General features: G+C 36.1%; 2 protein-coding genes across 3 annotated transcripts in view; both read left to right on the forward strand.

Annotated features, from left to right (window-relative positions):
* The first annotated feature begins 21377 nt into the window (after nucleotides 1-21377).
* Rrp5 (Ribosomal RNA Processing 5) lies at nucleotides 21378-703179 on the forward strand. Of its 2 annotated transcripts, XM_090392300.1 has the most exons (37): nucleotides 21378-21500; nucleotides 25022-25139; nucleotides 53413-53529; nucleotides 74440-74610; nucleotides 77936-78100; nucleotides 97774-98010; nucleotides 124023-124094; nucleotides 166568-166678; nucleotides 167870-168070; nucleotides 200224-200288; nucleotides 216986-217042; nucleotides 236944-237004; nucleotides 252335-252481; nucleotides 262485-262670; nucleotides 302171-302305; nucleotides 319637-319699; nucleotides 337783-337974; nucleotides 338226-338300; nucleotides 367460-367555; nucleotides 390331-390556; nucleotides 407998-408132; nucleotides 426140-426273; nucleotides 431593-431706; nucleotides 459509-459579; nucleotides 483674-484042; nucleotides 504406-504499; nucleotides 532589-532801; nucleotides 545793-545876; nucleotides 555670-555766; nucleotides 571913-572159; nucleotides 592681-593131; nucleotides 607345-607608; nucleotides 616075-616259; nucleotides 632439-632607; nucleotides 642336-642489; nucleotides 676343-676508; nucleotides 702869-703179. In XM_090392300.1, exons 2-37 carry the CDS (start codon nucleotides 25041-25043, stop codon nucleotides 703023-703025), a joined length of 5580 nt encoding a protein of 1859 aa, XP_090248426.1. In that variant the 5' UTR covers nucleotides 21378-21500; nucleotides 25022-25040; the 3' UTR covers nucleotides 703026-703179. The 2 variants fall into 2 exon arrangements, with proteins under 2 accessions (XP_090248426.1, XP_090248427.1); XM_090392301.1 differs by lacking the exon at nucleotides 607345-607608.
* A 40233-nt stretch (nucleotides 703180-743412) lies between these two features.
* The window catches only part of LOC150106277 (cGMP-specific 3',5'-cyclic phosphodiesterase-like), a 474780-nt gene continuing 64759 nt past the window's right edge, over nucleotides 743413-1153433 (forward strand). The window contains exons 1-17 of the mRNA XM_090392969.1: nucleotides 743413-743520; nucleotides 754059-754749; nucleotides 819963-820121; nucleotides 823832-823921; nucleotides 824806-824946; nucleotides 836083-836144; nucleotides 862070-862139; nucleotides 879778-879840; nucleotides 906585-906719; nucleotides 911345-911488; nucleotides 948283-948429; nucleotides 996635-996742; nucleotides 1017274-1017383; nucleotides 1071377-1071464; nucleotides 1114618-1114718; nucleotides 1136917-1136994; nucleotides 1145868-1146006. Coding sequence (XP_090249095.1) covers nucleotides 754060-754749; nucleotides 819963-820121; nucleotides 823832-823921; nucleotides 824806-824946; nucleotides 836083-836144; nucleotides 862070-862139; nucleotides 879778-879840; nucleotides 906585-906719; nucleotides 911345-911488; nucleotides 948283-948429; nucleotides 996635-996742; nucleotides 1017274-1017383; nucleotides 1071377-1071464; nucleotides 1114618-1114718; nucleotides 1136917-1136994; nucleotides 1145868-1146006 — 2325 coding nt within the window. The 5' untranslated portion in view covers nucleotides 743413-743520; nucleotide 754059. The remainder of the gene's footprint in view (nucleotides 743521-754058; nucleotides 754750-819962; nucleotides 820122-823831; nucleotides 823922-824805; nucleotides 824947-836082; nucleotides 836145-862069; nucleotides 862140-879777; nucleotides 879841-906584; nucleotides 906720-911344; nucleotides 911489-948282; nucleotides 948430-996634; nucleotides 996743-1017273; nucleotides 1017384-1071376; nucleotides 1071465-1114617; nucleotides 1114719-1136916; nucleotides 1136995-1145867; nucleotides 1146007-1153433) is intronic.

Genomic DNA, 1153433 nt, shown 5'->3' on the forward strand with positions numbered 1-1153433 from the left:
AATAAACTCGAGTTAATAAGGTTTTAAATAATGAAAGATTTTTGCGACTAAACACGGTTGTTTTTTATCAGCTGAGTCATGTCATTATGCCACTGGCTAGAAGTTCTTAATATCAGCTGTAGTTTTGAGTGGATGGGTCTTGTTTCTACAGTAGGCTTTGTGCTTGGTTAGTTTCTTTCGGGTAAAACAAAATTTAACTTGTCGTATTGTAACAATTAAAAAAGAAACGTTGGATAATTTATAAGCGTGTAAAAGGATATCACGTGCAAATTGTTGACGTGCCAGAGGTGGCACGTTCACCATCTAGGCCATGCGGCATATTTTCCTCAAGCGTACGCTAGCGATCGATCAGAATTTTAGACCATTGTTTCTGTAGATAGACATATAGTGAGATCATCTACCATTGTGGAGTGGATATTCCTTGACCTCGTCCAATACTCCATTTAATCCCACAGATGTTCAGTATGGTTGAGATCAGGAGATCATTCTGGAGGCTAGTTGAGTAAGGATAGATGTATGAATTGAGTAAAGTTGGAAGATATATGAATAACTAACTATATATATATATGCTTCCCCAGGACCAACAATGACTGTCTTAAGTTCAGTTCCAATCCCCAAGTATAAAAATTCTTTGATGCCGTTTCTTAGATCGGTTCATTAGTAAAATTGATTTCTTTGATGCTGATTTTTCCTCCAGCAAACTACTTTTGTTCCTTGAACACAAAATATATTGCATAGACGCCACACTGTTTCAGACAATAATATATTGTGGTAGTATATATAGGACAAAAATGGTCTACTGTTACTGTTAGATACGAGATGCTTTTCTTCCTCTTTTCATTGCATGCAGTACAAAAGAAAGGATAGTCTTTAGCTAGCTTGTCTGGCAGGAAAAAAATTATCTTTATGAGTTCAATTTTATTATTATTACTACATTGTACCTCCAGGGAGTCCAAAGACTAATTGAGGGAGGGAACCTACTCCATAACTCTCCATTTCCACCACTCAATATACCAACTAAAACTACGTTCATTACCTACAACAACGCCATCTACTCCCGACTAACAACATTAGTGTTTTCACAGACAATCATAAACATCCATGCCCATGACCTCGTCCAATACATTCGAAGCTGCAGCATTTTAGCTGGAGAGCGATTATGCTAACCAGTAGGCCAACCAGGCTGGCTGTTAGTTGACTACTGTGGTGAATTTCTTTAGGCCATTTTTCTCTGCCTAAATGTCCTTCCCAGATTACCAGATCCCATGTTAGTTGATTGTTGTCACAGGCTAATAGAGTCTTCCATCCAGAAACATCAGACAATTTTTACCAAGCAATTTACGAGGGTGGTCTGCAAAGATCTCGGCCTAGCAATGAAAAACAAATTGATAATTTCAAAATTATTTTTAGTTTTCAACATAATCTCCCTTAAGACTGATACATTTATTCCAGCGATGCAACAGCACCATTAGCCTGTCTCTATAGTGGTTCTCAGTAAGATCTGTAAAATACCCCTCTACAGCTGCAATCACATCTTCATTCGAAGGGAAACGCTGACCAGCTAGGAAGAGTTGCCGTTTTCGAAGAGATAGAAGTCAGAAGGAACGAAATCTGAGGAATAGGGTGGATGTTCCAGCAATTCATAGTGCAGATCCCTAAATATTACCATTGCCAAAACACTTTTGGGTAGGTGCATTGTCCTGATGAAAGATGATTTTTTTATTCTGCAAACCGGGTGTTTTCTCACGAATTTGTTCGTCTAGTTTGGTTGTCTGGTTAAAAGATCGGAATAACATTCCCTGGTAATTGATACAAAATTAATAACGGAAAAAACTCATATACAAAGATTATTTAATAGTATAATTTTCGCCTGTGTGTCACAGGCATCTTCAGTACATTATTATTATTATTATTATTATTCCTGATACCTCCAAGGAGTCCGAAGACTCATCGCGGGAGGACATCTTCAACTGTCTCTACACCTTACCTCTACTACGAATCAACGCCATCTACCGCCCACCTCCAACACCACCACAACTATTAATTTTGTCTGTAAATTGCGTGTGTTCTGAAGGGCCGATTTGTATGTATGCGGGATGAAAAACCCGAGTTTCCGGGAGAAAAAACCCTGCTACCTCCGTATGAGATCGGCTAACTCACCATCGATTGAAATCGACCAGATAAAGATTCCTCCCGTCGCGACGAGAATCGAACTTAGGCCTATTCCAATCGAAGGGCGTAATGTACCGTCGTTCTTCCAATTGCGCTACGGAGGCGCTTAAATTAAACATTGAGCTCAAATTAAACAATAACTGACAATTCCAAAAGCGTCACCTAAGTAGCTGATGTAAGATAACTGAAGAGGTCAATAACTTTCCTAAAAAAAAATAAAATAAAATAAATAAAAAAATTAATACAATAAAAAGTTAGGAAAGATTAGATGATATGTAAAGTACTATCTCCCATAAAGGGGATAGACATAAGCCGTCGGATCTGTTTAAGTTAGGAGAATGAAGCAGAGTTTCACATGTTTCTTTATAAAGGCGTTCCATGAGAAACTGACTTTTGTGAAGAACTCTTGTCTTTCTCCAATGAACTCTGTGTCTAGTGATGATGGCATGTTCTGCAAGTCCAGACTTTTCGGGTTTAAAGTATTCAGTATAAGATTGGTGTTCTTCTAGCCGAATAGAGGCAGATCTTCCCGTTCACTGATGCCTTGTATGTAATGCACGTTATTTCTTCTGTTTTGAAGAGGAAGACAAAAACTACTCAAAGTTCTTTTAATGAAGCAATTCTTATAACCATTAGATAGAAAGGAAGAAGTTATATATTCTCCTAACTTAAACAGATCCGACGGCTTACGTCTGTCCCCTTTATGGGAGATAGTACGTTATTAATCAGCTAATCTTTCCTAACGTTTTATTATACTGATTTTTTTTAAGGAAAGTTATTGACCTTTTTAGTTATCTTACACCAGCTACTTAGGTGGTGCTTTTTGGAATTGTCAGTTATTGTGTAATTTGATCTTAATGTAATGAAGATGCCCGTGACACACAGGCGAAAATTATACTATTAAATAATCTTTGTACGTGAGTTTTTTCCGTTATTAATTTTGTATCGATATGTCTACTCGCAGTATACCTATTTTAAACCTTTTCCCTGGTTATTGTTTTACCCTTTTCAAGATAATTAATAAACAAAATGCCTTTAGCATCCCAAAACATTGATGCCATGACCATTCCTGGAACCGACTTTGTCTTTGGTGCTGAACAACCGACTTCTATCCACTATTTTGACTGCTGTTTGAATTCTGGTGTGTAATGGTGTATCCAAGTCTCGTCCACAGTAATAAATCGAGGCACAAAGTCAGTTTTATTCTTGTTAAAACGCTCCAAGCACTGTTCAGAAATTTTCATGGGAGTGTGTTTTTGATCTGCTGTGAGCAAGCACTGCACCCATCTTGAGCAAAGCCTTTTCATTTGCAATTCTTCATGAAAATATATCCTGCACGTTCTTTTGAAATGCCAATAGTCTCAGCAATTTCATGCACTTTGACTCGCTAGTCATCCAATGCCATATCGTGCACTTCTTCAAGGTTTCTGGTGTTTTTACACTTTTTGGACGTCCTTCACGTGGATCATCTTCAAGGTTGGTACGGCCACATTTAAACTCGGCAGACCATTTCTTAATTGTCGAAAACGAAGTAGATGACTGCCAATAAACTTTTATGAACAGTTTGGATCAATTTCTTTTGGCGTTAAACCTTTTACGAAGAATTTTATAACCGCACGATACTCAATTTTATCCATTTCAAGGGATACAGACGACACTTTTGCTTCAGACAACTGTATAAAACAAACTACTTGAGAGAATACTTACAATTTCACATGGATGCTCATGACAGATGTACCAACTTAGAAAAAAAAATGTTGCCGATAGTGTTTGATATGTATGGTCGAAGCCGAGAACTTTTCAGAACACCCTGGTAGTGAAATATTCTTCGGAAATCACGATTTCATACAGAAATATACAGGGTATTTCAAAAAGAATGACCCGATTTCAAATAATTATATTTAATAATGAAAATGTGGTACGTTTTCATGACAGCGGTCGTCATCTCAAACTCTGGGCCAAGGCCGTTCACATGGTACAAGTCGCATTCATTTGTGGTACGTGGTTGCAGAGATATACAATATTCAAATCGGGATATTCCTTTTGAAACACCCTGTATATTCATAGCATCATATTCCAGCAGTTCATTGCTTAACTTGTCCTCCCCTGAAATCTATAAAAATTATCTTAGACTTTTGCGAGACGTCATTCAAGGCCACTGGTGATGCCTACATGTCTATTAATATTCATGAAGTTAAGTTTAAATTGTCTTGGCCGCTTACCTTCAGAACTAAACAAGCTGAATTTCTTTTTCAAGTCCTCGTTCAGTGGACTCGTCAGCAATCATGGGCGTATATTCAGGATGTGTTATGTGTGTAGTTCATACCCACGGAATAGTAATGTCGCTGATATAGTTTTGCATTTATTCATGTTAGACTCCCCTAATTGTTTTCTGGCTACGTGTAATTCCTAAAACTAAACACAGCATACTAATGCTTTAGAAGTACAAATTTGAACTTGTATACATTGTGTTACTTTCGCGTCAATAGTCCAGGTGTGCGGTTACTAATACTGATACCTTTTGATCACTGTGAACAGGCGTTTAAATGGCGCAGCACCTCAAATTCTTCCATTGGTTTTATAACATTCCGAAGCTGAGGCAAGGTGAGCTCTGAGCCAGTAGTACCTAGAAATCATTGGCTGTGATTGGTCATTGTGTCATGCTTTGTCATGAATTGCTGTTTTGTTTTTTGAGATTCATCTGTTTTTCGTGAGTAACTGTGAATTGATTAAGACATCTGTATAGGACAAGCAATATAAACAGGTTTTTAATATATAGTTATCGATAAATAATTTATCTTTTTTTGTCCATATAATGAGAAACTGTTGACGATCTATTGAATGTTTTTTTTTCTCCCAGAGCTTTTTTCGCGGATTCTATGAGTTGGAATTTGGAACTTGTGCATAAATAACTGAAACGAGTTATTTCAGCCTTTATATGATTCAATACGGAAAAATAATAATTTCCCAAGTGATTATCCGATTTCTGTGTGATTATTATATGGATATATTGAAAAATCATATCAAAATTCAAATTATCCGGGTCTCACTTTAGTATTTGCCAATTACAATCTAACCTGACCGCGAAGCATATATATACTAGTAACTAGTAACCTTTCTGGCTTAACGGGTGAAGCAAAAGCTTTTCGTATTCCCGGCTATCTTAATAGAGACTGTGAGTAGAAAGAGTTTATGAGCTATATTGCTCGCCCTGAGTGGGCTAGGAGATTAATCCTCAGTGAGGGGGTTGAGGATGGCTTTAGGTCTTTTGTGCTTAGAATAGTCCATTGCATCGTAGTCAGCGGCCAGTTGGATCAGTCTGTTAGGATGCACAGTTGCTTTTGAAAAGAATTTGGTTGCTATAGTTTGCATGAAGGTGTAGATATAGGGGACCTCCGTGTCGCGGTGCAGTTGGACAGTTCGGATGAACCATGGAGCGCCCAGGATCATTGTAAGACACTTGTTCTGAATGCGTTGTAATTTAATGATATTTCAGTTTGAAGTACGGCTCCAGGCCGGTGAGGCATAGGTGAGTATTGGACGAACCATCAGTTTGTATATGAGAAGTTTGATTCTGGTGCTCAGTTTACTGTTTCTGTTTATTAGCGGATAGAGCTGGGCTATGGTTTTTGATGTGTTTGCACAGAGAGTCTTGATATGGGAGTTGAAAGTCAGTTTACTGTCCATTACTACACCGAGATACTTGATCTCTGTTTTCCACTGAATTTTTGTGTTAAGGAGGAGAATATCTTCTTTGGGAAGCACTGATCTTCTAGAGAATAAGACGGCTACGCTCTTCTGAGGATTCACCTGGAATCGCCATTTGGCAAAATATTGTTCTATTTGCAGTAGATTTTCTTGCAGTTTCTTGATGGCTAAGTGAGGCTTTAATGATCTGGCCAATATCGTTGTGTCATCAGCGTAAAGAGCTTTAATTGAAGATAATGGGTTGTGTGGTATATATCATGCAGGTATAAGGAGAATAGGATTGGTGCTAGTAAGGACCCTTGTGGAACTCCAGCCAAGATGTGTTTCTGTGAGGACACTACTCCACTTAATCTCACTTGCATGCGTCTATCGCAGAGGTACGTCTTGATGAGTTGAATGATTCCGATTGGAACACCGGATGATATAAGCTTGTATAGCAAGCCATAATGCCAAACCTTGTCAAATGCACTGGCTAATTCTAGGAAAACAGCCCCAGTGCATTGACGCCAGTTAAAACCTGTAATGATATGTTCCACCAATCTGTGTATTTGTTGTGTGGTACTATGCAACCGTCTGAAGCCAAACTGCTCCTCAGGCAGGATGTTTAACCAGAGTACAGAATCTTGAAGCTTAGTAAGAATTACCTTCTCAGCAATTTTTCCGAGATTAGAGATGAGACTGATTGGTCTGTAATTCTGTGGCAAAGTGGGATCCTTTCCAGGTTTATGAATTGGAACAATGTATGCCAATTTCCAGTAGGAAGGGAAATACTTGTAGTGAAGTATGGAGTTGATTATGTTTGCCAAATGAACAATAGCTTTGCGAGGTAGAAGTTTTATAACTTTGTTGGAGATACCGTCGGGTCCAGGAGCCTTTTTATTTTTGAATTTCTGAATAATAGCATATATTTCAGCAGGTGAGGTGGGTGTAATTTGAGTAGAATGTGTGGGAGCAGACTTGAGCGAATATCTGACATTACGGTGTATCTTGTAGATATGACTTATGTCAAGGTGATCGTATGCGGGTTTGCATTGATTTTCAAGGTGATTATCTATTGCCTCAGCTTTATCAGCATCAGTGTGGATGAGACCTGAATCTGTTTGCAAAGGGGAAGAGGTTTATTTTTGTTCTTGATCTTTCGGATAAGATTCCATACAGAGTGGCTGTCAGTGGAGATGGAGGTCAGTTTTTCTTCCCAGAGTTGAGTTCTATGAGCTGCGAGTGCATCTCTCACTGCAGAGTTTAACCTATTTAAGATCCGTTTATCTTGTGGCGCCCTAGTGTTATGGTATCTTTTTCTAGCCCTATTTTTTTCCCTAATCAGATTCATAGTATCTTCAGGCAGGTGGTTGGATTTGTGGGTGGTTGCAGGGGTAGTAACTGCTGCACAGGCTGCTGTAATCTGTTCTGTTAGATTTTTGACAGCTATATCAATTTCCTCTTTTGACTTAATGATGGGAACAGGACCAATATATTTTGGAAGCACCTTGGAGAGCATTTCCCAAGGAATAAATGAGTGAGAGGGTGGGGATAATTTTTCAAGATTTCCTAATTTTAACCGTATTGGATTATGATCTGATGATAAATCATTGATTGTCATTAAATTGTATTGGAGTCTGATGTGCTGCAGTATGGCTATGTCCAATACATCAGCCCTACCTTAAGTGTTGTGATGGGTGGGATCAGCAGGACCTATTACAAGGTTGTTGAAATCAACATAGTTCTGTAGTATCTGTCCATTTTTGTTAGTGGAGTGGCTATTCCAGGTAGAATGCTTGGCATTTAAATCACCTGCCACAATGGTAGGCTCTCTAGTATCAAATATAGTGTTCAAATCAGAAGGTAGTAATGATTTTTGAGGTGGATGGTATGCTGCAAAAATTTTTAATTTGCCAACTGAGCTCGTGAGAATCTCGATGCCAATGACCTCGAGATTGGAGGTAGAAGGAATGTTTATGGAGTGATGAGAGATAAAATTCTTGATGAAAATTGCCATGCCTCCACCTCTGTGGGTTGATCTGTCAGTTCTATACGACTGATATCCATAAATATTGGGATTGTCCGCTGGTCTTAGATGCGTTTCATTTATTAATAGAACATATGGCCGATGTCTGTGGGCAAAATTTTGGAGTTCTAGGATCTTATTCCTTAAGCCGTTTGCATTCCAGGCTATTATCTCTAGGGCTTCTGGTTTTAATTTTTTACCGTTCATTAGTGAGCGCTGAAATGATGACTTGAGTATCTTTTAGAAATCTGTTAGTAGAACTTTGTGAAGGATTAGATCTGCTGAAATCTAATAGCATATTTGCCAGGGACGCGGTAATGATAGCTGTCAAATTTGGACGTGAATGTGACTGTTCTAGAGATGTCTGTTTAGGACGGGTTACATCCGCATATGTCCTGGACTGCCAATTTAGAGTCGTTTTTGAAGGGACCTCAGTTTTCAGCAGATGGGCTTCTGAGTCTTTATTCTGAACTTTAGGAGGCTGTGAAGTAGCCGCAGATGTAGATGAACTGATGGAAGGAGAGAATGTTCCCTCTTCAGATTTCCTGTTACGTGGATTGTACAAGCGTCCTCTGTAGTTGTATGTGTGAGGACCGCCACAATTGGCAGGGGTAGATTTTGGTTTAGAACAGGTGTTCGTTGGGTGACCAACCCCACACTTCAAACATTTAAATTCGGCCCTACACATTTTCTGGGCATGCCCAAACTTTTGACATCTATGGCATTGCCCAGTAGAAGCCCTCTTCCTTAACGGTTCTACCGAGATTTTCAATCCACAGATGGTTGTCAAGTCATATATGTGTTTATAGGTTTGACTGATCTCGATCAGCACTAATGGCATTGGAGTCTTGTCCCTCCTGGTCATCCTGCTGACCTTGATTGGTGGTAAATCACTCGAGTGCAGGTCTGTGATGATTTCGTCGGTGGAGACATCCTCAGGTACGCCTCTAATCACGACCTTGAGATTTTTTTCCGAACCGAGTGAAAAAGTATGGTACTGAATTCCTCTGGAATTTAGTTCTGTTGCTAACCTACGATAGTCTGTGACAGTTTTAGGGTGAATTTTTACACCATCTGTGATATTCTTTGCATTGTTATATGAGATCTTTAGGTTGTTCATTATGTTATTTAGAGTCATCCATTTGTTCTTCTCACGCAGGATAATCGGGGGGATCTTTTCCCTTGCGGAGGTAGGTGAGTCTGGGGCAGAGCCATCTTCTTCCATGACATCTATAATTGGTGATTCGGAGGTCGCAGTTTTGCGCTTTTTGCTTGCGCGAACCTCCTGAAAATCAGTGTGGTCAGTACGGGAATGATCTTCAGCCGTTGTTTTTTCAGTAGCGTTGTCTTGGAGTAGTTCAAGAAGTTGAACGTCGTCTGTATCAACTTCTTGGATTTCATGAACTACTACCTTACCTGGCCATTTTGTGTGTAGCGATTTCCAATATGCTTAAAAATAGCCAGGAGCTGTTTGAAGGTGAGTTCCTCGTACGACAGGTCTGTGGTTGGACCCACGTTTTGTTCTGGATAACAGGACATGCTTTCCATTTCTAGCGTATTGTGATAATAGATAGTTTCTAAAATAATAACTGATGCAATGAAACAATGGCGATGCTGATGGCAGTAAGCCTAGCGGATCGCCGTTGTTTCGAAAAAGGTTAACTTACCTACTGAAATAGTTTTTATGAGCCTATTCAAGAACCAAACCGGTTGACTATACCAGTAGGACTATTCACTGCCAGTAAAAATATTTGTTGAGTTCATTAAATCACATTTTATATCAAATATCAGAATCGCGAATCATATGTGTGAGCACTAGGCAAAACGCCATTTTTTCCTCTCCAAGCATATATATATATATATATATATATATATATATATATATATATATATATATATATATATATATATATATATATATAATATATATATATATATATATAAATATATATATATATATATATATATATATATATATATATGAATATCAGGGGCAAATATTCCAGGTGTGCAGTGCACATGCACAGAATAGCAACATCACCGATATTATATTTTTTCATTTATTCCTGTTAACGACTCGTCTATTTGTTTCCTGGCTTCGCGTATATTAATGCTTCACGAAGAGGTCACATCATAGCTTTAACAGTTCGGGTGTGCAGTTAAAAAGGGACACCTCTCAGCAGACGTACAGATGGTGCAGCGGATCAAATTCTTAATGGTCCAGTGGTTTTAAAAGTCCCAGAAGTCGATAATGGCTGGGATTGGTTATTGTTTGCGGCAATCCAATTCAACATTGTCATTTACTATATTATAAGTTGTTGTTTTTGTTTTCCGAGTTTCATCTGTTTTGCGTGCATGAAGTGTGTTTGATACAGACATAGACAAGTATTTAAAATATATATATATATATATCATAAATAATTTATAACTTTTTCCTCATATTTAAGATATTAAACAGTGTTGAACGATGTATTGATTGTCCCGTTTTCTGCCAAAATAATAATTTCCGAAGTGATTACTCTTTCCGATTTCTGTGTGCGTATTATATGGCTGTATTTAAAAATTGTATGAAAATTCAAATTATCTGTGTCTCGCTGTAGTATTTGCCAACTTTATACTTTCCATATGAAAATTATATTAATTAATATCTTAATTAATTGCATTGAACCAGTGGCGTAGCTAGATCTGTTGCCGTTCGTGGTGGTCCCTGAGTTTGCCGCCCCTCTCAATACACACCAAAAATACTACAAAAAGTCCACGCGATGTATAGGAAAATAAATTAAAACGCTATGTTTATTTTTGAAGTAAAATTTTAATTTCAACATTCTGAAATGTTATTTTTCTAGCTTTTCTGTTAGCAAAATCGTCAATGACATTGGCGAAGTCTATTTCATAGTAATGTAGGTAATTCTTAATCAAATTTTATTTAGAAAACTCCTCTCACAACTAGCAACACTTAGAGCAATTGTGAGGAAAATTAGCAGTAGTATTACAATATTTGGAACTGAGTTCTTGAGATTGTATTTTAGAATTAACTACAAAAGTTCAAAAAGGTTCAAAGTGCCGCCCAGGGCGGACCTTCGCCTCCGCGCCCCCTTAGCTACGCGACTGACTGCATTAGACCATTCAAGATGAGAGCTGATGCGTTATGCACTCTTAAAACTTTCATACGTCAATAAAAATTCAAATGATACGGTCAAATTGAGGTGAATTTTGTAGTGCGGGTTACATAAGCCACAAGACAGCACACCAAACTAAATAGACACACGACGCCACTGATTTATACATACATACATACATTATATATATATATATATATATATATATATATATATATATATATATATATATATATATATATATATATATATATATATATATATATATATATATATATATATATATATCCTTCTCATATAACCGGCGCGTGAGAAATAGCTATTGTTCATTTGACCTTCATGCTTTCCATATTTAAAATTATGTTATATAAATCAAGTGAATATTAAAGCCAGTTAATTAAATATAAAGAGCTAATAAGCTTCATTTCGGCAATGAAAACATTACTTAAATTAATCTTTGAGTAAATTAATCTTAAACTAATCTTTGAGTTTCTTATTCGGTTTTAAAACTATGTGGGATTTAATATCCCCTTAATTTAAGTTAATTTGAGTTAAAGCCAGTATTATTTCAAAGTCGAATGTAGAAACTATGAAAGTTTCGTAAAAAAAGTTGACCAGAGAGCTTAGGGGATTAACTCGCTGGCATTTACCTGTTGCCCTAGAGTGGACCTTATAGAATACATGATCGCTTGCCCAAGCGTCCATATATTCCCCTTCTCTTGGTTCATTTTGATTAGGTTTCACTGGCCTCACAGCTATTTCGAACTGGTTGATTCTCCTCTGACACCACGCAGAAACCTTAAGAGAGCAAAAACTCTCATTCAGTACTAAGGAACTCGAAGTGTCAGAGAGGTGTATTTTCTATAAAATTGTAGTAAAATTATATTAATTTATAAATTAAACAATTTAAATTTATTCATTTTTTTATGGTGAGCACACACGAGTTTGGTTGATCAACCTATAGTACATTAGTACCGTATATGTATAGTGGGTTGGAAAAGCAGAAACTTGTTTACATGTGATTTAAAAGGTGAGAAGAAAATAAAAAACAGATAACGTCTTTTTTTTTCCTATATACGGAGCAGGCGGGGCCGTTTTAGCTAATTACAGATAGTTGGACCAAGGCTATCACTAATTAAGCCGCACGCAGTGAAGAGATGGCTATCTAGTGCCACCATCTCGTGTTGCCTAACGCAATATTTTTAATGGATGAAAATAATATGAGTTCGTCGGTCGATTTTCTTGAGTTTATGAAAAATTCGAGTTTCCCGGAGAAAAAAACTCGCTTTTCTTTGCCAGAGATCGACAAACCAGGGAACCAGTAAAAAAAAAAAAGGTTTAGAAAAAGGTAGTCGGCGACTAGATTTGAATCCAAGTCTTTCTTTGAGCAGTCAAGTGTCGTAGAGTGCAAATGCTGCTTCTACTGAGCTACGCAACCTCTAACAATTAATGCCAGCAGCACCCAGGATCACTAGGTAGTCATCCTCCCAAGTCTTAACCTCAACCCAGTTAGTAGAACTGGGCTGACGTTTGCTTAACTTTAGTGATCAGATGAGAACTGTTACTAATCCTGGCCGTTTTTGTTTATTTTTTATGTTGAGCTTATATACGAGTGGATGGTTGATCAACCTGTAGTACATTCGCACTGCATATAGGTAGGAGGTTGACAAAGAAGGAACCTGTTTACATTTGATTTAAAAGATTGCATATTGTATTTTTGGGAGAAACACATCAAGGGGAAAGACTGTTCTACAATACATCAGTAGCAGGGATGAACGAGGAAAAGAAATTTGTTCTGTGGGTTTCATGGTGCACTGTGAAGGGATCTTGAGCAACAGCTGTACATGATCCAATGGGCTTAGAATTAAGTGGGGGAATTATTGATGTTATTCAGATGAATATTTGCCATGGAAATATTTATAGAATACACATATTGCAGAAACCACACGTTTGTACGAAAGTTGGAGGAGTGAGTTGGATTCTTAATAAGCCTAATTGCTCTCCTCCGTATGGAGTCATTTATTTGAAGGAGCTCTTAGGTGACCTCACTTCAAATGTGAGAGCAGTATTCAATTGCTGGGCAGAGTTATGATTTTTATAAGGTTACCAGCAGTTTAGAGCTGAACTAGTCTTGAGTGAAAGAGTAATCCTAGTATTTTACAAGCTCAGGATGCATTGATTGTGATGTGAATATGCCAGGAGAAGCTTAACACCAGGGCAATTCCAAGAAGAGAAGTCTCATCTTGTCTGGAAATTTGAATGTTGATAAAAATAATAATAGGAGAAAGTGGTTATTTTTTGTGAGAAATAAAAAAGTATTACTGGAATTGAAATTGACAAGGTTATCTGAGCCCAATTGGATGATAACTTGGAGATCAGAAATGAGGACAGTGGTGGTTGACATTCTCCAGGTTAAGCTGAGTTGTGTAGGGTAAGGTTTATCAAATGAGAGGAGGAGTGCAATGTGCTATCACCTGCAAAGCTGAATATTGGGTTGAATGGAGTTCAACTGAATTAGGTCATTTATATATAGAAGGAAGAGGGTTGTTGAGAGAACAGAACTTTATAGAACCATGGCATTAGTTGAATAATGAGAGAATATGAAACCATCACGCAATGTGCAACCAGACAAAAAGCTGGCAATCTAATTACAGAAGTCTTGAGAGACAGGCCAAACAGTGGAGGGCTGCTTAGTAAGCCTTTGTGCCAGACCCGGTCAAAACTTTGGAGATATGAAGTGCAACCATTTGAGATTCGCAACACTTCTCTATGGCATTTGTCCAGAGATGGCTGACATATGTGAGCAGATCTCCTGTTGATCGGCAGAATCGAAATTCATACTGGTGGTCATTTATTAGATGGGTGTATTCAAGTTAGTGCAACTTTGTGGGAGTTAGGAATTAATGATTTTTCCATTACTTTAGACAGTACCGTGGTGGGTGTGTAGAGTGGGAGTTAGATAACAGTGATATGTCGCCCATCTTGGGAAGAATGGGTTGAAGATATGTGAATTCCCAGACTATGGGATAGATACCAGAGGAGTAAGGGAGTATACACATGTGATATAGGATAGGATTCAGTTTTGTTGCACAAATCTTCAGGACAATTGGAGGAATGCCATCAGAATCATGAGACCTTTTTGCGTCTAATTTGGACAGTATTTTTCTGGTCTCTTTTAGAAAAAGGTTATTATTATTACATGACACCTCCAGGGAATCCAAAGAGTCATCGAGGAAGGGCATCTACTCCACCATTCAATCCACCAACTACAACGAACCGCGAATGTCATCATCTTCATCGACATCAACGCCATCTACAGCCCACCACCACTACTATTACTATTTTTGCAGACAATCACACATTTATGCCCACGGCGGGAATTGAACCCGAAGCCTTTTTGCTGAAGAGCGTATATGCTTACCACTCAGCCAAACAGACCAAATGATATAAATGATCTATATAAATAATATAGAAAATGATTGGAAGGGAAATATTCAGTTGTTTGCTGATGATGCAAAATAACAATTGATCAAGATGATGTTAGAGAGTTTGTAGAATGATTTAATATGCTAACAGTATGGGCAAAAGATAATGGGTGTCAGTTTAATGCAGGAAAATCTAGTGGTACATTTTTGAGATAAAAAATGATTACAGCTTCGTATCACATTGTTGACACTGTTCCCTGGAAAATTGGTGAGGCTAGAAATTTGGAGGTGGTAGATAGATTGAAGTTCAGAATTGCTAAGGTAACCAAGATTGCTAATAGGATTACAGTGGTACCTTGGTTTGCGAGCATAATTCGTTCCGGAAACATGCTCGTAATCCAAAGCACTCGTATATCAAAGCGAATTTCCCCAAGTAATAATAGAAACTCAGATGATTCGTTCCAAAACTCATATATTCATATAAAAATTCATATAAAAATATCCAAAATATTCATATAAAATGATTAATACAAAATACATAAAGTAATCGAATTTATTACTTACATTACAATTACATATTACAGTAATTGTATTGGGTAGGCGACTTTCATTGTCACTAACGAAATCACTGCTATCTGTTGACTCTTTTTCTTTTTGTGCGACTTTAACAGGGAACCTATCCAATGACACTTGCTTTTGCCTCCTTTTGATGATTCCACGGAAATATGACATTGCATTGTCGTTAAACAGATTCATCGCTCGCACTGCCACAGACTTACTCAGGTGGTGCTTTTCTACAAAATTTTGCACTTTTTTCCACATTTTACACACCTCCTTAGACTACTGAGACGTAGGCTTTTTATAAAAATCTTGCGATGGCGGCCACTTGCATACCTTGTTCGTGCTTCCCGATGATTTCTTTCTTAACTTCCACCGTAATCATCTCCTTCTTCGTACTGTCTTCCTTTTCAACCCTTTTCTTCATTGGGGCCATTGTCGTAGTACAGTTAATAAAGAACAGTCGCTACATTTGGACACAAAATAAAAAATGCTTCACGCACACACACGTGGTCACAACGCTAGCACGAATGTTGACTGTACGAATGAAGTATGACGACTGAGACCACGCATGCGAGACGATTACCCACAATCCCTAGCGGCTTGTGATCAGGTGACGCTCGGCAGACAAAGCGTATAGGTAATACAGTACTCGTATTGCAAGACGTCGCTTCTTTATCAAGTTAAATTTATTAAAATTTTTTGCTCTTCTTGCGAAACACTCGCAGACCAAGTTATTCGCAATCCAAGGTACCAGTGTAATTAGTTATTATTGAAGAATGGAATAACAAGCAGATATAAGAAAGTTATCTCACTTTATGAGGCCTTGATTCGTCCACGTCTAGATTATTGTGATCATGAATAAATTATTCCTGCGTTGGAATTCGACAAAATATAATTTTTGGTCATTATCTTACACATCTCTTCCTCTTTATGCCTCTCTCCTTCCCTCATTTTTCGCAAACCCACAGTGGTCTGTTCCTATATACTTTTCAACAACCATATCGATTTAGTTCTTAATGATTGTTCCTTATATTTTGGAAGCAATTGGCATAAGAATGATAGTCCTGAAATAACTGCTATTGGATTTTTTTGGAAGGGGGTGTGAACTGGAAACAATAGAAATACGAGCTGGTCTCATGACCAAATTTATCGCATAATTTCTGTTCAGATGTAACTGTTGTTTGCTAAGAAAATGCATTTTCTAATTCATAGTACCCCACTTGGATTTAATCTATTCCCGTGCCTTTGTTGTGTGTATAAGGGGTTTCAATGAAAAACGAAATTTTCTTTTGGCAATTTGTAATAAGGCTTCAATTCGATTGTCTGTACTGAGTCACATCTAAATGTTCCCTTCTTGTAATCCTTATCAGTCTCATTAATTTAAGTTCCAAGAAGAATTGACCAATGACAGATTCCTGCGATGCCTCACTGGTCACCTTATATCTTGCGTACTAATATTCCCATACACCACTTTTTGATATCTGTCATCAGCCATCCTCATTTCCAATCCCATTTGACGTATAGCATATGCAACTGCCCTTCTATGGGAATATTAGTACGCAAGATATAAGGTGACCAGTGAGGCATCGCAGGAATCTGTCATTGGTCAATTCTTCTTGGATCTTAAATTAATGAGACTGATAAGGATTACAAGAAGAAAACAGGAACATTTAGATGTGACTCAGTACAGACATTCGAAATGAAGCCTTATTACAAATTGCCAAAAGAGAATTTCATTTTTCATTGAAACCCCTTATACACACAACAAAGGCACTGAAATAGATTGAATCCAAGTGGGGTATTATGAACTGGAAAATCATTAAAATGGCTAGGGAATATGAAGTATTCATTGTGTAATCCGCCGATAATATTAGAATATGTGAGCAAGTTGCTCAAAGATGACCTTTCCTGAGTAAATCCATATTTTTCATTGCAAAGTTTAGATTAACTGTGAATCTATTTAATTCTGCAAAATATGACCGACCTTTCCAAATTCTTCACCATGATTCCTAACATACCTATAACTTAAAATTGACACATCATTCTTTGCATAACATTCCTGCAATAGGATTATCAAACATTCTTTACACTCCAATGGAATCTTCCCAGTTCGGAGACTAAATTTATATAACCTGGTTAATGGCTTACCACGTTCAGCTGAATTATCGATGAAATATCTGCCCTCTTTTATTCCTTCAACATAAGCTTTTTTTTATTGAATATCTTGCTTACTTAGACTCCACATACATTTAACTCGTACTTTATTTATTCTTCGAAGGGCGGAGATACATTTCGATATTTCATGATTTCAGTAGTTTTATAACTGTTTCTGCACTACCAATATCCTTCCGATCTTACAACCGATATTATGGGACCTAACCTAATATTCTCCTCAGTTGGATATAATTTTCTGCGTTGTAGCTCAGAATATAACTTTCCAAGTCAGTACAGCATGATCACAGCCATTATCTTGAAGCAGAATAGTCTCAACATTTAACTGAATCTCCCTTTTACACAAAAATCAGATATAATCCTCTTTGACTTCGAGGTCTTTCTGTAACATGTTGCTTCAGGAAGTTCTCTCGCAACAGTTCATGAAATTCATTTGATTTTTTCTCATGAGATTTTACCACTACTCAATCAATGTTGATATAATCAAATCCTCCCCTCTCAATGATTATTTTTTTAGTAACCATCGAGTTGATCAACCAGTGTATTTTATGATTCCTAGCAAATTATAATCTAGTTCTATGACAGCGGATTTAGACTCTACCTGTGATCATATTGTTACAAACTCTGCATCATGGGACACTGTTATTAATATTGCAGTCATAGCTTTCTATCCTAACTGGACCCAACTCTTCCAGTATTATTATTAGCACCATACCCCTCCTCTCCTATCTTGTCTATCCTGACTAAAATTACTGTCTCGTTTACGCTCGCCACCAGTTAATATATCTGCCTGTGATATCTATAATCTGAAGCGGAATGTATTCCCAAGGCAACGATCTATACCCCCCACACTTTGTTCCTGGTACCACAGGCATCCGTGTAGAGACATCAGCTACTTGATTTATTTCTTGTATACTCACTTCTATAGTCCGCAAGACCAATTTCGACAACTTGCAGTTCTGTATTCTTATCGAATGCCTTACTTATTTGCAGACATCATTTCATGTTTAATATGCCCGAACCGGAAGAACACAGTCATTCTTTCTTCATAATCATTTCCCAGATAATCAGCATCGCTATTCTGATAAACACCTAGAACAAAAATGTTTTTCCTATAGAAAATGTTTAATAATTTTTTTATATAAAAATGATTTCTTTTAAGATATATATATGTGAGAATTAAATTTTTTTTCTATGTGTTTTTCACGACTTTCCAGACCCCCCCCCCCTCGTAACAGTTACATGGCATCGTCGCTCTTATGCCCAGCTTTTCACCATTTCTCCCATTGCAAACAATCTTACTGAATATCTGTATTAGGTCGCATATCCATTAATAATTTCTCCATAATAATAATACCAAACGCACTTCAAATGAAGGTCGTCCCTCTGATACAAATCCATTCTTCCCTCACACAGCCTGTGCATTGAATCGTTTATCACCATAGCCAGGTACGTTATTAGGGTATATGCGCCTTTATGCAGCCACTGTTTTTCTGACGCTAAATTCAATAACATATGTAAGATGTAAAATTAAAAAAAAAAAAAAAAAACTACGGTGTTTATGGTTGACATACATTATTGCCATTTTCTAGCCGCTCCTAGTCATTGCTTATTATTTAATGGGTTACAACTGTCCTGACCATAGCACTGCTTAATTGCTTTCTATCATATCTAGTTAACACTTTTCTTTCCCCTTCTTCACTCTGTCTTCTTTTATCAATCCTTTTACATCCCCTCGCATATTGATCTTATCGATAGTTAAATCATCCGTATCTGCTAACAATGCCATACTGGCTTTCATAAATTGATAAACAAAGAGAAAATCGGATATCTCGGGGTTAAAAAGAAAACGAAACAAGAACGTCAGGTATATTATGTAAAATGTGACCCTAAGTCTGGTTATAATATACAAATGAGTTATGAAATAGAAACGGGCGTTTTGGAGTCTGTTCCATTGTTTATGGTGTGAGAACAAAACAATCTATAATACCAAAATTATTATTATTATTATTATTGTTATTATTATTTTGTGAAACCTCCAGGGAGTTCAAAGACTCATCGAGGGAGAGTGTGCCAACAGCATTGAATGATTGATTCCCTTTCAACTACTAACTGTGCTCAAACTTGCTTAACTTTTTGCGAGCCATCAGTAGCAGAGGCTCTACCAATTATTATTATTAGTAGTAGTAGTAGTATTTGACACCTCCAGGGAGTCAAAAGACTTATCGAGGGAGGGCACCTATTCTACAACTCTCCATCTCCACCATTCAACCTCATCCACAAACCGTCTCATCTACACCAATGCCACCTGCAGTCCACCATCACCACTACTATTTCCAGAGACAATCAGAATCGACCAATCTTTCCTAGATATGCAGGGCATCGTTCAACAGATGAATTCAGGTGGCGAATGATCGTTAGACTAGAGGCCGGTCAAAGTTAGTTGGAGGTAGCTAAATGGTTGCATGTTAGCCGATCCATGATTCACTGACTGTGGAACCGATTACTACAGTCGGAAACGCCATCCCGGAGATACAGTGTAGGAAGGCCATATAAGGTTGCCATGTGAGGAATGCTCACCTTCCCTTCTTGTGGTACTTTGACAATCTCATTTTGACCTTTTATTTATTTATTATGACCATTGTCTTTACGTATGTGCCTACTACCCCCGCAGTTTGTTACCGATATCCCAGATTGTCTAGTCACGGATACAGGAGTGCTATCTTACCCCGAATCAGCTAAAATCTAATCTTGGGTCAAACAGGAAAAGTGGTATCTACTTCTGCTATACACAGTAGGCTTTCCGAAAGTGTATGCTAGGTAACCGAACCGTAGGCTTCGTGCTTCTATCCCCACAACACAGGAAAGAACGTTTAGAATGGCCCCAGCTGTACGTCAACCGGACCCAAGACCAACCTGGGTCGGTATTATTAACAGTCACAATTTGATCTACAGAGTGATACCAGGTGTGCTCTGATCTGTAGAGAATGAGGAAACTCGTTTTCAACTCTCTAGTTTGTGTGAAAGAGACACTTACGCGTCCCTTAAGGAATCTCTAATTCCTTGCTTGCGCGGCTTGTGGATTTTCTTGAACTGCGTACGAATGCGTCAAATTCTTTCGCCATTAACTTCAGAAACACGTGGTTAAACCGAATTTTTTCCTTTATAGATGCATCCTCTTCTTGAAATTTTTTGTAATATTAGTAAATCTGCATATGACGCGGAGTATCTTTCTGAAAGAGAATGTGGAATTTACGTTGAACCGTAATTACGGAATAACAGTTTGCAAATTTGATAACACAAAACGCTTTCTCCTGCCGAGGTGCTATTTTTGTTAACTCTTTGAGCAAGCACTTGAAGAATATTCCACGAGTTATTACTACGAGTTGTCTAAGACTTGTATTACGTGCGGAGTCGCCCAGACTTGCAGCCGTTAACTTGACTTTTTGTTTGCTTACTTGGGAAATGGATTAAAACCAAGTTTATATATTTAAAAAAAAATCAGCTAACGCCTTTTTATTCCTGTATACGGGGAGTAGGCGAGGCCATTTAGCCCTATCTAACTTTTGGAGACTGAGTGGGCAGTTCAATCTCCACTGGTTCCAATCAGAGATAGATGGCCCAAGGCTATCACTAATTAAGCGGTACACAGTGAAGAGAGACGGCTCAAATGTGCCGCCATCTCGTGGTCCCTAACCCTAACATAATATATTTAACGTCTGAAATAATGTGGGTTCTACGGTCGAGTTTCTTGAGTTTACGGGACGAAAAACCCGCTTGCCCGTGCCAGAGATCGACTAAATCGGGAACCGGTCGAAAAAAGGCTTAGAAAAATTTCCTCTAGTCGCCGACTAGTCTCGAAACCAAGTCCTCCTTCGTGCGACCAAGCGCCGTGGTGTGCAAACCAAGTTTATATTTATATACATATAAAATATCTTGGTATCTTTAACGTATATTATATCCAAGGTAAAAAAACTTTCTACACCTGAAGAATTTTTTTGTTTCAAGCATTTACAGCGCACTCTAGTAGTAAGAGTCTGCTACTAGAATGGGGGGGAAAAGTAAAATCTCCTTGGTTTCCTATGAGGTGATGTATAACGCGTGTTTGTATCATGGGAAATAAAAATTTCTCAAACACGTACAATCTGACCCTTCATTTTGAATAACCCTTTATAATTAACTACATTCGATCCATTTGTGCTAAAAATGTTAATATTTTAGTATGCATTTTTTTATACAGCGACCTCTATTATGAACTTGATATTTGTCGGTGAATGTTGATACACGTGTTCCTGATTTGGCATACACTAGTATTAAACGTTATATACTTTTCAAAGGGTAGGTATTTACATCATCTAACTTTAATATAAGTTTGTATTAAAATCGTATGTTGATTATGCAGTCTATTAGAAATCTGTTTTTTTTATTTTTATATAGACTTTGCTGTAATTCAGTATATGTTGGAGTAGTCGTGCATTTCCTGCTGAGAAGCTTTAGTTATAATTTGTTTAATTAGAAATCATTTTCTTCTGTTTGCTCAACTAATTTTTTCCCGCACGGGACTCAAGTTAAGGTATTTGACGTGTTTTAAAGTTTCGAAGATAACTAGCATTTCATTAAATTCTCTCTTTGTCCCCACTAGTATCCTCCTTCCATTAATTATACCTGCCCTTTTAAGGTGGTTCTAACACATCACTTCATGTGTGTGTTGAAGTCATATGTTGATTATGCATTCTATTAGAAATCTGTTTTTTTTTATTTTTATTTAGACTCATTTATAATGATGATTGGTGGCATTCATTTGTGTTGGGTTAATATCTTATGTGGTTGAGGATGCACGCTCTAACCTTTAGTGATTTCTTGGTGGAAGAACACTTTACATTTGTGCTTCATGATGTAACCCGACAGAAAATTTCATATATGCTAAGATATGGGCTTCTTGATGGCCATTGCATTGGTAGTATTTCCATTGGCATTCTCAACTAATTCATCATTTAAGAAGTGCAGCATTGTTTACTATCAACGAAATGAAAGACCAATAATGCTGCATTTCTGAAGTGCTGAATTAGTTGAGAATTTTGAGAACAATAATAATTATTATTGTTAAATGGGTATATCTATGAAGTTCAAATCCTCATTATGGGAGGTGCACAAACATAGTTCACAATATCTGTCATATCTCCCACAGGGCATTCAAATTTCACCATGGAAGGCAGAGGATAGCAGGTATTCACACACTACATATACTTCTCATTAAACCAATTCACCAGTGAAGAACTGACAATCATTCCACTCTTTCTTCATCCTTGTAGCAAAAAACTAAGCCTCACATCCTTGCTAACGGCAGCTTTACTCAACTTCTAATGATGACCTCTTGTTCTATCCTCACCTGCCATATACTTCAAAATTTTCCCCTACCCCCATTCTATAAACCCTTTTAGTGCCTTGAATGTTTCTATCATGTCTGCTCTCTTCCTTCTATCTGCCAGTTTTTGTAACCCACAGAATAAATTGAAGATCTGTGGGTTACAAAAATTGGCACATAGAGATACCCATTTAACAATAATAATAATAACAGGTCTAAAGCAATCTTGGTTACCACTTCACATCCCTATCAAACCATGATGACCAAATTTGAGCACAGTAGTCCAGATATGGATGAATCAGAGACTTATTTTATTTTATTTTTATTTTATTTTTTTGTCTGTACTAGTCAGCATATTATTCAGCATCCAAATGATCAGAGTTGTTTTGCCATATGACTTCTGAATCTCAGTTCCTTATCAACCATAACTCCTAGATCCCTGGCCACATTATTTTCCAGCAATGAACTATCAATGGAATACACATTGAAACTTTTTCAATTCGAATTGAATGCCTTTACATTTTGCTACATTAAAAGAAAAACCATTATCCTTTGACTTCAATAACAACTTACTGAAATTACCTTGCAGGATTGCTACATCACTTTTATTTATTAGTTGTTCCGAATTTAGCATAAATTGGGAAGAAACCACCCACTTATCCATCTCTCCAATCCAGTATCAGTACCCATTTGCTTTAGCTTGCTTACTTAACAGAATTTTGTGTGATATTCTGTCAAATGCTTATGCAAATTCTAATAATATCATAGTATAAGCATTACCTTTATCCAACTTAATTGTAGATCTTGTAGCTTGGGATGTTCGACTACATGGTTTGTCAAATGAGTAGGATAAGCAGAGAGTACTATCATCTGCAAAGCTGTGGATAGGATTAGTGGTTATTTGAATAGGTCATTTAGGTACATAATGAAGATAGGCAATAGAATAGAGCATTTTACAGTAGAGAATTTTATTAAAAGAGGATCAGAAAGAGAAAAATTTGATGATGAACTCTGGCATCACATTATTATAGAAACTGTTACAAGCACAAGGCAAGAACATACTGGAGTTAGTTGAGGGAGTTTGCGCATAAGTAAATTGTCATGCAGTTGAATATGTTAGCAAACTGGCTTGTCTCTCAACTTGATAAGTTAAGTTGTGTGTGTTTCCAGATGAACTGTGCACACCAGCAATGCATTTTTAAATCAGTCTTTTGGCATGGTGATAGATGCATAGTGGTTTGGGGAATGTATAGTTCTGTTGAAACTTTGATAGAGGATTAGGTGTGCACAGTATCATTTCCTTTAACATCACATTACACATCATGATGTACTTGCCTGCAGATTATGCATATTCCCAAAGATGCTATGCAACTGTCAGGTCACCTGGCTCTGCATTCATTTGTTTCCTGGGGTAAGGGCTTAACGGTCTAATCAGCTTAAATTTTTTTCTTTGGATTACTTTTTGCACGTACTTGTTGGATAACTGTAGCTTGGAAGTTTTGGGTGTAATTTGGGATGAAGGCCTTCATTCGTTATAAGAGAAATGATCTTTAATTTAAATGTATGCAAGTACTGTGTGACCACAGATCCATTCTGATAATAGAGTAATCAGTGCGTTTCATGAGATGAGTGTATATTATTATACATTGGAAAATTAGCTTTTCCTTTATGAAAATTCTAGTTTTTAAAGTGGTAACGTTATATTTTGCTTGTACAACAGTTGGAAAATTTACGTATAAAGCATGTCATTTCGCATGTTGGTAATGAATTCATACATTACCTTATTCCTTTTCCCCCTTCAACATGAATTGATTATTTTGTGCACATTGCCAGCCGAGGGTCTTGCATCTGTGGTTGTACAGTAGTGCATATTGTTAAGGTCATAGATGTTGATGAGGAAGGTTTTTAAATTTCTTTGTTAGTTTGGCCCCCCCCCCCCCACCCCCTCCGCCCAACTGGTACTCATTGATATCTACATGTGTAATCTTCAGTTGCTATTGCAGAACCTCCATTGCTCATTTGGTTTGATGCCTCTTAGTTGCTAAGTCCCAGGTTTTCAAATCCTGTATTCTTACACAACTGTGCATGCATTCGCCCACGCGCGTGCACACAGAGAAAAAAGTGATTATATGTATGCCATCATAATAGCACAGATGATTTCTCATTATTCTATTAAAATCTCTTCACATATTATTCTGAAAGTTTAAAATCTTAAAGGAAATGGAAGAGCTGTTGAAACTTCTGCCAGTTTAATATAAAATTAAGTGCATTTAGACAAATATCCTTAATATTTTCTGTGACTTTTTAAGTCAGGCAGGTATAAATGAAATTTCAGCATCATCAAGTCACACTTTTTGCTTTTAGGAGAGTATTTTGGTATTCTATATTTAAACTACATGACACATCTTATTGAGAGAAATGTGTTATAAGATTTATGTCTGTTTTTTCTTGCAGGATAACTATTTTAATAAAACATAAATAATTAACATTTCAGAAATTTCCTAGCAAGTTAAATGCCAGAATCTGACAAGATTAGTTTTCCTAGAGGAGGATTGAAAAGAACATATTCTCATTTGTTTGAGAAGCATGATGATAAGGAAGATCTGTTTAAGGTAATATGCTTAAGAAGAATATTATAAATTAGATTTTTATAAAAAATTTTTTTAGGGGTGCTTAAAGGTCAAAGCTGTATAACTGAGAGGAGACCTCCACATAGCCTTTAAAGGAATGCGGAGAACCGACCAGGGCTTCTGACTTAATCTCCAATCGTCACCTTCTCGTGGTGCACCCTGTTGGGTATCTACTTGGATACTGAACGAACGAGGATGGGCTGGCAATTTGGGATTTAGCCGAACAAATTGTATTCTTATTGGTTAAACCAAAATAAAAAAATGATGGTACAACATGAAAGAATTTCATGCCGACTGGGGCTTCGCCCGGTTAAACAAGACCCCCATTGTTTTTGCCAGGGACCCAGGGCGAACAGCAAAAAGTCAACTACTGGAACAAATCTGAAAAAACACCCCAACTCAACATCACCAGAGTTAAAGATTGGTACTATCAATGTAAGAAGCCTGAATGGCAAAGAAATGGAGCTAGCTGAGGAATTGGATAAGTACCAGATCGACATAATAGGGGTGACTGAAACAAAAAAAGACAAAAACTGGTGAGATCTTTCTGAGCAATAAATACAAAATGTTATATTCAGGCAATGACAATCAAGGAAAAGAAGGAGTAGCCATAGTATTCAACACAAAATATGAGGCTAATCTTCTTGAATGGCAGTCAGTCTCAAGTACAGTAATGTGGGCAAATATGAGAATGGGGAACTGGACAATGAGACTTATTTGTGCCTATGGTCCCACAGAAGGTTCTACTAAGGTAGAAGTGAGGAATTTTTTGATGCTTTAGAAAAAGCAACTGACACAGTGAAAAAGGAAAAGTTGGCCCTTGTTGGGGATCTAAATAGCAGAGTAGGAAATGATTGTGAGACATACAAAAATATTTTGGGAAAATTTGGAGAAAAGAGCAAAGCTAATAATAATGGCAAATATCTGTTGGATTTTTGCTCAGAACATGGACTGGTTATTACTAACACCATGTTCCAACATAAAAATGTGCACAAATTCACATGGAGAGAAGAGGCAAGGAATAAGAAAAGTCTCATTGACTATGTTATTGTTGATAGTGATGTTTTCTCCCTGGTGCAGGACACCAGTGTACAGAGGATTTGAAATTGGAAGCGATTACTATTTAGTCTTGAGCAGGATAAAATTGAATTTCATATTGAAAAGAATAGCATGTAAGAAAGTTTTAAAGCGAATGAAAGTTGAGCAGCTCTCAGATGTGAACTGTAGATAGACTAAAATACACAAAGATTATTGAAGAAAAAATGAAAGAGTTTGAGAACAGGAATCAAACCTTGGAGATTCAGTGGCAAACTCTGAAGAAAACATTGATTGATTCTGCCAGAGAGGCATGTGGTGAGGTTGTCTGCAAGGATAAAAAAAATCAGAACTCCCTGGTGGACACAGGAAGCTAAAGAGGCAGAGTGAAGGAAAAGAAGAAAGCATATCAAAAGTTCCTGTCAAATAAGTCAGCTTGTGCTCTTAGAGAATACAGAGACAAATGCAAGAATGCTAAACACTGTGTAAAACTAGCTAAACAAAAGTCATGGGAGCACTTTGGCAAGAATGTAAAAAATGAATATCAAGAAGGTGGCAAAATATTCTGGAGGTTGTTGAAGAAGCTTAGAAATGGAGGAAAGAGTGCTGTAAAAGGAGTTAAAGGTGACAGAAAACGGGAGAAAAGGATATCCTTGAAGTATGTAGTAATTACTTTGAAAAACTGCTAAATGAAACAAGCAGTGATGATAGCACAGTGGTAAAAAACACTGACCAGGCATGCAGTCAGGAATACATATCCATACTTGAAGTAGAAAAAGCCATCAAAGGCTTGTAATGTGGAAAGGCAGCAGGAGTAGATGATATTCGACCAGAAATGCTGAAGTATGGTGGTATAAGAGTCTTACAGTGGCTGCCTGCATAGTTCAGTAAGCCTGGACACAGGGACGAATTCCCGATGATTGGAGTAGAGCTCTCATAATACCCATATATAAAAAGGGAAATAAAACTAAATGTGAGAATTACAGAGGTATTTCCCTACTGAGTGTTCCTGGTAAGATCTAATCAAGTATACTTGAGAAACGGTTGAGAAGAATTGTGGAAGAAAAGCTTGGTGAAGAACATGCTGGATTCAGGCCAAATAGAGGCTCTCAGGATCAGATCTTCACTTTACGACAAATAGTCGAGAAAGTATGGGAATATAACAGAAATCTGTATTTAAGTTTTGTCGATTTGGAAAAGGCATATGACAAGGTGCCAAGAGAGAAGCTATTCAATACGCTACAGTTATATGGTGTCAATGGGGCATTATATCAAGCAATACTTAGTCTTTATTTGAGTTGTAAGTCAGCAGTTAGAATTACAGAAAGGAAGTACAGGAAGATGGTTTAATGTTAAATCTGGTGTGAGACAAGGATGTACATTATCCCCTCTGTTATTCATTATTTATATGGATCACATTATGAAGGAAAGTGGTATTAAACCTGATATCAAAATTGGAGATGTTAATGTCAGCTCTTTGCTTTATGCGGATAATGCTATACTTCTAAATAAATCCGCTACAAGTCTGCAAAATTCTCTGACTAAATTGAATAGCTGTTGTAATAGATATGGTATGAAGGTCAGCAATAAAAAGACAAAGACAATGAAAATAGGCAGAATCATTGAAAATGTCAACTGTGTTGGGAATAGAGAACCTGTGGAACAAGTAAAACATTTCAGCTACTTAGGCACGATTTTTACTGAGGATGGTAAATTAAATATAGAAATAGACAACAGAATCAGCAAAGCTGTTATGGTGGGAAGTCGATTGAATAAATTCATATGGAGTAAGAGAGAAATTAGTCAGAACACTAAATTAGCTGTATACAAGACAGTGTTCAAACCAGTTTTAACTTATGGATCTGAGAGCTGGGTCAGAAGTAAAACACTTGACCAACAACATCTTTCTCTAAATCCAGAGTAATTTATTAAAAAAGGGTGGCACACCAATTGGCAATTCCTATAGGTGGAGATGACCTGCAAATGCTTCTGCCTGATATCTCGACTTGGGCCTGGCTCCCACTGAAGAGACCTCAATAAAGGTCGAAACCGGTCTGGGTAGTGGCCCTTCCCTTAATGCATAACAATAGACATATCCGCAAGGAGATGTGTTTTGCATTATAGGAGATACTAGGATAGGAGTGTTGGTAGCTTGCTCCACCTTTGCAACGAGTTGCCCTGGTGTGTACCACCTTAACCCAGTCCTGAAGATACTTTCAGGCGCAAACTTTGTTTGCTCACACTTGGATAAAGGATTAAACTAAATTTATTATACTGTAACCAAGTGGAAAATAAACTTTCAACATCTTTCTCTAAATCCAGAGTAATTTATTAAAAAAGGGTGGCACACCAATTGGCAATTCCTATAGGTGGAGATGACCTGCAAATGCTTCTGCCTGATATCTCGACTTGGGCCTGGCTCCCACTGAAGAGACCTCAATAAAGGTCGAAACCGGTCTGGGTAGTGGCCCTTCCCTTAATGCATAACAATAGACATATCCGCAAGGAGATGTGTTTTGCATTATAGGAGATACTAGGATAGGAGTGTTGGTAGCTTGCTCCACCTTTGCAACGAGTTGCCCTGGTGTGTACCACCTTAACCCAGTCCTGAAGATACTTTCAGGCGCAAACTTTGTTTGCTCACACTTGGATAAAGGATTAAACTAAATTTATTATACTCTAACCAAGTGGAAAATAAACTTTCAACTAATCTCAGGTGGTTTGGTCACTTAAACAAAATGGGCAAAGAAAGATTAGCAAAACATGTGTTCTCTGCCAGGTTGGCAGCAAAACGACCCAGAGGAAGACCAAGATATAGGTGGATTGATACGGTACAAAGTGCCTTAGATGATAGAAATATAAGATCTGATAATGTTGGAGTTTTGACAAGTAACAGACTGATTTGGAGCAAAATTGTAGATAGGAAGTTAGTAATGATGTAATTTTTTTCATGTAGTACTATCATATCCTGTACACCCCTTGAGGGTACATGGCAGGAATTTGATGATGATGATGATAAAAAAATTTTTTTCTGGTTTTCAAGTAAATTATAATTGACAAGAAATTGTATTCTTGCTTTAATCCTATGTCCAAGTGTATGTAAACAAAGTTTTTGCATGAAGTATCTTCACAACTAGGCTACTGGTATAAAGAAGGTGACGATTTCACATCAGTTTCCTTAATTTCCCATGATGCAGAGTAACTTCCTTTTGAATGTGTATACACTCAATGCACAAAACATTAGAGATAGGGGTGATGGGAAGTTGACACTGAAATCCCCCCCCCCTCCAACACACAGAGTGAAATGTACCCAAACTGAATGCAGACAGTAAATAGACAGACATTGGACTTCCCAACACTGTATTGCAATTGATGAATGAACATGAGTAAATATGGTGGTCTTAACAACTTTGATTGTTGGCATATTATCAGTGCAAGACAGATTGGTCATTCTATTGCCCAAGTGGTGTTCTCTAGGGCAAATGTAAAAGGTCTACCCCAGTTATCAACAGATGTACCAGTGCCCAGAGAGCAAGTGGTGGCCAACTACATGCCATTGATGACTGGGGTCAACATAGACTGGTCAGGCTCCTACAGACCAACGACAGGGCAGTAACAGTACAAATCACATCTAGTTTCAATGTTAGAGGTCCAAGCAGCATCAGTGAACAAATGGTACAGTGTACCCTGCATACCATGGGTAATGGGAGCTGATGCCATAATCGTGTACCACTGTTGACTTTCATCATCAGGCATTGTGCCTCGCCTGCTGTCAGGACCATCAAAACTGGATCTTTGTAGAGTGGATCAGAGTTGTGTGGTCTGATGAATCCTGTTATTAGTTGAACTGATCTGATGGGAGGGTGCAGGTGTGGCAATGACAGCATGAGGCCACAATCCCATTATTCCAGGTCAGCTCTGTTCAAGGAGGTGGTGGCTTAGTGAAGAATTGGGCAGCTTTCTCATGTGGCACATTAGGTATCTAGAAAAGTCCTTTAATGCTGCGAGCTACCAGAATGTGCTGGCTTATCACTTATACACTTTCATGGACTTTGTGCATCCTTCAACTGATGATTTATTTCAGCAGGACAGTGTGCTGCTCCACCAGGCTGCAACCACCTAGGCATGGTGGTTGCAGCCTGGTGGAGCAGGAACACTTAAGGAACACTCATCTGAGTTTGGGACTATCCAGTGCCCCTTCTCCCAAAGGTCTCCAGTTTTAAATCCGATTGAATCTCTCTGGGATGCCATAGACCAAGACATCAGATCCATCATGTATCCGAGACCAACATTTAATCAGTTGTGGGTAACTGGCATGGTTGGAATTACATTCAGCAATCCTACAGCATCTGGTGGAGTCGATGCTTTGGAATGTACCGTTATTTGTGCTAGAGGAGGATCAACATGCTATTAGATATCTCTAATGTTTTGTCCATCGAGTGTATTACTATGCATTATGGTTATCATTATGCATTCTACACCTAATGCATAGATTAAACACATCCAAAAGGAAGTATGCTTTGCAGTAGGGATACTAAAACAATTGTTGTGAAGTCGTCAGATTCTGTGTACAAGTAGCCTAGTTGTGAAGATACCATGCACAAGCACACAAAGTTTGCATGCAAACTTTGTGTGCTTGTGCATGGGTATAACATTAAAAAAAAGAATATAACATCTTGTCTGTAATAATTGAAATTCGAATTTTATTAAATAACTGTGATAAATTTAGTTTAATCCTTTATCCAAGTGTAAGGAAACAAATGTTGCGCCTTAAAATATCTTCAGGACTGAGGTAAGGTGGTACATCCCTTGGCAACTCGTAGCAAAGGTGGACCAAGCGCTCATCAATCTTTGTCTCAGTATCTCCCATAATGCAAAGCACATCTCCTTGCAGATGTACCACCTTACCTCAGTCCTGAAGAGATTTTCAGGAGCAAACGTTGTTTGCTTATACTTGGATAAGGGATTAAACTAAATTTATTATAGTCTAACCAAGTGCAAAATAAACTTCCAACATTAAATAACTATGATGATTCCTTCCTGCCATGTGGCTTGATATAGTGTTCATTTGATTGCACTACAATCATTTTGTGATCTGCATTGAAAAAAAAGACCAAAAACTTTTTTACCACTGTTTTGGTATTGCTTGGTTATTTTATGTCACTAGTACTACTGTTCATGATATTTCTGAAACATTGGGAAATAAGATCTTCAGATGTATTATTCATTTATTTATTTGATTACTGGAAGGTGCTTGTTCATGGTATATAGGTGCTTCACTATTACATGTCAAATCCAGATCATGACCAAAAACTTATATATGTATATATATATATATATATATTCATTTTTATTATAAACTGACTATAAACCCGAGAATTATAACAAATTGAGATTTATTTGCAAATACAACATGTTTCGTCGAGATTGACTTCATCAGGCGTTAAGAACATAGAAAGATATTAAAGGACACAAACATTGAGACACTCTAAAGCTATACAATTATAAAGTTATGATATTCGACTGTAAATTACAGTTATTATGAACTTGTGCTATAGTCTGTGTTAAAGTTCTATTGTTGTACACTTGTGCGTGTGTGGAACCACGCGATCTCCAGTATCTGGCAGTAGAGCTGAAAGAGTCAGGCAAATTATAGCTGAGATTATTGTTCATATGAAGAGGATCCAAGGTGATTTCTTTTGACTCTATGTAGGTTTAGGGTAGGTTTGAAGTTTTTGTCCAATTTACTTCATGTTGGCGGCTTTTGTTGTTCATGTTTATTGAAAACAGGACATGGCCTGATAGGGAAGTAGCTCTGGTTCTCTTGTAAGCAGTGTCTCTCTGGTTCCTCGAGACGTAGGAGGATAGATTTCTCCGTTTGGCCTTAGTAAGGTTTTCCGCACTCACATGTGACTTTGTATACACCTGGGAATTGTAGAAGGTTGTGAGATTGTTTGTAGTTGCTGAAACTTGATCTTATTTTTGGAAGAGTCGAGAAGCACGTTTGTATGTTGAAGTTCTTTAAGATTCTACTCAGTTTTTTGGATAGTGTGCTGATATATGGCAAAGAGATATAACATTTGGAGTCGTCCTTCTATGATTCCCAGGTGTATACAAAGTCACATGTGGGTGCAGAAAACCTTACTATGGCCAAACGGAGAAATCTATCCTCCTATGTCTCGAGGAACACCAGAGAGACATTGCTTACAAGAGAACCAGAGCTACTGCCCTATCAGGCCATGTCCTGTTTTCAATAAACACGAACAACGAAAGCCACCAACATGAAGTAAATTGGACAACAACTTCAAACCTACACTAAACCTACATAGAGTCAAAAGAAATCACCTTGGACCCTCTTCATATGAACAATAATCTCAGCTATAATTTGCCTGACTCTTTCAGCTCTACTATCAGATACTGGAGATCGTGGTTCCACACATGCACAAGTGTACAACAATAGAACTTTAACACGGACTATAGCACAAGTTCATAATAACTGTAATTTACAGTCGAATATCATAACTTTATAATTGTATAGCTTTAGAGTGTCTCAATGTTTGTTTCAGTGTCTTTAATATCATTCTATGTTCTTAACGCCTGATGAAGTCAATCTCGACGAAACATGTTGCATTTACAAATCTCAATTTGTTATAATTCTCAGGTTTATAGTCAGTTTATAATAAAAATGAACATATCCCAACCCCGAGTTAATAATAGTAGTCATCATATATATATATATATATATATATACAGGGTGTTCGGGATAAATTTGACATATTTATAATTAATTATATTTTTCCGTAAGTTACATGTATTAACACACACTTCTCTTCATTTAAAAGTTTGGACCCTTCTTCATTCATATACAAGATGTCAGAAAGGATGGATAGCTGGAACCCACCTGAATCATGGAAGAGAATAACTTGTATCATGATGATTCGTGCCCGCCATCAAAATAAGGATATTACGACTGCTGCCCAATGCTCCCTGAATACAGTAAAAACAATCAGGCATGAACTAGAGACTTGCAATGGTGACTACGAGGATGTAGCAAGAAGAAAGATCCCTAGCAGACGATCTGATTGCATTCGTACAGCAGAATTCCTCGCAAATCTGCAGGAACAGGTGTTGAAGAACCCTGGCATTGGAATTCGGGCTTTGTTCGTGGAGTTGCTAACTGTAGTCAAGCCCTGGATAACAAGGGTAGCCAATGGTAGGCCGTATGTATGGCAGCAGGATTCGGCCCCTTGCCACACCTCTGGGAAAAGTCAAAAGTGGTTGTCTGAAAATTTCTACGACTTCACCAGTCCAAATGTTTGGCCTCCAAACTCCCCAGACCTTAACCCCATGGATTATTTTGTATGGGGCGCAGTTGAAAAAGACACCAATCGCACTTCCAGTAATACAAAAGCCCAGTTAATGGATAAAATTAAAACAGTTTTTGCGGCCCTTCCCAAGGAGACTGTAGCATCAGCTTGTTCGAGGTTCCGAAGCAGAATTGAAGCTGTGATCGATGCTAATGGTGGTTATTTTGAGTAAATCTTGTTGATAGTATTGTAATTAACTCTGCCTGTAATGTTTTTTTGTCAATTCATTAAATTTAATAGATACAAAGAAGATTTTCTTTTTCCTTACGAAACTGTCAAATTTATCCCGAACACCCTGTATATATATAACATGGATAATAAATGTTGATTATTTTTATAGCCAAGTTAGCAAAGGTTGCAGTCCTCCTCAGGGCTTCTGGGCAGAGTTTGAGCCATAAAACATTTTTTTTTGTTTTTATGTAACTCTCGCCCATGAAAAGTTATAGTCCTGTAGCAGGGGTGTTCAACCCGTCGATCACGGAGCGATTTTTGGTCGATCTCTTGTGTATTCCTCCTTACTTACAAATTTAATTAAAACTGGAAACATAATATTTTATTTATCATTATTTTGTATTATTTTTAATTTGCTTTAAGTGTATTGCTATTGTTTATTTATTTTTCGTTAAAATTGTCAAATCAGTAATTTTCTTATAAGTCTGGGTAAATGAATTAATTTGGATCATTCACATGGGACATTTAAGTTCCATGTTTTTATGTTTTTTATTATATGTTTTTGTAAATAACTTTTGAAGCTAACTGTATATACTGCTTTAATAAGAATATGTTAGTGTGTTAAAAACAAAGGCAATGTTTTTGTCGCTGAAGCTGTACATGGCGGCATTAGAAAGATTGTTATTGAAACTTGTATGTATGAGAAAGGCTTGCAGGTTCTAAGTGTAAACATCTCCGAAGTCAGTCAGAAAGAGTTCAAACAACTTTTCGATGGCCGGCAACTTACAATCAAAAGAAAGCGGAGGAGAACCAAAGGCGTGCCGAACTTGAAACTTAAGATGAAAGACTCATACCGATTCTTTGGGGGTTGCCAAACTTAATGCGAGGTCTCAGAGGAGGCCTAATAAAAAGGGACTAAAGCAAGCAGAAGGGGTCCCAGTTCCATAATAGCTGTCAGAGAGGAGGCTGCCCGGTCCAGAGTCACCATCAGAGAGACTGCCCGGATCCACGTTGCTTGAGAGAGGAGTTTCCCGCTTCCAGAAAGGAGCTTCTCGGTTCGAGATGTCGCTAGATGTCACTACTTCTAGGTCACAGACAAGGTTTCAAATTGTCGAAAGGAAGAGTTCCAATTGCCGGAGAAAAGTTTCCAGGCCAGGTTAATGTCAGACATTCACCAGTGTGTTGCGTTTTCATTACAATTTGATGAATCAAACGACTTCACTGATATTGCTCAGTTAATGGTATTTATTCGCATGGTATTTCAAGATTATTCAAGTAAAGAAGAACTTTTGAAAATTATATCATTATTGGAAAAGACTAGGGGAGAAGACATTTTTTCGGCATTTGATGAATTTGTGAAACAACACAAACTTCCGCTTTTTAAACTTTTGTCTATTACTACTGATGGTGCTCTTGCAATGATAGGTAATAAATCAGGCTTCATTTCATTAAGCGAAAACGATGACAAATATTCAGATTTTTTAACGTGCCACTGTATTATTCACCAACTAGTACTGTGTAGTAAAAGATTAAACACAAAAGATATTTTGGTTGTTACATTTAAAATTGTAAATTCTGTTCGAGGAAAAGCCCTGCAATGGCTGTTATTTAAATTACAGGCAGACGATGATAGGGAACTTCTGTTGTATAATAATGCTCGCTGGCTCAGCAGAAGTCAATTTTTAGAAAGATTTCTTGTATTAATAAACGATATGAAAAATTTTCTTGATGAAAAAGGAGATATTTATCCACAATTGAGTGATTAGAGATGTTTGTTACACTTATCATTTTTAGCAGATTTCTGTACAAAATTAAGCAGTTTAAATTTAGAGTTACAAGGTAGAGAAAAAAATGTAATTGGCATGTTAAGTTCAATAAAAACTTTCCAACAATACTTACTTTTATTAAAGAAAAATATAAATGACTGCTAATTTAGAGTCTATATTTTATGAAAATTTTTTGAACAAAATCAAGAAATGCTTCGCTATGATTTAAAAGAATTTATTCGTGAAATAGAATTAGTTGAGGAAGAAATAAATTCACGATTTAAAGATTTTAATACAATTGAAATGATTGTATATTTTATCAATAATACATTTCAAGAAAACTTGAACATCACAGAAATTTCAAATAAAATTAGTGGGCTGTTTGATATAAAGCAGGCTGAAGTAGAACTTGAGATAATAAACATTCAGAATAGTTTGCATTTAAAATCAATAAACAACGAAGTCATTATCACATGAAAAGCGTCTCCGTAGCGCAATTGGAAGAACGACGGTACGTTGCACCCTTTGATTAGAAAAGGCCTAAGTTCGATTCTCGTCATGACGGGAGGAATCTTTATATGGACCTTTTTCAATCGAAGGTGAGCCGATCTCATACGGAGGTAGCAGGGTTTTTTCTCCTGGAAACTCGGGTTTTTCATCCCGCATACAGACAAATCGGCCCTTCAGAACACATGCAATTTACAGGCAAAAATACTAGCTGTGGTGGTTGTGGGCAGTAGATGGCGTTGATGTAGGTGATTGGTAGTAGAGGGTCGGTGCAGTAGTGGAGACGGAATGTTGTATAGAAGTGTCCTCCCGCGATGAGTCTTTGGACTCCTTGGAGGTGTCATGAATAATAATAATAAAAATATCCCAATATTAACTGATATTGCGTGAAAAATTCTGTCATGTTTCGGATCAACATACTTGTTGAATCCGATTTTTCAAATCTGACCGTCATAAAAAATCAATTAAGAAACCAAATTACAAATGATCATTTGGATGATTGTCTGCGATTGGCCACTTCTTCATATCAACTTGACTATGAAAATATTGCGAGGTCCAAACAATGCCAAATTTCATATTAACTTTTTTTTTTTTTTTTTTTCTTAATCAACCAGCATTTCCTGTAACTTGTGAGTTTGTAATCAATCTGTTGTTTTTTCTAACTTTGGTTTTCCAAAATAGAGAAATAAATATTTTATTCCAATATATATATGTATATATTTTTGTTGTATTAAAATAATTAAAAGTGATAAATAAATTTTTAAATACACAAATAAAGTTTTTAGTTGTGTATTTTTTTTTAGTTGGTTATTTGTGCGTAATCAGATATCAGGTTGGGGAGACGTGATCTATATAAGAGAGTAGATCGCTGAATAACTTATATATAAGAGAGTAGATTGCCGAATAACTTTTTATAGAAAAGTAGCTCTCTTAGTAAAAAAGGTTGAACACCACTGTCCTATAGCATGCCAGTAATGTGGGCAATTGGACTAAAGATATATATATTTTTTAATATTAATGTTTATATTTAGTATACAAGACAGTGTTGAAACCATTTTTAACTTATGGATTGAAGAGCTGGGTTAGAAATGAAACACTTGATCAAAAACTTGAGATGTCTGATATGAGAGTAGTGAGAAAGATCAGTGGCAGTATCACATTAAAAATAACGATATTAGGAAAGAACTTGCCATTGTTAGCATTCAGGAATGTGTTAGTAGAGCAAATCTTAAATAGAATGGGAGAAGAAAGATTAGCAAAACAAGGTGTTCTTTTTGCAGATCGGCAAGAAAAAGACTCAAGAGGAAGATGTAGATTGATAGATACAGTAAAAAGTGACTTAAAAGACAGAAATATAAGATCTGATACGTTTGGAGTCTTGACAGATAACAGATTAATTTGGAGGAAAATTGTTGATCAGAAGTTAGTAACGGTGTAACTTTTTCATGTTATGCTATCATAATTATCCTGTACATTCCAGAGAGTACACATCAGGAATTTGATGACGATATTTTTTAATGCGTTTTTTACGTAGTCTGGAAACCCTATTCTACATCTTAGACATGAATTCTTTCAAGCACTTCATACCTTTAATAAATGGGGGAAATGATCTCACACCAGATGATGAAATTCATCTCCTTTCTGAAGATAAACACAAACATCTATGCCCACAGCGAAATTTATACTTGTAGCTTTTGGTTGGAGGGCAGGTACATTAATCACTCGACTAGCCAGGCAGAGATTTTATTATTATGGAATATGTTTTATTCTGTTTAATTGTTTTTTTGCCAGCCTGGTTGGCCAAGTGGTTAATGTATTCACTCTAACCAACAAACTACAGGTTCAAATCCTGCCCCAGGCATGGATATTTGTGATTGTCTTTAGGTGGGAGATGAATTTCATCCCCTGGTGTGAAAATACTACCCTGCTTATTTGGAGGTCAGAAGTGGCTTGAAAAAGTACCATGTTTGGTCTCTAGAGTAGGGTTTCCAGACTTGGATAAATTTATTATTATTAGCATATGGCAAGGACTTAGATGAAAGTAATGAATGAAACTACAAAAAATATATGAAATCAAATCAGAATAGAAGAAGAAAAAAATCTTTAGCCCACTCACAGTACAAATGTACTATAAGTTTACAAATAAGCCTTTTGTGGGTGGGTGCCACATAAAAATATATGTTGTGTGTGTTTTCATGGTGAATTAATGAAAATTTGGTTTTATTTATTCATCATTATATTTCCCATTTTGGAAAAATAAGTCAAATTAACATAAAATTTAAGAAGTTCAATATCACTAGCAGACAACATCTTGACTATTAAATTTAAGTCATTTCTGGGTATTAAAATTTAGGTATAGAAATTCAAGAATGGTTTAATGTTTACAGAAATTTCCTGCTAAGAAAATTTTAAATAATCATGAAATAGTGCATTAAGTTACTAAGAGAGTTTTGTATGTAGATATAATTTAAGGGAAAGGTGGAAATTATGTATCAAAATTTACGTAGCACTAAATAAATAAACAAAGTAATTTACTGAAATAAGAGACAACAGGTTTCACTTCGACGAAATACTCGGCTTGGACTCGCCGAACTTTATATAGTTTTCTATATTCGGCATGAAACTCTTAGATTAGATTTCCTATCTTTGAGTTTCTTATTCGGCTAAGAAATAATGTGGTATTCAATATCCACTTAATTTTGAATAAATAAAGTAACATTAGTTTTTTTTAAAATATAATAAAAAATTAGTTTAAATCCTTATTATATATTTTTGGAGTATTGCTCATCATACTAGTTGATTTTTTTCTTAGATGTGAACAGGATACTAGTTACATTACATGATTAAGTTTGCATTATTACTAATTTCTACAAACAGTTTTCTTTCATATTAGTGTTGTTTGTCAGAACTCCTATTTTATTTTATATTTTGATCATTGCATTTCTCACTGCATCTGTTGACCTAGATATTGGTCTTACTGTAAATCTTTTTTCTGCCATCCTAGCTTCAATCAGACATTTGTTTTGGTAATTTCCTCTTGCATTCTTTTTTGAGTTTTTCATCCCACAAAAGCATGCAAACCGGCCATTAGAACATAGTAGACAATTAGCAATTAGTAGACCTAATATGATGGCTTCATAGCCTGAGTTGCTTTGATCATAAATCTAAATAAACAAACCAATCATTCTTTTTAAAGTAATAATACCTTATATTAGCTCTTAATAATACTTTATATTAGCTCTGTTCACACAAACTTGAATACTTACTATGTCAGGATCCTTTGTAATATTTTCATTTTTAATATGATGCTGAAATCGATGACATCCCCAATTTATCTCAGAACTTTCAGCTCTATAATTTATATTTCTTTGATCAGTTGTTTTATTTCTAATTCTGTCTATTGCACCATTATTAATATTCATGGCATGTCATGTCATTTCAATCTTTAATGAATTCATTCTCATTAGGTATTTTGGGAAATGGAGTCATCTGTTTTCAAGATGGTCTAGTATATTCAAAGTACCTAGATAGCCATTTTAAAATCCTGTGGAATGTTTTAAAGAGATTAGATATCTTTAAAGTGCTCTAAATGCCAATTTTTCTTAAAGGAAGTTGAATATTTAGGCCATAAAATCAATAAAAAAAGGAATTATGCCAACTTAGTCAAATGTAGAAGGTATTATCAGCCAACCCTCTAAAAACAGTTAAGCAGGAAGCAGGTTTGCAGATTTATTGTCATGTTAAATTTGTATAGAAAATATATTCCTAATTATTCACAGCTGTTTAGACATATAGTATATTTTACAAAGAAAGGTGTTTGATTCATTTGGAGTAAAGCTTAACAAGAAGCATTTGACCACTTAAGCTCCAGTTCTCATTTACCCTAAATTCAGTCAAATTTTTTTATCTTTCTGCTGATGCTTCAATGAGTGCATTGCTGCTATATTAGAACAGAAGGAAGGAGAAGATTTTAAGCCAGTAGCTTTTGTAAGTAGGAAACTATCAGGTCTAGAACTAAACTGTTCGACTTTAGAGAGGGAAGCACTAGCAGTAATCTTTCCTTTGAGAAAATTTAGATACTTGTTAGGTCAACCTATTTTAATAGGTTGTCCTAACAGATCAACAGCCTTTGTCATTCCTTAGTACTATGAAAGATGAAAATCAGCAGATAATTAGGTAGACACTGAAACTATAGGAATATAACATTGATATGGCTTATATTCCAGGAAAAAGAAACATGGTAGCAGATTACTTATCTAGATCTTTAGGGTTTGATGAAGATCAGTTATCTAGAGATAACCATTTGAATCAAGATGAAGAGAAGCTTCAAATTCATGTTAATGGTAAGATGAACAAAGAACCTAATTTACAAATCTGGGAAAAGGATTTGATTATTCAGGCTCAAAAGGATAATCCTTTACTAAAAACTATTTATGAAGAAGTATTGAGAGGTTAGAATTATCAGATACATTTTTGAACCTGAAAAAAACTTAGATAAGGATGGGCTATTACAATCCAGAGAAATGAAAGAAGGAAGGTTGAAAATGAAAATATTGGCACCAACTCAAATGATTTCTTGGAATATGTGCATTTTCCATGATTCTGACTTGGCAGAACACCATGGATTTTCTAGAACCTTGCAAAGAATAAAGGATCATTACATCCGGAAAGGTATGAAGAGTGATATACTCGCATACGTGAAGTCATGGTGGAAGTGTCAATTAAGATGCCATTTCAGAGGAAAAGCTCCACTACAACCATTTCCAATTCCAACAAAACCTTTTCAGACTGTTGCTATTGATGTAGTGGATCTGTTGTCAATTACTAAAAAGGGCAATAGGTATATTCTAGTAGCCATAGATATACAAACTAGATTTCCTGAAGCAGTCCTAATGAAAGATCATACTGCAAAGACTATTGCAAGAAAGTTCTTGAATATGATTATTTGTAGATATGGAACTCCTCAGACTTTATTTTCAGACCAAGGGGCAAATTTTACATCTGAACTGTTATTGCAATTGCGTAAATTGCTAAATGTGAAGAAGATATTTACTGCACCTTGCCACCCACAGTGTAATGGTATGTCTGAAAGGCTGAATAAAAATATAAAGCAAATATTTTCCAATCTGGCAAACACTAAAATGAATGATTGGGACATATCTTTCATACACTTTATTTGCATACTGGTCTGCCATCAAAGAAAAACCATGTTTTGCTTTATGTGGTTTTGATCCAATCTTTTCTAATGAACTTGTTTCAGTCATCCCTAATACAGGCTACAATAACATAAATGAATACCTAGAAACAGTGGTAGATAAATTTTTTACTACTTATAGGTTAGTAGGCGAGATAAGTAAATTAAGCTCACAGAAAACCAAACAATACATTAATTGTTTCAGAAAGTATAAGTCATTTGCACTAGAAGATTTAGTATTGTTGGATGATAAATCTGGTATAAAAAGTTAGGAAAATTAAGAAAGAAAGTTTTGGGTCCATATAGAATTTCAGACCAATTTTCTCCTGTAAATTTTAGGATTCAAGATGTAAGGAATCCTAGTTAAGAATGTTAATTATGTTAAGAGAAAATATGAATAAGCTATTGAAAGATGGTTTTCCTGATACTAATTATGCACCACGTTCATAATTGGATATAGGAAAGGGAATGTTAGGAAAATTAAGAAAGAAAAATTTAAAACTTCATAATTCAGATACACAGCAAAGGAGAAATTTAAGAAATTTTGGTAAAACAAAACTTAATATAAGAAATTACAGAATCCCCAAAGTACATAATTCAGATAATCTACAACATAAGAGTGATGAGAATCATAAAGAATCTAATATGGATGAAATAGTGGCAGAGTATCATAGATTGGTTAACTTAGAATTAAATAAGCCTGAGGAAAGTGAAAATACCTTAGATTTATTTAGAGAAGATAAAGCATCTCAGTCTGTGGAATTTGATTCTAATAGTGATGATTCTGTAAATTAGAAAATATTTCTAGTAATTTAAATGAAATATTTGAAAAGTGCAAAAATGAAATTTGTAAATATAATGAATTGGGAGATAAATTCCCAATTATCTCTAGCATTAGATTGTTCTGAAACTAGTACCAATCAGAAGTTATAAATAATGAATCATAACATAATGATCAGCAAGAACCTCGTTATTATTTCAGATCTAGACATAGGCATTACAAAGAATTGTAAGTTGTGTTAAATATAAGATAAATATTTAGAATTCTTTTAAAAGAAAAATTTGAGAGAAAGATGAACTGTAAAAATAGTAATAATTTACAGTTATGAATCTTTTTACAGTAGTTTCTCTATGTTAGCATTTTGTTAGTTTTGGTTTCGTAACCACATATAATTGTCATTTGTGATCTGCCTGATATTGATATTTATGTTAAAATGAATTGTAAAGTATTTCAGATGAATTGTACTTACCAGATCCGATAGTGTAATAATCTCAATGTTCATTATTGTAATTCACAATTGTTAAGTGTTATGATATCTGTCATTCATTGTAAAGGCATTTTCTTTTCGCCAGTGATGACAGTGTATCAGCTGTTACTATCTGACTTCTTATTTGCCATTTAGATGAAGAAATGCACAAATCTCACCAAGGAGAATGATGGCTGATTGACAGCAGACAGAGAGAGCATTTGGTATCTGGATAACAGAGAAAAACATGGAGAGAGAGAATGGAAGTTTGATGATGCAAACCAGAGAAGTTTGTTTTTAGGAAGTTTAGGAAAACTTGACATTCAGAATGTATTAATAGAAGATTCAGAAAGAGAATCATAGCAAGTTGAATCCTTTAACTCAGACTGAGTTGTGACTGTTAACAAGTAAATAAAAGAAGATATTAAGTAGATGTTCTATTTCAACTTTCAAAGAAAAGCACAAGATGGAAAGTGGTCATCTACTGTCTCAAGGATGGCAGTGATATTAATTACTTTATTGGAACAAGTGATGTAATTAGAGAAATCTGAAACTGTAAAGTAGTTTTAACAAAAAACTCCACTTAGATACATTTTGGTTATAAAGTAGTAAAATAAACTATTTTTTCCTCTGGTAATGAATTTGTTATTTGTGTGACTTGTAATTATATTGTCTCAAGAATTTTTATACTCTGTGAAACAGTGAAAATGAATGGAACAATATATTCTAAATAAGAAAACAGCATACTCCCAAGGAAGGTAAGAAGTTTTATTATTTTGAGAAAAGGACTGAAAAGGAACTGACTTTAATTAACATTTATTGTTTGTAGAAGTTCATTCTGGTAGACTGATTAAGTACATTTGAAGCAAACCATTAATAGGAGTAAGAGAGAGAATAAATTTATTCGATAAAGATGAGATATCTCTAATGTATAATATTAATTTATAAGGTCTTGGATCCAGATAGTTTTCATAGTTCTTAAATTAATTTTATTTATGACGTATATCATTTTATTTAGTTTAATTAAATATAAATATATATATTTTATTTAGTCTCAATTCAATCATTTCTTAGATTCTACAGTCTCTTTACAGAGAGATATTAATGTAATTGGCACGGCTGACAGGAATTAGATCATAACTGGAGCAGTTGACATGATTATTAACAATATTCCCAATTTATTTCAGAACTGTCATGTCTGTAGTTTATAATCCTTTGATCAGTTGTTTTATTTCTAACACATAACACTCAAATCCCCGAATAAAATTGCTTTGAATACTTGTTTTATATACTGCACAGTGATTTGTTACTTTCTCTCTCTCTCTCTCTCTCTCTCTCTCTCTATCATATAAATTAATTCAACTAGGCTACTCGTAATACCAGTATTTTCTATGGTATGTTTCCATATTTAATTTTCATTTTTGAGGAAAATTATGCTTAAACAGCTGAAATATTTTACTTTATCATAGATTCATAACTGAGAATACAATTTATCTCTTCTCTGTTCCTGTCTATTTTTTTTTTTTTTTAAGTTTGGTCTTTTTATACAGATTGCCATATCAAAGTTTATTACAGCAGTTAGTGTAGTTAAGGAATCCTGAAGACATACTGAATTTATTTAAGGGGGCTGAGATTAACATCTCCAGTGTTGATTGCCACATTCCTTCATTATTTGATTTATATAGCATGATGAATAAGATATGACAAGTAAGATGAATAAGTAGAGATAGTGTGTGCTCTTGATTTACACCCGATTTCATGTTAAACTAGCTTCTTATATCTCCCTCATTTCTAACCGCTTACAACTGAAATAAAGTATCCCATTTACACCATATATAAATGCAGCATTTTGAACTGCCTTTTTCTAGGCTCCTTGTCATATACCTTTTCCAGATTTACAAAATGTAAAATACAAATCCTTGTTATATTCTCATGATTTCTGGACTATATGTCTTAAGTGAAAATATGATTTTGACAATCCCTATTTGTTCTGAACCCAGTTTGCTTGTTCTTCCTTTGTTTAATCTTTGATATTTTTCTTAGCCTCTCCTCAAGTACATCTCTCCTTAAATCCTACCCAGAATACTTAGTAGGGAAATTCCTCTGTCATCTCACATTCAGTTTTATTTCCCTTTTTATTGAGGAGTGCTATGCAATGGAGAGCTTTTGTTCACAAGATCACCAAAATTCTTACCTGACTAGATGGCACGTAATAACAACTATGGGAACTCCAGTCATTCAGAATTCAGCTGTCTGATGTATTCAGTGTACCCACTTCAAAACCTTTACACCAGTTTTTAGAATTACTAGTTATATACCATATTTTCCAGCTGCTTCTCCACGGTTCAGGTTTCTAATTTTCTAATTTCTTTGACTTTTTCAACTTAAAGTTTGATATGTACTCCTGATTGCATTCTTAAATATTTTAAAACTACTTTTCTGTTGAAAATTTGAACACTACCTTCCTTTTGAATATTTTCATCTACTTTTCTCTTGAATATTTTATTTATAATAAGAATTATAAAGTTAAAATCTGGAAGCACTTTTAGAGTCAAAAGGAGACTGAATGTAAAAAAACTACAAGACAACAATATTCTAAGAAAATATCAACTAGAACTAGATAAAAACCTGAAGGAACTACCAAAACAGAATATAAACATCGAAGAACATTGGTGCAAATTAAAGGAAATAATATTAAATTCGGCAGAAAAAACAATAGGTTACACAGAAAGAGAAAGTAAAAAGGATTGGATCTTGAATGAAGTAAAAAGGTTAAGCGATCAAAGAGAAAGCATGAAACTAAAATAGAACTGTAACAGAAATGAATATAATAGATTAACCAGAGAAATTAGAAAACTAGTTAAAAGAGACAAGAATAACTGGTTAGAAGAGAAATGCAAAATGGCCGAAAAGCTATCAAAAGAAAATAACCTTCATGGATTATATAAACAAGTAGACCAAATTAGTAAGACATGGGCAACAAAAATTATAATGATTAGAAACAAAGAGGGACAACTAATTGAAAGTAAAACAAAAAGAATTGCCAGATGGGAAGAATACTTCAAAGATTTATATAATAAAAACAGCTCCCAGGATATTACAATTCCAGCCACTGAAATGGAAGAGGAAACAAATATCTTTACCAAAGAAATAATAGCACACAGCATAGAAAAACTCAAAACTAGGAAAACACCTGGCATTGATCAAATACATGCAGAATTCTTAAAAGTAGGAAAGGAACAACTTTTGGAACCATTAAAAACATTATTTGAAAGGATCTACAAAAATGAAGCATTGCCTACTGATTGGACCAAATCAGTCATAACTCCTATATACAAAAAAGGAGATAAAACGGAATGCAATAATTACAGAGGCATTAGCCTCCTCAGTATTCCAAGTAAGGTTTTTATGAAAGCACTCCAAAAACAAATTAAGCCATATATAGAACTGGCACTAGGAGAAGAACAAGCCGGTTTCAGACCAGGGCGAAGCACAATTGATCAACTATTCACCTTAAGACAGCTAATAGAAAAGACACTAGAGTACAACCAAATTTGCTACATAAATTTCATAGACTTTCGTCAGGCATTTGATTCAATCCGTAGAAAAGAACTATGGAAGAATTTGGAATTCCCAACAAAACCATAAGAATAATAAAGAATCTGTGTGAGAAATCTGAAAGTGCAGTACGAATGGAGGACACCTTAACCAACTGGTTCCACACACAGAGCAAAGTAAGACAGGGATGCAATCTCTCACCAGACCTGTTCAATCTTACACTGGAAGAAGCAACCAGTAAGGCTTTCGCACTAGCTGTCTACATCGCACTAAAACATGGTATGAACGGAAATTTAAGGAAGCATGTGAGATTATTATCAACCACCCCAATCTGAACAATAATGATGGTCTAAAAATCCCAAACATATGGAAGGTATATATATTCGACCCACGGAACGTTCCTCACTAAGAACAACTATAAACAGGACTGTAGAAAATCCAGTATCTTAAAAGCAAAAATAAGGTGTCCTATTTTTGTAATACTAAAAATAGGACATCATCGTTTCTGAAAGAATGTTTATTCCTGTCATCGTAAATAGATTTAGCTTGATGTAATTTTTTTTTTTTTCACTAGAGGTCATGCCAGTAGAATAACATGTGATCAAATCATTGTTTCTTTAGCTTACAGTTAATAATGTAACTCAGCTTTTCATGTATATTGATGTATGCTCAGATGATGATCTTGTTGTGAAGATCTAAACGTCAAGATAATAAAAAAGTTTTTTTAACACGGTTGAAAATTCCATAAATTTTTAAAATGAATGCTGATCACTGTGTAACTGAAAGAAAGGACAACCAATAAGGCCTTAAACAATGAAGAATCTGGAATCAAAATATATGGGAAAAATGTGACAAATTTAAAATTTGCAGACGACATTGCATTACTTGCAAGCATAGAAGAAAATCTACAGCGAATTTCTGATAAAATAAAGGAGTGTTTAAAATCTGGATTAAACATAAATATAGACAAAACAAACATCAAACAAGTAACAAAAGTAAGAATCTATGAAACAATGGTCCTCCCAATACTCCTCTATGGAAGTGAATGCTGGAATCTCAAAAGGCTGAAGAGAAAAAATTATTAGTTACTGAAATGGGTTGGCTAGGAAGATTACTTGGAGTATCTCTGCTGGATCGACTAAGAAACGAAGACATGAGGAAACGAATAAAACAAGAAATAACAATAATAGACAAAATCCAAGAAAGAAGACTGTGATGGTTTGGCCATAGGAACAGAAAGACTACCATCTAAAGCCCTGAATACAACGATGGAAGGTAAAAGATCCAAAGGACAGCCCAGAATTAGATGGATAGACAAAATAAAAGAGGACCTGAAAACCAAATCACAACAAGCGACACCAAACTGGACAGAATTGTTCGGACTCTCCTGGGACAGACAGAAGTGGAAAGAGTTCATTCGGCCTCATCATCATCCACATAGATGATGGAAGAGAGAAGAAGAAGAAGACCCTCCTGTCACTGTTTCTCTCATTTTCATTTAACATTCTTTCAAAATAATTACCCAAAACATTCAGAATATCTATTTTCAGTTTTTATGTCATTTTTATTGTCTGTGATTCTTTTTACAGGACTTGACTCCATTGCTGAGCTTATTAAAAATTATATTAAGCTTATTAAAATGAGCTTATTAAACGTACTTATAAAATGTAGAACAATCTTTTGCCTTCATGATATTATCATCAATTCTGAATTCATCAATATATTGTGTAAAGATGGTTGGGGCTTAAGACGATGATACTGTTTACACATGCTGATATTAGAAGTATCAGGAATAAGAGGGAATAGTTTTGGTCATTGGTTAGTGAACCTTGTAAAAGTTATAAATATTAGTGAAACTTGGCTGAAAGCAGATGATGTAGTTATAGGGATACAATGTGAGAGGGTATAGAATTATCAAGGAGGATATAGAGAATAGGAGATTGTGGTAGAATGCTGCTGATGATAGCAGATGAAACTGAATTGCACCCAAAAGAACAAGTAATCATTAAGAATACACATGGAAGACAGTTCATTTGAGGCAATCTGGTATGAGATAGAGGCCAGGGGACATAATGGTTAATGTGAAACATGCATTAGAAGCCTAAGATCAGTTCATAATCAATTGTTCACATTTCCTCTAATTGGGAGATTTTGATCATGCATTCTTAACTTGGGAGTTTGAGAAATGTGGAATTTTCAGTTAAGAAAGAAATGTGGAACTATAGGGCGTGTTATGATGACAAGCATAGAATGCACCTTAAACCAGTGTGATGGCATAATAATCTGCAAGGGAATGCAGGAACTGAAAAAAAAAAAAAAAAAACATTTTGGGGGTATATAAGGAGAAAGATGATCAAAAAGCTTACAAGTAGTATAAGGCACAGGCAAGAAAGGTGACTAGTGTGGTAAGGAAGGCAAAATCAGATTATGCAAAGTTGAGCAGGCCAAAGGAAATTTCAAAGAGATCATTTTCTACGTAGCAAGTAAAAAAAATGGAAGAATGACTATGATCGTTAATGAGTGATGATGGTAGTGAGGTGACAGAATGAGATGCAAATAGTTGAGTTACTAAGTGATCACTTTGCCACGGTCTTATCCAAGTGAAGATATTGCTGTGACAGGAACTGATGTGAGAACAGAAAGAAGTTGAAAAATTGCAAGCATTAGAATATTGCAGAATCCCAATGCAAATATGGTCATGGGATTAGATAGGATATCAAGTCATGTATTACAACAATGTGCATAGAAAATAGTATTGCCTTTAACTAGGCTATTTAACTCAAGTCTCAGCTTTGATAAAGTCCCAAGGGAGTGAGAAAAGGGCAAAATATAGGAGGCTCCAAGACTGCAATAGCAAATTGCAGACCATTGAGTATTTCTGGAGCAGTGACAAAGGGCTTGGAAAATTTGGTCAAAGACATAATTCAGAAATGGATGGAAAAGAATATGACACTCTTTGTCAACATTTTATAATAGAAAGATATAGCTGAGTTGGACAGAGAGAAAGGCCACACAATGATACTCCTGAATTTTTAGCAGTGTTTGACAGGATACCTACATGGAACTCTGTTATGCAAATTTAAAAAAATGATACATGGTGATATGGATATGTGGTCATTTAATGGACCATAAAGTAGTATATGGTAGAGCATAATTCAGGAAAAAGCAAGTGATGTACTTCAAGGCTTTGTGTTTGGGCCATTACTGTTTATTTTGTATATATTATTATTATTTGACACCTTCAGGGAGTCTAAGACTCATCGAGGGGAGGCACCTACTCTACAACTCTCCGTCTCCACCAATGGCATCTTCTGTCCACCACAGACAATCACAAACATCCATGCCCACGGCAGGATTCGAACCCGCAGCCTTTTGTCTGGAGAGCGGACATGCTATCCACTCAGCCAACCAGGCCGGTTGGCTGAGTGGTTAGTATTTATAAATAATATAAATAATCTATATAAATAATATAGAAGATGATTGGAAGGGAAATATTCAGTTGTTTGCTGATGATGCAAAATTAGGTAACATAACAGTTCATCAAGATGATGTTAGAGAGTTTGTAGAATGATTTAAATATGCTAACAGTATATGGGCAAAAGATAATGGGTGTCAGTTTAATGCAGGAAAATCTAGTCGTGCATTTTTGAGATAAAAAATGATTACAGCTTCATATCACATTGTTGAAACTGTATCCTGGAAAATTGATGAGGCTAGGGATTTGGAGGTGGTAGATAGATTTGAATTCGGAATTGCTAAGGTAACCAAGGTTGCTAATAGGATTACTTAGTTATTATTGAAGAATGCACTAACAAGCAGATATAGGAATGTTATCTTCCACTTTATGAGGCCTTGATTTGTCCCCATCTGGATTATTGTGATCAGGTCTGGTCACCTGAGGTTCTTGAGATGAAGAAGTGGTGGAGAGGATAGAGTTGAGTGACCAAGATGGTGATTGGTCTGTGGAATGATCTCTGTGATGATAGATTGATGGTATGTGTGTGTGGGTTGCAAAAGTTGGTTGATAGCAGAAAAGAGGTGATATGATAGAAACATTTAAGTTACTAAAAGGGTTTTATAAGGTTGATGGAGAGGAGATATTTCAGCCTTGGTTTGAGAAGACACGCCAAGAGGTCATCTCTAGAAGTGGAGTAAGCGTGTCAGCAAGTGTGAAAGGACTACATTTTTGCTTGGAAAGTGGTGAATCAGCCTAATGGGTTGTCAGAGTCAGTTATGAATGCTTTGTCTGTCATTGAATTCAAGGAAAGATATTGTGCAGATAGTTTGGATCTCCTTCGATGAGTTTTCAGACTCCATCGAGGTGTCTGAGTAATAAGAATTTTTTACCGAATATTTTCCATAACTTATTTAGCTACATATGCATGTGGCATTTGTGCATTTTTATCTATTTTCTCTTGGGGTATCTGCTAATTTACTTCATAGATGCTTTTGATATGTTTTTTTTTTTTTTTTCTTTCTTTCTGGACTGTGATTCTTGATTCAGCCATGAAGCACAGTCCATGATTTTTTTTTTTTTTTAAATCCTTACACACAACTTCATGCTTTCTTCAGAGTTTGCTACTAGTTTCCAAAGTTTGATTTTTGTTTTCACACTTTCATTTCTTTATTCAATAATATTTGTACATTAGAAATCACTATTGATAATAATATCCAAAACAATTTTTCTTATTTCCTATATGTTTTCTTCCATGTGAATTTATGCATATTACGTTGCATCATTATATTAGAAATTACTAGTCCATGTCCAGAACAAAAATCCAGCAGAGAGCTATTATTTCTTTTATTGTTATTTATATATATGTATATTTATTATTATTACATAATTATTTAGCAGGTTATTAGCTTTTTCTTTTTTGCCATTTCCAAAACATATTCATATATTCAGTGCTCATTTCTCACTGTTTAGATCTCAGCCACTTGAGATCTAAAAAAGAGCATGTCACCCACCTTCTCTCATGACTTGGACTAATCCATTTCTTCTTTGCAAGAGCCTTCTGTGGGATGGTAGGCACAAATAAGTCATTTTTCCAATTCCTTATTTTCCAATTTGTCTATATCATTCTAATTGAAATTATCACCAAATATATCTTTTTAATTAGTGTTGATTGTTATAGCTACTCCATCCTTTAACTAATCATTGTTGCCTGAATAGAGCAACTTATAGTTATTATTTAGCAGATTATTTGAAATTATCTTGACAGATAAAGTTGATTATGTATACAGGAAGGCCTCATTTTTAAGGTAAAGAATTAAGGTAAAATTATAATGTGTTTAAATGAACTTGGTTCCTTCACTGTGCAAACTGAGCTTTACTAGTTAACAGTTTTGCAATATTTTTAAAGAATTATGGCTATTTTATAATTATTTTACATAAATAATGTTTGTAAATAACGTAAGACAATAAGTTATAAATTAAAGTAAAAATACCATATAATGGCATAATGGAGAAGCCTTAATGAGAAAACGAATTCTGCTTTGTCCATGATTGCTGCTTAAGTTACAGGAATGTTACTTTGTTTCATATCGCCAATACACAGCACCACTAATAATTTTTCCATTTTTTTCCATTACTTCACTCCTTGAACATGATGTTCTTCTTGACACTTTTGCATTAACAGTTCCTACATGTGAACGCTTTATTTGCATTGGTTACTATTGTTGAAACTGTAGATGTCACTAATTTTAATGCTTTACATCAGAATGATGCTAACCTGATTCAATGCATCAAATCTGCAATATTTTTCCCAGTGGTAAGTGATTTTTCTGCTTTTTTTTTTTTAAGCTGATGAAGATGCTGAATCAGGCTCTACTTTTAGATTGCATTTTTAATTTACTGTTTAAATACTAATATTATTTAAACTACTTTCACTTTTTTTAGCATTCCTTACAACATGGTTTGCTGTGTACCAAAACATAAACTTTTACTTTCTCACCACACTGGCATAGAATATAACCCAAAAGACAAGAGTTAATGCTGCCAATATGTTGCATTTATGCTTTTGTTTTTTGCTTTTTGTTGTTTTTGTTTTTGATTTTCTTTTATTGATTTTGAAATGTTCCTTAATTTTGAATTTTTGTAAATAGAGGAAATGTAAAATGAGGTCTTTCTTTACGTATATTTTGAAGACTAAAAATACTGCAATTAATAAGCCTCTTAGTGTACAGTATTATTGTTTTTACTTATTAGTCGTTTGCTTGTTTATTTACTTATCAGTAAAAAGCATTTTATTTAAAAATATGTAAACATTTCAGAGAAATAATTTTGATATGAAATATAATCTACGACTAGCACTTATAAAGTAGTATATGGTTGACATTCCAGAATTTGGTAAACTGAGTATTCTTTCAGAGTTGTTTGCATCAAGTTGTGAAGGACAAGAAAGAAATGGATGTGGTGGAGGTGAGCCCTCAGCCCAATGTTGTAAAGTAAAATATTTTATGCACACGTAATCATGTTGGAGGCTTAATGGATTTTTTACAACACTCAAAAAGAATTAAAATAGAATTTAATACTTCCTATATTTCGTCCTAGTCACTAGGACATCTACGGGGATTACAAAAACAATTAATGTAACATATACACAAATAACAAACAATACTAAGCCAACCACGTGGGTGACACTAAAGTCCTATCGAGGTAGAGCGCCCTCTAAAGGCAGTAGTAGGTGGCCTGGAATGTAAGGTGGGACCTCTGGTGATGAGTGTTTCCCAAATCTTCGGAAGTTTGGGAAACACTCATCACCAGAGGTCCCACCTTACATTCCAGACCACCTACTACTGCCCTTAGAGGGCACTCTACCTAGATAGGACTTTAGTGTCACCCACGTGGTTGGGCTTAGTATTGTTTGTTATTTGTGTATATGTTACATTAATTGTTTTTGTAATCCCCGTAGATGTCCTAGTGACTAGGACGAAATATAGGAAGTATTAAATTCTATTTTAATTCTTTTTGAGTGTTGTAAAAAATCCATTAAGCCTCCAACATGATGTCCTCACAGCACTTAAGCCTCTACACATGTAACCAAACAGAAATCTTGTTTATATTTCTGTAAATTGCTATTTTTTTATAATATCATTGAAATATTCTCTCTGAAATTTTAATATAATTCTATCATTGATGCCATCTGTTCCTTCCCCAGAATTTTCTCGGACACTCCTATCTGTGGTCTCTGATTGTTGATCGACTTGTTTTATTTATAACCCAGCTCTCATATCGATAATATAAAATTGGTTTAAAAACCATCTTATATACTTCTATTCAATTAATAGAAATTAATTGAGCCAAAGGAGCACTTAAATTTTTTTTTTTTCTTTTTCATTTTTTGTGTATTTTCTTTTTATCATGCATTTATACCAGAAATTTGTTTTATTTTGTATTTTGATCTTTAGACTTCATTAAACAAAATTGGTGCTAAGAAAAAGAGAGCAAAGAAGAAGAAAAATGCAGACCATGAAATTAATGATCATGAAGCATGGACAACAGTCATAGAACCTCTTAGTTTTAAGGTATTTTAATAAACTTGAATAATATGAATTAAATACATTATTTTAGGAATGTTGTTCTTGATTTTGCTGTATAATATTTATATATATATATATGTGTGTGTGTGTTAAAGATACCAAGCTAGACATCATTATAACAAACTAGATCACTATAATCAAGTGCTGAAAAATCCCACCAAAGCTACATAGGTATAATAGTATGCTAAAAGGAATTCACTGTAGTAAACTGTTCATTATAACAAACTTCCTATTGTCCCTATGAGTTTGCTATAGCTGTAGTTTTATTTTTCTTTGTTAGCATTATATATTGAACATGACACTCTCACAGATATTAAATCATCATATACTGATATATACTCTAAAAAGGGGTATATAAGTTAACCTGATAAAGTAAATTTACATCATTGAGCAATCCTCTTCCAGATCCTATCTTATCAACTCTTATCAACTATCCCATATTGTCGGATATTATGTTTTCGTTTTCTAAGGCTTTGCTGACTGCATCGATCTGCCTAGATCTTGGTCTTCCTTCCAAAGTCAGACATCTATTTTCCTAGATTTTCCTCTCTCCCATTCTGTTTAAGTGATCAATGCTACCTTGGATGATATGTTCTTGAATGCTAACATTGCTATGTTCCTTTATAATATCTTCATTTTTGAAATAATTCTGTTGATTCCATCTGTTCACTCTCTTGATTTTCTGCAGAACCTATCATGTCTAGAGCATCCATAACCCAGTCAGTTTCTATTTGGTTGGAAAGACATGGATTTGAATCCCATCTAGTACAGAGAATGTTTATCTGGTCTTTTCAACTGAAGGTGGGTTAGCCAGTCTCAAACAGAGATGGAAGAATTTTTCCACCTAGAAACTTGCCATCAAAAATAAATAAATAATAATAAAACCGTCAAGAAGAACACATGCAGTTGACAGCCATAATACACTATGGAGATAAGATAAACCACTCTGTCATCATCATGAAATTCCTAACATATCCTCAGGAGGGTGTATAGGATATCATAATAGTACTACACGAAAAAGTTCCATCATAATTCCTCTGAATTAATCTTTTATCTTTCAAGACTCCAGTATACAAGGGTGGTCTGAAAAGTTCTCGGCCTTGACTATAGATGGCAACACTATCGACAAGATTTTTTTTTTTCTAAGTTGGTCCATCTATCATAAGCATCCATGTGAAATTGCAAGTATGTTTTATACAGCTGTCTGAAGCAAAAGTGTCGTCTGTATCCCTTGAAATGGATAAAATTGAGTATCGTGCAGTTATAAAATTCTTCGTAAAAGAAGGTTTAACACCAAACGAAATTCATTCAAAGTGTTCATAAACGTTTATAGGCACTCATCTCCTTTGTTTTCGACAATTAAGAAATGGGCTGCCGAGTTTAAACGTGGCCGTTTAAACCAGCCTTGAAGATGAACCACATGAAGGACATCCAAAAAGTGTAACAACACCAGAAATCATTGAACAAGTGCGCGATATGGTATTGGATGACCGGCGAGTCAAAGTGTGTGAAATTGCTGAGACTATAGGCATTTCAGAAGAACGTGCAGGATACATTTTTCATAAAGAATTGCAAATGAAAAGGCTTTGCTCAAGATGGGTGCAGTGCTTGCTCATAACAGATAAAAAACACACTCCCATGAAAATTTTTGAACAGTGCTTGGAGCGTTTTAACAAGAATAAAACTGACTTCGTGCCTTGATTTATTACTGTGGACGAGACTTGGATTCACCATTACACACCAGAATTCAAACAGCAGTCAAAACAGTGGACAGAAGCCGGTTGTTCAGCGCTAAAGAAGACAAAGTTGGTTCGATCAGCAGGAGAGGTCATGGCATCAGTGTTTTGGGATGCTAAAGGCATTTTGTTTATTAATTATCTTGAAAAGGGTAAAACAATAACCAGGGAATATTATTCTGATCTTTTAACCAGACAACCAAACTAGACTAAAAAAAATTCGTGAGAAAAGACCCAGTTTGCAGAAGAATAAAATCATCTTTCATCAGGAAAATGCACCTCTGCCTGCAAAGGTGTTTTGGAAATGGGATAATTAAGGGATTTGCACTATGAATTGTTGGAACATCCACCCTATTCCCCCAGATTTGGCTCCCTCTGACTTTTATCTCTTCCCAAAACTAAAAATGTTCCTTGTCAGCGTTTTTCTTTGGATCAAGAGGTGATTGCAGCTGTAGAGGAGTATTTTGCAGATCTTACTGAGAGCCACTGCACGGATGGGATAATAGCGCTGTAATAAATGTATTAGTCTTAAGGGAGATTATGTTGAAAAATAAAAGTAATTTTGAAATTTTAAATTCGTTTTTTCATTGTTAGGCCGAGAACTTTTCAGACCACCCTCATATATTTACCACCAAGCTCTGAATTAAATGAAACGGAACTCGATAATCTCATATTAGAACTGCCTCAGCCCATACTTTTAATGAGTGACTTTAATGGACATAACACTCTGTGGAATAACACCAATATGAATAGATGAGGTTGTATCATTGAGTGAATGCTCGACAACTGTGACCTCACCCTTATTAATAATGGAGCAAATATCTTCTTCCAAATGCCTACCTGCTCTTATTTAGTAGTCGCTCTTACAATCTGTTCCACAGCCTTTTTTCCATTACTTACATGGAATGTTGATGAAAACATGTGGAAGTGATCATTTTCCTCTTTTCATTACTATCTTCACAGAACCATGTTCTCCCACATGAATGCACATGTAGAAAATGGACCAGGCTGACACATTTTCAGCCACTGCAGCAATTCCAAAAACAACATCCTGATTTCCACTCATTCCAAAGCCTTGGTGGAACCAAGTAGTGCGAAGCAGATCAAGATAGAGCATGGGATATATTTTGCAGATATCGTACCGCAACAAACTTAATAGCATTTAAACGTGCTCAGACCAAAGCACATTTGCAAGACATCGGAGTCAAAAACAACCCTTGATTAAATTTAATTAAATCGTTTTTTCATTGTTAGGCCGAGAACTTTTCAGACTACCCTCGTAATTAGGTCTTATATTTCTGTTTTCTAAGACATTTCTTATTGTGTCAGTCTGCTTAGATGTGTCTTCTTCTTTAAGAGTTTTTCTGCCATCCTGGCAAAAATATATTTATTATGCTAACTTTCCCTTCCCCATTTTGTTTAAATGATCTGAGATTAGTTCCACTAAAACATTCCAGAATGTTAACAGTGTCAGGTTCTTTCTAATATCCTCATTTTTAATATGATACTGCCATTCATGCCATCTGTTCACTCCCCTAATTTTTCTCAGAACTCTCATATCTGTTATATCTCTGGCCTCCAATCTTTGATCAAGTGTTCAGTTTCTAACCCCTCTCAGATCCATTAGTTAAAATTAGTTTGAACACTATCTTGTAAAAACCCAGTTTAGTGCTTTAACTAATTTCTCTTGTCTTCTATATACATTTATTCATGCCATATACATATTTATTTATATCATATACATATTCATACTATCTTTGCTGTTTCTGTTTATTTCCATATTTATTTTACCATCTGCATTAAAAATGATGACTAAATAGCTGAAATGTTTTACTTTTTTCTATAGTTTCTCCATATAGGATGCAGTTGATGTTTTCAATCTTTCAGCCTATTTTCAGTTGCCCTCATATTTTTATTGCTGATTTTCATACCAAGTTTATTACAGCAGTTATTCACCAGAGAATCCTACAGACTTGTACTACTAGATTTATTCAGCAGCCTAAGATTATCTATATAAAGTAAAGAGTGAGATTAATATCTCCAATTTTGATATCTGATTTTTCACTGTTTTTGCCAGGGAACCCGGGCAAACAGCAAAAAGTCAGCTACTGGAACAAATCTGAAAACACATCCAAATCAGCATCACCAGAGTTAAAGATCAGTACTATCAACATAAGAAACCTGAATGGCAAAGAAATGGAGCTAGCTGAGGAATTGGATAAATACCAGATCGACATAATAGGGGTAGAAACAAAAATGACAAAACTGGTGAGATCTTTATGAGCAATAAATACAAAATGTTATACTCAGGCAATGACAATCAAGGAAAAGGAATAGCCATAGTATTCTTCACTAAATACGAGACTAATCTTCTTGAATGGCAGGCAGTCTCAAGTAGAGTGATGTGGGCAAATATCAGAATGGGGAACTGGACAATGAGACTTATTTGTGCCTATGATCCCACAGAAGGTTCTACTAAGGTAGAAGTGGAGGAGTTTTTTGAGGCTCTAGAGAAAACTACTGACACAATGAAAAAGTAAAAGTTGGTCATCGTCGCGTATCTAAATAGCAGAGTAGGAAATAATTGTCAGACATACAAAAATGTTTCGGGGAAAATTTGGAGAAAAGAGCAAAGCTAATAATAATGGCAAATACCTGTTGGATTTCTGCTCACAACATGGACTGGTTATTACTAACACATTGTTTCAACATAAAAATGTGCACAAATTCACATGGAGAGAAGAGGCAAGGAATAAGAAAAGTCTCATTGACTATGTTATTGTCAATAGTCATGTTTTCTCCCTGGTGCAGGACACCAGAGTGTACAGAGGATTTGAAATTGGAAGAGATCACTATTTAGTCTTGAGTAAGACAAAATTGAATATCATATGAAAATACGAACATGTAAGAAAGTTTTAAAGCGAGTAAATGTTGAGCAGCTCTCAGATGTGAACTGTAGACTAACATTCACAAAGATTATTGAAGAAAAAATAAAACAGTTTGAGAACAGGAACCAAACTTTGGAGATTCAGTGGCAAGCCTTGAAGAAAACCCTGATTGATTCAGCCAGAGAAGCAAGTGAGGTTGTCTGCAAGGATAGAAAAATCAGAACTCCATGGTGGACACAGGAAGTTAAAGAGGCAGTGAAGGAAAAGAAGGAAGCATATCAAAAGTTCCTGGCAAATAAGTTAGCTTGTGCTCTTAGAGAATACAGAGACAAATGTAAGAAAGCTAAACACTATGCAAAACCAGCTAAATAAAAGTCATGGGAAGACTTTGGCAAGAACTTAGAAAATAAATATCAAGAAGGTGGCAAGATATTCTGGCGAAATGGAGGAAAGAATGTTGTAAAAGGAATTAGAGATAATAAAGTGACATGAAAACTGGAGAAAAAGATATCCTTGAAGTATGCAATAATTACTTCGAAAAATTGCTAAATGAAACAAGCAGTGATAGCACAGTGATAAAAAAAACACTCAACAGGCATACAGTCAGAAATACTTATCTATACTTGAATTAGGAAAAAGCCATCAAAGTCTTGAAATGTGGAAAGGCAGCAGGAGTAGATGATATTCGACCAGAAATGCTGAAGTATGGTGGTATAAGAGTCTTACAGCGGCTGCACTCCATAGTTCAAATGGCCTGGACAGAGGGACAAATTCACAGTGATTGGAGTAGAGCTCTCATAGTACCCATATATAAAAAGAGAAATAAAAGTGAATGTGAAAATTAGAGATATTTCCCTACTGAGTGTTCCTGGTAAGATTTATGCGAGTATACTTGAGAAACGGTTGAGAAGAATTGTGAAAGAACAAGCTGAATTCAGGCCAAATAGGCTGTCAGGATGAGATCTTCACTTTATGACAAATAGTTGAGAAATCATGGGAATATAAAAAAGATCTGTAATAAATTTAGTTTAATCCTTTATCCAAGTGTGAGCAAACAAAGTTTGCGCCTGAAAGTATCTTCAGGACTGGGGTAAGGTGGTGTTGTACCACCTTATCCCAGTCCTGAAGATACTTTCAGGCACAAACTTTGTTTGCTCACACTTGGATAAAGGATTAAACTAAATTTATTATACTCTAACCATGTGAAAAATAAACTTTCAACATCTTTCTCTAAATCCAGAGTAAGCGATTAAAAAAGGGTGGCACACCAATTGGCAACTCCTATAGGTAGAGATAACCTGCTAATGCTTCTGCCTGGTATCTCAACTTGGGCCTGGCTCCCACTGAAGAGACCTCAATAAAGGTCGAAACTAGTCTGGGTAGTGGCCCTTCCTTTAATGCATAACATTAGACATATCCGCAAGGAGATGTGTTTTGCATTATAGGAGATACTGAGACAGGAGTGTTGGTAGCTTGCTCCACCTTTGCAACGAGTTGCCCTGGTGTTGTACCACCTTACCCCAGTCCTGAAGATACTTTCAGGCGCAAACTTTGTTTGCTCACACTTGGATAAAGGATTAAACTAAATTTATTATACTCTAACCAAGTGAAAAATAAACTTTCAAAAACGATCTGTATTTAAGTTTTGTAGATCTGGAAATGGCATATGAAAAGGTACCAAGAGAGAAGCTATTCAAAACTCTATAGTTATATGGTGTCAGTGGGACATTATATCAAGCAATACTTAGTCTTTATTTGAGTTGTAAGTCAGCAGTTAGAATTGAAGGAAGTACAGGAAGATGGTTTGATGCTAAATCTGTTGTCAGACAAGGATGTACATTATCCCCTCTGTTATTTATTATCTATATGGATCACATTATGAAGGAAAGTGGTATTAAACCTGATATCCAAATTGGAGATGTTAATATCAGCTCTTTGTTTTATGCAGACAATATTATACTTCTCAATAAATCTACTACACGTCTGCAAGATTCCCTGACTATATTGAATAACAGTTGTAATAGATGTTGTATGAAGGTCAGTAATAACAAGACAAAGACAATGAAAATAGGCAGAAGCATTGAAAATTTCAACTGCATTGTGAATGGAGAACCTGTGGAACAAGTAAAACATTTCAGCTACTTAGGCACGATTTTTAATAAAGATGGTAAATTAAATATGGAAATAGATAACTGAATCAACAAAACCGGCATGGTAGGAAGTCAACTGAATAAATTCATATGGAATAAGATAGAAATTAGTCGGAACACTAAATTAGCTGTATACAAGACAGTGTTCAGACCAGTTTTAACTTATGATTCTGAGAGCTGGGTCAGAAGTAAAACACTTGACCAAAGACTAGAGACAGCAGATATGAGAGTCCTGAGAAAAATTAGGAGCAAGAACAGATGGCATCAATGGCAATATCATATTAAAAACAAGGATATTAGGAAAAAACTTGGCCTTGTCAGCATCCAGGAATGCATTAGCAGAGCTAATCTCAGGTGGTATGGTCACTTAAACAGAATGGGCGAGGAAAGATTATCAAAACAAGTGTTCTCTGCCAGTTCAGGATAAAGACCCAGAGGAAGATCAAGATATAGGTGGATTGATACCGTAAAACATGCCTTAGAAGATAGAAATATAAGATCTGATAATGTCAGAGTCTTGACAAGTAACAGACTGATTTGGAGGAAAATTATAGATAGGAAGTTAGTAATGATGTAAATTTTTCATGTAGTACTATCGTATCCTGTACACCCCTTGAGGGTACATTGCAGGAATTGTGTGATGATGAATTTCGATATCAGGTTTAATACTACTTTCCTTCATAACATGATCCTTATAGATGATTATGATTAACATGGAAATTATGTGCATTCTTGTCTCACAAAATTCTAATTACTGACTTACAACTCTAATATAGACATTGCTGGATATTATGTCCCATTTACACCATATAACTATAATGTTTTGAACAACTTTTTCTTTGGCAGCTTGTCATGTCCTTCTAGATCTATGAAACTTAAATACAGATCTTTGTTATGTTTGCATGATTTCTTAACTATTTATATTAAAGTGAAAATCTGATCCTGACAACCCTATTTTGCCTGAACCCAGTTTGTTCTTCTCCCATTTTCCATTCCACAATATTTCTTAGCCTTTTCTCAAGTATCTTTCAATTATGCAAGTATTTGCATAATTCTTACCAAGAGCACTCAGTAGGGAAATTCAAAATTCCTCTTGTAATCTATATTTGAATCTACAGTTCATCTCTGAAAGCTGCTCAACTTTGATTAATTTTAACACTTATACACTCTTCTTTTCAATATAATATTCAATTTTATTCTGCTCAAAACTTGTGTAGTGATCACTTTCGATTTCACACATCATCTATATACTCTTGTGTCTTGATTCAGCAAAGATATCGCTCTAAACAGTAACACAGTCAGCGAGACTTTTCTTATATTTTACATCTTCTCTCCATGTGAATTTGTGCATGTCTTTATGTTAGAACATGGTGTAATAACTAGCCCATGTACTAAACAGAAATTCAGTTGTTACTTAACCATTATTTTAGCTTTTCTCTTTACTTCAAATTTCCCCAAAACATTTCTATACGTCTGGTAATTAATAATTTCCTGCTCTGCTCTTTAGATATCCAACAAGGACTAGCTTTTCCATTTTGTTGATATCGGTTATCTTCTCTCTAATAACTTGAAAAATTCCTGTACTTCTTTCTTAGCAGAACCTTCTGTGGGACTATAGGCAAAAATAAATCTTATTGTCATGTTCTTCTCCATTCTGATATTTCTCCATATCACACTACTTGATATTGCCTACCATTTAATCGAATGGTAGAATATTGATTATAGTTATATAGAAAGATTTCACCAGTTTGTCTTCTTAGTTTCAGTAAACACCTGTTATAATGATCTGGTTCTTCTGATAGTTTCATTTCTTTTCCATTGATGCTTTTTATGTGGATGGTTCAAATCTTGAACTCTGCTGATGTTGAATTGGAATTTGTTTCATCTCATACAGAAGTGGCAAGGTTTTTTCTCTCAGAAACTTGGATTTTTCATCCCTCAAAACAGGCAAACCGACTGATAGGACACATACAATTGATAGCCAAAATGCTCTATGCAAGTAAGGTAAAAAGTAACCTAATTAATGTATTAATTAGGTTACTATCAATTAGGTTACAATTGATGCATTAATTGTAACAGAAGAATACAGTTGGGTTTGGAAATAAAACAGATCACAGATATTAGGTTCAATCCCCATCACACATAAATTAGGTTACAATTAATACATTAATTAGGTTACCAAAGAAAAGCTAAGTTACTTGGCATGATGGAGATTGAACCTAATATCTGTGATCTGTTTTATTTCCAAACCCAACTGTATTCTTCTGTTTTAGTGTTGTGGCTAATTTCTCTTCTAGCATATACATTTATTTAACTGCCTTCCCACCCTACCAGTTTTTCAGTGGGATAGTCATTTTTATTCCATGGTACATAGTAGAACTTTTCTGTTATCCGTGTATGTTTAATTTGTCATTGTCATTAAAAAAGTATGTCTAAACAGCCAAAGGTTTTTACTTATTCTATAGGTTCTCTACGAAGAATGCAATTGATGTGTTTCATGTTTTGCCTATTTTAATAGTTTTTTTTTTTTCTTTACTGATTTTCAAGCTATAGTTGTTAAAACAGTTACTCAATTTAATTAGTCCCAGGAAAGTTTGCACTTGCTATATTTCCTACAGCACTTATTGTACTTCTAAATGTCATTTAGAAGTACAATAGATCCAGAAGAATTATTTCAAAATATAAATAAATGTTTTTTGCTTAAATGTAAAGAGCCGACAGGCCTCATTTCGGCGATATAAACACTATTTCAATTAAGGGGATATTAAATCCCACATTGTTTTAAAATCGAATAAGAAACTCAGAGATTGGAATCAGAGAGCTTCATGCCGAATATAGTAAACTATAAAAATATCGGTGAATACTAGCGTAAGCTAATGCAAGTAGTCCTAGTACGTAGTACAATACCGGGCAACTCATTGCAAAGGTGAGTAAAGTTCTGATTGCTATTCTTTGGTATTTTCCATAATGTAAAAACACACTTCCTAGGAAATGTATGCTGTTATTACATTATGGTAGGAGGTCACCACCCAGACTGGTTTCAGCCTTTTTTGAGGCTTCATCAGTGAATAGCTAGACCAAATTAATACCAAAGGGTATAGCGAAAAGAACTTATATACTCTGCTATACTAGTAGTCCAAAAGGTGCACCCATTAAGTTGCTTAAATATAAAGAGCCAACAGGCTTCATTTCGGCAATATAAACACTATTTCAATTAAGGGCAATATAAACACTATTTCAATTAAGGGGATATTAAATCCCGCATTGTTTTAAAGCCGAATAAGAAACTCAGAGATTGGAATCAGAGAGTTTCATGCTGAATATAGTAAACTATAAAAATATCGACGAAATGAAGCCTGTTGGTAAAATGAAAATGTTGGTAGAATTGTAGGATTTTTCATATATGTAAAGGTAGATTTGTTGCTTGGAAAATCAGGAAAGGTTAACTTTCTCTCACTGCAAAATTTTTATTTTTCCTCACCAGTTTTTCGTTCACTTTATTTATTTCTTGCAATCGTAAGCAATAACATTTCTTCTTTTTTTTTTTTTTTAACTTTTCTGATCAATAGTACCATGTGGGTAAGTGATTAGGGAGAAGGATTGTTAGTATGCATGGTACTGGAAAGGTGTTCCAAAAAACAGAATTGGAGAGAATGAAAGAGAAGAGATAAGAAGTAGGTTTGATGAGATTGAAGATGATTTCTCTAAAGATGTCAACCAGCAGGTGTGTATGTTTTTTTATGTTTAGAGGAAATTGGAGGACAATTCAGCAAATCAGCATCCTTGAAAATATCTCTATAAAGAAAAGTCATAATGCAGGAGTAGCGTTGATGAAAAAGTGATCGGACAGAGTCCATGAGAGAATGGTCATCGATTAAGGAGGGTTTGCTCCACTCCTGTTGGATACCATCAAGAGAGGTTTTGATTGCCATTCCAAATTTGAGAACATCGGGGTGAATTTGGGATTTTTTCATAATGCCTTGAATGGAGAAGGACACCAAATTTTAGAAACTGAAGAGGTCATAAATATAATATATTTGAGCCAAGAAAGGCTAGATGTGCATTCTAGCCTGAGAAGAGAAATATGACTTTGGTTAGAGATTTGAATATTATTAAAAGTAGGAATAAGAGAAGAGTGAAATGAGATCTTTTTTTTATTACAGGTGTTCAGAAAGAAGAAATTGAATGGATAGTGAATACTTAACAGCAACAATTTTGAAAAATGGATGCGACAACCTGGAATGAGAATTAAGACGACCGTGTTTTGGTAGCACTAAAGTTCACTAGATTGAATTTCACTAATGCTTCAAGTTTATGTGATAGTTAATTGGAAGATTTAGTCTTGAATCATTTGAGCACTGTAAGAATTTCTAAATTAATGAGGATTGGTGTATAATCAGATAAGAAGTCATCATTTTTCCTTTTTTCTTGTTGAGAGGCTTATACGCTGGTTAGACATGATAACTAATATTTAAGGAATTGACAGCGTATACTAGAAATATAGATTAAATAAACTTTAATATATACTTTCCGATATTTCGGTGAACGTCACGTTGCCATCTTCTTGGGAACTTACTAAAAGACACGTGCACACAAGTACTAATAACAGCAAATGAGACTGAAGCTAGGAAGCTAGCGTTTCCTAAAGTCCTGATGGTGCCCCCTGGCGGGTTATATTGGTAGTTCTTGGCCTTTGGGCTGAAGTTCTTCTGATAAAAGTTTCCCAAATTTGGGGCAGTTTCATGCATCCAAATTTGTTGAGGTTTGGCATGTTCCTAAGGGCCGAGGCTGATTCCATGAATAGTCTTTCATACTTGAACTTGCTGCGGTGTATTACTGTGGCTTTCTTCCATCTTATTCTGTGGCGAGTATCCAGAGCGTGGTCTGCAAGCCCAGAGTGGCTGTACTGGTAAAATCGGATGTAATCCTTGTGTTCTGAGATTCTGATATTTGCTGTCCTGCCTGTTTGGCCAAATAGGACAGTTTACAGCTGCAAGGGACCTGGTATACACCAGGTAGGTCTAGGGGAAGTGGTTGGTCTTTGGTGGAGCGGATAAGGGATGCCAGTTTTCTATGTGGTCTGTAACAAGTGGTCAAGTCATGTTTTTTTAGGATTTTATTGATTTTTTCCGAGGTGCCTCTGATGTAGGGAATCGTGATAGATTTAGAGTAATCTTTTTTGTGAAGGGGAGGGGGTGGTGGGTTGTGGATAACTGGGTTAAGTATTTTTTGGATTTTTTGGAGGGGGTAGCCGTTGGCTGAGAAAGTGTCACGGATGTGATTTAGTTCAGTGGTTAGGGCTTGATCATTAGAACAGATTAATTTTGCCCTGTTGAATAATGTTTTAATAACTCCATATTGTTGTGAGGGGGGGGGGATTGTTGGTGAATGTATCTGCCAGTATGGGTGGGTTTTCTATAAACTGAGAAAACCAAGGTTCCATCAGGTTGGCTGGTGACTAGTGTGTCTAAGAAGGGGAGGTTATTGTTTTCCTCTTTTTCCAGGGTGAATTTGATTCTAGGGTGTTGGTTGTTCAAGTGTGTTAGGAAGGAGAGGAGTGAATCCGGGCCATGTGGCCAAATAGCGAAAACATCATCAACGTAGCGAAGCCATATGGTAGGTTTTTGTGGGGCTGAGTTTAAGGCTTTCTCTTCAAACATCTCCATGAAGAAGTTGGCCAAGGGTGGGGAAAGTGGTGAACCCATGGCTATCCCCTCTATCTGTTTGTAGAATTTTTCCTGCCAAACGAAATAGCCTGAGTTCATTGTAAACTGAAATAGGGCTGAGATATCGGGAGGAAATTTAGCTTGGATTAGCTCTAAGGTTTCTTTGAGGGGGACATTCGTGAATAGGGAGGAGACATCAAAACTGACCATTATGTCATTATGTTGGAGTGTAAGGTTTTCTATACTGGCTTTGAAGTGGGCTGAGTTTTTTATGTGTGATGGTGTATTGCCAGTATAGTGTGAGAGCGCTTTGGCTAAATGCTTGGCTAGTTTGTAAGTGGGGGAATCAATGCCATCCACTATGGGACGTAATGGCACATTTTCTTTGTGTATTTTTGGGAGCCCATATATGCGGGGAGGTCTAGAGTTATAGGGTTTTAGTCTGTTGGTAATCTCCACAGGCCAAGAAGTGACCTTCTTAAGGAGCCTATGGAGTTTTCTAATTTGTGAGTTGGTGGGATTGTAATCAATAGGGAGGTAAGTGGAACGATCTAATAATAAAGCCTTGAGCTTGTTACAGACCACATAGAAAACTGGCATCCCTTATCCGCTCCACCAAAGAGACCAACCACTTCCCCTAGACCTACCTGGTGTATACCAGGTCCCTTGCAGCTGTAAACTGTCCTACTTTGGCCAAACAGGCAGGACAGCAAATATCAGAATCTCAGAACACAAGGATTACATCCGATTTTACCAGTACAGCCACTCTGGGCTTGCAGACCACTCTCTGGATACTCACCACAGAATAAGATGGAAGAAAGCCACAGTAATACACTGCAGCAAGTTCAAGTATGAAAGACTATTCATGGAATCAGCCTCGGCCCTTAGGAACATGCCAAACCTCAACAAATTTGGATGCATGAAACTGCCCCAAATTTGGGAAACTTTTATCAGAAGAACTTCAGCCCAAAGGCCAAGAACTACCAATATAGCCCGCCAGGGGGCACCATCAGGACTTTAGGAAACGCTAGCTTCCTAGCTTCAGTCTCATTTGCTGTTATTAGTACTTGTGTGCACGTGCCTTTTAGTAAGTTCCCAAGAAGATGGCAACGTGACGTTCGCCGAAATATCGGAAAGTATATATTAAAGTTTATTTAATCTATATTTCTAGTATATGCTGTCAATTCCTTAAATATTAGTTATCATTTTTCCTTTTCTTATTAAGATGTTTTGCTGATTTGTGTAATAATACAAATTAAAATCTTAATGTAAGTTCTACCATCAGAAACTTCCACTGTTATAGTAGAAACTGTTGAATCTAGGCTAAGATACAGTTGACTCACTAGAGACTTTGTAGTGACCATGGAAAAGTTTATTATAGTGGATAATTTGATACAGGGAATTTTCTTTCGAATAGTATTGTCGCTATGGCACTTCAGTCATCACTTTTCAGCAGTTTTTGTTATAGTGACTGAATTTGTAATAGGTCTACTGATTGCTCACTAAAGAGAGGCAGTCATAGAAAAGAAGAAACCATATTGAAAGTTCTGGCAAGTAAATCAGCATGTGCCCTTAGAGAATACAAGAAAAAAAAAATTAAGAAAGCAATGTAATGTGTAAAAGTAGCTAACCAAAAGTCATGTTAAGATATAGAGGTTAAATATCAGGAAAGGTGGCAAAATGTTTTAGTCTATTGAAAAAACTTATAAATGAAAGAATGAGTACTGTAAATGGAATCAGACCTGATAAAGGGGACATGAAAACTGATGATAAAGATAGATGTTTGAAGTTATTTTATTTTATTTATATATTTTATTTATTATTATTATTATTATTATTTTTTTTTTGTGACTCTCACCTACAACAAAGTGGTAAACATGTAGTATATTAGTACCATAAGTGAGCTAAGGATATTTTTATATATTTTATTCATTTTTATATTTTTAATGTACTTTTATTCATCTTTACCTGCTCTTGAAACTACTCTGGAGACCAAACAAGATGTATTTTCAAGCCACTTCAGGTCTCTAGTAAATGGGGTGGTTGTTTTACACCAGGTGATGAAATTCATTTCTCATCTTAAGATATTCACATGCATATTGCAGGATTCGAACCTGCAGGCTGACAGTTGTAGAATAGGCTCATTAATCACTCAGCCAACCAGGCCTCAAATGTGGAAAGGTAGCTGGAGCCCTGGAGTAGAAGATATTTGGCTATAAACGCCTAAATATGGAGGTGTAAAATTATTTTACAATTGTTGCATTTCATAATCCAAAAGTCAAGGTCAAAAGGTGGAATTCCAGATGACTGGAGTGGGACTCTCATAGTTCTCATCTGTAAAAAGGGAAATAAAACTGAATACGAGTTTTAAGAGAAATTTCTCTGTGAAGCATTCCAGATAAGATTTATGTAAGCATATTTGAGAAGAGGCTAAGAAAAATTGTTGTAGAGAAACTTGAGAATAGTAAGCTTGGTTCAGGGCAAAAAGAGGTTGTCAGCATCAGATTTTCTTTAAGATAAGCAGTTGAGAAATCATGGGAATAATGGGAAGAATCTGTTTTCAAATGTTGTAGTCTGGAAAAGGATGTCAAAAGAAAAGCTGTTCACAATGCTACATCTGTATCGAGCAGTACATAGTCTATATTTGAGTTGCAAGTCAGCAATTAAAATTGAAGGAGGTTCAGGAAAATGAGTCACACCTGATTTAACATTAAACGAATGTTAACATTGTCTCTTCAGTTATTCATCATCTATGTGATCGCATGAAGGAAAGTGACATTAGGCTTTATCAAAATTGGAAACACTACACGTCTGTAGATTCCTTAACTAAATTGAATAACTTGTAACAAATTTGGTCTTATAATCAGCAATAAAAAGACAAAGACTATGAAAATAAGCAGAAACATTGAAAACATAGATTGTATCATGAATGTGGACAAGTAAAACATTTCAGCTATTTAGGCACAATTTTCATTGAAGTTAGCAAATTAAATGTGAAAACAGACAACAGAACTAGGAAAGCTGGTATGGTGGCATTATCTGATAAATTATATGCAATAAGAGAGAAGTTAGCTAAAATGCTTAACTAGAAACTAGAAGTATACAAGACAGTGTTCAAACCAGTTTTTAGGTTATGGATCTGAAAGTTGAATTGCACTTGATCAAAGACTAGTAATTCCCAGCTTAATAATCTTTGATCAACAAAGATCAACAACTGAGATCAACAAAGCTTAAATTCTTTATCCCATCATCTTCGTCAGATTCTTTATTCAATCAGTGTACAGAATACTATGGTAGTACCAAATTGTTTCTTCCTATTGACTTTTCTCCACATTAGTTTCTTATCTATCAGTGCTACAATATTGTCAGATATTTTGGTTTTACTGTATCAGTCTGTCTTTTCCCTAGTACCTTGGCATCAGGCACTTGTTTTACTAACTCTTCCTCTCTCATTTTGTTTAAGTGACCATAACATCTCAGATGGTATCATAATCAACCTCCCTAATGAAGATATTAGGAAGGAACTTGACATTTTTCCCATTCAAGAATGTGTGTGGGAGAGCTAATCTGAAATAGTATGGTCACTTAAACAAAATTGGTGTTGAGGCTAGCTGGTGAAAGGACGTACTGTCGGAGAGCTCCTGGAAGATTTGTGATTTTTGTTGATTTATTAATATTTTGTTAGATTTAATTGTGTAATTTTAGTATATTATGGTAGTTTTATTAGTGTAGTTAGTGCCAAAGTGTTTTATAACATAATCTATGTCGGGAAGTCGCCGCTAGAGGGATTCGTAGTGTAGTGTTCGTGAAAGCTCCTGATAAGATAAGCGTTATTTTTAGTTATTGTTGATAAATTTACTTTAATATTGCATAGTTTTGTTTGCCTTGCTTTGTTAGTGCATCTGTTTGTGTGTTTTTGGTGTTTATAATTTGATAAAATACATTACTAGTATGGCTCCAGTACGAAGGAAAATGGCAGCCAGTAATGATGGTTCACCATCTTCTTTCAAGAACGGTAATGTAAAGAAGATGATTTAGTGTACTATCTGCAAAATGTATGCTTTGTGGAGTGCGGTCAGAGTGTGGTTAGATGATAATAAAGGAGTGAATGTGTGTAGAAAATGTAGGAAGAATGAGGAATTGAAGTGTATTTCGGATCGTGAGTGTGATATTTTTGTCAAACTTCAGAATGAAGAAAATAGGGATATGACAAGAAACGGCGAGGTTGTACCAGAGAATTGTGAGAGTGTGAATGATAGTATTAATGGTTTTACAGAGAATAAAAAAGATGAGATAGATGCAATGAGTGAGATTGCGTTGTTGAATGGTGCGATTGAAAGGGGAAAACAGCAGCTAGAGCGTATGAGCAAACGTCGACTGAATGAACCAGCCAATAATAAAAAGTATGACAGGAAAAATGAGAATAAAAAAGATGAGATAGATGCAATGAGTGAGATCGCGTTGTTGAATGGTGCGATACAAAGGGCAAAACAGCAGCTAGAGCGTATGAGCAAACGTCGACTGAATGAACCAGCCAATAATAAAAAGTATGACAGGAAAAATAGGCGTATGAGTGTGAACATGAACAAAATGAAGGATAGGGTGCTGTATGGAGACTCGTTAGTACGAGGTGTGTTAGTAGAGGATTTGACAAAATCGTACCAACCTGGTGCGACCATAAAGGATGTAACTGAGTCTATTAGAGAGCAAAAGGAAAGGGTGAAAGAAATGATTGTTGTGGTAGGTACGAATGATTTGAAAGGAGATAAAATGGAAATGATAGAAGACCTGAATGAATTGTTTGAGGTAGCAAAAGAAAAGAGTGAGAGAGTTAGAATGATTAGTCTTTTGCCACAGTATGACAGTGAAATGTTTAAAAGGAGGGCCATAATTGCGAATGACTTTATGCATGGGTTATGTATGACGAGTGGTGTGGGATGTGTGGAGTGAGTTCGATGGGCGAAAGGATCTATATAAGATGGATGGCTTGCATTTGAATGGTTACGGTGTAAGGTGACTTGAGAAAGTGTTGCTGAATGTAGTGGATGTGCAAATTCAGGGAAACTAGATTTATTAAGGGGGGGGGGGTAGATATACAGTCCTTAGGGAGGCAGTTGAATGTATGAATGAATGAATATAATATGCCTGAGCGAATAAGGACAACAAATCAGAGTGGGATAGTTAATATAAGTATTAGGAACTAGAAGGAAGAGTTTTTGGCCATGGTTGGCACTTCCAGACAACAGGTTATTGGTATTAGTGAATCATGGCTGACTGTAGATGATATAACTAGTGGGATTGAATGTGATGGGTATAGTGTGTTCAGGAATGACAGGGAGAATAAAATGGGGGAAGGAGTATTGTTGATGATAGCTGATGAGCTACAGCCAAGGAGAATAGAAGTTGAATTGCAAGATAGAGAAAAGAACACAATTGAGGCCATTTGGTGTGAGATTGTGGCTAGCAGAACTAAATATACAATTGGGTGCTGCTATAGACCAGGTGATGGAAAAGATGGTGGTGACAGTATGCACAAGCAAATAGAAGAAATGAGTGGAAGGAGGGTAATTATTATGGGAGATTTCAACTATGGTCGCATTGATTGCTGTGAGGAGAGGACACACGGGAGGAAGGAATTGGATTTTATGCGGTTATTAAGGGATAACTATCTGCGACAGCATGTAATGGAAAATACTAGGGGTCAGAGAGTGCTTGACCTAGTAATTACATCTGAGGATTTGGCTGTAACAAATATGACCACATTGCCACCAATTGGTGAGAGTGATCATAGGATCTTGACTTGGGAGGTGGCTAAAGGTGTGGAATTTTCAATTAAGACAGGGTACATGTGGAATTATCAGACTGGAAAGTATGACAAGCTTAGGAGTTTGATTGGTTCAGTGCCATGGCATGTACAACTGCAAGGACTAGAAGTTGATAGTGCATGGGAGGCAGTTAGAAATGTTTGCATGAAGCAATGGCTGACTGTATACCTAGAGTCCGAATAATAAATCAAGTAGGGGTTAAATGGATGAATAACACAATTAAGCTTGAGCTGCAAAAAAAGAAACAACTATGGAGGGAATTTAAGGAGAAAGGTGACCGGCAGGCACATGAACGGTATAAAGCGCAGGCCAGAAGGGTAACGAGAGTGGTAAGAAAAGCAAAAGCGGATTACGAAAGAACATTGGCCATGCAGGCTAAAGAGAATCCTAAAGTTTTTTAGATATGTAGTAAGTAAAAGGAAAAATGTACATGCCAGAATGATTTTAAAGAATGCCGATGGTAGGGAGGTAACTGAATCAATTGATATAGTTGAGTTACTGAGTGAGCACTTTGCAAGTATATATCAACCAGGTGGTGACATTGCAGAAACGAATAAACCAGTGGATTATACGGGAAATTTGGTGAATGAAGTGGAGGTGAGTAGTCTATTGCATAACCTCAATGTCAATACATCCATGGGATTGGATGGTATACCAGCTCGTGTCGTACGAGAAGCAGCTAAAGAATTGTCAGTACCCTTGACCATTTTGTTTAATTTGAGTCTTGGGTCTGGGTTAGTCCCGAGGGGGTGGAAAGAGGGGGAAAATAGTTCCACTGCATAAAGGTGGTTCCAAGACTGCTGTTGTAAATTACTGACCGATTAGCATATCAGGAATCATTGTCAAGGTCTTAGAGAAATTAGTCAAGAAAAGAATACAGGATTGGATAGATGAAAATGGGATATCGTATGGGGGACAACATGGTTTTGTGAAGGGTAGATCATGCCCCAGTAACTTGCTCATGTTTTATAACACAGTGACGGCTGAACTGGATAGGAGTAATGGGTTTACAGTGAATTTGAATGTCTCAATCATATCACCCCTCCTTTGCCTATCGTCCAATCTCTGCAACCCACAAATCTTCAAGCTATTCTCATACGGTTCATTCCACAGACCTGTTATCATCTTGGTCACTCGTCTCTGGATCCTCTCCACTTCCTCCCCATCAAGAAGAAACCCTGGTGCCCATAACTGGGCACATTAGTCCAGATGGACTACTGGACCTTGCAAGGCCTTTGACAGGATACCACATGGAACCCTAATCAGTAAACTGGAGCAGATGGGGATAGATATAGGGTTGGTGAGATGGATAGGAGGGTGGTTGAAGGAGAGATACCAGAGAGTGGTTTATTCAGGAATGGAGTCTAAAAGACAGCTTGTGACTAGTGGTGTGCCACAGGGCTCTGTTCTTGGACCACTGCTTTTCAATTTGTTCATCAATGATATAGGAAAGGATTTGAGAAGAAGTGTTTTCACTTGTTTGCTGATGATGCGAAGTTGGGTAGAGCAATTGTGAGTGCACAGGATGTCAAAATTTTACAGGATGATTTGGATAGTTTGGAGGACTGGGCTAGGAAAAATGGATGTCAATTTAATGTGGCAAAGTGTAAGGTTATGCACTTTGGGGTGAAAAGAATAGCAGCAGTATATCGCATTGGTCATTGGTGGAACCATACTCCAGGAGATTGATGAGGCCAGGGATTTGGGAGTGTTGGTGGATAGGGAATTGAAGTTTAGGGGGCACATTGCAAAAGTGGCTAAATCAGCTCATCAAATCACTTGGCTTCTGAAAAATACTTTAACATGCAGAGACAAACAAGTTGTTATTCCTCTGTATCGAGCCTTAAGACCCCATCTGGACTACTGTGCCCAGTTATGGGCACCAGGGTTTCTTCTTGATGGGGAGGAAGTGGAGAGGATCCAGAGACGAGTGACCAAGATGATAACAGGTCTGTGGAATGAACCGTATGAGAATAGCTTGAAGATTTGTGGGTTGCAGAGATTGGACGATAGGCGAAGGAGGGGTGATATGATTGAGACATTCAAATTACTGAAGGGTTTCTATAAGATTGATCCAGAAGATATTTTTGAAAATATGACTGGTGGTGGGGGGATTAGGGGCCATGCATGGAAGCTAGGCAAGAGCGTGGTTGACAAAGGTGTTAGAGCTAGGTGTTTTACTTGGAGAGTGGTGAATGAGTGGAATAAGCTTCCAGAGTCTGTTTTGGTACTACGACCGTGAATGAGTTCAAGGCAACGTATGATAGATACTTTGTCAATGTTGAATAGTTTTTGACATGATGTTAGGGCCTCCCTCAATGAGTCTGTCGACTCCTTGGAGTTGCCCGGAACAACAACAACAACAACAATAATAATAATAATAATAATATGTAGTATAATCATAGTATTCCATACACCTCTTGAGGGTACTTTCTGGTGATTGGAAGCAAATTGTTAATATGAAACTCATAAGTAGGACACCTGTTTTTTTTATTCTTCTCAAGGGTATGTACCAAGTAATGTAGAGGATATCTACATTTCTTTTATTTAATCTTTTCTTTTGTTGATTGGATTGATATGTCTTTTATTTTTGAAGAGTTCATTATATAGAAAGTTATTTATTTTTGCAGACAGTAGTCACTGGGATGGTAGTGTTGGGCTGTGTTGTAGATGTTTTTGAATATGAAATTAAAATTGTCTTGCCTGGAGGAGTGGTTGGAATAGTCCCGATTACTAATATTTCATATCCCTATAGTAAGTTATTAAAAAGTTATGCTGAGGATCCAGACAGTACAGATGAGGTAAGGAATTCTTTTTAAATAAAGAAGTGTAAATTATTCTCTGAAAATAATTAAACTCTTAGAGATATGCGTTCTAATTTTCTTGTGTGCAAGTGGATTTTGTATTTAGTTTAAATTAGTTCTTGTTTCATAAATAAAAGATCGATAATCATGATGATGAGCAAAGAAATAGTCATATACAATTAAGTAAAATTCTGCAGTTAACTTTTGTGTGTGACAGATGTGTAATGGTTTCTTTTATGTTGTTGAAGAAGAATTTTAATGTTGGAGATTGCTGTAATGTTAAAAATTTTCTACCACCATTCTGTCACTTCGTGTTTCATTTAATCTTTTAAAGTAATTATTCTAAATATCTACAGTATCCCTTATTTTCTGTTTTCATGCCACCTTTATGTCTTGCACTAAAAGGGAATCAGTAATGATAGTGATTCCCTTTTAGTGCCCTTTCCTCAATTTTTAAGTTTTTACTAGTCTTCAGACATTTTCTCACATTCCTGATATTTATCTTCTATATTCTTAGCAATGTCTTCCCATTACTTTTCTTTATCTACTTTTACACATTGATTTGCTTTTTTAATTTTTTTCTCTGTAATCTCTCAAAGCACATGCCAACTTACTTGATAGGCACATTTAATATGCTTTTTATTTTGTTGTGCCATTCTCTTTAACTTACTGAGCACCATGAAGTTCTAATTTTTTATATTTTTTTTATCCCCCCCCCCACCACCATTGTTGCAGGATGGGAGGAGGGAATTAGAACTCCATCAGGCAAAAATAAAAAAAAAAAAGAATAAAAAATAAATAAATAAACAATAATAATAAAATAGAACTCTACTTCACTGGCTGAATTATACACATTTTTTTTTGCAGTCTGGTACTGAGTTTTCAATTTTTGGTTCTTGTTTTCAAATCAATATTTCTAGTTTGAGTCTATAGTTCATTTCTGAAAGCTGCTCCAGTTTGATTCTTTTAAAACTTTCACACACACACACACATTATGTTGCTTCCACCCATGAAAGGTTATTTGCAAACCTATAGTACATTTTGTACAGTAGGTGGGCTAAGGATTTTTTTTTCTAATTTTATCAATTTTGTATATTTTTTACATAGTCTGAAAACTACTTTAGAGACCAAACTTTTTCAAGCCACTTCAGGCTTCCAGTAAGTGGATTTTTTCTCCTGCTGAGAAAACTAAATGGTGATTTGAAATCCACCTCTGTACTCCTCTCTCTCTCCTGAACCAGTATGAAGCTAATCATTACCAACATTACCATAGTCATTGAGACTTATTTATCCCCTCTCCATGTGAGTTTGTAAATCTTTATTTTGGAATATTGTCTTAGTAATGCCTGGTCCATGTCTTTACCAAAAATCCATCAGGCACTTACTATTTAATATTATTAGCTTGCTCTTTTCTCAGACGTTTCTAAACCATTTAGGTATTCTTGTATTTATTTCCTGCTTTCTGTTTAGATAATCAACAAGGACTAACTTTTCCTTTTCTTTGTCAGCTACGAAAAATTTTCTCCACTTACTTTCTAGAACCTTCTGTGGGATATAGGCTCCAATAAATTTCATTTTTGATGGTTGCCTCCATCACTAGTTGGTGCTACCTGCCATTTAAGAAGATTGGAGACCTCTGATATGAGAGTTCTGAGAAAGATTAGTGGAGTGAACAGATGAGATGGCATCAATGGCAGTATCACATTAAAAATTAGGATATTAGGAAAGAATTTGCCATTGTTAGCATTAGGGAATGTGTTAGTAGAGCTAATCTCAGGTGGTATGGTTACTTAAACAGAATTGGAAAGGAAAAATTAGCAAAACAAGTGTTCTTTGCTAGGTTAGCAGGAAAACAACCTAGAGGAAGACCTAGATGGATTGATACAGTAAAAAAGCACCTTAAAAGATAGAAATATAAGATCTGATAATATTGGGATCTTGACATATAACAGATTGATTTGGAAGAAAATTCTTGATTAGAAGTTAGTGATGGTGTAACTTTTTCATATTGTACTCCTGTACATCCCCTGAGGGTACATAACAGATATTTGATGTTGTGCATCCTCTTCTTACACTTGATTTTACATCAAACTATCTTCCTATATTTCCTTCAATTCTAACTGCCAACTTGCAACTTAAATATAGACTATGTTTAATGTTCCATTTATCCCATAAAACTGTACTGTTTTGAAAAGCTTTTCCTGGACATCTTGTCGTATACCTTTCCCAGATACAAAACTTTTAAGTGTAGATCCTTGTCATACCCTCATGATTTCTCAGCTATTTGACTTAAAGTTAAAATTTCATCTTGACAACCTTTATTTTTTGCTTGAATCCAGGTTGTTCTTCTCCCAGTTTTCTTCCACCATTCTTCTCACCCTCTTTTCAAACATTCTTGCATAAATCTTACCTGGAACACTTAGTAGAGAAATTCCTTTGTAATTCTCACATTCAGTTTTATTCCCTTTTTTATAGATGGGTACTCTGAAGTCTCTGCTCCAATCATCTGGAATTCAACCTTCTGACCAGGCTCTCTGAATTATTCAGTGTAGTTACTGCAAAATTTTTATATTACTATATTTGAACATTTCTGGTCGAATATCATCTTCTCAAACTGCCTTTCCACATTTCAAGCTTTTTACTGCTTTTTCTACATCAAATATTGATATATACTCCAGTTTGCATTTCTCTTGAAAATCTACTACTACAGCTCTGTCACTGCTTGTTTCATTTAACAGTCTTCCAAAGTAATTACTCCAGAAATCTAGGATAGCCTTATCTTTGATTAATAAGGAATCAAAGATGAAATATCATCTTTGATTCCTTTTATAGTACTCTTTCTTTTATTTGTAAGCTTTTTCAATAGCATCCTGAACATTTTGCCACCTTCCTGATATTTATCTTCTATATTCTTACTGAAGTCTTACCATGACTTTTGTTTAGCTTTTACACATAGCTTATCTCACATTTTTCTCTGTATTCTTTTAGCTGATCTTCTCTATTATTTTCTACGTATTTGTTTGTGGAAACAGAGTACTATTTCTTTTGGTTTTGCAGATACCTCAGTTAAAAGCTTAAGTATCTGGAAAAGAATGCCATGGAAGAAATTTGCTAACTCGTCTTAATCCAAGCTTAATTAGAACATTCAGTTGTCTGAATTTTTTAAGTTGTTTATATTACCTTTACCACTTTTTGAGATTTAATTGGTAAAAGTGAGGATTGTTTTTAATTTCTTGCTTAGAATTAGATTATGCTTTCAGAATGGTAGTTGTTTAAGATGCTTCTAATTTTGTTTATTTTTGCTTTCACCTTTTTATCAAAGTTGGTGGTCACCCTTCAAGCAATGTTTACTGTTGGACAGATGCTATGTTGCAAAGTAATAACAACCCATCAAGATCCTGCAAAATTAAAGAAAAGAGTTATATTGTCTTTGAATCCACAGGATGTCAATGAGTCAATTCATCCCTCAAGTTTATTTCATGGAATGGTATGTAGAGCAAAGGGCATTGATTGTCCTTTATTAGAGAAAAGGAAAAAAAATTGAATAAAATTTAAATAGTTGAATTTTTTTTCTCTGTTCAGTAACTGTTAATATTGTGTTTAATATGTGATTTAATTCATGTATGAAAGGCAAAATTTTGAATTTGAGAAAATAATATTTTATCCTTGTCTCCATAACACCATCAAAGTGGAACTATTTAAACAAATGAATACTGCTTTACAAATAGCAGTTGCTGCTGCTGCTTGCATAAAAGAACGTTTGCTATTAGTTTTGATCAGACCAGTAATAGTAATGCCCACAATCATGTTTTATATTATTATGTTTAATTAATTAAACATAATTAAGTTAATATAATTCCAAAATTATAATATCTGGTATGTTAATATAATTCCAAAATCATAATTACTAGTATGTTAATATAATTACAAGATTATTATTTTTTTCAGTTGATTTTTTTCTGTATTTTTGAAATAAACATACATCACTATGGTTCAGATTCGTTTAGATGCAGACAGCTTTGCACAGTTTCTGAGAACAAATGGCCATATTAATCAATGGAGAAACATGGACTTTATATTTAGTCAGGTGGCATGATTCACAAGACTTTTCTGATCAAGGCAAGCTGATGCAAACTTGGTCCATTCTGATTTCTGCTGATTGAGTTGCTTGTTAAGAGTAGGAGAATTGGCAGAATCAAGGGATTTGATAGATATTAGCATATGAAAGATGGCTGCTCTCCTTAAGTGATAGCAGAGCTGAAACTAATTTCTTCATTTTTATATGTAATAGACTATTTATTAAAGATAATATGACTAGCACAACATATCTCTTTAAAATCTAGATTATCTACGGCTATCACATTTATGACTCTCACTACAGCAAGCACTATTATAGTTTCAATAAAAATATTAAAAAAATTTGGAATTCCAGATAAAGATTACTTAATGCCAAAATGTAAATCTTTACTGAATATTCAACTATCTTTTCTTTTAATGATAAATAGCCAAGTAGCAAACTGGTATTTGTCCTTGGAACTTAAAAAGATAAGTGACAGAGAGCATGCAAGAATACAGCCTTCAGCACAAGAGTTATGTACTACTTGAAAATGATGAACTCCACCTGGGAATTAGTATATCTGCCTTTTTATTAGTACTTCTGCTTATCATATTTATCTGATTCGGTAGCTGTTTTGAGTTGGTGGATCTTGGAATTCCATTCAGAATTTCTCTGAGGGCAGACATTCTCTAAATATCATAGAATCATTTAAAAATTATTATTTCTAAATAAATGAACTCAGGATTAGTGCATAAATCATAGTTATTAAAGTTCAAAGCTGTATAACTGAGAGGAGACCTCCACATAGCCTTTAAAGGAATGCAGAGAACCGACCAGCACTTCTGACCTAATGTCCAATCCTCACCTTCTTGTGGTTCACCCTGTTGGGTATCTACCTGGATACTGAACAAACGAGGATGGGCTGGCAATTTGGGATTTAGCCAACCAAATTGTATTCTTATTGGTTAAACCAAAATAAAAAATGATGGTACAACATGACAAAATTTCATGCGGGCTGGGACGTCGCCTGGTTAAACAAGGCCCCATTGTTTTCGCCAGGAAAACCAGGGAGAACAGCGAAAAGTCAGCTACTGGAACAAATCTGAAAACAAACCTCAACTCAACATCACCAGAGTTAAAGATCGGTACTATCAACATAAGAAGCGGCAAAGAAATGGAGCTAGCTGAGGAATTAGATAAGTACCAGATCGACATAATAGGGGTGACTGAAACAAAAAAGACCAAAACTGGTGAGATCTTTCTGAGCAATAAATGCAAAACGTTATATTCAGGAAATGACAATCAAGGAAAAGAAGGAGTAGCCATAGTATTCAACACAAAATACGAGGCTAATCTTCTTGAGTGGCAGTCAGTCTCGAGTAGAGTAATGTGGCCAAATATGAGAATGGGGAACTGGACAATGAGACTTATTTGTGCCTATGGTCCCACAGAAGGTTCTGCTAAGGTAGAAGTGGAGGAATTTTTTGATGCTCTAGAGAAAGCAACTGACACAATGAAAAATGAAAAGTTGATCCTTGTTGGGGATCTAAATAGCAGAGTAGGAAATGATTGTGAGACATACAAAAATATTTTGGGAAAATTTGGAGAAAAGAGCAAAGCTAATAATAATGGCAAATATCTGTTGGATTTCTGCTCAGGACATGGACAGGTTATTACTAACATCATGTTCCAACATAAAAATGTGCACAAATTCACATGGAGAGAAGAGGCTAGGAATAAGAAAAGTCTCATTGACTATGTTATTGTTGATAGTGATGTTTTCTCCCTGGTGTAGGACACCAGAGTGTACAGAGGATTTGAAATTGGAAGTGATCACTATTTAGTCTTGAGCAGGATAAAATTGAATTTCATATTGAAAAGAATAACATGTAAGAAAGTTTTAAAGCGAATAACAGTTGAGCAGCTCTCAGATGTGAATTGTAGACTAAAATATACAAAGATTATTGGGGAAAAAATGAGAGTTTGAAAACAAGAACCAACCCTTGGAGATTCAGTGGCAAACCTTGATGAAAACCCTGATTGATTCTGCCAGAGAGGCATGTGGTGAGGTTGTCTGCAAAGATAGAAATATCAGAACTGCATGGTGGACACAGGAAGTTAAAGAGGCAGTGAAGGATAAGAAGAAAGCATATCAAAAGTTCCTGTCAAATAAGTCAGCTTGTGCTCTTAGAGAATAAAGAGACAAATGTAAGAAAGCTAATCACTGTGTAAAACTTGCTATATAAAAGTCATGGGAAAACTTTGGTAAGAACATAGAAAATAAATATCAAGAAGGTAGCAAGATATTCTGGAGGTTGTTGAAGAAGTTCAGAAATGGAAAAAGATTGTTGTAAAAGGAATTAGAGATAATAAAGGTGACATGAAAACTGGAGTAAAAGATATCCTTCATGTATAGAATAATTACTTCGAAAAATTGCTAAATGAAACAAGCAGTGATATCACAGTGGTAAAAAACACTGACCAGGCATACAGTTAGGAATACATATCCATACTTGAAGTAGAAAAAGCCATCAAAGGCTTGAAATGTGGAAAGGCAGCAGGAGTAGATGATATTCGACCAGAAATGCTGAAGTATGGTGTTATAAGAGTCTTACAGTGGCTGCACTGCATAGTTCAGAAAGCCTGGACAGTCAGACGAATTCCTGATGATTGGAGTACAGCTCTAATAGAACCCATATATAAAAAGGGAAATAAAACTGAATGTGAGAATTACAGAGATATTGACCTACTGGGTGTTCCTGGCAAGATCTATGCAAGTATACTTGACGGTTGAGAAGAATTGTGGAAGAAAATCTTGGCGAAGAACAAGCTGGATTCAGGCTAAATAGAAGCTGTCAGGGTCAGATCTTCTTATTAAAATTAGTTGAGAAAGCATGGGAATATAACAAAGACCTGTATTTAAGTTTTGTCGATCTGGAAAAGGCATACGACAAGGTGCCAAGAGAGAAGCTATTCAATACGCTGCAGTTATATGGTGTCAATGGTGGATTATATCAAGCAATACTTAGTCTTTATTTGAGTTGGAAGTCAGTAGTTAGAATTGAAGGAAGTACAGGAAGATGGTTTAATGTTAAATCTGGTGTGAGACAAGGATGTACATTATCCCCTCTGTTACTCATTATCTATATGGATCACATTATGAAGCAAAGTGGAATTAAACATGATATCAGAATTGGGGATGTTAATGTCAGCTCTTTGCTTTATGTGGATGATGTTATACTTCTAAATAAATCCACTACAAGTTTGCAGGATTCCCTGACTAAATTGAATAACTGTTGTAATAGATATGGTATGAAGGTCAGCAAGAAAAAGACAAAAACAATGAAAATAGATAGAATTGTTGAAAATATCAATTGTGTTTTGAATTGGGAACCTCTGGAACAAGTAAACCATTTCAGCTACTTAGGTACTATTTTTAGTGAAGATGGTGAATTAAATATGGAAATAGACAACAGAATCAACAAAGCTGGTATAGTAGGAAGTCAATTGAATAAATTCATATGGAATAAGAGAGAAATTAGTCGGAACACTAAATTAGCTGTATTCAAGACAGTATTCAAACCAGTTTTAATTTATGGATCTGAGAACTGGGTCAGAAGTAAAACACTTGACCAAAGACTAGAAACTGCATATGTGAGAGTCCTGGGAAAGATTAGAGGTGTGAATAGATGGCATCAATGGCAATATCATATTAAAAACAAGGATATTAGGAAAGAACTTGACATTGTCAGCATCCAGGAATGCGTTAGCAGAGCTAATCTCAGGTGGTATGGTCACTCTTGAACAGAATGGACGAGGAAAGATTAGCAAAACAAGTGTTCTCTCCCAATTTGGCAGGAAAACGACCCAGAGGAAGACCACGATATGGGTGGATTGATATGGTACAAAGTGCCTTAGACGATAGAAATATAAGATCTGATAATGTTGGAGTCTTGACAAGTAACATACTGATTTGGAGGAAAATTGTAGATAGGAAGTTAGTAAAGATGTAAATTTTTCATGTAGTACTATCATATCCTGTACACCCCTTGAGAGTACATGCAGGAATTTGATGATGATCATTGTTATAAAAGCATAGAGATGAAAAAGAATTAATTTTACATTGAAAATGATTGGAAAAAAAAAAGAAGAAAAAATAGAGATATAATTTTAAGACTCAAATCTAGATAAGGGTTTATTTGCAAATCTAGATTGGAATAGGCTTAATGAGGATTAACAATGTTCAGCCCTCACCTTCGTGTGGTGCACCCTGTTTGTAGCCACTAGATACCAAATGGATGGACTGGTCATTTGGGATTAAGTCAGCTAAATTATATTCTGTATTGGCTCATTAAGCCAAAAGAAAATGATGGCACAACATGCTAAATCATGCTGGTTGGTATTATGTCCCAGTTAAACAAATTTCCTGCTATATTTAATCAGGGAACTAGAGTGAACAATAAAAAGTTAACTACATTAACTCAAATTCAGCTTCAGCAAAATTAAAGTTAGGCACCATCCATTTAAGATATATCAATGGAAAGAGAGAAGATACTCACAGAAGAATTAGAGATGTACATTACAATATACAGGGTCTTGCCATAAATACTATTACAACTTCTGCACACCATTGCACTGCCCACAGAATTGCATGAGCTCATTTCCAATAGTGGTGCTGCATGCAGCCAACATTCGCATGTTTATCAGTAGAGAGAGAGAGAGAGTTGTCTAGCTATATGGGTTAACATGCATTGGGAAGATTAGGAGAAACATTTAGCTGTAATAGCATTTCACCTGTTATTTTCAACATGCTAAAAACATTTCGGATCAATAGGATGTTTGTGTATCGGGCTATTAACCATTATAATGATACAAAAGACGTATCTGACGACCAAAGAACAAGTCGACTATTCTGTATTAGGATGGAACAGCTTGTGTGTGAGGGCTGCGAAGGTGCACCACTGCCATAATGCTGTGAGAATTGAAAAAGCGGTGTTGTGAGATATGAACATTTCGCAGAGAACAATATCACGTGTACTAACTAATGATATAAGGGTGAAAGCCTATCATCGTTCTACTGAATGCTTCCTAACACCACAACTTATGCGGCAGAGTGTGATAAAATCAAAGGCACTTCTCTGGTGGTACTTGAACAACATACACAGAAATATCCTCTTCACAGATTTCACAGATGAGAAGATTATCACTATTGAAGAGTTGTTTGAGGGGGTGCTTAAGGGTCAAAGCTGTATAACTGAGAGGAGACCTCCACATAGCCTTTAAAGGAATGCGGAGAACCGACCAGGGCTTCTGACCTAATGTCCAATCCTCACCTTCTCGTGGTGCACCCTGTTGGGTATCTACTTTGATACTGAACGAACGAGGATGGGCTGGCAATTTGGGATTTAGCCGACCAAATTGTATTCTTATTGGTTAAACCAAAATAAAAAATGATGGTACAACGTGACAAAATTTCATTCCGGCTGGGGCGTCGCCCGGTTAAACAAGGCCCCCGTTGTTTTCGCCAGGGAACCAGGGCGAACAGCGAAAAGTCAGCTACTGGAACAAATCTGAAAACAAACCCCAACTCAACATCACCAGAGTTAAAGATCGGTACTATCAACGTAAGAAGCCTGAATGGCAAAGAAATGGAGCTAGCTGAGGAATTAGATAAGTACCAGATCGACATAATAGGGGTGACCGAAACAAAAAAGACCAAAACTGGTGAGATCTTTCTGAGCAATAAATACAAAATGTTATATTCAGACAATGACAATCAAGGAAAAGAAGGAGTAGCCATAGTATTCAACACAAAATACGAGGCTAATCTTCTTGAATGGCAGTCAGTCTCAAGTAGAGTAATGTGGCCAAATATGAGAATGGGGAACTGGACAATGAGACTTATTTGTGCCTATGGTCCCACAGAAGGTTCTGCTAAGGTAGAAGTGGAGGAATTTTTTGATGCTCTAGAGAAAGCAACTGACACAATGAAAAATGAAAAGTTGATCCTTGTTGGGGATCTAAATAGCAGAGTAGGAAATGATTGTGAGACATTATTTTGGGAAAATTTGAAGAAAAGAGCAAAGCTAATAATAATGGCAAATATCTGTTGGATTTCTGCTCAGGACATGGACAGGTTATTACTAACATCATGTTCCAACATAAAAATGTGCACAAATTCACATGGAGAGAAGAGGCTAGGAATAAGAAAAGTCTCATTGACTATGTTATTGTTGATAGTGATGTTTTCTCCCTGGTGTAGGACACCAGAGTGTACAGAGGATTTGAAATTGGAAGTGATCACTATTTAGTCTTGAGCAGGATAAAATTGAATTTCATATTGAAAAGAATAACATGTAAGAAAGTTTTAAAGCGAATAAAAGTTGAGCAGCTCTCAGATGTGAACTGTAGACTAAAATACAGAAAGATTATTGAAAAGAAAATGAAATAGTTTGAGAACAGGAATCAAACCTTGGAGATTCAGTGGCAAACTCTGAAGAAAACATTGATTGATTCTGCCAGAGAGGCATGTGGTGAGGTTGTGTGCAAGGATAAAAAAATCAGAACTCCCTGGTGGACACAGGAAGTCAAAGAGGCAGTGAAGGAAAAGAAGAAAGCATATCAAAAGTTCCTAGCAAATAAGTCAGCTTTTACTCTTACAGAATACAGAGACAAATGTAAGAAAGCTAAACAGTGTGTAAAACTAGCTAAACAAAAGTCATGGGAGGACTTTGGCAAGAATATAGAAAATAAATATCAGGAAGGTGGCAAAATATTCTGGAGGTTGTTGAAGAAGCTTAGGAATGGAGGAAAGAGTGCTGTAAAAGGAGTTAGAGATGATAAAGGTGACATGAAAACAGGAGAAAAAGATATCCTTGAAGTATGGAGTAATTACTTTGAAAAACTGCTAAATGAAACAATCAGTGATGACAGCACAGTGATAAAAAACACTGACCAGGCATGCAGTCAGAAATAAATATCCATACTTGAAGTAGAAAAAGCCATCAAAAGCTTGAAATGTGGAAAGGCAGCAGGAGTAGATGATATTCGACCAGAAATGCTGAAGTATGGTGGTATAAAAGTCTTACAGTGGCTGCACTGCATAGTTCAGAAAACCTGGACAGAGGGATAAATTCCCGATGATTGGAGTAGAGCTCTCATAGTACCCATATATAAAAAGGGAAATAAAACTGAATGTGAGAATTACAGAGGTATTTCCCTACTGAGTGTTCCAGGCAAGATCTATGCAAGTATACTTGAGAAACGGTTGAGAAGAATTGTGGAAGAAAAGCTTGGTGAAGAACAAGCTGGATTCCGGCCAAATAGAGGCTGTCAGGATCAGATCTTCACTTTACGACAAATAGTCGAGAAAGCATGGGAATATAACAAAGATCTGTATTTAAGTTTTGTCGATTTGGAAAAGACATATGACAAGGTGCCAAGAGAGAAGATATTCAATACGCTGCAGTTATATGGTGTCAATGGGGCATTATATCAAGCAATACTTAGTCTTTATTTGAGTTGTAAGTCAGCAGTTAGAATTGAAGGAAGTACAGGAAGATGGTTTAATGTTAAATCTGGTGTGAGACAAGGATGTACATTATCCCCTCTGTTATTCATTATCTATATGGATCACATTATGAAGGAAAGTGGTATTAAACACGATATCAAAATTGGAGATGTTAATGTCAGCTCTTTGCTTTATGCAGACGATGTTATACTTCTAAATAAATCTGCTACAAGTCTGCAAGATTCTCTGACTAAATTGAATAGCTGTTGTAATAGATATGGTATGAAGGTCAGCAATAAAAAGACAAAGACAATGAAAATAGGCGAAATCATTGGAAATGTAAACTGTGTTGTGAATGGAGAACCTGTGGAACAAGTAAAACATTTCAGTTACTTAGGCATGATTTTTACTGAAGATGGTAAATTAAATATAGAAATAGACAACAGAATCAGCAAAGCTGGTATGGTGGGAAGTCAATTGAATAAATTCATATGGATTAAGAGAGAAATTAGTCGGTACACTAAATTAGCTGTATACAAGACAGTGTTCAAACCAGTTTTAACTTATGGATCTGAGAGCTGGGTCAGAAGTAAAACACTTGACCAGAAACTAGAGACTGCAGATATGAGAGTCCTGAGAAAGATTAGAGGCGTGAACAGATGGCATCAATGGCAATATCATATTAAAAATGAGGATATTAGGAAAGAACTTGACATTGTCAGCATCCAGGATTGCGTTAGCAGAGCTAATCTCAGGTGGTATGGTCACCTAAACAGAATGGGAGAGGAATGATTAGCAAAACAAGTGTTCTGCCAGGTTGGCAGGAAAACGACCCAGAGGAAGACCAAGATATAGGTTGATTGATATGGTACAAAGTGCCTTAGACGATAGAAATATAAGATCTGATAATGTTGGAGTCTTGACAAGTAACAGACTGATTTGGAGGAAAATTGTAGATAGGAAGTTAGTAATTATGTAATTTTTTCATGTAGTACTGTCATATCCTGTACACCCCTTGAGGGTACATGGCAGGAATTTGATGATGATGATGAAGAGTTGTTTGACTACCAAAACCATAGATATATGTCCCAAATGGTTGCACAGCACATGCCATAGCACCAAGAATTAATAGAGGTCATCACTCTCATTTGAGAACGCAACTGACAAAGAGAAAGGAAAAGCTAATCCTTGTTGGAGATCCAAACAGCAGAATATGAAGTGAATACTAGACATATGGAAATGTTTTGAGAAAATTTTTGGAGAAAGGAGTAAATCTAATAATAAAGTAAATCATGCTGATTTTCTGTTCAGGATATGGACTAGTCATTACTACTACCATGTTCTGACAGAAAGATGTACATAAATTCACTTGGAGAGAAAACACAAGAAAAATCTCATTTATGTGGTTATTGATAGTATTATCTGAGATCATAAGGAAATTTGAAATAGCAAGAGATCACCGATTAGTTTTGAGCAGGATAGAAATGAACATCAAGAATGAAAAATATGTAAGAACTTGAAGAGGTGAATGTTTAGACTCAGATATACAAATATGATTCAGTTAGAAATGAAAAGTGGCAAACTGAAACATTTATTTGGTGCCGGAGGTATGTTGTGAGGTTGTTTGCAAGAAGAGAGAACAATCTGCATTTCATAGTGGTTGGATACAAGAAGTTAAAGAGGATAATCTTAAAAAATAAGAAAATATATTTGAAAGTTCATTGCAAATAAGTGAACTTGTGCCCTGAGAAAAATTTAAGAAAAAGCTGAGATGTATATAAGAATAGCTGAACAAAAGTCATGGAATTACTTGGTAAGAATACAGAAGATTAGTAATATCAAAAAGGTGAAATGTTCTAGAGGCTATTGAAGAAGCTCAGAAAGTTAGGAAAGTGTACCATACAAAATATTAGATGATAACACCAACATAGAAAGTTGTCTCCAGCAATATTTCTATGGTGCTAGAAAATATTGAAGAGGAAAATATCAAGAATATCTATCAATATTTTACATTAAAAAAAAAAATCCATCAGAAATTTGGAATGTGAAAAGGCAATTATAGTTTTCTCCATACCTTAAGAAGTTTTACAGAACCATATTTACTGAGATTTGTTGTTGATGAAATAATTAGGAAAAAATTATTAATATTATTATTACACACTCCATGGAATCAGCAGACTAGAGGTTCATTCAACTGACAACATATTTATCATATAGAATCTTAAAATCCTTAACACTCCTTCATCATCATCAAATTCCTGATATGTACCCTCAAGGGGTGTAAAGGATATTATGATAGTACTACCTGAAGAACTTACATCATTACTAACTTCTTATCTGCAATTTTCCTCCAAATCAGTCTGTTACCTGTCAAAACTCCAACCTTATCAGATCTTATATTTTTGTCTTCTAAGGCACTTTTAACCATATCAATCCACCTACATCTTCGTCTTCTTCTTGGTCTTTTTTCTGCAAACCTGGCAGAGAACACATGTTTTGCTAATCTTCCCATTCTGTTCAAGTGATCATACCAATTGAGATCAGCTCTGCTAACACATTCCTGGATGCTAACAATGTTAAGATCTTTCCTAATATCTTCGTTTTCAATATGATATTACCATTGATACCATCTGTTCATGCCCCTAATCTTTCTCAGTACTCTCATATCTGCAGTCTTTAGTCTTTGGTCAAGTGTACTTCTAACCCAGCTCTCAGATCCATAAGTTAAATTTGGTTTGAACACCATCTTGTATACAGCCAATTTAGTGTTTTGACTAATTTCTGTCTTATTCCATATATTTTTATTCTGTTGACTTCATACTATACCAGCTGTGTTGATTCTGTTGTCTGTTTCCATATCTAATTTGCTATCATCATCACTAAAAATCTTCACTAAGTAGCTGAAATGTTTTACTTTTTCTGTAGGTTCTCCATTCACAATGCAGTTGGTATTTTCAGTGCTTCTGCCTATTTTCATTGTCTTTGCCTTGTTATTGCTAACCTTCATACCATATCTATTACAACAGTTATTCAATTTAGTCAGGGAATTTTGCAGACTTGTAGTGGATTTATTTAGAAGTATAACATCTGCATAATGGAAAGAGCTGAGATTATCATCATCATCATCATCATCATCATCAAATTCCTGCCATGTACCCTCAAGGGGTGTACAGGATATGACAGTACTACATGAAAAAATTACATCATTACTAACTTCCTATCTACAATTTTCCTCCAAATCAGTCTGTTACTTGTCAAGACTCCAACATTATCAGATCTTATATTTCTATCGTCTAAGGCACTTTGTACCGTATCAATCCACCTATATCTTGGTCTTCCTCTGGGTCGTTTTCCTGCCAACCTGGCAGAGAACACTTGTTTTGCTAATCTTTCCTCTCCCATTCTATTTAAGTGACCATACCATCTGAGATTAGCTCTGCTAACGCATTCCTGGATGCTGACAATGTCAAGTTCTTTCCTAATATCCTCATTTTTAATATGATATTGCCATTGATGCCATCTGTTCACGCCTCTAATCTTTCTCAGGACTCTCATATCTGCGGTCTCTAGTCTTTGGTCAAGTGTTTTACTTCTGACCCAGCTCTCAGATCCATAAGTTAAAATTGGTTTGAACACAGTCTTGTATACAGCTAATTTAGTGTTCCGACTAATTTCTTTCTTATTCCATATGAATTTATTCAATTGACTTCCCACGATACCAGCTTTGCTGATTCTGTTGTCTATTTCTATATTTAGTTTACCATCTTCAGTAAAAATTGTGCCTAAGTAGCTGAAATGTTTTACTTGTTCCACAGGTTCTCCATTCACAACACAGTTGACATTTTCAATGATTCTGCCTATTTTCATTGTCTTTGTCTTTTTATTGCTGACCTTCATACCATATCTATTACAACAGTTATTCAATTTAGTCAGAGAATCTTGCAGACTTGTAGCGGATTTATTTACAAGTATAACATCATCCGCATAAAGCAAAGAGCTGACATTAACATCTCCAATTTTGATATCATGTTTAATACCACTTTCCTTCATAATGTGATCCATATAGATAATGAATAACAGAGGGGATAATGTACATCCTTGTCTCACACCAGATTTAACATTAAACCATCTTCCTGTACTTCCTTCAATTCTAACTGCTGACTCACAACTCAAATAAAGACTAAGTATTGCTTGATATAATGCCCCATTGACACCATATAACTGCAGCGTATTGAATAGCTTCTCTCTTGGCACCTTGTCATATGCCTTTTCCAAATCGACAAAACTTAAATACAGATCTTTGTTATATTCCCATGCTTTCTCGACTATTTGTCGTAAAGTGAAGATCTGATCCTGACAGCCTCTATTTGGCCTGAATCCAGCTTGTTCTTCACCAAGCTTTTCTTCCACAATTCTTCTCAACCGTTTCTCAAGTATACTTGCATAGATCTTGCCAGGAACACTCAGTAGGGAAATACCTCTGTAATTCTCACATTCAGTTTTATTTCCCTTTTTATATATGGGTACTATGAGCTGAGATTAACATCTCCAATTTTGATATCAGGTTTAATGCCACTTTCGTTCATAATGTAATCCATATAGATAATGAATAACAAAGGAGATAATGTACATCCTTGTCTGACACCACATTTAACATTAAGCCATCTTCCTGTACTTCCTTCAATTCTAACTGCTGACTTACAACTCAAATAAAGACTAAGTATTGCTTGATATAATGCCCCACTGACACCATACAACTGTAGCATTTTGAATAGCTTCTCTCTTGGTACATTATCATATGCTTTTTCTAGATCTACAAAACTTAAATACAGATCTTTGTTATATTCCCATGATTTCTCAACTATTTGTTGTCAAGTGAAAATCTGATCCTGACAGCCTCTATTTGGGCTGAATCCAACTCTTCACCAAGCTTCTCTTCCACAATCCTTCTCAACCGTTTCTCAAGTATACTTGCATAGATCTTACCAGGAACACTCAGTAGGGAAATACCTCTGTAATTCTCACATTCAGTGTTATTTCCCTTTTTATATATGGGTACTATGAGAGTTCTACTCCAATCATCTGGAATTCGTCTTTCTGCCCAGGCCTTCTGAACTATGCATTGCAGCCACTGTAAGACTTTTATACCTCCATACTTGACCATTTCTGGTCGAATATCATCTACTCCTGCTGCCTTTCCACATTTGAGGCTTTTGATGGCTTTTTTTACTTCAAGTATGGATAATATTCTGACTGCATGCCTGGTCAGTGTTTTTTACCATTGATTGTTTCCTTTAGCAATTTTTCGAAGTAATCACTCCATACTTCAAGGATATCTCCAGTTTTCATGTCACCTTTATCATCTCTAATTCCTTTTATAGCACTCTTTCCTCTGTTTCTGAGCTTCTTCAGCAACCTCCAGAATATTTTAACCAGTCTTCCCATGACTTTTGTTTAGCTAGTTTTACGCACTGTTCAGTTTTCTTACATTTGTATCTGTATTCTCTAAGAGCACAAGATGACTTATTTGCCATTAACTTTTGATATGCTTTCTTCTTTTCCTTCACTGCCTCTTTAACTTTCTGTGTCCACCACGGAGTTCAGATTTTTCTCTCCTTGCAGAGAACTTCACCACATGCCTCTCTGGCTGAATCGTCTATGTTTTCTTCAGAGCGTGCCACTGAATCTCCAAGATTTGGTTCCTGTTCTCAAACTCTTTCATTTTTTTCTTCAATAATCTTTGTGTATTTTAGTCTGCAGTTCACATCTGAGAGCTGCTCATATTTTATTTGCTTTAAAACTTTCTTACATGTCCTTCTCAATATGAAATTCAATTTTATCCTGCTCAAGACAAAATGGTGATCACTTCCAATTTCAAATCCTTTGTACACTCTAGTGTCCTGCAGCAGAGAGAACACATCATTATCAACAGTAACATAGTCAGCAAGACTTTTCGTATTCCTTGCCTCTTCTATCCATGTGAATTTGTGCACATTTTTATGTTGGAACATGGTGTTAGTAATAACCAGTCTATGTCCTGAGCAGTAATCCAACAGGTATTTGCAATTATAATTAGCTTTGCTCTTTTCTCCAAATTTTCAGAAAAGATTTTTGTATGTCTGACAGTCATTTCCTACTCTGCTATTTAGATTCCCAACAAGGACTAAGTTTTCATTTTTCATTTTGTCAGTTGCTTTCTCTAAATCCTCAAAAAATTCCCCCACTTCTACCTTAGCAGAACCTTCTGTGGAACCATAGGCACAAATGAGTCTCATTGTCCAGTTCCTTCTCCATTCTTATATTTGCTCACATCACTCTACTTTAGACTGCCTGCTATTCAAGAAGATTAGCCTACTATTTAGTGTTGAATACTATGTCTACTCCTTCTTTTCCTTGGTTGTCATTGCCTGAATATAACATTTTGCATTTATGGCTCAGAAAGATCTCACCAGTTTTTGTCTTTTTTGTTTCAGTCACCCCTATTATGCCAATCTGGTACTTATCCAATTCCTGTACTAGCTCCATTTCTTTGCCATTCAGGCTTCTTATGTTGATAGTGCCGATCTTGAACTCTCATGATGTTAAGTTGTGGTGTGTTTTACGATTTGTTCCGGTATCTGACTTTTCGCTGTTCGCCCTGGTGAAAACAACGGGGGCCTTGTTTAACCAGGCGATACCCCAGCCGACATAAAGTTCTGTCATGTTGTACCATCATTTTGTATTGTGGTTTAAGCCAATAAGAATACAATTTGGTTGGCTAAATCCCAAATTGCCAGCCCATCCTCATTCGTTCAGTGTCCAGTAGATACCTAACAGGGTGCAACATGAGAAGGTGAGGATTGGACATTATTTCAGAAGCCCTTGTTGGTTCTCTTCATTCCTTTAAAGACTATGTGGAGGTCTCCTCTCAGTTATACAGCTTAGTAGATAATTTTGAACCAGAAATGTTGAAATATGTGAGAATATTTTAGTGTGTTTGCAGTTCTTGCACTACATAATTCAGAGCAATTGATCAGATGGTGGAACTAGATGACTGGCATAGGCCAGGTTGTCAGGATCAGATTTTCATTTTGACAAATGGTTGAGAATTATTGGAAATATACCAATAGGAATATATTAAGTATCTATAAAAGTTAAATACCAATATATTTAAGTTTTATTGATATATGTCCATCATACTTCATGCTCTATATAGCTTCCATTCCTTTTTTTTTTTTTTCAATCCTTCCGCATGCTGATTTCAAAATTAATTAATCTTTTGATTTAATCTATGTATTAAGTGATAGAATAGTACAACATAGAGAAAATCCAATTAGTTATTGCTTTGTCTATTCTGCAATCAAAAATTGAAACTCTTCTTTATTTGTAAGTACTTAATTCATTGAGGAATCCATATAAAACTTAGTTTCATACCCTAGGGATAACAGAATAGAATTCAATTTACAGATGTAATACACTTCCTTCCATTCAATTACTGATATACTCTCATTTCCTCCATCAACATATTCCACTTTCTTATCATTTCGCCAGATTAAAATTTACTTTTAATCTATTATTACTATTCCACTTCCTTTCTGGCTATTTTTTTTCTAGCACTTTCTAGTAATGATCCCATTTTCTTTCTCTTGATATTGAAAAATTTCTACTGTATCCAAAAATCTCCTCTCTACTTATGTCTCAGTAATATCCTGTTTTCTGTCTGTTTACTAGTCCACAACTCTTTGATTGCAACTTCTTTTCTTCAACATCTGTAGTTTTATTCATTTATTCCATATTACTGTCCCACCACAGATGTGAGACCCATGGCTGAAGAAGGCAAATCCATTCTGATAATAAAGGGTAATCAATAGTGAGTGTTTATTATTATACATTGGAAAATTAGCTTTTCTTTTATGAAAATTCTAGTCTTTAAAGTGGTAACTATTTTGCTTTTAAAACAGTTGGAAAATTTTAAGTATAAAGTATGCAATTTTGCATGTTAGCAATGAATTCGTACATCACCTTATTACTTTCTCCCTTTCAAAATGAATTAACTCTTCTTGGCACCATGACAGCCATGGTTCTTGCATCTGAAGTTGGACAGTATTTTAGCCACTATCTCTATGCATTTTTCCCCTCCATACCTTCCAGGTGATTAGTTATAACAGGAACAGCAACTTCCTTTTCCTTACTCATTAGTTATTTGTCAACATAGCAGTTATACTCTGCCTTGTCTAAATTTATGACCTCACAATATGTGTTGTGCACTACTCTATAATTTCTGATTCTGACCAACTTTTTCACCTAATATCTAACCTACAGAATTGCTTTACAATATATAGGGTTAGCCTAAAAGAAATAGACAATTTAAATGCTTTATAAATTGAAATTTGTTTGTTACATCAGAAAACATTTAGTACTGTTTTATAGAAAAAGTCCTCAAGTTTACTACCTCCACTTTCTGTTTGTCTTCGTGACGTCAGCATCACGTGAACGCCCTTGACATAAGTCGAGCAGTATCGCCGCTAGCCAGGTGGAGAAGGCTTTCTGCATGATTGAATTTGCAAAAACAAATTCTGTTACTGTTGTGCAGCATCGTTTTACAACACGGTATGGTAAACAACCACCCACAAGGCAGTCAATCTACGATTGGAGCAAGAAATTTAAGGAAACTGGTTCTCTGTGCAAGGGAAAAAGTCCTGGGAGACCACCTGTATCCGAGGAAACAGTGACTCGTGTTTGTGAGACTTACATGCGCAGCCCGAAGAAGTCAACAACACGTGCAAGTTTGGAACTTCAAGTTCCACAAAAGACTGTGTGGAATATCTTGCGTAAATGTTTATGAATGTTCTCTTACTGGTTGCAATTATTGCAGAACCTCAGTGAAAATGACAAAATCCTCTGTCACTCATTCTGTATGGACATGCAGCAATGGAGTGAAGAAAGTGATGATTTCTTTGACCGGCTAATTTTCAGTGACGAATCAACTTTCCACATTAGTGGTGCAATGAACAAACACACGTTCGTATTTGGGGAACTGAAAACCTGTGAAAACAAAGTGAACGTTTTTTGCGCTGTATCCCGTAAAAAGGCATATAGACCATTCTTTTTCCAGGAAAAAACAGTGCGTGGAATAACTTACCTAGACGTGTTACGTGAGTGGCTGATGCCTCAACTACACGAAGGCAATGATAATTTGATATTTGTCCAAGATGGCATTCCGCCGCAAGGCGGAATGCCATCTTAAATTTCTTGCTCCAATCTATGATTGGAGCAAGAAATTTAAGGAAACTGGTTGGCTGTGCAAGGGAAAAAGTCCTAGGAGACCACCTGTATCCGAGGAAACAGTGACTCGTGTTCGTGAGACTTACAAGCGCAGCACGAAGAAGTCAACAACACGTGCAAGTTTGGAACTTCAAGTTCCACACTTCAAATTCCACTGTGTGGAATATCTTGCGTAAATGTTTACGAATGTTCTCTTACTGGTTGCAATTATTGCAGAACCTCTGAAAATGACAAAATCCTCTGTCACTCATTCTGTATGGATGCAGCAATGGCGTGAAGAAAGTGATGATTTCTTTGACTGGCTAATTTTCGGTGACGAATCAACTTTCCACGTTAGTGGTACAATGAACAAACACAACGTTTGTATATGGGGTGAAAACAAAATGAATGTTTTTTGCACTGTATCCCTTTTGGAAAAAGAATGTATGGACCATTCTTTTTCCAGGAAAAAACAGTGCATGGAATAACTTACCTAGACATGTTACATGAGTGGCTGATGCCTCAACTACAAGAAGGCAATGATAATTTCATATTTGTCCAAGATGGCATTCCGCTGCACTGGCATCTTGAAGTTAGAAATTACCTGGATGAAAATTTGCCTCGACTTTGGATTGGACATTCCTCCCAGAACATGGCTCTTACATAATAACTAAAACATTTTTTTTGAATGTTAGTCAAGTGGGTTTTAATTTATTGTCCTACATGTTTCGTGGATTTTTGCTATCGGCATCTTTAGGAAATACAATTGGTAAGCTATATGAAGGTAACAGACTAGGTTTTAACTGACAGTGTTCTAATTCATACAAAATTAGTATTGTCTATAGTCTTATATGGCTCTTACATGTTGGCCACCAAGAAGTCCAGATTTAACACTGTGACTACTACTTATGGGGGTACATAAAGGACAGAGTTTTTGTTCTCCCCCCCCCCCCCACAAGTGTGGACGATCTTAAACAACGCATCACAGTAGCTGCTGCGACTGTTGACATGGACATGCTGAGAAGTGTTTGGGAAGAACTGGACTATCGCATTGATATTTGTTGTGTTACAAAAGGGTCACACATAGAACACTTGTAACTTACCCATGTAAACTTCAGGACGTACTCTTCAAACCACCATGTAAGTATTTCAGCCATGCTATTAAAATCCTTCTTTCTGTAAAACTTTGGAAGTGTCTTTCTTTTAGGCTAACCCTGTATCTCTTGCTGTACAGTGTGTGTGTGTGTGTGTGTGTGTGTGTGTGTGTGTGTGTGTGTGTGTGTGTGTGTGTGTGTGTGTGTGTGTGTGTATATCCTGTCTCTTGCAATAGAGCAGCATTCTTTTACAAATTATCCTGGACATTGCTTTGCATTAGGGCACCACTACTTTACAGTATACTATTGAATTTCATTATTGTATTCATGATCACACCTTTTTCCTTCTCAATCTCTTTGAGCATAGTACTAATGATATGATATGTGACCCATAGTCCTGTCAATCTAAAATGAAGAAATATCCATTCTGAGCTGGTCATATCATCTTTCAGGCTCTCTCTTTCTGCATTAAATAGCAGTGACCCAAGGACAAAGCCCTGTGGTCTTTGTCATCTTCATCCCCTTTAGTTTTTTGTCCATACACTTTTCCTCTTTTTGATATATGTCAGAAAGCCACTTACTTAACCATGTTCTCCCCCCCCCCAAAAAAAAACACTTGTATTACTATTCGTGCACTTTTGACACTGACCTATGAATATTAACTGCTTTGTAGTTTTGGCACCATTCTTTTGTGTATTATAGGGGGGGGGATGGCAGGGTTTTCTATGTATAATGCTTATGGATAGAAAACCCTGTTTAGTTTTTTATTAAAACAGTCAGATCAGCCAGAAAATATAACAGTGAGCAGGCTCTTGATGCACTTGTCTTATAGTCTTAGATGCTGTAGCTATAATTCTACCAGCCCAACTGACCCCCACTCTTTTGCTGTCATTTTGCTCTTTCATATACTGCAGTGTGCACTGCTCTTTGTATTATGTCTGTGCCAGCTTGAAACCATATTATAGGTATGCTTTGCTGTACTGCCCCATTGTATCTGAAATATATTGAATTAGGATATTTCAGATGCAATATGAAAGTAGTGATTATATCTAATTATAGACTTTATCTGAAATTCTCACTTTCAAGTGTGAATTTCTGATAATATATAATGAGGCTTTTTGTATAGTGAGAGGAAACTAGATCTGTAACTGATACTTTAACTCAGTATTTGTATGAGTTTACTGAATTCTAAATATATACTTGAATCAGAATTTTCAAGAGATTCTAGCATATCCTTTCTCTTTTTACTTATATAGTTCCTGAATGCTGCTGTATCTAGTGTTGAGGATCATGGATATGTAATGGATATTGGAATAAAGGGTCTAAAGGCATTTTTAAGTAATACTGCAGTGACAGGAATACTGAATAGAAATAATCGACTTGCATGTGGCCAGTTAGTTCCTTGTATGGTTAATATGCCAAATTTGAAAGAGCATGCATCATTGGATGGACGATCTGTTATTCTAACAGCAAAGTCCAATATAAATGTCAAGGTAATTTATTCTCTTTCCTTAATATTTGTTGAAATGCTTTTTGTACTTTTGTACTTTTTGAGTCATATTCAAGAAAATATATTTAGATTTTTGGTATCCATATCTTTTTCATTTAAAAATAATTGTATGTAGCACTACTGAAAGGTCTTTCCAACTGACTACCAGTTGGAAAGACCTGCATTTGAATACCATCTGGGATGCAAGGAACATTTTTAAGGGTATATCACCTGACTGTGAGTAAGCTTGTGTCATAAAATTACCATCCTGTATGGCATTTTTCATCCAGTATAACAGATGGCCAGAGAACACACATTGACAGATAAAGCATACTAAGAGATAGAATGAACTGTATTATCAAAGTCATTTGGGTGTAGCAGACCATTGAGCATAGCATAAAAGATTAACATAACATAAAAGCATAGCATTAAAGATTGTGTTAAGTAAAATTTATTTTAATATCATTCCATTAGAACAAGTCATTATCAGCTAAAGCAATGGTGACATTGCACGGAATTTAGTTTCATTTAATTATGGTATCTTTTATGGACTAGAAGCAGTGGCTCTTCTGTACATAAGTCACTTTATGCTAAACTGTTGTAATATAAGAAGTGATTCCTTATTGGATCCTACATGTTTTATATTTTAGAGTTTTTCACTTTTTGAATGGCTAATTTGATATTTGTGATGATTTCTTTGGCCAGCTAATTTTCAGTGATGAATCAACTTTCCACATTAGTGGTACAGTGAACAAACACAACGTTCGTATATGGGGAACTGAAAACCCGAGAGCTGTAGTGGAGCATGTGAGGGAGTCAGCCGATGCCTTTGGCCCAACCTGTGCTGAGGTGTTTATGAGGATGTGCTGTGAACTTGTGATAATGACCATGTAAAAAGGATTGAGGTGGAACCATGTAACTTACACATTAGTGTATAACATGGGGAATATGTAGAATAACGTGTAAGTTACGTGGTTCCACCACAGTTCTTTCATGGTGATTATCACAAGTTTTCAGCACTACTCATGAAACCAAAGAGACAATACACAACTTGGATTTTCAATGTCTGCCTCACCTATCCCATTTGCCAGACCTGGTCCCATCTGACTATTTCCTATTCCCAAATTTAAAGAAAGACTTGACAGGAACAAAATTTACCACAGGTGATGAAGTCATATCTGCAGCTGAGGAAAATATGTGCAACAAGGAAAAGACTTTTTCATTGCTGCATCATTTGCAATCCTCTGAGAGAAAAAGTCTTTTCCTTGTTGCACAAACCAGTACTCAGTTGCAGATATGACTTCATCACCTGTGGTAAATTTTGTTCCTTTCAAGTCTTTCTTTAAATCTGGGAATTAGAAATAGTCAGATGGGACCAGGTCTGGGACCCAACTATACAAATTGTGGAACCAAGAGAGCCCACATTCTTTGTTCCAGTGGAACCGCCCTTGCAACTGAGCTCGACCACATACACAACACCTTCCTCTCCAATGGCTACAGCGATCATAATATTAAAAAAAAATGAGTTCTTCTCCCATTCCCTGGCCATCTCTTCAGAAAGAGTTTAGAAATGCCATCACCATACCCTACATCCATGACACATCAGGGAAAAAATAGCCAAGATTTTAAAAAGTACAACCTACACGCATAGCATTTAAGCCCCACCGCAAACTTGCTACCCTTATCTGTTCTACAGAAGATCAGCTCCCTCCTCTCTCAGTGCCTGGAGTTTATAAAGTACCCTGTTCCTGTAAGCTGGTGTACTTTGGACAGACAGACAGATCAGCAACCATCCGTCTAGAGGAGCACAAGTCATACATCTGCAACCACGACTATGTTCAGTCAGGTCTGTCGGACCATGTCTTGGATACAACCCACAGGATCTCTTGGGAAAAAACCACCATGCTCCACCACAGTAAATTCAAAAAAAGAAACTATTTTTAGAATCTGCAGCAGCTCTCAGAAATCAACCAAATCTAAATAAATACGGTTGCATCAAACTTAATAAGATTTGGGAAACATTAATCATCAGAGATCCAACCTTACATTCCAGGCCACCTACAACCACCCATAGAGGGCGCTCCACCTAGATAGGACCTTAGAGTAACCCACATGATTGGCTTAGTATTGTGTGGTATTTGTGTATATGTTACATTAGTTTTTTTGTAATTCCTGAAGATGTCTCAGTGAACTATTCAAGGTATACATTTTTGGTCGTTTTTATAGATAGAAATACACTTTTATTAATAAAGATAAAGATAAACAAAAGATAAAGTTCCGTTCTACAAATATCCAGGAGTATATTACATTCCCTGCTCCTGTGGTCTTGCCTACATTGGACAAACTTCACGAAGTTTAGAAATTAGACAAAAAGAACATGTTGGTGATGTAAACCACAACAGAAGCATTTCTTCCGGCTTAGCACATCATTTCTGCACGTCTAACCACACGATAGAGTGGCAAAACAGCTCCATGCCATATCTCGATGACGACTACAGGCATCGTGTATTTAAGGAAGCCACAATAGTACTAATAACCGGCGGAAACCTCAACAGAAATCAGGGTATAATTCTCAACAGTTCGTGGAAAAACTTGATCCTCTCTCTCAATCAATCTGAACTGCAGCTAGCCAGTAATCACATTACAAGTCTACAACAAACATGCATGCGTGATAATGAATAAGAACAATAAGCCATCTTTGTCACGCGAAACGTGTAACCATAGATACTAGTTTGGTTTACAACGTTTTTTATGTTCCTTTTAATTTGCATTTACTTTCATATCTCCGTAATACCTTGAAAAAGCCAGACAGTTTGCTGGCAAAACTGGTAGGTTTTAATAAATGTTTATTTGTAAAATACTGGTCTGTATTAATAAAAGTGTATTTCTATCGATGTCTCAGTGACTGAGACGAAATATAGGAAGTATTAAATTCTGTTTTAATCCTTTCTGAGTGCTGTATACAATCCATTAAGCCTCCAACATGATTAACATAAGATGTTGATTATACATATGTGGCCTGAAAAGTTCTCGGCCTCAACCATAAATGCCAAAACTATCAGCAAGATATATCCCTTGAAATGTATAAGATTGAGTATCGTGCACTTATAAAATTCTTTGTAAAAGAAGGTTTAACAGCAAAAGAAATTCATTCGAAGTTCATGAAAATTTATGGGCACTCTTCTCCTTTGTTTTTGACAATTAAGAAATGGGCTGCCTAGTTTAAACACGGCTGTACCAGCCTTGAAGATGATCCATGTGAAGAACATCCAAAAAGTGTCACAACACCAGAAATCATTGAACAAGTGCACAATATGGTATTGGATGACTGGCGAGTCAAAGTGCTTGAAATTGCTGAGACTATAGGCATTTCAAAAGAATGTGTAGGATACATTTTGTATGAAGAATGGCAAATGAAAAAGCTTTGCGCAAGATGGGTGCTGTGCTGATGAAGAATGTATTTGCATGAAAATCTGTGAACAGTGCTTGGAGCGTTTTAACAAGAATAAACTGATTTTGTGCATCGATTTATTACTGTGGATGAGACTTGGATTCACCAGTACACACCAGAATCCACAACGGTCAAAACAGTGGATAGAAGTTGGTTGTTCAACGCCAAAGAAGACAATGTCATGGCATCAGTGTTTTGGGATGCTAAAGGCATTTTGTTTATTAATTATCTTGAAAAGGGTAAAACAATAACCAGGGAATATCATTCAAATCTTTTAATTAGACTAGACGAGAAACTTTGTGAGAAAAGACCAGTTTGCAGAAGAAAAAAATCATCTTTTATCGGGACAATCCACCTGCCCACAAAGGTGTTTTGGCAGTGGGAAAATTAGGGGATCTGCACTCTGAATTGTTGGAACATCCACCCTATTCCCCCAGATTTGACTCAATCTGACTTTTATCTCTTCCCAAAACTAAAAATGTTCCTTGCTGGTCAGCGTTTTTCTTCGAATCAAGAGGTGATTGCAGCTGTAGAGGGGTATTTTGCAGATCTTATGGAGAACCACTACAGGTACGGGATAAAGGCGCTGGAGCATCACTGGAATAAATATATTAGTCTTAAGGGAGATTATGTTGAAAAAAAAAAAAAAAATTGAAATTATAAATGTTTTTTTCATTGTTAGGCCGAGAACTTTTCAGACCACTTTTTCAGACTCGAATTTACTTGAAAAGTAAATTCGAGTTTTTTTCTAATGTAATAGCAATTTTATACAAGAAATATCATCAGATGTAACAAGGTGTTATTCTAGGTGGTCCACACTCTTTCTGAGATTTCGAAACTGTTTATCATAGGGGAGGCACAGGGGAAAAAAGGATGGCTGGCTGAGATAGGTCAAAAGTTTTATCACCAATTCTTCAATATTTGTGCAATTAGTGTACATTGTTGGCAGACAAAATTGCATTGAAGGCTCTTTTTCTTGTCCATAATAATCTCCAGTTTGAAGCTATGACACTTCTGAACTTCAGCTGGCCTGTCAGAGTTAGTGAGTTAGTGAGACTCATAGCACTTTGTTGCTGCCATCTTTGCTTCGTGCTGCAAGCATATCTGTATGGAGTGCACTGGTGCTTACTTCGTCTGATATTCAAGTAGAGAAAATCTTTTTTGTTGAAAAGCCCAGCGTACTTACAGTTGGTCTTGAGTTCTTCAATTCCTTTAGATCTATTGCTGCTGTCATTAAGGATGGGTAAAAATTGCTTTAAAAAAAGCAGTAAAATTGGAGAGAGCACAAAATTGAAGCAACACAATCCAGAGTCCCACACAGTGGTATGTGGCACACATAATCAATATTACATATATTAAACTGCCATATGCCCCTTTGGTGTATGTGTAAAAGCTTATGCAGTATTTGCATAAATATTGACAATGTTACCAGCACCAAAAGTTACAGCATTCCTCCATTCCTAGTTTGCACTTCATCCGGCAACCTCTCACTCTGTCAACTACAGAAGACTCATACTCCATCTGTCTACCTGCAATTGCTTAATGCACATAGAGAAGCTTAATCTGATTTCTTGCCAGTCTATACTGACAGCTCAAGGTCTGAATCTTCTGTTGGTCATGCTGCTATATTTCCTGAATTTATTATATCCAATCAGATTCCACTTGAGTACAGTAATTATACAGCAGATTGGCATGCCATTCACCTTATGCTTGTGCACATTAAAGAAAATTGTTGCCAGAAATGTATGATTTATGCAGATTCATTGAGTTCTTACAGGCTATTTCCTCTCCCTTGTACAGTCCACATCCATTGCTTTGTGAGTTTTTACAATTCTTGTACAAAGTGAAGGTCCTTAATTTTCATGTACAGTCTATTCTGGATTCCCAGACACATTGGAATTAAGGAAATGAGACTGGTAATGCAGCTGCTAGATCAGCTCATGAAATTTCCACTTGTCCTACATACAGATTACAGACAGTTTATAAGATCAAAGCCAATTAACCAATGGCAATCATGGCAGAAGCATTGACCAAAAAATTATATGAGATTAAGTCTTGCACGTATTTCCTGAAATTAAGCATTGGCAGTTTAGTCATTTGAAGAGAGTTAAGTTCTTACTAGGCTCCACATAAGTCAAGTCATCTTACATTCTTATATACTGAGAGCTGATGACCCACCTATGCATCTCACCATTTGTCGTATTTTAATGGAGTGCCAACACTCCACTAAAATATTCACGATATTTTAGTGGAGTTTCAATTTCATGAGTGAAATTTTTACTTAGATGGCTGAGCTGTATATACTCACGTAGATCTTAATCAGACTTTGACAAATTGCATGATGTTTTTAATATTTTTACAAATAATTAATTTATACAAACATATTTGATTATAAGTTCTGTTTGTGTGTAGACACTGCATTGCTTAACTTAACTTTTTAAAATTTGCTTTTTGTACAGTATATTATTTACTAATTTATTTCTTTATTATTATTTCCTTGTGTACTGTAACCTTTGATATGGTGTAGTATGACCTTTGCTTTCCTTGTACCAGTAATCCATCAATCAACCAGCCAGTCTAATTCTTTAGCCAGTCTAATTCTTTAACCAGTTCTACTTCTTTTTCCATTGATACGTTGGTGGTAATTGTGAATCCTAAAGATGTTGAGTTGGGGTTTCTATCCACGGTTCTAACTATTATTATTGTACATTCCTTTTCATTCATCTTTATTTTTAATGTGTGTGTGTGTGAGAGGAATTTTTTTCCCTCCATTAAGCTGCATACAGTTGATTTTGGTTAATTGGAACATATCGGGACTAGAACATTTTGGTCAAATTAAGCAGCTACTCCAGTTATGAGAAGTTTCATGTTAATAGTTAAAATATATATAAAAAGAGAACAAACTAACATTTCACTGAGCAACAAATCGTTTATGAAATGAATTACAATAGATAAATATGTATTTCTTCTTCTTCTTCGGCACTACAGCCCCATGTAGGGCCTTGGCCTCCCATTTTTGTGTTCATAACTCACTATGACATGGGGTAACGACCCCACATCATAGTGAGTTATGAACACAAAACATGTGTAATTGTCTGTGAAGTTAAGACTGGTTTGCCTGCTTTGCAGGAGGAAAAACCCCAGATAAACTGGGGAGAAAAACCCTGCAGTCCACGCCCAAGACTGGCTAACTTAGCTATGTCTGAGAAAGATATTTAGCTCCTCACATCAGCGATGAGAATTTAATGCAGGACACTCCTTTCCCAGGCATATGGTTGCAGAGCAGCACGTAACCACTCGGCTAGCCACGCGGACCAAATATGTATTCAATTTCCTAAAACAGCTAAAACATCTTTAAATTTACTAAAGCGTCATCTAAAACAGCTAGAGGGAATAAAGCTGATGAGTCACTTAGAAGCTGTGGTTTGGCATAATATGACCTTTGCTCTCTTTGTGCCAGTAAACCTTAAACCAACCAACCATTTACAAGCGATTACCTCAGTAGCATAATCTCCAGTGCTGCAATCTCCTGTCCCAATCAAATGGCATGCTGTCTTAAATAAGTGAAAAAAAATGCTGGCAATTTTCTTGATTTAGTTTTGTTAGAAAGGTTAGCAAAACAGGTGTGTTGATGGCAGGAAAGAATGCTAGAGGATGACCAAGATTTATGTGGGTTGATTCAGTTAGAAGTACCTTAGAAGCACGAAATGTTATTGGAGTGCTAATTTGGAGGAAAAGATAGGAGATTAATAATAATGTAATGGTAATCGTGTAGTGCTGTCATAGTATTCCAAACACTCCTTTAGGGTACATATCAGGAAATTGATAATTTATAATATATAATTTTATATATGTAACATTATCATCATCAGCCATTGCCAATTCATTGCTGGATGAAGGCCTTTCCAAGATTTATCTAAAACTGTCTGTCAGTGGCTTTCCTTTCCCATGTCATTCCTGCAAATCTGATGATATCATCCCTCTACCATGATTTGGGTTTGCGCCGTGGTCATTTTTCCTCTCATGGAATCCAATACAATACTTCTTTTGTCCATAGTTTTATATTTGGCCCATGTATGAGAGGTTGACTGGTCAACCTATAGTACGTTAGTACCATATATAGGTAGTGGGTTGGGAAAGGAGAAACTTGTTTACATTTGATTTGAAAGCCTGTGTGTTGTATTCCTTGGGAAATACATCAGGGGGGAAGACTGTTCCATATTACAGCAGTAGCAGGGATGAAGAAGTAGGAAAAGAAACTTGTTCTGTTGGTTTCAAGGTATGCTGTTTCAGATGAACATTTCCTATGGAAATATTTATAGAATATGCAAATTGCAGAGACCAAACGTCTGTGTGAGAGTGAGGGGGGAGCGAGTTGGTAAGAGATGGGTCATTTATCAGTCTAATTGCTCTCCTCTGTATTGAGTTAAGCATTTTGAGGGAGCTTTTATGAGCTCCACTCCAAATGTGAGAGCAGTTTTCGACAGCTGGGGGGATTTGTATAAGGTTAACAGCTGTTTAGAAGTAACATCTTGAGCAAAAGAGATAACCTAGTTTTTTGGAAGCTGAGGTGGCAATGATTGTGATGTGTTTATGCCAGGAGAGGCTTGATGGCAGAGTAATTCTAAGAAGGGACATCTCATCTTGTTTATGAATTTGAGTGTTATCAAAAATAATACTGAGGGAAAATGGTTATTTTTTGTGGGAAATAAGACAGAACTGAATTTTACTAGCATTGAAGTTGACAAGGTTATCTGAGCCCCATTGGAGGATGGTTTGGAGGTCAGAATTAAATGAAGTTTTGCTTGATGTTCTGTGAATTGAAGTCAATTGTGTAAGGCTTATCAAAAGAAAGGCGGGGGGAGGGAGGAGTGCAATGCGCTGTCGTCTGCAAAACTGTGTATTGGGTCGGATGTCAACTGAAGTAGGCCATTGATATATAGTAGGAAGAAGGTCGGTGAGAGAACTGAACCTTGTGGGACCCCAGCATTAGTTGGATGGTGAGAGGACAGGGAGCTGTCTATCATCACACATAGTGTGAGTCCAGACATTTCTGTCTGGATGCTGGCAATCCATCTGCAGAATTCCTGAGGCAGTCCAAATGATGGGAGTTTGCTTAGTAAGCCTTTGTGTCAGATCCGGTCAAAGACTTTAGAGATATCAAGTGCCAAATTTCTCCATGGCATTTGTCCAGTGATGGATGATGTATGAGAGTAGATCTCCTGTTAATTGGCATCGATGGAATCCATACTGGTCGTTGCTTAATAGCTCGATACCGTCAAGGTAGAATAGGAGTTGAGAGTTGACTGTTTTCTCCAGCACTTTGGATAGGACTGAAGTGAGTGAGATAGGGCAGTAGTTAGATGGCAGTGATTTGTCACCCTTTTTTAGGAATGGATTGAATATAGGCCAGTTTCCAGACTTTGGGATATATACCAGTGGAGTAAGAGAGTAAGTACAGACGGCATAGGATAGGAGTCAGTTCTGGTGCACAGACCTTCAGTCTGTGCACCAGAACTGACTCCTATCCTATCCCTGATGGCATTTCTCCATTTGACAATTGGAGAAATGCCATCAGGGCCAGGAGTCTATTTTTTGTGTCTAATTTGGACAACAGGTTTATGATCTCTTTTTGGCAAAAGGATACAGGAGGTATTGTATATGTTGGGCAGTTGGAATGACTGGAGGGCATTGTCATTGTTTGCCATTATGTGTGCATTAGATGCAAAGTGTGAAGCCAGGAGGTTAGCTTTTTCTGTGAGTGATGTTGCAATTGAGCTATCTGGGTATGATAGGGCAGGGGATAGTAATGCAAAAGTTACGACAATTGCCTTGGCGAGAGACCAAAAGGCATGGCTGCCATTTGGAGGCTGCAAGCTTCCTGCTTTTTGCCCGTTAGAATTCTGTTTTAGAAGCATTGATAATTTTCTTGCATCTGTTTCGGGTTTCAGTATAGGCATTGAAGGAGGATGGGGTTCTTGATTTGAGCCAGTTGTAGTATGCCTGATTTTTCCTTTGTACAGCCTTGGCACATCTTTTGGAGAACCAGGGTTTAGATAGGGGACGGCAGTTAAGAGTAGTGTGAGGAATGTATGTTTTCATGCCAGTGAGGATTACTTTGATGATATGTTCGGTGCATATGTTTGGATTGGAAGACTGGAAACAATAATCCAACCATGGGAATGAAGCATAATTTGACTGTCCCAATTGGCACTGTTATAGTGCCAAACTACTCTTGTGTGGGAGTGACGGTGTAAGTGCTGTTGCATGGGGAGGAGGTGAACACTAAGTTGGTCAGAATTACCCAGGGGGCTCACTACAGTCACTGCATATTTGGAGGGGTCATCAGTAAGGAAGAGATCTAGGGTATTTGGGGAGTTGTTTTGGTTATCTGGTATTCTGGTTGGCTTTTGAACAATTTGTGTAAGGTCGTTGGTGATGGCAAATGTTTCAGCATCTCTGCCTGCAGGATATGTATAACTGAAAGACGAATGCCATTCGGTGTTATGGGCATTAAAATCACCCAGGAGGATTGTTTCACTGTTAGGAGAGTGGGACTGGAGAAAATCAACTTTTAAGGAGAGGAAATGAAAGAGCTCAAAGTGGTTGGTGATATTAGGAGAGCAATAGAGACTGCAGATGAATTTGACTGAGTGGGGGGGGGGATATTTTCAACCAAAGAAGATCGAAGTATTTGGAGGGGTCATTGGTAAGGAAGAGATCTAGGGTATTTGGGGAGTTGTTTTGGTTATCTGGTATTCTGGTTGGCTTTGGAACAATTTGTGTAAGGTCGTTGGTGATGGCAGATGTTTCAGCATCTCTGCCTGCAGGATATGTATAACTGAAAGACGAATGCCATTCGGTGTTTTGGGCATTAAAATCACCCAGGAGGATTGTTTCACTGTTAGGAGAGTGGGACTGGAGAAAATCAACTTTTAAGAGAGGAAATGAAAGAGCTCAAAGTGGTTGGTGATATTAGGAGAGCGATAGAGACAGCAGATGAATTTGACTGAGTGGGAGAGGGATATTTTCAACCAAAGAAGGTCGAAGTTGGGCAATTCTAGGTTAGGTGCTCTCTGGCAGGGTATGTCAGAGTGGATATATGTACAGACCCAGAGCGGATATATGTACATGACCAAAGTCTAGAGACCACAGATATGAGAATTCGGAGAAAGATTAGAGGCATGAACAGATGGCATCAATGACAATATCATATTAAAAACGAGGATATTAAGAAAGAACTTGACATTGTCAGCATCCAGGAATGCGTTAGCAGAGCTAATCTCAGGTGGTATGGTCATTTAAACAGAATGGGCGAGGAAAGATTAGCAAAACAATTGTTCTCTGCCGGGTTGGCAGGAAAACGACCCAGAGGAAGACCAAGATATAGGTGAATTGATATGGTACAAAGTGCCTTAGACGACAGAAATATAAGATCTGATAATATTGGAGTCTCAACAAGTAACAGACTGATCTGGAGAAAAATTGTAGATAGGAAGTTAGTAATGATGTAAATTTTCATGTTGTACTATCATATCCTGTACACCCTTGAGGGTACATGGCAGGAATTTGATGAAGTTTTTCAGAAAAAAAACTAAATTGGCATTTATAATTAAATCCTCATTATTCATTGTAATTTATAGTTGCTCATATTATTTATAAAATGAATGCGTTTAAATTTTAATTATCAATGTTATTTACATGATCTGCCGTTCGCCTTCATGCAATGATAAATGACATGTTTTAATTTTTAGCAACAAATTATTGCTTGTCCTTTTATCATTTCAGAATCATAAGATCACCATGATTTAAAAAAACAACTGAAAATGGGTATGACTTACCAAGAATCTCCTATTCGCTATCGCTACTTCAGGTCTCGATCGGTTTCCTCATGTGTATTGTCAAGGTCTTCTACCCAAATAGCATCATCTTCAATCCCATCCAGGACATTATAAGTCTGTTTTGTTTTGTTTTTTTAAAAAAATTGGCAATTATTTCTGGTGAAATCATGTCCCATGCTCTTAAAATCCAGTTACACAACAGTTCTAATGTTGGTCTCTTGATCTTCCCTTCCAGAGTTAGGTCGTAGCCATCTATTCCGTGAAGAATTATCATACGTAGTCCTTGACCAATACATCCAAGGGGTATTGACAAGGTGTAAGACGAAAACAATGGCCACATCGGTCTTCATATCCAAAAGTTATACTACTATTTCAGATCATAAGTGTTTGTGGATACTATCCCACATGAGGAAAGGCAGGTGTGTGTTGAAATAAGGCCCTTGTGCGTTTGTCCCAAACTATTCTCATTCAATCTTGAACCATTGTAGTGACCATCAACTTTTTTCTTGAATTCTTATATGATTTCCAGGGGAAAATTTACCCTTTGACATTGTTTTCCTTTTGAATATTACATAAGGAGACAACTTTCTTCCATTTGTGGTAATTGCGAGCATGATTGGGCATTGCTGTTTAAACTTTTTTTTGTGTGTGGATTATATGCAAAGCTTCTTATTTCTTTTTTTTTTTTTGTGAAGTAAAATCTGTGGTGAGTTATATTTGAGTAAATATGGTACTTGTTGAATTTCATCATTATTAAATTTTATTATTTCTGCTTAACTTATGTCTTCTCTAGGTTTATCTTTATGCTAGCTGTTTTGCTAGCAATTTGGAGTCCATGGATGTGAGTCTGTAATTCTTGCACAGTTGAAGTAAAGATAACCATGTCATCTGCAAAGCCTAAATGACATAAATATCTTCCATTTATCTTCAGACCTTTTTTTTTTTCTTTCTTTCCAATCAAGACGTTTTGGAGATATTGTATCACCTTGTCTTATAACTCTCTGTATTTCCACAATACAGATGTTTCTGTAGAAATGAATTGCTGCTGTTGTATTGATGTATGCTGATATGATGGTTCTAACATATCGATCTTTCACTTGCTTGTTTCGTAATGCTTTAAGTATTGCATAAGTTTTTACTGAATCATAATCAATTATACCAAGACATAATGGTAATTGATATTCATTACACCGTTCGATAATCTGTTGTGCAACTTGAATATGGTCCATTGTGCTAAAGCCACTTTAAAAGCCTGCCTGTTCTTTTGGTTGTGCTAGGTCCAGAGTCAAACAAAGCCTATGAGCCATGACCCTTTGTAAACCACCGAAGGTAGACTGATGGGTCAGTAGTTCGTCACATCATATACTTCACCTTTTTTGTGTATCAGAATAAGGGTTTCCCCTTATCCATGTTCTTGGTACATCATTTTTCTTCAGACATAGGGTAAATAGTTTTGCCAAGATTTTGTAGATTATTTCCTCACCTGCTTTTAGAAGTTCAGCTATAATTCTTAACTGCAGCTTTTCCATTTGCAAGCTTTGGATGCTCCATGTAACTTCCTTTGGTAGAATCTGTGGCACTTCAGTTATTTCATAGTTATCTTTTTCTTTATTTGATTTATTATCCTGATATAATATTGAGTAAAATTCTTCAGTTCATTTTACTATAGCATATCTATCTCTGGTTATGGTCCCATCTCATAGTTTGACTGCAACCATCTGTTTATTGCTGCTCATCAATTTGTTGTTTGTATTTTGTATGTTTGTTGTTGTATGAATTTGCAATTGCATTTTCTGATTGTTTTGCACAATTCACTGTATTCAGTTTTCTGCTTGTTTTATTTTTCTTTGTTTCTTCAGAAATTTTATCTTGTTTCTGTTTGTGGTATCAGCTATTTCAAGTGAGCATTGCAAAAGGTTTTGGGTAATAATGTCATTACTTTCTGATGGGTCACCATTGTCATCTATATTGAAATTTTTAAATCTGTTGTTTAGTTCATGTTGGAATATATCTGTTTTTAATGTTGAGTTTGTGTACATATATGTTTTGATCTTTGAAACATTTTCTTCTTTCTTTTTGGAATTATTTGACTCTTATTGTCTACTAGGGTTTCTTTCCGGGCAGGAAGGAATTCCTGCCCGTTCTCAGGAATTTTTTTTCCCCCGTTCTCGAATCCCGAGAAAATTTCGTTGGGAAATCGGGAAAATTTTCAATAAATTATTTTTTATTAAATCATAAATCATATTTTAATTTTTTTTATGCATTGCCGTCACAATGAGTAAAGAGTATAAAGAATGTTGGGAATATTTTAGAAAAGATAAAGATAATGAATCAGCTCATTGCCAGATATGCTCCAAAACTTTGCAATGCAAAGCATCATCAATGAGCGGTCTACATAGGCACCTAGTATACATTCATAGAATGAAAAGAAAAAAACAATCTGAATTGAATAATGATGAGCCAATGCCTTCATCTTCTAAGAGACAAACGACAATTTTACATTATGTCAAGGGACTGGATTTAGAAGAAACCGTAAGCAAATTAGCAGCCTTGGATGGGATATCAGTCAACACCATCACAAAAAAGTGAGTTTATTACGGAAAGTTTCACAAGCAAAGGAATGCAGTTGCCAAGAACTCCATCTTCAGTTATGACACTAATACATAATTATTATAGTAAAGTGAAACAACTGTACATCCAGAAATTGGAAGTATTCAAATATGATAATAAAAAGCTGAGTATTTCAATAGACGAGTGGACCAGTTGCAAGAATCGCAGATACATGGATGTTCACGTATACTGCAATGAGACCTCTATGAACCTTGGTTTAATAAGAATACATGGAAACTGTCCTGTGGAAAAAGTGTTATCCTTGCTTCAGGAAAGATTAGAAAACTTTCAGTTAAAACTTGAAAGTGATGCGGTTGCAATTACAAGTGATGATGCAGCTGTTATGGAAAAATTCGGAAAATTATCACCGACTATTCAACAGTACTGCTACAACCATGCGCTACATCTACCTGTAACAAAAGTATTTTATGTTAAAAAGTTGAAAGGTGAAGCATCAGTGACGTAGCAGTGATAGTGAATTCAATACAGATTCTGAATACAATAATGATAATAACGGTGATTCTGAGCTAGATGGTGTGGCCTGAGCTGATCAGTATGATTTGCGAGATGATCTATCTTCGGCAACTAGCAGATTACAAAGAATTATGAAAATATTTAAATATTCTCCAGTAAAAAATTCTCTTTTGCAGCAAGAAATAACCAAGAGTGAAAAGAGGGAACTAGAAGGCATTTTGGACTGTAAAACATGCTGGAACGCACTGGAGAGAATGATAGAGAGATTTTAAAAGATCGTAAATCCGATTAAGACTGTTTTACGAGAGCTGAAACTCGATCACTTATGGAAAGAAGAGTATTATGAAATATTGAGAGGTATGTTGAATTGCTTACAACCTGTAAGATTAGCAGTTGAAGCCTTAAGCAATAGTCTAATATTCTCACAAGTGAAGGAATTTTTAAGTTCCTGTTCAGTAATTTAGAAAAACAGAATTCTTCAACGAGCCAAATGCTTTTAAAGGAAATAAAATTTGAATTGGTTAAACGTAGAAATAGAGGTCTTGTGTCTCTCACAAAGTACTTGAGCAATGTTAGTTGTTTATGTGAGATAGAAGCGGATGAATTTTTTGTCTTGTCAAGTAAGAATGAAATTGCATGATTGGTGAAGTCATTAATGGAAAGACTTTTTAAAGGAACATTTACAGCAGAAGAAGTTCCAATAAAAGAAATAAAGGATGTCCTTACAGAGAGTTCTGACATTAAATCAGAATCTGATCTGAAGAGTGAATTAACTAAAGCAATATCAATTTCGACATCAAAGCCTAGCCCTATGCATGTAGACAAAATATTTGCTTCTCTAAGGAAGAAAATGAGCTTATATGAAGCAACGCATTCTCTCACTCCCAAGTTGAAGATGCTTTTAGAAGCACTCTTAACAATTCGACCTTCTACAGAAAATGAAAGAAATTTTTCCACATCAAGAATATTTGTTACAAAGCGAAGATCACGATTGTCTGATCAGACAATTAATGCTCTGTGTTAAAGTTTCATTTTCATCATCATGCGTATCAAGGATTAGGCCTAGCATGGCCTGTTCCGGCCTTAGAATTCATTCGAATCGTTTAAGAGGACATCCTGGTTTTCTTTTTCTTAATGGCTTGTACTTTAAGGCTTGTTTTGGTAATCTTTCTTTCATTCTTTGAACGTGTTCCATCCATTTATGTTTATATTTTTTTATTTTTTCTATTACTGGTTCTTGGTTTAATTTTTTCATTATTTCTTCGTTTCTTTTGTGATCATATAGGGTATACTTTGCAGTTTTTCTCATAAACTTCATTTCTGCTGTTATTAATCTTTGTCTTTTTGTTTTATTGTCCAGATTTTGCTTCCATACATTAAGACTGGTAGGGCTAATGTATTGTATACTTTTAGCCTGGCTCGTTTTTGAACTAGGTTTGGTTGTTAATATAGAGTTAATTACACCTGTTATTTTTAAATATTTTGCAATTTTTACGTTTATATATATATTCAAAGTTTCATTTTAAAAATGACAAATAAAAACTATTTGAAGTATTTTTTAATTTTCAAACAAATAATATTTGCATTTGTTTTCTATTAATGTTTAATTTAATAAATAAAATATTTAAATGAGATTGGTTTTAATTAAAATGAGTTAATGCATTGTGTGATATATGTAAAAACTCACTGTATATACTATAAGGTTTGGTTAAATAAAGTTTGCATTAATTACATTGTTTATATTTTGAGAAAACCTGAAATATAACAGAAACCTAGCCAAAATGTTACCGTAGTAATCCCTGTTTAGCGCTCAGGGCAAGAGATGCACCAGTCATGAAATTCCGGTTGACCTCCATTTAGGAAATTTCATTTACTCATTTTTTGCTTCGACCTTTTACATATAGGAGTGTCTCGAAACCTCTGAAAGACTGCGCCGGGGCCACGAACCCCGGTTGCCCCACCTTCTCTATGGCTTTTCTGTTTATTAATATTTACTGTTATAGCCATTATTACAGATAATCAACAAAAATTAAATAAAAAAGATTATTTCGGGAATTCTCGGGAAGTACGATTTCCCGTTCTCGATTCCTGAAGGTTCCAAAATGTCAGGAATTTGGAAACACTACTGCCTACCATACAATGGTCACCTCCAATATTAAAAGTGTTGATAACAGAACACTCCTAAAAGGTGTTTTCTTGTTTTGCTGAGGATAAAATCATTTTCACTAGTTTTTCCTGTTGGACTTTTTCATGTCCACTTCCTATGATTTTTTTTATTTTTCTTGAAAAAAAAAACATAGGAAGTGGACATGAAAAAGTTCTTGCTTGATTAGCCTTGTTCCTCTATCACCTCTCATGCCATATCCAAAATTTCCCATTGAGCTTTCATCTGATTGTTGTATACCAATTCTGGCATTAAAGCCTTCCATTACAATTTTGAAATGATGTTTTTCTTTGTTGTAAAGTTGGGATATATCATGATAAAAGTCTTCATTTTTGTTATCAGTATGACTTATTGTTGGTGCATAGATAGACTTGGATTGATCTGGAGAGTATCTTTTTGAGATATGGACAGCAATACTTGCTATTTGATCCAATATATTTGCGATTTCTATTATGTTGCAATTTTTTGTTAATCATGAATCCAACTCCAGTGATTCTTTCCTTATTTTGGAAAATAAGGCCAAAATAAGGAAAGAATCAATGTATGTCTTCTTTTTTTAATTGAAAAATTTCTTCACAATTATGTTTAACTTCACACAATCCAAGAATGTCCCATTTTAGTCACTTTAGCTCTTCAGTTTAGTTTAAAGTTCCAAGGTCTAGTTCCCAATGGCAGTGGGATATGGTTACCTGAGAATTCTTAGCACCATCTGCTTTCATGTTTAACTGCCTGCCGCCATAGGTAGTAACAATCTGGCCTCCTGGGAATGAGGGTCATTTTATTCCTGCTTGATTCATCTTGAAAGATTGGGCCATAATGCACCCACTGCAGATTGGTGAATGGCAATATTTTTTCATGGGATTGCCTGTCCAGAAACCACTGATTATCCAATTGATGGTAGTCAGGATCCCCACCCCCCACCTGTGGATGCACTTGGTAGCCAGTGTAAGCGAGAATCTATGTATACATAAGCTGTATATATATAATTTTTTATGTGAATATCTGGTGAAGTTTAAAGCTTATCATATGTTAGAACCATTGATGCTAAACATTAAAATATTCAGATACCTGGCTTGACCAAACATTTAACTTTTTCAAGCCAATTTGGACCTCCAGTAAGCAGGATGGTTGTCTTATACTCTGTGATAAAATTCAGGTACCACCTAAAGACATTCACAGACATCTATATCCACACTTGAATTTGAATGCACAGCTTGATATGCTCTCCACTTGGGTATGGTGGACAGGCTAGCAATGAGGGTATAGATTATCTGGATGTTGTGGCTGGGATGTTTCAACATGAATCCTTATAACATGTTGAATAGTGAGGACATCAGTATGTTCCTCTGGAAAACTCATCACTTCTGGCTTAGATGTGGGATAGTTATGAAATTGAGAACCTGCATAAATCTTTAGACTCAGTCTTTAAGTGCAGTTTTTTCAGATCAGAAGAGGTCGATTTACAAGCAGATCTCTTCTCAGCTGTTTTAAAGAGCTTGTATCTTTATCAGCACCACACAGCATGATATATACAGTACATTCTTAACTGCATAAGAGAACAGCTAATCATAGCTAGTTAGTTACTTCTATTCTCCTACAATTCTTACCATATTATCATAAGATATATCATGATAAAAGTGAAATTCTGTCTTTGTTTTAATTAATTAATTTTTTTTTTTGTGTGTGTGTGTGTGTGTATATTTATTTATTTTTGCTTTTTTTATTATACAAATTCATATTTTTATTTTATATTATATTCAGTTTTCATCAGCAGTTTTAAACTATCAAGTAGCTTGGATTTTATATCAATTCCAGGACGATTTAGTAGTGGCAGTATTTAATGGTGTGAATGTTAAAAAGAAACTTTAGCTAAGAAGATATTTTGTGATGTAATATTTATTTTAAACTAAATTTTAGTTTTAGGATTATGTTAAAAATCACTAGATTCACCATTAATTCAGTATGTAACCTCAGGTGATATACTCTTATAGTTACATTTCATAATTAATTAATAATTTTAGTTAATAATTTTCTTCAAAATACTTTTCTGTTTGCTATGTTTCCTATGTAATCAGTTCTTGCATTTGAATCTTTTAAGGCACTGTTAACTGAATTTAATGTATCTGGATATTTTTCCTGTCATTCTTTAGTCATTTGCCTATTTTACTAATCTTACCCCTTCCATACAAACAACTCAAACTCAACAGAATTGACAATAGGTACACAGTTGATATTAGTCGAATTCCAGATGATTGGAGTAGAGCTCTCATAGTACCCATCTGTAAAAAAGAAAAATAAAACAATGTGAGAATTACAAAGGAAGTTCCCTATTGACAAATGTTCCTGGTAAGATTTATACAAGTATACTTGAGAAAATTCCAAGAAAAATTGCAGAAGGGAAGTTTGGAGAAGAACAAGCTGGGTTCAGTCCAAATAGAGGTTGTCAGAATCAGATTTTCACCTTAAGATAAATACTTGAGGTATACTTGAGAAAATTCCAAGAAAAATTGCAGAAGGGAAGTTTGGAGAAGAACAAGCTGGGTTCAGTCCAAATAGAGGTTGTCAGAATCAGATTTTCACCTTAAGATAAATACTTGAGAAATCTTGGGAATAAAACAAGGATCTGTATTTAAGTTTTGTATATCTGGAAAGGCATGTTACAAGGTGAGAAGAGAAAAACTGTTCAAAACACTACAGTTATATGTTGTAAATGGGACATTGTATTGACCAATACATAGTCTATATTTGAGTGTAAGTCAGCAGGAAGATGATTTGATGTTAAGTCAAGTGTGAGACAAGGATGCACATTATCTGTGTCATTGTTATTCATCATCTGTATGGATCATATTAGAAAGAAAAGTGGCATTTAACCTGATATCAAAATTGGAGGTGTTAATGTCATCTCTTTATGTAATTCTTCTAAATAAATCCAGTACAAGTCTGCAAGATTCCTTGACTAAACTGTATAACTGCTGTAATAAATTTTATATGAAAATTGGCAATAAAAAGAGAAAGACAATAGGCAAAAACATTGAAGACATCAACTGCATTCTGAATGGAAAAACCTATAGAACAAGTAAAATGTGTCAGCTGTTTAGTCACAAATTTTAGTGAAGATATCAAATTAAATATGGAAATAGACAAGATAATTACAAAGCTGGTGTGGTAGGAGAATAATTTTATGTGGAATATGAGAGAAAATAGTCATATCACTAAACCAGCTGTATACAAGATAGTGTTCAAAAACATTTTAACTTATGGATCTGAGATTTGTCTTAGAAATAAAACTCTTAATTGACTGGAGACTAAAGATATGAGATCTGAAAAAGATTAGGGGAGTGAACAGATAGCCTCAATGGCAGTATAGTATTAAAAATGAGGATATTAGGAAAGAACTTGCCATTGTTAGCATTCAGGAATGTGTTAACAGGGCTAATATCAAGTGCTATGGTAACTTAAACAGAAGATGCAAGGTCAGCAAAATCAAAATCTTGGTGAAGTGATAGAGTAAGAAGTGCTTTAGAAGACAGTAATGTAAGATCTCATAATATTGCAGTCTTCACTGATAATAGATTAATTTGGAGGAGCATTGTTGATAGAAAGTTCGTAATGTTGTAACTTTATTATGTAGTACTGCCATAGTATTCTGCCACCCCCTCTGGGGGGATGGCATAATACTGTGATAATATTGGGGGGGGGGTATTCAATTTAGTCGGATTCCCTGACTAAATTGAATTACTGTTGTGATAGATATGGTATGAAGGTCAGCATTAAAAAGACAAAGACAATGAAAATAGGTGGAATTGTTGAAAATTTCAACTGTGTTGTGAACAGGGACCCTGTGGAACAAGTAAAACATTTCAGCTACTTAGGTACGATTGTTAGTGAAGATGGTAAATTAAATATGGAAATAGACAACAGAATCAACAAAGTTGGTATGGTTGGAACTCAGTTAAATAAATTTATATGGAATAAGAGAGAAATTAGTCAGAACACTAAATTAACTATATACAAGACACTGTTCAAACCAATTTTAACTTATGGATCTGAGAGCTGTGTCAGAAGTAAAACACTTGACTAAAGACTAGAGACTGCAGATATGAGAGTCCTGAGAAAGATTAGGGGCATGAACAGATGGCATCAATGGCAATATCATATTAAAAACGAAGATATTAGGAAAGATCTTAACATTGTTAGCATCCAGGAATGTGTTAGCAGGACTAATCTCAGGTGGTATGATCACTTGAACAGAATGAGAAAGGAAAGATTAGCAAAACAAGTGTTCTCTGCCAGGTTTTCAGCAGAAAGACCCAGAGGAAGACCAAGATATAATATAGGTGGATTGATACAGTAAAAAGTGCCTTAGAAGACATAAATATAAGATCTAATAATGTTGGAGTCTTGATAGGTAACAGACTGATTTGGAAAAAAATTGTAGATAGGAAGTTAGTAATGATGTAAATTTTTCATGTAGTACTATCATATCCTGTACAACTCTTGAGGGTATGTGGCAGGAATTTGATGATGACTTTTCGCATGTCTTCCTTCAAACAGTCTTTCCATCACTGTTTACCATAAGCCTACATATGCTGGCCAATATATACACACACAAACTTTTACCAGCAACTAACACAAAGATTAGGTGTCATTAACACACTTAAAAGCAGGCTTTATAGATTTGTTCCAATGGGCAATCCCTTAAACATGAATTAAAAATTATCAGCAATACCTTCCTGAAAAATGGCTACAGCAAAAATACCATCAACAAAATTCTTCACAAGACTCCACTTAAAAAAATAAAATAAAATAAACTAGATTACAATAAAACTGTAGCCATTCCATACATTAAAGGGATATCAGATAAAATAAACAGAAATACTGCAGAAATACAACCTTAATGCCACCTTTAAACCTTCTGCAAAATTAAATTCAACTCATCCAAGACCCACTTCCTCCATTGGCCCTGGAGTATACCGTATACTGTGAAACAGGACAAGCAATTCCTATCCAAAAAAAAAAAGGGGACATAAATATCACATTAAATTTAATAACTATGGTAAAACTGGCCTCTCTGATCATGCCCTAAATACTCTGCATAGAATTGACTGGAAAGGCATCTGTTCTTTACATCATACCAAAATGCGGTATGAGCCTAAATTTATAGAGACCTGTGAAATTCTTATCAACCACCCTAATCTTAACAATAATGGTAATCTAAACATCACAAGAATATGAATGGCATATATTCTACCACATAACCTTTTGGTCTAAGAGTTGATTATGATTAGGACTGTAGTCATCTAGTATCTTAGTTCCTAGCATCTAGTAATATAATAACTGGAATGTTATTATATTAAAACTTAATGTTAATAAGTGTTTGTTATTATATTATAACAAACACTTATTGATTAGGCCACCAATTTTGCTGTGTTAAAAGTATTAATATGAATTTGTTCTTTGATGATATAAATAGGATATAGCTTTAGATGTAGTGTTTTTTTCAGATGGCAGGCCAGTAGAATAACAGTTGATCAAATCATTGTCACTTTGGCATACTGTTTGAAATGTTATATAGCTTGTCTTTGTATATGTGTGTATACTCCAGATAATGACCTTAATATGAAGGTCAAAACATCGAGAAATAAAAGTAATTATTCCTAACACAGTTGTCGCCATAATTTACCGAAATGAATGCTGATCACCATGTAACACTAAAAGAAAAGGTAAACGTTCTTTATAAGTAAATCCATCTGTTCTGACATGATGGATTTTAAAATGGGGAATTTGATGTGAATTTGTTTGTTGAAGGGGTGAATAACAAAGTATTATCGTATTAAATATCTTTTAACTCAATAATATATTATACATTTTTATTAATAACTTCAGAATAGTGTGGTATACTGTAAGTAGATTAGTTTCTATGGTGTAGTTACTTAATCATGCAGTTGAATACTTTGTTTACATTCTCTTACCTTCTGAAGGCTAATTACGTTGAACTGTAACGAATTATAAAATTCAGTTTTCTTTATAGTCTCTAAGTTTTAAGATTTGATGTATGCATAAAGTGCAGTCTTGAACTATGAATGCTTGACCAATTTATCATCATCATCAAATTCCTGCCATGTACCCTCAAGAGATGTACAGGATATGATAGTACTACATGAAAAAAAGTTACATCATTACTAACTTCCTATCTACAATTTTCCTCCAAATCAGTCTGTTACGTGTCAAGACTCCAACATTATCAGATCTTATATTTCTATCATGTAAGGCACTTTGTACCGTATCAATCCACCTATATCTTGGTGTTTCTCTGGGTCGTTTTGCTGCCAACCTGGCAGAGAACACTTGTTTTGCTAATCTTTCTTCGCCCATTAAGTGACCATACCACCTGAGATTAGCTCTGCTAACGCATTCCTGGATGCTGACAATGTCAAGTTCTTTCCTAATATCCTCGTTTTTAATATGATATTGCCATTGATGCCATCTGTTCACACCTATAATCTTTCTCAGGACTCTCATATCTGCATTCTCTAGTCTTTGGTGAAGTGTTTTATTTCTGACCCAGCTCTCAGATCCATAAGTAAAACTGGTTTGAACACTGTCTTGTATACAGCTAATTTAGTGTTCCGACTAATTTCTCTCTTATTCCATATGAGTTTATTCAGTTGACTTCCCACCATACCAGCTTTGCTGATTCTGTTGTCTATTTCTATATTTAATACGGATAAAGTATAACATCATCCGCATAAAGCAAAGAGCTGACATTAACATCTCCAATTTTGATATCATGTTTAATACCACTTTCCTTCATAATGTGATCCATATAGATAATGAATAACAGAGGGGATAATGTACATCCTTGTCTCACACCAGATTTAACATTAAACCATCTTCCTGTACTTCCATCAATTCTAACTGCTGACTTACAACTCAAATAAAGACTAAGTATTGCTTGATATAATGCCCCATTGACACCATATAACTGCAGCGTATTGAATAGTTTCTCTCTTGGCACCTTGTCATATGCCTTTTCCAAATCGACAAAACTTAAATACAGATCATTGTTATATTCCCATGCTTTCTCGACTATTTGTCGTAAAGTGACGATCTGATCCTGACAGCCTTTATTTGGCCTGAATCCAGCTTGTTCTTCACCAAGCTTTTCTTCCACAATTCTTCTCGACCGTTTCTCAAGTATACTTGCATAGATCTTGCCAGGAAAACTCAGTAGGAAAATAACTCTGTAATTCTCATATTCAGTTTTATTTCCCTTTTTATATATGGGTGCTATTGAGAGCTCTACTCCGATCATCGGGAATTCGTCCATCTGTCCAGACTTTCTGAACTATGCAGTGCAGCCACTGTAAGACTCTTATACCACCATACTTCAGCATTTCTGGTCGAATATCATCTACTCCTGCTGCCCTTCCACATTTCAAGCCTTTGATGGCTTTTTCTGTTTCAAGTAAGGATATGTATTCCTGAATGCATGTCTGGTCAGTGTTTTTTACCACTGTGCTGTCATCACTGCTTGTTTCATTTAGCAGTTTTTTCAAAGTAATTACTCCATTCTTCAAGGATATCTTTTTCTCCCATTTCCATGTCACCTTTATCATCTCTAACTCCTTTTACAGCACTCTTTCCTCCATTCCTAAGCTTCTTAACAACCTCCAGAATATTTTGCCACCTTCTTGATATTTATTTTCTATATTCTTGCCAAATTCCTCCCATGACTTTTGTTTAGCTAGTTTTACACAGTGTTTAGCATTCTTGCATTTGTGTCTATATTCTCTAAGAGCACAAGCTGACTTATTTGACAGGAACTTTTCATATGCTTTCTTCTTTTCCTTCACTGCCTCTTTAACTTCCTGTGTCCACCAGGGAGTTCTGATTTTTTTATCCTTCACTACATGCCTCTCTGGCAGAATCAATCAATGTTTTCATCAGAGTTTGCCACTGAATCTCCAAGGTTTGATTCCTGTTCTCAAACTCTTTCATTTTTTCTCAATAATCTTTGTGTATTTTAGTCTACAGTTCACATCTGAGAGCTGCTCAACTTTTATTCACTTTAAAACTTTCTTACATGTTATTCTTTTCAATATGAAATTCAGTTTTATCCTGCTCAAGACTAAATAGTGATCACTTCCAATTTCAAATCCTCTGTACACTCTGGTGTCCTGCACCAGGGAGAAAACATCACTATCAACAATAACATAGTCAATGAGACTTTTCTTATTCCTAGCCTCTTCTCTCCATGTGATTTGTGCACATTTTTATGTTGGAACATGGTGTTAGTAATAACCAGTCCATGTCCTGAGGAGAAATCCAACAGGTATTTGCCATTATTATTAGCTTTGCTCTTTTCTCCAAATTTTCCCGAAACATTTTTGTTTGTCTGACAATCACTTCCTACTCTGCTATTTAGATCCCCAACAAGGACCAACTTTTCCTTTTTCATTGTGTCAGTAGCTTTCTCTAGAGCCTCAAAAAATTCCTCCACTTCTACCTTAGTAGAACCTTCTGTGGGACCATAGGCACAAATAAGTCCAGTTCCCCATTCTGATATTTGCCCACATTACTCTACTTGAGACTGACTGCCATTCAAGAAGATTAGCCTCGTATTTTGTGTTGAATACCATGGTTACTCCTTCTTTTCCTTGATTGTCATTGCCTGAATATAAAGTTTTGTATTTATTGCTCAGAAAGATCTCACCAGTTTTTCACTTTTTTGTTTCAGTCACCCCTATTATGCCAATCTGGTACTTATCCAATTTCTGAACTAGCTCCATTTCTTTGCCATTCAGGCTTCTTATGTCGATAGTACCGATCTTTAACTCTTGTGATGTTTAGTTGGGGTTTGTTTTCAGATTTGTTCCAGTAGCTGACTTTTCGCTGTTCGCCCTGGTTCCCTGGCGAAAACAATGGGGGCCTTGTTTAACTGGGCGACGCCCCAGCCCGCATGAAATTTTGTCATGTTGTACCATCATTTTTTATTTTGGTTTAACCAATAAGAATACAATTTGGTCGGCTAAATCCCAAATTGCCAGCCCATCCTCGTTCGTTCAGTATCCAGGTAGATACCCAACAGGGTGCACCACGAGAAGGTGAGGATTGGACATTAGGTCAGAAGCCCTGGTCGGTTCTCCGCATTCCTTTAAAGGCTATGTGGAGGTCTCCTCTCAGTTATATACAGCTTTGACCCTTAAGCACCCCTTACCAATTTATATATACATATTTAAAAAAAAAATTCTTATTAATTTGTATGTTAAATTAAGTTTTTGCTGTTTTGACTTCATTTAAGATTCTCAAAATCCTCACCTGAAGATATGTACTAAAATGAAATTTTTAAATTGATAGATAGCATGTTTTCATTCTCTCTTAGTTTATTATATTCTGCATCAACACTTACATGAATTGCTTGTTTTCTAAATATCTTTCTTTCAAATAAAAATGATTCGTTATTTTTCTTTCAGCCACTACAAATGGTCACACTTAGTCTAAATAGCATCCATTCTGGTATGATTGTGAAAGGTATAGTGCAGGAGGTAATATTTATCACACAGTGTCTTACAGTTTTACTGTATTGTTTTCGCAAGATAATATAATCTACTTGACTTCTTCTTGTAAAAATTTGAAAGAAGATTTTTTTGAATGAAAATGTTTATAATTTTACAATCTTAGTGGTTTTATTAGTTTTGGAAAGTTGTGTTCTTTTCAGCATGTCTTTAGAAGTTTTTTCAGTTAAAATAATATTTTATTCACCTATGAAACACCAATTGCTTCATGTGTTCAGATAAGTGTAGTTCAATGTACTCTTTCAGGAGCTTGCTGAACAAATCTGGAAATAGATGGAGATCTCTAGTAATATCTAAGGAAATGGAATCAGGAAATCAAGACATGTTGAAATGTTTTGGAAAAAATTGAAAGACAATGACTGCACTAATAATAATGCAAATATATTCTATATTTTTGCTTGGGACATTTTTATGTTGTTGAAAGTTTTTTGGAAAAAAATTTTGAAAACAAAAAAAGTAGTATCATACAGCAAATACCAATCTTCACCTTTGGCATTGCTGTTGGATCACACAACAAGTACAATTTCACTATAAAGCAAGGATACCATGTAACTTTCCATCCGAATATTTTATCATATTCTGGAGTCCAAAATAATCACCATCAAAATTTTGAATTTGAAATGATAACTTCACACATGATCTCAAAACCAGATATTTGGTTTCAAGAGCATGGTGGCGAGAAATATGCGAAACTAGTATTTCTGCCAGTCATTCACACTTTTACACATTTACACTACAGTCAGTGTTTACAGTCTGAATCACTCACTTGTATGACTACTTTTATTGTCATTGTTCCTAAGACAGGTGTGTATGTAGAAAATGGTTGTTTGAGTAAAGATAAAGCATGAAAAATGATAAATTAGAAGCAGTATCATGGAAATTGTAATTAAATCAAGGAAAGGAGAAAAATTTCCAATAGACCAAAAAGCATTACAATTGAATAAATATTATTCATAATGGAATGTCAGAAATATCACAGAGGAGAACAAACAGTAAATTTCTTAACATCAGTGTAAGAAGTATCAATAGAAAAGAAGTGTACAACTGTAGTTAAATTAGAGAGTCACTATGTCAACATAATTAATGTTACTGAGACAAAGATAACAAACAGATGAGATATATAACCCATATAGTTATTGCTAAATAACTATATGAGTTATATTTAGGTAATACTGATAAGAGAAAGGAAGATGTAAATATAATATTCAATGCCAAACACAAATCTATGGTTGAATGGTAAGCAGTTTCATGTAATGATGTGGGCAAATTTCAAAATAGGAAACTGGACTGAGATTTATTTGTACATGTGATTTCACAGAAGGTTCTAAGTAGAACAGGACTTAAATAATAAAGAAAAGCTAATGTATTGTAGCATAGGAAATTAATACTAGCATGTTGAAATATATCAGAAACATCCAAAGGGTAAAAATGCTGATAATAATGGCAACATAAAGATCTTGTTGCTGAAACAGGAATACATGATATTCATTTTAATCCTGCTCAAATTAATATTGTGATCATATTATTTTGAGCAGGATTAAAATGAATATCATGTTGAAATGAAAAATGTATGAAAATTTTTAAAAAGAAAAGTTGAGCAGCTTTCAGCAATGAACTGTAGACTCAAATATAGTTCTTCTTCTCTTCCTCTCATGGCAGGTTGAATTCCTCAAAGATGAATTTTTGCCATTTCTTTCTGTCTGCTGTCTTTTTATAAAGTTCTATTATGGAGTTTAAGTGGATTCTTCCTTTAATGTTGCCAATCCATTTCTTTCTTGGTCTTCCTCTGCTGGGCTGTCCTTCAATTTTGCCATTTAATAATATGTTTGGTAGTCTTTCTGGGTTCATTCTTGAAACATGTCCAAACCAGCTTAATTGGCTCTTTTTTAGTGCTGTAATTATTATTTCTTTAAAGTTAAGTTCTTTTCTGACTTTTTCATTTGTTTTTCTTTTTGCCCAGTTTGTTCTATTGATTTTTCTTAAGATCCAGCATTCTGAGCCATAGAGTACTGTGGGAATTATAATTGTTCTTTATATCTTTTATTTGAGTTCTATGCTTAATCTTTTATTGTTCCATATTTTTTGTAGTCTGCCCATTGTTTTCCATCCATTATTGATTCTGTATTTTCTGGTTTCGAAATAGTCTAGATCTTCAGCAATCATTGATCCTATGTAATTGAATTGCTTTACTTGTTCTATATTATTGTTCCTGTTTTCATGTGTTTGCTTTCCTTTTTCTTCATATTACCATTTTTGTTTTACTAAATTTGATTTTCATATCATATTTGTTACTTGTTTGATGCAGCTTGGTCAGGATATTTTTTAATTTTTCTTGGCTGTCTGTAGTGTTAACTATGTTGTCAGCATATTTTAAATGTGTTATTTTCTTCCATTTACAGATATTTACAGCCTTCACACATTTGTAGTCCTTTTATTATCTTCTATTAATCTATTAATATACTATTTCTTTTAGGTACAGGTTGAATAAATAGGATGACAATGGGCAGCCTTGCATAACTCCTTTTTTTTTAATTGCTATTTGATCTGTTTCTATGTTTTTGTTTTCACTATTGCTTGTTTGTCTGAATAGTAATTCTTGATACAGTTTAATAGGTACTTGTTGAACCCTCTGTTTTCTAGAATTTTAATGTGTTTGCTTCTGTTTGTTGAGTCAAAAGCTTGTTTGAAGTCAATAAAACAGTACAGTTTTTTTTATTTTTGTCTCTCATAAGATCTGTTTAATATGAAAATTGCATCTATTTTACTTCTGCTATTTCTAAATTCTATTTGCTCTTCTATCTGTTCTTCATAGGAATGTTTAACTCTGGTTTGAAGAATCTGATGAACATTTTATAGCAGTGGCTTAGAAAGGTGATAGGTCTATAGTTAGTGCAGAATCTGACATCTTTTTAGTGGTTGGGTATGAAATGGCCTTTTCTCCATTCTGTTGGTAAATTTCCTTTCTTTTAGTATTTTGTCGAACAGTTTCCTTAGGTAATTTATTATGCTTTCTCCCCCTTTTTTAAGAAGCTCTTTTGAATGTTGTCTATGCCTGGTTCTTTATCATTTTTCATTTCTTAAATTGCTCTTGTAAATTGCTTGTGTAATTTCTTCACTTAGGATGTAATTTCTGTGTAATTTTTTAATTTCTGTGTAATTTTAATTTCTGTGTAATTACACAAAAAAATGTAATTTTTTTGTGTAATTTCTTCACTTCTTTTGTGTCAGAAGTTTCTTCTGCGTTGAAGGAGTCTTGATCTATATTTCTTTAAAATGATTAGTCCATATTTCTTTTATTGTTTCACTGCTACTTGTTGTGGTACCATCTTTTTGCAATATTGAAACTGAGTTGGGTGAGTATGTCTAATTACCTCTTTAACTATATTTCATAAATGGTCTTGGAGTTATGTTTTTTGTATGCTTCTTCACACACGCCTGCTTTTTCTTCTAAATGTGTGATTTTTGTAATCTGCATTACAAAATTTTTATGTTGGAACAATGTTCCAGCATAAAAATGTGCACAAATTCACATGGAGAGAAGAGGCATGGAATAAGAAAAGTCTCATTGACTATGCTATTATTGATAGTATAAATTAAATATACCAAGAAATTATATACTTGGTTTAATTCTTTATCCAAGTGTAAGCAAACAAAGTTTACACCTGAAGTATTTTCAGAACTGGGGCAATTTGGGTAAAGGTGGTATGTCTTCACATCACTTACCTTAGTATCCCATAATGAAAAGCACATAATGCTATGCATTATGGGAAAGGTCACTACCCAGACCGGTTTTGACCTTTATTGAGATTTCATCAGTGAGAGCCAGACCCAGAGGTGATACCAAGGTTAAAGTAATGCAGAAGTCATGTTTTCATATGCGAGTTGCCAAAAGGTGTCACACCTTATTATTAAAATACTCTGGATTAGAGATAGATAGTTGTGGAATGTTTTTCCACTTGGTTATACTATTAAAGATACCAAGAAATTATATACTTGGTTTCCTTATCCAAGTGTAAACAAAGTTTGCACCTGAAGTCTTTTCAGGACTAGGACAACTCGTGGTAAAGGTGGTATGACTTCACATCACTTGCCTTAGTATCCCATAATGCTATGCATTATGGAAAAGGTCATTACCCAGAGGTCGAGACTGGTTTCGACCTTTATTGAGGTCTCCCACTGATGAGACTACTTCTTTTCAGCCATTTTCTGTCCACTGCTGGGTAAAGGCCTCCTCCAGTTCTTTCCACCTTTCTCTGTTCTTGGCAATGGTTGACCAGTTTTCCCCAACAAAATTTGACAATTCATCACTCCACCTTTTTTTAGGACGTCCTCAACCTCGTTTCCGTTCGTTAGTATGGTGGTCCATCACTCATCTTCTCTTCTGGATAGATGTCAGCCCATTTCCATTTTAGTCGCTTGTGGTGAAGAATGATGTCAGTAATGTGAGCCTGGCTTCTTATCCATGTGTTTCACTTCTTATCTTTTAATGTGATGCCTAGCATCAACCTCTCCATTTTTCTTTGAGTTGTTAATTTATTTGCCAGTGCTTTTGTTAGCGACCAAGTTTCACAACCACATGAGATGACTGGAAGTATACACTGGTTAAATGTCTTCCTTTTTAAACAGAGTGGGACATCATTGTTTTGAAAAATGCTTTTCAATTTTCTGAATGCACTACAGGCAAGTTGAACTCTCCTATTTATTTCATTTTGGAGTCTACAGTTTAGATCAATGAGATGACCTAAATATGTATATGAAGAGACTCTTTCCAAGAAATTGTTTTCTATTATTATGTTTTTTGATGTTACAAAATGATCAAACGTGATTTTAGTTTTTTCTCTGTTTATCTTTAGACCGACTTTTCTGCTTTCATGTCTTCTATCATTATATTAAGATCTTCTGGAGTGTTTGCAAAAATTATGATATCATCTGCATATCTTAGGTATGTTAAGTTTCTGTTATTAATTTTTATAGCAAGGTTTGTCCAGTTTTGTCCAGTCTCTATCACCCAAAATCTTGGGTAATAGAGAGAGTCTCCTTGTCAGACACCTTTTTCAATTGATATTTTATTGCTACTCGTGTGAAGTTGGATTGTTGCTGTTGCAGTGAGGTATATTGCCTGGAGGAGGTCGATATATTCTCCAGAATACCCTGAATCTGGAGTGCTTTGATTATTGCATTAGTTTTGATGGAATCAAACGAAAAAAAGACTAGAGACCGCAGATATGAGAGTCCTGAGAAAGATTAGGGGTGCGAACAGATGGCATCAGTGGTATTATCATACTACAAACGAGGATATTAGGAAAGAACTTAACATTGTTAGCATCCAGGAATGTGTTGGCAGAACTAATCTCAGGTGGTTTGATCACTTGAACAGAATGGGAAAGGAAAGATTAGTAAAACAAGTGTTCTTTGCCAGGTTGGCAGGAAAAAGACCCAGAGGAACACCAAGATATAGGTGGATTGATACAGTAAAATAAGTGCCTTAGAAGATAGAAATATAAGATCTGATAATGTTGGAGTCTTGACAGGTAATCGATTGATTTGGAGGAAAATTGTAGATAGGAAATTAATAATAATGTAACTTTTTCATGTAGTACTATCATATCCTTTACACCCCTTGAGGGTACTCATCAGGAATTTGATGACGATGAACACCTGACAATGTCTTCTACTCCACTCATCTCTGATTCTAGTATTTCTTATTCTATCCTTTTTTTTTTAATGAAGTATTTTTCTCTCTAAGGCTGTTTGGGCCACATATCTTCCTACTTTTTAGACATACAGATAATCTTGAGACTGTTGAAATGCTTTGTTTCCTTGTGCGATTCTTCTCCTTATTTCTTTATCAGGTTTTTCCTTAAAACTAACTAATTATCTGAGGTAAATATAGTCCTCCACAATTTCATTTTGATTAATTGTTAATTTCAGTTCGATTTGATCTCAGTTTGTCATCGGTTTGGTTTTAGTCATATTAATCTTTAAAGCTTTTTTTCTGCATTGTCTCTCAAGATCATTTAGCATTTCTTAAGCCTCTTATTTATTTATTTTTTTTTTTGATAAAAGAACATCATCTGCAAAATGTAAGTGATTGAGATTTTTTCCATTGATAATAATTCCATAGTTTTCTCATGAGATGTTCTTAAAGACTTCTGATGTACAGAAAACATTTGGGGTGATATTGATTCTTCCTACTTACTCCTCTCCCAATACCAAACTCCTTTCCTAACGTCCTAGCTTTATACTGGATGTTGAGTTTTCATATACAGTTTTTCATAATCTGATATAGTTTACTGGGATTGCTTATAGTTTTATGCTGTTTACTATTTCTGACTGATTTATAGAATCAAAAGGTTTTTTCAAATCTACAAACACTAAATGTTCATTAAGATTATGTTCATTTATTATTATTATTATTTTTTTATTACTTGGTTAATAGTGTGGACATGATCTATTGTAGAGAATCTTGCTCTGTATGGCTGTTCATAATCCAAAAATCTCATGATCTTATTTATTATAATGGATATAAATATTTTGTAGAAATTGTGATAGCAAACTGATTGGCCTGTAGTTATTGATATCATCTCTACTGCACTTTTTATGTAAAAAGATAATCAATGATTTATGCTATGGTAGTGAAATTTTTTATGTAATTAAAATATCATTGAACATATCCATTATGACCTGTGAGACTGAACTTCCTGATTTCGTGTTCTGCTAATATGCCATCTTTTTCAGTACTTTTATTATTCTTTGCTAACTTGAGGGATTTCCATAATTCTTCCATCACAATGGGTCGTTCTACATCACCCTCATCTAAATATAGTAGAGGATTTGTATCTGTTTCCTTGCCTGTGTATAGGTCACTATATAACTCACTACATATTTGTATTATTTCTTCTCTCTTGTATTGTACACTCAGTAGACAAAACATTACAGATAGGAGTGATGGGAAGTTGACACTGGCATTTCCTGTAAAAGTGAAACATACCCAAATCGAACATGGGTAAATGTGGCAATCTTAGTGACTTTGATCGTAGATGTATTATCAGCAGAAGATAGTCATTCTATCACCCGAGTGGTCTAAGGTGCAGTTGTGGACAATGCTGCAATTGCCTCCGTCATCTGGTGGAGTCCATGGTTCGCAGAGTACAGACTGTTATTCATGCTAGAGGAGGACCAGCACACTATTAAATAGGTATCTCTAATTTTTTGTCCATTGAGTGTACTATTCCTTGCTTATTTTCCAATTTTGGAATCCATTTTTTCCTTCCATGTAACCCTTATTTGATCATTTTCAGAGATTTTTTTTTGTTTTCTATTATGCTCTTAACTGTTCTTAAACAATATTTTCTGATGTTGTTTTTGACTTCTTTTTTTGACAAACTTTAGCATTTCCACAAATTCTATATTGTCTTTGCTACTTCTGTGTCTCCTTTTCCTTAATTCTTCCCCTTATTGTATTTATTAGAGTAGAAGTTTTATCTGCTTGTATTAATTTTCTTTTAGTAACTAACAACTAAAAACTACTAACCTTTAATAACTTTCATTATTGTCTAAGCTATTTCCTCCATTCTGCCTGATTCATTCATATATTTTCCTTCAACTTTCCTTCCACGATTTCCTCAAATCTTTCTTTATGGATTAATATATCTTTATCTTCATCTTGTGTGGTCCAGAACTATATTTATTCCCAAGGACACATCCACTAGAGCAGCAGCAGACTACAGACCAATTACAGTTTTCCCAGTGATTCTCCATTTGTTCCATAAAGTTTTGGTTAAGAGACTGCAACAACATATTAAGAATGATTTCCGTCAAAGAGCCTTTATCCCTTCAGATAAAGGCCAAAAATATATATGTCCTTTTCTCCCTTCTTTTTGATTCCCGACACCACCTTAAGCCTCTCTACATGACGTCCCTGAACCTCCAAAAGGCCTGTGTCTCCCTTCCTGCTATTCTTAGAGTGCTATCTGTTGCCGGATGCCCAGACCCCTTTCTTTCATATGTATTGGAGCTTTAGTCTGGTAACTCCCTTTCTATCACTACAGGATCCCATGTGACCTGTATTCCCACTGTTCGGGGAGTTTGCCAGGGTGATCCTCTATCTCTGCTTTTCTTTCACTGCATCATTGATGAGTTTCTTCGCTCTCTTCCTAACCATATTGGTTACTCCTTGGTGCACACTCTTTTAATGCAATGGCCTTTGCTGACAACCTCATTCTCATGGTCTCTACTAAAGTAGGAACTCCTTGACCAGACATTTGACTTCTTTCATGTCAGAAGTCTTAATATTAATGTAGACAAGTCCTGCTCTTTAGCCCTTGTCCCTTCAGGCCGTGACAAGAAGCTTAAGGTCGAGAGCATTGAGTTTTCCCTGCACGATAGGTCATTACATTTTTTGACCATTCTGGAAGAATGGAGATACTTGGGTATCTTCTTCACTCCAAAAGGAAGGTCTTCTGTCTCTTCAGCCTTGGTTTCTGGGCATACTCTTTTGAGGAAAGTTCCTCTTAAGCCACAGCAGAGGCTCTTTATTCTGTCTAACTATTTACTTTAAGGTATTACCACAATTTGTGCTTAGAAGAACGTATGTTTCGGTATGTACTATCCCAAATGGATAAGGCTGTTCGTTCTGCGGTGAGATCTTGGCTCCACCTACCTCCTGACACCCCCAGTGGCATATTTTCATGCTAGAGTGAAGAATGGAGGGCTCGGAATTCCATCTCTCTCTGCTGGTTGATTCCGCGACTGCGTTTCATCCTGTTAGCAAAACGTGAAGCTTCCTCCTTGCCCATCTACAAAAAGGCTTTCCATAGTTCTATTATTCAAGATGAATAATAGAACTATGGCTCCCAGACAGTGACAGCATCAGCAGAGCATAAGAGATGGGCATCTCTACTTCATGGCTCTGTCGATGGTGCTTCTTTCTGAATCTTACAAGGTGCCTACTCAACATCAGTGGATTAGGAATGGATGGTACCAGATTACTACCAGGATATGAGTATGTAGACCTTAAAAGGACTAGAATCAATGCCCTGCCCACGAGGGCCTGTACAGCTCACTGGGGTAGAGATGACGTTAACTGTAGGGCTGGCTGCCACTACAGTGAAACTATCTCGCATCTCTCAGTGTTGTTTTAGAACACATGGAATCTGTGTATGGAGGCATGATGCTGTGGTCTCCATATTAAATAACCATTTAAGAAATAAAAGTTGGGAGACCATGGTAGAACCTCACTTTTGCACAGAGGTAGGAATAAGGAAACCAGATTTGATAATAAAGAAAGAAAGAAATAGAAGTATGGGTTATTGATGTCCAGGTAGTGGGTACTGGGTGCACACTCACCTCTAGCCACCTTAACAAGGTGGAATATTACAAGCAAAACCAACACCTTGTAATGCTAATACAAGAGGGGGTCTGGGGCAACTCCTCACTTTACCAGTGCTATTCTATTTCTTTTTGTGGGGTTTGGTGCTCCGCTAGTCATAAAGACCTATCTTTATTAGGACTGTCATATGGAGACTTTAAAATTCCATCTCTGCATGCTCTTCAGGACACACTGGTGGCTTGGCACTGCTATCAGCTTAAGACTGTTAGGATGCCTCATGCCAGAATTGGGTGATCTCTTGTAAAGGTTTTGGCCCAGTAATATTGTACATGTAATACTGCACTCTCAGTATGAAGTTTAATAAATAAAAGCAACCAGTGGTGTACCACAAGGATCAGTGCTTGGTCCACTTATTCATTCTGTATTGTAATAGTATTGGGAAGGATTTGACAAGCGACATACAGCTATTTGCTGATGATGCAAAGATAGGTAGGGTAATCAGAAATGCTGCTCATATGCAGTACTTGCAGAATGATTTGAATAGTCTGGAATTGTAGACATGGGAATTTTCCCCGTCACTAAATGTAAAGTTATTCACTTTGGCACGATTAAATATCCAATGTTGTATTATATTAGTAGGATTATGCTAGAAGAAATTGAGGCTAGGGATCTTGGAGTGTTAGTAGATAGGAAGATGAAGTTCAGGGGCCATGTAGCAAAGATTGCAAATACAACTCAAAAAGATGATTGTAATGCTGAAACGAACATTCACATGTAAAGATAAGGATGTTATTTTGCCTCTTTAGAAGGCCTTAATAAGATTCCAAGACTCCACTTGGACTATTGTGCACAGGTTTGGTCTACTAGTTTCCATTGTGATTTTGATATATTGGAGAGAGTACAAAGGAGAGTGTTAAAAATGATATCAGGATTGTGGAATACTGGTTATGAAGACAAATTGAGAATTTGTAGACTGCAGACATTAGCAAAAAGGAGAAAGAGGGGTGATGTGATTGATGCTTACAAACTTCTGAAAGGGTCATGCAGTATTTCAATTGATGGAATTTTTCAATTTATTGAAGGTGGGGAAAGGACAAGAAGGCATCCTTTGAAGCTGATAATGAATGCTGCTAAGAAGTGGACGAAGGCCAGATTTTTCTCTGATAAGGTGGTGTGTTGGAATGGATTGCCATTGGATGTTGTGAAAGGGTCATGAAAAGGTCTTCTGAAAGGGTCATGCAGTATTTCAATTGATGGAATTTTTCAATTTATCGAAGGTGGGGAAAGGACAAGAAGGCATCCTTTGAAGCTGATAATGAATGCTGCTAAGAAGTGGACAAAGGCCAGATTTTTCTCTGATAAGGTGGTGTGTTGGAATGGATTGCCATTGGATGTTGTGAGTGCAAGCAATGTGAATGAATTCAAGAATAAGTATGATAACTGGTGCCTGTAGTATGTGGCCTCCCTCGATGAGTCCCTGACTCCCTGGAAGTCTCTCTTAATAATAATAATAAAATTATCATGCAGTTCTCACAATCTGAAAACGCTCTAACAACTGAAAATGATAATTTGAACCAGAATATTTAAATGAACACAAACAAGATTTTGTAGAACATCTGTATGCATATACTGATCGTTTACAGTGGCCCATCCGAGAATAAAATAACATAAAACTTATTTATTTATTACAGAACCTGCAAGTTATGATTGGAACATGGTCTCAAATCATAATGACTCATTGTGGATCTACATCGATGTTCAAAATGAATATTTTCATAATTTATATCCTCAGGATTAAATTCTTCAGTTAAAATTTGATTTAAGTTTACACAAGAATTAAATAGTGATATGTCTGAAATAGAAAGTGCATTAACATCATTTCCAAAATTTTGATCAAGGATATCCACAACAGTGTGTGAGCTCGAGTTATCTTCGGTAAGCCGAGGTGCTATCTGATCAAATGATATTTTTTTGTTATTTCCTGATGAAAAGTATCAAATTCAAAATCTTCTGATGAAATAAATTTTCATTACATTGTTTAATCAAATGAGAAATTTTCTCTTTTATTTAAACTTTCATTAGAAATAAGTTTTCTCAAGCTAATTCCTGGTATTATAGTAGTATTCTTATTAAAACAGGCAAAATAGCCATAAAAATAATATTATTTCTTTAATCACTAGGTGCTACAATAAATCTAGTAAGATGTTGAATGTCTCCTATTTTTATATGTCACAGAAGAAAGTTTCTTCAGTATTCTGTATAGAACTGAAGCTCCTACACCCAGCTTACTGTTTTTCCTTAAATTACTTTTGTCTTTAAGTCCGATTTGTAACTCTCTACTTCTAAATTGATTTATCCTGTCTATTCTTTTCTGAGGAAGATTCACTAGCACACTTAACCAAGGACCAAGTATCTGCCCTTTGATCTTTAACAGCAAAACTTTTGGTATCTAGTTAGCATATTGACCACCAAAAATATATACTTATTTTCTCTTTCTGATTGAGATAGGGGGTCCTAGTATATCAGCTGAAACATGCTGAATATGTCTGACCTGCATTTGTACTATTTGCAAAGGAGCCTTACCTTTAAAAGGATTTCTCAATTGACAAGGATGACAACACTGAAATGATATCTCTTTGAAGTCCTAGCCAAAAATAACATTCTTTAATACATCCTAAGGATTTACCAAATCCTACATGACCTGCTAAACTGAATGAATGATATTCTTTGATTATCCATGTGATCAATTTAGGACTACTCTATAATTAGCTTATACATTTTTATCTTTTATGCAGATTATTCCTTCTGAACTGAAAAATAACCTGCCTGGATTAAAAGGTACCAAATCGTCAGTCATCAAACCTTCCTTGGTTTGATGACTGACGATTTATTTATATATATTTGATGACTGATATATATATATATATATATATATATATATATATGTCCCCAAAATGGATCTTTCTGCTTAACAATCATTTTGGAATTAGTATCCCAAATTTCATCCTTGACTTCCTAGCCATTTCTTTTTATGAACTTAACAGTGCCACATTAACATTTTTGTGAAAAAAATCCTTATTCAAAGCATCAGGAGGAGTTTTCATCTCATCTGAAATGCTTCTTGACAGGCAATATATAACAACATTTTGATTATCTAGTAAATAAGATAACTTTAAACTATATCCCATTACTTTAAGTGCCCATCTAATGATTCTCTAGTTCTTATGTTTGATGTTACTTAAAAAAGAACTCTATATTTTGTCCATATAAGAAATATCAGTGGAAAAATAAGAGCTAATCACTCCTTTTCAATCATCAAATAATTTCTCTAAGCTGTATACTAAGCTTTCTACTAACAAATTCTGGTTTCAATTTATCTTTCTCATATTGCTCCACTACTGCAGCTATGTAATTGTGGAAAGCATCTTTTGAAACAAAAAATGTTTTATCCAGCTTTGAAGGAATCAGAACTAGTGGATTTGTCAATGCAGACTTTATATCATCAAAAGCCTTTTGCTGTAAATTTTCCCTTTCTTTGTAAAGATCAATAAGGGGATTGAGATACTAAGAGCAATTTGGTATGAATCTTCTATCATCTTTCACCATACCAACCAGTTTTCTAACGTGTCTCACATTTTTTTTTTTTTTTTTGACCATCTGGAGAAAGTATTGGCCCAGATGTTTTTTTGGCTTGGCCTAATTCCACGTTCATCAGTGATATGTCCCAGATAATTTACTCTTGTTAGAAATAATTCACACATAGAAATCTTCAATTTTAACTTCATGTGACTTCTGAATAACTGCTGTTAATAATTCAGAGTGTGAGCCTGTATCAGAGGAGTACAGTAATAAGTCATCCTGAAATACAAGTACTGCATTACCCAAGAAGTCAGAAAGAACCATGTTCATTAATGCTTGAAACGATTGTGCAAAATTCTTTGCACCTTGAGGCATATGAGTCAGTTCATATTTTGACCAAGGAGTGAAGAATGCGAAGTAATGCCTATGTTGTTTTCTAAGTGGAATTTGAAAATAACCATTATTAAGATCTAGTGTAGAAAAAATCTTAGTTCCATTAAGGGTAGCTAACAACTCAATATTATATAGTGGATAGTTTATTGATTCAGTCATCTTGTTTATAGCACATAAATCAAGAACAAAACTCAATTATCCCTGCCTCTAAATACTGTTGAAGTAAGTTTTTAAGTCTCTCATTGTACTTAAGAAGTATCTGATATTGTCTCACAAAAGTTTATCTGATTTAATTATAACATAATGCTCTAATGTATTTGCAGCAATCAGATCCAATATGTTTTCAAAGAAGGAATTCTGAAATTGTTGTTTTAATTCTCTTATCTTCATATGAATAATCTCTATTGAAGGTTCTATTAACAAGGGAGTCAAAAGTCACAGGCTCTTGTTCTGTATACAACCATTCATTCATCAGGTGACAAACATCAGAGGACTGTATGCGGATGTTTAGACGAATGCTTAGAGAACTCTTTAAAAAATTCATTTCCATGTAATGAAATTATTCCTGAAGAATAATCACAGGAATACTTATGCAAAAATGAAAATTCCTCTCCTAAACAACATTGAATACATTACTTGATAGCCTTTGGAACGAGTAATTCATGTTTCACAGGAAGAGAAAAATCAGGAAACAATATATCCACAGAGATACTCTAGTAACAAGCAACTCCTGATTAAAAAATGTCCCACAGATTGATTCCTTATGTTTAACTGCTGTAAGTATTTTTGTAACTTATCCTTAAAAAGAAAAAAGAATTGCCAAGTGACCACTGAAACATCAGCACTAATACCTTATGTGAAATTCTTGCAATTTCTGCTTTAATTAAATTTAACGATTCTCTATCAGTTACATCTAGTGTACTTATGGATCCTGTATTTTTATAAAAATAGGCTTTCTTATCAAATTATTTAGTGATTCTAGATAAATTTTTAGGGCAATTTTTAGCAATATGTATGTCCTTTTTCTGAACACCTATAACACTTCAGTTGTTTTCTTTCAACTCAATTCTGTTTCTGAGAATGATCCTTAAGTTTAAACTTTCATTAGATTCATCATTGTGTATAGTCAAGTGAGATCGAATATTCAGAATAAACTAAAATTTCATCTTATGTTTTAGTAACAGCTAAAATTTTATCTTTTATTTTTTTTTTCTAAAGTATTTCTAAGCTCTTCAATCTCTTTGTTAAAATTCAATTTTTGTAAAACATTAAAATTAGTCTGAGAAAACATTTCTGATTTATGCAATTTTCTTTCATTAGTTTCAGAATTATTGATGAAATCTATGACTTGAATAGACTTTAGTATATTAGCATTCGGACTCGGAATTAATGATTGCTCCATTGGACCAACCTCTAGATCTTCTTCAGTAGTTGTCACACGAGGTTTATAAACTGCTCTTTTTAATTCAGATTTTAAATCATTCCTAAATTGAAAGAAAAGTGTTATTTCAACATGTTCAGAATTAGATTCATAAGTCCTAAAATTATACAACAAATTTTTCAATTTATCATAAAACTGACGAACAGATTCTTTATTGATTTGAACACAGGAATGGATTTTCCACGGATTAGGACCGAATTCTTCCTTATTAGAAAATTCATTGATCCTCCGTAGCTCAGTTGGTACAGATGAAGCCCTTTGGTCGCAAAGACCTTGGTTCGATTCCCATCCTTGACATGAGGAACCTTTATCTGGTCTCTTTCGACTAAAGGTGAGTTAGCCGGTCTCATACAGAGGTAGAGGGTTTTTTCACCTGGAAACTCAGGTTTTTCGTCCCTCAGAACAGGCAAACCGGCCCATGAACACACACACGAATCTACAGTCATAAAATACTTATTCCCACATTAGGAAGACTCAACCTGTCCTAAGGGACAGTGGAGGAATAGGAGGGAACCCCATACGAATAAATAAATAAAAAGAAAATTTATTAATCAAAATCGTTTTAAATTCTGAATGAGTAGTTCCTTTTCTGAGTCTCCTGGAGTTGTGAGCAAAATTGTTTATCTTTTTCTTCAAGTTTTGACTTCAAAACCAAGAGAAACTGTCTTTCAGACCACCTACCGATCACCTTAACATTTTCAGCTGCCTCAAGAAATGCTTCTGCATTCTTACTTGGCTGATCAGCTGTAAAATTAGGTATGACATGACTTAAATTTACATGCTGAGATAATTCTTCATGTTCCAGATTTGAGACAGAGTCTTCAATAGCATCAGAAGCATTCTGATTCATTATGTTATTCTATAAACTAAATCTACGTCTGATGACACAATTTTCTTAATTATTTCTTAGAATTATCTTAGTAATTTTACTTTAATTTACATGCTGAGATAATTCTTCATGTTCCAGATTTGAGACAGAGTCTTCAATAGCATCAGACAGAGTCTTCAATAGCATCAGAAGCATTCTGATTCATTATGTTATTCTATAAACTAAATCTACGTCTGATGACACAATTTTCTTAATTATTTCTTAGAATTATCTTAGTAATTTTACTCTGTTTATCCTGTCCTAGACTGCACCAAATAATAAAACTTACTTTTATTATTTGTAAAATAATTTATTTATTAAATCCTGTTGTGGATTTCACCATTGTGAATAAGTTTTAAATTATTAAATCTTGTTTAATGTGCCTCTTGTAAAAATAGTTTGCGAGTGGTAATGTAAAATTTCTTGATTCTTTTCATTTTATTTGTTATTTTCATATATATGGTTTTCCTTTTGTTATTTGTTACTGATCTGCTTTCTAGTCTGGCTGTGCCATATGTATGACTTGTGCTATTTACTAAGTTTGGCCCAATCTTGTTAATCTCTAACTCTCCCTACTTGCCTTGTTCTCTAAGCCCTTCTGTCTTAAAGAAAGTTTTGTCCCTCCCCCTTTCTTTTTTGTCCTTTGCTCCTAACGCACACAAAGCTGACTCTATATCTAACTATAGCCGGCTATACGATTGCAGTATACTTATTTTCTCAGACTCTTCTGCCAGACAAATTTATTTTTATTTACGACTGCACCAGTCTGGAAGAAATAATAGAGTTTAAGAATTATAAGAACAGGAACAAACGTAAGGTCTCAGCTAAAATCTTCCTAACCATACAGCAAGTCACATGCACACAGGTCTGAAATTTATTTGAGATAGTGTATTGGCAAATGATCAAATCAAATTGTTCTTCAAACAAAACATTTTATTCTAACTAAATAGTTGAGATTACAACATAGTGGGCAGTAACGTATTCTCTCAACATATCAGACGCCAGCAAAAATATTCATCATCATCATCATGCATATCAAGGATTTAGGCCTAGCATGGCCTGTTCCGGCCTTAGAAGTCATTGTTGAATCGTTTAAGAGGACGTCCTGGTTTTCTTTTTCCTAATGGCTTGTACTTTAAGGCTTGTTTTGGTAATCTTTCTGTTTTCATTCTTTGAACGTGTGTTCCATCCATTTATGTTTATATTTTCTTGGATTAAAGAATTAAATTTTCTTGGTTTAAAGAATTAAACCAAGAACTATTACTGGTTCTTGGTTTAATTCTTTCATAATATCTTTGTTTCTTTTGTGATCAAATAGGGTATACTTTGCAGTTTTTCTCATAAACTTCATTTCTGCTGTTGTTAATCTTTGTTTGTCTTTTTGTTTTATTGTCCAGATTTCGCTTCCATACATTAAGACTGGTAGGGCTAATGTATTGTATACTTTCAGCCTGGTTTGTTTTTGAACTAGGTTTGGTTTAAATATAGAGTTAATTACATCTGTTATTTTTAAATATTTTGCAATTTTTACGTTTATATCATTTTCATTTTCATATGTGATCATACATCCTTGGTAGTTAAATGAATTCACCTGTTCTTAGATCTTCTTATCTATTACTATTTTAGTTCTTGCTGGATCTTGTCCTTTAAAGGCCATAGTTTTTGATTTTTCTGTTGATATTATCATACCATAATCTTTGGATATCTCATTTAGATCTAAAATAGCTTTCTGTATATTATCTTCAGAATTTGTAATTATTATTTGGTCATCGGCAAAGAGGAGAGTGTTTAACTTAACTATAGAAGAAAGTTTAATCCCTTGATGTAAATTTTTATTTCATTTTATTATTATTTCATTTAAGTAGATATTAAAAAGAGTTGCTGAGAGGGGACATCCCTGTCGGACCCCTTGGTTTATCTCTCTTGTATATGATAGCTCGTGATTTAATCTTATTTGTATTTAATTATTTTCATATATACTTGTAATAGCTTTTAGGATATTATTTGGTATTTGTCTTTCTTTTAATATGTTAAATAATATGTTTCTTTTAACTTTGTCAAATGCTTTTTCAAAGTCAATAAATGCAATATGAGTTTCTAAATTGTATTCTCTTCTTTTCTCTATTATTAATTTTAGGCAAAAGGCCGGGTCTATACATGATCGTCCTTTTCTAAATCCATTCTGTACTTCTAGAATAAAGTTTTCAGAATATTTCATTAGTTTGTTATTTAAGATTCTGCTATATATTTTGTAACAGGAATTTAGTATACTGATACCTCTATAGTTTTTAGGGTCATCTCTATTACCTTTTTTAAAGATAGGAATCACAGTTACTTTTTTCCATTCTATTGGGGGGATACCAGTTGAGTAAATTTTATTTAAAAATAATAAGAGTCTTTCTTTGAATCTTGTTCCTGAGTATTTATATAGTTCTGAATCTAGCTTATCTTCTCCAGGTGATTTTCCGTTTCTTGTTTCTTTCAGGCTGATTTCTAATTCTTCTTTAGTTATTTCCTTTTCATTTTCGTTAATTATTTGCCAGTTGTCTTTTTTAAAATATTTGTCTGTCCATAATTCTGTGTAGTAATTTAGAAATTCTTCTAATTTCAATTCAGTGTTTAATTTTATGTTTTCTTTGGTATCTGCATTTAAGTGTTTCAAAATCTTATATACATTGGGTCTTATTTTATATAGATCGTGTTCTAAATTAGAAACAAATTTGTTCCATGATTCTCTGTCTTTTTCTGACTTCTCTTTTAGCTATGGCTCTTATTCTTTTATATTCTATTTCATCTTCTAATCTTTTACTGCTTAACCATTTGTGATAGGCTTCGTTTTTCTTTTTGATTATTTCTTTGATTGTATCATCCCAGATCTTCAGTTTTTTCTTTTATTGAATTTTTTGGCCTTTCCTAAGCTTTCATTTGCTGCTGCATTTAGTATCGTTTTTATATTAAGCCATTCTGTTTCTATTTCTTCATTTTGTTTTATTTTATCTAGTTATTGGTTAATTCTTTGTTCATATAGCCATTGTACATTTGTGTCATTCATTAGTCTAGTTTTATAAACAACTGTTTCAATTTTTCTTTCTGTTCTTATTACTTGTAGCCATTTAGGTGGTAATCTTAATTTTATTTTAACAAGGAAGTGGTCACTGCTTATTTCATATCCTCTGTGAACTCTAACATCTAGTGAAAATTTTGATGTCTTTTCATTTAATATGAAGTAATCTAATATTGATTTCCATCCTCTTGCTGCCCAAGTGTATTTATGTCTTTATGTTCATAGAAGGAATTCATTATTTTTAGGTTATTATAAACTACAAAGTCAATCAATTTTTTACCATTCCTGTTTAGAGTATGTTCTCCATGTATTCCTATATTGTTATTAATTTTCATGTTTCCAATTCTTGCATTTAAGTCTCCTGCTAAAATTATGTAATCATTTTTATTTATTTTATTATATATGTTTTGTAGCTGATTATAAAAATCAATATTATCCTGTTCTCTTCCTTCTTCTGGAGCATATAAACCAGTTATTGTTAAATAGCCTCTATCTATTTTTATTCTAGCTTCTATTATTCTTTCATTCCATAATTTATAATGTTTTAACTGTTTTGAAAGGGAGTTATGAATCCAAATCACGACTCCTGCTTGTGATCTTTGGTCTCTGTCGACTCCACTGTATATCACATTAAAATTTTCGGTTCTCATAGTTCCTTTTAATTTCTTTTTTGTTTCAGTGATTACTGCTATTTTAAAGTTTCTTTCATTTAATAACTGGTCTAATTCTATTTCTTTATATGCTATTCCTCTTACATTCCAGTTTGCTATGTGTATTATATTTTGTCGTTTCCATTTTTGTTTTACCTTTTCCATTTTAGGGTCGTTTCCCATAGATTCAATCCGATTATCTTTTTCTGTCAGCTTACAAGTAGGATTATGTTCTCCATGTCAGGGGACTAGCCTGATGATGGAATAGTTCAGTGGTAGGGCTGCTACCTTAAGGTTTCTGAACTAGCCTTCTTCCCGAATTTAAACCCATAGGAGAATAGGGTATATTGTAAAAAACTTTACAAAAATATTATACCATTAAATTATATACATTTTGCATTCACTCAACATTCACACTCTACTTAGCATTATAAAATACATACTTTACAAAAAGTATAGAATAACCGTTCCCTCTTATGTTATGTAAGAGGGAACGGTTATATCTTCGGGATTTTTCCATATACCAATATAACGTATACTTGCTCTACCCTGTTACTATACAACACTTGACAAAACTTTACTACCAACCTTTTATAACACTTATATACAATTCTTACTTACCTATGTTCCAAAGAAAATAACAATATCACGTGTTTACTCACAATTCTTTCTGTAAATGCACAGTCCTCTTTCATGAACAAAGCCTCTGTTGGGATGTCTTGAATCTTTGCCATTATACAGGACACTTTCTTGTCTCAGACATTTCCTCTTACTCCACTGGTAGCTATTTGTTGACCTGACATCAACCTTTTGCGGGAATCATGGTCAGCTACAATGTGGCACACATGTTGCCGGATGCTTCTTGGAATTCAATCTGGAGCATTCTAAGAGGAATCGTTGACGACATAGCTCCGACGATGGATGTCAAGCCTCCAGTTTTATGCCCAGTCATCGCCTCTTCTCCTCTCTTTGTTCCCAACTTTGTTTGGAATATCTGTGATTACCCATCGTCGCAGTAACGTCACTCAGGTCTTCTTGCTGAAAGTCTTTGCTTCAAGCTCTCAATTTGTTCTCAAGTAGTTGCAAACTTTTCTGATACACTATTCTTTTTGTTGACTTAAAATGTTAATATCATGCAATCCATTTTCTCTAATTTTAAGTACAATATTCAAACATGAAATATTTAACACATTTTTCAAGACAGTTAATTTACATTCAGACAAAAGGAATCTTATATCTTTTTTCTACACTATATAAGTTTGAAACTCCTGTAAAATCGAGCTCGACAAGTTAATTATATTTAGTTATCACGAGAGATTTTACAGTATCAGATTTCTATACTGAAATCTAAGCAAACAAATAAAATCCTAGATATGTAATTTTCTATGATAGTTCAATATCTGTTCTCAAAAATCAGCCCTAATTCAATAATAATGGAATAAATTGAGTCTTCACACAGGAGTAGCTATAGTATTCAACACTAATTATGAGGATAATCTTGAATGGCAGACAATATCAAGTAGAGTGATGTGGACAAATATCAGACTAGGGGAATTGGACAATGAGACTTATTTGTGCTTATGGTCCCACAGAAGGTTCTACTATGGAAAAATAGAGGAATTTTTTGAGTCATTACAGAATGCATTTGGCACAATGAAAAGGAAGAGTTGGTCCTTTTTGGAGATCTAAACAGCAGAGTAGGAAATGATTACCAGACATACAGAAATGTTTTGGGAAAATTTGGAGAAAAAGACGAAAGCTAATAATAATGGTAAGTGTCTGCTGGATTACTGTTCAGGACATGGAATATTATGTTAGTTATGACTAACATTATGTTTCAACATAAAAATTTGCACAAATTCACATGGAGAGAAAATACAAGAAATAAGAAAAGTCCCATTGACTATGTTATAGTTGATAGCGATGTTTCCCACTGGTTTTCAAGGCACATGAGTACAGAGGATTTGAAATAAGGAATGATAACTATTTAGTTTTGAGCAGGAAAAAAATTGAATTTCATATTGAAAAGAAGAGTGTGTAAGAAAGTTTTAAAACGAATCAAAGTTGAGCAGCTTTCAGAGGTGAACTGTAGACTCAAATACACAAACATCATTCAATGAAAAAATGAAAGATATTGAAAACCAGAACCAGACCCTGAACAAAACATTGATTCAACCTGAGAGGCATGTGGTGAGATGTCTGTAAGATAGAAAAATCAGAACTCCATGGTGGACTCAGGAAGTTAGAGATAGCGAGGGAAAACAAGAAAGCAGATTGAAACTTCCTGGCAAGTAAGTCAGCTTGTGCACTTAGATAATACAGAGAAAAATGTAAGAAGCAAAGCACTAATTTTACACAGTGCTTTGCTTCTTACATTCTTCTTACTTCTTAACAAAGTCAAGGGAAGACTTTGTTAAGAATATAGAAAATAAGTATCAGGAAGGTTGCAAAATATTCTTGAGGCTATTGAAAAAGCTTAGAAATGGAGTAAAAACTACCATAAAAGGAATCAGACCTGATAGAAGTGACAAGAAAACTGAAGATAAATATATTCTTGATGTCTGGAATCATTTCTTTGAAAGACTGCTAAATGAAAGAAGCAATGTCAGCATGATGTTAAAAACTCCCAACAGGAATTCAATCATATCCATACTTGAAGTGGAAAAAAAGTCATCAAAAACCTAATACGACCAAAAAATGGTCAAATGTGGAAGTAATAAAAGTTTTGCATTGGCTACATTGCATAATTCAGAAGGCCTGGTCAGAGGGTTGAATTCTGCATGATTGGAGCAGTTCTCATAGTACCCATCTATGAAAAGGGTAATAAAACTGAATGTGAGAATTACAGAGGTATTTTCCTACTCAGTGTTCCTAGTAAAATTTATGCAAGTATACTTGAGACAGCTAAGAAAAATTGTGGCAACCATTTCAGGCAAAATAGAGGTTGTCAGGATCAGATTTTCAGTTTAGGACAAATTCTTGAGAAATCTTGGGAATATAACAAGGATTTGTATTTAAATTTTGTAAATTTGGAATAGACATATGACAAAGTGCCAAGAGAAAAGCACTTTGAAACTCTCCAGTTATATGGTGTAAATGGAACATTATATCGAGCAATACATAGTCTCTATTTAAGCTGTAAGTCAGCAGTTAGAATTGAAGGAAGTATAGGAAGATGTTTGATGTTAAATTAGGTGTGCGACAAGGATGCACATTATCTCTGTTGTTATTCATTATCTATATGGATCATATTATGAAGGAAAGTGATATTAAAATCTAATGTCAAAATCGGCGATATTAATCCTAGCTCTTTATTTCATACAGATAATGTTATATTAGGTAACCAAAGAAGTTCTTGCTGTTTTTCATAATAAAAAATTAAACAACTACAGAAATTTTCATAAAATGTTTTATTCATTAAAATAAACACCTTCACAATTGACAAGTCTTTCCCAACAATTACAAGATACAATTTGTAAATTCTACTTTTATGAAACATTTTGTCTTTAGAAGTAATAAACCTCTCAACCTCCACTTCAATTAGATAGATTCTTCAATCTCTGTTTTATTGCAAAACTGTATTTCGCATGTGATTGTCTAGCACCAAAAAAAGGTGATAATCACTTGGAGAAGTGTCAGGAGAATATGGAGGATGAGAAATTATCTCCCATCCTAAAGCACAGATCTTTTCATGGGTAAGTTTTGCAGTGTGAGGTTTTGCATTGTCCTGTATGAATAGCACTTTCTTCTGATTAACAAGTCCTGTCAGTTTCTGAAGTAATGCATCCTGCATATGCTTGAGTTGCATCAAGTAGATCTTGGTTGTAATTGTGTGGCTTGCAGCAAGAAACTCATAGTGGATAATACTAGCTCTTGTCCACCACACTCAAAGCGTAGTCTTCTGGGAATGAAGCAGTGCCTTTGAGGTGTACGGTACTGGATTGTTTGGTGATAGCCAATGACAAATTTGCTTCCTGTTAGAGTACAAGATCCATTTTTCATCACAAGTGGGTAAGTAATCCAAAAATGGCTCGTTTTTATGACATGAAAGAAGTGAATAACAAATTGCTAGCCTTTGAAGTTTATTGTCATTTGATAATACATGCGGGATCCATTTGCTTAGCTTCCATGATTTTTCCAGTTGATGCAAGTATAAACTAATTGTTTCACCACCCACATTAAACATTTGTGAAAGTTTTTGACATGTTAATCTTGAATTATTTTCAACCTCAGCACTTAATTCTTCATTGACAAAAAATGGGTGGTCTTCCTAAATGACGTGCATCTTCAAGTGATTCATCACCAGAAACAAATTTTTTAAACCATTTCTGTGCAGTATGTTCTGATACTGCACAGAAATGGTTTAAAATACTGCTTCTTTTCCAAATGCAACACATATCTTATGGGATGCTTCTGAAGCCTTCGAACCGAATGTAAATTCATAAAGCAAACAAGACAGAATTACACCAGGTTCAACTGATATTTTAAAAGGGTTCACAGTCAGAGAAAAAGAGTACACCGATTGACTGATGTGAGTCTGTGCTTTATGTCACACATAAAAATTCTGCAAACCACTACAAAATAAAACAAGTCATTGCAGCAAACTCTACTGAAAACCACACAAACTTTTTTTTGTTACCTGCTACTACTTAATAAATCCAGTACAGGTCTACAAAATTTCCTGACTAAATCAAATAATTATTGTAATAAATTTGATATGAAAATCAGCAATCAAAAGACAAAGATAGTGAAAGTAGGCAGAAACATTCGAAACCTCAACTGTATCCTGAATGGTGAACCTATAGAACAAGTAAAACAATTTCAGCTGTTTAGGCACCATTTTTAGTTCATCATCATCATCAAATTCCTGCCATGTACCCACAAGGGATGTACAGGATATGATAGTACTACATGAAATTATATCATTACTAACTTCCTATCTACAATTTTCCTCCAAATCAGTCTGTTACTTGTCAAGACACCAACATTATCAGATCTTATATTTCTATCGTCTAAGGCACTTTGTACTGTATCAATCCACCTATATCTTGGTCTTCCTCTGGGTCGTTTTCCTGCCAACCTGGCAGAGAACACTTGTTTTGCTAATCTTTCCTCGCCCATTCTGTTTAGGTGACCATACCACCTGAGATTAGCTCTGCTAACGCATTCCTGGATGCTGACAATGTCAAGTTCTTTCCTAATATCCTCATTTTTAATATGATATTGCCATTGTTGCCATCTGTTCACACCTCTAATCTTTCTCAGGACTCGCATATCTGCATTCTCTAGTCGTTGGTCAAGCGTTTTACTTCTGACCCAGCTCTCAGATCCATACGTTTAAACTGGTTTGAACACTGTCTTATATACAGCTAATTTGGTGTTCCGACTAATTTCTCTCTTATTCCATATGAATTTATTCAATTGACTTCCCACCATACCAGCTTTGCTGATTCTGTTGTCTTTAGTAAAGCTAGTATATTAGGAATTCAGCTGAATAAATTTATATGGAATAAAAATGAAACTAAATTAGCTGTATACAGGACAGTATTCAATCCAATTTTAACTTTGGATCTAAGAGCTGGATCAGAAATAAAACACTTGATCAAAGACTGGGTACCTGAAATATGAGAGTTCTGAGAAAGGTTAGTGGAGTGATTAGATAGCATCAATGGCAGTATCACATTAAAAATGAGGATATTAGGAAAGAACTTATTGTCAGCATTCCAGAATGTATTAGTAGAGCTAGTCTCAGGTGGCATGGTCACTTAAACAGAATGGGAGAGGAAAGTTTAGCAAAAAGTGTTCTTTGCCATAAATACAAAATTAATAACAGAAAAACTCACTTAAAAGGATCATATAAAAGGATTAAAGGAGTATAATTTTTGCCTGTGTGTCACAGGCACCTTCAGTACATTTTAAGCTCAAATTAAACAATAACTGACAATTCCAAGGTGCCTGTGTAGCTCAGTGGATGTGGCGTTTGCACACCATGGCACTTAACTGCACGAAGGAAGACTTCTTGGTTTTGAATCTAGTCGTCGACTAGAGGAAATTTTTCTAAGCTTTTTTTCGACTGGTTCCTGAGTTAGTCGGTATCTGGTACGGGCAAGCGGGTTTTTTCTCCCGGAAACTCTGGTTTTTCGTCACATAGACTCAAGAAAATCGACTGTAGAACCCACATTATTTCAGACATTAATATGAGTGTTAGGGACCACGAGATGGCAGCACTTGTTGAGCCGTCTCTCTTTACTGCGTGCTGCTTAATTAGTGATAGCCTTGGGCCAGCTATCTCTGATTGGGTACCAGTGGAGATTGAACTGCCCACTCAGTCTCCAAAAGTTAGATAGGGCAAAAAACGGCCTTGCCTAATCCCTGTATACGGGAATAAAAAGGCATTAGCTGATTTTTTTTTTTTTTCTCCCTGACAATTCCAGAAAGCACCACCTAAATAGCTAGTGTAAGATCATTAAAAAGGTCAATAAATTTCCTAATAAAAAAAAATAAAAATTATATATACAATAAAAAGTTAGGAAAGATTAGCTGAATTATAAAGTATTATCTCCCATAAAGGGGATAGATGTAAACTATCAGATCTGTTTAAGTTAGGTGAGTGAAGTAAAGTTTCACATGTTTCTTTATAAAGCCGTTCCATGAGGAACCGACTTTTGTGAAGGACTCTTGTCTTTTTCCAATGAACTCTATGTCTAGTGATGATGGCATGTTCTGCAAGTCCAGACTGTTCAGGTTCAAGGTATTGAATATAAGACTGGTGTTTTTCTATCCGAATAGAGGCAGATCTTCCTGTTTGTCCGAAATAAGATAATCCACAAGAGCAAGGAATTTGGTAAACACCTGGATAATTAAGATGTGGAAGCTTGTTCTTAGGAGAAGTGAGAAAGGTGGAGGTTTTTCTGAATGGTTGAAAGGCAACAAAAATATTCAGTGGTTTTAAAACTTTTGCTATACATTCACTAATGCCTTGTACATAAGGGATAGGTATGCACGTTATTTCTTCTGTATTTGAAGAGGAAGACATACTACTCATAGCTCTTTTGATGAAGGGATTCTTATATCCATTAGATAGAAAGGAAGAAGTAATATATTGCAGTTCTTTCTGTAATAGATCATCTGAAGAACAAAAGGAGTGGGCACGATGAACCAGTGTTTCAATAGTTCCTGCCTTTTGACTGGGATGGTGATGAGATTCCGCATGGATATAATGGCCTGTATGAGTCGTCTTTCTATAGACTGAGAAATGTAGGTTACCATCTGGTTGGCAGAGAATTAGAAGATCTAAAAAGGCAAACTGCTTATTTGATTCTAGTTCTAGGGAAAATTGGATCCGTGGATGAAGTGCATTTAACTTATTGAGAAACTGTTGAAGTTCATCAGAAGAGCCTTTCCATATAGCAAAAATGTCATCAACATATCTGAACCAATGAGTAGGTCTGGGAGAAATGTTGTCAAAGGTACATTGTTCAAAATGTTCCATAAAGAAGTTGGAGATAGTAGGAGAAAGAAGATTGCCCATTGCTATTCCTTCAATTTGTTGATACAACTTATTTTTAAAGGAAAAATAACCAGAATGTATTACAAAATCAAATACGTTTACAATGTCTGAAGGAAATTCCTGTTGTAGTAATTCAGTACTTTCCGAAAGAAGCACATTTGTAAATAAAGAAACATCTAAACTGATCGTGATATCAGAAACGTCCTAGTGAAGATCTGAAATTTTATTTTTGAAATCCAAAGTATTTTTTATATAAGTATCAGTTCTTCTAGTTGAAGAAGTGAGAAGATTTGATAAAAATTTTGAAATTTTGTAAGTGGGACAACCTATGCAATCTACAACTGGCCTCAATGGAATGCCTGGTTTATGAGCTTTCGGAAGACCACACAATCTAGGTTGACGACCGAATAAGGTTTTAAGTTTTTTCTTTTGATCTTCATTCCATGTAGATACATTATCTATAAGAGAATTAAGTTTCTTCAATTGACTCCCGGTAGGATCCGATGTAAGAGGCCTATAAGTTGAATAGTCGCGGAGTAATAGAGGCATTTTTCTCTCATATTCCTTCCTATCTTGAATAACTATACCCTTCCCCTTGTCAGCTTTTGTAATAATTAAATTATTGTTATTTTTAAGTGATTTCAATGCTTTAAATTCAGAGTAAGAAACGTAACCTGATGGCTGTTTTTTGGGATAAGGATCGAATACTTTTGTCTATGGTATGAAAAAATCCATCAGGGGTACCTTATTCGGCGCAACGGCGAAATGTTTCCGGATGTCCACTAACAGATAGTGAATGTTTTATTTTATCAAATGGACACGATTTTGCCGTTGCGCCGAATAAGGTGCCCCTGATGGATTTTTCAACATTTGATATCTTTGACAACATTTCTCCCAGACCTAGTCATTGGTTCAGATATGTCGATGACATTTTTGCTATATGGAAAGGCTCTTCTGATGAACTTCAGCAGTTTCTCACTAAGTTAAATGCACTTCATCCACGGATCCAATTTTCCCTAGAACTAGAATCAAATAAGCAGTTTGCCTTTTTAGATCTTCTAATTCTCTGCCAACCAGATGGTAACCTACATTTCTCAGTCTATAGAAAGACGACTCATACAGGCCATTATATCCATGCGGAATCTCATCACCATCCCAGTCAAAAGGCAGGAACTATTGAAACACTGGTTCATCGTGCCCACTCCTTTTGTTCTTCAGATGATCTATTACAGAAAGAACTGCAATATATTACTTCTTCCTTTCTATCTAATGGATATAAGAATCCCTTCATCAAAAGAGCTATGAGTAGTATGTCTTCCTCTTCAAATACAGAAGAAATAACGTGCATTCCTATCCCTTATGTACAATGCATTAGTGAATGTATAGCAAAAGTTTTAAAACCACTGAATATTTTTGTTGCCTTTCGACCATTCAAGAAAAATCTCCATCTTTCTCACTTCTCCTAAGGACATATTTCCACATCTTAATTATCCAGGCGTTTACCAGATTCCTTGCTCTGGTGGATCATCTTATTTCGGACAAACAGGAAGATCTGCCTCTATTCAGCTAAAAGAACACCAGTCTTATATTCAATACCTTGAACCTGAACAGTCTGGACTTGCAGAACATGCCATCATCACTAGACATAAGAGTTCATTGGTAAAAGACAAGAGTCCTTCACAAAAGTTGGTTCCTCGTGGAACGGCTTTATAAAGAAACATATGAAACTTTACTTCACTCAACTTAAACAGATCTGATAGTTTACAGACGTCTAACCCTTTATGGGAGATAGAACTTTATAATTCAGCTAATCTTTCCTAACTTTTTAATGCATATATAATTTTTATTTTTATATTTATTTATTTTATTTGTTAGGAAATTTATTGATCTTTTTAATTATCTTACACTAGCTACTTAGGTGGCGCTTTTTTGGAAATGTCAGTTATTGTTTAATTTGAGCTTTAAATGTACTGAAGATGCCTGTGACACAGAGGCGAAAATTATACTATTAAATAATCTTTTTATGTGAGTTTTTCCATTATTCATTTTGTATTTATGTATGTCTGCTCACAGTTTGCCATTATTAAAACTTGTTCTTTACCATGTTTGCAGGAAAAAGAACCAGAACCCAGATATAGATGGATTGATACAGTAACAACTGCCTTAAAAGACATAAATATAATACCTGATAATGTTGGAGTCTTGACAAATAACAGATTAATTTTTAGGAAAATTGTTGATTGGAAGTTAGTAATGGTGTAACATTTTCATGTAGTACTGTCAAAGTATCCTATACACCCTTTGATTTTATATATATATATATATATATATATATATATATATATAAACACTTCTATATATAAAAAACAAAAAACAGTTTAATAATATTAAGATACAATTTTAAAAAAAATTGCAATATTCTGACCTTTGCTGCAACAACAGAAACTTGTGTCTTAAAATCTAAAAAAAAAACAAATAGCAAATCTCATCTTATCTGGTTTTTGAGTCTAAAAATATACCAGCTGAAAAAGAACATTATTTGATCTTAACTGCACCTGGACTTCTCTTGAAAATAAAATAACAGTTTGTTATTCTTCAGTGGAAAAAGTTCTCTTAAAAATCACTTTTTGTTGGAAATAACTGTGGATTTCCTATTCTTAAAGATTCAGAAAGTTCAGACTTGACAATAAAAGCTTCAAATTCGAACACTGTTCTAACATTCCTCATAGAAACAAAAAATCCCACTGAAATCTTTCTTCAAGATTTACATTCTCCCCCCCCCCCTGCTCTTCCTGTACAAAGGATTCCCAAGGAAAAATTGATCAAACACTTAAAAATCAGCTGGCTGTATCCAGGACAGCTGTTAAATCATTACTGCACTGATGGAACTTTTTAATATCTGATAAATGTTTCTCTTCCGATTTGAGAAACTTCATTTATCAAGTTCCAATGTTCCCATATTCTTCCGCAACTGTTATTCCAGTTACTTTTAACATAACAGCTAAATAACTTTTAAACATCTTTCTTACTGAAAAATTGCTACTAATGGAACTTTTTCTCACTAGTTCCAAAAACTGTTCCATATCACTACATATCTGTATCACTCTCACTCACTTACAGAACTCTATCCAGTTGTTTTCTAGTTTTGTTCTTTTCACCTTTGCAATCTCCAGTGCACATGATACTTACATGATGTTTAAGTATTGTAGTCTTTAATAAGACATGGCAAGGTTCAAAGTGAAAAGTTGTTCTGAATGTTGGTACAAATGGAACATTATACAGAGCAGTATATAACCTATACTTAAGTTCTAAATCTGTGCTTATAATTAAAGAAGGTACAGGAATGTGGTTTGATATAAAATCATGTTTACGACAAGGATGCCATATAGCTATACTGTTATTCATCATCTATATAGATGATGAATAACCTCATATCAGAACTGGAGATATACACATCAGCTTGTTACTTTATGCAAATTATTTATCCTTTAAAGAAATTAAGTACAGAAGTTTGCATGAGTCAGTCATCAAACTCCTAATATGTTTTGTTCAAGTGGTATACCAGATATTCTGATAGTCCTAAATGAGAAGTTTACATTATTACAAACTTCCTATAAAAAAAAATTTTTTTTTTTTGCTTGGTTATTAACTAAATTATAGTAGACAAGAAATTACATTACTGTTTTAATCCTTTACTCTAGTATAAGCAAACGGTGTGCACATGAAGTATCTTCATTTGTTATGCTACTTCTTTGTAGAGGTTCATGACTTAGCATTAATTACTGTAGTATTCCATAATGCACAGCACACTTCCTTTTGGATGTGTGTATATTGCTATGCATTATGGAAATGGTCATTATCTGAATTCATAGGATGCTATATTCAGGCATTAGTGATCATGGAAATGAAGATGTAGTAGTTAACATTCAAACCAAACACAAAGATGATGATCTTGAATGTCACACAATTTTAAGCGATAGATTTAAAAGTGGGGATTGAACTGTGAAACTTATTTGTGCACATGGTTCCACACAAAATTCTAAGAAAAAAGTGGAAATCTTTCATTAGCAAAGGCATCTCACATAAAGAAAGGTAAATAAATAAAGAAAAACTGGTCACTGATGTTTTAGTAAAATTGATAGAAAAGAGCAGTGCTAATAATAATGGTTAGTGCTTTCTAGATATCTGTTTAGGATATGAACATCTTGACTAATACATCTTTCAAAATAAAGATGTGAATATACACTGGTGTCCATAACCTAAGGACGAACACTGTTTCTGAAAATTACAACTGCAAATTCAGACCAATCAACTTGTGGTAATTTGTGTAACTGATGATTTCGAGTAGAAAGTGGCTACATGTTTAAAATTTCGAATTACGTGCAAAGGGGTCACCTGATAGCACTCAACAGGATAAAAGGCATAAGGTTGTGCTAAGTGAATTGTGTTTGAAGGAAGCTCTTTTCATGAAGGAATAAAGTTACAAACTTGGATGTCATGTAATGTCTTAAAGACATTACTAGATGATTTCACATGGGGAAGAATTATTGGAAAGCTTAAAGAAGGCTGCAGAATTACTGATATTGCCAGAGAGTTTGGAATCTCACATAGTATTGTATCTAGGCTCTGAGCAGCATTTTTGAAACCAGTGGAATGTGTTCCAAATATTTGCTAAGAGGTCGACCTAACTCTACCGTGAAGCATGAAGACAGATTTTTGATTATACAGTGATACCTCGGCTAACAAAGATAATTTGTTCCGGAATCACATTCGTTAGCCGAAACGTGATTTCCCGTGGGTTTCTATAGAAAATCGTTTAATTCGTTCTGGATGTTGCCTATTATTTAAAGATAAGTTTTGTAAAATAGTAAAAAGCACACTATAAAAGGACAAAAAACTCACCAAAGGCTGAGATGAACAGCTACCCAATTAGATGAAGGAGAATGGAAAGTAGAATGAATAACGATCTTTACACTATTATATACACTTTATTAAACTGAAAATATGTACACAATGTTTTTACTATTCGTCTTCCAAATTTTCGAAGTTTATTCAAGGTAAGTCTCCTCTTCTTCAGTAGCTGACCTCTGTCTCTTTGCTAAAGGAGAAGTCAAAAATCTGTCCAAAGTTGATTGAACTTCTCTTTTTTTCAGAATGTTTTTAAAGTGATTCAGACACTTGTCTTCAATCAAGGCACAAAGTCTGTTCATTTCAGCTTTGTCTTCACACCAGCTGCAACTAAAGCTGCCTTAATCTCCTCCTCCTCCTTCAAAATTGTAGCTATTGATGATGATGCTATGCCATGCTTGACTGCTAAATCCACAATTCTGACTACTCTTTCATATGCTGAAATTATTTCATTCTTTTACTCAATTGTGAACGATTTTCTGCTTCCCTTGGGTTTGTCGCTTGCTTTTTTTCTTTTTTTTTTTTTTGGACCCATTGTTAAGAAAAATTTTTTCTGAAAAATATAAAAGAAATATGACATATAGCATATTATTTATTTAATTAGATAAGAATAGAATTTACTAATTATAAATTAATCCCCCATAGTAGAATTTAGTAAAGTAAAGAATAAATTACATCACACTTACCTCTCGCATTCACAGCCACACGGATCGTGCACCGTACTGACACTGGTATGAGGTATCTCGCTTCTCGCTGTCTCGAACGTAAACAACCCAGTCAGGTTGGTGGGTCTCCCCCTATGTGATGTGGTCAGCTCATTTCTTTGTCACACTGATACAGATGGAAAAGATAAGCTCCTGGAATGGCTTGACCGTTCATGCTTGCTGCTTTATGTTAGTGCATGCATCCACTAAAACATTCTTTAGCTGAGTCCGAAAAACAGTGAAAAAAATCTTTGTTAGCTGAAAAATTCGTTAGCAGGGTTCACTCGTTAGCCGAGGTATCACTGTAATAGCAAAACATAATTGATGCACCAAGGGCTTCATTCAAGCACAGGTGCATGGATATCTCTACGAACTGTGGCAAGACGTCTGGCACGAGTAGGCCTGTAGTTTGCATCCATTTATCCACAGCTCTTGGTAGAGCACATTTTCAGTGATGTTGTATCCATGAATATTGGACAAGACACCAGTGGGCTAATGTACTCTTTACAGATAAGTCAATTTAGTCTCTCCTTCAATTCTAGACAACACTTAATCTGGAGTGAAAGTGGTACTTCTTATCATCACAAGAATGTTCTTGAAAGGGATAGATATGGCAGTGCTTGGGTCATGCGACAATTTATGGATGCCATAAATTGTCGCATAAATTATCCATAAATTGCATAAATTGTCCATAAATTGGGGCACAACAGGGCTTCAGGTTTATTGACCTTAGGTATGGCGTATAGTCTTGGTGTATGCAGATAAAACTTTTTTTAGTGTAGACAGTTTCAGTTGGCCAACTTGTAACGCTTTCTTGCAGGCTTAAAGTTTTGTTTTTAATTGATTCTGTAGGGTTTTTTACTATAGGCAAGTAAGTTGCTGTATCAGATTTTCAGTTTATTATTATTGTAGTCAGTTTATTATTATTGCGTCTGTGTTCATGATCACTGCAGCATTGCCCTTGTCTGCTTTCACTATTACTGTTTTGATTTAGTTTTAACATTTTCATAGCTGCTTTTTCTCCTTAATGGAAGGCCTGCATTTTCAAGTAAAGCAGTGGCCTCTAATCTAATGCTATCTACTTCAACCGGGGAAAGTTTTTGATGGCAAATTCAGTGTTTGTCATTAACTGTGCATAGATGATTTTTACTGGAGTAATTTCAAAATTAAACCCTACACTTAAAATTTTGATTTCAATGTTCAAAAGTCTATAATCTGAGAAGTTGTGGATCACCTTATCTGCTGGAAGTTGCTGAAGATTTTTCTTCCTTGCAAGATTGTTGAGCTTCCTTATTAAACTTTTCGTATTGTCTTTGTAAGTATTCTGTTCGTTATCGGCTAATAAGCACTCTACGAATGGCCAAATATCAGGCCTTGAACAGCTTAGAAAGCTTAACGTGAAGGTCATAACAGTTCTCATTAGCCACACTAAGATCCTGTACGCATTTTGTATTTGCTCCTTAAGTAGGGATAGACTAACCTTTGTATATATTCTGAGTGCTCAAGGGGAAGTGAAAGTTTTGTTTTATCCTTACACATTCTACTATAGAAGTATAAAAATTGTTTATGGTGGCTACATTGCATAATTTACAATGCTTGGTCAGAAGGTCAAATTCTGGATGATCAAGGTAGAGCACTCATTGTTCTCATCTATAAAAAGATGAGAATTTCAGAGCAATTTCTTAAGTGCTTCAGATTTATGCAAGCATACTTGTGAAGAGGTTAAGAAACTTGAACAGCTTGCATTCAGGTCTAAGATAGAGGTGGTTAGGATCATATTTCACTTTACAATAACTAGTATGGAAATCATAGGAATATTACATCTCTACTTATGTTTGCAGATGCATAAAAAGTATACAACAAGGTGCCAAGAATAAAGCTGTATGGAGTAAATGGAACACTATGCAGAGCAGTATATAGTTTTTATGAATTATGCAAAATCAGGTTTAATGTAAGGATGCACACTATCTGCACTCTTATTCATGTAATGTTCTGCTCATATACAAATCCAGTGCATGTCTTTAGGATTCTTTAACTAAAACAAATAAAAGGTGCAAGAAATTTGGCATGGCACTTAGCAGTAAAAAGACTAAAATTATGAATATAGGCAGGAACATGGAAAACGTCAACCACAATGGAGAACCTATAGAACAAATAAAATATTTCATTATTTAAATTATGGGGATATTAAATCCCACATTGTTTCAAAACCGAATAAGAAACTATAAGATCGGAATCAAAGAGTTTCATACCGAATATAGTAGACTATAAAAGTATTGGCAGATACTAGCGTAAGCTAAAGCACGTAGTACATAGTACATACTAGGGCAACTCGTAGCAGTGGTGGGTAAAGCTCTGATTACTATTCTTAGTATTTCCCATAATGTAAAACACATCTCCTAGGAGATGTATGATGTTATACATGAGGAAGGTCACTACCCAGACCGGTTTCAACCTTTATTGAGGTCTCATCAGTGAGTAGGTAGACCAAATTAATACTGAGGGTATAGCGTAAAGAACTTATATACTTAAATAAAGAGCCTATTGGCTCTTTATTTAAGTAATAAAATATTTCAGCTATTTAGACATAATTTTTAGTGAATGTGGCAAATTTAACATGGAAATAGACAGTAAGATAAGCATAGTTGGTATGGTGTGGAGCCAGCTGAATAAATTTACTCAGTTGGCTTAAGAAATTTGCTAAAACACTGAACTATGAGTATACAAGATACTGTTCAAACCAATTTTAATTTGTGGATCTGAGAGGCTATACATCAGATATAAGAGTTGAGAAAAATTCAGAGTGAACAGATGTAATCAATGCCAGAATCATATTAAAATTGAATATTAGGAAGAAACTTGACATTGTTAGCATTCAGTGCTGTGTGAAAATAGAGCTAATCTAAAGGTGTAAGGGAATGGGAATGGTGAGGTTAGTAAAACAGGTGTTTGATGCCCAGATGGCAGGAAAAAGACTTATAGGAAGACTAGGTGGATTTATACAATCAGAAGCATCCTAAGATAAATATGTAAGATGTGACAGGATTGGTGTGCTGAGAAGTGATAGACTAATTTGAAGATTGTTGGCAGGAAATTAGTAATAATGTAAACTTATTCATGTACTATTGTTATAGTATCCTGTACACCCCTTCAGGCTACTTGACAGGAAATTTATGATTATGATGACATTTTATATTCTCCTAATGAATATTGCATAACATGGGTGGTCTGGACAACCTGGCAAAAATTTTGATATTTCCTACAATGCTTCTTCCTAAATATAAAATTGTCTGACGCAACAATAGAATTTCCATAATATATTGCTATAATGCATTTATGTATATGTCATATTCCTGGTTTTCAAAATGGTTTTTGTAACTTTCCATAAACAATATTTTAATTCATAAAATATGACTATTAAAATTCTTTTCCCATTGCTAAATGGCATGGATATTGAAGAAAACTTGTTCTGCTTTGAGCAGTGGAATGTCCAGCACATGACATAGTTTCAAGTATGCAGTTGAAGCAAGTAGCTGTAGAATGTGTTTGACTGTTTCCAGTTTGTAGCAAATGTCACAGATTGGATCTCTAATGTTAAAGTACCTCCATATGATGGCATTTACTAGTTAGCAACCATACACAATTTTTAAAGCAGGATTCTTTCTGTATAATATCCCTGGAATTTATTAAGGTATTAAATAATATCATTATTAGCACCCAACTGTGGAAGTTTGTGGTGAAAGAAGTTAAATATTTTCTTATACCAGGTTTTACTGTTACTAATGAATAGAATGTCGGAGCCAAGTGAAGGAGCAGCTTCAAGGTTGAGTATTCAGGAACACACTCAGATCTTGGACCATTGTTATCATTTGTTCCAGATAGTGCAAGATAAAAACTTAGGTAGTACTGGAGAATGGACTGTACATGTGTGATTTGCCTGAAATATTTTTGAACTGGAAGCCTGAAGCTTCTCTTTTGATAGTTGAAGAAATTCCTTTATAATCTTAGTGCTGGCTATGCCAAAAAATTGTATAGGTTTGTTATATAATTGTTTTTCTTTCAGCTTCTGTGATAACAATGTACAACTGAGCAGGGAAAATTGTGGTTTTAAATAAAGCCCCACAGAACTTTAGAAGAAGAGGCAGTGGCCAAATTTTTCAACCTTCTTAAGTTTTGCTGCTTATGGTATGGTAAGCTTCCCCTTTAGGGATTAGTTCACAGAGAATGTTGCTGAGGTCCCATGTTCCAAAAATTTTTAATTTTGTCTTGTTGACATTGGCTGCTAATCCACTGAATTTGCTGATATATATATATATATATATATATTTTTTTTTTTTTTTCAAAATACCATTAAAATATGTGTACTCAGTCATTATCCTTCAGAGTGCATGTTACATCTCCCTCTCACAGCTTATGAATTGTTGACTTGCCGCCAAATAGTTACAGAACCAATGCAAATAGCAAGGAACTAAGAGGAACTGGCAACCTTGCTTGGCTCCTTTTTGAATTTTGATTGGATTTAATAGAATCTGAATATTAGAGGCATGTACCTATTATCACAGGCTCCTTTAATTATAGATAGCAGCCTTTATGCCCATTCTAGTGTACTGGAGGATGCAGACCAGAAAGTATTGCTGAACATTGTCAAATGCTTAATTCGGATCTATTGAGGATACAGTAGGATTTTTTTCCTCCCTTCTCATATTAACTAGATGAAACAGATCAAAATTAATAGCAGATTAACTAGATGGAATAGATTGCAACTTGCCAGCTTGGTTAACTGAGTGGTTTGTATACTAACTTTCCAACAGCTTGAGTCCCTTTCCACTATGGGCATTGATGTCTGTTGTAGACGAATTTCATCTCCTGGTATGAGACCACCATCTCTTTTATTGGAGGATTAGAATGGCTTGAGAAGTTCAATGTTTGGTCTCTAGAGCTGGGTTTCCAAATGATTAAAAAAATAAAAATAAATAAAATAAAAAACTATATACAAAAATTATAAAATTTAATTTTATAATAAAAAAAAAAAAGAAAGAAATCCTTAGACTTCCCACAATATGTACTATAAGTTTACAACCTTTCATGGGTGGAAGTGACATTATAAATAAAAAAATAAAATAAAATAGCAACCTTAGATGCTGTTGTTCGGAAAATTTTTCATGTTGCTCCTCAAAAATGCAAATTTGCCTGTATTCTTAATTGGCACCCTTGGTGTGGAAATACTGGTTATTCCTGTGATTAATATTTTCATGTTTTAATATTTAATCACAGGAATAACCAGTGTTTCCAAAACAAGGGTTCTCCTTAAGAATATAGGCAAATTTGCTGTATTGTATTGATTTAACAAAAACTTGTAGTGCTTGGCTTGAAGTTCTATATGTGTATGCTTTTGAATATGTGTTACATTCCTGCTTTTAGAACTTGTTATTGATAATATGGAAAATGATCTTGTAGTTAGTTTTAGAGAAATAATTCTACAGTTGTAGATTAAGGGATGATCACTATTAGGTTTTGGAATGTGAACAGTATGGTTGTCTACAAATTCACTTGGTATGTGACCTGTAGAGAGAAAGGAATTAAATAGTATAACTAGAAAATCCCAGTTTGCTTGTTTTCAGGGGGTACAAAAAAGAGGTTTCCAGCAGGGGAAGCTCTGCACCCCCCCCCACTTTACACACACACACACACACACACACACACACACATTAAATAGCTTTTCAACTGAAATGAATTAGTAGCTGCTCAATTGAAGGTGGCAGAGTTTTTTTCTTCTTAGAAATCTCTGTGTTTTTTCATCTCCCAAAACAAGCAAACTGGCCAGCAGAAGAATGCACACAAGTTGCAGACATAATTGTATGCCCACAGATACTAGACCTTTCGTCACTTCTGCACATGTCAGAAGAAGGTGAGTCCATTCCGATAATAGGGTAATCAGTCCGTCTTGTGGGATGAATTGTTTATTATTACACTTCGGAAATTAACTTTTCTTTTAACCACTTTAAAACATTGTAGTTTTAAAGAGGTAACTATTTTGCTTGTATAACAGTTGGAAAATGTCACGTATAAAGCACGGGATTTTGTGTGCTGGTGACCAATTTGCACATCGCCTTATTTCTTTTTCCCCTTCAGCATGAATTGACTCTTCTTGGCAAGTTGCCAGACTAGGGTCTTGGATCTGTGGTCAGACAGTAAAACATTAACTGCAATGTGAGTTGTATTTAACTCGTGCTAGTTTTGAGCCCGGGGCCTCTTGAAGCATATATAACCCACACATCTCTTTACCTTCAGAGCCATTTGGTGTGCAGGCAACTCACGCTGCCATGCTGTAACATACATGTTACGTGATGGGTGGCTCCCTGCAGCTGGTCGTGACAATCGTACTTGTTGATGTTCTTATTATTGCAATTAATATTGACAGTTTAATTCTAAAAACGTGGATCAAATGAATAGAAGTCGATACATTTCGTTTTTCTATTTATTTTTACCTTAATTTTACACTTAAATCTGACAAGTCAGGAAAAACACCCCTTATGAACTATTTTTCAAGTTTTCACATTATTTTTTACATTACTAATTTTCAAGTTTTTATATTTTTTATTGATGTATGTTTTAGGAAAAAGCATTCTACACTAAAGTAGACATTACATTTGCTGCATTTCCATGCTGTCTGTTTAAATTGGCATATTCACATAATTTCTCAGCTTGTTTTTTCGTAGCACACAGTACATCTTCTTTATTAGAAAGGATCATTTTCCCAGTAAGAAACATGTTCCAAAGCTAATCATATATGCTATTCCCAGCAAAATTGATATGAACAATGTAATTGACTCAATCTGCATGCAGAACAAAGAACTCTTCAGTGGCGATACAAAGATGACACAGAAATGACACATGACAAATGAAAAAACGAACAAGACAAACTTGATTATACCGGATAAACCGGAAGGAACTTTTGGTTGTTCTTTCATTACATACAACAGGCAGTCCATTATACAAGAACACACTGCTCTAGACTGGACTGCATCCTCTCTGTTCCAACAACCAAGCAGAACGACTTGCTATAGTTCATTCACTTAAATATCTCTGGGAATTAGAACTCAACACCTTTCATCAAAAGACAGCAACAATTTACAGTGATAATAGAAGCACTCTAGACAACATAAAAAACCAGAACAACCATACAGCGTTAATAGAACAGACAAGAAATATAGTTTGGAATCTCACTCTATCTGGATGGAAAGTCAAGTTCTGTTTGATGAACATGCATACTGGGGTTAGCAGCAAATGAGAGAGTGCATCAGCTGGCTAAAGAAGCAGCTAGAAACTTATGGCTAGAATCAAGTTACCAAAAGTACTCAAAATCTGCTATAAAAACACTTGTAGAAGAAAGAAGCCTAGACTTGTGGGAAGAAGAATGAAAAAACATTAAAAAAATGGATCGACAACGAAAGAATTCTTGCCAAGCATCAGAATCAGACACCAGCTGAAAAAACATACCATTTCTCCAGGCTTAACCATGTTATTAATGGGACATGGGAAAACTAAGACACTACTTACACAGATTCCATATCCTGGAATCACCATCATGCATTTGTATTGTTCTCTCCCCACCTTCCATATAATGAAAAATTGCATCATTTGAAATGTTATAACACCCATTCAAAAGTTTATAGACCTCTATCATATCACCCCCTCTTTCTCCTGTTAACTAGAGTCTGTAATCCACATATTCGCAATCTGTCCTCATAATCTAAATCCCATAATCCAGATATAATCTTTGTAACTCTTCTTTGCACCCTTTCCACAGCTTCTTTATCCCCTTGGAAATCAGGAGACCAAATCTGTGCACAGTAATCTGGGTGTGGTCTTATCAAAGCCTTATAAAGAGGCAAAATGACTTCCTCATCCTTACATGTCAATGTAATTTGCAACTTTTGCTATGTGACCTTTGAACTTTAAATTCTTATCCACCAATACACCAAGATCCCTTGCCTCATTAAACTGACAGATAGATGTAAAGATTGGACTATGTACATCTAGATGTAAAAATATAAATGTATATATGAATATTGATACAAAGCTTGGAAGCTACATGTAATGTATGCAATGGATCGTGTAAGAATAAATTACCTCCTGGTGAGGTTACTATTGGAAGGAAAATGCAAAAACACACACACGCAATACAACCATCATTTACAGCTTTATCTGTCAGCATAGAAGTAGTAGTAGGAATAATGCTTATATTGGTGGTTGTTAATGATCATGTTTGTGTGACTCATAAATGATTTCAGAGATGTCAACCCCCACTTCCCCACAAAAAATTATCCTCACCCTCTTGACCTAACCAAATAAAAAAAAAAAAAAAGAAAGAAATTGATAACACTGACTCTCTCACTATAGCAGACCTGTAGTGAAAGTATGAGGAGATTGTTATAGTGAATAGTTTCTTATAGCAAATTCCTCTTAACACAGCATTGTCCCTGTGGGATTTGGATAGGACTTCTTGGTAGTAGTATTGAAATTATAATATTTACAGTTTCTGATAATGGTGTTTGCTGTAGTGAGAGCAAACGATATAATTATTACTGCAGAAATGTACACTACACATGTTCATATCGACAAAGGTCATATTATTAATTATGCTTCAAAATAGCCAATATCATCCTGTTGTGCGTGGGTGGAAACACTTTCTTTGTGATGATTTCTGACTATTTGTATCTCTATCACGTTTTCTGATTTTTATGCAGGAAGTTGAGATGAATCTATCCATCAGGAGTCATTTAATGTTGAGATTTGACATCTCTTTTAACGAACCCTGCGGATTGACTCTGCTAAACTGGAGTTTTTTTTTTTTTTTTTTTTTTTTAAACATAGGAAAATGCAGATGAAGCTGTAAGAACTGGGAGTCTACAGATTACTGCCAACGGGAACTTGACCAGAACTAGAATAAAATTTTTCAATCTGATACAGAAACTGATACAAAAACCAATTTTATCAAATGCATAGGATAAGAAACAAAAAAACAACTGTCACATTTTAAAAACTGTGGGATAGAGCTTGGATTTTTTAATGTTGTCTTAAAAATGTGTAAGAAAAAAAATGACATTAGTTTGTCTAAACTTTTAAAATCTGTTGGATGAAAATCCAGAAGATTGTAGTGAATGGAAAATAAATTTTAGCTAAATGAAAGGATTATGGACAATATTCCAGTAAAAATTTATACTCATTGAAAAGTTTGTTTCTGATTTGTGTATTTTGCCTATGGGTAGGCATTTTTTAATGAATGCATACCCACTCCATCTAATCACTAACAGTGCCCAGGTTTATTGGAAAAAAAGTCAAGCTATGAAAGAAGAAATGAGTTTTCAGCTTTCATTTTCACTGAAATTTCATTTTTAATGATTTTAATGTATTTTCCATTCCTTGATTTTTATAAACATTAAGGAGTTTTTCTAATGACATACTTTTTTTTTCTCTCCCAAGTATCTAAGAACATTTGTAGATACTATTATATATGTTCTCCCAAAGGCTCCTTCACCTTCATTTAGTTTATCTTATATGTTATTTCTCATTTTCTGAATTTGTAGGCCCACAGATAATCTCTGCTGTGATTTAACTTTGCCACTCTTTCAAAATTTCTCTTTCAAGTAGAGAAACACATAATAATTTTGATTCATACATAAATTTTTCATAAATCTTTCACAAAGTTCTTTATTAAACCAACATTTAATATGCAGATAAATAAACCAAGTTAACATGAAGTGAATTGTAAAAAAAAAAAAAAAAAAAAAAAAAAAAAACTTATTGTGGGATATTTAGATATATTTCTTTTGCATTTTCTTAATTACCTCCATTATTTTACTAAGTGTAATAAATTGCCTGTTAACAATTTGCCAATGACAGTTGTATTTATTTTATTATTTATATTTTTCTTCTTTTCCAAAGTGGAATTATTTGGGTATGCTTAGATTTGATATACCTGTTATTTTCAGATACACGAGGAAGGACTTGTTGTTCATTGTCTTGGTCACATTGGTTGTATTGTAAAAGATCATTTGAAAGATATGTGGGATGTTCCTAATCAGTATAATATTGGGCAGGAGGTGAGTACTTCATGGTATTGTGTGTGGGTAGTTTTAAAATATACTCATGAAATTTCACGATATCCTGATTTTAAGAAATTGCAAAGTTACTTTGTAGATACCAACCCAAGTTGGAGTTTAGCAAACACTTTGGAATTACATAGATAATTGTATGAATAAATTTTATTTCATTTTACATTAATTTTACTTAATGGGAAAATTTTTTAATGGCAATGTTATAGGTATACTGTCAAAGCTAACCATCAAATTTCCTTCATATTTTCTTTTCTTTTATTTTTGAAGTATGTGCAATTTTTAGAAAAATTTTTTTCCTTGAGTATTTTTGCTATTTCAGTTAGATTTTGTGCTACTTTTGCAAGGAGATCAGTGTCATCAGCTATTTGATGTAATCAATGATTTTTACCCACTCTCAGAAGTATGACAGATGGTTATGTTGGAAAGGTAATTGAGTTATAACAATTCTGTTTCGCAGTAATATCAGATGTCCAAAAAGTGAAATCCATCAGTCTGTTCATCTGGGCTTTGTAATGAAGAACTCATAAGGAACTAATGCTCATGCATTATACTTGTGGGATGCTTGATATTACATTTAGAATCACCATCATTCCAATTATGTACCATTTCCCTTATTAAGAAAAACATTTCCACATGATATGACTGACTTATTCATTCATATGTTATTGAGTTATCTATTATGGCAAGGGTATTTTGTATGCAAGATGAAAGCAGCATTAATAGTTTCTTTCCTTTTTTGCACTTGTTGCTAACAACTTTGGGAATGATTTTTGTATAAGCCTTAAATTATGAATTAGAGTTTGTAATTATCTTATCTCAACAGCATCTTAGATGGAATTTAATTGAGAACAAAAAATTTACAATACAGAACCTGAGCTCTCTCAATGGTTGAATTTTTGTTTGCTGCATGTCACTTATAGAAAAAGGATTTATAAGTTTATTCTTATCTTTGGAGACTTTATTATGCTTTTTTTTAAGGCACAACTAAGTTAGTCAGGCTTAGTCAGTAAGGCCATGCAGTGTCATCTATATATTTGAAAGTATTTATCAACAATTAATGTGTAAAAGGATGCTCCGTTTTGAACTTATTTTGCTTGCATATTATGTTAATTAAACTGTTATTTGTAACTTGGTGCAACAGTGAATTTTAACATTTTTTAAAATCAATTTTCATAGGTTTCTGGAACTGTACTATATGTACATCCTATCACAAAGCATGTTTATTTGACTTTGCATTCTCAACTAGCACCACAGAATATTCAAAAAAGATTTGGAGCACTTAAAGTTGGAGGTATTATAGAAGAAGCAAAAATTGTTGGTGCTGATAAACGAGGAATCTATCTCAAACTGGATCATGATATTAAAGCATTTGCAATGGTAAAGTGAATCTCTCTCTCTCTGTATATGTGTTTGTGTATATATATATATGTACACACACTTGTTTTTTTTTTTTTTTAATCTTAATTTCATATTTAAGATTCATTTTTAAAATAGATATTTGCATCCTTTGGGGAATGTTCTAATTATTTAATAATCATAATTTATGTATCTTGGATGTTATTATTCATTTTTAGACATGATGGAAATAAAACAGATCTAAAAATGTAAACTGATTTAATTATCTTCCAATATTTTGCATTATCAGGGAACACAGTTAACAGTGTGCATTCATATCTTATATCAGGAGAATGAGCAAATATTGATTGCAAAAACCTTGTTTCCATGTGGTATCCTCTGAGAGAATTACATAAGTGACCTTGGCCATTAAGTTTTGTGAAATCACTGGAATGTGATTTCATAAAATTGAAGTCTATGATTATTTTCACATAGGAAATTAATCACATACTTCATTAATAATACAGATATTATTGGAGAAAAGCAGGAGTTTGTTAACAGACATCAAACCCAAGAAACCTGATGGTAAAATCTAAAGAAAATGTTAGTTGATTTAGACAGGGATGCATGCTGTGAAACTGTATGCTAAGATAGATAAACCAGAACTTCATGGTGATCTCAGAAATTTAGAAGCAGTCCTGTAAATGATGAAATCATATTGAAAGCTCCTGACAGGTAAATCACTTACCCAGAGGGAATACAGAGAAAAGCGTAATAAGCTAAGCTAAATGTAAAAGTAGCTAAAGAAAAAACCATGGTATGATTTTGAAAAGAATGGAATGATATCATAGAGGCGGTAAAATGTTCTGGAAGTGTTGACAGAGCTTAACTGTGTTATTTACACAGTTAAGTATTAACTGTGTAACTAAATATTTTTAAGATATGAGATTTGAAATAGGAAATGATCACATTTAGTTTTATTTAGGATAAAAAGGAATGTCATATTAAAAAGAAAACTTTAAAATCCATCAAAGTTTGATCAGCTTTCAGATACGCATATCCACACTCAGATAGAGACATATAGCATGAAATGCATAAATTTAATTGGATTAAAAATTCAAGAGTTTGAAAACAGGAACTAAATTCTGGGAGACATCTTTGCCAGAAAGGATATGACTAAGTTGTCTGTAGGGATAAAAGAAATTATTCAGAACTTCATTGTGGACTCAAGAAGTTAAAGGCAATCCAGAAAGGAAGAAATCTTATTTGATGCCAACACCAGAAATCATTGATCAAGTGCATGATATGGTATTGGATGGCCAGCGAGTCAAAGTGCATGAAATTGCTGAGACTATAGGCATTTCAAAAGAACGCAAAGGATATATTTTGCATGAAGAATTGCAAAATGAAAAAGTTTTGCACAGTATGGGTACCGCGCTTACTCACAGCAGATCAAATCGCACTTGCATGAAAATCTCTGAACAGTGTTTGGAGTGTTTTAACAAGTATAAAGCTGATTTTGTGCATCGCTTTATTACTATGGATGAGACTTGGAGTCACCGTTACACACCAGAGTCCAAACAGCAGTGAAAACAGTGGACAGAAGCCGGTTGTTCAGTGCCAAAGAAGACAAAGTCGGTTCCATCAGCAGGAAAAAGTCATGCTGTTGGTGCTTGGGATGCTAAAGGCATTTTGTTTATTAATTATCTTGAAAAGGGTAAACCAGTAACTGGGGAATATTATTTCGATCTTTTAACCAGACTAGACGAAAAAATTTCTGAGGAAAGACCCGGTTTGCAGAAGAAAAAAAATCATCTTTCATCAGGACAGATGCACCTGCTCACAAAGGTGTTTTGGCAATATGAAAATTAAGAGATCTGCATTATGAATTGTTGGAATATCCACCTTATTCCCCAGATTGGTTCTCTCTGACTTCTGTCTCTTCCCAAAACTAAAACTCTTCCTCGCTGGTCAGTATTTTTCTTCGAATCAAGAGATGATTTTAGTAGAGGGGTATTTTGCAGATGTTACTGAGAACCACTACAGGGACGGGATAATGGCGCTGCAGTCGCTGGAATAAATGTATTAGTCTTAAGGCAAATGATGTTGAAAAATAAAAATAATTTTGAAATTATAAATTCATTTTTTCATTGTTAGGCCGAGAACTTTTCAGACCACCCTCGTAAGTTTACAGTGGCTACACTGCTTAAGTCAAAAGGCCTATTCAGAAGATTGAATTCCAGATGATTGGAATATAGCATCAATATCATTCCAGAAGAGTAAATAAACCCAGCTGTTAAAACAGTGGAATAGTTGAAAACAGAATAATTGCACTACAGGAACATTAGTTTATTTCACTACTAAACGTGATTAATGCAAGCATTTTCAAGAAGAGATTAAGAAAAAACGTAGAAGGAACTTTGGAGAAGAACAAACAAATAGGGGTTGTCAAGATCATATTTTTACTTTATTACTAATAGTTTGAAAATCGCAGAAATATAACAAGGATCTCTTTTGTAACTGGTTAAGGTGTATATATGGTAAGGTGCCAAGAGAAAAGTTGTTCAAAAACCCTACAGTCACAATGCATAAATGGGAAATTATTTAGAGTACTTGATAAAAAATGGCCTGGTCTTAAGTTTTAAGTCAGACAGAATTGAAGGATGTATAAAAAGATGGATTAATGTAAAATCAAATGTAAGAACTAGTGTAAGATTAAACCTGATATCAAAATTGGAGATATTCATCACAGCTCTGTACATTATGCAGGCAATGTTATACTCCTAAATGAATCTAGTACAAGTCTTTATTCTTTAAATACACTGATTTCCATAAATTAAGTAACAAAGAGAAAAATTGTAATAACTTGGGGGAGGAGGTGAGCATATGAATGTCGGGTATATTATTTAAAAAGTGATGCTGCATCTGGTTATTGTGTACAAATGAGTGCTGCTGTCAGTGATATTTGCAAATGAGCCACAGCATAAATGTGTTTCTTTTGGAGTGGAGTCTTTTTCCATTTTGTATCTGGAAGGAGAACAAGATAGCAGAATTCTTGGATATGGCTGCAAGATATCATTTAACTGATAAATTCAGTTGGCAAGCCACTGTATGACTAGAGAGTAGCCAAAGTCAGGTGGAGGTATCCAGAGTCATTCCATAGTTCTACAATTGGTTCACAGACTGTGGAACCAATTCCAACAGTCACGAATAGCATCCTGAAGATACTGTGAAAGAAGGTCATGGGCTATGCCTGCAGTGGGTGACTGATATCTCTGATCATCTTCTGGCTAAAACAAGAATGATACCCCAAATCATCTACAATCTAACCTCACGTCAGCTACAGGAGCATTGGTATCTGCTTCCACCATGCACAGAAGGCTTCACAAATGGTGGTCTGTATGCTCGGCGACTGGTAGTCTGCATATCCCTTTCCACCCACCACCGGAGAGAACGTTTGAAATCTGCCAGGCTCCATGTCAACAGGATTCGAGATCAATGGGGGGTCAGTATTAATGAGTCCTCATTTGCTCTATGAAGCAGATACTAGGTGTGCTCTGATCCAGAGAGGACCAGGGATACAATATCACCCCTCTAGTATCTGTGAAAGGGACACAGATACTGAGGGCTGATAACGTGTCAATAGTGGAGGTAGTGTGATGTTTTGGAGAGACATCTCGTTGGGTGGTTGCACTAACCTGTATGTGCTTCCTATCAGAACAATGAATGCTGCTGTTTATAGAGACAAGGTCCTGGACTCCTATGTTTGTATGCAGATGTGAGAGGAGATATTCTACAAGATTATAATGTTTGTTCTCATGGGGATGAAGCTTGTGGACCAGTATCATCAATAAGAGACTATCGTACACATAGACTGACCCGCCAGGCCTCCTGACTTTAATCCTGTTGAGCATATCTGGGTAGAGTTGCTGTTCTCAATCCCACTTCCCTAAACCATGAGGGACTTAGAAGTACTTTGTAGGAGCAATGATTGTTATTACACTGAGCTCTTCGACCCCATTATAAACAGTATGAAATATCATTATGAGTGCTGTATTGCTGTTAGGGTGATCATATGCCATATTGAGGCACTTTGACAATCTTATTTTGACCTTTTGTTCTTGACTGTTGTTTTTAAGTACCCATTTATTATTGAATTAAACGATTTATATACACTTTTTGTGGCTGTTTGTTTCACATCCCATATCTTGTTTTTCACTAAATTGCATAAAAATCCTTCATACAGGTTTTAAGTTACCATAATTTTTCTCTTTGTTCCTTAATTTATGGAAATCGGTGTCATTTCAATAACTGTAACAAATTTGATATGAAAAAATCCGCATTTAAAATAAAACTAAAATAGGTAGGATCAAACATGAGCTGCATTTATAGTGGATAACCTGTAGAACAAGTGAAATGTTTCAGCTGTTTAGGCACAGTTTTTTAATGAAGATGGCAGATGAAATATGGAAGTAGATAAAATAATAAGCATATCTAGTATCTGGAAAGCCAATTGAAATTTATGTGGATAAGAGAAAGATTACTAAAAATACTCAATATGCTGCAAAACAAACTGAAACCAATTTTTACATTTCCTCTTCTGTTTTTGAGCTTTGGTTAGAATTATGAATTAATGAAGAATTGAGAGATGTAGGTATAAGAAAAATTAGAGCAGCAAACGTATGACCAATTGTAGAAGTATATGAAACGTGTAAATGTTTCATTTTATTGTTTATTTCTTGCGCTTGTTGTAATATTAAGTTGTTCTCTATATATTAATATTATTATACTGTCTGCCTTTGTAACCTCTACTATATCTACTTATATACTCTGATTTATTATTATTATTACACCTTTCTTCTATATCTCTGTTCTTCACTATTCTTATTTTATCCTGACTTTATCTTTATCTAATCCTTTCATATACTCTATTTAACTTTATTATCTTTTGCTCTACCTTCATTATTCCTTCCTTATACCGTGGATCTCTAGAAATTTGTTTATATTAAAGACTGCACCACTACAGGTCTCCTTGGGGCATAAGAAATATCAATACTTCCAGTAAAGTTCGCTTTTTATATTAAGGCCGTTCTCGATAATCATTAACAGTCATGGCTAACTCTTAACTTTAAATTGTACCTGATTTTAAACTCCCTGCTCACAGGATCATGTTTATTTAGAACAGTGCATTGCATAAAAGATCAAGCGGCACACTTTGCAAATAAAACAAACATGTTTATTTATACGGAAACATCATACAAACTATACACTAATTAAATGCTATTTGTTACTCCTCTCTAAGTTAAACACTTTAGAGGAAGCTTTCTTTAGGACATTTTCTTAAACATGCAACAAAATACCAGTGACACAAAAATTAAGCAATTAAATTAAATAACTATCAGCCCATTCACAATTTAGGAATTATCATGCCTTGATTAACTATACCCATAAATTCCAGTCTTCACTCAATATATATATATATATATATATATATATATATATATATATATATATATATATATATATATATATATATATTATTCTCTTTATGCAAACTACTTCTCATAACACTATCTATAGTAATTTTATAATCTTATAATTTCTTCTAAACCAGTCTCTTACAATAGACAAAGTTACTTTAAAACAACTTCTATCTATGCAAACAAATTTTCATTCTTCTCATCACCATCATCATCAAATTCCTGCCAAGTACCCTCAAGGGGTGTACAGGATATGATAGTACTATATGAAAAATTTACATCATTACTAACTTCCTATCTATAATTTTCCTCCAAATCAGTCTGTTACTTGTCAAGACTCCAACATTATCAGATCTTATATTTCTATCATCTAAGACACTTTGTACCATATCAATCCACCTATATCTTGGTCTTCCTCTTGGTCGTTTTTCCTGTCAACTTGGCAGAGAACACTTGTTTTACTAATCTTTCCTCGTCCATTCTGTTTAAGTGACCATACTACCTGAGATTAGCTCTGCTAATGCATTCCTGAATGCTGACAATTTCAAGTTCTTTCCTAATATAATCGTTTTTAATATAATATTGCCATTGATGCCATCTGTTCACGCCTCTAATCTTTCTCAGGCCCCTCATATCTGCAGTCTCTAGTCTTTGGTCAAGTGTTTTACTACTGACCCAGCTCTCAGATCCATACGTTAAAACTGGTTTGAACACCATCTTGTATACAGCTAATTTAGTGTTTCGACTAATTTCTCTCTTATTCCATATGAATTTATTCAGTTGACTTCCTACCATACCAGCTTTGTTGATTCTGTTGTCTATTTCCATATTTAATTTACCATCTTCAGTAAAAATTGTGCCTAAGTAGCTGAAATGTTTCACTTGTCCCACAGGTTCTCCATTCACAACACAGTTGACATTTTCAGCGATTCTGCCTATTTTCATTGTCTTTGTCTTTTTATTGCTGACCTTCATACCATATCTATTACAACAGTTATTCAATTTAGTCAGAGAATCTTGCAGACTTGTAGCGGATTTATTTAGAAGTATAACATCATCCGCATAAAGCAAAGAGCTGACAATAACATCTCCAATTTTGATATCATGTTTAATACCACTTTCCTTCATAATGTGATCCATATAGATAATGAATAACAGTGGGGATTATGTACATCCTTGTCACACACCAGATTTAATATTAAACCATCTTCCTGTACTTCCTTCAATTCTAACTGCTGACTTACAACTCAAATAAAGACTAAGTATTGCTTGATATAATGCCCCATTGATGCTATATAACTGCAGCGTATTGAATAGCTTCTATCTTGACACTTTGTCATATGCCTTTTCCAATTCGACAAAACTTAAATACAGATCTTTGTTATATTCCCATGATTTCTCCACTATTTGTCATAAAGTGAAGATCTGATCCTGACAGCCTCTATTTGACCTGAATCCACCTTGTTCTTCACCAAGCTTTTCTTCCACAATCCTTCTCAACCGTTTCTAAAGTATACTTGCATATATCTTACCAGGAACACTCAGTAGGGATATACCTCTGTAATTCTCACATTCAGTTTTATTTCCCTATTTATATATGGGTACTATGAGAGCTCTATTCCAATCGTCTGGAATTCGTCCCTCTGTCCAGGCTTACTGAACTATGCAGTGCAGCCACTGTAAGACTTTTATACCACCATATTTCAACATTTCTGGTCGAATATCATCTACTCTTGCTGCCTTTCCACATTTCAAGCCTTTGATGGCTTTTTCTGCTTCAAGTATGGATATGTGTTCCTGACTGCATGCCTGGTCAGTATTTTTTATCACTGTGCTGTCATCACTGCTTGTTTCATTTAGCAAATTTTCAAAGTAATTACTCCATACTTCAAGGATATCTTTTTCTCCGGTTTTCATGTCACCTTTATCATCTCTAACTCCTTTTACAGCACTCTTTCCTCCATTCCTAAGCTTCTTCAACAACCACCAGAATATTTTGCCACCTTCTTGATATTTATTTTTTACATTCTTTCCAAAGTTCTCCAGTCACTTTTGTTTAGCTAGTTTTACACACTGTTTAGCTTTCTTACATTTGTCTCTGTATTCTCTAAGAGCACAAGCTGACTTATTTGCCAGGAACATTTGATATGCTTTCTTCTTTTCCTTCACTGCCTCTTTAACTTCCTATATCCACCATGCAGTTCTAATTTTTCTATCCTTGCAGGCAACTTTACCACATGCCTCTCTGGCTGAATCAATCAAGTTTTTCTTCAAGGCTTGCCACTGAATCTCCAAGGTTTGGTTGCTGTTCTCAAACTCTTTTATTTTTTCTTCAATAATCTTTGTGTATTTTAGTCTACAGTTCACATCTGAGAGCTGCTCAACTTTTATTCACTTTAAAACTTTCTTAGATGCTATTCTTTTCAATATGAAATTCAATTTTATCCTGCTCAAGACTAAATAGTGATCAATTTCAAATCCTCTGTACACTCTGGTATCCTGCACCAGGGAGAAAACATCACTATCAACAATAACATAGTCAATGAGACTTTTCTTATTCCTTGCCTCTTCTCTCCATGTGAATTTGTGCACATATTTATGTTGGAACATGGTGTTAGTAATAACCAGTTCTTGTCCTGAGCAGAAATCTAACAGGTATTTGCCATTATTATTAGCTTTGCTCTTTTCTCCAAATTTTCACAAAACATTTTTATATATCTGACAATCACTTCCTACTCTGCTATTTAGATCCCCAACAAGGACCAACTTTTCTGTTTTCATTGTGTCAGTAGCATTTTCTAAAGCCTCAAAAAATTCTTCCACTTCTACCTTAGTAGAACCTTCTGTGGGACCATAGGCACAAATAAGTCTAACTGTCCAGTTCCCCATTCTCATATTTGCCCAAATCACTCTACTTGACACTGCATGCCATTCAAGAAGATGAGCCTCGTATTTTGTGTTTAATACTATGGCTACTCCTTCTTTTCCTTGATTGTCATTGCCTGAATATAACATTTGTATTTATTGCTCAGAAAGATCTCACCAGTTTTTGTCTTTTTTGTTTCATCACCCCTATTATGTCGATCTGGTACTTATCTAATTCCTCCGCTAGCTCCATTTCTCTGCCATTCAGGCTTCTTGTGTTGATAGTACTGATCTTTAACTCTGGACAGAGGGACGAAGTCCAGACGATTGGAGTAGAGCTCTCATAGTACCAGTGATGTTGAGTTGGGGTGTATTTTCAGATTTGTTCCAGAAGCTAACTTTTTTGCTGTTTGCCCTGGTTCCGTGGCGAAAACAACGGAGGGCCTTGTTTAAACAGGCGACACCCCAGCCGGCATGAAATTTTGTCATGTTGTACCATCATTTTTTATTTTGGTTTAACCAATAGGAATACAATTTGGTTGGCTAAATCCCAAATTGCCAGCCCATCCTCGTTTGTTCTTTATCCAGGTAGATACCCAACAGGGTGCACCACGAGAAGGTGAGGATTGGACATTAGGTCAGGAGCCTAGGTCGGTTCTCCACATTCCTTTAAAGGCTATGTGGAGGTCTCCTCTCAGTTATACAGCTTTGACCCATTAAGCACCCCATTCTTCTGTGTATAGTAATTCTATAAAATTATCAGTCCCTCTGAACAGTCCTTCACAACATAAGAAAATTTACAACAAAAATAAACTCACATGACTCCTTCATCAGTATAGTGCATTTGTTAGTACTTCCTTCAAAGATTCCCTGGTTTCCTATGTATGTCAGGTCTTGGGCTTTCACTTTAGAGGTTTAATGGATACCGTGTTCTCCTCTGGAGTGGCACACAGAGGCTGAAGTGCGATTTTTCGGCATTATAGATACTCGGACGTATGGTCTGACAATGAAGGTTTGGTCATCCTGGTCGTGGGCTGCTATTCGCTCTGTAGGTGTTTGCCTCCGGTTTTCCCTCCACGAGCTCATTTGGATTCCATGTAGTCCATTGATCAACTCCTTCCTCTTTTTCTCCTAGCTTCAACTCTGCCGATGCTCGAATGTCGATCTCAATCTCTTTTCTATGATCCTTATATTTCGTTCTCCACGGGACCCTGGGCAAAGGTTTGGGACCTCCAAATATTCCCGTGCAAACTTTGAATTAAGGTCTGTGATCCCCATAATTTCATGCACAAACTCTTAACCTTCTTGAAGGTGCACACTTCTAGCTCTGCGTGAAGAGTACGTTTAATTCTTTTACAGCATAGTGGAGACGCTTCTGATGTATGCTACTCTCTTTTGCTCTTGACCTTGAAGGCAGTATCAGACTGGCTTTGAATGCAATACGTTTCCTCTGTATAAAATACTAACATCAAATACATTTCCAAATTCTAAAGTATTGCCCTTGAACTTCTATTTTAAGACATCTTCTGTTTACTCTATTTAGCGTGTTAGTTCCTCTGGGTTTTTATACATGAGCTTTTGGTATTACTTACAATACCTTTAACATATTCATACATCTTCTATTTATACAATTTTGCATGTTAATTTCTCTGAGTTTCAATATATGGGGGGCTGTTAGTAATATTTACATAAAAATTTTTACTTTTTGTGAATTCTTTTGGATGTGACTCCTTGTAAAAGTCGATGCAATAAAAAAGGAAATTTACAATGCATCGAATTTTTGCAAAGGCCCACTCCTTAACGAAAAATTTCTCAGCCATGAATGTGGATGATACATTTTTTTTTTTACATTATCTGTATGCTGTGTGTTACTTACTCTCTGGAGTGGATAATGCTCAGTTTTATTGGCCTTTTGTGAGTTAAGAGAGCACTCAGTCTGATATGTGGGCTCTTTCTGTTGCAATATGTGTTGGGACACACATTTGTCAGAGTTAGTGCTTAACTTACTCCTTGGACATTTATTTTTCACTTTATACCATTCTTTCTTTCTGTTTCCTTCAAAATTATTGCACTCATTTCTATTACCTTCTTTTGCCTTTTGAATTCTCCACAGTTTAGCTAGGGTACGTAACTGCACGTGATCTGGACATGTAGGACGTCTGTCATTGCTCCCCTTTCTCTTCTATGTGAAGTTTATTTCCATTGTGCCTTTACTTCTTGTAGTCCAGGGATGCACAAACTTGCTAATGCCAAGGGCCGCATAGTTCCACTGTTACTTATGGGAGGGCTGCCCCAAAAAAAACTTGAAAGTTATCTACCATATATTGTTTATTTTATTTATACCTATCATAATTTTTACAAAAAAAGGTATTAAAATTAAGTGAATTTAATTTGATGCGTAACATTGCATTGATTTCACAATTGTTTTGATATTTGGTTCGAGTTTTGTAGTAGCTAACTGCAGAATCGATTCTAAATTTTCAGTCAAGTGGTTCCTATTTTTTGATTTGTTAATATTCATGACTGAAAAAGTTTGTTCACAAATATATGTTAAGCCAAAGAGGCGTGCACATTTTAATGCATTATCTAGCAACCATTTATAATTGTTTTTATCGACACAATGATAGAAGTTTAATAAATTGCCTTCGTTAAATTTATTTCGCAGGCTCTTGTTGTTTTGAATGTCGATGAGTTTAAGCTGTGCTGATTCGGGTGCATTTTCGGGCAAAATGGCAAAAGGATTGCTAAATAAATCTAGCAACGATTTCACTTTTTTAAAATCAGAAAGCCGATCCTTGAAGGCTGATATCAAGTTATCAATCTTTTCCACATACACAGTTTTGAAGTTGACATTGAACTTTTCAGAAACTTTCTTATAATTAGGAAAATGGATGTAATTCCCTGACTTCAGTAGGATTTGAAATAGATTTAACTTGCACTGAAAAGACAAAATATGGCCGTAAAGTTCAGTAACCAATTGATCTTTTCCCTGAAGTCGTGTATTTAATGTATTTAAATGATTAGTAATGTCAGCCAGAAAGGCTAAGTCACATAACCAATCTGAATTTTTTATGTCAGGGACGTTTTTGTTATTTTCAGTCATGAAGATTTCAATTTCATCAATTAAATTTAGGAACCGCTCCAATGTTTGTCCAGGACTTAGCCACCTCACTTCTGTGTAAAAAATTAAGTCACCATATTCACTTTCAATGTCTTCAAGAGACTTTTTAAATTGTCAGTGATTAAGGCCACGGGATTTTATAAAATCAATCATTGAAACCACAACTTTTATGAGATGTTCAAATCCAAGTTTCCTAGGGCACAAGCTCTCCTGGTGGATTATACAGTGGAATTGTATCAACTCATCGTCGTCCCAAATACTGTTTCAATAATGTTACCAATCGAGAATTAGCTTCTATCATGGAAGGAGCTCCGTCAATCATGATACCTGATAATTTTGTCAGATCTAAATCAATTTTGGAACACTGTTCCAAATGCCCAGTGAACATGTCATTACCTTTCATTTGATCTGACAATGAACTCATTCCAATCAGTTCCTCACTTACCTCAAACTCTTGCGTTATTCCACGTGCAAATATTAACAACTGAGTTGTTGGAAGTAATGTCAGTTGATTCATCAATAGCTAATGAAAAATAGGCAAATTTCTTTGAATAAGATGTTAATTGGTCCTTTACATTTTCCGACATTGCAGTAATTCTTCTTTGCACAGTCATCCTGTTTAACTGAATTTTCTCAACATTTTTGGCTGATTCAGGACAAATATTTTAGCAGCTATCTCAAGGCAATCAACGAAATCTCCGTCTGGAAAGGGTCGGCACCTTTTTGCTATAAGGCGAGATATTTCAAAACTTATTTCTGTTGCGATTTCCGAATCTTGAATAGGTTTTGTAAACATCACGTGCTGACCTGTCAGTTCTCTTTTCAAAAGTGAAATCTTTTGTTTACGTAGTTCTTCGGGTAGATTTGAAAATGTAGAATGCAGACTTTCATAGTGTCTCCTTATATTGCATTCTTTTGGTATGGCTGCAGCACTTTTGCAAATCAAGCACACCATAATATTAAACGACTGCACAAAACCATATTTTTCGGTCCAGCTATCCTGAAACTGCCATTTTTCATCCTGTAGTTTGCATTTTCTACTTGGCCCTGCTTTATCCATTGTAGAATTTATTTTTTTACCGTTTCCTAGGGGTGATAATTAATTATAGCAACTGCACTTACAAAAACAAAATACTTATTTGACAAATAGACCAATTATAAAATTTGTTAACATTATTACTAACCGATTATCGTAAGTAGACAGGCAATCATGATGTCACAGCTATTTGCTTTGTGCATGTACCATTTTTAAAAATTACTTATCGTGTAACTTGTTAAAATTAAAATAATACACGGTGAGGAGGGCTGCCAGCAAATCAACGGAGGGCCATGGTCTGTGCATCCCTACTGTAGACTCTGTCTTCCTCTTGACTTACTGCCACCTTCACACTTGAGATGTGAAAGATTTTTCCTACATCATCTTGTGAGTGATAATTTTCTTCCTTTCTGTTTACATTTTCACTCACCTCAGCTTGTTTATTTCCTCTATAGTTGTGGTTGTTTATCATTCTACCTGCACTGGCTCTGTCAGTTTTAAATCTCTGAGTACCCTCCCTTCGAGTAGCCTGCTTCACCCCCATCAGAGAGACTTCCTGGGTGGTGAAATTACATGTGAACTCATGACTTTTTAAGAAGTCGGTTCCCAGTATTATTTGAGTCCCATGTCAAGAGGTCTCTGGGAGAATGAGTAGCTCAGGTACGACATCTAAACTGAAGCCAGGCAACCACATGTTTACCTTTAATATTCTTGGAGCATAAATAGTGGGGTTTGCAACTCCACTTAGCTTAAGAGGTTTCTTCAGCCTTGTAACACAGTTAGATACTCTGGATCTTAATCTTTTGAATAGCGATCCGGTTATTACCCAAAACTTGGGATCTAACAAAACATCACATTGTATCCCCCTTATTCTTCCTTGAATCAAAGTCATGGGTTTAGTGTGTTGTTTTTTAAAGTATCTTATTTTCCTAGATCTGCTTGTGGGATGGTGGCAAGTAACTAGCATATTTGATTCAAAATGTTTATTTCTATAAAAATTTCTTTTATTCTGGAAACAATACCTGGCAGTGTGCCCAAACTTGTTGCAGTTATAGCATTGGGGTGCTTCTCCTTCTGCTTGCCCCCTCGTTACTCATTCGATCATGACTCGAGGTTTCCGTAGATGGTTTTGCTCTGGTTACTTGCAGTTGTTTGAAAACAGAGTCAAGTTTATCCATCAGGGATTGGTATAACCTCTCTACCTCTTTTCTGATTATAGAGTGTATCTCTTCCTTGTTGAAGGAGCCTGCAATACTTGATGTGGTCTCTCTTCATTTTCAATCTTGTTCACTGTGATTACTTTACTGTTGTCTTCATTTCTCCCTATCTGTTGCTCTTTCGCCCTCCCCTTTGAATCTTCTGGATTCTTTTCTCATTTTGCATCTTTCTTTGAATCAGATTCTCTTGTGATGGTGTGTATCTGGCTGGTGCTAGATGCAGGATGAAGGTCGCCTAGCCTTTCCTCTTTTTCTTTCACTACTAGGTAGCACTTGTCTAAATTACTAATTTTCTTTTTATATGCCGTTTCCCAGAATTCTTCCATTATTCCTAATCTGAATTGGCGAAAAATCGCCCAGTCCAGATGGCTCCTGTCATCATTCGAGATACTTAGGCTATTTGCTAAAGTTAACAGTCTGTTGTAAAAATCGATTATAGATTCCTTTCTTTCCTGACTGCATTTCTGTAAACTCCACAGGCTCGGACCTGCACTTCTAACTTTGGAAAATTGGGATATCAGGATATCCTTGAATTTACTGTATTCCAAAGTGTCTTGCAATATAGGAGAGGAATACAAGAAATTCTTTGCTCTTCCAACCAATTTATTCCGCAGTATAATCAGAAGTTGGAAGTCCGACCAATTGCCAATGTTTCTTAATTCTTCAGCAAACTTGAAGAAGGACAACACATCATCGTGGGCCTCTCCAGAAAATTGTGGGATGATGAGGTGAGGATTAATTGTCCTGAAAAACTCTCTATCACCCATCATGTTGCTACTTGTGGCTTTTGAATTCATGCTATCCACATTCATGCTTTACAAACTTTTTTTAAATATCTATACACTTATTATACACTTTTGTTAGCCTGATCTTTTTGCAAAACTGTTCCAATCCACTCTTATTTGTCTCAATTATTGTGAATTTTATCCTGTCGATGCTGCGGCGTTGTAAACTGTATGCTACGAATTTTTACCCATGAACATATTAGAAGGAATAACCTAAGACTACCTTTCACACATTCAAGAATGTATGAGTAAAGGCAGTTGATATGCTTAGGTGATATGACCTAAGCAGAAGAGTCCTGTTATCCTGATTTGATAACAGGATGTTAGAAAAGGCTCAGTCAAAATTTTTAATGATGATGAAGTAGTTAGAGGCACCTTATAAGAACAAAATGTAAGATTTGATACTTCTGGAAACTTGATAAATAAATTACTTTGAAGACTGTTGATAGGAATCTAGTGATAATGTTGAACTTAATTCCTCACCATCTGCCTTATTTAGACAGGTTGAGGCTACAACAATCAACATCTCTTATCACTCTGGTCTGTATACATCCAAGTTTAAGTTCTTGTAGGAGTGCATTCCTGTTGTTCCCTTGATGTTTTCTATCCATTTGCTTCTCTCTTTTTTTTTTTTTTCCAAATTTCAGTAGACATTCTGTACACATATCCATACTAATTTGGCTGCTTTTCTTTGATTCTTGATGTTGAAGAGAGAGGGAAGTAAAAAGTTATATATTTTTTAACATTGAAAGATTATCAATTAATGACTTTACATTTTTCAGGAAATGACATCATAAAATATTAATTAAAAAACTTGAATCAATACTTTCCAATATTTCAGCAATGTTACATTGCCATCTTCTGGGATCATAAAACTATGATATGTGCATGCAGGCATTGACAACGAGCAAATGAGGCTAAAGAAGACAACTGGCGTTGGTCCTAGAGTCCTAAAGGTGCCCCCTAGTGGGCTATATTGGGTTGTCTGTTGGGCTGATGTTCTAAGGATGCAAGCTTCCCAAATTTGTTGAGATTTGGGAAGTTTTTTTAGAGCTGAGGCTGATTCCAGCAACAATCTTTCATATTTATATTTGCTATGGTGTAGTAAAGTGACTTTCTTCCAGCGTATTCTGTCGTGGATATCTAGTGCATGGTCCACAAGTCCTGAGTGGCTGTATTGGTGAAACCGGATGTAGTCTTTGTGTTTGGGTATCCTGATATTAGCCATCCTGCCTGTTTGGCCATAGTAGGACAGTTTACAGCACAAGGGACCTGATATACTCCAGGTAGATCTAGGGGAAGTGGCTGGTCTTTGGTGGAGCGGATAAGGGATGCCAATTTCTTGTGGTTTGTAACAAGTAGTCAGGTCATAGTTTTTTAAGATTTTTGTGAGCTTTTTCGATTAATCTGTTCAGACAACATTGCCCCAACTACTAAACTTAACCATATCCTTACCTTCTTATCCAATGGCTACAACCCCCCCAAAAATCCAGAAAATAGTAAAACCAGTTACCCCCCCCCCCCTCCCAACAGAGATTACACTAAATCTATCACCATTCTGTACATCTTAAAAGCACACAAAAATCTTAAAAAAATATGACCTGACTACTTTTTATAAACCACATAAGAAATTGGCATCCCTTATCTGCTCCACCAAAGACCAGCCACTTCCCCTAGACCTACATGGAGTATACCAGGTCCCTTGCAGCTGTGAACTGTCCTACTACAGCCAAACAGGCAGGACAGCTAATATCAGGATATCCAAACACAGACCACATCTGGTTTGTGTTTGTCTTGTGGACCATGCACTAGATACCAACCACAGAATACGCTGGAAGAAAGCCACTTTACTACACTGTAGCAAATATAAATATGAAAGATTGTTCCTGGAATCAGCCTTAGCTCTAAAAAAACTTCCCAAATCTCAACAAATTTGGGGGCATGAGACTGCCCCAAATTTAGGAAGCTTGCATCCTTAGAACATCAGCCCAACAGACAACACAATTAAGCCTGGGGGGGGGGGGCATCTTTAGGACTCTAGGAGCAATGCCAGTTGCCTGCGTGCACATAACATAGATTTATGTTCCCAGAAGATGGCAGTGTAACATTGCTGAAGTATTGAAAGATATTGATTAAATTTTTTTAATTAATATTTTAGTATATGTTGTCATTACCTGAAAACTTCCTGAAAGTCATGTGTAACCAATGTATAACTTTATCTACAAGGATTATCAATTAAGATATGGCCACTCTATTAAATGACAAGAAATTGGATATTTGTCATGGTCGTTTATATTTCTGGATACTTATTATACCACTCTATACCTGAACAAAAATCATTCTATGTGGAAGATAGTTATTTCTATGATGAATGTTTAACTGATATTCATCATCATCATCATCATCAAATTCCTGCCATGTACCCTCAAGGGGTGTACAGGATATGACAGTACTACATGAAAAAATTACATCATTACTAACTTCCTATCTACAATTTTCCTCCAAATCAGTCTGTTACTTGTCAAGACTCCAACATTATCAGATCTTATATTTCTATCGTCTAAGACACTTTGTACCGTATCAATCCACCTATATCTTGGTCTTCCTCTGGTTCGTTTTCCTGCCAACCTGGCAGAGAACACTTGTTTTGCTAATCTTTCCACTCCCATTCTATTTAAGTGACCATACCACCTGAGATTAGCTCTGCTAATGCATTCCTGGATGCTGACAATGTCAAGTTCTTTCCTAATATTATAATTTTTAATATGATATTGCCATTGATGCCATCTGTTCACGCTTCTAATCATTCTCAGGACTCTCATATCTGCAGTCTCTAGTCTTTGGTCAAGTGTTTTACTTCTGACCCAGCTCTCAGATCCATAAGTTAAAACTGGTTTGAACACAGTCTTGTATACAGCTAATTTAGTGTTCCGACTAATTTTTTTCTTATTCCATATGAATTTATTCAATTGACTTCCCACGATACCAGCTTTGCTGATTCTGTTGTCTATTGCTATATTTAGTTTACCATCTTCAGTAAAAATTGTGCCTAAGTAGCTGAAATGTTTTACTTGTTCCACAGGTTCTCCATTCACAACACAGTTGATATTTTCAATGATTCTGCCTATTTTCATTGTCTTTGTCTTTTTATTGCTGACCTTCATACCATATCTATTACAACAGCTATTCAATTTAGTCAGAGAATCTTGCAGACTTGTAGCGGATTTATTTAGAAGTATGACATCATCCCCATAAAGCAAAGAGCTGACATTAACATCTCCAATTTTGATATCAGGTTTAATACTACATTCCTTCATAATGTGATCCATATAGATAATGAATAACAGAGGGGATAATGTACATCCTTGTCTCACGCCAGATTTAACATTAAACCATCTTTGTATACTTCCTTCAATTCTAACTGCTGACTCACAATTCAAATAAAGACTAAGTATTGCTTGATATAATGCCCCATTGACACCATATAACTGCAGCGTATTGAATAGCTTCTCTCTTGGCACCTTGTCATATGCCTTTTCCAAATCGACAAAACTTAAATACAGATCTTTGTTATATTCCCATGCTTTCTCGACTATTTGTCGTAAAGTGAAGATTTGATCCTGACAGCCTCTTTTTTTCCTGAATCCAGCTTGTTCTTCACCAAGCTTTTCTTCCACAATTCTTCTCAACCGTTTCTCAAGTATACTTGCATAGATCTTGCCAGGAACACTCAGTAGGGAAATACCTCTGTAATTCTCACATGCAGTTTTATTTCCCTTTTTATATATATATGGGTACTATGAGAGCTCTACTCCAATCATCGGGAATTCGTCCCTTTGTCCAGGCTTTCTGAACTATGTAGTGCAGCCACTGTAAGACTCTTATACCACCATACTTCAGCATTTCTGGTCGAATATCATCTACTCCTGCTGCCTTTCCACATTTCAAGCCTTTGATGGCTTTTTCTACTTCAAGTATGGATATGTATTCCTGACTGCATGCCTGGTCAGTGTTTTTTATCACTGTGCTGTCATCACTGCTTGTTTCATTTAGCAGTTTTTCAAAGTAATTACTCCATACTTCAAGGATATCTTTTTCTCCTGTTTTCATTTCACCTTTATCATCTCTAACTCCTTTTACAGCACTCTTTCCTCCATTCCTAAGCTTCTTCAACAACCTCCAGAATATTTTGCCACCTTCTTGATATTTATTTTCTATATTCTTGCCAAAGTCCTCCCATGACTTTTGTTTAGCTAGTTTTACACACTGTTTAGCTTTCTTACATTTGTCTCTGTATTCTGTAAGAGTAAAAGCTGACTTATTTGCCAGGAACTTTTGATATGCTTTCTTCTTTTCCTTAACTGCCTCCTTAACTTCCTGTGTCCACCAGGGAGTTCTGATTTTTTTATCCTTGCACACAACCTCACCACATGCCTCTCTGGCAGAATCAATCAATGTTTCCTTCAGAGTTGGCCACTGAATCTCCAAGGTTTGATTCCTGTTCTCAAACTCTTTCATTTTCTTTTCAATAATATTTCTGTATTTTAGTCTACAGTTCACATCTGAGAGCTGCTCAACTTTTATTCGCTTTAAAACTTTCTTACGTGTTATTCATTTCAATATGAAATTCAATTTTATCCTGCTCAAGACTAAATAGTGATCACTTCCAATTTCAAATCCTCTGTACACTCTGGTGTCCTGCACCAGGGAGAAAGCATCACTATCAACAATAACATAGTCAATGAGACTTTTCTTATTCCTAGCCTCTTCTCTCCATGTGAATTTGTGCACATTTTTATGTTGGAACATGGTGTTAGTAATAACCAGTCCATGTCCTGAGCAGAAATCCAACAGATATTTGCCATTATTATTAGCTTTGCTCTTTTCTCCAAATTTTCCCAAAATATTTTTGTATGTCTCACAATCATTTCCTACTCTACTATTTAGATCCCCAACAAGGACCAACTTTTCCTTTTCAATTGTGTCAGTTGCTTTTTCTAAAGCCTCAAAAAATTCCTCCACTTCTACCTTAGTAGAACCTTCTGTGGGACCATAGGCACAAATAAGTCTCATTGTCCAGTTCCCCATTCTCATATTTGGCCACATTACTCTACTTGAGACTGACTGCCATTCAAGAAGATTAGCCTCGTATTTTGTGTTGAATACTATGGCTACTCCTTCTTTTCCTTGATTGTCATTGCCTGAATATAACATATTGTATTTATTGCTCAGAAAGATCTCCCCAGTTTTGGTCTTTTTGTTTCAGTCACCCCAGTTATGTCGATCTGGTACATATCTAATTCCTCCTCTAGCTCCATTTCTTTGCCATTCAGGCTTCTTACGTTGATAGTACCGATCTTTAACTCTGGTGATATTGAGTTGGGGTTTGTTTTCAGATTTGTTCCAGTAGCTGACTTTTCGCTGTTCGCCCTAGTTCCCTGGCGAAAACAACGGGGCCTTGTTTAACCGGGCGACGCCCCAGCCGGCATGAAATTTTGTCATGTTGTACCATCATTTTTTATTTTGGTTTAACCAATAAGAATAAAATTTGGTCGGCTAAATCCCAAATTGCCAGCCCATCCTCGTTCGTTCAGTATCAAAGTAGATACCCAACAGGGTGCACCACGAGAAGGTGAAGATTGGACATTAGGTCAGAAGCCCTGGTCGGTTCTCCACATTCCTTTAAAGGCTATGTGGAGGTCTCCTCTCCCCTAAGTTATACAGCTTTGACCCTTAAGCACCCCTAACTGATATTCATTATTATTAAATTGAAATTTTATAATATAAATTATTTTATACATATTGTTATAAGTTTGCTGAGAGCCAGAAACTATGTGTTTGAGAAAGAAAATATCATCATCATCATCAAATTCCTGCCATGTACCCTCAATGGGTGTACAGGATATGATAGTACTACATGAAAAATTTACATCATTACTAACTTCCTATCTACAATTTTCCTCCAAATCACTCTGTTATTTATCAAGACTCCAACATTATCAGATCTTATATTTCTATCGTCTAAGGCACTTTGTACTGTATCAATCCACCTATATTTGGTCTTCCTCTGGGTTGTTTTCCTGCCAACATAGCAGAGAATACTTGTTTTGATATCTTTCCTCGTGCATTCTATTTAAGTGACCATACCACCTGAGATTAGCTCTGCTAACGCATTCCTGGATGCTGACAATGTCAAGTTCTTTCCTAATATCCTCGTTTTTAATATGATATTGCCATTGATGCCATCTCTTCATGCCTCTAATCTTTCTCAGGAATCTCATATCTGCGGTCTTTAGTCTTTGGTCAAGTGTTTTACTTCTGACCCAGCTCTCAGATCCATAAGTTAAACTTGTTTGAACACTGTCTTGTATACAGCTAATTTAGTGTTCTGACTAATTTCTCTCTTATTCCATGTGAATTTATTCAATTGACTTCCTACCATACCAGCTTTGTTGATTCTGTTGTCTATTTCCATATTTAATTTACCATATTCAGTAAAAATCACGTCTAAGTAGCTGAAATGTTTTACTTGTTCCACAGATTCCTCATTCACAACACAGTTGACATTTTCAACAATTCTACCGATTTTCATTGCCTTTGTCTTTTTAATGCTGACCTTCATACCATATCTATTACAACAGCTATTCGATTTAGTCAGGGAATCTTTCAAACTTGTAGCGGATTTATTTAGAAGTATAACATCGCCCGCATAAAGCAAAGAGCTGACATTAATATCTCCAATTCTGATGACATGTTTAGTACCACTTTCCTTCATAATATGATCCATATAGATAATGAATAACAGAGGGGATAATGTACATCCTTGTCTCACACCAGCTTTAACATTAAACCATCTTCCTGTACTTCCTTCAATTCTAACTGCTGACTTACAACTCAAATAAAGACTAAGTGTTGCTTGATATAATATCCCATTGACACCATTGACGCCAAGAGAGAAGCTATTCAATAACTGTAGTGTATTGAATAGCTTCTCTCTTGGCACTTTGTCATATGCCTTTTCCAGATCAACAAAACTTAAATACAGATCTTTGTTATATTCCCATGCTTTCTCAACTATTTGTCGTAAAGTGAAGATCTGATACTCACAGCCTCTATTTGGCCTGAATCCAGCTTGTTCTTCACCAAGCTTTTCTTCCACAATTCTTCTCAACCGTTTCTCAAGTATACTTGCATAGATCTTGCCAGGAACACTCAGTAGGGAAATACCTCTGTAATTCTCACATTCAGTTTTATTTCCCTTTTTATATATGGGTACTATTAGAGCTCTACCCCAATCATCGGGAATTTGTCCCTCTGTCCAGGCTTTCTGAACTATGCAGTGGAGCCACTGTAAGATTCTTATACCACCATACTTCAGCATTTCTGGTCGAATATCATCTGCACCTGCTGCCTTTCCACATTTCAAGCCTTTGATGGCTTTTTCTACTTCAAGTATTGATATGTATTCCTGATTGTATGCATGGTGAGTGTTTTTTACCACTGTGCTATCACTGCTTGTTTCATTTAGCAATTTTTCAAAGTAATTACTCCACACTTCAACGATATCTTTTTCTCCCATTTTCATGTCACCTTTATCATTTCTAACCTCCTTTTACAGCACTCTTTCCTCTATTTCTAAGCTTCTTCAACAACCTTCAGAATATCTTTGTTTCGCTTTCTTACATTTGTCTCTGTATTCTTTAAGAGCACACGCTGACTTATTTGCCAGGATCTTTTGATATGCTTTCTTCTTTTCCTTCACTACTCTTTAACTTCCTGTGTCCACCATTTAGTTCTGATTTTTCTATCCTTGCAGACAACCTCACCACATGCCTCTCTGGCTGAATCAATCAGGGTTTTCTTCAAGGCTTGCCACTGAATCTCCAAGGTTTGGTTCCTGTTCTCAAACTCTTTCATTTTTTCTTCAATAATCTTTGTGTATTTTAGTCTACAGTTCATATCTGAGAGCTGCTCAACTTTTATTTGCTTTGAAATTTTGTCTCTGTTTTATTTCATGTTATTATTTTCAATATAAAATTCCATTTTATCCTGCTCAATACTAAATAGTGATCGCTTCCAATTTCAAATCCTTTGTAAACTCTGGTGTCCTGCACCAGGGAGAATGCCCCCAATTAGTGTGTTTTTGATTAGTGCGTCATTTTTTTTCGATATCCAGATTCGATTAGTGTGACTATATACATCTTGAAAATAAATGTTACAGATTTTAAAAATTTTCTATCTATACATTTTTATTGGTATCTATTTTAAAAAATCACTCACCAGAATGAAATAATTTAGTTACTGATTAAAAACACTTTACATAGTTATTTTAAATGTATACTACAATACTTCCATGTACACTATGTATACTATGTTCGAAATTTTTAGTGCCAAAATTTATGTCGTCTGCTATAGTACGCTCATAGATTCGAGACCGTTCGACACTTCTGCACATGTCACAAAAAGGAGAATCGTTTCCGATAATAGGGTAATCAGTCTATCTTTTGGGATAAGTTGTTTATTATTACATGTCAGAAAATTAACTTCTCTTTTATGATCATTGTAGTTTTTAACATGGTAACTATTTTGCTTGTATAACAGGTTGGAAATTTTTTCTATAAAGCATATGATTTCGCATGTTGGCGACCAATTCGTACGTCCTTCATTTCTTTCTCCCCTTCAGTGATAACGTCCAAGAGTTAATTAAATCTCATTCTGAAGAATTGAGTGATTCTGATCTCCTAAATTTAGATGCACTGCGGGAAGATTCCGAAGAATATGAAGAAAATTTAACCACTGATAGTCAGCGAAAAGAAATTTCACAGAAACAATTTGAAAATATTTTTCGTGCAGTCGAAGTTTTTAAGTAGCAATGCTTAGAAGCTGACCCTGATGAAGAGAGAAGCAGTAAAATTTGCAGAAGAGTAGAAGATGCAATAGGGCCATACCATCAGTTGTATGAAAAAAATAAACAAAATGCCCACCAAACTACATTAGCTCAATTCTTTGTTAAGAAGTAGAATAATAAAATTTATATTCTGAATATGTTTTATTGTCTTTCAGCTTCATGGTTTTCCTTGAACTAGGCCCTGAGACATACCCTAATTTTTTTATAAAAAAAATTAAGGTTCAAAAAAGAAATTTGAGGAATGAATTATACTTTTCCCCCTAGGTTATTATATTCGATTAGTGCGTTTTCGATTAATGCGCCTGTTTTAAAGAACGCATTAGGTGCACTAATCGAGGGATTGCTGTATATAAAAAGATAAGCCGAAATTTGAAAAGTTTTTTGTCTTACCAGCTTACCGGCTCTTACAGGCTTACCAGCACTGAACTCAGCGGGTTGTGTGCCATAGGCGCTATGGGGGATGAGCCTCCCCCCCAGTATATGTATATACTGGGGGGGAGGCTTTATACATAATTTCATGCTAATTATGTATAAAGACTGTCTATGTTGTTCATAGTCTTTTAACCCTCAATGTTTAGTGTTTTTTCTTTTATAATGTCACCTGAAGAAGGCTGTTACAGGCCGAAACTAGTAGTGTGTTTATATTAAAATCTTTTTAATTAAATCTCGGTTCTAGTCATTCAATTTTTTCATAAAACTATGTATGTTAACCGAGTCAATGATCATTCTGTCATATATATATATATATATTACTAGAATTGCTCATGTTTTAACGGTATCTATGGTCAATTTTGGTATTTGACAGTGCTAATATTAGCTTTCACAAAATTAATTTTTTAATAAATTCATTTTCATGTAGTCAGCTTATTGCAACAATCATAGTCTAGTATGTAATATAGTTTAGTAAATTTTGAAATATTCAAGTTGTGTTGAGGCATGAAAAAGTCTCCATAGCTCCAAAGACAACATTGCTCTTTGGTTCGAAAGACCTGGGTTTGAATCCCATATGGGATGCAAAGAGCCTTTATTAGAACTTTTCAGTCGAAAGTGAGTTAGCTGGCCTTAGAAGAAGGTTGCAGAATTTTTACCTCTGAAAACTTGGATGTTACATTTCACAAAACAGGCTGGCCAGACGATCACATGCAGTTGACTGCCAGAATACCAGGGGCATATATTCAGTGTGTGCTAGGGGTGTGGTGCCCACCCATGGAATAGCAATTATCACTATATTATATTTTGACATTTATTCCTGTTAAAGACTCCTAATTGTTTCCTGGCATGATTCTTAATATTAAACACATTATTATTATTATTATTATTATTATTATTACATGACACCTCCAGGGTGTCCAAAGACTCATCAAGGGAGGGCACTTCTACTCTATAACTCTCCGTCTCCACCACTCCACCAACCACAACTGCCTTTATCATCTACTTCAACGCCATCTACCACCGACCACCACTAGTATTTTCACAGACAATTACAAACATCCATGCCCACGGTGGCATTTGAACCCGCAGCCTTTTGGCTGGAGAGCATATATGCTAACCACTCGGCCAATATACTAATGCTTTGATGCATAAACAGTGCATTACATTCTTGTTAACAGCCTGGATCTGTCCAGTCGCAATTATGGATGCCTTTTGAGCCCTTTGAACATGCACATGCTGCATCAGATCAAATTCTTAATGCTTCAGTGGTTTTAAACTACCCAGAAGGTGAGGCAGGGTGTGCATTGAGACAGTAGCACCCAGAAATCAGTGATTGGTTTTTGTGTCAACCAATCCAATTGAATGTTGTAATTTGTCATGAATTGCTGTTTTTGTTTTCTGAGTTTCATCTGTTTTGCATGTGTGAAGTGTGTGTTTAGGACACTGATATAGACAATTAATTTACTATAAATAATTTATAACTTTTTTTTTGCCCATATTTACAATGGGAAATAGTGTTGATGAGCTAATGAATGTCCCATTTTCTGCCAGAGCTTTCGCAAATTGTATGATTATAGTCGAAGGAGGTTTGGAACTTGTGTATAAATAAAGTAAATAAAATGAGTTATTTCTGGCTTTCTTTGGTTCATTCTGGCAAAATCATAATTTTTGAGGTGAACAACAAACAAGTGAGACAAGGAGCTACCAACCATCTGCAAGCAATAGTCGTGATCAACTTATCAAGCCACACCTTAAATAACGGTCAACTAGTACTACTTGATAAAGGCCTTAACTTCGCTGTAGCACCTAGAACTGTTAATAAACTGGATTTTATATACCACATAGAAAGAGGCATTAAGTCTCTTCCTATTAATATAGCTGATAAAATTCGATTAGAAACTAGCAGTGTTCTGAATAAAAAGAAAACCTTATATAGCAATCTTACAAAAACAGAACTAGCAGCAATCAAGTCATTGAAAGCTAATCAAGATATAATTATAACAAAATCAGACAAAGGTAATGCCACTGTCGTTCTTGACAGGTCAACTTACATCCATCAGATGAATCAACTAGTCTCCGATAACAGCACATATCAGCTCGTAAACTATAATCCAACTAACAGAATAAAGAAAAAACAGGGAAATTACTTAAGTCCATCACTTCTTGGTTGTCAGACACTGTTAAAACAAGTATACCCATTATGCCCGTTCTCCCAGAATATATGGTGTAAAGCACACAAATTCCTAAAGTACACAAACAAAATGTTCCGCTTTGGCTGATAGTTGAAAGAATAGACAGCCCTAATTACCACCTAGCCAAGAAATTAGTGTCAACACTCAAGAAGTTGGTAGGTCATTCCCCCTCCTATATAAAGAACACACAACACTTTATAAACAAAATTAAAAACATAACACTCAGAAGATGAATTATTAGTCAGTTTGATGTTTCTGCCCTTTTCACAAATGTCTCAATCATGACACAATTCTCCTACCGAACAAATTTCAGCCCGACATTACGGCCCTCTTTGTCCACTTACTATTCCGGTTACTTCGTGTGGCAACAAATTTTACCTACAAAAAGAAGGTATGACCATGGGCTCACCACTATCTCCGCCTAACTTTTCTATTGAAGCTTTTGAGAAAGTGCTCTTGATTCCTTTACTCTAAAACCTACAGTGTGGCTTAGATATGTTGACAATGTTTTCGTTATCTGGTCATTTTTTCGTTACATGGTCGACAAACATTAAACACATTCCCTAGCCACCTGAACAAACAACATACGCATACAATTTACTATCGAAATTGAAAATCAGAACTTGCTCCTGTTCCTGGATACACTGGTCACACGTCTTCCCTCAGGCAGTCTATCCTTCACAGTTTACTGCAAACTGACACATACTGGCCAATATGTACATGCTAACTCATATCACCACCCATCGCAAAAATTTGGAGTCATTAACACCCTTAAAAACAGAGCTATAACAATTTGTTCTAATCAACAAGCTCTTAAACAAGAATTAAAAATTATTAGCAACACATTTATAAATAATGGATATAACAAAAATACTATTAATAAAGTTCTTCATAAAACTTCATCAAAGAAGAATATAGATTACAGTAAAACCATAGCCATCCCATACATTAAAGGGTTATGAGAAAAAATCAATAGAATCCTACACCATTATAATCTCAATGCCACTTTTAAACCATCTATAAAATTAAAAAACATATTCAACTCTTCTAAGGATCATGTCCTCCCATTGGCACATCCTAGAGTTTAATGCATCTACTGCACCTGTAACTTACCTTATATTGGTGAAACTGGATGCACAATCCCTATACGTAAAAGAAAAAAAAAAAGAACACAAAAGACATATTAAATATAACAATTTTGGTAAAGCAGGCCTCTCAGATCACGCTCTGAATACCCTACACCAAATTGATTGGAAAAGTATCTGCTCTTTACATCATACAAAAACCTGGTTGAAAGAAAATTTAAAGAAGCCTGTGAAATTCTGATTAACCACCCTAATCTCAACAATAATGATGGCATAAAAATTCCAAGAATTTGGATGGCACATATTCAGCCTACTTGGTATCTAGCATACTTTAGTAAACTATTTCATAACCAATTGGTTGGAATTTATATGTATAATCACATTATTATTTTTTTAATATATATATACACACACACACGCATGGTTAGTCTAGTGGCTGTGCGCTTCGCAACCATATGCCCGGGGAAGGAATGTCCTAGGTTCGATTCCTGTTGGTGACGTGAGGAGCTGAAGGATCTTCCTCAGCCATAACCAAGTTAGCCTGTCTTGGGCATTGACAGCAGGGTTTTTCATCCCACAAAGCAGGCAAACAGGCCTTGAGAACTCAACACTACAGGTCATAGAATACACCGGGGTGTAGGGCTGACACCTTATCCTGTGAACGGTTTGAGGTTCGATGATTAACAACCCCTCGACACTGCAAGGTAAAAGAGGGTTAAAAAAAAAAGGATGATGATATATATATATATATATGAACATGTTGTTCTCCAGCCCAATTTAGTTTTGTAACCTAATAGATAATAATAATAATAGGACTCTAGCTTTCATGTAGTAACGGTTTTTTTTTTTTTTTCACCAGAGGTCAGGCTTTAATTGTAGTAACGGTTGGTCAGTAACTTTAGCAAACCATATAGATTATAGTGCAGCTTGTTTCTCTGTATATATTGTGTATACTCCAGATGATGACCTTGATATGAAGATCGAAACATCAAGTGTTGATTTTGGTTTATATTAAACTAAAGTTTTTTACTCTAACATGGTAGTTGTCTCCATAATTTTTCAAAATGCAAGATGAGTGTTGATGCACTATGAACTTTCAGGCTATGATTGCATTTCTAAATAATAAGTAATGCAATCATATGGTCAAATTGGTGAAATTTGTAGCGCAGGTTATATAAGCTACACAACAACAACACACCCAACTGGCATGCTTTTATTGAAGAGATGCCATGAAAAACAAGAAGTATGGTTTCAATTTGTGTGTGTCAGGAGTGTGCGAGCTGTTGTTAAAGGAATACTAATGGCAGTTTTGCCATTAGTATTCTTAATTGTATATTTTGTTCTGCTAGTCTCAATCTCACACCAAATAGCTCAAATGTGCTCTTTTCTCTATCATGCAGTTCAATTTCTATTCTCCTTGGCTGCAGTTCATCAGCTATCATCAATAACACTCCTCCCCCATTTTATTTTCTCTGTCCCTCCTGAACACACTATACCCTTCACATTCTTTCCCACTAGCTTTATCATCTTCTGTCAGCCATGTTTCACTAATGTCAATAACCTGTGGCCAGGAAGAGCCAACCAAGGCCAAAAATTCTTCCTTTTTGTTCCTAATACTCCTGGCATTAGCATACATGAAATGCAGAAGCCCATTAGTTCTACCCCTATCTTGATGCCTTATACTAAATATCCCATTCTGATCATTTGGCCTTCGTACCAACTCGAACATATTATACGCATTCTTACACTCAACTGCCTTCCTGATGTCTGAATACCCCCCCCCCCCACCAATAACTCTAGTTTCCCTGATTCTACACATCCACTTTCACTTCATTCAACAGCACTTTTTCCAGTCTCTGCACACCAAATCCATTCAGATGCAAACCATCCATCTTGTATAAATCCTTTAGCCCATCAAACTCACTCCACATGTCCACAAACTCCACACCACTCCTCCTGCCTAACCTGTGCATAGAGTCATTTGCAATTATGGCCTTCCTTCTCAACTCTTCTCTGTCATACTGCGGCAACAGACTCACTATCTTAACTCTCTCACTCTTTTCTTTTGCTGCTTCTAGTAATTCCTTCAAGTCCTCTCTCATAGCAATTTTTTCTCCTTTTAAATCATTCGTTCCTGCCACTACTATCATTTCTTTCACCCTCTGCTTTTGCGCTCTAAGACTCACTTACATCCTTAGTTTTCACACCCGGTAAGTATGATTTTGTCAAGCTCTCTCTATTACACCTCTTACTAATGAATCACTGTACAACACTTGCTCCTTCATTTTTCTTACACTAACGATCATACTCTTATTTTTCTTATCACACATTTGCTTCTGTCCATTAGCTGATGAGCTCTGTAAACAATTTTGCAATTGCCCCAGCTGCCGCTTCGCCCTATGTATCACTCCGCGCAACTGTGCAATCTTCCTGATTACAACTAACTCTTCATTTTTTTTTTTTATCCATTAAACCATTCTCTCGGTCTGTATTTTTACTTTCACTCTCACTTTCAACACTGCTCTCAATGCTGTCTGGTACTACATCGCAAATTCCTATCACATCACTAATTTCTATCACATTCTGGCTTTGCATTAACAACGTCAATCTCGCGACCTGAGACACACTTAAAATCCTCACTTTCGGCACACTTTCCAACCACTATCATTATTGAACCAAACTCCAGCCATTCTTGCCAAAGCATACATCCTGTAGACGTTACACTGAACAAACTCCCTTAAGTTAAAATTTTTAAACAAAGACGGCAATGATTTGGACACCATTGTCTTTCTTCTCATTGGAGCCATGTACTACATTATCTATTGTATCTTATCAAAATACCAATTTAAATAATGCAGAAATTACGCCAAAAATCACACAGACACACTGTTACCAAAAGTAAACAATACTACGTTAAGATTCAAGCAATATTGCCAATTATTACTCAAAATAACACTTATCTTTTCGGGAGCTCTCTACAAACACTACACACCGTGCAGCCCTCTAGTCAATATGGATCACATTATGAAGGAAAGTGGTATTAACCACGATATCAAAATTGGAGATGTTAATGTCAACTCTTTGCTTTATGCAGATGATGTTATACTTCTAAATAAATACAAGTCTGAAACATTCCCTGACTAAATCAAATAACTGTTGTAATAGATATGGTATGAAGGTCAGCAATAAAAAGACAAAGACAATGAAAATAGGCAGAATCGTTGAAAATGTCAACCTCATTGTGAACGGAGAACCGGTGGAACAAGTAAAACATTTCAGCTACTTAGGCACATATTTTAGTGAAGATGGTAAATTAAATATGGATATAGACAACAGAATCAACAAAACTGGTATGGTAGGAAGTCAATTGAATAAATTCATATGGAATAAGAGAGAAATTAGTTGGGACACTAAATTAGCTGTATACAAGACAGTGTTCAAACCAGTTTTAACCTATGGATCTGAGAGCTGGGTCAGAAGTAAAACACTTGACCAAAGACTAGAGACTGCGGATATGAGAGTCTTGAGAAAAATTAGGAGCATGAACAGATTGCATCAATGGCAATATCATATTAAAAACAAGGATATTAGGAAAGAACTTGAGATTGTCAGCATCCAGGAGTGCATTAGCAGAGCTGATCTCAGGTGGTATGGTCACTTAAACAGAATGAGCTAAGAAAGATTAGCAAAAACAACTGTTCTCTGCCAGGTTGGCTGGAAAACGACCCAGAGGAAGACCAAGATAGAGGTGGATTGATACGGTACAAAGTGCCTTAGACGATAGAAATATAAGATCTGATAATGTTGGAGTCTTGACAAGTAACAGACTGATCTGGAGGAAAATTGTAGATAGGAAGTTAGTAATGATGTAAATTTTCATGTTGTACTATCATATCCTGTACACCCTTGAGGGTACATGGCAGTAATTTGATGATGAATTTAGCTGGCAACTGAATTTCACTGCCTGGAGGGAGACTCCTCCACCTTGTTGAGTAGAGGAATGAAATAACACTTCCCAATACAATCTAGCCTTTTCTATTTTATAGGGAAAATCTTTTTCCCAATAAATGTAAAGTTACAAGAAGTTTGTGAAGTCGTTTTCATCATCCCATCAAATTCTTGATATGTACCCTCAGGAGATGTACAGGATAATTATGATAGTACTACAAAAGAGTTATACCATTACTAACTTTTGATCAAGAATTTTCTTTCAAATCAATCTGTTATATATCAAAACTCCAACATTATCAGATCTCATATTTTTGTCTTTTAAGGTCATCTACCTCTTGGTTTTCCTCTGGGGGTCTTTTATCTTGCCAACCTGGCAAAGAATACTTACTTTGCTAATCTTTCCTCTCCCATCCTGTTTAAGTGACCTTACTGATACATTCTTGAATGCTAACAATGGTAAGTTCTTTCCAAATATCCTCATTTTTAATGTGATACTGCCATTGTTGCCACCTGTTCACCCCCCCCCCCCCCAACGTCAATCTTTCTTAGCACTCTTATATTTGTGGTGTACAGTCTTTAATGAAGTGTTTTATTTCTAACCCAGTTCTGAGATCCATAAGTTAAAATCGGTTTTACTGTCTTGTATACATCTAATTTAGTGTTTTGACTAATTTCTTTCTTATTCCATATAAATTTATTCAGCTGACTTCCTACCATACAGCTTTACTAATTCTATTGTCTATTTCCTTATTTAATTTGCCATCTTCATTAAAAATTGTGCCTAAATAGCTAAAACGTTTTACTTGTTATTTTGAAGTCGAGTTTATTATACCCAGCTGTTTTGCGCATGTGTGTGTGATAGAGAGTGAATCAGCAAGAATATGTTCCTACATAATTGTGCAGGAATATTGACATTTATTATATCTATGGCTTAATTTGATTCTTAATATTTTCATTGTAAGCTTACAAAAATATTAGTTAAAATAAAAGTTTATATTTAATTTGACTTTTTTGTTACTTGTTGAAGTTGATATTTCAACAATGCTTAAACCTAAAAATATAAAAAAAGGGATATTTTATTTTATTTATTTATTTATTTTTTAATGTTTCAATTCTCTAATAGAAATCACAACTATCTGATGAAGATGTGGACATAGCAGATACTTTCTCAGTTGGAAATATTTTCAGGTAAGCCATTGTCACTTTACCATCTCCATCTTTCATATTTCAGTCTTAATGGATTGTTATGAGAGCTTCCTATTTATTTGGTATATTTAACTTTCTGAGTCAGCTATAATGAATTTCTTTTAGGGTAGCATTATGCATAATAGGGGTATGGTGAGGACTTTTCAGTAGTTTGTTATACTGAGCAAATTTTCTATAGTGATGTTTCTTATAGTGAGAATTGACTGTCATGCTTTGATTTGCTGATTACTTGTTAAAAAAAAAAAAAGAATTCTTTATTTGCAAAATCTTAATTCCAAAAGAATCCTCCCTCCTCATCACATGACCAAACCATCTCAACCTTGCCTCCTGTATTTTTGCTCCTAAGTTCGTAACTTTCACTGTTCCCCTGACATAGTTATTTCTCAGATGATCCTTTCTGGTCACACCGCACATCCACCTAAGCATTCTCATCTCTGCTACTCCCATCCTGCTGATGTTATTTTTCCTCAGGGCCACAGTTTCTATAGCATATGTCATAGCTGGCCTCACTACTGTCCTATAGATTTTGCCTTTCAGATTGATCGGCACCCTCTTATCGCATAACACTCCAGCCATCTCCCTCCAGTTCCTCCAACCCGCTTGTATCCTGCATCCCACTTCCTTCTCAGCTCCTCCATCTTCTTCCACTGTTGAACCTAAGTATCTAAAGTCTCTCACCTTCCTGATGACATTTCCTTCTAGCTCCAGATCTGTCTCCTGTCTGCCGCCCACTCTGCAACACATATACTCTGTCTTACTTCTGCTCAGTTTCATGCCTCTCTCTTCTAGTACTTTTTTCCATCTTTCCAGTTTAGTTCCCGCTTCTTCTCTTGAATCTGCACACAGCAAGATGTCATCTGCATACAACATTGTCCAAGGCGCATCTTCTCTCACCTCCTCTGTTACCACCTCCATCACAATATTAAACAGAAATGGACTTAATGCTGACCCTTGATGCAAGCCAATTGTTACTTGAAAACTTTCTGTCTGTCCCAGACAGGTCCAAACACTTGTCTTCACATTTCTGTACATTTTCTGCACCAACCTGACATATTTCTCCGGAACCTTCTTCTCCCTCAGAAACCTCCAGACTTCTTGCCTTTTCACTCTATTGTATGCTTTCTCCAGATCAATAAATGCCAGGTGTAGCTCCCTTTGTTTCTCTCGATTCTTTTCCATCATCTGCCGTAACCCAAAGATAGCATCTGTTGTTTATCTACCAGACATGAAGCCAAATTGTTCCTTTGCAATCTCCACCTCCTTCCTCAATCTTCCATCAAGAACCCTTTCTAGGATTTTCATTGTGTGGGACATCAACTTTATTCCTCTGTAATTTTTACAGTCTTGTGCATCCCCTTTACCCTTGTAGATGGGGACAAGAGTACTCTCCCTCCATTCCTCGGGTATATTTTCCTGTTGGCAAACTTTCATGAACAGGTCCCACAGCAGGTCAATTCCCTTTTCCCCCAGTGCCTTCTTGAGACCTTATAGCTTCATAAAATACCATTAATGGTTTTTATAGGAAGTTTAAAAAAAAATAATTACTAAATGATTCGTTACTCTAATCAGACCTCATATTTTTGATAAAGATAGGCAGTCATTCCTGTTCAAGTTCGGATGGTTCCAAGACTTCAGCACTCTCCTTAAATAAATGACTTTTTCCTTGTGACTGCCATCTATCCTGCTTTGGACAAACCGGATTCTCAATAGAAAAGAAAATGCAAGAACATCAGTCATATATTTACCACAGGAAATCTGATAAATCTGGATTGGGTCAACATGGAATACACACAGACCACAATATTCTTTGGACTGAAATACACTTACTACATCACTGTTGATAAAATATGAATGTTTATTTAAGGAGGCTTCTAAAGCCTTGCTTCACCTGAACTTGAATTGGAATGACATCATACCTTTATCAAAAATATGGGAAAGTCTGATTAGAATAATGCATCATTAAGTTTTTATAACTTGCTATTAAAAGCATGAATCATATTTTTTGAAGTTATAAGGTCTCAAATAACTAACAAGATGCTGTATCTGTCAGGTGATCTAGAGATCACCTGGTAGATACAGCAGTCATCATCATTGTTTATTTATAATTTTACAATTATAAATAGAGAAACCTATCAAATCAAATAAGTAGTCTGTGCATACTTAGATAGAACTTGGCGGTCCTTATGGCATGAAGGAAAACCAGGCTTCTCTGCCATATACTAATTGACAGGTTTCTGATGTGGAGATTTGGGGAGAATATTGTTGATGTATTTCCAATATTGAGTTCGGGATCTGCCTCTTTTCTTTTTCCATCTGTAGGGGCATAGAGGACCAGAGCATCAAAAGGTACAGAGGGTGGATATTGGTTGGTGGCCGAGCCATTTTATTTGGTTTCTTTGAACGGTGCTGACTAGAGAATCTTGCTGGGTTTCATCTAATATAATAAAGTTGGGAATGTGGTCTTGCCAGGAGTAATCCAGGACATTTCTTAGACAAGTAGTTCCAAAGCTATTTATAATATTGGTTGCTGCTTTTGTTGTTCAACAACAGAGATGTTCCTGGTCTGGGAGCCATACAGAAAGATAGACTGGCTGGTGCATTTGTAAAGACGATTCTTCATCTCCTTTGAGATGAGGCTCGACTTCCATACTTTATTAAGACTTCTGTGGAACTGCAGTGCTTTCTGTTTTCTTAATGTTAATTAAGGAATCTGAGATGTGTGATCCTAGGTATACAAAGTCCTCTACTTCGTCAAGGTGATAATTTTGATTTATGTAGATGTGCCCATCTATCTGATTTTTTAATATCTTTGTTTTTGGGAGTTTATTTTTAGTTCAAATATTTCTGCGGTTCTCCTAAGGCTATGTAAGTGGTTTTGGGCATCTGTAATGTTGGAGTCAATGAGGATTATATCGTCTGCAAAGCTCAGGTCTTCAAGGTGCATCTGTGTATATATGGGTCTTTGTTGAGGTTTCCAGATTTAACTTGAATCAATTTAAAAATATAGTCAATCACTATGATGAATAGATATGGGGCCAGAGTATCTCCCTGTAGGACTCCTGTGGTGATGGGAAAACTGTCTGTTTTGTCTTAACTAGTACTGTGGCTTGATATCCCTGGTGGGGTGCCTTGATTGCCCTGATAATTTTAGGTGGAATGCCATAAAGTTTGAGTGTTTCCCATAGTTGTTCCCTGTCAACAGAATCAAATGCTTTAGTAAAGTCAATAAAGTTCAAAAGCGATGGTAAGTTCTTGTCCTTTGAACCCTCTATTAGTCTTCTGATGTAGTGAATGTGTTCCAGAGTGCCATTTTGAGGAATCCAGCCTGGTTTGTACGAAGTAATGGAGTTATATGTGGTTCAATTCTATTTAATATCATTCTATTGTAGATTTTTAGTGGAGTAGAAAGGAGTGTGATTCCTCTGCAGTTTTCAGGTTTGTTCAGGTTACCCTTTTTTGGAATTGGTATTATTAGACTTTCTTTCCACTGTTTAGGAACTTTCCTGAAGGAAAGTGCAATGTTATATATGTGTAAGAGTTGTTCTTCGATGTCTGTAGAGCAGTGTTTTAAAGCCTCAACTGTGATACCTTCTGCTCCTGGTGATTTTCCTGCTTTTTGTTGTTGAAGGGCCATTGTGAACTCCTGCATAGTGAAATCATTGCAGTCGATGCTAAGAGTTTTCGCTACTATGGTTTTTGAGATGAAATCAATGTTTGGGGTTGGTGTGTTTAGAAGAGTTTTGAAGTGTGCCTTCCATTCATCAAGTTCTTCGGTCTTATTTTCAAATGAGGTCCATCTTTTTTCTTGATTCTCAGTACTCTGGGTTTTCTTTCTGCCATGCTCAGGGACTTGGCTATTTTGTAAGTTTCTCTTGTCTTGTGCAATTTTTGACAGTTTTCTAGCTCTTGGTTGGATGTAGACTTCTTTATCTTTTGGGAGAGCTTCATGTACCTCTGTGTTTAATTGCTTTAGTTCATTTTTATATAGAAGGGAATCTTGGGTTTTTACTTTGCATTTTATTTTATTGCACTTGTCAATCAGTGAGTTTGTTTCTTTGGTTATTCAGTCTTTATCTACACTTTTTGTGTTTGATTGAAGAAATATTTGATAGGCTGCTTGATGAATGACACTAGCTATTGCTTTAAATATATTGTCTGTGTTATCATTTGATACTGCTTGTGGGTGAATGTTCTTTGTGAGTTGCTGAAATTGACTAGCCTTGTTAGTCATTTAATTCTTCCCTATTGTATCTGAGATGTTTTTCCTGTGATTTGGATGCTCTTAGCCATAACTTTAATCATGCACTTTATCGGAACTTAATTCTGTGCTATTGTATGCTCTACAGTTTTGGGCTGACCTTGTCTATTGCCATTTATTAAGATATGATCAGTTTGAGTCTTAGTTACATTGGGGTGTATCTCTAGAGTATGACACTGTAAATTATTATTATTATTAATTTTTTTTTTTTATAACAGTTATGATTAACCTTTTCCTCAGTTATAACATAACGTTGCTGGAAATATAACATCATATGACTCATTCTATTTCAAATAAATCTGTTGTTTTTTGCATTCTACCTTGTAATCAACTGTCATTGCTACATAGGATGGTCTGTAAGTTTCAGACTGAAATATATGGCCTTCTAATCAAACAAATATTACCTATGCCTTGTGTTTTCATGTAAATAATTCACATAGAGTCTGATACTGCTTTCTTCAAACTCCCCATATCTATCCCCCCCATCCCCATGCATCACCAACAATATCTTAGTCTTCCTCTGTTTTTATGTCTAACATTGATTTTAATAATCTTTCATCTTCTGTTCTCTTTCCTAAATATTGTGAATTTGTTTTTGTGGTTTGGAATTGAATTGCTGGCATTCTTATAGGTATTATATTAGCTGCATTTCTTGGAATTCTCTGAATACCTTTTTCCGTTATCACCATGATGTCTACCTTGGGTGTCTTCTTTGAGTTCATAGCAAATTTGTAGCTGAACTTACATAATTTGGCAAAATCTTTTGCATAGAATAAACAACCAGGCTTAATATCTCATATGTGAAGTTTAAGTATGATTTCCTTTCAACAATTTGTTGTTGTCTTTATCCAAGTATATTTTATTCTGATCACCGTGTAAGCATAAAAGAGATTTTCCAAGTATACTTGGTAATTCATTCTTTAAACACCTCTTAAGGAAAATCCTATATAATTTTCACATTCACTTTTATTAAAAAAAGAAATAAAATTGAATATGAGAATTATAGAGTAATTTCCTTATGGAATATCCTGGAAAAGGCTAAGAAAAATTGTTGAAGGAACCTTTAACCTGAACTTCACATAAGAGGTATTAAGCTTAGTTGTTTATTCTGTACAGATTTTGCCAAATTATGTAAGTACTGCAACAAATTTGCTATGAAAATTTTCGCTAGATAGGACAAGACTGTGAGAATAAACAGGAAAATAGCCTATTTAAGCACACATTTTTAGTGATAATGGCAAATAAAAAATAGACTGTAGTTACTAATTAAGGGTGATATGTTGGGAAGCCAATTAAATAAATATACTTGTAATAAGGGAAATCAGTCAAAAAAAACCGAGGCAGTTTTTTTTATCCTTTTTCTGGAAATGTGTTTTTTTAATATCGCAAAAAAGACAAACTAGCTAGCTAAAACACTGGCATGTAATGTAGGAATGACAGAAAAGGTAGGAGAGAAGGGGGAGTACAATGTATCGCCAATTTTTAGCGATGCATTTTATGATAAGAATGAATACAAATTTATTGAATTGTTGCAACACAACTTTCTCAAGCAACATGTGAAAGAAGGAACTGACGGTCAAAGAGTGTTCATATCGTAAGAAGGGGTTTCTGTTAAGAATGTGACTGTTTTACAACCAGATGGTGACAGTGATCATGCTGGGCATTCTTGGGAAGTATCTAATTATATTGATGTTCCCATTAGAACAGGTTACATGCTGAATTAAAACTGGAAATTATGATCAACTTTGGAGAATACTATCTTTGGTATCATGGTATCAATTACTGAATGGGAAAAATGTTAACAACGCATGGGAATCTTTGAAAAAGTGTTTAAATGAGGTGATATCTGAATGTATCCCTAGTGCTCAAAGAATAAATTGAAAGTGAAATGGATCTGCAACCTTATTAAGCAAGAGATCCACAAGAAGATGATGTGGAAAGAATATCGTGAGAGTAGTTGTGAAATATATATATATATATATATATATATATATATACGGCTCAGGCCATAAAAGTAATGAGCATTGTGCTGAAGCTAAATCAGAGTATGAAAAAAATTGGCTATGCAAGCTAAAGGCAATCCAAAAGAATTTTATTGTTATGCTGGAAGCAAAAGAAAGAATGAATGTGGAACAATAACTTGATTGAATGAAGATGGTACTCTAGTATCAGAAGCTAATGACATTGTTCAGTTAAGGAGAGCACACTTTGCTAAGATATATCAACCAGGTGTATGTAACATGGTGCACAGTACTACTGGTACATTGGATGAAGAGTTAGAGGTGCTTGAAAATGAAGTTGAAGAGTTGTTGCATAATCTGGATAAGAATTTGTCAATAGGAACAGATGGAATATCAGCCCATTTGCTAAAGGAACGTTCAGCAGTATTGGCTAGGCCATTAACGTGTATGTATAACAACTCAGGAATGATACTACAGGAATGGAAGGAATGTATGATAGTTCCATTATAGAAGGGTGGTGCAAAAACTGATATGTCTAATTACCGAACTATCAGTATCTCTGGTGTGGTAGTGAAGATTTTAGAGAAGTTGGTAAGAATTTGCATACAGAAATGGGTAGACAAACAAGCTATACTCTGCAAGGAACAGCATGGGTTTACTAAATGTTTTAGCAATTTGCTCATATTTTATAACAATCTTATAGCTGAGTTGGGTAAAGGGAATTTATATACTATGATGATGTTGGGTTTTGCTAAAACATTTGATAGGATACCACACGAAAGGCTGTCTGTTGCATAAACTGGAGAATATGGTATTGGAATATAAACTCTTCACTTGGATTGGTGGATGGGTGACAGACAGATATCAGAAAGTTGTATATAGTGGGTGTGAATCTGCCAGATTTAAGGTGACCAGTGGTGTTACTCAGGGTTCAGTCCTTGAGCCATTGTTGTTCAATCTATACATTACTAACAGGAGATGTGCAGTTGTTTGCCAATGATGCAAAAATTGGCAGGGCAATCAGGAAATACTGCTGATATCTGGCACTTACAAAATGATTTGAATAGGCTGGAAATTTGGGCTAACCAAACGGCTGTCAAAATGTTAATGTTAGCAAAGTTGTGCACTTTGGTGTGATGAGATTTCCAGTGGCATATTATATTATTGGAGTTATGTTACAAGAAACTGATGAGGCTAGGTATCTTGGCATAATGGTGGATAGGAATTTGAATTTCAAAGATCACATATCAAAAGTTGCAAATACAACTCAGAGGATATTTGCAATGTTGAAATGAACCTTGACATGGAAGGATAAGGAAGTCATTTTACCTCTTGATAAGATCACACTTTGATTATTGTGTGCAGATTTTGTCTCCCAGGGTCCAAGGAGCTAAAGAAGCTGTAGAAAGGGTGCAAAAATATCTGGATTATGGGATTTAGATTATGAGGACAGATTGTGAGCATGTGGATTTCAGACTCCAGTTAATAGGAGAACAAGGGGTGATATGATATGATGTAGGTCTATAAACTTTTGAATTGATGTTATAGGATATCATCTGGTGAAATTTTTCATTATATGGAAATGTGGGGAGAGAACTATGGAAGTTAAATTTGTTTGCAGTCAAGAAAGGGGTAAAGTGCTAGGTTTTTCTCTCACAGAGCAGTGAATGAGTAGAATAGTTTACCTTTAGTGCTGGTGAGTGCATCTAATGTGAATGAATTTAAGGGAAGGTAGGACAGCTGATTTGGGTGATTTATAGCCTCTCTCGATGAGTCCTAGACTGCCTGGAGGTCTCAGATACTACTACTATTAATAATAATAATGGTAAATTGGTCTCATTGCTTCAATTGTAATCTCAAGTAGCCAAATTCCAACCAAGTCTGTCACAGTCAATAATTATTTGGTATTATAGAAATGTAATTATTATACTACAGTTATTTCCTACTGTAACAAACTATGTAAGTCCTGACCAAAATCCTATATGTATAATGATGTGCTAAAAAAAATTCATATCGAAGTATCCATATTAACAATTCCTACAGTCTCTATGAATTTGCAATAGTGAATATTCACAGTATTATAGGGGATTAATCCTGTCAGCTTAGCTTGCAGATTCTGTGAATTTTACATATTTTAGGCCAGTTTGCCTGAAAGAAAAACTTATGTTTACAAGGGTGGAGAAAAGAAGGCTTGGCACTTTTGTATGAGATCACTTAATTTAGCTCATCATCATCAAATTCCTGATATGTACCCTCAAAGGGTATAAAGGATATTATGATAGTACTACCTGAAGAACTTACATCACTACTAACTTCCTATCAACAATTTTCCTCCAAATCAATCTGTTATCTGTTAATTCTCCAACATTATCAGATCTTATATTTCTGTCTTTTGTGTGGATTAAAACAGTAAAAAGCACTTTTTACTGTTTTAATCCACTGATACAAGGGTGGTCTGAAAAGTTCTCAGCCTAACAATGAAAAAACGAATTTATAATTTCAAGATTATTTTTATTTTTCAACATAATCTCCCTTAAGACTAATACATTTATTCCAGCGATGCTCCAGCACCATTATCCCGTCCCTGTAGTGCTTCTCAGTAAGATCTGCAAAATACCCCTCTACAACTGCAATCACCTCTTGATTCAAAGAAAAACGCTGACCAGCGAGGAAGAGTTTTAGTTTTGGGAAGAGATAGAAGTCGCAGCTAAATCCGGGGAATAGGGTGGATGTTCCAACAATTCAAAGTACAGATTCCTTAATTTTCCTTTGCCAAAACACCTTTGTGGGCAGGTGCATTATCCTGATGCAAGATGATTTTTTTCTTCTGCAAACTGGGTCTTTCCTCACGAATTTTTTCGTCTAGTCTGGTTAAAAGATAGGAATAATATTCCCCAGTTATTGTTTTACCCTTTTCAAGATAATTAATAAACAAAAAGCTTTTAGCATCCCAAAACACCGATGCCATGACCTTGTCTTCTTTGGCGCCGAACAACTGGCTTCTGTCCACTATTTTGACTGCTGTTTGGATTCTGGTGTGTAATGGTGAATCCAAGTCTCATCCATAGTAATAATTTGATGCACAAATTCAGTTTTATTCTTGTTAAAACGCACCAAGCACTGTTCAGAGATTTTCATGTGAGTGCATTTTTGATCTGTTGTGAGCAAGTGCAACACCCATCTTGCACAAAGCTTTTTCATTTGCAATTCGTCATGCAAAATATATCCTACACGTTCTTTTGAAATGCCTATAGTCTCCGCAATTTCACGCACTTTGATTCGCCAGTCATCCAGTACCATATTGTACACTTAATCAATGATTTCTGGTGTTGTTACACTTTTTGAACGTCCTTCACAAGGCTGGTACGGCCATGTTTAAACTCGGCAGCCCATTTTTTAATCGTTGAAAATGAAGGAGATAAGTGCCCAAAACTTTTATGAACTTCGAATGAATTTTTTTGCCGTTAAACTTTCTTTTACAAAGAATTTTATAACTGTACGATACTCAATTTTATCCATTTCAAGGGATACAGACAACACTTTTGCTTCAGACAGCTGTATAGAACAAACTACTTGTGGCTTGCAATTTCACATGGATGCTTATTACAAATGTACCAACTTAAAAAAGAATCTTGCCAATAGTGTTGCCATCTATTGTCGAGGTCGAGAACTTTTCAGATGAACCTCGTATTATAGTCTCTTCTTTCTGTTGCTTTTTTTGGGTTATTAGGCTTTGTTCTTCATTTTTTTTGTGGTGTTTTGTTTCTTGTCTCACTGCTGTAGTCATTGCTGGTAGAATCTTCTTCAGCTTCATTCCCACTCCAGTGGGGATCACTGCAGCAGATCAACCCCCTCCATTTGGTTCTAAGGCCATGTTCTCTTCTAATCTGCAGTCTTGGAAGTCCTCTTTCAACCTGTCCAGCCATTGTTGCTTAGGTATCCCCCTTCTTTTTCCTAGTGGCTTCATTTCCAGCACTCTCCTTCCCACATAGCTTTTGTCTTGCCACATAACATTACTAAACCACTTCAGCCTTGATTCCTTCATCTTCCCAGAAACTTGGGTTACCTTCATTGTTCCCACAATCTGTGAGTTTTTGATAGTGTACAATCTTGTTATATTATTATTATTACATAACCTTCAGGGAGTCCAAAGACTCATCGAGGGAGGGCACCTGCTCTACAACTCTCCATCTCCACCACTCCACTAACCGCAACTACCTTCATCCACACCAGCACCATCTACTGCCGACCACCACCACCACCACTATTTTCACAGACAATCAACAACATCCATGCCCACAGCGAGATTCGAGCCCACTGTCTTTTGGCTGGAAAGTGGATACGCTAACCACTCGCCCATTATATACTTATGTCATTTGCAAGTGTCAGCATTCTCATTTCAGCTACATGCATTCTCTTCTCCCACCTCTTGGTCATCTACCAGTTCTAACTGCTATACATCAGTGCTGGTCTTACTGCCCTTTTGTAGATCTTTCCTTTTAAAATGCTGACAGCTTTATATCACCCAAGATGCCTGAAACTTTTTTTTTTTTTTCCAGTCTATCAACCTGGTTGCATTCTCCTATTGCATTCTAAGTTGGGTATGTATTCGAACTTGGGTATGTACTTAGGCACTTGTTGCATGTCTGTGCTCTTTAATAGTCGAATTGCTGATAGAATAATAATGTTGATCTTATTGTAATATATATATATATTTTTTTTCTTATAGTGTTTCTGATAGTGTCTTTTATCTGGTTAGCAGCTTTCCCTGCAGTGTTTTGGTCTATTTCTTCTGATATATCATTGCCAATTTTGATTGCTTATTATTATTATTATTTTGATACCTCCAGGGAGTCCAAAGACTCATCGAGGGAGAATGTGCCGACAGCATTGAACGATTGGTCCCCTTCCAACTACTAACCTCACTCAAACTTACTTAACTGAGCCATTAGTAGCAGAGGCTCTACCAATCGACCAACCTTTGCCGGCTCCTAAATAAATGTAGCTCTCCCCTCTATTACTGTATTTTGTAGTTTGATTTGGTGGTCACGACAGTATTCGGTTTTTTATCTACTTTGTTTTGCCATGGTGTATTTCTAATCCTGCCATTATACAGTGCAAATTTATTTCATTCAACATTATTTCTAGTTCAGATGGTTGATGAGATCAGAACCACATCATCTGCAAACAGGAGTATTTTAAGATTCTCCCCATCTATATTTAAACCTCCATCTAAGATTGTGTTTTTCATAGTGTTTTCTACAGTTGTTGTAAAGAGATTGGGGCAGATCACATCTCATTGTTTTACTCCCTAAAGATATTTCTAGGGTTGTTTAAGAAGCATTATCTGGGTTTTCCCTGCCTGTATGTGTGTTTTGTATTAACCTGATCTATGGTTGTTCAGCTCCTTGATCTTTTAGTGCCTGAAAAACTGCATTATGTTGTAATATGTCAAATGCTTCTTTGAAATAGATAAATAGCAAAGTGGAAGATAATATGTTGTGGAGAATTCTCTTACTCTTTGCTGCTATTTTCATACAGACTATTTTATATAGGTGGAACTGGAAACAGGTGTATATAGTTGGGACTAGCTATAGTTATCAATATTTTTTTTCCTCTTTTTTTATGAATGGTTTTAGATTATTTCGATCCCGTAGAAAGTAGAAAGATATTTTACTTTCATTTATGTATCAAGTGAACCTTGATTCTAGAGTTTTATAAAGAATATTTCCTCCTGTCTTGACATTTTCTATTCTTATTTCATCTGTCCCTGGCTTCATCTGATTGACTGTATATTAGGTCTGACACATAAAAAATGAGACTGTGCCTATATCTCTTTTTATTTAACAAATTGAGAAACTCAACTATGATGTCCTTCAAAATAGTTCCCTTCTGAGTTGACACACAGTTGCATACGATGCTGCCAATGTTCAAAGCAATCCTGCAGATCATTTTTCTGAAAGGATGTTTGAGGATCTTCGTTGTTTTTGCTTTCACATCTTCTATCAACAAAAAATGGGTTCCTTTGAGAATTGACTTGATCTTTGGGAAGAGTTAGAAGTTGCAAGGAGCCAGGTCTGCAAATAGGGTGAGTACTCAAGCACAGTGATGTTGTGATTAGCTAAAAACTGCTTCACAGACAAAGTGTTATGGGCCGGCTCTTTGTCCTGGTGCAAAATCCAACTGTTTCTCCACAATTCTGCTCGTTTCCATCTCATGTATTAGTGCAATTTCATCAAGACTTCAAGGTAATACTACTGATTTACTGCTGTGAACCCACTCTGTCATTAAAATACCCTCGATATCGAAGAAAACAATCAACATGGCCTCAAACTTTGAACGACACATGCATGCTTTTTTTGGTCTTGGAGATGTTGCTGACTTCCACTACATTGATTGTCGCTTGCTTCCAGATCATACATAAATATCCAAGTTTCATCACAGGTAATTACCGAATTCAATAAATCTGGTTCATCCTTAATGTGTTGCAAAAACGTCTGTAGTTCCTTGCAATGTTCTTTTTGTTCATCTGACAACATTTTTGGACCCATTTTTGCACAAACTTTTTAATGTTCAATTCTTTGTTAAAATGCGTCTAACACTTTCCCTCTTCAAATGAACTTTCTAAGCTACAGCTCAAAACACCCAACCTTCTGTCTTTTCAAATCACATTTTGTGCTTTTTTTAATGTTGCAATTGGTAACTTCTGTGAGTGGGCGACCTGGGTGAACATCATCTTTCACACTTTCTCTGTCTTCTGAAAAAAATGCCATTCTCTTTTAATTAAAAGAAAATAACATTTTCTTCTGAAAAAAAATGTTACAGATGAGCTAGCCAAATTAATGAACAAACACAACATAAAAGTAGCCTTCCTTCCTATGGAAAAAATCTCAAGATTCCTACATCCACCAAAACCACCTCATCATCCTCTTAAACAACCAGCAGTCTACAAAATCCATTGCTCTTGTGAGATTTGCTACGTAGGACAGACAGGAAGATCTGGAGAAATACGCATGGCTGAACACCAAAAAGACGTACACTACAAAAGAGAACAAAAAACGGGTCTTGCTTTCCATACCACTTCCACTGGACACGATGTACTCTGGCAAAAAACGACGATGTCATACATAGAAAACAACAGTTATATAAGAAAATTTAAAGAAGCTGTTAATATGCTAAAAAACCCAACCCAATGCAATAAAAATCAAGGTTTAATTCTCCATCAAGTGTGGTCAGCTCTGATATAAATCTACCTCAATCTGAGCTTGGACTGTATGAACGAGAACAAGAACACGTGACATCGTCCAGTATTGTTCAACATCAATAACTATTTATATCTGCATTCTGTTATTTGAGTTTATGAATAGCCAGACGGTTATGATTTGTATTTATTAATTCTCTTGTTTAAACTTTAAGTTATACTATTTACCCCCTGAAGATGTAAATCCTACGATTTACGAAACTTGTCGGGAATTATTTCAGTATTTTGTATAATTGAATAATAAAAAATGTGGTGTAATCACCGAAATATATCTTTTGAACCAATTTAGCCACAGAAGTCTAGGCCTGCAATTACAAACTTATAGTGAGTGCTTTTGGCATAAAGTTATACAACTGGAGAAACTACGCATTAAACATCTCAACTTCATTAACCATCTAATTTTCCTCATCCGATGCAGAGATGACGAAGTCATCCCAAAATTCTGCAAAATCAAATGCATATTCCATACAAGGCCTCCAGAATTTATCATAAAATGGAACTAGCTTTTCTAAGAGAAAGAATTAGTCACTAGAGCTGAATTAGCATTAATTAGTAATAACACTTTTTCCTCTTCATAATGAACTGGCCACATCTCTTCCATCCTACCTATAGAACAACATCGATAGTGTTACATTCAACAAAGCAATAGCGATCTCAGAGCAGAAGAAATATACATTAATTCATAAGTTCAACTTACTCCTTCAGAAGAAGGAAATACATAAAAACAACTAGATCATTCAAAAGTAGTTATTAACCTTTCTTCCAGAGTCCTAACAAAAGAAGAGAATAACCTTTTACTTAAGGGTTCGCCTTTTACTTCGTTCTCCTTCGTTTACTTAGGTAACTTCGCCTTAACCCTACGTTTCCTACCAAAAATTGATATCAAAGCACAAATAGAAAAAGGAATTAGAAATCTACTGGACAACATGGCAGATCTTATCAGTATAGAAAGTAAGCTTTACTATTAAAAAGCAGATTACCTTGTAGGAATCTACCTTACAATGAATACGCTTGCCTTAAAAAGTTAAAGGATGACAATAATATTGCCATAATCAAAGCAGATAAAGGCAACGCAACTGTCATTTTAAATGCTACAGCATATGATAACAAAATGAAAAGTCTCCTGGATGATACAAACACCCACAAACCCCTAGACAGAGGCCCGACTTGGCATACACACAAAAAAACAAATGATCTAATAAAAAAAAGTGCCTCTCCGGACAGAAGAACTTAAAAAATACTTACAATCAAAACATCCTTTGATACCAAGAATATATGGTGTTCCAAAGATCCATAAGACAGATATACCTTTAACACCAATAGTAGATGGAAGAGATTCACCAACTTCCAACTTGGCATACCTCACCAACATGATCTCACATATAGGAAAAACATCTTCCTTCATAAAAAATAGTAAACATTTCATAGAAAAAGTGAAAGATATACGTATTGGTCCAACAGACATTTTAGCAAGTCTAGACATTATCAGCTTGTTTACAAACATCCCGAGACAAGAAATTTTGAATCTCCTAGAAGACCTCTTCCCCCCGGACATCTTAAATCTTTTTAAACATTGTATAAACAATACTTTTTTCACCTATCAAGACAGAATCTGGGAACAAAAAGAAGGGTTGGCCATGGGTTCATCATTGTCACCAGTATTAGCAAACCTATTTATGGAAAAATTTGAAAACAATGCTCTTAAGAATTACCATAAAAAACCAAAAATATGGCTACGCTATGTGGACGATATTTTCATCATATTCAATGGAACAACAGATGAACTTATCAATTTCAAAGATTATCTCAACAATTTGCATAACACCATAAAAAATTCACTTCGTTGTTGAGGGTGGGGGCTGTGGAATAATGAAAACAAATTTAAAATGTTTTAAGACTCAGTGTGTGCCATGTCAAATGTGTATGTAAGATGCTAAAAATGTAATATTTGCATTTGATTTTTGCAATATTCGCTGTGTATGTTTTGTATTGAATATAAATACAATGAATATTATAATAATATGTCTGTATTACGATTTTTTTTTCTCGATGGGGCCGTGAAATATTTAAATTTTTTCAAGGAGACCTTGTATCCATAAGTTTGGGAAGCACTGCTTTAGATGCTATCCTGTACAAATAGCATATTGCTAGGAATGCCCTCTTCCATCATAGCACTAGAGTACTATCCTTATCTAGCCCTCCACACTTGTCTACTCACCTACCTAACTTCCAAATGGGGTTTGACCCAACCTTCCATTAGGTTATTGGGCGTAACAGGGTCCAATTTTTTGTGAGTCTGGAATTGGGATAGATGGCTAAGAGGTTCTCTTGCAAGAACCTTTTATTGCACTGTTACATTTCCATGTGGAACCAAATATAAATTATTAAAATAGAAAAGAAGTACTAGGCCACTAGGAACACGTTTTAACATTAACAGTTTATGATACTAAATATGAGAATTCAGAGGAAAATTTAGCATAGAAAACATTAAAAATGAACGTATTTGCACAGTACACTGAATATCCAGAAACTTATAAACAGGGTAAGCCTAAGGCAGTGCTCATTTAAATAGAATGGTAAATGAAAGATCAGTAAAGCATATGCTTGCAGAAAAATGGCAAAGTCAGCAAAGACCAACAGGAAGAACCATGATAAGGTTGAATTTTTTTCTGGTTTAGGCTAATTTAGAAGGAATGAAATTATACCAGATTTGTAACTTAAGAAATAATATACAGTTTTTTATAATGGTTGTTTGGAAGTAACTTATCTCTCTCTTACTGTAGCATGCTTCTAATAAGTGAGATTAAAATTTGTTTATTGCTAATATCTTTATTACTTTGTGTGTACTTATATTCAAGTACATGCATTAAAACTCAGTTCAAGTCCCACAGCATACATTGATGATATGGGACTTGAGCTGAGACTTTCCGATAGTTTATAAGTGAGTTTGCCAAATTATTGTTTGCTGTTGCTGAGTGAATGAACTTCATTCCTGCATGACAGTAATATTTTGACAGTAATATTTTATAGTATTGGATGACATAGTATATGTGTGTATCCCTTTCAGATACATACCAGACAATGATTAACTTTGATTTTAACATTAGTTTTCTTTTCTGAAATTGATTTAACCCTTTCTTCTTGATTAAATATACTTTTTATATTAAATGATGTTACAGACTTAAATTTTCTGTTGTAGGTGTTGTGTATTAGCTTTAGATTACATGGACAGTATTGTAAGAGTGTCCTTGAAGCAGTAAGTAAATTTTGCTAACAGGATAGTAATTCAGTTAGAACTAAATTAATAAAACTTATGTAAAAGATTATTTAATACCATTAAATTTTCTTCAGTGTTTCATAGGCATTGGCATGAAATGATTGGAACGAAAGCACGTGAATGTACACGTATGCTTGTATTTAGTTATATTTAATGACTCTTGCCCACTGAGTCACTGATGTTGCATTCTGGATAATATTGTTCCAACATTTCATGTTGAGGATACCTGTGTATTAAATATGCTTATTATATAGTATTAAATAATTTTTCAAGAGATTTATTTTGGGGGAAAGATCACACGAGAAGACTTGATGCATTAACATGTCATTCTAATGTTGAAGTCTTATGAACCTTTCATTCAGTGGAATTAAACAATAAACAGTACTCATGATATTACATATATAGAATCAGCTACCATTTAGATTAAAAAAAAATTAAATAATAATAAAATCTACATTTAGACCTTCACATTAATATATACCTCTGGGTTCATACCACTATATTATCAACATATCATGGAAAGTTACATCATGTCTAAAACTTCTTAACCCAATTAAGTTGACTTTTTCTGGTAAAAATAAATAAATAAATAAAAATATTTTGAAAAAAAAAAAAATGTAAATCTGACCATACACTCAGAGATCTTCCATAGAAATGATTGGAAAAGCATGCAAGTCTTACACCATACAAGAACCAGATATGAAAGAAAATTTATAGAAGCATGTGAAACATTCATTTAAACATAAATGATAAAGTAAAAATTTTCCAAGTTTTTTTGACAGCATATATAAAATGACAATGATGCACATCCTCAGATTGCCTCACTTCAAGTGACACTGATCTCAAAAAAAAAAAAAAAAAAAAAAATTACCATCAGATAATGGCAATTGGAACAATAAAGATAACATCAAAAAGAAAAAGCTAACAGGAGATCCTATTGTGTATATCACCATCATCAAATTCCTACCATGTACCCTCAAGGGGTGTACAGGATATGATAGTACTACATGGAAAAAAAATTACATCATTACTAACTTCCTATCTACAATTTTCCTCCAAATCGGTCTGTTCCTTGTAAAGACTCCAACATCATCAGATCTTATCTTTCTATCGTCTAAGGCACTTTGTACCGTATCCATCCACCTATATCTTGGTCTTCCTCTGGATCGTTTTGCTGCCAACCTGGCAGAGAACACTTCTTTTGCTAATCTTTCTTCGCCCATTCTGTTTAAGTGACCATACCACCTGAGATTAGCTCTGCTAACGCATTCCTGGATGATGACAATGTCAAGTTCTTTCCTTATATCCTCGTTTTTAATATGATATTGCCATTGATGCCATCTGTTCACGCCCATATAAACTTTCTCAGGACTCTCATATCTGCGGTCTCTAGTCTTTGGTCAAATGTTTTACTTCTGACCCAGCTCTCAGATCCATAAGTTAAAACTGGTTTGAACACTGTCTTGTATACAGCTAATTTAGTGTTCCGACTAATTTCTCTCTTATTCCATATGAATTTATTCAATTGACTTCCCACCATACCAGCTTTGCTGATTCTGTTGTCTATTTCTATATTTAATTTACCATCTTCAGTAAAAATCGTGCCTAAGTAGCTGAAATGTATTACTTGTTCCACAGGTTCTCCATTCACAACACAGTTGACATTTTCAATGATTCTGCCTATTTTCATTGTCTTTGTCTTTTTATTGCTGACCTTCATACCATATCTATTACAACAGCTATTCAATTTAGTCAGAGAATCTTGCAGACTTGTAGCGGATTTATTTAGAAGTATGACATCATCCCCATAAAGCAAAGAGCTGACATTAACATCTCCAATTTTGATATCAGGTTTAATACTACATTCCTTCATAATGTGATCCATATAGATAATGAATAACAGAGGGGATAATTTACATCCTTGTCTCACACCAGATTTAACATTAAACCATCTTCCTGTACTTCCTTCAATTCTGACTGCTGACTTACAACTCAAATAAAGACTAAGTATTTGCTTGATATAATGCCCTATTGACACCATATAACTGTAGCATATTGAATATCTTCTCTCTTGGCACCTTGTCTTATGCCTTTTCCAAATCAACAAAACTTAAATACAGATCTTTGTTATATTCCCATGCTTTCTCGACTATTTGTCGTAAAGTGAAGATCTGATCCTGACAGCCTCTATTTGGCCTGAATCCAGCTTGTTCTTCACCAAGCTTTTCTTCCACAATTCTTCTCAACCGTCAAGTATACTTGCATAGATCTTGCCAGGAACACCCAGTAGGTCAATATCTCTGTAATTCTCACATTCAGTTTTATTTCCCTTTTTATATATGGGTACTATGAGAGCTCTGCTCCAATCATCGGGAATTCGTCCCTCTGTCCAGGCTTCCTGAACTATGCAGTGCAGCCACTGTAAGACTTTTATACCACCATACTTCATCATTTCTGGTCGAATATCATCTACTCCTGCTGCCTTTCCACATTTCAAGTCTTTGATGGCTTTTTCTACTTCAAGTATGGATATGTATTCCTGAATGTATGCCTAGTCAGTGTTTTTTACCACTGTGCTATCACTGCTTGTTTCATTTAGCAATTTTTCGAGGTAATTACTCCATACTTCAAGGATATCTTTTTCTCCTGTTTTCATGTCACCTTTATCATTTCTAACTCCTTTTAAAGCACCTTTCCTCCGTTTTTAAGCTTCTTCAACAACCTCCAGAACATTTTGCCACCTTCTTCCCAAAATATTTTTGTATGTCTCACAATTCCTACTCTGTTATTTAGATCCCCAACAAGGACCAACTTTTCCTTTTTCATTGTGTCAGTTGCTTTTTCTAAAGCATCAAAAAATTCCTCCGCTTCTACCTTTGTAGAACCTTCTGTGGGACGATAGGCACAAATAAGTCTCATTGTCCAGTTCCCCATTCTCATATTTGTCCACATTACTCTACTTGCGGCTGACTGCCATTCAAGAAGATTAGCCTCATATTTTGTGTTGAATACCATGGCTACTCCTTCTTTTCCTTGATTGTCATTGCCTGAATATAACATTTTTTATTTATTGCTCAGAAAGATCTCACCAGTTTTTATCTTTTTTGTTTCAGTCACCCCTATAATGTCGATCTGGTACTTATCTAATTCCTCAGCTAGCTCCGTTTCTTTGCCATTCAGGCTTCTTATGTCGATAGTGCTGATCTTTAACTCTGGTGATGTTGAGTTGGGGTGTGTTTTCAGATTTGTTGTGTGTGTGTGTATATATATATATTATATAAAGGACCCTAGTCTGAATACCATAGGTAACTAGTCTAGGAGTATACTGTCAAGGTGTAAGAACCAGATAGCTTAAAAAAGAATAGTTAAATTGGCTGATGTAATTAATTATTAATCTTATTTGGAATTTTATTTTTACTTTTATTTATTTTTTTAATCACAAGAGGTCAAGTTGCATGGGTTAAGTAGTGTTAGATGTGATGTAGATTCCTATGGCATATATTTCCTAAGGTGACCTAAGTTGAAATGGAGAATTTTTTTTTATTAAACTTTTATCTCAAACTCTAGTTGACTTCATAAATCTAATGTAATGGTTGAAATCTGATTGGCCATGTTTATCTGCATTATGACAAATAGTTCTCCTTGCATCTCTGATTATAATATTTATATATACACACACACACACACACATATACTTGGACTTCAGTATTAATGACCGTTTGTCCTTTTGAATCATTGATGCCACATTGTAGAATTTTTTTGTTATGTATATGTGTCAATCATTTCATAGTGAGAATGTCTGTAAAATATGGGGTGAAAATTATATAAATAAATAATTTTTCAGCAGATTTCCTGTGAAAAACCCTGATCTTAATTGATCTGATGCATAGCCCCACCCTTATGGGAAATGTTTCTCCTTGATGTTGCTCACCATTGTTATATGTGAGTGAAATAGATTGTGTGTGTGTGTTTATATACATACCCTGGTGCCTACGGCAGCCCCCCCCCCCCCCCCCCCCCCGAGTTCTGGCCTGATAAGCTGGTAAGAAGGGGGGGGGGTATGCGTCAGGGGGCAGAGCCCCCCCTAGTATATATATATATATGACAGAATATAATTTCCTTGCTTAGTAAACACAAGAAGTAGTTGTGAAAAAGAGGAAAGCATACCAAAAGCTCCTAGAAAATAAGTCAGCAGTTGACCTAAAAGAATACAGAGAAAAATGCAAGTGAACTAAGCTATATGTAAAAGTAACAAATAGAAAGTCATGGGAAAACTGGTAAGAATATAGAAGATTAATATCAGGAAGGTGGCAAAAGGTTGTACTGGCTATTAAAAAAAAAGTTTAGAAATGGAGGAGTACTGTAAAAGGAATCAAAGATGATAAAGGTAACATGAAAACTGACAATAAGGATATTCTAAGTATCTGCAGTTTGAAAAAATGGTTAATGAAATAAAACAGTAATGGAACAGTATTAGAATATAGGCACCAAATACATAATACATACTGTTCCCATTCCTTCAGACACCACTGCCTCATGACCCACACATGACAACTCCATCAAAAATCTGTAGCACCACATTCTCACACCCGGCGAAATCACCATCCTAAACGAAGGACTTAACTTCGCTATATATCCCCTAAATATGTACCGAAAAAGACATCGTTATTGAAGTCCATGCGAAACGTGAAAATGACCCAAACATAGATACAATATTCCAAAAAATAAACAACATTATAAATAGCAAAATAATAGTGAAACCAACATTACTTCCAGTTTACTAAGCGCCCTATTATCTTTAAGAAAGAACCCAGATATCATGATCACAAAAGCTGACAAAGGAGATACTGTAGTCATCATCAACAAAACCGATTACCACAACAAAATAATGGCCGTCTTAAACGACCAACACACCTACCAAAAAATCCACTATGATCCTACCCCCCGACCTCATAAAACAAATCAGCAGCACCCTATACACCTTAAAAAAGTCAAAACAAAACAGATAAAACCACAATGAGACACACAACCACACACACACTACACGCACCCCCTATATATGTTCGGGAACATCAAACCCACAAAGACAGTTATCTGATACGACCCATAGTCTCCTACAAGAACACCACATAGCTCCTTTATCAAAATTTGTTGCCAAACTCATCAAACCATTACTGACAACGTCTATCTGTATGATCAAAAATACAGACGACCTATTCCTGAAAATAATAACACTACCCCATCCCAAGATGACATCCTCACCTCACTAGATGCAACTTCATTATACACCAACATTGATGTCCCCAGAACATTAGACATTGTACACACACACTACTCACAGAGGACCACACACACATGCACAAAATTAACACCAAATGACATTATTAACTTGATCAAACTCACAATATCCGCCAACTTCTTTAAGTTCAACAACTCCTTATATATTCAAATTTTCTATCTCCCAACAATGGGCCAAAACATCAGTGGACAACTAGCAGAATTATTCCTGGCACACATAGAATCACTTCTACCCCCCCCCCCCCCCCCCCCCGCATCACCTTTTGTGGCAGATACGTAGATGATATTCTATGCATTGGTAAACCCTCACACATCACCACCTTACAAACATCCCTCAACAATTATAGCAACAGACTACAATTCACCATGGAAACAGAACAAATCCATCAATTTCTTAAACCTGACATTAATCAGAAGCAATAACAAAATAGCTACAAAGATATTCCACAAACCCACACATATCGGAAACTACCTCCATTTCAATTCATACCACCCATATTCCGTTAAAAAATCAATCATCCTATCACAATTTATGAATGCTTACAAATTCTCAACCAACAGTAATTATCTTAACACGGAATTAAAGTATTTAACACAGGTTTTCAAAAATTGCAACTATCCCACACATTAATAAGTTACATGAACAGTATAGCAAAATCCCATCGTAACAATAATCCAACCAAAACAGACTTCCCTACACGTATGGTCATCAAATTGCCATACATCCAAACACATATAAAGCCTACAAATTCATTTTCAAAACACACGAACTATAAGCTAGTATTCACCACGAACCAAAAATTAGCAACTCTCCTAAAACTCACTAAATTTCTCACACACAAAGAAATATTCGAACACCACAATGTAGTCTACAAATTTCCTTGTCAAAAAGACTGTGACATCGCCTACACTGGCTGTACAATTAGATCTTTATGGACCAGACTACATGAGCACTTCAAGGATTGCAATATTCCCATTCCAGAATATCTGAACATAAAAAAAACATCACAACATCAAAAAGAAAAATAAAACACAGAGTACAGGGAAGACAGAAATTGCAGCTCACGCCCTTGAACTGAAACATATCCCCCAAATCGACAAGGCCATAATCATTGACAAACAAGACAATGAAACAATGCTTAGAATATCCGAAACTATTGCCATAAAATGCGATGAAAATTCAATCAACGTCCACCGCCCCTAATTTCCAAATGTTGGACGATCCAGAACTTACAAATTAAGCCACACTTCCGGCCATTTAGCGACAACAAATGCCCTTATTTGGCAGATTCAACTTGCAGTCTTGACATAGCCCTATACTCATTCCGAAAATGTTCCGATGATGGTCAGTCGACCGAAACGGTCCGCACCCCGTTAATGCTCTCCCCTGTCCCAGTTTCCCCATAAGTAACCCTCCCAAAGTGTCCTTAAACACAATAATATATATATATATATATATATTATTATTAATAATAATATAAAACCGTGGTTTCCAAATTTATTTTTCCTGCGGCAAACCCCCCCCCCCCCACGCTCCCTTCCTCCCCACCTCGTTATAAACAACCTTCAGCAGGATCATGAAATTGGAAGACATCCTAATATCAAAACAAGGTATGTACAAATTTTTTCCACCTCTTTTATTCTGCTATAATTTCCTTCTATACTCACCCATAATGACCTAAAATATATATATACCCTTTTTTGAGTAATAATAGCCAATGTATTTAAAAATAAGGGGACACTCCTAAACAAAAACAGGCTATAATAGCCATAATTATAATAATAGTATTAGAATATATTCTAATAGTCAAACAGGACTATATATCAATACTTGAGGTATCAAAAGCTTGAAATATGGAAAGACAGCTGGAGTAAATGATATTTGACCATAAAGGATCAAACATGTAAGTATAAAAGTTTTGCAGTGTCAGTCAGTGCATAATTCTGGGGCCCTAGTCAGAACATCAAATTACATGATTAGAAGATTCCAGAGGAGTAGATCTCTCATCGTACTCGCCTATGAAAAAAGGGGAATAAAGCTGAATGTGAGAATTGCAGAGGAATTTTGCTCATAAATATTCCAGGCAAGCATGCTAGAAAAGAGGCTAAGAAAAATTTTATTAGAGAAATTTTACGTTTTATTCGTGTGGAGTTCCCCCAGTTCCTCGACCATCCTTTAGGACTGGTTAAGCCCTCCTAGTGAGGGATTAAGTATGTTTTTTATGACTAGATCCATTTGTGTGTGTGTGTTGACGGGCTGGTTTGCCTGCTCTGAGGGACTAAAAACCCAAGTTTCAGGTGAAAAAAACCCTCTACTTCCATTTGAGACTGGCTGACTCACCTTTAGTTGAAAGAGGCCAGATAAAGGTTCCTCATGTCATGGACAGGAATCGAACCCAGCTCTTTCTGACTAAAGGCTTCGTTTTTACCGAATGAGCTATGGAGGATCATAGAAGAGAAACGTAAAGAGGAACAAGTTGGGTTCAGGCCAAATAGAGGTTGTCAAGATCAGATTTTCATTTTATGACAAATAGTTGAAAAAGCATGGGAATATGACAAGGATTGCAGATTAACTTTGTAGATCTGGAAAAGGCATACAAGGTGTTTGGAGAAAAGCTTTTCAAACACTACAATTATATGGAGTTAATGGAACGAGCAGTACATAGTCTATATTTAGGCTGTCAGTCAACAGCTAGAATTGAAGGAAATGCATGATGTAATATCAAGTGTGAAGACAAGTTTGGAAGTGTAAGGAAGCACAAAGGATGCTGAAATAAGTGTGCCATGGAGTGAATGGTTGAAGTCCGATTGGCCATGCTTATCTGTATTATGGGAAATGGTTCTCCTTGCATCTCTAATTATAATATTTATATACACACATGTACTTGGACTTCAGTATTAATGACTTTGTTTATCCTTTTGTCCTGAAATAAGTGTGCCTTGCCAAGATTTTTCTTGTCACCATGCTGCCCAAATGTGGCTAGTCATCGATTTAAGTGTATGCCACTGTGTAGTCATTGTCAGCTGAACAACTGGCTCACAGAGTTATTTAAAATGTAACATTTGGCTTGTGTAAGCTGGTTTCAGCATACTTCTCAATATATCTGAACTCCTACACTGTTGCCACAAGACTGAGAGAACAATGTGGAAATTTGCTGAAATCATGCTAGACAGTGTGCACTGAAATGTGAATTAGCATTAATCTTTGTGAATGCTTTCTAGGTGATGTAATCAGAAATGTGCAGGCATGCACAGTAGGCACATACATGCAGCTATGTTCAGTAACCAGAATGAAGTCCTACATAATATGACATTTATTGATTGATTCTGCCAGAGAGGCATGTGGTGAGGTTGTCTGCAAGGATAAAAAAAATCAGAACTCCCTGGTGGACACAGGAAGTTAAAGAGGCAGTGAAGGAAAAGAAGCAAGCATATCAAAAGTTCCTGTCAAATAAGTCAGCTTGTGCTCTTAGAGAATACAGAGACAAATGCAAGAATGCTAAACAGTGTGTAAAACTAGCAAAACAAAAGTCATGGGAGGACTTTGGCAAGAATATAGAAAATAAATATCAAAAAGGTGGCAAAATATTCTGGAGGTTGTTGAAGAAGCTTAGGAATGGAGGAAAGAGTGCTGTAAAAGGAGTTAGAGATGATAAAGGTGACATGAAAACAGGAGAAAAAGATATCCTTGAAGTATGGAGTAATTACTTTGAAAAACTGCTAAATGAAGCAAGCAGTGATGACAGCACAGTGGTAAAAAACACTAACTAGGCATGCAGTCAGAAATACATATCCATACTTAAAGCAGAAAATGCCATCAAAGGCTTGAAATGTGGAAAGGCAGCAGGAGTAGATGATATTTGACCAGAAATGCTGAAGTATAGTGGTATAAGAGTCTTACAGTGGCTGCACTGCATAGTTCAGAAAGCCTGGACAGAGGGACGAATTCCTGATGATTGGAGTAGAGCTCTCATAGTACCCATATATAAAAAGGGAAATAAAACTGAATGTGAGAATTACAGAGGCATTTCATTACTGAGTGTTCCTAGCAAGATCTATGCATGTATACTTGAGAAATGGTTGAGAATAATTGTGGAAGAAAGCTTGGTGAAGAACAAGCTGGATTCAGGCCAAATAGAGGCTGTCAGGATCAGATCTTCAGAGATCTATATTTGAGTTTTGTCGATTTGGAAAAGGCATATCACAAGGTGCCAAGAGAGAAGCTATTCAATACGCTACAGTTATATGGTGTCAATGGGGCATTATATCAAGCAATACTTAGTCTTTATTTGAGTTGTAAGTCAGCAGTTAGAATTGAATGAAGTACAGGAAGATGGTTTAATGTTAAATCTGGTGTGAGACAAGGATGTACATTATCCCCTCTGCTATTCATTATCTATATGGATCACATTATGAAGGAAAGTGGTATTAAACATGATATCAAATTTGGAGATGTTAATGTCAGTTCTTTGCTTTATGCGGATGATGTTATACTTCTAAATAAATCCGCTACAAGTCTGCAAGATTCTCTGACTAAATTGAATAGCTGTTGTAATAGATATGGTATGAAGTTCAGCAATAAAAAGACAAAGACAATGAAAATAGGCAGAATCATTGAAAATGTCAACTGTGTTGTGGATGGAGAACCTGTGGAACAAGTGAAACATTTCAGCTACTTAGGCACGAATTTTACTGAAGATGGTAAATTAAATATAGAAATAGACAACAGAATCAGCAAAGCTTCGATGGTAGGAAGTCAATTGAATAAATTCATATGGAATAAGAGAGAAATTAGTTGGAACACTAAATTAGCTGTATACAAGACAGTGTTCAAACCAGTTTTAACTTATGGATCTGAGAGCTGGGTCAGAAGTAAAACACTGTACCAAAGACTAGAGACCACAGATATGAGAGTCCTGAGAAAGATTATAGGCGTGAACAGATGGCATCAATGGCAATGTTATATTAAAAACAAGGATAATAGGAAAGAACTTGACATTGTCAACATCCAGGAATGCGTTAGCAGAGCTAATCTCAGATGGTATGGTTGTTTAAACAGAATGGGGGAAGAAAGATTAGCAAAACAAGTGTTCTATGCCAGGTTGGCAGCAAAACGACCCAAAGGAAGACCAAGATATAGGTTGATTGATATGGTACAAAGTGCCTTAGACGATAGAAATATAAGATCTGATAATGTTGGAGTCTTGACAAGTAACAGACTGATTTGGAGGAAAATTGTAGATAGGAAGTTAGTAATTATGTAATTTTTTCATGTAGTACTGTCATATCCTGTACACCCCTTGAGGGTACATGGCAGGAATTTGATGATGATGATGTTATTATTCTTTTCCCATTTGCTAATACACATGAAGAAGAGCCTTGTAATAAGATTGAAGCTAGTTGTGTTTCATTATTAAAAAAAAAAAAAAAAAAAAACTAGAATTACATTTTAGTCTTCTAATGGACCTCTTTTTTTCTTACCTTTATTTTATCAACACCACATGCAAAAGGTCACAAGATCTATAATGCGAGATTTCTGTAGGTGAGGGAGCTCAGCAGGCTGTGTGACAGTAAAGGCTCATTTTTTTTTCTCAGAAAATATAATTTATTTAACATTGGCCTTTACATGCATTAATTCCTGATCTTTCATGAGCATTCTGTTATTTTACAACAAAGTCGCTATTTTATATACACCCATTGCTGAGTGAGAGATGCCAGCTCCATGAGTCTTTGCTCTGATATCGGAGCTCTTCCTGAATAGCTTATTTCAGCTTGTCCTCAGTTGCAGAAATTGGGAGTGGGGTAGGGTATACCATCTGTAGAGTGTGCCTTGCCAAGATTTTCCTTGTCACCAGTCCATTAGAAACAAAAATAAGACTCTCCTTTTCTATAACCATTCCCAACCTCAAATCAGTTTGCAAATACAGGATGCAAGTGCAACTTATTGCTGGACTGATTTTCCTCATCAGCCCATAGCCTTGATCTGGCACTCTCACTGCCACCTGTTCAGTACTTTGAAGGATGCAGTTTGCAGATAATGAGCTAAAACAAGCTATTCATGTAGAACCTTTGTCGAAGTAAATACTAAGTCAGCATCTCTCTCTCTCTTTGTGTGATGGCAAAAGTGCATAGAAGATGATAAACTGTTGAAAAATGACAACGTTTGTGAAAAATGGAGGATTAATCCATGTAAAAGCCATTGTTTAAATATATTTTCTGAGGGAAAAAAAAACAAACAAACTAGGAGACCACTTCCGTATCACTCCTTGTAGCGTCAGAAAAAAGGAATCTTAAATACATCAAACAGCTGTTTGTTAAACATCGTTCAATTTATCTAACAAAAGGGGATTACAATAGCAAATTGTACGAGCTCCAAGTACAAGCCTCTTGATAATACCCATTTTCGGTGATGAATGATGGTTAGAGGAGTGAATGTATCTGCCTGTAAAGGTTGGCTTCTGATAAACTGAAAATTCAACATGACCTGTGGGATTATGAATTATTAATGTATTCAAAAAGGGTAGTTGGTTATTAGATTCATGTTCAGTAGTGAACTTGGTTTGGAAGTATAAGAAGTTCATTTTCTCTAGGAACTGAAATAATTCTGACTCACTATGGGACTAGCCTGCAAATATATTAACAAAACATAAGCATATGCGATGCTGTGGAAATGGAAATATAGTGTCAAATAGTTTTTAACAGATGCTATATAAAATAATCAGCTAACGCTCGTGAGATAGGACTGCCCATTGCTGTTCCTTCTATTTGTTTGAACAACTTATTAAGCCATGTAAAATAGCTTACATTGATGATGCATTTAAATAGGTTAACAATGTCCTCTGGGAAATCAGATTGTAAAAACTAAATAGCTTTTTGTATTGGCATGTTTATGAATTGGGAAACTACATAAAAAGAAACTGTAATCTCATTATTAGGCAGATCTAGATCTTTTATTTTCTCTTTAAAATCAAGACTGTTTTTGATATAAGAACTGGTGTGGTCAGTGAGATTCCAAAGATGACAAGACATGTTTTGCAAGTAAATGGGCAAGCCAATACAGTCTGCTACCGGACATAGTGGATTGCCATCTTTATGTATTTTAGGAAGACCATAGAGATGAGATGAATGGGCATGACTGAATTCGTAACCTCTCAACAGTAGTGTGATATCTCACAGTTGTTCATTGTACTAACAATGAACAACTGTGGGATATCACACTACTGTTTTGATTTGACTTTTTGACTGATTTGACTTTTTGCTCGATCCCTGCTAATAACACTGTAGGTTGACTTATAAGATATTGATTTTACAATTATACTTCGTGGTATTCATGACATGACAACGTATTCATTCATGGTATTCGTGATCGTCCTCTTTCGGCATACTGCACCCTCATATACAACTTTCTGACACCTATCTGATAGCCAGTCACTAATCCAACTCAAAAGTCTGTTATCCAATCCCACCTCTTTCGATTTATTTAACAGTTTGTTGTGTGGCTTTTGCAATTGAATAAATTCGTATGGAATAAGAGAGAAATTAGTTGGAACTTCATTAGCAAAACAAGTGTTCTCTGCCAGGTTGGCAGGAAAACGACCCAGAGGAAGACCAAATATAGGTGGATTGGTACAAAGTGCCTTAGACGATAGAAATATAAGATCTGATAATGTTGGAGTCTTGACAAGTAACAGACTGATTTGGAGGAAAATTGTAGATAGGAAGTTAGTAATGATGTAAATTTTTCATGTAGTACTATCATATCCTGTACACCCCATGAAAATACATTGCAGGAATTTGATGATGATCATATTCATGACAACAGTGGTATTATATTTATTAGCCTTCGTGATGACAATATTGATGTTCTGGCATAGGGAGCGAAGAGCTTGTGCTTCTAAGAAGGGTGGTTTTTGCTTTGTATAAAATTTGGACGGTCTCGAAATGTAATTTATTTGATTCATCTATGTGTAATTAAAGTAGTTAAACCCATCCCAATATCATTAATATTAAAATTGAACAACAACAGTCCCAAAACTGACCCTTGCAGCACACCACCAGTGACCGTCCTCTTTTGGGATACTGCACCCCCATATACAACTTTCTGACACCTATCTGATAGCCAGTCACTGATCCAACTCAGAAGTCTGTTATCCAATCCCACCTGTTAAGATTTATTTAACAGCTTGATGTGTGGCTTTTGCAAAATCTAAGTATACTGTATATTCATTTCCCTTGTCCAAGACATTTGTCACCATGTTATAGTACATAAGTAAGTTAATAAAACACCTTCCTTTAACAAACCCTTGCTAACAACCACAGAGAATACTGTTATCATCCCATTTCTGTATCCTAGTTCTCATCAATCTCTCTCTCTAAGGTTAAATCATTTGGCAGAATGAAACCTGCTCATCATCCAAACTGTGTGATAGATTTTGAGATCACTTTGTGAAGACCATTTATGTATATAAGGAAGAGAGTAAATGATAGTCCTGAGGAACACATGCATTGGTAGAGGAATCTAAGAGAGAGATAGGATACCACACACATTCTGCTCAGTTAATGCCCAGGATGTTGCCTTTGTCTTGGGGTTTTCATTATTATAATTTAATCTGGGTGAGAAAGGTGGTAGCATAAATGGATAGAAATGGCCTTTGCAAGGAATCAGAAGTCATTAGTCATTTTTACAAGAGGCAGGTTTTTTGGATTTAGCAGTTAGAGCAGTTATTGGTGTTTTGCAATTGTATCTTCACTGCATGCTGCTCAAATGCAGCTGCAAATTTTGTCTTGAACCTATTATTATATTTTTCTTATTGATTTTATTTTTATTTTTAATCTTTGCTTTGTTACATTCGTTAGTAAACGAAGAGTTGTTTTTTTTGGGGGTGGGTCGAAAATGAATGTCTTTATTCTAGTAAGGATAGTTTCTGTAACTAAATTGATTCAAATATTTGGATGAGGAAAGTGTAAACAACTTAAACATGTGTCAGGTTTAAGTTGTTGTAAGCACTGGAGGTCATTTCTCTTGTCACTGTTGCAATGCCAGAGGGTATCTGAAGAGATGGCATTCCATTAGAGAACAAACATGTATACAATTATGGTTTTAGTTACTGAAAAAGGGGTGCTTAAGGGTCAAAGCTGTATAACTGAGAGGAGACCTCCACATAGCCTTTAAAGGAATGCGGAGAACCGACCAGGGCTTCTGACCTAATGTCCAGTCCTCACCTTCTCGTGGTGCACCCTGTTGGGTATCTACTTTGATACTGAACGAACGAGGATGGGCTGGCAATTTGGTATTTAGCCGACCAAATTGTATTCTTATTGGTTAAACCAAAATAAAAAATGATGGTACAACATGACAAAATTTCATTCCGGCTGGGGCGTCGCCCGGTTAAACAAGGCCGCTGTTGTTTTCGCCAGGGAACCAGGGCGAACAGCGAAAAGTCAGCTACTGGAACAAATCTGAAAACACACCCCAACTCAACATCACCAGAGTTAAAGATCGGTACTATCAACGTAAGAAGCCTGAATGGCAAAGAAATGGAGCTAGCGGAGGAATTAGATAAGTAAATATCGACATAATAGGGGAGACTGAAACAAAAAAGACCAAAACTGGTGAGATCTTTCTGAGCAATAAATACAAAACGTTATATTCAGGCAATGACAATCAAGGAAAAGAAGGAGTAGCCATAGTATTCAACACAAAATACGAGGCTAATCTTCTTGAATGGCAGTCAGTCTCAAGTAGAGTAATGTGGGCAAATATGAGAATGGGGAACTGGAGAATGAGACTTATTTGTGCCTATGGTCCCACAGAAGGTTCTACTAAGGTAGAAGTGGAGGAATTTTTTGAGGCTTTAGAAAAAGCAACTGACACAATGAAAAGGAAAAGTTGGTTCTTCTTGGGGATCTAAATAGCAGAGTAGGAAATGATTGTGAGACATACAAAAATATTTTAGGAAAATTTGTCGAAAAGAGCAAAGCAAATAATAATGGCAAATATCTGTTAGATATTTGATTAAACAAGGCCGCTGTTGTTTTCGCCAGGGAACCAGGGCGAACAGCAAAAAGTCAGCTACTGGAACAAATCTGAAAACACACCCCAACTCAACATCACCAGAGTTAAAGATCGGTATTATCAATGTAAGAAGCCTGAATGGCAAAGAAATGGAGCTAGCAGAGGAATTAGATAAGTAAAGATCGACATAATAGGGGAGACTGAAACAAAAAAGACCAAAACTGGTGAGATCTTTCTGAGCAATAAATACAAAATGTTATATTCAGGCAATGACAATCAAGGAAAAGAAGGAGTAGCCATAGTATTCAACACAAAATACGAGGCTAATCTTCTTGAATGGCAGTCAGTCTCAAGTAGAGTAATGTGGGCAAATATGAGAATGGGGAACTGGAGAATGAGAGTTATTTGTGCCTATGGTCCCACAGAAGGTTCTACTAAGGTAGAAGTGGAGGAATTTTTTGAGGCTTTAGAAAAAGCAACTGACACAATGAAAAGGAAAAGTTGGTTCTTCTTGGGGATCTAAATAGCAGAGTAGGAAATGATTGTGAGACATACAAAAATATTTTAGGAAAATTTGTCGAAAAGAGCAAAGCAAATAATAATGGCAAATATCTGTTAGATATTTGATTAAACAAGGCCGCTGTTGTTTTCGCCAGGGAACCAGGGCGAACAGCAAAAAGTCAGCTACTGGAACAAATCTGAAAACACACCCCAACTCAACATCACCAGAGTTAAAGATCGGTACTATCAACGTAAGAAGCCTGAATGGCAAAGAAATGGAGCTAGCAGAGGAATTAGATAAGTAAAGATCGACATAATAGGGGAGACTGAAACAAAAAAGACCAAAACTGGTGAGATCTTTCTGAGCAATAAATACAAAATGTTATATTCAGGCAATGACAATCAAGGAAAAGAAGGAGTAGCCATAGTATTCAACACAAAATACGAGGCTAATCTTCTTGAATGGCAGTCAGTCTCAAGTAGAGTAATGTGGGCAAATATGAGAATGGGGAACTGGAGAATGAGACTTATTTGTGCCTATGGTCCCACAGAAGGTTCTACTAAGGTAGAAGTGGAGGAATTTTTTGAGGCTTTAGAAAAAGCAACTGACACAATGAAAAGGAAAAGTTGGTTCTTGTTGGGGATCTAAATAGCAGAGTAGGAAATGATTGTGAGACATACAAAAATATTTTAGGAAAATTTGTCGAAAAGAGCAAAGCAAATAATAATGGCAAATATCTGTTGGATTTCTGCTCAGGACATGGACTGGTTATTACTAACACCATGTTCCAACATAAAAATGTGCACAAATTCACATGGAGAGAAGAGGCTAGGAATAAGAAAAGTCTCATTGATTATGTTATTGTTGATAGTGATGTTTTCTCCCTGGTGCAGGACACCAGAGTGTACAGAGGATTTGAAATTGGAAGTGATCACTATTTAGTCTTGAGCAGGATAAAATTAAATTTCATATTGAAAAGAATAACATGTAAGAAAGTTTTAAAGTGAATAAAAGTTGAGCAGCTCTCAGATGTGAACTGTAGACTAAAATACAGAAAGATTAATGAAAAGAAAATGAAAGAGTTTGAGAACAGGAATCAAACCTTGGAGATTCAGTGGCAAACTCTGAAGAAAACATTGACTGATTCTGCCAGAGAGGCATGTGGTGAGGTTGTGTGCAAGGATAAAAAAATCAGAACTCCCTGGTGGACACAGGAAGTTAAGGAGGCAGTTAAGGAAAAGAAGAAAGCATATCAAAAGTTCCTGTCAAATAAGTCAGCTTTTACTCTTACAGAATACAGAGACAAATATAAGAAAGCTAAACAGTGTGTAAAACTAGCTAAACAAAAGTCCTGGGAGGACTTTGGCAAGAATATAGAAAATAAATATCAAGAAGGCGGCAAAGTATTCTGGAGGTTGTTGAAGAAGCTTAGGAATGGAGGAAAGAGTGCTGTAAAAGGAGTTAGAGATGATAAAGGTGACATGAAAACAGAAGAAAAAGATATCCTTGAAGTATGGAGTAATTATTTTGAAAAACTGCTAAATGAAACAAGCAGTAATGACAGCACAGTTATAAAAAACACTGACCAGGCATGCAGTCAGAAATATATATCCATACTTGAAGTAGAAAAAGCCATCAAAGGTTTGAAATGTGGAAAGGCAGCAGGAGTAGATGATATTCGACCAGAAATGCTGAAGTATGGTGGTATAAAAGTCTTACAGTGGCTGCACTGCATAGTTCAGAAAGCCTGGACAGAGGGACGAATTCCCGATGATTGGAGTAGAGCTCTCATGGTACACATATATTAAATGGGAAATAAAACTGAATGTGAGAATTACAGAGGTATTTCCCTACTGAGTTTTCCTGGCAAGATCTATGCAAGTATACTTGAGAAACGGTTGAGAAGAATTGTGGAAGAAAAGGTTGGTGAAGAACAAGCTGGATTCAGGCCGAATAGAGGCTGTCAGGATCAGATCTTCACTTTACGACAAATAGTTGAGAAAGCATGGGAATATAACAAAGATCTGTATTTAATTTTGTCGATTTGGTAAAGGCATATGACAAGGTGCCAAGAGAGAAGCTATTCAATTTGCTGCGGTTATATGTTGTCAATGGGGCATTATATCAAGCAATACTTAGTCTTTATTTGAGTTGTAAGTCAGCAGTTAGAATTGAAGGAAGTACAGGAAGATGGTTTAATGTTAAATCTGGTGTGAGACAAGGATGTACATTATCCCATCTGTTATTCATTATCTATGTGGATCACATTATGAAGGAAAGTGGTATTAAACCTAATATCAAAATTGGAGATGTTAATGTCAGCTCTTTGCTTTATGCGGATGATGTTATACCTTTAAATAAATCCGCTACAAGTCTGCAAGATTCTCTGACTAAATTGAATAGCTGTTGTAATAGATATGGTATGAAGTTCAGCAATAAAAAGACAAAGACAATGAAAATAGGCAGAATCATTGAAAATGTCAACTGTGTTGTGAATGGAGAACCTGTGGAACAAGTGAAACATTTCAGCTACTTAGGCACGATTTTTAGTGAAGATGGTAAATTAAATAGAGAAATAGACAACAGAATCAGCAAAGCTGGTATAGTGGGAAGTCAATTGAATAAATTCATATGGAATAAGAGAGAAATTAGTCGGAACACTAAATTAGCTGTATACAAGACAGTGTTCAAACCAGTTTTAACTTATGGATCTGAGAGCTGGGTCAGAAGTAAAACACTTGACCAAACACTAGAGACTGCAGATATGAGAGTCCTGAGAAAGATTAGAGGCGTGAACAGATGTCATCAATGGCAATATGATATTAAAAATGAGGATATTAGGAAAGAACTTGACATTGTCAGCATCCAGGAATGCGTTAGCAGAGCTAATATCAGGTGGTATGGTCACTTAAACAGAATGGGCGAAGAAAGATTAGCAAAAGAAGTGTTCTCTGCCAGGTTGGCAGGAAAACGACCCAGCTGAAGACCAAGATATAGGTGGATTGATACGGTACAAAGTGCCTTAGACGACAGAAATATAAGATCTTATAATGTTGGAGTCTTGACAAGTAACAGACTGATTTGGAGGAAAATTGTAGATAGGAAGTTAGTAATGATGTAAATTTTTCATGTAGTAATGTCATATCCTGTACACCCCTAGAGGGTACATGGCAGGAATTTGATGATGTTACTGAAAAGATACCTAATGTGCTGAAAAGAAAAAGAAATCCAGCAGGTTACTTAACATTATTATTAGTCCAGCCTGAATATTGCTGTTTCTTACTCTGGTGTTTAGATCCCTAATACAAATGTAATTTATTTGATTCATCTATGTGCTATTAAAGTAGTTAAACCCATCCCAATACATTAATATAGAAAAAGAACAACAGTCCCAAAACTGACCCTTGCAGCACCCCATTAGTGACTGTCCTCTTTCGGGATACTGAACCCCCATGTACATCTTTCTGACACCTATCTGACAGCCAATCACTGATCCAGCTCAGAAGCCTATTATCCAATCCCACCTGTTTTGATTTATTTGACAGCTTGTTGTGTGGCAGCCAGTTTTTTCTTATTATCAGATACCATTTATAATAAACTCAAATAATTCCTTTACTTCTTGTCTGCTATGCTTTATAGAAAACAATAAGTATAAATAAGTCTCATCATCTAATTTTCCATTTTGAAATTTGTTCATATCATTCTGGATGAAATTGCCTACCATTGAAAAAGTTTTAACATGTTCAATATTGAATACTGTCACTATTCTTTTCATTCCCTGGTGAGTGAATATATCATTTGATAGTTAATACTTATTATGTTCACATTGTTTATCTATACCATCTCAAATTGGTGAAGCAGCTAATATGATAGAAATAAGCAAGAATTGAACATTGGATCAGAAGCCTAGTCAGTTCTGGGCATAGTCAATATATCAAGGTGTCCCAATTATTTAGTGTTAATTTTAATGAAATAGTACCACACAAAGAACTGCAATCTTATTATTATTATTATTATTATTATTTTTTTTTAATTTCGTAACGTAATATTTGGCTCTACTTTCAGGAGTGCTTTAAGAGAAAGACACATATCATATGGTGATCTTGAAGTTGGTGCTGTATATGAAGTAAGCGTTTCTGACTACAATTTTGTCTGCTAAAATGTATTAACATATAATGTTTGTATCATGTAGAAAATTTTTATTTTATCTTTCTTGAGATCTCTAAACTTCCTCATTTTTGTAAAATTTAAATTTGTAAATAATGATACCAAAAATCCATATAATACGTTATATAAGGCCATACACAAGAGTTGCAACTCTAATACAAAAATATACCATATTGGGAAAATGATATACTGAAGGCTGTTCCAGTGAAAAAGGCTAAGAATTGGGTGTGATGTATGAAGCTAATCTTTGTATAGATGTTGCTGACCAGTAGCTGCTAATTTTTTACATATTTTGCGGATAGCGAAAAAATGGTGGTGACTAGTTCAGTGGAGCAGTCCCCACAAAATTATCTACCGAAAAGACATAATAGAAACAGAGCATTTAGGAAGAAGGTGACTGGAGAGTTTTTGTGTGGGTAGAGGGATCTGTTAAGTGGATTACCCTCTTCTGGATAGTATCAAGCACCATTAGGAAGAATTTAAGTACTTCATTCCATATGGAAGAAAAATATTTTTCCAGTTTTGGTGAGAAGAAATGTCTTCTCACCAACGCTGGAAACAGAAGTGGATATGAAATGTTTTGGAGGGTGAAGAGGCTATAGTGATGTGTTTGTTCCAGAAAAGGCTAAACGTATAAGTCATCCCAAAAAGAAAACTTTGGTCTTGATTGGAAACATTAATGTTATCAATACAAAATTAATAACTGAAAAAACTCACGTACAAAGATTATTTAATAGTATAATTTTCGCGTCACAGGCATCTTCAGTACATTAAGCTCAAATTAAACAATAACTGACAATTGCAAAAAGCGCCACCTAAGTAGCTGGTGTAAGATAACTAAAAAGGTCAATAACTTTCCTAAAAAAAAAAAAAAAAAATTAAAAAAAAAATCAATACAATAAAAAGTTAGGAAAGATTAGCTGATTTGTAAAGTACTATCCTCCCATAAAGGGGATAGATGTAAGCCGTCGGATCTGTTTAAGTTAGGAGAATAAAGTAGAGTTTCACATGTTTCTTTATAAAGGCGTTCCATGAGAAACTGACTTTTGTGAAGAACTCTTGTCTTTCTCCAATGAACTCTGTGTCTAGTGATGATGGCATGTTCTGCAAGTCCAGACTTTTCAGGTTTAAAGTATTCAACTTATTGGCCTCTTACATCGGATCCTACCCGGAGTCAATTGAAGAGACTTAATTCTCTTATTGATAATGTATCTACGTGGAATGAAGATCAAAAGAAAAAACTTAAAACTTCTTCGGTCATCCACCTAGATTGTGTGGTCTTCCAAAAGTTCATAAACTAGGCATTCCGTGAAGACCAGTTGTAGATTGTATAGGTTGCCCCACTTAAAAAATCTCAAAATTTTTATCAAATTTACTCTCCTCTTCAACTAGAAGAACTGATACTTATATAAAAAGTACTCGGATTTCAAAAATAAAATTTCAGATCTTCACTAGGACGTTTCTGATATCTTGATCAGTTTAGATGTTGTTTCTTTATTTACAGATGTGCCTCTTTCGGAAAGCATTGAATTACTACAACAGGAATTTCCTTCAGACATTGTAAATGTATTTGATTTTGTAATAAATTCTGGTTATTTTTCCTTTAAAAATAAGTTGTATCAACAAATTGAAGGAACAGCAATAGGTAATCCTCTTTCTCCTGCTATCTCCAATTTCTTTATGGAACATTTTGAACAACGTATCTTTGACAACATATCTCCCAGACCTACTCATTGGTTCAGATATGTCGATGACATTTTTGCTGTATGGAATGGCTCTTCGGATGAACTTCAACAATTTCTCACTCAGTTAAATGCATTTCATCCTAGGATCAAGTTTACTCTAGAAGTAGAATCAAATAAGCAGTTAGCCTTTTTTAGATCTTCTAATTCTTTGCCAACCAGATGGTAGCCTACATTTCTCAGTTTATAGAAAGAAGATTCATACAGGCCATTATATCCATGCGGAATCTCATCACCATCCCAGTCAAAAGGCAGGAACTATTAAAACACTGGTTCATCGGGCCCACGCCTTTTGTTCTTCGGACGATCTTTTACAGAAAGAACTACAATATATAACTTCTTCCTTTCTATCTAATGGTTATAAGAATTGCTTCGTTAAAAGAACTTTGAGTAGTTTTAATATGTCTTCCTCTTCAAACACAGAAGAAATAACGCACATTACTCCCCCTTATGTACAAGGCATCAGTGAACGTATAGCAAAAGTTTTAAAACCACTGAATATTTTTGTTGCCTTTCGACCATTCAGAAAAATCTCCACCTTTCTCACTTCTCCTAAGGACAAGCTTCCACATCTTAATCATCCAGGTGTCTACCAGATTCTGTGCTCTTGTGGATTATCTTATTTCGGGCAAACAGGAAGATCTGCCTCTATTTGGCTAGAAGAACACCAATCTTATATTGAATACTTTAAACCTGAAAAGTCTGGACTTGCAGAACATGCCATCTTCACTAGACACAGAGTTCATTGGAGAAAGACAAGAGTTCTTCACAAAAGTCAGTTTCTCATGGAACGCCTTTATAAAGAAACATGTGAAACTCTACTTCATCCTCCTAACTTAAACAGATCCGACGGCTTACGTCTGTACCCTTTGTGGGAGATAATACTTTACAAATCAGCTAATCTTTCCTAACTTTTTATTGCATTGTTTTTTTTTTTTTTTTTTTTTTTTTTTTTTTTTTTTTTTTTTTTTTTTTTTAAGGAAAGTTATTGACCTTTTTAGTTATCTTACACCAGCTACTTAGGTGGCGCTTTTTGGAATTGTCAGTTATTGTTTAATTTGAGCTTAATGTACTGAAGATGCCTGTGACACACAATTGAAAATTATACTATTAAATAATCTTTGTACGTGAGTTTTTTCTGTTATTAATTTTGTATCGATATGTCTACTTACGGTATACCACTTTTAAAAATTAATGTTATCAAAAGTGAGGGAGAGCAATGTGCAATCCTTTTTACAAGAAATAAGATAGGACTCTGCTTTGGTAAAATTGAAGTTAATCTTCATCCCTACGAAAATGATAAGGAGATTAGCGTTCAGTACATTAATTATGGAAGATCTTGATGCTTTTATTTCTGTACTGCCACAATTTGTAGGAAGAAGAGGGATGTGTGTACAATCATCAAAGCTGTGAATAGGATTTTAGTTAGTAAGAGAATGGTCAGTAATGTGTAGGAAGAAGTGTGTGGGCAAAATATAGTTCAATGAGGTCTCTGGCATTGATAGAGAAATGTGAAGAGATGAAACCCCATGCCGCGACATGAAGTGAATGATCATAAAGGAAACCCAATAGTAAAAGAGTGAAGGCAGATCATAAAACACTAGGCTGTAAGGAGGCCTCTTAACCATACACCTGATGGAATGCCTTGGAAAAGTCAAGAGCAGTCACATGAATTTCTCCACATCTTTCTGTTGCTTGTGTCCAAAGGTGGCTGAGTTTGTTAAGATCTCTTGTGGAACAAGAATTGCAAAATCTATATAGGTGATCACAGATTAAAGAGGGAGCTTATTAGTATCTAGACTAACGAGGAGTTTTCTGTTTTTCTTGTACATAATCAGAAGACCGATTCTAAGGAATCACTGCTATGTTTACATTATGATAGCATGTTATAACTAAGATGTCAAAGTTGTGCAACATTGAAGAACAAAACTTGTACCTAGCAATTTTACTAAGTGTTGACTTTGTTTCGGTATATGTTGTGGGCTGTAGGCTAAATGCAAAGCTGGAATTTTTGGTTTTAAGCCATTTGAGATAGTGTGTAATGAATTTTTAACTTGACTACTTCTGAACACTTGTTGCAGAACTAAGACTCGGGTAGTGGCTAGGGGTTTTATGTAGAGTAAGAGATGAAAGCTCTTCCTTATTTCAGTTATATATTTAAACAATAATCATCATTAATTTCCTAATATGTACCTTAAAGCGGGTGTTTAGGCTACTATGCTGGCACTACATGATTAAATGTACATTATTATTCATCTCCTGTCAACAATTTTCCTCCATATTAGTCTATTACTTGTCAGGATTCTAACATTGTTGTACATAATATTTTATTCTTCTAAAGCACTTCTGACTGAATCAATCCACCTTGGTCTTTTGTCTTCCTCTGGGTATCTTTCCTGCAATCTTGATATCACACACCTGTTTTACTAACATTTTTCTCTCCCATTTTGTTTAAGTGGCCATACCACCTTAGATGAGCTTTGCTCACACATTCTTGAATGCTAATGATATCTTCATTTTTAATATGATTCTACCATTGTTGCCATCTGTTGTTCACTGTTTAAATTTTTCTCTTAACTCTCTTTATCTTTATCTCTAGGCTTTGATCAAGTGCTTTATTGCTAACACACTCATTGCCAAGCACGCGATATCGCGTGATGCGAGTTCTCACCGGTCGACCGATCACGCGTTATCGCATGGTCGTCGCTATCAAGTTAAAAAAAAAGGTTGGCCACCACATGAAATTCCAATTTTCAGCTTGGCAATGAACGTGTTAACCTACCTCTCAGATCCATAAATTAAATTTGAAAATGGTTTGAACATTCCCTTGTACTGCTAGTTTGGTTTTTTGGTAGTAGTTAAAGTAGTAGTTTGGTTGTAGTTAAATGTTTTACTTATTTTATAGGTTCTCCCATTGACAATGCACCTGAAGTTTTCTGTGGTCCTGTCTGTTTTCGTAGTTTGGTCTTTTTATTTTTTTCATTTTCTTTGTCTTTTTATTGCTGACCTTCATACTATATCTATTACAACAGTTATTCAATTTAGTCAGGGAATCTTGCAGACTCGTAGCAGATTTATTGATAAGTATAACATCGTCCACATAAAGCAAAGAGCTGACACTGACATCTCCAATTTTGATATAATGTTTAATACCACTTTCCTTCATAATGTGATCCATATAGATAATGAATAACAGAAGGAATAATGTACATCCTTGTCTCACACCAGATTTAACATTCAACCACCTTCCTGTACTTCCTTCAGTTCTAAGTGCTGACTTACAACTCAAATAAAGACTAAGTATTGCTTGATATAATGCCCCATTGACACCGTATAACTGTAGCGTATTGAATAGCTTCTCTCCTGGCACCTTGTCATGTGCCTTTTCCAGATCGACAAAACTTAAATACATATCTTTGTTATATTCCCATGCTTACTCAACTAAAAGTGGGTGTTCTATTTGTCTTAAAGTGAAGATCTGATCCTGACAGCCTCTATTTGGCCAGAATCCAGCTTGTTCTTCATCAAGCTTTTCTTCCACAATTCTTCTCAACCATTTCTCAAGTATACTTGCATAGATCTTACCAGGAACACTCAGTAGGGAAACACCTCTGTAATTCTCACATTCAGTTTTATTTCCCTTTTAATATATGTGTACCATGAGAGCTCTACTCCAATCATCGGGAATTCGTCCCTCTGTCCAGGCTTTCTGAACTATGCAGTGCAGCCACTGTAAGACTTTTATACCACCATACTTCAGCATTTCTGGTCGAATATCATCTACTCCTGCTGCCTTTCCACATTTCAAGCCTTTGATGGCTTTTTCTACTTCAAGTATGGATGTGTAATCCTGACTGTATGCCTGTTGAGTGTTTTCTACCACTATGCTATCACTGCTTGTTTCATTTAGCAATTTTTCAAAGTAATTACTCCATACTTCAAGGATATCTTTTTCTCCCGTTTTCACGTCACCTTTATTATCTCTAACTCCTTTTACAGCACTCTTTCCTCCATTCCTAAGCTTCTTCAACAACCACCAGAATATTTTCCCACCTTCTTGATATTTATTTTTTACATTCTTTCCAAAGTTCTCCCATGACTTTTGTTTAGCTAGTTTTACACACTGTTTAGCTTTCTTACATTTGTCTCTGTATTCTCTAAGAGCACAAGCTGACTTTTTTGCCAGGAACTTTTGATATGCTTTCTTCTTTTCCTTCACTGCCTCTTTAACTTCCTGTGTCTACCATGGAGTTCTGAATTTTCTATCCTTGCAGACAACCTCACCACATGCCTCTCTGGCTGAATCAGTTAGTGTTTTCTTCAAAGCTTGCCACTGAATCTCCAAGGTTTGGTTGCTGTTCTCAAACTCTTATATTTTTTCTTCAATAATCTTTGTGTATTTTAGTCTACAGTTCACATCTGAGAGGTGCTCAACTTTTATTCGCTTTAAAACTTTCTTACATGTTATTCTTTTCAATATGAAATTTAATTTTATCCTGCTTAAGATTAAATAGTGATCACTTCCAATTTCAAATCCTCTGTACACTGTGGTGTTCTGCACCCGAGAGAAAACATCACTTTCGACAATAACATAGTCAATGAGATTTTTCTTATTCCTTGCCTGTTCTCTCCATGTGAATTTGTGCACATTTTTATATTGGAACATTGGGTTAGTAATAACCAGTCCATGTCCTGGGCAGAAATCCAACAGATATTTGCCATTATTATTAGCTTTGCTCTTTTCTCCAAATTTTCCCAAAATATTTTTGTATGTCTCACAATCATTTCCTACTCTGCTATTTAGATCCCCAACAAGGACCAACTTTTCCTTTTTCATTGTGTCAGTTGCCTTCTCTAATGCCTCAAAAAATTCCTCCACTTCGACCTTAGTAGAACCTTTTGTGGGACCATAGGTACAAATAAGTCTCATTGTCCAGTTCCCCATTCTGATATTTGCCCACATCACTCTACTTGAGGCTGCATGCCATTTAAGAAAATTAGTCTCGTATTTAGTAAAGAATACTATGGTTTTCCTTGATTGTCATTGCCTCAGTATAACATTTTGTATTTATTGCTCATAAAGATCTCACCAGTTTTTGTCATTTTTGTTTTCACCACTATTACCTCGATCTGGTACTTATCTAATTCCTCCGCTAGCTCCATTTCTTTGCCATTCAGGCTTCTTATGTCGATAGTACCGATCTTTAACTCTGGCGATGTTGAGTTGGAGTGTGTTTTCAGATTTGTTCCGGTAGCTGACTTTTCGCTGTTCGCCCTGGTTCCCTGATGAAAACAATGGGGGGGGGGGGCTTGTTTAACTGGGCAACGCCCTAGCCAGCATGAAATTTTGTCATGTTGTACCATCATTTTGTATTTTAAGCCTATAAGAATACAATTTTGTCGACTAAATTCCAAATTGCCAGCCCATCCTCGTTCGTTCTGTATCCAGATTGATACCCAACGAGATGCAACACGAGAAGGTGAGGATTGGACATTAGGTCAGAAACCCTGGTCAGTTCTCTGCATTCCTTTAAAGGCTATGTGGAGGTCTCCTCTCAGTTATATATCTTTGAACCTTAAGCACCCCTTATCGTTGAAAGAATCGTTGAAAATGTCAACTCCGTTGTGAATGGAGAACCTGTGGAACAAAAAAACATTTCAGCTATTTAAGCACGATTTTTAGCGAAGATGGTAAATTAAATATGGAAATAGATAACAGAATCAACAAAGCTGGTATGGTAGGAAGTCAATTGAATAAATTCGTATGGAATAAGAGAGAAATTAGTTGGAACACTGAATTAGCTGTATACAAGACAGTGTTCAAACCAGTTTTAACTTATGGATCTGAGATCTGGGTCAGAAGTAAAACACTTGACCAAAGACTAGAGACCGCAGATATGAGAGTCCTGAGAAAGATTAGAGGAATGAACAGATGGCATCAATGGCAATATCATATTAAAAACGAGAATATTAGGAAAGAACTTGACATTGTCAACATCCAGGAATGTGTTAGCAGAGCTAATCTCAGGTGGTACGGTCACTTAAATAGAATGGACGAGGAAAGATTAGCAAAACAATTGTTCTCTGCCATGTTGGCAGGAAAACGACCCAGAGGAAGACCAAATATAGGTGGATTGATACGATACAAAGTGCCTTAGACGATAGAAATATAAGATAGAAAATAAGGGGATAAACATCCTTTGTTGTTTTGTAGCCAGTAAGCAAAACTAAAGATCGATAACTATGATCTATAATTTCATGCCGAAAAACTATCGGCGAAGGCAATTCGAAGTAAAGGTGAAGCAAGCTCCCTCACTATTCTTGATATTTTCTCATAATGTAAAACACAGCTCCTAGAAGATATAATACTGTCATTACATTATGAGGAGAGGTCACTACCCAGACCGGTTTCAACCTTTTTTGTGGTCTCATCAGTGAGTAGGTAGACCTGGAAGATATCAAAGCTTAGTGAAAAGAACTTACATATCTTCACTATACGAATGCCATAAAGGTGTAAATATAGTTTAGTTAAGATAAAAAGCCAAATGGCTAGTTTTCTGGCACCTTAATATAGAAAAATAGATCATAGTTATCAATCTTTAGTTTCGCTTACTGGCTATAAAATAACAAAGGATGTTTATTACAGACTAATTTGGAGGAAATCAGTCTGAAAAAATTGTAGATAGGAGGTTAGTAATGATGTAAATTTTTCATGTAGTGCTATCATATCCTGTACATCCCTTGAGGGTACATGGCAGGAATTTGATGATGTTCTTTTTATTGCTGATTTTCATGCCACATTTGTTACAGCTGCAATTCGGTTTAGTTGTGGAATCTACTGATGACTTGCACTGGATATATTTAGGAGTACATCATCTGCATAAAACAAAGAGCTAAGTTTGATATCTCCAATTCTAATATCAGTCCTATTGCCACTTTTTTTCATAATGTGATCCATATTCGATCAGTTGTTCTTAACCTGGGCAGTAGCACACCCCTGGGGGCATTATGAAGACTGAGGATATGTGGTAAGCATTATGGGGCACTGAGAGGAGTGGTAAGCATTATAATACTGCTAATATAGTACAAGCAAAAAATTCCATATTTAATCTAATATCCTATTTCTATTGTATGTTTGGCAGCACTGTTCAAATTTATTCGCTACTTATTTTTTAGAATTTTTACATTGAAAGTTACATTGTAACTTCAGCAGGGAGGACAACAAACACCAAGAGGGAGTAGCACTTATACTAAAATCAAAGGATCAAAACTCTCTATTGTTGTACAGTCCTATCTCACCTAGAATAATTAAAGCAAGATTTAAAACATCAATTGGATCACTGACTGTTATTCAAATCTACTCACCAACTTCAACATCAGAAGAAGACATTGAGGAGTTCTATACAGATATGCAAAAAGCAGTACAGCAGACATCAAGTCATGGTCTCCTAATTGTAATGGGGACTTAAACGCAAAGACTGGGATACCTGGCCAAGAGTAATCAGACAGTTTGGGTATGGAGAAAGCAATGAATGTGGCGAAAGACTGCTAAACTTCTGCTCAAATAATAGACTAACAATAACCAGTACTCTCTTTAAACCAGCAAAACCCCAAAGAAAATGGACATGGATATCACCAGACAGACAAACCAAGAATATGATAGACTGTATTATTGTGAACCAAAGATGGAAATCAAGTATCCTAAATTGCAGATCCTTTGCTGCAGACTATGGATCAGACCATAAGCTAGTATTAGCAAACCTAAGAATAAAGTTAAAATATGAAAGCACTTTTAAAGTCAAAAGGAGACAATGTAAAAAAACTACAAGACAACAATATTCTAAGAAAATATCAACTAGAACTAGATAAAAACCTGAAGGAACTACAGAAACAGAATATAAACATCGAAGAACATTGGTGCAAAGTAAAGGAAATAATATTAAAATTGGCAGAAAATACAATAGGTTACACAGAAAGAGAATGTAAAAAGGATTGGATCTCGAATGAAGTAAAAAAGTTAAGCGATCAAAGTTAAAGCATGAAATTAAAACAGAACTATAACAGAAATGAATATATAATAAACACAAAACTTATTGTTATATAAGACCATCTGTTTAATACAACTATATACAAGAATGCCTACTAGTTTCACTAGCCTACTGTCTAGCTTTGTCAAGACTAGAAAAGATAGACTAAAAAAACCTTTTTTAGTCTTGACAAAGCTAGACAGTAGGCTAGCGAAACTAGTAGACATTCTTGTACATAGTTGTATTAAACAGATGGTCTTATATAAGAATAAGTTTTGTGTTTATTAAATACATAAACACCAAATATGAATATTCTTAATGGAGAAATGAATAAAATAGATTAACAAGTCTCTTAACTAGAAACTATTTAAGAGACAAGAATAACTGGTTAGAAGAAAAATGCGGAATGGCAGAGAAGCTATCAAAAAAAAAAAAAAAATAGCCTCCACAGATTATATAAACAAATAGACAAAATTAGTAAGACACAGACATTGATCAAAAACAAAGAGGGACAACTAATTGAAAGTAAAACAAAAAGAATGGCCAGATATCGGAAGAATACTTTAGAGACTTATATAATAAAAACTGCTCTCAGGATATTACTATCCCAGCCACTGAAATGGAAGAGGAAACAAATATCTTTACCAAAGGAATAATAGCACACATTATAGATAAATTTAAAACTAGAAAAGCACCTGGTGCTTTTGGGAAAGAAAGAAAAAAAAACTTCCAAATGCACCTGGTATTGATAAGATACATGCAGAATTCTTAAAAGCAGGAAAGGAACGAACAACTTTTGGAACCATTAAAAACATTATTTGAAAGGATCTACAAAAATGAAGCATTGCCTACTGATCAGACCAAATCCAGTTATAACTCATATATATACGAGAAAGGAGATAAAACGGAATGCAATAATTACAGAGGTATTAGCCTCCTCAGTATTCCAAGTAAGGTTTTTACGAAAATACTCCAAAAACAAATGAAACCATATATAGAACTAGCATTAGGAGAAGAACAAGCAGGTTTCAGACCAGGATGAAGCACAATTGATCAATTTTGCACCTTAACACAGCTAATAGAAAAGACACTACAGCACAACCAAAGTTGCTATATAAATTTCATAGACTTTTATCAGGCCTTTGATTCAGTCCGTAGAAGAGAACTAGGGAAAACTATGAAAGAATTTGGAATTCCCAACAAAACTATAAGAATAATAAAGAATCTGTAGGAGAAATCTGAAAGTGCAGTACGAGTGGAGGACACCTTAACCAACTGGTTCCACACAGAGAGAGTGGAGTAAGACAGGGATGCAATCTGTCACCAGACCTGTTCAATCTTACACTGGAAGAATCAACCAGTAAGGCCTTAAACAAAGAAGACTCCTGAATCAACATATATGGGAAAAATATAACAAATTTAAAATTTGCAGATGACATTGCATTACTTGCAAACATGGAAGAAGATCTACAATGAAAAAAAACAAACAAACACCAATATGAAAATTGAAATTGATAGTAAGAATGTAGAGCAGGTAGAAAACTTCATCTCCCTTGGAGGAGTAATTGAGTACAATGGTGAAATTACAAAAGATATAAACAGACGAATCAGTTAAGCATCACACACGTTTGGACGACTTAATAAAAATATGGAAGTCAAGAGACATCAAACAAGCAACAAAAGTAAGAATCTATGAAACAGTGATCCCAATACTCCTCTATGGAAGTGAATGCTGGAATCTCAAAAAGGCTGAAGAGAAAAAATTATTAACTACTGAAACGGTTGGCTAAGAAGATTACTTGGAGTATCTCTGCTAGATAGACTAAGAAACAAAGACATAAGGAAACGACTAAAACAAGAAATAACAATAATAGACAAAATCCAAGAAAGAAGACTGCGATGCTTTGGTCATGTGACCAGAATGGGAACAGAAAGATTACCATCTAAAGCCCTGAATACAATCTCTTCTTCTTCTTCTTCTTCTTCTACGCGTTATTCCCGCTTCCTATGCAGGGTCCGCGTGTTACTTAGATGCGACTTCTTGTTAGTACTACTCCCAACCGACCCGTCGCCTGGTCTGCCGCTGGGGATATATTTTTGACTGTAGAGGCGTATGTTCACGGGGCCGGTTTGCCTGTTTGCGGGATGAAAAACGCCAGATAAACTGGCGGAAAAAACCCTACTGACCGCGCCCAAGACCGGCTAACTTGGCTATGCCTGAGGAAGATCCTCAAATTCCTCACGTCTGCAACGGGAATCGAACCTGGGACACTCCTTCCCCAGGCATATTGTTGCGAAGCGCAAAAGCCCTGAATACAATGATGGAAGGTAAAAGATCAAAAGGGCAGCCCAGCATTAGATGGATAGACAGAATAAAAGAGGACCTGAAAACCAAATCACAACAAGCGACACCAATCTTGACAGAATTGTTCACACTCTCCAGGGACAGACAGAAGTGGAAAGAGTTCATTCGCCGTTGTCATCATCATCATCATCATCCACATAGATGATGGAAAAGAGAAGACGACATTGAAAGTTGAGTAATTGGGCAACTTTTTGGTCTGAATTTTCTACATTGAAAATCATTAATTTGGGCTATTACAATGAGTGAAAAATGAAAGTGTTGTCAATATTCAAGTGAATATTTAAAATATGGAGTTATTCCGTCTATAAATAGTGAGCAGTTGCCAATGTGCTTAATATGTAAAAAAACTTTCTCAAACAAAGGCCTTCAAGAATGATTGAGCATTTAAGAACAAAACATCCAAATAAAGAAAAAAATGATGTGGAGTACTTTTGCAAATTAAAGACTAAATTTTAAAATCATCCTGGACTTAAAAGGTTGGTTGCAAAACAAAGTAACCAACAAGAGATGGGACTTGTTGTGTCTTACAAACTTTCAAGATTAATTACCAAATGTTGAAAGCCACTTACTATTGGCGAAACTCTAATCTTACCAGGTTTGAAGTTTTGGATACAATGAATGGCCTAGGTAAAAGTAATATGACATCATTTCCTCTCAGCAATAGTTCAGTATGAACAAGAATTGACAAAATGGTAAAGGACATTGAAAAAAAAATTTGTGATGGTTTAAAAACCATAAAATTTTCTTTGCAACTTGATGAGATAACTTTACCTGACAGCAAAGCTTTGTTAATGGCCTATGTGCATTATATAAATACTAATGAAGAAATTATTGAAGAGGTTCTGTTTCATAAATACATAAACCATAGAAGGTTTACGTATTTTACATAATCCGTAGAAGGTTTATGTATTTTACATAATCCGTAGAAGGTTTATGTATTTATTCATAGAAGGACAGGAAGTATGCACTGGTCGAAATTACCTCCATGCCCCATCATGGAGGTAATTTTTCTGATCCATCAGCATTTACCATGAGCAAAACAGTTTACCCTCTGCTTGCTGAGTTTTCCACCGTGACACTTCTCTCCTTTAAAACACAATGTTTTACTTGGCAGAATGTTATAAAAGAGCCTGGTTTCATCAACATTGAAAATATTTTTCAGTTCATAGTCCTGAATAATAGTCTTTAGTTCATGTTTCCAATGGTTTACAGTTCCCCCCTGCAACACTATTACTTTCTCCACACACTTGATTATAAACAATATTGTGACGAGTCTTGAAACAATCAATCCATCCATTTGACGCAGTAAAACCATTAATCCCCAACCTTTCAGCAAATTCAAGGGTTTTCGCTCTGAGTATAGTACCATCGACTGGAATACCCGACTACTCGTAGAAACAAACCACTCTGCCACAAGTTTATCCAATTCATCGTATGTCGATGTCCGGATATATTTTCATTTTTTTTTTTTACATAGTGCCAGATTGCTTTGCATTGAGTTCAATACTTGACCTGAATCGTGTTCAAAGTGGCATGGAGAGTCCAAGATCTTTTGCTAATTTCACACGTGTTCCGGCATGCCAATCTACACATCGCAGAATTGCCATCTTTTCTTCTACTGAAATACATTTTCTGTCTTTTTTTTCCTCCATGTTACTAACATGATCATCCACCTTCCGCTACTTGAAAGCAACTATCACACGCTGAATTACGTACTGGATTACACGCTGAATTCTGCAACATACCACGTGCTTCTGAATTGTGACTATGAACACCAACACTGCAAGCTAGCGAAGCGATATTTTACGAACTGCGATTTATTCACTGATATCTAATATTCATAAGTAACAACTGTTACTTGGTAGAAGTGTGAATGTAATTTCACAATTTGTGTATGATCCTTATTCATGATTTCAATATAGCACTGTGAATGTGAAATCACATCACAACACATTACTGGTGCCATAAGCTACTGACAGTTTAAAATTACTGATATGAAAACTTCATGGTATCAGTTCGTATTGTGATTGAAAAATCGCAGTATATCGTTCATCACTACATCACTGCTGCAAGTATGCAAGTCACTGTGATGGGGAAAACGAAACTACAGCCAAAAGCAACGGCATCTGGGAAGTGAAATGCACAGATTTCTGCAGAAATCGATTTGAAAATCAGTGTTGCCACCCGAGAAAAAACTGCATATCATGAGAAATAACATCCGCATGAAGTTGTTAATGATGGGGAAAACCATATATCGAAGAATAGGGCTTAAGACGGGACCAACAGAAAATGACGTAAATGGCAGGAAAACGTAAATTGTGGGAACTTAAAAACAGGGTTTTACTCTATATATTATTTATTTTTTTTTTTTTAATCATGTTTCCAGATAAGGCATTTCTCATTTCAAGTTTCTGTTAAACTTTTTCAAGATTTCTTATAATGTTTTTTTTTTTCTCCATTTATTAGATAGTTTTTATGCAATGAATGTTAATTAGGAAACATTTGAAAATATTCATAATTACATTACCTGCAGAAAATTGGGTCAGGCCATCATATTAGATATATCAATTGGTTACCTGTAGCAGTGTTCTTTTAATTTAAACTGGACTGTAAACAATCAAAATAACATTAGAGAACTGATTAACATTATGAGACGTTGACATTCTTCTGTTGCATTTTTGGTGTATATTAATGTAATATCATCAGATTCACCATGGATTGTTAAGACTTTCAGAGCTAGTGTGTATTTGAGAACTACGATTTGGAGACTGAGCTAGATATAATTCTGATATTGCTATTATGGTATTGATTTTAATCTTAATTTGAATTAAGTGTATAGTTAAAAAGATTTACCATTATGCGTTAGTGAAATTTCATTAAGTTACACATCAGCTAAAGATGTGTGTATTGTAATGTCAGTTTATGATTGATACAGCAGTGTACATATGATCCTAAATTAGTAGAGTACATTTGACCTGTTTAGTTAGTTGAATGCATGTAATAATAAATGCATTTGGTCAATTGACATGCAGTATTTCTTCTGTGTTTCTCCTTTTCACTTTGAGAATAAAGAGAAAACATGCTTTTAAATGAAAATTTTATATAATATTATTGCAGGTTATGGCCTTAATTTAAGATTTCTTTCTTTCTTTCAGGGAAAAGTGAAGAAGTTTGTATCATCAGGAATAGTTATTAAGTTGGGTGTAGGCATTCAGGGTTTTGTTAGGGACGTTCATTTGGCAGATGTACCACTTAAACAGCCGAAGAAGATTTTTCTTCCTGACAAAATGGTGAAATGTCGTGTATGTTGATTTCTTATTGAATTTTTTTTTAATAATTTGTTATTTTGCTTGATTTCTTCTAAAAACAGCTGAAACTCAGCATCACTTGTATTCCATGGAGGCTTCTCTGCAGAAGAGAAATTACAGTTCTCTAATAATGGGTGATACATTGCTTTCTTTGTTAAGTAATGTTTAAAATGATTAAAATTGATTATTTATTTCAGGTGAGTCATAGGAATGCAATAAAAATAAATATTTTTGTAGCTAGAATGTTGAAAGAAAACTTGAAGAGTAAGTAAAAAAAAAAGCTTTAATGTGTTCAAATACCTTTAATACAAATTCAAATAATGTTCTAAGCCCATTGAAAATGTTTTCTGAATGTTCCATTAGTTTATAAAATTTTTTATACAGAACGTCATAAATAGTGCTGCCTTTCCTAAATTTTCTGTGTGCAAGGCAGCTAGTTTCAAAAATCGAATGTAGTCAAATGCATTTATTAGATTGATAAATCCACAAACTTCCAGTTTGTTAATAAGCCAGTAAGTAAAGCTAAGAACAATGACTTTTCAATTCCCCCCCTCCCCCCACCAGCACCTGGTTGTGTTTGAAGAGACTTCCAAATGCTGGTACTTGCCCTTTTGGTATACTTTTCTTCCCATATTCTTTGATCTATTTCTCCAGATTTTTTTTTTTTTTTTTTTTTTCCCCCATTGTCACTGGGATTCAGTCTCCTGCCTTTGTATTTACCTTTGGTGTAATCTGTGGACATCCAGAAAAGGGTTTCTGGTAAACTTGCATTATTCTCACCCAGTGCTTTGGCAAAATGGGTAACCTGGATGGTCTAGCTATGATCAGTCAGTTGCTTGCAAAGATCAACAATGTTGCAGCAAGTCTTCTATCCCTGAGGTCCAGGGATAGGGCCCAAGGCTTCCTACATTGCTTGTATAGCATCTAGATAATCCTGGCATTCTATTTCCAAGCACCATTATTGCTTGTTGGATAGTAGGGGGATGTGTGTGTGTGTATGAGAGAGAGAGAGAGGATCTGGTGCTGAATCAAAAAATCCCTTTTAGCATGAATACTTTATTCTCAAATTTTCCAGGGACTCTCACAAAGTCCTGCCCAAATACAGAAACAATAAATACATCATTTAATAACAGAAATAAGAAATAAAAGACACCTGACTGACACACACGTACTTACTGGTGTTCATCATCCAGGCAACAGGTGAAGAGCAAATAGGGAAAATGTCACCACCCTTTATTCAAAAGAGTTTAGAAAGATTGGCAGAATCTCTCTCAAAACAGTTTAAAATTAATAGTAATAAAAAAACAAAAATACTTTTATTTTTAATTTCAGCAAATATTACTTAAAAACTTTTTTTTACAAATATTTAAATTATTTTCATCACAAGTATTTGAAAATAGCAGATAATTTCTGTAATATTTTCATAAGAACCAAAAAAAATTAATAAAATAACATTCCTCTGGACTGATAAAAATAAAAGATAGCAGATAATTACAGTAATAAATTTATTGCCAAGATTAATTTCACACTATATTTCAAAATAGATGCAATTTATTCATTTTATTCCAAATAAAACAGTCCATGTTATGTCTCAACTACTGCTACAGCGCTTTTAGCAATAAGGGATGAATTGCCATGTAGTGTAATTACGCAATGAAAGAAATTGAAAGGAACTCGTGTTTTCATCCTTGAAAAATCATTCAGAAATTAACTGAATTAAAATAAGTACGGTTGCACAAAACTTTGGGAAACATTAATTATCAGAGATCCCACGTTACCCCCTAAGCCACCTACAAATACCCATAGAGGGCACACCACCTAGATTGCACTTTAAAGTCATCCACATGTTTTGCTTAGTATTATATTGTATTTGAGTGTGTTGTTACAAAAACTATTTGTAATCCCTGAAGATGTCTCATTGACTGAGACGAAATATTGGAATCATTAACAGTAGTTTTAATCCTTTCTCAGTGCTGAAAATATTCAATTAAACCTTCAACATGATATCATCACAGCACTTAAGCCTCAAAACACGGATTCTAATCATTCATGGTGAAGAAATAGCATGCAAATCAAGACAATACTGTAAGTCGAAACTGCGCTTATCTAGGCATTTAAATCGGCTGGCCTTTTAAAAAAAGATGTTGGGACACGAGTGATACCTAACTACGTCAAACTAAAACTTAAATTTCAGTCAAAAAAATCCCTCCATATATATAAACGTGCTAGCCTTGCACTATTACTGCAATGCGCACCATCCTCTGCAGCGAACGCCACTATCAGCTCATTACATTCAGAACTCTGCAATATTCAACCCTTAACTTTAGTCCATTCTCTCAGACATCTCAGAAACTTCTGCGCAAAAAAGAATTCCAAAAAATAAAAAATAAGCACATAAAAAGTTTAACAACCTCTGTGTAAATAGAAACCACTACTGCAAGTTCAACCATCCAGACAGCAGCAATCTATCATTAAAAAAAAAAGAAGGAAAAAAAAAAAAACAACTAAACGAAGATGCCATCAATGCCCTAAGCCACAATTTTGCTGCTGCACCGAAAGAAGTGCAGGTGCTAGATATAATGTACAACATCAAACATGGAATTTGTCATTTAGTGGCGGAAACAGCAAATAACATTAGACTTGATGTCGCCATCATCCTTGCCCAGTTGTCACCACCAAAAAGTAATTTATCTTCCAGGCAACTCGCTGCACTCAGAAAATTATGGAAAGAAAAAAGTATCATCACTACCAGAGTGGATAAGGGTAATGCCATAGTCGTCCTTAATATCACACAATCTAAACAAAAAATGGAGATTATTCTCCGAGATCTCGCTACCTATCCCATTAGAACATGATCCCACAAAAACTCAAATTTAAAAAAATTAAATAACTTATTTAAAAAAGTATCCTCCTGGCCACTGGACATTACAAAAAAAACTCAACTCTTTCAATTCTCATCCCCACCGGATATACAGTTTACCAATCTACAAACCTAATTCCCCCCCCCTGAGACCCATATGCATATGCCATGATGCACCTTGTTATAAACTGTCAAAGAAGCTGATTAATTCTCTGACCACCCCACTTGTCTTACCACATCCTATGTAAAAAAAACTCCCCATTTTAATACCTTAATTGAAAATCCAACTTTAAATAATACATACATAAGTTTTAAAAGAGGTAAACCGTGAGTAGACATATCGGTACACAATAAATAACGGAAAAAACTCATGTAGAAAGATTATTTATTAGTATAATTTTCGCCTGTGTGTCACAGGTGAAAATTATACTAATAAATAATCTTTCTACGTGAGGTTTTTCCGTTATTTATTGTGTACCGATAATACATACATATTGGTAAGCTTTGACATCACCCCATCATTTGCCAATATTCCCTTAAATGACACCTTATCACTCTTAACAAACGTTTTTCCTCCCGATATCTTAGAGCTCCTTTCCTTTGCCATTATTTCTCTTAGAAGAACAAAATCTACAAACAGATAGAGGGAACATGAATTCGCCCCCTCACACCCCTCTCTCTTGCCAATTTTTACATGAAAAATTTTGAAAAATGAGCCATAGACTCAGCCCCCTCCTAAACCTTCTATCTGGCTAATATATGTAGATGATGTGTTCTCTATTTGGCCTCATGGCCCAAGATACATTAGACTCCTTCCTCTTTCACCTCAATAGCCTACATCCCAAGAATCCAGTTTACGATGGAAAAGGAAAATAACAATACTTGACCCTTCCTTGACACTTCAGTAACATGCCTTCCTAATGGTAACCTTTCCTTCTCTGTATATAGAAAATATACTCACAGGCAGATACATTCACAAACTCTTCCACCACCCCTCTCAACAATATGGCATTATTAAAACTCTAACCAATAGAGCCCACAAAGTTTGTTCCAGTGGAACCTCACTTTTAACCAAACTTAATCACATACACACCTTCCTTTCCAATGGCTACAGTGATTACAGAATTAAAAAAGTAATCAGTTCCTCCCCCCATTCCCCAACCATCTCTTCAGAAGGACTTCAGAAATGATGCTATCACCATAATTTCTGAAGCACATATCTGTGGCTCTGAAGCTCATACATCTGTAGCACATCAGAAAAAATAGCCAGGTCCTTAAAAAAGTACAACCTCCACACAGTATTTAAGTTCCAACATAAACTTACTACCCTTCTCCGCTCCCCCAGAGATCAGAACCCCCCCCCCCTCTCTCTCTCTCTCTCTCTCACTCAATGCCTGGAGCATATAGAGTATCCTGTAAGCTGGCTTACTTCGAACAGACAGGTAGATCAGTAACTATTCGCTTAGAAGAAGAGCAAAAATCCTACATCTGCAACCACGACTATGGTCAGTCTGGCCTTGCAGACCTTGTTTTGAATACAGCTCACAGGACCTCCTGGGAAAAAACCATTGTGCTCTACTATAGTAAATTCAAAAAAGTAAGACTGTTTTTAGAATCTGCAGCAGCACTCAGAGATCAACCGAATTTCAATAAATACATTTGCATAAATCTTCTGAAAATTCGAGAAACATTAATTACCAGAGATCCCCTATTGTTATTCCTGAAGATGTCTCAGTGACTGAGACGAAATATTGGAAGCATTTAAAGTAGTTTTATTCCTTTCTCAGTGCTGAAAATATACCATTAAACCTCCAACATGATGTCATCACAGCACTTAAGTCTAATCTATCCCTCTTATGGAAAATTGTAATTTGTACAGCTCACTTAATTATTATTATTTTTTTAATTTTATTTTATTATTTAAAAAAAAAGAAAAATGACATAAGGACTTGAGCTCTTTAGGTTGTTATAAATGTTGTGTATATCCATTACCTGCTCTGTCTTTATTTCTTTACTTAAGTGAAATGTTGTAAATAGTCAACTGCCGTCATTTATTTATATCTGCTAGATTTTATTTCTCATGTTCTATAATCTAACAAATTTATTTGTTTTACAACTGCACCAGTTAGACTATGTATTGAGCGTGAGATTAAAGATTATTAATCTTTAAAGATTAATAATCTTTTTAAAGATTAGCATATCCAGCTTATATTAATCTTTACCTTTAATTAGTAGTGGTTTGGCTTTATCTTATACAGGTTCGAAATTTTTAGGATAGTGCATTGACAGAATCAGTCCATTGTGTTGTTCACAAACCATTTAATTAAATCAAAAGGGAATATTTACAGTTTGATTCACATTAACACACACACACACACACACACACACACACACACACACACACACACACACACACACACACACACACACACACACAATTCCATTACAAGTCTTTGTCAATTTCAATTCTTCCCGATTCAGACATAGTTCTATGTTTCTTCCCTTAAAGCAGTATTTCTCAATGTGGGGTATATGCCCCACAGGGGGGGGGGGGGATTAGAAAATGATGTTGCATTCCTCACCTCATCACTGATATACTCAAAACACTCACCATTGTCGGTGGGGGGGGACATCAATATCTTTGAGACGTTGAGGTGGGACATGATCCAGAAAACTTTGGGAAATACTGCCTTAAAGTTAAATCACAATCTAGAATATCCTACTATTTCAAATATATCTATCTATCTATATGTTCACTGGACATCCACAGATGCCGTATGGTCACTTCGATGCTCAGTGCTGTGCCACATCAGGCCTCGCCATGTAGTCCTGTTGTTTACTTTTCTGGTGTTAGATCCTGAATGAAGGAATCATGCAAAGAAATCATTCATTCAGAATCCAACATACTAAACTTACTAACTAAGAGAAATACCTGCACATCAGCTGAAATTAAAAGTGAAACTTCTTCACTTTATGTATAAAATTTGCATTCTTTATTTCATGTACCATATATTTAAGCTATTGTGATCATATTAAGATTTTTTTAGAGTATGTCTTAAAAGAGGGATAATCTGATTTAATTTAAGTCTCATTTAAGCTGTGTAAAAATAACTGTGAGTCATCAAATAGTTACTAAATAATAATTCTTGGAAGGTATAAAACTACATGTGTACAGCGTAACGCTGGCAGCAGTAGCATACACGGAACGTACTTTGATGCTAATTCTGGGAATGCAAGACCATAACAGCGTCAGGAGAGCAAGGGATGAACCCAAGGGAAGAAAAGAGACGGGGCGTGTGCAAAGGGTACTCCGAAAAAGAGGGCGCTCTATCGAAGAATATAAGGGGATGAGCGCCGTATCGGGGATCTCTTTTGTCGTATCGTTTTCCTGTTTGGTGGCTCAATAGCGGGAGTTCGCGTTGGGGGGGGGGAGGACAGCAGGCTTTCTTGAAAATGGAGAAGGATTCTATGCAGAGCTGAAGGTAAAAAATTTCCAGTCCTAGCAGAATCAAGCTGTCGCTGAGAAGTCCCATAGAGTTGTTCTTGAAACGCGAATATTTAAGTCCGTTTTCGGTAGAAATAATGGAGATAGCGTAACTCCTACGTTGGCATATGGACAGCCAATAGACAAAGTAACCAGACGTACACGTGGTGCTGAAAGATGCAGAAAAGGTTCGGTAAGGTGAAATTACTCTATTTTTTGTATAAAATTCATTAGAAGAGAGAAGATTGTTTGCAAATGTGAAATTAAGAACAGTATTCTAAAGAACTCTGTGGACAGTCTCTAATTAGAAAGTTAACCTCCTTTGAGAGAATAAGAAGAATTGTTTGGAAAAGATCTTTAGTAATTGTATGTGATAGGATTAACTTAATGAGATCAGAATTGTGGATTTTAATAACTGAGTAACATTAGAATGTTTGCTTATATTATCTTATGAATAGCATTACAGAAAGGAATTTTAGTTTAACTTCATATCATTTGCTATCTATCCCAATATGCAGTTATTGTGTTTCGCATGCTTTATGACCTTTAATTAATTTAGAATATGTTAACCTCTTAACTCGAGTTTAATTTAGTATTGAGTCATAATTGAGTGTATGAATTTTGTATTCTGTTTAGATATTCCAATAAACTTGTCATATTTACCTGAACCTGAGTCATGCCTGATTACGATTCCAAACTACCACTTATAAAAATAGAACCTATTTTGGCGGGAAGGATTTAGAAAGTAAATAGAATTATAGATTTTGGTCACAACTGCAATAATCTGAATCTATACGGCAGTGTTAATGTAAGATATTGTGTAAGAAAGCCTCAGAACCTAGTATTGTCTCCTGAGCAAGGATCCTTTTCTGCTATAGGATACTGGCTGGCGCAACAAAATATAAATTTGCCAGTATCCGAAGAGGAAACAATCCTAGATATAAGTATATTAGGCCTGATATCTGAAGAAGTAAAATAGCGATAGAATAGGAAGATGTAAAGCAGTAAAATATAGAGAAAGCAACGCATTAGCAATAGAGCAGCTGGTAGGATTTTAATTGAATAAGGTTTTAAATAAGAAAGGATTTAATCAAGTAACAAACTAAGTAAGTATAAATCAATAAGTCATTTAAATATAAATATATAACACTGGAGACTTCAGCTCTCAAGACTATTTGCTCCACACACACCATCCATCCATCCATCTCATTGATGGTGTGCCCTTCCTCTTTTTTCCAGGAACTTTACCTTCTATTACTGTTCTGAGAGCTCTTCCTTCCATCTTTTCAATGTGTCCAAAATATTTTAACTTTCTTTTGTCAGTATCCTTAAGGAGCCTTAAAGTTCTACTGATATTTTCTAACACCCATTCATTTGTGCGCTTTTCAGTATATGATATCCTCAACAGCCTTCTGTAGCACTACATCTCAAAAGAGATACCCTTTTCTTATCTGACTTCTTTAGGTTCCAAGTCTCACATCCATAAGTTGTTGTTGTTGTTTCTGCTACCTTTGAAAATGTCTTTTTAAGAAAATAGGCTTTGAAAGTTGTAATGACTTCCATGGGTTGTAGCAATGATGTTGTATTTGGTGGAGAAAATAAAACTTTCACATTCTCACACAAATCATTAAAAAAGAATTTGGATGACTAGGTGCATTACCATCAATGTCATCATGCTGACGACTTTCTTTCTTTTGGCCAGGAAACACTCCTCAAGGCTTGCATGTTTTTGCTTGGCAAATTTAAAGCTGTGTTAATTAAAACTCTTGCCACATATATAAAGGGATTGTCGCAATTAATTTCGCTGTGTTAATCAAATCCTGCATTAAGCAAGAGATATCTATACTTCTGTATTACTGTAATGTTGGTATCTCTTCTGGGTTTGGCTGATGAGACTGCAATAAAGGTTGAAACCAGTCTGGGTAGTGGCCCTTCCAATAATGCATAGCAGTATACACATCCAAACAGATGTCATTAATGAGAAGTCATTAGCTTCTATATACAAATAGCCTAGTTGTGAAGATGCTTCATGTGCAAATTTGGTTTGCTTACACTTGGATAATGAATTAAACAAGAATATAATTTCTTGGCATTATGAATTTAATTTATAATAAAGTGAAAAGACTTTCAGCAGAAATAAAGTTCGGTTTAAGGTGCTGCTACATGTCCTAAACATTGCGATGGTATAGCAGTATTCTGACCAAATTTCATTCTGTTATTTCTCTAAACATTCTTAGTTTCTAGTTTCTCTGAAGGATAATCTTTCCTATTTGGCATTACCTGGTGTTTATAGGATCCTCTGCACCTCACTGCAGCTATTGAGTTATATAAAAAAAATACATCAAGTACCGTGAGCCAGAACTTTTCAAACATATCACCTCTACACATAGGGTTTGCTGGTAAAGCTTCCATAAAGTTCTTTTATAGAAAGAAAATTAAAGCTGTAAAGTATTATGCATTATCCTAATCTGAACATTTTGATGGATTGCATTTATCTGTGTTATGGAAAACAGTGGTACTTAACACTACTCATTTGTGTTAATTTTTATATTTATATTTGTTTTACTGCATCTAGACCTTTACTGATAATTACACCATGGATCTCTGTTACTCGAGTTCATTCTTGCACAGTCACAGTTAAGCCTTTTTTTCATATATGCTAATATTCCATCTTTTATACTGATATGTTGAGCAAAAATTCAGTAAACAAAGAAGTTATTTTTACATAACTAATCCATATTTATTGCTTCTTTATAATATATGTGATTTGACATCTCAGCTAAAGCCGAGCTAGCATTATCTTATCATTACACTTGGTGCACACGTTGAATCCTTTCCAAGGATGCTAAAAATTAGATTGGATGGTTGGTTGTAAAGAAAGATTCTTAGGGTTTAAATTCACTCCAAGCTCAATTTACTTCATCATTTATTAAACATCTTTTAAACAATAATGAAACTGAATCTATGCTCTTAAACTATTACTCCAAGCTATCATCTTTATTCAGTATTGCTAGCTAGTTGAATTTTAGTCACACTTGTGAATTGATTTAGCAATTCAATTTGACATAAAATGTTAATGTAGGATACTTTATTTCAAAAATAGTCAGTTTTTCTTTTAATTTGCAGTGCTATTGTTTGGTTATATAATCTTAGTTTTTGCTAAAATTTCTATTAATATGGTTGCTTATTTTATTTAAATAGCCCTGGAAAATTCCATTTAGTTTCATTCCATTTAGTTTTTCAAATACAGATTTTTTTAAATCATGGCATTTTCAGTAAGGCTAACATTAGTTTTTTATTGTAATTTAAGGGGTGATACTATATTATATGTGGTTCTCGTTTAAAATGCATCTAAATTGTCTAAGTTATTCAGCTAAACATATGTCGTAATAATGTGTGTGCGTGATTTTTTTTCAATAACTGTTGAGCTGTTTATTTTGTATTATGCTACTGAGTCAAGCTCAGAATGTAAAGGCTTCCAAAATTGTTTGCATGCGAGTTTAAAATTTAAAGAATGATCATTGCATATAGATTTTCTTATAAAAAACTAGATTAAAGAGAAATTGAAAGTTCTATTCATTTTTTAGAAAGAAAGAAAAAATTAGAATAAATCAAATATTAAGTGTATCATTTTTTTCTTTATTTTTGTGAAGTTGCTAAGCATAGATAAAAGCAGTCATCCACCATCACTTCTCTTAACTTGCAAGAAATCCCTTATCAGATCTAAATTACCAATTTTGACTAGCTATGATGAAGCTCAACCAGGTGCAATTGTTGAAGGAGTAGTAGTCCTGGTTCATCACAAAGGATTATTGGTTTCATTTTATAATGATGTCCAGGTTTGTATATTTTAATATATATTAATTTTCATGCTCCTGTAGTTGCCTATATATATTCACATTGCATGCCTCATTGAAATTATTGTAATTTTAGAAGAAAAAAAAAGCTTTCCATTTTTATTACATTTTAGTTTAAGTGAAATGCTTCTTCAGTTGTTCATGTAACATTACAATAATATAATATATGTGATGCTAACATTTATAGTGTTCCTTCATTTAAAAAAGAAAGAAAAAAAAATCTTTAATGGGATAATTTTTTAAGTTCAGAATTAGAAGGAATATTCATAGGCCAAAAGGAGAAAACTTGTTTGACTAAACAGTATTTTTCTTTTTTGTTCCTTCCTGAGGACCATTGCTGACATGCTTAATATTACTTCTAGCTTAATTAGCTTCAAATTAAACTGGAGATAATATTAAGCAAACTTATTTCAACCTTTATTAAAGATAAACTTTTTACTTTCATGCTTCACCAATTCCAAACTCTAAAATTAATATATTTTCCAGTTTCAGTAGATAAAATCAGTGGTTTCAGATTATTCCTGGACAAATTTTACTCAAATTTGATATTAGAAATCCTTAAATAAAATTGCTGAACCATTTCAATTTTTGTTTCAATCTACCCATTTAGAGGACACCAAATGTCAGTATGTGTTGCACTAACTCTGCTCTGGCCGAGCAGAATTTAATAAAATTTGGGATTTAGGATAAACTCAAGTTGGTACAATTTTGCACACTGACAGAATGATTCAAACTAATATTACAATACTTGCTGGATGGAATGTAAAATATTTCAATCTCATGCTCAAACATGCATAGTTGCAAAGCAATACAACAGAGCTATGTGTTGACAGATGGTTAAGGTGAAAGAAAAAAAAACGTATTGATCTGTTTCTTGAAGAGAAAGGAAAAAAAAACGTATTGATCTGTTTCTTGAAGTTTGTAGTAAATGAGTTTGAGATAAATGGAATAAAAGAGAAGAAAGCCAAATTGTGCATAGAGGTTGATCAGCACACGTTTTTTTGTTTGTTTGTTTTGAAAAAAAAAAAAAAAACTGGAAGAATTATGGCAGCCAGAGAGGTGTCCATGAAAATACATAGAGAGAGAGAGAGATGGTTAGTTAGAAACAGAATGTCTGTGAGAAGGTGATTAGAAAGAGTGTGAATGAGAGAGAGATCACTTGTTAAATGTACTGACCTATTCTAGATAACAGGAATTGCATTAAGCATGTTACAAAAACTTATGATGCACCACTTCAAATATAAGAACAGTATTCTAAAATTGGGCAGATTTGGGATTTATATAGCGTTAGGAGTTGTACAAGTGATAAGTAGTATTGAATAGAGACTACAAGTTTTTTTGGATGCTTGAAAAAGCTATAGATGTGATATGCTTGTGTTTCGAAAGGCTTGAGGTGTTTCACCCAAAGCAAAGAAATATGTTGTTGACTAATGATTTAAATCTTATCAAAGGTAAGGGGAAAGTAAATTGGAGCTTTCCTGTGAGAACTATGACAAGACTGTGTTTTGGTATCATCTTGATGCTGTGAATAATTGTGCACTTCAAGGTATCTAAAATTAAAAAAGAATAGAGTATACTAGATGAATAGGATTAATAGTCAGCGAGAGAAGATTATACACAGGAGGTTGGTTGGTTGGTTGATTTGGATTTACTGCTGAAGCAACTCAGCCTATGAGGCTATGTATTATGTCTCTTAATTTGTCTGTTCTAATGACTAGTCTGCCTGCTTTTTGGGAGGAGAAACCCCCAAATGAGACTTCCACCTCCACATGAGACCATAACTCGCCTTCAGTTGAAAAGCCCTGATACAGGTTCTTCATGTCCTAATTGGGATGTGAACTGAGGTCTTTCCAACCAAAGGGCATTGTTAAAACTGACTGAACTATATGCATAGGAGGAAGAGAAGAGGTGAAAATGCAGAGACCTGTGGTACTGCAACATGGAGAACTGAAGAGATGAAACCACCTTTATATAGTGAACAGCCAGAGAGGAAACTGATAACCCAACCTCAAAGAATAGAATGTTGATCATAATATGGTAGCATGATAGATAGGCATATATTCCAGACCCACTAAAATGCTCTGGGATACTTAAAAGCTATCAAGTTCATTTAACCTTTCTGTAAGCTTGTGCCTAAAGTAGGTCATGTTAGGTAAGAGATCTGCTGCAGAAGTGAGATTAGTGAAATCCAGATTGACGATCACTAATTAATCGATGAGCTCCAAAGTAGTAAAGAAGTTTACTATGATGTATTTCTCCATTGTTTTTGAGAACAGGTTGAGTTGATGGTAGCAGGATGACAGTTTGATTGCTGAGCTTTATATATGTGTATGTTTGTAAAAATAGTCTTGTATCCATGCTGATGGTTAGATGATAGGTGAGTATGGCACCATGTTTGAATGTTATGGGATGGGGGTTAATTTTTGAGTGCAAACTTTGACTTAATTTCATGATATCTCTTGAAATTATGAACCACCTGAACCAGAAACTTGATGATATCCAAGCCGTTAAGAAATCTTTTGATGTTGTTCTGGTGAAAGTTAGACAACATGGTGATATACTTAATTTACTTGGTATAGTGGGGAGGTGATTTGCCATGATTGTCTAAACAGGATTTAGAGGAGAAGGTTAATTCTGGGAGTTCAGCTTTATTTTTGGATGATGTTACAGTGATACCATCAAAATATGAGAGAGAGCAGAACATGGAAGACCAGAAGTTGAGTCTAATAGTCTTCTTGACCTGAAGATGCTACTTGTATAATACTACTTGTAGGCATTATACATGTCTGCAAGGAGATGTGCTTTGCATTATGGGAGATACTAAGGCAAGTGTAGAGAACTTATACCACCTTTACCACAAGTTGCCCAAGCCATGAAGATACTTCAGGTGCAAACTTTGCTTGCTTACACTTGGATAAAGGATTAAACTAAATATATAATTCATAGTCTAACCAAGTGAAAAAAACTTCCAGCATCTTTCTCTAATCCAGAGTAATTTAATAATAAGGTATGACACCTTTTGGCAACTCGTATAGGTAAATATGCCGTCTCCATTCCTTCCACCTTGGTATCACCTCCACTGGGTCTAGTTCCCACTGATGAGACCTCAATAAAGGTTGAAACCGGTCTGGGTAGTGGCCCTTCCCTTAATGAATAGCATTATACATATCCGCAAGGAGATGTGCTTTGCATTATGGGAGATAATAAGGCAAGTGATGAGAACTTATACTACCTTTACCACGAGTTGCCCTAGTCCTGAAGATACTTCAGGTGCAAACTTTGTTTGCTTACACTTGGATACAGGATTAAACTAAATATATATAATTTAAGGGGATAAAGAAACTGTGTAGAAAGGGTGCAAAGAAGAGTTACAAAGATTATATCTGGATTATGGTATTTAGATTATGAGGACAAATTGCAAGTATGTGGATTACAGACTGGTTAGCAGGAGAAAGAGGGGTGATATGATATTACAGAGGTCTGTAAACATTTGAATGGGTATTATAGGATATCAGCTGATGAAATTTTTTGTTAAATGGAAGGTGGAGAGAGGACTTGGGGCATCCATCATCATCATCATCATATTCCTGCCCTGTACCTTCAAGGGGTGTACAGGATATGATAGTACTACATGAAAAAAATTACAACATTACTAACTTCCTATCTACAATTTTCCTCCAAATCAGTCTGCTACTTATCAAGACTCCAACATTATCAGATCTTATATTTCTATTGTCTAATGCACTTTGTACCATATCAATCCACCTATATCTTGGTCTTCCTCTGGGTCATTTTGCTGCCAACCTGGCAGAGAACACTTGTTTTGCTAATCTTTCTTCGCCCATTCTGTTTAAGTGACCATACCACCTGAGATTAGCTCTACTAACGCATTCCTGGATGCTGACAATGTCAAGTTCTTTCCTAATATCCTTGTTTTTAATACGATCTTGCCATTGATGCCATCTGTTCACGCCTATAACTCTCTCAGGACTCTCATATCTGCGGTCTCTAGTCTTTGGTCAAGTGTTTTACTTTTGACCCAGCTGTCAGATCCATAAGTTAAAACTGGTTTGAACACTGTCTTGTATACAGCTAATTTAGTGTTCCGACTAATTTCTCTCTTATTCCATATGAATTTATTCAGTTGACTTCCTACCATACCAGCTTCGTTGATTCTGTTGTCTATTTCCATATTTAATTTACCATCTTCACTAAAAACCGTGCCTAAGTAGCTGAAATGTTTTACTTGTTCTACAGGTTCTCCATTCACAACACAGTTGACATTTTTAACGATTCTGCCTATTTTCATTGTCATTGTCTTGTTATTGCTGATCTTCATACCATGTTTATTAGAACAGTTATTCAATTTAGTCAGGGAATCTTGCAGACTTGTAGCGGATTTATTTAGAAGTATTACATTGTCTGCATAAAGCAAAGAGCTGACATTAACATCTCCAATTTTGATATCATGTTTAATAGAACTTTCCTTCATAATGTGATCCATATAGATAATGAATAACAGAGGGGATAATGTACATCCTTGTCTCACACCAGATTTAACATTAAACCATCTTCCTGTACTTCCTTCAATTCTAACTGCTGACTTCCAACTCAAATAAAGACTAAGTATTGCTTGATATAATGCCCCACTCTACTCCAATCATCAGGAATTCGTCCCTCTGTCCAGGCTTTCTGAACTATGCAGTGCAGCCACTGTAAGACTCTTATACCACCATACTTCAGCATTTCTGGAAGAATATCATCTACTCCTGCTGCCTTTCCACAATTGAAGCCTTTGATGGCTTTTTCTACTTCAAGTATGAATATGTATTACTGACTGCATGCCTGGTCAGTGTTTTTTTATCACTGTGCTGTCATCACTGCTTGTTTTATTTAGCAGTTTTTCAAAGTAATTACTCCTTACTCCATACTCAAGGATATCTTTTTCTCCCGTTTTCATGTCACCTTTATCATCTCTATCTCCTTTTATAGCACTCTTTCCTCCATTCCTAATCTTCTTCAACAACCTCCAGAACATTTTGCCACCTTCTTGATATTTATTTTCTATATTCTTGTCAAAGTCCTCACATGACTTTTGTTTAGCTAGTTTTAAACGGTGTTTAGCATTCTTGCATTTGTCTCTGTATTCTCTAAGAGCGCAAGCTGACTTATTTGCCAGGAACTTTTGATATGCTTTCTTCTTTTCATTCAATGCCTCTTTAACTTCCTGTGTCCACTAGGGAGTTCTAATTTTTCTATCTTTGCAGACAACTTCACCACATGCCTCTCTAGCTGAATCAATCAGGGCTTTCTTCAAGGCCTACTACTGAATCTCCAAGGTTTGATTCCTGTTCTCAATCTGTCATTTTTTCTTCAATAATCTTTTTTGTATTTTAGTATTCAGTTCACATCTGAGAGCTGCTCAACTTTTATTCGCTTTAAGACTTTCTTACATGTTATTCTTTTCAATATGAAATTCAATTTTATCCTGCTCAAGACTAAATAGTGATCACTTCCAATTTCAAATCCTCTGTACACTCTGGTGTCCTGCACAAGGGAGAAAAATCACTATCAACATACTCAATGAGACTTTTCTTATTCCTTGCCTCTTCTGTCCATGTGAATTTGTGCACATTTTTATGTTGGAACATGGTGTTAGTAATAACCAGTCCATGTCCTGAGCAGAAATCCAACAGATATTTGCCATTATTATTAGCTTTGTTCTTTTCTCCAAATTTTCCCAAAATATTTTTGTATGTCTCACAATCATTTCCTACTCTACTATTTAGATCCCCAACAAGGACCAACTTTTCCTTTTTCATTGTGTCAGTTGCTTTTTCTAAAGCATCAAAAAATTCCTCCACTTCTACCTTAGTAGAAACTTCTGTGGTACCATAGGCACAAATAAGTCTCATTGTCTAGTTCCCCATTCTCATATTTGTCCTCATTACTCTACTTGAGGCTGACTGCCATTCAAGAAGATTAGCGTCATATTTTGTGTTGAATACTATGGCTACTCCTTCTATTCCTTGATTGTCATTGTATGAATATAACAGTTTGTATTTATTGCTCAGAAAGATCTCACCAGTTTTGGTCTTTTTTGTTTCAGTCACCCCCTATAATGTCGATCTGGTACTTATCTAATTCCTCAGGTAGCTCCATTTCTTTGCCATTCAGGCTTCTTATGTCGATAGCGGATCTTTAACTCTGGTGATGTTGAGTTGGGGTGTGGTTTCAGATTTGTTCCAGTAGCTTACTTTTCGATGTTCGCCCTGGTTCTCTGGCGAAAACAATGGGGGGGGGGGGCTTGTTTAACTGGGCGATGCCCCAGCCTGCATGAAATTTTGTCATGTTGTACCATCATTTTTAAACTGAACTCTGAGATTTATTCTTTCTCTTGGATTCTGATAGGGATAAAGAAGCTATGAAAAGGGTACAAAGAAGTGTTACAAAAATGATATTGAGATTAGAATGTAGATTGCAAGGACAAATTGAGATCTGCAGACACTAGTAAACAGTTGAACGAGGGGTGATATGATATTGATAAATTTCTGAAAGGGTGTTATAAGTTATCAGCTGATGAAATGTTGTTGTTGTATAGAAGATGGGGGAGAGTAAAAATAGGCATTTCTGAACATTTAGTGTTTGTGTGCAGTTATGAAAGGGAGAGAGAGAGAGAGCTAGATTTTTCACTCATAGAACACTGCATGAGTAGAGCAGTTTGCATGTTGAACCAGTGAGCGTGAATAAGTTTAAGAAAAAGTATTACAGCTGGTATTGGTAATCTTTGACCTCCTCGATCAACCCTGGACTCCCTGAACGTCTCAGGTGAGCATTTACAATTGATTGATAATAGGGAACACTAACTTTGAAACTCAGTTAAGCATAATTATGTCCGTAAAAAAAAAGTAATGTATTTCTTGCTAATTTCTCAAAAACCTGTTTGTACACATTTATATTCTGTATTAGAAAACAGAATTTTATTTTTTTATATTACATCATCATCATCATCATCAAATTCCTGCCATGTACCCTCAAGGGGTGTACAGGATATGACAGTACTACATGAAAAAATTACATCATTACTAACTTCCTATCTACAATTTTCCTCCAAATTAGTCTGTTACTTGTCAAGACTCCAACATTATCAGATCTTATATTTCTATCGTCTAAGGCACTTTGTACTGTATCAATCCACCTATATCTTGGTCTTCCTCTGGGTCGTTTTCCTGCCAACCTGGCAGAGAACACTTGTTTTGCTAATCTTTCCTCTCCCATTCTATTTAAGTGACCATACCATCTGAGATTAGCTCTGCTAACGCATTCCTGGATGCTGACAATGTCAAGTTCTTTCCTAATATCCTCATTTTTAATATGATATTGCCATTGATGCCATCTGTTCACGCCTCTAATCTTTCTCAGGACTCTCATATCTGCGGTCTCTAGTCTTTGGTCAAGTGTTTTGCTTCTGACCCAGCTCTCAGATCCATAAGTTAAAATTGGTTTGAACACAGTCTTGTATACAGCTAATTTAGTGTTCCGACTAATTTCTTTCTTATTCCATATGAATTTATTCAATTGACTTCCCACGATACCAGCTTTGCTGATTCTGTTGTCTATTTCTATATTTAATTTACCATCTTCACTAAAAATCATGCCTAAGTAGCTGAAATGTTTTACTTGTTCCACAGGTTCTCCATTCACAACATAGTTGACATTTTCAATGATTCTGCCTATTTTCATTGTCTTTGTCTTTTTATTGCTGACCTTCATACCATATCTAATACAACAGCTATTCAATTTAGTCAATGAATCTTGCAGACTTGTAGCGGATTTATTTAGAAGTATAACATCATCTGCATAAAGCAAAGAGCTTACATTAACATCTCCAATTTTGATATCATGTTTAATACCACTTTCCTTCATAATGTGATCAATATAGATAATGAATATCAGAGGGGATAATGTACATCCTTGTCTCACACCAGATTTAACATTAAACCATCTTCCTGTACTTCCTTTCTGTAATTCTAACTGCTGACTTACAACTCAAATAAAGACTAAGTATTGCTTGATATAATGCCCCATTGACACCATATAACTGCAGCGTATTGAATAGCTTCTCTCTTGGCACCTTGTCATATGCCTTTTCCAAATCGACAAAACTTAAATACAGATCTTTGTTATATTCCCATGCTTTCTCGACTATTTGTCGTAAAGTGAAGATCTGATCCTGACAGCCTCTATTTGGCCTGAATCCAGCTTGTTCTTCACCAAGCTTTTCTTCCACAATTCTTCTCAACCGTTTTTCAAGTATACTTGCATAGATCTTGCCAGGAACACTCAATAGGGAAATACCTCTGTAATTCTCACATTCAGTTTTATTTCCCTTTTTATATATGGGTACTATGAGAGCTCTACTCCAATCATCGGGAATTCGTCCCTCTGTCCAGGCTTTCTGAACTATGCATTGCAGCCACTGTAAGACTCTTATACCACCATACTTCAGCATTTCTGGTCGAATATCATCTACTCCTGCTGCCTTTCCACATTTCAAGCCTTTGATGGCTTTTTCTACTTCAAGTATGGATATGTATTCCTGACTGCATGCCTGGTCAGTGTTTTTTATCACTGTGCTGTCATCACTGCTTGTTTCATTTAGCAGTTTTTCAAAGTAATTACTCCATACTTCAAGGATATCTTTTTCTCCTGTTTTCATTTCACCTTTATCATCTCTAATTCCTTTTACAGCACTCTTTCCTCCATTCCTAAGCTTCTTCAACAACCTCCAGAATATTTTGCCACCTTCTTGATATTTATTTTCTATATTCTTGCCAAAGTCCTCCCATGACTTTTGTTTAGATAGTTTTACACACTGTTTAGCTTTCTTACATTTGTCTTTGTATTCTGTAAGAGTAAAAGCTGACTTATTTGCCAGGAACTTTTGATATGCTTTCTTCTTTTCCTTCACTGCCTCTTTAACTTCCTGTGTCCACCAGGGAGTTCTGATTTTTTTATCCTTGCACACAACCTCACCACATGCCTCTCTGGCATAATCAATCAATGTTTCCTTCAGAGTTTGCCACTGAATCTCCAAGGTTTGATTCCTGTTCTCAAACTCTTTCATTTTCTTTTCAATAATATTTCTGTATTTTAGTCTACAGTTCACATCTGAGAGCTGCTCAACTTTTATTCGCTTTAAAACTTTCTTACGTGAAAATTTTATTTCAATTTTATCCTGCTCAAGACTAAATAGTGATCACTTCCAGTTTCAAATCCTCAGTACACTCTGGTGTCCTGCACCAGGGAGAAAACATCACTATCAACAATAACATGGTCAATGAGACTTTTCTTATTCCTAGCCTCTTCTCTCCATGTGAATTTGTGCACATTTTTATATTGGAACATGGTGTTAGTAATAACCAGTCCATGTCCTGAGCAGAAATCCAACAGATATTTGCCATTATTATTAGCTTTGCTCTCTTCTCCAAATTTTCCCAAAATATTTTTGTATGTCTCACAATCATTTCCTACTCTACTATTTAGATCCCCAACAAGGACCAACTTTTCCTTTTTCATTGTGTCAGTTGCTTTTTCTAAAGCCTCAAAAAATTCCTCCACTTCTACCTTAGTAGAACCTTCTGTGGGACCATAGGCACAAATAAGTCTCATTGTCCAGTTCCCCATTCTCATATTTGCCAACATTACTCTACTTGAGACTGACTGCCAATCAAGAAGATTAGCCTCGTATTTTGTGTTGAATACTATGGCTACTCCTTCTTTTCCTTGATTGTCATTGCCTGAATATAACGTTTTGTATTTATTGCTCAGAAAGATCTCACCAGTTTTGGTCTTTTTTGTTTCAGTCACCCCTATTATGTCGATCTGGTACTTATCTAATTCCTCAGCTAGCTCCATTTTTATATTACATAAGGATGATATCCTTGAAGAGTAAACACTTGTTTAACCTGCCTTTCTCAGAAAATGCCCCCCCACCCCTCCCCCATTCCAAGCTTAAACCAGAAGAAAATGATTTGTCAACATGGCAAAATATCGTATATTTCTATCAGATCGTATATTTCTATCTACTAAGGTACTTTTTACAGTATCAATCCACCTATATCTTGGTCTTCCTCTGGGTCTTTTTCCTGCCATCCAGGCAGAGAACTCATATTTTGCTAATCTTTCCTCTCCCATTCTATTTAAGTGACCATACCACCTGAGATTAGCTCTGCTAACACATTCCTGGATGCTAATAATGTCAGGTTCTTTCCTAAAATCCTTGTTTTTAATATGATATTGCCATTGATACCATCGGTTCACACCCCTAATCTTTCTCAGAACTCTCATATCTGTGGTCTCTATTCGTTGGTCAAGTGTTTTATTTCTAACCTAGCTGTCAGATCCATAAGTTAAAATTGGTTTGAACACTGTCTTGTATATAGCTAATTTAGTGTTTTGACTAATTTCTCTCTTATTCCATATAAATTTATTCAGTTGACTTTCTACCATACCAACTTTATTGATTCTGTTGTCTATTTCCATATTTAATGTACACTAGTGGCCAAAATTCTGGAAACCTTTCGGAAAAAGTGTATTTTTGAGGATTGATGGCTCATAACACCACTTTTTTTTTTGGTATAATGCCAAAAATGGCATTATACTTTCCATAATCTTTCCATTGATATACATAAAATTATGTATATCAATGGAAAGATAATTAATCAAGAATGTAGTGCAATAACTTCTATGAAGGATTTTTTTATTAAAATAGCAGTTATAAAGAAGAAAAGTGAAACACATAGAAAAAAAATGAGATATACAAAAATTCTCACAATATGAGTTAATACTTAGTTGGGTAACCTTTAGCGTTAATTACTACCTTACAACGCCTTCCCATGGAGTTTTTTAGTTCTGCAGCTGGTATAATGTGAAACCAAGATTGAATTATTGCTTCTATTAATTGGTTATTGGTGGGTTGCTTCTGACTAACAAGTTTCTTAGTCAGCTCCATAGATTTTCGATTGGGATAAGGTCAGGGTTCCCAGGCCATTCCAGCAATGGAATATGATTATCTTGTAACCACTTTTTGCGCACAGCAGCAACATGACATGGAGCTGAATCCTGTTGAAATATAAATGCTTCATTATCTTGGAAAAGATCATGTACAGAAGGCTTCAGTTTGGGCTCAAGTATTTCATTTATGTATTTTTGGGCATTTGTATTCCTGTTAATCATGCAAATTCTACCCACACCTTTTGATGTCATACCATCCCAGATCATAACATTAAGTGGGTGTTTCACGGTAGGTGTAATGCAATCAGGATGGAAATGTTCTCCGATTCTTCTCCTTACGTATTTTATGCTATCACTACGAAACAGGAAGATTTTGGTCTCATCACTCCAAATAACATTGTCTCATTGTTATGCTGTCCAGATAACATGGCTTTTAGCCCAATTTAATCTTTTCAACCTTTGTTTGAGAGATAAAAATGGCTTTTTTCGTGGAATTCTAGCATTTGGACCAAATTCCTGCAGTCTGCACCGAACAGTCCTTGCACTCAACCACATTGTATTGCGGCATTTCATCTTGTATACACCCAGATGATTTTCTTCTGTCGTGTAGACACAGTCTCTCAATTCTTCTATCATCACTTGCTGTTGTGCACCTTTTCCTAGCTTTACCAGTCTGGTTTTGTATTGACTGAGTCTCTTTATACCTCTTCAAAAATTTAGAAATGCCACCTTTGGTTAAGTTTCCACCAATTTTTCTTCAAATTTCTTCCTAACTGTAGCCTTGTTCACTTAATAGTACTATTTTACATCACTTTCTGGGTGACCAGTCAACTCTTTGTGCCATTTCTTTAATTTTATTATGATTTACAAGCTCGCTAAATGAAAGAACACAAAAAAACCCAACAAACTTGATAGCAATCACATAGCACACTGACAAATGTCCTCCTCTCAGCTCGAATACATGACATCAATAGCTGAATCCTACTGTGACCTTATTGGCTCATTGCCAAAACAAGATGACACCTGATTGGCTCTCTAAACATTCATGCTCATTTGCTACATTCAAATCAAGGAAAGTTACTTCATATCAACCTAAGCAGGTTGTGCTTCTATTTTCTGGTTATTTGGCTATAACGTTTCATAGAATACATTGAACAAACTTTGTTGCATTACATTCGTGATTAAATTATCTTTCCATTGATATATACTTTTATGGTGTTATGAGCCATCAAACCTCAAAAATACACTTTTTCCAAAAGGTTTCCAAAATTTTGGCCACTAGTGTACTATTTCCATATTTAATATATCATCTTCACTAAAAATTGTGTGCCTAAGTAGCGGAAATGTTTTTTTGATTTACTTGTTCAATAGGTTCTCTATTCATGAAGCAGTTAATATTTTCAATGCTTCTGCCTATTTTGATTGCCTTTGTTTTGTTAGATCTGATCTTCTTTTCATATCTTTTACAGCACTCTTTCATTCATTTCTCTTCTTCGACAACCTCTAGAGTTTCTTGCCACTTTCTTGATATTTATTTTCTATATTTTTACCAAAGTCTTCCCTTGACTTTTGTTTAGCTTGTTTTACACAGCGTAGGAAGGCAACTTCACTGCCTCTTTAAATTCCTGTGTCCACCATGGAGTTCTGATTTTTCTATCCTTGCAGATAAACTCATTACATGCCTCTTTGGCTGAATCAATCAATGTTTTCTTCAGAGCTTGCCACTGAATCTCCAAGGTTTGGTTCCTGTTCTCAAACTCTTTCATTTTTTTTTTTTTAATAGTGTTTGTGTATTTTAGCGTACAGTTCACATCTAAGAGCTGCTCAGTGCTTGAAAACTTTCTTATATGTTCTTCTTTTCAATGTGAACAATTTTATCCTGTTCAAGACTAAATGATGATCACTTACAATTTCCCATCCTCTGTACACTCTAATGTCCTGCACCAGAGAGAAAACATCACTTTCAACACTAACGTAGTCAAGGAGACTTTTATTATTCCTTGCCTCTTCTCTCCATGTGAATTTGTGCACATTTTTATGTCAGAACATGGTGTTAGTAATAACCAGTTCATGTCCTGAGCAGAAATCCAACAGGTATTTGCCACTAAAAATTCAGCTATTGAAAAAATATAAAGACATTAGCAGAATTTAAGATATGCACCAATTGCATGAGTTTATTGTTAGAAAAGAAACAGAATTAGCTGAAGAATTAGAGGAGTACTGTGTTGAAATAATTGGTGAATAAAGAAAACAATACGTAGCAAGACATTTTGAAATACTGACTGCAATATTCAGGTAATAATGATTAGCTATAGTAGCTGTAACTACTTAAGTGGCTGGAGCAATAGTATTCACCACTGAACATGAAAATAAACAGGTTAAATTGAGCACAGATTTGAGTAGAGTTATATGGTAACATCAAACTAGAGAAACTGAGCAATGAGACATGTGGCTGTGATCCTACCAGGAGGTGAGAATGTAGATAAATGGAATGGAAAATGTAGATAAATTTTGAGTTATTAAAGAAGATAGCCAGTATAAATTGATCCTTGTTGTTGATCTGAACCTGCAGTTTAGAAAATGAATAACAAAAAATTCAAATATTTTCGGACCATTTGAAGTTAAGGGCAAAATTCTTTTCATGAAAATTTTAGATAATAACTGCATTGGATATTTCATGGTGTAATGAGATATATAATGGTATAATATATTGGTGGTATTATGTTATAAGAAACTGACCAGGCTAGGGATCCTGGAGTTTTAGTAAATAGAAAGTTGAAGCCTATGGTGAATACAACTCAGAGGATAATTGCAGTGCTGAAATGAGTACTGACATCTAAGAATAAAGGAGGTAATTTTGCCTCTTTACAATTTGATACAACCTGATCTAGATATTAATGCCTAGATCTTGTCATCTGGTTTCTGAGGTGATGGAGATACAGTGGAGAGGTTGCAGAGGAGACTGAGACTTTTAGATAAGATTGTATATTATGAAGAGAGATTGAGAATTTGTGGACTGCAGATGCTAGAAGACAGGGGAAAGAGGGATAATATGAAAGAAGGTAGTAAATGGTAGTGGATTTCTCATAGCATTCAATCTATAAAGGAAAATAAAATTGAGTATGAGAATTACAGAGGAATTTTCCTCCGTAGTGTTCCAGGTAAGATTCATGGAAGCATACTTGAAAAAGAGGCTAAGAAAAATTTTGGAAGAGGAACATGAGGAAGAACAAGCTGGATACAGACTAATAGAAGTTTCTTAATCAGATTTCACTCTAAGTCAAAGCGTTCAGAATGGGAATATAATCTATTTCAGTTTTGTAGATTTGGAGAAGACATATCACAAGGTATCCAAGAGAAAAGATGTTCATAATTCTGCAATTATATAATATAAACAGGACATATAGAGCAGTATATTCTTTATTTAAGTTTTAAGTCAACGTTAGAACTGAAAGAAGCATACAGGAAAATCAGATGGACAGGTGTATGCTATCTCCACACTGTTCTTCATCATGTAAGTGGCTGTTAGGCCTGATATTAAAATTGGAGATATTCAGCCCAGTTCTTTACTTTATGCAGATGATGCTATACACTTAAATAAATCTAGTACAAGTCTGAAATGAAACTTATGCAAAACATAGAAAATATCAGCTGCATCCTGAAAAGAGAACCTACAGAACAAGTAAATTATTTCAGCTATTCAAACACATTTATTAGTTACGATGGTAAATTAAACATGGAAATAGACAATAAAAAGCACAAAGCTACATGGGGAGAGGTAGGGATTCAGTTGAATAAAGTTATATGGAATAAGAGAGAAATTAGTCTAAACTAGCTGCACAACAAGACAGTGTTTAAATTGATTTCAACTTATGGGTTTCAGGTAGAAATAAAACAGTCAGTCAAAGACTGGATATTAGAATTCTGAGAAAAAAACTGGTGAAAGAACAGATGGCATCAGTGGTAAAATAATATTGAAACTGAATATATTAGGATGAGAGTAGGCATTTCAACATTCAGAAATGTAAGCAGAGCTAATATAAGCTAATATGGTCACTTAAATGGAATTGGAAAAGTTAGCAAAACAGTGTTTGACGTCATAATGGCAAGAAAAAAAACAGAGGACGACTATGCAAATTGATATATAGAAGCACTTTAGAAGACTGAAATATCACCTCTGACAATACTGGAGCCCTGATAAATAAGTGATTTGTAGTAAGAAGTCACTAATAATGTAAACTTATGTTCCTGTATCATAACATCCCAGACGCCCATTTAAGGTACTTATATATTCACACACACTACGCAGAAACTGTTTTGCTAGTGCAGTATAGTGTCTGCAGGAAGGGATCTGTTTTTTATTATCTAGGAATATTTTCATTTAAGTTGTCTCTAATTACACTACTTGTTGCTAATTGTACCTATCTTTGTACTGTTTATTTTTTATTATTTTTATTTATTTATAATACATGCATATTCACCAAAAAGACTGGTAAACTCGGCAAACTTTCTGTTCAACAATGTTAGCTATAAGTGAGAATTTCCTTTTTAAAACAATGCTGTGACTCAAAGATATTCCTAAATTTTCTAAATTCAAAGAAACTATCAAATCATTGGGTGCTCATCTCATTTATGTCAACGTATTATAATCCATGCACTCATACATAAGCAACTATGAACTGCCAAATATGATCTTGCCTTGAATAGGCACAACATCTCTCTTCAAGGGACAATATCTTCTATCTTAAACACCAATATTTTTCCCTTGGTTTTTAGACTTATCTAGGCAGTTTCTCCAACATTCTTCCAATAAAAACAGACTTATTCTCGACTGCAAGTTTGACTCACATGCTCAAAAACAAAAACCAACCAAGGTAAACATGCCAATAAACAGATGGGTTATCAACATATCCTGACATTCCCTGAATCCTGCAGAAACTTGAATTCTTGTGAAAGGGCATGATTTTGCTATAGTGTCTAAAAGAATTCCATATCTGGATTTCGTACATAATACTGAGAGGCATTTCAACATTCAGAAATGTGTAAGCAGAGCTAATATAAGCTAATATGGTCACTTAAATGGAATTGGAAAAGTTAGCAAAACAGGTGTTTGACGTCATAATGGCAAGAAAAAAACAGAGGACGAGTATTACTATAAATAATATTACTATAAATAATAAACTCTCAGTATTACTATAAATAATAAACTCTCCTGAAATATTTCTGCTAATCTCTAGCTCAGAGCTAAACTTCCTTCCCCAAACTTGAGATAAGTTTGGGAGGGGAAGTTTAGCTCTGAGCTAGAGATTAGCAGAAATCAAGACCCTAAAATCATTGAGACATAATAACCATCTCACCATAACAAAAGCAGAAAAGGGTAAAGCTGTAGTTATAACCATGGACCACCACCGAATAAAAAAAAAAATAATAAAAAAAAAAACCTTCTGTTACAAGATCCCTCCACAGGAGATTCTTCATAACCCTACCAACAGCCAAATTAACAAACTTAATTCCTTACTCAACAAATTGATTAGTTGAGATGAAGACACTATAAATAAATTGAAGACCCATTTTGGTAGGAGTCTACATTTTTATGACCATCCAAAAATACATAAGGAAGGCGTTTTACCTAGACTTATAGTGGACTGCATAGACTCCCACACCTATTTCTTAGCCAAATCCCTAGCTTGTCTTTTTAAGCTCTTCCAATGGCCCAGACACAAACCTCTTTGAAGAGATGTCAAATTTAGTTTTTTGCATTATGCAGATGATGTTATACTCCTAAACACATGTAGTACAAGGCTCCAGGATTCACTAACTAAATTGAATAACAGCCATAACAAATTTGGCACAAAAATCAGCAATAAAAAGAGAAAAAAGTATGAAAATAGACAGGAACATAGATAACTTCAGCTGCATTCTGAATGGAGATCCTATAGAACAAGCTATTCAGGCACAGTTTTTAGTGAACTATCTATAAATATTTCAGCTATTCAGGCACAGTTTTTAGTGATGATGATGACAGTTTTTAGATGGCAGGTTAAATCTAAAAATAGACAAAAGAATAAGCAAAGCTGGTATGGTGGGTGGCCAGCTGAATAAATTTATATGGAATAAAAGAGAAATTAGCCAAAACACCAAACTAGCACTGCATGAGAGTGTTCAAATCAGTTTTAAGTTTTTTTTATGCATCTGTGCATTTAGAAGTAAATCAGTTGATCAAAGACTAGAGACCACAGATATGAGAGTTCTGAGAAAAATCACGGGAGTGAACTGATGGCATCAACGGCAGAATCGCATTAAAAAAATGAAGATATTAGAAAGGAACTTGACATTATTAGCATTCAAGAATATGTAAGCAGAGCTAATCTAAAGTAGTATGGCCATTTAAATAGATTTCACATGTCTGTGGAACTACTAGTGGTGGTGGTTGGCAGTAGATGGCGTTGGTGTGGTTGCGGTCAGTTGGTGGATTGAGTGGTTGAGACAGAGTTGTAGAGCAGGTGCCCTCCCTCGATGAGTCTTTGAACTCCCTGGAGGTGTTAAATAATAATAATAAAAACAGGTTTGATGCAAAGATGGCAGGAAAGAGACCCGAGGAACACCAAGATCTCTGTGGATCGATTCAGTCAGAAGTGCATTAGAAGCATGAAATGTTAGATATGACAATATTGGAGTGCTCACATGTAATACATTTATTTGGAGAAAAATTGTTGATAGGGGATTAATAGTAATGTAAACTTAATCATGTAGTGCTGTCATAGAACCTCTAATGCCCCTGTGGGGGGGGGGGGGGTACATATCAGGTTATTGATGATGATGATGATGATAGATGACCTGTTCAGGATGAAACCAGTTTTACAAACATGTTGAAGGAACTGCCATGGGAAGTCCCTTCTCACCCGCACTTGCTAATTTTCACTTAGAGCATCTTGAAGAATTCCTATTCTCTTCAGTACAACCACAACCTTCCCTTTTTGGTTTGATATGTAGATGGTGTGTTTGCCATCTGACCAGATTCAGAAGAATCTCTACTTACTTTTTTTTAACCAAAATTAACTGCCTGCATCCATGCATCAGCTTCACTAGGGGGGGGGGGGGGGCAGTTAGTCTTCCTTGACATTTTCCTTTCCCATACCTCTTCTGAAATATTTGCTACTTCTATTCATTGCAAACCTATCTTCACAGGCTCCTACAGCAAGATTCAACAGATCATCCATCTCAAAAAAATAGGCATCTTCAAATCTTTGCTCAACAAAGCATGTGTTATCTGCTCCAATTCCCAATCTCTCCAACAAGAATCGAGCACCATCCAACACATCTTACTACAGAATGGTTTCACCTCAAGGAAGTTTAAATGCATCTTGGACTCTTATAAGTCCATCACTGAACACTGTGAACCTGTATGGTGAGTTCCTATCCCATATATTGCAAGCATCTCTGAGAGAATTGCTGGTACGGAAGTTCAACGGCAAAAAAAGACAATTTGACTACAAGCATCATGACAAAACGCCACAATTGCCAGAAAATAAATTTAGAGTGAATGTGTTTTATACACTTCTAGATTGCAATGTGTTCGTTAATAGAACGTTTTTGAACAACTAAAAACATATTATGATAATTTCGATTTCTTGTATAGATTACTACAAATTAATAACGAAGATTTACGAAAAAATTGTGACGATTTAGAGAATCTCTTGAAGGACAGCAACAATAAAGACGTAAATGCAATAGAACTATATGACAATTTATGTGCTTTCCGGGATATTTTTCGGAAGGATAATTTAAATATTCAAAACCCTTGCGATATTCTTAATTTTATTGTGTCCAATAATTTATCTTTCCCTAACTTTTCAATTGCTTTAAGAATACTATTAACCTTACTTGTTAGTGTAACGAGCGGTGAACCTTCCTTTTCCAAGTTGAAATTGATTAAAACCTACTTGAGAACAAGTATGTCGCAAAAAAGGCTTGTTATATTGGCATTAATAGCTATTGAAAATGATATATGTGCTGAATTAGACGTTAAGACCATTATTTCTAATTTTGTGAACATGAAATCAAAAACCCTAAAATTTTAATTAAAAAAATTTCAAGTATATTTATGTAATTTAATTTATTTTCTGTTATTCTGTAAAGATGTTATTTTTTGAATACTTATATTAAATGTTCTAATTTTTTCTGAATTCTTTTCTTATTTTCTCATCTATCTTGAGTTTCTTTTATTTTCCTAAAAGATAGTAACTTGTAAAAAATTTTTATAAGTGGAACTAAGAATTTAGTAACTCGTAAAATGCAAGAATTTTTTAAACTTTAGTTCAAATAAATTTTAACTTTAATTAAAATTAATTTTAATTTTGTTAGCGATTCGGGTCAATGAGAAGGCTATAATCCCTGTATCATTATATTCAACGATTAAAGTGAAGTGGCTTTATATAAATTTGCTTTAACTTTTGAGAAATTTTTGACTATTCGGGTTTTTAACGATTATCCTGCCTAGTCAACACCCCCGGTTCATTATATTTAGCAAACCAACGTGTGGCTGTTCTGTCAAAATTTATTTAAGAAATTTCAAATAATTTAAATTTTTATTATCGTAAAAGAACCACACAAGCCCGGATCATTATAGAGGCGCTTAGATAGAAATTGCATGCAGACGGCAAAGATCCTAGCGCCAGTTCTGCTTATATATATAGTTCGCCCACCGATTTGAGGTCCCTCGACACTTCTGCGCATGTCAGAAAAAGGAGAATCCATTCTGATAATAGGGTAATCAGTAATAAGGATGTAATAATAAACAAACTGAGTTTGTTTATTATTACAGGTCGGAAAATTTAGTTTTTCTTTTACGAACATTGCTGTTTTTAAAGTGTAACTATTTTGCTTGTATAACAGTTGGAAAAATCTACGTAGAGTGTTAATACGTGCAAATACTGCGTTCTACATAAAACAATGTCACTTTGCTCCATGATAAGTTTCCTTTTATTCTGGGACTTTTTAAAACAAAATCCGATTTCATGAAGTATTTTACTTAAAGTTTCTCTTTTCCAAGGAAAATTAATTTTTTCTTTAAGCACAGGAATCAATTTCGGAACAGTTGGCACTCTTTTCTCGACCACGTAAAATTCGTGAATAGCTCTTCTTATAACGTCTACATCAAAATCATTGAAAGCTATGGTTTCGATGGTTTTCTTTCTCTGGTGATTTTTTTTAGGAGATTTAAATTTTGGCTTACCTTCACCTTTTGTTTCCCTACGAATTCTTTTAACAGTCGACTCCGATACGCCAGCAATTGCACTTGCACGTTTTATGACTTGAGAAAGGGGAACAAGAAGACAACCTTCTGACGATTCTTTTTTGCAGAATGTCAGCACATTATTCAATATTCTTTTGCAAGAGCTACTGAAACGTGTAACAATATAACTTGTTGACCGTACTGGATCCATCATACAAATTAATTATAAAAAAATAATGCAAAAAGAGAACAACAAAAATCAAGCTAGTACTAGTATAGCGACAGACAAGAAAGAACGTGATTTCGCATGTTGGTGACCAATTCGTACATCCTTCATTTCCTTCTCCCCTTCAGCATGAATCGACTATTCTTGGCACCAAGCCAAGAAGGGATCTAGAAACGGTGGGCGAACTATACCTCTATATTTGAGCATTTCTAGTCAAATATCACCTACTCCAGCTGCCTTTCCACATTTCAGATTGTCAATGACCTTTTCTACTTTAAGTATTGATATATGTTCCTGAATGTATTACTGCTGAGTGTTTTCTACCACCATGCTGTCATTGCTTCTTCTGCCTAGCAATCTTTTACAATAATTACCCCAGACATCTAGAATATTTTGGAATATCTGCGGGTTCGAATCCTGCTGTAGGCATGGATGTTTGTGATTGTCTGTGAAAATACTAGTGGTGGTGGTGGGCAGTAGATGGCGTTAGTATAGATGATGTGGTTCGCTGTAGATGGTGGATTGAGTGGTGAAGACTGAGAGTTGTAGAGAGGTGTAGAGCAGGTGCCCTCCCTTGATGAGTCTTTGGACTCTCTGGAGGTGTCATATAATAATAATAATATTTTCTATCACCATTCGGTCACTGTTTATATATGATTTAATACTCTTTCAAAGAAATTACTCTAATCATCTAGAATATCTTTACTTTTCGGTTCTCTTTCCTCAATTTCTAGGATTTTCATGGTATTTATCTTCTACATACTTAACATATTCATGCTATGGTGAGCAGGAAACTGTCAGCACTATCTTGACCATGAGGTGGAGCAAGAGAACATCTTATCCTTCCTGTCTGTGTATCAGCTAATGTGGCATATATCATGATGTGTTCTTCAATTGTAACTAAACCTGTGTAGATGGGGAGAAAGGAATGTGTTTGTTTCAGGATATATTAGAAAACAATAACTGAGGGGAATGCTGTAATTGGTTGGTATATTTTAATTACTAAAAGGTGCAAATATGTGAACGAACATGATTGAGCCACATGTAAATGGGAAATATATAAGGACAAGAAAGAACAGATGTGAACAGAAAAAATTTAATCACTGGATTGTGTTGTTATACTTGTGTATCCAGTTAGTTGGCCTCAGTAGCTCAGTCGGTATAGACAAAGTCATTTGGCTGGAAAGACCTGGGTTCAATTCCCATCCATGACATGAGGAACCTTTATCTGGTCTCTTTTGTTTAAAGGTGAGTCAGCCGGTCTCATATGGAGGCAAGGGTTTTTTTGTCCACCAGAACAGGCAAACTGGTCCGGTAAATACACCCAGATTTAAAGGTGACTACTTACGATGATATGTGAAGAGATAGGGTCCTCACCCCATTTCATAACACCTGTAGTTAACCATGAGTCAAATCATGGTAATCAACCTCCTAGATAGAAGATGACACTTGAAAAGAAAGAAAGATCTAATAAGTTGCTGGGGTTAATACCCCAGCAACTTATTGGATACACAAATATAATCACACACACATGGGATTCCATAAATCTGACATGCATGTTTGCATTTATGGTGTTGTTTACATTGGAAGCTCAATTAGATAACTACAGGGATGGACCATGAACTAATAATGTTGATCAGGTGATTCATCTAAGCATGGCAGGAATACATGTAAGTTGATGAAGCAGCAAATCATCTTGTACAATTTGTTGTGCTTGTTGTTTTCCTGTTTGATTTATGTTTCACTTTGTTTTCTAAGAATTTTATTTTACTCATTAATGATAGTATACACTTTTTACATAGTAATATATACAAAATAATTTCCAATCATCATTAAAGTTATCCACCTGTTTGCCAATTCAACCAAAAATAAAAAGCTAACACGGTTTTTTTTTTTGTCAGCTGCTCTTCTATTTTATCAATAAGATATACTGTATAGGCTAGTATTTTGATGAAGATCAACAAACATTGTCTTCTTAGAAGAATTCATTTTTTTTTAATGAACAGATTAATTTTTAGTCACAGGGTATATTCTTTCCAAAGATTGGAATGAAAATGTCCCTATAAACGGAAAAACATCCTATCTCCAACAGACATCATACTGCAGATGCAGAAAAAACAAGTAGTTTCAGGGTATCACTAAATACATTACAAAGATGAATTTTTAATGGAACTTGTGCCATTATAGCATTTATTTTGTAAAATAAATTCACAAGAATATAATCATTTTATTACTGCAAGTATTTCAATCAGACACGAACTGTTCATCATCAATATATCAGCATAATAACAAAGTGAAGCTACAACAAAGAATATTAATCCTATTTAGAGCTGAGCCATGTGCTGGATGCCACCGAGTGGGTGGTTTAAGATAAAATAAAATTACAATTAAGGTCCAAATTTAAAATTAAGTGATTTGAAATAAAATTAATTTTAATTACATAATGAAATGACACAGCATTATATTAAATTTAAAAAAAATTAATATGAGAGGTGTAGAAGTGCTTTAACAGTCTCTTTAAATAACTGCTTAAACATAACCTGCACTGATGTAAAAGGCGAGTATTGGACCACAGGATATTGTGATCAATATTCACTTCATACTGAGCAAGGAAAGATTTTTCAAGTTTATTGTTGTTAATATAAGATTGTGATCTTGTAGTTTTTCAACAGAATGTCCTGTTTGTCCAAAGTATGAAAGGAGGCACTCATATTTAACTTGGTAAATGCCATACGGGAGGGATGTTTATTTTATATGAATGGTAACCAAGAGGAGATTTTGTTGATATGGAAAAAAGTAGAAACTAAATTATATCTTTTCAGGATCTTATAAGAATATTTTTAAATTTTTGATAGATTCTAAAGCAAGTGTAATGTTCATTTTTTGTCTTGAAGCATTTTACTCACAGGGTTTATTCTGTTAAGTAAATCATGCCAAGTTATAAGAAAACAAATAAATTTCTAGTCCTTTATTTTAGCACATAATGTTTGTGCATCATGCTGATTTTCTTTATTAAAATTTTCATTATTTATAACACGTATGGGCAACCCGCGGGGCGGATCCAGCCCTCTACTTCTTTTGATCTGGCCCTAATCTATTTCAGCGAAGTTTTTCTGATTCATGATGGGAGAAAACATGGTGTGTTCTACTGACTCATATTAAGCTGACATCATATGACTTGCGCAAAACACACTAGGTTTTCTCCAACCAAGGTCTCTTTCTCACTTTGACTAGCGACGTCTGCGAACGTGTTACAACGTGTCAGTTCGGTACTTGCGTTGGTGTTGTGCTTTGTTCGGTGCCTTGTTGATGTTGTGTTCTGTTCAGTGCCTGCGGTGTAGAAGACAGTTTTGTTTGACAGTTCTGAATATCGCTTATAAATTTGGGACAATGGCGGGGTTATTGCAAAAAAAAGAAAAGTAGATGCAGAGAATCGTCAATTTCAAGACAACTGGACGGAGGATTATTATTTTATTCTGAATAAAGGTTTGCCTGTATGTTTGCTGTGCAACGAATCCGTATCCGTGAACAAAGAATACAACTTGAAGAGACACTTTACTTCGAGACATGCGGATCACCCAAAAATTGATGGACAACTACGAAAAGATGAAATACAGAAGTTGAAGAAGAACTTGGATACCCAGCAGCAAATGTTCAACAAGCAAAGAACGCAGCACCACAGCATTGTCAAAGCCAGCTTTGTGGTAAGCGAAAAAATCGCTAAGCATTCTAAGTCATTTGGTGAAGGAGAATTTATCAAAGAATGTCTGCTGGATGTTGCAAGTATAATATGTTGTGAAAAGAAAAAAGACTTCAAGAATATTCGTTTGTCGAGATGTACTCTTGTCCGATGGATAGAAATTATGGCTGATGATATCAAAAAAAGTTTAAAAGAGAAGATTGCTAGATTGGAAGCATTTTCAATTGCTTTGGATGACAACACCGATGCCTCCGATACAGCACAACTAGCAATATTTATTCGAGGAGTTGATGCGGATTTCAACATCACAGAAGAATTATTGGCTCTTCGGCCGTTAAAAGGAACAACTACCGGTGAAGATATATTTGAAACAGTAAACACAGTCTTCGAGAGATTTGGGCTTAAATGGAGGTCACTATCTGGCATATGCACTGATGGAGCCCCTGCAATGGTTGGTGCACAGAAGGGATTTATTGGAATAGTTCATGAAAGAGTAATAGAACTACAGATCCATCCGGAAAATTTAACAAATTTTCACTGCATTATCCACCAACAAAATCTATGTGCAAAATCGATTAAATTCACAAATGTTATGGAAGTTGTAGTAGCCAGTATTAACTTTATTAAGTCACATGAACTTAATCACTGCCAATTTAAGGAGTATTTGGCAGACCTATTTTTGGATTATGAAGATGTGTCTTATTGTTATGAAGTGAGGTGGTTGAGTAAAGGTAAAATGTTAAACCGATTTTATGATCTCAGATAAGACATTGCAGATTTTATGGACATAAAAGGAAACACAATTAACCAAGTAAAAGATGAAGAGTGGGTTTAGCATTTCTTGTACATGTCACCGGATACCTAAATGAATTGATTGAATGAACTTAAATTGCAAAAACAAGGACAATTGGTTCATGAACTGCATGGACATGTCAAAGCTTTTTGTAATAAACTAAGATTGTTGGAAAGTCAGATAAGAGCTAAAAATTGTTATCATTTTCCTAATTTAGCAACTCATAAAAATATCCCTCATAATTGTTATGGAGATGAACTGAAGGCACTAATAGAGCAATTTGATACAAGGTTTGCCAACTTCAAAAACAAAGACTCCACATTCGCTATATTTGCTCGTCCGATGGATGCTGATGTAAATAATGTGCCAGAAAACTTTTGACTTCCTACCATACCAGCTTTCTTGATTCTGTTGTCTATTTCCATATTTAATTTACCATCTTCAGTAAAAATCGTGCCTAAGTAGCTGAAATGTTTTACTTGTTCCACAGGTTTTTCATTCACAACACAGTTGACATTTTCAATGATTCTGCCTATTACAGATGGAACTTATTGAGCTTCAGCGGATTTAGTGCTAAAATCACAATTTAACAACATTGCTTTGACGGATTTTTATCAATTTTATTTGGTGGAAGAAAAATATACAAATTTATGCGCCTTTTCAAGAAAAATCATTTTTCTTTTCGGCAGCACATATATGTGTGAACAGTTTTTTTTTTCGAGGATGAAATACAATAAATCAAAAATTCAGACAAGAATAATGGACGAAAACCTCAAAAATTCTATGCGATTATCCTTAAGTAATATTAACATCAATATTGATAGTCTCGTAGTTGAAGTACAAGGCCAATCTTCACATTAAATTGTGTCTTTCATTATATTATAAAATTTATGTAGAGCTTTATACCAAAGCATTATATTATAAATAAATGAAATATGAAGTAGCAACTTGTTTTAATTCAATTAATATTAATTTGTTTTATTTAATAATTTGGTCCGGCCATTGACTTGGAGACAGAATGATAATTTGGCCCCCGAACTAGGAAAGGTTGCCCATGTCTGATTTAAAATTTCAAAAAGTGCATCGTAAATTTCTCGTAACTGATATCCTAGAGGGCGGATTGCATTAATTTTACTTTCCCATCGCGTTTCTGATGGCTGTTTCAATGTTAAATTTTTTACGAACTTTAAAAGGATTGCACAACGTTTGTGAAAGAATGAAAAGAAATTGTATATTTCTTGAATAATTGCAAAGAAACTAATTGTATCTGCATTCACTTTGGCTGCATCGTTAATGATTAAATTTAGAGTATGAGCATCATATAGCACATAAAAAGCTCAAGGATTTTTGTTCAAAAGCAAATTTTGGAGCCCATACCCCCCCCCCCTTTCGTATTTGCCCCATTGTCCTCGCATGTCTTCAATGGGAATGTTCCATTTTTCCAGTTGTTCCGTTATTGTTGCACATAAACACGTCCTGTGGAATCTGATATATCTGCAAAACCTGAAAGGTTTTTCCCTGATCTTGACAATTCCATTGTCACAGGAAACGAATAATAATGGTCATTTGTTCTGTTTTACTTGCATCAGGTGTACAGTCTAAAATTCTGGAATAATATTTAGATTTTTGAATTGATAATAAAAATATATCCCTGATTGCATTAATTACAGTTTCCAATATTTAATTTTGACTGTCTTTACTCAAATAGTGTACTCTATTGTTTCGTTGTAGGGCCCTTTCAACATGATTTTCCATAGCGGGATCAAACTTCGCAAACAGTTCGACTAATTTTAAAAAATTGCCGTTATTCCTTTCATATAATTTATCAGATGATCCGCTAAAAGCTAAATTTTGGCTACCAAGGAATTTTATAATTTCAATCAAGCGTTCTAAAACACTTGTCCAATGTTTCTTTTCCATTTCATACATGCTTTGAGTCTGGCAATCAATAGTAGTTTTGTTTTTTAAATTTTTATCAAGTTCCTTCCATTTTAAGAAATTTTTCATGTGAGTTAAACTAGTCTCATGTCTATGCAAAGTTGTACTTACATTTCTTCAGTCGTTATAACCTTCTACAAGACTACTTGATTCAGTAGGTGCGAAAAGTTTGCAACAAAAGCAAAAAAACAGAATTTAAAATTTCGGAATAAATGAGCCATGTTCTTGGCACGAGTTTTCCATTCCATGTGAGTTAAACTAGTCTCATGTCTATGCAAAGTTGTACTTATATTTCTTCAGTCGTTATAACCTTCTACAAGACTACTTGATTCAGTAGGTGTGAAAAGTTTGCAACAAAAGCAAAAAAACAGAATTTAAAATTTCGGAATAAATGAGCCATGTTCTTGGCACGAGTTTTCCATTTTTCTATTATAATACGTGTCACCAATTTACGACCGTGTGTATCTCTGGGATATATTATATTTTTCTTTTGAACAGGCCCCATTTCAATGAAAACAATTCGTAATTTTTCATCAATATTTCCCCATTCACCTGGATCGTCTAAATTTACAGAGACTAACAATGTGTTAGTTTCATGGTCAACTACAACTAAATCTTCTCCTAACTGTTTTTCACTTAAATCATGCACCTTGTTATCTTGTTCAATAGTTGCAATAGTACGTTCGTGCAAACTGGAACGTACTATTGCAACTTGTGCATGGTTCGTCAACTCTGATTTCTGATGTATCTAGTTGGTTACAATCTGCATCAGAATATTTTAATATTTTAACAAATTTATTAAAAGCCCAAGTCTGTTTCTTAATATCTGCTTCTTTCGCAGCATGACGCTTACGATTTTGTGCACCGACTCAATTTTTGAAATGGAATCAATTTTTGATTCCATTTCTATTTTATACCCACAATAAATTATTACACAACACAGAGATGAAATTATAGTCTGCACTGCGCTACTGTCAGTAGCCTACTGAGATGCGTACCGTATGACTGGTTAACTAACATCAAATGTTTTGTACGAAAATTCATTTCTGCGCATAAAAACCGTTCGCCGTTTCACTTTAGATAGATTGCAGCAGACACAACATTCTGCATTCAAGCATTTAGCCTGCTCTCGCTGCAAAATTGTAAACAGCCGGCTGATCAAAGAGGCGGCAATATACAATTTTTTTGAATTTTTATTCGGTGTATCCGGCCTTATTTATTTTAATATTGATCATTCTAAGAATTTTTTGTTTTTATGATAAAAATTTTGTTTCTTAAAAATGAACTTACGAACCACGCCCCCTTCGAACAGCGCCCGCATGCCTGCTTCCACCGGCCCTGTATATTAGTTTTATAGTGGCTAAACTGCATAATGTGGAAAGTTTAATTTCAGATGATTCGAGTAGAATTCTCATAGTATCACTCATACAAAATGAAAATAAAATCGATTGTGAGAATTACAGGAGAATTTCCCTGCTGAATATTCTTGGTAAAATTTATGCAAGTATACTTGAGAAAAGGCCAAAAAATTGTTGAAGGAAATGTTGGAGAAGAACAATTCAGGCCAAACAGAGGTTTTCAGGATCAGGTTTTCACATTAAAAAAAAAAAAGTAGGTTGAGAAATCATGGGAATGTAACAAGGATCTATTTAAGTTTTTTAGATCTCGAAGAGGTATATGGTAGCCAATAGAAAACCTGTTCAAAAGGCTATGGTTATGTGGTGTAAATGGGATGTTATATCAACCAATATATATATATATATATATATATATAGTGTATATTTAAGTAAGTCAGCAATTAAAACTGAAGGAGGTACAGGAAGATAGTTTAATGTTAAATCAAGTATGAAACAAAGGTGCACGTTATCTCCATTGTCAACATTTATATGGATCCCATTATGAAGAAAATTGACATTGACCCTGATATCAAAATTGGAGATATTAGTCTTAGCTCTTTACTAAATATGTAGATGATATACATCACTTGCATCATCTAGACATGTAGATGATGTAAACATAAATAAATTCAACAGAAGCCTGAAGGATTCTTAGACGAAATTTAATAATTGCTATAATAAATTTAGTATGAAAGTTGGCAATAAAAAGACAGGTGATGACGAAAATAGGCAGAAACACTGAAAACATAAAAAGAGCTTGATATTGGTAATAATCAGGAATGTGTGAGCAGAGTTGATCCTTGGTGGTATGGTCACTTAAACAGATTGGAAGTGGAAAAAGTTAGTAAAAAACACAAATGTTTTTTGCCATGATGGTAAGTAAAAGACCCAGAGAAAGACCAAGATCCAGATTGATTGATTGATACACAAGATGTGCTGTAGAAAACAAATATAATGTCGAAGTCTTGATAGATAGCAGATTTACTGGGAGGGAAATCATTGGTAGGAAATTAGTAATGTTGTAACTTTAGTACTATCATTTCATACCATCATAATATCCTAGACCGCCCTCCGAGTGACACATTCAGAATGTGTCATGCAGTAGCATGATACATTCTGAATTTGTATTTTCGAAAAACAGTATAAAGTTTTCTTCATAAATTCTTGATTTCATCAAGAATTTATGAAGTCTGAGCTACAAAATTTTAAAATGTTTGTCCAGCCTAATCCATCCATTAAAATTAGCCAGAGTGTGAGGGAACTTGCCTAATTTTTTGCTTCAACCATTATGGATCAAGGCAGCCACTTTTATATCTTTAGTCTGGCTGCAGTATATTGATTTATAATGTGGCTTGGTGAATGAGATACTTGAGATTCTTTTATAATTTATCTAAACAGCCAGTATCCTGAAATACTTTTCATATTAGAAAAGAATCATAACTGTCTGTCCTATCCTGGCATATTAGCATTAATTTTTTTTTTTTTATTAGGATTTTATTGAAAGTTTCTTTTTCATTTGGTTAGACTATAATAAATTTAGTTTAATCCTTTATCCAAGTATTATTAGGCAAACGAAGTTTGCGCCTGAAAGTATCTTCAGGACTGGGATAAGGTAGTACAACACCGGGCAACTCGTTGCAAAGGTGGAGCAAGCTAACATCACTCCTATCTCAGTATCTCCCATAATGCAAAACACATCTCCTTGCGTAAATAATGTAAAACACATTATACATATCCGCAAGGAGATGTGGTTTGCATTATGGGAGATACAGAGATAGGAGTGATGTTAGCTTGCTCCACCTTTGCAACGAGTTGCCCGGTGTTGTATCACCTTACCCCAGTCCTGAAGATACTTTCAGGTGCAAACTTTGTTTGCTCACACTTGGATAAAGGATTAAACTAAATTTATTAGGTTTTTATCTCTTTTTTTTAAATGTGAACTCCACTCATGAAAGCTATCACAGCATTAGTACTATTTGAAGGCCTAAAGTAGCTGAAAAACATTCAATGTGTGGACTCCAGAGTAGGGTTTCCTAACCCATCTTGGCTTTCCTAGTAGTACTAATGCTGGGCTAGCTTTCACAACTGGGGTTCACATTTAGAAAAATGGAAAAAAAAAACAGTGATAAAATCCTATAAAAAAAAAGTAATGCTAATATGTCAATTTGTTCCATTAACTGAGTTGAGATTGAAATGCATACCAAGGCAGCAGTTTTTGTGTTTCATTTAATTTTGCTGATATTATGTCATTTAAGGAGGTATTATTCATTACATTTTCTAAATATCTTTTAAAAAACAAGTAGAAAATATAACTATTTGTTCATTTCCTTGCCATACTTTATACTATTGATAATTATCCACTGTTGATTCCTCTTTTTCTCTTAATATTTCTTTATCTTTTAATTTTCCTGAGGAAGGCCATGTACAGGGTGATCACAATTAAAATATCCCTGTTAACGAGATGTGTTAATTTCCCATGATCCAAATGCTGTGAAACTTTGCAGGTGCCAAGAGGGTTTAAAAAGATGGACACAGGAAACCCCCCCCCCCTTCATTATGGTTGCTAATGACATCCAGAGTGATGGCACTAACCCCTTGACCCAGTGTGCTTTGCTCGTGAAGCTGTACTACCTAAAATATTGCAATGCTGTTTCTGCACTCCGCTAATTTTGTCACCTTAACAAATGTTGATGAAGTCTACTATCTCCATGTTCTCTGCAACGAATAATAGTCATTGAGGAACTGGGATCGTTGGGAGTTAGACCTGGCAGAGGTCACAAACCGTTCATAGCATGAATGAAGTTGCTACTGCCATTGTGAAATAAGACATGAATAACAGCATTGTTTCCTGTAGTGCACATGCTTCATCAAGGCACATGGATGTGCCTTCCACAACTGTCTGGAAAATTCTATTCTATGGAAGATTCAGCATTTATACTCATTCAAGATAACCCTTACATAGGAGTTGCACCTGCAGGATTTTGAAAGTCTACTGATATTCACTTTAATATTCCTTGCTTGAGTGGAGTTGGATGCTGCATGGCCATGTATGATTTTTTGGGGAGATGAGGCTCACTTTCACCTGAACCTGTGAATACCCACAATTGCCAGGTATGGACTGTGCAAAACCTGTGTGCAATCCAACAAATTCGTTTGTATTCACTCAGGGTTACTGTCTAGCGTGCATTTACAGCTTCATTTATCATTGGACAATTCTTCTTTGAGGACATTTGCCAGTTCGATCCTGTGACCTGCTCAGTTACTGCTGAGAAGTATTGAGATATGATAAACAATTTTTTCTGCTACAGCTACAGCAGTGCCTGTGCATGAATTCAGTCATTTTCATTCAGGATGGGGCTCCTCCACACATCGGTTGATCCACACAGAAGATTTTTCAAGAACGTTTCATGGAACTCAGAGTGATCAGTCATGCATTTCCCACTGCATGGCCACTTTGTTCATCTGATCTAATCCCCTGTGCTTCTGGCTTTGTGGATTTCTCAAAAACAGAGTTTATTGGGATTATCACGATAATTTGCCAGTGCTGAAACACACATAACACAGCATGTGCGCAGCATCAGTCTCAAACAGCTATGTTCTGACGTTGAACACACACTGTGCAACAGATGCAGTTTGTGGCATACCAGGCAGCATATTGAACAGTACAACATGAATGCATAATAAAAGTGAGTAAAAATGTATTATTTATGTTTGTGTCACTTTTCTCCTTCCACACACAGAAAAATTACTACATCTACATTCAGTAAACCATACAGCACCCCATTGGTGAATTTTGGAACTACTTTTTTCTTCTTCTTTTTTTTTCTTTCCCTCAGATATCACTTCTGCATGACACAGTGTATTTCTGCAAAGTTTTGCAGGATTTGGATCACTGGATTGTGCTTCACAAGGACTGAAACACATAGATACTTTCATTTTGATCACCTTATATAATAGGTCCCTTTCAAAAATCTTTTAGATCTTTCCATTCTTATGTATCTTCTTAATTTTTTGAACCCAATTCAGCATTTCCTCAATACTTCCTATTATTAAATAATGACAGGTGCATGTGTAGCCCTAGAGAAATAAGCAATTGCTACGAGGATAGTCTGAAAAATTCTTGGCCTAACGATGTAAAACCAATTTATAATTTCAAAATTATTTTAATTTTTCACCATAATCTCCCTTAAGACTAATACATTTATTCCAGCGATGCTCCACTGCTGTTATCCTGTCCCTGTAGTGGTTCTCAGTAAGATCTGCAAAATACTCCTCTACAGCTGGAACCGGCTTCTTGATTCGAAGATAAACGTTGACCAGTGAGGAATAGTTTTAGTTTTGGGAAGAGATAGAAGTCAGAGGGAGCCGAATCTGGGGAATAGGGTGGATGTTCCAAGAATTCATAGTGCAGATCACTTAATTTTCCCATTGCCAAACACCTTTTTTGAGCAGGTGCATTGTCCTGATGAAAGATGATTTTTTCCTTCTGCAAACTGTTTTTTTCCGAATTTTTTTTGTCTAGTCTGGTTAAAAGATCGGAATAATATTCTCCGGTTATTGTTTTACCCTTTTCAAGATAATTAATAAACAAAATGCCTTTAGTATCCCAAAACAACGATGCCCTGACCCTTCCTACTGATGGAACCAACTTTCTTCTTTGGTGCTGAATAACCGGCTTCTGTCTGCTGTTTTGACTGCTGTTTGGATTCTGGTGTGTAATGGTGAATCCAAGTCTCATCCATAGTAATAAATTAATGCACAAAATCAGTTTTATTCTTGTTAAAATGCTCCAAGCACTGTTCAGAGATTTTAATGCGAGCGCATTTTTGATCTGCTGTGAGCAAGCACGGCACCCATCTTGCACAAAGCTTTTTCATTTACAATTCTTCATGCAAAATATATCCTACACATTCTTTTGAAATGCCTGGTCTCAGCAATTTCCACACTTTGACTCGCCGGTCATCCAGTACCATATTGTGCACTTGATCAATGATTTCTGATGTTGTTACACTTTTGACGTCCTTTGCATGGATCATCTTCAAGGCTGGTACGGCCACTTTTAAACTCGGCAACCCATTTCTTACATTGAAAACGAAGGAGAAGAGTGTCCATAAACTTTCCTGAACTTCGAATGAATTTCTTTTGGCGTTAAACCTTCTTTTACAAAGAATTTTATAACCACACGATACTCAATTTTATCCATTTTAAATGATTCAGACAACACTTTTGCTTCAGAGACAGCTGTATAAAACAAACTACTTGATAGAATGACTTGCAATTTCACATGGATGCTTATGACAGATGTACTAGCTTAGAAAAAAAAAATCTTGCCGATGTGTTGCTATCTGTGGTTGAGGCTGAGAACTTTTCAGACCACCTTTTTAAGCAGCCTAGCACATCGATAGTGCTAGGCTGCCTAAAAAAAGCTGAGTTTCTAAGTTTGATTCCAGTTGCCAATCAGAGGAACTCTTTCTAAGCTTTTTCTCTAACTGGTTCTCAGTTAGTTCATTTCTTGCAATGGCAAGTAAGGTTTATCCACCCTGAAACCAGCATTTTTAATTCCTAGTATCAAGAAAGTCATCTATATAACTTGCACTGCTACAGGCAATAAAAAGAGCATTGGGATTCAGAAGCATGAGATGTCAACTGTTATTTGTCATGCTCTCTCTCTCTGTGTCTCTCTCCTGAAAAGCTTTGATTTATTGATAGTTTAGGCTCAATATCAGTAGAAGCGTCAAGGATGGAGAACTGACTGTCCAGTAATCTTTAAAAAGTCAGGGCTAAAGTAGCTTTGTCTATTCCTTTTGATAAGGTATCTTGGTTGGTTCTCCACATTCCTAAAAAGACTGTGTTGTGGTCTCTCTCTCTTGTCTTGCTTTGATGCTTTAAACATTAATTCATTTTTATGCTGATTATTTAATTTTTATATTGATATATTATTTTTAAATGCACAGTAAAAATGTGTGTACTTTGACATTGGCACATTCTCAAATATGACTCCAACAAAAATTGTTCAAGCAGTGGCTCCCATGAACACTTTCAAAAGCACAAAGTAAAGAGTATCTTATTTGTTACTTTACCCATTAAATGGGTACCCTACTCTGACTACCAGTTGTCAGATTGAGAGAGTAATAATCTCCAAGCTAAACATAAGCAAGCATTACATCCTTCATGTTACAGTAAATGAAATATATCTAACTGTATTGACAATTCATCATATATAACATGTTATTCTAAAGTAGGCAGTACAAGATGAGTTGCTGCATTTTTATCATCTGTGATTAAATAAAGTTAAATTTAGGTTGCAACAGGACTTGTGAGTTGAAATACTTCATGTTAAAATCTTCTTCTAGATACTCTGAAATTACAGCAGAGAAAATAAATGGATGGACTTCACAAATATATCCTTTGATTATAAGGAGAGGATATGGCAACAGCTTTCTGGAAAATGGCTAATTAAATTAATCCATTGGTTTATTATAACAAGATAAGGAAAACTTTGTAGTGCTCAGCTAATATTTTTATAATAGAATATCATTATATAAAATACCTTATATAATTAACTAGTTATAACATTGAATTATTTCATATATTGCCTAGAGAAGAAACATCCAAAGAGAGATTATGAAGTAACTTCATGGCTTACATATGTAGCAAAAATTATATAGAATTTTATTTAAAAACTTCAGTATATTTCATCCAATGTTATGTGGACTTTTTCAGGGAGACAGACTGTTAACTATATTCAAATAATGAATCACAATAAAGAGTCGTAATTTATGCGCATATTAGCTCTTCTCCTAGTCACAGCTGAAGTGCATAATATTACACACTGTTAGATGACTATTAAATTATTTAAGGAATTTACGACGTATACTGGAATATTAATTAAAAGAAATTTAATAAATACTTCCTATATTTCGGCAATGTCATATCGCCATCTTCATGGGAACATACAACTATGACACATGCATGCATTCAGGCACTACAAAGAGCAAATGAGGCAGAAGAGAGAAAACTCACTAGAGTCTTAAAGGTGTCCCCTAGCAGTTATTATTGGGTTGTCTTGGCTGTTGGGCTGAAGTTCTCAAGATGCAAGTTTCCCAAATTTGGGGCAGTCTCATGCACCCAAATTTGTTGAGGCTGAATTCCATGAACAATCTTTCATATTTAAATTTGCTGCGGTGTAATAACATGGCTTTCTTCCAGTGTATTCTCTGGCGGGTATCCAGAGCATGGTCTGCAAGCCCAGAGTGGCTGTAGTCTTTGTTTCGATATCCTGACATTTGCTGTCCTGCTTGTTTGGCCAAAGTAGGACAGTTTACAGCTTCAAGGGACCTGGTATACTCCAGGTAGATGAATGGGAAGTGGTTGGTCTTTGGTGGAGCAGATAAGGGATGCCAATTTCTTATATGGTTTGTAACAAGAAGTCAGGTCATATTTTTTTAAGATTTTGGTTAACTTTTCAGAGGTGTCTTGGATATAGGGAATGGTGATGATGGATTTAGTGTAATCTTTGTTATTGGGGGGGGGGGGTAAATATTTTATGGGGGTTGTAGCCATTGGCTAAGAAAGTGTTAAGGATGTGGTTCAGTTCAGTGGTTAGGGCATTGTCATCTGAACAGATTAATTTTGTCCTGTAATATACTGTTTTTATAGCCCCATATTGTTGTGAGGTGGGTGGATTGCTGGTGAATGTATCTGCCTGTATGGGTAGGTTTTCTGTAAACAGAGAAGGCTAAGGATCCATCAGGCTGGCAAGTGATTAGAGTGTCTAGGAAAGGGAGACTGTTGTTTTCTTCTTTTTCCAAGGTGAACTGGATTCTGGGGGTGTTGGTTGTTTAAGTGCTTTAAGAAGGAGTGGAGTGTATCTGAGCCATGTGGCCAAATAGTGAACACCATCAGCGTGTTGTAGCCAAACAGTGAGTTTTTGTGGGGCTGAGTTTAAGGCTTTCTCTTCAAAAGTCTCCATAAAGAAGTTGGCCAGGGGTGGGGAGAGTGGTTTTACTCATGGCTGTCCCCTCTGTCTGTTTGTAGAATTGACAAACAAAATAGCCTGAGTTCATTGTGAACTGAAATAGGGCTGAGATATTGGGAGGAAATTTGGCTTGGATGAGCTCTAAGGTTTCCTTGAGTGGGACATTTGTGAATAGGGAGGAGACGTCAAACCTGACCATTACGTCAGTGTGTTGGAGTGAGAGGTTTTCTATACTGGCTTTGAAGTGGGCTGAGTTTTTTTTATGTGTGATGGTGAAAGAAGAGTATAGTGTGTGAGCACTTTGGCTAAATGTTTGGCTAATTTATATGTGGGGGAATCAATGCCATCCACTATGGGACATACTGGCACATTTTGTTTATGTGTTTTTGTAAGTCCATATATTCGAGGGGGTTTAGGGTTAAAAGGTTTTAGTTTGTTAGTAACTTCCACAGTCCTCTCACAGCAATATGGAGTTATAAAAACACTATATAACAGGGCAAAATTAATCTGTTCAGATGACAATGCCCTAACCACTGAACTGAATCACATCGTTAACACTTTCTTAGCAAATGGCTAAAACCCCAAAAATATTCAAAAATTATTAAACCAGTTAACCACAACCCCCGCAACAATGAGCGAGTGAAACAATACAGTTGCAATGGACAGAAGATATGATACTATGGCAGAACCATATTAAAAATTATACATCAGAAAAGAACTTGGCATTATTAATATTCAAAGATGTGCATGTATACAGCTAATAATAGTCTGAGATTATATAGGTTTTTGATAAAAATTACTAATATGAAACTGGCAATGATATCTTAATTATTACACCTCTTGAGGATATTAAAAAAAAAACAGATGGCAGTAATGATAAAATAATGGGACTTCCCTTCATAACAAAGATTACACTAACTCCATCACCATTCCTTATATCCACGGCACCTCTGAAAAGTTTACCAAAATCTTAAAAAAATATGCCCTGACTTTGTTACAAACCATATAAGAAATTGGCATTCCTTATTCACTCCACCAAAGACCAACCACTTCCCATTGACCTACCTGGAGTATACAATGTACCTTGCAGCTGTAAATTCTCCTACTTTGGCCAAACAGGCAGGGCAGTAAATGTCAGGATATCGAAACACAAAGACTACATCCGGTTTCACCATTACAGCCACTCTAGGCTTCTAGACCATGCTCTGGATACCCGCCACAGAATATGCTGGAAGAAAGCCATGTTATTACACCACAGCAAATTTAAATACGAAAGATTGTTCATGGAATCAGCCTCAGCTCTAAAAAACTTTCCAAACCTCAAATTTGGGAAGCTTGCATCTTGAGAACTTCAGCCCAACAGTCAAGACAACCCAATAATACCCGCTAGGGGTCACCTTTAGGACTCTAGTGAATTTTCTCTCTTCTGCCTCATTTGCTCTTTGTAGTGCCTGCATGCACGTGTCATAGTTATGTGTTCCCATGAAGATGGCGATGTGACATTGCCGAAATATAGGAAGTATTTATTCAAGTTTCTTTTAATTAATATTCCAGTATATGTTGTAAGTTCCTTAAGTAATTTAGTAGTCATGTGTTACCAACATATAAGCCTATCTACAGTATTACACACTATTATAATTCAAAGGAACAATTGTATAAAGTTGCGTAGATAAAAAGAAAGAAATTATGAACAGAGTAGTTATTACTTCCTGAAACTTGTATATTGGCATGCAGTCTAATCGATTCAGGATTGGACTATTTTGTATAGTTTCACATGTTTCTAGGAAAAGATGATTGAATTTGAACTTGCTGGAATGAAGATTTTATTTTTAAATATAATTCTGTATAATTTTTGCTACATGTGTAAGCCATAATGTCCCATTAAAAGTATTAATTCAAAGAAAGAGAGAAGAAAAATATGTATTGTCAAAGAATTTCTGAGGTAGTTTTGACAAGAACTCATTGAATGTTTTGATGTTAAATGAAAACTTGTTTGTTGTATGCATGATAATGACTTATTTGATATTTTTAGTCATCTACTAACAGTTTGTATTTCAACTAATAGTAATAATCTAGGTCTAATAGCAAATCCTTTGTTTTTAGTTTATTCTTGTGCCACTGTGTGGAGGGTACTGGGAGATTGGATGTTGAAAGAGAAATTTATAAATATTTTGGATAAACATAAAAATCTTACTTAGATGGTCCATACTTTGATGATATTTAACTAATGTTTAAATTATTATTTTATTATTATCATCATCATAATCTTAATCATACAGGCACCTCCACGGAGTCCAAAGACTCATTGCGCGAGACCCAAACTATCCACACAAACTATCGTACCTCTCCTTGAACCCATTAACAGTAAAAGCACTCACACCTGACTCTGGCAACCCATTCCACTCATTCACCTCTCTAAAAGCAAAAATCTAGTTCTTACATCTCTACTGACCACACCTTTATTCAACTTCCAGAGATGACCCCTTGTTCTGGTCCCTCTAGTCAAATGCTAAAACATTTCTCCTGCATCTATCCTATAAAATCCTTTAAGCAACTTAAATGTTTCTTTCATGTCACCTCTTTTTCTGCTGTCAACCAACTTTTGCAATGCACACACCTTCATCCTCATAGGGTACATTCCACAGGCCACTCACAAGCTTGGTCATTCACCTCTGAATCCTCTCCACCGCTTCCACATCCCAAAAAAATCTAGAGGACCAGATGTGAGTGCAGTAATCCAGATGTGGGCACATCAAGGCCGTATAAAGAGGAATTACAACTTCCTTATCTCTACTTGTTAATGTGTTCTTCACTAGCCAAGTAATCTTATGTGCTACCTTAGCAACCTTAGTAGCAATATGTCCTCTAAACTTTAACTCTTTGTCTACCACCCCTAAATCTCTAGCTTCATTTATTTCCTAGAATTCAGTGCCATCTACCCTCATAGGCACATTCCTCAGGCTACTCACCAGCTTGGTCACTTGCCTCTGAATTCTCTCCACCTCTCATCCTCTCCACATCCCCAATAAAAGAAATACAATTAAAATTGTATTTCTTTTAAATTATACTAAATGGTGTAATGGAATTATTCGCTGCTTAATTTGCTTATTTCATTTCAGTTGCTTTGTTGTAATAACAGATTTATGAGTTTTTGTTTATAGGCAGATTTTATATAATGGACTTCTTTTCATCTCTCAAGGGTTGGGTTCCTTGGAAAGAATTGGGTGTATCCAGATTAAGATATCATGAAAAGATATTTTACAAAGGACAGGCTGTGAAATGTCAGATAACTGGCTGCAATCCAAGTGATCAAAAATTATCTTTATCTTTGAGGGTATGTATCCAGTTGTGTATCTCTATATTATAATTGTATATTCTTCCAACTGAATGAAGTCCAGAAAAATACACAAAAAGTGTATTTTTCTGGACATTAAAAGCAATGCAGTATATATTCACTGTAGCAAACCCATCAGTACTAGAGAAATGGTGTTATAGTGCAGAGTTCAAGTGAATTTAGAAAGAAAAGACTGTCCCCCTCCTCTATTCTGAGGATATAAATATCCAAAAAGCCAACACACAACATACTTGAACTATTGGCATCTTGCAGTTATGAACTTTTTTTAAAATTAAATAACTGAGGATTAAACTAGATTTTTTTTTTCACCTTATAATTTCATATTTATTAGTATATTAAAAATATTTCATAGTGTTAAAAAAAAAATTTGCCTGTCAGGATATTATTGGGGTAAAACTAAACTTTAGCAGTTAGCAAAGCATTTGCACCGGACTGTTGCATTATATCTAACAGTCCAGCACAATTAGTAAGAAATGCAGTTATAAAGCATGAAATTAGTTCCCATATTTGTTACCACATATCCCTATAAGTATATAATTGCAATATATATCATATTTAATTTCATTTTATGTTTAAAAAAAACAAAAACTTATGTAAAGGATAATAATGAACACAAAAGGATAACATAAAAATGGTGCAAGAAACAATATTGAATTCTGACTTGGTAGTATGTTAGATTTGTTCACCTTTGTAACTGGTAGCCTGATTACACAAGAAAGGGAAAAGTGATTGCCATTATTATTCAGCGCATTCATGAGTCTTATGAAGTGAGTACCTCATAAGACTCATAAGTTACTCATACTCATAACTTACTCATACTCACTTCATTAGTATGATAGACTTTGCAAAGGCTATCAACCACTTCCATGAATGGCCGTTTGTCCTACCATACAAAAGAACTCCTCAGTGTCAACCCTGTAACTACCTCCCAACATTTTCAGTGTCTCAGTATATCGCCTCTCCTATCTACTAAACTCTGCAGTTTTTCATACACTCAGTCTGTCTTTGTAGCTAACATTTTACAATCCTGATATCATTTTATCTGCCTTTGTGCCCTCTGCAGTGTTAATTTATTCCCTTCAAATACCCACAACAAAATCTGAGCACAGTACTTAAGATGTAGTTTCTGATCATAGCTTTCTACAATGGAATCAACACTCGTCTATCGAAATAGTCAAGTTATTAGAGGGTGACAACATTACTATATTACTAAAGCTATTTGATAAGATCTACGATACAAGCATAATCCCTCAAGACTTCTTAAAGTCGAACTTCATCATGCTACCTAAAAAAGGCAAATGCGAAAACTTGTAATGACTATAGAATGATCAGCCTAATGAGTCATTTTCTCAAAATGTTTCTGAAAATAATTCAAAAAAGAATATACAGAAAATGTGAAGACACCATCAGTGATACTCAGTTCAGCTTTAGAAACAGTTTGGGAACGAGAGAGGCTCTTTTCTTTTCTCAAATATTATTCCAAAAATGTAGTGACAAGGAAGTATTCATTTGCTTCATCGACTTTGAGAAAGCATTTGACAAAGTCCAACATACTAAAATGATTGCACTATTAAAAAGAATTGGATTAGATGGTAAAGACATCAGGATCATTGAAAACTTATATTGGAACCAAAAGGCATCTGTTCAAGTTGATGACATTATTACAGACTCCATTAACATCAAACGAGGAGTAAGGCAAGGATGTGTGCTGTCACCTCTTCTTTTTAACATATACTCAGGAGCCATATTTCAAAAAATTTTAATAAGATCTACGATAAGCGAGAGAGGAATGGATTAATATAAATGGTGAAATGATTAATAACATCCAATATGCTGATAACATAGCACTCCTGGCTGACAGTATTCAGGATCTTCAACATCTTCTAGAACTAGTGAAGATGATTTTGAACATCCTGAAAAATCTTCTGGAACTAGTGAATGAAGAAAGTGAAAAAATGGGATTAAAAATAAATATCACCAAAACTAAATTCATGGTCATAAGCAAGAAACAATTCTTAATTCAGCATTTTCTTTAAATGGGAAACAAACAGAAAGCATGACAAAGTTTAAATATGAAGGTGGTCTGAAAATTCTCGACCTTGACCACAGATGGCAGCGCTACCGGCAAGATTTTTTTTTCTAAGTTGGTACATCTGTCATAAGCATCCATGTGAAATTGCAAGTCATTCTATCCAATAGTTTGTTTTATACAGCTGTCTGAAGCAAAAGTGTTGTCTTCTTTATAAAAGAAGGTTTAACGGCAAAAGAAATTCATTCAAAGTTCATAAAAGTTTATGGGCACTCTTCTCCTTCGTTTTCAACAATTAAGAAATGGGCTATCGAGTTTAAACATGGCCGTACCAGCCTTGAAGATGATCAATGTGAAGGATGTCCAAAAAGTGTAACAACATCAGAAATCATTGATTAAGTGCACAATATGGTATTGGATGACCGGCTAGTCAAAATGCGTGAAATTGCTGAGACTATAGGCATTTCAAAAGAATGTGTAGGATATATTTTGCATGAAGAATTGCAAACGAAAAAGCTTTGCACAAGATAGTTGCTGCGCTTGCTCACAGCAGATCAAAAACGCACTCGCATGAAAAGCTCTGGATAGTGCTTGGAGCGTTTTAACAAGAATAAAACTGATTTTGTGTGTCGATTTATTACTATGGATGAGACTTGAATTCATCATTACACAACAGAATCCAAACAGCAGTCAAAACAGTGGACAGAAGCCGGTTGTTCAGCATCAAAGAAGACAAAGTCGGTTCTATCAGCAGGAATGATCATGCCATCGGTATTTTGGAATGCTAAAGGCATTTTCTGTATTAATTTTCTAGAAAAGGGTAAAACAATAACCGGGAAATATTATTCCAATCTTTTAACCAGACTGGATGAAAAAATTCATAAGAAAAGACCTGGTTTGCAGAAGAAAAAAAATCCTTTTCCATCAGGACAATGCACCTGCCCACAAAAGTGTTTTGGCAATGGGAAAATTAAGGGATCTGCACTATGAATTGTTGGAAAATCCACCCTATTCCCCAGATATGGCATCCTCTGACTTCTCTCTCTTCTCAAAACTAAAACTCTTACTTGCTGGTCAGCGTTTTTCTTCGAATCAAGAGGTGATTACAGCTGTAGAGGGGTATTTTGCTGATCTTACTGACAACTACTATAGGGACGGGATAACAGCGCTGGAGCATTGCTGGAATAAATGTATTAGTCTTAAGGGAGACTGTTGAAAAATAAAAATAATTTTGAAATTATAAATTTGTTTTTTCATTGTTAGGCCGAGACCTTTTCAGACTACCCTCTTATCTCGGATGCTATTTAAATGAAGAATGCAATCCAGAAGTGGAAATAAAAGTTAGAATTGAAATGCAAGAAAAACTTTTCTTGCACGAAGCTATGTTTTTAAACATGGAAGTAATTCAGGAAAGGGAATACCGCTGTTTATAACTGGTCATAAAAATTGCCTGCAAGCTGATTATAACAATGGGCGACATATCATATGTTCTCAAAACTGAACGAAATAACATTGTGTTGCAAATGTTAGTGACCAATCAGCAAGGAAGTATAAAGAAAATTTTTCTGCTGAAATTGAAGATCAAGGTAGTCTGAATACGGTTCTCAAATCTAGTTCCTATTGTAGGGTGAAAGTGCTTGTTTTGAAAGTGTGGTGCTGTGATTTTTTATAAGTAATATGCCTACTGCATTCACTCGTAAGTACTTATAATAATATTATAAATTTTTGGTGATCAGAATGGGATATGTCAATGAAAATCAGCACAAATTAATTTAATCATGTTGGCCCGAGGAAACTATAATATGCTACAAGATTTCATTAGTCCAGTGATTGATAACTGATTTTAATTTTTATATTTGTCAGCATGTCACACTGTATACATAAGTGTACTAATATTCTTTATGATTACAAAATAACCAAGGTGTTCCGTGAAAATTTCAGGATTTGTGAAGTGTTTCATCGTGGAAAAATCTGAGAAACACTGGCTTAGAGTATGCATAAATGCTGTGTATGGTCTGTACTGCTGTATGGTGCAGAAATCTTGAAGACAACATCAATAAAAAAAAAACTTGAAGCCTTTGAGATGTGGTTATACAGACGAATGTTAAAAGTCCCATGGACAGCAAAAACGTTCAATCAGGAAGTACTGGAACAAATGGGAAAAAACATATGATCTTTTAGATACCATAAAAAGAAGGAAAACTGCATATCTTGGTCATCTTCTTCATAATGAAAAATATAAGATATTTTAGTTGATTATAAAAGTGAAAATAAATGGAAGAAGAGGACAAGGAAGATGAAGAAAATCTTGGCTGGCAGACATCAGACAGTGGACTGGCATTGAGGATCGCTCAAAATTTGCCAAGGTGGTCGCCGATCTTCGATAGGAGATGGCACTCAAAGAAGAAGAAGAAGAACTTGTTCATTTTTGTTTTGTATTTGGTCACTTAAACATTAAAACTTGAGATTTTTCTTGGTTTTATTCGTTGACCAGATATTTGTAAACGATATGCATGAATTGTCAACAAGTTTCACCAGCTATTCTGTCTGGCTTCTTCAGGACAAGTATAACAGTACACACTAACGTTTACTAGTAAAAAAGAAGATGAAGTAACACAGTCAAATAAATTAAAACTGACGCATAACATCATAAGCATGGAACGTGGTGTATCAGTCATTGTTTATTGAGCACATTATATAGTGTTTAGCAAAATGAAATTCTGGTAAGCTGAGTGAACATATTAGGCTTCTCCCGATGTCTTTCAGAATCATTCCTTGAATGATTCTGAAAGAAATCCTGAAAATGATTCAGGATTAGCCCATCACTTCTCGATCTCTAACCACATTATTGATTGGGATAACAGCTCCATGCCTTATATAGAAGAAGATTTTTGATGTAGAAACTTCAAAGAAGCCGCGGTTGTACTCCGCTCTGGAAAAAATGTAAACATAAATCAAGGAATGATTCTGAAAGACATCTGGAAAAGCCTAATAAGTTCACTCAGCTTACCAGAATTTCATTTTGCTAAAAACTATATAACGAGCTCAATAAACAATGAGTGATACACCATGTTCTATGCTTATGATGTTACGCGTCAGTTTTAATTTATTTGACTGTGTTACTCCACTCTTCTTTTTTTTACTAGTAAACGTTAGTGTGTACCGTTATACTTGTCCTGAAGAAGCCAGACAGAATAGCTGGTGAAACTTGTTGACAATTCGTGCATATCATTTACAAATATCTGGTCAACAAATAAAACCAAGAAAAAGCTCAAATTTTATCTTGCTTGTACATCTGTTGGAAAATTTTATGTATAAATCACATGATTTTGCATGTTGGTAACTCATACATCACCTTATTCCTTTCTCCCCTTCAACATGAATTGACTCTTCTTGGCAAATTTCCGGCTATGGGTCTCGCATCTGTAGTCAGGCAGTAAGCTGTATTGCTGCATAAAATTGCTCAAGCCTTAATATAATGCAGCAGAGGTGCAATGTAAAGTAGTTTTAAGGTAGTAAAGTGATTTTAGTTAACAATCTAGAATGAAAGTATTCTGCAGGTGTGGGGATCAGTTTCTTATATAGAAACATTTATAGATCATAAATCAATTTAAACAGCATTTAAATGCATCTGACTTAGGAACATGCATTCCTGATAAGTGACCTTCAAATTTGTTCACTGAAAGTGTTGATGCATGCTGGCTTTGTGAAAATGAATATGAATTGATATCTCATTTCAAATTCATTACTAGTAATAAATTTGAATAAGTAATGGAAAAATTGATATTTCTTCTCGGCAACTAAATGACAAGCATCTTAAAGAAAACTTGATCTTTTGAAAGTAAAGTTACTCTTATTAAAAACCAAGAGCCTCAAATGCTTCATTTCAGTTAAGTAAATTAATAGAAATAAGGGATATAGAAATAAAGGATATTATAAATCCATCCTTGTTTCATAACTTAAAAGTATAGAAATTTCAAAGGTAGAGTAGTGAGCTTATGAGAATACAATTTCAGAATTGCCTTGGACTTGCACAAGCCTGTATATAGCAGCCTGTATGTTTCCTTTTTAAGAAGGCAATATACAGGCTGCTAGGCAGAACTATTTTCTTTATGATGCCTAGCGTTGCATTCTCATAAGCTCTCTAGTCTGTCATCCTTAGAAACTGTCTAAGTTTCTATACTTTTGGCTATAAAATAATGATGGGTTTATAATTTTCGCTATTGTTGAATTATGTTGTTTTTACTTAAATATAAAGAGGCAATAGGCTTCATTTCGGCGATATAAACATTATTTAAATTAAGGGGATATTAAATCCCACATTGTTTTAAAACCGAATAAGAAACTCAAAGATTGGAATCAGAGAGTTTCAAGCCGAATGTAGTAAACTATAAAAGTATCGGCGGTTACTAGCGTGAGCTAATGCATGTAGTCCTAGTACGTAGTACAGTCTCGGGCAAATCACTAGTAATTGCCGATACTTTTATAGTTTACTATATTTGGCATGAAACTCTCTGATTCCAATCTTTGAGTTTCTTATTTGGTTTTAAAACAATGTGGGATTTAATATCTCCTTAATTTAAATTATGTTGTTTTTGTTATTTTTATATTTTTCTTATATTTAATTTTATCAGATCTTACTAAATCTCCAATTAAATCTTCAATTATTCTACTGGCTGCGCCAATGTAAAATTATGTTAATTTGATACATACTGTTACCTATCGACCTTACTTACTCATTTGTCTCTCTTAAGTCTCATTAATTCCTCACTGTATCTATTTATATCTATTAATATCTCTATCTGCTGGCCACTATAAAAGTATAGATTGATGGTGCACCTCACTGTTAACAAAGACACCTTCAGGCTAGAGCCAGTCCCTTTGTTATAATTGTGGTATTAACCTCGTTTCTAATTTTGGAAGAATTTATTTGTTAACTGTGCACCATCCAAAATTATTAGAGTAGAGAAGCTTCGTCTGTGAGAAAATACTCAGAATAGCACAATATTCAATCATACAATTACTATTCCAAAATTCACCAAAACTTATGTGTCTCAGTTTTACTGCAGTCCTGGCTGTCCCCAAAATTTTGATTCGCTCAGGTTCTGTTTTATGAGTGGTGCATTGAGAACATAGATCAGGCAAGTTATTAGGTTGTCAAGAAAGGATTTATTCATTAAAAAATATGGTACAATTACTGATAATTACTTAACTAAACTAATTCAATCATGCAGGTGTAACCTGGGCATTCTTAATCTTTCTCAACATGAATCAATATCTAAACACATTATGAATTCCTTCTAATTACTTAACATTCTTAGGTAATCATTTACGAAATCTTGGTCTCAGGAACTAACTGACTATAACAGAACTATATATTCAATCACAACACTTTGCAAGTCCTCATACACAGAGCTATAACATTCTATATGTGGACCAGATGCTAAAGTCCTATTACACTTTGAAAGTCCAATAATTTATTAGTTCCTATCTTCGTTACAATCTAACATTCCTGTATATACAAAAGATTAAAAAAAGTTCTTACATTACTGGGGCATTAGGATCATCTGCTCTATTCTTATGGCTCGTTGTTTCTTCCTCCGGTTTACTGCTTTCAGAAAGAAGTGGCTAGCGAATACTTTCACGATTCACTTTCTTCCATGTAGGCAAAGCTGGTCTGCGGGGATCGGTCCACGTGGTTCCGCATATCATCTTGGTCTATGCTGATTATACCACTGTGCTGAAGCCTATGCTCGCGCTAGATTTCTATCTGACCGCATAGCTGCCTATGGACATTGTCCTTCTCGACCGCACTCGAACTTCCTTTTCTAGGAACGAGAGGAACAAGATGGAAAAAAGCCTCGAGTTGGCGTTGCCAAGCTCTGTATATTCACTGCTGTGATATTCTTCCTACCACGTCGTTGTTTTTACCCAGCACCTAATTCTTCTGCACTCCGTGCCGTCGCTCCTCCTTGCGTGTCCACGGGAAACCCCTGTGCGCCTTTTGGCCCTTGCGTACATGACTGCCTCTGGACATGTTTTTAATCTGCTTATCTCTTCTGTAACTTTGATCTAAACTTTGGCATACTAATGTTTTTTTTTCACCTATTTTCAACCTCTGTAGTATTTACAAAGACATTCATTATTCACAAAGACACTTAATAATATATTACATAAGGAAATTTTTGAATCATGGATTTTATCGTTCTTTTACAATCAATTTCATCTTTACCAATATAGAAGTATTTCTCCGAGAGTTTTGATACTTGTTAAATCTGAATGAAATGTAGTACAATAAATTTCTCCTTCATTCAAGATTTAACACTGTCTCTATTAATTCACTTTGCCAAAATGAAGATTTAAGCTCCTGTTTTCAATAATTTAAATGATGCACTGACTAAGACTTCATTTATGAAAAATACAACTCTCATATCATATTATTACTGTGGTATTAAATAGAGGGATTTTGCCCTCTTAAGATTTCTGCCTGGTATCTGATACCAGTGGGAGTTCTTGCTCTCTCAAGCTACCTACCTAGTCTCTGAAAAGAATGTAAGGCCTGTGCATTCTGGTGGTTTATTTGTCAGTTTGCCGAGTGAAGACTTGATGTGGTGGCAGTACTTGTCTCATGTTATGCCAGGCTGAAGTTCAGATCGGTGATTGGACAGAGTGCAAAGATTCATATGAGATCCAGTTTTTGAGATGCTTAAAAATGTGACCTTTTAGGTTGTTCAAGAGTTTTTGGAAGTTGGCAATTTGAACAAATGGTATTGCTGGCATCTGATAGAAACCAACAGTTCGCAACTGCTGTCAGCAAGTGACCTAAAAGCGCCAATTTGGCAATATATGGGTCCTCAACAGATCTTATGTCTCTTAGGTAATGTGCCAAGACAACTTTGATAACAAGAGTTGTATTCTCATAAGTTTTTGGTCTGTCTTTTGAGACTTTCTAAATTTTTATACTTTTGGCTATGAAATAAGGATGGATTTATAATCTGTGTGGATCACGTTATGAAAGAAGTGGCATTCAAACTGATTGCATAATCAGCAATATCAGTCACTGCAGCTTTCTTTATGTAAGTGATGTACTTCCAGTGCAAGTCTCCATGATTCTTCATTTAAATTGAATAACTGCTGTAACAAGCTTGGTATGAAAATCATCAATTAAAAAGCCAGAACAAGAGCCTTAAACTTCCTAAATTCTCATTCGAGAAACTATAGAACAAGTAGATTTCAGCCAGTTAGGAATAATTTTTAGTGAAATGATGGATTAAATATGGAAATCGAATACAGAATAAAGCAAACCTAGTTTGGAAGTCACCTAAGTGAATTTATATTGAATAATAAGAATTGAATGGCAGTTTGATTCCACAACCAAAATATTGAACTAGCAGCATGCAGGACAATGTTCAAACCAATTTTAACTTATGGATCTGAGAGTTGGGATAGAAATAAAGCAGTGGTCAAAGACTAGAGATTACACATATGAGAGTTCTTAGAAAACTTGGGGAAGTGAACAGATGGAATCATTGGCAGAATCATATTAAAAATCAAGATTTTAGGAAGGAGCTTAGCATTGTTAGCATTCAAGAATGAGTCATCGTCATCATTATCAAATTCCTGACGTGTATCCTCAAGGGGTATACAGGATATTATGATAGTACTACATGAAAAACTTACATCATTACTAACTTCCTATCAACAATTTTCTTCCAAATCAATCTTATCTGTTAGGTCTCCAAGATTATCAGTTTCTGTCTTCTAAGCGAGTTTTTATTGTTTCAATCCACCTATATTTTGGTTTTCTTCTGTCTTTTTCCTGCCAACCTGGCAGAGAACACATATTTTGTTAATCTTTCTTCTCCCATTCTGTTTAAGTGACCATACCACTTGAGATTAGCTCTGCTAACACATTCCTGGATACTAACAAGTTCTTTCCTAATAACCTCGTTTTTAATATGATATTGCCATTGATGCCATCTGTTCATACCCCTAATCTTTCCAGAACTCCCATATATGTGTTCACTAGTCTTTGTCAAATGTTTTGTTTCTAACCTAGCTCTCAGATCCATAAGTTAAAATTGGTTTGAACACTGTCTTTTATATAGTTAATTTAGTGTTTTGACTTCTCTCTTATTCCATACAAATTTATTCAATTGATTTCCTACCACACTAGATTTGTTGATTCTGTTGTCTATTTCCATATTTAATTAACCATCTTCACTAAAAATCGTGGCTAAGTAGATGAAATGTGTTTTACTTGTACTATAGGTTCTCCATTCACAATATAGTTGATATTTTCAGTGTTTCTACCTATTTTCATTGTCTTTGTCGTCTTATTATTGCTGATTTTCATACCAAATTTTTTACCACGGTTATTCAGTTTAGTCAGGGAATCTTCCGTTCTTTTACTGGATTTATTTAGAAGTATAACATCATCTGCATAAAGTAAAGAACTGAGATTAACATCTCCAATTTTGATATCAGGTTTAATACCACTTTTCTTCTTAATGTGATCCATATAGATAATGAATAACAGACAGGATAATGTACATTCTTGAATGACACCAGGTTTAATATCAAACATCTTCTTGTTCTTCCTTCAATTCTAACTGCTGCTATACAACTCAAATAAAGACTTAGTATTGCTTGATATAATGCCCCATTGACACCATACAACTGTAGCGTTTTGAATAGCTTTTCTCTTGGCACCTTGTCATATGCATTTTCCAGATCTGCAAAACTTAAATACAGATCTTTTGTTATATTCCCATGATTTCTCAAATATTTCTCATAAAGCGAATACCTGATTCTGACAGCCTCTATTTGGCCTGAATCTAGCTTGTTCTTTACCAAGCTTCCCTTCCACAACCCTTCTCAACTGTTTCTCATGTACACTTGAATAAATCTTACCAGGAACACTCAGTAGAAAAATACCTCTGTAATTCTCATATTCAGTTTTATTTCCCATTTTTTATATAGGTACTATGAGAGCACTACTTCAATCATCTGGAATTTGTCCCCTTGAGTATTTCCAGTTGAATATCATCCACTCCTGCTGCCTTTCCACATTTCAAGTTTTCGGTGACTTTTTCTACTTCAAGCATCGATATGTATTCCTGATTTCATGCCTGTTGAGTTTCAGAGCAAATTTCAGATGGTATGGTCATCTGAACAGAATTGGAGGGAAGAGGTTATCAAAACAGTTGTTTGAAACTAAGATTGCAAGAAAATAGGTCTAGTAAATTAAGATCTAGGTGAATTGATGTTGTCATGGGTGCCCTAGAACAGTGCTTCCCAAACTTCTGTGTGTCAGGGCCCATTTGCAAAAATTAAAATATTTCATCCCCCCCCCCCCCCCAGTTGAAAAAAAATCATAATAGAGAGATATAGTATTATAATATTTATTGTATTTATATTCAATACAAAACATACACAGCGAATATTCCAAAAATCAAATGCATATATTATATTTTTTGCCTCTTACCGTTTGGTTCCGAAGACGATGCGAGCTGTTCTGGTAAAATATGAAATACTGTCCTTTTTTTTTGGGTCTGTTTCTGCTTCTTCCGATTGTTCGTGGGATTTTTTTAACATAGAATAGATCAAATAATATCACCACTTGCCGATACTGGCACACCACAGACTGATAACATGAAATTAGTGAATATTACTTGAATAAGGGAATCCCCGGACCAGGAACATTTTTCTCTTTTGTGACTTTTCTCCCTTTAAGGTAATTAAGCCTAACGCGAAACAGACAGCAAAGGCAGGTTATTAAAACATACATATGATTGGTGTGGTATTGACAAAAGATCGCGCAACCGAAAGATAAAAGCATAGCTGACAATTGAGTTGAAATGTAACTCTCTTCAACCAAATTCTATATGTGAAACTGCCATAGCATTCATTATATATATATATATATATATATATATATATATATATATATATTACTTAGTTTTAACACTTTTACGAATTTTAACACATTTGGTTGAATTTTATTGCTGCCTTGGGAAATCGAACTCACACACATCTAATTAATAACAATAGTTTTTAGTTAGATACTGTGTTTGCCCATGCAACACATGGTTTTGTTTCAGTCTATACAGCATAGTTTCTGTATGAGGGGACATGTGATTCATTAATTAGTGTGTTTTTATCCCAGTTATCTCTAATTGCACTATTTGTTGAGAAATATATTACACAGAATCCTCATACCTTATTCACTGGCATAATAAAAGTACTTGTTTTTATTGCCTCTGCAGTATAGTGGCTGTTAGGGAGGGCATGTTGTTTACCACTGCAAGCGAGTTACTATCTCCCCACATGAACTTGTTTAAGCTTTTCTTCATGTGTGAAGTATATGCGAAACTTTTATTGGTAACAGAAAACTAGCTTGGATGACAGTGTTAATATAAAACGAGATTTGATATGTATATAAAGTCAATATCAACAGTCCCTGATTACGAACGCATGATGAAAGGGACAGGAAGATTTGGAGCTTTCCTGGAGAGCATTCGAAGTAGATACAATTAACCACTGCTTTGAAATGAAACATATGAATAAACTATTTACTAATATTCATTAAGCACTGAAATACGCAGGAAGCAAAGTTTGTGAACCAACACCAATGTGTGAATTTTTCCATTAAAATATAAAAAATAATAAATAATAAAAGTTAAATACGTTTCTTTTAAAATAAAAAAAATCTACTTAGTCTTAAAACATTTTAAATTTGTTTTCATTATTTCACGGACCCCAAAGGGGCCGCGGCCCGCAGTTTGGGAAGTGCTGCCCTAGAAGACAGAAATATATCAATATTAAAGTACAGTAAACTCAATTTAACAGACTAATAGGGGCTAAGGGACGTCCATTAAATCGCGAATTTTTTTAAATACAAATATGTGTAACATTATACTACAATTTTATTAATATTAGCACTGTAATAACAAAGAAATTGTTTAAACACACTTTTAGATAAGTTAATCTGAAGTTAATGTTTGATGTTGAGACGCTTGGTTTAGGTAATCCTGCTTTGAAAAAACTATCAAGTTTTTTTTTTTTTGAACTTTTGAATTCTGCTGTTTTTTATGATTAACTCTCTAAAATGAGAAAATATGTGTAATAAAACTGCCGCAAAAAGTCACACCACACAACAAACGAACCAATTACAGTGTGATTAGTGTGATCACGCCCTAATCATTCACCGAACATGTTTTATAAGTGGTGACTCATTTATGTCGGCTAAATTACTACAGTGTTTTTTCAACATATGATGGCCTATTCACCAAAATTTGTTTAAAATAACAGGAAATTAATAACAAAAATTAATCTGTTAATTTAATTATAAGCAAATCTTGGTTAAAAGCATTTTAAAATGAGCAGGATGTTAATTTTCACATGTGACACATAGGCTGGAAATTTTGTCCGTTAAATCCGAAGTCCATTAAATTGAGGCCTGTTAAATCGGCGGTTTGCTGTACCAAGAAATGATAAACTAAATTGGAGCAAGATTGTTTTAACAGGAGATTAGCAAGCATGCATGTCCCCCCCCCCCCCTTTTTTTTTTTTTTTTCGACATGGGTCACATGTTTATGGTGGATGGGACCTCTGAAAAGGTATTGGCTCATTTCATTCTTCCTCGTTTTCTCTACTTTTCTTTCTGTATTCTTCACTCTACTTTTAAATTCACTCTACTTTCCACATGGGTCACATGTTTATGGTGGATGGGACCTCTGAAAAGGTATTGGCTCATTTCATTCTTCCTCGTTTTCTCTACTTTTCTTTCTGTATTCTTCACTCTAATTTTAAATCTTTTATTATTATTATTATTTTTTTTTTATATTACTATCCTGTCTTCCAGATCACCATCACTGGGATCCAATGTTCTGCTTCTATGTTTTTCATGCAATGTGGCCTCTGGCCATCTGAAAAGAGGGGACCCTGCTGATTTCACAATCATTATTGCTCAGCTTCAGCAAGATGGATAGTCCTGGATGGCCATGCCAGAATAAGTTGGCTAGTGGATTTACCCACAAGTGTTAAAAATGTTGCAGTAAGTCTCTGATCAAGTAATGGAGTCCAAGGCTTGCTGTGGTGCTGGTATAATGTTCAGGATAACATAGGCATTACCCTTCTGAGCACATTTACTGCTTGTCTGATAGTGACTCTGCGATGTGTGGAGAGTGTTGGTGCCGAACAAAAAATCCCTTGAGCTCAAATCTGTCACTCACCCTCAAATTTTCTACATTGCTCACAAGCAACCAATTACAGATACCATAGATATATCATTTCATAATAAAAATAATGTTCCAGATGAGGAGATAATTACGGAGTTGAAAGATCAAGAAGTGACAGGTACGAGGTGAATCTTGATATGTAAGGATGGTCACCTGGTTCCCTCCTTATTTTTGATACCCCAAACCCCCAAACATAAAAGCAAGATCTCATTTTTCAGGTTACACTTAAGCAACTATTATGCTTTAAATGTTAGAAATATGGGCATTCCCAAACTGCTTGTTGTGACTCCACCACCTGTACCCATGGTAGTAAACGTAATAATAAATCTAGCTCGACAAAGTAGCCTAAATATGTCAAATGTTAGGGAGAACATTCAGCCTACTCCTATGCATGCCATTGGTGGAGAGATGAAAAAGAAATATAAAAGACAGAAACAGAACAAAATACACTGCTTGGAAGAGTCAATGGACATCATAATCTGAGGAACAAATAGCCATGATGGCCATCTTAATATGATGTAGAACATCCTTTTTCTGTGATGACTGCATCACTTCACTCCTACAGGGCATACTTTTCACAATAGCAATCAATAAGAATTTTGGACCATCTTCCTGTAGGCATGTAATAAGTTCCTGTACTGTTGTGGGACAGACATCCCTTGACCTCACCATATGCTCCAGTTCATCTCGCAGATGTTCAATAGGATTGAGATCAGGTCTCTGTGGAGACCAGTCAAGTGTGATGATGTTCTTGTCCACAAATCACACAGTTATTTGTGCATCGAACAGTGCATTGAAAGAAAGATACTCAAGATAATTTGTAAATTTTTTCAGTGGAACTGTTCTAGATTACGCTAAAATATCATATCAAGGTTCTTCTGCAGAAATATAAACCATTCTGTTAGCAGTACATGGAAACGTTTCATATAATATCATTCTTATCTTGTACACTCCTTGATTGTATATTTTCTCTTCTAGTCTGTCTTTATGATCAAATTCTTTGCAAATCTTCAGAAAATCCTGCTCCACTCTTGTATAATTTCGTGATTATTATTTTTCTGAGGGAAGAAAGTTATTGAAATAACTGATAATTATATCAAAGACATGTAAGCTATAAATACATGAAAATACAACAAAATAGCCTATGTTATTGCTAGTTTTGCCAACCTTCTAGATTGATCAAATAATGTAAGATACAAGGTAGGTTCTCAAAGTTTCCAGCCTGACATACAAAATTTGTGCCAATTTTAACATGCCATGCATGATAGATAGCACCACCTATGGGGAGGTTAGTGTACCAGTTTCAACTCTCTACCTGCATCATTCAGTTGGAGGCGCTCGTTTGACTAACACATGGCATGCTAAGAGGCTGTAATGTTAAAAATTGAGTACTGCAGTGTGATGAAGTTTCTCACCAAAGAAAGGCTTTCTCCAAGTGCTGTTAAAGTAAAGGGAGATTATGATGGTGTTTATGCAGAAGCTTCTCCTTCATATTCCACCATGAAGGAATGATCTAAACAGTTTTGCCTAGGAAAAGAGAGAGAGCATCGAACATGATCCTCATGATGGTCAGCCTGTGGAAGTGATGACTAAGGAAAATGTCTCTTTTGGTGAAGAGGAACTACTCAATGACAGATGGCTGAAGCTCAAAGAAATCTCAGCAAGGTTGGGGATTTCTATAACAACTGTCTTTCACATTATTCACAAGAAGCTTTACATGATGAAGGTCAGTGCAAGGTGGGTGCCCCAACTTCTATCTTCAGTTCAGAAGGAACATCGTATGATCTGTTCCCACAAGTTTTTAGAGCTTTGCCAAGGGAATCAGAGAGAAGTGCTGGAATACATTGTCACCAGGGATGAAACCATGGTCCTTTATTATGATCCTCTTTCCAAAAGGGAATCCATTGAGTGGTGCAAACCAGGTGAAGCATCGCTGAGAAAAGCCAAGGTCACTCATTCCACTAAGAAGATCATGGCAACAATCTTTTGGAATTGCCAGGTAAATCTCTTGATTGACTTCAAGGAAAGGAATACTATCACCATGAATGCAAAATATTATGTTTTATTCCTACACAGACTGTGCGATGCCATAAAGAAGAAGAGACAAGGAATGCTGAGTCATGGTATTCGCCTTCTTCACAACAATGCTCCAGTCCATATGGCTACTGGGAGATTGAAAACTTACCCTACAGCCAAGATCTAGCACTCAGTGACTACTACTACTACCTGTTCTCGAAACTGAAGAAAGACCTTCGAGGAAAAAATTTGCTCATGACAGTGAGGTGAAAGATGTAGTTTTAGGCCATTTTGCAGACAAAAGTACAGGCTATTTTTTTAAGGACATAGAAATGTTAATTCAAAGATATGAAAAGTGGGTTAAAGTAAAGGGAGATTATGTTGAAAAGTGATGCAGTTGTTTTTCTTTCTATTTCCTCTAAAAGTTAGTCAGGCTGGAAACTTATGGAACCACCCTCGTATGTTGATCGTATGACATAAATATATTTTTTCCCCAATGTGCTCCCTACCCACAAAAGTTTATAAGCCTATAGTATAGTGAATTGCTATGAATTTTATTTTGATTTATTTTTTAAATGTTTGTGTGTTATTTTATTTTTAATTCATTTTTTACCTGGTTTGGATACCCTACTCCAGAGACACATCATGGGTCTTTTTTAAGCCACACTCCAATAAGTGGATTGATGGTCTTATACCAGGCAGTGAAACTCATCCATCACCTAAAGATAGTCATATATATTCATCCCTACTGCGAGATTTAAACCTGCTGTCTGTTGGTTGGAGAGCAGTTATACTATCACTCAACCAACCATGTTCTTATTAATCTTTTAAAATGCTTTTCTGATACTTATTTAAGAAACATGCCAAGTAAATTTTCGGTATTAAAATAGATCAGTGTGAACAACAGAAAGAAGTTCAACTATTATGTTTATTTGTTGTATTGTTATGTATTGGTATGATATAAATATTAGTAATGCAGTTATAATTTTTTTATTACTTTTTTTTTTTTTTTTTTTTAAATAGCTACAAGGTAGAAGGCCATTTGGGATGAAGGATATGACAGATAAAAATTTTAAAATATGTCAGGTAAATGTAACTATCAAAAAGAAAAATTGAACTATTTATTTTCAACATGAAATTAATGTATTGTCAAAGCATACATAGAGTATGTATGCTTTGACATTTTACTATATTATATATATTAAATCTAAATTAAGCTTAATTCAAGCTTATTAATTTTAAATAATTTAAAAATGAGTTTAAATGAATTAAATTTCTTGGCAGTTTATGAAGTCATGCTCACATATAGCACTTTTTGGTTTTGTTCTCACACAGTTGCTTGTTAGAGAAGTAGAGCATACTATAATTTTCAAAACAAATTATAGTATGTTGTATATCCTTGTAGTTTTGGTGTGATATAGATACTATTGATCTTCCATTTTGTTTCTAAACTGCTGACTCTTCATATTTACAGTTCTCAATTCTCTACAGTGCAAAAAATTTGAATTGGTGTGAGCAAAAAGAAAATTCATAGTGTTGTGGTGGATCATATTGAAATTATTCATGTTTGCTTTACTCAGCTTTAAGAACTTTTCAACATATAATAAATCCTGAAAGCTCTTAGTGGTTTTTCCAATAAAACTTCTCATTTTGCCTCATGGATCCATTGATAATGTTGCATTCTTTGGATGGCAAGACCTGTATTCATCATGTATAAATGTAGTATAATGCTTTTCAGCTGAAGATGAGTTAGCAAGTTTTATACAAGGTTGAAAGATTTGTTCCTTCTACATAAAAAATTCTCCAGAGACCTCATGTAGTTGGGACATAAAATTTTACACTGTTGTTCTAGAAGTGTTTTATGTTAATATATCAAATACATTTGACTAGCTATAGAAAACTCATGGGACAGAAATAGTACATTTGACTCTCACTACAGCAAATTGTAAAGGATAACAGGATTAATTAGTTATAGTAGAAAGCTTGCTGTAATAAAATTTCTTTCTAATAGTATTGTGCCTATAAATTTTCTGCTAGGACTTTTTTTTTTTTTTTTTTTTTGTTAGCTTGTTGTACTGAGGAGTAAGTTATAATGTTTGTTATAGTGGGAGTTCAGTGTATGTTGTAGTGGAATAGTTTGCTTTCAATGCATTGTGTCTATGGGACTTTGGTTGGGATTTTTTTGGTTATTTATTATTTATGGTTATTTATGAGTGAGATTGTTTTAATATTGTTTGTTGATGATTTCCTTGAGCATCTGTTAATGAAAATTAAGTAGAATATGTTATGATTTGTATGAATGGCATATGCTTCCAAGTGCTGTCCCTCCCCCTTTTTTTTTTAATTAAAATTTTTTTTTTATGGCTGATTTATGTCCATATTATGGGAATGTACAATTCTATGAGTATTCCTGGAAAGTTGAGCCAAATAGTCCTTGAAACCTAGACCAGTCTTCTTAAATTACTCCTGAAAAAGTTCTTTCAGTTCCTGCTCAAGACATTTTCATTACAGATGTTGTTGTCACTGGCAGTTAAAGCATTGTGGTGGACATATTTCTGGTCAGAATGTTGTCATCATCTAAGTAAACTTGTTGGTGGATTTTCAGAGTGTGTACATGTGTGTGTCTGTGAGAAAGAAAGACAGGTGATTTATTACATATTCAAAGTTGAATTTAGTAAGGCCATTCTGAATATTTCCATGATTGAGAAAATAATCACATGAATCTGAACTTGAAGTATATCTGAAGAATCAAGTGTATCTTTTACACTTAAAATTTTAGCATTTGTGCAGTTGAATCTTCTAGTTATGGGCTGACAAACCGCTGGCCCTCTTTCAGCTGTTTGAATCATTCTAGAAGTTAAATTGTTGGTTCTTCACTGTAGTCTGCATATAGCCACTCTGGATCTGGATGAGAGTGTAGATTTGTGAAATCCCATCAAATAATAAAGTGCTATACTTTGGCACAGACAGGCAAAAAGTTTCTGGATTAACGCAGTCTGGAAATATTAGGTTCTTGAAGTCAAGATTTAACTGTACTAAAAAAATAAAATAAAATCATCATTATTTCCTGATATGAAGCCGTAAGGAATGTCATCATCATCAAATGCCTGACATGTACCCTCAGCGGGTGTACAAGATATGATAGTACTACAAGAAAAATTTACATCATTACTAATTTCCTATCTACAATTTTCCTCCAAATCAGTCTGTTACTTGTCAAGACTCCAACATTATCAGATCTTATATTACTATCGTCTAAGGCACATTGTACTGTATCAATTCACCTATATGTTGGACTTCCTCTGGGTCGTTTTCCTTCCAGCCTGGCAGAGAACACTTGTTTTGCTAATGTTTCCTCGCCCATTCTGTTTAAGTGACCATACCACCTGAGATTAGCTCTGCTAATGCATTCCTGGATGCTGACAATGTCAAGTTCTTTCCTAATATCCTCATTTTTAATATGATGTTGCCATTGATGCCAACTGATCACACCTTTAATCTTTCTCAGGACTCTCATATCTGCAGTTTCTAGTCTTTGGTCAAGTATTTTACTTCTGACCTAGCTGTCAGATCCGTAAATTAAAACTGGTTTGAACACTGTCTTGTATATAGCTAATTTAGTGTTTCGACTAATTTCTCTCTTATTCCATATGAATTTATTCAGTTGACTTCCTACCATACCAGCTTTATTGGTTCTGTTGTCTATTTCCATATTTAATTTACCATCTTCACTAAAAATTGTGGCTAAGTAGCTGAAATGTTTTACTTGTTCCATAGGTTCTCCGTTCACAACACAGTTGACATTTTTAACGATTCTGCCTATTTTCATTGTCTTTGTCTTTTTATTGCTGATCTTCATACCTTATCAATTACAACAGTTATTCAATTTAGATAGGGAATCTTGCAAACTTGTAGCGGATTTATTTAGAAGTATAACATTGTCCATGTAAAGCAAAGAGCTGACATTAACATCTCCAATTTTGATATCATTTTTAATACCACTTTCCTTCATAATGTGATCCATATAGATAATGAATAACAGAGGGGGTAATGTACATCCTTGTCTCACACCAGATTTAACATTAAACCATCTTCCTGTACTTCCTTCAATTCTAACTGCTGACTTACAACTCAAATAAAGACTAAGTATTGCTTGATATAATGCCCCATTGACACCATATAACTGTAGCGTATTGAATAGATTCTCTCTTGGCACCTTGTCATATGCCTTTTCCAGATCGACAAAACTGAAATACAGATCTTTGTTACATTCCATGATTTCTCAACTATTTGTCGTAAAGCGAAGATCTGATCCTGACAGCTCTATTTGGCCTGAATCCAGCTAGTTCTTCACCAAGCTTTTCTTCCACAATTCTTTTCAACAGTTTCAAGTATACTTGCATAAATCTTGCCAGGAACACTCACTAAGGAAATACCTCTTTAATTCTCACATTCAGTTTTATTTCCCTTTTTATATAAGGGTACTATAAGAGCTCTACTCCAATCATTGGAAATTTTTCCCTGTGTTCAGGCCTTTTGAACTATGCAAAACAGCCACTGTAAGACTTTTATACCACCATACTTCATCATTTCTGGTCGAATATCATCTACTCCTGCTGCCTTTCCACATTTCAAGCCTTTGGTGGCTTTTTCTACTTCAAGTATGGATATGTATTCCTGCTGACTGTATGCCTGTTGAGCGTTTTTTTACCACTGTGATATCACTGCTTGTTTAATTTAGCAATTTTTCGAAGAAATTACTCCATACTTCCAGGATATCTTTTTGTCCCGTTTTCATGTCACCTTTATCATCTCTACCTCCTTTTACAGCACTCTTTCCTCCATTTCTAAGTTTCTTCAACAACCTCCAGAATATTTTGCCACCTTCTTGATATTTATTTTCTATATTCTTGCCAAAGTCCTCCCATGACTTTTGTTTAGCTACTTTTGCACAGTGTTTAGCTTTCTTACATTTGTCTCTATATTCTCTATGAGCACAAGCTGACTTATTTGCCAGGAACTTTTGATATGCTTCCTTCTTTTCCTTCATTGCCTCTTTAACTTCCTGTGTCCACCATGGAGTGCTAATTTTTCTATCCTTGCAGACAACCTCATACCTCTCTGGCTGAATCAATCAGGGTTTTCTTCAAGGCTTGCCACTGAATCTCCAAGGTTTGATTCCTGTTCTCAATCTGTTTCATTTCTTGTTCAATAATCTTTGTGTATTTTAGTCTACAGTTCACATCTGAGAGCTGCTCAACTTTTATTTGCTTTGAAACTTTCTTGCATGTTATTCTTTTCAATATGAAATTCAATGTTATCCTGCTCAACACTAAACAGTCATCACTTCCAATTTCAAATTCTCTATACATTCTGGTGTCCTGCACCAAGGAGAAAACATCATTATCAACAATAACATAGTCAATGAGACTCTTCTTATTCCTTGCCTCTTCCCTCCATGTGAATTTGTGCAGATTTTTATGGAATTTAGGAATGTACAGGATATTATAACAGTACAGCATGATTAAGTTTACATTATTTCCAAATTTTTGTGAACAACCTTCCTCCAAATGAATATCTCACTTGTCAGCACTTTAATATTGTTAGATCATATATTTTTTGTCTTCTACAACATGTGACAGCATCAGTTCACCTGTCTCTCTGCGTTTTTCCCAACAACCCTATATCAAACACCTGTTTTGCAAACCTTTCCTATCTCAATTTGTTTAAGTGATGATGATAATACTACTTTAAATTAGCTCTCCTCACACATTCTTGAATGCTTACAATGTCATGTTCATTGTTAATTTGAATCTGCCATTAATGCTATTTGTTCACTCTTCTAATTTTTCTCATGATTTGAAGTAATCACTCTGTGATTAAGTGCAAATTTAATGAACAAATCACTGTACCATAGAATTTCTTTTTTTTTTATATTTTGATTGACTTACTGTTATTCATTGTTTCTTAACATTTTGCACTTTCCTGCATCTTATTATTCTACTTATTTTTCTTATTCTACCTGACCTGAGTTTGCAAATGCTTCTTGGCTTTTTCTAATTCACTGGTCGATTGTCTAATAATTTGTTTTAATCTAGTAATTTTGTATGTCAAGTTACCCTCATTTATATTATCAGTATCAGTGTTGTAATTCCTTTTTCTCAGAGAGATTAAGATTCTCATATTCAGCATCTACATTGCCGTGTGCTTTTAACACTGCTTTGTTCTGATTAGCAGCACATTTTGTTCTGATAAAATTTACAGAAAATTCTACAAACAGATAGAGGGGGGACAGCCATGGGTTCTCCACCCCTGGCCAACTTTATGGAAACCTTTGAAGAAAAAGCCTTAAACTCGGCTCCACTTAAACCTACTGTTTGGCTATGCTATGTAGATGTGTGTTCACTATTGGGCTGCATGGGTTGGATACACTCCACAACTTCTTAACACACACTTAAACAATCAACACCCCAGGATCCATTTTATCTTGGAAAAGGAAAACAATAACAATGTCCCTTTCCTAGACACTCTGATTACATGCCAGCCTAATCGATCCCTGGCTTTCTCTGTTTACAGAAAACCTATACATACAGGTAGATACATTCACAAGCAATCCCCCCCCCCCCCCAATAACAGAGATTACTCTAAATCAGGGGTCTGAAACTTAAATGCAGCAAAGGGCCAGTCAATTAGATATATATCAGACACAGGCCGTATTCATTATTATTCTGTGAACCAAAACATAAAATAAAAAAAGAAAGGCTCTAACAAAGGCCCTTTTGTTGCCAGGCCTTTATGACTTATGTAAACAGTTACACTGCCATTTCTTTTTCTTCTTCATGTAGCTTCTCTAGTGAGAGGGTGCAACACCATGTCCTTCCAGTTCTCTCTGTTGGTGGCTTTCCTTTTTGCTTCTGCATAGCCAAGTGATCGTCCATGACCTTATATCTCCAAGCCATGTCCTTTGTTTTTTACCTCTTAAACGTTTTCCCATAATTTTTCCTTCTAAAACTGTTAGTATCCTCTGTCCTGCTGAACCTCTCAGTACATGTCCTGCCAATCTCATCTTTCTCTGGATCATTTCCTGTAATAAAGATCTCTGTGTTCTCATTCTCTGTAGGGCATCTGTATTTGTCACATGTTCTGTCCATGGGATTTTCAGAGCTATCCTATAGCAACACATTTCAAAGGCCATTATCTGTTACATTTAAATTTTCAATTTATAACAATTTTTATTTTTAAATTTTAAAAATATAACAAGTTTAGAAAATATAAGTTCAATTATATTTTATTCATACTTTAAGAGAATTATTTCATCATCATCATCAAATTCCTGCCATGAAATTTATCATATCCTGTACACCCTCAAGGGGGTGTACAGGATATGATAGTACTATATGAAAAATTTACATCATTACTAACTTCCTATCTACAATTTTCCTCCAAATCAGTCTGTTACTTGTCAAGACTCCAACATTATCAGATCTTATATTACTATCGTCTGAGGCACATTGTACCGTATCCATCCACCTATATCTTGGTCTTCCTCTGGGAAGTTTTCCTGCCAACCTGGAAGAGAACACTTGTTTTGCTAATGTTTCCTCGCCCATTCTGTTTAAGTGACCATACCACCTGAGATTAGCTCTGCTAATGCATTCCTGGATGCTGACAATGTCAAGTTCTTTCCTAATATCCTCGTTTTTAATATGATGTTGCCATTGATGCCATCTGTTCACACCTCTAATCTTTCTTGGGACTCTCATATCTGCAGTCTCTAGTCTTTGGTCAAGTGTTTTACTTCTGACCCAGCTGTCAGATCCGTAAATTAAAACTGGTTTGAACACTGTCTTGTATATAGCTAATTTAGTGTTCCGACTAATTTCTCTCTTATTCCATATGAATTTATTCATTTGACTTCCTACCATACCAGCTTTGTTGATTCTGTTGTCTATTTCCATATTTAATTTACCATCTTCACTAAAAATTGTGCCTAAGTAGCTGAAATGTTTTACTTGTTCCATAGGTTCTCCATTCACAACACAGTTGACATATTTAACGATTCTGCCTATTTTCATTGTCTTTGTCTTTTTATTGCTGATCTTCATACCATATCTATTACCACAGTTATTCAATTTAGTCAGAGAATCTTGCAGACTTGCAGCGGATTTATTCAGAAGTATAACATCGTCTGCATAAAGCAGACGATGTTATTATGACATTAACATCTCCAATTTTGATGATATGTTTAATACCACTTTCCTTCATAATGTGATCCATATAGATAATGAATAACAGAGGGGTAATGTACATCCTTGTCTCACACCAGATTTAACATTAAACCATCTTCCTGTACTTCCTTCAATTCTAAGTGCTGACTTACAACTCAAATAAAAACTAAGTATTGCTTGATATAATGCCCCATTGACACCATATAACTGTAGCGTATTGAATAGATTCTCTCTTGGCACCTTGTCATATGCCTTTTCCAGATCGACAAAACTGAAATACAGATCTTTGTTACATTCCGTGATTTCTCAACTATTTGTCGTAAAGCGAAGATCTGATCCTGACAGCTTCTATTTGGCTCGAATCCAGCTTGTTCTTCACCAAGCTTTTCTTCCACAATTCTTCTGAACCGTTTCTCAAGTATACTTGTATAGATCTTGCCAGGAACACTCAGTAGGGAAATACCTCTGTAATTCTCACATTCAGTTTTATTTCCCTTTTTATATATGGGTACTATGAGAGCTCTACTCCAATCATCAGGAATTCGTCCCTCTGTCCAGGCCTTCTGAACTATGCAGTTCAGCCACTGTAAGACTTTTATATCATCATACTTCTGCATTTCTGGTCGAATATCATCTACTCCTGCTGCCTTTCGACATTTCAAGCCTTTGATGGCTTTTTCTACTTCAAGTATGGAGATATATTGCTGACTGTATGCCTGTTGAGTGTTATTTACCACTACTATCACTGCTTGTTTCATTTAGCAGTTTTTCGAAGAAATTACTCCATACTTCAAGGATATCTTTTTCTCGCATTTTCATATCACCTTTATCATCTCTAACTCCTTTTACAGCACCGTTTCCTCGATTTCTAAGCTTCTTCAACAGCCTCCAGAGAATTATTTAAATACATAATTTTGACTTACAAAAATAAAATTGTTTAACTACAAGTCCTGTTTTTAATTTGATTTTGGACATCTTTTTTCTGTACTAACATGTCAGTATCTGCTTTTTTGTTTCGTGTAGATATATGAAGTATTGCATTTAATCTAGAATCTTTTATCCACGAGCTTGGACTTATTAAGTTTCATAATTGAAAATAATTGCTCACATACATAGGTGCTTCCAAAGATTGACAACATTTTTGCACAATAAATTTTACATTTGGGATATTTACTGCTGAGATATTTATAAAAATTTGGTATGCCAATTTCGTTATATTTATTTTTTAGTTCAGTATTGCAATGGAGTTCAATTACTTCCATATGTAATTCTTCATCAACATTTTCAATATTACTAATTATATATTGGGTTTTATCCTTTATCCAAGTGTAAGCAAACAAAGTATGCGCCTAAAGTACTTTCAGGACTGGGGGAAACTCGTGGTTCTCATCCTATAATGCAAAGCACATCTCCTTGCTGACATGTAGACTGCTATGCATTAAGGGAAGGGCTACTACCCAGACTGGTTTCGACCTTTATTCAGGTCTCATCAGTGGGAGCCAAACCCAGAAGTGATGATACTAAGGTGGAAGTAATGGAGAAGTCATATTTACCTATACGAGTTGTGGAAAAACTTCCGTAAAATTTTCAATATTAATTAAAAAAGGTGAACTGAATAATAATAATTCTTTCAAACTGGTTGAAATCAGAAAATCTTTTTTCAAATTCAATTTTCAATTCTTCAGTTTGAGGAATGTACTTTTCACCATCATTATTATTTTGAGAAATCGACTTAAGTGTAGGAAAGTGGGCTAAATTATTCTTTGCCAACTAGGTTTGCCAAAGATAGTGTGTTGCAGAAATGACTTAATTGAATCATACATATGACATATTAAATGTTCACGTCCTTGCAGAGCAGTATTCAAAGTGTTTAAGTGGCTTGTTATGTGAACTAAAAAGGCCAAGTCTTTGCACCAATCTTGATTGGTGAGCTGAAGAATCAGTTTTCCTGTGGATGAAGTAAACATGTCAATTTCTTTTAAGAGTTCAAAAAAGCTTTTTAAAACGATGGCACGACTAAGCCACCTAACCAACGTATAATATAGCAAATTGCTGTATTGTGAATTCAATTCATCCAACAGAGCATTGAATTGTTAATGATTCAGGGAGTGAGAGTGTATCCAGTTTACTGTTTTAATAACTACACTCATGACGTGTTCCATCTGTAGTTTTTTAGCACAAAGTGACTCCTGGTGTATTATGCAATTAAACGATTTAAGTTTGTCCTTGCATAACATTTCCTTTTTCATTTGAAATTTTGTAACAAGTCCGACATGAACACCAACCATAGCAGGAGCCCCATCTGTAGTCACACTTATTAATTTTGACCAGTCCACGTGAGCATTTTCAAGACTTTTCTCAATACACAAATATAAGTCATTTTCTGTCGTTGTTCCTGACATAGGCACTATATCCAGTAGTTCTTCAGTCACATTCATATTGTCATCAACACCACAAATAAATATTGCTAACTGGGAAGTATTAATAATGTCCGTGCATCGTCAACTGCAATGGAAAACGCTACAGAACTTTCTTTTTTCACGCAATATATCTTGGAAAGTCTCTACTATATCTTCAACACGCTCCGCAACTATATTTCCTGATAGGCTTATACTTTGAAATGCTTGCTTTTTTCCAGACATATCATTTCAATTGCACTTAAAATACAATTTTTAATGAATTCTCCATCAGTAAAAGGTTTTGAAGCACAAACAATTTTTTTCGCTTATGACATAACTACATTTAACAGCAGCATCACTGGTGATAATATTCGAAAATATTCTCTATTGAAACTTCAGTTGGTTTTTAAATCTTTAAGTTTGTCATCACGCATCTTTTTTGTATATTTATCACAGTTCTTATGGTTTGTTTCATAATGGCATTTTAGGTTATATTCTTTCACCACGGTCTACATATCAAACAAGTTGGAATATTTTTTACTTCCACAAAGAAATTTGCCTTCTCCTATTTTTCTTGAACAGTTCTGCTTTTTGATCTATTTTTCTTTTTTTAACTTTAAATCCATACATTGTTATGGGCAAAAAAAATATAAGTTATTGAGGTAACTTTTTATTAACAGACTATCATATTGCAATACCTGTAACTTATTGACATTGTATCATGTAGCTTAAAATGGCTGCATGACAAGTAACTTCCATTCAGTGTTGCCAACATTTGATAATAGAAACATGGTACAAAGAATTATAGTAATAAGTTTTACTTTTGTTTAAAGCTGTCATAAAACATTGAGACATTTGAAATTTTTCTATGTTAATCGCCGCAGGATGTTAGAAACATTGATTTTTAGAAAAGAAATCATTAAGGTCGTGGGCTAGATATGAAGCCTTTGTGGGTTGTATCCGGCCCGTGGGCCCCCAGTTTGCGACCCTTGCTTTAAATCTATCACCATTCCTTATATCCAGAGTACTTCTGAAAAGCTAACAAAAATCCTAAAAAAATATGACCTGACAACTTGTTACAAACCATAGAAAAAATTGGCATCTCTTATCTGCTCCACTAAATACCAGCCACTTCCCCTAGACTTACCTGGGGTATACTTGGTCCCTTGTAGTTGCAAACTGTCCTGCTATGGCCAAACAGGCAGGACAGCTAATATCAGGATATCTGAACATAAGGACTATATCTAGTTCCACCAATACAGCCACTCAGGACTTGCTGACCATGCGTTGGACACCTGCCACAAAATATGCTGGAAGAAAGCCCTTTACTACACCACATCAAGTATATAAATATGAGAGATTATTCCTCCAATCAGCCTAAGCTCTAAAAACACTCTCCAAACCTCAATAAATTTGCATGAGGCTGCCCCAAATATGGTAAGCTTGCATTCTAAGAACATAAGCACTGCAGCCACAATTTAGCCCACTAGGGGGTGGGGGGGCGTACCTTTAGGACTGTAGGACCGACTTCAGTTGTTTTCTTCAGCCATATTTGTTTAGTGTTAGTGCCTGCACGAACATATAATTTTTTTTATGTTCCCTGAAGATTGTAATGTAACATTACCAAAATATAGGAAGTATTAATTAAAGTTTTATATTAATTAAATATTATTTAAAATATTAATTAAATATTAATTAAATATTCTAGTATACGTTGTCTTTCCCTAAAATCTGATAGTTATGTATTAGCAATGTATAAGTTTATCTACAAGAATCTCTCTAATTCTCACATTCAGTTTTATTTTCCTTTTTATATATGGGTACTATGAGAGCTCTACTCCAATCATCTGGAATTTGTCCCTCTGTCCAGGCCCTCTGAACTCTGCAGTGCAGCCACTGTAAGACTTTTATATCTCCATACTTGAGCATTTCTGGTCGAATATCATATACTCCTGCTGCCTTTCCACATTTCAGGCTTTTGATGGCTTTTTCAAGTATGGATATGTATTCCTGATTGCATGTCTGTTGAGTGTTTTTTACTACTGTGCTGTCATCACTGCTTGTTTCATTTAGCAATTTTTCGAAAGAATTACTCTATACATATCTTTTCCACCAGTTTTCGTGTCACGTTTATCATTTCTAATTTCCTTTTACAGCATTCTTTCGTTCATTTCTGAGCTTCTTCAACAATCTCTAGAATATCTTGCCACTTTCTTGATATTTATTTTCTATGTTCTTACCAAAGTCTTCTCATGACTTTTGTTTAGCTAGTTTTACACAGTGTTTTGCTTTCTTACATTTGTCTCTGTATTCTCTAAGAGCACAAGCTGACTTATTTGCCAGGAACTTTTGATATGCTTTCTTATTTTCCTTCATTGCCTCTTCAACTTCCTGTGTCCACCAAGGGGTTCTGATTTTTCTATCCTTGCAGACAACTTGCAAAGGCAAGTTGTCTGCAAGGATAGAATGCAAGATTTGCCACTGACTCTCCAAGGATTGGTTCCTGTTCTCAAATTCTTTCATTTTTTCTTGAATAATGTTCGTGTATTTTTGTCTACAGTTCACATCTGAGAGGTGCTCCACTTTTATTCACTTTTATACTTTCTTACGTATTATTCTTTTCAATATGAAATTCAGCTTTATCCTGCTCAAGACTAAATAGTGATCACTTCCAATTTCAAATCCTCTGTACATGCTAGTGTCCTGCACCAATGAGAAAACCTCACTATCAATAACATAGTCAATGTGACTCTTCTTATTTCTTGTCTCATCTCTCCATGTGAATTTATGCACATTTTTGTATTGGAACGTTATGTTTGTAAGAACCAGTTCATGTCCTGAGCAGAAATCCAACAAATGTTTGCAATTATTATTAGCTTTCCTCTTTTCTCCAAACTTTCCCTAAATATTTTTGTATGTCTGGCAATCATTTCCTTTCCAGTCAATTCTATGTAGAGTATTCAGAGCATGATCAGAAAGGCCAGATTTACCATAATTCTACCATTTATGTTCCTTTTTTCTGATAGGAATTATACTTTCTGTTTCACCTATATAAGACAAATTACAGATGCAATGAATACGATAAACTCCAGGGTGGGACCAAGCCGGGGCGGCAAAATTCCTAGGGGCGTCCCTGGGTGGGACAGTAGAGGAAGTGGACTCTTGGATGAGTTGAATAAGTTCTTTATTTTGCAGGAGGTTTAAAGGTGGCATTAAGGTTGTATTTCTGTAGTATTCTGTTTATTTTGTCAGATATCCCTTTAATGTATGGAATGGCTACATTTTTATTGTAATTGAGTTTATTTTTAAGTGGAGTCTAGTGAAGAATTTTGTTGATAGCCATTTTTCAGGAATGTATTACGAATAACTTTTAACATGTTTAAGTGCTTGTTCACTAAAACAAATCTTCCAAGCCCTGTTTTTTAGTGTGTTAATGATACCTAAATTTTTGTTTTGGGTAGTGGTAAGAGTTTATGTGTATATATTGGCCAGTATGTATAGGTTACGGTAAATAGTGAGGGGAAAGACTGCTTGAAGGAAGACGTGAGACAAGTGTGTCTGGAAAAGGAAGTGTGTTCTGCCTTTCAATTTCAATTGTGAATTCTCTGCATTTTGTGGTGTTTGTTTAGGTGGCTGAGAAAAGTGTCTAGTGTCTGGTGGCCATGGGACCATGTATAGTGAAATGAATGCTGATCACTGTGTAAAGGAAAGGTTTATTATGGAAAGTAATATACAAGATAGTGTTTCTGTTCTACATTGGAGACTTGTTAATTTCATTCCATGGATCTTTCCTGAGCTTAAATTTACTATAACGATACAATTCTTTTTTGGGATTTTATCCTGCATAGCACTGACTTTGCTTTTTCTGTAACATCTGTAAGTTTTTTGGTTTGCACTTTATATATTTCATAACACCTCTCATTCTTATTCTCACAGTGTTTCTTCCACGACATCTTATGGATCTCTTGCTTAATATGATGCATTTCCATTTCAAAGAATAAATAGAGTTATTTATTCTTTGAAATCTAGGAACACGTTAGATACTGCATCATTTAGGCATCTTTACAAATCTTTCCATGTCTTGCTATATTCTTCCCATTTAGTAGGTTTACCATGATACCACACACACATAGTATTCTCTTGAGTTTCCTTATTTCCAGTTTTGGTTCAGTATGTAACTGAAAGGCAAAATTTATAGGACAGTAGTGAGGCCAGCTATGACATATGCTATAGAAACTGTGGCCCTGAGGAAAAATAACATCAGCAGGATGGAAGTAGCAGAGATGAGAATGCTTAGGTGGATGTGCAGTGTGACCAGAAAGGATCATCTGAGAAATGACTATGTCAGGGGAACAGTGAAAGTTACGAACTTAGGAGCGAAAATACAGGAGGCAAGGTTGAGATGGTTTGGTCATGTGATGAGGAGGGAGGACGAATATGTGGGAAGAAGGGTCATGCAGATGGATGTGCAAGGAAGGCGGAAGCGTGGGCGGCCAAAGAAGAGATGGAGGGAGCTGGTAGAAGAGGACTTGAAGATGAAGAACTTGGATGTGGTGACAGCCCAAGACAGGAAGGTGTGGAGGAGACTCATAACAAACAGTGACCCCACTTAAGTGGGAGAAGCTGCAGAAGAAGAAGAGTTCAGCATGTAACTTTCCTGCTTCGAACATACATCTATGTGCTTCCATGGTTAGTAGAACATGATCACTGTCACCAACTGGTGGCAAAATGGTCACATCCCTCATTATATCCCCCCCCCCCCCCCACACACACATACACCTTTTCATGCTATGATCAATCTAACATCTTTTGATCTCAAGTTCCTTCTCACACACTGCTTGAGAAAGTTGTATCGCAACTGCTCAATCAATTCTGCTTTGTTCCTGTCCTGAGGTTTTTCTGCTATCCAATCAGTGTCAGATAATACATATTAATTACTTCTCATGAGGGTAATTAACAATGCATTTGTCCAATACATATTTGCTGTATAGTAGAAAAGTAAACCATGTACTGGTGTTTATTCTTTTGAAGTATGTTCTTCAGGTGTAGCTGTGGACAAGTACACCCTTGGTGCTACAATTTTTTCTTTCCTTCAGAAGACTTCTATTAAAATTGATTGCCCAATATCACTACTCCTGCAAAAGGCAAAAATGATATTTTTATTTTATTTTATTTTATTATTATTATTATTAATAATAATATTATTTTAGTTTGACTGACTTGTATAACCTGAAAGCTGAGCATTTTGAAGTCTAAAAAAATAAAAATGTTGGTTCTCTAATGATATTTTATATATTTGATTCATGGAGTAGGATATATATGCCTCGTCTGTACCTTTTATACATATCAGAAAAGGCTTATATATATGTATATATATACAGGGTGTTCGGGATAAATTTGACAGTTTTGTAAGGAAAAAGAAAATCTTCTTTGTATCTATTAAATTTAATGAATTGACAAAAAAACATTACAGGCAGAGTTAATTACAATACTATCAACAAGATTTACTCAAAATAACCACCATTAGCATCGATCACAGCTTCAATTCTGCTTCGGAACCTCGAACAAGCTGATGCTACAGTCTCCCTGGGAAGGGCCGCAAAAACTGTTTTAATTTTATCCATTAACTGGGCTTTTGTATTACTGGAAGTGCGATTGGTGTCTTTTTCAACTGCGCCCCATACAAAATAATCCATGGGGTTAAGGTCTGGGGAGTTTGGAGGCCAAACATTTGGACTGGTGAAGTCGTAGAAATTTTCAGACAACCATTTTTGACTTTTCCCAGAGGTGTGGCAAGGGGCCGAATCCTGCTGCCATACATACGGCCTACCATTGGCTACCCTTGTTATCCAGGGCTTGACTACAGTTAGCAACTCCACGAACAAAGCCCGAATTCCAATGCCAGGGTTCTTCAACACCTGTTCCTGCAGATTTGCGAGGAATTCTGCTGTACGAACGCAATCAGATCGTCTGCTAGGGATCTTTCTTCTTGCTACATCCTCGTAGTCACCATTGCAAGTCTCTAGTTCATGCCTGATTGTTTTTACTGTATTCAGGGAGCATTGGGCAGCAGTCGTAATATCCTTATTTTGATGGCGGGCACGAATCATCATGATACAAGTTATTCTCTTCCATGATTCAGGTGGGTTCCAGCTATCCATCCTTTCTGACATAAAAGCTAAAATAATTTTTACTTACAAAAAGAAGGTACGGCCATGGGCTCACCCCTTCTTCCCTGCAATAGCTAACTTTTACATGGAAGACTTCGAGCAACAAGTTCTAGATTTGGCCAGCCTAAAGCCCAAAGTCTGGCTTAGATATGTTGATATTTTTGCCATTTGGCACACGGCCGCAAAACTTTAAATACATTCCTAAGCCACCTGAATAAACTACACGAATGTATCCAATTCACCATTGAAATCAAAAACAACCCTCTTCCTTTTTTTTAGACATTTGTCACACGTCTTCCCCAGGCTGTCTCTCCTTCACAGTCTCACGTGAAACCTCAAATCTACACACACCCAGGCCAATATATACACAAAAATTCATACCACCATCCAACACAAAAACTAGGAGTCATAAGCACCATAACACAGAGTCTTAACAATTTGCTTTAATGAACAAGCTCTGAACCAAGAATTTGAAATCATTAACAAAACATTTCTAAAAAATGGCAACAATATAAAACAGTTCACAAAATCCTCCATAAAAATGCAACTAAAAACAAAAAAAATTACAAGAATGCCATAGCCATACCTTATATCAGAGGCATTTCAGAAAAAATAGAATACTACTTAAATACAACATTAAGGCTACCTTCAAGCCCCCAACAATATTAAGAAATTTACTTAGCTCTTCCAAAGATCCTCTTCCATACCTGGCCCACCCAGGGTTTTACAAAATCCAATGTACCTGTACCTACCTTACATAGGGGAAACAGGACACACTATCCACATCAGAAAAGACGAACAGAAACGACACATTAAATACCTCTACTACTGTAAAACAGGCCTATCAGACCACTCACTCCAAACATGCCACAGAATTGACTGGAAAGGCACCAAGTCCCTACACTACACCAAAACCTGGTTCGAGAGAAAATTCAAAGAAGCTTGTGAAATGTTAAAACATTATCCAAACCTGAATAAAAATGGTTTAATCATTCCAAGAATGTGGAGGACCCTTATAGCAACCAAAACAATCCCAGAAGAAAATCTCAATATGAGTGGACTATGAAATTTTTAATTTTAATCGTTTTTAATTTATTTGTATTTTAATTTTTTAATTTTAATTTAATTTTTTTTCCATCAAGAGGTCAGACTAGGTTAAAAGATTAACAAGCATTTATATTCATTTTACTTTTGTATAGTGCAGTGTCATGTAGCTTGTATCTTATACATATGTATTTTCCTGATGATGACCTCAATACAGAGGTCGAAACGTTTAATGTTACTTTCCCTAATGTTAAGTAAAGTAATTATTGTAACTTGCATTGAGTCTCCATAAATTCTTCACTATGAATGCTGACCACCGTGTAAAAGAAAGAGTCCTGAGAAAGATTAGGGGCGTGAGCAGATGGCATCAATGGCAATTTTATATTAAAAACAAGGATATTAGGAAAGAACTTGACATTGTTAGCATCCAGTCACTTAATATTCAATATGACTAATACAGGATGGAAGAGGAAAGATTAGCAAAACAAGTGTTCTCCGCTAGGTTGGCAGGAAAAAGACCCAGAGGAAGACCAAGATATAGGTGGATTGAAGCAGTAAGAAGTGCCTTAGAAGCCAGAAATATAAGATCTGATGATGTTGGAGTCTTGTCAGTTACAGATTGATTAGGAGGAAAATTGTTGATAGGAAGTTGGTGATGATGTAAGTTTTTCATGTAGTACTATCATATCCTGTTCACTCCTTGAGTGTACATGTCAGGAATTTGATGATGATGAAAGTTGATGCTACCTTTCAAGTGTGTATCAAGTGAAATACCTAATACACACATGTAATAATCGTGTAATGGAATTAAGAATTTAAAAAATACCATAGTGAAATAACTTCTCTCACTGTAGAATTAAACCATTGATAAAAAAAAATATAAAATATAAGATTAAATACCAAATCTCTTAGTAACTCATTGAATTTGAATATTTATATTTTGAAGTCTGTGGACACATTAGATGCTGCATCATAATTAAGCTTCTTTTCAAAGCTTCCCATGCACTGTCAGTATCCTTCCCTTTCAGTACCTTATACCGTGGGACAACGCACATAGTATTCACTTGAGTTTTTGCCAATTTCACACATAATTAGCCTAAATACAGCATGCCATGATGAATCTCATGGTATGCCGCATTTGTCCAATGAAGTTGATCATTTTGTGTTTCAAGGTTTTATGTTTATTTTATCACATTTCACTTTATCTTTCATGATGACCATGTTATCTTTCTATAATGAAATTTCATCACAGAAAAATGTTTATTCACCACTAGTTATGATATATTCTATTGTTTGTGCAAGAAAAAAATATAGTAATTTCTTTTCAGCTTGTTGCTGTAAAAGTTGTAGGAAAATCTACAGATGGAATAGATGTAGAGCTTTTATCATCTGGCTTCAAAGCTTTCATTCCAGTAATGCACCTTTCTGATCATCCTCTTGTGTGCCCCAAGTTGTTGGAAACATATGCTGTTGGTGAGGTGATAAATGAAGTATTATGCTACAGTGCAAAAGGAGTGCCTGTATCCTTTTTGGATTTGTATTTGTTACACCGAATGAAATTTTTCTGATATCAGTGGGTAATCTAATGATTCATCTCAATTACATTTTGAGAATAGAATGTATCATTGTTCTATATGATTTGCAATGTCTTGAATTAAATTTTAGAGATATTTTAGACAAGGCATGCTGATTTTTAGGTTAAGGAAATATTATGATATAAATCATTATTTTTTGTCTCAATATTTGGTTAGTTTTCATTAATTTTCTGCAGTTAATTACAAGAAAGCATTCTTTAATTGCATATGCTAAAGAGGGTAAGCTGATATCCAAGTTATCTGATATTCAGGTAAGTAGGTGACATTTTCACAAATTTCTCTCCAATTTCTTTATGATTTCTTAATTCAATAACTATTCAAAAAGCAAACCATTTTGAAATCATATAATTTTAATATCGCTGAGCATTTGCTGTCTGCACAGTTAGCCTAGTGGCTTTGCACTTCACAACCATATGCCTGGGGGAGGAGCGTCCTAGGTTTGATTCCTGTCGACGTGAGGAGCTTAAGGATCTTCCTCAGCCATAGCCAAGTTAGCTGGTCTTGGGCGTGGACAGTAGGATTTTTTTTCGCCAATTTATCTGGGGTTTTTCATCCTGCAAAGCAGACAAACCAGCCCCGTGAACACATGCTTTGACAACAAGGAATACTACTGGGAATAAGGAGCAACCAACCTATTCCGCAGGCCTACACATTCATATGTGGAATGTGTAGACCTGTGCGAAAGCTTAACATACGACATACAATGAGCATTTGCTGAATTGACTCAGAGTTCACCAAATGCACCTTTCCTTAGTTTAGCATCTGGAAATCTTGCTGTTAGCTACTGAAATGTAGGTTTCTTTTTGTTCATTGTTCTGACAGTTTCTCATCAGACCCAGTTTAATATGCACTGCTAGCAAGAGTATCATGCTCAGATCAGTGAGATTTTATGTTCTTTCTTTCTGCTGTAAATTCTTTTTTAGAAAGACCATATTATTCTTAATACGGAGTGTGGAAAAACTTCTTGTTATTGTTATACAACAAAACCAACAGTCTGTGGGTTCTAATTCCATAATGGGCTGTGGTGAGCTATAAGGGGCTCGACTGAGCCCAATGTTAAATTTTTCTCAAATTTGTGAGTCCCTTGTAGTTTTTCAAAAAAAAAAAAAAAACATAATTTTTTGAAATATATTAACCCTCCAACCGGCCAGGACGTATATATACGTCGAGCTAAATCTGGATACAATTCAATACACCCTTGAAAGAACTTGGATAAGAAGTCCAATATGGCTGCTTCTCTCCTTTAGAAGGTGTGATAATCCTTCATGCTGTGGAGCAGTGCTTTCTGGATGTCAGGGCCCCCCTTTGGAAAAATTAAATATTTCACGGCCCCCCTCGAAAAAAAATCATAATATATACACATATTATTATAATATTTATTATATTTCTATTCAATACAAAACATACACGGCGAATATTGCAAAAATCAAATGCAAATATTACATTTTTAGCATCTTGCATACACAGTTGCCATGGCATATCATCTCATATTGTTATACAGACAGATATATTGTTATCATACATTTGTAGTACAAGCACATGAAACGTAAAATGATTAGTTATAAAGAAAGAATTAAAAACATAAAAGAAGTTTAATAACAATTTAATGTGATGGATGTGTTTCAATACTGCTACACAAAAAGTCAATATCAGGAGAAATATTTGAAATGCAATTCTTAGATTTCTGCTTTGAAATGAAACTTATATGAATAATCATATATTTACTAATATTCATTAAGCGCCGAAATACACAGGAAGCAAAATTTGTGAACCCGCACTAATGTGTGTGATTTTTTTTTCCATTAAAATATAAGAAATAATAAAAATTAAATACGTTTCTTTTAAGTTTAAAAAAATCTACTTGGTCTTAAAACATTTTCAATTTGTTTTCGTTATTTCACGGCCCCCCCTCAACAAAACCTAAAGCCCCCAAGGGGGCTGCGGCCCAAGTTTGGAAAGCGCTGCTGTAGAGAACACTTAAACAGATTGTCTCGTGAAGCTGAGTCTCAGTTCTCTATAACAAGAAACACAGTTCCTTGTTTTATGGTGGTCAACTGGACTCTTAGTTATATTATAGAGACTAAAAATATAGAAATTATTTTTATTTTCTCTTTTTATTGTTCAGTTTTAAATTCCAGGACAAAATCCTGGCATGCTTTCTTCACTTAAATATTGCATTACCTTGGAGAACTATGTTTAATATTTTTGTGCTAATTTTGTCTAATCGCTTACTCGACAGAACATTTTCTTTGCTTTCAAAGAAATTAATTCATGACAATTATTTGAAATATTATTTAAAAAAAAAAAACGATGTTCTAGATTATGTTATCTTGGTTCAAAATCATATTTCAAAGAATAATTCGGAAATTTCCTGAAGGAAATCTGCGAATTATTCCTCAATGATTTTGCTTTATAGAGAATAATATGCAATTATTTAATAATATCACTATTTTTTTTTTTTCTTCAAAATATCGTAATCTACTGTTCTTTGAACTTTCACCTTGTTGGTTTCCCTGTATAATTGATCTTTACAATACGAAATAAACGGTTATTATTTTAAATAAACGGATAGGCAGATGAAGGGGGCACATTGCGAAAGTAGCTAAATCAGCTCATCAACTCACTTGGTTGTTGAAAAATACCTTAACGAGCAGAGACAAGCAAGTTATTGTACCTCTGTACCGAGCTTTAATAAGACCTCATCTTGACTACTGTGCCCAGATTTGGTCACCTCGGTTCCTTCTTGATGGGAAGGAGGTGGAGAGGATCCAGAGGCGAGTGACTAAGATGATAGCAGGTCTATGGAATGAACCATATGAGAACAGATTGAAGATTTGTGGGTTGCAGAAACTGGTTGATAGGCAGAAAAGGGGAGATATTATTGAGACATTCAAATTGCTAAAAGGATTCTATAAGATTAATTCAGAGGATATTTTTGAGATCAGGACTGGTGGTGGGAGAACTAGGGGACACCTATGGAAGCTGGACAAGAGTGTGGTTAGCAGTGGTGTTAGAGCTGGGTTCTTTACTTTTAGAGTGGTAAATGAGTGGAATAAGCTGCCTGAGTCTGTTGTGGGTGCTATGACAGTGAGCGAGTTCAAGGCAAGGTATGATAGATACTGTGAGAATGTCATATAGTTGTGTGGACATGATGTTTAGGGCCTCCCTCAATGAGTCTAAGGACTCCCTGGAGTAGCCCGAAATAATCATAATAATAAATAATAATAATAATAATAATAATAATATTTAAATTGATATGTATATATTTTCTGCTAGTTTATATATTTTGCTCCAATTTTAAAGTAAGCGATACTTTTATGTAAATATGTATATGTGCATGCATCAAATGTGAAATTTCATATTTTCACAATAGAAATGAACTTTATTTCGACTTTGATAGTTTTACACACACACACACACACACACACACACACACCCCTCCCGCTGCTACACTACCACACATCCGAAAACAGTTATGAAACACATAGGTACAGTTTTTATTTAATTCCTTATTTTTCCATAGTAATTGTTCCATATAGCATTTAATTTTTCGACACAGAAACTAGGTTTTGTTTATTATAAATTAGCAAATTATAAATCAGAAAATATACATATTATTTCCTGATTATTATAAATCAGGAAGTTATGTGATATTGGCTAATAGGGGAAATTAATATTTAAAAACACTGTCATCCTACAAATGCAATATCAGAATAATATAATTAAGGGGATACAAATCCCTTGTTCAACTGCCAGTAAGCAAAACTCTAAGATCGAGAACTATGAATCTATGAGTTTCATATATACCGAAAAACTATTGGCGAATCCAAGTGTAAATGACCACTTGGTAGTACAACACCAAGGTAACTCGAAGCAAAGGTGGAGCAAGTCACTATCCTTGATATTTTCTCATAATGTAAAAACACAGCCCCCTAGGGGATGTAATACTGTAATTACATTATGAGGAGATAACAAGGTTTAAGTGAAAAGAACTTACATACCTTTACTATACGAATGCCATAAAGGTGTGTTTGTATATTATAACATAAATTGAAAGCCAAACAGCTATTTTTCTATAGTAAAGTAAAGGTATGTAAGTTCTTTTCACTTAAACTTTGTTATCTTCCAGGTCTACCTACTCACTGATGAGACCTCAAAAAAGGTTGAAACCGGTCTGGGTAGTGACCTCTCCTCATAATGTAATTACAGTATTGCGTCCCCTAGGAGCTGTGTTTTTTAAGTGAAAAGGTTGAAACCGGTCTGGGTAGTGACCTCTCCTCATAATGTAATTACAGTATTACATCCCCTAGGGACTGTGTTTTTACATTATGAGAAAATATCAAGGATAGTGAGGGATCTTGCTCCACCTTTGCTTCGTGTTGCCTTGGTGTTGTACTACCAAGTGGTCATTTACACTTGGATTCGCCGATAGTTTTTCGGTATATGTGAAACTCATAGATTCGTAGTTCTCGATCTTAGAGTTTTGCTTACTGGCAGTTGAACAACAAATGATTTGTATCCCTTTAATTATTATTAAGGATGCCAGAAAAATAGCCGTTTGGCTTTCAAATGAGAATAATATGTTTAAAATGTCTGCTAATCAATCAGAAGGATTGAAAAACACCTTTGCTCCACCTTTGCTTCGTGTTGCCTTGGTGTTGTACTACCAAGTGGTCATTTACACTTGGATTCGCCGATAGTTTTTCGGTATATGTGAAACTCATAGATTCGTAGTTCTCGATCTTAGAGTTTTGCTTACTGGCAGTTGAACAACAAATGATTTGTATCCCTTTAATTATTATTAAGGATGCCAGAAAAATAGCCGTTTGGCTTTCAAATGAGAATAATATGTTTAAAATGTCTGCTAATCAATCAGAAGGATTGAAAAACAAAACAAGGAATTTCTGCCTGTAAAATATTTAGTTATTGCAGGAGGCACTTTAGTGTGCTGCCTGCTGGGCATGTTCTTTTGATCTGGTTCCCAGTGGGGGGGAGTTGGTAATTTCCGTTATCTTACAGCTTATTACTGGGCAGAAAGGAATATTAGAATATATATATTCTGCTTCTTTTTATTAAGCTGGAAAGTCCATGTTCTTTAACTTGTTATTTTTATAAGTCTTATGTTATTTCTTACTCACCTGAAGAAGTCGGGACACCGATGAAACTAGTCATGATTTATTAAAGTTTTTTGTTATACTTTCTCGGGTTCTAGTCAGTTAAATTTTAATTTTATAAATGTATACATCCCGAGTCAATCCTAATTACAACAATATATATATATATATATATATATATATATAATACCTTAATTATATTCTAAACAATTCTGAATAGTAGGGTAAAAATCATTCTCTGAGATGTTTCATTTCTTAATTTTTGAAACATTCTGTGTACCACAGTCTCGCCTAATGCAAATAAGAATACATTTGCCGAAACTTTGTCTATTAAATTTTCATATCAGTGGGTGCCACAGATTAGAAATTTTCAAAGTAGCACGAATAATATTTTTTTATTACAAAACAGCAAAGTTTGATAATAAAAATTTCTCCTACAATAATAAAGTTTGACAGATTGAACAATATTATTGTATTTCTTTTCTCCTGTGGGAGAAAAACGATAAAATGTCACTCGTATAATTATTGCAGATTTGCTATTGGAAAAAATGGTAAGAAAATAATCATTTGCACTTTCATTTCAAAACACAAAGAAAGAACATTGTAAATTCACCCAATGAAAAAGAAAATATTACATATTTTTCTTCTATTATTATCTGTTTTTTTCTTATACTGCACATATTTTGTTTGTCAATATAAGAGTGCAAAAATCTGTAAATTAATTACATTATAGCTGATAGAGAATTCATGCCAGAAAAAATATTTATGCAAGAATTCTAACATCAGCAGATATAATGACATTTTCTTCTAGTTTAGATAAGTGACCTTATAGAAGTAGTTAAACTTTTGCTACTATTTTACACTAAACTGCATGCACATGTTCCCGAAGTGATTTACGTTTTTAACAATTGCCTGCAGATTGAATAGGTCCCTCTCCCTCAATCCTTAAAATAAATGATTATGTAACACATGCGCCTTTTCTCTTAAAAAATTGAAATCCTTTTTTCAAGATAATTGTATCAAATAATTTAGAATTTTTCAATAATAAAAGTGAAACTGATCACTATAAATAAAGAAATCAATTTTGGCATAAATACTGCATCAGCCTGTAAAAAAAAATGCCAGTTTTTCTGTGTTAGGATGTCTGAACAACTGAAAATCAAACAAGACATTCTTGCTTGAAGCAATTTAGTGTGAATCTCGGAAACTTTTTCTCTTGTGTTTCTCAAAAGAAGTAAGAATAATCTAAGACTTTAGCTTTTCCTCCAGCTAACAGGATTATTGTCGAGCATTTCTAAGACATTTAAGAAATAGCAACCAGCAGTAGTAGAAGTAGTAATATTTAGAATTTAAAAAAAAAAAAAAAAAAGAAAAAGAAACAAAAATAACACAACTGAACTTTCTTTTGTGTAGTTTGCATAAAGCGTTTTACATATTTAAAATATAACATAGTATTTATAAATCTTAGAATAATTTCAGCAGACCGCTGAACAGCTGATTTCAGATGCAAAGAAAGAGTACAGAATTAGAAGCTTCGAATATACAACAATATTATTGTTTTACTTCTTTTGTCAAAACGGTAAACTGAAATAAGAGATTTTGAATACCGTCTGAAAGCTTTCAAACCAGTAGAAATTTAAAGTAGTTATGTAACTGAGTTCCAGTAGAGGAGAGTTGCAGTAAAATATCTTAAAAATGAGCATAAATTTTGAATCATTCCATACAGGATATCTTTCTTATTATATTTTCAACATATCTACAGTGGTTAAGCACTGTATATTATAGTAATATGCATCCTACAAAAAAAAAAAAAAAAAAAAAAAAAATCTGTTGCAATTTTAAGCAAAAAAAGATGCCGAAGAGTCTGATTTGATATAGATTTTTGATACTAAAAAAGACACAATCGGAAACCGAGTAATGCAGTTTATAATCATTTGTTGTTCATAAAAAAAAATTATTTCCTAAAATTGAAATGAATCCATATAAAGGTATTTTGCAAAGAAAGCAAGCAAAATGTCATATTTATTTCACTGAATGTTATTTAAAAATATAAATATTTCACAAAATATTTTAAATGCAAACAAACATTTGAAAATTTGCAAAAAAAAATCTATATTGTCAGTAAAGTGAAGAAAATTTGCTATTACTAAAATATATTCATTGCAAAGGCTGATCTGGTCATTTCAGGATTGATTATTTATTTTGGCAGATGTGAAACTCATTTTTATTTTTGGAAAAAGACACAATAAATAAAGTGTGCACAAAAAAAAAAAAAAAACCATCCTAGTACAGTAAAATGAAATTCCAAGTAATACTGCACATGGAAAGGCAAGTGACACAAAAGTCCTCCACCACAATTAATCCGCTAATGGCTCTAAAATCTCTGTTAAGGGATTAATTAACGGCGGAAGAGGGTAAATACTTGATAAAAGATAGAAAGCCGGTGAAGTTTTGATCCACGAAAAATACAGTGGTGGTCTGTCTATTTCATCCACCTTGGCCAGTAGGAGGGTTAAGCAACAAACTCATACGAGTTTGTTGCTTAACCCTCCACTTAACCTAACAAAGTGATTTTATTAAATAAAATATTATAGTTACTGTTATTACCATTTTACAAATAAGAATTCACTTTTGGTAATCACATATAAATAAATAGGACTATAAAATAATGTCCCTTGATTGGTACCATTGACCCTGTCAACAATTTTCACTTGAAGTATAAAAACAAAAGAGAAATATAACATATTTCAATATTATTGTTCATATTTATTAAATTAGGGAAACAAAACACACATGTTAAAAAGATTCTTTTACTGATTAATAATAAAATAATAAGTTTACGTTTCGACCCCTGTATTGAGGTCATCTTCAGAAGGATACATTCAGAAGTATAAGAACAAGCTACATGCTGTTGCACTCTATACAAGTAAATTACATCTACGTTGTTAACTAATCTTTTTTCTTAGCCTGCCCTCTAGTGAAAAAATAAATAAATAAATAAATAAACAAAAATAAAATAAAAACTACAATAAGAGTGCAACAGCATGTAGCTTGTTCTTATACTTCTGAATGTATCCTTCTGAAGATGACCTCAGTACAGGGGTCGAAACGTAAAGTTATTATTTTATTATTAATCAGTAAAATAATCTTTTTAACATGTGTGTTTTGTTTCCCTAATTTAATAAATATGAATGCTGATCACCATGTAACCTTAAAAGAAAGAGTCAATGTTATTGTGTTTAGATAATATTTATTTATTATTTATAGATTGTTTGTCATAAAAACTTCTAGCGCAAACAAAACAAATTTATTTTGTTTATAAAAAATGTTTATAATCGCATATGTGCCATTATAAAAGATTTTATTCTTATTATATTTTGATAGTTAAAAAATGTTTTTTTTATGTAAGATAAATTAACACAGATGATTGTGTGCAAATATTTCATGTTTAGATCATGAAATATTTGTTTAAAAATTTACAGGTTGATTGTCCCCTCATACTTTTTAATTATCATTTGTACACAAGCTGTATTAATAAGTTTTTGTGTGAAATACGGCTTTTTTTTTGCTCGACGATGCAAGCCCTTTGTTAAAATTTCCATAGCTCACCACTGATGATGGGCTAAGGTGTTTGTGATTGTCTTTAGATGATGTTCATCACCCAATGTGAGATGACCACTACCCTGCTTATTGGAGGCATGAAGCTTGAAAATTTTCCCTGTCTGGTCTCTGGGACAGGATTTCTGGATTATATAAAACAAAATAAAAAAAGAATGAAATCCTTAGTCCATTTACAGTGCTAACTTACTATAGGTTGACAAACCTTTTTTGGATTTCAAAACACGGTTTTTCATGTGGGAGTCTCACATAAAATGGTTTTGGAAGAAGCCACAAACAAGTGATTTTTTTGCCTTATTAACTTCATTGCTTTAAAAATTTGCTTTTCTTGAACTTCATTGCTTTGCACTAAGTTTTTAGTTCTGTTTCCAAAAACATAATAAATGATTATTCCTTGAGCTAATGAGTTCAAGTTTATAAGAAAAGACTTGAAGCATTTAAATTTTCTCTTCAGATGAGTTCAAATCTTTAGTAGCATGATTAATTCTCTTGTTCAAAGGAGAATGTTAGTGATTTGAATTCTTCTAGATAACCATCTGAACTGCCTGGATATTTTTCTTCAACGCTTATTAGCTCTGTGAAAAAACAATCCTGTTCTTGGCAATAGAAATAAAAACATTGTTTCATATTTCAAGACAGGGAATGGGATTTGTTACTGCCATATGATGTTTTTTATTTTTTTTATTATTTTTTTTTTTATTAGGTGCTTAAGGGTCAAAGCTGTATGACTGAGAGGAAACCTCCACATAGCCTTTAAAGGAATGCAGAGAACCGACCAGCGCATCTGACCTAATGTCCAATCATCACCTTCTTGTGGTGCACCCTGTTGGGTATCTACTTTGATACTGAACGAACGAGGATGGGCTGGCAATTTGGGATTTAGCCGACCAAATTGTATTCTTATTGGTTAAACCAAAATAAAAAAAATATGGTACAACATGACAAAATTTCATGCTGGCTAGGGCATCGCCCGGTTAAACAAGAATCCCGCTGTTTTCGCCAGGGAACCAGGACGAACAGCGAAAAGTCAGCTACTGGAACAAATCTGAAAACACACCCCAACTCAACATCACCAGAGTTAAAGATTGGTACTATCAACATAAGAAGCCTGAATGGCAAAGAAATGGAGCTAGCTGAGGAATTAGATAAGTACCAGATCGACATAATAGGGTGACTGAAACAAAAAAGACAAAAACTGGTGAGATCTTTCTGAGCAATAAATGCAAAATGTTATATTCGGGCAATGACAATCAAGGAAAAGAAGGAGTAGCCATAGTATTCAACACAAAATATGAGGCTCATCTTCTTGAATGGCATGCAGTGTCGAGTAGAGTGATTTGGTCAAATATCAGAATGGGGAACTGGACAATCAGACTTATTTGTGCCTGTGGTTCCACAGAAGGTTCTACTAAGGTAGAAGTGGAAGAATTTTTTGAGACTTTAGAAAAAGCAACTGACACAGTGAAAAAGGAAAAAGTTAGTCCTTGTTGGGGATCTAAATAGTAGAGTAGGAAATGACTGTGAGACATACAAAAATATTTTGGGAAAATTTGGAGAAAAGAGCAAAGCTAATAATAATGGCAATATCTGTTGGATTTCTGCCCAGGACATGGACTGGTTATTACTAACACCATGTTCCAACATAAAAATGTGCACAAATTCACATGGACAGAAGTGGCAAGGAATAAGAAAAGTCTCATTGACTATGTTATTGATGATAGTGATGTTTTCTCCCTGGTGCAGGACACCAGCATGTACAAGAGGCAGTGAAGGAAAAGAAGAAAGCATATCATAAGTTCCTGGCAAATAAGTCAGCTTGTGCTCTTAGAGAATACAGAGACAAATGTAAGAAAGCTAAACAGTGTGTAAAACTAGCTAAATGGGAGGACTTTGGCAAGAACATAGAAAATAAATATCAATAAGGTGGTAAAATATTCTGGAGGTTGTTGAAGATGCTTAGGAATGGAGGAAAGAGTGCTGTAAAAGCAGTTAGAGATGATAAAGGTGACATGAAAACAGGAGAAAAAGATATCCTTGAAGTATGGAGTAATTTCTTCGAAAAACTGCTAAATGAAACAAGGAATGATGACAGCACAGTGGCAAAAAACACTGACCAGGCATGCAGTCAGTAATACATATCCATACTTGAAGTAGAAAAAGCCATCAAAGGCTTGAAATGTGGCAAGGCAGCAGGAGTAGATGATATTCGACCAGAAATGCTGAAGTATGGTGGTATAAAAGTCTTACAGTGGCTGCACTGCATTGCATAGTTCAGAATGCCTGTACAGAGGGACAAATTCCCGATGATTGGAGTAGAGCTCTCATAGTGCCAATATATAAAAAGGGAAAAAAAACTGAATCTGAGAATTACAGAGGTATATCCCTACTGAGTGTTCCTAGTAAGAGATATGCAAGTATACTTGAAAAATGGTTGAGAAGAATTGTGGAAGAAAAGCTTGGTGAAGAACAAGCTGGATTCAGGTCAAATATAGGATGTCATGATCAGATCTTCACATTACGACAAATAATGGAGAAAGCATGGGAATATAACAAAGATCTGTATTTAAGTTTTGTTGATTTGGAAAAGGCATATGACAAGGTGCCAAGAGAGAAGCTATTCAATATGCTACAGTTATATGGTGTCAATGGGGCATTATATCAAGCAATACCTTAGTCTTTATTTGATTTGTAAGCAGTTAAAATTGAAGGAAGTTCAAGAAGATGGTTTAATGTTAAATCTGGTGTGAGACAAGGATGTACATTATCCCCTCTGTTATTCATTATCTATATGGATCAGAGATAATATAAAAATAAGATGTGGAGGAAAGATTTTAGAAGAAGTGGAAAGATTTCAATATTTAGGTAGCTGGATCTCAGAGAAAGGAACTTCAGAGATGGACATTAGAAATAGAATAGGCGATGCTAAATCAGCATTTATGGAAATGAAGAGAATTTTAATAAACAGAAACACTAAAATAGGCGTTAGAATTGCAATAGTTAAAGCAACAATATTTTGGAGTATTGCAAGTTATGGAACTGAGTCATGGATACTAAGAAAGAGAGATATGGAAAAAATTAATGCATTGGAAATGTGGTGTTATAGAAAGATGGAAAAGATTAGCTATACAGAAAGAATATCAAATGAAGAAGTTTTAAGACAAGTTGGGATGGAAAGAACACTGTTAAAGAATATTATGCAAAGAAAAACTAGATTTGCAGGACATCTTTTGAGAGGTTCTTCGGGACACCTGACAAGAACTATATTGCAAGGGAAAGTTGAGGGGAAGAGAAGACGTGGAAGACCAACTAGAGAGTGGTTTAATGACATCTTGGAATGGACTGGTTTAAGAATGATGGAAGCAACAGACAGAGAGAAATGGAGAAGAGCTGCTCATCTGCTGCAACCCTCTTGCTAGAGGATGCTACCGGACGACGACGATATGGATCACATTATGAAGGAAAGTTGTATTAAACATGATATCAAAATTGGAGATGTTAGTGTCAGCTCTTTGCTTTATGCGGACGATGTTGTACTTTTAAATAAACGTGCTACAAGTCTGCAAGATTCCTTGACTAAATTGAATAACTTTTGTAATATATATGGTATGAAAGTCAGCATTAAAAAGACAAAGACAATGAAAATAGGCAGAATCATTGAAGATGTCAACTGTTGTGAATGGAGAACCTATGGAACAAGTAAAACATTTCAGCTACTTAGGCACAATTTTTAGTGAAGATGGTAAATTAAATATGGAAATAGACAACAGAATCAACAAAGATGGTATGGTAGGAAGTCAATTGAATAAATTCATATGGAATAAGAAAGAAATTAGTCGGAACACTAAATTAGCTGTATACAAGACAATGTTTAAAACCAGTTTTAACTTATGGATCTGAGAGCTGGGTCAGAAGTAAAACACTTGACCAAAGACTAGAGACCGCAGATGTGAGAGTCCTGAGAAAGATTAGAGGCACGAACAGATCGCATCAATGGCAATATCATATTAAAAACAAGGATATTAGGAAAGAACTTGACATTGTCAGCATCCAGGAATGCGTTGGCAGAGCTAATCTCAGGTATGGTCACTTTCAACAAGAATTGGCAAGAAAAGATTAGCAAAACAAGTGTTCTCTGCCAAGTTGGCAGGAAAACGACCCAGAGGAAGACCAAGATATAGGTGGATTGATACGGTACAAAGTGCCTTAGACGATAGAAATATAAGATCTGGTAATGTTGGAGTCTTGACAAGTAACAGACTGATTTGGAGGAAAATTGTAGATAGGAAGTTAGTAATGATGTAAATTTTTCATGTGGTACTATCATACCCTTGAGGGTACATGGCAGGAATTTGATGATGTTGATTTTTTTAAATTTGGAAGGTCATCATCTATTAGTACCACAGTGTCTTGTGATGGTGACACAGGTGTAGCAAGATGTAGAGTTTTTCACTAATCATATGGCAGTTAGTTCATACGTTTTGACCATATCAAATATAGAAAATCATTAAACAAGCAAAAAAAGAACTAAAGTTTTTTGGACATATTTGCAGAAATGATAACAATAGAAAGATCAAAACCTTGATGCTCGGTACAATGGGTGGTATAAATAGAAGGGGCTGGGCAAGGTGAGAGGATGTAGATAATGTAGATGAGTGTTGTGAAAAGTCTTTGCATGAGTCAACTGGCAAAGGACAGAGAGAAATTGCAAAGAATGGTGAAACAAGCATCGAAAAGCATCACTCCAAAATTTCTACACTGATTTTTCCATGACTCAATTGAGTGAAATTAACTTTATACAGCATTCAATATTAATAATGAACTCTTTTTCTTGAACCATACTTCAGGCCCGTAGTGATGAAAATGCATTCATTCTTGTGCAAGTAATGTGTCAGTTTAATCATCGTAAACTGTTATCCTCACACACACACACACACACACACACAGCATGACATTTTCTCACTCATGGCACTGATATGCTATACGTCTTGTGACCTTTTGTGCATGGATTTGATATAAAAAAAGAAAATAACAATAATAATAAATTTAACAAATAAGAGATTCAACAGATACCTTAGCACAAGTAAAAACTAACAAGCTGTTTTATTTGCATCATTCCTTAATGTGTTCTCTGTGCATTTTCAAACCGCTAAATGCCTCGAGAGTTCCAGCAGCTAAACAGGACAATTTATTGAGAATAATGTACAATTTTAGTATTACCATGATCACTTTCTATTAAGTACTCTCATGTGGCATTCAGAATATTATTAGTGTACTACATAATTAGATTTACATGAAGCTATCAACAATTTTCTTCAAAATGTATTTAGCATTTGTTTAATCTCCAATATTGTCAAATCTTGCATTTCAGTCTTCTTAAGTAGTACTATACTTCGACTACAGATAAGAGAACCGTCTATACTTCTGTGCATGGCAGAAGAAGTCTAATCCATTCTGATAATAGGGTAATCAGTTTTTTTTCATGGGATGAGTATTTATTATTACACCAGAAAATTAGCTTTTCTTTTATGAACATTCTCATTTTTAAAGTGATAACTATTTTGCTTGTATAACAGTCAGAAAATTTTACATGCACATGATTTCTCCTGTTGGTGATGAATTCATACATCTCTTATTCTTTTCTCCTCTTCAACACGAATTGACTCTTCTTGGTACTCTGCCAGCTATGGTTCTCTCCACTATGGGCAGACTATACCTACATAATTCACCATATCATCCAATCTTCCTCTTGGTCTTTTTCCTTATATCAAACACTTGTTTTTCTACCTTTACTTTTCCAATCTGCTTGGATATTGATGATGTCAGGTTCTCTTTCCAATATCTTCTTCATTTTTTGTATGCTTCTGCATTGATGCCATCTGTTTACTCCACTCATTTTTCTCACAGTTTTTTTTTCAAATATCTTTTCATAATATTCAATTCCTGTTTTATTTCCAGTCCATCTTTTGGACTGGAAAATAAAATATAAATATAGAGCATACACTCAGGTCATAGAAACCACATCACCTTACATAAATATAGTTTTTAGTAATTAAATGGTAATTTTCATTGGTTTATTGTTAGATATATCATTGTATTGCATCATTTATCATTCCCATGGATTTCTGTAAAATGTAATAGTTGTTGCTATTGTTTTCAGAATTTTTTATGCTATAAATAGACATCAAGAGCTAGTTTTAACATTTTACTGCTTAGATCGCTATCGCTAGTTGCATGCAGTTAACAATGTGCAGAAAACTGTGATTTAAGCTTTGAATAGAGAAGGCTATTCCTCTTGTGAAATATCTAATGGGGTGTCCTGTAGTTAATCTACTGTGATACAGCTGCTGTCGAAAGTGAAGGAAACTGGATCTGATCACTGTCTACATCATGGCAAGATCAGGTTATAAAGCGACTCTGCCTCAAAAATTGCCAGGTGTTGTCAGAGAACTGAAACAGGACTGGAAAGAACAAACGGGAGTGTGGCAAGCTTTGTAACTGTCAAGAGAAGACTCATTTGACAGGGACTGATAACCAGATTCTTGGACTCTGCAAAAGCTTTGCAGAGTCCAAGAATCTGGTTATCAGTTATCAGTTTTAAATGTTAAGCACACTTAAAAAATACTCTGAACAGAAAAAATACAGAGGAAAATAAGCAACAGCATAAAAGACTGGGGAAAAAAAAAGATAGAATGTGCAGATCTACTAAAAATGCTTAGAAGAAAAAGCAAAAATGTGTGAGGAAGCTAATAAAATGAATGGTAGCAAGACTGTATATGAAATTATAAAAGAATTAACAAACACACCTCAGAACAGACCACTGAAAATGAAAGGTAAAAACAATATCGAAACTGGAACAATTCAGTAAATTAAAAAAAATTATAAAGAATATTATCAGATACTTTTTTCTGGAGGAATGAAGACTGAAAAAACACAAAGAGACAAAACATCATTCATAATAAAAGAAATCTGAATGCAATAAACCAAATGAACTTATCTAAGTCACCTGGTTATGATGAACTTCCTACTGAACTGTGGAAATATGGTGGCATAGCAGCCATCACTTCCTGTTTGAACTTTTTTTTAACCAAATACTATATACTGGTGAAATTCCAGATGACTGGAAGACAGGCATCATAACACCAATTCTCAGAAAGGCAAATTAACGAAGGTGTGAAAATTATAGACCTATAACATTGCCAAGTCATGGATATAAAATCTTCACAGGCATTATTCAAAATAGAATCCACAATTTAATGAATGAGACAATAGGAGAAGAGCAGGATTTTGACTTGGAAGGACTGCTATAGACCATATTTTTAGTTAATATCCTGGCCAAAAAGTACTGGGCATATAACTGTACAGTTGTATGCCCAGTTCTATTCAGAACAGTCATAAAAATGTCAATAAAATTTGATATATATTATCATCACTCCCTCCATAGGGTCAGCTGACTCACCATAGGAAGTTCATTTAACTGACAACATATTTATGAAAGTGAATCTTAAAATCCTTAATGCTCTCCGCTTTAACAACATATTCCAGTAATGCGTTCCATTCACTGGATGCAGTGTGTAATTAGTGATAATTTTGGGCCAGATATCGGTGGTTACTGGTGAAGATTGAACTCTTCCTTCCCCTTTCAGTCTCCAAAAGATAGATAGGTCTTAATGGCCTCTCATAGTTCCTATAGGAAATAAAAGACATTAGAGGATTTTTATTTTTTTTAAATATTCAAAATAACTACGTGATCCCTTTGGAGAAAAATCAAAATCATGCATAGAAACAAATACTACCTTGAGAATTTTGCAAGATTTAGGCAGAAACTAATGCTACAATGCAGTCTGAAATTGAACAGTATTAGCAAGTATTTTACTATTTATAAATTTTGAACCTCATTTTTATGGTTCAAAATTAGTCCCCCCCCCCCCCCCCCCCCAAAGTGTTTTGAAAATGCAACTCTAGCTGCATTTTTGAAGGACGAGTTAGAACTCAGAAGAAACTAGTATAATTGGACAGCGATCATCATTTATTAAGTGCAACACCTTTTGATAATTTCCTTGTAACATGAGTATTTATGTAAAATTCTATATATTATTATCATCATCATCATCACACTCCATGGCTCAGCAGATTCATTGTGGGAGGTACGTTCAACTGATAACATGTTTATCATATCAAATTTTTATATCTTTAACGCTCCCCACATTAACAATATATTCCAGTAATGCATTATATTCACCTACAACTCTTCATGTAAAAAATCTACTCCTCACACATCCCTCTTTATCACACTCTTAGACAACTTCCAAGAATGGTCTCTTCCCCTCTTGATTTCTACTCTATTTATAATCCCTGTCAGGATTAATCCAATAAAATCTCCTCATTAACTTAAATGTCTCTATCATATTACCTCTTTTCCTCCGACCCACCAAGCTCTGCAATCCACATTTCTTCAACCTCTGTCCATAGCCAGCATTCCGGAGTCCTGATTGTCTTGGTCACTCTTCTCTAGATCCTCTCCAATGTTTCGACATCTCATTAAAAACAGCCGACCAAATCTGAGAACAATAGTCCAAGTGTGGTCACACCATTGCTTTATATAGTGGCACAACCACCTCCTTATCTGTACATGTTAGAGTACTTTATATCATAGCAGCATTACAATGTGCAGCCTTTGCAACACTTGCAATATGCCCTCTAAACTTCAGTCTGCTGTCAACCATCATTCCCAAATCTCAAATTTCATCCACTTCCTACTATACAACACCTTCAGTATAGTAGACTGCCTTATATTTCTGCACTCTAAAATACAACACCTTGCGCTTATTTATATTAAAACTACAACCCCACCCTTGTCCAAGTCAAAAGTCTGTTCAAATCTTCTTGAAAGGAATTAATATCTCAGCGACTGCTTAGGTGCTACTTGTAATTCTCTCCAACTTTGCATCATCAGCAAACAGCTGAAGATCCCCAGTCAGTCCACATGATATATCATTTACAAATAAGTTAAACAGCAGGGTACCAAGAACAGAATTCTTGAACATATCATTGTTTACCCTCCTTTTTTGAGACACTGCTCCATCATACACAACTTGCTGGTATCTGGTATACACCAACTTATCACGTGGTAATCTATCAAAAGCTTTTGCAGAGTCCAAGAATATGACTGTATTGCAGAGTCCAAGAATATAATTCTCCCTTATCTAACACACTCGTCACCTTGTCTTAAAATGCAAATAAATTGCTAAAAGAAGATCTACCTTTATAAATCCATGCTCACTATCATAAAACGTACTATGTCCATTAACCCAATCTTCTATTCTATCCTAACCAATCTCTCAAAACACCTTTACTACAACTGCAGTTATACAGACTGGTCTGTAACTGGTAACTTCCGTTCTAGAACCATGCTTTTGGAGTGGTACTATTTTGCTTTCTTCTCACTCCTTAGGAACCCTACCTGCTGCGAGACTCATTAAATAACCAGACATAGCTAACTGTTGTGCATATTCCTTAAAAATATGCTGTGAGAACAGATGGCAATATGCCATCTGTTCTCACAGCAGTGTTAACATCTTACCCAATTAACACCCGATACACCTCTGAGTAAACACTTACAGTTCTCCTAATAATCTGCCTCCTATCTGCATATTGCATAGCATCATTTACCCCAGTATGATATACACTGAGGGAGTGCTCATTCAATAATTCCACTGTACCCTACAATGACTATGCACCAGTGTCAACCTGCTATAATTATTCTTTCTCTTGCTTGCCATATGGCAGATGAATTCACTTGAATTCATGAAAGAAGAAAAAAGCATATTGAAAGTTCCTTTCAGGTAAATCATTATGTACTCTAAGAGAATACAGAGAAAATTATAAGAAAGTGAGGAAATTTGTAAAGCTAGATATGCAGAAGTCACAGTATGACTTTAGTTGTTATCAGATACTTTCAGACACATGGGAGAAGTAATACTGTTTATTTAAGGCCATGTGTTTTAGCCTGATATTTGTTGCCACTGATGATAGCCTGAAATAAATAGTATTACTTGTCCCTTGTGTTTTTTCATTTTAATTGAAGAAACCTCTCATGGCATACAAGTAACTCTTAAACAACAATGCCTTTGGTAAGAACATAGAAATAAATATCAGGAAGATGGCAAAATATTCTAGAGGCTTCTGAAAAAGCTTAGAAATCCAGAAGAGTAATGTAAAAGGAATCACAGATGGTAAAGATGACATGAAAAATGGAGTAATTACTTTGAAAGAGTACAGGTTAGTTGTAGAACACATTAAGAGGAATACAATCAGGAGTGGATGTCAATACTTGAAGTATGTAAACCTTCAAAAACCTGAAAAGTGGAAATGCAGCTGAGTATGTGATATTCAACCAGAAATGTAGTGGGAAAAAGTTTTACATTGGCAACTGTATAATTATTTCAAAACTCTGGTCATATGGTTTAATTTCAGGTCATTGGAGTAGAACTTTCATAGTACACATCAATAAAAAGGGAAATAAAACTGAATGTAAAAATTACAGAGGAATTTCTCCGCTGATTATTCCAGATAAGATTTATGTAAGCTTACTTGAGAAAAGTGTTAAGAAAAACTATAGAAACTAAATTTGGAGAGAACATTGCTGGGTTCAGTCCAAACATTATTTTAGGATCATATCTTACCATTTTACACCTGGCTTATTTGATCTCCTGACATTTGGAATATATTCAGACATTGCCTCAGCCCAATTCCTCAGTTGTGCCCAAGCATCGTTGATCTTCCCATCCAGTTCCTTATTCATGATATAGCTAGAAACCGTCTCCTGAATTTGTTATAATCACCAACCTTATAGTTCTATGTATATTCTTTTCTAACAGAAGTCCTCCTATGGCTGACAACCATCCAGGTGATCACTTCTTGTTCACTTTCACCAACTGAAGGAAGATTTGACACATTTATAATTCCTTCTGATGAGATTATTAAATCCAAGATTCTTGATCCTTATATTCCTTCATGCTGTTAAAGGTAGCTATCTCTCAAAAAGTCCAGAAATTCAATCTTTTTTCCCCCAGATACCATCTCTTCACTCCAGTCTATATTATTATAATTAAAGTCATCAATAATGATGATTTTAATTATATTTTTTTCTTCTTTGCCATACTAATTTGCCTATACATTTCCTTCTCATTGCTATCTACATTACCAAGTCTATAGCAACACCCAACTGACTATTTCATTCTAACTCATACAATAGTCTCAAAACCACTACTGCTGTTTGCCCTTTGTATCTCCACTTTAAATGCGCATAACACTTCTGCTACTGACTTCTGTATCAGCAGCGTTCCTCTTCCTTTTCTGTCCTGTTTGTTCATGAAAAGCTCCAATCTCTATTATTTTCAGGATATCTTCCTCCTCCAGTGCACTCCTTTCCCCTCACACAGCCCTGCTAATATCTCATTCATGATCTTTGCCATCTCAACTAATCACTATCATACCTGGGCAAAACACTGACTACCTTTTCTTATACCGTTATTCATTTCAGTAAAATGATGGAGACTACAGCTGTGACAGGAATAGTTGAATTAATTGAAAAAGGTCATCATCTAGAATATACACACATACAGGTATCTCTTGCTTAACGTGGGATTTGATTAACAGATTAGCGGAATTAATTGCAACAATCCCTTTATATATGCGGCAAAAGTTTTAATTAACGTAGCTTTAAATTTGCCACGCAAAAATATGCAAGCCTTGAGGAGTTTCCTGGCCGAGAGAAATGGTTGAAGCTTATTGCAAGAGAAATAACTTAGCTTTCAAAGCTCTTTTGCTTTTAGATAACACACCTGGTCATCCAAATTCTCTTAATGATCTGTTTGAGAATGTGAGAATTTTATTTTTTCCACCAAATACTACATAATTGCTACAACCCATGGACATAGGGTGGCATTGCAAATTTCAAAGCCTATTTTCTTAAAAAAGACATTCTCCAAGGCAGTAGAAACAACAATGGGAGGAAATCGATTACATGCTCCAAGAATTTTGGAAAAATTTTGGGTGCAAGTGTCTCCTAGCTGCATGACAGCTGTTTGGAAAAACCTTTTGCCAGAATGCGCTAATGACTTAGGTGTTTTCAAAATCCTGTGAACAACTTGGTTCAAGAAATCGTTGCAATTGGTGAAGACCTTGGTGTTGATGCAGAAGATGTTAAAGAATTATTGGATTCAAATTCAAAAGATTTCAGTGATAACGATCTTCTTGAAATTGAACAACAATGAGATAAACTGGACAACAACTTCAAACCTTCACATATGCCACGACGAGGTAGAACGCTGCAGAGTCGAGTCTAAGGAAATTGTCATGGACCCTCCTCATATAAACAGTAACCTTAGCTACAATTTACCGGACTCATTCAGCTCTGCTGTCAGATATTGGTGCACTTGTGAAGCCACACATGCACAGGTGTCTAACAATAGAACTTTAACACGGACTGTAGCTCCAGTTCAAAGTTAACTGTGGTTTATAGTCGAATTTATAGTTTTATAGCGACTCAATGTTTCTTTATAGTGTTTTTTATTGGCTTTCTATGTTCTCTCACGACTGAAGAAGTCAGCCACTCCGATGAAACATGTTGCGTATTTTAATAAATTTAATTGTTTGTTCTAATTCTCGGATCTCAGTCAGTATATAAAAGTATGAACATATCCCAATTCCAAGTTAATACAACAAATCATCATATCCCTTCTGACGAGGGTAATTTCCAACTTACGAAGGCTTATCAGAAGTACTGGACTCGCTATCAACAGACTTATCTTCCTGAAACGTTGCAAGTTTTCTTCCATTGTTCTGAAATTCCTATAATTAAGGGAAGTCATTACTACAGAAAGAGCACACCGAATCTATACAAAAGCAAAACTAGATCTTTTAACGGAGAGGATTTACGATACCAAATGCAATTTAGCTTTTCTCTTTACAGAAAAATCATATTTGGAAAACCAATTAACGGCTTCCTTAGACCACGTGTCATAGAATTACATTAAAGAAATAAGTACATGCCACGCATTAGGATCTCAAAACTTAAATAAATATAAACTCATCAGCAAGTTCAATTCGCTCAAGTCAACACAAGAACAGCCAACTCTTAATAATCTTCAAGAAAGACTTAAAAAATTAGTGATAAAGAAATCTTCGTACGTTCTAAATCATGACGAAGAACAAATTCTCGGAAAAGGTCTCAATTTTGTCCTTGCATCTAAAAGCATTCCCAAAGAACTATTTCTAACTAAGATGGAGAAAGCCTTTTCACTAATTCCTACCATTAATGCGAGTTTATTTTGCATGGAAGCAATATTTGCGATCAATAATGCAAAATGTTGTGTCCCTATCTCTAATATAATTACTCATTTTGCCTTTTACTCAGATCCCTGTTAAACTCTCATTCGGATATCACATGGTACATCTGGTTCACAAAGTAATTGCCTCGAGATCGAGCCAATACCAGAGTATCAGATTGTCTGAGATCAACCCCTCGTAAAACACTAAGAAATTTATATTTTGCTGCGCCACTTAGCGTTTTTAGATTAAACAATATTGTCATCAAGAGGTGATCTCAAGACAGTACTTAAGTGATACCATGTAATTATGCAGACGTGGCCAAAATCTAATCTTATTCTAGTCTCCTGCCTAGGTTCGCAGTACTCTTTTATAAGCGGTGCATCGGATTCCAGAAATCACAGATAGTCTTAGTTGGGTACAAAAGCAAGGTTTATTAGATATCATAAATGTGTACATACAATACAATAAGCTTAATTCCCACCTTAAGGGAGTTCCTGACAGTCAGGATAGAATTAGAACAATGCAATAATATAAGTATACTCAAACTGATTAAACTGTAAATCTCTGAAGTTAGATTTCTTATATTTTCCCTTAAATGCCTTAATCATGCATGATTATCACAATAACTCTCTATTTTTTTAGTAGTTCAATCAAATAAAAATAGCATTTATATCTTTTACAATCCCTTCATTAATAGCAATTTCTTACCCTAGGAGGTTTAAACCTTAACCTCCTAGAACATATGTAACTCTATCACAATAGGAGACAGTAAGATTTTAAGGTAACCCTCTCTCCATCACCGCAGTTCAGTCCTAATTATTATCACTAATGTTTCTTCCTCTGGTTTAACAACGTGCCACAAATCATTCACAGTCAACAAAATGCAAATAAAGTCTACTTATCAATACTTGGTTCTGCATCGTTAAAGGCCTACCTGAATCTGCTTCTCCTTAGACGAAATGTCCATGTGTTCCAATCTGGCTTTCTATGGACGGCCGGGCTTATTTCTTCCGCGGAAATACTATGTCTAGTTCTGCCGTTGCCTCTATCAAAACCCTCCGGAATGTAGGCACTGCCATCCTTCACCTGCTCATGACACCGCGAGCCGAATACCAGGAGGTCCAGGAACAAAAAGCCTCTTTTCAGAGGTGCTAGACCCTTATATTTTCACCTTTCTTTCTCGGCGATTCTCGCATTCCGCGATGTCCACCCAACGCACTCACATGGGCTCACGTCACTGCAATCAGCTTTCTCCGCTATATCCCACGTGCGCTGACGGCATGCGATTGCTTGGGGCGAACAGCTCCTTCGCATTGCTGCTCCGTGACCTTTGGACTTCATCTTCCCCCCCTCCCCCCATCTTGAACTTGTGCTAATTTTCTATATCTCTTAGTACTAAACTTTGCTAAAGGTCTACACTTCGATCATTATTTAACTAATTTGTGAGTGGTACAAAATGCATACTTATTTGTTTTCTCATAGTATAAAATATTTGATATATTTACAATGCATTATTTTTATACTCAGAGGAAAGCATGGTATAATGTTTCTTATTATATGTTTGCTCTGTTATACAATGATAAGATGAAATATTTTATGTTCCAATTTATCAGGGTATAACAAAAACCTCCGTCTGATAATATCTTCCATGGTGAAAGGCTTGCAATCAAAAATCTAAAGAAAAATAAATACATCGTTATCCTACAAGCTGATAAGGGAAATGCAACTGTAGTTCTAAATAAAACAGACCACCGGGAAAAAATCTTAACGTTGTTAGAATCGGATACATATTCGGAAAATGAGAGGGACCCAATGAGGGAGATACATAACAAAACTAATAACCTTCTACAAAAGGTCATAGAACTTCCACGGAACATATGCCTTTCCATTCGTTCTTTACATCCACTCATTGCAAGGTTATACGGTCTCCCGAAGGTACACAAAGAAAACTACCCATTGAGACATATAGTAGATAGTATTGACTCACCCACCTACCGGTTATCAAAATATCTGGCATCATCCTTAAAAGGTTTTGCAGGAAAATCTCCTTCTTATATAAAAAACTCAACAGACTTTGTCTCTAAAATTAAGAATATAAAACTCAAGTTTTTTGACATCGTGGTGAACTTTGACGTGGTAGCTCTCTTCACATACATTCCATTGCAAGAAGTTCTCCATATTTTAAGCAACAAGATTTTGAAGAAGATGTTTTCTCTATTATCTCATTGTGTTAACTCTGGCTACTTTGAATTTGAAGGAAAAATTTACAAACAGAATAAAGAATTAGCAATGGGCAGTCTCCTCTCTCCAATACTAGCCACAACTTTTTCGAGGACTTCAACAAAAGGCAATCTCGTCATCTACATTTAAGCCAAAAATTTGGCTTAGATATGTTGATGACATATTCCTTATCTGGGAACATGGTATTGATAATCTTCACACTTTTTTAAATCACTTAAACAACTTCCACCAAGACATCAAATTAACCATGGAGATTGAAGAAAATGGATCTCTACCTTTTCTGGACGTAAAACTTACTAAGACATCTGACTCCATAAAAATCTACATCTTTAGAAAACCTATGCACACAGACAGATATTTGCATGCGTCCTCACATCACTATCCAGCACAGAAGATGGGTATCATCTCAACTCTAGCACATCGTGCCAGATCTGTACTGTCAGATGAAGAGGAACTAAAAAATGAACAACATCTTAAAGAGACCTTCAAAAACTATCAATAAACAACTATACTGTTGTCAATGAAACAACGTAGAAACACAGGATGACCCCAAAGGTTATATCTCCTTGCCATACATCAGCATGCTCTCCAAGAAACTAAGAAAAATTTTGGGAAAGTTTAACATAAAAACGTGCTTCTCTACTCGTCCCAAACTAAGATCAAGTGTAAGAAAATACAAACAAGCTCACAACCATCTGCAATTCCCAGGTGTGTACAAAATTACATGTGACTGCAGAAAACCATACTATGGTCAAATGGAAAAATCCATCCTCCTATGTCTCGAAGAACACCGAAGAGACATTGCTTACAAAAGAGCCAGAGCTAGTGCCCTCTCAAGCCATGTCCTGTTTTCAGTAAACACAAATAATGAAGGCCGCCAACATGAGATAAACTGGACAACAACTTCAAACCTTCACATATGCCATGACGAGGTAGAACGCCGCATAATTGAGTCTAAGGAAATTGTCATGGACCCTCTCCATATAAACAGCAACCTCAGCTACAATTTACCGAACTCATTCAGCTCTGCTGTCAGATATTGGTGCACTCGTGAAGCCACACATGCACAGGTGTCTAACAATAGAACTTTAACACGGACTGTAGCTCCAGATCAAAGTTAACTGTGGCTTATAGTCAAATTTATAGTTTTATAGTGACTCAATGTTTTTTTATAGTGTTTTTTATTGGCTTTCTATGTTCTCTCACGCCTGAAGAAGTCTGCTACTCCGATGAAACGTTGCGTATTTAATAAATTTAATTGTTTGTTCTAATTCTCGGATCTCAGTCAGTATATAAAAGTATGAACATATCCCAATTCCAAGTTAATACAACAAATCATCATATATATAGTTTGAATGACTATATACCGAGAATGAAAAAGAATAAGGTTTAATGCTCAGATACTACTACTACTAGTTTCGTTGAATAAATCAACTTCTTCAGGTATCACATGCAAAGAATTATAAAATAACAGAGACATGATAAAATTACATCAACAGATCTAGTATAAAAGACAACAGTACATTTTAAAACAGGAATGCGCACTGGACTTCCAGTTGAAGTTGACTACGTGCATGAGCTGTCATGAGTGTGCCAATACTGGACAGTTGCAATGTGTGCATCAGAAAGATTGTAGCTAAGGCTGTTGTTAATATGGGATGAATCGAGGGTTATTTCTCTAGATTCGATAATTTTTCTTTAGAGTTCACCATAACACACATGGATATTAGAAGTTTGCGGCCACTCTACGAGGTGTTGGCGGCCTTCATCTGAGTTAATAGAGAAGAGAAAGTGCTAGAGAGAGAGAGAGAGAGCGCTGGCCCTATTGTAGGATATGTCTCTTTGGTATTCTTCCATATATAAAAGGATGGATTTAGCCATGAGGCCGTAATATGTTTTGCCACATTCACACAAAATCTTGTAGACTCCTGGATACTGAATAGGGGAGATGTTTCACTTTAGGTCTATTTAGTATGGAGCGAAGTTTTGGAAACGTAGTGAAGCAAGTTCTAATGTTGAATTTCTTAAGAATTTTTGCCAGTTTTGGGGAGAGAGAGCACACTCGTGACAGCTCACGCCCGCACACGTAGTCAACTTCATTTGGAACTCCAGCACGCATTCTTGTTTTAAAATGTATTATTGTCTTTTATACTAGATCTGTTGATGTAATTTTATCATGTCTCTGTTATTTTATATAATTCTTTGCCTGTGATACCTGAAGAAGTTGATTTATTAAATGAAACTAGTAGTATCTTAACATTAAACCTTATTCTTTTTCATTCTTGGTATATAGTCATTCAAACTAATTTTTTATAACATTATCTACCAAGTAAATATGAACGATAATATATATATATATATATACTTCAGATTATGACCTTAATATGAAGGTCGACATGCCAGGATATTAAAGTAATTATTTCTAAATTGGTTGTAGTCTCCATAATTTTACTGAAATGAATGCTAATCAAGAATTCTTGTACCGTTATGTTTTACTCTCCATGACGACATCGTGATACGCAACCTCACATTTTCCTTGTTCTCAATCAAATTATTCATACTTACTACCAGCATGAATTCTTTTGTTTGCTTTCTCCTCATATCCAGTTCCTCTGTCACTATGCTCATTCTTCTACTTCCAGGAAAACAAATCTTTGTTCCTTTTCACTGAAATATACACGTCTAATATGGAGTTATTCTTGAATAATTTGAATACTTCTTTCTGCTTGCCATCTTTTATTCCAGGCTTCTTCACAATTCCATGCAAATCTATTCCTCTAATTTCACTCCTCATATGCTTCATCTTCTGCCTTATCTTCAGTAACTCTGCTTTCATCTCTTCAGTCACTTTGCCATTGCCATTCACTACTATGCCAGCCACGCTTTTGCTGCCATACACGTCTGTTGTTAACCACATAGTTGTAGTCCTTTGGAAATGCTTCCTAGGGAAGGTTGTTTCACAGAATTGATGTGAATAGAATGAAAGATCACTGAGAGCAGCAGGGTTGTTGAGTATGCCTTTCAGCTGTAAAGAGATGAGTAGCTGTTGCCTGAGTTTCTGTAGATCTAGCAGAAATGAAAGGCATAATGGATGTGTTCTGCTGAACAGTTAATGGAAATGTCTGTAGAAGAGACACATTGCACAAACTGATCTTCTCTTAGAAAGTGGATGAAGAGATGTCATTAATTAGCCAAGCTGCCCTTTTCTGAACAGCATTAAGAATTTTTAGGGTAGTTTTAGATGCATCACTCCTAACATGAAAGTAGTATTCCAGATTTGCCTGGATTTAGGATATATACATGCATGTAATTGGTCAGAAGAGAAGTGCCATCTTGAGTGGAAAGGAATGTCAAGCTTTTTGGAAGCTGATGATGCTTTAGAATGATCAGCTTCTTTTTGCTTAAGCCAAGAAAGGATTCAAGTAAGAGCCAGCTTGCTTTTGTAGCTACATTCATGATCTCCCACTCTGCCTTTTGACTGCTACTGCTCACATTCCAAGGCACCTCATAGTTTACGAGCATGTTAGACCTCTTATGTATCCACTCTCATTTCCTATTAATCCTCAACATCTCCCCAAGTATACATATTGCATTCACAGCATCTTATCATTTCTGATAAGGTGCTGTGAATTAATACGTAATCTGAGCTCTGCCTACCTGTCACTATTTTGACATAACAAAATTTAATTGACAAACTATCAATATTGCCACACAACATATATAAAATTTTGGTTTATCTTTCAGAGTGCTCATTAAATCTTCACCACCTAATAGATTAATTTGGACGAAAATTATTATTACTAATACAACCCCTGAGGGTACACGTCAGAATTTAAGAGAAATTGAAGATTATTAAAAAGTTTATTAAATATATTACATTTATATAATTTATATAAAATTTATGTTATTAATATTCATGATAAAAGTTTAATGGAGTGAATCAGCACTAAGAATAGTATTTATTTCGCTTCAGTTGCAGAGACATTGTCAGAGAGTTCAAAATGAGACTTTGTAACACACACACAAAGGCAGCACAAAATTAACTGAAACACATGGAAGAAAGACTAGAGTCCTAACTTGATGGGGCATCCTCTATGGACCGATATCGACACCCTAGGATGTCAACTTGGGATCTCCAAGTATTAGTGTTTTCCATATTTTGGGAACTTTTATGCAACCATATTTAAATTAGGCTGATTTTTAAGAGCAGCAGCAGATTCCATAAACAATCTTTCTCTTCTGAATTTACTGTCATGGAGCATGATGGTCTTTTCCCAATTGATTCTGCAAGTTGTATTCAAAGCATGGTCTGCGAGGCCAAATTGACTATAGTCATGTGTGCAGATGTATTTTTTATGTTTTTTCCTGGAACTGAGACAGGAGGGAATTTGACAAATTCCAAACTAAAGACAAATTTCCTCCCCTCTCAGCTCCATGTCAGTAAATTTAGAAGAGAAAGACTGTTTTTAGAATCTGCTGCTGCTCTTAAAAATCAGCCTAATATAAATAAATATGGTTGCATAAAACTACCCAGAATATGAGAAACACTAATATTTTGAGATACCAGTTTACATCCTAGACCGCTGATAAGTGCCCTCTATGGACACTTGTCAGCAGTCTAGGATGTAAACTGACTCAATTAGGACTTTGCACCCAATTAGGACTGTAGTCTTTCTTCCACATGTTTCAGTTAGTTTTGTGCTGCCTTTGTGTATGTGTTACAAGTCTCATTTTGTACTCCCTGATGATATCTGTAACTGAGATGAAATATTGGAAGCATTAAATACAATTTTAATCATTTCCTAGCACTTAAGCTTTAATGCACAGATATTAATATATTGTGACATTGCCACTACAAAAATATATTATAATGAGAAATAATTAGTTTTTATTGCATTAATTTCTACTTAAGATTCTCTGGAATGTAAAATAAATGGTTTAAGGAAGATACACCCAGAATATCATAGACTGAGCATTTATCTTTATAATTTTTTTAAAAATAAATGTCGAATATTATTTAATTAAAATATGTAATATTTTCTAAATATTATAAGCTTCATTTTTAATCTTTTTATTTATTTTATTTTTTTCTAAAATGTTTTTAGTGTGGCATGGTCATTCCATCTATAGTAACTGGATTTGCTTCATATGGTATGTTTATTGAAACTGTAAATAATATCTGTGGACTTGTACCAAAAAGGGTATGTAAATTAAGTATGTTTTAATTCATTTTATGTGCTCAAAGGAGCTAAACAGTAACTTTTTTTTTTTTCTGTATAATTGTTGCAATAACCATATAGATTTTGTTTTATATGTCCTACCTATGTAAAGTTATAAACCTCCAATAAGGTGCTGGATGGGGGTGTCACACCTCGACATGAAATTCATCTTTCACTTAAATAGCTTCATAAACATCCATGTTCTATAGTGGTGTTTATTGGATTGTGGAGAGACTCCACTCAGCTAACGAGAAATCTTAACAATGATGTTAAACCTCCAGATGTAAGGAAAAGCTACATAAATAAATTATGTAGCTCATAGGTAATTAATCCTCTAATGCCTTTATATTTTTAAAGTGGAGATGAAAGTGGTAATTTCATCTAATTTCTTTGTGAAACTGAAGTTAATCAAGAGTAATACTTATTTGTATGCTACTTGTATACATGTACATGTGAACTCTTGTCATATTTATTGAGTTGGGACTCCCTTTGCCTGTGCTGAAGAATAACTTTGGAATTGGAGGGGTTAGTAAAAATTCCTCTAGTTTATTACTGGAATTCTATAACTTTTTTTTTCCTGCAAATCCAGTATCATGGAAGTTTTCATAAAACTATGCATGTCTAAAGGAGTGACATTTGTTTGTGCTATATCTATTCATACATTTACTAAAATCATTGATTTTAATGATTTATTTAAAACATTTAATTGAATTTTTACTGTTTATTATTGTTATAAATTTAACTTATTATGATTAATAAATTGTTTTGTTTTGTTTCTAAAGTATCTTCAAAAGATCTATGTGTACTGATCAAAAGTTTTAGTGTACTTCCTCTTAGTCATCTTTTCTCTTATTTTGTAGATATGCATTACATTAATGTTAAGCAGTTTCTAACAAAATGCTTTATCTTCTTCAGATGCCAGAGATAGCAATTAATGTATTTTGGGGTTCAACTCTTGAGTGAAGTCATCATTACTTACCGGATTGGCCTCCATGTGTAGCCCCATTGTGGGTGGGGGAGCTCTGGAACTGAACCAACTTTTTCCTGAGAAATTTTCATTCTCTTGTTTATCAGGGACCATTAACAGTCCCAAACCCAGTGCAGAAACCATTGAAACATTAACAAAAAAACAAAGCAGAAGACATCGGAGACAGCAGTAACTACACTTTCTTATTCTTACATTCAGCAAGGGAATGTCCACTTGGGAAATTGTCACTCTTCTTCATCCGGAAAGATTTGGCAGGATATCCTCAATCAATGAAGAAACACTGTTCAGGAGATATTCTCATTGAAACAGCATTAGCAGCAACACAATCTGAAAAACTGCTGTGAACAGCATCTGCTGGGAGAATATCAGTCATGGTAGTACCTACCCACAAAACTTTTCTGGAGGCATAATACCAAAGTGGGATCCCCCCCTTGTTCTTGACAATGAGATCTACTCTGAAATGACAGACTAAGAAGTGACACATGAGGAGAATATTGATATATAGGGATGGTCACCGTTTCCCTGTGGAATATCATCCTTACTTTTAGTACATCTCTACGCCACCAACATCTCCGAAAGCAGGATACCTAAACTACCCAGTTAACTCTACATCCTGAACTCTTTGTGTTGCTTTAAATGTTAGAAGTATGGTCATTCTCCATCATTCTCCAACTACCTGTCATGGCTTTGCCATATGTATCTGATGTGGCAGTAAATGTCACGAGAACAAAGCATGTAAGAGCAAAACACCGAAATGCCCTAATTGTGAGTGAGATCACCCAGTGCATTCCAGATGTGGAAGGTTGAAAAAGAGATCTAAAAAATTAAAGCCAAGCAGAGCATACCTTACCACTATATATTGCTAAAGGAAGAAATGTCCCACACTTCTTCCTTTTACAACATAAAGTGGTAAACCCTTCTACTCTGAGACGGTAACTGTAAAGAAAGTGCCAGTAGGAACCTTAATGCCTATGTTGGTCTCACCTTCTCAAAATCCTTGAATGATATGATGTGCTTGTTGTCTCTTTATAGTGTATCATTGAGAAAAATTGATTCAGAGTAATTCCTGAGGACAAGCCCGAAATGGTCCCACTATGTGAGAATCCAATAATTTAGAAAAAAAAAAAAAAATGGAACATGCACTGTAGAGGATCAAAAATGTACCTCCAGACCCATTAATAGATGTGATGGATATCTCTGTTCTCCCACAAGAAGTTAAAACAATCAGTATACGTAGTGCCCTAGAGAGAATGTTCAGTTTGATGTTATCTTAGATATTTTTCCTAATCTAGAAGAAATGATGGACACTGGCCATCCACAATTCTCCAAAAAACATCCAAGGTCAATGAAAACAAAACCTCACAATATCGAAAGCAAGATGCTATCATCAAAAATAAATAATAAAAACATTCTATGGTTTAATTTGGATTTAGTCAAAACATCGATGTTTTGATACATTGATTGTAGAAGTATAAACCAATTTGCTTTTCCCTTCAAGTTTGAAAACATACTTGAAGCCCCATGATGATCTGGCATGACAAAATGGAGCCATCGTTGGTAATGACAGAATGGGGGATGGACCTGCCCATAGAGGAGCAAGCATCCTTATGGAAAACTCTTCTAGAAAGGCCCACTTATCACAAACATAGAGGCAGTTGCCATCAGACTCTCAGTCAGATCTCTTAAAACAGTATGCTGCATATACCTACCTCCTGCAGCAGATATCTCTCAGGATGACCTTGATGGCATCATAATGCAGCTATCATCCCCTTAATTTTAATGGAGGATTTAAATGGATGCAACATCCTATGGTGTAGTGCCTGAACTAATATCAGAGGAAGAGTTGCGGAGCATATGCTTGACAACTATAATCTCTCCCTTGAATATAGGAACCAACACCTTTTTCCATACGGCTACTTGAACATTCCCTGCTATTGATTTAACCATCTGCCCCCTGATGATAGCTTATTTGGGAGCAATCACTTCATCCTGTAATATCCTCTTTTTTGCATGAGCAACCATATACTACATCATGGATATCATGATGAAAAATTGAACAAACTTGATTGGCTGAACTTCTCTTCCTTAGCAGAATTCAGTTCTGTGACAGTGCTCCTCTTCTATCAATAGTGCATTGAATCATCAAATGTGTAACTCCTCTATAAGATGACCTTGGCAAATTTCCTCCTTTGCCTAGAACGTTGTATATCATGCCTCCTTTGACCTTCTGCCAGAGAGACATCATAAGAATCTTGAATTACTTGGATACCACAAAGGCAGCCAATTCTAATTGAATACCACCTTCTGCTCAAATGATATACCCCTGAAATAACACCTGTTCTTTATTATTTATTCACTAAACTGCACTCAGTTGGTATCCACCCTACAGTATGAAAGAAAGCCAATATGCAACCATTTCCCAAAAAGGGAGATAAATATTTACCATCAAGCTGTCAACCAATTGCTCTTACATAATTTTGTCTAAAGTAATGGAGAAGTAAAGTAAAGTAATGGTTATTAATAGTCAACTTCTTCAACACTTTGAGATCTGCTATCTATTACCACTGGTATGGATTTTGCTCTCTAGATCCACAGGAGATCTCCTGGCTTATGGCATGCATCTCTGGACCCATTCCTTGGAAAGGCTTAGAGAAACCTGTGCCATTTCTCTTGACATCTCCAAGGCTTTTAATAGGGTCTGGCATCGAGTGCTTCTCAACTAGTTTCCATAATTTAACTGCTTTCATCCTTGTGTAATTTGATGAAATGAAGTGTTCTCTCAGATTGATCCCTACAGTGGTGATGGTGTTCTCTCTTTAGACGTTCCTGTCAATGCCAGTGTCCCTCTGTCATTTCACCCACCCTCTTCTAGGTTTATATAAACAACTTGCTTTCATTGACTGTAAATCCTATTTATAGTTTTGCTGATGATAGCACATGCCACTCATCCTATTCATATGACAGTCTTTGTGGTGCGCAAACATCTGAAATCATCTGTAATAAGTGCTCTGAACACTGATCTCCACAGTATACGTGATTTGGATGAAAGCAACATAATCAACATTAGTTCTTCCAATACACAGTTTTGCTTGTTTTCTTCCCAAAAAAAAGACCTCAGATCTTCTCCACTTACTTTAATAATGCTCAGTTCAACAGTCAATACCACTCTCTTCTCAGACTGACTCCTACTTCAAACATTTCCTGGCACAATCATGTCACTTCTGTAGCATCATCAGCTTCCAAAAAAAACTTGGCATCCTTTCCACTTAAGATGATGTTTCTCTGATGAACAATTACTTAATTTGTATAAATCTCAAATCTGACCAGTCTTGGAATACTGCTGTCATGTTTGGAGTAGTTCACATAAGACCTCTCTAAAAATTGTTGACACCTTTCAGAAAAGGGCAGTTCAGTTGATTAATGAGCAATATCCTCTGTGGGAGATTCAACATATATTTCTATGGACTGTTCAGCAGAACTAGCATCCATTATGATTCCATTTCTATGAGATGTTCTGGAACTCGAGCAACAGCTGTACAATATTCCTTTAAAGTTGAACTGCATATTCTTAGTAATCTTTCATTCTTCCTACCTCAGTGCTGTGGAATAGCCTCCCCCATGAAGCATTTCCAAAGAATTACAACCTCCATACACAAGCTGCCACAGCTGCAATTTTTAAAACATCCAGTCGGTTTCTATTTTTCCCTAACAATAACAAACCTCATTGCTTTGAAACATGCCTGAGCAAATCAGACCATAAAGGAATCTTAGATTTAATATGCATCTTCCATAACAATTGCAAACAGCAGCAGATGTTCTGGATAAAAATTGGGTAAATGAAATGCATATATACCACCTCACACTCTTCATCCTTGAACATAATTGTTGACACTCTCAGGGAGATTTTTGCTAAAACACCAGTAGTATCTTCTATCTCCCCACCTGAGTTCCTTTCCCAAAAATGTAAATCAGAAAAACAACAAATTCTGTTCACTTTGAGTGGTATAGAAGAATACAACAGTCCATTCATGAAACAAGAAGTGAAATCTGCTTTGCTTAAATGCCACTCTGCTGTTGTTGGACCAGATAAAACATCCATTAGGACAGTGGTGGCGAACCTTTTTATGTCTGCGTGCCAAAAGTTTACAAATCGAGTTGCTGACGTGCCGGGCATGTCAGCAACTAATTAATTAATTAACATTAATTAATACAAAACTAATTGCAGTATTTTATTGAGACAAGTTTAAAAATTAATATAGAATTTCATAATAATGAACACATAATTTGATATACACATTGTCGTATACAAATCAATATTAACCTATTATCAATTTATTAATTTATCAATATCAATTTATTAATGAGATTTTCGCTGTTGTACATTAGATGCCAAATGCTTTATATGAGGTTCATATTTTGTCACTTTTAGTAATACACATGCGGAAATAGATTCATCAGTCATTCTATTTCTTAAACTGTCTTTTATAAAAGTCATTTAAAAAAATAATGACTCACAAGCATATGTAGAGGAGAAAATTGATAATATAGCCATCACTAGTTTTTTTAAACAACAAAAGGTTTCAGGAATGTCATTTCTCAAATCGACAAACTTTTGTCGATTTGAGAAATGACAGAAAAAATGACTAGATTGAAAATCGATTAGTTACATTTCTATATCTTCCAAATTCAGCCACTCGAAAATCTTCGAATTGAGTTTATCTGTTTCTGTTGTGTCCGGATGCAAAATAAATTTTGATGTCTCTGCAAATTGCCTGAACTGCGTAAATCTTGAAGAAAATTCGATGATTATCGACTGAATAACTGTAGAAAACTCTTTTGTCAATTTAACTTGATCTTTTTTTTCATGGGATTCTAGATCTGCAAAGACTTTTTTTGTATTTGGAAAATATCGGAAGGTGTTGGAAATGACATCACGATTAAAAATTGATAATTTAGCTTTGAATGCTTTGATTAAATCAAACATGACAATAATTGTCTTGTTAACACCTTGCAGTTTAACATTTAATTTGTTTAAATGTAAACACAAATCACTAAAAAACGTTAATTTTGAAAGCCATTTGACGTTCATTAATTGATTGCATTTTCCAATGATTTTCTCATTATGTAAAAAAAGTCTGACTTCATCTAAACACCCAACAAATCTTTGAAGAACTTTCCCACGACTTAACCATCGGACGTTGTTCTACATAAGTAAACCATTGTACATACACCAAGTTTACCTCACTTAATAATTCTATAAATTTTCGTTTATTTAAAGCGCATGCCGATATAAAATTGACCAATTTTGTTACAATGCTCATAATATCTTCCAGTGGCTTGAAACTAGCCTTTGCGCATAAAACCTGCTGATGTATAATACAATGAAAATCCAGAACTGAATGTCCAATATATTTGGTAAATAAATTGACGAACCCATTTTCCTCTCCAGTCATACTGCGAGCACCATCAATAGTTACTGATATAATTTTGGAGGGATCTATATATCTTTCAGCAAGTGCATTTACAACTGCATTGCAAATATCTATTCCTTTTGTTGTTGTTGCTAATGATGTTAAACTTATTAATTCTTCTTTGATGTTATTCCCAACACAATAAAGAATAAAAATTGCTAAACGATCTGATCCAGTTATGTCAGTACTCTCATCAAGACGAAGAGAAATTAAACCAGAAAATTTTATACCTGTTTTTTGCTGATGAGTTATATTTTTAGCCATTTCTATGATTCTATCTTTCACCATGTTTCTAGCCAAAGGCATATCTTTTATTCTTTGAATAATTTTTTCCTTGTTTTCAAAATCTTCAAAGAGAACTGGTGCGCATTTTAACCATGCATCTTTTGTATATTCCCCATCACTAAAAGGTTTCTCGTGTTTAGCAATTGCATTTGAGGCAAAAAAACTAGCAGTAGTTATATTTGAACGACTACTGATAAATTTCGTTAGGGTTGTTGACTGGATATTCCTATTTTTAATTGCCTGAGCAATAAATTCTTTCTGTTCGTCCTTGCTTTTCTCAAGGAGCGATTTATGGTTTGCCTCATAATGCCGTTTTACTAACAACGTTTGGCACACAACTGTCCCGGAATATAAAACCCATATTGCTTTATTGTCTTTATTAATCATCCATACTCTTCAGTCCACCAGCTTTGGAACTCTCTGCTGCTTGACTGTGATAATTTTCGTTTTTTTATTTTCGTGAGCCATGTTCGGTAGAACTGTAACAAAATAATTCACACTTAAATCAAATGCATTTTTTATACTTTAAAAAAAAATCAACATTTTATTATATGCCTAAATTAAATTATCTTTGTAATTCCCATTTACAGTAGCAAAAACAAAACAGTGCACATACGCAACAATAATGCACTTGCCACTGCTTATTTCTGCCTACTGGCGGATCCGCGGTGCGAAATGCATAATGAACGCACGTGCGATTAGAAAAGGGAGAAGTCAGGGAATCCTAGGATCAGTCGTTCTCAAACTGTATTTTGATTTATTCTTACTGTATTATAGGGCTCAGTCCCAACAAACTTACTCGTGAATACCGTTCCCATTTTTTTAAAGTTCATACATTAAACTAACAGTATTAATATTATATAAATTAAGTGGATATTCAATCCAACAATATTTCAAAGCCGACTACAGTAACTATAGAATTTTTGTGAGAAATTTGGCGAGTGTATTCCCATACGATCTCTGGTCAAATTTTGTGCTGATGTGAAACCTTTTGGCTATTTATTTTAATAAATAAGTATTAATAATTAATTATGGCATAATCATAAAGAGTACTAATAGACAATGTATACAGTGTAGCATATTGACAAATATAAAAGTATGCACTTAAATTAGTTATCAATCACAGGACTAATGCTACAATATTGTATTTTTTTCTCAGGCCAACATCATTAAATTAACTTGTGGTAAGTTTCATTGACATATCCCATTCTGATCACCAAAAATTTATAATATTATCATCATCATCAAATTCCTGCCATGTATCCTCAAGGTGTGTACAGGATATGACAGTACTACATGAAAAAATTACATCATTACTAACTTCCCATCTACAATTTTCCTCCAAATCAGTCTGTTACTTGTCAAAACTCCAACCTTATCAGATCTTATATTTCTATCGTCTAAGGCACTTTTTACAGTATCAATCCACCTATACCTTGGTCTTCCTTTGGGTCATTTTCCTGCCAACCTGGCAGAGAACACTTGTTTTGCTAATCTTTCCTCTCCCATTCTATTTACGTGACCATACCACCTGAGATTAGCTCTGCTGACGCATTCCTGGATGCTGACAATGTCAAGTTCTTTCCTAATATCCTCGTTTTTAATATGATATTGCCATTGATGCCATCTGTTCACGCCTATAATCTTTCTCAGGACTCTCATATCTGTGGTCTCTAGTCTTTGGTCAAGTGTTTTATTTCTGACCCAGCTCTCAGATCCATAAATTAAAACTGGTTTGAACACTGTCTTGTATACAGCTAATTTAGTGTTCTGACTAATTTCTTTCTATATGAATTTATTCAATTGATTTCCCACCATACCAACTTTGCTGATTCTGTTGTCTATTTCTATATTTAATTTACCATCTTCCGTAAAAATCCATATGAATTATTCAATTGATTTTACCAGCTTTGCTGATTCTGTTGTCTATTTCTATATTTAATTTACCATCTTCAGTAAAAATCATGCCTAAGTAGCTGAAATGTTTTACTTGTTCCACAGGTTCTCCATTCACAACACAGTTGACATTTTCAATGATTCTGCCTATTTTCATTGTCTTTGTCTTTTTATTGCTGACCTTCATACCATATCTATTACAACAGCTATTCAGTTTAGTCAGAGAATCTTGCAGGCTTGTAGCGGATTTATTTAGAAGTATAACATCATCCGCATAAAGCAAAGAGCTGACATTAACATCTCCAATTTTGATATCAAGTTTAATACCACTTTCCTTCATAATGTGATCCATATAGATAATGAATAACAGAGGGGATAATGTACATCCTTGTCTCACACCAGATTTAACATTAAACCATCTTCCTGTACTTCCTTCAATTCTAACTGCTGACTTACAACTCAAATAAAGACTAAGTATTGCTTGATGTAATGCCCCATTGACACCATATAACCGCAGTGTATTGAATAGCTTCTCTCTTGGCACCTTGTCATATGCCTTTTCCAAATCGACAAAACTTAAATACAGATCTTTGTTATATTCTCATGCTTTCTCGACTATTTGTCGTAAAGTGAAGTGAAGATCTGATCCTGAGCGCCTCAATTTGGCCTGAATCCAGCTTGTTCTTCACCAAGCTTTTCTTCCACAATTCTTCTCAACCATTTCTCAGGTATACTTGCATAGATCTTGCCAGGAACACTCAGTAGGAAAATACCTCTGTAATTCTCACATTCAGTTTTATTTCCATTTTTATATATGGGTACTATGAGAGCTCTACTCCAATCATCGGGAATTCGTCCCTCTCTCCAGGCTTTCTGAACTATGCAGTACAGCCACTGTAAGACTTTTATACCACCATACTTCAGCATTTCTGGTGGAATATCATCTACGCCTGCTGCCTTTCCACATTTCAAGCCTTTGATGGCTTTTTCTACTTCAAGTATGTATATGTAATCCTGACTGCATGCCTGGTCAGTGTTTTTTATCACTGTGCTGTCATCACTGCTTGTTTCATTTAGCAGTTTTTCGATTCATGTCACCTTTATCATCTCTAACTCCTTTTACAGCACTCTTTCCTCATTCCTAAGCTTCTTCAACAACCTCCGGAATATTTTGCCACCTTCTTGATATTTATTTTCTATATTCTTGCCAAAGTCCTCCCATGACTTTTGTTTAGCTAGTTTTACACACTGTTTAGCTTTCTTACATTTGTCTCTGTATTCTGTAAGAGTAAAAGCTAACTTATTTGCCAGGAACTTTTGATATGCTTTCTTCTTTTCCTTCACTGGCACTTTAACTTCCTGTGTCCACCAGGGAGTTCTGATTTTTTTATCCTTGCACACAACCTCACCACATGCCTCTCTGGCAGAATCAATCAATGTTTTCTTCAGAGTTTGCCACTGAATCTCCAAGGTTTGATTCCTGTTCTCAAACTCTTTCATTTTCTTTTCAATAATCTTTCTGTATTTTGTTGTTGTTATGACAGTTGCATATGTTATGGAATTCGGTTGAAGAGAATTAGCATTTCAACTCAAAAATTGTCGGTTCCATTTGTCTTTGGGTCATGTAATCTTTTGTTAATACTGCACCAATCAAGTTCATGTCTTCATAGCTGCCCTCTCCTGTAAAACAAAATTTAACTTGTACGTATTGTAACAATTAAAAAAAAGGCTGAATAATTTATACGCATATAAAAGGATATCACATGTAAATCGTTGACGTGCCAGCAAAATTCTCTGGCATGCCCCCTCTGGCACGCATGCCATAGGTTCGCCACCACTGCATTAGGAGATCATCAAACATCTATTTCTATTTGTCAGTGATCAACTGCTGTACGTGTTCTACAGAATTTTCCGTGAAAATGTTTTTCCAGATACCTGGCAAAAAGGCTATCTATTGGTATTCCCTTTCCTAAGCAAGGGAAGGATCTAAAATTCACAATCAATTATTGTGAATTTATTTACTAATTGCTTTGACCAGCTGCTTGTGCAAAATTCTAGGGGGGAAAAAAAGTTAATTTTTTATGGTACTGTACACCCACAGATGTGAGACCCTTCGACACTTCTGTGCATGTCAGAAAAAGGAGAATCCATTCCGATTATAGGGTAATCAGTCCTTCTTGTGGGATGAATTGTTTATTATTACACATCGGAAAATTAACTTTTCTTTTCTGAACTTTGAAGTTTTGAAAGTGGCAACTATTTTGCTTGTGTAACAGTTGGAAAATTTTATGTTTATGCACATGATTTCGCATGTTGGTAACGAATTCGTACATCGCCTAATTCATTTCTCCCCTTCAACATGAATTGACTCTTCTTGGCACCGAGCCAACAGAGGGTCTCGGATCTGTGGTCGGACAGTATCTGGAGAGAAACAACCTTTATCTCCCAGAACATTGTCTGGCTTCTGCAAATATCACTCAATAGTTGATCATCTAATATGACTGAAAGCATCCATTCAAGATGCCCTCTTCAAACGTTAGCACTCAGTATTGGTTTTCTTTATTTTGTGGAAGCATACAATACTGCTTCAAGATTTGGAATATTGAGATTTCAGAGGGAATCTCCCTTTCATTATCAAGAACTTTTTATCCAACTTAAGCTTGAAGTTCTGAATGGGAACCACTCTCTCTTGACTATAATCAAGAGGCGGGAGTTCTACATGGTTCAATTTCAAGTGGCATCATGCCTTTTGCAATCAAGTTTAGCTGAATACCAAACAATTTCCTCCAACTGTAAGTAATTCCCTGTATGTGGATGACTGTACCATTTTTTCTCATTCATATAATATGAAGATCATAGAAAGCTGGCTGCAGCATGTCATTGGCCATTTTTCAAAATGGGCACTAGCAAATGGGTTCAGATTTTCACAGCACAACATAGTTTCTGTACATTTTTGCTGCAGATATTGTCTTCATTCCAACCAAGAACTTAGACTAGGACAAAAACATAATCCCAATTGCACAAAATCTCAGTTTTCTCCCTCACATACTCCAGTTTCGAGAATGCTGTAAAGGAATGAACATTCTTCACACCTATCTTCCACCTCCTGAGGGTGCTAGCAGATGTTCTTTGCTCAGATTATACCATGCATTGATTAGATCAAGACCTTGATTATGGGTTCCAAATCTATGCTGCTGCCAGAGAGAGAGAGAGAGAGCACCCTGCATTGGTTAGGCGCTATCCACCATCAAGCCATTAGAATTTCTACTAGAGTATTATGAACATCAGTGATCCCTAATTTTTGTGTTGAGGCAAATGAGCCATTCATGTTGCTTCAGTGCAACAGCTGTCTCTATTATACACTACCAATATAAAATCCCTCTCAATCCATCCAATGTCACTAGCCAGATGTGATATGTTCCTTTGGTTTGCAAATAAAAGCACTCTTATAAGCTCTAGTTATTATGTTAGACAATGTTTCTTGTATAGCAAGACCTGTTGAGTTTCTATAATTAAACATTAACACATGTGCCACAGTAAAAAATAATATTTAGTTTATAAATATTTCATCTTATATATTCTAAGGTATCATCAGATAAGAACAACAGTAAAGAATTTGAACAATAAAACAGTACAGCACGTGTACCAAATTTGAATCCCTCTGTACCAGTAGTTGGGCATTTGTTAAGTGAAAACTATTTGAGTTAAATGATAATTAAATTAATTATTATGATACAATCTATTTAACACAGTTGAATATATTGAATATTACAATTTCCCTAACTTTTGTGATAGTAAGGCAGTTGTTATGATTAAGGTTTGGTATTCCCAGATATGAATAGCTTTTCATATCTGTGTAAAAGCTTTATGTTTTCCCATTGAATTCTATGGTTTGTATTTTCAATTCCATGCTATGCCAGGCTTGATTTGTGCAGTTTGATCAGTTGGATATTATCATGATGTTCAGATATACATTTATGGACTGATCTTTCTGTTTGCTCGTAGTATGACAAATTGCACAAACACGGAACTTGGTATACTTCAAGTAGCATTGAAGAGAGTAACAGATTATGAATTTGATTAATGGGTTTGAAGGTAGCGATAAGTTGGTATTTATTCATAATCTTTACTACTCTTTCAGAGATAACTGAATATAGGAGCCCAGTGTAATTTTACTTCTTCTCTTGGATGTTGTCACGGAGTGTTAACTATTTTTTGTGTTATTCTTGGGTTGAATCCATTTAGTAGAGCTGTTTAATGGTTTCCAATTCCTGTTTGAATAGTCCTTTTGAGAACAAATCCTGTGTGCTCTAGTCACTAAGGATTTGATATTTCTGAGATGGGTGGTGTGCTAATGTATTGTGAATATAGTGTCCTGTAAAGGTCAGTTTTCAGTAGGCAGAAGTAGAATGTGATCCATCAGAGTTATGAAGAGGATTCTTACACTTCTACACCCAAGGATTACTACAATAGAGGCAGTTCCCATACATTTTGGACATTTGTGGATCTATCATTAGAATCTTGATTTGCCTTATACAGTAGTATGAGGCAAATCAAGAGATACAACTACTGTGTTCGAGTAAAACTTTTTAGTTTAATGTAAACCAAAATATACACTCAACGTTTCAACCTTCATATTAAAGTAATCTTCTGGAGTATATATATATATATATATATATATATATATATATATATATATATATATATATATATATATATATATGTATGTATGTATATATATATATATGTATGTATATATATACACATAGCAGTAGATGGCATTGGTGTAGATGATGAATGTAGTTGAGTGGTGGTGACGGAGAGTTGTGGAGTAGGTGCCCTCCCTTGTCTAGTCCTTGGACTCCCTGGAGGTGCTATGTAATAATAATAGATAAACTTTTGCCTTTATCTCTACTAGCTGGTGTTGACCAGATTCCTCAAGTGTGTAAACCGTTTGAGTAATCTGGTAAATCTATGGAAAAAAAATTAGTGAACATAGTGCTATATTGTGTACCTTAAATCTCAAATGTTAAATCAAACAATACTGTATTATAACAAAAATGACAAGCCAAATGGCTATTTTTTTCTGGCGAGATTGATAAGTTAAGGGGGATAAAAATCCCTTATTGTTTTTCAGCCAGTAAGCGAAACTACGATCTGAACTTTCAAGCCGACGAACTGTCGGCAGATCCAAGCGTAAGTGACCACTTGGTAGTGCCACACCACTTACGCTTGGATCCGCCGACAGTTCATTGGCTTGAAACGTTCAGATTGTAGTTTTCGATCTTAGTTTCGCTTACTGGCTGAACAACAATAAGGGATTTTTATCCCCCTTAACTTAACCAACCAAACAATACTGTGTTGTGTGAGATTTAACACAAGTTCAGAGGCCTTGTTACACTGTCCAAAATTAAAATTGGAATGTTGTCTTTTTCTCTCCATTCAAAAAAAAAGCTTTGAATATTCATTCTCATCCTATGTAAATATCAAAAAATATTATTTGACAAAACATTATAACACCTTGCTGTTATGGCTTAACTGATTTTTGTATTTGTTTTGTTCTGTCTCTCTATAAATTGCTTCTACACTGGTGATCTAATGTTAGTTTTGTACAAAATATTTGTTTCTAATTTTCAATAAAGTTAAATATTGTGTCTAGCATGTTTGACTCTCAACATTTATTGCCCTGTATTATGTACCATTTCAAGTGTAGCATTTTGAACAGCTTTTCTCTGGTCATTTTGTCATAAGCCTGTTCTAGATATGCACTTCTTAAATACAGATTGCAATTATTCCCATAAACGTAATGCATATTCTTAAAGTGAAGTCTGATCTTGACAACCTCTATTTATTTTGAACCTATCTTGATCTTCTCTAAGTTTCTCATGAACAATTTTTCTTGATCAGATATGCTTGCATAATTCTTACCTGAAAAACTAAGGAGAGAAAGTTCATAATTTTCATGTTGTTTTATTTACCTTTTTATAGATGGATGCACTGCAGCCACAGTAAAACGTTTTTTATATCTCCATGTTTGAACATTCCAGATGAATATCATCTACTCCAGCTACTTTTCTTCACTTCATATTTTGCTAGCTTTTTTTTTTCTCAATATTGACAGCATTTCTCTTCAACATTTTCTACCACTGTTTTACTTTTTGTTTCAAAGTAATTAGTGCATGCATCTAGAAGAATATATGTATTTTCAGTTTTTAATATCACATCTGATTCCTTTTATGGTATTCTCTCTGTTTCAGAGGTTTTTGAAAAGTATCACAACCATTTTTCCACTTTTGCAATATTTATTTTTCTTACTCTTAATGTCTTCCCATGGCTTTTGTTCTTCTGAGGTTTATGATATACAGGGTGTTCGGGATAAATTTGACAGTTTCGTAAGGAAAAAGAAAATCTTCTTTGTATCTATTAAATTTAATGAATTGACAAAAAAACATTACAGGCAGAGTTAATTACAATACTATCAACAAGATTTACTCAAAATAACCACCATTAGCATCGATCACAGCTTCAATTCTGCTTCGGAACCTCGAACAAGCTGATGCTACAGTCTCCCTGGGAAGGGCCGCAAAAACTGTTTTAATTTTATCCATTAACTGGGCTTTTGTATTACTGGAAGTGCGATTGGTGTCTTTTTCAACTGCGCCCCATACAAAATAATCCATGGGGTTAAGGTCTGGGGAGTTTGGAGGCCAAACATTTGGACTGGTGAAGTCGTAGAAATTTTCAGACAACCATTTTTGACTTTTCCCAGAGGTGTGGCAAGGGGCCGAATCCTGCTGCCATACATACGGCCTACCATTGGCTACCCTTGTTATCCAGGGCTTGACTACAGTTAGCAACTCCACGAACAAAGCCCGAATTCCAATGCCAGGGTTCTTCAACACCTGTTCCTGCAGATTTGCGAGGAATTCTGCTGTACGAACGCAATCAGATCGTCTGCTAGGGATCTTTCTTCTTGCTACATCCTCGTAGTCACCATTGCAAGTCTCTAGTTCATGCCTGATTGTTTTTACTGTATTCAGGGAGCATTGGGCAGCAGTCGTAATATCCTTATTTTGATGGCGGGCACGAATCATCATGATACAAGTTATTCTCTTCCATGATTCAGGTGGGTTCCAGCTATCCATCCTTTCTGACATCTTGTATGTGAATGAAGAAGGGTCCAAACTTTTAAATAAAGAGAAGTGTGTGTTAATACATGTAACTTACGGAAAAATATAATTAATTATAAATATGTCAAATTTATCCCGAACACCCTGTATATATATACAGGGTGTTCGGGATAAATTTGACATATTTATAATTAATTATATTTTTCCGTAAGTTACATGTATTAACACACACTACAGGGTGTTCGGGATAAATTTGACATATTTATAATTAATTATATTTTTCCGTAAGTTACATGTATTAACACACACTTCTCTTTATTTAAAAGTTTGGACCCTTCTTCATTCACATACAAGATGTCAGAAAGGATGGATAGCTGGAACCCACCTGAATCATGGAAGAGAATAACTTGTATCATGATGATTCGTGCCCGCCATCAAAATAAGGATATTACGACTGCTGCCCAATGCTCCCTGAATACAGTAAAAACAATCAGGCATGAACTAGAGACTTGCAATGGTGACTACGAGGATGTAGCAAGAAGAAAGATCCCTAGCAGACGATCTGATTGCGTTCGTACAGCAGAATTCCTCGCAAATCTGCAGGAACAGGTGTTGAAGAACCCTGGCATTGGAATTCGGGCTTTGTTCGTGGAGTTGCTAACTGTAGTCAAGCCCTGGATAACAAGGGTAGCCAATGGTAGGCCGTATGTATGGCAGCAGGATTCGGCTCCTTGCCACACCTCTGGGAAAAGTCAAAAATGGTTGTCTGAAAATTTCTACGACTTCACCAGTCCAAATGTTTGGTCTCCAAACTCCCCAGACCTTAACCCCATGGATTATTTTGTATGGGGCGCAGTTGAAAAAGACACCAATCGCACTTCCAGTAATACAAAAGCCCAGTTAATGGATAAAATTAAAACAGTTTTTGCGGCCCTTCCCAGGGAGACTGTAGCATCAGCTTGTTCGAGGTTCCGAAGCAGAATTGAAGCTGTGATCGATGCTAATGGTGGTTATTTTGAGTAAATCTTGTTGATAGTATTGTAATTAATTCTGCCTGTAATGTTTTTTTGTCAATTCATTAAATTTAATAGATACAAAGAAGATTTTCTTTTTCCTTACGAAACTGTCAATTTTATCCCGAACACCCTGTATATATATTTTTTTCTGAATCCATTGTGACGTTCTTGCTAGAAAGTGTTGATGCGATGTTCTGAATTCCAGCAGGCATTTTCCATATTTATTACCATTGATGTTTTCTCCATTTTCCAAAACATTTTCATAGGTTAGGATTTATTTCCTCCATCACTGCTAAAATATTTGTTCTTCATGAAGAACCATCTTCTTGTTTTTCAGTTTCCCTTTCTGTTGATTGTAAAAATTCTTCTTTCCCGCTAAAACTCTGTTCAGAATTATAAACATGTCTCATTTACTTTTTCATTAAAAAATGTTTTGTTTTATTAAACTTTGCCTGCCATTAAATTTCTTCTTCCTTTTCCCCTCTTTTACCTTGCAGTGTTGAGGGTTTTCTATTCATTTAACTCCAACCGTACACAAGGATATTAGCCCTATGCCTCCCAGTGTATCCTATCCTATACCTGTAGAAGTGTTGAATTCTCAAGGTCATTTAGCCTGTTTGTGGGATGAAAAACACAAGGTAAACTGGGGAGAAAAACCCTGCAGTCCATGCCCAAGATTGGCTAACTTAGCTATGTCTGAGACATCAGCAACGGGAATCGAACCCAGGACCCTTCTTTCCTAGGCATGTGGTTGCGAGACGCATAGCCACTTGACTAGCCATGTGGATGCCATTAAATTTAAAAAAAAAAAACAGAAAGAAATTAAGTTTTATGTTTAATATATCATAGTTACTCCTTTCTCTTATCATTATGTTGTCTGCTTAGGTTAATTATTTCTATTTGCTTTTCATAGTGTTTGTCCTCAATTCTGCTGAGTTTGTGGGTGTTCCAGTATAACAGCCAACACTTATGCTGGTATTACATCCATTCATGTTTGTTTCTGTTGTTTAAGCCAATACAAAAGCAAGAAACTACAAAACTAAATATAAAATGTGGGTTTCATATTGTATAGATGTTATTGGTTTTTGTTTTAGGTATATATTTCTCTGTTCACTCAATAAATGCAATCAATAAAGCATTATTTGAAAATGTAGGTATTATTTATTTATTAAGTAATTATATGCAATTTCATGTATAAAATTTTATGCAAAAAAAAAAAAAAAAAACTGCTGTTTTTATTTCTGTTTGTCACATATGTATTCATGATTGTAGCTTGGTTTCTCTCATTCATCATCATCTTGATATGTACCCTAAAAGTGTGTTCAGGTGTTCAGGCTGCCACTATGATAGCATGACATGATTAAATTTACATTGTTATTAATCTCCTATCAACAAATTTCTTCTAAATTGGTATATTACTTGTCAGCACTTCAATACTGTCGAATCTAACATTTTGATCTTCTCAGTCACTTCTGACTGAATCAATATCCACCTCAATCTTGGCCTTCCTCTGGATCTCTTTCCTGCCATCTTGGCATCAGACATATGTTTTGCTAACCTTTCCTCTCCCATTCTGTTTAAGCAGCCAATACCACCTTTGATTAGCTTTGCTTGCACATTCTTGAATGCTAACAATGTCAAGATCCTTTCTAACATCTTCATTTGTAATATGATTCTGCCATTGATGCAATCTGTAGTCTCTAGTCTTTGATCAAGACCTTTATTTCTAACCAAACTCTCAGATCTATAACTTAAAACTGGTTTGAACACTGTCTTGTATACTGCTAGTTTGGTGTTTTGACTAATTTCTCTCTTATTTCATATAAATTTATTCAGCTGGCTACCCACTTACTGGTTTTGCTTACTCTGTTGTCTATTTCCAGATTTAACCTGCCATCTTTACTAAATCTGTACCTAAATACCTGAAATATTTTACTTGTTCTATAGGATCTCCATTCAGAATTCAGCTAAAGTTTTCTATGCTCCTGCCTATTTTCATAGTTTTTGGCCTTTTTTGCTGATTTTTGTGCGAAATTTGTTACAGCTGTTCCAATTATCTGGAATTTGACCCTTGATCAGGCCATTAGCTGCTGTAAAACTTTTATACCTCCATATTTGACTGATTTAAAAGAAAATTTTCAGTATTCAGCAGTCAGCTGAATTTTCATTTTCAGCAGTCATTAATAAGGTGAACTTTGGATACAGCACTATCATAATATACTACTATCCCTTGAGGATATCACATATTTGACGATGATATTTGAGCATTTCTGGTTGAATATCATCTACCTCCAGCTGTGTTTTCACATTTCAATCATTTCATTGCTCTTTCTGCCTCAAGTATTGCTATGTACTAATACTTACATTCTTCTTTAATATTTTTTACCCCACCATTCTGTCTCTTGTTTTATTCAATCATGCAGTGTAATTGATTTCCCAGCATAGGACTTATGCAGTTACATGTTGCATTTGTAGGAGCAGAAAGATAGAAAATAATTAGTCATAATCGATTTATTTATTTATTTTTTTTTCAGGATTGTTATTTTTATGAGTGTTTTCTTGTAAGTTGTTTGCTTCTTTGATTACGTTTAAAAGCTGTTATTTATTTTTCTTGTTTTTTCTTATAAGTGTACTCTATCGTACATTATGGTATTGATCTGTAGAACAGTACAATGATGAGCCTATGATTGCAACTGAGTGTACAGGTGGAATGGTGTTGTGTGGAGTAAGTTTGATGGACAGAAGGATTATATAAGGCATGTGGTTTGCATTTGAATGGATTTGGAGTTAGGAGTATTATTGAATGAGAGTTTTGAATACAGAGTCAGGGAGACTAGAATATTATGGGGATGGGTGTACAGGTGAGTGTCGGTCAGCCTTAGATGTAAGTGTGAGAGAGATCACATGATGATGAATGCCACTCCATAGATTCATAATGTTAGTGACACAATCAACACAATAAACAAGGGAGGTTATGGGATGAAGAAGATATTGCACTTTATGCATACTAATACCAGAAGTATTGAGAAGAAAGAGAGGAGTTTTTGGCATTGGAAGATTCAACTTGACCAAAAGTAACAGGCATTAATGAGACATGGTTGATGGAGAATGATATTGGGATAAAATGCAAGGGATATTATTTTCAAAGAGAACAGAATGGGAAGAGGAGTTCTGATATTGATAGCAGAATTAAGCTCATGTATTGAGACTTATGTGCTGGGAGGACGTCATGTTGGAGGTTTAATGGAATATTTACAGCACTAGGAAAGGATTAAAAACTAATTTTAATGCCTCCAAAATTTCAGCTCTGTCACCGAGATGTCTTCAGGGATTACAAATAACTCTTATAACACACACTCAAATACGACACAATACTAATTGAAACACTTGGGTGACTTTAAAGTCCTATCTATGGATGTTTGTATATTGCCTTGGATGTAAAGTGGGACCTCTGATAATTAATGTTTCCCAAACTTTGGGAAGTTTTGTGCAACCATATTTATTTAAATTTGGTTGATTTCTGAGTGCTGCTGCAGATTCTAAAAACAGTCTTTCTTTTTTGAATTTACTATGGTGGAGCATGTTTTTTTTTCAAGAGATCCTGTGTGTTGTATCCAAAACATGGTCTGCAAGGCCAGATTCACCATAGTTGTGATTGCAAATGTATGATTTGTGCTCTCCTAAACAGATGGTTGCTGATTTACCAGTCTGTCTGAAGTAAGCCAGCTTGCAGGAACAGGGTACTTTATATACTCGAGGCACTGAGAGAGGAGAGAGCTGATCTTTAGTGGAATGGATAAGGGTAGTAAGCTTTATGATGGGGCTTAAAATTGTGTAGAGGTTGTGCTTTTTTTAAGGACTTAGTTATTTTTTCTGATATGTTAAAGATGTAGGGAATGGTGATGGCATTTCTGAAATCATTCTAAAGAGATGGCTGGGAAATGGGGGAGAAACTGATTATTATTTTAATTCTATAATCGCTGTAGCTATTGGAAAGGAAGGTGTTGTGTATGTGGTTGAATTCAGTTGAAAGGAAGTTTCTACTGTAACAAAGATTGTGGGCTCTATTGGTTAGAGTTTTAATAATGCCATATTGTTGAGAGGGATGGTGGTGGTGGGAGAGTTTGTGAATGTATCTGCCTGTGTGAGTGGGTTTTCTATATACAATGAAGGAAAGGTTACCATTAGGAAGGCATGTTATTAAGGTGTTTAGGAAGGGTAAACTGTTATTTTCCTTTTCCATCGGAAACTGGATTGTTAGATGTAGGCTATTAATGTGACTGAGGAAGGAGTCTAATGTGTCTGGGCCATGAGACCAAATAGAGGTCACGTCATCTACATATCTTGGGCAGATAGAAGGTTTGAGAGGGGCTGGGTGTATGTGGGAGTGGGTTTTCTATATACAATGAAGGAAAGGTTACCATTAGGAAGGCATGTTACTAAGGTGTTTAGGAAGGGTAAACTGTTATTTTCCTTTTCCATCGGAAACTGGATTGTTAGATGTAGGCTATTAATGTGACTGAGGAAGGAGTCTAATGTGTCTGGGCCATGAGACCAAATAGAGGTCACGTCATCTACATATCTTGGGCAGATAGAAGGTTTGAGAGGGGCTGGGTGTATGGCTCGTTTTTCACAATTTTCCATGTAAAAATTGGTAGGGGGGGGGACCATAGCAGTCCCCTCTATCTGCTTGTAAATTTTGTTCTTCCAAGAAAAATAACTTGAAAAGGAAAAGAGATCTAAGATATTAGACGGAAAAACGTTTTTTAAGAGTGTTAAGGTGTCATTTAGATGCCAATGTTACTATTGATGTTCTGCTTTTTAATAACTAATTGCAAATTAGAACTGATGTAAACACTGATAGTTACAGAAATAATACTGGCTGCCACTCAGTTTGATTTCATATAATATCACAGAATATCCACAGAATTTAGAGTTAGACATGGTGATTTTTAAAATGTTTGTTATCCCACAATTCTTGAATGAGTCTTCGATAGTGCAGTTTTTTTCTCTCTATGTAAGGCTATGTTTCTTTGTTTCTTTTTCAATCATATGGTCACCACTAAATCCATTAGGAATCCACTTCCATTGTAATAGCTAAAGATGGACATATTATTATTACTACTACATAACACCTCCAGGGAGGAGGTGTTATGTAGTAGTAACTACCTTTATAATCTACCGCCGACCACGGCCACTATTTTCACAGACAATCACAAACATCCATGCCCACGGCGGGATTCAACCTGCAGCCTTTTAGCTGGAGAGCACATATGCTAACCACTCGGCCAATCAGGCCGGCATATATCAATATGTATCATATATCAATATATCAGATTACAGTAGCCGAATTGTTCTCTTATGTAAGGATTTTCAAAACAAGTAGCAAGAACTCTATACTGATAATTTACTTTCTAATTTAAGAAATAGTTTCTTTTGGCATTCAACAATGACAGGTGACAGCTTGAATACATGAATGCATTTCATGATTACCAAGTAAAATGTACAGAAGCAGATTTTATAAAGAAAGACTGTACAATCCATTGAAGATCTTATCATATCTATTCCTAATTAAAATAACTTAACTTTATAAGAACCTTCCACAAAATTACATGAAATTAATAACAAGATGTGGCATATTCCTTTTCCTTTATTCTCTAATATTGCAATACTAACTGAATATTAAAAAAAAAACTGGCATAACACGCAGATTTCTCTTTCTCTTAGTGCCTAGCAATATTTTTAAACGAATTTTAGTAATAGTCCGCTACTGTATTTGCTGCTAGTGTGAAGTCTATGATTAGAATATTTGCATGAGTAAAAATAATTTTCAGAACTTCATATTAGGCTTTTGTTGTTGTTGAACAGTTTTAATAAGAAGTAAATGCTCCAATTTTTACCTAATTTTAAATGTTCACATTGTTCTATATATATATATATATATATATATATATATATATATATATTTTAGGTGATGAGCGATACGCTGGTTAATGTTGTCCCTCCAGAAGTTGGATTTCCTTTGCATCAATCAGTTATGGCAAAAGTGATCAAGATAGAAAATGACAAAAAAAAGTTAGAATTCTCTGTTAAATTATCAGATGTATATTTTGGCGAGATAGAACCAAGTCTGGATCTCCTGCAAAATTATATGACAGATTGGATGAGGATTACATATCACTATAGTAAACAGGAAGGTGAAGCATATTTTATTATTATTTTTTTTCCATTATAGGTTGTAAATTAATTCCCTTCCCATTCTCAGATATAATGTTGTAATATACAGTAATCTTTCAGGTTGACATGCATAATGTATTCAAGGATCAGTTAACTGAGCATTTTGTTATTTCAAAATCAGATAATTGAGAAAGTACTGTATTTTTTTCTGTGTTATTATTTAATAACTAGATGGATATTAAATGTTATTTAACTTAATAATTTTATATTTGCAAGATCTCTGCTATTATTTGAAATCTCTATAAGAGACCAACTGTTATGATTTACATTAAAACTTATCATTGGTTTTGAACGAAAGACTGATAAGGATGCTAGTTCCATTTACTGGATGTAATGAATTATTCTTTAGACACAATTAAAATCACCAGTACCTATAGGTGAAGTCGGTTGGGCAAGCCACTTAGCTGACAAGCAATGTTATAAATAGATCACAAATAAAAAATAATCATCTATAACAATGAGATTGGCATTGTTATGTACAGATTACTAATGTTCAAAATGTTTATGAGGATTTTTGAACATTGGTAATTTATATACAACAGAAATTGTTAATGCTGAAGGAAACTATAATAGGACTTTAAAAGGACTTTATTGGATGCAGATAAGTAGAATGGAAAAGATTCAGACAAATGCAGATAACAGTATATTTATAATTATTTGAATATAGATATAAGTATATTGAGGCAGCGTACGAGTGGCAGATGATTATTTGAACTGAGTAAAAAGGTAAGCAATTTTTTGGAATATAGCTAATAATATGATATGCAATTAGGTGGCATATTGTGTGTATACCATGGTTAATAGTGCTCCTGAAGGATAAGTGCTTTTTTCATATATTAGTTAATAATATTACGTTACCATATTTCAGTTTTTGTTTTAAACAGGTCTGTGATTGACTGAGTTATTTAGTTTGTAAATACATATTGTATTTTTTTGTTTAAATACTATATTGTCAGTATGGCACCAATCCATTGTATAACAATAGTGGCAAAGATCACGTTGTCAGGTGTGAATATGCAGTATATATGTTGCAAAAATTAAAGGTGACAAGAGCTGAGCAAATGTTAATAGAGTGGACAGTATCAACAGTAGAATGGAAAATGTTGGAATTAATGTCAAATGTGCAGCCATGGAAATAAAGGAGAAAGAAATGGATGTAAATAAAAAAATAGTATGCTTGAATCTTATCCTTCACAGGGCAAAGCACAAAATTGAAAAATTGAAGAAGTGGCAAGAGATTAGGAGGGCTGAGAAGAGGAAGAAGCAGGTTGTCCAAAGTAATAATAAAGACCAAGTGAACAAATGAGAAAAACAGGTTATATGGAAACTCAGTGATCAAGGGGGTGCTTAATGAAAGTATAACAAAATCGTGTTTCCCTGGTGCAAAAATTCATGATATTAGTCACGCCATCTGGATGCAAAAGGGTAAGGCGAAAGAACTGATTCTCTTGGTTGGCACAAATGATTGTAAATCTTCTTCTACTATGTTAGAGGCGAACCGAGGAGGGTGTTGTTAGCAAATGAATCAATATATAGGTTGTGCAGAAGGAATGATGTAAGATCCATGGTCCATGTTTGATGGAAAGAAGGATTTGTATAATGCTGATGGACTGCATCTAAATGGTTTTGGTGTTAGGTGTCTAGAGAGAGCTTTGTTCACTGAGCATTCTGAAGTGCATATTCAGGAAAACCTATGTAATTAGGGTGGAATTAGGAGAGCTTGTGTGAAGGCACCCATGAGGCGAATAAGTGTAAGAATGACCAAGTATGGAATCTAGTTTCTCAAGCAAAAATATTGAATAGGGTAGTAAATTCGGGAAGTAACGGTGGGTGAGGGCCAAAAAAGATTTATGGTATTGGTTAGTGCAACCTTGTCAAAAGTTATAGGCATTAGTGAGACTTTGCTAACAGCAGATGATGTGATTACAGGGATAGAATGTGAAGGGTTTAGTATTTTCAGGGAAGATACGATGGGGGGAGAGGTACTGCTTCTGATTGCAGATGAATTGCAGCCAAAAAGAATAGGAGATAGGTGTGTGTGTGTGTGTGTGGGATGGGGGTGAGGGGTGCTCATTAGCAGTCTGGTGTGAGATCAAGGCCAGTAAGACAAAATATACAGTTGGTTGTTGCTTTAGGCTTGTGGGGTTCTCACTCATGATATGGAAGACATGCACCTGAAAATTAGTACAATGAGTACATGCCAAGCGATTATTATGAGGGACTTCAACTATGGAGATAAAGCCTGGAAGGAAGTAGGAAATGGAATTTATACACCTACCGAGAGATCATACTTGAGGCAGCATGTGATTGAGGGGACTAAGAGGTGTGAGAGTATTGAATCAGGTCATAGGATCAGAAGAGCTATCCATAACCAAGGTGGCAACATTGCCTCCAATTGGCAAAAGTGACCATGTGGTCTTGAATTGGGATTTGGTTAAACATGAAGAATATTCTGTCAAGAAAGTGTATATGTGGAACTACAAGGCAGGTGATTATGACAAGCTTAGGAGGAAGCTTAAATTTGTGTAATGGCATAAATCACTGCAAGGGAAAGATGTTAGTAGTACAAGGGAGATAGTTAAGGGTCATCTCGTCTAGAGGAAGCAATGTTATATTGTATACCTAAGGTAAGGAGGGCTAATCAGTTAGGATTTAGGTGGACGAGTAATATCATTAAGCATGATCTGCAGAAGAAAAATGCTGTGGAGGATATATAAGGAGAAAGGTGACCAGCAAACTCATTAACAATAGGAGGCTCATGCAAGAAAGGTGACCAGAATGGCAAGGAAGGAAAAAATCAGATTATGAGAAAAAAACTCGCCAAGCAGGCCAAAGGAATTCTCAAAGAGTTCTTTCATTACGTGACAAGTGAGAGGAAAAATGACTATGGAAGATTAACTGTAATGAGTGATATTGGTCACAAGGTGACAGAAGCAGATAAAATAGTTGAGTTACTGAGTGACCTCTTAGCAACAGTATATCATCCAAGTGAGGTTAATGCTGTAATATGTGTGAGAGACACCACAAATGTGGCAACAGGGGTGGATGAATTGGAGATTCTTAGGATATTGCAGAAATCTCAATGTAAATACTGCTTGTGGGATTAGATAAGACATCAGTGTGGATTTTGTGAGAATGTGCAAGAGAAGGGCAATGCCCCTGAATAGGCTCTTTACTTTAAGTCAGCTCTGGTAGAGTTCCAAGGGAGTGAAAAGAGGACACAATAATTTTCTTGCATAAGGGAGTTTCTAAGATTGCACAACATATTATAGACCTATCAGCATCTCAGGTGTGGTGATAAAAGTACTGGAAAAATGAATCAAAAAGAGAATTCAAGAATGAGTGGATAAGAATGTGATACTTTATGAGGGGTAACATGGCTTTGTGAAGATTCAGTCATGCCTTAGTAATTTACTGACTTTTTTATAATAGAGTAACAACTGAGTTTGATAAAGGAAATGGCTACATGATTCGGCTGGATTTTGCAAAGGCATTTGACAGAATACTACATGGAACTCTGTTACGCAAATTAGAACAAATTGGGATGGATATGACACTGGTTATGTGGATAAGAGGGTGGCTGCTGGACAGATATCAAAACGTGGTATATGGAGATGTAGAATCAAGGCAAAAACAGGTGAATAGTGGTGTGCCTGCAAGGTTCAGTGCTGGGACCACTACTGTTTAATTTGTACATCAATGATATAGGAATTAACCTGAAAGGAAATATTCGATTGTTTGCTGGTGATGCAAAATTAGGTAGAGTAATAGTTAATGAGGGCAATATGTAGAGCTTGCAGGGTGATTTAAATTGGCTGTCAAGTTATGCATTTTCGGATAAATAGATTACAAGCTATGTACCACATTGATGGATCTGTACTCGAGGAAGTAGATGAAGTTAGAGATTTATCGTTGATTCTAGACAGACAGTTAAAGTTTAGAGGACACATTACTAAGGTAGCCCATAAGATTACTTGGCTATTAAAGAACACACTAACAAGTAGAAATAAGCAAGCTGTTATTCCTCTTTATAAGGCCTTGATACATCCTCATCTAAATTACTGTGCTCAGGTCTGGTCTCCTGGTTTCTTGGGAATGGGGAAAGGAGTGGAGAGGATTCAGAGGTTAAATACCAAGATGGTGACTGGTCTGTGGAATGTGTTCCCTATGAGGATAGATTGAGGGTGTGTGGATTGCAGACATTGGTTGATAGGAGAAAAAAAGAGAATATGATAGAAACATTTAAGTTGCTTAAAGGGTTTTATAGGATTGATACAGGGGAAAATGTTTCAGCACTCAGCTAGAAGGGCCAGAACAAGAGGTCATCCCTGGAAGTTGAATAAGGATGTGGCCAGTAGGAGAGTGAGGACTAGATTTTTTGTTTGAAGAGTTGTGAATGAGTGGAATGGGTTGCCTGAGTCAGTTTTGAGTGTATTGTCTGTTAGTGGGTTCAAGGTAAGGTTTGATAGATGAAAGAAATGGATCATGAAAGAAATAGTGCATTTATATATAGTATTTCATAGGATAAAGCATTTATGTATAGTATTTCATAGGACAAAATCAACCGAAAATGGACTTGGAGAAGTCCAAATGGACAAACTTACAATGAAATAGACTTTCATCCTCTCCAACAGAAGATATATAATAAATAATACCGAAGTGCTTAATAGATTTAATACAGGAAGTGACCACAGACTAGTAAGGGCAAAAGTATGGATCAACAAAAAATGGGAATGGAATATGCTCATAAGAAAAAAGTCCAATTTAGTGAATCTGCAAAACCTCTACCACAATAAAAGCTGTTATAGAGAATCACTCAAAAATGAACTAAAAAAGTTAAACACAGCTACTATTATCGATGATACTAATGAAATATTAACAAAATCTATCTTGAATTGTGCACTAGAAATAGGAGGTGTAAAAAGGCACCAAAGAGTGGAATAACTAAGACAGGAATCTTAGATCTGATGAAGAAAAGAAGAGATATGAAAAGAGATTTGAATGACACCAATAAAATAGAGTATGTGGAAATTTGTAAAACTATATGTAAAAGGATGAAATATGAACTTAGATCGTATAATACTAGGAAAATTAAAGAAACAATAGAAAGCAATAGTAATATGAAGGTCCTAAGACGAACATTATCAGTTGAAAAAAAGGAAATAGCTGCTGTAAGAGGAAAAAATGGTGAACTTATAAAAAAAAATAGAGATGCAATAATCAAAAGAATTCAGGAATTTTATACCGAACTCTATGAAGACAAAGACTGGGACATCCAAGAATCATCTGTGGATAACTTGAGTGAGGAAGAACATGATGCCCTGAGATCTTACAAGGTGAAGTGGAAATGGCACTGCGGGAAATGAAGAATCCCAATACAAAAAGGCATCCGACAAGGTGACACCATATTTCCCAAATTATTTACAGCTGCACTAGAGGAAGTCTTTAGAAGTCTTGATTGGGAAACAAAAGGAATAAACATAAATGGAGAAATGCTGCATCATCTGAAATTTGCAGATGATATTGTGCTAATAGCAGATAATCTTGAAGATCTGGAAGAAAGGTTAAATCAGCTAAATGAAGCTCCAGAGTAATTGGATTAAAAATAAATAGAGAAAAAATAAAAATAATGATGAATAAATATATTAACCATAGAACTGTCAAAGTTGAAAACCATGAAATAGAACAAGTTACTTCATATGTACATTTGGTCCAATTGTTATCCTTTGAGGAGTGACAAAGAAAAGAGATTGAATGAAGAATTCACCTTGGATGGATGGCTTATAGGAAAATGAGAGACATATTCAGAAATGACATCCCTATGCGTCTAAAAAGGAAAGCTTTCGACTAGTGCATACTTCCTGTCCTAACATATGGAGTAGAAACATGGACTTTAACAGAAGCCCTAAACAAAAAGCTGAGAACAACACAATATTGCATGGAAAGAAGTATCCTAAAAAGAACATTAAGAGATAGGAAGACAAATACCTGGATTAGATCTCAAACAGGTGTCATGGATATTGTAAAATACATTAAACAGGCTAAGTGGAGATGGGCTGGCCATATTGCCAGATGCAGTGATGGGAGATGGACTAGAAAAACAACAGAGTGGAGACCAATGGATGGAGCAAGACAAAGAGGAAGACTGAGAAGAAGGTGGAGGGAGGCAGGAGTGAGATGGATGGAAGAGGCAGAAAACTGAGTGATCTGTAAAATCAAGGGGGAGACCTTTGTCCAGCAGTGGACAGAACCAAAAGGTTGAAGAAGAAGAGGAGGAGGACAAAGCATGAGCTTAAATGATTGCAGAAGGCTCTAGTAAGTGATAGAGCTGAGAAGAGAAAAAAAGAGGTGAGAAATGACAAAAAGAATATATGACAAAGAAATAGAAGAAGAATAAGAAGAAAGTTTTTTTTTCCCCCTTCTTTTAAAAAAGAAGTTGTTCTGTCTGTGAAGTAGTCATGATCTGTTTCTCCTAACAATGTACTCTATCCTCATTCAGATCATGGTCTATATAAATGTACCATGTGTCTGTAAATGCTTAATTCAGACAAAATTGAACACTTGTTAACTTCTATGTTTAAGAACATAAGAAATTCATACATTACAACCATTATGATAACCCATCATGTACCTTTTTAATGAGGTCAGATACAAGAAAACTACAATCCTGTGTAGAAAATATGAAAGGCTGTATTAAGTTACCCAAAATTTGGCAGACTAATATTAAGATATTTACCATAATGGTCTGGGCTGCTTCTATCTCTAATCAAAAAGCTTGCATGAAATAAGCTTACTTATACCATTACTGTATGAATTTCTCTAATATGTACCTTGTGGTATTACCTGAGTGGTCTTTCAGACAATCATTGAAGCTCAACTAGTTAATATTAGTACTTTTCCACTCCTTCATTAACATCATTAGTTAATACAAAACCCTGTATAACATATATATATTTTTTAATTGCTATGTATTTACGAGGGTGATCTGAAAAGTTCTCAGCACAACAATGAAAAAATGAATTTATATTTTCAAAATTATTTTTATTTTTCAACATAATCTCCCTTAAGACTTTAATCATTTATTCCAGTGATGCTCCAGCACCATTATCCAGTCCCTGTAGTGATTCTCAGTAAGATCTGCAAAATACCCCTCTACAGCTGCAATCACCTTTTGATTTGAATAAAAATACTGAGGGGGTGCTTAAGGGTCAAAGCTGTATAATTGAGAGGAGATTTCCACATAGCCTTTAAAGGAATGCGGAAAACCGACCAGGGCTTCTAACCTAATGTCCAATCCTCATCTTCTCGTGGTGCACCCTGTTGGGTATCTACTTTGATACTGAACGAACGAGGATGGGCTGGCAATTTGGGATTTAGCCGACTAAATTGTATTCTTATTGGTTAAACCAAAATTAAAAATGATGGTACAACATGACAAAATTTCATGCCGGCTGGGACGTCGCCTGGTTAAACAAGGCCCCCGTTGTTTTCGCCAGGGAACCAGGGCGAACAGCAAAAAGTCAGCTACTAGAACAAATCTGAAAACAAACCTCAACTCAACATCACCAGAGTTAAAGATCGGTACTATCAACGTAAGAAGCCTGAATGGCAAAGAAATGGAGCTAGCTGAGGAATTAGATAAGTACCAGATCGACATAATAGGGGTGACTGAAACAAAAAAGACCAAAACTGGTGAGATCTTTCTGAGCAATAAATACAAAATGTTATATTCATAACATAAGATCTGTATTTAAGTTTTGTCGATTTGGAAAAGGCATATGACAAGGTGCCAAGAGAGAAGCTATTCAATATGCTGCGGTTATATGGTGTCAATGGGGCATTATATCAAGCAATACTTAGTCTTTATTTGAGTTGTGAGTCAGCAGTTAGAATTGAAGGAAGTACAGGAAGATGGTTTAATGTTAAATCTGGTGTGAGACAAGGATGTACATTATCCCATCTGTTATTCATTATCTATGTGGATCACATTATGAAGGAAAGTGGTATTAAACCTAATATCAAAATTGGAGATGTTAATGTCAGCTCTTTGCTTTATGCGGATGATGTTATACCTTTAAATAAATCCGCTACAAGTCTGCAAGATTCTCTGACTAAATTGAATAGCTGTTGTAATAGATATGGTATGAAGTTCAGCAATAAAAAGACAAAGACAATGAAAATAGGCAGAATCATTGAAAATGTCAACTGTGTTGTGAATGGAGAACCTGTGGAACAAGTAAAACATTTCAGCTACTTAGGCACAATTTTTACTGAAGATGGTAAACTAAATATAGAAATAGACAACAGAATCAGCAAAGCTGGTATGTCTGGAAGTCAATTGAATAAATTCATATGGAATAAGAAAGAAATTAGTCGGAACACTAAATTAGCTGTATACAAGACATTGTTCAAACCAATTTTAACTTATGGATCTGAGAGCTGGGTCAGAAGTAAAACACTTGACCAAAGACTAGAGACCGCAGATATGAGAGTCCTGAGAAAGATTAGAGGCGTGAACAGATGGCATCAATGGCAATATCATATTAAAAATGAGGATATTAGGAAAGAACTTGACATTATCAGCATCCAGGAATGCGTTAGCAGAGCTAATCTCAGATGGTATGGTCACTTAAATAGAATGGGAGAGGAAAGATTAGCAAAACAAGTGTTCTCTGCCAGGTTGGCAGGAAAACGACCCAGAGGAAGACCAAGATATAGGTGGATTGATACGGTACAAAGTGCCTTAGACGATAGAAATATAAGATCTGATAATGTTGGAGTTTTGACAAGTAAGAGACTGATTTGGAGGAAAATTGTAGATAGGAAGTTAGTAATGATGTAATTTTTCATGTAGTACTGTCATATCCTGTACACCCCTTGAGGGTACATGGCAGGAATTTGATGATGATTATGATGTTATATTCAGGAAATGACAATCAAGGAAAAGAAGGAGTAGCCATAGTATTCAACACAAAATACGAGGCTAATCTTCTTGAATGGCAGTCAGTCTCAAGTAGAGTAGCGTGGGCAAATATGAGAATGGGGAACTGGACAATGAGACTTATTTGTGCCTATGTTCCCACCGAAGGTTCTACTAAGGTACAAGTGGAGGAATTTTTTGAGGCTTTAGAAAAAGCAACTGACACAATGAAAAAGGAAAAGTTGGTTCTTGTTGGGGATCTAAATAGCAGAGTAGGAAATGATTGTGAGACATACAAAAATATTTTGGGAAAATTTGGAGAAAAGAGCAAAGCTAATAATAATGGCAAATATCTGTTGGATTTCTGCTCAGGACATGGACTGGTTATTACTAACACCATGTTCCAACATAAAAATGTGCACAAATTCACATGGAGAGAAGAGGCTAGGAATAAGAAAAGTCTCATTGACTATGTTATTGTTGATACTGATGTTTTCTCCCTGGTGCAGGACACCAGAGTGTACAGAGGATTTGAAATTGGAAGTGATCACTATTTAGTCTTGAGCAGGATAAAATTGAATTTCATATTCAAAAGAATAACATGTAAGAAAGTTTTAAAGCGAATAAAAGTTGAGCAGCTCTCAGATGTGAACTGTAGACTAAAATACAGAAAGGTTATTGAAAAGAAAATGAAAGAGTTTGAGAACAGGAATCAAACCTTGGAGAATCAGTGGCAAACTCTGAAGAAAACATTGATTGATTCTGCCAGAGAGGCATGTGGTGAGGTTGTGTGCAAGGATAAAAAAATCAGAACTCCCTGGTGGACACAGGAAGTTAAAGTGGCAGTGAAGGAAAAGAAGAAAGCATATCAAAAGTTCCTCGCAAATAAGTCAGCTTTTACTCTTACAGAATACAGAGACAAATGTAAGAAAGCTAAACAGTGTGTAAAACTAGCTAAACAAAAGTCATGGGAGGAATTTTGCAATAATATAGAAAATAAATATCAAGAAGGTGGGAAAATATTCTGGAGGTTGTTGAAGAAGCTTAAGAATGGAGGAAAGAGTGCTGTAAACGGAGTTAGAGATGATAAAGGTGACATGAAAACAGGAGAAAAAGATATCCTTGAAGTATGGAGTAATTACTTTGAAAAACTGCTAAATGAAACAAGCAGTGATGACAGCACAGTGATAAAAAACACTGAACAGGCATGCAGTCAGGAATAGATATCCATACTTGAAGTAGAAAAAGCAATCAAAGGCTTGAAATGTGGAAAGGCAGCAGGAGTAGATGATATTCGACCAGAAATGCTGAAGTATGGTGGTATAAAAGTCTTACAGTGGCTGCACTGCATAGTTCAGGAAGCCTGGAGAGAGGGACGAATTCCCGATGATTGGAGTAGAGCTCTCATAGTACCCATATATAAAAAGGGAAATAAAACTGAATGTGAGAATTACAGAGGTATTTCCCTACTGAGTGTTCCTGGCAAGATCTATGCCAGTATACTTGAAAAAGGTTGAGAATTGTGGAAGAAAAGCTTGGTGAAGAACAAGCTGGATTCAGGCCAAATAGAGGCTGAGGATCAGATCTTCACTTTACGACAGTTAGTCAAGAAAGCATGGGAATATAACAAAGATCTGTATTTAAGTTTTGTCGATTTGGAAAAGGCATATGACAAGGTGCCAATAGAGAAACTATTCAATACGCTGCGGTTATATGGTGTCAATGGGGCATTATATCAAGCAATACTTAGTCTTTATTTGAGTTGTAAGTCAGCAGTTAGAATTGAAGGAAGTACAGGAAGATGGTTTAATGTTAAATCTGGTGTGAGACAAGGATGTACATTATCCCCTCTGTCATTCATTATCTATATGGATCACATTATGAAGGAATGTAGTATTAAACCTGATATCAAAATTGGAGATGTTAATGTCAGCTCTTTGCTTTATGAGGATGATGTTATACTTCTAAATAAATCCGCTACAAGTCTGCAAGATTCTCTGACTAAATTGAATAGCTGTTGTAATAGATATGGTATGAAGGTCAGCAATAAAAAGACAAAGACAATAAAAATACTGAGAATCATTGAAAATGTCAACTGTGTTGTGAATGGAGAACCTGTGGAACAAGTAAAACATTTCAGCTACTTAGGCACAATTTTTACTGAAGATGGTAAATTAAATATAGAAATAGACAACAGAATCAGCAAAGCTGGTATGGTGGGAAGTCAATTGAATAAATTCATATGGAATAAGAGAGAAATTAGTCGGAACACTAAATTAGCTGTATACAAGACGGTGTTCAAACCAGTTTTAACTTATGGATCTGAGAGCTGGGTCAGAAGTAAAACACTTGACCAAAGACTAGAGACTGCAGATATGAGAGTCCTGAGAATGATTAGAAGCGTGAACAGATGGCATCAATGGCAATATCATATTAAAAATTATAATATTAGGAAAGAACTTGACATTGTCAGCATCCAGGAATGCATTAGCAGAGCTAATCTCAGGTGGTATGGTCACTTAAATAGAATGGGAGTGGAAAGATTAGCAAAACAAGTGTTCTCTGCCAGGTTGGCAGGAAAACGAACCAGAGGAAGACCAAGATATAGGTGGATTGATACGGTACAAAGTGTCTTAGACGATAGAAATATAAGATCTGATAATGTTGGAGTCTTGACAAGTAACAGACTGATTTGGAGGAAAATTGTAGATAGGAAGTTAGTAATGATGTAATTTTTTCATGTAGTACTGTCATATCCTGTACACCCCTTGAGGGTACATAGCAGGAATTTGGTGATGATAAAAGTACTGACTGTAGAGGAAGAGTTTTAGTTTTGGGATGAGAGAGAAGTCAGAGGGAGCCAAATCTGGGGAATTGAGTGGATGTTCCAACAATTCATAGTGCAGATCCCTTAATTTTCCCATTGCCAAAACACCTTTGTGGGCAAGTGAATTGTCCTAATGAAAGATCATTTTTTTCTTCTGCAAACCGGGTCTTTTCTCATGAATTTTTTCATCTAGTCCGGTTAAAAGATCGGAATGATATTCTCCAGTTATTGTTTTACCCTTTTCAAGATAATTAATGAACAAAATGCCTTTATTATCCCAAACACCAATGCCATGATCTTTTCCTGCTGATGGAACTGACTTTGTCTTCTTTGGCACTGAACAACCGGCTTCTGTCCACTGTTTTGACTGCTGTTTGGATTCTGGTGTGTAATGTTGAATCCAAGTCTCATCCATAGCAATAAATCGATGCACAAAATCAGTTTTATTCTTGTTAAAATGCTCCAAGCACTGTTCAGAGATTTTCATGCGAGTTCGTTTTTGATCTGATGAGGAAGCGCGACACCCATCTTGCACAAAGCTTTTTCATTTGCAATTCTTGATGCAAAGTATATGCTACACATTCTTTTGATATGCCTATAGTCTTGGCATTTTCATGCACTTTGTCTCACTGGTCAGCGAATATTATATCATGCACTTGATCAATGATTTCTGGTGTTGTTACATTTTTTGGGCGTCCTTCACATTGATCATCTTCAAGGCTGGTACAGCCATGTTTAAATTCGGCAGCCCATTTCTTAATTGTAAAAAACAAAGGAGAAGAGTGCCTATTAACTTTTATGAACTTCGAATGAATTTCTTTTGGCGTTAAACCTTCTTTTATGAAGAATTTTATAACCGCATGATATTCAATTTTATCCACTTTAAGGGATACAGACAATTGTATAAAACAAACTACTTGATAGAATGACTTGCAATTTCACATGAATGCTTATGACAGATGTATCAACTTAGAAAAAAAAAAAAACCTTGCCGATAGTGTTGCCATCTATGGTCGTGGCCGAGAACTTTTCAGACCACTCTTGTATATACAACACTAGGGACAGGTTTTTCAATTTGGTGTTATTTCCCAGCTTCACAGCTTTGAAATGGTGACCAGTCTCCACTAGAAGTTAATGTTTACCATTGCTACTGCTTACTACTACTTCATTCATTAAAATTTAAGTTTTGATCTCTATAAATGACTTTACCTATAACCAAAAGACTTTCAACAAGATTTGCTCATTATTAAGAAGTTGATCTGATTTTCTCTTTAATTGTAATAGATGATGTTATTCCATCAGTTTTCTAAAATATGGGATAACATAATTGCAAGCACTGTACCCCTTTGGATGTGATAAATGAGTTATGAGACTATTTTACAACTGTACATATGATATTTTGCAGCTGCATGTTTTTCTAGATAGTGGGCATATAATCTTCAGGTTATACATTGTTGATTATTCTTAATTTTTTCAGAGGAAAATTTCTGCTACAATCAGTAGTCATGTATTGATTGGAGCAGAATGAGGCAGAACAATTAGGAAAATGATTTTTGCTAATTCTATATCTAGTTGGCAAAAGAAATTATGATTAGATTGGAAAATGTGTGCAAAGAAATTGATAATATTTGCTGAAAATCAAATGAGGAAAATTTCTTTTTTTTTCGTATGTGAATGCCAACCACAAATATTGAAAAACCTACAATACATTGGTGCTGTCAATTGAAGGTTCAGATAATTGGAAACCATACCCTAAAAACCAAACTTGATTGTTTTAAAGCAGCCAGTTCAGGACTCTAGTAAATAGGTGATGTTGGTTGCATGCTGTGCAATAATTTATCTAAAACATTGTTTACAGGCATCAATTTCATCAACATCCTCTCCTTTACAATCTTTCATATTTCTGTAGCTTACTTTTAATGTCGAAGAGATTCTTGGTGAAGGGAAGAGTTTTATTATTTTGTTCTCAGTTATTTAGTGTAGCAAGATATGTGACTATAAGTTATATCATAATCACATTGTAGCCTTGTTATAGCTTTAATATTTGGCCCCTGTTGACAATCTGACTGAAAACTAATTTATGTTGCTAAGTTTTGGACAGGTCTTTGTATATCACACTATTGGATGGTAGTCATAAAAACAGAGAACTGAAAATTTTATAGTTCTGATTAACATTTGTGAAAATCATGTTAATCTTCATCTGATATAGACATTTGATTGACTTTAGAAGCATCATATTTATTTTGCTGGAGTATATTCATGTATTGAATTTTTATGTAATAATGTGTTCTGAATTAATTATTTTAATTATTTTAATTTGTGTGTGTAACTGGTTAATCTGCCCATTTATCTGTGTACTACTTTAAGCATGGTGCAGTATGGCCTCAGAACTTAAAGTGCCAAAGAAACCCAAAACAGCCAACCTTTTGTTGATATTGAAGTTATTGCAAGTGGTTTTTGAAATAACATCTCAGTAGTATGCATGTCAATTCATTTATGCAACCTGAGCATTGATGTTGTCTCTTAATATACAAAAATTAATGCAGGATTGACACAATTTTAATTATTTAAATACTTTGCCAGAAAGAAACACATGATTTTTAATATTTCTTATAAAGAGCTTAAATATAAAATCATACCATCATGATTGTAGGACAAATTGTATAACATACTATCATATCCTTATTATCGGTCATTTTTGGGATGTTTGAGGTCAGTATGTTTCATTTATTACCGTATTTTTCTGTGTATAAAACAAATCCTACATTTTCGAAGCCAAAATTAAGAAATCAATATTTTAAACATAAAACAGAACATATTTGATAATTTTTTAAAATATTCCAAGTATATTTAGTAATTAGGTAATATTTTTAAGATAGTTTTCAAAAGTGTTAAGTTCTGAATGAAACTAAAATTAAATTAATTCACGTTTCCTACAGACTTAACATGGGTTTGCATTTTAGAATCACATATTGATATATTGGGCTTACTAATTTCTTGTAATTTACCAAAGTATTACTAAATTGAGGATATTTTCACTACTTTATGTTATAATGTAAAATATTGTAAATTGCTTAAATGCTTAAACCTTGCTGCTTTTGTGTAATACTTACAAATTGCTGGGAGAAAAGATCCGGCCACTTTTACTCCGATTAAGTAAAAGTGGCCGGAATCTAAACACGTGCACCCTTTAGGTAAGCATGTATTCTCCCCCTCCCCCCCCCCCCCACCACCACCACCACACACACACACACACACTTGAAAGAGTATGCTAGAATTCTGTATGTGGTGCCAAGTACTGGGTGACGTAGGGTGACATGGAAAAAGGGGAGGAGGAAAACGATGACGTAAGAGAAATCGGTAGCGTGCGATTTAAAAAGTCGTTGCAGCGCCTAAAAAATACTCTTACTCTTATGCTCTTGGACTCGTGCTCTGGTGTGTTGGAACCTCCTCGTGGCTCCTTCTCGTCCCCCGCTTTTTGACGCGGATTCGAGGTAAAGACTGAGGAACTATGCCGTGAAATTCCTGAAAGTTTACCGGTCAGCGATCAGCCCAGCTGAAGGAAATCTCCAATATTTCCGGAGATATCATTCCGATGTTGTGCCAATTAGCCAGAGAACAACGTATGCCTACTTTTGGCGGCGGAGATAACTTCAGCTCGGACCCGTGAAGAATGCCTCAGAAAAAGTAGAATGAACCAGGAGCCAAGAACAAATGTCCAATCGTGATGTGTGTGATGGCCTAATTGTTCCCCAGCAGTTGGTAATGTACAGTCTATGTTTTTATAAGTATCTGTGTTTAAGAAGAATAATTGTAACTATAGGAAGGACTCTAGAGATTTGTTTCTGTTAAAGCAGAGTGATTATATAATTTTAGTGAAAGAATTATTGTAAGAGCACGTGGAACTAAATTAGAAATTCAATTAGCAAATGTCCTTTAGTATTGAAGAGTATGTTTGATCTATCATGTAGAAGTTGTAAACTATATATGAAGTTCTTTGTTTTGCGTGTTATGATAAAGATAGAGAGGTTAAATAATTAATGCTCATTCCTTAGAAATTGTAGACTGCTTTATTAGTGTATATTCATAAAGTGTAAGATGCTTCATTTGTAATTAAATGTTTTGCTTTTTAAGTTTAACTGGTGCCTTGCCTGATTTTCTTCTCTATTGCACTTTGACCTTAAACCACTATCTACCTTTAAGAATGATGCTAGTGGTTTAAGGTCAAAGGGATTGCTAATGGTCAATACCAATTCCTTTGTTCAATACTGGATCTGATTCCTTTTTCAGATTCATGGAAAATTTATATTTATCATGCGCCACTCTGAATCCTAGATTAACAAAGAGTGCAGAATCAAGGAACCAGAACACAGTTTTGCATACAATCTTATTTCACTATAAAGTACTTTTGCAGTCGTAGCCTCTCTAATAATTAATCTCCCTCGGTGGTCCAAATTTTATGAGAAAGTGCAATAGAGAAGAAAATCAGGCAAGGCACCAGTTAAACTTAAAAAGCAAAACATTTAATTACAAATGAAGCATCTTACACTTTATGAATATACACTAATAAAGCATTCTACAATTTCTAAGGAATGAGCATTAATTATTTAACCTCTCTATCTTTATCATAACACGCAAAACAAAGAACTTCATATATAGTTTACACCTTCTACATGATAGATCAAACATACTCTTCTATACTCTTCAATACTAAAGGACATTTGCTAATTGAATTTCTAATTTAGCTCCACGTGCTCTTACAATAATTCTTTCACTAAAATTACATAATCACTCTACTTTAACAGAAACCAATCTCAATAAGCACATGTGTATTAAGACCAAAATTTTAGAGAACAAAGAAGAAGAATAAGTAAGACTTTACAATGGCACAGCAAATTTTACAAAAGTTTTATGACATAGGAGTAAAACTGTCAAAAAGGCAAAATGCCATTTTGCCTTTCCTGTGAAATCAACAATGTTCATTTCTCTTGCAAACCTTTTTGCCTCATATTGAATAAACTTGGTTGAACACACACATCCCACTCTGGCACTGCTCCACAATCCAAGTCTTAAGCCTCTGCTCCAAGTTTGGTCATTTTGCTGGTTTACCTCTTAAGGCCCTTTTCTTTTTTGGCATCTTGAGTAGTTGTTTTTCCTGTTTTCCCCACTGTCTAATCATACACTCAGTGGGAGGATGTCCAAACTGTCTCTCTGAAGCTTTATTTCCATGTTCTTTTGCATAATTGATGACTTTTCACTTGAATTTTTGAAGAATATGACAATCGTTTTTTATTTTCAGACATTTTTATGGGCTAGTGCTCAGAATATTGTTAATGCATTAATTTACCCCACCAATGAGTTGCAGATGTATGAATGCTTTCAGAGTTCTGATTGGTTTATTCAGAATCAACCATTAATGACATCAATCGACAGAGTTAACAAAGGCTAGTTATTGGCAGAAGCCTGTTCGCAGATACAAGGTACTGGCAGTTTCGCAATGACAACCGTGGGTCTCCCAATCAGTTACCCCCTCCCTGTATAAGACGACCCCCAATTTTTGGTCTAAAAATTTTAGAAAAAAGTATCATCTTATACACTGAAAAATGCGGTATAGATTTATTTGTTGGTCATTTTGTTGTTGTTGTTTTTTCTAGATGCAAGAGGAAAGTTGGCCAGATTAACCATTGGAAGTGTTATATTAGTGAAAATAACTGATATAGATGAAGTTGGTGTTATTTGTGAACTGAAAAGCAGTATTAAAGGATTTGCCACAAACTTTCATTTAGGAGGTAGTATAATGTTTTTCTTCTAGATTTTTCTTTATGATAATGTGCAGATTTTTATTCACTACTATAAAATATAAAAGTAAATTAACAAATAATGTGCAGAATTATATATTTGTAATTTAAATATCTACTCCTTCAGCATCTTCTGTCCACTGCAGGATATAGCCATCCCTACTTCTCCCAAATTTCTTCCTGTTTCTCTCCTTACTAATGTCCTCTATCTCATGTCAAATCTTTATTGATCACCCTTCCATGTTATCCTGATCATTGTTGACTTTTATTTCTCTTTTCTTCTCTTTGTATCCACTCTGCATAATTTTGTTAATTTTCATCTGTTATTATACTAATATGCACAGCCTGCCACCATTTACATGCTAATATAGGAAGATAGACCAATCTGTCTTCCTATTTTTTAGTTGTTACCCATATCTCACTTCCATAGGTAAACACTGGAATTAAATCATATATTAAATAGATTTCTTTTTAAATATACAGGTAAATCTCAGATAATCTTTATGCAGCCAAAATGCTTTCTTTCATAGTGTGAGTCTTCTGTTTCTTTATTTTGTTTTTTTCCTTACAGCTAACTGACTGTCTGAGGTAAATATAGTCATCTGCAATTTTGTGATAAATTTTGTTTTATGTTAAATTTTAACCCTCTCTTCTTATTCTCTATAAAGGTCATTTAGCATTTTCTGATCTGCTTCTTTCTTTATTTATTTATAAGCCTTAGATTTTTACCATGGGTGGGTTAAGGATTTTTTCCTCCTAATTTTACTGATTTCATACATGTTTGTGTTTTTATTTATTTTTTACTAGATCCAGAAACTCTGCTCTAGATACCAGACATGGAACATTTTCAAGCCACTTCAGGCCTCCAATAAATGGGGCAGTGATCTCATTACAACATCCATGCTCACAACTGGATTTGAACCTTTATCCTGTTGGTTGGAGATCAGATATTCTAACCACTCAGCCAACCAGTCCAGTATGGCTAGGAAGTATATATATATACACACACAGTCTTGCTATAAACACTGCTACAACTTCCACATACCCCCACACTACCCAAAGAATTGCGCAAGCCTAGTTCTGTTAGTGGCGCTATGTGCAGCCAATATTCACATATTTATAGAGAGAGAGATGTTTCCAGCGTAGAGAGAGAGAGTTGTCTAGCTGTATGAGTTAACATGCAGTGGGGAGATTATGAGAACTGAGTAGCTGCAATGCCACTTCACAAGGTTGGAATGCAGCCACTTGTTATTGTTTTTCAACACACTAAAACACTCAGGATCAGTAGGATGTTTGTGTATTGGACTATTAACCATTTTAATGATACAAAGAACAGGTCAGGCACGCTGCATTAGGATGCAACAGCTGGTGAGGTCTGTGAAGGCACACCTTTGCCATAATCCTGTGAGAATGCAGAAAGTGATGTCACGACAGATTTTTTACTAGTTAATATAAACAATCAAAGCTTTTCTCAAAATCTAGAAACACTAAGTAAGCAGAATGAGGATATTCATATACTTTTTTCTGTTACGAAGGTAATCGTGTGGATGTTATCTATTGTAGAGAATCTTGTTCTGAAGCCAGCACATTCATATGGCTGGCTTCAGAAATTTTGAAATCGAGAAAAAAAGCATCCTTCAAAAATCTTGTGATTTTATTTAAAATATGGATACAAAAATGTACACTTGTGATGGCAAACTGATTAGCCTATAGTTTTTGATATCACTTCTGCTGCTCTTTTTATATAATAACATAATCATCGATTTATGCTATTGCTGTGGATTTCTTTCTGTAATTCAAATATTGAACATTCAGTATGACCTTAACAAACTGTGGCTCTTCTGATTTTATGTATTGTACTAATACACCATATTTTCCAGGATTTCTGTTAAGAATAATAATTTGTTACTGATTTAGAGACTTTCCATTATTCTTCTATTATGGTTGGTAGTTCTGTATCTACTTCATCTAAATTCAGTGAAGGATCTGTATTTGTTTCTCGGCCTTTGTACAGACCCTATAAAAATCTCTGTTGTAGAGCCTGTGTGGCTCAGTGGAAGTGCTGTTTGCTCTCCACAACGCTTGACCACCCAAAGGAAACCTTAGATTCAAATCTAGTTGCTGACTGGAAGAACTTTTTCTAAGCCTTTCTTTGACTAGTTCCCAACTTAGTCAAATTCTAGCATGGGCAAGTGAGTTTTTCTCCAGGAAACTTGGGTTTTTCATCCTATAAACTCAAGAAAATCGACTGTAGAACCCACATTATCTCAGACAATATATATGTAATGTTAGGATTAGAGACCACGAGATGATGGCACTTGTCAGCTGCCTCTCTTCAACAGATGGCGGATATTGTTAGTGATAGTCTTGGGCCAGCTATCTCTAATTGGCCTCCGATGGAGATTGAATGTGAATTGAATTGAACTTGCACACTCCCCCCCCCCCCCCCTCATTCTCTAAAAAGTTAGATAAGGCTAAAACAGCCTCGCCTACTCCTTGTAATGGAATCACTTTTTTTTTTTTTTTTTTTTTTAAAGCAGATCTCTATTGTATCATACTATTCCTTTCTTATTTCTCAGTTTTGGAATCCATATTTTCATTTTATATAGCACTTGTGTGATCATTTTCAGTGATTTTTTTGTGTTCTGTTATTTTGAATTGTTCTTATATGATATTTTCTGATGTTTTTAATTTCTTTTCTGTCTATTGCATTTCTATGAATTCTGTATTGCCTGTGTTACTCCTGTGTCTCCTTTTCCTTAATTATTCTCCTTTTTTTTATTGCAACAAGGGTCTGTAAAGTAAGTTTTTCTGTAGTTTTGTTCTGATAACGATTTTCTTAAACCCTTAGTAACTTATATTATTGTGTAACTATTTTCTCCATATCAGATAAATTTGATTCATTCATACTTCTTTCTTTCAACTTCCTTTTCATTATTTCCTCAAATTTTTATTTAAAGTTTATTATACCTTTACCTTCTGTTATGGGTTTTTCATTCCTAATTTCAGTTTTTCTCTATCAATGTTTATTTTTATTCTTTCTCTCACTAGTCTGTGATCACCATCATAATTAAACTGGTTGTCAACAGTTACATCTTTTAATATCCATGTTCACCATAACGTGATCAGTTTTAAAATCTTCTATGTTTGGTGATCTCCAGTTCCACTTTTATTTATTTCATTTTTTAAAGAAAGTTACCTTTATATAAAACCCCAGCTCTCTGCAAATTCAGTAAATCTTTGTACTCTTTTATTTCTTTGGACCACACCTTGCACACTTTCTCCCTGTTGTTTCTTCCCTATTTTACAGTGAAGTCTCCCATTGCAATTTTTCAGTAATGTATTTTCTCTGAGAATGTTGGAGAGATCCTCATATCTGAATGACCAAAGGTAGGTGCATATTGTATTGCATTCAAATCAGATTGCTCATTGATTTTCAATTTACAAGATATAATTCTCTGGAATTGTGATTTAAATTCAAGGATGTTATTTTTTTCCATTTTTTATGGACCATAATTCCAGCTCCTTCTTGACCATAATCTTTCCCAGCAGATAAGTAAAATATACTTGCTTGTTTTAATTTTTGTTTCTCGTATTCTAGTTTCAGAAAGTACAAATGTATGTTACTTTATTTTTTCCAGTGCCTTACATCATTCTTCTTCATTTAATTGTATTTTCAAAGTTATATATGATGTGGTATCCAAAAATAACCGGAATTATTTAAAAAATTTTTTTTATTAAAGTTTATATCATATTCTGGTGTCCTTCAAAGTACTCTCCATGTGAGGCAGTGCACATGTCCTAGCGTTTTTTTCACTGCTGGAGACAGTTCTATAACTTTTCAACAGGAATACTGCTTATGGCCTCCAGCGACTTTTCTTTCACTTCGTCCACATGAAAAATTTGCCCTTTTGTGGTTTTCTCTATCCTTGGGTATTAAAAAAAAAAAAAAAGTCACATGGAGAGATGCAAACATTCACACTTTTTTGATCCTCTGTGAGAAAATGAGACACACATTTTATTATTATTATTATTATTGCATAACGCCTCAAGGGAGTGCAATGACTCATCGAGGGAGGGTACCAACTCTACAGCTCTCCATCTCCACCAATCGCAACTGCCTTCATCATCTACACCAGGGTTTTTCAAATTGTGTTCTGCAGAAAGTGAGCAAGTGTTCCGTGATGTAAGTTACCAAGCCGTGTATTTTTAAACATGGAAGTAATTCGGGAAAGGGAATACCTCTGTTTATAATCGGTCATAAAAATTGCCTGCAAGCTGATTACAACAATGGGCGGCATATCCTCTGTTCTCAAAACTGAATAAAATAACATCTGTTTTGCAAATATCAGTGCCCAAGCAGCATATTTTTAAACATGAAAATATTCATGAATTATCATTAATTTTCACACATCGAAATCTTTCAACATTCGGGTAAGGGAATGCCGCTGTTTATGACCAGTCATAAAAATTGCCTGCAAGCCTATTACAACAATGGGCGGCATATCCTCTGTTCTCAAAACTGAGCAAAATAACATTGTGTTGCATATGTTAGTGAGCAATCAGCAAGGAAGTATAAACAAAATATTTCCACTGAAATTGAACATCGAGGCAGTCTGTATCCGGTTCTCAAATCTAGTAATACTGAATACTTTCTTCGCAAGTTCATATTTAGAAGAAACACACTTATAAACCACAGTGAAAATTATTTAATTGTAAATGTTTCATCCTAAGTATCTTAGGACATCATCAGTACAGTATTTAAACAAAATTAGGAATAACATACAGTTAGGGCGCATGATTACAATAGAATCTCATGAAAACGTGCATAACGTGCTAAAGTAGTACAAAAAAAAAGTTAATTATTTAACACAATTTTGTATGATAATTTCCCATACTTTAGGAATAGTAAGAACGTCGTTGCGGTTTAGGTTTGGTCTGTGTAGTAGGGCTTCAGAACTTTCTTTGTATAAACATTCATGTTTAAATAAAGATCTATGTAAAAGTTTAGCCTTTTCCCAATGGATCCTATGGTTTGGATTTTCAATTCCGTGTTGAGAGAGGCCAGATTTCTGTGGTTTAAGAAGACGAATGTGGTCTTGATGTTCCGAGATGCGTTTCTGAACAGAGCTACCTGTCTGTCCAAAGTAAGATAATTTGCATGAGCATGGAATCTCATAAACACCAGGTAACATCAAGGGTGAGAATTTGGCTTACCTAAGCTACACAAAACTAATGTTCCACTTAGACCTGTCGTAGACTGTATCGGCTGTCCAACGTACAAGTTATCAAGATTCTTATCTAACCTTCTCCACCCTCACATAGGCCACTCAGTCTCTTCAATCAAAAATTCTACTGAGTTTCACACAAAAATTAAAGACATTCAACTATCAGAAACTGACTTGTTAATCAGCTTCGACATTGTCTCCCTCTTCACAAACATTCCCCATAAAGAAACAATAGAATTACTAACTCAAAAATTTCCGTCTGATATAGTTGAATTGTTCAAGTTTGTTATTGCATCAGGTTACTTCACCTGGAAAAGTCAAATTTACAAGCAAGAGGAAGGAACAGCAATGGGATCTCCTTTATCACCAAACCTAGCAAATTTGTTTCTAGAACACCTTGAGGAAAAAATATTCACTTTTGAACCCAAACCAAAAATTTGGCTAAGATACGTCGATGACGTATTTGCAGTCTGGAATCATCCCGAACCTGAATTACAACTGTTTCTAGATAAAATTAACCTTCTTCCTCATCGCATCAACTTTACGATAGAAAAAGAATCTCCACAGGGTATCTCTTTTTTGGATTTACACATCCAAAGAAAAGAAGACGGTTCCATCGCCACGTCCGTCTTTCGCAAGCCTACATTCTCAGGTCGCTACATTCACAATTCTTCTGCTCATCATCCATCTCAGAAATCTGGCATTATTAAATCACTAGTTTCCAGAGCACACAAATTCTGCTCCTCTGAAGAGTCTTTAAACCAGGAATTAGAAGTTATCAAAAATACAGCCATCCTAAATGGATATAATCCCAAAACAACTCAAAAAATCATCAGTCACTTCTGCATACATCAAACCAGACAGGAAGAAGTGCATAGGATTCCCATACCTTACGTTAAAGGCATCTCAGAACGTCTTTCTAAAATTATGAAGAAATACAATTTTGCCACTACTTACAAACATATCAACCAAATTTACAACTTATTACCTTCTCCTAAGGACAAATTCTCACCCTTGATGTTACCTGGTGTTTATGAGATTCCATGCTCATGCAAATTATCTTACTTTGGACAGATAGATAGGTCTGTTCAGAAACGCAATCTCGGAACATCAAGACCACATCCGTCTTCTTAACTGCAGAAATCTGGCCTCTCTCAACACGGAATTGAAAATCCAAACCATAGGATCCATTGGGGAAAGGCTAAACTTTTACATAGATCTTTATTTAAACATGAACGTTTATACAAAGAAAGTTCTGAAGCCCTACTACACAGACCAAACCTAAACCGCAACGACGTTCTTACTATTCCTAAGGTATGGGAAATTATCAAAAAAAATTGTGTTAAATAATTAACTTTTTTTTTTGTACTACTTTAGCACGTTATGCACGTTTTCATGAGATTCTATTGTAATCATGCGCCCTAACTGTATGTTATTCCTAATTTTGTTTAAATACTGTACTGATGATGTCCTAAGATACTTAGGATGAAATATTGACAATTAAATAATTTTCACTGTGGTTTATACGTGTATTTCTTCTAATTATGAACGCACCACAGGTTTCGTTATTTAAAAAAGCAAGTTGATATTGTAGGGTGAAAGTGCTTGTTTCAAAACCATAGTGCAATGATTTTTTAAAATTAATAGGCCTACAGATTTAAATTTTAATATGAATAAGAGACAAGAGACTTTGTTTAATTTTGGTGTTAACACGTTCGCTGCCACGCTACTTTGGCATGGTCTGTTCCCCTACGCCGAGCAGTTTTACTTCTTAAAGGTCAGTACGATAATCTCGTTACCGGAGGTAAACGTCCTACGAGTATACTCGTAGTTGGCTTGTACAGAGCATATACGTTCTATGGGAATACACAGTTTTGAAGCTAGCCCCACAAGCCAAGCATTTTCAGTTCTTCAAGGTCACTACAATAATCTCGTTCCCGCCGGTAAGTGTCCTACGAGTATACTCGTAGCTGGCTTGTGAAGCAGGTTTACCCACTACGAGTATACTCGTAGTTGGCAGCGAACGTGTTAAGAAATCTCTTGTTGAAGGTTTTTGGACACATGTTTCATTTTGCAAATCTTCTGTTAAAATTCACTGGCACAAACTCCACAAGATATTCGTCTCTCCAGAAACTTGCTCAATGGTCTTTCAGTGATCTTCATTGATTGCCTGGTAAACCTTTTCAATGTTTCATCATTTCTGCTTGTCGAGGGTATGCCAGATCATGGTTGGTCTTCATCTGACATGTCCCCATTTTTGAAATGGGGAAACCACTTATAGATCTGTGTTTTATCTAATGCATCATCCTTAAATGCTTGCTGAAGCATAACAATAGTTTCAGCTGCAGTTTTATCCAAAAGAAAACAAAATTTCATGCACACTCTCTGTTCCTTGTGAAAAAAAATTGCCAAACTTGCTTGTAAGCACTAACAAAAAAAAAAAAGCAGCCAGAACACCGAAGCATTTCATAGAGGATGATGCCACTTGCCACACTGGTGCAAAAAGCTGCATGTTCATGATGCCTTGCAGCATCATCCATAACTAGAAAATACACGTGCACGAAATTCAGAGTCCGGTTATTTTGGGGTAACTCCCCCCCCCTCATATGTAAGTACAAATGTTCATTTCATCATGGTGTTCTTCACAGATGTTATCCAGAAAAGACTCATCTATTTTGGTTGAGTCTCAATTGTGGCGCTATATTGGTCTTGGCTGTACAGCTTTCAATTTTTATCAGCTCCATTTCTGTCCAAAAAAAAAAAAAAAATGGTTGAAGGAAGAGGATTATTTGGTCAATCTTCCCAGTTATCTTGGGATTCAGCCTACTAAATGAGGCAAATTCCTGGGGGAGAAGGTAGTCTCTGGCTGCATGAGATGACAGTATAGTAAAAATAGAAAAGACTCATTCCTAGCCTTGAATAAAATCTGATCTAATAGAATTTTGGGTGATGGAGTGAGAAGAAATGAAAGAAAGAAGAGTAGGGAGACCTCTGTCGATATAACAGATGTATATTACATTAAGTAAGGCATGGTCCAGCATCAGGGTACTTCAGGTTCACTAAAGTGAACCACTGAAGGTAACTCACTCACGTGCGCGCACACTTTTACCTGTTCTCTCATGCATGAATGTGTACAGTTGTAGTGGTGTGTAGGTTACTATAATAGTACTGTAGAATTAAGTTTACATTATTGGCTACCTTCCTATTGGCATTCTTCCAAATTTATCTGTTATTTGTCAGGTTTCCACTCTTAGGTTTTACTCTTCTAAGGCACTACTTACTGTATCAATCCACTTATGCATGAATCATCATCTGGGTTTTTTCCCTTACAATTGTAGCAAGAAATATCTTTTTTTTTTTTTTTTTTTGTTAACTTTTCCTCTCCTCTTCTGTTGAATTAATCATTCCAACTTAGATCTGTTCACATATCGTGAATGCCAATATCACATTACTTGCTAATATCTTCATATTTAATATAATTCTGTCATTTTTTCATGAACTCTTATATTTGTGGTCTCTCATCTTTGATCAGCTGTTTTATTTCTATCCCAACTTTGAGATCCATAAATTCAAATGACTTGAATATCACTAGTTTTGAGTAATTTATCTCTCATTATATGTAAATTTATTCATATGGCTCCCATACCAGTTTTGCTTATTCTGTTATGTTATTTGCATATTTAAGTGAACATCCATTTTAATAAACATTGTTCTTAATATTCTGCTTCTTTATATTCACTGTGAAACATACTATGTTCACTAGGAACTGTTAAATATTGTTGTCTGTGCCATTGTTATGTCGTTACTTTTCCTGTAATAATTTACTTCCCTCATGAATTTACCTCTCTACAATAACTGCAAGACTTACAAAATTTCCCTGACTCTAACATCTGTATCACTTCTTACATGTTCATTCTATAAGGAAAGTAAATTCTATATCTAGCCGATTCCTAATTTTTCACACGTGCTTACCCTGACTGATAAAGGTTATTCCTTGCTAAAAGAAATGAATCCTCTAATTTCTTTCTGGGGCCGTCTCCTTTTTAGATATTGACAAATTTATTTTTTAAAGCTGTGCCAGCCGATATCTTAGAGGGAACTCTTATTCAAGGAGACTTTTCCAGACTTTTGGTGCACATAGGTGAATAAATTTAGTGCTTAAACTCATAAATTAAGCGCTTTACTGTGGCTAAGTAAATTCTGGTTTGCAGTCGTAACCTCTGTAACAACATGTTATACCTTTCTTTCAATCCCCCCCCCCCCCCCCCCCTTATGGTTCAGATTAATGAGTGGTAGTTTTTATTCATATCACAGGCAACACTCAGGTATAGAAGAAAAAACATATTTATTGGAATCTAAAGACATATACACTTAGCCCAATCTCACTTCCAATTAGTTCATTGACATGCTAAATCAAACTGATTAATACTCTAATGCATGAACAATAAATCCTTCTTTTAAGTTAGAGATTAAACACACATAATTTACACATTATACACTCCAAATCAATATTCTACCTACTATGTTAGTCTTGCACATTAAACTAGTCACAATCATCTATAATCATTCCAGACAATTTGTCTTATGGACATGAGCCACTGCTAAGTAATCACTTAAAGTTCTTAAATACTGTCCATACTCGATTATTACACTACAATGATATTTCCCTTTTACCGACTGGGTAATTATACAACAAAATCTGTACTTTACCATTTCTTGGGGCAGGATCTCCAGGTCCTTCTTTGTTTGGAAGTATTCTCTCGATACTTCCATAAGCCTTCGTCCACATGGTGGGTCACTATGGTCATCAGATTAAGCTATGCTCTTCACCTGGCGTTTTTCCCTTGTCCATTCTCGATCTGTTTCGGGCCATTGTCATTTCTACTGGTGGTTCTGGTACACATCCGCAATATTATTCTGTCGGAACTTTCAGCGAAGGAGCGAAGACAGCATATGCCGACATCTCACGCTTTGGTACCGGCAGAAATTCAGACATCGAAGGGAAAGGTACACCGTCCGATATCGTACTATCGCCAGAAACACCATCAGGCACTTCCGGTCCACGGGAGAAGTCGAATCATCATCCAGCAAAATATGCAGGAAAAAAAAAAAAAAAGGCTTGAGAAAGGGCTGCAAACCCTTTTTATTTCCCCTCCCCCCCTACTAGCTGCGATAGCGCCCTCTTACTTTTTGCGATCTTTTCCTGCCTGCTACTTTCTTCGTCCACGGGAATTTTGGCACATTACGAGATCTCTAGCACCCCTTCTGGGAAACGAATGTGGTGCGTCGCTTTCCAAGATTGCCAATGCCTCAGGCCGCCTTTGGACTATTGTTTACATCTAATTTACCCATTCATTGTATACATGATGCATTCATTTAATACTAATTTATACACAAGGTTCTTTACATGGTATTACAATTCTATTAAAAGGAGGTAATTCTATTTCTATTTACAGTTAGTACTTTATTTCTTCTGCTCGATTAGTTTTTTCTCTCAGCTGATTTTTCTGACTTGTTAAATCCTGAATGAATTGTTTCTTTTTTTTAAAAGTTCTTCATTCAGGATGTAACAGAACATTCTTACCTGTTCCCAACTGTGTTACATAGTTTCAGATTTGTTATAGGAGTTATACATTTTAGTTTATTCAAGACGTGCAATGGATTTATTTAAGAGCATAGCATCAAAGACAAGTTTATTATCTCCAATATTTGATACAAAATATAACCCCCCCCCATAATCTGATTCATATACATCAGTAAACAGTGGAGATATTTCATGCTCATACCTGACACCCCAAATTTAATCAAACCGTTATCTTGTATGTATGTTATTTGTTTCTAGCTGCTCACTTTCCTAGATTATGTATTGTATCTATCATATGTCCAGTTTACATTATATTACATTAGCATTTTTAGAACTTATCTTCTTTTCAACTTCTTATATGCCTTTTCAGTCCACAAAGTTAAAATCTGATCTTGACAGCCTGTATTTTACCTGAACACAACTTGTTACTTTTGAAATTTCTCTCTAGTGATTGTTCTTTTCTCTGATATTCAAGGAAGATGAAAGTTACTTAAAAAGAAATATGCATGCACAAATCTTGTCTGAAACATTTAAATAAAATTATTATTATTATTATTATTATTATTATTATTATTATGTGACACTTCCAGGGAGTCCAAAGACTCATCGGAGGATTTTTCTATAATTCTTAATTGTCATATTCTTTTTTTATTTCACCTTTTATAGTAAGTAATATTGTAAAAATAATCATAGTTTAAAATTCTGAATATTTGTACAAATGGTTTATGTTAGTATGTTTATTAGTTTTGATTTCATAACACGCATTGTCGGCTCTTGCGATGTGCACGTTATTGAAATTATTTTGTTAAAATGAAATGTAAAGAAGTTAAAAAAATTGATCTACTTACCGGATTTGAATAGTTGTGTTACTTTAAACAACTTTATTGTAGTTTAAAATATTAAGTTGTGTTTTTTGAAGACATTCTCCTGTCACTAATGGAGACAACTTGTTAACCATTATACCTAACTTCTTGCTTGCCAGTTTCATGGAGTGCACATGCTCGCCGAGAAGTTTGATGTGTTATTGACAGCTGACAAGGAGAGCATTCGGTATCAGAGTAACGGGTGTAAACAAGACAGCGTTCGGAAGGAAATAAAAACACAGGCCGGCAGATATTTAGATTCGGAGGAAGTGGAGTTTTTTTATGTGACAGTGGGAGGAAAATTAATAGTATATTCCGAAAAAGGAATCGTGGAACTATGTAGTTTCAAAGTGGAATAAGTATTGATAAATAAAAGAAAATATTGCTATAGATGTTTTAAAAGGAATATTCGAGGAAATGCTAATTGGAAGATTAGTAGTAGATTCCGAAAAGGGAATCATAGAACTGTGAGTTTTTAAAGTGGAAGAGTTAATATTGTCAATAAGCATTAGTGAATAAAGGAAGAAGTTGCTATTTACGTTCTAAAGGAATGTTCAAGAAAAATCTGATTAGGAAGTTTCATTTGTCTTAAGGACGCTGGATCTAACTATTATTGCTACTAAAAAGGAGACAGAATTGAGTCAGGAAGAACTAATATGTGCTACATGAGTGATGAGAAAGGATCCTATGAAAATGAAGAATAAAGTCATATATCTTTGGAAAAGGGCCTGGACAGAGAGAGAAACTGACTATGAACATTTTGTCATTGTGAAAACAAAGTGTTTAGTCTAGTCTTAAGTGTAAGTTTATTTTAAAAGGCCTTGGATCCAATTAAATTTGTAGTTATGTAATATTGTTAGAAGTGTGTATATATATATATATATATATATATATATATATTCTTGCATGGAACTTTACCACTCCCTGGCTGAATGAATCAATCAGTGATTTGTTCAGATTTTGCACCTTGTTCTCTAAAGTTTTGATTATTTTTGAACTCTTTTCTTGCAGTAACATTCATGTGAATGTTACTGCAAGAAAAGAGTTTAAAACCTCTAATGAAGGCAGCTATTTTTTTGTCATTTCTCTTTCTACCTCTGATTTCATGTACGGTCATCTCTAACTTTACCATAACAATTTTACCACAACAAACTCCTTGTGAACACTTGTGCAATAAATTAATATAATAAAGGCATTCGGAAATTAAAAATAATTGTTAGAAATAAAGAGATCAAATAATAAAAAAAAATCTTTTCATATTAACAATATGAATATTCTATTTCAGTCATCTGAAATTTGACTAGCTGACCATGGTTCCTGAATGATGCAGTGTCATTAAAATTTTTACATCTCTATATTTGAACATTTCTAGCCAAGTATCATGTTAATAATTATTTCAAAATAATCACTTATATATAGAATCAGAATATCCTTATCTTTTGTTTTAATTTTAATGTCTTCTTTATTCCTGACTCCTTTAGTAATATTTTTTCCTCTATTTCTAACATTTTTCTGTATCCTCTACAACAGGGGTTCTCAACCTTTTCCAGTGGCGTACCACCGGTGGTACGCGTGGTACGCATACCATAGGTTGAGAATCCCTGCTCTACAACATATTGCCATTCTCATCATATTTATCTTCTGTATTTCCTTAATCTTCTTATGGCTGTTGTCTAGCTACTTTATGTTAGAGCTGTTCTTCAAAGGACACCTGCTGACTAAATTATTTTCTTCTAGAAAGTAATTTAGTCAGCATTGTGATTCTCTTTTTCATTATTGTTTTTCAACTTACTGAATCTGCTACATTATTTCTGATTTTATATATATATATATATATATATATATATATTCTTGCATGGAACTTTACCACTCCCTTGCTGAATGAATCAATCAGTGATTTGTTCAGATTTTGCATCTTGTTCTCTAAAGTTTTGATTATTTTTGAACTCTTTTCTTGCAGTAACATTCATGTGAATGTTACTGCAAGAAAAGAGTTTAAAACCTCTAATGAAGGCAGCTATTTTTTTGTCATTTCTCTTTCTACCTCTGATTTCATGTACGGTCATCTCTAACTTTACCATAACAATTTTACCACAACAAACTCACTTAACAATAACAAATTGCTCAAAATATTCTGTTGAAAGCTCTGTTTATACATACATGCTCTTCTTAAAGAAATTCATTATAACTATAGAGCACAGTCAAGTCATACGGTATGAAACCTGTAGAGCTCACAGGGATAGTTTGATATTGTGAATTTCTTTAAGCAAATCATTGCCCCCATGGAGCTTTCAAGATTTTTCAGTAGTTGAAGTGAATAAGTTCGATATAGGTGTGTATGTATTTATTATAGTAAGGGATAACTGCTTAATAAACTACTCCTGTGCTTCCTAAGAGTTTGTCATTTGTAGGGAGCATAGGAACAGTTTGTTACCCTTAATGTGGGATTAAAACAATTGATAATTTTCAAATGAATGAGATAATAAAGTTTGTGTATACTTTTCTCAATGTTCAATTTTCTATGTTGACCTTTCAGTGAAGATTGTAAGAAAGATATACACATACAGACACACACACACTGAGTTGCCACTTTTAGGTAGACTTCCCAATTTAGAAAAATAGACCATTCCTGAAGATGTTCAGTCACGTGGCTGCAATTTGCCATATAAATCAGGCAAACATATCTGACAGTTCTGTTTTTTGATACGTAACAATGGATAAAAGATGTGACTTATGCAACTTTTAGCATGGTATGATTGTTGGTGCCAGAATCTCACAAACATCTAATCTTCTGGACTTTTTTTATTCACAACAGTATTTGGATCCGGCAGGGAATCTGGTATCTACCAGATTCCCTGCTCTTGTGGGTTATCATATTTCGGACAAACAGGAAGATCTGCTCTGATCCGGTTAGAAGAACACAAATCGTACATCCAGTATCTTGAACATGAACAGTGTGGACTTGCAGAGCATGCCATCAACACCAGACATAGAGTTCAGTGGAACAAGACAAAAGTCGGTTCCTAACGGAATGGCTTTACAAACAAACATGAAACGTTACTTCACTCCCCTAACCTGAACAGATCCGATAGTCTACATCTTTCCCCCTTGTGGGAGATAATACTCTATAAATCAGCAAATCTTTCCTTGTATATACACATATATATATATCGAAAAAAAAAGAAAAAAGGGGGAAAATTTTTTTTTTGTTAAATAAATTTAGGAAAGTTAACCTTAGCTACTTAGGTGGTGCTTTATGAATATAACAGTTATTGTTTAATTAGCCTTTGTACCTGTACTGATGATGCCTGTGATACTCAGGAGAAAATTCTACGAATAAAGAATAATTTATGTGAGTTAATTCAATTATTATAATAGTAAGTAATTGGCTATGTATATTGTTCTGCATAATGTCCTGTTTACACCATAGAATCAAAGATCTTTTTGAAGAACTTTTCTCTTAGCAACCTATCATAAACACACAAACTAAAGTTGGTAGGGCTGGAAAAGGCTTATGATATCATACTTCTGGCAAATCTGTAGAATTTAAATTCAGATCATTTTTTATCTCTGGTAATCTGACAGTTAAGAAATCTCGTGATTTCTTAACTGTCATCATCGTCAAATTCCTGACATGTACACTCAAGTGGTGTACAGGATACGATAGTACTACACTTTCTTAACTGCATGTTGAAGTAAACACCTGGTCCTGACAACCCCTCATTTTCCCCCAAATTTTTTGTCCATAATTTTTCTTTTTCTCTTCTCAAGTATAGTTCTGTAAATAATCTTTCTAGTATGAGTTATAGAAGAATTTTCCTATAGACAAATTCCTGTATAATGAACACAGCCACTGAAGGAAAAAAAGAAAAAAGAAAAACGGAGGGGGAAAAAGTGTGTGTGTCATTCAGTCTTACATTCCAATACCTTTGTTTTTTGGAACAGCTTCTTCCCCATACTGTTTACCTCAGTGACAGTAACCTCTTGCAGCTATTCAAAAAACACATTGACAGATTCCTTTCTCTCTGATAACTCATGTGCGATGTTGATTTTATACACACACACACGCACACACAGTTAACGACGGTAATCCGTTCCAGGATTACCGTCATTATCCAAGGCGCAGTTCCTCATAAGATTTAATTGAAAATCAATTAATTTGTTCCAGCTCCTCCCCGTAACCATAGTACATATTAAAAATGCAGATAAAACTCATTTAAAATGTCATAAAAATATGGTAAATATTTATTTATTATACAGTATATGTATTTGCTACAAAAAAAATTAACATTAATAAAATGAATTGCTCATGAAAATAGTTTTTAATTATCAATCTTCACCAGAAAGACAATTGGGCTCACTTCGGAGGTTTTTGACAAATGGACTTGTAAAAAACATGTCTAGGGTTGTTTCCTTCTGTCTCTTTTTTAAAATGTTTCTGAAAAACTGCATGGACTTTTCATTAAATAGATCTGCATTTCTGATAACCTCAAATTTGTTTGGATTCCATTTCATAGCAACATTTTGAACTTCTTCCCGCTTTGTCAAAACAATTTTGATTTCAGCAGTTGTAATTTGTTCTTTCTCTCCATCCTCATCTTCAGATGAAATTTTCATTTCCTTTTCTTCACATTGCTGCTTGAAAAGTTCTTTTAGCTCCTCAGTAGTCAGTTCTCAGTCATGCATCTCCAATAATTCTTCAACATCTTCTTCCTCGACTTCTGGTTTTACCTTGCAGTCTCCACTTGCATTTGCTGCTAAAAGCAATGTTAACTTATCATTCATTGGTTTATATCCAGGAAGTGCTTTTTCTTCTTTTGTGATAAATGTCCTGTTGGGCATTTTCTTCCCAACAGGACATTTATCACAAAATAATCCAGTCTCATCACAATTGAAGACTTGCTGAGATAGGTATTCTCCTTCTTCTATAATTCTTGTAAAGCTATTGACAAATTTATCTGTTGTTGCTTTGTCAGCACTAGCTGCCTCTCCATGTCTGACCACTCTATGAATTCCTGTTCTTTTTTTAAAGTTGTCAAAACCAACCTTTGCTACCTTTGAAATCATCATCATCTACTGAAGTCTTCTTTTTCAAATCTTGATAAATCTGTTTAGCTTTCTGACAGATTGCATTTTGAGATGTAGTATCACCTGCCATTTCTCTTTCTTTGATTCAGATTAGTAATAGATTCTCTGTTTGCCCAAAAAGAAGCCCTCTGACATTCAACCTTGAAGTTCCCTTAGCTACCATAAGTTCTTCTTTCTTAGCCAAAATGGTTGATGTTGTAGAATGACTGGTTTCATATATTTGAGCTAGCTGCATCACTTTCACACCTTCATGATGTTTTGCTATTATTTCTTTCTTCTGTTCAATAGAGAAAATTTTTCTGTTTTTTCCTCCTCACTAGCTTTCTTTTTGGGACCTATTTTGTCACACGGTAAAAAAATTCACTCTATTAAAAAAAAGATACACAAAATACAGTATTATTACAAATTGTACAACACTAAGACAAGGGATATAAAGAACATATCGTCACCTGAAAATAAAAGTAAAAGTTCAAAAAAAAAAAAAACTTTTTGAAATAAAAGTTAGCAGGTAAATTCGAAACCTGCAATTTTTGACTTAGTGCATTTTGTTTGTAAGGTGACTATATTAGATACAGCACTTACCGTAACATACACTGATTAGCAGCTTATAGATACAACGATTATTATACAGATGAGATTTGATTTTGCCTTTTGATGGTGAACGAACAGTGACACACACCCGCCGATTTATTGTCTATATGAACCAACACATAAAAAATAAATGCTTAAATACTCATTTTCATCATAAAACGCATTTATAAGCACAGTACACTACAAGAAAAGAAACAATAAACGGAAAATGTAAACAGCTGGCTATGATGGGTCAAACATATCTGAGCTTCACAGCTATGCAGCGTGGCTGTTCTCTATTCGACAGTATCTTCCCTTGCATGGCTGAGTGCGATTGGAAAATTCCGGTTTTTTAGATCGGATAGAGGTTCACATAATCGAGAGTTGTTAACCAAGAGATTTTTTTCTTACAGCCACTCGTCGTTAACCAAGTACGTCATTATCTGAGGGCGTTGTTAACCAAGGCGCCACTGTATATGATATTTGACAAAACTATATTCATTCTTTTAGACAAAATTGTCAGTTTGAAACTATGGTGTAATTTAACTTTTTTTTTTGATTTTGTTTGCAAGAATGGTACATTTATTACACTGTTGGTTTAATTATATTTAGATCTACAACATTTGTCAAAATTAATTCGTATGATTTGTATATTACTTCTATAGGATATAAACCCAAGACTGGAGATAACTGCAAGGCTACTGTACTCTTTGTGGATTATGAAAACGAATGTGTTGAAGTCTCGCTGAATACTCGTTTGATAAAACTAATTTCAAAGGAAAAGAATATTAGTTCAGAAGTATGTTACATTTAAGTTTTCTGTATAGGATTATGAATCGATAACTTGTTGTGATGTATTGTAGAATTAATATTATAATAAGCTTGTTATCTTCTTTAAAAGGAAGTGTGTGCATATGTATAAAAGGTTAAGTGAGTGTTCTGTGATTGAATTATAAAGTGTATCATTTTAATGTCTGGATCATAAAGTGTATGATCCAGACATTAAAAGAAAAAAAAAACATGTATTACAGTAAAAAAAAAAAAAAAAAAAGTTAAATGAACGTAAAAATTGGATACAAATATTTTGAATATTTTGATTTTAGTTTTTTAAGCCGTTAATGTGAAAAAAGAGATAATTGAAAAATACAAAAACACTAAAAAAAAAAGAAGTTAAGTAAAACAGTTTTTAATAACATAAAAATTATTTATTAAAAATCATTTTTAATTTTGTTTGTCTGAATCCTATTTCAGACAAAATAGAATTTCGTCTGAAATAGGATTAGCTGCAGATTGACTCTAGATAACAAACTGATGCATTATCTTTTTTTGGAGAAGGTAAAAGGAACCTGATTTGGTTGATGTATATGTATATCTGTAATGGACGGATAGATTTTTTTTATATTTTTTTATACAGGATACACATTCAGTGGTACCATGAATATATGGAATTGATATCCCATCTCTTATAGAATTTGGAGAACAAAATATTGCTGACTTCATCTCAAAAATTGACATCAGCATTGCACTTTTATCTTATGCTTCTATTCTTGAACTTTTATCTTCAAAATTCCCATGAGATATTGTAGATGCCTTTAAATTTGTTATTGTGATAAGTTCTGGATATTTTAGCTAGAAAGGCAAACTTTATAGACAAATAAAAAGAATTGCAGTGGTTCTCTACTATCCCCAGTTCTGGACAACTTTTATTAAGAACATTTAGAAGAAAAAAAATCTATCCCAAGACACAAAGCTTCTAGGCATATTTTCACCATCTGTAAGATCTCGTATCAAGAATGGCATGTATTTACTGCTTTCATTGTAAAGCAGTATACATGCCATTGTGATTCTGTGTCCCAAACAGTGTCAATGTATATATATGTTCATCAGATTTTAACTGCTGTAATGAAGCCATAAATTTACATTGGCTTTTGAGGTTTTGCAAGTTGTTGCAATATCTTAACAACCTTATCATCATCTTCAAATTCCTGATATGTACCCTCAAGGGGTGTACAGGATATGATAGTACTGCATGAAAAACTTACACCATTACTAACTTCCTATCTACAATTTTCCTCCAAATCAATCTGTTACCTGTCAAGACTTCAATATTATTATATCTTATATTCTGTCTTCTAAGGCACTTTTTACTATATCAATCCACCTATATCTTGGTCTTCCTCTGGGTCTTTTTTTTCCTGCCAACCTGGAAGAGAACACTTGTTTTGCTAATATTTCCTCTCCCATTCTGTTTAAGTGACCATACCACCTGAGATTAGCTCTGCTAACACATTCCCGGATGCTAACAAAGTTAACTTCTTTCCTAATATCCTTATTTTTAATATGATATTGCTATTGATACCATCTGTTCATGCCCCTAATCTTTTTTCAGGACTCTAATATCTGTGGTCTCTAGTCTTTGGTCAAGTGTTTTATTTCTAACCCAGCTCTCAGATCCATATGTTAAAACTGGTTTGAACACTGTCTTGTATACAGTTATTTAGTGTTTTGACTAATTTCTCTTTTCCATATAAATTTATTCAGTTGACTTCCTACCATACCTGCTTTGTTGATTCTGTTTTCTATTTCCATATCTAATTTACCATCTTCACTAAAAATCGTGAACAAGTAGCTGGAATGTTTTACTTGTTCTATAGTTTCCCCATTCACAATGCAGTTGATATTTACAATGCTTCTGCCTATTTTCATTGTCTTTGTTTTGTTATTGCTGACCTTCATACCAAATCCATTACAAGAGTTATTCAATTTAGTCAGGGAATCTTGCAGAATTGCAGCGGATTTATTTAGAAGTATAACATTGTCCATATAAAACAAAGAGCTGACATTAACATCTCCAATTTTGATATCAGGTTTGATACCACTATCCTTCATGATTTGATCCATATAGATAATAAATAACAGAGGGGATAATGTACATCCATGTCTGACACCAGATTTAACATAAAACCATCTTCCTGTACTTCCTTCTATTCTAACTGCTGACTTACAACTCAAAGAAAGACTAAGTATTTCTTGACATAATGCTTCATTGACACCTTACAACTGTAGCACTTTGAACAGCTTCTCTCTTGGCACCTTGTCATATGCTTTTTCCAGATCTAAAAAAACTTAAATACAGATCTTTGTTATATTCCTGTGACTACTCAACTGTTTGTTGTAAAGTGAAAATATGATCCTGACAGCTTCTCTTTGGCCTGAATCCAGCTTGATCTTCACCAACTTTTCTTCCACAATTCTTCTCAACTGTTTCTCAAGTATATTTGCATAGATCTTCCCAGGAACACTCAGTGGGGAAATACCTCTGTAATTCTCACATTCAGTTTTATTTCCCTTTTTATATATGGGTACTATGAGAGCTCTACTCCAATCATCGGGAATTCGTCCCTCTGTCCAGGCATTCTGAACTATGCAGTGCAGCCACTGTGAGACTTTTATACTACCATACTTCAGCATTTCTGGTCGAATATCATCTACTCCAGCTGCCTTTCCGCATTTCAGGCTTTTAATGGCTTTCTACTTCAAGTATGGATATCAGGTATGTGTTAACAGAGCTAATCTCAGGTGGTATGGTCACTTAAACAGAATGGGTGAGGAAGGATTAGCAAAACAAGTGTTCTCCCTCAGGTTGGAAAAAGACCCAGAGGATGATCAAGATATAGGTGGATTGATACAGTAAAAAGTGCTTTGGCAAATAGAAATATAAGATCTGATAATGTTGGAGTCCTGAGAGGTAACAGATTGATTTGGAGGAAAATTGTAGATAGGAAGTTAGTAATGATGTTAATTTTTCATGTAGTAGTATCATATCCTGTACACCCCTTGAGGGAATTTGATTCATACATCATCATCAAATTCCTTGGCAGGAATTTGATGATGATGTATGAATATGTATTCTTGATTGCATGCTTAGTCAGTGTTTTTTATCACTGTGCTGTCACTTGTTTCATTTAGCAGTTTTTCGAAGTAATTACTCTACTCTTCAATGATATCTTTTTCTCTAGTTTTTATGTAACCGTTGTTAAATTGTGATCGATTGAGAATATAGAAATTCCAGTCTCTTCATAATTTAGCAATCAAAACTAGAGAGATTGAATAAATGCATGTGTACCATTGGAGTATAATGTAATGTACTGTAGTGTAACTTTGTAAATATATCCAAATTGCTGACTGTACAGTTTTCCTTGTCTAAGTATGTTAGAATACAACTGAGTAAGTGTACCAAATATTCTATAATTTATTATAGAATATTTGGTACACTATTCATAGGTATAAAAAATTCATTAAATTGAGATAAGGGAATATAACATGATGTTGCAGCTCGCAAACAATCATCAAAATGTTCATCCTTTAGTCGTGATATGTATTTAGATTTTATGATGTTCATGGTGGATAAATGTATGAATATGTAGAAACGTATAGAAACAAAGAGGTTTCTGCAGTTAAACACTATTGAGCCAATGGTATAATTTTTTTTTTTAAAAAAAACCCTTGTACAGTCTTAAGTGTAATCGAAATTGCTGAACTCATTACAAACTTTAACAATGCAGCAACAGAAGAAGTAGAACTGGAAATTTTAGATCTCAGGAATGATATCACATTAAAGTCATGTAAATATGATGAAAAGTTTTGGAGGTTGGTGGATAGAGAAAGATTTCCTGTTTCAAAAAGTTGTGCATACAAGATAATGTCTTTTTTTTTTTTTTGGATCAGCATACTTGTGCAAGTCATTTTTATCCACCATGAACATCATAAAATCTAAATACAGATCACGACTAAAGGATGAACATTTTGATGATTGTTTGCGAGCTGCAACATCATGTTATATTCCCTTACTAAGGACTTGTCGATGATATGGAACTCCAAGGATCCCATTAAAATCCATTTTTCTTCATAGTTTATTTAATTTGTTTAAAACATTTTTGTTCCTTTTCAATAAAAACAACATTGCAATTTTGTTTATTTATCCACAACATAAATTTATTTTGATTGTTTGATATCTTTAAGAAAGATGTTGGGGGGTGCAGTACAGTTTCCTCAGCTTAAAAGTGCTCTGGAGCTCAAAAAGGTTGGTAATCCCTACTTTATGCTATAAGAAATTTCTTCTCCATATTATATCACATTCAAGGTGTCCAAACCTTGAATGTGACATAATTTCACCAATGTCTGTAGAAGAACCAATCTACTATGCCTTGGAAACGTTTTTTCAAAACAGCTTCAGTAATGGTTCCTCCTGTCACCTGGCTTTTACATATGACATGCAGCCATGAGTATCTGTTATTAGTAAAACATTATACCTCATAGTTTCCCATCAATCTCCCTCAGTAGATTTGGTCACGGGCAGTTTTGCACTCTTTCCCCAGGCCGAAATAATCCTAAACAAATAATTACTTTAAGAAATTGTGGATATTCAGTGAACTGAATTCAACATGCAATCCGCTGGCCATCACTTATGAAATGGCCAGCATTTCACTCACCAGTGATTATTAAGAAATTCTTTGAATACTGGCAGGATTACTATAATTTCAGTTATATAGTTAAGATTATATTTTAAAGAATTAAATTGGGATTGTACTTTATAGTTTTCACTGTAATTTCTCCAAAATATTTTGATCATCTCATAAACTAACTTCTTCTCATCTCATCTTCCTTTTCCGCTTTTACCTTACGGTGTCGAGGGCTTATTAATCATCAGACCTCAAACCATTCACAGGATAAGGTGGTCAGTCCTATGCCCCGATGTATCCTATGTCCGTAGCATTGAGTTCTCAAGGCCGGTTTGACTGCTTTGCGGGATGAAAAACCTCAGGATACACTGGGGGGAAAACCCTACTGTCCACGCCCAAGACTGGCTGACTGGGCTATGGCTGAGGAAGATCTTTCAGCTCCCCACGTCACAGACGGGATTTGAACCTTCTTCCCAATCATAATTTTTTTGGGGGGGGGGGACGAATTATGATGCATCTGAAGAAAAGTTGATTGTTTCAAGTCAAACTGACTTTACTGAAGCAAAATATTTTTTCAGGTGTGTATTTTTAGTAATAGCTGTTACTTTGCTCTTTATTTACTTGTATTTAGTGATTTTCATTTCTGTGTTTTAAAGGCTAAAATTGGACAAGTTATCAAATGCGAAGCCATAATGATAAAAGAATATTTTGTTCTTGTGGCTCTTGGTGGTCATGCAGTAGGTAGATTTGCATATCTCCCCACCAAAAGGGTAAGTACCTGAAAGAGTATTTTAAAATGTAGTCTAAATATATATGGAAACAATAATAAAATGAAATATAGTCTTCATGTCAATTTTTCATAATAATCTTAATTAAAGTTCTATTTCATCTTTTTAATAAGGTTTATCTCTTTATTGTTCTTTAAGAATTCTAATTTAGTCATTGTGCAGACTTTCAGTGTGCCTTCTTTGTACAGTATTACATATAGGTTTTGCCATTTGACTTTTGCTGCTCAATAATTTTGTTACTTTCATTATGTGACAGTAACAAAATTTTGTCGTTATGTGAAAGTACAGTTAGCTCTTTATAACTATCCTATAAGAACTGAAATTTTAGTTTCTTATACTGGAAGGTGCATGCTATAGTGAATATTTTTTAGTGTAACATCTCTTTGGTTGGTTGTTATTGTAAGGTTGTCAGAACAGCATGTGCTGTAGTAAGGATCATTCATTTAATTAAGTGTCCATACCTGGTAACACCTGACCATATAAACATTTACTGTATAACATGCCAGAATTAAAAGTTCTATTCTGTGAGGCATGATAATTAGACTAAAAAAAGTTAGGGAGGGGCATTCCAATCTTATCTTGTTAGGCTTACACCAAATCAACTAAGACAATCAAATGTTTTTAGTCTGTAAATTGTGATCTTTTTTTCTATCCCGATGAGCATGTTTAATAGGACAATCATTACATTTCTTTCTAACAAGAAACAATTTCATCACTATTTCTTGTGATATTATCTGAAGTCTACTAACAGATAAAAAGTTTATCCCAACTTCATCATCATAACCACATCTAATATTTTACTATTATTTCAACATTTACATGGTATTATTATTATGTCTTCTGTGGAGTCAGCAGACTGATTGTAGGAGATTATTCAAATGACAACATATCCATCATACCGAAAACATACATCTTAAAATCCTTAACACTCCCTGTATTAACAACATATTCCAGTAATGCATTCCATTCACTGACAGTTCTCCATGTAGAAAATCTACACTTGACACCCCTCTTCACCACCCTCTTACACAACTTCCAGGGATTGCCTCTGGTTCCTCCCTTCTTTTCTCACCTTCTACTCTTTTTATAATCCATTCTGCTTAATCCAACAAAATCTCCTCACTAATTTAAATGTCTTTATCATAAAGGGAGCAATTCAAAAACAGAAAAGAAAAGTAAATGGAATCGTAATTGTAGTAGGTACTAACAACTTAATTAGTGATAAGTTCAGTATGATCGTGGACATGAAAAAGTTGTTGGAAGAGGTGAGAATGAAGAGTGAGAAAGTGAAAATCATCAGTATTTTACCTCAATATGATAAAAATGAATTAAGAAGAAGGCCTGTGATGTCAAACAATTCGATGCGTAAGCTGTGTAGAAGGAATCGATGCAAGTTTTTGGATGTGTGGAATGAGTTTTAGGGAAGATTTGATCTGTATAAGAGGAAACGGCCTGCACCTGAATGTGTTTGGTGTCAGGAGTCTAGAAAAACTAATAACTGGTATGACACCTAACACAGACAGTCAGGGAAGCTAAATTATAAACGGAGGCATGGTGAGAATGTAAGAGCGAAATGTTATATAACTGTGTTAATGACGGGAATGGGCTTCGTCATGAAAATGTTGATGAGGAGAGAACAATTTTGACTTTGTGTTCGTCTGATTTGGATCCATCAAAAGTGTGCAAAGATGTCTACATGTATAAGGCACTAGAGAAGAATAGACACCTGCAAGTTGTCCAACTGTGTTATGCAGATAAGAGTATACAAAAGAACATGCAGGTAGATTATTATGTCTGTACTTGGATGCTAGGAGAATCAAAAACAAATGGGTAGAGTTTGTTGCCTTAGTCAATATTTTGAGACCTCTGATTGTAAGCATTAGTGAAACCTGGCAATCAGAATCAGACATACTAACTGGTATCGAGTGTAAAGGGTACACTATTTTTAGTTAGGATAGAGAGGAGGGGACACATAGCACATGTCCAGTCAGAAAGCTGGCAGTCCAATTGCAGAAGTCATGGGACAGACCAAATGATGGGAGTTTGCTTAGTAGGCCTTTGTGCCATATCCTGTCAAAAGCTTTGGAGGTATCAAGCACTTGAGATTCACCAAACTTCTCCATGGCATTTGTCCAGAGATGAGTGACATATCTAATTAGATCTCCTGTTGAATGGCAGCAACGAAATTCATAATGGTAGTAATTTTATTAGCTGGGTGCCATCAAGGTAGTGTAGGAGTTGGGAATTGATGGTTCTCTGTGCATTACTTTAGATAGGACTGAGGTAAGTGAGATAGAGCAGTAGTTTGATGACAATGATTTGTCACCCTTCTTGGAATGGGTTGAACATAGACCAGGCTGTAGGGTTGAAATCAGTGGATGGGAGTAGTATTGGGCAAAAGTAACAACCAATTGCTTTGGTGAGACCAAATGGTTCGGCTGCTGTTTGATGTAAGTTTCCTCCTTTTTGCTCTTTCAAACTGTAATCCAGTCGCAGTGTGCTTGATTTTTTGTTTGTACAGTTCTTGCACATCTTTTGGAGAACCAAGGCTTAGCTACAGGGACAACAATTCAGAGTAGTATGGAGAATATGTGTTTCCATGCCAGTCAAGATTACTTCGGTGATGTTTGGTGCATAGAAGTCATGTAGGCTGTCCCTCTTTGCACTATTATAATGCCAGACTGTTCTTGTATGACAGTGGCTAAGTGAGCATTGTTTCATTGTGCTGGAGACAGGTACTAGATTGTGGTTGGAATTGCCTAGTGGGTCAACTACATTCACTGTGTATTTGGAAGGGTCACTGGCGATGAAGACATCTAGGGTGTTTGGGGAGTGATTAGGATTATCTGGTATTCTGATTGGTATATGAACAATTTATGTAAGGTCATTAGTGATGGCAAATGTTTCAACATCCCTACTTACTTGATCCGTGCAACTAGAGGAGGAAAGCCAGTTGGTGTTGTGGACATTAAAATCTCTTGGAGTATGATTTCACTGTTAGGAAAGTGGAACTTGAGAAGATCAGTGTTTAAAGAGAAGTTAACACGTTCACTGCCAACTATACTCATAGTTGGTATATGAGCCTCACAAACCAACTACAATACTCGTATTCCGATTACCGACCTCCTATGCCAAGCACGAGTTACCCTGTAGTATAAGCACGTTAATTTGGACCCTTGGGTTGTGAATAAAGCAGAGAGCACTCTCGGGGCTTGGTAGAAGGAAAATAATTTCAGCAAAAGTATAGTATATTATAAGAGGTATTGTTGCGTAAACTGTGTATTTATTAATGCAAATAAAACAATTTTTTGAAGTTTTTTCAACAAATACATATATTTATATACAATATATCATCATCTGAGTCATCGCTAGAGTCGTCTGTAGGATTATAATCATCTTCGGAATCGGAACCATATAATTCATTCCATTCATCTTCGTTCATATTAGCGTAAGCTTCTAATTTTTCATCAGTAAGCTTTCTATTACTGGCCATGGCGTAATTGAAGGTTTTTATTTAGATAATTTTAAATAATTGTAAGACTAGACACAATAAACTTGACTGCACAGAATGCTGAACGTCACTGACTCTGAACTCAAGTTACACAGTCATCAGCGCATGTAAGACATATGGGGGTTGATACGAGATTACTCGTAGTTGGCATATGAAACAAAATTCTGTCTGATAAGCCAGCTACAAGATAACTCGTGCTGACCTTGTAGAAGTGAAAGTGATTGGCGCGTGGTAACAAACTATGCTTGAGGAGCGTGACAGCGAACGTGTTAAAGATCTCAAAGTGGTTGGTAGTTGGAGGAGCAAATGAATTTGACTGAGTGAGGCCTGTTGATTTACAATAAAAGAAGGTCAAAGTTAGACAATTCTAAGTTGGACGCTCTCTGGCATGGTATGTCAGAGCAGATATATGTATAGATGCCACCTTTGGGTTGTGCTGGGAGGGGTAAGATTTGTGTTTCTGCCAAATCTCAGTCAGACTTGGTGTGGTTTAGTAGACCGGAGATGATAATGGACACTATTAAAGTTGGAATTGAGGCTACATATGTTGGTGAAATAGATATGTAAGGCTCTGTGAGGCATATATTTGACTGCAAGGGTCTTGCACCTTTCCTATGCATTCCATCTACATACTGATCTCCATGGTGGCTCATAGTGGTTTCACTTGATTTCTGCACCAACTTTCCTAGTTTGTAGTTGATGACCCAACTGTTGTCTCCATTTTGGCATTTTTCTCCAGATTGTTTTCGAAGTTGAGATCCCTGTTTTCTCTGTGCAAAAACTAGGTCAGGCCAAGCTTATGTGCTATTGGATGAAAATGCCCTGGAACATGTTAATCACTGCTATTAGTTTAGATGTGCTTGCAGATGTGTCACAAATCAATTTCATGAGGTGCGGGAAGTTCATTCCATCCTTTCTTTTATTTGTAGGTCTGAAACGATGGACCTGATGATATTTCTGTGATCAAAGTTGCATTCTCCTGCTAACTTACTGATATTGTCTTTTAATGATTTGCTAGTTTTAAAATGACAGCTTTGAATTTCTTGTTTTCAGCCTCAATCAGCTCTTTTTATCTCCTGATTTTCCTCAGCACTTGTGTTTTTCATCCTCTTCCTTCCACTGGCTTGTCAAGACTCTAATATTTGTGGTCTCTTATCATGTACCATTGATGCGATTAGGTTGCAGAGTTTGTTAGTGTTGTTGGTGATCATATCAATGCAAGCGACGTGGATTCATGTGTGAATTGAATCAACAGCTGTTGTTGCATTGTGGTGCTGATTCTCTCTTATGAGTTTTGATGAAAATTAGCGAAGTGAACTGATGACATCAGTTACAGAATCATGTATAATTGTCAAGTTAGGAAGATATTAAGAATATAACAATGTTATTATCCAAAAATGTGTGAACAGAGCTAATCCCATTTGTTATGCTGTGATCACTTTCTGGTGCCAGTAACCCCTCATTAGGAGGGGACTCAACCCGTCCTAGGATGGACGAGAAGGATAGGATGATCACTTATGCAGAATGGAAGAAGAAAGCTAGCAAAACAGGTGTTTTGTGCAAGAATGGCAGAAAAAAATAAAAGTGGAGGGGATTAAAGGAGTTAGAAGCACCACATGATGAAATAGACGATCTGACAGTATTGACGTTTTGACAAATTAGAATAATTTGTAAGAAAATTGTTGACATATTTTAGTATTAATCTAAAGTTAATCATTTAGTACTATCATAGTATCATATCATAGTAAACTACATATCAGGAATTTGATAATGATATTTTTTGTTGATTTGCTCTTTCGTCTCCTGATTTTCCTCAGCACTCATGTTTTTCATCCTCTTCCTTACTTGTCAGGACACTAATATTTGTGGTCTCTCATCTTTGATTAACTGTTTTATTTCTGTTAACTCTCGAGGATCCATTTATGTTTTTCAAATCTAGAAAAGGCTTATTTCAAAATACTAATCATATGTACTAAATTGGACATTATTAAGTTATTATACTTAGTCTACCTTTGAGTGTTATGTCCCATTTTTCCCTTGCATGTTAGTCCCAGTGGCCTGTTAAGGCCAAGTAACTTGGTTGCTTTGAAACCTGTTTAATGCTCTGATAGAGGATTGGGTAGGTTAATCCTATCTACATAGTGTATTTTGATTGTAATTGTGTGTATTTTGGTTGATTCCTGTTTTGCCAGATGAAAAACCAAAGTTTCCAGAAGGAAACTTTGGTTCAAAGTTTCCTGTGAACTCCGTATGAAACTTTGCAACTCACTTCATTTACAAAACCCTTATGAAGGTACTTGATGTCCTAGATGGCATTCAAACCAGGGGACATCGGTTCAAATTGACTGAAGGTACATGAAGATGGTTTGTAAAATCAGGTGTGAGACAAGTGTAGATCATATGGATCATATTATGAAGTATATTGGTAATGTTAATAATGCCTGATATTAAAGTTGGAAATATTAATCTCAGCTTCTTTCTTTATACAGAAGATGTTATATTCTTAAATTATTCAGTACAAGTCTCTGGGATTCTTTAACTAAATTGAATAACTGCTTTAAAAATTTTTGTATGAAAATCAGCAAGTTAATGACAAAGACTATGAAAATAATCAGAAACATCGATAGCATATTTTGAATCCCGGGGATGCCTATAGAACAAGTAAAACATTTCAGCTATATAGGCAAAATTTTTAGTGAAGATAGCAAACTAAATATGGAAATAGACAACAGAATAAGCATATGGTGGGGAGGCAAATGAATAAATTTATATGAAATTAGTCAAAACACTAAACTGGTTGTATACAAGACAATGTTCAAATCAGTATTAACTTATGGATTAGAAAACTGGGTTGGAAGTAAAATAAATGGTCAAACTATAATCCACAGGTGAGCATTGAGAAAAATTAGGGGTGAACCAATGGCATTAATGATTAAAAATGAAGACATTAAGAAGGACTTGGCATTGTTTGCATTCTTGAATGTGTGAGCAGAGCTAATCTCAAGTGGTATGACTACTTAAATTGGGAAAGGAAAGGTAAGGTTAGCAAAACAGGTGTTTGATGGTAGGAAAAAGACTCAAAAGAAAACCAAGAGCTAAGCAAATTGATGCATTAAGAAGTGCCTTGAAGACTGAAATATAAGATCTGACAATGTCAGGTCTTATATTATCCGACAAAGTATCATTTCTTGGGTCATCTCCCGACTGCTGGAGACGACCTGACAAATGATTCTTATAAAAAGTATGAGTATTTTTTAGTGAAACTGGTAGGCAATATTGTACGAACATACGTACGAATTAAAAATCTATGGTCAGTTTAACAATAAGTCTTATATTTTTTAACATTTTACGACCCAAAATATGTCTAATTTAAATTATACTTATTTTGAGGGAAATTATCAACAGGAAGATAGTAATGATGTAAAATTTCATGTGGTACTATTATAGTATCTGTTTGTCCCTTGAGACATATATATATATATATCAGGAATAGATATGATGATGCAGCTTCCAAGTTCGTATGTTTAAAATTGGTTTGAAGAGTTTTTTTTGTTTATATATTGCTAGTTTTGGCAGATTGGCTGATTTACTGACTTCCTGCCACATCACATTTGCCTTTCGATTATCTGTTACCATATTTAATTTTTGACATCTTCACTAAAATGTGCCTAAACTACTAATATTTTGCTCTTGTAGATTCCCATTCGGAATGCAGTTAAGATTTTCCAAGTTCCTATATATTTTAAATAGTTTCTGTTTTTTATTGAAGATTTTTGTAGAAAGTTTTTTAAATAGTTTCTGTTTTTTATTGAAGATTTTTGTAGAAAGTTTGTTAGTGGTTAGTTCATTTTTTTTACAGTGTAAACATCTCTATAAAGAGTGGAGTTCAATGTCTCCAATTGTGATATAATGCATTATGTTATTTTCTTTCATATTGTGATCCATGTGAATGATGAATAACATTTGTAGCAGCATGCAGTTGTCTTGCACCTCAATTACTGGCTTGCAACTTAATTATAGGCTGGATTTACCCTGTGTAATAATATTCCAGTAATATTTTATAAGGGAAGAGTTTTTGAACATCATATGTTGATACCTTATGATATGCTTTTTCCAGATGTACAATTCAGATCCTTATTACTTTCCTAGTCTCTCAATTAAAGTAAAAAATCTTGTTTAAACCCCACCACCTCTTTGGCTTGTTTCCAACTCAGCTTCTTCCTTTTTGAGTTTCTTTTCAACATTTTTTTTTGTAGTCCATCCCATTTCAAGTTTATACGTAATTTATGACATAAATCATGCATGAACCGAAATCATGCATATCAGTTGAGAAATTCCCCTATAATTGTAATATTCAGTATCGTTTCTTTTTTGCAGACTGGAATGGACCAGAAATCCATTGCGGTTTCCTCCACCCTGCTTCCATTCATCATATCAGATTTGATTTTTAATAACCATTCCCCACCTCCAATACTGAATTGTACTCATTACTGTGTTTCTGCTTGATACTTCATATTGTGTTACTGTTCTGTCACTGTTCAAACATTGTCATACTTTTTTTCAAAAATTAATTCCTCCAAATAAATATAAATTTAAGATCCTAAGAAATAATATTTTGGTTTAATCCTTTATCCAAGCATAAGCAAAGTTTGTGTGAAGTATCTTCACGACTGGTCTACTTGCATGTAGAAGTTAATGACTTCACATCAGTTGGCTTAGTATCTTACACCCTTTCAGACTTGTATATGATATGCGTTATGAGAAGGGCCACTACTCATTGGTTTCAACCTTATTGAGGTCTCGTCAGCAGGAGCCACACCCAAAAGAGATAACAAGGTTGAAGTAATGCAGAAGCCATATATTTCCCATATACAAGTGCTAAAAAGGTTTATCTCTCTATTATTAATTTACTCTGGATTAGAGATGGTGTTGCAAGTTTTTTCACTTGTTTAAACTATATCATAAATATGCCAAGAAATTATATTTTGGGGTTTAATCCTTTATCCAAGTAACCAAGAATATATTTTTTTGATATCTTTAATCATCATGATCATCATCATCATCAAATTCCTGCCATGTACCCTGAAGGGATGTACAGGATATGATAGTACTACATGAAAAAAATTACATCATTATTAATTTCCTATCTACAATTTTCCTCCAAATCAGTCTGTTACTTGTCAAGACTCCAACCTTATCAGATCTTATATTTCTATCGTCTAAGGCACTTTGTACCGTATCAATCCACCTATATCTTGGTCTTCCTCTAGGTCGTTTTGCTGCCAACCTGGCAGAGAACACTTGTTTTGCTAATCTTTCCTCGCCCATTCTGTTTAAGTGACCATACCACCTGAGATTAGCTCTGCTAACGCATTCCTGGATGCTGACAATGTCAAGTTCTTTCCTAATATCCTCGTTTTTAATATGATATTGCCATTGATGCCATCTGTTCACGCCTATAATCTTTCTCAGGACTCTCATATCTGTGGTCTTTAGTCTTTGGTCAAGTGTTTTACTTCTGACCCAGCTCTCAGATCCATAAGTTAAAACTGGTTTGAACACTGTCTTGTATACAGCTAATTTAATGTTCCGACTAATTTCTCTCTTATTCCATATGAATTTATTCAGTTGACTTCCCACCATACCAGCGTTGCTGATTCTGTTGTCTATTTCTATATTTAATTTACCATCTTCAGTAAAAATCGTGCCTAAGTAGCTGAAATGTTTTACTTGTTCCACAGGTTCTCCATTCACAACACAGTTCACATTTTCAATGATTCTGCCTATTTTCATTGTCTTTGTCTTTTTATTGCTGACCTTCATACCATATCTATTACAACAGCTATTCAATTTAGTCAGAGAATCTTGCAGACTTGTAGCACATTTATTTAGAAGTATAACATCATCCACATAAAGCAAAGAGCTGACATTAACATCTCCAATTTTGATATCATGTTTATCTTTAATTTATAGTTTAATTAAGTGAAAAAAAAAACTTTCAACATTAATCTCTGATCCAGACCTTTTCACTACTTGTATATGGAAAATATATGAGTTCTGCATTACTTTAACCTTAGTATCCCTTCTGGGTATGGCTCACACTGATGGCATTTAATAATGTTTGTCTTAGATTTTGCTTGCTTCCTGTTAAATAGAGGCTCTGTGTAGTGTTTGGCTTTTGCCTGTCAGTGAGTGGAGCCACTGCTGAGTTTCCTAACCTTGAGCAATTCAGAGCAAGCATGATCCTTAGGATCACTCCACGAGATTTAGAGTGATCTTGTAGATCACTCAGAGTTTTTGGAAAGGTATCCCCGCACTTTAACATACCTCAATAAAGGTTGAAACCAGTCTGGGTATTTACCTGCCGATAATGTATAGCAGGGGCGGCTAAGACATCGACCGCAAGGCACCTGAATGTAGCAAATTATTCGTTTCTTAACGAATGTAGCAAATTAAACGAATAAATAGATTGAAAATGAATAGATAAATGATAATCAAAATTATTAATTGATAAAAAAATTGTCAAACATGTCAAACTAATTTATTTCTAATCTGATGTAAAGTTTATAATTTAGCGGTTAACAGCGAAGCCATCACTTTACAGCAGTCCCGTGATTCGCTTCATCTAGAAACGTTCGATTGATGGTTCTGAATGCGCCCAATGGTAACATGTTTGATGACGTGTACACTGCAGTTGACAATCCATCTGTGTATTGTTCTTGATGAAGACTCTTGCAGCCAAAGTGTCCCAATTATCCAGTATTTTAGTACCGAGTAATCCCATGAAATCGTTTATCGATCTTTATTGTGTATTATTTTAAATTAAGTTACAATTATTTTAACTTAATTATTATTTATTACTTTAAATTAAATTAAGCAAGTGAATGCAATTAGTATTGTTAAATAATAAAAAAAAAATAATAAAAATAATAATTAAGGATAACAGTGAGTGAGCCAAGAACAAGTGTGAAAAAAATAAAAACTTATCACTATCATAAAGAATGGGAAGAAGATTTTTTCTTTATTATGATGAAAGGCAAATGCGTCTGTATAATTTGCAACGCGAATGTGGCTTTACCGAAAAAAAGCAAACGTTGAAAGACACTATCGAACTGTTCATAAAAACTACGAAGAAGATTATCCACACGGCACTGCCCTGCCTTAAGAAAAGCAAAGGTGCATTAAATGAAGACACTACTGACAGCACAACAAAATATTTTCGTCAAGTACAATACAGGCACAAAGGCTGCTACAATTACGTCATTCAAAGTTGCTGAAACTTTAATTAAATATAATAAGACGCTTCAAGATGGAGAATTATGGAAGGAAGCTTTCATCAAAGCTGGTGAAATATTATTTTAAAATTTTAAGAATAAATCAGAAATAATAACTGCTATTAACAATATGTCATTATTACAAAACACAATCATGTGTAGAGCAGAAGAAACCAGCCAGAACCTTCAAGAGATTCTGCATGAAAACATAAACAATTGCAATTTTTTGTCACTACAGTTTGACGAATCTACTGATTACGCTGGTACTGTACAATTATGTATTTTTATTTGAATGGTTTTTGAGGATATGTCGGCCACAGAAGAATTATTAACCATTATTCCAATTCAGGGATGAACAAGAGGTCAAGATATCTATGATTTATTTAAGAATTACATTGTACGTACAAGTTTTCGAATTCATAAGTTAGTGTCAATAACTACGGACGGAGCACCTGAATCGGTTTCTTCACTCTTTGTAAAAACGATGAAGATATTCCAAGTTTTGTGGACTATCATTGCGTCATCCATCAGCAGGCTTTGTGTTCAAAAGTACTGAAATTCAATCATGTTATGAATGTTGCTTTCAAAATTGTTAATTCGCCAATTTTGGGTTTTGCTAAAAGAATGCGAGAGTGAGCATAGTGAATTATTGTTACATACTGACGTAAGATGGTTAAGCCACGCCACATTTTTAGCAAGATTCAGAGAACTTCTTCCACAAATAAATTCGTTTTTGATAAACAGAGATGATTTACATCCAGAATTAAATGATAAAGAATGGCTACTTGACCTCTCCTTTTTGTGTGACATTACAGAAAAACTAAATAACCTAAACTTAGAATTACAAGGAAAAAATGAAACAATCATTGATATGATAAGCTCCTTAAAATCATTCAAGGAAAAATTAAACATGCTTGAAATACAATTAAAGCGGTGCGAATTGAAACATTTTAAAAATTTGGCTGACCAGTCAAGGGATATACAAAACGTCACCTTTAATAAACACGCTGAAAGCATAAGACTTTTAATGAACGAAATTGAGGTAAGATTTGTAGGAATCAGTAAGCTTGATGATATTGTTACTTTTTTTATCCTATCCCTTCAATGAAAATGTTAATGTTGAGAATACAGCTTCAAAATTGAATGAATTTCTCGACACAAATAGAGTAGATTTGGAAGAAGAAATTATAAATATGAAATGCGATATCCACCTCAAATCAATTGCTTCAAATAATAGTTTTTGGAAGTTGATCCACAAAAGTAAAAATCCAAATATTTGAAAAATCATCACTTATTTTAATGCTTTTTTTTTTTTTTTTGATCAACTTATTTGTGCAAATCGACATTCTCATGTATGAATGCTATTAAGACAAAGCATAGATCATAGCTAAGTGATCAACATCTGGAATCGTGTTTATGAATTTCTTTAAGTTCGTACAATCCAGATTATGACTGCTTAGCTGCATCTATGCAATGTCAGGTATCGTCCAATTAAATTAAAATATTCAAATTTGTTTGTATAATTTTATTTAGTTTTTTGTATTTTTCTATTATTGTTATTTTTTTAATAAAATTATGAACAATAAATTTTCTTTTTTTTTTTGTTATATTTATTGCCTTATAAACTTCTAAAAATCTCGAAAATATTCTAAATTTTCGATCACGTCTATAGTCGCCCGCAGAGATATTTTCACTAGGTAAGTAGCCCCCAAACGTCTAAAAGTTTGGCCACCTGTGATGTATAGCATATACATGTCAAAAAGGGCATGTACTTTGTATTATGAGATAATAAAGCAATTGATGTGAAGTCATTAGCCTCTATATACAAGTAGCCCAGTTGTGAAGATACTTCGCACACAGACTTTGCTTACATTTGAATAAAGGATTAAACCAAGAATATAACATCATTAGTTTATAGTTTAACCAAGTGAAAAACTTTCAGCATCTTTCAACATGAACTCCTCCAGGCATCCAGAACAACCTTATCTCCAGTATCATGTTACCTTTATCATTGATGATTCCTCTAATGGTACACTTACCTTCTTTGTTTTAACCTGACTTTTGTTTATTTACTCATATAGCGGTTTCTTATTTGTCTGTATTCTCTGAGAGCACATGCTGATCTATTTTCACGAATTTTCGGTATGATTTCTTATCTTGGAAAGTTTCTCGAGTCGTGAAATCCTGATTTTTCTGTCCTTGCATTGAATTTCATCCCTGGTTGAGCCATGCCGTGTTTTCTCAACATTTACCACTTGGTCTCTTGGAGTTTGTTCTATTTTCAATCTTGTAACTTTTTTTGTTATTTAAAAATTGTGTATTTGCGGAAATGAAAGGTGCTTAATTTTTTTTTTTTAATTTCCTTTTTGAAAGAAAGTCAACTTCATCATTATCACCCTCTTTATTTATTTTTTTAAAGTTTCATCTTCATGCATATTTTACTTCTCACTGTTCAATACTTGTGCAATTATTTACTCATATAGTAGTTTCTTATTTGTCTGTATTCTCTAAGAGCACATGCTGATCTATTTTCACGAATTTTCGGCATGATTTCTTATCTTGGAAAGTTTCTTGAGTCGTGAAATCTTGATTTTTCTGTCCTTGCATTGAATTTCATCCCTGGTTGAGCCATTCCGTGTTTTCTCAACATTTGCCACTTGGTCTCTAGGAGTCGGTTCTTATTTTCAATCTTGTAATCAAAAGTTGATAATGATCATTCTTTACTTGGAATCCTTATTATTGCTTCTTTAAAAAATCTGAAGATATGTTTATTGTCGTAACATAAATGACAATGAGTTTTCTTTTTTCCTTATTGTTTTTTCTATTTGAATTCATAAATATTTTCATAATGGAATATGGTGTTAGTAATGATTAGTTCATATCCTTAGCAGCAAAACTCTAGATGTTTAACATTATTATTAATAGGCTTGATCTTTCATCTGCATTTTCTTACAGATTCTGCTATTTATTCTCCAACAAGATCATTTTTTCAAACTTTCCCTCTCCAATTATATAAAGAATTTTCCCTTTGGGTCATTCAAACTGGATGAATAATTTAATATTTATTATTTATAAGTATCTCACTATTTCATTTCCCTCTTTCTCAGTAACATTTATTTTCACATGATATTTCTGCATTTCTTCTAGTTCTTCATGGATCATTTTGATTTGCTATTGGTGTCGAGTGTCTTTTAGTTCAGTTTGAAGTTGTTCCAGTAGCTGACTTATCATTCTTTACCCCTGAGTTCTCTATTCAATATGGAAGGGATTCTTTTTAACTAGGCAGTCTTGTGACATTTAATCCTCATTTGTTCTTTATCATGTGGATATGTTAATAAGGAGTGCCATAAGAAGATGATGATTCTTCAATAATGGTCAGAAGATATGGTTGGTTTCTCTTCTTTTATCACTGGCTATGCAGCAGTCTCCTCACATTATCTAATAAGGAAGCATAACAGCATTCTAATCCACTTAAGCCACTACTGTTTGTGACTCCCACATTCTGCGTCCTTTTCAATGTCTGCATATCTTACTGGAAGCTCTCTCTGCCTAAATATAACTGATGTGTGGGGGAATTAATGACAAGTCTCCCAAAACCTTCCAGATCTGGTTTATGTTAATTCCAACCTCAATGAAGTAATTTTCTTTTTGAAAGAAACTCAACTTTATCATTATCATCATCAATTTCCTGATTTGTACCCTCAAGTGGTGTTAAGGTGTATATGACATAACTACATAGTTAAGTTTACTGTGAGTACCCCAATATTATCATATCTAACATTTTGTGCTTCTAAGGCACTTCTGACTGAATCAATCCACCTAGAACTTGATCTTCCTCTGGGTCTCTTTCATGCCAACTTGGCATAAAACACCTGTTTTGCTAGCCTTTCCTCACCCATTTTATTTAAGTGGCCATGCCACCTTAGATTAGCTCTGCATACACATTCTTGAATGCTAATAATGTCAGATGTCTTTCTAATATATCTTCATTTTTAATATGATTCTGCCATTGATGTCATTGGTTCGCTTCCCTGATTTTTCTCATAACCCTTATATATCTGTGGTCTCTATTCTTTGATCAAGTGCTTTATTTCTAAACTCTCAGATCCATAAATTAAAACTTAAAACTGGTTTGAACACTCTTGTACTGCTAGTTTGGTGTTCTGGCTAATTTCTCTTATTCCATATAAATTTATTCATCTAGCAAATCACTATACCAGCTTTGCTTATTCTGTTGTCTATTTCCAGATTTAACCTGCCATCTTCACTAAAAACTGTGCCTAAATAGCTGTAATATTTTATTGTTCAATTCAGAATCAACTGAAGTTTTCTGGGCTCCTGCCTATATTCATACTTTTGGTCTTTGTATTGTTGATTTTCATGCCAAATTTGTTACAGCTGTTATTCAATTTAGTTAGAGAATCCTGGAGACTTGCACTAGATGTGTTTAGGAGTACAGCATCATCTGCATAAAGCGAGGAGCTAAGTTTGACATCTCTAATTCTAATATCAGACTTAATGCCACTTTTTTTCATAACTTTATCCATATAGATGATGAAAAAGAGTGAAGATAATGTGCATCCTTGTCTTATTTCTGATTTTATATCCAACCATCTTCCTGTATTTCCTTCAATTATAACTGCTGACTCACAACTTAAATGTAGACTATGTATTGCTCTGTATAATGTTCCATTCATCCCATATAATTATAGCATTTTGAAAAGCTTTTCTCTGGCACCTTGTTGTATGCCTTTTCCAGATCTACAAAACTGAAGTACAGATCCTTGTCATATCCCCAAGATTTCTCAACTAGTTGTTTTAAAGTGAAAATCTAATCTTGACAACCTCTATTTGGTCTTAGCTCAGCTTGTTTTCCAAATTTCTCTTCCACAATCTTTCTCAACCTCTTTTCAAGTATGCTTGTATAAACTTTACTTGGAACATTCAGTGGAGAAATTCCTTTGCAATTCTCACATTTTTTCGTCAAAAAATCTTTAAACAGTTATGGTATCTCTACCTGTTTCAAGAGAGAAGAAAAATCTCTTGAAATAAAGTACAGATCCTTCTCATATTCCCACGATTTCTCAAATATTTGTCTTAAAGTGAAAATCTGATCTTGACAACCTCTATTTGGCCTGAACCCAGCTTGTAATTATTGCAGTTCTCTTCCCACAATCTTTCTCTATCTCTTTTCAAGTATGCTTGCATAAATCTCATCTGGACCACTTAGTAGAGAAATTCCTCTGTGATTCTCACATTCAGTTTAATTCCCTTTTTTATAGATGGGTACTGTGATTGCTCTACTCCAATCATTAGGAATTTGACCTTCTGACCAGGCCCTTTAAATTATGCAATGTAGACACCTCGAACTTTTATGCCTCCACACTTAAGCCATGTACGGTACTATAGGTTGAACCAACTTCTCATATATGGGCCCAACATTAAAAAATAAATAAAATAAAATTTAAAAAAAAAAAAAAAACATTTCTTGTCAAATACCATGTACTCCAGCTGCCTTTCCACATTTCAATCTGGAAAGGCAGCTGGATGGCTTTTTATACCTCAAGCATTGATATGTACTCCCTTTCGCATTCCTCTTGAAACTTTTCTTGTATGGTTCTGTCACACTGCTTGGTTCATTTAGCAGTCTTTCAAAGTAATTACTCCAGACATATGGGATATCGTTATCGGGATATCGACCCCCCCCCCCCGAGTTCCGGGCTGGTAAGACAGAAAACATGACATGAAAACGTTTCAAATTTCGGCTTATCTTTTTATATATATATATAGTGCGTAGATATCACAGCAGATATAATTGTCATGTGATATTTCAGTTGTGTCTTTGCTTGAATTTACTCCTTGAACTGTTTGTTTGGTATTTGTAGCTCTTTAGATGATAATTGCATAACCTTCTCCCACCTCTGTAGAAGTAGCTCAGTAAGTATAGATGAAGCCCTCTAGGTGGAAAGACCTAGGTTCAAATCCCATCTAGGACATAAAGAACTTCAAGACTTTTTTTCACCTGAAGGTGAGGTGGCTGATATGGAGGTGGAGGGATTTTTCCTCCCAGAAACTCAATTTTTTTTACCTGCAAAATAGGCAAACCAATCAGAATTAGACACACAACTTAGTCATATCAAACAATGCCGATAGGATTAATCTTCCTCTCATAAGTAGTATTAAGTTTCCATCAAGCCAAGTTACTTGTCAATAAAACATAGTAATGCTTATTTTCTCAAGGAGCACCCCTGTGTTTTGAATGCTCTTGCTAATGTATATTCAGACACACACACACACCTTAGGTTAGACCTGGAGTACTTCGTTCTTGCTTTGCTAACTGGCAAGTTTACTTGTAACATAAAGTGAGATAATACATTGTTGATAAGTATAGAGTCATAACACTGAACAACCATAAAAGAATAAATTACATGAGAATTAAAACTGAACTGTAAAATAAAAATTAAAAGATGCAGAATAAACATACATGGCAAATTTCTCCCCAGTTCATCTGGGGTTTTTCATCCCGCAAAGTGGCCTTGAGAACTCAACACCACAATGGATATAGGATGCACCGGGGCATAGGGCTGACCACCTTGTCCTGTGAATATTTTAGGTCCTTTGATTAATAATCCCTCAACACCGCAAGGTAAAAGAGGGGAAATTAGAATGAGAATGGCAAATTTAAAACAAGAAAGGAATAAATGTTGTGGTGAAATAATGAAACCTATAAGAAAGAATGAATAAATAAATTAAAAATGAAGCTACATTACAGTGTATGAGCCATTTTGAGTGAAAATAGATGAAAAGTGCTAAATACAAATCAATACAAACATAGCAGTGCTTATTTTCTTAAAGAGCACACCTGTGTTTTGAACTTTTTAGCTTTTCATCTGTTTTCACTTCCCTCAGTGGAGTGCTCTTTACACTTCTGAAGATACCAAAGTCGACACACTTCATACATCATAATGTAACATCATTTTTATTTTATTCATTCATTCTATCTTGGAGGTTTCATCATGTCACCACATAATTTATAGCTGGTTTTAAATTTGTCATGTATTTTTAATCGACACTTTTAGTTTTTATTTTTCAGCTTGGTTTTAATTCCCTTGTAATTTATTCTTTTATGGTTGTTTGGTTTTATGACTCCATACTTATCAACAGTGTCTTATCTTAGTTTATGTTCCAAGTAAACTTTCATCTGCTGTGCGCAGATGACTTCCAAGATGACCTTTGGAAGTCATGGGATGAAGACAATAAAGGGGTTTCACTTAAAAGAAGAGAGTGTGAGGAATCTTTTTAATGAGACGGTGTTAGAGAGTATTTCAGATGGACTAGAAAGTTTACAAGATTGGTGGAGACATAATTCAAAAGCAATTCTGAGCTGTACAATCGAGGTACTTGACGAAACATCTGGAATCATTAGAGAGCAGAAGGAGGGTTGGTGGTAGAATAATAATGTACAAGAAGCAGTGACGGCTAAGAGAGAGAGAGACAAAGCAGAAGTGGGCCAAGTCAAGAGTGGAAGACGACAGAGAGGAGTAGAGAGAGAGAAGGTGAGAAGCCAAGAGAGTTGTTGTGCAGGCAAAAGACATGGTGTATCAAGATCATTATGATCAATTAGAAACAAAGGAAGGACAGAGAAAAATTTATCGATTGGTAAATTGTAGAAATAAGGCATCAAAGGACATCTTACATGTGAGCAGATCAAAGACTCTGAAGGAAGAGTGTTGAGGAGGGATGTGAATATAAGAAATAGATGGAGAATATATTTTGAAGGGCTCTTGAACGAGGAAATGCGAGGACTCACAGAGAAGATGGGCAGCCTTATGAGCGGATGGTGCAGAACATCAGTAGAGTGGAAGTGAATGAGGCCATAAAGAGGATGAAGAATGGAAAATCTTTGGGTCCTGACAGGATCCCAGTGGAGGCATGGAAGGCACTGGGGGAAGAGGGAATTGACCTGCTGTGGGACCTGTTCATAAAAGTTTCCCAACAGGAAAATATGCCTGAGGAGTGGAGGGAAAGTACTCTTGTCCCTATCTACAATGGTAAAAGGGGTGCACAAGACTGTAAGAATTACAGAGGAATAAAGTTGATGTCCCACACAATAAAAATCCTAGAAAGGGTTCTTGATGGAAGACTGGGGCAGGAGGTGGATTGCAAAGGAGCAATTTGGCTTCATGCCTGGTCAATTGATGACAGATGCTATATTTGGGTTACGGCAGGTGATGGAAAAGTTTCGAGAGAAACAATGGGAGCTACATCTGGTGTTTATTGATCTGGAGAAAGTGTACGATAGAGTGCCAAGGCATGACATTTGGAGGTGTCCGAGGGAGAAGAAGGCACCGGAGAAATATGTCAGGTTGGTGCAGATGTACAGAAATGTGAAGACAAGAGTTTGCACCTGCCTGGGAGAGACAGAAAGTTTTCAAGTGACGGTTTGCATTATGGGTCCTCATTAAGTCTGTTTCTGTTAATATTGTGATGTAGGTGGTAATGGAGAAAGTGAGAGAACTTTGGACAATCAAAAGAAGTGGCAGCTAATCTGGAAAGATGGAGGAAAATACTGGAAGAGAGAGAGAGAGAGAGGGGTATGAGTCTGAGCTGAAGTAAGATGGAGGATATGTGTTGCAAAGTGGATGGCAGCCAAGAAACAGATTTGGAGTGGAAGTAAATGTCATCAGGAAGTTTAGGGACTTTAGATACATATGTTCAACAGTGAAAGAGGATGGAGAGGCTGAGAAGGAAGTGGGATGCAGGATATAAGCTGAATGGAGGAACTGGAGAGGGATTTGTGCGCTATGCGATAAGAGGGTGCCAATCAATCAGTGGTATGGAATCTGTGGCTCTGAGGAAAAATAACATCAGCAGGATACAGGTAGCAGAGATGAGAATGCTTAGGTGGATGTGTGTTGTGACAAGAAAGGATCGCCTGAGAAATGACTATGTAAGGGGAAGGGAAGGTTACAAACTTCGGAGTGAAGATACAGGGGACAAGGTTGAGATGGTTTGGTAATGTGATGAGGAGGGAGGACAAGTATGTAGGAAAAAAGTTTAGCAGATGGATGGATGTACAGGGGAGGAGGAAGCAGTGATGGCCAAAAAAGAGATGGAGGGAGCTGGTGGAGGAGGACTTCAAGAGGAAGAACTTGGATGTGGTTACAGCCCAAGACAGGAGGATGTGGAGAAGACTCATTAAAAATAGTGACCCTACTTAAGTGTGATAAGCAGCAGAAGAAGATGTTCCAAGTAAATTTTCAAGTTAGCAAAACAAGAACACGAGGTATTCTGGGTCAACCCCAAGGTATGTGTCTGAATATACATTATTTATGTCATAATATTTTTATTCATTAAAATCACAGTAAAAAGCTAGTACATTCAAAACACATAGATGTCCCTTAGGAAAATAAACATTGCTATATTGTATTGATTTGTATTTATAGGAGCCACATGAAAACATTTCAGACAATTAGCAGCCAGGTTATTTAGTTATGACAGGCAGTTGAGCCTAACATGATGGGGTGGAATGGGGAAAGTTTGTGAAATTTTTAATTCGTTTAGCATAACGATTTAATGTGATAAGTCTTGTATAAAGAATTTGTCATTTGCTACATACACAGCGCGTGTATTATTAAAAATTATTGTTACTTTTACCACCTACAGCCACACAAATAAAAATACAGCGATACCCCGAAGTTACGCAGTAGATGGGACCAACAAAAACGCGTAAGTCGAATTCGCGTAACTCGGGGAATAATTTTGCATGTAATTTATATATACAAACATACAAAATATTAGTTGATTGGGACCAAAGGTTTACAAAAACACCTAGATTTTTTAAGAAATATAAACATAATTGTAGTTTTTCATCATCATCATCATCATCAAATTCCTGCCATGTACCCTCAAGGGGTGTACAGGATATGATAGTACTACATGACAAAAATTACATCATTATTAATTTCCTATCTACAATTTTCCTCCAAATCAGTCTGTTACTTGTCAAGACTCCAACATTATCAGATCTTATATTTCTATCGTCTAAAGCACTTTGTATCGTATCAATCCACCTATATCTTGGCCTTCCTCTGGGTCGTTTTGCTGCCACCCTGGCAGAGAACACTTGTTTTGCTAATCTTTCCTCGCCCATTCTATTTAAGTGACCATACCACCTGAGATTAGCTCTGCCAACGCATTCCTGGATGCTGACAATGTCAAGTTCTTTCCTAATATCCTCGTTTTTAATATGATATTGCCATTGTTGCCATCTGTTCACGCCTATAATCTTTCTCAGGACTCTCATATCTGTGGTCTCTAGTCTTTGGTCAAGTGTTTTACTTCTGACCCAGCTCTCAGATCCATAAGTTAAAACTGGTTTGAACACTGTCTTGTATACAGCTAATTTAGTGTTCCGACTAATTTCTCTCTTATTCCATATGAATTTATTCAATTGACTTCCCACCATACCACCTTTGCTGATTCTGTTGTCTATTTCTATATTTAATTTACCATCTTCAGTAAAAATTGTGCCTAAGTAGCTGAAATGTTTTACTTGTTCCACAGGTTCTCCATTCACAACACAGTTGACATTTTCAATGATTCTGCCTATTTTCATTGTCTTTTTTGTCTTTTTATTGCTGACCTTCATACCATATCTATTACAACAGCTATTCAATTTAGTCAGAGAATCTTGCAGACTTGTAGTAGATTTATTTAGGAGTATAACATCATCTGCATAAAGCAAAGAGCTGACATTAACATCTCCAATTTTGATATCATGTTTAATACCACTTTCCTTCATAATGTGATCCATATAGATAATGAATAACAGAGGGGATAATGTACATCCTTGTCTCACACCAGATTTAACATTAAACCATCTTCCTGAACCTCCTTCAATTCTAACTGCTGACTCACAACTCAAATAAAGACTAAGTATTGCTTGATATAATGCCCCATTGACACCATATAACTGCAGCGTATTGAATAGCTTCTCTCTTGGCACCTTGTCATATGCCTTTTCCAGATCGACAAAACTTAAATACAGATCTTTGTTATATTCCCATGCTTTCTCGACTATTTGTCATAAAGTGAAGATCTGATCCTGACAGCCTCTATTTGACCTGTATCCAGCTTGTTCTTCACCAAGCTTTTCTTCCACAATTCTTCTCAACCGTTTCTCAGGTATACTTGCATAGATCTTGCCAGGAACACTCAGTAGAGAAATACCTCTGTAATTCTCACATTCAGTTTTATTTCCCTTTTTATATATGGGTACTATGAGAGCTCTACTCCAATCATCGGGAATTCGTAGTTTTTCATACATAATAAAAAAAGAAAGTTATTTCTTTTAAGGATGTAAGTGAGAGTATTAGAGTGCAAAAGCAGAGAGTGAAAGAATTAATAGTTGTGGTGGGTACGAATGAATTGAAAGGTGATAAATTTTTTGAGAGAGGACTTGAAAGTATTGTTAAAGGTAGCGAAAAAAAAAGAGTGACAGAGTTAGAATGGTAAGTCTGTTGCCGTGGTATGACAGAGAGGAGTTTAGAAGGAGGGCCATAATCGCAAATAACATTATGCGCAGGTTATGCAGACGGTGTGGTGTGGAATGAGTTTGATGGGCGAAAGGACTTATACAAGATGGATGGCCTGCATTTGAATGGACTTGGTGTGCGAAGATTGGAAAAAGTGTCTGAATGAAGTGAAAATGGATGTGCAGAACCAGGGAAACTAGAACTACCAAGGAGGGGGAGAGTGGATATGTGGATATCAGTGACACAGTTGAGTGTAAGAATGTATATAATGTACCCAAGCCAGCACTAAGGACAAAAAATGGGAATGGGACATTTGAATAACACATCAAGATAGGGGTGGGACAAAGGGATCACTGCATTTCATGTATACTAATGCCAGGAGTATTAGGAACAAGAAGGAAGAATTTTTGGCCTTGATTGGCTCTTCCTGGCCACAGGTTATTGGCATTAGTGAAACATGGCTGACGAAAGATGATATAGTTAGTGGGATAAAATGTGTAGGTTATAGTGTGTTTAGGAGGGACAGAGAGAATAAAATGGGGGAAGGGGTGTTATTGATGATAGCTGATGAACTGCAACCAAGGAGAATTGAAGTTGTATTGCAGGATAGTGAAAGGAGCTCATTTGAGGCTATTTGGTGTGAGATTGAGACTGGCAGAATAAAATATACAGCTGGGTGCTGCTATAGACCAGGTGATAGAATAGATGGTGGAGATAGTATGCATAAACAAATAGATGAAATGAGTGGAAGGAGGGTAATTATTATGGGGGATTTCAACTATGGTAACATTGATTGGAAGGAGGAGAGGACACACGTGAGGAAGGAAACGGATTTTATTCACTTATTAAGGGATAACTATCTGAGACAGCATGTAATTGAAAATACTAGGGGTGTGAGAGTGCTTGACCTGGTAATAGCATCTCAGAATTTGACTGTAATGAATATGACCATGTTACCACCTATTGGTGAGAGTGATCATAAGGTCCATAAGTTCCACACCTTTAGCCACCTGAGAAGTGGCTAAAGGTGTGGAATTTTCAATTAAGACAGGGTATATGTGGAATTACCATGCTGGCAAGTATGACAAGCTTAGGAGATTGCTTGGATCCGTGCCATGGCATGTACAACTGCAAGGGCTGGACGTCGGTAGAGCATGGGAAGTGGTCAAGGAGCATTTACAGGAGGTTTTGGCTGATTGTATACCTAGGGTCCGATTAGTAAAACAAGTAGGGGTTAAATGGATGAATAATACCATTAAGCTTGAGCTGCAAAAAAAGAAACAACTGTGGAGGGAATTTAAAGAAAGGGGTGACCTGCAGGCACACAAACGCTATAAAGTGCAGGCCAGAAGGGTAACGAGTGTGGTAAAAAAAGCAAAAGCCGATTATGAAAGGAAACTAGCAGTGCAAGCAAAAGAGAATCCCAAACAGTTCTTTCAATATGCTGCAAGCAAGAAAAAAACTATACACGGCAAAATGATTTTAAGGAATGACAATGGTAAGGAGGTCACTGAATCAGTCAATATAGTGGAGTTACTGAGCGCGCACTTTGCAAAAGTATATCATCCAGGTGGTGACATTGAAGAAATGAAGGAACCATTAGTTTATACGGGACTTGTGATGAATGAAGTGGAGGTGAATAGTCTATTACAGAACCTTAATGTGAATACATCTGTGGCATTGGATGGTATACCGGCACGGGTCTTGCGTGAAGTGGCTAAGGAATTATCAGTGCCCTTGACCATGTTATTTAATCTGAGTCTTGGGTCTGGTTTAGTCCCAAAGGTGTGGAAAGAGGGGAAAATAGTTTCACTGCATAAAGGAGGATCCAAGACTACGGTTGCAAATTACCGACCGATCAGCATATCAGGAGTCGTTGTCAAGGTCTTGGAGAAAGTAGTCAAGGGAAAAATACAGGAATGGATTGATGAAAATGAGATACTGTACAGGGGACAGCATGGCTTTGTGAAGGGTAAATCATGCTTCAGTAACTTGCTCAAGTTTTATAACACAGTGACGGCTGAATTGGATACGGGTAATGGGTTTACTGTGATACTGCTGGACCTGGCAAAGGCGTTTGACAGGATACCACATGGAATTCTAATCCGTAAACTACAACATATGGGAATGGATATAGGGTTGGTGAGATGGATTGTTGGGTGGTTGATGGAGAGATATCAAAGAGCAGTTTATTCAGGAGTAGAGTCCAAAAGATGGCCTATGACTAGTGGTGTGCCGCAGGGTTCTGTTCTTGGACCACTGCTGTTTAATCTGTTCATTAACGATATATGGAAGGATCTAAGTGGAACAGTTCATTTGTTCACTGATGATGCAAAGTTGGGTAGGGCGATAGTGAATGCAGAAGATGTCAAAATCTTGCAGGAGGACTTGGATAGATTGGAGTTCTGGGCTAAGGAGAATGGATGTCAATTTAATGTGACAAAATGTAAGGTTATGCATTTTGGGGTGAAAAGATTAGCAGCAGTATACCACATTGGTGGAACTGTACTCCGGGAGATTGATGAGGCCAGGGACTTGGGAGTGTTGGTGGATAGGGAGATGAAGTTTAGGGGGCACATTGCAAAAGTAGCTAAATCAGCCCATCAACTCACTTGGTTGTTGAAAAATATCTTGACAAGCAGAGACAAGCAAGTTATTGTACCTCTGTACTGAGCCTTGATAAGACCTCATCTTGACTACTGCGCCCAGATTTGGTTACCTCGGTTCCTTCTTGACGGGGAGGAGGTGGAGAGGATCCAGAGGCGAGTGACTAAGATGATAGCACGTCTATAGAATGAACCATATCAGAACAGGTTGAAGATTTGTGGGTTGGCGAAACTAGTTGATAGGCAGAAAAGGGGAGATATGATTGAGACATTCAAAAATTGCTAAAGGGATTCTATAGGATTAATTCAGAGGATATTTTTGAGATCAGGACTGGTGGTGGGAGAATTAGGGGACATCTATGGAAGCTGGGCAAGAGTGTGGTTAGCAGGGGTGTTAGAGCTGGGTTCTTTACTTTTAGAGTGGTAAATGAGTGGAATAAGCTGCCAGAGTCTGTTGTGGGTGCTATGACAGTGAGCGAGTTCAAGGCAAGGTATGATAGATACCGTGAGAATATCGTATAGTTGTGCGGACATGAATATTAGGGCCTCCCTCGATGAGTCTAAGGACTCCCTGGAGTCGCCCGAAACAATAATAATAATAATAATTTTGATGTCGATGGTTTCATAAAATGTAATAGATTCGTCTGACGGCATAATGTCTTTTTCTTGTCATGCAAAATTTCTTCATAGCAAGCCAATGATTTTTTTATTCCTTGCATTGTGGCTACAAATTGTTTCTCTTTAGAATCTATGTCCTCCAAAATCTGTAACCTTTCTTAATTAAGCTGAGACCTTCTGTTAATTTTATATGACAATTGCATTGTAATTTTGCTATTGTCATGTGCTTTTCTGGTAGAACCGGAGCTGAGGTTTCGGTCTCTTTAGTAGTGCTTTGCTCATCCATTTCTATGAGCTCATCGATTGTAAGCTCCTTGTTATGTGAGTCTAACAGCTCGCTGACATATTCACTGTTGACTTCTAAATCTAATTGCCTGGCAAGGTTGATAACTTCTTCTATTGGCTCAGCAACTTGATCAGTTTCTGGCAACATTTCCGTTTCGCATTTAAAAAAGGATGGACAAAGTTTTTTCCAGGTTGTTTCATCACCATTCAAGGTTTTTTGGGAAATTTCACCCCAAGAATCTCTGATAATCCTTACAGCATCTAAAACATTAAACTGTTTCCAAAACTCTTTAACAGACAGGTGCTCGTTTTGCCTCATAGCTTCATTCAGACTTGCAAACAAACACCGTGTGTAGTATGCTTTGAATGTTTTGATAACTCCTTGATCCATCGGTTGAAGTAAGCTGGTTGTATTTGGAGGCAAGAAAACAACTTTTACACATGGATCAAAATCAATTAAAGTTGCAGGAGGGTGACCAGGTGCATTATCAATAATGAGCATAACTTTAAACGGAATTTTTTTAAACTGGCAATACCGTTCAACTTCAGGTATGAAGTGGACCAAACCAGTCTTCAAAAATAGAAGCTGTCACCCAAGCTTTAGAATTTGACTTCCAAATCACTGGCAAACCAGCTTTAGATTTTTTTTTCAGAGCTCTTGGATATTCGGAGCGATAAATTAAGAGAGGTTTTAACTTGCAATCACCAGCTGCATTTCCACCGAGCATTGCTGTCAACCGGTCTTTGGAAACCTTAAAGCTAGGAAACGTTTTTTCTTCACGTGCAATGAAAGTTCTCTTAAGCATCTTTTTCCAAAACAAGCCAGTCTCGTCTACATTAAATATGGTTTGACTGCTATAGCTACCTTCCTTGATGATAGCCTTAAGTGTCTCAGGAAAAACAGACGAAGCCTCTTTATCAGCGCTTGCCGCCTCTCCACTCTCTGCGATGCTGTGCCAGTTATAGCGATTTTTAAATCGGTTGAACCAACCATTACTGGCCACGAAATTTTCTTCTTTGGCCGCTTCTCCAGCTTCTACTTGTAGCCTCTCAAAAATCAGCTTGGCTTGGCTACATATTGTCGTTTGATCAACTGGACAATTTCTTACTCTCACTTGATTATCACACCATAATTTAAGCATCGTTTACATCTCACCAATAATCCCATGACGTTTACGAATTATGCTTGAATTCAATGATTGGGCATTTTTCACAGCAGTGAGAATTCTTTCTTTATCTTTCATGATTGTTCTTACTGTGGATTCCTGTAGATCGAACTTCTTTGATAGCTCACAAATTTTCATTCAGCCTTCAAAATCCTTAATAATGTCGAGATTTGTTTCCAAAGTCAATGTTTTTCTTTTCTTGCTAGCTGTAGAAGAATCGGACTTGCTTCTTTTGGACGACATTATTATTTTTTATGCGATAAAATTTTTATCAAGAACATAACATTAAACATTCGCAAGGTGTAGACTAAAAGTCGTGTATGAATGGAGACCGCGCGAAACACGTCAGTGCTTGTTCAAAGCATGTGCTACAATGGCGAATGCGGTCGGCACCAGAAAGATACGACTAGTGGTGAAGCGGGATGGGAATACGTACATATAAGAAACCGCGTGAGTCAGGGTATGACGGTATATGAAAAATATAAGCTTTGTATCCACATTATTTCTATAATTTTCAAAGGTTATGTTGACTTCAGTGGACACTTTACATCCATATATATTTATGGGTGTAAAGGCTGGTACAGTGTGGTTAATTGAAATTTTAAATTTCCTGTTTTTTTTATTTTCACATTGGATAAACATTGCATAGCCAAAACAGTTAGCTCCTTAATATATTTCAATGAGATTTTCGATATTTAAATTAAGATCATCATTCTAGCTTAAGTTAATGATATGTATATATATATATATATATAAATTTTTTTTTTTTTTTTTTTTTGTGATGTAGCATATTAATGATGTAAATGGAAGAAAAGATCTCTATACACTTGGAGATTATTATCACATATCAATAAAAAGGTTGGTCATATTATAATTTATATATATATATATATATATATTATTTTTTTTTAAAATAAATATGAGAACAAATTGTACAGAACTATAACTGAGTGTACTCAGAATGAGACAAGATGCTATTTCAGAAGCATTAACACTGGTTTGTAAAACTGAGATATAACTTTGGGATATAACTGTAATGCGTATAAATAACATCTGTGCAGTCTCTGAAAAGAAAATAGTACACCTTCATTCAGTATTGCATGTAAGATTAGCATCAAATTCTTCATAATATACATTCAAGGTGTGAAAATAGTTCAGGTAATAGTGAACCAAGCTCAAGGAGATTAATAAATCAGCAGCTGTATGTGTTCCTATGACAGTGAAAAATTACAGCCGTTGGGAGGAAAACTAATTCTCTCTGAAAAATTCATCCAAGTTTCACTATCAGATATGAGATTTGAAACCTTACTCAAACAATAAATGTTGCTGATGAAACTGATTGTCTGCGGAGATGTATGATGAAAAATATTAGAAAATATTTGAAACCACTTCTGTAAGGAGGGTAGTGGACTTCATGTTATAATATATCTCATGGATTCTCAGGAAGATGGCATCATATATCTCAATCACAGATAGATGAATGAGAATAACAGTTAACACGTCAGAAAGATTTATTGTCTCTAATATGTCATCTCTTTTTACAAGGATCATCAGAGAGGGGGGGGTGGCAGAGAGTATAAAAAAGGAATGTCATAACATAATGTTTTTACTACTTAAGCCTCATTGTTACTGATATACGAGAAAGCGAATGTGCTATTATAGTTCAAAGGAAAATGAACATTTAAGTTAATCCAATGTAAAGGCTATATACATCTTTAAAAAAATAAATAAATAAATAACTGATTGACTGTTAATAGTGAGTACTTCACTTGGATATAGCATATCCAAGTGAAGTACTCACTATTAACAGTGAAGCATATCCATATTCCGAGCAATTAAGATGAGATGAGATGAGTGAATTTTAATCAACTTTGAGTATCTTAGTCTAATTTCAGTAAATTCCGTGACATCAGTGGCATGGCAAGCTACATCAGATTTATCAGATAATGCCAGAAGAATGTCAAGTCTATCCAAGATAAGAAAGATATCTGGGAAGAACATTGTACTTGATAAACACCAGGTAAGAGTAAAGAAATTTATATATCCTTGGTGTGGAGTAGAAAAGAATGCAACTTATGAAGCAGTTTGAAGTTAGTGCATAGATTAAATTTGTGAAGATGATGTGCTATTTCTCCTCCATCAAGGACATATTACCTTCTCTATACTTATACACCAGTATCTCTATATTGGTGTTTATCAAGTATCTTGCCAATACGTTGGATAGATTTGTTATTCTGCTGAGATTAGAATCCATAACACCAAGATACAGCAAATACCTGGGACCTAATAAATATGACCTGTGTCTTATATGACTCTGAGCAGTATCTGGTGCTATTATTTATCGTTCTCTGCTTTGGACTCCCTTTCTTATTGATGTTTCTGATCATCTTATATACGTCTCTTTCCCTGTATTCACCTTAGCATTTATTGATATTCTGGCATTGTTACTCTAGCCATTTTGATTTGTTTCTCCTGTCTTCTTCACTTCATTGCATTTTGCTCTATGCTGTTCTTACATTTCCACAGAGATCTCTCTCCTAATCATTAATGCTCCATTTTCTGGAATTATCTATAATTTCTCCTGTGAGATCCACCTCTTCTTTGGCTTTTCTCTCTCTGGGACTGTTAGCTCTCTTGTTTAGTTAATTGCAGACATGCTTTGTTTCTGTTTTTCTGTTAATGTTTTCCCCATGCCAAAGCATGTGAAAAACATTAGCCAGGCGAGTTCAGTAAACTTTGCTAATGAAAATACTTATGAGAAAAGGCTTTGAGTAGAAGTAAAATTCCAGAGAAAAGTAATTAGAAAGAATCTGCAGGAGAAAGAGAGAGAGGAATTATCTGTTTACTGGGTTGTCATCCTCTGGATGTCATATGATATGACATCCATTGTCGGTAGATCAGATGTATATAAGTTGAATAAAATTGGTGCTAATACTGAACCCTGTGGGAGCCCATTGTTCAGCTTTCTCAGTTTGCTCATTTTGTTTTCCACTACCACATGGAAGAACCTGTCAGAAAGCATGTTACCAATAAGTCTTATGATGGATTGGCATGGTATGACTTGTATCAGCTTGTATAGCATTTCCTCTTTCCATACCTATGACATTAGTAAGTAGCAGTAAGGTCAACAAACACAACAGAGGTTTTCAAACATCTCTGGAAACCTGCTTCGATATAGGTAGTAAAGCTTAGTACTTGGTCCGTACAACTACATTTAGTCCTAAAGCCTGCTTGCTCAACAGGAATAACTTCAGATATTTTTGGCCCAATTCTGTTAAGGAGGAGTCTCTCGAGGAGCTTATAACAGTAACTGAGGAGCGCATTTGGCGATAGCTCTCTACTTGATTTTGAGGCTTGTTGGGTTTTAATATGGCTATTATTTTGGTTCTCTTAAAGGCTGTTGGAAGTTTCTGGTCCTTAAAATGTGAGAAAAGAATCTTTATAGCTATTGACGAGCATTTTTTCCACAGTTTACCAAGAATTCAGGGTGAACACTATCAAAGCCTGGTGCTTTGCCAGTTTTCACCTCCTTCAAGGCCTCAGTTATTTCGTCTGTGGTAAATTCTCTTGAAAATTGGGAACTGCCATCTGCACTTTGTCGTAAGTTTTTGAGTGTTCGTTTAACTTCCCATGTGTGTTGATGATCTCGAGGGGCTCTAGACAGCGAGGTTATTCGACAGGAAATTTGATCTGCAGTCACCAAAGGATCTTTATGAGTGATTGGGTTACTACCACCTAACTTCTTTAATATGCTCCATGCTTTTCTACTTGATTTTTTAAAGTCTAAGTCCTCTTTAGTTTTGATCCATTTTTCTCTGCGCTCATTATCAATCTTCTGGAGTAATTCATCAGCTATGTCACAGTTCACCAGATTCTAAGTAGATTTGATATAGCTCTTCGCAGTCTTTATTCCAGCCAGGTATGTATTCCTTTCGGAAACCCCTTGGAATATACTTCTTCGCTGTTGATATGACTGCTCCAATAAATCTGTTGTAGTTTTCACTCACAGGAGGTATCCATCTTACTATTTTAGCCCGTTCTTGTGAAAAACCCTGCCAGTTCGCTTTTCTAAAATTCCATCGTGGTCGTGGGCTGTGTGGAAAATCTTCAAGGACTTGTCTTGTTGTGTTTATCGGTTGATTTTGCAAATTTTGGGTAACAAAGCAGAGATCTGGGTTGTATTCCCTCTTTCATGCTGCAGCCTTAAAGGTTCCTTTGTCCTTTTCATCAAATATTAAGCTAAGATTGTTTTGCTCAGCCCGGTTTGTTAATGCTTCACCACTTTCATCATTATTATCGCAATTCCACATGGTGTGATGACTGTTAAAATCTCCTATGTAAATAGTAGGATGTGGAAATATGGGAATTACTTCAGGTTGCCATTCTACCAGGGGAGGTTTATAGATGTTAGTCACTGTGAAATCTTCAATTTTGGCTATGATAGTGTGTATATTCTGATTAATATTTGCTGATATTAAATGGGCATTCTTTATATTATTGCATACATAAGTTACTTTTACTCTGTAAAAGCTGTCTTCATAAAGACTGGCAGAATCAAGTTCACTTCATAATAAGAGATATTTTGAGGGGAAAAAAAAATAAATGAACAGTGATGTGGGTATGTGCATGCATTTCCCTAATCACCACCAATTCCTGATATGTGTACAAATAGGATATACAAGATAGTGTGTTAGTAATGCATTATGAACCTTATATTATGAATGTCTTCCTATGAAAAATTTCTTTCAGGTCTCCAGTTTTCTCAAATCTAACATTTTAGTCTTCCAAGGCACTTCATGCATCAGTTTACGTAGGGTCTTTTAAACCGCTTGGTATTTTTGTTTCCATCCTGGCATCAAACCCCTATTTTTCTAACCTTTAGTGACCATACTTTCAGAATAGTTCTGCATTGAATGCTATTGCAGTTGCTTGTTTTTCTCTTTTTTGATAATTTAGATCCATGATGACTAACTTAAACTCCAGACACTTTTTCTTTCATTCAAGTGATATTTGCTGAACGAAGTTTCAAAATAATTTGAAATTGTTTTGATATAGTGCATTTTTCATTTTATACAGAAAATTTAGATTTTATTTTTGTTACACCTTTTTCTTCCTACAACATACACATGCAGCTCAATCACTAAAAAGGACAATAAGTTTATCTGAAAACAGCAGTTACAATGAATGGATTTGCATGCAGTTCAGATGGCATTGCACAGTATATTCAACTTGTAGACTCAAAAAAAAAATTTTTTTTGAGACAATTTTGTTGCATAATTTTTCTTCATACAACACATACATGCAACTCAGTCACTAATAAGGAACCATAAATTTTAAATCTGAAAATAGTGGTTTATGCAAATCGAGTTGATCTATGTATACTCCAGATGGAATTGCATCCGCTATATCTAACTTGCACTCTCAGTTGTCATCACTGATTTATCTGAATTAAATTTGAAACAACAAAGTGGGTGCTTAAGGGTCAAAGCTGTATAACTGAGAGGAGACCTCCACATGGCCTTTAAAGGAATGCGGAAAACTGACCAGGGCTTCTAACCTAATGTCCAATCCTCACCTTCTCGTGGTGCACCCTGTTGGGTATCTACTTGGATACTGAACGGACGAGGATGGGCTGGCAATTTGGGATTTAGCCGACCAAATTGTATTCTTATTGGTTAAACCAAAATTAAAAATGATGGTACAACATGACAAAATTTCATGCCGGCTGGGGCGTCACCCGGTTAAACAAGGCCCCCGTTGTTTTTGCCAGGGAACCAGGGCGAACAGCGAAAAGTCAGCTACTGGAACAAATCTGAAAACACACCCCAACTCAACATCACCAGAGTTAAAGATCGGTACTATCAACGTAAGAAGCCTGAATGGCAAAGAAATGGATCTAGCTGAGGAATTAGATAAGTACCAGATCGACATAATAGGGGTGACTGAAATAAAAAAGACCAAAACTGGTGAGATCTTTCTGAGCAATAAATACAAAACGTTATATTCAGGCAATGAAAATCAAGGAAAAGAAGGAGTAGCCAAAGTATTCAACACAAAATATGAGGCTCATCTTCTTGAATGGCACTCAGTCTGAAGTAGAGTAATGTGGGCAAATATGAGAATGGGGAACTAGACAATGAGACTTATTTGTGCCTATGGTCCCATAGAAGGTTCTTCTAAGGTAGAAGTGGAGGAATTTTTTGAGGCTTTAGAAAAAGCAACTGACACAATGAATAAGGAAAAGTTGGTCCTTGTTGAGGATCTAAATAGCAGAGTAGGAAATGATTGTGAGACATACAAAAATATTTTGGGAAAATTTGGAGAAAAGAGCAAAGCTAATAATAATGGCAAATATCTGTTGGATTTCTGCTCAGGATATGGACTGGTTATTACTAACACCATGTTCCAACATAAAAATGTGCACAAATTCACATGGAGAGAAGAGGCTAGGAATAAGAAAAGTCTCATTGTCTATGTTATTGTTGATAGTGATGTTTTCTCCCTGGTGCAGGACACCAGCGTGTACAGAGGATTTGAAATTGGAAGTGATCACTATTTAGTCTTGAGCAGGATAAAATTGAATTTCATATTGAAAAGAATAACATGTAAGAAAGTTTTAAAGTGAATAAAAGTTGAGCAGCTCTCAGATGTGAACTGTAGACTAAAATACGCAAAGATTATTGAAGAAAAAATGAAAGAGTTTGAGAACAGGAACCAAACCTTGGAGATTCGGTGGCAAGGTTTGAAGAAAGCCCTGATTGGTTCAGCCAGAGAGGCATGTGGTGAGGTTGTCTGCAAGGATAGAAAAATCAGACCTCGGTGGACACAGGCAGTTAAAGAGGCAGTGAAGGAAAAGAAGAAAACATATCAAAAGTTCCTGGCAAATAAATCAGCTTTTACTCTTACAGAATACAGAGACAAATGTAAGAAAGCTAAACAGTGTGTAAAACTAGCTAAACAAAAGTCATGGGAGGACTTTGGCAAGAATATAGAAAATAAATATCAAGAAGGTGGCAAAATATTCTGGAGGTTGTTGAAGAAGCTTAGGAATGGAGGAAAGAGTGCTGTAAAAGGAATTAGAGATGATAAAGGTGACATGAAAACAGGAGAAAAAGATATCCTTGAAGTATGGAGTAATTACTTTGAAAAACTGCTAAATGACACAAGCAGTGATGACAGCACAGTGATAAAAAAAACACTGACCATGCATGCAGTCAGGATTACATATCCATACTTGAAGTAGAAAAAGCCATCAAAGGCTTGAAATGTGGAAAGGCAGCAGGAGTAGATGATATTCGACCAGAAATGCTGAAGTATGGTGGTATAAGAGTCTTACAGTGGCTGCACTGCATAGTTCAGAAAGCCTGGACAGAGGGACGAATTCCCGATGACTGGAGTAGAGCTCTCATAGTACCCATATATAAAAAGGGGAATAAAACTGAATGTGAGAATTACAGAGGTATTTCCCTACTCAGTGTTCCTGGCAAGATCTATGCAAGTATACTTGAGAAACGGTTGAGAAGAATTGTGGAAGAAAAGCTTGGTGAAGAACAAGCTGGATTCAGGCCAAATAGAGGCTGTCAGGATCAGATCTTCACTTTAAGACAAATAGTCGAGAAAGCATGGGAATATAACAAAGATCTGTATTTAAGTTTTGTCGATTTTGAAAATGGATATGACAAGGTGCCAAGAGAGAAGCTATTCAATACGCTGCAGTTATATGGTGTCAATGGGGCATTATATCAAGCAAATACTTAGTCTTTATTTGAGTTGTAAGTCAGCAGTCAGAATTGAAGGAAGTACAGGAAGATGGTTTAATGTTAAATCTGGTGTGAGACAAGGATGTAAATTATCCCCTCTGTTATTCATTATCTATATGGATCACATTATGAAGGAAAGTGGTATTAATCAATCAAAATTGGAGATGTTAATGTCAGTTCTTTGCTTTATGCAGATGATGTTATACTTCTTAATAAATCCACTACAAGTCTGCAAGATTCTCTGACTAAATTGAATAGCTGTTGTAATAGATATGGTATGAAGGTCAGCAATAAAAAGACAAAGACAATGAAAATAGGCAGAATCATTGAAAATGTCAACTGTGTTGTGAATGGAGAACCTGTGGAACAAGTAAAACATTTCAGCTACTTAGGCATGATTTTTACTGAAGATGGTCAATGAGTTCAAGGAGTGGTATGATAGACTTTGTGTTTCCTAGGAAGGACCTCCATGACGAGTCTCTTGACTCCATGGAGGTCTGAATAATAATAATAACAACAATAAACATTTGCGTAAGGCTGGTTACCTTACCAAGTAAAAAAAAAATTCTACAACTCAGATGCTTTTACTTGAAAATTCATCCGACAGAAACAGTGGGAAATGACCAAGAAAGAATAAAGGTAAACAACTAGGAATCTCAAACATTTTAAATATAATGATCTATAATTGGTTTTATCAAAGGAATTAGAATTAGCAAAACAACTAAAAATATTAATATAGCCGTGATAACAGAAACAAAAATTAAAGGAACAAAATTATAGATGGCTTTATTATGTTATATAGTGGACTGGACCAACATTTCAGAGCTTCTAGTGGAGAGGACATTTTAATAAATGGAAAATAGAATAGGAAAGTACAATTTTGTAAATGATTGAATTATAACATTTGCATTAAAAAGAAATAGAAGCTACTTAAATATCATAGGATTATATGCTCATGAAGAAGATAGAAAAGAGGACTCTGAACAATTTTATGAGGAACTACAAAAACAGTTAAATGAATGTAGTAAAAATATGAGATTTTAATGCTAGGAGTTGGAAATAATCCAATCCTAAATGTCTTAGGAAAATTTGAAGAACATTGCATGAATAACAGTGGTCATGATCTATTAGTCTTCTGTATTTTGAAGAATGAAATAAGGTAGGAGTGAGATTGATGTACAGTCTTATTAAACAACAGATTCTCAAGAAAAGGGTGAAGTGGAAAGAGTACTGTATGCATAATTTTATTTAATTCACACAAAAAAGCACAAGGAAATAAGTAATAATATTTATATTAATTAACATTTTCTCGAGAAAAAGATGAAGTGGAAAGAGTACTGTATGCATAATTCACACCAAAAAAACACAAGGAAATAAGTAATAATATTTATTTAAAGCAATATGTATATATATTTGCCTGGATATTACAGGTTATATTACCATTATCAGTGACAATGATAGTTAATTACATGGTAGAATGTGAACAATGGATTGATTTGAAACAGTAAGAGTCATGTGATGTTATACATGAAAACAACACAATGGCATGACTGAGGAAACATTACATTATTAATTACTCATTAACTTTATCTTTAAAAAAAAAACTTAAACTGATATGTGATTAGAATATGACTTTCCTATATCTTAGATAGCAAGAGGCAGTCATTCCGATTTAAGTTTGGATGGTGAAGTAAGACCTCATTGCTCTTTTTAAATGTTCATATTTATAGTGACACAGATAAAATTGTGTTTCAGACCATAGGATATTGTTCTCTGTATATATTCCATGTGTGCCAAGATATTTCTTTGATTTCCTGTTGTTAATGTTGCTAATCTTATATTAGTTTGTTGTTCTTGTATGCTCTTTTCTACTATGCATCCAGTCTGTCTGAAGTAAGAATGATGATGGTTACAAAGAAGTTGTGACTCTCATTGTTCAACATGTATCAACAAATTATCATCATGGTTTCCAAAGATAAATCTTCTCTCCTGGCTCTTCCTGGTGTCTACTAAGTTCCTTGTAACTGTCATTGTTCTTACTGAGGACAAAGTGGACACTCATCAGGAAAGAGAATACAAGAACAGCAGTCTTATATTAGCAACAGAAAATTTGATAAATCTATTCTATGCTGTGCCCAGCATAGAATAACAGACCACAATATCCTATGATCTGAAACACGCTTACTTCATCCATATCACTATAAATTTGAACGTTTGTTTAAAGAAAGTGCTGAGGACTTACTTTAATTGGAATGACAGCCTTTTGCTAACTAAGATATGGGAAAGTCTTATTCTAATCATGTCTCTAAAGTTTTTTTTTAATAGAGTTAATGAATAATTAAGAATGTAATGTTTCCTCAGTTAGGCCATTGTGTTGTTTTATGTATATCATCACACAAATCTTACTATTTCAAATCAATCCGTTGTTTGCATTCTACTTTGTAATTAACTATCGTTGCCACTGATAATGGTCTGTAATATTCAGGTTGAAATATATTGCTTTAAATAAATATTATTACTTATTTCGTTTTTTTTTTTATTTTGTGTGTGTGAATTTGACCAAAAAAAAAAAAAATCCAAAGCAGCTCCTTACTGCAATAACTAATATGTTGCAGAACAACCAAATAGTTGTAAGAATCAATGAAAAAAGCTATAGAATGGAAACCAATAAACACGGGAGTCTGTCAAGAATGCCCAATGTCACCACTCTTATTTAATATACATATGGATGAAATAGTAAAGAAATTGAAGAAAAGTATAAAACCAGCATTTAAACTTAATCGTGGAACTATACTTAATACTCTTGTTTGCAGATGACCAGATAATCATAGCAAAGATGAACTACAAAGATTGATATACTCCTTAAACATAATTGCTAAAAATTTGGAATGCAAATATCAGCAGGCAAAACAAAATTCATGGTTTTTAAAGACCATCTCCAGTCAGAAGTAAAATAAAATTTTAGAATAGATTAACTGCTTCAGTTACTTTTGCTGTGCTGTATCATATACAAAAGACGCTAATAATAATAATAATAATATTATTATTATTATTATTATTATTATTACTACATAGCACCTCCAGGGAGTCCAAGGACTCATCGAGGGAGGGCACCTACTCCACAACTCTCCGTCACCACTACTCAACTACATTCATCATCTACACCAACTCCATCTACTGCAGACCACCACTACTACTAGTATTGTTTGCAAACATCCATACCCCACAGCAGGATTTGAACCCACAGCCTTTTGGCAGGAGAGCGGATACGCTAGCCACTCAGCCAGCCATGCTGGCTATATTGATATCAAAGTTTTAAACTTTCTAAAGATAACAGGAATTTTCAAACCTAACCAATTTAAAAGCATATAAGAATAAGAGTTCAAGTTTTGGCAAAACCTTCTCTACTGTACGGAAGTGAATTATGGATCATAAAAACTGCAGAAAAAAAAAAAAATAGAAACTGGAGACATGAAAAGGACAGCAGGCTATACTCTCTCAGACAAAAAAAAAAAAAAAAAAAAAAAAAAAAAAAAAAAAAAAAAAAACATCACAGAAATATGTAACAAACTAAAAATACTCAGTATTGGACAAAGCATATGAATACCAAAAGAAGTGGATGAACATATCGAAAAAATGGACAGTTCAATACCCCCCCCAATACTCTGTTACCACCCAGGTGGAGGATATAGAAGTGAGGGATGACTAAAGAAAAGATGGAATGAAACCAGAACATGCCACTGGGCCTAAATCTCTGAAAGGATGATGAATCTCTTAAAGAATAATTACTATATGCATAAGGATTACATCAGTTAGGAAAATGATAAGGCACAAGCCAGAATACTTCAGAAGTAATGCACGAAAAGCCATGATTGAGAGCTAAAGATAAGCCAAAAGAATACTATCGTTATGCAGCAAGTAAAAGAAAGAATGAATATGGGAGAATAACACCCACGTGTGTCAGAAAGAGGTACCAGCTTTTGTTAGTATTTCTTTCTCTTTGGGTTGGGTGAAAAGCTCTGATAAACACCTTAATTGAGGTTCTTTCTCAGTTCTTTCATGGTGATTATCACTTTTCAGCAGACTTTTGTAGTACCTGCTAGGTAGTTGTTGCATAAACTGAATAAAAATTCAGCAAAAGTGTCTGATGAGATATCAGCAATAATGCCAGAAGAGTGTTCAACTGAACTGGCTGTGTCTGTGTGGTACAAAGACAAACGTGTTTAACTGCAGATCTCTATATCAGTATCTCTTGAGTGGTGGCAAAGATTTTAGAAAGTTAGTGAGAACTCAAATGTTCAAACAGGTTGAGATAAAATCTGTACTTTGCAACGAACAACATGGGTTTAAGGAATGGTCATGTTCGAGTAACTTGCTTACATTTTATAATGTTAGAGTGTTGCACAATAGAAATACCATTATACCTTTGATCTTGACTAAGACTTTTGACAGGATACAGCATGGAAGCATGTGCCATAAGTTGTAGGATATGGAACTGGATAATAAACTATTAGCTTGAATAGGAGGATGGCTGACTGATACCGAAAGTGGTGTATGCTAGGAACCATTTCATTTATTATTCACTTTTGACAATATGGAGCTCTTTTCTGGTGATGCAAAGATAAATGGAATAACCATAAATGTGACTGACATTCAGCACTTGCAGAATGATTTGAATTAGCTAGAATTGTGAATATATAAATACTGCTATCGATTCAGTGTTAGTAAATGTAAAGTTATTCACTTTGGTGTGTGCTGAAGTATATTGGTGGAATTATGGTAGAAGAAACCGACTAAGATGAGGATCTTGGATTTTTAGTATACACGAAGTTGAAGTTTAGGAGCCATATTGCTGAGATTGCAAATGCAACTTAATGGATAATTGCAATACTGAAACAAATATTGACATATAAAGATAACAAAGTCGTTTTACCACTTTACAAGACCTTGATACAATTTGATGGTGCTCAACCTCAATTTGATGACTATTTTGTGAAGATCTAGTCTTCTCATTTCTGAGGTGATGTAGCTATGGTGAGTGTTAATATGACTTCAGGACTAGAATATAGATTAGGAGGACAAATTGAGAATTTATGGACTGCAGATTCTAGCAAGCAGATGAAAGAGAGATCTTATGATAGAGACCTTCAAACTTCTGAAAGGATCATATATAGGATAACAGGAAATGGAATTTTTAATTTTATGACTAGTGTGGGCAAGACATTCATCGAAGTTGAGAATGAATAATGCAGTCTAGAAATGGATGAGAGTTAGGCTTTTAGTCTCATCACAACTGATTTGCGAGACTTAAAATTTGCCTTGCACACTCACCAGGCATTCACACTTCCTGCCTGGTGAGTGCAAGGCAGTGTGAATCAATTTATGAAATGTTCTGACAGCTGCTGTGGGTGATATGTGGCCTTCCATGATGCGTCCCTGACTCCTTAGAGGTATCTAGTAGTAATAATACTAATACAACCAAAACTAGTATCAGATTAAAAATAATGTAGAAATCAGTGGCACACTCAGGATTTAATCTGGGGGGGGGGGGGCAAGTTGAGTAGACAATTTACGAATACACTCTACGCATTGCATACAACATATGACTAAGCATCTGCAGTGATCGCCAATACATGATAAGGAGTATAGAAATAGAAGACACAACCTAAATTTAAAAAAAAAAAAAATTTTAATTAGGGAAAGGTTTTTGGAAAATTTTCTAGTATTTTTCTTTTGGGGTGGCCACGATCCCTTGGCCCCCCTCCCTGGGTGTGCCACTGGTATAAATAATGTAAAAATAATAAAGAATCAAGAAATGTAATACAATAAAACATTAATGATTGAAATAAATATTAGCATTATCAATGTTTCCATACACTATGTTGAAAAAAGTATTTAGACACCTAGTTGTGGTAAAAAAAATGCATTTTAATTACATTTCTAGTACCATGTGGGACCACTTTTGGCCTGAATGATACAACTACCCTTCAGAACATGCTTTCAACCAATTTCTGATATGTTGCAACAGGAATATTCTTTCATTCCTTGTGCAAAACTATCCCCATTGCTGATGCTGATGGTGGCCACTGTGGTCTGCAGCGAATTCAGTATTCTAATTCATCCCAAAGATGTTTCATGGGGTTGAGGTCTGGACTCTGAGCTAGCCATTCCAATACTTCAACATTGTTTTGTGGAAACTAGTCTCTGACACACAGTACAATATGGCATGGAGCATTGTCATGCTCAAACATGCACAGATCAGTGCTGAAGTATTCCTCAGCTTCGGAAACATGCAATTATACAGGATATCCAGTTAGCCATCAGATGTCATGGTTTTGGGCAAGTCTGCCAATTGACCAAGCCCCATCCAACTGAAACACCCCATACTATTACCAAGTCTCCAGAAAATTGGAATGATGCAGTCCTCCCAGAACCATTCCCCAGGGTAATATCCAGATCCAAACACAACCACATTTGGAAGTGCAATTTGTCACTTCACAGAACCCTTTTCCAATCATTTATAGTCCAGGAACAATGGGGATAGACACCAGCCAAAATGGTGTTTGATGTTGATTGGAGAGGAGGTGATGTGTGGCATGTTTGCAGCAGCTCTGCCATGGTAACTTGAGGCATACAACTCTCTGCGGACAGTTCTAGCACTGACAGATGTCCCTGCAGCATTTTCCAGGTTGACTGCAAGGTCCGCTTCTGATGACATATGGGATGCTTAAATATTCCGAAACAGAGCTCATCGATCTCGATTAGTAAGTGTTGGTAGCCTCTCAGAGCATTTTTCTGCTGTGGTTGCACCATCAACTTTCAATCTATGAAGGACATAAGCAACGATGGATTTTACTATACAGAGATGGGTAGCAATATCATGGACAGAAAGACCACTGATGTGACACCCAATTACCATCCCATCAGTTCAGCCAAACGTGGTATCTTAACATTGAGTACAGTGCAAAACATACATCACATCCCACCTTTTATTACTAGTTCTAAGCAGACACTCCTTGAATATTTGCATTCAGTAGAATCTGAAATATGCATGGCAGGGAAAGTGTCCAAATACTTTTGTCAACATAGTATATGTACCCTCAATGAATGATTTCAGGCTACTATATTAGTATCACATGATTAAGTTCACATTATTACTAATCTCCCATAAACAGTTTTCCTCTTTATTTTAAATTAGTCTGCTATTTGTCAGCAGTCCAGTATTGTCATATTTGATATTTCTGTCTTCTAGAGCACTTCTGATTGAATCAATTCACCTAGATCAAGGTCTTAAATCTGGGGAGTTTTTCTGCCATTTTAGCATCTAGCACCTGTTTTGCTAGCCTTTCCTCTCCTGTTCTGTTTAAGTGACACCACCTTTACCACCTTAGATTAGCACTGCTCACACATTCTGACACGATGCTAACAGTGTCAGAATGTGTGACACTCAAGTTCCTTCTTAATATCTTCATTTTTAATATGATTATGCCATTGATACCATCTGTTACTCCCCTGATTTTTCTCAGAATTCTCATATGTATAACCTGACTATCAGATGAATAAATTAAAAATGGTATGAACACCAGCTTGTATATTGCTAGTTTAGTGTTTTGACTACTCTCTGTTATTCCATATAAATTTATTCAATTAGCTCTGCATCACACTAGCTTTCTATATTTTGTAGTCTATTTCCATATTTTATTTGCCATATTTACTATAAACTATGCTGCCTAAACAGCTGAAATATTTGTTCTATATATTCTCCATTGAGAATGATGCAGTTGAAGTTTTCTGTTTTTTCTGCCTACTTTCATATTGTTGGGCTTTTTATTCCTGATTTCATTGCTAAATTTCTTATAGCCGTTATTCAGTGTACATAGTCCTAGAGATTTGCAGTGGGTATGTGTTTAGGAGTACAACATCATCTGCATAAAACAAAGAGCTAAATTTGATATATCTGATTCTGATATCATGGTTAATGCCACTTCCTTTTATAATGCAATCAATATAGATGATGAATATGAGTGGAGATATTGTGCACCCTTGTCTTACTCCTGCTTTTACATAAAACTATCTTTCTATATTTCCTTCAGTTCTAACTGCTGACTTACAACTTAAATATAGATTATGTAGATTATATAATGTCTCATTTACAATATTATTATTATTATTTTGTGACACCTCCAAAGAGTCCAAAGATGACTCATTCAAGGGAGGGCACGTACTCTACATCTCTCTGTCTCCACCATTTCCATCCATCACCATAATCTACACCAACGGCATTTGCTGTTGGTGTAGATTATGGTGATGGATGAAAATACGTACAATATCTCCAGCACACAAGAAAGATGTAATGAAGAACTAAAATACATTGCACAAATCCTCCAACAGAATGCATGTGAAACAAAAGCCATCAAGAGAATCCTTAAAATGCCTCCAACTAACAACACAATAAAACAGGATTACAAAAACGCAATCTCACTTCCTTATATCAAAAATGTTACAGGTAAGCTAGCCAAATTAATGAACAAACACAACGTAAAAGTAGCCTTCCTATGGAAAAAATCTCAAGATTCCTACATCCACCAAATCACTTCATCATCCTCTTAAAAAACCAGGGGTCTACAAAATCCATTGCTCTTGTGGGATTTGCTACGTAGGACAGACAGGAAGATCTGAGAAATATGCATGGCTGAACACCAAAAAGGCGTACAACACAAAAGAGAACAAAAAAAAAAAACGGGTCTAGCTTTCAATACCACTTCCACTGGACACGGTGTACTCTGGCAAAAAACGACAATGTCATACATAGAAAACAACAGCTACATAAGAAAATTTAAAGAAGCTGCTGATATGCTGAAAAACCCAACCCAATGCAATAAAAATCAAGGTTTAATTCTCCATCAAGTGTGGTCAGCTCTAATAAAAAAAAAAAATCTACCTCAATCTGAGCTCGGACTGTATTAACGAGAACAAGAACACGTGACATCGTCCAGTATTGTTCAACGTCAATAATGTTTTATATCTGCATTCTGTTATTTGAGTTTATGAATAGCCAGATGGTTATGATTTGTATTTATTAATTTCTCTTATTTAAACTTTAAGTTATACTATTTACCCCTGAAGACGTAAATCCTGCGATTTATAAATCTTTTCAGGAACTATTATTTCAGTATATTGTATAACTGAATAATAAAAAATGAAAAGTCTCCTAGAGGATACAAACATCTACAAACCCTTAGACAGAGACCCGACTTGGCATACACACAAAAAAACAAATGATCTCATAAAAAAAGTGCCTCTCTGGACGGGGGAACTTAAAAAATACCTACAATGAAAACATCCTTTGATACCAAGAGTCTATGGTGTTCCAAAGATCCAGAAGACAGATAGACCTTTATGACCAATAGTAAACGGAAGAGATTCACCGACTTCCAACTTGGCAAAATACCTCACCAACATGATCTCACATCATACGAAAAACACCTTCCTTCATAAAAAATAGTACACATTTCATAGAAAAAGTGAAAGATATACATATTGGTCCAACAGACATCTTAGCAAGTCTAGACATTATCAGCTTGTTTACAAACGTCCCAAGACAAGAAATTTTGAATCTCCTAGAAGACCTCTTCCCTCCAGACATCTTGAATCTTTTTTAGACATTGTATAAACAATACTTTTTTCACCTATAAAGACAGAATCTGGGAACAAAAAGAAGAACTGGCCATGGGTTCATCATTATCATGGGTATTAGCAAACCTATGTATGGAAAAATTTGAAAACAGTGCTCTAAGAATTACCATAAAAAACGAAAAATATGGCTACGCTATGTAGACGGTATTTTCATCATATGGAATGGAACAATAGATGAACTTATCAATTTTAAAGATTATCTCAACAATTTGCACAAAACCATAAAATTCACTTTAGAACAAGGAGAAAATAGAAAACTTCCTTTTCTTGATATTCTATTAGAAGTTAATGAAGAAAATAAACTCTCCTTCTCAGTATATAGGAAGCCGACAAACACAGGAAGATTTCTAAATTCCTCACACCACCATCCTTCACAAAAAATAAGCTTAATTAAAACTCTTCGAGACAGAGCATACAATATCTCCAGCACACAAGAAAGATGTAATGAAGAACTAAAATACTTAATACAAATCCTCCAACAGAATGGGTATGAAACAAAAACCATCAAGAGAATCCTTAAAATACCTCCAACTAACAACACAATAAAACAGGATTACAAAAACGCAATCTGGCTTCCTTATATATCAAAAATGTTACAGATAAGCGAGCCAAATTAATGAACAAACACAGCGTAAAAGTAGCCTTCCTTCCTATGGAAAAAATCTCAAGATTCCTACATCCACCAAAACCACTTAATCATCCTCTTAAAAAACCAGGAGTCTACAAAATCCATTGCTCTTGCGGGGTTTGCTACGTAGGACAGAAAGGAAGATCTGGAGAAATAAGAATGGCTGAACACCAAAAAGACGTACAATACAATACTTGCTTTCCATACCACTTCCATTGGACATGATGTACTGTGGCAAAAAACGACAATGTCATACATAGAAAACAACACCTACATAAGAAGATTTAAAGAAGCTGCTAATATGCTGAAAAACCCAACCCAATGCAACAAAAATCAAGGTTTAATTCTCCATCAAGTTTGGTCAGCTCTAATAAAAAATCCACCTCATCTGAGCTCAGACTGCATTAACGAGAACAAGAACACGTGACATCGTCCAGTATTGTTCAACATCGATAACGTTTAATATCTGCATTCTGTTATTAGAGTTTATGAATAGCCAGACGGTTATGATTTGTATTTATTAATTTCTCTTGTTTAAACTTTAAGTTATACTATTTACCCCTGAAGATGTAAATCCTACGATTTACAAAACTTGTCGGGAACTATTATTTCAGTATATTGTATAACTGAATAATAAAAAATGTGGTGTAATCACCGAAATATGTCTTTTGAACCAATTAGCCATAGAAGCCTACGCCTGCAATTGTATATCTAATCATGCCGAAGTGAATGACTTTACTTTACTGACATTGAACTGACACTCATTTTCCCATACCCACAATTCCAGCCTATTCAAATCATCTGCAAAGACTGCATATCAGCATCATTCCTGATTACCCTACCTATCTTTACATCATCAGCAAATAACTGTATGTCACTTGTCAAATCCTTCCCAATATCATTAATGTACAGATTGAATAATAATGGACCAAGCACTGATCCTTGTGGTACACTGCTTGTTACATTAAACTTTGCAGACTCAGATCCCCTATGTACTACTTTTTGAGATCTGTCAGTCAGCCATTCTCTTATCCATGCTAATATTGTATAACTCAAACCCATTTTCTCCAATTTATGCAGCAGTCTCTGCTGTATTCTGTCAAAAGCCTTAGCAAAATCCAAAAGTATCACAGTGTATCCATTGCCCTTGTCTGGTTCAGTGGTAGCATTGTTATAGAATGCGAGCAAGTTGCTAAAACATGACCTTCCTTTGCAATGAACCTTCCATGTTGTTCATTGCAAAGTAGATATACACTGTCAACACATTTCTGAATGCGGGCCCTAACCAATTTTTCCAGAATCTTCACCACCACTCCTGAGATACTAATTGGTCGATAGTTCGATACATCAGTTTTTGCACCACCCTTGTTTATTGGAATTACCATACATTCCTGCGGAATCTTCCCTGTTCTGAGACTCATGTTTACATCCTGGTCAAAGGAATGGCCAGTTCAGCTGAACACTCTTTTTGCACATGCACTGAATATCCCATCAGACCCTATTGCTGAATTCTTATTCAGTTTGTGCAACAGTTCTAATACCTCGACCTCATGTACTTGCATTTCTTCATCTAGTGAAGAGGTAACACTGAGCTCAATGTTGCGTTCACCTGGTTGATAGCTTTTAACAAAATGAGCACTCATGAACTGAACAACCTCTTCTGCATCTGTAACCCTCAAGCCATCTGGATTTAGAAAAGTTATTCTTTCATATTCATTCTTTCTTTTACTTGCAGAATATCGATAGAATTCTTTTGGATTGTCTTTAGAACGCAGAGCCAGTTTCTTTTCATAATCAGACTTTGCTTTTTGTACAACAGTTGTGACTATTCTAGCCTGCTGCTTATAATGTTCATAACGGGTGTCATCTTTATGCAAATGGTATTCCTTCCACAACGTCCTTTTCATATGAATCTCTTGCTTAATAAGATTTCACATCCATTTGACTCCTGCTCTATTTATTCTTCGAACTCTCGGTACACATTCTGATATCGCATCATGTATTGTTTAAATGCTTCCCATGCACTCTCAATATTCTTTCCATCCAGCAACCAATCCCATTCCACTGAACTAAGTATACTCCTCAGTTGGTCATAATTTCCTGCTTTGTAATTCAGCATGTAACCTTTTCTAAATGGAACATTCATAAAATTAGTCACTTCCCAAGTGAGTACCTCATGGTCACTCTCGCCAACTGGAGGCAGAATAGTTATGTCTTTAACTGAAATGCCCTCTGACACTATAATCAAATCTAACACTCTTTGACCTCGAGTTCCTTCTGTCACATGCTGCTTGATGAAGTTGTCCGGCAATAGATCAATAAATGCATTTTCATTCTTCTCATGAGGTTCTACTGCTACCCAATCTATATTTGGATAATTAAAGTCTCCCAATATGATTACTCTTTTTGTGCTCACCTTTTCTATTTGGTGACGCATTTCATCATCACCAGCAACCGAACCACCAGGTCTATAACAACACCCCACTATGTAATTTGTCTTGTTACATTCCACCTCACACCAGATGACTTCAAACTCATTGCAACATGGAATATTGTTAGTAGTATTACTACATTCATAGCTCTCAACTCTAACTGGATTTAAGTCATCCAATATCATTAGCAACCCCCCCCCTCCTCTCCTATCCACTCTATCCTTTCTAAAAATGCTGTACCCATGACACTCGATACCAGTTAGTAGGTCTGATTCTGATAGCCAGGTCTCTCTAATTCCTACAATCTCTACCCCTTTGTTTCTGATACTCCTAGCATTCGTGTACAGACATAATAATCTATCTGTTTCTTCTTTTATATTGTCTTATTTGCTGTCTGCCTGACACAGTTGGACATCTTGCAGATCTCTATTCTTCTCTAACGGCTTACACATGTAGTCATCTTTGCACACATATGATGGGTCGGAACCGGATGAACACAAACCAAAATTGTTCTGGTTGAATATCATCTACTCCTGCTGCCTTTCCACATTTCAAGCCTTTGATGGCTTTTTCTACTTCAAGTATGGATATGTATTCCTGACTGTATGCCTAATGAGTGTTTTTTACCACTGTGCTATCACTGCATGTCACCTTTATCATCTCTAACTCCTTTCACAGCACCCTTTCCTCCATTTCTAAGCTTATTCAAGAACTCCAGAATATTTTGCCACCTTCTTGTTATTTATTTTTTATGTTCTTGCCAAAGTCCTCCCATGACTTTTGTTTAGCTAGTTTTACATAGTGTTTAGCTTTCTTACATTTATCTCTGTATTCTCTAAGAGTACAAGCTAAACTTTTTTGCCAGGAACTTTTGATATGCTTTCTTCTTTTCCTTCACTGCCTCTTTAACCACCATGCAGTTCTGATTTTTCTATCCTTGCAGACAACCTCACCACATGCCTCTCTGGTTGAATCAATCAGGGGTTGCTTCAAAGTTTGCCACTGAATCTCCAAGGTTTGGTTCTTGTTCTCAAACTCTTTCATTTTTTTTTTTATAATAATCTTTGTGTATTTTAGTCTACAGTTCACATCTGAGAGTTGCTCAACTTTTATTCGCTTTAAAACTTTCTTACATGTTATTCTTTTCAATATGATATTCAATTTTATCCTGCTCAAGACTAAATAGTGATCATTTCCAATTTCAAATCCTCTGTACACTCTGGTGTCCTGCACCAGGGAGAAAACATCACTATGAACAATAACATAGTCAATGAGACTTTTCTTATTCCTTGCCTCTTCTCTCCATGTGAATTTGTGCACATTTTTATGTTGGAACATGGTGTTAGTAATAACCAGTCCATATCCTGAGTAGAAATCCAAAAGGTATTTACCATTATTATTAGCTTTGCTCTTTTCTCCAAATTTTGTATGTCAGACATACAAAATATTTTTGTATGTCTGACAGTCATTTCCTACTTGCTATTTAGATCCCCAACAAGGACCAACTTTTGCTTTTTCATTGTGTCAGTTGCTTTTTCTAAAGCATCAAAGAATTCTTCCACTTCTGCCTTAGTAGAACCTTCTGTGGATCTTAGGCACAAATAAGTCTCATTGTCCAATTCCCCATTCTGATATTTGCCTACATCACTCTACTTGAGACTGCCTGCCATTCAAGCAGATTAGCCACGTATTTTGTGTTGAATACAATGGCCACTCCTTCTTTTCCTTGATTGTCATTTCTTGAATATAACGTTTTGTATTTATTGCTCAGAAAGATCTCACCAGTTTTTGTCTTTTTTTGTTTCAGTTACCCCTATTATGTCGATCTGGTACTTATCTAATTCCTCAGCTAACTCCATTTCTTTGCCATTCAGGTTTCTTATGTTGATAGTACCGATCTTTAACTCTGGTGATGTTCAATTGGGTGTGTTTTCAGATTTGTTCCAGTAGCTGGCTTTTCGCTGTTCGCCCAGGTTCCCTAGCGAAAACAACGGGGGCCTTGTTTACCCGGGCGACGCCCCAGCCGGCATGAAATTTTGTCATGTTGTACCATCATTTTGTATATTGGTTTAAGCCAATAAGAATACAATTTGATCGGCTAAATCCCAAATTGCCAGCCCATCCTCGTTCATTCAGTGTCCAGGTAGATACCCAACAGGGTGCACCACGAGAAGGTGAGGATTGGACATTAGGCCAGAAGCCTTGGTCGGTTCTCTGCATTCCTTTAAAGGAATGCAGAGAACTGAGAGGAGACCTCCACATAAAGCTATGTGGAGGTCTCCTCTCAGTTATACAGCTTTTACCCTTAAGCACCCCTAGTTTATATTATGGTGTCTTAAAATATTGAAAAATAGTATAATTTTAGCCATGAATAATAAAAAAGTAATAGTTGGAAATTTTATTATTTATGTGAAGATTCAAAATTTATAAGATTAAAACATGTAAAAAAATACCTGGAAGATACAGAAAAAAGGAAGTACACATCTATAATTAATCATGTAAAAATGCAAGCATTATGGTGAATTTTTAAAACAAAATGAAAGTGAAGTATCAAATCACATTGAAAGGACAAGTAAGCAATCTGAATCGAATGTACATCTATCAAAACAAACATTATTTGACATTAACGAATAATAAAAAAATAATAATAATAATAATTAATAAAATAGTATTCAGGCAATAAACAGAAATATATGAACTTTGTTTTTTTTTTGCATACATGTAAATTGTTTTTATATGGTGAAAATATAGAATAGAATTTCTAAAACATAGAATGTCAACAGACAGCAGAATTGATTGTAGATTACAAATAGTCCAGAATTAGAAGTGTCTACTTCGGCGGATACAACATTTTTATCTTACTACTTTTATCAAACGGTAAAATGAAGTAATAGATATTGAATACTATTTGTGAAAACTTTCAAACCAGTAAAAAACTAGATAGAGTAGTTATTTATAAATCAGTTCCAGGATTTCCATTCTGAACTAATAAATATGAACAAAAAATTTGGTATGACATAAAAAAAAAATAAATAAATACTTAAAAGAAATGCATAATTTTTTCTTTGATTTGTAAAACCTTAGGTTAAATTTTGAATTTACTTACCTCAGTGTGAATTAACTACATATTCACCATGTTTAGCAGTCAAAAATTTATGATTTACAGACATTGCCCAAATGTCACTTACTAATAGTTTAAGCCAGACATGCGCACCTTGTGTCCTAACTGGCGAATGTGTGTTACACGTGTACCCCCCCCCCCCTTCCCCTTTAAATTGTGTATTTAAAGCAATATTTTTCAAATTTCAAACTGCATGTAATAGTGGGTCATTAGATCATTTTAGCAGGTCATAACCAACATTTTTTAAAAATAAATGGAGTCATAAATATCAGAATGTGTCACAACATAATTGTGTCGTTTTAGCACATTCATGCCAGATGATGTCATATTTCATGCTTTGCTTCAAGCGGGAACTCACTTGTTGGTATGTGTTTCTTTTGCTTCGAGCAGCCACTATTTTACATTTTAAATATATATGGCATGCTAGTTTGAATGTTTTTGATTAAATTTTAGTCATGAAATTAGTATTGATGAAATTGGATGAACAAAAGTCCAAAAGAATAACAGATTTTTGTCCATTATTCTTTTATAGCCAAAGTTTAAAACTTTTGAAGTCGATGCATTCTCTGTTATTTGGGATTCGTCAATATCACACTACTTAATTGACACGAACCCTTAAGTAGCTCATCTGTTTGCCTTTTATTAGCACTCCTGATTCTTTTTATTAAAATCAGAGTATTTGTACTTTGTTTGCAAAGTAGCCACTCTTGCTACTTTGTTTGTCCTAACCAACATATATATCTCTAACATATTGACTAGTATACAATATTATGTATAACTGCATGACACCATACATTAGGACAAATCCACTTATCCATTGAAGACAGTCATATGACTTGAAGGACACTGAGTGCAAAAGGATTATCCATAACTCTCTCCAGACATCTTTTAATATAGTTTAGAAAATTAACACACTATCATGAATGAAGATAGAACTCCTGTTCCAGATGGAGAATGTTTTGGGAAGCTAAGGAGATGCTAAAAACAACAAACTCTAAACATTAGGCCAAATGCTTTACACTCTCACAAATATAATCAGGAAATAATTATGTTTATCATATGCTTTAAGACATACACAATGATACATAACAACTGTGAATTGAAATATAAATGCAAACCAGACAATCAAAGTTGTTATTTTGTCATGTCAATTTAGTGTGTTTCTCATTGTATTTTATCTATGAATTTAAAAGCAAACCATTATGTTTTGAAATATATTGTGGTAAAAGCAGTTAAACATTTTCATATTTTTAAATTTATTATTTACACAATGAAAATCCTTATATGAACAATATATATTTTTTCTCCTTCACAGAATATATAATGATAATATATTAGGTGTCTTAAAACAGCATGATAATGAAGGAGGAACAAAGCAAGATTTAAAAAGAAAAAGTGAAGTGGTAAAAGAATTATCAAAGAAAAAACAGAAAACTGAGATAAAAAATATATCAAGGAATTCAGAAAACAATCATTTTGATAACCAGTTTTGTGAGTCTAATATGGACACAAATAAAAGTGAGGAAAAGGAAACAGAAGTAAAAGAAATGTATGAAGAAAGAAAGTCAGAACCAGAGGGAATATACAGTCAGAAAAAAAAATCAAAGTTTATACAGAGTAATAACGAAAATGAAGATATCAGTGAAATGAAAAAACTTGTCATTGGACAGAAATATATTGCTGTGTGAGTAAAATGTTAATTTCTGTTATATAATAATAATTTTAGTAGTATTTTCATATCTTTACAATAGTTTTCAAAACAATTACATCATCCTTTATATTTTTATTATATGATTGATTCATTTTATTCCAAAGTTTTTATGGCAAGTTCTTGTTTACTTGTCTTATTATTTCACTCGCTAGATTGAACAGGATGTCGGTGAATTTTTTAGTGTTAAGTCATTATGTGTGTTTGTTCTCAGAATCAGTTCATGAAAGTTGCTGTGGCAACTTCATTCTGAAATTAAGGCCATCATAGCTTTAATTTCAGAATGCCTTAATAATAGCATTCTGAAATAGCCTTAATAATAGCATTGTGTCTGTGGCACTTTATTTGGATTTTTATATTAATTTGCTATAACGCCATGAGAGCTGACTGTACAAGTAATCTTAATTTTAATTAAAATTAAATGATAGATTAATCTGTTATTTTTCACACTCCAACATTCTTAGATTTTACACTTCATGTTTTGATGCAGAGTTAACAGCATCAGTACATGGGTGTTCTTCTTTGTTTTTTTTTTCTGTAAATATGGCATTACCTACCAGTATGACTAATATTTTCTATATCATTCTGTTTAAGTGATCATATCACAGATTAGTACTTGGTCACACACACTTTTCTTGATACCATCTCTTCACTATTTCAGTTTTCTTCAGTATTTTCACATCTGTGGTTCAACGACTTTAATTACATGTTATTTTTAACTTAACAGTTGAGATCCATAATTTGTTATGTTTCATTATTATTATATTTTTTAAAAATTTTCATTATGTTTGCCAAGCAATCCAATCCTTATAGCCATAGTAATGTTCCAATAAAGTCAAACATGTACAGCTAGCTAAGTTTATGTTTAATTTTTTTTCCTTATTCCATATAAATTGATTCAACTGGCTCCTAATCATACCAAGTCTTAATATTCTATTATCTATAGCAACTTATTTATCTGGTACCTATAAGTGGGGTGTACTGAGAATCACCTGTATTTTCATTTGCTTAATCCCTTCTTTAAAAAATTATGCCCAAATAGCAAATATTTTTTGCTTGTTTGTTAGTTTCTCCAGTAAGAATGCAGTTCATGTTTTCCATGTGTCTATCTACAATATTTTCATTGTTTTTGTTTTATATTGCTGATTTTCATGCCACACTTGTAACAGAAGTTATTTGGTTTAAGTAGAGGATCCTGAAGAGTTGTACTGAATTTATTTTAATTTAAATAAATCCACTTGCATAAAATTGAATTCAATTGAGTTGGAAAGCTGAGTTGAATTTCTGCAGAGTTTTTATCATCACATTATTCGCATATGTGGGAAAGATCCAAATAATGTCAAGAATCTATGACCTATCTCCTTGCTTTGTTCCACCTTTAAGCCCTTTGAAAAAAATTCTCCTTAAAAGAATTTCACCACTCATCGAAACAGCAATCCTGATTGAACAAGCTGGCATCAGGCTGTGAAGAAATTGCTGTGACCAGGTCCTGGCCCTGACCGCGCAGATTGAAACTGGCTTTCAGAAGAAACTTAAATCTGGATCACTTTCATTGACTTAACATCAGCTTATGACACAGTCTGGATCAGGGGCATCCTCCTAAAGCTAGGCAATATTATAAGGTGCAAAAAAACTTTCCAGCTTTTTGAATCCATTCTCTCCACCAGAAAGATCTGGGTTCATATTGGTGGAAAAAGAGCAGGCCCAGATTCTTCCACAGTGGTCTCCCACAGGGCTCTGTGTTAGCCCCTGTACTCTTCCAGATCTACATGTCCAACATACCAGTTCAAGGAAATACATGTACGCTGATGACCTAGTGATCCTACACCAGTCTATCTCCTTTGCCAACCTGGAAACAACCTTGAACACAGACCTAAACATCCTGGAAGAGTACTTCAAGCAGTGGTACCTGAAACCAAATCCAACAAAAACTGTCCACAGCATTCCACCTAAAAATGCAGAGTCAAATGGACACATTTGGCTCTGCATTTTTACTCAACCTCTCTTTCTGCAGCAAGATGGTAGAATATGAGCCTCACCAGAAATATCTTGGAGTGAGCCTGGACAGAAGCTTAACCTATGCACATTACCAACCTGTCCAGCAAAATTAGAGAAATTATATCATTTCAAGGCTTGCTGGAACAACCTGGGGTTGTGGGGGGCAGAAATCATAAGGTCACATTCTCTGCAGCAGAATACTGTGCCCCAATCTGGAAAAGAAGTGCTTATACTGAGAAGCACCCCACCGATGAGACTAGGGATTTTGGTGCAAGGATGGATAGGAATTTGAAGTTCAGAGGTCATAGTAAAAATTGCAAATACAAGTCAGAGGATAATTGCGATGTCGATGTAAACCTTGACATGTAAAGATAAGGAAGTCATTTTGCTTCTTTACAAAGGCCTTGATAAGACTACATCTGGACTACTATATGCAGATTTGGTCTCCTGGGTTCCAATAGGATATAGAAACTGTGGAAAGGGTGCAAAGAAGAATTAAAAAGATTATGTCAGGACTGTGGAATTTATTTATGAGGACAGATTGCGAGGGTGTTGACTATGAACTTGTTAACAGGAGAAAGTATGATAGAAATATGCAAACTTCTGAATAGGTGTTATAAGATATCATCTAATGAAATTTTTCATTATATGGAAGGTGGAGAGAGAGAGAGAGAACACAAGGACATCCATGGAAGTGAAGTTTGTTCGCAGTTAAGAATGGAATAGTTTGTCTCTTGAAGTAGTGAGCCTATATAATGTCCAAACCAGCTGTCATAGCCTCCCTTAATGCATCCTGTACTCCCTAAAAGTCTCATGTAATATTATATGGTACAGAGATTCATTTATAAAACACACAATTGGTGACTGTGTTACCATTTCAAATTTTCCAGGAAGATCTACTAACTGGTATTGAGAGTAAAAGGGTACAGTATTCAAGATACCAAGTAATTTTATATAAACTTGTTTTTTAATCCTATGTCCCAAGTAAGCAAACAGACAAGTGAGTCAAGTTTGTGCCTGCACGTAGTGCCAGTCTGAGGAAAGTGCTGAGACTGCATTTTCCTGAAAAAGGAAAACTAAGGAAAGTGATCAGAGCTTAATCCACCTTTACCACGAGTTGCCTCAGACTTGCACTACGTGCAGGCCCAAACTTGACTCACTTGTCTGTTTGCTTACCTGGGAAATAGGATTAAAAACCAAGTTTATATAAAATTACTTGATATCTTGAATACATAATATACCCAAGTTAAAAAACTTTCTACAGGTTACAGTATTTTTAGGAAGGATAGACAAGAGGAACAAGAAGAACTGGAGAGGAGTGGGATCTAAAATGATAAATTTAATAAATGCAATTGAAATGCAGAAAAGGAGCTTTGGAGCTCGTGGGCAACCATGAGCTCTAAAGACAACACTCAGTCGAATAATTCACATATCTTGATTTTCTGCATCCCCCCCCCATTCAGGCATATTTTTCAGTTCAGTTATATAAATTTTTTATTGTTTTCTGCCTGATGCTGCTCCAAAAGAAGACAACCTTGAGCATCCTACAAAGATACATCCAAATTATTCCTTCCATATTTTTCATTTACCTATGTCTTTAAAATATCATTAATGCCTTAAATAAATTGAGTGAGTAATTCCTTAATGCCTTATCAAACCCTTGACAAAATATCCATAAATATTAATAACTTCTATCTTTCTAAGATATATTGATGTCGTGTTCTCCATTTGGCTGCATAGCTTAGACACATTAGACTCCCTCCTCCTCCACCTCACTAGCCAGTACCATCGAATCCAGTTCACCATAGAAAAAGAAAATAGTCTGCCTTTTCTACATACTCTAATCATGTTTCTTCCCAATGACATCCTTTCTTTCTCAGTGTATAGAAAACCCACCCACACAGATAGATGTATACACAAACTCTCCCCCATCCCAACAATATGGTGTTATGAAACCCTTGACAACAGAGCTGCCAACCTCTCTTCTACATAGGCTTCCCTTGGCTGAACTCTGCTTCATTTTCCAGATCTTCCTATCCTGGTTGCAATGTCAGAAAAGATTAAGAAATTGGTTGTTCCTCCCATCTTCCCACATCCCCTCTCAACGTGCCAACTACAGTAATGTTATTACATTCTCTATATCCAGAGTATCCTAGAAAATATAGTCAGAACTGTAAAGAAATATAATCTCTCTGCTTTCAAATCTCATCTGAAGCTGGCTGCCTTTATCTGCTCTCCTAAGGATCAACTTTCTCCCCTCTCTGTTCCAGATGTTTTAAACATTCTTGTTCTTGCAAATTATTTTATGTTCAAACTGTGACAAATATTGAAGGACTTTTCTTAGAATCAGCAGCAGATTTGGAAAAGCTGCCCAATCTTAATAAATATGGTTGTGCTAAACTTCCCAAGATTTGGGAAACTTTTGTTTCTTTGATTATCTATCTCTGAGAGTGTTGTTCTCATACTGTCTTAAATTACCCAACCAATCACCCAATCTTAGAGATATCAATATCCATAATTCACACTGACATCCTTCTCTGATTGCATGGACCCATTTAGAAGAGAAGCTAAATTGTTTGTGGGAGAAAGGAAAGTTAACATAAATTGTTAATCTTCTCACCAGAAGTCCAGATAATGATCTCATCATTCTCCCCTCCCCCTCTCAGATCTTTTCTTAACCAGCTCTCCCTTCCAAATACACCATTGACGTTAACTTTCCCCATTGCCAGCTCTGACCATAACCTTCTCCACTTTTCTTTTTTTATTGTTTGTCCTTCTCCCAGCCAACCTCAACCTTGTATCCTATGGTATAATTATGGTGCCATTTGGGATTACCTTTGGGATTTCTCTTTTTCGTATATCGCACATATCGAATTCCTGTTAAGCGAGATTTTCATGTACTTTTAAAAAAATATTAGGTGTTTTTATCTATTCTGGTGGTCATTCACCATTTGAAAGAAAAGTAAGCTAAAATCCAATGAAAGAAAACATCCACCATGATCTAGAAAGAACGACTGGAAAGGTAGCAGCTAGTAATCCATTCACAAAGGGAAAAGAGGAATACCATAAGATGGTTGTTTGGTTTGGTATTTAGAAATACCAGGAGCGGCCACTTGAGTTCCTCCGAAATTTTCCATGACCTGCTCCACTCTCCTAATTCAAGCACTTGCTCTAATCTGTTAACTGGAATTATTTTTGCTGTAATGAATGTCTTTATTTCCCATTACACTCAAAATATCTGATTTTATCTAAGCCTTGGTTTTCCAACAAATCTGCCGAAGATGAGACAAAAATTCAGTGGAACATACCAGATTACACAACAGCTAGTAAGAAGTGGCAGGGGAGGAGGGGATCAAAAAATGTAACATGGGCTTTGTAAAGGCCAGACAAACAAACTTGCCTCTTGCTGAAATGGCAATCAGGTCTCCTAGTCCCTTGCCAAGGCTGTTGGACAAAACATCTGTCCTACCATGTTTCCAACTTTTTCATCCTGATGAAGCATTCTCATAAAGACAAGGCATACTTCTTGGCATCAATCTTCTCTTTCAACTCTTGTTTAGGCAATCATGGCAAATCTCTGCTTGCTATTCCACAACATGCTATCAGCGTGCCTCCTGTGATCTTTTGACAGAAGGACATTAGAAAAGTACTCAGTAGCTGTGATACTAATGTCTTCAGTCCAGATGATATCCCTCCAGTTTCTGCTTCAGAATTAACATCCATTCTGTATCTTCTTTACAAACTGTCCTACTCATCTTGGATTTATACAAAAGCATGGACACAAGCTTCTGTTGTCCTGTTTTTAAAACAGGAGATAAAAGTCAGTTATAAAACTATTATCCCATTGCTTCACCTCATTATTCTGAAATGTGATGGAGTTATCAACAGCCATCATCCTACCTAGATATGTGATCACTAATTAATATTAGTGATCAGATACTAGTGATCACTAATTAATATTAGTGATCAGATACTAGTGATCACTAGTATGCCATTCTCATCCTCACTAACCTTACCCACCCTTGGATACAGCCCATTGAAAAGTTTGAAATATCGCATGTGGTTGGTTTTGATATTTTTCGAGGTATTGTAGTCTGTCATCATAGCCTTTCCATGTTGCCAGCTTCCCCTTTGGTCATTCATTGTATACCACTGGATGGTTCCCTCTCATCTTATTTTTCCATTAAACCAGAGTTCCCCATTGTTCTGTGCTTTTTTACCTGCACTCTTTCTCCTATATATATATATATATATATATATATATATATATATATATATATATCAACAATCTTCACTCACTAACATTCAGTCCTACTTGTAGCTTTGCTGATGACAGTACACTCCATTCCTCTTTATCATTCGCAAAACCTTGTACTCAGATGACTCAAGCTTCAAGATCTTTTATGGCCAGTGCCTTAAACATCAATCTTCTAGAAATTCCCAAGTGAGTTGAAGATAATTTAGTGAATTTTAATGCTACCAAAACATAATCCAATCTTCTTTTTTGGATGAAAAACCTTACCTCACTCTGATCTTGGTTAGTTAGTGAATGCTATCAAAAGTGAGAGAGAGAGAGATCTCTCACTTTTGATCTCCTGCCTAGATACCCATAAGTTAATTAGTGATCACTAGTATGCCATTCTCATCCTCACTAACCTTACCCACCTTTGGATACAGCCCATTGAAAAGTTTGAAATATCTCATGTGGTTGGTTTTGATATTTTTCAAGGTATTTTAGTCTTTTATCATAGCTTTCCATTCTGCCAGCTTCCTCTTTGGCAGCTGATCTCAAATCTTCCCAACCTTATAATATTGCTGTCACCAAAAACTTCAGAATACTTGAATGCATTTAAAAGAAGGCTATTCACTTAATAGATGCCCCCACACACACTCTCTCACTGATATCCTCCAATTTCTTTCCCATATTTTCTATAAATATTTCCATGGGCACTGCTCCACTCTTTCTTTATTTCATATATCTTGTCCTTTGGAAGTCTTTACTGATTTTCTGAACACTTACAACCTCCAGCTCTTCAAGAAACACATAAATACATTTCCTTTCTCTCTCTCTCTCTCTCGTGTGCAGGGTTGACATACATACGTATATACATATATTTTTTTAAAAAAAATCATAGAACCAAGGCTATACACATTGTGTCTAATTGCCATGCTGCTAAACAAATATCATTTAATTTCTTCTAAGGTTACACGGTTACACAGTCATCAGTGTTCATTGTGAAGAATTTATGGAGACAAAAACACACATGTTGGAGTAATTATTTATAATTATGAAAATAAAACTCAACATTTCAACCTCTGTATATGCACAGGACACAAGCTACATGACATTACACAAAAGTAAAATAAATATAAATATTTTGGTAATCGTGTTTACCCTAGCCTTACTCTGGATGAAAAAAAAGTTATCACAATAAAGAGCCAAGAGGCTATTTTTTTTTTTGGCCACGTAAATTAAGTTAAGGGGATAATAAATCCCTCATTATTTTAAAGCCGAATAAGAAACTCGAAGATCGAAATCTAAGAGTTTCATGCCGAAGAACGTTCAGCGAGTCCATGCGTAAGTCAATACCTGGTAGTACAACACTAGGGCAACTCGGAGCAAAGGTGGAGCAAGTTTCGATCACTGTCCTTAATATTTTCTCATACTCACTGATGAGACCTCAATAAAGGTCGAAACCGGTCTGGGTAGTGACCTTCCCTCATAATGTAAAATAGTAATACATCTCCTAGGAGCTGCATTTTACATTTTGAGAAAATATTAAGGACAGTGATCAAAACTTGCTCCACCTTTGCTCCAAGTTGCCCTAGTGTTGTACTACCAGGTGTTGATTTACGCTGGACTCGCCGAACGTTCTTTGGTATGAAACTCTTAGATTTCGATCTTCGAGTTTCTTATTTGGCTTTAAAATAATGAGGGATTTATTATCCCCTTAACTTAAAAAAAATTGTCATTATTATTAAGAGAGAAGACCTCCAGGGAGTCAGAGACTCATGGAGTGTGAGGGAGGCCACACTCACACTGCTTGCACTCACAACATCCAATGGCAATCCATTCTAATTATGCACCCTATCAGAGAAAAATCTAGCCTTCACCCACTTCTTAGCAGCATTCATTCTCAGCTTCCAATGATGCCCTCTTGTCCTTTCCCCACCCTCCATAAATTGAACAATTTATTCAATTGAAATCATGTATGACCCTTTCAGAAGTTTGTAAGTCTCAATCATATCTCCCCTCTTTCTCCTGTCTGCTAGTGTCTGCAGTCTACAAATTCTCAATCTGTCTTCATACTCAGTATTCCACAATCCTGATATCATTTTTAACACTCTCCTTTGTACTCTCTCCAGTATATCAGAATCATGACAGACACCAGGAGACCAAACCTGTGCACAATAGTCCAACCGAGGTCTTATCAAGGCCTTGTAAAGAGGCAAAATAACATCCTTATCTTTACATATGAACGTTCGTTTCAGCATTGCAATTATCTTTTGAGTTGTATTTGCAATCTTTGCCATATGACCCTTGAACTTCAACTTCCTATCTATTAACACCCCAAGATCACTAGCCTCATCAGTTTCTTCTAGTCTAATCCCACCAATATAATACGACATTGGATATCTAATCACACCGAAGTGAATGACTTTACATTTACTGACATTGAACTGACACCCATTTTCCCATGTCCACAATTCCAGTCTATTCAAATCTTTCTGCAAGTATTGCATATCAGCAGCATTCCTGATTACCCTACCTATCTTTGCATCAATTAACTGTATGTCACTCGTCAAATCCTTCCCAATATCATTAATGTACAAATCGAATAACAGTCGACCCAGGACTGATCATTATGGTACACCACTAGTTACCTTAAATCTTGCAGACCCACATCCCCTCTTATACCACTTTTTGATATCTGTCAGTCAGCCATCCTCTTATCCTGCTAATATTCTATAACCTAGTCCGATTTTCTCCAATTTATGCAACAGTCTATCATGCTGTATTCTGTCAAAAGCCTTAGTAAAGTCCAAAAGTGTCAAGGTGTATCCATTTCCCTTGTCTAGTTCAATGGTAACATTGTTATAGAATATGAGCAAGTTACTAAAACATGACCTTCCTTTAGTAAACTCATGTTGTTCATTGCAAAGTAGAGCTTCACTATCAACCCATTTCTGAATGTGAGTCCTAACCAATTTTTCCACAATTTTCACCACCACTCCTGAGATAATAATCGGTCGATAGTTGGATACGTCGGTCTTTGCACCACCCCCGTGCAATGGAATTACCATACATTCCTTCCAATATGCTTCCATTCCTGCAGAATCTTCACTGTTCTGAGACTCATATTAAACAGCATGGTCAAAGGAATGGCCAGTTCAGCTGAACACATTTTTAGCACACATGCTGATAACCCATCAGTCCCTATTGCTGAATTCAGTTTGTGCAACAGTTCTAATACCTTGTCCTCATACACCTGCATTTCTTCATCTAGTGAAAAGGTAACAGTGAGCTCAATGTTGCCTACACCAGGTTGATAGCTTTTAACAAAAATGGGCATCATTAACTGAACAGTCTCTTCTGTATCTGTAACCCTCACGCCATCAGTATTTAGAAGCGTTATTCTTTCATATTCATTCCTTCTTTGACTTGCAGCATATTGATAGAATTCTTGTGGGTTGTCTTAGCATGCAGAGCCAGTTTCTTTTCTTACTCAGACGTTGCTTTCCATACAACAGTTGTGACTATTGTAGCTTGCTAATTATAACGCTCATAACAGACGTCATCTTTATGCGCATGGTATTCCTTCCACTTCATCCTTTTCTTATGAATCTCTTGGTTAATAAGATTACACATCCATTTGATTCCTATTCTATTTATTCTTCGAACTCTTGGGACACATTCTGATATTGCATCTTTCAAGTGCTGTTTATATGCTTCCCATGCAATCTCGATATTCTTTCCATCCAGCAACCGATTCCATTCCACTGAACTCAGCATACTCCTCAGTTGGTCATAATTTCCTGCTTTGTTGTTCAGCATGTACCCTTTTCTGAATGAAACATTCATAAACTTACTCACTTCCCAAGTGAGTACTGCATGGTCACTGTCGCCAACTGGAGGCAGAATAGTTACGTTTTTAACTGAAACGCCCTCTGACACTATAATCAAATCTAACAGTCTTTGCCCTCGAGTTCCTTCTGTCACATGCTGCATGAGGAAGTTGTCTCGCAACAGCTCAATAAATTCGTGTTCATTCTTCTCATGAGATTCTACTGCTATCCAATCAATATTTGGATAATTACTCTTTTCGTGCTCATCTTTTCTATTTGGCGATGCATTTCGTCATCACTACCAACCGATCCACCAGGTCTGTAACAATACGCCATTATGTAATTAGTTTTGTTAGATTCCACCTCACTGCCACATGAAATATTGTAAGTGGTTATTTATTTAAAATAAAGAGCTAATAGGCTTCATTTCGGCAATGTAAAACATCATTTAAATTAAGGGGATATTAAATCCCACATTGTTTTAAAACCGAATAAGAAACTCAAAGATCGGAATCAAAGAGTTTCATGTCGAATATAGTATAACTATAAACGTATCGGTGACTACTAGCGTAAGCTAAAGCATGTAGTTCAAGTACGTAGTACAAGTTTCAGTAAGGAAATACCGTGAGTAGACATATTGCTAACTATTATAATAACAGAATTAACTCACGTAAATTATTCTTTATTCGTAGAATTTTCACCTGAGTATCACAGGCATCATCAGTACAGGTACAAGGCTAATTAAACAATAACTGTTATATTCACAAAGCGCCACCTAAGTAGCTAAGGTTAAATTTCCTAAATTTATTTAATTATTATTATTATTTATTTTATTTTTTTTAATTTTAAATTTAATTATTTAGTTATTTAATTATTAAATAATTATTTAATTATTCAATTATTATTTGGATCTGTTAGGTTAGGGGAGTGAAGTAATGTTTCACGTGTTTCTTTGTATAGCCGTTCCATTAGGAACCGACTTTGTGATTGACTTTTGTCTTGTTCCACTTAACTTTATGTCTGGTGTTGATGGCATGTTCTGCAATTCCAGACTGTTCGGGTTCAAGGTACTGGTTGTACGACTGGTGTTCTTCTAACCGGACCTGAGCAGATCTTCCTGTTTGTCCGAATATGATAATCCACATGAGCAGGGAATCTGGTAGACATCTGGATAGCTGAGATGTAGGAGCTTGTCCTTTGGAGACATTAGGACTAAAACCACTAAATATCTGTGTGGCTTTTCGACCCATCAGAAAAATCTCCACATTCCTAATGTCTCCAAAGGACAAGCTCCCACATTTCAGCTATCGAGGTGTATACCAGATTCCCTGCTCATGTGGATTATCATATTTCGGAAAAACAATATGCTTAGGTCTGGTTAAAAGAACACCAGTCGTACATCCAGTACCTTCAGTACATCCAGTACCCGAACAGTCTGGAATTGCAGAACATGCCGTCAACACTAGACATAAAGTTAAGTGGAACAAGACAAAAGTCATTCACAAAGTCGGTTCCTAATGGAACGGCTATACAAAGAAACATGTGAAACATTATTTCACTCCCCTAACCTAAACAGATCCGATGGTCTACGTCTTTCCCCCTTGTGGGAGATAGTACTTTATAAAGCAGCAAATCTTTCCTAACATATAATTGTATACATATATACATATTTATAATTGAATAATTAAATAAATTAAATTTAACCTTAGCTACTTAGGTGGCGCTTTGTGAATATAACAGTTATTGTTTAATTTGCCCTGTACTGATGATGCCTGTGATACTCAGTTGAAAATTCTACGAATAAAGAATAATTTATGTCAGTTAATTCCGTTATTATAATAGTTAGTAATACGTGGTACAAACTAGGACAACTCGTTGCAAAGGTGGGGAAAGTTCTGATTGCTATTCTTAGTATTTTCCATAATGTAAAACCCATCGCCTAGGAGATGTATGATGTTATACATTATAGTGGGAGGTCACTTCCGAGACCGGTTTTGATCTTTATTGAGATCTCATCAGTGAGTAGCTAGACCAAAGTATAATACCAAATACCAAGGGTATAGCGAAAATAACTTATATACTTTGTTATTCTCCACCTTTGCAACGAGTTGCCCTAGTTTGTACTACGTGCTTTAGCTTACGCTAGTAGTCGCCGATACGTTTATAGTTATACTATATTTGGCATGAAACTCTTTGATTCTGATCTTTGAGTTTCTTCTTCGGTTTTAAAACAATGTGGGATTTAATATCCCCTTAATTTAAATACATATTGTAAGTGGTATTACTACAATCATAGGTCTCAACTCTAACTGGATTCAAGTCATCCGATATCATTAGGAGCATGCCCCCTAATCTCCTCTCCTCTCTATCCTTCCTAAAAATACTGTTCCCTTGACATTCGATACCAGTTAGTAGGTCTGATTCTGATAGCCAGGCCTCACTAATACCTACAATCTGAGGGCACAACATATTGACTAAGACAACAAACTCTATCCCTTTGTTTCTGATACTCCTAGCATTCGTGTACAGACATAATAATCTACCTGTTTGTTCTTTTATATTGTCTTGTTTGCAGTCTGCCTGACACAGACAACTTGCAGATCTCTATTATTCTCTAATGCCTTACACATGTAGACATTTTTGCACACACATGATGGGTTCGAACCAGATGAAACAAAACCGAAATCGTTCTCTCCTCGTCAACATTTCCATGACAAAACTCATTCCCCTCATGAACACAGTTATATAACATTGTTGCTCTTACACTCACATTCACACCATTCTTTCCTTTATAATTTATACATAAATATAAATTAATTAACAAAATAAAATACTTTTTTATACATATAAGTATAGTAATACGCAGATGATAAAAAAATCTAAATAAATAAACTTTTATAGTGGAACTGCATTAAACATGTCTCTACAGTCCTCTTATATTAAGGATGCTATATTGGTTGCAGATGGATCCTCCAGATTCTTGGAATTTGGAGGATCCATCATTCTTGTTTAGAGTCAGATGATGTTTCAGCATATCACAAACTTCCTTGAACTTTCTTTCAAACCAATTTTGGTGCAGTATAAGGACTTGGTACTTTCCTGATGATTCTGTGACATGTTTGAAGTGCATGGTTTGACAGTCCTGTTTTACCATAGTGAAGGAATTTAATGTGGTGTTTATGTTCGTCTTTTCTTATTGGGATGATGTGCCATGTTTCCCCTATGTTGGGTAGGTTGTCGGTGCACTGAATTTTGTAAATCCCTGGGCGGGCAAGGTATGGAAGGGGATCTTTGATACAGCTGAGTATATTTTTTAATTTTTGCAGGAGGCTTGAAGGTTACCTTCATCATCATCACGAACCATGGGCTCACTGCCCGTTGATGTCTGATGCCTGTTTCACTATCTTCTTCCACCTTTCTTTGTCCAGTGCACAGTGTCGCAGTTTTTGTACACCCATTCCACACCAGTCTTTTATATTGTCTATCCATTCTCTGTATGGTCTACCTCTTCTGTTTAAACCATCCAAAATACCAAACATAAATGTCTTTATCTTCCGGTCCTCACTCATTCTACAGATGTGTCCAAATAATTGCAGCTTCTGTTTTATAATCTTCTGCATTAGATTCTGTTTTGGTTGTATCTTCTGATAGAGCTCTTCATTGGTGATTTTCTGTACCCATTGTATTCTTAGAATGTTCCTGTAACAAGTTCTTTCAAATGCCAAAATTCTTTTTCTTGATTCCTTATTTATTACCCACGTTTCAGATCCATACAGTACACCACTGAAGATGCATGTTTTCAATACTCTTAGTTTTGTTTGCAGACTGATCACTTTTACTTTTCCAGATGTTATCCATGGCCTTCAGATTTGTTCTTCCCTTTGCAATCCTGATCTTTATTTCTTTTTTACAGTCCAAGTCATATGTCAGTTTACTTCCCAAATATGTGAATTGTTCTACATTTTCTATATCAGTTCCATCCACTTGTATCTTTTGTTTCATGTTCTTCTCACCAAATACCATTGTCTTTGTTTTTTTTTTCAAAGTTCATAACAAGTCCAAATCTCTTCCCTATCTCATTTAACAGTTTCAGTGTTTTTTGTAGTTCTCTTTCGTCTTCTTCAATAATAACAATGTCATCTGCAAATCTCAGATTGTTAATTCTCATTCCGTGTACAGATATTCCTTTGGCATCTTCTTTCATTTTATCCATTGCTCTTTCTAAATGTGCGATGAAAATGCTTGGTGATATTGGGTCTCCCTGTCTAGTACCTCTGCTTGTTTTAAACCATTTCCCCAAATCATCATCTATTCTAACTGCTGCAACTGCATTCTGATAAACATCTTTTAATATAGCTATTAGTTTTTTATCAATTCCATAGAATTCCAGAACTGCTAATGTCACTTTCTGGTCAATACTGTCAAATGCTTTCTGAAAATCAACAAAGCAAGTATATATGTTTTTGTTTTTTCTCCTAGCTTTCTCTTCTATTAACCTCATTGTCAAAATCTGTTCAATTGTAGTTCTATCCTTCCTAAATTCTGCTTGCTCGTCTGCAAGGTATGCTTCCAATTGTGTTCTCAATCTTTCTGTCAATATGATCATCATCACTTTACCAAGGTGACTTATCAAGACAATTGTTCTATAATTTTTACATTCTAGCTTATTTCCTTTCTTGTATAATGTTACTAATATTGATTTCACCCACTCCTCTGGCATTTTCCCTTCTTTCCATAACATATTACATAGTTGGTGCATTTCTCTAACCATACTTTCACCACCTTATTTAATCATTTCTCCAGTAATGTTATCGTTACCAGGACTCTTGTTGTGTTTTAGCTGTCTTATTGCTTTTTCTACCTCTCCTCTTAAAATGTCCATATCATGCTCATTACCTGGTGGTGATATCTGCTTCAATTCTTCAGTCAGTTTCCCAATGCTATCTGAATCTAGTTTTTCTTCATATAACTCACTACAGTATCTTGTCCACCGCTGTGCAATCTTTTCTTTATTCATCAATACTTTGCCTTTTTCATGTTTAATTGTGGTCTGTTTTGGTTGCCACTTTCTATTAATGGTTCTGATCGTTTTGTATACCTCCCTTGTTTTATGCTCTCCATGGTACTGTTCTATATTGTTGCATTGGGCTTCTAACCATTTCATCTTATCCATTCTGACTGCTTTTTTCACCTCATTACACTTTCTTCTATTTGTTCTGATGTAATCCATTTCTTTTTGATCTTTTCTTCTTCTTCTGGTACTGTTTCTTCAACTGCATCTTCTGTCGCCTTCACTACTCTTTTCACTCTTAAATTCGAGTTTTTTTCTTTCTCCACACTTTTAAGTTTCTCTTCTAACACTGTTCTGTACCTTCTTCCTATTTCTGCTTCACTTATTCATGCTGTATCTCTTCTATTCTGATGTTGGGGTTTATATTTCTTTTTTAATTTCATCTTGATGTTTGCAATCACTAAACTATGGTCCGAGTCTATATCCGCTCCTTGAAAAGTTCGACATTGCTGTACTGATGTTATCCATCTTCTTTTAATCATAATCATATCAATCATGTTTTAGGTTTTCCCATCATTTGATCGCCACGTCCATTTTCTACACTCCTTTTGTTGGAATCTTGTGTTACAGATCATCATCTTGTGGTCCACAGCAAATTCTAACAATTTTTTACCTCGTTCATTTCTTTCTCCAAAACCATATTTTCCCATGACTCTTTCCCAACCATCATTATCTATTCCAACTTTGGCATTCCAATCTCCTTCAATAATTAGCACATCTTTCTTTGGTATTGTTTCTATTGTCTCTGTCAGAACTTTGTAGAATTAGTCAATATCCTCATCTGTGCTGTCAGATGTGGGTGAATATATCTGGACTATTGATATGTTGAATGGCTTTGCCTGAAATCTTGCTACTATGATTCGTTCATTAACTGGTTTGTAGCCTAACAGTGCCTCTCGAGCTCTTTTGCTAAGAAGGAAGCCAACTCCTGCTTCGTGCATGGTGTCATGTCCTGACCATATTACTTCGCATCCATTGATCTCTCCAGATGATGCCTGTCACATCTCTACCAATCCTAGTATATCCCACCGATATCTCTTCATTTCCCTCATGAAGTAGTTCTAATTTTCCTGACATCCAGCGTGTCCGCACATTCCACGTTCCTACTGATAACAGTTCTGTTAGTTTCAGTTTCTGTTTCCTTTCGGTATCCCACTTTTCGATCCAACCCTGATCTCTCGATTGATATCGCAGGCCTTGTTTATCCGGGCGACACCCGAGCCGGCATGTTGTAGCTGTTGATTGAATAGGCAACAGATAACAATCGAGTTTTTTCTTTATGGTCAGAGCATCGACACTCACTTGACCTATCCTCCTCCTTTATCCAGGCTTGGGACTGGCATGAGACACCTAAGGATCGATCCCATGGCGGAGTTGAGGTTACCTTAATGTTGTATATATGTAGTATTCTATCTTTTTTTTTTTCTGATACTCCCCTGATGTATGGTATGGTTATGGCATTCTTGTAATCTTTTTGCTTTTAGTTGTATTATTGTGAAGGATCTTGAACATTTTTGTTGTAGCTTTTTTTTTTATAAATGTTAATTTCTGATAATAATTTCACATTCTTTCTTTAGTGTCTACTCATTGGAGCAAATTTTTAGGTCTCTGTGTTTGAGGGTGCTGATTACCCCTAGTTTTTGTGTTGGATGGTGGTATGAATTTTTATGTATGTATTGGCATGTGTGTGTGTGTAGATTTATGGTAGCCTGAAGGATAGGCAGCCTGACGGAAGATGTGTGACAAGTCTATCTAGAAAAGGAAGAGAGTTATTGTTTTCAATGTCAGTGGTGAATTGGATGTGTTTGTGTTGTTTGTTCAGGTGGCTTAGGAATGTTTAATGTTTCATGGCCATGGTACTAAATGGCAAAAAATATCATCAACATATCTGAGGATGGTGGTATTATTTTTATGTATGTATGACCTATATTAGTCAGCTTTGACATAACTGCCCTTTATCACTAATGTCCTGATCAGTGATACTATTCTTCTCATACAGAACATATTTCCACCTGACATCACAGCTTTCTTTGTCCATGTACTTTGTTCCAGGTATTTTATGTGGCAAAATAATTTCAACCTGTAAAAAGAAGATATGGCAATGGACTCACCACTACCCCCCCCCCCCCCATATCTAACTTTTACATGGGAGACTTCAAACTACGAGCTCTAGATTCAGCACACTTAAAGCTCAAAGGCTTGCTCAGATATGCATAATATATATAGTTTTACTACATGGCCCCCATATCTGCAAAACATTCCTAAGCTATCTGAACAAACAATGCTAATGTATCCAATTTACCATCGAGAATAACTCTTCCTTTTCTAGACACACACTTGTCTCACCTCTTTCCACAGGCTGCTTTTCATTCATGGTCTACTGCAAATCTACGCACACATGCCAATACATACACAAAAATTCATACCACTATCCAACAAAAACTAGGGGTCATCAGCACTCTCAAATATACATCCCTAACAATTTGCTCCTGTAAGAATGAAATAATTAGCCAAACATTTGTAAACAATGGCTACAACAAAAAAATAGTTCACAAGATCCTCCACAATAACACTACTAAAAGAAAAAAAGATTACAAGAAAGCCCTACCATACATTAGAGGAATATCAGAAAAAATAAACAGAACACTACATAAATGTAACATTAAGTCAATCTTTAAACTTCTGTCAAGATTAAAAAAGTATACTCAGCTCATTCAAAGATCACCTTCCCTACCTTGCCCACCCAATGATTTACAAAATTCAGTGCACCTGTAACCTACCCTACATAGGGAAAACAGGGTGCACCATCCCGAAGAGAAAAGATGAACATAAACGTCGCATTAAATTCCTTCACTATGGTAAAATAGGCCTGTCAGACCATGTACTTCAAACATGTCACAGTATCATCCGGAAAGGTACCAAGCCCCACTGCACCAAAACTTGGTTTGAAAAGAAGTTCAAGGAAGCTTGTGATATGCTGAAACATCATCTGAATCTAAACAAGAATGGTGGATTAGTAATTCCAAGAATCTGGAGGACCCATCCACAACTTATATAGCACCCAGAACACGATGGCAGAACCCAGCACAAGAAAATCTTAATATGAGAGGACTGTAAAGATGTGTTTAATGTATTTCCACTATAAAACTTTATTTTTATTTATTTAGATTTTTTTTATCATCTGTGTATTATTATACTTATATGTATAAAAAAATATTTTATTTTGTTAATTAATTTTTATTTATGATTATTATTATTTTATTTATTTTTTTATCAGAAGTCAAGCTTGGGTAAACGATTACAAAACATTTAGGTTTATCTTACTTTTGTGTAGTGTCATGTAGCTTGTGTCCTGTGCATATGTTTTCCTGCTGATTTTTAATTCATATGGGGTTCCTCCACCATACCATAGGACTGGTTGAGCTCTCCTAATGAGGGATTAAGTATGCATTTATGACTGTAAATTGATGTGTGTTTATGGACCAGTTTATTCTGAGGGACAAAAAACCCGAGTTTTCAAGTAGAAAAAACCTTCTACCTCCATATGAAACTGGCTAACTCACCTTTAGTCGAAAGATCAGATGAAGGTTCCTCATGTCATGGACAGGAAATGAAACCCAGGTCTTTTCAACCAAAAGGCTTCATGTAGTGACTGAGCTACAGAGGCATTGATACAGAAGTCGAAAGTTAAATGTTATTTTCATAATGGCTCCATAAATTCTTCACAATGAAACTTTCATTTCCATTGTAAAGCTGATAATGCACTTTACACACTTTATTTTTTCAGTTAACAGAAAATGTAAAAGTGAAGAGAACTAAGCATCTTTCATACCTCTGTTTGGTTTTTCCTAATTGTGTGAATGTTAATGATTGAAAGGACTAAATTAATCTTACATTTAGTCGAAGGTATTTAGTATATGGTGTCCTTTAGTGTCTTATTGTCTAATTTTAGATATGTTATGTAACCACTACGGATAGAAACAAAATTCATTTATTAGTGAAAAACATAATTGATATTGAGAAACAATGAACTCAAGATCAAATGTAAAATCAGTATTCTACTCTGCATATGAAGGGCCAGTTTTTGTGCTAGGTTTTGCATCAGTCACTCTAGTCATACTGAAAGCTGATGAGCTGCCACTGTGGGATATTGCTGGAATGTGTGTTTTAACACATTTCCATTTATGTTTAACTAGACTGCCTGAGGTTCAGATTTTATCTGACATGGGTAAAAATCCATGAATTCTTAATTCTTACATGAAATGATCCAGTATAATTTATATTTAGCTAGCAATAATGTTCACATGTTGAAATGTTCAGTTATTTACATATTTGCTTGTTAAGTAATTTGCCAGCCTGGTTGGCTGAGTGGCTTGCGTATCCACTCTCTAGCCAAAAGGCTGCAGGTTTGAATCCCACCATGGGCATGGATATTTGTGATGGTCTGTGAAAATACTACTATTGTTGATGGACGGTAGATGCCATTGGTGGAGTTGCGGTTTATTGTCGTTAATGGATTGAGTGGTGGAGACAGAGTCATAGATGAAATTCCCTCCCTTGATGAGTCTATGGATATAATAATAATAATTTTATTTATTGTTATTTTTTTTTTAACCCCTTTATTTGATGTTATGTATTGCTTTAATCCAGTAACCCCCTGATGATATATATCAGGAAGGAATTTGATGATGAAAATGATATTGCTTTAATATTTAATATTGGACATGGTGCAGTACAGTCTCGTCATCCTATGTGCCAGTTCACATCATTCCTCCAGCTATCCAACTTAGTATTCAAAGATACTGTAGTCACTCTTTGTTTGCTCACCCCATTTTGGAGTGCCTCCATTGTATATTCTTTTTTTTTTTAAATAGTCTCCCCTGAAGATGCCTTTGTAACAAGTATTGGAAGATATATATCTAAAATTGGGATTAGTGTGACTGCCATCCTGCTTGTTCAAGATATCAGTATCAGTACAGGTACTGATATAGTATTATTTATGATTGTATGATTATCTAATCCTCAGTTTGCCACATTACTAAAATAGGTTTCTTTACCAATGCAAGTTTCTTTTCTTTTGTGGGGATGGGTTGAGATTAAAATATATATAATTATATTTCATATTTCTATAGATACCAGTTTTGTTTCCATTAACCCTCAATATGGATGTCCAGTATTGCTTCATATAAGGTTATATTTCTAGGGTGAACTCTATAAAGAAATTTCAGATAAACATCCACATTAATAATTTTCCAGGGCGTGTTCACATTACAGAAGTTTCTGCAAATGTTGTTGAGGTAAGTGATTAAATGACTTAAATTTAACAGATCTGAAATAATACTTGTTACATAGTATTTACTAATTGGAAATTATTATTTGATTTCACATGAGAGTTTAGTTTACATTACACTACTATTAATAAATCTTTCTGGCTTCACATCCTCTATAAGCAGCTGAATACCCCCCCCCATAATCCATTGACAAAGATTAAATAGTAGAGGCTCTGTACTGAACATTACTGTGGAACGCTACCACCTGTGACCTGTTTGCTTTCTCGACTCTGCTCCCTCCTGCATAACTATCTAATATTTATCAGACAGCCAATCTCTAGTCTAGCTCACTAACCTAATATCTAAACCCATCTGCTGCAACTTTGCTATCAGCTCATCATGATGTGGTACCCTATCATATGCCTTTGTAAAATTAAAAATAATAAACTGCATTCAGATTACTGAACCGTGAGTGTCCTTAACAAATCTATGCTGACCCTCGCAGATAATGTTACACTCGACTGTCAAATGCTGTATACATCTATCACTAATTTTTCCAAAATCTTAGCAGCTGATGAAATACAATCTGGTCTTTAGTTTGACACCTTCATTCTTCCACTACTCTTGTGCAATGGCATCCTCCTTCCACTCTTTGGGTGCCTTTACTCATAGTGAGATTTCATTGAACAGCTCATCATTTCTCATAAGTAATATTCTTACCATCCCCATTTATCCTTTCTGTCCTGCCAACATATGCTATACCTTTCTACTTCTATTTCTGTTAGGACATCTGCTTCTGTCAACTTTTTTTTTTACTGATTCCAATAATCTTTGGAAAGGCTGAGGATATTAATCCCTGAAACATTGGCATTTATATAGAGAAGCATCAGTGCATGATTGTTATTCTTATAGCTACTGTTATTCCTTTTAAGGGTCTCTTGGGCTATACAATATACAATACATTCTCCCTGGTGACTATCCCTACAAGTGGCCATCCTACCACTATCCTCCTGATAACTCTAGTTTCCTTGTCTTAATGCTCTCACTAGTCCAGAGACTAGTAATCTCTTGAGATGCCCGCATCCTTTCCATATTCAAATGCAATCCATCTCTTGCACACAGTTTTCTTCTTTCATCAAATGCACCTCCAAGCATCTGTCAAATTTGTGGTTGTATCTGTTCACCCTGCTTTGCCTTTGGCTCTCTGTGTCTTTAATGGTTGGCTGTCTTAACTTCCTACTGCTGCCATATATTTGCTTATATCTTTATCTTATCTCCCACTCTCTATAGTCTAGCAAATTTATTTCTTTACCGACTGTGCCAGCTAGACTATGTATTGAATATGAGAGTATAAGACATTAATTCAAAGAGAGTGCAGATATCTTAATTATTCCTGCTTTAATCTATTCTAACCTTGGCAACATAAATAAAATTTGTATATACTTCACTTATGCAGATTCGAATTTTTTAAGGATAGTGCATTGACAACTTACAGTTCTGTATGTTGTTTACAAACCATTTAATCAAAAGAATATTTACAGTATACACATAAAGTTGTTACAATTTCCTTACTGCTCTAAACTTTAGTTCTGAGCTAGTTTAAGATCTAAACGTAACATTGCTCGATTATGAGAAGTTGGTTAAGCCTAAATTATCATCACTTATACAGTGTCTCACAAACAATTTATATACAATCTTTGCATACATTCACTTTGCATGCTTTCAGTAATATAATTACTTACAAATTCCATTTAGGAGTACAGTTCTTCACATTAATCTAATGTTCCATAAGAATCTTCTTATCTTTCTCTTCACTTACTGTGTTGCTCCTTTCTTCGCATTAATTTCTTTCCTTGTTCATGAAGTCGACTGTCCCTTTCTGTATTAGATCCTTATTATAGTGGCAATGTACAGCTCCTTTCTTTTCTGGTGACTCGATGCAATGTTTCCTTCGCATTTCATGGCTGCCATTCATGGTCAGGATGTGAAAGCTTCTCTTTCACTTCCTGACCATGAATGGCAGCCATGAAATGCGAAGAAAGGGGCAACACAGTAAGTGAAGAGAAAGATAAGAAGATTCGTGTGGAACATTAGATAATGTAAAGAACTGTACTCTTAAATGGAATTTGTAAGTAATTGTATTACTGAAAGTATGTATGCAAAGATTGTATATAAATTGTTTGTGAGACACTGTATAAGTGATGATAATTTAGGCTTAACCAACTTCTCATAATCGAGCAATGTTACGTTTAGATCTTAAACTAGCTCAGAACTAAAGTTTAGAGCAGTGGATAAAATTTCTTTCTGATGAGCTGCCTTATATAGGCCTAGATTTCGGTTTCTGCACATGCATGCATTTCTCACTGGTTACATGCTCACCTTCGCTCATGTGGACGCCACTTTTTGCACACTTTTCGAATTCCTTATCTTTGGTACTTGTTGACCTTTGGATATGATGACGTCATTCTTCGCAAGTCTCTGTAACTTTCCACTTATGGTAATCCTCTTAACTCTTCACTAATCTTAGCGTTAGACTTACTGACCCATTAGTTCCACAAGATGATGTCATGTGCCACATTACTGTAACAAAGACTGACTACAATAACTTACAAAAAATACTATTTCAATGAATATTTAACAAATCTTTTTAGTACATTTTCCTGAATTAAAAACCATATAAAACTGAACATGATAAGTTATGAAATTACTTATCATGAGAGATTTTACACATCTACATAATCCAAGACTCTCTTTTGATATATTCCTGCTTTCATGTTATTCATTACTGATGCTCTTGTCCTCACCTACATTAAACCAGAAAAATTTGCAGATATGGAAGTATAAAACTTTTACCATTGCTGCACTGCATATTCCATAAGTCATGGTCAGATAGTTGAATTTCAGATGATTTGAGTAGAGCTCACATAGCACCTGTTTATAAATAAGAGAAATAAAACCCATGAGAATTACAGAGTAATTTCCTTACTGAGTGTTCCAGTTAAGATATCTGCAAGCATGTTTGTGAAAAGGTTTAGAAAAATTTGGAGAAGAACAGCTGGGTTCATGCCAAACAGCTTTTAGGTAGGAGATGAATTTCATTGCTTGAAGTGACTTGAAAATGTTCCATGTTCAGTGTCTAGAACAGAAAAATAAAAATTCAAAAAAATATATAAAATTGATAAAAACAACAAAATTCTTACCCCACCCATGGTACAAAATGTACTATTCATTTGCAAATAAACTTTTGTGAGTGGGAGCAACATAAAATAAATAAATAAAATACATTTTGTATGCCTGGATCAGATTTTCATTTCAAGACATATAGTCAAGAAATAGGAATATAATAAGGATCTGTCAGCTGTTTTGTTAATCCTGAAAAAGCCATATATGACAAGGTGCTAAGATAAAACCTGTTCAAAGTACTATAGTCTTATGGTGTAAATAAGATATTATACCAAGTGATGCATAGTCTATATTTAGTTGTAAGTCAGCAGTTAAAATTGAAAGAGGTACAGGAAAGCGGTTTGATGTTAAATTACTGGTTGTCCATTATCTCCACTGTTAGACATACATCTGTATGGTTCACATTATGAAGAAAAGTGGCATTAGCCTGGTATCAGAAGTGGAGATATTCAACCGTAGCTCATGAATTTATGCAGATGTTATACTCCTAAACAAATCCAGTGCGTTCTCCAGGATTCTTTAAATCAATTGTATGAATAATAGATATAACAATTTTGGCATAAAAGAGGAACAATAAAAAGACCAAAATCATGAAAATAAGCAGGAACATGGAAAGCTTCGCCTACATTCTTCTTAGTGGCGAACCTATGGAACAAGTAAAATATTTCAGCTATTTAGGCACAGTTTTTGTGAAGATGACAAATTAAATATGGAAATAACAGAATTAAGCAAAACTTTATGGGAGGGAGTCAGCTGCTAATATATATATATATGGAATTAAAGAGAATTTAGTCAAAATCCTAAACTTTCTATACACAAGACTGTGTTGAAACCAGTTCTTACTTATGGATCTGAGAGGATTATCCACCAATGCTCATTGGTGGATACCACAGATATGTGAGTTATTAGAAAAATCAGTGGAATGAACATATGGCATCAATGGCTCAATCATATTTACAAAAAAAAAAAAAAAAAAAAAAAAAAAAAAAAAAAAAAAAAACATGTTAGGAAGGAACTTGACATTGTTAGCATTCCGGAATGTCTGAATGGATCTAATCTCAGGTGGTATGGTCACTTAAATAGATTGATTGCAGGAAAATGATCCTGAGGAAAATCAAGATCTGGATGGAATGTACATAAGAAGTGCCTTTAAGACTGAAATGTAAGAACAGAGAATTGGAGTCCTGATATATAACATCATTTAGAGGACAGCTGTTGATAGGAAGTCAGCAATGATGTAAACTATTTGTGTGCTACTATCATAATATTCTGAGATGTACGCTATGTGCATACCAGGAATTCGATGCTATTTGACAATTAAATCTGGTCTTTTTAATTTTGTCTCATTAAATATCACTGTTTATGCTTTTTAAATTAAATAAAAGTGAAAATCAACGATAAATTAACCCATATGTTTTAAGTTGTGTTACATTTAACTCACAGTGAAAAAGTTAAGTATTTATATAGAAAAATCTGATTTCTGTCAAATGCTAGTCATGAATGCATTCATGAGCAAGCATAAAACCAGATATTGTAATGGCTGAGTAATTTTCATATCTGAAAAAATGACATACTGTAACAAATGTACATAACTGTAACATGATGACGCATTGAAACTGGGTAAAAAAAAAATAAAACTAACTGACTTGCTTACTTTCTAAACCATCCTGTGTTGCCCAATCCATTACCTCCTGGTTACACTGGTAATTATTATATGAATTCAAATTTTTCATCAAATCATTGTTAGAATAGAGTATTTGAGCTTGAACAGGTTTTGAAAAGAATGGAGTAGTCCGTTTTATTTTTGAAAAGAGAAGTCTATTTTTATCTTGAACTATAAACTGAGTGGTCTACAAATGTAGACATTATTGAAATTGTGTTAGAGTAGACTGACTCTTTTGCCTTTATTTTTTGCTTATCCAGAACATAATAGTCAAAATCTCAGTATGTGTGGAAATAACTTGAAGTAAATATAAATCAGACTCCTTTTTTATCATTCTTCTCAGATGGAAATGTCTTCATTGGTGTGTGATTTATATTTTAAGAAACTTATAAAGTACTCTTAAGAGATGAAAAAACTTCCATATATTTCATATATGGAGGTTTTTCTATATATGAAGTATATGAATATATATATATTATATCCATTAGTATTTAAATTTTTCCCATTTTTCTCTTAAAATGCAGTCTATTGCAGCCATTGACTGCAGTAGCAGAAAAATCACTACCAACCATATTCCTTCTTCCTCCACAGAATTAATTAAATTCCTTTATTATTTTTATGACTATTTTTGTTTAGGATTATCCCTTTTTTTTATAATGTCATTGGCTTTTTCTTCAAATTTTAGGGCATTACTGATGTTTTATATTGACAGATGTATGAAGAATATATAGGAAGGGAGAGAAAAAAAAAATATATATATATATATATATATATGGGGTGCTTAAGGGTCAAAGCTGTATAACTGAGAGGAGACCTCCCCATAGCCTTTAAAGGAATGCGAAGAACCGACCAGGGCTTCTGACCTAATGTCCAGTCCTCACCTTCTCGTGGTGCACCCTATTGGGTATCTACCTGGATACTGAACGAACGAGGATGGGCTGGCAATTTGGGATTTAGCTGACCAAATTGTATTCTTATTGGCTTAAACCAATATACAAAATGATGGTACAACATGACAAAATTTCATGCCGGCTGTGGCATCGCCCGGTTAAACAAGGCCCCTGCTGTTTTCGCCAGGGAACCAGGGCGCACAGCGAAAAGCTAGCTACTGCAACAAATCTGAAAACACACCCAATTCAACATCACCAGAGTTAAAGATCAGTACTATCAACATAAGAAGCCGGAATGGCAAAGAAATGGAGCTAGCTGAGGAATTAGATAAGTACCAGATCGACATAATAGGGGTGACTGAAACAAAAAAAGACAAAAACTGGTGAGATCTTTCTGAGCAATAAATACAAAACGTTATATTCAGGCAATAACAATCGAGGAAAAGAAGGTGTAGCCATAGTATTCAACACTAAATACGAGGCTAATCTTCTTGAATGGCAGGCAGTCTTAAATAGAGTGATGTGGGCAAATATGAGAATGGGGAACTGGACAATGAGACTTATTTGTGTCTTTGGTTCCCACAGAAGGTTCTACTATGGTAGAAGTGGAGGAATTTTTTGACGCTCTAGAAAAAGCAACTGACACAATGAAAAAGGAAAAGTTGGTCCTTGTTGGGGATCTAAATAGCAGAGTAGGAAATGATTGTGAGACATACAAAAATATTTTGGGAAAATTTGGAGAAAAGAGCAAAGCTAATAATAATGGCAAATATCTGTTGGATTTCTGCTCAGGACATGGACTGGTTATTACTAACACCATGTTCCAACATAAAAATGTGCACAAATTCACATGGAGAGAAGAGGCAAGGAATAAGAAAAGTCTCATTGACTATGTTATTGTTGATAGTGATGTCTTCTCCCTGGTGCAGGACACGAGAGTGTACAGAGGATTCCAAATTGGAAGTGATCACTATTTAGTCTTGAGCAGGATAAAATTGAATTTCATATTGAAAAGAATAACATGTAAGAAAGTTTTAAAGCGAATAAAAGTTGAGCAGCTCTCAGATGTGAACTGTAGACTAAAATACACAAAGATTATTGAAGAAAAAATGAAAGAGTTTGAGAACAGGAACCAAACCTTGGAGATTCGGTGGCAAGGTTTGAAGAAAGCCCTGATTGGTTCAGCCAGAGAGGCATGTGGTGAGGTTGTCTGCAAGGATAGAAAAATCAGACCTCGGTGGACTCAGGCAGTTAAAGAGGCAGTGAAGGAAAAGAAGAAAGCATATCAAAAGTTCCTGGCAAATAAGTCAGCTTGTGCTCTTATAGAATTCAGAGACAAATGTAAGAAAGCAAAACACTGTGTAAAACTAGCTAAACAAAAGTCATGGGAGGACTTTGGCAAGAACATAGAAAATAAATATCATGATGGTGATAAGATATTCTGGAGGTTGTTGAAGAAGCTTAGAAATGGAGGAAAGAGTGCTGTAAAAGGTGTTAGAGATGATAAAGGTGACATGAAAACAGGAGAAAAAGATATCCTTGAAGTATGGAGTAATTACTTCGCAAAAATTGCTAAATGAAACAAGCAGTGATAGCACAGTGGTAAAAAACACTCAACAGGCATACAGTCAGGAATACATATCCATACTTGAAGTAGAAAAAGCCATCAAAGGCTTTTAATAATGAAAGGCTGATAATGATAATATTGGAGTCTTGACAAGTAACAGACTGATTTGGAGGAAAATTGTAGATAGGAAGTTAGTAATGATGTAAATTTTTCATGTAGTACTATCATATCCTGTACACCCCTTGATGGTACATGTCAGGAATTTGATGAAGATGATGAGTTTCTTCTTTCCTTCTTATCTCTGAAAGGCCCACAACATCCCATTTTATATGGTCCAATTTCTTCATCAGTTCTTCCAATCTGTCATCATTCCATAGAGATCTGCAGTTATATGTTCCTACTAATATCCTTCCATCATTGCACTGTAGGTGGACTCATTGTAGCTAATGGAGACTCTAGCATATTTTTCGATAGATCCTCTGCCTAAGTCCATTATGCGTCCCTTTTTATGCTAGGCAACAGATGAGCCAGTATGTAATTTTCCTACTTTATTCATCATTTGCATTGTCCTCATCGGGAGGTATTTGGCCTTATAGCACCACGCTGGCCACACTCCAATTTAGTGAATCTATAAAACCTCTACCACAATAAAAGCTGTTATAGAGAATCACTCAAAAATGAACTAAAAAAGTTAAGAACAGCTACAACCATCGATGATGCTAATGAAATCTTAACAAAATCTATCTTGAATTGTGCACTAGAAATTGGAGGTGTAAAAAGGCACCAAACAAAGGAAAAACTAAGATGATTATGATGTTATACTTTTAAATAAATCCAGTAGAAGTCTGCAAGATTCCCTGAGTAAATTGAATAACTGTTGTAGTAGATATTATATGAAGGTGAATAATAACAAGACAAAGACGATAAAAATTGGCAGAAGCATTGAAAATATCAACCACATTGTGAATGGAGACCTATTGAACAAGTAAAACATTTCAGCTACTTAGGCACGATTTTTAGTGATGATGGTAAATTAAATATGGAAATAGACAACAGAATCAACAAAGCTGGTATGGTAGGAAGTCAACTGAATAAATTTATATGAAATAAGAGAGAAATTAGTCAAAATATTAAATGAGCTGTGTACAAGACAGTGTTCAAACCAAGTTTAACTTATGGATCTGAGAGCTGGGTTAGAAGTAAAACACTTGATCAAATACTTGAGACCACAGATATGAGAGTCCTGAGAATAGGGGCATGAATAGATGTCATCAATGGCAATATCATATAAAAACAAGGATATTAGGAAAGAACTTGACATTATTAGCATCCAGGAATGTGTTAGCAGAGCTAATCTCAGGTGGTATGGTCATTTAAACAGACTGGGAGAGGAAAGATTAGCAAACGAAATGTTCTCTGCCAGGTTGGCAGGAAAACAACCCAGAGGAAGACCAAGATATATGTGGATTGATATGGTAAAAAGTGCCTTAGAAGATAGAAATATAAAATCTGATAATATTGGCATCTTGACAGGTAACAGATTGGAGGAAAACTGTAGATGGGGAGTTAATAATGGTGTAAATTTTTCATGTAGTACTATCATATCATGTACACCCCTTGAGGGTACATGGCAGGAATTTGATGATTATGATGATGATGAGATCAAGGATAAACCTAAGATCACCATTTGGCTTCTTTAGCACTAAATATGGAGAACACCACAAATATGTTGAGGGTTTTATAATCCCTACTTACAGATATTGTTGTAAAAGCTTTTTGAATCTACCCTCATATTTAAAAGGTGTTTGATATTGCTTAACTCAGACTGCTTTTTCAGATTTACATGTGACTGAATGCTCTGCAAAACTGGGCTCAGACAGTCTCAATATTCTATTTTGAAAAACAGTCACCAAACTTCTTTTTCAAAGTATTCATGCATTTTGTCACCTTCATCTTATCATCCTCTGATGCTATTCCTTTAAGAATTTTGTTTAGCAAGCCTTCAAATGGAATATTCTTCACTTAAATTCTGAAGAAGATTCTTTATTCTCTACTTTAAAAAAACTAACTTCGGTAATCAAGGAATCAGTGGAAAATGGATCCATAAGTCTAGAAAGTGTAGCAGAATATGAGGGATTTTGATATTCTACCACTAATAGAATCACAGAAACTGATTTATAGCAGCAACTGTAATGGAACAATGATAAGAATTCTCTTCAAAGCAAAATATCAAAACCATTATTGGATATGGAAGGGGAAACGAACACTTTATGAGAGATAACTTTATACCAAAATAATTAAATCTATAGTTAGTGGCAATTTCTGAATAGCTTTAATTTTATGATTAAAAATAGAAGTGGGAGAGAACACGGTGGAGCATCCATGGAAGTTAAGGTTGTTCTCAGTCAAGAAATGGGTAAGAGTTAGGCTTTTCTCCCAGAGAGAAGTGAGTGAGTGAATAATTTGCCCTTAGGGATAGTGAGTGCACCTAGTGTAAATGAATTTAAGGGAAGGTATGATAGCTGGGTTGGGTAATTTATAGCCTCCCTCGATGAGTCCTTGACTCCCCGGAGGTCTCAGATAATAATAATAATAATATTGAATTCATGCTGGTAATTATTCTTAAGTAAGGGGGAAAAATCCCATGTCACTACCGAAGTAAAAGCACCTGTATCAAACAGTATTTTAATAGAAATACCTGCATTTACCATATTTAAAAGGTATTGTTTCTCAGACACTAAGGTAGTTAAAATTTTTGAAGTCAGACAGCTTTGAGTAGTACATAAAGCTTTTGAAGAACAAGCCTTAGCCTAGCCTGTTTTTGTACTATATTTAAAGAGAGATGAAAAGAATTATGAGGAAGGGATTTTTAATTTTCCTTGGGCAACTCACACAGATCCATACGACAAATTCCTGATGTATGTCCCAACTCTTTGTATCTATAACATTTGATCTACCTTTTCCAGAAAATCTTTTACTTCCTCTAGCCTGTGATGGTTTTGACTTCTCAGAGCTTTTTTGACTCCTGTGAAAGAACAGCTTTTAATTCAGTAACTATCATCAAAATCTTTTCCTGTGCTACGGCAAAAGATTTTAACTTTAAATCCATCTCTCTGATTAATTCAGTCATCAGGCTATCTACTTCTTTTCTGACAGAGTTCAAATTGACAGAATCAGTACTAAAAGATGTAGAAGGCCTCTTTTGTTTAGAGGGACTAACAGGTAATTTAGAACTCGACGGCTCTACTATATAATATTCTTTGGGTGCATTTAAACTTTCCTTCTTTAAGGAAGGCTCCAAAGCTTCCGTAACAGTAGTAATATCTGTCATGTGAACAACCCTTCGCAACTCAGGTTCATGACTTTTACAAAATCAAAAAAACTACAATTTCTTCTATAAAGTCAGCAGCACCTTTTTCAGCTTTAAAAGTATGCACTAAATTTATCAGCTTATCATAAAATTCTGATAATGTTTCCTTCTGACTGTGCACATAATACACTTTCCAGAGATTTGGTCCTAGCTCAAGCATTTTTTTTTTTTTTTTTTTTTAAGAATATTATCCAACTAAAATTTTCTTGAATTGTTCATAAGTCTGAGCTTTTCCGAGCCTTCTGGAAATGTGAAGAAAAGTCTTTGTCTTTCAATGAAATTTAGATTTTATAACAATCAACTGATCATCTGACCATGTCTTTCTTATCTTTTCTGCAGTCTGAAAAAAAATATTCAACACTCTCCTTATATTCTCCGCTGAAATGCTGTAGAGTAAATACCAAATTATTATGTTTACAGAAATCACCATTTTCTAATATGCACATACTAAGTGCCTGATCAGTGACCATAACTAAGCAATACCAGAAAATAGATAAGATAAAACAAAAACAACAAAAAAAGGTTTATTAAGAGATGGAGTGAGAGACAAAGAAATACAAAAATATATCTATATTTAGAAGCACATGGAAAGGCTTGTATTTACAGTACATGTTATTTATTTTCACAGTATTGATGACAACACAGAATGATAAGAAAAGACTTTAGTTACTTGTGTTGTCCATTACAGTTTTTAAACTAGTCCCACTGTTATACCAAATTGCTATTGTTTCGTGTACTGTGACAAACTGTTTTGGAGCTCTGAAGGTACTGAATATAATACCAGAAAAATATCAGCAAATAAGTTAATAAATATTATTTTCTCATCATTCTGTGTTGTCATCAATAATGTGAAAATAAACATGTTTACAAACAATTAATATTAGCATAAATTTATGGTATTACTTTAACAGCATGTGTAAAATGATGACAACATGAACATCTCCCATGGAAATAATTATAGAATATACAAATTGCAGTGATCAAACATCTATGTGAGGGTGAGGGGAGCGAGTTGGTAAGAGATGGGTCATTTATCAGTCTAATTGCTCTCCTCTGTGTTGAGTCAAGCATTTTGAGGGAGCTTTTAGGAGCTCTACTCCAAATTGAGAGCAGTATTCAATAGCTGGACAGATTTGCGATTTGTATAAGGTTAACAGCTGTTTAGAGGTGAAGTAACGTCTTGAGTGAAAGAGAAAACCTAGTTTTTTGGAAGCAGAGGATGCAGTGGTTGTGATGTGAGGAGGGGGCTTGATGTCAGGGTAATTCTGAGAAGGGAATCTCATCTTGCCTGGGAATTTAAGTGTTATCAAAAATAATGCTGGGGGAAAATGGTACTTTTTTGTGAGAAATAAGACAGAACTGGGTTTTACTAGTGTTGAAGTTGATGAGGTTATCTGAGCCCCCATTGGAGGATGGCTTGGAGGTCAGAATTAAAGGGCAGTGGTGGTTGATGCTCTGTGGGTTGAAGTGAGTTGTGTAGAGTAGGGTTTGGCAAATGAAAGGGAGGAGTGCAATGTGCTGTCATCTGCAAAAACGTGTATTGGGTTGGACGTCAACTTAAGTAGGTCACTGATATATAGAAGGAAGAGGGTTGATGAGAGAACTGAACCTTGTGGGACCCCAACATTAGTTGGATGGGGAAAGGATAGGGAGCCGTCTGCCATCACACATAGTGTGCATCCAGACAGGAAGCTGGCAATTCATCTGCATAAGTGCAACTACTTGGGATTCAGCAAATTTCTCCATGGCATTTGTCCAGCAATGGGTGATGTATGAGAGTAGATCTCCTGATGATCAGCATCCACAGAATCCGTACAAGTGGTCGCTTAATATCTGGGTACCTTCAAGGTAGAACAGGAACTGAGAGTGAAATAGGACGGTAGTTAGATGGCAGTGATTTGTCACCCTTTTTAGGAATGAGTTGAAATAGGCCAGTTTCCAGGTTTTAGAATATATACCAGTGGAGTAAGAGAGTATATATAGATGGCATAGGATAGGAGTCAGTTCTCGTGCACAGACCTTCAGGACAATTGGAGTAATGCCATCAGGGCCAGGACACTTTTTTGTGTAAAATTTAAACATGTTTATGATCTCTTTTTGGCAAAGGAATGTACGGGGCATTGTATGGTGGGAGTTGGTTTGACTGTAGGGCATTTGCCATTGTCAGTTATGTGTGCATTAGAGGCAGAGTGTGAAGCCAGGAGGTTAGTTTTTTCTGTGGGTGATGTTGTAACTGAGCCATCTGGGTATGATAGGGATGGGAATAGTGTAGGGCAAAAGCTATGACCAATTGCCTTAGAGAGAGACCAAAAGGCATGGCTGCCATTTGGACAGCTTGCAAGCTTCTTGTTTGTTTCAAATTCTGTTTTAGAAGCATTGATAATTTTCTTGCATCTGTTTCGGGCTTCAGTATAGGCATTGAAGGAGTATGGGGTTCTTAATTTGAGCCCGTTGTGGCATGCCTGATTTTTCGTTCGTACAGCCTTGAAACATCAGATTTTGGATAGGGGACGGCAGTTCAGAGTAGTGTGGGGAATGTATGTTTTCATGCCAGTGAGGATTACTTTGGTGATACGTTCAGTGCATATGTTTGGACTGGAAGACCAGAAACAATAATGCAATCATGGGAATGAAGCATAGTGGTCTAGGAGACTGTCCCAATTGGCACTGTTATAATGCCAGACTACTCTTGTGTGGGAATGACTGTGTAAGCATTGTTGCATGGGAGAGGAGATGAGCACTAGGTTGTGGTCAGAATTACCCAGGAGACTCACTACATTCACTGTATATTTGGAGGGGTCATTGGTAAGGAAGAGATCTAGGGTATTTCGGGAGTGGTTCGGGTTATCTGGTATTCTGGTCGGCTTTTGAACAATTTGTGTAAGGTCGTTAATGATGGCAAATGCTTCAGCATCTCTGTCTGCAGGATCTGTACAACTGGAAAAGGAAAGCCAGTTGGTATTATGGACATTAAAATCACCCAGGAGGATGATTTCACTCTTAGGAGAGTGGGACTGGAGAAAAAACTCTCCTTAAACAACTTTTAAGGAGAGGAAATGAAAGAGCTCAGAGTGGTTGGTGGTATTAGGAGAGCGATAGAGACAACAGATGAATTTGAATGAGTAGGGGAGGGATATTTTCAGCCAATACATGGCAACTGATTTTGCTCTCAAATCTGATGTTACTTTTCTGTAATATTCTAGAACAGTATCTAGAATAGATACTGTTGTGTCCTGAATAAGCATTAAAAAGGTTTATATTAAAATATTCAGGTCACAACATTAATTCTACTCAGGCAGAGAACATGGAACGTTGGCAATAGAAAAAATAAATTGTTTGTGAATACAAGTCAAGATAAAGTTTAAGAAATTGTATAAAGTGTTTAAAAATAATCTGTATTAAGTGTGGGCCTGATAATAGAAATCCACATAAGCTAGCAAAATCCGTTTGAAAAACCAGTCTCTTGCACTGAAATAGTAAAGCCTGTGAGTCAGGGTTCAAAGGTCACTTTTACCATCCTGCATTATGAAAATATTGGAAAGGGAAACCTGAGCGTCTTCCAGGAATAGGAGGCAGACACACGTGCGAAGAAATAATAGAGGGAGCTAATGAGATTGAAGAGGACACACGTGACCAAGTTGGCGCGTATCGCAAATATCGAGATTTAACGAGAGGAGAAAATTGAACAAAAAGGCCTTGCGTGAAGATTCGAGCTCTCTTATCTTTTTTTTCCTGGATTTCTGATCTCTCGAGTGGTCCTGCTCGTCGTAGAAGGGAAGTCTCTGGCCAGTCGCGGAAGGCACTTAGTTTGTCCGTCGTAGCATTCATATTGGGCCAAGCTATGTCCGTGTTCTAGGATAGCTGCGATGTTGTCGTACGACGGAGGGACTAAATTGAGCCGTCCATTCAAGGCTACGTTACCGTGCCACCTCCCATGTTTCCCTCGGAGATTCTACTCGCACAGATCTACGGAAGATATCCTCCAAAGCGATTACATTTGAAGGCCTTGATGATTAGACAAGGCGGGAACAAGTTTTAAGAGTTCAAGGACAGAAATGGTAATGTAGATTTTTGAAATACTAATTCCAGTTGTAAGAAGAGAGTGAATTTCCTGTGTGAAACATTTAAATTGGACTGAACTTAAAGAACTGTAAGAGTAGCCTACAACTAGATACGTGTCCGAGACAGTGTTAAGAATTGTTTGCCCAAGAGGCCGAATCGATACAAGATCATGTTAAACTAAAAGTGTAATTGTCCTGATGTGTTCACTGATAGCCACGTGTATCCGAATGGCTTAATGATAATCTATGAATTGTATTTTATGATTGTATTTAAGGTTATTAAGATTTAGTATTTGTAATAAGTACAAGTTAATTAGAGCTTTTGATCTGAGTTGAGTGCAACCATATTATCCTGTTTTGAAATGTATTATAGTGTATCACCTTAAAGCTAATTAAATTGTTTCATTCATGTACTTGCCTGATCTGCCTATATTATATGAATTCAGAACTACCGCTCATAAAAATAACAACGAACCAAGCGGGATAAACCCATGAATACTAATGCAATAAGTAAGCCGCGACAGTAAGAAAGAAAAGGACAAGCGAGGAGGGATATAAATTTATGCTTGATCAGATAATCATTAACTCTCTAAAGGAATCACTCTGAACAAGAATCCTTTCTACCTAGGTATTAGCTGGTGCAGCATAAATATAAATGTGTTAATACTTATAGGGTGAACTTCTTCAGATTGTTTGTTTAGGACATAGAGAGGCCAATAGGATTGCAAAGCACTGAAGGAGAGAATATTTGATCATAGAGTTTAAATTATAAGGGATAAATGTGTATAAGTAAGGTACAGTGTTGGACAAGTTTTTAATTTAAGAAAGATAGGATGTTGGATTAGTTAAGAATGGGTAGATAAAGGGTAAATAACTAATTAAGTAAAGAAAAAGTCTCAACATAAATGCTGTAGCTGGTAGGATAAAGGAAAGATATAAAACAATAGAAGTTAATCTAAACGATTAGAGTACAAACGTATTATAACAAATAAGTAGAGAGATAAATATTATAAGAAACGTTGCAACAATACCATTTCACGAAAGATTTGAGCAATTTAGAAAACTCTCTGTCAACTACTCCATTCATTCAGAATGCCAATGATTTCTGAATTATTTGTGAATTTTCCCAGAAATTTGAATTATTTTTGGGAAAATTCCCACATTACTCCTCTAAGTAAATATTATTTTTAACATACAAAATACAGGAAAAACAGAAATAGCTGTCCATGCCCTTGAACAGAAACATACCCCACAAATCGACAAGGCCATAATAGTAGACATAGGAAAACGAAACAATGCTTAGAATATAGGAAACGATAGCCATAAAATGTGACAAAAACTCAATAAATATCCACTGGCCCTACATAATTTCTTAGAGTTGGAAGCTCCATAACATAAAAATTAAGTCATGACTCCGACAAATAGAATGCAACTCAGATACACCAAAGACAGAAACACCAAACCAGCATGACATAGACTCGACTTCCTCCCACGAGCTCTGAAGACGACGCACTGTCGAAATGGCTCACACCTTGTTCTCCCACCCTGATCTTATAAAAAAAGGTTTTTTTTATATTTTATAAAAAAAACTTTTTTATAAAATATAAAAAAGAAGTTCACATACCTCTTGCCTCACCAATAATTCTCCCACACCTCTCAAACCTCACTTTTCCAAACCCCACCCATTCAATCATACTTCCTTCCTTCAACAGTGAATGTATATTGATATATGCTGGAATGCCACTGAAAAAGAAGACAGCCAGCAACATCCTACAAAAGGTATGTCCATATATATATATATATATATATTATATATCATCATCAAATTCCTGACATGTACCCTCAAGGGGTGTACATGTCACGAATGTAGTACTATATTTCATGTAGTACTACATGAAAATTTTACATCATTACTAACTTCCTATCTACAATTTCCCTCAAAATCAGTCTGTTACTTCAAGATTCCAACAGTATCAGATCTTATATTTCTATCGTCTAAGACACTTTGTACCATATCAATCCACCTATATCTTGGTCTTCCTCTGGGTCGTTAGAGAACACTTGTTTTGCTAATCTTTCCTCGCCCATCCTGTTTAAGTGACCAGTGACCATACCACCTCAGATTAGCTCTGCTAACCCATTCCTGGATGCTGCAAGGTCAAGTTCTTTCCTAATATCCTTGTTTTTAATATGATATTGCCATTGATGCCATCTGTTCATGCCTCTAATCTTTCTAAGGACTCTCATATCTGCGGTCTCTAGTCTTTCGTCAAGTGTTTTACTTCTAACCCACCTCTCAGATCCATAAGTTAAAACTGGTTTGAACACTGTCTTGTATACAGCTGATTTAGTGTTCCAACTAATTTCTCTCTTATTCCATATGTATTTATTCAATTGACTGCCTACCATACCAGCTTTGTTGATTCTGTTGTCTATTTCCATATTTAATTTACCATCTTCACTAAAAATCGTGCCTAAGTAGCTGAAATGTTTTACTTGTTCCACAGATTCCCCGTTCACAACACAGTTGACATTTTCAACAATTCTGCCTATTTTCATTATCTTTGTCTTTTTAATGCTGACCTTCATACCTTTTTAATGCTGACCTGACCATATCTATTACAACAGTTATTCAATTTAGTCATGGAATCTTGCAAACTTGAAGCAGATTTATTTAGAAGTATAACATCGTCTGAATAAAGCAAAGAGCTGACATTAACATCTCCAATTTTTATATCATGTTTAATACCACTTTCCTTCATAATGCGATCCATATAGATAATGAATAACAGAGGGGATAATGTACATCCTTTTCTCACACCAGATTTAACATTAAACCATCTTCCTGTACTTCATTCAATTCTAACTGCTGACTTGCAACTCAAATAAAGACATAAGTATTGCTTGATATAATGCCCCATTGACACCATATAACTGCAGCGTATTGAATAGCTTCTCTCTTGGCACCTTGTCATATGCCTTTTCCAGATCAACAAAACTTAAATACAGATCTTTGTTATATTCCCATGCTTTCTCAACTATTTGTCGTAAAGTTAAGATCTCATCCTGACAGCCTCTATTTGGCCTGAATCCAGCTTGTTCTTCACCAAGCTTTTCTTCCACAATTCTTCTCAACCATTTCTCAAGTATGCTTGCATAGATTTTGCCAGGAACACTCAATAGGGAAATACCTCTGTAATTCTCACATTCAGTTTTATTTCCCTTTTTATATATGGGTACTATTAGAGTTCTATGGAAATTCGTCCCTCTGTCCAGGCTTTCTGAACTATGCAGCGGCCACTGTAAGACTTTTATACCACCATATTTCGCCATTTCTGGTTGAATATCATCTACTCCTGCTGTCTTTCCACATTTCAAGCCTTTGATGGCTTTTTCTACTTCAAGTATGGATATGTATTCCTGACTGTATGCCTGTTGAATGTTTTTTACCACTGTACTATCACTGCTTGTTTGATTTAACAATTTTTCAAAGTAATTACTCCATACTTCAAGGATATCTTTTTCTCCTTTTTTCATGTAACCTTTATCATCTCTAACTCATTTTACAGCAGTATTTCTTCCATTTCTGAACTTCTTCAACGACCTCCAGAATATCTTGCCACCGTCTTGATATTTCTTTTCTAAGTTCTTACCAAAGTCTTCCCATTTCTTTTGTTTAGCTAGTTTTACAAAGTGTTTAGCTTTCTTACATTTGTGTCTGTATCTGTAAGAGCACAAGCTGACTTTTTTTGCCAGGTACTTTTGATATACTTTCTTCGTTTAATTCACTTCCTCTTTAACTTCCTGTGTCCACCATGGAGCTCTGATTTTTTTATCCTTGCAGACAACCCTACCACATGTCTCTCTGGCTGAAACAATCAATGTTTTCTTTCAGGGCTTGCTACTGAAACTCCAAGCTTTGGTTCCTGTTTTCAAACTCTTTCATTTTTTTTGAATAATGTTTGTGTGTTTTAGTCTACAGTTTACATCTGAGAGCTGCTCAACTTTTATTTGCTTTAAAACTTTCTTACATGTTCATCTTTGCAATGTGAAAATCAGTTTTATCCTGTTCAAGACTAAACGATGTTCACTTCCAAATTCAAATCCTCTGTACACTCTAATGTCCTGCACTAGAGAGTAAACATCACTATATAGTCTATGAGGATTTTCTTATTCCTTGCCTCTTCTTTCCATGTGAATTTTTTTACACACTTTTATGTTGGAACATGGTGTTAGTAATAACCAATTCATGTCCTGAGAAGAAATCCAACAGGTATTTACCATTATTATTAGCTTTGCTGTTTTCTCCAAATTTCCCACAACATTTTTGTATTTCTGACAATCATTTCCTACTGTGCTATTTAGATCCCCAACAAGGACCAACTTTTCCTTTTTGATTGTATCATTTGCTTTCTCTATAGCCTCATAAAATTTCTCCACTTCTACCTTAGTAGAGCCTTCTGTGGTACCATAGGCACAAATAAGTCTCATTGTCCAGTTACTCATTCTGAAATTTGCCCACATCACTCTACTTGATATTGTTTGCCATTAAAGAAGATTAGCCTTGTATTTTGTGTTCAATACTATAGCTACACCTTCATTTCCTTGATTATCATTGCCTGAATATAACATTTTTTATTTGTTGCTCTGAAAATTCTCACTAGATTTTGTCTTTTTTCAGTCATCCCTGTTATGTCAATCTGGTACTTATCCAATTCCTGAACTAGTTCCATTTCTTTGCCATTCAAGCTTCTTATGTTGATAGTACCGATCATGAACTCTGTCGATGAATTAAGGTGTGTTTCAGGATTTGTTCCAGTAGCTGACTTTTTGCTATTCGCCCTGGTTCCCTGGCGAAGACAACGGGGGCCTTGTTTAAACCGGGCAATGCCCCAGCCAACTTGAAATTCTCTCATGTTATACCATCATTTTTTTACTTTGCTTTATTTTAAACATCACTTATATATCATATATACAATATACTTGGTCACATGCATCACCGCATGTTCACCACAATTCAAAACACAAATGTTAATTCTACTGTATTTTTAGCCTTATTTATTCCCACACATGAAAAAGCAGAAGGCACCTATAGCAAATAAGTGCTACGTCTGGGAAGGGGTCGGGTAGGAGTAATCTGTTGATATTCTTCTTGAACTACTTGAGTTTGCAGTCCTTTGCAAATGCTTAACAGCGGAGACTCTTCCAAATGAGGTAGATGGAATGAAAGATGACTTGAAGTAGCATATTTGATGAGTATGCAGTTCGACTGTGAAGGGATGTTGAGCAGCTGTTGCTGGAGTTCATGTAGATCTTACAGAAAATAGAGGCGTAATGGATGCTAGTTTTGCTGAACGGTAAACGTGGAAATAGCTGTAGAAGAATCTGTCTAAAAATGTGTGAATTAATGAACTGAACTGTCCTTTTCTGAATAGCATCAATAGGGAGGTGTTAGGTGCACCACCTCAAACATGAGAGATGTATTCAAGTTTGGCAGAATTGGGGATTTATACAGAGTAAGCAGAAAAGGTTGCCAAATTTTTTTGGAAGCTGATGATGCTATAGAAGTGATATGATTATGCAGGGTTTGGAGTAAAAGTTAGTCATATGTAAGGTTATAAAATGTCCAAGGAATCTAGTTCAGTCATTCATATTTAAAGCTTAAAACACTTCTTCCATAACTGCCAACAGTTATTCAGTGCATGGGATGAGAATTAAAAATCTTAGATTTGCAGATGACATTGTTATTATTGAAGAAGATGAAAGAGAACTACAAAAAACATTGAAACTGTTAAATGAGGAAGGGAAAAGATTTGGACTTGTTATGAACTTGGAAAAATCAAAGGCACCAAATGCCATGTATTTGGTGAGAAGAACATGAACCAGAAGATATAAGTGGATGGAATTGATATAGAAAATGTAGAACAATTCACATATTATTACTATTATTACGGGCAACTCCAGGGAGTCACTAGACTCATCGAGGGAGGCCCCAAATCATATTCATAACAACTGTTTGACATTCATACAGTATCTATCATACCTCGCCTTAAACTCATTCACTGTCACAGCATCCACCACAGACTCAGGGAGCGCATTCCACTCATTCACTACTCTAAAAGTAAAGAACCCAGCTCTAACACCTTTACTAACCACACTTTTGCCCAGTTTCCATGGATGTCCCCTAGTCCTCCCACAACCAGCCCTGTTCTCAAAAATATCTTCTGAATTAATTTTATAGAAACCCTTCAGTAATTTGAATGTCTCAATCATATCTCCCCTCCTCCGCCTATCAACCAATTTTTGCAACCCACAAATCCTCAACCTGTTCTCATACGGTTCATTCCACAGACCTGCTATCATCTTGGTCACTCGCCTCTGGATCCTCTCCACCTCCTCCCCATCAAGAAGAAACCTAGGTGACCAAATCTGAGCACAGTAGTCTAGATGGGGTCTTATCAAGGCTCGATAGAGAGGAACAATAACCTGCTTGTCTCTGCTGGTCAACGTATTCTTCAGCAACCAAGTGATTTGATGAGCTGTTTTGGTCACTTTTGCAATGTGTCCCCTAAATTTCAATTCCTTATCTACCAACACTCCTAAATCTCATGCCTCATCAATTTCCTGGAGCAGGGTTCCACCAATGCAGTAAACTGCCGCCAATCTTTTCACCCCAAAATGCATAACCTTACATTTTCCCACATTAAACTGACATCCATTCTCCTTAGCCCAGACCTCCAATCTATCCAAAGCATCCTGCAAAATTTTGACGTCATCTTCATTCACTATTGCCCTACCCAACTTCGCATCATCCGCAAACAAATGAACTGTTCCTCTCAGATCATTTCCTATATCATTTATGAACAAATTAAACAGCAGTGGTCCAAGAACAGATCCTTGTGGCACACCACTAGTCACAGGCCGTCTTGTGGACTCTACTCCCGAGTAAACCACTCTCTGATATCTCTCCGTCAACCACCCTCCTATCCATCTCACCAACCCTATGTCCATTCCCATATGCTGCAATTTACTGATTAGAATTCCATGTGGAATCCTGTCAAAGGCCTTGGCAAGGTCCAGTAGAATCACCGTAAACCCATTACCCTTATCCAGTTCAGCCGTCACTGTGTTATAATACGTGAGCAAGTTTCTGAGGCATGACCTACCCTTCACAAAACCATGCTGTCCCCGATACAGTATCCCATTTTCTTCTATCCAATCTTGTATTTTTCTCTTGACTATTTTCTCTAAGACCTTGACAATGATTCCTGATATGCTAATCGGTCGGTAATTTACAACAGCAGTCTTGGAACCACCTTTATGCAGTGGAACTATTTTCCCCTCTTTCCACCCGCTCGGGACTAACCCAGACCCGAGACTCAAATTAAACAAAATGGTCAAGGGTACTGACAATTCTTTAGCTGCTTCTCGTACAACACGAGCTGGTATACCATCCAATCCCACAGATGTATTGACATTGAGGTTATGCAATAGACTACTCACCTCCACTTCATTAACCACAATTCCCGTATAATCTACTGGTTTATTCGTTTCTGCAATGTCACCACCTGGATGATATACTTTTGCAAAGTGCTCACTCAGTAACTCCACTATCTCAACTGATTCAGTTACCTCCCTACCATCGGCATTCTTTAAAATCAATCTGTCATGTACATTTTTCCTTTTACTTGCTACATATCTAAAAAACTGTTTAGGATTCTCTTTAGCCTGCATGGCCAATGTTCTTTCGTAATCCTTTTTTGCTTTTCTTACCACACTCGTCACCCTTCTGGCCTGCGCTTTATACCGTTCATGTGCCTGCCGGTCACCCTTCTCCTTAAATTCCCTCCATAGTTGTTTCTTTTTTTGCAACTCAAGCTTAATGGTGTTATTCATCCATTTAACCCCTACTTGATTTATTATTCGGACTCTAGGTATACAGTCAGCCATTGCTTCATGCAAGCACTTCTTAACTACCTCCCATGCACTACCAACTTCTAGTCCTTGCAGTTGTACATGCCATGGCACTGAACCAATCAAACTCCTAAGCTTGTCATACTTTCCTGCCCGATAATTCCACATGTACCCTGTCTTAATTGAAAATTCTACACCTTTAGCCACCTCCCAAGTTAAGACCCTATGATCACTCTCACCGATTGGTGGCAATGTGGTCATATTTGTTACAGCCAAATCCTCAGATGTAATTACTAGGTCAAGCACTCTCTGACCCCTAGTATTTTCCATTACATGCTGTCGCAGATAGTTATCCCTTAATAACCGCATAAAATCCAGTTCCTTCCTCCCGTGTGTCCTCTCCTCACTCCAATCAATGCGACCATAGTTGAAATCTCCCATAATAATCACCCTCCTTCCACCCATTTCTTCTATTTGCTTGTGCATACTGTCACCACCATCTTTTCCATCACCTGGTCTATAGCAGCACCCAATTGTATATTTAGTTCTGCTAGCCACAATCTCACACCAAATGGCCTCAAATGTGCTCTTTTCTGTATCCTGCAATTCAACTTCTATTCTCCTTGGCTGGAGCTCATCAGCTATCATCAACAATACTCCTCCCCCCATTTTATTCTCTCTGTCATTCCTGAACACACTATACCCATCACATTCAATCCCACTAGTTATATCATCTACAGTCAGCCATGTTTCACTAATACCTATAACCTGTGGTCTGGTAGTGCCAACCATGGCCAAAAACTCTTCCTTCTTGTTCCTAATACTCCTGGTATTAGTGTACATGAATTTAAGACCCCTATTAGCCCCAACCCTACCTTGATGCCTTATATTAACTATCCCACTCTGATTTGTTGTCCTTATTTGCTCTGGCATATTATATTCATTCTTACATTCAACTGCCTCCATAAGGACTGTATCTCTACCCCCCCCCCCCCTAACAAATCTAGTTTCCCTGAATTTGCACATCCACTACATTCAGCAACACTTTCTCAAGTCTTCTTACACCGTAACCATTCAAATGCAAGCCATCCATCTTATATAGATCCTTTCGCCCATCAAACTCACTCCACACATCCACAAATTCCACACCACTCATCATACATAACCCATGCATAAAGTCATTTGCAATTATAGCCCTCCTTTTAAACATTTCACTGTCATACCGTGGCAAAAGACTAATCATTCTAACTCTCTCACTCTTTTCTTTTGCTACCTCAAACAATTCATTCAGGTCTTCTATCATTTCCATTTTATCTCCTTTCAAATCATTCGTACCTGCCACAACAATCATTTCTTTCACCTTTTCCTTTTGCTCTCTAATAGACGCAGTTATGTCCTTTATGGTAGCACCAGGTTGGTACGATTTTGTCAAATCCTCTACTAACACACCTCGTACTAACGAGTCTCCATACAGCACTCTATCCTTCATTTTGTTCATGTTCACATTCATACGTCTATTTTTCCTGTCATACTTTTTATTATTGGTTGGTTCATTCAGTCTACTTTTGTTCATGCACTCTAGCTGCTGTTTTGCTCTTTCTATCGCACTATTCAACAACGCGATCTCACTCAATGCATCTATCTCATCTTTTTTGTTCTCTGAGAAACCATTTATACTATCATTCACACTTTCTACATTCACACTCTCACAATTTTCATGTACAACCTTGCCGTTTCTTGTCATATCCCTATTTCCTTCATTCTGAAGGTTGACAAAAATATCACACTCACGATCCGAATTACACTTCAATTCCGCATTCTCCCTACATTTTCTACACATATTCAATCCTTTATCATCATCTAACCACACTCCGACCGCACTCCGCAAACCTTACATTTCACAGCTAGTACACTGACTCATTTCTTTTATGCTACCGTTCTTTGATAACGATGGCAAACCTTCATTACTGGCCGCCATTTTCCTACGCACAGGTGCCATATTTATCTGTAACGTGTTTTGTCAAATTAAACGTTATAACACACCAAAAATAGACGCACTAAAATACGCAAGGCAAACAAAACAAAACTACACAATATTAAGTAATTTGTATCGATAACTGAAAATGATACTTATCTTATCTGGAGCTTGCACGTACACTACTCATTACGAATTCATCTAGCGGCGACTTCCCGACATAGATTATGTTATAAAACACTTTAGTACACTAACCACGTTAATAAAGCTCTAATAATATACCAAAATTAAACACTTAAGTCCATTAAATTGAATCCAAAACTCCAATAATTCAACAAAAAACACAAATCTCTCAGGAGCTTTCTGATAGCACGTCCATTCACCAGCTAGCCTCCACACCACCCTCTATTTAGGAAGTAAAATGACATATTATTTGGACTGTAAAAAAGAAATAAAGATTAGGATTGCGTAGGGAAGAACAAATCTGAAGGCCATGGATAACATCTGGAAAAGTAAAGTGATCAGCCTGCAAATGAAACCAAGAGTACTGGAAACATGCATCTTTAGCGGTGAATCTGTATGAATTCAGTATGAATCTGAAACGTGGGTAATAAATAAGGAATCAAGAAAAAGAATTTTGGCATTTGAAAGAACTTCTTATAGGAAGATACATTCAAGGAATAGGATGGGTACAGAAAGTCACAAATGAAGAGCTCTATCGGAAGATACAACCAAAGGAGAATCTAATGCAGAAGATTATTATCCATTTAGGAAGTTGCAAGTATTTGGACACATCTGCAGAATGAGTAAGGACTGTAAGATAAAGACATTCATGTTTGGTATTATGGACGGTGTAAACAGAAGAGGTAGACCATACAGAGAATGGATAGATGACATAAAGGACTGCTGTGGAATAGGTGTACAGAAACTACGATGCTGTGCACTGGACAAAGAAAGGTGGAAGAAGATAGTGAAGGAGGCATTGGACACCAATGGGCAGTGAGCCCATAGTTTGTGATGATGAAGATAGTGTTGTGTTAAAATCCAAACAAGATAATCAACAGACATTCTGACCTTCAAAACAATGATCCTTCAATTAACTGACACTTGCATGTCAGCCGCCTTCTGATAGAACAACATGTAATTTTACTTCTTTTATCTAACCATCAATTGTCAGAACTTGCTGTTCTGAATAATTGAAAGAATAAATGGTAGATTACTATGGAAAATTGCTAAATGAAATAGGAAGTGATAGAAAATATTCAACAGGAATGCATCAGGAGTATATGTCGTGCTTCTGAAAAATGTTGAAAGGGAGCTGAAATAGATTATATATTCAACCAGAAATGCTCAAGTATAGCATTAAAGTTTGATAGTGGCTACAGTGCATACTTCAGAAGTTCTAGTCAGAAATTTAAATTCTAGATGATTGGAGTAGAGCTTTCATAGTTCAGTTCCCATATGTCAAAAGGGAAATGAAAATAATAAAATGAATGTGAGGAGTACAGATGAATTTCCCTATTGAGCATTCGATATGAGACTTATGCAAGCATACTTTAGAAGCAAAGGAAATTGTGGGCATAAAACTTGCAAGCTGAGCTCAGTTCAAATATCTGTTGTCAGAAACAGATATCATTTAAATAGTTGAGGAACATAACAAAGGTTTGTACTTAAATTCTGCAGATCTAGAAAAGGCATATGAGAAGTGCAAGAAAAAGAAAATCTGTTCAAAATGTTATATATATGGAGTATGAAGGACATTATATCAAGCAGTATATAGTGTAATATATATACTTAAGCTTATATTTAAGCTGCAAGTCATCAGTTAGAATTGAAGGAGGTACAGAAAGATGGTTGGATGTAAAATCAGGTGTGAGAGAAGATTGCTCATTATATCTGCTGTTATTCATCATCATCTGTAAAGAGATCATATTATGAAAGAAAGTGGTATAAAACCCAATATCAGAATTGGAGATATTCAATGAACAACCCTTTTGCTGTATGCAGATGATAGATGCTATACTCTTAAATTATCTGGTACAAGTCTTTGACTAAATTGAATATGCCATCACAAATCTCTCATGAATTTCAGTGTAAAAGACAAAAACTGTTAAAATTAGGCAGGAGATGTAAAATATCAATTACACAGAACAAGGGGGTAGTTTTGGCTGTTTAGGCATAATTGTTTGTTAAAATGCAAATTAATATGGAAATAGACAATATAGTGATCAGAACTGATGTGCTTTAAAGCAGTTGTATAAATGTATAAGAAATTGACTAATTTCTGTCTTATTAGACAGAAATTAGCCAATGTGCTATACTAGCAGTATACAAGATATGTTCTGTTTTAACTTGTAAATCTAAAAGTTGGGTGAGAAATAAAATAGTTGGTCAAAGGCCACATATAAAAATGTTTTGAGAAAAATTAGAGCAGTGAACATGCGAATAATATTTAAAAAATTGTGACAGGAATAACCATGATATCATTAGCATTCAAGAATGAGCAAAGATAATCTAAAAGTATGGTCGCTTAAACAGAATGGGAATAACTACCCAGACCGGTTTCGACCTTTATTGAATGTTCAAGTACAGGTCAAACTCCAAAAACTCAGCATTGTTACTCTCAGTAACATGCTCACCCTGCCACTGAGAAGAACTCTCAGAGTTGGCTCTACCCTGTGGCAAGCTCACCCCACCACCGAGCAGAGCCGCTCATATGTCATCTGAGGAGTAACAGCAACAGCCATGCCTCAGTTAACTTCATGGGCTACAGCATTGCCATTCATTATCCTCCCACCCCACCCACCCAGGAATGATGAATGGCAATGCTGTAGCCCATGAAGTTTTAACTGAGGCTCGGGCTGTTGCTGTCACCCAGGTCCTGGGCGGGGAGGGGGTAATGAATGGCAATGCTGTAGCCCATGAAGTTAACTGAGGCACGGCCGGTGGCATGAGTCTGCCACTGGGTAGAGCCAACTCTGAGAGTTCTTCTCAGTGGCAGGATGAGCCTGTTACTGAGGTGAACAACACTGAGTTTTTGGAGTTTGACCTGTACTTGAACATTCAATAAAGGTTGAAACCGGCTGGGTAGTGGTCCTTCCCTTAATGCATAGCATTATACATGTCTGCAAGGAGATGTGCTTTGCATTATGGGAGATACTAAGACAAGGAGTGATGAGAGCTTGGTCCACCTTTACCACAAGTTGCCTCAGTCCTGAAGATACTTGAGGCACACACTTTGTTTGCTTACACTTGGATTAAACTAAATTTATTATAGTCTAACCAAGCAAAAAAAAAAAAAAAACTTCCAACATGTTTAGTATTATCATAATACAACATATACACCCCCCCCCTTTTTTTTTTTTTTTAAATAATGGTAGTTATCAGAAATTTGATATTGGTGATACTGAGAGAGAGACTTTTCTAAATTTACTCTTTAAATTAAGTTTTGGTAATCAAGTTTATTAATTTAGTACTTATATTTTGTTTTCAGGGAACAAATCCACTTAAGCAATATTTTCCAGGACAGCATATAGAAGTTTTGCTTATTGGACTGCGATATGCTAAAACAAAGCATTTTCTTCACTTTAGTCATCGCCGTTTTCATGTTTATGCAGAATGCAGTCTTTGTGAATGTCATTCTAAGTCATTTGACAATCCAAGAACATTTTCTGTTGGTGAAGAATTAACTGGATTTGTGAAATCAGTATGTATTTTTATTTTATCAATTGCAAAAATTATTATGCTGGTATGAGTGTGATAAGTATGTACACATGTTGAACAAAAGAAAGACAAAATAATAAAAAAATAGCTGCATTATAATACCTAGATTCTCTAAAATTCACATAGCTGATACTGCTCTGAAGCTATCATATATATATATATATATACAGGGTGTTCGGGATAAATTTGACAGTTTCGTAAGGAAAAAGAAAATCTTCTTTGTATCTATTAAATTTAATGAATTGACAAAAAAACATTACAGGCAGAGTTAATTACAATACTATCAACAAGATTTACTCAAAATAACCACCATTAGCATCGATCACAGCTTCAATTCTGCTTCGGAACCTCGAACAAGCTGATGCTACAGTCTCCCTGGGAAGGGCCGCAAAAACTGTTTTAATTTTATCCATTAACTGGGCTTTTGTATTACTGGAAGTGCGATTGGTGTCTTTTTCAACTGCGCCCCATACAAAATAATCCATGGGGTTAAGGTCTGGGGAGTTTGGAGGCCAAACATTTGGACTGGTGAAGTCGTAGAAATTTTCAGACAACCATTTTTGACTTTTCCCAGAGGTGTGGCAAGGGGCCGAATCCTGCTGCCATACATACGGCCTACCATTGGCTACCCTTGTTATCCAGGGCTTGACTACAGTTAGCAACTCCACGAACAAAGCCCGAATTCCAATGCCAGGGTTCTTCAACACCTGTTCCTGCAGATTTGCGAGGAATTCTGCTGTACGAATGCAATCAGATCGTCTGCTAGGGATCTTTCTTCTTGCTACATCCTCGTAGTCACCATTGCAAGTCTCTAGTTCATGCCTGATTGTTTTTACTGTATTCAGGGAGCATTGGGCAGCAGTCGTAATATCCTTATTTTGATGGCGGGCACAAATCATCATGATACAAGTTATTCTCTTCCATGATTCAGGTGGGTTCCAGCTATCCATCCTTTCTGACATCTTGTATATGAATGAAGAAGGGTCCAAACTTTTAAATGAAGAGAAGTGTGTGTTAATACATGTAACTTATGGAAAAATATAATTAATTATAAATATGTCAAATTTATCCCGAACACCCTGTATATATAGGTAACCCTCGTAAACATGGATGTTAGGTTCCATAGAAATGCCACGTTATATAAATCGCGTTATGCGAAACTCGGATCATATAAAAAACGTAGGGTTATGTTCCAAAATCGTTTTTTTTTTAATTATATAAACAACATATAAGTTAAGAAAACGTATAAACTATGAAACAAATACATAATATAAACTTATAAAAATTACAAATTGTACATAAACTTCATTGCACATAATGCACAAATGTTTTAGGAAAAATAAAATAAAGTGCATATTTTATTCGTCATCACTGTCTTCAAAAATAACATTTCGTACATTTTCATTATTTATGAATGGCCGGACATCATCATCACTTGAAATCTCTTGGACACCATTTGTATAATTCTCATTGCATACTTCAGCTGGTTTAGTTATCAAGAAGTTAGCAATAAGACCTTGCATACCACTATGCTGCAATTTTTTTTATTAAGTTCATAACATGAAGCTAAACAAATATGTAATTGTCTCACAAATTTTCCGGAGTGCTCCATTCAGGGATTATCATCTGTAAAATAACTTCTCAACTTTCTTGCCAAGTCCAATCCTTCTATCAAGAAGTCCAGTCCTGCTAATTTCTTTAAACTGATGTCTTTAACAGATTCATCACAATCAGAATCTTTGGCAGACCTTTCCCCGCCATTTGGTTAGATGTCACCTATTAATTGCACCAGTTCCTCCTCATTTAAATCTATTTCCCATCAATTATTATCGAGTCCAAAGACTCATCGAGAGAGAGTGTGCCAAGAGCATCGAATGATTGGTTCCCTTCCAACTACTAACTGCACTCAAACTTACTTAACTGAGCCATTAGTAGCAGAGGCTCTACCAATCGACCAACCTTTGAATTCACTAATTTCGTTTTCAGCTATATCGCAAAAGCCTACTAAGTGGCCATTACTATAAAAATAAATATTTTACATAAAAAAACCATTACGTATTGTATATAACTCGCCAGAAAATAAAGTGTTCAGCTTGAGATTAACATATGATTTTTCCGAGGATGGTCTGAAAAGTTCTCGGCCTAACAATGAAAAAGAAAATTTATAATTTTAAAATTATTATTTTTCAACATAATCTCCCTTAAGACTAATACACTTATTCCAGCGGTTCTCCAGTGCCATCATCCTGTCCCTGTAATAGTTCTCAGTAAGATCTGCAAAATACCCCTCTACAGCTGCAATCACCTCTTGATTCAAAGAAAAACGCTGACCAGCGAGGAAGCAGTTTTGGTTCTGGGAAGAGATAGAAGTCAGAGGTAGCCAAATCTGGGGAATAGGGTGGATGTTCCAACAATTCATAGTGCAGATCCCTTAATTTTCCCATTGACAAAACACCTTTGTGGGCAGGTGCATTGTTCTGATAAAAGATGATTTTTTTCTTTTTGCAAATCGGGTCTTTTCTCACGAATTTTTTTGTCTAGTCCGGTTAGAAGATCGGAATAGTATTTCCCGGTTATTGTTTTACCCTTTTCAAGATAATTAATCAACAAAATGCCTTTAGCATCCCAAAACACCTATGCCATGACCTTTCCTGCTGATGGAACTGACTTTGTCTTCTTTGGCACTAAACAACCAGCTTCTGCCCACTGTTTTGACTGCTGTTTGGATTCTGGTGTGTAATGGTGAATCCAAGTCTCAACCATAGTAATAAATCGATGCACAAAATCAGTTTTATTCTTGTTAAAATGCTCCAAGTACTGTTCAGAGATTTTCTTGCGAGTGCGTTTTTGATCTGCTGTGAGCAAGCATGGCACCCATCTTACACAAAGCTTTTTCATTTGTAATTCTTCATGCAAAATATATCCTACACGTTCTTTTGAAATGCCTATTGTCTCAACAATTTTACGCACCTTGACTTGCCGGTCATCCAATACCATATCATGCACTTGATATGATTCCTGGTGTTGTTACACTTTTTGGACGTCCTTTACGTGGATCATCTTCAAGGCTGGTACGGCCGCTATACTCAATTTTATCCATTTCAAAGGATACGGACAATACTTTTGCTTCAGACAGCTGTATAAAACAATCTACTTGATAGAATGACTTGCAATTTCACATGGATGCTTATGACAGATGTACCAACTTAGAAACTGACTTTCTTGCCAGAAACGAAGACAATTATCAACAATAAACATTTATAAAACAATAAACAACTGACATATATGCTGCAAAAGAATATTTCTGCTAATATAAATTCGCTACTTATACTACATGCACGATAAGGGCAAACACAAATTTAACGAAGATAAATTTGATTTTTAAGTCGCAAGGTGAAAAATATATGAAAAGATAATGGGTTACTACAATTTGTAGACTGCGTTTTATAAGTACTGCGTTATACAAAGGTTACCTGTATATGATAGATTCAGATGGATAACATTAATGCATAATTGTTACCACTCCAAAAATTACTTTCAATCAATGCAATATAAAAGAAGCATGGGGATCAAAATTTCCTTACCATTCTTTCATTTGTTAAAGGCATAAAAAAAAAAAAATTTCTATTTGAGGGTCATTTTTTTTTTTTTTTTATTATAAAACAGAAATCATATGTTGATTTGATGCTGTGTATGGTTGTTAGTTTCCTAAGAGATTCTGGATGATATGAGCGTTGTAATGACTGGCACACATAATACCTCTGATTGATAAATATATAAAAATTAAATTTAAAGATATTATATACCATATATGAAAAAAAAATTATTCTTAGTTATTCTTACATTGGAGAGCCCTTTTTTATATTTTCATTATGTAGCAATCCCTCGATTAATGCGCTCCCAATTAGTGCGTCATTTTTTTTTTCAATACCCAAGTTCGATTAGTGCACCTATATACATCTTAAAATTAAATGTTAAAGATTTTAAAATTTTTTGATCTATACATTTTTCATGGCTAACCATTTTAAAAAATTGCTCACAAGATGAAATAATTTAGTTATCGATTTGAAACATTTTACAAAGTTATTTTTTAATGGCACACTATAAATTTTTCCAAAAATTTTAGTATGCTCCAAAAAATATGTTCCAAATTTACTGCCAATGCTATGTAAAGCAGACTTATGTCGTCTGCTTTACATATCATTTTGCTGATCATATATATCGTGCATTTGTTTTCCTTACTTTTTTATTTTAAATTATTTTCCTAACCTTTAATCATGAGTAAAAGAATTAGTGAGCAAAAAGAAGTGTGAAAATGATTCAGAAAGTAATCTGATTGGAAGAAAACTGAAATAATAAAGAAAAATGAACAAGGCTAGTCAGAGCAAAGATAGGACAAGAACACAAAAATGGGTGAATCAATTGCTGAATACAAAGAGAAAGGTAAGGCTGCTTAAGTTCATCCTAATCACAGGTGAAGCTGCAATTGCAGATAAGGAGATATCCAGAGATTTTGAAGAAAATTGCGTAAGAAGGGGACTATTGTGATCAACAAATATTTAATCTCGATGAAACCAGCCTTTTTTTGGAAGCGAATGTCTTCCAAGACTTTTCTAACCAAATCAGAGAAATCTCAACCTGGTTATAAAGCTGCAAAATCGAATGAAATTACTGCTAGCAATATGTGAGCCGTTTGGAAGCACATTCTTCCACATTGTGCAAATGATTTTAGAGGCTTTTCAAATGAATCTAAGTTAATTAAATCTCATTCTGAGAAGTTGAGTGATTCTGACCTGCTAAATTTAGATGCTCAGCGGAAAGATCCTGAAGAATATGAAGAAAATTTAATCACTGACAAGCCCAAAGAGGTTTCACAGAAACAATTTGAAAATATTTTTTGTACAATCGAAGTTTTTAAGCAGCAATTCTTAGATACTGACCCTGGTGAAGAGAGAACCAGTAAAATTTGCAGAGGAGGCAATAGGGCAATACCGTCAGTTGTATGAAAAAAAAACAATGCCCTCCAAACTACGTTAGCTCAATTCTTTGTTAAGAAGCAGAATAATAAATTTATATTCTGAATATGTTTTATTGTCTTTCAGCTTCATGGTTTTCCTTTAAGAGTCATGCCCTAATTCTTTTATAAAAAAAACTTAAGGGTCAAATAAAGAAATCCGAGCAGCAAATTATACATTTTCCCATAGGTTACTATATTCGATTAGTGCGTTTTCGATTAATGCACCTGTTTTAAAGAGCACATTAATCGAGGGATTGCTGTATACATTTTTTTTTTTTTATTATTATTATTATTTAGTTTATTTTATTTTTTTTTTGATTGAAGATTAGATTAGATAACAAAACACGCAGTTAATATATCATATTATCTTCAGCAAATTGCACACAACCTACATTTTGAATGCGAAAAAATGAAAAATATGCAAAAGTTGTCACAGTCCTGCAAAGAAACTACTGCACTGGTGGTAGTGGTCATCGGTCTGTGAGGATTTATGTATGAGACCAAGTTGACAACACGAAGGATAACCACTTATGATCATCGAAATGTAAGTTGCTCTGACAACAAAAATGAAAGAAGAAAGAAGTGATAAGATATACTTAGTTTAGCCATAAATACTGTTTCAACTTGAACAGCGCATTAACCTTTAATCTATCAGTAAATCATTTACAGCTTTAAGCACACACAAACCACATGTATTATATATAACGTGCATATAGCAGTACTCAATGTTCAATATGTTCCCCTTTTTGCCCTCACATATCCTCGAAGTCTGGGAGGCCACATATTGATGGCAGCATGCACACCATGCAACAGAAACGCTACCACTTCTTGCTCCAAATCCACCTTCAGGCTGGCGATGCTTGGGGTCGTTTCTTGTAGGCTACTCTCTCAAGCTCCAATTACAATTTGAAGTCCATCAGATTCAGATCAGAACTTCCAGACAGCCAATCAGATTGTGATATGTGGTTGGGTACATTCGCCTCTAATCACTTTTGTGATCCTTGCCTTATGACGAAGGGGCTGAGTCCTAATAGGAAGTCCACTGCATACCATGAAATAAGGTGTTGTTCAGGGGGCCATACCATAGGTTCCAGCACGACTCTTCAATGAAGATCTCCGCATCTGTTAAGAGGATATCTCTGTGTCTGTTGTTCACATACCATTAGTGAAGTGCCTTTGATTTTATCACCATCTGCCATATAAGCTGTGATGTTAGGAAGTGTCCAGTAGAGCAACGATAGGCTCTCATCCCCAAGTCATCAGTTAGTACACGTGGCATCATTCTCCGCAAAACGTTCATCTCTTGCAACATCACTTTCTGCATTCTCACAGGTTCACGATGGAGTTGTGCCTTCACAAGCTATTACATCCTAACGCAGCATGGTCAACCTGTTCTATGGTGGTCAGATACATTTTCTTTATTATTGTAATGGTTGATAGTCTGATACACAAACATCCTACTGCTCCCAAGTGTTTTTATTTGTTGAAAATAACAGGTAGCTGCATTCCAACCTTGTGAAGTGGTATTATACCTACATTGGTCTCATAATATCTCCACTGCATGCTAACCCCTATAGCCAGGCAACTCTCTCTCTACTGATGTGAATGTTGGCTGTGCACTCCAAAACTAACGGAATTGGACTCGTGCGGTTTTGTGGGCAGCACATGGATGTGCAGAAGTTGTAACAGTATTTATGACAAGACTGTGTAGTGTTCCATATTATTGATCTTGTATAATTTATGCTTTGTTGGAAGAAATGTAAGACATTATATGACCATTTATATCCAAATTGAGCTTTCATACTGGAAGAAAGAAGATTATCATAAGGCACACTGTAGCAAAATTATATTATAACAAACTTAGCAAAATTATATTATAACAAACTATAGAAAAGTCCCATAGAATCAATCTGTTTTAATCTTTCTGTCACCAAAAAAAAAAAAAAAAAAAAAAAAAAAAGCTCAAAACCTTCAGTATAGCAAACTGGATTTCCTAGCAGTTAACATCACAAGGCATTGTTTAAAGGTAAAAGCTAGATAAATGGGAGACCTCCACCATAGCTTTGTAAGGAATACAGGGAACTAACATTGTGTCTGATCTAATGTATAATTCTAACTTTCTTGTGATGCACCTTGTTAGGTATTTATCTAGATACTAGATAAATACCTAACAAGAATGAAGATGGCTGGAAATTTGGGATTTAGCTGCCCAAATTGTATTCTTATTGGCCGAAACCAAAATAATATGGAAACAACATGATGCAATTTCATGCCAGGTCGATCATTGTCTGGTTAAACAACGTTCCACTGTTTGCTTCAGAGAACCAGTGGAACACAGTGAAAAATCATCTATTGAAGCAAATGGAAACCCAACTTCAGCGGAATTCAAGATAGGCACCATAAACGTAGAAGCATCGATGGAACTAGCAGAAGTATTGAAGTACCACATTGACATAATAGGTCCTACTGCAAGAAAGAAAACAAAAACTGGTGAGATATTTCTAAATAACAAATAGAAGATGTCATATTCAGGCAGTAATGATCAGGGAAAAGGAGTAGATATACTATTCAACACTAAATGTGAGGATAATCTTGAATGGCTGACATTATGAAATAGAATGATGTGGGCAAAACATCAGAATGGGGGAATAGGACAGTAGGGCCTATTTGTTCCTTTGGTCTCAAAGAAAGTTCTACTAAGGAAGTGGGAACATTTTTCAGGGTATTATATGTCAGCTGATACAAAGAAAAAGTTGGTTTATGTTACAGATCTAAACAGCAGAGTGGGAAATGATTACCAGACATACAGATATGTTTCAGGAAAATTTGGAGAAAGAACAAACTTAATAATAATTTTAAGTATCTCCTGGATTTCTGTTCAGGACATGACAGAGGAAAGTGACATCAAGTGGTTTTGGCACTTCCCAAACCAGGGCTTTTGCATGACTGTCAAAGAAAGACCAAACAGAGCTGTAGCAAAATCCTATAATATGTAGTATAATGAAAGCTGTAATAAAAGAGTTCCATATCAGATTTCTAGAGTAGGGTTTCTAGATAACATAATCCTTAGCCAACCTACAGTATTAAAATGCACAAGAGGTTTATAATATTTTGTGAGTGAAATTCATATAAAAAATACACACATACAAAACAAGCTTGCGTCAAAATTTTCTTCTTAAGTCAATACTGTACTATTTCATACTTTTTTTATAAAAGAACAAAAAACGGTAGGAGGCAGTCTTTTGGTTGCTTAACCTTGTTAAAATATATGAAGCTAAAAAATATAAGACTTATTGTTAAATTGACCATATGTTTAATACGTACGTATGTTCGTACAAATTGCCTACCGGTTTCACTAGTAACTGACTAGCTTTCTCAAGCCTTGCACAGTACAAAAAATGGTAAATGCAAAAAAGGTTTAAGAATACAAAAAAACGTTAGTACCTGTTATGTAGCTAAAGTAACACGTTCGCGTGACATTTCTACTCAGCATCATGAACACGTTACATGCAAACGCGTAATATGATTTTTTGCGTACTGTAGTTCTGTTGAACTGAGGGAATTAATTAGATTTTTCCAAGTATCGTTCAGTATGGCCCCTTGATTTCTGTTTAAGTTGCTGCCTGTACGTAGCACAACTGCTGCTTCTTTAAATAATCGATGCCTGTAATCTTCGTCTACGTAGGGCATAGAGCTGTTATTCCAGTCTATAGTGTGGTTCGAAGTTGAAAAGTGATGTGCTAACCCGGAGGTGATTGTTCTGTTGTGATTAACATTGCCAACATGTTCTTTCTGTCTTATTTCCGGGCTTCTCGAAGTTTGTCCAATGTAGGAAAGACTGCATGTGCATGGAATATTATACACGCCTGGATATTTATAAAATGGAACACTGTCTTTAGGAGATCTTAGAACCTGTCTGATGCTATTAGTTGGTTTAAATACAACCCTGATGTTATGGGTCTTTAACAATCTCGCAATTGTTGTGGAAATTGAACCTATAAAGGGGATGACTGCTGTTGAAATTTGCTGGGAGACTGTTCTTTCTTGTTGGTTATCTTTGTATAGAAATTTGTTGATGTTTCGAGGATAACCATTTTGTGATAGTGTTGTAGCTATTAGAGACAGTTCTGTTTGAACTTCTTCCTCGTCAGAGATAAATTTTCTAGCTCGATTTCTCAACATGTGGTTGATGCTATGTTTATGTGACTTATGATGGTTTGAAGAGTAATGTAGATATCGTCCAGTGTCCGTAGGTTTTTTGTAAATTGACAGTTTGATACTGTTACCTTGTCTTTTAACTAGTAAGTCCAAGAAGTGTAGCTGTTCGTTATTTTCTACTTCTGGAGTAAATTTGATTTTACTGTGGAGTGCATTGATTCTATTAACAAATATATGTAGGCTTTCTATGTTGTCTTCCCATATGATGAAGATATCGTCTACATATCTCCACCATATTGAAGATTTAGGAGTAATGCTGGTGAAGATTTCATTTTCAAATTTCTCCATGAAAAGGTCTGCACATAGTGGTGACAGAGTGGTGACCCATGGCTAGGCCTTCTAATTGTTTGTATACCTTGTTAACTTTGAAGAAATTTGATTGTAGGCAATGCTTGAACATCTTTGTAATATCTGCAGGAAAGAGATCTTTGATAATGTTCATTACTTCTTCTACTGGTACATTCGTGAACAATGATACTACGTCTAGACTGGCCATTATGTCTGTTTGTGTTATTTTAACATTTTTGAGTTTGTCAACAAAGTGTTGAGAATTTTTTAAGTAGGATTCTGTTTGTCTAATTTTTCCCTTAAGTAAGTTCGCTAGGTGCTTAGCCAATAGGTACTTTGTGGAGGACCTGCCATCCACAATCGGACGAAGTGGCACTTCTTCCTTATGCACTTTTGGTGCCCCATACAGTCTAGGAGTAATGGGATGTGAGGATTTAAGTTTTCGTTTTAGTTCTTCAGGCCAAGTATTCATGTTACGGATCAGGAAGTTTGTCTCATTATGGTTCTTGGCCTGAAGAACTAAAACGAAAACTTAAATCCTCACATCCCATTACTCCTAGACTGTATGGGGTGCCCAAAGTGCATAAGGAAGAAGTGCCACTTCGTCCGATTGTGGATGGCAGGTCCTCCCCCACGTACCTATTAGCTAAGCACCTAGCGAATTTACTTAAGGGAAAAATTAGATAAACAGAATCCTACTTAAAAAATTCTCAACAAAGTGTTGAGAATTTTTTAAGTAGCTTGCACAGTACAATTTCATAAATTGTACTGTGCAAGCCTTGAGAAAACTAGTCATTTACTAGCGAAACCGGTAGGATCTCTGTTGAGGATTTTGTACGTGGAACTGTCAGATAGTAAGTCGTTTATCTTCTTGAAATAGTCTTTTGAGTTAAGGATAACAGTGGCATTCCCCTTGACTGCTTTCGTTATTATTATTTCTTTGTTCTTCCTCGAGTTCCGAATAGCTTTCCTGTCATATGGAGTGGTATTCAGTTTTGTTTGTTTTGCTGTTGCTAGGATGATCGTGCTTTGGAATCTAATATCGTTGGCTACACCTTGTGGTAGTGGGTAGAGACTTTTTTCAATTCCACACATAAAGTCCATTTTTGGAATGTAATTAGGAGTGATTGAAAAGTTAAAACCTTTCTTTAGAATATCTGATTCATGTTTTGAAAGGCAGTGATTCGACATGTTGAAAATCACTTTGTTATCTGGGAGGCCTTTGTGTGTCTGGTATTTTTTCTTGTAAAGTTCTTCAAATTTTCTAATTTGTTTGGCTTTATTTAACTGGAAAGTTTTCTTGTAGCTCTGTTCTATCATGTGGTCTATATTATTCCAGGTCGTATAATCTAGACTATTGGAAATGTCATCAAAATAGTTGCGGCAATTAATATCACTTATATTTAATTCGGACCTGATGTGTTGGATTCTTTCTCTGAGTAGTGCCAATGAAGTCCTTTGGTAAATTCTTTTGGCTTGTATGGATTGAATATGTCCTTTGATGATAAGGAATTTAGGGATGATAGAGAAATCCCTACACCTTTTTAGGAAAGTTAAGTGGTTCAATAGCTTGGCCTTTCTGCATTTTTCCTTTTCCAGGCACCGTACTTTGTGTTTCATTAGACTATTTAAATTATACATGTTTTTGGTCATAAAATGTTACAAAATATAAGACTTATTGTTAAATTGACCATATATTTAATACGTACGTATGTTCGTACAAATTGCCTACCAGTTTCGCTAGTAACTGACTAGCTTTCTCAGGGCTTGCACACTACAAAAAATGGTAAATGCAAAAAAGGTTTAAGAATACAATCAAATTTCTTCCAAGTTAACAACAAGGTATACAAACAATTAGAAGGCCTAGCCATGGGCAGCCCCCTGTCACCACCATGTGCAGACCTTTTCATGGAGAAATTTGAAAATGAAATCTTCACCAGCATTACTCCTAAACCTTAAATATGGTGGAGATATGTAGACAATATCTTCATCATATGGAAAGACAACATAGAAAACCTACATATATTTGTTAATAGAATCAATGCACTCCACAATAAAATCAAATTTACTCCAGAAGTAGAAAATAACGAACAGCTACACTTCTTGGACTTACTAGTTAAAAGACAAGGTAACAGTATCAAACTGTCAATTTACAAAAAACCTACGGACACTGGACGATATCTACATTACTCTTCAAACCATCATAGGTCACATAAACATAGCATCAACCACATGTTGAGAAATCGAGCTAGAAAATTTATCTCTGACGAGGAAGAAGTTCAAACAGAACTGTCTCAAATAGCTACAGCACTATCACAAAATGGTTATCCTCGAAACATCATCAACAAATTTCTATACAAAGATAACCAACAAGAAAGAACAGTCTCCCAGCAAATTTCAACAGCAGTCATCCCCTTTATAGGTTCAATTTCCACAAAAATTGCGAGATTGTTAAAGACCCATAACATCAAGGTTGTATTTAAACCAACTAATAGCATCAGACAGGTTCTAAGATCTCCTAAAGACAGTGTTCCATTTTATAAATATCCAGGCGTGTATAATATTCCATGCACATGCAGTCTTTCCTACATTGGACAAACTTCGAGAAGCCTGGAAATAAGACAAAGAACATGTTGGCAATGTTAATCACAACAGAACAACTCTGGGTTAGCACATCACTTTTCAACTTCGAACCACACTATAGACTGGAATAACAGCTCTATGCCCTACGTAGACAAAGATTACAGGCATCGATTATTTAAAGAAGCAGCAGTTGTGCTACGTACAGGCAGCAACCTAAACAGAAATCAAGGGGCCATACTGAACGATACTTGGAAAAATCTAATTAATTCCCTCAGTTCAACAGTACTACAGTACGCAGAAAATCATATTACACGTTTGCATGTAACACGTGTTCATGATGCTGAGTAGAAATGTCACATGAACGTGTTACCTTAGCTACCTAACAGGTACTAACGTTTTTTTGTACTGTGCAAACCTTGAGAAAGCTAGTCAGTTACTAGCGAAACTGGTAGGCAATTTGTACGAACATACATACATATTAAATATATGGTCAATTTAACAATAAGTCTTATATTTTGTAACATTTTATGACCAAAAACATCTATAATTTAAATATATGAAGCTATTGCTGCATTTCCTTTAAATGCTTTGTGAATTCTCTTAGCAAGTGATCTTAATATGTGGAAATTATTTTATAATAATATGCTTATTTGCTCTTGAACACTGCTTTTCTGAAATGTATTTTTTTCATCTTCTTTTAGTACTGATAGCATTGCCAGGCTTCGTCTTAGGAAGTAGTTGTGCTTATATTCAGAAATGATTCAGATGCTTAAACAATTTTTTTAAACATAAAAATTAGCTGAAAATTCTATAATCCTAGTATTTACATAAAATAATTATTTTTATATTCAAGTCATATATTTTCTAGCTTTCTGAACCTTGTCTGTGGTTGTGGCTGAGTCCTGATGTTAATGGACGACTCGATTTTCGTAACCTTACTAATGACCTGAAGGTAAGAATTTATTTCATTAGTATATCTCAGATTTAGTTTTTATGTTAATAAGTTCTGGATTAGGCTATGTTTATCGAGAATGGTGAAATTTTAAATATATTTTTACATGACAGTTAACAGTAACAAGTCTCTGAAAAGAGGTTTTATATACTTATTTTCATCCATATGAGGTGTCTTCATGAATTTCCACTTAAAGGTTTATTCACCTTAACTTGGTTTTGTGAAATTGCTTAATTATCTCGTAGTCACATGATATCACATCACATTACTAACTTAAAGATGCTCATTTGCATCCCAGACCAGTTCATCATCGTCAAATTCTGGATATGTATCCTCAGGGGGTTTACTGGATATTATGATAGTATTATGTGAAAAAGTTACACCATTGCTAATTTCCAATCGATAATTTTCTTCCATAGCCTGTTATCTGTCAACATTCCAATATTATTACATCTTATATTTCTGTCTTCTAAAGGCACTTTTTACTGTATAAATCCACCTTCATCTTACTATTCCTCAGGGTGTTTTTCTTGCCAACCGGGCAGAGAACACTTGTTTTGCTAATGTTTCATTTCCCATTCTATTTAAGTGACCATACCATCTGAGAATAGTTCTGGTAACTCATTCCTGAATGCTAACAATGTCAAGTTATTTCTTAATATCCTCACTTTTAATACAATACTGTCATTGATTTCATCTGTTTACTCTAGTAGCCTTTCTCAGAACTCATATCTTTGGTCTACAGTCTTTGATCAAGTGTTTTATTTCTAACCCAGATCTCAGATCCACAAGTTAAAATTGGTTTGAACACTGGTCTTGTATATGGCTAATTTAGTATTTTGATTAATTTCTTTCTTATTCCATATAAATTTATTCACTTGACTTTATGCCATGCCAGCTTTACTAATTCTGTTATCTGTTTCCATATTTAATTTGCCATCTTCACTAAAAATTGTGCCTAAATAGCTGAAATGTATTACTTGTTCTATAGGCTCACCATTCAGGATACAGTTGATGTTTTTAATGTTTCTCCATATTTTCATTGTCTTTGTCTTTTTATTGCTGATTTTCATACCACTTTTTGATATCTCTCCATCAGCCACCCACCTATCCATCTCACCAACCCTATATTCATTCCCATATGTTGTAGTTTACGGATTAGAATTCCATGTGGTATCCTGTCAAACGCCTTTGCCAGGTCCAGCAGTATCACTGTAAACCCATTTCCCTTATCCAGTTCAGCCGTCACCTTGTTATAAAACTTGAGCAAGTTACTCAGGCATGATCTACCCTTTACAAAGCCATGCTGTCCCCTGTACAGTATCTCATTTTCATCAATCCATTCCTGTATTTTTCTCTTGACTACTTTCTCCAAGACCTTGACAACAACTGATATGCTGATCGGTTGGTAATTTGCTGATATGCTGATCGGTCTCCTGATATGCTGATCGGTTGGTAATTTGCAACCATAGTCTTGGATCCTCCTTTATGCAGTGAAACTATTTTCCCCTCTTTCCACACCTTCGGGACTAAACCAGACCTGAGACTCAGATTAAACAACATGGTCAAGGGCACTGATAATTCCTTAGCCGCTTCACGCAAGACCCATGCCGGTATACCATCGAATCCCACAGATGTATTCACATTAAGGTTCTGTAATAGACTATTCACCTCCACTTCATTCATCACAATTCCCGTATAAACTAATGGCTCCTTCATTTTTTCACTGTCTCCACCCTGGATGATATACTTTTGCAAAGTGCGCGTTCAGTAACTCCACTATATTGACTGTTTCAGTGACCTCCTTACCATCGTCATTCCTTAAAATCATTTTGCCATGTACAGTTTTTTCCTTGCTTGCAGCATATTGAAAGAACTGTTTGGGATTCTCTTTTGCTTGCATAGCTAGTTTCCTTTCATAATCGGCTTTTGCTGTTTTTACCACACTCGTTACCCTTCTGGCCTGCAGTTTATACCGTTCATGTGCCTGCAGGTCATCCCTTTCTTTAAATTCCCTCCACAGTTGTTTCTTTTTTTGCAGCTCAAGCTTAATGGTGTTATTCATCCATTTAACCCCTACTTGTTTTACTAATCGGACCCTAGGTATACAATCAGCCATAACCTCCTGTAAATGCTCCTTGACCACTTCCCATGCTCTATTGATGTCCAGCTTTTGCAGTTGTACATGCCATGGCACTGATCCAAGCAATCTCCTAAGCTTGTCATACTTGCCAGCACGTTAATTCCACATATACCCTGTCTTAATGAAAAATTCCACACCTTTAGCCACCTCCCAGGTCAAGACCTTATGATCACTCTCACCAATAGGTAGCAACGTGGTCATATTCATTACGGTCAAATTGTGCGATGCTATTACCAGGTCAAGCACTCTCACACCCCTAGTATTTTCAATTACATGCTGTCTCAGATAGTTATCCCTTAATAATTGAATAAAATCCATTTCCTTCCTCACGTGTGTCCTCTCCTCCTTCCAATCAATGTTACCATAGTTGAAATCCACCATAATAATTACCCTCCTTCCACTCATTTCATCTATTTGTTTATGCATACTATCTCCACCATCTATTCTATCACCTGGTCTATAGCAGCACCCAACTGTATATTTTATTCTGCCAGTCTCAATCTCACACCAAATAGCCTCAAATGAGCTCCTTTCACTATCCTGCAATACAACTTCAATTCTCCTTGGTTGCAGTTCATCAGCTATCATCAATAACACCCCTTCCCCCGTTTTATTCTCTCTGTCCCTCCTAAACACACTATAACCTACACATTCTATCCCACTAACTATATCATCTTTCGTCAGCCATGTTTCACAAATGCCAATAACCTGTGGCCAGGAAGAGCCAATCAAGGCCAAAAATTCTTCCTTCTTGTTCCTAATACTCCTGGCATTAGTATACATGAAATGCAGTGATCCCTTTGTCCCACCCCTATCTTGATGTGTTATTCTAAATGTCCCATTCCCATGTTTTCCTTAGTGCTGGCTCAGGTACATTATATACATTTTTACACTCAACTGTCTCACTGATGTCTGCATATCCGCTCCCCCCCATCCTTGGTAGTTCTAGTTTCCCTGGTTCTGCACATCCATTTTCACTTCATTCAGCAACACTTTTTCCAGTCTCCGCACACCAAGTCCATTCAAATGCTGGCCATCCATCTTGTATAAGTCCTTTCGCCCATCAAACTCATTCCATACGTCCATGAATTCCACACCACACCGTCTGCATAACCTGCGCATAATGTCATTTGCTATTATGGTCCTCCTTCTAAACTCCTCTCTGTCATACCGTGGCAACAGACTCACCATTTTAACTCTGTCACTCTTTTCTTTCGCTACCTTTAACAATACTTTCAAGTCCTCTCTCATAAAAAATTTATCACCTTTCAATTCATTCGTACCTGCCACAATTATTAATTCTTTCACCCTCTGTTTTTGCACTCTAATACTCTCACTTACATCCTTAAATTTCGCACCCGGTAAGTAAGATTTAGTTACACTCCCATATATCACTCCTCTTAATAACGAGTCACCATATAACACTCTTTCCTTCATTTCAGAAACTCGCCCACTCTTATGCTGGTTATTTACTTTAGCCGAATCACCCTGGAAAGAGTTTTGCAGAAGCTCTAATTGCCGCTGCGCATTTTGTATCATTGCGTGCAACCTAGCGATCTCACTTCCTACAAATAATTCCTCATTTTTTTTATCATTTAAACCATTTTCTCTCTCTGTATAGTTGCTCTCACTCTTTCTTAGATCACCGCTCTCATTGCCATCTAGTACATCGCAATTCCCTATCAAACCACTATTTTCACTCACATTCTGGCTTTCTTCAACCATAGCTGTCTCACAGCCTGACACATGATTCAACTTCTCACTTTGCTTACACTTTCTGCACATTCTCCCACCACTATCACTTTCAATCCAAACTCCAGCCTCATTCGGGAATGCATACATTCCACACACATCACATTGAACAAATTCTCTCACATTGTAGTTTTTGAACAATGGCGTCATATTTTTGGACGCCATTATCTTACGTCGCATTGGCGGCATATTCAAATCTATGAAACGTATCGTTAAATACTAAATTAAATAAGGGAATTTACACCAAAATCACACAGACACCACAAGCCACCAAAATTAGACAATATTACGTTATGATTTTAACCTATATTCTAATTTTCATTCAAAATTATACTTAGCTTTCGGGAGCTCCCTGAAAACATAACCAACCGTCTGGCCTTCTAGCGACCTTCTGATTTATAGTTTGTGATATAGTTTATAATGACAGTAATGTATACTCGCACAGTATTTTTAAGTGTAATTTTAGTTATATTAGTTTATTGCATTTTATTTGTAAACTGGACTGATTACATGCAGGAGATACTAGTACTCATAGGATGTTATACCACTTTAAAATAAGCACAAGATGTGTACAAAGGGAAGCATATCTTTGCATGCAAGTATTAAACACAGTGGATGAAGTGTTTGTAGATCCCATCGTGCTCATTTTTATGGAGTGTAAGATGTGAACAATTTTTAGTCTACAGACTTCACAAAATGTGAAGTGGAGCACATCCATAAAGAAATCTTTATTACTGGTGTAAAATGTAATTACTCATCTAAGCAAATTTTTCCTAAAAATCTTACTCACTCTAGGAATGAGAGGAAAATGTAAAGTATACTTTCAGAAAACCAGCAGGCTTTCCATAAAAAAAAAAAACGAGTGCAATAGATCACTTATTTACAATACATCTCATTGGAGAAAAATATATTGAACATAATAAAATAATATGTCACAATTTTATAGATATACAGAAGGCATTTGATTCAGTATGACATGAGGCATTGCGGAATACTGAACTAGTATGGAATAGATAAAAAACAGTATGCCTAATTAAAACTCTTTTCTGTTCCTCAGAAATGTTAACAGATATTAATGGCAACTACAGCAAATCTTTCAAAATGGAAAGAGGTGTGCTTTAAGGATGCATACTTTCACTGATGCTTTTTAACCTATATTTGGAATATATAATAAACTTGGCCTTGGAAAACAGTGGTATTGGAATTACAGCTGGTGGCAAAAAAAAAAAAAAAAAAAAAAAAAAAAAAAAAAAAATCAGTAACTTCAGATTTGCCGATGACATATTAATGTCATCGACAAATTAACATGATGACAAGAATTAACAGACAGAGTTTCTAAGGCACTTAGTGATTGTGGATTAAATATCTGCATTCACAAATCAAACAGGATGTCTTCAAGCAATATGCTTATGAAAATTTCAGTTAATGGTGAAAAATTGGAAGAAGTAGAAAGATTCACCTACTTGGGAAGCATACAACACAGAAATGGCAGGTCAAAACATGATATTAAATCTCACATTGCTAAAGCAATTATTGCCCTTCAGAGGTTACAGCCACTTTGGAAGGATAAAAAATACAGCTAGCTGCAAGACTATCTAATTGATGTTGTTCCAACAGGCTTGGTACTGAGTGGGGGAATCATTGATGCTATTTCAGATGAACAATTGCCATGGAAATATTTATAGAATACATATAATGCAGAAACCAAATGTCTGTGCAAAAGTGGGAGGAGTGAGTTGGTAAGCGAAAGTGTCAAAAATAATACTGGTAGAAAATGATTATTTTTTGTGAGAAATAAGACAAAACTGGGTTTTACTAGTATTGAAACTGGCGAGGTTATCTGAACCCCATAGGAGGGTTGAACATCGGAATTGAGGGCAGTGGTGGTTGATGTGAGTTGTGTAGAGTAAGGTTTATCGAATGAAAGGGAGGAGTGCAATGTACTGTCACCTGCAAAATGTGTATTCGGTTGGAGGTCTACTGACGTAGATCATTGATATATATAGCAGGAAGTGGACTGGTGAGAGGATGAGGAAGCATCTACCATCATACACAGTGTGCATTCACACAGAAAACTGGCAATCCAACGCAGAAGTCCTGAGACAGTCCAAATTATGGGAGGTTTCTTAGCAAGCCTTTGTGCTGCACCCGATCAAACATTTTGGATGATATCAAGTGCAACCACTTGAGATTTGCCAAATTTCTCCATGGCATTTGTCCAGAGATGGGTGATATATGAGAATAGATCTCCTGTTGATCAGCAGTGACCAAATTCATACTAGTGATTATTTTATTAGCTGTGTGCCATTAAGGTAGTGTAGGAGTTGGGAATTGATGGTTCCCTGCATGACTTTAGATAGGACTGAGGTAAGTGAGATATGGTGGTAGTTTGACAACGGTGATTTTTCACCTTTCTTGGGAATGGGTAGAACATAGGTCAATTTCTAGGCTGTGGGAGAAATACCAGTGGAATAAGAGAGTATATATATGGGAAATAGGATAGGAGTCAATTCCGGTGCACAAACCTTCAGGACAGTTGGAGAAATGACTTCAGGGCCAGTAGAGTTTTTTGTGTCTCATTTGGACAACATTTTTCTGATCTCTTTCTGGTCAGAGGATATTGGAGGCGTTGTATATTCAGCATCTAGAATGGTTGTTTGAGGGGGAGGGGTAACATTGTCAGTTATGCATGCATTGAAGGCAAAGTGTGAATCCAGGAGATTGGCTTTTTCTGTGGGTGATAATACAATAGAGCCATCTGGGTATGATAGGTGCAGGAATAGTGTTGGGCAAAAGTTATGACCAATTGCTTTGGCAAGAGACCAAAAGGTTTGGCTGCCATTTGCACTGCTTTTTCAAACTCTATTTTGTTTGAAAGCATTGATGGTTTTCTTGCAGCTATTTCAGGCTTAGATCTAAGCACTAAGGAAGGATTGGAGTTCTTGATGTGAGCCAGCTGCACTATGCTTGATTTTTTATTTGTACAGACTTGACACATCTTTTGGAAAGCCAGTTAGGTACAGTTCATAGTAGTGTGGGGAATGCATGTTTCCATGAAAGTAAGGATTACTTTGGTTAAACATTCTCACACATATTTGGGTTGCAAGGCCAGAAGCAATAGTCCAACCATGGGTATGAAGCATAGAAGTCATGGAGGCTATTCTACTTGGCACTGGTATGATGCTAAAACTACTCTTGTATGGGAGCGGCTGTGTGTAAGCATTGTTGGATAGGGGAGGAGATGAGCACCAGATTGTGGTCAGAATTTCCCAGGGTACCTACTACATTCACTGTGTATTTGGAAGAATAATTTTTGAGAAGAGATTTAAGATGCTTGGGGAGTGGTTCAATTTATCTGGTATTCTGGTTGGCATGTGAGCTATTTTTGTAAAGTCATTGGTGATGGTAAATGTTTCAACATCTCTGCCTGCTAGATCTGTATAACTGGAAGTGGAAATCCAGTTGGCGTTGTGGACATTACAATCTCTCAGGAGGGTAATTTCACTGTTAAGAAACGGACTGAAGAAATTTAAATTTTAAGGACAGGAAATTAAAGAGCTCAGAGTGGTTGGTGGCATTAGGAGAGCAATATAGACAAATAATGAATTTGACTGAGTGGGGAAGGAATATTTTCAACCAAAGAAGGTCAGAGTTGGGCGATTCTAGGTTAGGTGCTCTCTGGCAAGGTATGTCAGTGCAGATATATACGCAGACGCCAACCCTTCGGTCAAAAGGAGTTAAAGATTATGTGGTTTGGAAGGTTTAGATGGATAGTGTTGGGGAAAGGTAAGATTTGAATTTCTGCTAAAGAGAAATAGGTGGAGTTTGGTAGACTGGAGATGATAGTTAACACTATTAAGGTTGGAGTTGAGGCCACGGATGTTAGTGAAGTGGATATGCAAAGCTCTGTGGGGCATATATTTGACTGCAAGGATCTTGCACGTTTCCTATGCAGTGCCTGTATACTGGTCTCCATGGTGGCTATTTTGGTGGATTTCTTCAAAAGTTAGATCAGGTTGAGTATGTATGCATGATTGCAGACAAATTTCCTTGAACTTGTTATTAATTGCTGTTATTAGTTTAGTTGTGCTTGTCGGTGTGTCACAACTCCCTTTCACATAGCATGGAAAGTTTGTTCCATCCTTTCTTTTATTTATGGGTCTGAAACAATGGCACCTGGTGATATTTCTAGAATCAAAGTTGCATTTTCCTGCTAATTTGCTTATATCTTCTTTTAGGGATTTGCCACTTTCCGTTTTAAATTTCAAAATAACGCCATTGAAGTTATTGTTTTCAGCCTCGATAAAATTGTGTACCATTGACATTATTAGGTTACAGAGTTTATTAGCAGGCAAGGGTGCGCTTGCAATGCAGTGCTGATCATAGAGTAGCTCTTGCTTACTTTCCAGCATTTGGATTTTGGAAGAAAAGGTTTCATTCATGGTATTAAGGCGTTGTTCAAGGTTTTCGACTTGTCTGCCTAAGTTAGAAGCTGTTTTACAAATGGGAGATAGTGAACAGAAGGGCTGTTTGAGGTTGATAAATAGTTTGTGTGCTGATTCATCTATTTTTGCCAGGAAGCATGTAGCCAGTGGCAACAGAAATTGCTCAGTATTTTTTGCATTTTGCATTTTTTAACAGTAACATCAATTTTACAACTGAAGCACTCTATATTATCAGTGGGTTTGTCGGTGATCGATGCTGCTACACTGATGAGACTCGACGTGCTCTTCCATAGTTGGTGCTTACACTTGGTTGATTTTTAATTGAAAAAATAACTGATGTACTATAAGTGCTTACATTGTGTTCAGAAGTAATTGGCTCCTTAGTACCTGCTGTTATGATTTCCATTTATAGATTAATGTGAGCACTTATAATAACTTATAATAACAAACACTTATAATAACTATAAAATGTAGGAACACAAGTTTAGAGTAGCTTATTTACAGGCACCACCAGCGTGGACCATTTCATATGTACAGCACCATAATTTGTATACGTCTTTGTATAGTGATCATACTCAGCATCATGTTATTCATAACATACCTGACTTTCATACGTTTTTTTTGCCTTTTCTCCCTGATTTTTTCTCTGTTCCGTAATTTATCGAAACTAGTATATGTCAATTTTTCAATATTCCTGTGCAGGAATGTTGCAGTGACTGGAAGTGTGTGTATGTACAAGAGGACCTATCTTGTGTGCACTTGCATGGACACAGGTATTCATTAATAGTTTAAAGCATCAAGACTTTTTACTAAGATTAATGGGACCTTGTGATTAAAGTTAGCCATTCATTATGCAACACTGAACAGTGCTTATGTTTCAGTGTCAGGTTTTACAGTTGCATTGTATTTATTGCTAGTTTGTGCATCATATTTGTATCATTTAGATCTTTAGAAATTTATATTTCATTTATCTTGCTCGTGAGTTATTCATTGTACAATGTTAGAGGATATCACTAGAAAGTAATGCTCTTTACTTTATTTTCCATTGTTGTGGGAAAATTTTCAGTTGTGTATCTTCTTTACTTAACATGGGCAGTTTGTTGTGAAGTTGTCTTCATTTTCAGTAAGTAGTGAGTAATGAAAATAGTTGAAAATGTATTGGACACATATCTCTTGCTAGCTTAGAAGCATGGTTAAAAAATATAGTTTTTTTTTTTTTAAATTTGATGTTCCTCTGTTAGCCATTGTATGAAGAATATAGGAATATCAAAGATCTGTGATAACTACTTATCTTTGCTGTCATCTTCTCTTAATGCATGATTAATTAAAAATAAGATTTGTTAATAATATTACAAAGAAATGACTTCATGTGATCTTGAATTATTTTTGTTTTATTCCATTCAAACTAAACTATTTTTGTTTTACATTTAAAAAAAAATATATATATTCTCAGGTTTTGAAGAAACCACAGAGATATTTCCACTGTTCTGAAGCAGTAAAAGTCACCGTGTTGAGTACTGCAGAAGAAACCATAGAACTAATAAAATCTGGTTAGTGATAATAGTTTGTAGATTTTAACTTATTTTTATTTGTTCTTTTGTAGTTAACATTTTTGAAACACTTATCTCCAAGGTAGAGTGAATTTTGTAGTCAAAATTAGCACCACACTTGGAATATGCTCTTGTTGTTAGATTTAATAACAATGGGTATTGTAGAAAAACAATCACAGTAAATGTGCATTATAACTAAAGAATCCATAAAGACTGCTGAATATTTCCATACAAAATCCATATCATTAATTTATAAATAACAAGAAATTTTGTACTAATTTCAATTCATGATTTATTTTCCTAGCATAATCAAACAGAAGTTAGTGAGTGAATTATGTTCACAACTAAACTACTTGATATCAGATTATGTTGCTTTGTATCTCTCATAACACACAGTACATGTCCATCACAGGCTTGGTGGATATAATACCGTGCATTATGGTGTGACTCATCAGATTGTCTTTGACCTTTATTGAGCTTTCTTCAGTAAATGCTACATCCATTGAAATATTGAGACCTATCTCAATGGCTGAATATATTTTGCTCTTATACAGATATACCAAAATGGTATCTTGAAGCCACTTGTATATAGAAAGCACTTGACTTCATATCATGTTGCTCTTTGCTAAGATAAACTGATATATGGATGACTATAACAGTATCTCAGTATATTCATCAGTGTTTCTTGTAAGGTTGAAGTAATGCAGAAGTCATAGGAAAAACTTCCAACAACTATCTCTAATCCAGAGTAATTTAATAATAAGGTGTGACATCTTTTGGCTACTCGTATATGGAAATATGACTTCTGCATTACTTCAGCCTTGGTATTACCTCTGGGTCTGGCTCTCAATAAACTCGAAACTGGTCTGGGTAGTGGCCCTTCCCATAATGCATAGCATTATACATGTCTGTAAGGATATGTGCTTTGCATTATGGGATACTAAGGCAAGTGATGTGAAGTCATTAGCCTCTATATATATGAGTTGCTCTGTCCTGAAAATACTTCAGGTGCAAACTTTGTTTGCTTACACTTGGATAAAGGATTAAACCAATAACATAATTTCTTGGCATCTTTAACTTATAGTTGCTTATTATTTGCCAAATGCATTTATTTTTAGCTAAATCTGAACAGAAGATGATCCATATCAAAGATGCTTATTGTTGTGGATGTGAAAGCAGTTCACCTTGCATAGGATGAAGTGGTGCTTGCAGTAGCTGCCTGAGTACTAACTGCTCAGAATACAGTTAAATCATGATAATTCTATGCGATATGCTGTCAAAGCCCAAAACTAAAATTTATTTCCAATATCATACAAAATATAGCAGTCATAACTGGAATCAAGAACCATGGCTCTAATCATTTAATTAAATTCATTAAGACTTTGATTAAGGATCAAATTAATGTTTAAGTCATTTAATTAAATTATGATTTTGGTAAGTGATGTTGTTAATTATGATTTAAAGTAACAAATGTTTTAGTGACCAATATCCCAAGTGTTGGGGTGCTTAAGGGTCAAAGCTGTATAACTGAGAGGAGACCTCCACATAGCCTTTAAAGGAATGCGGAGAACCGACCAGGGCTTCTGACCTAATGTCCAATCCTCACCTTCTCGTGGTGCACCCTGTTGGGTATCTACTTTGATACTGAACGAATGAGGATGGGTTGGCAATTTGGGATTTAGCCGACCAAATTGTATTCTTATTGGTTAAACCAAAATAAAAAATGATGGTACAACATGACAAAATTTCATGCCAGCTGGGGCGTCGCCCGGTTAAACAAGGCCCTCGTTGTTTTCGCCAGGGAACCAGGGCGAACAGCGAAAAGTCAGCTACTGGAACAAATCTGAAAACAAACCCCAACTCAACATCACCAGAGTTAAAGATCGGTACTATCAACGTAAGAAGCCTGAATGGCAAAGAAATGGAGCTAGCTGAGGAATTAGATAAGTACCAGATCGACATAATAGGGGTGACTGAAACAAAAAAGACCAAAACTGGTGAGATCTTTCTGAGCAATAAATACAAAATGTTATATTCAGGCAATAACAATCAAGGAAAAGAAGGAGTAGCCATAGTATTCAACACAAAATACGAGGCTAATCTTCTTGAATGGCAGTCAGTCTCAAGTAGAGTAATGTGGGCAAATATGAGAATGGGGAACTGGACAATGAGACTTATTTGTGCCTATGGTCCCACAGAAGGTTCTACTAAGGTAGAAGTGGAGGAATTTTTTGAGGCTTTAGAACAAGCAACTGACACAATGAAAAAGGAAAGTTGGTCCTTGTTGGGGATCTAAATAGTAGAGTAGGAAATGATTGTGAGACATACAAAAATATTTTGGGCAAATTTGGAGAAAAGAGCAAAGCTAATAATAATGGCAAATATCTGTTGGATTTCTGCTCAGGACATGGACTGGTTATTACTAACACCATGTTCCAACATAAAAATGTGCACAAATTCACATGGAGAGAAGAGGCTAGGAATAAGAAAAGTCTCATTGACTATGTTATTGTTGATAGTGATGTTTTCTCCCTGGTGCAGGACACCAGAGTGTACAGAGGATTTGAAATTGGAAGTGATGACTATTTAGTCTTGAGCAGGATAAAATTGAATTTCATATTGAAAAGAATAACATGTAAGAAAGTTTTAAAGCGAATAAAAGTTGAGCAGCTCTCAGATGTAAACTGTAGACTAAAATACAGAAATATTATTGAAAAGAAAATGAAAGAGTTTGAGAACAGGAATCAAACCTTGGAGATTCAGTGGCAAACTCTGAAGGAAACATTGATTGATTCTGCCAGAGAGGCACGTGGTCAGGTTGTGTGCAAAGATAAAAAAATCAGAACTCCCTGGTGGACACAGGAAGTTAAAGATGCAGTGAAGGAAAAGAAGAAAACATATCAAAAGTTCCTGGCAAATAAGTCAGCTTTTACTCTTACAGAATACAGAGACAAATGTAAGAAAGCTAAACAGTGTGTAAAACTAGCTAAACAAAAGTCATGGGAGGACTTTGGCAAGAATATAGAAAATAAATATCAAGAAGGTGGCAAAATATTCTGGAGGTTGTTGAAGAAGCTTAGGAATGGAGGAAAGAGTGCTGTAAAAGGAATTAGAGATGATAAAGGTGAAATGAAAACAGGAGAAAAAGATATCTTTGAAGTATGGAGTAATTACTTTGAAAAACTGCTAAATGAAACAAGCAGTGATGACAGCAACAGTGATAAAAAACACTGACCAGGCATGCAGTCAGGAATACATATCCATACTTGAAGTAGAAAAAGCCATCAAAGGCTTGAAATGTGGAAAGGCAGCAGGAGTAGATGATATTCGACCAGAAATGCTGAAGTATGGTGGTATAAGAGTCTTACAGTGGCTGCACTGCATAGTTCAGAAAGCCTGGACAGAGGGACGAATTCCCGATGATTGGAGTAGAGCTCTCATAGTACCCATATATAAAAAGGGAAATAAAACTGAATGTGAGAATTACAGAGGTATTTCCCTACTGAGTGTTCCTGGCAAGATCTATGCAAGTATACTTGAGAAACGGTTGAGAAGAATTGTGGAAGAAAAGCTTGGTGAAGAACAAGCTGGATTCAGGCCAAATAGAGGCTGTCAGGATCAGATCTTCACTTTACGACAAATAGTCGAGAAAGCATGGGAATATAACAAAGATCTGTACTTAAGTTTTGTCGATTTGGAAAAGGCATATGACAAGGTGCCAAGAGAGAAGCTATTCAATACGCTGCAGTTATATGGTGTCAATGGGGCATTATATCAAGCAACACTTAGTCTTTATTTGAGTTGTGAGTCAGCAGTTAGAATTGAAGGAAGTACAGGAAGATGGTTTAATGTTAAATCTGGTGTGAGACAAGGATGTACATTGTCCCCTCTGTTATTCATTATCTATATGGATCACATTATGAAGGAATGTGGTATTAAACCTGATATCAAAATTGGAGATGTTAATGTCAGCTCTTTGCTTTATGCGGATGATGTTATACTTCTAAAGAAATCCGCTACAAGTCTGCAAGATTCTCTGACTAAATTGAATAGCTGTTGTAATAGATATGGTATGAAGGTCAGCAATAAAAAGACAAAGACAATGAAAATAGGCAGAATCATTGAAAATGTCAACTGTGCTGTGAATGGAGAACCTGTGGAACAAGTAAAACATTTCAGCTACTTAGGCACGATTTTTACTGAAGATGGTAAACTAAATATAGAAATAGACAACAGAATCAGCAAAGCTGGTTTCGTGGGAAGTCAATTGAATAAATTCATATGGAATAAGAAAGAAATTAGTCGGAACACTAAATTAGCTGTATACAAGACTGTGTTCAAACCAATTTTAACTTATGGATCTGAGAGCTGGGTCAGAAGTAAAACACTTGACCAAAGACTAGAGACCGCAGATATGAGAGTCCTGAGAAAGATTAGAGGCGTGAACAGATGGCATCAATGGCAATATCATATTAAAAATGAGGATATTAGGAAAGAACTTGACATTGTCAGCATCCAGGAATGCATTAGCAGAGCTAATCTCAGATGGTATGGTCACTTAAATAGAATGGGAGAGGAAAGATTAGCAAAACAAGTGTTCTCTGCCAGGTTGGCAGGAAAATGACCCAGAGGAAGACCAAGATATAGGTGGATTGATACGGTACAAAGTGCCTTAGACGATAGAAATATAAGATCTGATAATGTTGGAGTCTTGACAAGTAACAGACTGATTTGGAGGAAAATTGTAGCTAGGAAGTTAGTAATGATGTAATTTTTTCATGTAGTACTGTCATATCCTGTACACCCCTTGAGGGTACATGGCAGGAATTTGATGATGATGATGATATCCCAAGTGACATTTTTCTTTGTTCCTTGCTTTCAGACTTGCATTCTTTTAAGATATATATTAAGATTTCACCAAATTTGGCAATTCTAGTTTTCAACATTTAAGTAAGATCCTGATAGAATCTTCAAAAGGAGAGCTTATCAATACTTAATGTTGCTTTAATGATAAACCACCTTTATTACATTCTGTCACTTCTCACTATAGCACTCTAACTATAGCAAATTCTGAAACAAAGTACCAAAAAAGTCCCAACCAAATCCTCACATGATTTTTTTGATTTTTTTTGTACCTAACGAACACTAGAAGATTTGCAAAATTTGTAATGTCGGTGGATTCATCTACCTGCAACGCATAATAACGACTCTTACGTATATCAGATAACAATGTTTGTTTTATATTTTCAGCCATTTCAGTGATTCTTCGATGAACGGTACTATTTGAAAGACAAATCCTATCAAAAGATCTTTTTGCATTATCTCCGATCATAAATTCCGCTATTATTTTTGCTGCAGGCTTGACCAAAGTTTCACCAATTGTTTCCACCGCACCACTTTTTGCTATTAATAGCGACACATGATATGAAGCTTCTAAAGCCTTCATGTTTTCACCTCCTGACACGATCAACATCACTTTTTGAGATTCTTTTAAATTTTTTAGTTTATTTTGAAATATTTCGACAGGTTTGTCCTTGCATTCATTATGTTTCGATTCAAAATGCGATTTAAATTTACATGGTTTCATGCTTTCATTTTTTAAAGTTTCACCGCTAATTACACATAATGGAATAGGTTCCTCTTCGTTTCCCGTCCATGAAAATCCACATTTCAAGTAATTTATATCGTACTTACGAAGTTTTCTCATCTTCTTCCTAGTTGGTTCTTTAGAGATGTCAGAAGACACACACTTATCAATTTCACTTGATCCAGATACAATATCAACATTTCTTGTTGCTGACAGCAACTTGTATCTACTATGTTCCTCTCTTTTGTGCATATTAAAAATCCAGTCTTTAACCAGTGATCCATACTTAAGAATTTGAAAGCTAAAAAAAATTACCATATTTAACGAACAGTCCTTCAACAAATGGCTAGTGAAAGCAGAACTCGAAACAGACAGCAAGGGTAGGCCAGTAGAGATAAAGCAGCTATGAAGACGTCCATATGATTGGTGCGGCATTAACAAAAGATCGTGCTACTAATTGACAAAAGGAAGCCGACAGTTCAGTTGAAATGCTAATTCTCTTCAACCGAATTCCTTATATAATATACGAAACACATTCACTATATATTTCTTAGTTTTAACACGTTCACTCAAACAAAACCATATGTTGCCAGTACACCATATGGTTTTGATTGTCTACTATACAGCATTTTATGTGGGAGGGGTCATGCGATTCATTAGTTCCGTTTTTACCCAGTTGTCTCTAATTGCGCTATTTGTTGAGAAACATATTACACAGACTGCAGATGTCTCTGTACCTTATTCAATGATACAATAGGAATGTATTATGATCACAAACTTAAATTTTATTCCATGCGTTAATGATGCATAGCAGAAAATTGCCACGGACCCCCCTGAAGACCTCTCGCGGACCCCCGGGGGTCCACGTACCACACTTTGAGAAACACTGCTCTAATAGTTACTCTATCCATCAGATAATTCATAAATCGTCTAACTTATTTGGTATGTATTGTTCTATATCAATATTCTCTATCATTTATTTTGCTTTTGCATACCTGATTTTTGTCTCTTGATTATTGATTCACATGTAATTTTTTCATACTTTATTAATTTGATATACCACTCAAATATGGAAATTATTTTTTTGTTAAACCTGGTGTCAGACAAGGATGTAAATTATCCCCTCTGTTTTTCATTATCTATATGGATCATTATGAAGGAAAGTGGTATTAAACCTAATATCAAAATTGGAGATGTTAATGTCAGCTCTTTGCTTTTGCTTTATGCAGACAATGTAATACTTCTAAATAAATCTGCTACAAGTCTGCAAAATTCCCTGACTAAATTGAATAACTGTTGTAATAGATATGTTATGAAGGTCAGCAATAACAAGACAAAGACAATGAAAATAAGCAGAATCACTGAAAATGTCAACTACATTGTGAATGGAGAACCTGTGGAACAAGTAAAACATTTCAGCTACTTAGGCACAGTTTTTAGTGAAGATGGTAAATTAAATATGGAAATAGACAATAGAATCAACAAAACTGGTATGGTAGGAAGTCAATTAAATAAATTCATATGGAATAAGAGAGAAATTAGTCATCATCATCATCATCATCAAATTCCTGCCATGTACCCTCAAGGGGTGTACAGGATATGATAGTACTACATGAAAAAAATTACATCATTACTAACTTCCGATCTACAATTTTCCTCCAAATCAGTTTGTTACTTGTCAAGACTCCAACCTTATCATATTTTATATTTCTATCGTCTAAGGCACTTTGTACCGTATTAATCCACCTATATCTTGGTCTTCCTCTGGGTCATTTTGTTGCCAACCTCGCAAAGAACACCTGTTTTGCTAATCTTCCTTCGCCCATTCTGTTCAAGTGACCATACCACCTGAGATTAGCTCTGCTAACGCATTCCTGGATGCTGACAATGTCAAGTTCTTTACTAATATCCTCGTTTTTAATATGATATTGCCATTGATGCCACCTGTTCACGCCTATAATCTTTCTCAGGACTCTCATATCTGCGGTCTCTAGTCTTTGGTCAAGTGTTTTACTTCTGACCCAGCTCTCAGATCCATAAGTTAAAACTGGTTTGAACACTGTCTTGTATACAGCTAATTTAGTGTTTCAACTAATTTCTCTCTTATTCCATATGAATTTATTCAATTGACTTCCCATCATACCAGCGTTGCTGATTCTGTTGTCTATTTCTATATTTAATTTACCATCTTCAGTAAAAATCATGCCTAAGTAGCTGAAATGTTTTACATGTTCCACAGGTTCTCCATTCACAATACAGTTGACATTTTCAATGATTCTGCCTATTTTCATTGTCTTTGTCTTTTTATTGCTGACCTTCATACCATATCTACAGCTATTCAATTTAGTCAGAGAATCTTGCAGACTTGTAGCGGATTTATTTAGAAGTATAACATCATCCGCATAAAGTAAAGAGCTGACATTAACATCTCCAACTCTGATATCATGTTTAATACCACTTTCCTTCATAATGTGATCCATATTGTTAATGAATAACAGAGGGGATAATATACATCCTTGTGTCACTCCAGATTTAACATTAAACCATCTTCCTGTACTTCCTTCAATTCTAACTGCTGACTTACAACTCAAATAAAGACTAAGTATTGCTTGATATAATGCCACATTGACACCATATAAATGCAGCGTATTGAATAGCTTCTCTCTTGACACCTTATCATATGCCTTTTCCAAATCAACAAAACTTAAATACAGATCTTTGTTATAATCCCATGCTTTCTCAACTATTTGTGGTAAAGTGAAAATCTGATCCTGACAGCCTCTATTTGTCCTGAATCCAGCTTGTTCTTCACAAGCTTTTCTTCCACAATTCTTCTCAACCATTTCTCAAGTATACTTGCAATAGATCTTGCCAGAAACACTCAGTAGGGAAATACCTCTGAAATTCTCACGTTGTTTTATTTCCCTTTTAATATATGTGTACTATGAGAGCTCTACTCCAATCATCGGGAATTCGTCCCTCTGTCCAGGCTTTCTGAACTATGCAGTGCAGCCACTGTAAGAATTTTATACCACCATACTTCAGCATTTCTGGTCGAATATCATCTACTCCTGCTGCCTTTCCACATTTCAAGCCTTTGATGGCTTTTTCTACTTCAAGTATAAATATGTATTCCTGACTGCATGCCTGGTCATCGTTTTTTACCACTGTGCTATCATCACTGCTTGTTTCATTTAGCAGTTTTTCAAAGTAATTACTCAATACTTCAAGGATATCTTTTTCTCCCATTTTCATGTCACCTTTATAAATCTCTAACTCCTTTTACAGCCTCCTTCAACAACCTCCAGAATATTTTGCCACCTTCTTGATATTTATTTTCTATATTCTTGTCAAAGTCCTCCCATGACTTGTTTAGCTAGTTTTACACAGTGGTTAGCATTCTTGCATTTGTCTCTATATTCTCTAAGAGCACAAGCTGACTTATTTGACAGAAACGTTTCATATGCTTTCTTCTTTTCCTTCACTGCCTCTTTAACTTCCTGTGTCCACCAGGGGGTTCTGATTTTATTATCCTTGCAGACAACCTGATCACATGCCTCTCTGGCTGAATCAATCAATGTTTTCTTCAGAGTTTGCCACTGTATATCCAAGGTTTGATTCCTGTTCCCAAACTCTTTCATTTTTTTTTCAATAATCTTTGTGTATTTTAATCTACAGTTCACATCGGAGAGCTGCTCAACTTTTATTCGCTTTAAAACTTTCTTACATGTTATTCTTTTCAATATGAAATTCAATTTTATCCTGCTCAAGTCTAAATAGTGATCACTTCCAATTTCAAATCCTCTGTACACTCTGGTGTCCTGCACCATGGAGAAAACATCACTATCAACAATAACATAGTCAGTGAGACTTTTCTTATTCCTTGCCTCTTCTCTCCATGTGAATTTGTGCACACTTTTATGTTGGAACATGGTGTTAGTAATAACCAGTCCATATCCTGAGCAGAAATCCAACAGATATTGCCATTATTATTAGCTTTGCTTTTTTCTCCAAATTTTCCCAAAATATTTTTGTATGTCTCACAGTCATTTCCTACTCTGCTATTTAGATCCCCAACAAGGACCAACTTTTCCTTTTTCATTGTGTCAGTTGCTTTTTCTAAAGCCTCAAAAAATTCCTCCACTTCTACCTTAGTAGAACCTTCTGTGAGAACATAGGCACAAATAAGTCTCATTGTCCAGTTCCCCATTCTCATATTTGCCCACATTACTCTACTCGAGACTGAGTGCCATTCAAGAAGATGAGCCTCATATTTTGTGTTGAATACTTTGGCTACTCCTTCTTTTCATTGATTGTCATTGTCTGAATATAACGTTTTGTATTTATTGCTCAGAAAGATCTCACCAGTTTTTGTCTTTTTTGTTTTAGTCACCTCTATTATGTCGATCTGGTACTTATCTAATAGCTCAATTTCTTTGCCATTCTGGCTTCTTATATTGATAGTACCGATCTTTAACTTTGGTGATGTTGAGTTGGGGTGTGTTTTCAGATTTCTTCCAGTAGCTGACTTTTCGCTGTTCACCCTGGTTCCCTGACGAAAATAATTGGGCCTTGTTTAACCGCACGACGCCCCAGCTGGCATGAAGTTTTGTCATGATGTACCATCATTTTTTATTTTGGTTTAACCAATAAGAATACAATTTGGTCGGCTAAATTCCAAATTGCCAGCCCATCCTCGTTCGTTCAGTATCCAAGTAGATACCTAGCTTATAAAATTGCTTGGTATCTTTAACATAATATATTCCCAAGGTAAAAAAACTTGCTACATATTACTCTCATCCTGAGATTTTTGTTTACTGAGATCAAAGCACCTTATGGCAATTTGTATTTATAAGCTCTGTATTACTTCACCCTTGGCATTTTTTAGATCTGGCTCCCACTGACGAGACGTCAGTAAAGGTCGAAACCTGTATGAGTAGTGACCATTACCTTAATGCATAGCATCATACATTTCCACAAGGAAATGTGCTTTGCATTAGGGGAAAATTCTAAGGAAAGTGATCAGAGCTTGCTCCACCTTCATCACGAGTTGCCTAGTATTGCACTACGTGCAGCCACAAACCTGACTTACTTGTATGTTTGCTTACTTGGGAAAAAGGATTAAAAAACCTAGCTTATAAAATTGCTTGATATCTTTAACATAATATATACCAAAGGTAAAAAACTTTCTACATTTTTACTCAATGAGATCAAAGCACCTTGTGGCAACTTGTTTAGGTAAAATATTTATAAGCTCTGTATTACTTCACCCTTGGCATTTTTTAGATCTGGCTCCCACTGACGAGACGTCAGTAAAGGTCGAAACCTGTATGAGTAGTGACCATTACCTTAATGCATAGCATCATACATTTCCACAAGGAAATGTGCTTTGCATTAGGGGAAAATTCTAAGGAAAGTGATCAGAGCTTGCTCCACCTTCATCACGAGTTGCCTAGTATTGCACTACGTGCAGCCACAAACCTGACTTACTTGTATGTTTGCTTACTTGGGAAAAAGGATTAAAAAACCTAGCTTATAAAATTGCTTGATATCTTTAACATAATATGTACCAAAGGTAAAAAACTTTCTACATTTTTACTCAATGAGATCAAAGCACCTTGTGGCAACTTGTTTAGGTAAAATATTTATAAGCTCTGTATTACTTCACCCTTGGCATTTTTTAGGTCTGGCTGCCACTGACGATACCTCAACAAAGGTCGAAACCGGTATGGGTAATGACCATTACCTTAGTCCTTAGCATCACATACATTTCCGCAAGGAAATGTGCTTTGCATTAATGGAAAATTCTTAGCTAAGTGATCAGAACTTGCTCTACCTTTACCACGAGTTGCCTAGTGTTGCACTACGTGCGGCTGGAAACTTGACTTGTCTGTTTGCTTACTTGGGAAAAAGGATTAAAAAAACCTAGCTTATAGGTTTTTTATTTGCTTGGTATCTTTAACATAATATATACCCAAGGTAAAAAACTTTGCACATATTACTCTCAACCTGAGATTTATATAATGAGATCAAAGCACCTTATGGCAACTTGTTTAGGTATAATATTTATAAGCTCTGTATTACTTCACCGTTGGCATTTTTTAGGTCTCTCTTCCACTGACGAGACCTCAATAAAGGTCGAAATCTGTATGGGTAATGACCATTACCTTAATGCATAGCATCGTACATTTCCACAAGGAAATGAGCTTTGCATTAGGGGAAAATTTTAAGGAAAGTGATCAGACCTTGCTCCACCTTCATCACGAGTTGCCTAGTATTGCACTACGTGCAGCCGCAAACTTGACTTACTTGTCTGTTTGCTTACTTGGGAAAAAGGATTAAAAAACCTAGCTTATAAAATTGCTTGGTATCTTTAACATAATATATATCCAAGGTAAAAAACTTTCTACATTTTTACGTAATGAGATCAAAGCATCTTGTGGCAACTTGCTTAGGTAAAATATTTATAAGCTCTGTATTACTTCACCCTTGGCATTTTTTAGTTCTGGGTCCCACTGACGAGACCTCAATAAAGGTCGAAACCGGTATGGGTAATGACTATTACCTCAGTGCATAGCATCATGCATTTCCTTGCGGAAATGTGCTTGGCATTAGGGGAAAATTCTTAGGAAAGTGATCAGAGCTTGCTCCACCTTTACCACGAGTTGCACTACGTGCGGCTGAAAACTTGACTTTTCTGTTTACTTACTTGGGAAAAAGGATTAAAAAAAAACCTAGCTTATAGGTTTTTTTTATTTGCTTGCTATCTTTAACATAATATATACCCACGGTAAAAAACTTTCTACATATTACTCTCATCCTGAGATTTTTATTTAATGAGATCAAAGCACCTTATGGCAACTTGTTTAGGTAAAATATTTATAAGCTCTGTATTACTTCACCGTTGGCATTTTTTAGGTCTGTCTTCCACTGACGAGACCTCAGTAAAGGTCGAAACCTGTATGGGTAATGACCATTACCTTAATAGCATCATCCATTTCCGCAAGGAAATGTGCTTTGCATTAGGGGAAAATTCTAAGGAAAGTGATCAGAGCCTGCTACACCTTTACCACGAGTTGCCTAGCGTTGCACTATGTGCAGCTGCAAACTTGACTGACTTGTCTGTTTGCTTACTTGGGAAAAAGGATTAAAATAACCTAGCTTATAAAATTACTTGGTATCTTTAACATAATATATACCCAAGGTAAAAAACTTTCTACATATTATTCTCATCCTGAGATTTTTATTTATAATATATTCATATTCTGCTAGAGTGAGTCATGGTATGTAGTGTTTGTTGAGAGCTCCTGATAAGATAAGCATTATTTTAAGTTATCATTGACAATTTTGCTTGAATATTAAATAGTTTTGTCTGCTTTTCGTATCTTAGTGTGTCAGTTTGTGTATTTTTGGTGTTGTTTCAATTAATAATTTGATAAGATATGATAGAAGCATGCACCTGGCTCCGGTAAGAAGGAAAATGGTGGCTAGTAATAATGGTTTGACATTTTCAATAACAGTAACATAAAGGAGATTATTCAATGTGCTATCTGCAAAATGTATGCGTTGCAGGGAGCGGTTGGAGTATGGTTAGATGATGGTAGAGTAGTGAACATGTGCAGAGAATGTAAGGAAAATGAGGAATTAAAGTGTGTTTCAGGTCGTGAGTGTGATATTTTTGTCAAATTTCAGAATGTAGAAAATAGTGATATGATAAGAAATTGTGAGGTTGTACCAGAGAGCTGTGAGGGTGGCGTAGAAAGTGAGAATGAAGGTATTAATACAGAGCAAAGTAATGGTTTAACAGATAATAAAAAAGATGAGATAGATGCAATGAGTGAGATCGCGCAGTTGAGTGGAGCGATACATAGGGCAAAGCATCAGCTGGAGCGTATGCACAAAAGTCTATCGTGTGTACCAGCCAATAAAAAAAAGTATGTTAGGAAAAATAAGGGTATGATTGTGAACGTAAACAAAACGAAGGAGCGAGTTCTGTATGGAGATTCGTTAGTACTAGGTGTGATAGTAGAGAATTTGGCAAAATCGTACCAACCTGATGCAATCATTAAGGATGTAAGTGAGTCTGTTTGGGAACGAAAGCAAAGGGTGAAAGAAATGATAGTGGTGGCAGATACGTATGATTTGAAAGGAGATAAAATGGAAATGATAGAGGACCTGAAGGAATTGTTTGAGGCAGCAAAAGAGAAGAGTGAGAGAGTTAGGATGATTAGTCTTTTGCCACAGTATGACAGTGAATAGTTTGAGGGCCATAATTGCAAATGACTTTATGCATGGGTTATGCAAGATAAGTGGTGTGGAATTTGTGGATGTGTGGAGTGAGTTCGATAGGCGAAAGGATCTATAGAAGATGGATGGTTTGCATTTGAATGGATTCTGAGTAAGGAGACTTGAATGAAGTAAGTGTTTGAATGAATTTGCTTTTCATGAAGGTTTGTTCTTGAGAAATGAAAATGCTTTTCATTTCTCAAGAACAAACCATATCATAGAGTGGGATAGAAGCACAATTCCTTACATAGAGGAGGACTTCCGCTCCTGAATTTTTAAAGAAGCCACAGCAGTTGCCTGCTGTGATATCAAAACCTTAACAGGAATCAAGGACTAATCTTACCCGTGATCTGGAAGACCCTTATTAGATCTCTTATCTCACCAGATCTGAATTACAGTCCCAACTATAGAACTTTCCTAAATAACAACAAGTGAGATAATGCACGCTCTATGCATGTATTCTACGTGCTCTGTTCTTTGTCTAATATAATTGGAATCGGTTGATTATAGTTTGTAACAGTTTTTTCATTTTTAGTTCCTTACATCAGTTATGTACGCTGAAGATGCCAACACCTTAGTTGGTGAAACTAGTTGGTATAACATAGTTGTTTATTATATGTACTTGATCAATATAGTCCCATTAGAAGTCACTTCCACATTATTTTTATTTTTCAACATAATCTCACTTAAGACTAATATATTTATTCCAGCACCATTATCCCGTAGTGGTTCTTTGTAAGATCTGCATAATACCCCTTTACAGCTGCAATCACCTCTTAATTCGAAGAAAAACGCTGACCAGCTAGGAAGAGTTTTAGTTTGGGGCAGCGATAGAAGTCAGAGGGAGCCAAATCTGGGGAATAGGGGTGGATGTTCAGTAATTCATAGTGCAGATCCCTTAATTTTCCGATTGCCAAAACACCTTTGTGTGCAGGTGCATTGTCCTGATGAAGGATGATTTTTTTCTTCTGCAAACCGGGTCTTTTCTCAAAAATATTTTTGTTTAATCTGGTTAAAAGATCGGAGTAATATTCCCTGGTTATTATTTTACCCTTTTCAAGATAATAAATAAAATGCCTTTAGCATCCCCAAACACCTATTCCATGACCTTTCCTGCTGATGGAATCGACTTTGGCGCTGAACAACCAGCTTCTGTCCACTGTTTTGACTGCTGTTTGGATTCTGGTGTGTATTGGTGAATCCAAGTCTCATCCATAACAATAAATCGATGCACAAAATCAGTTTTATTCTTGTTAAAATGCTCCAAGCACTGTTCATAGACTTTCATGCACATGCATTTTTGATCTGCTGTGAGGAAGCTCAGCACACATCTTGTGCAAAGCTTTTTTCATTTACAATTCTTCATGCAAAATATATCCTACATGTTCTTTTGAAATGCCTATAGTCTCAGCAATTTCATGCACTTTGACTTGCCAGTCATCCAATACCATATTGTGCACTTGATCAATGATTTCTGGTGTTGTTACACTTTGAGAACGTCCTTCACGTGAATCTTCTTCAAGGCTAGTACAGCCACGTTTAAACTCAGCAGCCCATTTCCTTATTGTTGAAAACGAAGGACAAGAGTGCCCATAAACTTTTGTGAACTTCGAATGAATTTCTTTTGGCATTAAACATTCTTTTACAAAGAATTTTATAAACACATGATACTCAATTTTATTTGTTTCGAGGGATATAGACAACACTTTTGCTTCAGACAGTTGTATAAACAAACAATGTGATAGAATGACTTGCAATTTCACGTGGATACTTATGACAGATGTACCAACTTGGGGGGTGGGGGATTTGCTATCCTGAAACCAAAAATGTTTGTCCCTTTACTCCACTTTGGATTCACAAAGTATGTATTGTGAAAGGGGACACAATATTCCCACCTGAAATCAAACATTAATTATGAAACAATTCATCTCTGCTATTCATGAAAAAGAAAATTGAATTCATTTCTAGTTATTATTTTTGTATCACAAATTAATCATATATTAGTGTGTATTGGCATCTCTGTTCTTTTGCTCACTGTTGAAGGCAATCTTCTTCAAAGTTTCAAATTAGGGCAATTTTTTCTCTTTCTTTCTTCTATCCTTGTCCTGTTTACACATATATATATACACACACACACAAAGAAAGTTAAATACTTGCATAAATGCCACCTTTATTTACAGCAAATATTTACACAATTATGGTTGTAATAGTAATAGATAACTTAACCACACATATACACATGTATATCTACTAGTTTGCATTTCTTTTAACAGATATCAAGAAACTAGATATAGGGGAGGTTGTAGTTGGTCGAATTCATTCATCCAGTGTGGAAAAGGGTATCACTGTACAACTTCCATTTGGCTACCAGGGAACTATTGGTTTGACTGACATCAGGGACGATTATGATATTGCAAGTAAAATGATGGAAGATATTGTTGAACAAAAGTATATTCATTGTTTTATTTTAGCAGTTGACCATTGTTTGAAGCAGTGTCATTTATCAATGAGGCATTCCAGGTAATATCAGTGTCCATCATTTATTAAGTTTCTCAGAATATATATCATTTGGCTAACATGCATATCTCTTTTGAAGTGATTTATTTTATCCATAAAATGAGAGTGCAAAATGAAATTGCATGTACACGTTGTAGTCTCCCCCCCCCCCTTTTTTTTTTTTTTTAACTGTCATGTCCATAAGAAAAGAAAAATTTAAAGCTGTATTGTAGTGTTTTCATAATTAGTGATCAACAAATTAAAACTTTTTTTTTTTTTTTTACAAAATTAATTTAGATAATTCCAGTGGATTTCAAGATCTGGCTCTAGATATATACTTCTCATAAATTTTTGGAAGCTTTCATCATGAATAACATTAAGATTTTAAATTATTGCCACTTTGTTGCTGTTCTTACACAAGCCTTATGGCAAGAGTTTGAAAATGAATATAGGCGCCTTACTTGAATATGTTTAAGAACTTCTGAATCTCTCATTTAGTATTCTTTGATCTATCAAAGAATACTAACAAGTTCAATTCGACACATTTTTCACATGCACTCAGAGAGTTTGAATCTCTTGTTTCTTTATTATGTTGATATTCATATGATTACAATTCTTGTGTTAAACAATTTAACAACATCTATTGCATGGTAAATGACCCACATAATTTCATTGATTTAGATGTGATGTAAGGAACCGAGTTAAAGTACAGTTCTCGTTATTTATGCTTGTCTATAAAGTTAATTTGAATAAAAAAATGTAGGGAAAAGTGCAGCTGTGACTTTTATGGTGGCTGTGGGTAACAGATCAAAAGATCATGTAACAGATTGTTTATATTATTATTATTATTATTAACTAATATCTGAGAATTTTGTATGAAAAGCATACATTTGATATTCCAGCCAAATTTAGAATCTATCATAAGATTAATGCTTCGCTCTATAGCTCCTCCAGCATCTGCTCCATCACCACTGCAAGATATTGACTGATAGATTACTTTTTTGCATCAAGTATGGATAGGAAAATGGACAAAATGATGTATGAAATTGTCAACAAACTTCATCTGATTTGGGAGGAAAAGAAGAAATGAGTGATCTTCTTTAGAGGTTTGACTTTATCTAAACAACCATGTAAACTGCTAAGATTTAATCTAAAACAGTAGATCACTTGGTATCTTTAAACATAGAAGCTTCATATTTTGAGATCAAGTATGGAATTTATCCCCCCAAACACCAATCTTTCAGCTCAGCCTACTTTTATTTCTCTAAAGTGGTCATCTGTCATCATTCACATCACTTGCCTTAGTATCCCATGATGCAAAGCACATCTCCTTGTAGACATGCATTAAGGGAAAGGCCACTACTCAGGCACTGTTCAGACTTTTGACCTTTATTGAAGTCTCATGAGTGGGAGCCAGACTCAGAGGTGATACCAAAGTTGAAGTAATGCAGAAGTCATATTTTTATATACGAGTTGCCAAAAGGTGTCACATGTCGCATTCCATGGTTCAACCACCCGCCATGCAAAGAAAGCACTCCTCACCCGACTCCTTCCTGCTGTTCAACCAAGTGAAAGAACTCCCCAGTGTCAACCCTGTAACCACCTCTCAACAGTTTAAAAGTCTCAATCATATCACCTCTCCTTCTTCTATCCACCTAACTCTGCAGTCCACACTCCCTCAGCCGATCCTAATAACTAACATTGTATAGTCCTGACACCATCTTTGTTATCCACCCTTGTACCCTTTCCACAGTTAATTTATCCCCTTCAAATATGGGGACCAGATCTGAGAACAATTGCCTAAGTGTGGTCTGATCAGAGTGTGATCTGATCATACAACGGAATGATAACCCTTTTATCTCTGCAGGTCAGTGTCCTTCTCATTATTGCAGCAATCCTCTGTGTTACCTTCACCACCTTTGCAATATGTCCCCTAAACTTCAGGTTTCTATCAATCATCAACCCCAGATCTCTTGTGTCCTCTACTTCCTCCAGTTTAACTCCTCCCATAGAGTATGCGGCATACCGTCGATGTGTCCCAAACCTCAAGACCTTACATTTTGCTGCATTAAACTGACACCCTCATTCATTTGCCCATCTATCTAGCTTATTCAAATCCTCTTGCAGGGTTACTACATGTGCACTGTTACTAATAACCCTTCCCAGCTTTGCATCATCTGCAAACAACTGAATATCCCCTTGCAATCCACGGACAATGTCATTGATATAAAGATTAAACAATATAGGTCCCAGTACTGAGCTCTGTGGAACCCCACTTGTAACCTTCTGCCTCTTTGATATTGCTCCACCATACACAACTCTCTGATACCTATCGGACAATCCTGAATCCAGTTGACCAATCTGACATCCAGACACATGTGCTTCAACTTGAATATCAGCTTATCATGTGGCACCCTGTCAAATGCCTTTGCTAAGTCTAGAAAGTGGCAGTATATGCCTTTCTTTCATCTAATGCTCTTGTAACTTTATTATGAAAGGCTAGCATATTGCTAAAACAAGAGCACCCCTTCACAAATCTATGTTGACTCTCACAGATAACATTACCCTCATCTACCCAATACTGTATACGGTCCCTCACTACTTTCTCCAAGATCTTACTAACTATTGATGACACGCAAACTGGCCTATAATTAGACACTTCCAGTCTGCTACTGCCCTTATGCAATGACACTATCTTACCTTCCTTCCATTCCCTGGGCACCTTTCCCGCAACCAGACTTTCATTGAAAAGCCAGGTCAAAGGCACTGTCAGTTTCCTAGCACATTCTCTCAAACCTCGTGGTGAAATACCATCCAATCCCACAGCTTTACTGACATCTAGAGTACGCAGTATTTGGAACACACTCTCCTCCTGTACCTCTAAACCTCGAACCTGCCCTATCCCTCTAGTATTCAAATTGACTCCACCAGGATGAAATACTCCAATAAAGTGTTCATTGAACAATTCCACTATGTCCTCTGCGTCAGTCACTCTCTTCCCATTTTTATCCCACAATGTCATTCTTCCACAGTTATTTCTCCTCCTACTGGCCACATAGCTAAAAAAATTCCCTTGGATTTTCCTTGGATCTAAGGGCCCCGTCTTATATTCCAGTTTCACCTTCCTTACCATATTAGTCACTCTCTTGGCCTGTGTCTTATATTCTTCATGCATTTTCTCTTCACCTGTCTCCTTATATCTGTTCCATAGCCTCTTTTTCGCATTCAGTTCATGTTTAATATTGTTATAAAGTTATATTGTTACAATAGTAAAGAGACCAAATTGTGTCCTCTTCTTCACTTGTGGATAATGTTGGATTTTTCTAAGGCATTTGATAGTATACCACATGAAAGGCTGTTGCATTAATTAGAGAATATAGGATTGGAATATAATCTCTTGACTTGGATCGGACAGATATCAAAAAGTGATATACAGTGGGTGTGAATCTGCTAGATTTAAGGTAACCAGTGGTGTTACCTCAGGGTTCAGTCCTTGGAGCATTATTGTTCAATCTATACATTGACGACATCAAGCAGGGTCTATAATCAGATGAGCAATTGTTTGCCGATGATGTGAAGATATGTAGGGAAATCAGGGATACTACTGATATTCAGCAATTACAAAATGATTTGAATAGACTGGAAATTTTGGCAAATGAAAATGACTGTCAGTTTAATGTTAGTAAGTGTAAAGTTATACACTTTGGCATGATTAGAGTTCCAGTGGCATGTTACATTAGCTGGGTTATGCTACAAGAAACTGAAGAGGCAAGAGATCTTGACATATTGATGGATTTGAATTTAAAGTTCAAAGACCACATAACAAAAGTTGCAAATACAACTCAGAAGATAATTGCAATGTTAAAGCGAACCTTGACATGTAAGGATAAGGAAGTTATTTTGCCTCTTTATAAGGCTTTGATAAGATCACACCTGGATTATTGTGTACAGATTTGGTCCCTGGGTTCCAAGGGGATAAAGAAGCTGGGAAAATGGTGCAAAGAAGAGTTACAAAGATTATATCCAGATTATGGGATTTAGATTATGAGGACAGATTTTGAGTATGTGGATTACAGACTCTAGTTAACAGGAGAAAGAGGGGTGATATGATAGAGATCTATAAACTTTTGAATGAGTGTTATAGGATACCATCTGATGAAATTTTTTGTTATATGGAAGATGGGGAGAGAACATGGGGCATCTATGGAAGTTAAATTTATTTGCAGTCAAGAAAGGGGTAAGAGTTAGGTTTTTCTCCCAGAGAGCAGTGAGTGAGTGGAATAATTTGCCCTTAGGGGTAGCGAGTGCATCTATTGTGAATGAATTTAAGGGAAGGTACGATAACTGGTTTAAGTGATTTATAGCCTCTCTCAATGAGTCCTTGACTCACTTGGAGTTCTCATATAAAAATAATAAAAATATTTTTGCTGCCATTACATATTGTACTGTCTTGGGGAAAGCTTTGCTAAAACATCATATAGAAATATACCAGCATTTCCATTCACCTATCTAACCACAATATTTCCAAAATTTTCTGAAGCCAGACTTTAGGTATTTGGATTTATTTAGCCCTAGTAGGTAGACCTAGATAATACTAAGGTATTATCTAGGTCTACCTACTCACTGATGAGACCTCAATAAAGGTTGAAACCGGTCTGGGTAGTGACCTTCTCCCATAATGTATAACATCATACATCTCCTAGGAGATGTGTTTTACATTATGGGAAATACTAAGGATAGTGATCAGAAATTTACCCACCTTTGCTACGAGTTGCCCTAGTATTGAACCATGTGTTTAGCTTACGCTAGGATTCGGCGAAACTTTTATAGTTTGCTATATATATATTCGGCATGAAACTCTTTGATTTCTATCTTCAAGTTTCTTATTCAGCTTTGAAATAATATGGGATTTAATATCCCCTTAATTTAAATAATTTTACATCGCCAAAGTGAAGCCTTTTGACTCTTTATTTCAGTAGACCTAACTTATGTTGAAATATTAGGGGTATGTTCCATAAGTTTCTAAAACTGCATAAAACCGAAGCAATGAATTAAAATAAACCTAAAATTGCATAAAAAAGTTTATAAAAATTCAGGAAAATAAGAATGCATAAGTTTGATTAAAGCTTTATTCATTTAATTTTATTGAAAAGTAACACTTTTTTTACATTTTTTCATCAGAATTAATGTTTTTATTAGACAATATTCGTCAACATTTGCAAACTGGTGTGAAATCACTTTCATCACCAGAAGAGATAGTCAGCACATTAGGTTCTTCAGTGGTTCTTTAAAGGCAATGGTTCGTCACAAACAGAATTAGCTTCACCCTCGTTCTGTGCTGATTTTTTTCTTCTGATAATGTAATCAATGATTAAACTTTGTGATGATAATTTTACTAATTTTTTATACAGCGCTCGCGATATCCAACATACAGTTCTTCAGGCTCATGTTGGAATTTAAAGGCTCGTTCATAATTTGTGTCATTAACATGAAAATGATTTTCCAATTTATTGCACAGTTCCAGACCTTCTCGAATTATATTTGCAGTGAGGGGGACAGGTTTTTCTTCCGCTTCACTATCGTTTTCTGGATCCTCGATGATATCTAAAGTTAATCAATATCCAATAATATCATCGTCACTTATGGCATTATCCGCAAGCAATTCTTCTACATTATTCTTGCTAAATGTATCAGAACCTTCTCCGCCAGTTTCATGTGCCAAAGTAATGATTTCAACTGATAATGTAGATGTTTGAATGTTTGCACTGTTTGCAACAAATCCAGGCCAAGCTGCTTTCCAGCAGGCATTTAAAGTTTGTGGTCTTATTTCAGAGATAGCAGATGCAATATGATTTAAGCAGTCCAAAATAGAAAAATTTTTCCAAGCATCAGTTACTGTTAATGATTCATTTCCTAGTTTATCCAATATAAATTGAAAAGTGTACATAATGTAATATTTTTTAAAAGTAGTAATTATGCCTTGATCTAATGGCTAAATAATGCTTGTTGTATTGGGTGAAAAAAACACTACCTGCACATTTGGATGTTCTAAATATGGATGCCTTGGCGCATTGTCAACAATTAATAAAATTTACAAAATCGAGAGCTTTTTGCTTCATATATGTTTCCACTTCTGATACAAAGCAATTATTGAACCATTCTGTAAATACAGCTGCTGTTACCCAGGCCTTTGTATTAGCCATCCATTGTACCAGCAGCGGTTTTAGATCTTTGCCTTTTAGAGCACGTGGTCTTAGAGATCGATTAATAGGAGCGGTTTCAACATTCGATTCCCTGATGCATTGAAAAGTAACAATGTTAATCGATCTTTGCTTGCTTTAAACCCACTTTCCTTTTTCTCAGACTTTGAGATGTAAGTTTGTCTAGACATTTTCTTCCAAAACAAACCTGTTTTGTCAGCGTTAAACACTTGATTGGGACAATATCCACCATCTTCAATGATTTTGGCTAACTTCTTGAAAAATTTTGGCGGCTGCTGCTGCAACCTCGCGTGTAATCTTCGTGTTATGAAGTACATTCCTTTTTAAAAACCCGGTTAGCCATCCTTTGCTAGCAAAAAATTCTTTGTCATTCTGGGAAGTGGAAGTAGACGGCTCCAATTGCTTCATCTGTTCATAAAACCGAAGAGCTTTTTTTTTTTAATTAAATAACTACTTATAGGAATTCTTCTTTGAGTTAATTCTTCAATTCAAATTATGAGTGCTCGTTCCATGTTTTCTAATAAAGCATCTCTTGAGTACAATGATAATTTGGCATTTAGTTTTGTGTGTTAGAAATGACAGATTTTCTTATTATGACTTCATTCTTTTTAATTGCTCTTATAGTAGATTCACCTAAATTAAAATGTTTACCAATCGCCGTAGATCCTCTCCATTTGCTAAGCTATCTAAAATTGCAGTTTTCATTTCCAAAGAAATTGCTTTTCTTTGGTGCTTTTTTTTTTTCTCCATTGAGCCAAACTAAATCTTTAAAATAAAATAAAAATTAGCAAAATTTACACTTACAATAGTGAAAAGACAAACACTTACTCACATGCAAAATTAAGCTTCACGGACATTCACTGCTTACACATTACTCATGTTATACCAGAATGTGCTGCACCATGCTGTTCATTATGTACAACGGTACATAACTTTTGAAGTTATGTGCTGCATAACTTCAAAACCGCATAAAAAGAGACCCGAGTGTATTTGACATAACGTACACAACCTTAATGTTTTTCAGTGGAAAATGAAGTTAGAGTAAAATTAGGATAGGTATGAAATTGTGAATTCTACCAAAAAGTTAGAAACATTTCTAGCATTTAATTGTTTATTCAAATGTAAGCATTCAGGAAATTAAGTTTATATGGAAATAAGGCAGAACTATGTTTTTCAGCATGCAGTGGCTGATTTTATGCACTACTATATATTTATGTGTTCACATGCAAAATTATAGCATGGGGGAAAATATTATGCATATTATTATTTTATTGAAATGAGGTGCTTAATGATCAGAGCTGTTCAAGTAATGGATAACTGGGAGGAGACCTCCACGTAGCCATTTTGGTAATGTGAAAAACCGACCAGCATTTCTGATCTAATGTCCATTGCTCACCTTCTCATGGTGCATTCTGTTGGGTATCTACTTGGATATTAAATGAACAAGGATGAGCTGGCAATTTGGTATTTAGCACACCAAACTGTATTGTAATTAGCTTAAATCAAAATCCAAAATCATGGTACAAACATAATAGAATTTCATGCCGGCTGGGATGTCGCTGAGTTAAACAAAGTCTCTGTTGTTATCATCAGGGAGTCAAGGCAAAAGTCTGTTACTGAAACAAATCTCAGAATAAATTCAAGTCATCATCAACAGAATTCAAGATTTGCATCGTCAGCTCAAGAACCATGATTGGAAAAGAAATAGAGCTAGCAGAATAATTGGATAAGTACTGCATCGACATAATAGGTGTTACTGAAACAAAAAAGACAAGAAGTGATGAGATGTTTCTAAGAAACAAAGACAAGATGTTATATATTAGCAATAACAATCATAGGCAATATCAAGTAGTGTGATGTAGGCAAATATCAGAATGGGGAACCTGACAATGATATTTATTTGTGACTATGGTTTCATAGAAGATTCTACTAAAGAAGAAGTGGAGGAATTTTTGAGGCAATAGAAAAGACAATTGACACGACAAAAAAATACAATTTGGTTCTTGTTGGAGATCTAAACAGCAGAGTAGGAAATGACCAGACAGAAATGTTTTGGAAAAATTTGGTGAAAAGAGCAATGCTAATAATAATGGTATCAGCTGGATTTATGTTCAGGGCATGGACTAGTTATTACTAACTTACCAACACCATGCTCCAACACAAAAATGTGCATAAATTCACATGGAAGGAAGATGCAAGAAATAAGACAGCTCTCACTGGCTCTGTTATTCTTAACACCAATGTTTTCTACTGGTTCAGAACACAAGAGTGCATAGATGATTTGAAATTGGAAATGATCACTATTTAGTGCTGAGCTGGATAAAATTGAATTTCATATTGAAAAGAAGAAAAAAAGTTTTAAAATAAATCAAACTCAAACAGTTTTCTGAGGTGAACTGTAAACTCAAATACACAAACATTATTCAAGAAAAAAATGAGAGTTTGAAAACAAGAACCAAACCTTAGCCATTCATTGGCAAACTATGAAGAAGACATTGATTGATTCCAACAGAGAGGAATGTGAAGTAATCTGAGCAATCTGCAAGGATAGAAAAATCAGAACTCCATGGTGCAATTTCTTTATGGAATATTCCTGGTAAGATTTATGCAACTAGACTTGAAAAATGGCTAAAAAAAAATAGTGAAAGGAAGCTTGGAGAAGAATAGGCTGGATTTAGGCCAGAGGTTATCAGAATCAGATTTTGACAAATAGTGGAGAATTCATGGAATATAATCTTCCACTTCTCTCTTCCATCATCTATGCGGATGATGATGAGGCCAAATGAACTCTTTCCACTTCTGTCCAGTTTGGTGTCGCTTGTTGTGATTTGGTTTTCAGGTCCTCTTTTATTTTGTCTATCCATCTAATTCTGGACCATTCTTTGGATCTTTTACCTTCCATCGTTGTATTCAGGGCTTTCTGTTCCCATTCTGGTCACATGGCCAAACCATCGCAGTCTTCTTTCTTGGATTTTGTTTATTATTGTTATTTCTTGTTTTAGTCGTTTCCTTATGTCTTCGTTTCTTAGTCGATCTAGCAGAGATACTCCAAGTAATCTTTTAGCCAACCCATTTCAGTAACTAATAATTTTTTCTCTTCAGCCTTTTTGAGATTCCAGCATTCACTTCCATAGAGGAGTATTGGGAGGACCATTGTTTCATAGATTCCTACTTTTGTTACTTGTTTGATGTCTCTTGACTTCCATATTTTTTTAAGTTGTCCAAAAGTATGGGATGCTTGACTGATTTCTGTTTACATCTTTTATAATTTCACCATTGTACTCAATAACTCCTCCAAGGTAGGTGAAGTTTTCTACCTGCTCTAGATTCTTACTATCAGTTTCAATTTTCAGATTGGTGTTTCTTTTTCCTATTTGCATAATTTTTGTTTTGTCTATATTTATGTTTAATCCAGATTTTATACACTCCTCCTTTATTTTATCAGAAATTTGCTGTAGATTTTCTTCTGTGCTTGCAAGTAATGCAATGTCATCTGCAAATTTTAAATTTGTCACATTTTCCCCATATATTTTGATTCCGGAGTCTTCATTGTTTAAGGCCTTACTGGTTGCTTCTTCCAGTGTAAGATTGAACAGGTCTGGTGACAGATTGGATCCCTGTCTTACTCTGCTCTCTGTGTGGAACCAGTTGGTTAAAGTGTCCTCCATTCATACTGCACTTTCAGATTTCTCATATAGATTCTTTATTATTCTTATGGTTTTGTTGGGAATTCCAAATTCTTCCATAGTTCTCCATAGTTCTCTTCTACAGATTGAATCAAATGCCTGACGAAAGTCTATGAAATTTATGTAGCAACTTTGGTTTTACTCTAGTGTCTTTTCTATTAGCTTTCTTAAGGTGAATAGTTGAATTGTGCTTTGCCCTGGTCTGAAACTGGCTTGTTCTTCTCCTAGTGCCAGTTCTATATATGGCTTAATTTGTTTTTGGAGTACGTTCATAAAAACCTTACTAAATACTGAGAAGGCTAATGCCTCTGTAATTCTTGCATTCTGTTTTATCTCCTTTTTTGTATATAGGAGTTATGACTAATTTGGTCCAATCAGTAAGCACTGCTTCGTTTTTGTAGATCCTTTCAAATAATGTTTTTAATGGTTCCAAAAGTTGTTCCTTTCCTTTTAAGAATCCTGCATGTATTTGATCAATGCCAGGTGCTTTCCTAGTTTTGAGTTTTTCTATGCTGTGTGCTATTATTTCTTTGGTAATGATATTTGTTTCCTTCTTCCATTTCAGCGGCTGGAATCGTAATATCCTTTGAGCTGTTTTTATTATATAAATCTTTGAAGTATTCTTCCCATCTGGCCATTCTTTTTGTTTTACTTTCAATTAGTTGTCCCTCTTTGTTTTTGATCATTATAATTTTTGTTGTCTGTGAAGGTTATTTTCTTTTGATAGCTTTTCTGCCATTTTGCATTTTTCTTCTAAGCAGTTATTCTTGTCTCTTTTATAGTTCGCCCACCGATTAGAGATCCTTCGACACTTCTGCGCATCTCAGGAAAAGGAGAATCCATTCCGATAATAGGGTAATCAGTCCGTATTGTGGGATGAGTTTGTTTATTATTACCAGTCGGAAAATTAACTTCTCTTTTATGATCATTGTAGTTAACTATGTTGCTTGTATAACAGTTGGGAAATTTTACCTATAAAGCACACAATTTCACGTGTTGGCGACCAATTTGGACGTCCTTCATTTCTTTCTCCCCTTCAGCATGAATCGACTATTCTTGGAAAGACGCGAAGCAGGGACCTGCAAACGGTGGGCGAACTATAACTAGTTTTCTCATTTTTCTGGTTAATCTATTATATTCATTTCTGTTTTAGTTTCATGCTTTTCCTTTGATCGCTTAACCTTTTTACTTTCTCTTTCTGTGTAACCTATTTTTTTTTCTGCCGAATTTAATATTATTTCCTTTAATTTGCACCAATGTTCTTCGATGTTTATATTCCGTTTTGGTAGTTCCTTCAGGTTTTTATCTAGTTCCAGTTGATATTTTCTTAAAATATTGTTGTCTTGTAGTTTTTTTGCATTCAGTCTCCTTTTGACTCTAAAAGTGCTTCCAGATTTTAACTTTATTCTTAGGTTTGCTAATTCTAGCTTATGGTCTGATCCACAATCTGCAGAGAACGATCTGCAGTTTAGGATACTTGATTTCCATCTTTGGTTTACAATAATATAGTCTATCGTATTCTTGGTTTGTCTGTCTGGTGATATCCATGTCCATTTTCTTTTGGGGTTTTGGATGTTTAAAGAGAGTGTTGGTTATTGTTAGTCTATTATTTGAGCAGAAGTTTAGCACTCTTTTGCCACGTTCATTGCTTTCTCCATACCTGAACTTTCCAATTACTCTTGGCCAGGTATCCCAGTCTTTGCCTACTTTTGCGTTTAAGTCCCCCATTACAATTAGGATATCTTGACTTGATGTCTGCTGTACTACTTTTTGCAAATTTATATAGAACTCCTCAATGTCTTCTTCTTCTGATGTTGAAGTTGGTGAGTATACTTGAATAATAGTTAGTGATCTGATTGATGTTTTAAATCTTGCTTTAATTATCCTAGGTGAGATAGTATTGTAGGACAATAGAGAGTTTTGAGTCTTTTGTTTTAATATAAGTGCTACTCCTTCTTGGTGTTTGTTGTCCTTTCTGCCTGAAGTTAAGATTTTGTACTGTCCATGGTGGAATTCTCCTTTTCCAGTCCATCTGGTTTCGCAGAGTCCAATCACTTCCCATTGGTAGTTGTCTAATTCATGCAGTAGTATTTCCAATCCTCCTTCCTGGTGAAAAGTTCTTACATTCCATGTTCCTATGCTTGTTATGTTTTTCCTGTCTATTAGGTGATGTTTTGTTCCAATAGCATATTTTTTGCTTTCACTATCTTGGTTCCCTAATAGTGGGCACGACCCTTGTTTGACCAGGCAATGGTCGAGCCGGCACGTATCTTTAGGTTGGTTAGAGTTCATTTGGTTTCAATGGTTAAGTTTTCGTCTAGTGTCAACCACCACTCCTTGACCTGAATTCAGCTGCTTTTTTTAGTAGATAGTGGAAACTACAGTTTGAGAGGAAAGCGTCACCCCCTCGCCCTTGAGTTGCTCTAATAGCACTGGGGGGGGGGGGTAAAAAGTAGGAGAGAGTAGAGGGAAAGAAGAGTAGAAGACCAGTCTCCAAATATGATATACCAAGTGTATATTGTATGAAGTAAGATCAGGTCTAGCTTGGGTATCTCGAGTTTGCCATGCCCGTACTCACCAATGTGAGAACCAGAACCAGACACATGACAAGGTGCCAAGAGTAAAGCTGTTCAAAATGCTACAGTTATGGTATAAATGGGACATTATCAAGCGATATTTGGTCTGTGTTTGAGTTGTATGTCAGCAGTTAGAATTGAAGGAGGTAAAGGATGATGGTTTGATGTATAATCATGTGTGAGACAGGGATGTACATTGTCTCCACTGTTATTCATCATATATAAGGATCACATTATGAAGGAAAGTGACTTAAACCTGATATCAAAATTGAAGATGTTAATCTTAGCTCTTTACTTTATGCAGATACATTATGCTTCTAAATAAATCCATTGCAAGTCTGCAGGATTCTCTGACTAAATTGAATAACTGTTGTAATAAATTTGGTATGAAAATCGGCAATAAAAGGACAATGATTATAGGCAGAAACATTGAAAATATCAATTGCATTCTGAATGAAGAACTGATAGAATATGTAAAACATTTCAGCTATTTAGGCACAATTTATTTAATATGGCAAATTAAATTTGCCCTATTCACTGAAAATTCAACAGAATTTGAAACTGTGGTAACAAATCAACTGAATAAATTTATGTAGTAAGAGAGAAAGTCAAAACAGTAAACTAGCTGTATACAACACCGTGTTCAAACCTTTTAACTTATGGATATGAGAGCTTGGTTAGAAATAAAACACTTGATCAGAGACTAGAACCACAGGTCTCAGTTCTGATAAAGATCAGAGGAGTTAACAAATAACATCAGTGTCAGTATCATATTAAAAATGAGAATATTAGGAAAGATCTTCACATTGTTAGCATTAAGAAGTGTGTTAGCAGAACTAATCTCAAGTAGTATGGTTATTTAAACAGAATTGGGCGTTAAAGGTTAGCAAACCAAGTGTTCTTTGCCTAGATGGCAAGAAAAAGTCCCAGAGGAAGATCAAGATCTAGGTGGATTGATAAAGTAAAAAGTGCCTTAGAAGAGAGAAATATAAGATGTGATAATATTGGAGTCTTGACAGATAGCAGATTAATTTGGAGGAAAAGCTTTGATAGGAAGTTAGTAATGATGTGACTTATTCATTTAATACTGTCATAATATCCTGTGCATCCCCTGTGGGTATAAATCAGGAATTCGATGATAATTATATTGAAATTAAATGAATTACATAGAACTTCTTTAATTAATGGGATTTTTTATATATCATATTCTAAACAGTATCTGAAAATTTACAAACTCAGATAATTTTTTTAAAAAATTCATTTTATTTTTATTTTTAAATTTTAAATTTTTAATAATTTCATTTAGTAATTAAATTTTTTTTTAAATTTTGATTTAAAAAAATTATATATTTATTAATAAAATTCTCTCGTGGCCCACCCAGGTAAACCATGCTGTCCACACCTTGAGAAAGGTTATTCCAAGGCACTTCTTACTATATTAATCTACCTGGGTCCTGATCTTCCTTGGAACTTTTTCCTGCCAACTGTTCACTCCACCAATTTTCTTGCAACTTTCATGTTTGGTCTCTAGTTTAAATATTGTTTTATATATAAACCCAGCTCTCAGATACATAAGTTAAAATTGGTTTAACACTGTCTTGTATATAGCTAGTTTGATGTTTTGACTTATTTCCCTGTTATTCCATATAAATTTATTCACTTCCCCACCATACCAACTTTTCTTATTCTATTGTCTGTTTCCATATTTTATTTGCCATCCTCACTAAAATTGTGCCTAAATAGATGAAATGTTTTACTTGTTTTAAAGATTTCCCATTCAGAATGCAGGTGATGTTTTCAGAGTTCTTGATTATTTTCATAATCGTTGTCTTTTCATCGCCAATTTTCATACTGAACTTGTTACATCAGTTATTGAAAGAGTTATGGAATCATGCAGCCTTGTACTGGTTTATTTATGCATGTTACATCACCTGCATAAAGAAAAGAAAAGAGCTGATTTCGGTATCACTTAATTTGATATCATAATGTGATATCAAATTAAGTGATGATGGAGACAACATAATGATGAAAATAACAGTGGAAATAATATTTCACCCTTGTGCTAACACCTGATTTATCATCATTCATTTTTGAAATTATGGATTCTACAACCATGTTAAAATAACTCTTTTTATTATCCCGACTTTTCAATCTTCATATCAAGATCATCATCTGGAGCATTCATAAATATTCAAGACAAGCTGCGTTACATTTCAAACCGTAAGCTAGAGAAACAATGATTTGATCACATGCTACTCACTGGCATGACCTCTAGTGAGGAGAAAAAAAAAATTACATCAGGCTAGATTTAATTTATGATTACATGAATAAACATTCTTGCTTACAGATTGTTTTCCTTCCAGTAACAGTGGTGTCCTATTTCTATTATTACAATTGTTATTTTTGATTTTAAAAAAAAAAAAAGTATTTATAAATTACAACATGAATAAATATTCTTTCTTATAGATTTTTTCTTTAACAGTGATGTCCTATTTTTTAGTATTAAAGTTGTTATTTTAGATTTAGGATCCTGGGTTTTCTACAGTCCTGTTTATAGTTGTTCTTAGAGAGGAAGGATTCATGGGACGAATATATGCCTTTCATATGTATGGGATTTTTAGACCATCATTATTGTTTAGATTGGGGTGGTTGATAATGATCTCACAAGCTCCCTTAAATTTGCGTTCATAGCATGTTTTGGTGTGATGTAGACAACTAGTGCTTTTCCAGTCAATTCTATGTAAGGTGTTCAGGGCATGATCGGAAAGGCCAGCTTCACCATAATTATTATATTTGATGTGTCGTTTGTGTTCTTTTTGTCTGATCGGAATTGTGCGTCCTGTTTCTCCTATGTATGGTATGTTGCAGGTGCAGTAAACACTGTATACTCCAGGGTGAGCCAGTGGAGGGAGTGGGTCTTTGGATGAGTTGAGTAAGCTTTTTAATTTTGCAGGAGGTGTAAAGGTGACTTTGAGGTTGTGTTTTTTGTAGTACTCTGTTTATTTTGTCTGATGTCCCTTTAATGTAGGGAATGGTTATAGTTTTACTGTAATCTTTGTCTTTGTTTTTTATTGAGGTCTTGTAGAGAATTTTGTTAATAGTGTTTTGGCTGTATCCATTTTTTTGAAAAGTATTACTGATCACTTTAAATTCATTTTTCAGTGTCCGTTCACTGGAGCAGATCTTCAGAGCCCTGTTTTTTAGGGTATCGATGACACCTAGTTTTTGTGTTGGGTGGTGGTAGGAGTTTATGTGTATATATTGGCCAGTATGTGTCGGTTTCTGGTAAACAGTGAAGGAAAGATTGCCCGAGGGAAGACGTGTGACAAGTGTATCTAGAAACAGCAGTGTGTTATGTTTTTCAATCTCAATTGTGAACTGTATACGTTTGTGTTGCTTGTTAAGGTGTCTGGCGGCCATGAGACCAGATCGTGAAAACATCATCAACGTATCTAAGCCAGACTTTGGGTTTTAAAGGGGAGGAACCATATAAAAGTTAGCAATTGGGGGGAATAATGGCGAGCCCATGGCTGTGCCTTCTTTTTGTAGGTAGAAAGTATTTTGCCCTACAAAAGAACCAGAACGTAATACATGCACAAAGAATGCCGTGATATCTGGAGGAAATTTGTTCTGTAAAAGAAGAATTGTGTCATTGATTGGGACATTCGTAAAGAGGGCAGAGACGTCAAAACTGACTAATAGATCATCTTTTTCTAATGTAATGTCTTTGGTGATCTTTATGAAGTGTTGTGTGTTTTTGATATAGGAAGGGGAATGACCTACCAGCTCCTTGAGTGTTGCTGCAAATTTTTTGGCTAAGTGATAAGTCGGGCTATCAATCCCTTTGACTACGCCTTAATGGTGTGTTTTCTTTGTGAATTTTCGGTAGCCCATAAATTCTCGGGGGACGAGCGTAGTGTGGAAATAGTTTTTTGACAGTATCTTCGGGCCATGTGGTAATTGACTTGAGTAGATTCTCTGTTTTCTTTTTTATTCTATTATTCTACATTCTATCATTCTACCGTATTTAATAGAATAAAAAAGAAAACAGAGAATCTACTGTAATGCAGCTTGTCTTGTATATTTATGTATGCTCCAGATGATGATCTTGATATGAAGATCGAAACGTCTGGATAATAAAAGTTATTTTAACATGGTTGTAGAATCCATAATTTCAAAAATGAATGCTGATCACTGTCTAACACTAAAAGAAAGGTTTTAAAAGAGGTAAACCGTGAGTAGACATAACTATATATAATAAATAACGGAAAAACTCACGTAGAAATATTATTTAATGGTATAATATACCATTAAAATTATACCATTAAATAATATTTCTACGTGAGTTTTTCCGTTATTTATTATATATAACTAAAAGAAAGGATTTATCATCATCTTCCTGTATCAATTCTGCTGATTTACAACTCAAATATAGACTATATTGCTTGATATAATGTTCCATTTTTACCATATAATTGTACTGTTTTGAACTGCCTTTCTCTTGACACCTGTTCACATGCCTTTTGCAGATCTACATAACAAAAATATGGATCCTTGTTATAGTCCCGTGATTTTTGATGTGATCTGATCTTGACATCCTCTGTTTGGCATGAACTCTTCTTGCTCTTCTCAGAGTTTCTCTTTGACATTTTTTCTTAGCATCTTCTCAAGTATGCTTACGGAAATCTTACATGGAATATTTATTACAGAAATTTCTCTGTAATTCCCACATTCGGTTTATTTCCCTTTTTATAGATGGAAATTATGAGAGGTCTATTCCTTTCATCTAGAATTCATTCTGATCAGGTCTTCTGAATTGTGCAGTGCAGCTACTGCAAAACTTGTACCTCCATTGTTTGAACATTCCTGGTTGAATATCATTTAGTTCAGCTGCTGTTCCACATTTGAGCCTTTTGATGGCTTTTCTTTCCTCAAGTATTGATATATGTACTCCTGTTTGCATTCCTCTTGAATATTCTCTCACTGTTCTGTAACTTCTTGTTCTTCAAAACATCTACTCCATGCATCAAGGATATATCTTTATCTGCAGTTAAAGGATATATCTTTATCTGCACTTTTATCATCTCTGACTCATTTTGCAGTACTCTTTCCTCCATTTCTAAGCACTTTCAATGAACTCCAGAATGTTTCACACCCTTCCTGCTTTTATCTTCTATAGTCTTACAAAAGTCTTCTATTGAATTTTATTATACTACTTTTACACATTGCTTCATTTTCTTACATTTTCTCTGTATACTCCCAGAGCAAATGATTACTTGGTCAAAACTTATAGTATTCTTTCTTCTTTTCCATGACCGTCTCTTACTTTTTGAGTCCCACATGGAGTTTGGATTTTTCTCTTCTTACAGAAAACTTTACCACATGCTTCCTTGCCTGAATCAAGTGGTGTTTTCTTCAGTGTTTACCATTAAAGGTTTTTGATTCTGAAACATATTGAATAATATGTTTCAGTCTACAGGTAATCCCCATTAGCTCATTTATACAATGCTGCATTCTCTCATATCACAGTTTTAACATGACATCCCCTTGAATCAACCAATGTTCAGATTTTGTGAATTGTTAACAAGGTTGTTGCTTGCTATTTCTCTCTTCATTTTTTGGTATTTCGCTGTGAATCATAAACTGTTCATAACTGTTTTATTTTATTGTTGTTAATCATGGCAGATAAAATTCAAAGTTAAGGTGCTGTTGCTTCCCGACATGTTAACTTGTTACATTTGTTTAAAACAATGATAACTTCTTAGTGAAGTGAAAAGAGCTCAACTGGTTAATACTACAGTTATCTGTAAACATGACAATATTATTGCAGAAATAGAAAAACTTTTAATGGTGCAGATAGATGACCAAATTGGTTGGTCAATAAGCCAGGCTATTCAGAATAACTTTGTTTGCAAAAATTATTCTAAATTTTTCTTTTTCATATCTGACATAAGTAAATACAGGAAACCTTGTATAACGTGTCCATAGAAATGGAACCTAACATCCACGTTATATAAATCGCGTTATGCGAGACTGCGATCACATAGAAAAAGTCGGGTTATGTTCCGAAATCTTTTTTTTTTTTAAATTATATAAACAACAATGACATATCCAACAAAAAAATTTTTTTATTTAATTCACGTAATTCATGTGAGTTATGAAACAAATACATAGTATAAACTTATAAAAATTACAAATTGTACGTAAACTTCATTGCTCATAATGCATAAATGTTTTAGGCAAAATTAAATAAAGTGCTTATTTTAATCGTCATCACTGTCTTCAAAACTAACATTTTGTAGATGTTCTTTATTTACGAGTGGTCGGACGTCATCATCACTTGAAATCTCTTGGGCATCATTTGTGTAATTCTCATTGCATACTTCGGGTATTTTAGTTATCAAGAAGTTAGTATTAAGATCTTGCTTACCACTATGCTGCAGTTTTTTATTAAGTTCATAATATGGAACTAACCAAATATCCAATTGTCTCGTGAATTTTCTGGAGTGCTCCATTGAGGAATTATTATGCATAAAATAATAATTCCTTCCTAACTTTCTTGTCAAGTCCAGTCCTTCTGCTAATTTCTTTAAACTGAATTCTAAATCGCAATCAGAATCTTCGGCAAAACTTTCCCCACCATTTGGTTCGACGTCATCTATTAATTGTACCAGTTCTTCCTCATTTAAATCTATTTCCCCATCAATTAATTCACTAATTTCATTTTCAACAATATCGCAATAGCCCTCTAAGTGGCCATTACAATAAAAATAAAATTTTTACATAAAAAAAAAACGCATTGCATATTGTATGTAACTCACCAGAAAATAAAGTGCTCGGTTTGAGATTAACACACTTATGATTTTTAATGTGCTTTCCTTGCAGAAAACAAAGACAATTTTCAACAATAAACACTTTATATGGTAAACATTTGAAGTACATGCATGCTAAAGGGTATTTCCCCTAATATAAATTCGCTACTTATAACTACATGCACGATACGGGGGTTTTAAATCTAGTTTTGATATTTATGCATTATGTGCAATGAAGTTTACGTACAATTTGTAATTTTATAAGTTTATACTATGTATTTGTTTCATAACTCGCATGAATTACCTGAATTAAATAAAAATATTTTTTTGTTGAATATGTCATTGTTGTTTATGTAATTAAAAAAAAAAAACGATTACGGAACATAACCCTACTTTTTCTATGTGACTGTTGCAGATGCAAATTTAGCGAAGATAAAATTTGATTTATAAGTCGCACGGTGAAAACAATATGAAAAGATAAAGGGTTGCTACAATTTGTAGACCGTGTTATATTGAAACCACGTTGTATAAGTACCGCATTATACGAGGGTTACCTGTACTTGATTTACATCAGTTATGCACATATGTGACTGCTTAAAGACATTATTAAACCATTACATGTATATACAATTAAAAAAAAAAAAAAGCATTGATTTGCTATATGATGCAATTCACTATATGACAGTGGCCCGGAACCTAACATATTGTATAACTGGGATATGCTTGTAAAACTCCTTCTTAGTATCTTCTTTGTGCTTTCTTTTTTTATCTTGTAATTATATCTGTTTGTGTATTAGTATTTTTATTGGTAAATTAACATAAATGTTAATTTAATTTTTACAAAGAAATTTACAGAAAATTGATTTCATCTCTGTGGGCAAGAGCTAGGATTATTGAATTTGGTATCCTGCTTCTTTTTAACTTCAAACACTATAATGTTTTGATCCTCTGGTGTATGCTGTGGTTTCCTCTAAGCTTTTATTTTATTTTTCCTCTCACTCACAATAATATTCTCTTAAAGTCACTGTTGTGTTTATTTTGTTATATGATCTTTTTCATCCAGACACATAAATCTATAATAATTGAATATCTTGCATAGATTCCAAAGTCATAGACGACTTCTATATCATTATTAATAAATTTATTATATGGAAGTGGTTTTATTAATAAAACCATATATGCACTCTCAATGAGTGTGTGTTATGAATCATATGGATTAGATCTACTTAATTTATTACTTTTATTTCTAGATTAAAGAAGAACTTTAAAGACCACATCAAAAATAAAGAAATATTGAGTACTGCTGATATCAAGAAGAATGATATAATGATGGGTTTTGTTACAACAGTATCTAATGAAGATGTTACTGTTACTTTAGGTTTGAATGTAAAAGGCTTCATTTCATTAGTAGATATCCCCTCAGACGAGTTACCATTATTACTTGGATCTGTTACTACAGTAAAAATTGCTGACATTAAAGCTTCTAAAATTAATTTGGTATTATTTCAAGAATTCATAAAAGACTCATGTAGAAATACCAGCATGAATTTCACTAAGATCACTCTTAATCATGTAACTAAATCAGTGACAGAAAGCAAATATTCAAAGAAAATATCAGCAAAATTCACCTCATTCCAGAAAGAAGAGGAAACAGAGCTAGAAAAAGAAATTAAGGAGACAGATAAGATAATTGCATCCAAGGTAGGATTCATATATCCAGAATTTTGTGGTGTTTCACATCTTGAAATATTAAATTGTTGATCAGTAATATACTTAATTTTTTGTGTTGAATTGAAATTCAGAATTATTAAGAGGTTACTGAACCTATTATACACTAGTACTGTGGATGGGTAAATGATATGTTAATGACGTCATCAAAATCGAAAATAAATTGATATATTTTGACAAATTATGGCAGTATAAACAAATTAATAAAACAGTATAGGATATAAATATAAGTTTTTTGAAGTCTCACATATGTTATTGTTGCTGATAGTCACAATTGCATTTAAAAATCTATAAAATCTACAGAATTTATACACATTGAAATGCTTTTGATAAATTTCCATGGCCTTTTCTTGTTCTGAGTTCACTAAAAATTCAATTATCTATTGCTGCATATAAGTGTAATTCGAACCAACCATTGTTGAAAACTTGCAAAATGGGGGGGGGGAGTAATAAAAATTATACTTGTGCAAGAAACTGCAGTGGGTTATATGGCATCATCTGTTATCTGATCTCTTCAGTTCTGTTGAAGGTTAGTTGTTTAGAATAACCATTTTAGATTTTCAGACTTTCCTGGTGTTGACTTGGAGTACAATCGATATTTAGACAATTGACAAAACTACAGATATGAACATTGTGGTGTAGGAATTTTGTACTTTTAATGCTCATTGGCTAATACTTTTTACCTTGAACTAACTGACAGTCAACCGATATCTAGTAGCAAGGCTTATACGTTGGTCAGACATAACTGGTAATTAGTTTACGGAATTAACAACGCATATAAACTATATTAATTAAAGGTAACTTTAATGAATAACTTCTATATTTCGGCAACGTCACATTGCCATCTTCAGGAACATAAAGATATGGTATGTGCACGCAGGCACTAACACAAAGCAAATGAGGAAGAAAGCAAGAAACTAATATTGTTCCTAAAGTCCTAATGGTGCCCTCTGCCGGGCTAATTTGGTAGTCTTGGCAGTTGGGCTGAAGTTCTCATAATGTAAGTCTCCCAAATTTGGGGTAGTTTCATGCACCCAAATTTGTTGAGGTTAGGAACGTTTTTTAGAGCTGCTGAAGATTCTTTGAATAATCTTTCGTGTTTAAACTTGCTGCAATTAATTATTTTTGTTTTCTTCCAACGAATTTTATGGTGGGTATCTAAGGCATGGTCTGCCAGCCCAGAGCGGCTGTACTGGTGTTCAGTACCGGATGTAGTCTTGGTGTTCTGAAATCCTGATATTTGTTGTTCTGCTTGTTTGGCCAAAGTAGGACAATTTGCAGCTGCAAGGGACCTGGTATACACCAGGTAGGTCTAGGGGAAGTGGTTGGTCTTTGGTAGTTTCCTGAAGATGGCAATGTGACGTTGCCGAAATATAGAAGTTATTCATTAAAGTTACTTTTAATTAATATACTTTATATGCGTTGTTAATTCCGTAAACTAATTACCAGTTAAGTCAACCGATATCCTAGGACTATCAGTTAATTAGGTGATTACTATATAAAATGCTGCTTGAATAATCAAATAAAGAATTTGTATATTTGTTAGTATTATCATACCACTTCTTTCCATTCTAGTATAGCGAACTGAAGCTTGTATTTACATATATTGCATAATTGCACATTACCTGATTATCTCTTGTGGGTGGTTTTTTCTGTGGCTACGGTGACAGTCTATTACCATTATCACTAAAAACACACGTATAACCACAGTGATTAGTTTTAATATGCAAATATTTCATCCTAAGTATCTTGGGACATCATCTCATAAACGCCAGGTAACATCGGAGGTGAGAGTTTGTCCTTAGGAGAAGGTAACAAGTTAACTATAGATCTGTTTGATGGGTTTGTAAGTAGTGGCAAAATGGTATTTCTTCATAATTTACATCATTGCTCATCATCGATCTCAGAAATTTGGCATCACTAAATCACTAGTTACCAGAGCATACAATGTATATAAAGTATATAATTAATATACTTTATATGCGTTGTTAATTCCGTAAACTAATTACCAGTTAAGTCAACCGATATCCTAGGACTATCAGTTAATTAGGTGATTACTATATAATATGCTGCTTGAATAATCAAATAAAGAATTTGTATATTTGTTAGTATTATCATACCACTTCTTTCCATTCTAGTATAGCGAACTGAAGCTTGTATTTGCATATATTGCATAATTGCACATTACCTGATTATCTCTTGTGGGTGGTTTTTTCTGTGGCTACGGTGACAGTCTATTACCATTATCACTAAAAACACACGTATAACCACAGTGATTAGTTTTAATATGCAAATATTTCATCCTAAGTATCTTGGGACATCATCTCATAAACGCCAGGTAACATCGGAGGTGAGAGTTTGTCCTTAGGAGAAGGTAACAAGTTAACTATAGATCTGTTTGATGGGTTTGTAAGTAGTGGCAAAATGGTATTTCTTCATAATTTACGTCATTGCTCATCATCGATCTCAGAAATTTGGCAACACTAAATCACTAGTTACCAGAGCACACAATTTCTGCTCCTCCGAAGAATCTCTGAACCAAGAACTAGAAATAATCAAAAATACAGCCATACTAAATGGATATAATCATAAAACAAAAATCATCAGTCACTTCCCCACACATCAACCTAGACAAGAAGAAGCCCATAGGATTCCCATTTTTTATGTCAACGGCATCTCCGAACGTCTTTCAAAATTATGAAGAAATACAATTTTGCCACTACTTACAAACTCATCAACCAGACTATAACTTGTTACCTTCTCCTAAGGACAAACTCTCACCTTTGATGTTGCCTGGTGTTTATGAGATCCCATGCTCCTGAAAATTGTCTTACTTTGGACAAGCAGGTAGATCTGTTCAGAAACGCATCTCGGAACATCAAGACCACATTCGTCTTATCAAACTGCAAAAACTGGTCTCTCTAAACACGGAGTTGAAAACCCAAACCATAGGATCCACTGGGAAAAGTCGAAACTTTTACATAGATCTTTATTTAAACATGAATGTCTATATAAAGAAAGTGCTGAAGTCCTGCTACATAGACCAAATTTAAACGGCAACGACGTTCTTACTATTCTTAAAGTATAGGAAATTGTCATACAAAATTGTGTAAAATAGTCTCTTTATATATGTTTTAATTTACTTCTATAACACATTACTGCATGCATATTGAGATTACATTGTAATCATGCTTCCTAACTGTATGTTATTCCTAGTATTTTTGAATTACTGTACTTCTGATGTCCCAAGATACTCGGGATGAAATATTTACGTATTAAAACTAATCACTGTGGTTATACATGTGTTTTAGTGATGAATTCACCACAGTGTTCATTATATAAAAATATTACCATTATGCAAGCTGGGGTTATAACTATTTTTAGTCAAATTTTAGTTGTTCCTGAGTGAAGTTTAACACTATGTAAATAATTGTAATTTCTCTCTCTCTCTCTTGCAAAACAGAAAATTTTAATCTTTTTCATTAATTTGGTAGCAGTATCACCTGCAGCACAATGTTAAGATTACAGGCATTAAACCAGGGATTGCTAAACTATTTCTGAACAGGGCTGGATAGTAAATATTTTATGCTTCGTGGGCCAAAAAGTGAAATAGAGGATATCAGTTACTTATACAGACAGATCCTGAGATATGTAAATCTGTGCTTGCATAAGAATTTTGCTCATCCCCACATGCTACATCACCCTGGTTCTTGTGTGTCTCTTACTGTGAATGCACCTATATGGTGTTGTACTCACTTTCTCGTTTTTTGGTGTGTGTTTTTTCTAAATATATATTCACAACAGCGGATGATAAATGTGCCATTGAATCAAAACATGAACCATCTCTCAAACATACTGCAATTAATCTAGAGATGAAATTACAGATAATAAAGGAACGTGAAGGTGGAGAAAGCTTATCGGGTATAGTGCATGAACTTGGTCTTTTATTATTATTATTATAATTATTATGATGATTTGACACCTCCAGGGAGTCCAAAGACTCATCGAGGGAGAGTGTGCCAACAGCATCCAGCGATTGGTCCCCTTGCAACTACTAAACTTGCTCAAACTTACTTAACTGAGCCATTAGTAGCAGAGGCCCTACCAATTGACCAATCTTTGCAGCAAAAAAAATTTTTTTTTGTCTTGTGGTATCGACACTGAATACCAAATAAAGGATACCTCAGTATAAAAGGACATGTTACAGGAACAACCAGCGTGAAAACAACCATAATAACAAAAATAAAAAAAATTGAAGGTGCACTAATAGAGATGGAAAAATTGCTTACAATATGGATGGGAGACCAGATCCAGAAACATGTATCTTTGAGCCTTAGGACAATACATACTAAGGAAAGAAGTTATTTCAGGACCTAAAGGGAATATATTCTGAAGGAACACAGTTGTTTGCTGCGAGCAGTGGTTGGTTTTGCACGTCTTAAAAATTTGCTGGCCTTCAAATGGTCAAATTGTAAAATATATTTGGTGTGTTAAGTGTTTAAAAATTGTCTGACGGATATGGTGTAAAATGTATGTCTTTTATGTATTTAATACAAGATGCTTATAATTTTTTTTTTACTGTTTAATATTTCTGCATTGCATTACATGTTTATTTTTTGCATATGTGTTTGACATGACAGTCTATTATGAAAGGTCATTCTAGAGTGGTCAGGGGAAGATGTGGGGAGAGGGTCCGGCTTATGTAAATTTCAAATTGCATATGTCGAGGAGTGTCTGTATTTGCGATAGATAATACATTATTTATTAACAAAATACAGAAATAAGCCCATGTAGCTCAGTGGAAGTGATGTTTGCACTCCTCAGTACTAAACTAAACCATCTGAAGAAAGAATGCCCTGAGTTTGATTCTAGAGTAACTTTTTCTAAGCCTTTTTTTGACTGGTTCCCATAATGAGTAAGCGATTTTTTTTTTCTTAGAAACTCTTTGAGTTTTCATCTTGTAAACTGAAGGAAATTGGCCATAAAACCTACACTATTTCAGACATTAAATGAGATGGGGCCACAAGATGGCAGCACCTGTTAGCCATCTCTTCACTGCATGCTTTTTAAATTAGTTATAGCCTTGGGCCATCTATCTATGATTGGCTATCAGTGGAGATTGAACTACTCACCCAGTCTACAAAAGTTAGGACTAAAATGGCCTCACCTACTTCCTATAATGGCAAAATAAAAGTGTTAGCTGACAGCTGAGAATATAATTGTATGCAAGCAGATTTTTAGGAAATTAATGAGAAGTACGGAATTCTTTTTATGGAATATAATTACGCATAACTGAGAATCAGAGAGTTAGTGTTCTGAATTATCAAAATCATTTGCAAATGCTCATCAGATAAAGCTGATCTGTAATGAGATTTTACATATTTCATTTTAGAAAATGTCCTTCCAAGTTACTGTGTAAATTTTAACTGTAATAGCTCTGTGGCTGTAATATACTTTTGTAATATATACATTTACTACTCTGCCTTTGTCTTTGATTCTCTTTATATATTTGATATAGTCGGCCATCCTAACTTCCAACTGCCGCTATATATATGCTTATACTATATCTTATCCCCCACGCTCTATAGTCTAGCTAATTTATTTGTTTATCGACTGTGCCAGCTAGACTATTTATTGAGTGAGTATAATGAGAGTATAAGACGTTAATCCAAAAAAGACAATGCAGATATCATATTTGTACTTCCTGCTTTAATCTATTCTAACCTTAACTTAGTGATGGCAACATAAATAAAATCATATATACTTCTCTTACGCAGGTTCAGATTTTTTTAAGGATAGTTCACGAATTGACGAATTACTGTTCAGTATGTTGTTTAAAAACCATTTAATCAAGCCAAAAGAATATTTACAGTATACACACAAAGTAGTTACAATTGCCTTACTGCTCTAACCTTAGTTCTGAGCTAGTTTAAACATAACATTACTCGATTATGAGACATACACTAGTCAAGCCTAATTTTACTTTTACTTATAATTGCTCGCAATTAATTTTACATACGTTCACTTTACATGCTTTCAGTAAATACACCTACTTGCAAGTCCCCTTTAGCAAACAGTCTTTCACATTATCTTAATGTTCCATGAGGATTTTCTTATCTTTCTCTATTTCTTTCTTTGCTCAAGAAGTTGGCCATCCTTTTCTTTATTAGGTCCTCATTTTAGCAACAATATGTAGCTCCTTTCCTTCCTGACAACTCAACACAATGTTTCCTCATGGCGGCAATCTTAGTAGACGAACAAAGCTTCTCTTCACTCCCCAACCACGAATAGTGGTGATCTCAGGTAAGAGAAAGCATTGAAAATCCTAGGATAATATTCCTTTCTGACGAGATGCTTTATATAGGCCTAGATTTTCATTTTGCACATGTGCGTGTTTCTCGAAACTGGTTATGTTGCTCACCTTTGGGCACGTTTAAGTCACTTTTTGGATTCCTTATCCTTGGCACTGGTTGTCATATCCTTTGGACACGATGATATCATTCTTCAGAAGTCTCCGTAACTTTCCACGTATGGTAATCCTCTTAATTCTTTACTAATCTTACCATTAGACTTGCTGACTCTTGTGCCAGATTATTGTAACAAAGGCCGAATGCAATAACTCACAAAAAAATATTATTTCAATGAATATTTAACAAGACTTTTTAGTACATTTTCCTGAATTAAAAACAACGTAAAACCGAACATGATTAGTTATGAAATTACTTATCATGAAAGATTTTACAACTGAATTTGGATATAAACCACTGTGCACCAATATTCAATTCACTTATGTAAACTCATGATACTTCAGACTAAGAAACACAGCACTCAAAATACTGTCAATTAGCACTACAAACGCAAGTGGCATTAGTGGCAGCTCAGAGTGACAAGACACACCATACTCTGTTGAAACTACTCATGGTGTAAAAATGGCCATAGATAATATACTGAAATGAATGCCATGTTTTCTGTCTCACGTGAACACTACTCTGTAAATACTAAAACAGCAGGTTCATTATTCTTAGCTCACATGCCATACAACAATAGGCGACAGGCCAGATCAGGCTCATGATGCATACTTGGCTGACCCCTGCATTAGATCAGTGACTGGAATGTTGTATGACCTGAGCATAATTCATGTTATCCCTTAATGGCTGTAGTCTGGAACATAGAGATCAAGACAGTAAATCTTACATCTCACATAGTTGCATTCATACTTCAAGTAAGTAGCAAATTAATCACTGTGGTACTTCTGGTAGATGGGTTAATTTCTTGGGTATTTAGATTTAGGTGCTAGTTTACACTCATAATTAAGTTTAATTATTCCAATATTTCATTTCTATCCCAGAAACGTCTTCAGGAATACAGTATTAAAATTGTAATAACACACATACAGAAACAATAAGTGAAAAATAAGACTGTTTTAAACCTAAAGCCAGTTACATACAATCTCCCATTTTTGGCAGTTTAATGCAACTATATTTATTTAGATAATTAGGTTAGGTTAGGCTGGTTAAAAAAAAACTAGCTGCTGCCGATTCTGAAAAAATTTTTTGAAGTTTATATTTGCTGTGATGAAGCATAGTAGTTTTTTCATTAATCCTCTGCAAGGTATCAAAGGAATGGTCAGCTAGACCACACCAACCATAGTTGTGGCAGCAGATTGTGTATTTGCATTCACCTAGGTAGATGTTAGCAGATATTCCAGGTTGACTATAATATAAGTTTGCAAGAACAAGGAAGTTTTTTTTTTTAGAATTAGCAGCAAACTTAAAAAAAAACTTAATCTAAATAAATATGATGGTATCCAACTTCCTAAGATTTGGGAAACTTTAATTCTTAAATCTCCTGCCCAACAGCACCCATAGAGGGCATCCTCGTAGGTTCGAAACATTTATTTTTCCACTCTTGTGTGTACAATTTTAATATTGTATTCCTGATGTCTCTGTGACAGATAAAATATCTGAATGATTACACTTGCATTTAATTATTTTTCTGTGCTGATACATTTCGCTTTAACTCATAACTTTAATTATGAAGGTTAATTTTTCCTCTCATGGATTTGGTGACGCTATCACTTGAAGTAATATAAGTGCAGATGTTAAATAAGTAATTAATGTTTAGAGGATTATATGGCCTGATTAGTCATGATTTACGTAATCCTGTAGTAGTTGTAAGGTGTAGAACTTGGAAACAGTGATGTGAAAGCTTTGATCATATATGCATTAATACCATTGTTAAGTAAATACAGAATTAAGAATTCTCAGGTCTGGAAGATATCACAGCATATCATGATATCGTACCACTTCTTCGAAGGATTCCAAACATGTTGAGTATTATCCCTTATAGGTATCTCCATGGAGTCAGAATCATCACAGGAGACCCATTATTCACACATTACCTATCATATCCATTTGCCATCCTCCCAGCAAAATATCAACTCTTAACACCCTTGCTAATCACACTCCTACATAATTTCCACTGGTGACTGGGAAAAAAAGGTTTCTGTGTCGCTCTATAAAACCCTTTCATAACTTATATGCCTTTATCACATCTCTTCTTTGCTTATCAGCTAGTTTTTGAAGTCCACAGATCTTCAATCTATTCTCATAGAGAGCATTCCATAGACCTGCTATAGTCTTTCTCAGTTGTCTCTGGATCCTCCTCACCACTTCATTCCCAAGGAATCCAGGTAACCAGATCTGCATGCAATGGTCCTTATGTGGTCTTATTAAAGCCTTAGAAAAAAAAAAAAAGGGGGGGGGGAACAATAACCTTCCTATCTCGGCTTGTCAGTGTGCTTTTCAACAGCCATCAGTTTCCTACAGTTCAGTTCCATCAAATGTAGTACACTGCTTGTGATTTCTTTTATCTAAAGGATCAACTTTAGGGAAAAGTGCTTCCACTTTGGGCCACATCAAACAGGCAGCCATTTTGCTCTACCATTACTGCTAGTCTATTTAAGTCTGTCTGCAGGATCTCTGCATCACCTTCATTTATCATCACTCTTTCCAGTTTAGCAACAGTAAACAACTGAATATTTCCTATCAGATCATTTCCTATTTCATTAATGTACAAATTGAACAACAGAGGACCAAGTACTGAGCCCTACGGTACATCACTTATAACCCAATCACCAGATTCATATCCATCCCCGTTTGCTCCAATTTATGCAACACAGCTATATGTGGAATGCCTTTGCAATGTCCAGCAGTTTCCTTTATCCAACTCCATTGTCAATTTATTATAAAAAGTAAGTAAATTACTAAAGCAAGACCTGCCCTTCACAAAACCATGTTGCCCCTTATAAAGTATCACATTCTCATCCTCCCATTTCTGAATTCTTTCTTGTACTAATTTCTCCTATACCTTAGCTACCACTCCTGTAATATTGGTCTATAATTTGCATCTTCTGTCTTGGAGTCTCTTTTATGCAGTTGGACTATTTTGCTCTCTTTCCACTCCATTAGTACCCTTTCCAGTACTGAGGCTTAAAATAAATAGCTTCGTCAGAGGAACTGATAATTTCTTTTCACATTCTTGTAACACACAGGCTGATATGCCATCTAATCCCATAGCTGTGTTCACATTAAGATTCTGTAATATCCCAAGCACCTCCAGTTCTTCAACTTCTGTTCTCCCATCAGTCAGTGTCACATCCATTATTGCAATGCCACCACCTAGATTAGTGATGGCAAACCTCTGATACGCGTGTCAGCACTGACACACTTGAGATTTCAGGTGACACACTTTGGATGTTGAAAAATATTGGTATTCTGATGAAAAAACTGCGATAAATCGTGTGAGGTCGCTCTCAGTTAAGGCGAAGGTAGGCTTGGGTTCTTCGAAAGAATTATATTTTATAGTTAGCCTATTTCTATTTTATTTTGTACTTAGCTTATTTCTATTTTATTTTATAACTAGCCTATAAACAACGAGCGTTTTAAGTTTACATTTTCTTTCTTAATCATTATAATTTCTGCATAGTCATATGATATTATAAAAACTTATAAAAATTATTATCAATATTATACGATATAAACTTATAAATACATGCTTTATATATTATAAACTTAAAGTTTTCCTTTGACGTCTGTGTGAAATTCGTTCATGCATGCATTCCAAGTCTCGACTGAGTAATACAAGTTTCAAACATATTTAAAACCACTTTAACAGAAAATATAATTCGCAGCATTAAATATTGAATTTATCTGAGTAAATAATGCAAATAGTAACAACTTACAATGACATCGCAACAAAACCAACTAAATAGCTGCTATTTAGTAGCATCATAGAGAGTAAAACGTAACAAGGTTTCTACGAACATGCTGGTAATAAATCTGGCAACCCTGCTGAAAGAAGTAGTGGTAGTCTTGCATGGTCTGCCACTTAAGTAATTTGAGTTGCTGGTGTATAATTCATTTCCAGTAATTGTTAGTTCTTATTAACTATTACTGCTTAAATACCGCTGTATATAATTGTGCTCTTTTTTAATTTGTGAACCATTTTACAATGGCAGCTAGCACTAATAAAAAAACTAATATTATCACAGAAAGGAAGTGGAAGAAATTTCCAAGATGCCTGGACTGAACAATATGGTGTTATTGATAGAGGCAATAAAGTTCTCTGTAAATTGTGTGGTGAATCTGTGAGTAGAATTTGGAATGTAAGAAGGCATTTTGAAACTAAGCACAAATGGCTCCTAGATAAAACTTTTGAAGAAAGAATACATATCGCAACATCTAAAACTGGCAGAATCACAATCTTGTCATCCCTCAAAACAGGCAAACTGGCCAAGTAAAGTGAACACTGCTACCCCACCAACCATTTTAATTAAATTTGTTTCAGGACCTTCAAATTTAGTAGCCGCAAGTTACAGTATTTCACATACTATTGTTGAACATGGGAAACCACTTAGTGTTGGTGATTATATTAAAGAAGCTTTCGTAAAGTGTGCACCATTTTTATTTGAGGAGCTTCATAATAAGGAAGCTATTGTAAAGCGCACGAAAGAGTTACCATTAAGTAGGAATACTATTAAAGACAGAGTTATATCAATGAATGCTAGTATAGAAAATCAAATACAACAAGACTTGAACTCATGCCATTGTTTTTCTATTTGTCTTGATGAAACTACAGATATTACATCATCAGTTCGATTGGCTATTATTGCAAGGTATGTTCACGGTGATTCTATGCACGAGGAATTGATAAAGTTAGAAAATGCACCTCAAAACACAACAGGTAAAGACATATGCGACTGTGTTGTTAAAGTGTTCTGTGAGAAACAGATTGATTTATCGAAAATATTTTCGATTACAACTGATGGCGCGCCTAATATGGTTGCCCGTAAAGTCGGTTTTATCAAAGAATTTACAGAATATGTTGGTCATCCCCTGGTTTGTTTCCATTATATTATACATCAGAAGACACTGTATGCAAAATCAGGCTTAAAGGATTTGGATGATGTGATGAGAATTGTGACAAAGGTAACTAATTTTATTGATGCCAGGGCTTTAAACAAACGAGAATTTAATTCACTTTTAAGCGAAGTTGAATCAGTGTACAATGGTCTATTAATATTAATGTACAATAATATTCGATGGTCGAGTCGTGGCCAAGTACATGAACAGTTCGTTGAATGTTTAAATGAAATTAAATTATATTTAAATACGAAGGGCATGGAGCATGAATTTTCTCAGTTGAACGATTCTGCTTGGCTCAGTAAGCTGATGTTTTTCACAGATTTTTCATTGCACCTGAATAAACTTAATATACAATTGCAAGGTTTCGGAAAATCTGTCGATGTTATTTGGCACAATCAAGAGCTTTGAGAATGAACTCAAAATATTTCAACGTGATTTAAAAAGTAACAATTTTAAGTATTTCCCAAAAGTAAAAATTTTTTTAACAAAACCATCCCCAAAAATCGTGAACAACATATCAACCAATTTATCGAAGTTCTGAAGTCAGTAACTGAGCAGTTTTCTTCTAGATTTAAGCAATTTCAAATGTTGGAACAAACAATACAATTCATAAAGCATCTTGATGAAACAGAATTCATGTATCTTAAATTAGATGGCTTTGAGCGGTTGGATTTAAAAGATCTAGAAATGCTAGCCGACTTCCAGTGTAATCCTATCTGGAAAAGAAAGTTTATTGCTCTTAGAAATGAATTAGAAGAACTTGAGTGGGAACGTCTGCATGATACTGTGTGTAAAAATTCAGACTGTGAAATTCTAAGCGTGTGGAATAGCCTTCCCGAAAACTTTCATGCTCTTAAAATCTTTGCTAAAGCTCTTCTAACAATTTTCTCTTCTACATACTCTTGTGAAACTCTGTTTTCTGCCTTAAATAATATCAAATCGAAAGGGAGAAATAGATTGAGCAAGGTTTTGTAGCATTAAATGCTATGCTGCCTGTGTAGCATTAAAATGTACACTATAGCCCTTCTATAAAGCAACTTTCTACCACTACTCAGCAACAATTTGATATTGATATAAAATCTATGAATTCATATTATTTCAGTTTATTAAATTAATTGTATAATATGAATTCATAGATTTTATATCAATGTCCTATTAAATAAATAGCCTAATATGATATGTATAAGTCACCATCTATGATTATGTAGTTTAATTTATATTGCATGTATGCAAGTGGCACATCAACAACGTCAATATTTAAAAAAAAATGATGTTTGACACACCTGGGTAAAAAGGTTCGCCATCACTGAGATGCTGCACCCTTGCAAAATGATCACTCTGTAACTCAACTATTTGGTTTGCTTCCATTACTTTCTTACCATCGCCACTTTTTAAATTCATCCTTCCATAGTTATTCCTCCCTTTATTTTCCTGCATAGCAAAATAACTGTTTAGGCTTTCTTTTGTCTCATCAGCTATCTTTGACATTCTTTACTATACAGACCTTACTATACAGACCACCCTTTTTGCCTGGGCCTTACACTGCTCATGGTCATACTGATCACCTTTACTTTACACTCCCTCCACAACATTTTCTTTGTCTGCACCTCCTGCTTAATGATGCTATTCATCTATCTAAATCCTACTTGGTTTACCCTTCTGATTCTGGGTATCAAGTTTGTATTGGCTGTGATGAAGCATAGCAGTTTTTTCCTCATGTGATCCTGTGCAAGGTATCCAATTTATTCTCTTTTTAGAATCAGCAGCAAATAAAAAAAAATAGCCTAATCTAAATAAATATGATTGTGTAAACTTCCCAAGATTTGTGAAACTTTAATTCTTTGGCCTCCCACCTAGCATCCATAAAGAGTGCCCATCATAGAACTCATATCTTGCACTTTATTTTTGTGTGTGTTATTACAATTTTAATGTTGTGTTCTTGAAGATGTTTCTGTGACAGAGACATCTTCAGAAACAACTGATCGGAACAATTAAATCTGGCATTTAGTTATTTCTCTGTGCTGTATTTATTACATTAAATTTAATTATGCAATTTATGCATTTCTGGCCTCCTAATATATTTCTACATTTTTTTTTTTTTTTGCTTTAATTAATCTGTGACATATTATTCTCAGTCAACAAAGTCTCATTATTGTCTGTAAACCTTTGGCCAAGTTGAGCTAACCTGTGCCATAAACTTCTCATGCTTATTCTGAATGTAATTCCCAGGTTTTTAATTTCTCTGAAATTAAAAACCTGGGAATTACATTCAGCATCATATGACCACTCTTCCACTTACTAATCTCTAGATTGCCACTACTTACACTTACCTTCATTCCTCCCTAAACATTATACTACTCACCACAAATCCATTCAAATGCAAGCCACCTTCCATCCATCAAACTCACTCCACATACTCCATGCCATTCCTTCTACACAATCTGTGCAGAAGGAATGGCATGCTCATTTGTGATCATAGCTCTACAACTGTTGTTTGTCTGCATTTATTCCATTACAATTACAGCTTATTCCGCAATTCATGGTGCAATTTAGGATGAAAATGCAAAATCTATCATTTTCAGAAAGCTTTTAAATGGCCTGAGGAGGAGGACAGCTGTGTGCTTTTCATAATTTTTACAATCTGTTGATCTTAATCATGTATATAAATGTATTCATTTTACATTCCCAAAATATTGATTTATTGTCTCTCACTTTAAGAGTGAAATTCTAATGAAATTATGCTTATTTTTGTTTATTTAGAACTGGAATAATGAAAGAGAAGATGCCAAATTAAAATCTGTTTGTAAGAATAAAATAATATGGATGTCTGATGGTTTTAAAGACAATGGTCCTTTACTTATGCCAGCTGATGCTTCTGATACATTTGTCTGGGATAAAAGTGATAAATCACAGTCTAGTCAAATCCCAGAAAACAATCAGGAATTGAATGCAGTTGTCAACAGGAAGTTATCTAGAAAGGAACAACAAGAAAAAGAAGATGAGGATGAAAAATATTTATTTAAGGTCTTATTTTATAATTTTAACTGATTACTTATTAACTTATTTTATAATTTAAACATTTTAGTGCCAGCAAAGGTTGGTTGATTGGTAGAGCCTCTGCTACTAATGGCTCTCAAAAAGTTAAGCAGGTTTGAGCACGGTTATTAGAAGGGGTTTTCGTTTGATGGTGTTGGCACATTCTCCCTCGATTAGTCTTTGGACTCCCTGGAGGTGTCACATAATAATATTGATAACCTTAAATAAAATGCTTATACTTAAGTGATTATATATGAATGCATTCATTTCACAAACAATTTACTCTATTGACATTCAGGATAGCTAGCAAAAACAAGAAGTGTCAGACTCTTCATCTGATAGAATACACATATGTTTTCATATACCATTTGTTTCATGACATAAGCTGATTGTTTTTAAACCCAAGCCATGTACGGTATCCAAGGTCTGCAACATTGCATTTTGTGATTGAGGATTTTATGTATTATTGCATCTTGTTGGTTCCTTTCAAGTGTTCACCATGGAAGCAACTCATCACATATTGACTCTTCAGAAATTCTTTCATAGCAGTAATATGTTTATGAGGCATTGTGTGTGTGTGTGTTTCCCGGTCTATGTGGCATATGCACTTTCATTTCTGCCTTTTTTATACATCACATATACAAATCATTCAATATAACCAATGTTTGCTTTACTATACAAACACGACACAAGGTTATTTTTCTAATGGATGCTTCCTTATCTTTCAGCAAGCATAAGAGAGAGAGAGAGATTGCATTTCTATTTCTATTCATGTTGCTACTCTTATTATATAGGATTACAGACAGCCTTTCTATGTTTCTCCTAGTTTAAAGAAAAAAAAGTAGTGTTATGTATTACTTAAATATTTTTTGCCATATCCCTGAAGGTAGGAGCAATCCAGAAATGATGAATGAAACATAACACTTCTTTTTTTCTTATAAAAATATACCTTTTTTTCTCTCTTGTAAAAGGTATATACTCTGCATTTTAGTGCTTTGTTCATATTGCTTTCTGATATGGAAATTTGCAATATATTGCATGTTTATAATTAAAAGTAACTGTTTGTGTTTGGGGGTGAAAAGCTTTCTGTTTCATAGACGACTGTTCCCCCCCCCCCCCCCCCATTCTGTATTATTGTAAATGTTATGCTGTTTTATCATTGTTTTGGAAGATTGTATTTATTCATTTGTAATATGTGGACAAGCTATCTGTCTAGTACCACTGCATGGTTTTTAAATTAGGCCAAAATGGGATTGCACACATTGATCATCTTACATAGCATCCTCTAAAAAACTTGATGCTCTTTTATTTAATATGTAACTTTTCACCCATTCATCTACTATGCAAATTTCAGAGCTGCTTGACCTTAAAATACTGTTCATGTTAGTCTGCTCAGCATTACATAAAAGTGCTTAAAGTCAAAGGCACAAAAGATAAAAGGCAGCAGTTTAGTTTTTTCAGGGTTCAAAATGAATTGGAGAGCATCAGAATGGTGTTCTGATGTTCTCCAGAACATAAGATTGTCAATATCCGTCTGATTCTTCAAAAAATTATAAACATCATTTCAGTTCCCTGCAAACTATATATTTATCAATTTCATTTATGAAGTGAAATTTGTTAGAAGTTACGTAGAAATTCATAAATGGAATCATAAATTTCATTTTATTATTCATCACTCGTATTATATGCAGGATGAAATAGAGGAAAGGCTATCATTCAGTTATGGTATCTTCTTTACTATATTTCTTTCAGCTTTATACCTTTTTTCAATAATTTATGCCTTTTGGCTGTCAGATATTTGTGCCATTACTTTTCCTTATTCACTGCTTCTTTTATCCTTTCAACTACCCTACTAGCTATGATATGTTTATACATAATTCAAAACATGGATCCAAAGTGCGCATTGAAATTAAAATTACATTCAGATACCATTGAATGTTCTGTGATGGATGAAATATATCAGCCATTTGATTTTTCATATCCATGATATAACATGGATATGAAAAATCAAATGGCTGATATATTTCACCCATATGGACAGATATGTGGTTGATCATCATCATCAAATTCCTGCTATGTACCCTAAAGGAGTGTACAGAATATGATAGTACTACATGAAAAATTTACATCATTACCAACTTCCTATCTACAATTTTCCTCCAAATCAGTGTGTTACTTGTCAAGACTCCAACATTATCAGATCTTATATTTCTGTCGTCTAAGGCACTTTGTACCATATCAATCCACCTATATCTTGGTCTTCCTCTGGGTTGTTTTCCTGCCAACCTAGCAGAGAATGCTTGTTTTGCTAATCTTTCCTCACCCATTCTGTTTAAGCGACCATACCACCTGAGATTAGCTTTGCTAACGCATTCCTGGATGCTGACAGTGTCAAGTTCTTTCCTAATATCCTCGTTTTTAATATGATATTGCCATTGATGCCATCTGTTCACGCCTCTAATCTTTCTCAGGACTCTCATATCTGCAGTCTCTAGTCTTTGTTTTACTTCTGACCGACCTCTCAGATCCATAAGTTAAAATTAGTTTGAACAATGTCTTGTATACAGCTTTAGTGTTCTGACTAATTTCTCTCTTATTTCATATAAATTTATTCAGTTGACTTACTACCATACCAGCTTTGTTGATTCTGTTGTCTATTTCCATATTTAATTTACTATCGTCACTAAAAATCGCGCCTAAATAGCTGAAATGTTTTACTTGTTCTATAGATTCTCTGTTCACAAAGCAGTTCACATTTTCAATGATTCTGACTATTTTCACTGTTTTTGTCTTTTTATTGCTGACCTTTGTACCATACCTATTACAACAGTTATTCATTTTAGTCAAGGAATCTTGCAGACTTGTAGCGGATTTATTTAGAAATATAACATCGTCCGCATAAAGCAAGGAGCTGACATTAAAATCCTCAATTTTGATATCATGTTTAATACCACTGTCCTTCATAATGTGATCCATATAGACAATGAATAACAGAGGAGATAACGTACATCCTTGTCTCACACCAGATTTAACATTAAACCATCTTCCTGTACTTCCTTCAATTCTAACTGCAGACTTATAACTTAAATACAGACTAAGTATATTGCTTGATATGATGCCCCATTGACACCATATAACTGTAGCATATTGAATAGCTTCTCTCTTGCCCCCTTGTCATATGCCTTTTCCAGATCGACAAAACTTAAATAGAGATCTATGTTATATTCCCATGATTTCTCAACTATTTGTTATAAAGTGAAGATCTGATCCTGACAGCCTCTATTTGGCCTGAATCCAACTTGTTTTTTGCCAAGCTTTTCTTCCACAATTCTTCTCAACCGTTTCTCAAGTATACTGGCATTAATCTTACTAAGAATACTCAGTAGGGAAATACGTCTGTAATTCTCACATTCAGTTTTATTTCCCTTGTTATATATGGGTACTGTGAGAGCTCTACTCCAATCATCGGGAATTCGTCCCTCTGTCCAGGCATTCTGAACTATGCATTGCAGCCACTGTAAGACTTTTGTACCACCATACTTCAGCATTTCTGGTTGAATATCATCTACTCCTGCTACCTTTCCACATTTCATGCCTTTGATGGCTTTTTCTACTTCAAGTATGGATATGTATTGCTGACTGTGTGTCTGTTAAGTGCTTTTTACCACTGTGCTATCACTGCTTGTTTCATTTAGCAATTTTTCGAAGTAATTACTCCATACTTCAAGGATATCTTTTTCTCCCGTTTTCATGTCACCTTTATCATCTCTAACTCCTTTTACAGCACACTTTCCTCCATTTCCAAGCTTCTTCAACAACCTCCAGAATATTTTGCCACCTCCTTGATATTTATTTTCTGTATTCTTTCCAGAGTCCTCTCATGACTTGTGTTTAGTTAGTTTTACACAGTGTTTGGCTTTCTTACATTTGTCTCTGTATTCTTTAAGAGCACATGCTGACTTATTTGCCAGGAACTTTTGATTTGCTTTCTTCTTTTCTTTCACTGCCTCTCTAACTTCCTGTGTCCACCATGGAGTTCTGATTTTTCTATCTCTGTCTATCAAATCCTCTGCACATTCTGGTGTCCCTGCACCAGGGAGAAAACATCACTATCAACAATAACATAGTCAATGAGACTTTTCTTATGCCTTGCTGCATTTCTGGATTAATTTTGTTATTTTTTCTTGCATTGCTCTGTCCACAAACCCCTGTGAGGCCTGTTTAAATCTCTGCCAGTTTTCAAGATCTTTTATATGATCTTATTTGACATATTCAATTTCCTTGTGTGTTTTTGAAATATTCCTTTGTTCTTTCCTTTTTTTTCATTTTCAATCTGTTCTTTTCATTCCCTGTTATCACTTTGTTATAATATAACATTAAAAGATATGTTCACTACCAATTTTGTGCGAACATTATTCAGAGTTTCTTCATCATCAAGTTTCCCAGTTGCATCTGTTCTATCCTAGAGTTATTACCCACTCTTCTGAAGTTTCTAAGAATTATATTTTTGGCTCATTCCCTCAAGTAGGTTAACTAACATCTTTTCATTTCTAAAGGTTCCTATCTTAATTTTATTATTTTGCCCATTGATAAGTCACCCGACTCCTGCTCTCTTTCTTCTCTCTCTCTGTCTGTCATATGTGGATGCCATTAAAAAAAAACATGCAGATTATCCTCTCTGATTTTGCAACCCCTAATCATGTTTTAGTTATTTCGCTGTCTATGGAAACTTCTTTTGTATTCTCTGTCTCATTTACAAGTTTCATTTCCTTCTCTGTCAGACATCTCGTGTAATAAATATAGCTCATAATATGGATAAGGAATATTCTTTTCTCCTCTTGAATTTTGTTATGAATCTATTTGATTCATAAAAAAATTATGTCAATTAGATCCCCATGATATTAACCAAGTTTTGTATATTCTTCATGTAGCAAGTATACACATCTGCTGCTTGAATGTGTGTACTTTCATTTTTTTTGATCCCTGCATTAGAGGTTGAAGAATCTATAAACTCATCATTGCCATATGTGGGGGATTGAGAAACAAGTTCGTTGACATTTTTCTTGAAGAGTTGCTCATTCCAGTTGTTTGGGAATATTTCATGAGGAAGAAGAGAATCAGGTTTGGTGTATTCGCAGTTGCACTGAAATGAGGATACTAATCAGCAGCTGCTGTTGTTTTAATAGTCCTGGCAGAAAGTAGAGGAATGATGATTACCAGTTCAGTGGAGCAGCAAACATTGAACAAATACAGTACTGAATCTGTAGAACAGACGTATTACGGAAACATTGCATTGGTGAGACAGGTTAAAGTGAGTCTGTAAGAGAGTAGGATCATATATGAGCCAAATTACTTCTGGGCAGCATTGCGAATTTTTAGTGAGATTTTAGGTGCACCATCTCAAACATATGAACATTATTCTAAGAATGGGCATATTTGGGATAGATAGGAGATGGTTGGGTGAAAAATAGCATCTTGAGCAGAAAAGAATGCTTAGTTTTTTAGATACTGAGGAACAGTTTAACAGTTTATTATCATTCCCATCACACACATACAAGATATTTATATTATACAGTTCAATGTACAGTATTATACAATACAAATCAAATTATACAATTCAGTGTACACTATTATACAATACAATTCAAGTTGCACAATTCAATGTACATTATTGTACAATACAGTTCAAGTATTACTATAATTTTCTGTTGGTAATTACACTTATTTTTGGCTATTATTTTGTTACAGTTAATAAATGTTTCCTTACACACACACATACACACACACACAAATAGAGTAAAATGCATTTCAGATAGTTTTTCGTAGTTATAATAAGTTACTGGTTTTAGTGATAAAGTAAGTTAGTTTGTGTATTTATGTCTAACCAAGGGCCGTAGCCATACTGGTTACTAGAGAATTAAATTAGTTCCAAACAGTCACTGTGAGTCCAGTGACCATATCTATGAAGGCTCACCTTACACAGTTTGATTTGATGTACATGTTAATATATTAGTCTCCTAAGTGAATGAACTAGTTAGTATATTGGTACCTTAATTGCATATGATATGTGAGTTATAATGATCCCTTATACCATACGTTTAAAGTAATTGTCAACATTGTTTAGTCCCATGAGGTAGTCTCTCAATCTTTTCCTAAATGCATAAGCTGAGGTTAGATTTGATTTGAGGTTATAGAAAGCAGTTGATGTGTTTATGCAAGGAGAGGTTAGAGGTAAATGTTAGTCCAAGCAGAGAGACCTGATTCTGTCTGGTGATTTGTGTATTAGTGAGGATAAGAGTAGGTGAACTGATCCATTTTGTGAGAGAAAATGTTAGCCTGAAGGTGACAAGATTGTTTCCCCACCACCACCACACACACCCCATTGAATGGTATGGAGATCACTGTTTAAGGCACTGGGTGAAGATGATCTTGAAGCTTGGAATGTCTGATGAGCCTTGCATGGTTTGTCAAATGAGTAGGAGGAATGGAGAGTACCATCATCTGCAGAGCTGTGAATAAGATTGGTGGTAACGGAGAGCTTCATTTATATATAATAGAAGAAGGAGGATAAGTGTTAGAACAGAGCCCTTGGGCACTCCTGCATAGGCAGTGAAGCTCAAAGAGAGAGAGAGAGCCATCCATCATGACATGCAGTTGACATCCAGAGAGAAAGTTGACTGAATTACAGAGTGTGGCAGGTAGACCAGAGGATGAAAATTTGTTTAGTAGCTCTCAATGCCAAATGTGATCAAAAGCTCTGGAAATGTCAAGAACATCAGTATGTTTCTCCAGACCTCGAATGGCAGAAACTGTACTGGTGGTCACTGATTAGCTTGTGGGCCTCTAAGTAGTGGAGAGGCCCACTGACCATTGATGATTTTGGAGATGATTGAGATTAGTTGGTAGTTTGTAGTTCAAATAGGCTGGATATATGATTACTTCTACACATTGGAATAAGTGCCAGCTAAGTGTAGATGATTGTAGAGATGATTCTAGAGCACAGTGTTTGTGCTCTAGAGTCATCTATCTCTACAATACAACTAGGGAGATGTAATCAGGACCAAAAGACTGTTTGGTGTGCCCAAGTTATTTAGTATTCTTCTGATATCTTTTGCTGATAAATAAAACCACAAGGTATGGTAAGAGGTGATTTGCCTTAGTCATCTGTGCAGGAATTGTAGGTAAAGGTTGATAAACTGTAGATAAAGCTAACCTGGGAGGTTAGCTTTATCTTTTGGCTCTACAACATGCCCAACTTACTAGTGGTGTGTAGATTATGATGGTAGTTGTGGTTCTGTGCAGTTGATGGATTAAATGGTGGAAATTGAGAGTTGTAGAGTGCCCTCCCTCTATGAGTCCTTGGACACCTTTAAAGTGTCATGTATTAATAATACTAATAATAACAGTCATGTCATCTGGATGAGAAAGAGGGGTGAAAATGCAGATGAGCAGAAGTTGTGTGTGTGATGACCTTGTCAAGGGACAGTAGGTACAGCTTTCAAGGAGGCAACTTTTCTGCTGTTGGCCTTGACGAGGTCAGATTTACTGATGACTGGTTTGCATTTATTGCATGCTTAATCATTGACTGAGCTTCATGCTCAGTCAATGGTAGGCATCTTAATGAGCCACTTGCAGTAAGCTGAGTTTTATTTCTTGGGTACACTTTCTGTTGAACTAGGCTTGGAAAGTGGATAATGATTTTGTGTGAAATGGAGAATGAAGGCTTTCATGCAGTGAAGATAATTTCAGTGACTTGCTCAGAGTAGGTGTTTGAGTCAGAAGAGCAGAAGCAGTAGTCAGACTATGAAAAGGAAGAGTAGAAATGCTGGAGGTCATCATGCTTGTACCTTTTTTCACCAAAGGATATGAGGTTGAGAGTGGTTGGAGGAAGGATGTTGTGTGTGTGTGTGTGTGAGAGAGAGAGAGAGAGGAAAGGTTTTTGAAGAGTGTCATTAAAATAAACTAAATACCTGGAAATCATTCAGAGATGTTGTCGAAGGGCATTTGCAACAATAAAGTTGAATATTGTAAAGAGCTAGTTGATTTACTCATGACAGAGTACTACATGATGTGGATCAGGATGTTACTGAAGATTCACTTATCCTCTCCTGGACTTCTTACCTTGAGAACCTTGGCACAGTGAATGATAAGTCAGATGAATGGGTCCACCAGATCATCATTATAATGGAGTAATCGTACCAAGGAAATGGAATGTGAGGCTAGGATTATGGGCGGTTACTATGGATTTTTTCAAAGAAATACTGCAAAGTTGTTTAGAAGAAGAAATGAAGTATTCATAAGCACTTTTTTAATTTGCACTTTATTTTAAAAAAAATTTGAGGCATTGTAAATACAGGAAAATATGCAAGTACTTGAATTTTGGTTGTATGTATTCATTTTTACAAATTAAGTTGTTTTTTCCCCCCTAATTGACAATTATGTCACACCCTCTAGGTTGAACACAGGCATCTCAATACAGATTTCAAATTGGCAAGTGTCGATGACTATGAACGATTAGTACTGGCATCCCCTAATAGTTCTATAGTATGGTTGCATTATATGGCATTTTTAACTGAGCGCTGTAAATATGGTGAGGCACGAGAAGTGGCTTACAGAGCTTTGAAAATTGTTGCTTTTAGGTAAAGTATTTGATATATGACAATAATTTTTATTTATAGTTACTTAAAGAGAAATGCATAGAATATTTTTGTTGCAATTTATGGATGGCAAGCAGTTTGTCCTTTCCCCAAGCCTTTTTAATGAAGAACCAGTCAGTGTTAGATGAAGATAGGATGATACCAGTTTATGCTCTATTAAGTAGAATATATTATGTAGTTTCCTATATGATATATTTTACTTAATACAACTATGTATATGTTTTATTATATATGACATTATTTTAGGGAATTTCTTTTACATCCAGATAGAAAATTTTAGTTATAAATTAATATTTCAATTTTTTTTTTGACAATTTTGTAATTGCAACAAAATTTTGATTAGTGAAACAGTCGCTTCCACTGAAAAGACTTAAAATAATGTATTACAGAGGGATTGCACAATGGTCAAATCTAGATGACTTTCCAGTCATCTAGATTTGACCATTGTGCATTCCCTCTATATATAATCTTTAAGGAATGTAGAGAACTGATTAGGGCTTCTGAACTAATATCCAATCCTCACCTTCACATAGTGAGCCCTGTTAGTAAATATCCACTGGTGATTTAGGCCTTAGCTAACTAAATTGTTTTCTATATTGGCTTAAACCAGAAATAAACATGAACACTTGTTTGTTTCTAGTTTAAGACACAATTTGCTTATAAACGAGGTACCTGCTGTTTTTCTCATTGAACCAGGTCAAATAATGAAAAGTCAGCTATTGGAAAAAATTCACCATTAGCAGAATTCAAGAAGATAGGTGCCATCATTATAAAAACAAGAACTTGGTGTTACTGAGATGAAGAAGAATAAAACATGAGCTCCTGCTATATTACTTAACAGGCGCTCATGTTTTATTCTTCTTCGATATATGATTAGGGAAAGAAAGGAGTAGCAATAACATTCAACACAATGAAGTACAGGAAGATAGTTTAATGTTAAATCTGGTGTGAGACAAGGATGTACCTTCACGAATGGGCTACTTGTACCCTAGTCTAGTCATAAATATTGTTACAACTTGAAAAGCGCATAAACCTTTAATTTATCAGTAAACCCTCTGTTATTCATTATCTACATGGATCACATTATGAAGGAAAGTGGTATTAAACATGATATCAAAATTGGAGATGTTAATGTCAGCTCTTTGCTTTATGCGAATGATGTTATACTTCTAAATAAATCTGCTACAAGTCTGCAAGATTCTCTGACTAAATTGAATAGCTGTTGTAATAGATATGGTATGAAGGTCAGCAATAAAAAGACAAAGACAATGAAAATAGGCAGAATCATTGAAAATGTCAACTGTGTTGTGAACGGAGAACCTGTGGAACAAATAAAACATTTCAGCTACTTAGGCACGATTTTTAGTGAAGATGGTAAATTAAATATAGAAATAGACAACAGAATCAGCAAAGCTGGTATGGTGAGAAGTCAATTGAATAAATTCATATGGAATAAGAGAGAAATTAGTCGGAACACTAAATTAGCTGTATACAAGACAGTGTTCAAACCAGTTTTAACTTATGGATCTGAGAGCTGGGTCAGAAGTAAAACACTTGACCACAGATATGAGATTCCTGAGAAAGATTAGAGGCGTGAACAGATGGCATCAATGGCATTATCATATTAAAAATGAGGATATTAGGAAAGAACTTGACATTGTCAGCATCCAGGAATGCGTTATCAGAGCTAATCCCAGGTGGTATGGTCACTTAAACAGAATGGGCGAAGAAAGATTAACAAAACAAGTGTTCTCTGCCAGGTTGGCAGCAGAACGACCCAGAGGAAGACCAAGATATAGTGGATTGATACGGTACAAAGTGCCTTAGACGATAGAAATATAAGATCTGATAATGTTGGAGTCTTGACAGGTAGCAGACTGATTTGGAGGAAAATTGTAGATAGGAAGTTAGTAATGATGTAATTTTTTTCATGTAGTACTATCATATCCTGTACACCCCTTGAGGGTACATGGCAGGAATTTGATGATGACATTCAGGAAGGTAGTCTGCAAAACCAGATCTGAAACTTGCGCAGTCTATCTCCAATGTTATCATTATTATCTATATGGATTACAGTAGGGTTTCTTAAACTTCTTGTTAAAGTCCTAAAACAAGCAGAATTTTTTTGTGGAGCCCTCACAACTCAGTCTTTAATATAAACATGAAAAAAATGAAGAAATCGATAAATACTCACCATTTTATAATTTAGTGCTCCGTAAATTTAAAAAAAAGTAAGTTCATTTTAAGGACTACAGTGCAGTTGTTTTGAACTGCAGAGTTTTTGAAAGTCTGGTATGATGGATGTAACTTGTAGTATCATATCATCGATTCATTAATTAAAAAATAAAATAAATAAGTGAATGTTTGTAAAAAGGATTTGCAGAACCCTAGAATTTCAGTTCTGGAGCCTTGGACTCTGCAGAGCTCCCTCTTTGGGAAACCCTGGATTACAGTATGAGAGAACATGGCATTAGACCTGATATCAAGCCATCTCGTCTCCTGTATACAATCCACAACTAGTGAGGTTCAACAGGTGTTGTACAAATTGGAGGTCCTTGATTTTGATATTCAGTTGTACTGGATTCCCAACCACATTGGAATTTTAAAAAAATGAGACTGCAAGTGATAGATCAGCTCACGTGTTTTTGTCAGTCCCATATACAGACTACAGGCAGTTTATAACATCAAGGCTAATAACCCAATGGCATTCATTGTGGCAGGAAACACAGTAAAATAAATTGCATGAGATAAGCATTAGCAGACAAGTCAGTGGAGAAGCAGAAGAGAGGAAGTTCTTGCTAGGCCATAGGTCAGAGTCATCTTACACCTTATTTACTGAGGTCTGAACATGTATCTCATTTGTCATGTTCTGGTGGAGTGCCAGCACTTCACTCAAGAAAGGAATGAATTTTTTACTACTCTGGCTGTGCCAGAGGGGAAAAGAAGAAGAGGCAGACCAAGGAAAAGCTTTCTTGACCAAATCAAAGACAGCACAGGTTTGAGGAGTTACCAGGAGGTTAATTAGAAAGCCAGTGACAGAGTGGAATGGAGGAAATTGCTGCTGAGCTACCAGTCCCAAGACTGATGCAACTGATGATGATGACACAAGAAGTACAAGAACCTATAGCACATCAGTGCCATGTATGAGACAGATAAAGGTTGAGAAAGAAGAAACCTATTGATATTCTTCTTAAAGAGCTGTAGGTTGCAGTTGTTGGGAAACCTAACCTAACCATAGGAAAGGCTCTTCTAGAGGACAGAGGTGGATGGAATAAATGAGGAAGAGGAGAAGCAGGTTGGATGAGCTTGCAGTTGTACAGTAAAGGGATGTTGGATGCCTGCTGCTCTTGTTTTAACAGGCCTAACAGAAAATGGAGGAGTGATGTTGGCCAATTCACTGGGGCAGTGGCCATGGAAGTACCTATGGAAGAGAGACAGAGGTAAAATAGAGGTCAAAGTCAGCCTGTGAGGGAAGGGTCATCTATGAACCGAATTGCTCTCCTAAGCGAAGGAACTAAGGAAGCTATTGATGTGATGTGTTTGCTACAAGAGACATACACATCTTTCCATGGAGAGATTTGTGTGATGTGTGTATTACTGAGGATGAGGGGATGGTGAGCTTGGGATCTCTTTTGCAAGAGAAAAGGCAGGACTGTGTTTTGGTGGAATTGAAGGTGACTAGGTTATTCTTACCCACACTGAAGGATGGTATAGAGATCAGTGTTTAAAGCACTGATTGCAAACAATCTTGATGTAAGGGATGTCTGGGAACTACATGGTTTGTCAAAGGAGTGGGTTGAAAGGAGAGTGCTGTTGTCAGCAAAGCTGACAGCGCTGACAAAACTTTGAGTGCTTTCATACATCCTCTCTTGAACCAGGACTTGAAGTGTGGATGGAATAAGAGATAAATGCCTTCATACCATTGTGGATAATTTTTGTGATTCACTCAGTTCAGGTGTCAATCAGAAGAGCAGAAGCAATAGCCATGCCATGGGAAAGAATAGTAGCTCTAGAGATCATCCCACTTTTCAGTGCCAGAAGACACGAGGTTGGGTGTGGTCTCATGAGGGAACATTCTGTGAAACTAGAAATATGAGAAAGAGGGCAGGTGAGAGAACAGAGCTTTGTGGCAAAGCTTGAAGAGAGAGTTCCATCCACCGTGGCACCAGAGAGAAAGTTGGCTATCCAGTTACAGTGTGGGTTGACTGAAAGAAGGCAAATTTCAAAGCTGGCCTTAATGCTAAACAGGACTTTTAAAGCCTTTGAAGTGTCAAGGGCGACAGCACACATTTCTCCAAACCTTTCCATGGCACATGTCCGCTGGTGAGTGATGTAGGCTAAGATATCAGCTGTGGATCAGGATTGGCAAATCCATACAGGTGGTCACTGATTAACTGATGAGCTTCTAGGTAGTGAAGAAGTTGACCATTGATAACTTCTCCATTATTTGGAGAAGATTGAGGTTGATGATAGTCAATCGGTAAGCTTTTTTTGGAATGCGTTGCATATATGTTAGTTTCCATGAGGTGGGATAAGTACCAGCTGAGTATAGAAGATTGAAGAGATGACAGGCATTAGCTCCCAAGCACAGTGGTTGAGTACAATAGGAGAGATGCCATTGGGACCAGGCGACTTTGTAGTGTTCAGGTTGTTGAATATTCTTCTTATGTCTTTCTGCTGAAAGGCCACAAGAAGCATATGGTACTCAATTGCTTGTATGGAAGGAGGTGGTTTGTCTCCTTCAATACCAGCATCTATACAGGAGATAGAGAAAAAGAGTAATAGCAGGAGGTTGGCTTTATCTTTGGTTACTGTAACAGTGGTGTCATCTGGTGTGGGAAAGAGGTGGGAGTGCAGGTGAGCATAAGTTTTATCCAGTGGCTTTTGCAAGAGACCAGAAGGCATCGCTACCATTTAGGAAAGAGACAAGTTTCTGCTATAGGCCTTCATGAAGTTGGATTTTGATTTGCTGATAGTTGATTTAAATTTATTACTTGCTTCCACCTGCAGTTTTTCTTTCATACATCTTCTTTTGAACCAGGACTTGGAAAGTGGGCAGAAATTTTGGATTGATTAAGAGATGAATGCTTTCATACCATTGTGGATAATTTCTGTGACTCAGTGCAGGTGTCAGTCAGAAGAACACAAGCAATAGCCATGCCATGGGAAAGAAGAGTAGTTCTAGAGATCATCCCACTTTTTAGTGCTAGAAGACACAAGGATGGGTGTGATCACATGAGGGAACATTCTGTGAGACTGGAAATTTACAAGATAATTGTCTGAGTTTCTGAGAAGAGAGGTAACCTCTACAGTGTGTCTGGAAGGAGAACTAGTTTAAAAAAAAAAAAAAAAAGGTTCAATAGTGTTGGAGAAGGGGAGTCAGTTGAAGTTGTGGACATTCAGGTCACCTAGGTATGAAAACTGTACTGTTTAATCTTTACCTGTGACATAACTATAAACAACAAATTACATGTTAACCACAGTAATTTGAAAAACTACTAAATGAAACAAGCAGCGATGACAGCACAGTGGTAAAAAAACACTGACCAGGCATGCAGTCAGGAACACATATCCATACTTGAAGTAGAAAAAGCCATCAAAGGTTTGAAATGTCGAAAGGTAGCAGGAGTAGATGATATTCGACCAGAAATGTTGAAGTATGGTGGTATAAAAGTCTCACAGTACCTGCACTGCATAGTTCAGAATGCCTGGACAGAGGGACGAATTCCCGATGATTGGAGTAGAGCTCTCATAGTACCCATATATAAAAAGGGAAATAAAACTGAATGTGAGAATTACAGACGTATTTCCCTACTGAGTATTCCTGGTAAGATCTATGCAAATATACTTGACGGTTGAGAAGAATTGTGGAAGAAAAGTTGGTGAAGAACAAGCTGGATTCAGGCCAAATAGAGGCTGTCAGGATCAGATCTGTATTTAAGTTTTGTCGATTTGGAAAAGGCATATGACAAGGTGCCAAGAGAGAAGCTATTCAATACGCTGCAGTTATATGGTGTCAATGGGGCATTATATCAAGCAATACTTAGTCTTTATTTGAGTTGTGAGTCAGCAGTTAGAATTGAAGGAGGTACAGGAAGATGGTTTAATGTTAAATCTGGTGTGAGACAAGGATGTACATTATCCCCTCTGTTATTCATTATCTATATGGATCACATTATGAAGGAATGTGGTATTAAACCTGATATCAAAATTGGAGATGTTAATGTCAGCTCTTTGCTTTATGCGGATGATATTATACTTCTAAATAAATCCGCTACAAGTTTGCAAGATTCTCTGACTAAATTGAATAGCTGTTGTAATAGATATGGTATGAAGGTCAGCAATAAAAAGACAAAGACAATGAAAATAGGCAGAATCATTGAAAATGTCAACTGTGCTGTGAATGGAGAACCTGTGGAACAAGTAAAACATTTCAGCTACTTAGGCACAATTTTTTGTGAAGATGGTAAATTAAATATAGAAATAGACAACAGAATCAACAAAGCTGGTATAGTAGGAAGTCAATTGAATAACTTCATATGGAATAAGAGAGAAATTAGCTGTATACAAGACAGTGTTCAAACCAGTTTTAACTTATGGATCTGAGAGCTGGGTCAGAAGTAAAACACTTGACCAAAGACTAGAGACCACAGAGATAAGAGTCCTGAGAAAGATTAGAGGCTTGAACAGATGGCATCAATGGCAATATCATATTAAAAAAACGAGGATATTAGGAAAGAACTTGACCTTGTCAGCATCCAGGAATGGGTTAGCAGAGCTAATCTCAGGTGGTATGGTCACTTTGCCGGGTTGGCAAAGTGACCATACCACCTGAGATTAGCATTATTCTTTGCCGGGTTGGCAGGAAAACGACCCAGAGGAAGACCAAGATATAGGTGGATTGATACGGTACAAAGTGCCTTAGATGATAGAAATATAAGATCTGATAATGTTGGAGTCTTGACAAGTAACAGACTGATTTGGAGGAAAATTGTAGATAGGAAGTTAGTAAGAGTGTAAATTTTTCATCTAATACTATCATTTCCTTTACATCCCTTGAGGGCAAAACAAGTGTTCTCTGCTGGGTTGGCAGGAAAATGACCCAGAGGAAGACCAAGATATAGGTGGATTGATATGGTACAAAGTGCCTTAGATGATAGAAATATAAGATCTGATAATGTTGGGGTCTTGACAAGTAACACATGGATTTGGAGGAAAATTATAGATCGGAAGTTAGTAAGAATGTAAATTTTTCATGTAATACTATCATTTCCTTTACATCCCTTGAGGGTATATGGCAGGAATTTGATGATGATGATGAACCACAATAATTAACCATAATATATTTCAAAAGCAGATAAAGAAATAGCTGTAGTGGTAATAGATAAGATCAACTATGAGAGGAAGATAGACTGCCTTTTACAGAATACTTCCACCTATCAAGAAATTAGTTATAAATAACCCTCATCACAAAAAATTTGTGTTATCAAGTCTTTAATTAATAGAACGCATAATGTATGCTTCTCTCCCTCAAGCTTACAAGAAGAATTTCTCACTATCAAAACTTTAATGGAATTAAATGGTTACAACCCTCATCAAATTCAGCAGATAATTGACTCGTGTTCCAACAACTAAGGATTCTTCAACAGACCGCATTGTTCCAATCCCTTATATTTCTGGTATCTCTAAACTTATTAGTAGGATTTTGAAGTTTTACCTTATTCCCACATATTTTCCTATCAACAAAATTTCTCATCTGTTACTATACAAAAGACAAACTGTCATCTCTATCATTAGCTGGTGTTTACTAGATACCTTGGGAATGTAATTTGAAATACATTGGACAGACAGGCTGTTCTGTGGATAAAAGAATTAATTGAACGTATTATATTGAATACGTGAGACCTCAAAAGGTATGGCACAGCATAGTATTGAGACTAAACAGTGTCTGCTGGGATGAAGCTTGTCTTCTCCATAGAAGCAGTTTTAAATATGAATGCCTTTTCAAAGAAAGTTGTGAAGCCCTTTTACATCGGCCAAACCTGAATTATAATGATTGTCTCTCTCTCCCAAAAGTTTGGGAGATTCTCATTCTATGTAAACAACAAAAATACTTTTAATATTATTTATTAATGTATTAATTTCTAGCTCGTGGCAACCGTTTTTAATTGGTAAATCTATTGTTGTATGTAATATTCAGTGGCGGCTGGTGACAATAGAAACAGGCGGGGCCAAAAACAACTTAATTTTTTTATATTTATATAGTAGGTTCTATTATTGATTTATAGTTATTATTTCTATTACAATAATGTTTAGTCAGATTCCACTGATGCATTGAGCTATTAATTTTTTAAAATTGTTAGAACAATGGAAGATAAGATGTTCATTTTACTGAACATTTGAAATTGTACCGCATTGTTTATATGAATTTTACTGGATTCGTGTTTTTGTATTAACTCAGAAAGATGTTTTAGGTCTTTACAGCCACTGAGTATCCACAAGCTCTCGCCTCCAAACAAAACACAATAAAAACAGAAAACAAAGATTTTTTTCATCTCTCACACTAAGCCATGATTTCTTGTCAAACCAGATTACATAAAATGTTCTTGTTTTTTTACCATCCTGTTGAGTAATACGCACATCTCTGGGTTGGTATGCACCAAGTCTTTTGATTTCCAATTTTTCTTCTAGACTTAATAACGAGAAATGTTTTTCCAATAAACTATCGATTTTGTTCATAGTTAAAATGTATTGTTTATGGACATAATAAAAATTTAGACTTTAAAATAAATTATAACAAAAACGACAACAATAATTAAACACACTAAAAACAATAAAACAGATCAACAATGAGAATAAATAATAAGACAATAAAAGAATCATGTGCTATTTACGTACAAACACAGTGATTGGGCCAGACTAAACGGGTCCCAAAATAAGCGTTGTGCCCGGTAAACAAACACGCTTGCTAGTGCACGTGCTTCACAATCAAAAAATCATGCGCTATGTATGTACATGCCAACACACAGTGACTGGGCCAGACTAAACTGGCTCCAAGATAAGTGTTGCGCCCGGTAGCAAACACGATTGCTAGTGCATGCACTTAACAATCAAAGAATCGTGCGCTATGTATGCACATGCCAACATAGTGACTGGGCCAGACTAAACTGGCCCTAAGTAAGCGTTGCGCCCGGTAAACAAACACGATCGCTAGTGCACGTGCCTCATACATGCCCTGTTTTCTACACGTATAAAATAGAGCCAGCTGTGGCTGGCCCCAGAGACCGTACTAAGTCGCATTATACAATATTGCCACAAAACACTACAGTAAACATGTTGGAAATAGATCAAAAAATAATAATTACAAGAAACATATTTTTTAAAAGTACAATTATTGGGCTAGTTATACAAATATAGGTGGGGCCTGGCCCCTATAGATGAGCTGCCCCTGCTTGTATTCCTGTTCTTTGATTCGCTTGTTTCTACACACTGATGATGTACTGTTATTTTCAGTACAAAATATCTGTACTTTCATTAAAGTTAATTACTGTGGTTATTGTGTAATTTGCTGTTTGGATAGCTGGATTGTAGATGGTCAACTTCATGGAGAGGAAGGTGAGGAGGTCTTTGTGGTTTTAAGAGTTTGTAGACTGGTAAATAGCAGACGAATCTTACTAAGTGGTGGCAAGGAAACCTTCAGCTAGAAAAAGTCAAAAGAAGGAGATTCTAAATTTGGCATTTTCTTGCAGGCAATATCAGAACTTACAGAGGCATAGGTTATACCACCTTTGTGGTGAAAGAATTAATGAAGAATATAATTTGAAAGTGAACTGTAGTTGATATAACTGCAATTTGAGTGTCTTAATTTCTCTTAACAGTTAAGAGAAGGAGGTCTGGTTTGGATGTTGTTTATGTCGGAATTTATGCCACAGATGTCTGTAAAGTTGATGTGGAAGTGTTTTTTTTGTGGGGTGGGGGGGATCCTGGTAAGTTAGGAATATTGTGTTTTTGATTTGTTTGGATGAAATGGTTGTTGAGGGAGATTTATTTTGTTTGCAGTGTTGCCATCATTGTTTCATTTTTCATTTTTGGTTTGTTATTAGATGAAAGGAAAGAGTGGAGACATGCAGTGGACGAAGATAGACCCGTGAACATATCACCCATACAGAGAGAACCAGTTTTCTTGACAGTGCCTCCCACATGGTCTGATGGGAGTCAATAAATTTATATGGAATAAGAAAGAAATAGTCAAAACACTGATCTAGCAGACTTAGTATACAAGACTGTATTCGAGCCAGTTTTAATTTACAGATCTCAGAGCAGGGTTAGAAGCAATGAGAGTTCTGATTAAAATTGTAGAGTGAACAGAATTAATGGCAGGAATCACGTTAAAAATCAAGACAGTAAGAAAGAACTTGGTGTTGTTAGCATTCAGGAACGTGTGAGCAGAGATAATTTAAGGTGATATGGTCACTTAAACAGAATTGGAGAATGAAGATTAACAAAGCAAGTGTTCACTGTCCCAATGGCTGGGAATGACCTAGAAGTGCCTTAGACTAAGATATAAGTGCAGATGACAGACTAATTTGGAGAAAATTGTTGGTAGGAAATTAGTAATAATGTGAACTTTTCATGTAGTATCATCATAATGTCCTTTACAACTCTTGAGGATACATATCAGTAATGTGGTGGTGGTGATGATGATATAGGGGTTTTCACTATAGTTCTTATCCACTATGTAATATCATTTGCTTAAATTACAGAGCCAAATATCTCCAATACTGATACCAGCTTTATTGACTTTTGATAATGTGATCCATATAGATGATAAATAATGGTAAAGATAATATGTGCTCTCTTCCTAAACCTGATTTAACATCAAACCATTTTCTAGTACCTCCTTCAATTCTAAACTGCTGGCTTAGCTGTAGACCATGTGTTGATCTGCATCATGTCCCATTTTCCTCATATAACTTTGTTTTGAAGGACTTTTATTTTGGTAGTATCATATGTCTTCTTCAGATCTACAAATCTTAAATACACATTTTTGTTAGTTTTTTTTCTCATGATTTCTCAAGTATTAATGTGAAAATCTAATCCTTATTTGGCCTGAATCACTTGTTCTTCATTGAGATTCTCTTTCATAATGTTTCTTAGCCCCGTTCTCAGATATGCTTATATTAATCTTGCCTGAAATACTTACTCATCAGGGAAATTCCTCTGTAATTCTCACATTCAGTTCTTTTTTTGTTGTTGTTGTTGTTGATAGGTGCTATAAGAGCATCACTCCAATCAACTGAAATTTGAACTTCTGATTAAGCCTTCAGAATCATGCAATGTATAGCCACCTGTAAAGCTATTATACTACCATATTTGAGAGTTTTTGTTTAAATACCATCTACTCCAGCTGCCTTTCCACATTATTTGTTTATGTAATGGAATTCTTTTGCCCTCTTTCCTCTCCTCAGAACTAAGACGAAATTAGACAACCTGGTATGAGGCACTGTCATTTCTCTTACACATGTTCATAATACCTCCCATCTAATTCCATGGCTATATTTCATGTTGAGATTACATAAAATCCTGAGTACCTCCAGTTCATCCACTTATTTTCTGTCATTGATCTCTCTGCCACAACACATTATCCTCACCTGGAAAACACACAAAGTGACTGCTCAGTACTTATTACTGTTATTTCTTCTGCTTCTGTCACCTACCATCTACATTCATTAAAGTTATTTTCCATAATTTTGCTTAACCAGATATTCTCAGGGGTGTACTACCCACACAACCCTGGTCCTGCCTTACTCCTAAACTTCTGCTCCTTGTTAGTTACATTTCTTTTGCTATCTTCAGTAATGCCTTCTTCTATCTTATTCTCAGTCCTTACTAATATCCATAAGGACAGGATAGGAGGAATGGACTTGTCTTTGGAAGTGTCACCATTCTTTTGGAAAACCACATTCCCTTTCAGCAAATCCCACACAACACAATTGCCATCTGCCTCTCAGTCAGATGTGTTATCACAATATGATGCATCAGTTTACCTCCCTTCCACCAGTGTACTTTGAATGGATGATTTAAACAGGCACAACACTGTGAGATAATATCCTTAATAACATCAGAAGAAGGTTTGTACAGGATATGCTTGACAACAACAAACTCTGCCTCTTAAACACAGAAAGGAGCACCTTCTTGCATATGCCTAACCAAACACATTTGCTCCCACTGACTTAATAGTCTGCTCATCCCTTCCCCTTTCCCCTATTTGAGTGGAAAATTGATGCCAACTTATAGAGTGTAACCATTTCCCCTGATATCCACTTTTCTGCATAGTCAACCATGTAATAATATATCACAGATATACAATGGAAAATGGCACAAGCTTACTAGTTTACCTTCTCTTCAAATTCCTTAGCTGAATTTGATTCTGCAACATTAAGTTGATCTTCTATCAGTAGTACAGTGAATTGTGACAAAATGTATTTTATAGGCTGTCACAATTAAAGTATCTTAAACATCTAGTCTGTTTCCACTTTTCCCTGAACCATGGTGAAATGTTGAATGCACAGCAGGTAAGGAACCAAAGAAGAAAGAGATGAGCTACATTGGTATGCTAAAGTAACACTAATTTTGGCAACCATTAGCATAGCCTGACCACTAATGAAAAAATAATAATAATAATAACCTACTACATCAAAGCTAGAGTCCTGTTATCTGTTTGGATAAAGATTACTAACAGATAAATTAAGACAAAAACAGCATTGATGGTGGCCAATATATGAAATAAGAGCTGAAATTATTGCTTTGAGTCATGAAGTGAGAGTTTACTGGAGAACTTGAAACAGAAGTTACTTTGGCTGAATGTGTGCCATCCATATTCTAGGGATTTTTAGGCCCCCATTATTGTTTAGAGTAGGACAGTTGATCAGAATTTCACAAGCTTCTTTAAATTTGCATATTCCTCCCACATTTTTGTATAATGTAAGGAACAAGTTCCTTTCCAATCAATTTGATATAGATTGTTAAGAGTGTAATCAGAGAGGCCCGATTTATTAAAATTGTTAAATTAGATGTGTTATTTTTTTTATGAATTGGAATCATGCATTTGGTTTTGCCAGTATGAGGTAAGTTACAGGTGCACTGGAGTATATTATTCTGAGTATATCCATAGATAATTTAATAAATCAAATATTGTTTATGGTAATTATATACATAACTCTTCTTGTAACATATATGTGCTTATGACATATAAGGACAAATCATTATATTGTGAATAAAAAAAATATTAAGGCAGAACTCCTCCTTCTCCATAAACTATCCAGTATGCCACCTCTGAAATTTCACCCGAAGGACGTCAGAAAAATCCTCAGGAGCCTTTGATGCTAGTTAGTCTCCTGGCCCTGATAGTATTCCTCCAGTTGTACTAAAAGCTTGTGCTCCAGAACTTGTACCTGTCCTGCATCATCTCTTCAAGCTGTCATACTCATCTGTCATCTAGCCCACAGCCTGGAAATAAACTTTTGTCCATCCTATTCCCAAAAGGGAAAATAAAAGTTAGCCATCAAACCATCGCTCCACTGCTCTGACCTCGATACTCTCAACAGTAATGGAAAAGGTCATCAGTAGTCAACCACTTCACTGCTTGGAGACCCATCGCTTACTTAATGATCATCACTATGGATTCCGTGATTCTTGTTCCACAGCAGATCTCCTTGCTGATCTCACCCGCCTTTAGACACAAGCCGTGAAAAGTTCAGAGAAACCGAAGTGGTCACTCTTGATATTTCCAAGATGTTTGATTGAGTCTAGCATTGTGGCTTCTTTACCTAGCTACTATCCTATGGCATTCCTCCCTCCCTTTGTGAATGTATTGCCAGCTTCCACTGGTCATTCACTGCTGATCATGGTAGATAATTTCCTTTCATCAAATTTCTCAGTTAATGCTGGTGTATCCCAGGGCTTAGCACTGTCACCTATGCCCTTCCTCTTATATGTTAATGATCTTCTCTCCCTGACATCCAGTCCTATTCATAGTTTTGCTGACGACAATACTCTCCATTCCTCTTTTTCATTTTCAAAGCCTTGTAGTGCTCAGGTAACTTTTGCTTTGTGATTTTCTTTAATCAGTCTCCTAAACACTATCTCCTTTCCATTATCAGATGGAAAGGGGATAACCTGGTGAATTTTAATGCCACTAATTCAGTCCTGACTTATTTCTAAGTCCCAAAATTTAGTCATGTCTTATTTCTAGAAAGAAAGCCCATTCTGCTCTCTCTCTGTCACATTTTACAATAATCCTCATGTCAGCCAGGACCAATTTCCTCTCCTTTGGTTAACTCTTACATTCAGTCTATTCCGGCATGAACATGTCAAGTCCATAGCTTCTTCAGCCTCCAAAAAACTTTTTTCGTTTCCAAGCAGTACTTCTCTCTTGCTCAACTTCGGACACTTTATAAAACTCAAATTCACCCAATCTTAGAATCCTATTCCCACATTTGAGGTGATGCACCTAAGACTTTACTCAGAATGCGTGATTGTATATAGGAGTGAGCAGTTCACTTAATTGATGACTCCTCCCTCATTGCCTCTTTCTCAAATCATTTTCCAATGATGTTCTGTTGCTACATTGTGTCTCTTCTATAGATATTTTCATGGGCACTGATCTTCTGAACTCGCCACTATAGTCCCTCCACTTTCCTATACTCATATATGAATATGAGCAGCTGCCAGTCAACACACATTTATGGTTCAACTCCAAACTCATCAAGCCAACTTCTTATCTTCTGCCTTCATTTTCCATTTCCTACACTTGTGCTCTTTGGAGTAGTCTTTCCCAATAACAACAACCTTCAGGTTTTCAGAAACCACACCAACACATTCCTCTCTTCCATCTCTCACTTACCTACACATGATACTGTCATGTCATAGATCTTGGGACCTCTTGTGTGTGGGGCTGATATACGTACACACATACAAAAAAAAAGACTGGTATACAGTAATATCAATATTTTGACTTAAAGCTAACTACATAGACATTGAGGCAATGATTGTCTGCCACTAAATTTGCTAGATTGATCTTGTCATCTGTATGCCACATATCTGCTTCCCAAAACAGATCTTCTAGGGAAACAAACTAAATAAATATGAATAAGAAAAAGTTAATTATTATGTGTTGCTTTCCGAGCTTCTCTGTTTTGAGTTATTTCTCTTGGAAAAAGAGTGTCTGTGCTGATAAGGTGGTTAATAGACTACCAGAATTGTTTAGTTGCTCTTCCTCTCCGTCTTTGTCTATTTGAGGGGCCGTATAAAACTAAATGTCTAAGTATGGAAAAGGAGGATATCTCAGTTGATGTCCAAGCCAATCAAGTCGACGTCTCCATTTGGGTTTCAATCAAGGATTTTTGGTTTGCTTCTTCTAAAATAGTGGAATTACGAATATGATCATTCCAGGAGTAACCAAGTAACAGTCTTAAGCAGGTTGTATTGAAGCTGCTAATGGTTTTTGTCATTTTTTGGGTGGAAGTATTCTATGTTTCTCCACCATATAAGGTTCAGTATGATTAAGAATCATTTTATTGTAAAATTTCAGAGCTACAGGTAATAGAGTAATTCCACAGTAGTTTTCCTATTCCCACATTCATGCTTTTTTTTTTTTTTTTTTTTTTTGTATCGGTATAATTATACTTTCTTTCCACTTCGGAGGTATTTTCTCTGTCCTGAGAGCATTATTGCATTAGTGATGGCATGAGCACTCTAATTCTAGAATCATATGTAATCTTGATGCTCTTCGATTCTGATCTTAACTGCGACTGAGACACATAGAAGTATGACTCATGCTGTTTGACTCATTCTTGTGCTGATGTTTTAACCATTTCTTGCCCCCCCCCCTCCCTGAATGATGGTCATGCTACAGTGAGCAAAATATATAGGAGTTGCTAATAAATTTTAATTTCCCTTACATGTATTAAACTTTTTTTTAAGTATCATTAGTCCTTTCTATTTATGTTATTTTAACAGGGACCTTGTAACCTTTTTGGATAACTTGTATGTTTTCTAATCTAGTTCACAATTGGTGTATGGTTGGCTAGTTACTATTTGCATTTGATAATATAATTTCTAAATTATTATGTTTGTAATAATGATAAATTTCCAATTTAGGGAACAGCAAGAAAAATTAAACATTTGGAAGGCATTGATGAATTTGGAAAATGCATATGGGACAGAGAAATCATTAACAGATGTATTTAACAAAGCAGTCATTGAAAATGATTCATTAAAAGTATATAACCATTTAGCAAATCTTTACATCAAATCAGATAAAACAAAGGTATGTTTGTGATGTTAATATCTTTAAACAAAAAATATTTTTTAATGTTACATATTGTTGATTTGGTTCATTTTTATGTACGTATGGTATATATGATATTGGATTAGATGAAATATCAGCCTGCATCAAAAGTATAAAAACGGATGATATATAAAGTATATATTTTATATATAAAGTATAAAAACGGTAGAATTTTAACCTAAGTATCATAAGTACAGGATCACAGAATGGCAATTAAACAATAAAAATAACAGATGATTCTAAAAAGTGCCACCTGAGTAGCCAATGTAAGATAACCACATAAGGTCAATAATTTTCTAAAGCTAAGTTATTAAAAAAGTGTATATACATACATACACATATACAAATAAAGGTAGTACATTTTTAAATCTAATCTTTCCTATCTCTCACAAAGGGGATAACATAGACCATTAAGTTAGAACAGTGAAGTAACGTTTCACGTTTCTTTATAAAGACATTCTGTGAAGAAGCTACTTTTATAAAGGACTCTTGTCTTGTTCCAATTAACTCTATGTGTAGTGTTAATAGCATGCTCCACATATCCAGACTGTATTTGCTTTTATTCATCTAGAAGAACACAAATCTTATATTAAATACATTTTAGAAATTATGGACTTTACAACCTTGTTATAAAGTCCATAATTTCTAAAATGGATACTGATCACCGAGCAACACTAAAAGAAAGGACTTATATTAAATACCATGATCGGTCTGAACTTGGAGAGCATGCTATCAGGGACTCACGTGTAGTGTGTGTGTGTCCTGTCAGAAAGCTAGAAACTCAGTTTCAGAAGTTGGGGAACAGACCAAATTAGTAGGTCTTTATGCCAGATGGTATTCGTTCAAAGACGTGTGACATAAAAATTAATCTCTTGTTTATCAGCAGCTGCAGAATCCATACTGGCAGACATTTAATAGTTGGGTGCTTTCAGGGTAGCATAGGAGTTAGGTAATTGGAAACAGTTTTATGGTGGTGATTTGTCATCCTTCCCAGTTGGGAATGGATTGAACATAGGCAAGTTGCCAGGCTTTAGGGTGGATGCCAGTAGAGTAAGAGAGCATAAACAGGTGGCATATGACAGAAGTCAGTTTCGGTACACACACCTTTAGAAAAATTGGAGGAGTTGAGTTAGGAGTTGATTTGATTTTTATGGCACAAAGACATCAAAAGTACCACAGCTTTAGGACACAGGTTTATAGCAGTACATATGGTTGACAGTTAGTAGGATATGCCCTTTGCCGGATTCGAATCTGGAACCTCTTGGCTGGAGAGTGGATGTGCTAACCACTCGGCAAACAAAGTGGCAAAAAATTAAAGGAGTGAAACCAGGACCAGGAGTCTTTTAGTGCATAATTTGGGCATATGACTTCTGTGCTATTTTGAAAGTACTCAACTAATAGATGACCGCCAGTGTGGATTCTCCCAATACCATTCAACAGGGGACTGCTCACCTATGTCGCACACCTCTGGATAAGCACCATGGAAAAGTTTTTTGGCGAATCCCAAATGGTTGCACTAGATATCTCCAAGATTTTTGATTGGGTCTGGCAAAAGGGCCTATTAAGTAAACTTCCATCATTCGGTCTGTACCATAACTTATGCAACTGGGTTACCAGTTTTCTCACTGTACACACGTTGGATGTGATGGTTGATGGTTTCCTATCTTCTAATTATGCAACTAATGCTGTGGTCCCACAAGATTCGGTCCTCTAACCTACCCTGTTTCTTCTATACATCAATGACCTGTTCCAGTTGACCACCAATCCAATACACTGTTTTGCTGATCACAGTACACTACATTTCTTCTTCTCGCTTCACAAACCTTGCACTAAACAAACCACCACAACTCGCAGAGCAACAAGCTCTGCATATCTAAATTCGGATCTCGAAACCATTCTTCGGTGTGATAACCTTGTCGATTTCAATTCCTGCAAAACAAAATTCTGCCTTATTTCCCACAAAAAAGAAACATGTTATCCTAGCTTTACCTTTGACAACAACACCCAAATCTCTAGGCAAGATGAGATCTCTCTCTCTCTCTCTCTTTGGGATTACCTTGATATCAAGACTCTCTTGGCATAAACATGTTACTGCCGTACCTCCTCAGCATCCAAAAAATTAGGATCTCTCTTTCATTCAAGGCATTACTTTACTCACTTTACTCTTGAACAGCTGTTAACCCTGTACAAATCGAAATCCATCCATCCATTCGTTTAGTATTGCTCGCACATCTGGGGAAGTTCCACTAAGAGCTCTCTAAAAATAGCCGATGTAATATAGAAGAGAGCATTCAGACTAATTAATGACTCATCTCTTACCAACTTACTCCAACAACTCTCACATAGTCATCTAGTATCTACTGCATGCATCTTCTATATATATTTCCATGGTAAATGTTCATCAGAACTATACTCAATAATTCCCCCCCCCCTCTCTCTCTATCAAATCCATTGAAACATGTGCATTTACTACCTAACATCCCTTCACAGTCAAACTCCATATTCATATAGGAATGAAGGAGAAAGAAGAGCGCAAGTTTTGTCTTTTTATTGCTGACCTTCATACCATATCTATTACAACAGCTATAATTTACCATCTTCACTAAAAACCATGTTTTCATTGTCTTTGTCTTTTTATTGCTGACCTTCATACCATATCTATTACAACAGTTATTCAATTTAGTCAGGGAATCTTGCAGACTTGTAGCAGATTTATTGATAAGTATAACATCGTCCGCATAAAGCAAAGAGCTGACATTAACATCTCCAATTTTGATATCATGTTTAATACCACTTTCCTTCATAATGTGATCCATATAGATAATGAATAACAGAGGGGATAATGTACATCCTTGTCTCACACCAGATTTAACATTAAACTATCTTCCTGTACTTCCTTCAATTCTAACTGCTGACTTAAAACTCAAATAAAGACTAAGTATTGCTTGATATAATGCCCCATTGACACCATATAACTGTTGTGTATTGAATAGCTTCTCTCTTGGCACCTTGTCACATGCCTTTTCCAGATCGACAAAACTTAAATAGAGATCTTTGTTATATTCCCATGATTTTTCAACTATTTGTCATAAAGTGAAGATCTGATCCTGACAACCTCTATTTGGCCTGAATCCAGCTTGTTCTTCACCAAGCTTTTCTTCCACAATTCTTCTCAACCGTTTCTCAAGTATACTTGCATATATCTTGCCAGGAACACTCAGTAGGGAAATACCTCTGTAATTCTCACATTCAGTTTTATTTTCCTTTTTATATATGGCTACTATGAGAGCTCTACTCCAATCATCGGGAATTCATCCCTCTGCCCAGACCTTCAGAACTATGCAGTGCAGCCGCTGCAAGACTTATACCACCATACTTCAGCATTTCTGGTTGAATATCATCTATTCCTGCTGCATTTCCACATTTCAAACCTTTGATGGCTTTTTCTACTTCAAGTATGGACATATATTCCTGGCTGTATGCCTGTTGAGTGTTTTTTACCACTTTGCTATCACTGCTTGTTTCATTCAGTAATTTTTCGAAGTAATTACTCCATACTTCAAGGATATCTTTTTCTCCCGTTTTCATGTCACCTTTATCATCTCTAACTCCTTTTACAGCACTCTTTCCTCCATTTCTAAGCTTCTTTGACAACCTCCAGAATATTTTGCCGCCTTCTTGATATTTATTTTCTATATTCTTTCCAAAGTCCTCCCATTACTTTTGTTTAGCTAGTTTTACACAGTGTTTAGCATTCTTGCATTTGTCTCTATATTCTCTAAGAGCACAAGCTGACTTATTTGCCAGGAACTTTTGATATGCTTTCTTCTTTTCCTTCACTGCCTCTTTAACATCCTGTGTCCACCATGAAGTTCTGATTTTTCTATCCTTGCAGACAACCTCACCACATGCCTCTGTGGCTGAATCAATCAAGGTTTTCTTCAAGGATTGCCACTGAATCTCTAAAGTGGTTCCTGTTCTCAAACTCTTTCATTTTTTCTTCAATAATCTTTGTGTATTTTAGTCTACAGTTCACATCGGAGAGCTGCTCAACTTTTATTCGCTTTAAAACTTTCTTACATGTTATTCTTTTCAGTATGAAATTGAATTTTATCCTGCTCAAGTCTAAATAGTGATCACTTCCAATTTCAAATCCTCTGTACACTCTGGTGTCCTGCACCAAGGAGAAAACATCACTATCAACAATAACATAGTCAATGAGACTTTTCTTATTTCTTGCCTCCTCTCTCCATGTGAATTTGTGCATATTTTTATGTTGGAACATGGCATTAGTAATAACAGTCCATGTCCTGAGCACAAATCCAACAGGTATGTGCCATTATTATTAGCTTTACTCTTTTCTCCAAATTTTCCCAATATATTTTTGTATGTCTGACTATCATTTTCTACTCTGCTATTTAGATCCCCAACAAGGACCAACTTTTACTCTTTCATTGTGTCAGTGCTTTCTCTAAATCCTCAAAAAATTACTCCACTTCTACCTTAGTAGAACCTTCTATGGGACCATAGGCACAAATCAGTCTCATTGTCCAGTTCCCCATTCTGATATTTACCCTCATCACTCTACTTGAGACTACCTGCCATTCAAGAAGATTAGCCTCGTATTTAGTGTTGAGGACTATGGCTATTCCTTCTTTTCCTTGATTGTCATTGCCTGAATATAACATTTTGTATTTATTGCTCAGAAAGATCTCGCCAGTTTTTGTCTTTTTTGTTTCAGTCACCCCTATTATTTCGATCTGGTACTTATCTAATTCCTCAGCTAGCTCCATATCTTTGCCATTCAGGCTTCTTATGTTGATAGTACCGATCTTTAACTCAGGTGATGTTGAGTTGGGGTGTTTTTTCAGATTTCTTCCAGTAGTTGACTTTTCGCTGTTCACCCTGGCGTAAACAAGGGGGGCCTTGTTTAACTGGGCGACATCCCGGCTGGATTGAAATTTTGTCATATTGTACCATCATTTTGTATTTTGATTTAAGCCAATAAGTATACAATTTGGTCGACTGAATCCCAAATTGCCAGCCCATCCTTGTTCATTCAGTATCCAAGTAGATACCCAACAGGGTGCACCACGAGAAGATGAGGATTGGACATTAGGTCAGAACCCCTGGTTGGTTCTCCGCATTCCTCTAAAGGCTATGTGGAGGTCTCCTCTCATTTATACAGCTTTGACCCTTAAGCACCCCGATGATATATTCTAGGATTGAAAATTTCCAACTAACTTAATGATATCATCCTTTAGCAGTATTGTTAGTGATATGGATAAGAGAGTGGCTGATGGATAGACATCAGAAAGTAGTATTTGGGGGAATTGAATCCAAGAGAAGGTGGGTCACTAATGGTGTGTATTGTACACGGATCACCACTGTTTAATTCGTATATCAGTGATATAGGAAATTAATTAAAGGAAATATCCAGTTGTTTGCTGATGATGCAAATTTGGACAGAAGTGATAGTTAAAAAAGATAATATAGGAAACCCCCAATTCAGGATGACTTAAATGGATTGACAGTATGGGCTAAGAATAATATCTGCTAGTTTAACTTGGCCAAATGTAACTTCATGCACTTTGGGATAAAAAGATTCAGTTCCATCAGTGTGTACTACACTGATGGAACTGAACTGAAATATAGAAAATTGATAAGGCCAAAGATTTGGAAGTGAATGCAAACATAGAGTTGAAGTTTACAGGACCTCTTTGTAAGGTGTTAATAAGTCCATAACTGGACTACTCTGCACAGATTTGGCTACTTGGATTCCTTGAGGATGAAGAAGTGGTGCAGAGGATCCAGATGAGAGTGACCAAGATTGTGGTCCATTGAGTTCTCCCATGAGGATAGGTTGATGGCTTTTTTGGTTACAAAAACTATTTGATTGATGGAAAAAAAATTTAAATTATAAACTAGACAGGCTTAGTTGGAACTTACCTAGTTAGATCACAAATGGACTGTCACACAATGATGCACATCATGTCAACTCTTCTAGCCAAGTCACCTAAACAGTATGATCCTTTTTAAATGACTGGAGCTCTAGTGAACCCAGTGAGTATTGCTGCTGAAAATGCATACCTTCCCTAGTTAGCAGGATCTCTAGTTAAATAACTTTTATCTAGTGGTAGATAACTATTATCACCTGGTAAAATACCACTACCTTATCTCTGGTTCTTGTCTTCCTCTTCATCCTTGTTTATATGCAATGCACATGAATCCTTTTAAAATTGTGCCAAACACTATAATGATCCATAACTTTCCTATTCGTGGAGAATTGCAGTAAAGTAGTTCTGCAAATTTACAACCAAATAGTACATGCATGTAATCAAACCTGATGATAACAAATCAGGAGAGAGAGAAAGCCTTTCTAATCAGCTGCTGAATAATATTTTTTGCTACTTATTCTTGGAATCCCCTCTAGAACTTATTATGCCTGGAGGGAGTCCAGTATGGTAGTGTGCATAGTAGACTGCTACTAACAGTATTATACATGACAGTGAGTTTGAAGCCATCTGGTGTGAAATGGAATCTAACAAGATCAATTACATAGTGGGGCATTTACCGACCTGGTGGATTGATTACTAGTAATGAAGAAATGCATCACCAAATAGAAAAGATGAGTGCAAAAAAGAGTAATCATAATGGGAGACTTTAATCATCCAAATACTGATTGGGTAGCAGTTCGATCTCATGAGAAGAATGAAAATGCATTTATTGAGCTGTTTCGAGACAACTTCCTCAAACAGCATGTGGAATAAGAAACTCGAGGTCAAAGAGTGTTAGATTTGATATTGTGTCAGAGGGCGTTAAATTAAAGACATAACTATTCTTCCTTCAGTTGGTAACAGTGATCATGCAGTACTCACTTGGGAAGTGACTAAGTTTATGAATGTTCCATTCAGAAAAGGTTACATGCTGAACTACAAAGCAAGAAATTGTGACCAACTGAGATGTATACTGAGTTCAGTGGAATGGGATCAGTTGATGGATGGAAAGAATATTGATGGTGCATGGGAAACGTTTAAACAATACTTAAAAGATGCGATATCAGCGTGTGTCCTGAGAGGTTGAAGAATAAATAGGGTAGGAGTCAAATGAATGTGTAATTTTATTAAGCAACGGATTCATAAGAAAAGGATGATATCCATTATGAAAATTATAAACAGCAGGCTAGAATAGTCACAACTGTTGTACGGATAGCAAAGTCTGAGTATGAAAAGAAACTGGCTCTGCATGCTAAAGATAACCCACAAGAATTTTATCGATGTGTTGCAAGTAAAAGAAATAATGAATATGGAAGAGTAACAGATACAGAAGAGGTTGTTCAACTAATCAGTGCCCATTTTGTTAAAAGCAATCAGCCTGGTGTACACAACATTGAACTCACTGTACCTCTTCACTGAATGAAGAAACTCAGGTGTGTGAGGACAAAGTGTTAGAGCTGTTGCACAAACTGAATAAGAATTCAACAATAGGGACTGATGGGATATCAGCATGTGTGCTAAAAGAGTGTTCAGCTGAACTGGCTATTCCTTTGACAAGGCTGTTTAATATGAGTCTCAGAACAGGGAAGATTATGCAGGAATGGAAAGAATGTATGACAATCCCATTGTGTGGGGGGGGGGTGCAAAGACCGATATATCCAACTATCAACTAATTAGTATCTCAGGCCTCGCATTCAGAAATAGGTTGACAGTGAATCTCTACTTTGCAATGAGCAGCATAGGTTTACTAAGGGAAGGTCATGTTTTAGCAACTTGCTCACATTCTATAACAATGTTACCAATGAATTAGACCAAGGGGAATGGATATAGCATGATGCTTTGGGATTTTGTTAAGGCTTTTGACAGAATACACCATGGTAGACTGTTGCATAAATTGGAGAATATAGGTTTGGATTATAGAATATTAGTATTGATAAGAGGATGGCTGACTGACAAATATCAAAATGTGGTATACGGGGGATGTGCATCTGCATGATTTAAGGTAACCAGTGGTGTACCATGAGGATCAGTGCTTGGTCCACTGTTATTCAGTCTATACATTAGTGATATTGGGAAGGATTTGACAAGCAGCATACAGCTATTTTCTGATGATGCAAAGATAGGTAGGGTAATCAAGAATGCTGCTGATATGCACTACTTCCAGAATGATTTGAATAGGCTGGAATTGTGGGAATGGGAAAATGGATGTCAGTAAATGTAATGTCATTCGCTTTGGCGTGATTAGATATCGAATGTCGTATTATATTGGTGAGATTATGCTAGAAGAAACTGATGAGGCTAGGGATCTTGGAGTTTAGTAGATAAGAAGTTGAAAGTTCAGGGGCCATGTAGCAAAGATTGCAAATACAACTCAAAAGATAATTGCAATGCTGAAATGAACTTTCACATGTAAAGATAAGGATGTCACTTTGCTTCTTTACAAGGCCTTGATAAGACCTCACTTGGATTATTGTGCACAGGTCTGGTCTCCTGGTTTCCGTTGTGATTCTGACATATTGGAGAGAGTGCAAAGGAGAGTGTTAAAATTATATCAGGATTATAGAATACTGTTTATGAAAACTGATTGAGAATTTGTAGACAGCAGACACTAGCAAACAAAAGAAAGAGGGATAATATGATAGACTTACAAACTTCTGAAAGGGTCATACAGGATTTCAATTGATGGAAGTTTTCAATTTATAGGACAAGAGGCCATCCTTGGAAGCTGTGAATGCTGCTAAGAAGGGAATGAGGGCTAGATTTTTCTCTCTGAAGGTGGTGCATGAATGGAATGGATTGCCATTGGATGTTGTGAGTGCAAGCAGTGTGAATGAATTCAAGAATCAGTATGATAGCTGGTGCGTGTAATATGTGGCCTTCCTCGATGAGTACCTGACTCCCTGGAGGTCTCTCTTATTAATAATAATAATAAAAACAGTCTCTCATCATAGACAAGGGATTTGTGTTCTGTCTGTATAGGTGATATGTCTGTGACTCTCTCATTCCTTTAACCATAACAGATAACGTTAAAAAATGCAGCTTTCAATGGATCAGAAAAAGAAAATCTATAAAAATAAATATCTTCCACAAACCCCCCCCCCCCCAAAAAAAAAAAAGCTTTTAATATTACACAAGAAACTGTCCATCGTCTTCACCAACGTTTATGATTCTAAAAGAATGATAAATATGTGCACTTTCATTTAGTGAGCCAAACCTGTTATAATTTATTTATTTTTACAAAGTAAATTGTTTTTATATCTTCAGTAAACAAACAAAATAAATAAAAATGTAAAGCAATAAAAAAAGTTTAAAATAATGAAAAATAACTTTTGATACAGAAATTCTAGGTACAACAGTTTGCTTTATGTCAAGTGGTGTCAAAGGTCACTATTCCATTACAATTAATACATTAATGGCCAGGGATTAAAAATCAAGTAGGGAGCTGGGTGATTCACTTTAAGGCTGGTAGAGAGATTAAGAAGATTGTTCATTAATATTTTCACATTTTACTTGTATAGTGAAGTCATTATTGCTTTACAATGGGAAGACCTAGTGATATTTATTTTTTTACTTTATATAGTGAAGTCATTACTGCTTTACTATGGGAAGACATAGTGATATTTGTTTTCATATGTAGAAACTAATTATCAGTTATTTTTATTATTATTTTATTTTATTAGTTTTTAAAAAAATTTTTTCTGTAATTTACAGGAGGCTGAAGCATTATACAAAACTATGATAAAAAAATTCAAGAAAAATAAAGAAGTGTGGATTAATTTTGGTCTCTTTTATATGAAGTGTAGGAGGCAAGAATATGCCAGAAAATTGATGCACAGAAGCCTCAGCAGTTTGGACAAAAGAGAGCGTATGTTTTTGCTGTCTCATTATTAATATCTTATGAAATGTCAGGTGCAGTTTTAAACAATTAACATATTATTTCAGAGTGTAATACAGTATATAATGGTTCTCAATTATGTGCCTTCATATTTCACAGACTTTGTTTTTTCCACTAGTTAGCAAATAACTATTTTCCCTGATTATCTGAACATTTCACAATAGCTTAATGTTACAATTAGTTATTTTATATATATATATAAAAGTAAATACAAGCTTTATGGCTGAGAATTTCAAATAGAAAGTGGCCCCACAACTGTTGAGCCAGATAAAAATGAATATAAGTTAAAAAAATGTGTTTTATAAAATTTGAAAAGTAAGTCAAACAACTCTGAGATGTAAATTCCAGACTCAGATATACAAATATTGTTAGTGAGAAATGAAGAGAGAAAATGGTTAAAAAAAAAACTTCCAAATTAGTGACAAAATCTGAAGTAAATATGGATTGGCTCCTCCAGGAAAGCATGATTATATCAAAAGTTCCTGACAAGTAAATCAGCATATCTCTCTAAATTGAGAATTTAGAGAAAAATACAAGAAGCTAACTATAACAAACTTGGAAACCACAAGATAAGTTTGTTATAGAGAATTTCATTTAGCATAGAATTGTCTCTCTAAGACTTTGATTGCGATTTTTCAATAGTTTGTCATAGTAAGTAAATTTTTTACATACCGTTTGTTGCAGTTGCCTTCCACTGCTATATGTAAAATATAGAAGGCAGCAAATGTAAAGAAAAAGGGGAAATTGGTTCTTATTGCAGCAAAAGTTGTGGAAAGATCTGGGGAAGAATATAGAAGATACCTTGGTGATATTTATCGAAATATTTTTGAGGCTTCAATGGAAGGTTAGAAGTGGACATAAGAATACCAAAATCTAATATACAGACATAATCCAAGAGCATAAAAATTGAAGAAAAAAATGTTTTGGAGTAATTTCTTTGAAATTACTCCGAAATGACGTAATAAGCAATAGAACAGCCATAGGATGCCACCAGAAACATGAAATGCTGAAATATGGTAGATAGGTATAAGTTTTCAGATTCAGGATGATGATGATGAGGTATAAGTTTTATATTGTCCACACTGCATAATCCAATAAGACTCTCAGAAAATCAAATACCCCCCCCCCCCCACACACACACACAGCTGACTGAAGTAGATCCCTAATTGAATTTTTTTTAAAAAAAAAGTGGGGGTGGGAATGAAACTAAAAATTATTATAGTAGAATTTTCTTACTCATTCTATAGTAGAATTTTCTTACTCATTTAAAGAAATATTTGTGGAAACATTTAAAAAAACAGTTAAGAAATTGTCATAGACAAGTTTGGTGAAGAACAAACTGGATTTAGGTTATATATGAGTTTTCCAAGGACTGATGTTTTTTTTTTTTTTACTTTATTTTACTTTACTACAAATAGTAAAGAAATTATAGGGATACAATAAGGATGTACAGGGTGTTCGGGATAAATTTGACAGTTTCGTAAGGAAAAAGAAAATCTTCTTTGTATCTATTAAATTTAATGAATTGACAAAAAAACATTACAGGCAGAGTTAATTACAATACTATCAACAAGATTTACTCAAAATAACCACCATTAGCATCGATCACAGCTTCAATTCTGCTTCGGAACCTCGAACAAGCTGATGCTACAGTCTCCCTGGGAAGGGCCGCAAAAACTGTTTTAATTTTATCCATTAACTGGGCTTTTGTATTACTGGAAGTGCGATTGGTGTCTTTTTCAACTGCGCCCCATACAAAATAATCCATGGGGTTAAGGTCTGGGGAGTTTGGAGGCCAAACATTTGGACTGGTGAAGTCGTAGAAATTTTCAGACAACCATTTTTGACTTTTCCCAGAGGTGTGGCAAGGGGCCGAATCCTGCTGCCATACATACGGCCTACCATTGGCTACCCTTGTTATCCAGGGCTTGACTACAGTTAGCAACTCCACGAACAAAGCCCGAATTCCAATGCCAGGGTTCTTCAACACCTGTTCCTGCAGATTTGCGAGGAATTCTGCTGTACGAACGCAATCAGATCGTCTGCTAGGGATCTTTCTTCTTGCTACATCCTCGTAGTCACCATTGCAAGTCTCTAGTTCATGCCTGATTGTTTTTACTGTATTCAGGGAGCATTGGGCAGCAGTCGTAATATCCTTATTTTGATGGCGGGCACGAATCATCATGATACAAGTTATTCTCTTCCATGATTCAGGTGGGTTCCAGCTATCCATCCTTTCTGACATCTTGTATATGAATGAAGAAGGGTCCAAACTTTTAAATGAAGAGAAGTGTGTGTTAATACATGTAACTTACGGAAAAATATAATTAATTATAAATATGTCAAATTTATCCCGAACACCCTGTATATTTAAACTCTGTTGGTCTCTAAACCTACATATGATAAGCTACTAAAGGTAAAATCATCCAGAACAGATTTAATGTATTCTGTGAAGACAACCTTCTCATCATCATCAAATTCCTGACATGTACCCTCAAGGAGCGCACAGGATATTTTATAATAATACATGAAGAACTTACACCATTACTAACTTCCTATCAACAATTTTCTTCCAAATCAACCTGTTATCGGTTAAGACTCCAATGTTATCGAATCTTATATTTCTCTCTTCTAAGACACTTTTTACTGTATCAATCCACTTATATCTTGGTCTTTGTCTGGGTCTTTTTCCTACCAACCTCGCATAGAACACTTGTTTTGCTAATCTTTCCTCTCCTATTCTATTCAAGTGGCCATTCCACCTAAGATTAGCTTGCTAACAATCTTAACTTCTTTCGTAATATTTTCGTTTTTAATATGATATTGCCGTTGATGCTATTTGTGAACACCCCTATTCTCAGGACTCTATATACAACACTGTCTTGTATACAGCTAATTCAGCATTTTGACTAATTTCTCTCTTATTCCATATAAATTTATTCGACTTCTTACCATAACAGTGTAGTTGATTCTGTTGTCTATTTTCATATTTAATTTACCATCTTCATTAAAAATTGTGCCTAAGCATCTGAAATGTTTTACATGTTCTATAGATTCTCCATTCACAACGTAGTTATTATTTTCAATGCTTCTGCCTATTTTCATTGTCTTTGTCTTGTTATTGCTGATTTTCATACCAAATTTATTACAACAGTTATTCAATTTAGTCAGGGAATCTTGCAGACTTGTACTGGATTGATTTAAAAGTATAACATCATCTGCATAAAGTAAAGAGCTGACATTAACATCTCCAATTTTGATATCAGGTTTAATACCTCTTTCCTTCATAATATGATCCATATAGATAATGAATAACAGAGGGGATAAAGTACATCCTTGTCTCACACCAAATTTAATTAAACCATCTTCCTGTACTTACAACTCAAATAAAGACTAAGTGTTGCTTGATATAATGCCCCATCAACACAATATAACTGTAGTGTTTTGAATAGCTTCTCTCTTGGCACCTTGTCATATGCCTTTTCCAGATCTACAAACTTAAATACGGGTCTTTGTTATATTCCCATGATTTCTCCACTATTTGTAATAAAGTGAAGATCTGATCCTGACAGTCTCTATTTGGCCTGAATCCAGCTTGTTCTTCACCAAGCTTCTCTTTCATAGGCCTTCTCAAACGTTTCTCAGGTATACTTGCATAAATCTTGCCGGGAATAGGAAATACCTCTGTAATTCTCACATTCAGTTTTATTTTTCTTTTTACATATGGGTACTATAAGAGCTCTACTCGAATTGTCTGGAATTTGTCCCCCTGTCCAGGCCTTCTGAACTATGCAGTGCAGCCACTGCAAGACTTTTATACCACCATACTTCAGCATTTCTGGTCGAATATCATCTACTAATGCTGCCTTTCCATATTTCAGATTTTTGGTGGCTACTTCAAGCATGGATATGTTTCCTGATGTTGAGTGTTTTTTTTTTTGTTTTGTTTTTTTACCACTGAACTGTCATTGCTTGTTTCATTTAGTTATTTTTCAAAGTAATTACTCCATGCATCAAGGATATCTTTTTCTCCAATTTTCATGTCATCTTTATCATCTCTAATTCCTTTTACAGCACTTTTTCCTTCATTTCTGAGCTTTTTCAACAGCCTCCAGAATATTATCTTCCTTCTTGATATTTATTTGTTTTGCATATTCATATGAACATATTCTAATGTTCTTACCAAAGTCTTCCCATGACTTTTGTTTAGCTAGATTTACATTGTTTAACTTTCTTACATTTGTCTCTGTATTCTCGAAGTGCACAAGCTGACTTATTTGCCAGGAACTTTTGATATGCTTTCTTCTTTTCCTTCACTGCCTCTTTAACATCCTGTGTCCACCATGAAGTTCTGATTTTTCTATCCTTGCAGACAACCTCACCACATGCCTCTCTGGCTGAATCAATCAAGGTTTTCTTCAAGGCTTGCCACTGAATCTCTAAAGTTTGGTTCCTGTTCTCAAACTCTTTCATTTTTTCTTCAATAATGTTTGTGTATTTTAGTCTACAGTTCACATCTGAGAGCTGCTCAACTTTTATTCGCTTTAAAACTTTCTTACATGTTCTTCTTTTCAATTTTATCATGCTCAAGACTAAATGGCAATCACTTCCAATTTCAAATCCTCTGTACACACTAGTGTCCTACACCAATGAGAAAACATCGCTATCAATAATATAGTCAATGAGACTCTTCTTATTTCTTGCCTCTTCTCTCCATGTGAATTTATGCACATTTTTATGTTGAAACATTGTGCTAGTAATAACCAGTTCATGTCCTGAGCAGAAATCCAACAGGTATTTGACATTATTATTAGCTTTGCTCATTTCTCCAAATTTTCCCAAAATATTTTTGTATATCTGACAATCATTTCCTACTCTGCTGTTTAGATCCCCAACAAGGACCAAGTTTTCCTTTTTCATTGTGTCAGTTGCTCTCTATAAAACCTTGAAAATTCCTCCACTTCTACCTTAGAACCTTCTGTGGGACCATAGACACAAATAAGTCTTATTTTCCAGTTCCCCATTCTGATATTTGCCCACATCACTACTTGATATTGCCTGCTATTCAAGAAAATTATCCTTGTATTTAGAGTGTTGAATGATATAGCTGCTCCTTCTTTTCTCTAATTGTTATTGCCTGAATATAACGTTTTGTATATATTGCTTAGAATAATCTCACCACTTTTTGTCTGGTACTTATCCAATTCCTCAGCCAGTTCCATTTCTTTGATGATAGTACCAATCATGAACTCTTGTGATGTTGATTTGGGGTGTGTTTCATTTGTTCCTGTAGCTGACTTTTCACTGTTCGCCTTGGTTCACTGGTGAAAACTACAGAGCCTTGTTTAACCGGGCAATGCCCCAGCCGGCATGAAATTCTGTCATGTTGTATCTTCATTGTATTTGTGGTTTAAGTCAACGAGAATACAATTTGGTTGGCTAAATCCCAAATTGCCAGCCCATCCTCATTCATTCAGTATCCTGGTAGATGCCTAACAGGGTGCACCACAAGAAGGTGAGAATTGGATATTAGGTCAGAAGCTCTGGTCGGTTCTCCACATTCCTTTTAAAGGCTATGTGAAGGTCTCCTCTCAGTTATACAACCTTTAAAGCAATGTGTGGCTTATGCCATAAGTTGCAATTTGGCAGTTAGACTTGAAAGATATATAAGAATACTCTTGAAGGTAGAATTAGGTATAGAACCAGAGTTGTTTTTGCCTAGGCTGTTATTTAGAATGTATAAAATAATAGACTAGTTGAAGAAATGCTGTTATCTTAAAATGGGCCAAAAATTTTAGTTGTGTGAGATCTGGCTTTAAACACTAGAAGCATACACACACTTTGTATAGATGCATTCACTTGTTTCCACATTAAGCCTTACCGTAAAAGTTTTCTGTTCCTTTAAGCTATGGTCTCTTATGTATACTGTTTACTGTAAACTATAAAAATTTTTGTTCATTATTGTCAATGCCTGTTGGTTTCTTTTGTGGTTCTCATTCTTTACATCTGATCACTCTCTTCTATTTTACAGTTCTTTATTGAGTACCTTTTGTATCTCCAATTTGTAGACCCTTTTCTATATCATGTTATTTAAATGTTGATATTCACTTAATAATCTTTAATCATGTCTCATGCCTGTAGGCTTATTTTTGCTTTTCTTTCCCAACTTCTTATCACCCTAAATGATGTGTCATGTTGCTCCCCAGCTAAGTGAAGGAATGCGGTATTCTGTGTTATTCAATACCTCTTTCCATCTTCTCTTAGTGTCAGCAGTTCTTTCTACACATATTGGCCACTGTAGACAAACTTTTCAGTTCTTCTCAGAAATCATTGGTCTCCATATAGGCATACGACTGCCAATACCAATCCTCTTCAATTCCCTGCACATAGTTCGGTGAGATATGGGTGAGAAGAAGCCTTCATTAAATGCTTCGGTCATTTCTGCACCCAGGAAGTTCTGTTTGTCCATACAAGCCATTCTTGGATGAAGGCGATCTCATTCCTGACAGACTACTGTCTTAGGACCACAGTTATGCCTTTTAAACAAGTGATGAAGGTTATTTTTCCACTGATTAAACACTTGAGTTTATATCACCTTTTAAGAAACTATTAAGCTTTGTTGTTTTTAAAATCATGGCTCCAGGCAGACAGACACCCACAATAAGCCCTTTATTGAATTCCAAAAGACCTTTGTTTTTTCCATTGTGATCGACACTATTGATGATTACTAACCAAGTATTTTGTGTTTATCCTGCATAAGTGACATTTATGTAAACCTGCATGAAGGTTTGTAATTCAGTGGCTGGTATGTATAATTCTTCTTCTTCAGTAATGACCTTTATTTTGTACTATGAAATATAATTCCTGTTATATTTTTTCTTTACAATTGTCCAAAAAAAATATAAAAGGAATTATATTTCATAGTACAAAATGAAGGTCGTATTGGAATTTCCTTGTCTTGTGCCTCTCATTGTCCAGAACCAACTTCCTATTTTACCACAATTTCTCACAACAGCCTCTGCATTATCGTTGATATATCATAATAAATATAAATATGTCAGATGATTTTTGAAAGTCAAAAATCTAGATGTGATCTATTTTTGTGTAGAGCTGCTCCTGTCTCTTCTGAATCCTCTGTATTGATTTTCTTCCATTTATTTCCTTATTCTTCCTTTTAATATTATCATTATTATTATTATTATTAAGGGAGTCATGATGTTGGTCTTGATGAGTTTCTGACTCCAGGGAGTCAGAAACTCATCGAGACCAACTGTCATACCTGTTCTTGAATTCATTCATGCCACTTACACACCATCCAACAGCAATCCATTCCAATAAAGCATTACTCTGGAGAAAAAAATCTAGCCCTGACCGCCCCCCCCCCTTCTTGACAGCATTTATTTTCAACTTCCATGGAATGCCTCGAGTCCTTTCCCTGCCCTCCATAAAATGAAAAATTACATCTACTGAAATTCTGTATAACAGAAGTTTGTAAGTCTCAATCATATCACCCCTCTTTCTCCAGTTTGCTAGTGTCTGCAGGCTACAAATTCTCAATCTTCATAATCTGTATTCAACAATCCTGATATCATTTTTGACACACTCCTTTGCATGCTCTCCACTGTATCAGAATCACCACGGAAACCAGGAGAGCAGACCCACACACCGTAGTCCAAATGAGGTCTTATCAAAGCTTTGAAAAGAGGCAAAATGATGTCCTTAACTTTACATGCCAAGGTTCCTTTCAGCATTGCCATTATTCTCTCAGCTGTATTGACAATTTTTTGGTATATGACCCATGAACTTCAACTTCCTGTCTACTAAAACTCCAAGATCTCTAGCCTCATCAGTTTCTTCAAGCATAATTCCACCAATATAATATGACATTGGATATCTAATCATGCCAAACTGCATGACTTTAAATTTATTAACATTTATTAACCAAGCTTTTAGCAAAATGACTGCTCATAAGTTGAATAATCACTTCTGCATCAGTCACTCCCATACCATCTGCATTCAGTAGAGTTATTCTTTCAAGTTCATTCTTCTTTTTTTACTTGCAGCATAACGATAGAATTCTTTTGGGTTGTCTTTAACTTGTGGGGCCAGTTTCTTTTCATAATCGGACTTAGCTTTACGTACAACACTTGTGCCTTTTCTGATTTGCTATTTATAATTATCATAACTGACGTTATCCTTACACATGCAGTTTTCCTTCCACATTATTTTTTTCTTATGAATCTTTTGCTTAATTAGATTACATCCATTTCACTCCTACTTTATTTATTCTTCAGACTCTAGGGTCACATTCTGATATCACATCATTTAAGTATTTTTTAAACACTTCCCACTCACTGTCGATATCCTTCCCATCCAGTAACTGAAAACCATGACACAGAACCTAGCATACTGTGTAGTTCAGCATGTAACCTTTTCTGAATGGAACATTCATAAACTTAGCCACTTCTCAAGTGAATACCACATGATCACTGTCACCAACTGGAGGCAGAATAGTTACGTCTTTAACTTAAACTCCTCCAACACTATAATCAGATCTAAACGCTCTTTGATCTTGATTTTCCTTCTATCATATCTTGCGTGAGGAATTTATCTCACAACAGTTTTGTTGTTCGAAGGCAACAAACTTTACTTCGATAAATTCAGTTTCATTCTTCTCATGCGATTTCATAGCTACCCAATTAATGTTCGGATAATTAAAGTCCCCCATTATGATTACTCTTTTTGCATCCATCGTATTTATTTGTTGGTGCATTTCTTTCTCACTAGCAACCAATCCACCAAGTCTATAATAACCCCCCCTACTGTGTGTTTAATCTTATTAGACTCCACATCACAGCAGATGGCTTCAAAGTCACTGCCACATGAAAAATTGTTACTAGTATTGCAGTCATAGGGCTCAACTCTGGATTCAAGACATTTGATATCATTAGCAGCATACCCCCTATGTCTATCCTTCCTAAAAATACTGTACTCAGTACCAGTTAGTGCATATGCTTCTGATAACCAAGGCAACAAACTCTACTCCTCTGCTTATGATACTCCTAGCATTCAACTGTGTCATGTGGTTTTGCATGACACAGTTCAACAACTTGCAGATTGCAGTTCTTATTTAGTTCCTTACTTATGCAGACATCAGCACACATGCTTGAAAGGTCCGAACCAGATGAAACGTTCTCTCTTCGTAATCATTTCCATAATCATTAACACAGTTACCTAACATTGTCACTCTTACACACAGATTCTCTCAATTTCTCCCATCAGAATTCAGTTTCTCTGACTCTCTGTTTTAGGTCTTATATCAATTAATAATTTTTGAAGACTCCTGATATCAAATGCATTCAAGTGTAGCTGTCCTTATATAAATCCAATCTTCCCTCAAATTCACTCCACACTTCAAAAAACTCGCATCCATTCCTTCTACACAAACTACGCATCAAATCAGTTGCCATCATAGCCCTTCTTAATTCATTTTTATCATATCGAGGTAATATACTTATTTTTACTTCCTCACTCTTGCCTCTTCCAACAACCCTTTCATGTCCTCTCTCATACTAAACTTATTGCTAGTTAAGTCATTATTGCCTTCTAGGATTACGATCTTGTTTACTTTTCTTTAGTGTTTTTGAATTGCTTTCGTTATATTTTTAAGTTTTGCACTGGGAAAACTTGACATTATAACACACTCATCAATACCATGTTTCATGATAGTCACCATACCAAATAACATTCTTCTTTTCATATTCAACTTTACTTACCAGATTTTTGCTATTATTCACTAACTTACCTGATTCTGTGCTTTGTTTTCCATTTTGCTGCAGAACTTTTTTATTCTCCTTGAGTTTCTCTAAATAGTGCTTGACTTTCTGTAGTTCCCTTGATATCTGTCTAATAATCTGCTTTAGCCTAGTGATCTCAGAGGTTAAATTTTTTCAATATCATCTTTAGTGGAGAAAACCTTCTTCCTTGTTCTTGTTAGCGTTTCTTTTCCTCTGAGTTTTTGTCACCATTTTACACCTTTATTTAATATTAAAATATTACAATAAAAATGTTATCAAGGCACAATACTCTAAAAACATGAAAATCTACTCTAATACACTATAAAACTCTTAATTTTCTAAGTAAAAAATTGTTTTGTTTTGTTTTTAGATAAAAATCACCAATTTTACATGAGCACTAAATTACACTGACCATTCATAATATAACCTCGAACCCAAGGGCACTTCCGCATAAATACTTGACTCATCTGACTCAGATCAATTGTTCTCTCACTTTTGCAATATATTCTTCTTCTTCTTTTTTAAATAGGGTATTAAAATTATTTCTTGTCCATTCATTTTGGATCTTTACCAGCATTAACTTAAAGCATCATCATCAAATTCCTGACATGTACCCTCAAGGGGTGTACAGGATATGATAGTGTTAATTTAAGGATTTTATATAGAAAGGATATCATCATAATATTAATCCTACCATAGAGATGATCTCTGTTTCTAACAATTATTTTTTTAATTTCGAGTGTACCTATATATGCACAAGGGTTCACTCCGATTGGTGCAATGACCTCCTTTTTACTATTTCTTTCAGAATCTGAATAAATCACTGACTCAAGACCAAGATACAAAATAAACACATTTAATATAACAAAAACAATATATATACACTTCAAACAAATATTATATAACTAACTACAAATTAATTGGATCCAAGGCCTTTTAAAAATAAACTTACACTTAAGAAGACTAGACTAAACACTTTGTTTTCACAATGACAAAATGTTCATAGTCAGTTTCTCTCTCTGTCAAGGCCCTTTTCCGAAGATATATGACTTTATTCTTCATTTTTACAGGATCCTTTCACATCACTTATGTAGCACACATTAATTCTTCCTAACTTAATTCTGTCTCTTTTCTTCAGTAGAAATAATAGGCAGATCCGGCATCCATAATACAGATGAATCTTCCTAATCAGAGTTTTCTTGAACATTCCTTTAGAACGTAAATAGCAGATTCTTCTTTTATTCACTAAATGCTTATTGACAGTCTTAACTTTTCCAATTAAAAAAAAAACTTCCAGTTCTACGATTCCCTTTTCGGAATCTACTATAAATCTTTCAATTAGTGTTTCCTCCAATATTCCGTTTAAAACGCATACAGCAATATTTTCTTTTATTTATCCACATACTTATTCGGCATTAAAACTTCATAGTTCCACGATTCCTTTTTCAGAATATATTATTAATTTTCTTCCGATTGTCACATAAAAAAAAAACTCAAGTTTCTCCAAACCTAAATATCTGCCGGCCTGTGTTCTAATTTCCTCCCGAACGCTATCTTCTTTACAGCCGTTATGATACCGAACGTGTTCTTGTCAGCTGTCAATCACACATCAAACTTCTTGGCAAGCATGCGCACTCTATGAAACTGGCAAGCGAGAAACTAGGTATAATGGCACACGTTGTCTCCGTTAGCGACAAGAAAATGTCTTCATAAAACACAAAACTTGATATTTTAAATTAGAATAAATTTGTTTAAAGTAACACAACTATTCAAATCTGGTAACTACATAAATTTTTAACTGCTTTACATATCATTTTTACAAAATAATTTCAATAACGGGCACATTGCAAGCGCCAACAATGCGTGTTATGAAACTAAAACTAATAAACATTCTAACATAAACAATTCGTAAAAATATTCAAAATTTTAAATTATGATTACAGGATATTATAGTACTACATGAAAAATTTACATCATTACTAACTTCCTATCTACAATTTTCTTCGAAATCAGTCTGTTACTTGTTAAGACTCCAACATTATCAGATCTTATATTTCTATCGTCTAAGACACTTTGTACCATATCAATCCACCTATATTTTGGTCTTCCTCTGGGTTGTTTTCCTGCCAACCTGGCAGAGAACACTTGTTTTGCTATTCTTTCCTTACCCATTCTGTTTAAGCGACCATACCACCTGAGATTAGCTTTGCTAACGCATTCCTGGATGCTGACAATGTCAAGTTCTTTTCTAATATCCTCATTTTTAATATGATATTGCCATTGATGCCATCTTCTCATGCCTCTAATCTTTCTTAGGACTATCATATCTGCAGTCTCTAGTTTTTGGTCAAGAGTTTTACTTCTGAAACAGCTCTCAGATCCATAAATTAAAACTGATTTGAACACTGTCTTCTATACAGCTAATTTAGTTCCGACTAATTTCTCTCTTATTCCATATGAATTGACTTCCTACCATGCCAGCTTTGTTGATTCTGTTGTCTATTTCTACATCCAATTTACCATCTTCACTAAAAACATGCATAAGTAGCTGAAATGTTTTACTTGTTCCACAGGTTCTCCGTTAACAACACAGTTGACATTTTCAATGATTCTACCTATTTTCATTGTCTTTGTCTTTTTATTGCTGACCTTCATACCATATCTATTACAACAGTTATTCAATTTAGTCAGGGAATCTTGCAGACTTGTAGCAGATTTATTGATAAGTATAACATAGTCCTCATAAAGCAAAAAGCTGATATTAACATTTCCAATTCTGATATCATGTTTAATATCACTTTCCTTCGTAATGTGATCCATATAAATAATGAATAACAGAGGGGTTAATGTACATCCTTGTCATCTTCCTGTACGTCCTTCAATTCTAATTGCAGACTTACAACTCAAACAAAGACTAAGTATTGCTTGATATAATGCCCCATTGACACCAATATAACTGTAGCATATTGAATATCTTCTCTTTTGGTACCTTGTCATATACCTTTTCTTGATCGTCAAAACTTAAATAGAGATTTTTGTTATATTCCCAAGCTTTCTCAACTATTTGTCGTAAGGTGAAGATCTGATCCTGACAGCTTCTATTTTGCCTGAATCCAGCTTGTTCTTCACCAAGCTTTTCTTCCACAATTCTTCTCAACAGTTTCTCAAGTATACTTGCATATATCTTAGCAGGAATACTCAGTAGGGAAATACCTCTGTAATTCTCACATTGTTTTATTTCCCATTTTGTATATGGATACTATTAGAGCTCTACTCCAATCATCAGGAATTCGTCCTTCTGTCTAGGCCTTCTGAACTATGCAGTACAGCCACTGTAGGACTTTTATACCACCATGCTTCACCATTTCTGCTTGAATATCATTTACTCCTGCTACCTTTCCACATTTCAAGCCTTTGATGGCTTTTTCTACTTCAAGTATGGATATGTATTCCTGACTGTATGCGTGTTGAGTGTTTTTACCACTGTGCTATCACTGCTTGTTTCATTTAGCAATTTTTCGAAGTAATTACTCCATACTTCAACGATATCTTTTTCTCCCCTTTTCATGTCACCTTTATCATCTGTAACTCCTTTTACAGCACTCTTTCCTCCATTTCTAAGCTTCTTCAACAACCCCCAGAATATCTTACCATTTTCTTGGTATTTATTTTCTATGTTCTTGCCAAAGTCCTCCCATGACTTTTGTTTTGCTAGTTTTACACAGTGTTTAGCTTTCTTACATTTGTCTCTGTATTCTCTAAGAGCACAAGCTGACTTATTTGACAGGAACTTTTGATATGCTTTCTTCTTTTCCTTCACTGCATCTTTAACTTCCTGTGTCCACCAGGGAGTTCTGATTTTTGCTATCCTTGCAGACAACCTCACCACATGCGTCTCTGGCTGAATCAATCAGTGTTTTCCCCAAGATTTGATTCCTGTTCTCAAACTCTTTCATATTTTCATCAATAATCTTTTTGTATTTCAGTCTACAGTTCACATCTGAAAGCTGCTCAACTTTTATTCGCTTTAAAACTTTCTTACATGTTATTCTTTTCAATATGAAATTCAATTTTATCCTGCTCAAGACTAAATAGTGATCACTTCAAATTTCAAATCCTGTCTACACTCTGGTGTCCTGCACGATGGAGAAAACATCACTATCAACAATAACATAGTGTATGAGAATTTTCTTATTCCTTGCCTCTTCTCTCCATGTGAATTCGTGCACATTTTTATCTTGGAACATGGTGTTAGTAATAACCAGTCTATGTCCTGAGCAGAAATTCAACAAGTATTTGCCATTATTATTAGCTTTGCTCTCTTCTCCAAATTTTCCCAAACTATTTTTGTATGTCTGACAATCATTTCCTACTTTGCTATTTAGATCCCCAACAAGGACCAACTTTTCCTTTTTCATTGTATCAGCTGCTTTCTCTAAAGCATTAAAAATTTCCTCTACTTCTACCGTAGTAGAACCTTCTGTGGGACCATAAGCACTAATAAGTCTCATTGTTCCATTCCCCATTCTGATATTTGCCCACATCACTCTACTTGAGACTGCCTGCCATTCAAGAAGATTAGCCTCATATTTTGTTTTGAATACTATGGCTACTCCATCTTTTCCTTGATTGTCACTGCCTGAATATAGCATTTTGTATTTATTGCTCAGAAAGATCTCGCCATTTTTTGTTTCAGTCACCCATATTATTTCGATATGGTACTTATCTAATTCCTCAGCTAGCTCCATTTCTTTGCCATTCATGCTTCTTATGTTGATAGTACTGATCTTTAACTCTGGTGATGTTGAGTTGGGGTGTGTTTTCAGATTTGTTCCAGTAGCTGACTTGTTGCTGTTCGTCCTGGTTCTCTGGCGAAAACAACGGGGGTCTTGTTTAACTGGGCGACATCCCAGCAGGCATGAAATCTTGTCATATTGTACCATCATTTTGTATTTTGGTTTAACCAATAGGGGTACAATTTGGTCGGCTAAATCCCAAATTGCCAGCCCATTCCTCGTTCGTTCAGCATCCAGATACCCAACAGGGTGCACCATGAGAAAGTGAGGATTGGACATTAGGTCAGAAGCCCTGGTCGGTTCTCTGCATTCCTTTAAAGGTATGTGGAGGTCTCCTCTCAGTTATACAGCTTTCACCCTTAAGCACCCCTAACTTAAAGCAATAAATACAAAGCGTTATTTTCAGGCAATAACAATCAAAGAAAAGAACGAGTAGCTATAGTATGCAACACTAAATAAGAGAATAATCTTGTTGAATGACAGGCAATATCAAGTAGAGTGATATGGTCAAATATCAAAATAGGGAACTGGACAATGAGACTTAATTGTGCCTATGGTCCCACAGAAGGTTCTACTAAGGTAGAAGTGGAGGAATTTTTTGAGGCTTTAGGGAAAGCAACTGACACAATGAAAAAAGAAACGTTGGTCCTCGTTGGGGATCTAAATAGCAGAGTAGGAAATGATTGTCAGACATACAAAAATATTTTGGGAAAATTTGGAGAAAAGAGCAAATCTAATAATAATGGCAAATACCTGTGGGATTTCTGCTCAGGACATGGATTGGTTATTACTGACAAAATGTTCCGACATGAAAATGTGCACAAATTCACATGGAGAGAAATGCGAGGAATAAGAAATGCTCATTGACTGTGTTATTGTTGATAGTGATGTTTTTTCATTGTGCAGGACACTTGAGCATACAGAGGATTTAAATTTGGAAGTGATCACCATTTAGTCTTGAGCAGGATAAAATTGAATTTCATATTGAAAAGAACGTATAAGAAAGTTTCAAAGCAAATAAAAGTTGAGCAGCTCTCAGATGTGAACTGTAAACTGAAATACACAATCATTATTCAAGGAAAAAATGAAAGAGTTTGAGAACAGAGATTCAGTGCCAAGCCCTGAAGAAAACATTGATTGATTCAGCCAGATAGGCATGTGGTGAGTTTTTCTGCAATGATATAAAAATCAGAACTCCATGGTGGACACAAGAAGTTAAAGAAGCAGTGATGGAAAATAGGAAAGCATATCGAAAGTTCCATATTGAAATGTCAAAAGGCAGCAGGTATAGATGATATTCGACCAGAGATGCTCAAGTATGGAAGTATAAAAGTCTTGCAGTGGCTGCACTGCATAGTTCAGAAGGCCTGGAGAGGGATGAATTCTAGATGATTGGAGTAGAGCTCTCATAGTACTCATATACAGAAAGGGAAATAAACTGAATGTGAGAATTACAGTGGTATTTCCCTACCGAGTGTTCCTGGTAAGATTTATGCACGTATACTTGAGAAACGGTTGAGAATAATTGTAGAATTGAAGCTTGGTAAAGAACAAGCTGGATTCAGGCCAAATAGAGGCTCTCAGGATCAGATTTTCACTTTACGACAGATAATTGAGAAATCGTGGGAATATAACAAAGATGTGTCTTTAAGTTTTGTAGAACTGCAAAAGGCATATGACAAGGTGCCAAGAGAAAAGCTATTCAGAACACTACAGTTATATGGTGTCATTAGGGCATTTTATCAAGCAATACTTAGTCTTTATTTGAGTTGTAAGTCAGCAGTTAGAATTGAAGGAAGTTCATGAAAATGGTTTGATATTCAATCTGATTTCAGACAAGGAAGTACATTATCCCCTCTGTTATTCATTATCTATATGGATCATATTATGAAGGAAAGCGGTATTAAACCTGATATCAAAATTGGTGAAGTTAATGTCAGCTCTTTACTTTATGCAGATGATGTTATACTTTTAAATCAATCCAGTACAAGTCTGCAAGATTCCCTGACTAAATTGAACTGTTGAAAAATAATTGTATTAAAATCAACAATAACAAGACAAAGACAATGAAAATAAGCAGGTGCCTTGAAAATATCAAGTGCATCGTGAATGGAGATTCTATAGAACATGTAAAACATTTCAGCTACTTAGGCACAATTTTTAGTGAAGATGGTAAATTAAATATGGGAAATAGACAACAGAATCAATAAAGCTGGTATGGTAGGAAGTCAATTGAATAAATTTATATGGAAAAGAGAGAAATTAGTCAAAACACTAAATAACTGTATACAAGACAGTGTTCAAACCAGTTTTAACACATGGATCTGAGAGCTGGGTTATAAATAAAATACTTGACTAGAGACCACAAAAATGAAAGTCCTGAAAAAAGATTAGGGCATGAACAGATGGTATCAATGGCAATATCATATTAAAAATGAGGATATTAGGAAAGAAGTTAGCATCCAGGAATGTGTTAACGGAGCTAATTTCAGGTGATATTGTCACTTGAACAAAATGGGAGAGGAGAGATTAAGAAAACGAGTGTTTCTGCCATGTTGGCAGGAAAAAGACCCAGAGGAAGACCAAGATATAGGTGGATTGATACAGTAAAACATGCCTTTGAAGACAGAAATATAAGATCTGATAACATGACAGATAACAGATTGATTTGGAGGAAAATTGTTGATATTAAGCTAGTAATAATATAAGTTTTTCATGTAGCACTATCATACCATCCTGTTCACCCCCTGAGGGTACATGTCAGGAATTTGATGATGATAAATCCAATTCTGGCTTGCTGGGCTTATCACATCATCAGCAATCAAGGTAAGGCAAACACCTGGGAAAAAGGAGACTCCCTTTATATGTCGGGGGGGGGGGGGGGTTCACTCCAAATCCTCAAAATACTCGGATAGCATTGGTGGAAGTAGCAGGAGGAAGAGAAAGAAAAAAAGTAGGAACCAGTCTACAAATAATATAACAGGTGTATATTGCATTTTTTTCATCATGCACCTTGAATTCGCCACTCTCATACTCACCAAATTGTACCCTTGAGGTTATCACAATAACTAAATCTTTTAAATAATGTCATGTTTTCTAGCTTTTACAGTTGTTTTGTAGTTTAAATTTTTTTTAATTATGTCATCAAATTTTCTTTCTTTCAATAAGTTCCTTTCTATTGTCATTAAACAAGTGCTTCCATAGCACAATTGGAAGTACAACAGAACATGCACCCTTCAATTGTAAAGGACCTGTGTTAGATTCTTGTCCTGATTAGAGGAATCTTTATATGGACTTGAAGCTGAGTTTATCAATTATACTGAGGTAGCAGCATTTTTACTGCTAGAAGCTCTTGTTTTTCTAGGAGAAAAAATGCTGCTACCTCAGTATAATTGATTAACTCAGTTTCAAGTCCATATAAAGATTCCTCTAATCAGGACAAGAATCTAACACAATGATAGGCATTGGTGGCATTCAATAGTAGTGTTGTTGTTGTATGTAGGTGGAGAATTAAGTAGTAGGAGAGATGATGTGTATAGTGAAGTAGAGTGGAGTGCTCTCCTGCTCTACTTTGAGGTGTCAATGATAACAATCACATTAAGCAGTAAAGCAAAGGTAAAACATTGATAAATGAAGGTCATTTGTTTATTTCAGCATAATTTTAATTTAATTTAAAAGCTTTAATTTTATTTGTTAGTTGCCTGATTTTGGGGACCTCAGGGATCCTTGTTGAATTGCACCACCACACAAGGATTAATATAATATTGGTCATCATATTCCTGATGTGTATCTTCAAAGGATATTTACAGGGTATATATCCTTTGAAGAAGCTATTTGACTTCACATCAATTGCCTTAGTATCCCGTAATGCAACACACTTATTCTTATAGACCGTGCTTTTTTCTAGAAAAAAAGGTGCCGGAACTCACATCTTGTTAAGCTTTTTTATTAAAGAAAATGATATTCAAATCTTAATTTAAATGAAATATAAAGCAGCTGTTGCTGTCATGGAGTCGCATAAATGAATTAAATATAATTTATCTTCAGTATTTGTTATTTTAGACATGATCAAATGTAATATTAAACAAACAAATTAAAATATACAACCAAAGACCAAATATAAAAGCAAAAGTAAATTTTGCTTTTATATTTGGGATTCTGCACATTCATTTAGTTGCAGTCTGATTGTAAAAACATTATATAATTTAAGAGAAGTTCATAGTGTTTTCCAAACTTTTGTCCAATCTCGTCGAACAAATTGTCTTGACTCCTTTCTTTGCTCTTAGTATCTAAGGCCGAATGTCGTCCTCTAAGTAACCACAGATCAACATACTTTGAAGGATCGAAAAGTCTTAAAGGTGGTCCAACGAGTTTGATGAATAAAAGTGCCGAAACTGTTTTAGTCTTCAATGAAGCTCTTCTTGGGGTGATAATTAAATTCATCTGCGAAAATCCTTGTTCGCATTCACTTGATGAAATGGGAATGGTTCAGAGCATGTACCAAATGCAACAGTTTTTCTGGGTATGTCTTACTGAGAATGTATTCATGGAATCCACGAATCATTTCTCTTTCATTTAGTTGCAGTCTGATTGACAAATTTCTAATTTCCGCCTTTCCAAATGCTAGCTGAGCATCAATATCTTCAGGCCAGTGTTTTTGGTCAAGCACGCGAGCCCAAAGTGCGCTAGCTCAACATCTTCGCTATCAAGCAACCTTTTTTCAGTTGACTCTTTCAATTTGGTATAAAATGTTTTTGGGTCAATAGGAGGGGGTTTTTTTTGGAGCTTTTTCGTGACGCATACAGCACATCTATAATAGGGTCCAAAATTCTTTTCTTCAAAAACTTGTACAAGTGCATTTATTTTTTGATTTGCCTTGTGAAGGTTCATGTCACTGTCTTGCAGGTCCAAACTTAATTCAGACAATTCTTGAAGAGCGTCACACATCAATCCTAGATCCAATAAAAAGTCTGTAGATGTTATTTTTCTTCTTAAGCCATCATAAGTACATTTATCATTTTTATCTCTCCTAAGATCATGCATCGCATCTTCAAAATGATGCACTAGAGATTCAAAATTATCCCACCCAGCCAAAACTGAATGGAAACTAGATGACACCCATCGAGTACTTAAAATTCTTCCAATTTTCAGCAGCTCAACCTCTAGTGATTCTGCACATAAATGCAACTCTACTGTTTTTTTGGCAAAGCATGGTATAGGACATAAAGTTTATCAATAAATGATTTGAATCTATTGATTATTGAAATTTCCTTTACAGCATCACTTACTGAAAATTCTAGTCTGTGATTAGCACAATGCCAAACTAATAGAAGGAAATTTTCTGACAGCAATTTTTTCACTCCACTTTTATACCCTAACATTACAGCAGTGCCATTGCATGCTAGTGAAACTAAATATTTTTTAAATAATCTTCTGTCATCCCATATTAGTTAAGACATTGGAGTAAGGAATCGAATACAATTTTTGCCGTTACATTTTCAAGTTTGATCAAGTCCAAAAATAAATTTATCGGTGAATTAATTCCAACACCTTCGATACAGCATCGAATATACACTGTGAGAGTGGTTTTATTGCTTATTGTTGTTGATTCATCAATTATCAATGAAATTATATTTGTGGATTAAACGATTTCTTTCAACACATTTTTACTCATTTCTTCACTTACATGATTCACAATATTAATACATGCATTTGTTGAATGAAGAATACGACTCATTTCAATTCTGTTCAGTTCTTGCAGATCAATTTCACTTTCAAAATTATGGAATGATGGGTTTTCCTTTGCTACTTTATATGCAGTTTGAAAAAATTTTGCGGTTATTTCTTTTTCACGAGGTCTTTTTTTTTCTGCTTCAGAAACAATTTTTAACGCTGCTTTGTGTGCAGCAGATTCTCTGTGATCGAACATTTTTTTTCGAAGTGAGCTCATCTGTAGCTTCCTATCTTTGCCAGAATATGTAATCTCATTGTTGGCCCATTCTTTGGAAATTTTCATTCCCATCTTTGTTTCAATTCCAAGAGTTCTAACTTTTCTGCAAGGTGTACAGCCAAGTTTCTTTTTTGCAAATATACATCCATTCATTTTTCGAGCAAAAACCATTTTTTTGATCTAATGTCCAGCAATTCGGCCAGTCATTTTCAGTTTGGCCTTGCTCCTCAAGATTAGCTTGAGATGATTCGAAAACATCAACTGACACCATTATTTCCATATTTTTTGATGTCATGTCTGTTATTATTCTGGGCATTTTTATTAATGGGACCAGTGGTTGAGAAGTAATTTGAAATTTTTTTCATTTTCAATCTTGGGGTCAGACTTTTACACTAAAAAGTAAAAAAAAAATGCTGAAAGGATATGAAAATAATGACGTTATATTTATGTCAATTCAATAAAGATATTTTTTAGATAAATATTTGTTTTACTGAAAATCTTTCACATGTTGTCAATCACACTTTCATACAGCCACAAACATAGATGCTAATGGCGTGTGCATATGTTATGTATGCATGAACATTATTTCAAAAATTACTTTTGAAAAAACTGTAAAAAAAAAATAGGTGCGGGAACACCTATTTTCTGGCGTAACGCACCGGAACACCGTTCCGGTGCGTTACGCCAGAAAAATAGCATAGACATGTATAATGCTAGGCATTATGGGAAGGGCCACTACCCAGACCAGTTTCTGTGCGAGCAAGACCCTGAAATAATACCAAAGTTGAAGTAATTATTTCCATATACAAGTAGCCAAAAGGTGTCACACCTTATTACTAAAATATTCTGGATTAGAGATAGATGTTGAAAGTTTTTTCACTTGATTATACTATAAATTAAAGATATCAAGAAATTATATTCTTGATTTCATCTTTTATCCAAGTGTAATCAAACAAAGCTTGTGTGTGAAGTCACTAGCAGTCTCTTCAACACCTTAACTCACTTTAAAAAAAATAAAAATAAATAAAAAATGTTTCTATCATATCTCCTCTTTTCTGCGTATCAACTAACTTTCTGACATTACAACAATAATTCAATCTATCCTCATAGGAAGTACTCCACGGATCAATCATCGTTTTTTGTTACTTGCCTCTGGATCCTCTCCAATGTTTAACATCCCCCAAGAAAACCAAACAATCAAATCTGTGTACAGTAATCCAGATATGACCATCAATGCCTTTATGAAAAGGAATAATAATCTGCTTCTCTGTTTTTGTATCAACAGTTTTAGAGAATGTCCTCAGAATTCAACTGCACATCCTCTAATAACCTCACATTCCTAGCTTCAGAATTTCTAACACTGCATAACTTCAGTTTGTCACATTATAGTGACAACCATTACCCATGCTGAGTCTATTTAAATTAGCTTGCAAGATCTTTAAATCACCATTACAGACTTGCTCTCGTCATGTTTACATTATATAGCAGAGGACTGGATATTTCTCTGCAATCCATTTCCTGTATCATTTATGTTCAAATTAAATAACATCCTCTTATCCATGTCACCAGTTTCATATTCTTCCCCATTTTTCTCCTATGCACTTAGCACATATTCATACAGTATCATGATGAAGCAAATTCCTTTTCGAATTTGCCTGTCACTTTAAATATCTGGCCTATGTGCATATCAGGACAGGTTAAGGGAGTACGGTTTCAGAAATAGATGGCGGAGAGGAGTTATGATAGGATCATACATGTTGGTGAGTGATCTCTTGGGTTGGTGGAAATGAAACTTTGGATCATCCTTGGTATCTGAGTAAGTGCATGAATGTGTAAGAATGAGCTACTATTGGATATTGTGTCTTTACTGAATGTGTTCAAGGGAGAGATTTGATAGATATTTAGGCAATCTCTAACACACAAAAATTAGTCCTTGGACTTTATGGATGGAGCAAATCACTTGTTACGTCGCCACTTTGCGGAATATTTGTTCTGAACCTTGTATATGGCCTGTTAGCGTGCTTTCCTATGACTTGGGATCTAAAGCTCGCTCAGATCACGAACTCTAACAAATTTCTTTGTTCTGCGCCAGTTAGAGTCAACCCTTGAATGTCGCAGGCCCTTCCTGAATCCAACATTTATCTTATTTCACCCAAGTCAGGTAGAACGGTGTACGGATTCAGGGATTTTGCAGTCGTGCCCTCTCCAAGCCTTATCAAATTTTATTTAGATACTCTTCCCCTTTTATCGCAGTTTGTGTGTTGGTGAGTGGCAATGTCGTTCTCAAACACAATTCAGTGACCGATTTAACAAGAAACACAAAGTTTAATTTTTACAAGATTAGGACACATAGAACATAAATCATTCAATCAGTTAATTGTTATTTCAAACTTTAAATGCTCTACATGGTAATACATGACAATTTCAAACAGGACAAGATTGCTATTTTCTAAGAATGTTATAGATATAAGCATATACTATTAATTATCTGAACATGGGTCTCTGGGGAGATCGCTAAAGTGACACATATATGTATGATGTGAATATCATATGACATGGGGCTTCGGACTACCAGTCCAAGGTCTCTTTAAGTTCCAATGCCAACAAATAGTCTCAACTTCCTTTGCTAAAAAAAGGTCCTAGCTGCTTCCCCCTTACATTTAACATATTTTAGATATAGCAAAGTTTTACATTACCATTTGATGCAGCATATAGTCACACTTCGTCACCACATGTGAATCACGTGCAAACCCTGGTTGGATTTTACTCACTTTGTGGAGCACTCTCCCTTTTGGATCAATGCACACTGGAACTTTGCTGTCAGTCGGAATTTTTCACCATGCATCTCCAAGACTTATGAACCCTTCTAGAAGGACATTGCGGTTGAGGTTCCACTTAGTCCCGAGCTTCTTCATTGGTCTGCACTTAGAGGTTTTCGTCGAACTTCATCCTACTGTCTGCACTGGCACCCCTTTGTTCTACGGCCGATGCTTGCTGTCCTCTGTGCTTCGATCACATCCCCCCCCCCTTTTTTTTTTTTTTTTTTTCTCCTTCCTGCTTCATGTTCCCTCTACTCTCCTCTTTTTTTCCGACCACCAACTCCTATTGTACTGCAACTTTCAGTCACGGTCGTTTCGATGACGTTCTCTTGAATGCGTGAAAGAGCTCCTCCCAGAGAATTGTCCACAATTGTCTCTTTTCGCGAATCTTGCTTGTAAGGTTCGCGAAATGAGTTTGCCAAGGTCATGACATCAGGGCCCTTAGTCACCACTGAAGTATGCACTGTTTCACACGGCCTATTCTTGGGTTGGTCATCAAATATGTCGCCTCACTACAAATTCATATATCCCTTTTCCTTGACATATCACATACCTACAGTGTTTTTCCGTCTTTGGGTAAACAGATATTCACTCATTTAATATTTACATGATACACTTTACTCGCCCCCCCCCCTTCCTCCTTTTTATTTATAGTACAATTTGCACCAGCAGTACAGGTATCTTTTGATTTCGGCTCTGTTCTTGTTAGATCCTGAATGAAAGTCTGTCTAGTGACAACAGATCTCATTCATGATCCAACACACTAATACTAATAATGATAATTCCTTGACTATGTAAATTCATATAATATCTTCTTCTCTCACGTAGTCCTAAATGGACCGTTGGGTCATTCATGGCTGGTAGGTGATATTCTTTGTTAGCCTCCTCCAATCATCTCGGTCTCTTGTTCTTGATGTCAGTTGAGAAAGGGAGAAATTTGTCCATTTTTTGATGTTATCAGTCCATTTTAATCAAGGTCGGCCGGATTGGTCGTGGAACGATTCCTTCTTGTGCTTGTTTTGGAATGCCATTAGCCCTCTGCACGTTTCAGAACCATTTCATCTGTGATGACTGTTTTTTTTTTGTAGGTTTGTGTATAATCCATATTTTATGTTCCGAAAACGCAGCTGGTTATCTCTTGTAATTCTTCTTCACTTTCTGCCAGGAGATCGATATAATCTGCAAAACGTAAGTTATTTATTCTTAGTCCGCCAACTACTATTCCAGTGTCATATTCATGAAGAGCTTCATCTATGACATATTCCAGAAAACAATTAAAAAGAAGAGGGGGACAAGATGCATCCCTGCTCTGCCTGGAACGGTTCACTGCTGTAATTTTTAATTTCAATTCTCATATCAGATGAGGAATAAAGAGATTTAATAATCCTAATGATTTTGTTGTCGATACCATAATGTTCTAAAATTTTCCATAATGCCTCATGCTATATTGAGTCAAAAGCTTTTTGAGTGTCAAAAAAGTTGTGATGACAGATTATTTTGTTATGTTCTATGTATTTTTCGCCTAGTATGTGTATTGTAAAAATATGGTCGATTGTACTTCTGGACTTCCGGAAACCTGCTTGTTCATCTGATAGTCTGCTTTCTATTTTCTTTTCAATTCTTGACAATAGCATTTTTAACAAAATTTTGCTTGGATGACTAATAAGGCTTATTGTTCTATGGTTGCTACATTTATTGCTGTTTCCCTTTTTAGGAATAGGTACTAGGACAGAAGTCCGCCAATCAGAAGGCCAAGTCTCTGTGTTCCATACGTCCTGAAATAAATTTAGCAAGGTGTCTATGATGATATCACCTCCTTCGCATATCAATTCCATTGTAACACCATCAATTCCTGGTGATTTTCCTATTTTTGAGGAGCTAACTGCTGCAATGACTTCTTCTTTTAATATTGGGTAATCTCCTTCCTCCAAACCTCCTGGCAACATTCCATCCTAAATATCGTCAATCAGTTGAGGGTCCTTTTGAAAAAGCTTGGTTGCATAATATTTCCATCTATCAACTATTTTCTGATAGGAGTTCCATCTTCATCTTCTATGCTCCAATTAATTGCAGTAAAAAGTTTGGTTAATGTATTGATAATTTGGAAAGCACTTTTAGAATTATTTTTATTTAAGTCCCCTTCTATATTTTTGCATTCATTTGATATCCATAAGTTTCTAGCATGTTTGATTTCTTTTTTAATAATCTTAGTAATATTTTTATACTGTTCTCTGTTATTACTGCTATTAATATGAGATTTCAAATATCTTCTTTCGTCGCATAGGTCCAAAATATTTTTAGTTATCCATGGTTTATTTATTTTCCTTTTGTGCCCAAGGATTTTTTCAGCTGTCTTAATTATCTTTTGTGAGAAGTATTTGGTTTTAGATTCGATATTATTATTATATATCTTGAAGCTTGTATCAAAAATTTGTTTTAATTTGTATTTATATAGTATATTTATTTGGGGATCTTTTAATTTTTCTGTATTATATCTTTTATGAGTTGATTTTGTAGATAATATTTCTCTCACTTTCATATTCACAGCTGTGATGACCATGTTGTGGTCGCTGTCAATGTTGGCTCCAGGAAATGATCTGGTTCTTGTGAGGTTAATGGAGTTTTTAAATCTTGTGCTTACAAGGATAAAGTCAATTTGGTTGTGTTTACCATCAGGGGAAGTCCATGTCCATCTTCTGGAATGCTTATGGGGAATTAGAGTGTGGTGAGATCATTTTGTGAGGCAAAATTGATCAGTTCAAAACCTCTTTCGTTTGTCTCTGCATAGATATATGGTCTGACAAATGGGAGATAATCCTTGCTGATGTCTGTTCCAATTTTGGCATTCCAATCGCCCTGTACAATCAAAAGGTCTTTTCTGTTTGCTCCCATGATTGTTGCATTAAGTTGACTATAAAACTCCTCTACTTCAGCGTCCTCACGGCCTGTGGTTGGGGCACAGACCTGTATGATGGTGATATTGAGTGGTTTCCCTCTTAGGCAGACTAGAGCATTCTGCTATTGATAGAATTGAATTCCATGACAGAATTTTGTAATTATTTGTGTATCAAAAACTCGACACCTTCTTTACCACTGGAGTCACATCCAGAGTAATGAAGCAAATGTCCTTCATCTGTTGTTAGCTCTCCTGTTTTGGGCCATCAAATTTCACAATGTCCCATAACAGTCCATTCATATCTTTTTAGTTCGTGCTGTAGTAATTTGAGTTGACCTGATTGTAGTAAAGTTCTAATATTCCAAGTTCCGGTCATTAAATGATTGCGGAGTCTGAATCTGGATCCAGTTTTCTCATTTTTTTTTGTCAGTGATAGTGGTGATGGTAGTGCCAGTCGCTAACTTCTCATTGCCACCCCTGGAACTGCTACCAAATGGCAAAGAGGACCTTGTTGAACTGGGCGACGTCCGAGCCGGCATGGTGTACTGTGTTAAGTCCTTCTCCATGAATGTCTAATGGGCAGTAATTTAAGACAGATGGTGCCAATCTCCTCTTCTGTTCTTTGCCTGCTAGCATTTAGCTGAGCATGGTGGGATGGCCTTTACTCCTTGGGAGGCCCTACAAGGAGTAATGATACTCCTGATGTGCTTCACCCATTCTGCCCAGGGCCATCCCCTGCCACGGTGAGGCAGCATAGCAGGACTTGGGGGGGGGGGGGAATCAGAGGAAGTTGCATAACATTAATTAAGAACAAAGTAGTTAAATAGTCTTTACTTTAAATTTTTTGCATTTTACACCTGAAACAGGATCTTTTTAATACCAATATGCAAAAACAATTATTTATGTTATTATTTTGAGCAGAGTTTCCTCATTTCTGTGTAAAAATAAATATTATTTCATTCGAGTTTTGTATTTGTTTGGGTTAGTTTCATTTCTTATTGTTAAAGGTAGTGGGTTGTATATTTTTGGCTCTAAATAAGTATAATGTTTGTGTATTGCCTCTTCATTTGCTTTAGGAACTATATTTTAGGCCCTTATGTCTACTAAGGAAAGCATCTTGTTTGATATTTATGTATTGTTGTTTTTTATGAATAACAGTATAAAGGCATAGGAATTATTCCCTGGCATTTCCTTTAGTTTGCTTGGTTAATTTCCTTTTAATTTATTTTGCCTCCTTAACACTAGTTACCTTTCTTGCCATTGATCTGAGCTGTTTACATTTCTCCTTGTATTCCTTCTATAACATCCCCATCCAAAATTTTTTTTAATGTTGTGACTCATCTATTTAACTCTAACCTAATTTATCTCTTGATTCTGGGTATCTGACAACTGCTTTCTTCAAACATTCCATTTTCCGTGCACTGCTAATATTTTTTCATTTTAGTTTCTGATGTCATGGCACTTTAAGATTCTTATAATTGTCCATTCTACTTGCTACATAGTTTTTGTATATGAATATTGTTGACAATTTTTGTATGGCTGTTTATGTATAGCTGTAACCTTTACTATAGTGCAGTATGACCTTTGTTGTTTTTGTGCCAATAAACTATAAAACCATCCAACCAACTGCTCTTTTTTTTGCAACACTTCTCAGGTATTACACATACTCTTTCACTTATTTATTAATCCCTCAGTTATCTGGCCACAGTGGAAGAACAGTTTGTTGGCAAGATAACTGAAGGTTCAGTTACATGGTGCCATACCCTAAGTTATTTGACATACTAACCCTTTCAAGGATTGTTAATTGAAGGTTGGATAATTGCAGGATCCTGTTTTACACTTGTAATTCTTATAAGGAGCAGATGATGATAGTACTAATTATTCTGACCTGGGAAGTGATTAGCTACCTCTCAGATCTGAATTTGTTTGTTAGAAAACCAGTAAAATATTAATGAATTTAATAAATATATTTTTCTCTCTTGGTGTTTATACCATAAAACATTATTGTGAATTATCGACGCCACCTAAGCCTTTCTATACATAGATCTTACCAGAATGTATCAGTTATATCACTGAGCTGTATGCATTAAATTATATAAGGTTAAAATACTACCAAGGGTGCTTATACATCACCTATTCATAGTCTTTACGTCAAATCAAATGAACCACCTTTGCCACTTTAATATCAGTAGATCAAGAAACTCTCTTAAGGCACTGAGAGATTTAGTATACCAACAACATCCAATGCTGCTCTCCTGTGACAGTCCAGTCATAGGGATCGCAGTGAGGAGTTTTTACTCAGTTCTATTTAGGCTATAGTCATCTAATACACACTTTCCTATTCAGGAGTGTTAACATTCCTGTTCGAGTACTGTGTGGCTCTGCATTAACTGTCATCCATATTTTAATCAGTCAGTCTAAAAGAGAGGAAGTTATTCTTTAAGTCACATTTTTAATGTTTCATAATAAAAAAAAGCATTTATATGCAAAAGTTATAACTGAATATTGCCTTCATCTAGATTCCCAAAATTCATGTTATCATTAATTAGCATGTATTACAATGCAAGTATTTCAGGATTCCCTTTTCATGTATATGTTTTCAGTGAATCACATTGAGTCTAGAAATATTAAACACAGAACCAAGAATAATCATCATCCTTCCTTTCTGCCTAAGACAGATTGAGGATACCATGAACTTTCCAGTCCAATATATCTGCAGCCATGTTATTTAAATTTCTCTAAGAGTTTTCTGTTGAGTTCTCTCTGGGTCTTTTCGGTGTTATATTTCTTTCTACTCTTCCATTTTGGAGAATTTGATGAGTCCCTTTAGTAGGCATTCTGTGCACATATCCATACCACTGTAACTGTTTCTTCATTGATTCTTGTTAATATTGATGGTAGTGTAATTGTTTTATGATCTCCTGATTGGTTTTCATTTCAGTCCATGCTGTTTTATTTATTTTTCTCAATTTTCGTGCAGAGACTTGAGAAAGAGTACCATTGAGCTATATACTTTTTTGATGGTTTCTTCCTAATATAACCAGTTCCATTTTATTTCCTTCCACTTCTAAGTTAAGTTCTTTGTTATTGTTTTGCTTTTACTTAAATTTATCTGCATTGCACAGTTTTTATGTAGATTTTCAGTCATATATACTCTTTAGTTTTCTTAATATTTTATATAATTTTGTTCATTTGCAGTTATTCTCTTGTTTTCTGGGATAGGCTCTTGACCATTTCTTCCAGTTGAAGGTTAAACAAATATGATATTCATTGTTACATTTATATTTAAAACAAAAAAGCAAATGAACAGAATTTCTGAAATTTTATGTATTCATTTAGGTTGAGGTTTATGATCTTTGGGCTCTTTGGCTTTAAAGTTACAGGGATTGATTTTTCTGTAATCATTGATATACAGTGTACTCTTGATTATCTGGGTGCAAATTATTCAGTTTATACATTATCTTCTGATTTTTTTAATTTACTATTTGAATCATTAAAGTATTCAGTATAAATATATACACAGAATATGGTTCATAAACGAGAATGCATCCTGGTGCAAGTCAGCTATCTCCTAGATATCTAAGTCCAAATCAAGATTCAGATATAGTCCTACTTCAATGATTCAATTAAAAAAGAGCAGAAGGAATCTCTGGTTCAGAAGTCAAGTTATTTCGTATTAACATTATTAAACATCTCAGGAATCTCAAAAACAAGCAAAAAATACAGATTATCTGATTAAATAATGTTATGAATATATAGCAAGAGCCAGTATAGTTAAAATGAGTTGATATATTTCTAAAACCCACAATATTGCATTCAGATGATTCATATTTTCTGTAATCCATGCATTTCCTCCCCTCTGTTAGTCTGGATAATTGAAGGTATATTGTAATGACTCCTGGAGCTTCAGAACAAATTTGGAGTTATGATTTTAAGAGCCAGTTTAAGGCAGTCAATTTTTACAATGTCCTTTGGGTCGAAAGACCTGAATTCAGATCCCACCTAAGATCTGAAGAACCTTTGTCAGGCTTCTGTATTTAATCTCACAGAACAGGCAAACTGGCCAGAAAAGCTCTTACAATTGACAGCCATACTACACTGTTTATTAAATAACGAAACCTGTGGTGCGTTCATAATTAGAAGAAACACACGTATAAACCACAGTGAAAATTATTTAATTGTAAATACTTCATCCTAAGTATCTTAGGACATCATCAGTACAGTATTTAAACAAAAATTAAGAATAACATACAGTTAGGGCACATGATTACAATAGAATCTCATGAAAACGTGCTAAAGTAGTACAAAAAAAAAAAAAAAAAAACCTTAATTATTTAACACACTTTTGTATGATAATTTCCCATACTTTAGGAATAGCAAGAACGTCGTTGCGGTTTAGGTTTGGTCTGTGTAGTAGGGCTTCAGAACTTTCTTTGTATAAACGTTCATGTTTAAATAAAGATCTATGTAAAAGTTTAGCCTTTCCCCAATGGATCCTATGGTTTGGATTTTCAATTCCGTGTTGAGAGAGGCCAGATTTCTGCGGTTAAGAAGACGGATGTGGTCTTGATGTTCCGAGATGCGTTTCTGAACAGACCTACCTGTCTGTCCAAAGTAAGATAATCTGCATGAGCATGGAATCTCATAAACACCAGGTAACATCAAGGGTGAGAATTTGTCCTTAGGAGAAGGTAATAAGTTGTAAATTTGGTTGATAGGTTTGTAAGTAGTGGCAAAATTGTATTTCTTCATAATTTTAGAAAGATGTTCTGAGATGCCTTTAACGTAAGGTATGGGAATCCTATGCACTTCTTCCTGTCTGGATTGATGTATGCAGAAGTGACTGATGATTTTTTGAGTTGTTTTGGGATTATATCCATTTAGGATGGCTGTATTTTTGATAACTTCTAATTCCTGGTTTAAAGACTCTTCAGAGGAGCAGAATTTGTGTGCTCTGGAAACTAGTGATTTAATAATGCCAGATTTCTGAGATGGATGATGAGCAGAAGAATTGTGAATGTAGCGACCTGAGAATGTAGGCTTGCGAAAGACGGACGTGTCGATGGAACCGTCTTCTTTTCTTTGGATGTGTAAATCCAAAAAAGAGATACCCTGTGGAGATTCTTTTTCTAACGTAAAGTTGATGAGATGATGAAGAAGGTTAATTTTATCTAGAAACAGTTGTAATTCAGGTTCGGGATGATTCCAGACTGCAAATATGTCATCGACGTATCTTAGCCAAATTTTTGGTTTGGGTTCAAAAGTGAATATTTTTTCCTTTAAGGTGTTCTAGAAACAAATTTGCTAGGTTTGGTGATAAAGGAGATCCCATTGCTGTTCCTTCCTCTTATGTATAAAAATATGAATTAAATGTTCTAGCAAGAGGCCATAAATTTGCGATTTCACCAAAGTGTTTCCCATATTTAGACTTTATACATAATATAGAAAGAAACATCAAGCATCTCTCCAGTATTGAAGCCAACGAACTTCGTTTCGAAGTAGCTAAAGTGATCTACAATGCCAAACCTTCAGAATTAAATATCCCACCGTCGGAATTGAAAGCCATTATTTCCTTAAAACGTAACAAAAATTTAATCATTACTAGAGCTGATAAAGGAAATACCACTGTGGTTCTTGATACCAATTCATATGACTGAAAAATTAATTTACTTCTTCGAGATCGTAATACTTACTCCAAATTGGATTTTGATCCTACGAATCGTCAACTCAGAAAATTAAATAAGCTACTTAATGAAACTTCCTCCTTAGATGAAGAAACAATCAAAAAACTTAAGACATACCATGCAAGACCTCCTAGAATTTATGGCTTACCTAAGCTACACAAAACTAATGTTCCACTTAGACCTGTCGTAGACTGTATCGGCTGTCCAACGTACAAGTTATCAAGATTCTTATCTAACCTTCTCCGCCCTCACATAGGCCACTCAGTCTATTGTTCAAGTTTGTTATTGCATCAGGTTACTTCACCTGGAAAGGTCAAATTTACAAGCAAGAGGAAGGAACAGCAATGGGATCTCCTTTATCACCAAACCTAGCAAATTTGTTTCTAGAACACCTTGAGGAAAAAATATTCACTTTTGAACCCAAACCAAAAATTTGGCTAAGATACGTCGATGATGTATTTGCAGTCTGGAATCATCCCGAACCTGACTTACAACTGTTTCTAGATAAAATTAACCTTCTTCATCATCTCATCAACTTTACGTTAGAAAAAGAATCTCCACAGGGTATCTCTTTTTTGGATTTACACATCCAAAGAAAAGAAGACAGTTCCATCGCCACGTCTGTCTTTCGCAAGCCTACATTCTCAGGTCGCTACATTCACAATTCTTCTGCTCATCATCCATCTCAGAAATCTGGCATTATTAAATCACTAGTTTCCAGAGCACACAAATTCTGCTCCTCTGAAGAATCTTTAAACCAGGAATTAGAAGTTATCAAAAATACAGCCATCCTAAATGGATATAATCCCAAAACAACTCAAAAAATCATCAGTCACTTCTGCATACATCAAACCAGACAGGAAGAAGTGCATAGGATTCCCATACCTTACGTTAAAGGCATCTCAGAACGTCTTTCTAAAATTATGAAGAAATACAATTTTGCCACTACTTACAAACCTACCAACCAAATTTACAACTTATTACCTTCTCCTAAGGACAAATTCTCACCCTTGATGTTACCTGGTGTTTATGAGATTCCATGCTCATGCAAATTATCTTACTTTGGACAGACAGGTAGGTCTGTTCAGAAACGCATCTCGGAACATCAAGACCACATTCGTCTTCTTAAACCGCAGAAATCTGGCCTCTCTCAACACGGAATTGAAAATCCAAACCATAGGATCCATTGGGGAAAGGCTAAGCTTTTACATAGATCTATATTTAAACATGAACGTTTATACAAAGAAAGTTCTGAAGCCCTACTACACAGACCAAACCTAAACCGCAATGACGTTCTTACTATTCCTAAAGTATGGGGAATTATCATATAAAACTGTGTTAAATAATTAAGGGGGGGGGTATTATTTTTTATTTTTTATTTTTTATTTTTTTTTTTGTACTACTTTAGCACGTTATGCACATTTTCATGAGATTCTATTGTAATCATGCGCCCTAACTGTATGTTATTCCTAATTTTTGTTTAAATACTGTACTGATGATGTCCTAAGATACTTAGGATGAAATATTTACAATTAAATAATTTTCACTGTGGTTTATATGTGTGTTTCTTCTAATTAATACTACACTGTGTAGATAGGATTAATCCCCTCAGATCATTAATTAGGTTTTAGAGAAGCCAAGTTACTTGGCCTTGACAAGCTATTGAACATAACAAGAGCGGAAAAATGGGAATTTACATTTGTTTTTTGTAGTTTCTTACCTGAACTTTCAAGCGATGTGGTTCATTCTGTTAGAAAATACATACCGAATACATCATTTTTTAAAAAATTTATTATTTGATTATTACAGATGCTTTGAATAGTCATTTTCTCCTCAAATCTATTAACTGTACCCAATATGATTATGCTTTTGTTTTAACAGATGTGGAAATCATATCAAGATTTGCTCACATGGAATATAAACATGGTGATCCTGAATGTGGTCGAACTATGTTTGAGAGCATTTTAAGCAATTATCCTAAGCGGACAGATCTATGGATGATGCATATTGATTTAATGCTGAAAGAGGGTGATATTGAGTCATTAAGGTATATAATTTACAATATTCTTCACAACTGGATACATTGCTTTTCAGTGAAACTGTTTAAATTGATGGAATTAATTTTAAAATTATATTATTTGTTTTCCATATAATAAAATTTGATTTTCCTTTGTTGCTTGCCACTAGAAATTGCTACAAATATTTATGTATAACACATTATTTCTAAATAAGTCTTGGATATTGTAGTCTTTATTAAAATTAAAATTCAGATAATTCCAAAAATTGATAGGGAAAAAAAAATTTGATTTTAAAGTTAAGAAGTTAATGATAAGTATTATTTTTTTAGTTAAATATTCTTTTTTTTTTGTATTCAGCAAGCATGATGTTTGATGTAATTTATGCCTTTGGCTACTAAAGTCTTGCTTAGATATAAAATTTATTTAGATTAGACTGTAGCATAATTATAATTTTAGACAGGCTATCAAGTTTTGAAGTATTTGTATCTAGGCAAACATTATTTGAAAAATGTGTTATATTGTTGCTTACGCGAAAAGCCAAAATCACTGTAGTAATTCATGATACAGGAATGATTAAATGAACTCACCTAAGTGTATAAAACATCATGAAATTAGGAAATACAGGTAACCCTCGTATAACGCAGATGTTAGGTTCCCCAAAAATGCCGCATTATATAAATCGCGTTATGCGAAACTCAGATCACATAGAAAAAGTAGGCTCAGGTTCCGAAATCGTTTTTTTTTTTTTAAGATTATATAAACTATGACATATCCAACAAAAATATATTTTTATTTAATTCAGGTAATTCATGTAAGTTAAGAAAACATAAACTAAGAAACAAATACATAGTATTTAATTATGAAAAAATTATAAATTGTACATAAACTTCATTGCACATAATACATGAATGTTTTAGGCAAAATAAAATAAAGTGCATATTTTAATCGTCATCACTCTCTTCGAAACTAACATTTCATAGATGCTCTTTATTTATGAGTGGCCAGACGTCGTCATCACTTGAAATCTCTTGGACATCATTTGTATAATTCTCATTGCATACTTAAGCTGATTTAGTTATCAAGAAATCAGTAATAAGACTTTGCTTACCACTATGCTGCAATTTTTTAAGTTCATAATACGGAGCTAAACAAATATCCAATTGTCTCGTGAATTTTCCAGAGTGCTCCATTAAGAGATCATTATCCATAAAATAACTTTCTTGCCAAGTTCAATCCTTCTGCTAATTTCTTTAAACTGAATTATTTAACGGATTCGTCACAGCCAGAATCTTCGGCAGAACTTTCCCCGCCATTTGGTTCGACGTCTTCTATTAATTGTAGCAGTTCCTCCTAATTTAAATCTATTTCCCAGTCAATTAATTCACTAATTTCGTTTTCAAACATATCACAAAAGCACTCTAAGTGGCCATTACTATAAAAATAAATTTTTTACATAAAAAAAAAAGCATTACATATTGTATGTAACTCAGGACTGGTTCGAGAGTATCTGATGCCCCTAGGCAAAGAAAATTTAGTCACCCCTATATATTGTCTCTCTATATATATTTTGTCACACAAGCACACGTACACCTACACATGTGGATATTTATAAAAATAAATAAACGCCCCTAAGCAATTGCCTAGGTTCGCTTAATGATGAAACAGGCCCTGATGTAACTCACCAAAAAATAAAGTGCTCATCTTGAGATTAACACACGGGATTTTTAATACGCTTTCCTGACAGAAAACGAAGACAATTTTCAACAATAACCACTTTATACGGTTAACAATTGACGTACATGTGTGCTAAAGGGTATTTCCCTTAATATAAATTTGCTACTTATAACTACATGTGCAATACGGGCAGACGCAAATTTAACGAAGATAAAATTTGATTTTTAACTCGCGCGTTGAAAAATATATGAAAAGATAAAGGGTTACTACAGTTTGTAGACTGTCTTATATCGAAACAGTGTTGTATAAGTACCACGTTCAACAAGGGATACTACAATTTGTAGACCGTTTTGTATAAGTACCCGCGTTATACGAGGGTTACCTGTATTATAAATTCTGCTTGTTTCATAAAAAGTAGACTTTATAACAATTTATAATGAAATAACTTATTTAATTAAATCATCATTTATTCATGTATGAATAGGGAATTATATACAGAAATATTCCTATAGCAAAAAAAAAACTCATGGAGTTAAAGTCTATTAGATGAAAGTGAGCCATATTTCTCTCTTTTGTGCCAATTAGTAAATGTCAGATGATTCATGAGCCTCATCTTCAAAAAGAAGATTGATTATATACTGCCCAAACTGTTTCCTTGGTCTTCCTCTCCCTCTGTGTCCATTAATTGGCCTGTAGAGAGCACGAACACTAAATGTATGTGAAGGTGGATTTCTAAGCTGGTGTCCCAACCATCTCAGTTGATTTTGTGTGTGTCTGTTAGAGGTCTTTGCTGGCTTTCTTCAAGAATGACAGTATTGGGAATGTGATCTTGCCATGTATATCATAGTAATGTTCGAAATTATGTTGTCCCAAAGCTATTGATGACATTAACTGCTCATTGAGTAGTGATGTCCTATGTCTGGGAACTATATGTAAACATGGCTTGACTGGTGGTTTTGTACAGACAAATTTTGGTATTTGTGGTAATGAGATTGGATTTCCAGATATTAGTTAAACTTTGATGAAAATGAAGAGCTTTATGTTTTATTTTCACTGTGTCAGTTTGAGTATCAATGTAGGAACTAACTGAAAATCATTTACTTCTTCAAGATGTGGTCCTTTAGCCTAATACTTCCTTCTATTCTGTTCTTTAGGACTTTAATTTTACTGCTATTGCTGCCTTGAATCAGTGCTGCATTTTTACATAAATTATGTAAGTAGGTTTGGGCAGTCTGAATGTGTCAGTCAATCCAACATCATCTTCAAAACAGACTGCTCATGTGGGTTTGTTCTGCCAAATCTTCAAGAATTATTCCATACTCGTTTCTAGTGAGTCTGAATACATATTCAAGGGTAGTAATTTATTTATTCTTATGGCAAAAGGAATACAGAACAACTACAGGTCAATATCCAGTCTGGAAAGCCAAACCAAGGCCTCATCCATCACCTTGTGGATGTCCTGTAGGTCACCACCGTGAAATTGGTGCCTTGGGCAGTCGTTCAAAATATTAGAAATCATCTGAGCCACGGGAGAACAATCACAATAAGAGTGGTCTAACAGCCCCCATTTATGTAGTAGGTAGCCACATCTGCCCTGGTTAGTTCTGATCCTGTTGATTGATGACCAAATCTTCCTAGGAAGAGCAAAACCAGGCTGTAGAGCACAGGGATCTTCTACCAGGAAGCCATTTGTTGGGAGATTGTTGGACCAGTATTCTTGCCACATGTCAGGCGTTGATGGCAGGGCAGCTGAAGAGAGTTCGTCCATGGACCAGAAATGCTTTCTAGATTTTAGGTGAAGAATAGGTGGATTTATGAGAGTCTGGTGCAGGGGCAGGAGTGGGTTGCTCATTGTCTTTGTCTAAAGCATCAGCAATGTGGTACATTGCTGGTGCTTCAGACAAAAGAAGCTCCAGAGATGAATCACAGTTAACATGAAGCTAATGTCTCAAACAAGGCGTCCAAAGGTACCAAGCCTCCTGGACAACTTACAGCAACTATGATGAAAGGGTAGTAATGAAAAGATATGTGCCAAAGAGTCTTCCTGAAGAACTCCAGAGGAAAGCTCTCAGTCATCCCTCCTTGAACCATTACCCTTGCATGATAGTTTTTGTGTAATTCTGCTGTTGCTTTGATTATTTTCAAGAGTATGCCATAATAACTGAAAATTTCGAACATCCTTTATGTATTGATTGAATCGAAAGCTTTTGAGAAATCTGTGAAGTTTCAGATCAAGGGAAGGATTTTATCTCTTGCCCCTTCTAGCAAACTTCTAAGACAGTGGATGTGTTCAGCACTGCTTCTGTTTTCAGGAAGCCTGCTTGATTTTTGAGTAGGAAAGGTGATACATATGATTCAATTCAGTTTAGAAACATCCTGTTATAGATTTTCAGTGTGATATGAAGTAGAGTGAATTACACTACTTGAAATGAAATAAAACTTTATCACTATTTCAAGCACAGCACTGTATCCAGTAATAGCAGTGCACAATAACTGACTACAGTGGAAGTTGCTCTATGGTATATTTCTGAGCATGTGCAGAATGAAAAGAACATTAATAGATGTTGCTAAGTGTTTGGGAAGGAGGAGGCCACTAACTTCAGTGGCCTTGCCATTATAAGTGATAAGGCTTCCTGGACTGTTCAGAGGAGGAAAAAGAACACAGCATGAGGAGAATTGGGGAGTTTCTATGTTTTTAGTGTGTAAGGATTGAGTAGAGATTAGAAGAAATGTCAGAAATGGGAGACCCGGGGAGAGAGAGAGAGAGAATAGAAGAGATAAACTAATCTCTCTTCATTTTGAACAGAGATAAGTGTGAAGCATATTGTAGTCATTAATCTGTTAATTTATAATATTATTGGTTTATAATTTAATTGTTAATTGACACCGACTGCATCATTCTAATATTCTACATCTATTATTTTTTTTTTTTTTTCTATCAACCGCACCTTTGTTATTCTTTTTCATGTGCACCTTAGGTTTAACTTACTTCTTCTACTTTACTCAGTCATAACTATAATCTGCTTAAGATAGGCCTCTCTATTAATCCCTTATAATCTTCTTTATGTTCCCACTGCTAGTGAATGATCTTTTTTATTAGTCTATCTATGATAAACAGGTTACCAACTCTCAAATTCAATTAGAGAAATGTATTTGCTTAATGACTGCGGCATTCTAATTTGTATACGTAGCTTGAGAATTAAAGTATGGAACATAGGTAAGGTCAAATTTAACACACAATCTCTTATAGCTAGTTGTGGCGATTTTTAAACAAACAAGCTTGCAGGTTTGCTACTTTTTTGGGAGATAGTGTATTGGCAATAGATCAAACAAGATAGTTATACAAACAAAACATTTTATTTTGATCTTAGTATGAAACTACAAATTACAATGTAAGAGGGAGAAAATCTCTTTCTCAACCTAGTCATATATACATTAAGTGCAACATACAATTAACTTACTCTTACATAACACTTGCTTAACCCTTTATATTGTTAACTCATCTAAATTTAGCATACAGTTATTCCTTATGTGCTAACTTAGATAATCTCCATTCATTCTATATACAAAATTTACATTCGTCCTTTCATGACCATAACTGTTTACTTAACTAATTATTAACATTTGTATGTAATGAAAGGGTGTTTACAGGAAATAGTTCATGTAAACACACTTTCATTACATACATAAATTCCAACAGTAAGCTTTTATAACATGAACAATTCTTCAGCTAGGTTTGCTTAACCTTGCAACCTTTTCCTGGAATATGACTGTTGACTGGATGATATGGCAGTTATTCACTCTTGCAATTGCTGGGAATTTTAAGTAGATTTCTCCATTGGAAACAGGAAATGAACTGCCGATGTCTTCCACTATGCCCATGGATAGCTGTACACTCCCAGCACATAATTGCAATCTGGCTGGAGTTCCATCAAATTATTCCTTTGTCTTCACCACCAGAACTCTGTCCACTGAAAGGGACCACTGCCAGAAGCCTCCAAAACTAAGGAAGGAGAGTGATAGAGTGACCAGTGAGAGTCTTCTAAATCCTCTATTCTCTATATTTTTGAGAGCCCTTTTATATCTTGTCTCATTCTATGTAACCACATAATTGTTGCCAGGATCACTGCCGGCACAGTGACTTCACATCAGCAGACTCCATGCGAGACATTACATTGTGGGTGCATATTTTTATGTTCGCAAGAACTTGCAAACATTTGTTTATGCACAGTCATCGTTATAATCTCTGCTAATAAATATTTTTGTGCACTTTTACAATAAAATTTAAAATTCATAAAATTACTACATATTACTACATAACAGGAGTGCTTAAGGGTCAAAGCTGTATAACTGAGAGGAGACCTCCACATAGCCTTTAAAGGAATGCGGAGAACCAACCAGGGCTTCTGACCTAATGTCCAATCCTCACCTTCTCGTGGTGCACCCTGTTGGGTATCTACTTTGATACTGAACGAACGAGGATGGGCTGGCAATTTGGGATTTAGCCGACCAAATTGTATTCTTATTGGTTAAACCAAAATAAAAAATGATGGTACAACATGACAAAATTTCATGCCGGCTGGGGCGTCGCCCGGTTAAACAAGGCCCCCCGTTGTTTTCGCCAGGGAACCAGGGCGAACAGCGAAAAGTCAGCTACTGGAACAAATCTGAAAACAAACCCCAACTCAACATCACCAGAGTTAAAGATCGGTACTATCAACGTAAGAAGCCTGAATGGCAAAGAAATGGAGCTAGCTGAGGAATTAGATAAGTACCAGATCGACATAATAGGGGTGACTGAAACAAAAAAGACCAAAACTGGCGAGATCTTTCTGAGCAATAACTACAAAATGTTATATTCAGGCAATAACAATCAAGGAAAAGAAGGAGTAGCCATAGTATTCAACACAAAATACGAGGCTAATCTTCTTGAATGGCAGTCAGTCTCAAGTAGAGTAATGTGGGCAAATATGAGAATGGGGAACTGGACAATGAGACTTATTTGTGCCTATGGTCCCACAGAAGGTTCTACTAAGGTAGAAGTGGAGGAATTTTTTGAGGCTTTAGAAAAAGCAACTGACACAATGAAAAAGGAAAAGTTGGTCCTTGTTGGGGATCTAAATAGTAGAGTAGGAAATGATTGTGAGACATACAAAAATATTTTGGGCAAATTCGGAGAAAAGAGCAAAGCTAATAATAATGGCAAATATCTGTTGGATTTCTGCTCAGGACATGGACTGGTTATTACTAACACCATGTTCCAACATAAAAATGTGCACAAATTCACATGGAGAGAAGAGGCTAGGAATAAGAAAAGTCTCATTGACTATGTTATTGTTGATAGTGATGTTTTCTCCCTGGTGCAGGACACCAGAGTGTACAGAGGATTTGAAATTGGAAGTGATCACTATTTAGTCTTGAGCAGGATAAAATTGAATTTCATATTGAAAAGAAGAACATGTAAGAAAGTTTTAAAGCGAATAAAAGTTGAGCAGCTCTCAGATGTAAACTGTGGACTAAAATACAGAAATATTATTGAAAAGAAAATGAAAGAGTTTGAGAACAGGAATCAAACCTTGGAGATTCAGTGGCAAACTCTGAAGGAAACATTGATTGATTCTGCCAGAGAGGCATGTGGTGAGGTTGTGTGCAAAGATAAAAAAATCAGAACTCCCTGGTGGACACAGGATGTTAAAGAGGCAGTGAAGGAAAAGAAGAAAGCATATCAAAAGTTCCTGGCAAATAAGTCAGCTTTTACTCTTACAGAATACAGAGACAAATGTAAGAAAGCTAAACAGTGTGTAAAACTAGCTAAACAAAAGTCATGGGAGGACTTTGGCAAGAATATAGAAAATAAATATCAAGAAGGTGGCAAAATATTCTGGAGGTTGTTGAAGAAGCTTAGGAATGGAGGAAAGATTGCTGTAAAAGGAATTAGAGATGATAAAGGTGAAATGAAAACAGGAGAAAAAGATATCCTTGAAGTATGGAGTAATTACTTTGAAAAACTGCTAAATGAAACAAGCAGTGATGACAGCACAGTGATAAAAAACACTGACCAGGCATGCAGTCAGGAATACATATCCATACTTGAAGTAGAAAAAGCCATCAAAGGCTTGAAATGTGGAAAGGCAGCAGGAGTAGATGATATTCGACCAGAAATGCTGAAGTATGGTGGTATAAGAGTCTTACAGTGGCTGCAATGCATAGTTCAGAAAGCCTGGACAGAGGGACGAATTCCCAATGATTGGAGTAGAGCTCTCATAGTACCCATATATAAAAAGGGAAATAAAACTGAATGTAAGAATTACAGAGGTATTTCCCTACTGAGTGTTCCTGGCAAGATCTATGCAAGTATATTTGAGAAATGGTTGAGAAGAATTGTGGAAGAAAAGCTGGGTGAAGAACAAGCTGGATTCAGGCCAAATAGAGGCTGTCAGGATCAGATCTTCACTTTACGACAAATAGTCGAGAAAGCATGGGAATATAACAAAGATCTGTATTTAAGTTTTGTCGATTTGGAAAAGGCATATGACAAGGTGCCAAGAGAGAAGCTATTCAATACGCTGCAGTTATATGGTGTCAATGGGGCATTATATCAAGCAATACTTAGTCTTTATTTGAGTTGTGAGTCAGCAGTTAGAATTGAAGGAGGTACAGGAAGATGGTTTAATGTTAAATCTGGTGTGAGACAAGGATGTACATTATCCCCTCTGTTATTCATTATCTATATGGATCACATTATGAAGGAATGTGGTATTAAACCTGATATCAAAATTGGAGATGTTAATGTCAGCTCTTTGCTTTATGCGGATGATGTTATACTTCTAAATAAATCCGCTACAAGTCTGCAAGATTCTCTGACTAAATTGAATAGCTGTTGTAATAGATATGGTATGAAGGTCAGCAATAAAAAGACAAAGACAATTAAAATAGGCAGAATCATTGAAAATGTCAACTGTGTTGTGAATGGAGAACCTGTGGAACAAGTAAAACATTTCAGCTACTTAGGCACGATTTTTACTGAAGATGGTAAACTAAATATAGAAATAGACAACAGAATCAGCAAAGCTGGTATCGTGGGAAGTCAATTGAATAAATTCATATGGAATAAGAAAGAAATTAGTCGGAACACTAAATTAGCTGTATATAAGACTGTGTTCAAACCAATTTTAACTTATGGATCTGAGAGCTGGGTCAGAAGTAAAACACTTGACCAAAGACTAGAGACCGCAGATATGAGAGTCCTGAGAAAGATTAGAGGCATGAACAGATGGCATCAATGGCAATATCATATTAAAAATGAGGATATTAGGAAAGAACTTGACATTGTCAGCATCCAGGAATGCGTTAGCAGAGCTAATCTCAGATGGTATGGTCACTTAAATAGAATGGGAGAGGAAAGATTAGCAAAACAAGTGTTCTCTGCCAGGTTGGCAGGAAAACGACCCAGAGGAAGACCAAGATATAGGTGGATTGATACAGTACAAAGTGCCTTAGACGATAGAAATATAAGATCTGATAATGTTGGAGTCTTGACAAGTAACAGACTGATTTGGAGGAAAATTGTAGATAGGAAGTTAGTAATGATGTAATTTTTTCATGTAGTACTGTCATATCCTGTACACCCCTTGAGGGTACATGGCAGGAAATTGATGATGATGATGATGATGATACTACATAACTACATATTTTTATATGTGTGGAAAGCTCTTTAAAATCAAACTCTAAAAATTTTAATTAATTCGATTTTTTGTGAAAAATTTTATAAATTTTGTGAGACATTTTTGCCAGGGAACCAGGGTAAACAGCGAAAAATCAGCTACAGGAACAAATCCTAAAACACAACCCAACTCAATATCAGCAGAGTTCAAGATCGGTACTGTCAAAATAAGAAGCCTGAATGGCAAAGAAATGGAGCTAGCTGAGGAATTGGATAAGTATCAGATCTACATAATAGGGATGACTGAAACAGAAAAGACAAAAACTGATGAGATTTTTCTGAGCAATAAATACAAAATGTTATATTCAGGCAATAACAATCAAGGAAAAGACGCAATAGTCATAATATTCAACACTAAATACGAATTCATTCTTCTTGAATGGAAGGCAGTCTCAAGTAGAGTGATGTGGGCAAATATGAGAATGGGGAACTAGACAATGAGATTTATTTGTGCCTGTGGTCCCACAGAAGATTCTACTAAGGTAGAAGTGGAGGATTTTTTTTGAGGCTTTAGAGAAAGCAACTGACACAATGAAAAAGTAAAAGTTGGTTCTTGTTGGGTATCTAAATAGCAAAGTAGGAAATGATTGTCAGACATACAAAAATATTTTGGGAAAATTTGAAGAAAAGAGCAAAGCTAATAATAATGGCAAGCACCTGTTGGATTTCTGCACAGGACATGGACTGGTTATTACTGACACAATGTTCTGACATAAAAATGTGCACAAATTCACATGGAGAGAAGAGGCAAGGAATAAGAAAAGTCACATTGACTATGTTTTGGTCGATAGTGATGTTTTCTCCCTGGTGCAGGACACCAGAGTGTACACAGGATTTGAAATTTGAAGTGATCACTATTTAGTTTGAGCAGAATAAAATTGAATTTCATATTGAAAAGAAGAACATGTAAGAAAGTTTTAAAACGAATAAAAGTTGAGCAGCTCTCAGATGTGAACTGTAGACTAAAATACACAAAGATTATTGAAGAAAAAGTGAAAGAGTTTGAGAACAGGAACCAAGTATTGAAGAAAACCCTGATTGATTCAGCCAGAGAGGCATGTGGTGAGGTTGTCTACAAGGATAGAAAAATCAGAACTCCCTGGTGGACGCAGGAAGTTAAAGAGGCATTGAAGGAAAAGAAGTAAGCATATCAAAAGTTCCTGCAAATAAGTCAGCTTGTGCTCTTAGAAAATATAGAGACAAATGTGAGAAAGCTAAACACTGTTTAAAATTAGCTAAACAAAAGTCATGGAAAGAACATAGAAAATAAATATCAAGAAGGTGGCAAGATATTCTGGAGGTTGTTGATTATGCTCAGAAATGGAAGAAAGAGTGTTGTAAAAGGAATTAGAGATGATAATTATTATTATTATTATTATTATTTGACACCTCCAGGGAGTCCAAAGACTCATTGAGGGAGAGTGTGCCAACAGCATCGAACGATTGGTTCCCTTCCAACTACTAACCGCGCTCAAACTTACTTTGAAAAAATTGCAAAATGAAACAAGCAGTGACAGCACAGGGGTAAAAAACGCTCAACAGGTATACAGTCAGGTACACATATCCATACTTGAAGTAGAAAAAGCCATCAATGGCTAAAATGTGGAAAGGCAGCGGGAATAGATGATATTCAACCAAAAATCTGAAGTATGGAGGTATAAAAGTCTTACAGTGGCTCCACCGCATAGTTCAGAAGGCCTGGACAAAGGGCGAATTCCTGATGATTGGAGTAGAGCTGTCATAGTACCTATATATAAAAAGGGAAATAAAAATGTGAGAATTACAGAGGTAATTCTCACATTTCATCCAGCTTGTTCTTCTTGGTGAAGAAGAACAAGCTGGATTCAGGCCAAATAGAGGCAGGATCAGATCTTCACTTTACAACAAATAGTGGAGAAATCATGGGAATATAACAAAGATCTGTATTTAAGTTTTATAGATCTGGAAAAAGCATATGACAAGGTGCCAAGAGAAAAGCTATTCAAAACACTACAGTTATATGGTTTCAATGGGGCATTATATCAAGCAATACTTAGTCTTTATTTGAGTTTTAAGTCAGCAGTTAGAATTGAAGGAAGTACAGGAAGATGGTTTAATTTTAAATTTGGTGTCATACAAGGATGTACATTATCCCCCCTGTTATTCATTATCTATATGGATCACATTATGAAGGAAAGTGGTATTAAACCTGATATCAAAAATGGAGATGTTAATGTCAGCTCTTTGCTTTATGCGGACGATGTTATACTTCTAAATAAATCCGCTACAAGTCTGCAAGATTCCCTGACTAAATTGAATAACTGTAATAGATATGGTATGAAGGTTAGCAGTAACAAGACAATACAATGAAAATAAGCATAATCACTGGAAATGTGAACTGCATTGTAAATGGAGAACCTGTGGAACTAGTAAAACATTTCAGCTGCTTAGGCAAGGTTTTTAGTGAAGATGGTAAATTAAATATGTAAATAGACTACAGAATCAACAAAGCCAGCATAGTATGAAGTCAATTGAATAAATTCATATGTAATAAGAGAGCAATTAGTCAGAACACTAAATTAGCTGTACACAAGACAGTGTTCAAACCAGTTTTAACTTATGGATCTGAAAGCTGGGTCAGAAGTAAAACACTTCACCAAAGACTAGAGACTGTAGATACCAGATTCCTGAGAAAGATTAGTGGCACGAACAGATGGCATCAATGGCAATATCATATTAAAAACGAGGATATTAGGAAAGAACTTGACATTGTCATCATCCAGGAATGCATTAGCAGAGCTAATCTCAGGTGGTATGGTCACTTAAATAGAACGGTGAGGAAAGATTAGCAAAACAAGTATTCTCTGCCAGGTTGGCAGTAAAAAGACCCAGAGAAAGACCAAAATATAGGTGGATTGATACAGTAAAAAGTGCCTTACACCAGTTGTCTCAAACTGGTGGGCCGCATACAGCCCCTGAAGCAATTTTACATGGTCTGCAAATACATTTCAATTATGTATTTGTTGTAAATACGGTGCTTATAGTTTTAGAGACATAGAGATATGGACTGAGCCTATGTGCGCATAAGCTCAGTCCATATCTACAATTTACAATCAGTAAATTTAATTCGCCAGCCGGCAGTTCGTGGCGCTTCAGTATTCTGGTGTTTCCGATGCACAGTTCATTTTGCAATATAGATGGGGACAAACTAACGTACGGCTTACAAAACCTGTTTATTTGTGCTTGTTGTTAGATCTACATTATATCAATACCCATCGTTTAGAATTGTGCATAACTTTTGAGTGTTGCTTTCATACGAAAATTCATCTTGTTGAATTAAAATTGTAAATAAAATTATAATAGTGATTTTAATTAAGAGATTAAACTGCAAGCCATGTCTTTAACAAAGAGTAAAAGAAAAGTGGACGAAGAAGGACGTGTTTTTCAAGATAAATGGAAAATTATGTACTTTTGTGGTGTTGTACACAATAAAATTGTAGGTTTTATTTGTAATAAGGGAATATCAGTTCCAAAAGAATACATTTACGTCTCAATTACGAAACTAATCAAGAAGAAAAATTTGAAAAGTTGGAAGGCAAATTGAGGGAAGAAAAATTAGTTTCTGAAATCTGGCTTATAACTACAACAAAATTTTTTTTTTACTGAAGCAAATAAATCCAGTGAAGCAACAGTTCACGCAAGTTTTGCTCTTGCATACGTCATCGCAAAACGATCGAAACCGTTTACTGATGGCGAATTCCTTAAAGATTGTTTGAATAATTCTGCTGAACTTCTTTTTCCTAACAAACAACAATTATTTAAAAATATTGTTTGTCAGCCAACACGGTAGCATAATGTATTAACGAAATCGGCAGTGATTTATGATGTCAGTTAAAAGAAAAAAGTATAGATTTTGCAGCATTATCAATAGAAGTTGATGAGAGTACGGACATCACAGATATAGCACATCTTTCTGTTTTAGTACGAAGTGTTACTGATGAATTTGAAGTAATTTAGGTTTTCATAGGAATTATTTCCAATAATTCCTATGAAAGGAAAAACTGGTGCACAGGATATTTTTTCTGAAATAAAAACTGTAATAGATAAATATAAATTAAGTTGGGATAAATTGGTTGGATTTGCAAATGATGGTGCAGCTGCTATGTTTGTAAAATTAAGAAATATAGTGAAAGAAGAAAAATTTCAGAATAAATTTTGCACTATACATTGCATTACTTATCAAGAAGCACTTGGTGCCAAAAGTTTGCAGATGGATAATGTTATGGAAACAGTAACTAAAACAGTAAACTTTATCCGTGGACGCGCTCCGAATCATCGAGAATTTGTTGCATTGCTTGAAGAAATTGAAAGTGATATGGAGAAATGATTTATTATAACGTGGTGAGGTGGTTAAGTCGAGGAGCTGTATTAAAACGGTTTTTTGATTTAATAAATGAAATCAAAATTTTCATAACACCAAAAAATTAAAACCATTGATGAGCTACGTAATGATACATGGATAACAGATTTAGTATTTCTTGTTGACTTAGCCAGCCATTTAAATATTCAAAGCTGCAAGGAAAGAATAAACTTATCACTGATAAGTTTATTCTTTGCTTGTATTAAAGCTTTTAAAGTTAAATTGCAATTATGGGAAACACAACTGGAATCAAAAAATTTTGTAGTTTTTCTACATCTTAAATCCTGCCCTATTATTTCAAATGAAAAATCTCAAGAATATGCAAGAAAAATAGCATTATTACGACAAGAATTTGAAGAAACATTTTAATGATTTGGAGTGTGATTTTACATTATTTTCATTACCGTTAAAAACGAACATGAATAATGCACCAGAAAATCTACAAATAGAGTTAAATAATTTACAGTGTGATATAAATCTTATTCAAATTTGAAGATACAGATTTGATTAACTTTTATTCGTACTTGTCAAAAGATAAATACCCTCAGTTACGAATTTTTGCAATAAGAATAATCGCTTTGTTGGGAGTGCATTTATATGTTAACAGTTTTTTTTCGCAGTTGAAAATTAATAAGTCTAAGAAAAGAACCCGATTGACTGATGAGCATCTACAATCCGTGATGAAGATAGTTTCTAGTAATTTTTCTCCAAGGCTACAAACTATCAGAATTGAAATGCCGTCAAGTTGCAATAAAAAATAAAGAATTAAGTAAATTTTTTGGGAAATTCCCGTGCTACTCCTCTTAAACACTATTAATATAATTAACGGCTATTTTAGCCTGTTTTTGTTTAGGAGTGTCCCTTATATTTAATACATTGGCTAACATAACTCAAAAAGGTGTATATATATATTTTAGGGCATTACGGGCGAGTATAGAAGGCAATTATGGCAGAATAAAAAATGTGGAAAGATTTTGTACATACCTTGTTTTCGGTTTTAAAGATGCCTTCTAAATCCAAGCTCTTGCTGAAAGGTTGTATGTAAACGGGGGGGGGGGGGGGGGGGGGGGAACATGGGGATGTGCTTGAGGCACAGAGAAATAAGTTTGGAAACCCGGGTTACTATTAATAATATATATATAAATATATATATATATATTATTTTGTTGTGGGGAGAGGGGGGAAAAAACGTGGAAACTGGGGCAAGGGTTTACGGGGTGTGGACCGTTTCGGTCATCATCTGACCATCGTTGGAACTTTCTGGGAATGACTCCAGGGCTATGTCAAGGCTGCAAGTTGCATCTGCCAAATTTGGGCATTTGTTGTCGCTAAATGGCCAGAGGCATGGCATAATTTGTAAGTTTTGGAACGTCCAACATTCAGAAATTAGGTAACGGCGGTGGACGTTGATAGAATTTCCATTGCATTTTATGGCAATAGTTTCGGATATTCTAAGCATTGTTTCGTTTTCTTGTTTGTCAATGATTATGGCTTTGTCAATTTGGGGGATGTGTTTTAGTTCAAGGGCGTGAGCTGCAATTTCTGTCTTCCCTGTATTCTGTGTTTTGTTTTTCTTTTTGATGTTGCAATGTTTTTTTTGTGTTCAGATATTCCGGAATGGGAATATTGCAATCCCTGAAGTGCTCTTGTAGTCTACTCCATAAGGACCTAATTGTAGAGCCCGTGTAGGTGACGTCACAGTCTTTTTGACAAGGAAATTTGTAGACTACGTTGTGGTGTTCGAATATTTCTTTGTGAGTGAGAGATTTAGTAGGTTTCAGGAGAGTTGCTGATTTTTGGTTTGTGGTGAATACTAGCTTATAGTCCGTGATTTTGAAAATGTATATGTAAGCCTTGTATGTGTTTTGGATGTATGACAATTTGATGACCATACGTGTCGGGAAGTCTGCTTTTGTTATATTATTGTTAAGACGGGATTTTGCCGTATGGTTCGCGTAATTTATTAGATGTGTGGGGTAGTTGCGATTTTTGAAAACCTGTGTTAAATACTTGAGTTCTGTGTTAAGAAAATTGCTGTTTGTTGAGAATTTGTAAGCATTGATAAATTGTGATAGAATGACTGATTTTTTAACGGAATATGGGTGGTATGAATTGAAATGGAGGTAGTTTCCGACATGTGTGGGTTTGTGGAATATCTTCATGGCTATTCTGTTATGGCTTCTGATTAATGTAAAATTTAAGAAATTGATGGATTTGTTCTGTTCTGTTTCCATGGTGAATTGTAGTCTGTTGCTAAAATCATTGAGGGATGTTTGTAAAGCAGAGATGTGTGAGGGTTTGCCAATGTATAGAATATCGTCTACGTATCTGCCATAGAAGGTGATGCCGGGGGGGGAGTAGAAGTGATTCAATGTGTGCCAGGAATAATTCCGCTAGTTGTCCACTGATGTTTTGGCCCATTGGGAGACCGAAAAATTTGAACATAAAAGGAGTTGTTGAATTTAAAGAAGTTGGCGGATATTGTGAGTTTAATCAAACTAATGATGGCATTTGGTGTTAATTTTATGCGTGTGTGTAGGGTGTGGTCCTCAGAGAGTAGTGTGTGTACGATGTCTAAAGTTTTGGGAACATCCACGTTGGTGTATAATGAAGTTGCATCTAGTGAGGAGAGGATGTCATCCTGGGATGGAGTAGTGTTACTTAATTTCCAGAATAGGTCATCTGTATTTTTGATCACACTGGGCCAAAACATCAGTGGACAACTAGCAGAATTATTCCTGGCACACATTGATCAAACCACTACTAACAACGTCTATCTGTATGATCAAAAATACAGATGACCTATTCTGGAAATTAAGCAACACTACTCCATCCCAGGATGACATCCTCACCTCACTAGATGCAACTTCATTATACACCAACGTGGATGTTCCCAAAACTTTAGACATCGTACACACACACACGCACAAAATTAACACCAAATGACATCATTAGTTTGATTAAACTCACAATATCCGCCAACTTCTTTAAATTCAACAACTCCTTTTATGTTCAAATTTTCGGTCTCCCAATGGGCCAAAACATCAGTGGACAACTAGCGGAATTATTCCTGGCACACATTGAATCACTTCTACTTTCCTACCCCCAGCATCACCTTCTATGCCAGACACGTAGACGATATTCTATGCATTGGCAAACCCTCACACATCTCTGCCTTACAAACATCCCTCAACAATTTTAGCAACAGACTACAATTCACCATGGAAACAGAACAAATCCATCAATTTCTTAAATCTTACATTAATCAGAAGCCATAACAGAATAGCCACAAAGATATTCCACAAACCAACACATGTCGGAAACTACCTCCATTTCAATTCATACCACCCATGTTCCGTTAAAAAATCAGTCATTCTATCACAATTTATCAATGCTTACAAATTCTCAACCAACAGCAATTTTCTTAACACAGAACTCAAGTATTTAACACAGGTTTTCAAAAATCGCAACTACCGCACACATCTAATAAATTACGCGAACCATACATCCAAAACACATATAAGGCTTACAAATACATTTTCAAAAACAAGGACTATAAGCTAGTATTCACCACAAACCAAAATTTAGCAACTCTCCTGAAACCTACTAAATCTCTCACTCACAAAGAAATATTCGAACACCACAACGTAGTCTACAAATTTCCTTGTCAAAAAGACTGTGATGTCACCTACACGGGCTCTACAATTAGGGCCTTATGGACTAGACTACAAGAGCACTTCAGGGATTGCAATATTCCCATTCCAGAATATCTGAACACAAAAAAACATTGCAACATCAAAAAAAAAAAAAAAACACAGAATACGGGGAAGACAGAAATTGCAGCTCACGCCCTTGAACTAAAACACATCCCCCAAATTGACAAAGCCATAATCATTGACAAACAAGAAAACGAAACAATGCTTAGAATATCCGAAACTATTGCCATAAAATGCGATGGAAATTCTATCAACGTCCACCGCCTAATTTTACCTAATTTCCGAATGTTGGACGTTCCAAAACTTACAAATTAAGCCACGCCTCCAGCCATTTAGCGACAACAAATGCCCAAATTTGGCAGATGCAACTTGCAGCCTTGACATAGCCCTACAGTCATTCCCACAAAGTTCCGACGATGGTCAGACGATGACCGAAACGGTCCACACCCTGTAAATCCTTGCCCCAGTTTCCACATAAGGATACCCTTCCCCTTCGTTTTTCCCCCCTCTCCCCACAACAAAATAATATATGTATATATATATATATTTATATATATATTATTAATAGTAACCTGGGTTTCCAAACTTATTTCCCCGTGCCTCAAGCACATCCCCATGTTCTTTCCCTCTTCCCCCCCTGTTTACATACAACCTTTCAGCAAGAGCTTGGATTTAGAAGGCATCTTTAAAACCGAAAACAAGGTATGTACAAAATCTTTCCACGTTTTTTATTCTGCCATAATTGCCTTCTATACTCGCCCATAATGCCCTAAAATATATATATATACCCTTTCTCAGTTATGGTAGCCAATGTATTAAATATAAGGGACACTCCTAAACAAAAACAGGCTAAAATAGCCGTTAATTATATTAAAGAAATAAAGAAGTTTATAATTATTTACATACAAACATATGTATTTTTTCTGTATGTGTCGAAGAAAAATTTAATAAATAAAAGAAAGAGAATAGGTGGTCATTATTTATTCTCAAGTTATAATTGTTATAAAAGGGTTTCATAATTATAGAGGTTATAAAAGGGTTTCATAATTATAGAGGTTATAAAGGGGTGGTATCCATACATTAGGGGCAAGTATGGTTTAATATATATATATATATATTCACTCTCATTTTGTTAAAAAAAAAATTCCGGCCCATCAGCTGCTTTCACATCATGCATTCGGCCCACATGCAATTTGAGTTTGTGACCACTGCCTTAGACAATAGAAATATAAGATCTGATAATGTTGGAGTCTTGACAAGTAACAGACTAATTTGTAGGAAAATTGTAGATAGGAAATTAGTAATGATGTAAATTTTCATGTAGTACTGTATACCCTTAAGATACGTTACAAGAATTCTATGATGATGAAAGAAGAATGCGTAAAAAAGTTAATGTTGAACAGCTTTCATGTGTGAACTGTAAACTCAAATACACAAACATTATTCAAGAAAAAATGAGAATTTCAAAACAAGAGCCAAACCCAAGACAGCCATTAGTAAACTTTTAAGAAGGCAGTGATTCATTCAAACAGAGGGGCATGTGGTGAAGTAATCTGCAAGGATTGAAAAATCAGGACCCCATGGTGGACTCAGGAAATTAAAGAGGCTTTCAAGGAAAAGAATACTCCTTTGCACTCATTCCATTGTATCAGAATCATCATGGAAACCAGGAGACCAGACCTGCACATAATAATCCAAGTGAGGTCTTATCAAAGATTTATAAAGAGGCAAAATGACTTCCTTTTCTTTACATGTCAAAGTTCGTTTCAGCATTGCAGTTACCTTTTGAGTTGTATTTGCAATAATTACTATATGGTCCTTAAACTTCAACATCCTATGTACTAAAACTCCAAGATCCCTAGCCTGATCAGTTTCTTTTAGCATAATCCCACCAATATAGTATCACATTGGATATCTAATCACTTACGGACTTTATGGATGGGGATCAGACATGGGGACCATTGATGTCCATAATGTGAGCAACATTGTCTAGTCTCTTTTGACTAAAGGTGAGTTAGCCAGTCTAACTCACCTGGTATGGAGGTAGAGGGTTCTTTCACACCTGGAAACTCAAGTTTTTTAGTCCCTCAAAACAGGCAAACCAGCCCTGTGAACACCGTGGAGATTACAATCATAAATACTTGCCCTTAGAGGATACAGCAAAGGAGTAACAAGCCGGCTGCATTAATTCATTGTAAACCCATCCTAAGGAACGGATCAGAAAGGAAGGAAGGATATCTAATCACACTGAAGTGTGTGACTTTACATTTACTAACATTAAACTGCTAGCTATTTTCACATGCCCACAGTTCCAGCCTATTCAAATCATTTGGCAAGTGTTGCATATCAACCGCATTCCAGTTTACCCTGACTATCTTTGCATTATTAGCAAATAGCTGTATGTTATCTGTCAAATCCTTCCCAACGTCATTAATGTACAGATTGAATAACAGTGGACCAAGGACTAATCCTTGTGGTTCACCATTGGTTACCTTATATCCCTCATATGCCACTTTATAATATCTGAGAGTCAGCCATCTCCTCTTAGCCACATTAATATTTTATAATCCAATACCATGTTTTCCAATTTATGCAACAGTTCCATGGTATAGCCATTCTCTTTGTATAACTCAGTGGTAACATTTTTATAGAATGTGAACAAGTTGTTCAAACATATGACCCCCCCCCTTTAGTAAACCCATGCTTTCCATCGAAAAGTCCAGATTCTCTGTCTCAATCCATTTCTGAATACAAGCCCTAACTAACTTTTCCAAAATCACAACTCCAGAGATACTGATATGTCAGTCTTTGCACCACTCTTGTGTATTAGGATTACTATATATTCTTTCCACTCCTGTGGAATCTTCCCTGTCCTGAGACTCAAATTATATAACCTGGTTAAAAGTATAGCCAATTTGGTTGAACAGTCTTTCAGCACCTGTGCTGATACCCCATCAGTCCCTATTGCGGAATTCTTATTCAGTTTGTACAACAGCTGTAATACCTCCTCCTCATACACCTGGGTTTCTTCATCCAGTGAAGTGGTAGCAGTGAGTGCAATGTTGCATACATCAGGTTGATAGCTTTTAGCAAAATGGGCACTCATTAGTTGAACAACCTCTTCTACATATATTATCCTCACTAAATCTGCATTCAGTCAAGTTCTTCTTTCTTTTACTTGCAGCATAATGATAGAATTCTTTTGGGTTGTCTTTAGCTTGTAGAGGAAGTTTCTTTTCATACTCAGACTCTTCTGGCCTGCTCCTTATAATTTTTCATAGCTGATATCATCCCATTCTTACAAATCTCTTGCTTAATAAGATTACACATCCATTTCACTCCTATCCTATTTATTCTTTGAATTCTATGAATGCTTCCCCATTTTGTATCAGTATCTTCCCATCCAACATACTCCTCAGTCAGCTATAATTATTCATAATCTTACTCACTTCCCAAGTGAGTACCGTGTGATCACTGTCATTAACCGGAGGCAGAATAGTTACATCTTTAACTGAACCCCCCCCCCCGACATTATAATCAAATCTAACACTCTTTGACCTCGAGTTTTTGCATCACAGGCTGCTTGAGAAACATATCCCATGACAGCTCAACTTCCAAGTTTCATTCTTCTCATGAGATTTTACTGCTACCCAATCAGTATTTGGATAATTAAAGTCTCCTGCTATGATTACTCTTTCTGCACCCAACATCTTTATTTCGTGATGCATTTCTTCATCAGTAACAACCAATTCATTAAGTCTGTAACAGCAGCTCATCATGTATTTGATCTTGTTAGATTCCACCTCACACCAGATGGCTTCAGATTAATGCCACATAAAAAAACTGTTACTAGTATTACAGTCCCAGGTCTCATTGCTAACTGGATTCAAGTCATCCAATGTCATTAGCAGCATACCCTCTCCACTCTTATCCTGTCTATCTTTTCTAAAAATACTGATCCTTTACATTTAATACCAGTTAGTATATCTTCTAATAACTATATTTCTCTAATGCCTACAGTCTGAGGTCTCAGTGTTGACCAGGGCAACAAACTCTATCCCTTTTTTGATACTCTTAGCATTTGTGTACAGAAATAATAAGCTATCTGCATGACACAGTTAGCAACTTGTTGGTGTAGTATAAAATTTTATTCAAAAACTCCAGCATTATGTGGACGTTATCAGAGAGAAGACTGTTAACTATGTTCAAAATATGAATCACAATAATTAGTCATAAATCATGCGTATACTAGCTTATGTCTCAGTCACACAGCTCAAGAACATGATTACAATATTAGAGTAGAAAGAAAAAATTGTACAAAGTTGCATATATAAAAAATAATTTTTAAATAATTATTATTAAAAAATGTCCGCGCGGTTAGCCTAGTGGCTTTGCGCTTCGCAACCATATGCCTGGGGAAGGAGTGTCCTAGGTTCGATTCCCGTCCACGACGTGAGGAGCTTAAGGATCTTCCTCAGCCATAGCCAAGTTAGCCGGTCTTGGGCGTGGGCAGCAGGGTTTTTTCCACCAGTTTATCTGAGGTTTTTCATCCCGCAAGCAGGCAAACTGGCCCCGTGAACACACGGGTTACAGTCATAAATACTTACGGCAAGGAAGGCAACGGGAAACCACCTTGCTTATAATCATCTCTCCCTAGAATGGTAGCATATAGCTACCCTCCCACGGCCGTATGGCAGATGGGAACCAGAAGATTATTAAAAAAATTTTGAACAATTAATAGTGATCAATTCCCAAAACTGAGTTTGGCATGCAGTCTGATCGGTTTAGGTTTGGATGATTCATAGTGTTCCACATGTTGTGAGGAAAAGACGGTCAAATTTGAACTTGCTGGAATGAAGAAGTTTTGTTTGGTTCCAAAGAACTCTGTGCCTAGTGTCAATAGCATGTGAAGCAAGGCCAGACATGTTGGATTCCAAAAATGTAATACAGTCTCAAAGTTCTTCAATTCTAATTGAGGCAGAATGGCCTCTCTGTCCAAAAAGCAAAGATAACATGAGCTGGGTACTTGATAAGACACCTGGTTAAGGAAAGAAGTGGTAATATTATCCTTTGTAGATGGGAAGAAGGAAGATAGCTTTTGAGTTGGTTTGAAGGAAGTGTATAGGTTGAATTTATGAAGAATCTGTGCAGTTTGTTCTGAAGTTCCTTTATGGTTGGGTATTGAAATTCTTCTCACAGTGGATTGTAGTCTGGTAGAAGAATGATAAGTATCAATAATTTTTTGAATGTTAGTTTTGTTGTGTCCATTACACATCAGATTGCTTTTAATTTTATTCAGTTCATCCAACAAAAGGGAACCAGAAAAACAGATTGTGTGAGTTCTATGCACAAGCCTCTTGGTAATGCCCATCTTCTGTGATGAATGATGGTGGGAGGATGAGTGAATGTATCTGCCAGTAAAATGTTGCCTTCCGATAAACTGAAATTAAGATATCCAAAAAAAGGATAGTTGGGTATTCACATTCAATAGTGAATTTGATATAGGAGTACAAGGAGGTTTTTCTCTAGGAAATGAAGAACATAATTCTCAGAGTGGACCAGACTGCAAATACATCATCAATAAAATGTATTCATATGCTAGGTTGATGAAATAGTACTGCCCATTGCTATTCCTTCAATTTGTTTGAACAACTTGTTATGCCATGTAAAATAGCTTGCAATTGATGCTGAATTTAAATAGGTTAACAGTATCTTCTGGGAAATCAGATTGTAAAAAATGAAGTCTCTTGTAGCGGTGTGTTGATGAATAGGAAGACTACATCAAAAGAAACCATAATCTCGTTATTAGACAGATGTAGATCTTTTATTTTCTCTCTAAAGTCGATACTGTTTTGATATAAGAGCTGATGTGGCCAGAGAGATTTCAAAGATGACAAGAGAGATGTTTTACAAGGTGGTAAGTGGGGGAGCCAATAGAGCTGTCTATTGAGTGTAGTTGGTTGCCATCTTTATTTGTTTTAATAAAACCATAGAGACGAGGTGTACAGGTATGATGAATTCGTAACCTCTGAACAATAGTGGTGTTGGATCCTACTTCTTAATTTATACTTTGGATCCGACATTTTAGTCACTATGATGTTCTTAAATAAAATTATAAGTTGCTAGTTGATTTCTAATTCAATATAGAGAAAATTTATATTTATAGACTGCACCACTCTATATCTGAATTAGTTCAAGAATTGAAGAAAAACCAACTCACAACTATCCTCTTTTATATGATGTTATTATATATACTGGCCGAGTATATTTAGCTTACTTAATTTTCCCGCTTTGGTTCGAATATTTTATGAATGGGTGCAGTAAAAGAGATTCAGGCAAAACACAACTTTAGATTAACAAAAACAAATATTTAATTTTATAATCAAAAATTATACACTCGAGATTAAATCACTAAGTAAGTTATTGGAAACACTTCAGCCTTTCCTATAATACTGTCATACAAACTCTGACAATGGTAAATTTGTCATCTCTGATACAGTCTTCTCACAGTTCCTTAAGTTCCAAAATACAATAAAATCGCAGTAACACCGCTTTACAAGCAAACACTTTTAAATTTTCACTTCAGTTAATCTTCGCGATAGTTACTGTTAACATAAGGAAATTCTAGGATGAAACTCACACACTTCTCTGTACAGAGATATTAAGGTTGGAATAATCTTACTGATAATCTTTTCTTCTTCATTTACTTATACGTAAACACTTTTTATAACTGTAAACACTTTGAACAGTAAACGGCACTCATTAAAATAATTCTTCTAAGTAATAACTGAATTAATCATCGGTCACAATACACATAAACAAACGTTGTTGTATAAAGTACTACCAATCACTCATGAAATAAAGCAATACAATAATTCCTTAACTTTAGGTTTTATATGCACAGTTGTTCATTCCTCCGGCATTCAATTAATTGTTTAGGCAATATATTTCTAAGCACAGCTAACGGTAAACCTCAATTTTACAGCCTCTACTATAATTTAGTAACTTCGTGCTTTGCTTCAAGGTTCTGTATGTCTTTGAAAGGTCGGCCCTGAAATTGAATCTCAATACAAATATCGCTAGTCTATTTAGTAGACACTCAGCTGTCTTCCGTAGCTATAATTGTTATTCTACAACTTATTAGCTAACCGCCTCTCAACTAGTAGACTTTATTTAGCTACTTGAGTGACTTGCCGACTCGCTATTATCGCACTGTGATTCCCGAATGCCCGATTCCAACCTAATGCCAGTCTCTCTCTAATAAATCTCTAATCTCCTAACTAATTAATAATTCCGGCGTTCGTCGCTTATATATCGTTTTTCCCCCTAAATTGCTTACGTCATTTCTTTCTAAAACTCTTATCAATAAACCTCACGTGGTGTTCCAAAATGTGCTCGCTCAGTTACATACATTTCCATGACAACCAAACAAAATATAATAAAATTGAGGTATTGCATAACGTTAAACTTTCACAAACAGGAATAAATAAGGAATATTTACATTTCAAATAATACGCAGTTAATTTATCAAATACAAATTCTTATAATATTAACATAGTAATAAATAAAATAGCTTAATAATATTTAATACAGTCTTTTCATTATTAATACATATCTTGATTAAATAATTAAATATTAAATAAAGTTAAAGGTAGTTATGTGAATATTAATTTGTAAAATAAGTTGTTTACATTAAATAATATTTACAAGTCTAGCCTTTGTGATAGAAGATCATGTTGGATTCTGAAGCAAATAATAATTACTCTAATCTCTACATAATCAGAATCCAACAGTGGCACTCACAATTATACATTGTCTAATAATTGAATTTATTAAATTCTATGTATTTTTTGTTACATGTGTACATGTGTAAGTCGTGAAAGCTATAAGTAGTAGAAATATGTATGATTTGTTGTAAATATTCATAGCTGGTTAAAATAAATTTATAATTTCTTTTTGGTTAAGAGTAGATTCTACTTTTTTATCGTCTTACAGTAATTGTCAACGTATAAATCCATTTATTATCCTGATAATATACTCTTGATAATAAAGAATTACATCCATACATAGTACAAAAATTTTCAACTGATTATTTTTTTATTTTTTATCAGACTCGCATGCAAAAAGATTTTAAGACCTATAGCAAATCATGCCTTGTGTGGATAAGAAGAAAGAAGGAATCTGTTGTTGTGCTTCATGAACCATTGAAAATTGCAGTCTAGAGAAGAGAGAGTTTCAAAGAACAGAAGTATATGGAATGAAATTAGAGAAAGAAATTGGTTCAGTAAATGTAGAGCTGGATGATAAGTGGATTTTGAGTGGTGATGGCTCTTGTTATTATAGTCTTGGAAGAAAGAGCAGGGATGATGATGCCCAGTTCTGCAGAACATCGTCTGAGAAAGTGATTGGATGAATCAATCTATAAGAGGGCTCACCAGTTCATTTGGACTGCCCTCTTCTGTAAACTATCATAGAGTGGTTCCATGTGCACCACTCCAAATATGTGAGTAGTATTCATATTCCATAGTCCTGATAGATTTATACAGTATTAGAAGTTGTACAGGTAAGAAGTAGGTGGCATCTTGAGTGGAAAAGTGCCCTAAATGAAATGTGTTTGTGCCAGGAAAAGCTGGAAGTATGATTTAACCCATGAAGAGAAATTTGATTGTTTGAAGATCTGGGTGTTAGCAGAAGCAAGGGGAAGTGATGCAAGATATTTATTGCAAGAAATCAGAAATGGGGAGCAGTTATTTGAGGGATTAAGGTTAAATGTCAGAATTAGATAGTGTAATTGATTTGTATTATCATTGAATAGTAATTTCAGAGTTAATTTTTTTTTTCTCTTTTTCATGCTAAAAACCTTATTTTATTCAACAGGCACATCTTTGAAAGAGTTATCACCTTGAAATTGCCAGTAAAAAAGATGAAATTAATTTTTCAGAGGTACTTGAAAATTGAGCAGGAGCATGGTACAGAAGAAACTGTAAATAATGTAAAAAGAAAAGCTTTGGAATATGTTGAATCTAAAACGTAGCAGAGATCTCATTGTAAATATCTAAACACTGTATTTTTATAGGAATATTTTCATTGCTTTCTATTGTATATGTAATCCTTTTTTTTGTCATTAGCTGAATCTAAAGCCTACCTATGTAATACATCCCATTGTAATTATTTAAATTAAATACTTTATTTTTATAGGAATAACATGATTTCTTTATTATTGTATACATAATATTCTTTATTAACAAAGTAAAAATTCAAACCTCCAGTATCAAAAAACTTGATAAAATTGTTGACTCAATTGTGTGCCTGTTGCAGAGAACAGACAGAAAGGTCTGTTTCTGAAAAATCTAAAATTTGCACTTAACATTTTCTGCCACAATGCCTGTCATTCTTATGCTTGATCAAATAATCAGGACCTATAACACCAAAATGCCAACTTGAGCTCTAACATATCAGTTTACTGTTGGTGTTTCCTATATTGTGCATTTTTAATGGAATCCAAAAATTGTGATTTCAGTTTTTTACTTTAATGTAAGCAAATGATTCTTTAACAAGTGTACCAAAGCTTTCCAAGATAAAAATTCAGCATATCTTAAATGTCTGAAGTCAAAAACAACTCCACTTCAGACACTCAGTTCTCCAGAGCTATTTGTTAGGGAAGTCTTAAAATTGATACAGTGTGCTGATTTACTTTTTCCATGTTGAATACATAAAACTGATTAAGTGCACAATATAAATAATTTTTCAATGGATATAACACTATGATGCATAAACAAATCCAAATCGGACTTTAAAAGGAGCCAAATTGTAGGAAGCATGTTCTGTTTCAAACAGAAGTTGACCCTTCTGGTCTTTTGCCAAAGCTTTTGAGTGACTTATGTCTTTCATTGCTTCCATCTCTTACAGATATGCACACATTCAAATGGCACCATTCTAAAATCACCTAAAGATAAGACTGACTTTTTTAGCATTGGGCTTTTCTTCCAACTATTGCAATAAATGATGATTCTCCTGACGTATTTATGATGACTGTCAGATTTTTAGGGAAAGACAACATATACTATAATATTAATTAAAAAATCTTTAATTAATACTTCCTATATTTAGGTAATGTTACATTACCATCTTCAGGGAACATAAAAATAATGATATGTGCATGCAGGTGCTAACACTAAACAAATATGGCTGAAGTTGACCCTTTTTGTTCTTATTCTTTTTCTATGCTTTTCTTCCTGAGTCTTTTTTACTATCCTTTCTTGCAGGCCCCCACCAAATGGATCCACTGCCTCACCATGTTATTTGCAATGCAGTGTTACCCATGGACATAAGAGATCCAGGCAAGATGGATGGTCCTTCATTTCCTTTAAATACGTAAGAACATGGGCATTTGCTAGCACTTGCCTTCTTCTCCATGGTCTGGGAATAGGGCCCATGACTTGCTGTAGTGCCAGTATGGCATCCAGGGTAGCCCTGACTTTTCATTCCCAAGCAAAGTCATGCCTGCCAAGCAAGTGGGTGTCCACGTGTAGTTCCATGGTAAATGAGAAGCTCCGGTGCTGAATCAGATTTCCTTTGATGTAGACTAATTTTTCATCCTCTTGTTTATCAGAGGCTTTCACCAAGCCCAACCATGTTCAGAAACATTAACAGACTATAGCAACATTAACAGAAAACTAAAATAAAGAGAAACATTAGAAGCTCCAACAAATACACCACTTTTCTTAATCCCATTGAACAGGAGAACATCCACTTGAGAACATCCTGCTAACCCTTCTTCATCCAGAAGGGTTGGCAGAATCTCCAAAATCTCTCCAGGAGATATTCTTATTGAAGCAGCAGCTGTGACCCAATCCAAAAAATTGCTTTGTGCAATATACATTAGGGAGTACCAATTACATTTACTTCCTACAAAACTTTAAATTTTTCTAGAGGCATAATAACAGAGTGGCTCCTCGGTGTTCCCACTGAAATCTGCTCTGAATTGAAGGGCCAAGAAATGACAGCCATAATCCTCATACGTAGGAGATAAATGGGTACCTAGAACATTATGCTTACCTTCAACGCACCAAAACTGTCATCTTCCAATGGGTTATCTCAGCTATCCAGTAGGGCTCTATCCTGAATCCTTTGCATTGCTTTAAATGTCAGGAATATGGTTATTTTCAAACTGCCGGTCTTAAAATCATAAAAATAAAGACTGTAAGAGCAACACACTGAAATGCTCTAACTGTGATGGGACTACTCAGCATACCTCCAAGGTACCTAAGATGGAATGATGAAAAGCAAGTCCAAAAAATATCTAGTAAAACTCTCTTACTCCAAGAAGGCAACTGTAAAGAAAGTCTGTAGGGACACTGACATGTGTGTCAATTCCACTTTGTCACAACTACATCTCAGAATGGTATGACTTGTTCACTGTCTCCTTAGAGTGATTCAAAGAGAAAACCAATATGCCTTCAATTTAGAAGACATGCCAGAAATGGTTCTACAACATAAAAATCCACTTATTAAAAAAATAATGGAAATGTGTGCCACAGAGGATCAAAGACATGCCTTCAAATTCTCTAGTAAATGATCTGTTAACAGATGGAATGGACACATCTGTTCCCCACAAGAAGATAAAGCAATTGGTGAACCTAGCACACTAGATGGAGTCCAGTTTGGAAATGCCTTGGATATTTTTCCTGAAGAATGACACTACCAAAAAAAAAAATAATGAAAATATTTCTACAGTAGAATTGACATGAAAGCTCCCTTACAGAAAGTATAAACCAATATGCTTCTGCCTGCAGTAAACATACCCGAATCCCAGTGATAACCAGCATTACGAAATGTAGCTATCATTTGTAAGGATAGGACAGTCTCCAGGTTTCAGGAATGCTTCAGATGGCAACTGCCTCTACGTTTTCAGAGGCAGTTGCCATCTGAATTGGACTCTCAGTGTATACTGCAGCTATCTCTCGGGATGACCTTGATAATGCCATATTGCAGTTACCATCCCTCTTAATATGGGGGGGGGTTAAAGGGACATATCACTGTGGGGTAGTGCATCAAAAAATATCAGTGGAGTTGTGGAGTGTGCTCGACGACAGCAACAATTTCTCCTTCTTGAACACAGAAGCATCACCTACTTCCACATCCTACCTGAACATTCACATCCATTGACATAACTGTGCACTCTTTCTCATCCCACTGTTGAAGTGAAAAACTGAAGACCTGTATGGGAGTAACTATTTTCCTGTTATATCTACCTTTTTACATGGGCGACCATGTGTTATATCATGGACGTCAACATGGAAAGTTGAGCAAGCTGACTGGTCCTCCTTCTCTACTCTTCAGCTCATCTCTTATCATTGACACAGCGAATCATGTGACAGAGCGTATTACACAAGCTGCAGCAAATGCAATTCCTAAAACATCTAGTTTTTTTACATTTCCCTAAGCCAGTGTGTTTCTCAAACTTTTCCTATGATGGAACACTTCACAAATCCTGAACAAAACACCTTGGTTAGAGTTGAGTATCATCAGTCTCATATTCAATGTAAAGCTAAGTGCACATTATTGCTGCAGAAGGCTGTATTGCATCGCAAAAATGCGACAGCACACACTACAGGCATGCTGGGCTGCAGTGTATCGCATTGACTTTGATTGTGACCAAACGTTTCCTAGAATAGATACCTCCATACTTCACTTGCGCTCAGAGGTGTCAACAACCACAGGCGGCTGAGTCAAGGCCAGCGTGCACTGGCCTTAATAGCACAATCCACATGCAAAGTGAGATGCACCTGATTTTCAAATATGTTTGAACTTGTCGCAGCATTTAAAACCATTCCAGGCTCGTATTCATTTTGATAATTTTTCACGGAACACTTATTCACTTTCTGCAGAATGCTGGTGTTCCACGAAACAGTTTGGGAAATGCTGCCCTAAGCCATAGTGAAATGATAATGGCACAGAGACATCCACTTTTTTTGCCAAGAAAGATCAGAAAAAAAGCATGAAATGTCTTCTGTAGATACCCCAATGCAACAAACTTCATTGCTTTAAAAACATACTTGTTGTTTGGCGACATGTGTCTGAGGCACATGTCGCCAAACAACAGAGCCAAAAGTAATCCTGGATCCAATATACATCTTCTGTAACAAGAGCAAAGTAGTATAGGATAAAATACAGAAAATGAAAAGCAGATATGGCACCCACTAGTTCTCCATCCTCGAACATAATGGTTGCTCAGTTGTTAACACTCTCTGAGAGATCTTTGTTAAAAGATCAGTATCCTCTTATTCCCAAACCCAAATTCCTTGCCCAAAAATTCAAAGCAGAAAGCCAATAAATTCTGTTTTCTTTGAGGTAGTGAAGAATGCATGTGGCCATTCTCAAAAGAAGAAATGAAAGCTGCCTTGTTGGAATGTCACCCAGTTACTGTTTGACTAGATAATACATCCATCATGAGATGGTCAAATATCTGTTCCCGTCAGCCATGAATTAATTGGTGCACCATATTCTGTGAGAATGGATTTCCAGATACTTGGCAAAAGGTTATTATTATTGTCTTTTCCAAGCTAGAAGAGGATCCAAAATCCCCAATAAACTTATCCAATTGCTCTGACCAACTGCTTGTTTAAGATTCTGGGGATTGGAGGGGGGGGGGTAACTCTTTTTTTGGTTTCTGGAGAGAAGCAATCTTTTTTTTCCAGAACACAGTCTGATTGAAAGTTCCATTAGAGATGTCTTCCTAAAACATAAGCACCTAATATCGGTTTTCTTTGGTATGAAAAAAACATGACATTGCTTGGAGATTTGGAATATTGAAAAAACACTTTTGATCTCAAGGGAATCTCCCTGTTTTTATCTAACTAAATCTTCCAAATGGGAACTGCTCTCTCTCTCTCTCCCAACTAAAAAAGAGGGAGTCCCACAAGGTTCAGTTTTAAGTATCACACATTTTGCAAAGTGAGTTCAATGTTCAATAACTTCTTCCAATTATAAGCAGTTCCCTTCCTCACATATCATCTTCTGTCGTTCATATATGAGAATCATAGAAAGACAACTGCAACAAGCCACTGACCATCTTTCCAAATGGGATGAATTTGGATGAAGACCAAGGCTGCAGCAAAAGTTTCACTTTTGCTGCAGCCTTGGTTTTCATCCTGATCCAAAATGCACACTAGGAAACTTTAATCCCGGTTGCACCAGGAGCGAACTTTGGGATCGTTGGACCGTATCCACCATCAAGTTATAAGAACTGCAACTTGAGCATTTCAGACTTCACTGATCCCTAGTCTGTATATCAAATCAAATGGACCACCTTTATCACTTCAATGTCAACAGCTGTTTCTATTATACACCACAAAAATAAAATCCCTATCTGTCCATCTCCTGTGACCAACTTTTTTTGTTTGGTTTTTTTTTTTTTCAGTCTGTGGTGGGAAAATCTGTACAACACCCATCAGACCATCATAAAACTCTTTGGTTTGTGTGTGAACAGAAGCTCTCTTACAAATCTGGATATTGGGATAGACAACATAGCAGAGATGTAACTAAATACACTACCACTGTGGCATTCATATATACTGCTGTGCAGCTTTTCTTTCTTCAGGCTACCCAGACATTCCATTTCTTTTGTTGCCTACCCTTCTTTAAGCACATAGATGAGAATATTCTAATTTTGTGCCTGTCTACACAGATGTTTCAAAATCAGAGGACCTGATGGGAGCTGCTATCCTCCCAGACAGCATAATATCTACTCAGATCCCAAAAGAAATGTAACACCTTCACTCCTGAATTGTATGTAATAGAGCTTGCTTTCAATGACATAAGATTGCAATGATACCAAAAGTGCAATATGAAGTTCTCTGCAGGCAATAAAATATATTGCATTGTGTAAAAATCCAGAGCTCTCAAATCCAACACATCCTCTGTCAGTTACAGAGGCTACACTTGGATGTACACTTCTGTTGGATTCTGAGCCAAGTTGGGATTAAGGGAAATGAGGCTGCAGTATCTGCAGCTGCATCAGCTCATTTCTCAAGCTTCCACCATATGCTGCCTATACACTACACCAATTACAAGCAGATCATACGAAAGACTTGTATCTCAAGGCAGTAATCATAGAATAGAGAAACCAATAATAAGCTCTATTGAATTTACAATTTAATTGCAAGCCTGCAATTAAATTGTAAAAGTCTAGTCCACTCAAGGTCCATAAAGTTGCTCTTCCTCAGATGCACATAGGTCATAGTAATCTGACACACTCATTCCTGTTGAGGGGTGATGACATGCCTGTGTGTATGTTCAGTTGTACTGAACTAACCATCAGTCATATTTTGACTGCCCTCATTTCATCAGTGAGCACAGGCACGATTTTAACTGTGTTCATAATCTGTCTGAGTCCTATATGGTCAAGCAGATTTTACTACACTGTCCCTTTTGTTTTTTAAATTTTAATATACATTTTTTTTGAGAATACTGTATAGCTCATTGGAAATGATGTGTGTTTCCACAGCACTAGGCTGCCTGAAGAAAGTGTCCTAAGTTCGATTGTAGTCTTCAACTAGAGGAACTTTTTCTGAGCCTTTTTTTTTTTTTTTTGATCATTTCCCGAGTTAGGCAATCTCTGGCACAGGCAAGCAGGTTTTCTCCCATAAACTCAAGAAAATTGACCATAAAACCTACACTATTTCAGACAATAAACATAGCATTAGGATTAGGGACGACAAGATTGGCAGCACTTGTTATCCACCTCTCTTCACTAAATGCCTTGTGTGCTTAGTGACAGTCTTGGGCTAGCCATCTCTGACTACCAGGGGAGATTGAACTGCTCCCTCAGTCTCAAAAGTTAGGACTGAAACATCTACTCCCTATGAAGGTGGGGAGGGATAGCAGATTTTTTTTTTTTTTTTTGGTTTTATTTTGTTATTTTTCTCAAGTTTATATGGTTTATATTTACCTTGTATACTGCATTAACATTACTGGCACAGTATAACCGTAGTTGTCCTTGTGCCATAAAACCTTAGACAAACAATCATTTGTTATGGCAGTGGACCCAGTTTTTATCTCTTCATATTGAGTACCTGCTTGGGTGGAACAGACCTTCCAGTGATGGTACTGGCCCTTTTAATCTTTCCCTTTTTAGCATCCTTTTCTCCCTTGTATTCTTTTGCTCTTTTTTTCTCCTGTTTTGGGAGATGTTCCAGATTTTCATGGGTTCTGGTGTGTGTGTGTGTGTGTCGGGGGGGGGGGGGGGGGGGGGCTTCCTGCTAGTCTCACACTAATTTGACCCTGTTTTGACAATTTGGCATTCCTGGGCATATTCAGGATCAGTTGACTACTAGATTTGCTTGCTGGGATCAGTGGTAATGTAAATCTCCTTCCCAATATTCTGGGGACAGAGATACATTCCATGTCCAAGGACATGTATTGCTTGCCAGACAGTGATTGTCCATGTATGTCATGTTGGGTGGCGATTTGTGGTTCTGAACCAAAAAACCTTTGAATTATGAATCCTTCATCAAATTTTTCACATGCCTTTGCAGCCTCAACCAAGTTCAGATATCATGGTTACATCAACTGATAAGAGAAATAAGAAACAAAAGCATCTGACACACACATACATATACCATTGTTTCTTATCATCTCACTGAATGAGAACCACTTGTCAAGAAAATTATTGCAAAAATATCAGTAAAAAAAAAAAATGCCGGATACCTCCACAGGGGGGAGGGAGAGAGAGAGAGAGAGAAAAAGAGGGATACTTTTGGAACCACACCATATGTAAATTAAACACATGAACTGACCTAACCCAAACCCTGCTTATCATACATGATAGGGAAAATAGGGAAGTGTGAGAAATCCCTGTTATAGTAGCACTCAGAAAATGCTCAGCTATTCTAGAGGGATGATACCATCTGGAAAACATCAGAGATCTCGTTTTCCAGATGAGGTATGTTCAGAGCTTAAAGATCAAGGAATGACAGGTATGAGATTCATCCTTACCTTTCAACACTCAAACCTTCAGCATCAGTAAAAGCAGGATATCTCCTCAACTGGTGTCTTGTTGTACTCTCCATCCCCAATCTGTTAAGATTATTTAAAAGTCGGATATATGGGTTGAGTAAACTGCCTGTCTGTCATCTCTGTCCAATGTGGTAGTGAAGTAAATAGTAATAAATCTTGCTCTGCAAAGAAACTGAAGTGTGTCAACAGGGAGGGAGACCATCCATCCTGCTCCTGAATGAATAGAAGGATGAAAAAGCAAAAACAAATTACAAAAGATAAATGCAAAAACATCTCATATCAGGATACAGAGAATAAGCAACGATAACACCTGCCCTGGAATCCTCTTATGTTGAGAAAGTTTAAGAAAATATCAAAAGGAACACCACAAAACCATATGTGTCTCACCATCTGACAATTTCAGTATACCTAAATTTTATATAAGTTCTTTTCTCTGGAATGCATTAGTCACAAGTTGTCAAAAAAATTATGGCAAAAACATCAGTAAAAAAAAAAAAAACTGACAGATACCTCCACAAGGGGAGAGAGAGAAAAGAGGGATATTTCTGGAACCACACCAAATGTAAATTAAACACCTGACCTTCACTTATCAGATGATACATTAAACATTTTTCCAGAGGAAGAGATGAACACCATTCATCCATGCTTTTCAAAATCATTTGATAGGCACGGGCTAGACAGCAGTAAGCCATCAGCTTCAAGAGAATCTCATTAGATTTCTGAGTGGTTGAGGGCTTTGTAGACATCAATCTACAATGACAAAAGAATAGAGCAATTCTTTCAGTAGAAAGAATTGCTCTATTGTGGATTCTACCAGAATATTGAGGATATCGAAGTTCTTCTGCAGAAACATAAACCTCTGTTTTTTTTGTCTGTAGGACATATACAAAACCCACTGAGGACTTCATCTGTAAGGCATTTGATGTCATAATGACAACTGGAAATGGACTTGCTTGTGGATGAGTCATTATTCTTTTAGGCAACCATACTCCTTTTCAGCGCATCCTGCTTAACACACTTCTCTGGAATTGGTAGCCATTGACCTGTCAGTGGGATTTCTTTTGTAGTATGTTCCATTTATTTACCATCAGGTTCTGAGTTAAATCAGAACAACTTTATATTGTAACTGCCTCAATCCATATTTCTTATAATGGACACAGCACTGAGATAGTGCCAAAATGAATGGATGAGGCTATATTGTTGAGTATATGCTTATAAATAATGGGCTCTCTTTTCTTAATAATGGATGCAATACCTTCTTTTATATGTCTGCCCACTTGTATTCTGCAAGATTTTATGTGGACATCAAAGAGAACACATATGGGAGCAATCATTTCCTTGTAATTTGCACTATATCCTCACATGAACCATGTTCTTCTACATGGATGCCCATTTGGAAAATTGACTCAGGCTGACTTATGCATTTTCTTATCTTGTAAAATTTAATGCTGAGACAGTTAGCTGAACACCTATTAATGAAGCACTAATATAATAAATTGTATTTTCGAGGCAGCAACAACTGCAATTTCTACATCATCATCTCAGTTTCCACTGTATCCAAAACCATAGCTGAGATCTGAGTGCCAAGCAGCTGGGGAAAAAAAAAAAAAAAAAGATAGAGCATGCGATATATTTTGGAGACAACTGATCTGATTTTCCTTTTTCAGTCATTTCCAAAGGTAACTTTGTAGGCATTATCCACAAAGTATTCCTGGTGAGATTTTTACAGGGTAGTTCACCATTGCTTTCCCCAACCCCCCCAAGTTTATCTGTGCTTGGGACCAGCATATGGCTGGTGTATTCATTACTGTAATCCATGTGTGTTCACGAGACTGGTTTGCCTGTCTGGGGGGGGGGGGGGGGGGGGCAAAAAAACCTCCATATGAGACGGCTAACTCACCTGAGACCAGATAAAGGTTCCTTATATCTTGGATGGGAATCAAACCCAGAGCTTTCCGACCAAAGGTCTTCGTCTATACTGACTGAGCTAAGGAGGCTCTTTGGAGACAACTTACTACGTCAAATCTCATAACTTTTAACATGATCGAGCCAAAGCATGTTAAATGTCAAAGTTAAGAACAGTCTTTGATTTCCATAATCTAGTTTACATAATCAATCAATCATACAACCATTGCAGAAGTTGTATGAGATACAGTATGAAAAATGAAGGGTAAATATAGAACACATCATTCATCTATCCTAAAACATAATGGATGTTGTAGTTGCTGAACCCAAAGAAATTGCAGACATCTTAGGAGAATGCATTACTAGAAGCTCAGCAACAATTTCATATTTTCATGAATTTGTGATATTTAAAGAACAAGAGAAAGTAGTTCAGTTTGTGCTACAAATGGGCTGGAGCTGTAAAATCAGCCATTTGTGAAGGAGTAACTGAAAAGATCATTTTTATTCTCTATTATTCCACTGTCTTGGTGTCTGATGATATCCATTAGGAGATGATAAACCATCTCCCACCATCTTCAGGAGCCCTCCTCAACAAAATACATCCCAAAGAGGAGGTTTCAAATTCATGTCATAAGTCAATTGTTAATCCATTCCCAAAAACTGAAAGAGATCAGATGTAAGATATCATCATCAAATTCCTGCCATGTACCCTCAAGAGGGGGGGGGGGATACAGGATATGATAGTACTACATGAAAAATTTACATCATTACTAACTTCCTATTTACAATTTTCCTCCAAATCAGTCTGTTACTTGTCAAAACTCCAATATTATCATTATCAGATCTTATATTTCTATCGTCTAAGGCACATTGTACCGTATCAATCCACCTATATCTTGGTCTTCCTCTGGGTCGTTTTCCAAGAAAACCTGGCAGAGAACACTTGTTTTGCTAATCTTTCCTCGCCCAGTCTGTTTAAGTGACTATACCACCTGAGATTAGCTCTGCTAACGCATTTCTGGATGCTGACAATATCAAGTTCTTTCCTAATATCTTCATTTTTAATATGATATTGGCATTGATGCCATCTGTTCATACCTCTAATCTTTCTCAGGACACTAATATCTGCGGTTTCTAGTCTTTGGTCAAGTGTTTTACTTCTGACACAGCTCTCAGATCCAAAAGTTAAAACTGGTTTGAACACTGTCTTGTATACAGCTAATTTAGTGTTCCGACTAATTTCTCTCTTATTCCATATAAATTTATTCAATTAACTTCCTACCATACCAGCTTTGTTGATTCTGTTGTCTATTTCCATATTTAATTTACCATCTTCACTAAAAATCGTGCCTAAGTAGCTGAAATGTTTTACTTGTTCCACAGGTTCTCCGTTCACAACGCAGTTGACATTTTCAACGATTCTCTCTATTTTCATTGTCTTTATCTTTTTATTGCTGACCTTCATACCATATCTATTACAACAGTTATTCAACTTAGTCAGGGAATCTTGCAGACTTGTAGCGGATTTATTTAGAAGTATAACATCGTCTGCATAAAGCAAAGAGCTGATATTAACATCTCCAATTTTGATATCATGTTTAATACCACTTTCCTTCATAATGTGATCCGTATAGATAATGAATAACAGAGGAGATAATATACATCCTTGTCTCACTCCAGATTTAACATTAACCATCTTCCTGTACTTCCTTCAATTCTAACTGCTGACTTACAACTCAAATAAAGACTAAGTATTGCTTGATACAATGCTCCATTGACACCATATAACTGTTTCATATTGAATAGCTTCTCTCTTGGCACCTTGTGATATGACTTTTCCAGATTGACAAAATTAAAATACAGATCTTTGTTATATTCCCATGAATTCTCCACTATTTGTCGTAAAGTGAAGATCTGATCCTACCAGCCTCTATTTGGCCTGAATCCAGCTTGTTCTTCACCAAGCTTTCCTTACACAATTCTTCTCAAGTATACTGGAATAAATCTTACCAGGAACACTCAGTAGGGAAATATCTCTGTAATTCTCACATTCAGTTTTATTTCCCTTTTTATATATTGGTACTATCAGAGCTCTACTCCAATCATCAGAAATTTGCCCCTCTGTCCAGGCCTTCTGAACTATGCAGTGCAGCCACTGTAAGACTTTTATACCGCCATACTTCAGCAGTTCTGGTCGAATATCATCTACTCCTGCTGCCTTTCCACATTTCAAGCCCTTGATGGCTTTTTCTACTTCAAGTATGGATATGTATTCCTGCCTGTATGCCTGTTGATTTTTTTTTACCACTGTACTATCACTGCTTGTTTCATTTAGCAATTTTTCAAAGTAATTACTCCATATTTCAAGGATATCTTTTTCTCTGGTTTTCATGTCACCTTTATCATCTCTAACTCCTTTTACAGCACTCTTTCCTTTCCTTTCTAAGCTTCTTCAACAAGCTCCAGAATATTTTGGATATGTTCTTGCCAAAGTCCTTCCATGACTTTTGTTTAGCTAGTTTTACACAGTGTTTAGCTTTCTTACATTTGTCTCTGTATTCTCTAAGAGCAAAAGCTGACTTATTTGCCTGGAACTTTTGATATGCTTTTTTCTTTTCCTTCACTGCCTCTTTAACTTCCTGTGTCCACCATGGAGTTCTGATTTTTCTATCCTTGCACACAACCTTACCACATGCCTCTCTAGCTAAATCAATCAGTATTTTCTTCAGGGTTTGCCACTGAATCTCCAAGGTTTGGTTCCTATTCTCAAACTCTTTCATTTTTTAATTCAATAATCTTTGTGTATTTTAGTCTACAGTTCACATCTGAGAATTGCTCAACTTTTATTCTCTTTAAAACTTTCTTACATGTCATTCTTTTCAATATGAAATTCAATTTCATCCTGCTCAAGACTAAATAGTGATCACTTCCAATTTCAAATCCTGTCTACACTCTGGTGTCCTGCCAGAGGGAGAAAACATCACTATCAACAATAACATAGTCAATGAGACTTTTCTTATTCCTTGCCTCTTCTCTCCATGTGAATTTGTGCACATTTTTATGTTGGAACATGGTGTTAGTAATAACCCGTCCATGTCTTGAGCAGAAATCCAAGAGGTATTTGCCATTATTATTAGCTTTGCTCTTTTCTCCATATTTTTCCAAAATATTTTTGTATGTCTGACAATAATGTCCTACTCTGCTATTTAGATCCCCAACAAGGACCAACTTTTCCTTTTTCATTGTGTCAGTTGCTTTCTCTAAAGACTCAAAAAATTCCTCCACTTCTACCTTAGTAGAACCTTCTGTGGGACCATAGGCACAAACAAGTCTCATTGTCCATTTCCCTTTCTGATATTTTCCCACATCACTCTACTTGAGACTGCCTGCCATTCAAGAAGATTAGCCTCGTATTTAGTGTTGAGGACTGTGGCTATTCCTTCTTTTCCTTGATTGCCATTGCCTGAATATAAGATTTTGTATTTATTGCTCAGAAAGATCTCACCAGTTTTTGTCTTTTTTGTTTCAGTCACCCCTATTATTTCGATCTGGTACTTATCTAATTCCTCAGCTAACTCTACTAGTTCTACGAAAGATCAGCTCCCTCCTCTCTCTCTCTGCCTGGAGTTTACAAAGTACCCTGTTCCTGTAAGCTGACGTACTTTGGACAGACAGGCAGAGCAGCATCCATCCATCTAGAGGAACACAAGTCTTACATCTTCAAACACAACTATGGCCATTCAGGCTTGGCTGACCATGTTTTGGACACCACTCACAGGGTATCATGGAAGAAAACCACCATGCTCCACCACAGCAAATTCAAAAAAGAGAGACTTTTCTTAGAAGCAGCAGCAGCTCTCAAAAACCAACCAAATCTCAATAAATATGGTTGCATTAAGCTTCCGAAGATTTGGGAAACACTCATCACCAGAGTTCCCACCTTACATTCCAGGCCACCTACTACTGCCCTTAGAGGGCGCTCTACCTAGATAGGACTTTAGTGTCACCCACGTGGTTGGGATTAGTATTGTTTGTTATTTGTGTATATGTTACATTAATTGTTTTTGTAATCCCCGTAGATGTCCTAGTGACTAGGATGAAATATAGGAAGTATTAAATTCTATTTTAATTCTTTTTGAGTGTTGTAAAAAATCCATTAAGCCTCCAACATGATGTCCTCACAGCACTTAAGCCTCTACACACGTATTCTTTGCCATTCGTGCCTCTTATGTTGATAGTACCGATCTTTAACTCTGGTGATGTTGAGTTGGGGTGTGATTTCAGATTTGTTCCAGTAGCTGACTTTTTGCTGTTCACCCTGGTTCCCTGGTAAAAACAACGGGGACCTTATTTAACCGGGCGACGTCCCAGCCGGCATGAAATTTTGACATGTTGTACCAACATTTTGCATATTGGTTTAAGCCAATAAGAATACAATTTGGTCGGCTAAATCCCAAATTGCCTGCCCATCCTCGTTCGTTCAGTATCCAGGTAGATATCCAACAGGGTGCACCACGAGAAGGTGCGGATTGGATGTTAGATCAGAAGCGCTGGTCAGTTCTCCGCATTCCTTTAAAGGCTATGTTGAGGTCTCCTCTCAGTTATACAGCTTTGACCCTTAAGCACCCCGATGTACGATATTGAAGTGGTAAACACCAGACTTATGTGGTCTAGGGTATTAAGAAAGCAACAGTCTTTTCAAACACAGGTGGCTTTCATAAGACATCATAAGTGATCAACAACTGGAACATCTGGTTTCAGTTTTCTTTGATGAGGAAAAAAAGCTTTGACAGATATGGAGATATAGTATATTAAATGATCTCTATAATATATTATATGTATAAGAACATCCTGTTATACCTAATAACATGCCACACCATGTTAGTAGGTATCCATTGCACACTACATAAAGGTGAAGATTAGCCATTAGGTCAGAAACCCAAGTCAGTTCTCTGCATTTCTTGAAGGTAATGTGGAAGTCTCCTCACAGTTAGCTGGCTTTGATCCTTAAGTGACCCTTGTAATTTTTATTTTTATTTAAATAAATAAAAATAAATTTTTAAATAATTCATTTTCATAATGAATTCATAAAATCTCATTCATTTTTATCCTACTTTTTATTTTATTTTTTATGTTGCTCCCATCTATGAAAGATTATTTTGCAAACCTGTTATTCATTTTTTTATACTGTGTTTTATACTTATACTTTGATACTGCTAAGGAGACATTTCTTTCTTGTTTCTGCTCTCCATGTGAACTTGTGCATATCTTTATGTTGGAACATTGTGTTAGTAATAACTAGTCTGCATCCTGAGCAGAAATCCAGCAGATAGTTATCTTTTTTATTATTAGCCTTGCTCTTTTCTTCAAAGTTTCTTAAAACAATTTATATACCTGGTGGTATTCATTTCCTACTCTGCTGTTTATATCTCAAACAGGGACCACCTTTTCCATGTTCTTTATGTCAGCTACCTGCTCTAATGACTCAAAAAAATTCCTCCACTTCTTCCTTAGGAGAACCTTCTGTGGGACCACAGGCACAAATAACTTTCATTAACCATTGCCCCATTTTGAGTTTTCCCACATAACTCGAATTTAAATTGTCTTCCAATCAAGGAGTTTATCTTAATTTTTGGTTTTAAATGTTATTGGTACTTCTTCTTCGATCATTATTGCATGAATATCTCACCCATTTTATTCTTCTTTGTCTCAGTAATAATTATTTCCAGGTCTGCAAGTGTGACCTAAAGAAACCATCCAGATAGAACCTATCTGGATAGTTCTCATCTTCAGTTCTGATGTTATGTTTGTTGTTCTTGATTTGAGATGGAGTTTATTCCAGTAGCTTACTTTTCACTGTTTGCCTTGTTTCCCTGACAAAAACAGGGGCCTTGTTTAACTGGGTGACATCCCAGCCTTCGTGAAATCTGATCATGTTATGCTGTCATGTTTATTTCTGATTTAAGTGAATAGAGAGTACTATTTGTCAGCTAAGTTCCAAATTTCTGGCCCATTCTTGTTCATTCATTACCCAGTGGATACCTACTAACATGGAACACCACATGAAGATGAGGATTGGCCATTAGGTCAGAAGCCCTAGTCGGTTCTCAGCATTTCTTGAAGGTAATGTGGGGGCAAAATCCAGCAAATTGTGCCAAGTGGATATTCCAAATTTTGGCAAGTTCACTCTCAACCTCACAGATTTAGTAGCTTGGGTAATACTGGAGGATATTCCCAGAAGCTTGATGGGTCTTCTTAGGTGTTTTACCCTACCCTTCATATATGGCTCAATCTCCCTGAAGTAGTTATCGGGGATAATAGAAGCCTGTGAACCTGTGTCTACTAGTGCCTATCCCACATATCCTTCCTTCAACTGCTAACTCCGTGTTTCCCTTTTGATTTCGTCCCCCTTTCCTTCCCTCCTGTTTGTTACACACATGTGACTTTGCCTCAAAACGATAGTTCTTTGAATTCCCTTGTTTGCTGAAGCAGTTACGGGCTAGATGTCCCAACTTATTGTAGCTATAGCATCTTGGGGGGGGGGGGGGGGCTCCTGGGAGTAACCTCTAGAATTAGAGGTTACTCCCAGGATCTATGTCCTCCATCTGAGGACATAGGAGAATTCCCGTTGCATTTAGCTGACAGCTCTGATAACTTACTCATCATGTCCATTTTATCAAGAAATGGGGCCTGCATCTTCTCAACTTCCTGGTAGATCATGTTATTAATTCTTTCCCCTGAAAATGAGGAGTTCTCATGGTTTACCCTTGAAGCTGTTGTCAGTTGACCTAGTACAGCATCAAGACGCTCCATGATGGGCTGTTGTAATCTCTCTACTTCTTGTTGGATCAATGAGCGTACTTCACTAAAACTTGGGCTGCTGTTTGCAGCCTGGTAGACTGTCTCAGGTCTACTAACTTCACATCCTTTCTGTGCCCCTCTGCGTTTCTTTCCTCTCTGTATGATCTACCTTAGTGTCCTGATCCCTAATGTTGCTTCTCTCTTCTCTAATGACATTGACGGACCCAACTGAGGCTGCAAGACAAATGTCTCCAAGAAGTTGCTCTCTTTGTCTTACTGCTGTCAGGCATTCCTCTAAATTTGTTATGTCCTTCCCAAATGCTGTTTCCTTCAGTTCTTGTCTCAACCCCCCCCTCTAAAATGTTGGAAGACTGCCCAGTTGAGATGGTGCCAGTCTTCGTCAGAGGACGCTTAACGTATTGGCAAGAGCTATGATTCGGTTGTGGTAGTCTGACACACTTTCTTTGTCTTTTTGTACCATCTTCTGGAGCTTCCATAAATTTGGTCCCACATTCCTTACTTTAGAGAACTGGTATATTAGGACCTCCTTAAATTTGTTGTAATCTCTAGTTTCTTTTAAGACAGGCGAGGAATAAAAGTATGTCATTGCTTTCCCAATAAGCTTACTTCGGAGAAGAATTAGCAGTTGGAGCTCACTCCATCTACCAATTCTTCTTAGTTTTTCTATGTACTCAAAAAACACTAGAACGTCATCAGATTCCTCCCCTGAACTGAGGAAAGACCTGTTGAGGATTTATCATCCTAAAGAATTCAGAGTCATCTAAATCTGAGCTCGATGGTTGAGACATACCTGCATTCATCTTACAAACTTAATTATTACCTCTTTTCACACTCTTTGTTATTCCAACAAATGCCTGATTGTCTGTTACGAATCCAAGACCAACTTATAGTGATTATTCCCTATTAACCTTAAATTTTAGGGGCCCTGATCACATCCTGTCGACTGCGCCATTGTTATATCGATGTTTCTATATATGTTTTATATTCTCTTTTTGACAAACTACCAGTACTTTTACCACTACTCCTGTAATATTGACTGGTCTATAATTTGCTACCACTGACTTCAATTTTCCTTGATGCAAAGGAATGATTTTACCCTCCTTCCACTGTCTTGGGACCTTGCCAGAGCTGAGACTTAAATTAAACAGCCTAGACAAAGGCATCGCCAGATCCCCTGCACATTCTCTTAAAAGGCGAGCCAATATTCCATCCAATTCCACGGCTGTATTTGCATTCAGATTCTGCAATAACTGAAATACCTCCAATTCATCAACCTCTGTTCTTATATCATCCCTGTAACTGCTTCCATAACAATATCTACACTTGGATATATACGCTTACAAAATGGTGACTTAGTAGCTCAACAATTTTGTCTGCTTTTGTTACCTCTCTACCATCTGCACTCATTAAAGTTATCTTTCCATAGTCATTTTCCCTCCTACTTGTCACATAACAACTCTGATTTCCTTTTGCCTGTTCGGCTAACTTCTCATAATCTGATTTTACCTTTCTTATCATGCTGATTGCCTTTCTTGCTTGACCCTTATACTGTTCATGAGTTACCTTTCTCCTTATATATCCATAATTTTTTTTTTTTTTTATACTAAATGATACTACTCATCCATCTAACTCCTGCTTGATATACCCTCCTGACCTTGGCTATATAGAGTGATATTGCATGCTCCAGATATCCCTTGGCTATCTCCCATGCACTTTGAATATCCTTTCCTTGCAAAACTTTATGCCATGGTACTATATCAAGCTGCCTCCTAAGTGTATCATAATCACCTGCCTTATAGTTCCATATATACCCTTTCTTAACTAGAATTTCCACATATTTTGGTACTTCCCAAGTCCAAGACCACATGATCACTTTCCCTAATTGGAAGTAATGTAGCCTCCTTAGTTATGAACAAATCCTCTGACCCTCTAACAAGTTTCAACACTCTCATAACTCGAGTCCCTCTCTGCCGCATTCTTCTTCAAGTAATTATCTCTCAATAAGTGGTATAAATTCCATTTTCCTTCCTTCCATTGATCTTTCCTTCTTCCAATCTATGTCTCTGAAGTTGAAGTCCAAATAATAATTACTCAACTTGAATACCAAATAGATGTTCATAGATTTGTCTTAAAATATTCCATTCAAAGAATAAGTTAATTAAATAGTGTTATATGTACCTGTTTCATCATTTTTATTCTTAAACATAAAATCAAAAGGTCGTAGTACTCTTTTTTTTTCTTTTCTTTGTTTTGTGAATGTAACAGCATACAGCAAATCTATAGAGAGTTTTATTATTAAATAAAACTTTTGCTTTTATACTAAAAATAGAGTGAAAGGTTTGTTATAATTTCAATATAAAATTATAAGAAATTATTTTTCTAGGTTGAGAAATCCAAGTGAACTGGAATTAGTAATATACGATTGTTTACCAGCACTGGAATGATTACTTACATTCTTTTTATATAAGTTGTTCCGTTTCATGTTTTTCTTTGTTCATCACCTCAATCTGCTGAAGGCTTGAGGTACTCAAAATTGATGTTTGGCAGCAGAGCATTCTGCAGATTATGATTGTAATGAATATTTTACAGCGCAACACATTCATTTTGTGACTAATGCCGTTAAGCAGCAATGTGGATATTTTTTCATCGTCATTTACCTGTGTTCCTTCAAGTAGTGTAAAGAAGTGATGTTGTGATAGTAATATACACTGCTTGGAAAGAAGTCAACAGACCTCCCCCGAGGAATATGATGCTCTCAAGTCAATATGTCCAGGTGAAATGAATGCAAAAAAAACTGATGGAGTTTGAAGAAGGTGTGATAGGATGCCATGTTGCAGGCCTATCTGTTCAGCAAATTGCACCATCCCAGTGATGTCATACTGACATAGAAGCACATGGAGTCAACTGCAAGTGGTACTTGCATTGGATGACCCACTGAATGTGACCATAGGGTGCTACAAAGGATAATATGTAAGAACCGCCAATCATTGACTGACACAATGAATGCAGAGTTCCAAGCTTTGACTGGAACACAAATCTGCACAAAAACATTCAGAACCAAGGCTCACAACATGGGTTTCCATGGTAGGACCACAATATGCAAGCCCAACATTACCTGAAACGATATGCAGCATCATTTTCAGTAGTGTAAAGAGCGTGTGCAGTGGGACACAGAAGCTTGGAAAATTGTGTTATGGAGCAATGAATCACGCTACACCCTCTACTGAGCAGATGGGCAGGTGTGGGCGTGGTGGATAGCTAGTGAACTACTCTTGCCAGCGAGCATAACCCTAGCTATAAATTCGGAGGTGGCTGTGTGATGGTATAGTCCTGTTTTTCCTGGTTTAGCCTTGGACCTCTGTTTATAGTGCCATGAACATGAACTCCGAGAGGTATCTGAACATTCTGAACAATGCAATGCTTCCTACTTTGTAGCATTTCTACGACACTGACCAGCTCTTTCAGCAAGACAATGCACTGTGTCATAAGGCTGCTGCTGTAACTCTGTGGTTTATGGACTTAAATGTCACCACACTTGACTGACCTCCACAGAGCTCTGATCTTAATCCTGTCAGGCATCTGTGGGATTAACTGAAAATCTCGTGAGGTCAAGGGACCATCTCCTCCACAATGGTCTAGGACCTCATTACATACCTACAGGAAGAATGGTCCAAAATTCCTATTGATTGCTATCATACACTTGTGGAAAGTATGCCCCATAGGATTGCTGCAGTCATCACAGTGAAAGGAAGTCCAACATCTTATTATGGTGTGCACCATGGCTGTTTGTCCCTCACACCATGGTGTCCGTTGACATCTTTCCAAGCAGTGTATAATTACTAGATTTGTGTTATTTCAAATTCTTATTTGTCAGGTTTCTAGTATGGCAAGAACTTACATTTTGGTCTTCTTGGTTGTCTTCTGAAGTCTTCCTTGCATGAAAAATCTCTTCCCCTTCCATTCTGTTTAAATGCTAATTCTGTTCAGACATTTGTGAATAGTAATGATGTTATAATTCTTCGTAAAACTGGTATGCAGATTGCCAGACAAAATATGAATGAATATGAAAAAAGGAAAATTTGAAGAGATAATCATATGTTGTGGGTTTTCTGTTTGGAATAACACACCATTCATCTAAGGCTATAGAAGCCATTACATTAACAGCTAGAAATTACATTATCTAATTCACATGTCCTCTGACCTGATTTTTTGATAAAAAAAAAAAAAAAACCTGAGTTTCCAGGAAGAAACACCCTGCACCCCCTTTTGAGACTGGTTGACTTCTTCAGCTGAAAAGCCTAAAAAACCCAGAATGGTTCTCTGCATCCTAAGCTGGATTTGAACAACCCAGTTCTTTCACCCGAAGGATTATTCCAAATGAAATGTGTTTTATGAGATGAAATACCTGGTTTTCCAGGAAAGAAAAACATGGCTACCTCCGTTTGTAATTGTTTAACTTATGTTCACTTGAAAAGCCTAAAATGTTTCTAAGGGTTGTGCTTTACATCCTAAACCAGACTTGAACTTGGAGTTTCCAACCAATGGTTATCATCAATTCCAACTAAACTGCTGGAGTTCTATATAATACAGTACATTCGGAATATATTTTGAAAATGAAATGAATTATCATTGGGCTGGGGAGTATAATATGTTATATTATGGCATAACACTCTTAATGCCCTTTTTTATTCCTCAGAAGAGTTCTTTGAGTGCAGGCTTATGAAAATTGGTAGCTAACTATACTCTACCCTTTACTATTGCACCAGTTGAATTTTTGTCTGATGGCACCTGGGGCAAATTAAAAAGCAAATACTGAAACACATCAACACAAGAAGTTAATAAAGTTTTATCAAATCAGATATTTTAATCTAAATCTAACAGATTATCTTCGGTGAAATGACAAGTCCAAAATTAGAGCCACAATAATAGATTTTTAAATTATAGGAACAGCATGCATGTGATAATACAGTAGACAGCAACTTCTAATTATAAAAAAATAGATTACTGCAGACTTATAAGCAATAAGACTCTCAGATTTTAGGTAAATAAAGAAATACAACCATTACCACAAATTGGAGTGATGTGTTAGCTCTTTAATATTTTTAAAGAACAAATACTCAAATTTGAAGGGGCACTGGAGAAGCAGAAGAATTTCAGACCAGCAGATTCTGTTAAGTGCCAAATCTGTGCTGCACGAAATGCATTTTTCTCAACAGAACATCCTATGTTCCCATAGTAAAACAGATAATGATCACAAGGAACTTGAGAGACACCTGCAAAGGATATAGAAGATAGTTTTATCCTTGGTGGAAGGTAACTAACCAAGACAAGAGTTTGTTAACAGGAAAAAAACATGGTTACTAGACTACATTTCTTGAGGAACTTTGAAATTGGTTCAGAGATTCCACCAACATAATAACATACAGATGGATTACTGAGAGTAGGCTTGTATGAGCTGAAAATGCACTCTTCCATGGGGAGAAGCCTTTCTATTGCATTATTGAGATTCCTGCTGTGAAGAATGAAAAGATTTGATACAAAAACTGCAGTTTATTTTGAATGGGCACAACTTGTTAAGCTAACCAGTACTGAAGAGCACCCATCCAGTGCATCATCTTTAGTCCACAAACCATACAGTTGGGTTGGTGAGAGAACAACTTAAACTTACATGTCATTATACATATTTTATTAAGATGGGCATCATGACTGTTCCTCATATTATGATATCCATTGATATCTTTCCAAGCAGTGTAGCTGAATTACTGAGTGTGCAAGTTGCAGGGATGTACCATCTAGATGATAACATTGCAATACCAGATGTGACTGACTGATAGGAGAGTAGAGGTTGAAGAAATGAAGGTGCTTAAAATTTTGTAGAACTGCAATTCAAACACAACCATGGAATTATATAGCATATCAGCCAGTGTATTAAGAGAATGTGCAAAGGAATTATCAGCTTCTTTGAACAAGCTGTTTAATTTAAGCCTCAATACTGGAGAGAGGGCAAAATAGGCCCACTGCAAAAAGGAGTCTCCAAGACAGTAGTAGTAAATTATAGGCCAGTCACCATCTCTAGGAAGTGGTAGTTGAGGTATTCAAGAAATTAGTTAAAGACAGACTTCAGGATTGGGTTGATATGAATATGTGGGACAACATGGTTTTGTGAAGGATAGATCTTGCCTTAGTAATTTCCTTACTTTTTATAATCAAGTGACAATAGAGTTGTATAAGAGAAATGGCTACTCAGTAATATTGTTAGATAAATTGGAGCAAATGAGGATGAATATGAATCTGGTGATTTGTATTAGAGGATGGCTGATAGACAGATATCTAAGAGTGGTTTATGGAAGAGTTGAGTCCAGGTGAAGACAAGTGACCAGTGGTGTACTACGGTTCAGTATTTGGCTCTCTGTTGTTTAATATATCATATATTAGTGATATAGGAAATGACAGGAAATATTCTGTGAAATGTTCCCTGGTGATGCTAAACTGGGAAGAGCAATAGTAAATGATGGTGATGCAGAGATCCTGCTGGAAGATTTAAACAGACTAGCATATGGGGAAAGGTAAATGACTGCAACATAGAGTAGTGACTTAAAAACGTCAGAGTGACTGACATGCGTAAATTGTCACTTATAAAACCACATATAGGTATCAGCATGTGGTTTATGTGATATGGTACTAATTGCAATGGTTGTTATGAAGAGAAAGAAAGCAGGAAGAGAAATTATGCAATTTGTAATAAATGAAAACCATACACGCAAGAGAGATGATCATACTGTTGGACTTCCTAATGTTTATGCAATGTCCAAAATTTATGAATCCGAAAATTACAAAGAAAAAATAATCAAACTAGAAAATTAAGGCAAATGTTATAAGAGTTATGAGGCCCTACCCACAGTTGAGTCTCAGCCTATAAGTAAATTCGGCGCTGCTCATAATGTATAGCAATATACACTTCCTTTTGGATGTACCGTATATTGTTATTCACAGTGGCAGCTCATGGCTTGACATCGGGGTGCTGCAACTTTTGAAATATACATACACACTAAATACAGTGTATACGTGTTTGAATAAAATATCAAAATTATGGTAAAAATTAAACATGAAAAAGTATTGTTTATTATCTATAAAAGTATAGTTTGGTATAATTCAAAATTACTTTAAAATAAAATATATTCTGATTTTGTTTCATGAAAAAATATTGTTTATTATCAATAAAATTATACAGTTTAGTGTAATTCAAAATTACTTAAAAATAAAATCCACTCCTTTAATTGTAATTAAAGGAATGGATTTACAATTTTTGGACATTACAATTAAATTCTTTAATTGTAATGTCCAAATATTTAAAGAGATGGATTAAAATGATAAGCACTATGAACACTACTACTGGCTGCAAACTGCATATGAACAACAGTGCAACTGCGCAACGGACAGTGCCGCATTATGCTAATTGCTCATATCTCACTATGACGTGCATATGCTTGCATGCGTAGCAATATGACACTGGTAAACACAGTGCTGCTAGCGTCCTTCACCCTCCTAAGTGCTACAAGATGGATTTTTATTTTTTATACAAAATAAGAGAAATGTATAGGATTGTTGATGATAAAATTAAATATTACAAGCAAATATAAATAAATTAATAAATATATTTATATATCGAGAAAAATTGGGAATGCCTATTCACGAGCCGCCCCTGGTTATTCATTATGGGATGTTCATTACCCAGACCAGTATCGACATTCAATTAGGTACTCTTAAAGTGCAGGTGACAGCCCTCCCCAAAAATTCCTAGTTACCTTCAAGATCACTAATAAATTCGTCACTCCCGGCCTGAAACCCTCCATGACAGGAAACTCAGCAGGGACTCCACTCCGTGACTAGCAAAAGCCTGCCACTAAGCATAACTGTCCTACTCCACCATCAGTGGGACCTAGAAGTCAGGCTTCATCAGTTGGGGTTAGACTAAGGATGATACGAAGGTTAGATCAATGTAGAAATGATATATTTTCCATATACATGTAGAAAATGGTGTATCCTGAAATTTTTAAATCAGTTTTTTTCAATAATATCGTGTTATAATAGCTCATAAATGGCAAACCTCTGGCATGTCAATGATTTACAAGTGATATCCTTTTATACGCTTATAAATTAACCTTTTCTTTTAGTTGTTACAATACATATAAATTAAATTTTGTTTTACACCAGAGAGCAGCTATGAAGATGTGCATATGATTGGTGCGGTATTAACAAAAGGTCGTGCAACCCAAAAACAACCTACAATTGTTGAGTTGAAATGCTAATTTTCTTCAACCAAGTTCCATAACATGTGAAACTGTCATAACAATATTCACTATATATCTTAGTTTTAACACATTCATGACGGGGTGTTGTTTATTGTTCTGACGGAACTTCTTTTTCGGTGGGCTAAACTTGCACTAAGTTTCAACCGTTGGTTGAATTTTATTGCTGCTTCTTTGCGTTTCAGTTGGCACAGAAACTCACACATGCATTATTTGGCATATTTCAATTCGTGGTAGAATTTTATTTGAAGTTATCCTTTGTGATCTGTCATAATGACATCGAGAATTTCAAATGAAATAAAACAAACACTTATTTCATGTAATTGAAATATTGGACAAGAGTTTTTAGTTAGCTATTCTGTTTCCAGTGCAACATATGGTTTTGCTCGAGTCTATACAGCATAGTTTCTGTGAGAGGGGACGTGATTATTAGTTAGCGTAGTTTTTATTCCAGCTGTCTCTAATTGCACTATTTGTTGAGAAATATATTACACAGACTGCAAAAGCCTTCGTGCCGTAATCAGGGATACAATAAAACTACTTGTTTTTCTTGTATCTGCAGTATAATAGCTATTGGGGAGGGCGTGTTAACTGCAGGGAGCGAGTTATCGCCTCGACGTGAACATGTTTAAACATTTTTCGTGTGTGAGGCATATGCAACACTTTAATGTCTTTTTTTCGTAAAGTAAAATCAGGAGTGCCAGTTATACGCGAGAGCGAATTATTTCCGAGTAAATATCGTAAGCGTTTCGCTGACAAGTTGACATCCTGCTGCTTCCCTTGCTCAGCTAACTTCGATGGTGTGTTATAATGCATAAATATTTTTCTCACTACTGTTTTTTTTATTGTATTATTGAGATGTCTCATCCATAATGAGACATCTCAATTACTTTAGATAGCAGATGCACACGCAAATGGTATACGTGCTTGTACATATAGAATTAAGCCACTAATGCACTTCCTTTTTTTAGGAAGAATCTGGCTTTTTTCCTTCAGTCCCTCCTTCTCTTTTTACGTATTTATGCCTAGTGACCCGTTACATTCGTATTAGGCATGGCCTATTACGATTTGAAGCTTCGAGGATGAGGTGGTTAGCCCTATGCCTCCTGGTGTGTCCTATGTCTGCAGACGCATGTGTTCACGAGGCAGGTTTGCCTGTTCTGAGGGTTGAAAAACCTAAGTTTCCAGGGGAAAAGAACTCCTACCTCCGTATGGGACCAGCTAACTCACCTATAGTCGAAAGAGAGCAGATAAAGGTTCCTTACGTCTTGGACAGGAATCGATCCCGGTTCTCTCTGACCAAAGGGCTTCGTCTATACCGACTGAGTTACAGAGGCTTCCCTCCAGTGTGCAAAATGTCTATGGTGACCGAAGCAAACGAAAACAGAAAGAGAAACAAACCTGCGTTTATTTAAGAGACTAATGTAATATATACTTTTGCAGAAATATAATGTTCTGTAATTGACAGGTATATTGTGTGAATACATGTAGTCACATGATCATGTATGGTTTGTTTCACTACTGTTACTTTATTTTCTGCTAGGAATTTGAGTTTAACACTTTCACTATAAGTAATGAATATATATATATATATATATATATTTTTTTTTTTTTTTTTTTTTTTTTCTCAATTCTTGATACTCTTCGAACATAATAAAAACTTGCCGGCCTGGTTGGCCGAGTGGTTAGCGTATCCGCTCTCCAACCAAAAGGCTGCGGGTTTGAATCCCGCCGTGGGCATGGATGTTTATGATTGTCTGTGAAAATACCAGTGGTGGTGGTTGGCGTTAGATGAAGTCGGTGTAGATGCGGTCCGTTGTATTTGGTAGATTGAGTGGTTGAGACAGAGAATTGTAGAGTAGGTGCCCTCCCTCGATTAGTCTGCACTCTCTGGAGGTGTCATGATAATAAAATGCATTCATCTTTGTCGACTCTTCAAGTTCCACAATATGTGATATATTCCTTTTTGAATGTCAGACAAAATTTAATATGTAATGATTGTTACTCAAGTTAGTGAAAAAAAAATTCATTATTCCTTTATCCACCGCATGCAGAATTTGTGACCATCAGATCAAAGAATCCCACGATTTAGATAAGCAGGAACCAATGTAGTTATTGGAACGTTGAATGTAGTCCTAAAAAAACCAAACATAAATTGTTTTATTATTTAACGACTGCAGGCAATTTGGAGCATGAAAGGAAGCATTTTGTTAGTAGTTTCACTATTCCGTCTCCATTCATCGTTTAATTAATACAGATAAACTCCCTATTCGAAGCACTCATAATAGAAAGTTCATCCATGTGCTTCGTTGTGATAAGGTGGAGAACTGAGTTCTGAAAGGGTAATAGGGCAGCATTAATAGAAACCCTAGTATCATCAGGAAGCTCACTTCCGGGGTTTTGAGAATACTTTCTTGGTCTAATAATGGTGAAACCGCCAACAGACAAAGAAAAAATTTCAATAAAGTATTTAATTAAAAAATAAATAAAAATTAATCTTCTCTGCATGTTCCAAAAGAGAGTATGGGTCAAAACGTGTTTCATGGAAAAATCCTGTTTGCTTGTCCAAATCAACTAACTTGAGAGTTGACCAGAGAAAAGCCTGGAATGAATATATATTTTAATTTTTGCAATTTATTTATAAATGCATATACTGAGATAAATTAAGAAAAAAAATTGACGTCAGTTAGGATTATTATTTTATTTTATTTTTATTTATTTGAATTGATATGCACATATCACTTGCAATCAATCAGTGTCACCTTGTTATATAATCGTGTCTGCTTTTTTCATGCACAAACATTGACAAAATGGGTATGTATAATTTTCCAGCTGGCTCGTCGAACAGATGAGGTCTCTGCTCTCCAACTCACTGTGGCGAGTGTGGGGTTTATCATTTATGTGGTTACTTTATGCGGTTTCCTCGGTCCAATTTTAGAAGCAAAGGCTAATTAGCCGGTCTCATATGACGGAGCATGGTTCACTTGACAAAGTTGCTAGAAGAGCATTTGCAATTAACAGACATAAATTATTGCCCTTATAGCTTCTACATTCCAAGCAACCCAAATCAAAGTATTTTTAGTTCACCATTACGCTTCTTCCTGGCAGTCTGAGTGATTCCTCTTTTGAAAGTAAACACAAACATTTTATTACATATACATATAATTATTCAAATGAGAAGTCAACCAAGTGCATTAGACCTTCTCTCTGGTGTCTCTGACACACTGAGATAGCGTTAACAGAAATTCTTTAACAAATAATAACAAAAAAAGAAAATAACACCTTATTAGACTCTTCTCATAACAGTGGCCAGTCAGATTGATGATGTATATCTCTTAAAGGGTAATACTGCCTTCCTCTAGAAGGCAGTGCCGCCCTTGAAAAGACGTATAAAAGCTTACCACTGTCTCCTCTTTTAACCTGCAAAAATGTTTCCTTTCTACTTGCCAAATAGTGCTTCTTGACTCCTGTCGCTTCCTCTCGACAGTTGTTTCGCACACGGATATCTAGTATTCTGCGCCTGAACTAGTGCTTCGTTAGAAGGGGGACTCCCTCTTTCTCTCTAAATGAACAGGTCTAAGCACTTAGTTCATTGAGTTCAGTTGAATTATAAAGATACCGCTTGAATTTTAAGAGATTTTCGAAAAAGTGATGGAATTATGGATGAAGTGCGTTGGCAGATTGTGTGTTTGAATCGCAAGAAATTTTTGTTTCTCGTCTAGTGAAATACCTACCTCCCCCCAGACATGACACAAGTTTTGCACTGCCTAGGTTTGTAGAGATCCTCTCTATATGATTTTTCAGTAAGAAACAACTTCTAGAAAGGAAGAGAAAACCTAGTGTTTGAAAATTGAGGAGGTTACAGATATCATACATTTATCCCAAGTGAAGTTAATCAAATTTGCTTATAACTAGTGATATAGCCATAGCGTTTTAAGTCATAAAGTCCTTAAATAACGCAGGACATAGGACATATATGGCGCAGAGGGTGAAGCTTGATGCTTTTTATATTCTCTAATTGTCTGTTTCGGAAACACCACCCAACGGCGACATATAACAACTTCTGTCCACTCAGGGCTAACTAAAATAGCTCGTCTGAGTGGACAGAAGTTGTTATATGTCGTCGTTGGGTGTTAGGGTGGCTTTTGGTCTTTTGTGTTTCCAGTGGTCATTACCGTCATAGTTTCCATTTGCTGTATTAGTTGGTTTGGATACGTAGATGTCTTTATAAAGAAATTTTCTGTTAGGGAGCGTAGTAGTAGAGAGATGTAGGGGATATTCATGTCCTGGTGGATCTGGGCGTCCAGAATCATTCGTAGGCATTTATTCTGTAGTCTTTCCAGCTTGAGGATGTTTGTCTTGGAGGTATGGCTCCATGCTGGGGAGGCGCATATAATTGTGGGACGGATCACTGTCTGGTAGAGTAGAATTTTGTTTCTTGTGTTTAGTTTGCTGTGTCTGTTAATCAAGTGGTACAGCTGAGCAATAACTTTGGAAGCTTTGGTGCATGTGCTCTTGATGTAGCTGTTGAAGCATAATCGTTTGTCGAGGAGTATTCTGAGGTATTTAGTTTCAGTTTTCCAGGGAAGTTTTGAATTGAACAGGTGATATCTCCTTTGGGGGATGCTCGTCTTCTTGTGAAGAGTATCGTTGTGCTTTTCTGGGGGTTTAATTGTAGTCGCCAGTCTGCAAACCATTTTTCTAGATTCAGGATGATGTCTTGTAGTTTTTTGGTTACGAGATGTGGTTGGCGGGATCTGGCTAGTATAGCCGTGTCATCTGCATAGAGAGCGATGGTGGATGTGACGGGATTTTGAGGGATGTCTGCCATGTAGATGTTGAACAGGATCAGGGCCAGAAATGATCCTTGAGGAACTCCGGCCAGGATTTTTCTTTGGGTTGAGACTGCATCATTTATTTTCACTTGCATCTTTCTGTTTGTGAGGTACGACTTAATCAGATGTATCATGTTTAGTGGAAGGTTTGTGATCATAAGTTTGTAAAGGAGGCCTTGGTGCCAGATCTTATCGAAGGCCTTTGAGATGTCTAGGAAGACAGCTCTGGTGTGCTGATTCCAGTTGAATCCTGTGGTGATGTGTTCTACTGGCCTATGGATCTGATGGGTGGTGCTGTTGTTTTGTCGGAAGCCAAATTGTTCTTGTGGAATGATGTTTAGTTGGTTGACATGATCTTGGAGTCTGATGAGGATGATTTTCTCTGCTATTTTTTCTAAGTTGGATATCAGGCTAATGGGATGGGGCGGTAATTTTCTGGTAGGTGTGGATCTTTGCCTGATTTGTGAATTGGGATGATGTCAGCTGTTTTCCATGACTCAGGGAAGTGCTGCCATTTGAGGATGGAGTTTATAATGCTTCCCAGATGTACTATGGCTTTGTGGTAGTGCCTTGATGACTTTGTTAGTGATGCCGTCGGACCTGGCGCTTTTTTTTTTTTTTGTTCTTGAGGTGGTTGATTATGACTATTTCGGTAGGTAAGGTAGGCTTAATAGGGTTTGGATTTTCGTCGGGACGATTTAGTGTGAGCCTGACTTTACGATGGATCTTGTATACGTGGCTGATGTTTAGGTTCTCGTATGCAGGACCATTGTTTTTCTAGGTTTCTTGCTATGGCTTCAGCTTTGTCAGCATCTGTGTATGCTAGGTGTTGTTCTGCTTGGAGGGGGAGGGATTTGTGGTTGTTCCTGAGGTTGTTTAGGAATTTCCATATGGAATGATCTGCTATGGAGATGGAAGGTGAGCTTGTTTTCCCATTGTTGATTCCTGTGGTTCTGGAGAGCTCGGACAGATTTGTTTAGTCTGTTGAGAACTCTTTTGTCCTGGGGAGTACGTGTGTTGTGCTATCTTTTCCTTTGTCTGTTTTTTTTTTTCTCTTATTAAGTCCATGATTTCTTCCAGGAGACGATTTTGTTTGTGGGTAATCATGGTTACTGTGGCTGCTATTATGGCTTTATTGATTTGATTAGTGAGGTTCTTTATTGCCATGTCTATTTCTTCCTTGGCTTTTATGTAGTGTGGGGAACAGGACCGATATGTTCTGGTAGCACTTTCCTAAGTTTCTCCCAGGCTATGGAGGATTGGGGGGAGGTGACTGGTCTTTGTTCCCTAAGTAAAGTAGGATTGCATTGTGATCTGATGATAATTCGTTCAGTGCTTGAAGGCTGTACTGGTATTTGATGTTAGGATAGCGATGTGTAGAATGTCGGCTGTGCCAGTTGGACTGTGGTGAGTTGGTTCGGTGGGTCCTGTTACGACGCCGTTGTTTAGTCCTGTGTAGCTGAAGAGGATGCGGCCATTTTTGTTTGTGATTCTGCTGTTCCAGGAGGGATGTTTGGAGTTTAAGTCCCCAGCGATGATGATGGATTCATTTACGCCAAGGACAACATCCAAGTCGGAAAATAGCAGGGTCTTTGCAGGGGAGTCGTAGGCTGCATAGATTTTAAGTCTTCTAGTTGAGTTTGTGTGGGCTTCGATGCTAGTGAGCTCTAGGTTGGAGGGTTGGGTATTCCATTGTGCCTGATGCAGTTTTTGATGAATATGGCTGTTCTGCCACCTCTGTATTCCAGTCGGTCATTTCTATACAGTGTGTAGCCTCTCCGTTTTGGTTTGTCTGCAAGTCTTAGATGAGTTTCGTTGATTAGGATGATGTCGGAGTTGTGTCTGTGAGAGAATTCTTGAAGCTTCAGTGTCTTGTTTTTTAGGCCATTGGCGTTCCAAGCGACGATCTGTAGTGAGTCTGGGATTAGTCTAGTTTTGTTCATTAACAAGCATTGATAAGATGGTCTGAGTTTCCTCTAGGAATCTTTTTGTGGAGTTTGGTGAAGGGTTTGACATACTGAAGTCTTGAAACATGTTTGCCAATGAGGCTGTGATGACTGTTGTCCTTTTAGTTGAAGTTGGTCCTGTTGGATATCTTTGGATGGGTGGGCTACTTCGACAGTGTCTTTCAAGACTGTTGGTGTTTTCCATTTGTGAAAGCTGGTGTTTTGTTGTCTTTTGTTGGGTGTCAGGCAACTGGGGAGCCATCGTCTCTGATGCCTGTGGGCAGGGTTGAAAGGAGATCTGTTTCCTTTTGTTGTCTGTTTTGTTCTTAGGGTAGTGACTGCAGCCTCTGTAGTTTGCCTGTGGGGGCCCCCCGCAGTTCGCGCATTTGGCTGGTGAGGTCCTTGGTTTTGAGCAGGTTGCTGTGGGATGGTTTTGTCTACATTTGAGGTATTTGTAGTCTGCTCTACATAGCTTCTGTGCGTGTCCGTATTTTTGACATCTGTGGCACAGGCCCAACGAGGCTCTTTTCCTTAATGGTTCAGTTGTGATTTTCAGACCACAGATCGTTGTTATGTTATATATATATTCTTGTGGGTGTTTTTTATCTCTATGAGTGCTAGGGACATTGGACTCTTGTCGACCCACAACATTCTGCTGACCTTGACAGGTGGGAGATCATGGAGGCAGAGGTCGTCGGTTATTTCATCTGTGCATATGTTTTCTGTTACTCCCCTGAGTACAACTTTTAGTTTTTCTCTGACTTCAGCGAGTAAGTATGATATTTAATGCTTAACTCGTCCATGGTTTTTGTGAGGTGTCTGTAGTCGCCAACTGTGGCAGGCTGAATTTTGACTCCATCATCCACGTTTTTTACCCATGAATAGGCAATTTGTTGGTTTTGCATAATAGGCCATCCATCTTTCTTTTTCCTGTAGTACAATTAGCGGTACTTTTTCGTTGTTGGGGGAGGGGGGGATCAGTGTTGGGGGGAGCCTTCTTCCATCCCCTCCTTTACCTGAGTCTCCGCTGTTTTACGTTTTTTTCGATCATGGGTTTCTGTATGGTCTGCTGGTGTGGGAGAAGAGATTATCAGGTTTATCTTCCCCTGGTGTTGAGTCGTCCTCTGTCGTTGATTATAGGTTTAGGAACTTTGGCCACTTTACCTCAAATTTCTCCAACAGTTTTTTGAGGAGGTCGAGGGCCAACTTCTTATCCAGAGACTGGACAAAGTCATCGGGACTTGAGCTGTTCATGCTTAAAAATATTCAAATATGCTTACCTGATATATATATATATATATATATATATATATATATAATATTCATCAAAGCTTGATTTGCTTCCTCAGTCTTAAGAAAAGGCTGGTTATATTCCACTAATTCGAGCCCTACCCAAGGGCCTATGAGTTGTGGAAATACTTTCTGAAAATGGAAGCTGTGCCGAACAAAGCGGTTTTTGCAGCTGCCCAATTTTTAATCCATCTAACTCGAGTGCTTCTAGATGGTTTTTAAATGTTTTAGGGATGGCGCATAAAGTACCTATTATTATGGGAACAACTTTCGTTTTCTTTTGCTATATTCGTTCAACTTCGATTTGCAAATCGCGATATTTTGTAATTTTTTCATTTTCTTTGTTGTCAATCCGACTATCTCCTGGTACTGATATTTCGATAAACGTAACACCCTTGTTTTCACTTTTTTCAACCACTGTAATATCGGGTGTATTACATTCCAAGCTTTTGTCAGTCTGGATTTTGAAATCCCAGAGTATTTTAGCTTTTTCATTCTCAACCACTTTCTGGTGAACTTTATGCTTCCAATAGTCTTTAGATACGTCAAACCCATACTTTTTACATAAATGCCAGTGGATTATCTTAGCTACGTTATCATGCCTTTTACGGTACTCAATTTGTGCGATTTTGCTGCATCCACTTATGATGTGGTCTACCGTTTCTTCCTTTTCTTTGCACAATCTACATTTACTGTCTTCTTGAATTTTTTGTATTTTTGCCTTCATAACGTTGGTTTTAATGGCCTGTTCTTGTGTTGCAAAAATTACCGATTCTGTTTCTTTCTTTAGTGCTCCATTTCTCAACCATTGCCAGGTCAAGTTGCTGTCAGCGCTGTCCTCTATGCTGTGAAGGGATTTTCCATGCAATGCCTTATTTTGCCATCTTTCGGTTCTCACTTTTACTTGGTTTTGTATTCCAATTTTGTCTCCATGAGTTTAAATAAACCCTCTTTCCTTACCTCAATTAGAAAATTTTCCGTTGTTTGCTCCAGATAATCATTTAAATTTCGTTTTTCTTCTTCAATAACTTGCTTCACTTGTAATAATCCTCTACCTCCTTTTTTGCGTGATAGATATAGCCTATCAATGTCACTGCGAGGATTGAGGGCATGGTGCACTGTCATTAATTTTCGAGTTTTTCGATCTAAATCTTCCATCTCTAGCTGGGTCCATTCAACAATGCCTGCTGAATATTTCAGAACAGGTATTAATTGCTTTTATCAAATTTCCAGCATTAAGCATTGACTTAAGGAGTTTTCTTAATCGTCTTATGTATTCTGCTCTAGTTCTTTCTTTGATCTTATTGTGCAGAATTTGTGATGCTTCTAAAATTCCCAAATATTTGTAGCTGTCTTCGAATTTTATTGCTTTGATTATTTCACCATTGAGCAGCTCGATTTCGTTCATATCTTCAAACTTTCTTCTTGTTATTCCAGCAATTGCACATTTGTCTACGCCAAAATCCATTGATATATGGGTTTGACGTATTGACTGAATATGTGCACAGTGTTTAGCAACGATCCGAGTTCATTCTCTGATTTTGCATACAACTTCAGATCGTCCATGTATAAAGGTGAGATATCTTTGCACTCTTTTGCGCAGTTTTATAACCATGAGCAGTTTTATTTAGAATTCTAGTTAAGGGGATCAATGACAATATAAACAATAAAGGAGATAATGAGTCTCCTTGAAAGATGCCCCTTTTTATGTTTACCTCTCCAATTTCTTCTCTATTTATAACCGACGTTGTTTTCCAGGTTTTCATGCTGGATTGCAAAAATTTTTGCACGTTTTCGCTAATACCAAATAGTTCGGTGCATTTTAAAATCCAACTATGAGGCACCGAATCAAACGCTTTTTTATAATCTATCCAAGCCATATGAAGGTTGATTTTTCTACGTTTGCAATTTTTAAGAATCATTTTATCAATCAGCAATTGGTCTTTTGTGCCTCTTGAATTTTTGCTGTTACCTTTTTGTTCAATTGGGAGAAGAGAATTTGCTTTAAGATAGCTGTATATTTTATCAGCTAGTATGCCTGTGAGTAGCTTAAAAGTTGTTGGTAGGCAGGTTATTGGTCGGAGTTTTCTGGGTTTGGAACTTTTTCTTTATCCTTTATGATCATATATATATAATGGCGAATTCCTTTGCGTAATCCCACTCGTGGATTTTCTTTGTTGCAAGCGCATTTAAGTTCATCCAATTCACTTCTCACTAATTTACCACTCCATTTTTAATGATCGTGTCATTAACAACCCATTCTTGCAAAAGCCTTTTATTTCCTTATAGGAAGTAGGCGAGGTCGTTTTAGCTCTAACTTTTTAGGTGACTGATTGGGCAATTAAATTTCCACTGGTAGCCAATGAGAGATAGCTAGTCCAGGACTGTTACGTATCCTGATGAAGACGCGACTGACTCCTCATCTCGTGGTCCCTAATACAATATCTTATTGTCTGAAATACTGTTGCTTCTACGATCGACTTTCTTGAGTTCACGAGGCGAAACACCTACTTGCCCGTGACAGGGATCGATGTAATCGGAAATCAGCTGACGAAAGGCTTAGAAAAAAGTTCCTCTATTCGGCGACTAGACTAGAACTCAAGTCCTTCTTCGGCGGCCTAGTGCAGAGGGTACAAAAGTCATTTCCACGAGTTACACAAGCCTACTATATTTCGAATCGAACTTATTTAGTTGGAACGACTTTGAAAACAAAAATTGGTTACAATAAAAGAAAAGGAATATGATATGGTAGCAGATTCAAAAAAATATTTCTTAACTCATTCTTGTTTTTTTCTTTTCTCTCTCTTTCAATTAGCATAAGCAGACTGCACAGTGCCGATGCTCTAATAGTGAACTATTGATATGCTAATGTAACTTATTGCTTTGGAGTGTCTCTTTAGAGTGTATGAGGCAAAAATTGCAACCAATTATTTACTGAAAGAAGACAGCCACAACTGTACATGAATCTATAGCAGTGGTATCCACTAATTTTTACGCACTTCTCCAATAAATATCCATCCGCGATCGAGTTTGTTTACTTAAAAAAAATCATTGGTTTATTTATTTGTACTTAAAATTTTCAATCGTTTATCTCCCCATCATTCTAGGATGAATAAGATTTTTAATAATCTGGGTGATAATAATGCTTTAATGATAGTTTTGTTAATGAAAAATAATAAAAAGAAACGAGAACTGTACTATTTTGAGCTTCCTGCGGTCACGATATTTGCATTGCTTGTTCGACACTGCAATGAGTCCACAATCGTTTTTTATGGCTGCGTGAGTGGAGAATCCATCAAGTGGAGTTGTTCAAGCAAAATTATTTCTAAAAATGGATGTACTTTAAGTCTTGCTCTGAAATCTACTACACATTTTTTTTTTTTTTTTACAAAGCGCGTTCTTGATAATTGCTGATGCTTTTATTAGGCCAGGATACTATCGATCAACAACCTCGAATTTGAAGACCCTCAAAATTGAAATTATTGGTAATATATTATAATTACTTTCTTTTTTCTATGGTAGGACCACATAATAAGAAAAAGAATCTTAAAAGATAACACAGAAATAATTTTCACGGATTTCTCCTTTTAAATGAATTATTTGAGTGGAATTTGAGAATTTTTTAAGTAAAAACAAGCATTGTTAAAATAGACAGTTTAATAATAATAAGTAGAAAGTCTTAATACGCAAGTGGAATGAGTGTAACCGAAGAAAAAGACCTTTCTTCCCTCGTTCATTTCCTGTTTATTGAAAAATCTACTTTCATCTGGGGGGGGGGGGGACTACCCAAATACACTCAGCATATATCGTTAGTAAATTTATAGTTAAAAAATTTAAAACGCCATCATATTTTCACAGAATTCACAAATACAAGCAAACATTGATTTTATTTAAAAAGGTGTGGATCTTTTTCATGAGATGTTTCGGATAACGATGCCTTAATGAACTTCGTTCTAGGGATCTTTTATTGATGCCTTATAATATGAATGATGTCAGTTATCCCAAACATCTAAGTATGATCGAAAAGCTTTTTCATAAAATAAATTATTGCTTATATTTGTAAATTTTGTGAAATATGATGCTATTCAAATTTGTACTGAGAAATAATTAATACAGATGAACGTATGAAGTGCGATCATTTTTTTCCCCACTGAAGAAACGCGGGATTTTAATCCAGAAACTCATGGGAATCGATTACAGAATTTTAGAGAGCGCGCGCGCGCACACACACACACACACACACACACACACACACACAAGGAATTTTTAATTAGAGCTTTTATTGTATGACGGAATTGATGACAGGGTTCCCATCTCTATAATTCCAGCCAAGTAGGTAGCTCATTTGTAAAATAGATTTCCCTCCTGCAAATGCGAGGGCTTCAAATCCTGCGTAACTTTTTGTTTGTTTGTTTGTTTTTGTAAAGCTCTGCTGTGGATTAGTTTGCACAGTTCAGTGAATTCACAGGTAGTATAAAAATTCATAAGTAAATAAATAACAACACTCTACACAAACACATCCAGCTGAAGTCATATCGAAAGAAGGCTGAAAGCAACTGCCTACCCGTTTCCAAAACAGTTAGGATTAAAAGAACGTGCCTACTCCCTCCCTTTGGAGAATGAAAAGACATTATGGATTTTATTTATTTAATATACATTTTGATTTTGATCTCACACATGAAGATTGCTAACCTATAACACATTTAGTACTCCTGAGTTAGAACAATCCGCAAAACTCGCTTTCTAGACAAGACGTGGAACACATCACTTGAGCACTCAGTAAGTAGAGTGCTGGCGTCACACCGAGCAGTAAAAATAATGTCCAATAGACTTTCATAAACATCCTTTCCACGGTAGAATTCGAACCCGTAGTGTGTTAACAGAAGAGAGAGAGAGAGAGAGAGAGAGAGAAAAAACGCTACCAATTCAAGTGGTAAGTGTACCTATAATACGAGTGGTAAGAAATCCACATTTTCATTATATGATGCATTTCTTAAAATGAAATCATTTAAAACATTAATTGTAAAGCCAATCTGTTACATAAATTTTTTTTATTATAAAAGAAAAAAAAAGAAAAGAAAACGTACTTTTCATTCTCCAAAGGAATTTAGCGAGGCTAATTTAGCTCTAACTTTTGGAAAGTGGGGGAGTCGTGGTCCCCACTCTATTACAAAGCCTTAGTCCGCCCCTTCCATCTCCTGTGCCATGTCACAATTAAAAAATAATAATAATAACGATAATGATAAAATAAAAGTACCTTATATTTTATCCATTAAATTTTCCAAGTATATTGATATTTCTAAGGACAATGTTACGCATAATAATATACATGCTACGACTATTTTGAAGTCGAGGGTAAAATGCATGCTGCTTGTATTAAGCAGCGTTTTTGAATTTTTTTAAAAATTATTTTAAAAGTATCAAGTCTGTCTTTCTAATAAAAAATAATGCATGTGAATATGGTTTAAATTTTTGGCATAACATCGTTCTACATATACTCACCTTCACCATCAAAGTGCGGTATTTTTACTATCGATGAACGCCCTTTATCAACAACCCAGCGCAATAATACCGTTTCATTTATACAAAAGTTTTCCAAGGAGTGAAGGATCTAGTAGCATACAAGCACAAGAATTTAGAATACTCAGATGAATGAACACCAGTACCGTCGACAGAGTGTAGCATAGAGGCAGCCTGCCTCACGGCGCGGCTTAATAAGGGCGCTCATTCAGCCATATTGCGGTAGGCGCAGTGCAGAAAGAAGTTTTTATTATTATTATTATTCGTGACACCTCGTCCGCGCGGTTAGCCTAGTGGCTTTACGCTTTGCAACCATATGCCTGGGGAAGGAGTGTCCCAGGTTCGATTCCCTTCGAAGACGTGAGGAATTTGAGGATCTTCCTCAGGCATAGCCAAGTTAGTCGGTCTTAGGCGCGAGCAGTAGGGTTTTTCCGCCAGTTTATCTGGTGTTTTTCATCCCGCAAGCAGGCAAACCGGCCCGTGAACATACGCTTCTACAGCCAAAAAAAAATATATCCCCCCAGCGGCAGACTAGGCGACAGGTCGGTTGGAGTGGTACTAACAAGTAGTCGCATCTAAGTAACACGCGGACCCTGCATAGGAAGCGGGAATAACGCGTACTGAAAGAAGAAGAAGAAGATTATTCGTGACACCTCCAAAGTCCGAAGACTCATCGCGGTAGGACACCCACTGTAACACTGTCCGTCTCCACCACTACACAGAATCTCTACTACCAATCATCTACATCAACGCCATCTACTGCCCACAACCACCACCATAGCTAGTATTTTTTTGTCTGTAAATTGCGTGTGTTCTGAAGGGCCGATTTGTCTGTATGCGGAATGAAAAACCCGAGTTTCCGGGAGAAAAAACCCTGCTACCTCCAAGCTTAAACTGATTAAAAATAATTTGCTAACAAGCAATGACCCAAGAAAAATTGGTCGGTCTAGCAACTATATCGATAGAGGCGAACATACCTTATAATTTAAATTTAGAAGAGCTTATAAACAGTTTTATTGTGCGATATCCCCGTAGAGCAAACTTTTAATTAATATTATTTTGTAATCGTTTTGCATTAATGTTTCTCTTGTAATAAAAATTAAATAGCAACTGGAGATTTTCTTATATTTTTGTCTTATAATCCTCTAGGGCGCGAGCGATCTAATCTGGCGATTGCCCTGATGAACACTTCAATATATGAGGAGAAACACAGTTAAAGGATTTGCAGTGATAATGACTGAAGCCAATTATCAATACGAGTCACTATTATCACAAATTTATGTTGTACTTCAAGAAATTCTCTCATTATTCGGAGAATTTTCTTCCTTCACTATTTAACGCAAACATGTCACGTGCTACAAATTAAAAGGTAGATAAAGTATTTAGCTTCAGACAATAAAAGAATGAGGAGCACGTGTGTGCACTTTCGCACATCTGGAAGTTTGATTAGAAACAGCGATGTGTCTGCCGACTTTCACAAATCATTACCGTAAAGTATTAAACATCCCATATTTAGCTTCGAGGAGGCTTCGCTACCTCTTCTTCTCGTTAGGAGTACAATATTTTCCCTTTCACTACCTCTTCTTTCCATTAGGAGTATTTTTCCTTTCACTATTGGTCATTTGCAGCAGAATTGTCCAATGAGAATTCAGTTTCACATGCACCTTGGTAAGCGCGTGTGAGTATCACTCACGTAACAAGTGTCGACCGTAATAGGTAATCAGGAAGATCGTTAGACTCTTGTTACGATAATTTACTTTGCGGAAGAAGTACAACTATGACTTGTTAGCGCCGGACACTCATTGAATACGTAACTTGAGTATGCGTTTTTCTGCTGTGATCTGAGTGTGGAATAATTTGATTTCCTCATTGTTGCATGAAAAGTAAGTACCGTTTATGATTGACCATTTTATTAAATTAATTAATATCCCTTTTGTTTACTTTTTTACTGGAAAGCGAATAACAGCTGAAGCAATCAGCACCTGCCTAGATAAAACTTTTGCTTAACTCTTAATGGTATACAAGTCATCTGAACATAAAGGAGAGAGGGGGAAACTAAAGTGAGGTATTCAAGATAATCTTTTTTTTTATTATGAATTAATTTTTTTTTAATATCAATCCTACGTAAGAAGTTTCGAAACCCATGTTATTATTATACTGATTTTATCCTCATTTGGAAACGCTATTTCAAGTGACAAACGTCGTGAGACGCATAAAAATAAACCAATGACTTTTTATTTATTTTTTTTAGATTCGTAACTATAAAAACTCAATGTTATCTTTACAGCGTAATACAAATTAGCCACGTATCTAAGACTGACGCTATTTGTAGAATAGTAATACAACCATTCGACATCTCATTGATCAAGTGCTTCATCTAGAGAGCTTCGTTTAGCTAATGGGCACGCACGCTTCGTCGTTTACTGAGTTATCAGTGGCGTAATTACAATGCGTCGAAACATCAAAGTTGGGGGAGGAGCGATGAGCTTAGAAAGTCCAGGAAAAGCTCCCAAGGAAGAACCCATAAAAAATGTAAAACACCCCTATCTAAAGCAATTCGGAGGTCTCCCGAAAACTTGTTGGGGTGGAGCAAAAATTTCCTGTTATCCCATCGGGTTTGACTACGTCGTCTTTCAGAACGTATCTGAATTTGTTTTGAAAGGAACATTTCCAATCCAAGGCAGCGATTGATTATCAAAATCATCAATCAGTATCCTCTGTTAGTGCTGTCAGATTTTAATAACAGGAATTATTTTTATTGTTATGAATGCTTGCAACTTGCTTCTATTTCGGTAAGCAGATTCTAACAAAAAAAAAAAAAAATGTCGTACGGGCAGAACTCATTACACGAATCATTAATTTATGTAGTAGATCATTTCCGAAGTCAGATTCCGATTCATGCTTTTTCACTACTTCATTGTGTCAAGAGAGAGAAGGTAGCGCGAAATGTGTACAGATGTCATCTTCTCCCCCCCCCCATTAAAGAAATAGCCTGTCAAAAAAAAAAAAAAGAAACTGTCAATTTATCATGGAGATTTGCTAAGAAAAATTCCAGGTGTTCTCTCTCTCTCTAAGTAAAACTGTAAGTTACTCAAATATACCTAACTTTAAAGGTTTGAAGGTTTTTAAAATTCTAAAAATAATTTTCTAATTAATAAAAATAGAATAAACTTAAGTTTTTAAGCAGAGAGAAGGATGAGATCACATTAACTTTGTGCTTTTTTGTTGTTATATGAAAAAAGGGTAGATGACATATCAGACATAAAATCTGCGAAATGGATATGAAGAATATCGGCCAGTCCACCAAATTAAATATGGAGAAAAATAAAGCAGTCGTGCAAGAAATATTTAAATATTTGGCTTAGTCGTAATTACGACCAAACAACCTACACCTATATGGAGTTCATCTGATGGTCGGTTTTCTGTGTGTTCTCGGGTCGGTTTATCAGTTTTACTCACTGTTCATTATGGGGTTTTCACTTACAAGTGAAAATACGAGCTCAGAAACAAAGGGTAAACTCGCCGGCCTCACGACTGCACTACCGAAGTGCAGCATTTTAGAAAGTATCAACGATTGCAAGAAAAGAAAAAAAAAAAAAAGTAAAGATTTGTAGCGGGTGCGAAAAGCTTATCAAAATGGGCTTAACCACGAAAAGACTACAGGACACAGTTTGCTTATTTTCCATATGAAATGTTTTCCAAAATATTTAGTGACGTAAACTGATATTTTTAGGTAGATATTTTTAATTCCAGAAATCTCTAAAAATTAGCGAAGTTCGTTGTTAACACAGTATATTGAGATAATCTGTTCCTATCGGTCTTGAGTTCGAAACCCACTGTAGAATGGATGTTCGTGATTATCTTTCGAATGTAAATAATTAGCTAATGCGAGATTATCGCTCTAGTTGGAGGCCTGAAAAAGTGTCTAGAGAGAGGGGGGGGTTCGGATAAACTGACGTAGCCCACCCAGGATACTAATGGAAGTTATGTTGACAACCTTTCGCGGAGGAGGTGAACATTAAAAAATAAATTCACCATACAAAAAATGGCAGCAAGGCATTAATTCATACTCGGGTATTCGGTCTGTTTTGTGAATGCCAGCTAGGACGCCCCATCATCCACCCAGCCAACAAATTCTGCAATTAAACAATCTCTCCCTTTAAATCAGTTTGTGTTCTCTACTGGAGAGGGAACGAATCTCAGCATTGATTATATAAAAGAAATTCATGGCACTGTCAATTTATCAAAATATTTGATGTTAATGACTTATTTTAAATTTCTGTTACACATTTTCTGGCAGAAGTGAACACGTCTTATACAAATTCGCGTAACCTTGACGCTACTTCTCCGCTCAGAACACACTAAACGGCTGATATCTGATTGTGAATTGTACATTGCTTCAGCTAAACTTGTTTCTTTTTGCTACTTCGTATGAGATAATCGTCGGACCCCAATGACGTCAGTCAAATACGACTCTTTGTGAAAGGTCTATTGCAGATACAAAGCATGTAGAAGTATCAATTAATATTAGTGAATAAATTCCTTTTGAACAGAATAAAATTATAAAATGTTTAAAATGGTTGATTTGCGATCTACTGATATATATATATATATATGAACAATGCGGATCTTCAATATTGATTCAGAAGTAAAGAATATCAATTTTCTTAACAAAAGAAGGTGCACGAATTATTACATTTTGTGGCTACACAGCGAAGGTGGAAGGATCCAGAATGTAGATGAAGGAGTTAAGACTTCCACGAAGAATCATGCATTTGAGTACTTCATCAGTGAACCGAATAATTGTTAACTTTTTAATGAGAGAAAGTTAATCTCTTGAAGGGGACGGGATTTAGTTAAGCTGTGGAAAAAACTTTAGGTTAACTGTGCATTCCTTATCGGCATATCTTATAGAGACAGGATAATTAACGAAATCTTTCTTCCGATAATGTATTTTTATAATGTTAATTACGTCTCGAATCTTAATACAAGCGAAAACTTTTAGTGGCTTAATTTTGATTAAATTGTTTGTGGTTTAGTTGAGTTCACCACATTTTGCTTAATGAACTTTACCGTTTACACTTTTGGGGGAAAGGGAACTGATGTAACATAAGATGGCACAAAATACGTCAGTGCCATCATTGTTTTATCATAACACAAATCACGCACATAACAAAAAATGTTTTTGGTTTTTTCACACGAACTTCAAGTCTTGATTGTTTTGTTTTGTTTCAACTAAACCATTTTCAAATACAAAATTTGGCAGAACGTTTCGAAGTTATACAAAATATAAGTCCATGATTGCTGGGTGTAATTAAATGAAATTTGGTGTTTTTGATGACAACTAAAAACCTATCCACCAGTTTTTACGAGGGTGGTTTGAAGAGTTCTCGGCCTCGACCATAGATAACAAAACTATCGGCAAGATTTTTTTTTTTCTAAGTTGGTACATCTGCCATAAGCATCCATGTGAAATTGCAAGTCATTCTATCAAGTAGTTTGTTTTATATAGCTGTCTCTGAAGCAAAAGTGTTGTCTGTATCCCTTGAAATGGATAAAATTGAGTATCGTGCGGTTATAAAATTCTTTGTAAAAGAAGGTTTAACACCGAAAGAAATTCGTTCGAAGTTCATAAAAGTTTATAGGCACTCTTTTCCTTCGTTTTTGACAATTAAGAAATAGGCTGCCGAGTTTAAATGCGGCCGTACCAGCCTTGAATATGATCCACATGAAGGACGGGATAATGGCACTGGAGCATCGCTGGAATAAATGTATTAACCTTAAGGGAGATTATGCCGAAAAATAAAAATAATTTTGAAATTATCAATTCGTATTTTCATTGTTGGGCTGAGAACTTTTCAGACCACCCTCGTATAACATCCATCTGATCATTTTTTAACTGAAAGATTTAACAGAAATGATATTAATACTTTCGCTCTGACTAGCTGAAATTTAACGAACTTTGATTATAATTTGTTGAGTCGTCCCTCATTTCTTGTTTCAATCAGACCATTTTCAAAACAAAACAAAACAAAACCGTCTGTTGTAATGTGATTTACGCGGCTGTAAGTTGAATTGTTAGGATAACGAATGGTGTCACTATACAATACTATATATATGAAGCGAACATTTATGATTTCCGATTATTTCCTTATTTGTTGTTATATTGTGATATAAGACAACCGCAGAAAACCCCGAAGCTTTAGATCCAGTAAAAGAGTTTATCTGTTTTCTTTTATTTCTTAGTTGTTGTTTTTTTCAAATCAACAAAATTCTACTTCAACATGGAAGTTTGTTTTACAAACACTCATTGCCACTATGGAATTCAAACCCGCACTCTGGTGGTTAGAGTGCGTTGACGCTGCAATCCACTCTGCAAAAAGATCGATTGTAATTTTAGCACACTGGAAATTAAATAAGCACAAAGTCCATATTGAGTAAACGTTACCATCCTTGTATCATCATTTCTCTTTTCATTCTTGGTATACAGAACTCGGGTGTTTCACCCCGTGGAAACAGGAAAACCGGCTATCAGAACAGTGTAATGAATACTCATTCAATCATTCTCTTGGCTTTCTTTCATATCAAATGAAAAAAGGCCGTGCATATCAAATTCCCGTAGTGATGAATAGGATGTACGCTCGTACTTGGCCATGATAATATTCTGATGCTTGGTCTCTGCACGTATTCCTTTAACTTAAAAAAAAAAAAAAAAAAAGTGGAGATGGGGGGAAATCTGATAAAATGCATAGAAATGTGAAAATAATTAATCTAGACTTTTTAGATGATAGTGCGCTCAAGAAACAAAGAATGTAATCATTCTTTGTTTCTTGAAAGAAGCGCAGTCTTTCCTCGAAATATTATTATTATATAAGGAGCCTCCATGGAGTTAAAAGCCTCATCGCTGGAGACCCAACACTGACATACTAACCATTATTCACACAATACCTGTAATACTTCTCCTTAAACTCATTCACAGAAGAAGCATTCACAACCACCACCTCTGGCAACGCATTCCACCCATTCACAACCCTCCAAGCAAAAAATCTAGTCCTAACACCTTTGTTAACTACACTCTTATACAATCTCCAGGGATGACCATCGTTCTCTCCCTTCCTGCACTGGTCTTAAAAAAGTTATCAGTATCAATCCTATAAAACCCTTTTAATAATTTATATGCCTTTATCATATAACCTCTCCTACGTCTACCAGCTAGTTTTTGAAGCCCACAGAATTTAATCTATCCTCGTAGGGTACATCTCACAGGCCTGCAACAATTTTCGTAACCCGCCTCTGATTTCTCTCCACCATTTCCACATCACCAAGAAATCCAGGTGACCAGATCTGTGCACAACAGTCCAAATGAGGTCTTATTAATGCCTTATAAAGTGGGACAGTCACTTCCTTATCCCTGCTTGTCAGCGTGTTCTTCAATAGCTATGTACTCTGATGTGAAGTTTTGGCAACCTTTGCAATATGCCCTCGAAACTTAAGTTCTCTGTCCACAATAACTCCCAAGTCCCTAGCCTCATCAACTTCTTGCAGTTCAGTTCCATTAATATAGTAAACAGCATGTAATCTCATCCTTCCGAAGTAGATCACCTTACACTTGGCCAATTAAACTGGCAGCCATTTAGTTTAGCTCAAACCGTCAGCCTATTTAAGTCATCCTGTAAGATATCTACATCATCTGAATTAACTATCGCTCTTCCCAGTTTTGCATCATCAGCAAACAAGTGGATATCTCCTTTCAAAGCATTCCCAATATCATTGATGTACAAATTAAATAATAGAGGACTGAGCCCTCGGGCACACCACTAGTCACCTGCATTCTACTGGACTCTGCTCCACCATAAACCACTCTTTGATATCTATCCACTAGCCTCGGATCCACACCCATTTGCTCCAATTTATGCAACAGAGTCCCATGCGAAATCTTGTCAAATGCCTTTGCCAAGTCCAGCAGGATCACTGAAAATGCTTCTTCAAAGCATCTAGGAAGCAAGACGTTTGACTATACCTCATACTCATGATGAAAACCCTTACTAGGTCAACATACTGAAATCTATTTGAACTGTATAGGCAGAATTTCGACTCACCACGAAATAAATTAGTGTTCCTTGATTTAAACCACATGTTATGCAAAATGTGTTTCTTTTCTTTTTTGGATGAAAGGCTTTCACATTGTTATCACTACGCATCCTATAACAGTAGCAGTGTGACATTTCACGTTATATTATGCAATATTACAATTTCGTTGTAATATTCACTTCAAGAAGCGGTTCAGATTTTCCCAGATAGTCTTTTCCCTTTCTTCTCACCAATATTACGTTTGTTCGTGAGGAGACGCGATACCGTTGAAGGATCGCATTATTAATATCAAGCAGTGAACATCCTCCTTATGAAGAACGAGAACAGCACTAAGTGTGATTAAAGGGCCATTAGCTCACCAATTCACGTTAGCAATGGTGCAGCCTTAGAGTGCATTGCGTCTAAGTAATCAGTTGTTATTGCATCGCAGTTGAGATGGTTATGAAATGGTGTTTGCTTGTTTTCTTTTGGATATATTTAATTTCATTAAAGTGAAGCTTGCATCCTCCCCCCTCCCCTACGTGTTGAGTTTAGTTTTTTTTTATTTTTTTATGCGGTACTGTATATGAAATCCACCGAAAGTGGTCACTTAAAAGCACTTGGCAACATCGAACTGATATCTTTTTTTAACCGATACTCAAGGCCAGCTGTAGATATCGCAATTATCTACTTTCATCATTTCCATTTTTGTCCTGTTTATAAAAAAACTTCACATACCACCGCACTAATCTTGCAACATAGATGCGCATCATTTTTCCTTCCTATCCTGATTCTAAGCAATTTTCTTCCGTATATATCAGCACACTGATGCATATCGCCATACCAGTCAATGCCTCCTGTATCCATGTTACCCAATGTAATATCCATTCACATTCCTTTTCGGTTTCGGTACCGATTTGTTATGTGTACATTCCCAAATAACGCTTTCGTGAAATTCAGAATTCAAAATTGCCTCATGTGATTCGCTTCTGTTTGATAAATGCTTTGCCCCATTATCAAGATCACTGCGGTTACTCTTATTTTTGATATTGTGGAAGTTGCTGAATATTGCAACCAAAACTCGAACTCTGAAGCTCCATTTTTAAGTTGAAAATTAGCAGACCACCAGTTTTATTCAACGAGATTCACAGTGCCGAATTTGAATAGGAATCACCGATAGCATTTAGAAAATAGCAAAAAACACACGCACAAATCTGAAATGTGTGAACTTGCTGTGTCACGAGGTAAGTTATTCCAAGAGAGTTTTAACTTCTGGAAATGAAGGTGTTCAGGTTGGGTAGTATTCGCGGCCGGTAATGTCTTGATCTTGGTGTCCTTTATTATTATTATTTATTTTTATTATAACGGTATCTCCGTAGAGTCAAAAGACTCATCGCGGGAGACCCAACACTGACATACTAACCATTATTCACATAATACCTGTCATACTTCTCCTTAAATCATTCACAGACGAAGCATTTAATCCATTTACAACCCTCCAAGCAAAACATTTAGTCCTAACACCCTTGTCACACCACATTAGCAGTAGGGGTGGCGCTTCTGACAAGATCAAGATAAGGAATCGTGACGAGATTGGCTGATAAGATGACGTCATCGTGTGAGTGCCGTCATGGTATTGGAATGTTTGGAATTTCCCTGGGATGTATCAGTGACGTCACGTTGTTTGTTTTGTTTGCTTATGGAATTGTGGGTGATGGTTAGAGATAAGGAATCGTGACGTCATTGGTTGATAAGATGATTGTGTGTGACGTCATAAGTGTGGAATTTTTTGGGGAACATGTGTCAGTGACGTCACGTTGTTTGTTTTGTTCGGTAATGGAATTGTAGGTGATGGTTAGAGATAAGGAATCGTGTCGTAATTGGTGGGGGAGTTTAAACCAAATAGGGGTAGGGTGTATGGGGAAGTGACGTCAGTATCCTGGATGTGTGTTGTTATCAGATGTAGATAAGTGACGTAATTTGTTAGTTGTAAATAAGTGACGTTATTGTTTTGAATGGAAAAGGAAGATATATTAGTGGATAAGGATTCATGCCGTGATTTGTGGGACGCTTTAAACCAAATCTATAATTAATTATTTAGAAAATGTTTAAATGCTGCCGCCATCTCTTCACTCTAAACTAAAATTCCCATATTCAGGAATGAAATACCTCAAACCTATATTGGAAAATTCCAACTATAGAGAAGCAAAAGCACAACGTGATGTCAATGGAGGATGTGTGTCACCCTGAAAAATTCCAAGATATCTCATCTCTAACCATCACCCACAAGCGAACCAAACACACCACACGATGTCCCTGACAGGTTTGGGGCCCCAGCGAAATTCCAAACATTCCATACTCTATCTTATCTCTACCCATCACCCACAATACCATACGCAAACCATTTCCTTATCTACATCTCATAATAACAACACACATCCATGACACTGACGTTGATTTCCCCCCATTCACTCTACCCCCATTTGGTTTAAAGTGTCCCACAAATCACGCCACGAATCCTTATCCACTAATATATCTTCCTTTTCAATTCAAAACAATAACGTCACTTATTTACAACTAACAAAGTACGTCACTTATCTACATCTGATAACAACACACATCCAGGACACTGACGTCACTTCCCCATACACCCTACCGCTATTTGCTTTAAACTCCCCCACGAATCACGACACGATTCCTTATCTCTAACTATATCCACAATTCCATAAGCGAACAAAACAACGTGACGTCACTGACACGTCTTCCCCCAGCGACATTCCAAACATTCCAATACCACGACGTCACTCAATGACGTCATCATCTTATCAGCCAATCACGTCACGATTCCTTATCATATCTTGATCTTGTCAGAAGTGCTACCCCTACTACTCGCACTGTTACACAAATCTCCAGGGTGGCTCCTCGTTCTTTCCCTTCCTGCACTTGTCTTAAAAAAGTCATCAGTATCAATCCTATAAAATTCCTTTAACCCGGTGTTAGTGAGGGGGGGGGGGGGAATGTAAGAAAAGTGGTAAGGTTAGATCCCACAGACCCACCAAATAATGTAGTGTATTATATGAATCCATATCTTTTTTAATCAATATTAGTGGATTCTCTGAAGATTCTTCCTCACAGTATTTGCACACAGTAAAACGTATTTGCTTATAGTTGGTATGTAAAAATATAGAAGACGAAGCACTAACGATAATATTTTAGTAGAACATACATGAAAACACCTCACGTTTCGGAAGTAAATATAGTGACACTTTTGGTAAGATGGGGCTTTTGGTGGACCCCAGCAGACTTTACACCTCTGCACTCTAACCTTGCTTGTGCGCAACAGCCTGTCGTCTATGGCGTCGAGTAGCGGATTACGGGAGGAGAAGCTATACTGAGGCATGACTCACTGCCACGCATTGTTAAAAAGTTAGTCAATTTAAAATCTTTGGGGTCTGTGACACCCCACTTTACTAACGCCGGGTTAATCATTTATATGCCTCTATCATATCTCCTCTCCTACGTCTATGAGCTAGTGTTCGGAGCCCACAGATCTTCAATCTCCCCTCGGAGGAAACATCCCACACACCTGCAACAATCTTTGTAACTCGCCTCTGAATCCTCTCCACCATTTCTTCTTCACCGAGAAATTCAGGTAACCAGATCTGTGCGCAATAGTTCAAATGCGGTCTTATTAATGCCTTATAAAGTGGCACAATAACTGCCTTATCCCTGCTTGTTAGTGTGTTCTTCAACAACCATGTAATTTGATGTGATGTTTTGGCAACCTTTTGCAATATGCCCTTTAAACTTAAGTTCTCTGTCCACAATAAATCCCAAGCCCTTGCCTCGTCAACTTCTTGCAGTTCAGTTCCATTAATATAGTAAACGGCATTTGATGTTATCCTCCCTTCGGGAGGATGAGATCACACACCGTTTACTATAAACGATTAAACTTCTTTCGAATAAATGTCTCGTGTTATAGCTTAGTGCTTGAATGCGCATTTGTTTCTCCGATGGAATTTACGAAATATTCTAGAGGAGATAATTATATATCTTTTTGAATTTTTGCAATCATGTGAATAATTTTGGCAAGTTATTTATTTTAATTCATAGCTTTTGTAATCAGAAGACTTTTTTTAGAATCAATCATGGTGTTAACCGCACTATTTCTTAATTCCTAAGAATATTCATGAGTCTGAACTAGAACTGACAAATAAAATTATGAAATATTGTTTGCATGAACATTTATGGGAATGCGCCTCCCTATTTGTAAAGGGACTACTTATTTAGATATAAGTAAAAAAAAAAGAATCGAATTTACACACATGATTTTTTTTTCACTTCCTCATAGAATGGCGACGACAGATACCGCATCTCAAGCAACCAGTGATTCGCTCGAGGATTTCGACACTGTCAGTGAAGAGGAAAGGAAAGAGATGATGTCTGAATATTTATCCACTCATCCGCAATTCGCAAAAGAATGGTTCTGTGAGAACGCATGCGAGGATATCATACAAGAGTGGATGGCAGTCAGGGGACTTGCATGGAACGACGTCTCATTCCCGTCTGACCAGGAGCAAGAAAAAACTCTTAGTGTTTCGTATGCAGAGGTTGCAAGAAGTGGTCGTAATTCTGTGACGTCGGAGTTATTTCGAGAGCTGACCGGTCGAGGAAAGGTTAAGAAGCGAGCAGGACGGATGAACAGAAAACACTTGGAAACTTTGGAAGAACACGAACTTCTGATGCAGCTGATCCGTGACATCGCTAACGAACTAGACATGGACACGCTTTGTCATAAAATCCTGGTGAACGTGAGCATCCTCACTAATAGCGACAGAGCGAGTCTTTTCCTGGCGAAAGGTAGCAGAGGAAAACGATTTCTTGTAGCCAAACTCTTTGACGTCACTCCCGACTCAGTACTAGAAGAGGCCCTGGCAGCAGCAGAAGAACTGAAAAAGCTTCCGCCATTACCCTTTGGTGTAGGAATTATCGGACACGCTGCTGAAACCAAAGAAACTGTAAATATTAAAGATGCCTATAAGGTAAGTTGTTTTTTTTTTTTTTTTATCTCGCCATCAAATGATTTATTTTAGAATTCGTCACATTCTCTATTATGAGGTTCCAATCGATGCAGTCCCTTAGCCTACTACGTGTGTTTATTTGGTTGGATGTAAAATGCTATCGTGGATTTTTTATGCTATTTTTATCTTCCCACGTGAGGCCATCACCCTACGTAATCGGAGTAGTGCGTTTGGTGTGTGGAGCAGCATTTATCCAACACTTAATCCATTCACTGTACTAGTTTTTAAGAAAATAATACACATGAAAGACTGCATATCAACTTCGTAGCTGCATCGTTGGTGGGGTAAGGGACAAATAATCCGGAAATCCTGCTTGATCAAGAGACCAAGCACAGAATTTTTTGAAGCCCCTTCTAGTTGAAAATACAGACAATGACCGCGAATGATTTTTAATGTTTATTTTTTTTTAATGTCACGTGTATTATATATGGTAACTTGAATTAAATTATTGGGAGCGTAAAGCAGTCGAAACGCTGGAATAAATATATTTAATATACCAAATTAAGTTTACAAAAGTGGGAAAACCAACTGCTACTAGAAATTCTGAAGGGGTCCTTGCGAATCATTCCTGCTGCTCGAGATTAGCAGACGGCACTTCACGCTAAAGACGCTGAAGAACAAATTTAAACTGCAAATCGGTTAGTTTAATTAGAAAAGCGAATGGTTCCACTGCTTGGTGAAAATGATGGTCTGATTATTACGTTTCACAGAATCATTGCACTAATAGCTCACCCTATTGATAAGCAGTCTTCTCACTGGAGTGAAAGAGTAAACCCCGTGTGATGAACAAATTATACATGTCTCTGCAGCAGGAGCAAATTTAGTTCTCTGCGTGGTTCTGTACCAATGATTTTTCAAACTTTTCACTATAATGTACGCCCTTAATGCAGTTTTTGTTCTGCAAACGGTAGCGGTCTACATCGTCAACAAAATAAAATATAAAGCAATTTCTAAAATAATAAAAAAAAAAAAAGTTGATACTGGCTCCCCTTAACTCAAAGACTTAAAACTACCTGCAATAGTCTTAATTTTAAAAAAATCTCGAGCAAGGATTTGCATTGGCTTTGCATCTCTTTTACTTCTGGTTTGTGAAGCAGTGACCATGGAAGGGCCTGTAGAAAAGACACACCAAGAACTTTCTGTAAGGAAAAAGTCATCATTGAACCGAATTGTTCTCTTCTGAGCAGCATCGAGAATTTTTTTGGGGAGGTTTTACATACACACTCCCAATAGGTGGGCGGATTTCAGATTTGTATTGATTTAGTAACTGTATGAGTGAAAAATACCATCTTGGAAGAGGTAGGATGCCTAGTTGTGCAGAAGCTGAGGAAGCTATGGATGCGAAGTATATATGCCAGGAGATAGTGGAGCTAAATAATATTAGAGAGATCTCATTCTGTCTGGGGATTTGTGTATTACTGAGGGTAAGTATAGGTGAGCTGAGATCCCTTTTGAAAGAGAAAAGACAAGACTGCGTTTTGATTTCATTGAAGGGGAGCAAGTGATCTAGTCCCACGGAAGGGTGGTATTAGAGAACAGTGCGTAAGGCACTGGTTGTAGATCCTTAAAGCTTGGGACGTGCGAACACTGCGTGGTTTTTCGAATGAGAAGGATGAACGGAATGCACTACAATCAGCAATTCTAGTTTCCTGTGTATACTCACAAAATACTCAATAAATTCCTCGTAATCATAACTATCTTGCAAAATTATGAGGAGCTTGTTATGCTCAATTAAGTGCTAATATTGCTTCTTTTTCACATTCTATTCATATTTTAGAGATTAATTTCAGTCTGAATGTAATTTAACCTTTTGTTTTAACATCCTTACTAATATAGTTAAGGTTAGTTCATTACTCATCTCTATGATAATTAATATTTGATTTATGAGTTCTGTGCTCTGACCGACTCCGACGAAAAAAAAATTCCTTCTGTATCCATTTTGTACTAGTACCACTTCCATTAAATATTGCCTTAAACTTTTGAATTCTTTCATCATATGTTCGAAGGTAGGTATTCCGCCCACGATTTCTAAATAATCAGCTATCACGAAGTTGCGCCAAAACACTTCGCACCTTCTTGTATCATCGGAAGTTTCATTCTTCCAGTCAGTATCTTTTGCAATTGCAACTCCTCCCTTCTCCTTAATATTACATGGCTTTTTAAGTTACGAGCCCATAATAATTAAGTCTAATAAGCGTTCGAACGATGCTTATTAGGAACAACACATTTTCGAATTACTGACCTGAAGAGCAACTGAACATCATCAGTCTAATTAATGTAATTTTTCCCCGATAAGCCAGAATGCGCTTCCTCCTTTTCAGTTTCCTTGTTCAAGAAAATGCCAATGTGCCTGCGATATCAAGGACATCCTCATTAACCCGCATCATACTTTCCCCAGTTAATGAGCTTATTCTTGAGGTTTCGTGTGATGCCAATTAAAGTATACTTTATTGCCGACTTGCGTCTTCAGATAATGCGAAAAACCTTCCTTTTATTGTCGCAATTTTCTCTTTCTTTCGTTTTCACGTTTTAATAACGTTACTGATTTTATCTCTTTACGCAACTCGATGGATTCAAATGTTGTTTAATGGCTACCATCGCCATTAAACCAAATCTGAGTGTTAACAGACTAACACATACATTAATAAAATTCTTGGCTAATAGCTTTAAGTTAGTGAGATGTGGGCTATGGAAGTAATGAAAGTACTTTCTGATTTAGCAGTTAGTGAGTGCCAAAAATCCTTCTGTGCCAATTTTAATTATTCCTTTATAGTGGCATAAATTTCCTTATGAACAGCGTTTATTTCGATTACTTACTTTCGCCGGGCAAACATACGCAATTTTTCAAAGAACGAGCCATATGGCTTCATTTCGGCGACGTAAATGGTATAGAAATAGTGGATATCAAAGATCCAACATTCAAAGCCGAATAAGTGTCAGAAGTCACTACTCTTAAGGCACGAGCGCTGCCCTGTCGCCCGTATATTCGCACGTTCACTAGTGCGAAACAGCTGTCAGGCCAGTGAAACCTTTTTCAAATGCACTTCTTAATTTTCTTTTTTCCTGACTGGTTTCATGTCTTTCTGGATGAAGACCCCCCCCCCCCTTTTAAAAAGTGACTTGTTAAATAAAAAGTCCCAAGAACTTTCGCAAATCTTCATTTAGCAGTCCCACATGTGAACTGTAGAAGTTAAACAATTGCTTTTCTACACTTCAAAGCCTGAGTGATCCGATGATTTCATAATTGTTCGCTGCCTTCGCTAGCACTAACCTGTGATGGGCGATTAGAGGCCAGTTCTACACATGATGGCTCTCAATCGTTTTCCGTTCAACTTTCCTGAAACTTTTAATGGATCAAATTACTTTCTTGGTGACTTGTAGAATTTGCGTTTCTTTGCCTACTGTGTATCCCAGGCCTTTCCTACTACTGTGGATTAAAGACATTCTCATAACATCACTCCGTCCATTCAACATAATTTCGCCCAAGACTCGTTAGCTCACTGGCCTTTCACACTAATATTGACTTCATGTACGCTGATGGAATACCGCAATAATTTCAGTAATAAAACAACTAGTGTTATTCTTGGGAACCACTGTTACAGACGACTCGAATCTTGCTACTTGGTAAGTTTCTAATTCAGTGGCCTTATATGTTTAAATTGCTGTCAACTTTCTACTTCCTTAGTACTTGGTTCCCATTTATAACCATATTTCTTATAAGATTTATTTACTGAAAAGCTCAGTTTCCGTTAATAATGTTTATTGTTGTTATAATTCATTAACAGAAAGGTATAATTTCTATATTAAATTAATATTTACCAGCAGACTTCTGCTAATCGATAAATAATAAAATGTTAATTCCTCGTCATTAAGGCAAACTCTGGCGAAATAAAAGTTCGCTACAAACTTGATATTAACTAGGTCTACCTACTCACTGATGAGACCTCAATAAAGGTTGAAACCGGTCTGGGTAGTGACCTTCTCTCATAATGTAGAACAGAAATACAGCTCCTAGGAGCTAAGTTCACATTATGGGTAAATATCAAGAATAGTGATCGGAGCTTGCTCCACCTTAGACATGAGTTGCCTCAGCTTGCACTACCTTTAGGGTCAGTTGCTGCAGTATCCAGGTATTTGCTTACGCTTGGAATCGCCGAACTTTATATAGTTTCTACTATATTCGGCATGAAACCCTTTGAGTTTCTTATTCGGCTAAGAAACGATATGGGATGTAATATCCCTTAACTTAAACAAAGAAAAGTAAACATTTCTTGACAAACAATGCGGTCCCAATTAAAATTCCCACAAAGGGAGCAGCAACAGTGCTAATAATGGCAGGGAGATTATTAAATAAGCATTTTGAAATTGTGGATTGTGATCTATGCATTAAAATCTTTTGCGTCAGTAATTAGCCGAGCAGGAAAACACACTTTAGATCTTATTGTTTGGAATAATCACGATGCACGTTGACATCCATAGCAAACCACCAATGGCTCTTGCTGATACAGCCTTACGACGATCCCCTCTCGAACGACCGTTACCAATTATGACCAATGTCCATTTATACGGCACTACATACGTTCATACGAGAGTAGTGAATACATGACACTGCTGTGAATCAACCGATGAGCAGTTTTCGTGAATTGTTTACGACGTCGTTGCGTGCTGCGTCTCTATATATTTTGGTGTTTCTCTGTGAATTATGAACTGTTTGAGTATCTTATTTTATTGCTGTTAATAACGGCGGATAAAGTTCGAAGTAAGGGTGCTATTGCTTCCATTGAAAAGACGCGTAAACCTATTACATACTAAGATTAAAATGGTTAAATTTAGTGACGATGACACAGCCTAAACATACCTCACACTAATGTTGTTGCAGGTTCAGTGGCGGCTTGTGGCTTGAAATCGTGGGGGTGCTGCAACTTTCGAAATATACATACACATTGTAAGTACAGTGTGTACGTGTTTGGATAAAATATCAAAATTATGGTAAAAATTTAAAAAAAAATAATAAACATGAAAAAATATTGTTTATTGTCGATAAAAATTATACAGTTTAGTATAATTCAAAATTACTTTAAATTCTGAGGTCATAATTGTCAATAACCCCAATAATGTTCTAAAATAAAAACTATACCAAATGTTATGTCTTTAATTGTAATGTCCAAATATTTAAAGAGACGGAGTAAACACGATAAGCACTACGAACACTCTACTAGTGGCGCAAACTGTATTTAAATAGCAGTGGAACCTGCACGATGGACAGTGCTTCATTACGCTAATAGCTCGTATCTCACTATGACGTGCATATACTTGCGCGCGTAGCAATATGACACTGTGGTAAACACAGTGCTCCTAGTGTCCTTCGCCCTCCTAAGTGTTACAAGATGGATTTTTATTATTTTTTATACAAAATAAGAGAATTGTTGATAAAATTAAATATTACAAGCAAATATAAATAAATGAATAAATATATTTATATATCGAGAAAAATTGGGGGTGCTGCAGTTCTGCAGTGTCTATGCACGAACCGTCCCTGTGCAGGTTAAAAGCAAAAGTTTGTGAAAAGTACTACACCGAAATGGGAAAACGTTTAATTGGAGTAACTTGACCACACCAGTTGGCGTGTTCCCTTAAGCCGAACGACTCAGAATACGCTTTCGTTTTTGCGAAAATTTATTGAAAACTTTTTGTTTGCGAAACTGACGTAAATTAATGCTTTATTAAACCATTATGTACATCAACAAGTGAGGGGAGTGAAAGTGATTCGCTATACGACCGTGGTCTGGAACCTGATATGGGCGGGGTATGTCTGTATACACAAATCGAAAATGTGTTCACTAACTCTATAATTAATTCAACCTGAGCGAATTGCAGAACCCAACACACTAAACAACGCACATTGCCATACATAGCAGAAATACGGACAGTTAACTGTGGACAACAAACAGCCTGAACAGCGCCATGAAAATATCGGTGACACTTGTAATTACTCTAAAAACATTCGTATCGACCATACAATATGTTAAGTAATTAATAAATATTTTTTTCCCTGATAGCTTATTTGAGAACGTAGAATTTCAGTGTTTTAATTGCAGCTCCGATGCGAGTACACCTTTCGATTATCGTTAGTTGTTTCCTTTAATTAACTAACGTTAGAGAATTAGTTAATAATTAACTAATCCACTAACGTTGCCGTCCAGGCATTCGTTGCTGCAAAATGACAACTAGACCTTAGCTCTAAGATGGCGGATGCGAGAGGAAATACTTGGTCGAAGTTGGTCTATGGCTTATCTAAGAAGTGCATTTCTGTAACCACTATCTTGATGGTATGAAGAAGCAGTGGGAATGTGTGCGAAATAAGAAGTTGAAACTTTTTCAGTTTATATTTCGCATTAAATCATAGAATGTGCATAATAAAACATGTCGGATGCAATTTCATAATGCAAAAATAAGAAACTTTGCTCTCCAAATGTAATTTAAACATATAAATTATTATATTTAGAGTGATTAATCAACTAGGCATTAAAGGGACATTAAATGTATCTGGGTTTGTGAGGAAAATTGTAGATAAGAAGTTAGTAAGGATATAAATTTTTCATGTAGTCCTGTTATATCCTGTACCCCTTGAGGATATATGGCAGAAATTTGGTGACGATGGTTTGTAAGATATTTTTTTTCTGGATAGCGTTTAAACTATTAGAGAAACTGACCTTTTTGCTTGGAAACTGGTTGGACAAGTGAAAATAGCAAGAGTAAATCGATTTCATATTCAGGCATTTAAAATAAGGAGTCCAATACTTTGAGTCAACAAATATTAATGCAACAGATCTGAAATTAGTCCACTGCGAGCCAAATAGCTATCGCACACTCATGAATATTAAGGAAATTTAGGGTTCTACAATTCCACACATTCGTTTTTAATTTCCCACTGCGCGGTTGGCTGTGCGCTTCGCGACCATATGCCTGGGAAAGGAGTGTCCTGGGTTCAATTCCTGTCGCTGACGTGAGGAGCTTTGGATCTTTCCCAGACATAGGCAAGTTAGCCGGTCTTGGGTGTGGACTGCAGGGATTTTCATCCCGCAAGCAAGCAAACCGGCCCTGAGAACTCAACGCCTCTACAGACATAGGACTACCGCCTTATACTTGGTTGCGGTTAAATGAATAGGAAAACCCTCGACACCGCAAGGTAAAAGAGAGGAAAAGGAAGAGAAAGACTTTTACATGCTTCATAACATAGTGTTGCCTTTTTCATACCAAATTTATTATTAAGACTGAAATAAAATAACATATAACAAGAGATGATTTCGGGAAGATTTAGTTGCCATGGTTATCTCGATAAACTGGCCGTTGGGTTGTGACTTCGAGAACAGCGATACTGTATCCGCCATACGATATCTGAGAAGCTTGCTCAGCACGTGTCGATACAAATAGTAGAATCCTTTGAAATTCATAGTCATTTTAAATTTGAATGCGTATTTAAAGAGAGCCAAGAGGGCTAATTGCAGCGATCAAACTTTATTTGAAACGATTGTATGGCCTTTTCGAAAGTTTGGGAGAGTCTTAGCAAATGCTTTTTTTTTTTTTTTTTTTAAACATCACATCATTAGTATATTAGCGTGGTATGTGCCGTGAAGACGAAACCAATGTTGTATATTCTACCTTTTTAATTCTCCTTATTTCAGTAATTATGGTCTGTTATTTTGACACGTAAATATTTTCAGCATTTTAAGAGTGATGACAGCTAACTCTTTTGCTTATGATTATTCAGAGGTACACAGAAATTCACCGTTGATGTGATACCTTCGAGGCATGCTTGATGTATACCACACATATATCAGTTGTGATATTTCCTTAATTTGAAAAGTTTTTTTTTTTCATTTTATTTACAGTAATTGTTATTATGAATGCGTAGTTTTGTGTATTAGCGTCGGCTAATAATGTTCTCTGACAGTCAGGATAAGTGTATTTACGTACTCAAACTCATCTGGCTTAATGCTGTGAATTTCATACTCTTTCTGTTGAATGCAGCTGTCGATCGACAGGTGTACTTGTTTAAAATATAAATAATCTGATCTGCATATAATTCAGTTCCTAAATATGCAAACACCCACACATCAGCATATTAGAAACTCTTACAAGAGAAGTAAATGTCTAAAATTAGCGAAACTGGAATACTCAGCGTTTTATAAGCTTGAGATGGACTTTTCACTTCCTTGGTTCATAAAGAACATTATCCTGTGTTAGTCTTCTTCTTCTTCCTAACATGGAATATAGGCCATGTGGCCTGTTCCGGTCTCATGCCATCTCTTTCTTGGTCTTCCGATTCTTCTTTTTCCACTTATTTTGTATCTGTATAATATTTTTGGTAGTCTGCTGTTGTCCATTCGATTTAAATGTTCTAGCCATTTTTGTTTATACTGTCTTATGTAGTAATTAATTGGTTTGATTTTTAGGGATTGTAAGATTTCTTCATTTGTTTTGTGGTCCCACTTAGTATATCCAGCTGTTTTTCTGAGGAACTTCATTTCTGCTGTTTGAATTCGTTTTTCATCTTTCCTTTTCATGGTCCATGTTTCGCTTCCGTATAGTAGAGTTGGTTTTGACAAGACATTATATAGTCTGATTCTAGTGTGTTTTTGTACCAGGGATGGCTTAAATATACTGTTTATTATGCCATTTACTTTGACAAAGTTTGATATTTTAGTGTCTGTCTTTTTCTTCTTCGTATGATAGATCACATCCCAAATATCTGAAAGTGTTTACTTGTTCTAGTATTTTATTATATATCACTATTTTACTTCTTACTGGGTTTTCTCCTTTGAATGCCATTATTTTTGTTTTTTCTTTGGATATTGTCATATTATATTGCTTTGAGATATCATTTAATGATTTTAATGATCTTTGTAAGTCATCTTCTGATGTAGCTAATACTATTTGATCATCTGCAAATAGTAGTGTATCTATCTTCATTTGCGGGGTCATTTGTATACCAAATGGGTTATGCTGTTTCCAGATTGTTAATATTTCATTTATATATATATTGAAAAGCAGAGGTGAGAGGGTACATCCTTGTCGTACTCCTCTTGATATATCTTTCCATTCTGAGGTGTGTTCTAATTTAACTGCTATTTTATTTCCTGTATATATTTCTTGAATAGATTGTAAAAGTTGGTTTGGTATGTTTAAATTGGTTAATATTTTAAACAATTTTTGTCGACTAATTTTGTCAAAAGCTTTTTCATAATCAATAAACGCCACATGTGTTTCTTTTTGAAATTCTCTTCTCTTTTCTATTAATAATTTTAAAGTAAAAATTGGATCTATACAGGATCGGCCTTTTCGGAAGCCATTTTGTTCTTCTAGTAATTTGTTTTCTACAATGCTGCATAGTTTCTCTTTTAATATTCCTGCATATATTTTATATCCTGTATTCAGCAGGCTAATTCCTCTATAATTATTGCAATTGTCTTTATTTCCTTTTTTATAGATTGGGATGACCAGTGCTTTTTTCCAAGAGTTAGGGGTTTTTCCGGACATCCAAACCATATTAAAAAATTTCAAAAGTCTTTCATTAAATTTTTCACCTGCATTTTTGTAGAGTTCTATATTTATATTGTCTAAAATTAGCCAAACTGGAATACTCAGCGTTTTATAAGCTTGAGATGGACTTTTCACTTCCTTGGTTCATAAAGAACATTATCCTGTGTTAGTAAAGGAAGGATAGCAGACTCGATAAGAAAATCTATCTTTATCTATCGAGTGGTTCTATAAAGTTATTCATAGAACCACCTGTTTATTTTAGTCATCATCCTGGAAAAGTAAAACACAGTAATAGAAATAATGCATTTAATTTTTTTTTTTACAAGTATTCGAAAACTTTTTAAAACTTCTCCTTTTATTTGCTTAAGTTTAATAATCCATTTTATACTAGCAGTACCGTCAACGGATTTAACCTTTTTTTAATTGCTACGTGAGTTAGCGAAGACCCACCTCATCGGTTCCCAACCGGTGCTACGCGTACCCCCAGGGGCAGGGCCGGAGGAAGGGGGCATACGGGCGCCGTCGTCGAGGCACGGTTCATAAGTTCATTTTTAAGAAACAAAATTTTTATCATAAAAACAAAAAATTCTTAGAATGATCAATATTAAAATAAATAAGGCCGGATACACCGAATAAAATTTTTTTAAAAAATTGTATATTGCCGCCTCTTTGATCAGCCAGCTATTTACAATTTTGCAGCAAGAGCAGGCTAAATGATTGCATGCAGAATGTTGTGTCTACTGAAGTCTATCTAAAGTGAAACGGTGAACGGAAGAGAGCCAAGAGGGCTAATTGCAGCGATCAAACTTTATTTGAAATGATTGTATGGCCTTTTCGAAAGTAAATTTGGGAGAGTCTTAGCAAGTGCTTTTTTTTTTTTTTTAACATCACATCATTAGTATATTAGCGTGGTATGTGCTGTGAAGACGAAAATGTTGTATATTCTACCTTTTTAATTCTCCTTATTTCAGTAATTATGGTCTTTCTGCGCATAAAAAATTTAAGTAATTTTTATGCGCAGAAATGAATTTTCGTACAAAACATTTGTTGCTAGTTAACCAGTCATATGGTACGCATCTCAGTAGGCTACTGACAGTAGCGCAGTGCGGACTATTATTTCGTCTCTGTGTCGTGTTGTGTAATAATTTCTTGTGGGTATAAAACAGAAATGGAATCAAAAATTTCAAAAAAAGTTATCGGTGCACAAAATCGTATGCGTCATGCTGCGAAAGAAGCAGATATTAAGAAACAAACTGTGGCTCTTAATAAATTGGTTAAAATATTAAAATATTCTGATGCAGATTGTAACCAACTCGATACATCAGAAATCAGAGTTGAAGAACCGTGCACATCATCCAGTTTGCATGAAAGTACTATTGCAACTATTGAACAAGATAACTTAAGGCATGATTTAAGTGAAAAACAGTTAGGGGAAGATTTAGTTGTAGTTGACCACGAAACTAACACATTGTTAGTCTCTGTAAATTTAGCAGATCCAGATGAATGGGGAAATATTGATGAAAAATTACGAGTTGTTTTAATTGAAATGGGGCCTGTTCAAAAGAAAAATATAATATATCCCAAAGATACATATGGTCGTAAATTTGGCGACACGTATTATAATAGAAAAATAAAAAACGGGGAGCTCCTGCCAAGAACATGGCTCATTCATTCTGAAACTTTAAATTCTGTTTTTTTTGTTTTTGTTGCAAACTTTTTGCACCTACTGAATCAAGTAGTCTTGTAGAAGGTAATAATGATTGGAGAAATAAGTACAACTTTGCATAGACATGAGACTAGTTTAACTCACATGAAAAATTTCTTAAAATGGAAGGAACTTAATAAAAATTTAATAAACAAAATTACTATTGATTGCCAGACTCAAGCATGTATGAAATGGAAAAGAAACATTGGACGAGTGTTTTAGAACGCTTGATTGAAATTATAAAATTCCTTGGTAGCCAAAATTTAACTTTTTGCGGATCATCTGATAAATTGTATGAAAAGAATAACGGCAATTTTTTAAAATTAGTCGAACTGTTTGCGAAGTTTGATCCCGTTATGGAAAATCATGTTGAAAAGGCCCTACAACGAATAAATAGGGTAAACTATTTGAGTAAAGGCAGTCAAAATGAAATATTGAAAATTTTAATTAACGCAATCAGGGATATAATTTTATTATCGATTCGAAAATCTAAATATTAATCCATAATTTTAGACTGCACACCTGATGCAAGTAAAACAGAAGAACAAATGACCATTATTATTCGCTTTGTTTCCTGTGACAATGGAATTGTCAAGATCAAGGAAAATGTTTTAGGTTCAAATATATCAGAATCCACAGGACGTGGTTTATATGCAACAATAATGGAACATTCCCATTGAAGACATGCGAGGTCAAGGGTATGACAATGGGGCAAATATGAATGGGGAAAAACATGGGCTCCAAAATTTGCTTTTGAACAAAAATCCTCAAGCTTTTTATGTGCCATGTGCTGCTCATACTCTAAATTTAATAATTAACGATGCAGTCAAAGTGAATGCAGATACAATTAGTTTCTTTGCAATTATTCAAGAAATATACAATTTCTTTTTATTCTCTTACAAACGTTGGGTAATCCTTTTAAAGGTCGTAAAAATTTAACATTGAAACAGCCATCAGAAACGCGATGGGAAAGTAAAATTAATGCAATCCGCCCTCTATGATATCAGTTAGGAGAAATTTACGATGCACTTTTTGAAATTTTAAATAATGAAAATTTTAATAAAGAAACTCAGCTTGAAGCACAAACATAATGTTTGTGCTAAAATAAAGGACTAAAATTTATTTGCTCTCTTTATAACTGGGCATGATTTACTTCTTCCTAACATGGAATTTAAGCCAAGTGGCCTGTTCCGGTCTCATGCCATCTCTTTCTTGGTCTTCCGATTCTTCTTTTTCCACTTAGTTTGTATCTGTATAATATTTTTGGTAGTCTGCTGTTGTCCATTCGATTTAAATGTTCTAGCCATTTTTGTTTATACTGGCTCATGTAGTAATTAATTGGTTTTATTTTCAGGGATTGTACGATTTCTTCATTTGTTTTGGGGTTTTGTGGCATGATTTACTTAACAGAATAAACCCTGTGAGTAAAATGCTTCAAGACAAAAATTCTTGCTTTAGAATCTATCGAAAACTGAAAAATATTCTTACAAGAGTATCGATCAGATACAAATTTTAAAGAAGTTCTAAAAACGGCAAAAGAATTGAGTGAAGAGGTGGATGGAGAACAAGAATTTAAAACTGGTACGGAAGTTCGACGACGAAAGAAGACACGACAATTTAACTACGAGTATCATGACGAAACGCCACAATCGCCAGAAGATAAATTTAGAGTGAATGTGTTTTATACACTTCTAGACGTTGTAATGTGTTCGTTAATAGAACGTTTTGAACAACTAAAAGATATGATAATTTCAATTTCTTGTATAGATTACTACAAATTAATAACGAAGATTTACGAAAAAATTGTAACGATTTAGAGATTATCTTGAAGGACGGCAACAATAAAGGCGTAAATGCTACAGAACTATATGACGAGTTATGTGCTTTCGGGGATATTTTTCAGAAGGATAATTTAAATATTCAAAACCCTTTCGATATTCTCTAATTTTATTGTGTCCAATAATTTATCTTTCCCTAACTTTTCAATTGCTTTAAGAATACCGTTACCTTACCTGTTAGTGTAGCGAGCGGTGAACGTTCCTTTTCCAAGTTGAAATTGATTAAAACCTACTTGAGAACAAGCATGTCACAAGAAAGGCTTGTTAGTTTGGCGTTAATAGCTATTGAAAATGATATATGTGCGGAATTAGACGTTAAGACCATTATTTCTAATTTTGTGAATATGAAATCAAAAACCCTAAAGTTGCAATAAAAAAATTTCAAGTATATTTATGTAATTCAATTTATTTTCTGTTATTCTGTCAAGATGTTATTTTTTGAATACTTATATTAAATGTTCTAATTATTTCTGAATTCTTTTCTTATTTTCTCATCTATCTTGAATTTCTTTTATTTTCCTAAAAGATAGTTCCACTTATAAAAATTATAAAAAAAATTTTACACGTTATTAAGAATTTAGTACCTTGTAAATTGCAAGAATTTTTTAAACTTTAGTTCAAATAAATTTTAACTTTAATTAAAATTCATTTTAATTTTGTTAGCGATTCGGGTCGGTGAGAAAGCTATAATCCCTGTATCATTATATTGAACGATTAAAGCGAAGTGGCTTTGTCAAAATGTGCTTTAACTTTTGAGAATTTTTTGAATATTCGGGTTTTTAACGATTATCCTGCCTAGTGAACACCCCCCCCCCCGGTTCGTTACATTTAGCGTAACAACGTGTGGCCGTTCTGTCAAAATTTATTTAAGAAATTTCAAATAATTTAAATTTTTATTATCGTAAAAGAACCGCACACGCCCGGATCGTTACAGGGGCGCTTAAACAGAAATTGTATGCGGGTGATAAAGACCCTAGCGCCGGTTCTGCCCAGGGGTACACGATAAATAATCAGTAATGGCAGAAAAACAAGTAAAGTAAGCAAAATGCAAAACGTTAGTTATGGAACAATAAATGTCAGTATTTAAAAACAGCTATTTTAAAAACAAGGGGTACAATTTATAGAAATGGGTTTAAAAGGGGTGCACAAGTGGAAAAAGGTTGGGAGCCACTGCTTTAGAACTTCAGTTACTTCATCACTTTGGAAATTGATGAAGTGAGACCAATTTAACAAACTCTTTTACAGACTGAATCTAGCCAGCTGCGGCAATTCATTTGATATGTTTTAATGGTCAAAATCAATTACAAATTAAAATTAGATTAATTTATGCGGTAAGCACGGAATACGAAATAGTATACAGTGGTTCGTAGCGCTTTACCGCAGATTTTGAATTTGGTTTATTGAGATAAAATGCATATCCTGTAATTAAGGAAGTAATTGTTTCAAGTAAAATGCACCAGCAGAGAAGTATATGAAAAGCTTCGGTTACGATTTAGAAGCGAGTACTTTAATTACATTTTTATTAACATAATGTTGGTGCTTATCGTACTGGTCAAATTACAGAGGAGAAATTTACCTGCTTAGCAATTAAGAGGGTGCTCAAGTCAGAATTCCCGTCTAAGATGACCGCTGTTTTGGATAATAAGTATGAAGTTATTTTAAATGGTAACAAGTCTAGCCGATGTTTGGATTTTCTATTTCAGCGAACAAACGATTCCGATACCTGATATCGTAAAATACGGCTTATAAACGTTATTTTAGCAGTTGGTATATATAAACTACTAATGAAATGAAATATCGGTCAGTAACATATGTACAAAATCAAAAAGGAATTGGAATCTCGAATTGCAACACGTTTTAAAGTAAGTTTCATTCATGATTGGCCGAAAGAGAAGAATTAATTAACTTTTAACTTAAGTTGTAATGTAAAGGAAAAACCTTAGTAGGAAAAACCCTTTAAAAAAACGATTTTAATGTGTCCTCCAGCCACGAAAATCTGTAATCTTATCGGCAGTAGGCAGAATTCTGTCATTGCAAGGCAGGTGAAATTCATTTCTTGTCTGAAGATATCCAAGGTTGCAGTGAGATTTGAACCCGTGGCTGGAGAGCAGAAAGAACTGCCCGCTCGGCAAACAGGCCATCGAACTGCGTAAAGGAAAAGTAATTCGAATCTTCAGTAGATTTGAAATTGCGCAATTTGCACATCGTGCGTACTAAACGGCGTTTTTATAAATTAATGAGAAAAGTGCTTTATTGCGGGGGTTAAGATTCTAAAATAGATCCATTAACCAGTACATATTGAAAGTGCCTAAAATCAAATGCACTCCGAGGGATAGTGGGGCGATTTGGGTAAACGATAAAGAATTATTAGCGCTGTCCTTGTGCCATTTTGAGAAAGTGTTTTGATGAGATCTACAATTGAAATATTTAAATTTAGTTCAGGAAAGAATTAACATTAAGAGTGGGCGACACTTCCTCAAGCTTTCGAGATTGGAAGAGATGAGAGACAGAAATATGGGTTTATGCTAGGAAAGATTGGAGAGCTATTTTTTTTTTTAAATATTTTAATATACAATATATCACCTCCGTGTGGAATTTAATGTACTCCATACTAAAATAGAAAATACCGTGTATTAAGAAGAAAAAAAACCCCTAAAAACTGAGTTGCATAGACAGTGACGTTTCCTACAAATCGAAGAAGACAAAATCCGTACTCGTAGTGCGTATATTTATGACTTACAAGGTAACAGCAGCTTGTGGTTGGAATTCGCAGCAATATTGAGTAGACTGAACTGACGATAGTTCAGTATAGTTCAGTTACAAGATTTCTCATTCATCAGCAGATTATTTGGATATAGGTCGTCTACAAAATTTAGAGAATTAAAAAAAAAAAGCGACAAGATATGATCTGGAATATGAATTTTGAATGGGAAATGGTGATATCTTTCTTTCAGAAAATTGTGGGTATCAATACTGGTCAAGATTCCAGCGAAAGATCCAAGCAACACGTGTAGTGTGTTATTTTAGGTGTTAGGACGAGTAGCTAAATTGCTGCTATCTGTTAACTTCTAAATCAAGTTGAGGTTAATTTGGTTTAAGTGCATACACTATCTGGTGAATACTCGAAGCAATTGTTTTTACTGTTCGACATTTTTCAATGCGAATCCCCTTCACGAAACTTAGTGTCCTAATGAACTGTAAGTTTACAAGTTCATTAGGACACTGGATGAGCTTTCGGCAATTTTCTTCCCTTGCTCTAGAAACCCTACATGGTGCCTTTTTTAAACCAGTTCAGGTCTTTAATAAGCAGGATAGTGGTCTCACATCAGATGACAAAAGTTGCCCACCACCTAAAGACTTTCCCTAACCTCCGTACCATCGTCGGATTTGAACCAACAGCTAGTTAGAGAAGACGAAAGGCAAAATGATAAGATATGCCAATGATAGTAAAACAGAGCACCGATAGCGATCGTATATAAAAATGTTATTCTTATTAGAGTATAGTTTCTGGGAAAATTCCCATGCTACTCCTCTTAAGGATTGCAATATTCCCTTCCGGAATATCTGAACACAAAAAAACATCGCAACATCAAAAAGAAAAACAAAACACAGAGTACAGGGAAGACAGAAATTGGCTCACGCCCTCGAACTAAACCGTACCCCCCAAATCGACAAGGCCATAATCATAGACAAACAAGACAACGAAACAATGCTTAGAATATCCGAAACTACTGCCATAAAATGCGATGAAAATTCAATCAACGTCCACCGCCCCTACCTAATTTCAGAATGTTGGACGATCCAGAACTTACAAATTAACCCGCGACAACAAATGCCCCTATTTGGCAGATTCAACTTGCAGTCTTGACTATGCCCCCACACTCATTCCGAAAATGTTCCGATGATGGTCAGTCTACCGAAACGGTCCGCACCCCATTAACGCTCTCCCCTGCCCCAGTTTCCCCATAAGTAAACCCTTCCCCTTCCCCCCCCCCAAATGCGCCCCTAAACACAATAATATATATATATATATATATTATTATTATTAATACATAACCCAGGTTTCCAAATTTATTTTTCCCGCGTCAAAACACCCCCCTCCACGCTCCCTTCCTCCTCCCTCGTTATAAACAACCTTCAGCAGGATCATGAAATTGGAAGACATCCTAGAATCAAAACAAGGCATGTACAAATTTTTCCACCTCTTTTATTCTGCTATAATTGCTTTCTATACTCACCCATAATGCTCTAAAATATATATACCCTTTTTTGAGTAATTATAGCCAATGTATTTAAAATACGGGACACCCCTAAACAAAAACAGACTATAATAGCCGTAATGTTTTCTTTATTATAAAGTGTACAACGTGATCCCACACCGATTGGAATCAGGATTTGAAATGTTATCTGCTGAAGTCTTATGAATACCCGCATCCTTAGTTGCTTAGCGTGAGTTCTTTTTATCGAAAATTGACACGCGCGAGAAGTTTGCTTAAAAAATAACGTGCTCAATGCGTAAGTTATCGCACAGGGCTTACTCTTTCAGATTCCTGATATCGATTTCTTTGATCTACAAAGCGCAAGGGCAAACGGCGTAGGTTGCATCATCTATCTACTCATCATTTAATTAAGTTTCCCGTGACTGTATAAACGCACAAGTTCCGCTTGTACATCATGTAGTCATGCGTTGACAAATCGATTGGCTTTCTCGTCCGGAACGATGCCGTCTGATTAACTATTTATCGCTTTTCATGCCGCAGGGCGCATTTCTTAGAAACATTAAATCCGGACTACGAGGAACACACAGTCGCAACCGTCTTTGGATAAGAAAACTATCGGTCTTGAGTAAGATTTCTGTTCGTGTTTTAGTAGATCTCGGGCTCCCTTGTAAATTACGATGTGAAGCGAGATAAAATGTCAATCCGTAGATAATAAAATATGAATTATTCGCACTGCATCACCAGGAAACTGTCACACCTGAAGAGCAGTCGTGCACTGTTAGTTACAAGCACGATCGTATGATCAAATGTCCGAGATTTTCTAGTCAAGTTGTTTTTATCTTCGAAAATTGAACTTCGATATTTTGTTCACCGTTCAAGGTCACAACATCCAACCAAAACTGAAATCAGGATTGCGCTAATACAGCTTCATATAACGAGGCATCCAGTTCACAAGTGGAAGGAAACCTCGCTTGTCCAATAATGTCACGCGATTTCCACACGTCTCCAAGGTTGGAAACTATTCCAATGGGGGGGGGGGGGAGAGAGAGAGAGAGAAAAAAAGAAATAGCCCCGATTTTCGTCCTGAAATAGTTTTTCTCTGTGAGGGGGAGGGCTGAGTGGGTGCGCATGTTCACATAGCATTTATTCGTCCTTCGTGGAAGAACAGCCCATCTCTCAAAACATTTCGAAATATCTGTAGTGATCCGTACTTACCTTCAACTAAGAAATCTGTCTATTCAAATGAAACCAGCTGAGGATGTACATGCCAGGTATGATGGAGGATCACGACTTCATTGTTGCTCTCCATATTCTTGCCTTATGTCTGTACAGCATTTAAGCGAAGTGCAAATTTATCTCTAATACCCAACGCTGCGTAAAAGGCACAGTAACATATTCTACATATCCACTGTAGCGAAAACTAAGCTATTTGAGTAGCCTGTTTTTTTTTTTTTTTTTTTTTTTTCCCCTTTTATCATTGCGTAGCACGTGTCGAATCATCACGGCTATTTCGCACCTTCAGTACGGATCGAATTAAAAAAAGTTTTTTTATTATATTCCATCAAAAAACTAATTATCATAAATCCAATTTATTAATGGCTCGAAGAGCGTTTGAAGTGAATAATTCTCGATGAATATTAACGCAGTGCATCTCCAACACCGAGAACAAGTTTTATTTCCACCTCTAAAACGGGTATAGTGCAAATGAGATCGAGATTTTACCGATGTTTTTGAATATTGCCATTTGAAAACGCTTCAGTGGAGATAGAAATTACGTACAGAAGATTTCCAGATGATATGACGCTAATGATATACGGTGAAATTTAAATGCATTGCACAATCTCCTTAAGGCCAACTTAATTTCTAAACTTGATCGATTTTGGTGCAGGATTTTGGCATTTTATCTCAACGGCTGCTACGGTAGTTGACAGCTTAAAATAACACATTCCAATGAGATCAATCACAATATTATATAAATCAAGTGGATATTAAATCCAGCATTATTTCAAAGCCGAATGTAAAAACTATGAAAGTTTCGTAAGAAAGTTGACCAGAAAGCTTACGGGAATACACTCACCAGCATTTACAAATTGCCCTAACTCGGGCCATATAGAAAACATGATCGCTTGCCCATGTGTCCATATATTCGCCTTTTATTGGTCCATTTTGATAAGGTTTCACTAGCCTGACAGCTGTTTCGAACTTGTTGGTCCTCTTCAGAGACCAGGCAGAAACTTGAAGAGAGCAAAAACTCTCTTTTAGTACTAAGGAACTTGAAGTGTCGGAGAGGTGTATTTTTCATAAGCGAACTCTCGGTCGGTGCGTAAAGTATTTACTAAAGAGTCAAAAGGCTTCAGTTCGGCGATATAAAATTGCATTTGATTTATATAATTTTGCATCGCCGAACTGAAACCTTTTGGCTCTTTATTTTAGTCAATCACAATAATTCTATTCCTTCAAAATATCGGACGATGTGAATATTGACTTAACAGTAAGTTCAGTATTCTGTTGTGAACAGAAATATTGGTAGACCAGTGATGTTCTGGGCAGCAGAAAACGAGGATTCATCTGAAGAAGGTAACATCGTGACTGACAGCATATACAAAACGACTTTTGCAATCCAATCGAAATGCGATGCGTGTTTAGCAGCACGTGTTGAAACTTGAGAGTGAGGACTCCGAATAAGATGGAGCGGTGACGTTGTTGAAGAACGCTGGAATATTCAAACGCGAAACAATGTTCCCGTGTTATAACTTTTGTCTTATTAACCTTCCCCCCCCCCCCCCACACACACACACTTATATCACAGAAACATGGAAGAGCATAAATTTGTTCACAGGTACTAAATGCTCAAATACAAATATGCTATAGGTTTCACAACAGTACGCCGCGTTCGTAAAGCGAAGTCACGCATGTACTATCTCGAATGCTCACTGTACTCGCTCGATTCCAGTTTCACTAGCTGGTAGCTAACCTGATATTCCTAGCCCTTGCAATGGTTCTAAAAACGAAACAAAATTTGATAAATTATGTATGATGTTATCAGCATTGCACGTGATCTTTCGTTTTCGAGCCTCCTTAGTGTAACCAGATGGGTCGAATTCGAAGAATCACTGATGTGTTAATTAATATTTTCTAGCCGGTTTGAAGTTTCCCAAACTGAAGGGGAAAATTTTCCGGAAGGAGAGAATCCTGCCTCCGTTATGGTAACGGTAACTCGCATTGAATCGAAATTTCCTTATGAAGATTTTTCGCATCGTAGACAGCATGCGATTATTGCCTTTCAGTCCGAAGGAAGCGTTTACATCCAATCAGAAGAACGAAGCCATTTGGGTGAAGAGACCTACACCGAATTCTTGTTGACGTACGAGGGGAAAAATTGAAGATTTTGCAAATGAAGAGTGTATAAGTCAGTTTTAGAAGGTTGGTGGAAGTGATTTGATTGTCTCCGAATATCGCATGTTTTCATATATATATAAATATATATATATATATATATATATATATATATAAATGATAAGCCGTTTTATGTAACGTTTTTGTGTCACGTTTTTTGTCAAGTTATTTGAAACGTTTTGAAACTCAGGGGCTACCCTGAGTGTTGACTCTTCAAAATTCGAGTCATCAGAATTCAAGGAGAACCGGCCTACCAGTCCGGAACTCCGGGGGTTTGGGCGCCGTATGCGTCAGGGGGGCGGAGCCTCCCTAGTATATATATTATATTATATTATAATAACCGCAGTTATGCTTCGTGAGCTTCGTGATCAGCAGCAAGGGCATCGTATCTTATTAAATAACGATATCTCGTATTCAGATGTTCGTAGTTGTTGTAGTGATTTCATTTCTTACAGTGATTCACTTTTTACGATTCCTGAACAATATCTACTTTTGAATTACTTTTACAGTTAAAGAGAAAAAAAGAGCGAGACTTTTGGCCTTCTTGAGTAGCTTAGTCATAAGGCAATCGGATGGTTCATGGCGTGTTCAGTCTATCGGAAGTCCATACACACGAGCAAATACCCACGTGGCACTCCACATTATCTGCCCAGAAACTGGAAATTTTCAAAACTCTGCCTCCAGGATAGAGCGAATTTGGTTCTCCGGACCTGCACTGCATCTGGAACAACATGCTCTCCTCACTTTTTGAACAGAACGGTCACAATAAATAAAATAAAAAACCTGGCTAAATACTTCAAAAAGAATACCTCTACGATCCTCTTCAACTAGGCTACGTGTACACCGTATCCCAATCCTACATTAAATGTACGACAGATAAACTGGGTCTCTCCTGAACGCTCCTTTGGACGAAATCTCCACTTTCCTTAGACAAGTTAACGACTCCCAGGATCCACTCAGGTATACAGGGTAATCCCTGTCAATGTGCGATTACTTTGGAAAGACAAGATGAATCCATGGTAAGTAGAAAAACACATAAAAAAATATATATTTGGTATGGACCACCAAAAAGCGGATTAGCACATGCCTTCGATGAACATTTCATGAGATGGAAAAAAGCGAAGCTAATTATACACGAAGTAATTGTACATGAATTTTGACGCAGTGCGCTACTCGCACGTCAGCAATAATCACAGAACATCATTGCAGAATTGCACCACTGTCGCCCGCCACGCACGTGATTGTCCTTACTGTGGAGGTCATTTCAATATTAGACCGCTAAGAGTGCACCTTCAAACTGCATTCGATAATATTTAATAATCATCTTAAGCTGATGAAACGTCAGGTTGTAAATATTTAATTTAGTAAATTTTTTATTCCTGTTTCTACGTAGTTTTCATTCCAGAAACTTCACCATGGAAAACGATATCCCATACTTCAATTAGTATTTGAAATGAAAGTGTTTTGTTTCTAAAGAGGAAGCAAAGCACACTTCAATTCCAGATATTTTGTGATTATTCCTTACTGGCTTCTTCGCTCAACCAAAATATTCTTTCAGTGTTCAGCGGTGTAGAACATTAAGGAAAGGAATTTGCACTTAGTGTTTCATTCTGTCTAGTTGACACTGTTTTCTCTTAAGTCAATCCCTAAAGTAACCGTAGAAATTTAAAACATCGAATAGCCTTGGAAGGCTATCTTCCGGTCATCTGAACCATTCGACCTCAAATACATATTTTAAACGGAAAGGAATGGAACATGCTTAGATACACTTGCTTTGGTCTGTTTTCGTGCGATTCTGAGTTGAGTTTAAATCGAAAACATTGGTTGCGGTGTCTCAGAAGTAGCGAATCCATTTGTTTTGTTTCTTCCTAGATGATTATTGGTATACGATATTAATATGTGTCAAATGCATCGCTTCAAGTTACCGAGGTTTTCTGCTTTTCATATTTAAGTATCGTGCACGAGAAAACGTGACGTCACGTTGCCAAGGAAATTCCAACGTCGATACTTCTATTGGGATTCGTTCTCGTTTTAGCAGGAAAACAGAGGAGCGATTGCATTGCGAATGCACCAAGGGAATATGATGCAAATATATTTTTTCATGTCTCTTAAAAGTGATAAATGTTTTACTGTCATTAAATAGAAACAAAAATGTAGCATGTTTTGAGTTTTGAAATTTATGACTGCGTGCAACTTTTCTAACCTTAAAAGCATTCTTGGATTTCCTGTCTGCCTGGTTTAGCAGCGTGGACAGATGCTGTTTGGAATTATGTCGCCACAACTTGGGCTAAGGTGCCTGTGTAGCCTTCTGGAAATGGCTGACCAGAAGAAGGGCTGTTATGAGTTCGTTTCTAGTTGCCAAGTAGAAAAACTTTCTGTAGTAGCCATATTTAGCTTATTCCCTAGTCAGTCGATCAAAAGAGTTTTTAATCCTGCGACTCAAACTGACTGCATAAGTCACTGTTTCAGAAACAATAATGTAGTGGTTAGAATGATACCTATGAAATCATTGATATCGTTGGTGTAACATCACTTATTATTATTATTATTATTTTGACACCTCCAGGGAGTCCAAAGACTCATCGAGGGAGAGTGTGCCGACAGCATCGAACGATTGTTCCCCTTCCAACTACTAACCGCGCTCAAACTTACTTAACTGAGCCATTAGTAGCAGAGGCTCTGCCAATCGACCAACATCAGTGACGGAAAGAGTAATAACTGTAACAGTAACTTATTCCAATATCTGGAACTCAAAAATGAAACTATATCAGCTAATGTAGTCTTGATAGGTAAACACATTTGGGTAATTTTTCGCAGTGTTCGTTTTGGAATATTTTCATATTCAGTTTACATTATTCTGATTCCTTTGACGTTTGTGATATTTTTGTGGGAATTGTATAGTTTCAGCAATGCATTTAAATCCAATTATTTTGAAAAATTTAAATACGTTTCCAGATAAAGATTTATTTATAATACTCTGTCTTTAAATTTGTGTGTAAAGAAGCTGCTTAGTCTTAAACATTTAACTTAAGACTCAAATCTAATTCTGATGAAACAGTGAAAACCTAAGAAAAATGGGGGGGGGGGGGAATTAAAATTAAAAATATATAGGTTCTAAAGCTGGTAAGAGTACAAGTACCTTCTGGTCGGTTTTAGCTGTAACTAGTAGGAGAGGAAGTGCAATGCTGTTCACTTTATAAAAATTGCCAGCATTTGTATTTAGTTTTGAGCTTGAAGAATTTCAAAAATAAACACATCGATGGATATACGAATGAAGCGGATATCATGCAAATGCACTGTTCATTCTTCCCACCTTATTGGCCCAAAACTCCCTAGTGCGACACCTTTCGTTTCACCGCACATAGGTCTGTTTCTTTTCCCTTATCAGCAGCTTAACAAACCTTAAAAAAAAAAAAAAAAAAAAAAAAAAAAAAAAAAAAAAACGATGACGAAGATAAGGATTCCATATACTATTTGTGAAAAATGCTTCTTACAGAGTACCAAGCTGGGATAATTGCAGAAGGGAACCCTATTTTGAAAGAGAGAATAAATATCACAACTCCATTTGTTGTTGATCTAGCCGAGCGGAAAAACTGAGTTGTGCACAGGACGTATAAATGAAATTTATATGTTCAGAAACATTATGGAATAACTACGACGAATAGATGATTATTCTAGCTCAATGATTGGAAGATACTTTTGCAGTTTTTTTTTTTTTTTTTTTTGTGGTGGTGGGAGGGGGATACGGACTCTATTCAAGTCATTGCAGTTAATATTTCCGCCTGATTCAACTATTCCGCTATCAAACCCATTTCGAATTTTAACTTTCGCTGGTTTTAATTTGTTTTTCTTCTATGTCATTTCATGAGAGACGTAAAAAAAGATATTGTTGAATATATATAAAGAATAAATTTTGTTAAAGTAGATATTCAAAAAGTGAGAGTGGATATCGTCTCAGTTACTAACATGTTATGTTGATCTAGTGATTGAGACGGAATAATCAGTTATATAAGTGGGCCCATCAAACTTTTAGTTCGGGTTTCAGTATAACATGATGTATCCTGCAGAACCCAATAGATTCTTGAATTAAATTCCAATTAACTTGCCTAATCTCTTCAAGAACGCTCATTTTTTTCTGTGAATCCCGAATGAAGAGAGTGTTAGTCTATAGTACAATTAGTGCTGTCGGTGGGATAAGAGTTGCTTTTTTCTCTAGATACCAAACATTCATTTTTAAGTCATTTGAGTCCGTCAATAAGTAGTATGGCAATCTCACCTTGGATGAAAATTTACCAGTCACTTAGACATTCATAAAACATCCATGACCTCGACGAGATAGAAAACCCCAGCTTCTTATTTGGAGAGTGGATATGCTAACCAGTCGGCCAATCCGGTTGTTTTTATTGGAACAAAGAAACTAAATAACCTTCCCAGTGAGAGACCTATTATAGCATCCTTTATTACCCTTTACTAATGAACAAAGATATTCTATAATTGTGACCAGCATGCCCACACAACCTCTACTTATATGTTAGAAACATTTTCAACTTGAACTTTACGAAGGTGGTCGAGGACTTTTTGAGACGAAATTATGTTGTTTGTTTTTGGAATCGCGAGCAACAACTAAGCCGAGATCCACTAAGGCTACTAATTCATATATCATTAGATGATACGTAATCTACACGGTCACACCGCTCCACTTAAGACACAGAACTTAATATTCATCATATTAAAGTTCTATGACAAAGTGCCTACATTTTGCTTCCTTTCTGATATATAAATCTAGAATCTAATCTAATCCTGTGGCCTCCTCTTTTGAGATGGTTGCAGCTGCTGAACAGTCCTCTTCCATTCCCCTCTTGCTTCTGTAAGATTCCCGTCCAGTCTTTGATGTTGTCTTTCCATAGCAGTCTGGGTCTTCCTCTTTCTCTCCTTCCCTCCACCATCCCCTGCAATTCTGGGAAGCTCTTCAGAAGAACCCCCTCATCAAATGTCCTGCAAACGCTATTTTTCATCTTTGGATACTAGCCATATAGTCTCTTTTCCTTGAATCTTTTAAGAACCTCTTCATTGCTCACTCTTTCGGTCCAGCTGATACGATCCATTTTTCTCAAGCACCATGTTTCAAACGCTTTCAATCTATCAGTCATCTCCTTATTGATCCTCAAGGACTCGCATCCATATGTCCTCGCGCTCCAGATCATTGTCTTGAGAATTCTTACTTTTAACTTTTTATTCAGATTTCTGTTTCCAAATATGTAGAATACTTTGATAAAATTATTTTTCACGAGAAATTATAATGTATCAGTAATGATATACCATTTTGCTTTCATCATTTCTTGTAGAACTTCTTACAAAATGGATTTCTCTCTCTCTCGAGTTGTTTCAGTAGACTTCTCTGAAACCATGGCAACATTTCTTTTGTTGCCATGGAGAATAGGAAAAAGTTGACTTTCCCCAAAAAAGTGAGTTTAAGATCCTCAGGACTCTCATATTCTTTTTAACAGGAGTTGTGTGCTAATTACCGTAAAAATACAATCATCCACTTTGGCGTTAGTTATATTTCTGCATGTCGAGATCGTCTTATCTCATGACATCCAAGTTGTAAAAAGATAATTTAATAACTTTTGTTTATTATTCTGCGTTTAAAGTAAAAGCTTGGATGGATTAATGGAAGTCCTTAGCATATCTATGAATTGTGATATATTTTTTTAAATATATTTTTTATTACACTCCTGAGATAAAGCAAATATGCAGTATATGTTTTGAATCTGACCTACGAAAGGTCGCAATGATATCGTGTGCATTAACGCCATGGGTTGAGCTATGAGGCTTAATAATCCGGAAACCGTGAGGTAGAGACCAAACACGATACGTTTTTCGAGACATTTCAGGCCTCCAGTAAGCAGGGAGGTGATTTCAAGCATACGACTATATATATTTATCATTCACCTAAAGGCAATCACAAGTTTCTCTTACTATGGGAGCCACGCCTACTGCCTGCTGAGTGAAAAAATAGAAATGCGCTCTACTTTTGGTCCAGTAGTTTTGGAGATTTATATCCAAAGAGACCACAAACCTAAATGTCTATTGTGAAATTGCTGTTCTTGGCCTTTAAAAAAATGTCTAAAATTTGCAACTTTCCCTTCAAGAACGGGTGCTAAATTAAGCGTTCCATTCGGGATGCTTACCCACGTCAGCTTGTTTTAAAGTGGGTGTGTTTCCATTGTGTTTGTTCTCTTTCATATTCAGCTCAGGCCGGTCTAGTCGCTAACTTCATTCCCTTGATGTTTTCTTCTTTACAAACACATTTCAAGAACAATCCTTAGAGCCGTGTATTTTTAGTCATCACTTCCACATCCCTTCTACGACAAGCGCGCGCGTGCATTCTAATTGCAGCTTAGCGATGTTTTCCCTCGCGGCCACAATTATTATTTGCATCAAACCCTCAGTGGTTTAATCACGTTATCTTTCGCAACAGTACCACAATACACACACTATTTTTTTTTCTCTTTCCTGCGGCCAGTTTAACATCTCCCTTTCCCAACGAGTCGAATGGGAGGCCATCATTAATTTATCTTTTGATTCACACCCTGCAGGTTGAGGAATCTTATGCATATAGTTAAATATTATTGTAATAACTTTGGAAACTTCGAGGCTTAGGCGCAAATGAGTGCTGGACGTGAAACATCAAATCCTTCCATGATTGCGTCCTAACTGTATTATGAAATGCAATCTTACAAAGCTACCTTGGTGAGGGATACGCTAGGAAGAAGTCAACGGACACACCATGGGAAGTTTCACCGTACCACGTAGAGCGTCCGCAGCTCAGTCGGTATAGACGAAGCCTTTTGGTCGGAAAGACCCGGATTCGATTCCCATTCGTGACGTGAGGAACCTTTATTCGGTCTCATACGGAGATAGGGAGTTTTTTCATTCAGAAACTCGGGTTTTTCTTACCTCCAGAACAGGCAGACCTGCCTGTGAATACACACGGATTACAGTCAGGAATACTTAAGAAACGGTCCCTCCCAGTCATAGGCCTGATTCGTCAGCTATGCCGATCCCGAGCCCGGATAAAAAGGAGATACTGAGATGACGCTGTATCTCCCCGTAAAAAGGGGGTTACGGCCGTTGTATCATCATATGAAATAAATAAAAAAGAAATCGTGCCACGTAAAGAGTGACGTGTGTGTAGCCAGTAAATTGGAGGAATATGATGTTCCCTAATCGGTGCAACTGTGTCCGTGCTAAAATGGTTGCGAGAAGGGATCCGACGAAAGAGCCTTGTGATAGGATGTCATGTTGCAGGCCTATCTCTTCGGCAAATTGTTGACAACTTGGGCTATCCCAGGTCAACAATCGATGATATCATGCTAAGATGGAAGTGCAGGGAGTCGAGTGCTACCTGCAGTGGGCGACCCACCACGCTCACCGAACGTGACCTACCTTAGGGTGCTACGAAGGATAATATGTAAAAACCGCCGGCTGTCGCGTTGAATAGAGTTCTGGGCATCGGCTAGAACACGAATCTGCACAAAAAGCATTCAGAACCGAGGCTTACAACATGGGTTTCCATGATAGGACCGCAATATGCAAGCTCCATATCACCCAAACCAACGGGCAGCGTCGTCTTCAGAGGTGCAAAAACGGGTGTAGTGGGGGAGGTGGAAGCTTAGAAAGTTATGTTATGGAGCGACGAATTGCACTGCATCCTCTACTGAATAGATGGACGGGTGTCTGTGTCGGATGCCCTGTGAACGTCTCTTACCCGAGTATGTAACCCCCAACTATGAAATTCGGAAGTGGTGGTGTGATGATATGGTTCTGTTTTTCCTGGTTTGGCCTCGAATCTCTGTTTTTGGTGCCGAACATTGAACTCAGAGTTGTCTGAACATTCTGGGCAATGCAATGCTTCCTACTTTGTGGCATTTCTACGGATTTATTTATTTAGCGTATGGCATAATAAAGACACATGACATCAGAATATATAAATACATATTTGTGCAGACAATAAAAATGAAACAAGTAATGCACATATACAAATATCAGGTAAAAAAAAAAAGTCTAAAATTTTAAGTCAAGTTCAGACAGCCAATCAAGAGCTGAAGGATCTGCCTCAAAAAAGTCTCTCAGGTCACCAGGGTAGGCTCTTATGCTGCATTTCTCCACAATGTGCCGGATGGTTTGATTTATGGCCCCACAGTCACATTGGGGTGTAGGTGATCTTCCCCACTTGTATAAGCTGTCTGCACAGATACCATGTCCTGTGCGTATCCTATTTAGGCTTTTCCATAGGTGACGTGGAAACTCAATCCCTTTCGGATTTTGGTTGGGAAGAATATACTTGTTTAAATCTGGTGACGATTTTTCTTTCCAAGTTTCTAGACATTTTGAATTAACATTGAAATTGCTATTAACTAGTTCTTCAGCCAGTTTTAAGGCGATTCATGTTTATATATGGGAGGTCTTCATGTATCGGCAACAGGGGATTGCTGTTTATTTTTTTTTTTTGTATTCTTTTACTAGAGCATTTTGTCTGCGTAAGTTCGGTGGTGCAATATTGCTCAAAGTTGGAAGCCAGTAGAGGGGGGTGGATTTGACACAACCTGTTATTTTCCTCATCGCTGCATTTACTTGTGTGTCGATTTTCTTGATATGAGGACTGTTTAGCCATACTGGTGAACAATATTCTGCCGCAGAGTAGACTAAGGCCAACGTGGAGTGTCGCAGTGTAATAGCAGAAGAACCCAATGTAGAACCACACAGTTTTTGTATGATGTTATTACGGGTTCTGATCTTTAAAGAGAGATTCTCCAGATGTCTTTTGAAAGATAGTGTTCTGTACAGGGTAACACCCAGATATTTAGGGAAATTTTGGTGCTGCAGCATTGTGTTGTTAAAGCTGACCTGAAGTTTCCAATTTGGTGTTTAGGTGAAAAGAGCTAACCTCGGTCTTATTGAGGTTTGGTGTTAGTCTCCATTTATGAAAGTATTCCCCAATTGTTCTAAGGTCATTTTTGAGAATATCTTTTACTTCAATGCTCTTGTGTTGGATGGCGAGGGCTATGTCATCAGCATAAGCAAATTTTTTTGACCTAGTTGTCGGTAGATCAGATGTATATAAGTTGAATAAAATTGGTGCTAATACTGAGCCCTGTGGGAGCCCATTGTTCAGATTTCTCAGTTTGCTCATTTTGTTTCCCAGTACCACATGGAAGAACCTGTCAGAAAGTATGTTATCAATAAGTCTTATGATGGATTGGCATGGTATGACTTGTATCAGCTTGTATAGCATCCCCTCTTTCCATACCGTGTCGTCATTTCTACGGAAATGACCACTGTCTCTTTCAGCAAGACAGTTCAGGTTGTGCTGGAGCGGAATTTCCTTGTGATTATATTCACAAGGAAATCACAGTGATTACATTCCTACAAGAACAGTGGTCCAAAATTCCCATTGATCGCTATAATACGCTTGTGGAACGTATGCCCTGAAGGATTGCTGCAGTTATCACGGCGAAGAAGGCCCAATATCTTATAAGATGGACTCCGTGGCTGTTTGTTCCTCATGCTATGGTCCCTTTACTTCTTTCCAAGCAGTGTATACTAATATGCGTGTATTTACGCCCTTTTCCTCTATTAGAGTATTATTCTCTGGTATGTTTAAGGAGATATTGCACGAAAATATTTTGCATGGGGTATTTCCGTGAGCAATTTTGTATGTAGAAAATTAAACTAGTAGTAGTTTAATTTTTGCCCTCGTTCAAAATTTATATTAAAGTTCCTTTTATTTAATGTGTGTGCATTTTTCTTTCTTTTTTTTTTTCAGTCCTGGTAATTCAAAACTTACTTTAATTGTTTGTACGTTAATTGTAGCAAGAATGGTACAAAGTAAAACAAAAGTAAAGAGCAAAGCAAAGTTTACTTCGTAAAAAACAGAGCAGTCTAAAACCAATCCGATGCATGCAGTCCACTTCCAGTTTCTAATTTAAGGCTACTTTATAGTGACTCACCATGCATTTATATCTTGCACAGACACAACGTTCGTTCGCTGTCTAGATCGATGGATTACAAGTACCGACTGCATTTTAAAGTCTGATAACTTATTGGGCGGAGAGAGAGATCATTAACCACGAGAATCGCTATTCTAAAGTATTATCATTTTGCTACTATTTTATCTTTAAATGAAACAGCGATTTAACGCTGAGTTTTGAATGATTTCTCATACATTCATCAAGAGTCGGTGCAATGACGTAAGGAGAGTAGTGTGCTCACTAGCTATTGTAGCAGAAATTCCACCATTTCGGTCTGAACATAACTACTTTGCCACTTCAGTTAATTGAGACATTCAATAGGGCGTGAAATATAATTAATTCTCTGCGGACACCTGTACATAGATCTGGACTGAGGGTATGAAATGTAATGTACAGATAGAAATGTTTTTTTTTTTTTTTCAATTAATTTGTGGGAAAACTAAAGGATGTTTCTAAATTTTATCAGGTACGTACTTATTCGTATGGATCCAACAAAAGAATTGGGGGAAAAAATTGACTTATCCTTTAAAATATTCCAGTGGTATGAATGGATCAGAGCCGTTTTTGCCAAATGTTCAAGTTGCTGTTACCACCTCTATAGATCTATTACCAATTTCATGAGTATAATATTGTGGATTTGTAATACTGAAGTTGCTTTCGGATATATTTTTTTTCACTTAAGTGCATGTGAGAGAATAAACTCCAATTGATAAAAGCGTAGGCTGGAAGTTTTTCCATTTGGTTATACTATACATTAAAGATACTAAGAAATTACAGCCTTGGTTTAATCCTTTATCCAAGTGTAAACAAACAAAGTTTGCACCTAAAGTATTTTCAGGACTTGTCAACTCGTATATAGAAGCTAATGACTCCACATTACTTGCCTTAGTATCCCATAATGCAAAGCACATCCTTAAGGGTATGTGTAATGCTATACATTATGGGAAGGGTCACTACCCAGACCGGTTTCGACCGAGGTCTCTTCAATGGGAGTCAGACCCAGAGGTGATACCAAGGTCGAAGTAATGCAGAAGTCATATTTTCATATACGAGATGCCAAAAGGTTCACACCCTATTATTAAATTACTCTGGATTAGAGAAAACCGGTGTCTGGGTAGTGACCCTTCCCATAATGCATACCCGTAAGGGATATTAAGGCAAGTGATGTGAAGTCATTAGCTTCTATATACGAGTTGACCAGTTCAGAAAATACTTCAGGTGCAAACTTTGTTTGCTTGCACTTGGATAAAGGAGTAAACTAAGTATATAATTTCTTGGTATCTTTAATTTAAAAGGTATGCTGTAGATCAGCAATGAATCCTGAACGATTTTTTCGAGTCTTTTTCGAGTCTCAACCCTCCCCCCCCCTTATAATAGCCAAGTAACCTGCGACTCCCGCCATGTTTGCATAAAAAAGGCGTTTTTAATAGGGTAAAGAAAACACATTAAAAATAGATTTTCTGAATATAATTTTAACTTAATATTTAATCAACCTAACATCTAATGCGATGGTTGCACTTTCATCTGGGCAACCAGCTTCAAAATTCAGCTGGGTGTTAAAGCCAACCTCATGTCATCCTCAACATTCAGTCTGCTTCTTGCCTTTGTTTTGATATGAAGAAGCGTGGAAAATGCACTCTCGCAGAGATATGTAGAGGCAAATGGAAGTAAAACGTGAAAGACAAGCATGGTCACATTTGGATATGACTGATACATAGCACACCAGAATTGAGCCAGCAATTTTTCATAAAACAAATGACGTGCCGAGGAATCGTTCCCCAGATCCAAGAATTCATCCTGTACTTCATCAGGAATGCTGGCTACATTCAGGGAAGCAGATAAGCACAGAAAAGTACACTGCAGAGTTTTTCAAACGGGGCAATGTTTCCAAGATTTACTTTCCGACGTCAATTTTGCAGCTTGGATACAAATGCCTGAAGATTGTCTATCTTGAAATTGGATAATGTGTATTTCCTTTCCCTATAGTTTCAGATTCAACTTATTTAGCTGGTCTAAATAAGTTGAATCTGAATAAGTTGAGTCTAAATGCGGTTAGCCTAATGGCTATGCGTTTCGCAACCATATGCCTGGGGAAGGAGTGTCCTAGGTTCTATTCCCGTCAACGACGTGAGGAGCTTAAGGATCTTCCTCAGTCATAGCCAAGTTAGCCGGTCTTGGGCATGGTAAGCAGGGTTTTTCAGCCAGTTTATCTGAATTTTTTCATCCCGCAAGCAGGCAAACCGGCCCTGTGAACACACAGGATACACCCAGAGGATATGGATATTGTACGGCAGGAAGGCAACGGGAAACCACCTTGCTCATAATCATCTCCCTAGTATGGTAGCATATAGCTGCCCCTCCCTGGCCGTATGGCAGAAGGGAATAGATAGAAAATGTCTGCTGAGTAAGCAACTTTTTTCTTCCAAGCTTCATCATTCAAGTAAGTCACAAGGTCTTGTTTCCCTTGCACTTTCAGGAACAACTTGATTTCATCTTTCAACTGTGAAAGCACCACTGACAACATTTCCTTTCGACAACCAGCGTTGAGCCATATTGAAATAAGTGTTGAAAACCTTCGTGGTCATAAATCCAATAAAAATAATTGCAGCTAAAAATAACCATCTGATAATAACCCCTTGGGAGTCGCAACCCACAGGTTGGGAACCGGGGGATAGGGCAATAATTATGTACTGAACAAGAAATTACAAAAACGATTTGGCTTGAATGAAAGTCAGGAATCATTGTAAATATACCTTTTTAATGGCATATCTATACATGTTACTAATATGAACCTTTAAATGACTTATAACGTAAGGCTGGTTCTACTTCTACAATTTAAAAAAAAAAATCGTACACGGCGTAGCAGCCTTCAAATTTAGTTCAGAATATCCAATTGATTTGATTTAGCTCTGCCTACACACTCATCGCATCGTTCAACCAATTTCGACAATATTTGGAAGTTGTTTCTTACGTTGCTGAAACGTTTCTGCTAAATTCAGCCTAAGCGGATTAAAACATCGGAGATTAACTCCTCGGACACATCTTTCCCATCGTGCAACCTGTTTCGACTAAATTCGGAAAATACGTGTTTCTAACACGTAGTCGGAAAAATTCGGTTTAATCGGATCGAGGCAAAAGGAGACGGGGAGGATGAAACTAGAAGTTGTCTACCTATGCAGACACTTCTACAAGACACATAGTTTCCATCGTTACTTAAAGTCCCCTTGGCAAGCACCACACAAATGGACTAAAAAGAAGATTGGAGGTCGTAAAGGGGAGGGAAGAAAGTGAAATTCCTTACACACACACACCGCTACACTTTTTGCGCCGCTCAGCCGATTTCATTCGGCTGTTTGTTGACTGCGTTACTTACATCCATCAAAGTGACATCTCATTTAAAAAAAAAAAAAATAAATAAAAAATAAAAAACCTCAAATGGACAAAAAGTGAGAGCTGCACAAAGATGGGAGGTTGCCTGCAGTTTAGAACATCTCGCTAGGTGACGTTTTAACTTTAAGAATGCGAATTCCTCTTTGAAATTGAGCAGCGTTGTAAAACTAAAGTGATTTAGATGTACGTTCGGTCTCCAGAGTGTGGTTTCTATATTATCTAATCCTTAACCTACCCAACACTACTGGCATGATTCCTGCGCATCCTGTCGTGTGTGGGATTCGCATAAAAATACAAATCAGTAGCACCACTAATTATTAAAAGTACTTGGCCCACTACTTTATTAATGTTTGTGATATTTCACGACATAAATGCTAATACAAATATATATATATATATATATATATATATATATATATATATATATATATATATATATATATATATATATATATAATCGAGTTTTTTATATATTTGCACGATATGCTTGATTGCTGAAACAATAAACAGTTTCTTCCCAAGAAGCTGTTCACTGTTTCAGCTCCAGAAGACAAACAGCTTTCTCCTCGCTTCCTGAATATGGTGATACTTATTGTCCCAGCAGCATTCCTTCCAAATATGTTATGAAGTAGTATACGCACGGGTAATGCTTAAACTCTAAGATTAATAAGGTTAGGTTGATTTCCATATTTTACGTTGAGGAAAGGACGCTTGCTAGTAAATTCGGTTCATTTGGTAGTAGTGAATTTTGCAGAGGATTGGGAGTGGCAAAAAAAAAAAAAAAAAAAACAATATTGACGAGAGTAACATAACAGAGTGCGTCCTCTTCCACTCCATCCCTGTATCTGCTATTAAGAACGACTAACAGCTTGTCCCTTTATTTAGCATCCCTTATCGCGTGGTTAATCGGAGAACATAGACGTGAATAGAGCCGGTGTCTGCTGCTCCTGACATCTAGCAGAGACCTCCGTCCTTCGTAAACAGCGCCTTATGTATAAACCGTTGATATACGCGTATCTAAATAGCGAAATCGATAGCCGTAATGCACAGTGGCAGACAGTCTGCTGTATATCTGCAGATGGGCAATCTTTCACTGTTCTATATTTACACACATAATTGAATATTCGAGTAATGCAATTTGTCTTAATAACTTTATCCCTGTAAGGAATGAGTCTTTTTGTTTTGTAATGCGGATCATCCATTTCACGTTTAAAAATGTCCCTCTACTCGATGGCAACAATGCTATAATAGTGTAGGATTCTTATTTGAAAATATGAGAAATAAATCCATTCCACAAGACTTTCAATAAGCAGAATAAAATGAAATGTTTGAAATGAGAGAATAAAACTGCGGCTGTCGCTTCTGGCAGACAATTTTCCCCGTTGTTTTTATTTGCATTTAATTTCCGTTCATAATTTAATTCGTGTCCCTTTCTTTCCTAGTGCAGAAGAATAAGCAGCACAACTGTGACGCCTTCGTATAACCAGCACGTACTAACTGTCAGCTATTTGGGGGAGATTAAAAATAAGACGTACAAGCCCTATTTCTAATCTATACATCATTCAGTGTAATATTACGTTAATTACACGTAAATGTAATTACAAAAATGTTAATTACTCGATGTTACCACAACTGCGTTAATCCCGCTTACGGAATTTTGTTTTCTCAATCAGTATTCAAATAAGATATTCTTGCTTTGGCACTAAATTTAGAGAAAACGCAAAGAATTTCATTTTAGTTGCATGCTGTCTAATTAGCGAAGGTGGGGAATAGTCTTGTATTTTAGTCGCTTTTCAAACCAATAAGTAATACATTCAAAAATGTTTACATAAAGTGGATCGGGCTAAACTCTTTCTTGCAATTCGTTTCTCGGATTCATCGGGTTATTCACTTCTCGTGCTCCTATTATAGAAGCAGCTTTCCATTGATTATCGTTGCCCTTTTCTGTTTAGACAGCACGCATGAATGGAGTGGGCCTTGGAGTGTCTTGCGCTGTTTTAATTAGAAGATTTCAGATAAATTTTGAATGCCACAGAGCGCGCATGTTGGCATTGGAAATTTCTGAAGCGATTATTCACAGGAGCAAAGTCCGCTCTTTCTCTGTTATTAGCAAAAAATCTGTTTACTCTGTAGCAAGTTTTGTGAATAGCGAGTGACTTTTAATGAATCTGTCTAGCACATTTTTTTTTTATTTTATATATATATATATAATTTTGCTTTCACAATGAAACAAGCAGTGATGACAGCACAGTGGTAAAAAAACACTCAACAGGCATACAGTCAGGAATACATATCCATACTTGAAGTAGAAAAAGCCATCAAATGCTTGAAATGTGGAAAGGCAGCAGGAGTAGATGATATTCGACCAGAAATGCTGAAGTATGGCTGTATAAAAGTCTTGTAGTGGCTACACTGCATAGCTCTGAAGGCCTGGACAGAGGGACTAATTCCCGATGATTGGAGCAGAGTTCTCATAGTACACATATATAAAAAGGGAAATAAAACTGAATGTGAGAATTACAGAGGTATTTCCCTACTGGGTGTTCCTGGCAAGATCTATGCAAGTATACTTCAGAAACGATTGAGAAGAATTGTGGAAAAAAAGCTGGGTGAAGAACAAGCCGGATTCAGGCCAAATAGAGGCTGTCAGGATCAGATCTTCACTTTACGACAAATAGATGAGAAAGAATGAGAATATAACAAAGATCTCTATTTAAGTTTTGTCGATTTGGAAAAGGCATATGACAAGGTGCCAAGAGAGAAGCTATTCAATACGCTGCAGTTATATGGTGTCAATGGGGCATTATAATCAAGCAATACTTAGTCTTTATTGAGTTGTAAGTCAGCAGTTAGAATTGAAGGAAATACAGGAAGATGGTTTAATGTTAAATCTGGTGTCATACAAGGATGTACATTATCCCCTCTGTTATTCATTATCTATATGGATCACATTATGAAGGAAAGTGGTATTAAACATGATATCAAAATTGGAGATGTTAATGTCAGCTCTTTGCTTTATGCGGACGATGTTATACTTCTAAATAAATCCGCTACAAGTTTGCAAGATTCCCTGACTAAATTGAATAACTGTTGTAATATATATGGTATGAAGGTCAGCAATAAAAAGACAAAGACAATGAAAATAGGCAGACATTGAAATGTCAACTGTATTGTGAATGGAGAACCTGTGGAACAAGTAATACATTTCAGCTACTTAGGCACGATTTTTAGTGAAGAGGATAAATTAAAAATGGAAATAGACAACAGAATCAACAAAGCTGGTATGGTAGTAAGTCAACTGAATAAATTTATATGAAATAAGAGAGAAATTAGTGTTCCGAATAAATTAGTTGTATACACGACAGTGTTCAAACCAGTTTTAACTTATGGATCTGAGAGCTGGGTCAGAAGTAAAGCACTTGACCAAACTAGAGACCGCAGATATGAGAGTCCTGAGAAAGATTACAGGGGTGAACAGATGGCATCAATTGGAATATCATATTAAAAACGAGGATATTAGGAAAGAACTTGACGTTGTTAGCATCCAGGAATGCGTTAGCAGAGCTAATCTCAGGTGGTATGGTCACTTAAACAGAATGGGCGAAGAAAGATTAGCGAAACAAGTGTTCTCTGCCAGGTTGGCAGCAAAATGACCCAAAGAAAGACCAAGATATAGGTGGGATTGATATGGTACAAAATGCCTTAGACGATAGAAATCTGATAATGTTGGAGTCTTGACAAGTAACAGACTGATTTGGAGGAAAATTGTAGATAGGAGGTTAGTAATGATGTAAATTTTTCATGTAGTACTATCATATCCTGTATAGCCCTTGAGCGTACATGGCAGGAATTTGATGATGATGATTGCCTTCACGATTCGATTTACTAATATTCGCAATTATTCATCATACACAAAAACAGCCTCCGTACTAAGTCGGTATCTACGATGCCTTTCGATCACAAAGACTGGTTCGAATCCCGTCTAGGACTTGAAGAACCTTTATTAAGGATTTTGCACTTGAAGGTGAGGCAGCCGATTTCATTCGGAAGTGGAGGGTTTTTCATTCTGTAAAACAGGCAAACTAGCCAGAAGAACATGCGCAATTAATGGACATACATTGGGCTCATAGTCTTAAGTTGCTTTGGTATTAATTCCAAGCAACCCAATCCACCAATTGAATAAATCTTGTAAAACAACGACGTTTATTGTCAATCCAAGGCGAAACTTTACCTGAGAAATGTCAACTGATTCCCAAAGACTAGTAGATCTGCATTAACCTACTACTGTGAAAGCTGTTTAGGATTCAAACATCAATTTTTTATGCAATTTATGATTTTAAAAAAATACAAAATTTGAGTAATCATTTAATGTAACTACATTTCTTAATAAACAGGTAAAAGAAAGATTATAACTGGAGAGAAAAAAAAAGAGAAGGGCAAAAAGTATAGAAACGTTAATTATCACAGCAGTTGAACTTGAAGCGATTTTTCGTTGTGTGCCTTCGAAAATTTGCTTCGTAATAAGATTTTCTATAAAAGTATATTTTAAATGTAGTGTGTGTGTGTGTGTGCGTGTGCGCGCGCGCGAGCAAAATATATTTAATTTCTCTTAATTATATATTTCTGTAAATTTCTACTAAAATAACCTAATTTAAAACCCAAGAGATAACGTCACATATTATAGATCGCAACATTCAACCGATTTTGACCACCTTTGAAATATTTCAGACTGTTAAGAGCCTCTAAAAATATTCAGTACGTTGCACTAAAATGAAGAAAGATATAATAAGAGATGGGAAGGTCGATTTCTTCTCCTACTGTTTTACATATCCCATATTTAAATTAACTATCTAAATACCTCCTGCTCCCTCGATATTCACTCTTTTTGCATATTGGATACTCGTATATTAATCACGCAGGATCTTATCGATTGGTTTCTTGAGAAGCTGGACGTTGCTGTGGGGAAAACTTACGCTGTTCTGACAAGAGCGGAAAATATAACGGAAGACTACGAGTGATTGGTTTACTATGCTTGAAGCTAGTGATTGATGGACATTGAGCAACTACACCTCAGTTCATGTTTTTTACAGGCTTAGCGGAAGGTGAAGAAATGTTAAATGGCAGTTCAATGAAACAATGCCCGTAAAAATACCCACAGAAAAGCAAAGCAGAAACAGAATATCTCAGAGTGTGATAGAAGTGAGTCTGGTGAGAGAGAAGAAAGATAAAATCAACGAAAGAGAGAATGAAAGAAATTAATTATTGCTGTCGTGTGGATTGCATCAAGCATCTTTAAGGAAGTTTTCAGTACGCCAATCCCAAAGTTTGGTAACAGAATTTTAAAGTTGGGTGGTTTGGTATAAGGCTTGTGAGAGCAACATCTGAACGGAAAAGGCTACTAACTTTCATTTTTCAGGCTGTGGATGTAATGAAGGATTATATATACTAGAAAAAGAATTGTAGAATATTTCTATATAGCATCATAAGAACGGAGTTAGAATTCTGAGAGGATATGCAACATAGGGCCGTGAATAAGAACAGAAAAGGAACTGTTATGAGATACTCATCTCAAAATGGAAAAAAATAATCTTCATAGTTAGTCGTAAAACATTCATCCAAGTTAGATGATTGTCAAAAGCTGTGCAAATGAATTAACAGTGAAATGAAGACACGAACGTATTAAAAAAATGCGGTGTGAAACTGTTGTATAAATAGACAAAATGATTGATTTATTATTTTCATAACGATCTAAGTAACTTCTAGATGTGTCGGTGCGAGTTAGAGAAAGTGCTTGGTTGATTATTAAGTGTCCACAATGTACCGAGAATTGCCTAATCAGGTTTCACATGTGAGAGTTCGACGAAAATTTACCGAAAAGTATAGGAATTATAACATAGAGAATAGTCAAAATAGAAATTCAACAGAACGATATTCAAAGTACATATCGTTTATCGCTAAAGCTAGCACAAAAATCCCTATCTAAAAGATCTCTACTCTACTCTAAACACTTAAGTGGAAAAAGGTCATCTGATCCAACGAATTTAGGTTCCATTTGGTGCGTGGAGATGGAAGAGATAGAAATGGCAACATGAATGAAAGGACCCATCGTGATACTACAGGAAGAATACCACATGTGATGGGATGGGGGTGTTTTCTTAGCGTACGTTATGCAATCCATTCATTTAGTTTAACTAAAAAAATTGTTGAAATGATGGACATCTGCATTTCTCAAAGAGATTTCCTCATGACATGCGAAAGCCCTCTGGAAAATCAATTTCCGCATGAAATGGGATATTGAAATCTTCCCCTTCTTGACAATGCATATACATGTAATGAGGATAATGTCACTTTTATGCGCAAAAAGTTTTTCATACTTACGCACAGAAAAATACATTTTGAAATTCTTATTTGATATTTATTGGTTACATTCTGATGCAGCGATTATTTTTTCATAGCCAGATCATAGAAATAATTCTTGGGAAAGATACATTTTAAAAATCGACCTCCCACGCGTTTACCGATTATGGTTCCGGTAAAGAAGAGGACCCTGTGTTTGATAGCTGGTGTACTCTAATATAATCATATCCTGTATCATCTACATTCGCATTAAGCATGCTCAGAAATATAGTCCAGGATTCTGACATTATTTGTGATCTTTTCCCTTAAAAGATGTACGGGATACTATATGATAGTTCCAGACATTAATATTTCATTACTACTTTCCTATCATCAGGTCTATTATTTTCCGTCAGCATTTCAGTTTGTGTGCTAAAACACTTCTAACTGCATCAATCCTCCAATACCTTGGTCTTTTTCATGCCATTTTTGTATGAAATAGCCGTTTTGCGAATCCTTCATCTACTGTTTCTGTTAAGTGATCATAACAATCACGTGAGTAGTAGTAGGGGTGGCACTGGGAACTGGATCAAGATAAGATAAGGATTTGTGCCGTGATTGGTCGGACACTTTAAACTAAATAGGGTAAATGGGGGAAGTGACGTCAGTGTCATGGGTGTGTGTGTGTGTGTTGCTATCGGATGTAGATAAGTGACGTAATTTGTTAGGTATAAATAAGTGACCTCATTGAGTTGAAGTGGAAAGGGGACGTTATTGTCGTGGGTATGTGTGACTTCCTGTGTGTGCATGAGTTGTCTCAGTGTTTTGTTTTTGTTTGTTTGCAGTGGTGGCTTATGGGTAATAGTTTTAGTATAGAATTCTGTGTGATGTTTAGAGTACGAAATGTTTGCAACTTCCGTGGGAGGACCATTTGTCATTGACGCCACGTTGTGTCTTTCGTTCGAGTATGGAATTCTCGGTAATGGTTCGCGTAAGGCATTGTGGGTGATGGTTATTGAGAAGATAAGGATAAGTGACGTCATTGAGCTGATGATGATTACAGTATGTAATCCTTGGAATTTATCTGGGGATCCATCCATCACTGGGGTCACGTTGTGTCTTTGGTTCGAGTGTGCAGAAGCAACTTTGAAAGGGGTGAATGGGGATCTTTCTCTTTTGTTTAGAAAGAAGAACGAGTCTGCTAAATTATGGTAAAAATTAAAAAAAAAATTAAACATGAAAAAATATTGTTTATTATCGATAAAATTATACAATTCGGTATAATTTAAAATTACTTAAAAAATAAAATCCATTCCTTTAATTATAATTAAAGGAAATTAAAGGAAATTAAAGGAAAGGACATTACAATTAAAGGATTTAATTGTAATGTCCAAATATTTAAAGAGACGGAGTAAACACGATAAGCACTACGAACACTCTACTGTTCGTAGTGCTAGTGGCGCAAACTGCATATAAACAACAGTGGAAATGCGCGACGGATAGTGCCGCATTACGCTAATAGCTCGTATCTCACTATGACGTGCATATAGTTGCGCGCGTAGCAGTATGACACTGTGGTAAGCACAGTGCTACTGGCGTCCTTCGCCCTCCTAAGTGCTACAAGATGGATTTTTATTATTTTTTATGCAAAATAAGCGAATTATATAGGATTGTTGATGATAAAATTAAACATTACAAGCAAATATAAATAAATTAATAAATATATTTATATATTGAGAAAAATTGGGGGTGTTGCAGTTCTGCAGTGCCTATGCACGAACCTTCCCTGATTATATATATTTTTAATTCTTTGTCAGATTCAACATACTAAATAATCCAAATGCACTTGCGAGTGTTCATAGAACTGTTTAGTTTTAATGGGCATGACGACTTAAAAATGTGGAATTTTTTAAAAAAATATTTATTTGAATATCAGCAGCGACTAAGGATCATATTAATATATTAGAGGTCTAGGACCTTTTGTGGTTGTGACACTAACATGCAAAAGGAATTTTCTGTTAAGGAATTAGCTTAAAAAATGAAATGTGTCCACGGGACTAATTAATACGAAATGGATTTATTATCTGGTTGTTGTTTTCTTTAACGTAACTTAGCTAATTCGTGATCCATCTCGTAAGAAACACTGAAAATAATGCCATAGTATTCAGAGAGAGAGAGAGAGAGAGAGGAAAAAATAAAGGGATACTGTACTTACTCGTGTGTATACTCTTGTGCTTCCTCTCTTGTTCTGCTCTTCCACCGTGAAACAAAGGGTGTCTGGCATGACTGGTTAATTACTTTTGGGGAAATCTTTCTGACGGAGTCAAATTCATTACACAAGCAGGCACGCGCTCTTATTTTCGGGAGCTGGGCATCTCCTTTGAGCAAGCTATTAGTGTTCGTTTAGTCGACATGGCATAATTACAATTGCTATCCCCCCCCCCCCTCCATGCACACGAAAGTACAGTTGGTTAGCTTTCTTTGTAAAACAGAAGTTAAAGCGGTAACACATGTCTTTAATAAAAACCGCCCTGTTTTCATCATCTTTGTTTAGTTGACTAACCTTTATGATATTATGGTTTGATTACTGCGCTTCTGTATGTTTGTGAGGTATAAAACTTAATTATAATTATTCAATTGCACTTGTAGCGCATTTGTCCGTCGATTTAAAAGATATGAGACGCAAGGATCCCTTTAAGAATTTTCAGTTGAAGCGCGCTTACCATTCACACAAGACAATAGAATTTATCTGCAGAATTTCTTATCCAATTTACTTGGATGAGAAATTTTCTTATCCAAGTAAATTGATCAGCAGAACACACGAATTGAATGCATGGTGTCCAAAAGCCAAGGAGACGAAGTATATTTTTACCTGCATATGAAAAAAAATGTTCACGACTAAGGCCAAATGCAGACATAAATTTATTTCCAGCATACTACATTAATTACATTACACAAAAAATGTATTCTAAATTTCGTGCAAATTAAATTGCAATTCGTTTTTGGCAAACGTTACAAATTTCCTAAGGACGTGGTTAAAGAATTAATGCACTCGTACAGTGCTTACAGAAAATTATACGGAGAGTCATTTCAGTATGGAATATGTCTACCTCGAACTGCGATGCAGCTCTCACAATGTCGTACCATGTTTAGGGTCAAGTGGTTCAGGAGTTGCTGAGGCAAACTGGCCCACTCTTCCTTCAAGAACTTCTTTTCTGAAGGGATTTTTCGAACAGCAATGCGTCTCCCTGTTGCGTCCCGAACCTGTTCTATGGGATTGCGACCTGGAGAGCATGATAACCACTCGATTCGCATTCATTAAGCATAATGCCTCCCTGCACTATAATCCAAGCACCGCTGTATCCATCCTTATCAAGAACATTCTCGCGATGGTAAGCTGTACCGCCTTAACGTCAGATCAAGTGTCGTCTAGAATCGACGGAAAGACTAAAACGACTCTCATTTGTAAAGAGTGTATTAACCCATTGGTGTCTTATCCAATTTTAATGGTACTATACCACTGAAAAACGTGCTCTACGATGAGCTGCGAATAAAGAGACGCAGACTACGGGGTCTTCGGGAAAATAAGCTTACTTGTAACAGGCGTCTTGTCACAGTCGAGATATTATTATTATTTCAGGCTACTCCAGGGTCCTTAGACTCATCGAGGGAGGCCCTAAACATCATGTCCACACAACTATTCGACATTCTCACAGTATCTATCATACCTTGCCTTGAACTCGCTCACTGTCATAGCACCCACAACAGACTCTGGCAGCTTATTCCACTCATTTACCACTCTAAAAGTAAAGAAGCCAGCTCTAACACCCCTGCTAACCACACTCTTGCCCAGCTTCCATAGGTGTCCCCTAGTTCTCCCACCACCAGTCCTGATCTCAAAAATATCCTCTGAATTGATCCTATAGAATCCTTTTTGCAATTTGAATGTCTCAATCATATCTCCTCTTTTCCGCCTATCAACTAGTTTCACCAACCCACAAATCTTCAACCTGTTCTCATATAGTTCATTCCATAGACCTGCTATCATCTTGGTCACTCGCCTCTGGATCCTCTCCACCTCCTCCCCATCAAGAAGGAACCGAGGTGACCAAATCTGGGCACAGTAGTCGAGATGAGGTCTTATCAGGGCTCGGTACGGAGGTACAATAACTTGCTTGTCTCTGCTCGTCAAGGTATTTTTCAACAACCAAGTGAGTTGATGAGCTGATTTAGCTACTTTTGCAATGTTCCCCCTAAACTTCATCTCCCTATCCACCAACACTCCCAAGTCTCTGGTCTCATCAATCTCTTGGAGTACAGTTCCACCAATGTGGTATACTGATGCCAATTTTTTCACCCCAAAATGCATAACCTTACATTTTGTCACATTAAATTGACATCCGTTCTCCTTAGCCCAGAACTCCAATCTATCCAAATCATCCTGCAAGAATTTGACATCTTCTGCATTCACTATCGCCCTGCCCAACTTTGCATCATCAGCGAACAAATGAACTGTTCCACTTAGATCCTTCCCTATATCGTTAATGAACAGATTAAACAGCAGTGGTCCAAGAACAGAACCCTGTGGCACATCAGTCACAGGGCCGTATTTTGGACTCTGCTCCTGAATAAACTACTCTCTGATATCTCTCCATCAACCACCCACCTATCCATCTCACCAACCCTATATCCATTCCCATATGTTGTAATTTAAGGATTAGAATTCCATGTGGTATCCTGTCAAACGCTTTTGCCAGGTCCAGCAGTATCACTGTACACCCATTTCTCTTATCCAGTTCTGCCGTCACCTTGTTATAAAACTTGAGTAAGTTACTGAGGCACGATCTACCCTTCACAAAGCCATGCTGTCCCCTGTACAGTATCTCATTTTCATCAATCCATTCCTGTATTTTTCCCTTGACTACTTTCTCCAAGACCTTGACAACGACTCCTGATATGCTGATCGGTCGGTAATTTTCCACCATAGTCTTGGATCCTCCTTTATGCAGTGAAACTATTTCTCCCACCTTCTACGCCTTCGGGACCAAACCAGACCTGAGACTCAGATTAAACAACATGGTCAAGGGCACTGATAATTCCTTAGCCGCTTCACGCAGACTCGTGCCGGTATACCATCCAATCCCACAGATTTATTCACATTAAGGTTCTGTAATAGACTATTCACCTCCACTTCATTCATCACAGTTCCCGTATAAACTAATGGTTCCTTCATTTTTTCAATGTCACCACCTGGATGATATACTTTTGCAAAGTGCGCGCTCAGTAACTCCACTATATGGACTGGTTCAGTGACCTCCTTAACATCGTTATTCCTTAAAATCATTTTGCCATGTACAGTTTTTTTCTTGCTTGCAGCATACTGAAAGAACTGTTTGGGATTCTCTTTTGCTTGCATAGCTAGTTTCCTTTCATAATCGGCTTTTGCTGTTTTTACCACACTCGTTACCCTTCTGGCCTGCACTTTATACCGTTCGTGTGCCTGCAGGTCACCCCTTTCTTTAAATTCCCTCCACAGTTGTTTCTTTTTTTGCAGCTCAAGCTTAATGGTGTTATTCATCCATTTAACCCCTACTTGTTTTACTATTCGGACCCTAGGTATACAATCAGCCATAACTTTCTGTAAATGCTCCTTGACCACTTCCCATGCTCTATCGAAGTCCAGCCCTTGCAGTTGCACATGCCATGGCACTGATCCAAGCAATCTCCTAGGCTTGTCAAACTTGCCAGCACAGTAATTCCACATATACCCTGTCTTAATCAAGAATTCCACACCTTTAGCCACCTTCCACCTTATGATCACTCTCACCAATAGGTGGCAACATGGTCATATTCATTACAGTCAAATTGTGAGATGCTATTACCAGGTCAAGCACTCTCACACCCCTAGTATTTTCAATTACATGCTGTCTCAGATAGTTATCCCTTAATAATTGAATAAAATCCATTTCCTTCCTCATATGTGTTCTCTCCTCCTTCCAATCAATGTTACCATAGTTGAAATCCCCCATAATAATTACCCTCCTTCCACTCATTTCATCAATTTGTTTATGCATACTATCTCCACCATCTATTCTATCACCTGGTCTATAGCAGCACCCAACTGTATATTTTATTCTGCCAGTCTCAAACTCGCACCAAATAGCCTCAAATGAGCTCATTTCACTATCCTGCGATACAACTTCAATTCTCCTTGGCTGCAGTTCATCAGCTATCATCAATAACACCCCTACCCCATTTTATTCTCTCTGTCCCTCCTAAACACACTATAACCTACATATTCTATCCCACTAACTATATCATCTTCCGTCAGCCATGTTTCACTAATGCCAATTGGCTCACAGAAGAGCCAATCAAGGCCAAAAATTCTTCCTTCTGGTTCCTAATACTCCTGGCATTAGTATACATGAAATGCAATGATCCCTTTGTCCCACCCCTATCTTGATGCGTTATTCTAAATGTCCCATTCCCATTTTTTGTCCTTAGTGCTGGTTCAGGTACATTATATACATTTTTACACTCAACTGTCTCACTGAAGTTTGCATATCCACTCCCCCCCCCCTCCTTGGTAGTTCTAGTTTCCCTGGTTCTGCACATCCATTTTCACTTCATTCAGCAACACTTTTTCCAGTCTCCGCACACCAAGTCCATTCAAATGCTGGCCATCCATCTTGTATAAGTCCTTTCGCCCATCAAACTCATTCCATACGTCCACGAATTCCACACCACACCGTCTGCATAACCTGCGCATAATGTCATTTGCTATTATGGCCCTCCTTCTAAACTCCTCTCTGTCATACCGTGGCAACACACTCACCATTTTAACTCTGTCACTCTTTTCTTTCGCTACCTTTTAACAATACTTTCAAGTCCCCTCTCATAAAAAATGTATCACCTTTCAATTCATTCGTACCCGCCACAATTAGTAATTCTTTCACCCTCTGTTTTTGCACTCTAATACTCTCACTTACATCCTTAAATTTCGCACCCGGTAAGTACGATTTAGTTACACTCCCATCTATCACCCCTCTTAATAACGAGTCACCATACAACACTCTTTCCTTCCTTTCAGAAACTCTCCCACTCTTACGCTGTTTATTTACGTTAGCCGAATCACTCTGGAAAGCGTTTTGCAGGTGCTCTAATTGCCGCTGCGCATTTTGTATCACTGCGCGCAACTGCTACGTTTGGTATTTAAAGAGGAATGATTCAAACTTAATAAGAAGAGAGATTAATGAAAAAGAATCAATCGACCGTGAGATGCGGTGATTGATTCATTCAATCCAATATCCTTGGAGGGTAATGGATGGCAATTCTGTAGCCAATGAAGTTCTAACTGAGGCTCGGCTATTGCTGTTACCCTCCTGCCATGATCAGAGCTTTAATTGCTCAATAACACCTTATCCCTACACTGTCCTCTACAGATAACGGGGAAGATGAAAAGCATTCTTGCTTCGCCCCTTTAAGCCAGTCCTTATAAGGATAAGGACTTAATAAGAACCTGGCTTTCTTCAACCGTAACTGTCTCACAACCTGACACATACTTCAACTCCTCACTTTGCTTACACTTTCTGCACATTCTCCCACCACTATCACTTTCAATCCAAACTCCAGCCTCATTCGGGAATGCATACATTCCACACACATCACATTGGACAAATTCTCTCACATTATAGTTTTTGAACAATGGCGTCGTATTTTTGGACGCCATTATCTTACGTCGCATTGGCGCCATATTCAACTCTATGAAACGTATCGTTTAATACTGTATTAAATAACGGAATTCACACCAAAATCACACAGACATAACAAACTGCCAAAATTAGACAATATTACATTATGAATTTAACCTATATTCTAATTTTCATTCAAAATTATACTTGGCTTTCGGGATCTCCCTGAAAATACGACCGACCGTCTGGCCCTCTAGCGGCCAAATATCCCAGTACCTGTGCTTGAATGGAGCAGACTTGCAAGTTGACCTGCCGTGGTGTGTCGATTACGTTTTGCTGTTATAACCAAAAATCTGTCACCTCATGCTCCGTGGTAGAGCGAGGGCTACCTCTTAACAAACTTCTGGAACACATTCCGTTGGTTTGAAACGCTGCCCAGATCCTGGATACAACGTATTCAGATCCTAAACTCTCTGGCAATATCAGTAATTCTGCGGCCTTCTTCAAGCCTTCTTTCCAATAATTCTTACCCGCGTGGAATCATCTAGATGATATCTTTGAGACACTAGACGATATCCAAGTTTGCAACTTTATTCCTTCAAACACAGTTTGCTTAACGCATCCTTTTGCCTTTTATCCTGTCAAATGTTAAAACGTGACCACTTTGCGAGGGATTCGAAATTTGAATGCATACTTCCTATCTACTCGAAATCGTCATTTATACAAATTGCCACAAACTGATTCGTCTGAATTTGTGGTGGTAATCTTCAGAAATCGTGTTCGTCCTTTAGGTTTTGGACACCGGTGTAGTTGGAGCTTCGGTGTCCAAAACCTAAAGGACGTCTTGACGTCTCTAAAGGAACTCTTGACGTCTGTCAAGAGTCGATACAAGTCGTCCAGTGACTGTCATTCGTTAATTATAAATATTTTCCAACAACCAAATCTCGAGAATTGGAATGAGAATGACGTAATGAACGCAGCGATCAAGTCACAAAATTATCCCTTGCACAGTTTAAGTTTCGACGACTTTCCTAATGAATTCGTCACTTTTGTGTGATATAATTAATTAGTTAAAAGTAGGATTTTGCATCTCAGTATTCCAAATAATTTCGTAACACTTCATCTCAAATTTTATAATGATTTGTACCATATTTAGTTTCATCTTGATGATGGTACGCTTTTGATAGAAAACAGAATTAAACCGTTGTGATATCATGCTTGATTAGTACCACCAACGTCGATGCGGTTAGCCTAGTGGCTTTGCGCTTTGCAACCATATGCCTGGGGAAGGAGTGTCCTGGGTTCGATTCCCGTCGCCGACGTGAGGAACTTAAGGATCTTCCTCAGCCATAGCCGAGTTAGCCGGTCTTGGGAGTGGACAGCAGGGTTTTTTCCAGTTTATCTGAGGTTTTTCATCCCGCAAGCAGGCAAACCGGCTCCGTGAACACACGGATCTACAGCCATAAATACTTAATCCCCCATGAAGGGGGCTCAACTCGCCCCAATAGGGACTGGGGAGAAAAGGGAGGAAACTCCATATGAATAAATAAAAGTACTACCAACCGCTATCAAAATATTGTAGCAGTGTTTATCAAATCTGCGAGAGCTTTATTCAAGGAGGAATTTGTCTAACGCAGCAACTTAAGACGAAAGCGGCAGAGTATATGTAAATTACTGTAGTCGAGAAGTGTGCTTAGTGTATTTGCAATGAGTTCTCTCAGCATTCCTCTGTAACTGGAAGGAGCTTAATTTGTGAAGTAGTATTTAGCTGTCGATGCATTCTAAAAGTGATAACTTAACAGATGTCTTGTTGAAGTCTGCGCAGGTTAGCTGGAAAGATTATATGAAATGTTACCCTCCCTGGTTCAAAATTTGAATTATCCGGTTTCATACGGGGATGGCAGAGTTTTCCTCGCAAAAATCAGACAAATATGTCGCATAACACATGGCTATAATGGCATTAGGTGCTTCGGTGAGTTGAAGCAATCCTAAGCCTTTTCGGTTTTAATTTGACCCTCATTGCATACAAGTAAAAATCATGAATGCTTTCATCTTCGGTGGAAATAGTATTTGAGGTGTGTGTGAGGGGGGGGGGGGGTTCGTTGGATGTCTTTAAAGAAAGAACCTGAAGAGATTAATCTTTAGACCATTAAAGTGTTCGAAGTTTTGTCCTGGCTTCGATTTCGAGTTTTTTTGCATCCTTATGAAGGGCAGAAAATTCCGAAACGTCTGTGATGGGATTAAAGTTCCTTTCAATAGAGAACGTGAAGGAAGACAAATTTCTTTGTTATCAATAGGTCTTTTGAGCAGTACAACTCCTTGGAAAATGTTGACGCAGTTTTTCTCTTCTCGCTGCTAATCGGCAGATGACCTTCAGAATGGAAATTTCCGTTTTGTTTGTCACACGGGTTGGGATTGTTGTTCTTGTTTGTTATTTTTAGGTTTTTGTTCATGTCATTTGGTGTTACAAAGTATACAAGTGTACATTATTCCAATATTCATCGGCCATTTGGCTAAAACACAAGTAAATGTTTTGACGGATCTCAACTTTCCACAAATACAGGAATGGACATTATCTAAAATTATCTTGTGATTGTGGAAAGTTTCCATATTAACACCACTACGTTCCGATTTCAGTTAAAAACTTCGCAATGGGGGTGGAGGGGGCGAATAATCACGGTGCAAGTTTCTAGAAAGAGTTAATTGGCCTACGAATGTATTAGGTTAAACAGATTCTTAAAAAATTTTAATAATCCCTGATTAAACTTTTTTCCAGAAAATTTATGTAGTTCAGAGTTTATTCCATCTTCTCCTGCTGATTTTAACATTTATTAATATTTCACTTCGGTTGTCATTTAATTCTTTCACTGTTATCATCGTTTAAATCATTTTCTAGGTCTCTGTAGCTCAGTGGAAGTGGCGCATGCTTCCTCTGCGCTAGGCTGCCCGAAGATAGACTTATATTTCAAGTCTAGTTTTCAGGAACTTTTTTCTAAGCCTTTCTTCGACCGGTTCCCGAGTTAGTCGATCTCTGACATGAACAAGCCAGAAACGGGAAACTCGGGTTTTTCGTCCCATAAACTCCAAAAAATCGACTGCAGAACCCACATTTTTTCAGACAGTAACACATCCTGTTAGGGTTAGGTATCAAGCGATGAAAGCACTTGTTTGCTGGTCTCTTCATCGGTGGCCGCTGTAATTAGTGATAGTCACGGGCCAGCTATCTCTGATTGGCTACCGGTAGGTAACTATTTGGTCTCGACCTAAGTTATAATCTGTGGGAGTCCCCTCTAACGACGATTTTTAGATTAACGGGTGGATAATAGTGCAGTACACAACCACCTTGATTTCATGTGCTAAACTCGAAGTATTATTATTATTTGAAATAGTGTATTTGTGGTGTTTTTTCTGATTTGTAAGATTCAAAACATGAGTTTCCAGGAGAACAACTTATTTGTGCCTAAGCTCAACCACCTCGGAATCGGCTAAAAAAAAGCCCAGAAAAAAAATCTAATGTAATCTAGAATTCAACCTGTGACTGGTAGCTGCGTTCTTTATATGGCCGAAGAAGCCAAGTCTGTCAATTGCATGTTCTTGCCAGTTTGCGTCTTACCTGACCGAAACCTGCTTCCCTGTATGAGTCTCGCTAACTCACCTTTGGCAGAAAAGCGCTGATTAAAGTTCTTCGCCTCTTAGATGGATTTCGAACCTAGGACTCTCCATACAAAAGGCATTATTGATACTGACTGAGGTACATAGATTCGTTGACTGTGTGGGCGGTGGCATGTATATTTATCAAGAGACTACACGGATGCTTACATAGCTCAAAACCGTCACATGTTCAATCCTAGATTAGGTTAACTTTTTCTAGGCCATTTTTTCGGCTAACTCAATTACTACTAATGATGACATAGATCGACGCCGGCTGCCTACTGATTTCCTGAAAGTTAAGTGTTCTTCCTACTTTAAGGAAAAAATGAAAAAAATTAAATTTTGTTTGTGTTTATAAATAATAATAATGCTTACAACATTATATAAGTGCAATCAATGTCAAAACATAAGTATTGGACTTATGTTTTGACATTGATTGAATAGTTAATGAATTATTCGATTAACGCTTTAGATTACGAAACAAATGCACTGCGATTTAACGCCGATATTCGTTTGCGCTTGTCATTGCACGTTACGTCATCAGATATTGCCGCTTGGGCAGTGTATCATAAGCTTGTGCGCATTATTTCTGTAAGATATGAAACGTTTATTATTGGTGCATATTCGTGGTGAACTATTTTTTGTGAATCTTATTTTATTTTGTTAAAATAACATATAATTATTTATTTATTATAGATACAAGGCTGAATTATGACGAGTGTCTCTGTTGAAAATATGAAAAGAATTATATTTTTTCAATTATCGTTACACGAAACAAATGCACTGCGATCTAACGCCGATATTCGTTTGCGCTTGTCATTGCTATTGATACGAAACATTTATTATTGCTGTTTGTTCGTGGTGAGGATGAAATATTTTTAATAAGCAATTTTTGAATATGTAAATTTATTTATTAATAAATTCATTATTGATGAAGAAAAAAAGTTTTTTTTTTTTTTTAATATATATGCAACATCCCCACTTCAAATTTTCACCGGCCGCCACTAATTTATTGTATGTTATGTACCGCCTCTGTATTATCCTTATGAGTGAATGAGTTACTGAAATTTTTCCTTGGAAGTAACCCTTTAGTTTCGTTAGATTTATGGAAAGTGCGTGTTTATGCTTAGATGAACAATGCTAGCTGAGGGTTGGGTTGTTTTAGAATTAGCGGCGAAGCAGATAAAGGTATGAGGCTAGTGTATTTTTTTATTTTTTATTTTAATTGCTTCTGTTCTTCTGGATGGTCTTCCTAGAGGGAACCTCATCTGCGTACGAGACTGGCTAATTCACCTTCAGTTGAAATCCCTGATGAAGGCCCTTCACTTAGACACAATTCGAATTCAGGCCTTTCCATTTGAAGGGAAATCAGTTCTGTATAGACTGAACTATGGATTTGCTAGCTTGAGGTAAGATAATCGTCGGCGTGTAGATAATTAACCATCATGCTCTTTATTCAAGAATTACTCTGACGCAGTTTGTTTTACTATAAAACAATTTTCAAATTTTTATTTTTCTTCTATTTCTTGCTGTTCTTTCTTGAACAGAAAGTATATTCTTTCTTTGCCTCTTGCCTCTATGTCCATGCATTGTGTTGAAATAATATTAGCGATAGCACTATTCTTAGCATTCTAAATTGCATACTGCTCAAATAGTATGCTTCCCCCTCTTTCTCTCCTCCGATCACACTTTTCGCCTTTTAAAGCATATTTCCATTAGTTTAAAATAACGACTCAGGTATTGGACAGTTCTTCCTTTAACCTAAAGGAAAACTGGGCCCGAAATAAGCGCACCTGTTTCGGCTATTCTTACATTTTTCCCCCCAAAGATGCTTTATTGGGTCCTGTGGCAGCCAGTTAAGATTGCTGATGGTAGAACACTGAGGTTATGCAGCTCTTTCGGTAGTGTTCAAATTTTACACTGGACTGTCGCCGTTTCAATACCGCCCTTTGTTCCTTGGTATTAATTTCCTGCGTTTCATAAGCTACTGACATGCATCGCGTGAGTACTCTTTTTTACAGTCAGCGAGTTAATCATGATAACATGACGTATTTACCTCTATGTGCATATGTTTGCTTGTATAACAGCATAAGTCAAACAGGTCACATATGGCGTCAAGAATGTACGTATCAGCGTGTTTCATGCATAAGACAGTCCCCATACTTCTCTCGCTAGATTATATGCTTCGACGTAGGCATACCATCTGGTGCGCCAAGGAATGATTTCTTATTTTTGGCAAAACGTTATCATTGGAGTGAAAGTTTATTTACGATTTGAAATAGAATTTGGTGGATACATCTAGAAAAAAAGTTTATTTTCCTTTAAAGAAAATTAGATCACATGACCCCCCCCCCCCTATCCTTTTAGGAACATTCTTTACTGATAGATAAAGAATCTTCATAATTTCTATTGTTGAGAATCAGCAGTATGGTAAGCTGTCTTCTTTTTTAGATATCCATTTTTATTTTCCTCCACCTTAAAAAAAAATAAATAAATAAAAGTACTCTGCTAGAGAGACAGATGACAGAATAGTCACAGTAATCTTAAGATTCTGTGCATAGGGAAGAAATTTAAATTCCAGTAATTATGATACGTGATTTAGCTTGGCTTTCCATTTCATCGCTAGCACAAAATAAGTCCTTTGGCCATTCATATAAGTCCTATTCTAAGATTTCGGATCCTTTCCCCCAGATCTAATCTACATCTCTGCTTTAGAGTTAATAGTACCAAATCGCTTCAGTTGAGCTTATATATGCGATGTGGAATGCAGTCAAATGTGTTATCGCTTCCCTGCAGCTCATTAACATACAGAACGACCTGTTTTGTATATAAATAGTTCAAGCTTTCTTAGTTGACTGAAAGTAATCATCCTCCCAGGCGAATACAGCAACTTGTCTGTGAGGACTGCTTCATGGAGACTTAAATTTTTGTGTTCATGTTAGTCTTAATTCCTTCTCCATGATTGCAGAATTTAGATGTGTCCGCTTTTAGAGAGATCTAAGCTTATCTAAAGAGTTTTTTTTTTTTTAATGCAATAATGTTCTATCATGTGTCGGTAAGGCTGGTTTTTATTGCATCCATTAGAGCTTACAACTAAATTACGGACTTTTATGTAATAATTACATGCGCAACACATATTAATATCAAAGAAAAAAAAAATCCAAGCTGGCTGCAGCATGTATTCCATTTGATTTGAGTTGTAAAAGTACAACTAACGTTGTACTTTTACCTGTTTGTGATATGACCAACACCCGTTGAACATAGCGAAGTGGAATTTCAGTTGTTCGATACAATTACACAAGAAATGTCATTTCAAGCTATATTTAGTTTTACTAACATGCTTAGTTTATTTTTAGCTACTGAATTCGCTGCCGGTGCCAATACTCATTTTCATTGTCACTTGGCAAGAAGAAATCGATTTTTCCTTCTCGATACAGTTTCGTTCTTATATATCGCTGTTGGCTTCTGAAAAATGTGGAATCAATTCGCTGTCTCCTCTCCGGAGAATATCAGTCTTGCTATAAACTTGGCAATGTTTCCTAAAGCTGAATTATGTTCCCTTTGTACATTTTTTTTTTTCCCCATCAATGCGGCAGTTGCCGCAACTTCAAGCCAACACACACCGCTTTTAATAAACGACCGCTATCAACCTTCTTTCGCTGCCGACTATCAGTTCTCCGCTGCCGCCTGCACGGACACGTTTCACTTTATGCAGACGAAGTTCGTTGTTTATGGACTTCCAGGATCAGTAATTTGTTAGGTAAAGAACCATTTCCTGTCCATCCTTCATCCTCGGCTCTTCAAGGCTTATTGGAGTGTTATTGACAGCAACATTAATCTTATTACAAGCACTTGGGGTTACTCGATGAGAATAATAAATTAAAATATCTAGCCACCGACAGGGGCTCTTGTAATCCGACTACTACAAAAAGTTCTCCTTCATTATGTTCGTCGTCCTACGGACTTGTACGGTCATGTTAAGCTGACCTTGCTCTATTAGGGATAGAAGCACGGATGAACATCTTCGTTGGTTTCTATGACAACGGTAATTCCATGTATAGCTTTCATCATATTGACACTTAACGAGATTCTACTTAATGCTGACTCCTCGAATAGTCTTCATGTTGTTTACGTAGACGTGATCGGCTTTCGTAATGGTCTGACTAAATCTAACGCGTAGTAAATGTGTCAAACAACTTGGTGTTCTTTCCCTGATTATAAGTTTTCTTAAACAACTTCATCTGCGATAGCATATGACAATGGCATTCCTGTCTTATCGCATTTGCAAAAGACATCATTGAAGGCACTCGGTGTAGTTTATTGGCTTTTGAAGAAACGACATTTCAAGAAAAATGCTGATTTCATTGGAATCCGATGAGCATAATAACATCGTTCTTCCGTACTTTTAAATGGCCGATGCTCTCATGCCATGGAAATAATTATAGATCTAACAATTCTTGTAGATCCACTGAAGTTCGTTTCGTTTTCTTTCTTCAATGGATAGTTTATTTTGCGGATGAGAAATCCTGTAGCCGTACAACACAAGTTAAACCTTCGTAGTCATGCAGTCTGTTGATATAAGAAATTCTAACACGATCTAAGTTGTAATGTAAGATCGATTCTATTCATTACCTGCTTAAACATATAAAAAGTCGAGAATATTTTTCTCGGTAAAATGCTAAAGCATTTTTAAAACTAACAAAGAATATAGTAATACTGGCCCAACACGTTATCCTTCATGTTGTCAGTATAACTCGAACTAAACACATTTCGTTTGTTTCAGAATGAGGAATCATGTTTATGTGGCAACAATTTCTGTTTACGTAAAGAGTAGCCGGCTGTGATTCGTTCTTTCGGCGAGCTATCCAGTGAAAAGCTGTACATACTAACGGATTTTTTTTAGTCTAACATCCGCCACCTTCTTGATTTGCAAAGGGACATTTCAGCTCACTGAAGTGCTAGTGTTTGATAAACTTCATTACATATTGTAATAAAAGATTTATTTATAAAGTTCCAAAGAATTCAGTTTTCGATCATCGAATCGTTTAGAATAAACAATAGATGCGTCTGTACTCGTACGAGATACAACCAGTAGGTGCTTTGCGAGAAAACACTTTTAAAACGCCTTTCATTTCTATATTTTGAAATATTCATAATATTATACTACATCTGAAATAATGATAAAGTTTTTAACTAATAACCAGTCCTAAGGGACGGATGAGGAAAATTAGGGGAATCCCACACGATGACGACGACAACAAGCGGATTACTTAGCACAACTCGCACGGTAAATGATGAGCAGTACATTCTTCCTAGAAAATTTCTCGCCAGTGCCTAGATGGTTATTTTATATCAAAACAGCAAGCACCGTAATAAATAGATAAAACTAAAAGGAACGAAATGGTCAGCATTAAGTATATTTATTTAATTAAATATATTAGCGAAAAACAAACTTGTCGCTTCAATATCGCTTAAGTACTGCAAGGCGGCACTGACAACTCGAATTACAAACATCATCGGAGACTAAACACGGACAGACCCGGAGGTCTGTTGTTGCAATTAGGTTTCGAGAGGAGGTGAGTGCTATCGATCTTGCAATCTTTTGCGGAGGTATCCAGCAGGATACATGCCTGTCAGATTTCAATTCTTGAAGAAATTAAATCCCTTTCTAAGGCTAATCAAAAAGCTTCTCATACCCTTCCCGATAGTTCAATGAGACATTTCGGTATAATCGGGCGAAAATGAACGGGGGATTTTAATGGCGGGAGACGATAGTAAAATGCCTCAGAAAAGGCTTTCAAATTGCAGTTGAAGTTGAACAGCTTTTAACCAGTTATGCTTGGACTCTTTTACCTATTTCATTAAAAAAAAATCCCATAAAGAACTTGTAATATGAAAATGTGTTGGTGTAATTTAGAAGCGGGTAGTTACCTAACATTATTGATTTAATCATTTGGAATGTAAATTCCTGTCTGAAGTATAACATCAGCAAAGTTAAATGGCAGTTGTCCTCTGGCTTTCTCAATACGTAGGCCTCAAGTATTCTTTTGAATATGGAAGAGAAAGAACGAAATTATATTTACACCTAACAAGCGTTCTGCGCCCGGTACGCTGAAGTACACATATAAACAAACCATTATTTTCACTTTAGTAAGAGTATTTTCATAAACAATAACGTTTTACACAATTCAGTATGCATTCCTTTGTTTTAGCGAGTCTATTCAGTTGGCAAAACTGCATTCCCGTAGAGTTCCTATAGAACTCTTGGGGAACACTTCTTCAACTGAAGATGAATTATCTGCCTCATATGAAAATTGTAGGCTTTCTTTCTGGTAAAATAGATGCAGTTATCAGACAGATTATACTAGTCTTGTAGCTTTAGGGCTTCCACCTGATCCTAAACAACTAGGAATAGAGTTGTTTAGAATCACGTGATTTCCAGCGTGAGGTCAGGCGCGCGCGCACACACACACACAGAGTTTCAGATCCATTTTGGAAGATACCAAGCTTAGTTATCAACAGAGTTTTTATTACGCGTATTGGGCTCTGTAGGCAAATTTTCACTGTTGCTGTACAAACTATGATGCTGCTGAAATTTGATACCATCCATGAAATGTGAGAATTATTTCAGATCTTACATTCTAGATGTTCTATCACCACCCACCAATGCATTTTCAGTCCACCGATGTGTGCCCAGTTGCACATCCGTAACATCCATCTGTTAAAATAACTCTTACACTCGATCTCTTCTGACTTCCGAGAACGATGTTTAGAAGTACCTATGAAGTCCAAACAGTTCTTTTCAAACACGATACCATTGCAAATGAGCGTTTCCGTTGTTTTTCTTGGTCGGAGATATTTTTCTGAAGTAAGCATCTAAAGTTTAGATTCTCAACCTTTTTTTCGTCACGGTACGCTTTTAATAATTTTAAAATTTGGCGGCACACCAACAATAAGATAAATTTAAAAGAATTTTACTTCGTTAATTAATTCTTGTACCTACAATATATTTTTATTATAGGTATATGCATTTAAATATCTTTGTTAGCCAGTAGCCAGAACTATAATAGACATGCGCATTGGTTCAGCCAGTCCCCGCTAGGAAAGTAGAACTGATTGAACCACTTGTCTGACGCCGCTTATGTATGGGTATTCGCAGTGGCAGCACACTTAAAAAATTTCGCGGCACAGTGGTTGAGAATCACTGATCTAAACAATGAATTAATGATAGTTGTTAAGAACACAACTTGGAATTCCATTCATTCGTCTATTTTTTTTTTCTCTCGTTTACTTCAATTTAATCTAGTAAAGAAGAATCGAGTACTACAGAAAAAAAAAGGTCTGGGAGGGTGGCTTGAATACGGCATTCAAAATAAGCAGTGTGAAATTATGACTTGATTCTCTGGGGTTTAAGATATTTTGGTACTGTTAATATGATGATGTGCCACTCTTCAGATTCAAATATTCGTTTAGTTCTATTTTATGTAGCTGCTTACATAATGAAGAAATCCGAGCACAATCGGAAGCCTTAAGTTTGATCCCCTTGTAGGATACCAAGAACATCTTCAAGACTTACAAACTGTAGGTGAGATAACCAATTTCATACAGTAATGATAGAATTATTTCCTTCTCGGAAACGCGGATTTCCATTCTGAGAAATAGACAAACTGGCCGGAGATCATGTCTGTCAATACACTCGTGGTCATACGATTAAGCAATCACGTAAATGACCCGCAGCCTATTGTTGACTATTGGCGGATGTACATGAGCGATCAGAATGTAGTGTATTGTACAGAGTTCCGTGACAATGCACGACAGACAGTTTTAAGGAATACACTTGTGCCTGAAATAAGTATTTGTTTTTCTTATTTCGTAGCAGATACTTTTAAGAACGATCTTTATTGAGACGACAGTCTTCGCACAGAATAGTTTTGTTTCATTGTAGATATGAATGAATATAACATAAAAAGCATGCGTGAGGTGCACAACACACTTTCTTCTTTGTACGGTACCGAAACACGTTGCCTTGTTCTGGCACAAAAACAGGTCGCCGTTAATGCCAACCGTTTATCTCTCTATGCGACATTATGCACATACAAACACCAGCACTTATGAGCACCCGTTTCATTCGTATTATCCGGAAACACCCATCCTTTTTCTGCGACGTAATAAAGTCATTAGCAAAATAGTCCTTTCGTGAAGGAAAGTAAATCATTCGCAGTCGACTCGCCTAACTAGGGGAGAGAGATGTCGCGAAAAAGCATTAAAGGACAGTAATGTCATCGGAGCTCCTACCTGCTACCATTTCCAGCTTCACGAGGTAATGTTACACTGCTCCCATTCGCAGTACTTCCGATGGTTAAGTTATGACGGCATGACCATATACTCCATTTCCCCCATCTTCCCTTTCGATCAGGATATGAGTGTTAAACGCGGTAAATAACCTGCTAAAGTAGGAAAACGCGTGCGAGTAAAGATAGCAAATGGAAGAGATGGTCTGGTGGTTTCCCCACCCCCGTTTTTTTTTTTTTTTTTTTTGTTTTTCCCCTTAACACTGTTTCAGTTCCCACTGTTTCTTGCCAGGATAGCGAACTTATTACTCGATGAAAGGTTCTATGGAACACTCATGATTACCACGTGTCAGCGATTTCGGTATTAAATCAAGTAATTGCGGCACTTGACAGTAATTTATAGCTTAGAAAACTACGAATGATAACAACTATCTACACTGCCATTTATTAGCATTTAGCTGACATACTAGTCGTAACCAGAGCAGGATGAAACAGGATATTTATGTGAATTTTTCAATGCTGCTTTTGTATTTCGTCACCGTACTATCTGGAAGCACCTACACTTTTTTGGTTTCAACATTTAAAGGTACATTTTTATGTTAATTCCGCCAATGAACGGCTGTAAACCTATTGCACATTAATACTGTGGACGAGCCAAAGGATTGATCCAATGGAAAACTTCTGCTCTAGAGACCAAACATGGGATTTCTTCAAGAGACTTCAGAACTTCAATAAGCGGGGGAGGGGGTATCACAATGGGCGACGAAACTTATCTCCCGCCTAAAAACTCGCCGCAAACATCCATGTCCCAGAAGGATAAGAATGGCCGACTTCATTGAATATTTGTACTCCAATGAATGTTTGAGTGAGACATCAAAGATAATTGTAACCTTAATGCCAGACACTTCAATATTGCAACTTAAATGTATGTTTAACGATATTAAATTAAAACTGCTTCATTTTCTCTCACCTGTCTAACCTGCTCTTCAGTGTCTTAAAATCGATATTATCCTCTATTGACACGATCCTGTTAATCCGAGATAAGAAATTGAAAATTCCGTATTCAATGAACAAATAAGAATTGTCATCTTCAGTGTTTCGTTTGTACGTTCAGTGAACACCAAGTTGATTTCCCACCCACTTTAAGGTTTACCAGTTTCTTCGTGCTTGGTGCACATCTATGAAGATTATTGTTCATATCTTAGTTAAATGTTTTTGGATTACACAAAGCTATCCCTTCAAGATAACTTTTCCGTAACGTGGATAAAGAGAGAGAATTTCGTATTATCGCTTTACATTATAATGATGATAATGGAGCTGCTTGAGTGTACGTGTGTGCGTGTCGATAGTCTCACGGGCTGTTTCCCGGTTATATTTAATTTTGCCGGAGGTGTCTTTGGTAACAGTAGTAAATTGTCACTCAGTCATTAGCCAAGATAAATAAACTAATATATCAGGTGCTCAGTTATTGTCTTTGTCTCTACAGATGTCCGAAACTTAATAAATGTAATGCAATAGATATGGTGCGAATATACTATGCGACGAACGAACCCGTCGGGCTTTGTTCGAATTGTGGTTAGTAATGCATGACAGCTGAGCTTCCACAGCGTGAAATAACCGGGACAGCTTTTTCTGCATCGAAACGTCTAACACAATCGAAAGGACAATCATGTAAGACAGTCGTCAGCATCTTCTGGAAAATAATGTGGTAGCTTCGCTCATTGTGATCTCAAGTGGAAGCATATTTTCACCTCCGTCGCCCTGCGGAATTGGATGTGCTGATGGTTCAACGAATGTCGATTCAATTACGCTACAAATATTGACGCGTACAAAATATATGAAATGTTATAATAAATGTTTACTCCATTCATCTGTGACCACATACAACAAGGAAGTCTAATCACTGTCTTCGAAGTGCGTTCATAGGCATTTCACACACACACCCTTTAAAAAAAAAATCTTTGTAGGGGAAGGAGACCAGGGAGGTGCTATGCTTACCTCTGGGACACTGCAGTTCCAAGATCTCCTTCCCCAATAAAGTTTTTTTTTTTGTCCTTTTCAGTCTGAAAAAAAAAAAGTGGTGGATATAGTCGTATGAATACCACCCATATGAATAACAGTAGTTGCAGTGTCTTGAGCAAATTAAGAGGTATTGAGCACTTAAAGGATTATTAGAATCGATGCGTCCTATTAGAAGGATCGTCTTTGAAGAATACAATTTACTTTTCGTGCTTTAACCCTCTCCCGAATAATTTTGATTAGCTCTGATATATTTCCTTCCTGATTTTTACGGCATCCATAAAATGTGTGCAGAAGGAAAGGAAGAATGGCAAAATAGGACAGCCGTGCCGCTAATTATTTTCTTTATATAACATGAAATCACATTAAAAGGGATGATAATATGCAACCATTATGATTTTTTATATCTGGTAGACAAACAGTGTTTGCGATTTGTGCTTACAATGTTTCGAATGTGCGAGAGGACATTGGAAGTTAAATAAGCTTCTGCATGATCTTCCCTAAAACAATTTTGTTATTAAAATTATTTTATTTAATTCATTCACAAGTATTTCAATCCACACTTTTTCATAGAAAAGTACAAAGAAAAGAAAGCAAAAGAAACTTCAGGCGGTGATAAGTAAAGATTTTAAGTGTGTAAATTTAGTAAACAAAATAGATCTCGAACTGCCGTAAATTATTAGTGGGTTGATCTGAAGTGGGAATGCAAGTGGAAAAAAACTCTTAATTTATAACAAAAAGACTATGAGTAAGTCCCGCTCATGTTTTCTTTTCAGTGCTGACCAACTAACGTTGGCTTATCCAATGTATAGTTAATAAGAGAGCAAAAACTCTTTAGTTGGCGAGAGGGAGAAAGTAGGTAAGAAGTCCAATGAAAACAGTTAAGAATTCTGTTTAAAAATTGAGGCTCTTAAAAAGATGGTGCATCTTCTCAAATACTTCATTTTTCTTGAACTTTATTTCTGCAACTTTAGCATCGTAATTTTGCAGCGATGATTCATTTTCGAAAGACATATTTCAATCATATTTGTGTTTACATTTTTAAAAAAAGTGAAATATAAATTTACAGAAACACTGAGCATATTCAGCGTTCAGTATTTTTGCAATAATTTTCTTGTAACAGTTAACCGGCTGAATTTCGTTAATTTATAAAGTTTACGATTTCTTAAATCTGTTCTTACAGAAAGGAGATGAAGAGAGTGGTTTGTTGGACGGGGGGGGGAGGGATGATTCTGAAAGTTGATCAGGTGTAAAAATTAAAAAAAAAAATTAAAAAAAAGGTGAAATACCAGACACCACACATCTTAAAAAAATGAAGATATTAGGAAGGAGTTTCTCATTATAGGCTTTTACAAATATGTGAGCAGAGTTAAATTAAGGTGATTTTCTCGATTAAACAGAAATGGAAGACGAAACGTTGGAAAAACATGTGTATGATGACAGAACAAGAGGAAGCGAACTAGGTGGATTAGGCATCTATTTGCGAGGGAGGACATCCATCTTACTCTCGAGAATGCCAGCATCTCGAGGTAGAAAGATGAAAAGGCGATTCAAAAGATTAAACCGGAGCGGAACATACTCTTTCCGGAGTATGTTCCGGGGAGGGAGGGAGCATGTACCGCAACAAATTCTAGCGGAAAAATCCTCTTACGCTGAGAAGGCAGGAATAAACAAAATGCCAAAGGGGACGTAATCACATGTGTCAGTCCCACCTTCTCACAATTTCATTATCCTTGAGCGGTATGATTAACTTGCAATCTCTATAGAGTGAATTAGAGAGAGATGGCCTGACTCTTGAAATACATCAAAATCATTCCACAATATTAGCAATTCTAGTATGAAAAAGAATGGATTGCGCACCCTAAAGAATAAGGTATATCTCAGACCCATTAATAGATTTTATGGATACCTCCATTGCCCCTTTAGAGAGAAAGCAAAACTATTAAAATAACTTGCATCCTTTGCCGGAATAGAATTTGACGTTTTGGATATCTTTCCTGAGAAGAAGAGACTAACACTAACCAACCACAGTTCCCCAAAAAATTAAGATCCAAGAGTGATAAAAGCATATTCTCACAAAATCAGAAGCCAGGCGCATCCACCAAACATAAAAAATTCCTACAATGGAATTGTTGTGTAGTCCGCCAAAACATGAATCACATCAATGTCCTCTAAGAACATAAACCACTGTGTCTGTTTCAAAGAGACGTACTTGAAACCATCTTGAGGTTCCTGTGATGAAACCTCAAAATGGAAACCGCATGGAAAGGATAGAGGGGAAAGACTTGCCCATAGAGGAATCATTATTCACGTGGGCAAGAATATCCCTCTCTTACAACTCCCACTCAGTAGTGACGCTTCCAATTCGCCTTTCAGAAGGATCTCTTTTCCCTCTCTCTCTCTCAGTACAGAGCAGAATACTCTTATTTTATACTTGGCTATACACATGGTTCAAAATCAGTCTCCAAATGGGATTACTGAGCTGACTGTTGAGAGATGATGGCACGCCTACGTGTGAGTACTGTAATTGTGCGATAACCATCAATTGACTACCCACATTTCTTCAATGAGCTTAGTCATTATTTTAGCACTTTTAATCTCCCTGGGCACTCTATGCTCAGATTTTTTTCTAATTTTTCCGATATACAATGTGTTTATAAATTTTTACAAACGACTGATCTTTATAATTACGTATAATTTTCTTTACATTACTTTTGAAGAGAATTTTTTTTTTTTTTAAATTATTCCCGACTTTGTATTTTTCTTGTGTATACTTTCTATGTTAATGATTACCATGGTTTTGCATAATTTTCAACGATTGTTGTATCCATTATAGTTTAAGTTCCCGATATCCCAGACAAAAAGCAATCGCAAAGGTATGCACCAAGGTTTTGGCGCGATAAAAGAACCGAAAAAAAAAAAAACGGTCCTTTCATTACAAGCAATAACACCTTTGCAGGCCAAGAAATGCAAAATATCAATTGTTTCTTTGCACCTTTTATAGAGAAAAGAGTGACACCCCCTTTTAAAGATAGCACTAAGAAGTGTCTTTTATTGCAGGACCCAAGGTTTAACAAAGAAATAGATGCTCGCACAGGATACAGGACTGTGAGCATCATGTGCATGCCTATCGTCAACTATCAGGGTGACGTCATCGGAGTAGCACAGTGCATCAATAAAGTGGATGGAAACCATGAGTTCACCGAACAGGATGAACAGGTAAGGACCTATCTTGAAACCAAGAAAAATGAATGAAGAAAAATTTACCTTTAGGCAACGGCCGACCAGCAATAAAAAAAAAAAAAAAAGTTACCTAAGTAAACCATACGCGTTAGCAAAGAGTTCTTTTGTACGCGTTTTGTTCCAATAAAAATCTCGGCTACACGTTAGCGTCAGGAATCTGCCGTTATTACCTGCTGCTTTAAGTATTGTGCCTCGTCACGGAACGTTCTTTGGTAGGAATCAATCGACCGTGAGATGCGGCGATTGATTCATTCCATCCAATACCCTTGGAGGGTAACGGATGGCAATGCTGTAGCCAATGAAGTTCTAACTGAGGCTCGGCTATTGCTGTTACCCTCCTGCCATGATCAGAGCTTTAATAGCTCAATAACACCTTATCCCTACACTGTCCTCTACAGATAACGGGGAAGATGAAAAGCATTCTTGCTTCGCCCCTTTAAGCCAGTCCTTATAAGGACTATAAGGAACGTTCTTTGAAATAACTCGGTGTTCCAACGAATAGAGCGATGTTTGAAAATATTAGCGAAATAACCTTAATAGCATAATTTGATCAGTAACAAATGAGCGTATCTTCTTTGTACTCTGAAGATATTAACAAAAACTGTGAATGTGTTTATAATCATGAAAGAAAAAAACTACATTTAAATTTCAACGCAGTGTTTTTTTAGAAAAAGAGTGTTAAAAGAAATAGGAAAATCTGCTTTTAATTAGGACAGTGAGGTCATCTTAATCAGCTTCACTCTCCTGTTATATTTTGCTGGACTTCCTGATTTGAGAGAACACTGCTCAACAGCAAGTGGATTGTAAATGGATTTCTAAATACCTGTAGGTTGGCAACCAGTAAAGCACTATCAGCGTGGATGAGTTAAGGAAATAATCCAGAAATGCTTCCATGGGGGATCAAATACGGAGTTCATCCCCCACCTGAAAACTTGCACATATATTCCTGCCACAATGGGATATATGAATCCGAAATTGGTCGCCAAGATCTTTTGCTTTGCAAAATGGATTGTTTATCAAGTTAAAATTGAATTTTCACCCAAACCAACATTCATTTGGTACAGGATTGTCACTCAGATATACTGGAAATTATTTCCTGGTGAATAATAAATTATTCATACAGAAGTTTGATAAGCACATCACGATCGACAACATACGCATCGTCACCATCTAAATGGTTTCACTTGTCAGTTGTTGTTTTTTTTTTTTTCTCTTCATGTTTGTCTCTAGATGTTTACTTCCAGTATTCATGGGATGAAGATCTGTCAGAAGCATTTCTGGACCTTTTTATTACCAGTATGAATTAATCTAGTATCTCTGTAATAAAAATAAGCAGAACATGTGGATGTCACTTAGCATCACATTGTACGATTTTTTAAATTTTTTTATTACGATCTTCTTTCTGCAGCGTATTGTTGTCACCAAACCTGGTAGATGTTTTGTATTGCATATAAATTTAAAATTTTGCTAATCTTTGGAAAACTGCGAAGAGAATGTTTGTTTAGAAACGACAGAAAAGGAATAGCTTCAACTTCATCCCGCTGTGACTGTTTTCGACTGATTACGAATGTTGAATAAAAAAAGGGGAATATCGAGTTGTCTTCAGTCTCTCGTATTAAAACTAACAGAATGACCGGCAATGAAAGGAAATGCAGAAGTACCCTGAAGGGAATTGTAGTTACGTTTCGTTTATTAAAAAAAAAAAAAAAAAAAAAAGTGAGGAGAGGTTGTTACAAAATGCTCATGAATGGTTTCAAACGAAATATACGATAATATTGTAAAACTCATTTAATATATAAAAATCGTTCACACCGGATTGCTTTCTTAATTAATTTATTCTTGTTAATCTTTTTTACTTGGCAGTGTTGTGAAGATCTCTATCTTTGAATAAATAAGGTGAGCTACCACATAAGATTATAGAAATGCTTACTTGATGAAATGATGAAAGTTGTGGATCGATAATTTTCGTTCAGCTCCCAACTTATCGAACCAATTTTCTCCCTTTCCTTCATTCCATATACGTATCTCTGTCCAGTAGGAGAGTCTCCCTCGTAACGTTTTCCGCAATGAATACAACTCCAAATGTGTTATTAGGTCTTGAGATCCCTCATGTGTGGGACTGATATATATATAAAGGATAATAATAAATCAAAATTCATGTGATATACTGTGAAGTATGTGACAAAAGCTAATGACGTTTTTCATTTAAAAAACATTCCCATTTACACTAGCATTTTAGTTTAGTTTCTGAAACTATACATTGTTCCTAGCGCGCGCGCGCGCGCGCGCGCGCACACACACACACACACACACACACACACACACACACACACACACACACACACACACACACACACACACACACACACACACAGAGAGAGGTTGGGTTAATTAGTATAACCAGTATTGATAAGTTAATAAAATTGCATTGAAAATAGAAAATGTGAAGTACCTAAAATTTCAAATACTATCTGGATAAAAGGAATCAAAATTGGTTCGCACTTGTTTTGTTGTATAAAAGCATATTTCGCATCATTATTGAAAGACTTGCTCTCTCCCCATGAAACGAGTGTGCTGGGCTGGAACACATAAACTTTTCCCATAATAATTTACATATGAATTTGAAACGTGATTTGATGTCTGCATTATTTATTAGCCAGTTTCATACGGAGATGGCAGCCTTTTTCCTCCCTGAAAAGATGATTTTTTTTTTTCATCTCGCAAAACGGGTAAAGTCGCTAGAAGAACACACATAATTAAGAAACATAAACCATCACCCATAGTCTTAGTTGTTTCTTAATTCTAGCCATAAATCAAAAGAACTACTTCGTGTGTGCGTGCGCGCGTGTACGCGCGCACGCAGGTGTGAAGCTTCGCAACATTCGGGTTTCAATTTCTTTTGATAAATACTGTCCTATTCGAACAATGAATATGCGGAGGAGGAGATGGTGTCGTAGTAGGAAGCAGCTTTTCGTGATTCGGTCGGGGACATACGGCCAAAATATTGCTCGGTGCTGTGTCATAGGTCATAAAAAACTAGATTATAGACAAATCTAGAAGTTTCATATTCAGGAATATTGATGCTCTACGGTAAGCAAACCATCCAATTTGAGGAAAATGATCTTCTAGGAATATATTGCTGTGGCTTGGATTCAGCAGAAAAAGAGATGCACTAGAATAGCAGATCAGGCCGAGGTCAACATGCTCCAACTCGACTGCCGCTACAATCACAATCTCCCCCTAAAAGAATTACTCCCACTTGAACCTACTTATTTCCGCGAACTGAGGAAAGTGAGCATTGTATTCATTTGTACAAAATGAACCTCCACTTTAAATTCCTGATGAATAATCAATTTTGTTGTATAATTGTGTATTTAGTTAACTGAATGTCTCCGTTTTTCTGTAGTAAAACTAGATTATAGCATTATCAAATGATGTTACGGTCCCTGTTTTATTTGAACACAATTCGCGAACATTTTGAATCGGAATGTGAACAACTGAATGAATATCAGTTTTGAACTTTAATTTCAAAGTGATATTTTAAATTCCTGAAAAAGAATTTAAAATATGACTAAAAATACAAAATCATTTTGCAAGAGAGAATTTGTTATTTATAATCTAATGATGGTGCATGTTATTAAAATGTAGAATCTTTCACATAGAATGATGTCATCCTTTATCTTCAGGTATTCCAGAAATACCTCATGTTTTGCGGGATAGGGATACAGAATGCGCAACTGTTCGCCATGTCCATGGAAGAATACAAACGAAATCAGGTATTGCGTTTTATTATACTTCGCTTTTATCGTTAAAAGTCATTATAGCAATAAAAACTAACTCCATTTTACCGCAGTTTCATTTACGATGTTGTTTGATTAGTTAATAAAGCAGTTGGCTGGTACACTGAATCAACCAACCTGCACAAATTCATTTTCGTTCCAACTACTGGAATCTTAACTTCCGAAATTAAGTTAAGTGGGATCTTTAACCTGCTTATTAACCTTTGGCTTGGCTTTTCTACCTTAAGTATCGCATATCGATGCTTCAGGTAGAAAAGCCACGCAATCAGGCTTCTGGTTGCGCTCATCTCTGGGTATTTCCTACGACTGATCTCATTTAATAATTTTCAAAGTAATTATTCTATCCCAAATTACCACTGTTTCGTACACGAAGTAACTGTAGACGTTTTTAACCACACCAGGGTTAATTTATTGCGGATTGCCTTCTGGGGTGGTGAGCAACTATCATAGCCTTGTGACAGGCACATCGAGAAAGTCAGCGACTGTGGTAATTTTAAGTCACCTCATACGCAAGATAGTCTCTAGGTAGGTAGTCTCTCACCGGATTAAGAATATCATCATTAATCACCTGACGATATGCAGAGCTTATCCATGCTATAGTAAGATTTGTTATAAGTTTAAATGTTTAGTAATTATTCTTCATTACTTGTGACTAAGGTTTGACAACTAATTCAATTCCCTTGTGTCTGCTCTTCAGAAGTTCAATCACAAATTGTAACCCTCTCTCTCCTTCGTAAAACAAACTTTGCATTAATTTCTCTTTACCAAGAGAAATTAATGCAAAGGTAATTGGATTTTTGATAAATGGTAAATGAATTTTTGAGCATATTTGATTTCCATAAAGTTCGATTTTATTACAGGTGTTGTTGAGTTTAGCACAGTCCATATTCGAAGAAACGTCATCGATGGATAGGCTAATCAACAAAATAATGGTGAAGGCCCAAAATATGCTTCAGTGTGAAACATGCAGGGTTTATCTCGTAGACACCGAGCATGATAAGGTGAGCGCATATTTCTTAGTGATCTACAAAATACAGACAAATTTGCTTCCAATATTATGACGGTACTTAAACATGATTTTGTACCTTTAGCAGTGGCGGCTCGTGGCTTGAAATCGTGGTGGGTGCTGCAACTTTCGAAATATACATACACACTGTAAGTACAGTGATACGTGTTTGGATAAAATATCAAAATGGTGGTGAAAATTAAAAAAAAAAAAAATTATACATGAAACAGTATTGTTTATTATCGATAAAATTATATCGTATAAGTCAAAATTACTTAAAAATAAAATCCATTATCATAACTCCAATAATGTTCTAAAATAAAAACTATACCAAACGTTATGTCTTTAATTGTAATGTTCAAATATTTAAAGAGACGGAGTAAACACGATAAGCACTACAAACACTCTACTAGTGGTGCAAACTGCATATAAACAACAGTGCCGCATTACGCTAATAGCTCGCATCTCACTATGACGTGCATATATTTGCGCACCTAGCAATATGACACTGTGTTAAACACAGTGCTGCTAGCGTCCTTCGCCCTCCTAAGTGCTACAAGATGGGTTTTATTATTTTTTATACAAAATAAAAGAATTGTATAGGATTGTTGATGATAAAAATTTAAATATTACAAGCAAATATAAATAAATTGATAAATATATTTATATATCGAGAAAAATTGGGGGTGTTGCAGTTCTGCAGTGCCTATGCACGAGCTACCCTTGACATTTAGTACATAGATGCAAGTGAATACACCTTAATTACTTTAGTCACTATAGTGATTCCCAAACTTTTTCGATTCGCGGCGCCCAAAGTCCGAACATAGGCCTACCTAAGCGTTACAGTGCGCAGTTGGTGCGGATACGTTGGTTAAGTTAAAAAAAAATAAATGAATTAGACACGTATCTCAAATTTTACATAAATCAAACAATTTATGTAAAAGTATTAAACAAGTACATATTTTGAACAATCAAATCATTGAATAAATAAATCGTAATTAGTGCGCTGCACTGCACTGCACTAACCGAACTGTGCGATGCGGCGCCACAGGCATAGTTTGGGAATGGCTGCTTTAGTGAATCCCTAAAAAGGGCCTAAAGCTTCGTTTATAAGATCGCTGGTTTAGACGCATGTGTTTGATTTCCAATCGATTTTTAAATCTAAGGGAGAATGCTAAGAAGAGAGTGGTGGTTTTTTGTTTTTTTCTTTCTAATACGCAACTATTTATGTTAATATTTCGTGTATTATTATTATTATTACTACTACGGGCGACTCCAGGGAGTCCTTAGACTCATCGAGGGAGGCCCTAAACATCATGTCCACACAACAATACGACATTCTCACAGTATCTATGATACCTTGCCTTGAACTCACTCACTGTCATAGCACCCACAACAGACTCTGGCAGCTTATTCCACTCATATACCACTCTAAAAGTAAAGAAGCCAGCTCTAACACCCTTGCTAACCACACTCCTGCCCAGCTTCCATAGGTGTCCCCGAGTTCTCCCACCACCAGTCCTGATCTCAAAAATATCCTCTGAATTAATCCTATAGAAACCCTTTAGCAATTTGAATGTCTCAATCATATTTCCCCTTTTCCGCCTATCAACTAGTTTCACCAACCCACAAATCTTCAACCTGTTCTCATATAGTTCATTCCATAGACCTGCTATCATCTTGGTCACTCGCCTCTGGATCCTCTCCACCTCCTCCCCATCAAGAAGGAACCGAGGTGACCAAATCTGGGCACAGTAGTCGAGATGAGGTCTTATCAAGGCTCGGTACAGAGGTACAACAAATTGGCTTCACTTCTGGAATAAAATTTTGTGTCCAGTTTCGTATAATCAGTTTTCGCAGAGAACTGCACGTGTAGAATGAAAACACGGACATCAAGTCAGGAGGTAGCACTATTTTATCATATGATTTCACCCTTAGTTATGACTCACCCCGTGTTAGTATGGTGTCGAATATAAGGCGAAAGCATAGTGAAAATAGGCAAATCTCAAGGTTAGTAATCACCACTTCATCAATGAGTCTATTACAATAGACCTTTACATGATAGACCTCAAGCATTGTTTATGTCTGTTGGATTGCAGATAGGCCATGTTTTTTTTTTTTTTTTGATAAACCAGCCGAATATAACATATGCAGGTAATAGACATAATGCACTGCCTAGTTGATTCAGCATTAATTCTATACAATTAAATTCATACCAACGCTATTATGATTATGTGTACGATATAAATATGTCATGTTTACAACTTATAAATATATTCCTGGAAGAAAAATCCTTATGTGAGGTTTCCTCCCTGTATTTATTTCACGGAAGAGTGGAAGAACTACAGGGATCAAATTTACTCCGTGAAGAAAATTACTGGAAATGTTATTGCAAAACCAAATGAAAGAATTAATCCGTATTTAATTTGATCTGCATAATATTAGCATGCTTCCTTAATAATCCAGCTCTTAGCCTATTGTTGTGGACCTATGTTTGTCACATGCTTGCATTTGCTAATAAAAGTGAACTCAGGAAATAAATTATAGCATCATAATTGGTTGTTATCCCTAAGCAAGCATATTGCAGCACATCCCCAAATAGAAGCAGGAACGCGATAATTTTAAATGTTCCCTATATGATGTTTCTTATGTCCATATTTACAAGTTGCCAGATATGCCTCATCTTCTGCACCGCCTATTTTCCACTCTTTTTCAGAATATTTGTCAACAGCCAGAAGCAAAAGAAAAAAACTCTTTCACCATCTGTAAGCCTCGCAAATTTTCCAGAGCTGACGTAAGTACCCTTTTTATTTTCAGAAAGGCTACTCAAAAAGGCTGAGTTATGATATACGAGGATAGTCTGAAACGTTCTCGATCTCGACCATAGATGGCGACACAATCGGCAAGATTTTTTTTCTTTCTAAGTTGGTACATCTGTCATAGTGTGTTTTATACAGCTGTCTAAGAAGCAAAAGTGTTGTCTGTATCCCTTGAAATCGATAAAATTGATTATCGTGCGGTTATAAAATTCTTTGTAAAAGAAGGTTTTACGCAAAAAGAAATTCAGTCGAAGTTCATAAAGGTTTATGGGCGCTCTTTTCCTTCGTTTTCGACAAGTAAGAAATGGGCTGCTGCATTTAAACGTGGCCATACCAGCCTTGAAGATGATCCAAGTGAAGGACGTCCAAAAAGTGTAACAACACTAGATATATTAAAAGTTCAAGTGCACGATATGGTATTGGATGACAGGCGAGTCAAAGTGCGTGAAATTGCAGACTATATGCGTTTCAAAAGAACGTGCCGGATATATTTTGCATGAAGAATTGGAAATAAAAAAGCTTGACGCAAGATGGGTGTCACGCTTGCTCACAACAGATTAAAAACGCACTCGCATGAAAATCTCTGAACAGTGCTTGGAGCGTTCTAACAACAATAAAACTGATTTTGTGCGTCGATTTATTACTGTGGATGAGACTTGGATTCATCATTATACACCAGAATCCAATCAGCAGTCAAAATAGTGGACAGAAGCCGGTTGTTCAGCGCCAAAGAAGACAAAGTCCATTCCATCAGCAGGAAAGGTCATGGCATCGGTGTTTTGGCATGCTAAAGGCATTTTGTTTATCAATTATCTAGAAAAGAGTAAAACAATAAGCGGAGAATATTATTTCGATCTTTTAACCAGTCTAGACGAAAAAATTCGTGAAAAATTAAGGGATCAGCACTATGAATTGTTGGAACATCCACCCTATTCTACAGATTTCGCTCCCTCTCACTTCTATCTCTTCCCAAAACTAAAACTATTCCTCCTGGTCAGCATTTTTCTTCGAATCAAAAGGTGATTGCAGCTCTAGAAGGGTATTTTGCAAATCTTACTGAGAACCATTAAAGGAAGGATTAATGGCTCTGGAGCATCACTGGAATAAATGTATTAGTCTTAAGGGAGATTATGTTAAAAAATACAAATAATTTTGAGATTATAAATTCGTTTGAAATTATAAATTCTGGTGAATATCGTGGATGTTCCAACAATTCATAGTGCAGATCCCTTAATTTTCCCATTGCCAAAATACCTTTGTGGGCAGGTGCATTGTCCTGATGAAAGATGATTTTTTTTCCTTCTGCAATCCCAGTTCTTTTCTAACGATTTTTTTTCGTCTAGTCTGGTTAAAAGATCGGAATAATATCCCCCGCTTATTTTTTTACCCTTTTCCAGATAATTAACTCGCCGGTCATCCAATACCATATCGTGGACTTGATCTTTTAATAATTTCTGCTGTTGTTACACTTTTTTGGGGGCGTCCTTCACGTGGATCATCTTCAAAGCTAGTACAGCCACGTTTAAACTCGGCAGCCCATTTCTTAATTGTCGAAAACGAAGGAGAAAAATGCCCATAAACTTTTATGAACTTCGAATGAATTTCTTTTGGCGTTAAACCTTCTTTTACAAAGAATTTTATAACCGCGCGATATTCAATTTTACGATTTCAAGGGATACAGACAACACCTTTGTTCAAACACTTGTATAAAACAAACTACTCGATAGAATGACTTGCTATTTCACATGGATGCTTATGACAGATGTACCAACTTAGAAAAAAGAAAAATTTTGCCGATAATGTTGCCATGTATGGTCGAGGCCGAGAACGTTTCAGACCACACTCATGTGTATATATATTCTTGATTTATATACTGTGTATGTTGTTTTGCTTTGTTTTATCATCACGATGGTATAACTGAAGGGCAGTCAAATTTTTGTAGAGATTTTGAATACCAAATGTCGTTAAATTCGATCCAGCCAAAACAGAATTGATATGATTTCGACACTTGCTATTTTTCACTAGATGAGTCATACCGTAAACAGAATTTGAGATAGCTGGACAAATATATAAGTGTTCTGAAGAGCAAACTTCAGTAAAATCCATCCACTAGAGTTGAGTAATTGTTTGTGCATAAATGAACAAAATGAATGCGATTGGTTTTTACGCATTTTGCGAAACTTAACTCAAAAGTTTTGATGCAAACAATGAAGATACAGAGAACTTCAAAATAGATGTATTGATTTTAATGTCTAACACTCTAGTAATTAATGAATATTTTAGAACCAAATATCTATCAAAAGTACAGAATTGCATCTTTCGACTCGTTTAGTTGTGCGAACGGAAAACTATCTCAACGATTTTTTTTGTCTCTCACCCACGAAAGGTTGTGTAATTCTTAATGCATCAGTACTGTGAGCAGGATAAGGAAAATTTTTATTTATTTATTTTTATAGTTCGAAATTACTGCTGTAGAGAGCATGGGTCTTTTTAAGCCACTTCAGGCCTCCAATAAGTAGGGAGACGGTCGGTCTATACCGTGTGATGAAATTCATCTCCCACCCAAGGACGTTCAGAAATATGCGAATCCATGGCTGGATTTGAATCCCCAGCGTGTTTGTTAATGAGCGAGTATACGTTAATCACTCGGCAACCACAGAATGACAGATGATTGTTGCTCTCTCTCCCTCTCAATATAATACTAAGAACATATCTCTTCCTTAGCGAACATTGATTTCCCTCTGATACAACGACAGTTCTGACGATAGAACTGGCGTTTGTTGTATCAAAGGCGATTAATATCTCTTTAATTTATTGACCGAAATGAGTTTGTTAGTTAAATGTGAAAGGCAACGTCAGAAATCAATAAATAAATGAACTCCATGCTTGAATAAATACCTCCATGCTTTTAGTATGTTTATACTTGAATATCAGAACACAGACAAATGACATAAGCATTTAATCTAGAAATTATTAATGCTCATTAATATATAGCTGTTCTAAAGAAGCCTTCATTTCACTTACTATTTTGTTAATCGAATACGAAATCAGTTCCTTTACACTGCATAACCGACAGTGCTGATTTGAAATGGACAATCTCTATACTAACATTTACTAATTAGGTAATAATTAACAGAAAACTTGCTTGAAGATGGATGTTTATCTGAAACTCAACTGGAGTATAATTTATATTAAATTGATTTTTGTAAATGAAATTGAAAACAATTAACAGAACAAAAGTCTTCTTACTGTAGCCATATGATAATTTCTCAGCAGCGGGAGAAAGGGGGGAGTAGTACGCATTGCATTTTGATTAAGTTGGGGATGTGTTATCATTTTAGGGAAGTGCAAAGGTTTTTTGAATGAATGTATCCTTGGGAATGCTGAAGCTTGCATCCATCCTATGTGGTGTCTTGGGTTAACGGAAATAATTAGTTTCAGATATCATACGGGGGGTTGGGAATAGCTGCAGCATTCCAAGTCTGCATTTAGCAAAGTGCTGAGAAATGGAACTTCCTAAGTAGTTCTGAACCCAAGACACCACCAGGTATGTCTAAATAAAACACTAACCGAGAGGAGCCGACCTTCCTTTCGAAAGACTATTTAATTCATCTTTTCATTGGATCCCAGGGAATATACAAGGGGAGGCGAATGGTCACGAGCAATCCCATGACTATTTCCTAGACACACAGAGCCTCGGTGTTTACAAGCCTTTAATTATCCGAGTAATGGAAGAATCGTTCCTGTGGAGCATGAAGTCGCACTATGTACCCTGATAGTAATGGACATGTTGGCTGGGCATTAAAAAGGCCTGTACTATTTTATTTTATTAATATTTTTCATTTGAATGTGTTTACGGCAGTGTAATGATGCAAGTAGTTTCTCATAGAATGAGTTAAGTCTAGTCGTGGAGCATGTAATGGAGATTACTAGGTCCTACATTGATGTTCTGAACAGTTGCTCAAGTCCTATACGGTATATACGCAATTATACTTTCCACAATAATAACGCTCCGTTTCACATAGTAGTAATTGCATGCACTGCTCGAAGAGAAATAACATCAAAACATTGTAGAGGTCAGGCCCAGGGACTAAACCTGTAGCTGGAATATCTGCAGAATTCGCTGGAATGGGAATCATGTTATCACAGAAATGGCCCTCTTCATTGTAACTTACAGATGTTTAGAGTTTGAAAGACTATTTGAGGATCTTACAGCTGAATTTTATTAATTTTTTTCAGTAAATGTATGTCTCGAGATATAATTTTTCTAATGCCATTTTATTGCCCTAAGGGAGCAGACGAAGTTCTTATAATTCTCTTACTTTTAGAAATTGTGAAGTAGCCACTTTCCAACTTTAATCATTACTGAAAGGGCCTAGCCCATGATTGTCGATTTTAGAAGCATAGGGAAAAGAGAGGCAGGCAGTTGCCGCCACTTTAACCCTCTTCATTATTGTCTGAAATAGTATGAATTCCACAGTTTCGTTTTATGAGATGGATTGGGGGAAGGTCAAAAACCGGAATTTCAAGGAGAAAAAAATTATACTGGCTGTATCAGAAGTCAGAAGTCGATTAATGAGGATTTTGCTTAGCTTTCTCAGTCAGTCTATCCCCATATTCTGATTTCTTCTTTCGTTCCATACTTCATCTTGAAACTGCTTCTCGTCTTCCAGTTCATGTTTTCCTCTGTATCGCATTCGTTTGTACTTTCGCTCGAATTTATATTTGCTCAAATAAAAATAATTTCAAAATTATTTTTATTTTTCAACATAATCTCCCTTAAGACTAATACATTTATTCCAGCGATGCTCCGGCGCCATTATCCCGTCCCTGTAGTGCTTCTCAGTAAGATCTACAAAATACCCCTCTACAGCTACAATCACATCTTGATTCAAAGAAAAACGCTGACCAGCGAGGAAGAGTTTTGGTTTGGGGAAGAGAGAGAAGTCAGAGGGAGCCAAATCCGTGAAATAGGGTGGATGTTCCAACAATGCATAGTGCAGATCCCTTAATTTTCCCATTCCCAAAACACCTTTGTGGACAGGTGCTTTGTCCTGATGAAAGATGATTTTTTCTTCTGCACACTGTCTTTTCTCACAAATTTTTTCGTCTAGTCTAGTTAAAAGATCGGAATAATATTCGCCGGTTATTGCTTTATCCTTTTCAAGATAATTAATAAACAAAATGCCTTTAGCATGCCAAAATACCGATGCCATGACCTTTTTTGCTGATGTAATGGACTTTGTCTTCTTTGACGCTGAACAACCGGCTTCTGTCCACTATTTTGACTGCTGATTGGATTCTGGTGTATAATGGTGAATCCAAGTCTCGTCCACAGTAATAAATCGACGCACAAAATCAGTTTTATTCTTGTTAGAACGCTCCAAGCACTGTTCAGAGATTTTCATGCGAGTGCGTTTTTAATCTGTTGTGAGCAAGCGTGGCACCCATCTTGAGTCAAGCTTTTTTATTTCCAATTCTTCATGCAAAATATATCCTGCACGTTCTTTTGAAACGCATATAGTCTCAGCAATTTCACGCACTTTGATCCGCCTGTCATCCAATACCATATCGTGCACTTGAACTTTTAATATATCTAGTGTTGTTACACTTTTTGACGTCCTTCACGGGATCATCTTCAAGGTTGGCAGGGCAACGTTTAAACTCTGTAGCCCATTCCTTAATTGTCGAAAACGGAGGAAAAGAGTGCCCATAAACTTTTATGAACCTCGAATGAATTTCTTTTGGCGTTTAACTTTCTTTTACAAAGAGTTTTATAACCGCACGATAATCAATTTTATCGATTTCAACGGATAAAGACAACACTTTTGTCAGACTGTTGTATAAAACAAGATATTTGATAGAATGCCTTGCAATTTCACATGGATGCTTATGACAGATGTACCAACTTAAAAAAAAATCGTGCCGATTGTGTTGCCATCTATGGTCGAGGCCGGGAACCTTTCAGTTCATCCTGGTATTGGTTGCTGAGAAGGAGGAGAATTTGTGGAAGTTAATAAAGCCAAATACATGTAATAGAGAAAAAAATATGACCTTAGATTAATTTCAAAAAAAAAAAAAAAAAACCTGAAGTTATAACAGTAAGCAGAAAAATGTGTATCCCAAAGTTAAAAATTAAAGTAGAAAATCAAATTATTAGAACAAGTAAAATGTTCTACTTATTATTATGTGAAACCTCCAGGGAGTCCAAAGACTCATCGAGGGAGAGTGTGGCAACAGCATCGAACGATTGAATCCCTTCCAACTACTAACCGCGCTCAAACTTACTTAACTGAGCCATTAGTAGCAGAGGCTCTACCAATCGACCAACCTTTGCCGGCTTTAGGAAACTTAATTCCACTGGATTGAAATTGTAAAGTAAAAGAGAGATTAGGAAAAGAATAGAGATTGCAAAAACATACTTGAACAGAATGAAGAATATACTATACTAACATCAGGAGAAATAAACAAAAAAAATATTTAAATAATTTATTTACTCTCCTTTTCGCTATGAAGCAAAACGTGAACAATAAACAAAAAAAGACAGTAGAAGAACTGCTGCTTTCGAGATGAGGACGTACAGAAGAGTATTGAAGATCTCGTGAATTCAGAAGAATAAAAGGAAGTCTAGGAGGACCTGAGACAGAAATAGATGGAGATCCATAATAACCAATATCCGGAATGTGGATAAACTTTGACAGAACAGCTAAGTCATGCCAGCTAATGCTTAGTTTTTAAACCTTTTCAAGTGCATAATACTTTTCAAATTACTTCAAAAAATTGAGAACATATTTCTAGGGATGGTTAAGAATAAATGAACTTCATGTGTCTAAAGATTGAACGTTTATTTTATGACTTTGGCTGTAAATTTTAACACTTTTTTTTTTAAATTCAAGTATCTGCACCTCAATAATTGTCCTGAATTGGCTGAAGGTTATAATTTCAGTAGTTCATAGCAGAACCTTGGTAGTAAACTCGTGTACTCAGAACTTAACAATTACCACACAACTGTTTTAAATTTAAAATAAATTATTCAAATCGACTAACGTTGTAACTATTCAGAAGTAAAACTATTTTCAAATCAAAAATATAATTAACGGAGCTGATCTAATCGGTTGTTAAATTGTACTAGTTTGGATTTTTCAAATGCTATTCTTTCTTAATAGAACAGCACTTAATATAGAAACAAAACATTAACGGTAAACACACAGGCATATTCATTCTTTGGAGAGAGGACTTCGACGGGGCATGCAATTGGTTTTTAAAAACCGCAGAAGTGTACAGTAGATTGCCTTAGAGTCCTTAGGTGATCATTATTCAGTATTGTAAGTCGGGTCTTTTTCATGGAGCTTAATAATCAGTTACTTTAAACAATTTAGTGAGTGCATTAACACGAAATATATTTAACACAGCTTGTAATTCTTGATGAATCTGTTTGGTCCTTTCCAGACAGATGAGACACCTGCGACCTTAATATTTCCTTTTCAAATGATAAAATGCAAGGAATTAGTTACTTTCAAAAGTTTTATTTCCTCTTATATTCTCTTGGTGTTATCTCCCAGAAACTTGGGTTTTAATCTGGCATACTATTTTAGATGATCTCATGATCCCTAAACCAAACAATATACACTGTTTGGTTTAGGGATCATGAGATGTTCCAGCAGTTACCTGCATACTCTTCTCCGATACCTATTGAAATCGTTGATAGTCTTAAGCCAGCCATCTCTGATTGGCTATGGATAGAAATTGTCTTACAGTGTACTGTAGATTGCCTACGGTAATTAGGTGATCTTCATTCAGTTTTGAATGAAGCTGGTGAGGAGTAAATAGCCTTCCCCTCTCCTTTGGAAGGCGTTATTTTTCTATATTTATGTATCAACAAATAGCGCATATCTAAAAGGATTCTCTGTTTGTTTATTTTATAGAAAAAAAGTTGTTTGTTGTATTAAGTTACAAAGAGAATAATGGAGAACTGCATGTTAAAAATATTACATATATGCAATATTAAAAATATTGCAGTATGTGCAGCAACTGAATTTAGTGAGAATCACATTGTCAGATTTCAAGGAGTTTGATTATAGGTCACTGTAATGCAAGAAAAAGGGTGGATGGATGTAAGGTTACTGCTTATATCTCTGCTGTGAAATAATAGCCAAAAGTAATTCAGGAAGCCTTCTCTAATTATTTACTTATTGAAGGAAATAAACTTTTATGAATGTTCCTAGGTTAGACATTTTTATTGAAATGAACTTTATTTAGGCCATACTTTTACTATCGCAAATTGAAATCAGGTTGTTTTGATATACTTGCAGGATGTTGTATTTACCATAGTATTTGAACTTTCGCCAAATGAAGACGAGATTCGTCGTGCAAGGTTTGTTATTCAGGGAGGCTTTTTGAATATGATACATTGTGGAATTTATTTACTATTAGCATATAACTGAAATAATCATTAAGCAAGAAAGCAACTCTCATTTGATAAATATTATAGTTGCAAACCATGTTTGGTTTAATTTTAGTATATATTCGAAAGTGGGTGATTTATAAATAAATAAATCAGTTAACGCCTTTTATTCCCTTATAGGGAGTAGGCGAGGCCTTCATACCCTATTTAGCTTTTGGAGACTGAGTAAGCAGTTCAATCTCCACTGGTAGCCAATCAGAGATAGCTGGCCCATGTCTATCACTAATTATAGGCAGCCACCGATGAAGAGGCTGGCAAACAAGTGTGCCTTCTCTTGGTACCTAACCCTAACAGGATATGTTACTATCTGAAATAATGTGGGTACTACGGTCAATTTTCTTGAGTTTATACTATTTATACTTATTATTACGGGACGAAAAACCCGAGTTTCCGGGAGAAAAAACCAGCTTGCCCGTGCCAGAGAGTAACTAACTCCGGAACAGGTCAAAAATAGGCTTAGAAAAAGTTCCTCCAGTCGGCCACTGGAGGGTGATTTAAAACATCTAAATACTCTGTTCCAATATGGAGTTTCGAAATTAACAAAAAAAAAAATCATCTGATTGATTTATTGTAATTTGGTAAATACTGCAAATCAATTACTATAAATATAAAATCTGTGAAAAATATCTAGTCAAACTTAAACCGTTGTCGAAATTTTATCGACAATGACCTGCAAATTGCACTTTTATAGTTCGAATGGCAAGAGTGCATAAATTGAGAGCAATTCCGATGGTTACTGAAATAGCATATTTAAATTATAGATTCTCTTTAATGCCAATAAAAACAGATACTACACTCTGATCTTAGCCAAAAGGCCTAGAATGCTGCCTGTGTAGCTCAGTGGAAGTGGCATATTGCGTTCATGGCGCTAGGCCGACCGAAGAAAAAACATTCTACGTTCCGTTTTAGTCGCCAACTAAGCGACTCAGTCTCCAATAAGCCGTTTTTCGACCAGTTCTCGAGTTAGTCAATCTCTTGCGGGCAAGCGAGTTTTTCTCCGAAAACCGAAGAAAATTACTGTATAACCCACACTATTTCACACAGTGAACGCAGTGTTAGGATTTGGGACTACGAAATGGCGGAATTTGACGGCCCCATCTCTGCACCGGATGCCATGTATATTTAATTATAGCTTGGGCCAGCTATTTCTGATTGGTTAGTGGTGGAAATTCAATTTCCCCCTGAATTGAATTTCTTCTTATTGGGAATAAAGAGCGTTAGCGTTTTTTTTTTTTTTTTTTTTTTTTTTTTTTGTTGTGTGTGTGTTAAATATCCTTTGAGTTCTTAATGCATTTAATACTGTAAATAAATTAAGGTATCTAAATTTAAAGAAAAGAAGCAACGTTATTTGACCTTTGGGTGTTTTTTTTACAGTTTCTTCGAAATGGAGTACACTTTGAATTGATATAGTTCTCAACATCACTAGTACCTAACATGTATTACAAAATATTAATATTGGCATAAAACTTTTGAGAAGTGATTATCATTAATTCTCGTTTATGTTGTTGTAATAGAAATAATGTCAATTCTTTCTCCTGCTCTTCTGTATACTTATTATTACTCCTTGATGCTTCTAACATTCTGCATTTTATCTGTCATTACTTTCATATCACATTCTCCAGTTTAAGCAATATTGAACATGAATCTGTTGTTGGAAAAACCAGAGTTCTAAACCTGTGTAGTACATGAAGAATATCTGAGCTTTTTTTCCCCCCAAAATAAATGAAAGTTAGTTTCATACTGGAGTGTTTTCATCCGAGAAAAGACAAAAATTTATCAAAACACGCCCGTTTCATAGTCAATAATAAATAATAGTAATCAACAGTAATCATCATCAGCTATTTTAAGTCCACTGCTGGAGGAAGGCCTCTCTCAAAGTCTTCCATTCTATTCTACCTTGAGCTATTTTATGCCACTGAATTCCAGCCATCATTCATCTAAGAAATCTCAAAAACTTGTCGTTTAGGATGAAGGGTTGTACATATTACAATGTATTAGTAATTTCGTTAAATTACTGTTTTTTCTCTGTCTAATCAAATGGCTATTTGGGTGCAGTTGTTGTGCATATTACAAGTTTAATTCGTTACTTTTACTTCTTGAACTTCTAAACTCTGTAGCTTATTTCAGTGCTTATTTCACTGCCAAAATTCAGCAATACCTGAGCTAGTTCTCATATTGGAGTGAGAGGATCTTCCTCCCAGACATTCGGGATTTCATTCTGTAGACGTCAGAACACTAGTACATGATGGTGATAATTAAAGAGGTGTTCAGAGCACTTTAGAGAAAAATGTATTTAATGAAATTCAACCAAACCTGGTATAAGTACACTTTGGAACATGGGGGGTTTTGATTTACAGAAAAAAAGAAAAGTACAGAATTCTGCCACCAACGGACAATCGGCGCTAGAATCGCTTGATATTTACATAATCTCACAATTTCTATTGACTGATTGGTGGATACAAGGAAGGCCCAAACGGATTCGCGTTATTCTGAAGTGTGCGGATCTCACCTTACTGGAACGCACGTTGCCTGTCAAGCTTTTCTATGAACAATGCAGTAACGCTAATCCCACACTTTAATAATCCTGGCTTTTGTAGGATAGAGAAAAGGTCCAATGGCAATAATAAACCTTAGAAAAATTATCTTACGATTTGAAAATAGCGAATCAAATCAGGGCGCAAATGGATTATTCCTCAACATGTTGACAACGTTGCAACTGCCGTCGTCGAACACGGAATGAATAATGCACAAGGGTCTAGCAATGCTTGGACAATATCAGAGCAACCAAAAATCCTACATCAGATGCTGAGATTTTTTTTTCCCTGCAAGATCTCCCATACTCAAGCTTTGCTTCATGCAGATGTGAAAACTCGACTGCAGATTACACTGACGTTCTTAGCTCGAATGGAGTGGATGATGCATGGCTCCGGAAGATCTTGTGGAGTGACGAGACACATTTGTATCTGAACGGTGGTGTTATCTCACACACAGCTGCCCCATATGGGCTGTGAATAACCCTCGTGTTCCATCAGACCCCTTTACACTCACCGAAAGTCAGTGTGGTATGGTTTCGCTACATCGTTTATTATTGGTTCGTACTTTTTCAAGATTTCGTCTGAGAGAATCAGTGACTTGCACCTTCTCTGCTGTTATGTATCGAGAGATGCTGCGCAAATTTGTTCTTATGCAACTCCAGTAGCGAAGATGTCTTGAGTATACCATATTCATGCAGGATGGAGCACCACCTCACATTGGATTCCCTGTACAGCGAATGATACGAAGAACACTTGACATAACAGTGATTAATCGTGCATTTTAGATAGCATGGCCAACTCGTTCGCCTGATCTCAACCCCTTTGACTTTTGGTTCTGGTACTATCTGAAACATGCAGTGTATGAAGGACATATTCCTGATTTAGCAACCTTGAAAGACAGAATAACTCAGCATTGAGGAAGATCAATTACGATCTGTTGCGTTCTACTGTGGACAACGTCATTCACAGAATTCAGTTCTTGGAACATCTGAAAAGAAGACACATTGAACCACTTCTGTAAATTATACTGACAGGAAAATTGATTTATTGTCTCTTCTAGCCATTCTGTTTAATTAATCCCAAACCAGCACTTATAGCACCAAATGTTTCCTGTTGGAAGACTTTTGTGCTATTTTTATCACCTGTAAATAAAAACACATGTTCCAGAGTGTACTTACACCACGTTAGATTGAATTTTGTCCAATACAATTTTCGCTACAGGGCTCTGAACACCTCTTTAATTATGGCTACCCTGTAATTTACAGACATATTAGACTGACCTCATAGCCTTAAATGCTTCGCCAGTACCGTGGTTTATCTAATTCCCTTATCTAGGTTGATTACATTAAAAAGTAAGAAGTAAACTGCTGTGGTTTCTGATCCTGACCAAATAAAAATCATGTCATTGACATATACAGTATATATTTCACTTCCTGGATTTAGATAACTTTATAAGTCTCCATGCTCATAAGATCAAAAATCCTTTGAATAACAGAATTTATTAACGGGAAATATTCTTGGCAAGACGCCAAGCAGAGACCTACAAACTGTGGGCGAACTATATCTTAGTCGACATGAAGCATAATAAAAAAAAAAAAAATACATCAATTGTCTCCTAATATTAAAAACTCGTGTGTATCTGTACGAGATCTACAAGTTTGTTTGGCTCTTTGTATGCCTTGTGTCGGTGGGCAAGTTCTCTATCGTGTTCTTCGCGCTTTATGTCAGTTGTAGGGTCTGCTAGCACAGTTCACTGATCTCTCAGCCCGCCACCATTCAAAAGCTACATTTACTTAGGATACACAATTTTGTAACATGCTACGCATTCCGTCCATTAAGAAAATGGCAGGTGAAATGTCGAGATGAGTATGTGTGCATTAAACGTAGGCGGTGTGAAGCGGGGAATGTCTCAAGATCTTCAGCAGTAATGGGTTTGAAACGGCGAGGCTGACACACGTAGATACGAATAGCTTGCTACGCGGTGATGACGGAGAAATGCTGTCCATGGATTTGATCTTAGAAGATATGCCTGAAGGCATATCGTCATAAGATCACATGATCTAATGTCATGCTGGCCGCGTGGTTTGCGTATCTGCTCTCCAGTCAAAAGGCTGTTGGGCAGGGTAACCACATGTAGTACTTCTTATAAATTTTTAGTGTTCTAGTACGTTGACCAACAGATCTAGTACTTTCTTCCTTCCGAATAATAATAATAACATGAGAGTTAAACATATGAGTTTAATATTTTTCTCTTCTCCCACCTCCCCATATGTCACATTCTGTGACACAAGCATGATTTATTTTTTCCCCTTCCCCCTCTCACTGTTCGCTACCTTCTCTCCCCCGATCCCATACTCACACAATCCGACTGGGATTAGCCAATGAAAATATAATCTTTGCTATTCAAACACGTCTCGCGCACTACAGCAATGAAAACAAGTGGAAAAATTAAATATTTTAATATGAGTAACCACCTTTTATTGATGTAGAACGTAAATTGGACCCCATTGAAAAGATAAATCCAGCCAACAATGGTCATTTTTTAGACGTAGAAATGTATAGGGGGCGTTACGAAGAGGTTGATAGAGAATGGCAACTATTGAAGACTGTAGAAGCATTTAAATAAAGGTTTTCTTGGAATAAAGTTTTTGAAATGAAAAATGTTGTAGGAGAACAAATATTTCCTAATTTTACAACGTTAGTTAAAGCTGTACCGTGCCTCCCTCATTCATCACCAGTAACCGAAAGAAAATTTTTTAGCATGGTAAATAAATAAGAAATCAACTACAAACTCCCTTGATGAATGGACTCCTTTTGACAAAAGAAAAATTGAAACTTTCGTCAGCTACAGATTTTACTATTTTTGAACAGTTAATGAATTTAGCAAAATCTGCTAAAAATAATGAATAAATACTTCCAGTGTTTTTCTTGTGAATGGGCACCTATGTATATGTGTAAATAGCATAGTAAATAACTGAACATTTAATGTTACATTATTTTGAACACTAAAAATTATATATTAAATTAATACTCGTGTGAAGTGCTAGAGTTACAACTGGGACTTCTGTTATGATGAATGACAACTACTACAGCTCTTGGACTCATAGATGACTGCAGTGTGATGAGTTTTGACTTTTTTTTTCTTTTCATTTTTGTCGTACATGTGTTAATTTAGAGGTTTTACATTGAGTTCATCTATGATAATAAGGTAGTGATAATGTAAAATGCCCAAAACAGAGTGAAACGAAAGCAAATAAAAATCTAGTACTTTTTGTTTCAGATTTAGTACCTTTTTCTTGCATAAGTTGGTACGAAATATTTTTGCTGAGTGGTCACCCTGTTGCTGGGTTGAATCCCGCCATGGGCATGGACGTTTGTGATTGTCTGTGAAAATACTGGTGGTGGGCAGTAGATGCAGGGTGACCACATCTAGTACTTTCGTACTTGATCTAGTACTTTTTATAAATTTTTAGTGTTCTAGTACGTTCACCAACAGATCTAGTACTTTCTTCCTTCCGAATAATAATAACAACAATATGAGAGTTAGACATATGAGTTTAATATGTTCCTTCCCCTCTCACTGTTCGCTAACCTTCTCCCCCCCCCCCACAATCTCATACTCAGGCAAAAATACATTGTGGATGCACCAAATGTAATTATTATTACCCAAGACCTCATGGAGTCAAAGACTCATCTTGTCTTATAAAAAATGTTTTGGCTGTAGATTCACTCAATGAAATCTCAAAAAAACTTCAAAATACTTATTTTTCTTTAATTATTGATGAATCAACCGACATTACAGCAAAGCAAAGATTGCTCGATTGGTAGAGCCTCTGCTACTAATGGCTCATGCAAAAAGTTAAGCAAGTTTGAGCACGGTTAGTAGTTGGAAGGAGTTCAATCGTTCGACGCTGTTCGATGAGTCTTTGGACTCCCTGGAGGTGTCACATAATAATAAATCTCTAGCAGTTGTGGTTCGTTACTATGATGATTCCATAAAATCAGTAGAGGATTCGTTTTTAAATATCATTGATGTTAGTGATGAAACAAGTTCAGCTTTGTTTGAAGCTCTAATAGAATTATTAAACAAGCTGAAGGGTGCCTCTTGCAAACTTATTAGGCTTTACTGCTGAGCTGATAATGCTTCAGTTATGATTGGACAACATTCAGGCTCGCCTTATCATTAAATGAACATATTTATGTCGGCAGTGCATATGTCACAGCTTTAATTTATGTGCTGCTGAAGCATGTAAGAAATTATCAAATTCATTAGAAGAACTAATGTGCAGATATTTACAATTTCATACAAAAGAAACCAAAAAGATTAACAGAATTTAATTAAATTCAGGAACTATCAAGCTTAAAACCACGTAATTTGCTGAGGTTGCATAAAACTCGTTGGCTCTCAATGCATGATGTTGTGCAAAGAATAGTAGAACAATGGAATGCTTTGGTTTCATACTTTATCTTGAGCGCAGTAGAAGATGGAATTGAGCAAGCCAAATTAGCTTTAACGACACTACAAAATCCCTTAATTAAGGCATATTTTCTCTTCTTAGCATTCATCCTACCAACAGTAGTAAATCTAAATTTAGATTACTAAGGCACTGAATATCGTCTTCATCTTCTAATTTCATCAGTAGGAGATAAAATGAAAATGATCATGAAATATTTCATGAAATCTCAATATTCACAAATACATCAAATAAATACAGCTGACAATAGTCAGTTTTTAGACATAGAAAATATATCTAGGGGTGAGAGTGGAAGCTGTTCTAATGAGTTTAGATAAGAGTGAAGTTCCAGAAAGAGACATAAGACACTTCAAGGTGAAATGTTTGTCCTATGTTGAGTTTTGTAGCCAAGTTTTCAAACGAATAAATTTCAAAGATCCTGTATTAAAAAGTTTAGCGATGCTGAATCCTGAAATGTGCAAATCAGACTGTATTTACAGTATAATGCCACTTGCTGTAAATTTTCCTAATGTTATTGAAGAAAATAGTTATGAAGACCTCGATAGAGAATGGCAACTATTGAAGACTGTAGAAGCATTGGAAAAAGGTCAAGAAATCATGGTTTTTTGGAATAAAGTTTTTGAAATGAAAAATGCGGTAGGAGAAAAAAATGTTTCCTAATTTAACAACATTAATTAAAGCTGTACTGTGCCTCCCTCATTCATCAGCATCAACTGAAAGAATATTTTCAGCAGTGACAATACATAAAAATAAAATAAGAAGTTAACTACAAACTCCCTTGATGAATGAACTCCTTTTGACAAAAGAAAAATTGAAACATTCATCAGCTACAGACTTGACTATTTCTGAAGAGTTAATCAGTTTAGCAAAATATGATAAAAATAATGAATAAATACTTCAAGTGTTTTTCTTGTGAGGCGTAACCCCTTTATATATGCAAATATTACTGTTAACATTAATTTAATGTTACTTACATAAAATGTTGCATAAAAATCTAGTACTTTTTTTTTCAGATCTAGTACCTTTTTTCTGCATAAGTTGGTACAAAATTATTTTTCTGGGTGGTCACCCTGGGTAGATGGCAATGGTGTAAATGTGGTTAATTGTAGCTGAAGTTGGTGATGGAGACAGAGAGTTGTAGAGCAAGTGCCCACCCTTGATGAGTCCATGGACTCCCAGGATGTCATGTAGTAGTAATAATAATAATATGTGAAAGTAGGTGTTTGTGTAACAAAATCGTATTTCCTTGGAACAAAAATTCATGATATTAGGCATATCATTCGGATGCATAAAGGTAAGGAAAGAACTGATTGTCTTGGTTGGTACAAATGATTTGAGAGGCAAAAAGCATTAATCGAGGGAAAATGTGAAGGAGTTGTTAGAAGAAGCAAACTGAAGAGCGAGAAGATGAAGATTGTAAGTCCCCTGCCACGTTATGATAGAGGCGAACTGAGGAGGAGGGCGTTGGCAGCAAACAGATCAATATGTAAGGAAAGATGTAGGATCTATGGTCTGCATTTGACAGAAAGATTTCTATAATGCCAATGGACTGCATCTAAATGCCTTTGGTGTTAGGTGTCTAGAGAGAGAGAAAACTGAGAACTTTGTTCACCAAGCATGCTGAAGCTGCAAATTCAGGAAAACGTAAGTAATTAAGGTGGATGCAGGTGAGTTTGTGTGAAGGTACCCATGAGGAGAGTGAGTGTGAGAATGACCAAGTACAAAATCTAGTCTCTCAAACAAAAATATTGAATAGGGTAGTAAAGTAAAGGTAGTTGAGGACCTGAAGGAATGCTGCAGTTTCTATATTCTAATGCAAGAAGTATCCTAAAACAACAGGGAGGAGTTTTTGGCATTGGCTAGTGTAACCTCGCCAATTTGAAGCAGTCTGATGTGAGATTAAGGCCAGTAAAACAGAATATACAGTTGGTTGTTGCTGTAGGCCAAGGAATTCCATGGATGATCTGGGGGACTTCACCATGGAGATATAGGCCAGAAGGAAGAAAGATCACATGGCAGTTCAGAAATGGAATTTATATACCTACTGAGAGATCATTACTTGAGGCAGCATGTGATGCAGGGGACTATGGATATGAGACTATCGGACCTGGCCATAGGATCAGATCAGCTATCCATAACCAAGGTGACCACATTGCCTCCAATTGGCAATGTGGTCACCTTGGTTATACATATATATCCCCCTTCTTGACAGAATATGTAAAATATTCTGTCAAGAAGGGGGATATATATGGAATTACAAAGCAAGTGATTATAATAAACTTAGGAGGAAACTTGAATCTGTGCCACGGAATAAAACACTGCAAGGGAAGGGAGATAGTTAAAGGGCATTTAAAGGAAGCGGTATTAAATTGTATACTTAAGGTAAGGGGGAGTAAATCAGGTAGGAGTTTGATGTGCAATATCAATAAGCATAAGCTGCAGAAGAAGAAAATGCTATGGAGGCTATATAAAGAGAAAAGTGATCAGCAAACTCATGAACAGTAGAAGACTCAGACAAGAAAGGTGACCACTGTTGCAAGGAAGGCACAATTAGATTATGAGATGAAATTAGCTGAGCACACCAAAAGAAATCCCAAAGAGTTCTGTTGCAAATAAGAGGAAGAATGACTATGGGAAATTAACCTTAATGAGTGATGATGGTCACGAGGTGACAGAAACAGATAAAATAGTTACTGACGACATTTACAAGGTATATCACTCAAGATAGGTTACTTCTGTAACATGTGACAGATACTGATGTAGGAAGAGAGGTGAATGAACTGGATTGTCTTAGAATATTGCAGAATCTCATTGTAAATACAGCTGAGAGATTAAATGGTATATCAGCTCAGGTTTTGCAAGAATCTGCAAGGGAACGGGCACTATCTCTAACTAGACTCTTTAAATCTTAGCACTTATAGAGTTCCAAGGGAGTGGAAAGAGGGCAAAATAATTCCCTTGCATTAGAGAGGTTCTAAGACTGCAGTAGCAAATTATTGACCAATCAGTATCCCAGTCATGGTGATAATACAAGCACTGGAAAAATTGATCAAAAAAAAAAAAAAATTCAAGAATAGGTGGATAAAAATATGATACAGGGGCAACATGGCTTTGTGAAGCGTAGGTCATACCTTAATTATTTACAAACTTTTTATAATAGAGTAACAGGTGAGTTAGATAAAGGAAATGGCTATATGATTCGGCTGGATTTTGCAAAGCATTTGACGAATACCACATGGAACTCTCTTACACAAATTTGAACAAATGGGGATGGATGTGACACTGTTTAAGTGGATAAGAGGGTGGCTGCTGGACAGATATCAAAAAGTGGTATATAGACAGGCAGAATCAAGGCAAAAAACAAAGACAGGTGACTAGTGGTGTGCTGCAAGGCTTAGTGCTGGGACTAGTACTGTTTAATTTGTACATAAATTATATAGAACATAACCTGAAAGGAAATTCAGCTGTTTGCTGATGATGCAAAATTAGGTGGAGTGATAGTTAATGAAGGTGATGTGGAGAGATTGCAGGACAAATTTAAATTGCCCTGCAATTGGAAGCTGACATTCTGACATATTGGAGAGTTGTATTTGTGGGAGCAGTATCAGAGTGTAAAAACGTTGATGAGGCTTTCATGGGGATTTCCATAGGTTTTTTAACTATTCAGGCTTTATGTCAATGATATTGTTATTGGAATACAGGGAGATATTTAGTTGTTTTGCAGATGATGTGAAGCTTGGTTAGGGTTATTAGTTATTACTAATAACTGATGCTGTGGCTTTGAATAAGATCTAAAACTGGAAAATTGAACAGGGATGTCAGTTTAATAAAGCTAAATGCAAAGGTTCAAAATTTGGAATCTACAGATGGGACACTTTTTGAATTGTAGATAGAAATCTGTTGTTTGGAGGACATATTGCAGAAGTTGTGAAAACAACCCAGAGGATTGCTGTAATATTGAGAAGCATGTTGACCTGAAGAGATGAAAGGGAAATGGTTCCATTGTCAAAAGTCCTGATTAGACCATATTTGGATTATGGTGCTCAGATCAGGCCACTAGGATTTGAAGGGAATGAAATAACCTTGGAGAGAGAGAGAGAACAGAGAGGCAGATAACAAAAAAATTATGCCAGGACTGTTTAATGTTGGTTATGAGAATGGACTGAAAGCTTGCAAACTGCAGTGTTTGGTGCATGGAAGAACAATGAAGGGAAGATGTTAAGACATAAACTGTTAAGAGGTATTTATAGAATTGATACTGGGAGAGATTGTTCATATGGTAGAACAAGGAGAAGAGGACAACTTCCTAGAAGTTGCAAAAGGAAGTATTAAGAGAATTAAGAAGCACGTTATTTTGCATGGAGAGTAGTAGGAGCATACAATGCAAGAGTGGATCTCCCACAGTGAGCCTTGTGAGTTCCACAATAATAATGATTATTATTACTACTACTACTACTTGGCAACCACCATGGAGTCAAGAGACTCATAATGGGAGACTCACTCAATCAGCAACATGTCTATCATAATGAGCTTTGAAGTTATTTACATTACTTGAATTCACAATGCACTCAGGCAATGCATTCCACTCACTAACAACTCTTCATGTAAAAATCTACTCCTGACACCCTTCTTCACCAAATCTTTATACAAAAGTCATCAGTAGCTAGTAAGATCTTGGAGAAAGTAGTGAAGGACCGTATACAGCATTGGGCAGATGAGGGTAATATTATCTGTGAGAGTCAACATGGATTTGTGAAGGGGTACTCTTGTTTTAGCAATATGCTAGCCTTTTATGATAAAGTTACAAGAGCATTAGATGAGGAAAAGGCATATACTGCCATTTTCATAGACTTAGCGAAGGCATTTGACAGGGTGCCACATGATAAGCTGATATTTAAGTTGTAGCACATGGATCTGGATGTCAGATTGGTCAACTGGATTCAGGATTGGCTGTCTGATAGGTATCAGAGAGTTGTGTATGGTGGGACAGTTTCAAGGAAGCAGAGGGTTACAAGTGGCGGTCCCACAGGGCTCAGTACTGAGACCTATATTGTTTAACTTTTATATCAATGACATTGTCAGTGGATTACAAGGGAATATTCAGTTATTTGCAGATGATGCGAAACTGGGAAGGATTATTAGTAATAGTGCAGATACGGCAGCCCTGCAAGAGGATTTGAATAAGCTAGATGTATGGGCAAATGAATGGGGGTGTCAGTTTAATGCAGCAAAATGTAAGGTCATGAGGTTTGGGAAACATCGATGGGATGCTGCATACTCAATGGGAGGAGTTATACTGGAGGAAATAGGGGAGACAAGAGATCTGGGGTTGATGATTGATAGAAACCTGAAATTTAGGGGACATATTGCAAAGGTGGTGAAGGTAACACAGAGGATTGCTGCAATAATGAGAAGGACATTGACCTGCAGAGATAAAACAGTTATCATTCCATTGTGTAAGACCCCGATCAGACCACACTTGGACTATTGTTCTTAGATTTGGTCTCCAGGATTTGAAGGGGATAAATTAACTGTGGAAAAGGTACAAAGGCAGATAACAAAGATGGTTTCAGGACTGTACAGTGATAGTTATGAGGATTGGCTGAGGGAATGTGGACTGCAGAGTTTGGTGGATAGAAGAAGGAGAGGTGATATGATTGAGACTTTTAAACTGTTGAAAGGTGGTTACAGGGTTGACACTGGGGAGTTCTTTCACTTGGTTGAACAGCGGGAAGGAGTGATGACAAGATGCCATCCCTGGATGCTACGAAAGTAAACTGTGAGCAAGAGGGTGAGGAGTGGTTTCTTTGCATGGAGGGTGGTTGAACCATTGAATGCATTGCCTGATGGAGTGGTGAGAGCGAGAACGGTCAATGAGTTCAAGGAGTGGTATGATAGACTTTGTGTTTCTTAGGGGGAGGGGAGACCTCCCCTCGAAGAGTCTTTTGAATCCTTGGAGGCCTGAATAATAATAATAACTTCCAGGGATAGCCTCTTGTTCTTCCCATCTTAACATCCACTTTTTTAATTCCTTCTGTATTAATCTGATAGAATCCCTTAACTAACTTGAAGGGTCTCTATCATATCTCCTATTTTCCACCTATCCACCAATATCTGTAATCCACATTCTCTCAAATACTCTTTATAACCATCACTTCAAAGTCCTGATATTACTCCGGTTATTCATTTTTGGATCCTATCTAGTGTTTCCACATCACAATGAAAACTAAGTGACCACATTTGAGCATCGCCACCACCACCTTCTTATCCTTGCATGTAAATGTACTTTTTATCATAGCTGCAATATGATATGCAGTCTTTGCAACACTTGTGATGTCCCCTCAGAACTTCAGTCCTCTGTTTACTATCACTCTAAGATCCTGAATTTCATCCACTCATTTGTCCAAGCTAAAAGTCTATTCAAATCTTCTTCTAGAGAATTAGAATCAGCACTACTGAGAATTCTACCTAACATTGCATCATTAAACATTTGAAAATCCCCCAGTCAATCCACATGAAATATCATTAACAAATAAGTTAAACAGTAGGGGCCCAAGAACAGAACCCTGAGGCATGCCACAGTCACCTTTCTTTTCTAAGACACTGCTCCATCACATTGGTACACAACTTACTGGTAGCGTTCAGAGCCAATCTCAGATCTATATAATCAATATGTTATCTATTCCTATCCTCTGCAGCTTGTTCACCAACTTATCATGTAATAATCTATCAAATGCTTTCTTTTAGTGTTGCACGGTGATCAGCATTCATTTTAGAAATTATGGCCTTTACAACCATGTTATGAATAACTATTTTAATCTGTCCATAATTTCTAAAATGAATCTATCAAAGCTTTTGCAAAGTACAAGAATATCATTGTATATGATTCTTCCTTATCCAACACATTCGTCAACTTGTCATAAAACATAAGCAACAGGGGCAAATATTCAGTATGTGCTAGGCGTGTGGTGTCACACCCATGGAATGACAATTTCACCAATATTGTATTTTTTCATTCATTGTTGATGACTCCCCTAATTGTTTGCTGGCTTCGTGTGATTCCTAAAATTAAGGACAATATGTGAATGCTTGTGAAGAGGAGACGTTTCAATGCGTAAAGATTGTATCACATTTGTATTAATAGCCTGGGTGTGCGATCACAAATACAGACACCTTTGAGCCCTTTAAGTCGACATGCAGATGCTGAAGTGTGTCAAATTCTTAGAGTTCTGGTGGTTTTAAACAGACCAGAAGGCGAGGCAGCATGTGCACTGAGACAGTAGCACACAGAAGTCGTTAGTGGCTGTGATTGGTTATTGTGTGAAGCAATCCATTTTTGATAGAATTGAATGTTGTCATTTATCTTCAATTGCTGTTTTTGTTTTCTGAATTTCATCTGTTTTGCTTGCATAAAATGTGAAATGATGTGCTTATGACACCAACATAGACAAGTTTTTAATATATATTTATAATTTTTTATAAATAATTTATAACTTTTGTGCCCATATTTATAATGGGAAACAGTGTTGATGATTCTGCTGAATGTCCCATTTTCTGCCAGAGCTTTCGTGGATTATATGATTATAGTCTAAGGAGATTGGAACTTGATATAAATAAGTAAAATGAGTTATTACTTTTACCACTTTCTGTGCATATTATATGGCTGTATTTAAAAATGATATAAAAATTTAAATTATCCATGTTGTGCCAATGATGATCTAATCTCACACTAAGCATAAACCTTTTGTGCTTCTCACATAAATGATGTGTGTGAAGCATAGCTATTGTTCATTTGACCTTTATGGTTTCCATCTTTAAAATTATATTAATTGATAAATTAAAGTATTCAAAATTATCCTACAATTAATTAATTTTTTATAAAATGCACTGGACCAATTTAGATAAGAGCTGATGTGCTATGCCTTCCTAAAACTTTCATACATCAATAAAAATGCAATCTTCTTCTGCAGCTTCTCCCACTTAAGTGGGGTCAATGTTGATGATGAGTCTCCTCCACATCCTCCTGTCTTGGGCTGTCACCACATCCAAGTTCTTCATCCTCAAGTCCTCTTCTACCAGCTTCCTCCTTCCTTGCACATCCATCTGCATGACCCTTCTTCCCACATATTCGTCCTCCCTCCTCATCACATGACCAAACCATCTCAACCTTGCCTCCTGTATCTTCGCTCCAAGTTCGTAACTTTCACTGTTCCCCTCACATAGTCATTTCTCAGACGATCCTTTCTGGTCACACCGCACATCCACCTAAGCATTCTCATCTCTGCTACTTCCATCCTGCTGATGTTACTTTTCCTCAGGGTCACAGTTTCTATAGCATATGTCATAGCTGGCCTCACTATCCTATAGATTTTGCCTTTCAGATTGATTGGCACCCTCTTATCGCATAACACTCCAGCCATCTTCCTCCAGTTCCTCCAACCCACTTGTATCCTGCATCCCACTTCCTTCTCAGCTCCTCCATCTTCTTCCATTGTTGAACCTAAGTATCTAAAGTCCCTCACCTTCCTGATGACATTTCCTTCCAGCTCCAGATTTTGATTATGGAGCTTTTCAAAAATGCAATCATATGATTAATTTGATGTGAATTTTGTAATGCAGGTTGCATAATGCACATGACAGCACACCCAACCTAAACAGGCACACAACACCACCGATAAGCAGATTGCTAAAACAAGACCTGCCCTTCAGAAACCCATGCTGACCATCATAGAGAATCTTATGTCCATCAACCCAATCCTCTATTCTATTTCTAACCAGTTTTTCCAACATTTTAATCACAACGGCAGATATACAGACCATTCTGGAAACTTCTGTTCTCAAACTATGCTAGTGGAGAGATATTATTTTGCCTACTTTCCACTCTTTAGCAACCTTCCCCACTCCAAGACTTTCATTAAATAACCAGGTCAGTGGCATGATCAACGCTTTCGCACATTCTTTAAAAATATCTGGTGATAAGTCATCCATTCCCACAGTCTTGTTAATATCTAACGCAAGCAATACTTGATACACCTCTGATGCTTTCACCTTTAATTATCCTAATTGCCTCTCTTCTACATGTTACACAGTATCATTCACACCACCATGATATACACTGATGTGAAGAACTCATTAAATAATTCCACTATATGATTTACTATGGTTATTCTGCTACCATGTATCCACCAGTATCAACCTGTCATAATTATTTTCTCTTGCTAGCCACATAACATAAAAATTTTCTTGGATTAGCTTTGATGTCGCTAGCCTGTCTTCTCTCATGTTCTACTTTTCCCTTTTTTTTTTCTTTTTTTTTAACCATGCTTGTCACTTTTCTGGGCCTGTAGTTTATATTCTTCATGCACCTGTTCACTGCAAACTGTCTTGTACTTTCTCCATAACTTCTTTTAGAACACTGCTTGCATGATTTCACTGTTTATCCATCTCACTCCCACTCTATTATATTCGCTTAACTCTTGGTATACGGTATGCATTGCTTGTGTTAGACTGTATACACTGTTAACATTTTTTTTACACAATTCATTATCCCAGTGTATTGATGCTAGTTGATTATGGAGCTTCTCAAAATAACCCAACTCATAGTTCCACATATAGACCTTCTTGATAGCAACTTTTTCCTGTTTGACTACCTTCCAAACCAATACCTCATGATCACCCTCAACAACAGGTGGCAGTGTTGATATCTCATTAACAACCACAGGTTGTGGTTGCTAATGAGGTTGAAGATAACACCAATAAACCTTGTGTTGCTTCTATTACATGCTGCTTTAGATAGTTATCCTGCAGAAACTCAACAAATTCAATCTCCTTGTTACTATATACTATCCCTTCTTTACAATCCATCCAAATTCCTATAATTAAAATCTCCCATTAGGATCATCTTCCTTTTACTTGCCCAACTAATTTGTCTAAACATTTCACAAGCAATACTATCCACATTTCCTGGCTCTATATCCTACCATTTCAAGTCCTAACAGTACATCGTCCTCAGTCACCCAAGTTTCATCTATGCCAATTATCTTTGGGCATACTGATTCGATCAATGCTCCAAACTCAGCCCATTTATTTCTGATGCTATACTCCATACATTAGTATATAAGCATAACAATTCTCAGCTCTTTGAGGCCATCCCACAAACACAATCACTCTTTACTCTTTCTGCTATAATGCACTTCTCTCTTTGTTCTGACCATCTCCATTTCCCTGATCCTCACTCTGATTTTCATTCATATTCTTATCATCCCCTCCATTTCGCACTGCATCACTTTGTCCTGCTACAATAACTTTCTCACATTTGCATCCATTCTCTTCTTGTCCTTCCACAACCTGCTTCTTAACCTCTCTCTGACTCTTAGCGTCAGACAACAATTGCTTCAAATAACCAACACCAAACCAATTCAAAGGCATTCTATCAGCTTCTAACTTCCCTTTGAATTGATTCCATATATTCGCAAATTGAACACTCTCTGCCTGGCACAATTCAGTCATCTTGTCATTCAGTATCATTGCTGTCCTCAGTTCGCTACTATCATATCTGGGCAACAAACTAACTACTTTCCCTATGACAGTTCTTCTTTTTGACATCTGACCTCAGTGAAGTCAGAGACTCCTTGTGGGAGGTACACACTATTGCACACAATGCTCATCCAACCGTTCCTTAAACACACTCAGGCAGTGCATTCCACTCTCCATCCAAAGAACCTGCTGCTCACTCCACTGCTCACCTTCTTTATACAGTTTCCAGCAAAGGACTCTTGTTTTACCCTTTTTTCTCATTGTATGAAAAATCTCTTCCATGTCAACCTGATAACAACCCTTGACTAGCTTATATGTCTCAACCATATTTCCCTCCCCCTTCCTCCTATTCACGAGGCTTTGCAATTTACATTCTCTCAATCTGGCCTCGTACTCCACATTCCAAAAGCCATTGACAACCTTTATGAATCTTCTCTGCACCCTTTCAAACATATCTTTGTCACCATGAAAACCAAGCAACCAGATCTGTGCAAAATGATCCATATGAGGCCTGATCAAGGCCTTATACAATGACATCATAACCTCTTTATTTCTGCATGTTAGGGTCCTCCATATCATTGCCATTATCCGATGTGTGATGCCTTCACAACTTGTGCAATATGGCCCCTGAATATAGCAGATCCTGGTCCACCACCACTCCCAGATCTCTCATTTTCTCTACCTCCTTTTAAGTTTCCCAACCAAGTGTATACTTTGCCAAGTGTATACTAAATTTCAAAACCTTACACTTTGCAACATTGAACTGATAGTTCCACTTACCTGCCCATTCATGCATATCTTGCATGAATGGGCAGGTAAGTGGAACTCTGCATTGCTCTTCCCAATTTTCCATCATTTGCAAACAGCTGCATATCACTAGTTAGACACATGCCAATATCATTAATATAAAAATTGAACAACAATGGTCCCAAAACACCTCATATACAACTTTCTGATACCTATCTGACAGCCAATCACTGATCCAGCTCAGAAGTCTGTTATCCATTCCCATCTGTTTCAATTTATTTAATAGTTTGTCGTTTGGGAGCCTCTCAAAAGGTTTTGCAAAATCCAAATACACCATTGTATATGTATCTCCCCTGTTCAAGGTATTTGTCACCTTCTTATAGTACATAAGTAAGTTAGAAAAACATGATCTCCCTTAACAAACCCATGCTGATAACCACAAAGAATACTGCTGTTTTCAACCCGGTTTTGTGTCCTACTTCTTATCAATTTCTTTAGTACTTTCAACACAACTCCAGATATACAGATTGGCCTATAATCTGAAGCCACAGCTTTATCAACACCTTTATGCAGTGGAACAATTTTATCTTCTTTCCACTCCCTTGGAACCAGTGCTGTTGTAAGACTTATTTAACAAGCATGCCAATGCTACTGCCATTTACTGGAACATTCCCTTAGAATATGTGGTGATATGTCATTAAATCCTATCACCTTATTGACATCAGGGTTATTTATTCCCTCAAATACCTACTGCTCGCTTGCACTTAAGCCATCCTCTCCTATGTCCTCTACGCATAAGTTCCTCATGATTCCACCCTGATCAGGATGAAGCATCCTTATAAATTGATCACTGAATACCTCAATGTCTTTTGCAACTGTTACCATTCTACCATTTTCATCCATTAACATCATCTTACCATGGTCATTTGTCCTTCTACTTGATACATATCAGAAACACACTCTAGGGCTTTTCTTCACCCGATTTTCCAATTTCTGCTCATACTGCACTTTTGTTTTCCTTACTGAGTCACTCTCCTGGCTTCTCCTGACTCAGATTTCATGAAACTGATTATTACCATTATTAATCTTGTACTGCCCCCAAAGTACCTTCTTCCAAGTTTCATGCTTAAGTTCCTCATTCATCCATTTTATGCCTACTTTATTCAGTTTTTTGGCCTCTGGAATACATTCACACATTTATGCTGTTATGTATTTCTTTGTCAGTTTCCTAGCAGCATTTATTTCCTTACTGTTAAACTCCTCATTCCATGCTATAGCTCTCATTGTAATTACTAGCCTTATAATTCTACATATATCCTTTCCTCACATAAGTTTGCATATGGCTAACCACAACCCAGGTGATCATTTCATGATCACTCTCACCAACTGGAGGAAAGTGTGAAACCCCACTTGCAATTACATTCTCTGACAGTATGATCAGTTCTAAAACTTTTGAAAACCCATGCCCCTCCTTTACATGCTGCCGCCTCAGCTAGTTATCTTTCTCAAGTACTCAAGAAATTCATTTTCCTTATTCCCAAACGGTATTTCTTTATTCCAGTCTATACTGCCATAATTAAAATCACCCACAATAATTACCCTTCCTTTGTTTACTAATCCAAGTTGTTTATACATGTCTTCATCGCCACCCTCCACACTTCCTGACTTATAGCAACATCCACCTAAATATGACTTCCTGTCAACTTCCATGTTACACCACACTGCTTCATAACCAGTGCCACTATTTCCCTGTTTCCTGTCTACATCATGTTACCTTATCTTTACCTTATCATGTTTACCTGCAACAACTTCTTCAGATTCCCTTTCACATTCTTTGTCTCGCTATCCAAGTCATTTGTGTCCCCCACTACCACTAATTCTGATGTCCATTCCTTCTATGCAAAGCATCTGATATTTGTTTTATTGTACCACCTGTAAAACATGACTTGTGCACCTTATTTTTTACCACAACTTCAATATTTAAGTCACCATATAAAGCAACCCTATCATCTTTAGATATTTGCTTTCTATTATTAAATTCCTTGTCATTTATTATCAGTTATTCTTTTCTTTAAACATTTAATGTGACTCTTCATTTTCAATTACTCTTGCCTAAGCTCTTCCACATCACTTCTATTATTACTGGCACATCATCTTCCATCCATTTTCTGATTATTCCTGGTAATACCATTCTCATTTTTGGTATATCCTAACCTTTCATCACACTTCTCACATACTATAATACATTTCTTTTTATTGTTTAATCTAATACTCCATAAATCTTTAACATTTTTGAATGCATACATAAAACAATTGTTGCATCTCATCCACTGCGAAAAGTCCAGGGTAAAACTCGATTTCTGAGTTAATACCTTCTGCACTGCTGGCTTACTCTTCTTTGCTGCCACTGCTGCCATTTTTGTAATGTTAACTAGCACTTCCACGTTAATAAAAATAACCGAGGTGAGTACTTTTAGAAGCACAATACCACAGTACAATGATTATATCCAATTCTAAGAAAGTTATTTTCGTTTGGTTCCAAAGTTACTAGACCAGAAATCACATTCTTTGTTTAATGCTTTATCAAAGAATGAGCAAACAAAGTTTGCATATGAAGTATCTTCATGACTAGGCTACTTGTATATGGATGCAGATTACTTAATATTAAACTGTGTTGATATACCACGATGCTTTTGTATTGATATAGCTTTCATTATCTCCATGTTCATGTAGGTTTTTAACTGAATGTATAGTGTGCTGTTCCAGAAGTTGGGTGACATGCTTATCTATTCCAGAACTGATTGAGGGTTTGTTTATTTATTTATGTTTATATGTGAATCCCACCCATGAAAGGTTGCAAACCTGTCATACATTTTCAAAGTACTGTGTGTGTGGTGGGGGAGTCCTAAAATAACTTTGCTGTAGGAATTGAATTTGGTAATTTTTTTTTTTATTACTATGGTACATCTTCAAAAATTTCAGGACTCCAGTAAGGTGGTGGTCTCACATAGGACAACAAAAAAAATTTACCACCCCAAGTCTCATATAAGACTTGATGATCTGTGATGAGCAAAGTAGGATGCCAGAGAAGTGTTTGCCTGGAGGAACAATAGAAAGTGTGGCTAAGGAAATTAAGCGGGGTGAAAGGGTGAATGAGATGATTGTGATGGTGCACACGAATGACTTGAGGGGCAGTGTAAATCGGGTGGCGAGGGATCTGAGATTCATGCTTGAGGTTGTACAAGAAAACACAGCAAGGAAAGATAGTGTGTGTTACCCAGGTATGATAATGATGAGCTGAGCAGAATAGCAGTAATAATTAATAGCATAATAGTCAGAATGTGTCAGGAGAGAGGATTGGAATATGTGGATGCTTGGAGGGCACTTAAGGACAGAAAGGAACTGTATGCGAGAAACAACTTGCATTTGAATGAGGAAGGACAGGAAGGACGTAGGCATCTGGAGAGATTGCTGTTTTCTGAATGAGTTGGTGTGTCAATGCAGAGAAACTAGAATTCACAGGGTGGATAGTAGCAGGGGTGGCCTCTTGTGGGAATGGGTGCTTTGGGGAAGAGAGACAACATCAGGTAATGCTGAGTCCAGTGGAGTCTGGAGGATACAGAAGCAATGACATTTTTATGCTTTATACTAATGCCAAGAGTATCTGGAATAAAGGAGATGAATTGGTGGTACTGATAGCATCAGCCTGGCCAAAGATTATTGCGATCTCTGAGATGTGGTTGATGGAAGATAATATAATAACAGGAATAGAAGCAGCAGGGTATAGCATTTTTCAGCAGGACAGGAAGGGAAAACAAGGTAGTGGAGTACTGCTTATGATAAGTGATGACTTATGTCATCTAAGAGTGGAGACTTTGGAAGAAAGTGACACCAATGGCTTTGAAAGCATATGGTTTGTGAAGTAGAGGTGGGCAAGATAGGATATTTAGTGGGATGTTGCTACAAGCGAAGGAGCACAGATGGCGGGGAGCAGGAGATGTTTAGGCAGTTGAGCTTGACAAGTGCAAGAAGAATTATTTAAGTTAAGGGATATTACATCCCATATTGTTTCATAGCCAAATAAGAAACTCAAGGAGTTTCGTGCCGAATATAGAGAGTATATAAAGTTCGGCGATTCCAAGCATAAGCAAATACCTGGATAGTGCAACACCAGGGCAACTCATAGTCCATCTGGTAGTGCAACAAGGGCAACTTATAGTAAGGGTGGAGCAAGCTCCAATCACTGTTCTTGGTATTTACCCATTATGTGAAACCCAGCTCCTAGGACCTGTATTACTATTCTACATTATGAGAAGAGGTCACTACCCAGACCGGTTTCAACCTTTATTGAAGTCTCATCAGTGAGTAGGTAGACCGAGATAATACCAAGTTTGTAGCGAACAGAACTTACATACCCTACTATAAGAATTGCCAAGAAGGTGTCCTAATAAATTACTAATTATATGAAGAGCCAAAGGCTTCAATTCATTAGTAATTAGCAAGAAGAATGATTGTTATGAGAGATTTTAACTACAGCAGTATAAATTGGGAAGAGAAAAATGCATGTAGTAATAAAGGAATGGAATTTCTAGAATTCTGAGAGACAAATGTCTTAGGCAACATATAATAGAGGGAACAAGTGGTTCAAGAGTTTTGGATTTGGTCATAACATCAGAAGAGCTGATAATAACTGAGATGACAACCCCCCCCCCCCCCCAGCTGGAGAGAGTGACCATATGGTTTTGACTTGGAAGATGAATAGACATGCAGGAGTATCAAAGAAAAGGGAACATATGTGGAATTATAAGGCAGGTGATTATAATAGCTTAGATATTAACTTGGGGCAGTTCCGTGCAGGGTAGAATTGGAAGGCTGGGATATCATTAGTGCTTGGGAAATTGTGAAGGAATATTTGTTGGCAGCAATAGTAAGTTGTATTCCATGAGTGAAGAAGAGGATACAGTTTGGTGTAAAGTGGATGACAAACAATATCAAACAGGACCTACAGTTGAAAAAGAGGTTATGGAAGAGATATAAGAAGAGGGGGGGGTGGAGAGCAGATGCATGAAGAATATAAGATGCAGGCCATGAGAGTGACTAGTAGGGCAAGGAAGGCAAAACTGGAATATGAGAAGAGATTGGCCCTAAGATCCAAGGAAAATCCTAGGGTATGTTTTAGCCATGTGGTCAGTAGGAAGAGAAATGATCGTGGAAGAATGACTTTGTGGGATAAAAATGGGAATAGAGTGACTGATGCAGAGGACATAGTGGAGTAGTTCAATGAACACTTTATTGGAGTATTTCATCCTGGAGAAGTAAGTTTTAATACTAGAGGGATAGGGCATGTTCGAGGTTTAGAGGTGCAAGAGCAGAGTGTGTTCCAAATACTGAGTGCTCTCGATGTCAGTAAAGCTGTGGAACTGGTTGTTATTTCACCACAGGTTTTGAGAGAATGTGCTAAAGAACTGATAGCTCCGTTGACCTAGCTTTTCAATGAAAGTCTGGCTACGGGAAAGGTACCCAAAAAATGGAAGGAAGGTAAGATAGTGCCGTTGCATAAGGGTGGTAGCAGATTGGAAGTGTCAAATTATAGATCAGTTTGTGTTTCATTAGTAGTTGTTAAGATCTTGGAGAAATTAGTGAGGGACCATATACATTTGCATTTGCCAGATAAGGGTAATGCTATCCATGAGAGTCAACATGGATTTGTTAAGGGGTGCTCTTGCTTTAGTAATATGATTGCCTTTTATTATAATAAAGTGACAAGAGCAGTTGATGAGGGAAAGGTATGTACTGCCATTTTTTGGATTTTGTAAAGGCATTTGATAGGGGGCCACATGATAAGGTGATATTTAAGTTGCAGCACAGGGGTTTAGATGTCGGGTTAGTCAACTGAATTCAGGATTGTCTTGTGTATGGTGGAGCATTATCAAGGAGGCACAAGGTTACAAGTGGAGGTCCCACAGGGGTCAGTACTGTATTATTTAATCTTTATATCACTAACATTGTCAGTGGATTGCAGGGGGATATTCAGTTGTTTGCAGATGATGTGAAGCTGGGAAGGGTTATTGGTAATAATGCAGATTTGGTAGCCCTACAAGAGGATTTGAATAATCTAGACAGATGGGAAAATGAATGGGGGTTTCAGTTTCATGCAGCAAAATGTAAAGTCTTTAACTATATTTCATATAGTTAAAGGGGATGTTCAGTCATTTGCTGATGATACAAGGTTGGGGAAAGCAAGCTGATGTCAACTCCTTTCAGGAAAATTTAAATAAACTTTTAGGATGTGTAAGTGAGTGAGAGTTGAGGTTTTATTTTTAACTGCAGAGTGTTGCATTTTGGAGTACAGGACTGTTTACTGTATTGGTCGAACTGTACTCCCTGAAGTACAGTTCTACCTTCTGAGGTGGACGAGAAATTGGGATCTTTTGGGGTGAAAGGTTGACAGAGGTTTAGAGGTCATGTTGCAAGTGTTGTGAAAGTTACTATTCATTGCTGCTGTAAGGTACACACTGATGAGTGGGTGGATATGTCACTGTATAAGCATTTGTCAGACCTCACACAGACTACTGTGTACAGATTTGGTCACCTCCTACTTAGATAATATCAGGACTGGAATGTTGGTTATGAGGGCAGACTGAGCAATTTTCATTAGCAGCATTTAGTGTAGTGTATAGGCATTTAAGTTGGTAAAGGGATCTTGCTAGATTAATAGAAAAGGGATTATACATAGAGCAGAAGGTGATAGGAAAAGAATAAGAGGCCATTCCTGGGAGTAGTGTAAATGTGTGGTGACAAGTTGAGTGAGGAGTACATCTTTTTTACATGGAGTGTGGTGGGTGAGTGGAATGCAATGCAAGAATGTGTCATGAATGATATCAGCATGATTCAGTTTAAGGTTACATATGATGGCTATGTTGCTCACTGAGTAAGTCCCTTCCACAATAAGTCAACTCCATGGAGGTTGTTAGAATAATAAAATGCACTGATTTTAAAAATTTTATGGAATTTACAACCGTGTTAAAAAAAACTTTTTTTATTATCCCGACGTTTCGATCTTCACATCAAGATCATCATCTGGAGCATACATAAATATACAGGACAAGCTGAGTTACATCATTGACTATAAGCTAGAGAAACAATGATTTGATCACATGTTATTCTACTGGCGTGACCTCTGGTGGAAAAAAAAAATTATAAATTACATCAAGCTAAATTCTATTTTACAATGACAGGAATAAACATTCTTTTAGATGGTTTTCTTTCAGAAACAATTGGTGTCCTATTTTTATTATTACAATTCTTACTTTTGATTTACAATACTGGATTTTCTACAGTCCTGTTTATAATTGTTCTTAGTGAGGAAGGTTGAATATATACCTTCCATATGTTTTGGATTTTTAGACCATCATTATTGTTCAGGTTGGGGTGGTTGATAATAATCTCACAGGCTTCCTTGAATTTCCGTTCATACGATGTTTTATTTGTTATATCCTTCAGTATGTAAAACGAAATGAATATTTCTTTCTTCTTAATTTAGCTTAAGTCTTATGGCAGAATCTGATGTCATACATGTCAGTTTGGCCAGACATGTTGCCACCACAGAACAGGTATGCTATTCATTTAATTAGTGGATATGATCATTATTGTCTTGGCTCAGTAGCACATAATTCTGTAAATGTTTATATGAAACTATTCAGTACACTAAAATAGATGTAATATTTATTTTAAGAAGGATCATTCATAATTTATTTTTCTTTACTATTATTATTATTGCTAGATTTATAAGAAGAGCTCCTGACTGGGATAAGTTTTCTAGGAATAATTGAATATATATGCGTAATTTTTTGAGTAAGAGAGGCTGTAAACATTGTGCGCTACCGGTTTTATTAGCGTGGGGGATTTTTTTTGCCAAAACTTAATTATGAAATCGTTATTTATTAGACTTAGTAACCTGCAAAAAATGGCGGCAACATTGTTATTCTGACTTTAATTTAGATTTCAGTCATTTCGTTAAGTGTGAGGTCTGTTATATGTATTCTTTCGATTACATAAATGATTTGTGGATATTTGGTGAGGATGGAAGGAGGGTGTGTGCAAAGTGTGACCTGAATGAGGAATTTTTAAATGATAGAGAGAATGTGTCGTGCGATTCGGAAGTTGAATTGGATTGGATGAGGCAAAAAATTAAATGGATGCAGAATGAAATTAAGAAAATTCAGGTAAAAACTATTAAAATAAATAATGATGGAATGAAAGAGTTAATGAAAGATGAGCAAGTGGCATTGTATGTCTACTCCATTATTAAAGGTGTGCTGGAGGATAATTTGCACAAGGTATGTTTTCCAGGCGCTAAAATGAGTAGAGTGATTGAGGTATTGGATAGGAGCGAGCAAAAGAGTTAATAGTATTAATAGGTACGAATGATTTGAGAGAGGACAAAGAATGTGTCAGAATGGATATCAGGAGGCTGCTTAGAAGGATAAAAGAGAATAGTGTGACAGGAAGGGTAGTTAGCGTGTTGCCTAGGTATGACTGTGGTGAAATGAGGCAGAGAGCAAGGATTATGAATGATAGGCTGGCTGAAATGTGTGAGGAGATGGGAGTACAGTTTGTTAATGTGTGGAATGAGTTTGAGGGACGAAGTGAGCTGTATGGGAGCGATGGACTGCATTTGAGTGGTTATGGTATGAGTCGCTTGGAGAGACTGCTGGTGGAAGGTAGAGAAGTGAATAGAGAGAATGAATCAAATTGAGAGGGGAGTGATGTGGAAGAGTAGGAGAGTAAGACAGGAGAGATTGAAGAGGTGGATATGAATGGGGAAGTGAGTGGTATGAGTATAGAAAATGAGAGAATGGGTGTGCAAGAGGAGCAGGGAAATGGGGAGGCTCAGGGTGGACAGGGGTACACAGCATGAGAAAGGTGGATGCTCCAAGAGGAGGTGAGAGCATGTGTAGGCAGGAAAGGAATGGGATGACCAGAGATCAAGAGGAAACAGTTGTAATTGAAAAGGGTTTTAAAATGAAGAAGCAGAAAGGGAAATGACCTCAGTCGAGCATGAAGAGATCTCATCCAGTGAGTGGTAGTATCAGTGGAACTAGCTGTAGATCCAGGAATGAGCGGTTGTGTTTGTACACAAATGCTAGAAGTATAAGAAATAAGGCAGATGAAATGGTTGCACTAATTGCGTCTGTTCACCCAAATATTATCGGAATAAGTGAGACATGGTTGGAAGAGGATGACATCCTGACAGGAAAAGAGATGGAAGGATATGATGTGTTTTGTGAGGACAGAGGGGGTAAAAAGGGAGGGGGGGAGTGCTATTGATGATAGAGAAAGAGTTATGCCCATATAAAGTGGAGATGCAAGAGGGAAATAATGCCAGTGGTTTTGAGGTGAATGGAATCAAATACTTGGTGGGATGTTGTTATAGACCAGGTAATGTGGATGGTGGTGATAATGAAATGTACGATCAAATTAGCCAAGTAAATAAGAAAAGGGTGATCATTATGGGTGATTTTAATTATGGCAATATACACTGGAATGATGAGATAGCAACTGGAAGTAAAGAAAATGAGTTTCTTGAGTTTTGAGGAATAACTACCTCAGATAGTATGTAACAGAGGGCACACAAGGATTGAGGGTGTTGGATTTGGTCATCTCATCAGAGGATGTAATTGTAAATGAGGTGTGAAATCATCCACCAATTGGTGAGAGTAACCATGAGGTGATTACCTGGGGTGGTTGCCAGCAGTGCGAGGACCTCTGTGAGAAAAGGGTATATGTGGAACTACAAGGGGTGATTATGAAGAGCTCAGGAGACATCTTGCAGGTGTAGTGTTTAATTGCAATGTAATGTGGATATATAAGGATCTTGTATCAGGATCATTGCAGCTTGGAAAATCCCTCCAAGCTGCAATGACAGTCATTGCAGCTTGGAGGGATTTTCAAAAACTGTTTAGTAGATGCAATGTCTAAATGTATTCCTAAATGAGAAGGTTAAATAAGGTGGGTGTGAGATGGATGAATAAAGAAATTAAGCATACGATACAGAGAAAAAGGGCATTGTGGAGGCAGCATAAGAGAAGTGGAAATAACCAATTCCATGAGGTCTACAAAGACCAAGCAAGGAGGGTGACTTGGTTGGTGAGGGTAGCTAAAGATAGGTTATGAACAGCAGTTAACTAATGAAGCCAAAAAGAATCCTAAGGCGTTCTTTCAATATGTAGCCAGCAAAAGAAAGAATAATTATGGAAGGATGACATTGATTGGAGAAAATGGTATAAAGACAGCTGATGCAGAATGTGTGGTGGAGATACTTAATGAGCAGTTCATAAAGATCTTTTAATCTTGTGAATGTGACTTCATGGAGGGATTGAGAGCAGTTGATGATGGGGAGGAGAGACTGACTGTAGGCGAGCAAGAGGTGTATGGGGAGTTGAGTAAACTAGATGTTAATAAGGCTGTGGGACTTAATAATATATCACCACATATTCTGAAAGAATATGCCAGGGAGTTGACATCTGCCTTGACATATTTTTTTAATGAGTCTTGCACTCGGTCAAGTTCCTAAGGAGGGCAAGATTGTGCCACTTCATAAAGGAGGTGATCGAACTCAAGCATCAAACTATAGGCCTATCTGTGTGTCAGGTGTTGTGGTTAAGTTGTTGGAGACGCTTATGAGAACTAGGATCCAGAGTTGGGTTGATAACAATGGTATTATCTTTGATGGACAGTATGGATTTGCTAAAGGGAGGTCATGTTTTAGTAATCTACTTACTTATTACAATAAAGTGACTGCTTCCTTGGACAGAGGAAAAGAATACACAATAATATACTTGGATTTTGCAAAGGCTTGACTGTCAACCTATCATGAGTACCTCATGATAGGTTGACAGTCAAACTAGAGCAGATGGGGTTGGATATTAGATTGGTGCATTGGATTGGAGACTGGCTATCTGATAGGTATCAACAAGTTGTGTATGGGGGTGCGATATTGAGGAAAAGGTCACTAGTGGAGTGCCTCCGGAGTCAGTTTTAGGTCCATTGCTGTTTAACTTGTATATTAATGATATAGGTGAAGATTTGGATGGAGATATTCAGTTGTTTGCAGATGATGCAAAGTTGGGACGAACCATGAAGTGTAGGAAGATGTTGTGGCCTTACAGGAAGACTGAATAGATTGAGTGATTGGGCACGGAAATGGGGATGTGAGTTCAATGTTGCAAAATGTAAGGTTTTAACATTTGGAAAACAAAGATGGGATGCAGAATTTATGCTTGGTGAGAATATATTGTTGGAGGTAGAGGAAATAAGAAATCTGGGGGTGATAGTGGATATGGATCTAAAATTTAGGGGACACATCGCCAAAATTGTGAAGACAACACAAAGACTTCTGGGAATGATGCGGAGGACACTGACATGTAGAAGTAGGGAGATTCTTGTTCCGTTGAATAAGGCTTTGATTAGGCCACACATGGACTATTGTGCCCAGATTTGGTCACCGGGTTTTCAGAAGGATGAAGAGATGTTGGAAAGGGTACAAAGGAGACTGACTGAGGCAGTTTCTGACCTCTGGAATGTCGAGTATGAGGAAAGATTGAGAAGATGTAATTTGCAGAGTCTGGTGGACAGGAAGAAGAGGGGAGATATGATAGAGACCTACAAATTGGTAAGGGGTTGTTATAGGATCAAAGCTGGAGAAGTTTTACAGAGAATAGTGGGAGATCAGGGGAGAACCAGAGGTCATCCCTGGAAACTGTATAAAGGGGTGTGAGTAGGGGAGTGAGAGGCAGGTTTTTTTCGTGCAGAGCTGTGAATGATTGGAATGCCTTGCCTGAGAATGTGGTGTCTGCAAAGAGTTTGAATGTGTTTAAAACACAGTATGATGAGCTGTGTGTGTGATAAAAGGACCTCCCAGATGAGTCTTTGACTCCATGAGATCTTGGGGTAGTAATAATAATAATAATAATTAATAGAAAAGGGATTATGCATAGAGTGTATAGTCTGATAATGAAAAATGATTGGCAGACATATAAAAATATTTTGGAAAATTTTGGAGAAAAGAGCAAAGCTAATAATAATGGTAAATACTTGTTGGGTTTCTTTCCAGGACATGGACATGGTTATTACTAATACCATGTTCCAACATAAAAATCTGCACAAATTCAAATGGAGAGAAGATGCAAGGAATAAGAAAAGTCTCATTGACTATGTTATCATTGATAGTGATGTTTTCTCTCTGGTGCAGGATACTAGAGTGTATGCAAGATTTGAAATTGGAAGTGATCACCATTTAGTCTTGAGCAGGATGAAATTGAATTTCATTTTGAAAAGAAGAACATGTAAGAAAATTTTAAAGCGAATAAAAGTTGAGCAGCTCTCAGATGTGAAGTGTAGACTACAATATACAAACATTTTTTAAGAAAAAATAAAAGAATTTGAGAACAGGAATCAAACCTTGGAGATTCATTGGCAAGCTCTGAAGAAAACATTGATTGATTCAGCCAGAAAGCCATGTGGTGAGGTTGTTTGCAAGGATAGAAAAATCAGAACTTCATGGTGGACACAGGAAGTTGAAGAGGCAGTGAAGAAAAAGAAGAAAGCATATCAAAAGTTCCTGGCATACAGAGACAAATGTAAGAAAGCTAAACTCTGTGTAAAACTAGCTAAAAAAAAGTCATGGGAGGACTTTGGTAAGAACATAGAAAATAAATATCAAAAAGGTTGCAAGATATTCTGAGGCTGTTGAAAAAGCTAAGAAATGGAGGAAAGAGTGCTGTAAAAGGAATATAACAGAGGGAATATAACAAAGATCTGAGTTGTAAGTCAGCAGTTACAATTAAAGGAAGTACAGGAAGATGGTTTAATGTTAAATCTGGTGCAGACAAGGATGTACATTATCCCATCTGTTATTCATTATCTATATGGATCACATTATGAAGGAAAGTGGTATTAAACCTGATATCAAAATTGGAGATGTTAATGTCAGCTCTTTGCTTTATGCAGATGATGTTATACTTCTGAATAAATCCATAACAAGTTTGCAAGATGACTAAATTGAATAACTGTTGTAATAGATATGGTATGAAGGTCAGCAATAACAAGACTAAGACAATGAAAATATTCAGAAGCATTGATAATATCAACTGCATTGTTAATAGAGAACCTATAGAACAAGTAAAACATTTCAGCTACTTAGGCATGATTTTTAGTGAAGATGGTAAATTAAATATGGAAATAGACAACAGAATCAACAAAGTGGATATGGTAGGAAGTCAAATGAATAAATTTATATGGAATAAGAGAGAAATTAGTCAAAACACTAAATTTGCTGTATATGGGTTAGAAGTAAAACACTTGACCAAAGTGTTTTACTTCTAACCCATTCAGGACTCTCACAGATATGAGAGTCCTGAGAAAGATTAGAGGCGTGAATAGATAGCATTAATTGCAATATCATATTAAGCATTCAGGAATATGTTAGCAGAGCAAATCTCAAGTGGTATGGTCACCTAAACAGAATGGGAGAGGAAAGATTAACAAAACAAGTGTTCTCTGCCAGGTTGGCAGGAAAACGACCCAGAGGAAGACCAAGATATAGGTGGATTGATGTGGTAAAAAGTGCCTTAGAGGATAGAAATATAAGATCTGACAATGTTGGTCAGACCTTGATAGGTAACATTGATTTGGAGGAAAATTGTAGATAGGAAGTTAGTAATGATGTAAATTTTTCATGTAGTACTATCATATCCTGTACATCCCTTGAGGGTAAATGTCAGGAATTTGATGATGATGACATTAGATCATCATGGAGTCAAAATATTCATTGTGGAAGGCCTTACTGTCACACAAAAAGATTACCAAGCTCTGCGTTAAACTCATTCAATTCTTTTGCACAGACCATCCTTTCTACTCACCAACATTCTTCATAAAAAGAGTCTCCTCTCTCACACACACACACACACACACACACACACACATACAAATTACGTGTCATCATCGGGAGCATCAAGCAGTATCAAGACAAAGTAGAATGTGAGCAATGGATTATTTAAAATAGTAAAAGCTGTCTGCTTTTATACATAGAAAAATGTACTGGATAACAAAGGAATCATTGTATTATTTTTAAAAAAAGAAATCATTAATGATGTTTGATTAGAAAAGAACTCTCCCATATCTTCAATAATTATAGATAGTCGTTCAGATTTGGTTGGTGGAATAAGGCTTCAGTGCTTATTTTAAACATTTGAACTTATTGCAGCAACAATGATGGCAAAAACTCTTTGCTCCTATGTGCCAAGGTCCTCCTACTCATTATCACAATCAGTTGTGATGCCTTCACAGTTTAAGCAGTGTGACCTCAAAACTTTAATTCCAAGTCTACCACTGCTCCCAGCTATCTCATCTCTTCCACTCTTTCAAAATTTCTGCACAAATCCAATGCTTTGCATCATTGAACTGGTAGCACCAGTCACTTGCCTGATAGAAATTGTTGTAAAAGTTTGTTAAGGTTGGTTGGAATTATGTTGGTTAATAGCATCTTTTCTTGGGTTAATTTTTTTTGTAATTACATGATGAAACACCTTTATTTCTGGAGTAAGAAAAATTCTGCTACTTGCCCACATGAAACTCATCTTGAATTAAAACATTTTGTAAAGAAGGTCCCTGAATTCAACCCATGTCTTTCTAACTGAAAGACAAATGTCAATTTGTTTCATGGTATTGCAGAGGCTGGAGAAGTGACTGCATGTTGCAGTTAGGGTGATCAAAGAACATTACAGAAAAATAGTAGTTTCTTGTTTTTTGAAAAATATTCCTCATGTCATTGTTTTTAGTAATACCACTTGTAACCATGTAAATCTGCATGTGAGCAATAACTAATCTAATAACATCAGGGGTTTTTTTGGTTTAAAAAATAAAAAAAATAATACATTTCTGTTGGTGAATGTTGTTTTTATTGTTCATTAAGTATCTTCACAAACATTGATGAGTTACTGCTGTTCCTAATGGGCATGTTGTCAACAGATCCACATCCCATACATAACATGGACATCTGATGTAGTTATATTACTGATTATGTTTACAAACAGGTCAAATAAATGGAAGGGAGGGGCATACAAAAAGGGAGAGGAAATGTCAAATTATTAAATAATGTTCCATACAGTGCCATACCATATTACCAAACAAAGATAGAGGGATTATTATCCCTATTTATAAGACAGTGATTTGGTCACATGTTGACCATTATGCACAGATTTGGTCACCTGCATTTTTCAGGAATTGGGAGGTGGTGAAAAGGATTTGGAAACAAGTGACGAAGCTGGTGACAGGTCCATGGAATGTTATAAGTAATAACTCTGCCATCTTCTGGTATCAGAGATAACGGTATGGTTTTGTTTCTGATACCTACAGTATGTCATATATAGAGCACTAGTGTAAGGTTGAATTATATTGGCTGTCCAGTTTTTTTGAACTGGGAATTCTAGTTTATTTGATTGGCTTCTTCTGCTCTTGCAGCAGAGCATTCATGAACATGCATGCATGTGTGTGTGTTCACATACAAACACATACATGAATACCATTTTTAATTGTTAGATGAATTTCAATACCTGGTATGAGACAAGCACCCACTCTGCATAATGGAGGTCTGAAGGGGTTATTACATGTTCTCTAGAGCAGTGATTCCAGATTATCTAATCCTTATCCAACCAGTAGCAGTAATATATGACAGGGCTACAACTTTTTGTAGGTGGGATTCACTTAAAAAAAAAAAAAAATCAGTACATAGATAACTGAAGAATGCAGGGCATAGAGAATATCTGAGCATGTATCCAGACAATATAAAATAATTGTGTATGTCTCACTATCATACTGGTAAGCTAAACTTTGACTTTTTTTTCCTCCATGGAAAACCCATCCATGAGAGGTTAGTCAACCTATTAGTATGCCTATCCATGGTATTAGTATACCGTGGATAGGCAACCAAGAACTTGTTCATGTTTAACTCAAAGAGCTACAGATTGTATTCCTTAGAAAATGCATGTAGTGGGAGACTTTATCAGAGGGCATCAGTGGAAGAGATGAACAGAGAGGAGCAGAAATTTTTTCTGTGGGTTTGGAGTTGGACTATGAGAATGTGTCAATTGGCTGCTATATGCATTTAGATGAGTTTGGAAGTGAGTGGGGGAATTAATTATCGATGCCAGTTCTGATTAACAATATACATAGAAGATTCAGTCAGTGGAAATTGAACACCTGTGTGAGTGGAGTGTATTAGTAAGAGAGGAGTCATTAATCAATCTAACTGCCTTTTTCTGTATGGAATCCAATATATTTTAGGGGGATCTTAAGAGCACTGCCCCAGATTGTGAGAGCAATATTCAATAGTTAGGTGGATTTGTGATTTGTATATGGTTAAAATTTGTTTGGAGTTAAAGTAATACCTGAAGCAAAAGTGAAAATCCAAAACTTAAATTAAGGGGATTTAATATCCCCTTAATTTAAGTAATGTTTTCATTGCCGAAATGAAGCTTATTAGCTCTTTATATTTAAGTAACTTAATGGTTGCACCTGTTTGGAAAACTCGTTCGCAGAGTACATAAGTTCTTTTCGCTATACACTTTGGTATTAGGTCTAGCTACTCACTGATGAAGCCTCAAAAAAGGCTGAAACCGGTCTGGGTAGTGACCTCCCTCCATAATGTAATAACAGCATACGTTTCCTAGGAAATGTGTTTTTACATTATGGAAAATACCTAAGAATAGCGATCTAAACTTCCACCCACCTTTGCAACGAGCTGCCCGGTATTGTACTATGTACTAGGATCACTTGCATTGGCTAACGCTAGTGTCGCCGATAATTTATAGTTTACTATATTTGGCAAGAAACTCTTTGATTCCAATCTCTGAGTTTCTTATTCGGTTTTAAAACTATGTGGGATTTAATATCCCCTTAATTTAAGTGAAAATCCAATTTTTTTTGGATGCAGAACAGGCAATATTTGTAATATGTTTGTATCAAGAGAGACATGGGTGTTGTCAAAGGTAAGACTGGAAGAAGAAGAAGAACAGGATTCTTTTTTGTGGCCAGTAAAGCAGAGATATGTTTTGCTAGCATTGAAGTTGACAAGGTTATCCAAATAACATTCATGAATGTTTTGAAGATCAGAATTTAAGGTATTGAGAAGTTAAGATTAAGTTAAGTTGAGAAGTTCTGTAGGTTGTAGTCATTTGTGCATTGAAAGGTTTGTGAAATGAAAATGAGAAGTGCAATGTGCTGTTCAGTAAAACTGTACTGGATTGGCTGTCAGATGGAGTAGCTCATTTATATATAGAAGGAAGAAGATAGGTGAAAGAACAGACTTGTGGAACCTCAGCATTAGTTGTATAGTTAGAAGATAAGGAGCCATCACTCAAAATGAACATCCAGTCAGAAAGCTTGAAACCCACTAGCAGAAGACCAAATGATAGGAGTTTACTTAGCAGATCTTTGTGTTACACCCAGTCAGAAGCTTTGGTGATATCAACAGTAATTACTTTAGATTCACCAAATTTTTCCATAGTGTTTGTCCAGAGATGTGTTACATAAGTAAGTAGATTCGCTGATCAGCAGTGGAATCCATACTGGCAGTCATTTATTAGTTGAGAACCATAAAGAATGTATAGGAGTTGGGCATTCTGATATTGCACCCTGCTTGTCTGGGTATCACAGTTCACTTTTATCAAGAGAAGTAAGTTCCTCCATCTCTCTATTTAATTGTGGACCTGAGGCACTTACACCTGACAATTTTCTTGGGATTAAAGTTCCATCATTCAGTGAGTCTGCAGATGTCATTCTTTAGCATTACATCAGTGTCAGAATGGAAATTCAGGATGGCATTAGACTTTTTTATTTTCTGTTTAAATTGCATCTTGAAGTGACAAGGCGTTGAGGTTACACAGCTTGCTGGTATGGTTGGCAGTAGTTTCATCAAGTAGTACAGTAAGGCACTCAGCACTGTTTCAGGCTGACAGTTCACTTTCTAAGTTTTAGGAGCTGTTTTATGGGGGGGGGGGACACAGTGTATTCCTCTCCTCCTATCTGTAAAGCTTTGCAGACATAAGTTAGCAAGAAAAGCTTGTCAAATAGATACAGGGCAAATATTGCATAATAGTCATAAAACAAGAGGTCATTTCTGTATAAAAATAAATTTATTCCTGATACAGGATTAGTTTTACTTTCATATGCAATATTAATTTTGTGTAATCTAATTAAGCAAGAGATTCATAAGAAAAGATGATGTGAAAGGAATATTGCATACATAATGTCCATTGTGATAATTATAAGCAGCATGCCAGAAGAGTCACAAGTGTTGTACGGAAAGCTAAGTCCAAGTATGAAAAGAAACTGGCCATGTAAGTTAAAGACAACCCAAAAGAATTCTGTTGTTATGTTGCAAGTAAAAGAAAGAAAGAATTTGAAAGAATAATTCTGAATGCAGATGGTATGTGGGTGACTGATGCAGAAGTGATTGTTCAACTAATGAGCACCCATTTTGCTAAAAGCTATCAACTTGGTATATGCAACATTGAACTCACCACTATCTCTTCACTACATGAGGAAACTCATGTGGATGAGGAGGAAGTACGAGAGCTATTGAACAAACTGAATTCTTATTCAGTTTGTTCAATAGCTATTATTATTATTATTATTATTATTATTATTATTCAGGCCTCCAAGGAGTCAAAAGACTCATCGAGGGAGGTCCTTTCTAAGACATAAAGTCTGTCAAGACTCATCGAGGGGAAGTCCCCCCCTGAGAAACACAAAGTTTATCATACCACTCCTTAAACCCACTGACCGTTCTCGCTCCCACCACTCCATCAGGCAATGCATTCCACGGCTCAACCACCCTCCACACAAAGAAACCACTCCTTACCCTCTTGCTCACAGTTTCCTTTCGTAACTTCCAGGGATGGCCTCTTGTCATCACTCCTTCCCGCTGATCAACCAAGCGAAAGAACTCCCCAGTGTCAACCCTGTAACAACCTCTCAACAGTTTAAAAGTCTCAATCATATCACCTCTCCTTCTTCTATCCACCAAACTCTGCAGTCCACATTCTCTAAGCCGATCCTCATAACTATCCTTGTACAGCCCTGAAACCATCTTTGTCATCCGTCTTTGTATCCTTTCCACGGTTAATTTATCCCCTTCAAATCCTGGGGACCAAATCTGAGAACAATAGTCCAAGTGTGGTCTGATCAGAGACTTATACAACGGAATGATAACCCTCTTATCTCTGCAGGTCAGTGTCCTTCTCATAATAGCAGCAATCCTCTGTGTTACCTTCACCACCTTTGCAATATGTCCCCTAAACTTCAGGTTTCTATCAATCATCAACCCCAGATCTCTTGTCTCCCCTACTTCCTCCAGTATAACTCCTCCCATAGAGTATGCAGCATCCCATCGATGTTTCCCAAACCTCAAGACCTTACATTTTGCTGCATTAAACTGACACCCCCATTCATTTGCCCATCTATCTAGCTTATTTAAATCCTCTTGCAGGGCTACCACATCTGCACTATTACTAATAATCCTTCCAAGCTTCGCATCATCCGCAAACAACTGAATATCCCCCTGCAATCCACTGGCTATGTCATTGATATAAAGGTTAAACAATATAGGTCCTAGTACTGAGCCCTGTGGGACCCCACTTGTAACCCTCTGCCTCCTGGAAACTGCTCCACCATACACAACTCTCTGATACCTATCAGACAGCCAATCCTGAATCCAGTTGACCAATCTGACATCCAGACCCATGTGCTGCAACTTAAATATCAGCTTATCATGTGGCACCCTGTCAAATGCCTTCGCCAAGTCTAAGAAAATTGCAGTATATGCCTTTCCCTCATCTAATTCTCTTGTAACTTTATTATAAAAGGCTAGCATATTGCTAAAACAAGAGCGTCCTTTCACAAATCCATGTTGATTCTCACAGATAACATTACCCTCATCTGCCCAATGCTGTACACGGTCCCTCACTACTTTCTCCAAGATCTTAACAACTACTGATGACACACAGACTGGCCTATAATTAGACACTTCCAGTCTGTTACCACCCTTATGCAATGGCACTATCTTACCTTCCTTCCATTCCCTGGGCACCTTTGCCAAAGCCAGACTTTCATTGAAAAGCCACGTTAAAGGTATTGTCAATTCCCTAGCACATTCTCTCAAAACTCGTGGCGAAATACCATCCAGTCCCACAGCTTTACTGACATCCAGAGTACTCAGTATCTGAAACACACTCTCCTCCTGTACCTCCAGACCTCGTACCAGTCCTATCCCTCTAGCATTAAAACTGACTCCTCTAGGATGAAATACTCCAATAAAGTGTTCATTGAACAATTCCACTATGTCCTCTGCATCAGTCACTCTATTCCCATTTTTATCCCACAATATCATTCTTCCACAGTCATTTCTCCTCCTACTGGCCACATAGCTAAAAAATTCCCTAGGATTTTCTTTGGATCTTAGGGCCAATCTCCTCTCATATTCCAGTTTCGCTTTCCTTACCACACGAGTCACTCTTCTGGCCTGTGTCTTATATTCCTCATGCATCTCTTCACCTGTCTCCTTATATCTCTTCCATAGCCTCTTTTTCGCATGCAATTCCTGTTTAATATTGTTTGTCATCCACTTTACTCCAAATTGCGCCCTCTTCTTCACTCGTGGTATACAACTTACCATTGCTGATAACAAATATTCTTTCACAATTTCCCACGCACTGGTGATATCCCGGCCTTCCAATTCCTCCCTCCATGAAACTTCCCGAAGTTGACGTCTAAGACTATTATAATCACCTGCCTTATAATTCCACATAAGTTCCCGTCTCTTTGATACTCCTGCATGTCTATTCATTTTCCAAGTCAAAACCATATGGTCACTCTCTCCAACTGGTGGGAGAGACGTCAACTCAGTTATTATCAACTCTTCTGATGCTGTAGTAAGTTTGTTTATGTGTTCGTTGTACATGTTGATTAATTTTAATGGTATAGATGAGAACACAGACTGATATGAAATTAACTATTTATTAACTTATTGTTGATGTTTCATTGGTATTCTATCAAGCATCTTCAGAGCACAAAAGCCGTTTGTTACAGTATGTGAAATAACAACAATCCGGTATAACAATGGGACTAGTTTGAACAATTGTAATGTACAACACAAAGACTAAAGTCCTAATTAGGCACCATCTATGGTGAAAGAAAAAAAGAGAGAGAGAGAAAGCAGGTATTAATTAGGTTTTAAGATGACTGTCTCCCAAATCTTTGGCAAATTTATATAGCCATGCTTGTTAAGGTTTGGAGTATGTTGCAAGGCTTCTGTTGATTTGAAGAACAATCTCTCTGACTTATAACAACTTCTGTGCAGTACTTTTGTTTGTTTGTTTTTTCCAACTGATTCTGTGGCAGGGGTATCCAAAAAAACAAAAATGCTGCACAGAAGTTGTTATAAGTCAGAGAGATTGTTGTTGGAATCAACATTCACAACACACTTAGACAATGGATTCCACTCACCAACCACTCTCCATGCAAAGAACCTTCTCCTCACTCCTCTGCTCATACCCTCTCATTCTATGAAAAATCTCTTCCATGTCAACCTGATAACAACCCCTGACTAGCTTATATGTCTCAATCACATTCCCTTTCTTCCTCCTATTCATGAGGCTTTTGCAACTTACATTCTCTCAATATGTCCACATACTCCACATTCCAAAGACCACTGACCACCTTTGTGAATCTTCTCTGGAGCCTTACCAACATATCCTTGTCACCATGAAAACCCAGTGACCAAATATGCACACAATAATCTATATGAGGGCTGATCAAGAACTTGTGCAATGTAGCCCTTGAATTTCAGGTCCTTGTCCACCATCACTCCTAGATCTCTCATCTCCTCTACTTCCTTTAAAGTTTCCCTACTAAGTGTATACTTTGCATCCCATTGCTTACCAAATTTCAAAACCTTACATTTTGCAACATTGAATGACAGTTCTAATTACTTGCCCATTCATGCAATCTATTCAAGTCCTCCTGTAAGGTCATAACATCTGCTTGACTCTGCATTGCTCTACCAGTTTTGCATCATCTGCAAACAACTGCATATCACTAGTTAAACCCATCCCAATATTATTAACATACAAATTGAACAACAATGGTCACAAAACTGACCCCTGCAGTACACCACTAGTGACCTTCCTCTTTCAGGATACTGCACCCTATATACTTCTTTTGCCATTTGACAGCAGTCACTGATCCAATTCAGATCCAATTTGACAGCAGTCTCTTATCCAATCCTATCTGTTTCAATTTATTTACCAGCTTGTCATGTGGCTGGCAGTCTATCAAAAGCTTTTACAAAATCCAAGTACACCACTGTATAAGCATCTCTCCTGTCCAAGTTATTTTATCACCTTGTTATAGTACATTCATGAGTTAGTGAAACATAATTTCCCTTTAACAAACTCATGCTGATAACAACAAAGAATACTGTTGTTTTCAACCCAATTTTGTATCCTACTTCTCATCAATCTCTCCAGTACCTTCACCACAACTCCAGATATACAGATTGGCCTATAATTTGAATCCACAGCCTTATCACTTTATGCAGTGGAACAATTTTATCTTCTTTCCACTCCCTTGGAACCTGTGCTGTTGTGAGACTTATTAACACGTTCATTGCCTATCGCATGATGCAAGTTCTCACCAGACGGCTGATCACGCGTTATCGCGTGGATGTCGCTATCAAGTAAAAAAAAATTGGCCACCACACGAAATTCCAATTTTCAGCTTGGCAATGAACGTGTTAAACAAGCATGGCAATGCTACTGCCATTTCCCTGGAACATTCCCTTAAGATGTGTCATTAAATCCTGTCACCTTATTGACATCAAGTTTATTTTCTCAAATACCTCCTGCTCACTGACATCCTCTCCTATGTCCTCTACACTTAAGTTCTTCATGATCCCACCCTATCAGGATGAAACACCTTTATAAATTGACCATCGAATACCTCAACAATGTATTCTGCAGCAGTTATCATTCTACCATTTTCATCCATCAACATCATCTTACCATGATCATTCGTCCTTCTACTTGCCACATTTCTAAAAAAAACTATCTAGGGTTTTTCCTTCACCTGATTTGCCAATTTCTGCTCATACTGCAATTTTGTTTTTCTTACTGAGTCACTCTCCTGGCTTGTTCTTTATACTCTTCATGTAACTGATTATTACCATTATTCATCTTGTACTTCCTCCAAAGTATCTTCTTTTTCCAGATTTCATTCTTACACTCCACATTCATCTATTTTACACCTATCTTATTTAGCCTTTTGGCCTTCGGAATACATTCACACATTGAGGTGGTTATGTATTTCTTTGTCAGTTACCATGCAGCATTTATTTCCTTACAGCTGAACTCCTCATTCCATGTTATAAATCCAAGCTGTTTCCTTAGATTGTCATAATCACCAGCCTTATAATTCTACATTTTTTTTGCTAAGGCTTTTGACAGAATACAGCATATAATACTGTTGCATAAATTGGAGAATATGGGCAGGTCTGGCTGGTGGTGGCGTGTGCGAAGTGTGCAATATATACAGGTGCCACAGAAGAAAAGGCACCTAAAAGATCTCAAAAAATATGAGATAAGAGTTTAAACGAACAATGAATGGTACAGAATGGTACATATAATTATGAATGTACGTCGTCTTCCGTTCGGGTCCCTTCAGATCTTCCCGGAAATGAACAAATAAATTCTGAAATTGTATCCTGGACCCGATTATATCACTGTAATTTTTTATTAAAATTTACAAAAATATACCTAAAATAGTTCTTTTTTATTTTTTGATGTATCATAAATCCACTTGTGATTAATTGTTGAGTTCCATGTAAAAAAAAGAAATTGTATAAGCAGGACTAATCCGTAGGTAACATTATACTGTAAAGCGGTTTTCATTTGTTTTCATTTCCTGTTCATTTTATTCACGCTTTATTCAAAAAAAACTTTTTTGGAAAGGTGCTGAACATTAATCACACACACAAGAAAAATACTAGGTGGCAGCGCTGAATATGGGATTGGATTATAACCTGTTGGCATGGATAAGAGGATGGCTACCTGACAGATATCAAAAAGTGGTATACTGGAGTTGTGAATCTGCAAGTTTTAAGGTAACTGTGGTTGTGGTATGCCTAAAGGATCAGGCCTTTGTCCATTGTTATTTAATCTGTACACTAATGACATTGGGAAGGATTTGACGTGATATACAGCTATTTGCTGATGACGCAAAGATAGGTAAGGTAATCAGAAGTGTTGCTGATATGCAGTACTTGCAGAATGATTTGAATAGGCTGGAATTGTGGGCATGTGAAAATGGCCATCATTTCAATGTTAATAAATGTCAAGTCATGCACTTTGATGTGATTAGATATCCAATGTCATATTATACTGGTGGGATTATGCTTGAAGAAACTGATGAGGCTTGGGGATCTTGGAGTTTTAGTAGACGGGAAGTTCAAGGGTCATATAGCAGAAATTGTAAATACAACTCGGAGAATAATGGCAATGCTGAAACGAAGCAAAATAAGGAAGTCATTTTGCTCTTTACAAGGCCTTCATGAGACCTCACTTGGACTATTGCTTGCAGGGTCTGGTCTCATAGTTTTCATGGTGATTCTGATACATTGGAGAGAGAGAGAGAGAGAGAGAGTGCAAAAGAGTCAAAAATGGTATCAAGATTGTGGAGTACAGATTATGAAGACAGATTGAGAATTTATATGCTACACATACTAGCAAACAAGGGGAAAGAGGGGGTGATATGATTGAGACTTACAAACTTCTGAAAGGGTTATGCAGAATTTCAGTAGATGAAATTTTTCATTTTGTGGAGGGTGGGGAAAGGATGCGAGGACATCCGTGGAAGTTGAGAATTCATACTCATGTTGTGAAGAAAGGGGTTAGGGTTAGATTTTTCTCTCATAGAGTAGTGCATGATTGGAATGGATTTCTGTTGGATATTGTGTGTATAAGTAGCATGAATCGATTAAAAAAAAAAGTTATGACAACTGGGACAAATATTATGGCCTCCTTTGATTTCCTGACTCCCTGGAGGTCTTTTTTAATAATAATAATAATTTTAATCCTTAGAAACAGATTAACAAGTGTGTTATTATATGTGCCGGTGATTGCTTGTTTTATTTTACAGACACTGAACTGGATAGGTGAAGAGGAAAAAGAAACAGTAGAACACTTTGAAATTGCAAATACGGTATGAGGAGAATTTATTTTCATTTTAGAAATTAAAGACTTCACTCTAAGATTAGTCACCACGAATACCAATAACATTACTTTTGTTCACACACACACACACACACACACACACACACACACACACACACACACACACACACACACACACACACACACACACACACACACACACACACACACACACAGCATTTAGCTATATCAGTTTGTTAACTGATATAGCTAAATGCTGTGTTAACACCATATTGATGTCACACATGTTATTTTGGTATTGTGATTCTATTTCATAGATAATAACAATTATCATCAGACCAATATGGAGTCAAACTTATTACAGATCACTATTATACATAAAGCTCATCAAACTATGCCTTAAACTCATTCAATGTTCCTGCACCCATTACACTCTCAGGCATTATATTCCAGTCACCCTTATGCAAATAAAACTTTTTCTACCTCCCCCCCCCCTCTTATGTAAGTTCCAGGTTTAGTGCCACTTATTCTACCCATGTCTGCCTGCTGAATTCTATGAAGAATCTCTTCACATTGTTCTGTGTGTGGGGAATCTCACCAACTTATGGCTCACTCCTATCGTCCCTACTCCTCCTTTTCATAAGTTTCTGCAAATGATATTCCTTCAATCTGTCCTCATTTCTCACCATTTCAGAAATGCAGTTAACTCTTACTTATAGTGAACACTGTTATAACAAACCCACTATAAAACTATCAGAACCAACTCCCATAGATGAATTGCTCTGTTGAAAGAAATTCACTATAGCAGACTATTTATGTTGTTCCAGTAGTGGGAGGTGTAATGTTGTAGAAACCTTTGTGTGTAATGTAATGCTTACACGTCGACAGTACTTGAACAAGAAAGGGTGATCTCGAAGTTGACATTAATGACTGATCAGCTAAAAACTACAACTTATGATTTCCATAAGGAGAAAACTGAAGAGTTAATCTGAGAAAATTGGTGGAAAAAAAGTCAGATCTGCACTCATTGGATGCTACATCATTTGACTAGTGAAATGAAACAAACAAGACTGGAAATTTGATACTAGTTGCTTAAACATTCCCAAAGGGGAACGCAATGTTTTTCTTCATAAAATTTTGCCAGTTGGATCTATCGTTATGATCTCCCAAAATGAAAAGTTAGTCAATGAAACACTGCCACTTTACCTCACTGAAGGGCACAAGGTTAAAAATTCCCAAAATAACCTTCTGTGAAAAAATGTGTGGGTAAATGAATGCTTTTGGAACAACAAAAATGTTAATTTTATCCAGGCCTGTATCAGGAAAGGGATGACAATAATTTGCAAAGTGTTGTCTGAAGGTCTTGAGGAAGTTGAAACAACAAAATGACTCTGTGGAGGTCCTGAATAATAAAGACTAATAATAATAACAACAGATTTTGTTCTTGCCCAGATTCACTCTAAGATTAGTCATCATGAATACCCATAATATTACTTTTGTTATGGGTATTCATAACAAAAATGCACCCAGAAATATCTATTTCTTTGCAACATGACAGTGTAAGATTGCAAATGAGCCATTCATTTTGGTGGGCTTTGAAGAAATGGAATGTGAATTTTTGGAACATCCTCCCTGTAGCCTGGACTTGGTTGTTATTGATTATTTTCTAAATTAACATGTCTCAAGTATATCCATTTTTAAAATGATGAGCAGGTCAAAGCAGAGGTGAGAAAATCTTCTAAAAACAATTTTAAGAGTTTTAGTATGATGGATTTGAAAAACTTATTATTATCCAGGCCTCCATGGAGTCAAAAGACTCATCGTGGGAGGTCCTTCATAAGAAACACAAAGTCTATCAAGACTCATCGAGGGGAGGTCCCCCCCCCCGAAGAAACACAAAGTCTATCATACCACTCCTTGAACTCATTGACCGTTCTCACTCTCACCACTCCATCAGGCAATGCATTCCATGGCTCAACCACCCTCCATGCAAAGAAACCACTCCTCACCCTCTTGATCACAGTTTCCTTTCGTATCTTCCAGGGATGGCCTCTTGTCATCACACTCCTTCCCGCTGTTCAACCAAGCGAAAGAACTCCCTAGTGTCAACCCTGTAACCACCTTTCAACAGTTTAAAAGTCTTAATCATATCACCTCTCCTTCTTCTATCCACCAAACTCTGCAGTCCACATTCCCTCAGCTGATCCTCATAACTAACATTGTACAGTCCTGAAACCATCTTTGGTATCTGCCTTTGTCCCTTTTCACAATTAATTTATCCCCTTGAAATCCTGGGGACCAAATCTTAGAACAATAGTCTAAGTGTGGTCTGATCAGAGACTTATACAATGGAATGATAACCCCTTTTATCTCTGCAGGTCAGTGTCCTTATCATTATTGCAGCAATCCTCTGTGTTACCTTCACTACCTTTGCAATATGTCCCCTGAATTTCAGGTTTCCATCAATCATCAACCTTAGATCTCTTGTCTCCCCTACTTCCTCCAGTATAACTCCTCCCATAGAGTATGCAGCGTCCCATCGATGTGTCCTAAACCTCAAGCCCTTACATTTTGCTGCATTAAACTGATACCCCCATTCATTTGCCCATCTGTCTAGCTTATTCAAATCCTCTTGCAGGGCTACCACATCTGCACTATTACTAATAATCCTTCCCAGCTTTACATCATCTGCAAACAACTGAATATCCCCTTGCAATCCACTGACAATGTCACTGATATAAAGGTTAAACAATATAGGTCCCAGTACTGAGCCCTGTGGGGCCTCACTTGTAACCCTCTGCTTCCTCGAAACTGCCCCACCATACACAACTCTCTGATACCTATCCGACAGCAAATCCTGAATCCAGTTGACCAATCTGACATCCAGACTCATGTTCTGCAACTTAAATATCAGCTTATCATGTGGCACCCTGTCAAATGCCTTCGCTAAGGGTGGAGAAAATGTAATGGAAGGGCAGAGATTATGTTGAGAAATAGTAGTATAAATAGTGAATTTCCGTCGTTTGTCTTCTCTTACAATGGCATATCACATTTTGAGTGGGGTGCTATACAAAGAAAACATTTTCAGAATGCCTCTCATATAAGTGCTGGAAATGAAACTAAATTTTCAGTTTTGATTGTGTTAAAATGTTATTGTTATGTGATCAACAAATAATAGATTCACTGCATATTCAGATTTTTAACTAATAACTGTAAAACACTTAAAACTTTCTTTAACCAAGTATGATTGGGAAGAAAGGTAAATAACTGTTTCTGCTTGCTACAAAGAAGGTCATTCCATGGTTTTCATGAGCTGTGTGTAGAAAAGTATGTTCTGCTTGAATGTATAACAAAGTTCCAACCGGTTTTTTTAAATGCATCTCCTTATTCCTTCCCTTTAAATTTTAAAATCGCCCACTAGGGAGGGAGGGGAAGAACCTGAAATGCAAAATACCAACCTCCCTGTTTGTCATTGTTGTTCAGCATTCAGTGGCCCTTTTTGCTATTTTATCCATATTTGCAGTGTCTTCTGAAAAACTTCCTATCCATCATCAGTTCGCAAATTCCTAGCCTGATCACTTTCCTATAGTTTAGTTCTTTCAGTGTAGTGCACAGTTTGCAATCTTTCCAAAATTGCACATAACTTTACGCTTTGCAACATTAAACTGACAAACATCAATTATCCTTTGTCTACACTGTCAGTTGAAATCATCCTATAGTATCTCAATATCAGCCTTATTAACTATTGTTCTGCTTAGTTTTGCATCATTGGCAAACAACTAGATATCCTCCTGCTCCTCAAATCATTCTCTGTATTATTAATGGACAAATAGCAGGGACACAAACACATCACACTGGTAGGAAGGCTTAGGGAATATTATTTTTCAGGAAATTGTAATGTATACTGAATATTAATTATAATAACTGTATAATAAATTTAGTTTAATCTTTTATCCAAGTGTGAGCAAACAAAGTTTGCGCCTGAAAGTATCTTCAGGACTGGGTTAAGGTGGTACAACACCAGCAAAGGTGGAGCAAGATACCAGCACTCCTATCTCAGTATCTCCTATAATGCAAAACACATCTCTTTGCGGATATGTCTAATGTTATGCATTAAGGGAAGGGCCACTACCCAGATTAGTTTCGACCTTTATTGAGGTGGAATGGGAGTTCATGTCTCTCATCATAGGCCTTTGGAGAATAAAGCATGCTGAGGGTCAGCAAACAGTAAGAGAGGAGAATAATGAAAGATAGAGTAGGATAGTAGGAGGCAAAAGAGGCCTCAGTCAACCTGTTTAGCCTTATATGGCTAATTGGTCTGTGACACATATTCTCAATTTATCTGTTCAAAAAAAAAAAGAAAATTTAACCATAAAAATTTTGACTAAAGTTCACTTATAAATTTATCCTTAATAATTTTGTCAGTTATCTATGAAGGAGATCCATTGACCTGTTTTGAAAACAGTATTTTCAGTTAGAACATTTTTTTTTTTTTTTTTTTTTTTAAATTGCATAAAATTTAAAGGACTTAAGGTCCGGTCAGTTGAACTGAAAGGGAACAAAATAAGGAACTTACAGACCTGGTACCACTGGGACTTAGAATGGGGTAGAAGACTGGCCCGGGAGATGCCGCTCACAAGGAGCAGCACTGCCTCGTAGTAAGCCTTCGCAGCCCGGGTTCTCAGATCTACCCCCCTTATTTGGAGTAAAGGAAACCGTGCCAGCGAAAGCTTTGTGGCGAGGAAGAACAGAGTGGTTGTTACTTTTCCTAGGGAGAGTTAGGTGGAGTTTTTGAGATACTAAAGAAATATACAGGGCTTGATGCGTCCCTGTATAAGAAAGCATATTTTCGGTGGTTTGCAGTATTTGTTGACAAATTTAAAGTCTCCTAGTAGATGTCTCTCTTGCACAAGAAATTTAGGTAGGTAAAAAAAGAAACCTTTCCTTATTCTTGCGTACATTAAATTTGCGTCCTGTACCTGGGATTTTTTCCATACCTTCCAGATATGATACTTTAAGACGTTAATTAAAAAAAATGGCGAATTTTTGGGTCTTGTTGACTGGTGGCGGGAATTGCAGGTGTATGACCTCTTCTAGTGATAGCATCGGGATTCCCAGTGCTGTGCTCAGTCTTTGCCAGACGCGTTGGGCTGGTGGGCAAAAATAAAAAAAATGCTCCACCGTTTCCACGCCCCGGCAGACATCACAAAAGGGATCGCACGGACTGGGTACGTACCTAGATTTAACCTGTTTCACCGGGAGCCGTCCATAAGCTATTCGCCAGGCCTGATCCCGATGAAAAGGCTGTCCCCAGCTATTCTTGATGTTTTTAAAGAGAGTTTCATTGTTTTTCCCGAGGTTTGGTGTATCATGCCTGGAGAGTTGGAAGAAATCCCAGTATACTGCATTGGATTTGTGTGTGAGGATTTCTGTTCCTTTGTCTCTAAGTACTGTAAGTGATTTTACTAGTGTGCGGTACCACTTGGGCACAACCCTTGCACGGGGTCCAGCATAGTCTGTGGTTCCAAAGAGGGGGAGGAAAAGTCCTATAAAATATCTAATTAGGAGGCCTGAAATGTGGTTTGAGTTTAAGGCCTTCCGTACGGTTTTGAATGTATTTGCATAAAGCAAGCTTTTGAGATCAGGCAGAGCGTACCCCCCTTCTTCATGTTTTAGTTGCAGGTATTGTTTTTTAACCTCATGTTTTTTTTCATTCCAGAAGAAATCTAAGAGTTTTTTGGATAATTGGTTTTCTTGTAGAGTGTGATGCCTGTGATATTGACTGTGTGCATGAGCATTGGGGTAATGATTGTTTTTATCACTGTGGCTCTGCCATAAAAGGAGAAAAAGGTCGGTTTGAATAGGCTTATCCTTTCCGTACTTATTTCCTGTAATTTTGTAACTGGTAAAGCTAGCGACTCAGAAAAGGGAACTCCTAGTATTGTTAGCGGCTGCGTATGCAGCATTAAACCGTAGGGAAGTCCAGTGTTATGGAAATTTCCAAAATTTTTGATTTTAGTTTTTTGTGCATTAACTCGGAGACTACTGACTATGCTGAAGTTTTGTAGTATGTCAAGATAGACTCAGAGTCTCTGAGTGTGGCCACTACATCATCTGCATAGATGTTGTAGTGTGAGCAAACAAAGTTTGCGCCTGAAAGTATCTTCAGGACTGGGTTAAGGTGGTACAACACCAGGGCAACTCGTTGCAAAGGTGGAGCAAGCTACCAGCACTCTTATCTCAGTATCTCCTATAATGCAAAACACATCTCCTTGCGGATATGTCTAATATTATGCATTAAGGGAAGGGCCACTACCCAGACTAGTTTTGACCTTTATTGAGGTCTCTTCAGTGATTCTCTTCAGAACAGCATTAGCAGGTCTCACACTTGGATAAAGGATTAAACTAAATTTATTATACTCTAACCAAGTGAAAAATAAACTTTCAACATCTTTCTCTAAATCCAGAGTAAATTATTAAAAAAGGGTGGCACACCAATTGGCAATTCCTATAGGTAGAGATGACCTGCTAATGCTTCTGCCTGATATCTCCAGGCCGGTAGAAAAATGTGGATTGATTCATTGAATCCAAAATCCAATACCCTTGGAGGGTAATGGATGGCAATGCTGTAGCCAATGAAGTTCTGAGGCTCGGCAATTGCTGTTACCCTCCTACCATGATCAGAGCTTTAATTGCTCATAAACACCTTATCCATACACTGTCCTCTACAGATAACGGGGAAGATGAAAAGCATTCTTGCTTCGCCCCTTTAAGCCAGTCCTTATAAGGATAAGGACTGATATCTCCACTCGGGCCTGGCTCCCACTGAAGAGACCTCAATAAAGGTCGAAACTAGTCTGGGTAGTGGCCCTTCCCTTAATGCATAACATTAGACATATCCGCAAGGAGATGTGTTTTGCATTATAGGAGATACTAAGATAGGAGTGCTGGTATCTTGCTCCACCTTTGCAACGAGTTGTCCTGGTGTTGTACCACCTTAACCCAGTCCTGAAGATACTTTCAGGCGCAAACTTTGTTTGCTCACACTTGGATAAAGGATTAAACTAAATTTATTATACTCTAACCAAGTGAAAAATAAACTTTCAATATAATAACTGTAATTAATACTTCTGATATGTGCATGCAGGCACTAATGCTGGGTAAATAAGGCTAAAGAAAGGCAACCAAAGTCAGGACTAAAGTCCTAAAGTCCCAAGTGGGCTAAATTAAGTGGTCTTGGCCATTGGGGTTGAAGATCTGAGAATGACTACTTCCAAAATTTGGGGCAGTTTCATGCACCCAAATTTTGTTTAAGCTTGGAAAGACTGGGAATCTGCCTCTCAGAGCTGAGGCAGATTCCCAGAATAGCCTCTTATATTTGTATTTTCTGCAGTGCAATAGAGTAGTTGCCTTCCTCCAGCATATCCTGTGGTGGATGTCCAAAGCATGGTCAGCAAGTCCAGAGCAGTTGTAATGGGGGAACTGGATGTAGTCCTTGTGCTCAGAAATTTTGTTGTTGGCTCTCCCCTGTTTGGCCTTAGTAAGACAGTTTGCAGCTGCAAGAGACCTGGTAGACACTTGATAGGTCTGGTAGCTGGTCTTTGGGAAACAGATAAGGGATACCAATTTTTTATTTGGTCTGTAAATGGTTATAAGGTTGTACTTATTTAAGATTTCTGTTAAGTTTTCACATGCCTCAGATATATATGGAATGGTGATAGATTTTGCATAATCTCTGCTCTGAAGGAGGGGGGGTGTCATGGTTACAGGATTTAATATTTTGTGGATTTTGGATTGTAGCCATTGGCTAAGAGAGTGTTGAGAATGTAGTCAAGTTCAGTAGTTAAGACACTATTATCAGAACTGATTAATTTAGCCCTGTTATATAGGATTTTTATAATCCCACTTTGTTGGGAGGGGGGAGGTGACTGCTGGTGAATGTACCTATAGTATGTGTGGGTTTTCTGTAAATGGAAAATGCCAGGAATCCATCAGACTGGCATTTAGTTAGAGGATCTAGGAAGGGGAGACTATTATTTTCCTTTTCTAAGGTAAACTGAATCCTGATATATTGATTGTCTAAGTGTGTTAAGAAAATATTGATTGTACCCAAGTCATTTGGCCAAATGGAGAACACATCTATGTTTCATAGTGTAGCCAAATCGTGGGTTTATGTGGGACAAAATTTAAACTTTTTTTTCAGAGGTCTCCATGAAGAAGTTGGCCAGGGTAGAGAACCCATGATTATCACCTCTGTCTGTTTTTAGAATTTTCATTGCCAAATTAAATTATTATTATTATTCTGTTATTATTACCCCAAGACCCCCCATGGAGTCAAAGACTCATCTAGGAGGTCCTTTTGTCATACACATAGCTCATCACACTGTGCCTTAAACACACTCAAATTCTCTGCAGACACTACATTATCAGGCAAAGCATTCCAATCATTCACAACTTTGCATGCAAAAAACCTGCTTCTCACTCCCTTGCTCACACCTTCCTTATGCAACTTCCAGGGATGACCTCTGGTTCTCCCCGATCTGACACCATTTTCTGTAAAACCTCTTTGCCACTGATCCTATAAAAACCCCTTACCAAGTTGCATGTCTGTATCATATCATCCCTCCTCTAATCCACTAGACTCTGCAAGTTGCACCTTCTCAACCTTTCCTCATATTCGACATTCCAGAGATCAGAAACTACTTTAGTCAGTTGCCTCTGGGATCATTCCAACATCTCTTCGTCCTTTTGAAAACCAGGTGACCAAATCTGGGCACAGTAATCCATGTGTGACCTAATCAAAACCTTATACAATGGAACAAGAATCTCCTTACTTCTACAAGTCAGTGTCCTCCACATCTTCCTAGAATTCATTGTGTTGTCCTCACAATTTTGGCAGTCTGTCCTCTAAATTTTAGATCCTTATCCACCATCACCCCAAGATCTCTTATTTCTTCCACCTCCAACAATATATCCTCATAGTGTGTAAATTCTACATCCCATGGTTGTTTCCCAAAATTTAAAACTTTACATTATTTAAATTAAGGGGATATTAAATCCCACATTGTTTTAAAACCGAATAAGAAACTCAAAGATTGGAATCAGAGAGTTTCATGCCGAATATAGTAAACTATAAAGTATTGGCGACCACTAGCGTGAGCTAATGCAAGTGACCCTAGTACATAGTACAATACCGGAGAACTCGCAGCAAAGTCGGTAAAGTTCTGATCGCTATTCTTAGGTATTTTCCATAATGTAAAAACACATTTCCTAGGAAATGTATGCTGTTATTACATTATGGTGGGAGATCACTACCCAGACTGGTTTCAGCCTTTTTTGAGGCTTCATCAGTGAGTAGCTAGACCAAATTAATACCAAAGTGTATAGCGAAAAGAACTTACACTCTGCTATGCAAGTTTCCAAACAGGTGCAACCATTAAGTTACTTAAATATAAAGAGCTAATAAGCTTCAAAGGCTGAAACTGGTCTGGGTAGTGACCTCCCACCATAATGTAATAACAGGATACATTTCCTAGGAAATGTGTTTTTACATTATGGAAAATACCTAAGAATAGCGATCAGAACTTTACTGACTTTGCTGCGAGTTCTCTGGTATTGTACTATGTACTAGGGTCACTTGCATTAGCTCACGCTAGTGGTTGCCGATACTTTATATATATTTGGCATGAAACTCTCTGATTCCAATCTTTGAGTTTCTTATTCGGTTTTAAAACAATGTGGGATTTAATATCCCCTTAATTTAAATAATGTTTATATGGCCGAAATGAAGCTTATTAGCTCTTTATATTTAAGTAACTTAATGGTTGAACCTGTTTGGAAACTCGCATAGCAGAGTGTAAGTTCTTTTCGCTATACACTTTGGTATTAATTTGGTCTAGCTACTCACTGATGAAGCCTCAAAAAAGGCTGAAACCGGTCTGGGTAGTGACCTCCCACCATAATGTAATAACAGCATACATTTCCTAGGAAATGTGTTTTTACATTATGGAAAATACCTAAGAATAGCGATCAGAACTTTACCAACTTTGCTGCGAGTTCTCCGGTATTGTACTATGTACTACGCTCACTTGCATTAGCTCATGCTAGTGGTCGCCGATACTTTATAGTTTACTATATTCGGCAAGAAACTCTTTGATTCCAATCTCTGAGTTTCTTATTCGGTTTTAAAACAATGTGGGATTTAATATCCCCTTAATTTAAATAATGTTTATATCGCTGAAATGAAGCTTATTAGCTCTTTATATTTAAGTAACTTAAAACTTAACATTTTGCAATATTGAACTGACATCCCCACTTCTGTGCCCATTCACTCATTCTATTCAAGTATTCTTGTAAGGCCAAAACATCTGCTCTACTCTTTGTAGTTCGTCCCAACTTTGCATCATCGCCAGTATCATTAACATATAGGTTAAATAGCAATGGCTCTAAAACAGACCCCTGAGGCATACGACTACTGACTTTTCTCTTCCAGGATATTGCTCTTTCATATGCAACTTGCTGATACTTATCAGATAGCCAGTCTCCAATCCAATGCACCAATTTAATATCCAGCCCCATCCACTCTAGTTTCACTATCAACCTATAATGCAGTAATCTATCAAAAGCCTTTGCAGAATCTAAGCATACTACTGTGTATCCCTCTCCACTGTCCAAGGAAGCCGTCACCTTATTGTAATACGTAAGTAGATTACTACAACATGACTTCCCTTTAGCAAATCCATGCTGTCCGTCAAAGATAATACCATTGTTGTCAACCCACTTCTGAATTCTAGTTCTCACCAGCTTCTCCAACAACTTAACCACAATACCTGACACACAGATAGGCCTATAATTTGATGCCAGAGTTCTATCACCTTCCTTATGAAGTGGCAGAATCTTGCCCTCCTTCCACTTCTTTGGAAGATATGTCAAGGCAGATGGCAACTCACTGGTAGCTCCTTCATAATATGTGGTGATATATTAAGTCCCACAGCCTTATTAATATCAAGTTTGTTCAATTTTACCTAGAGGGGCGAATGCTGGTCTTGAAATTCACATTTACTATTGTTATCATTCAGGGGGTAAGAGGTGTGATTGATGTCTGATTAGCGGAATGATGAACTACTGGCCATTTAAAACTATATATTTATAAACTTATGTACATTTAATCATACAAATACAACATTTATTTTACAAACGATATTCTATCTTTTTCAATTTAGCTACTTGAATACAAATTCTACCCTATGGTTCTTTATGAACTGGTCAATAACATCGTCATAAAAAGTTGGCATGTAACTTAATTATCCCAAGTAACATGCACATGTATAAAGGCTGGCTGAAGCTCACTGGCTAGAGCTAAGTTGACTGCGTATAGCCTGTGTTTAAGACGACATGAAGGGAGCAGAAATGGCTATGTGTGCGCATGAAATCAGTGCTGCAGCGAGGAACTGGAAGCTCCCACAACCGAGCAAGCCAGGGTAGCTTTGACTAGACGAGAAAGCATCGCCCTTTGATACACAATGCAAAGCTCAATTTTCACCTTCTGTCTATGAAAGTAAAAGCCTAAATGGAATGCTTATAAATGCATGCATTTATTAACACATAAATATTACTTCTTTCTCAAGTAATGAGCTCGCACAGCAAGCATGGAGAATTCACCCCTGTTTACATACATCTCTTGCTCACAGTCAGTCTCTTCTCCCCATCATCAACTGCTCTCAATCCCTCCATGATGTTACATTGACAAGGATGAAAGACCTTTATGACTGCTCATTATGTATCTCCATTATATCTTTTGCAATAGTTGTTCTTATACCATTTTCTTCAATCAATATCATCTTTCCATAATCATTCTTTTTTTGCTGGCTACATATCGAAAGAACTCCCTAGGATTCTTTTTGGCTTCATTAGCTAACTGCTGCTCATACTTTATTGTTGCTACCCTTACCAACCAAGTCACCCTCCTTGCATGGTCTTTGTAATCCTCATGGAATTGGTTATTGCCACTTCTCTTATGCTGCCTCCATAATTTCTTTTTTATCTATATTGCATGCTTAATCTCTTCATTCATCCATTTTACACCTACCTTATAATTCCTTCTATTCTTTGGAATATATTTAGACATTGTTTCTACTAGACAGTTCTGGAATATTTCCAAAGCTGCAGTGATCTCCTTTCCAACTAACTCCTAATTCCATGTTACATATGCAAGCTGTGTGAGGACCTCTGTGAGGTCCTCACACTACTGGCAACTACTGAGGTAATCACTTCATGGTCACTCTCTCACCAACTGGAGCGTGATTTGACACCTCATTATATTCTCATTACTCTCAATTGAGAAATTTTCAGAGAAATTCTCAATTAACTTTGACTAGCTGTTTGGCTAATTTGTATGTGGGTGAATCTCTGCCATCCACAGTGGGACATAATGGCAAATTTCATTCATGGATTTCTGGTAGCCCATATTTCTTGGGGGGGGGGCTGAGTTATATGGTTTTAGTTTATTGGTGACTTCCACAGGCCAAGAGATGACATTTTTAAGGACCCTCTGAAGTATTTTGATCTGGGCATTAGTAGAATCATAGTCTAAAGGAAAGAAGGTAGAGCAATACCAAAATGAGGGGGAAAGTTTAAAAATATTACAGAGGTAAGCTTGCCTCCTTACTATCAGACCACATAACAAATTGGCATCCCTTATCTGTTCCACCAAAGACCAGCCACATTCCTTAGACCTACCAGGTCCCTTGTAGTTGCAAACTGCCCTATGGCCAAACAGGCAGTATAGATAAGAATTTATGAATCTCATTCATAACAGAATGGCACTGTTATTCAGCCACTTTTGTATGTTATCTTTCTGCAACTTCTCCAGATACCTTAACTGCAACTCCAGATATGCAAATCAGTGTATAATTTGTTGCCTTAGCCTTATTACCACCTTTGCAAAGTAGAACAATTTTGTTTGGGACTTGTGCTGTTGCAAGGCTCTTAGTTGTATACCACGAATGAAGAAGAGGACACAATTTGGAGTAAAGTGGATGACAAACAATATTAAACAGGAATTGCATGCAAAAAAGAGACTATGGAAGAGATATAAGGAGACAGGTGAAGAGAGGATGCATGAAGAATATAAGACACAGGCCAGAAGAGTGACTAGAGTGGTACAGAAAGCGAAACTGGAATATGAGCAGACGTTGGCCCTAAGATCCAAAGAAAATCCTAGGGAATTTTTTAGCTATGTGGCCAGTAGGAGAAGAAATGACTGTGGAAGAATGATATTGTGGGATAAAAATGGGAATAGAGTGACTGATGCAGAGGACATAGTGGAATTGTTCAATGAACACTTTATTGGAGTATTTCATCCTAGAGGAGTCAGTTTTAATGCTAGAGGAATAGGACTGGTTTGAGGTTTAGAGGTACAGGAGGAGAGTGTGTTTCAGATACTGAGTACTCTAGATGTTAGTAAAGCTTTGGGACTGGATGGTATTTCACCACGAGTTTTGAGAGAATGTGCCAGGGAACTGACAGTGCCTTTAACCTGGCTTTTCAATGAAAGTCTGGCTTCGGCAAAGGTGCCCAGAGAATGGCAGGAAGGTAAGATAGTGCCATTGCATAAGGGTGGTAACAGACTGGAAGTGTCTAATTATAGGCCAGTCTGTGTGTCATCAGTAGTTATTAAGATCTTGGAGAAAGTAGTGAGGGACCGTATACAACATTGGGCAGATGAGGGTAATGCTATCTGTGAGAGTCAACATGGATTTGTGAAAGGGCGCTCTTGTTTTAGTAATATGCTAGCCTTTTATAATAAAGTTACAAGAACATTAGATGAGGGAAAGGCATATACTGCAATTTTCTTAGACTTAACAAAGGCATTTGACAGGGTGCCACATGATAAGCTGATATTTAAGTTGCAACACATGGATTTGGATGTCAGATTGGTCAACTGGATTCAGGATTGGCTGTCTGATAGGTATCAGAGAGTTGTGTATGGTGGAGCAGTTTCAAGGAGGCAGAGGGTTACAAGTGGGGTCCCACAGGGCTCAGTACTAGGACCTATATTGTTTAACCTTTATATCAATGACATTGCCAGTGGATTGCAAGGGGATATTCAGTTGTTTGCGGATGATGCGAAGCTGGGAAGGATTATTAGTAATAGTGCAGATGTGGTAGCCCTGCAAGAGGATTTGAATAAGCTAGATAGATGGTCAAATGAATGGGGGTGTCAGTTTAATGCAGCAAAACGTAAGGTCTTGAGGTTTGGGAAACATCAGTGGGATGAAGCATATTCTATGGGAGGAGTTGTGCTGGAGGAAGTAGGGGAGACAAGTGATCTGGGGTTGATGGTTGATAGAAACCTGAAGTTTAGGGGACATATTGCAAAGGTGGTGAAGGTAACACAGAGGATTGCTGCAATTATGAGAAGGACACTGACCTGCAGAGATAAGAGGGTTATCATTCCATTGTATAAGTCTGTGATCAGACCACACTTGGACTATTGTTCTCAGATTTGGTCTACAGGATTTGAAGGGGATAAATTAACTGTGGAAAGGATACAAAGACAGATGACAAAGATGGTTTCAGGACTGTACAAGGATAGTTAAGAGGATCAGCTGAGGGAATGTGGACTGCAGAGTTTGGTGGATAGAAAGAGAGGTGATATGATTGAGACTTTTAAACTGTTGAGAGGTGGTTACAGGGTTGACACAGGGGAGTTCTTTCTCTTGGTTGAACAGCAGGAAGGAGTGATGACAAGAGGCCATCCCTGGAAGTTACGAAAGGAAACTGTGATCAAGAGGGTAAGGAGTGGTTTCTTTGCATGGAGGGTGGTTGAACCATGGAATCCATTGCCTGATGGAGTGGTGAGAGTGAGAACGTTAAATGAGTTCAAGGAGTGGTATGATAGACTTTGTGTTTCTTAGAGGGGACCTCCCCTCGATGAGTCTTGATAGACTTTGTGTTTCTTATGAAGGACCTCCCACGATGAGTCTTTCGACTCCATGGAGGCCTGAATAATAATAAATTTCATTCTTTTTCTGGTTCCCATCTGCCATACGGCCGCGGGAGGGTAGCTAAATGCTACCATTCTAGGGAGAGATGATTATGATCAAGGTGGTTTCCCGTTGCCTTCCTTGCCGTAAGTATTTATGACTGTAACCTGTGTGTTCACGGGGCCGGTTTGCCTGCTTGCGGGATGAAAAACCCCAGATAAACTGGCGGAAAAAACCCTGCTGCCCACGCTCAAGACCGGCTACCGGCTAACTTGGCTATGGCTGAGGAAGATCCTTAAGCTTCTCACGTCATGGACGGGAATCGAACCTAGGACACTCCTTCCCCAGGCATATGGTTGCGAAGCACAAAGCCACTAGGCTAACCGTGCGGATTGAATAATAATAATAATAATAATAAAGGCTCTTGTTAAACAGGTAGGCCAAGGCTGATGCTAACTTCTTGGAACATCCCCTTAAAACTCGTGGTGATGTGTCATGTCCTATTGTCTTATTGACAATAGGACATGAAACAGTAGCTTGACTTGTCCACTCACACAGTCTATTCAGATCTTCCTGAAATGCCATAACATCAGTTCTATTCTCATAGTTCTTCCCAATGCATCATCTACAGACAGCTGCATATCTTTCCTTATGTGTGTTCCAATATTATTAACATATACAAGTTGAACAATAATGGTCCTAAAATAGATCCCCTTTGGCACACTGCAAAGGACCTTTCTTTTGGGTTACTATTCCCATGTACACAATGTGCTGATACCTCTCTGACACTCAGTAATCACCTAACCAACTCAGTAATCTATTATTCAAGACCATGATTTCCAGTTTATTTACTAGCTTGCCTTATGGCAATCTATCAAAGGCCTTTGAAAAATCCACATATACCACTGAATGTGGATTTCCTTGTCCAATGAATTTGTCACCTTTTTGTAGTACATAAGCATATTACTATTACATAATATCCCTTTAACAAACTCGCAATGATCATCGCAAAGAATACTACTATGGTATGGCACCAAAAACAGTACTGAACTTCGACACTCATATACTCCATCACATGTATCATAGGATACACAATTGCATGCATTAATGACCTCACCCTCACTGACTTCTCAAAAACTTTGACCACCTTAATGACCCCAGACACACAGTTTGGCCTACAATTTGTGACTTCCATCTTACATCTCCTTTATGAAGTGGTACAATTTTCCCCTCTATCTACTTCTTTGGGATTTGCCTTCTTGTAAGATTCTTGTTAAACAAGTATGCCAAGGATGCTGGTAACTTACTGGAGTATTGCTATAAGACACAGTGTTATGCTGTCAAGTTCAACTGCCATATTAGTATCATGCTTAGGTAATTCTTTACATACCTTTTTGATTAGTCACCACCGTTCCATCCTTCACCACACCCACACAAGTCACATTCATGAGGATGAAATAAACTGATAAATTGCTCATTAAATCCTCTGCACTTGTTACCAATCTACCAGTTCTTGATCTGATCACCCCATTTCTGCTCATACTGCACTTATGCTGTCTTTACCAAGTCACCTTCCTGGCCTACTCTATGTACTCCTTAAGCAACTGATTATTACACTTCATGTGCCACCTCCATAAAGCCTTTTTTTCTTCTTTTTTTTATATTGCATAATTAATGATTAATCTCTCCATTCAACCTTTTCACTTTCAGAATATACACTCAGACATAGCTCTGGTAAGTATCTCAGTATCTCTTGTTGACTGCCTAATAAGCATCCATCCCTATCCACACAACACATAACTACTCTTTCAATGCTCCCAGACATCTCCCAATTTTGTAGTTCCATATAATATATCCTTTCCACACAAGTTGTAATATATGAGGGATGTCCATGAAGTAATTTCCGTTTTTAAATATTTTCACTGCAGCCCTGCGATCACAATGGTGTGCATGTGTGCTGAGTTTGTTGATTCGTTAGCAAGGTGTTGGTGCCATTTTCAGACATTCTCACAGTGCATATGCTTCTTGGTGTGTGTTTATAACGTCTAAGAAAATCGAATCACCTGCCATACATGAAATTAGGTCAGTTATCTGTTTCTTGAATGCGATAAACGTTAAAACAGCTGAAATTCATTGGCAAATTATTGAGGTTTATGGAGAACATGCAATGAGTGATTCAATGATACGAAGATGGGTAAGACTTTTTAATTCATATTTACGATAGGGACACAAAACACACGTTGAAATTATTTTACTTTTTATTAATATTTTTATTATATTTTATTAATAATAAGTAAAATAATCATTTCGACACGTGTGTTTTGTGTCCCTAAATTCTTAAATATGAATGCTGATCACTGTGTAACCTTAAAAGAAAAAGACTTTTTAATGAAGGAAGGACAGGTATGCACGATGATGAATGGAGCGGCAACCATCTTTAGTGACTGATGATTTGGTGCATTCAGTTGAAGGGAAGATTCGACAGAATAGGGGATTCACTGTGACGTCACTCTCGCTGCAACTTCCAGAAGTTTCACGTTCATGTCTTCATAAAATTGTGTCGGAGAAACATGGATTATCAGAAATTGTGTGCATGCTGGGTGCCGAAGTTGCTTACAGAACAACACAAAGTGAATTGGCTGGGCAGTGCATTGGAATTCTTGACACGCTACCATGAGGATGGTAGCATGTCAAGAATTCCAGGGACGAGACTTGAATGTCACACACAACCCCTGAATCCAAACAACAGTCCATGGAGTGAAGGCACACCTCATCACCAGTCAAGACGAAATTGAAGACAACGGTTTCCATTCGGAAAATCATGTGCACTGTGTTTTGGGACAAACAAGGAATTTTGCTGGTAGACTTCTTTCTTGGGTCAAGGCACCACAATCAATGCGAGTATGTACTGCCAAACCCTTAAGAAACTGCATCGCGCAATCCAGAATAAACGACATGGCATGCTTACCAGAGGCATTGTTTTGATTCATGATAACGCCTGCCCACACACGGCCGGCATAACACAACAACTTCTCGCCACCTTTGGCTGGGAACAATTTCATTATATCCCATATAGTCCTGACTTCATGCCAAGTGACTTTCACATGTTCAAACATCTGAAATCTTTCTTGGTGGCCGGTGGTTTCAAGACGACAAGGTCAAAGAAGCAGTCAATATGTGGCTTGCATCACAGGTGGCAACCTTCTATGACGAAGGTATACAACTCTTGGTGCCCAGTTATGATAAGTGCCTGGACAATGGCAGAAATTATGTAGAAAAGTAGTGAATGATGTCTACTTTAATTTCCAATAAAGTTTTTTTGTAAGTATATTTTTGTTTCTCTGATAGCCCATCGGAACTTACTTCATTGACGTCCCTCATAAGTTGCCATTGGTAAGGACTCTGGAAAAGATAAGTGCTATTTTGTGTAATAACTGGTGATATTGCTTGCATTTTAGTATACTATTGTTTACTTTTTGTAGTAGTTATTGGTCTTGTAGCTTTGTTACCGATGGCTTTTTTTATTGAGTTTTTGAATATTTCTTTGAATGGAACACAAAGGCAGTACACATGTGATCTACGTGTTGTGAAGATCAGATGCTTAATGATGTAGACTTTTGAAAAAAATGGTTCAATTTGGTGAGTGCAACATATATGTGTGACAAAATGTGATTGCAAAAGAACAGAATGAAAGATAAAAGAGAAAAAGAGGTAACAAATGATTTGAGCATAGCAGTGTATGGAGATTTCATTGTTAGAGGATTGGTTAACAAGAGAGTCCATAAGGTTAGCTATCCAGTAGGAAAAGTGAGCAAGATAATTCGTGCTTTGGACATGGAGGAAACAAGCAAGAGTATTAGTGGTGTTATGGGAACAAATGATTTAACTGGATATAAGGAGAATGTAAGGGTGGATATCAAGAGGTTATTTAGGAGAGTGAAAGATAACAGTATAGTGGGAAAGGCTGTCGGTGTGTTGCCAAGGTATGACAATGATGAGTTGAAACGGAGGGCCAGAATCATGAACGATATATAGGCAGAGTTGTGTGAGAAGAAGAGAATGCAGTTTGTGGATGTATGGCATATATTTGAGGGAAGGATGGAATTATACTGATATGACAGACTGCATTTGAATGGCTTTGGAGGGAGTAAATTGGAGAAACTGTTGCTAGATAAACATGCAGTGTGTGATGCAAGCAAGAGATCAGAAGTAAGAAGTGAAGTGAAAGATCAGGAGAGCGGTACAGAAGAGACTGAAGTGCTTGGCAATGGAAACAGTAGTTTCCATTGCCAAATGAGAATGCAAAAGAAATGGGGGGGGAAGACATGCATAGGGAGAGTGGATGTTCACAGAAGTAGTGAATGTATGTATGAGAATGTTATCAGCATTGGAATGGATTGGGATGTGAGTGGGGGGGGGTAGTTGAAATTGAGCAGATGCATGTGGTAAGCAGTGATAAAGGTGATTGTACAAGGGCAGGTGTGGTGGGAAAATCACAACCAACAAGTGCTCGGGTAGGTCTGATTACACACCTAAAAGTAAATTGTTGTGTTTATTTACAAGTACCAGGAATATTAAGAGGGTGGTCTTGAAAACTTTATAAATAAGGTTGAGAAGCTTGCTAGAATTGTTGGTGGCAGGCACGTTAGCAACAAGACACTGATCATGAAATGCTTAGAGCTTTCTTTTAGTTGCATTAATTTTTCCTAGAGATTTCATCAAGCATAAGACTCTTTTCCAGTTGTCCATGCACTTTTCTTTTATGCAGGTTATTTGTAAACCTATAGCACATTTTGTATACCATGGGTGGGCTAGGGATTTTTTTTCATCAATTTATATATATATATTACGGGGCTCCACCCCCTGATGCCTAGCCCCCCCCCCCCCCCCCCCCCCCCCCGAGTTCCAGACTGGTAGGCCAGTTTTCCTTGAATTCTGATGACTCAAAAGGGGGTTCTTCCCCCCCCCCCCCCCGAAATCTACAGCCCCCCCCCCAAGTTTCGGACTGGTAGGCCGGTTCTCCTTGAATTCTGATGACTCGAATTTTGAAGACTTGACACTCAGGGTAGCCCCTGAGTTTCAAAATGTTTCAAATAAATTGACAAAAAACATTGTGACACAAAAATGTTACAAAAAAGCTTATCATTTTATATTATAGAGTAGATAGATATGTATATATTTTTTGTATTTTTAATTTAATTTTTACATAGTTCAGAAACCCTGCTCTAGAGACCAAACATGGAACTTTTTCAAGCCATTTCAGGCCTCCAATAAGTGTGGCAGTGATCTCCCACTAGGTGATGGCAGACATCTCCCACCTAAAGGCATTTGCAAGCATTTATGCCCACAGAGGGATTTTTGAACCTGCACTTGTTGGTTGGAGACCAGATATGCTAACCAGGCTGGCAACTTGTTGAGGTTTAGGTTTTAGGAACTGTTTCACAGAGGGGAGGCACAGGGGTAAAAAAATACTTGGCTGAGATTGTTTAGGAGCTTGAGTGTCGATTTGTCAATCTTGGCACAAATGGCTTTAGTCCATTGGCAGCAAATATTATTATTATTATTATTCAGGCCTCCATCGAGCCAAAAGACTCATCATGGGAGGTCCTTCTTAAGAAACACAAAGTCTATCAAGACTCATCGAGGGGAGGTCCCCCCCTAAGAAACACAAAGTCTATCATACCACTCCTTGACCGTTCTCGCTCTCACCACTCCATCAGGCAATGCATTTCATGGTTCAACCACCCTCCATACAAAGAAACCACTCCTCACCCTCTTGCTCACAGTTTCCTTTCGTAACTTCCAGGGATGGCCTCTTGTCATCACTCCTTCCCGCTGTTCAACCAAGCGAAAGAACTCCCCAGTATCAACCCTGTAACCACCTCTCAACAGTTTAAAAGTCTCAATCATATCACCTCTCCTTCTTCTATTTACCAAACTCTGCAGTCCACATTCCCTCAGCCAATCCTCATAATTATCATTGTACAGTCCTGAAACCATGTTTGTTATCAGCCGTCGTACCCTTTAAACAGTTAATTTATCCCCTTCAAATCCAGGGGACAAAATCTGAGAACAATAGTCCAAGTGCGGTCTGATTAGGGTCTTATACAACGGAACAATAACTGTTTTTGCAGCAATCCTCTGTGTTACCTTCACCACCTTTGCAATATGTCCCCTGAATTTCAGGTTTCCATCAATCATCAACCCCAGATCTCTTGTCTCCCCTACTTCCTCCAGTATAACTCCTCCCATAGACTATGCAGCATCCCATCGATGTGTCCTAAACCTCAAGCCCTTACATTTTGCTGCATTAAACTGACACCCCCCATTCATTTGCCCATCTGTCTAGCTTATTCAAATCCTCTTGTAGGGCAGCCGCATCTGCACTATTACTAATAAGCCTTCACAGCTTTGCATCATCTGCAAACAACTGAACATCCCCCTGCAATCCACTGACAGTGTCATTGATTGATATAAAAGTTAAACAATATAGGTCCCAACACTGAGCCCTGTGGGACCCCACTTGTCACCCTCTCCTTCCTTGAAACTGCCCCACCATACACAACTCTCTGATACCTATCGGACAGCCAATGCTGCATCTAGTTGACCAATCTGACATCCAGACCCAGTGTCATTGATTGATATAAAAGTTAAACAATATAGGTCCCAACACTGAGCCCTGTGGGACCCCACTTGTCACCCTCTCCTTCCTTGAAACTGCCCCACCATACACAACTCTCTGATACCTATCGGACAGCCAATGCTGCATCTAGTTGACCAATCTGACATCCAGACCCATGTGCTGCAACTTAAATATCAGCTTATCATGTGGCACCCTGTCAAATGCCTTCGCTAAGTCTAAGAAAATGGCAGTATGTGCCTTTCCCTCATCTAATGCTCTTGTAACTTTATCATAAAAGGCTAGCATATTGCTAAAACAAGAGTGCCCCTTCACAGATCCATGTTGACTCTCACAGATAACATTACCCTCATCTTTCCAATGCTGTATACGGTCCCTCACTACTTTCTCCAAGATCTTAACAACTACTGATGACACACAAACTGGTCTATAATTAGGCACTTCCAGTCTGCTTATGCAATGGCAATGCAATGGCACAAACACCCTTATGCAATGGCACCATCTTACCTTCCTTCCATTCCATGGGCACCTTTCCAGTAGCCAGACTTTCATTGAAAAGGCAGGTCAAAGGCACTGTCAGTTCCCTAGCACATTCTCTCAAAACTCGTGGTGAAATACCATCCAGTCCGACAGCTTTACTGAAATTCAGTGTACTCAGTATTTGAAACACACTCTCCTCCTGTACCTCTAAACCTGGAACCTGCCCTATCCCTCTAGCATTAAAACTGACTTCTTCAGGATGAAATACTCCAATGAAGTGGTCATTGAACAATTCTACTATGTCCTCTGCATCAGTCACTCTATTTCCATTTTTATCCCACAGTCATTCTTCGACAGTCATTTCTCCTCCTACTGGCCACATATCTAAAAAAATTCCCTAGGATTTTCTTTGGATCTTAGGGCTAATCTCCTCTCATATTCCAGTTTCATCTTCCTTACCACACGAGTCACTCTTCTGGCCTGTGTCTTATACTCTTTATGCATCTTCTCTTCTCCTGTCTCCTTATATCTCTTCCACAGCCTCTTTTTCACATGCAATTCCTGTTTAATATTGTTTGTCATCCACTTTACTCCAAATTGTGTCCTCTTTTTTACTCATGGTATACAACTTACCATTGCTGCTAACAAATATTCTTTCATAATTTCCCACGCACGAATGATATTCCGTCATTCCAATTCCTCCCTCCATGAAACTTCCCCAAGTTGACGTCTTAGACTATTATAATCACCTGCCTTATAATTCCACATAAGTTCCTGTCTCTTTGAGACTCCTGCATGTCTATTCATTTTCCAAGTCAAAACCATATGGTCACTCTCTCCAACTGGTGGGAGAGATGTCATCTCAGTTATTATCAACTCTTCTGATGCTATAACCAAATCCAAAACTCTTGAACCTCTTGTTCCCTCTATTACATGTTGCCTAAGACATTTGTCCCTCAAGAATTCTAGAAATTCCATTCCCTTATTGCTATATGCATCTTCCTCTTCCCAGTTTATACTGCTGTAGTTAAAATCTCCAAACAGTCATTTTTCTTGCACTTGCCAAACTCAACTATCTAAACATTTCCTGGTCCCCACCCTCTGTACTCCTGGGTCTGTAGCAACACCCCACTAAATATTCTGTCTTGCCCACCTTTACCTCACACCATATGCTTTCAAAATCATTAGTGTCACTGCCTTCCAAAGCCTCCACTCTTAGAGGACATAAGTCATCACTTATCATAAATAGTACTCCACCACCACATTTTCCTTTCCTGTCTTGTTGAAACATGCTATACCCTTCTACTTCTGTTCCTGTTATTATATCATCTTCCATCAACCATATCTCAGAGATCCCAATAATCTTCGGACAGGCTGATGCTATCAGTGCCTCCAATTCCTCTCCTTTATTCCGGGTACTCCTGGCATTAGTATATAGCATATAAATGCCATCATTTCTATACCCAGCATTATCCCCTCTAGACTCAACTGAGCTCAGTGTTACCTGATGTCGTCCCCCTTTTCCCAAGTACCCATTCCCACAAGAGGCCACCCTTGCTACCATCCCATCCTTCCTGAGACACACTGACTTTTTCAGAACAGCAATCTCTCCAGATGCCTATGTCCTTCCTTGTTCAAATGTAAGTGGTCCCTTGCACATAATTCCTCTCTGTCCTCAAATGCACTCCAAACATCTACATATTGCAGTCCTCTCTTATCACACATTCTAGCTATTATGTCATTCAATATTACTGCTCTTCTGCTCAGTTCGTCGTTATCATACCTAGGAAACACACGCACACTATCTTTCCTCTCTGTGTCTTCTTTCGTACCACCTCAAGAAAGAATCTCATATCTCTCGCTGACCTATTTATACCACCACTCAAGTCATTTGTTCTAACCATCACAATCATCTCATCTACCCTTTCACCTCTCTTAACTGCCAAAGCCACCCTTTCTATCGTTCCTCCTGGCAAACGCTGCTCACGCATCCTATCTTGAACACCACAGATCATTGAGTGCCCATACATTATACCTCTTACCATTCCCTCTCTCCTACTGTTTTCATTTTCTCCTCTTCTAGCACTCCCATACCTCTCTCTCATTCCATTCTCTCCTCTTCTAGCACTCCCCTGCCTCTCTCTCATTCTGTCTCTCCTCCTGTTTCCATTCTCTCCTCTTCTAGCATTCCTATACCTCTCTCTCATTCCATCTCTCTTCCTGTTTCCATTCTCTCCTCCTCCTCTAGCAATCCCCTGTCTCTCTCTCTCTCATTCTGTCTCTCCTCCTGTTTCCATTCTCTCCTCTTCTAGCACTTCCATACCTCTCTCTCTCTCCTGTTTCCATTCTCTCCATTTCATTATCCAATTCCATTCTCTCCTTTTTTATCATTCACAAATTTCTCTCCTATTATTCCCAAAACTCTCTCTCTCTACTCTGATTTGCCTTGCATTTATCTCTTCCATTCTTCTAATCTCATCTTTCGTACTTATCATACTTCTCCCAAGACATTCCACCTCCTCTATCTCCCTCTGTAGGTCAGTCACTCTAAATCGAAATTCACTCTCCCAAACAAAACCATCTAAACTTTCACAGTCACTCACGCCTTCTACACTATCAACTATTATTTTCTCATTCACATTTTTTTCTTCATTCTCTCTTATCACACTGCTCATCTTCCTGTATTCATTTCCCGTTCCTGGAGCAACAAGGTCGGTTATTGAGATATCTGCTGCATTTATTTCCTCCCACTGCCTGCACTTTAAACACACACGCACCCCCATCCTCAATCACAAGCCAGACATCTAATTCCTGAGATGCATACATGCCGCAAATACTGCATGCCACAAACTCCCTTATTATATTGCTTATAATAGAGTGCCCAAATGGCAGAGGACTTGGTGACATGCCATTTGCGACTGCAGCTGAATCCGCTATCATTCGTTACTGCCGAGGGACTACTAGCGTAATCGTTAATTATTCAAAATCAGAAATAAATAAATGCTAAATAAGTAAAAAATTACAAGCAAAACAAAACATTAAGTACACTAAATAAAATGAAATAAAACTAAATACAGTAATGAAAACTTAGCTTTGTCTTGTCTTCCACCGTTATGCATCTGCCCCGTCTTCTCAGTAAACAAAATACACAATATTGCACAGCACTAACATCAAAAAAACAACCACTATAGTACACTCGTATTCCAGAGAAACAATTTAGCACTCAAAAATGTAAAAAAAAAAAAACTGACTATTCACTGATTAAAAACTCACTTTCTTCAGCACAGCTCAAATTCACTGCCACCTAAAAATGAAGTGCTGTTCACACCTGGGCTCGTCTGTGATTTGAACCTGGGACCTCTCGCACCCTAAGCGAAAATTATACCCCTAGACCAACAAGCCACAGTCAAATACAATATTTCTTTTCTAAAATGTGTGTTATAGCTTCAGTACTTTAAAGCTTCAAGAGGTCATCTGTGGTAACAAGATTTGAAGTGCTTTGTTTTTGCTTGGCTTTGTTGCTACTATTTTTGATTTGTGCTGCAGGCTTGGCTATATCTTTTCTGCTAGGACCTACTATTACCAATATCAGAATTAAGGAAAACTTTTTTTGAAATGCTTGGAATGCTTAGACTTTTTGATTGATAGACTGGCAGTATGGGCAAAGGAAAATGGATATCAGTTTCATGTGGCATAGTGTATGGTTAAAAGATTACCAGCTTTATAACACATTGATGGAATTGCACTCCAGGAAATTGATGAAGCCAGAGATTTGGTAATCTTCGTGGATAGGGATTTAAAGTTTGGGAGAACATGTGACAAAAAGTTGCTAAAACAACTCATCAGATTACCTGGTTACTGAAGAATACTTTGACAAGCAAAGACAAGTAAGTTTTTATTCCTCTTTATTGAACCTTTAAGACCCATCTTGACTACTGCATGCAGATCTGGTCACCAGGGTTTCTTGGTAATGAGGAAGAGGTGGAGAGGATCCAGAGGAGAGTGAACAATATGGTATGGAATGAATCTTATGAGAACAGGTTGAAGATTTGTGGGGTTATAGAAACTGGTTGACAGATGGAAAAGGGATGATATGATTGAAGGGTTCTTACAAGATTAATTCAGAGGAAAATTTTCAGAACAGGTCTGGTGGTGGGAGAACTAAGTGCCATCCTTGTAAGGAGTGCAGTTAGCAAGGGTATTAGAACTAGGTTTTTTTGCTTGAAGAGACTGGTGAATGAGTGGAATAGGTTGCCAGAGTCTCTGTTGTGGGTGCCATGACTGTGAATGAGTTCAAAGCAAAGTATGATAGCTATCATACTTTGATATCATACATGATAGCTATCATGTTGCGCAAATGTTGGATAGTGCTTAACATGATGTTTAGGGCCTCCCTCAGTGAGTAAGGAACTTCACAGAATAGTCCATAATAATACTTATGGTTTTTTTTTTAACATTCTTTAGTCACTTGTAAACTATTCCTGGACCTTCTTTTGGGACAGAAGGTTGGGTAAAATCACTTCTAAACAAATGTAATATCAGAGCACAATTTTATTCTGCATTAATAAAATCTTACTTGTCTATTAAAACATCAATTTAATGATGCCAGAATCTTTGAAACATATAAAAAAAAAAAATTTCCTCATTGGTTTTCCATACTTACAGACAGAAATGAAGTTTACTGGCAGAGTGTTATCTATTCCTATATTCAGCAGTGAAGCCAAAGTTATTGGAGTAGCTCAACTGGTGAATAAATTGAATGGCCATAATTTTACAGAGGTAGACATTAAGACACTTGAGGTAAGAAATATTCATGTATTATATGTAGTAGATTTTCAAGGAATTAAACGGAGAGACAGGTATGCAAATATCATTCTAGTGTCATTAGACAACAGATATTTTATTAAAAAACAAACAAACTGAACCATGTACATTCACACAACATTCACACTTGCATGCATGCATTCTTGCACAAGTAGAAATATTCAGCCATAAATGCAACACAACATAACTAAATATGTTTATTTAGTTTAATACAGCAACAATTATCTAATAGTGGGAAGAGTTTGAAATTTTAACTGACAGCACAAGAACTAAAGTTCTAACCATCTATTGTTGGATAAAGATATGTCTATAAGTATTAATTAGATCTTAAAATGTATTTGTTCCCAGATCTTTGGTAAATTGATACAGCCATACTTGTTGAGGTTTGTAGAATATTTTACAGTTGATGCCAAAAACATGAAATAACTTATGTGTAGTGCTTTGGTGTTTTTGCCATACAGTCTTGTATGGAGTGCCCATAGAATGGCCTGTCAGTCCCAGTTTATGCTGCATATATGTTTTATGTTCTCTTTGGTGGATGTCAACAGATCTTGTCTGTCCATTGTAAATCATATCACAAGTACAGGGCACTTTGTATACCACTCAATGTGATAATGGATAGAATATTAAGGAAGTGGAGTTTTTGGGGAAGGGGCATTTAATATATTGCCTTCTTCCTAAAGTGGAAGAATATGTAGTGTTTAAAGGATACCATATTGGTCTTGGTGATGGTGCAGTTGTTTGTGTAAACATTTTCAATTTTTTTCCCCTTTATGAAATGGAATTCAGAATATTGGCTATTTAAATGCACTAAAAATGTATGTGATGTGCCGAGATGTGTGGTCAAATAACAGAAACACAAATATTATCAACGTAGTCAAACAACTGGTTTCAGTGAGGTTGTTTTATTTAGTTTTGTAATAATAATAATTATTATTATTATTATGGGCAACTACTCCAAGGAGTCCTTAGCCTCATTGGGGGAGGCCCTAAACATCACACCAAGAACTATTCAGCATTTGCACATTATCTATCATACTTTGCTTTGAACTCATTCACAGTCATGGCACCCACAACAGACTCTGACAGCTTATTCCACTCATTCACCACTCTCCAAGTAAAAAACCTAGTTCTAACACCCTTGCTCAGTTTCCATGAATGATCCCTAGTTCTCCCGCCACCACACCTGTTCTGAAAAATTTCCTCTGAATTAATCTTGTAAAAACTCTCTCAGTAATTTGAATGTCTCAATCATATCACCCCTTTTCCGCATATCAACCAGTTTCTGTAACCCACAAATCTTACCTATTCTCATAAGGTTCATTCCATAGACCAGCTACCAATAATATTAAAATAAGTTATGAACAACATCCAACACCTAAGCGTATAGTACTTGGGGAGTACGTAATGAAAGTGTGACCAAATCGTGTTTCCCTGGTGCAAAAATTTTGATTTGAGAGGGAAGAAGTATTCTATGAGGGAGGATGTTAAGGAGTTGTGAGAAGAGGCAAAACTGAAGAATGAGAAGATTGTAAGTCTCCTACACATTGTGATAGAAGCAAACTGAGGAGGATGACGTTGCTAGCTAATGACTCTATATGTAGGTCGTGCACAGGGAATGATGCAAGATTCGTGGATCAGTGGTCTGTGTTTCATGGAAAGAAGAATTTGTACAATGGACTGCATCTAAATGGTTTTGGTGTTAAGTATCTAGATAGCTTTGTTCACCTAGCATGCTGAAGTACAAATTCAGGAAAACTTAACCAATTAGGGTGGAAGCAGATGAGTTTGTATGAAGGCACCCATGGGGCAAGTGAGTGTGAGAAAGACCAAGTGTGGAATCTAGCCTTTCAATCAAAATTGTTGAATAGGATAGTCCATTCAGGAAGTAAATGTGGGTGAGAGCCTAAAGTAATGCTGCAGTTTCTATATACTATAATGCGGTAACAAATTATATACATAGTTTGTTACTGCACACCAAGCACTTTCACTTCTACAAAGTCAGTACGAGTTGTGTCGTAGCTGGTTTATCAGACAGAATTTTGTTTCATATGCCAACTACGAGTAATCTCGTATAACCCCCGTCTATGTCTTACATGTGCAGATGACTGTGTAACTTGAGTTCAGAGTCAGTGATGTTCAGCGCAGTAAGGTTTATTGCATCTAGTCTTACAATTATTTAAAATTATCTAAATAAAAATCTTCAATTACACCATGGCCAGTAAAAGAAAGCTTACTGATGAAGAATTAGAAGCTTACGCTAATATGAGCAATGATGACTGGAATGAATTATTTCGTTCTGATTCCGAAGATGATTAGAATCCTACAGATGACTCAGATGATGATATATCATATATAAATATATGTATATGTTGAAAAAACTTCAAAAAATCATTTTATTTGCATTAATAAATACACAGTTTATGCAACAATAACTTTTATAGTATACTATACTTTTGCTGAAATTATTTTCCTTCTACCAAGCCCCCAGACATGCTCTCCACTTTATTCACAAACCAAGGGTCCAAATTAACGTGCTTATACTACAGGTTAACTCGTTCTTGGCATAGGAGGTCAGTAATCGACTTAAGATTATGTTCGTAGTTGACTTCTGAGGGTTATATATTAACTACGAGTATACTTGTAGTTGGCAGCGAACGTGTTAACTGGCTTCAGGATTGGTTATCTGATAGGTATCCGAGTTGTGTTTATGGTGGGGGAGGGAACAATATCAAGCAGGCAGAAGGTTACAAGTGGGGTCAGTCCCACAGAGCTCAGTACTGGGACCTCTATTGTTTAACCTTTATATCAATGACATTATCAGTGGATTGCAAGGGGATATTCAGTTGCTTTCAGATGATATGATGCTGGGAAGGGTTATTAGTGAAAGCGCAGATGTGGTAGTGTGCATGAGGATTTGAATAAATGGATATGTAGGCAATTAAATGGGGGATATCCGTTTAATGAAGCAAAATGTAAAGTCTTTAAGTTTGGGATACATCAGTGGGAGGCTGTGCACTCTTTTGAGGAAGTAGGGGAGGCAATGATCTGGAGGTGATGATTGATAAAAACCTGAAATTCGGGGTACCTATTGCAAAGGTGGTGTAGGTAATCCAGAGAGTTGAACTGTGGAATGCATTGCCTGATAGAGTGATGGGAGCACGAATGGTCAATGAGTTGAAGGAGTGGTATGATAGACTTTGTGTTTTCTAGGATGAGAGGCCCATCCTAGAAAACATGAGTCTTTTGACTCCACCAAGGCCTGAATCATCATCATAATAATATTAATTTATTCTAATGGTTAAAAGATTTCAGACCTCTGTTGTTCTGTTGTATGTCCTGACATAATTATCTCCAATCAGATTCCACTTGCTGGTAGTAATTATACAGCAGAATTGCATGCATTTCAGCTTGAGTTTGCGCACATAAAAGAAAACTGCTACCAATCGTGTATGATTTATATAGGCTCATTGAGTTTTTTATAAGCCATCTCGCCTCTTGTATGCAATCCACATCTAGTGCTTTGCAAGGTCCTACTGTTGTATAAATTGAAAATCCTTAATTTTGATATTCAGGTTAGCCACAATGGAATTATTGGAAATGAGACTGAAAATGCATCTGCTAGATCAGCTTGTTTTCCAGGTACTGTTTGTCAGTCTCATATACAGACTACATATAGTTTATAAGATCAAACCTAATAACCCAGTGGCACTCAGCATGGCAGCAAGCACTGACAAATAAATTGCATGAGATTAAGCCTGAAATTAACCATTGGCAGTGAGGTCAGTGGAGAAACTGAAAAGAAGAAGTTGTTCTCAATAGACTCTGAATAGGTCACAGTCATCTTACACATTCTTATTTACTGAGCATGCTGATTACCCACTTATGTGTGAAAGATGCATTATGTCTCACCATTATGTTCTGGTGGAGGTGCTAGTCCTTAACTCCAGAATTGCATGAAGTTTTTTAGCTTAACAAAAAAATAATGCCTAAAAACACATTTGATTATAAATTCTGTTTGTATGTAGGACTGTTTTGCTTAACATAATTTTTTTAAAAATTGCTTTTTGTTATTGTTATTTACTAATATATCTCTTTATTACTGTTTATTATTACCTTGAGTACTGCTGTAACTTTTAGTTTGGTGCAGTATGACCTTTGCTGTTCTTGTGCCATTGAATTCCTAATCAACCAACTAACTTGCTCCTATATAATTCATGCCACAGGTTTTATCACCCTCTCATATGCGGATTAATATATTTAAAAAAAATGGTATATTCTGTTGTATATATTCTGTTTTTTTCATGATCTGTCTCCTATGGAAGGTTATAAATTAATAATATATTATAAACCTATAATGTACGGGTTGGTTAAAAGTTGGATAATTGAGAAATCCTTCTCTACAGATGAAATATGATTACTTTTATCAAGTCACTTAATTCCTCTAATAAACAGGGTGATATCACATTGGGAAATGAAAATCATCTGCCACTTAAAGACTGACAAAAATCCATGCCACAGATTTTCTGTACTCTTGCAGATCAACTGGCTGAAGCCAAAAATGAACAATAAGGTTATTAACTCTTCTTTTATTTTTGCAGGCATTCTCCATTTTCTGTGGCTTAGGAATCTACAATACACAGATGTATGAAAATGCAGTTAAACTTATGGCTAAGCAGAAGGTAGCCCTAGAAGTCTTGTCTTTTCATGCTTCATCATCCTCTGAAGAAGCCACAAAGCTTGCGGTAATTCTTATGTTATGAATTTATTCCATTTTCTTCCAAGTAGAGTCTAGACCACCTTCCCATTTTGCATGAAATTTCACAACTCTCTGTTATCTTTATAGGCAGCAGAATAAGCTGACAATTTTCCACATTCGTGGAACATTCTTGCTATATTTTTAATTCCATTTTAATTTGATAGGTCATAGGGAAAATTAGGCAGTGGAGCAGTGAGTTATGAGACATGTTATAAAACATATTGCATGATCCATTCTTAATAATCTATGATGATTTAATTAGGGTGTATTTCTTATGAAGTATAGAGGATTAAATAGATATACATTTTTCTGTAACCTGGCTCTGTTAAAAGTTACTCAGGCTGAAACAAAAGATTTTTTTTTAGACAAGATGACATTATAGAATATTTCCTACAGAGTGTATTTAATTATAAGATCCTTGGGGTTTGTTAAAATTGAAATATGTCCATTTAATTCATAATGTAGCATATAAATGCAGAGTATAGATAGACTGAGTGTGGGCAGAGTAATAGTTGACAGGTCTCCAGAATACTCCTTCATAGTGAGTAAATCCTTAGACCTGTTCACTATCTAAGTCACCTGCCTTGGAATTCTCTCCCCACTTCCTCATTCCCATGGTGGTACCAAACCAGCCAAATCTGACCAGAGTAATCTGGGTGTGGTCTTATACAAGCTTTATAAAAAGGAATAATAATAATTTTCTTATTCACACTCATCATTTTTTTCAAAACCCAAGCAAGCTATTGTCCTACTATATGCCCTTGTTCAGTATGTCCTGTGAACTTCAACTCCCTGTTGATCATCCCCACATATCCATAGCATTATCAATTTCTTGCAATGAAGTTTCTTATTGTGATATAACTTGTAATATTTTCAGTTAAAAGTGCATAACCTTATGCTCTGTCACATTTAACTTGCAACTATTTTTATTATCCATATTAATAAAAAATTAACATTATCCATTTTATAGTCAGACTTCTTTAACGCTTTTGATGACAAAATATTCACAACCAACTCTGGCAGTTCATTCCACTCACATACAACTCTCCAAGCAAAAAATCTAGTCCTCGCACTCTTACATGATTTCCAGGAATGATTCCGTATTCTCTTTTGTGTCATGTATAGAAAATTTTCTCCTTAGCCGAATCAATTCACTGCAGTACATTTCAATCATTGTAGTGCACAGTTTCTAAGTATTTGCATCCCAAAGTGCATAACCTTACATTTTGGTACATTAGACTGACAACTATGATTAGAATTTTGTAACTATGATTACAAAAGTTGGAGCAAATGGGTATGGATATGAAGTGAGTAGCATGGATAAGAGACCTGAGAGTAGTACATGGTGGAACAGAATCTAGGAGAATGAGGGTGACTAGTGGAGTATCTTTAAGTTCTGTACTACAGCCACTATTCTTTAATTTATATCACAATGATATAGGAAAAGAATTAAGGGAGGTTATTTAGTTGTTTGCTGATGATGCAACACTTGGGAGGGAAATAGTCAATAAAGGTGATGTTGATATCCTGCAGGATGATTTAGATAAATTGACATTGTGGGCAAAGGATAATGATTGTCAATTTAATCTTGCAAAATGTAAGCGTATGCACTTCGGGTTGAAAAGGTTGCATACTGTATATCACATTGATAGTACAATATTGCAGGAAACCGATGAGGCTAGGGACTTGGAGGTAATGGTAGACAGAGTTGAAGTTCAGAAGGCATATTGCAGAATTTGGTAAAATAACTCAAAGGATTACTTGAATGTTGAAAACATGCCAACAAGTAAAGATAAAGAAGTTATTATTCCTCTTTATAAGACTACAATTCAGTTGCATCTTGACTTCTGTGCACAGATTTGGTCATCTGCATTTCTTGGGGATTAAAAGATGGTAGAAAGGATTCTGAGATGAGTGACAAAGCTGATGACAGAGGTCTGTGGAATGCTCCCTATGAGGATAGGTTGAAAGTGTATGGGTTACAAAGTTGAGTTGATAGGTGGAAAAGAGAAGACCATGATAAAAACTTATAAGATATTAAAGGAGATTTATAAAATTGATGCAAAGGAAATTTTTTCAATATATGACATAGTCAGAGAACTAGGGACTCATCCATGGTAAGTTGTGTAAGGGTGTGCAAACTAGATTTTTTGCATGGCAAGTGGTGAATGAGTGAAATGAATTTGCCAGAATTAGATGTGAGTGCCCTGACAATGAATGAGTTTAAGGAGAGGTATGTGTGTATAAAAGTTAGCATGGGTCTCCCATGATGAGTCTCTCTCTCTACTCCATGGAGATACCATATAATAACAATCATCCTCCATTGCCAGTGCTGCCAGTATGTTTTAATCATTTTATAGGTCACTTATTAATTATGCTATCCAATTTTACATCATCAGCAAACAGCTGAATTTTTCCTTTTAAATCATTTCCTGTATTATTAATGTAGAAATTGAATAACTGTGACCTTCCCCCCCCCATTCTGGATTCAACTGCCCATATACTCCTTTTTTGAATGTTCTGTCCATCAGCCATCCTGCTATATTCACCAACTTCATATTCATCTCCCATTGTACCTTTGCAAAATCCAGCAGTATCCTTATGTAGCTATTTCCTTTATCCAATTCATCTGTCACTTTTTTATAAAAAGTTAGTAAATTACTAAAGGAAAACTTACTCTTCAGAAAACTGTGTTGTCTTCTTCCATAGTGTCTTATTTTCATCTATTTCTGAATTCTGCCTTTGGCCAGCCTCTGTAATGCCTTAGCCATCACCACCTAGGATACTGATCTATAATTTATCTCTCTCTCTCACTATCTTGCAGTCTCCTTTATGCAACAAAACAGTTTTATCCTTTTCCCACTCCCTTGGGACTTTACCACAGATGTGAGTGTAAACAACTTAACTAGAGAAACTGCTGATTTTTTTTGCATATTCTTGTAATACATGAGCAAATATTCCATCTAATCTACCCCATTGCTGTATTCTCATTAAGATTTTGCTATGTTTTAACCACTTCCATTTCATCTACCTTTCTCACATTAGTCCCAGTCTTTGTGGCATTGGAATATCTTCACCTAATGGTATATGCTAGCAGAGTGATCACTCATAAACTTTGTCATCTGATGATCCTGCTTCTTTTACTTTCTCTACACTGGAATTACTCATTAAAGTTATCCTTCCGTAGTTTTTCTTCCTTTTGCGTTTGTCTGCTTGGCTAGTTTCCTCTCATGATTGGTATTTTAAATGAAAAGTCCACATATGTTTAGTCCACTTTTGATTTCTAGACTGCATGATCACTCTTCTGAATCAGAACAAAGTGGCTATCTTGATTATAGACAATTCCTTTAAATCTGTCATGAAATCCAGCACACTCAAACCCCAGCTTCCCCTCCATGTGCTCAGCATGTGATATGGGAAAACAGCATTTGAAATAAGTAATGTTCAGCTAATGCTGAAATAAGCATTCACAGTTGTATATTTATGATATGTCAGATGCTAACCAGATGTATGGTGGGTATGGATGAGCAGCCTAAAAGAAAAGTAACAAATATAAGGAGAAGAAAGTACAATGTTCAGAGGAAGTTTGGGGATATAGAATAGAAGGAGAAGAAAACATGAAAGATGAGAGAAAGAGAATGCTTGGCTATCTTAAATAGCATGTAATGGAAGGCACTTGCAATTCTTGCATTGAATCTAGCAATAATGTCTGAGAATATGTCTATAAATGAGGTGACTGTTATGCTTCCATTTGAAGTGATCATGCAGTTCTGATTTGTGAAGTAATAAGTGACACATGTGGAACTGTAATTCAGGTGATTATTCCATTACATCTTAGTGCCTTAGCATGAGAAACTGCATGGTACAGGAATGAACACTGCATGGAAGGTAGTCAGAATGTGTTTGAATGAAACAATATCTGATTACATCTCCAGATTAAGAAAATAAATCACATGGAAGTTAAATAGGTATTTAGATGTAGCTAGTGTTGAGATGAGAAGTAGTGGTGTGTAAAGAATGCTCCCATTTCAGATAAGTTTATTGGAATAATTAATTGTATATAAGTGTGTGTTTATGAGTAAGAGTTGCTGTAAAAGTTGTGCACTTGCAGTGTTTTTAGTGTGTGGGCTTGTTTAAGTTTGTTTCCAGAATCGTTAAACTTAGAACTTAGTATAGTAACCAGCAAAGGAAAAATGGTGGCAGCTTTATCTTTGCAGAAATTTAATATTGATTTCGGTCGTTTCGTGAAATGTGAGGTGTGCTATATGCATTCGTTTGATTATGTAAATAAATTATGGATATTTAAGGAGGATGGAAGGAGGGTGTATGCGAAATGTGAGCTGATTGAGGACTTGATGAGTGGTAGTATATTGGCAACTGAAAGTGTTAGTAGCGAGAATGCCACAATGAGGATGAGTGCTCTCATCTGATAGAAAAGAGGAATGGTGTAAAAGAGTAGTGAAAAAATGGTAAAAAAGTTTTGAAGAAGTGAACAAGCAATCTGATAAACTTAATAATCAATGGTAATAAAGACAAAAGGTGATACAAATGTAGTGGAAGTTCAAAAACAGAATGCAATAAAGTGGCGAGCAGCATTGGCAATAAAATTGAGAGAGTGAATGAGAGCAAAAACGTGACACAAGATTTGAAAGTTGAGTTGGTTAAGATGAGGCAAGAGATGAAATGGATGCAGAGTGAAGAGAATTTGCGATATGTATGGAAGAGTGAAAATTATGAAAACAAATAATATCAGCATGAAAAGACTCACAAGTGACATTGTATGGGGATTTAATTATTAGAGGTGTGATGGATGAGAGGATGCACAAGGTTAGTTTTCTTGGAGGTAGAATGAATAGCATGATTGAAGCATTGGATTTGAGAAGTAAGCAAGCAAAAGAGTTGGTAGTTGTAATAGGGACAAATGACTTGACTGGGAACAAAGAACACTTCAGATTGGATATCAGAAGGTTGTTGAGATGGATAAAAGATAATAGTGTGATAGGAAAGATAGTCAGTGTGTTACCCAGGCATGACAGTGATGAAATGAGGTGGAGAGCAATGACTGTGAATGATATGTTAGCAGAAATCTGTGAGGAGATACGATTGCAATTTGCTGATGTGTGGAATAAGTTTGAAGGACAAATTGAACTGTATAAGAGTGATGGATTGCATTTGAATGGTTTTGGTGCAAGTCACTTGGAGAAACTGCTGCTGTAAGGTAGAGAAATGAGTGCAGAGAATGAATCTGATCAAATAAAAAACAATGTGAAAATATTACAATAATAATTACAAAAAATTATACAATAGGTGTCCTCCTGCGAAGAGTCTTCGGACTCCTTGGAGGTGTCATGAATAATAATAATAATGTGAAAGAGTGTGGGAGAGTATGAATGAAGAAGTGAGCAGCATGAATACAGAAAATGAGAAAACAAGTGTGCAAGACAAACAGGAAAATGGGAAGGCTCAGAGTGGACAGGGGAATGCAGTGTGAGAAAGGTTGATGTCCCAAGAGGATGTTAATGCATGTAGACAAAAAGGGAAGGGGATGACCTGGGATCAAGAGAAAACAGTTGGATTTGAAGAAGGTTCTAAGATGAATAAGGAGAAAAAGAAATGGCTCTAGTCAAGCATGGTGAAGTCACATATAATAAGTCGTATCAGTGGAACTTGCTATAGATCCAAGAATAAGTAGCTATGTTTGTATACAAATGTAGAAATGTAAGAAACAAGGCACATGAAATGGTCATTAAATGAGTCTGTGTCACCCAAGAATTGTTGGAATAAGTGAGACATGGTTGGATGAGGATGACATCCTAACAAGAATAGTGATGGAAGGGCATGATGTGTTTTGTGAAAATAGAAAGGGTAGAAAGGGAGGGGGAGTGCTAATGATGATAGAGAAAGAGTTATGTCCATACCAGGTAGAGATGCAAGAGCAAAATAGAACTGGGGGGGGGGTTGAGGCAGTGCAGTATAAGATAGAGGTGAATAGAATGAAATACTTAGTCATTATAGACCTGGTAATGTAGATGGTAGTGAGCATGAAATGTGTAATCAAATCAGCCAAGCAACTACCTCAGGCAGTATGTAACAGAGGGCACATGAGGATTTAAGGGTCATGGATTTGATCATATCATCAGAAGATGTAATTATAAATGAGGTGTCAAATCGCCCTCCAGTTGGTCGGAGTGACAATGAAGTGATAACCACTCAGGTAATCACTTCATGGTCACTCCGACCATGAAGTGATAACCACCTGGGTGGCCAGCAGTGTGAGGACCTCCGTGAGGAAAGAGTATATGTGGAACTACAAGGATGGTGATTATGAGGAGCTTAGGAGACAGCTTGCACGTGTAACATGGAATTAGTGGTTAGCTGGAATGGAGATCATTGCAGCTTTGGGGATATTCCAGAACTGTATAGTAGAAACAATGTCTAAATGTATTCCAAAGTTAGAAGGAATTATAAGGTAGGTGTGAAATGGATCAATGAATGAAGAGATTAAGCATGCAATATATAGGAAAATGGCATTACAGAGGCAGCATAAAATGAGTGGTAATAATGAATTCCATGAGGATTAGAAAGAACAGGGAAGGAAGAAGACTTGGCTTATAAGGGTAGCAAAAGTGAACTATGAGCAGCAGTTAATTAATGAAGCCAAAAAGAATCCTAGGGAGTTCTTTTGATATAGTCAGGAAAAAAAAAAAAAAAAAAAAAAGGTATGATTATGGAAGGATGACATTGATTGGTGAAAATGGTATAAGAACATATACAAGTCGTAGAGGATATAGTTGAGATGTTTAAGTTAAGGGATATTACAGGTCATAAAGGGATAAACAAGTCATATGTCCCCGAATTGAAGCCTTTGGCTCTTCATATATCTAATATAGTTGAGATTATTAAGAGCTGTCTATAAAGGTCTTTCATTCTTGTGAATATGACATCATGGAGAGTTTGAGAGCAGTTGATGATGAGGACAACAGACTGACTAAGTGAGCAGTAGGGTTTATACAAAAACTGACTTTTTAAAAAAAAAAAAAGTTTTTTTTTTTTTAAATTCTAATTTTTACAAAAAAAAAAATAATTAAATCAGTAAAAAAAATTTATACTTATTTAAAAAATTTTCAGTTTATTTAATATTTATGGAACTAAAAAAATATAATAAATCAAATATACTCCATACAAAACCAAATTAAAAAAACAACTAAAATAACTAAAATCCATACAAAATATAAATTATAAATTTTTATTTCATTTAGTATTTTTCTTTAAGAAATATGATTTCAAAAAACATAAAATGTCCACTGAACAATTACTTAATCTTGTTCTTATTCTAGATACAAAATTGCCTGAAATAGAAAATACTCTCTCACTGGCTAGTCATCTTGGTTTTATCGTTTTCAGGGCATCATATAATAAATCTAAATTTATTCTGTTCTTTTATTGGTTGCCTCAAATACTGAAAATTTGGCCTTCAGTGGCTTCGGATTTGATAATATTTCTTCAGGTTCCTCAAGAAACCTATGAATTGGTTTTTCCATGGCTTCTTTTAGATCATTGCCCTGATTAATAGTTTCTCCGTCTCCAATATATTCATCATTGAAATCTGTTTCCATAAAGAATTTGGATATATTCTAGACAATATTTTTCCAGATAACTTAATAATATCGAGTTTTGAAGCTAGTGGAAATACACTAGATTTCTTGGTTGAAATGTTTTGTGAATTTTGAAAATATAGCAAAAGGGTTACCAATCCAACTTGTCTTCTTTCTTGAATTTGTATTTTTAAAGCATTTAATAATTTGGAACCAATTTCAGTCTTTACATCTTTTAGTTCATTTAACAGAAATTCAAATATACCTTCACTTGTTAATAAATTGGCATCTGACTGCCCTAAGGCCTCAGCTGCTAGATGTACTGGTCCCAACACTTTAAGAAGCTCCATGATTTTAGGAAATTGAGCTTCATTCCACATATGAGAAGCACCAATATCATTCAAAGCTAAAACAATGCATTCTTTGAATGTTATAAATCTTTCAGTCATGGCCTCTAAACTATTCCATCTCGTTTGGCAGTCAAGAATCAGACTTAATTGCTTTCCTTTTTCTTGTTTTACATAATTCCAAAGGATGCTATTTCTTACAGGAGATGTTCTAAAAAATTTGCATATTTTTCTAATTTGGAAAATTGATTGTTTGTAATTGTCAGACAACATAGTGAATCCACAGTTGTTATCTAGATCAAGAGAATTTAAAAAATCCTCACCATAGTCATCTTCACACTCTACATCATCTTCAGATTTCTCACTTGTAACATATACATCGGTTTCAGCAATTTCTTTATTTTTATATAAGACATCAGTAACTGCTAAGTGTATGGCTTATGAATAGCATAGTTGATTAATTATCGGTGATAATTGGCCAATTTTTTTTCATAACAGTGGCACCATCATTTGTTGCTGCAACTATGTCGTTGCTAGATATAAGTTAAAAATTTGTAGCTCTCAGAAACTAATTCCAATGTTTTCTTTGCATTGCAGGAACTAGCTATTGGAACTAAGCCCAAATTAAAATCTTCCGCAAAATGCTGTACATTGATATTCAAATATCCGTGATTTCTTTTGCTAGTCCACTCATCTAAAGTTACAGAAATTTTTTTCCAATAAGATCTTAATACAATGCAATTCATGTATAGTTTCACATTTGGCCTTGTCATAAGACGTATAAATGAGATTCATTACTCGAGAGTTGTTTCAAGAGCGATTTCAAGTCAAAATATTAATGTTTTTAATTAAATAGAATTAATATGTAAAAATTAATTAATTATCTAATTATACTAATAGCATCAAATTATAGGCCTATCTGTGTGTCAGATGTTGTGGTTAAAGTGTTGGAGAGGCTGGTGAGAACCAGGATCCAGAATTGGGTTGACAACAATGGTATTATCTCTGATGAATAGCATGGATTTTTGCTAAAGGGAGATCATGCTTTACTAATTATTATTATTATGGGTATTTCCATGGAGTCAGTAGACTCATCACAGGAGACCCAAACTATCAAAACAATATCTATCATATCTCTTCTTGAATTCATTTACAGATGAAAAATTCACAACTGAGTCAGGCAATGCATTCTATTCATTCAATGCCCTCCAGGCAAAAAACTTCATTCTCGCACCCTTCTTAACCACACTTTTCCTTAATTTCCAGGGATGACCTCTTGTTCTTCCATCCCTATCACACAGCCGTAACATTTCCTCTGCATCAATCTTATAAAAAAACCTTTTAGTAATTTAAATGTTTCTACCATATCCCCTCTTCTCTGCCTATTAACCAACCTCTGTAGTCCACAAGATCTCAATCTATCAATGTAGGGAGCATTTTTTACATCACTCACCAACTTAGTCACTCTCCTCTGAACCCTCTCCACAACCTCCTCATCTCGAAGGAATCCAGGTGACCAGACCTGAGCACAGTAATAATCAAGTAATCCTATGTGCAATCTTGGACACCTTAGCAATGTGTCCCCTGAACTTCATCTCCCTATCTACCAACACCCCTAAGTCCCTAGCCTCATCAATCTCTTGGAGTACCATTCCATCAATGTAGTACACAGCTGGTAATCTTTTAATCCCAAAATGCATAACTTTACACTTTTCCACATTGAATGATATCCATTACCTTTTGCCCATTTTTCCAGCTTATTTAAATCATCCTGCAAATTCTCAGCATCAGGTTGATTTTTTATTTCGCTACCCAACTTTGCATCATCAGCAAACAACTGAATGTCTCCCTTTAAGCCATTTCCTATATCATTTATGTACAAATTAAACAACAATGGCCCAAGCACAGAGCCCTGAGGCACACCACTGGTCACCTGCCTCATCCTGGACTCTTCTACTCTATACACCACCTTCTGTTATCTCTCCCTGAGCCATTCTCCTATCCATATCATCAGTTTAGTATCCATTCCCATCTGCTCGAAGTTGCGCAACAGTATTCCACAGGATATCCTGTCAAAAGCCTTAGCAAAATCCAGAAGTACCACTGTGTAGCCATTTCCTTTGTCCAACTTAGATGTCATTCTATTATAAAAAGCTAATAAATTGCTAAGGAGGCAGGATCGACCTTTAACAAAACCATGTTGACCCCTATAGAGTATCATATCCTGATCCACCCCATTCTTGAATTTTGTCTTTAACCAACCCTTCCAATACCTTTACCACCACTCCTGAGATGTTCATTGGTCTGTAATTAACTACAGCAGCTTTATAGCCACCTTTATGCAAAGGAACTACTTTGCCTTCCTTCCACTCCCTAGGGACCACCAGAGTTCAAACTTAAGTTAAACAACCAAATGAGAGGCATTCACAATTCTTTTGCACGTTCACGCAACACCCGAGCTGATATTCCATCTAAACCTACAGCAGTGTTTGCATTTAAATTTTACAATATACTAAGTACCTCTGATTTCTTAACTTCAATTCTCACATTAGTTATTGCTACAGGTACAGAGATATCCTCACTTGGGGAACAGACTTTTGAAAAGTGATCACTCAGTAACTCTATTATTACATCTGAATTTCTCACCTCAATACCATCAGCACCCGCTAAAGTTATCCTTCTGAAGTCATTCTTCCTTTTACTTGCCAAGCGGAAGAACTCTTTGAGATTACCCTTGATCTCCTTGGCTAAGGTCTCATAATCTGATTTATTTAGCTTTTCTTACTAAGTTGGTAACCTTCCTAGCTTGAGCCTTGTACTGCTCATAGGTGTACTGATCGCCTTTCTCCTTGTAAATTCTCCATAACATTTTCTTTTTTTTGCAGATAAAGCTTGATACTACTACTACTTAGTATCATGGTCTTCCTGACCATGGGGACCCAATCTGATATTGCCTTCCTCAGATACCCACTGATTTTATCCGATGCATTACTAACTTCTTTCCCCTGCAATATGTTCTGCCATGGGACTGCTGCAAGCTCACACTGAAGCTTGTTATAATTGCTTAACCTGTAGTTCCGTATATACCCCTTCTTAAGAGAGAAATCCACAAATTTTGCAACTTCCCAAGTCAAAACCACATGATCACTCTCACCAATTGGAGGTAACGAGGACACTTTACTTATGCAATATCCTCTGAACCAATGACCAGGTCCAACACTCACAAACCACATGTCCCTTCAGTTATGTGCTGTTTCAAGTAATTATCTCATAGAAGATGTATAAATTCCATTTCCTTTTTGCCACGTGATATTTCTTCCTTCCAAATGATATCACCATAATTAAAATCCCCCATAATAATCACTGACCCTGCACTCATTGCACAAATTTGCTGATGCATGAATTCAATATCACCCCCTGGCCTATAGCAGCAACTTAACCAACGCAACCAACTGTATATTTGGTTGCGTTGGTCACTATTTCACACCAGACTGCCCTAAATGAACTATCATTCACATGTCTATCATCTTGATATACTACTTTCTTTGGCTGCAACTCATCAGCTATCATCAACAATACTCCTTCCCCTGTTCTATCTTCTCTATCCTCCCTGAAAATACTGTACCCATCACATTCAATTCCAGTGACCACATCTTCTGCTGACAGCCAAGTTTCACTAATGCCTACAACTTTTGGTGAGATTGCACTGACTAATGCCAAAAATTCTTCCCTCTTATTTCAAATGCTTCTTGCATTAATATACAAAAATTGCAGATTTCCTTTAGTTCTTGTACCAGCTTTAGAACTGATATACATGTCACTAATTTCAGTAGTCCCATGCCGATTTTTATCCACTCTATTACTTATTACAATAAGGTGACGGCTTCATTGGACAGAGGAGGAGAGGAATACACAGTAGTATACTTAGATTTCACAAAGGCTTTTGATAGATTACTGCATGATGAGATGATAGTCAAACTAGAGTGGATGGGGTTGGATGTTAAATTAATGCATTGGAACTGAGATTGGCTATCTGATAGGGTATCAGCAAGTTGTGTACGAAAGAACAATATCCTGAAAGAGAAAAGTTAGTAGTGGTGTGTCTCAGGGGTCTCTTTTAGGGCCATTGCTGTTTAACCTATATGTTAATGATACAGGTGAGGATTTTGATAGGGATATTCAGTTGTTTGTGGATGATGCAAAGTTCGGACGAACTATGAAGAGTAGAGCAGATGTTTTGGCCTTACAAGAATACTTGAATAGAATGAGTGAGTGGGCACGGGAGTGGGGATGCCAGTTCAATATTGCAAAATGTGAGGTTTTAAATTTTGGGTAACAAACATGGGATGTAGAATTTACACTCTGTGAGGATATATTGTTGGAGGTGGAAGAAATAAGAGATCTTGGGGTAATGGTGGATAAGGATCTAAAATTTAGGGACACATTGCCAAAATTGTGAGGACAACACAATGAATTCTATGAAGGATATGGAGGATGCTGACTTGTAGTAGTAAGGAGATTCTTTTTCCATTGTATAAGGCTCTGGTTAGGCTGCACATGGACTATTGTGTACAGATTTGGTCATCTGGTTTTCAAAAGAACAAGATATTTTGGAAAGGATCCAGAGGTGGCTGACTAAGGTAGTTTCTAATCTCTGGAATGGCAAATATGAGGAAAGGTTGAGAAGATGCAGAGTCTAGTGGACAGGAGGAAGAGGGGTGATATGATAGAGATCCATAAGTTAGTAAGTGGTTGTTACAGGTTCAGTGTTGAAGGGTAGTCGTTTTACAGAAAACTGTGGGAGATCAGGGGAGAATAAGAGGTCATCCATTGAATCTGTATAAGGAGGGTGTGAACAAGGGAGTTAAAAGCTTTTTTGCATCCAAGGTTTTTTGCATGCAGAGTTGTGAATGGTTGGAATGCCTTGCCTGAGAATTTTAGTGTGTTTAAGGCATGGTATGACGAGCTGTGTGTATATGACAAAAGGACCTCCTAGATGAGTCTTTGACTCCATGGGGTCATAGTAGGGTAATAATAACACTTTGTAGCATGAGCTGCATGAGAAGAGAATGTTGTGGATCTGATATCAGGAGAAGAGCTATAATGAGTCTCAGGAACAGTGTTAAGAGAAGGCCAAGCTGGATAATTGTCATTTTAAGGAAGGTGAAATTGCATTATGAAAAGAAGTTGGCCAAAGAGGCTGAGGGAAATCTGAAAATTTTAACATGTTGTAGCAAGGAAAATGATTATGAAAGAATAATCTAGTAATTATGGATGATAGGAAAGTTTCAGATGCTCTAGCAAAATAACTGAATTCATTTTAGTAATAAATAGAAGTATTAAGTTTAATGAGGTATATATACATTCCAAGTAGACCTGTTGGCTCGCTGGATGGTGTGTGTTTGAGGTTGGTGACTGGATGAAAGAATACAGGTATTAAACCTACTTCAAGTGCTTGATTCAAACAAACCAGTAGCATTGGAATGTAATATTTGCATAGGTGAGGGGTGCTGTGCAGACTAGTCAGCATCTCTGGTGCAGTCATCAAGGTATTTTAGATGCTGGTTAGGAAGCACATCTAAAAACAACACACAACATGATTTTGTTAATGGTAGGTCTTGTTTGTAATTTGCTTATGTTCTAATAATAATTGGATAAGGAAAATGGACATAACAAAATACTTCCGAATTTTGCCAAGGCATCTGACAGAATTCCACATGTGAGGTTATTATATTAACTCAAAGGGATAAGTATGAAAAATAAACTTGTGACATTGATAGGAGATTTGCGCCAGGAGACAAAAGAGTCACAGAAATCCCGAAAGCCATCCCATTTGACATCATTGTAGTTCCATGGGATGTGACTCTGAGATTGGCTGGATGAGATTGATCTCTGAAAGAGGAGACACAGATTTTGATCATAGTTACCAAGAGGAGAGCATCCATCTGCTGTGTATTTGATCTGTGAAGTTTGAAAAGGGGAATCAGTTTGTGTTATGTTTGTTCAGGTCTCCTAGGAAGATGATTTTACAGTCTGGGTAATTAACTGTAAGAAATCAATTAAGAAATAAGTAGTCAGAAAAGGTCATCTGGTTGTCTGAATTAGGACAGTGATAAAGGCAGCAAATAAAAGTTATAAAGTGATGTGAGGAAATCTTGAGCCAGAGCAAGTAAGAAAGTGAGAATTCCAGGTTTTTAATAGCATTTTGCTGGGAATGTCTGATTTTGACAAAAGCATGCATTTCTCCCTTTTAGTAGAACACATCATGCAAGATGTAGTTGGAATAGTTGGTTGGCCGTAGTTGAGGAGGATGCCAATTGAGGTTCGGGAATAGCAGATTAAGTTTGGATACCTGTAAGTGGTGGTTGTATATGTCATTAATTATTGTATTCATGTCTCACATATTGGTAAAATGGATGTGGAAGTGCTTTTTAGGATGATATTTTGGTGATGTTTATGGTTTATTTTGTTTTTGTCTTTTTCATTTTTTGTTATTTTTTAATCAGTGAATTTTCATGTATCTAGTGATACCAGCACTAGTATCTCTAGTTCTAGTATCACTAGATACATGAAAATTCACTGATAAACAAAATAAACCACAAACATCACCAAAATATCATCCTAAAAATAGCACTAGATATCTAGTGATACTGACATTCATTTGGTTCTCTTTCATTGCAAAGATATAGGAAACTTAGAGTAGGGACATGCAGCTAAGGTGAGGAACTTGTGCAGATAACTGCTACACAGGGAGTGGCCAGTCTCCAATATAAGTATGACCTACCTTTACATGTTACTATACTTAGACTCCCCTCTAGGCATGACGTGACAAGTAAGCAGTGTGCATCTGCTGGAGTCCTCATGACTGGGACACAACTGAACTAAAATGTGGACTCTGCTTTACTGCTGTATCCTCAAATAGAGAAGGTGCTAGCTCACTTGATCATTATTAACAGTATGTTGTTAATCATGCCTAGCAAAGCATCACCTGCACTTCCTTTGAGAAGGTGGGAAGCAGAAACTGAAGGCCCTACTTGGTAGAAAAAACATCACAGAAGCCACTTCATGTCTCCTATAGTGGCATTTCTATAGTGATGAAAGAAATCTACCACCTAAAGGTTTAGTTGGCATTTCCTCCAAATAAGAAAGATAGAAATATAAGATGACAATACTTGCCAGATCCTTTCTTTGTAGGAACAAGCCATATCACAGGAAGAAGGTATTGACTTGACTGGAAGATGATGTGTATTATGCATCACCAGCTGATAAATGACCCAAAAACTTAAGTTGTACTGACCTGAAATTACCAAAGGTAATTCCATTCTTTGTAACCCTTCTAAAATTTTCCATACTACTGTGAAAAATAAAAATCTATAGACAGTTGTTGAAGTAGGGTATGAACAAAGCTACTTGCCAACATCTTCCTCATCGTAACAACAGTTTTCTTGCCTTCAAGAATAAATGACATATTTTCACTGTTACCCATGGAAAATGCCCTGTTTATTGTGACTATAAGATATCTTACTTCCAGAGTTCAGTTTGTATTAGTGATCTCTGGCTAGAAAGATTTGAATTTTAATCCTGTCAAGGATTCAAAGAACCTTCCTAGGACCTTTTCAGTTGAAGGTGATTTAGCTAGTATCAATATGGAGGAGGCAGGATATTCTTACAGAAAACTTGGATTTTTGTCTCAAAAACAGACCAACTAGAAGAAAAGATAAAATTAACTGACACCAAGCACTTGCTTCATAAACTGAGCTGCATGAGCCATAACTCCAAATAGTCCATATAGCTCTCACTTCCTCCATTTCTAATCCCTTCTCAATACAGTATACAGTCTTCTATCTCTGAATTTCAAAGTGCAGAAATCTACATTTACCTTTTTTCTTTTATATTGATCCTAATACACAAGAAGTCGAAGGACCTAGAAGTACATCAGTGCTGTGTATGGGATGCAGATAAAGACTGACATAGAAGTTTTTTAAGAGTTGCAGTTTGTAGTTGTTTGGGAATAGTTCATGAGGAAGGCTATTTCAGAGGACAGAGATATATGGAATAGAAGAGGAGAAACAGGCTCAACGTGTTTGCAGTTGCACAGTAAATGCTGCTCTTGTATTAACAGGTGAAACAAAGTGGAGGAATGATGGTTGCCAGTTCAGTAGAGCAATGACCATTGAAGCAACTGTAGAATTGACACAATGCTGAAACATTGCATCTGTGAGATAGAAGTTGACATGAATCTGTAAGGAGGGATCACTGCAAGTGGAACTGCTCTTCTCTAGACAGTTAGTCAAGTATTTTTAGGAAAGTTTTAGGTGCATCACTCCAAACATGTGAGCAATATCCTAAGCATAGGCAGATTTGAGATTTAAGAGTTGATTAGGTGTAAAATAGCATCTTGAGGAAGTGATTGATGTGATATGTTTATGCCAACAGAGACTGCAGTTAAAATTTGGTCCAAGCAGAGAGATCTGATCTTGTCTGGTGATTTGTATACTTGAGGATAAGGATAGAGAAGCTGAGATCTCTTACAAGCAAAAAGGTTAGACTGTTTTTTTTTTTTTTTTATGGCATTGAACATGACAAGATTGCCCTTGTCCCATTTATCTTCAATGTATGTAACAAAGTATGTTTAAGGGTACTAATTGTATATCTTGTATCATAGGATGCCAGTGCTGCATGGTTTGTCAAATGAGTAGGACGAATGAAGAGTACTATCATCTGCAAAGCTATGGATAGGATTAGTGGTGACTCTGAGTAGGCCATTTATGTACAGGAGGAAGAGAGTAGGCGATAAGGCCTTGAAGCATTTCAGGACTGGTGGTGAAACTTGAAAAGAGAAAGAGACACATATCTGCCATAACTCACAGAGAATCACCAGAGAGGAAGCAGGCCACCCAATTTTAGAGACTGGCAGGGAGACCAAAGGATGGCAATTTGTTTAGCAGGCCTTGATGCCAGACACAGTCTAAAGCTCTGGAAATTTCAAAGTAACAGCACATGGTTTATCTGAACCTTTCTATGGCTCATGTCTAGTGATAGGTGATGGAATTTATGAGGTCAGCTATAGATCTTGAATCACAGAATCCGTACTTGTGGGTGATGATTAATTGGCAGGCCTCTAAGTACTGGAAAATTTTTAGTTTACTTTCTCATTTCATCTTCCTATTTCCCTCTTTTACCTTGCAGTGTCGAGGATTTATTAATCATCGGACCTCAAACCGTTCACAGATTAAGGTGGTCAGCCCTATGTCCCAGTGTATCCTATGTCCATAGTGTTGAGTTCTCAAGGCCGGTTTGCCTGCTTTTTGGGATGAAAAACCCCAGGATAAACTGGGGAAAAACCCAAGTCCATGTCCAAGACTGGCTAACTTGATTATGGCTGAAGAAGATCCTTAAGCTCCTCACGTCACCAACGGGAATCGAACCTAGGACACTCCTTCCCCAGGCATATGGTTGCAAAGTGCACAACACAAGGCTAACCGTGCTGAATATCAGCCACATTTCAGGAATTATTTTAACTTCTTTCTACTTCAGCACTACTCTTCTAAAAACATGAGTATCATTAACTAAGTTAAGTACATCAGTTCCCAGCATGCTTTTATTATTATTATTATTATTATTATTATTATTATTTCCCAAGACCTCATGGAGTCAAAGACTCATCTGGGAGGTCCATTTATCTCACACACACACACATCTCATCATACCATGGCTTAAACACACCCAAACTCCTTGCAGACGCCACACTCTCAGGCAAGGCATTCCAATCATTCACAACTCTGCACAAAAAAAACCTGCCTCTCACTCCCCTACTCACACCCTCTTTATACAGTTTCCAGGGATGACCTCTAGTTTTCCCCTGATCTCCCACTATTCGCTGTAGAACTTCTCCACCATTGATCTTATAACAACCCCTTACCAACTTGTAGGTCTCTATCATATCTCCCCTCTTCCTTCTCTCCACCAGACTCTGAAATTACATCTTCTCAATCTTTCCTCATACTCAACATTCCAGAAGTCAGAAACTACCTTAGTCAGTCACCTTTGGACCCTTTCCAACATCTCTTCATCCTTCTGAAAACCCAGTGACCAAATCTGGGCACAATAGTCCATGTGTGGCCTAATCAAAGCCTTAATACAATGGAACAAGAATCTCCCTACTTCTACACGTCAGTGTCCTCCGCATCATTCCCAGAAGTCTTTGTGTTGTCTTCACAATATTGGCGATGTGTCCCCTAAATTTTAGATCCTTATCCACTATCACCCCCAGATTTCTTATTTCCTCTACCTCCAACAATATATTCTCACCAAGCATAAATTCTGCATCCCATCTTTGTTTTCCAAATTTTAAAACCTTACATTTTGCAACATTGAACTCACATCCCCATTTGCTTGCCCAATCACTCAATTTATTCAATCTTCTTGCAAGGCCACAACATCTTCACTACTCTTTATGGTTTGTCCCAACTTTGCATCATCTGCACACAACTGAATATCTCCATCCAAATATTCGCCAATATCATTAATATATAAGTTAAATAGTAATGGCCCTAAAACAGACCCCTGAGGCATTCCACTAGTGACTTTCCTTTTCCTGGATATCGCACCCCCATACACAACTTGTTGATACCTATCAGATAGCCAGTCTCCAATCCAATGCACTAATCTAATATCCAACCCCATCTGCTCTAGTTTGACTGTCAACTTATCATGAGGTACCCTATCAAAAGCCTTTGCGAAATCCAAGTATATTACTGTGTAACCTTCTCCTCTGTCCAAGGAAGCAGTCACTTTATTGTAATAAGTAAGTAGATTACACATGACCTCCCTTTAGCAAATCCATGCTGTCCAACAAAGATTATACCATTGTTGTCAACCCAGCTCTGGATCCTAGCTCTCAAAAGCTTCTCCAACAACTTAACCACAACACCTGACACAGAGATAGGCCTATAGTTTGATGCTTGAGTTCGATCATCACGAGTGGCACAATCTTGTCCTCCTTCCACTCTTTAGGAACTTGACCAAGTGCAAGACTCACTTATAAAACCTGTTGAAATATTTTCTGATCCAACAACTTTATTGACTTGAAATAAATTGATGGCTGAAATATTTGTCAATATTTCAGCCATCTGAAGTTTAGTTACTTTCAATCTGTAGCTCCTCCCTTATCTTTTCAAGAAATAGAATTGTGAAGACACCAAAACAGAGCATGTCTTGGGCCTTGTTTACTTTCCCATCAGCTTTATCCATGGTGATTCTCCCATAATAATTTCTTTTTCTAGTGGCTGCATGATAGAAAAATTCCTTGGAATGGGTTTCCTTGTGCCTTTTTTCATTGGCTTTTGTTTTACTCATGTTGCATTTCAGATTGGAACTTTTTCTCAACTTGTATTTTATATTCTTAATACAGCTGCTTTATTTCTTTTATACTTCTACAACTCCTGCATGCCTGTTGGCTTCATTCATCCATTTTACTTCCTCTCTGTTTATCCTTCTCACCTTAGGAATACAATTCTTTGCTGCTGACACTAAATGTTTTTTAACTGTAATCATGAACTTTTTCTGTGTGAGCACCTTCTGAAATGGTATTTCAGAAAGCATCATTGTGAGATTCTCCTGATCTCCCCCTCTGATAATTGGAGGAGATAAGAGTCCTCCACACAGTCATCTGTGAAGTGATCAGTGGTAGGAAATATTTTCATTGTCTAGCACAGTGGCACACCCAGGATTTTATCTTGGGGGAGGGGGCGAGTTGAATGGATAAAAATATTTTTAATACAATGAATTTGCATTAAAAATATTTTTATCCATTCAACTAAAATTCATTAAACTTCATTCATTCAATAAAATTCATCGTTACCATAAGTTAAAATTGGTTTGAACGCTGTCTTGTATACAGCTAATTTAGTGTTCCGACTAATTTCTCTCCTGTTCCATATGAATTTAATCAATTGACTGCCTACCATACCAGCTTTGTTGATTCTGTTAACTGCCCACTCAGTCTCCAAAAGGTTAGATAGGGCTAAATGGCCTCGCCTACTCCCTATACGGGAATAAAAAGGCGTTAGCTAATTTTTTTTTTTTTGATTTCCATATTTAATTTACCATATTCACTAAAAATCATGCCTAAGTAGCTGAAATCTTTTACCTGTTCCACAGGTTCCCCGTTCACAACACGGTTGACATTTTCAACAATTCTACCTATTTTCATTGTCTTTGTCTTTTTAATGCTGACCTTCATAAAATATCTATTACAACAGTTATTCAATTTAGTCAGGGAATCTTGCAAACTTGTAGCAGTTTATTTAGAAGTATAACATCGTCTGCATAGAGCTGACATTAACATCTCCAATTCTGATATCATGTTTAATACCACTTTCCTTCATAATGAGATCCATATAGATAATGAATAACAGAGGGGACAATGTACATCCCTGTCTCACACCATTTTTAACATTAAACCATCTTTCTGTACCTCCTTCAATTCTTACTGCTGACTCACAACTCAAATAAAGACTAAGTATTGCTTGATATAATGCCCCATCGACACCATATAACCGTAGCGTATTGAATAGCTTCTCTCTTGGCACCTTGTCATATGACTTTTCCAGGAAGGCAAAACTCAAATACAGATCTTTGTTATATTCCCATGCTTTTTTAACTATTTGTCGTAAAATGAAGATCTGATCCTGACAGCCTCTATTTGGCCTGAATCCAACTTGTTCTTCACCAAGCTTTTCTTCCACAATTCTTGTCAACTGTTTCTCAAGTATACCTGCATAGATCTTGCCAGGAACACTCAGTAGGAAAATACCTCTGTAATTCTCACATTCAGTTTTATTTCCCTTTTTATATATGGGTACTATGAGAGCTCTGCTCCAATCATCGGGAATTCGTCCCTCTGTCCAGGCTTTCTGAACTATGCAGTGCAGCCACTGTAAGACTTTTATACCACCATACTTCAGCATTTCTGGTCGAATATCATCTACTCCTGCTGCCTTTCCACATTTCAAGCCTTTGATGGCTTTTTCTACTTCAAGTAAGGATATGTATTCCTGAATGCATGCCTGGTCAGTGTTTTTTACCACTTTGCTATCATCACTGCTTGTTTCTTTTAGCAGTTTTTCAAATTAATTACTCCATACTTCAAGGATATCTTTTTCTCCTGTTTTCATGTCACCTTTATCATCTCTAACTCCTTTTAGCATTCTTTCCTCCATTTTTAAGCTTCTTCAACAACCTCTAGAATATCTTACCACCTTCTTGATATTTATTTTCTATCTTCTTGCCAAAGTCTTCCCATGACTTTTGTTTAGCTAGTTTTACACAGTGTTTAGCTTTTTTACATTTGTCTCTGTATTCTCAAACAGCAAAATCTGACTTATTTGCCTGGAACTTTTGATTTGCGTTCTTCTTTTCCTTCACTGCCTCTTTAACTTCCTGTGTCCACCATGGAGTTCTGATTTTTCTATCCTTGCAGACAACCTCACCACATGCCTCTCTGGCTGAATCAATCAGGGTTTTCTTTAAGGCTTGCCACTGAAATTCCAAGGTTTGGTTCCTGTTCTCAAACTCTTTCATTTTTTCTTCAATAATCTTTGTATATTTTAGTCTACAGTTCACATCTGAGAGATGCTCAACTTTTATTCGCTTTAAAACTTTCTTACATGTTGTTCTTTTCAAAATGAAATTCAGTTTCATCCTGCTCAAGACTAAATAGTGATCGCTTCCAATTTCAAATTCTCTGTACACTCTGGTGTCATGCACCAGGAGAAAACATCACTATCAACAATAACATAGTCAATGAGACTTTTCTTATTCCTTGCCTCTTCTCTCCATGTGAATTTGTGCACATTTTTATGTTGGAACATGGTGTTAGTAATAACCAATCCATGTCCTGAGCAGAAATCCAACAGGTGTTTGCCATTATTATTAGCTTTGCTCTTTTCTCCAAATTTTCCCAAAATATTTTTTATGTCTGACAATCATTTCCTACTCTGCTATTTAGATTCCCAACAAGTACCAATTTTTCCCTTTTCATTGTGTCAGTTGCTTTTTCTAAAGCATCAAAAAATTCCTCCACTTCTACCTTAGTTGAACCTTCTGTGGGACCATAGGCACAAATAAGTTTCAGTGTCCAATTCCCCATTCTGATATTTGCCCACATCACTCTACTTGAGACTGCCTGACATTCAAGAAGATTAGCCTCGTATTTTGTGTTGAATACTATGGCCACTCCTTCTTTTTCTTGATTGTCATTTCCTGAATGTAATTCAGGAAATGACAATAAATACATTTTGTATTTCTTGCTCAGAAAGATCTCACCAGTTTTTGTCTTTTTTTGTTTCAGTCACCCCTATTATGTCGATCTGGTACTTATCTAATTCTTCAGCTAGCCCCATTTCTTTGCCATTCAGGCTTTTTATGTTGATAGTACCAATCTTTAAATCTGGTGATGTTGAGTTGGGGTGTGCTTTCAGATTTGTTCCAGTAGCTGACTTTTCGCTGTTCGTCCTGGTTCCCTGGCGAAAACAACGGGGGGGCCTTGTTTAACCGGGCGACGCCCCAGCCGTCATGAAATTTTGACATGTTGTACCATCATTTTGTATATTGGTTTAAGCCAATAAGAATAGGTCAGAAGCCCTGGTCAGTTCTCTGCATTCCTTTAAAGGCTATGTGGAGGTCTCCTCTCAGTTATACAGCTTTGACCCTTAAGCACCCCAAATAAAATTCTTTGGGTAATTATAAAAATTTATTTAAAGAATAAAATCCAGTTTTCTTTTTTTTTTACAAAGCTCTTGAATTATTTCAGTCGCGGTTACATTAATCTCTCTGTGTGTTTATATATAGCAAAGCCAGTCCGTTCAATCATGATTGTGCCATGGTAGATCTTAAATAGGTTTTTAAAAGGCGTAAGTTAGAAAATGACCTTTTACTGATGCATGTTGTTACCAGAAGCATTGCAAATATTTTTAATAAATTATAGATGTTAGGATATATCATTTTGTCACACTTTGAAACTGCATCAACGCCATTTTTGCATGGAGCTATTGCAAACTATTTTTCAGATTTCTTATACCACAACTTGAATTAGTCGTTCAAAATTGCTAGATTTGTATAAGGCAAATCACCGGCATAAAATTCACACAATTGATGAAAATTTTCCATTTTCCACCTATTTAGCATTTCCAAGTACCAAATTCAAACTATGTGATGCACAATGAACATATAAAGCTTGTTGATATTATTATTACATAACATCTCCAGGTAGTCCAAAGACATATTGAGGAAGGGCACCTACTCTACAACTCTCCATCTTCACCAACCACAACTACAATCATCATCATCATCATCTACACCAACGCTATCTACTACCGACCACTGCCACTAGTATTTTCACAGACAATCGCAAACATCCGTGCCCACGGCAGGATTCGAACTTGCAGCATTTTGGCTGGGAAGTCTGCCAACCAGGCCAGATATATAGATAAAAAATTAAATTTTGTGGATAAAAATTAAAACAAAGTTTTAATTTTTATTAAACAAATAAATAAAATTATGTTACTATTTACTTTTAATGAGATGGATGAGCTTCTCGACCTTGCAGAGTTGCTGGATATCTGCCTCAATATTGGTCAACTTCAGTCGAAGATCGGCACACACACTAAGACGAATTCTGTATTTTGTTTTTATTTGAAGGAGCGATGAAAATCGTTTCTCGCAAAGATAGGTTGTAGAAAACTGCATTACTATTTTCGACTTCTTCAAATAATTCGGGAAATTCACTTCTCACTGAAGGGGAGATCCAGAATCGAGCCAAACCACAATCACGGAATTGTATTTTAAGCCCACTATCACTTGAAAGCTCAATTAGCTGCTGTTTTTCCGATAACGGAAGGTCGTTCTTGTGACTACAAGCCTGAAATGTATCGTGAAATCACAGAAATTTCTTATAAAAAGTTATTCGGAAAATGTTTCCAAATTATGTTTCAGAGTTTTGAGGTGGACACAAACCCTTTCCCAGTGGTTAAATTCTAAACTAATAAGTTTCGGGGCCCTATACAAAATAACTAATTGTATTTACCTTTTGTATACTATAAAGCTCCAAACCTCCCTGTCCCTTTCATCACGTGTTCGTAATCAGGCTACTGTTGATATTGACTTTATATACATATTCAAACCTGTAAACCAGGGATTCCCAACCTTTTTGTTTCCTAGAGCACATTCTAAAATACTAATAAGGTGATGGGCACCATCTATTTTTTCAAGCAAATTTTTTGAATTCTTTTGTTAAATGAATACATACAAAGTTTACATTATAATTAAATGTTTTATTACTTAAAAGTTTACATTATATAAAAATTTAAATATATATATGTAAGTTAGTGTGATCTTTGGCATTGCATTTCGTTGGTCAGTGAAATGAATTGTTGTGTGATGTGCACGTGATTATTTCAAACTATACGGCACACGGTTGAACAGCGGCAGACACACACATATTGTTTGACGGGTGCCATGGTGCCCGCGGGCATAGGGTTGGGAACGCCTGCTGTAAACAATTGTTGAATAATAACACAATAATGTAGGCATAATTACCGTAAAGGGAGAAAAAGTCACAAAACAGAAAAATGTTCCTACAAAATAACCAACTGTATTTACCTTTAAATGCAATCCATTGGTCGAGTGGATTACATTTAAATTCTTTCCTTACATTCAGCATATTAATATTATCGCATTGCAACTGATGGGAATTCTGTGTTTCTGTGGATTCGTTACAGACTTCTTTCTCTTCAGAAACTACACACAAACTATCATTACAAATACATTTTGTATTATCACTATCATCCGAGATATTTTTCCATTTAAAGAAGATACCAATGTACTTATCCATAATTGAAATACCATACTTACTCGCATATAACTCTCACCCCTGATTTTACTTTTAGAAAAAAAGAAATTAAAAAGTTTTGCATATACCTCGCAAATGAAAAAAGCTGAAACGCGTTCAGAGCAGGGCGATAGTAACTTGCTCCCACAGTAAACAACACGCCCTCCCCCAATATCCACTGTATTGCAGAGGCAAGAAAAACAAGTACTTTTATTATGTCAGTGAATAAGGTATAAGCAGTCTGTGTAATATATTTCTCAACGAATAGTGCAATTAGACACAACTGGGATAAAAACAACACTAATTAATAAATCGCATGTCCCCTCATACAGAAACTATGCTGTATATATAGACTCAAGCAAAACCATATGTTGTTGCACTGGCAAACACAGTATCTAACTAAAAACTATTGTTATTAATTAGATTGTATGAGTTCGCTTGACAGCAATAAAATTCAACCGAAAGTGTTAAAATTCATAAACATGTTAAAACAAAGATATATATATATATATATATATATATATATATATATATATATATATATATATATATATACACAGGGTGTTCGGGATAAATTTGACAGTTTCGTAAGGAAAAAGAAAATCTTCTTTGTATCTATTAAATTTAATGAATTGACAAAAAAACATTACAGGCAGAGTTAATTACAATACTATCAACAAGATTTACTCAAAATAACCACCATTAGCATCGATCACAGCTTCAATTCTGCTTCGGAACCTCGAACAAGCTGATGCTACAGTCTCCCTGGGAAGGGCCGCAAAAACTGTTTTAATTTTATCCATTAACTGGGCTTTTGTATTACTGGAAGTGCGATTGGTGTTTTTTTCAACTGCGCCCCATACAAAATAATCCATGGGGTTAAGGTCTGGGGAGTTTGGAGGCCAAACATTTGGACTGGTGAAGTCGTAGAAATTTTCAGACAACCATTTTTGACTTTTCCCAGAGGTGTGGCAAGGGGCCGAATCCTGCTGCCATACATACGGCCTACCATTGGCTACCCTTGTTATCCAGGGCTTGACTACAGTTAGCAACTCCACGAACAAAGCCCGAATTCCAATGCCAGGGTTCTTCAACACCTGTTCCTGCAGATTTGCAAGGAATTCTGCTGTACGAACGCAATCAGATCGTCTGCTAGGGATCTTTCTTCTTGCTACATCCTCGTAGTCACCATTGCAAGTCTCTAGTTCATGCCTGATTGTTTTTACTGTATTCAGGGAGCATTGGGCAGCAGTCGTAATATCCTTATTTTGATGGCGGGCACGAATCATCATGATACAAGTTATTCTCTTCCATGATTCAGGTGGGTTCCAGCTATCCATCCTTTCTGACATCTTGTATATGAATGAAGAAGGGTCCAAACTTTTAAATGAAGAGAAGTGTGTGTTAATACATGTAACTTACGGAAAAATATAATTAATTATAAATATGTCAAATTTATCCCGAACACCCTGTATATAGTGAATGCTGTTATGGCAGTTTCACATATTATTGGAATTCGGTTGAAGAGTTAGCATTTCGATTCAATTGTCAGCTTGCTTTTCGCGCGGTTTCCAAAAAATATATAAATACTGGAATTTTTTTTTTTTAAGTATTCAGTTTATTTTAATAATTTTTACTTACTTATTCAATTTTAATTTGTTTTGTTTAGATAATTAAAATATATAGATTTATTTGGTTAACTTAAGCCTGTGGACTACCTGTCCCATCATTGCGGACCATAGGTTGAGAAACACTGCTATATGATTCTCTCACCTTATGTGACCCCTAATTCATAAGTAGTATAGAAATTGACGACATGACACAACATAAATAAAAAATGAATTTTAATTAGGAAAAAGTATTTTGGAAAATTTTCTAGTGTTTTTTTAACTTTTTCTTCAGGACCCCTTGGCCCCATCCCTGGGTGTGGCACTGGTCTAGCATACCACTACACTGAGCTCCTCCATAGTGCAATTGGAAGAACAATTGAACATTGCACTCTTCGATTGGCAAAGAATTGTTTTCGATTCTCGTCAAGATGAGAGGAATTTTTATATAGGCTTTTTTTCAATTGGAGGGGAGGTAGCCAATCTCATATGGAAGTAGCAGGATTTTTTCTCCCAGAAACTCAGGATCCTGCATACAGGCAAATCAGCCATGAGAGCACATGCAATTTACAGACACAAAATACTGTTGTTAATGGTGAATGGTAGATAGCATTGATGGTAGTAGTAGTGCAATTGTATTGTAGTTGGTAAATTAAGTAGTAGGAGGAGATGGTGTGATGTGTGTAGTGGAGTAGAGTAGAGTGCCCTCCTGCAGTGTAAGTCCTTGGAGGTGTCATATAATAATAATTGCTTATTGGAGGTCTGAAGCAGCTTGAAAATATTCCATGTTTGGTATCTAGAACAAAATTTTTGGATTATCTAACAATTACCTCATTGTACTGAATGTACAGTGGGTAACAACTTTTCCTGGGTGGAATTCACATTAAAAAGAATTGACTAGTTATTTTCCTGCTTATTAGAGGCATGGATCCAAAAATGTCAGCACAGGCAATGAAATATTAATGACTAGTTAATTGGAATTGAAGTGATAAATTACTTACAGCAGCAGTGGATATTTATTGTCTTTTCTATGTCAGATAGTCTACAAATCAGAACCCCACTAGAGAAAGAACATGTGCAATTGATTGATATAATATACTGGCCTTGTAGCTTCAGGAAATGTTTTGGCAATAATTATTATCATCATCTGACCTCCACATAGTCAAGATTCATTGTGGATGGTCCCACTCTCACTTACAGCTCATCATACCGTGACTTAAGTGCATTTACTGTCTCTGCACTTTCCACACTTTCAGGCTATGCATTCCAATCCTCTACCACTCTGTGTTTATACTGTGTGCTCATTTCTTATAGTGTCCAGGATACCATAATTGGTATTTTAGACCATAAATGTATCTGTCAGAAGTTGTGACTTCCTAGCTTGGGAGCAGTTGCAGACTACCATCAGTCCCTGAAACAGAGACCATTCCTGACATGGAGAAGATGCCTGTGCAGCTGCACCTTACCTGGTGGACAATTTTTGTGGTTGATCTTTGTGTATTTCTCCAGGGAATGCTTATTTAGTGGTGGCATAGAGTGCATATTGCATTGTCATCTGTTACCCAGTTTATCTCGCAGTGGTCCTCCACATCTGGAGGAGGGGGGATGATCCACCATCTGCCACCTGTGGACCGGTCCAGTTGCAGTCATTTCCACAACCAGCATCATCATCCATCAGCTTATGACACCATATGGAAGAAAGATTTACTGTATAAAGTAGCCAAAATAATCAATTGCCAAAAAAACTAGAATTACTAGAACAAATGCTCTCTTCAATAGGAAAACAAAGGTTATTCTGAATTGACAAAAAAGCAGCATTTATCCTCCAGGATGGATTACCACAAAGATCTGTCTCGCTCCAGATTTATTCAACCTTTATGCAAGCGATATCCCTCCAACAGCTAGTCAAAAGTTTACCTATGCTGATGATATAGATATCGCCACCCAAGACAGTACCTTCCAAGGCCTTGAAGAAACACAGCAAAGATCTGAGCTTGCTACAAAATTACTTTGAAAGCTGGGGACTATATTCTAACCCCAGCAAAAACTGATTCTACTTTCCACCTAAATAACTATGAGGCTCATAGAAAACTAAAAATAAACTTCTGCAATAGGACCCTAATTGATGAAAGTAATCCTTGTTGCTTTCGTGTCACACTTGACCATAGTCTAACTTACCGAAAACATTTGGAAAAAACTAAGTTAAAGATATCTGCTAGGAATAATATCATAAAAAAAGCTGATAGTCACAACTTTGAGTTGTAATGCCTTGACTCTTAGAACAGCAGCCCTGGCTCTGGTCTTCCCTGTTGTAGAGTATTTGTTAGTTTGGAGCTAAAGTAGTCTCTACATGACTCTTGTGGACACCCAACTTAACATTGAGAACCATTGTGTTTGGTATCTTAAGATCTACTTCTATCCTATGATTACCTGTTCTTTTTCACATCACTCCTTCATGTGTCAGATGAGAAGAAGCTACCATCAAAGAAATAAAGAAAATCAGAAATGACATATACCTTCCTGTACGTCAAGATATCTTTCCACTTCCAGCTCACTGCCTTGCCTTCTGATCTCCCATATGGTTTCTGGATACTAGAAATACCAAAGTCTTCTCCACAGGAATGGTGGAGAAGACTTTAGAATGATCTGCAAACTACAAACAAGTACCTGATTACAGATCTAACTATCAAACTTCCAGGATTCTATCTAGGTAGATAGAATGTCCATTCGTAAATAAATTTAGGACTGAACAAGGCCACTATTTGCCCACTTATTCTTATTATATCTGTGGAGAATTTTACATTCACTTTTTTGTTTGTGTAGTGCTGTGTAGACTATGCATCATATCACTGATGACTGCTCCACACACTCCTTACCTGGAGGTCTCAGGAACTTGTGTTTACTCCCAGATAGGGCCATTGATTGGTTAACTGAACTGTCAGTCTGTACAATTCGCTCATTAATTTCTTGTATTTCCTCTCATTTGTTAAATAAATAACCACTCTCTAAATAATCACTCTCTAAACCACTCAAAAAATCTACTCCTCACCCCATTGTTCACAGCCTCCTTAAACTGTCTTCCAGGAATAGCCTCTCATTCATCCCTCCATGTGAATTCATGCACATTTTTATGTAGGAAAATTGTGTTAGTAATAACTAGTCCATGTCCTGAGCAGAAATCCAACAGGTGTTTGCCATTATTATTAACTTTGCTCTTTTCTCCAAATTTTCCCAAAATATTTTTGTTTGTCTGACAATCATTTCCTACCCTGCTGTTTAGATCCCCAACAAGGACCAAGTTTTCCTTTTTCATTGTGTCAGTTGCTCTCTATAAAACCTCAAAAATTCTTCCACTTCTACCTTAGAACCTTCTGTGGGACCATAGGCACAAATTATTATTATTATTATTCAGGCCTCCATGGAGTCAAAAGATTCATTGTGGGAGGTCCTTCCTAAGAAGCACAAAGTCTATGAAGACCCATCGAGAGGAGGTCTCCCCCCCCCCCCTAAGAAACACAAAGTCTATCATATCACTCCTTGAACTCATTGACCATTCTCGCTCTCACCACTCCATCAGGCAATGCATTCCATGGTTCAACCACCCTCCATGCAAAGAAACCACTCCTCACTCTCTTGCTCACAGTTTCCTTTCGTAACTTCCAGGGATGGCCTCTTATGATCACTCCTTCCCGCTGTTCAACTGAGCGAAAGAACTCCCCAGTGTCAACCCTGTAAAAATAAGTCTCATTGTCCAGTTCCCCATTCTGATATTTGCCCACATTACTTGATATTGCCTGCCATTCAAGAAGATTATCCTTGTATTTAGAGTGTTGAATGCTATAGCTGCTCCTTCTTTTCTCTGATTGTTATTGCCTGAATATAACATTTTGTATTTATTGCTTAGAAAAATCTCACTAGTTTTTGTCTTTTTGGTTTGTCACCCCTATTATGTCCATCTGGTACTTATCCAATTCCTAAGCCAGTTCCATTTCTTTGATATTCAGACTTCTCATGTTGATAATACCAATGTTGAACTCTGGTGATGTTGAGTTGGGATGTGTTTCAGGATTTGTTTGAGTAGCTGACTTTTGTTGTTTTTGACAGGTAACCAAGGCAAATGCTGTTTGCCTTGGTTACCTGGCAAAAACAACAAGGGTCTTGTTTAACCAGGTGATTCCCCAGCCAGCATGAAATTCTGTGTCGTACCATCATTTATATTGTGGTTTAAGCCAATAAAAAGACAATTTGGTTGACTAAATCTAAAATTGCCAGCCCATCCTCGTTCGTTCAGTATCCAGGGAGATACCTCATAGGATGCACCACGAGAAGGTTGAGGATTGAACATTAGGTCAGAAGTCTTGGTCGGTTCTCCATATTCCTTTAAAGGCTGTGTGGAGGTCTCCTCTTTCAGTAATACAGCTTTGACCTTTAAGTACCCCGGTATTAATTTTAAGGCCATTATTGCTATAGCAGTTATTTAGTTTCAACATATCATCATTAATCCAATTTTTTTTATCCTCTTTTTTGTTGCATCATCATCAGCAAATGATATCCTTTTGCCAAAACATTTGTATTTACACAGATCATTAGCATACATTAAAAATAGAATGGGTCCTATCATTGAACCTTTTGGGACTTTGTATTTCGCCAATTTTGTTGTGCTATTGAATGTGCCATAGCTGGTATACTGTTTTCTATTCAGATAGGATTTGAACCAGTCTTTAGTAACTCCTCTAATGCCGTATCTAGACATTTTCAGTAGTAGGTCATGATGAACACAGTTGAATGCTTTAGATGTATCAAGAATAGCACTTTTTTTTTATTGAATCTAGATCTAAACCTGAAATTACGATTTCAAAAACCTTTGAGGCTGTAGATAGTGTCTTAATTTCTGATTTCATTTCTGTTACCTCCTTTAAATAGCAGAATGACTAAAGCAATCTTTAAGTGTTCTATAAATTTCCCATGTTCTAAAGATTTATTAATGATATGTTTAATGATAATATTTAGTTTTTCGACATTTATATGGTCATACCCCATTTCCCCCCCCCCTTTTTTTTTTAATTTGATGACTCATTACCTCATCTTCATTTACTGCATATAGATGCATGGAATTCTTTATCCACACAAGGTGACTCACTACTTTATCCTCTCTGTAGGATCAAAATCACAATTACCATAGTTTGTGATTGTTTATTTCATTAAGTACAGTGCCGACGTCATTGCCATCTGGGATTCACATGTTTTCTGCTTCGTATTACCAATTACACCAATCCCTCGATTAATGCACCTAATGTGTTCTTTAAAACAGGTGCATTAATTGAAAATGCACTAATTGAATATAATAACCTGTGGGGAAAAAAGTATAATTCGTTCCTCAAATTTCTTTTTTGAATCTTAATTTTTTTTATAAAAGAATTAGGGTATGTCTCAGGGCCTAGTTAAAGGAAAACCATGAATCTGAAAGATAATAAAACATATTCAGAATATATATTTATTATTCTGCTTCTTAACAAAGAATTCAGCTAACATAGTTTGGCAGGCATTCTGTTTCTTTTTTTTTTTTCATACAACTGACAGTATGGCCCTATTGCCTCTTCTCCAAATTTTACTGGTTCTCTCTTCACCAGGATCAGTCTCTAAGCATTGCTGCTTAAAAACTTTGATTGTACAAAAACTATTTTCAAATTGTTTCTGTGAAACCTCTTTGGGCTTGTCAGTGATTAAATTTTCTTCATATGCTTCAGGTAAAAAAAAAAAAAAGAAAAAAAGAAGTCTCTGCAATGCATTCAACCTCATTTAAAGTTAGCTGCCCTCATCTGCTTTCCAAAGGATCCGCTCTCTGTTTCAAGTTTTTAAAACATTCCTTGTTCTTGCTAAGAACAAGGTCTGCTACCTGTAGTGAGGTAGTCTAGTCTAAGCAATTTGAGACTATGTATTGTTGTCAGGGTGTGCATCTAAATTTAGCAGGTCAGAATCACTCAACTTCTCAGAATGAGATTTAATTAACTTAGATTCATTTGAAAAGCCTCTAAAATATTTGCACAATGTGGAAGAATGTGCTTCCAAACGGCTCGCATATTGCTAGCAGTAATTTCATTCGACTTTTCGACTTTATAACCTGGCTGAGATTACTCTGATTTGGTTAGAAAAGTCTTGGAAGGCATTCGCTTCCAAAAAAAGGCCAGTTTCAATGACATTAAATATTTGTTGATCACAATAGTCACCTTCTTACACAATTTTCTTCAAAATCTCTGGATATCTCCTTATCTGCAATTGCAGATAAGGAGATATCCTTATGTCGTTATTATCACCTGTGATTAGAACACTATGTAGGCTACTTCTCTTGTTGAAATGTTCAAATCACCCAGCACTAACTTGGAATTCTTCTTTTCCATCATTGATAGCCCTTTCTTTCCAGGTTACAAAGAGACAATGCTTTTGATTTAATAAGGCCAGTGTTTAGCAGGATCCGTTTTTGGTTGCAATCTTCAATCCATGTAAAAAGACGTCTCTCTAATTCAATCATTATAATACTTTGATTTTGAGTGCATGCATGATGAACTTGAAGCAGCCTTACCTTTCTCTGTACTCAGCAGTTGATTCACACATTTTTGTGTTCTTGTCCTATCTTTGCTCTGGACTCGCCTTGTTAATTTTTCTTTATTATTTCAAGTTTTTCTTCCAATCAGATTACTTTTCGAATCATTTTAACACTTCTATTTTTTGCTCGCTAATTCTTTTACTCATGATTAAAGGTTAGGAAAATAATTTAAAATAAAAAAGTAAGCAAAACAATTGCACGAGTGTGATCAGCAAAATGCCATGTAAAGCAGACGACATAAATGTTGGCAGTAAATTTGGAACATAGTGTACATGGAAATAGTGTAGTATGCCATTAAAAAATAACTTTGTTTTACAATAAAATGCTTCAAATCGGTAACTAATTTATTTCATCCTGGTGAGTGATTTTTTAAAATAGTTAGCCATAAAAAATGTATAGATCAAAACATTTATTTTTAAGATGTATATAGGCGCACCAATCGAATTTGGGTATTGAAAAAAAAATGACGCACTAATCGAAAATGCTCTAATCGGGGACATTGATCGAGGGATTGCTGGATCATGTTAACCCACCCCAATTCTTTACTTTTATCATTCATACAAGAAAGAAATTTTGTTGAGAGAAATTGTTCTTTTGCATGCTTTATTTTTTCCTTTAATAGTTTATCAAAATTTTTATAGTCATGTTCAAACATTAAATTGTAGGGATTATTCCTATACTTATAATAGAACTTTTCTTTCATCCTTATATTTTATTTTTTTTATCATATTTCATGTGTTATCCAGCTTGTGTAAACATCCTTTTGCACAGTAACTTTTTTGTAATATTGCAATTTTCTATCTGCACATGTTACCATTTTGATAAATTCCTGATATAACTGATTTGAATCTAATAGATCATTTTGAGGCTTTTGATAACTTTTTATTTAATTCTCAAATTTATTATGATTGGTGCCAATTTAGAATTTCTCATGACTACCTGCACAGTTCATATCAACACTATTAGGTAATGATAAATTCAACAGTACAGAGTGATGATCTGTTATTTTGCTAAAACAGATTGTGGAGGATGCCTCATCGGCCATTTTGTTTCTTATGTATTATGATCAATACAGCTTACTGAGTTGTTTGCTTCGCTCTTATTGCCATCAATGTATGTAAGAAACTCATGTGTAGATAATATATTTTTATATTATTCAGATTTGCTATTATTCTTATATAAATCCAAATTTATATCCCCCACTAGTATGACATCATCGTGTTTTAAGGTCTTTAGGACATTATTTAGCTCTGATAGAAATATATCAACTGGGCCATCATGTACACAGTATATAGTAAATATAAGTATATTCATTAGTGTGTCATAAATCATCACAGTTTCACATGTGGGCATGGGAAAATGGCTCAGTTCAATGTTAATAAATGTAAGGTCATGCACTTTGGTGTGATAAGATATCCAATGCTGCATTATATTGGTGGGATTGTGCTAGAAAAAGACTGATCAGGTTAAGGATTTTTGAGTTTTAGTAGACAGGAAGTTGAAGTTTACGGCTCATAGAATAAATTGTAAATACAACTAGGAAAATAATTGCAATGCTGAAACAAACCTTTACAAGGCCTTCATAAGACTTCACTCAGGCTATTGTGCACAGATCTGGTCTCCTGGTTTCCATGGTAATCCTGATACAGTGGCGAGTATCAGGATCACCATGATATCAGGATTGTGGAATGCAAATCATGAAGACAAATTAAGAATTTGTAGGCTGATAACACTAGCAGACCGGAGAATGATGGGTAATGTGATCGAATTATAAACTTCTGAAAGGGTCATACAGAATTTCATTTTGTAGAGAGTAGGGAAAGGATGAGAGGGCATCCTTGGAAGTTGAGAATGAATGCTGTTGACAGCATTCATTCTCAACTTCCAAGCTGGCTAGATTTTTCTCTCAGAATGGTGTGTGATTGGAATGCATTGGAAAGCTGATGTTGTGTGCATGTAGTGTGAATGAACTCACAAACAAGTATGACAGTTGATGCAGATAGTATGTCCTCCGTCGATGAATTCCTAACCCCCTGGAGGTCTCTTTTAATAATAATAAATATGTTAGTGTGCATGAGAATAACAATTCATTGATAATTTAGAACTTTAGTGATGTACCCAAGTAATGTTTTTATTTATCTTTTTTTTTCTCTTCTCTTCTATGTATTATGCACCTGATGAAGTCTTATAGAAAGATGAGACCAGTAGTGCCTTTGGAAATAAATTAGTTATTTTCTATTTTATCATTTGACTATATAGTCATAAGTTTTTTTTGTTAAAACACACACATATATATAGGTCTTAGTTTAGTTGGTAATAACAATGTCCTTTGGTTGGAGAGAACTGGATTTTGAATCCTGTCTAGGATACAGAGAACCTTGGTAACAGCTTTTAGTTGAAAGTGAGTTATACAATCTCATTCTGAGGTTGGGAAATAGTTTTTCCTAATCTGGCCAGAGAATACAAACTAATAATCATCAAATGGCAAGCTATGTAATTAGGTTTAAGTCACTATCATAACCTTAATTAGGTTTTAATGAAGCTAGGTTATTTTAACCAACAGAGACCACAGCTTAGCACAGTAAGATGGGAAATGATCAGGTAACCTACACATACAAGGAGGGAAGTTTCATATAATTTAACATTGAAAAAGAAACTTTGTCTTAGATTCATGTTGGAGGTTTAATGGAATATTATCAGCACTGAGAAAGGATTAAAATTAATTTTAATACTTCCAATATTTCGTTTCAGTCACAGAGACATCTTCAGGGATTACAAATAGCTTTTTGTAACAACACACACAAAAACAATACAATGATAAGTAAAACAAGTGAGTGAAACTAAAATCCTATCTAGGTGGTGTGGCCTAGGATGTAAAGAGGGATCTCTGATAATTAATGTTTCCCAAATTTTGGGAAGTTTTATGCAACTGTATTTGTTTAAATTGGGTTGATTCCTGAGTGCAGATGCAGATTCAGAAAACAGTCTTTCTTTTTTGAATTTACTATGGTGGAGCATGGTGGTTTGTTTCCAGGAGATCCTGTAGGTTGTATCCAAAACATGGTCTGCAAGGCCAGATTGACCATAATCGTGATTTCAGATATATGATTTGTGTTCTTCTAACCGGATGGTAGCTGATCTGCCTGTCTGTACGAAGTAAGCCAGCTTACAGGGACAGGGTACTCTTTAGTGTACCCTGTTCCTGTAAGCTGGAAACTATGTACTCCCGACACTGAGAGAGGAGGGATCCTATCTTTGGTGGAATGGATAAGGGTAGTAAGTTTATGGTGGGGCTTAAATGCTGTATGGAGATTGTACTTTTTTAATGACCTGGCTATTTTTTCTGATGTGCCACGGCTGTAAGGTATGGTGATAGCATTTCTGAAGTCCTTCTGAAGAGATGGTCAGGGAATGGGGAAGGAATTGATTATTTTTTTTAATTCTGTAATCACTGTAGCCATTGGAAAGGAAGGTGTTGTGTATGTGTTTGAGTTCAGTTGAAAGGGCGGTTTCACTGGAACAAAGATTGTGGGCTCTATTGATTAGAGTTTTAATAAAGCTATATTGTTGAGAGGGGTGGTGGGAGAGTTTGTGAATGTAGCTGTCTGTATGAGTAGGTTTTATATATACAGAGAAAGAAAGAAAGGTTTGTCTTAGATTATAGATAATTTAGAATATATGATGCTGATTAACAAGATAGTTAAGCCATGTGTATATTTCCATTTTTCCATTCCAGCATTCTACAGTTCCATCAGCTGAAGATTTCAGTTTGTACAAATTTGACTTCAGTGATTTTACTCTGATGGATGATGATACTTCTAAAGCAGCCCTTCGTATGTTTATAGAACTTGATCTCATAGTACAATTTCACATTCCATATCAGGTAAAAAAAACAAAAAAACTCAGAGTACTTCTTGATTGTTATTAACAATAGATTTCCATGAATTAAACACTATATCTACCTTACTTATTCTCTTTATACTTGCAACACATTTCACTTTTCCTCCACACTCCATGTTTAAAAATGTACTACATAGTACTTCTTCACTTATCATTCTCTTATGCAACTTCCAGGGATGGCTAGTCTCTCCTTCTACTTTTCTTTTTTGTATTATTCTAGTAAAATCCCCACATGAACTTCAGCATCTGTATCCTATGACCATCTGATTTATTCATAAGCAAATCTAATATTATACCGGGGGGGGATTAGTAACCTTAATGTGATGGTCGAAACGTCGAGTGTTTATTTTGGTTTGTATTAAACTGAAGTTTTACTCTAACACTGTAGTTTCCATAATTTTCATGATGAACCCACTCTTGAGTTTGTGTGTGCGTGTTTTCTCTTTTCTTCTTGTTTTAGCAAGGTTTATGGCATTACTTAGGGATAATTACCTCCTTATAATAAATTTAGTTTAATCCTTTATCCCAGTGAGAACAAACAAATTTTGCGCCTGAAAATATCTTCAGGACTGAATATAGTGTTGTACTAACTTACCTGGGTAAGTAGTACAACACCAGGCAACTCATAGCAAAGGTGGAGCAAGCTACCAACACTTCTATCCCAGTATCTCCCATAATGCAAAACACATCTCCTTGTGGATATGTATACTGTTATGCATTAAGGGATTGGCCACTACCCAGACTAGTTTCGACCTTTATTGAGGTCTCTTCAGTGGGAGCCAAGCCCAGAGTTGGAGATACCAGGCAGAAGCAGTAGCAAAGGTCATCTTTACCTATAGGAGTTGCCAAAAGGTTTGCCACCTTTTTTTTTATTAAATTACTCTGGATTTAGAGAAAGATGTTGAAAGTTTATTTTTCACTAGGTTAGACTATAATAAATTTAGTTTAATCCTTTATCCCAGTGAGAGCAAACAAAGTTTGCACCTGAAAATATCTTCAGGAATGAATATAGTGGGAGTGGTGTTCAATTACCTCCTTAGTATCTAGAGGAAAACATAAATGCTACATAAAGTCATTACAGGTCTGAGAGGATATTTTTAGAATCAGCCTCAGCTGTGAAGCATTCTCTCCACATCAACATGCATGGTTGCATTAATTAACCATCATTTTTGAGACCTGATAGCCTGTCTTCTCTGAATCAACTCAGGGTTATTGTGCCTGTAGTGGACACCACTTAAGGACATTAATTCAGTTTCAGTTACAGTTAGAATTGTTTTCCATATTTATAGTTTGGTGCTGTGTGTGTGTCATTGTTATAATTGTGCTCTGAAGATGATGGGTAGAAAACTGGTAAAATTGTAGCAAGTAAATAAATGTATTTTTTCCTTTTTTTGGTTTGTGAAGCTCTATTATGAATAATCAACAGCACCTAAGCCTTTCTATACATATTCAAGCCATGGAAGGTCTAGGCTCATCTTCAGAGAATGATATGATACGACAGGAGGAGTGGGAATCTGTAAAAATTTGTATGTTGCGTCCAATTTAAATTAAAGATGCTAAGAAATTATATTCTTATTTAATCCTTTATCCAATATTATATTATATTCCTTCAGGTGGAAGATAAAGGAATATTGGATATTATTTCCATTAGATATTGTTGAGCTATTTGATTTTGAAATACATTCTGGTTAATTCTCCTTTAAAAAAAAAAATATGCAAATTGAATCAACAGCCATGGGCAGTCCTGCTTCTTCTACTATTGCCAACTTCTTCATGGAACACTCTGAACAACATATCTTGGATAACATTTCATCTAGACCTATGCATTAGTTTAGAATTGTGAATGATATTTTTGCAATTTTGAATGGCTCTTTCTCTGAGAGTTACAGCAGTTTCTTTCCAAATTAAATGCACTTTATCCCAAATCCAGTTCACCTTAGAAAAAAAAGTAAATAACGAATTAGGTAAAAACAGGTAAAAAAAATGCAAAGATGAAGGATTAGATCTTATGTTTTTCAGTTTTGTGGAAGAAGTCTCATAGAGACTGCAAAAATCAAGTGTCATTAATGACATAGATTTTTCAAAAATGGTTCGATATCGTGAGTGAAATACGTATGTGTGACAAAATGTGAGAGATGTGTTTATGGAGAGACTGAACAGGAGATGAGAAAAAGTATGGATTTGTAGGAAGTGTGATATTTTATTAGACTCTGAGTTAGCAAATGCAAAACAGGCTGCAGAAATAAAAGATTTCATAAGTGAAAAACACAGAAATGGAATGAAAGCTAGCGAGTGAGGGAGTGAAAGAATGTGGGAATGTAGAAGCAAAAGGAAGTATATATAAATGAGGAAACTAAGTGAGCTGTGGCAGAACAAGAGTTAGCAAGGCTATAGGAGTGAGAGAGAGTGAAATTGTCAGAATGCAAGATTTGATGAAACAGTTAAGAAAAATGAAATGAGAAATATGCAAAGTGACATTAGACATTTAGTGGAAACAAACGAAAGCGTGCAAAACAACAGAATGAAAGAAAAAGGGGTAAAAGAGGTGACGAGTGATTTGAGAATAGCAGTGTATAGAGATTTCATTGTTAGAGGATTGTTTAATGAGAATCCATATGCTATCCAGGAGGGAGAATGAGCAAGATAATTCATGCTTTGAACTTGAAGAGGAAATGACCAAGAGATTAGTGGTGATTGTGGGAAAAAATGATTTAAGTGGACATAAGGAGAATGTAAGGGTGAATATTAAAAGGTTATTGAGAAGAGTGAAAGATAACAGATATAGTTGGAAAGGTTGTCAGTGTGCTGATGAGGTATGAATGTGTTGAGACAGAGAGCCAGAATCATTAAATGGTATGCTAGTGAAGCTGTCAGGAGAAGGGATTACAGGTTGTGAATGTTTGGCATGTATTTGAAGGAAGAATGGAAATATAGAAATGTGATGGGCTGCATTTGGATGGCTTTGGAGTGAGTGTGCTGGAGAAAGTGTTGCTAGATTGAAGCACAGTGTGTGATGCAAGCAAGATATCAGAAGTAAGAGATGAAGTGAAAGATCGGGAGAGTGGTATTGAAGAGACAGAAGTGCTTGGCAATGGAAACAGTAGTAACGTGAGAGATGAAGAGAGAACAGGAATGCAAAACAAGCAGGGAAGCCTGAGCAGACAGGAGATGTGGCATAGGGAGAGTGAATGTTGGAAGTAGTAGTGAATGTATGTATGGGGATGATCAGCATAGAAATAGAATAGATTGGGATGTGAGTGAGGAAGCTGAGACTCAGCAGATATACGTGGTAAGCAGTAATAAAGGTGATTGTGCAAGGGCAGGTGTGGTGGGAAATTACAACCAACAAGTGCTTGGGTAGGACTGGTTATAGACCTAAAAGTAAACTGTTGTATTTATTTATAAATGCCAGGAATATCAGAAATAAGGAATATGAAATTGTTTCATTGATTGAATTTAATTTTTCCTAAACTTGTTGGAATAAGTGAAACATAGTTGAATGAAGATGATATCCTAATAGAAATGGTAATATGCAGTGTTTTTCATGAGGATAGAAAGGACAAGTAGGAAGAAGAAGTGTTACTAATGATAGCAGGGAATTATGTCCACACAAGGCAGACATGAAAGATGGAAATAGTTTTCCTAAACTTGTTGGAATAAGTGAAACATAGTTGAATGAAGATGATATCCTAATAGAAATGGTAATATGCAGTGTTTTTCATGAGGATAGAAAGGACAAGTAGGAAGAAGAAGTGTTACTAATGATAGCAGGGAATTATGTCCACACAAGGCAGACATGAAAGATGGAAATAGTGGCAATGATTATGAGGCAGTGTGGAGCTGAAGAAATATATAAACAACTTGGGAGTTAGTGAACAAAGAAGGTAATTATTATGGATGGTTTTAATTATGGCAGTATAGACTGGAATGAAGAGATAGAATTTGGGAATAAGGAAAATGGAATTCTTGAGAGATAGCTATCTGAGGCAGCATGTAAAGGAGGGCATGCAAGTATTAAAAGTTTTAGATCTGATCATTTCTTGAGAGGATGAAATTGTGAGTGGGGTTTTGCATTTTCCTTCAGGTAGTGAGAGTGGTCATGAAGTGATCACCTAGATTGCAGCTAGCTGTATGCAGACTTCTGTGAAAATAGGATATATGTGGAAGTACAAGGCTGGTGATTATGAAAAGCTTAAAAGACAGCTTGGAGTATAGAAATCTGGAAGAAGGCACTTTGGAGACAGTACAAGATAACTAATGGTAATAATCAGTTACATGAAGACTATAAAGAACAAGCTAGGAGAGTCACTCAGTAAGGACAACAGAAGTGCAGTATGAGCAGAAATAAGCAAATCAAGTGATGATAATCCTCAAGTTTTTTAGAAATGTGGCAAGTAGAAGGAAGAATGATTATGGCAAGATGATGTTGTTATTATTACGGGCAACTCCAAGGAGTCCTTAGACTCATCAAGAGAGGCCCTAAACATCATGTCAAGAACTGACCAATATTTATGCAGTATCAGTCATTCTTTGCTTTGAACTCATGGCATCCACAACAGACTGGCAACCTATTCCACTCATTCACCACTCTCCAAGAAGAAACCTAGTTCTAACACCCTTGCTAACTACACTCTTGCTCAGTTTCCATGGAAGGCCCCTAGTTCTCCCACAAACATACCTGTTCTGAAAATCCTCTGAATTAATTTTATAAAAACCCCTCAGTAATTTGTATATCTCAATCATATCACCCCTTTTCTTCCTATCAACCAGTTTCTGTAACCCACAAATCTCAACCTGTTCTTGTAAGATTCATTCCATAGACCTGCTACCATCTTGGTCACTTGCCTCTGGATCCTCTCCACCTCCTCATCACCAAGAAACCCAAGTGCTCAGATCTGTGCGCAGTAGTTAAGATGGGATCTTATCAGAGAATGAAATTGTGAGTGGGATTTTGCATTTTCCTACAGGTAGTGAGAGTGATCATGAAGTGATCACCTAGATTGCAGCTAGCTATATATATATATATATATATATATATATATATTAGCTCTGCTCATATTCTTCAGTAGCCAAGTGATCTGATGAGCTGCTTAAGCCACTCTTGCTATGTGCCCCCCTAAACTTTAACTCCCTATCTATTAACACTCCCAAGTCTCTGGCTTTGTCAGTTTCCTGGAGTACTGTTCCACCAATTTAGCATACAGCTGGTAATCATTTCACCTCAAAATGCATAACCTTACACTTTGCCACATTAAACTGACATCCATTCTCCTTTGCCTAGTCTGCCAATCTATCCAAATCATCCTGCAAAATTTTGGCATGATCTATTAACTGTTGCTCTACCCAACTTTGCATCATAATTGATCAGTTCTTCTCAGATCCTTTCCTATATTGTTAATGAACCAATTAAACTGTAGCAGTCCAAGAACAGAACTCTGTGGCATTCCACAAGTCACATGCTTTCTTTTGGACTCTACTCCTGAATAAACTACTCTCTGATATCTCTCTATCAACCACTCTCCCGTCCATCTCAACAATCTGATTAGAATTCCATGTGGTATCCTGTCAAAGGTCTTTGCAAAAACTGACAAAGCCAGAGACTTGGGAGTGTTAGTAGATAGGGAGTTAAAGTCTAGCTGTATCACTGTAAACCCATTACCTTTATTCAACTCAGCTGTCATTGTATTATAAAATGTTACTGAAGCATGACCATGTTGCCCAATACAGTATCCCATTTTTGCTTTGCCAACAACTTCTGATGATGGTAGTAGCAGTTTTGCTATAGTTGGTGGATTAAGTGGTGGAGACGGAGTCATAGAGTAGGTGCCCTACCTCAATGAGTCTTTAATATTCCTTGGAGATGTCATGAAATAACATGACACCTCCTGATATGCTGCTCAGTTGGTAATTTGTTACATCAGTCTTGGAGCCTCCTTTATGCAATGGAACTATCTTCCCTTCCCCCTGACTAACCCAGAGCTGAGACTTAGATTAACACGTTCACTGCCACGCCACTTTGGCATAATCTGTTCCCCTACGCCGAGCAATTTCACTTCTTCAAGGTCAGTACGGTAATCTCGTTGCCGGCGGTAAGCATCATAAGAGTATACTCGTAGTTGGCTTGTGCAGAGCATATACCATCTATGAGAATACGCAGTTTTGATGCTAGCTCTACAAGCCAAGCATTTTCACTTCTTCAAGGTCAGTACAGTAATCTCATAGCCGGCTGTAAGTGTCATACGAGTATACTCGTAGCTGGCTTGTGTAGCTGGTTTACCAACTAAGAGTATACTCGTAGTTGGCAGCGAACGTGTTAAACAGTATGATCAAGGGCATTGACAATTCCCTCGTTGCTTCATGTAAAGCTTGAGCTGGTATACCATCCAATCCCACTGCTGTGTTCACTGTGTTCATTAACTGAAAATTCCACACATTTAGCCACCTCCCAGGTCAAGATCATATGATCACTCTCACCAATTGGTGGCAACTTGGGTCATATTCATTATAGACAAATTCTCACATGCAATTACTGGATCGAGCACGCTCGAACTCCTAGTATGTTCCATTACATGCTGTCTCAGGTAATTGTACCGTAACAACTGCATAAAATCCATTTCCTTCCTCTTATGTGTCCTCTCCTCCTTCCAATCTATGTTCCCATAGTTGAAATCCCCCATAATAATCACCTGTCTTCCTCTCATTGAGTCTCTTTGTTGATGCATACTATCTCCATCATCTTTTCCATACCCTAGTCTATAGCAGCATTCAACTATATATTTTATTCTGATGACCTCATTCTCACACCAGATAGCCTCAGATGTGCTATTTTCATTGGGCTGCAGTTCAAATTCTACTCTCTTTGGTTGCAGTTCATCGACTCTCATTGGTAACAACCCCCCCCCCCCCCCATTCTTTTCTCTCTATCTTCCCTGAACACACTATACCCTTCACATTTTATCCCACTAACTATATCATCTTCTGCTACCAATAACATTTGGCCAGGATGAGCCAACCAATGCCAGAAATTCCTCCTCCTTGTTTCAAATGCTCCTGCCATTTGTGTACATAAAGTGCAAAAGCCTCTCAGACCCACCACTATCCTGATGCTTTTTACTAACTATCCCATTATGGTGATAGTTAGTATAAAGTACATGTTACCACTGGTAACAAATTAATGGATGAAAGTGATATAATGGTAACTGCTGCAGAAGACATTGTTGAGGTATTCAGTGATAAATTTATAAGGGTGAAATCATGAGAAACTCAAGTGTAGTGGACATAGGAGAGGAAAGCTTAATTGTGATTGAGCAGGAGGTATTTGAGGAAATAACCTTGATATCAGTAAGGCGATAGAATTTGATGACATATCACCACACATCTTAAGGAAATGTTCCAGGGAATTGGCAGTAACATTGGCATGCCTGTTTTATGAGTCTTATAACAGCACAGGTTCCAAGGGAGTGGAAAGAAAGTAAAATTGTTCCACTGCATAAAGGTAATGATAAGGCTATGGGTGAAAATGATAGGCCAGTCTGTATATCTGGAGTTGTGGTGGATGTACTGGAGAGATTGGTAAGGAGTAGGATAGAGAAATGGGTTGATATCAGCATTATTCTCTGTGGTTATCAGAGATTTTGCAAAAGCTTTTGATAGATTGCCACATGACAAGCTGTTAAATAAACTGAAAGAAATGGGATTGGATAACAAACTAGTGAGTTGAATAGGCAGCTGGCTGTCAGATAGGTTTCAGAAAGTTGTATATGGGGATGCAGTGTCTTGAATGAGTGGCCACAGGGGGTCTGTATTTGGGGCCATTGTTGTCTAGTTTGTATATTACTGATATTGAATGAGCTAAACTGGTGATATGTAGCTATTTGCAGATGATGCAAAATTGGATATAGATTCTATAATAGATAATTATATATTAATAATTATATAACTATAATAATAATAGATTCTATGAATTCAGGAACTAGAATGCACAACTTGTGAAGTCATCACACTGGATAATGACAACGATGTGGAGGAACTTCTCTTCTTCTCTTCTGTCTAAGACGGGTTGAGTCTTCTCTTGAGCAATATCTTCCCGTCTTCTCTATTCCTTGCTGTTTGATAAAGTTCCTTATATGTTCTGCATCCTGAGATGTTCTTTATTAATTTCAGCCAGGTAATTCCTGGTCTTCTGGGTCTTCTTTTTTCAATTGGAAAAGTTTTATTAAGACGTTAGGAAGTCTGTCTGCATCCATGCATACAGTGTTGCCAAACCATCTCAGTTGTTATTTTCTAATTTTTTCTATTATTGTCTTTTTATCAGCTTGTTTATCAACCTTTGTAGTTCATTTGGGGTTCTTGCAATAAGGGCGAGATCATCTGCATATTTGATATTATTTATGCTTAAACCATTGACATTGATTTCAGGCTCATACAATCATTCTTGTCTGACTGTGCTGTTTGTTTTTTTTTTCTGTCCAACTTGTTCTATTTATTTAAGTTAAGGGATATTACATCTTACATCCCATATTGTTTCATAGCCGAATAAGAAACTATATAAAGTTCAGCATGTCCAAGCGTAAGCAAATACCTGGATAGTGCAACACCTGACCCATTTGGTAGTGAAACACTGAGGCAACTCATAGTAAGAGTGGAGCAAGCTCCGATCACTATTCTTGGTATTTATCCATAATGTGAAACCCAGCTCCTAGGAGCTGTATTACTGTTCTCCATTATGTGAGAAGGTCGCTACCCAGACCGGTTTCAACCTTTATTGAGGTCTCATCAGTGAGTAGGTAGACCTAGTAATACCAAGTTTGTAGCGAACAGAACTTACATACCCTACTATGAGAATTGCCAAGAAGGTGTTCTAATAAATTATTAATTATATGAAGAGCCAAAGGCTTCAATTCAGCGACATGAACTTAAGTTCATGTTGCCGAATTGAAGTTCATGCCGCCGAATTGAAGCCTTTGGCTCTTCATATAATTAATAATTTATTAGGACACCTTCTTGGCAATTCTCATAGTAGGGTATGTAAGTTATTATTATTATTATTCAGGCCTCCATGTAGTCAAAAGACTCATCGTGGGAGGTCCTTCATAAGAAACACAAAGTCTATCAAGACTCATCGAGGGGAGGTCCCCTCTAAGAAACACAGTCTATCATACCACTCCTTGAACTCATTTAACGTTCTCACTCTCACCACTCCATCAGGCAATGCATTCCACGGTTCAACAATCCTCCATGCAAAGAAACCACTCCTCACCCTCTTGCTCACAGTTTCCTTTTGTAACTTCCAGGGATGGCCTCTTGTCATCGCTCCTTCCCACTGTTCAACCAAGCAAAAGAACTCCCCAGTGTCAACAGTTTAAAAGTCCCAATCATATCACCTCTCCTCCTTCTATCCACCAAACTCTGCAGTCCACATTCCCTCAACCGATCCTCATAACCAAAATTGTACAGTCCTGAAACCATCTTTGTCATCCGTCTTTGTACCCTTTCCAATCTAGCATATTGCTATTGTTAACTTATCCCCTTGAAATCCTGGGGACGAAATCTGAGAACAATAGTCTAAGTGTGGTCTGATCAGAGACTTATACAATGGAATGATAACCCTCTTATCTCTGCAGGTCAGTGTCCTTCTCATAATTGCAGCAATCCTCTGTGTTACCTTCACCACCTTTGCAATATGTCCCCTAAACTTCAGGTTTCTATCAACCATCAACCCCAGATCACTTGTCTCCCCTACTTCCTCCAGCACAACTCCTCCCATAGAGTATGCTTCATCCCACTGATGTTTCCCAAACCTCAAGACCTTACGTTTTGCTGCATTAAACTGACACCCCCATTCATTTGCCCATCTGCCTAGCTTATACAAATCCTCTTGCAGGGCTACCACATCTGCACTATTACTAATAATCCTTCCCAGCTTCGCATTATCCGCAAACAACTGAATATCCCCTTGCAATCCACTGGCATTGTCATTGATATAAAGGTTAAACAATATAGGTCCTAGTACTGAGCCCTGTGGGACCCCACTTGTAACCCTCTGCCTCCTTGAAATTGCTCCACCATACACAACTCTGTGATACCTATCAGACATCTAATCCTGAATCCAGTTGACCAATCTGACATCCAGACCCATGTTCTGCAACTTAAATATCAGCTTATCATGTGGCACCCTGTCAAATGCCTTCGCTAAGTCTAAGAAAATTTCAGTATATGCCTTTCCCTCATCTAATGTTCTTGTAACTTTATTATAAAAGGCTAGCATATTGCTAAAACTAGAGTGCCCTTTCACAAATCCATGTTGACTCTCACGGATAACATTACCCTCATCTGCCCAATGCTGTATATGGTCCCTCACTACTTTCTCCAAGAGCTCGCTACAAACTTGGTATTACTAGGTCTACCTACTCACTGATGAGACCTCAATAAAGGTTGAAACCGGTCTGGGTAGTGACCTTCTCTCATAATGTAGAACAGTAACCCAGCTCCTAGGAGCTGGGTTTCACATTATGGGTAAATACCAAGAATAGTGATGGGAGCTTGCTCCACCCTTACTATGAGTTGCCTCAGTGTTGCACTACCAAATGGGTCAGGTGTTGCACTATCCAGGTATTTGCTTACGCTTGGACTTGCCGAACTTTATATAGTTTCTATATTCGGCAAAACTCTTTGAGTTTCTTATTCGGCTATGAAACAATATGGGATTGTTCTGTTTATTTTTCTTAAGCATTTCATTTCAAATGCCAGCAGTTTTTTCTCCTCTCTTTTCTTAACTCTCCACGCTTCTTCTCCAGAGATGAGAATTATTGATTCATATAATTTGATTTTGGCTTGCTTAGATATCTTGTTTGTTTTCCAGATTTTCTGTAATTTTCCCATGGTGGTCCGTCCTATCACTATTCTGTGTTTGATTGTTTTGAGTTCATCTATTGTTTCTGTTAGTTTTGATCCCAGATATATGAAGTTGTCTACTTGTTCTATTTGTTCCATTTAGGGTGGCTGAGATGGTAGCTCTGTTCCTCCCTATTTTCATCACTTTTGTCTTTTGTATATTTATTGTCATGCCATATGTTTTACAGGTTTCGTTTAGCTTATTTATCAACCTTTGTAGTTCATTTGGGGTTCTTGCAATAAGGATGAGATCATCTGCATATTTGATATTATTTATGTTTAAACCATTGACATTGACATTCCAGGCTCATTGTCTATTGCCTTCTTTACAACTTTGTCTATATATATGTTGAATAGGCATGGGAATAATGGTCATCCTTGCATTACTCCTTTTTGGATCTCTATGGGTTCTGTTGTGAGTGTGTCCTTTTTAATTATTGCATTTGTCTTAACGTCTTTATGGTCTTCCCAGCTGAGCTCTGCTAGTTGGTGCAATGTGAAAATATGGTCTATTGTTGAATACTTTCCTCAGAAACCAGCTTGTTCTATGCCTATCAGTTCTTCATAGGTGTTTTTTAATCTATTTTGTATAATTCTTACAAATATTTTATAGGTGTGGTTGTAAATTGATTGGTCTGTAATTTCTGCAGTCTCTTTTGTCTCCTTTCTTGTATATTCGGATGATCTTTCAAGTTCTCCAGTCATCTGGGAGCTCTCCTGTTTGTAGTATTTTATTGAATAGGGTTGTTAAATATTCTACTGATGTGCTGCCTCCATATGACCACAGTTCTGTTCAGTAGAGATGGTATCAATGCCGTCCAGGCATTGATACTATCCATACTGAACTGTGGTGCTTTATTGTTTTTCATCTGTTTTATTGTGTATCTAACTTCTTGTAAAATTTTTGGGTGGTCATTATTTTCTTCTATTGTTGGCATTAAGATAGTCTTAGAATGGTTTGACCAGATTTTTCTTATATCTTCAATATTCCCGGTTTCAGTCATCTTGTTGTTTATCATTGTTACTGCTTTTGCTGAGAATTCCTTTGTAATTTCTCTTATAGTGTAATGGAAGACTTTTAGGTTGTTTTGTTGGTATGCTTCTTGGCATTTCTTAGCTTTTTCTTCTCGCCATTATTCTTTGGCTTTTTTGCATAGGTTATCAACTTTATTTTTTAGTGTTCTGTATTTTTCTGTATTCTTTTCATTGTTTTATTGGTTTTTACAAGTATCTTGGCCTCTCTTTTCTCTTCTATTGTAGCTACGATTTCTATGGAACTTGTGGAGGAACTTGACCTGCAGAAATAAAAAGGTTATGATTCCATTGTATAAGGCCTTGAGCAGGCCTCATATGGATTATTGTGAACAGATTTAGTCATTGAGTTTTCACTGTAACAATGATATGTTAGAAAGAGTCCAGAGAAAATCACAAATGTGGTGAGTGTTCTTTGAATGTGTGGTATGAAGATAAATTGGTGGAATGTAAATTGCAAGGCCTTGTGAATAGGAGGGGGAGGATAGGTTTAGATATATAAGCTAGGCAGGGGATGTTATTAGGTTGACATGGAAGAGATGTTTCATAGAATGGGAGATGGGGTAGAACAAAATGCCACCCCTGGAAACTGTATAAGGAGGGTGTGAGCAGAGGAGTGAGGAGAAGGTTCTTTGCATGTAGAGTGGTTGGTGAGTGGAATACTTTTGCCTGAGTATGGTCTGCATGTTGGGCACATTCAATCAGTTTAGTGCATAGTTGGATGAACTTTCTGTGCGATAGTGCATACCTCCTATGATTCTTACTCTATGGAGATCAGATGAATAATTTTCCTTCTACTTCCCACATATCTGAATAACTCTGTGGTTTTTCTTGGCCTGATTTGTTAACTTCTGCTCATGCTGAAGTTTTGCTGTTCTTATATTTTATTTCTTGTGCTGCCTCCACAGTATCCTCATTTTCCAAATTTCATACTTAATCCTTTTATTCAGTCTTTAGACCTTTGGAATATAGTCGCACATCTTCTTCTTCTTCTTCAACCTTTTGGTTCTGTCCACTGCTGGACGAAGATCTCCCCCATGATTTTCCAGACCACATGGTTTTCTGCCTCTCCCATCCATCTCACTCCTGCAATTTGTTCCAGTTCATCCCTCCACCTGCTTCTTGGTCTTCCTCTTTGTCTTGCTCCATTCATTGGTCTCCACTCTGTTTTTCTAGTTCATCTCTCGTCACTGCATCTGGCAATATGACCAGCCCATCTCCACTTAGCCTGTTTAATGTATTTTGCAATATCCTTGACACCTGTTTGAGATCTTATCCAGGTATTTGTCTTCCTATCTCTTAATGCTATTTTTAGCATACTTCTCTCCATGCGATGTTGTTCTCAGCTTTTTGTTTAGGGCTTCTGTTAAAGTCAGTGTTTCTCCTCTGTATGTTAAGACAGGAAGTATGCACTGGTCGAAAGCTTTCCTTTTTAGACTCATAGGGATGTCACTTCTGAATATGTCTCTCATTTTCCCATAAGCCATCCATCCAAGGTGAATTCTTCATTCAATCTCTTTTCTTTGGCAATCCTCAAAGGATAACATTTGGCCCAAATATACGTATGAAGTAACTTGTTATATTTCATGGTTTTCAACTTTGACAGTTCTATGGTTTATGTATTTATTCATCATTATCTTTGTTTTTTCTATATTTATTTTTAATCCAATTACTTTGGAGGCTTCATTTAGCTGATTTAGCTTTCTTCCAGATATTCAAGATTATCTGCTATTAGGACAATATCATCTGCAAATTTCAGGTGATGCAGCCTTTCTCCATTTATGTTTATTCCTTTTGTTTCTTAATCAAGGCTTCCAAAGACTTCCTCTAGTGCAGCTGTAAATAATTTTGGAGATATGGTGTCGCCTTGCCGGATGCCTTTTTGTATTTGGAACTTTTCACTGTTTTTATATAATTTAATTACAGAAGTTTCATTATTGGAATTAATCGTACTTAATCCTTTTATTCAGTCTTTAGACCTTTGGAATACAGTTGCACATTAATGTTGTTAAATACCTTTTAGTCAGATCCCATGTAGCATTTATCTCCCACCTGCATAACATCTCATTTCATGCTGTAGCTCCAAGCTGTCTCCTAAGCTTTTCATAATCACCAGCCTTGTAATTCCACATATATACTTTCCTCACAGATGTCTTCATGTGGTTAGTTGCAACTCAGGTGATTGCTTCATGACTACTTTCACCAACTGAAAGGATGTTTGAAAATCAACTCATAATCACATCCTCTGATGAAATGATTAGATCTAAAAGTCTAGATTCTTGTGTGCCATCCTTTACATACTGCTTAAGATAGTTGTCTCTCAAGAAATTAATTTTCCTTATTCTCAAATGCTATCACTTCATTCCAATATATACTGCCATAATTACAATCACCCACAATACTCACCCTTCTCTTGTTTGCTAACTGAAGTTGCTTATACATTTCTTTATCATTACCCACATGGTATTGCATTAAATACCATGGGGTTGTGAACAGTCTGGACTTGTGGACCACTCTCTATGCAAAGAACCTACTCCTTACCACATATCTACAAAAACTCTCTAGGGTTTTTTCTTTGCCTGATCTGCCAATTTCTGCTCATACTCTACTTTTGTTTTCCTCACTAACTGAGTCACTCTCCTGGCTTGTTCTTTATATTCTTCATGTGACAGATTTCCATTATTCATCTTGTACTTCCTAAAGTACTTTATTTTTCCAAATTTTATGTTAAGCCCCACATTTATCCATTTTACACCTACCTTATTCAGCCTTTTGACCTTTGGAATACATTCATACATTGATGCTTTTATGTATTTCTTTGTCAGTTCCCATGCAGTATTTATTTCCTCACTGCTCAACTCCTCGTTCCATGTTATAGCTCCAAGCTGTCTCCTAAACTTGTCATAATCCAGCCTTATAATTCCACATATATTCTTTCCTCACAAGAGGCTGCATATATGACTAGCCACAAAACAGGTGATTACTTCATAATCATTTTCACTGATTGGAGGAAAGTATGAAACTCTTCGCACAATTACATCCTCTGATGAAATGATCAGATCTAGAACTCTCGATCCTCGCATGCCCTCCTTTACATGCTGCCTGAGATAGTTATTTCTCAAGATCTCAAGAAATTCATTTTTCTTATTTCTAAATGCTATCTCTTCATTCCAGTCTATAGTGTTAAAATCACCCATAATAATCACCCTTCCTTTGTTCACTAATCCAGATTGTTTATACATTTCTTCATCGCCACTTTCCACATTCCCAAGCCTATCAAAACATCCAACTAAATATGTCTTCCTCTCAACCTCCACATTACACCACACTGCCTCATATCCATTATCGCTATTTCCAGCTTTCTTGTCTTCCTTATGTAGATTTAATTCTCCTTCTATCATTAGCAGCACTCCTCCTCCCCCTCCCTTCTTGTCCTTTCTATCCTCTTGAAAAATACTGTATCCTTCCATTTCTATTCCCATTATGATATCTTCATTTAACTTCATTTCACTTATTCCAATGATTTTGGGACAGATAAATTCAATCACTGAAACCATTTCATTCCTCTTATTTCTGATACTCTTGGCATTTGTAAACAAACAGAGCAGTTCACTTTTAAGTCTATAGCCAGTCCTATCCAAGCTATGTGTTTGTTGTGTTTTTCCCCCATCACACCTTCCCAATCACCACTTACCACACATATATCTGCTCGGTTTCAACTTCCCCACCTACATCACAATATACTCCATCTTCATACACACATTCACTGCCACTTTCAACATCCACTCTCCCTATGCCATGTCTCCCTGTCCATCTGAGCCCCCCCCCCACCGTTTCCCTTTCCTCTTGCATTCCCGTTCTCTCTTCATCTCTCACGTTACTACTGTTTCCACTGTCAAGCATTTCTGTCTCTTCAGTACCACTCTCCTGATTTTTCTCCTTCATCTCTTCTTTCTGATCTCTTGCATGCATCACACACAGTACTTCCACACACTGTACTTTCATCCAGCAACACTTTCTCGAGTACACTCACTCCAAAGCCATTTAAATGCAATCCATCAATCCTGTATAATTTCATTCTTTCCTCAAATTCACTCCCTTCTCCTCACCCAGGTCTGCTATTTCCTCAAACACATGCCATACATCAACAAACTTCACTCCCTTCTCCTCACCCAGGTCTGCTAGCAAAGCATTCATGATTTTTGGCTCTTCATCACAACTCATCATTGTCATACCTCGCCAACACACTGACAACCTTTCCTACTACTCTGTTATCTTTCACAGTAGACCAAACCTCAGTATAACTTCCTGAATAGCTCTTCACTCTGGCTAAAGCATAGAATGACCTTTTCACCTGAAGCATTAGATATCGGCATCCTAAGAAATATACTTAGGACACATTCAACAATGGGGAAATAAAAGATTTAATTTCATCAGTTAATTTGTATGAATTTTGAATAGTTAATATTTTCATTCTTGGCAAATATTAAAAAATGGTTAATTTCTGCTTTGATTCAATGTCCAAATTTTTATAAAATGCCATTCAAATATTAATAAATTTGTTTTTTTTTTCTTCTTCTAAATTAAAATTTACAAATATTTCAAAAATGTAAAGTGTTTTTAGTTCATTTCAATTCTTTGCATTATTTCTGAATTACAAACAATTGCATATGACAGAAAAAATGTGTTGTTTTTCCTTTGTTGTAAATGCATGCCCATTAGATTTATTTTCTGGAAAAAAAAAAAAAAAGGTTTTTGTTTAATTCATCTTCATAATATCTTTCTTGATAACTTCAAAAGCTTCAAATTCCAATCTACCATATTTTACTCTAATATCTTAACATACTCTGCAAGGGATTTCCAAAGAATATTACATTCAACTGATTATAGAGTTGTACTATTAGCATTAATTCTCTGTAACATATTATTATTATTATTATGAATCAGGACCTCCATGGAGTCATAAGACTCATCATGGGAGGTCCATCCTAGAAAACATAGGATCATACCACTACTTGAACTCATTCACTGTTTGTGCTCTCACAGTAAAACAACCTTGCATAAATTATATGCACTGGCTATCAGGCAGTATATACAATTTTCAACCATCTTCCATGCAAGGGAACCACTCCTCACCCTCTTGCTCACTACTTCTTTCCCTGTGTTCCACCAAGTGAAAGAACTCCCCAGTGTCAACCCTGTCACCACCTCTCAACAGTTTAAAGGTCTCAGTCAAAGCATTTCTCCTTCTTTCTGTCAAACTCTGCAGTCTAAATTCCCTCAGTCTGTCCTCATAACTAACATTGTAGAGTCCTGATATAATTTTTATTGTCTCTGCACTCTTTACAAGGTTAATTTATAACCTTCAAATCCTGGGGAAGAAATTTGAGCACAATAGTCCAGATGTAGTCTAATCAGGGCTTTATACAATGAAATGACAACTTTCATCTCTGCTGGTCAATGTCCTCACTATTTTAGTAAATCCTCTGGGTTACCTCCACCACCTTTGCAATATGTTTCCTGAATATCAGGTTTCTATCAATCATCACTCACACTTCCTCCATTACAGTTCCTCCAATAGACTATGGCCTCCTATTGATGTATTTCAAGCTTCATAACTTTATATTTAGCTGAATTAACCACTGTACTGGCCTTGGACATCTATATACGTCCATAATCCCTGGATGCAAAGTGTCCATTGAATTCAATATAACCTTTATATATCATAGAAAAAGTAATATGGATATGAAGCATATGTTTTTGATATTTGATTCGTATGCCAGTTAGGTGGTTAAACTGAAATTCCCATTCATTTGCTCATTTGTCCAGTTTATTCAAATCCTATTGAAGAGCTATCACATCTACAGTATTACTAATCATCCTTCTCAGCATTATATCTGTAAACAACTGAATATACCCTGAAATCCATTGACAGTGTCATTGGTGGACGGGCAGTAGATTATTATTATTATTATTAAACAAGACCTCATGGAGTCAAAGACTCATCTAGGAGGTCCTTTTATCTCACACACATCTCATCATACCGGGTCTTAAACACATTCAAACTCCTTGCAGACACCACACTCTCAGGCAAGGCATTCCAATCATTCACAACTCTGCATGAAAAAAACCTGCCTCTCACTCCCCTACTCACACCCTCTTTATACAGTTTCCAGGCATGACCTCTGGTTCTCCCCTGATCTCCCACTATTCTCTGTAGAACTTCTCCACCATTGATCCTATAACAACCCCTTACCAACTTGTAGGTCTCTATCATATCTCCCCTCTTCCTTCTCTCCACTAGACTCTGCAAATTACATCTTTTCAATCTTTCCTCATACTCGACATTCCAGATGTCAGAAACTACCTTAGTCAGTCGCCTTTGGACCCTTTCCAACATCTCTTCATCCTTCTGAAAACCAGGTGACCAAATCTGGGCACAATAGTCCATGTGTGGCCTAATCAAAGCCTTATACAATGGAACAAGAATCTCCCTACTTCTACACGTCAGTGTCCTCCTCATCATTCCCAGAAGTCTTTGTGTTGTCTTCACAATTTTGGCGATGTGTCCCCTAAATTTTAGATCCTTATCCACTATCACTCCCAGATCTCTTATTTCCTCTACTTCCAACAATATATTCTCACCAAGCATAAATTCTGCATCCCATCTTTGTTTTCCAAATTTTAAAACCTTACATTTTGCAACATTGAACTCACATCCACATTTGCTTGCCCAATCACTCAATTTATTCAAGTCTTCTTGCAAGGCCACAACATCTTCACTACTCTTTATGGTTCGTCCCAACTTTGCATCATCTGCAAACAACTGAATATCTCCATCCAAATCTTTGCCAATATCATTAATATACAAGTTAAATAGTAATGGCCCTAAAACAGATCCCTGAGGCACTCCACTAGTGACTTTCCTTTTTCTGGATATTGCACCCCCATACACAACTTGTTGATACCTATCAGATAGCCAGTCTCCAATCCAATGCACTAATCTAATATCCAACCCCATCTGCTCTAGTTTGACTGTCAACTTATCATGAGGTACTCTATCAAAAGCTTTTGCAAAATCCAAATATATTACTGTGTATCCTTCTCCTCTGTCCAAGGAAGCAGTCACTTTATTGTAATAAGTAAGTAGATTACTAAAACACGACCTCCCTTTAGCAAATCCATGCTGTCCATCAAAGATTATACCATTGTTGTCAACCCAACTCTGGATCCTAGTTCTCACAAGCTTCTCCAACAACTTAACCACAACACCTGACACACAGATAGGCCTATAGTTTGATGCTTGAGTTTGATCACCTCTTTTATGAAGTGGCACAATCTTGTCCTCCTTAGGTACTTGACCAAATGCAAGACTCATATTAAAAAAATATGTCAAGGCAGGTATCAACTCTCTGGCACTTTCCTTCAGAATACGCAGTGAAATATTATCAAGTCCCACAGCCTTATTTACATCTAGTTTACTCAACTTCCCAAACACCTCTTGCTCACTTACAGTCAGTCTCTCCTCCCCATCATCAACTGCTCTTAATCACTCCATGAAGTCACATTCACAAGATTGAAAGATCTTTATGAACTGCTCATTAAGTATCTCTACCACACATTCTGCAACAGCTGTCTTTATACCATTTCCTCCAATCAATGTCATCCTTCCATAATCATTCTTTCTTTTGCTGGCTACATATCGAAAGAACTCCCTAGGATTCTTTTTAGCTTCATTAGCTAACTGCTGTTCATACCTCTCTTTAGCTACTCTCACCAACCAAGTCACTCTCCTTGCCTGGTCTTTGTAGAACTCATGAAATTGGTTACTTCCACTTCTCTTATGCTGTCTCCACAATGCCCTTTTTCTCTGTATTGCATGCTTAATCTCTTTATTCATCCATCTCACACCTAACTTATTTAACCTTCTCACCCGTGGTATACATTTAGACATTGCATCCACTAAATATTTTTTGAAAATCCCCCAAGCTACATTGATCTCTTTTCCAGCTAACTCCTCATTCCATGCTACACCTGCTAGCTGTCTCCTGAGCTCTTCATAATCACCCCCCCCTTGTAGTTCCACATATACCCTTTTTTCACAGGGGTCCTTGCACTGCTGGCAACCACCCAAGTAATCACCTCATGGTCACTTTCACCTGGCATTGGAGTTGGTGGACTGAGTTGTGGAGACGGAGAGTTATAGAGTAGGTGCCCTCCCTCGATCAGTCTCACTTTTAACCTTCTGTTTCTTTGGTACTGCTCCCTCATACACAACTGATGCCTATCAGACAGCCAATCCCCAATGCATTTCACTAACCTGACATCCCAATGTGCTGTTGTGTAAAATTCGATGCAGTAGAATTTTTCCTCTTTTTGCATCTACTTTTACAGAGGTCTTAACCCGTAAACAAGCTAAACAGTTTCTGTATTAACATTGGAAATATTATATAAGCCCATGTATTTAACTGCAAGGAATTATCATACAAGTTTGTGCAAAACAGTAAATGTTTAAGTTGTAAAATTCAAGAGCAAAGCCTTAGAAATCGTCACAGTATTGATGTAGGAATTGTATACAATGTAAGTGATTTTAAATGTGCTTGGAGTCAGCCAGATACCAGATTCAAGGACAATAATAAAAGGCAGTTTAGTTCTGAAGCAGTTCCACTTTTTGAAAACAGGATTATGTGTGTGTATCCCATGAGAACTAAAAGTGAACATTAACGTGAAGGTCAAGACCATTAGCGTGCGAATGTTTTGGGCCTTGACCCTCAGTTCAGGGACCAGAGAAATTGTATAAAGGAAGTCATCTAAGAAAAAGAAGAAAGGAAAAGGAGAGAACTTCAGATCCAGTCCATTCGGCTTGCCTTGTTGGCCCATCGAAGCCACGAGGGATAGCCACGGGAGCCGTGAAGTCACTGAGGGAGAAGAGAAGCAGGACCAGCATGCGTTATCAGAAGGACAGTCTGCTAAGTTCCTCGAACGTCGAATCGCTTTGGCCGATTCATTAACACTGTTAAAAATGTACTTCAAGCCCCGGGAGTCATCCACGTGAGACGACTGTGACGACAGAATCTTTGCATGGACATCAAAACTTGAAACGGATGGGAAGCCAAAGGAACCTACGAAGGAACTAGGAACAGATATATAGTATCGTTAAAGATATGCGAGTACAGTTTGTTGTGATTGCTTAAGATATGTGAAATTGACTGAGACTCCACGGAACAATTATTGTGCTTAATATAGTTCATAGTTCAGGATTGGAAAATTAATCTAAGAGTAAATTCTTCACAAATATAGTTGGAAATACATGTTACAAATTATAGAGCATGATAATCCTAGGAATGAGAAGGGCTGATAGTTTTCTTTGAGTGTTAATATACACCCTCTGTAGAAAAAGAAACTGAACTTTTGATAGAAAATAAAACACAGGCCAACTATAATTATTCAAATCATTTATTTCAATCAATATACTCTCCCTCAGCTTCAATACAGCATCTGGCATGGTCAATTAATTCATTAAATAATTTTTTATATCGTTTTTTGGGATACTGTTGAGGGTCGTGGGTACTGCCTCTTGAACGTTTTCAGTGGTGTCGTATCGCTTTCATGCCATATGCGAAGAATTCTCGCCATCAATCACTTCAAAATTTTGAGATAAAACTCACCATTGAACGTTTGGCCAGGCGGAACGAATTCTTTGTGGATAATACCCTTGGAATCGTAGAAACAAATCAACATTGTCTTTACTTTTTGACTTCTCCAAGTGACTTTTTTTTCAGATGCCCCTCTTCTGGTGGTCTCCACTCACCACTCTGGTGCTTTGTTTCGGGCTCATACTCAAAACACCATGTTTTGTCACCAGTAACGATCGTTTCAAGAAAGTTTGAGTCCTTACGAGCGGTTTTAATGAGGTCTTTGCAGTGTTCAATTAGATACATTTTTTGATCATCGGTCAACTTGTGGGGAACAAATTGCGAATTTATTATTATTATTATTATTATTATTATTATTATTCAGGCCTCCAAGGAGTCAAAAGACTCATCGAGGGAGGTCCTTCCTAAGACATAAAGTCTGTCAAGACTCAACGAGGGGAGGTCCCCCCCTGAGAAACACAAAGTTTATCATACCACTCTTTAAACTCACTGACCGTTCTCGCTCCCACCACTCCATCAGGCAATGCATTCCACGGCTCAACCACCCTCCACACAAAGAAACCACTCCTTACCCTCTTGCTCACAGTTTCCTTTCGTAACTTCCAGGGATGGCCTCTTGTCATCACTCCTACCCGCTGATCAACCAAGCGAAAGAACTCCCCAGTGTCAACCCTGTAACCACCTCTCAACAGTTTAAAAGTCTCAATCATATCACCTCTCCTCCTTCTATCCACCAAACTCTGCAGTCCACATTCTCTCAGCCGATCCTCATAACTATCCTTGTACAGTCCTGAAACCATCTTTGTCATCTGTCTTTGTATCCTTTCCACAGTTAATTTATCCCCTTCAAATCCTGGGGACCAAATCTGAGAATAATAGTCCAAGTGTGGTCTGATCAGAGACTTATACAACGGAATGATAACCCTCTTATCTCTGCAGGTCAGTGTCCTTCTCATAATAGCAGCAATCCTCTGTGTTACCTTCACCACCTTTGCAATATGTCCCCTAAACTTCAGGTTTCTATCAATCATCAACCCCAGATCTCTTGTCTCCCCTACTTCCTCCAGTATAACTCCTCCCATAGAGTATGCAGCATCCTATCGATGTTTCCCAAACCTCAAGACCTTACATTTTGCTGCATTAAATTGACACCCCCATTCATTTACCCATCTATCTAGCTTATTTAAATCCTCTTGCAGGGCTACCACATCTGCGCTATTACTAATAATCCTTCCCAGCTTCGCATCATCCGCAAACAACTGAATATCCCCCTGCAATCCACTGGCTATGTCATTGATATAAAGGTTAAACAATATAGGTCCTAGTACTGAGCCCTGTGGAACCCCACTTGTAACCCTCTGCCTCCTGGAAACTGCTCCACCATACACAACTCTCTGATACCTATCAGACAGCCAATCCTGAATCCAGTTGACCAATCTGACATCCAGACCCATGTGCTGCAACTTAAATATCAGCTTATCATGTGGCACCCTGTCAAATGCCTTCGCCAAGTCTAAGAAAATTGCAGTATATGCCTTTCCCTCATCTAATGCTCTTGTAACTTTATTATAAAAGGCTAGCATATTGCTAAAACAAGAGTGTCCTTTCACAAATCCATGTTGATTCTCACAGATAACATTACCCTCATCTGCCCAATGCTGTACACGGTCCCTCACTACTTTCTCCAAGATCTTAACAACTACTGATGACACACAGACTGGCCTATAATTAGACACTTCCAGTCTGTTACCACCCTTATGCAATGGCACTATCTTACCTTCCTTCCATTCCCTGGGCACCTTTGCCAAAGCCAGACTTTCATTGTAAAGCCACGTTAAAGGTATTGTCAATTCGCTAGCACAATCTCTCAAAACTCGTGGCGAAATACCATCCAGTCCCACAGCTTTACTGACATCCAGAGTACTCAGTATCTGAAACACACTCTCCTCCTGTACCTCCAGACCTCATACCAGTCCTATCCCTCTAGCATTAAAACTGACTCCTCTAGGATGAAATACTCCAATAAAGTGTTCATTGAACAATTCCACTATGTCCTCTGCATCAGTCACTCTATTCCCATTTTTATCCCACAATATCATTCTTCCACAGTCATTTCTCCTCCTACTGGCCACATAGCTAAAAAATTCCCTAGGATTTTCTTTGGATCTTAGGGCCAATCTCCTCTCATATTCCAGTTTCGCTTTCCTTACCACACGAGTCACTCTTCTGGCCTGTGTCTTATATTCTTCACCCATCCTCTCTTCACCTGTCTCCTTATATCTCTTCCATAGCCTCTTTTTCGCATGCAGTTCCTGTTTAATGTTGTTTGTCTTGCGCCCTCTTCTTCACTCGTGGTATACAACTTACCATTGCTGATAACAAATATTCTTTCACTATTTCCCACGCACTGGTGATATCCCGACCGTCCAATTCCTCCCTCCATGAAACTTCCCGAAGTTGACGTCTAAGACTATTATAATCACCTGCCTTATAATTCCACATAAGTTCCCGTCTCTTTGATACTCCTGCATGTCTATTCATTTTCCATGTCAACACCATATGGTCACTCTCTCCAACTGGTGGGAGAGACGTCAACTCAGTTATTATCAACTCTTCTGATGCTATAACCAAATCCATAATTTTTGAACCTCTTGTTCCCTCTGTTACATGTTGCCTAAGTCTTTTGTCCCTCAAGAATTCTAGAAATTCCATTCCCCTATTGTTACATGCATCTTCCTCTCTCCAATTTATACTACTGAAGTTAAAATCTCCCATAACAATCATTCTTCTTGCACTTGCCAAACTTAGCTGTCTAAACATCTCCTGGTCCCCATCCTCTGTGCTCCTGGGTCTGTAGCAACACCCCACTAAATATCCTGTCTTGCCTACCTCTACCTCACACCATACGCTCTCAAAATCATTTGTCTCACTTCCTTCCAAATTCTCCACTCTTAGAGGACATAGGTCATCACTTATCATAAGCAGCACCCCACCACCACGTTTTCCCCTCCTATCCTGACGAAAAATGCTATACCCAGCGACTTCTATACCTGTTTTTATATCCCCTTCTGTCAACCACGTCTCAGTGTTCGCAATAATTTTTGGCCAGGCTGATGCTATCTGCGCCACCAATTCCTCTCCCTTATTCCGGATACTCCTGGCATTAGTATACAGCATATAAATGCCATTGTTTCTATACCCAGCCTTATCCCTTCTAGACTCCACTGGACTCAGTGTTATCTGACATTGTCTCCCTTCTCCCAAGTATCCATTCCCACAAGAGGCCACCCCTGCTATCATCCTCCCTGGGACACACTGACTCGTTCAGAACAGCAATCTCTCCAGATGCCTACGTCCTTCCTCATTCAAATGTAAACGGTCTCTCGCATACAACTCCTCTCTTTCCTCAAACGCACTCCAAGCATCCACATATACCAGTCCTCTCTTGTCACACATTCTCGCTATTATGCCATTCAATATCACCGCTCTTCTGCTCAGCTCATCATTATCATACCTAGGCAACACGCACACTATTTTTCCTCTCTCTGTCTTCTTCCATACAGTCTCAAGCAAAAATCTCATATCTCTCGCTGCCCGACTTACATTACCACTCAAGTCATTCGTTCCTACCATCACAATCATCTCATCCACCCTTTCACCTCTCTTAATTGCCATAGCTACCCTTTCTATTGTTCCTCCTGGCAAACACTCCTCACGCATCCTATCTTGAACACCACGGATCATTGAGTCGCCAAACATTATACCTCTTACCATTCCCTCGCTCCTATTGTTTCCATTCTCTCCTCTTCTTTCATTCCCATACCTCTCTCTTCTACTGTTTCCATCCGCTCGTCTTCTAGCATTCCCATACCTCTCTCTCATTCCATCTCTCCTACCGTTTCCATTCTCTCCTCTTCTAGCACTTCCATATCTCTCTCTCATTCCGTCTCTCCTACTGTTTCCATCCTCTCGTCTGCTAGCATTCCCATACCTCTCTCTCATTCCCTCTCTTCTACTGTTTCCATTCTCTCCTCTTCTAGCACCCCTATACCTCTCACTCATACTCCTTAAATTCTCTCTCTCTCCTACTCTGATTCGCCTTGCATTTATCTCTTCCATTCCCCTAATCTTATCTTTCATACTTCTGCTCTCATTCACTAGACATTCCACCTCCTCTTTCAACTCATCTATCTCCCTCTGCAGGTCAGTCACTCTTAATCTAAATTCACTCTCCCATACAAAACCATCTCCTAAACTTCCACGGTCACTCACACCTTCCACACTATCAACTATTGTTTTCTCATTCGCTCCTATCATACTATTTGTCTTCCTACATTCATTCTCCGTTCCTGGAGCAACAAAGTCGGATATCGATATATCTAATGTACTTATTTCCTCCAACTGCCTGCATTTTGCGCACGTATGCTCTCCACTCTCTTTAACAAGCCACATATGTAATTCCCGAGAAGCATACATGCAGCAAGTACTGCATGCCACAAAGTCCCTTATGATATTGCTAATAATTGAGTTCTTAAATGGCGGAGGACTTGGCGTTACGGCACTTGCGACTGCTGCTGAATCCACCATCATTCCTTACTGCCGAGTAGCGTAATCTTTAATAATTATTCAATTAATAAATAAGAGGGGAAAAAAGTACAAACATCAGAACATTTAAGTACTAAATATAATTAAATAAATGAAATATAACTAAATACAGTAACTTAGCTTCGTTTTGTCTTCCACCGTTACTCGTTCGATTCCGACGGTACCAACATATATTGTATCGCGACAGCAACTAACTTCCAAAAAATAACCACTGAAGTACACTCGTATTCAGAGAAACAATTTAGCACTCAAAAACGTAGAAAAACGGGGAAAAAAGCGGACTATTCACCGATTAAAAATCACTTTCTTCTGCACAGCTCAAATTCTAATTAAAATTAATTAAAAATCACTTTCTTCTGCACAGCTCAAAGAGACGGGAACTTATGTGGAATTATAAGGCAGGTGATTATAATAGTCTTAGACGTCAACTTCGGGAAGTTTCATGGAGGGAGGAATTGGAAGGCCGGGTTATCACCAGTGCGTGGGAAATTGTGAAAGAATATTTGTTATCAGCAATGGTAAGTTGTATACCACGAGTGAAGAAGAGGGCGCAATTTGGAGTAAAGTGGATGACAAACAACATTAAACAGGAACTGCATGCGAAAAAGAGGCTATGGAAGAGATATAAGGAGACAGGTGAAGAGAGGATGGGTGAAGAATATAAGACACAGGCCAGAAGAGTGACTCGTGTGGTAAGGAAAGCGAAACTGGAATATGAGAGGAGATTGGCCCTAAGATCCAAAGAAAATCCTAGGGAATTTTTTAGCTATGTGGCCAGTAGGAGGAGAAATGACTGTGGAAGAATGATATTGTGGGATAAAAATGGGAATAGAGTGACAGATGCAGAGGACATAGTGGAATTGTTCAATGAACACTTTATTGGAGTATTTCATCCTAGAGGAGTCAGTTTTAATGCTAGAGGGATAGGACTGGTACGAGGTCTGGAGGTACAGGAGGAGAGTGTGTTTCAGATACTGAGTACTCTGGATGTCAGTAAAGCTGTGGGACTGGATGGTATTTCGCCACGAGTTTTGAGAGAATGTGCTAGCGAATTGACAATACCTTTAACGTGGCTTTACAATGAAAGTCTGGCTTTGGCAAAGGTGCCCAGGGAATGGAAGGAAGGTAAGATAGTGCCATTGCATAAGGGTGGTAACAGACTGGAAGTGTCTAATTATAGGCCAGTCTGTGTGTCATCAGTAGTTGTTAAGATCTTGGAGAAAGTAGTGAGGGACCGTGTACAGCATTGGGCAGATGAGGGTAATGTTATCTGTGAGAATCAACATGGATTTGTGAAAGGACGCTCTTGTTTTAGCAATATGCTAGCCTTTTATAATAAAGTTACAAGAGCATTAGATGAGGGAAAGGCATATACTGCAATTTTCTTAGACTTGGCGAAGGCATTTGACAGGGTGCCACATGATAAGCTGATATTTAAGTTGCAGCACATGGGTCTGGATGTCAGATTGGTCAACTGGATTCAGGATTGGCTGTCTGATAGGTATCAGAGAGTTGTGTATGGTGGAGCAGTTTCCAGGAGGCAGAGGGTTACAAGTGGGGTTCCACAGGGCTCAGTACTAGGACCTATATTGTTTAACCTTTATATCAATGACATAGCCAGTGGATTGCAGGGGGATATTCAGTTGTTTGCGGATGATGCGAAGCTGGGAAGGATTATTAGTAATAGCGCAGATGTGGTAGCCCTGCAAGAGGATTTAAATAAGCTAGATAGATGGGCAAATGAATGGGGGTGTCAGTTTAATGCAGCAAAATGTAAGGTCTTGAATTTTGGGAAACATCGAGGGGATGCTGCATACTCTATGGGAGGAGTTATACTGGATGAAGTAGGGGAGACAAGAGATCTGGGGTTGATGATTGATAGAAACCTGAAGTTTAGGGGACATATTGCAAAGGTGGTGAAGGTAACACAGAGGATTGCTGCTATTATGAGAAGGACACTGACCTGCAGAGATAAGAGGGTTATCATTCCGTTGTATAAGTCTCTGATCAGACCACACTTGGACTATTGTTCTCAGATTTGGTCCCCAGGATTTGAAGGGGATAAATTAACTGTGGAAAGGATACAAAGACGGATGACAAAGATGGTTTCAGGACTGTACAAGGATTGTTATGAGGATCGGCTGAGAGAATGTGGACTGCAGAGTTTGGCAGATAGAAGAAGGAGAGGTGATATGATTGAGACTTTTAAACTGTTGAGAGGTGGTTACAGGGTTGACACTGGGGAGTTCTTTCGCTTGGTTGATCAGCGGGAAGGAGTGATGACAAGAGGCCATCCCTGGAAGTTACGAAAGGAAACTGTGAGCAAGAGGGTAAGGAGTGGTTTCTTTGTGTGAAGGGTGGTTGAGCGGTGGAATGCATTGCCTGATGGAGTGGTGGGAGCGAGAACTATCAGTGACTTTAAAGAGTGGTATGATAAACTTTGTGTTTCTCAGGGGGGGACCTCCCCTCGATGAGTCTTGACAGACTTTATGTCTTAGGAAGGACCTCCCTCGATGAGTCTTTTGACTCCTTGGAGGCCTGAATAATAATAATAATAATTCACTGCCACGTGCTACGGCGACGCTAGCGCCACGTTTGATTTACAAATTCAATTTACAAAGGCCCAAACTCTCAGTCAAAATGTTGTGCACAGTTTATTTTGGAATCCCAGTTCATCTTCAATCAATCACATGGACGATTTTGGGTTTCTTTGATGAAATCACGCACTTTTGATGTTAACTTGGCTCAGTTAAGTTTTTGGATGGCCTGGCTTTTCGTCATCCTCAACTGTCTCACGACCACTTTGAAATCGCTTAAACCACTCGTAAACTTCAGTACAGGATAAGCATTCATTACCATATGCTCTTTGAAGCATTTGATGCGTTTCGATAAAACTTTTACCAAGTTTAACACAAAAGTCAATCATAATTTTCTGTTTGAAGCTCATTTTCTGACCGTTCGTCAAAACACACTGTCACTCTTGGCACTATAACTTGGCTTGTAATGAAACAAATGTCATAAACAGTTGACACAACACTAATGAAGGTTGCGCTTTTGACAACAAAAAGATACAAAGGTGATGCCACTAGTTTCTTCTATTTTCGAAAAGTCCGGTTTCTTTTTGGACAGAAGGTGTAATATGTTGCATGACTGTGCATATACAGGGTGTCCCAAAATTCACACAAGAAGTAATTTTGATAGAAAACACAGGTTTTTAATTAAAAATTGTAATTTCTTATTGATTCATAAAGTATACAGTATAGGGTTATGCATGGGATAGCGTAAATGGCCTCCACGGCTTTGCTGGCACATACGCACTCTTTTGTCAAAATTTTCCATGACCATTTTGCATAAATGTGCCTGAATTTCGTTGATACAGCGCTCAATTTCTTCCTTCAAGGCGTGGGTGGTCGTGGGCTTGTTGGCATAAACCTTAGACTTCAAAAAACCCCAAAGAAAAAAGTCCAACGGCGTTAAGTCACATGATCTGGGCGGCCAATTCTGATCACTAAAACGGGAGATTACACGACCAGGAAATGACTCATGCAGTAATTGAATTGTTTCTCGGGCTGTTTGGCATGTGGCACCGTCTTGTTGAAACCACATGTCGTCCACATCCATATCTTGCAATTTAGGCAAAAAAAAACTGGATTATCATGTTGCGATAGCGAGCACCATTAACTTTTATTGCCTTACCAGCTGCATTTTCGAAGAAGAATGGACTGATGATGCCTCCAGCCCAAAATCTGCACCAAATAGTGACACGTTGTGGATGCATTTGTTTCTCAACAATCACTCGTGGATTTTCTGAACCCCAAATGCGACAATTTTGTCGATTAACGAAGTCATCAAGATGAAAATGAGCCTCATCGCTGAAGATGATTTTGTTCGAAAAATCCACTTGTTGTTGTTGTTCCATAATCCATTCAACGAACTCTCTTCGCTGTGTGTGGTCAGTAGGCTTCAGTTCTTGAGTCAATTGAACTTTGTAAGCATAAAGATGCAAATCTTTCGTGAGAATACGCTGTAAAGAGCTTCTTGAAATGCTCAATTCAAGACCACGGTGCTGAATTGATGTTCCTGGACTCTTAGCAACACTCTCACGAACTGCTTCAATGTTTTCTGTTGAACGACTTGTTGAAGGACGGCCAGAGTGTATAAGATCACTAATTGATCCAGTTTCCTTGAATTTTTTAATTAATCTTTTCACAGGTGAAGTTAAATCACTATTCCGACCCTATTTTGTACGAAAATTGCAAACTGTAGCTGCCAAACCTTCATTATTTTTAAAATATTGCCCAACAATGAAAATGCGTTGTTCTTTTGTGTAGCGCTCCATTTTTAATAACCCTGAACTATCAGCTGTCACGCTGTCTTTTTTTTTCTCGTTGGCAACACTTTACCGCACAAATGGCGCTAAATTTAAATCTTGTGTGAATTTTGGGACACTCTGTACTAATGTTTAATTGTTGAAATTTTATGCTTAGAGTAAAGTTAAGGGAGAAACTTTTTATTGTATGATATAGTATGATTGTAGTTTAGTTTGATTTAATTAAGCTTTAGGATAGTTTCAGAATATACTGTACTGGAAGTATAATTATATCTAATACCATAAGGAGGACAATGGTGTTGCAGTCGATAAATCTAAATAAATTTCAGAATTCTCCCGGTATCAGAAAATGCTAATCCGTAGAGTAGAGTTAATAAAGGTTATAGAAGAATAAAGTAAGAGAAACTTAGAAGGTACAGCAAGTAAAGATAAAGTAGTAGAGTAGAGAAATTAATATAAGTAGTAAAAGATAAAGAGTAGAGAATAATAATAATATAATAGAGAACCATTAATAGAGAAGATATATTACAATATACATTAATTGAAAAAACATTACAAAGGCACAACAGAAAAAGAAACGATTACACTGTAACTTAAATATCAGGTTATCGTGTGGCGCCCTGTCAAATGCCTTTGTAAAATGAAAAAAAAAAAAAAGGGCAGAATATAGCTTTCCCTCATCTACTTTTACTTTATAATAAAAGGCAATCAGATAACTTAAACAAGAGTACCCCTTAACAAATCCATCTTAATTTCAGATGGATTTATTTAGGGATGCTCAGATAACAGTTAAGGGGTTCAGATAACATTACCCTCATCTGCTTAATGCTGTAAATGATCCCTCATTAATTTCTCCAAAATCTTAACAACTACTGATGAAATACCAATTGGTGTATAGTTTGACACTTCCATTTTAATACCACCCTTATGCAATGGCATTATCTTATCCTCCTTCCACTCCTTCATGGGAGCCTTTTCCATGGCCAGACTCTCATTGTAAAGCCAGGTCAATGGAGCTGTCAGCTCTTTAGTGCATTCTCTCACAACTTGCAAAATTTCCTCCAGTCCCATTGCTTTATTGACATTGAGAGTACTCAGTATTTGAAACGCACTCTCCTCTTGCACTTCCTAACTTTGAACCTGCCCCATCCCTTAGTATTGAAATCTACTTCTCCAAGACAAGTGCAGTTTCAAATTCAATAAGTATCAAACTTTGGTATTAGTTTTTAGACTGTAAAATAGTGATTTATTTTTCATTATTATCGTTTGCAGGTTCAGTTAAAGCCTCTTTTATGCACTTGTAGCCTTTTCTTCAAGAAGTCACAGTATCTGCTCTAGCAGATATCTTAGCTATCCTCTTAAACATTGAACTACCACATTCATGAAGTTTGTCTTTTAAATATTTCATCCATGGGTGAAAAAAGTAAATAAATTTTGATCAATACAGCTTTTGGAAGCAACATTACAAACCAAATCGAGAGAATGACTAGCATATGGAATGAAAAATGCAGTGGGACTATGTCTCCTTTAGCTGAGCTTGAAGACCTGTATATTGGCTATCCAGCCTCAAATCTTTATTTAAAATCTCATTAAGGTATTTATTGCCCAACGGAGAAGTCAAAGTTTTTTTGTGCTTTATCCCAAATGAATGGCATGAGAGTCAATATATATGGAAGAAAAAGTAATAAAAGTGTTTTCAGTTATTGATACTGATTAAAAAAATGCAAAGGACAAACATACGATCCATTTGAGATAAAGCAAAAAAACTTTCTTGACTTCCCCACTGGGCAATAAATATCTTAATGAGATTTTAAATAAAGATTTGTAATATTTTAATGTAAAAATTTCTATAAGAAATTTTAGAATTTCTTCATTTCTTTTAATTTTTAGATTTTAATTATTTTTCTAGTCCTGGGTAATTTTCAGGATTCCCTTAAATCATGGGCCCAAGATAACAAACAAATGCCCCTGACAGTTTTTTCACTGCAAACTCTTTTGGGCACTTAGCTTCCTCTTCTTGTTTTTAATCTTCTGCAAGTTTCCATGCTTCCAACTCAGTAAGGTCGTCAAAATTAAACAACATCAGTAAGTTCTTCATTTGAGCTTTAGCTCCACAGCATTTCAATAGATGCACTCCATCTTCATTGTTAACCTCCATCTCCAGCTCTTTAGCTAGCAGCACTTTCTTGTCACCAATTTCTTGTGAGGCTTTGTCTTTTTCAAATCCTGTGAATGTATAAACTTATTTTCTGTATCACCATTCAAAAACATCATTAATTCATTCATTCTGTTGTCACTCCACGCTGCATATGCAAGATATTATATTCCTACCAAAAGTCTTGGAGGATTTTTCTTACCCTCAGTAGCAGCAATAGCTTGAGCAAAAGTATTTCTCAAATGATATGCCTTCAAGATGATAATAATATCTTGGTCCATGGGTTGAAGGAGTGAGGTGATATCATGTGAACGTATTAATGGGACGGCTGATGTAATTACAAGTGATCATAAGTCATATATGATGTAAATCGAGGACTGACTGTAATAATCATTTGACCTTTGTTAATTATATCACTCCTATCCACAAAAAGTAGCACCTGTAGCATATTCTGTATCATGCAAGGGATAGAATAATCTGGGATTCCTCCTCTAGAGATAGGGAGTTAAAGATGAGGGCATATATTGCAAAGGTAGCCAAAACAGCACACCACATTACTTGGTTGTTGAAGAACACACTGACAATCAGGAAAAGATAAGTTATTTGTTCTCTTAGCTTTAATAAGGCCATATCTGGACTACTGTGCATAGATATGGAAACCTGGATTCTGTGGGGATGAAATGGTAGAAGCCAGAGGTGGTTGCAAGTGCTTCATCAGTGAATGAGTTTAAGGAGAAGCATGATAGATGTTGTGTGAATAATAGATCTCCCATGATGAGTCTTCTGACTTCACAGAGATATGTATAATAATAATAATATCTTGTCATGAACTATCCTTTTACAAGACTCAATGTGTACTTTGAGTAAATATATTAAAGAAAAGGATTTATGCAAAAATTACATAAATTCTTTTATGGTATAAAGCTCTCAACAAAATCCCCATCTGCGGGCTGAAATTCTAGTATTTCATAAAATGTTGAAATTTTAAAATTTATTTTTTATATTTGTCTTGTTCACTGAGGGGGGGGGGGGTAGGTGTATGTTCCCAAAGTTATAGTCTGAAAATAATCTGTATTTGAAATATCTGCAGTTAGAGTAAATAGCCATTTTTTCTTTTCATATGTACATGACCAGAAACTCAAGATAAAAATGTTAACATGATTTTCAGTTTTTGAAATTAGTTTATTTTGTTGTGTAGCCCTTTGTGATCCTTATCTATCACTTTTATTTTATGGTTTATTTTATCGCATGTTTGATTATTTCATTATTTTATTTTAATTCTCGTTTTTCTTAAAACACTTTGCAGGCTTGGAAGTCATTTTCTTTTAATGAAAACATTTTGATGAATTTTCTTATGAGTAAATCATTTTGTGGGGAAAAAGTTTCCTGTGATGAACTTTTCCATGAAGAATTTTCTGGGGAAAAATTTTTCCCTGTGATAAATTGTTGGTGAAGAATCATATAGATACAGTTAACAGTTCAAGAAATTATGTACAAAAACATCAAAACCATAAAAAAACTGGAAAATTGGGTAATTTTCCTTTTCTTCTAAAGCTGTAATACTTAAAACCAAAATCTTTCCTGTTCATCTGTACATCATAAATTTTACAAACATTGCAGAAGCTGAAAAGGCATTTCATCAGCTATCAAAGAAGCATGGAGGCTTATCATTACAGAATTAAAATTCTGCCTATTTAAGCAATACAGAAAAATCCCAAATCCATAAAATGTTACAGACCAATCACACAAGTACAGACATTCTCTGATGCAATATGGGTTTTTATTCGGAATAAATGAATATAAAATGCCCAAAACCTGATATTGTTTCTGAATACTACAACATTCTGTGTAGGGTTTATACAAAAACCGACTTTTGAAAAAAATGGTTTTTGAATTTGAGTATTTCCAAAAAAAAAAACCCGGTTAAACCAGTTTTTGAAGTTTTACAAAAAATTAAAAATAGATAATTAAAACAGTAAAAAAATGTATACTTATTTAAAAATTTTTCAGTTTATTTAATATTTATGGAAACAAAAATATAACAAAATAAAATATACTCTATACAAAACTTAATAAATACAAAAACACTAAAATAACTAAAATCTGTACAAAATATAAATTATAAATATTTATTTCATTTAGTATTTTTCTTCATGAAATATGATTTCAAAATACATAAAATGTCCACTGAATGATTACTTAATCTTGTTCTTATTCTAGATACAAAATTGCCTGAAATAAAAAAATACTCTCTCACTGGCTACTGAACTTGGTTTTATCATTTTCAGGGTATCAAATAATAAATCTAAATTCTTTGTTCTTTTATTGGTTGCCTCAAATACTGAAAATTCAGCCTTGTATCTTCGGATTTAATATTATTTCTTCACGTTCCTTAAGAAACCGCTGAATTGATTTTTCCATGGCTTCTTTTAGAGCATTGCCCTGATTAATAGTTTCTCCATCTCCGATATATTCATCATCGGAATCTGTTTCCATACAAGAATTTGGATATATTCTAGACAATATTTTTCCTGATAACTTAATAACATCAAGTTTTGAAGCTAGTGGGAATACACTTGATTTCTTTTTTGAAATGTTTTGTGGATTTTGCAAACATAGCAAAAAGGGTTACCAATTCAACTTGTCTTCTTTCTTGAATTCGTACTTCTAAAGGATTTAATAATTTGGAACTAATTTCAGTCTTTAAATTTTTTAGTTCATTTAACAGAAATTCAAATATGCCTTCACTTGTTAATAAATTGGCATCTCGTTTGGTAGTCAAGAATCAGACTTAATTGCTTTCCTTTTCTTGTTTTACATAATTCTGAAGGATGCTATCTCTTATGGGAGATTTTCTAAAAAATTCGCAAATTTTTTTTAATTTGGGAAATTGATTGTTTGTAATTGTCAGACAAGGAAATTCACAGTAGTTATCTAGATCAAGAGAATTTTAAAAAATCCTTGCCATAGTCATCTTCCAATCCCTCACTTGTAACATATACATCACTTTCTAGTCAAAATGTTTTTGTTTTTAATTAAATAATTAATTGTTACATAATAATTCTAGTATCTAAAACCAGTTTTTTAAATTTAAAAGCCAATTTTCAAATTTTACACATTTATCCAAAAAAACCTGGTTTTTAAACCCAGTTTTTAAAAACAGACAAACCCTAATTCTGTGCTTAACTTTGATATTGCTACATCATTCTGGCATCAAATGGAGGTACTTTAACATCAGTGATTAAGTCTGTGATATCTGTTACAAATTGGAAAAAATTGATATCATAGCCCAAATTGAAAAAGGAATAAGAAATGTACCAGGAGATATAGCAGATCTGATCCACATTCAAAGTGCAGCATTACTATTAAATTGCAAATTACCACCAAAAAAATCTACAATAAACAGAATTCACAGTCCTTAATAAACTCCAATCAGTCAAAAACATAGTCATAATAAAAACAGACAAAGGCAATGCAACAGTGATTTTAAACTTAGAAGATTATAACAACAAAATGAAAAGCCTTCTTGAAGATTCCGATACCTACACAGCATTAGACAGAGACCCCACTTGGCAAACTCGCAACAAAACCAATGAACTTTTCAAGAATATACCAAATTGGTCTGAGGAACTCAAAAGAAATCTACAATCCAAACACCCACTAGTGCCTAGAATATATGGAGTCCCTGAAATTCATAAAAAAGATATACCACTAAGATTGATAGTGGACGGAAGGGACTCTCCTACCTCAAATCTGGCAAAACACCTTACAAACTGGATTTTATCACATAAAGGAAAAACACTATCATTCATTAAGAACAGCACAGACTTCATAGAAAAAGTAAAAGATATACACATAGATCCTTTAGACATATTAGCGAGTTTAGATGTAGTCAGCCTTTTCACAAAGATTCCAAGAAATGAAACAGTAAGCATCCTAGAAAATCTCTTCCCACCGGACATTGTACGGCTCTACGAATATTGCATAAAAAACACGTTCTTCCGTTACCAAGATAAACTCCGGGAACAAAATGAAGGACTAGCAATGGGTTCAACCCCTTTCACCAGCTCTAGCAAATCTCTACATGGAAAATTTTGAAAATAATGCTTTACAAAACTGGCACAAAAAACCAAAACATGGCTCTGCTATGTAGATGATATCTTCATCATTTGGTCAGTAACAGTACTAGAACTGACTACATTTCAAGGCTTATCTTAATAACTTACATCTTAACATAAAATTCACTCTGGAACTAGAAGAAAATAAAAAAAACTTCCTTTCCTAGACATCCTTATAGAAATAAATGAAAGAAAAAACAGATTATCGTTCTCCATCTATAAAAAACCAACAAACATAGGAAGATTTCTGCACGCTACTTCACATCACCACCTGAAGCAAAAAATAGGCCTAATAAAAACCTTAAGTGATAAAGCATACAACATCCCCAGTACAGAAGAAAAACGGACAGAAGAAATACAATACTTAACAGATCCTATAACTGAATGGTTTCAATACTAAGTTAATTAATAAAATTCTCAATACAGCACCCACAAGAAACGTAAATAAACAAGATTTCAAGAATGCAGTCACCCTGCCTTATATCAAGAATGTAACAGATAAGTTAGCTAACTTCTCTACAAATACAACATAAAAATGACTTTCCTGCCACTTGAAAAAATATCAAGATCTCTTCATTAAGGCAGGTTTTTTTCATGCAGAGTTGTGAATGATTGGAATGCCTTGCATGAGAGTGTGGTGACTGCAAGGAGTTTAAGACACGGTATGATGAGATGTGTGTGTCATAAAAGGACCTCCCAGATGAGTCTTTGACTCCATGAGATCTTGGGAAATAATAATAATAATAATAATGATAATAATTACCCAATGAAAAACCAGGGGTTTATAATATTCACTGTTCCGGTGGCATCTGCTATGTGGACCAGACAGAGAGATCGGGAGGAATCCACATGAGCAAACATCAAAAGGGTGCACAAAATAAGAGAGAATATAAATCGGGATTGGCATTTCACACAACCTCTATCGGTCATGATGTACTCTAGGATAGAACAAACATGTTCTATATAGATAAGAATTGTTTCACAAGAAAATTCAAAGATGCAGCAAATATGATTAATATTCCTACACAATGCAACAAAAACCAAGGTTTGATTTTAAATCAAGTTTGGTCATCGTTTATTAAAAATTTACCAATTTCACAGAACGCGACAACAAATAGCATTGTCTCCGGCTAACATTCATTAACAGTTGTATAGATCTGTAATTTGGTTTTTTAACAAACTGTTCACGATACCAACAAATTAACTAATTTTCATAATTTCTAGTAGTTTGTTCTTTAAACTTTTAGTTCTCTTTGCCCCTGAAACTGTTAGTCTGATGACTAATGAAACTTGTTGGGTGTTGTTTTTAGTACTTGTTTAGTTTAAAAAACAGTTTTCTTTAATAAACATGTCACAAAACTGGAATAGCTATATTGAACTTCTTAATCAGAGAAACCTTCACAGGAATATCAGGAGAGCTTTTCAAATCCTAAGTACTGTGAATGTCATTAAGGCAATGTGGGCTGAATAGGAACTTTAGTTTACTATTACTAAAATTTTACAATTCGACGTTTCGACCTTTATGTCAAGGTCATCTTCTGGAGCGTACAAATATACACAAGAAACACGCTATACTACAATCATACTGGTTCATTAAAGACACTGACTAACCGCTACCACAATTGTTGGCCTGACCTCTGGTGAAAAAAAAAAAAAATATATATATACATCAACGCTAGAGTCCTATTATTTGTGTTGTCTATTATATACATATATTAACATCATTCCAGCCAGTTTGAGTGGAATGGTTTCTAATACTAGCGGATTGGCTAAAGTCCTGACTTATGCTGAATCTTTCATATTATGTTGGCTGAATGTGTGCCATCCAGATCCTTGGAATTTTCATACCATCTTTATTGTTGATATTTGGGTGGTTTATCAGGATTTCGCAGGATTCTTTAAATTTTCTTTCGTATCATGTTTTTGTGCGGTGTAAGGAGCAGGTACTTTTCCAGTTGATTTGGTGTAAGGTGTTAAGTGCATGGTCTGAGAGGCCTGCTTCACCATAATGGTTATATTTAATGTGTTCTTTCTATACGCAAGAAAGAACACATTAAATATAATGTGTTCTTTCTTTATACGCAAGAAAGAACACATTATATTTAATGTGTTCTTTCTTGCGTATAGGGATTGTCCGTCCTGTTTCACCGTACGGTAAGTTACAGGTGCAGCGGATGCAATAGACTCCAGGATGTGCTAATGAGAGGAGATGATCCTTAGAGGAGCTGAATATGGTTTTAAGTTTAGTGGGTGGTTTAAAGGTGGCATTGAGGTTATAATGTTGTAGGATTCTGTTGATTTTTTCTGATAACCCTTTAATGTATGGGATGGCTATGGTTTTACTGTAATCTAGATTCGTTTTTGTTGTGGTTTTATAGAGTATTTTATTGACAGTATTTTTGTTATAGCCATTGTTTATGAATGTGTCACTAATGATTTTTAGTTCTTGTTTCAGGGCTTGCTGGTTAGAGCAAATAGTTGTAGCTCTGTTTTTAAGGGTGTTTATGACTCCATATTTTTGTGCTGAGTGGTGGTATGAATTCGCATGTATGTATTGGCCCATGTGTGTCGGTTTTCGGTAGACCGTGAAGGATAGACTGCCTGAAGGAAGACGTGTAACTAGTGTGTCTAGGAACGGGAGCGACTTTTGGTTTTCGATTTCGATGGTAAATTGTATGCGTTTGTGTTGTTGGTAGAATGGAAGTATCAAACTATAGAACACTTTGCATTCCTTCTGTAGTTAAGATTTTGGAGGAAAATGAGTTAGAGAAGATCATATGGAGAAATAGTATTTTTTGATTAGCATAACTTACCTTAGCAGCGTTGCATCAGTATAGACACAGTACAGTAACAATATAGACCTAGAGAGATGAGTAGTGTGGTAGATGGTGAGGATAATGAGCAAAATATAAATGAAAGAATAATAGTGGGAAGTTTTCAGAGATGGTCTTAATTGGGAGGATGAATGGCAGATAATGATAGGTATAGAAACAGTGATATTTTTATGCTGTATGCTCATACCAGGAGTATCTGGAATAAAGGAGATGAATTGGAGGCACTGATAGCATCAGCCTGTCCAAAGATTATTGAGATCTCTGAGACGTGGTTGATGGAAGATGATATAATAACAAGAACAGAAGTAGAAGGGTATAGCATGTTTCGACAGGACAGGAAAGGAAAATGTGGTGGTGGAGTACTGTTTATGATAAGTGGTGACTTATGTCCTCTAAGAGTGGAGGCTTTGGAAGGCAGTGACACTAATGATTTTGAATGCATATCGTGTGAGGTAGAGGTGGGCAAGACCGGATATTTAGTGGGGTGTTGCTACAGACCCAGGAGTACAGAGGGTGGGGACCAGGAAATGTTTAGACAGTTGAGTTTGGCAAGTGCAAGAAGAATGATTGTTATGGGAGATTTTAACTACAGCAGTATAAGTTGGGAAGAGAAAATTGCATGTATTAATAAGGGAATGGAATTTCTGGAATTCTTGAGTGACAGATGTCTTAAGCAACACGTAATGGAGGGAACAAGAGGTTCAAGGTTTTGGATTTGATCATAGCATCAGAAGAGCTGATAATAACTGAGATAATATCTCTTCACCCTGTTGGAGAGAGTGACCATATGGTTTTGACTTGGAAGGTGAATAGACATGCAGGAGTATCAAAGAAAAGGGAACGTATGTGGAATTATATGGTAGGTGATTATAATAGTCTTAGATATCAACTTAGGGTAGTTCCATGGAGGGCAGAATTGGAAGGGTGGGATATCATTAGTGCATGGGAGATTGTGAAGGAATATTTGTTGGCAGCAGTAGTAAGCTGTATTCCAAAAGTGAAGAAGAGGACACAATTTGGTTTAAAGTGGATGACAAACAACATTAAACAGGAACTGCAGGTGAAAAAGAGGTTATTGAAGAGATATAAGGATAAGGGGTGGAGAGTAGATGCAGGCCAGGAGAGTGACTAGTATGGTAAGGAAGGCAAAACTGGAATAAGAGAAGAGATTGGCCCTAAGATCAAAGGAAAATCCTAGGGAATTTTTTAGCCATGTGGCTAGTAGGAGGAGAAATGATCGTGGAAGAATGACATTGTGGGATAAAAATGGGAATAGAGTGACTGATGCAGAGGACATAGTGGAGTTATTTAATTAACATTTTATTGGAGTATTTCATCCTGTACAAGTAGGGATATGGTAGGTTCGAGGTTTTAGTTTTGCAAGAGGAGAGTGTGTTTCAAATACTGAGTACTCTAGATGTCATTAAAGCTGTGGGACTTGATGAAATTTTGCCACAGGGGTTTCGAGAGAATGTGTTAACCTGGCTTGTCAATGAATGTCTTGCTATGGTACCAAGGAATGGAAGGAAGGTAAGATAGTGCCATTGCATAAGGGTGGTAGCAGATTGGAAGTGTTAAATTAGAGACCAGTTTGTGTTTCATTAGTAGTTAAGATCAGAACTCCATGGTGGACACAGGAAGTTAAAGAGACAGTGAAGGAAAAGAAGAAAGCATATCAAAAGTTCGTAACAAATAAGTCAGCTTGTGCTCTTAGAGAATACGGAGACAAATGTAAGAAAGCTAAACACTGTGTAAAACTAGCTAAACAAAAGTCATGGGAGGACTTTGGGAGAACATAGAAAATAAATATGAAGAAGGTGGTAAGATATTCTGGAGGTTGTTGAAGAAGCTTAGAAATGGAGGAAAGAGTGCTGTAAAAGGAGTTAGAGATAATAAAGGTTACATGAAAACAGGAGAAAAAGATATCCTTGAAGTATGGAGTAATTTCTTCAAAAAATTGCTAAATGAAACAAGCCGTGAGAGCACAGTGGTAAAAAAACACTCAACAGGCATACAGTCAGGAATACATATACATACTTGAAGTAGAAAAAGCCATCAAAGGCTTGAAATGTGGAAAAGCAGCAGGAGTAGATGATATTTGACCAGAAATGATGAAATATGGTGGTATAAAAGTCTTACAGTGGCTGCACTGCATAGTTCAAAAAGCCTGGACAGAGGGATGAATTACCGATGATTGGAGTAGAGCTCTAATAGTACCCATATATAAAAAGGGAAATACAACTGAATGTGAGAATTACAGAGGTATTTCCCTACTGAGTGTTCCTGGCAAGATCTATGTAAGCATACTTGAGAAACGGTTAAGAAGAATTGTGGAAGAAAAGCTTGGTGAAGAACAAGCTGGATTCAGGCCAAATAGAGGCTGTCAGGATCAGATTTTCACATTACAACAAATAGTTGAGAAAGCATGGGAATATAACAAAGATCTGTATTTAAGTTTTGTCGATCTGGAAAAGGCATATGACAAGGTGCCAAGAGAGAAGCTATTCAATACCCTACAATTATATGGTGTCAATGGGGCATTATATCAAGCAATACTTAGTCTGTATTTGAGTTGTAAGTCAGCAGTTAGAATTGAAGGAAGTAGGTTTAATGTTAAATCTGGTGTACATTAAACCTGTACTTATTACATTAGACAAGGATGTACATTATCTCCTCTGTTATTCATTATCTATATGGATCACATTATGAAGGAAAGTGGTATTAAACATGATATCAGAGTTGGAAATGTTAATATGAGGTCTTTGCTTTATGCGGACGATGTTATACTTTTAATAAATCCACTACAAGTTTGCAAGGTTCTCTGACTAAATTGAATAACTGTTGTAATAGATATGGTATGAAGGTCAGCATTAAAAAGACAAAGACAATGAAAATAAGTGGAATTGTTGAAAATGTCAATTGTGTTGTGAACGGGGAACCTGTGGAACAAGTAAAACATTTCAGCTACTTAGGCACGATTTTTACTGAAGATGGTAAATTAAATATGGAAATAGACAACAGACTCAACAAAGCTGGTATGATAGGAAATCAATTGAATAAATTCATATGGAATAAGAGAGAAATTAGTCGGAACACTAAATTAGCTGTATACAAGACAGTGTTCAAACCAGTTTTAATTTATGGATCTGAGAGCTGGGTCAGAAGTAAAACACTTGACCAAAGAATAGAGACCACAGATATGAAAGTCCTGAGAAAGATTAGATGAATCTTTCTCAGGACTTTCACAGATGAACAGATGGCATCAATGACAATATCATATTAAAAACGAGGATATTAGGAAAGAACTTAACATTGTCGGCATCCAGGAATGCATTAGCAGAGCTAATCTCAGGTGGTATGGTCACTTAAACAGAATGGGCGAGGAAACATTAGCAAAACAAGTATTCTCTGCCAGGTTGGCAGGAAAATGACCCAGAGGAAGACCAAGATATAGGTGGATTGATATGGTACAATGTGGCTTAGATGATAGTAATATAAGATCTGATAATGATATTATTGGAGTCTTGACAAGTAACAGACTGATTTGGAGGAAAATTGTAGATAGGAAGTTAGTAGTGATGTAAATTTTTCATGTAGTTCTATCATATCCTGTACACCCCCCCTTGATGGTACATGTCAGGAATTTGATGATAATGATGAAGATCTTGGATAAATTGGTGAGGGACCATATACAGCATTTGCCAAATGAGGGTAATGTTATCTCTGAGAGTCAACATGAATTTGTTAAGGGGCACTCTTACTTTAAGAATATAATTAATTTTATAATAACGTGACAAGAGCAGTTGATGAAGGAAAGGCATATTCGGCCATTTTTTTGGATTCTGCAAAGGCATTTATTTGATAGGGTGCCACATGATAAGCTGATATTTAAGTTGCAGCACATGAGTTTAGATGTCAGGTTAGTTAACTGGATTGGATTCAGGATTGGCTATTTGATAGGTATCAGAGAGTTGTATATGGTGAGGCCCATACACAACAATACAAGTTCCAGTACTGAGCCCACAGGGCTTAATACTGGAACCTATATTGTTTAACCTTTATTTGAATAAATAAGGTCCTGTATTGTTTATTATTATTATTATTATTACTCAAGACCTCATGGAGTCAAAAACTCATCTGGATTGGATGAGTCTTTGACTCAAAACATTCCAAACCTTTTAGTGATGGTTCCTTGGTTAAGGAATGTATGATAAAAGCAGCTGAAAACGTATGTCCCAAAAATCTGCAAGTATTTCAAGATATTTCTTTGTTCCAGAAATACTGTGATCGAAAGAATAACCAAAATGGCAGATAATCTGCATGACCAGTTGCAAGAAATATCTGCAAACGTACAATGCTTTTCAATTGCACTTGACGAAAGTTTCGATATTCATGACCCGTGTCAAGTTGTTTTGTTTCTTCGGGTTTGCGATGACAATATGAATATTACTGATGAGTTCTTGGAAATGATTCCCATCCATGGAACCACTACAGGGAAAGACATTTTTGATGCCGTGTGGACATTTTAGAAAAATACCAACTTCCTCTGAACAGACTTGTAGCAATGACAACCAATGGTGCTCCAGCAATGACAGGCAAAAATAAAGGTTTTGTATCAAGACTTGAAGCAAAGTTAAAGGAAATGTATCCAGACATTCCAAAACTGCAATCTTTCCACTGCATTATTCATCAGCAGGTCCTCTGCTCCAAAGTTTGGAAATGAGCAGCGTACTCAAGCCTGTGACAAATACTGTGAACTTCATCCAATCCAGAGGCCTCAATCACTGCCAGTTTGCACAATTTCTAAAAGACGTGGAGAGTGAATTTGAAGGGCTATCTTATTATACACAGATATTATACACAGATTCGTTGGTTATCTTGTCATAAGGTTCTAAAAAAGTTAAAAAAGTAAAAAAAAAGTTTGCTTTTTTTTACTTTTAGAGAAGATCAAATTGTTCCTAGAAATGAAAAATCATGATGTTGCATTTCTTAATGATCAGACATGGGTACATGATCTAGCATTCTTAGTTGATATTACAGGACATTTGAATGATTTAAATGTCAAACTTCAGGGGATAGATCAGTTAATAACACACATGTATGATGCACTGGCAAGTGTTAGATTCAAGTTAGGTTTGTTTCAAAATCATTGAAAACAGAGAATGTTTAGACAGCTAAGTTTGGCAAGTGCAAGAAGAATGATTGTTATGGGAGATTTTAACTACAGTAGTATAAATTGGAGAGAAGAAGATGCATGTAGCAATAGGGGAATGGAATTTCTAGAATTCTTGAGGGACAAATGTCTTAGGCAACATGTAACAGAGGGAACAAGAGGTTCAAGAGTTTTGGATTTGGTTATAGCTTCAGAAGAGTTGATAATAACTGAGTTGACATCTCTCCCACCAGTTGGAGAGAGTGACCACATGGTTTTGACTTGGAAAATGAATAGACATAAAGGAGTATCAAAGAGACGGGAACTTATGTGGAATTATAATGCAGGTGATTATAATAGTCTTAGACGTCAACTTCGGGAAGTTTCATGAAGGGAGGAATTGGAAGGCCGGGATATCATTAGTGCGTGGGAAATTGTGAAAGAATATTTGTTAGCAGCAGTGGTAATTTGTATACCACGAGTGAAGAAGAGGACACAATTTGGAGTAAAGTGGATGACAAACAATATTAAACAGGAATTGCATGTGAAAAAGAGGCTATGGAAGAGATATAAGGAGACAGGTGAAGAGAAGATGCATGAAGAATATAAGACACAGGCCAGAAGAGTGACTAGTGTGGTAAGGAAAGCGAAACTGGAATATGAGAGGAGATTGGCCCTAAGATCCAAAGAAAATCCTAGGAAATTTTTTAGCTATGTGGCCAGTAGGAGGAGAAATGACTGTGGAAGAATGATATTGTGGGATAAAAATGGGAATAGAGTGACTGATGCAGAGGACATAGTGGAATTGTTCAATGAACACTTTATTGGAGTATTTCATCCTAGAGGAGTCAGTTTTAATGCTAGGGGGATAGGGCTGGTTCAAGGTTTAGAGGAGAGTGTGTTTCAGATACTGAGTACTCTGGATGTCAGTAAAGCTTTGGGACTGGATGGTATTTCACCACGAGTTTTGAGAGAATGTGCTAGCGAATTGACAATACCTTTAACGTGGCTTTACAATGAAAGTCTGGCTTTGGCAAAGGTGCCCAGGGAATGGAAGGAAGGTAAGATAGTGCCATTGCATAAAGGTGGTAACAGACTGGAAGTGCCTAATTATAGGCCAGTCTGTGTGTCATCAGTAGTTAAGATCTTGGAGAAAGTAGTGAAGGACAGTATACAGCATTGGGCAGATGAGGGTAATGTTATCTGTGAGAGTCAACATGGATTTGTGAAAGGGCGCTCTTGTTTTAGCAATATGCTAGCTTTTTATAATAAAGTTACAAGAATATTAGATGAGGGAAAGGCATATACTGCAAATGTCAAATGCCTTCGCTAAGTCTAAGAAAATCTTAGACTTAGCGAAGGCATTTGACAGGGTGCCACATGATAAGCTGAAATTTAAGTTGCAGCACTTCGGTCTGGATGTCAGATTGGTCAACTGGATTCAGGATTGGCTATCTGATAGGTATCAGAGAGTTGTGTATGGTGGAGCAGTTTGAAGTAGGCAGAGGGTTACAAGTGGGGTCCCACAGGGCTCAGTACTAGGACCTATATTGTTTAACCTTTATATCAATGACAGTGCCAGTGGATTGCAAGGGGATATTCAGTTATTTGCGGATGATGCGAAGCTGGGAAATATTATTAGTAATGGTGCAAATGTGGTAGCCCTGGAAGAGGATTTAAATAAGCTAGATAGATGGGCAAATGAATGGGGTATCAGTTTAATGCAGCAAAATGTAAGGTCTTGAGGTTTGGGAAACATCGATGGGATGCTGCATACTCTATGGGAGGAGTTATATTGGAGAAAGTAGGGGAGACAAGAGATCTGGGGTTGATAATTGATAGAAACCTGAAGTTTAGGGGACATATTGCAAAGGTGGTGAAGGTAACACAGAGGATTACTGCAATTATGAGAAGGACACTGACCTGCAGAGATAAGAGGGTTATCATTCCATTGTATAAGTCTCTGATCAGACCACACTTGGACTATTGTTCTCAGATTTGGTCTCCAGGATTTGAAGGGGATAAATTAACTGTGGAAAGGATACAAAGACAGATGACAAAGATGGTTTCAGGACTGTACAGGGATAGTTATGAGGATTGGCTGAGGGAATGTGGACTGCAGAGTTTGGTGGATAGAAGAAGGAGAGGTGATATGATTGAGACTTTTAAACTGTTGAGAGGTAGTTACAGGGTTGACACTGGGGAGTTCTTTCACTTGGTTGATGACAATAGGCCAACCCTAGAAGTTACGAAAGGAAACTGTGAGCAAGAGGGTAAGGAGTGGTTTCTTTGCGTGGAGGGTGGTGAACCGTGGAATGCATTGCCTGATTTGAGTGGTGGGAGTGAGAACGGTCAATGAGTTTAAAGATTGGTATGATAGACTTTGTGTTTCTTAGGGGGGGGGGGGACCTCGCCACGATGAGTCTTTTGACTCCATGGAGGCCTGAATAATAATAATAAAAATAATAATAATATCCTAAATTACTTTGCTATGTGCAAACAGTTGAACAATAAGAATCAAAATTTTACCTTTTCTCAATATTGTTCCAAAATGAAAAGTTAAAAAAAAGAATATAAAAAGATTAAAAAAGATAAAAAAAAAAAAAAGAATTTGATGGGTGATTTAAAGATTTTAAGGAACAAGTAGTTTTTTCGCTTTTTACAGATCTTTTTTCCTTTAATTTCGAAAAAGTTCCTATTTTTATTCAAATGGAACTTATTGATTTCCAAAATGATTCCATTCTAAAAGCGAAATACCAAGAAGTTGGTGTACCAAAAATATACAGTTATTTAGGTCAAAAATATCCAGAAATAAAAACGTTTGCAGCAAATATTCTATGTTATTTTGGAAGCACCTATTTATGTGAACAATTATTCTCAGGTATGAAAGGTAACAAAATAGCCCACAGATTAACAGACGTCAACCTTTCTGCCATAATGAAGGTCTTATGCTTACAATCTTTGAGTCCAAATTTTGACAGGCATGAGGTTTACCATTCAAGTGGAAAAGATTTAAAGGAGTGGTATGATACTTTCTTGTCTAGGATGGACCTCCCACATTGAGTCGTGATTTCACGCAGGTTCAGAATAATAATTCATTATGTCCCACACTCGATTTTCCTCAGCCATCTTATCATCTGGACAATCTTGTTGGAAACTGGCATTTTCTCAACTGTGAAAAGCACTGGAAACAGAGATGAATTATTTGTTTTGCTTCTAAAAATGTGCAGTTTTATGGGAGTGATTTATGTGAATTTAGATCTGACTGGTAGAAGGGCATTGGTTTTTAAGATGCTTATTCATTTTTCAAGTAAATTGCTGTTTTGTTTACTTTTATTATAGAAGTTTTCATTTTATTCAGAAATACTGCATTTACATTTTGCTCGTATGATGATAATTTATTTCATTAATAGGTGGTGTGTCGATGGATACTAACTGTCAAGAAGAACTACAGACCTGTCATTTACCACAACTGGAGACATGCACTGAATGTTGCCCAAACTATGTTTGCCATGTTAATGGTAAATTCAAATTAATTTATAATTTACTAGCAGAGACCTGTGCATGCAGCAGTATTCACTATTTCATTGGTAGAATACAGAAAGAATTAATTTGATTTTGATTAGTTTTGCATAGATTAATTTGCATTCCTTATTATATTTTTGCTAGTAGATCTGTAAATGCATTACAATTTTTCTTTCTCTTCATAATTTATTTAAAGAAATGAAACATTAACTTTGCATAATTTCATTAAATATTATTATATTTCCATATAATCAGAACTGCCTGATTATTACTGAGCAACCTTTTAAACTAAGCCATGATTCATGTATCTTCAAGGGCTTACTAGCTGCATGTTTTTAAGCAGCCTTTTGACTGCATTCTACTTGCATTTTTAATCTGATGCATAAAATATCAAGGAGTGGCTTTTTTGGCTCAGATACTTGAAAGTGATCAGCTAAGTTGATCAATTTGAAATATTTGAAGGTGATTAACTTGTAAGTAGCCTTCATTTAAGAAAAGAACCACATTGAGTTATATGATGTCTACTCTCTTAACGTGTGATCATTTGATTACCATGTATGTTATATTTGACAAGAAGTGATGTTCTAGTTTTAATTCTTTACCCAAGCATCAGCAAACAAAGTTTGTTTGCATGTGAATATCTTCATAACTAGTCTGCTTGTATGTAGAAACTGACGTTACATCATTTGCCTCAATATCTCATAATTCAAAAACATTATGGGAAGGTTCACTATCCAGCCAAGATTAAACCTTTATGGAAGTAAAAGAAGTGAAGGGTTGTTTATCATAGGAATAGAATAGTATCAAAGTGCAAGAGAGCCTGATGGTGATAGAAGAAAGAAAAGATGAATAGTAGGTGAGAGAGAGAGAGAGAAAGGCCTCAGCTCCTTCATATCATTATGTAGTCAAAGGCTGTCTTTTTTTTCTCCATCATTCTTACACAATTTTATAGCTAAATGACCAGTTGGAGCTAAATTCCAGAGAAAACAGGTAATCAGTTAGTTAGCCATCTCAAGTTGGTCTTCACTATCTGGGATTGTTTGCCAATCATCCTTGCAGCTGATTATTATTATTATACCCTCCATGGAGTCGGCAGACTCATTGTGGGAGGTTCATTCAAATGACAACTTATTTATCATATAGAATTTTAAAATCCTTAACACTCCTTGCATCAAAAACATATTCTGGTAATGCATTCCATTCGCTGACAATTCTCCATGTAAAAAATCTTCTCTTCACCACACCTTTACTTAACTTTTACTTTTTTTTATAATCCCCTTTGGATTAATCTGATAAAATCTTCTCACTAATTTAAATGTCTTTATCATATCACTTCGCTTCCTCTTATCCACCAAACTCTGTAATCCATATCTCTTCAACCTTTCTCCATAGCCAGCATTCCAAAGTCCTGACATTGTCTTAGTCATCACTTGCCCTCTGGACTCTCTCCAATGTCTCCATATCACATTGAAAAACCAGGTGGCCAGATATGAGCACAATTGTCCAAGTGTGGTCTGACCAGTGCTTTATACAGTGGCACAACCACTTCTTTATCCTTACATGTTAGAGTATTTCTTATCATAGCAGCACCACGATGTGCACAGCCTTTGCAAACATGGCAATATGCCCTCTAAACTTCAGTTTTGAGGGCATATTGCCAGATTCAGTTTAGAGGGCATATTGCCAGATGTGGGAGCAATGACAACCATTGCTCCCACATCTCTAATCTCATTCATTTCCTGCAGTATGGTCCATCTATATAGTACACAGCCTTATATTTCTGCACTCCAAAATGAAACACCTTGCACTTATTGATATCAAAACTACAATTATAAGACCACAGTGAGCTAAGAGGATGGAACATTGTGAAACTCATCATAAGAGTAGACAGAATTTCATCTCCCCCTGATGAACAATGCATAATGTGGGTGGGATTTATTGATATCTTCCCCAAAATTTGACATCTCTAAACAGATGCATGAAGAATATAAACTGCAGGCCAGAAGAGTGACAAGCATGATTAAAAAAAGAAAAAAGTAGAATTATGAGAGGAATTCATCCAGTCAGGGCAAAGCTAATCCAAGAAAATTTTTCAAGAATTATTTTTCCTCTTGCTATGGCAAGCAAGAGGAAAAATAATTATCACTGGTGGATTGTTATGGTAGCAGGGTAACAATAGCAAATGACATAGTGGAATTATTTAACTAACACTTCATCATTGTATCATAGTAGTGTAAATGATGCTGTAAAACATGTGGAAGGGAGGCAAGGATTAGCAGAATTAAAGGTAAAAGAATTAGTGGTGTATCAAATGATGCTTGTGTTAAATATTAATAAAGCTGTGGGAAAGGATGATATATCACCATGTATTTTTAAAGACTGTGTAAAAGAGTTAGCCATGCTCTTGACCTGGTTATTTAATGAAAGTCCTGCAGTGGAGAACGTTCCGAAGGAGTGGAAAGCAGGCAAAATAATACCGCCAAAATAATGCTTAGAGAACAGAAATTTCAAGTTATAGACTAGTCTATATATCTGCAGTTGTGATCAAAGTGATGGAAAAATTGGTTAGAAATAGAATACAGGATTGGGCTGATGGACATAAGATTCCTTATGATGGTCAGCATGGGTTTGTGAAGGGCAAGTCCTGTTTTAGCAATCTGCTTTATGTTTTATGATAAGCTGATGAATATGTTGGGTAAAGGAGAATCATATACAGTGATATTCTTGGACTTTGCAAAAGTATTTAATAGATTACCCCATAATAAGTTCATGTATAAGCTGCAAAGAATAGGAATAGATAGTAATTTGGTTAGATGGATCAGAGATTGACTCTCTGAACGATATAAGCAAGTTGTGTATGATGGATCCATGTCTGAGAAAAGAAAGGTGACCAGTGGCATGCCTCAGGATTCTGTTCATGGATCCATACTGTTTAACTTATTTGTTAATGATATTTCATGTGAATTGACTGGGGATCTTCAAATGTTTGCCAATGATGGAAAGTTAAGTAGAATTATCAGGAGTAGTGACGATGTTAATTCTGTTTACGAGAAAGTTCAAATAGACTTTTCTTCTTCTTCTTCTTCTCCCATAGTCCTAAATGAACCATTGGGTCATTCATGGCTGGTAGGTGATACTCTTTGCTAGCCTCCTCCAGTCGTCTTGGTCTCTTGTTCTTGATGTCAGTTGAGAAAGGGAGGAATTTGTCCATTTTTTGATGTTATCAGTCCATTTTAATCGAGGTCGGCCTCTAACCTTTGATCCCGAAACGATTCCTTCTAGGGTTTGCTTTGGAATGCCATTAGCCCTCTCCACATGTCTGAACCATTTCATCTGTCTTCTTCTGATGACTGTCAGAATATTTTCCCTTTTTCTCCCATCTATTGAGTCAATCAGTTTTCGGACATGTTCATTGGAATAGACTTTTAGCTTGGACAAATGAGTGGGTTTCCAGTTTTAATGTTAATAAATACAAGGTGTTACACTTTGAGATACAGAGATATAAGGCTACATACTGCAGGCCAGAAGAGTGACAAGCATGATTAAAAAAAGAAAAAAGTAGAATTATGAGAGGAATTCATCCAGTCAGGGCAAAGCTAATCCAAGAAAATTTTTCTGCTATGGCAAGCAAGAGGAAAAATAATTATCACTGGTGGATTGTTATGGTAGCAGGGTAACAATAGCAAATGACATAGTGGAATTATTTAACTAACACTTCATCATTGTATCATAGTAGTGTAAATGATGCTGTAAAACATGTGGAAGGGAGGCAAGGATTAGAAGAATTAAAGGTAAAAGAATTATTGGTGGAGCTGTACTTCAGGAGGTTGAGCAGATTTTGGATCTTGGAGTGATGGTAGACAGTGGACTGAAGCTCCAAGGACACATCACAAGTGTTGCAAAAACTTCACATCATATCAATGGTATGATAAAAAGTACATTGACATGTAGGGATACGGATATGGTAGTGCCTCTATATAAGGCATTGGTCAGACCAGATATGGACTGTTGTGCTCAGATTTTGGGCACTTAGTTTTCATTGTTATGTGGAAACACTAGAGAAGATCCAAAGACAAATAACCAGAGTGATATCAGGACTGAAGTGGTGGTTATAACGAGCATTATCGGTAATGTGGATTACAGAGGTTGGTAGATAGGAGGAAAAGAGTAGATATGATAGTGACCTTCAAGTTAAGGGATTTTATCAGATTAATACAGAAGGAATTATAAAAGGAGTAGATCTTAAGATTATTATTATCTGGCCTCCATGGAATCAAAAGACTCATCGTGGGAGGTATATATTCTCTAATGTCTAAAGATCATTGAACTGTGCCTTAAAACCCACTCAGAGTTTCTGCATATTATTATTATTACCCAAGACCTCATCGAGTCAAAGACTCATCTGGGAGGTCCTTTTATCACACACACAGCTCATCATATCATGCTTTGAACACATTCAAACTCCCTGCAGACACCACACTCTCAGACAAGGCATTCCAATCATTTATAACTCTGCACGAAAAAAACCTGCCTCTCACTCCCCTACTCACACCTTCTTTATACAGTTTCCAGGGATGACCACTGGTTCTCCCCCAATCTCCCACTATTTTCTGTAGAACTTCTCCAGCATTGATCCTATAACAACTCCTTAACCAACTTGTAGGTCTCTATCATATCTCCCCTCTTCCTTCTCTCCACCAGACTCTGCAAATTACATCTTCTCAATCTTTCCTCATACTCAACATTCCAGAGGTCAGAAACTACCTTAGTCAGTCCCCTTTTCAACATCTCTTCATCCCTCTGAAAACCCGGTGACCAAATCTGGGCACAATAGTCCATGTGTGGCCTAATCAAAGCCTTGATACAAAACAAGAATCTCCCTATTTCTACACGTCGGTGTCCTCCGCATCATTCCCAGAAGCTTTTGTGTTGTCGCCACAATTTTGGCTATGTGTCCCCTAAATTTCAGATCCTTATCCACTATCACCCCTAGATCTCTTATTTCTTCCACCTCCAACAATATATCCTCACTAAGCATAAATTCTGCATCCCATCTTTGTTTTCCAAATTTTAAAACCTTACATTTTGCAACATTGAACTCGCATCCCCATTTCTGTGCCCAATCACTCAATTTATTCAAGTCTTCCTGCAAGGTCAGAACATCCTCACTACTCTTCATAGTTTGTCCCAACTTTGCATCATCTGCAAACAACTGAATATCTCCATCCAAATCTTCACCTATATCATTAACATAATGATATAGGTGAAGATTTGGACATCGCTCCTCCCCATACACAACCTGTTGATACCTATCAGACAGCCAATCTCCAATCCAATGCACCAATCTAATATCCAACCCCCTCTGCTCCAGTTTGACTATCAATTTATCATGAGGTACTTTATCAAAAGCCTTTGAGAAATCCTAGTATATCACTGTGTATCCTTCTCCTCTGTCCATGGAAGCAGTCACTTTATTGTAGTAAGTAGATTACTAAAACATGACCTCCCTTTAGCAAATCCATGCTGTCCATCAAAGATTATACCATTGTTGTCAACCCAACTCTGGATCCTAGTTCTCACAAGCTTCCCCAACAATTTAACCACAACACTGACACACAGATAGGCCTATAGTTTAATGCTTGAGTTCGATCACCTCCTTTATGGAGTGGCACAATCTTGCCCTCCTTCCACTCCTTAGGGACTTGACCAAGTACAAGACTCTTATTAAAAAAATATGTCAAGACAAGTGTCAACTCCTTGGCACATTCCTTCAGAATACGTGGCGATATATTATCAAGTCCCACAGCCTTATTAACATCTAGTTTACTCAACTCCCCATTCACCTCATGCTCATTTACAGTCACTCTCTCCTCCCCATCATCTACTGCTCTCAATCTCTCCATGAAGTCACATTCACAAGACTGAAAGACCTGTATGAACTGCTCATTAAGTATCTCCACCACACATTCTACAACAGCTGTCTTTATGTGATTTTCTGCAATCAATTTCATCCTTCTATAAGCGTTCTTTCTTTTGCTGGCTACATTAGTTAACTGCTGTTCATACCTCTCTTTAGCTACCCCTCACCAACCAGGTTACCCTCCTTGCCTAGTCTTTGTAGACCTCATGAAATTGGTTAATTCCACTTCGCTTATGCTGCCTACACAATGCCTCTTTCTCTGTATCGCATGCTTAATCTCTTTATTCATCCATCTCACACCTACTTTATTTAACCTTCTCACCTTTGGAATATATTTAGACATTGGATCTACTAGATAGTTTTTGAAAATCCCCCAAGCTGTATTGATATCTTTTCCAGCTAACGCCTCATTCCATGTTACACCCACAATGTGTCTCCTGAGCTCTTCATAATCAACCCCCTGCCCCTTGTAGTTCCACATATACCCTTTTCTCACAGAGGTCCTCACACTGCTGGCAACCACCCAGGTAATCACCTCATGGTCACTCTCACCAATTGGTGGATGATTTGACACCTCATTTATAATTACATCCTCTGATGAGATGACCAAATCCAAGACCCTCAATCCTCGCGTACCCTCTGTTACATACTGTCTGAGGTAGTTATCCCTCAAAAACTCAAGAAACTCATTTTCTTTACTTCCAGTTGCTATCTCATCATTCCAGTCTATATTGCCATAATTAAAATCACCCATAATGAACACCCTTTTCTTATTTGCTTGGCTAATTTGATTATACATTTCATTATCATCACCACCACCCACATTTTCTGGTCTATAACAACATCCATTTGATTCCATTCACCTCTATCTCACACCATACTGCCTTAAAACCACTGGCACTATTTCCATCTTGCATCTCTACTTTGTATGGACATAACTCTTTCTCTATCATCAATAGCACTCTCCCTCCCTTTTTGCCCTTTCTATCCTAACAAAACACATCATACCCTTCCATCTCTATTCCTGTCAGGATGTCGTCCTCTTCCAACCATGTCTCACTTATTATACAAAACTTCCAGGCAATGCATTCCACTCACCAATTCCACTCCATACAAAAAGAAACTTCTCACTCTCCTGCTCACTCTTTCCTTATACAGCTTCCAGGAATGGCCTCTGGTTCTCCTCTTGTTGCCCTCTATTCCATGAAATATGTTCTCCACATTAATCTGGTAACAATCCCTCACCAACTTATGTCTCAACCATATCCCTTCTTCTATTCACAAGGCTCTGTAAGTTGCAGTCCCTCAATCTCTCCTTGTATCTGACATTCCATCGACCTGATACTAACTTAGTAAACATTCTATGCATCCTCTCCCTCAAGCGCTTACAACAAGAACTTCTCACTATCAAAACTTTAATGGAATTTAATGGTTACAACCGTAATCAAATCCAGCAGATAATTGACTCCAATGTTCCAACACTTCAGGATTCTTCAATAGACTGCAGGGTTTCAATTCCTTATATTTCTGGTATCTCTGAACTGATTGGTAGAATATTGAAGAAGTATCGCCTTGTTCCCACATTTTCCTATCAACAAAATTTCTCATCTGTTACCATCTACAAAAGACAAACTGTCACCTATATCATTAGCTGGCATTTACCAGATACCTTGTGAATGTAATCTGACATACTTAGGGCAGACAGTCCATTCTGTTGAAAAAAGAATTAAAGAACATCAATATTATATTGAATGCATGAAACTCAAAAGTCTGGTTGGGCACAGCATAGTATTGACACTAAACACAGTATCCAGTGGAATGAAGCTCATCTTCTCCATAGAAACAGTTTTTAAATATGAACACCTTTTCAAAGAAAGTTTTGAAACCCTTTTACATTGGCCAAATCTGAATCGGAATGATTGTCTCTCTCTCACCACAGAGTTTGGGAGATTCTCATTTTATGTAACCATCAAAAATAGTTTTTAATATTATTATATATTAATATTAATTTTTAGCATGCGGCAAAAGTTTTTAATGCTGATTAAAAACTGTTTTTGTATGTACCTTGTATTCCCTTTTCTTTGATTTACTTGTTTCTATGCACTGATGATGTACCGTTATTTTCAGTACAAAATATCTGTACTTTCATTTCATTAAAGTTAATTACTGTGGTTCTCATGTAATTTGTTGTTTATATTGCAAAAACTGCAATATAAATCATATGCAATTCTCTAAGCAATATCTCTCCTAGTAGCGAATCCTTGGAACTTAGTAAGTTTTTAAAGAAATACTTTTACCAAGTTCTGCTGTTATAAGCACTGAATGTTATAGTATTCAGGAACAATATCAGGTTTTGAGCCATTTTATAATCATTTATTCTGAATGATGAGAGATGTAAACCCACGTAGTATCAGAGAAGGTCTGTACCTATGTGATTGGTCTGTAATATTTTATGGATTTTTTGAAACTATGTTGCTTAAATAGTAAAATTTTAATACTGGAACTACAAGTCTCCATGCTTCTTTGGTAGTTGAAGAAATTCCTTTTTAACTTCTTAGTATTGTCTGGACACTAAATAAATTGCACGCAGGTTTACTCTGTAATTGTTTTTGGCTTCTGTAATGTCAGTAATATTTGTTATGTATGGCCAACCAGGGAAGATTAATGTTTTAAGCACTATGGCTTTAAAAGAGGAATAGGAAAGTGGCCTATATTTCCAGTGTCTTCTCAGTTTCAATGCTTTGGTATATAAGTTCTTAAACTGTTAGTACTGGGGATGTTGAAAAGGATGGGGAATTTCAAGAGAGGTTTTCTCCTAGGGCTAGTTCAAAGGGAATGCACCCAAGATCCCCACTTCCAAATTAATTTTATCTTCTCAGTGTGGCAGTCAGTCCACAGACTTTGCTGAACATTAAAGATGTACATTGAATCATTTTTCAGAACAACATATGCTAATATGTTATTTTCTGTCACATTCAAGGGAATTGTTATTCCTTGCACAACATATGAATCATTAACTTCCTGCAAAAAAAGTTTCTGGAACCAATACAAACAACAATGGACTAATAGTGCAACCTTACTTGACTCCTTATTTTACCAGGTCTAATAGGAACTCATTGATGAGGAGATTGATAGTTGAATTGGCATAGGCTCCTTTAATGACAGGTAGCAGTCTTTTACCCAACCTGATTTTCTGGAGGATGTGAAACAGAAAAGGATACTGGATATAATTATATGCTTGAAAAAAGATCCACCATGAGTATTCACTCCACCTATAAATATGGAAAAGCACCATTGGGTGCTTATCCATATTTATAGGTGGAGTGAATCATGTAGCAGGATAGATTAAATTCCACTGCCTGAACTGGTGCCTATGATTGTGTCTCATTCTTGCTCTGAGTCTGTTGTTGATAAATGTAGAAAAGGATTGTGAAAGTGAGGTGAAAATGTAGAAGAGATGATACAGATAATGAAATGTAGAAGAGATGATTGGTAAAAATGACCTGAGAGGTAGCACCAGTCATTTAGCAAAAGATTTGAGATTGATGTCAGTGATAGTACCGTAGAAATGTGTCAGTGGGAAAACAGTGAGTGTGTTGCCCTGGTATGATCATTGAAGGGAGAGAATAGCAGTGATAATGAATGAGATGACGATAAGAATGTGTAGGAAGAGAGGTCTAGAATATATAGATGTGTGGAGCACATTTGTTGATAGAAAAGAGATGTATTACCTGTGATGCAGAAGGATCCAGACATTTGGAAAAACTGTTGTTTTCTGGGCAAGTGAGTATGTCAGGACAGGGAAACTAGCATTGTAAGTGTGGAATACAGCAGGTGTATAGCTTCATGTGGGGATAGTGGCTTGAGAAATGTGAGGGCGTTACACTATATTGCAGAACCAGGTGGCGTATGAGTGGAGCAAGAATGGCTATAAAAATACCGTCAATGCACTGGATTTTCTGTATATTAATGCTAGGAGCATAAGGAATAATGAAAATAAGTTTGTGGTATTGATTAACTCAGTCTCTCCAATGTTGATATCATTGAAACCTGGTTACATGAGGAGGATGTTCTAACAGGGACAGAAATAGAGTATAGCATATTTTGGCAAGATAGGCAGGGTAAACAAGGTGGCAGAGTACTACTCATGATATGAGATGGTGTTCTCTCAGGGTTGGTATATCACAATGGAAATTAGACTGAGGGCTTTGAGAATGTATGGTTTGAGATGGGATGTTGCTGTAGGCCAGGGAATATAGATGGTGATGAGTAGGAAATGTTTAAGCAAATTAGTTTGGCAATTGCAAACAAGTCATCATTATGGAGGACTTCAACTATAGCAATATAAACTATTTATTACCAAGGGTTTTGAATTTGGTCATAGCATCAGAGGATCTATGAATCCTCTGATGTTATGACCAGATGATATCAGAGAATAAGATTAAAATGACTCTTATCTGATTAAGATTGAGATGTCATTGTTTACTACTGAGAGGTCACTGTTATTCGACTCCAGTGACAGTGACCACATATTCCTAACTGAGAGGATTAATATGCATGTAGAGGTATCAAGACAGAAGGAATTTGTGTGAAATTATAAGGCATGCAACTCTCATAAACTTAGAAACCAGGTTACAGCAGTAAAATGGATGGACAGTAGTAAAATGGATGGAAAAATTTGTAGGAAGAGAGGTCAGTAATGCATGAGGAATACTTAAAAAAAAAAAAAAAAAAAAAAAATGTTGACGGTAATGGTGAGTGTACAACTTGAGTGAAGAAGTTCAAGCGATTTGGAGTCAAATTAATGCTTAGAGAAATTAAACAGGAATTGCAGATGGGAAAAAAAAAAAATTATGGAAGACACATTAATCAATAACACCAAAACACTGCCAGGAGCCGATTGTGGATCAGACCATCAATTATTAATCTCTAATTTAAAGATCCATCTGAAAGCAAATAAGAATATCAGCAACAAAAGATATGACTTTTCACAAATGGACAACAAATTTACAATGGACATTGAATCAGAGCTCAAGAAACAAAAAAAGCATACCTCAGGAACAAAGCATTGAATCTTATTGGACACAGCTAAAACAAAGCATTGCAAAATCTACAGCCAAAACCATCCCAATAAAAAAGAAAATTGGTAGTCCATGGATTACCGAAGAAACCCTAGAACTAATTGAAAAAAGGAAACAAATTAAAATAACAAATTGGCAAAACCCAAATTACCTGAACCTGAATAAAGCTATTAAGAAATCTTGTCAAAAAGATAAAAATAGCTATATCCAAAACATCTGTAAAGAAATAGACACTCCAACTCTAATGAAACAGCAGATTTATTCAAGAAGGTTAAGGATATCACTAAAAAATTCAAACCAAAACTTAATATAATTGCAGAGGAAAATGGCAAGATCTTAAATGACACTAATGACATAGCCAGAAGATGGAAAGAGTATTGCACTGAGCTTTACAAGGATCCAGCTATTCAACAAGAAGACGAAGGAGCTATGGGAAAGATGGAAACAGAACTGGAGATCCTCATAAGTGAAGTAGAACAAGCAATCAAAAAATTAAGGAAAAACAAAGCCCCAGGTCCTGATTCAATAACCAGCTGAAATGTTGATAAACCTTGGAGAGAATGCAGTCAACTGGATATATGATTTATACAACACAATCTGAAAGACTGGAAGATGTCTGAATGACTGGACAAATTCCACCATTATCCCAATCTACAAAAAAGACAATCACAACAACTGTGAAAACTACTGCACCATTGCCCTTATCTCATATACCAGCAAGATTTTACTACACATTATTAAGGAGAGATTACAAAGTTTTATAGACCATCAGATCCCAGAAGAACAAGCAGGATTCAGAAAAGGTCGAGGGACTAGAGATCATACATCTAACATCAGACAAATAATTGAAAAAGCAAGAGAATTCAACTTAAGCCTTTATCAATGCTTTATAGATTACTCCAAGGCCTTTCACTGCATGAGATGGGATATCTTATAGGATATCATGCAAGAATCAGGAATACCAAACCATCTAATAACCCTCATAAAGAACTTATATCAAGGAAATCAAGCAATAGTAAGAATTGAAAACTCACTGCCCCCTGCATTCCAATTTGAAAAAGGATCAAGACAAGGATGCATACTCTCACCATTATTCAACCTTTACAGTGAAACTATAATGAAAAGATCTCTAGAAAAGTGGAATGAAGGCATTAAATTAGGTGGCCGAACAAATACTAACCTACAATATGCAGATAACACAGTGATAATAGCAATAAGCGAACAGGAATTAACATCCATCCTGAATCAATTAGAATGGGAAAGCCTAAGCCACGGTTTAAGAATAAATCAGTATAAAATGAAAATAATGATTGCGGTGAGGCTTAAATGCTGTGTGTAGGTTGTACTTGTTTAAAATCTTGGCTATTTTTTCAGATGTGCCATGGATGTAGGGTATGGTGATGGCATTTCTGAATTCTTTCTGACGAGAAGACTGAGGAATGGGGGAGGAACTGATAAATTTTTTGATACTGTGATCGCTGTAGCCATTGGAGAGGAAAGTGTTGTGTATGTGGTCAAGCTCAGTTGTAAGGGTGGTTCCACTGGAACAAAGATTGTGGGCTCTCTTGGTAAGAGTTATAATAATGCCATATTGTTGAGCAGAGTGGTGGTGGTGGTGGGAGAGTTTGTGAATGTATCTGCCTGTGTGCATGGGTTTTCTATATACAGTGAAGGAAAGTGTACTGTTAGGAAGGCGTGTAACTATGGTGTCTAGGAAGGGTAAACAGTTGTTCTTTTCCCTTTCCATCATAAACTGGATTCTTGGATGTGGGCTGTTGAGGTGACTGAGGAAGGAGTTTAATGTGTCTGGGCCATGAGGCCAAATAGAGAACACATCATCAACTTATCTCAGCCAGATAGAAGGTTTGAGAGGGGGCTGAGTCTATGGCTCGTTTTTCAAAATCTTCCATATAAAAATTGGTGAGAGGGGGGAAACCCATGGCAGTTTCCTCTATCAGCTTGTAGATTTTGTTCTTCCAAGAAAAATAACCAGAATTGATAGCAAAAGAAAAGAGATCTAAGATGTCAGAAGGAAAAACGTTTTCTAAGAGTGTTAAGGTATCAATTAAGGGGATATTGGTAAATAATGAGGAGATGTCAAAGCTTACCAATATGTCTGTGTTATTTAAGGTTAAATTTTCTATGAGAGTTTTAAAATGGGTAGAGTTTTTTATATAGGATGTGGAAAGTCCAGTGAGGGGGGGGGGGTGTCAGAGAGTTGGCCAGTTGTTTTGACAGTTTGTAGCAAGTTACATTAGTGGCATCTACTATAGGTCTTAGTGGGGAATTGGGTTTGTGGATTTTTGGTAAACTGTATTTTTGAAGGGGACAGGAACAGAAGGCTTGTTTTTTCGTGATGTCCGATTTCTGGGATTTTCGTGATGTCCGATTTTTTCGTGATGTTCAGCAGCAGCTCCCAGAAATCAACCAAATCTTAATAAACATGGTTGCATTAAGCTTCTTAAGATTTAAGAAGCACTTATCACCAGAGGACTCACTCTACATTCCAGGCCACCTACAACCGCCCTTAGAGGGCGCTCCACCTAGTTAGGACTTTAGTGTCACCCACATGGTTGGGCTTAGTATCATTTGTTATTTTTGTTTTTGTTACATTCATTTTTTTGTAATCCCTGAAGATGTCTCAGTGACTGAAACGAAATATAGGAAGTATTAAATTCTGATATAATACAGTATATAGAAGCTAATGACTTCACATCAGTTGCCCTAGTATCCCATAATGCAATGCACATATCCTTTGCAGACATGTATAACACTATGCATTATAGGAAGAGCCACTACCGAGATCGGTTTCTACCTTTATTGAGGATAAAAAGTAAAGGGGTGCTCAGCATATGCCTAGCGTAGTTAGTATAGGATGCAAGAGAGCCTGATAGTATTAAGAGAAAGAAAAGACAGATAAATAGTATGTGAGAGAGAGAAAGCCTCAGCTTCTTTTATATCATCATTGAGCCAAAGTCTATTAGTTTTCCTTTTGTACCAATCTCATATAGATGAACGACCAAAAGACCAATTGAACCTAAAGTGCAAAGATGACTGATACTCAGGTGGTTAGCCTTATCTGAGTTACCACCTTGAGTTGGCCTTCTCTGCCTAGATTGCTCTCCAGTCATCCCTGCAAATGACTATAGGCATTGAATTAAGATGATGGAACTATTTTAAAAAACTTCTCATAGCAAAAATAGACAGAATTTTATCTCCTCCTGGAAAATGTTGCATAATGTGAGTGGTCTACATCAGTGCTCCCCCAAACTTATGAATGTAAAGGCTCCCTTGAAAAAATTAAAATATTTCACGGCCCCATCGGAAAAAAAAAAATCATAATACAGACAAATGTTATTATAATATTTATTGTATTTATATTCAATACAAAACATACACAGCGAATATTGCAAAAATGAAATGCAAATATTACATTTTTAGTATCTTACATACACATTTGACATGACACACTTATTAGTCTTAAAACATTCTAATTTTTGTTTTCATTATTTCATGGCCCCCTTAACAAAACTAACAGCCCCCAAAGGAGCCATGGCCCACAGTTTGGGAAGCGCTGGTCTATACCACCTAGTCAAAAATTTTAATATCTCCTAGAATGCTTCTTTCTAAGTACAAAAATTATCTGACTGAATAATAAAATTGCCATAATACAATATTATTATTATGTAACACCTCCAGGGAGTCCAAAGACTCATCTAGGGAGAGTGTGCCAACAGCATTAAACGATTGATCCCCTTCCAACTACTTTCATATGCTGATTCTTTTAACATCAGATTGCAATCTGGAAGAGGGATGATAATTATCAAATATTTTCTGTATCAAGGTCTTGCTGTATTCATTCAAGTAATAAAGTAAGTTTTATTTTATTTAATACCTCTAATAGAAGAGACTCAGAAGAACAAATTGTGCCTACTCTGTGTACAGGCAGGGCTTTTGATAATACGTATTTTTTGTGAAGGATGATGATGTGAAGATGCATTGTTATTATTTTTATTACTTGGAGAGGGCGCTTGTGAGGCAACAGTAGCAGCGGTGTGTAAGAAGTGCTCTGGATTCAGATAAGTTATTCTTGAAATAGTTAATTGTATGTGAGTGATTGAGTAAGAGCTACTATAAAAGTTGTGCGCTACTAGTATTATTAGTGTGTAGGATACTTTGCTTAAACTTGATTACAAACTCATTGTTTTTGGCTTAGAGTAGTAACCGGCAGAGGAAAGATGGCGCATCTTTGTCATTGCATGACTTTAACTTAGACTTCAGTTGTTTTGTGAAGTGTGAGGTGTGCTATATGTATTCTTTTGATTACATAGATAGTTTGTGGACATTTAGGACCGATGGAAGGAGGGTATGTACGAAGTGTGAGCTAAACGAGGATTTTATGAGTGCTAATATGAATTTGATGACAGAAAGTGTGGTAGTGCGAATGTCGTGGGAAGAATGAGTGTTCGTTCAAAAGACAAGCATGGTGTGAAAGAAAGGTGAAAAATTGTTAAGAAAGCATTGAAAAAGAAAACGAGTGATTTGAAAACTGTAATGAAGATTAAAAAGAACGAAAGTGAGACGAATGTGGCAGAAGGAAACAAAATTGAGAGAACAAAAGAAACCAGAAATAGCATGACGAAAGGATCAAAAGTGGGGAAAATGGAAAGAATGAATGAAAGCGAAAGTTGGACGCATGGACCGAAAGTACAGAAACTCAAAAGGATGAATGAGAGTGAAAGTGTGAAGTGGGAGTCGAGAGTTCAAAAATTAGAGAGATTGAATGATAGAGAGACTGAGACGTGAGATTCGAAAGTTGAATTGGGTTGGATGAGGCAAGAGATGAAATGGATGTGGAGTGAAATTAAGAAAATTCGGGAAAATTTTAAAAAAACGATTAAAACAAATCAAGTAGGTATGAAAGAGTTAACGAAAGACAAGCAAGTGGCATTGTATGGTGACTCCATTATTAAAGGTGTGCTGGATGAGAGGATGCACAAGGTATGTTTTCCAGGTGGTAAAATGAGTAGAGTGATTGAGGCATTGGATATGAGGAGGGAGCAAGCGAAGGAGTTGATGGTTTTAATAGGTATGAATAACTTTACAGAGGACAAAGAGCACGTCAGAATGTATATCAGGAGGCTGCTTAGACAGATAAAAGAGAATAGTGTGACAGGAAGGGTAGTAAGCATCTAGGTATGACTGTGGTGATATGAGGCAGAGAGCAAGGATTATGAATGGTATGTTGGCTGAAATGCGTGAGGAGAGGGGAATGCAATTTGTTAATGTGTGGAATGAGTTTAAAGGAAGAAGTGAACTGTATGGGATTGATGGACTGCATTTCGGCGGTTATGGTGTGAGCAGTGGTGCAGCTAGAGCTTTTGCTGCCCGGGGCAGTCCCTGAGTTTGCCGCCCTCTCAATACACATCAAAAATACTACAAAAAAATCAAAACGACATATAGGGAAATAAATTAAAACACTATGTTTATTTTTGAAGTAAAACTTTAATTCCAATATTCTAAAATGTTATTTTTCTTGCTTTTCTGTTAGCAAATTCGCCGATAACATTGGCGAAGTCTCTTTCATAGTAATGTAGATAATTCTTAATCAATTTTAATTTAGAAAACTTCTCTCACAACTAGCAACACTTACAGCAATTGTGAGGAAAATTCGCAGTATTACAATATTTGGAAATGAGTTCTAGAGACTGTATTTCAGAATTCACTACAAAAGTTCAAAAAGGTTCAAAGTGCTGTCCGGGGCGACCCCCCCCCCTCTAGCAATGCCTTGTGAGTCATTTGGAGAGACTGTTGCTGGAAGGTAGAGAAGTGAGTATAGAGAATGAATCAGATCAAGTGGGAAGTGATGTGGAAGAACAGGAGAGTATAACAGCAGAGATTGAAGAGGTGGTTATGAATGAGGAAGTAAGTGGAATGAGTATGGAAAATGAGAGAATGAGTGAGCAAGATGAACAGGGAAACAGGGAGGCTCAGGGTGGACAGGGGTACACAGCGTGAGAAAGGTGGATGCTCCAAGAGAATGTGAGAGCATGTGTAGACAAGAAAGGAATGAGATGACCTGGGATCAAGAGGAAACAGTTGGAATTGAAGAGAGTTTTAAAATGAATAAGCAGAAAGAGAAATGGCCCCAGTTGAGTATGGAAAGATCACATCGAATGAGTGTTATCAGTGGAACTAGCTGTAGATCAAGAAATGAGCTGTTGTGTTTATATACAAATGCTAGAAGTGTAAGAAACAAGGCAAATGAAATGGTTGCACTAATTGAGTCTGTTCACCCAAAAATTGTTGGAATAAGTGAGACATGGTTAGATGAGGACGACATCCTGACAGGAATAGAGATGGAAGGATATGATATGTTTCGTGAGGATAGAAGGGGTAAAAAAGGACGGGAGTGCTATTGATGATAAAGAGTTATGTCCATACAAAATAGAGATGCAAGACAGAAATAATGTCTGGTTTTGAGGCAGTATGGTGTGAGATAGAGGTGAACGGAATGAAATACTTGGTTGGATGTTGTTAGGCCAGGAAAGTGGATGGTAGTGACTATGAAATGTATAATCAAATTTGCCAAGCAAATAAGAAAAGAGTGATTATTATGGACGATTTTAATTATGGCAATATAGACTGGAATGATGAGATAACAACTGGAAGTAAGGAAAATAGGTTTTTTGAGTTTTTGAGGGATAACTACCCAAGAGAGTATGTAACAGAGGGCATGCGAGGATTGAGGGTCTTGGATTCAGTCATCTCATCAGAGGATGTAATTATAAATGAAGTGTCACTCTCACCAGTTGGTGAGAGTGACCATGAGGTGATTACCTGGGTGGTTTGCCAGCAGTGTGAGGACCTCTGTAAGAAAAGGGTATATGTGGAACTACAAGGGGGTGATTATGAAGAGCTCAGGAGACAGCTTGCAGGTGTAGCATGGAATGAGGAGTTAGGCTGGAAAATAGATCCATGCAGCTTGGGGGATTTTCAAAAACTGTCTAGTAGATGCAATGTCTAAATGTAATCCAAGGGTGAGAAGGTTAAATAAGGTAGGTGTGAAATGGATGAATAAAGAGATTAAGCATGCAATACAGAGAAAAAGGGCATTATGGAGGCAGCATAAGAGAAAAGAAAATAACCAATTCCATGAGGACTACAAAAACCAGGCAAGGCAGGTGATGTGGTTGGTGAGGGTAGCTAAAGAGGTATGAACAGCAGTTGGCTAATGAAGCCAGAAAGAATCCTAAGGAGTTCATTCGATATGTAGCCAGCAAAAGAAAGAATGATTATGGAAGGATGACATTGATTGGAGAAAATGGTATAAAGACAGCTGTTGCAGGTGTGGTGGAGATACTTAATGAGCAGTTCGTAAAGGCCTTTCAATCTTGTGAATGTGACGTCATGGGGAGATTGAGAGAAGTTGATGATGGGGAAGAGAGACTGACAGTAAGTGAACAAGAGGTGTATGGGGAGTTGAGCAAACCAGATGTAAATAAGGTTGTGGGACTTGATAATATATCTCCACGTATTCTGAAGGAATGTGCTAGAGAGTTGACACTGGCCTTTACATATTTTTTTTTTAATACGAGTCTTACACTCGATCAAGTTCCTAAGGAGGGCAAGATTGTGCCACTTCATAAAGGAGGTGATCGAACTCAAGCATCAAACTATAAGTCTATCTGTGTGTCAATTGTTGTGGTTAAGTTATTGAAGAAGCTTGTGAGAACTACGATCCAGAATTGTTGAAAACAATGGCATTATCTTTGATGGACAGCATGGATTTGCTAAAGGGAAGTCACGTTTTAGTAATCTACTTATTACAATAAGTTGACTGCTTCCATGGACAGAGAAGAAGGATACACAGTAATACACTTAGATTTTGCAAAGGCTTTTAATAGATTACTGCATGATAAGTTGATAGCCAAACTGGAGTGGATGGGGTTGGATATTAGATTGGTCCATTGGATTGGAGACTGGCTATCTGATAGGTATCAACAAGTTGTGTGTGGGGAAGCGATATCCAGGAAAAGGAAAGTTACTAGTGGTGTGCCTCAGGGGTCTGTTTTAGGGCCATTGCTGTTTAACTTGTATATTAATGATATTGGTGAAGATTTGGATGGAGATATTCAGTTGTTTGCAGATGATGCAAAGTTGGGACAAACCATGAAGAACAAAGAAGATGTTGTGACCTTACAAGAAGACTTGAATAAATTGAGTGATTGGGCATGTAAATGGGGATGTGAGTTTCAATGTTGCAAAATGTAATGTTTTAACATTTGGAAAACAAAGATGGGATGCGGAATTTATGCTTGGTGAGGATATATTGTTGGAGGTGGAGGAAATAAGAATTGGGGGGTGATAGTGGATAAGGATCTGAAATTAGGGGACACATATCCAAAATTGTGAAGACAACACAAAGACTTCTGGGAATAATGCAGAGGACACTGACTTTTCGAAGTAGGGAGATTCTTGTTCCATTGTATAAGGCTTTGATTAGGCCATGTATGGACTATTGTGCCCAGATTTGGTTACCTGGTTTTCAGAAGGATGAAGAGATGTTGGAGAAGGTCCAGAGGTGACTGATTAAAGTAGTTTCTAACCTTTGGAATGTCGAGTATGAGGAAAGATTGAGAAGATGCAACTTGTAGAGTCTGGTGGACAGGAGGAGGAGGGGGAGATATGATAGAGACCTACAAGTTATTAAGGGGGTTGTTATTGGATCAATTCTGGAGAGGTTCTACAGAAAATAGTGGGGGATCGGGGAGAACCAGAGGTCATCCCTGAAAGCTGTATAAGGAGGGTGTGAGTAGGGGAGTGAGAAGTAGGTTTTTTTCATGCAGAGTTGTGAATGATTGGAATGCCTTGCCTGAAAGTGTGGTGTCTGCAGAGAATTTGAGTGTGCTTAAAGCACTGACCTCCTAGATGAGTCTTTGACTCCATGGGGTCTTGGGTAATAATAATAATAATTATATTTAGTTTTCTCTTACATGTGTGAAGCAATTATTCAAATAAATATTAGATAGAATTATTATTTTCTTGATTTCGATGGAGTCATAATACTCATTGTAGGGGATCAATGCAGAACATCACAAAGTATCATACCACTCCTTGAACTCATCCACTGTTTTTTCACTTTTACTATCCTCTCAGGCAATGCATTCCATGCTCCTGCCACTCCTCATCAAAAAAAAAATAACTTTCTTGTTAACCTTTTACTTACTGCTTTCTTTTGCAACTTTCAGAGGAATATACTCATTCACTTTGAATATATTTAAAATGCATAGTGGTCAGGTACATTGGATAGTTTATGTGAAATAGTGAGATTCACAAAACTGTAAATATTAATAATTAACTGAATGGGTGTTTTAAGATATTTCGAAGATGTTAACAAGTACTGTCTTGTCTTGTGTGTGTTATATAATTTTATATATTTCCTCTTGAGTAATATTTTCATTTTTATTTAGTGTTGTTTTTGAGCTTTCTTTTTCTTTTTTTAAATGCATTTTTATCTTTCAAGACAGGAAACATGAGAACTATAATGACTGAACTAGAATCATTGGCCTTATTGGTTGCTTGTCTAAGCCATGATCTGGACCACAGAGGAACAAACAATTCTTTCCAGACAAAGTAATATATTTCTGTTTGATCTAAAATATATCTTAAAATGCTTCTATTTAGACTAATTTCATTGTTTTTTCTAGTTTTACACTATACATCTCATAAGCAGTGGCAATACAATAGTTTGGAAAATGTAATCCCATTTGAATGGATAAAATAGACTGTGATGGTTTTATTGTCTTAAATATTTTACCTGTTCTACAGTAATTGCTGCATGCTGATTTCCAAAACTGCATCTGTTATGTTCTTGTGTACAAACTATTCATAAATTCATGTAAAGGATAAGTCCAAAAGCAGTTCTCTTTCATGTCAGTTATATATATATATATATATATATATATATATACAGGGTGTTCGGGATAAATATGACAGTTTCGTAAGGAAAAAGAAAATCTTTGTATCTATTAAATTTAATGAATTGACAAAAAAACATTACAGGCAGAGTTAATTACAATACTATCAACAAGATTTACTCAAAATAACCACCATTAGCATCGATCACAGCTTCAATTCTGCTTCGGAACCTCGAACAAGCTGATGCTACAGTCTCCCTGGGAAGGGCCGCGAAAACTGTTTTAATTTTATCCATTAACTGGGCTTTTGTATTACTGGAAGTGCGATTGGTGTCTTTTTCAACTGCGCCCCATACAAAATAATCCATGGGGTTAAGGTCTGGGGAGTTTGGAGGCCAAACATTTGGACTGGTGAAGTTGTAGAAATTTTCAGACAACCATTTTTGACTTTTCCCAGAGGTGTGGCAAGGGGCCGAATCCTGCTGCCATACATACGGCCTACCATTGGCTACCCTTGTTATCCAGGGCTTGACTACAGTTAGCAACTCCACGAACAAAGCCCGAATTCCAATGCCAGGGTTCTTCAACACCTGTTCCTGCAGATTTGCGAGGAATTCTGCTGTACGAACGCAATCAGATCGTCTGCTAGGGATCTTTCTTCTTGCTACATCCTCGTAGTCACCATTGCAAGTCTCTAGTTCGTTCCTGATTATTTTTACTGTATTCAGGGAGCATTGGGCAGCAGTCGTAATATCCTTATTTTGATGGCGGGCACGAATCATCATGATACAAGTTATTCTCTTCCATGATTCAGGTGGGTTCCAGCTATCCATCCTTTCTGACATCTTGTATATGAATGAAGAAGGGTCCAAACTTTTAAATGAAGAGAAGTGTGTGTTAATACATGTAACTTACGGAAAAATATAATTAATTATAAATATGTCAAATTTATCCCGAACACCCTGTATATATATTTAAATGAATTCTACCTTCAGAAGATTCAAACTGCAGATGGAGTAAATTTAGATATCTGAAACCCTACTCTAAAGACTAAACATGGAACTTTTTCAAGCCACTTCAGGCTTTTAATAACCAGAGTGTTGGCTATTAAACAGGAGATGAAATTCATCTCACCTAAACACTTCAATAAACATGCATGTCCACAATGAGATTGAAGCTCATGGTCTTAGAATTGGAGAGCAAAATCACTATCCATTTGCACAACATAGTTGCATTCTATTGCTTATTTAGTTCACTTGAAGAAAATTTACATAAATTTTGAATTTCTGCTTAATAAGGTCTAATATGAAGAATATAGTTAACTATTTTGTGAAGGCATAAAAGGCTTTTATGCCAAAAGGATTTGGGGCAAATTGAACAGCACACAAAATTGGACTATTATTATCATTATCCCCAGACCTCCATGGAGTCAGACTCATTGTGGAGGTCCCTCTGTAATATACACATCCCATCACACCATGCCTCATGCTCTCCACACAGACACCACACTCTCAGGCCATGCATTCCAATTTCTCCCCTTCCCATTGGAAAAAACTTATCTCTTGTTGCCTTTGATCACACCCTCCCCACACAGCTTTCAGGGATGACCCCTTCTTCTCCCATATGTTTTTATTTTAGCTTTTTTATTCTTATTTTATCAGTACACATTTATTTGCTTATAAGGCTTATAATAAGTATTAATAATGATTTAAATAATGAGTAATCTAACTGGAATAATCAATTTTTTGTCTGGTGACAGGAGAAAGTTCAAGATTTAGGCCACCTTTAATTTTTGGATGACTTGCTATTCTGTAGTTCCACAGAGTAAGAACAGCATTTAATATTCAGATATTTTAAAATAGTGGTTGTAATGGCACTAAGCATTTCAGTAATAAGTATTATAATCTTTCAAGTTATTATTTATCAGTACATATAGTTAGTTTAATTGTTACATGGCTTATAATGAAATAGTTAGACTGTAGTAATAATGCTCTTCTGTGTTAAAATAATCTAGTGAAGTGCTGAAACATATCCCCTGCATCTCTCCTATAAACCCTTTAAGCAACTTAAATGTTTCTATCATATCCCCTCTTTATCTCCTATCAACCAACTTCTACAATCCACACACCTTCAATCTTCTATTCTTCTATTCTCATAGGGAACATTCCACAGCCTACTCACCGCCTTGGTCACTTGCCTCTAAGTCTAATTTAGGGTAAAAAAATCATTCCGTTATCAGAATGGTGACTTCTGATATGGGAGTCAAAGGGGTATTATGTGGTTTTGAGGGTTTACATCTTGCTGACATGTGTGTACTAATGAAACTTGGGAAATGCCATTTATTCCTGCTAAGTCTGATGCATGCATGTCCTCAGACCACAATCTTATACAAGTCGAGAAATGTAAAGTTTTGCATTTTGGGATAAATAGATTATAAGCTGTATATCACATTGATGGTACTGTACTCCAGTAAATAGACATATTGCTAAGGTAGCTCATAAGATTACTTCCTTGGCTATTGAAGAACACATTAACAAGTAGAGATAAGGAAGTTGTTATTCCTCTTTATAAGTCCTTGATACGCCCACATCTGGATTACTGTGGGCCCCAGTTATCCCCATCCCCCAAGGTTTCTTGGGGACGAGGAAGTGGCAGAGAGCATTCAGAGGCAAGCAACCAAGATGGTGAGTAGGCTGAGAGGTGAGAAAAATGTAAGGTTATGCATTTTGGGGTGAAAAAATTAGCAGCAGTATATCACATTGGTGGAACTGTACTCCAGGAGATTGATGAGGCCAGGGACTTGGGAGTGTTGGTGGATAGGAGTTGAAGTTTAGGGGGGGCACTTTGCAAAAGTGGCTAAATCAGCTCATCAAATCACTTGGATGCTGAAGAATACTTTGACGAACAGAGATAAGCAAGTTATTGTTCCTCTGTATCGAGCCTTGATAAGACCCCCATCTAGATTACTGTGCCCAGATCTGGTCACCTAGGTTTCTTCTCGATGGGGAGGAGGTGGAGAGGATCCAGAGGCGAGTGACCAAGATGATAGGTCTATGGAATGAACCATATGAGAACAGGTTGAAGATTTGTGAGTTGCAGAAATTGGTTGATAGGCAGAAAAGGGGAGATATGATTGAGACATTCAAATTGCTGAAGGGTTTCTATAGGAAAAAAAATATAAAAAAATATTCAGAGGATATTTTTGAGAACATGACTGGTGGTGGGAGGACTAGGGGACTTCCATGGAAGCTAGGCAAGAGTGTGGTTAGTAAGGGTGTTAGAGCTGGGTTTTTTACTTTTAGAGTGGTGAATGAGTGGAATAAGCTGCCTGAGTCTGTTGTGGATGCTGTGACAGTGAATGAGTTCAAGGCAAAGTATGATAGATACTGTGTGAATGTAAAAAGTTGTGATGGACATGATGTTTAGGGTCTCCCTCGATGAGTCTAAGGACTCCTTGGAGTCACCCGTAATAATAATAATAATAAATTCAAAAATTAAGAACAGCACAATTTAGTATGGAAAGAAGTATGCTTGGTATCACAAGATTGGATCACAAAAGGAATACATGGATAAGAAATCAAACCAAAGTTTCTGACATCATAGGAAAAGTGAAACATCTGAAGTGGCAATGGGCTGGGCATATTGCTTAAGACACGATCAACAATGGAAAAAAGAAGTACTCGATTGGATTCCACGAGAGGAAAAACCACCATGACGGCAACCTAAATCATGTTGGATTGATGATATCATCAGATTTGCAGGAGTGACATGGAAAATAGAGCCATGGACAGAGAGTAATCTTGGAAAGGCCTTCATCCCGCAGTGGATTGACAATGGCTGACGATGATGATCAGAGAGACTATGTGGGAACTACAGAAAGTTGAGGTGTTTGAATGAACATAGGGAGGAAAAGAAAAGCAGCAAAATAAGAAACAACAAATCATGGAATCAGGTAAGTCAATAAGTAACGATAATCAGGTAATGTTTGTAAAAAGAATAATAACATAGTTTGTAGTAATTGTAGTAGGTACCAATGACTTAACTAGTGATAAGTTCAGTATGAGAGGGCACGAAAGGATTGTCGAAAGAGGTTAGAGTGAATAGTGAGAAAGTGAAAAATAGTAAGTGTATTACCTTGATATGATAAAAATGAATTAAGAAGGGATATAATGTAAACAATTCAATGTCTCAGCTGTGTAGAAGAAATGGATGCAAGTTTTTGGATGTGTGGAGTGAGTGAGGTTACAGTGAATAGTGAGAAAGTGAAAAATAGTAAGTGTATTACCTTGATATGATAAAAATGAATTAAGAAGGGATATAATGTAAACAATTCAATGTCTCAGCTGTGTAGAAGAAATGGATGCAAGTTTTTGGATGTGTGGAGTGAGTCTGAGGGAAGATTAGATTTGTATAAGAGGGATAACCTACACTTGAATGCATTTGGTATCAGGATTACTGATATTGTACTTGATTTGGTACCATATAATGCAAGTAATTCAAAAACACCCACTCTTTTTATAATTTCTTTTGTATTATCCCTTAACTAAGTTGATGGCCTCAATCATATCTCTTCTATTCCTCGTATCCACCAACCTCTGTAATCCATACTTTTTCAAATGCTCTTCATAACCAACACTCCAAAGTTCTGGTATCACTATGATTAGTCATCTTTGGATACTTTCTAATGTTTTCACATCACAATGAAAACTAGATGACCAAATCTGAACACAATAGCCTATATGTGGCCTGACCAATGTCTTATATACAGCCACCACCACCTCCTTATTCCTGCATCTCAGTGTGCTTTTTATCATAGCAGCAATACAATGTGCATTCTTTGAAACATGTTATGTGCCCTCAGAACTTCAGTCCACTGTTAACCATTACTCCAAGGTCCTGAATATCATCCACTTCCTGAAGTACAGCTTCATCAACATGGTACATCGCCTTATATCTCTGTATCCTAAAGTGCAAGCAATTCAAAAAAAGTAAATGATATCGTAATTGTAGAAGGTATTAACGACTTAACTAGCAATGAGTTCAGTATGAGAGAGGACATGAAAGAGTTGTTGCAAGAGGTGAGAGTGAACAGGGAGAAAGTGAAAATTATTATTATTATTATGTGACACCTCCAAGGAGGCCAAAGACTCATTGAGGGAGGACACCTACTCTACAACTCTGCCTCCACCACTCAAATCCACCAACTACATGGATTCGCATCATCTACACCACTATAACTAGTATTTTTGCAGACAGTCAAACATCCATGCCCACAACGGGATTTGAACCCGCAGCCTTTTGACTGAAGAGTGGATACGCAAACCACTTGGCTAACCAGGCTGGCCAGCCAGCCAGGCCAACCCATCAATACTTGGTATGTTATCTCGATTTGATAAAAAATGAATTACGAAGAACAGCTATGATGGCAAATGATTCGATGTGTAGGCATCGAATGCATAGATAGAAGAAATGGATGCGAGTTTTTGGATGTGTGGATTGAGTTTGAGGGAAGATTGGATCTGTATAAGAGGGATGACCTACACTTGAATGCATTTGGTATCAGGAGTCTTGAAAAAACTAATAACTGGTATGAGACCTAATACAGAGAGTCATGGAAAGTAAATTATAATGGGAGGAATGGTTATACTAGTATAAGAGCAACAATGTTATATAAGTGTGTTAATGATGGAAATGGGCATAATCATGGGGATGATTATGAGGAGAGAACAATTTTGACTTTGTGTTCATCCGGTTCAGACCCATAGAATGTGTGCAATGATGTTTACATGTATAAGATGCTAGAGAAGAATAGAGATCTGCAAGTTTTCCAACTATGTCATGCAGACTGCAGACAAGAGTACACAAAAGAACATCAGGTAGATTATTATGTCTGTACGCGAATGCTAGGAGTATGAGAAACAAAGGGGTATAGTTGATATGCCTTGGTCAATATTTTATGACCTCAGATTGTAGTCATTAATGAGATCTGGCTATCGGAATCAAGCATACTAACTGGTATATAGTATTTTAAGGAAGGATAGACAAGATAGGAGAGGAGGGGACTTGCTGCTGCTAATATCAGATGACTTGAATCCAGTTATTATTGAGAACTATGTCCGCGCAGTTAGCCTAGTGGCTATGCGCTTCGCAACAATATGCCTGGGGAAGGAGTGTCCTAGGTTCGATTCCCGTCGACGACGCAAGGAGCTTAAGGATCTTCCTCAGCCATAGCCAAGTTAGCCGGTCTTAGGCGTGGTCATCAGTTTTTTCCACCAGTTTATCTGGGGTTTTTCATCCTGCAAGCAGGCAAACCGGTCCAGTGAACACACGTGGATTACAGTCAGGAATACTGATCCAGCCATAGGTCTGATTCATCAGCTATGTCGGTTCTGGAGCCCGGATAAAATTTGGGGGGGGGGGGGCTGAGATGGTGCCGTACCTCCCCATAAAGGGGACTCACAGCTGTGTATCATCATATGATTATTATTATTGAGAACTATTATTACTATCTGAGACCAAGGACTCATCAAGGGAGACTATAAATCACCCAAACCAGCTGTCATACCTTCCCTTAAATTCATTCACACTAGATGTACTCGCTATCCCTAAAGGCAAACTATTCCACTCACTCACTGCTCTGTGAGAGAAAAACCTAGCTCTTACCTCTTTCTTGACTGTGAACAAACTTCCATGGATGCCCCTATGTTCTCTCTCCACCTTCCATATAATGAAAAATTTCATCAGACAATAGCCTATAACATCCATTCAAAAGTTAATAGACCTCTATCATATCACCTCTCTTTCTCCTGTTAACCACAGTCTGTGATCCACATAATCTATGATCTATCCTCATAATCTAAATCCCATAATCCTGTTATAATCTTCATAACTCTTCTTCTTTGCACCATTTCCATAGCTTCTTTATTCCCTTGGAATCCCGGAGACCAAATCTGCACACAATAATCCAGGTGTGTTCTTATCAAAGTCTAAAAAAAGAGGCAAAATAACTTCCTTATCCTTATATGTCAAGGTTCGCGTCAACATTCTATCTTTGCATCATTGACAGCGATTGTAGTACTATTAACAGTATTTCATGTGCCAGTGAATTTGAAGCCATCTGGTGTGAGGTGGAATCTAAAAAGATCAACTACATAGTGGGATGTGGTTACAGACCTGGTTGATTGGTAGGTAGTGATGAAGAAATGCATCACCAAATAGAGATGATGGGTGTGAAAAGAGTAATCATAATGGGGGACTTTAATTATCCAAACATTGATTGGGTAGCAGTAAAATGTCATAAAAAGAATGAAATTGAATTTATTGAGCTATTGAAAGACAACTTCCTCAAGCAGCATGTGACAGAAGAACTTGAGGTCAAAAAGTTAGATTTGATTATAGTTGATAACCTTGCCTCCAGTTGATAACAGGGATCATGCAGTACTTACTTAGGAAGTGACTAAGTTTATAAATGTTCCATTCAGAAAAAGTTACATGCTAATCTACAAAAGCAGGAAATTAAGACCCTGAGGAGTATACTGAGTTCAGTGGAACAGTATCAGTTGCTGGATGGGAAGAATATTGATGGTGCATGGGAAGCATTTAAAAAATACTTAAATGATGCAATATCAGAATGTGTCCCGAGAGTTTGAAGAATAAATACAGTAAGCGTCAAACGGATGCATAATCTTATTAAGCAAAAGAATTATCAGTGCCCTTGACCATGTTGTTTAATCTGAGTCTCGGGTCTGGTTTAGTCCCGAAGGTGTGGAAAGAGGGGAAAATAGTTTCACGGCATAAAGGAGGATCCAAAAGTACTGTTTCAAATTACCGACCGATCAGCATATCAGGAGTCGTTAAGGTCTTGGAGAAAATAGTCAAGGGAAAAATACAGGAATGGATTGATGAAAATGAGATATTGTATGGGGGACAGCATGGCTTTCTGAAGGATAGATCATGCCTCAGTAATTTGCTCAAGTTTTATAACACAGTGATGGCTGAACTGGATAAGGGTAATGGGTTTACAGTGATACTGCTGGACCTGCCTAAGGCCTTTGACAGGATACCACATGGAATTCTAATCCGTAAACTGCAACATATGGGAATGGATATAGGGTTGGTTAGATGGATAGGTGGGTGGTTGATGGAGAGATATCAGAGAGTAGTTTATTCAAGAGTAGAATCCAAAAGACGGCCTGTGACTAGTGGTGTGACGCAGGATTCTGTTCTTGGACCACTGCTGTTTAATTTGTTCATTAACGATATAGGGAAGGATCTAAGAGGAACGGTTCATTTGATCGCCGATGATGAAAAGTTGAGTTTTGACATCTTCTGCAATAGTGAATGCAGAAGATGTCAAAATCTTGCAGGATGATTTGGATAGATTGGAGTTCTGGGCTAAGGAGAATGGATGTCAATTTAATGTGACAAAATGTAAGGTTATATATTTTGGGGCGAAATTATTAACAGCAGTATACCACATTGGTGGAACTGTACTCCAGGAGATTGATGAGGCCAGGGACTTGGGAGTGTTAGTGGATAGGGAGATGAAGTTTAGGGGACACATTGCAAAAGTGGCTAAATCAGCTCATCAAATCACTTGGTTCCTGAAAAATACTTTGACGAGCAGAGACAAGCAAGTTATTGTTCCTCTGTACCGAGCCTTGATAAGACCTCATCTTGAATACTGTGCCCAGATTTGGTCACCTAGGTTTCTTCTTGATGGGGAGGCAGTGGAGAGGATCCAGAGGTGAGTGACCAAGATGATAGCAGATGTATGGAATGAACCATATGAGAACAGGTTGAAGATTTGTGGGTTGCAGAAATTGGTTAATAGGTGGAAAAGGGGAGATATGATTGAGACATTCAAATTGCTGAAGGGTTTCTATAGGATTAATTCAGAGGATATTTTTGAGATCAGGACTGGTGGTGGGAGAACTAGGGGACATCTATGGAAGCTGGGCAAGAGTGTGGTTATCAAGGGTGTTAAGAGCTGGGCTCTTTACTTTTAGAGTGGTAAATGAGTGGAATAAACTGCCAGAGTCTGTTGTGGGTGCTATGACAGTGAATGAGTTCAGGGCAAGGTATGATAGATACTGTGAGAATGTTGAATAGTTGTGTGGACATGATATTTAGGGCCTCCCGTGATGAGTCTAAGGACTCCCTGGAGTCGACCGTAATAATAATAATAATAATTTGTACGAAACGGATGATGTAAAAGGAATACTATGTGCATAAGGATGTCTGTTATGAAAATTATAAGCAGCAAGCCAGAAGAATCATAACTGTTATATGGAAAGCTAAGTATGAAAATGAACTGGCTCTACAAGTTAAAGACAAGTGACAAGAATTCTATTGATATGCTGCAACTAAAATAAAGAATAAATATGAAAGAATAACACTTCTGAATGCAGTTGCTGTGAGGGCGACAGATGCAGAAGCAACTAATGAGTTCCATTTTGCTAAAAGCTATCAACCTGGTGTATGCAATGTTGATTCCACTGCTATCTCTTCAGAAGAAACCCAGGTGTATAAAGTGAAAGTATTAGAGTTGTTGCACACAAACTGAATAAGAATTCAGCAATAGGGACTAATGGGATATGATCATGAGTGCTAAAAGAGTGTTCAGCTGAACTGGCTATTCCTTTGATCAGGCTGTTTAATATGAATCTCAGAACAGGGAAGATTCATATTAAACATTCATATTAAAGATTCCACATGAATGAAAAGAATGTATAGTAATCCCATTGCTCAAGGGTGGTGCAAAGACCGATGTATCCAACTATCAGCCAATCAGTATCTCAGGAGTGGTGGTGAAGATTTTGGAAAAACTGGTTAGGGCTTGCATTCAGAAATGGGTTAACAGTGAATCTCTACTTTTCAATGAACAACATTACTAAGGGAAGGTCATGTTTTAGCAACTTGCTCACATTCTATAATAATGTTACCATTCAACTAGACAAGGGGAATGGATACACCATGATACTGTGGGATTTTGCTAATGCTTTTGACAGAATACAGCATGGAAGACTGTTTCAAAAATTAGAGAATATGGGTTTGGATTATAAACAAGGATCAGTCCTTGGCCCACTGTTTTTCAGTCTGTTCATTAATGATATTGGGAAGGATATAACATGCGACATACAGCTATTTGCTGATGATGCAAAGAGATAGGTACGGTAATCAGGATTGCTGCTGATATGCATTACTTGCAGAATGATTTGAATAGGCTGGAATTCTGGGCATGGGAAAATGGATGTCAGTGATTGTCAGTAAATTTAAAGTCATGAACTTTGGCATGATTAGATATCCATTGTTGTATTTGGTGGGATTATGCTAGAAGAAACTAATCAGCCGAGAGATCTTAGAGTGTTAGTAGATAGCAAGCTGAAGTTCAGGACCATGTAGCAAAGATTGAAAATACTACTTAAAAGTTAGTTGCAATGTTGAACGAACTTTCACATGTAAAGATAAGGATGCCATTTTGCCTTTTTACAAGGCCTTGATATAAGATCTCACTTGGATTATTGTGTGTAGGTTTGTTCTCCTGGTTTCCATTGTGATTCTGATACAGTGGAGAGAAAGTGCACTCTCCTTTGCAGTGTTAAAAATGATATCAAGATTGTGTAATTGGATTATGAAGAGACAGATTGAGAATTTGTAGACTGCAGATACTAGTAAACAGGAGAAAGAGGAGTGATATAATTGAGATGTACAAACTTCTGAAAGGTTCATACAAGATTTCAGTGGATGGAATTTTTTATTTTATGGAATGTGAGAAAGGACAAGAGGACATCTTTGGAAGCTAAGAATGACTGCTGCTAAGAAGGGGATGAGGGCTAGATTTTTCTTTCATAGGTTGGTGCATGATTGGAATGGATTGCAATTGGATTTGATATTTTGTTATATGCAAGCTGTGTGAATGAATTCAAGAATAAGTATGATAGCTAGTGTGTGCAGTAGGTGGCCTCCCTTGATGAGTCCCTGACTCCCTGGAGGTCTCTCTTAATAATAATCATCATCATCTCAGTCCTCATCTGCACCCTCCCCCACAGCACTGATGTTGCCTATATATATATATATATATATATATATATTAAAGATACCAAGCAATTTTATAAGTAGGTTTTAAACCTTTTTCCCAAGAGCAAACAGACAAATAAGTCAAGTTTGCACCTGAATGTAGTTCAAGTCTGATGCAACTCATGGTAAAGGTGGAGCAAGATCCGATCACTTTCCTTAGTATTCCCCCCCCAATGCAAAGCACATCCCCTTGCAGAGATGTATGATGCTATGCATTAAAGTCATGGGCCACTACACAGACTGGTTTTGACCTTTATTGAGGTCTCGTCAGTGGGAGCCAGACCCATAAATGCCAAGGTTGAAGTGATGTAGAGCTTATAGATTTTACCTAAAGAAGTTGCCATAAGGTGCTTTGACCTTATTAAATAAAAATCTCAGGATGAGAGATGTAGAAATTTTTTAACTTGGGTACACTACGTTAAAGATACCAAGTAATTTTATAAGCTAGGTTTTAATCCTTTTTCCCAAGTGAAGCAAACAGACAAATAAATCACGTTTGCACCTGAATGTAGTTCAAGTCTGAGGCAACTCGTGGTAAAGGTGGAGCAAGCTCTGATCACTTTCTTTAGTATGTCCCCCCTAATGCAAAGCACATTCCCTTGCAGAGATATATGATGCTATGCATTAAAGGCAAGGGCTACTACCCAGACAGACTGGTTTCGACCTTTATTGAGGTCTTGTCAGTGGGAACCAGACCCATAAATGCCAAGGTTGAAGTAATGCAGAGCTTGCATTAGGGGGAAATACTAAGGAAAGTGATCAGAGCTTGCTCCACCTTTACCACGAGTTGCCTCAGACTTGAACTACATTCAGGTGCACTTGGGAAAAAGGATTAAAACCTAGCTTATAAAATTGCTTGGGTATCTTTAACATAGTATACCCAAGTTAAAAAAACTTTCTATATATATATATATATACTAGGGGGGTTATGCCCCCCCCCCCCCCCCCCCCCCCCGACGCCTGCGGCGCCCAACCCGCTGTGTTCCAGACTGGTAGGCCGGTTCTCCTTGAATTCTGATGACTCGAATTTTGAAGACTCGACACTCAGGGTAGCCCCTGAGTTTCAAAACATTTCAAAAAACATGACATACAGATATGACATAAAAAGCTTATCATTTTATATATATAGGGTAGATATATAATTAAAAAAAACTTGAAATATGTAATTAATTTGGAATTGTCACAGATCTCTTTATAGATTTCAAAGCTGCATATAATAGCATACCCAGATCTAATATTATTTATTGCAATGAAGGAACTACAGACACCTCAAATGTATTACCTTAGTTAAAGCTATGGTGGGAAACACTCGGTATCAGATTAAAATTCAGAACATGTTGTCTGATTCGCATATAAAAATGGTGTTCAACAAGAGAATGCTTTAGCTTGCTTATTGTTTAATATAGTTTTCAGATATTCTGGTATTAATACAAGGGGAACTATCTTCTACATGTTGATACATATTCTGGTGTATGCAGATGATATCGATATTATAGAAAGGACACAAAAATGGTGCCCCCTCCCTCTGCTGTTAATCCCTGATATTTGTATGATAAAAGGTGTTGATGAAGTTCTGATCCATGAAAAATGCTATGATAGTCTGGATATTTCATCCACCTCAGCTGGTAGGGAGGTTAAGTATCTTTTGTACGCACGCATAACAACTGACAGTTTAGTTACCGTTATTTGGCTAGTATTTGTAAAGCAGTATACAAGTGTATATACTTAATTATATGGTTAAAGTAGTTGTCACAGTTGGTAAGAATATATTTTTAAATGAATTTATTATTCTTATTTTACTGTTACTCGTTTATTTTAACAAAACCAAGATATTACTGTTTCTATTTTTGTATTTTTTTAGCTTTTAGTAATTATTTATTTTATTATTTATTTATTTATATATTTATTTTGGATTTAATAAATATTTATTTCGCTTTTCGAGTATAATACATAATGATGCCAAAAAAGTTTAAATCCAGAGCTAGTAAAAGAAAATGACTCAGAGAAAAGGAAAAACAGTTAAATAGTCAAAAGGAAGGAATTTTGTCTTTCTACATTCTTCTGAAAATGAAGGAAGTGAAGAATTTCATACAAGTTAAGTTGTACCTCAAACTTCTAGGAATGAAAGCGAAACATTGGCATCAGTATCAGGAGGAGACAAAAGTGAAAATGAAGAACATCAAAATAATGTGGAAAACATAGAAGGTGAGAAAGAAGTAAATGAAACAAATCAAGAGGGTTTGAAGAAAATTTTCAATCGGAGTCTGTACTTACCAGCAAGCAAGCTATCTCTTATCCTACCAATATAACAGTGTGGCCAATTAGTATTAATGAACAATTTATCAGAATGTTGGTAAAATCAAAAATTAAAAAAATAATACACAAAATGCAATAGAATATATGTCAGAAATGTAAATGAATCATCTATTTACTGTAAAAAGACGAATGGAACAAAGGAGAAACGAGAGTACAAATTTTTTCAGAAACCAGCAAAGCAATTTACTGCCTGAAGATACTTCAGGTGCATGTATTTTGAAGGAATGTTCAGTTGACATCTGCCTTCGTTTGTTTAATATGAAGCTTACACTCGGTCAAGTTACAAAGGAGTGGAAGGAAAGCAAGATTGTACTGCTTCATAAGGAAGGTGATGGAACATGAGCATCAAATTTTAGGTGAATCGGTGTGTCAAGTGATGTTATTAGTGTTGGGAAGGCCAGTGAGAACCAGGATCCAATATCAGGTTGACAACAGTGGTATTATCTTTGATGAACAGCACAGATTTGCCAAAGGGAGTTCATGGGTCAGGTTTTAGTAATTTACTTACTTATAAGGTGACAGCCATATTGGATGAGGGAGATGGATACACAGTAGTATACTTAGACTTTGCAAAGGCTTTTGATAGATTGTCACATGATAAGTTGATAGTCAAACTAGAGTGAATGGAGTTGGGTATTAAACTAGTGCATTAGATTGGAGATTAATATTCTTATAGGTATCACCAAGTTGTGTATGGAGGAAGCAATATCCCAGAAGAGGAAAGTTACTAGTAGTGTGCCTCAGGGGTATGTTTTAGAGCCATCACTTTTTAACCTGTATGTTAATGATATTGGGAGATTTGAATGGGAATGTTTAATTGTTTGCAAATGATGCAAAGTTGGGAAGAACTATGAAGAGTAGAGCAGATGTTGTGGCCTTACAAGAAGACTTGAATAGATGAGATGTGGAATTTTCCCTTGCTGGTGATGCATTGTTGGAAATTGAGGAAATAGGAAATATTAGAATAATGTTAGATAAGGATCTAAAGTTCAGAGAACACATTGCAAAATTGTGAGGACAGCACAATAAATTCTTGCAAAGATGTGGACACTGACTCGTAGAAGTACGAAGATTCTAGTTCCATTGTATACGATCTTGATTAGTCTTCATATAGACTACTGTGCACAGATTTGGTCACCTGGTTTTCAAAAGGATGAATAGATATTGGAAACAGTCCAGAATCAATTGACTAAGGTAGTTTCTGGTCTCTGGAACATTGAGTATGAAGAAAGATTGAAAAGATGCAATTTGCAGAGTGTAGTGGATAGGAGGAAGAGGGGTAACATGATAGACATACAAGTTGATAAGGGGTTGTTATAGGATTAACTCTGAAGAGGTTTTTAATAAAATGGTGGAAGAACAAGAGGTCATCCCTGGAAGCTGTGTAAGGAGAGTGAGAGCAAGGGAGTGAGAAGATTTTTTTGCATAGAGAATTGTGAATGATTGGAATACATTGCCTGAGAGTATGGTGTCTGCAGTTTTGAATGCATTTAAAGCACTATGATGAGTTGTGTGTGCTTTGAGAAATGAATCTTTGACTCCATGTCGGTCTTGAATAATGATGATAATATTATTCCCAAATGATTCTCTTCATTCCAGTCAATATTGGTATAATTGAAATTACCCATAATGATCATCCCTTGCTTGCTCACTAAGCCAAGTTGCCTGTACATTTATCTCCATCCTCCACATTCCCTGTCCTGTAGCAACACCCAACCAATTATCTCATTCTCTCAACATCCACCTCACACACTACTACTTCAAAACCACTGCCACTTTTTCCCCCTTATATCTCAAACTTGTGTGGACATAATTCCCTTGCTGTCATGAGTAGCACTCCTCCCCCCCCACTCCCTTCTTGCCCTTCCCATGATGAAGTAAGTAAATGATGTCAGTAAGGCAATGACATATTAGTGTGTATCTTATCGTAATGCTCCAGGGAATTAATGGCCCATGGCACATCTCTTAAGAAGTCTTGTAACTGGACAACCCAAAAGGAGTGGAAAAAGAATGAAATTGTTCCACTCCACAAAGGTGTTGATAAGATATACTACAAATAATAGGATAATCTGTGCATGTGGTTGAAGGTGTTGAAGAGGTGACAAGTTCCAAGATATGGAATTTGGTTGATAACAGCTGTAATTCTCAGCATGAGTATATTAAAAGAAAGTTTTATTAATCTAAATAAGGTGGCAAATGCATTAGACATGGGAGATGCATATACCCAGCGGTATATGTAGATACTACAAAAGGGCCTTTGATAGTCTGCTGTGACATGATAAGGTGGCAACTAAATTGGAAATGGATGGTGTTAGATACGAGATTAGTGAATTTTGATGAGTGATAGGCTGTCAAATGGGTATTACTAAATCACAGATGGATTAGGGAGCTGTATCCCAAAAAGGGGGAACTCGCTAGAGTGCACTATAGAATCCTCATTTGAAGTCATTATTGTTTAACTTATATGTTAATGATATTAGAGTAGGTTTAAAGATATGTAGCTGTTTGCATATAATGCAAAGTTGGAGAGAAGTATGAGAATTAGAGCATGTCTGGCCTTACAGAACAATCTGAATGATTATCTGAATAGACTTCATGATTGGGCAAGTGAATGGAGTTATCAGTTCATTCTTGCAAAGTATGCGCTTTTGAAATTTGGCAGGCAACAAGGATAGGATGCAAAGTATACAATTATTAGGGAAATTGTGAATGAGGTGGAGGATATGAGTGATCTAGGAGCAGTGGTGGACAGGGATCTGAAGTTTAGGGACATATTATTGAAATTATGCAATGAAGTGGATTATGGCATTGATGAGGAGGACCTTGGCATGCTGATATAGAGAGATTATTGTTCTTTTCTGTAATACTTTGATTGAGCCATGTACAGATAATTGTGTGTAGATATGGTCACCAGATTTCACAGAGGTGAGGATATGTTGAAGAGTGGTCAGAGATAATTGACTAAGTTGGTGCTTCCATGAGAAAATGCCACTGCAGAGCCTTGTGAATAAGAGGAGGAATAGAGGAAGAAATTTGATTGAGAAATAAGTTGATCAGAGATTGTTACTCGATTAATGTGGAGTAGATTTTTCAGGGAATGGATGGATGGAAAGAGAGGGATAGAAGCAATCTCTGGAAGTTACATGAGGAGAATGTGAAGAAGGGATTAGGAGCAAGTTTTTTTTGCAGGAAGAGTGTAGAAACATTGAATGAGTTTAATGCAAGTTTTGTTGATCTGTTGTGCTTTGGAGATCTGCTGTGATGAATATTTTGACTCCATGGTTGTCTAATGTTAATAATAAATTGGTTGAGTTGTGGTACCTTTGTAAAAATCTGAAAGTGTGTGTGAGAGAGAGAAAGTATAGTACATATATAACACATCTGTTTTTAGTTCATGCACTCTAGACAATTTTGTTTGGGCTAATTTTACCACATCTATTCACCAGAATTGACACAGTTCAGTTCTTGTGAATTGATGAATGAAGACACTAAATAGCATATTTCATTGGTGCCACTCTTTCTCTACTCACTGACACCAGCATAAGTGCCTTAGAAGAGGAGGCTTATTAAGAAATGATGCTTCCAAGTCTCTACAACCAAAAGAAAACCACCACAACCAAAAACACCACAGTCAGCTTGTTTTCCTTCACCCTCAAACCAGAAATCATTAGTGTCCTCAGTCACAGTCGTAACTAAGAACTCACATCTAGAAATATACTGACAAATGAAATTATGATCCAGATTGAGTAAGGGATCTACAGCCTTCCCTCAAATATTGCAAAAAGTATTAGAATGAATCTAGTTCACATCCTAACGTGGGCTAAATCACCTAATAGCAACCGCTACCACAAGGAACTTGAGACATCATTATAAGAATTGAAGAACAACAAAAGAATAAATACAAAAGCAGATAAGGATAATGCCACTATAGTTCTAATAATCAATTACATGAAGGGTTACACCAGTTACATTAGAGGCTAGTTTACACACTTAAACTAGCCTCTACTTAGTTTATTCCACTTACTCTCCTCTGGACTTTCAGCACATCAACACACAAATCAAATCACTGCATGGGTGGCTTAAAGATGTCACCTCCTAGCCTGTTAAAAGTAATGATGAATTAAAATTGCACAATTCCAGGTTCTGCTGGAATTGTGACATGGGAACTGTATTATGACATAATGATGACAGAAAAAATGTCATTATGTCAAAATATGTCATTTATCTGTGATGATGTGTTACCAATCTTCTTTTTGTTCACCGATTTTCCACTTTAAAGACATTTTGGATTGAGCTGAATTTCCTCCCAACATCTCAGCAGATATTGGGAGGAAATTCTGATATTTGGCTATGTTACATAGCCTGACTTCGCCATGAACTCAAGATACTTCATTTGGCAAAGGAAATTCTGTTAACAAATAGTGAAGTGCTATGGGCTCTGTACTTTTGTTTCATCCTGACTAAGTACTTCATGGAGACTTTCGAAGAGAGCTCTAAATTCCTCCTCACACAGACCTGTTGTTTGGCTATGCTACATAAATGGCCCAGATGCTCTCCCACACCTTTCTAAATAACATCTAAATGGCAGTCTATCAAAAGCTTTTGCAAAATCCAAGTACATCACTGTATATTTATCTCTCTTTATCACAACCTTATCACCACCTTTATGCAGTGGAACAATTTTACCTTCTTTCCACTCCTGTGAAAACTATGCTGTTGTAAGACTTTCAACAGGCATACCAATGCTACTGCCAGTTCCCTGGAACATTCCCTTAAGATGCCTGGTGATTTGTCATCAAATCTTATCGCCTTATTGACATCAAGGTTATTTATTTCCTCAAATACCTCTTGCTCACCCACAATTAAGCCATCCTTGCTTATGTCCTTTATTCTTAAGTTCCTCATGATGAGGATGAAACATCCTTATAAATTGTTTACTAAATATCTCAAGTCTTCTGCAGCAGTTACCATTCTACAATTTTCATCCATTAACATCATCTTACCATGATCATTCTTCCTTCTGTTTGCCACATATCTAAAAAACTCTCTGCTTTGTTTGCCAATTTCTGCTTGTACTTACTGAATCATTTTCCTGGTGTGTTCTTTATACTCTTCATGTAACTGATTATTACCATTATTCTGTTTATGTTGCCTCCAAAGTACCTTCTTCCAGATTTCATGCTTAAGCCCCTCATTCATCCATTTTACACCTGCCTTATTCAGCATTTTGGCCTTCAGAATACATTCACACGTTGATGCTACTGTTATGTATTTCTTTGTCAGTTTCGAAGCACCATTTATTTCCTTACTGCTCAACTCCTCATTCCATGCTATAGATCTGTTTCCTAAGCTTGTCATAATCAACAGCCTTGTACTTCCACATGTATATCCTTTCCTCACAGAAGTCTGCATGTGGCTAACCTAACTACAACCCAGGTTAACACTTCATGATCACTCTCACCAATTGGAGAAAAGTGCAAAACCCAACTCAGAATTTCATCCTCTGATGAAATGATGCAATCTAAAAACTGTTGATCCCTGTGTGCCCTCCTTTACATGCTGCTTGAGATAGCTATCTCTCAAGAGCTTGAGAAATTAATTTTCCTTATTTCCAAATGCTATCTCTTCATTGCAATAAATACCACCATAATTAGAATCACCCATAATAATTATCCTAGAGCCTTCGTCGCTCACTCGTTATAGACGAAGCCCTTTGGTTGGAAAGACCTGGGTTTGATTCCTGTCCATGATGTAAGGAACCTTTATCTGGCCTCTTTCAACTAAATGTTTTTTCTTCACCTGGAAAGTCAGGTTTTTTTGTCCCTTAGAACAGGGAAACTGGCCTGTGAACACAAATGGATTTACACTCATAAAATACATACTTCTTCTCTCATTAGAAGGGCACAACTCATCTTAAGGGATGGGGGAGGTAAGGGGAACCCCCATACAAAATAATAATAATTGTCCTTTCTTGTTCACTAATCCAAGTTGTTTATGCATTTCTTCACCAACACCTTCCGCATTCCCTGGTCTATAGCAACATCTTCCTCCACTTTACACCACACTGCTTCATAACCATTGCCACTATTTCCTTCTTTCATGTCTACCTTATGTGGACATAATTCCTTTGCTATCACCAGCAGCAGCAGCACTTCCCCTTTTGTTTTCTTTTTAAAATATACTGTATTCTTCTATTTCTGTTAGGATATTATCTTCATTCAGCCATGTTTCACTTATTCCATTGATTTTGGAATGAATAAATTCAATCGGTGATATCATTTCATCTCCCTTATTTCTGATAGTTCTGGCATTTGTTCTAATTCACCATGATTACACCTGGTGAATTAGAAAAGAAAAAAAAAACAGCAGTTCATTTTCAGATCTATAACCATCCTATCCAAGTCACTTGGCTGTGATTTCCCCACCACATCTGGCCTTGCTCAATCACCTTTATCACTGCTTACTGCATATCTGCTCAGTGTCAACTTTACCTCCCACATCACAATATATTCCATCTCCATACCGATCATTTCCATAGACATTCACTGCTACTTTCAAGATCCACTGTCCCTATGCCTTATCCACCCCGGCTGCTTTCCTGTTCCTCTTGCATTCCTGTTCTCTCTTCATCTCTCATACTACTACTGTTTCCACTGCCAAGCACTTCTGTCTCTTCAATACCACTCTCCTGATCTTTCACTTCATGATATTGTTTCCTTCTCATGTTCAATGCTTGAATTCTTGCTCATTCTCCCTCCTGGATAACATATCTGATGGACTGTCTCATTAACTAATCCTTTAACTAATGAATCTCCATACACTGCTATCCTGGAATTAAGAGACGACTCTTAGTTCTGATCTCTTGCTTGCATCATACATACACATGCTGCTAGCAACAGTTTCTTCAGTACGCTCACTCCAAAGCCATTCAAATGCAGCCCATCACATTTCTATATTTCCATTCTTCCCTCAAACACATGCCATACATCCACAAATTGTACTCCCTTCTCCTCACCGCACCGCTAGCATATCATTCATGATTCTGGCTCTCCATCTCAGCTCATTGTCAGATCTTGGCAACACACTGACAACCTTTGCTGCCATACTGTTATTTTTCACTCTTCTCTATAATCTCCTGATATTCACCCTTACATGCTCCTTATGTCCACTTAAATCATTTGTTCCCACAACCACCACTAACACCACTAATTCTCTTGCTTGTTTCCTTCTCATGTTCAATGCTTGAATTCTTGCTCATTCTCCCTCCTGGATAACATATCTGATGGACTGTCTCATTAACTAATCCTTTAACTAATGAATCTCCATACACTGCTCTCCTGGAATCACTCATCACCTTTCTTACCCTTTTTTCTTTCATTCTACTCTTTTGCACAGTTTCATTAGTTTCCACTTCATTCAATATCACTTCACATAATCCTCATTTCATTTTTCATTTTCAATAACTGTTTTTATTAAATCTTGCATTCCAACAATTTCACTCTGGCACTCCCGTAGTCTCGTTCTGCTGCACCTTACTTCCGTTTCCTCAATTCTTACTTCCTTTCGCTCCCTGTAATAATTGCAAGCTTTATAGCTATGATAGACCAGTAAAATAGCTTCATTTTGTCTTTATACATTCTGATGTCTTGAAACCACATACAATATGGGCTCATGAATTTGGATGAATGAATCTACCTCAAATAGGAGAAAAAGTCATCCTCAACAGCTAAGAACATCTACTCTAGTCCATTAGGCAGCACTATTTAGAGGGGTTAAGGGGTTTTGAGAGTGTTGGATCTGGTAATAGCATTATAAGATATATCTATAACTAAGACAGACACTCTTCTTCCAATTGTGGAGAGTGTATGAGTAGAGATACAAAGTGATTATGCAGTCTTGTTCTTGGAAGTTGCTAAATGTGGACTGAGTTGCTCTGTCAAAAAAGGATTTATGTTGAACTATCAAGCTGGTAATTATGACAGATATTGGAACAATGCCATGACTTGAGAAGCTACAAGGAAAGAATGTCAGTAGTACATGGGAAGTGGTCAAGGATTGTTTGAGAGTAACAATATTAGAGTGTATACCCAAGGTCAGGAGGATGAACCAGGTGGCAATTAAGTGTATGAGTAGAGATATAAAGTAAGAGCTGCCAAAAAAGAAAACACTGTGGAGGCAATATATATATATATATATATATATATATATATATATATATATATATATTTATTATTATTTGACACATCCAAGGAGTGCAAAGACTCATTGAGGGAGGACACCTACTCTACAGTTCTCCATCTCCACCACTCAGTCCACTACTAACTACATCAAACTGCATCATCTACACCAACGCCATCTACTGCCCACCACCACTAGTATTTTCACAGACAATTACAAACATCCATGCCCATGGCAGGATTCGAACCCTCAGCCTTTTGGCTGGAGAGTTGATATGATAACCACTCAGCCAACCAGGCTAGCAATATAAAGAAGAAAGTGATCAGAATAGTCATGAGTAGTACAGTGTGCAAGCAAGAAGACTGACTAGTTTGGAAAAAAAGTAGAGAGTAAAGATATAAATAAAGAGATATGAGTAGAGATATAAAGTAAGAGTTGCCAAAAAAAAAAAACCACTGTGGAGGCAATATATATATATATATATTTATTTATTTATTTATTTATTATTATGTGATGCATCCAAGGAGTCCAAAGACTCGTTGAGGGAGGACACCTACTCTACAGCTCTCCATCTCCACCACTCAGTCCACTAACTAACTACATCAAACTGCATCATCTACACCAACACCATCTACTGCCCACCACCACCACTAGTATTTTCACAGACAATTACAACCATGCCCATGGCAGGATTCGAACCCTCAGCCTTTTGGCTGGAGAGTTGATATGCTAACCACTAGGCCAACCAGGCCAGCAATATAAAGAAGAAAGTGATCAGAATAGTGATGAGTAGTACAGTGCACAAGCAAGAAGAGTGACTAATTTGGTAAGAAAGGCCAAATCAGATTATGGAAGAAAATTAGCTAAGCAAGCCAAAGTAATTCCAAAAGAGATTTTTCATTATGTAGCTAGTAGGAGAAAACAGAGTTGCTGAGTGATCATTTTGCTAAGGTGTATCATCAAGGTGGAGATTTTACAGTTGCTGATGTGATAGATGCATATCAAAATTAAGATAGATGAACAGGAGGTGTCAGCATATTGAAAAATATCAATGTAAAAACAGTGGGACTGGATGGCATGTCAGCCCCTTGTGCTACATGAGGAAATTGCTTAATCAAATTCTCAGCTCTGACAAGGTTCCAGGGGAGTGGAAAGAGGATAAGTTAGTTCTGTTGCATAAAGATGGCTCCAAGACAGAGGTTGGTAAACAACAGATGAATTAATTAGTGGTTGTTAAAGTACTGGAAAAGTTGGTTAAAGGTAAAATTGAACAGTGGGTGGATAGGGATATAATACTCAATAGTGGGCAGCACAGCATTGTAAAGGGTAGGTCCTGATTTAATAATTTCATCACACTTTATAATAAGGTGAAAGCAAAATTGCATAAAGGAAATGTCTACACCATATACTGCTGGACTTCGCAAAGGCATTTGACAGAATACTACATGGAAAACTATTACAAAAATTTGAACGAATGGATATGGAGAGTGGGAAGTGGCTGACAGACATACACCAGAGAAATATATGATGGAATGGAATCTACAAGAATGAAGCCGACTGGTGTAGTACCTCAGAGTTCTCTATGCTGCTATTCTTTAATTTCTATATCAGTGATATAGAGAAAGATTTAACAATGAATGTTCAGTTGGTTGCTGTTTATGCAAAATTGGGGAGGGTAATAGTTGATAATGGTGATATAGATATTATGCAGGTCAATTTAAATAAATTGTCATTGTGTGCAAAAAAAGATAATGATTGTCAATTTAATGTTGCAAAATGTAAGGTGATGTACTTTGGGTTGAAAAGGTTGCATACCATGTATCACTTTGATAATACTAGATTACAGGAAACTGAGGCTAGTGACTTGGGGATAATGGTAAACAGAGTTGATGTTCAGAAGGCATATTGCAAAAGTTGGTAAAATTGCTCAAAGGATTACTTCAATGTTGAATAACATGCTAACAAGTAAAGATAGGGAAGTTACTGTCCCACTTTATATGATATGATTCAGCCACATCTTGATTACTATGCACAGATTTGGTCACCAGAGTTTCTTAGGGATCATCAGGTTGTAGAGTGAATTCAGAAACAATTCACCAACCTGGTGACATGTCTGTGTAATGCTCCTCATGGAGATAGATTGAAGATGTGTGGGTCACAAAGTTTAGTTGATAGGCAGAAAAGAGGTGATGTGATAGAACATGTGGGTCTCCCATGATGAGTCTCTAGACTCCATGGAGATATTGCAAATAGTAATAATTAAAAACTGAACATAACGACTTGTGTACTATTTTACACCCAAAATTGGATACCTGTTTTAGACTTGACTAGTGAACAGCTTAAGGCATCAAGATATAGAGAAACCTGTACACATGGCTTGGGCATATGCTGTAATTGGATAACTATGGAACTTGCTTAAAGAGTTGAAAATATGTAAAAACAGTGGCAGCATCCCAAGACAACATAGTGAATCTCGTAAATATAAGAGGAATGGATCTTTAATAAGAGGAAGGAGTTTTTGCCATTGGGATGTAAGAAAAGACCTAAATGATATACATCTGCAGGCCACCTAATTTTTATGTCAGGGACTTCAGTTATGGGAACATAGGTAAGGAGAGAAGATCACTTTGTAGGAAGGAATGGAATTAGCTGCCTACTAAGAGATAATTACTGGAAACAGTGTGATAGGGGGACTGGAGGTCTACTCGATCTGTTGATAGCACTTCAATCCTCTCAAACCTCCACTGTTGGCAACTAAAAGTAAGAATGATAATGAGAGGTAAAGTTTAACAATGCTGATAGTATACAGTTGACAGAAGCTGATGAAATATTGGATTTAATGAGTGATAACTTCACAAAGATGAAATCTCATGGTGGAAATGTTAGTGACAAATGTGGGATTCAAGGTAGATGAATTATAGAGGTAATTAAGATTTTGGCCATGGGATTATATGGGATATCAGCCCATATGTTATGAGAATGTACAAAGGAATTTGAATCATCTCTGACTAGGCTGCTGAACTAGTCTCAGCTCTGATCAAGTCCCAAAGATATGAAAGAATTATAGACCAATCAGTATCTTGTGAGAGTGGTAGCAAACATATAGGAGAAGTTGGTCAATTATAGGAATGGGTGGATAAGAATATGATGCTGTATGGAATCAGTGTGACATTGTGAAGGACTGGTCATGCCATAGTAAGTTGCTCACTTTTTTATAACAGAGTGTATATATATATATATATATATATATTTATAGGCAGAAAAGAGGTGACATGATAGAATGCTTGGGTCTCCCACGATGAGTCTCTAGACTCCATGGAGATACCACAAATAGTAATAATTAAAAACTGAACATAATGACGTGTATTATTTTACACTCCAAATTGGATATCTGTTTTAGACTTGACTAGTGAACATCAGTTATCGAGTAGTGATGGGAAACTTAAATGCTAGAAGTAATAATAAAATTAATGTCATGGCAGAAGGCCAATTGATTGCGTGTTTTATAATAAGTTTTAAGTTACAACACATTCTTCCCACACAAAGACTGTTATGAATACACAGATGGCAAGAGCTGGTCTGGTTGGCTGAGCGGTTAGCGTATCCGCTCTCCAGCCAAAAGGCTGCAGGTTCAAATCCTGCTGTGGGCATGGATGTTTCTAGAAATACCAATGGCGGGCGGTGGTATAGTTGGTGGATTGAGTGGTGGAGTCAGAGAGATGTAGCGTAGGTGTTCTCCCTCGATGAGTCTTTGGACTCCCGGAGGTGTCACGTAATAATAATAATAAATACATCCTCTTACTCAGGAAGAAATCTCAGTTTTAGCCAAAGGTCATGAATGTGCCATCCCTCCAAGTAAGTTGCCTATTATTGACTTTTTTCATCTTATAGACAGGGACTTAGGTTCATTTCTGCTGAGACTAGCAACAAAATTTGTTTACAATCAGCCATTATTCTTTTCAAAGCAAAACTACGACCTCCTAAATTAACTCCATCAGAATTCAAAGCACTTAATTCTCTAAAAAATAATAATTTTATCATTACTTGGGCAAACAAAGGTAAAACAGTAGTCATACAAGATAAGACAGAATATTTTAGAAATTGATTGATAATATATAGAGTTGAATGAAGAATTCGAGAAAAGACTAAAAAGGTTTCATGCTCATCTTCCTAGATTATATGGCCTTCCCAAGATTCATAAACCAGGTCTTCCATTAAGACCAGTAGTAGATTGTATCAGATGTCCCATGAAGTTTTCAAATACTTATCTATGTTATCTTCACATACTGGAAAATTGACTTTTAGTATCAAGAACTCCCTAGATTTTAAAACAAAGTTTGTAATTTACATTTAGAACTTTCAGATATTTTATTTAGTTTTGATATAGTATCTCTTTTCACAAACATTCCTTTCTTTTGGCAGATACTACTAATTTACTTCAACAAGACTAATCTTTAAAGGTACCTGTGGCATGACAATAAACAACAAATTACACGATAACCACAGTAATTAACTTTAATGAAATGAAAGTACAGATATTTTGTACCGAAAATAACTGTACATCATCAGTGCATAGAAACAAGCAAATCAAAGAAACAGGAATGCAAAGTACATACAGCAGTTGGTAGTTTACGAATTAAAAACTGTTGCCACATTCTAGAAATTAATAAATAATTAATTAAAAACTATTTTTGATGGTTACGTAAAATAAGAATCTCCCAAACTTTTGGGAGAGAGAGAATCATTCTGATTGCTTGTTTCTACACAATGATGATATATCTGTTATTTTCGGTACGAAATATCTGCGCTTTCATTTCGTTAAAGTTAATTACTGTGGTTACCATCTAATTTGTTGTTTACTTCAACTTCTTCCTGATGTCATCAAACTATTTGACTTTGTAATAACACTCTGGTTACTTTAGTGTACAAGACAAATTATAATTTGTCATGTACACTAACAGCGCAGGTAGTCCTATCTCTGCTACCCTTGCAAATTACTACATGGAGCATTTTGAAGATCGCCTCCTTAAAGATATTTCTCCTAACCATACAGTATGGTACAGATATGTAGATGATATATGTGCAATATGGAAAGATTCATAAGATTTAAAACTATTTGTTTCAACAAGAAATGATTCATCTGATAATTCAATTTACTTTAGAAGAAGAGAAAAACATCACATAGCTATTTTAGATATTTTAATTCTTTGTCAACCAGATGGTAGTTTACAATTTTCTGTTTTTAGAAAAGAAACTCATACTGATCATTATATCCATGCTAATTCTCATCATCATCATGATAGTCAAAAGACTGGAACTATTAAACTTGTGTTACATTGTGCTTATAATATTTGTTCCACTGAAGACCTTTTACGATGGTGGTCTAAAAGGTTCTCAGCCTCGACCATACATGGCAATACTATCGACAAGATTTTTTTTTTCTAAGTTGGTACATCTGTCATAAGCATCCATGTGAAATTGCAAGTCATTCTATCAAAGTTTGTTTTATACAGCTGTCTGCAAAGGTGTTGTCTGTATCCCTTGAAATGGATAAAATTGAGTATCGTGCAGTTATAAAATTCTTTGTAAAAGAAGGTTTAACGGCAAAAGAAATTCATTCAAAGTTCATAAAAGTTTATGGACACTCTTCTCCTTTGTTTTCGACAATCAAGAAATGGGCTGCTGAGTTTAGCGTGGCTGTACCAACCTCAAAGATGATCCACGTGAAGGATGTCCAAAAAGTGTAACAACACCAGAAATCATTGATCAAGTGCATGATATGGTATTGGATGACCGGCGCGTGAAATTGCTGAGGCTATAGGCATTTCAAAAGAACATGTAGGATATATATTGCATGAAGAATTGCAAATGAAAAAGCTTCTCGCAAGATGGATGCCGCACTTGCTCACAGCAGATCAAAAACGCACTCGCATGAAAATCTCTGAACAGTGCTTGGAGCATTTTAACAAGAATAAAACTGATTTTGTGCATTGATTTATTACTATGGATGAGACTTAGATTCACCATTACACATCAGAATCCAAAGAGCAGTCAAAACAGTGGACAGAAGCCAGTTGTTCAGTGCCAAAGAAGACAAAGTCGGTTCGATCAGCAGAAAAGGTCATGCATCAGTGTTTTGAGATGCCAAAGGCATTTTGTTTATTAATTATCTTGAAAAGGGTAAAACAGTAACCAGGGAATATTATTCCAATCTTTTATTCAGACTAGATGAAAACATTCATGAGAAAAGACACGGTTTGCAGAAGAAAAAAATCATCTTTCATCAGGATAATGCACCTGCCCACAAAGGTGTTTTGGCAATGGGAAAATTAAGGGATCTGCACTATGAATTGTTGGAGCATCAACCTGAATCCCCAGTTTTGGCTTCCTCTGATTTCTATCTCTTCCCAAAACTAAAGTGCAGATCCCTTAATTTTCCCATTGCCAAAACACCTTTGTGGGCAGGTGCATTGTCCTGATGAAAGATGATTTTTTTCTTCTGCAAACTGGCTCTTTTCTCATGAATGATTTTGTCTAGTCTGATTAAAAGATTGGAATAATATTTCCCATGATAACATCTCTCCCACCAGTTGGAGAGAGTGACCATGTGGTTTTGACTTGGTAGATGAATAGACATGCAGGAGTATCAAAGAGACAGGAATGTATGTAGAATTATTAGGCAGGTGATTATAATAGTCTTAGACGTCAACTTGGGGAAGGTTCATGGAATGAGGAATTGGAGGGACGGGATATCATTAGTGCTTGGCAAATTCTGAAGAAATATTTGTTAGCAGCAATAGTATGCTGTATTCCACGAGTGAAAAAGACAATATTAAACAGGAACTGCATGCGAAAAAGAGGCTATGGAAGAGATATAAGGAGACAGGTGAAGAGCAGATGCATGAAGAATATAAGACACAGGCCTGGAAGAGTGACTAGTATGGTAAGGAAGGCAAAACTGGAATATGAGAAGAGATTGGCCCTAAGATCCAAAGAAAATCCTATGGAATTTTTTAGCCATGTGGCCAGTAGTAGCAGAACTATGGAAGAGTGACATTGTGGGATAAAAATTGGAATAGAGTAACTGATGCAGAGAACATAGTGGAATTGTTCAATGAACACTTTATTAAAGTATTTCATTCTGGAGGAGTAAATTTTAATACTAGAGGGATAGGGCAGGTTCAAGGTTTAGAGGTGCAGGTGGAGAGTGTGTTCCAGATGCTGAGTACTGGATTTCAGTAAAGCTGTGGGACTGGATGGCATTTCACCACGAATTTTGAGAGAATGTGCTAAATTTTTCCTGGCTTCTCAATGAAAGTCTGGCTAAAGGAAAGGTGCCCAGGAAAAGTAAGGAAGATAAGATAGTGCTATTGCCTAAGAGTGGTAGCAGACTGGAAGTGTCTAATTATTGGCCAGTTTGTGTGTCATCAGTGGTTGTTAAATTCTTGGAGACATTAGGGAGGGACCGTATACAGCATTGGGCAGATGAGGGTAATGTTATCTGTGAGAGTCAACATAAATTTGTGAAGGGACGCTCTTGTTTTAGAAATATGCTAGCCTTTTATAATAAAGTTACAAGAACGTAGATGAGGGAAAGGCATATACTGCCATTTTCTTGGATTTAGCGAAGGCATTTGACAGGGTGCCACATGATAAGCTGATATTTAAGTTGCAGCACATGGGTCTGGATGTTAGGTTGGTCAACTGGATTCAGGATTGGCTGTCCGATAGGTATCAGAGAGTTGTGTATGGTGGAGCAGTTTCAAGTAGGCAGAGGGTTACAAGTGGGGTCCCACAGGGTTCCCAGTTCCCATAGGTACTGGGAACCTATATTGTTTAACCTTTATATCAATGACATTGTCAGTGGATTGGATGGGGGATATTCAGTTGTTTGCAGAAGATGTGAAGCTGGGAAGGGTTATTAGTAATAGTGCAGACGTTGTAGCCCTGCAAGAGGATTTGAATAAGCTAGACATGGGCAAATGAATAGGGTTGTCGGTTTAATGCTGCAAAATATAAGGTGTTGAGGTTTGGGACACATCGATGGGATGCTGCATACTCTATTGGAGGAGCTACACTGGTGGAAGTAGGGGAGACAAGTGATCTGGGTTTGATGATTGATTGAAACCTGAAATTTAGGGAACATATTGCAAAGGTGGTGAAGGTAACACAGAGGATTGCTGCAATAATGAGGACACTGACCAGCAGAGATAAAAGAGTTATCATTCCATTATATAAGTCTCTGATTAAACCACACGTAGACTATTTTTCATTGTTATGCTGAGAACTTTTCAACCCCCCCCCTCATACAGCAAGAACTGAATTGTATCAAATCGGCTATTATGAAAAATGCTTTAATGAATCTTTTATTAAGAAAACCTTTAACAGTTTTAGACAACCAGTCTCTAGATCTTGTGAAGATATCAGTCTGTTTCCATTCCCTTTTATCTAAAGTTCTAAAACTCTTAATATTGTAGTATCCTTTCATCTGGTTAGAAAGATTTCTACCTTCCTTTCTTCTCCTAAAGATACGCTTTCTCCACTCAAGTCTTCCAGGTGGCTAGTAGATGTCATACTCCTATGGTTTGTCTTACGTTAGACAGTGGCAGATCTGCAGCCATTTGTCATGAGGAACATAAACCCTACATTTATTACCATGAAGAACATAAATTCTGCATCCATTATGTCAACTAGAAACGTGTTGACTAAACATAGTATTTTTGAAAGATAATTAAGCTTTTTCATAGAAGCAGATTCCTTATAGAGTGCTTATATAGTGAGTTATTAGACCTTTCTGCACTGACCTAATTTAAACAGATCTGATGGCCTTCAGTTATCCCCTTTATGAGAAATATCATTATATTATTTTTATGTTTATTCCTGATTATTATATTGTAATTTTTTAAAAAATGATTGGAATTTTATTGAGCATTTTCCTATTAACTCTATAGTGAGCTTTTTGAAAATTATTCTTAAATTATAATTTTATATTGTGTTCCATTTTCAATGTACTGAGGATGCCTATGATACGTAGGTGAAAATACTACACATGATTTTACAGCTAATAAATTTATTTTACATTGTTTAGAAAATTAAACATGGAAACTTAAACTGTTTCTATGTCTGTTTAATTTTTCTGAACAATAATAGAGTATATAATTGTAAATAACAAATTAGTAAAACCTGTTCCTTGACAGAAGGGTTTTTAGAAGGTTTGAATTGGGAACCAGCCATTTCCTGTTAGTCGAACCATTCCAGTTTCCTTCATGATGGTTGAGAATAATGAAAGCAGAAACTAAAGAAGAGGCTTGCTTCAAAATCAGTCTCTTAAAAGATCTCAGTATAAAGTGACTTTTTTGATGGTTAAAAAAAATTAACAGAAGATGGCAAAATCAGTAAATTAGTTGAAGAAGAAATGTTAAATATTTGTGATACTTTTACAACTCCAGAATTTGAAAATGTAGATGCAAAGAGGAGATGCCATTGTAAAAGAGGCCTAGACAATGGAATAAGGATGTTTCTAGGATTATACAAGATAAATGCATTCAAAAAGAATTTATCAATCATATCATCCTGAAAATAAAAATATAATAGAAAGAAAGCTAGCAGGAAAAGAGGAATAGACATAGGGAAAGCTGGAATAATTTTTGTATCTCATTTAAGAGATTTAACAAAATTATCATTAACATTACTCCTTCATGGAGTGAAAAGTCTTATCTTGGGAAGTACATACTGTTACATACAAAGAGGATCAAACTGTGCTTAAAACTCATTCAATGTATCTGCAATCAGGCATGCATTCCACTCACCAACCACACTCCATGCAAAGAATCTGCTCCTTATGCCTCTGCTCGCACCCTCTGTATATATTCTATATATATATATATATATATATATATATATATATATACACACACACACACACACTTCTAGGAATGTCTCCTCATTCTATCCTATCCTATGAAAAATTTCTTCCAAAAATTCTGTGTCCAATAACTTATAAAATATCAAATAATTTGAATAAAAAAATAAGCAAGAATGTATTAGACACGTGCTGAGAAGAATAAATAATTATTATTATTGCAAATATTTTGACCAGAAACTAACTGGTCATCATCAGTGTATTAGCATAATCACAAGGTGCAGCTAGAACAAAAAAAAAAAAAAAATCAGCTAACGCCTTTTTATTCCCATATACGGGAGTAGGCGAGGCCATTTAGCCCTATCTAACTTTTGGAGACTGAGTGGGCAGTTCAATCTCCACTGGTACCAATCAGAGATAGATGGCCCAAGGCTATCACTAATTAAGCGGTACACAGTGAAGAGAGACGGCTCAAATGTGCTGCCATCTCGTGGTCCCTAACCCTAACACAATATATTTAATGTCTGAAATAATGTGGGTTCTACGGTCGATTTTCTTGAGTTTATGGGACGAAAAACCCGAGTTTCCGGGAGGAAAAACCCGCTTGCCCATGATCGACTAACTCGGGAACTGGTCGAAAAAAGGCTTAGAAAAATTTCTCGTCGCCGACTAGATTCGAAACCAAGAAGTTTTCCTTCGTGCGGTCAAGTGCCGTGGTGTGCAAACACCACATTCACTGAGATACATAGACTCCAGTAGCTAGAACAAAGAATGTTAATTCTATTTGCAGAGCTGAGCTACATGCCTGAATGCCACCTTGTGGGTGGTTACAAAATGAAATAAGATTAGAATACAAAATTAAAATTTATATAATAAAGTGAATGACACAGCATTATATTAAAGAAGAGGCAGCAGGGAGGAAGACAACACTGTTGTTTGTCTTTTATGAGGATAAGACTCTTCCAAATCTTGCCAATAGAAGTCCAGTATGGGTAGTGGCCCTTCCCATAATGCATAACATTATACACATATGCAAGGCTATTTGCATTGCATTATGGGATAACAACTGATGTGAAGTCGTTAGCTTCTGTACACAAGTAACCCAGCCGTGAAGCGACTTCACGCATAAACTTTGTTTGCTACATTTGGACAAAGGATGAAACTGAGAATATCATTTCTTGACACATTTAATTTATAGTATAACCAAGTGGAAAAAACTTTCAACAGGATTAACACTCTTTGTTCTAGCTTCACCTTGTGATTATGCTGATGCACTGATGATGACAGTTAGTTTCTGGTTGAAATATTTACAATCATAAAAATTATTTATTCTTGTGAATACATGTCTAATAAAATTTATTATGTCACAAGTGCCATTAACAAAGTTAAGAAAGAATGTGAGAATTAGTGTGATTGATAAAATCTACCTGATAATAGTATTTTCATGATATTTATGGTTGCATAATATAAAATTAGAAATATCCAAAAATAATCTGATAGAATGCATTTCTATAGGAGAATCAAATGATATATTAAATAACTTCAGTTAAAGTGACATAATCTTGTCAAAGGAGATAGGATGAGTAATAGGGAACTGAAATTGTGGATTTTTTGATGGACAACTGTCTTAGCATGTGGTGGAGGGAAAATGAGCATAAAAAATTTTTGATTTGGTCATAGCATCAGAGGATATGATTGTGACAGATGTCATACTTGTCCCCTGTTGATGAGAGTTACTATGTGGTCCTGACTTGGAGGATGAATAGGCATGAAGAAGTATCAAAACAGAAAGAATTTATATGAAATAATAAGGCAGGCAACTATCATGGACTTAGAAACTAGCTTGCAGCAGTGCAAATGAATGAAAAAATTGGAAGGAAGAAGGGTCATTAGTACATGGAAGTTTCTTAAGAAAAATTTGTTGGCAACAGTGGCAGATTGATTACCTTGAATGAAGAAGATGAAGCAATTTGATGTCAGATGGATGACAAGAGAAATAAAAGGGGAATTGCAGAAGAAAAATACATTATGGAAGATATATAAAGAGAGAAGTAGAGAACAGTTGCATAAGGAATATAAGGCCCAGGATAGGAAAGTGACTAGTATTTTAAGGAGAGATAAATTAGAATATGAGAGGAGATGACTGGAACTGCAATCCAAGGAGAATCCCAAGAAGTTTTTTCGCTATGTGGCAAGTAGGTGAAAAAATTTTAGTGGATGGATTGATTACCTTGCTGGATGGAGATGGGAATTGGGTGACCAAAACAGATGACATAGTTGAACTTTATTAGTGTTTCATTCTGGTACAGCAGGCTATATTCCTAGAAGGATAATGAGTGATGAAGTGTTAGAAGTGAAGAAGAAAATGTATTCCAAATACTGGGCATACTAAATGTTAATAAGGCAGTGGATCTAGATGGAATTTAACCATGTGTTTTAATGAAAGTCTTGCAATGGGACAGGTTCCTGGAGAGTGGAAGGAGAGTAAGATAGTGCCATTGCATAAGGGTGGCAGTAGAATAGAATTATCAAACAATAGGATTGTTTATATTTCTTCTGTAATTGTTAAAATTTTGAAGAAATTGGTAAGAGCTCATATACAGAATTGGGTAGATAAGGGTAATATTATTTATACAGGCCAGCATGGATTTGTTAAAGGGTGATATTTTTTTTAGTGATCTGATAACCTTATACAATAGAGTAACAAGAGCAATGGATGAGGGTAAGGCATACACTCTCATTTTTTGGGGGATTTTTCCAAGGCATTTGACAGGGCGCCACATCACAAGTTGATTTTTAAGTTGTGCCATGTAGGTTTGGATATCATGTCAGTGGATTGGATTGGTGATTGACTCTCTGGTAGATATCAGAGAATTGTATATGGGGAGCAGTAGAAAGTAGTAGGAAGGATACATGTGGAGTTCCATAGTGTTCAGTACTAGGACCATTGCTGTTCAATCCTCATGTCAATGATATTGTCACAGAACTACCGGGAGATGTTCAGTTGTTTGCAGATGATGTGAAGCTTGAGAGGGTTATTAGTAATAGTGCTTATGTTTTGTTATTAGTAATAGTGCTGATGTTTTCCAGTCTATTCAAATCCTCTTGAAGAGGATTTGAATAGGCTGGAAAGGTGGACAAAAAATGGGGACATCAGTTTAATGTAAGAGGTGCTTAGGCTGGATAACTGGAAGGAGACCTCCATATGGCCTTTTGAGGAATGCGGAGACCAACCAGTGCTTCTAACCTAATGTCCAGTCTTCATCTTCTTGTGGTGCACCCTGTTGGGTATCTACCTGAATACTGAACTAATTAAATTGGGCTGGCAATTTGGGATTTAGCTGACCAAAATTGTATTCTTATTGTTTTAAATCATAACCATTAATCAAAATGATGAAAACATGATGGAATTTCATGCCTGCTGGGGCATTGCCTGGTTAAACAAGGCCCCATGTTGTTTTCGGCGAGGAACTAGGGTAAACAGTGAAAAGCCAACTGCTAGAACAAATCCAATCAACATCAGCAGAGATCAAGATTGGTCACCATCAACATAATAAGCATCAATGAAATTAGCAGAAGAATTGGATAAGTACCAGCTCAACATGATAGACATTACTGAAACAAAGACAGGTGAGATCTTTCTAAGCAACAAATACAATATGCATTCAGGCAATAATAATCAGGGAAAAGAATTAGTAGCTATAATATTATTATTATTATTACGGGTATCTCCATGGAGTCAGTAGATTCATCGCAGGAGACCCAAACTATCAAAACAATATCTATCATATCTCTTCTTGAATTCATTGACAGACGAAGAACTAACAACTGAGTCAATCAATGCATTCCAGTTATTCACCACCCTCCAGGTGAAAAACCTCGTTCTCACATCCTTGTTAACTATGCTTTTCTTTAATTTCCAGGGATGACCTCTTGTTCTTCCATCACTATCACACAGCTGAAATATTTCCCCTGCATCAATCTTATAAAAACCTTTTAGTAATTTAAATGTTTCTCATATCCCCTCTTCTCTGCCTATCAACCAACCTCTGCAATCCACGAGCTCTCAATCAAATATTAAACACTAAATATGAAAATAATCTTCTTGAATGACAGGCAATATCAAATAGTGTTGTGGGATAAAGTCAGAAAGGGGAACTAGACATTGAGACTTATGGTCCCACAGAAGGAACTACTAAGGAAGAAGTGGAGGAATTTTTCAAGGCATTAGAGAAGGCAGCTGACACAACGAAAAAGGAAAAGTTTGTCCTTGTTGGAGATCTAAACAGTAGAGTAGTAAATGATTACCAGACATAAGAATGTTTTGGGAAAATTTGGAAAAAAGAGCAAAGCTAATAATAATGGTAAGTACCTACTATGTTCCACTATAAAAATCTGCACAAATTCACATGGAAAAGAAGATGCAAAAATAAGAAAGTCTCATTGACTGTGTTATTCTCGACAGTGATGTTTTCCTATTAATTAAGGACACAAGAAGTTGTAGAGGATTTGAAATAAGAAGTGATCACCATTTAGTATATTGAGCAGGATAAAACTGAACTTCATATTGAAAAGAAGGGTGTGTAAGAAAGTTTTGAAATGAATCAAAGTTGAACAGCTCTCAGATGTGAACAGTAGACTCAAATACTTAAACATTTTTAAAGAAAAACTGAAAGAGTTTGAAAACAAGAACCATACTTTGGAGTTTCAGTGTCAAATCCCAAAGAAAAATCTGATCGAGTCAGCCAAAGAGGTATGGTGAGGTAATCTATAAGGATAGAAAAATCAGAACTCTGTGGTGGACTCAGTAAGTTAAGAGCCAGTCAAGGAAAAGAAGAAGAAGAAGAAAGCATATCGAAAGTTCCTGGCAAGTAAGTCAGCTTGTGCTCTTAGGGAATACAGAGAAAAATGTATGAAAGCAAAGTATTGTGTAAAATTAGCTAACCAAAAGTCATGGAAAGACATTGGTAAGAGCATAGAAAATAAATATCAGGAAGGCGGTAAAATATTTTGGAGAACTATTGAAAAAGCTCAGAAATGGAGGAAAGAGTACTATAAAAGGAATTAGAGATGATAAAGTGGACATAAAAACTGAAGAAAAAGATATTCTTGATGTATGGAGTAATTACTTTGAAAAATTGCTAAATGAAATAATCAAGAACAGCATGGTGGTAGAAACCACTCAACAGGAATGTCATCTGGAATATTTATCTGTACTCGAAGTAGAAAAAGTTATCGCAAACCTGAAATGTGGAAAGGCAATTAGAGTAGATGATATTTGACCAGAAATGCTAAAATATTATTATTATTATTATTACGTCTCACCTCCAAGGAATCCAAAGACATCGAAGGAGGACACCTACTCTACAATTCTCTGTATCCACCAACTACAACCAACCGCAACTACTATCATCATCTACACCAACACCATCTACTGCCCACCATTAGTATTTTCACAGACAATTACATGGAGGTATAAAAATTTTATAGTGGCTACACTTCATAATTCAGAAGGCCTTGTCAGAGGGTTAAATTTCAGATGATTGGAGTAGAGTGCTCATAGTTCCCCATCTATAAAAAAGGAAAATAAAACTGAATGTGAGAATTACAGAGGAATTTTTCTGCTGAGTGTTCCTGGTATGATTTATGCAAGTATTCTTGAGAAACAGCTAAGAAAAATTGTAGGAAAAGCATGGAGAATAACGATCTGGGTTCAACCATATAGAGCAGGCTTGCACAATTTATTTTGGCCCGTCTGCCTGATTGAAATTATTTAATGATAGGGTAAAATGAAATTAGATGATTTTTTCCTAGCATTGAATTAAATTTTTACTAAGACTCTGCATGTTTACGTTCATGCGATTAATGTCACAATCATGTTTCTTTCAACTCGACAATAAATTGCATTTGGAGTTATTCCCACTGTCGTATATAATAACAAATTATTACAATCGCTTTGAGATTTTGTTAGCGGGGAAATTCAAAGTTACATCTCCGTGATAACGACTTGATGTCTGAACGAGAACGAATCGCATTACACAAAGTTGGCTGTGCCTTGACTGGCTTTTGCAGTGTAGTGGTTGATTGTAGCTGGAGCAGTACATTACATAACTGTTATCATAACCTCCATTATTGCGAGTTTTTCATCATTAGTTTTTTGTAATTAATATTGTCAATCTCGACACAGTGAGCTTAAGTAAAAAGCGTAAAATAGATTCAAACATCGAGCATTTAACCCTGAGTGGACAAACAATTTTTTTTTTTACGTTGTTTAAGGACAAAATATGTGCATTGTTTACCGGGAATCTATCGCTGTGCCAAAAGAGTACAATCTGAGACATCATTTTGAATTGAAACATCCTAACCTTGGCAAGTTGGATGCAAGTGAAAAGCAAATAAAAGCAGCAAAATTATTGAAAGTCCTTAACGGTGAGCAACAAGCCTTTAAAAAAGTGACATCTGCAAATGAATATAATACATCTGCAAATGAAGTTGCCACAAAGGTAAGCTTAAAAATATCACAAGAAATAGTTTGTGCTGGCAAATCATTTACTGAGGGAGAGTTGATTAAAAAAAAAAAAAAAGTGTCTGATGATTGCCATTTCTAAATTGTGTCCTGATAAGAAAAATAATTTTGAAAATATCAGTTTGTCCCATATGACTGTTCAGTGCAGGGTGGCTGATATTGCCAAGAATCTTAAAGATAACCTGCAAAAATCCCTAGTGAATTTGTCTATTATTCGCTTGCTATGAATGAAAGTACTGATATGAAAGATACTGCACAGCTTTTAATATATGTAAGAGGCGTTAATAAGAATTTTGAGGTGACAGAGGAGCTTGCTGGCTTGTGTGTTCAATGAAAGGAAGAACAACAGGAAAGGAGATTGCAGAAAATGTAAAGATGTGTGTAACTGTAAAACTATCCTTAAATTTCAAGAATTTAGTAGCAGTTTGCACTGATGGTGCCCATCTATGTGCGGAAAAAATGTTGGTGCTGTAACATTTATTGAACAGTATGTAGATAAACCATTCACAAAATTTCACTGCCTAATTCATCAGCAGGTGTTATGTTCAAAGGTTTTGCATTTTGATCATGTGATTAAAGTAGTATTTGCTCTGGTCAACTATATTCGGGCTCGGGGTTTGAAATACAGAATGTTTCAGGCGTTTCTAGAAGAAAATGATGCTGAGTACGGGGATCTACCATACCACACTGATGTATGTTGGTTGAGCCGTGGTAAAGTTTTGTCATGCTTTGTTGCTCTAAAAAATGAACTAGTTGAATTTTTGGAATCTCAAGAAGATATGGAAAAATTCCCAGAAATAATGGATGAAGAATGGAATCAAGATTTATTTTTGTTGTATGACATTTTAGGTCACTTGAATGACCTTAACTTACAGCTTGAAGGAAAAAATGAGTTTGTTTTTCAGTTAATGTCTCTTATAAAGGCATTCAAAATAAAATTAAGTTTGTTTGAAAATCAACTTGCTAAGGAGGATATGTCACATTTCTTAACTTGTCGACAGAATATTCCATCAGAATATCATTCAATGGTGGGTGGAAAATATAAGAAGCACATATCACTTCTAAGTGAGGAGTTTCAGAAAAGAATGCCATTGAGTAATGAAGATGGAGTCCACATAAAAGTGACTGAGGATCCATTTTCTGTCAAAGCAGGAAATCTACCTGTCGAACTCCAGATGGAAGTTATTGAACTCCAGTATTCAGAAAACTATCAGGTCAAGCATAGGGAGAGTACTTTACAAGAGTTTTATTCTATTCTGGATCAGGATAAATTTAAAAGTTTTTGGATACTGCCTACCAGGTATTTTATATGCTTGAGAGCACATATACTTGTGAACAAACATTTTCGGTCATGAACTTGAACAAAACCAAACAGTGTTCACCTTTAAGTGATATCAATTTAGAGGCCATATTAAGAACGGCCACTTCAAACATGACACCAAACTTTAATAAAATAGTGGCAACAAAGAAATGCAATGTATCACATTGTGACATTCAGTTATTGATATTTCACTGAGAATAAGTGTGATATTCTCAGTGAAATTATTAGTAAACTTTGTGTTTATGTTTAAGTGGTTTTTATTGAGAAATTTTACAGCTATATCTGTTGTAAATAATTTTGATTATAATTTTAATTGTAACTCTATAAAAAAAAATTAAATATGCATATTAATTAGTATTTACTGTAGACCTACTAACAAATTTACTTAAGTTAAGCTGCAGTGGACTAGTCTAAGATTCAAGGTCCAAAGTGATCTGGCCCTTGGTCAGGTGGTCCAAGTTGGGTTTGGCCCTCAAAGACAATCAAGTTGTGTAGGCCTGATATAGAGATTGTCAGGATCAGATTTTCACTTTGAGACAAATAGTTGAGAAATCATGGGAAAATAATAAGGATCTGTATTTAAGTTTTGTAGATCTGGAAAAGCACCAAAAGGAAACCAGTTCAAAATGCTGCAGTTATATGGTGTAAATGAGACATTATATCAAGCTACACATGGTCTCCATTTGAGTTGAGAAAATCAGCAGTTAGAATTGGAGGTACAGGAAGGTAGTTTGATGTCAAGTCAGGTGTGCAACACAGGTGTACGTTACTCCACTGTCATTCATCATCTGTATGAATCACATTATGAAGGAAAGCGGTATTAAACATGATATCAAAATAATGCTTTCCTTATAAGCTCAGCTCTTTAATTTATGCAGGTGATGTTATTTACTTAATTCTTTCCTCTTCTACCTTTTTTAAGGTGTCAAGGTGAGCAGTGCCATAATGAGGGCATGGCAAAATAGGCCCCCGCCATGGGCCCAACTAGGTTTGGGGTGCAAAACGTTAAAAATAAATAAATAGATATAAAAGTCCGCTGTCTTATATTGTATTTTTAAATTTCGGTAATACGCCGCTTTAGACACACAAATTCTGCAACACACTGCAACTCATTTTGATGGGGTTAATAGTAAGTATTTAACATATTGCATTTAGTAAAATTTAACTTCTTACATTTAAATTTTTGTCATTTTAGGGTTAGGGGGATGTAAGTTAGATACTTGCCACAGGCGCTTCATACCCTCGTTACTGTACTGAAGGTGAGTATTCTTGCAACCACAACCATAATTCCAGGATAAGGTGGTTAGCCCTATGCCTCCTGGTGTGTCCTGTGTCTGTAGATGTGTGTGTTCACGAGGCCGGTTTGTCTGTTCCAGGTGAAAAAATCCCCTACCTCCGTATGAGACCAGCTATCTCACCTTTCATTGAAAGAGACAACACAAAGGTTATATGTTGACAGGAATCGAACCCGGTTCTTTCTGACTAGAAGGGCTTGATCTATCCCGACTGAGCTACAGAGGCTCTCAGATGTTGTTATACTCCTAAATAAATCCAGGACAAGTTGTCAGGATTCTCTGATCAAATTGAATAACTACTATAATAAATTTGGTATGAAAGTCAGCATTAAAAAGACAATGAAAATAGGCAGAAACATTGAGAACATCAACTGCATCCTGAATGGAAAACTTAAAGAACAAGCAAAACATTTCAGCTATTTAGCACAATATTTAGTGAAGGTGGCAAATTAAATTTGAAAATAGACACCAGAATTAGCAAAGCTGGTATGGTAGAAAGTCAAGTGAATAAATTTATATGGAATAAGAGAGAGATTAGTCAAAACACTAAACTAGCTATATATAAGACAGTGTTAAAACCAATTTTAATCTATGGATCTGAGATCTGGGTTAGAAATAAAACTATTGATCAAAGACTGGAGACTGCAGCTATGAGAGTCCTGAGAAAGATTAGAGGATTGAACAAGTGGAATCAATGGCAATATGTTATTAAAAATGAAGATATTAGGAAAGAACTTGGCATTGTTAGCATTCAGGAATGTGAGAGGAAAGATTAGTTAAACAAGTGTTCTTTGCTAGGATGGCTGGAAAAAGATCCAGAGGATGATTAAAATAAGTGGATTGATACAATAAAAAGTGCCTTAGAAGACGGAAATATAAGATTTGATAATATTGAACTGTTGACAGATCACAGGTTAATCTGGAGGAAAATTGTAGATAGAAAGTTAATGTTGTAACTTTTCATCTAGTACTATCATAAGATCCTGTACACTCCCCCGCCTTTTGAACTTTCATCTCATTTTTTAATGGTCCAGGCTTCATTCCTATAGGCAAGTTTTAGTCTTGTAACATCTTGTATGCTTTAATTTTGGTACGTTTGTTGGATTAAAATTATTAATCTAACAAAAGATTAAACATTTTTAGTGCTCTTCTTTATACTTTTGAATTTTATTATTAATATCATTTTCCCGTTTTGTAAGTCAGACTATATCCAAGATAGTGAAAACCGTTTATCTGACCAAGAACTCTATTCCAATACGTTTTACTTACTGGTTCCTTTCATTCAAAATGCCATGATTTTTGTTTTTACAAATTATTTCCATATTAAATTTTACAGCAATCAGATTCATCATCATGTAGAGATGATGAGCCTCACTGCTGATGATGTATAGAATACTGCAATTCATCTTCATTATTAGTCAGGAGTAGCTGATCATCTGCATGTAATAGAGTGTGATAAGGTGGCTATCACTTGTAACAGGATATTTCCACAAACTGTCAGTATCCGATGTCTGACTATGACAATGATACATACCCTGCTTGGAAAGAAGTCAATAGACACCCCCATGGGCAAGGTGCATTGTGCCATGTAAAGAGGCACATTTTTGTAGCCTCTATAAATTGGACAAATATGATGATTCCAAGTCAGTGCACCGAGTCTGGGTGAAATGGCTGCAAGAGGGGAACTGACGGAGTTTGCAAACACCTATCTGTTCAGCAAATTGCTGACAAATTGAGCTATCCCAGGTCAACAATCACTGATACTTACTGAGATGAAAGCACAGGGAGTCAACTGCAAGTGCTACTTACCACACTCTCTCCAAACATAAGTAGGGTTTTACAAAGGGTAATAGTAAAAACTGCCATTCACCAGTAGAGAAATGTTGAATGCAGAGTTTCGGGCATCAACTGGAACATGAATCTGCACCAGAACATTCAAAATCGAGACTCACAACATGGATTTTAAGAGGAGGACCACAAAAAGCAAGTCCCACATTACCTGAACCAACAACCACTGTATACACTCTTTGCACCTTCAGTGGTGCAAAGAATGTGTACAGTAAGATGCAGAAGCTTGGAAGGCTGTGTTATGGAGAGACGAATTATGCTACACCCTCTACCAAGCAGATGAACATGTGTGCATGTGGTGGATGCCTGGTCAACATCTTTTACCAGAGTGCATAACTCCAATTATGAAATTTGGAGGTCTCAATGATGTAGTCCTGTTTTTCCTAGCATGGCTTTGGATGTCTGTTTGTGGTGTCACAAACATTGAACTCCGAGAGGTATCTGAACATTCTAGACAATGCAATACTTCCTACTTTGTGGCAATTCTACAAAACTGACCATTGTCTCTTTGCACCGTGCCATATGGCTGCTGATTTAACTGCATGGATTGTGGACATGAATGTCACCACTTGACTGGCCTCCACATAGCCCTGATCTCAACCTATTGAACATCTGTGGAATGAACTGGAGCATCAGGTAACATAACGGGATGCCCCCCCCCAACAGTCCCAGACTTCATTACATGCCTACAGGTAGAATGGTTCAAAATTCCCATTGATCACAATCATATGTGCTTGTGGAAAGTATGCCTCGTAGGATTTCCGTAGTCAATGCAGTGAAAGGAGGTCCTACATCTTATTAAAGTGGGCACTATGGTTGTTTATTCCATAAACACTATCTTGTCCATTAAGTTCTTTCCAAGCAGTACACACACACACACATATTAAAAAGTTGTGATAACGGTCAGCTTTGTCAGATTATATAATTTATTGGTTTTTCCAATTTGATATTTCAGTTCCCAATTTGACTGCTATAAAGTTCTACCTATAAAGATTGCTACTACCAATTTATAAGTTGCTTCATGTTCACACAGTCAGACACCTTCCTATAATCTAAAAATGCTACATGTGTTGTTCATTGAATACTTTGTGCTTTTGAAGTTATACTTTCAAAGAAACTACCCATCTGCACAGGATCAGCTCATATAGAATCTACTCTGTTCCTTACATATTTTCTCATTGTAATGACTTTCTAGTTTGTTTGTTTTAATAATTTTTGCATATCTTTGTAACCACTATTCAGAAGACTTATTCAAAAATAATTTTCCATCTTTACAGTTGCTTTTTTATAAATTGGAATAACCATGGCTTCAAAATTTTGATAGGTCTTCCCCATTCAATATTCTCTTAAGAAAATCTCTGTCTTGATTTAAGAGTTTCATCAAAATATTTGAACAGTTCCATGTTAATATTATCTTCTGCAGGAAATTTATTATTATTATTTTTCTCCCGGGTTTTTTCTCCCGGAAACTCGGGTTTTTCATCCCGCATACAGACAAATCGGCCCTTCAGAACTCATGCAATTTACAGACAAAAAATACTAGTTGTGGTGGGCGGTTGATGGGGATGATTCGTGGTAGAGGTTCGGTGTAGTGGTTGGTTGAGACAGTTGTGGGTATCCTCCCGCGATGAGTCTTCGGACTCCTTGGAGGTATCAGGAATAATAATAATAATAATTATTATTTCCCTGATTTCCACAGAGTCACAGGACTAATCATGGGAGGTCAACACAGAGTCTATCATACCACTCCTTAAAGTCATCCACTGTCTGAATGTTCACCACATTCTCAGGCAAAGCATTTCATATTGCTACCATTCTCCATGCAAAAAACTTACTTCTTGCCCTTTTACTCACCACTCCCTTTTGCAACTTCCAAAGATGGGCCTTGTCCTTGCTCCTTTCCCTCATTCCGCCATATGAAAGATCTTCTCCGTGTTAACATGATAATAACCCTTCAGTAGCTTAAATGTCTCCCTTATTCCCCTTTGTCTTCTGTCCACCAAACTCTGCAGTCTGCATGACTAGTCTGTACTTATAATCAACATATACAGTCCAAATATTATTTTTGTTATCCATCTCTGCATCCTCTTCAAGGTTACTTCATCACGCTCAAATCCCTATTTTCTGGATGGGCACAGAAATCTAGATGTGGTCTGATCAAAGCTTTATACAATGGGACCACCTAACTTTTATCTCTTGTGGTCAATGTCCTCCTCAACATTGTAGCAATTCTTTAAGATGCCTTTACATTCTTTGTAATATGTCCTTGAAACTTCAACTCTTTATCCACAATTACCCCCTTCCCTCTAAGGTCAGAGGAATAGCCAGTTCAGCTAAACACTCTTTTAGCACATGTGCTGATATCTCGTCAGTACCTATTGCTGAATTTTTATTCAATTTGTGCAACAGCTCTAATGCCTCGTTCTCATACATCTGTGTTTCTTCATCCAATGAAGAGGTAACATTGAGATCACTGTTGCGTACCCCAGGTTGATAGCTTTTAAAAAAATGGGCACTTGTTAGCTGAACAACCTCTTCTGTATCTGTAACCCTTACACCATCTGGATTTAGAAGAGTTATCCTTCATATTCAATCTGTCTTTTAGTTGCAGCATATAAATAGAATTCTTGTGGGTTGTCTTTAGCATGCCGAGCCAGTTTCTTTTCATACTCAGACTTTGCTTTCCATACAACACTTGTGACTATTCTAGCCTGCTGCTTATAGCATTCATAATACTCATCAGTTGGTCATAATTTCCTGCTTTGTAGGTCAGCATGTAACCTTTTCTGAATGGAACATTCATAAATGTAGTCGCTTCCCAAGTGAGTACTGCATGATCACTGTCACCAACCGTTGGCAGAATAGACATGTTTTTAATGGACACACCTTCTCACACTATAATCAAATCTAACACTCTTTAACCTCGAGTTCCTTCTCTCACATGCTGCTTGGGGAAGTTGTCATTTTCATGAGATTCTACTTCTACCCAATCAATATTTGGATAATTAGTCTCCCATTATGATTGCTCTTCTTGTGCTCATCTTTTCTATTTGGTGATGCATTTCTTTGTCCCTAGCAACTGATCCACCAGGTCTGTAACAACACCCCACTATGTAATTGATCTTGTTACATTCCACTTCCACTTAGATTCCAATGGGGTACTTAAGGGTCAAAGCTTGTATAACTGAGAGGAGACCTCCACATAGCCTTTAAAGGAATGCAGAGGACCGACCAGGGCTTCTGACCTAATGTCTAATCCTCACCTTCTCGTGGTGCACCCTATCAGATATCGACCTGGATACTGTATGAATGAGGATGAGCTGGCAATTTGGGATTTAGCCGACCAAATTGTATTCTTATTGGCTTAAACCACAATATTAAATGATGGTACAACAAGACAGAATTTCATGCCGGCTGGGGCATCGCTGGGTTAAACAAAGCTCCTGTTTTTTCACCAGGGAACCAGGGCAAACAGCGAAAAGTCAGCTACTGGAACAAATCCTAAAACACACCCCAATTCAATATCAGCAGCATTGAAGATCGGTACTGTGACAAAGAAATGGAGCTAAATGAGGAATTGAACAAGTACCAGATCGATATAATAGGGATGACTGAAACAAAAATGCCAAAAACTGGTGAGATCTTTCTGAGCAATAAATAAAAAATGTTATATTCAGGCAATGACACTCAAGGAAAAGGAGTAGCCATAGTATTCAGCACTAAATACGAGGCTAATGTTCTTGAATAGCAGGCAATTTCAAGTAGAGTGAGGTGGGCAAATATCAGAATGGGGAACTGGACAATGAGACTTATTTGTGCCTATGGTCCCACAGAAAGTTCTACTAAGGTAGAAGTGGAGGAATTTTTTGAGGAAGAAGCTGACATGATTAAAAATGAAAAGTTGGTCCTTGTTGGGGATCTAAATAGCAGAGTAGGAAATGATTGTCAGACATACAAAAATATTTTGGAGAAAAGAGCAAAGCTAATAATAATGGAAAATACTTGGTGGATTTCTGCTCAGGACATGGACTGATTATTAACACCATGTTCCAACATAAAAATGTGCACAAATTCACATTGAGAGAAGATGTAAATGTCTTGAAATCTGTATGTTCTTGTTGATAGTGATGTTTTCTCTCTGGTGCAGGACACTGGAGTGTACAGTGGATTTCAAATTGGAAGTGATCACCATTTAGTCTAGAGCAGGATAAATTGAATTTCATATTGAAAAGAAGAACATGTAAGAAAGTTTTAAAGCAAATAAAAGTTGAGCAGCTCTCAGATGTGAACTAGAATATACAAACATTATTCAAGAAAAAAACGATACAGTTTGAGAACAGGAACCAAACCTTGGAGATTCAGTGGCAAGCCTTGAAGAAAACCTGATTAATTCAGCCAGAGAGGCATGTGGTGAGGTTGTCTGCAAGGATAGAAAAATCAGGACTCCATGGTGAACACAGGAAGTTAAAGAGGCAGTGAAGGAAAAGAAGAAAGCATATCAAAGGTTCCTGGTAAATAAGTCAGCTTGTGCTCTTAGAAAATACAGAAACAAATGTAAGAAAGCTAAACACTATGTAAAACTAGCTAAACAAAACTCATGGGAAGACTTTGGTAAGAACATAGAAAATAAATATCAAGTAAGTGACAAGATGTTCTGGAGGTTATTGAAGAAGCTCAGAAATGGAGGAAAGAGTGCTGTAAAATAAAAGGAATTAGAGATGATAAAGGTGATATCAAAACTGAGAGAAAAGGATATCCTTGAAGTATGGAGTAATTACTTTGAAAAATTGCTAAATGAAACTACCGGCATGACAGCACAGTGGTAAAAACACTGACCAGGCATGCAGTCAGCAATACGTATCTATACTTAAAGTAGAAAAAGCCATCAAAAGCCTAAAATGTGGAAAGGCAGCAGGATTAGATGATATTCGACCAGAAATGCTCAAATATGGAGGTATAAAAGTTTACCAGTGGCTGCATTGCATAGTTCATAGGACAAATGCAAGGTCTGGACAGAGGGACGAATTCCAGATCATTAGAATAGATCATAGTACCCATATATAAAAAGGGAAATAAAACTGAATATGAAAATTGGAGGTATTTCTCTACTGAGTGTTCCGGGTAAGATTTACACCAGTATACTTGAGAAATGGTAGAGAAGGATTGTGGAAGAGAAGCTTGGTGAAGAACAAGCTGGATTCAGGCCAAATAGAGGCTATCAGAATCAGATTTTCACTTTACGACAAATAGTTGAAAAGTCATGGGAATATAACAAAGATCTGTATTTAAGTTTTGTAGATCTGGAAAAAGCATATGACAAGGTGGCAAAAGAGAAGCTATTCAAAACATTACAGTTGTATGGTGTCAGTGAAGCATTATATCAAGCAATACTTCATCTTTATTTGAGTTGTAAGTCAGCAGCTAGAATTGAAGGAAGTACAGGAAGATGGTTTAATGTTAAATCTGGTGTCAGACAAGAATGTACATTATCCCCTGTGTTATTCATTATCTATATGGACCACATTATGAAAAAGTGGTATTAAACTTGATATCGAAATTGGAGATGCTAATGTTAGCTCTTTGCTTTATGTTGATGATGTTATACTTCTAAATAAATCCACTACAAGTCTGCAAGATTCCCTGACTAAATTGAATAATTGTTTTAATAGATATGGTATGAAGGTCAGCAACAAGACAAAGACAATGAAAATAGGCAGAAACATTGAAAATATCAACTGCATTGTGAATGGAGAACAGTGGCGGCTCGTACATAAGCACTGCGACTCTGCAGCACTCCCAAGGAAAAAATGAAAAAATTAAATTTTGTCTGTGTTTATAAATAATAACAATACTTAAAACATTACATAAATGCAATACAACATTTTAAAGGTTACAGCTTATGTTTTGACATTGATTGAATAGTTAATAATTGGAATTGTTCGTTTAACGCTTTAGATTACGAAACAAATGCACTGCGATCAAATGCCGATATTCGTTTGTGCTTGTAATTGCACGTTGTGTCTTTAGATACACTGCCACTTGGGCAGTATATCATAAGCTTGCGCGCGTTATTTCTGTGAGATATGAAAGTTTATTATTGGTGCGTGTTCGTGGTAACTATTTTTTGTAAATGTTATTTTATTTTGTTAAAATAACATATAATCATTTATTTATTATAGATACAAGGCTGAATTATGACGAGTGTCACTATTGAAAATATGAAAAGAATTATATTATTTCAATTATCGTTACACAAAACAAATGCACTGCGATCTAACGCTGATATTCGTTTGTGCTTGTCATTGCTATTGATATGACACTCATATTATTGGTGTTTGTTCGTGGTGAGCATGAAATACTTTTAATAAAGCAATTTTTTAATATGTAAATTTATTTATTAATAAATTCGTTACTGATTAAGAAAAAAAAGTTTTTTTTTTTGTATATACAGCACCCCCACTTAAAATTTTCACTGGCCGCCACTGATGGAGAACCTCTAGAACAAATAAAACATTTCAGCTACTTAGGCATGATGAATCAAAAAAGCTGGTATGGTAAGAAGTCAACTGAATAAATTTATATGGAATAAGAGAGGAATTGGTCAAAACACTAAATAAGCTGTATACAAGACAGTGTTCAAACCAATTTTAACTTATGGATCTGAGAGCTGGGTTAGAAGTAAAACACTTGACCAAAGACTAGAGACCGCAGATATTAGAGTCCTGAGAAAGATTAGGGACATGAGCAGATAGCATCAATGGCAATATCATATTAAAAACAAGAATATTAGGAAAGAACTTGACATTGTTAGCATCCAAGAATGTGTTAGTAGAGTTAATCTCAGGTGGTATGGTCACTTAAACAGAATGGGAGAGGAAAGATTAGCAAAACAAGCTGCCAGGTTGGCAGGAAAAAGACCCAGAGGAAGACCAAGATATAGGTGGATTGATACAGTAAAAGTGCCTTAGAAAACAGAAGTATAAGATCTGATAATATTGGAGTCTTGACAGGTAACAGGTTGATTTGGAGGAAAATTGTAGATAGGAAGTTAGTGGTGATGTAAGATATTCATGTAGTACTATCATATCCTGTGCACCCCGTGAGGGTAAATGTCAGGAATTTGATGATGATGAGATTCCACTTCACACCAGATGGCTTCAAACTCACTGCCACATGAAATATTGTTAATAGTAGTAGTACTGTAATCATAGGTCTGAACTCTAACTGGATTCAAATCATCTGATATCATTAGCAGCATGCTCCCTCCTCTCTATCCTTCCTAAAAATACTGTACCCTTGACATGATACCAGTTAGTATGTCTGATTCTGATTGCAGATCTCACTAATACCTACAATCTGAGGTCGCAACATATTGACTAAGGCAACAAACTCTACCTCTTTGTTTCTGATACTCCTAGCATTCCTGTACAGACATAATAATCTACCTGTTTCTTATTCTGTATAATGTTGTCTACAGTCTGCCTGACACAATTGGACAACTTGCTATTCTTCTCTAATGCCTTATACATGTAGACATCTTTACACACACTTGATTGGTCTGCTCTGGACGAACAGAAAGCCGAAATCGTTCTCTCCTCATCAATATTTCCATACTAAAGCCCATTCCTGTCATTAACACAGTTATATAGCATTGTCGTTCATACATTCACACCATTCTTCCCTTTATGATTTAGTTTCTCTGACTCTCTGTGTTAGGTCTAATACCAGGTGTTAATTTTTCTAGACTCCTGATACCAAACGCATTTAGATGTAGGCCATCCTTCTTATACAAATCCAATCTTCCCTCAAACTCACTCCACATATCCAAAAACTTGCATCCATTCCTTCTACACAGCCTACACAATATTTAAGTTATTAAAGGATTTTATATAATAGACGCAGACTTTTTTCAGGTACATTGCAGGAGGGAGAGAACATGGCAGTCACTTATGGAAATTATGTAGAAGTGTGGTTAACAAGGGTGTCAGGGCTAGATTTTTTGCTAGTAGAGTGGATGGAATGGGTTGCCAAAGGTAGTTATGAGTGCTTTGTCAATGAATGAGTTTAAGGAAAGGTATGATAGATATTGTGTGAATAATGGCTTGTTTGTGAGTAAAGGATTTCTCACAATGAGTCTGAGTCCATGAAGATTCTTGTGTAATGATGATAATATGTTGATGTAAATTTACTCCAGGAAATTGAAGCTAGAAATTTGGAGATGCTGGTGTATAGGAAGTTGAAGTTAAGAGGGCATATTACAAAAGTAGCCAAGACTCATAGGGTTACTTGGTTACTGAAGAAAACAGTGAACACAGAGATAAGTTAGTTATCATTACTCTTTATAAGGCTTTGGTATACTGTTACATGTGGATTACTGTGCACTGATCTAGTCGTCTAGGTTTCTATGAAATTAGGAAATGATGGTAAGGAACCATAAGTGAGTGATGGTGAGTTGTCTGTACAGTGCCAAGGATAGATTGAGGATTTGTGAGTTGAAAAAGTTGCATATGTTACTAAAAGGGTTTATAGGATTGATATGGAGGAAAATTTTCATTACTTGACTGGGGGAGGAGGAGAAGAACAAGAGTTTAGTTAGCAAGGCTGCATATTTTTTGCTAACTGAACTCTTTTCACTGCAAAGACGCTGATTTTCACCGTGCAGACACTGCAAAGCACTGATTCAGGCTAACTAAACAAGTTAGCCTGAATCAGTGCTTTGCAGTGTCTGCATGGTTAGCCTAGTGGCTATGCACTTCGCAACCATATGCCTGGGGAAGGAGTGTCCTGGGTTTGATTCCCGTTGCCGACGTGAGGAGCTTAAGGATCTTCCTCAGCCATAGCCAAGTTAGCCAGTCTTGGGCATGGACAGCAGGGTTTTTTCCCAGTTTATCTGGTGTTTTTCATCCCGCAAGCAGGCAAACCAGTCCTGGAACACACGGATCTACAGCCATAAATACTTAACCCCCCCATGAGGAGGCTTAACTCACCTCAATAGGGATGGGGGAGAAAAGGGAGGAAACTCCATATGAATAAATAAATAGTGCTTTGCAGTGAATATTTTGAAGAAAGTTAGTGTTGACCTCTTGCAATGAGTCAACTGACTTCATAGAGATTTTATGCAATAGTAATCATAAATATCAGGTGTTTCATGCTTGGGCAAGTTTGCACTTAATATATACTCTCTGATTGGGAGCCTTCTTGGATCAAATGTGCAGTTATACATTCTTATTTTAACTATTAACTCTTGCATGGTACAAGAGTTACTAGCATCAAATATTTTACCAAACAATCAGATAAGTCTTAGAGTAGTTTATTCAATGCTGGAAAAATAGTGTATTGATAGCTCAATTACTTGGTATCTTCAATACATAATATACCCAAATTAAAAAACTTTCTACATCTATCTCTCATCCTGATATTTTATATTTAAATTATATATATATATATATATATATATATATATATATATATATACACAGGGTGTTTGGGATAAATTTGACAGTTTCGTAAGGAAAAAGAAAATCTTCTTTGTATCTATTAAATTTAATGAATTGACAAAAAAACATTACAGGCAGAGTTAATTACAATACTATCAACAAGATTTACTCAAAATAACCACCATTAGCATCGATCACAGCTTCAATTCTGCTTCGGAACCTCGAACAAGCTGATGCTACAGTCTCCCTGGGAAGGGCCGCAAAAACTGTTTTAATTTTATCCATTAACTGGGCTTTTGTATTACTGGAAGTGCGATTGGTGTCTTTTTCAACTGCGCCCCATACAAAATAATCCATGGGGTTAAGGTCTGGGGAGTTTGGAGGCCAAACATTTGGACTGGTGAAGTCGTAGAAATTTTCAGACAACCATTTTTGACTTTTCCCAGAGGTGTGGCAAGGGGCCGAATCCTGCTGCCATACATACGGCCTACCATTGGCTACCCTTGTTATCCAGGGCTTGACTACAGTTAGCAACTCCACGAACAAAGCCCGAATTCCAATGCCAGGGTTCTTCAACACCTGTTCCTGCAGATTTGCGAGGAATTCTGCTGTACGAACGCAATCAGATCATCTGCTAGGGATCTTTCTTCTTGCTACATCCTCGTAGTCACCATTGCAAGTCTCTAGTTCATGCCTGATTGTTTTTACTGTATTCAGGGAGCATTGGGCAGCAGTCGTAATATCCTTATTTTGATGGCGGGCACGAATCATCATGATACAAGTTATTCTCTTCCATGATTCAGGTGGGTTCCAGCTATCCATCCTTTCTGACATCTTGTATATGAATGAAGAAGGGTCCAAACTTTTAAATGAAGAGAAGTGTGTGTTAATACATGTAACTTACGGAAAAATATAATTAATTATAAATATGTCAAATTTATCCCGAACACCCTGTATATATATATATATATATGTGGAAAGTTTTTTAACTTGGGTATATTATGTATTGAAGATACCAAGTAATTTTCATGATCAGAGCTTAATCCACCTTTATCACGAGTTGCCCAGACTTGCACTACGTGCAGGCACAAACTTGACTTGTCTGTTTGCTCACTTGGGAAATAGGATTAAAAACCAAGTTTATATAAAATTACTTGGTATCTTCAATACATAATATACCCAAGTTAAAAAATTTTCTACATCTATCTCTCATCCTGATATTTTATATTTAATAAGGTCAAAGCACCTTGGGGCAACCTGTTTTGGTAAAATTCATAAGAAGCTCTGCATTACTTCAACCTTAGCATTGTCAGATCTGGCTCCCACTGACGAGACCTCAATAAAGGTCGAAACCGGTATGGGTAGTGACCATTGCCTTTAATGCATAGCATCATACATCTCCACAAGGGGATGTGCTTTACATTAAAGGAAAAATACTAAGGAAAACGATCAGAGCTTAATCCACCTTTACCACAAGTTGCCCAGAGTGCACTACCATGAGTTGCCTGGAGTGGCACTACCATGAGTTGCCTCAGACTTGCACCACGTGCAGGCGCAAACTTGACTTACTTGTCTGTTTGCTCACTTGGGAAATAGGATTAAAAACCAAGTTTATATAAAATTACTTGGTATCTTCAATATATATATATATATATATATTATATTATATCATTTATTTTTTTCAAAGAAATCTTTAGTGTTTAAATTTAACATATTAGAAAAATTAACATACTAAAATTGTACATATCAGAAGTCCAGATAATCAGGTTATGCCAGTTTATAGAGTAACAGCTTTTTTATTATTATTATTATTTAAACTGTGCAATCAAATTGATTTATGTTTTTAGAATTGCATCTCCATTGGCTATTTTGTACAGCACTTCAACAATGGAACACCACCACTTTGACCACTGCATAATGATCTTGAACAGTGAGGTAAGAATTATTATTTTTATGAGGGAGGAGCTGAGAAGTTCTGAAAAACACCTAGAGCAAAAATGATATTAAAGCAACTGATATAACCATAAGAAAGAACATATTTTAAAACCCTTTAACCTCCTGTATTTCATCGAATTGTAATAATTTGTTCTTTTTCTTTTATTTTTATTCTAGGCATTTATCAGAACTCTCCCCCCCCTTGTATTATTATTATATGATAATTTCTTGGAGACATGATATTTTTTTTATTTATTTTTATTTTTTTTTAACATTTAACATTTTATTATTTCTCAGATAAATTATTTACATTATATGAACACAATTATGCATAACAAATACTTTCTCGTATATAAAGTTTTTTTAAAAAAATAATAACAATAACTGTTTACAACGTATATTATTATAATATTCATAATGATGATTATTACAGATGTTTCTTTGCAATTTTATACTCTATATATACAATATCAATAGATATAATCACTCTATATTGCATTCTTTTGTTACAGTTATTACATACATTACATACGTTTGATTACATAGGATATACATTACTTACCTTTGTTTACATATGATACTTACATTACATATATTGGTTTACATGTGATACGTACATTACATGCATTTGGTTACATATGATACATCTTGGATGAGAACTAATTTCTCTGCTTTCATCCTTGAAGCTTATATGTAAGCTTATCTGAGGATGACACCAGTTGGTTATTATTTATTGTTTTTTTTTTTTTACTGTGTTGGGAAGCTATGAAATTTATGATTGAGAAATTTGCACGCACGCACACACGCACAATAACTTCGAATGTATTGATGCATTGCTGAACTGGAAGCCTGAATGAATATATTGTGTTTCATTAAGTTTGTATAGTATTTTGGGTGCATGTTTCTTGTTCATAGTATGTCCTTAGAGCTCTTTTCAGGCTATTGCAGTTTGTAAGGTTTCTGTATTCAAAAGTTAATTTGTTTATCATGTCTGGGATGTAGAAGTTTCATGTGGCCTTTCCGTAGTGATTATTGTATTTATATGTGATATAATTAGTTGTCTGAGGTCTTGTTATATGGTATGTATTTCTCACTGTCCTGTAGTTAGCATCAAAATAATGTTTTAGCAAAGCTGCATAGCGACAAATGTTTTGCTGTCAGTATTTTGTGTTCTGACATTGCAGTGTATATAAGGTCATTATTTTCTCTTTGTTCCCAAAAGATCAGTTTTTATCATTTTGTACTGTAGCGACATTAATCTATTTAATTTGTAGGGTGCACAGAAAGCATATGTTGTTATAGCATATCTTAGTATATTTTGGCATAGTGCTTAGTATATTAGTTTAGGTATATGGGAACTATGTCTTTTAACCTGTAGAGTTTGCCACTTATTGTTTGGAGTCTGTTGTGTAGATGGTTTATGTGGCTATTCCAGTTCAAATCTGAATCGAAGTAAATTCCAAGGTATCATATTGTTATATTGTTTCAACCTGAGTGATTGTAGTGGTTTTGCTGTTCTGTGTGTTTTATATGTTGGAAAGTGGATGTTGGATGGTTATATATTTGTTATCAGCTGGTCGAGTCAGTGTATTTCTGAATATCATTAATTTTGTCTTTTCTGAGTTTAGGTGTATGGAGTTTTTTGTGAGCCTGTCTATGATCAGATTTATGTCATGTTGCATATTTGTTTGGGCTATGCTTGCATTATTATGGATGGATATTATTGCTGTATCATCTGCGTATTGGGATATCTTACCTTTGAGTGGTAGCTGATTAATATTGTGCATGTAAATGTTGAATAGAGTTGGGGAGAGTACAGCTCCCTGTGGTACTCCACAGGTTACTAGTAGCTCTTTGCTTCGGGTTGACCCGATACATGTGATATGCTTTCTTTTTTGAAGGTAGTTTGTAAACCACCTGTGAAGAGGCGGCCCATCTATTCCAACATGCCTCAGCTTTTCTAACAAGGTTTCATGTGTGAGTGTATCGAATGCTTTAATTAAATCAATAAAGACTACCATGGCTATTTTGTTTTTGTCTAAGGCGGTATTAATTACATCTGTAAAGTCTTCAGTATTATCCGCTCCATAATTTGCTTGATAATTGGTAATGTTGCTATGGGTCTGTAATTACTGATTAAATTTCTTTTTCCATGTTTGTATATGGGTGAGATTATGGCAGTCTTTACCATACTTGGTATCTGTCCTGTTTTAAATATTTTATTTATTAATTTTATTAGGATAGGACTTAAACTAGTTGCATGTTGCTTTATATCTTTAGATCTTATACCATCAATTCCTGGGCCTATTTTGTTTTTTTATATCTTTAGATCTTTAGATCTTATATCTTTATATCTTTAGATCTTATACCATCAATTCCTGGGCCTATTTTGTTTTTGTCTAAGGCGGTATTAATTACATCTGTAAAGTCTTCCAAGAGAGATGTTGTTCCCTTATTTTTCTGAAAACCATATTGTGTTTTGAGGATAATATGAAAGGTCTATGTGAGTTTCTTCAGTATTATCCGCTCCATAATTTGCTTGATAATTGGTAATGTTGCTATGGGTCTGTAATTACTGATTAAATTTCTTTTTCCATGTTTGTATATGGGTGTGATTATGGCAGTCTTTAGCATACTTGGTATCTGTCCTGTTTTAAATATTTTATTTATTAATTTTATTAGGATAGGACTTAAACTAGTTGCATGTTGCTTTATATCTTCAGATCTTATACCATCAATTCCTGGGCCTTTGTTTGGTTTGATTTGATGTATTGCAGAGAGAAGTTCTGCTTCTTTTATGGTTGGGAACCATAATGTCTGTTTTGATTGTGGTCCAAGTGGAGGGTCACGTTTTGTTTAATTTGTTTAATTACGTTTGATCGTTTGAATGTTAAATTAATTAATTTGTTTAATTATGAAATCGTTATTATTAGACCTGATAACTTGCAGAAAAAAAAATGGTGGCGGCATTGTCATTCCTTAATTTTAATTTAGATTTCAGTCGTTTTGTTAAGTGTGAGGTCTGTTATGTGTATTCCTTCGATTACATAAATGATTTGTGAATGTTTAGCGCGGATGGAAGAAGGATGTGTGCGAAGTGTGGCCTGAATGAGGATCTGATGAATGCAAATATGAAATTGATGACAGAAAGTGTTAGTAACAAGAATGGCATAGGAAACATGAGTGCATCTTTGAAAGAGAGGCGAAAAAATGTTAAAAAATCATTATAAAGGAAAAAGAGCGATTTGAAAACTGTAATGGATGTTAAAAGGGACAAAAGTGAGGCAAGCGTGGCGGAAGGAAACAAAATTGAGAAAACGAATGAAACTAGAAATGGTGTGATGCAGAAATCGAAATAATGAATGATAGCGAAAAAAGAATGAATGATGGCGAAAGTTGGACGCATGTTAGACCGAAAGTACGGAAACAAAGAAAGGTAAATGAGAGTGAAAGTAAGAAGAATGATAGCGAAAGTTGGACGTATGTTGGACTGAAAGTGCAGAAACAAAGAAGGATGAATGAGAGTGAAAGTGAGAAGAGGGGGTCGAGAGTTAGAAAGATTTAATGATAGAGAGAATGTGTCATGAGATCCAGAAGTTGAATTGGATTGGATGAGACAAGAAATGAAATGGATGTGGAATGAAATTAAGAAAATTCAGGTCAAAACTATTTAAATAAATCATGATGGCATGAAAGAGTTAACGAAAGATGAGCGAGTGATGTTGTATGGCGACTCCATTATTAAAGGTGTGCTAGAGGATAGAATGCACAAAGTATATTTTCCAGGCGGTAAAATGAGTAGAGTGATTGAAGCATTGGATATGAGGCGGGAGCGAGCAAAAGAGTTAATAGTGTTAATTGGTACATATGATTTGAGAGAGAACAAAGAGCGTGTCAGAATGGATATCAGGAGGCTGCTTGGAAGGATAAAAGAGAATAGTCTGACAGGAAGGGTAGTCAGTGTGCTGCCTAGGTATGACTGTGGTGAAATGAGGTGGAGAGCAAGGATTATGAATGATATGCTGGCTGAAATGTGTGAGGAGATGGGAGTACAGTTTGAATGTGTGGAATGAGTTTGAGGGACAAAGTGAGCTGTATGGTAACGATGGACTGCATTTGAGTGGTTATGGTGTGAGTCGCTTGGAGAGACTGCTGCTGGAAGGTGGAGAAGTGAATAGAGAGAATGAATCAGATTGAGAGGGGAGAGTGATGTGGAAGAGCAGGAGAGTAAGACAGGAGAGATCGTAGAAGTGGATATGAATGGGGAAGTGAGTGGTATGAGTATAGAAAATGAGAGAATGGGTGTGCAAAAGGAACAGGGAAACGGGGAGGCTCAGGGTGGACAGGGGTACACAGCGTGAGAAAGGTAGATGCTCCAAGAGGAGATGAGAGCATGTGTAGGCAGGAAAGGAATGGGATGACCAGGGATCAAGAGGAAACAGTTGGAATTGAAAAGGGTTCTAAAATGAAGAAGCAGAAAGGGAAATGGCCGCAGTCTAGCATGGAGAGATCACATCGAGTGAGAGGTATCAGTGGAACTAGCTGTAGACAGAAATGAGCTGTTGTGTTTGTATACCAATTCTAGAAGTATAAGAAACAAGGCAGATGAAATGGTTGCACTAATTTCATCTGTTCACCCAAAGATTGTCGGAATAAGTGAGACATGGTTTGAAGAGGATGACATCCCGACAGGAATAGACGTGGAAGGGTATGATGTGTTTCGTGAGGATAGAAGGGGTAAAAATGGGAGGGGGAGTGCTATTGATGATAGAAAAAGAGTTATGTCCATACATAGTAGAGATGCAAGAGGGAAATAGTGCCAGTGGTTTTGAGGCAGTAAGGTGTGAGATAGAGGTGAATGGAATCAAATACTTGGTGGTATGTTGTTATAGACCAGGTAATGTGGATGGTGGTGATAGCGAAATGTATAGTCTAATTAGCCAAGCAAATAAGAAAAGGGTGATCATTATGGGTGATTTTAATTATGACAATATAGACTGGAATGATGAGATAGCAACTGGAAGTAAAGAAAATGAGTTTCTTCAGTTTTTGAGGGATAACTACCTCAGAAAGTATGTAACATAAGGTACACGAGGATTAAGGGTCTTGGATTTGGTCATCTCATCAGAGGATGTAATTATAAATGAGGTGTCAAATCATCCACCAATTCATGAGAGTGACCATGAGGTGATTACCTGGGTGGTTGCCAGCAGTGAGAGGACCCCTGTGAGAAAAGGGTATTTGTGAAACTACAATGGGGGATGATTATGAAGAGCTCAGGAGACAGCTAGCGAGTGTAGCATGGAATGAGGAGTTAGCTGAAAAAGAGATCAATCAGGGGGATTTTCAAAAACTATCTAGCAGATACAATGTCTAAATGTATTCCATGGGTGAGAAGGTTAAATAAGGTAGGTGTGAGATGGATGAATAAAGAGATCAAGCATGCGATACAGAGAAAAAGGGCATTGTGGAGGCTGCATAAGAGAAGTGGAAATGACCAATTTCATGAGGTCTACAAAGACCAGGCAAGGAATGTGACTTGCTTGGTGAGAGTAGCTAAAGAGAGGTATGAATAACAGTTAGCTAATGAAGCCAAAAAGAATCCTAGGGAGTTCTTTCGATATGTAGCCAGCAAAAGAAAGAATGATTATGGAAGGATGACATTGATTGGAGAAAATGGTATAAAGACATCTGTTGCAGAATGTGTGATGGATGATACTTAATGAGCAGTTCATACAGGTCTTTCAATCTTGTGAATGTGACTTCATGGAGAGATTGAGAGCAGTTGATGATGTGGAGGAGAGACTGACTGTAAGTGAGCAAGAGGTGTTTGGGAAGTTGAGTAAACTAGATGTAAATAAGGCTGTGGGACTTGATAATATTTCACTGCGTATTCTGAAGGAAAGTGCCAGAGAGTTGATACCTGCCTTGACATATTTTTTTAATATGAGTCTTGCATTTGGTCAAGTACCTAAGGAGGACAAGATTGTGCCACTTCATAAAAGAGGTGATCAAACTCAAGCATCAAACTATAGGCGTATCTGTGTGTCAGGTGTTGTGGTTAAGTTGTTGGAGAAGCTTGTGAGAACTAGGATCCAGAGTTGGATAGACAACAATGATATAATCTTTGATGGACAGCATGGATTTGCTAAAGGGAGGTCATGTTTTAGTAATCTACTTCCTTATTACAATAAAGTGACTGCTTCCTTGGACAGAGGAGAAGGATACACAGTAATATACTTGGATTTTGCAAAAGCTTTTGATAGAGTACCTCATGATAAGTTGACAGCTAAACTAGAGCAGATGGGGTTGGATTTTAGATTGGTGCATTGGATTGGAGACTGGCTATCTGATAGGTATCAACAAGTTGTGTATTGGGGTGTGATATCCAGGAAAAGTAAAGTCACTAGTGGAGTGCCTCAGGGGTCTGTTTTAGGGCCAGTATTTAACTTGTATATTAATGATATTGACGAAGATTTGGATGGAGATATTCAGTTGTTTGCAGATGATGCAAAGTTGGGATGAACCATAAAGAGTAGTAAAGATGTTGTGGCCTTGCAAGCAGACTTGAATAAATTGAGTGATTGGGCACGGAAATGGGGATGTGAGTTCAATGTTGCAAAATGTAAGGTTTTAAAATTTGGAAAACAAAGATGGGATGCAGAATTTATGCTTGGTGAGAATATATTGTTGGAGGTAGAGGGAAATAAGAGATCTGGGGGTGATAGTGGATAAGGATCTAAAATTTAGGGAACACATCACCAAAATTGTGAAGACAACACAAAGGCTTCTGGGAATGATGCGGAGGACACTGACGTGTAGAAGTAGGGAGATTCTTGTTCCATTGTAAAGGCTTTGATTAGGCCACACATGGACTATTTTGCCCCAGATTTGGTCACCGGGTTTTCAGAAGGATGAAGAGATGTTGGAAACGGTCCAAAGGCGACTGACTAAGGTAGTTTCTGACCTCTGGAATGTTGAGTATGAGGAACGATTGAGAAGATGTAATTTGCAGAGTCTGGTGGAGAGGAGGAAGAGGGGAGATATGATAGAGACCTACAAGTTGGTAAGGGATTGTTATAGGATCAGTGGTGGAGAAGTTCTACAGAGAATAGTGGGAGATCATGGAAGAACCAGAGGTCATCCCTGGAAACAGTATAAAGAGGGTGTGAGTAGGGGAGTGAGAGGCAGGTTTTTTTCGTGCAGAGTTGTGAATGATTGGAATGCCTTGCCTGAGAGTGTGGTGTCTGCAAGGAGTTTGAGTGTGTTTAAGGCTCGGTATGATGAGATGTGTGTGTGATAAAAGGACCTCCCAGATGAGTCTTTGACTCTATGAGGTCTTGGAGTAGTAATAATAATAATTTGATTGATAATTGGTAATGTTGCTATGGGTCTGTAATTGCTGATTAAAAATCTTTTTCCATGTTTGTATATGGGTGTGATTATGGCGGTCTTTAGCATGCTTGGTATCTGTCCTGTTTTAAATATTTTATTTATTAATTTTAGTAGGATAGGACTTAAACTAGTTGCATGTTGCTTTATATCTTTAGGTCTTATACCATCAATTCCTGGGCCTTTGTTTGGTTTGATTTGATGTATTGCAGAGAGAAGTTCTGCTTCTTTTATGGTTGGGAACCATAATGTCTGTTTTGATTGTGGTCCAAGTGGAGGGTTGCGTTTTGTGATTGGGGGATTATTTCTGCGCAGTTCTTGGATGGAGTCTGCAAAGTATTGGTTAAAGTCATTTGCTAGTTGTTGGATAGATTTTGCATCTTTCATGAAGCTGTGTTTTATCGTTTCGGAGGCGATGGTGTTGGAAATACAATCTAGCATCTCATTGATCAGATGCAACACAAAATTTCATGTTGTTTTGTGCAGAGGTTAGTTTGTCTCTGTAGTAATATAGTAATAATAATTTTATAATTTGGGGAGACTCAAATTATACTACTATTTGACCAACTATTATATACACAAAACCTATTATACCTCTCCTTAAACTCATTCACTGTCAGGGAACTCATAACTAATTCTGGAAATTCATTCCCCTCCTTCACCATTCTTCATGCAAAAAAAAACCAGTCTGCATGAACCCTTACTAACCACACTCTTACTCAATTTCCACTGATGATCTGAGTTTGCTATTTGTCATATATTGAAAAATTTTTCTTTGCATCAATTTTGTAACACTTACAAAATTTACAAAGTTTAGTTGATAGGTGGAAGAGACATCATGATAAAACTTTTAAGTTTTATCATGATGTCTCTTCCACCTATCAACTAAACTTTGTAACCAAGACACACCTTCAATCTATCCTCATAAGGAGCATTCCACAGACTTGTAACCAGGTTGGTTGGTGACCTGTCTCTGAATTCTCTCTACAACCTGTTCACCCCAAAGAAATTTGTGTGACCAAATATGTGTGCATAGTAGTCAAGATGTAGCTGAATCATAGCCTTATAAAGAGGGATAATAACTTCCCTTTGTTAGTGTATTTTTCAACATTCAGGTAATCCTTTGAGCCATTTTACCAACTTTTGCAATATGCCTTCTGAACATCAACTCTGTTTACCATTATCCCCAAGTCTCTAGCTTCAGTTTCCTGTAATTTAGTACTATCAAAGTGATACACAGTATGCAACCTTTATCCCAAAAGTAACCATAACCTTACATTTTGCAACATTAAATTGACAATCATTATCCTTTGTCCACAATGACAGTTTATTTAAATTAACCTGCAGAATATCTATATCACCATTATCAACTATTACCCTCCTCAGTTTTGCATAATTAGCAACCAACTGAACATTCATCCTTAAATCGTTCCCCACATCACTAATATAGAAATTAGAGTAGCAACCTACAGTACTACACCAGTCGACCTGATTCTTCTAGATTCCACTCCATCATATATTTCTCTGGTGTATGTTGTCAGCCATTTCCCCACTCACCATGCTACTAGCTTCATATCCATTCCCATTTGTTCAAATTTTTGTAATAGTTTTCAATGTAGTATTCATCTCAAAGTCCAGCAGTATCATGGTGTAGACATTTCCTTTATGCAATTCTGCTTTTTCCTTATAAAGTGTGATTAAATTATTAAGGCAGGACCTACCCTTTACAAAGTTGTGCTCCCCACTATTGAGTAAATATATCCCTATCTGATCTGATTCACCCATTGTTCAATTTTACCGTTAACCAACTTTTCCATTTTTCCAGGTGGTAAAATGAATAGAGTGATTGAGACATTGGATATGAGAAGGAAGTGAGCAAGAGAGTTGATAGTTTTAATATTCATTTTTCCAGGCTGTGAAATGAGTACAGTGATTGAGGCATTGGATATGAGAAGGAAGTGAGCAAGAGAGTTGATAGTTTTAATAGGTATGAATGACATGACTTCACTGAGAACAAAGAACACGTCAGAATGGATATCAGGAGGTTGCTTAGACTGATAAAAGAGAATAGTGTGATAGGAATGATAGCAAGTGTGTTGCCTAGGTATGACAGTGGTGAGATGAGGCAGAGAGCAAGTATTATGAATTATATGTTAGCTGAAATGTATGAGGAGAAAGGAGTACAGTTTGTTAATGTGTGGAATGAATTTGAAGGACGAAGTGAACTATATAAGAATGATGGACTGCATTTGAGTGATTTTGGTGCGAGTTTCTTGGAGAGACTGCTGCTGGAAGGTAGAGAAGTGAGTACATAATGAATCTGATCAAGTGGGAAGTGATGTGGAAGAGCAGAAGAGTAAGACAGGAGAGATTAAAGAGGTGGTTATGAATGAGGAAGTGAGTGGCATGAGTATAAAGAATGAGAGAATGGGTGTGCAAGAGAAATGGGGAGACTCAGGGTGGACAGGGGAACACAGCATGAGAAAGGTGGATACTCCAAGAGGATGCGAATGCATCTGTAGACAGGAAAGGAATGGGAGGACTTGGGATCAAGAGAAAACAGCTGGACTTGAAGAGAGTTCTAAAATGAATAAACAGAAAGGGAAATGGCTCCAGTTGAGCATGGAGAAATCACATCGAATGAGTTTTATTAGTGGAACTAGCTATAGATCCAGGAATGAGCTGGATCTACAGCTAATTTAAATGCTAGAAGTGTAAGAAACGAGGCAGATGAAATGGTTGCATTAATTGAGTATGTTCACCCAAAAATTGTTGGAATAAGTGAGACATGGTTAGATGAGGATGACATCCTGGCAGGAATAGAGATGGAAGGGTACGATGTGTTTCGTGAAGATAGAAAGGGTAAAAAGGGAGGGGAGTGCAATTGATAAAGAGTTATGTCCATACAAAGTACAGAGGCAAGAAGGAAATAATGCCATTGGTTTTGAGGCAGTATGGTGTGAGATAGAGGTGAATAGAATGAAATACTTGGTTGGATGTTGTTATAGACCTGGTAATGTGGATAGTAGTGACTATGAAATGTATAATCAAATTAGCCAAACAAATAAGAAAAGGGTGATAATTATGGATGATTTTAATTATGCCAGTATAGACTGGAAGGATGAGATAGCAACTGGAAGTAAAGAAAACGAGTTTCTTGAGTTTTTGAGGGACAACTACCTCAGACAATATGTAACAGAGGGCACACGAGGATTGAGGATCTTGGATTCAGTCATCTCATCAGGGGATGTAATTATAAATGAGGTGTTTAATCACCCACCGATTGGTGAGAGTGACCATGAGGTGATTACCTGGGTGGTTGCCAGCAGTGTGAGGACCTTAGTGAGAAAAGGGTATATGTGAAACTACAATGGGGGATGATTGTGAAGAGCTCAGGAGACAGCTTGCAGGTGTAGCATGGAATGAGGAGTTCGCTGGAAAAGAGATCAATGCAGCTTGGGGGATTTTCAAGAACTGTCTAGTAGAGGCAATGTCTAAATGTATTCCAAGGGTCAGAAGGTTAAATAAGGTAGGTGTGAAATGGATGAATAGAGAGATTAAGCATGCAATACAGAGAAAAAGGGCATTATGGTGACAGCATATGAGAAGTGGTGATAACCAATTCCATGAGGATTACAAAGACCACGCAATGTGCGTGACTTGGTTGGTAAGGGTAGCAAAAGTGAGTAATGAACAGCAGTTAGTTAATGAAGCTAAAAAGAATCCTAAGGAGTTCTTTCGATATGTAGCCAGCAAAAAAAAGAATGATTATGAAAAGATGACATTGATTGGAGAAAATGGTATAAAGACAGCTGTTGCAGAAGATGTAGTGGAGATACTTAATGAGCAGTTCATAAAGATCTTTCACTCTTGTGAATGTGACTTCATGGAGAGATTGACAGCAGTTGATTATAGGAGAGACTGACTGCAAGTGAGCAAGAGGTGTATGGGGGAGTTGAGCAAACTAGATGATAATAAGGCAGTGGGACTTGATATTATATTACCACATATTCTGAAGAAAGTGCCAGGGAGTTGACACCTGCCTTGACATATTTTTTTAATATGAGTCTTGCATTGGATCAGGTTCCTAAGGAGGGGAAAGATTGTGCAGCTTCATAAGGGAGGTGATAGAACTCAAGCATCAAATTATAGGCCTATCTGTGTGTCAGTGTTGTGGTTAAGTTGTTGGAGAAGCTTGTGAGAACTACGATCCAGAATTGGGTTGACAACAATGGTATTATCTTTGATGGACAGCATGGATTTGTTTAAGGGCAGTCATGTGTTAGTAATCTAACACATGACAACCACTGATTAATTCGTCTGTTGTTTACCACCTCTGTCTTGGAGTCATCTTTATGCAGTGGAACTAACTTAACCTCTATTCCCCCCCCTGGAACCCTGTGAGAGCTGAGACTTTGATTAAACAACTTCCTCATGTAGTGTAAGGAGCTGACATGCCATTCAGTCCCACTGTATTTACACTGATATGTTTCAATATGTTGAATGCCTCCTGTTCATATATCTCAATTCTGATATGGATCTGTAACATCAACAGCTGAGAAATCTTCACCTTGATACATCTTTGCAAATGATCATTCAGCAACTTTACCATTTCTTTTGTCTGTGTCACCTTCTTGCCATCAGCATTGTTCAGCACGTTCATTGCCAAGCATGCGATATCGCGTGGTGCGAGTTCTCACCGTGTGGCCGATCACGCATTATCGCATGGACGTCGCTATCAAGTAAAAACAATTTGGCCACCACACAAAATTCCAATTTTCAACTTGGCAATGAACGTGTTAAATCGTCCTACCATAGTCGTTTTTCTCTTACTTTCTGCATAGCAAAAAAACGCTATAGGATTTACTTTGTTCTCCTTTGCTAATTTTCTCTTATAATCTGATTTGGCCTTTTTTACTATATTAGTCACCCTTCTTACTTTGTCTTTTTACTGTTTATCTGATCACCTTTTCCTTTATGTTCACTTTACAGTGTTTTTTCCTGCTCTTGCTTTATATCTCTACTATACACGTAATTCCCATGTGGTTTATCCTCCTGACTTTAGGTATGCAGTCTGATACTGCTATTCTCAAACAATCCTTGACCACTTCCCATGCTCTACTGACATTGCTTGTAGATTCTCAAGCCATGGCACTGCTATAAGTATCAGTTGTCAGAAGTACCAGTTTTATGGTTCTACATAAACCCTTTCTTGACAGAGAATTACACGTTTTTCAACTTCCCAGAACAAGACTGTGTGGTCACTCTCCCCAGTTGAGAGCAGAGCTTCTGTCTACCTTGGTTATGGATATATCTGCTGATGCAATTACCAGATCCAACACTCTCAAATCCCTAGTTTCCACTATAGCATGTTGTTTTTGATAATTATCATTAGCAACTATAAATTCTGCTTCCATCTTATTATGTCTTCTTTCCTCCCTCTAATCTATGTCCTCATAGTTGAAGTCTCCCATAATAATTGCTCAGCTTGCACTCATTCTGGTAAGATGCCAATGCATGGCATCTAGAGCTTCCAGTGTACCCCTTGTCCTATAGCAGTATTCAAAATATATTTTGTCCCATCACTATCTCACACCAGACAGTCTCAAATGAGCCATCTCCTGGCAACCTAAAATCCACTTAACATCTAATTTTGTTGTAGTTCTTCAGCTATTATCAACAATACTCCACTTCCTGTTCTATTCCCCCCCCCCCCTATCCTCCCTGAAAATACAATATGCTTTACATTCTGTACCTGTAACTATATTGTTTTCTGTCAACCAGGTCTCACTGATGCCTATAATTTTTGTCAGGTGTAGCCAACCAATGATAAAAATTCCTCTTCCTTATTCTTGCTACTTCTGGCATTCATGTACATGCATTTCAACATCCCTTTATACCCACACCTACCCTTGTGTAATGTTACAAATCCATTTGAATTTGCAACCTGTGAAATTTCATTCAACATTGTGAAAAGAGTAATCATAATGGAAGACTTTAATTATCCAAATATTGATTGGGTAGCAGTAGAATCTCATGAGAAGACTGAAAATGATTTTATTGAGCTGTTGCAAAACAACTTCCTAAAGCTTGTGAGAGAAGGAACTCTAGGGCAAAGAGTGTTAGATTTGATTATAGTGTCAGGGGACATTTCAGTTAAAGACGTAACTATTCTGCCTCCAGTTGGTGACAGTAATTATGCAGTACTCACTTGGAAAGTGACTAAGTTTATGAATGTTCCATTCAGAAAAGGTTATACTGAGGAGTATACTGAGTTCAGTGGAATGGGATTGGTTGCTGGATGGAAAGCATATCGACAGTGCATGGGAAGCATTTAAACAACACTTGAATGATGTGATATCAGAATGTGTCGCAAGAGTTCAAAGAATAAATAGAGTAGGAGTCAAATGGATGTGTAATCTTATTAAGCAAGAGATGCATAAGAAAAGGACGATGTGGAAGGAATACCTTGTGTATAAAGATGACGTCCATTATGAACGTTATAAGCAGCAGGCTAGAATAGTCAGAACTGTTATATGGAAAGCAAAGCCTGAGTATGAAAAGAAACTGGCTCTGTGTGCTAAAGACAACCCACAAGAATTCTGCCGATATGCTGCAAGTAAAAGAAAGAATGAATATGAAAGAATAACTCTTCTAAATGCAGATCGCATGAGGGTTATAGATGCAGAAGAAGTTGTTCAGTTAATGAGTGCCCATTTTGTTAAAAGCTATCAATCTGGTATATGCAACATTGAGCTCACTTCTACCTCTTCACTAGATGATGAAATGTAGGTGGAAGAGGTATTAGAGCTGTTGCGCAAATTGAATAAGAATTCAGCAATAGGGACTGATGGAATATCAACATGTGTGCTAAAAGAGTGTTCAGCTGAATTGATTATTCCTTTGACCAGGATGTTTAATATGAGTCTCAGAACAGGGAAGATTCCACAGGAATGGAAGGAATGTATGGTAATTCCATTGCACAAGGGTGGTGCAAAGACCAATGTATCTAACTATCAACCAATTAGTATCTCAGGAGAGGTGGTGAAGATTTTGGAAAAATTGATTAGGGCTCGCATTCAAAATTGGGTTGGCAGTGAATCTCTACTTTGCAATAAACAACATGGATTTACTAAGGGAAGATCATGTTTTAGCAACTTGCTCACATTCTATAATAATGTTACCATTTAACTAGACAAGGGGAATGGATACACCATGATACTTTGGGATTTTGCTAATGCTTTTGACAGAATACACCATGGAAGACTGTTTCAAAAATTAGAGAATATGGGTTTGGATTATAAACAAGGATCAGTCCTTGGCCCACTGTTTTTCAATCTGTTCATTAATGATATTGGGAAGGATATAACATGCAGCATACAGCTATTTGCTGATGATGCAAAGATAGGTACGGTAATCAGGATTGCTGCTGATATGCATTACTTGCAGAATGATTTGAATAGGCTGCCTTCACTGAAGGAGTCATGCTCGGCAGGAGAAGTAACCAGGCTTCTCAGGTCGACAGCCAACAAAATCCTAGTACTTATTCAAAAATGAAGACAAGAAATAAGCTGAATTGTATATACTATAGCTATTAGTGGTTAGTTGAAAGAGGAGGAAACACCCCTAGCCCTAGAGTACTTTAATAGCTTCAGGGAGAATGGAGGACCTCCTCCTGGGGTTAGTAAGCAAGAAAAGAGACAGACAGAAAGTTTTAAGTAAAGAATCCTCATTAGGAAGAATGTTAGTATGAGGGTAGAAGCAGGAAGTGGAAGAGTTAGAGAAAAGTATGACCAAAAGCTTTGAAATAGATCATACTTAGCTTTGGGACCCCGGGTTAGCCATCCCTGTGCCTGCAAGTTGCAAGCCCCATGGGGATTGATCACCACCTTGTGATAGTGGATAAGGATCTGAAATTTAATGGAAACATTGCCAAAATTGCAAGGACAACACAATGCTTTCTTTTAGGCTTGCACGGTGATCCGAATGCATTTTTGGAAATCATGGAGACAACGTGTTTGAATAAAAACTTTAGTTTACTATTACTAAAATTTTTACAATTCGACGTTTAGACCTTTATGTCAAGGTCATCTTCTGGAGCGTACAAATATACACAAGAAACAAGCTATACTACAATCATACTGGTTCATTAAAGACACTGACTAACCGCTACCACAATTGTTGGCCTGACCTCTGGTGAAAAAAAAAAAAAAAAAAAAAAATATATATATATATATATATATATACATCAATGCTAGAGTCCTATTATTTGTGTTGTCTACTATATACATATATTAACATCATTCCAGCCAGTTGGAGTGGAATGGTTTCTAATACTAGCGGATTGGCTAGAGTCCTGACTTGTGTTGAATCTTTCATATTAGGTGGGCTGAATGTGTGCCATCCAGATCCTTGGAATTTTCATACCATCTTTATTGTTGATATTTGGGTGGTTTATCAGGATTTCGCAGGATTCTTTAAATTTTCTTTCGCACCATGTTTTTGTGCGGTGTAAGGAGCAGGTGCTTTTCCAGTTGATTTGGTGTAAGGTATTAAGTGCATGGTCTGAGAGGCCTGCTTCACCATAATGGTTATATTTAATGTGTCTAAAAAATTAGACACATTAAATATAACCATTATGGTGAAGCAGGCCTCTCAGACCATGCACTTAATACCTTACACCAAATCAACTGGAAAAGCACCTGCTCCTTACACCGCACAAAAACATGATACGAAAGAAAATTTAAAGAATCCTGCGAAATCCTGATAAACCACCCAAATATCAACAATAAAGATGGTATGAAAATTCCAAGGATCTGGATGGCACACATTCAGCCAACCTAATATGAAAGATTCAACATAAGTCAGGACTCTAGCCAATCCGCTAGTATTAGAAACCATTCCACTCCAACTGGCTGGAATGATGTTAATATATGTATATAGTAGACAACACAAATAATAGGACTCTAGCGTTGATGTATATATATATATTTTTTTTTTTTCACCAGAGGTCAGGCCAACAATTGTGGTAGCGGTTAGTCAGTGTCTTTAACGAACCAGTATGATTGTAGTATAGCTTGTTTCTTGTGTATATTTGTACGCTCCAGAAGATGACCTTGACATAAAGGTCGAAACGTCGAATTGTAAAATTTTAGTAATAGTAAACTAAAGTTTTTATTCAAACACGGTAGTTGTCTCCATAATTTCCAAAAAAGACAACACAATGATTTCTGGGAATGATGTGAAGGATGCTGACTTGTAGAAATAAGGAGATTCTTGTTCCATTGTATACGGCTTTGATTAGGACACAAATAAACTTCTGTGCACAGATTTGGTCACCTGATTTTCAAAAGGATCAAGAGATGTTGGAAATGGTCCATAGGTGACTGGCTAAGGTAGTTTCTGGAATATTGAATATGAGGAAAGGTTGAGAAGATGCAAATTACAGAGTCTAGCGGATAGGAGGAAGAGGGGGATAATATGATAGAGACCTACAAATTAGTAATGGGTTGTTATAGGATCAATGTTGCAGAGTTTTTACAGAAAATGGTGGGAGAACAGGTGAGAACTAGAGGTAATCCCTGGAAGCCATATAAAGAGGGTGTGAGCAGGAAAATGAGAAAAAGGTTTTTTGCATGCAGTGTTGTGAATGATTGGAATGCCTTGCTTGAGATGGTAGTGTCTACAGAGAATTTTAGTATGTTTAAGGCATGGTATGATGAGCTGCATGTATGACAAAAGGACCTCCTAGATGAGTCTTTGACTCCATGGGATCTTAGTAATAATAATAATTGATATTTGCTTTGGTAGACTAAAGTAGTTTTTTTTCAAACAGAGCCTGTGCTGGGTATCCAAGGCATAGTCTGCTAATCCTGAGTAGCATAGTGGTGGAAAATGATGTAGTCCTTGTCCAAGTAAAGATAATGAGCATGTTACCCCGGTATGATAATGTGGAGTAGAGAAAAAGCACAGTGATGACAAATAAGATGATAGCATCTTATTTGACCAAGAATGTGCATAAAAATGGGTCTGCAATATTTACTAATTATATATTGGGTTTTATTCTTTATCCAAGTGTAAACAAACAAAGTTTGCACCTGAAGTACTTTCAGGACTGGTGCAACTTGTGGTAAAGGTGATATAAGTTCTCATCACTTGCCTTAGTATTTCCCATAATACAAAGCACATCTCCTTGCAGACATGTATAATGCTATGCATTAAAGGAAGGGCCACTACCCAAGTTTTGACCTTTATTGAGGTGCTGTTTAAGTAAAGACCTCTCTAAAAATTAGGCGGTCCCGCAGACCACTCCCTATGAGTGACCAAAGGACCATCCGACTCAGCTGTGGCTCCACTCAGTAATAGGCTTGCCCCCACCACCAAGCAGAGCCATAATCTCAGCAGTGGCCCCACTCAGAGACAGGCAAAAACTTATCCCCGAGCAGAGCCATAATCTCAGCAGTGAAAACACTTCCATAAAATTATCTCTAATCCAGAGAATTTTTAATAATAGGGTGTGACACCATTTGACAAATCATATAGGTAAATATGACTTCTCCGTTACTTCCACCTTAGTGTCACCACCTCTGGGTCTGGCTCCCACTGATGTGCTTTTTTGCAGAAGTGGTTGCTTTCCCTGAGATGTGAGAGACTCTGCTTGGGGGTAGGTTTTTGCCCTTCTCTGAGTGGGGCTGCTGCTGAGATTACGGCTCAGCTTGGTAGTGGGGTGAGCCTGTCACTGAGTGGAGCCACGCTGAGTTGGACGGTCACTTGTAGGGAGTGGTCTGGGGGGACCGCCTAATTTTTAGAGAGGTCTTTACTTAACACGTTCGCTGCCAACTACGAGTATACTCGTAGTGGGTAATCCTGCTTCACAAGCCAGCTACGAGTATACTCGTAGGACGCTTACCGCCAGGAACGAGATTATTGTAGTGACCTTGAAGAAATGAAAATGCTTGGCTTGTGGGGCTAGCTTCAAAACTGTGTATTCTCATAGACCATATATGCTCTGTACAAGCCAACTACGAGTATACTCGTAGGTCGTTTACCTCCGGTAACGAGATTATCGTACTGACCTTGAAGAAGTAAAACAGCTCGGCATAGGGGAACAGACCATGCCAATGTAGCTTGGCAGCGAACGTGTTAAACAGCACCTCAATAAAGGTCAAAACAGGTCTGGGTAGTGGCTCTTCCCTTAATGCATAGCATTATACATGTCCGCAAGGAGATGTGCTTTGCATTATGGGAGATACTAAGGCAAGTGATGAGAACTTATACCACCGTTACCATGAGTTGCCCCAGTCCTGAAAGTACTTCAGGCGCAAAGTTTGTTTGCTTACACTTGGATACAGGATAAAATCCAATATATAATTAGTAGCATAGCCAAGTGAAAAAACTTCCATAAAGGTCTGCAATATGTGGATGCATGGAGTACATTTGAGAACAGAAGAGAGCTGTATATGCAAGGGAGGGATTGTATTTGAATGCAGAAGGGTGAAGGCCTTTGGAGAGAATGTTGTTTCATGGGCAAGTGAGTGTGTTAGGACAGCGAAACTAGAATTGCCCAAGTGGAATGTTTTAGGAATGCTTTCATGTGGGGATACTGGCTGGAGAAATGAGGGGTGGGGGCGCACACTATATTACAGAGCCAGGTGGAGTATGAGGGGAGTAATAATGGCTACAAGAAGAATGCCAGCATACTGGTTTTTCTGTATGCAAATGCTAGGAACATGAGGAATAAAGGGAATGAGTTTGTGGCAATGATTGACTCAGTCTCTCTAAAGGTTGTTGGCATCACTGAAACTTGGTTTACTGAGGAGGATGTTCTAACAGGGATAGAAATCAAATGTATAGCATATTTCAGCAGGATCGGGAAGGTAAACATGGTGGTGGAGTGTTACTCATGATAAGAGATGATTTATGCACTCCCAAGGTGGAGAATCTCAGAAGAAATAACACTAATGGCTTTGAGAGTATATAGTGTGAGATGAATGTTTATAGAACAAGATATTTAGTGGGATGTTGCTACAGATCAGGGAACATAGATAGTGATGAGCAGCAAATGTTTAGGCAAATTAGAATGGCAAGTGCAAAGTGAGTGATCATTATGGGAACTGAAAGGTGCCACATCACAAGTTGATTTTTTAAGTTGCATCATATGGGTTTGGATATCTGGTTATCAGATTGGTGATTGGCTCTCTGACAGATATCAGTGAGTTGTATATGGGACAGCAGTATTATTATTATTGTTATTCGTCACCTCCAAGAAGTCCAAAGACTCTTCGAGGGAGGGCATCTGCCCTACAACTCTGTTTCCACCAGTCACAATCCACCAACTGACCACAACCACACCAACGCCATCTACTGCCGACCACCACCTAGTATTTCCACAGACAATCACAAACATCCATGCCCACGGCGAGATTTGAACCTGCAGCCTCTTGACTGGAGAGCTAACCACTCGGCCAGCCAGGGAGTATTATGGTTACAAGTGGAGTTCCACAGGGTTCAGTCCTGGGACCACTGCTGTTCAATATTTATGCCAATGATACTGTCACAGGACTATAGGAAGATGTTCAGTTGTTTGCAGATGATGTGAAGCTTGGAAGGGTTATTAATAATAGTGCTGATGTTTTAGCTCTTCAACAGGATTTGAATAAGTTGGAAGGGTGGGTAAAGGCATGGGGATGTCAGTGTAATGCAACTAAGTGTCTTCTTCTCTTCTGCTGATAGTGGGTTGAGTTCTTCAAAGATGAATTTTTGCCATTTCTTTCTGTCTGCTGTCTTTTTATGAAGTTCTATTATGGAGTTTAAGTGGGTGCTTTTTTAATGTTGTCAATCCATTTCTTTCTTGGTCTTCCTCTGTTGGGCTGTACTTCAATTTAATCCCACCATTAAATAGTATGTTTGGTAATCTTTCTGGGTTCATTCTAGAAACATGTCCAAACCAGCTTAGTTGGCTCTTTTTTAGCGCTGTAATTATTGTCTTTAAAGTTAAGTTCTTCTCTGACTTTTTCATTTGTTTTTCTTTCTGTCCAGTTTGTTCTATTTATTTTTTTCAGGCATTTCATTTCAAAAGCATTGAGTTTATCCATTTCTTTTTTCCTTAAGATCCAGCATTCTGAGCTATAGAGTACTGTGGGAATTATCATTGTTTTATATATCTTTAATTTGAGTTCTTTGCTTAATCTTTTATTGTTCCATATATTTTGTAGTCTGCCCATTGTTATCCATCCATTATTGATTCTGTGTTTGATGGTTTCGAAACAGTCTAGATCTTCAGTTATCATTGATCCTAGGTAATTGAACTGATTTACTTGTTCTATATTATTGTTTCCTATTTTCATTTGGATTGCTTCCCTTTTTCTTCTTATTACCATTAGTTTTGTTTTACTAAAATTGATTTTCATATCATATTTGTTACTTGTTTGATGCAGCTTGGTCATGATATTTTCTAATTTTTCTTGGTTGTCTGTAGTGATAACTATGTCATCAGCATACTTCAAATGTGTTATATTTCTTCCATTTATAGTTATGCCTTCACACATCTAGTCCTTCTTTTAGGTACAGGTTGGATAAATATGGTGACAATGGGCAGCCTTGCATAACCCCTTTTTTAATTGCTATTTGATCTGTTTCTATGTTTTTGTAATTCACTATTGCTTGTGTTTGCGAATAGTAATTCTGATACAATTTAATATGTATTTGTCGAACCCTCCATTTTCTAGAATTTTAATGAGTTTGCTTCTGTTTATTGAGCCAAAAGCTTGTTTGAAGTCGATTAAACAGCAGTAGAGTTTTTTATTTTTGTCTCTCATAAGATCTGCTAATCTGTTTAATGTGAAAATTGCATCTCTTGTGCTTCTGCTATTTCTAAATCCCATTTGCTCTTCTTCCATCTGTTCTTCATAGGAATGTTTAACTCTGTTTTGAAGAATCCTAATGAATATTTTATAGAAATATGGCTTAGAAAGGTGATAGGTCTATAGTTAGTGCAGGATCTGACATCTCCTTTTTTGTGGATGGTTATGATCTGGCCTGTTCTCCATTCTGTTGGTAAATTTCCTTTCTTTAGTGTTTTGTTGAACAGTTCTCCCTTAGGTAATTTATTATGCTTTCTCTCCCTTTTTCTAGAAGTTCTTTTTGAATGTTGTCTATGCCTGGTGCTTTATTATTTTTCATTTGTTTGATTTCTCTGTATATTTCTTCATTTAGTATGTCTTTTGTGTCAGAAGTTTCTTCTGGGTTGAAGGCATCTTGATCTATGTTTTCATCAGCTGCACATGTTTCTTTAAAATGATTAGTCCATATTTCTGTTTTTGTTCCATGGCTATTTGTTGTGGTTCCATCTTTTTGCAATATTGAAACTAGATTGGGTGAGTATGTTCTAGTTATCTCTTTAACTATTTCATAAATGGTCTTGGAGTCATGTTTTTTGTATGCTTCTTCACATATTCCTGCTTTTTCTTCTAAATATGTGATTTTTGCTAATCTGCATTTTTTTGTCTATTTCTTTTTTCAAATTTTTGTATAATATTCTATTTTCTTCATTATCTTCTTTTGAGAGGTTAGTTTTAGATATTATTTTTTTCTCCCATAAGTCCAAAATCTCTGGTGTAAACCAATCTTTGTTTACTCTTGTCTAGTAATGCAGGTGTTTTGTTGCTCATTCTTTAATAATTTCTTTACCTTTTCTCCAAGACTTCGAGACTGTATAAAAGCAAGATTATTCAATTTTTCTTTTAATGTTCTCTGATAGTTAGATTTTGTCAAGCTATCATTAAGTTTTGAGATGTCCATCTTCTTTTGTTTTTGGTGGTTTATTCTCTTTCTTTTGAAACTGATTTTTAGTTTGGCTAATAGTAGTTCATGGTCTGTATCTATGTCCTTAATGTTTTGACATTTTGGAAGGATTGTTTCCACTTCTTATTAATGATTATATAGTCTATACAGTTTTTGATTTCATTGTTTGGTGAATGTCCAGGTCACAACACAGTATTTGTGTTGTGGCCTGTGGTAGAATAACATATCTGTGATTAACAGTTGATTTATTTTGCAAACATTAATCAAGTCCTCTCCTCTCTCATTCATCTCTCCATGATTGAATTTTCACATTACTTCTGCTTTATCTTCAGAGCCGACTAATCTTTGCATTAAATCTCCCATAATAATCGGGATATCTCTTGTACTTGTTCGCCTGATTTCTTCTTGCAGTTGTATGTTGTTCAAGAAATTGGCTATATTCCTCCTCTTCATGTGATTGGTCTGGGGCATGAACTTCTATTATTTATATATATATTCCTTTTTCTTTTGCTCTGAATCTTACTGAGATGATTCTAGAGAAAATTGGTTTTACATCAACTATTTAGGAGCCATTTTTTAATGATTAGTGCTACACCTTCTCTGTGATGGTTATCTTTCCTTCCTGAGTAAAATATGCTTGCACTTTTTATATCAATTTTTCCCTCACCTGTCCAATGGGTCCCTGCAACTTCCACTATTTCCCATTTAAACAGTTCAAGTTCTCTCTCTATCAGTTTTAATTTGCTAAGTTTGTACAACATTTTAATGTTGATGGTTGAAATATTATATATGAAGTTGGCATTCTACATAGCTGTCTTCTTGCCTGCTCTATGTGGACTTGAGTTAGGCATGTTGGCTCTCCCATACGTGGTAGCATTATTTCTACTTCTATTTGCTGGCCAATTCATCTTTAAAGATTTTAGGCAATTAATGCAGCCAGCTTGCCATTCCTCTGCTGCATACCTGTTAGTCCCCCAGAGGTATTTCATTTTCCTCCTACTACCCATTTCTGGTAGGCATTCCCCAATCCGCCACCTGGGGACGCACTTTCTAGGGGGTTACAGGTGTCCCCCGAAAGTGCAACTAAGTGTAGGGTTTTAAAATTTGGAATCCACAGAAGGGATGCTTCATACTCACTTGGTGGAGTTATACTGGAAGAATTGGAGGAAACGAGTGATCTAGGGGTGACTGTGGATAGAAATTTCAAGTTCCGGGGATATATTGCAAAGGTTCCGAAGACATCTCAGAGAATTGTGGCATTGTTGAGAATAAAATGAATACTGACAAGAGATAAAAGTGTGGTCCTGTTGTATAAAGCTTTGATCAGACCACATCTGTTTTTCTGTGCTCAGATCCACTGGGATTTGAAGGAGATGAAGTAACCTTGGAGAGGATACAGACAAGGATAATAAAAATTATGTCAATTTTGCTTGAGGACAGACTGAGGGCACATGGACTGCAGAGGTTAGTGGAAAGAAGGCAAAGGGGGCAGCGGATATGATCGAGACATTCAAGCTGTTGAAGAGTTATTATTGTATTAACACTGAGGAGGCTTTTCATTTGGTAGAACAAGAGAAAGGAATAAGAACAAGAGGATCTGTGGAAGTTGCAAAAGAAGGTGGTGAGTAAAAGGGTAAGAAGTAAGTTTTTTGCATGGAGAGTGATAGGAGCATGGAATTCATTCTTTGAGAGGTTGGTGAACATGCAGTCTGTGGATGATTTTAAGAGGTGGTATGATAGACTTTATGTTCACTAGTGTTGACCTCCCATGATGAGTCTTGTGACTATGGGGGGGGGGGGGGGGAATAATAACAATAATATTTGCTTCCAGAAGTAAATAAAATGAATTTCTTGAGCTTTTGAGAGACAGCTACTGTACCTTAGGTAGTATGTAACAGAGGATATGCTAGCACCAAGGATCTTGGGTCATCTCATCAGAGGATGCCATTGTAAACGAGATGTCAAATCTTCCTCCAGTTGGCAAGTAATAATTACCTGGGTGGTTGCCAGCTATATGAGAACTTGCCGGCAAAGGTTGGTTGATTGGTAGAGCCCCAGTTAAGTAAGTTTGAGCACGGTTAGTAGTTGGAAGGGGACCAATCGTTCGATACTGTTGGCACACTCACCCTCGATGAGTCTTTGGACTCCCTGGAGGTGTCAAATAATAATAATAATATGAGAACTTCTGATAGGAAGGGATATATGTAGAATTAAAAGGCTAGGGATTGTGGAAAGCTCAGAAGACAAGCTTGCAGCTGTATCATGGAATGAGGAGTTGACAGAAAGGAGATCAATGTTACTTGTTTATTATTCAAGAACTATCTAGCAGATGCAATGTCTAAATGTACTTCACGGATCAGAAGGTTAAACAAAGATCAGTATGAAATGGATGAATAAAGACATTAAGCATATAATCTGGAGGAAAAAGACATTATGGAGCAGCATAAAATGGATAGTAATAACCAGGTAGTACAAGAAAGAAAAGTGACTCAGTTGTTATGGGTAGCAAAAGTGCAATATGAGCAGCCAGTTAAGTAATAAAAAACCTGATAACTTCCTTTGATATATGGCAAACAGAAGAAAATGTATTATGGAAGGATGATACTTCCATAATAACTGTAATAATCACTTCAGAATATATATATATAGTTGAGATATTAAATGATCAGCTCAAAGATATTTTATCCTCATGATAGTTTGAGTTAAGTGGAAAGGAAGGAGGAGAGACTGACTGTGAATGAGTAAGAGGTATATGGAGAATATATAGGTATATGTGAAAGTGTGTTTAGTGGCATCTTGGCCTATGTTCACTACCTGCAATATATATAGATAGTGAAAGAACTTTTATTTTAAACCAAAGAGTCATATGACAATCTGATAGGTGCTACACAGATATTCCCACCATGGACAGAAAGCAGTTGGACATATGGAATGATGTGGCAGGGATTTTACTTTTGTAGCATATAATAAAGACAACTGTTTATTTTGAAGTGGCAAAGGTGGTTCATTCGCCTCAATACAGCAAGAAATTGGTGAAGTTCAAAAAGCACCAGTTGCAGTTCTCATAGCTTGATGAACATGGTTTAGCCATTGTTGAGCACTTTCTCTAGCAGATGCATAGAGTTGAGATCCATAATCAAGTTTGATCTTATAAGTGCACAATACAGATGAAGAAAAGAACATCTGTCTGCATCCCAAGAGGTAAAAGATAGGATGCAAATGATGTTCATTGTTTTACAGCATTTCTCTCATAACTGATGCATATTATTATTATTATTATTATTATTATTATTATTATTATGGATATCTCCATGGAGTCAGTAGACTCATCGCAGGAGACCCAAACTAGCAAAACAATATCTGTCATATCTCTTCTTGAATTCATTTACAGACGAAGAACTCACAACTAAGTCAGGCAATGAATTCCACTCATTCACCACCCTCCAGGCAAAAAACCTTGTTCTGACACTGAGGGAGAAAACTGAGTTTGCTCTTAAACAAGTCCAAAAACTTGACTTCTGGAGCAAGTGGGATTAATATTTGACCTAGTCAGAGTTCTGGGTCATTAGAATTCAAATTCAAATTAATACAAGTAGCGCTGCTGCTACTTGTATAACCTCCTGTAGCATACATGTTATAATACTGTGATGTGTTGAAGGCAAGGGCAAACCACCACATTACATTCCCAAGTAAAAGCAGCAATGGAAGTTAAAAATGAAGTCGAGATTGGTGATGGAGCCTTCACTGAAGGAGTCATGCTCGGCAGGAGAAGTAACCAGGCTTCTCAGGTCGACAGCCAACGAAATCCTGGTACTTATTCAAAAATGAAGACAAGAAATAAGCTGAATATTGGAACATGGAATGCAAGAACACTGCTAGAATCAGGTAAAATAGAAAATGTGAAAAAAGAAATGGAAAGACTTGAAATAGACATTCTGGGCATTAGTGAGACGAGATGGGAGGGACAGGGTGATTTCTGGAGTGGAGAATTTCGGATAATATATTCAGGACAAAAGAAGGGTGAGTCAGGTGTCGCAAAAATGCTTCATAAAACAGTTGAAAAGTTAATCACTACAATAATTAACCATAGTGACTGAATTATGGCGATAAACATTCAAAATGAACCAGTAAACCTCAATATTATAATGGTCTACATGCCAACATCACAACATAGTGATGAAGAAATAGAAGAAATTTATGAACAAATAGAAAAAATCTGGAGCAACTTTAAAGACAGAGACAATACAATAATAATGGGAGATTGCAGTGCTATAGTGGGAGAAGAGAGCAATGATAATGTTTCAGGAAGATTTGGTCTTGGACGTAGGAATGAAAGAGGAAAGCAATTAATAGAATTTTGTACACAAAAATAGTTAGTTATAGCAAATACACTATTTCAAGTTCCAAAAAGAAGAAGATACACCTAGGATTCAAATAGATATCAAATAGATTATATATTGGTCAAGAAAAGATATAGAAACCAAATAAAAAATTTCAAAAGCTATCCAGGTGCCAACATTAGTAGTGACCATAACCTTGTCTTAATGAAAACAAAACTGAAACATAGGAAACAAATCCAAAGATACAAACCAATAAGATGGAACCTTGAAAAATTAAAGAGTAAAGAAGTAAAGAGAGGATATCAAGAAGCATCTGATCTAACATTCCAGTAAACATAAATAGTCAGAATAATATTGAAAACTAATGGAATATGATTAAAGAGTTAATTACAAATTCATCAAATCAATTATTGAAAAATGCAGAAAAAGAAAACATTTGGCCTTATGGATGAAAGAAGAAAATATAAAAATGCTGTTAAAGAAGATGTGGCCAAATACAAATATCTTAAAAATCAAATTACAAGAAACTGTAGACAAGTCAAAAACGAATACCTAGAAGAACAGTGTAATAACATAGATGAATTATTTAAAAAAGAAAACATAGAGAAAGCCTATAAGGAAATTAACAAACTGACTTTCAAATTTAATAAGAACAGCAAAAACAATTGCCATCAAAGATGAAAATGGAAAATTACTAATAGAATCTGAGGATATATTAATGGAATGGAAGAATTTCTTGAAAATCTTTATAATGGCGACGAACATGATGTTGATATTAGCATAGAAAATCAAAATGAAGATAATCTAGGACCCCCAATAATGCGAGAAGAATTTGATAAAGCACTGTCTGAAATGAGTAAGTAAAAAAGTCCAGGTCTATAGAACTGCTACAAAATCTAGTTGATGAGACAAAAACCTTACTCTATCAATTAATAGCCCAAATCTATGATAGAGGAGAAATACCAAAGGAGTTTATGAAATCAACCATAATGCCAATACCAAAAATGAATAATGCAAACAAATGCAGCCAATTTAGAACAATAGCTTTAATCCCACATGTTAGCAAAATTCTGCTAAAAATTATTCAAAATAGAATTTATTCAAAAATAGATTGTCTATTGGATGAAGACCAATTTGGATTCAGAAAGAATAAAGGAACAAGAGAGGCAATAGTCTGTTTAAGAACAATAATAGAGAGAAGATTAGACCTAAGTCAAAATACTTACATTTGCTTCCTTGATTTAGAGAAAGCGTTTGATAAAGTAAACCAGCAAATACTCCTAAATTGTCTTACTAATATCGGCATAGATTTGAGGGATAGGAAAATAATTTATCGAATTTACAAAAATCAAAATGGACGGATTAAAATCAATGATAAGGAGAAAATAATAAATATAAGGAGTGGAGTAAGACAAGGATATATACTTTCACCACTTTTATTTAATTTATATATTGAAAAGGCCATTCAGGAAACTAAAGATAAAATATATAGTGGCATAAAGATAAATGTGAGCAAGTCATGTGTATGAGATTTGCTGATGACATAGCCCTTGTAGCAGAAAACAGAAGAACATTAAAAACAATGCTAGAATTACTAAATAATAACCTTGAAAAATATAAAATGAAAATCAACACAGATAAGACTAAAATCATTGTTACAAAATCCCTATCAATATAGAGCAAAATAGACATCAGCAGGAAACAAATAAAACAAGTGAAAAGCTTTAAATATTTAGGAAGCCTAATAACAGAAGATGGCAGAATGAGAGAAGACATATGATCAAGAATAAACAATGCAAAAGTCCAATTCTCTAAGATGAAATTTTAACAGGAAACCTCAACCTACAATTGAAAAAAAAATTAGTAAAGACATTGATATGGAGCATTGCACTGTATGGATGTGAAACCTGGATTCTAGGCAGAGAAGATGTAAGAAGATTGGAGGCTTTTGAAATGTGGTGCTGGCGCTGCATGAACAAAATAAAATGGACAGAAAAAAAAAAATCAAACGAACAAGTCCTGTGAGAGATAAACAAAACAAGAACTCTAATTAAATCGATCAAAATTAGAATAGGTGGTTTGGACATATACTTCAACATGATGGACTTGTGAAAAGAATAACTGAAGGCAAAATTAGAGGGGAAAAGAAGAAGAGGCAGACCAAGGAAAAGCTTCCTTGACCAAGTCAAAGACAGCATGGGTTTGAGGAGTTACCAGGAGGTTAAGAAGAAAGCCAATGACAGAGCAGAATGGAGGAAATTGCTGCTGAGCTACCAGTCCCAGGACTGATGCAATTGATGATGATGATCCACTATCACTCCAAGATCTCTTATATCCTCTATCTCCAACAGTATATCCCCATCAAGCATAAATTCAACATCCTGTCATTGTTTCCCCAATTTTAAAATCTAACATTTTGCACATTGAACTGTGCCCATTCACTCAATCTATTCAAGTCTTCTTGTAAGGCCACAACATCTTTTCTACCCTTCATAGTTCATCCTGACTTTGCATCATCTGCAAACAACTGAATATTGCCATCCAATTCTTTGCCAATATAATTAACATACAGGTTAAACAGCAGTGGCCCTAAAACAGACCCCTGAGGCACATTAGTGACACTCCTCTTCCTGGATATTGCTCCCCCATACACATCTTGCTGATACCTATCAGATAACCAGTATCTGATCCAATGCACTAATCCTATATCCAACTCCATCTGCTCTAGTTTGACTATCAACTTATCATGCAGAAATCTATCAGAAGTCTTTGAGAAATCTAAGTATACTACTGTGTATTCCTCTCTTCTGTCCAACGAAGCTGCCACCTTATTGTAATAAGTAAGTAGATTACTAAAACATAATCGAAAGACTCCCTAGCATTATTGTTGGCTTCATTAGCTAACTGCTGCTCATACTTCATTTTGCTACCCTTACCAACCAAGTCATCCTCCTTGCCTATTCTCTGTAATCCTCATGGAATTAATTATTTACCACTTCTCTTATGCTGCCTTCATAATGCCTTTTTCCTCTGTATCACATGCTTAATCTCTTCATTGATTTCACACCTACCTTATTTAACTTTCCGAATTTTGATATACATTTAGACATTGCTTCTACTAGACAATTCTTGAATATCCCCCAAGCTGCAATGATCTCCTTTCCAGCTAGCTCCTCATTCCATGCTACACCTGCGAACTGTCTCCTGAGCTCATAATCACCAACCTTGTTGTTCTATATATACCCTTTTCTCACAGAGGTCCTCACTGCTGGCAACCACCCAAGTAATCACTTCATGGTCACTCTCACCAACTGTAGGGTGATTTGACACCTTATTTATAATTACATCATCTGATGAGATGATCAAATCCATTTCATCAGATGATGTAACCCTCTGTTACATACTGCCTGAGGTAGTTGTTCCTCAAAAACTCAAGAAACTTATTTTCTTTACCTCCAGTTGCTATCTCATCATCCCAGTCTATATTGCAATAATTAGAATTAAGTAGATTACTAAAACATGATCAAAAGAACTCCCTAGCATTATTTCCCTCTTGCATCTCTACTTTGTATGGACATAACTCTTTCTCTATCATCAATAGCACTCTCCCCCTCCCTTTTTACCCTTTCTATCTTCAGGAAACACATCATACCCTTCCATCTCTATTCTTGTCAGGATGTCATCCTCATCCAATGAAATTTGAAAGGTTTTTCCTTAAATCTGCTGCAGCTCTTACCAACTACCCCAACCTAAACAAATATAGTTGTATCAAACTGCCTCTCACATGGGAAACCCTCATCAGCGAACATTCAGCCTAACTGCCAAGAGCATCCAACCAAAGCCAATAAGGGATATTTATAGGACTAGGTCATCCTGTACCTTTCTTGTAGCATTTTTGTTACTGAAGTGAGCCTGAATGCATGTGTTTGATATCGGTGTATTAATCCCTTAAGATGCCAATTTAACTTTGGCAAAATATAGGAAGTAATAATTAATAAAACTTAGTTATCTACTCTACTTTGTCAATTTCCTGAAACAACACAATGTATTTCTAAAACTAATTATATACTCTTAATCCCGACCTTGATTTTGAAATTTCAAGACTTTTACAAAGTGCCTTGCACTTTGCAAAACTAAACAGACAACAGCACTCATATAATATGTTGAGATCTGCCTGCAAAGCCAAATCTACCCTACTTCTCATAGTTCTTCCCAAAGTAACTGGGTATCTCCAGTTAAGTTTGTCTGAATATCATTAACATGCAAATTAAACAAGAATGGGCTCCAAGACAGACACCTGTGGTACTTTTCTGGGGATTCTTTTAAGGTACCACTTCTCGATACACAACCTAGTGATACCTCTCCAACAACCAATTACCTATTCAGCTTACTAGTCTTTTATCCTGTTCTACATCGTCCATTTCAATTTAGTTACCAGCTTGTTCTGTGGCAATCTATCAGAGGGCTTTGCCAAATTATAGTATACCATTGTATATGGATCCCCCCCCCCTTTTCCAATGAATTCATCACCTTGTAGTGATACATAAGCAGATTGCTAAAAAAAATTACCATCCCTAAACAAATCTCTGTTGAGCATTATAGAGAATACCGTTGTTCGCAACTCAATTCTGAATCCTAGTACTTACCAACCTCTAATACCTTAACAACAACTCCAAACATAGAGATTAGTCTATATCTGGATGATGTTTGGCAGGACAGCCAAAAAAATCCTAAGAAAATATGACCTCACATCTAGTTACAAACCACATAAGAAATTGGCATCTCTTATCTTCTCCATCAGACTAGACCTATCTGGACCCACCAGATCCCTTGCAGTTGCAAACTGTCCCACTACAGCCTAACAGGAAGGACAGCCAATATCAGGATATCCAAACTACATCCAGTTCCATCAATACACAGCCACTTTGGTCTTGCTGACCATACATTGTAGACACTCACCACAGAATACGCTGGAAGAAGGCCACTTTATTACACTGCAACAGGTACAAAAGACTGTTCTTTGAATCAGCCTCAGCTCTGAAAAACTTCCCAAACCTCAATAAATTTGGGTGCATGAGACTGTGCCAAATTTGGGAAGCTTACCTTCTAACATCATTAGCCTATGGCCAAGACAACCCAATTTAGCCTACTGGGGGGGGGGGTATCTTTAGGACTCTAGGACTGACTTCATTATTATTATTATTACCCCAAGACCTCATGGAGTCAAAGACTCATCTGGGAGGTCCTTTTATCTCACTCACTCACTCACTCACTCACACACACACACACACACACACACACACACACACACACACACACACACACACACACACAGCCCATGTCTTAAACACACTCTCAGGCAAGGCATTCCAATCATTTACAACTCTGCACGAAAAAAACCTGCTTCTCACTCCCCTACTCACACCCTCTTTATACAGTTTCCAGGGATGACCTCTGGTTCTCCCCTGATCTCCCACTATTTTCTGTAGAACTTCTCCAGCATTAATTCTATAACAACCCCTTACTAACTCTTATTTCTCTATCATATCTCCCCTCTTCCTCCTGTCCACCAGACTCTGCAAATTACATCTTCTCAATCTTTCCTCATGCTTGACATTCCAGAGGTTAGAAACTACTTTAGTCAGTCGCTTTTGGACCCTTTCCAACATCTCTTCATCCTTCTGAAAACCAGGTGACCAAATTTGGGCACAGTAGTCCATATGTGGCCTAATCAGAGCCTTATACAATGAAACAAGAATCTCCCTACTTCTACAAGTCAGTGTCCTCTGCATCATTCCCAGAAGCCTTTGTGTTGTCTTCACAAGTTTGGCTATGTGTCCCCTAAATTTCAGATCCTTATCCACTATCACCTCCATTTGCCTTTCTTCAGCCTCATTTGCTTAGTGTGAGTGCCTGCATGCACATATCATTGTTTTGTTATCCCTGAAAATGGCATTGTAATATTGCCGAAATGTAGGAAGGTATTGATTAAAGTTTATAATTAATATTCTAGTATACATTGTCATTTCCTGAAAATTAAACGTTACATGATGTTCCATTCACCTACGTGAAATACCCAGGTAAATTGTACACTGAGTACCTCATCCATATACTCTGCAATAGTTGCCACTCTACCATTGTCATCAACTACCATCATCATTCTTTTTTCTGCTTGCCACATATCAAAATAACTTGCTAGGATTTTTCTTGGTTTGACTTTCTAATTTAACCTTCCTGATCTGCTCTTTGTACCCTTCATGGAACTGAAAAGTACAAACATCTTGTGTTGTCTCCACAGTGCATTCTTCTATATTTTGTGCTTAATTCCTTCCTTCTTTCATTCATTCATTCATTTTACTCCTATCTTATTTATTTTCACTCCTATCTATTGTATTTTCATTTTGGGATAAACACAGACATTGCTGCTGTTAAATATCTGTTGATCAGCACCCAAGCATCATCTGTGTCCTATCCAACCTAGTCCTCTTTCCATGCTATATCTTCCATTTGTGTGCTAAGCTTTTCATAATCACTGGCCCTTTTCATGATGAGCCTTCAGGCTCCATTGGGATGTCTGTGTAATAACAAATTGTTATATGGGCATCTCTATGGTGTTTGAAGACTAACCTTTGGAGGTACACACTATGTCAACAATACCTATCATATTTCCTCTCTTTAAATTTATTCACTGACAAAACATTTGCTGCCTCTAGCAAATTCCACTCTTATTCACCACCTTCCAGGCAAAAAATTCTAATCCTCATTCCATTGCTAATAACACTGTTATGCATCTTTCTTCATTCTGTCCCTTCTTTATCATATATTGAGAAATTTCACCTTCAGTTCTATAAAAATTCTTCAATAAGTTATAATTTATGGTTCCATCATATCCCTTCTCTTCTGCCTATCAAATGAATTTTGCAACCCATAAACTTTCATCATCCTGTAAACCTTCTTCATCAAGCTTAGAGGGTGGCTGGTGGATAGATATCAAAGAGTGGTTTATGGAGGAGCTGAGTCTAGGAGAAGCAGGTGACTAGTGTTGTACCTCAGGGCACAGTGCTTGGTCTTCTATTGTTTAATTTGTACATTAATGATATTGGAAATAATTTGAAAGAAAATATCCACTTGTTTGCTGATGATGCAGAAAACCTGCTTCTCAACAAACTTAACTGGGTATCTCCAGTTTAAGTTTGTCTGAATATCATTAACATACAAATTAAACAAGAATGGGCTCCAAGACAGACACCTGTGGTACTTTTCTGGGTACTGTACTCTTTTAAGGTACCACTTCCTGATACACAACCTACTGATACCTCTCCAACAGCCAGTTACCTATTCAGCTTACTAGTCTTTTATCCTGTTCTACATCATCCATTTCAATTTAGTTACCAGCTTGTTTTGTGGCAATCTATTTTTTTGCACTTCCCGATATCCACTTTTAAGGATGACTTAAATAGGCTGATGGTATGGGCTAAGGTAAATGGCTGTCAGTTTAACGTGGCTAAGTGTAAGGTGATGTACTTTGGGAGGATGAGATCACATGCTGGTTACTATATTAATGGAACCGAACTGCAAGAAATTGACGGAGCAAAGGACTTGGGAGTTTTTGTGGACAGAGAACTTAAGCTTAAAGGGCATATTTCAAAGGTTGCCAAAACATCACATCAAATTACATGGTTATTGGAGAACACACTGACAAGCAGGGATAAGGAAGTTACTGTTCCGCTTTATAAGGCATTAATAAGACTGCATTTGGACTATTGCACGCAGATCTGGTCACCTGGATTTCTTGGCGATGAAGAAATGGTGGAGAGGATTCAGAGGTGAATTACAAAGATTTGCAGGTCTGTGGGATGTCCCCTGTGAGGATAGACTGAAGATCTGTGGGCTCCAAAAACTTGCTGATAGATGTAGGAGAGGAGATATGATAGAGGCATATACATTATTAAAGAGATTTTATAGGATTGATACTGATAACGTTTTTAAGACCAGTGCAGGTAGGAACAGAACGAGGGGCCATCCCTGGAGATTGTGTAGGAGTGTGGTTAACAAGGGTGTTAGAACTAGATTTTTTGCTTGGAGGGTTGTGAATGGGTGGAATGCGTTTCCAGAGCTGGTTGTGAATGCTTCATCTGTTAATGAATTTAAGGAGAAGTATGATAGTTATTGTGTGAATAATGGTTAGTGTATCAAAGTAAGGTCTCCTGCGATGAGTTTTTTGACTCCATGGAGACACCGTTATAATAATATACTCATAAGGACCATTCCACAAAACTGTCACTTTATCACTTGCAATTGAATCTTCTCCACTGCTTCCTCATCCCAAGAAACCCAAGTCACCAAATCTGCTTTTGGTATAGATGTGGCTGTTTCAGAATCGTATAAAGATAAAAAAAAAATAATAGCCTCTTTATTTCTACTTGTCAGTGAGTTATTTAACATCCACATCATCCTTTGAACTACCTTGTTCACTTTTGCAGCATGTCTTCTGAACTTACTTCAACTCCCTGTCCCTCATCCTAAATCCCTTTAATCAACTTCCTGCAGCCCTGTTCCATCCACATAATGCACAGCTAATCCTTTCATACCAAAGTACATAACCTTAAATCTGCTTTGCTTTATTTAAACTGATAATCGTTATTCTATACTGCATTCCATTCTATTTAGATTGCCCTGCAGGTTTCTACCTCATCTTTGTTAACTATTGCACTCACTAGTTTTGCATCATCAGTAAACAGTATTCCTCTTCATATACTAAAATATAGAATAACATACCATATATAGAGTACTGTGGCACACTGCAAATCATATGCATTATCTGTGGATTTTAGGATACTCTGCTTAATCTTTTTGATGTTTATCAGTCATGCCTTTCATGTCACCAGCTTCATATTCATAATATGAAGCTGCGTAAGTAAACAAAATTTGTGTGTGAAGAATCTTCTGACTATGCTACTTGTATATAGAGGCTGATAACTTCACATTCATTGTTTTAGTATCCCATAATGTAAAGAACACATTCTTTTGAATGTGTATAAATGTTAATAAAGATGTGTATTATGGGAAGGGCCACTACCCAGACAGGTTTTGACCTTTATTGAAGTCTCATCAGTGAGAAACCTAGAAGATACCAAGGTTGAAGTAATGAAGAATCACTTATTTCCCATATGGATTCTGCCATTCTCGTTCCTCAGCTGACCTCCTTGCCAATCTCACACACTTTGGACATAAGATTTGGAGAAACCTCTGTTTTTTCTCTTGATATCTCAAAGGTATTTGATTGTGTCTAGCATTGAAACCTCCTGAATAGGCTACCATCTTATGGCCTTTCTCCTGTATTCTAGGATTGGATTGCCAACTCACTTGTTGTTCATTACATGCCATGCCATGGCTTTCTCTCATCAGACTTCACTCTCAGTGAGTACCCCAGGTTTCTGTACTCTTATCCACACACTTCCTCCTTTACATCAGTGAATTTCTCTTTCTCTCCGATTTCAAATCTGTTCACAGTTTAGCCTGTTGACAATACTCTTCATTCCACTTCCTCATTCAAGAAACCTTATAGTACTCTCATATGCTGATGATAGAAGCCTCAGTGGCTTCTGTGACCAGCAAATTAAACACTGATTGTGAAGATTGTGAAGATCTCAACATTGGGTGAAGATAACTTGGGAAATTTTAAGTCATAAATAAGCCAATCAATGCCATAAAAACTCAGGCCTGCCTGAGTATTACATGCAAAAAAAAAAAGAAAAAAAAAAGCAGATTCCTACTTCACTTCCTCTTACTTTTGATAATGTTTCTTTATTATTCTTTATTATTTTATTATTTCCTGACACCTCCAAGGAGTCCAAAGACTTATCGAGGGAGGGATTGTACTCTACAAATCTCCATCTCCACCACTTAATTCACCAACTACTAACATCATCATCTACACCAATGTCCTCTACTACCCACCACCACTAGTATTTTTTTTTGTCTGTAAATTATGTGTTCTAAAGGCTGATTGTCTGTATGCTGGAATGAAAAACTCAAGTTTCTAGGAGAAAAAAACCCTGCTACCTCTGTATGAGATTGGCTAACTTGCCTTCAATTGAAAAAAACTGTATAAAGATTCCTCCCATCGTGACGAGAATCAAACTTAGGCCTTTTTCAGTCGAATGGCGCAACATGCAGTTGTTTTTCCAATTGCACTATGGAGACGCTTGTTTCAATTTCCTTTTAAGATCAGCTTTCTCTTCTTGGGCTGATTGTCCCATCAAATTTATCCTGGCACAAACATATCATATACATAGCCTCCTTAGTCTCTGAAAAGCTTGGGGTTATTTATCATTCAAAACATTACTTCTTTTTGTTTACAATTTATTTTTCACTTGGTTAGACTATAATAAGTTTAGTTTAATCTTTTATCCAAGTGTGAGCAAACAAAGTTTGCACCTGAAAGTATCTTCAGGACTGGGGTAAGGTAGTACAACACCAGGCAACTCATTGCTAAGGTGGAGAAAGCTCTCATCACTCCTATCTAAGTATCTCCCATAATGCAAAGCACATCTCCTTGCAGATATGTGTAATGCTATGCATTAAGGCAAGGGCCACTATCCATACTGGTTTCGACCTTTATTGAGGTCTCGTCAGTGGGAGCCAGGCTCAGTAGTGGAGACACCAAGGCAGAAGCAATGAGAGATTTCTCCACCTTTGCAACGAGTTGCCTGGTGTTGTACTACCTTACCCCAGTCCTGAAGATACTTTCAGGCGCAAACTTTGTTTGCTCACACTTGGATAAAGGATTAAACTAAACTTATAACCAAGTGAAAAATAAACTCTCAACATCTTTCTCTGAATCTGGAGTAATTTAATAATAAGGTTGTACACCCTTTGGAAACTCCTATAGGTTGGGATGACCTCTCGTTGCTTCTGCCTTGGTGTCTCCACTACTGGGCCTGGCTCCCACTGACGAGACCTCAATAAAGGTCGAAACCGGTATGGGTAGTGGCCCTTGCCACTACACATATCCGCAAGGAGATGTGCTTTGCATTATGGGAGATACTGAGATAGGAGTGACGAGATCTTTCTCCACCTTTGCAACGAGTTGCCTGGTGTTATACTACCTTACCCCAGTCCTGAAGATACTTTCAGGTGCAAACTTTCTTTGCTCACACTTGGATAAAAGATTAAACTAAACTTATTATATTACTTCTTTTCCTCTCAACCCTAACATTTTGTAGGTCTCAAATCTGCCCAGCCTTGGAATATTGTTCCCACATTTGAGGTAATACACCTAACAGTTGTATTGCCTCAAATGTGGGGTGATATACCTAACAATATACCTAAGAATTTTTAATGATATACAGAAGAGGGCAGTCTGTTTAATAAGTAACCCTTCAGTTACTTTCCCATAGGTACTCTGTTTCTGCACTCTACTTTTTCTATAGGTACTTTCACAGACATTGCTCCTCTGAATTAGGAACTAGAGCAGCCACTGGCCAACACCAATACACTGTTCAGCTCCAAACATACTAAACAAACTTCTGATGAGAAGTTTGTTTATTATGTTTGGTACCATCTCCAACTCTTTTTAAGAAACATGTCAATAGGCTGCTTCTTTCTCCATAATCACTTACCCACACATGTCATTGTAGTGTTTATAAGTCCTGTGCCCTTTCTTGTGTGGGATTATCATAAAAGAAAAGAAAATAGGTCATTGAAGTTCAAGAATTACATATAACAAAGATTGCAAATACAACTCAGAGGATAATTCCAATTAATTCCAATACTGAAACAAGCTTATAAGGAAAAGAAGGTCATTTTGCCTCTTTATGAGGCTTTAATATGGACATGGACATTAACTTAACATGGACTACTATGCACAGATATCTTCCGGTTTCTGAGGTGTTGCAGATACGTTGGGGAACATCATAGGAGTGTGTTAAACACTATATCAGGAATTAGCGTCATCAAGAATAGGTACGACTGCTGATATGGACCTCCCTTGATGCATCCGTGATTCCCTGGAGATCTCCGGTAATAATAATAAATCATGATGTGGGGGAGATTTTTCATAGAGTTGAGTAAAGGGAGAAAGGACTGGAATGATAAGTTATCTCTGGAAGTTGTTTCAGAAAGGTATGAGCAAGAGAGAGAAAGTATGAAATGGGTATTTTGCATGGTGGTGAGGGAGGGGAATACAGAAATACCAAAATAGTTCAAGATATGGATTATTGAGCGTTATATTTGAAAGCGAGAACCTTGGAAAGTGGGCTTGACTGTATGAAGATGTAATAATAATAACAACTTCTGCATGATAGCTATATTTACCCATTACCATTTCATTCCCTCTCTAATTCTCCTTAATTTTTGGAATTCAACTCCGTACTGTTCACTCTAAACATTTTTTTAAGTTCCAAGTACTATTAATTTCATTCCATTGCTTACCATTCTCTAAGCAAAAATTCTATCCTCATTTCTTTGCCTACATCCTCCTTATATAACTTTTAGGTGCAACCTCTTTTTCTTTCCCATTCTCACTCCACTCAATGAAAAATGTCCTTTGCATTATCCTGGAACAAACCCTAAAACCTACTGATATCTCAATCATACTACTCTTTTTTATCTTTCCCTCCTTTTAGCTTTTTTTTTCTCTTATCCACCATGCTTTTTTGGATGGCAGTCCTCATAACCAAAATTGGAAAATATGACTTGGTTTTAGGAGAAAGGTGAAGAGAATCTTAAAGTCAAATCTATGTTTAGTTTGAATGTGGGACTACACCCTCTGTCCAAAAAGAAACCGAACTTTTCGAAAATAGAAGAAACTAGTGGCGCCACCTGTTGTACTTTTTGTTGTTGAAAGTGGACTTCACTAATGTTGTGTCAACTGTTTATGACATTTGTTTCATTAGAAGCAAAGTTATAGTGTCAAGAGTGACTGTGTTTTGATGAACAGTTGGAAAATGAGTTTCAAAAAGAGAGCTGTGATTAACTTTCGTGTTAAACTTGGTAAAAGTTTTACCGAAATGAATCAAAATGCTTCAAAAAGCATACGGTGATAAATGCTTATCCCGTACTCAAGTTTACAAGTGGTTTAAGCGATTTCAAAGTGGTTGTGAGATGTTTGAGGATGACGAAAAGCCGGGCCTTCCAAAAACTGGACTAAGCAAAGTTAACATGAAGTTAACATCCAAAAAGTGCATGATTTTATCAAAGAAAACCCAAAATCGTCCGTGAGATTGATTGAAGATGAATTGGGGATTCCAAAATCAATTGTGTACAACATTTTGACCAAGAGTTTGGGCTTTCATAAATTGAATTAGCGATTTGTTTCCCACAAGTTGACCGATGACCAAAAAATGTATCAAAATTGAACACTTTAAGGGACCTCATTAAAGCCGCTTGTAAGGACTCAAACTTTCTTGAAACGATCGTTACTGGTGACAAAACGTGGTTTTGAGTATGAGCCTGAAACAAAGCGTGAGTGTGCTGAGTGGAGACCACCAGAAGAGGGGCATCCGAAAACATGTTGCTTGGAGAAGTCAAAAGTAAAGAAAATACTGATTTGGTTCTACAATTCCAAGGGCATTACCCACAAAGAATTCATTCTGCCTGTTCAAAAGGTCAATGGTGGGTTTTATCTCAAGGTTTTGAAGCGATTGATAGCGAGAATTCGTCACGTGTGGCATGAATATCGTGATGCACTTTTGCATGATAATGCACCATCTCATCATTCGAACATTATGAGACAGATTTTGAGCAAAAACCAAGTTTGTGTGTTGGATCACTCACTGTATTCACTGATTTAGCACTCTGTGGCTTCTTTCTTTTCCCCCAATTTTATCTGCTGATGAAAGGAAAGCGATATGACACCATTGAAATCGTTCAAACAGCAGTAACCATGCCTCTCAACAGTACCCCAAAAACCAATATAAAAAATTCATTTAATGAATTAATTGACATTTCCGAATGCTCTGTCAAAGCTGATGAAAGGAAAGCGATATGACACCATTGAAATCGTTCAAACAGCAGTAACCATGCCTCTCAACAGTACCCCAAAAACCAATATAAAAAATTAATTTAATGAATTAATTGACATTTCCGAATGCTCTGTCAAAGCTTAAGTTGAGTATATTGATTGAAATAAATGATTTGAATAATTATGATTGGCCTGTGTTTTCTTTTCTATCAAATGTTCGGTTTCTTTTTGGACAGAAGGTGTATACATTTAAAGATACATATTAATGTCTTCTTTATGAGTGCCATAATCAGTTATGTCATCTTTACAGCCCTTAAAAAATGACAGACAAGTGCCTGAAATTACCTACAGGTCTCTTTCAGTTTATCATCCAGAAATTCACAGATGGTAACAAATCAAAAAGGAAGATAGTTCATCTTTATAAGATGGCTGATTTTTAATTTATTTATGTTGGCATAGTTGAAAATATCTCCCTCTCCTTCCTGTGATTTCTTACACTCATTAAGCAAATTTGTTTAAATACAGCCATTTTATTCCCTTCCACAAGGTTGTTGAACATCCATAGACTTCCAAAGCCATTCCTCTATTTTTACTACTTCTCTACTCTGCACGTAGTTCCTCTGCAGTCATTAGCAATACTCCTCTTCCATTTATTTTATCTTATATGAATACTCTTTCTCTGATAATGTAATTTGATTACCATATATTCCGGCGTATAAGTCAACTTTTCAGCAATGAAAAAAAAAAAAAGTACTAAATTTTTTAGGTCTACTTATATGCCGGATCAAAAATTGATCGCTTTCCAAGAAAAAACTAGTACGTATCATATTTTCCGTTTAAATTTATTAGCAATATACAAAAAGGGTAAATAAGTAAAAATATTTCAACTTAGATCAAATTTAAGAAAATAGGTAGGTAACTACATAATTAAAATTTAATTTTTACTGTCTGAATGTATGAAAAGTTCATTGTACTCTGGTTCTGTAATTTCTTCCGTTATATCATCATATAAATTGTATTCGTTTTCTCCATCAGATTTAGCATCGATTTTGTCATCATTGTAAACAAAATCATCTTCCGAGCCATCTAATTTGTTAGATATAGCACATTTTTTTTAAAGATTTTATTACTCTATCTGGTTTTATATCATCCCATACTTTCGCTACCCATTCACACATAGTTACCAAAGACGTATGTCACATTTGTCCTCCTTTTGTGTAACTTTTCTCTCCTTCTTGCACTCACGCATTCCACTGTTTTCGTAAACTGTCTTTAAATGGCTTGTTTATACAAACATTCAATGGTTGCACTAGTGAAGTTAACCCACTTGGAATCACTGCCATATTGGTATTATTCTCTCTTAATAAAGATTTTGTGCTCTCCGTTAAATGGGATTTGAACATGTCCCACACTAAAACACTGTTTGGGTTTTTTAATGCACCTTGTCATGTATTCCAAATATTTTTTATCCACAGCTTAACTCCTGCTTTGTCCATCCAACCATTCTCATGCACACGGACAAAAACGTTTCTTGGAATTTTGATCTTTGGCATTGTTTTTCTTTTAAAAATTATCATAGGTTTTAATTTAGTACCATCAGCCATACAAGCAAGTACAACTGTGAAATGGCTTTTTTTTTTCATGTCCAGTTGTTTTTAAAGAAATAGTTTTACTTCCTTTCAATTCTACTGTTCTATTCCCGATCATGTCAAACATAACTGGAGTTTCATCCATATTTCCGATTTGAGACAAATAATTTTTTTGCTTTTATAAATTTCTTTTAGCAATTATAAATCTTTGAAAACTTAACTTATCATCCAAATCCTTTGGCAGCTTCTGTGCAATTTTCGTTTTTAGTCGAAGCACTAAATTTTTCCTTTCCAAAAACTGGCTACACCAACTCACTGTAGCTTTGAAGTTTTCGCTGTCCTTTTTATTTGCTTTTCCCCACTTCAAAGCAAATAAACGAATATTATTTCTCATTATAATGAGTCCATTTTGGCGATTTTCTCGAACCCAATCCGCAACATTATTTTCCAGAATAGACCACTTACAAATTCCTTTCTGTAATGCGCACTTATTTTTTGGCATTTTCATTATTAAAATTTCATTTTTTCTCCAATCGCGAACTAGTTTTTCATTTACTCCGAACTGATGTGCAGCAACACAGTTAGTATTTTCTTTTGCAAATTTAATCACTTTGCACTTAAAACTCATATCATATTTCATTCTTTTAAAAGGAGCCATTCCACTTTAGTTCACTATTGGTCAATTGGTCAATACGAAAAAGAAATTTTTCGAGTTGGCTTATACAACGAGTATACTATAAAAACTCAAATAAACTCAAAAAATTCCAATATCGACTTATATGCCAGGTCGACTTGTACACCGGAATATACATTAATTAAAATCAGGTGAGTTTCAGATTAATGTTTTTTGTACTAGTTTGAACAAAAAGCAAACTCTTTTATTAATATTAAAATAACATGTGGCAAACTGATTGGAAACATTTTTAAATAATTTAAACATACATTCCAATAATTTTCAAATCCACTCAAACTGAAGTAATCACTAAATGTGATATAAGCTTAAAAAATTTAGTTGGAAAACAATTTAAAATACAAAAGCATTTCAAGAATTTACATTCTTTCAGGGAAACAACATTCTACAGTCCTTGTCACCAGAAGATTATAAAATTGCTATTCATATAATTGAATCTGCAATTCTTTCTACAGATTTGGCCCTGTATTTCAAGTAAGTGGGTTTTTTTTTTTTTTTTTTCTTAGATTTTTATCTAAATGCTGAACAGACTTCATATATATATATATATATATATTTTTTCCACATTTGACATCTGTAGACCCATACCTCACAGGGTTTTGGGAGTGACATCTTCTGTTAGAATAAGTAGTAGGGTCTCAGATTCCGTTCCCACACAGAGTTTGTAGGACAATTCACAAACATCCATACCCATGCCAGGATTCGAACCTGCAACCTCTTGGCTGGAGAGCAGACGTACTGACTGCTCGGCCAACCAGGCCCGCACTTCATACTTAATGAGAAGTAACGTTTTTGTTTTCATTCTTTATCCAACTGTGAACAGGAAGCAATCAAAAGTTTATAGTATTTTCATGAATAGGCAGTCAATTTAGCATCACCTTGTCCTAGTATTCCATAATTCCTAACACATTGCCTTTTAGACATGTCTTCTGTTGCCATTCATTATTGGAAGAGATAGTGCAATAATTAGTTTTAGCCTTTCCAGCAGATTTCTTAAAATCACTAGAAGTAATCTAAAAAATAATCTTCTTATTAATCCAGAATATTGGGGTTTTTTTGGTTCTGCTAGACAGCACTGTACCAAACACAAATGTTGCAGAGCTGCAGGCAAAATCCTTACTACCATGCTGAACCTTGGCTCCACCTGGCAGTAGATGAAAGCTTGCCAGCATGCTGGAGTGAACTGGACTTAAGCTAGTGGTCAACCCAAATCAACTCCATTTTTTAGGGTGTGATTTATGGCTAACCTCTGTAAAGGTACAGAGGGTTCTCAGAAACCTTCAGTCATCTGAAAGCTCATTATGAACCACATTGGATGATCTGAAAAGATCACTAAATTCTAGTTTGCAGCTTAATTCACAACACCAAAGAAATAAAATGAATAAGATATTTATTTATAATAATATTTCATTGGTTTTATATCTAGATCTTCAGAACATAATTTGTTTACCACAGTATGCAGATGCTAACAATCAGTTATTAGTAGGAACAAACAGAAGAACAAAAGTCCTCCACTATTGGGAAAAGTAAGTTAAGTTTTAAAGCTGGCCATCAAAAATGACTGTTTCCTGGATTTTTGGTAAATTAATATATTCATGCTTGCTGAGATTTCAAACTGCTTTATTGCTATTGCTGACTCACAAAACAGTCTCTGACTTATAACAGCCAGTATTTAGCATTTCAGTGCATTGTCTACCAAGTACCAACTTGCCATAACAATGACAGCAAATATCTTTCACATGTTTGCGGAGACTGACATCAGCAGATTTTATGCCTGTCCACAGTAAGCCAGTTTGCATGTATAAGGCACTTCATCCACTCCTTGATGTGATAAAGGATGGAGTTTGTCCTTGGGTGAATGGATGAGCATTGTTAGTTTTTATATGGTTTGAATGTGGTGTGAAACTTTTATTTATAAAGTACTTGGGCTTCGCTTTCACATGTTCCCTGAAGATAGTGATAATTTTACAGTAGTCTTGTGTATTAGGGGAGGAGGAGACTGGGGAATTTCATATTTTATCTGTTTTTTTTTGGGGGGGGGGGAGTTACAGCAGTTGATTAAAGACATGTTGCAGGAGCTGTATCATTGGAAAAGATAGCCATGGCTTTGTGAGTTAACATTTTTAGGATTCCATGTTTTTTGTCTAGTGTGATTGTGTAAATATTTCTCAGTAGATGTGCGCATGTGTTGGCTTTCTATAAATAGAAAAAGATAATGAACCATTTGAAAGATATGTGCAACTGTTGTATTCTAGGAAGAGAAGACAGGTAATTAATTCTTTATCAGTGCACTCATCACATTCTCAAGCACTACATTCCACTTGCCAGCCACTCTCCATGCAAAAAAACCTTTACCTCAATCCCTTGCTCACACTTTCCTTATACAGCTTCCAGGGATAGCTTCTTTTTCTGCCTTTATCTCCCTCTGTTCTATGAAAAATCTCCTCCATATTAATCTGGCAACAACCCTGAACTAACATATAGGCCTCATCATGTCCCCCTCTCCTTCAGTTTACAAGTTTGTGCAAATTGCATTTCTTCTCAGCATGGAAAAATCTGTCTTTGTATTCCATAGATTTAGTGAATGTTATCTGAACCCACTCTACAATATTTTGATCCACTTGGAACACCAGGAGGCCAGATCTGCAATTCTGCAATTCTCCATATGCGGCCTGATCAAGGTCTTATACAAGAGAACCAACGTTTCTTTGCTTTTGCATTTAAAGGTCTCCTCATCATTGCCATAATCCATTGTGAAGTTCTCACAATTTTAGCAGTGTGCCTTAGAAACTTCAAGTCTCTGTCCACCATCACTCCCAGATTTTTTATCTCTTCCACTTCCTTCAAAGTTTCCCCATTAACAGTATACACTGCATCCCATCCTTACCTACTAAATTTCACATCTTATTTTTATTTTTAATTCTTCACATTACAGTACCCTAATGCTAGGGCAATAACTAGCACACATCAACTGCATGCACACTCACATATAGTTTGCATACCATTGATACATGCTTTACAAATATGTGTCAAAGTCTAACTAACACCTTCCCTAGGTATCCTGTTCATCATTCGCTGATGCATCCTCCATGCAATCAATTTTTCTTGAAGGTCTCAAAGAGAGCATTTTGATATCTTGGGCACTAAGACCTAACATCTTGGCATTCTTTTAGGACTTTACAAACCACATGCTGGAGATGGTTATAACAAAAAAAATCTAGTAGAGAGGCATATTCTTCTAAACAATGTCTTTTAATACTTTGATTAGAAGCATAATAATAATTTCCTTATCTTCGTTTGCCCAATCAAGGTTTCATTTCAATCCACAGACTCAAATATCAAGGACAACATCACTCATCTCTTGATGCCAGAAGGTCAGGCTTTTTTATGCCTACCTCAGTCCTTATATTTGGTTCCTTTCTGACTAACCATCCTGTCTGTTGTAGTCAGTTATTTATGATAGCACATATTGCATTATGTCCTTTACCTCCAATGTTCTGGGTTCTAAAAGAACATTGGGATATGCATAATATAGACACTACATGTAGTGTCTATATTATGCATAGTGCAGGCTATATGAGCCTTAGTGGGAAGGGTATTTATCCTTGCCTTGATCAGATCTATATACTTCCATCCAGGCAACATTTTTGTTCCTTCACAGACCCAAAGATGTTGAGACAGAACCCTCTCTAAGCTACTCACAAGCTTCTTGTTGACTGCGAGATATAGAAATGTCTTGCTTTCAAGAGAGTTAGAAACAATATGCATTAGATTAACAAAGGTCCAATGTAGTGTTTTAGTTAATTCTTGTTGAATCAAAGGATTTCTAAAGGTAGCTATGGCAAGAGGTGAAGATGAATGTTGGAGTTTATTATTAACACATGACCTCCATGGAGTCAGAGACACATTGTGGGAGGTACATACTATTGCACACAGTGCTCATCCAACCATGCCTCACAAATTCCTGATATGTACCCTCAAGTGGTGTACAGTATATGATAGTACTACATGAAAAACTTACATCATTACTAACTTCCTATCTACAATTTCCTCCACATCAATCTGTTACCTGTCAAGACTCCAACATTATCAGATCTTATATTTCTATCTTCTAAGGCATTTTTTGCTGTATCAATCCACCTATATCTTGGTCTTCCTCTGGGTCTTTTTCCTGCCAACCTGACATAGAACACTTGTTTTGCTAATTTTTCTTCTTCCATTCTGTTTAAGTGACCATACCACCTGAGATTAGCTCTACTTACCCATTCCTGGATGCTAACAATGTCAAGTTCTTTCCTAATATCCTCGTTTTTAATATGATATTGCCATTGATGCCATTTGTTCATTCATGCCCCTAATCTTTCTTAGGACTATCATATCTGTGGTCTCTAGTCTTTGTTCAAATGATTTATTTGTAACCTAACTCTCAGATCCATAAGTTAAAATTGGTTTCAACAGTGTCTTGTATACAGCTAATTTAATGTTTTGACTAATTTCTCTCATATTCCATATTAATTTATTCAGTTGACTTCTTACCATACCAGCTTTTTTGATTCATCATGCCTAAGTAGCTGAAATGTGTTACTTGTTCTATAGGTTCTCCATTCACAATGCAGTTCATATTTTCAATGCTTGTGCCTGTTTTCATTGTCTTTACCTTGTTATTCCTGACCTTCATACCAAATCCATTACAACAGTTATTCAATTTAGTCAGGGAATCTTGCAAACTTGTAGCGGATTTATTTAGAAGTATAACATCGTCTGCATAAAGCAAAGAGCTGACATTAACATCTGCAATTCTGGTATCATATTTAATACCACTTTCCTTCATAATGTGATCCGTATAGATAATGAATAACAGAGGGGATAATGTACATCCTTGTCTCGCACCAGATTTAACATTAAACCATCTTCCTGTACCTCCTTCAATTCTAACTGCTGACTTACAACTCAAATAAAGACTAAGTATTGTTTGATATATTGCCCCATTGACATCATACAACTGTAGCATTTTGAATAGCTTTTCTCTTGGCATCTTGTCATATGCCTTTTCCATATCTACAAAACTTAAATACATATCTTTGTTATATTCCCATTATTTCTCAACTATTTGTCTTAAAGTGAAAATCTGATCATAACAGCCTCTATTTCACTTGAATTCAGCTTGTTCTTCACCAAGCTTTGCTTCCACAATCCTTCTCAACCATTTCTCAAGGTATACTTGCATAAATCTTACCATGAATGCTCAGTAGGGAAATACCTCTGTAATTCTCCTATTCAGTTTTATTTCCCTTGTGTGTGTGTGTGTGTGTGTGTGTGTGTGTGTGTGTGTGTGTGTGTGTGTGTTAAAGATACCAAGCTATTTTAAACCTGGTTTTACTCCATTTCCCAAGTAAGCAAACCGACAAATAAGTCAAGTTTGAGCCTGCAAGTGTTGCAAGTCTAGCTGACCCTGCACGTAGTGCAAGACCAAGGCAACTCATGGTAAAAGTAGAATAAGCTCTGATCACTAATCTTAATATTTACCCATAATACAAAGCACATCTCCAGGAGGAGATGTATGATGCTTTGTATTAAAGGCAAGGGGCCACTACCCAGACTGGTTTTGACCTTCATTGAGGTCTCATCAGTGGGAGCCAGGCTAGTAATACCAAGATTTTAGTAATACAGAGCTTATAAGTATTTTACCAGAACAAGTTACCATAAGGTGTTTTAACCTTATTAAATAAAAATCTCAGGAGGAGATATAAATGTAGAAAGTATTTTACCTTGGGTATAATAAATGTTAAAGATACCAAGCTATTTTAAACCTGGTTTTACTCCATTTCCCAAGTAAACAAACAGACAAATAAGTCAAGTTTGCGCCTGCAAGTGTTGCATGTCTAGCTGACCCTGCACGTAGTGCAAGACCAAGGTAACTCATGGTAAAAGTAGAATAAGCTCTGATCACTAATCTTAATATTTACCCATAATGCAAGGCACATCTCGAGGAGGAGATGTATGATGCTTTGTATTAAAGGCAAGGGGCCACTACCCAGACCAGTTTCGACCTTTATTGAGGTCTCATCAGTAGGAGCCAGGCTAGAAATAATATTTCTATTTCTATGCGCTTGGTGAGGATATATTGTCGGAGGTGGAGGAAATAAGAAATCTGGGGGTGATGGTTGATAAGGATCTGAAATTTAGGGGACACATAGCCAAAATTGTGAAGACAACACAAAGGTTTCTGAGAATGATGCTTAGGACACTAACTTGTAGAAGTAGGAATATTCTTGTTTCATTGTATAAGGCTTTGATTGGGCCACACATGGACTATTGTGCCCAGATTTGGTCACCTGCTTTTTCAGAAGGATGAAGAGATGTTGGAGAGGGTCCAGAGGTGACTAACTAAGGTAGTTTCTAACCTCTGGAATGTCGAGTATGAGGAAAAATTGAGGTGCAACTTGCAGAGTCTGATGTACAGGAGAAGGATGGGAAATATGATGGAGACCTACAAGTTAGTAAGGGGTTGTTTATAGGATCAATGCTGGAGAAATTCTACGAAATAGTTGGAGATCAGGGGAGAACAGAGGTCATCCTCGGAAGCTGTATAAGGAGGGTGTGAGTAGGAGAGTGAGAAGCAGATTTTTATGATGCAGAGTTGTGAATGCCTTGCCTGTGAGTGTGGTGTCTACAGAGAATTTGAGTGTGTTTAAAGCGTGTTATGATGCTGTGTGTTTGATAAAAGGGGTTTGAGTGTGTTTGATATTATTATTATTATTACCCCATGGAGTCTTTGACTCCATGGGGTAATAATAATAATATAGTGATTGCACTAGGCTACTATAAAGTCTAGAATGAATCCTACCATGAGTGGTTATACCTGTAAATAAATATGAATAATTTCTTTTTCACATTATCTTTTCATTTCTTATGCCTAGTGTTAGTAATATGTATAACATCTACAGTGTTTTGTATCATATAAGACAATATTGATGCAGGTACTGACAGGCATACAATTTATCTTGTAAACAGACGACATAAACATATGCTACTGATAAATACAATACAGTACTGTAAATGTCTTTCCACTTCCTTATGATTTTCTTTAATAACATTTTCTTTTCTCTAGCTTTCTTTATTGTAATTATATAGTATATATAAAAGATACATACCATACAAAATATGTGTTAAAGTGGTGTGCCTCAGGGGTCTATTTTAGGGCCATTACTGTTTAACTTGTGTATTAATAATGTTGGTGAAGATTTGGATGGAGATATTCAGTTGTTTGCAGATGTTGCAAAGTTGGGATGAACCATGAAGAGCAGAAAAGATGTTGTGGCCTTAAAAGAAGACTTGAATAAATTGAGTGATTGCGCATGTGAATGAGGATGTGAGTTTCAATATTACAAAATGTAAGGTTTTAACATTTGGAAAACAAAGATGGGATGCAGAATTTATGCTTGATGAGGATATATTGTTGGAGGTGGAGGAAATAAGAGATCTGGAGGTGATAGTAGATAAGGATCTGAAATTTAGGGGACACATAGCCAAAATTGTGAAGAAAACACAAAGGCTTCTAGGAATGATGCAGAGGACACTGACTTGTAGAAGTAGGGAGATTCTTGTTCCATTGCATAAGGATTTGATTAGGCCACACATGGACTATTGTGCCCAGATTTGGTTACCTGGTTTTCAGAAGGACGAAGAGATGTTGGAAAGGGTCCAGAGGCGACTGATTAAGGTAGTTTCTAACCTCTGGAATGTCGAGTATGAGGAAAGATTGAGAAGATGCAACCTGTAGAGTCTGGTGGACAGGAGGAAGAGGGAAGATATGATAGACCTACAAGTTAGTAAGGGGTTGTTATACAATCAATGCTGGAGACATTCTACAGAAAATAGTGGGAGATCAGGGGAGAACCAGAGGTCATCCCTGGAAACTGTATAAAAAGGGTGTGAGTAGGGGAGTGAGAAGCAGATTTTTATGATGCAGAGTTGTGAATGATTGGAATGCCTTGCCTGAGAGTGTGGTGTCTGCAGAGAATTTGAGTGTGTTTAAAGCACGGTATGATGAACTGTGTGTATAATAAAAGGAACTCCCAGTTGAGTCTTTGACTCCTGGATAATAATAATAATAATAATTGACTGTTTATGTTATCAGTAAGGTTTCCGGTCAATGGTAGGCTATTAGAAGTTCAGTTTTGAGGAATCATAAGTTATGCATGGATTTTTGAACAACATGGGGGGATCAGCATCCTTAATCCCTGCATTATTCAAGGGTTAACTGTACTTATAATGATAATAAAAGAAAGAATAAGGAATAATGGAAGAAAATGTAGATGAGCAAACTGGATTCAGAAAAGATAGAAATAGATAATATATTGGTTAGATGGATCAGAGACTGTCTCTCTGAATGAAATGTATGATGGAGCAGTGCCTCAAAGAATAAGGGTAACCAGTGGCATGCCCCAAGGTTCTGTTCTTGGGCTTCCTGCTGTTTAACTTGTTTGTAAATGATATATCGTCTGGACTGACTTGGGATCTTCAATTGTTTACTGATGATGCAAAGTTGGGAAGAATTAAAAGTAGCACTGCAGATGTTACTTCTCTTCAGGAATTAACACAGAATGCAACACCTTGCACTTCTTGATATTAAAACTACAACCCCACTCCTTTGTCCAAGTAAAAAGTCTATTTAAATCTTCCTGTGTACTAGATATTAATGTTAAAATTAATTTGTGGTGAAAGTGCTGTTTAAAAATAAAAATTTTCATGCTTGCTTTGCTGATGTTCAGAAAGCATTTCACAGTATAGATCAGAAAGTGGTCTAGGCAATACTCAAATCTTATGGAGTGACCAGGAACATGATATATGATATGTCTATTGTAGAATATCAATGAATTGCAGATGATGCTATGAGAAATTGTGGAGTAGCAGGAAGATAGTACTGGACAATAGTATATGAGACAAGAAGACCTAGCATCCCCAAGCATGTTTATTATGTTTCTGGAATGAACAGTGGATATCATGGAGGAGAATATAAGACAATTTCAATTGAAGATACAAAAATCAGTAATTTATGATTTGCAGATGAAAAGTCATTACTGAAGATGGTGAAGGAAAACTAAAAAGAACAGCGCTGAAGTTAAGTGAAGAAGTAAAGACACATGGGTTGATAATGAACATCAAAAAAATAAATGATATTTGGAGAGAAGCAGATAAAAAATGATGATTAAAGGTCAGTGGAATGAGCTGGAAAAGTTTAGGAATATCACATAACTATGCTGCAACATGATGCACAGCTTAGACTAAAAAGAGAGATAAAATCTCAAATAATTAAAACAAAAGTAAACCTGCAAGCAGCAGACAAAATATTATGATTATTGCACCCTCCATGGAGTTGGTAGACTCATTGTGGAAGGTTTGTTCAACATGACAACATATTTATAATGTGAAGCTTAAAATCCTTAACTACCTTTGTATTAACAACACATTCTGGTAATGCATGCCATTCACTGACAATTCTCCATCGAAAAAATTACTCCTCACACCCCTTTTCACTACACTATTACATAACTTCCAGGGATGACCTCTGGTTTTTCTCCCCTCACCTTCTACTCTTTTTATAATCTCATCTGGTAAATTAAAGATGCTAAGAAATTATATTCATTGTTTAATTATGGGATATTAAAGCAAGTGATGTCATTAGCCTCTATATATGAATTGCCCTGTCCTGAAAATACTTCAGGTGCAAACTTTGTTTGTTTACACTTGGATAAAGGATCAAACCAATAATATAATTTCTTGGCATCTTTAATTTATAGTATATCCAAGAGGAAAAACTTTCAACAACCTGATCTGTATTAATCTGATAAAATCCTCTTACTAACTTAAATGTCTTTATCATATCACCTATTTTCTGCCTATCCACCAAAAACTGCAATCCCAATTTTTTCAACCTCTCTCCATAGCTAGCAGTCCAAAGTCCTGTCTTAGTCACTCACCTCTGGACCTCTCCAATGTCTCAACATGACAATGAAAACCAGGTGACCAGATATGAGCACAGTAGTCAAAGTGTGATCTGACTTCCTCATTCCTACATGTTAGAGTACTTCTTATCATAGTAGCACTATGATGTGCAGCCTTTGCAGCACAAGCAATATGCCCTCTAAACTTCACTTAACTGTCAACCATCACCTACAAATTTCTAATCTCATCCGCTTCTTGCAATATGGCATTGTCAATATAGTACAGCCTTATTTTTCTGCACTCCAAAATGCAACACCTTGCACTTCTTGATATTAAAACTACAACCCTCTCTTCTATCTAAGTAAAAAGTCTATTTAAATCTTCCTGAAGGGAATTAACATCTGCAGTGTTACTTATAATTCTTCCCAACTTCGCATTATCAGCAAACAATTGAAATCCCCAGTCACTTCACATGATATATTGTTTACAAATTATTGTTTTCCCCAGTTAAACAATATATTGTTTTCCCCAGTTAAACAGCAGGGGGCCCCAAGAACAGAACTTAAGGCATGCCACATTGGTTACCCTCCTTTTATTTAAGACAATTCTCCATCATACACAACCTGTTGGTATTGTTCAGAGAGCCAGTCTCTGATCCATCTAACCAATATACTGTCTATTCCCATCCTCTGCAGATTGTTCACCAACTGAATGTGGTAATCTATCAAATGCTTTTGCAAAGTCCAAGAATATCACTGTATATGTTTCTCCCTTATTATTATATCACACCTCCAGGGAGTTCAAAGCCTCATCAAGGAAGGGCATCAACTCAATAACTCTAAGTCTCACTACTCCACCAACCTTCAACATCTAACACCAACAGCATCTACCGCTGACTACCACCACTAGTGTGTTCACTGACAATCACAAACATCTATGCCCACAGCTGGATTCGGACCCACAGCCTTTTGGCTGGAGAGCAAATACGCTAACCACTCGGCCAACCAGGCCGGCTTATCTAACATACACGTTACCCTATCATAAAATGCAAGTAAATTGCTAAAACAGGACCTATCTTTTACATATCAATGCTGACCATTATAAAGAATGCTATGTCCCAACCCAATCCTGTATTCTATTCTTAACCAATCTCTCTAACACCGTGACCATAACTGCCGTTATACAGACTGGTCTATAATTGGAAACTTCTGTCCAAGAACCATGCTTGTGGAGTGGCTGTTTTTGCTTTCTTTCCACTCCTTTGGAACCCTCTGGACCTCTCCAATGTCTCAACATGACAATGAAAACCAGGTGATGCAAGATTTTCATTCAGTAACCAGGCCAAGGGCATACCCAACTATGGTGCACATTCCTTATGAATACGTTGTGATATCATCCATTCCCACAGCCTTATTAATATCTAACCCAACCAACAGCTGATATACCTCTAATAATTCCTTTCACTTCCAATTCTCCTAATTCTTGCCTCCCTTCTATATATTGCACAGCCTCATTTACACCAGTATGATATATGCTGCTAAAGTTCTCATTCAGTACTTCCACTATATCCTTTGAAACTGTTATTCTGCTGCCATGACTATCCATCATTGTCAACTTGCAATCATTATTCTTTCTCTTGCTTGCTATATAGTGGAAAAATTCTCTTGAGTTATCCTTGGTCTGACCAGCCCATCTTCTCTCATGACCAGCCCATCACCTTTTCTTTCTTTACCATGCTCATCACCTTTCTAGCTTGCACTTTGTACTCTTCATGGATCCGATCACCACAAACTGTCTTGAAACTCCCTATTGCATTTTCTTTTCCAGCACAGCCTGCTTGATATTTTATATTATAAAATACATTGCTTTTGTCAGATACTGCCTTGTGAGTTTCCATGCATTATCAACATCTTTTCTGCTCAGCTCACTACCCAACGTACTGATGCTAGCCGACTATAGAGCTTCTTATAATCACCCACTTTATACTTCCATATATATCCATTTTTGACAGTAACATTTTCTTGTTTCATCACTTCCCAAACAAGTACCTCATGATCACTCTCACCAACTGGTGGCAGTGTCAACACCTCGTTAACAATTACATTTTGTGAAATTATCACCAAATCCAAAACGTTAAAGCCTATAATTGCTTCAGTCACATGCTGCTTAAGATATTTATCTCTCAGAAATTCAACAAACTTGCTCTCCTTGTTCCCATTCTCTATCTTCTCCTTCCATTCTGTATTCCTGTAATTAAAGTCTCCCATCAGGATCACCTTCGTTTTACATGCCCAACTAATTTGCCTCAACATTTCACAATCGGTATCCTCTGCATCACCTGGTCTATAACAGCATCCTATCAGATATACAGTCTGTTTATTTCTGCTTCACACCACACAGATTCAAAACCTGTGCATGCACTATCAGCAATCGTTAACAGGGCTCCCCCTCCTCTTTTCCCATTTCTATCTTTCTGGAAAAGTATATATCCTTCTATTTCTATTCCCGATATCACATCCTTCTCAGACAACCAAGTGTTATGCATTCCAGTTATCTTTGGGTATATTGACTCAATCAATGCAACAAACTCAACTCTCTTGTTTCAAATACTCCTTATGTTTGTGTACAAACATGTCAAAAACCCTGTGTTTTTGAGACCATTCTATCAGCATCAACATTCTCTATTCTATTTGCTATACCACACCTCTCCCGTTTCCATGATCCTGCCTCTGATTTCCATTTATCTTTATGCAGTCCATCACCTTGTGCTCCTGCAACTGCATCTTCAACCTTGTATCCATCTTCCTCCTGTTGCGCAATCCATTGTTATGTATTTGTATTTACTTTTAATGTTTATATTCTCTTTATTCTTTATTCTGTTTTTACTTCTTACTTGTACCAGGAGTTATTTCCGGCAAATTTATTTAATTTTAAATGACTGCACCAGCCAGTGATTAATTCCTGATTCTTAGGTCTACTTCAATGACTATCGCTATAATAATACTTAGTAATGGAAACACGTGGTATGCAGTCGCGGCTCACCCCCCCTTTTTCTTACTTTCCCCCCTTCACTTACACAGGTTTGTAATTTTAACAAGTGGTAGGTCAGTCTCAGTTAACAGAACACACAAACTTTGATATAAAACAATGCACTTTAATAATACTATTTATTGTATATTATTAGCACTGGTAATAATATACAATAAATACATTTCTGCACACATGCACTGAGCTCATTCAATCTCTTACGTACTTCTTATAATACAAGGTTATATAATCATAGTTCAGAAGCATTATTCAATCATCGTTATTCCATTGGTTTGCTCTAGGATTGAGTGATGCTCCTGTTATTATGTTAGTTCTGGCAATACTAAGTTATTCAAAATTCATACATGATATTTCACTTAATCTTATTTATCACATATCTCAAGAGAATCAATCTCTTTGCTATTAGATTTACACAATTCATAGGTCCAATGCACAAAGCTGTATTTTCAATCAGTGCACTTCATTTAACATTTCATTTCTTAAAATGTCTTATTAAAAGTTCACCCGGACATATTTTATAAGTCACAGCAGGAAGGTCACACCTAGACGTTCAGTCCAAATGGATCTATGAGTCGAGTCTAGTAGAGCTATGCCTAAGGTTTTCTTTTCCTTTCCCTTACAGCACTTCTTAAGCATATAGGTAAGAATTATTTGGCTTACCGATTAGTTTCCCTGGTTTTATGGCTATTCTTTCCTCGGATACGACAAGACTTCCTTGCCGTCTCTGCTGTCTTTCTTTGTTGAATCCTATGAAGTGGTTACATTGCCGGTAACTCACCAATGGCCCTGTCTGCTGGTTTCTTGTTGTACAGTTGGAAGACGTGTACGTGTCGGAACCCACTGCAAAGTGGAGGGTTGCTGGAAACCGGCGTCAAGCATCCTCAGCCTTCACGGCCTTCTCACTGGCACACAGGAAAAAAGAGAGCATTTGGAGAGCGTGGCACGCTTATATCATGCTAGTGAGCGCCCTCTCTCTATCGACGTCACTCATACAGCCGTCTTTGATTGGTCTCGTAGGGTCACGTTCTTTCCTCGGCGGCCTTCTTGACAGAACTCTTACTGCCGAGTTTACTGGATGACGTCTCAGATTTTTCTGCTGAGTCATGGACTGATACGTAATGATGAGACCCTCTGCTGATTGGTTAACAACTCTGAAGTCACTTAACATAACTTTTCCTGTGTCGGGCATGATTTATAACATAGCTTTTGGATTACTTTACAATAATATTATTGATTAAATTGTTACAGTCTCAAATTACATTTTATTCATTGCTTCTATGCCTTTGCTCTTGAGAGCTCAAGCATGTCTTTATCTTAAGTGAGTAATTTCTCATGTTATGGCTGAAACAAATGGCGGTCACAGAATGGGCCAGTTATTTCTGACACAACACCATCTATTTGTGCTATCTTTCTTCACAAGTAGACTCTATGCCTTCTCAGAAAATGATAGTAGCATTTTCTAAATGCCCAACACCAGGGCCATTCAAATGCAATCCATCAACTTTAAACCATTCCAACTTTCCTTCAAATTGACTTCACAGATTTACAAATTGTGAATCCCCTTTTCCTTACACAACTCAGCCATCTTATTATTCATTACCTCTGCTCTCTCCTTCTCAATTCACTGTTGTCATATCTGGGCAACATGCCTACGACTTTTCCAATAACACTATTATTCTTTACCTACTGCAACAACTTCCTCAAGTCTCTATCAACATTGTTTTTTCCCACAACTAAGTCATTTTCCCCACCAATATGGCAAAGTAAATCAATGAGCCTTGCTAGGAAGCTGAAACACACATATTTACAAGTGCTTTTTATGGGTGAGACTCTGAGATGAATATTAGCTTATGAAAGAACATGTTATAGAAAGATTCCATGAAGTGGATGGTTGCAAAAGGTAACAAATGAAGAACTGTATAAAAAAAGTAAACTGTAAAGAGAATCTAATGCAAAATATGATTTAAAGGAAACTGTTATGTCGTGTGTTTTTTGTCTTAACTATAATTTCTAACAGTTCTTTTGTGCTTACTAAGATTTACTCTGAATTAATTTTCTGGGGGCACTTTCCCTTTCTTAATTCTGACAAAATTTGATTTGTTAGAGCTGCGCCAGTCAGAACCTAGGAACAGAAACTTCTTGTCCTGAGAAAGCTCACCAGAACTAACATGTTATCTAATCCAATTAATGGAGTTTAGTTAACGTTGGAGATCATGAAATACAGTCATGGCCAATCTACTCTTAACTTCCTTGGTATCCCTTTAATGCATAGGTCCGTCATTTTACAAGTAGTAAGTCAGTCTTGTGCTCAGACAACTCTCAGGTATATATTAACAAAACGCATTTATTAATGGCTAAATGAGATTACATTAAGGTTACACATATCAAAGATAAAAAACAATAATTTCATTACCCAGTTATTATCAGTTATGCAAGTGAAGAAATCAAATTCCCTCCTTTCAATCTAAATTACCAAAAAAAAAGTCACTATTAAGTTTAAAACATCTCAATTTATCAACACTGTTTCACATTTTAACTGAATAAGCAATATTCAACTTTGCAAGTGCACTATCCACATCTTATGTGTGAGTTAAGTTAACTGTGTTGCGTGTGAGCCTATCAATTTGTTCAACTAATCATTCAGATGTTATATTTCCTCTGTACTAGTTAGGAACTGCACAATGTTCAGTTCTCGGACTATCAGTCCAAACAGACACTAGGACACTGAGCACAAATTTGCATTAGGATTGTTCTCTTCTTGGTTAGAATCAAGTTTGTTCTTTCCTCTATAATTAACTATTATACAAGAAAAAATAAAGTTCAGTATGTTACCACCTTGTCTTTATGATGTCACGAATCTAAGGTTGTCACCACGTGGTCACTACAAAAATGGCCAGACTTCTTTGCTAATCCGGTCATCTCATGGGTCACTGCGGTTCATGTGACTCTTCTTCAAAGGAGATACTTTGCCGTCTTACATTGGTACTGGCTTTACTAATGGCTCAATCTGGAATTCTGCCATCATCTTGCAGGTAGCCTTGTCTGACTCGGGTCGATCAGCAACGGGGAAAAGGTTGCAGGTCACCGTCACCAGGCATCCTTCCAGTCCTCAGCCACGCTGGTCCATACGAGGAAAGACACAAGAACAGAAAAAATTGAGAGAGAGCATTCAAATTACACGTGAGCACTTTTTATCCTGTTTTCCAGCGTCCTCTATCAGCACTCCAAATGTACTCACAACTCCTTCCTATTCATTCTCCAGGATGACGTCACCTCTCCTCTCTTCGTCAAGCGCTGCTTTCATGGAAAGGTTGTTACGTTCGCTTTCCACGAACGCTCGCTCATCATACATTACATCATCAAGTGGTCGTCAGGCCTTTGAACTTTTGTTAACAGGTGGATGTACTGCGCTTGTCTTGCACATAATATAAATTTACATTCATGTCTCAACAAATATATTTCTATCTTAGACATACAAATTAACACATATCATAATTTAGCATCAAAATTTCTTGACAGCTCATTCCAATCTAGACATTCCATGTTTCTTAATTTTCATTATCTTCAAACTAGGATGTGACATGTTCTTTTATATATAATATGTTTACCTTTTTTTTTCTTTTTTTTTGAGAGTACAAGTATATTCCTGCATAACTTTGTTTTCTTGTTAGATCTTGGAAGAATGGTTCTAAATTTTGATAGAGCCCTTATTCTAGATCTAACAAGACTTAAGCTTTTTTGGACATACCTGCAAGATGGTGATGATGATTTTCAGCCTGTGTCTTTTCCACTGCAGGGTGAAGGCCTCTCCTATTGCAGGAGGTTTGCATCTACTTCTCCCATGGCAACCCACTCCATATTGGGAGCGTGTATATATTTGTATGATTGAATGTATGATCACAAACATCTGTGCCCTAAAGAGGATTTGAATCCACAGCCTTTTACCTGAAGAGTAGATACACTAATCACTTGGCCAACCAGGCTGGCTGATAACAGTAGAAAGATCAAAATCTTAATGTTTGGTATAGTAGATAACAGAAAAGGATGGCCAAGACAAAAACGAGTAAATGATGTGAAAGTTTTTGTAGGAACTGAGCCACTTGGCAATGGATAGAGAGAAATGGCAAAGAATGGGCATTGAATCCATGGGCATGGATGATAATGAATCAAATTTGCTGCATCTGGAACTTATAGTAAACACAGAATTAAATTTTACAGCCACATTGCTTGTAGGATTAAGGTAATATTGCATTGGTTAGCTGCAGTGGCAAGGAGAACAGTAACTTGTAAGAATGAAAGTTATTGTTCTTTTTAACATTCCAGAGAACAATAACTTCTTTTTTCTTACCAAGTTACATGTTTTTGTAACTTGGTAATTTCTTAACAAGTTATCATTCTCTTCAACATTGAAGAAAACAATGTTGAAGAACAATAACCTGCAAGGGGAAAAAAAAAAATCTCTCTTTACAAGGTGACAAGACCACATGAAGTCTTTTCAACTTGTAAAGAGAAAATTTGTAAAGAGAGACAGTTGAAAATATCCAGCAGACACAGCACAGATAATCAAGTTGAAATTATTATTATCCCAAGACCCCATGGAGTCAAAATATGGAATTGCACACATGAGGATTGATTGAGCAAAAGTAGTCTTCAAAGTTTGAGGAATAAATGAGGAGGTATTATAGAAAGAAAAAAGTTAGTAAAGGGATTTTATAGTATAGATAAAAGTAAAATTTTATTATTATTATTATTATTATTATTATTATTATTAAACAAGACCTCATGGAGTCAAAGACTCATCTAGGAGGTCCTTTTATCTCACACACATCTCATCATACCGGGTCTTAAACACATTCAAACTCCTTGCAGACACCACACTCTCAGGCAAGGCATTCCAATCATTCACAACTCTGCACGAAAAAAACCTGCCTCTCACTCCCCTACTCACACCCTCTTTATACAGTTTCCAGGGATGACCTCTGGTTCTCCCCTGATCTCCCACTATTCGCTGTAGAACTTCTCCACCATTGATCCTATAGCAACCCCTTACCAACTTGTAGGTCTCTATCATATCTCCCCTCTTCCTTCTCTCCACTAGTCTCTGCAAATTACATCTTTTCAATCTTTCCTCATACTCGACATTCCAGAGGTCAGAAACTACCTTAGTCAGTCGCCTTTGGACCCTTTCCAACATCTCTTCATCCTTCTGAAAACCAGGTGACCAAATCTGGGCACAATAGTCCATGTGTGGCCTAATCAAAGCCTTATACAATGGAACAAGAATCTCCCTACTTCTACACGTCAGTGTCCTCCTCATCATTCCCAGAAGTCTTTGTGTTGTCTTCACAATTTTGGCGATGTGACCCCTAAATTTTAGATCCTTATCCACTATCACTCCCAGATCTCTTATTTCCTCTACTTCCAACAATATATTCTTACCAAGCATAAATTCTGCATCCCATCTTTGTTTTCCAAATTTTAAAACCTTACATTTTGCAACATTGAACTCACATCCCCATTTGCTTGCCCAATCACTCAATTTATTCAAGTCTTCTTGCAAGGCCACAACATCTTCACTACTCTTTATGGTTCTTCCCAACTTTGCATCATCTGCAAACAACTGAATATCTCCATCCAAATCTTCGCCAATATCATTAATATACAAGTTAAATAGTAATGGCCCTAAAACAGATCCCTGAGGCACTCCACTAGTGACTTTCCTTTTCCTGGATATTGCACCCCCATACACAACTTGTTGATACCTATCAGATAGCCAGTCTCCAATCCAATGCACTAATCTAATATCCAACCCCATCTGCTCTAGTTTGACTGTCAACTTATCATGAGGCACTCTATCAAAAGCTTTTGCGAAATCCAAGTATATTACTGTGTATCCTTCTCCTCTGTCCAAGGAAGCAGTCACTTTATTGTAATAAGTAAGTAGATTACTAAAACACGACCTCCCTTTAGCAAATCCATGCTGTCCATCAAAGATTATACCATTGTTGTCAACCCAACTCTGGATTCTAGCTCTCACAAGCTTCTCCAACAACTTAACCACAACACCCGACACACAGATAGGCCTATAGTTTGATGCTTGAGTTCGATCACCTCCTTTATGAAGTGGCACAATCTTGCCCTCCTTCCACTCTTTAGGGACTTGACCAAGTGCAAGACTCATATTAAAAAAATATGTCAAGGCAGGTGTCAACTCTCTGGCACATTCCTTCAGAATACGCGGTGATATATTATCAAGTCCCACAGCCTTATTTACATCTAGTTTACTCAACTCCCCAAACACCTCTTGCTCACTTACAGTCAGTCTCTCCTCCCCATCATCAACTGCTCTTAATCTCTCCATGAAGTCACATTCACAAGATTGAAAGATCTTTATGAACTGCTCATTAAGTATCTCCACCACACATTCTGCAACAGCTGTCTTTATACCATTTCCTCCAATCAATGTCATCCTTCCATAATCATTCTTTCTTTTGCTGGCTACATATCGAAAGAACTCCCTAGGATTCTTTTTAGCTTCATTAGCTAACTGCTGTTCATACCTCTCTTTAGCTACTCTCACCAACCAAGTCACTCTCCTTGCCTGGTCTTTGTAGAACTCATGAAATTGGTTACTTCCACTTCTCTTATGCTGCCTCCACAATGCCCTTTTTCTCTGTATTGCATGCTTAATCTCTTTATTCATCCATCTCACACCTAACTTATTTAACCTTCTCACCCGTGGTATACATTTAGACATTGCATCCACTAAATATTTTTTGAAAATCCCCCAAGCTGCATTGATCTCTTTTCCAGCTAACTCCTCATTCCATGCTACACCTGCAAGCTGTCTCCTGAGCTCTTCATAATCACCCCCCTTGTAGTTCCACATATACCCTTTTTTCACAGGGGTCCTTGCACTGCTGGCAACCACCCAAGTAATCACCTCATGGTCACTTTCACCAATTGGTGGATGATTTGATACCTCATTGATAATTACATCCTCCGATGAGATGACCAAATCCAAGACCCTTAATCCTCTTGTGCCCTCTGTTACATACTGTCTGAGGTAGTTATCCCTCAAAAACTCAAGAAACTCATTTTCTTTACTTCCAGTTGCTATCTCTTCATTCCAGTCTATATTGCCATAATTAAAATCACCCATAATGATCACCCTTTTCTTATTTGCTTGGCTTATTTGACTATACATTTCACTATCACCACCATCCACATTACCAGGTCTATAACAACATCCCACCAAGTATTTGATTCTATTCACCTCTATCTCACACCATACTGCCTCAAAACCACTGGCCCCATTTCCCCCTTGCATCTCTACCTTGTATGGACATAACTCTTTCTCTATCATCAATAGCACTCCCCCTCCCTTTTTACCCCTTCTATCCTCACGAAACACATCATACCTTTCCATCTCTATTCCTGTCAGGATGTCATCCTCATCTAACCATGTCTCACTTATTCCGACAATCTCTGGGTGCACAGACGCAATTAGTGCAACCATTTCATCCGCCTTGTTTCTTATACTTCTAGCATTGGTATACAAACACAACAACTCATTTCTGGATCTACAGCTGGTTCCACTGATACCACTCACTCGATGTGATCTCTCCATGCTGGACTGGGGCCATTTCCCTTTCTGCTTCTTCATTTTAGAACCCTTTGCAATTCCATCTGTTTCCTTTTGATCCCTGATCATCCCATTACTTTCCTGCCTACACATTCTCTCACCTCCTCTTGGAGCATCCACCTTTCTCACGCTGTGTATCCCTGTCCACCCTGAGCCTCCCCGTTTCCCTGCTCGTCTTGCACACCCATTCTCTCATTATCTATACTCATACCACTCACTTCCACATTCATTTCCACTCCTTCAATCTCTCCTGTCTTACTCTCCTGCTCTTCCACATCACTCCCCTCTTGATCTGATTCATTCTCTCTATTCACTTCTCTACCTTCCAGCAGCAGTCTCTCCAAGCGACTCACACCATAACCACTCAAATGCAGTCCATCGCTCCCATACAGCTCACTTCGTCCCTCAAACTCATTCCACACATTAACAAACTGTACTCCCATCTCCTCACACATTTCAGCCAGAATATCATTCATAATCCTTGCTCTCCGCCTCATTTCACCACAATCATACCTAGGCAACACACTGACCACCCTTCCTGTCACACTATTCTCCTTTATCTTTCCAAGCAGTCTCCTGACATTCATTTTGACATGCTCTTTGTTCTCTCTCAAATCATTTGTTCCAATTAATACAATGAACTCTTTTGCTCGTTCCCGCCTCATGTTCAATGCCTCAATCACTCTACTCATTTTACCGCCTGGAAAACATACCTTGTGCATTATCCTCTAGCACACCTTTAATAATGGAGTCGCCATACAACGCCACTCGCTCATCTTTTGTTAACTCTTTCATGCCATCATGATTTATTTTAATAGTTTTGACCTGCATTCTCTTAATTTCATTCCGCATCCATTTCATTTCTTGCTTCATCCAATCCAGTTCACCTTCTGAACCTCGCGACACATTCACTCTATCATTAAATCTTTCTAACTTTCTAACTCTCGACCCTCTCTTCTCACTTTCCCTCTCATTCATCCTTCTTTGTTTCCGTACTTTCGCTCCAACATACGTCCAACTTTCACTGTCATTCTTCTCACTTTCACTCTCACATATCTTTCTTTGTTTCCGTACTTTCGGACTAACATGCGTCCAACTTTCGCTATCATTCTTTTCACTTTTACTGTCATTCATCTTTCTTTGGTTTAGTACTTTCGTTCCAACATGCGTCCAACTTTCGCCATCAGTCATTCTTTTTTCGCTATCATTCATTCTTTCGATTTTTTTTACTTGCGGTTTCTGCACCACGCCATTTCTACTTTCATTCGTTCTCTCAATTTCGTTTCTTTCCGCCTCACTGTCGTCCCTTTTAACATCCGTTACGGTTGTCAAATCGCTCTTTTTTCCTGATTTTTTAACATTTTTTCGCCTGTCTTTCTCGCCATTCTCTTTCAAACGTGCACTCACGACACAATCGGTACTAGCACTTTCTGTCATCAACTTCATATTCGCATTCATCAATTCCTCGTTCAGGTCACATTTCGCACACACCCTTCTTCCATCCGCACTAAACATCCACAAATCATTTATGTAATCGAAGGAATACATATAACAGACCTCACACTTAACGAACCTACTGAAATCCAAATTAAAATCATGGAATGACAATGCAGCCGCCATTTTTTTTTCTCTGCAGGTTACTAGGTCTAATATTAACGTTTTCGTATTTAGTTTAAGCAAGAAAAAAAAAAACCCACACTAATACTATCGGTAGCGTACAACGTTTACAGCCGCTCTTACTTAAACAATTACGCATATATACTTAATTATTCCTAGTAAAACTTATCTGAATCAGGAGCTCTTCAAAGCACGTTCGTAGCGCCTGACCCACTAGCGCCCTCTCCAATGGCAGTTGGAAGTAGAACTGAGAATCATTTCTGGAATCTGATTCCAGATGAGGTTAGGGAGCATGTAATGCCTTGATTGAAGCATTGCATTCCCTGTAGTAGCCATGATAGAATAATAATAATTTAAACTTTTAATGAAAGAGAAACAAAACTTTTGTTTGTATTATTCATCTTCTTTTTTCAGGAAGAAGGATAGCTTTATTGAGCTGATGGAAGTAAACAAAGACAACTGGGAGGATTTTCATAATAGAGAAATCTTACGGTAAGAAGTCAATGATATAACAAAATGTATTATTCATTCACTATAATAATCTCAAGTTACACTTTCCCTAAATTGTCACTCTTTTCATTTCAGTATTTGTTTTCTACAGCAGAAATATTTACATATTTAATCAGATCAGTCTGTGTTATCACCATACACCAAAAAGATGCGAGGGTGGTCTTAAAAGTTCTCGGCCTAACAATGAAAAAACGAATTTATAATTTCAAAATTATTTTTATTTTTCAACATAATCTCCTTTAAGACTAATACATTTATTCCAGCGATGCTCCAGCACCATTATCTGATCCCTGTAGTGGTTTTCAGTAAGATCTGCAAAAGACCCCTCTATAGCTGCAATCACCTCTTGATTCGAAGAAAAACATCAACCAGCGAAGAGTTTTAGGTTTGGGAAGAGATAGAAGTCAGAGGGAGCCAAATCTGGGGAATAGGGTGGATGTTCCAACAATTCATAGTGCAGATCTCTTAATTTTTGCATTTTGAAAATTATGGAGACAACTACCGTGTTTGAATAAAAACTTTAGTTTAATATAACTAAAATCTACAATTCGACGTTTCGACCTTTATGTCAAGGTCATCTTCTGAAGCATACAAATATACACAGGAACAAGCTATACTACAATCAAACTGGTTCGTTAAAGACATTGACCAACCGCTACGACAATTGTTGGCCTGACCTCTGGTGGGAAAAAAAAAAAAAAATTAAACATAAAAAATTGCACATCAACGCTAGAGTCCTATTATTTGTGTTGTCTACTATATACATATATTAACATCATTCCAGCCAGTTTGAGTGGAATGGTTTCTAATACTAGCAGATTGGCTAAAGTCCTGACTTATGCTGAATCTTTCATATTATGTTGGCTGAATGTGTGCCATCCAGATCCTTGGAATTTTCATGCCATCTTTGTTATTGATATTTGGGTGGTTTATCAGGATTTCGCAGGATTCCTTAAATTTTCTTTCGTACCAGGTTTTTTGTGCAGTGTAAGGAGCAGGTGCTTTTCCAGTTGATTTGGTGTAAGGTGTTAAGTGCGTGGTCTGAGATGCCTGCTTCACCGTAATGGTTATATTTAATGTGTCTAATGTGTTCTTTCTTGTATAGGGATTGTCCGTCCTGTTTCACCAATGTACAGTAAGTTACAGGTGCAGCGGATGCAATAGACTCCAGGATGTGCTAATGGGAGGAAAGGATCCTTAGAGGAGCTGAATATGGTTTTAAGTTTAGTGGGTGGTTTAAAGGTGGCATTGAGGTTATAATGTTGTAGGATTCTGTTGATTTTTTCTGATAACCCTTTAATGTATGGGATGGCTATGGTTTTGCTGTAATCTAGATTCGTTTTTGTTGTGGTTTTATAGAGTATTTTATTGACAGTATTTTTGTTATAGCCATTATTTATGAATGTGTCACTAATGATTTTTAGTTCTTGTTTCAGGGCTTGCTGGTTAGAGCAAATAGTTGTGGCTCTGTTTTTAAGGGTGTTTGACTCCACATTTTTGTGATGGGTGGTGGCATGAATTCGCATGTATGTATTGGCCAGTGTGTGTCGGTTTTCGGTAGACCGTGAAGGATAGACTGCCTGAAGGAAGACGTGTAACTAGTGTGTCTAGGAACGGGAGCGAATTTTGGTTTTCGATTTCGATGGTAAATTGTATGCGTTCGTGTTGTTTGTTTAGGTGGCTGAGGAATGTGTTTAGCGTTTGTCGCCCATGCGGCGACAAATGAAAAAATTCGAAAAATTAAAAAAGAACTCTACCGTCCTTCCAAAACTTGCTACCAATACCGTAATCAACCTTTCTTCAGTCACCCTGAAGCCTGAAGCAATCAACGTGCTGTCACGTGGCCACAACTTTACGATTGCTCTCAAAAAAATACCCAGTGAGGATATTATGATCCAGATCGAACGCGGAATCCGCCACCTTCCACATCAAGTCGCTAACAGTGTGAGACTGGATGTAGCTTGTGTCCTTTCCAAAGCAGTCCCACCAAAATCCAACATATCCAACAAGGAATATAAAGCTCTACAGGAAATGAAAAATAATAAAGAAATAGTTATCACCAAAGCGGATAAGGGAAACGCAACTGTAGTCCTTAACCAAAAGGACTACACAGGTAAGCTGAATGCTCTTCTCTTAGATCGGGCTACTTACCTCCCCATCAATTACAATCCCACCAACTCTCAAATTAGAAAACTTCACAGGCTCCTTAAGAGAGTCACTTCTTGGCCTGTAGAAGTTACCAACAGATTAAAGCCATTTAACTCTATACCCCCCCCCCCCCCGTATTTACGGACTCCCAAAAATACATAAAGAAAATGTGCCATTACGTCCCATAGTGGATGGCATTGATTTCCCCCACATACAAATTAGCTAAACATTTGGCCAAAGAGCTCACACACTATACTGGCAACACACCATCACACATAAAAATCTCAGCCCATTTCAAAGCCAGAATAGAAAACCTTACACTCCAACATACTGACATAATGGTCAGCTTTGACGTCTCCTCTTTATTCACAAATGTCCCACTCAAGGAAACTCTAGAGCTAATCCAAGCTAAATTTTCTCCCGATATCTCAGCCTTATTTCAGTTCACAATGAACTCAGGCTATTTCGTTTGGCAAGGAAAATTCTACAAACAAATAGAGGGGACAGCCATGGGTTCACCACTCTCCCCACCCTTGGCCAATTTCTTTATGGAGACCTTTGAAGAAAAAGCCTTAGCCTCTGCCCCACAAAAACCAACCATATGGCTTCGCTACGTTGATGATGTGCTCGCTATTTGGCCACATGGCTCTGAAACACTTCTCTCCTTAACACACTTAAACAACCAACACCCCAGAATCAAATTCACCCTGGAAAAAGAGGAAAAAAACAGCCTCCCTTTCCTAGACACACTAGTCACTCGCCAGCCTAATGGAACCTTGGTTTTCTCAGTTTACAGAAAACCTACCCATACAGGCAGATACATTCACCAACAATCCCCCCCCCACACACACACAACAATATGGAGTAGTGAAAACACTATACAACAGGGCTAAACTAATTCTGTTCAAACGACTTGGCCCTAAACACTGAACTAAATCACATCCTCAACACTTTCTCAGCCAATGGCTACCCCCCAAGAAAAGTCCAAAAAATATTAGAACCTACAAACCACAGATCCCCTCCCATCCCCCCCACCCCCCTCCACAACAAGGATTACTCTAAATCCATCACCATTCCCTACATCCGAGGCTCCTCGGAAAAGATTACCAAAACTTAAAAAAGCATGACCTGACCTCCTGTTACAAACCTTACAGAAAATTGGCATCCCTTATCCGCTCCACTAAAGACCAACCACTTTCCCTAGACCTACCTGGTGTATACCAGGTCCCTTGCAGTTGTAATCTGTCTTACTTTGGCCAAACAGGCAGGACGGCGAATATCAGAATTTCAGAACACTAGGACTACATCCGGTTTCACAAGTACAGCCATTCTGGTCTTGCGGACCATGCTCTGGATACACGCCACAGAATAAGGTGGAAGAAAGCTACAGTAATACACCGTAGCAAATACAAATACGAAAGACTATTTATGGAATCAGCCTCAGCCCTAAGAAATTCTCCAAACCTCAACAAATTTGGTTGTATGCGACTGCCCCAAATTTGGGAGGCTTACATCAGCAGACCTTCAGCCCAACGGCCAAGAACACCTACTTAGCCCGCTAGAGGGCACCATCAGGACTTTTAGGAGAACAATAGCTTCATTCCCAGTTACTGTGTTTGTAGTGCCTACGTGCACGTGCTTTTTTGTGTAAGTTCCTTTAGAAGATGGCAATGTGACATTGCCGAAATATCGGAAAATATTTATTAAAGTTTAATTTAATTTATATCCTTAACTACGTTGTTCCATTCCTTAAGTGTTTTAATAATGCATAACCAACGTATAAGCCTGTCTACGAGAATCTTGGTTTAATCCTTTATCCAAGCGTAAGCAAACAAAGTTTTTGTGCATGAGATGTGAAGTCATTAGCTTCTATGTATGAATTGCCCTAGTCCTGATTATATTTCATGTGCAAACTTTGTTTGCTTACACTTGGATAAAGAATTAAACCAAGTATATAATTTCTTGGTATCTTTAATTTATAGTATAACCAAGTGGAAAACTTCCAACAACTATCTAGGGTTTTGATTGTTTAAGTCTGTCAGGAAATTGTGGAGGGTATCCAAGCAATGGGTTTATATGGGGCAGAATTAAAGGCTTTTTCTTCAAAGGTCTCCATAAAGAAGTTGGCCAGGGGTGGCAAGAGTGAGAACTCATGGCTCTCTATCTGTTTGTAGAATGTTCCTTGCCAAACAAAATAGCCTGAGTTCATGGTGAACTGAAAGAGGGCTGAGATATTGGGTTAGATAAGGTCTAAGATATGTTTGGTGACATTGGTGAATAAGGAGGAGACATGAAAACTGACCATTAGAAGAGAGTTCAATTTAGAGCCCCATATATTATTCATTGATTAAGAGGCCTTTGATAAAGTCAATCATAATAAGCTACTGGAAATTTTAAGAGATGAAACATTCCTAATCAGTTAAAGCAATTTTCAATATATACCATATTTGCTGGCATATAGGACGCACCCCGTTTTTTATACACATTTTTTAGGAAAAAAACTTTATCACTGAATATTATAATGAATTTACAGTATTTCAAATATAAAGTAATAAGTAAGTCTACTTTCAACAAATACCTAATCTAACTAGGAAAGAGTCCCATCTTTTAATCTTCTTCATGGAAAACCCAGAAATTCATCTGGGTTTTCCATGAAGAGCTAAATGAAGCGACACTTGAAACCTCTTCTAAATCAGAATCTGAGTCCTCCTACAACAAATTGTCCTCTGTACCATCCAGTGCATTACTAATGCCACACTTCTTAAATGATTTAACCACTGTCTCAGTTTTCACAGCATCCCATGAAGCTTTGATGCTGTGAAAATGCCGTAACCTCAAAATCTGAAGACTGCATCCAGCTGGTCCACTTCTCCTTCGTAAATCCCTTAAATGGTTTATTAATACACACATCTAAAGGTTCAAGCTGATTAGTTAGACCTCCTGGAATTACAGCTAACTGAGTTTTCAATTCCTTGAGTTTATTTGTAACATCGTCTGTTCTGTGAGAACGAAACCGATCCCATACTAGCATGGCAGGCTTCTTCAACAGTCCACCAGGGCACCTAGACCAAATTTTATCTGTCCATAACTTTATTCCTCCTCCATCCGTCCAGCCTTTTGCATGAACATGTGCAAACACTCCTTTAAGCAGTTTTTCTTTGGGTTGCGTCTTCCTTTTAAAAATCAGTAGTGGCAGCAATTTTGTCCCATCAGCACAGCAGGATAAAACAACCATGTAGTGAGTTTTTCGTGCCCCGAAGTTTTAATAGTAACACTTTTAGTACCCTTGGAATCTACAGTTTTGTTCGAGGGCACATCAAAAGTCAGCAGAACCTCGTCCATGTTTCCTGTTTGTGCAAGTTCAAAATTTTCTCGTTTCCTTGCGTTAATGATGAATTGATGAAATTCAATAATTTTTTCTTCATATTCAGCTGGCATCTTTTGTGATATTTTTGTTTTAGTCCGCAAACATAGCTGGCTTCTCTTCATGAATCTAAACACCATGATGTTGATCCAGTAAAGTTGGCAATCTCTCTGTTAGTGGCTATCGCTTTCACTTGATGAATAATCATTTTTGTAGACACTGAAAGTTCTGCTTTTCTGTGGTCTAAAATCCAAGTATTCAGTTCTGCCCATTTTGCAGTTCCACTTCGTAGGTTATGTTTACTGTGAGTTGCTTTTTTTAAATCCTCTTCCTGATTCCGCCAAGTTCTTATAATTTTCTCACTGGTGGATGGTCCAAAATGCCTTTCTGCAGCCCTTTTTCCATGTTCTTTAGCATACACAATCACACGTAGCTTGTATGCAATATTGTAACAATGCCGACGTTTTTCAGCCATAATTTGCCAAGAAATTTAGAGAAAATTTAACAGCAGAAATTTATCACCGTTCACAACTGCGACAACAATTGGAAAGTTTAAACGAACAGGATACAGCTGTGATCGTCGATGATATTGCATGCGCATCCACTGAACTCTACGACTCAGTGTTTCTCAAAGTGTGGTACATGTACCCCCGGGGGTACATGAAAGGTCTTCAGGGGGTCCGTGACAATTTTCGGCTATATATCATTAATGTATAGAATAAAATTCAATGTATCCGTGAAGTTCGAGATCGTAAAACATTCCTATTGTATCACTGAATAAGGTACAGAGACATCTGCAGGCTGTGTAATATGTTTCTCAACAAACAGTGCAATTAGAGACAACTGAGATAAAAATGGCACTAACTAATGAATCGCATGTCCCCCTCCCACAGAAAATGCTGTATGACTCGAGCAAAACCATATGTTGCCGGTGAAACATATGGTTTTGTTTGAGTGAAGGTGTTAAAACGAAGAAATATGTAGTGAATGTGTTTCAGATATTATATAAGGAATTCAGTTGAAAAGAATTAGCATTTGAACTCAACTGTCGGCTTGTCTTTGTCATTTAGTAGCACAATCTTTTGTTAATACTGCACCAATCGTATGAACGCAGATGTCTGAAGTTTGAGAAACACTGTGCATAACTGGAATGCTCTCACACACATCACAAGGAAGCAATAAAAAAATCACGTAACTCGGAACAGAAAAAATTTCTAGAAATGAAAATAATAAAAAACTGATTATCGGCGTATAAGATGCACCCTGTTTTTCAGACCTATTTTCAAAGAAAAAAAAGTGCGTCTTATATGCCAGTAAATATGATATATCACAATAACTAAATTAAAATAAAGATAGCTGCACAAAAATCTGAATCACATAACATAAATGCAGGTGTTCAACATGGATGTAGTCTATTGCCACTCCTCTTTAATATCTATATTAATAATGTTATAGGAGAGTGGAGGGAAACAACCAGTTTTGGCATTCATATAAATGATTGAAAAAATGATCAGGTTCTAATTGAAGATAACAAAGATTCACTACAGCAAGCATGCTTTTTCATTAAATGAAATAGCAAAAATGTACAATATGGAAATCTCCACTTCCAAAATTAAAGTCATGGCATTTAAAGGCCAAGACCCAATTAGAAGCAAAATTTGCATCAATGATGATATTATAGAACAAATTATTATTATTATTACGTGACACTTCCAAGTAGTCAGAAGATTCATCAAGGGAGGACATACCTACTCTACAACTCTCCATCTCCACCACTATATCAAACCTCTGCTACTATCATCATCTACATCAATGCCATCTACTGCTCACCATCACCACAAGTATTTTTTGTCTGTAAATTGCATGTGCTCTGATGGGCACTGATATTTCTGTATGCAGGATGAAAAACCTGAGTTTTTCAACCATTTAGCAGGAGAACAATCCCTGCTAAACCCTGCTTCTGAGAGGAAAAAAAAAAAACCCAGGTTTTTTAATACATTCAAATATCTAGGCTACCACTTATCTTATGAAAGAGAGAAAGACATGCAACATAAAATAACCAGTTATATAGGAATAACAAAAACTATTAATCGGATATTCAATTCAAATTTAATAAGCAAAAAAACAAGAATAAGAATCCATAACTCAATAGCAAGACCTATCCTAACATATGGTTCTGAAGCTGGACCATAACTCAAGCAAATAGAAAAAGACTCATAAGCTCTGAAATGAGATTCATGCACAAAACAGCTGGACATAATAGAGTAGACTTCAACAGAAATAGTGATATCTTAAAGGAACTTGAGGTAATATTTTTTTAGACTACATCAATCTTTATAGAGAGAGAGAGAGAGAGATGGAGACAACATACAGAAAGAATGAGTGAAGGAAGACTCCCCATATACAGAGATATATAGAGGATAACCTTTTAAAAGATGGGAAGAGACTGTAACAGGCCACTAGACCTATTACTGGAAAGGAAGAAGAAGATTATTATATAACACCTCCAGGGAGTCCGACGACTCATCAAGGGAAGGCACTCTACAACTCTCGGTCTCCACCACTCTGCCAATCCACCAGCCGCAACTACTTTCATTATCCACACCACCGTCACCACTAGTATTGTCATAAACAAACATCCATGCCCAGGGCGGGATTCAAATCCACTTCCTTTTGGCTGGAGAGCAGATATGCTAACCACTCGGCCAACCAGGCAGAAGATAATACATGTAGTTTTTATATTCTTCAAAGTGGATGCCAAGAAATCTCTCAATCTGTCCAAAGTAGGCTAAGTTGCAGATACATGGAACTAAGTGGATGAAAGTTGCTGGTTGGATGTATAAATTAAAATTGGCATAGAGAAGAACTTTAAGACTTCAATATTAGGTGAGGGAGCAGTAGAGTAGCATTTTTTGTATATTTTATAGGTAATACAGCCATTGGATAAAAAGTTGTGCCGAAGATAAACTGAGTTATTTAGTAAGAGCTACATAATTTGTACAAATAGCTCTGACTCTATGCATAAGTGTTTTGAGGATGCCATACTGTTACACTTACACATAGAGCTTGTGTGTAGTAAGATGATCAATGATTCATATGTACGAGTTTGTTTGTAAACCATATTTTTCTGAATTGTTATCTGATCATTATATCTGATCATTATATCTAATCTAGGTGAATGATGAATGAGAATATGAAATGACAGTATAATTATTATATTAACTGCTTCATGTCCATAAGTTTTATTAGCCAAGTTCAGATAATTTTCAGTAGCTTGCTGATTTGAATTATGTTCTTGAAATAGTATATCTTTTGAAGCATATCTGTTTGCTTTTTAACATAGAGGAATCATGATGACTGCTTGCGATGTGGCTGCCATCTGTAAGACTTGGGAAATACAACAACAAGTAGCAGAGCTAGTGGCCAGTGAATTTTTTCAGCAAGGAGACCTGGAAAGAGAACATCTAAATGAACAGCCAATTGTAAGATGTTTGTTTTACACAAAGTAAATCAGTATGTCTGTGTTGGAAGTAGTAACAATGATTTACAAAAATTATGAATAATAATTATTAATTTTTCAGGCATCTGTATGGAGTCAGAGACTCGATAGAGATGCCTCCTTGCACCAACTAACCATTATTCTTGTTTGTTTCAAATTCACACAAATACTTATACCTCTCTTTGAATTTATTCACCCTCAAAACACCTCACAGCCATCTCTGTCAACCCATTTGCTACCCCCAAGCATAAAATCTAGTTCTAAAACGCTTACAGAATTTCTGGGGATGACCTCTTGTTCTCTCCCTTCCTGCTATGTATTAAAAAAAAAAAAAAATGAACAACAATATAGTGTACTAAATGCAAACTTTTTTTTGGGGGGGGGGAGATCAGTGAAGGCTATCCGACTGTCAGGTTAGTTGTGACAATAACACTTAAATTACTTGGGAATAAGAGATACAATGGTGAAGTATCTAGAAAATTTATGAAATCAATAGAAAGGTGATTTAGTGGAGGATAACAAGTGTTCCAAGCATGAAAGCAATAGATGGAGATAGATAATTCTAGTGGAAATTTGGATGAAAATAACTGACTTTTAGCAGATGAATCCAAAGGAGAATTTTAATAATAATTATTGTTATTATTATTATTATTATTTCAAATCTCCATGAAATCATAAGGCTCATCATGGGAGGACCATCTTAGACAACACAAAGTTGTCTAAAATGGATCTCCCACGACACATGATCCTGCATCCTTACTGAACTTCTACTCTTGTGGGTTGTAATTCTTCTGCTATCATCAGCATTATTTCACCCTCCATCCTTTCTTGAATACACGTTATCTTTTACATTTTATCTGTGTATGTTCCTCTATCAATTAAGCATTACTAATAGCAATAATTTTTGGCTATACCAAAAAAAAAAAAAAATGCAAGAAAATTCTCTATTTTTATTCCTGATTCTACTGACTTTTAGTATACATAAATTGTAATGCTTTTTTTTTTTGGATCCTCAACATCCCCTTGCATCTTTTAATGAGTGTTCCATTCATATTCAACACCTGATAAATTACATTTTGTGATCATTCTCACCTTCACTTGTCTCAAGATGGCCACACACACACCAACCTCTTGTCTGATAGTTCACTAATTTTACACTGAGCAACTTTCTCCAAACACCTAACTTAGAAACCATTTATGTGAAATTCACTAGTTGCATGCATCTCCAGTTGTCCAAAAATTTACTTTATACATCTACAGATAAAGTGGTGGTTTGGGGGGGGGACATTGCAACTTCTTTGCAGTCTTCTCCCCTCCACTTCATCTTAATTGCTCCCATTATACTGTAGCAACAACAGACTTCTAATTGTAATTTGCTCATGCTACTTTTATCACTTTTTCCAGTAACTCTTTCACATCTTACTTTATTCTAGACTTTTCACCTTGCAAATCATTCTTTCCTGCCAAAACAATCAACTATTACTTTCTCTTTTTTCATTCTAATAGCAGCACTAGCATCCTTATTCTTTGCACCTGGAAAACCATGCTCTGATTAAGTACACTTTCTGCCATGGAGTACTCTCTCCTTATTTCTCTTCCTCTCGTCTTTCCTTTTTGTATGAGAAAGTAAATTATAATAACATTATAGAAGTCTCTGATCATGGGAGTTTTGAATTATCACTTGTAACTTTATTCCCCATTTCTGTGGATTTTTAAAAAAGCCAAGGGTATTCAGAGAAAATTGACTGAGTGTGTTGAGAGATTATTTCATGATGATAATCTGTTGTTTATTTGTAATCTAAATTTATTTAGCAGGAGGTGGAAAGGAATGTTAATTGAAATTCATAAATTAGCTTAAAGCATATATAAGGTAGACAGCAAGAGCATATTATACTTGTTTAGAGGACATTTGACTTGTTTTGCTGGTCTCCCTTTAGGCTTTACTAGATTGTAAGGCACTGAAGATGAGGGTCAGAATGTGAAGATCAATTTTTACTGTTGGAGTAGAAAATATGCAGTGTAAAAAATATATAAGAAAATATAAATTTTTACTGTTAAGGTAGAACATAAGTCATATTTAACTTTGGTGAACGAATGAGATTACTTTTATGACTGGAGGATAGAATTTAATAATTATTTATTATAATTTAGCAATGCTGAACAAGCTGATGTTCTGCTTATATAGAAATATCTATACAAAAAAGAAAAATAAGTAAATAAAAAAAAAAAGATTTTTTTTTTTTTACTTATTACAAAAAAAAAACTGAATCTGAAAATTCAGTTTTTTTTTGTTTGTTTTTTTCCCATAGAACAAACAATTAGCAGACAAAAATAGATTTGCTGAGTAGATTAGTGCATGTGGATGCTACACAAGGTAAATTAATGTGGTATTGACAAATTTCAAAAAATACAGGAATGTATTGGAATATCCTTCTCCTCCACAACAGCTTAATTTTAAAAACAATAATAAAATTAACATACATTTAACGTATAATAACACAGGCCTGCAAAATTCGAGTCAGGAAACGTTGTCTGGAAACTATTAACTGTTTCTGATTTATTTTTGACCACTGATTTCAAATATCTCTTCCATTTTTCTCTATCATGTAAGGATTTTTCACAAAATGGATCTCAATATTACAGTAAAATAGCTTTAAAACGCATTATATTAAGTAAAATAACAGTATTTAAAATTTTCTGTAAACATTTTTGGAATGAAAGTATTGGGAAAAAATTTTTTAACTAAAGTAATTAAATATTAATCTTTAGTACATACCTCATATTTCGTTGTGGTGTCTTTTTCTTTTTCCTTCAAAGTTTTTTTTTGAACTTTTTCTGTGAAATTCTTTTCCCAGGTCATCTCTGTGCAACATCCAGCAATAGTCTGCCATCATGTTGACATTCCACATGCCCTGATACCTTCTTTCCATCCCCTTTTTGTCTTGGTGGAATCGCTCTCCTTGCTCTTCGCTGACAGTTCCCAGGTTTTCAGGAAAGTAGTCTAAATGAGAGTTGAGAAAGTGCACTTTTAAGCTCATGGAACATCCCAAATCCTTGAATTTCTGTAGCATGACTTCCACAATCATTTTATAGTTGGTCCTTGTGATTTCCTAAAAATTTGGTCACCACCTCTTTCAAAGCTTTCCACGCTTCTTTTTCAACAGTTGCTATTTTTTCTTCAAACGGTTTATCCTTCATAAGTTTCCTGATGTCCAGACCAATAAAAATACCTTCTTTCAATTTTGCTGTAGATAATCCTGGAAATTTTGCACAGATGTATTTAAAACACTCTCCTTCTTTTGACAAAGCCTTGACAAATTGCTTTATCAATCCCAGCTTTAAGTGAAGCAGGGATGAAAGGATTTTTTTCCCAAGTAACCAAAGTTTTGTGTAACATATTTTTACTTCCAGGTTCTAATGTGACTCTTTCTGGCCATTCCTTCTTGATCCAATTTTGCTCTCGATCTCAGCTGTCCCACTCGCACAAAAAGCACAGGTATTTGGTGTATCCTCTTTGTTGTCCCAAAATCACTGCAAACTGTCCATCCATGATCATTGTACTTAAGTTTGCTGAGAATCAAGGCTAAATTTTAGTATTATTCTTTCAAATTCACGAAATGTGCTACTGTTACTGAAGCATACTTATTGTAATTATGGAGCAGCACAGCTTTGATGCTTCTTTTTGAGGAATCGATAAACAACGTCCAATCGGTGATTTCATATTTTACATTGAATTTGCTTATCAGTCCGGGAATACCACTACAGTAAACTAAATCACCTTCCTCTGAAAAGTAAGGAGAAAATCTCTTTCTCTATATCTAAACTGTGAGAAAAAAGTGCCAGGGGGCTAACAAATTTTTTTTGTTTAGTCTCGAGCACAGCAGTTCTGCAGATTCCTTAGGAAGACCCAAATCATTGACCAAGTCATTAAATCGGTCTGTGAGAAAAGTTCAAGTGGGCTACTATCTTTTGTATTTGTCATCATTTAAATCGCTTCTGAGTGGTTCTAAAATTTGTGGAGGTGTTGGCACAGGTATTTCAGGACCATGTTCCACTGGGCGTATTGCAGATGGTAAATTAGGATAGGAAATAGCTTTTTTATTTTTTACATTAAAACCTTGAACATCGAAAGAACAGAAGTAACAGTCATCAGTATGGTTGCGGGGTTCTCGCTATACCATGGGAATTCCGAAACAGAAAGATTTTTGTTCTCCCTTCGACCACCTTCTAAGTTCTTCTACACAAATGGAACATACTATATGCATTGCATATGGCTTATCTAAGTCACCAAGTTTCATCCCAAAATACTCATAGTACACTTTTTTCAGAAAATCTGTAATGTTTCTTTATTGTTTTTTAACCACTAACTCCCCACATATGTAGCAGAAAATTTTAGATGAATTTTTGCAACCTCTTGAAGCCACTTTAAAACACAGTTAAACGAATTTTAACGAATGACATCAATGCTATTACATGACATTATGTAAAAACATTAAAAAAACCGCAAACACATTAAATTAAATCTTCACATTAACTTAGAAAATATGCCACCCTTCAGAAATATGAAAACCTTTGTAGTCAGTGACTAAAGTTCAACTAAAGAATCACACAAGAAAATGTAAGTGTCTGTGACAACAGGAAAGTCATCCGTTATCTCGGCGAATCAGATTCAAAGTGGCCACCTGCACTTTTATCTGCATTCCTCCCTCCCTCTCCTATCTTAAGAATGAGAAGTTTCGTGGAAATTTCTTTATTTACCATAAAAAGGCACTTCAAAAAAGCACTTATACAATTAATTAGCTGTAAATAAAGGAGAATGAAATTAAATACCAATGTGCTGAATTTAAATCCAAATACTACTAATAAAAATGATAAAATTAGAAATTGGATAAAATTGGTGGGTGATGGAATTTTTTTACTATTTTTTCTGAACTCAGCACCTGAAAATCTATAAGAATCAATTATTACTTCTCAGACAACTTTTCCATCGCAGGCCTGTATAATCAATATATTTACCAATGAATGCAATATTAATGTAAAATCAGGACTAGGCTTTTGTGTATTTGGGGGGTATGGACTTGAGAGAGCAAGAATAGTCATGTCAGGATGTGAATGTGAATAGAAATGAATGTTGCCACATAATGAACTCTGCATATCTGCAGCCTTTTAAAAACTTCTATTTCTTATTCAAAATACCACTTCTTTCTCGTTCTTTACTTGGAAGTAAAAAAAATAAATAAATAGTATTAAAATAAATGTGTATGAAGTTGTTTGCTGTGAAGCTAAAGTAGACATGGCAATATCTACAAGCCATTCCCAACTAAGAGTTGTTTGACAAGTGGGTGACCTCTATGACATAATTGAAGTGTGATTACACGGTTCTGTACCAGAAGTTGGTTGGCAAGCAGGGATTGGCTAATTTTGAAGGTTGATAAATGTAGATTACTGTATATTAGGAGAAGAGTTGTAGTTGATAAGGGGAATGCATGTACAATAGTATATCTGTCTTTGACAGGCACATAAAATTTGGTATATAATATGTTATTGGTTCTAGCTGATTGTTTAAATGAGGATATGCAGTTGTTTAAAGTTGGTGCAAAGGCAGTGAGAATTGTGAGGATACAAATGGATGTTGTTACTCTTCTGGTGAGATCAGCTGTGTTGGCACATGAGTGAGCTACCAAGTTTTGAAATTTCAAAGGCAAGATTGGGATGTTGTATATTCATCTAATTGGGATATAATAAAGGAATGGGAGTAATCAGGGACATGGAACTGATGTAGACAAGAGGCTAAAATTTACATACAGGTATTGAGGCTTATGTGTTGATTTAAACTCATTATTAGTATTAATGGAATGACTACAGTACAGAGAAATTTGTACAGAGAAACAAGTTTAATTGATCCGTATTTCATCTCAATCACAGAGACATTATTATTATTATCCTAAGACCCCATGGAGTCAATGGCTTATCTAGAAGGTCCCTTTGTCATACACACAGCTCATCATGCTCTCCTTAAACACATTTAAATTCTCTGCAGACACTACACTCTCAAGCAGGGCATTCCAATCATTCACAACTCTGCACGCAAAAAACCTGCTTCTCACTCATTTGTTCACACCCTCCTTATACAGCTTCCAGGGATAACCTCTTGTTCTCCCCTGATCTCCCACCATTTTACAAAAAAACTTCTTCAACACTGATCTGATAACAACCCCTTACCAACTTTTATGTCTGTATCATATTACTCTTCCTGTCCACTAGACTCTTTAAATTGCACCTTCTCAAGCTTTCCTCATATTTAACAGTCCAGAGATCAGAAACTACCTTAGTCAATTACCTCTGGACTCTTTCCAACATCTCCTCATCTTTTTGAAAACCAAGTGACCAAATCTGTTCACAGTAGTCCACTTGGTCTAATCAAGGCCCTATACAATGGAAAAAAATTCTCCTTACTTCTACAAGTCAGTGTCCTCTGAATCATTCCCAGAATTTGTTGTGTTGTTCTCACAGTTTTGGCAATGTGTTCTCTAAATTTTAGATCCTTATCCACCATTACCCCAAGATCTCTTATTTCCTCTACCTCCAACAATATATCCCCACCAAGCATAAATTCTACATCCCAAATTTTAAAATCTAACATTTTGCAACATTGAACTGGTATCCCCATTCTCATACCTGTTCACTCAATCTGTTCAAGTTTTCTTGTAAGGCCAGAACATCTGCTCTACTCCTCATAGTTGATCCCAACTTTACATCCTCTGCAAACAACTGAATATCCCCCTCCAAATCTTCCTCACTATCATTAACATAGAGGTTAAACAGCAATGGCCCTAAAGCACACCACTATTGACTATTGCTCTCCCATGTTGCTGATACCTATCAGATAGCAATCTCCAATCCAATGCACTAGTTTAATATCCAGCCCCCCATCCGTTCTAGTTTGACTATTAACTTATCATGCAGTAATCTATCAAAAGCATTTGCAAAATCTAAGTATACTACTGTATATCCATCTCCTTTGTCCAATGAAGCCATCACTTATTGTAATAAGTAAGCAGATTACTAAAACATGACCTCTCTTTAGAAAATCCATGCTGTCCATCAAAGATTATACCACTGTTGTGATATTCTGGTCTCACCAGCCTCTCCAGCACTTTAATCATGACAACTGACATACAGATAGGCCTATAATTTGATACTTAAGTTCTGTCACCTCCCTTATGATGCAACACAATCTTGTCTTCCTTCCTTTCACTCTTTTGGAACTTAACTCAGTGCAAGACTCATATCAAATATGTCAAGGCCAACTCCCTAGCACATTCCTTCAAAATACATGGTGATATATTATCAAGTCCCACAGCCTTATTAACCACCTTACCGGCCATTAAAGATCAAATACGCACCCTC

The sequence above is a fragment of the Typopeltis vanoorti genome, chromosome 5 (assembly GCF_054136105.1).
Source record: "Typopeltis vanoorti isolate ZY-2024b chromosome 5, IOZ_Tvanoo_1.0, whole genome shotgun sequence".
Lineage (NCBI taxonomy): Eukaryota > Metazoa > Arthropoda > Arachnida > Uropygi > Thelyphonidae > Typopeltis > Typopeltis vanoorti.

Excerpts from the sequence above, each read along its gene's own strand:
- Rrp5 (XM_090392300.1), top strand. The coding sequence starts at position 25,041 with ATGCCAGAATCTGACAAGATTAGTTTTCCTAGAGGAGGATTGAAAAGA. Across the intron at positions 319,700-337,782 it reads AAAATTTTAAAATATGTCAG|CTTGTTGCTGTAAAAGTTGT; the intron begins GTAAATGTAACT and ends ATTTCTTTTCAG. Across the intron at positions 676,509-702,868 it reads GGTGATATTGAGTCATTAAG|GCACATCTTTGAAAGAGTTA; the intron begins GTATATAATTTA and ends TTTATTCAACAG.